This window comes from Oryctolagus cuniculus, chromosome 18 (genome assembly GCF_051225735.1).
Source record: "Oryctolagus cuniculus isolate XC-2025 breed Fujian yellow rabbit chromosome 18, ASM5122573v1, whole genome shotgun sequence".
Lineage (NCBI taxonomy): Eukaryota > Metazoa > Chordata > Mammalia > Lagomorpha > Leporidae > Oryctolagus > Oryctolagus cuniculus.
The window spans coordinates 64,225,364-65,271,816 of record NC_142884.1 but is presented as its reverse complement, the minus strand read 5'-3'; the positions used below and the strand labels follow the sequence as shown (position 1 = coordinate 65,271,816).

The 1,046,453-nt window shown below is 43.8% G+C and overlaps 5 protein-coding genes, 3 long non-coding RNA genes, 1 other non-coding gene and 2 pseudogenes across 38 annotated transcripts; 4 read left to right on the top strand and 7 right to left on the bottom strand.

The window, feature by feature from the left end:
* Positions 1–6,287: 6,287 nt before the first annotated feature.
* TXNL4B (thioredoxin like 4B) lies at positions 6,288–37,256 on the bottom strand. 18 transcript variants are annotated; one of them, XM_089320409.1, is made up of 6 exons: positions 36,940–37,079; positions 34,705–34,883; positions 33,247–33,271; positions 33,120–33,159; positions 15,715–15,805; positions 11,333–13,597 (listed from the first exon to the last, which is right to left on the bottom strand). In XM_089320409.1, the coding sequence occupies exons 2-5, from the start codon at positions 34,834–34,836 to the stop codon at positions 15,757–15,759; spliced, it is 246 nt and encodes an 81-aa protein (XP_089176535.1). In that variant the 5' UTR covers positions 34,837–34,883; positions 36,940–37,079; the 3' UTR covers positions 11,333–13,597; positions 15,715–15,756. The 18 variants fall into 18 exon arrangements, 16 of the variants coding, with proteins under 16 accessions (XP_089176532.1, XP_089176535.1, XP_089176536.1 ...); XM_089320410.1 differs by having other exon boundaries at positions 34,705–34,872; XM_089320406.1 differs by lacking the exon at positions 11,333–13,597 and adding an exon at positions 6,288–7,771 and having other exon boundaries at positions 33,120–33,271.
* Positions 24,974–28,969, top strand: HP (haptoglobin). The gene is given in 5 exon segments (NM_001082110.1): positions 24,974–25,007; positions 26,088–26,170; positions 26,451–26,552; positions 27,080–27,154; positions 28,040–28,969. Coding segments are annotated over 5 exon segments (1,044 nt in total). The 5' UTR covers positions 24,974–25,002; the 3' UTR covers positions 28,819–28,969.
* DHX38 (DEAH-box helicase 38) lies at positions 37,245–56,117 on the top strand. 4 transcript variants are annotated; one of them, XM_070062686.2, is made up of 28 exons: positions 37,329–37,592; positions 37,960–38,002; positions 40,084–40,424; positions 40,828–41,015; positions 41,684–41,788; positions 43,373–43,520; positions 43,630–43,748; positions 43,894–43,970; positions 44,392–44,547; positions 45,054–45,215; positions 45,372–45,479; positions 45,799–45,911; positions 46,657–46,794; positions 47,127–47,313; positions 47,439–47,624; positions 47,975–48,115; positions 48,486–48,596; positions 48,678–48,794; positions 48,953–49,060; positions 49,488–49,600; positions 50,521–50,729; positions 50,832–50,986; positions 51,331–51,486; positions 51,581–51,715; positions 51,914–52,039; positions 52,524–52,619; positions 53,862–53,983; positions 55,620–56,117. In XM_070062686.2, the coding sequence occupies exons 3-28, from the start codon at positions 40,102–40,104 to the stop codon at positions 55,702–55,704; spliced, it is 3,684 nt and encodes a 1,227-aa protein (XP_069918787.1). In that variant the 5' UTR covers positions 37,329–37,592; positions 37,960–38,002; positions 40,084–40,101; the 3' UTR covers positions 55,705–56,117. The 4 variants fall into 4 exon arrangements, 3 of the variants coding, with proteins under 3 accessions (XP_051702925.1, XP_069918787.1, XP_017197819.2); XR_016225393.1 differs by lacking the exon at positions 37,960–38,002 and having other exon boundaries at positions 37,245–37,592; positions 49,488–49,587; XM_051846965.3 differs by lacking the exon at positions 37,960–38,002 and having other exon boundaries at positions 37,245–37,592.
* Positions 56,118–57,990: 1,873 nt separating this feature from the next.
* PMFBP1 (polyamine modulated factor 1 binding protein 1) lies at positions 57,991–106,429 on the bottom strand. Its single transcript, XM_089320395.1, has 20 exons — positions 106,379–106,429; positions 100,032–100,184; positions 91,215–91,463; positions 86,875–87,096; positions 78,661–78,831; positions 77,590–77,700; positions 75,017–75,143; positions 74,773–74,930; positions 72,951–73,191; positions 70,052–70,241; positions 69,736–69,889; positions 68,669–68,836; positions 68,279–68,416; positions 63,056–63,220; positions 62,420–62,587; positions 61,996–62,163; positions 61,111–61,214; positions 60,520–60,594; positions 58,766–59,004; positions 57,991–58,221 (listed from the first exon to the last, which is right to left on the bottom strand). Exons 1-20 carry the CDS (start codon positions 106,427–106,429, stop codon positions 58,205–58,207), a joined length of 3,069 nt encoding a protein of 1,022 aa, XP_089176521.1. The 3' UTR covers positions 57,991–58,204.
* On the bottom strand, positions 85,793–86,228 carry LOC149121005 (single-stranded DNA-binding protein, mitochondrial pseudogene; annotated as a pseudogene).
* Positions 106,430–237,743: 131,314 nt separating the features above from the next.
* Positions 237,744–255,876, bottom strand: LOC149121004 (uncharacterized). Its single transcript, XR_016225392.1, has 3 exons — positions 255,749–255,876; positions 255,387–255,484; positions 237,744–237,877 (listed from the first exon to the last, which is right to left on the bottom strand). It is a non-coding gene; the product is annotated as an uncharacterized LOC149121004 (long non-coding RNA).
* Positions 255,877–373,960: 118,084 nt separating this feature from the next.
* Positions 373,961–374,067, top strand: LOC127491415 (U6 spliceosomal RNA). Its single transcript, XR_007920076.1, has one exon. It is a non-coding gene; the product is annotated as a U6 spliceosomal RNA (small nuclear RNA).
* Positions 374,068–456,945: 82,878 nt separating this feature from the next.
* On the bottom strand, positions 456,946–457,378 carry LOC149121003 (ubiquitin-conjugating enzyme E2 variant 2-like; annotated as a pseudogene).
* Positions 457,379–465,987: 8,609 nt separating this feature from the next.
* On the bottom strand, positions 465,988–628,883 carry LOC127491334 (uncharacterized). Of its 4 annotated transcripts, none has more exons than XR_016225387.1 (3): positions 628,762–628,883; positions 599,292–599,339; positions 465,988–466,206 (listed from the first exon to the last, which is right to left on the bottom strand). It is a non-coding gene; the product is annotated as an uncharacterized LOC127491334 (long non-coding RNA). The 4 variants fall into 4 exon arrangements; XR_016225388.1 differs by lacking the exon at positions 628,762–628,883 and adding an exon at positions 628,178–628,253; XR_016225389.1 differs by lacking the exon at positions 465,988–466,206 and adding an exon at positions 592,798–593,262.
* Positions 628,884–628,926: 43 nt separating this feature from the next.
* LOC127491372 (uncharacterized) lies at positions 628,927–797,017 on the top strand. Of its 4 annotated transcripts, none has more exons than XR_007920037.3 (3): positions 628,927–629,183; positions 715,986–716,049; positions 787,754–787,887. It is a non-coding gene; the product is annotated as an uncharacterized LOC127491372 (long non-coding RNA). The 4 variants fall into 4 exon arrangements; XR_011384077.2 differs by having other exon boundaries at positions 629,041–629,183; positions 787,802–797,017; XR_016225391.1 differs by lacking the exon at positions 787,754–787,887 and adding an exon at positions 760,036–760,306 and having other exon boundaries at positions 629,041–629,183.
* On the bottom strand, positions 771,273–1,026,042 carry ZFHX3 (zinc finger homeobox 3). 4 transcript variants are annotated; one of them, XM_070062681.2, is made up of 10 exons: positions 1,025,624–1,026,042; positions 932,398–935,228; positions 928,034–928,530; positions 875,852–876,083; positions 818,496–818,603; positions 799,422–799,555; positions 799,104–799,304; positions 787,777–787,879; positions 780,956–786,397; positions 771,273–777,170 (listed from the first exon to the last, which is right to left on the bottom strand). In XM_070062681.2, the coding sequence occupies exons 2-10, from the start codon at positions 935,180–935,182 to the stop codon at positions 775,555–775,557; spliced, it is 11,118 nt and encodes a 3,705-aa protein (XP_069918782.1). In that variant the 5' UTR covers positions 935,183–935,228; positions 1,025,624–1,026,042; the 3' UTR covers positions 771,273–775,554. The 4 variants fall into 4 exon arrangements, with proteins under 4 accessions (XP_069918782.1, XP_069918781.1, XP_069918784.1 ...); XM_070062680.2 differs by lacking the exon at positions 1,025,624–1,026,042 and adding an exon at positions 1,015,212–1,015,633; XM_070062683.2 differs by lacking the exon at positions 932,398–935,228 and having other exon boundaries at positions 1,025,624–1,026,027.
* Between the last annotated feature and the right edge of the window lie 20,411 nt (positions 1,026,043–1,046,453).

Sequence of the window (1,046,453 nt, the reverse complement as noted above, 5' to 3'; positions counted from 1 at the left end):
ATACTCGGTTGGGTGACTTGTATTCATTGGCTCGCTTGAAAGTGTCTGCCAGACTCTCCACTCTAAAGGTTTTCCTTTTTCTGTGTAATTACAAGTGTGTTTGTAGCAAGGACTCTGGTCATGTGTTGGAAACTTAGTTCTCAGGACAGCAGTGCTGGGAGGTGTTCAGGTCATGAGGTTGCACCCTGAGGAACAGCTGAATGCTGTTACAAACGGGCTGGACGGGGGCGGGCATTTGGCACAGCAGTAGGATGCTTCCCGCATCCCATATCTGAGTGTCTGGGTTCAAGACCCAGCTTCACTTCTGATTCCAGCTTCTAATGCACAGCCACAGGCATTATCATAGGGCTCAAGTAGTTGGGTCTCTGCCACCCACATGGAAGGCCACGCTCCGGGCTTGGGCCCAGCCCAGCCTTGGTTGTTCTGGGCATCTGGGGAATGAACCAGTAGATGAGAGCTGTGTCTCTGTCTCTCTGCCTCTTATATGACAAGATTTTAAAAAAATAAATAGTTTTGGGACTGGCATTATGGTACAGCAGGTTAAGCCACTGCCTATGACACATGTATCCCAAATCATGGCACCGGTTCAAGTCCCGGCTGCGCTGCTTCTGCTCTAGGTCCCTGCTAATGCACCAAGGAAAGCAGCAGATGATGGCCTAAGTGTCTGGGCACCTGCCACCCGTGTGGGAGACCAGGATGGAGTTCCAGGCTCCTGTGGGCCTGGCCCAGCCTGTGCTGTTGCAGCCATTTGGGGAGTGAACCAGTGGACGGAAGATATTTGTCTGTCTCTCATTCTGTATGTCACTCTGCCTTTCAAATAAGTGAAATCTTAAAAAGTCTCTAAAAAGGACTTGGGTGGAGGAGTGTTGCTGCTGTACCCTTCTGCCTTCTGCCATGTGAAGACACGGCCTTCTTCCCGTCCAGAGGAATGGCACCAATGTTGAGGGCAGCGCCGTGGGAACAGTCTGGATCCTCAGCAGACACCAAGTGATATTGCCTGCAGCTTGCGCCTGTAGCCTTCAGGACTCTGAGAAATACATTTCTGTGCTTTATAAGTGATCAGTCAGGGATCTGTGACAGTGGCACAGAGCAGAGTTAGACAGGTACTGTGAATTCCCTGTTCCTCTTCAAACCTTCAGGTCATTGACTTGTTTATATCCATGTGTCCCATGGCTCAGAAAATCCATTACTATCACGATTCTGATGCCAAAATTGTCCAGTGTTGGCCACTGGAAGCCTCTTCAGGTGGTTTGCTGCGTCCTTGTGATGAGTCCTCACCACTCTGTGGTGGCCTTTGCTTTATGGACAAGATTGTGTACACACAGACACGTGTGTATGTGTACACTTAAATATTGAGTTTTCATGTCTCCACATGTTGAAAGGCATGAATTCAGGCTGATCCCTTTAATTCCAATCCAAAGCCTTAAGACATTCTAGTGTCTTCCCTTTTCATATTTGCAACTCCACCCACTGCCTCCATTTCTACTTCCTATTTTCTTTCTTTCCCAATCTGGTGGGTACCCAACCTGTCGTTTCCACCCCCTGCCATGTTTGGGCAAGGGACACCTTTCATGCCCTCCCTCCCTGCACTGGCCACGGGTACCTCCTCACCTGCAACTCGGACACTTGCTCAGGCTGCCCCTGGGAACACATCCTCCTCACCCGTTCAGCCTCTGACCCTCGTGGTGGGCAGTCACCCACGTGGTCACTTCGCTCATCGGCGTGGCCTCTGACGCTGCACATCCGGCACATCCCCTCGCCAGGGGCACCTCACTCTGGGCTCTGATGCTCTTTGTGAGCCACCGGCCCCCACCTCACTGTCTCACCTAATGGCTTTAGTTCTGTCCTGCTCAGGGAAGGGGGGAAGACAAGTGGGGAGAGCTCCCGTCTGGGAGGTTCTGCCCGTTCCTTCTCTCGGGTACCAGGATAAGTCAGTGCCTTGCATTTAGGATCCATTTGTCTTCACGCTCAGAACCACACTCAGAGCAGCTGGAGACTTGGGAGGGGCACCGGGTGAGCACAACCGAGTCTCCCTTTGGGGCCTAGGACAGGGAGTGGGAGGGCACAGGACCCTCAACACTGCTGCCGTTACTCACTCTTGGAGTGCCGGTGAAGCGTGTAATTGGCACTGCTTGCCGATTTCACCTTCAACATAAGCAGCTAGGAAGTGAAGCCAGATGCTGTGGCTGGCTCTGCTCCACGTCGCTGCACAGTCTCAGTGGCTGTCCCTTAGATGCACTGGTCTTCCTAACAGCCCTTCAGCCTTCCACACCATAAGCACATCAGTGTTTGCTTCTGGGTCAGCATGTTGGCCATTTGCAGGGCCACAGTGACTCCAGACAAATGTGTCTTTGTGCTCTTCGTCGAATTCCCGGAGAATGGCTTCCCAGGAGTGTTTGGGCAGAGGCTGTGTGCACTTCCCTTGCTCATCGCTGTTGCCACACTGCCCCTGGAGGGGCTGTCCCGGGTCACGCTTTCCCGCCAGCCCGTGGGAGACACCTTGTTCCATGCTGGACTTTCCAAGTCCTGGGCAGGAAGAAGCTGTTCTCTAGTTTCCTGCTGGGAATAGCTTGCGTTGGGACTCTGCCATGGAACTGAGGGTTTAGCAAGCTGTTCTGAGCTACAGCCAGAGTGACTGCCACGTCCACAGGCATTTCTCTGGGGGAGGGGTGCACACTCGCGAAAGCTTCTGCTCACTTGGACCACAGAGCAGGACAGGAGGGTGCGGGTTTCCCTGTGTCTGTCATTCTCACTGTCTCGGGCAACCTTGCCTCCTCCTCCAGGGGCCTACAACAGGCTCTGCTCTATCAGCAAGGGCTGGGGTTCGTGCAGGTACGAGTTCCTTCAAGTCACACACACACACACACACGGCATTTGCAAAGAAATCCACCTTCCTGACAGCCTTCTGGTAAGCCCCTTTTGTAGCCAATACCCTTTTGTCTGGTTACCCACGGAGCCCCATCAGGAGGACATCTTTCAGACTGGTGGCTCCAGGACGAGCAGGAGACAGAGATGATTTGCTCACCTCCAGCTTGGAGGCCAAGGATGTAACTTGGATCATTCAGGAGATTCTTGGTGGCGTTCACTCAATGGCTCCGTGCAAGAAAACCAAGTTTGCAGACCCTGAGGTCAGTGGGCTCTGCTGTGGGGCAGACAGGAAGGCAAGGCCCCCCCAGAGGAGGGCCCTGCTCTTCAGCTCCAGTTGGCTCCCGTGCAGCAAGGCCAGCCGGCTTCTAACTGATGAGAGGAGGCAGGAACCTGCAAGTTCTATGTGACTTAGCCAGTTTTTAAGAGATGAGCAGATACTGAGCCAGTCCATTCAAGGTTATCTGTGGGCCAGATGTGGAGTAGGCCCATGCCAGCCTGAGGCAGCCATTGGTGACTCTGAGGTTGAAGGGTGTATCAGAACGGTCCATCCCAGCTGGGGTGGCACAGGTGGGCACCAGGGATGTGCTGTCTCTCCACGACCGGTGGTGGCTGCAGGAGGAGTGCAGCCTTTGGAAGATCTGCCCATGCCTGCGGACACCCTCTTTTCTCATGGATTTACTGACTGGGCATTCATGTACATTTTACGTGCCTCAGTTTCCTTGTGTGTAAAATGGAGATAAGGACAGAATCCACCTCAAAAGCTTGTTGTGAGGATTAAACATGAAGAGCTTAGAACAGTGCCTGGATCACCCTAAATGCTAGTAAACGGCAGCTTTAGTTTTTGCATTTTTAAAAAGATTTTTATTTTATTTATGTTGAAAGAGTGATAGGGATACGGATAGGGACAGGGAGGGAGGGAGAGAGGGAGGGAGAGGGAGACAGAATGAGAATGAGAATCTTCCATCTGCTGGTGGTTCACTCCCTGGAAGGCCACAACGTCCAAGACTGGGCCAGGCCGAAGCCAGGAACCAGGAGCTTCTTCTGGGTCTCCCTAGGATGCGGGGGCCCAAGCACTTGAGCCATCTTCTGCTTTTCCCACGGCATTAGCAGGGAGCTGGGTCAGAAGTGGAGCAGCCGGGACACGAGCCAGTGCCCATTTGGGATGCCAGCATTGCAGGTGGTGGTTTTACCTGCGACACCACAATCTGGCCCCTGTTTCTTGTATTTCTTTTTTTTATTTATTTTTTTTAACTTTTATTTAATGAATATAAATTTCCAAAGTACGACTTATGGATTACAATGGCTTCCCCCCCATACCGCCCCTCCCACCCACAACCCTCCCCTTTCCCACTCCCTCTCCCCTTCCATTCACATCAAGATTCATTTTCGATTATCTTAATATACAGAAGATCAGCTTAGTATACATTAAGTAAGGATTTCAACAGTTTGCTCCCACACAGAAACATAAAGTGAAAAATAATAGATGATTTTTTTTAAATGATGATGAAATCAGATCAGACCTATTGTCATGTTTAATCCCAGTGAGAGTCAAGTTGGGAATTGATAATTTCTTTTTTTTTTTTTTTACAGAAGATCAGTTTAGTATGCATTAAGTAAAGATTTCAACAGTTTGCACCCCCATAGAAACACAAAGTGAAATATATTGAGTACTCGTTATAGCATTAAATCTCAATGCACAGCACATTAAGGACAGAGATCCTACATGAGGAGTAAGTGCACAGTGACTCCTGTTGTTGACTTTACCAATTGACACTCCTGTCTATGGCATCAGTAATCTCCCTATGCTCCAGTCATGAGTTTCCAAGGCTATGGAAGCCCTCTGAGTTCTCCGACTCTTATCTTGTTTAGACAAGGTCATAGTCAAAGTGGAGGTTCTCTCCTCCCTTCAGAGAAAGGTACCTCCTGTGACAACTGACTGAACACCAAAAAGGAAACCTGTTGAAGTGAAATGGACACTATGGGAAACGGTGACTTGATCAGCATAGCCCTGACTGTTAATGAACAACTTAATACATTATCCCTCTTAGTAGTTTTTTTGTCTGTTCTACTTAATATGACTGGTTTAATTCTGTAATTAATACACAGTTATTCTTAAGTGTTGAAAATTAACTGAAATGTGATCCCTGTTATACATAAGAGTGGGAATAAGAGAGGGAAGAGATGTATAACTTGGGACATGCTCAAGCTGACTTGCCCCAAATGGTAGAGTTAGAAACATACCAGGGGATTCCAATTCAATCCCATCAAGGTGGCATGTACCAATGCCATCTCACTATTCCAAGTGATCAATTTCAGTTCACAATTGATCATAATGAAAGGACTAAGAGTCAAAGGGAGCACATAAACAAGTCTAGTACCTGCTAACACTAACCGATAGAATAAATAAAGGGGAGAGTGATCCAACATGGGAAGTGAGATACTCAGCAGACTCATAGAATGGCAGATGTCCTAAATAGCACTCTGGCCTCAGAATCAGCCCTAAAGGCATTCGGATCTGGCTGAAAAGCCCATGAGAGTATTTCAGGCATGGAAAGCCAAGACACTCTGGCAAAAGATCTCTGTAAGTGAGATCCCAGTGTTTCTTGTATTTCTAATCACCACAGAAATCCTGCAAATAGGTAGAAGTATGCCTGTGTCTACAGATACATCTAGGACTTTGAGAGATTAAGCTACCTCCTGAGACCATGACGCTAGGAATCAGTAGAAATGGATTTCCAGTGTGTGAGACGTTCCTTCCGCTGCAGGTGAAAGGTGTCACAGGACTTCTGAAATGTGTCATTCCTGCTGCTTCCCTTCAAAAGTCCATTTTCTTCGACAGAACTCCTAGAATCTGCTATTGCATTTTTAAAAATCTTTCATAGAAACCAGGTGGACACTTGATTTGTCTGAAATAAGATGGTCGAGTGGGGTCTAGAGACGGAGCCCGGAGCTTCCTGGGGGACATTCTGTAGGAAGCACAGTGCCAGCCATGGCTGAGCTTGGGGCTCCAGAATCTGGCAACTTGGAGCAGCCGTCTTCTGTTACCCCATGCAGTGTCTCTGGGTCAGGGACTCAGAAAGGCTTAGTTGGGTGGTTCTGGCTCAGGGTCTCTCAGGGGACAACCAAGACACCACAGGGGCTGAGCATCTGCTTTCGAGATGGCTCACACACGGTGCTGTTGGCAGCAAGAGTGGGTGGACCTTCCCATGGGGCTGCCGGAGTGTCCTCAGGGTACGGCACCCAGTTTCTCCCAGAGTGAGTGATCTGGGAGGGAGCAAGAAAATTGAATTGAGCATTGCATATTCCATCTGGCAATTCTATGATCGAAACAAGTCACTTGGTCCAGGCCACACTCAAGGTCAAGGGGAGGGGAATTAGCTTCCACTTTTTGAAAATAAACATTTTTTTAAAGTATATGCTTTTTTTAAGATTTATTTTGTTTATTTGAAAGAGTTACAGAGAGAGGTAGAGACAGAGAGAGAGGTCTTCCATCCACTCATTCACTCCCCAGAAGGCCGCAACAACTGGAGCTGCGCCGATCTAAAGCCAGGAGCCCGGATCTTTTTCCATGTCTCTCTCATGGGTGCAAGGGCCCAAGGACTTGGGCCATCTTCTACTGCTATCTCAGGCCATAGCAGAGAGCTGGATCAGAAGAGGAGCAGCCGGGACTAGAACCGGTGCACATATGGGATGCTGGCACTTTGGGCCAGAGCTTTCACCTGCTGCACCACAGTGTGGCCCCAACATTTATTTTTATTTACTTGAAATGCAGAGGTGGAGAGAGAGAGAGAGCGAGCGAGCGAGCGAGAGCGCGCGCGCTAGCTTCCCTCCACTGGTTCACCCTTCAAATGCCTGCAGCAGCCTTCCTGGGTTTGCTAGGCTGAAGCCAGAAGCCCGTCTGGGTTTCCCACGTGGGTGGCTGGGTGCAAGCACTTGAGCCACATCTCTGCCACCCAGGGTGCATTAGCAAGAAGCTGGATCAGAAGCGGAGGAGCCTGCATTCGAAAGGGCCCTCCAATGTGGGACGTGCGTCTCCCCAGTGGCTGCTTAGCCTGCTGTGCTGCAACACTTGCCTCTCCGTTAAAAAAAAAAAAAAAATTTGAAAGACAGAGTGATAGAGACAGAAAGCAGGAGAGCTTTCTCTCTCATCCACTGGTTCATTCCCCCAAAAGCCCACAATAGCCAGGGCTAGGAAAGGCCAAAGCTAGGAGCCCAGAAATCCATCCTGGTCTCCCACATGGGTGGCAGGATCCCACGTACTTGGGCCATGCACCTCACAGGTGCATTAGCGGGAAGTAGGGTGGGAAGCTTGGAGTAGCCAGGATTCGAACCAGGCATTTTTTTTACAGGCAGAGTGAACAGAGAGAGAGAGAGAGAGAGAGAGAGAGAGAGAGACAGAGAGAAAGGTCTTTCTTTGCCATTGGTTCTCCCTCCAATGGCCGCTGCAGCCGGTGCACCGTGCTGATCTGAAGCCAGGAGCCAGGTGCTTCTCCTGGTCTCCCATGGGGTGCAGGGCCCAAGCACTTGGGCCATCCTCCACTGCACTCCCGGGCCACAGCAGAGAGCTGGCCTGGAAGAGGGGCAACCGGGACAGAATCCGGCACCCCGACCGGGACTAGAACCTGGTGTGCCGGCGCCGCAAGGCAGAGGATTAGCCTATTGAGCCGCGGCACCGGCACAGGCATTTTTTAAAAAACATTTATTTATTTGAAAGGCTAAGTTTCAGAGAGAGAGAGGAGAAATAGAGATCTTCCATGGTTCACTCTCCAAATGGCTGCAATGGCCAGGGCTGTGACAGGCTGAAGCCAGGAGCCTGGAGCTTCATCCAGGTCTCCCACATGGGTACAGGGGTCCAAGCACTTGGGGCATCCTCTGCTGCTTTCCCAGGTACATTAGCAGGGAGCTGGATCAGAAGCAGAAAGACAGGACTCGAACCGGCATTGCACGCTGCAGATGGCAGCTTCATCTCCTAAGCCACATCCCTGGCCTCCAAAAAAGATTTATTTATTTTTTTTAAAAATGAGGTAGGGGCTAGCATTGTGATACAGGGTAAGCCACTGCCTGCAATGCTGGCATTCCATATCAGAGGTTGGTTTGAATCCTGGCTGCTTTACTTTCGATCCAGCCCTGCTAATGTGTCTAGGAAAGCTGCAGAAGAAGGCTCGAGCACTTGGGCCCCTATACCCACGTGAAGACCTGGATGGAGTTCCTGGTTCCCAACTTCAGCCAGGAGCTTCACCCAGGTCTCCCACATGGGTGCAGGGACCAAGGACTTGAGCCATATTCCACTGCTTTCCCAGGCACATTAGCAAGGAACTGGATCAAAAGTGGAGCATCTGGGACTCAAACCGGCACCCATATGGGATACGGGCACTGCAGACAGTGGCTTAACCTGCTGTGCCACAGCATCAGCCCCAAACCAGACACTCTTATAAGTGATACAGGAGTCCCAAGCAGTGGGTTATCATGCTGTACCACAATGCCCACCCTAGCATCCACTTCTGAAGTGAAGAACGTCAAAGAACTTACAGACATATTTTTAAACCATGACAAGTGGGATTTTGACAAAGTTCATTTGATCCTGGATAACTGCATGGGGCCTAACTAGATAAAGCAGTAGTTCTGGGACCAGCAAGATCACCTTCCTTCTAAGTTTCTGCACTGACGGCAAATCATACATAACGTATCATTTGAGGGGCCAGTGTTGTGGCAGAGCTGGTAAAGCCACCGCCTGTGATGCCTCAGTCCCGTGACCATTCTGGGAATGAACCAGAGATGGAAGACCTCGCTCTCTCTCTTGCTCTCTCTGTAAATCTGCCTTTCAAATAAATAACTGAACCTTAAAGAAGCAACACTGATCCTCAGACAGCTCTGTAAGGTGGAGGACATGCAGTTAGCACCCCCACTGTAGAGTTGAGGAAACTGAGGTTCAGTGCTTATTCCAGGCAATATGGGCAGATGGCAGAGGGAGGACACATGCTCCTACTTGTACGTCCAGCATCTGTCCCACTCTGCCTGGTGCCCTGATCTACTACTGACGCCTCCACGGAGTAAGATGTCTTAGATTCATCTTCTATCTTGCGCCACGTTGTTATCTCAAACAGGTGATGGGGTTTGTGAATTCTTGCTTCTGGGCCGCATCTGGTGATACAGGAAGACTCCTGGAGAAGCTGAGGGCCGAGAAGCAGTCTTCTTTCTAAAATTCTTTATTTATTTTCCCTGTATGTGAAAGGCAGAGATAGAGGTTTTCCATCTACTGGTTCACTCCCTGAATGCAAACAATAGCCAGGCCAGGCCAGACCAAAGCCAGGGGCCGGGAGCCAGGGAATTGGGTCTCCCACCTGGGTGGCAGGTCCCCACACCTGCTGCCTCCCTGCATGGGCGTCAGGAGGAAGCTGGACAGCAAGTGGAGCTGCGTCTTGAAGCAGGCGTGCGACACGGGAGGCAGCCTTCCCGGCCGCAGCCTAACTAAGCTGCACTGACTCGGCCCCCACACGCTGCTGTCTTCTCTCCTGCACCCTCAGGCTCCGAGACGCATCCTGGCTACGACCACGGTGACTCCACTCTGTCCTTACAGGCCCTCCACACTGACTGGCTCCGGACTGCCAACGGGAATGTTGCGTCTTTCCACCAGGAGGCAGCTGGCCAAACCAAATACAGAACTACTCTCCTCTGACTTCTATTACAAGAAACGTTAGCCAAAACAGAAAATCTGAAAGAACAGTATAATAAATATCCATATTCCCTCCTCTACACGCAGTCATTATTTCTATCTGATCCATGTGTGCATTATCAGTTCAGTCTCTTTAAAACCTATTTATGTTCATTTTTTTTTTTATTTGACAGGGAGAGCTATAGACGGTGAGAGAGAGACAGAGAGAAAGGTCTTCCTCCCACTGGTTCACCCCCCCAAATGGCCACTACGGCCGGCGCTGAGCCTATCCGAAGCCAGGAGCCAAGTGCTTCCTCTTGGGGCCCAAGCACCTGGGCCATCCTCCACTGCCTTTCTGGGCAACAGCAGAGAGCTGGACTGGAAGAGGAGCAACCGGCACTAGAACCCGGTGCCCATATAGGATGCCGGTGCCGCAGGTGGAGGATTAACCAATTGAGCCACAGCGCCGGCCCCCGTTCAGTGTTTTGAATCACTTCTAAGTACTTGACAGCCTATATTACCTAAAAATAAGGACAGTCTCCTATGGAACCATAATTCCATAATCCTGCCTAAGAAAATTAGCCATGATTCTCTAACATCATCTAACACTGAATTCCTATTCAAATCCCTCCTATTGTCCCCCAGATAGCTTCTCTCTCCGGTCAGGGCTTACCCTTGTTAGTTTCATTTAATCTAGAGAGTGACCTCTGAAGAGGTCAGGTCCACTGTCTGTCTTTGCATATGGTTCTATGTTCTGGGTTCCCAGAATAAAGACTACATTTCTTAACATCTGTTATAGCGGGGTGTGGTCATATGAAAAATTGAATTAAAAAAGATTTATGTGAAAGTGTTGTATGAAATTTCTGATAAGTGTTCTGTTGCCAGGAACATGGGTGTGATAGCTGGAGTCTGGCAGCCATCCTAGACCAAAGGATCAAAGTTAGCCCCTAGGGATAAGGGGCAAAAGCAGAAAAAGCTGCATGGAACACCCAGCTGGCACTGCCTGCCTGTTTCCCCACATCTTTTACTTGAGAAAATAAAACTGGGTGCTTCAGTCCCTGTTAATTTGGATTTTCCCTTATACTTAGCCAAATTTAACACCAGCTCATAAAGGGCGAGGTCAAGACCTACTATAAACTTGTAGGTGCCTGGGCAGTAACCTAATGTCCACTTTCCACTGGGTGACACATCTTGGAGTTTCTCCCAGTGCCCCGTGAGAATGTGTGTGGATTCCCATGTTCCCTCCCCTCTCATCTTGTATGCACTGAGGCTTGGCAGTCAGGGAGCCTTGTGGTTGTACATGTGGAACATCAAGTTCATGCGGTTTACCAGAGGGACAGGCCGAGAGCGAGAATGTAGGAGCGGAGTGGGGATGACCTGGGATCGCACACAGTGAGTTGCACAATGCCTGGGCAGCAACAGGACGGCGGGACTCCAAAGGCCAAGGCCTTCAGGAGAGGAAACCTGATAAACAGTCACACTCCCAGTGTTCCTGCCAGCCCAGAAGAGGTTTCCTGGTTGCTGAAAACTCCATTCTGTGGAGGTAATCCGCTGCACCACCTGTCTCATTAAGCACTTGACCTGGTGGGTTCAGGCGGAAGGAACGTTCCCTTCCTGCCGCAGGCGCTTGGACGCCGTCCCCCAGGTGGTAACCTTGGTGCCGCCATTTCGTCCTTGATTACTTGGGAAGCCTTTGACGGTTCTCCAGGATGCTGAGTGCACAGTGCTTAACGGATCTCATGACATCTTTCTAGCTCAACAGAGCACAGAGTTGGATCTCGGGGCCTGGGGACCTCGAAGACATCACGCTGGTTAGCCCAGAAATTTAACTATATTTGGGAGTCTGAAATAACCACTAGAAAGTAAACATACACTTATACAAATGGACATTTATATACAGAAGTACCTTATATACATGTGCGTGTGTATGTGTGTGTGTGTGTGTGAGAGAGAGAGAGAAAGAGAAAGGCCGACCCATTTCATCTGTTCTTTCACACTTTCAAGCAAACATTGTGATCCCGGTGCTAGTGGCTGACTGGGAAGAGCATTACTGGTTTCCAGCGTTTCTCAGTCTCTCAGAAGTGACAGATACAAACACAGCTGGCCAGATCTCAGGGGTTCCCAGCCTACAACGCAGGAAGGAGCCCAATATTTTCAGACTGGAGAGGGGGCTTGACTTTGGGACTTAGTAATCTACCCAAGTCTCTGGATTCTTGCACTGTCAAGTCAGAGGTCCATTTTAATAGCCATCTTTCTGGAGAGATGGTCACGGGCCCAGGGTTGAAGTTCAGCTGTTCTTGGTGTCTGGCTGCTGCCAGGGGACTCTGCTGCCCAAATGCATTGCCAGGCAGTTTCCTGTGCTTCCTTCGTGTCTCCCAGCCCCGGCCACGTGGGTCTCCCCTGTTCCTGTAGCCCCCTGCTGCTGTGTTCTGGGGTCTGGACAGAGTGGCTCATTTCTAAAGAGCCTCGACTTCTTCATAGAACCAGGGCCTCAGGACGTCCTCCTCCCCGTGCTAGGCGTCACTGCCTTGGCTGTGGTTTCCGTCTGGTTCACAAGGTTCTTACTGGCTTCCACGGCCACTCAGAAGTGACCCCCAGCCTGGCTAGGGGAGTGAGGTAGCAAGCTTGCTATCCTCCCGGATAGTGATGCCTTGACTAGTAAAGGATCTCTCGCTAGCTGATTCTTAAAAAGTGACTCTGGAGGAACCGACTTGAGACTGATGATGTGACGGGATCCTGAAAACCTGTGACGCCCACCGGGTAGGACAGGTGGCATCCCCATCCCCGGGTGAGCAAGGGCCTCTTCCACCTACTGACTGTGTTACCTTGAGCAGGTCCCTGCACCTCTCTGTGCTCCTTTGTAAAAATAAGGTCGTTGGATAATAGAAGGCGTGACTGCTTCGGGCTGCTGGAAAGTTAGGGAAGGAGTGACATGGAGGTGTCTGGCCTGCAGTAAGCTTTCTCACGAGGTTCCCTGTTGCTGTGACAGATGCGTGGCCATGGTGGCCGGGCTGGCCGAGGGCCGGGTCTGCTGACAGCTTTTATACCTCAGAGGTCTGACCTTCTTGACTGCAGACACAAAGCACTGAACCACACTACAGTACTCATTTCTCCCTGGGCTGGACTCTGATGACAGAGGTTATGTTTGTCATCCACTCAGTTAAGCAAATTGAACTGTCGGATGCCAGGTACCACTGGGTAGAGCGATAAGGGAGAGTAATCACAGAACAACATGGCCCCGCGTTGATTCCTGGCACCTTGGGGAGTGTCTGGCCCACACATGGAGTGTGAGGAAAGCTGATGTGAATTCTCTGACTACAGACTGAACCAGCTTTTAAACTCACGCTACTACCCACTTGCCTTCGACCTCGGACCAGTTTCATACTGGGAGAGGCAGGTTTCATTGGCAGTTTGGCAGTCCTGCATATGTAGGCTCTTCTCTCTGGCTATTTCGCTAACAAGAAGCTGGCTTGAGAATATCTGACTTTGCAGCCTGGATCTTGGAGGTTCTTCATTTATAAAGTGTCAGAACCGCTGCTGCTTCTGAGAGGTTTTTTAAAAAGTTTAGGCCCAAACATCAGGATATGTGTCTGTCAGTGGTCTGGTTTTCAAGGAGAGAACTGCTGGCCCCGAGCTGGGAACCAACGCGTGTGTTCTAGGTACAGCAGAATCTGGTAGCTCCTGGTCCCCGGTGACAGGAAAAGGGAGCTATTCCAGAAACAGCATATCACTAGGGACGAGTTTGTTTCATTTCTTCATGAGACAAACTGCCCTTCTGAACACGTGTCTACGCAAATTCACTGTCCACTCTCCATTCTTCTGAGAGCACACACAGTCCAGGGAACACCGGGGGACCTCAAGTGCTTGTGACCACAGAGATGTGGTTCTTCCTCTATTCTTAGTATCTCTCCACCAATTCAGAGATGTGAGTCTTCCTCCATTCTTAGTATCTCTGAAATTGAGACATCTTGCATTGATGGTATCCTGAGCCCGCTGCTAGAGTTTAACTGCAGAGTTTTCTCTTTCTTGTAACTTGTAGCATGGAGGTTTGATGAGATGAAGCAGTGATCCTAATCCCTGCAGAAATGGGAATTACCAACTCTGTTTAAGAACTGCTGATGCCTGGTGCCCACCCCATGCATTGTGACCAAACAGAGATAGAATATGTCATGGCATCAGGACTTTTTAAAACTCTCCAGGTGATTTTAAAGTAAAGTGAAGTGGGGCTGGCACTGTGACACAGCAGGTTAACACCCTGGCCTGAAACGCTGGCATCCCATATGGGCGCTGGTTCAAGACCCGGCTGCTCCACTTCCCATCCAGTTCTCTGCTATGGCCTGGGAAAGCAGTAGAAGATGGCCCAAGCCCTTGGGCCCCTGCACCAAGTGGGAGACCTGGAAGAAGCTTCTGGCTTCAGATTGGCGCAGTTCTGGCTGTTGCGGCCAATTTGGGAATGACCCACTGGATGGAAGACCTCTCTCTCTCTCTGCCTCTCCTTCTCTCTCTGTGTAACTCTGACTTTCAAATAAATAAATAAATCTTAAAAAAAAAAAGTAAAGTGAAGTTTGGGAACTGTTGAAATATAACATATCTCATTGAAAAAATAAAAACATAAAATATTAATAATTGGAAGCCACAAGTGAAACATCTGCATCAGATTTACTTTTTGTCAATTAAGCTTCTAAGCCAAAAGTAAAAAAAAAAAAAAATACAACATAGCTGCATTACCCGTGCTTTTTTCAAGTCCTAGGTTTCATAGGCAGAGTCCTTACAGATCCTGCTTATTATACACTGCACACCTCTCTGTTTGAATTAGTGATATCTTCTCAAATCCATCTGTCATTCACTGTCTATAGTCATTAGAATGTCAGCTCCTACAGGGCAAGGATTAGTAGAATTTATTCTCTGCTTCTATTCTCATCACCTAAAACACCCGGCATACTGTGAATATTTAATAAATGTTTGGTGAATGAATGACTATTTCCTATTTTGTATTCAGCCCTGGGACTGGCGCTGTGGCGCAGCAGGTTAAGCTGCCACCTGCAGAGCCAGCATCCCGTATGGGCCCTTGGTCCAGTCCTGGCTGCTTCACTTCCCATCCAGCTCCCTGCTGATGCACTTGGAAAAGCAGCGGAAGATGGCCCTAGTGCTTCGGCTTCTGCACCACGTGGGAGACCAGGATAAAGCTCCTGGCTCCTGACTTTGGCATGGCTGAACCCTGGCCATTTTGGCCATTTGGGGAGTGAACCAGTGGATGGCAGATCTCTCTGTCTCTGCCTCCCCTTCTATAACTCTATCTTTCAAATAAATAAATAAATCTTTAAAAAAAGCAGAGAAGAAACAAAAGAAAAAAATCTAGTGATTAAGTATAAAACAACTAGCACAATGGTAGACAAAAACCAATTGTATTAGTAATTAAGTGTAAGTAAACTAAATATTCCAATTAAAAAGCAAATGTTAACAGAATGGATAAAAATTAAGTACCAATTATGCAAAGGTACTTCAAAAAGTTCATGGAAAATGAGTATTACTGAAAACTGTATGGATTTTAAATCTTTTTTGCATATAAATAATTTTTAAAAAAGATTTATTTATTTATTTGAGAGGCAGAGTTACAGACAGAAAGAGGAGAGACAGAGAGAAGGGTTTTCCATCCACTGGTTCACTCTCCAACAGTTAGAACTGAGCCGATCTGAAGCCAGCAGCCGGGAGCTTCTTCTGGGTCTCCCATGTGGGTGCAGGGGCCCAAGTACTTGGGGCCATCTTCTACTGCTTTCCCAGACAGGCAGGACATGAAGCGATGCCCATATGGGGTGCCGGCACCACAGGAGGCAGCTTTTGCCCACTATGCCACAGCGCTGCCCCCAAAATAGATTTTAATTCCATTTTCAATGAACTTTTTTAGGTATATCCACATAGCCAAACAGATAGGAAAAAATATATTGCAAAAAAAATATTGCAAAAACACTAACCCAAAGAAAATTGGTGCATCTTGAGACTTTACAGCAAGAATTACTAGAGATGCATAAGGATACTTCATAATGATATAGCAACTTAACAGGAATAATCAATGAATTTAAATTTGGATGCACCTAAGATTAGGATGGAACGATGAATAATTCTGACCTATTTGGCATACGCATAACGTCACAGTCATGAGCAGCTGTCTTCTGAAGAGCCCCTGGAATACTCACCCACGGAGGCCGTGTGCTGGGCCAGGGAAGACTTCACACACATCAGAGGACTGATGCTATGTGCAATATGTGCTCTACCACTTGGATGAACCTGGAAATCAATAATGAAAAAATGATTTTAAAAATTTCTGAATGCTTAGAAGCTTAGCAACATATTTAAAAATAAATTTTGGAGGCCGGTGCTGCGGTGTAGTGGGTAAAGCCTCTGCCTGCAGTGCCGGCATCCCTTATGGGTGCTGGGTCAAGACCTGGCTGCTCCACTTCCGACCCAGCTCTCTGCTATGGCCTGGGAAAGCAGTAGAAGATGGCCCAAGTACTTGGGCCCCTGCACCCACGAGGGAGACCTGGAAGAAGCTCCTGGCTCCTGGCTTTGGAGAGGCCCAGCTCTGGCTGTTGTGGCCATCTAAGGAGTGAACCAGTGGATAGAAGACCTCTCTGCCTCTCTGTAAAGCTGCTTTTCAAATAAATAAATAAACAAATTATGAACAAACAAGACACAAGTGAACATTAACAAATTTTGAAACGGTTGGTAAAAATACAATATACTAAAACTTACGGGACATAGGTGAAACAGGATGTAGAGAGAAATATATAACTATAAATGCACTTGTTAGGATGAAACATTAAAACTGACACAAGTTTCTACTCTACAAAACAGGAGAGATATCAATAGGGACAAGTTTGTTTCTTCTGAACATGTGTCATCGCAAATTCACTCTCCACTCTCCATTCTTCTGAGAGCACACACAATCCAGGGGACACCTGGGGGGACCCCAGGTGTGAAGTTTTCTTAAAGGAAGTTTAAAAATGAGGAAATAATAAAATAAGAGTGGGAATCGCTGAGACAGAAAAGGAAAGAGACAGCAGAGAACACAGGTGAGAGTGAGAGTCTGAATTCTGAAAAGGTTAATAAAATCAACAAACTCTTGGCAAGACTGGTCAAGGTAAAAAAGAAAGAAAACACAAATGATCAAAATAGGAACAAGATAGTATTACTAATCCTACTGATAGGAAAAAACAATAACGTGATGTTGGGAATAGCTTTTTGCCAGTAAGATTTTGACAGCTTTATTGAAATAGGAAAATTTCCAGAAGAACACAAACTAGAAAAAAATAGGAAATCTGAATAATCCTTTCTTAAAGAAATTGAATCTGAAATTTACAATGTTCCCACAAGCAAACTGCAGGCCTGGGTGCTGCGGGGCGCCAGGCTAGGCCGCCGCGAGGTGGCTGGGTCCCATAGCAGAGTGCTCGGGCTGCGTCCTGGCTGCTCTGCATTTCTCGTCCAGCTCCCTGCTCATGCGCCTAGCGAGGCAGCAGACGATGGCCCAGGGGCCTGCGTTCCCGCCACCCGTGTGGGAGACGCAGGTTGAGTCACCTCTGGTGATTGCAGGCCTCTGGAGAGTGACCCAGAGGATGAAAGATCTCTGCTGTCTGTCTCTGTCTTTCTGTCTTCCAAAGAAGTGAAAAACAACTAAACAAACAAATAAATCCTCAGGGAGAAAAAAAAAAACACCAGTTGTACAGGCCTATATAAGTTTCATTGGCAAATTATTCCAAGCACAATTAAGGAAGAAATAATGTCAATCTTTAAAAAAAACTGTTTGTTATTTATAAGAAAGAGAGACAGAGATCTTCTACCGGCTGGTTCATTCTTCAGATGCCTGCAATAGCCAGGGCTGGGTGGGCTGAGTGTGTGTGTGTGGGGGGGGTGGCAGCAGTATGAGATTTGAATGTCCCAAGCACCATCTAAACTGCACCACAACACAAAACAAAAACAAAACAACAACAACCAAAAGAAGTACAGTGTCAAACACTCACCCCAATAATATCAGTCTCACGCAAACTCTTTCATGGAAGTAAAGAGGGAAACTCCCGAACTGTATTAACAGATCAGAGTGAGCATGAAATGAGATCTTGATAAGGATATTACAAGAAAGGGAAATTACAGCCAATGCAGTATTTCTCAGGAGCATGGATGGAAAAAGAAATAATAGTAACAATAATAACCAGCAGACAAGATCCAGTAATATATATAAAAGCTATACCACATCACGAGAAATTGAGATTCACTCCACAAATGCAAGCTTGGTTTAAAGTTCACGAGGCGGTGCATAATTCACTAATGTAGCCATTTGGTGCTGTGCTTAGATGCTGCTTGGGAATACTATATCCCATGTGGGAGGGTCTGGCTCAAATCCCAGCTACCACTTTCTTTCTTAAAAAAAAAAAAAAAAAAGATTTATTTTATTTGAAAGGCAGAGTTACAGAGAGGCATAGGGGGAGAGAGAGAGAGAAAGAGAGCGAGAGAGAGAGAGAGCTCTTCCATCCGCTGGTTCACTCCCAAAATGGCCATAACATCGGGAGCTGAGTTGATCTGAAGTCAGGAGCCAGGAGCTTCCTCTGGGTCTCCCATGTGGGTGCAGGGACCCAAAGACTTGGGCCATCTTCTACTGCTTTCCTAGGCCATAGCAGAGAGCTGGATCGGAAGTGGAGCAGCCGGGACTTGAACTGGCGCCCATATGGGATGCTGGCACTGTAGGCGGCAGCCTTACCCACTACACCTCACTCTGGTGCCCAGCTACCACATTTCTGATCCAGCTTCTTGCTAATGCATACCCTGGGGGGCAGCAGATGATGGACCATACACTAGGGTCCCTGCCACCCATGAGGGAAACATGTATTGAGCTCCTGGCTCCTGGCTCCTGGCTCCTGACTTCAACCGGGCCTAGCCCTCAGGGTTTCTGGCCTTTGGGGAATGAACCAGCAGATGAAATCTCTCTTCTTCTTAAATAAATAAATTTTAATATCTTGTATCCTCAAAGTGTCACCTTAACCTGCAGCACCATAATGTCTGGCCTCCAAGCAACACTTTAACCACTTGTCCAGGTGTCCCCTTGCCCCCTTCTTTTTAACATTGTAATGAAAATTCTGGGGCCGGTGCAGTGGGGCAGTAGGTTAATCCTCCGCCTGTGGTACTGGCATCCCATATGGGTGCCGGTTCTAGTCCCGGCTGCTCCTCTTCCAATCCAGCTCTCTGCTGTGGCCTGAGAAAGCAGTAGAAGATGGCCCAAGTGCTTGGGCCCCTGCACCCACATGGGAGACCCAGAAGAAGCTCCTGGCTCCTGGCTTTGGATGGGTGCAGCTCTGGCTGTTGCGGCCATTTGGGGAGTGAACCAACAGAAGGAAGACCTCTCTCTGTCTCTCCCTCTCACTGTAACTCTACCTCTAAAATAAATAAATAAAAAATCTTAAAAAAAAAAGAAAACAGTACAACAAACTAAGTAAAAGAAGTGAAAAGTCATAAATATTAGAAAAGAAGAGTGAAAAGAGTTATTTGCCGATGACATGATTCTGGATAAGAAACTTAGAGTATTAATCAAACCATTAAAATTTTTTTGTTTTTATGTTTTTTTGTTTGTTTGTTTGTTTTTTTTTTTTTTGACAGGCAGAGTTAGACAGTGTGAGAGAGAGAGACAGAGAGAAAGGTCTTCTTTTTCCATTGGTTCACCCCCTAAATGGCTGCTACGGCCGGCGCACTGCGCTGATCCGAAGCTAGGAGCCAGGTGCTTCCTCCTGGTCTCCCATGCAGGTGCAGGGCCCAAGAATCGGGGCTATCCTCCACTCCACTCCCAGGCCACAGCAGAGAGATGGACTGGAAGAGGAGCAACCAGGACAGAACGGTGCCCCGACCAGGACTTGAACCCCGGGGTGCCAGCGCCATAGGCAGAGGATTAGCCAAGTGAGCCGCTGTGCCGGCCAAAACCATTAGATTTTTTTTTTTTGACAGGCAGAGTGGACAGTGAGAGAGAGAGAGACAGAGAGAAAGGTCTTCCTTTGCCGTTGGTTCACCCTCCAATGGCCGCCGCGGCCGGCGCGCTGCGGCCGGCGCACCGCGCTGATCCGATGGCAGGAGCCAGGAGCCAGGTGCTTTTCCTGGTCTCCCATGGGGTGCAGGGCCCAAGCGCCTGGGCCATCCTCCACTGCACTTCCTGGTCACAGCAGAGAGCTGGCCTGGAAGAGGGGCAACCGGGACAGAATCCGGCGCCCCAACCGGACTAGAACCTGGTGTGCCGGCGCCGCTAGGCGGAGGATTAGCCTAGTGAGCCGTGGCGCTGGCCTAGATTTTTTTTTTTAACTTTTATTTAATGAATATAGATTTCCAAAGTACAGCTTATGGACTACATTGGCATCCCCCTCCCCCCGATGACTTACCTGCCACCTGCAACCCTCCCCTTTCCCGCTCTCTCTCCCCTTCCATTCATATCAAGATTCATTTTCAATTTTCTATATATACAGAAGATCAGTTTAGTATACATTAAGTAAAGATTTCAACCGTTTGCACCCACATAGAAACACAAAGTGAAATATACTGTTTGAGTACACGTTATAGCATTAAATCTCAATGTACAGCACATTAAGGACAGAGATCCTACATGAGGAGTAAGTGTACAGTGACTTTTGTTGTTGTCTTTACAAATTGACACTCCTGTTTATGGCATCAGTAATCTCCCTATGCTCCAGTCATGAGTTTCCAAGGCTATGGAAGCCCTCTGAGTTCTCCGACTCTTATCTTGTTTAGACAAGGTCATAGTCAAAGTAGAGGTTCTCTCCTCCCTTCAGAGAAAGGTACCTCCTTCTTTGAAGACCTGTTCTTTCCACTGGGATCTCACTCACAGAGATCTTTCATTTAGGTTTTTTTTTTTTTTTTTTTTGCCAGAGAGTCTTGGCTTTCCATGCCTGAAATACTCTCATGGGCTTTTCAGCTGGATCCGAATGGCTTTAGGGCTGATTCTGAGGCCAGAGTGCTAAAACCATTAGATTTAATTAGTGAATTTATCAAGGTTGCTAGATGTAAGGTCAATAAACAAAAAAATCAATTGTAACAGAAGGACAAGTACCCCCTGATCTTACTCTTATATATGGAAGCTAAAAATGTTATCCTCACGGAAGCAGAGGACAGAACAGTGGTTCCCAGGAACTGGGGAAGGCAGAGGAGGGGAGAGATAATAGGCCTGACTCGTGGTGTCCTTCTGCACATAGGGTGGCTGGAATTAACAATAATGTACTGTGCACTTAAAAAGAGCTACAAGAGTAGATTTTGAATGTGCTCATCACAGAGAAAAGATAAATATTTGAGGGGATAGTTATGCTAATTACCCTGTTTTGATTTCACAAAATGTTTATATGTATTGAAACATCAAATTGTATCCCATAAATATGTGCAATTATTATGGGTAAATGATTATGGTTAAATTAAAAATAAAAAAATCAATTGTACTCTTTTGTACAAATAAACAATTACAGAATTAAATTTCACTTACTTCATAAAAACTAAACACTTGGGAATAAATCTAGTGAAAGAAATGAAGATATCTATATTAAAATGTAAAAGGCATCAAAATTAAAGACAATCTGAATAAATGAAGAGATATACTATGTTCACAGATTGGCAGAGTCTGTATTTTTTTAAAAAGTTATTTATTTATTTGAAAGTCATAGTTAGAGAAAGGCAGAGAGAGAGAGAGAGAGAGAGAGAGGTCTTCCATATGCTAGTTCATTCCCCAGATGGCTGCAACGGCCGGAGCTGTGCAGATCCGAAGCCAGGAGCCAGGAGCTTCTTCCGGGTCTCCCACATGGGTGCAGGGCCCCAAGGACTTTGGCCATCTTCCACTGCTTTCCCAGGCCACAGCAAAGAACTGATTCAGAAGTGGAGCAGCTGAGTCTCAAACTGGCGCCCATGCGGGATGCCGGCACTGCAGGCGGCGGCTTTACCCCCTACACCACAGCACCAGCCTTGAGTCTGTACTGTTAAGATACTAATTATCCTGGGGCTGGCATTAAGCCTCTGCTTGTGGTGCCGGCTTCCCATATGGGCTCTGATTCATGTCCCAGCTGCTCCTCTTCCGATGCAGTCCTCTGCTATGGCCTGGGAAAGCAATGGAAGGTGGCAAGCGCTTGGGCCCCTGCACCTGCTTTGGAGACCTGGAAGAAGCTCCTGGATCCTGGCTTCAGATCAGCCCAGCTCTGGCCATTGTGGCCATTTGGGAAGTGAACCAGCGATGAACAGACCTTTCTCTGTCTCCCCCCACCTCTCTCTATATATAACTCTCTCAAATAAATAAATAAAATATTAAAAAACATACAAATTCTGATCTATATAGGCAATATAATTCCAATCAAAATCCCAGAAGAACATTTTGTGAGAAATTGATAGCCAATTCTAAAATGAATATGAAATGCAAAAGACTTAAAATAGTCAAGAAAATATTGAGAAAAAGAATAAAGATAGAACACTTATACGCCAGCTTTTAAGGCAATGTGGCATTGGTTCATACTAGACAAAAAGACTAACGTCTCAGAATAGAGAATCCAGGGGCCAGTGTTGTGGAGTACTGTGTTAAGCCACCATCTGCGACGCCAGCGTCCTGTATGACTGCTGGTTTCTGTCTGCCTGCTCCACTTCTGATCCAATTCCCTGCTATGGCCTGGGAAAAGCAGCAGAAGATGGCCAAGGGCTTGGGACCCTGCTACCCACTTGGGAGACCTGGAAGAAACTCCTGGCTCCTGGCTTCAGCTTGGCCTAGCCCTGGTCATTCTGGGGATTTGGGGAGTGAACCAGTGGATGGAAGATACCTCTCTCCTTCTCTCTGTCTCTCCCTCTCTCTCTCTTTCAAATAAATAAATAAATCTCTTCTTTTTACAGATTTATTTATTTATTTGAAAAGTGGAGCTACAGAGAGGGAGAGGCAGAGGCAAAGAGAGAAATCTTCCATATACTGGTTCACTCCCCAAAATGCCACAATGGCCAGGGCTGGGCCAGTCTGAAGCCAGGAGCCAGAAGCTTCATCTGGGTCTCCCATGTGGGTGGGAGGGGCCTAAATACTTTGGCTATCTTCTGCTTCCTTTCCAGGTGCATTAGCAGGGAGCTGAATTGCAAGTGGAGCAGCCAGGACTCGAACTGCTGCCCAGATGGGAATGCAGTGCTGCAGGCAGCAGCTTTACCTGCTACTCCACAGTGCCAACCCAATAAATAAATTAAAAAAAAAAGATAACCTATAAGAATATAAAACTTAAAAACACATTTTATGGAATCGAAACAAGAACAAAGAAAGTGTTCTATATAATTTGATATTGGGGAAATGCAAATTAAAGCTATTATTATATTTTACTATAAATAAAATAGAATGGCTAACTTTTAAAAAGTATGGGAAATAATGGGAAGCAACCAGAACTTTGATAAACAGTCATGTGTCACTGAGAAAAATATCATTTTTGTTGTTTATCCTTCCATAAACTTAGATGGTACAGGTTAAACACTCAACTTGGCCTCTTGGGACAATCAAGAGACTCGGTAAATACGAGGTGTATGATACTGTTGCTGCCAGAACACAACTTACGGTTTTATAGTAAAAAAAAAAAAATTGGTATAAATAGGAGTATCCTCTAAAATAACATTTTATTTCTTGAAATTTTTATTGCAATAAAATATAACAATTTCTGATTTTAACCACTCAAGTGTTCAACTCAGCAGGATCAATTACATTAACAGAGTTGTGCAACCATTACCACTATGTTTCCAAAACGTTTTCATCACCCCAAACAGAAACTCTGTACCTATTATGCAAGATGCCCCACTCCTCCCTCCCCCCTGCTCCTGGAAGCTTCTGATCTGCTTTCTCCCTCTATAAGTTTGCCTACTATATATTTCAAATAAATGGAATTACGTAATATTTTGTCTCTGTGTCTGGCTTCTTTCACAGGTTTATTCATGTTGTATCACATACCAATGACATCCTTTTTCACAGGTGAATAATACTCCAGTGTACACACATATTATACTTCATTGTACACATATATTATGCTTTGTTTATTCACTCGTCTGTTGGTGGACACCCAGATGACTGTGCAATGCTGCAATAAACATTGGTGTGGAAGCCTCTGAGTCCCTGATTTCAATTGTTTTGGAGAAATGTCTGTTGGAATCCTTTGCCTATGTTTTTAAATTGGGTTATCTGTCTTTGTGTTGTTATAGGAGTCCTTTGTATGTTCTTGGGATTAAATAAAAAGTAGATATATGATTTACAAATATTTACTCCCATTCTGTGGATTGTCTTTTCACTTTCTTGATATTGTCCTTTGATGCACACAATTTTGAAAACGCCCAATTTATTTTGTACACTCTAAGAACAATAATCTTTTAATAAATGAATAAAGAAATATTTTACTGAACTGCTGTTAGCTTTCAGTTGAATAGTACTTGTGATACACTGGTATCTCTTTAAAATATATTGATTTTGGGGCCACCACTGTGGCATAGTGGGTAAGGCCTGCGTGGGCCAACCGTATGGGTGCCAGTTTGAGTCCCGGCTGCTCCATTTCTAATCCATCTCCCTGCTGATGTGCCTGGTAAAGCAGCGGAAGATGGCCCAAGTTCCTGGGCCCTGGTACCCACGTGACACACCTGGCTCCTGGCTTCGGATCGGCGCGTTGTGGAGCAGCCACTGGGGGGTGAACCAACGGAAAAGGAAGACCTTTCTCTCTCTCTCTCTCTCTCACTCATTGTCCACTCTGCCTGTCCAAAAAAAAAAAAAAAAAAAAAAACCTTAAATATACTGATTTTTCTCATGTGCATATTTGTACTAATAACTGGACCATAAAACTGTGAGAACCACTGTGATGGACTAAGATCTGTGTGAGTCTACAATATGGCTGTGACCGCTTTGTATGATTTCTGGCAGAGTGCAATCAGAGAAGACACATAGATGCATTTTCAGACTCCAGGCTGGAGAGCTTTTCAGCAGCAGGGAGATGTTCCCACGGGAAGGGGAATGACCCTGGAAAGGAAATGCTTCCTTCACTGCCCTGACCGAGTTTGTAAGGGATCTGAAAGAACCCAAAGAAAGGTCTTCACAGTGCGGAAAACGCTCCACAGTGGAGACACAGCATGGCAGCACCCACTCCCACCCACTCCCTCCCACTCCGGCCCTGCCCAGTTGCTGATTTTGGGAAGCACTTTGGCAGGTACACAGGATGGTGAAGTTGCCAGGTTTCTTTGGGGTTTGCTAAAGAATACCACAGGGAAATCAGGCGTGAAGCAAGAGCTTAGCTCTTAGCAGGGGTGTTGTTTGTGGTTTTGTTACTGGAACTTGCTGGTGACCTTAACAAAGCCAAAGTTGCATCGACACAGGAATTGCAAATCCAAAAGGGGTGGGGTGAGATTTAGAGGCATAAAAGGCTCAGCAGCTGCCCCCACAGCACCGCCGTTCCAGAGGCAAACGGGCCAAGATGAGGTGAGTCCACAGCTGTAACCCTTTTCTCTTGTTCGTTATTTCATCCTTCTTTGTATTCGCTGCTATAGAAGCAGACTGAGGGAGAGCCAAAAAAATATAACAAATCAGGGCAAATGGGCTACATTAGATGAATTAAAAGGTTTTTCTTTGTGTTAAGTTCTCTCCTTTTCTGCATCCATAAAAGACAGTGCTTTCAGACCTGCTGTCTTTCCTGGGAGATCACAAAGTTTTCACCTTCCCAGGGGATGCCGGCTGCCCCTGTGGTAGGCTTCCTGGCATCTTGCCTTTATTTATTAGCATTTTTTTCTTCTTAAAGAAACATGCAATAAGAAAAATCAGTAGTGATACATTCGAGTGATATAATTAGGGCACTAGGAATTTTATTAAAATGAGCAGACTCTTTGAAATGTTGAAACAGCAAGACTAGGAACGTAACATAACGAAGCACTCCTTGAAGAGCCAACCCGTCAGTGAAATGGGTCACTGGTCAGGATGGCCTGGGCACTGAAGGCCAGGGTCACAGCCATGCTTGCAGGAAGCAGTTCTCTTCTGGGGGTGGTGGTGGTGGTGGTGGTGGTTATATAATGTTTCCTAAATGCAAATGATCATAAAATAATAGAAATGACCATACACATATTTTAAATTATATATACTTAAAAGCCTGTTTTTATGGAAAATTTCAAAAAGTACAGCGTGTAGCCTGACAGCCCCGCTGCCTTCCCACCTTCAAGTTACCCGCATTGTATTAACCGTGTCTGTAGCCTGGTGCGTTCGAGGTGGCCGAGGGAAGATGCTGTCTGCTGGAGAGCTCCTGCACTGTTGTTTATTAGTGTTCCCTAAATGTAGCCAGAGGCTGCGCCCCACTTATCTTGGTGGCCCCCTCTGAAGCTTACGCAGCATTCCTAGCACACGGAGCCTGCACTCAAAAGCTGCTGAGGTCTGTAAGTGGGTGGGTGGAGAGATCTTGGTCCTAGCACATCCACGAGTTCTGTTTTTTTCCGGCTGCTTAATGGGAGGGGGGTGTGTGTGTGGTGGAGCAGGGAGAGCAGCTCTGCACTCCCTCCTGTCTTCTCTCTGCAGAGCCTTGGGAGCCGTCATCACCCTGCTGCTCTGGGGACAGCTCTTCGCCGCGGACTTTGGCAACGAGGTCACGGATATTGCAGGTGGGCCTTCGGGTCTGGGCAGATCTGTGCATTCCCAGCACCGCTGTGCCCTGCTTTCAACTTCCTGTGGGAATTCCAACCCAGTTTCCCCATCATCCCCATCTCCGGGCTTTCAGTAGCATCAGGAACATGGATGCTGCCAGAAACGAGGGGAGACTGCCCTTCCCTCGGCTTCCATGTGGGGTGCAGAGAGGTGACCGGGCAGGGCGGCTTCCTCCCTCCTGAGTTTTCATGTCTCTGCAGGCAGTCTGAGTAGCTTCTTCCTGTTTCTCCCTTGCAGATGACAGCTGCCCAAAGCCCCCGGAGATTGCAAACGGCTACGTGGAGCACTTGGTCCGTTACCAGTGTAAGAACTACTACAGGCTGCGCACTGAAGGAGATGGTAAGTCCCCAACAGGTGCCTCCGTGCCCCACACACATTCCCGCCTGACATCTCCATAATGATGCAGCTGGGGTGACTGGCCAGCAAGTTAACATGCTCTCCTTGGAGCCGGGAGAGTTGGATCCTAGGTTTTCTCTTTTGTTGCGGGGATCTACCTCTACAGAAGGTGCAGGAACAGAACAGGTGGTGAGGATAGATAACCATCACCGGGCAGCATTCCGTTCCCGCCTCTGCTCACGTGCTTTAGTTACCTGAGGCTCGCTGTTCCCACTTTGCCGCGGAGGAGGCTGAGGCACAGAGGGGCTGGGTATCTGCCCAAGTTTAGGAAGTCAGGATTTGAACCCTAACCCCTACCTGTCCAGCCTCTCCAGGACCGCATAACCGGTCTGTGTCGCTGAGCTTAACGGGAGCCCCCAGCACTTCTCTTCCTTCTCCCTGTCTCCTCCTCTTGACTTGAATTCTTCTCTTCTCAGTGCACACTAGGTCCAGATTTGATTTCCCTTTTGATTTTCTTCTTTGTGTTCCAGGAGTATATGCCTTGAACAGTGAGAAGCAGTGGGTGAACAAGGCTGTTGGAGAGCAACTTCCTGAATGTGAAGCAGGTGGGTGCTGAAGGGCTGAAATGTCCCCGAGGCAGATCCTCCCCGTGTGGCTTCCCCCGAGCACACAGGCGCCAAGATGAGGGAGAGGACAGCCACAGGTGGGCAGGCCAAGACCGCAGCAGAGAGGTCACTGCTTCCAGGTAGAGAGCTTTCAAGTCTGTCTTGTTCATTTGGGCCTGAGGCACGATGGCTGAAGGCACTGTCTGTATTGGCCCCAAATTCAGGAGCTCATGTTTGAACAGGCTGCCTGCCCAGAGTAAAGAGCAGCATCCCTGAACCCCTGGCAGGGCAGAGCAGGCTGCAGATGGGCGCTCCTTCTGCTCCCCATTACTCACAAGACCCACTGCTCTCTCCTCCTCCCCCTTCAAAGAGGATTCTGAGTATCTTCTCCTCTTACTGGTGTGGAACCGCCAACTGACTTGTACTAACTGTGATATCTCTAGAAATCTGAGTTCCAGCCGATGCTGCTACAGTCCCTCTTTTTTTCTGAGAGAAAGGACTATCACAGAACCTAGACCTTTCAACGAGTTTCCAGGAATTGTGGAAAGTCCTTTGGTGTGACAAATCATTTAAATATACAAGCATGAACAGTTCATCAGCCAGGGATTAGAAATCCTAGTGCCACTTACTTCTTTTGTGAGTTAGAGAAGCAGATGAAAGAATTCTGCTTTGCAATGAAAAAAAAAAAAAAAGGAATTATTTTAAGTGGCAGACATCGGACTTGAGCTGAGCGAGTGGTAGGGAGAAGCATCTGAACACATTCAGCTCCGGGAAAATGGGCAACAGCGGCTCGGGCAGCAGCTGCACCAGTGCCTGTGCCCATCTTCCCCACAACGGGGAACTCTGCCCAACTTCTGCTCACAAGTTTCTTGCTCCCCTTGACAGTATGTGGAAAGCCGAAGCATCCAGTGGATCAGGTGCAGCGGATCATCGGTGGATCTCTGGACGCCAAAGGCAGTTTTCCTTGGCAGGCTAAGATGGTCTCCCGCCACAATCTTGTCACAGGGGCCACACTGATCAGTGAGCAATGGCTGTTGACCACGGCCAAAAATCTCTTCCTGAATCACACAGAGAATGCAACTGCACAAGATATTGCCCCTACTTTAACTCTTTATTTGGGCAGAAGGCAGCTTGTGGAAATCGAGAAGGTGGTTCTCCACCCTAACTACTCTGAGGTAGACATCGGGCTCATAAAACTCAAAGATAAGGTACCTGTTAATGAGAGAGTGATGCCCATTTGCCTACCTTCAAAGGATTATACGGAAGTGGGGCGTGTGGGTTATGTGTCCGGCTGGGGGCGAAACTCCAACTTCAGATACACTGACCATCTGAAGTATGTCATGCTGCCTGTGGCTGACCAAGATAAGTGTATCCAGCATTATGAAAACAGTACAGTGCCTGAAAATAAGATTCCTAAGAGCCCTGTAGGGGTGCAGCCCATCCTGAATGAACACACCTTCTGCGCTGGCATGTCCAAGTATCAGGAAGACACCTGCTATGGTGACGCTGGCAGCACCTTTGCCATTCACGACCTGCAGCAAGACACTTGGTACGCAGCCGGGATCCTGAGCTTTGATAAGAGCTGCACTGTCGCTGAGTATGGTGTGTATGTGAAGACATTCAACATCCTGGACTGGATTCAGAAAACCATAGCCAGCAACTAGTACAAGACAGGATGGAAGCCCGTATCTGAGAGCAAAATTCACCCTGGGAGAGGGAAAGGTGGATAGGAATAGATGGGGTAAGACAGTCTGAGGCTGTTGGGTGCCAGAGCTGTACTGCTGCGTCAATCAATAAAGAGCTTTTATATATGTACTTTTGGACTCCTTTCTGTGTTTTTAGTCCTGGACATTTTTTGCCTCATGTATGGTACATGGGCAGCGAAGTGGTATAGATGCCACTGGGCATATGGCAGGAAACAGTCAACCAGAAAAAACAAACGTGATGCACCGTTCTCACTGGGGATCCTACTCGTTGACGGAGTGCCTACTTTATGCTAGGTCTCAGAAAGGTAACTGTTAATCTTTAGACAAGGAAGCGAAGCCCTGGGAAGTTATGTGATTAGCTCAAGATTACACTATTGAATAGTGACGCTGTCTGAATACAAACTCGAGCCACTTTCACTGCATCTTGCTGACTTTAAAAAAAAAAAAAACCTTTCGCTTTCTAAGATTTATTTATTTATTTGAAAGTCAGAGAGAAAGCTACACAGAGAGAGGAGAGGTCTTCCATCTGCTGGTTCACTCCCCAACTGGCCGCAATGGCTGGCGCTGAGCCGATCCGAAGCCAGGAGCCAGTGCTTCCTCCTGGTCTCCCATGCGGGTGCAGGGCCCAAGCACTTGGGCCATCCTCCACTGCCCTCCCAGGCCAGAGCAGAGAGCTGGACTGGAAGTGGAGCAGTCGGGACTCAAACTGGCACCCATATGGGAAGCCAGCACTGCAGGCGGTGGCTTCACCTACTATGCCACGTCGGCCCCAAAGTCCTGATGCTTTCTAAACACCGCCTGCTGTCTCCAACCCTGGGCCTCTCCTCAGGGCCCCCTGCCGAGCTGCCCTCCCGCCTCTGGTGTGAGCACCTCCTTCTCTCCCTTAGGACTTGAGCAGGGCCCCTCTCAGCAGCCTTTCTTCCTTGCACAGGAGCCATTTAGATTTATGTAGCACCCAGCACAGGACACGGTACACAGTATGTACTAAATAAGCAACTAAGAGGATCTCCAACATAAATTGGGCCTTCAGAGAAGGATTCCCTAAAGTCCTTGTGAAGAGAGATAGGAATTTTATGCATGCAAGTTCTGGGCTCTTACTGGTATCAGAGTACTTCCCACACACCAAATTCTGTGCAGTGCAGCCTACGAACAGAAAATGCAGTCAGCAGTGACCGAGACAATGAAGGCATTTTATCTTCTCATAGAGGTCTTGGGGAGGCAGGTCTAGTCTACCCAGTAGCCAAACATCACTACCACCGGTGAACAGGCTCTTCTCATTTTTGTTCTCAATGTAACAATTTTTCAACCTGATGCATGGCTGGAGTGGGGGAAAGGAGAAAAGAGGCGTGCAGTGAAAGAGTTGTGTTTCCTGGAATCGCTCTCTCCTTTTATCCGTGAAGAATGTGCCAAGTGCCAGCAGTCTTCCTTCCACACCATGTTAGCCACAGCCGAGTCCTGCTCACGTCCCTCTGTGCTGGACAGCCTTGGCAAGGGTCATATGGGCCTGTCAGCAAGGTCACAGCCGCCTGGCCCCCTCCAGCCGTGCATCCATCCTCTCATTCTAAACAGCCATGAGGTTTCAGGAAGAGCAGTGACTTGCCCGGGCTGTGTCAGGGGACCCAGGGAGAGCAAGACGCTGTCACAAAGTGCTCAAAGCAGGCGAATCCCATAGAGGTGCTGTTTCTTTCAAAGAGTTCTCACACCTCTGCAGCCCTGAGCACGTGAGACGCCACCACCTGCCTCCGAGACCGCCGGGAGCCTGCCTTCCAGGAGAGCTGCGCTCCTACAGACACAGGCAGTCAGCTCTGCTTAGCTCAGACGGAGCGCTACACAGTGAGGGTTCAACTTCTCATTCTTAGACTAATTATCATAAAAGTTGTAAAAAGAGCCAACCAGGACAGGACTTTGGTTTGTGCCAGAAGTGTCCAAAATAAAACAAACTTGCTGGCTATCAGTACAGGATTATTTATTCCAAGAACAACTGGGGTTGAAAGGACTGGAGAAGGAGAGCTTAAGGGGTGTGCGAGAGGGGGAATGGGTGTGTGTGTGTTCATACGTGTGTGAATGTGCGTGTGCGCCCGTGTGTATGCATGTGTGCACACGTGCACAAAAGGGCATGCATCTAAGGTGGAAAGTAAGAATTTTTGCTCTCACATGAACTGATCTTGTATTTTAGTTGTGGGCCAATAAACATGGCTATTGCACTAGCCAAGGTTTACAAGTGTTCAGTACTATCCCAAGGCGTAAAGAAAAGCACACTGTCAAGAGACGTCTAAGACATCACCCTGGAGAAAGTGGACATCGTCACTTGACTTCTCAGAGGCTCGCTGAGGGCAGACGTTAGATGGTCCAGGCCAACCCGGCACCAGTGTGGTCTCCACGCAGGGGCCCGGCACCTCACGGACAAGCCGAACCTCTTCACCAGGACGCTGACTGTGGTTCCAAAGCATTGTTTCAAGATGTGCCTTTCTCTTCATCGCTGACAGCGTGTGCTAAATGTCTTGATAGAGAAGGTCATACTTGGGAATATTCTTGGGGTCAATAGGGCTTTGGACGATCAGCTTTCCCCTCATGGCTCCTCGGTAGATTACCTCAATCAGATCTATGAAGTCCTGTTTTGTTTTGAAACTTCCCACAAACTTAGTGTGATCCGGAGATCTAGACAGCACAGGAGAGAAACAACTGCTCTCAGAACTCGTAGTCATTGCTTCTCAAGATTTTCAGGACAAACAAAATGAACAGTAGCTTTGCTGCCTTCTTCTTGGTGAGCATGTTCTTTTCATAAAGATTTACTTATTTATTTATTTGAAAGGCAGAATGAGAGAGATAAGTCAGAGAAAGAGATCTCCCATCTGCTTGTTCACTCTTCAAATGGCTGCCACAGCAGGTCTAGGCCAGGCCGAGATAGGAGTGCAGACTTCATCTAGGTCTCCCACATGGGGGTGCGGCTCAGGCACCTGGGCCACCTTCTGCTGCTTTGTCAGGTACATTAGTGGGAGCTGGATTGGAAGTGGAGCAGCTGGGACTCAAACCAATTTGAGACACTGGTATTGCAGGTAGTGGCTTAACCCTGCAGGCCACAGTCCTAGTGCCCTGAGCAGACTCCGGACATAAAGCCTGACACTACTTTTCTCCCACTCGGTGTGTGACAAAATCCAGTGCTGTGGACCATTAGCACAGAAAGTCTGTCCAGTGAAAACATTCTGCGTAGGCAGAATTCACCCCGTGCTGGGCCGGGCAGTTGGTCCACTTGCTGTTCTGGCGAGCACTGGGTAAAGCCCACTGACTAGCTGAGTCTCTGAATTGCTCAGACTTTCGCGTGGCGGGGATCTAAATAGTTTTTCAGAGAAGTATTTCAAACATATGTATGTTCATTGTGAAACATTTTCAGAAAAAGAAGAGTTAACTCGAGGTCACCTTTTGGTGTACATCCTCCCAATCCCGCATGCGTGTGTGTTATCTGTTTTCGTAACAATGAGCATTACATTGCACAAAGTAGTCTCCTGCTGTTTTTTCAACCAACATGGACTTCTTTAAAACTCATTAATCTGCATCTACAACATCACATGAAATATCCTGGCAATACGATTATTGGGTTAAAAAGTTTAAACACTTTAAGGTATTTGATACCTGGTATCATAAATTGTCCTTTAAAAAGAATGTGCCAACTTAATACTTATATCGGCTGTGTTCTAGAAGAATCCACAGATTTAAAACAGAGAACGTTTAACACTCTGTCAAACAGAGGACACAGCAGGTGCCCAGGCAGACACGGGGACAGCTGCACCAGAGTCAGCAGCGAGGAGAACTGCGGACACAATCGGTGTGAGATGCAGTTCCGGGTGCTAACAGGAAGGCACAGACGGCCCTGCAGGAGCCGTCAGGTTACCTGTTCACGGCAGGCTTTGCTACAGACTGACTTTCAAATCCTTAGAGCTGCGCAAGGCGGGAAGCTTGGCAGGTGAGGCGCATATCTCAGTTTGCTGGGAGGAATGCTTCTTTTATCAATGCTACCCTCCAGTCCCAAAAGTTTAAGAGCAACTACAAAGTGTCCTTTCCTTTCATTCTTCAGCTGGAAATTTACGGTTGTTGGTCACACCTGACACTCTCTTATTTTGCACCAAATATTCACATGAAAAATTAGAGCATGTACCAGTTGAGGAAGGAGCTAACAGAAGCCTCACAGAGCCAGGGTCACATGCAGGCAGGTGAGCGCCTGAAGCTGCGTCCCTAAAGCAAACGTTCTCAGTCTAACTTACCCATAATCCACTTTCATGTGCTGTCCGTTGAAGAAAAACACTGTGGATGGAATATAACTGATGTCAAAATACTGTGTATACACTGGGGTTCTGTCCACGTCTACCAGGTATATAGCAGCCATCTTACTTAGGTCGGAAGACGTCTTGGAAAGCTGCAAGTGACAAGAGAGATCCAGGTTAGGAGAGGCAGCTGCTGCCTCTGAGGGACACTTCTCCCTACCAGAATATTCTGTTTGAAACAATTCACGGGTCAAGAACCTAGCCATCAGACACAGTGCAACCATGTCGCTGGAGCCTAAATCATGGTGGCACTTAGCAGAGGCCTTGGGTAAACGGCTATGAAAACATTTCCTCCCATCTTTGGTAGAAGTAATCCATGCTCATTTAAAACAATGCTGAAATATGCAATGCAGACTGCAATCCCCAAACTCTTTTATCCCAATCTTCCCTGAAATGGTAACTACAGTAAAAGCCAACCCTTACAGGACTTACTATATGCAACTATCCTAAGCGGTTAACATTTGTTAACTCATTTAATCCTTACAGCACCCGAGGACGAGCTCCCACATCATGTGTGTGTCCCGAGGCTACTGGGCGGCAGGGCAGGGATGTGAGCACGGGCAGCCTTCAGTCTGCGCTCCTCACTGCTCTGGGATTTCCGCCTTCCTACAGTTGAGAATACAATCCTCTGGGCCTTTTGTCTCCAGGTTTTAACCAGTATGGTAGCAACAGAAATGGTGACAGTCCTAGGTTAAGTCTAGAACTCACACCTACTCTGTTCCCCACTCCCTCACCTTACCAGACAGAATGGGGAGACGTGCTACGCGCTACAGAATCCAAGATTATCAGGTACAGACTGAAGGCAGCAACTAGCAAAGAGAATTTAGTTTCAGCAAACTGAGTTCAAATCCCAGCAATTAGCAGCTCTGTGCCTGTTGGAAGTTACTCCACTTCCTGGGCATTCATTTCCCCTACTGGGAAATGGGGCTACTGTCATGAGCATCAAAAAAGATAATGTTTGGGGCCAGCGCCGTGGTGTAGCAAGTAAAGCCACTGCCTGCAGTGCTGGCATCCCATATAGGCGCCGGTTCAAGTCTTGGCTGCTCCACTTCCAACCCAGCTCTCTGCTATGGCCTGGGAAAGCAGTAGAAGATGGCCCAAGTCCTTGGGCCCCTGCACCCATGTGGGAGACCCGGAAGAAGCTCCTGGCTCCTGGCTTCGGATTGGCATTGCAGCCAACTGGGGAGTGAAGCAGCGAATGGAAGACCTCTCTCTCTTTGCCTCTGCCTCTCCTTCTCTGTTTAACTCTTTCAAATAAGTAAAAAAATCATAAAAAAAGATACTGTTCATAGATGCTTGTTAATAAGCTCTGCTCTCCCTCTGTCTCGTCAGCAAAGCTGGGCTTTGAGGGCAGCTATGGGGAAGTGCACCATCCAGACCCAGCGCAGGCACAGATCTGGGGGTCCCGCAGGGCAGCCCGGCAGTCAGCTGCTAGTGAAAGTGGACCGCTAGCCACATCCCCACCCCACCTGCTCCCTTTCATGCACTTTGCAGATGTTGGATTTTTTAGTAAAAACTCACTTACAATATCATCCAGCTGCAGGCAGACCGGATCTTCATCTCTCCCAAACCTGAGAACCAACACCTTCTCCGCGGTGCTTTTTATTGCCTGGTCTACTTCTCTTTTGCTAGTCAGCTTGGGCAACAGGAAGCTCATCTCGAAGTCACTGAAAGTCAGTCCTCACTGCCAATCCTGAAACACAGCTGTCATGTTTAGACGCAGTTCAGATTCTGTGCACAAGCCCTTGCTGCAAGTCCGTGCTTTTCCAGGGCATGTAATAAAACGCTCCCATGGTTTAAAAAGAAGCCAGCCAGGAAGGTGTGCTGTGCAAGCCTCCCTCCTCGGGCCCGGTTCCCACTGCCTTACTCCCCCCACTCCTCACATCACGCTGCTGCTCTCCTTAGTTTCTCACGCATCTTTTAGAGTTCTGTCATGCGCTCACCAAATAATACAAACGTGTTCCTGTATTTCGTCTCCTTTTCTACCCAAAAGCCAGCTGACAGGTTAGTGTTCCATCAGGAAAGAGAGAACACCCTCAAATCCGGTAATCTGAGCACAGTCTGATTAAGGCAAGGTAAGGAACACGACGAGATCAAGCTGGTAACTGATGCTGTTCCTACCGCCAAATGCTGTGGCCAGGAGTGGCTGCCAGGGCTGTGTGCTGGAGAGGTGAGTGACGCTGCCGCCACTCCCCTCCCTCGCTCCGACCTCTGCTGGTACTCCCACTGGCTGCCTCCAAACTGGAATCAGTGGGTGGGGCCGCTGCCCAGGCAGGGGAGGTTCCCAGTCCCAGAGAAGTCTAGAGGAGGGAGAATGGCTCCGGGGAAACCAAGGCAGAGGCTCAGCATACACACTTTACCCACTCTTCCACACCTTGCAAGAGCAAGGACCAGAATCCAGGCCACCAAATTCCCAGTCCAGTGTTCCCTCTGAAATGACAAGTTCCTAATTTTGTGACTGGAAGAAATTTCATTTTGAGAACAATGAGACTCTGTGGAGACACCTGGTACTTTGAATTCAGTTCTAAAGTTGGCTAATGCTATGAAAAGGAAAATCCTTTCTCTATCTTTTGGTCACGAGTCACATTTCAAACATGATCTGTTTGGTCATTTGAAAGGCAGAGTGCCAGACAGCAAGGGAGAAAGGGGAGAGGCAGGGAGAGACCTTCCACCTGCTGGTCTGCAGGCCCTAAGTGGCTGCAACAGCCTGGGCTGCGCCAGACTGAAGCCGGGAGTCTGCAGTTCTATCCAGGTCCCTCACACGGGCAGCAAGGGCCCAAGTGCTCGGGTCATCTGCTGCTGCTTTATCAGGTACCTCAGCAGGGAGCTGGACGGGAAGTGGAGCAGCTGGGGCTCGAACCCAGCACTCTCTATGGAATGGCAGTGCTGCAGGCGGGGCTCAACCTACGGAACCACAGCGCCAGCCCCACGAGTCACCTGTTAAGATAATGCAATTTCGGGCACGCGCGGCGGCTCACTAGGCTAATCCTCCGCCTTGCGGCTCCAGCACACCGGGTTCTAGTCCCGGTCGGGGCGCCGGAATCTGTGCGGGTTGCCCCTCTTCCAGGCCAGCTCTCTGCTATGGCCAGGGAGTGCAGTGGAGGATGGCCCAAGTGCTTGGGCCCTGCACCCCATGGGAGACCAGGAGAAGCACCTGGCTCCTGCCATTGGATCAGCGCGGTGCGCCGGCGGCAGCGGCCATTGGAGGATGAACCAACGAAAAAGGAAGACCTTTCTCTCTGTCTCTCTCACTGTCTAACTCTGCCTGTCAAAAAAAAAAGATAATACAATTTCATATGAGAAATAAAAGTGTTCTAGCAATAGGTCGTAGAGAAGCTAACCACCAGAAGTGACTGCCAAACGCGCATGACAGAACCCAGTACTGATGGGAGTAAACAGGAATTCGCATGCGCCGCACTCCCAGAATTCCAGCAGACGGCAGGGGGAGGCGAGGGGAGGGCGGTGTTGTCAACAGGGAGACCGAGTATTAGAGACAGCGCGCGCTCGCCCCGGCCTCCGGGGGCTGGCTCGCTCTCCGAACGGCCACGACGGCCAGGGCTGGGCCTCTCGGAGCTCCATCCCCAGCTTCCCCGGGGCTGGCGGGGCCCAAGCACCAGCGCCACCACCGCTGCGTCCGGAGCCAGAACCGGGTACGGAACCCAGTCCTCCGGGGTGGAGGCCCGCTCCGGAATGCTGGTTTTCAAGAGGCCGGTGGCTGGGCTGCTCCCGGCCCAGCAGGGGCAGGGACGACGCAACTTACGCGTCCAGGTCACCGCCACTTCAGGGATGTCAGCATAAGCGACCCGCGCTCGGAACAGCCCACGCCTCAGCAGCAACTTCCTCCCGCGACCCTAACCGCAAAGCGACCCTGTTGCCTAGCAACTGTCGTCCCGCTCGGCGGGAAGGAAACGGAAATGGAAAACGCACGGACGCGCGGTCGCCAATCGTCCCGGTCAGCAGTCCAATGAGCAAAGGAAATTACTTTAAGTGCCGCCTACATTGTCCAGGTTCGACCGGAAGGTCTACGTCACTTCCGCCAGCTTTACCTATGGCTTACTTGCCCTTCTCTCCCCGCCCCCAGACCGGAGGGCTGGGCTTCGCCTCTTAGACTAAGCGTGATTGGCCGCAAGGAGACGCGGAAGTGTCTCTGACCAGCGCTCTAGAGGAAGCCACTCTAGCCCTGAGAACCTGGTCTCAATTCGTTTCACACCTGGATGAAGGAACAGGACTTTTCCGGGCTGCTCTCTATGGTATTCTTGGATGGCTAGAGGGGGCCGCGCAAGGAATTATGGGACAATGATGGCCGCTTTTACAGGGAGGATTTTGCCTCTTTGAGGCTATCCGAGCGAGCGGGGGCGCCGCTGGCGCGCTAGAAGCCCGCACTGAAGGGCTCCAGGAGTCGCGCTTGGGGAGGTGAGTGCCTCTTTTTCCTTTCTGATCTACCCTTCGCCTGCCGTGGCGGCTCCCTGCGGTCGGGTCCGGGCCCCGGCTTGGGAAGTTCCTGTCGTCCCTGTCACCCAACTTGTCTTTCTCACTCTGGGGATGCTGCTTCGTTCATTCTCCCCCGGCCTTTCTCCTTGCACTGGCCGGATTCGGCTGGCTGCCGCGGCCGCACGCTCGTCCAGGGATGCTGCCCGGGGTCGCCCCGCGCCTGGACCAGCGCGCAGACGGTGCGAGCCGAGCCGTGTGCCTCCTCCTCCCTCCCGGCGGTGTCTCCGCCAGCGGAGCCCTTTGTGTCGGCTCCCGGAGCGCGGAGTTTTCTCTGTTTTGTTCTCTCTAGAATAGCGGTGGGCGCAGGGAGGCACTCCGTGAATGATCGTTGAGTGAGTAAATCCAGGTTTTCTTGTACCCTTTGGCGCTTTTGCCATAAATTCATCCCTGGTCTAACTCCCTACTTGCTCTTCTCGTTCAGACCTTTTGTCCAGTGTTGCTGATACCTTTTACTGTTTCTAGAAGTGCTTGGGGTACTGTTCCTTTTAATAAGATTCATCTATTCATCATCTATCATCAGACGTTTATTTTGCCGCACAAGGGCTGTAGCATCAAGTAGACGGAAGAGGCTCCCTCAGCTCCGTAGACGGGCATTGTGGGGCGTATTTCCTTGTTCGCACCGCCGAGGACAGCCTGGGTCTCCCTGCCTTTCTGCTCGGATCTCCTTACGCGACTGCAGATGTCATCACTGTGCAGCTTTGCCTTCTCTGTGCTGCCTCACGGCGTTTTGCAAATGCATGCTTCTTGCCGTGTCTGTATGACGCTCGACGATACTCCTGTGAGGAGCTACGTGTTAATTCGAGCGTGGCAAAAAGTCCCCGGGTAGCCTTACCCGTTGACAGTTCCTCGGATTCCCTGCTTGTTGGGATTAGGGTTATCCAGACGCCCACTGTAGATGTTTATATCTGGGAGTGAGTAGTGGGAGGTCCTGAGGGGTTTGTAACAAGCTGAGCTCCAGGAGGCCTTGCGACCACTTCCATATTTTCAGAAACACATTTGCTAACCTAGTGTTTCTCAAAATATCTTTGGTGACAGGGATTGTTATTTTAGCAATTTTGACTGCTTACAGGGAATGTTGTCCTATGACACACAGTTGTTCCCCCAGAAGTCCCTGAAGTGTGGAGAATATGGTTAGTAATCTTGTACCCCAGCATCTGCTGTGCTGGCTCTGTGGTTTAAAAGGAAGGAAAGATGGAAAACGCATATAAAAAAACTGGCAAGGGACTCGATCAGTACCTAGTATCAGAGCAGTAACAATGTAGTGGTGACACCTGTGTGACTGTGGTTCCATAGCTCCTTGTTTGTTTCATTCTTGTAACAACTCCATTAGATAAAGTAAAAATTGTTTCCATTTTACAGATACAGAACTTATGTTTCTGGCAGGCATTTGGCCTAGTGGTCGAGATGCTGACTGGGACCTGCCTTGGCACGCGGGTGCCTGGGTTCAGGCCCTGGCTCCAGCTCCTGATAATGTGGACCCTGAGAGGCAGCAGTGATGGCTCAAGTGTCTACACCGATGTGGGGGCCTGGATTGAGTCCTGGCGCACAGCTTTGAGGCTTTTGGAAAATGAGCCAATAGATGTGAGCCACTGGATGGGAACATTCACTCTGTGTCTCAAATAAATTTTTAAAAAATTATTTTAGAAGTGATAGTTACAGAGAGTGAGGGGTGCATGTGTGTGCGCACACACACACACACACACACACGCATCTTCCACGTGCTGGTTTGTTCTCCAGATGGCTGCATCAGCCATCACTGGGCTAGGCTGAAGCCAGGAGCTTCATCCAGGTCTCCCATGTGGTTGGTATGGGCCTAAACACTTGGGCCATCTGCTGCTGCTTTCCCAGGCCATCAGCAGGGAACTGGATCAGAAGTGGAGCAGCTGGGACAGGAACCGATGCCCATATGGGATGCCAGCATCACAGGTGGTGGCTTTACCCACTACAGCACAATGCTGGCCCCTCAATTTTTAAAAAAAGCATATACGAGAAAAATTATAGCTCCCCAGAAAGTGAGTTACTTGTTTACCATCACAGAGGTAGAAAACGACCGGAGCCTGGATTCTACCTGAGGCCTCTGACAGAAGCCACTGGCATTTCCCCTCTGTGTGCATTACAGGAGTCGTCCTGCTCTAGTGCCCCAGGTCTGCTCCTGCCTGGATGCAGGTCTTCTTGGATCTTGGTGTTTAGTGGGTGTGTGTGAGCATCTCTGGTGTGTGTGTTGTTGGTCTAGGATGATCTTGTCTTTGATTTGATGGAAAGATCTTGACGAGATGTGGCAAAGGAAGTTTTGTTCTTGGGAGGGACGTGGGTAGTGGTAACCACCTCAACATGCCTGTAATTGTGCATATTGTTTGTAGCCAAATCTTTTCCCATCTTATATCCTGTACCAGATAGTTTGTTTTCCTTCCAGGGAAACCTCGGGGCTGTGATGGAGGACAGTAGTGAGGATGCTTCAATCCATCGACTGGAGGGCACTGATCTGGACTCTCAGGTTGGCGGTCTCATCTGCAAGAACAAAAATGCGGCCAGCGAACAGCATGTCTTCAAGACCCCCGCCCCTCGCCCTTCCTTGCTGGGACTGGACTTGCTGGCGTCCCTGAAACGGAGGGAACGGGAGGAGAGGGACGATGGGGAGGACAAGAAGAAGTCCCGAATCTCTTCCTACAAGGACTGGGAAGAGAGCAAGGAAGACCAGAAGGACGCCGAGGAGGAGGGCGGCGAGCAGGCCGGCCGGAATGGCCGGAAGGACAGGTGAAGGCCCGCGGGCCAGCCGGCCAGAGAAGGGGAGCCCGTGTCTTAGCCGTCAGCGTTCCTGCTGGACATTTAACTCCAAGGCCAGACGCCTGTCCCTGGTCGGGCATTTAGAGCTTCATGATTTTATAAATTTGTATGTTGACAGTAGGTAGGGATTGATATTTTCTTCAGATTTAAGGCAGAATTCAAAGGCAGCTAAAGTGTGGATGGTGGAGGCCAGAGTGCGTAGTGTGTGATAAGTAAGCCTGCAGGTCTGGGAGGTAAAGTGGGAAAGGACAGATCACTGTCTGGTGTGGCCCTGCTGTGGGGTGGGGCTTTCTCCAGGGAGGGCCCTGTACCAGTTGCTAAGGCTGCAGAGAAGGAAGGCGCGCAAAAATCAACCCAGCTTCTCCTGTTTCAGACACTACCGATCTGCTCGGGTAGAGACGCCATCCCACCCAGGTGGTGTGAGTGAAGAATTTTGGGAACGCAGTCGGCAGAGAGAGCGGGAGCGGCGGGAACATGGTGTCTATGCCTCGTCCAAAGAAGAGAAGGATCGGAAGAAGGAGAAATCACGGGATCGAGACTATGACCGCAAGAGAGACAGAGGTAAACCGTCCCGCATGCTTCCTGTGGTCCATTTGCACTTCCATTAACGGCTCAGCCTTTTTCCTGTTGCCTGAGTTTTTATAATACCCACCACTGGGCATTATAAGACGTAAATGCATCGTGTCAGCCTGATTGGTTTTGGCCTGTCAGGATTGGGGGTCGCAGGCAGTCTAAGAAAAGTGCTGCTCCTTGCATAGCCACTTTGCTTGCGTTGTGGTCCTTGTTTTATTATGGACACTGTGGTAACAGGAGAACAGGTGGTATGTGTACCAAACCAGAGTTACAGTAGTGTTAGTGATAGAGAAAGAACAATGTCGTGGAACAAAGCCAGACATAAAATTCAGCACTGGCTTTGCTCAGTATTGTCTGAGTCTTACAGCTTAGACTTGTAACTACCAAAAAACTACTTGCTATAGACTTTTAAGTATTGCTTTTTGAATTCTTGCAGGAAAATAACTGTTACTGTGAGTTTGAAACTTTGTAGCCAATAACTATTTTTGCCCCTTGAGAGAATGGGAGTATGGGATTGTCAGGAGGCCCTTGGTGGCATTAGAGCAGTGCAGGTTGCACGTGTGAGTGAGTGGGGAGGCCTGTCCTTTCTCCAGGGTACAGATGGGTGTGTGTTAGCGTAGACATTTGGTTTTAATCTCTGAGTGTGACTCTTACAGACGAGCGGGATAGAAGCAGGCACAGCAGCAGATCAGAGCGAGATGGAGGTTCAGAGCGCAGCAGGAGAAGAAATGAACCAGAGAGTCCACGACATCGACCCAAAGGTAGTCTGAGCCGTGTTCTGTGGTGGCTGCGAGGGACCAGGTGTATCCAAGGCAGAGTGAGTGGCTCCTCTGCCACGTGGTTTCTAAGCAGTGCCATAATTCCTGACTCCCCCAGATACTCTTGGGGTACCTGGTTCAGAGTCAGGTGCGCACCTCTCTATTGAGAGGGATGGGCCCCCTTTGAGGTGAGAGGCTGGTTTGCTGAATGACCAGTTTTTTTAAATGGCAGGGAAGAGTGACTAGCTGGGAGCAGGAGAAAGGTTTGTTAAAAAGAAGTCCTTGGGCCGGCGCCGTGGCTCACTAGGCTAATCCTCCGCCTAGCGGCGCCGGCACACCGGGTTCTAGTCCCGGTCGGGGCGCCGGATTCTGTCCCGGTTGCCCCTCTTCCAGGCCAGCTCTCTGCTGTGGCCAGGGAGTGCAGTGGAGGATGGCCCAGGTGCTTGGGCCCTGCACCCCATGGGAGACCAGGATAAGCACCTGGCTCCTGGCTCCTGCCATCGGATCAGCGCGGTGCTCCGGCCGCAGCGCGCCGGCCGCAGCGGCCATTGGAGGGTGAACCAATGGCAAAAGGAAGACCTTTCTCTCTGTCTCTCTCTCTCACTGTCCACTCTGCCTGTCAAAAAAAAAAAAAAAAAAAAGAAGTCCTTATATCCAAGAAGGGTATGTTTGCAGAGGTAAATGGAAAAGTATTATTATTATTATTATTATTATTTTGACAGGCAGAATTCAGAATTAGACAGTGAGAAAGAGAGACAGAAAGGTCTTCCTTCCGTTGGTTTACCCCCCAAATGGACACTACGGCCAGCGTGCTGTGCTGACCCAAAGCCAGGAGCCAGGTACTTCTCCTGGTTTCCCATGCGGGTGCAGGGCCCAAGCACTTGGGCCATCCTCCACTGCCTTCCCGGGCCACAGCAGAGAGCTGGCCTGGAAGAGGAGCAACCGGGACAGAATCTGGTGCCCCGACCGGGACTAGAACCCAGGGTGCCGGTGCCGCAGGTGGAGGATTAGCCAAGTGAGCCGCGGTGCCGGCCGGAAAGTATTACTGTAGGGGCCGGCACTGTGGCGCTGCTGGTTAAGCTGCTGCTTGCAGTGACTGCATCCCATATGAGTGCTGTGTCCTGGCTACGCTGCTCCTGACTGCTAACGTGCTTGGGCAGCGGTGGATGACGGCTCAGGTACTTGAGTCTGTGCCACCATGTGGGAGACCTGGATGGAGTGCCTGGCTCCTGGCTTCAGCTTGGCGCAGCCCTGGCTGTTAAAGGCATTTGGGAAATGGATCAGTGAATGGAAGATCTCTCTCCCACCCTCCAGACCTTCTCCCTCTCTCTCACTCTGCCTTGCAAATAATTAAGTGATCTTAAAAAAAAACAAAAAACAGTTAATATAAACATTTTACAGCATGCTTAATAAAAATGAGAATGAAAGCAGGACTGTTAAAATTCAGACCACCTTATCCATGGTAGACAGGCGCCAGGTCTGTAAGTAGCAGAAGCAGTACGTTGGGGGTTGACTTTTGCTGAATGGCTCTGGAGCCCTGTCCCAGTTAAATTGGGTCTTTCCTGTGGCTGTGTCTCGGGGCTGCAGATGCAGCCACCCCTTCACGGTCTACCTGGGAGGAAGAGGACAGCGGCTACGGCTCCTCCAGGCGCTCGCAATGGGAATCGCCCTCACCCACGCCCTCCTACCGGGATTCGGAGCGGAGCCATCGACTGTCCTCCCAGGATCGAGACAGGTGATGTTCTGGGTGCAGCCTCTTCTTGTCTCTGGGCGGTGAAAGGATGTGGACTAGAGCAGTGTGGCTCAGCCCAGGCTGCCCCGTGATGCCTGCTCTGGTCCTGCAGGTCTGTGAGGAGCAAGTACTCCGACGACACACCTTTGCCAACCCCCTCCTACAAGTACAACGAGTGGGCCGATGACAGGAGACACCTGGGGTCCACCCCGCGTCTCTCCAGGGGCAGAGGTAAGGGCTGGGGGGACGCAGAAAAGCAGGATTGCTTGTCCTGGTGAGGCCACACTTCTGGGGCTTGCAGCTACTCAGGCCTGCCAGTGGCCACGGGCACCGAGCCATCGCTCTGTGGGCTGACCCGTCATCTGCTCTCTTTCAGGCAGACGCGAGGACGGGGAGGAAGGGATCTCCTTTGACACAGAAGAGGAGCGGCAGCAGTGGGAGGATGACCAGCGGGTAAAGCAGCACCGCTGGGGTCAGGGAGGGGAAAGGAGTTGGACACAGGGGCCTCGAGTGGCCACCTGGTGTGACTGTGGCTCATTCTGGACAGATCAGGCTCAAGGCTGCTGAGCTCTGCTCACCCCCAGGCCTTGGATTCTGTGCAGGGGAACTCCTCCCACTGTCTGGCAGCCTCACTTTGCTTGTGTGCTGGTGCCACCCTGTGGTAGATCTAAGAAGTGCTGTTGTGATGGGCTGCCAACATGGCAGGTCTCCACTGGCTCCCCAGGTGGCTCGTGGGAGCGTGGGAGCATGGTAGCCCGTCCTGTGCGGCTCACGAGGGTTGCTCCGCAGCACCAGTGACTTCTAACTATCACCCCCTCTCCTTGGGCCTAATCCTCTGCATAACCTGAGCTTGTCTTGTTCTCATGCCCTACAGCAAGCCGACCGGGACTGGTACATGATGGATGAGGGGTATGATGAGTTCCACAACCCCCTGGCCTACTCCTCTGAGGACTATGTGCGGAGGCGGGAGCAGCATCTGCACAAGCAGAAGCAGAAGCGCATTTCGGCTCAGCGGAGGCAGATCAATGAGGTGACGCGGCCGTGGCTGCAGCGAGTCAGAGCTGGAGCCCGGGCATGTGGGAGAAGCAGCAGGTCCCGTTCAAGTGGTGACAGAGCCGCTTGTCCCCCTGGCCAGCAGGACCAGATCAGGCTACTCCTGGAGGGGAAGGGGTGCGTGCAGCCTCTCAGTGACTCGGGAAGCCCCCGGCTCCCTTCTTCCTGCAGCACTTCCCTGGGCGGTGCTGCTGGTGGAATGGATGTGGTGGGACTTGCCTCTTTCCTGCGCTGTGTGTCTGAGCAGGGCTAGAGACAGTGGCCGTACGTGTGTCTGTCTAGAGGTGCTGACTGAGGTGCGAGGTGCTGCAGGTGATTCGGGAATCAGTGGTCCTTTGTCTAAGGAGCTGTAGGATCCCGAGGCCTGTGACATCTCTGCAGCCACCCAGGGCCCTTCTGCGTGGACTTGAAGTGTAAACTTGCCTCGGGGCCTTCCAGCCTTCTGGTTGCCGTCTGAGACTGGCTCCTCTTGTGTCCCCACAGGATAACGAGCGCTGGGAGACGAACCGCATGCTCACCAGCGGGGTGGTGCACCGGCTGGAGGTGGACGAGGACTTTGAAGAGGATAACGCAGCCAAGGTGCATCTGATGGTGCACAATCTGGTGCCTCCCTTTCTGGACGGGCGCATCGTCTTCACCAAGCAGGTGAGTTGCCCTGGCCCCAGAGAAGGAAGCTCAGAAGGCTTGAAGTGGAGACAGAGAGAAGGGAAGCGGGGGAGTGCGGCCCCTTTCTTTCTGAGTCGGCTGTTCCTGTGGGTGTTCCTGATCAGCAGGGAACTTCCTTTCCTGCCACCCCTGCAGCCAGAGCCTGTGATTCCAGTCAAGGACGCCACTTCGGACCTGGCCATCATTGCTCGGAAAGGCAGCCAGACGGTGCGGAAGCACAGGGAGCAGAAGGAGCGCAAGAAGGTCTGTTTCTCCTCCCCGGGCTGGCACAACTCTCAGTGGACTGCATGTCCTAACCGTGGACGCTAGGACACCCGTGGAGCAAGAGTCTGCTCTAGCTGGGGGCGCTGCGTTCCTCCATTAGGTCCTGCTTATGACAGCTCCAGGCCTGCAGACTGGGTGCTGCAGGCCCGAGGCCTGGGATGTGGGGCTCAGGGCCACTAAGGGCCACCCTTATGGGGATTTACCAGCTGCTGGGTGAAGCTGGTGTCAACTGGCACTGTTTCCGTTGCCTGGTGTCCGGCACAGGATGGTGGCAACATGGTTTTCTTGTCTTTTTCAGGCTCAGCACAAACACTGGGAGCTGGCTGGGACCAAACTGGGAGATATAATGGGCGTCAAGAAAGAGGAGGAGCCAGATAAAGCTCTGACAGAAGATGGGAAGGTGGACTACAGGTGGGCAGTCTGCCTGCAGCAGGCTTGCTCCGGAGGTTGGGCGCTTGGGCAGTCACTGGGAGCTGAAAATCACATGGCTCATGAGTAGGAACACGCTACACTGTCACTCTGAATCTTCCTCCTGCTTGTCTCCTGCCGTCCTTAACTCTTCCTGGATGTTACTCCTGCCACAGCACTGTCAGCTGTAGGAGCTCCCTCCGCCTGGGCCCAGGGAGGTTATGCCAGTGGTTTGAGGTTGCCCCCTGGTGGACGGCAGAGTTAGGGTGACACCCAGTCTCTCACTTTGGAGCGTGTGCTCTTGGCCAGCTTGCCAAGTGCCTTTCCGGTGTGCAGTGTGCGAAGGTGAGTTTTGGGCCCGTAGTCAGATTTCAGCTCAGTGTTAGGAGGAACTGTTCCCTTCAGGTGTGGTGCTGAACTTGCCTGAGGGTGTCCTCTAGAGCCAGTGACCTGGAGATTGACTTGCGCTTCCCTTCGGTTCACGCTCCATTTAGAGAAGAGGATTTGCCCGCTTGACCTCCTTGGAGCTGCATTTAGCTCTGTTTGCCCCTGGGGTGTTGACCTGTGGGTGATGGATGCTCGCACAGCAGTTCCAGTCTCAGGTTACCTGGCTGCTTTGACGTCTCAAAGACTTCCTGCTGCCTGTGGAAGTGGGCCTCGTTCCTGGGTGTGGGGGAAAGGGCGGTCACCCAGTCAGGAAGCGCGGGGTGGGCAGTGTGCAGGTGCTTAGGCTGCCCTGTGTTCTCAGGACAGAGCAGAAGTTTGCGAATCACATGAAGAAAAAGAGCGAAGCCAGCAGCGACTTTGCCAAGAAGAAGTCGATCCTGGAGCAGAGGCAGTACCTGCCCATCTTCGCCGTGCAGCAGGAGCTCCTCACTATCATCCGGTGATTCCGCCAGGGCCCTGGGCTGCCAGTGTTCCGCCGGAGTCCCCTTTGCTCCTGCGTTCACTCAGGAGCCCCCACCCTGAGAGGCTTGGGCTACCTTGGACAAAGTAACAAATGTCTCAGCTCAGCTGGGTAAATCTCACTGGAGTCCACACGTGTCAGGTGGTGTCTCTATAAGAGGCCCTTGTCCCGGTGAAGCCTTTGTCTGGAAGCCAGGCCTGCTCCTGGCTAACTATGGGGAGCCCTGGGGAGGGGAGGAGGCAGAGGTTTCTTGGAGCCCAGACTTTTCCTTCTACTCAGGCTGATGGCCCTGTGCCCGCTCTTCCCCATAGAGACAACAGCATTGTGATTGTGGTTGGGGAGACGGGGAGTGGCAAGACCACCCAGCTGACCCAGTACCTGCATGAAGATGGTTACACAGACTATGGCATGATTGGGTGCACCCAGCCCCGGCGTGTGGCTGCCATGTCTGTGGCCAAGAGAGTCAGCGAAGAGATGGGGGGAAGCCTGGGCGAGGAGGTGAGTGCGAGCGCTGAGCGGCGTAGCTTCTCCCCATTTGTGCTGGAGGGTGTGCTCTGCTAAGGCCTGGACCCAAACACAGGTGAGCTGGAGGCCGGGGCTTCTGAGCCGTCTCTCGCCTCCAGGTAGGCTATGCTATCCGCTTTGAGGACTGCACTTCTGAAAACACCTTGATCAAGTACATGACTGACGGGATCCTGCTGCGAGAGTCCCTGCGCGAAGCTGACCTGGACCACTACAGTGCCATCATCATGGATGAGGCCCACGAGCGCTCCCTCAACACCGACGTGCTCTTTGGGCTGCTCCGGGAGGTGAGGCCCGTGGCTCCGTCCCCCTGCACCCGTGGGACTCTGGCTAGTGCACGGCAGTGGTTGGTGACCCTGGTGCACTTGGTGTCTTGGGGCTAGCCTGCGCATGCCAAGGGGGTGTCTGAGCGGCCTGGGTTTTCCAAGGCCTCTGGGTTTCTGGGTTCAGTCCTAGCTCCTGGGTTACAGTGTCCTTGCTAAGCAGAGCGACCTGTGGTTTTCGTGGCTGTGGCTCCAGCACTTCAGTCTTCAGGAACGTTAAGAACGCAACATGCCAGGCTGTCAGCCTTGGCTTCTGAGTTACTTGGAAGACAGTGTTGGTGAGGCGGGAGCCCTTGAGCCACCTCTTGTCTTAGGTTGTAGCTCGGCGCTCAGACCTGAAGCTCATCGTCACTTCAGCCACTATGGATGCGGAGAAATTTGCTGCTTTTTTTGGGAACGTTCCCATCTTCCACATCCCTGGTCGCACCTTCCCTGTTGACATCCTCTTCAGCAAGGTACTGAGGCCTCCATTGTTTGAGCTGACCCTTCTGTGCTGGGCTCCTCTCTGAAGAGAAGCCAGCTAGAGGCTGGGGTGGGTAGGGTCCTGAGTTGGGGAAGATACAGGGACAGCCTGTAGCTCCAGGTCACTAGACAGTGCTCCGAGAGAGGTTGGTTTCATTGTGTCTTTGGAGAAGTACAGGCCTAGGGAAACACTGGACTCCTTGCTTTAGGCTGTTCCCTCACAGCCAGGCCTTTGCATTGGTGTGGCAACCCCTAGAGTCTGCCACAGAACCCAGACAGGAGACTGGGCGTGGGCTTCCCAGAGGGATGCCCGGCCTGGGTTTCTGCCAAGTCCTGCTGACTGTTCCTTGCCCGCTGTTTCAGACCCCACAGGAGGATTACGTGGAGGCTGCGGTAAAGCAGTCCTTGCAGGTGCACCTGTCAGGGGCCCCAGGGGACATCCTTATCTTCATGCCTGGCCAGGAGGACATCGAGGTACGTGCCTTGGTCATGACTGCGCAGGTGTCAGCCGCGTGAGTTTGGGGCTTGGCAGTCTCACGGCTCCTGCGTCCGCAGGTCACCTCAGACCAGATTGTGGAGCATCTGGAGGAACTGGAGAACGCACCCGCCTTGGCTGTGCTGCCCATTTACTCCCAGCTGCCCTCTGACCTCCAGGCCAAGATCTTCCAGAAGGTGCGACAGCAGGAACACACACTCTGGGCTCTCACCTTGGGTGTCTCCGAGAGGGTGTTCCTTTCCTGGGAGGGCGGTGGGCTTGACATCCTGCCTCGTGGCTCTTCGTATCCTGAGAGATTCGGCTTGCTCTCCCTGCATGTTCTGCTGGGCTCTAGGCTCCGGATGGCGTTCGCAAGTGTATCGTTGCCACCAACATCGCTGAGACTTCTCTGACTGTTGACGGAATCATGTTTGTTATCGATTCTGGTTATTGCAAATTAAAGGTAAGGGAGGGGCTCTGGGTCTCCACTCAAAGCCAACTCAGCATGGAGGTTGGGAAGTCAGGCCCTAGTCCTTGGCCACGGTTGGGGACACATATGGAAGTGGTGGTGGGGCTGTGAGAAGGCTGACAGTGGACACAGATTTTGCCATATACTTGGTTCACTTAATCCTCGTGAGAGCTCAGTGTAGACCTTGTAAATAACTCAGTAGAGACATAACTCAGAGGTCACAGAGCTGCAGTTTAGGGAGGAAACTTGTGTAGATTTTTATAGGAATATTGCTTGAGGCTCCTGGTTCCAGGATGGCTGCCTGGCCTTGCTGAGATGCTTCTTCTGCGAGGTGTGGCAGCCAGGGGTTGTCTTTGTCTCAGGGCTGCCTCCCTTTCTGCCCACGCCCTGTCCTTAATCAGCTCTTCACTGCCCCTCTTAGGTCTTCAACCCCAGGATTGGCATGGATGCTCTGCAGATTTACCCCATCAGCCAGGCCAATGCCAACCAGAGGTCGGGGCGAGCTGGCAGGACGGGCCCAGGTCAGTGTTTCAGGTAGGAGTCCTGAGTCAGCCTGCTTTCTGGGCAGCACTGGGGTTGCTGAGTGGAGCCCAGGCTGGAGCGGGTGGGATGCTGGCCCTGGAGGTGATCCCCAGGCTGGGGCTGCTTATCATAAGCTGCTGTGGGAAGGGGAAGTCTGGGGAGCTCTGAGCAGTGAGGCTGACCTAGGTGGGCGTTCCTGTAGTGGAAGACCAGTAAGTGCAGTGGCGCCTCCCAGAGGGTGGAGCTCAGCCAGTGACATCATTGGTTCTCTGACTTCTCCAATTCTTTTTGCTTTTTCTTTATTTGTATTTTCAATTTCCACTTGAAAGGCAGAGACAGAAGTAGACAGAAGGTGTTTTAACGTCCCAAATGCCCACAATAGCCAGGACTGAGCTGGGAGACCAGAACGACATCCAAGTCTCCTGTGTGGGTAGCAGCCTACTAGGGTTTGCATTAGCAGAAAGCTCAACTCAGAAGTGGAGCTTGGATTTGAATCCAGGCACTCTGATAGGGCATATGGGCGTCCTAAGCATGTCGTGCCTCTGTGTCATTTGCCTGTCCTTTTTGTTTTGACTTTTAAAAATAACATTACAGGAATTCCATACAGATAATAAGAAAATAAAATCTTGCCATAATTCTAGTTCCAGACTTACTGATTCCAGAAATGAAATGAGCACGTTGGTGGTATTGGCAAAATAGTTGGATTGCAAGAAGGAGTTTTGTCTAGGTGGAAAGGAATGACTGAAGGAAGTGGGGGTGGGGAGAAGAAGTGAGTGTTGTCCCTGCCTGTAGGATTTCATCTGTGCTGGCTGGTGGGGAGCACAGTGCTGGTGAGAAGTGAGAATGGTGTTGATCCTCCACTGTGTGGTTCCGAGGCTGAGCAGGCCGGCGTTGTGGCAGGTGTAGCGGAACCTGGGTCTTCTCCCTCGCAGGCTCTACACCCAGAGTGCCTACAAGAATGAGCTCCTGACCACCACTGTGCCTGAGATCCAGAGGACCAACCTGGCCAACGTGGTGCTGCTGCTCAAGTCCCTGGGGGTGCAGGACCTGCTGCAGTTCCACTTCATGGACCCGCCACCAGAGGACAACATGCTCAACTCCATGTATCAGCTCTGGATCCTCGGGGCCCTGGACAACACAGGTGTTGCAGCCCCAGGAGCTGGTGGGGCCTGGTGGGCACTGGTGCTGGCCTGAGGTGCTCCTCGTCTGCTGTCTCATTGAATCTGGGTGTGCTCCTCTCCAGGTGGTCTGACCTCCACCGGGCGACTGATGGTGGAGTTCCCGCTGGACCCAGCCCTGTCCAAGATGCTCATTGTGTCCTGTGACATGGGCTGCAGCTCCGAGATCCTGCTCATCGTCTCCATGCTCTCGGTTCCCGCCATCTTCTACAGGCCCAAGGTGGGGCATCCATGTTGTCTCCGCGGCCGGCCCTGTGAGGGTTAAGAGGGGAAGAGCTGCTCTCTGCATCATGAAATGGAGTGGAGAGGCAGGAATCAGCTTCCAGAGACTGAGTTTGCTGTCGGCCGTTAGCAAGGTGGGGGAAGGGAAAGATGGACTGGATCAGGGAGCCATGGGGAACTTCGCAAGAGCATCTTTTATCTTTCGTTTGCTTGTGCCTGAGCCCTCACGTCAGAGAGTAAATCTTTCATTGTAAATGATCTCCTCTCCCCTGTGTGGTTAGGGGTGTGCTGAGCAGGCTGGACGCCACCGTGCTCAGGGTAAAGTTCCTTTTCCCTTGCTAGGGCCGCGAGGAGGAGAGCGATCAGATCCGGGAGAAGTTCGCTGTCCCCGAGAGTGATCACTTGACCTACCTGAACGTTTACCTGCAGTGGAAGAACAACAATTACTCCACCATCTGGTGTAACGACCATTTCATCCACGCCAAGGCCATGCGGAAGGTGGGCGACTGCAACCCAGATGGCAGCATGTCAGGATAAGGGGTGGCGGGTGGGGCACGGAGGGTTCCATCTTGGCCTCCTCGTCATGCTGCAGGTCCGCGAGGTGAGGGCCCAACTCAAGGACATCATGGTGCAGCAGCGGATGAGCCTGGCTTCGTGTGGCACGGACTGGGACATTGTCAGGAAGTGCATCTGTGCGGCCTATTTTCATCAGGCAGCCAAGCTCAAGGTGAGCTCTGGCCGTCTGGTGGGACTGTGGCACCTTCTTGGCTGATACCTGGATGAGGACAAAGTTCTTCCTATCTCATGGTGCATTTCTGCAGGGCTGGGCTTCCTCCAAAGTCTGTGTGAGGATGGTGTTAAATGATGGGGCAGCTGCCCAATCAGGCCACTTGTTCCTGACATGGCCACCTGTTGTCTTTCCTAGGGAATCGGGGAGTATGTGAATATCCGCACGGGGATGCCCTGCCACCTGCATCCCACCAGCTCCCTCTTTGGAATGGGCTACACCCCAGACTACATAGTGTACCATGAGCTGGTCATGACCACCAAGGTGAGGCTTTTCCAAGGTGTTCCCATACACAGGCCTACCTACTGGGCCACGAACTTTGGGCTTAGGAGACTTGAGGCCTTGTGCATTGCTTTGCATCTGGGGTTGGTTTTCAGCTGGGATTTTGGGGAACTGTTTTTGGCTCATCTACAGATGAGCCTGTAGAATGCAGAGGCCTCAGTGGAGCCTGCAGGGTTGTTTCCTGTTTGCTGCTTGGGCTGGGCCACCCCTGTTGGTGTCATCAGAAGGGTTTGGCCCTTTCTCAGACACTACTGGGGGCGGGGAGTGGGGTGTGTGTTTTCTCAAGTGTGGAGGAATTTGGATGGGAAATGGGATTACAGTTCCACTGCTTGGGCCTTTCTCCTGCCTTTCTCAGCCCTGCAGGGCCAAGGCTGGGGCCTTTTTCGTATGGTTCCTCATTGTGGAACCTTCTAGGAGGGACACTGGCCCTCCCGTGACCTCCACTTTACTGCCCTTGTTTCTGCAGGAGTACATGCAGTGTGTGACGGCCGTGGATGGAGAGTGGCTGGCAGAGCTGGGCCCGATGTTCTACAGTGTAAAACAGGCAGGCAAGTCGAGACAGGTAAGACCCTGTGCTTGCCATGGAGGCACCGTTTGCCCATGGGGCTGACTGTCCCTCAGCTCGTCACCATCTGACCCCTTATTTCTCTCTCAAACCTGAAAACTGGGATCTGGCCAGCCTGGTCTGATTCCTTTAACCACCCAACTCCAGTGGCTCTGTTGGCTGAAAACAGTTTAAGAAGTTCATGTATTGAAATTACTGAAAAGTCCAAATAGTCATGCAAGTAGAAAAAAGCAGTGTAATGAGCCACCCTGGATTTGTCACCTTGCCCCCCTAATTGTCAGTCAGTCTTCACATGTTCTCACTCCCAGCCATATCTGCTTTAGTTTCCTGGAGTATCTTAAGGCTTCTCTCAGATGCCATGTTGTTTCTTACATAAATACTTGCGTGAGTCTCTGGCTGAAAGGACGTTATGACCCCCAACAAGATGCACCTTCAGTGTCACCTCTCTCTAGACCTTATTCAGATTACCCTTTTTTTCTGACTCACTTGGCTTGAATTAGGAACTGAACGTTGCCATTGGTTATGCATGTTCTCTCATTCTAGGACAGGCTCCACCCTGTCCTTTTTTTAAAAATGACATTGATTTATTGGAGTAATCAGGTCATTTATAGAATACTGATGTAATTGGTTGAGGGCTTCTTCATGGTGGTGTTTAACCTGTGCCTCTGTTGCATGTACTTTCTGTGACCTACTGTAACCTAAAGGCTTGGTAAGGTATGGTTCAGTGATGTCGGGCAAAGATGCATGCCCGTGGTGTTGTGAACTTCCTTTCAGAGGACATCCAGGGATGTCAGCCTAGTCCCTCCATTCTCAATTCTCTGCCACTCCATCTTGAGGTTGTCACGTCCACTGACGACTGCTGCTAGGATCCATCCTTAGGGTTGCCAAGTGCTGCGGGAATTTGTTTGTCCCTTCTAGCATGGGCTTCCCCACACTGGGCCTGCACGTTTCTTCAGTTCGTCCTTTCCTGCCAGGTGGTAATGTCTTCCTGACATTGTGAACTTGGTGAAAAACTAAGTTCTTAAGTGAATTGAGGCATGACTGGTTAGACAGAATCATCCAGCACCTGGAATGGATCTGTGAAAACAGCAGATCTCAGCTGCGGGCAGGAGCCGAGTGGCCACTTCCTCTAGAGCTGGCGTGGTCATCGTAGCACCTGTTCACGGCAGAAACATGAGTGCAGACAAGGTCTCCTGGTGGTCCCTGGTGGACTCAGCCACTCCCATCCCCCTTGTCTAGGAGAATCGCCGTCGGGCCAAAGAAGAAGTCTCTGCCATGGAGGAGGAGATGGCCCTGGCTGAGGAGCAGCTGCGAGCCCGGCGGCAGGAGCAGGAGAAGCGCAGCCCCTTGGGCAGTATGAGGTGAGCTCTTGCCCCTGGGAGGCCGCCGGCCACCAGGCCCTGATGTAAGAGAAGGTGACTGGGTAAAGGTGACCTGTCAAAGTGACTTCTGCGTGGGGTAGTCACACGTGGAAGCACGGGAGGCGTTCCAGACAGTTTGAAAGGCTTGGTTTGACTTCTGCAGCTGCAGCTGTCCTGTGCTGAGGCCCTGTGGGCGGGGTGGCAGGGCGGGTCCTGCCGTCTTCCTGACAAAGCCGTGGGGTTGGAAAGCTTCCCTCATTCTTGCCTGGCCTTTCACACCTCTCAAGTGAACAGGGGGGTAGAGAGCTGGCTTTCTGCCTCTGTGCTGACCCCAGAGTTAGGCCAGACTTGGCAGGGTCAGGGTACAGTCCTCCGCAAGACAGCTCTCACTTCCAATACCAGTTGCCAGTTGGGAGGCAGCTCTTACTTTGGACCAACTTGCTACAAATTTGTGAATCCCGATGGATTCCCTTAGATTTAATAATTTGCTAGAAGGATTCAGAGACCTGAGGAAAGCACTCTACGGACCATTAGTTTTAGTGTAGCAAAAGGGTACAAGTCAGAATGAGCTCAGGGAGAGCTGCGTGGAGCAGGTGAGAGAGGGCTCCCGCGGAGTCGCTTTCTGTGTCAGCAGGGCTCGGGTGCCTTCTCACACATCGGCCTTTAACAGTACCCACTGGGCGAGGCCAGTCGGGGAAGGTCACTTGGGTGTCAGCATCCAGAGTATTTACTGGGGTTTTGTTACATAAGCATGAATGACTGGATCATTGTCAAGTGGTTGAACGTGGTCTCCAGCTCCTAAGAGGTCAGGCTGTTACCACATGGCTCAGAGCCCCAACTCTGACACTTGGTTGGTCTTTCTGGCCAGGCTGGCCTGTCTTGACTCATCTTGTTAGCATAGACTGTTAGGGATCCCCCCGCGAGTCATCTCATCAGCATTCACTATTAGATGTGGTCTGAGGGTCTCCCAAGAATGACGACATACCTCCCTGGAACTCTGGACAGAAGCAGGTGCAGTTCTAATTACATGGCTACAATGGTGGTCTGGTGAGTTGGAAAGAAGCTACTTCTAAACCCACCTAAAGAATATGAAAGGAATTGTTAGAAAAAATCTGTCTTGGGGCAGATAGGTGCAGCAGGTTAAGCTGCTGCTCGGGATGGCTGCATCTTATAGTAGAATATTTGGATTAAGTCCCACCTCTGCTCCTGATCCAATCTCCTGCTAATACACTTGGGAGACAGAAAATGATGGCTCAAGTACTTGAGTCCCTGCCGCCCATGCGAGACTCAGATGGAGCTTCTGGCTTCAGCCTGGCCCAGTCCTGGCTGTTGTGGCCATTTGGGGAGTGAATCCATGGATCTCTCTCTTGCCATGCCTTTCAAATAAATAAAAAGTTTAAAAAAGCTATTTTAAATATTCCTTAATAGGTATCAGAGTGAAGTGAGCTTCATTTATTACATACCCAGTCAAAAAGTAGAAGGAAGAAGGGTGGGAGTGTGTTGGGTAAGAACCTTTGGCCCCAAGACCATCTCTCACTTGGGCTAGATACAACAAGGCCTCAGGCTGCTTGTCCTGCTTAGCTCCCTGTTGGACTGAGGAGCAGTGTGTTCCTAATCCCTCTTTCTGTGCCTCTAGGTCTACGAAGATCTATACTCCAGGTCGGAAAGAGCAGGGGGAGCCCATGACCCCTCGCCGCACACCAGCCCGCTTTGGGCTCTAAGCTGAGGCTTCCGGGAGATGATGGCTGACGGGTGCTGGGTCCTGAGTGCTCTGGCGGGAGCGCCTGGATGCTGCAGACAAAGACTTTCATCTCTGGATGTTCATCTGTGTACATCACGCCCCCAGAGGGGCTGTTCCTGGCAGGCCCGGCTCTGCCACAGAGGAAACCGCAGCTCCTCAGTGTGGGAGCTTGGAAGGAGCCAGCGTCTCAGAGTGGCTGAGCTGCTACTGGAATGGTGGGAGGTGGCTGGAGCCATTGGGTGCACACAGTCCATCCCCAGCACGCTTAATGTATGAGGGAGTGCGCTGTGCCCACGTCTTTTTTAATCCTTGTGTAAAGCAGCAAATAGACCTAGAAGCAACTGTAACTTGGTTATAATTCAGGATTTGGGAATAAATTTATTATTTGTAAAATGTGATTGCATTTCTGACTTCCTTTTTCCTTTGCCCTAAGTTGTAATGATAGAGAGGAGGGGCTCACTTTGGATGTCTTTTCCTAGAACCTTAGCTCTAAGAGGGCTGGTGGCAGGGAGGGACACAGCTGCCATTATGCTATTATAAATGGATTTTTTTGTGTGATTTCCTTCTCAGATTGTTCGTTGTTGATAAGAGTATACAGTAATGCAACTGAATTATGTGTTGTTGACTTTGTATCCTGCTACTTTGCTGAGATCATTTATTATTTGTATAGAATCTTAGGGTTTTCTATATGTAAGTCAAGTCATCTGTGAAAAGAGATAATTTAATTTTTCCTTCCTAATTTGGATGCCTTTGATATTTATTGATTTTCTTTCCTGTCCAATTGATTTGGCTGGAGCTTCCAGTGCTCTGCAAGTAGGAGTGGTGACAGTGGCCCTTCTTGCTTTGTTCTTGATCTTAGAGGATAAGTTCTAGTCTTTCACCAGTGCAGTGAATTTTCATATAGATAGCTTTTATCATGTTGAGGAGTTTCCTTTCTATGCCATTTGTTTTTATCATAAAAGGGTGTTGTAATAATCTCTTTTTAATATCAGCTGTTCACATTATTTTGGAGGAATGCACTTCTTTGGCTATTTCTTAAAGAATTATAGGCAGGCAGCACTCTGCTTCCCTAACCCTCCTCTGGTCTTTGGAGAACACACCCCTTCAGTGTGCCTTTTCTCCTCAGTTAGGTATTCTGCCTGCTGCTCTCACAGCCAGCCTGCCTGGTGACATCAGGGACGCTTTTCTACCTCTTCACTCCCCTCAACTCACTGCCTGCTTTGCTCTGATGTAATCATCCCAGGAAGACCATGAAAGACCACTTTTAAAAAGTGTACAGCATTCACAGGGTCTGTAGATTATCCTTTGACCAGTGTATCTGAAGTCATTCTGTTTATATTATATCTATTATATTAGATACATTTTTAATTTCAGTAGACTGGACTGGGGATTTCAATGACATTGAACTTTGGTTTGTATAAACAGGCCATAAGCCAGTAGTAGGAAGCAATTTCATTAGTACCACATATTTCAGCTTGATTTTCTCTAGAAAATAAACCCTTCTAAGTCAGTTTGGGGGACGTGGTCAAAAGGGCACCATCAGACAACAAGTGTCATAACAGAAACCACCAGAGAGCCACTCCCGCCTTCCCTGCACTTCCGGGACTGGCCTGTGCCAGGTCGTAGCAGGAGCGTCCCGTGGAGCGTGTTGCCACGCGCAGGGAAGGCGCGGGGAGGGGGAGGGGCCAGAATACTGAAGGCTCATTGCCCACCAGTGGACGTCTTCCTTTGCTTTTTCTGCCCCCTCAGAAATGCAAGCTCTTTCGTTTTCTTTCTCTTACTTTAGTAGCTATTTCTCCTCATTTCCTACAGAGTAAAAATATAAATTCTAGACATGAACTCAGTTTAACAAAATTCTACCACAAAAAATAGTTTAGCTGTCCTTGGAGTTTTTTATAATGGAATTTTACTTGTATTGAGGTGGCTGGGGAGAAAAACAGTTTTTAAAAGGAGGAGTGTGATATGGTGGGGGGGAGGAAGCTGATGGCGCGCTCTCCCTCTCCCATTTGGAAAATGCATCTTTTTATTTCTCTTCCTTTCTTTTGGATCTCAGGATTAGTTGAGTTTTTCAGATTATTTTCTTTTGAAATTCCAGACAGAAATGGAAAAGAGAAAAAAAAGCGAATTACCTCTCATTGTTTCAGAAACTGACCTAGAAGCTTGCTTTGGGAATGACAGCTCTTGAGTCACTATGTCTCAGAATCCAGAGAAAATGGGGGGCGTGTGGGGCGACACCAGAGCTCACCGAGACAGTTGTGTTCGTGTCTTTATTTTGGCGTTTGGGCCTGGAGATGGTAGTATGGTTCCAAGGCTCACTCCATTGCAGGAAGTGGACAAAACTCAACGTTAGCATCTTGCAAGGCAGGCTGGGGCCTCGAAACGTTCCTGGAAGAGCTGATTCAGGTCAGGAGAGAGGGGCAGGAACTCACCGTCCTCTGAAAACCATGTGTGGAAATGATGCTCAGGGCAGGATGCTGAGTCTAGCAGTACGAGGAACCTGAGGGAACAGGGAGGAAACGGGTTTTGATTGGAGGCGAAGTTAATGAGCTGCTTCCTCAAGGACAGCAGGTGACAGTGCAAGTACTTGGGTCCCTGCTACCTGCGTGCCAGGCAGCTCTGTTCCCCTCGAGGGAAACAAGTTTACAGCTGGCAACAAAGGTAATCGTGAACCCAGGTGGAGATGGGTCCCGGGAGGCTCTTGTGGGGTTTCTGGACACCCAGCGGGAGCAAGATGCATGTTGTACTTGTTCCTCGCTTTTCCCTCCACTCTCTGCATGGGACTGAGTCCAGAGGGGGACAGGCCTGGAAGACGGGTACGTGGGTGTCATGAATGGTTCTTAGGCCTTACTTTGCCTGATGTGGAAGCCATTATCTTTGGTTCAGAGTAGCTGAGCAAGTGAATGACTCAAGGGCATGAAAGACTGTCTTCTCCCTACTTGAAATCCTAATTTAGTGATTTTTACAAAAACATTACCATAATATTTTTTGGCTTATGGGACTAAGAAGACATTCCAATAGCAAAAGATGGATAGCAGGTGTACCTGAGCAGTGGGGCACCCCGATGTACTTGGTGATGTCCATTCTGTGGGTCATATCCTGGGGCGTCCCTCTCCAGCCCAGCACGCCACACACTCTGCCCTTCTGTGTGGGCTCCACTTTGCTCGGGCAGATGGCTTTCGTGCAAAGCTTCGGGGGCCCGGCCTTCATCTTCTTCTCTTCCATCTCAGTCTTCAGCTTCTTGTTTTCCTGTTGCAGATGGAGCATCACATTGTGGAGGTGGCTGTGGGAAGCACAGGAAAGACGGGAGGTGTGTTGCCTGCTTGCGCTGCTCGGTTCACAGGAAAGAGGGCATGGGTGCTCGGTTCCTTGCAGAGCTGGGCTTTCATGCACGCTTGGTGGACAGCGAGGCCTGGGGCAGGCGTTTGACACAGCAGTTAAGTCACTGCTTGGAATGCGTGCGTCCCGGACTGGAGTCCCGGGTTAACGTTCCAGGTCCTGGTCCTGATTCCTGCTAATGCACACCCTGGGAGGCAGCAGGTGACAGTGCAAGTACGTGGGTCCCTGCTACCTGCGTGGAAGACTGATTTGAGTCTAGCTCCTGGCTTAGGCTCAGTCCAGCCCTGCTACTGTGGACATCTTAAGGGTGAACCAGAAGATGGGAAATTTCTGCCTTTCAAGTAAAATAAATAAATAAATATTAAAACAAAAGAAAGGGAGCCCTATGTATGTCCTATGGAAGCAGCCCAGGCCTGAGCCAGGGAGTCCCAGAACCAGTACCCCTAACTCACTTGGTCTTCCTATTGTTAAGTGGGGATAATGAAGCCTGAACTGCCTGTTGGGGTTCATGCATGGATTTGGTTTGACAAATGACAGAAATTTGTTTTGAAGAACTGGAAGGTCCCCTCCTGTCAGCATGCCCAGAGCCTTCAGGAGCTCACGTAGCCCAGCCACGTGTTGGCCTCTCAATCCCTGACTTCCCTTATTCCAAAGGTCTTGTCCTCTTCACATCAGGCACTCCGTGTAAGGTCAAAACCTAGAACAGAGCTTTCCAACTGGAGGGCCATGAATAGGCTCCAGGTGTGCCGAGACACCAGCACCCTCAGCCTTTGGGGCAGGGTTTGGGGCAGCTGTACTCGGTCAACTTTATCTCAAGCAAACCCATCCCAGACCCTCCCAGTGTGCCAAAAAATGTGGTCCTTTTCCAAGTGCTACCTGGCAAGAGGTGGGGAAACGCTATCTTAGGTCTCACCATCACCTGTTACTTTACCACTTCCAAATGCCAGTTGTAGACAGTCATTCACCTCTGTTCTTTAATGTCCCATGCTCCTGCAATGCCTCACTCTCAGCTAACCCAGCTTTGACTGTGTGCGCGAAAGAAGCCCAAAGGGAGGAAGCGACAGTCAGAGGAACCCAGGGCTCCGGATGAGCAGATGGAACAGAGGAACCTCACGCCCCCACCACCCTGGACTGCTCACTTCAGCCCAGGCCACAGAGGTCTTCCTTCTGTGCGCCTTCATTTGGGAGTCTCTGTGGCAGCAGCTTAGTCCCTGCCCAGTAACGCAGTCTGCCTGTCCGTGCCTGCTCCCGTCTCGGTGTCTGTGACCTCTGACGGCCACCGAAGGAGAAAGTAGGAAGGGGCGCAGGGACTGTTGCCCCTCTTTGTATCATGGGTGGAGAGGCACTGAGGTCCAAAGAGGTCAAGTGACATGCACAGGGCCTCATGGTGCAGGCTAGTGATAGAGCCGGCCCTGGTCCCAGGCTGGCCCTTGTCACTGGGTGGTGTGGGATGACTTACTCCTTTTCACCAGTCAGCTTGGCGATGTATTTGACCTGCTCCCGGAGCTTGTTTCCGAGTTTCTCATTGGCGACCCTGTGAGGAAATTGACAGGAGACTGACCAGTTCCCCAATATCCCGTGAGTGAGGACAAAGCTGGCTGGTTGGGACACTGGGTGTGTACAGCAAGGCTTCTGCTGGATCCTGGGTCACCCACACATCATCCTATCTCTGTACCCTTCCTGGCACCTGGCACTACAGGCACTCTCTGGACTCAACTCCTGTGCAAAATCCTGATTCCCAGATGAGTTCAAAGGAATGAGTTCAAGGGATCCAGGTGAAGCTGGGTACCCTGCTGGGAAGAAGGAATCTGAGTGCCAGCAAGGCAGCTGTCCAAACTCGGAGCCACTCTATTCTAAGTCAGCAGGGCTTTCAAAGCTGCCTGACTAGGTGTATCCCCTCTGTCTCATTCCCAGCCTTTGGGCCTGGGCTGAGCCGGGACCGGTTTTCTAGAGAGTGGGGTGTGTATGTGTCAATAATCCTTGGCCATGTGTCATTCCTTGGCTCAGCCAGGCCACAGGACCCTGCCTTACTTTCTTCTCCATTACTTACTTCTGCTCCTTGGCCCACTGCTCCATGTTACACATAATCTGATCGTTCTCTCGATGGAGCCTACAGGTGTCCTTGGCCATGGACCTCTGGGGCAAGCAACAGGTCTTTGGGATAAAGAAGAAAATGAAACAGTAAGGGTGGGGAGCAGAGGCCTGTCACCTCCCTCCCCAAAGATCAGACCTCTTCTCTCTTCCCGGAAGAAGAGAAATGGACTCTGCCATCCAACCAGAGTTGCCACAGCAGACCCTCCCTGTCCAGCTGTGCAGGTTGCATCCCACACAAAGGCCACGTGTCTGAGGGACATGATTTATTCAGAGACAGAGTAGCTTGGACACTTACAATAGTGATCTAAGTCTTAGGCCAAAGACACTGAAGTGACTTTTTGTAAAAAAGGAGTATGATAAGCCCATTTCCTAATGGATGAAAGAGAAGTATCTGGAGGATGGGGTGCCTTCCTTCTAATTCAAGCAAAGGCCCTGTGGCCACCCTCAAGACGTGCTGTAGCCTCTGGCCATGAACTTCACTGTGTGGGAGCCGGGCACGAGGTGTGCCCAGAAGGTTGCTCAGTCAGTTCTCCCACAGGGTCTGGGGCTACTGGGCGTGTCAGGATGCATCCCGGAGGGGTGCTGCTCCTCAGTGAATTGTCTGAGCCCGGGGTGGCTGATGCACCTGCCAGTCTGTTTTCTGGATGGGGACTTTTATGTTGCTCAGTATCTGTCAACAAACTGCAAGGATACAGTCGGGGTGAGTAGCTGCTTCACACTGAGTGGGGGAGTCCTTCGCTTGCTCCTAGAGACCCCATCCCTACCAAGGGCTGTCTGGCATCCGGCTGGTCATGGGGTGTGCTGGGAGGGCGGCAGTGACCGGGAGCTGAGGAGCGCCCACCTCCTTCTCGTCTGCGAGGAGGTTCTCCTTCAGGGTGGTCATCTCCTCCTGGAACTCCCTGAGCTGCTCCTCTTTGGCGGCCAGCATCTTGAGGTCGTTCTGGTGCTGCTTCTGCCACTGCAGCACCTGGCTGCTCATCTCCTCCAGCTTCTTGTCGAAGGCATGCACCTGCTCGGGAGAGCAACGTGAGGCAGGGACCCCCGCTGCCCTCCCTGAGAAAGTAGACGGGTTGGGGGTATTTTATTTCCAGCGGCCAGCAGAGGGCACCCCTGCCCTTATCTTTGTCTCCGAAGCTTGGGGAGCTAACAAAGTGGAGGTAACCGTTAGCCAAATGGAATGGCTTAGTGCTAAATAATTTTGGATGCAGGAGGCGACCTTTCAGAGCCCTAACAGGAAGACAGCCAGGGCCCCTGGCTGCTCTCACCTCTAGCTCACTCTGCTGGTGGAAGCCCTGCAGTTTTTTCAGTTCCATATTGAGCTTCTTCATCCTCTCCTCGTAGGCAATGATCTCATCTTCCAGGTGCGCTTTCTTCTCCTGGGTCTGCAGCAAGCTTCGCTGCAGGCTCTTTGTCTCCGACGTCGCATGATTGAGCTTCCAGGAAAAACAAAGGGGATGAGAATGACCACCCTCGGGCCCTCTCTGCGAGTCCCTCCCTGGTTCCAGAGGTGGACGGGGACTGACAGTGGTTGGCTTTCTGCCCTCACCCTGCCCGCTGCTGCCCCTCATCCCTACCTGCACTTCTTTTCTTTCCAGTCTGAGGAGTGGTTCAGCCAGGCTTGACTGACATGGGGGTGGGGCATGCATTTCCATGACAATCCAGGCTTTGGAAAAGCCTGCCCATCAATAATCACTCATGGGCAGAAAGACTTATTCCATCTGCCCTCCAGCGTTGACCTGCACCCAACAAAGCCTCCATGGGAGGAAGCAGGCCTTCTCTGGGTGGACACCCTCGGGCCCATGCAATGGTCTGAGATGGCCCTGCGGAGAGCCAGGCGTTCAGGGAACAGGCGCTTCTCATGCTACCCTGACATCCCCGGAGATGAGAGGGCGTGGCCTCACCTTCTCCAGGGCTTGCGTCAGGTCATCCTGGCAGGCGCCCGACTTCCGGGATAGCTCCTCATAGGTTTCTTTAGTCACCATGGTCTGGAGATAGTGTTTCTCCTTCTGCTCGGCCTTTTCCAGCTCGGCCTTCAGGCTCGCTACGTTCTCCTTCTGCCGGCTTATCTTTAGGGAGGGACAACATCGCTGTCAGGGTTCGGGCTCAGAGTCCGATCACGGGCGACGGGCAGGCGCTGGAAGAACCGCTCCCGCAGTCTGTCAGCACTCACACCTAACCCTCGCTGCTACACCCACCCCTCCTGTGTTCCCTTTCAGTTAGCATGTATACCCACGCAGTGCTGGGTCAGGACACGGCAGGTCCCGCCTACCAACTCTGCAGTCTTTGGCACACATTTAGAATCCTGGGGTGGGGTTGGTGTAGCAGTTGAGACACTGGCTGGGATGCCCACATCGCATGGCAGAGTGCCTGGATCCAGGTGCCTGGATTTAGCCCTGGATTGATTCCAGTTTCCTGCGATGTAAACCCTGGGAGGCAGTGGTGATAGCTCAAGTAACTGGGCTCCTACCACCTACATGGGAGACCTGTACTGAGTGAGTTCTTGGCTTAGCCCTCCTCAGTCCTGACTGCTGCAGACTTTTGGAGAGTGAACCGGCAGATAGGAGTTCTCTGTGTCTTTCTGCATCTCAAATAAATAAACTTTTTTTTTTTTTTTTTAAGATCCAGGAGCCATTGTTGTGGCACAGTGGGTCAAGATGACTAGCATTGCATATCTGAGTGCCGGTTCTAGACCTGGCTACTCTGCTTCTGATCCAGTTTCCTGCTAATGTACCTGAGAATGCAGAAGAAGATGCCAGAGTCTGCCGCCCATATGGGAGACCCACATGGAGTTTCTGGCTCCTGGTTTTGTACCGGCTCAGACCTGGCTGTTGCAGCCATTTGGGGAATGAACCAGCAGATAGAAGATCTATCCTCTCTCTCTCTCTCTCTCTCTCTCTGTTGCTCCGCGCCTTTCAGATAAACATATAAATCATAGAGAAAGAGCGAGAGAGATCCAGATTAAATTCTATGTCAGTAGACACTATACAAATTTTCATTTGTGCTTCGTATCTCACTTAGTACTTGGCATAGTTCACCAGACTTGATGTGCCATGAAAGTAGGACCATGTGTGTCTTGTGTTAATTGCTGTGTCCCCATTGCTGTAGCTCAGGGCATGACACATAATGAGGACTCAGTAAACGTGAAATGATTTGACTGAGTGAAATACTGCATTGCTTGGAGTTAGGGATCAAGTGAACACAAATGCAGACAAAAGTGTGCTTAAAAACAAGTCTGTGTCTTAAACTCAGTAATGAGCATTCATAACAGAGTCGCCAGATCTGGAGTCCGAGGATCAGGTTGAGGTCCAGGTCCTGCCATTTACCTCTTTCTCTGCCTTCAGTTTCTTCTTCCACAAATTTGAATAATTTCAACTGTTTCCTACTGCGTTGGGGATGATCAGGTTGGAGCATGTAGGTATGTACAAAGGGCTTTGTAAGGTATCAGTCACTGTGTGCCTGTGAGTTATCATGAACATGCTGAGTCATCTTGCTCTGTACTTCAGCTACAGGGCTCAGACTGCTTTTCAGGCTGGAAACAGGAAGGAGGCCTTAGAAACTCACACGCCTGACTTCTGTTCTTTGGTATTCTAGTCCACGGGCATCCCAATGTCGCTATTCACTTAGAAATATATTCTTTTGGGTTCTCTTGCTTTTCTAAAACTAGTAACTATTCAGTGCTTGAAGTTTATTACTTTTTCAGATGGACTTCTGAGTAGCTTTGAACCCTAAGAATAAATGAGATGAAAGTGTAGGATAGGACTTCTGACCTCACATTTTAATACTCTTCCTAAAGATGAAATAATTTGGTCTTCTGGAAATAGAAGTGCATTTTTTTCTGGGAACTTCTAAAAAACATGGAATCAGCTGAGTCTACCCACTCCACCAGGGGTTTCACTGGAGAAAGCAAAATTTGCTTTAAGTGCTTGAGGGATGGTGGCCGGATTGAGAGGTGTTACCACAGAGGTGAGACTTTTTAAAAAGGAGGGTGGTGGGGAAAGCCACAGTGATGATAGAAGCTAAAACGGAAGACTTATTTTAAATTTTGCTAATATGAGTGGTTTAGCTTGCAGAAAGATATTAAAGAGCCAGATAAATTACAGAATTAAGGCATGCTAATGAAAGCTCTAGTAAAAGACCGACTCTCTCCCCTGCCAAAGGTATTAGGTCTAGATGATTTTATAGTTGAATTCCCTCAAGTCATTCTTGATTTATCACTGTCTCTCTCACATTTGTTTCATCAGTTAGTATGGCGAATTCTACAACCAAAACACATTCCTAATTTGCTCACTTCTGTCTTTACTGATATCTGTCTAGGTTGGACAGTGCTAGCTTCCTAACCAGTCTCCCTACTTCCACTCCTCCATCGCAATTCATTCCCACACATTAGTCAGAATTATGTTTTGCAAACTTAAATCCAGTCTCCTATCTCCGTGAGGAAATTCCATCAATTGCTAGCTGTGCTCTAACAAGAAAGCATTCCACATCTTCACAGAGGCCATCATGGCTGCCTCATCCCATAGCAGTGTCTACTGACCAATATACTCCAGTCGTACTGGCTTTCTCTTACTTCTCAGAATGTGCCAAGGGGCCGGCGCTGTGGTGTAGTGGGAAAAGCTGCCGCCTGCAATGCCGGCATCCCATATGGGCGCCGGCTTGAGACCCAGCTGCTCTACTTCTGATCCAGCTCTCTGCTACGGCTTGGGAAAGCAGTAGAAGGTGGCCTAAGTGCTTGGACCCCTGTACCCATGTGGGAGACCTGGAAGAAGCTCCTGGTTCCCGGCTTCTGATTGGCACAGCTCTGGCCGTTGTGGCCATTTGGAGAGTGAACCAGCAGATGGAAGACTTCTCTGTCTCTCTGCCTCTGCCTCTCAAATAAATAAATAAATAAATATTTTTAAAAAAGAAAAAGAATGTGCCAAGTATTGCACTCAAAGAGCAAAACAGTATGCACAATAAGGACTCATATTAGGAATGCAATGGTTGGCTGAAATTAGTTAATTTTATTCTCCAATTACTGATTTAAGGAGAAAGATGATATTATCATCTCAGTGGTTTAAAATGCCTCTGATAGGGGCTGGCGTGGTGGTGCAGTGTGATGAGCTGCTGCCTGTGATCCTACATGAGCACTGGCTGCAGTCCTGGCTGCTCCACTTCTGATCCAGCTCTCTGATAATGTGCCTGGGAAAGCAGTTGGAAGATGGCTCGAGTGCTGGGCCCCCACACCCACATGGGAGACCCAGATGGAGTTCCAACTTCCTGATTTTGGCCTGACCCGTCCCTGGCCATTGTGGCCATTTGGGGGAATCCATCAGTGGATGGAATTTTCTCTCTCTCCCCACCCCCCATAACTCTGCCTTTCAAATAAATAAATCTTAAACAATGAATTTGATAAAATTTGTTAAAATACCTATACTGATAAAGCTCTTAGTAGCTGAGGGGCTAAAGAAACTTGATGAAAGACAGCATCCAGAGCCTTAGGACCATCACACTGAAGCAGATGCATTGCCTTCAAATGAAAGGCAAGCAAGAATATGATGCCTACTAATACTTCTATTGTTGACATCATATTCTAGATACTATTCTATGCAATAAGGCAAGAAAAATTAAACAACTATAAATGCTACAAAGAAATAAAATAGTTGTTGCATGCAAATTCTATAATATGTACTTGAAAAATTCTTGAGAAGCAACTGAAAATAAATAGGTGAGTTCATTAACATGTTCAAATATAGAAATATATGAAAATAAATGAGCATTACAATTATTAACAGTAAATGCTTACAAAACATAGTGGGAAAATATCCTAGGATCAAAGAGACAGAAAATATCTCGAGATATATTGTCTATAGAAAATTTTTAAATTAAAATATAAAATATTGATTAAAGGAAGTACATTTTAGGAAGTGAAACTAGCCTCCTCCTAATGGCTGTTCTGATCGATTTAATAAGCATGTGAGACATGCTCTTAAAAACGTTAAACATGCTTAGATACCATACACACAATACACACACACACACACATAGATCACTCTAAAGGAGAGATTCACGTCTCTAGAGTACAAAACTCCAGGAACATGAGTGCCTTAGATTTATGCTGTCTAATACGGTAGCCACTATCCACAAGAGGCAATTTGCATTTAAATAAGCTTAACATTACTTAATTAAAATAATGAATTTAGTTCCTCAGTTATACTGAGCCATCTTCCAAGCGCTCAATGGCCACATGTGTCATGTGGCTATGGTATTGTAAGCTCAGACATGCAAATTTTCCTTCACCACACAAAGGCAGGAAGTTCTGTTGGGCAGTGCTATTCTTACTCTTGGAATAGTCACAGGATTTTAAGATTTTTAAAAAACATATCATGAAGGATAAAGGGCTGCTTGGTCTTTGTAACCCAGGAAACCGTCTGCTGAGATACTATATACTTTTCTTGCTCAGAAGGATGGAATATACAGTTGGGAAAAGTATCACTGCTCATGATGGGAAAAGAAGATAAGTGTTAGAGCTTGGTGATCAACACCAAGCATTGGTTCATCCCATCGCTTACTAATCAGTGACCTTGGGTCTCAGGGTCCCGCTCATCTGCAAAGGAAGAATCCTGGTAATGTGTATCTCACTGAAAGCAAAGCAGATGCAAGACATGAAGCGCCTAAGTGGACATTACATAAGTGACAGATGAACCCAAGCACAGTGCTAGCACGCTGCAGAGGCTGTTTCCTCCTTTCTGTCACATTTACCTGTGGAAAGAGAGATCAGTGTCTCTGGTTGCATCCCCTTTTCTGCTTTGTGACTAGTTTTGGAAGTCTTCCCTAGCAAATTGCTGTCACAATCACTCAGCTCTGGTCTAAATGGCAACATTGGAAGACTTGATGCTAAAGCCTAGATGGTTAGGGGGTTTTATTTCATATATTTCTGCATATGGAAGCCACATTTTTTGGATCAGCAACCTGGTACTGAAGGTTAACCCAGACTTCAATGCAGAAGTGAGCTGCAGGCACCATGGGATGCACAGTAGGCTGAACAGTTGGTTGTGTTGCTGAGGTGGAAGACAGATAGATACAGATTTCATGTCAAGGGTCACAAGGCCCAAGTTCCTCACCCCTTGGGTTTCTGACCAACTCACCTCTATATTCAACTCCTGGATGACTTGCTGGCTGGCATTGTATTTGCTGATAGAGGCTTCCAATTGTGCAGAATAACGCATCAACTCTGTTCGGACATTCTCATTTTCCTCCTCCAGCTTCCTCAAATTCTCCTTCAACTGCTCTTCCCAGGAAAGAAGTGTTGGTGCCAGGCTACTTTAAAAATCTGAAGCCTCCTTCCCTCCCGCACAGCTCCCTCCCTCCCCCATGGTACGTCAGGCCTTCTTGCTCTCCTGTACACCGCCTTTCCTACCGTCTCTCCTTTCCCTCTGAGGCCTGGGTCCCCTCAGCTTCTGCACCCCTCCAAGCGCAGCAGGTTCATGCCCAGTGCTGGATTCTCAGCCCTGATGCTTCCCAGATTACCCTCTCACCATCTTTTCTTTCTTTTTTCCTTCCTGTCGCAAAGCCTCAAGTTCTTCCTCCAGCAGTTTCTCCCGTTCTTTGCTCTTTTTCAACTGTTCCCGTTTCTCTTCCAGTAGCTTTGTTATCTCCTGAAGGTCATCTTCTAGCTTGCTTTTGGCAGAGGCTAGCTCCCTGTTCTGAAAATAAGACTGGCCTGAAAGAGAGTCTTCGACTGTGTGAAATTTGGGGAGAAAACCCAGACAGTTAGACACAGGGAATGGCTGGGATGAATAGGAGGAAGGACAACTCCTTGGTTATATAGCCTATGTAAGAGCAGGGTTTCCAGGTCTGTGCTGAGACACAGAAGATTAAACTGCTGCTTCGACATGGGATCACATATCAGAGTGCTGGTTTGAGTCCTGGCTACTCTGCTTTGATCCAGCTCCCTGATAATGCACCTGGGAAAGCAGTGGGAGATGGCCCAAGTACTTAGGCCCCTGCCACCCATGTGACAGACATGGATGGCGTTCTAGGCTCCTGCCTTTGGCTTGAGCCAGCCCCAGGCATTGTGGCCATTTGGGGAGTGAACCAGTGAATAGAAGATCTCAGATTTCTTTATCTGTCTCTCCTCTCATGCAACCTTTCAAATAAGTAAGTAAATCTTATAAAAAAAGTTTCCTCTAAGGTTCTACATTTTTCTTCATTCAACTAGATATATCAATTGATGTTTTACAGATCCAGTTCCCACAGCCTTCTCTCTCAGTTACCAGATTTTTCCACATAAAATCTTTGAATAAACTTTTAGAAAATCTTAAAAAAACACAAAAGAATAATTTTGAGATCAAAAACTTTAAATTGACAAGGATATCTTTTAAAGAACAACGTTGTCCTTTGATTATTTTTAAGCCTAACCCTTGAAAATGGTTACTACCGGTCCTGGGAACTGGTGCTGGCTGGCTGGCTTAGCATGCCAACAGAAATTCTGCACAACTAGTCTGCATGGATGTTCGAGGTGACATCTACCCAAATGAAGATCAGCATATTTAACTGTAGGCAGAACAAGTGCTGGAGCTGACTGCCTGCTCGCCCTCCGTACCTGGTGCTGACTGAGCTGGATACGATCTAGCAGGTCATTTATTTTCAGGTCCTGTTCATCTATTGTCTTATGAAGCTGCCTGTTTTCCTTCTCGCAATTTTCATTCTTCCTCAGGGCCTCCGAGAGTTCTGATGTCAGCTCCTCTATCCGTTTCCTAAAGCGAAATGACCACAGGAAGATGTACTTCAGTGCCTGGGTTGGTGGGCTGTGGAGCTGGTCTTGGGGGCCCTTGCTCTCTGCACTCAGGGGCAGCCACCCACAGTGGTCCTGGCTGGCTTCCAGGGACACAGCCCCTTCTGGAGGTGGCCTGTGCTACCTGTTGGATGTTAGCTCCTCTTCAGCTGTTGCGAATTCCTTCTGCAGCTTCTGAAGGTCTCTCTGTAGCTCCTGGATGGTGTCTGCTTTCTGTTTGTCCTGGAAAATGCAGCTTTGCAGTTTCCTCTGTGCATCCTCCAGGCTAATCTGTGCCAGCCTGGCCTCTTCCTTGTATTGGGCTGCTTGCTGAGCTGCAGAAGCCAGAAGATAAGCCAGAGGCACATCCATATGAGAAGGGAGTGTGTGGCTGAAGATCAGGCTCTCAGATGAGACTAGCGACAGAGTTTAATTTTGGAGCCCACTGCAATCCCCGATCTATCCTCTTTTCTCTCCATTTTGTTACCCATCTTAAGGAGCCCATTAAATTATGTGTCTTCAACTACCCTCCAGCCACGGATCCCTCCCTGATTAAAGTTAAACAAATTGGTAGAAATTGCACAGTACCTCCAGTGGGACTCATCTATCATTAGGGACACCTCCTGACCCTCCTGGCCTTTAGAGTCTACAGAGGGAGCTATAACCAGCTCATCTGTCATGGAGGAAAGTGGAAGGTGAAACTGATGGTGAACTCAGGAGAGAGGTCAGTGTGGCTTAGGACAGGTGGAGATGGACTCGTGAGGACCAGAAGTCCAGGTGTTCCTGGAGGAGTGCAGGCTCTAGGAGGGTGGAGAGGGAGGACTGCGAGAGCAGATACATAGTGAGCGAATGGAGCAGGCACGTGGAGAAGAGGAGGAGACCAGGCTGAGTGGAAAGGAAAGTGGCGCTGGGGGATGGTGGTCAAGAGAGTTGGGTGAATGGGTGTAGTGGAGGGGACTTTGGGGGACTTTGAAAGCCTGACATGGTCAGATTTAATATAGTGGGTTCTTGAGCAGGGACTTGAATTACAGATAGATACTTTAGAAAACTTCTAAAGTGGAATGCATTGGACTAGAGGAAAACTTCCAGCAATATCCTTTTAGTCCACACGTTGCCTCCACTGGATTTGAGGGGAAAGCACTTAAGTGCGTTGTGTATTGTGGTTACTTTACATCATATATGTTCTCACATCCTATAGTTCTACTACTGCTTCTATTTAAACATCCCTTTCATTCCCACCTCCAGGTTTTTTGGCCTGGGATACTGGAAAAAGATATTCTCCTGGGGCTGGTGCTGTGGCATAGTACACTAAGCTGGTGGTGCCGACATCCCATATGGGTGCCAGTTCCTGTCCCAGCTCTCTGTGGCCTGGGAAGGCAGTAGAGGATGACCCAAGTCCAAGTGCTGGGTCCTTCTCCCACATGGGAGACCTAGAGCAACCTCCTTGCTCCTGGTTTGGATTGGCCCAGCTCCAGCTGTTGCGGCCATCTGGAGAGTGAATCAGTGGAAGACCTTTCTCTCTGTCTCTCTGTCTGTAACTTCACCTCTCAAATAAATAAAATCCTTTTTTTAAAAAGATATTTTCCTGTGGAAGTAATGCCATGCTTTGAAAGAAGGAGGGAAGATAATGTTTTTAAAAGGGCAGGAGAATAGGTTCGGTTTTGGAAATGTTGAGGTAGAGGGGGAGGTGGCTACTCCAGGGGAGCGTTACTGAAGAGAGACTGACCGCAGTGTAAAAAGCCAGGGCTGGGCTCTGAGCTCTCCACAAGGAAACGGAGGGGAACTTGGAGGGTAAGGAGATAAGTCTTAGCTCATGGAAAACCATAGAGCAGGAGGGAAAAGAGAAAACAATGGTGATATTTATAGAAGAAAGGGACACACCATGTCTCTAAAACTGGAAAATGAGACTTGGGGTGTGGGGAGGTAAATGGTGTTAGATTACAGAGTTAACAGAGGGTGAAGAAGGAAACGAAGTTTTGTATTTTGTATTTTTTTTTTTTTTTTTTGGACAGGCAGAGTTAGACAGTGAGAGAGACAGAGACAGAGAGAAAGGTCTTCCTTTTTCCATTGGTTCATCCCCCAAGGGGCCACTATGGCCGGTGCGTTGTGGCCGCCAGGTATTTATTTATTTATTTATTTATTATTTATTTGAAAGGCAGAGTTAGAGAGAGAGAGAGAGAGAGAGAGATCTTCCACTGCTGGTTCACCCCCCAAATGGCTGCAATGGCCAGGGTTGGGCCAGGCCGAAGCCAGGAGCTTCTTTTGGGTCTCCCATGGGGGTGGCAGGGGCTCAAGCAGCTTTGCCATCTTCTGCTGCTTTGCCCAGGCCATTAGCAGGGAGCTGGATCAGAAGTGGAGCAGGTGGGATATGAACATATGGGAGCCCATCTGGGATGCTGGCATCGCAGGTAGTGGCATTACATGTTATGCCACAATGCCGGCCCCAAGATTTGTATGTTTTAAAAATATTTGCTAGCTATTCACATAAAATAAAAGTCTATCCTTTTAAGGTAGAACATTCTATGGTTTTTATTATGCTCACAAAGTTGTGTAATTATCACTACTATCATCATCCCCAAAGAAATTCTGGACTCAAGGCAAGATTACTGATGACCTCTGAGAAAGCACTTCTGCAGAGCGTCAAGGGCACCACCCACGGCACAGGCTGCACAGAGAATGTATTTGGGGGCCAAAAGGAGAGAAGGAAGTAAAACCCAGGGAGTGGAGAGGTGAGCTGTGTGACAAAAGGCCTGGAGATGATGGAGAGGAACGTGGTGCACAGTGCAGGCCACAGAAGGGACAGGATCTTTATCCAAGGCTGCCGAGAGCTGGGTGGGCACGTGAGTTCACCTTCCCAGGCTGAGGCCCTGCTACGTGCAGAAGTGAGTGTGGGTGCGAATGAATGAGATGCAAGATGAGACTGTGAGAAGGCTTGGAGTGGGACGCTGTAGGTCAGCGAGGTGGATATTTAGGGGGTCCCACGGGGGCTGTTCTAGCCTCGTGGACCGGAAGCGTGGTGGGCACAGTGCCCTCGGGGGCCTTACCTGCCAGCCTCTGCTGCTGCCTGGCCTCTTCGAGGCTGTCCTTGAGCTGCTCCACCTCGGCCCGCAGGGCCCCACACTCCACCTTGGAACTGTTCTGCTTCGCCTCCTTCACAGTCGTTTCGAGTTCTGCGGTCAGAGCTAGCTGCTTCTCCAGTTCCATCTCTTTTTTCATGAGGTTGTTCTGAATCTGAGTCAGTTTCTTCTCTAGCTCATGCAGCATTTCATCTTTCTCTTGGAGTAACTGAGGAGAGCGAGTGTGAATGCTGAGAGAGGTGAAGTCGCCGAGAGATTGGCTTGAGCACTCCTGGGAACCACCGTCATTTCTTGGCTGGGTGTTACAGCAGCCTCCTACCCACACGTCCTGCCTCAATGCCTGTTCCCTTTGGCTGTTCTCAACGGAGTAGCTTAGGTGGCAGGCGGGGCTCTAAACTTCTGCTCAAAACCCTCCAATGGCAAACATATCACTTGGAAAAAAGACCTCCTTCGATGCTTCATGATCTTGTTCCATCTGACCTTACCTCCTGCCACTCTCCTAACCTCTCTCTGTTTCAGCTGAGCTCCTGGGACTCTCCAAACGGACTCCACCTTAGGTCTCTGCACTTGCTGTACCCTCTGCCTAGAATATTCTTCCTCAAGACCTTTCTTTGGGTGCCTCCCTCATTCGCTCAAATCTCTGCCCAAATATCATTGTATCAGACTTTCCTTGACCACCTGTGTAGAACAGCCATCAAGCTGATTCAGGAATTTATCTGACATGAATATATCACCATTATACCCAGTTTTGTCAGTTGTTTATTGTTTGTCACCCCACACTAGAATGACGCTGCATGAGAGAGGGGATGCTGCAACATTTGTTGTATTCTTGGTGCCTGCAATAGTGCTTGGTATTTGTAGGTTCTTACAAATATTTGTTGGCTAGTGAATGACTTGAAAACTGTTTATCCAGACTCTTTGCTTCTTGTCACCCTCTCTCCAAATGCCTCCCTTCTCACTGGTAGATTTCCTTTGTACCTTAAAGCAGGAAATCATAGTGATCAACCAGTCAGTCAATGGGATTAGTAGCCAGGATAAAAGTGTGGTGTTGGAATGGCACTGACTATAAAGCTTGCATTCATTTCATGACCCTTCTGTTCTTACTTCCATTTCTAGGCTTTCCCAAGAACTTGGTTTATGGGAGTAACTACAGATCTTTTAGGGCACAGCCCTTAGTGTTTTCAAACTTCCAGACTTACATATTCATAAGATATTTAAAAAGTGAAATTTATTTGAAACTTTTAATGACTACATATAGCATTTATTTATTTATTTATTTATTTATTTATTTATAGCATTTCCTTTGGCTATCAAACATTAAAAAAGCACAGGGGGACAATGTCAGTGTGTTCCAAACTCTTTTGCTACCTTTCAGGACTAGGGAAGAACCTCTTTGATCCTCTGAAAGTCAATGCTTCAATAATGGCCCCTGTATAATCATATTTATTTATTATGTGCTATAAGAAATATCAGGGAAGTGCTTCCAATTGTGTCTGGAGACCTCATTCTCTTTGTGCATGTGTGGAGCCTCCCAAACTCATCACAGAGAGGAGAAAAGGCAGAGAGGCTTGGCCTCACCGCTTCCCTGTTGTGTGGCCTCACATCTGTCCTGGCAGGTGGCCTACAGCTATCCCGTCGTGTGGCCTCATACCTGCTCTGTCATGTGGCCTCACACCTGCTCTGTCATGTGGCCTCACACCTACTATGTCATGTGGCCTCACACCTCCCCTGTTGAGTGGCCTCACCTATGCCCTGTTGACAGCTTCGAGCAGAGAGCACTTCCCTTTACCTTGTCTTTCTTCAGAGCAATCTTCTGGGTCTCGGTGAACTGCAGCTGCAGCTCCTGCAGCCGGTGTTGCAGGATGAGAGTCTCCTTGTCCTTCCTCTCGATGTGCGCGGATGTCTCTTCCCGCAGTCCGTGCAAATCCAGCTCCAGCTTCATCATGTCTGAACAGATGAGACACAGTGCTACGCTCAGATGGTGGCTCTGGCTGTCTCCGCGCCCCGGCCTCAGGCCACAGCCCCTGGTTTACCCTTCATGATGTTTTTCTTCTGTTCTGACACGGCTTCCAGTTCCATGCGCAGGTCCTTCACGAGGTTCTGGTACTCCTCCACGTGCAAGCACTGGCTGTCCTTCTGCTCCTGCAAGTGCTTTAGTATCTGGCAGATGAAAGAACAGGGCGGGATGAGCAAAGGGGGAAGAATGCTTTCTAAACTGTCCGTGTCCAGAATAGAACAATTCAGAGAGACAGAAAGGACAGTAGTAGTTGCCAGAGCCACGGGGCGGGGGACGAAAGTGATGCTACTGGGTATGGAGTTTCTTCAAGGGTCAGGAGTGTTTTGGAATTACTGATGTCAACTGCCCAACATCATGAAATGCTAAAACACAATGGTGGATTTTATGGTTAGTCAATTATATCTTTAAAAATTTAAGGAAATTAAACCAAAGAATATGGCAGACTTCTCATGCAAAAAGGAAATTATTCTATCTTTCTTGCAATAACAGATGGTTATTTATGGAGCATCTGCTATGTGCCAGGTACTGTCTGGGTGTTGGGCACGGCAGCACAAAGAACACAGACACAAATTCTCACCTCTTGGAGATGATCTTCTAGTGGGTGACACAAAGAGTATAACAAGTAGTGACTCTCAGAAAACATTAAACATTGATAAATGCTATGGGAGAAAAAGAGAAAGGGAGGTGCATAAGCTGGGATGTGTGTGGGGCAGTTTTAAGTGGGAAAACAGACTGGCCACGCTGGGAAGATGGCCTCTGAGCAGGGACTTGCTACAGGTTTTGGGGGAAAGTGTGTTGTAGGTGTCTAGACAGATGCGGAGAGACCAGCCAGGACCAAGGCCCGAGGAGTAGGAAGGACATAGAGGAGGACAGTGTGGTTAGAACGGACTGAGGGCTGGGGAGATTAGGAGGACACAAGTGAAGGGGTCATGAGTGCTCACACTGTGTAGGATTTGTAGACCTTCTGCATGAACTTGGCTTCTACCCTTAAGGAGAGGGGAATGCCTTCCTAGTTAAGAGAAGGCAGGAACACGTGGCTATGGAGGGAGAATTTACTGTCCAGACAGCAGGGGATGCTGGGAGTGTTTTTTATTTGATTTCAGAGTTGACAGGAAGGAGGGATACAGCATGAAGACAGGAAGTGATGTCTGGAGAAGCCCAGGACAATCACCACATGACTCAGATGTGGGTGCTGCATGGATTCAAGGGCCCACATGAGGCTGTGCCAACTGAGGGGAGCAGAGAACTCCAGGTAGAAACAGCCTAAGGCTATCTGACTTCTCAAAGAACATCCAGGGAGCATGAAGGCTTTGCACAGGAGGTACAAAATGGTGGGGCTGAGTGTGTTCTTTTTCTTGGGGAAGTCTGTGTCATTTAAAACAATGGAATGTCATAAGATCCTGCTGTGGGGCACAATGTGATTCACATGGAACTGACCTTTAAAATAAACATTGACAAATGGCCAAGGGACAACTACAAAGTTCACTGCTAATCCAACTTTCTGGGAATGGCAATTCCTGGAAAGAGAAGTGTCTGCCTCCCCAACTAAGGAGCCCCTTGGCGAGCTGAGATGTACTGTTCACCCTCTTGGGCACCTGCCTTTGGCCAGGCAGTGTCCCGTCTTGGGCATGCAGACATGCCATCACTTGCCCACCGTGTGGTCACCAATGGCTGGCTTTGCCCTGCGCAAGTTCAGTCATGACTGACTGACTTAAGACTGGACCTCACCTGGAGGGAGGCTGACTGATGTTGGCTATTGATTTGTCAAATCTTACTATATTTTTGACGTGTTTTTTTTTTTTTTTTTTTTTTTTTTTGACAGGCAGAGTGGACAGTGAGAGAGAGAGACAGAGAGAAAGGGCTTCCTTTTCTGTTGGTTCACCCTCCAATGGCCGCCGCGGCTGGTGTGCTGCGGCCGGTGCATCGCGCTGATCCGAAGCCAGGAGCCAGGTGCTTTTCCTGGTCTCCCATGTGAGTGCAGGGCCCAAGGACTTGGGCCATCCTCCACTGCACTCCCGGGCCATAGCAGAGAGCTGGCCTGGAAGAGGGGCAACCGGGACAGAATCCAGTGCCCCAACTGGGACTAGAACCCAGTGTGCCGGCGCCACAGGTGGAGGATTAGCCTAGTGAGCCACGGTGCCGGCTTTTGACGTGGTTTTGATGCTTACTCATTATTAGAATCAACTTTTGATACTACTTTGAATTTTGCCAAAAGTATTCTCAAAAAAAGGAGAGGGGGACAAATTTGCATTAGTGGGTTTCTCTACATTTGATAATTTTCAGTTCCAGCCAGACACAGGAAGGCTGGATGGTCCGTTTGAATCTAGCAAGCCAACAGGAGTTTTTAATCTATTTAGGTCAATGATAGAAGTAGGTTAAGTGATATGTGCAATTCCAAAATCTAATGCTGCCCAAGTCTTTGGAACTTAGCATATGCTATACGTAGTATGTCTATGGCAGGGCTGACCACAGTCACACAAATATAAAACAAAATGGAAAACTATGACATTAAGATAAAAAAAAAAATAAACAGGGAAACCCAGAATCAGCCTGCTTCCACCAGGCACAGATAAGCAAAGATTCTTCTACCTTTTTGATGTCTTCGCAATCTTCTGAGGAGCTTGGCGGATGTCTGTGGGTGGCTGTATAGGAAGCAAAGTCTGCTTGTAATTTTATCAAAGCCTCTTCTCGCTCCAGAACCTGCAAATGAGCACAAGTCGGTTGGGCTGAATGATAATGGAACGTGCTTATTACTACTACTGTTTCCCAAGGCTAGGTTTGTTGCAGTGCTGTGTGATTCATCACACGCTTCCTGTGGCGGGGGGAGGGGGGGGGGAAGGAACATGCTCTCAGGTTGATATCACTGTTCCCTGAGGCACGGGGACTTGTCTCAAGCCGCTCAGAGACCACATTTTGGTCTTTGCCCTAGCCTGCTCGTGCGGTCTAGTTTATGAGGCAGAAGAAGGTCCTTTGGAGGCTATGTCAGAGCCATGTGCTTAACCTAGTGGAGGACAGGATTAAAAGTCTGAGAATTAAGGAAGGCAGTTTCTTTGCTGGGGGAGAAAGACAATGGAGACAGTTGTTGAAAATGAAAAAAAGTGAACATTTTGTTGCGATTTCATATTGTTTTGAATTTGTTGAAAAATAATTCAAACCCAAGCACTGACAGTAACTAGAAATGTTCTTTCCTTCTTTCTTCTCTCACTTCCACTGTTTGGGGAGGACACTATTACAAATTTACAGGATGCACTTCTACATTGTAGGCAGAGATTTTAAAACACAAAAGTGGGACCAAACTGCACACATATAGGACTCTGCAGCCTATTCTCAGCAATACTGTAAACATCTTCGTCTTTTTTTCTGGCTTCATAGTTTTCCATTACGTGTGTTAGCTCCTTAACCTGTTTTCTTAATGGCTTCAGTCATTTGCCTACTGATGGCACCTAGGAGGTTTTGAGTCTCTTTACACTCTCAAACTTCACACACATGGGTAGGGGAGATGCATTCCATGGAGGGCATGGCCAAAATGTGGGGCAAATACTTAGAAAACACTTGAGGGATCTTGGTGAAGGACGTTGCTTCGGGTGACCCTCCCAGGTTTGTTTCCTCGTGGCTTCACTGTGACTCCTTCACAAAACTGATCTGGGAGGAAGTACCTACCAAAGCGTTGCTGCAGGCGAGCTTATTCCGGAGCTCCTGGATCAGGTCGTCTTGCTCAGAGACTTTCTGCCACACTTCAGACAGTCGTTTCAGGGTTTCCTGATGCTCCTGAATCATGCAGGAAGACGTGTATATCCGCACCTTTGAATGATCACCCTTGTTCTCGGGCTCCTGAGAGGTTTAAAAACAATGGGTTGGTTTTGTGTATAATTTGTGAGTTAATTTCAGATTTCATAAGCATGGAAAAATCTCTAGACCTATATTCCAAAAACATTTGCTTATATATGGGAATCATGGTTTCATTAATAAAAGACATATTAACTAGGCATGTCCATGGTAAAAGGTCCAAATGGCTCACGAGAGAATATGCTGCCGGCGCCGCGGCTCACTAGGCTGTGCGGCGCCGGCACCCCAGGTTCTAGTCCTGGTCAGGGCGCCAGATTCTGTCCTGGTTGCTCCTCTTCCAGTCCAGCTCTCTGCTGTGGCCCGGGAGTGCAGTGGAGGATGGCCCAAGTGCTTGGGCCCTGCACCTGCATGGGAGACCAGGAGAAGCACCTGGCTCCTGGCTTCGGATCAGCGCAGCGCGCTGGCCGCAATGCACCGGCTGTAGCGGCAACCTGGGGGGTGAACCAACGGAAAAAGGAAGACCTTTCTCTCTGTCTCTCTCTCTCTCACTGTCTAATTCTGCCTGTCAAAAAAAAAAAAATAATAAAATAAATAAATAAATAAAAATAAAAAAAAGAAACTTAAAAAAAAAAGAGAATATGCTAACTCTCTGTAAGTCAGGCCCTTTTCTTCCTGATGGGCTAGGCCACCAGTGTTCATGGTATTTTTCAGGGATATGTTATACATATTTGCTGAGTGCATAGATATATTTATATAATGCTCACTTGTTTCCTTTCTGAGATGAGTCTCTACACACTATTCTAAACATTTTCACTCTGCAGTTTATTTAGGATAGTTTTCAATTTATTATTTATAGATTTTTTTTAAATTAACTTCAAATTACACAAGTACTCCTGTCCAGATTGTCTTTATTAAATATTGTAACATTATAGGCAGGTCTAAATTTCCTTTTGTCTACTACCTCTATTCTCATACTCTTTCCACTCTGCAGAGATTATATCGTGCATCTCCTTCTAGAACTTTATCTATATATTTACATAATATAAATGAATCTACAGAATACAGATTATATTGGCTTTTTAAAACAAAGATTATTTTTTTGCTTAACAAAATATCTTAGAGATCTGTCCACGTGAACACATGTGCTTTTATCTTGTTCCTTTAAATTACTTTTAAATGTATTTATCCAGTTTCCCATTAATAGGAATACAGATTGTTTCAAGGCTTTTTTTTTTTTCCTAAAATGAAGCTTAAATAAATACTTTGGAGGTTGGTGCTGTGGCTCAGTGGGTTAAGCTGCTGTCTGTGGTTCCAGCATCCCATGTGTGCACAGGTTTGAGTCCTGGCTGCTCTGCTTCTGATCCAGCTCCCTGCTAATGCACCTGGGAGGGCAGCAGAAGATGGCCTAAATGCTTGGGCCCCTGTACCCATGTAGGGTATCTGGAGGAAGCTCCTGGTTCCTGGCTTTGGCTTGGCCAATCTCTGGCCATTGCGGCCATTTAGGGAGTGAATGAGTGGATGGGAGATTTCTCTCTCTCTCTCTTTGATCTCTCTTTTCTCTCTGTATCTGACTTTCAAATAAATAAATATAAAATACATACATCTTAAAAATGCCATTTCTCTCCAGTCTTGGATGTATGTGTGTCACATTTCAATAAAAATGAATACTTTGATACATATTTTTGCCTAGTCTGATTAAGTGTGTAGATTAAATTCATATTTAAAATTTGGATAGATATTCTACAATTGTCCTTCAAAGAAACTGTGATGCTCAACATTCTTGTCAACCTGAAAATGACTTTTTTTCCTTAGAACCATGCTTTTTTGTTTTTGTTTATAAAAGTGTTCCCTTAGATCATGTGAAATCATGCACGAAGGCTCCTGTCCTCTCATTGGTCTGTACTAATAATAGGGTGAACTGAAAAAGAGCAGAGTTCTAGTTTTGCCTGATAGATCCTTTCCCCATTAAATCTGTCTCCCCAGTTGGGCTTTTTGGACAAAGTTAGAAATAGTTCATGTTCACTGAGCATGAAGGCTACCCATGAGCAAGCTGCAGAAAGGTCAAACCGAATCCGAAACTGACCACAAATAATGTTCATATAAATAATTTAGCGTATAAGAGAGCAAAGAAATGAAAAACGTAATAGAAAAGTTAAGAAACAAGAGGATGATATTTACAGGTTCCACTATCTTCTCAATACTATGGGATGAAAAACGGAAATAGATATAAGAGTAATAGAAGAAAAATTCCCTAAATGGAAGAAAAATGTAGATGTTTAAAAGAGTCAGCTAAGTGTTGACAGGCTTAATGAAAAATAAACTAGAAACACCCTGAGCTAAATGCTCTAGACTTCAAAGAGATAAAATAGATGATCTATAAAAATGACAGAACAGGCTGATGGCCAGCACAGCTTCTCTTTAATCCAGAGTGGTACCAGACAATATAGCAGTGTCTTCAAGATTTAAGTGAAGGTGCTTTTAGAAGTTTGTATATATAATAGACAAAATGGCATTCAAGAATGATGGCAAAATAACTTTGTTCACGTGTGGAAATATTAAAAAATGTTGCCACCTATAGTTATTTTTTAAAAGATTATTTGTTTATTTGAAAGAATTACACAGAGAGGAAGAGAGAGAGAGAGAGAGAGAGGCAGAGGTCTTCCATCCGCTGGTTCACTCCCAAATTGGCCACAATGATTGGAGCTGTGCTGATCAAAGACAGGAGCCAAGAGCCTCCTCTGGGTCTCCCACGTGGGTGCAGGGGCCCAAGGACATGGGCCATCTTCTGCTTTCCAAGGCCATAGCAGAGAGCTGGATAGGAAGTGGAGCAGCCGGGACTTGAACCAGCACCCACATGGGATGATGGCGCTGCAAGTGGCAGCTCTACCTTTTACGCCACAGCACCAGCCCCAATTATTTTTGAAGGAATTATTACAACAAAAGGAAAAACCTAAGAATGCAGAAGCGATAAAAAGTATTATTGCTGAGTACATTAATGAAGAAAAGTTATAATCTTAGAAACAGATATTCCCTACGTTACATAAATATTTCAAGAGATTTAAAAAAAGGTGAAAAGCTTTCCAACTCATCATCTTAGGATAACATAACTCAAAGAACAATATGAGATGAGAACACGAACAATGTAAGCCATCAAACTAATCTCATTTCTGAAAATAGATGCAAAAAATAAAATTTTCACAAATGTAGTAAGCAGTTTATTAAATAATATATCAAGATCAAGTAGGGTTTATTGGAACACAAGGAATGTTTTCTATATGAGAATCTTAATGTAATTCACTTCATTAATGGAAAGAAGTTCTATGATTATCTTGATACTCAAAGACATTTGCTCAAATTCAACATTAATTCTTGCTTAAGAAAATTTCTCATGTGCTAGATATAGACAGTCATACCTTCAACTTCAAAAGGATATTAACAAGAAACCAAGTATAACAAGAAACCATTATACTTAATAGCAAAATACAAGGAGCATTTCCTTTAAAATGAGGAACAAGGTGAGACGCTATGATTCTACATTGTTCTGGAGATTCTGGTCAATGTGATAAGATGGAAAATAGTTGTACAAGTTTTGAAAGGGAAAGCAATTTAGAAAAATCGAGGATGTTCAACTGAAAATCTGATAAGACAGATTGGTAAGGTGGCAGGAAAAGAGATAAGTTTTCTAACAAATCAGTAAGACTTAATAAAGTTAAAAGTATAGAAGATCTTTCATAAACCAGATAACAACTAAAATATATCTAGGAATAAATTTAGCAAGGAATATGTGAGATTTACAAAGAAAGGTAGAAAATCATACTGAGGAAAATATAAGAAAACTTGAATAGAAGTTGAAGTATGTCCTGTTCCAAAGGGCATGCTAATTTCCTCCATATTAATATATAATTTGAAATTCAGCCAACATAAATCTAAATTTCATCCAGAAGAAGTATATAAAAAGGGTGAAAACAAGGCGAAAGTATAGAACACAAAGAAAGACTTGTTCTGAAAGGAGCTATCAAAACCTGATGCCAGTTAAACTCACTGAAAAACGGATTTGCAAGTGGGTCTGAAGACTCAGGAGTCTAGAAGGAGCCACAAGTACACAGGATCAGGGTGTGAATCAGTGTGGAAAGGTGGAAATGGTCAATAAACAGCTTGGGGACAACTGGAAATCCATCTTGACTGACATGAGATAGGAGTGTTATCTCGTTACATACATAAAACATAAATCTATATCCTAGATGGACTGAAGCTAAAAAACAAAAATGAAAAATTATAAAAGCACTTAAAAACATAAATTAAACTTTTATAATCTAGGGAGTACAGAAAGACTTCCAAAGCCAGAAGTAAAATCTAGAATCTATATAGACTGACATTTTAAATTCCATAACAATTAAAAACTTTTACATGTTGAAAAATACCATTAATAAAGTAAAATGAAAAAGTACAGACTGGGAGAAAATATTTGCCACCTACATAAAGAGGCATTATTACCTGTAATATGTTGAGAAGCTCCTATAAATCAATACCAAAAGATTAATAACCTGGCAAAAATGAGTTAAGGATTAAAATAAGCAATTCACAAAATGAAAGCCCACATGTCCGATATGAAGTCTCCTCGACACTGCACTAGTGTGGTGGAGACCGTGCTGTGCCTCCCAGATCCCCTTTGGCTGTGAAGGATTCACTGCCCAGCTGCTGGCAGTACAGCTCTCATCTGCCAGCCCTTTTTTGGGATTGCCTGGGCTGAAGAAAACTACCTTGCCTAAGGTGACACCTTTCCCTAGAGGCAGTCAGCATCCAATAACTGTCCAGCATGGAGGTATGAAGGCCAGCTCTCTTTTTCTCAGTTTAGGACTACTCTGAAGGTTCATCCAGCCTCATAGCTCCCCGTGGGGTTGGCTGAGGTCCTTATTAATACTGCATTAGAGGCCGGCGCCGTGGCTCAATAGGCTAATCTCTGCTTGCGGTGCCGGCACACCGGGTTCTAGTCCCAGTCCGGGCGCCGGATTCTGTCCCGGTTGTCCCTCTTCCAGGCCAGCTCTCTGCTATAGCCCGGGAGTGCAGTGGAGGATGGCCCAAGTGCTTGGGCCCTGCACCCGCATGGGAGACCAGGAGAAAGCACCTGGCTCCTGGCTTTGGATCAGCGCGGTGCGCTGGCCGCGGCGGTCATTGGGGGGTGAACCAACGGAAAAGGAAGACCTTTCTCTCTGTGTCTCTCTCACAGTCCACTCTGCCTGTCAATAAATAAATAAATAAATAAAATAAAATAAAAAAAGACTGCATTAGAGGGCAGGTGTTTGGCACAGCAATTAAAAAGCTGACTTGGGATGCCTGCATCCCACATTGGAGTGCTTGGGCTCCAGTTCTGGCTCAGTTTCTAATTCCAGCTTCCTGCTAATGCATTCCCTGGAATGCAGCAGGTGATGGTTCAAGTATTTGGGTCTCTGTCACCCATGTCAGGGACCTGGAGTGAGTTCTGGGTTTCTAGCTTTGGCCTGCCCCAGCTGTTGGGGCTGCTTTGGAGAGTGAAATAATTGATGGAAGATCTCTCACTGCCTCTCTCTTTCTCTCTCTTCCTTTCAAATAAAAATATATTTTATTTTTTAAAATATTTTATTTATTTTATTTGAGAGATAGAGTTACAGAGAGTGAGAGGGAGAGACAGAGAGAAAGGTCTTCATTCCGTTGGTTCACTCTCTTAATGGCTGCAACTGTGGGAACTGCACCGATCCGAAGCCAGGATCCAGGAGCTTCTTCCCTGTCTCCCATGGGGGTCTAGGGGCCTAAGATCTTGGGCCATCCTCTACTGCTCTTCCAGGCCATAGCAGAGAGCTGGATCGGAAGAGGAGCAGCTGGGACTAGAATCGGAGCCCATATGGGATGCCGGTGCCGCAGGCGGAGGATTAACACAAGTGAGCCACGGCACCGGCCCCAAATAAAAATGTATTTTAAAAAAGTTTAAAAATGGCCAGCGCCGCAGCTCAACAGGCTAATCCTCCGCCTAGCGGCGCCGGCACACCAGGTTCTAGTCCCAGTTGGGGCACCGGATTCTGTCCCAGTTGCCCCTCTTCCAGGCCAGCTCCCTGCTATGGGCCAGGAGTGCAGTGGAGGATGGCCCAAGTGCTTGGGCCCTGCACCCCATGGGAGACCAGGAGAAGCACCTGGCTCCTGCCATCGGATCAGCACAGTGCGCTGGCCGCAGTGCGCCGGCCATGGTGGCCATTGGAGGGTGAACCAATGGCAAAGGAAGACCTTTCTCTCTGTCTCTCTCTCTCACTGTCCACTCTGTCAAAAAAAAAAAAAAAAGTTTAAAAAGTCTACATCATAGCTCCACTTGTCCCTCTGCCCAATGCTGGCTCCCTCCTCTTTCTTTCACAGTTGTTAATATCAAGTTTCCCTAAAAGTGTCCTGCAGACTAGTCTGTTTTAGAGTCTGCTTCACAGGGAACCCACATCACAACTACTGGCACGAAGAAAATGAAAGCTGTAATGAGAAAATCTTGTTTTCACTGATTGCTTTAGCACAACTTAGACTAAAAACATACAGTGCAGGTGGGTGTGAGGGAAGAAACTCCATTCATTGTTGTGGGTGAAAGTGCAGAAACTACACTGGTAAAACCTTTTTGGAATACAATTTAGAAGTATCTTTAAACAGGACAAATGAGCATATCCTTTGACCTAGCAATTCCGCTTCAGGAATTACCCAGTAAAAATAAGAATGTCTATTGTGGCTTATTTGTAATAGAGAGAAAACAAAACAGGTCAATAGCTGGTACATGCATACTACAGAATACAAAGCAGTTATTAAAAGAAATAGTTAATATATGTATTTTAAAAGCAAGTTGTAAAGCCACATTTGTAACATTATCCACTTCTGTAGAAAGGAAGCCCTAACCATTATTTGTATAAAAGAGCACTGTAATTCTTGTCCTTGGAGCTATAAAGACTACACATGTTTTGGAAATGAGACTGTACCAAACAAGGAGCAAAGCAGAATGGCCTATCTACGCCTTCTCTTTCGCCTGGTCACTCAGGGATAGAATGCTCTCAGCGACGGCTGTTGTTTGCCCACAGTATTTTTGTCATGCACGCACCATAGTCTGCTTTTCCCTTCCACATAATTCGAGGTCTTTTTCACAGACTGACACACCACGTCTCTGACGCCTGGCCGGAATTCTGACGTTCTGTGCCACGTTGTCTTTTCACTGACATCGCCCAGCTAGTACACTTGCGTATCTCCCGAGTGCCACATATCCTTTGTTGATAGGGAAAGCCTTGTGATTGGATTTGCCCTTCCACCTGTCTTACGACAGGGTCCTGACCCACTCCTTCCAGTGATTGCATTCGATTCAGAAGGTCTTTCAAGAACCAAACTACTAGCTACTTTGGGATCATGTTTACAAACTGACAAAGCACCTGTAATACACGACTTCAAAACATGACTTTCTTTTCTTATGGTCGAATCTTTACGATTTCCTGATGTTCTCCCTCACCACTTATATGTGTAACTGCGCACTAAAAGCCCTGGGAGGATTCCAAAAATATTATTCAAGAGACCACCTAAGGAGGGGAGAGTGGAAGAGAGGAGGCTGAAGGTGGACTGCCACACTTAACTGTCATACTTTTGTCTAGAGAGCCTCTATCACTTGTATGATTAAAAAACAATAATTACAAGGGAAATTTAGGCATTTTTGTGCTTCTCGCCCGTATTTCATGGCTTTTTCTTCCAGTGTGATCCTGGGGTCATGGTGTTCATGAGTCCTGTGACCTGTAAGAACCCATTGCTGGACCTGGAGAATGTGGAAGACTGGAGCACTCATTTGGTAATTCTCGTTCTGCCCTCTTTGAAGTGTTAGCTCTTTAAAGTAAATAAGGAGCCTCAAAGCTGATGAGGAGCGATCTTAAAGCAGACAACAGAGCTGGGCATTCCAAAGCTCAGCGCTACAAAATTCCAGGGTAGGAACTGGTAACTGCTTGGAGGAGTTTGCATTTGCAGGGCAGGAGACCGGGACTATTGGAAGAGACCCCCTGGAAGCGTATCCACTTGCTGGGGCTCCTGGACGCAGCGGTCTGCTCCAAGTCCTACCTGATTGATGAGCCCGCTGAGCTCTCCTTCCAGCATCTTCACTTGGCACTCCAGTAACTCGATGTTGCTCAGGGAAGTCTGGTATTTGTCCCTGTAAAGGTTTAAGCTCCTTTCTAGGGAGACAATCTTGTCCCCAGCCAAGGCAAGCTGCTCCTGTGCCAAATGCAGCTTCTCTCCTGTGTTCTCATTATGACTTCCCATTTCCTCTTCATAGAGAATCACCTGTTAGTGTAGGGATGAAACCACACTGAACCCATCAAAGCAGTTAATGAGAAAAGTTATGGTTCTACGACCCCACGTGGAGCAGTCTTATATCTAAACTAGAAACCCCAAGGAACAGAACAGATGCAGCACAGATCTAAAGGCTGTAACATGTAACACCAGGATGTTAGTGATTAGAAAAAAAAAGATTGTCCTATTTGGAGATAAGCACCTTAAAGGTAGGGAGCATATATATTACCCACTCTGTTGGCATGTGGTAAGAACTTAACAGGAGTGCTCGTTAGCTGATTAATAGGAATGGATTTATATAGTTCCATTTTTTAAGGACGTGAAATGCCAGTGTTCTTTCTTTCCTAGGCATTCTCCAGAGGTCTAATTTAGCAAATGTAGAGCCCTCATATACGCAGGTCCACATCAGCAGAATTCCCAACAGTGAGTAGGAGAACATGACCCAAAGTTCCCCGGGGATTTGCATGATCCTCATTTAGATTCCTTTTCTTCCTAATCAATTGATTAGTCTTGCAACTCACAGATATTTACTGAATGCTCATGAGCATTGTGTTGGGTACAGAGAGGATAAATATATATAAGACATAGGCTCACTTCCCAAAGCTTAAAACTTTTTAGTCTCTTCCTTTTAATATATCCTAATACAGTTCTCCCAATCCTATATAATCTGATACAACTGCATATTAAAAGCTGTTAATTTTGTCTTTTACAAGTAAAAAGATGTGGACGTTCAAGTGCCATCTGTATTCTTCCTCTTAGCTCTGATTCCCTATTTTGAGGAGACATTAGAATTTGAAGGTCAAGGATTATGACCACACTTACTATGTGGTAATAAAAACAAATATTTCCCCAGTCAGCTCAAAATATCTTTTTTCTTGCTTTCCTACCAATTCCCAAAGAATCATAGCTGTGCTGAGTCTGAAACTCCTAAAATCTTGGGGAGACAAAACTTAACATTAGCAGACAACTGTATGTAACTGAGTGTGCTAAATTTTGGGGCTTGAATTATAGATGTTGAAGGAGTTAAGGAAGGCTTCCTATTTGTTCAAACAGTTCATTGTAGAGTGCCGACAGAACCTGTTCCATTAGTTTAAGCTAATTATACTCACTGCCTACCTTTTGAGATTCTTCTTAGGAAAGGATGATTTAGTTTAAGGTGTCTCAGTAAGGAAAGGGGGAGTATTTTATATTCAAACGTTTATAACAGAAGTCATTGATGGCCAGCTCATATCCCCTTAGCACTCACTATTTTTTTTGCACTCTAAACCCATGCCAACTGTAAGCATCTTCAACTCTTTGCCTGAGGGCTTCTCTAGCCCTGAGAGCCTACTCAACCAGAGGGGCGAGACAGGGTGGGTTAAAAGTGCAGGAGCGTCCCTCAAGCAAGAACTGGGGTATGCTGGTGGATTCGTTCTAAGATATGTTCCACATCACCTCCAGAGTTCCTCAGTGCTCTACAGGGATTTCTTCTACGAGCTTCTTGCCTTTGTTTGACTCACCTCCCCACGTACTTCCTGGAATTGCATTGTGTATTAATTACATGCTTGTGTTCAGATTCTTTTCTTAGGGTCTGCTATTTGCAGAATCCAATATTAAATAGAAGGTTGATGCTGCTATATAACAAAGCACTGAGGGAAATTGTCAGAATGCCAAAAAATAATTTTACCAATGCTTTTCCTGATCCTTTAGGATCAATGACAGTGATTGCTTCTTGCCAAATCCCATTCCTATTTCCCTTCCTTCTTAGTAATAAAACCTTGTCTTGGGAGCAGCAATGTGCCTCGTAAAGCACCCCATTTCCTAGGCCTAGGAAGCAGCAGCAGTCATCAATGATTCTGGCCAGTGCTATATAAGTAAAAATCTCGTGTGGGGTTTCTGGAAAGTGTCCCTAAAGGGAAAGTGTGTACCCTTCTTCATGTTCCACCCCCTACCCCCACCTCTTCATCTGGCTTCTTTGGAGCTCTAGCAGCGACCACAGGTGACCTAGAAAATGGAAGCCTTCGCTGGGTTCTAGTCCCGGTTGCCCCTCTTCCAGTCCAGCTCTCTGCTGTGGCCCGGGAAGGCAGTGGAGGATGGCCCAAGTGCTTGGGCCCCTACACCCTCATGGGAGACCTAAAAGAGGCTCCTGGCTCCTGGCTTCGGATCGGCGCAGCACCAGCCGTGGCGGCCATTTGGGGAGTGAGCCAACGGAAGGAAGACCTTTATCTCTCTCTCTCTCTCTCTTTCTCTCTCTGTAATTCTGTCAATAAATAAAAAAAAAAAAAAAGAAAAGAAAAGAAAATAAAATAGAAGCCTTCAGATGATGATGTTGGAGCCAAAGGATGGGAAGCTAGGTATCTGATGACACAGGCAGTTGCCACACCAGCAGAAGACTTCCTGCCTCCAGTTGTATTTTATGTGACATAGAAGTAAACTGCTGGGGGCCGGTGCTGTGGCAGAGTGGGTTAAAGCCCAGGCCTGCAGTGCCAGCATCCCATATGGGCGCCGGTTTTAGTCCTGGCTGCTCCTCTTCCGATCCGGCTCTCTGCTATAGCCTGGGAAAGCAGTGGAAGATGGCCCAAGTCTTGGGCCCCTGCATCCACGTGGGAGACCTGGAAGAAGCTCCTGGCTCCTGGCTTTGTATTGGCACAGCTCCAGCCATTGCGGCCAACTAGGGAGTGAATCAGCGGATGGAAGACCTCTCTCTCTGTCTCTACCTCTCTCTGTAACTCAGTCTTTCAAATAAATAAAAATAATAAATCTTAAAAAAATATAAAAAAGAAATAAACTGTCCTATTTATTTTCCATTATATGTAGCTGAATAGAATCCCAACTAATTTCAGCACACTTTATCGTGGATGGACTTTTTTGCCTAAGTTAAAGTGAATCAGCCAGATTTAACACAGTTTTATGTTAGCTTGATTGGACCATGGTTTCTGTTCACATGATTCATCCCAAATTGAATTTTGTAGGATAACCCTTCTGTGTTCCTTCTCCTCCCAATCCCTTTCAGTAAATTCTTACTAGGCCAAAACATTCCCTTTTTAAAAAATCCTGTGTCCTTTTAGTCCACTCATAAAGTCCCCGGAGTTAGTCCTTAAGCAATAGCACCATCCAAAACACCCCTTGAGATTTTAACTTTAAATGCAAAGGAAGAAAATGACAGTGGAAGCCCTAGAGTCTCCTGTTCCATTATGCAGAATCCATGGTTTACTACTGCTGGTGCTACTACTGCTCAACTAGGTTCAGATCTGTAGCTTTAGGTCTATGGAAGTTAACTGGGATTATAAAGGGAAACTATTCCTTGGTTTAAATATATTTCCCCAGAATAAGAAAAGAAATGAATGCCCTGAGTGTACTAAGTCTGTGCAATCTAAAACTCCAGTCTGAAAAAAATGATCTGGTACTGTCTGTGATTAGCTCAGACTTATGTCTGGTTATCTTACCAACTGTGCAGGTGCTAGAAATTTATACATTAGCAAAGACTAAGTTTTCTAAAAATAGTTGATTTAATGGACTTTATACTTCTTTTATAACCTTCAGAGACTTAGAGTCTTTTGCATTTAAATTGCAATGATAATAGCATGGAGAATATTGGACTTCCACACATGTGCACACACACACACACACCACATGAATTGAACTCTCATCCAATTAATGCCACTCTTTATAGTTTCCTTTTTCATTTCAAAAAAATCAAGAATTAAAGAAGAAACGTTTATAAAACCTGCTCATGGGGCTGGTGCTGTGGTGTAGCGGGTAAAGCCACCGCCTGCTGTGCCGGCATCCCATATGGGTGCCGGTTCAAGTTCCGGCTGCTCCTCTTCCCATCCAGCTCTCTGCTATGGCCTGGGAAAGCAGTAGAAGATGGCCCAAGTCCTTGGGGCCCTGCACCCACATGGGAGACCCGGAAGAAGCTCCTGGCTCCAGATCGGCGCAGCTCCGGCTGTTGCAGCTCTCTCTCTCTCTCTCTCTGCCTCTCCTTTCTCTCTGTGTAACTGACTTTCAAATAAATAGCTAAATCTTAAAAAAAAACCTGCTCAGATGTCGTGAAGCTTTCCTCTTTAAGTCGGCCTGATTTCTGCAGGACCTGGAGCACTCTGGACATGTCTGCAGTGAATTAGCCATACCTCATCCTCTTTGAGTTTGCAGTGGTGGTGGAGGAGAACCAGGTCGGAAGTCTGCTTCTCCAGGATGGACTGGTACTGCAGGAGAGAACAGTAAGATGTCTGCAACTCCTCTGTGCGGAACTCCAGTTCTTGCTGAAGGGCCAGCAATTTTTTCTTCAGTTGCTGGAGTTGTCTCAGATGACACTGTTTACTGGACCCAAACTCCATCTGCGTCTCCTCAAACACTAACGACTGCACTTGTTTCTTGTTCTGCAATATAGATTGAATGTCCAGAGGAGACTATCAGAAAGGATTCACTCAGTCTTTCTTCAACCATTCATACTCAGCTATCCATCCTTTTATCTTTTTGTTTACAGAGAACACATTAAATATTTCATACTATTCACAAGGAAATGTAACAATTTGCATTCCCACTCTGCAAGAAGCATTTGAAAGAAGAAAAAAAATTATTCTTACCCACCAGAAGCTTATTTAAGTAACAAGGAAATAAATATACATGGAAGACCTAGAGAAATATATGTAATAAGGTGCTTATGTTTGTTTTTTAAAGATTTATTTATTTGAAGGCAAAGTTACAGAGAGAAAGAGAAAGAGAGGAGGAGAAGTGAGGAGAGGAGAGGTATCTTACATCTGTGGGTTCACTCCTTTAATGGCTGTAATGGCCAGGGCCAGGCAAGACCAGGCCAAAGTCAGGAGCCAGGAGCTTCTTCCAGGTCTCCTACATGGGTACAAGGGCCCAAGCACTTGGACAATCTTCTGCTGCTTTTCTTAGGCCGTTAGCAGGGAGCTAGATTGGAAGTGGAATAGTGGGGACTCAAACTGGTGCCCATTTTGGATGCTGGCATCGCAGGTGGCAGCTTAACTTGCTACACCACTATGCCAGCCCCCATTGCGCTCACGTATAAAGACAACACAATTGACCCGGAAGAAAACAGATTTCTGGTCTTGTTCTTGGACTAAATTCCGTATTAAAGACATCTGTGAAAAGGGGTGTTGAAGGAAGCTGGGGGTAGATCTTGGCGATTCTGAAATGCTGGAAAACAGGCGGCATAGTTATTTTTCAGGCAGATCTGAGCCCTGACTCTGTCTCCTTTTCCTGAAGGAAGATGTGAGCTTGCAGATGGGGTGTGTGTGTGTGTGTGTGTGTGTGTGTGTATGCATGCATGTATATGTGTAGTGTAGTGTGTTCGCTCCCTCCCAATACAAAATCTGAAAGGTTGCTACTTTCATCACTCAATTTTCATCTATTCAATAAGCATATGCTCTGAATGCCTACTTTGTACCAAGTAGTCTGTCTGCTGGTGGAGCATATCCCTGGGCTGTTTCTCCTAGCATAACTGGGGTCTTCACACACTGATAATTCTACATCTTGTTGGTCATCATCCCTTACACTAATTCATGTGAAAGGCAGGTGGGGAAGAAGCATAGGCCAGGGGCAATTTTAGCTCCCTCTCTGCTTATTATCATCTTACTTGTTCTGTAAGACGCTGTTCAAAGCCTTCCTGCAAAGCTGTCTTTACACCAGTGTTGTAGATGTTACTGCCATGTCCTTAAATGTAGCATATCATGTCTGCCTGTAATTTCTGTGCATCTAACCTTCCTATTTGATTATAAACTCCAGGAGAACAAGAGCATGTCTGCTCCTATAGAGCCTAGAGTAGATTTACACACAGGTACATGTTGTATGAAAGAAATAGAAACAGAGCCCGAGCAATCTCTTTGGCTCCCAAGAACTTGAGTTTGTGGTCTTGGCTTCATTAACAGAGTACTTTAAAAATGAATAATTCATTTATCTGAATGGCAGAGAGGCAGAGAGAGAGAGCTCCCACCTGCTGGTTCACTTTCCCAATGACCACGATGGCCAAGGCCAGGCCAGACTGATTCCAGGGTACAGAAATTTAATTTAGGTCTCCCCATGTGGGTGGCAGGGACCCAACTACTTAAACCATCACCTGCTGCCTCTCAGAACTTGGAATAGCAGGAAGCTAAAATCAGAAGTGGAGCAGGCACTCAAACCCATGCGCTCTGACACAGAATGCTGGTGTCCCAAGCAGCATCTTAACCACTATGCCAAATACTTGCTCTGAGATGAAGTGTTAATGAGACTAATTCAGTACGAGTTAGGACTCGAAAGAACAAAATCCTTGGTGAGAGTCGGTGGTGGCTGCACAGATAAGGTAGAGGAGGATCAGCCCAGTTCAGAACCAGACAGACAACAGCTGGTTGTGTCCATCCAATCTGAATTACTCTTTCCCAGCTCTCCTGGAAATTCATCTCACCCTAAGTACATCGGAATAGAGAAGACAGAGAAAAGGAAACACTGCAGTCGCCAGGCCAAAGAAATTCTAGGCAGAAAAACCGAACTTTGGTTTCAATACCCAATATATGTGACCAGAAGGAAGATGATGTCTTTCCTAAGCCAAACAAAGTTTAATTTTGTACCTGTGTGGTTAAAATTGCCAACATTTATATTAAAAGTGATTATTAAGTATTCATTCTTTTCAAGGTCAGATTATTGCTGTTCTCACAACACATCAGAGAGTGAGTTTTGAAGAGGGGAGAGGGAATATATGTGTCTGTGTACATACATGCACATGCGTGCACACATGTATAGAGGGAGGGTCTCAGGAGCCTAAGGTCTCCTGTCTACACAGGTAGGACGGGGAGGGGGGTGTGGGAAGCTACTGAGAAAAAGAATTACAACTAAGTACTCAATGCAGATAGAATTAAAGTGAAAGAACGGACATTGTGGGGACAGGGTTAATTCAGGAAGGCATAATTTGTTGAAATGAATACCCAACAAACTTGTTATTGAATTTTGTCAAAATCCTTCTTTTGACTTCACTGAAGGTGACCTGATCTCTAAGAATTAAGAAACTGGACTCGGTGTTTCGAGTGCTAGTGCTTGTGCATTAACTGTTGATCTGGAACGGCCTCTCCACGGCTGGACACGTGTGACGCAGTGGAGACTCACTGTGGTCTCCTTGTTGTGCATTTTGTCTTCGCTTCTCCTTCTTTTGCATGTCCCCCATTTCGTTTTCTCTTCATTACTTATGAGAGAAATGCTCTTTTAAAAGAAGCCAAAGTCTTTATTTAGGGCTTCCCCTCCTAGTACCTTCTGCATGGTCTCTTTTTAGATGTGTTCAGAATGGCTCTTTGGTTTTAAAGTTTCCTGTGGGGTAGAATGTCTTCTCCAAAATGGTGTGTATAAAGGTTAGCAGCCTGGCAGGGATACGGCGAAATGTTAATAACTTCTCTTTGCCAGTGGTCATTCTGAACCTCTGGGTTTAAATTTGGTCTCAAGGAACATGACAGAACAGACAATGAGAGTTCTCTTGACTCTTTCAGTACAGGACAAATCTAGCGCTTGACCTAATTTGGTTTAAAGATGCAAGAACTTCTTATATCTTCAGAGAAACCAGAGTTTTCTTGGATAGATATTTTAAACATTTGCACACTTTGACTTCCTACAGGTTTAAAGGAATCAAATTTCAAAGACTTGAGAAATGCCTAGACTTATTGGAGATTTATTAAATATCTACTTATTTACCTTATGCATTTAAATGTTTGTTTATTTATTTATTTATTTATTTTGACAGGCAGAGTGGACAGTGAGAGAGAGACAGAGAGAAAGGTCTTTCTTTTCCGTTGGTTCAACCTCCAATGGCCACTGCGGCCGGCATGCTGCGGCCAACGCACTGCGCTGTTCCAAAGCCAGGAGCCAGGTGCTTCTTCTGGTCTCCTATGCAGGTGCAGGGCCCAAGGACCTGGGCCATCCTCCACTGCACTCCCGGGCCACAGCAGAGAGCTGGCCTGGAAGAAGAGCAACTGGGACAGAATCCGGCGCCCCGACCGGGACTAGAACCCGGTGTGCCGGCACTGCAGGTGGAAATCTTTATTTTTCTAAGTCTAAATGAATAGGAAATTAAATGCTAGGGTTTAAATATATATAATTTATATATATATAAATACTGCCAAAGAGCAGTATCATAAAGTTACCAATACCTTTTCTATTCCTTGTCTTTTTAAAGAAAGTCTCCCTTCTAGTGGATACTTTGACTTTTAAACTGAGAACTAAGGAAAACAAGCAAGTTGGAAATGATTTTAGGGAATGAAGACTGGTTCTTAAAATGACTTCCAGAGTTGGACTCGATTCTGGAGGCTGTCCTGCCTACCGGGTTTCTCAGTTAGATTTCCACCCAGGCCTCAGTGGGAAGCAGTTGCTGCCACAGGAACCTGTTCCTATATTTCGTCAACCTTCAGCTTGACTTGAGGTCAAAGAGATTACAGCTATTGCTCCTTCCTTGCTTATGTGGCCACTTGATCACAGAAGGAAATTAATTGGCCTGGCATGATTTGTCTTTTGAAAAGTCACATTGGTTTCCACCCAATACTTTGGGCTTTTCAAGTTGATGCTAATTGATTGATGTTAAGTTCTATATTTTCCCTCATATTGAAGTTAAGCTGACAGGTCTATAATTACCAGGATTGTCCTTTTTCCCTTTAAAAAAAGATGAGCACTTCATTTACCCTTTTTCAGTCTACAGGGACTTTCTTTATCCTCTTGAGTTCTCAAAAATAATCACTAGCAGCTATGTAATAACACCTGCCAATTCCTTAAGTACTCTTAGAAGTATGTCATCAGGCCCTGCTGATTTGCCTAAAGCCAGCTTTTCAAAATACGTTTTAACCATTTTATTTCCTATTCTAGTCTGTGCCGGCTCACTTCTGTCACAGATTAGCATTGTTCTGATAACTGAATCCTTGATGATTTTTTCATTCTTTTTGTTAAATTTAAGAGCCTAAAGTCTCACTATCATTTTTCAGTCATTTTCATGAACTTCTTCTCCTATCTCTGAAGTATTGAGTGAGATAGTTCCCTAAAACTCTGGTTTAGACTTACATAACCAGATACCTTCATCAGTTACTTTTTATTCTTCTACGAACTGCACTTCTTCTGCTGGTGGAGTGTAGACCTATGTGTTTGTTTGTTTTTTTAAATATTGTTTTTTTAAAGATTTATTTATTTACTTGAAAGTCAGAGTTACACACAGAGAGAAAGAGAAAGAGAAAGAGAAAGAGAAAGAGAGAGAGAGAGAGAGAGAGAGAGAGAGGACTTCCATCTGCTGATTCACTCCCCAGGTGGCCACAACGGCCAGAGCTGCGCTGATCTGAAGCCACGAGTTTCTTCTGGGTCTCCCATGTGGGTGCAGGGGCCCTAGACTTGGGCCATCTTCTACTGCTTTCCCAGGCCATAGCAGAGAGCTGGATCGGAAGAGGAGCAGCTGGGACTCGAACCAGCGCCCATATGGGATGCTGGCACTGCAGGTGGCGGCTTTACCCGCTGCGCCACAGTGCTGGCCCAGAACTATGTGTTTAGAAGTGACATGCATTTCTTTTGGACAGATCTTCATGGATCAGACATTGTTTTTGCCAGTGACCTATGTTTATCTGAGATTTAAAAGACTATTTTGGAATGTATTTTAATTTACAGAAGAATAATAAGAGCAGCACAAAGCGTCCTATATATTGTTCACTCAGCTTTCTCTACTGTTAAGTTCTTATATAACCTGGCATAATTGTCCAAACTAAGAAATTAATGTTGATGATTACCTTGAAATAAAATATCTATTTTATTTGGGCTTCCACTAGTTTTTCCAATTTTTTTTTTCTGTTACAGGATCCAATTCAAGACCCCACATGGTATTTAATAGATTCACTTACTCCCCCCCCCCCATTTTAAATGTTACTGTGTGTTAATGTCCACAAAAGTTTTACCAATCTTTACATATCCTTCTAATGACTTTTATCTGTAGGAATCAAATTTGCCTTTTATAGTTTTATGCTAAAATAATGCCCTGTATATACTGCAAAGATTGGCTTGACACTCAGCCACACTGAATATCAGGGTGTGCACCCCAGTGCTTCTGCCAGGGAAGGCCGCCTGTGAAAATCGCTCAGAAAGGCCATTCCTTTTCTGGTTTGACCATTTTCTTTTTTTTTTTTTTTTTGACAGGCAGAGTGGACAGTGTGAGAGAGAGACAGAGAGAAAGGTCTTCCTTTGCCATTGGTTCACCCTCCGATGGCTGCCGCGGCCGGCGCGCTGTGGCCGGCACACCGTGCTGATCCGATGGCAGGAGCCAGGTGCTTCTCCTGGTCTCCCATGGGGTGCAGGGCCCAAGTACTTGGGCCATCCTCCACTGCACTCCCTGGCCACAGCAGAGAGCTGGCCTGGAAGAGGGGCAACTGGGACAGAATCCGGCGCCCCGACCGGGACTAGAACCCAGTGTGCTGGTGCTGCAAGACGGAGGATTAGCCTAGTGAGCCGCGGCGCCGGCCTGACCATTTTCTTATGATGTCTCTGCTGTTCTTTACTCCTTTCACTTTAATGGAGACATCGCTTTGGTGCCTGAGCAGGGCCAGGCCAGTGTTGAGGGAAATGAGGGGCACATTTTAAGGAGGCCACCAGTCTCAGGTTCAAGCACATGCAGGCTGGCACATGAAGCATGAGTGCCCACAAATTCTGCACCGTGGGTACTTCACTTGCTTTGCCTTAGTCCCTGTTAGATGCCTGGGCTCTGGGACATAATATATTCTTATTTTACAAGCTCTTGTCCTTTTCTTCTCTATCACTCCCCCGCTCCCACCACTCCTTTTGTTATACATAGCATTCGATGAAATATTTTAATTTTCTCAGATAACTGTGGTCCTGGACCATGACCCTCTGCTCATTTCCCCAGTTCCTTGTTAGATATTAGTCAAAATTTCAGAAAAGTCTTGGGTTTCCCCTTTGTTCCTGTATTACATTTCCTTGTGGAAGGCAGGTTTTAAAGGGATTTTCTGAGTGAATGAGTATAAGTCTACATCTAATTGTGTATTTGTATGCATGGTCTGCAATTTAAATTCTTCACTAAGTGCTAGGGGAAAAAAGAGCTTGTTTCAAGCTGTTAGACCTTCTTCTGGGCAATTAGAATAATAAAATGCAATTTAATATCTTTCTCCATCCAAGTTGCCAGGTACATTTATAAGCCACATGGCTTTTCCTGATGGAGAACTCAGGTCAGCAGTGGTGAAAATATCCTGAAATGTTAATATTTAGAAAGAAGTAAATTATGATAATCTTCTTCCTGAGGTCCATTAAGGAAAACCAATAAATTTTTCTGTGTTTGTGACTTTCTGGGGAAAGGACAGCAAAATTAGTAAAGTTAGGTAGAATTTCTTTGTTGGTAGCATTTTTTGGGCATTGCAGAGAAACAATTTGTGTTTTCCACAGTGAGGTGGAAAGTCCTGGGAGAACTCTACAGATATAAAGAGACCAGATCCTTGACCACAAACAATGAAGAACACAATGATGTGTACACAGCAACTAAGAGGCTAACCAGGGGCTGTGCAAGCAACACCTGCTTTATGTTCGCATAGAACTAACTCTAGTTACTAAACAGAAATGAAGAATGCAAGTAAGGAATTCTTGTAAATCCCAAGTTTTTCAAGAGCTGTGGCACAATTTTTGCCAGCTGGCTCCTCAGCTTGTATAAATTTAGGGACTTTTAAAAACATTAAGCTTTTTTTTTTTCTTCCAAAAAGAGAGGGACAAATCCTCCAGCTGAAATGAAGTTGTCTCAGCTCTTGAATTTCCTGGACTACAGATAAGCATTAGTTCAAAATCAGCCTCGAGAAAGACGATCACGCCCGAGGTCTTACTGTTCACACATGCACTAGACAACTATCTAAGCGTCTGGCTTGGGCATCCTGGAAGGTATGCCTGTGACGAGGAACTGAATGCTGAGTAGTAGCTGTTGTGGGAAGTGAGGGGGTTGGGGAAACCAGGCAAGGGAGGGAAGGAAGCCTTAATAGGGTGTGGTAACAGGCTGGTGACCCTTATGGGGGACTACTGTCAACTGCCATTGGGGAACTCTGGGAGAGAGGAAAGAGCGTGCTTGTGTCTTCAGGCACTGAGGGAAAAGGAGGACAGGTGATTTAATTGACCATCTTCCTATCTATTGTTGTTCGAGGCTGCCTTTTTTTTTTTTTTGGACAGGCAGAGTGGACAGTGAGAGAGAGAGACAGAGAGAAAGGTCTTCCTTTGCCGTTGGTTCACCCTCCAATGGCCACGGCCAGCACACCGCACTGATCTGATGGCAGGAGCCAGGTGCTTCTCCTGGTCTCCCATGGGGTGCAGGGCCCAAGCACTTGGGCCATCCTCCACTGCACTCCCTGGCCACAGCAGAGAGCTGGCCTGGAAGAGGGGCAACCAGGACAGAATCTGGCGCCCTGACCGGGACTAGAACCCGGTGTGCCGGCGCCGCAAGGTGGAGGATTAGCCTAGTGAGCCGCGGCTGCTTCTAAGGGCATTAACTCTTCAGTGCTTCAGTCTGAGCCTTGGTTGGGTTCTGGCATTCAGAAGAAAGGCTCACAAGGTCACGAGATGCACCTGTGTTGCTGATGAACAGCCACAGAGCAGGTGTGATGGCTTTTATTTTTGTAGTTGATTTAGACGTTTGTCTAAGATGCATTAGGAGATGCGACTTCGGCTTTCCAGTATTTTCAGGGCGATGGACAATAAATCAAGGTGTGAAAGTTCATATAAGGGAGCTACAGCACCTCAGGTGGTAGATGATCTTGGAGATCACTAGGTTGAAAAATCCTGAGACCAGGGTATGGGTGTGTGTGTGTGTGTGTGTGTGTGAAATTCTCTCACTGCTTGCTCATTAAATACTCTGGAAGGACCAATGGAAAAACCTTCTGTTGTTCCTGCCCAAGGGGGCAGGGGTGGAAGTGAAGGGAGCAGAGGTAGACAGCAGCTGCTGGATGCCTTACGTGGCTGTTTATCACCGCCTCTTCCACACAGAGCTGATTCTCCTGCAGGGTCTTCCCCTGTCTCTTGCAGACATCATGCAGATTCTTGATGTCAAGTTGCAGGCTCAAGAGCTTGCTGTTCAGGGTGCTCACTTCTCTGTCTCTCTCTCCAGCCTAGGCAGCCAGAAAAACAAAAGCATCAATTATCAACTATCAAGAAAGTGCTTGCTTTCATTCATTTAACAGGTTGACAGAGACTTTAAATTTGCTGGAAATTTGTCCATCAAGCTGTAGCTGTTATTACTCATCCTGTGTAACATTTACACAGTATCCATTTGCGAGGTGTCTGAGTGCTCTGCATTATTCAATTACTTATTTGTATTAATTAATCTTCACCGCACTGCTGTGGGTGCATCACAGACAATTCCCATTTTTTTTTCTTTTAAGAAGAAGTCAATGCCTAGAATAATTCCAGGCACTAGTGGACTGTCTATAAATATTAATGGTTCTGTCACTGATGAAATGGACAGATGAGTATTGAGATGTCAAATGAGCTTGTCAAGACTATTATGAATCAGTGATGGAGTTGATGTGGGATTCTGAAGTCTCTTAACTTCTCCTCTACCCAAGAAACCAAAATCTCCGTCACCTCTAAACCCTGGTGCTTTTCTTTGGAGGTGTTCAATTGGAATAAAAGCAAAACCCTGGACTGACTGTGTAAGATCCTTGTCTTCGACTATAATCGAAAAGGATTAGTTAATCATTAGAGTGGAAAGCAGAGATAGAGATCAAAAGAGCATGTGAGGCCCAGCAGCTTGGGTGCGGGTGCGGGTGCGGGTGTGGGTGCAGACCTGTGGTAGGAGGGTGGGGACTCCATCGCACCAGGATGCCATCGTCCATGCCCTGTGTTGGGCAGCAACTGTGTGAAAAATAACTAGGAAGAAGCCCACTATGAACCTGTGTGATGTTTCAGTCCTATCACTGTGCTGGCTTCTCACAACACGAGGGAAGACAGGCATTTCATTTCTGAGTTTTAGGCCGTCTTTTATGGGAGGGATCTGTCTCTCAGATTAGATTACCCAGAAGCAGGTTCTTAAGTAAGGATCTGTGTTATATATTGAATAAGGCACCCAAAAGAAACCAGCAAGGAAGAGAGGGAAGCAGGGAAGGGGAAGAACCCACGCAAGGGCAGGATTTCAAAGTTTGTGCTTTTGCCTGATCTCACGAAGTATAAGTTACACCTTAGTGTCTGTCCTGATTGGCGGCAGTGGAAGTTGGGCTGTCAAACTCGGCATCAGCCAGTCAGTGGCCAAAGGCTGCCCCGTGGGATGTAAGCTCCCTAGGACTTCCAAGTCTCCACGCCTACAGGCAAAGTACTTCAGTGATCCAAGGGCAATCTTCTAACAGAGTTGCATCTGCAAAAGCAGAGAGCAGGGGATGGGTGCACAGAAATGGTGACAGTATCCAAGCCCCGGTGCCCAGGCTCCCACATCTGGTTAGCACTGGAGCCAGGAGGGCACATTCTTCCTGACCCTGCCCCCACACCCCAGTGACTGCACTGGCCTCTGAGATGTATGAGCTGCAGCGGATCTGGAGACCAGATCTGGACATTGTAAATCAAGCCTTAGTGGACGGGCCAGTTTAAGAGACCTTTGCACAAGGCTGAGAGGGGCCAGAGGACAACTCCAGATTCGGACACTGCAATGTCAGAGTATTCGGAATTCAGAAGGTTTCCCAGAAGTGCTGCTGTCTCAGCTGATTTATTTCTTCATTTCCATTTAGTACCTGGATTTTTTTTTTTTTTTTTACCACTTTACAGTTTAATTAGGTTAACGGCATGGCTCAGTCATTAAAAGGATTTCATTATCTCAAAACTCTCCCTCCTCCTCTCTTGCTCCTATCCCTTGTTCCTCACTTTCAGAAAAATAACAGTGGATGTCAACTGCCCCAAGCATGTAATTACCATTAAGACAATTACTAGGAACTCTCTTAAGACAATACCTGTAGAATGGCTAACAAAAGGGCTGTAAAGATACTGTTTTCAAAAAAGCTTGATAACAACATAGAAACTCTCTGGTTAAGCAGCAGCAGCTTGAATGCAGTGCTTTCTCCTGGCTTCCACGTTGGGACCTGGATGCGGCACCTCACTGAGGAGTGAGACCTTGAGGGTCCCTTCCACTCTGCCACATGACTACCTGTATTTGGCATCCAGGAGCAGATCAGATGCCTCATAATGCCTGCTCTACAGGAGAGTCAGATGCCCTATACTACTGGCTGGAGGCTGCATCCGTGTGCCTTGAGGAGGGACCGGGTCACTAGATTGTTCCACGTGGAGCCCAGCCTGCTGAGGGCTCACTAACGAAATACCAGTGATAAACAACGTGAGTTTCTCTCAATAAAAAGTTAAATGCTTGCCCTTAGGCCAATATAAACATCCTTTCTTTTTTTAATTCTTTTTTTAAAATTTTATTTATTTATTTTTATTTGACAGGTAGAGTTATAGACAGTGAGAGAGAGAGACAGAGAGAAAGGTCTTCCTTCTGTTGGTTCACTTCCCAAATGGCCACTACGGCCGGCGCTGCACCAATCCGAAGCCAGGAGCCAGGAGCTTCCTCCTGGTCTCCCATGCAGGTGCAGGGACCCAGGCACCTGGGCCATCCTCCACTGCCGTCCCGGGGCACAGCAGAGAGCTGGACTGGAAGAGGAGCAACTGGCGCCCATATGGGATGCCAGTGCATCAGGTGGAGGATTAACCAAATGAGCCACGGCGCTGGCCCCCAAACATCCTTTCTCACTCCTCTTTTGGATGACCTCCAACCAGAACCTTGCTAAGTCCAATTGTTTTTGCACCACCACATCTTAGAACCAGGTCTTTGATGTAGATAATCTCATCTAATTTGGACATTGAGCATTGGCTTTGAGTCTCTGAGGCAATTTCTTCATTCATAAAATAAAATATTTAGAATAAATCATCTTTCTTTGAGGATTTCCTAAACTAGTTGAATAATGAATGTGTTTTGCTTGATATCAAATGGTATTTGCTCCTCAAATCAAAACCCAACCATTCATTCCTAAGGACCAAATCATACAGTGGTTTTGATGTACGGGAGTGAAAACACTGGAAAAACATTAGGATGATTTCCATGGACCACGTTTCATTTAAAACTATAGGTCATTGAAAGACAAGGCTGTGCTCACCTCAGAACCCCAGATAGGCAAGTGTTACTGGCCTCCTAGTAAATCTAATTTCTTGCCAGTATCTTGTACAGATATTAGCTATAAACTATTTTAATCCTATCTACTTTATGAAGGCTAGATTCCAGGCAGATGTCTTCTGAGTATCAAGATTCAGCGGGGATATATCTAATCTGTCATTTCATCAATCATAGCTCTGTAACAAGTGCTGGGGCATGAGCTTCGCTGAGAGTCATAAATGCTGACCCTCAGGCACCATCAGATCCTGCCCTGGCTCTGAAGTCATTAACGATGGCAGAAATCACAAGCCTCCACTGCTAGGTGAGTTTTCATTTACATAAGCCATGCACCTAGATGCTCAGTTTTGCTTAAATGGGGTTGGGACCTGGTCACTCTGCTTTGAGCATATGACAACACAGAGTTCTCAACCTACAGGTAACATGATGAGTGCTGATCTTGCAGCTGCTACCATATCCATGACCATTCATGGAAAATGGCTTACTGACTGATGCAAACTTTCTGTATTGATTAAAAAGGGCTTTTGTCAAAGAGCATGTCTTCTCAAATGTGTGTTTCAAAAGAGGGGAGGAGATTTTACTCTGGGCCTCAGTGAATTGACAGTTCCATACTTCTTGGGGGAAGCTTATGATAAATTCCAGCTTAAAATGTAGCAACACTTTCAGGGTCCACAAGTATTACAAAGCCTTGAATGACATCATTCGCAGGGATTTGGCACTTGAGCAAGAAAACATGGTGAAATTTGTGTGGCAGTTGCCAGCGTTATTTTGAAGTCAACCAAGAATACCATAAAGGTCATAATCTTAGGGAAGTTATTTCTCTGAGGACAAATCTTCAATAATTGATGGAAACTACTTTTAATCATCACTAATACCAAAACCACACAACATTGGTCAATTTAATGTGTGAGTTATGCTTTTAAGAGTGTGAAACTTTAAAAAACTAACATTGTTTCAGAAATTTTTACACTTGTGCAATAAAGCTGTTATCTTCAGTAATTTCAAACATTAATATTGTTATTACTAATTGGATTCCTTGAATTTATTTTCCCACTTATGGAAATATTACAGTTTTTGAATTACTTATGATGGGAGTTGTTAGGTATTTATACAAAGTTTTGCCTATGAGCAAAAATTTTGGAAACAATTATGTTTACATATTAGAGAATGAGTCTATTTTGCTGTGTTCTAAATCCTTTAAACATGGGCATACTGCACAGGTAAGTACACAGTGCAGGAGATGCCTGGCGTATGGCAGATACCAGCCACCTCTGAAATGTGGGCTGAACTTTGTTGGCACTTGGGCAGTTCCCACATAGCATCATATCTTTGGATAGTAGAAGGTAAGCTTCGTGAGAGTAGGGATCTTTGTATATTTTGTTTAGTGCTTTATCCCTGACCCCTAGAACATTGCCTGGCCCATCAAAGGTGTTCCAAAGATAACAGTTTATTGAAGGAATTGCCTTCTGGGAAATACGAACCAGATCCTTGTTCCCTGCAAAAATGGCAGCAAGTCTCATGTGGCCTCAGTAATCCAGCAGAAAAGGGGCAGAAGTATGTTTTAGAAGTTGCTCAGGGCCGGTGCTGTGATGTAGTGGATAAAGCTACAGCCTGCAGTGCTGGCATCCCATATGGGCACTGGTTCGAGACCTGGCTGCTCCTTTTCCAATCCAGCTCTCTGCTATGGCCTGGGAAAGCAGTAGAAGATGGCCCAAGTGCTTGGGCCCCTGCACCCACACGGGAGACCCAGAAGCAGTTCCTGGCTCCTGGCTTCAGACTGGTGCAGCTCCAACCATTGCGGCTATTTAGGGAGTGAACCAAATCTCTCTCTGTCTTTCCCTCTGCCTCTCTGTAATTCTGCCTTCAATAAATAAATCAATTTTTTAAGATTTATTTTATTTATTTGAAAGAGAGTTACAGAGTTACAGAGAGAGGTAGAGACAGAGAGGTCTTCCATCTGCTGGTTTACTCCCCAAATGGCCACAATGGCCAGAGCTGTGCCGATCTGAAGCCAGGAGCCAGGAACCTCCCCCAGGTCTCCCACATGGGTGCAGGGATCCAAGACTTGGGCCATCCTCCACTGCTATCCTAGGCCACAGCAGAGAGCTGGATTGGAAGAGGAGCAGCCAGGACTAGAATTGGCGCCCATATGGGACGCCAGCCCTTCAGGCCAGGGCTTTAACCTGCTGTGCCACAATACCTGCCCAATAAATCAATCTCAAAAAAAAAAAAAAAAAAAAAAAAAAAAAAAAAAAAAAAGAAGAAGAAGCTCTTGGCCGGCGCCGCGGCTCAATAGGCTAATCCTCCGCCTGTGGTGCCAGCACCCCAGGTTCTAGTCCCAGTCGGGGCGCCGGATTCTGTCCTGGTTGCCCCTCTTCCAGTTCAGTTCTCTGCTGTGGCCCGGGAGTGCAGTGGAGGATGGCCCAAGTGCTTGGGCCCTGCACCTGCATGGGAGACCAGGAGAAGCACCTGGCTCCTGGCTTTGGATCAGTGTGGTGCGCTGGCCACAGTGGCCATTGGGGGGTGAACCAACAGAAAAGGAAGACCTTTCTCTCTGTCTCTCTCTCTCACTGTCCACTCTACCTGTCAAAAAAAAAAAAAAAAAAAAAAAGGCAGCAGCAGCAGCAGCTCAGCTCTCATCTCTACGGAGAGATCTGCTTAAAAGCATATGTCATGTGGGACAAGTGTGTACTAACTAAAACAGCTTTTTCAATCCTTTCTGGAACAGTTAGGACATATTCAAAAATGGTTGAACCAAAATTTTAGACTAATGAGAACACTCCATTTCTATATCAGTCCAGATGAAGACAGAATGTTGATAACAATTATTTATTAAGAACATTTTATAGACAGTATCTTATTTAATACTCAGAGCACACCCATGAAATATGTGTTCTTCATTCAATTTTTTTTTTTAGGTATGGCACGGGAAGCTCAGAGAAAGCAGGTGCCGTGCTCGGTGTTATACTGCTAGTAGATAATGAACACAGATTCACCCAAGTCAAGTTTGGGCTCTTAAAGGCTATGCTTTGTGCCCACTTTTGTCTCTGATATTTTGTAATGTTTATGACTATAATCTGGAATTGTGAACCTTTAAAAGAAGTTACTTATAACAAAGGCTCAATTTCATGTAAGTAGACAGGTTAGGAGTCTTACCTCATTTTTCAGTTCTTTGGCAGCTCTCAATTCTCCTTTAAGCTTTAGCATTTTCTGAGCTTTGTTATAAACCTGAAAAAGTCCATATAAACAAGGAGAAGTATAAATGACCCTGACCCTTTAATGATTTTTTCCAGCTGGATCCAGGCTGTCAGCAGAGGGGTTGGAAAATACATACTTGCCTATCCATCTGTTTGTTTTCAAAGGTGTGTTAAACCCTTCACCAAGGAGGTAGGACCATTGTCTTACATCTTTTCCAGAAAATTACTACTTGGTGGACCAAACAGTTTCTGAATTCACGCTTTTTGGGAAGCACAAGGTCTGAATGGTGCTCATTTCCCAGATTTCTAGTATTCTACGACTCAGATTTAGTTAAATTACACAGTGACTATGGGCTAGCCAAGATATACATGACCCAACTTCACTTTCACAGTAGCTCTGCAGGCCAGGTCCTGCTGCTGTCCTCATTTACAAAGGAAGACACTGAGACACGGAGAAGCTGTCGCTTACCCAAGGCCACACAGGCTCTCTTACTGCTCCATGGGGATCCTCCACTAAGTTTAGAACTATTTCTTTGAAATATCCAATGATCAGAAGTTTCTGAAGCAACAACTTGCCATAACGTTGATGCTTGTAAAGTTGGGAAATAAGTGCTGAGAATTATCTAGATAAGAAAGCTTCCAAGGAAACCTAAGATTTTTGTATACATATGTGTGTGTAAGTACAGGATGATGCCTTTGAGGTCATAATGCACTGAACTTATTAAAATAATGTAATTCATTATGTTTTCAACTCTAAGACTAGAGAAAATTTCCACCAGGCACTTACCTGCAGAACAGTTCCAAGAATGAGAAGCTATCAAAATACTCATTCTTTGTAATGAACCACATACCCAACCCCTAACATAAGACAAGAAGAAGAAAGAATGCTGGTGACACGTGGAATTTGGAATGTTTTATGGAGTTGTATTCTAATTTTCTGCATTGTATACGCTTTTAAATCTCATGCACAGAGATGCATCATGGGAATGATGGTGTGGCTAGTCTTACCCAGTAGGGATATAATGGGTGATGCTGCGGTAACAAACAACCCCCAAATCCCAGAGGTTATAAGCCAGGAAGGCTTATTTTTCACTCACACTACCCGTCCTTTATGAGTCACCTGGGGCTCCTCTCCACATTGTCCTCACTCTGCTCCTCATTGTCCTCAGTTGGTGGAACCTTCACTATCTAGTAGGTTGCCCGTTGCCATGGCAGCAGAAAGGGAACTTGGTGAATCCCTACTGGTTCTTAAAGTGGAAGTCACACACTTCACTTCTGTTCACATATCACTGACCAAAACAAATCACATGGCCATTCCTAACCTCCTCTGTCCCCCAAAAGAAATACTGTTGAACATCACAATGACTTCCAATCAAGAAGATAGAAAATAGTGTGGCATAAAATAACAGTAAAACAGGGCTGTCGGCCACCAAGCTTCTAAACCTGGTTTAGCACCGAATTTGAGGAGTGGCCTTTCAGAAGACCCTCATCTCTCTGAGCCTTCATTTCTGCCTCTGTAAACTGTGGAAGGGGGGGCCTGGGTTCTACTAAATAACTTATAAGGAATTTCTAGCTCTAAGGTTTACTGATTCAATGTTCTATCCTGATGGACATCTTTCTTTATTAGCAACTATGAACTCAGATCAAGTACCATATAAATGTTGTAATGGTACAAATATATCCTTAGAGATAACATTTCTGCATAGGCAGATCCATTGTATAGTCAGGAGATTGTTCTTAAATCAAATGAAGTTTTGTTCAAAAGGTGGAAAAAATGATTTTCTAGATTGTGATGGTTTCATCCACTATGGAGTTACATGACTATAGCTGAAGGGCCAAGGGTATTTGGAAGGGAAAGTGGAAATGATAGGGTCTAATATTTGAATGAAAATATATTGGACTTTACTACGTAAAGCGGGTCAGAGGAAAAACACAGAGCTGAGTTTTGTTCCATGAAGGAGACATAGGAATCCTGTGAGTCATGAGCAGGAGCAGCAGGCAATTTGGAAGTGTTTATGGTGGAAAAAATGGAAGGGTTAGATGACAAATTTTAGATGCATTTGACAGTAATGTTTGCCAGATGGATAAGGGAGAGTGCTTTGAGACAGCCCCAAATGCTTTATGGAATGAGCACATGAATCTACACGGTGCTCTCTTAGGAGTGTGACCTGACAAATATGTTGTAGGGAGGAGAGAACTCTTTTCTTTTCTCCATGTTTTTTCTGCTAGATATGCTCAGGGAACAGCTTTCCTGTTTCCAAAAGTGCTGCCTTCTGCCTTTTTAAGTAGGCCTTCTCTTGATGACAGCCGTGCCCAGATTAGCACGATGTAGTCAAAACAAAACCTTAGTAGTGCATCTGGTGCTGTTTTGTAATTCTTCTCAGTCATATTCTTGAAGCACCGACAGATTTCTGAGAGACATCTGATGCTACACCCCACATAGGTGATCAGTGTAACTAGTATGAACTCAAAAGTCCAAAGGAAAAGTAACTATTTTTCTATTATTCAACCTGTTTGTTGATCCCCACTTCCATAAAGTGGCAGGAAACATAATCTTAATTATTTCTGAGAAAGGACTGTTTTCATTTAAAAATTAATTAGTTTGTGATTCCTTCAATATTTTCAAGGACTTGCCAGAGTGTACCTGAATTCTGAGGTCCTGTTGTGGATCCTGGTATCATGAACAGCTTTTGATCCAAGGCCATGAGCGTCTCTCTCCAGCTTTTGATCCAAGGTCATGAGCGTCTCTCTCCAGTGTGCCGAGCTGTCTTTGCTCTGATGCGTATACTGCATCCTCTTCATCCTGTTGTCTTTGAGTTAGCTGGCCCTTTCTGGCCCTCGAAAGATGTTCCTCCATGTTCCTGGTGCAGACAAACACACACACACACACAAGCCTGGTCTCATAAACTCTCTACCAGCACTTTAGGCTTCCCCTTGAAAGCTGCTGGAAAAAGGGGATAGGACAGTAGGATCCTGCTCACTCTCCCGGCATTGGTCAAAGTCCCTCTGACAATGGATCACTAAACCTTTCTGGGGATCTATTAATATTTTCCCCACTTTTTGCTCCATCTTGTAGATCTCACTAGAGTGAAATTCTCTTGCTTATGTTCCAATGCCTCATCTCTTCTCCTTCCTAACTCAGAGTGTCTTTGTTTAATTTGGGGAGAAGAAGGAAAAAGGGCACAAGTGAACATGCTCGTTGAAACACAGGTCGACTGGGGCAAGATGGAAACTCTTCAGTCAGTATTTCATACATCATCTGTGCCATCAGGCTACACAAATGCCATGGCCAGATGGCTGATGCTAGCGCTTTCCCCAAAGAACTGGTCACTTCCTTGGAAAATAATTAACTACTGGCCTTAGAGTGACACTGCTGATTTCTTTTTGCTTTATAACTTGGATGGGAGACAATTAAGGATATAAATTTCCTCATCTAGAACATGTTTCTGGGTTTTCTGGGAAAGAGACACTATTCCATTTTAAGTTAAAGGTATTCTTGGGGGTTAATCAAACAACTCACTTAGATTTACCTATACTCAGCCACAGGTCTTTCCTTTACTTGTGCTGTGTTTTAGATTTTTCTCAAATGTTCTACTTCCTATGAATGAAAAAAGTGGGATGAAACTTGGAGCTCTTAGCTACTGAAATGATGGAGGGATATTCAACATTTTCTCTTTTAAAAAAATGTGAAAACTATGAATGGACCAGGATTCTCCTCGTCTAACAAATTATTTCTATACAGAATGCATGGATGGAGCCATAGTTTGTGGAGGTCTGGCATGAAGAGTCCACAGTTTTGGATCCAAATCCAGTTATAAAAGAGAAAAATTCCTGGACAGATGGGCACATCTAATGTGGGGAGATAACTGTTAAGAGGAGATGATGATGGAATTGGCTTTTGCTGTGGTTTGGAGTTCTGCATGATAACAGAGAAAATAGGAACCTGATATTAAGAACACTGGACTGTGGTCCAAATCCATGCATGAGGCTCCTTTGGAGAGAAAATAAGGCTATTTGGGTCTCCCCAGAAAGTGGCTTTTGGAGGACAGAAGATATGAAGGACCATGAAGAACAAGAGATGGGTTCTAGAGTTTATCAGACTCACTGATCCAGGTAAAAATCTCCCTATGGTTATCTACTTGGGTAACTTTCACAGAGGTTGTTAGTTGTGTATTGCAATATATATATACTCTTTTTCTTCCTTAGTGACAGAACCCCGATTTTAGTGGAGTGTCTTTATACTCGTCTCAAAGACTACATCTCCCAGTCTGTTTTGCTAATAAGCATGGCTGTATGCACTGACCAATGTAATGGAGAAGGAAGTATTGGGACAACTTCCAGGAAGTCTTTAGAGATAGTGTTTTGTTCTTTCCCTTCTCCCTAATTGGTTGCAATGTTGACTTGATGACTAGTGCTCCAGACGCCATTTGGAATATGAGGAGATGCTTAAACAAATGGAAGGAGTGTAGGTCCTTAATGATGTGGAACCACCACGCTGACCCTGGACAGAGAGAGCAATTTCTATCTCATTTAAGTCACTGTTAATGTGTGTCTTTCTGTTCCATGCAGATGAATCTAATACAAATAGCCAAGTACCCTTAATCGTCTAAGCTCCTCTCACAGAGACTTCTCTGTGACTCACTCTGCATTTCTAGCACCTCCACTAGCTGCTTCTGCTGCACATTTTGGAATCTCTGTTGCATCATGACCAATTCTTCAATCTCTGCAAATATTTTTCTCAAATGCTCCTTCTCTTCTTTGATTTTTTTTTAAAGATTTATTTATTTATTTGAAAGTCAGAGTTACACAGAGAGAGGAGAGGCAGAGAGAGAGAGAGAGAGAGAGAGAGAGGGGTCTTCCATCCGATGGTTCACTCCTGAGCTGGCTGTAACGGCCAGAGCTGCGCTGATCTGAAGCCAGGAGCCAGGAGCTTCCTCCAGGTCTCCCACGTGGACGCAGGGGCCCAAGGACTTGGGCCATCCTCCTCTGCTCTCCCAGGCTACAGCAGAGAGCTGGATCGGAAGTGGAGCAGCTGGCATCACAAGGTGCTCCAGAGTTGTCCTGCACTTTCCTTGCCAGCTAATTCTTCTAGGAATCAGGACTCACAATTTAACTAGAGTCATGTGACCAGGGGCCAGTTAACTTCTCACATCCAAACAACTGGAATAATAATGCCCACCTTAAAGAGTTGTAATGGAAATTAGATAAATAACACAGACATAACAGAGACCATATTTCCAACTCTGTAAAATTCTAAAATGTAGAAGCTGCTTCTTGAGTTGCCCTTGGCTGTTTTCTGCCTTGTACTATGCATCAAAACTCTTATCTTGAGAAAGAATTTTCCAGATTCTGTTATTTCCTCTCCCCATCTTAGTCTTCACCCAAGCTTTAAAGGGTTCAATGAAAAAGTCAAGGCCTTTTGGAGGCAATACGAGCAACTGGCCTTTGCCACGGTGCCTGCTTTCCAGCAGGATAAGGGTTAAATACTTTGTGATAACTTCAGCACTCAACTGCCAAGTCTCTTAGGTTCAGCTCAGCAATCAAACTGCATAACCTAATAGAGCCTCTGGTGCTACGGGAAACACAAGACACTGATTTATATTTTAATATCAGTAATTTCCACAGAGCAACATTTCTGAGTGTCATTTTACAATTTCTGTCAAATGCCAGCTCAGTTTTTCTTGATTCTGTTTATTGTGTCTGAATTTGCAACCTCATCCGCAATGCAGATTCTTGGCTCCCAGGAGTACAGAACATTTCCGTCTTTTTCTGGAATGGGAGGAATGGGGATGAGGGGCAGAAATGGGGCTATAAGATAATTGGAAATGTAAATGAAATACTGTTTATTAAGAAATGGTTATGAAATACTTTCAGTAAAAAAAAAAAAAGTCACTCCCATACAAACTTTGTAAAAAAAAAAAATGACAAACAAAAGGGGAGTTTGGGATCCAAACCGGAATCTTTCCTTGCAGAAAGAAAAACTGTGCGTGTACTGCAAAGCTGGGAAGAGGGAACTCGTATGGGGAAGATTTGGCCAGCTTTACTGTAAGACGCTTGCTATGGCCATTAGCACTGGAGCAGGTTGTAAAGTGCTTTGGCATCCTTAAGATCAAAGGTATATGGCTGCATAAATGCCAGATGTCGCCATTAGAAAGTGGGGGTGGGGAGCTGATTCTCTGCTGTATTCTTTGAACATCTAATAAAAGAACAAAGCTGGTGCTGCTGGCACCACGCCCCACCTCCCAGCCCATGTGCCTAAGGGATGGGAGAGCTTCCTGCGGCCCCTGGTTGCAGACGCACACCCCTGGGTGCCCAGTGTTGCCCTCAAGCTCCCTGTGGGCCTGGGGCTCCTGTTTCTGCGCTGACACTTTCCCTGACCTTTCTTGAGCTTTCTTGTGTGAAAGTTCAACACAGTGCTGTTTGCAAGGCCGGCAACTTCGCTTTGGCTGGAAAGGATCTTCCGCTCTTGGCTGTTGGGGCAGGCAACTGAGAGCCGAAAGCAAGGCACTGGCACCCGGGTGAAGCTGTTTGTGTGAATTCTCAGGCCCCCTTCTACACAGTGGAGTTCCGAGTCTCGGTGATCCCTCTCTTCTTCAAAGCCACGGCTCTGCGAGGTCGCAGGAGCCCAACGCCACCTGTTCTGCCTCTGCTTGGTGTTAAGACCTCATGCATTTCACCAGCATCCTTCAGTTTCACACTCTCTAAATCCAACATCATGTCTCATTGCCAAACCTCTGGCAGAAACCGTGTTGAGTTTCTCAGTGGAGCTATCGACCACATTGACTGAAGCCGCGGCAACGTGTTTCTCCCCATCCAAAAGGGTAAAAATAACAGGAACAAGTTGTCGGAAATGAAATTTCAATTCATCCACGCCCTTTCTACACTTCTGCTGCGACTCCCAAGCAGGGATCGATAGTGTTTAGACAGCCAAGGAGATTTTTTCCCCTCTTAAAGCACCAGATCAATAGTAAAAAAAAAAAAAAAGAAAAAGAAAAAAGAAAAAAAAAGAAAAAGAAAAAAATAGAAAGAAAAAAAAAAAGAAATCCTCTAGCCCTCTGTATGTGTTGTAGTAAATGTGAACAAATCAGAGGCCTTCGGCTAAATGGATTGACTGCAGGCAGCAGCAGTCCAGCGCTTTGTAACCAAGAGTGCATCAAGTGCTCCAGTGGCAACAGGGAGGAAAGCCCAGTGCTCCCGCAGCTGTGACAGCAAGGAGGCTGCAGAGGGAATTCTGCCCCCAAAATGAATGGAAGAAATGAACACATTCCTGTGCCTGGCAGCATGCGGGTGTGACCTAAAAACACAGAAACACTCAGTAAGGATTGCTGGCTATCACGGCAGTGCGTCAGATTGGAAACGGTACGCTTCATTTCCATTTTGTCTCTAGCTTTCTGTTTTTTTTTGTTTGAAAATTCTTGGCATTTTCTTTCTTCCCATAATGCTGTCCACCTCTGAAACACCTAGGAAGATGCTGAACTCTGCATTTCTGGATTACCTGTCACCTCAGTACAGCCATGTCTCTGACTCGCCCAGTTTCCTTATTTGCCCCCCACCAATGCTCTCTGAGGCCTGTTTTATCTACTGCACTTCATCCCATTATTCATGTGAGGGAGAAATTGGGTCGAAGCTCAATGCTGATTTTTCTCAAATGATTTATCCATGAGCAGCCTTGTCCTCCCTTTATGAAAATTTCTGTATTTTATTGCATCCCACTCTTTTATCCATCAAAGATAAATAATACAGTGTGAAGACAGTCACATGGGCTGGGCTGACTTCCAAATTTGATCTTTTTGTTTCCAGAGCAGGGGGACCAATATATGATAGCCCCAGTTATGGGATGACAAGCTGAAGACTTCTGAGGTGGACCATCACAAAACAACTCCTTAATGTCATCTGGGAAAGCCAATCTCAGGACTAAAAAGATTTTCCCATAGCCAGTCCTTCTTTGTGGGATTTAAAATGTATTCAGGTTGCAAAGCCCCAAGGTGAACTGCTGTAAACACGGGAATGCCAGCCTTAATCACAAAAGGCTTGCTACTGTTATCAAAGATATTGTGCTAACTTTTATAACACATTAGCTAAATTTGGTGTGGGAGCATATAAAAGAAGATAACATGTCAACATGTATTAATTTAGATATTTTAGTATTTTATAGTAGGTTTGGTTAAATACATGTTTATAGTTACAGTTAAAAGAAATGATTCTTACCAGTTGTGCTGTAAATAGAAGCTTGTCTTAGAGTCACCTCTTGCTTCTTATGAGCCCACATTTTAAACCAAATCTGTTTTCTTTATGGTCGCCAGTGTATCTCAAAGGCAGCTTAGAAGAAGAGAGATGCATTCCAGTTACTTCAAAAGTCAAGAGGTTAGGTGATACTGGGAAACATCTCTCTCAATGGATACTTCCAAAGATGAAAAATGAGAAACACAGACTATAAATATGAATCTATTTAATAATTTGAAAGTGCCAAGAACCCAGTATACAGTAGGTGAAGCAGAAATGTACAATCACAACCAACTACAAGAATACTTGTGCTGTGAAATGGCCCACTTCCCTCCTGCAGGTGGCATCACACAGAGCTACCTTGTAACTGTAGCTCTCTCTCTCTGCTGGGTCTTCTTACTCACATTTTTAAAATTTAAAGATTTGAATATATAATGTAGTCATGTGCTCCCAAAATGTGAAAAAGGTCTTGGGCTAGGTTCCTCTTTATCCCGCACATCACTGTGCCCATTAGGTGAGGTGGACTCTTGTACTGTATCAACCAGCTCTCCTGCTCTCTGGCTCTGGTGGGTTTGGCTGGTGCAGAGTGTTAGCAGGAGACCAGAGGGAAAGAAGAACATGCTGTATTTGCATGCACATCTCAGATCCTCCCTGGTAGGTCCCCAGGAGTGCCTGAGACTCTGGTCTCTCAAGGCCTCTCCAAGGGGCTACTCTGTTGCTTACTGCAGGTCTGCTCCCTCTCCTGGCCCCTGAGTCCTGGAGGTGACCAAGGTCTGCTCTTACTTCACAGAGGCACTGCATGATGTCTTGTAGCTTCCTTACACTATGCCAATACCTTTGTGCCTAGTCCCTTTATAAAATATTTCACATATTTTTGGCTTGAGCATGCTATCTACTTCTAGCTGGGACCCTGATTAATAAGGTCAATGGCGAATGTCTCTTTCACACCTGTGTCTGTTTTCTAGGGCTGCTATAACAAAGTGCCACGACTGGGTGACTTCAAATTACATCAATGTATTGTCCCACAGCTCTGGAGGCTGACCCCAGGGTCAGGGTGCTGGCATGGTTCTTTCTGAGGGCTGTGACAGAGGATATGTTCCATGCATCTCCTAAGTTTCTGGTGGTTGGCTGGCAATTTTTTTTTTTTTTTTGTGGCTTGTAAACCTATCATACCAATCTCTGCCTTCGTCTTTACATATTATTCCCCCTGTTTGTAAGTCTTTCTCCAAACTTCCCTTTTATAAGGACCCCAGCCATTTAAAATTAGGGATTCACTCTACTCCACTTTGACTTCATCTTCATCACTAATGCAATGACTTTATTTCCAAATAAAGTCACATTCTTGGGTATTAGGGGTTAGGACTTCAACATATGAATCTTGGGGAGGGGGGACACAAATAATCCATAACAGCAGTAAAACTTGCTCAAGTGTCTTCTATTCAACAACAACAAAAAACAAGACCCCCCTGTTGCCTCACCCTCCCCTCTCCCCTGCTGGCACCTTGCCATTCGTCTTCATGTATGAATTATTTATGATTGCTGGCTCCTTACATTTCCTGTGCCACCTTCTTCTGGCCCTACTCACTACTTCCACCCTGGGAGGCAGCAACTCTGATTGGCCAAGGTCAAATTTCTTTAGTTAGCTACAGTGGGTTCTTTTTGGTCTTCATTGTATTTGACAAACTTGACAGCACTGGTTGCTTCCAGAATCACTTTCTAGGAACATTCTCTGTCCCTGGTTTCTGAGACTCGCCAGGTTTTCCTCCTGCTTGTCTGACTGACTGTTCTCCGTTTTCTCAGCAAGTGTCTCCTGCGGCCATTCCTGAAACAGTCTCCTACTTTCTCTTTCTCTTGTCCTCCCCTGCACCATCCAGAGTCTTGACAGCAGAATGAGGATTTCACCCAAAACGACATCGCCAGCCTAACTCTCTCTCCATTTGGAGCTCTACATTTATGTACACGCTACCTTCTAGATAGCTATGTCCAACTGTTCTACAATTCAACCTCTCCAAAACCAAACACCTAATACACTATGCCAGACTGCTTCCTCTCCTGTATATCGATTTTACTTATTTAACAAATGCATATAACATTTATTGTATTCCAGACATTATTCTTAACACTTCATTATTAACACATGCAATCTGTATAACAACTCTGTGATAAAGGTGCTTTGGTTATTTTCATTACTGACGAGAGACAAGGGCACAGGAAGATTAAATAACTTGTCCAAGATTACATAGTAATATGTGATAAAGCAGTGATTCTAACTCAGATAACCCAACTCTGGAGTTGTGTTTTAACTATTCCTGTTTGCCACCTCAGAGAAAGGTGCCACCACCCATTCTGTTGGTTCAAGCCTAGAAATCCAAGCACCATTTTGGTTTTTCTCTCTCTCTTTCTCTCTTACTCACTTCAACTTCCAATCAACTCATCCCTCACCAAGCCTGCCTATTGTACTTTCTAAATAAATCTTCTACTGGCCCTCTTCTTTTCCAATGCCATATCCATTCTTTGAGAAATTGGAGGAATGAATGATCATGTTGTTAGCCTGCTCATAATCCTGTAATAATTCTTCATTGTTCTCATACAATAAAGTTTTAGAGAATTGGGTTATGGGACTTCCTTTATCCTTGTCCAGTACTTTTGACCCTCATCCCTACCATTCTTCACACTTTCCCACACAGCTCTACTGAACTACATTGTTTTCCAGGCATATCCCTAGCCTCTGGCCCATGCTATTTGTGCTATATGTGTCATTCCATTCCTCTCCTGTCACCATCTTTTAGCTAACTCCAGCTGACCCCTGAAAACTTATGGTAAATATAATTTCCTCTAAAGTATTCTCTGGCTCTCCAAGCCTGGGTTTTGTAAATCTGTGCTCCCATCCTGATCCCCTAAACATTCTACCATGGTAGTCATCCTACTATGTTAGAATTGTGGGCATACTTGACTGTAAACTCCTTATCAAGAGATTGTCTTTCTTGTTCACTATCTTACCTCAAGTATGTGGACAAGTATCTGGCGCAGAGTAGATACTCAATAACATTCGTTGAAAGAATGAGGGCCATATAATTAATTTAGTGTTAAAAAAATCACAGTTATTGGAACTGTAAAAATCTTGGTTCACAAGGCCAGCACATTCTCTCTCTGTAGACAAAAGTGAGAAACTAAAGAGGTTTCTAGGTGACAGAATCAGAAATAATGGACACTGAAATAATACAATGACGAATGTCAGCTTCCTAGGATGGGATCATGTAGCTGTCCAGAGAGCGAAGATCTGTTCAACGGAACTGATACTCATTCTGTTGGCCAAGGCTCCCTCATCATAGGAAGGGTCCAGGCATCATTCCCTTCCCTCGCTGATGAAAATTTCCCTTCTCCCCTACATCATGAGAATGATAAACTCTGTTCTTCCACAGTCAACTATGGTCCAGTTAGGTTTTACAGATCTGAGGGCTGTTTTGTCTGTCGAAGGTGACTTTGGGTATGGTTTATCTCTCCCGGAACAACCTTTCTGTCATTTTCAAGTTCTGAGGGAAGCCCCCTTGTAATCCACTTTGAAGTTGCAGAGTGTCCCAAAGGGCTAGTGCTGTTCAGAAGTGCAGTGGATTATTTTGGAATGATCAAGAAGGATTTGATCTTGCCTTTGATCCTGATAAATGAAGATGGGTTGTATCCTAAGATACTGAGGAGAAACAAAAATTCCCAGCTAGAGCTGGGAGAGTAGAAGGGTCAGGGTTGTGAAGAGCTTCAGATGCTAGCATTCAGAGCCTGGAATGGGAGCCATGGAAGATTTGGAGCAGAGGAATGACACATTAAAAGTTGCTTCACACAGACTGGCCTCACTTTTATGTGTATGAGACAAGGTAGACAGAAGCAGGAAGAGGAAATAGTGGCCTAAAGAGCTAGACAGGAATTAATTTATCTCTATAATAGTATATTATTTCCAAATATATAAACACACCCTATAGAGGTTTACTAAGTACTGAGTAAAAACAAACAAGATAACCTAGTTTCTAAAGAAATATTTACTAAATGAAGATCAGTGGTGGGTGAGGTTTATAACTATCGTTGGTACAATGCTGTGGTTCGTTCTGAATGGTGTATTTTCTTCAATCATTAGATATGCCTGCAGTTTAAAGTTGGTGGCAGTGGACTCTAAGAACTGCCTATGCTCAACTGGTTGGGTTAAAGTAGTTTGAGGTACTAGTTTAGTAGTTTGGGACTTGAAAACCTTTCTCTTTAGACCAATTTCTGTTGTACTGGGATCCATCCTGAACCCTGTAGGATGACTTGCTGAACATTTTGTTGGTAACCCTAGAGGGTCAAGGTGAGATGGAGGAGGGGTTGATATTGGAGAGAAGTGGTAGACTTACCTACATCAAACCTGTTTATACTTCAAAGTCTTTTTCCTATAGCTGTTCTTCAGTGATTATGTCGTGGAAGGGAAGAGAGAAGGGGGTGGTTACATATGGGTGCAGCTATTGTTATGCTGGAAAATACTTTTTGACGAACAGTCATTTCCTTCCACTGCCGGAGGGTGTTGATAATGAGCAAATTACCTTTTACTCCCTCTGGTGTGGATGTGAAATTGGCTGTTAATAGAGTTGCTAATGCTACCGGGTTAGCATGTGATTGTTCTATTTTAAGCCAATTTAAGTTATATTTGGGGAGTAGCCAATCAGATATCTCCTAAGAATATGTGCCCAACTGCAGCATTTAATATTGAAAAACCTGCCTCACCCACAGATGTGGCTGAGCAGGAAGTGCTGAACATGCTGTCATTAACAAGAAATGTTTTACTACAATGTCTTTTTTCCTTTGTAGGTACAAGAATGGTCTCATTAGGCAAATACCAAATGTTTTCATCCTAAGATAGGACCCATTTCAAACCTCAATAATATAGAATGCCATCAACCAATGAGATACTTTGTTTAATCTAACAATGGGTTAATATCGGTCATTTCATTATGCTTGTTCTACAGTGAGAGCTTACTAGAAAATGAAGTGTTCAGAGATTAGTTGAAAGGAGCAAAAGAGGTGAGAGATTTTACCGAGTTATATGCTCGATTGGGCTAATTAAAGGTACAGATGCATTAGTGGGTTACGGGAACATCTTTGGACTCTAAAAATGCCTGCTTAGGAGGGGGACCATGTGTTCTAATCAGAGATGGCATTGTGAGCCCACTTCCAAGGGTAGGGAGTAAGCTTTTCTCTCTCTCTCTCTCTCCCTCTCTCTCTTTTTTTTTTTTTTTTTTTGACAGGCAGAGTTAGATAGTGAGAGAGAGAGAGACAGAGAGAAAGGTAGCTTTTCTCTCTTATATACTCCCTAGCCATCCCCTAAAGCACATATAACCACCTGGCACCTGGTGGCTGCATTAAGTGAGTTACTTTGGAAGGTTTCTTGATTAAATAGGATATTCTTGAACAAAGCACTGTGGATTTGTGGTTTTCATGTTTTATAGGCTTTTCATGTTTTAAATATAAGGCTGATTAACTATACACAGAAAAAGAAGCAGGTATGAAGGATGGAAAATAAAACTTAACTGATGTGATACAGAAATGTATAGGGTATGCCACTCTGGTTTGGATTAATTGGGCTTGGCACTATTATGGTTCCTGTCATCTGATCAGTTCACTGGGCTGAAGCAGTTGGGGGAATGGAATGTGTTGGTGCCTAGCAATACCCAACCTCACCTCTGCCAAAAAGACCTCCCTAACTTGCCATGGAAAACCCATCCATATAAGAATGCCTTGTGCCAGGGTGGGATAGAGGCGACTGGGACAGGTGCTCATTTACCCAAAATGTATAATACATGGCAATAAATGGGCTGGTCAGAGGTGATTAAAAGCTTGGGCATTTGGAAAATATTTTTAATGCTGACACACCACAGACTTCACAAATATTACCTCATTAGTTTTCCTAACAATTTCTGGAGGCAGACACTTTTCTCACGCACATTCTGTAGTTGAGGACACTAATGCTCAGACAAGTTAAGTAATTTTCCCAAGATTTCACAGCTCCTCAATGCAGAGCCAGGATGTGAAACCACATTATCTGGCTCCAAAGTCCTTGCCCTCAGCCACTACAACTTGCTCTTTAAGCCAGTCCCTTGAAGATGAGTGGGATCTGAGCAGAGAGAAAAGAGGGATGGGTGAGATGAGGAAGGACATCATGGACAGCACTCCAAGGATGCTGCATGCCATGTGACCCATGGAGAGAACCCCAAGGCCAGCAAGCACTGGAGTAGAGGTCACGTGGGTTGGGGTTTGAGTGTCCATCCTGGAGAAATGGATAGAGAAAGGGGGCTGGCAGAGAGCTGAAAGAGAGGCCCCAGAAGGATAACAAGAAGAGGCGCCTCTGCAAAGGGGAGAAGGCAGAGAGGTGATGGCAGGGTCTGGGTGGCTACTGCTGCCAAGTTCAAGTAAGAGAAGGAAATTCAAGCCTTTTCTGGTACAGTAGGAGGCCACTCTTTTTTTAATTTTTATTTATTTATTTTTTTATTTTTTGACAGGCAGAGTGGACAGTGAGAGAGAGAGACAGAGAGAAAGGTCTTCCTTTGCCGTTGGTTCACCCTCCAATGGCCGCTGCAGCCGGCGCACTGTGGCTAGTGCACCGCGCTGATCCCATGGCAGGAGCCAGGTACTTCTCCTGGTCTCCCATGGGGTGCAGGGCCCAAGCACTTGGGCCATCCTCCACTGCACTCCCTGGCCACAGCAGAGGGCTGGCCTGGAAGAGGGGCAACCGGGACAGAATCCGGCGCCCCGACCGGGACTAGAACCCGGTGTGCCAGCGCCGCAAGGTGGAGGATTAGCCTAGTGAGTAGCGGCGCTGGCCTGAGGAGGCCACTCTTGACCTTAGTGCACACAGGGTGGGCAGAACAGAGAAGCGAGGTTACATTGTAGTTGATGAAGAGTTCCTGGGAGGTAAGAGTGGCATTAACATTTTCCTAGTTTTATAGTAAAAGGAGGAGACAGAGAGAGGAAAAGAAAAAAAGAAAAGGGAGGTAAAGAGAAGGAATGGAAGGGGAGGGAAGATGGTGAGCCTAGCTAAGTGTCAGATGCAGATGTGGGTGGGGGGATGGGGGACGCGGGAAGCAGCGGCTGAGTGAGTAGGATGGAGGGACAGAATTTGTTCCCCATGGATGCTGGACCTGGGTACCCTGTGCTGCACACAAAGTGACGATTATTTCCTCCAGGCAGTGAGCATCACATAGATAGTACAGATGCAGACTTAATACAGGGGACTTTATAAGATATCCTGACCATGTGGGCTTTGAGGGATGCCCTGTGTGTCCCCAAGAGAATACCAGGCACACAGCAGTCTCTCAGCATGTTTGTTGACTGAATAAATGGACCTTATTTACATTTTTATTGTGAATGTTTAAAAAAAAGGATATGGTACTGATTTTAAAAATATTTGGAAATGCAGTCATTAAAAAAATTAAAAATTTTTGGTGTGCAGATCATTTTAGGAAGTGTCGCAAATCCAGCCATCCATCCTGCCCCCAGGCTTTGAGGTAACAGGGCCATGATAGGATTTCTCACTGAGTCAGAGAAAGTTTCTGCTCTCGTATTTCTTCTAATTTACAGACACATTCTGTATTTTATTAAAGGTAGGAAAAATAGTTTCTGAGGCATAAGGTATAGTTAAAGGTGTTAAGAAAATGTAAAACAATTTTACTAGTGTCTTGACTACTAATTTGGATAAATGTTTATTCTCAAAATGTTCCAGGATTATCTTTCTTCTTCCAGAAAAGTCAGGCACATGCCACTAAAAATACATTTAGTACCTTAGAGAATATTTTTCACGTGATTTATTGGGGTGATATATGGGCTATTTATTTAAATATATCTCTTATTTCCAGTAATGCTACAACCTCATTAGAAACGACTTGGCTCATTGCTTAAGCAAAATGATATAGCTATTTAGGACCTTTCCTTTAAAAATAGGCTGTTTTCCTCTAATAGTTTACCAGAATTGGGGATCTATTTTTAGAAAAGTACACCAGCCTGGGTAAGGTCATGGCCTTGAGCCTTAGGGAATTCCTCCAGAAGCTGTATCTGTTGCTTATTCTGGTTCATTCTCCAGAGGGAGAAATTCTCTGCTCGAGGCAGTGAGGGCACAGCTGCTTCTCTAGGGAATTGTGGAATTCTCGGGAGAGTGTCTGCACAGTGTTCTCAGCGGCATGCACTCAGCCATTAAGATATCGGGAAGGCCCGGAACTAGCAGGGAAAAACTGCTTCCACTCTTGGTGACATTACAGCACTATTTGAAGTACTAGAAAATGAAATTTGCTAGGTACTAAGCATGCAGTGCTGGATCCCGTCTCTGTTGCTGATTGATTCACATGTCCACAGCACATATGTCGCTTATAGAACAGAACAATAGCACGGGTAAGATGTGGAAATGTTACGGCAGCATCCAGTGTTCTTGTCTCATTTCTGACTGCCGCCTTCCCTCTCAGAATTCACCACCATACTACAGTTTGTATCTGTTTTATCTGATGAGAAAATACTTTTATTACATACGTATATTTCACCCTAAGTAGAAAGAGAAAGAAAGATAGAGATGGAGGGAGAGAGGAAACGAGAAGGAGGGAGGGAGAGGGAGAGGCAGAGGGAGAGGCAGAGGGAGAGGGAGAGGATGAGGGAGAGAGAGTCCCCCAGCTTACAGCCAGTTTAGACAGTATGCAAATTTCCTCAGGTGTTTTGTCCTATTTGTTGATCCAGATTCAACTGTTATAGGATGTTAAAAATGTTAAAAAGCTTATTAAATCCAGTTGGTGTGCATATGAGGGAACTGGCAGTTTCACTTGTTGTTTGTGGTGTGTTAACTGTCTTTTTTCTTGAAAGTAATTTAGCAATATGGAACAAAAGTCCTAAAAAATACAGTTGACCTGGCAATTCCCCTTCTAGGATTCTATTCTGAGGAAAGAATGGAATAAGTGTATAAATATATTTGTTTAACACTGTTAACTGCCAAGTTACTGGTCAGAGCAAAAAGAAAAGAGTGGAGGATGGCCCAGGTGCTTGGGCCTTGCACCCACGTGGGAGACCAGGAGGAGGCACCCGGCTGCTGGCTTCGGATTGGCACAGCATGCTGGCTGTAGCGGCCATTTGGGGGGTGAACCAACAGAAGGAAAGCTTTCTCTCTGTTTCTCTCTCTCTTACTGTCTAACTCTGCCTGTCAAAAATTAAAAAAAAAAAGAGGAAAAATAAAAAATCTAAATAATCAAAAATTGTTGATTAAATAACTATGAAGCAAATTCATAACAGTGGAAGGGTATGTCTGTTACAGTCAGTAGGAAAAATCAGTTATATAATATGTATATGGACTTTCCTATGTGCAAGACCATATAAGTTTTATACGAATAACATATATTTAGTTTAATTGGGAAAATTGTGATTGTAAATATACCAAATGCTATACACAGTGGCAAGGCTTTAGGTGATTATTATTGCTTTCTGCATTTTTAATTTTTCTATAAGAATAAAAGAATAATTATTAGTGAGTGAGACAATCTGGAGATTTTTTATACTGCTAGACTCCATTATCCACCTGTGGATTACACTTGGAAAATTTACCATCATAGATTGATATCTACTAGGAAGACTTTTTTTTATTCCCCTTTTGTGCTGTTTGGAGATGTACACTGGTTTTTATATAAGCCTAAAAAAACCAGAAATATAATTAGCCCCCTAATATGTTCTGTTTCATTTAACAAGAAGTTAGATGTATATTACTCCTTATCATACAAGGGCACTCCAAAACGTTTGTGGAAGTTGAATTAAAAGATAAGTTCATTGTTGCAAAAATGTTTTAAATCCTTGCATATTTTTTCTTATACGTGTGGATTTCAACATTTTTTCCACCAAAATGAGCCTCTCTTTGAGTTCCATTGTTCATGAACATTTTGGAACCCCTTGCATACCAGTACATACCAGTACATACCAGCTCCTACCAGTATGGAGCAAGCATTCTGCCACCCCTGACTGCCCCGCCTCCATGTTTTCCTCCAGGTGGTTTGATATTTCTAATTCTATTTATCATTAGGTGGGCGAGAGTATATAGTGCCAGGTATAGTAATTATCAAGACCACATTTTTTTTAACCTGGTAAAAAATTGGTCAAATATTTTCATTTTATAGCCTCTGGTCTCTTGGAGCCTCTGGTCTCTGGTACAGCAGTTCAGCAAGTTCATTAACTAATTCCCCGAAGGTTGGGAAACGTGTGTTATCTGGACCTGATGATTTACATATTGTGCCATGTTTTCAAGTATTCCCTTACCTGGTTTATTTCAACATCTATATTTAAAGGTCTTCATTACTTCCTAATTATCTATGCTCCCTTTCTTTATTTTTCTTGTTAAAGACCAATTTAAAAGAACTGCTCAGTATCTCTGCCACTCAGAGTCATCATTAATTTCACTCCCATTCTCATTTATTAGTCCAGCCACTTTATTGCCCATGCTTCCCCCTCCCCGGCCCGTTTGCTTTGCCTCTAACTTCCACGGCAGTATTAACTCATTGTGCCATTCTGCCTTCTTTGCTGCTCTTCTCTTCTTTCCTGGATGAGCCTTAGAAAGAGTGCCCACCCCCTCTTCCTCATCCTTTCTTTATATCTGCCGTGGGCTTTCTTCCTCTCTTAGATCTTTCCAAGGTTCTTTGTCAAGCGGCTCCTTAGAATTTTCATGCAAGGCATCCTAGGTCCTTGTAGCTTAACTGTGATTTGAAATCTCTGTGCCTTGCATGTAGTGCTATCTGGATTTCTTTATTCATCCAAATTGGATTTTTGAAAATCTTTGAACTTGAGCAAGTTACTTAAAGTTTTTAATTATGGAGATGAAGTCATATCACCCGGGCAGTGGCACCTCGTGGTCAATGGTATCAGTCTGTTAATGGGGGTAGGGGGAGAATCAGTAGAGATGTGAGGTCACCATTTAGGCCTTGGTCAGGATATAGACTTTGCAAACCCAAATCCATCCTTGGCAAAGAAGCTTACGTGCTGTTGGTATTCTAAGTTGTTGACACCAAACTTGGTTTCCTGGGCAGAAAACACCTTGTGGAAGGCAGGCAGCTTGCTCTGTATAAAGGCAAGATTCATAAATGCTGCTCAGGAGTTCCCCTTTCTAGTTTACATTAGTTAATGGAATGAAAACCAGTGCTAGATTTTACACTCATACATTTAAATGCAACAATGTACGTTTCTCCTAGACAGGTAATGAATGTGTGATTCAGGACAGCTTCTCCAGTCTGCAGCACCATGAGGCACGCTGGGCAGTCTCCCTCAAGAGAGAACTTGCCACCGCTGAGTGCAGTTAGCTGACAGCCTCCAGCTGCACGTGTCTCCAGGGCAGCTTCTGGCCAATGACGGGCACAGCAGTGGCATCAGGCCCCCATTTTTATTTTCTGGCCAATGTGGAACTGCTCAATAGGTGATCTTTGTACTCGGTTGTCCTATTGGGCTGACCAAGCTGTTCTCCAAGCTGCATCACTGTCCAGGACTCTTCCTGCCTCATTTTTCTCTCTTTCTCCTCCTTTGACAAACGTCAGACATGCATGCAATCTGAAGGCTCTCCCTGCCTACCCTGTTCCCTCTTCCCTTTATGTCTCACTATACCCCTTGCACTTCTAACACCATCTCAGCATCTGCTTCTTGGAGGACCTGAACTGCACAAGAACCCAGCCTCCTTTCAACCATGCTAACCTCTCCTGCCTCCCCCATCCATCCTGCCTGGCATGAGCTCAGCCATAGGCTCTTTCATGTTACTTTGTGGAAAAACTCAAGTACTACCCAGTCACAGAATGAATTCTAGGCTAAATAAAAATGGGATTGGGGGGGTCATCTTCAGTTTGGGATTATATATACTAAAACTGTCATTTATTAAATGGATAAATGATCTTACTGCAGTCTGATAAAATTGGACAGTTCCCAGGAAAAGAGCTTGTACTTAAACTGCAGCATCACTAGGTGATGCTGCTGCCCCATACAAAGGCAGCAGCCTGAGCTATGCTTGGCCAGAGCCATCCTGGACTGGGGGGTTCTGCCTTTCCTTGGCTGGGTGGGGCCTAGAGGTCTGTAATCTACTCTACAATCTAAAAAAGTACCTTGCACATTCATGAATCCACACGTTAGCAGGGTTTTTAAAAATCAATCTCTTATTCTCTCTCCGAGCTTACAAAATCTCTCTGTGTAGGAGTTTTGGGGGAACTCTTTATTGATTCAGGAACTAATGGTGGTTGCTCTAATTTCTCTCACTTGCCCATGATTCCACCTTATATGACCACACACACTTTTAGATCAACAGAACAACTGAAAGTTCAGCACCCCCCACCTTTTGCCCCCCTACCTAGGAAAGATTAAGTTGTTATTGACACCAAAGGCTTTATCTAGAGTCTCCCAAAAGAGCTGCATGCCCAGAAACACTCACTCCTGTAAGGAGAACAGGGAGATACAAAGTACAAGGTACAGGGGCTTCTTCTATGCTTGGTATCCTCTCAGATGAACACAGAACAGGTACTTCCCTGGCCAGGTCTCTGGCTTTAGAGATGCCATCTTCGACACATTCTCTTACATGCACAGTCAGCAATCTCTAAACATAACACCTGTCTTGTAGCAAAGACAAAGTTGCTGAGTGAGACTAAAAATTGGACCCTACAATGCACTCCCAGCCCCAATCAGTGGTACTTGTGCTACATGCACAGTACTCCTTTCTTAGGGCAGCTGGACTAACATACTGGTTAATCTGAATTTTAAGAAGTTACTTTCTTACATATGGGATAACTAGTTGGTTGCATAGAAAACAGCACTGAGTTCATTTGTTCTTCCACTGGGGAATCTCCAGAACTACTGCCATTGATCCACTCTTCACATTTCTTTCATATTTCTCAATCTAATTTTGTCCCACTCTGTACCAATAATGGTGAGGAATAAGAGCAGGTCAATTGAATAGTTTTTGAAAGATAGCCCTAACATTCCTGAAAGGCTCCATTATACAAGTGCAAGACTGCATATTTGCACGATTCTGAGAATACAGATTCCCAGGCCTCTTCCCTGGGGATTCTGTTCAGGAATATGTATTTTATTTTACTTATTTTTAAAAAAGATTTTTATTTATGTATTTTAAAGTAAGAGTTACAGAGAGGCAGAGGCAGAGATAGAGAGAGGGAGGTTTTCCATCTGCTGGTCACTCCCCAAATGGCTGCAATGAGTGGAGCTGGGCTGATCAGGAGCCAGAAGCCTGTCTCCCACATGGGTACAGGGGCCCAAACACTTGGGCCATTTTCTACTGCCTTCCAGGCCATAGCAGAGAGCTGGATCGGAAGTAGGGCAGCCAGGACTTGAACCGATGCTCATATGGGATGCCGGCACTGCAGGTGGTGGCTTTACCTGCTACACTACATTGCCGGTCCCCAGGACTGAGGTTCTGAGGGGCTCTTGGGATCAGACAAGTTCAGGAAACACTGCCCTACTATACAACATGGGTTCTAGCTATGAACCAGCATATGATTCTGATCAGACTCAGCAGAAGCCACAATGCAAAATAAATAAAAATAAAATCTAAGAGATTATAATAGCTAGAGAGAGAACCATCTGTGAGTCATGGGATGCCCTTAGCAGACAATTGGGCACCTAGGGTCACTGCAGCCACTGGGAAGCTTCTGATGGTAAAAGCACTGGGAAGTCTTTCATTAACATAATTAATGTGCTTGACTAGGCAAAAAAGTACAGAAACCAGGAGGCCCTGTTAGTAACCTGTCCCTGTTCAGTGCATGGCACAGAAGTAATGCTTCACCCTTGTCTGACACTGTCTGGGGAGAAGCCTGTGGGTTTAATAAGCCTACAGTGACTTCCTAAAAGGGTTAGGGGTCTCTGGAGTTCCACGGGCAGTCCCTGGGAGGAGTTGCAGAAAGCCACAAGGAGCCCCATCACGGAACATGTTATGGCTTTCGTGAGAGAGCAGTCTGCCATGTTCTGTTCCAGGATATCCGCCCCCTCTGTGGGGATCAGCCTTGAGAAGCCCTGGGGACACCAGACTGCTGTCCCACCAAGAGAGATCCTCCCATCCCTTCCTCACGCCTGAGGGGTGAAGGCAGCTCTTTCCCAGCTGATTGCTGCCTGAGATAAAGTGGTGCAAACCATAGAGGGAGGCTGAGAGTGCAGACATGTACCTTAGAGAGAGAGTCAAATGCAAACTCCCATCTGCAGGTCTTTCAGGGCACTTCTGTCACTCTGCATTCAGTCTGACAGCACACCTGCACACCAACCACCATAGGTAAGATTCCCACTTGCCCCCTCCCTGCAAAGTTGGTCACCCCAGGGACATTTTTTGTTTGGTGGCAACATCTAAATGCAGCATTCTCTTCTTGTCTGCAGAGAAATTGTTCTGTATTGGCAGCATATTTTGGTTTTCTATCTGTGAAAGAGTCTGGGGGTGGCCTTGCTTTTCTTTCTTTCTTCCTTCCTTTCTTTTTTCTTTCTTTCCCTTTTTCATAAATAAATATTTTAACTGGAAATTTCCAAGCGTATGACAGGCCTAGAATGTGAACTTGAATGTACTGTAATAGAAATCATCAGTTGCCATGGCGATGTGTTCCAAGAGCAGATCGCACCAAGTCACGTGAGCAGAGAGTGCTCAGTAATACTAACACATCAGAGAGCAAGGCCACTTAACCTCAATCGCTTCCAGCTATTGTGCAGAATGCAATTGAATTTATTCCTAATTTCTGCCAGTGCTAAGGAACAAAATTTCCCTGCAGATTTTAATCTTACTCAGGCAGCCCCAGCCGGTGCTCAGATACTGTTCAGCACCAATATGCAGCCCCACTACTCGCCACTTTACAGCTCTATTTTCTTATTCTTATTTTTAATAATAGCTTCCCTCTCCCAGTTGGATCTTGCACATCCCCCTGCCCTGGGGAGAACTGCCCTTCTCCTTTCCAAATGGCTGCACGATTTCTCTGACTCTGCTGTTGCAAGGAACACAGCTTTCATAGTAACATGGACAAAAAAATTGACAGGCCTCCACTTTCAGCACGTTCAGTTTTTTTCCTCCACCCCAAACCTGTCCTGAAATGTAATTCCCAACAGCTTTGGGCTGTACCTTGGAACGTCACAATGAACAGCCACACCACAATAAAAGAAACCCACAGGTCAGTGAATAGCGGCATCCAAGTGTGTACTTTCAGTCCCTGTCACAGTCACCTCCCCCAGCCCTGACCAGGAGAGCCACACAGCGACCAGGAGGCACAGCCGCCCATCACAGAACACTCATTTCGAGAGCTTATCAGCTCCTATGAAGGCTGATAAATCAGAGTCTCTCATATGGACAGTCTCAAGTTAGCAGCGTCATCGATCTCCCCTGCCCCTTTTAAGTTATTTGTCTTATTCACTTTCCAAAGATGATATCAGAGATGCCAAATGGGCCTTTGTTTTCTGCACTCTCGCACTCTCGTGCTGCCCAGGGTGAGTGCTGTGTTGTGGCAGGGAACTAGGAAGCAGGCTTCCTTCCGGGGACTTAGCCCTTTGTTTGCAACCCAAGGTCACCTCTCTCCCATCAGTTCAGGTGTTGTCAGCAGTCTGCCTGTGTTTCAAGCAGGAGGCAGCGGCTCCCCTGTCTGACAGTCTTTACGTGGTCCTAGCCCTCTGATGACACCCCCACCCCCGCCGCCGCCCACTGCCTTTCAGTTTTAAAAAGATGTAAAACCTGCTTGAATAGCTAAATGGAGACAAGGCAGGAGTCAGGCCATGCTAAAGGTCAAGCAAAAGGAACCCTAAAAACATAGGGAGATTATTGGAAAGGTCTTTTGAGACAAAAGAGGTGCTTTCTGCAGTGCCTGCCTTTATTAAGGGAGAAAAACGTCGCTGCAAATGACTTACTCAGCTCGTACCAAGCCATTGTTCTTACCCTGTGCTGCAAGGGGGAATGTGTGGCCAAGTCAAGAAGAGAAGTGGCCGTGTGGAACCAGGACAGGCTGCTGGTGGGCAGCTCTGAGTCCACACAGAGAGCTTGGTAACTATGGAAATCTTCATGGAGCTGATGCGACAGAAGCAGCCAGAGAGGAAATGAAGAGGAGTGCTGCAATGAATTTTCTATCAGCAGTGTGACATTTGGATCTGGAAAGACAAACACCGCAGCCCAGGCTGTTGGTAGCACACAGCACGGTAAGCCACGATGGATCCTCTGGAAGGCCTTCGTCAGACAGCCCCTTCCTATACCTGCCCATCCGCAGAGCAGGGCAGCAGAGTGGCCCCAGAGAGTCAGCCTGCCTGTGCCTTCTGGGGACGTTACGGCAGTGCAAGCTCCCTCTGGCTAGGATGGAGAAGCACTGTCTTGTAATCGGCAAATTGCCCAACTATTCACAAAAATGAATATATTTTATAATCAAGATTGGTTTGATTTATACTAGAGCATCATTTCAGATTCATAGTCTAAAACACTTGCTGATCTCTTATTAGAGCTGGTCAGGCAATGAGTGCATTGGAAGATGTCTAATCTACATCTAAGCAACAACACCCTTTAGGTAGACTGTCTTTCTGGAACCTTTACCAGAGGAGCAGGTACCTGAGCCTCACTGCCTCCTACCGAAGAAAGATGACGAACAAATGTCAGGAAAGAGCTGGAGCATTTTATCCATGATGAATTTCATTAAAGGGAAGGACAATCTGTGCTATTATGCTAACACCAGTGCTGGCAATTTTATTACATTCGTTAATCTATAGCCAAGGAATAACATTATTACAATTCTTATAGCTTTTCAAAGTACTTTCATAACTATTACCTTTTTTGAACCACACAGCAACCCCATGATGTAGGTGGAATATATTTTATAGATGGGAAAATTGAGATCTAAGAAGGTTGGAACTAGAACAAAATCTCACAGAGTAAGGACAAGATCCAGATCTCAGGGCACCTGGTCCAGGGTTTTCTCCACTGCCTATGAGGTACTGGACAGGCTGAGGGCTAAAGTGCCTGCCTCTTACTTGGTTCCATCTCAGGAAAATGGTCCAAAGAGGCTTTTCCCTGAACCATTTTCTATATACTATATGGATGTAAACAAAGAGCCCACAGCTGAAAGGAAGCAGGGGGATGCCTGATCAGAAGCCACGGTCTCTGGGTTGAGCATGAAGGAGCCAGATGCCTGTGAACAAATCTGATGTAGATTCAACAGTTTTCCAGATCAAATGGAAACAACCTGACCCAATCCAATCTTTTCTCATGGAAAGTGTGAATCCAGGAGGCAAATAAGAAGGCAGGGCTGGTTCTCCTGCTGTCCAAACTTGCTTCAGAAACAGTGGAACTCAGAGAAGGTGGCGTTGGAAGTTGATACGTAGCCCTCCCTGTTGACTGCCCAAATACAAGCCTTTGCATGTTCAGCTGACATGTAATAGAAGAAGCTGACGTCTTTCCCTCATCCTGTACCTCTCTCCATTCCAGATCCACTTCCCTACCCTGTCCTACAGAGACAGGGATGGGTTCAGAGTTCAGACTCTAGCAGACACATTAACTAGCAATGAACAAGAGTTGTAACACTGGCGGTTAGGATAAGGACATATCAACAGGGTTTCTTGGAAGGCCCCATATAGTCATTCAGTTTGTTGGTTATTTGGCTGACCTGTACTGCTTCAAGTTTCTATGGATTCTTTTTTCTTTTAAGATTTGTATATTTATTTGAAAAGCAAAGTCGCAGAGAGAGAGAGAGAGAGAGAGAGAGGGAGGTCTTCCATCTGCTGGTTCACTCCCCAAATGGCTGCAATGAGCAGAGCGGAGTTGCTCAGAAGCCAGGAGCCTGGTGCTTCTGGTCTCCCGCATGGGTGCAGGGGTTCAAGCACTTGGGCCATCTTCCACTCCTTTCCCAGGCCGCAGCAGAGAGCTGCAGTGGAGCAGCAGGGACTCAAACCGGCATCCACGTGGGATGATGGCGCTGTGGTCAGCAGCTTTACCTGCTACACCACAGTGCCAGCCCCTCTATGGATTCTTAAGATGAATGTCTGTTACAAAAGTAACCCAAATGAAGCCATTTAGATATATCAATCTAATTTTTTTTCTTTCTCTATTTTAATAGTTTTCTTCTTTTCCTACAAGCAGGTAGTTTGGTTGGTAATGGTCAATGGATGGCATGGCAAAAGTCTTTCTGGTTTTTACGTTACTAAAACTTAAGCTCTTAGGACAATGGTTCAAATGTGGGTATCACCAGTCCCCAAAGGGTTTGGAAATGTATGCTATAGGTTTTCTAGGTAGTTTAAATGAATGGGAGGTACTGTTAGCATTTTGCTTTCTAGCAGCTGAGGGTGCTAAACACTCAATAGTGACTGGAGACGCCTGCACTGCAAACTATCTGGCCCCTGAATTTGGGAGCCATTATTAAGGAGCATCGGTTAATGTCCTTAAAGATGAAGGCAGAAGCACTCTCCAGGTACTAAGAAAGCATTCTAAGGGTTGGGAAGAGTGAATGGGGAAGAGGATGAGAGGAAAAAAGAGGAGCAGAGAAAAAAATCTAGAAGTTCTGACTACAGAGGCAACTTGCATCCTCATTCTAAGACCTGACAACATGTGTGGGTGAGCGGCAAGACTTCAGAGCAAAGTGCACACGTGGCGCGTCTAGGCCAGCCTTTCTCACGTCAGCACAGTTGACGTAATTCTATGCTGCAGGGCTGTCCTGTGCACTCTAAGGTGTGTAGCAGCATTCCTGACCTCTCTAGTACCCAGTAGCTGTCTGCACACCCCCACCAATCATGACAACTAAGAACGTCTCCAGACATTGGCAGGTATCTCCTGGGGAGCAAACTGTTCCCAGTTAAGAACTGCTATTCTAGGACAGGGGTTGTGAGCTCAACTGCCTACAGGAACCAGAGGGCAGTGACAACAACAGCAGTAGTAGCAGTAGTCATGCTATTTAACTCTTGGATGGCACTCATTGGGTGCCAGGCCCCATTCTAAGCACATTATGAGATTTAAGGAGTCATTTAGTGTTCACTATTACCCAATGAGGTAGGCATAACCTCATTTTAAAGAGGAGGAAACTGAGGCACCCAAAGTCACACATTAGTAAGTGGCAGTGCAGCATTTGAACTCAGGCCTTCCCAGAGTTTCCCAGCGTCACGCCTTGCTCTGCTGTCAGGCCTCGCGAAGGCCCCATTTCCCTTTATTTCAGCCAATCTGTTTGGCTCACCTGTCAGCTCAGGGAGAAAACCCTGACATAGCATATGCCTATGATGCAAATGCTTTGGTATTTGATAACCATTGGTCAAATGGGAAGACAGAAAGTAGGTGGGCATTTTATTTATTTATTTTTTAAATGTTTACTTTATTTTCATCTACTTGAAAGGCAGAGTGATCGAGAGAGGGAGAAGAAGAGAGAGAGGGGGAAATATTTTTCTATCTGCCAATTCATTCTCCTAAATGCTTGCAACAGCCAGAGCTGGGCCAAGCTGAAGCCAGGAGCCTGGATTTCCATCTGGGTCTCTCAAATGGGTGGCAGGGGCCCAAGCACTCGAGCCATCATCTCCTGCCTCCAGGATGCCTTAGCAGGAAGCTGGATCAGAAGTGGAGGAGCCAGGGCTCAGATCGACTCTCTGATATGGGATGCAGTTGTCTCAAGCCATAGCTTAATCGCTGCACTATAATTGGTGGTCATTTTGCAATGTTAAGTGTGTAGGACCTTCCTCTGAGCTATCTGGATGTATACTCTGGAAGTACAAGATTTTGACTTGAGTTGAATACTTGTAAACATTGGCTGCACATCCAGAACTACTGGAGTATTTGGTGCTTTCTTCCCTGCCACCTCCGTATTAGGGAGGCAAGGAGTAAGTCCACTTAGTGAAGGGCTGTATCTGAATGAAGCAATCATGTCTCCTTGGACACTATACACCAGGCCAGGGGACAGCAAACTGCCTTGGGAAAGGGGAGCTGCCTGTGGGCTCAGTTCTGCAAACTGCTAGTGACACACCTAAGACTGTTCTTAGTGGGGTCTGTGGATGCTTCAAATCAACCATGACGGCCGGCGCCGCGGCTCACTAGGCTAATCCTCCACCTGCGACGCTGGCACTCCCAGTTCTAGTCCCGCTTGGGGCGCTGGATTCTGTCCTGGTTGCTCCTCTTCCAGTCCAGCTCTCTGCTGTGGCCCAGGAGTGCAGTGGAGGATGGCCCAAGTGCTTGGGCCCTGCACCCCATGGGAGACCAGGAGGAAGCACCTGGCTCCTGGCTTTGGATCAGCACGGCACGCTGGCCGCAGTGCACTGGCCATAGCGGCCATTTGGAGGGTGAACCAATGGCAAAGGAAGACCTTTCTCTCTGTCTGTCTCTTTCACTGTCTAACTCTGCCTGTCAAAAAAAAAAAAAAAAGAAAGAAAGAAAAAGAAAAAAAATCAACCATGTTCCTATATCTGGACAGTTGTCTATTGTCCTTCACTTACTGCTTCACAGCCTAAATGTTCTCACCCCACCCCTTCATGGGACAGATCTTCAGAACTCTCAGACTGCCAGAGGTGTATAAGATTATGTCATCGTTTTTCCAGCCTTTTCCCCAGAAATGCTTTAATACTGACCAGGAGGTGTCTAATGAGAAAGCCAAGATTTGTTTCTATGTTGTGAGTTCTCAGGACTTCCCCTGAGAGAGTGACAGGATGCTAATTTGAGTTCATAATTTTATGCTGAACAATTATCCTTAAAATAATTCAATTTGGATTTAATTTTAAGTTGAAATTTGAGAGGTACAAAGACTGTAGGAACTACGTCTATATTTTCATTATAGGTTTTCTTCATTCCCAACAGTTGTTAGAGAGATCTTCAACAATTTCTATATTACATCTGGCTTTTAATTCAGATGAAGTGACGTATTTTTTTAATGTATGATTTTTTGATATTATAATTAGAAACAAATGGTGATTTTTCAAAAGTAATTTTTCCATACATGATAGTGAAAACTTCCTAGAATAATGAAGGTCCTGGCTCTCAAATAAATAATAAAAGAATTCAAACAAAGCTGCCAATTCCAATCCTTTAACATGGAGGTTGATCAACAGACTGCATTGTATTTCCAGATTATATTAAACCACAACACGTATCTTTCTCCCTGGGCCAATTTCATCCCAGGAAAAAGGCTAATTACTACTATCTGGCTTAACAAACTTTTTTTTTTAAGATTTATTTTATTTATTTGAAAGGCAGAGTTCAGAGAGAGAGAGAGACAGACAGACAGATTGACAGAGAGGGAGAAAGGGAGAGAGATAATCTTCCATCCATTCACTGGCCTAATCCCTAAGGGGCTGCAACGGCCAGGACTGGGCCAGGCTGAAGCCAGTAGCCAGGAGCTCCATCCAGGTCTCCCATGTAGGTGCAGGGGCCCAAGGACTTGGGCTATCTTCTGCTGCTTTCCCAGGCAATCAACAGAGAGCTGGTTTGGAAGTGAGGCAACCAGGACACAAACTGGCACCCATATGGGATGCCAGCATCACAGGTAGTGCCTTAACCCATTATGCCACAAATTCCAGCTCCTTAACCACCTTATTAATGTATATTATCTCAATTAATGAAAAACACTTTCAAAGCTTATTATTTAAGTTAGATATAAATGAGATTGGATATTCTGAAAGACAACCACACAAGGTTGCACATGGAGGTACTGGCCACATGTAGGCTACACTGGGGCCTGAACATCTGGTGCTCAGGAAGACTTTGCCTGAGATCATTCAGCCTCTAGGCAGAACTTCCAGATCCTCCTCCTTCGTCTCCATCAAACTGAAGGAATTTTCTCATCCTGGAATTTTCACACCACTTTATTTCACCTGCTATCTTGTACTGGGGTTATCTGTCTTATCTTCATATCAGAGAAAATTACTTTAGAGACGATTGCTCCTATCATTCATCTCCCTGTGGATACCACGGTTGACGTGGTTCATTGTTTGTCTTGTATATGGGAGGTGCTGCGTAGATACTCCCGAATGAATGAATGAATGAATGAGTTGACATAAGAATGGAGCTGTATCTTGAAGGAGAGGTAGGTTCAAACTCATCAATAATATATCAGTCACTGTAATTATAAACTGTCTGGCTGGCATCCTTCATGGCATCCTTGCTGATGTTTTCCCCCAACCATTCTAAGAATCGAACACTTTCTCCTTCGGTCCTTCCCCACCTCTGGTTAGACTCATTTCCTGGTGCAGTCTTTAGCAACATCAAGACTTCATTGGGAGGAGATGGGAGAGAGAATGAGAGGTGGGAAGGGAGTAGGGTGGGGGGCATGAAGGAAAGAACCACTGTATTCCTAAAGTTGTATCTATGTAAAAATGCATTCATTAAATAAAAAAAAAGACTTCATTGGGATAGAGTTGGCATTTTGTTGCAGACATCCCATTAGTACCCCGCAGGAGGCTGTCACTTTGCCAAAGTGCACCACCCCTGGTGCCAATCTCTCCCTCACGCTCACACATTCTCCTCTTGACTGCTGGGAGCACACAGACATGCTGCATGTCACCTGCTCCTCCCGCTTTTGACAATCTCCTTCCTTTGTTTCCAAATCCTAAGCAAATTGCTTGGTTGACAATCAAAGCCTGCTAACATCAAATAGCTGCTCTAAGACAGGTGTGTTCTACAGTTACCTGCTGTTTGCTTTCCTCAGCAGGGACTGATCTGACAAAACCAGAAGCTGGGTGCCAACTTTCAGAGTCATTCCTGAAAGCTCAAACTAGCATCTGTTTCTTTTGCTTTCCTGGCATTTTTCAGACGTGGAAATTCACTCTCAGAATAGCCTCCCTCAGTCTTCATCAGCATGTGGCTGGGTGGGATGGTCTATAGCCCACTGGTTCCTGCAGTCCTTTGCAAAAAGCTAGGAATCATGGTGGCTGCTTGACGCAAAGAGATTGCACAGTTCTGAGCCACTGATTTCTAAAGGACACTCAGTCTTCTTAAAGCATTTTCAAGATTTTTTTCCTTGTATATATGATTTTGAGTGTCGTCTCTTGTTTTCTGCTTTTAGCAGAAAATCTCTGGAGCTCAAACTTTTGCAAGTTGCTCTGTTCACCCTGGAATAAGACTGGGGGCCTCTTCTCCCGTTACGGGGGGTGGGGACAGGGACCTGAGGGTGTGGTAGGTTGGGAGAAAATACATTCTTTTCCTACTCTTCTCAACGTTCTTCCCCATTCTGCGGAGCCTGGAAAACCAGGAGCCGTTGCTTTGCATGCTGTCTTATTTCCCAGGGGCATTTGCACCCAGAGGTCTGTGATTTAAACCCTGCCACTAGAGGTACCAGGGGAAGTGCAGAAGGTGAGGGTGAGTTGGAGCCGTGTGCTGTGGGATTGCTGATTCTCCGGCAGCACCTGTGCCAACTGTGGATGGTGGCCGCTTCCTAATTGTACTGGTTCCTCATCAGAGTGGCTTCCTGATCTCAAATGAGGCAGGAGTTTCCTGGGAGCTTGGTGCTCAGAGTCACTCTAGAAAGCTCAATCCAGTTGTCTGTTTCTTTAGCTTTCCTGGCAATTCCGAAGTCATTTAATACCCTGCTTTAACTTGCTAGAATGGATTCTCTTTCCTAGGACTGACCCTTAATCAAAACAGAGGGCAATTGGGCTAGGACATTAATCCCCCACTGCTCAGCAGGGTGCACCGAGGTAATCAGTCAGTCGGCGGGGGGTCCCACTCGGAGCCTGGGGCTGGTTGTTCTGAGAGAGGAGGACACGGTTCTGCCAGACAGGACCCGTCTGCTTCTGTGCCTCTGCGCCCTTCTGCTCCTGTCTCCCGCCCCTCCTCACGCCTCCTTCCCTGAACTGGAAGCAGTTGTTCTTGCCCTGAACTCGAGAAGCCTCAGTATACCTCTCTTACAAAACAGTCTCCGTCCGCTCCTAATCCTGTCACTCGTGTGCATTTTACTATCTTCTGAATCTGCCTGCTCTTTAGGAGCAGGACTGAGTCTGAGTCTGGTTTGTTAGGTTCCCAGAGTCCCAACCTTAGGTGTGTCTTGTATATACAGTTGGCCCTCTGTGTTGCTAGCTTCTGAGTCTGCAGGTTCAACCAAGCTCAGAGAGAAAATATTTGGAAAAAAAAGTTGCATCTGTACTTAACATAAACAGACTTTTTTTTCCTCTTCTCATTACTCTCTAAACAATATAACAACTCTGGACACAGTATTTCCATTATGTTAGGTATTAATGATCTACAGATGATTTACAGCATACAGAAGGATGTACATACATATGCAAATACTATGCCATTTTATATAAGGGACTTGAGCATCAGAGGAGTTTAGTATCTACAGGGGGTCCTGGCACCAGTATCCTGTGGATAATGAAGCCAAACTGTAAAGGCAGACCCTGACCCTGGTGACACAGATACATTGCTGTGCTCCCTGGTTAGGCCCTGATGTACTCTTTCCGTCATTTGCCTGTGTATGTGTTGCAAAAGTCTTTCAAAGACCTCATGCCAGCCTAAATGATGGCATTACAGCAGCCTCACTGCCCAACAGAACTTTCTGCTCTGATGGAGATGTTCCAGCTACCCAGTGAGGCAGCTCCAGCCACAAGTGATATTTGAGCCTTTGAAATGTGGTTAGCGTGACTGAAGAACAGAATCTGAAATTTTGTTTAATTTAAATCTGACTATCCCCAGTGGCTAGTGGCTGCTGTATTGGGAAGCCGAACATCTGAGCACACATAGTCTGGCAGGCAAACAAGCTCCTGCACTAACCAGTCATCCTCTAGTGCCAGTCAGGATGCCATCCTCAGGGTCAATGGGCCGTGACTTTGCCATTCTGGCCTAGGACCAAGGCCTTCTAGCTTAGCAACAGAGAATTGGAGGCTTCATGGGGAGACTTTAAAAACAGGGGACTAGGTTTTAAATGATCTTTTCCCTGATTTCTAAAAGTAATCTGACTACTAGAAATGAATGACATTCCCCACTTCTTATACCCCTGAAGGGCTGACATGCTGGTGTGGGGCTGTTACAGCACAGAGGTACAACGTCACTGGAGGATTGTTGGTCACATGTTGAGCAAACCTCTTACCAATGGTCAGCAATAACTGGATGACTCCTTTTGGAACAATAGTTTCTCTTGAATACATCAGGCGTAGTATGATAAGAGCTAAAACATGTGCAACCTTTATATGAGCATTTACACTGTTCCAACCACTTTCCAGTCCTTTAGGTGTGACTATTGTTACTTCCATTTTGTAGATGGTGACCTTGTGATCCTAACAGTTAAGTGACTTTCTGAAGGCCAGACTGCCAGTAAAGTGAGTATCCAAATCTGGGGAATTTGAGAATTCACATTTTTTTTTTTTGACAGGCAGAGTGGACAGTGAGAGAGAGACAGAGAGAAAGGTCTTCCTTTACCATTGGTTCACCCTCCAATGGCCGCTGCGGCCTGCACGCTGTGGCCGGCGCACCGTGCTGATCCGAAGCCAGGAGCCAGGTGCTTCTCCTGGTCTCCCGTGTGGGTACAAGGACTTGGGCCATCCTCCATTGCACTCCCCGGCCACAAGAGAGAGCTGGACTGGAAGAGGGGCAACCGGACAGAATCCAGCGCCCCGACCGGGACTAGAACCTGGTGTGCCGGCACCACAGGCAGAGGATTAGCCTAGTGAGCCGAGGCACCAGCCGAGAATTCGCATCTTAACATGGCCTCTCAAAGCACTGCTTTCAGCCAAACTCAACCTGGTGATGGTGGCTGTAGCTAACATTAACATAGGTAAAGCAGACTAGTAAATTATTATCTTCCTGATAGCTCTATGGAACTTTATGTGAATCAGGTTTTCTGTCAGAAAGTATGTTATTATAAAAACTGAAGAAGCCGGCGCCGTGGCTCAATAGGCTAATCCTCCACCTTGCGGCGCCGGCACACCGGGTTCTAGTCCCGGTTGGGGCGCCGGATTCTGTCCCGGTTGCCCCTCTTCCAGGCCAGCTCTCTGCTATGGCCAGGGAGTGCAGTGGAGGATGGCCCAGGTGCTTGGGCCCTGCACCCCATGGGAGACCAGGAAAAAGCACCTGGCTCCTGGCTCCTGCCAGGATCAGCGCGGTGCGCCGGCTGCAGCGGCGGCCATTGGAGGGTGAACCAACGGCAAAGGAAGACCTTTCTCTCTCTGTCTCTCTCTCTCACTGTCCACTCTGCCTGTCAAAAAAAAAAAAAAAAAAAAAAAAAAAAAAAAAACTGAAGAAAAAAAAAACCCAAAAAATGGAAAGCAAGTGTTTAGCCTAGTGGTTAAGACACTCATGTCATGCATTGGAGTGCTTACATTCGAATCCTGGCTCTGGATCCTGATTCCAGCTTCTGGTAATGCAGACCCGGGGAGGCAGTGGTGATGGCTTCCTACCTATCACCCACACAAGAGACCTGGATTGTGTTCCTGGCTCCCGTCTCCAGCTCTGGTTCAGTCCTGGCCCAGCCTGGACCCTTGTGGGCATTTGGGGGGTGACCCAGTCTGTCTGGCAGCTCTCTGTCTCTCAAATAAATTTTAAAAAATATTTGAATCCATGTTGGTAGGCATTTTTGCATGGGAACATATGAGTACCTTACATTATGATCTTCCAGTGCCACCACCCCCACCTCCACAAGAAGTTTACTAAATTTAATACAATTTTCTACTCTGATTGTATTTGTCCAATCATAAGTTTAAGGTGAATTGGTAGAAACAGATGGCTCAGAAATGATCTGGGGCAAAGGAAAAATGCAGCTTATTTTCTGAAATGTGCTGGAATAAACACACACTGCTGACAGAATTAATCAAAGTTAATCATTCTGTGTTATTCATGGCTTTTTGTCACTGATACAAAATGGGTTTGTTTCTTGCCAGCATGTTAATCACCTTAGCATTTACTTAAACAAATACAGGGAAGTATACTTTTCAGGTATTGGTACCATATGGGTTAGAAGGAGCCAAGGGACCTGTCATTTTGTTAGCTGGGCCAGGTAGGTAACGTGTCCTACACTGGTCCCCATCTGTCAATCCTGCAGCCTGAGGAGAGGAGGAGATTATTCACAAGGGAGAAACTGAGACTGCGAATGAAGTCTTGGGAGAAAATAGTGATGAAACTGGTTTTGAGCTTGCAAATCTTTTGCTGGAATCCTAGTTTCAAGTTTCACTGCTATCTGCTTTTCAACACAGCTTTGCTCTAAAACAGATCCCACATAGCCTGCTGGGCCTGGGCACTCAGGCCTGGTGAGTCTTCTTCCTGGAAACCACGTTTCTTTCATCACTTAACCTCTTAAAGAAAGCCTTTCATACACCTCTCTCGGAGAGTGCTTTTGTCTAGAAATTAATATGCAAAGTACACCTATACCTGTACTCCAACCATCCAGGTATGTTGGCTTTGCATTTTATGTAAGTTTCTGCTAAATATGCCCATTAACTATCATTTCTCACTGGCTCACTCTGCCTTACTTTTATTTAAAAAGAGTCCTTTCTGTATTTCAGGTTGAGAAGCACTCATGGATTATAGTGATATCCTGCATATATTTTAGAGTTATCACTATATATTGTTATCATATCATAGATACAGTATAATATACAGTAATATCTCTTTTCCCAATTTAATAGCTAATTATGCTCAAATAATATAACAAGAGCATTATTGAGCACTGTGCCCTCAATACTAGGTTAAGCTCCAGGGGATACAGAGCAAATGTAAGACATAATATTGACCCTCAAGTTGGCTACACATGGCTAGAGAAACAAGACCCATAAACAAGATATGATAGCTAACTGTCTGGGCTGGGTGGGCCATGGGAGGCACATGTGGGAGACACTGAGGCAGCAGGACATTTCTTCCCTGTTCTTAGGCTGCTTCAGCCTCTCTGCACAGGTCATGTTTTTCCATGACTACAGCTTCTACCGGGCCACTCCCTGAGTTCTCACTGGCTCTGATAACGCCATGTCTTTCTGTTGTTCCTTCTAACCTAGGGTAGTAACAGCTTCCTGATGTCCCTAGTCTCTGGTGCCTTTCCTTGCTTGTTTTCTCACCTCTCTCAGTAGCCTCTTCCTTCAATCTGTTATCTGTACCCTGAGGAGCGAATTCTGTTTCCTGCTGGGACCCTTACTAATGCACAGAAAACTTATGATTGTTGGTAGAGATTCTAATGTAACAAGCAGCACAAATACTTATTTGATAGAGGAGAAAGGCACTGGCCTTCCCCAGCAGGAGGGGAGGAGCTTTGAAAGCAGGCTGCTTACGGAGAGGAAAAAGCAAGGGCTTGAAGTGAGCAAGTTGGCATTTTGGTTTAAACAAGTCTGATCTGCAAGCTAACTTTCAGATTTGAAAAGTTAAATGAATCCTTCCTGGAGGCTTGGGCTTCCTGTCCTGTCACTTGTTTGAAAAGAGGTCTACATCAAAGCCACAGGCACCAGAATTCCCCAGAATCCAAACTCCACAGCCTTGCTAGGGGATGCCACAGAACCTCAGTTGGGAGGGAGGGTGGAGGTGAGCAAGGAAAGCCCTCCTGCTTTCATTACTCCTGACATAACGTTCTTTTTCAGGCTTTGCTAATTGAAATTATACAGCTGCCACATTCGGATGGGGACAAAAAAGAATTCATTTTTCAGCCTTCTCTGATTTTAACAGAGATTGACAGACTGTGAGGAAACCTGGGGCAGTTTCACTCCTATGGATACTGGGTCACTAATGACTCAAAACAAAACAAAGAGTGTTGAGGAAATGAAGTCTTCCCTATGACGGCCAGAGCACTGCTAGTCAGGACTTCGCAGGACAAATGTTAAGTAGTTCCATGGCCACTAAATGTTCACTAAAATGATCCAGTAGCCAGCTCGTCAGTAGCCTAAGATTACCAAGACATTTACTATGTATGCTAGAAGGGGGGGCTATCTACAATCACAGAAGGAAGAAAATGCCCGCCAAGTGGATTCTTAGGGAGGCAAGTTACCTTCCAGGTACTGAATGGTGGTAAGGGTTGGTTTTTATCACCCCAGGCATCAGCTGCAAGCAAAAGGATGAAGAAGCAAAAAGGAACTCTACAGAGTACCTAAGGGCGTGTAGGCACTTTTCAGAGAAGTTGTCTTATTCAATCCCTACAGCAATATCGTGACTAAGGTTTTATGAAACCAACTAGACTTACAGTTACAAGGCTTAAATTTTTTGTGATTTTACCAGAGACTTTTGTGCTTTTAGGTCTCTGTGCCTCAGTTTCTTCATACAAAAATGAAAATAATGCCTACACCTCGTGATAAAGAGTAACCAATTTAACCATGTTGATTTCTTTGGATGTAAAGTTCAATCTATGTGAGGAAGTAACAATTATTGTATGATTTTAACGAACAAAATCATATGGGTTAAAAACAGAAAAGAATGACATGCATGAAGCTTATGGATGACATCAGCCATAAAAACAAAGACTCAGTGAAACTTAAAAGCTCTTACCAAGTATAGCTCTTTTCTATATCTGTGATGGGCAGGGCTGGTTAATTCACAACCACAAATTCTCTTTAGTATTGGCATAAGAAATGAAAATCATTCATGTTTCTTCTTAAGTCCCACATAATCAGAGATGATTTCCCTGGACACACTATAAAATAGCACCCTGTCACTCACCTTACTCTGCTTTATTTCTCTTCATGATCATTGAAATCACCTGACACACATGAGTATGCTTATTAAGTTATTACTTACCATCTCCAGTGAGACTATAAGCCCTGGAGGGATGAGGCTATGTCTCTTTTGTTCACTGCTGACTCACCAATGCCAACAACAGTGCCTGGTATGTAGTAGGTACTTAATGTTCATTAAGTGAATTTATTAATGATGTGATTTTGTGACTCTAACAAATGTTTTCATACTGAGGGTACCATGAGCTATCTAAATATTCCCTCTACTCAAGTAAATTTCACATTAAAATAAATTCAGCAGAGAAATATTTAAGTGTTCTAGTATTAACAAAAGTATCCAAAGGACATGTCAACATCGATTTATGTGACAGGAGTGGACAAAAGAAGGTTCAGGGATAAAGGAAAACAATTAATTCATGATTGGCTTTGCTCAGGACAGTTGGCTGGTAAGTGAAAAATGTTCAATACTGTGGCACGCTGTATGGTTGATGGTGTTGCATGGTAGTGAGGAAAGACATTTACTTGGTAGATAGACTCACTCAGGTCATTCACTCTAAAGAACTCAGGCTTCCAGATCTCAGTAAACATCATTCCATTTATCCAAGATGATCTTAAAATCCTAAAATAAAATATAAAGGCCTTTTGATGAAATATGGTCAACTGACTACATGTGTTTACCTCTGCTTGCATCTGAGACCTACTAAAGTGAATATACACTAATTTCTGAAAAGATAATCTCACTATAGAAAGAGAATGAAAGAAGTAATCCGTTGGATAAGAAAGTTCAACAGATTTTTGGAGGTTAGAAAGCAATGAGATGATTCAGCAAGGTAAAGGAAGCCACAGCCTAAAGTTCATTTAAAGGTAATGTAGATGAAGGGCTGGAAGTTTAGGCATAGATACTGGATAAAATCAATGACAAGTGGGGCCAGTGCTGTGGTTTAGAAGATTAAGCCTCTGCCTGCAGTGCTGACATCCCATATAGGTTCCAGTTCCAGGCCTGGCTGTTCTACTTCTGATGCAGCTCCCTGCTAATGCATCTAGGAAAGCAGTAGAAGAAGTCCCAAGTACTTGGCTCCTGCACTTCTCCAGATGTTGTGGCCATTTGAGGAGTGACCCAGAGGATAGAAGATCTCTCTCTCTCTCTCCTTCTCTCTCTATTATTTCTGCCTTTCAAATAAATAAATAAATCCTTAAAAATTGGTGATAAGAACAATTGGCCTTCTTGTACTTGCACAGAACACTAGCAGCAAGGCATCTATCCTCCAGGCAGGAGACAAGAAGTTTCTTCTCTGTATAAATTGGATGGCCTTATTTGTCTATACTTCCTTAATTGCACACATCTGGCAAGTGAACAAGTAGATGGAACATTCATTCTCTCTCTCTTTCTCTCTCTCTCTCCTTCTACCCTTTCTTTCCTTCCTTCCATCCTTTCATCCATCTATCCATCAATCCTTTTTCCCTCTGCCTTTCAGATAAATAAAAAAATACATAAATAAAGGAGACATGGAATCCAAGTAAGAGCCTCCAACTCAGGAATAGTGAAGGGAAGTCAGAACATCAGCTGAGAGCAGGATTAGTGATTAACTGGTTCAGATTAGAGCAAGAACTCTGGCCTCAGAATCAGCCCTTAAGGCATGCAGATCTGGCTGAAAAGCCCATGAGAGTATTTCAGGCATGGAAAGCCAAGACTCTCTGGCAAAAAAAAAAAAAAAAAAAAAAAAAAAACAAACAAACAAAAAACACAAAAACCTAAATGAAAGATCTCCGTGAGTGAGATCCCAGTGGAAAGAACAGGTCATCAAAGAAGGTACCTTTCTCTGAAGGGAGGAGAGAACTTCCACTTTGACTACGACCTTGTCTAAATATGATCAGAGTCGGTGAGCTCAAAAGGCTTCCATAGCCTTGGTAACTCATGACAAGAGCCTAGGGTGATTACTGATGCCATAAACAAGAGTGTCAATTGTTAAATCAACAACAGGAGTCACTGTGCACTTACTTACTCCTCATGTAGGATCTCTGTCCTTAATGTGCTGTACATTGTGATTTAATGCTATAACTAGGACTCAAACAGTATTTTTCAATTTGTGTTTCTATGTGGGTGCAAACTGTTGAAATCTTTACTTAATATATGCTAAACTGATCTTCTGTATATAAAGAGAATTGAAAATGAATCTTGATGTGAATGGAAGGGGAGAGGGAACGGGAAAGGGGAGGGATATGGGTGGGAGGGAAGTTATGGGGGGGGCCATTGTAATCCATAAGCTGTACTTTGGAAATTTATATTCATTAAATAAAAGTTAAAAAAAAAAAACAGATTAGAGCAAGAGACAGGAAGAGAGCTCTAATAAAAAATAAAAGGGTGTGGCAGGCATTTATTTAAAATGAATTCTAATGATCTCAGATTCTTGGTAATCATGCTCTTATATAATTGTATAATTCCTTCCTCTTGAGCTGGAATTAATGATTTGCTTCTAATATATAGAAGATAGTAAAAGTGATGGGATATCAATTCCATGAAAATAATTTCTGTTAGCTCTTTGGCTTATAAAAAAGGATGCTGAAACTAAAATACTGGAAATTTCTAACAGCGAAGACGGATGGAAGAAGTTAGGAAACAATTTCAGGCATTTTAAGATCACTGTTTTGGTCAGAAACTGGACAAAGATGTTAGTTAACTTAGCCTCATTGTGTGTGTACAGATGTAGTTGCTACCCAGTGTCTGTTTCCTCCTTTCTTCCTGGTACACTACTAAAGCTCATGAGCTCCTTTGCTTGGGAGACCACGATTGGTGGCCAATGGCAGGGGAAGTGGGTGTAAGTGATACACACCCTTCTATGTCTGTTTCCTAATATCACGTGGAATCCTCCACACTTTCTGCTTGCTGGTCAAGGGAATGCAGGAGATCCAATGCTGAGTACTCAGAGGAAACTCCAGGGGTCAAGGAGTCAGTGGGGAGAAGAATCTTCCATCCCAGAATCACTACCAGGAGGACAGCGGACCTATCACAAAAATCTGCCAGGATTTTCTGTTAGGCATAAACAGTTTTATTGTGTTGAAGCTACTTATTTTGTACTAAGCTGCTAAAATCTCCTTGTTTCCGCAGTTTAGCCTATCCCATTTGATTAATATAGAAATTAGAACATTAAAGTGAGATGATTCCCTAATAAAAATCTAAAATATGTGACAGTGGTTTTGTGATCAGGCAGTGAGTGTCAAGGACATTTTTAGCAGATGAAAGAGGAAACTATTGATATGCAACAGTAAAACCTACCTGTGGTAATCCAACAGTCATAATATCTTCCTTTCAAGCTTGCAGCTCTAGAGAAAGAATCTAGAAAACAGACTCTCAGAACTGTCTGTTGGCTTTTATTGACAGTCTTTGTGAGATATTAAGGAGGTGAACTCAGAAAAGAATTAGCAGGTGTGTAAGTAGAAATAAATGAAAATTAAGAGTCCAGATGTTTGCAGTGCCAAAGGACTGGAAAAGCTTCCTGCTTTCAGACCCTAAACAGTACAGGGCAGATGATACAGGTCTGGTGAGACAAGCAGAAAAATGAGGCAGGGTGGAAAACCACACTTGGGCTGTATCTGCAGTTGTATTTATGGATACATAGAATGGACAGGGAAGCAAACAGAGTCAAAGCCTATACTAGTTTTTGAGAGAACTCTACTGTAAAGAAACCATTAGCCTGGACTAAAGAAGCCTTTGTCTGCCTGAGACACAAAACACCTTTAGCCTCCCCAGCGTAAGCAGAAAGCATGCCAGAGAGGCTGTTAAATGTATACAGTTCCCCAATGGGGGCGAACTTTCCAACACTCATCTCAGTTGTAACCTACTCACAAAGGGATTTCTTCTCAAAGAGAAGAATCAGGTCCTTGTCAGGGTAGGAGACCTTCACTGTGCCTGCCCCATAGGATCCCAGCGTTTGTAAAGAACCAGGGACTCAAGTACACCCTCTTTTCATTCCTTTTTTTGACAAGGAATTTGTAATTGCAATTATTGTAGTTACCTCGCTTCACTGCACTGTACAGACTGAGGGGAGAGAAGATAACGTTTTTTAGTTCACTGGTTGCCATGCCAAGAAAAGTCACATCTGACATGACAGAAAGATCTTTGTATTACACAGAGATCTTGAATATAAACTGGAACACAGTTATTGGATGGGATTTAGGGTTGCTGCCCATGGGGAGAGTTGTGTATGTTTTACATGTGGGAAGAAGAAAGAAACAGATACTCAGTAACCAAAAAGGTGGACTATGGAAAGAACAGCTGGTGCTCACAAATATCCAGCCCTCTGTGGGACACACCCAGAACTAAACTAATTACTTTTCAATCCTTGCATCTAGGTGAAATCAAGTTCAGGACAGTGGAGTATAGTTAGAGGTTATGGTGTACTGATAAACTGTTGAATGATTGGCTCTCCAAAAATAACATGCACATGTTCTTTAGTTCATCATATATTTGCTGATATAAGTGATGTGTAGCATATTATTTACAATTAATATTACCATTATATTTAAAATAGCTTATAGTTGATTGATTCTTTAGAATTTTTAGTTGATTTTTATAAAATTTTTGTGTTATGGCCAACCTATGGATACAACTGATTAATAAGTATAGATAAACAAATATATCAATGTGAATATTGGTTGATTTTCTTTCACCTGTTTACCAGTAATGTGGGCAGCTTCTTTGTTGAATTAGTTAATAGTTTTCAAATATTGGAAGAATACTTCCTCAACATTTTGTGCTAATTACAATGTAGTGACTATAGATATAACATGCTTTAATTATCTGGATTATTAATAATATATGACTTTTAGAAGTCCTGTAGAAAATCAACAAGATGATAAATCAAGTCCTGATTTGTAGTATTTACCAATGTAAATACCTCCATCATAGTTGATTTCAAACTACCAACATTATGTCACCAATTACAGAGTCAGAAATAGATGCACAGTATCCAAAATTGTAGTCTTTCACTTACAGATACAAGAGACACAAATAACCTCAAGTACAGATATATAAAATGTGGGAAAATAGGAAGTGATGATATTTGAATAATTATCACTTTAGTTTTTATTCAATCATATGTTACATAATTTAACTTTCTAATGTAAATTGAGCATCCCTAATCTGAAAATCCAAAATGTTCTGAAACCTAAACATTTTGAGCAATACTCAATCTGGAAAGTTGATGCAAACATTCCAAAATCTAAAACACTCCAAAATCTGAAACATTTCTGGTCTGAAGCATTTTAGATAAGAGGAATTCAATCTATAATGTCTGTATTTAACAACCAGCTTGAAAAATGGCTGAAAATTAAAAAAAATAAAACTGCTCTTGGAGCTGTAATGATTCGGCTGTAGCACACCACTAAGATAAAGTATACCATGCCCATGCCTGGTCTGGGAGGTGTGTAGCATAACCCTTTAAGGACTCCCTTCACTCACTGGTGAGCCCAACACAGAGGATCCAGTGGAGGGCAGTAAGAATGCCCTACAGGACCAGAGCCTAGATTCCTGAGTCACCAGGAGAATGCTCTGATGGGCTGTATGACTAGAAATGGGATGATCAAGAAAGAAATGAGTCATTTCTCTGAAATTTGAGGTTATTTTTTTACAGCTAAACTTAATGTTACTAAGATAATGTTCTAGAAAAGCAAAAAAAAATTTAAATGAAAAGGGATATATTTAATGACAGTATAAAATAGGATGCTCCATTTCCAATCCAGCCCCCCTGTTAATGTGCCAGGGAAGGCAGTGGAGGATGGCTCAACCGCTGGGACCACTGACACTCATGAAGAAGACCCAGATAGAGTTTTAGGCTCCTGGCTTTGGCCTGGCCCTGCTGTTGCAGCCATTGGATAGAACCATTGGATAGAAGATCAGTCTCTCTCTGTAACTCTGTCTTGCAAATGAATATGTAAATCTTTTAAAAACTTCTAAAATATGGTGGCTAATACTAGAAATAGTAACATGATATGTCATATTCAAAGCCAATCATTTTCTTTTTTTAAAGATTTATTTATTTGAAAGTCAGAGTTACATACACACACACAGAGAGAGAGAGAGAGAGAGAGAGAGAGAGGGAGAGATCTTCCATCTGCTGGTTCACTCCCCAAATGGGCAATGGTTGGGGTTGGGCCAGGCCAAAGCCAAGAGTCAGGAGCTTCTTCCAGATCGCCCATGTGGGTACAGGGGCTCAAGCACTTAGGCCATGTTCTGCTGCTTTCTCAGGCACATTAGCCGGGAGCTGGATCAGAAGAAGAGCAGCTAGGACACAAACTGGAGTCTATATGGGATGCCAGCACTGCAGGTGGCTGTTTTACCTGCTACACAATGCAGGCCTCAAAGCCAATAATTTTCTTTTTAAAAAATTTCATTTAAGTTATGCAAGTTTCATGTATTTCATATTCACAGATTTAGGAACGTAGTTATACTTCCCACTCTACCCTCCCTCCCGCCCATGCTCCAACACGTCTTCCTCCTCCTTCTCTTATTTCCACCCTTAATTTTTACAAAGATCTATTTTCAGTTTAATTAATGATCATAAGGTTAATCCTACACTAAGTAAAGAGTTCAACAAACAGTATGAAGAAAAAAAAAAAAAAACACTGCCCCTCAACAGAAGAGACAAGGACTGTAAACAGTCAATGAATCTCAAAATTTCCATTGCACTCCAATACATTACATTTTAGGTACTCTGTTAGTTACCCCAGATCAGGGAAGACACATAATATTTTTTTGGGACTGAAAGCCAATCATTTCAACAGCATATCTAAAACTACTGATGTACTCTAGCTTTCTTCTGCCGGTGGTCTCTGTTCATTTCCTGTGTAAATCCTGGGCCTAAAACTATCCAAAAACAATGCCTTTGATGTCAGAGCTTCACTTCAATTTTATTAATTTATTTGACAAATTTTGGGGGCCAAACACTTGACTCACAAAATTGTAGTTGAATAGTTGTTATTAGTGAGAAGTTTTTTAAAAAAATTCCTTTAAGATCATGTTTGGAAGATCCTATTTTAACTGTAAGACTACTAGATATTTAGGTGCACAGGTGTGTACTGAATCATCTCAACCAATTACTCTGCAAGACTGGAATCTCTGGTCTTTTCTTGGGGAATATTCTGACAAAGATTATACCAAGCACAAGGAATTAGTGGGGAAAACCCTCAAAAATGTTTTTAATAGAAATTAAGAAATGTAGAGTAATAAATCAATGGAGTCTATGGGAAAACAGAAATGCCTTTAGAAAATATTTTTCCCCAGGTGGCATGGTTATTTAAACTTTTAGGTATAAACATATATCTTAATGTATGGAATATTCCAGAAAGTATAATGGCTAAGAGTTTCAAAGCAAACACATTTCTGTAGATGTCTCTGCCTTACCTTCACTTGTCAAATGTTCACTAAACATCTACTGTGTGCTAAGTACGCACCAGATGTGGTGAATAAGCCTTCATGGAGAATGGGGGAAAGGACATCCCAGGTTAAGGAAACACCTGAACAAAGTATGTAGTATATTTGAGAAACGGATAATGTACTGGGAGTTCAAATGGCATTAAAACCCCAATGATATACTGAAGATTATGCATTCTACCTGATGTACAAGAAGAAATAATGACTATAGGGCCCTTTTTAAAAGAGCCAAAGCCCCAGGGCATAAAGCATGGAGAGAAAGGTTGTAGGCAGAAGAACGCTGGAAGATCTTTGTATTGGTCTAGGTGAGACATGAGTCTGAAGAAAGACTGCAGGAATGGAAGGGAAGATGTGGGTAGGGGCTGGCACTGTGGCATAGCAAGTAAAGCCACTGCCGGTAGTGCCGGCATACCAGATGGGCGCTAGTTCAAGTCCCGGCTGCTCCACTTCCAATCCAACTCTCTACTGTAGCCTGGGAAAGCAGTAGAAGATGGCCCGAGTCCTTGGGCCCCTGCACCCATATGGAAGACCTGGAGGAAGCTCCTGGCTCCTGGCTATGGATCGGTGTAGTTCTGGCCATTGTGGCCAACTGGGGAGTGAACCAGCGGATGGAAGACCTCTCTCCTTCTCTGCCTCTCCCTCTCTATCTGTGTAACTCTGACTTTCAAATAAATAAATAAATCCTTTTTTTAAAAAAAGATGTGGGTAGACATGGTCACAGGACATGCTCACTGATTGAACAGACATGTACTGAGGGGCTATGAAGAGGTGGCTGCCTTGTAAAAGGCTCCCACATCTCAAGCCAATAGGAGATGTTCAAGAGGAGCATCTTTGCACCAGATGGGAAACGTGAGAGAGATATGCACTCAGTTTTGAAAACACAGAGCTGGAGGGGACACTGGTAGATCCAGATAGAGGAGGGACACTTTTTTTCCCCAGTTGGCATGGTTATTTAAACTTTTATATCTTATGTACAGAATATTCTAGAAAGCACCGTGGATAACAGGTGGTAGGAGATTTGAGGTCAGCAGTCTGTAGAAAGAACAGGGATAGAATACAGATTTGAAGTCATCAACAGAAAGGCTATGAGGAGTAGACAGCAGGGAGGACAGGAACTAGGGGTACCAAGGGAGAGATAGATCCTCAATATCCCCTTTCATGGCCAAGTCAATTTAACACACATTTGCTGAGTCTCTGCTACATAACAGGAGAAGCACCCATGTCTTGGCTATGCTGAGGTCATTCGTATGCTGAGTTTTATAGCAAAAGCAGCATTCAATATAACTGAAACTCTACTCAAGTAGGGGTCTAGTGGAGAAATTAAAGACATGCATTTACATCTGCCGATGTAGCAAATATTTTTTACCACTGTAATGCTCCATGCTCTTTCAAGACTGACGAAGCAGACACACTTGTGTATTCTGTTGGAAGTAAACTGGTATAATCTTTTGAAATGTAACTTGGAAATATACATGAAGAGCCTTAAAAAGAATTATACTGTTTAAGTCAGTAATTCCCTAGGCTATTCCAAAGGGAATAATTCCTAACTTTTTGAAAAAAGCCTTTCTATACAGAGATGTTCATCGGAAACTATTTGTGAGAGCATTTGAGAATTAGCATAGGTACCCAGCAACACTGGAGTGGTTTAGTAAATTACGACAAATCTGCTCAATGGAATATTAAACAGCCATTAAAATGATGTTTGAACAAATTTTGTTACTTATGTTATAATATTAAATGGAAAAGGTAATATTCAGTATCACAAATTCATAAATTAAATCCAAGTGCTCATGAATAGCAGAAGAAAATGTCTAGAAGGAACCAAACCATACTTTTAATAACTGTCTGTCTGTAGGCAGAATTTGGTTTTCCCTTATTTGATACATTCTTTTACATTTCCTAAATTTTGTGTCTACAGGATTTAATGGCTCTTTGATCAGAAAAATAAGCTCTTAACTAGCAAACACAGAATGAAGAGTGGAGAAGACTCAGTGGGGGCTGGAACTGTCTTTGGAATTGAAGATTATCAGAGAGGACTCAGGGACAGTACGCAGGTGCTTTTCTCTGGGCCTTGCAGGATGCAAGGTAGACAGGGCTCCTGCCCTATAAATCTGGTGCCCCAAGCTCTACAGATACGTTCAGGAGACCCAGGGCTCTGAATGAATGACTACATGCCAATGAGACATCCCTTATGTTGGTTCTTCTACCTGTACTGCTTTAAGATGAGTGACATCATCTAGGAAAAACACTCTCTGGTTCTCTTCACTCAGGGCTACCCTCTGTTCCCCAGAACTCTCCACTTCCTGAGGTTTGTGCCTCTCCCTTCCCTGCCGCAGCTTCTCAGACTCAGAGAGCAAGGGTGGGGGAAGGGAGCTGACAGCATGTGATTGCTCGGAGACACACATAAGCCCAGAAAGTCTGAAATGTTAAGCAAAGACTGAGGCATGAAGAGTGAAAATTCTCCATTCAACGACAATCTCACTGCCCCTCCTCTTTTTGAAATGGAAAGAAAGGGTGCAAGATGACATTAGGCACTTTAAAATATGCAAAATTAGGAGCTGGTGCAGACCTCATTAACACCCGCCTCCAACATCATTAAGATGTTTCCAAGAAAATTAATTGAGAGACTCATTAAAAATAAATTAAGAAAAATGTGTTGCAGAGCGCCTCCACTCAGCTCATAAATCACAGCTCAGAGCTCCGGCCCGCTGCTCCGGCAATTAACTCCAACCTATTTGTTTTATCCTGACTGTGAAAATTAGAAAGCAGACGTGGAGATTAGATTAGGGACGTCTGTCAAGCGGAACTTGGAGTGAATATTTTAGGATACAAAATGGAAACCAGGAAAACAAAGAAAGCGGAGGTTTCATTCTGAGGAGCTTGTCTTTGAAAAGTGACAGGCAGGTGGGGGGTGCTGGAGGGAGACCATGGGAGGAAATACTGACTCTCAGCATGCAGGAAGGGTGGAGGAGAAAAGAACAGGCATTTGAATCGCTCTGACCAGGAGCGGCACCATGCACTTTCATTATCAATATAAACGGATACACATTTCGGTAAAGCTGGCACTGAGGCATAAAATAGATGCTCCTGATACTTGCATATGTCATACTTTAATGTTTAGACATATAGCCAATTGGCCTAATCACTCAAAAGAGGTTTTGGTCTCTGCAATGGGTTATATATCAGTGATGCCTACACATCCCTCTATAAGATATGAAATATGCCAACCTTTCCTCTCTCTTTTTCAGCGACCCACAGTTAACGATTACTGAGTAGCAGGCACTCATTCACTACCTCAGCTCATATAACTTTCATAATTCCAAACAAGGAAAACCATTGTGTAAGATGTGGAAACTGAGGTTTGAATTCAAGTGAATTGTGGGAGTCACTTGACTGATAAATTGGCTGAACTGGGATCACAAGCCTGGTGTTTTAAACCTAAGATGTGTGCGGCTCTCAATGACTCTGCTTCTTTTCATTTGAAAGTACATTTTGGGGAGGAGAGCGTGGGTCACTGTATTTTTCAAACCTCAAACCAGAAAGCCTGTTTGTTCTTCCCTTCCTCCTTTTATTTTTCCCTTCCACAGATATTTATTCTGCACCTGCAATGTGCCAGGTGATAAGCCAGGAGGATACAATGGTGGGCTTGTTGAGTCTGGGAAGACAGGTGCTGGGTAAGTCACCCAAGTGTGAGGGTGATGGTAAAGGACTTGCCTGGAATGCAGAGCACAGGGAAACAAGGAGGCGTTTTATTGAGTGGGTACCATGTGACAGCTCTCAGGACCTAGGCATTGGGCGATCGGCTCTCTGAACTACCATCTATGAGATGTTGGGTAAATTATTTAACTTCTCAGTTTCAACATCTGTACAATGGGGACAACACTAGTACTTACCACAGAGATTTTTTTTTTTTGAGAAAGAAATGAGAAAATCCACAAGAAATCCTTAGCAAAGTGCATGACTTACAGTAATTGCTGAGTAAATGTTAGCAGGTATTATTCAGAGGTGACATTTAAGTTGGCTCTTAAAGGAGCAGTAGGAATTCAATTGGAATTACATTTCTGGGGACAGCTGTAGCCTTAGAGATGGTATTTAAAATTATTTATTTGGGTCTTTCAAATGAAAGGGGGAGTGGACAATGTTGAGCATTAATAAGAGGCAGGCCAGCCCGTCACGACAAACAACCTCGCCAGGCTGTGAATAGCAGTGGAGTGCAATTGGTCAAGCAGAGTGGTAGCTTGGCTTCCTTGCCTCCAGAGACACTCAAAGGCACTAAGGAAAACCTTCCTGTGCAAGGAAGAAAGGTTAAGGTGAGGAAGTGCATCACATCACAGAATTTCCACTCCTCCTCCCTACCTCACCTGCGAAGCACTTATGGATCAAGAGTTAGTGGACTGGCATCAGGAACCTTGGGAAATTCAGTGACAGGGCAGAATTACGCTTTTATTTTTCATTCTGTTTTGATCTATCTTTTAAAAAACTTGGTGGAATTCTTGACTGCAGATCTGCTTGTCCATCTTTTTTTTTTTTTTTGACAGGCAGAGTGGACAGTGAGAGAGAGAGACAGAGAGAAAGGTCTTCCTTTTGCTGTTGGTTCACCCTCCAATGGCCGCCGCGGCCAGCGCGCTGCGGCCGGCGCACCGCACCGATCCGATGGCAGGAGCCAGGAGCCAGGTGCTTTTCCTGGTCTCCCATGGGGTGCAGGGCCCAAGCACCTGGGCCATCCTCCACTGCACTCCCTGGCCACAGCAGAGGGCTGGCCTGGAAGAGGGGCAACCGGGACAGAATCCGGCGCCCCGACCGGGACTAGAACCCGGTGTGCCGGCGCCGCTAGGCGGAGGATTAGCCTAGTGAGCCGCGGCGCCGGCCTGCTTGTCCATCTTGAAAGATGTTAATAACCCAGATGATGTCACTATCCAAGCGCATCTGGATTTTCTGATACGGCCCTAACAGTTATTTACAGATGGTGTTTCTTATGACCAGTCAATGGCTATTCTGTAAAAAATTTTTCAGTATTTTGAACATCATCCCTGGTGATAAACAAGGCTGGGTCAAGGTACAGTTTGAAATATATAAAACATGAGAATGAAATGTTTCCTAGTTAGTAAGTCACCTGCTCAAATCATTAAGTGAAGGCCAACATACTGGGTCTGGCCAGTACCCTGGACAGAAGAAGGACTAAACGTAGAAGAACTACCAGAGATGTGCCATGGGAGGTCTGCTGAATGTTCAGAATTACGTCTGGAAACTTCGAAACTGGTAATTCATGAAGAGAAACACACCGGACAATTTATTAGTTAACACTAGAAACTTCCTTCTTATAGGGTCCTGTCTTTACCCCGAAGCTTATCTATACATATTTGTTGAAGGACAAACGTGGGAAAGGTGACACTGTAAACTCTTCCCAAGCAGGATGACTTTCACACCCTTTCAGATGACAGATTTTGAGAGCAGAAAGGAAGTGAACACACATGGCCCAGACTATTGAAGAGTGATATCACACTGATACCTCCAAAGTTGCATAAAGCAAACCCATTTAAAAATATGGGAGGCTGCTGACCGACGCTTGATAAGCCTCAGCTTTACCTCTCTCTTCTCCTTGTCCCTGTGTCCAAACAGGTATCATGTTCTGTGAATTCTATGTCCTCCACGTCTTCTGGATCCATCTATCATTTCTATCATTCTCTGCCCTCATTTGGCTTTCTCTTGTCTAGGCTCTTGCGAAAGCTTCCTAATGAGTTTCCCCTTCACCAATGTCTCCTTCTTTACTCTGGGACAGATGTAATGTCTTACAGACACTATCTTGTCCCTCCTCGGCCCTAAGCCTTTGATGCCTACAGAATAAAGTTCAGGCTTCTCAGTTTAGCCATCTGAAATTTGGCAACAAGTTGTCTTTTCTGGCACATGTCTCAGAAACTCTTCCTTTTCTTAATACACAGTTTTGACTCTTGCCCAATCAGACTACTGTTTCCCAAGTACCCTCTGTACCTTTCCCACGCCTTTGAATCCCCCATTACCTTTGTCACACCTTCGTCATTCATCTGTCTGACCTAACCTCTCCTTCACAACCCAGTTTAAGCACTCATATCTGTAAAACTTCCATGACTTAGCCCTCTACTCCTCCCCCAACTGCTTAAGAGGGAAACAATTCTGTTGGATTTTGCACAGTGCCTGCCAAAACTTGTTGAATGACTGACTTGCTCATAGCAATTATCACATTGTCTCCTACACCCCAGTTGGTTGCAATTCATGCAATAATCTATCACCCAATTAGAGTCCAAGCTCCTGAACCATCCCTTATTTGTGTCCCCCATAGAACTTGTACCTTGCCCATAGAAAGGGTTCTCTAAAATTTGTTACACTTTACAATGAAATGTAAGTGTTTTTGACACACTATTTTGTTTGTTCTGGTTACTTATATAAACATACATATAGTATTGCTTATAACAATGGAGAATGGCACCTGTAGATTTAATTTACTTCCAAGACACAGTGATGGATCAAAGAACACTGAACCAGAAGTTCAGTGGCCTCAGCTCCATCATCCTTTATCAACATTCTTCAAAGAATCAGAACATTTCAGAATAGCCACTCAACATTGAAAGAGGATAAATCATGAACTCTTACCCACACCCCCAAAATGCAAAGAAAGGAAATTAGTGCATAAGTGCATAATGTCATGCCTAAGGCTCCTTGTTTCACTTAGCCTCTGAGATCAAGGTTCCCAACTTGGGTCACTCACACATTACAGGATAGCAGGGAATCTAAGAAGTCAGTAGCCCCTCAGAAAACCCTAGAAGCTCTTATTAAACATAATCCTCTTTATATAGCCTATGGATTATAGGTGAATCGTAACATATCCCGAAATCAGCCTGGTTTGAAGATGCACAAATCATTGCATTTTATTTTCTCATCTGAAGGTCACAGATGCGCGTTGTGATGCTCTGGGATACTCTGCCCAATTTCTTTTCAGTGCTGTATGTTCTCAACATGGTCATCCCCAGCTGGAGACTACACCTTACAGGCTTTATGAGCAGTGTCTGAGTATTCCTCTGGGAATTCTTTGGATATTAGATTATTTTACACCACGGCTATCTTTGGGTACTTCAGGTCTTATTCAGTGCTTCCAATGATTAATAATTAGAGCATTAGAGCAATTAGTACAGCCAGTGACTTTGGACTGATTTATTCTCTTTCATGCATATGAAGGTAGGAAAGAGTTAACTACCCTGGTCCTGTCAGGGTCCAAATGGTGCGTAAGCTTCTACTGCTTAGTAAAGTATTTCTGGGGTTAATTTTCACGAAAGTGGCCTGGACACTAATGAAAAGTGACTGCTTCTGCCCCCATTTGCAATTTTATAATAATGTCTTGTTTGCTTCTCACTAACAGATACAGATATTGCCAAAAGCTCCCATTTGTCCCTTATACATCATTCTTCACTTTAACTTCAGAATTTTTTCTTTGTAAGTGACTTGTCTCTTCTAAGAATACAAAATACAGCGTGGCATAAACTGTGACATCTATTTTTTATAACAAATATAGTAGGTAGTTGAGATGTTTAAACAAACAAACAAAAATTCCGCATCTGAACTAATAATACTTTATTCTCAGAATTCACAAAGCACTTGGATTTGAACCTGGCCACAGTATGTCAGGAGAGACCCTTTGCAAGTTCCTAAACTACTTGATTTACATCAGCAAAAATGGAGATAATAATGCTTTGATTACCTCAAAGGGCTTTAGTGAAGATGAGATGAGAAACATGCTTGTGAAAGTACCCAGATGTGCTTGCAGGTGGGTGCATCTGAGTATACGATCGCATAATCAGATGGCCAAGACCTAATCACAGAACCCATGCTCCCAAAACGCCCATGAAAATGTAACTAACACAGGAAGAATGTATTTCCTCTATGCTTCTCTGCCTAATTTCATTTGTACTTAAAAAATCCTATAAAATGTAGTGGTTTTAGGAATTATAAAGACTATATAGCTTAACTTCCTCATTTAATAGGCAAAGAAACTGAGATCCCGAGAAGTTAATGTCAAGGTTATATGGCTAATAATTAGTACAGGCTGACTTCCCTCACATCTTACACAGATGAGAGTCTGAACTGTTATTCTGAAAGGTGTTGAAGAAGTGATCCTTCCTCCTGAGTCTAGGGTGAGGATGACTGATGGCAGCAATTCACCTTGAATGTTTTTGTGATAACTTTTTGTTATGCTTCCAATAACTAAAGGAACACATACTCATTCTAGAAAATTTGGGAGAAAAGTATGAGAAAGAAAATTATCTGTAGTCCATCATCCAGTGATAAGTATCTTTAACATTTTAGTGTGGTTAATAACATTGAGATGATTCCTTATATATTTTTGTATTTATATTTTAAAATGACAGTATTTTATAGATATTTCCCTCACATCACTTGTCTTTGAGAATGTAATTTCTAAGAGTTGTATGATAGCCTTCCATTTACATTTATCATAGCTCAGGAGGTAGAATGGCATGCCCTTAAGAGTGAGCTAGAGGGGCAGGTGTTTGGCCTAGTGATTGAGGCACCCATGTCCCATGTTAGATTGACTGAGTTTCATTCCTGGCTCCAGCTCCTGACTCCGGCTTGCTGCTAATGCACTTCCTGGTGATGGCTCAAGTGACTGGGTTCTTGACATCCACATGGGAGAACTGAATTGGGTTCCTGGCTCTCAGCTTTAATCCTGGATGGGGACCCATAGCAGGTATTTGAGGAGTGATTCAGTGGATGAGTGTGGTTTCTCTCTTCCCCTGTCTCGTTCTCAACCTGTCAGAACAAAAAAATGGACAGACTTGGAGACCCACTCCTTAACAACTGGGATAGAGTAGGGCTGGTGCCCTTACCAAGTGTTAGTCTTCCTCTGTGAAAAATATTGGTGATACTGCATGTAGTTTCTATCAAGATTAAATGATGTAGATTATACATGTACTTAGTATTACGCACACAGCACCAATATTAATGGCAATTATTTACTACTATCTTAACACATTATTATCAGACATTTAGGTTGTTTCCAGCTGTAAATAAACATCAGTGAAGTATCTTTCCAATAGCCACCAATCTAACTTATCTGAAATATATATCTACTCACATTTCTTCTGCACTTAACAGTCTTCTGCAATTCCCCATCAAAGGTTTTCAGACTTTGTTTTCAGTAGCGGAACTCTTCTGTTAAATATTCTAAGTAAAACTTCCCAAGGAACTTGGATGTGGTAGGCGTAAGGTTCAGAGCCTGGACCAATTCCCAGCCCTGTTTCCTGCCTCTGTTTACATAGGCTCCTAAAGCCTCTCAAAACCACACTAAGGCTGCTCTGAACACATCGGGAGCAACTCTGACCCAGGGCAGAAGGAAGGGACCAGGACGTGGTGTCTGACATCTGCAAACAGTTCCTTCCTGAAAGATCTTGCTGTAATTTCTTTTCTAACAACTCTGCTTACGTCCTTGCTTCTGTCAAAAATGTCCTTAATGCTCATCTTCCCAAGTCCAGCACATACAACTGGCTCAGCCTATATGTCACTTCCTCCAGAAAGCCTTCCCTGATCCAGGCTGATGAGATACTCCTCTTCCTTGTTCCAGGATTCTCAGTCACCTTCTCTATCATGGTGATGTCACCTCTCCTTTGATGTTCCTGATGGTGAACTCTTAAAAGATTGTATTTTATTGACAGTATTACTCCCCATCTCCAGCACAATGTCTGATAAGGAAGATGTCCACTAAAGCCATTTTCCTCACTTGTAAACTTGTGAATACATTTTTGAGGTGCTTCTTGATTATTTCCTTAGGATAGCTCTGATAAAGTAGGATTACTGGATCAAAAGGGCTTCTTAATATATCCTTGGAAGGATTTATTCCAAAAATAAATGTGTACTATCATTTGAGAGACGACTTTTTTCTGTGTCCGTTAGCATTTGTAAGTTGTGTTTGGAGATGAAACTAAAGCAGCCAAATTTTGAAACAAAAATTGGCTATTTTTGATTATGCCTGATTTAGTTGAGGCCGGCAGTGGTATTGTGGCAGGGACCCCTCCCCATAGGGAAGAAAACAAATCCTAGCTAAAGGCAAAAACTGTAGAGGCTTTCAAGCTGGGGCTTTCCTGGAACAGCGAGGTGGAGGGACTTTCTGAGAAATACTGCAATGCAACTAGGTCTACTAAAGCAGTGCAGCCAGGTCAACTGCAGCGAAGGTGTGACTTTGTGTGACAGTTGTAAGTAGTGCTGTAGCTCTAAGATATCCAATCAGAAGTTGTACAATTGAATATGTATTAGAAAACTTAAAGTGGTTTGTGTTAGGGTATATGAGGCAATGCCCTGCTTTGTTCAGGACCCAGAATTTGGAGACAAAACCTTCCCCTGTGTCTGCTGGCAAGATTAAAAGCTGTTTTGCTGTTAAGACCCTTGGTGTCCTGTGTCTCTATCTGAGATTCCCACTACAGTATCACCACTTGGGGTGACTAGTATAGAGTGGGGCCCTAAAAATATTATTATGTAATAGTACATTTTACCAAATGGTGACACAGGGCTAATAGATGGTGACTTCAGCTACTTCTATACATGTGATTTCTGAACCTATTTTCCCATCTGTAAATGGGTTTAATGATACTTCTTAGGGGGTCATGAGATGATTAAAATGAATCAAATGGGATGACACACATAAAATACTAAGACTTACAATGATTTGCTTTTACAAACTATTAATGAAGAGAGCTCGATGCAGAGAAGTTGGATAATCTGGACTACAGTAGAGAATAGAGTTCCAACTTCAGGAAATGTTTAAACTGATCTCTGATTGGCTTTACTTTTCACAAAATCATGTAATGCACATAAGCAAATTATTAAGACATAACCAAACTTTCTCTCTCTCTCTCTCTGCCTCTACCTTCAGTAACTCAGCCTTTCCAATAAATAAATCTTTAAAAAAAATTAAAATGGGGGGCCGGTGCTGCAGCGCGGCAAGTGAAAGCCCCAGTCTGCAGTGCTGGTGTCCCATATGGGCGCCCGTTTGAGTCCCAGCTGCTCCACTTTTGATCCAGCTCTCTGCTGTGGCCTGGGAAAGCAGCAGAAGATGGTTCAAGTCCTTGGCCCCTTCACCTGCATGAGAGACCTGGAAGAAGCTCCAGGCTCCTGGTTTCAGATTGGCATAGCTCCAGCCATTAGAGCCATCTGGGGAGTGAACCAGTGGATGGAAGACCTCTCTCTCTGCCTCTCTGTACTCTGCCTTTCAAATAAATAAATAAATAAATAAATCTTTAAAAATATTATTCCATTTAATCTCATGGTAGAGAAATCATAACTATAGAAATCTTATACTTTTAGGGAAAGTGAGAAAGAATTGAAATGGCTCTAAGACAACTTAATCTCTCCTGCTCATCCTTCTCCACGACTGTCACTACTGAATCACCGCCGTAACCTCTCAACTGAGCTCTCGGATTCTCATCCTGCTCCTTGCATTCCATCACTCACATCCCTGTCATATGCATATATCAATCTGAATGAAAAGGAACTGTAAATGGCAATAGATATCAATGTCTTCAAATCATGTTCTTTAAAAAATATGATGTCATAGGTTAAGACATAATCAGTTAAACATAGTTCTCCTGGAGACAGGTTGACTGCTTGGCACAAGAATCAAATGAAATGTAACAATGAACGATATATCAGTTCAGTTGAAATAATACTCGTGGAGAAGCGACATTTATTGGATTGTGCAGAGACGATGTGGAGATAATGCTGGAAGGGCATGGCAGATTAAGATGAACTTCCCCAGCGTCTTGAGGACCACGTGGTCTTTGTGAACGCGCCAGGGGGAGGATAATTTACTAAAGCCTATTTTAGCTCGATTATTCCAAGAGTTAAAGTCACAACCTTGTTGGAACAAACTCTTCTATCCCCCCAGATGAAAAATACATAGTTAAAATAATTAAAAGGAGGCTTCTTCAATTTCATGACCATGATGATGCACTCTCTCCCTAAGCCCCACAAGTAAGGGCTTTGCATGAGAAAAGTGCCAGTTCCTCAAGCTTGTAACACATATACTGCTTACAGGTTAAAAGGGGTGGGGGAAACAATCTCGTATTTAGCATATTCAGGGAAAATGGCAGTGAGTGGAACAGGAAATGAAGTCTGGAGCTTGGAATAAGGTAAATAAGATTAGCAAATAAGCAGAGGTGAGACATGATATTTTGAATTAGTGTTGCTCAAACTATAGTAACAGTCGGTTTTCAAATATATCGAATCATGAACTAATATTTTAAAATAAAATTATTAGAAAAATGAAATATAAAAGAAATACAAAATCCAAGACCTGATTTTAACAACTTGATTACACAGACATAACATTACTGTCAAGCTGCTGTAAAATTTTCTTGGTGCTCATTCTTAAGTTTTTAATTTATTTCACCACAAACCAGTAACAAACAATTCAGAGACTGGATCTGGTCCATGAACCACAATTTGAATACCACTGTTTTAAGAATTTATTCACAATTGAAAAGATTCTCCTAACAAAGATAGACTCTTGGGAATACACCAACCTGCTAATTGATGTTCCTATATCTTTCCCACAAAGACTGAAACATTCCCAAGGCTGATAGGACCTTGGAAAACTTCTGTCTCTAGTCAGGTCAAGTTGAAACCACATCCCTTAAAAAATACCTATTAAATTGGTGAGCCCAAGTCAACTTTTAGAAAAACAATGGTTGGGTGTGTTAAAATCCCTCATCAAGGAATAAATAAGCTGTGGTTATAATGTTCACTGCATTGTTTAGTGATGGATTTTCCAGTCAATCAACCATTAAGAATGTCCCTCCATCCCCATCAGATTTCAATCAATTATCATGATGTCTGCTTTGATAGGCTGACAGTCACTGTGATAGAAACACTAGTGATAGGGCAGGTTTCTTTAGCCTTTATTGAACAATAAATATCCATCAGGTGCAAGTTATATGCAAGCTTCTTGTTGTCCTTATTCTAAATACAAGGACAACTGTCTCTCACTGGAAAAGACATGCCTAGCTTGTGTTTAAACATCAGATGGTAGACCTCAGTTTCTCAGATTCACAACTGTTTTAGGTTAAATGAGCCAAGAAATATTGATGAAAGAAGTATGGTCAAAAGAAGAATGGACAGATATCTTTATTTCTTATCTTTAAAATCTTATTCACAGTATAATCTGGCCTTACAATGTGGCTTGAAATCCCATTACAAGACATATTTAACATGACTCTCATAGGCTGTTTATCATTACAGACAGTGGCAAAATGATGGTTAAAGCTAACTTTAGAAGTAAGGCAATTAATGTAACTCATAGAGGAGACAAGCATTAATTTATAGACCAAACCATAATTTGAGGGGACTGACATGCAGGGGTCAGAGGAGAGAAGACTTCGGGGAGATAGGCTTCAAGCAGGACAATACAAAAATCACGTGAAGTGGAAGTTCAGGTCAACAAACACACTTTGAACATATTCTTAGCACTGGAGATGAAAGTTAAAAAAATGTCTTTTCTGTTTACATGGTCTGGTGTCAGAGATAGACATATTTACAAATGATGGAAAAATGGTGGGAAATATGCAGACAAAGTAATTTGTACAAGGTACAGATGTTGTTCACATGATTATAAGAATTGTAAGAAAATTTAAAAACTTATAAAGCAATTTATAATATAAAGTGGCTCCCATTGTATTAACATAAATCATTTCTGTAAGTTGCTTAGGGGAAAATTAAAGTCCAATTTACTTTAAGTCAAGTATGCATATACACCTCCCACTGGTAAGGAAACAGGCTAAAAACTCTTCATCAGGATAATGTCTTCCAACAAAAATTATATGTACACATACCAATATCCCCACCCCTGACTGAAACTACTTAGTGATACTCTCATTCAAGCACAATCAAGTCTGTAGGAAAGAAATATTTTGGGTGAGCACTAGAGGGATCCCCAAAAAAGGCAAATATTAATCCACAAAAAGATGAGTTCTACTTGGCTTAAAGCTTCAGAAGAGATAGTCATCCTATATCCTTGTTGGACTATGATACATTTAGATTCCTGTCACAAATATACAACACATAAATGTTTTGAATGGACTGGATGGAATACAGCACCTTTATGATCAATTGGCATCTAAAAAGAATGATCACCAATACTATTGTCTTTCATCATTTTTTAATAACTTTATTGAGCATTAATTCACATAACATAAAATTTAACCATTTAAATTGTATAATTCAATTATTTTAGAATAGAGTTATATGACCATTATTACTAATTTTAGAATATTTTTATTTCCCCTGAAAGAAATCTTATACCTATTAGCAGCCACTCTTCATTCTTTCCTTCCTCCAGCCCCTGGCAACCACTCACTTTGCTTTCTATCTCAATAGATTAGTCTATTCTAAACATCTCATATAACAGGAGTCATAAAATCTGTGACCTTGAGTCTGGCTTCTTTCATTTAGCAAGATACTTTCAAGGTTCATCCACGTTGTAATATATATCAGTACTTGGGCGCCGGCGCCATGGCTCACTTGGTTAATCCTCCACCTGCAGTGCCAGCGTCCCATATGGGCACCGGGTTCTAGTCCCGGTTGCTCCTCTTCCAGTCTAGCTCTCTGCTGTGACCCGGGAAGGCAGTAGAGGATGGCCCAAGTGCTTAGGCCCTGTACCTGCATGGAAGACCAGGAGAAAGCACCTGGCTCCTGGCTCCGGATCTGCACAGCGCCGGCCGTGGCGGCCATTTGGGGAGTGAACCAACAGAAGGAAGACCTTTTCTCTCTGTCTCTCTCTCTCACTGTCTATAACTCTACCTGTCAAATAAATAATATATATATATATATCAGTACTTCGCTCATTTTTACAGTCAAATAATATTCCATTGTATGGGTATAGAGCATGTTGTTTATCCATCAGTTGATGGAAATTTTTTTAAAAAGATCTATTTATTTATTTATTTATTTGAAAGGCAGTGATGGAGATACATACACACACACATATATATACAAACAAATGTGTGTGTGTGTATATATATACATATATATACACATACACACCTAAATATATATACGAGAGAGAGAATCTTCTACCTCACTTGGGCAGCAGGGGCCCAAGCACTCATGCCATTTTCCACTGCTTTTCTAGGTGCATTAGCAGGGAGTTGGATCAGAAGTGGAGTAGCCAACAGAAGTGGCACTCATATGGGATGCAGGTGACGTAGGTGGTAGTTTAACCTGCTATGTCATAATGCTGGCTCCAGTTGATTGATACTTAAGTTGTTTTCACTTTTGGTTATTGTAATTTTGTTATGAAGTTTCATGTACAGTTCTCATGTATATGAACATCCTCAATTTTCTTGGTTATATACATAAGAGTACATTTTTTGGGGTCATTTGGTAACTATTTATTTACATATTGAGGAACTGGCATACTGTTTTCCAAAGTTGGTTGCGCCATTTTAACTCCCACCAGCAATGTGTGAATGTTCTAATTTCTCTACATCCTCAATCCTCACTAACACTTGGTATCATCTTTTAATCATCTTAGTATGAAGTGATATTTCACTGTGCTTTTTTTTCTTTAAGATTTTATTTATTTATTTGACAGGTAGAGTTACAGACAGTGAGAGAGAGGGACAGAGAGAAAGGTCTTCCTTCTGTTGGTTCACTCCCCAAATGGCCACAACGGCCAGAGCTGTACCGATCTGAAGCCAGAAGCTTCTTCCCGGTCTCCTGTGCAGGTGTAGGGGCCCAAGCAGTTGGGCCATCTTCTACTGCTATCCCAGGCCACAGCAGAGCGCTGGACTGGAAGAGGAGCAACTGGGACTAGAACTGGTGCCCATATGGGATGCCAGCGCTGCAGGTGGAGGATCAGCCTAATGCACCACAATGCCGGCCCCTTCACTGTGCTTTTGATTTATATTTCCTTAATGACAGTAAATGCTGAGTATATTTTTGTGTTCTTGTTGGCCATTTATTGAGTGTTTCATAGGCAGAGTTACAAAGAAGGAGAGGAAGAGGCAGAAGCAGAGGCAGAGAGAGAGAGAGAGAGAGAGAGAGAGAGAGAGAGAGATCTGGTTCACTCGCCAAATGGCTGTAATGGCTGGAGCTGGGCCAGTCTGAAGCCAGGAACCAGGAGCTTCTTCATGGTCTCCCACGGGGCTGCACAGACCCAAGGACTTGGGCCAACTTCCAATGCTTTCCCAGGTACATTAGCAGGGAGCTGGATCAGAAGTGGAGTAGCTGGAACTCAAACTGGCACCCATATGGGATGCTGGTGCTACCGGCACCTGCTTAACTCTCTATGCCACAGTGCAGGCCCACATTATTTTCACTCTTACATTTAGTTCTATGATCTATTTTGAGTTAATTTCTGTGTATGATTTATGTTTTACACGTGAATTTCCAGTTGTCCCAGCTCCATTTGTTGATCAGACATTCTTTCCTTATTGGATTGACATGTCACACTTTTGGAAATCAATCGATCATGCCATAAGGGTATATTACTAGACTCTCATGTCTATTCCATTTACCTATTCTTATTTATTTCTATGCCATCATCACATTGTCTTGACTTCTGCAATTTTGAAATAGAGAAATACAAATTCTTTAACCTTTTTTAAGTCTATTTTGGTTATTTTGGGTTCCTTGCATTTCCATATGCATACCAGGACCCGCCTATCAATTTCTGAAAACTGGCAGTTTAAATATTGAAAGGGATTTATTGACTTTGTAGATCAGTTTGGGAAGTATTGCCATCTTGATAGTATTATGTCTTCCACTTTTATCCATGACTATGCAGCGTTTTTCCATATATTTGAGTTTTTCTTTTAACTTATTTCAAAATATTTGGTTGGCATTAACATACCTCTCAGAAATGTAGTTACTGCTGTATCTACTTGATCCTGGCCAACTGTACACATCAGAAATCAATAGCTCTCTCCTTTTTGAACTATGCCTCCCTGTAGACTTGAATACAGGCTTTATTATATGGACAAAAACTATCTCCAAAACATGAGACAACTGAGTTTTTTTCTAATGAAGATCATTTTTTTTTTTTTATTTGACAGAGTTAGTGAGAGAGAGAGAGACAAAGAGAAAGGTCTTCCTTTTCCGTTGGTTCACCCCCCAAATGGCTGCAACGGTTGGAGCCGTGCCGATCTGAAGCCAGGAGCCAGGCACTTCCTCCCGGTCTCCTATGTGGGTACAGAGGCCCAAGCACTTGGGCCACCCTCCACTGCCTTCCCAGGCCACAGCAGAGTGCTGGACTGGAAGAGGAGCAACCCGGACTAGAACCCGGCACCCATATGGGATGCCGGCGCCACAGGCAGAGGATTAACCAAGTGAGCCACGGTGCCAGCCCCATGAAGACCACTCTAATTCAGTGATTTTTTTCAACTTACGGGGATTTTGCTTTCCAGAAGACATGTGGTAATGTCTGCAGACATTTTAATTGCCACAACTAGGGAAAGGGGTTATTGTCATCTAGTAAATAGAGGCCAGAGGTGGTACTAAATATCCTAAAATGCATGGGGCACTACCTTTCCCATATCTGTTTTCACCCTTGACAAAGAATTATCCAGCCTGAAATGCTATTAATGTTGAAGCTGAGAAACCTTTTCCTCGAAGTATCTTTGAAATGGAAGTCCCATTAACACTCTTGATCAATCTCCAGGACAAAAATAAAGATAGCCTGTTTCCATGTTTACCCCACCAGCTGCATATATATTCTTCATTTTTTTTCTTTCTTAAAAGTAAAAACAAGGATTGGAAAGACTATGAAAGGCTATTTGTTTTGATACTTGAAAGAATCACAATTTGTTTTTCTGTAATCCTTTCACTGTCTATTGCCTGCCACATTTCCATCGTACATCTTATTTGTTAAGATTTCTTACACAATAGACAGTTTTTTTATCCCTTCCTTTATCTACCTCAAATTCCTTATTATGCTAAAACACATTCTCAATTTAAAAGGATTTTAGTTTTACTTTTTAATTCTATAGATACGTCTTTCTTTAGATCATTTTAGGAGGAAAAGCAGAGCTACTGGAAGGTCCTGTTCTGGTTTATAATAATGTGTGGTTTATCATTATTATCATCTAGTGCCTCAAAAAATGTTCCTATTATCATTGGGTATTTGTGAAGAAAATCCAGGAGATTTAACACTAAAATAGGAGATATACTTGAGGGTACAGGGGTTTCTTGTCTAGGATATCAGGGTCCCCAAGCAGTAGGGAGGTATTTTAATAAAAATGTATAGAACATTTCAGCTAGAGATTAGTCACATGGGAGACAGAACACACCAGAAGGGAAATACAAATAGATGCAGCTATACCTACCAGGTCATATCAGCGAGCAAGGCAGGGTGTTTCCTCTAAGGAGCTAGTTCTAGATGAAAGGAAATGTTGGCTCCTTCCCACATTTAGCTGTATCACGAATTTACAGATCCTAGGTAAGAGCTCAGTGACCACATGCTTGAATATTACTGAATTATTCTAATATTTCTGATGAAAATATACAAAGAGAAATAAAGCATTGTGGGTTTTTGCAAGTAACATTTTCTTGCCTAGTTGGTGCCATATGTCTCTACTACTTTCTTAAAAGAAGGACTAATCTGCCTTTTAACAGGATTCCTAACTAGGCAGGTCATTTTTAAAAATAGATGTTCTATTAATATCTTGTTTTTCTTCATTTCCTACTACATTCTATTTTATTCCTTAGCATCTTGGTTGAAAATGCATATGATTTTTATGTATTTCTTGGGTTTTTCTCTTTTATCATAATGTCTGTGCTTGAATCACAGTCTAGCAGAGACCTGATTCCTTTAATGGGAAGAGAGGCTGCAGCAGCTGAGAGCTGGAGGCCTGGAGGTTAGGTGCCTAGACACTCACCCGGCATCTGCCGCTCTCCGAGTGTCCTCGGAGCAGTCACTTTTCTGTTTTGTTAGAACAATTAGGGCTTTACCAAAAGATCTCTAAGGGGTCAGTTTTATCTAAAATATTGTCTATATTCTGAATCTTCTTTTATATACACTAGAACAGTAACACAGTGACTGTGTAATTTTTTGATTATTTTACAACAGTCTGGTCTCTCTCTGTATGTGTGTGTATGTGTATGTGTGTGTGTGTGAGAGAGAGGGAGAGAGAGAGAAAGAGAGGGAGGGGAGGGAGGGAGGGAGGGAGAGGGGGACAGAGAGAGAGAGAGAGAGAGAGAGAGAGAGAGAGAGAGAAACAAAGGTGAAGGGAGACAGGGAGAAAATGGACTTCCTTGATAGAAAATACCAATAATGATCTGTAAATATAACTTGTGTTGAAGAAGATAGGTATTTAAATACCTCTGTTAGAGGAAATATGTAAGCATTCACCATGGTTACAAAATAGTCTTCTCGGAAATGCTATTCCCTCCCTCCCCCAGGATCGAGAACGCACCTGCAGACTATGACCGGCCACAGACGCAGCCCTGAAAACCCTTGTGCTTTTATAAAACAGGACAAAGCTTTGAAGCTTCAGCTTTAAATCGCCCCAGCATCTCTCAGCTGTAATGAGGACAGTATTTCCCTAGTCAAAACATCCTGCTTCTATTTATAGGTGTTCACTTCTCTGAATAATAAACAGAAGTAGCAGGCTATTCTCATATTGTATCATTTTCCTTCAGCTACCCTACTATTTAATACAATGCCAGTAATTTAAAAAAAATTCCCAGAGCCACAATATAAAACTGTGGGTTTAGTTAATTACCTTAGAGAAGGCACTGGCCACTATATATTTAAATAGTCAGAGTCTCATAAGAATACTTGATTGGCCTTTGTTTGTCCAGAGTTCTCAATATCTCCCTCATATTTCATGGGGGTGCGGTGGGGTGGGATAAAGGTTTCAGTCCATTAAATGACTGCAGAAATATTCAGTCTCCCTCGTCGAAAGCAGGCTGTGTTCATCTGCTAGGTAACGTCCCTTGGCTGATGTTGATTTAAATAAGGACAGCAGACAATACAGCTTCCACAGAGCCAGCTCCAATTCACGTCTATTCTTTTTCAAATGTAAGTTTGTATTGGGTTATTTAATAGACCACAATCTATTCAGTAGGTACAGAATTCATACCCCCCAAATGACTGGTGCTTAATTCCATCCCTCCAGTCTGTTTTAACTAAGACGTTTTTCTCCTGTGCATATAATCTTCATTATCATAGAAGTTATTTTTAATTTATAATTAACATAGTCTCCTCCTCATTATGTACGCCTTGATCGACTTGGACCCTCTGGACACATCATCCGACATGATGCTGGCTGTGGCCTGCAGTTCTCCAAACGTGCAGTAGGTGTCCATCTTAGCCTTTCCTTCATCTTTCCTCCTCTTCTCATCCCTGACACTGTGATATAGTATATAATTCCAAAATGGCAGCTTTTTGAAAATTCACCTTGATTATCAGACATTAAAAGTGACTCATCCCGCAGTGACTGTCTGGCAGAAGGGATGGGATCAGACAGCAAGACAATGAGGGGACTGGGCGCATTAACGCACTAGATTACAGAGCCCATCAAAAATACCTTTGTTCTGTCAAAGATCCAATCATTTACTAGTTGTGTTCTGCAGAGGAGAAAGACTGAAAGGGAAAAATTCACCAAACAAACAAACAAACAAACAAAAATATCCATCCATGAATTTAAAACCTCGTCAGGTCTCTTTATTCTAAGAGAGTAGGGAAAGGTCTGATCAACCATCCCAGGAGTAGGAAAATGGGGATTTGCTTCTGAAATGGGAATGTAAGAAACCCTTTTTTCTAGTGGCCATCAAATTTTCTACACTATCTTCTGTTCTTTGGGTCTCATAAGAGGGAAATTGGCAAGCTAAAAGGCTTTGCTTTTGCCTACATCTGCATTCAGCCTTTTTTACAGCAGAATATTTAGAAGATGAATTGGTTCACAATTAGAATGTTCATTTTTATTAAAAAAGGAAAGCTTCTGATTTCTATCATGTCATGTTATAATGCTAACTGAGAAATGTGTGACGGGTGAGAGCAGAAAACATGTGTAAGGGCTATTGTCGATTAATACTTTATAAGCATCTAAACTGGCTCATATAAAAAGGCAGTAGGGATCTTTGAAAAGATAGAGCACATGAATTCATGCATCAAGCATGTGTGTGTGTGTGTTTGCGTGCAAAGGGAAGGAGGGAACTAGAGAAGGGGGGAGGAGAGAGAGATGAGGGCATTCCTACAGAGCGGTGGGTGGGTGGATAACTGGGTGAGATAGATGCTGAATTGTCAGCATGACTGCAAGTCTGGCCAGCTTGTCTGATTCTCCAAGGAGACAAAATACCCAAATGGGAGGTTAGTGCTTGGCTTTTTTCTTATTCTTTTCTTTTTATCATTTTCATCATTTGCCTATGAACTCAGAGGAGCAGTTTATCAGTCATGGAAAATGCCCCAAAGGGACCCAGATCAAAGGCAAGCTTTGAATTGTGTACTTAGGTGAATCTCCCTGCCAAACACATTAATACGATTAAAACACAAATTCCATCAACAATTATTTTCCATCTGTTTAGTGATAATAACAGTGATGCCTGTGCCCTCAACAGCATCCTTCTTTTATAAAGATGTACCAAGTGAACTCCAACGCTCTGCTGCACGTGGTGCACCTGGAGAGGATTTGGGAGGGGACGTCTTATTTTCTGGCAGGACAGGAGAGTGGTCACTGTCACCAGGCAGGGATTTCTCCAAGAATGACTGTGTTTCAACTGTCATTTAGCCAATAGCTTCATTAAAGCAACCCACTGTATTCTGCCGATTGTGCAGTATATTGGAGCTTTGTCATTTTTCGCCCCTGTCTCCATGTTTACATCTCCTGTCAGGTATGAAAACATGTCCCTCTTTTGCCCTCTTAATTACTCCCAGAACCAGTGACTTCATTCCTTTATAGATAGAGAAAAACAGATCAAGCAGGACTGCCTGGTCAAAGTGGCTCAATAATAGTTACGCAGTCAGTCGTGTTTGTTTGGATTCACAACACATACTCTGAGTAGGGAAAAAGAGAAATCTATAAGCTTTAAAAATCTCTGCCTAAACCTGACCAAGAGATTAAAGGGGAGGGCAGAAGGGGAGGGCCTAAACCAATTTCTACACACCAGCACTCATACCACAGGGATAGATTTGTGAGAGACCAGTGCGAGAGTTTTCATCAGTGGAATTTTAATGAGCCCTAAAGGTTAGCCTTCGACTTCGTTAACAAACAGCTGTAGAGATAATTTCCTATTCTCAGTGTTTATGGAATAGTGGCTCCTTGGTCATAATCAAATCCTGAGACTGTCTAAAGCCTATTCTGCATCTCCAGCTGATGCCAAAACACAACCCATAAGAATCATTAAATGTGTGTTTAAAATCAAATGCAGAAGGAATAAAAGGAGGTAGAAATTTTGCAAATTAAAGTGATCACATTAACCTCCTCTGATGAAATCAGTTTAGTCAAATGAAAAATACTTACCAAAAGAAATGAAAACTCTGCACAGATATTTCAGCTATTAAGAGGGTAATGATTATTTTGATATCGAAATGGACAGAGACAAGAAAAAAGAGAGGTAAAAAACAAAGAGCAAAGCTTCATTCCTAGTAGCGAGAGACTAGCACTCCTGCTACATGCAAATGGGCTGTGAAATGTAGGAACGAATACAAAAGCAAAAATTGCCCCAAATTGCCACTAAAGGTTAGGTCAGTTTCTTGTGAACATGTCCCCTCTCCTCCATCTCCTTCCTCTCTTCCCCTCTTCTTCTCTGAGCCCTTGAAGAGCCTTCATAATTGCCCCAGAAGGAAAACAATATGGCTAAGATTCCAGCCACAAAACAAACAAACAAACAAACAAGCAAACAAACAAAACCAAAAACCAAACCAAACCAAACCAATAGCGCAAAGGGTAGTGAAGACAAAGGGCCACATCCAAGGGTTTGTCTTCCTCACACAGAGTGGAAAAATCCTTTCACTCTCCTAAAAGGATTATCAATTTCCTAATGGCCAGGGGGACCAATGCAGAGGCTTCAGCTGCAAATGCTAGAATGAATATCCGTTAGGTGTAAGTTTATGCTAGATTTTATTTCCTCCAGTGCAAGAAATCCCGTTTCACTCAGAGGCTTGTTACTTTGCTTCTTGATTTTCAGAAGAAAGGAAGGGGTTAAGAAACCAAAGAAAACAAATGGCCTGAGGTTCTGGGGCTCCAGGGGTGCAGGAGCAAGAGGCCCTGTGGATGGTGCCCTCCTCTGTTTTGGGCACATCAAAGGGCAAAACAAAACAGGCATGAGAACGTGTTCCGATTGGGTTCCAATTCCAATTTTAGATTTTACTCCTCACTCTCCATGTAACCCTAGTGAAAGCAGTCAAACCCTCAGAGTTACAATTCTCTCCTGGAATAGAGGGAATTTATGAATTCAGGTAATGTTAGAACTGGGAGGGACCTCAGGGATTATTTAGTCAATTTTCCTAATTTTATAGACAGAGAAATAAATAACAATAGTGAGTACAATAATTATAGCTAAAATTTTTGAGCATTTAATATGTGCTAGGAGCTGTTCTAAGCACTTTACAAGTATTCTATTATCATTAACAACTCCACTAGGTAGATAGTATTGTTATCCCCATTTTATAGGATGGGGAATTTGAGGTTCAGTGAGGTTCAATAACCAGGTGATATGGTGAAATTGGGTTTCAAACCCAGATGGCCTGGCTGTAGAACCTATGCTCTTATTTACTTTATTTATTTATTTATTTATTTATTTGACAGGCAGAGGACAGTGAGAGAGAGACAGAGAGAAAGGTCTTCCTTTTCCATTGGTTCACCCTCCAATGGCCGCTGCGGCCAGTGCGCTGCGGCTTGCGCACTGCGCTGATCCGAAGCCAAGAGCCAGGTACTTCTCCTGGTCTCCCATGTGGGTGCAGGGCCCAAGCACTTGGGCCATCCTCCACTGCCCTTCCAGGCCACAGCAGAGAGCTGGACTGGAAGAGGAGCAACCAGGACACAATCCGGCGCCCCGACCGGGACTAGAACCCGGTGTGCCAGCGTCGTAGGTGGAAGATTAGCCTAGTGAGCAACAGCGCCAGCCCAGAACCTATGCTTTTAAACATTACACTCTAGTGAGCCACAAATTCTCTATTTACCCTCTTTGGCACAGGAGGTACAATTATTTTAGGAAAAGGGTGTAGTACCTGAATTAGTGCTGCAGATGGTCTGAAAACATAGGCGCTATGGAGACGTGTTTCTGGTATCATGGCAATAGCTGACAATGGCTACTCTGCTCCCTCCAGGTCCCTGAGGCCACAGCTTCCCTGCAGCCAAGTCCGCTGCCTATCTGCTTCTAGAGGACAGTGTAGTCTTCCTAACAGGCTCTGCTCAGATGGCATCTTTCCCAAATCAGCCTGCTACCACTTTCTAACAGTCTGTGATGGATGTTCTCTCCCTCTCTGACCATTTCCTTGAAATTCAGTCGAGCTGCTATTACACCTGAACAAGAACACCCAGCATGGTACTCTTGTTTCTTTGCTCCAGTGCCCGCACCTGAACATCTTTTGTTAGCCATTGTGGATCAAACGAATGGCAGAGGGAGAGAGGGGGCTGGGGAGAGAGGGAGGGAAGGAGGGAGAGGGAGACAGAGAGGGAGACAGAGAGAGAGAGAGGGAGAGAAATGGAGAGAGATATCATGGCAGAATAGCAGAATAAGCGACACCATTGCAGCAGATGGACCATGCTGGATAGTGTGGTAAGCACTCACGGAGTACTTCTGTACCACAGAAGAGACTACAATTTGTCACGTTAACGCTCATAGGCTGTTAATGCCCAGTGCCTGGGGAAAGTATATTAACAGAACAGTAATGGATTATTGCTGAATGAACAATAACATTAATATCAAATTCCTGTTTCACAGAGAAGTATGAAATAGGTGAAGTTTGTCTAAGCTCAAAGAGGCTTGGTGACTTGTCTACAGTTGACAAGTGGTAGGTGGAGGAACCTTACAACGGCATAGGTTTTCTATTAATCAGGATACTAGTTTGCCACTGGAAAAACACCTGGCTCCTAAGGCTCCCATGAGAAAAAACTGAGATGAAATAATAAAGCACCCCATGACAAATGCCAGACACTCAGGCAAGTCTTCATTGCCATTTCATCCACATATTTCACATCTTCATGTACTCACATCTGATGTGCCTACTGCTGGGGATAACTACCTCTCCAGCCCCTCTCATCACTCCTCCATCTCCAGTTATAAACACCCATTCATCTTTCAAGGTCTGGCCCCAAAGTTACTCTGTGAAGTTTTCTGACTTCTCAACATTTCTGTAGTACACATGGTGAGTCATATAGGTTTTATTTATTTTCTTTTCATTTGGAAGGGGGAGAGAGAGAGAGAGAGAGAGAGAGAGAGAGAGAGAGATTGCTTTCGCTTTCACCTGCTGGTTCATTCCTCAAACACCCACAACAACCAGAGCTGGACCAAGCTAAAGCCAGGGACTACAAATGAAACTCCCATATGGGTGTCAGGGACCCAAGTGCTTGAGCCATCAATACTGCCTCCTAGGATGCACACTAGTAAGAATCTTGATTGGAAGCAGAAGTGGACTCCAATATGGAATGTGGATGTCCCAAGTGTCTGTTCATCTGCTGTGCCAAACGGTGCTCTAAACGGATTATCATTGATTCATTATTCCTCTTTCTCCTCTGCTTAATCAGGGCACTCCTTGAGGGCAAAGATTATATTTCATATATTGCTGTATCTTCAGTGCCCAGCACAGGGCCTAGATTATCTTATTTACTCAATAAATACAGAAGGAAGGAAAAAAGCGAACAAGGAAGGGAAGGCACATTCTCCTGAAACTATAAAGCACTACAAAAATACAAAGTATTGCCAACATGAGAAAGATATCCAGTTTGATGCCCTCATGCTGTGAGGGTATGAACTTACTGTTTTCATAGGCACATTGCTCAGGTACAAGACAGAAGCCAATAACAATGCTAGCAGGAAATAGACTTCTTACTCCTAGTTTACCTGTCTGATGAAGAGGCACACAATTTCCCCAAATAGAAAGACTGCCCTTAGCCAATATAATTAACTAGCACTAATTTGGTTAGCTGAATAATCACAAAATCTAAAGAGCACAGAGACCCGAGGAACTCTGTTTAATTCATAGTACTAAGATATTTTATCAGGTGGTGTGTAGTTAATTGCACTTAAACACAATCACACAGTATTTTGTTTGGTCATTTTCATTTGGGCTTTTTAGAAAAGCCAGGAAGGAAAAGAAGCCTCCTAAGGGATTTTTTCCTTACAGTTCAATTTTTACAAAAAGCTGAGTGTACAACTTGCAAAATAATAAGCTTCAGTGATAACACAGGCTTCAGCTACAATTATCACAAAGAGCAAGTCTGCTGCGCGAGCTTGGAATGTATCCTCGTGACTAAGAGCAGTCCAAAATGTCACATTCAAGTTGAAGTGACTGCAGCCAATTAGGTAATTTACACCAAATTGAGTCAATTAATACTTGGACATTATCTTGAAGCAGAAATAGGCCTCAGTGACAAGGTGCAATGTGGCTTGTGAAATATTAGTTTTGGACAATCACGAATCAAGATCCAAGGGTAGGTTGAATTACTCAGCATTCTTGACCTCATTACTACGTGACTTCTCATGGGCTGTTGCCCACATTCACATAATTCAGGACCCAACCAAGCTTTATTTTGCTTCCTTTTCTTAGCCATTTCCATTTTTATGTATCAGAGGTTTTATGTGTATCTCTATGTTTTAATCATGTTTAATTGTATAATTTAAAGGGTAACAGCTATGGTTTTAAGGAACACAGAATGAGAAAACTTGCTCACATGATGCCACATAATAGAAATGAGAGAATTAATTAAACATTTACTTCTCACGCCTTTCTTTGCTAGCATACAATCTCAGGTAATATAGGGGTATAACAGTCTTCCAACCAAACATCTGCTTTGTTCACCGTATACAGAACAGAAAGCTGTGATTTGCAGCATATGGCTTTATAAATGAGTCAGAACTTCAAGGCCAAATCTGCTTCTGGAAATGCTCTGAAATGATAGCAGCAATATTATTTTCCAAAATAATGGGAGAAAGTCACAAAACATTCCAGGAAGATCATGTACCAAAGACACTCTGAGTCTGTTTTGCTCCAAAGATGTTTGGAACAATGGTTAGTTGGTGCTGACAATATTTCTACAACCAAGAAATGGTTTGGATATTTAAAACTTTAGTTCGATGTTCAGTAAATCTTAAAAACTTTAATCAGGTGGCTGAAGAATATCACTAACAGACATCATTTAAATTTACAAGTTAAAATGTATATTGTGGCAAAGGTGATATGGACCTTGAATATGAATATCACCAGATAAGGTAATGGAGTTTTGACTCCATTTGACTCCACATGTGCCCCAACATTTCTTGACTAGATTAACAAAAGAAATTAGATAGCATTAGCCTGCTCATGGGGCTAATGGTTAGAGCACAGCTTTTTCTTTTAGATATGTGTCTTTTGTAATTTTGCATGATTCAGACCAAAACAGTTTGAAAGCAGATACATAGAACTCCATTTCAGCATATCCCAACCAGATGGGACCAGAGCAGGTGTAATCACTTTAAAGTGTTCTCCTCTATAAATCAATCCCTGATTCATTCCAGAGTGGAGCTGTCAGCCCTTAGGCACCCACTAAAGCTGAGAATTTTTAGCAAACTAAACACAGGCATTAAAATAATGTTTGAATTAGTTTTAATCACAGTGGCCTAGATTCTCATGCTCCCCAGGACCCTACTGTATCTCTTCCATGTGTAAGATCCACGGGAGGGCTGCACATGGAGAAGACTCATCGGAGTGCAGAGCAGGAAGAAGAATTTAGGTCAATTACCTTTTGAAGTGTGATCCCTTTAAACAGCTACTCAAGGTAGTATCTTGCTAATGGAGCTGTATATAATAAAAGTGACCTGTGCTGTTTCTTTAAATAATGCTTTTTTGTTGTAAGCGATCAAAGTATTAAATTTGTGTAAGAAAAAAAAAAAAGATCAAGAGAAGTTCCATCCATGTTTTTTTCTGGAACCTATTAGGAAGGATTAGATATGTGGTTTACCTCTCTTAAAGTCTGAGCTGGAAAGTAGGTGCCTCCATTTCAGTCTCTTCCTGCTAGGTCTTTGTTTTCTCTTTTTGGAAGTTGAGGAGACAGTAGGTTGGATGCCACCTCAGGACCTCTGGTAAACATTAAAAAGTAAAAAAAAAATCATGAAATAGATGAATAAATGGGGAGAAGCGGGGGGGTGGAGACAAGAAGTATTTGCTATGGATCCATTCCCCAAAGTTAAAAAAAAAAGTATTGCTACATGATGTATATTTTTATTAGCTCTTAGAGAAAAAAAAAAAGAGTATTTTTCAGAACATAAAGAAAGATTTAGTGAGTTGTTTTAACCTTCATTAGAAGTAGACACTAGGCAGGCACTTGGCCTAGAGGTTAAGATGCCCGCAGCCTGCACTGGAGTCTGTAGGTGTGATACCCAGTCTGGATCCTGCCTTCTGACTCCAGCTTCCTGCTGCTGCAGAACAATGGGAGGCAGTGCTGAGAGATCAAGGAGAAGAGTCCCTTCCGCTCACACAGGAGACCTGGGTTGAGCTCTCAGCTCCCAGCTTTGTGGTAGGTATTTGGGGAGTGAACCAATGGATGAGAGTAATCCATCCATTCATCCATCCATCCATTCCTCTCCATCTCTCAAAAAATTTAAAAAATGAGATACTATTCTGACGTATTTGTGATTATTCAGTAATTACTAATTGTAAAACTCATCACTACTGTGGGTCAGGCACTTTGCACACTTTTGGAAGACAATTGTGAGCTTAATCTGCCTGAATTCCAGGAATGGAAATAATGTGTCAGTAGTTTTTATAAACTTACAAAAGGAATGTTAGAACTATGGAGTAGATGGACATATTTAAAGTATGATTATAATGCTATTTATTTTTTAAAAGATTTATTCATTTATTGGAAAGAGTTACAGAGAGGGAGAGGCAGAGGCAGAGAGAGAGAGAAGTCTTCCATCCACTGGTTCACTCCCCAGTTGGCTGGAGCTGCACTGATCCGAAGCCAGGAGCCAGGAGCTTCCTCCAGGTCTCCCACGTGGGTGCAGGGGCCCAAGGACTTGGGCCATCTTCTGCTGCTTTCCCAGGCCATAGCAGAGAGCTAGATCGGAAGTGGAGCAGCCAGGTCTCGAACTGGCGCCCAAATGGGATGCCGGTGCTTCAGGCAAGGGTGTTAACCCGCTGCACCACAGTGCTGGCCCCTATAATGTTATTTAACTTTTAGCATTTACAAAACGCAGAATAATAATAATTTAGGAAAAAGATCAATCACCAGTCCTAACAATAATCATCATAAGCAATTCACTGCACATCCATTTGGATTTTTCCATGTATATATAAAAAACAGAATGAGCAGTTACATATATCCTTATTTTTAACTTTTTTTTTTTGCTTAATGGTATTTTATGAACACATTTTCATGTTAGTATATATATTGATCTACTGCATTCTATCTCCTGGCTATAGCATACTGCATTCTATGGGTTTAAAAAGTAATTATGGATGACAGTGTGGAATGGCATGAAGGTATTAACTAAATGTAGACATTAATCCTGCATCTAAATTGTTGGCTCATAAATATTGTCCTATTCTTTCACCAACCTTTCCCAATAGGTTAATGACTAAATGAGTGCATGATTTTAAAATAGATTACTTTTGGCCAGCGCCGCAGCTCAATAGGCTAATCCTCTGCCTTGTGGCGCCGGCACACCGGGTTCTAGTCCCGGTTGGGGCGCCGGATTCTGTCCCAGTTGCCCCTCTTCAGGCCAGCTCTTTGCTATGGTCTGGGAGTGCAGCAGAGGATGGCCCAAGTCCTTGGGCCCTGCACCCGCATGGGAGACCAGGAGAAGCACCTGGCTCCTGGCTTCGGATCAGCCTAATGCGCCGGCCGCAGCACGCCGGCCGCGGCAGCCATTGGAGGGTGAACCAATGGCAAAAGGAAGACCTTTCTCTCTGTCTCTCTCTCTCACTGTCCACTCTGCCTGTCAAAAAAAAAAAAAAAAAAGATTACTTTTATTCTGGAAAAAATTAAGAGTATTATTGATTTTTTAAAAATCAGAAGGTACTTTTAATAAGTAAAATATTTTCATTGTTTTAAGTTTTCTGATAGGACTTAAGACAAAGCAAACAGACTCAAAGAAACATAGTGAACACAGGGAAAACCTCCTATAGAACTTCAAAGCAAAAAGCTCTACAATTCTATCATTATTGATAACATTAATTGCTTTTATAATATGGCTGTAGAAAATCTGAACAATATTCAGACATACAAAGAAAATAAAAAGTGCCTTGAATCCTAAAACTAACAAATAACACCTTACTTTCTTGCTGGTATGTATGCATACACACATACAGATACACACTTCGAAAAAAGCCTGCAAGGAGATGGATATATAGCTTGCACATTTACATTTGTATGTATGTACATACTGAACTCTTTAGATGGGCTTTGTATCTAGCTATTTTTCTGACAAACAGGCCAACACATACATTTTTGAATAAAGTGAAAAAAGCAGGTTCATTTGAGGCCTACAAAGAGCTACACCAATGAAATGATAAGAAGCTGTTTTCTGTCATTGCCTTTCTTCCAACAAGCTTATGGGTTATTAGAAAGTTTAAGATGGCTTCAAAGATGAATTAGTTCCATGCTGAATTTCAACAAATACCCAAGGGTAAGAGCAAAGCACAAAATCCATTAAGCCTTGTGAGTCTTCATTATGAAATTCTGAATTTTAACCACCTAGAAATGTAATCCAAGCTCAGACTTCTTTTGCATCCCTCAAGACTGCAAATGTCAAGCAGAGCATGGACCTTGTCTTCAGGCCCGAGAGGCTACAAGGGGGCAGAGCTACAAGGCTGTAAGAGCTTCTTGTCTGCCCCCAGGCTCTAGTGTGCAATCTTACTTAGCACATGACTTTCAGCATGCTGCTTGTGGATTGACTAGAAAGAGTTGTCACTTCCCTTCCTAGGTAACTGGAAGGCTGGCTGCTCTAGCCTCTTACTCACACAGAACCCCGGGTTATCTTTCCATAGCCCCCTATACAACAGAAATGCCCAAACAATGTCTCACCATCCTCCCTAACACTCAAACACATAAAACATAAGCCAGGAAGCTGATGGGGAGGATTTGCTCTCTATCATTTGGTGAAATGGGAAGTTAGGCAGTGGCAGGAGAGATTCATATTAATATTTAAAAAGTAAATCTCTACTAGTTCATTAGGGGGGCTATTGAGGGAAGAGCACAGCTTTGGAGTCAGTTGGATTTTTGATTTATTCAGTCAACAAATAATGAGCACATTCTATGTGCTAGGCACAGTTCTAGGTGCAGAGGAAATAAAAAGAACAAAGGAGATAAAAGCATGTGAGTATATCTTAGTGGAACATTCCTTCTAGCAAATGAACAGACAATAGGAGGTGAAATATTTCAGGAAAAGAAGACAGAGCAGGGTATGAGGATTGGGAATGGAGTGGGTTGTGAATCATGGTTTTAAATGAGATTATCAGGCAGCCAGTGTTGTGACGCAGTAGGTTAAGCTTCTGCTGTGGTGCCAGTATCCCATCTGGGTACTGGTTTGAGTCCCGGCTGCTCTACTTCTGATCCAGCTCTCTGCTATGGCCTGGGAAATCAGTGGAAGGTGGCCCAAGTGCTTGGACCCCTGAACCCACGTGGGAGACCTGGAAGAAGCTCCTGGCTCCTGGCTTTGGATCTACCCAGCTCTGGCCATCTTGGCCATTTGGGAGTGAATAGTGGATGGAGGGCCTTTCTCTTTGTCTCTCCCTCTTGTCTATAATTCTACCTCTCAAATAAATAAAATAAAAATCTTTAAAAAATAAAAAACAAATAGGATGATCAGGAAAAAGCCTCACTAAGAAGGTGATATTCAAGTCAAATCATGGAAGATGAGGGAATGAACCATTTAGATATGGGAGAAAAAGGGTTTCATGTGGAAGGAACAGTACGAGCAAAGGCCTGGAGGTGGGAGCAGGGCTGCAGGGTTGGAGGAGAGTAAAGGAGAGAAGCTAATAGAAAATAAACTTCAAGATGTAAGGTAGGGTGTGTGTGAATACAAGATCTTTAACATTATAAAGACTTTGGCTTTCTCCTTGGGTTTGAATCCTTGTCAAGGTCAGAGGTTCAGGGACTCTCTGAACTTTAATTTCTTGTCTATAGTATGGGAATCACATTGATCATAGATATTTATTTTGAGGATTAAAATGAGAGCAAGTTTGTAATATACCAAACATCAGGTCTGGTATGTGGTATGTTTGCAACAAATGTTGGTTTCCTTATGCCTCTGGGTATAGTATATTTTATATATGTTTTGTAAATGTACACATAAACATAGAATGGTAATGTGATAGACTCATAGTTTCTCGGATATAGGAATCCAGGTAGATTTTAAGCCTATAAAGACAAAATTAAGAATTTTTTTTCTAAAACAATAAAAGCTGAACTATCACCAATACAACCTCATAATTTTGGAAGGCGAACTGATGATTGAAATGGACCAAAGACCTACATCTTGGCATATCAACTACCGGTGAGGACTGATATCCCAGTAGAAATGTACAGGCAAATCTCATTATTTCCAATTTCCATTGCATGTCTATTTCAAGGTTAGAAAAAAATGTTATCTGTACTTCTGGGGGACATCTGAACATTCAAACAATACCAGATAAAATAGTTGCCTTGCAAACTTTTGAAAACACCATTGCCTGCAGGGTTGAAAGGGCCTCTGTTAGATATCAATCTTCTTTATGTTAACTTTTTTTTTGTATGAGGGTAGTTTTTCTCTTATGTGGTGGTATCATTAGAGCTTCACTTGAGTTCACAAAAATCATTTTCTGGCTGTTTCCACTCGAACCCAGTTGCTACAGAAGTTGAACATCAGTGGGGGAGGCAATTACTTAGCTAGTTATTATGACTTTACTTACTTAGCGCGTTTTTAGCAGAGGGAAAAATGATAAAAACCTAGAATAATTCTATAGAAATATACAAGTGATCCCCCTTGCCTATGAATCATTAGCACAATGGACAAGATTTCAAAGAAGCTACCAATACCTATTCCATCCTCTTCTATTGTATTATTATATAGTTATCTTCAGATGAAAGAGTCAGCTGAAACCTTCTTCATAAAAATTATAAGGTTACAGATGGGGGGCCTGAACCTCTGGGAAGAAATAAAGATGGATTCCTCTCTGTACGCATAAAGCAACTATGCACAAGTTATTCCAAAGACAATTATACTACCTTTGGCTATTCTGCAGGCGAAAAGCCCTTTTAGAAGCTTTGAAAAGTATTGGCCAAAGAATTTATCCAGCAGAATACCCATCTCTGTTGACTATCCTACAAACTTTTGTTTGCTCCTAAGCACTGTTATTATTTGTCCTCTAGTTTCTTGTATAGATTCTAAAGTTTACCAAAAATATGTGCTATCTCTATTTAATATGATATATTTCTGTATTTGTGTGATTGGCCATTGGTAGATCTGAGAATGCATGTTTCATTCTCAGATTCTAGCTTCTTAGACTCTCAGATGGTTATTGACACAGTGGATACGCCAAACCAGAGGTTGGGGAAAGGGGAAAGTTTGTGTTCACAATATCTCCAACAGCTTTCCTATATTCTTTGCTATAAATGATGAATATTTTCTCAGTCATACATAAGCACTATGCAAACAGCTTCTCATTCTCACAAGATTGCTGCCTCTAAATCCTTCCTTCAGGGAAGTTCTATAGCCACTAGACAGTCACATGACTCCCTTTGTTCCAAGCTTGAATATATATAAGTAAGTGGATGTGTAGATATATGAAAAGATGAGTGGAATATAGGTAGGAGGGATAAACAATCAGGTAGACAAATGGGAGACAGTGCATCTTGACAAGAGAAAAATGAGCTGGTAACTGGGTAAAAGTACAGGTGAGTAGCTGAGGGCCTCTGCTCAGTGCAGTATCCCTGGATGCTCACAAATGGTAACCCAGCATAAATCTTCATAGTCCAAGAGATTAGTTAGGTGAACCACAAAACTAGATTATGATGGAGTCCTTTTAAAACATTCAATTTCATCCACTCTGGCACATCTGAAAGTAAAAAATCACCTCCTTGTGTTCAAGTGATCTGACTAATTTTTCCCATCCAGTTCTCTCTGAATCTTTGGTGTGGATCAACAGCTCGTGAGAAAAAATGAGCGAGGGGACTACAGACATTACTGACAATCAGTTACCCATAGGCTTTAAACTGGGGATACAAAATGGTAGTGGATTTTCCCAGGGCTACCCTAGGAAAGTGATGATCTGTAATAACAGGACAAAAATACAAACGGAAAGGAGAAGAGGTTTGTGAACTGGCTTAGGGATTTTCCCACCCTTCTCTAGGGTCTACTGTTAGAAAACAAAATCAAAATGATGCAATACAATTCCTTCCATGCCTTTCTCTTGCTTGGAATTAAAAACCATCTGCTGAAGACTTTCTCACTTCAAAACCCAGTCGGGTGCTTTCTACTATCAAGGAAGGTGCCTGAAGAATAAATTGCTCCTATCAGAAATAAAGCATTTTAGTTCTGCCACAAGCGGTGAGATCTGTGTTTATAAGTCTCTCCAAAGGCAACTCCATTTTTGCTGCTCTCCTCTCATTTTCTTTTGATGCATAAAACCTGTAGACTGGAGCGCTGTGATTGCATTCTGCTCCGGAGCAGTGTAATTGTAAATATTCATTGGAATTCAAGCCAGCATTCCCAGGTCTCTCCTAGGGCTGTGCAGCTATGCAAACAGCAGCAGTGCCACATTAGCTCACAGCCCCAGAGGCTGCCTATTTCCCCACAGCCCCTAGGACCCTTTCAGCAGAGGGAGTACATGCAGAGAAACTGGCCCTCAAACACCATTTCAGCCTACCATTTCACTTGTTTTTCCTTTTCTCCTCATGACTGCTGATCCTTAGTAATTCTGTCAGTCAGTCCCCAATATGCATTAAAAAGAGAAACATGTCCTTGACTAAAAGCCCATGGTCTGAATGATCTTGCTGTGTATGTGCTCAATCTGTTAAGGAGATTAATCAGATTCTAGCCTTTCCACGAATAAACACACATACACACACACACACATGCACAAACTCACACGTAAACATATGCAGACACTCTAGATGAAAAACTAGTCTGGCTACATATTTTAATGAAGGTCTAAGAGTTATTTCAGATTTTTTAAAGAGCTATAGAAATCAAAAACAAATTAATATGGGATTGGGAATACCATATTAGTTATAACAACTCTACATACAATAAAGAATCATTTACATGGTTAAAATATAAAATTAGGCCCCAAAGTACCTATGATTGACTATGCTGATTCAATTTCCAATATACTGCCTATAAAACAAGTTGAAGATCCAAGTCAGGTTTCCTTGACCACCCTCTGACACATTTTCCGGATGCCAGATGATTACATTCCAACAGAATTCAGGGTACCTTCAATATTAACTTAAAAATAATTTGAGGATAGAATGGCAGATGTCCTAAGCAGCACTCTGGCCTCAGAATCAGCCCTTAAGGCATTTGGATCTGGCTAAAAAGCCCAAGATAGTTTCTCAGGCATGGGAAGCCAAGACACTGTGGCAAAAAAAAAAAAAAAAAAAAAAAAAAGGCCTACATGAAAGATCTCTGTGAGTGAGATCTCAGTGGAAAGAACAGGCCATCAAAGAAGGAGGTAGGTACCTTTCTCTGAAGGGAGGAGAGAACCTCCACTTTGACTATGGCCTTGTCTAAATAAGATCGGAGTTTGTGAACTCAAGAGGCTTCCATAGCCTTGGCAGCTCATGACAAGAGCCTCGGGTGATCACTGACATCATAAATAAAAGTGTCCATTGTTATATAAACAACAGGAGTCACTGTGCAACCACTCCCCATGTAGGATCTCTGTCCTTGATGTGTTGTACTATGCGAATTAATGGTAAAACTACTACTCAAACAGTACTTTATACTTTGTGTATCTGTGTGGGTGCAAACTGTTGAAATCTTAGTATATACTAAGTTGATCTTCTGTATATAAAGATAATTGAAAATGAATCTTGATGAAGAATGGGATGGGAGAGGGAGTAGGAGATGGGATGGTTATGGGTAGGAGGGAGGTTATGGGGGGAAAAGCTGCTATAATCCAAAAGTTGTACTTTCAAAATTTATATTTATTAAATAGAAGTTGAAAAAAATAATTTGAGGAAGAAATTTATGCAAGAAAAATGAACTATGGAAACCAATTTGTAGAGTTGTTTTTTTAAAGATAAAAAGAGAGAGAGAGATGTCATCAGTATTGAAATGTTTAAATGAAAATTAAGTCTAGATTGAAATTCTTCAGGCCTGGCCAACATTTAAATTTAATGATGGAAGTGAAAAATTATTTGAAGTGACAAAAATATAAGAATGGTTGAAAATTCTTATCTACAAGGAAATTTATTTTAATTTGATTTTAACAAGGTGAGTTTATGAGCAAAAGGCACTTTGTTAAGCTTTTAGGGGGATGCAAAGATGAACACGTATGTCCTATGTCTTGAAGGGTTTAGAATTTAGCAGCAGAAAGAAGATGTATAGAAATACCTATGCTACAAAAGAGGCAAATACAATGTTCTCTTGGAAGGGTTCTAGAGAGATTATGAGAAAATTCATGGCAGAGGTGAAAATTAACCAGGAGATTTTGCTCAACTATGTTGGATGAAGAAGGAATTCCACTTCTGCAGACAAGCACTGAGTTGCTTTGTGTTTTCCAAAAAGATACGTTGAAGTTCTAAGCACTGGACTCTTTTATGTTGTCAGCTTGGGCTGCAGTAACAGAACACCAGAGACTGGATGGCTCACAAACAGGCATTTGTCTCTCTTAGTTCAGGAGACTGGAAGTCCAGGATCGGGTTATGACATGTTCAGATTCTTCTGAAGGCATTCTTCTGAGTGCAGGCCACTGTCTTTTCATTGAATGCTCATGTGACGGATAGAAAGCAGCGGTGTTTTTTTTTGACAGGCAGAGTTAGACAGTGAGAGAGAGAGAGACAGAGAGAAAGGTCTTCCTTTTCTGTTGGTTCACCCCCCAAATGGCAGCTGCAGCCAGCGCGCTGCGCCGATCCAAAGCCAGGAGCCTCCTGGTCTCCCATGTGGGTGCAGGGCCCAAGCACTTGGGCCATCCTCCACTCCCTCCCGGGCCACAGCAAAGAGCTGGACTGGAAGAGGGGCAACTGGGACAGAATCTGGTGCCCCAACCGGGACTAGAACCCGGGGTGCCGGCGCCGCAGGTAGAGGATTAGCCAAGTAAGCTGTGGCGCCGGCTAGCGGTGTTCTTTTATAAGACCACTAGTCACATCATGAAGGCTTCATTTTTGTGAACTCATTACTTCCTGAAGGTCCTACTTCCTAATATCAACTTGGGGGTCAGGATTTTAGCATATGAATTCTGGGGGGCCATAAACATTCAAACCATAACAGAGTGTAAGGACACTTTGAAATGGGATCTGTAGATATAATCAAGTTAAGATAAAATACTGAATTAGGGTGACCCTAATGCAATGACTGGTATCCATATAAGAAGGAAATTTGGACATAGTTACCAGGAGAGAAGGCCTTGTGAAGAGAGAGGCAGAGATTAGAATATTGTATCTATGAGCCAAGGATCATGAAGGATTGCCAGAAACTACCACATGTTAGAGGAGGCAAGGAAGTGTTCTTCCCTGAGAAGCTTCAGAGAGAACTAAGCTGTGCTTATACCTGGATTTTGGATTTCAAACCTCCAGAACTGGGAAAGAATACATTTATATTATTTTCAACTGCCCAGTAAGTGGCACTTTGTTACAGCAGCCTTACAAAAAGGAAAAAGATGTGGCTTAGTGGTGGTGGCGGGGAAATGTGGAATTTATTCTGAAAAAGATGAACTATGGAATAACTGGAGAGTGGTGTGTACAAAGACCATCAGTAGGAATTAATTCTAGGAAAATTAGAGGGCCCAGATTGTGGAGTTTTCAGCCTTCATATGTAGTACACGAAGCATTATCAGAAAATGGAGTGATGGAAGATTCAGAACAGAATAGAGAAGAATAGATCGAAAAACATATTAGCTGTTTCAGGCTGTTGTGATGTCTGAGACAAGAGGTCACATCGAGGAGAGTGGCTGTGGTCATAGAAAGAAAGGGATAGACTTGGAGGGGGATTAAGGAAGTGAGGAAGGAAGTATGGCCATTTTTTAAAAAAGAAAATGATGGGTTTGAGAGGGGTGAAAGTAAAGTTTCTGGAACCTGAAGACAAATTAACTGAAGAAGACAAAAATAATTTGCACTTTTGAGACTAGGAGATGGGATGGGAGGATGGAAATGCCATCACCTGTGACAAGGAACCCAAGATATAGAATTGGTTTTGGAGAATGTGTTGAGGAAAACAACCCAGCCTTTAGTAAACGTTGACATCCAAAAGGATGCTGGAAATGTGGACCTGCAGTATTGGCTTATGAATATAGATTTGGGAGCCATCTGCCCTGAGAAGGTAGTCAAGGGCCCAGAAATTGGTTGAGAAGCCTAAGGGAGTTGAGTGGTCAAAAATATGGAAGAGTTGGACACTGAGGGAGTACCTATATTTAGGGGGTAGAAGATGGAAGAGGCAAAAACAAATTAGAGGGCCAGTGTTACAGCATAATGGGTAAAACTGATATGACACCAGCATCCCATAGGGGCGTTGGTTCAAGTCCTCGCTGCTCCACTTCCAATCCAGCTCCCTGCTAATGGGAAAGCAGTGTAAGATGGCAAGTGTTTAGATCTCTATCACCCACAGGGGAGAATCCATTGAAGCTCCTGGCTCCTGGCTTTGGCTTGCAAAGTCCTGGCCGTTCCGGCCATCTGGGGAGTGAACCAGCAGACAGAAAGGTAGGTGTGTGTGTGTGTGTCCTTCTCTGTAACTTTGACTTTCAAATAAATAAATAAATAAATAAATCTTAAAAAATTAGAGAGGAAGAGGGTCCCCAAGATCAACCCAAGCCAAGGAATGTGTTCATCAAGGAGAGGGTAATCATGACATAAAATGCTACAGAGAGACTGAAGAGGAAAAGGACCCAGGTGTGATTGAATATAGGCATTAGAATGTGAATAGTAATTTATGAGAGCACAATTTCAAGTTAGTGGTACGTGAGGCCATTTTAGAAGGGTTTAGTGAGAGAGGCTAGCAACTCTTGATTATTCTTTTGACAAGTTTGGTAACTAATAGGAGACAAGAAGATTTTTGCTGCTCTTGTAAGGTAGAAAAGACATGAGCAAATTAACCTGTAAAAGTGAAGTAATCATGGATTTGGGAGTCTTATGGACAACAGCAGAGTGGGATAACAGGAGGAACAGGGCTTGGGAAGGAAGAGGGATAGATATAGATCAAAGCAAGAAGGGAGAAGTATTATCTTGCAAGAGGAGATGGGGTACTTTTCCCTCTGAGACAGGCAAGAAAGTAACAGGAAGAGTAATAAATCCCTTGGATGTGAAAAGAGGCAGTTGAAGTTCATGGTAGAGCATATCATCCTAGTGAAGCAGAAAACAGGTCAGCTCCTGAGACAGATGTGTGGGTGAGTGGGCCACACGCTTAAGAGATGGGAAAATGCTATCTATAGGGAATATGATAGAGTGGATTAAAGGATTGCTAATAGGACTTGTTGAGATGACAGCAATAGTACTAGTTGACAAAATTAATTTTAATTGACAAGATATAACTTTCTCCAGAAAGGTCTACCCGCTTGGGAGAGAAAGAAGGTAGCAAAATAGATGGTGAGGACAGGCCAGTGTTGCTTACAGACCAGGCAAGTATCGGAAAAGCTCAAAAACCAAGGGATTTTAGTGTATAGTAAGGGCTAGGTTGAAAGACTTTTTTCATGGAATCAGTGTTCTTGCACTTCAAAGTAACCTAGAAGGTGTGAAAGAATGATAGTTCAAGAAAAAGAGAAAAGTAAAGGATAGAAATCATGCTCTTGCCTGCCTGCCTTCCTTCCTTCCTTCCTACCTTCCTTCCTTCCTTCTTTCTTTTAATTTATTCACTCAACAAACACTTGCTGAATGTCCTTCCATGCCAAGGCATGGGGCAAGAAGGCTGAACATCAGGTCTGGAGGATTAGGTTTCTTACTCCTGAGTGTGAGATAACAAGAACAATAAACATTTTTTTTAGCTTGCACTATCTACCAGGAACTGTTCTAAGTGTGTTCCCACATAGTAACTCCTTTATACTCTAATCCTTGGAGATAGGAACAATTACTATGCCCCAATTCAGTGATAAGGAAACTGAACTGCAGAGAAGTTAAGTGACATATTAATGTCACACAGCTGTTGGCAGAGCTAGGATTTAGTAAGTCTGGCTCCAGGGTTTGTGCTCTTAACTACTCTACCATGTGAATTTAAAAGTTTTGAAATGGGTTACAAGGAGGATGGTTACATATCCACTCGTTCTGGGACAGTCCCAGCTTATGTCTGTTGTTGCGGCAAACATATGCATTGTATACTCTCTCAATAAAAGGTTTGGAATACAAATTACATGGTCACCTTAATTACAGAGAAATGAAACAATTCCTAGGCTCTTCTTCAAACAATTCATTGTTGGTTCATTTGATGAATACAGACTAAGTACTCTTGGGCGTTTAAGGAAAACAAATGAAATGTCTCCCCCTTGACTAGGACACACAGCCTCAAGACCTGCAAGATTCAACTTCTTTGATCTCCTTGGTGAGATCTGAGCTTCTTCCCCGTTTCTAGTGGCCTCTGTAACCAGCAGCATTTTAACCCTACTGGTTTCAATTACAGGAGAAGCACAGACGGGGATATTCTCTAGGCTGCTACCAAATGGATTTCTGCAATCCGTTTTTTAAGTAGAAATAGAAACTGAACACACAAAACGCTATAATAAATCTATCTGCCATTTCTCTTTCTTTCCTTATCCGTATCCCCAGGCCAGCACTCCACCGTTCACTACAAACTTCAGGAATGATAACCACACAGTCATACAGATGTACAGCTTTAGCCAGAGCTGGTATCAGGTTGATGGCAGACCATTCACAAAAGTTTTGGCTGTTCTGTGCCGTGTTGGTAATATCTTTATTTCCTGGACTCCTCCTTACTGTCTTCAGCTTCCAGTGGGGAACAAGGAAATTGTACCAGTGATATGGATCTGGTACCAAGAGAGGTAACACTGTGCTCTTGCAGTTGCCAAATTAGCCCCCTTGGAAGATTTAGAGATGTACATTTGACTCCCTGTGGATGATTTAAAAAAATGTATCACTTAGTTTTCTAATGCTCACCAATGACAGACACTGACCCAACATATAATTCAGCTGTTACTCCAGTAGTATTATTTAGAATGTTGCAGCCTGCAACAATGATGGTAATGCCTAGGCCAGAACAAGGAGAGAATCAGCTCAGCAAACTGAACAGAAGACATTCATCCAGAATTTTCAATATCCTGCCAGGAGACCATGTTTTGTAAGGCTTTATTATTCTCTGAGGTTTTAATATGCTGGTCCACAGAATTCTCTTATTATTTCCCTGGCTGCTTTTTCTATTACTTCCTCTGTCTGTCCTGAGCCCTCTGTTTTTCCTTCTTCTAAACTCAATCTTGCAGGGAGTTTATGCATTCATAGTGGTTTCAAGTACAATTTAGATTACAAACGGTTCCAAATACACATCTGAGCTGCCTGAAGGGCATTTTACTCTTTCTCTATTCCTTCCTTGGTAGGCTCATCCTCTAATATGATTTTAATAATAGCTAACATTTATCATGTGTCAGGCACAAAATTGATGCTTGGAACCCCACAAAGGGGGGCATACTATCATCAGCTTTGTCCTCCAGAGCAAGATTGGGTAAGCAGTAGAGCAGAGATTTGAACCAAGGCTGTTTTGCTTCAGAATCTTTGTTCTCAACCTCCACATTATGATGCCTCAAGTTCAACACCTGACTCTTTACCTCCTGACCAGATTATACCAATATGTCCCTAGCACCCTTGCTGGCATCAGCTGTAGTCAACAGCATCTTTTACGTGGAAGGTTTATGGTTCTCTGTTGATCAAATTCAGCGCCCCCTGTCAGACCTCCACAGTTTTTCACTGACTTCTCTGTCACTCAAGCCCATCCAGACACTGCGTTCCTGTTAAAGGTAACTATAAAATGCCATGCAAAATGTTCTTCCCCCATCTTTAGGCTATTCCCTCTTCCTAAACAATCCTCCTGGCTCCTCTGTGGGGAAGGCTTCTACCTCTTGTTTTAGTACTCACCTGTTTTTTTTTTTTGTTTGTTTGTTTGTTTTTTTTTTTTTTGTTGTTGTTGTTTTTTTTTTTTTTTTGACAGGCAGAGTGGACAGTGAGAGAGAGAGACAGAGGGAAGGGTCTTCCTTTGCCGTTGGTTCACCCTCCAATGACCGCCGCAGCCGGCGCACTGCGCTGATCCGATGGCAGGAGCCAGGAGCCAGGTGCTTTTCCTGGTCTCCCATGGGGTGCAGGGCCCAATAACCTGGGCCATCCTCCACTGCACTCCCTGGCCACAGCAGAGAGCTGGCCTGGAAGAGGGGCAACCGGGACAGAATCCGGCACCCCAACCGGGACTAGAACCTGGTGTGCCGGCGCCGCTAGGCGGAGGATTAGCCTAGTGAGCCGCAGCGCCGGCCAGTACTCACCTGTTTTATGAAGTCTTCTCTGACTATATGGTAAGGGTAAATTACATCTAGTCAGGAATTTTGTCTTCTATTTTGTTATTTTCCTAGAGTCTAGTAGTGTTTACCATCCACTGGATATGCAATACGTATGTTAATGCCCTGATATGACCATCCCAACCAAAACTGGAAAGATCTCAAGCCAGATACCTCAGAAGCACAACTTAATAATAACTGGACACCAAAGTATAGGTTTTCAACTATGAGAGGGAAAGCGGGGAGGGTTCAGAGCTTCTGTACTGTTTCTGGGTCTGTTTGTTTCCAAACCCATCCCTTATCGCTCTCTTGTTCTGCTCTGTACGATTGGGAGCTGAACCCTTACAAACTACATCTTCAGGCTTACAAGTCAACTGCCTTCCAGCTAGGTATAGGTGCTGAGAGGAGCTTGAAGGAAAATGGTACGTGGGAGGGAAAAACTGCTTCAGCATAGGTCTCCAGGTCTGGCTATGTTCCCTCTGTAGCTCCAGCTCTACCACACAGACATTCTATGATTCTAGTCTCCAGACTTTGGCCTCTGGGGTCTGGTAGTACCACTTCCTCCCTTGGTCTTTGGAGTGAGGTAGAGCAATGGCTTCCTGCTGTTTAACCTCACCACTCACCAACCCCTACTTCCACTGGCTTTTCCATTCCTTGCATTCAATGCTCTCGGTGATAAATCTGTGAAGTGCTCTGTTTTCCTTGTGAAAAGAAGAAGAAATTAGTTTGCTGTTTTATTATCCCAACAGAACCATGGAAAAACTCATCTGCTAAAATCATATCCCTGCCAAAATATGATTACTTTTGTTGTCTGGTTGTTTAACGAGGGTGTAAGATCCAGCCCTATGCAGTAAATTTACGGATGAAGGTGATATGGCTGGAACAACGACATTAAACTGTAAGATACTACTCATGTAACGTGTTTCAAACTAGTAAGACTCAAACTTGAACTTCTCTATTAGAAATAAAATTTGAATATATGCACAGATATAAAAGCTCTGAAAGCAGTAAGGCTAAAAATGTGACTAACTCTTCCTATAGATTATGAACCTATCTCATTACTTTGTCTATTTAAAGGGATTATTTTAATGATTATCCTAAAGTGGCTGTGTTCATGTTGTTATAGGAAATGGTGCAAACACCTAACCCTTAACACAGATTCCAAATGAAAGACTGTTTATAAGATAAGCCATAATTCTACCCTGTGCCAATCCAATTAGAACCATCTGGTGAGCTAACAGAACAGGTGTCATCTTGGGAACATTGTGGCGAAGTGGGTTAAGCTACCGCCTGTGATGCTGCATCCTATATGGGCACTGGTTCATGTCTTTTTTTTTTTTTTTTTTGACAGGCAGGGTGGACAGTGAGAGAGAGAGACAGAGAGAAAGGTCTTCCTTTGCCGTTGGTTCACCCTCCAGTGGCCGCTGCGGCTGGTGCGCTGCGGCCGGCGCACCGCGCTGATCCGATAGCAGGAGCCAGGTGCTTCTCCTGGTCTCCCATGGGGTGCAGGGCCCAAGCACTTGGGCCATCCTCCACTGCACTCCCTGGCCACAGCAGAGAGCTGGCCTGGAAGAGGGCAACCAGGACAGAATCCGGCGCCCCAACCGGGACTAGAACCTGGTGTGCCGGCGCCGCAAGGTGGAGGATTAGTAGAGTGAGCTGTGGCGCCGGCCTCATGTCTTGGCTTTTCCACTTCCAATCCAGCTCCCTGCTAATGGCCTGGGAAAGCAGCAGAAAATGGTCGAAGTACTTGGACGTCTGCCACCCCATGTGGGAGACCTGGGGAAAGCTGGGCTCCTGGCTTCAGACAGGCCCAGCCCTGGCCCTTTGCAGCCATTCTGGGAGTGAGTCAGCAGATGAAGATCTCCCTCTGTCTGTGTCTCTCCCTCTCTCTGTAATACTGCCTTTCAAATAAGTAAATAAATCTTTAAAAAAACAAAACAAAACAAAACAATACAAAGTGTCATCTATTTTTGAGGGCACCCTAGTTATTCCAGAATGTCTACATGCCCTGTCCCCAGCTCTTCTCAACTGGGTCCTCAAGAGATCTTTGGATAAGACTTTGCAGTTCCTATTTGGATATAACTTCTTTGATATGGAGGAAAGGAAATAATGAACTTAACCACCAATATATTTGGTCACTTAAAAATATTCAATGATCATTCTGCTGTGACCATACACCTAAAATGAGAAAAACTGTCTGTGGAAGACATTGTTGATTGGATACCCTGGAACAATTCCCAACTCCCTGTTTTTATAGCCCTTCCCCATAGAGGTAGAAGTGTTACATGCCTGCTTCCCTAGCCTGACAGGCAGTGAGGGGTTGCTGTGGCACTTATCTGGCTATGAGATATAAGCCTTTATTTACTGAAGAGGTATGAGGGGACTTTGGGGACAGCCATGGTACAGAAGGCATGATCCTTCTCCGTTTTGTGTTCTGTCTTCTTTGAGCATAGGCATAATGGTTGATGCAATAGCATCCATCTTGTATACTGTATGATGAAAAGCCAATACAATTAATCTCAGCATCTTTGGCTCTGACATCATAGAAGGAAAAGGCTGGTTCTTTGAAGATACTTTTGTAAGAATCAATGCCATCTAGTCTTCTTACCTGAGGGAAATAAAGCCTATTTCTTTAGTTTACTGTTGTTCTGTAGCTGAACAGAGTCCTAACTAAACCGACATTTTATATTATTACAAAGGTGTTACATACTATTTTTTCTGGACAGGCAGAGTTAGACAGAGAGAGAGAGAGAGAGAGAGAGAGAGAGAGAAAGGTCTTCCTTTTTCCATTGGTTCACCCCCCAAATGGCTGCTACCGCCAGCGCGCTGTGCCGATCCAATGCCAGGAGCCAGGAGCCCCCTCCTGGTCTGCCATGCGAGTGCAGGGCCCAAGCACTTGAACCGTCTCCCACTGCCCTCCCGGGCCACAGTAGAGAGCTGGACTAGAACCCGGGGTGCTGGCGCCACAGGCGGAGGATTAGCCAAGTGAGCCGCGGCGCCGGCCATTACATATTATGTTAATCACTGGCCCTATATAATCTGTAGTAAACTCTTTATCGAGATCTATACTTTCATTTAGATTTCTTATCTCTTTTATTAGCTTAGGGTTGATGACCTTAGCAAAGGTCAGCAGACTTTTTCTGTAAAGGGTTTGATTGTCTTATTTTTTTTTTTTTTAAGATTTTTCATTTATTTTCAAAGTCAGAGTTATTGGCGGGGGGGAGGGAGGCAGGGAGAGAGAGAGAGAGAGAGAGAGAGAGAGAGAGATTGATTCCATCCATCAATTCACTCCCCAGATGGCCGTCTTCCATTAATTTCCCAGGCCATTAGCAGAGAACTAGAATGGGAAGTGGATCAGCTAAAACACAAACTGGAGTGTAATCCACCATCCACAATACCCACCCAATCTGTCACAACTATTCAATTCTGTTATTGTGGTGTGAAAGCAGCCACAACAGTATGCAAATGAATGGGTAAGACTGGGTTGTAATCAAACTTTATCTACAAAAAAAAAAAAAGGTAGTTTGCCCGCTAACCTCTTTTCTTGGTAGAGCCCAACTGAGAGAGTGAAAGCTGTCCAAACTCCTACAAGTTCCCCCTCTGTCTACATCTAAGTGTTTGTCAATTTTCTTTTCCTTTTTGTCTCCTTCACTTGAGTGATCCACAGAAAAGACTTATTGCAGCCCGTCTATTAAAACCAAATCAGAAGAAATTTAGAGCTCCTTTGGGAGAAATATTTCCCCAGTACATACATTGTGGAGAGAGCGAACAATATGAGATTTCTCTCTCAACATGGATTCTCTTACGGGATAAAAGAAGCAGGGTAGGGGATTTCCACTTGTTTCTAGCATGGGTGATAGTAAGACCTGTGATAGTTACCAATCTGGTGCTAAACAAATTGCAGATTTTCTCTTATTTTCATTCCCACCTTCCTTCCTTTCTTTTGGCCCTTTCATGCTCAAGTGACAACAAGGAAATCCAAGGAGATGCAGCACAATTTGTCACCTCCATTTCTATTAAGGGGAGGGGTGGGCAAGGGTTGAATTTACTAGCTGAAATTTAATTTGGGGATTTTTTTTGGGAGGATGGATTTAGGTTGTTGTGTTATCGCTAGCTCCTCTTTCCATGGGATACTCCGTAAGTTCCTTGTTCTGGTAGAAATGTGAATCAACTGTGGTTTAATTTTCTTCCTCTGATATCAAACAGAGGAAGACAAAGCCAGTTTTAAAAATTTTAATGTATCATGAGTGTATTTCTAAAATTCCATTGAGAGCCATTTCTGATCTGAGAGGTTTTCATTTGGGCATGTAAAACATTAAATTCTTGTGAATTTAATTTTTATATTCAATTGGAAAAAACTGTAATTTTCCTTTGGGTAGGTTCAAAAGCAAACCACCTCCTATTATCAGTGTAACTCCTTGATGGGCAAAGCAAATAACTTCATTTTTTACATCTCTGTTTCTGCCATTTGAGGAATGATTTCTGGTCCTGCATCTACTTTTACTTTTGGAGATATAAAAAAATGCAAAATTGCCATGAAACTCTGATTAATTGTTATTAAAGAACAAAAAATAAAATTAATTAATTCCAATTTCAGTGGATTCACAGGGAGAAAAAACACTGGGTGGAGGGGAGGGTCTCTGAATCACTGCAAATGCTAACTAGTTAGTCATAAGTACAAAAAAAGATTTTTAAGTTATTTTCTAATCAGATCAGTCTCTAAACACAGGTTAATAAGATTTGAGAGGATTTAAATTTCAATCAAAGTCCAAGATCTTTATCTTTGCCAGATTATGTGAAATTCAGAATTGCCTGCCCACTTCAGTTTGATATTCAGTTCCTTGAACTTTTATGGGAGCCCTGCTATTTCTAGCTATCGTGCTAGGTGTGAGGAGGTGTCTTAGCACCTTCATTCACCTTAGTGAATACATTTTTATGGAATTCATATTTTAGAGATGACAGATCCATGAACAAATATAATATAAGGGAAGCTGCAGAGTATTTTCAAAATTATAGTTGCAGTATGAGTAAAGACATAAAGTGGACAGTGAGAGACAGAGAGAAAGGTCTTCCTTTACCATTGGTTCACCCTCCAGGGGCCACCGCGCTGCAGTCGGCGCACCGCACCGATGATCCGAAGCCAGGAGCCAGGTGCTTTTCCTGGTCTCCCATGGGGTGCAGGGCCCAAGCACTTGGGCCATCCTCCACTGTACTCCCGGCCCACAGCAGAGAGCTGGCCTGGAAGAGGGGCAACTGGGACTGAATCTGGCACCCCGACCAGGACTAGAACCTGGTGTGCTGGCACTGCAGGTGGAGGATTAGCCTATTGAACCACGGCGCCAGCCTTCAAGTCTGACTTCTTCGACCTAATGTGCTTTGTGGCCTATAGCAAATTGGTTAGCACTTCTGAATTTCAGATTCTCATGTCTGTTAAATGATCTGAGTGGATCCCCATTAGTGGTCCTCAAACCTTTACATCTCGTACCTCATTAGTGACTGAATTCTGTCAGTGTAAGTTGGTTTCCTTCCCACTCTGATCCCTCTCCCTTCCATAGAATGAATATGGCTAGCAAGAAAGCTTTTTTAAGCATGATGCTTACATGCCCATCGACCTTCTATTGGCCTTTTTATAGTTAATGTGCTTTCAAAATTCTTTTCTAGAATATAGGAACTTCGGAAGAGTAAATTTTATCGTGAATCCATAATCCTTTTAAACACCTTGCTGTCCATTTCACCTAGCCTGTTTCCTTGCTGGTTGAGAATCCTAGCATTTTGCTCCATCTTCCTCCTGAACGCTGCAAGTCATCAGCCTTAATTACGGTTGTCTATCCTTTGCCAGTTTATAAAGTTCAAGAAAGCAAATTATGAAAGGGAATAGCATGCACATTGGAGCTAATAAAAAGCAATTGTACAGCTTATTGTAAATATCAAGGACTGAAGATGTGAGTAATATTAAACAGCTTTCCTTTTGGGAAGCTGGGGAAGAAAGCAGTCAAGAGCCTTCAGGGCAAGAGGGAGCCTACATGCCAAGGTCATAAATGTCTCTTTGCACTGTTTTTTTCAGGGAAAGGTTTTCATTACCTGACATTGCATCTGGCTGTGATGGTTGCACAGCCACTGACTGAGAAATTCTGGGTTAGTTATTAACTTTTCCATCCATTCTCTCTTAACTTCTAAGCACAGCAGTGTCTTCAGATATAAAACTAGAAATAATGATTCCTGCTTCACAAGGTTGATAATGAGGATTTCATAAGGTTGTTTCCTGAAGCTGAATACTGAAAAAATATTCAAGAAGTAGTACAGAGTCCCAAGTCAGGAACCATAACTACCCTGGTAGTTGAGGGAAATATGTATCATTAAAAAACAATGCATGGGAGTTCCAAAATGGCAGCGTAGGGAGGGAGCTTACTGCTCTAGTCCAGAAGATAGTTCAAAAAAAAGTGGAGAGAGTGCATCTCAGGGAAGAGTTAGGGAGAAAATGGCAGAGGAAACTCTTCACAAATTAGAGGGACACAGTGGACCTACATGACGGCGTGGATGCCCACAACTCAGGACTCCAGCAGCCGAGAGCCTATGCATCAGTGTTGCAGAGTGAGGTGAGACCAGATTGCAGCAGCCCAAACCACTGGCAATAAAGCTGCAGGAAGAGCCTAGAGGGAACCCAGCTTGGAGCTCCATGGAGGATAGGGTACCTGACAAACCAGAAGAGAAAAAAAAGGAGGGACACGTTTCTCTCTCCCTGGTTATTTTACAACAGCATCCTGTAATAAGCCAATAGAGCAGGCACCATTTTGGACATACATAAAGCTGCGCCAACTGGTGTCCAGGCCCAGCAACCAGCCAAGTGAAGACTCCTGACTCTGGTGGGGAGAATTAACAGGGGGTTGGGAGCTCATGACTGTGGGAGGCTGTATGAGAGGACTCACAGTGTGGCTGGGACTTTGGGAAGTCATAGTGGGAGACTCCAAATGCTCAGGGCTTCCTGTTACCTGATGAGAGACATTGCTAGGGAATCTGAATTTACACTGAGGATTCCACAGATCCTTTGTGTGGTCCATCATTGGGGCAGAGCGGATGAATATTATAACCACTGGGGCTAGTGCTCAGGCACTGGTCTCCTTAAAGGAGAGGAGCTCCTTAAAGGTCTCCTTAGGAGAGGAGCTCAGCTGAACAGAATAAAATTTCCTTCTGATTTTAAAAAAAAGGAGATTTACCACACTAAACCTGGATGTGTCACCATAGACATGCCCTTCACCCTAGAGAACTGAACAGAGTTCCCTGGCCACACTAAGTACAGGCCTCTAGATATTCACTGAAAGTAGACTCCACTTATCTACAGTCATAGTACAAAGACAAAAGCTGCTACAGCAAAATAAAAAAAAAAGAAGAAACCAACAAGTGTCTCCAGAAATGCTGAAGTAATCAGGAGCAAATGCATGAACTACTGAAATTTGTACAGGACATGCAAGAAAATTTCTCCCATGAAATTGAGATCTTAAAAGGAAATCAAAATGAAATGGAGGCTGGCGCCATGGCTCACTAGGCTAATCCTCCGCCTTGCGGCGCTGGCACACCAGGTTCTAGTCCCGGTCAGGGCGCCGGATTCTGTCCCAGTTGCCCCTCTTCCAGGCCAGCTCTCTGCTGTGGCCAGGGAGTGCAGTGGAGGATGGCCCAAGTGCTTGGGCCCTGCACCCCATGGGAGACCAGGAGAAGCACCTGGCTCCTGCCATCGGATCAGCGTGGTGCGCCGGCCGCAGCACGCCGGCCGCGGTGGCCATTGGGGGGTGAACCACCAGCAAAGGAAGACCTTTCTCTCTGTCTCTCTCTCTCTCACTGTCCACTCTGCCTGTCAAAAAAATTAATTAATTAATTAAAAAATGAAATGTAGAATTCAATAGAACAAATAAAAAATTCAGTGAAAAGTCTTAGCAACGGAATTGGTGAAGCAGAAGAAAGAATATTGGACTTAGAAGATAAAGCACAGGAAATTACACAGTCAAACCAAAAACAAGAAGAAATTAGAAAACTAAAAGCATTGTTGGGAATCTATAAGATACTATCAAACAACCCAACATACGGGTTCTAGGAGTTCTTGAATTAGTGGGAAGAGAGAAAGGATTAAAAGGTCTTTTTAGTGAAATAGTAACAGAAAACTTCCCTAATTTGGAGAAAGAAAGGGATATCCAAGTACAGGAAGCACATAGAACTCCAAATAGACATGAACAGAAAACATCTTCACCACAACAACTTGTAGTCAAACTCTCCACAGTAAAACATAAAGAAAAGATTCCAAAACATGCACAAGAAAAACACCAGGTTACTTTAGGAGGATCTCTAATTAGACTCACAGCTGTCTTCTCATCAGAAACCCTTCAGGTTAGGAGAGAATGGCAAGATATATCCCAAGTCTTAAGAGAAAAAAAATGTCAACCCAGAATTCTATACTCTGCAAAGCTCTCATTTACGAACGAAGGTGAAATAAAGACCTTCCATAACAAATAGAAATTCACAGAATTTGTCACCACTAGCCCAGCCCTTCAAAAGATGCTTAATGATATCCTGCACACAGAAACACAGAGACATGGTCATTACTATGAAAGAAGGTAAAGGAAGAAAAATCTCTCAGTAAAAGTTTTTTTTTTTCTTTTTGACAGGCAGAGTGGACAGTGAGAGAGACAGAGAGAAAGGTCTTCCTTTATGCCGTTGGTTCACCCTCCAATGGCCACCATGGCCGGTGCACTGCAGCCAGTGCATCACGCTGATCCGAAGCCAGGAACCAGGTGCTTTTCCTGGTCTCCCATGGGGTGCAGGGCCCAAGCACTTGGGCCATCCTCCACTGCACTCTCGGGCCATAGTAGAGAGCTGGCCTGGAAGAGGGGCAACCGGGACAGAATCCGGTGCCCCAACCAGGACTAGAACCCGGTGTGCCAGCGCCGCAAGGTGGAGGATTAGCCTATTGAGCCACGGTGCTGGCTCAGTAAAAGTTTTAAAGAAATTCAAAATAAAAAATAGGAATATTATTGGAAAAAATGGCAGGGCAAAATTATTACTTATCAATAGTCACCTTGAATGTAAATGGCCTCAACTCTACAGTTAAAAGACAAAGACTGGCTGAATGGATTAAAAAACAAACCCCCGTCTATTTGCTGCCCACAAGAAACACATCTCACCAACAAAGATGCACAGAGACTGAAAGTGAAAGGATGCAAAAAAGATTTTCCATGTCAACAGAAACAAAAAATAGCTGGTGTAGCCATCCTAATATGAGAAAAAATAGACTTTAATGCAAAAACTGTTAAAAGAGAAAAAGAAGGGCAATATATATTGATTAAGGGATCAATTCAACAGGAAGATGTAACTATTATAAATGTTTATGCACCTAATTACAGGGCACCTAGCTATTTAAAAGAAATGTTAAGGGATCTAAATGGTGAAATAGATTCCAATACGATGGTAATGGGGGACTTTAATACCCTACTTTCAGAAAGGGACAGACCAACCAGACAGAAAATAAGCAAGGAAACAGATTTAATCAACACTATATAGACCAAATGAACCTAACATATCTACAAAACTTTTCATCCTACAGTTGCAGAATACACATTCTTCTCAGCAGTGCATGGAACTTTCTCTAGGATTGACCACATACTAAGCCACAAAGCAAGCCTCAGCAAATTAAAAAAAAATCAAAATCATACCATGCATCTTCTTGGACCACATTGGAGTAAAACTAGAGATCAGCAACTGAGGAGTCTCTAGAACATATTCCAACACATGGAGAGTGAACAAAATGCTCCTGAATGAACAGTGGGTCATAGCAGAAATCAAAAGAGAAATCAAAAAATTTCTGGACAAATGAAGATGACAACACAACATATCAAAACTAATGGGATACAGCAAAATCAGTGTTAAGAAGAAAGTTTATAGCAATAGGTGCCGACTTCAAGAAATTGGAAAGGCACAAAGTAAATAAGCTATCAATGTATCTCAAGGATCTAGAAAAACTGCAGCAAACCAAACCCAAAACTACTAGGAGAAAATAAATAATTAAAATTAGAGAAGAAATCAGCAAAATTGAATAAAATGATACAAAAGATCGGCAATTTGAAGAGCTGGTTTTTTTAAAAAATAAGCAAAATTGACACACCATTGGCCCAACTAACCAAAAAAAGGAAAGAGAAGACTCAAATCAATAAAATTAGAGATGGAAAAGGAAATGTAACAACAGACACCACCGAATAAAAAGAATCATCAGAAATTACTACAAAGAACTGTAAGCCAACAAACTGAGACACCTAGAAGAAATGGATAGTTTCATGGACACATACAACCTACCTAAATTGAGCCATGAAGACATGCTGAAATTCATTATGGAGGCACAGGAGACCTCAAATAGCTAAAGCAATACTGTACAACAAAAACAAAGCCGGAGGCATCACAATACCAAATTTCCAGACTTACTACAAGTCAGTTATAATCAAAACAGCCTAGTACTGGTACAGAAATAGATGAATAGACCAACGGAACAGAATAGAAACCCCAGAAATAAATCCAAACATCTACAACCAACTTATATTTGACCAAGGAGCTAAAATCAATCCCTGGAGCAAAGACAGTCTCTTCAACAAATAGTGTTGGGGAAACTGAATTTCCATATTCAGAAATACGAAGCAAGACCCCTACATTAGGGGCTGGTGCTGTGGCATAGTGGGTAAAGCTGCAGCTTGCAGTCCTGGCATCCCATGTGGGCACTAGTTTGAATCCCGGCTGCTCCACTTCTGATCCAGCTCTCTGCTATGGCCTGGGAAAGCAGTACAAGATGGCTCAGATCCTTGGGCCCCTGCACCCAAGTGGGAGACCTGGAAGAAGCTCCCGGCTCCTGGCTTTGGATTGACATAGCTCCAGCCATTGGGGCCATCTGGGGAGTGACCCAGGGGATGGAAGATATCTCTGTTTCTCAGCATTGCCTCTTTGTAACTCTGCCTTTCAAATAAATAAATTAATAAATAAATTTTAAAAAACCCTACCTTACACCTTACAGAAATATCCACTCAACATGGATTAAATAACTAAATCTATGACCTGGCACCATCAAATTATTAGAGAGCATTGGGGAAACTCTTCAAGACATTGACATAGGCAAATACTTCATTGAAAAGACTCCAGAGGCACAGGCAATCAAAGCCAAAATTGACTAATGGGATTGTATCAAATTGAGAAGCTTCCGCACTGCAAAAGAAACACTCAGCAAAGTGAAGAGCCAACTAACAGAATAGGAGAAATTATTTGCAAGGTATGCAACTGATAAAGGATTAACAACCAGAATATACAAAGAGATCATGAAACTCCACCACAACAGAACAAACAATCCAGTTGAGAGATGGGCAAAGGACTTAAACAGACATTTTTCAAAAGAGGAAATACAAATGGCCAACAGACACATGAAAAAATGTTCAGGATCACTAGCTGTCAGGGAAATGCAAATCGAAAGCAAAATGAGGTTTCACCCCACCCCAGTTAGAATCACTTTCATACAGAAATCAACAAAGAACAAATGCTAGTGATCATATCGAGAATAAGGTATCCTTATCCACTGTTGGTGGGAATATAAAGTGGTAAAGTCACTAGAAGATAGTATGTAGATACCTCAAAAATCCAAATATAGACATAGCATATAACCCAGCCATCCCACTCCTGGGAATTTACCCAAGGGAAATGAAATCAGTAAACAAACGAGTTATCTGCACTATTTCCCCCTCCCTGGTTTATTGCAGCTCAATTCACAATAGCTAAGACATGGAATCAAACCAAGTTCCCATCAACCGAGGGCTGGATTAAGAAATTATGTGATATGTACACTATTGAATACTTCACAGTGGTAAAAAAAAATGAAATCTGGTCATTCGCAACAAAATGGATAAATCTGGATAACATCATATTTAGTGAAAAAAGCCAGTCCCAAAGGGACAAATACCATATGTTCTCCCTGATCTGTTAGAACTAATAGAGCACCTAAAATGAAATCTGTAGAAGTGAAATTGACACTTCAAGAAGGGATGACTTGAGCTGCCCTTGTCTTGACTGTTGAGGAACAGTTTCTTTTTTTTTCCATTTTTTTTTCTTCATACTATTCTTAACATAGTTAATCATATGTGTATAAATTCAACTGAAAATAGATCTTGGTAAAAAATAGAGTTAATCATGTGTATAAATTCAATTGGAAATAGATCTTAGTGTGGTAATAAGAGAGGGAGGAGGAAGTTTGTAAAACTGTATAGTTCTGCATACATTCCTATGAACTTACTTCTAAGAGTACCATTTAAAAAATTGTCATGGGACTCCAAATCCCATTAAGCTTGGTGGTAAAAATGCCATCTTACTTGTTAAAGTGATCATACAATGCATTAAATTGAACATATAGATAGGATTAAGTGTTAAAGTGATCATATAAGTAGGATCAAGAGCCTGGTAATAATATTAGATAGGATAAATCAGGCCTTAAAGCTTTCTGGTTGGCTGAAAAGGCTGTGAGAGCATTTCAGGCATGAAAAGCCAAGACACTGTGGCAAAAAATGTTCTACGTGAAGGATCTCTGTGAGTGAGACCTCAGTGGAAAGAAGTGGCCATCAAAGAAGCATGTACTTTTCTCTAAAGGGAGGAGAGAACTTCCACTTTGCTTATGGCTTTGTCCAAATACTGATGGAGTTTGTCTACTCAAAAGGCTTCCCTACCCTAGGCAGCTCATGTCAAGAGCCTTGGTGGTCACTGATGTCATACATAAGAGTTTTAATTGTTAAATTAACAACAAGAGTCACTAGGCACTAACTCCCCATGCAGCACCTCTGACCTCAATGAGTTGTATTATGACAGTTAACTGTAAAACTAGTTCTTGAACACTTTTGTGTGTGTGTGTGTGTGTGTGTGTGTAAATTGTTGAAATCTTTACTTAGTATAGAGTTGGGGTCTTCTGTGTATAACATTAAGTGAAAATGAATCTTAATGGAGAATGGGACTGGCAAGGGGAGAGAAGGAAGAGGAGGGGTAGTAGTCTGGGTGGGAGGGCAGGTATGGTGGGAAGAATAACTGTATTCCTAAAGTTGTACATAAAATTTTTGTATTCCTTAAGAAATAAATTGAGTAAAAATGACAATTATGAGCATTACAACCACATAGCTAGTCAACATCCCTCATGCTTCAGGGATAAAAGCCCCAAACCTGGAAGAAAGAGGCTCATGTTCTTAACTGGCCCATTCCTCTCTTGGAATGTATTTTAATAAACTTTGCTTTACTACCCCTGCAAAAAAAAAATGCATGGACTTTAAATAAATTTTTGCACCAAATAAAATTAATTCTGTTTTCCATGAATTCTTGAAGCCTCTTTGTGTATGGTATATACACATTCACATTTATACGAGAGATCAAAGGCTTGGAAAAAAGGAACAGGTACATATGATACCTATTTGAACATGGTATTTGATATGATACATATTTAAATAAAATTATTCTAAATGCTTTTATAATAGCTGAATCAGGAAGCAAGAAGTAATATCTATTTCTTCTTTAAGTGAGAGAAAAATCCTTATTCAGTTTTCTGATATTTGAAGGCTCCTCCCATCAGATCCCCCACAGCCTCGGCTTTCATTCTGCAGAGCAGTACGAACAGAGTTCTCAGCCTCTGCATTGATGATTTATCCCGGTCACAGAGGGGACACCCGGCCAACTGAGGTTAACAGCTTTCTCGGTTTCATTTCAAAAAGACATTAGCATGGGGGCTCTATGAAACGCTGATATGCCAAATACTGATTCATTCACCTGCAGAGTTTGCCATAAGGCAGAGACCTATTTGACAGGCAGGGCTGAGCTCCCAGCCTTTTCCTAAAGGGCAATCCCATAATTCATCTCCCAGTGCTAAATTACACCTGACACTGCACTGAGGACTTCAGGTACACCCACTCAACTGCAATAAGCCCAATACAGGGGAAGAGGGTTGGAAATAACAAAATTATTCTTTTTGAAAATAATATACTAATTCAATTGTGGATGGAAATATCTTTGAAGTAAAATATTCTCAAGCAGAATGTCCACATTTGCCTTTGTTTGGTGGGAATGTGAACTGCTGAAGGCCATAGGAGGAGAGGGTGGCACAGGGCAGGTCCTACCTTGTCTACATTTTAGTGTGTGGGGCTTCTGTGTTGTATTCGACTACCTGAGCTACATGCCACTCACATGTCCTTAGACGGGGCATACTCACTAAAGGAGCTCCAAATTTTTCTATAATCTAAGCTTTCCCTACTCAAATCTCCTTCCAGGTTTGCAGGAAAAGATGCTCTCCAAAAGCTGCAAATCATGGGCTCCTGCTGCCCCTCTACAGAATTTTCTATGTACAAACACAGGAGAAGTTGAAGGTCTGTCCCTTCCCCTTAGACAAAGAGTGACCCAGCAGCAAAATACTGTAGTATGGTACTTGTTATGAATTATAGCAATAGAGATTAGGAGTGATTTGGTGAAATCAAAGAATAAACCAAAGATCTCGAGAAGCACACTCATCATCCAGCTTCCTTATGCCCCTGTGCAGGACATTCCCCCTACTCTTTCAGGCTACACAGAGGCACATTGTTCATTTCATTTGGTATTATGTGAAGGAAGGAAGGAAGTGGGCACATGAGGCTTTAACTTGGCCAAAGCTCAAGGGAAGAGTGGAGGCGTGAGGCCAGACATTTTCTCTCTAACTCACCAAGTTGTTATGTGAGTATGTGCCAGGTCCTGCAGACACTGTGGCCAACAAGGATCCTCTATCATGGAGCTTCTGGTCTAAGTTGGAAGCCCTGAACTGAAAAAGAACTAAAATGACTGACCTACACAGCTGGGCAGTGTCCAGCACCCACCAGGTGCTTGATAACTGCTGAAGGAAGAACTTATAAATAGGGTAAAAGCAAAGAAAAGCAGCTAAACAGTATTAAGTGCCTTCTGTGTCACAGATATAATGTTAGATCGTTTCCATTTCTATATCTAATTCAGTAAAGGACAAGCAAAGTCAAGTTTAGACCCTAGTATATGGCTTATATATCTGGTATATATCTTTCATGGCACATACGAGAAACAGTATTTAAAAAGACCTCAAGACTAGGTATCCACAAAACTGGGGCTTTAATAATGACTGTCATTTGTTAACAGCATTGTGTTGGGTGGGTCACTTGTTCTCCCGAGCCTGTTTTCTCAACTATAATTTCAGGGATGATACCTCCCTGACAGGGTGGTCAAGAAGATTGGATGACATGGTAAACGTGAAAAGGCTTTGATTATAAATACGATCCTGCTCTTTGTAAAAGGAAAATATAAATTTATCTAGTCTACTTTTTATGAGTTCATTTGGGTTCTAAAAAATAAAACTTCATATTATTTCAGAAATTTAATAACAAAATCAGAAATAATATTAATTGGCCTGGACTTTGGGAAAGATTGCTATAATAAACCAAGGTTCACTTAAGATGATTATCTGTCCTGTGTTCATCACATATTGGGAGAAATTGGGTAAATTATTGATACCTCAATAGTTATCCATTTAAGTAGATATAACTAAATTCTTTCTTTATAAATCAATTCCTTTAGACCCTTCAGCTTTTCTAAGAATTTATTTGGACAAATTTAAATTTAAATTTGGAGCACACAGGGGACAGCATGTTAGATTTCAACTAAATAAAAACATCAGCATTTGATAGCATGATTTTTAAATGCACTTCTCCCAGTCACAGTTTTGGCAACTAAAGTGAAAATTATACATAGCTATTTTTCTAGTATTCCATTGTTCTATTAGTCCTTTTTAATCATGTTTATTTAGTTTTGCTTTCTACTATTATTTTTAACTATTTTCTTGCGCTGTAATCACATTTGGTTTGTAATACCTCCCATGTCAAAGTACAAGAATTTTTCCCCCTTTCCTAGACCATTAGTGAAGTGGTTATATAATACCAAGGTGGACATTAGTCCTCACGAATGCAGTGAACATTGTCTTCCACCTAAATGTGAGGGAGCAACATTTGTCTCTGCTCTTTGTTTATGGTCCTTCAGCCAATTTTCAATCTATGTGACTGTGCACATATTCTACCCAATTTGAATTAATTTTGCAAGTGGAAATTCATGGATCAGTGTATCAAATGCTTTCGTAAAATCCATATATATTACCTCTAGTGCATTCCCTTCATCCATTAATCTCGTAATGTGATCACATTTGTCTGGAATGATTTGTCCTATATCCATCCCCAAAGCTGCCTCTGACTCTTGGCTTCATTATCTTCCACATCCTTTCAGCTCTCCTCTCTTCATATTTGATCCATCGTATTATTAGGCACAAAGGTTAAATTTCAGGAGATGATAATTACGGGGAAAATGTTTTTTTTTTCTGTTCAGAAAATATTTGCAACTTACAAATAATCTTTGAAGTTCAGATTATTAAAAATAATTTCTACTGATTTTTAAATTCAAAGCAAATCCCTTGAATGCAAATGTCATTTCAAGCTATGGGTTCTGAAAACATTCTATTTTCTCAGACCTCTACTGATTTCTTCTAAAATAAGTTTTTGTTATATAGAGTAATATGATAGTTAAGCTGTCTTTTCTGTTCTTCTTGTGGAATTGTGCTTCCAGAACCACAGTTCCCCTTCTGTCTGGGAAAGATGAGTACTGCATTGCATAAATTAAGGGTGATAAGAAATATCACACTCTGCCTGTAATACTAACATTATCATCTCCATTATGAATGCTTATATTTATTTTCAAAAAAGTCTTAGTCTTTCTCTATGTGTATCTAAATCAATTTCTCCTTTCTAAAAGTATTCCTCATATTTTAGATTAAGGTTGACTTTTCTCCCAAGGAAAGACCCATAAGTTTAGGTTAATAGTAATCTCAAAATATAAGATCTTTCCAAAAGAACAGGAATGAGGAAAATGATAAAATAAGAATGATAAAATCAGAAAGCAGCAGCATGTAACAGGTAAAAGAGCATGCAATCAATTATGAACCCTTAGAAACCCAATACAGGAGCTATCATTATGGTATAGTGGATTAAGCTACTACTTGCAATGCCAGCATCTCGTATTGGAGCTCTGGTTTGAGGACCAGATGCTCTGCTTCTGATCCAGCTCACTACTAACGCATCTGGGAAAGTAGTGCAAGATGGTCCAAGTACTTGAGCCTTTGCCACCCATATGGGATACCCACATAGAAGTCTGGGCTCCTGGTTTCAGCCTGGCCCAATACTGGCTGTTATGGCCTTTGGGGGGATGAGCCAACAGAGGGAAATTTTCTCTATCTCTCTCTTTCCCTGTTTCCCTCTCTCTCTGTCACTCTGCTTTCAAAGAAACAAGCAAGCAAATAAATAAGTAAGATCCTTAAAAAGATAGAAACCCAATCACAGGAATATAAATTATGGCCCTTTAGGGCTTCCTTCAAAAGGTAGAGGCTCAAATATGGATTGACCCTTTGAGATAAATTCTTTTACCCATAGTTCCATTGAGCTTCTTCTCCCTATTTATCATCATAGTCATTATCCAGTATTTCTTTATTTTACCAATACTCCATTCAGGAATGTGAGTGGGAAGGGCACTGCTTTCACCCTTCTGCTGCAGCAAATGAAGGGCTGTGAATATTGAAACAAGGGTAGGCCAGCAGGATGTTTTAGCATCAGTTTCTGGATACTTACCAATGACTGATCAAATACCACATTTAGGACATATATAGTATACTTAGCCAGTGTCTTATAAAATGATGAGATGAAACAAGTTATATCCAAGTTAAGATTTTAGAAATTTATATAAATCAGATTCAATTTGTTAACAAATTTTTCAGGTTGACTAATATATTTCAATAAGATATTCTATAGGGGTATATCCAATGTCATTGAACTGTTAATCAAAGACTTTGGTTTAACATTCACTGATGCACAGAAATATTGAATAGAAGATAGTAGATAATAAAAGATGGTCATAAATTTTTTTCCAATTTTATCTCCATTCTGATCTCTACCATTTAGTACTGCAATAAGTTCATTGTAGATCAAAATCAACTGGTAGCCGAAAAATATGCAGCCTCACATTGGTATGTGAATATTCATTCATTGGGTAGAATTGACAAGTATTTATTACTAGGAAGGAAGAGGTACATATAAAATTAAGTCAGCATGCATGAATAAATCCTGGTTTTTATGTGACATTAATATTAAGAAGTCGAGTACATGACTGGAAGTATACCTTTCTGTATATAAGCATCTTTGCTTATCCTACATAAAATATTTGTGCTGAGGGCTTAGGAGCCTTTTATTATTAGTGTTCTATTTCATAAAGAAGCATAATGAAAATTTTCAAGTACATAGAATTTAAGGGATAATTTTTATATATTGTATACGTGACCTAAAATTAATGGTCTTAGCTTTGTAAGTTTAACTGATAAAGTCCTAAAAATTTCAAGATATGAAGAAATCCCTTTTTTCCATGCCTATATGTCCCTTTCCTTTGTCAGCATTAATGAAAATCCAAAATAAAAACAGTTCTGAAACTGGTATGTTGTCATTATTGTATCATTAATATGGGATCATGATTTTAGGAGACTAGAGTTGCACTGAAAAAGAAGTAGAATAGATCTATATGGACATCAATATTACCTGCGGTATGAAAATAGCATTGATGGAAAATTTGACTCAAGAAAACATTCAAGCACCTGACTTTGATATTCTGTTTTAAAGATCATAGTCTGTGGTCTATGGTTTTCTTTGAATTTTCCTTCCTCCTCCCAGTGACAAGTGAGCCCCTGCTATATGCCAAATGTTGTGCAAAATCATTAAAAATGTATTGTTGTAAGAAGAACAGCCAATTAAGTTGAAGCAGGTTGTATGGAGAGGATATGGCATGCTCCTGGAGCACAGAAGAGTGGTGTTAACTCCATTTGGGGGGAAGAAGCTCTTGAGAAGATACAATGTTTCAGTTGAGTTTTGAAAAATGAACAGAAACTAGCTAGAGTAGGAGTTCTTCACTGAGTACCCCACCAAGTGGATGAATAGAGTTCAATGGGTCTATGAACTTGAATGGGAAAAAACATACACTGTGATTTTCACTAACATTGAAAAACACATTTAGCATTTCCTTTAATTATAAATGTAGGGAAAAACTACAGTCATATTCACAGAACCAGTGACACTATGACTAACAGAAATCACAGCTATTTTCATATCATATCCATATCAGAAATTGTGATAGGTTTTTCAAAATATCGCTTATGCTCATTACTGCCTTGAAATTATAGTGGTAGATGCCCCTATGAACCTTATTTATTAACCTCAATGTGTTAATAAAAAGTCCCCTTGTTATCATACCAGAAATTGGGCATTTAACTGGTTCTAATATCTTGATAACTGAACTTCTATATAAGTTTGTTTCCTTTGTAATTCCATATATCTTATATACTTAAAAGAACTATTCCGAGAGGGGTTCATGGTCTTCAGATCTAGGGTAGACTGGCAATGGTGTCCATGACACAGTGAAGGTGAAAAAAATTCTGAATAAGGGAGGAATTTGGGGGAGGGGCAAAAGTCACTCCAGGACAAAGAAAAGCTTATACTTGATTTTAAGCACTTTACCTTTATGTTTCAAATATTTCTTTAAAGGTAAATGTTGGTAGGTATGAAGACAAAACATGTACTTAACAGTATTGTGAAATGCAGTGAGTAATATATACTCACCATGTTTTAATAGGGACAAGTTCTTGGGGAATAAACTTATTAAGCACATTAATAGTTTACATTAATAATATTAATAATACATTAATATTAATGTATTAATTAATAGTTCACACAGAGTTTCTAGGGCTAACAAAACGGTCTGCTATGACATCAGACTGTGGCAGGTTGCAGAGTGATAAAGGCCAGAGGAGCCTGGAATACTTATTTGCTACCTTCTCTTGTACGGGTAGAGCGCCAAGTGTCATTTAGCTGAACCAACATTTGCTATGTATTCTATTCAACAGCTGTAATAGATGCTGGGAATGCAAAATATGCCAAAATGTTATAGAACACTGACGTGAGCAGCTGGTGCTGTGGAAAAGGCACTGGAGCAGGAATCAGGTCACATCTTTAAGTCTAACTCTAATATCTGTGTCACCTTGTGCATGTTTTATTATTGGTACAATGGAGATTATGACTCTTGCTCTAACTTATAAGTTTTCACTAAGGATAAGATGAGTATGTTAAGATGCTTAGTAAGATTTTAAATATAATACATATATTATTAATATGGAAATAGCGAGATACCACATTACATTTTGTGTTATGAATATAGAAATAACAATGTCTATCTTTGCATTGTAAAATATACTGAAGATAAAACTTGTTAGAAAAATGGAATTGAAAAATAATATCTATGTCTATATAATATAAAATGTAGCATACGAATATATCTGTAATGTAGGAGTTAAATTTCTACAAAACTGTAGACAATGCAACTTGTAATCTTAAGTGAATAGGTGATTCCATAATAAAACTATTTCCCTGCATCTGGCAACAAGCTTTCAAAAACGACCTGTAGCACAAGACAGCTATGAATTTATGTATTGCTATGTAGATTTAGGGTACGAAGATCACAGAATATATGCATTTAATTAGTAGAGGACATTTAATTCTAAAATTCAGATCACTTTCTTCAAATAAGCTTGTTCAGAGAAATAATGCAAGCCAATATCAACAAATATTGTAAACAATGGGAGAAAGAGAGATCTCAGGATTTTCTTTTCTGAAAAAAAAAAAAATCTGTTCTTACTAATTACACTTTTCATTATAAGCTAGCAGAGAAGGATTTAAGCACCAGTCAGGGTTGTCCATTCTCTAGGTCAATGCTGAAAGTTTATTTCTACAGTAAAATACACCTTTCACATCCTGAGTGTCACCATATAAATCAGACAAAGAGAGCTGCATTCCAATTCTCTCCATTACTGCAGAAGCATACAAGTTACTAACCAGAATATTCTTCCACTTCTAATTTGAAGTGTTTTTCAACCTCAAGTATGCTTGGAAGCAGTTTTAAGCCAAGGCTATTGTGATTATATCTGTTAGACTTTTATTCTATATCAATTATCTAAACCAAATGGAGTCCAAAATGCTGACCATTGACTGCCAATTGGAATAGTCTGTAACTCTCAATCATGTGCTAAAAGAGGCAAATGAGCTAGATTTGAATTCTGCAACCATCTCTGAATAAAAAGGGAAAAAAAGGAGCAACGTTTAACACGCATCTGGGAAAGACAACAGATGATGCGAATAGTACAGAAATGTGGAACACTACTCTAGCCTGCTTATATTCACTGCCCCCTAAGTACCGACACCTGCACAAATATACACAGTCTGACGTCTACTGAACACACAGATTGGAGTGACTGAATATTTTAAAATGAGGGGAAGCGAAACCCAGTGGATTTGCCCCACATCGTAGATAGTATATACATACTCACACACACCCCGAGAAGTGTAAGATTCAGAATTCCTGAAACAATTTTGTAGGCATAGATTACAAATTAATGAAACCTGCCAAGGGCATATATCCTAAGTCACACAGTTCAAGATATAAGTGCTGAAGCCAGGCAGACACCCGATACAAACAGTCACAATTTCCCACACCTAAAAGACTACCCTGGACACTAAGTCAGATGAGGGTTTAGGGAACACAGTGACTGATTTCATGGACCATTCTCTGTCCCACCCAATTTCAGCCCAAATTTTAAAAAATTGAAGCTGAATGGTTCCAGTCCTTTATAAGATTCTCTGTTTAGTTGAAAGCTTTGGTCCATGATCTTGGTCTTGCTAGCTGCCTTCAAGGGCTCTGCCTCCTCCCCCTTAACCCCACGAGTTTCTCAGAATCCTTTCTTTTTCCATTCTCTTAGGTAAGGAATCCTCTGTTCACTTCCTGTGAGTTTAGGTTTATGAGGTGCTGAGAAACAAGAATGTGGGGCCCTTCATGTTGTTCTCTTAGGTTTAATACCATAAACCAGACAAAGAAGGGTCTCAGCAGCAGTTAACATATTTATACCACAAAGCCTGTTTGTTACTGGATCCACACTGATGCCCCAATAAAAAGGAAAACAGAGCAACAACTAAAAAAAATCTCCTTATCCTTCTGAAAACACTTGTAACCCATTCCTTTCTGAGTCCAGGCTCCTGAATGCACACGAAACTGGTAGCATTGACTGGGGGAGGCAGCACTCCCTCCTCAGCTGGAGGCTGTGTTCAGAAAGAATGGATTTTTTTTTCTGGCTTCTGGTAGCCTGTGACATTGTGTCTGTCACTCAGATGGTGAGCAAAATAGGGTCCAAAAACAGAGAACAGAGATGCATAAACAGATGCAAAAGAGTGAAAAGAGTATACAAAGTCGAGAGGTGGGACAGATTGATATCAAGCCTTATACTAGGATGGGCCACTCTCCTTGTGCTTGTAAGAGGCTCCCAGGCTATTTTAACTATAAATATTTATACCCACGGAAGCAAATTCAGATGGATTTATATCCCAGGGGAGTGCAGATCAATAGATCTGAACAAACCTCATCTCCAGGCTGACCACTTAACACTGTTATCACCGATTAGGGCTCCTTGGCCCTCCGGGAGTGTGTCGGTCCCCCTCTTGTCCTCCATAGGTCTACCCCATTCTTGGCCCCAAGAGGAAATCAATAACCGGATGCAGGGATCGATGCCCAGGACATCTGCTTGGCTGCAGTGGCTCACCTTAGGATCAGAGTTTGGTTAGCCGTTGTATGTTCCACGAATCCCCATCTCACCCCCCTTTACCCCTCCAACCTCCCAGATGTTCTGGGCTTCTCTATTTTGATCTTTAGCTCATTAACTTAAATGAGCTGAAATGCTGCCGACCCTTTTAAGAAAAGAAAGACTTGGTTATTATTTGCCTCACTTTTCAAAAGTGAGGAAACTTACCGGACCTCAAGGGTTGGGTCAGAGTCGGTTTCCTGCCTCATGGCTTGTGCCACTTGTCCTGCTGCTGTCTCGCCACCAAGTTCCATCGGAGCAAATGAAGCTGGCTGGGTTACTGTTCCAGGTTTGTCTGCGTCTCCCTGGGCTTGGTCTGCAGTTGATAGATCCTCTGCTCCTGAAGCATCCAGCTATTGACCCGCCCAGGGAAAGAAAGAAAAAAAAAATGGAAAAAAAATCAATTAATACTAAACGGCTTTACAAAACCCTTTGAAGCACAGGCCTGAAGCTTACAGGATAGGAGTTGGGGTGGTCTCAGTGGCAACAGTGGTTGTGGGGACAGGCTCAGCCAGACAGGAAAGCTGATGTTCCAGGGACAGGAAGCCAATATGGTAGGCGTGATCACACACACACTCACAGCAGCTTGGTCTGACATGCCCTAGTCTGGGAGCAAAAAGGACAGTGCAGGTACATGTTCACTGTGAAGTGGTGGAGAACAACACATTCACCAAAGAGAAGGGCTACAACAAACCTCACAGAACAGGTGGATGTTTTCCTGTTGTCTGTTTTGTTTTGGGGGGGAAATGTATATAAAAGGAGGCGATACTGTTTTGTTATGAAAAGGTAATACCATTTACATGTTGCAGGAGAGTTATCCCAGGCATTTCTTCATGCGTCTCCCTATCAAGCAACCACATGCAGACACACATGAAGCTTTTTTTCAGGGGGAGCAGTAAATGGGGGGGGGGTACCATACCTCAGCTGCCAGGCCCTCTCTCTTCTGCAGGAGCTGGCTTTGAAGGCGCGGGATTTTTGCATCTCGCTGTTCCAGCTGTAAAGAGTTTACATAGGGAGGGAGCAAGGAAGGATCATGAATGTCAACCAATGAGCAATTAGCATGACAAGACTAAAGTATTGATCCACTAAAGCTCACTGCACTGCTGTAGCCCCAGAGGTAGAGCAGCTCCCCTGTCACTAACTCTGACAGTGCATTTCGGAAGCCTATGCTGTTGGGTCAGCTATTTTTGTAGCCCTGATCCCATTCTAGGGGGAAGGGAGGTGGCACTCTCAAGCTGCCCGTCCGGAGCTATCAGGGTGGCCTCCATCCCTGAGCAGAAAGCTGTAGAGAAGAGAAAAAGAATGTAAAGATTTTGGCTATCCTACTTCACTCATTTTTTTTTTAAATGCAGCTCCCTCCCAGTGGCACCAGGCATTTCTGTGTATTGATTGGAGAAGGGCTAGGGCGAAATCCTGGCCTGACAGCTTGGGCTGGAACTAGTTTGGTTTTCCATTCTGCACGGTCAGGGGCAAAATGCCTTCTGTAATAGCAACTTTTGGCCAATCCAAATACATACTTCCTATGCACATTTTACTAATTTTAAACACTAAAGATAAAGATGGGAGGAGGAATGGTGTTATTTCATTGAAGAGATCCCTTTTTCCTAGATGTAAGACTACAGTGTATCAAAAGAGAAAAATGATGGTGTTTGCAACTTAGCAGACATGCATTTAGATGACACTAAGTTAGTGAGGTGTCACCCTTGTAACAGTCTCCATTCTCACCATTGATTCCTCCTTTGTTATTCTCAACCATATGTATACTACCTGTATCATTCCTTCTACTTTGTCCCATATCTATCCCATGCTTTCATAAGTTCACGTCTTAAATTGCTTTTTCAATTGCTTTTCACACCCTTCTTTAAAAATTCACCATATTAAACTTCCTCCATGAAAACTCTCAGAGTGGTAATCATTTTTTTCTTGCATGAACTTGTACCAACAAAGTTCATTAGCAGTGAGAATATCATAATAAATATTGAAGACATGGTCTTTGCCTGAATCAAGGAACCACTAATCGAAAATAAAACCATCCACCTGCCCATCTCTTGGTTGATTCATTCATTTGTGTTTATCAAGAACCTCCTATGGTCAGGAATTAACCTTTACTGAAAATATAACGATGTAGAAACGGCTTGAGTGCTTGTTTTTAACCATTCTCTGTTCTTGGGCAAATGGGTAATTAATACTTCCCAGCTCTTTTGCAATGGGACATTGTAATTAAGCTCTGGCCTGATGCCTGGCCCGACTCTCAAAAACCTCCCACATGATCCTTCATCAAATCCCTTCCGAATGTAATGCTGATGGTGACGTGTTGAAGATGGGGGTACAATTTGAGTCTCTGGGGATCCAGGTGGAGCACTGTTGCCTAATGTGCTATGGACTATGGCAAGAGGAATAAGTTTTATGGTGTTTCATGATTGAGATTTTAGAATTCTTTGCGTCAATACCAAAGTATATAGAAGCTAGTGTTACTTTTTGCTAAAAAAAAAAAGAGTAAACAAATCCTACAAGGCTCTTGCCTTCATAAACCTTGTAGTCTAGTACATGAGCTTTCAATAAAATAATTTTGAATCTGGTGCTGTGGCATAGCAGGTAAATCCCATATGGTGCTGGTTCAAGCTTCGACTGTTCTACTTCTGATCAGGATCCTTGTTAATGTGCCTGGAAAAGCAGTGGAAGATGGCTAAAGTACTTGGGCTCCTATACCCACTTGGGAGACCTGGAAAAACCTCCTGGCTTTGGATCGGCCCAGCTCCAGCCATTGTGGACATTTGGGGAGTTAACCGGTGGATGGAAGATCTTTCCCTGTCTTTCTCTCTTTCTAACTCTGCCTTTCAAATTAATAAATAAATCTTAAAAATAAAATAATTATAGAAATAAATGTAGAAGTACAATTGTGATAAGTATAATAATGGAGAGGTGTCTGAGGCAATACACACATGTGCCAGAGGAAGCTGACCTACACAACGGCTTCCTGTACGACTATGTGGCGATTTGAAGAGTAAGTGCACTGAGGAATGTGAAAGTTCCAGGAAGAGGGGACATAATGAGGAAAGTTACCATGGTAAGGAGGAGTAAGATACGGTGCAGGAATCAGAAGAACCCAAGTGTAAGTAGAACATAGACGATCAGAAGAATATGATGTGACGTGAGGCCGGAGAAATGGTTAAGGGCCAATTCATTCAGGACCTTACAGATTTCATTCTTTGTTCTAAGATTCTTGGGAAGCTATTCAAGTATTTTATGTAAGTTTGGTGATGAGATCATAATTTAGATTTTGAAAAGGTCTCTCTGGCTGCAACATGAGGAATGAATTGACAGTTTCATTTCCAGCCACATGGTGGACAAGATAACTCAAAACACTACCACTAAAAATATTAAGGTACTCTGAATAACATACAACACACTTTATTTTAAATAAAGGGCTGTGTTTGCAGCTAGGAAACTCAAGCGCCAAGTTCAGAGAGAACTAAGAGCAGTAAGCCAATAGATACACGTCGGCCTTGAGGAGCACGGCTCAAGCTTTAGCGCCTGTTGAGGACAAGGGCCCATGGAAGTTATCAAGTTGGAGCTGTGATCCTCACACAAAATTGAGACCCTTAAAAGAATGTAAAAGAGGGGGGCGGCACTGTGATGTAAGAGGTTAAACATCTGTCTGAGACGCTGGCATCCCATATAGGTGCCATTTCAAGTCCTGGTTGCTCCTCTCCCAATCTGTCTCCTTGCTGGTGAACTGGAAAAACAGCAGAAGATGGCCTAAGTGCTTGGGCCCCTGCACTTGCACAGCAAACCCAGAAGAGGCTCATGGTCTCTGGCTTCAGATCAGCTCAGCTCCAGCCTTTGTGGCTATTTGGGGAGTGAACCAGCAGATGGAAGACCTCTCTCTGTAATTCTGCCTCTCAAGTAAATAAATAAATCTTAAAAAAAAAAAAAGAATGCAAAAGAATGACCTAGAGAGAAAATTATCTGTTGTCACAACAATACTTTTCTCTAATTGGCCCTTGAACAGGAAACAAGTCTCCCCTCAGAATGGTGACTAACCGTTACAGGGTTTGAAGATTTATCTTTACCTTTCAGCAAGTTCAGAAACCTCTAAGCTGAAAATTTAAAATAAAATTTCATCTCAGCCCAGAAATACGCCTGTGGCACTTGGAAGGAGCAAATGCAAAAACTATTCAGGGAAGCTCCACTGTCATCTAGGTCACCTAAGATTTTGCAGATAAAGCCCTGTTGATGGTATAACACACATTCACAAAACTAAAAACCACGAATGAGAATAATAAAGAAAACAGATTTATACCTGTGTAAGAATTTTGGGTAACAGAACAATCAAGTAGAAACTGCAAATTAATGTGCTTGAAGTAAAGATGTGAAAGAAGATATCAAAGCCATGAAAAAAAAAACAACAACAAGGCTTTATGAAAAAATAAACAAATTGGAGGAGGTTAAAAGTACAACTTTTTACCAAATGTGCAGGACACTGGGACATATGTTAAGACTTAGGAGGCAACCATTGTTTTTCTGTTTTCCATGTTAAATACGTTATTTATATGGAATAAGTCTCTCACTTGCTCTGATAATGGCATCAAATATATATGGGCATAACAACTGCCCCAGAGACAGGAAACATTTTCCATATTTAAAACTGATGGTCAGCTCATAAGACATTTCTTCTGTTTTGATTGTTAAAATACCTCAAAAAGGAAAATATCATCCCAGTGTGATTTCTTTGCTTCTTTGCAGTCTTCAGCTCAGTATTCTCTTTCCAGCTGGGCACAAATTGAGGACACTGGCCTTTTAAATGGTGGACAAAAAACCATGATGGGAGAGAGGTGGCAAGCTTCAAAGGGAAGCTCAAAATAAGAGAGGCTCATTATTTTATTAGAAACTTTTTTCTTGTTACTGTTTCAAAAATTATTCCTATGCCTCACAAAAGGACTAAGAATAAGTAATGGCCCCACAGCAATGGTTTACCAGAGGGCTTGAGCTGGGGTTCTGGATGAACTAAAGGATACTCCTTCACTGACCCAGGCGCAAGTTGATTGGCAAGGAGACACTTAGCTGGAATTAGATGAGATCAAGCTCAGAAGGAATGAGGTCAATTTCACCTACCTTTGCCTTGTAAAATGTTGACCATCATCACTATCTTTTATTCAAGTTTACCTGACAGACCATTATTTCATTTCATGTTAGTGTTAGAAAGCTGCTGCACAGTGGGCAATAATATCTCCATTTCTTAGATGAAAGATAGAGAAAAATTAAACTGCCCAAATGTTTCTACCCTATATTAGAACCTGGGGTAGGATAAATGTCCCTAAGTCCTCCTTCATAGGATTAAATAGAGGCAAAGTCATTCAGAGCCTTATGAAGCACAGAGGATGAAAGAGAACTTCTTTCTTCATGGGACTTCAAAACAAGTTGTATTAATTAAAAAAAATTTTTTTAATTGATTTATTTAAGAGGTAGAGAGAGCAACAGGGCTCCCATCCATTGGTTCACTCTCCAAATGCCTACAATGGCCAGGGCTGGGAAAAAAATCTCATGAGCAAAGTAAAAGGAGATGACAAACTGGGAAAAACTTATAACTCATGAAACAGACAAAAGGCTAATTTTGATAATATATAAGAAGATCCTATAAATCAACATCTAAAAGTCTAATAAGCTAATGGAAAATAGACAAACGGTTCACAAGAAAAGAAATAAAATGACTTTCAAACATATTAAAAGAAATAATATTACTCATAGTAAGAGAAATGAAAAAGAACTCTACAATGAGATATCACTTTATACTTAATAAATTGGTAAATCCTCATATTACTGATAATATACTTGTAAAGGTATAGTAAAGTAGGTTTTTATATATTCTGATGGTAGAATTGGAATTTGGCACAAATTCCATGAGATATAATTTTCCAAGACCCATTAAAATCATGTGCATATGCCCTTTGACCTAGAAAGTCTAGTTTAGTTCTATGACTTTATCCCACAGATGCACCTACATGCATGTGAAAAATACATGCTATGCTTTGTCATCATAAAAGATTAGAAACCACCTAAAAGTCCATCAGTAGGAGATAGTTAAATAAATAATGGTTTGTTCACAAAATAGGAAACCAGAAGACTGTAGAAATACAGAAGACAATTACATAGGAAATTCTTTCTTTGGGATCATTTCAGAAAAATGAACTAGATGACAGGAAGGGTCAAGAAAGATCCTGATGTGTAAGAACTTGATATATTATATAATAAATAACAAAAGCTGAAGAGACGCAGAATGGGATGTAGAGTTTGTCATTTGTCTAACAAATGGAGTATCATATGTGTTTGCTTGTATGTGCAAAAAATGTCTAAAAGGACACAAAAGGATACACAAAAACTGAAACTTGGATTACAATGTGGAAAGAAAACTGGGTGAGTGGGTGGGTGGGAAACACAGAGAAGGTTTTCACCGAGATTCTTTTGTCTTTGCCTCTTTAAGAATGTATTCTCTAATAAATAATTTTTAAAATAGCTCTCATAGAAGAAATAATCACTCATCCATACACATACACACATACTGATCAAATTTGTGATTAGACTTCAGACCTAGAAAAAGTAATAAACCTGTGTCACGTGGAGTTCTTGGCAACATTATCAGGCATTGGGAGTTAATGACACACATACTGTAATTAGGGAAACTGGAACTCAGCAAATACACTCATTTACTGAATGCCTGGCACATATCAGCTACAAATAAAAAATAAAGGATAAGTTTGTGGATAATTTTAAACTATTAATACAGAAAAAATAATCATGGTTGTTATACCTAATAATTAGCTTCCACTACTGGGCTATGAGCTCATCACCTCATTAGTAAAGAGGGAGCATGGACTATGTCATGTATCATATTTCTTCTAGTTACAGGGCTTCTTGGAGTATTCTGTATGAGAGTGAATGCTAAATCTTCTTCACCATAGGGTTTTGTCCGGGCCTCTTATTTCTCAGGCCTCGTATTTCTCAGTTCCCTGGCACCTCAGTCTGTTTCCTTCTTTGCATTCTCCTGAGCCAAGGGCCTATCTATCCTCCTATATCTCTCTTCCTTTTTCCTGTAAAACATCTCAAAAATAGGATTAATCTTCTTACACTTTAACGTGAATAGCATCTCTCTCTCATCAAAGTAAATTTGCATAATATAAAATCAACTATTTTAAAGTACAATTTAATGGCATCAAGTACATTCATAATACTGTCCAGCTATCACCTCTAGCTAGTTCCAAAACATTCTTATCACCTCCCAAAGGAAACCTTGCACATGTTAACAAGTCACTCTTCATTCCTTCCTCCCCAAAGCCCCAGGCAACCACTTTTTTGCTTTTGTCTCCATGAACTTGCCTTTTCTGTATATTTCATATAAACTGAATCACATATATGTGACCTGTGGTGTCAAGATTTCTTTCATTTAACGTGTTTTTTGAGGTTCATTCATGTTGAATCACATATCAACTTTATTTGTTTTACTGGCCGAGTTATAGTGCATTATATGGATATACCATATTTTGCTTATATATTTATCTACTGATGGACACTTGGGTTGTCTCCACCTCTTAGCCATTGTGACTAATGTTTATATACAAATATTTATTTGACTGTTTTCAATTATTTTGGAATGAGATGGCTGAGTAATTTTATATTTAACTTTAAAAAGAGATTTATTTTATCTATTTTGAAAGACAGAGTTACAGAGGAGGGGGGGTATTCCATCTGCTGGTTCATTTTCCAGTGGCTGCAATGGCTGGAGGTGAGCCTATCTGAAGCCAGGAGCGAGGAGCCTCTTCTGGGTCTCCCACATGGGTACAGGGGCCCAAAGACTTGGGCTATCCTCTGTTGCTTTCCCAGGTACATTAGCAGGGAGCTGGATCAAAAGTGGATCAGCCAGGACTCGAACTGGCGCCTGTATAGGATGCCGACAATGCAGGCCAGGGCTTTAACCTGATGTTCCACAGCGCTGGCCCCTCTATGTTTAACTTTTTGAGGAAATTTTGGTATCTCTTTTTGAAGCAGTTTGCTTAGGTTCAGGAGACAGACATTTATAATGGACTCATTCATTCAACAAACACTTATTAAGAGACAGACACTGCAGGTGGGGTTCAAAGGTAAGCAAGATGGTCTTTCCTTTGAAGAGCCTCAGAGTCTAGCAAGAAAATGTAGATGGGGAAATGGATAAAACATAAACTGAGTAGTGGGTCTCCAATAATAAGAACCCTCCAGGAACTCATCATCACAACCAAAGAAACCACAAGTTCCCTACTACCTCCCAGGGTCTGGCTATTCATGTGGTGCTGTGTCATTTCTCTGTGGAGGAACTCTGCCTGTTCACTACTGTCACTCAGTACCTGGAAGAGTAGAACCTTCACGAAGAGTTGTGAAATAAATGAATAAAGAAGCATGTGAATGTCCCTCTGTCCTCACCCTTGGCCTCTATGCTTCAGCCTGGGTGCTATGCCTTGAACGCCAATTCATTTCACTGCCAGTTCTTCACATGGCTGCCTCCCTCTCATCATTCAGGTCCTCTGACCACCCTTGCTGATACAGACCTATTCAACTCCATGCACTTTCACATTATGCTATCTCATTTTCTTCATGGAACTTATCCATGCCTGAGATTTCCTTGTTCATGTGTTTACTTTCATATATCCCCTGAAATTTAGCCACTGTTTGTATTGTTTGCTGTTAATAATACCTGTACCTGGCATATATTAGTTGACTGATAAATGTTTACTGAAAAATAATGACATTATAATTGTGTGAAATACTTACAGACAAAGCATGTGACATATACAAGGCAAAGTTGGCTCCAAGAAGGGAGTGAGTGATCCAGAGGAGCACTGGGGACCTGAGTGTCTGACTTCCAGGTTTCCAATTCTCTGTCTACCTTCACAGCTTCACAATCATCTCTATGCCCCGGATACTTATCTGTTCTATTCATACTCCTATAGTTCTGATTACCTACTAGACATTTCCAACTTATCATTCCTCAAATACAAATGAGCCCTTCCCTAATTTTTTCCCTTAAACTTAGTATCATTGGGACTTGCATTGACCCCTATGCCCTTCAGCTGTGACATTAACCCATCAAAACATCAGTTTGTTTGATGCCTCTAGTCTTCCACACCTTAAGAAAACCATCTGATTAAATCACACCCAAACATGTCAGGGTTGTCTATTATAATTCCCAAAAAGTATGGCATTTCTCTCACCAATGTCTATCCAATTTTCTCTAACATCTGCCAATATTCTTGAGGATAGCTGAACAGAAGGATGAATAGGGTTTGAGTTTGTGATAATATTGCTGAATCTCTAGAACTACTTTTCTCCTAACATCTTCTTACTATGTGAGACTAAATATCTTTATTACATACTAAACTAAGTTTGAGTTTTCGTTATTTTCTGCCCAAAGTATTCCCAACAGCCTCAATCTCCTTAGATGGCCATAACGAAATACCAGTGATTTAAACAAGAGAAATTTATTTTCTTATAGTTCTGGAGGCTTAAAGTCCAAGATCAAGGTGTGGTAGGCTTGGTTCCTGGTGAGGGTTCCTGGCTTGCAGATAGCTTCCCTCTCCACTGTTCTCCAATGGCCTTTCCTCCATGCGTGCATGTGTAACATGTAAGACATGACATGTATGTATGACATTAGCAAGACAGAACAAACTCTCTGGTGTCTCTTCTTGTAAGGGCACTAATCCCATAAAGAGGGTCCCACGGTCATGATCTTAGGTAATTCTAATTACTTTCTAAAGGTCCTGTCTTCAAATACTTTCACACTGGAGGGTAAGGTTTCAACATGTGAGTTTTGGAGAATACAAATATTCAATCCATGGGGCTGGCACTGTGGTACAGTGGGTTAGCACCCTGGCCTGAAGTGCCAGCATCACATATGGGCACCGGTTCGAGACCTGGCTGCTCCACTTCTGATCCAGCTCTCTGCTATGGCCTGGGAAGGCAGTAGAAGATGGCCCAAGTCATTGGGCCTCTGCACCCACATGGGAGACCCAGAGGAGGCTCCTGGCTCCTGACTTTGGATGGGTGCAGCTCCAGCCATTGCGGCCAATTGGAGAGTGAACCAGCAGATGGAGGACCTCTCTCTCTCTCTCTCTGCCTCTCCTCTCTGTGTAACTCTGACTTTCAAATAAATAAATAAATCTTTAAAAAATATTCAATCCATAAACCAAGAGATACAAAATCACTCTGTTTATGTACAGGAATATTTTTAGCCTCTGAATATATCCAAGTTAAAAGAAAAACCTCATCTATATTTCTAGTGGCATTCTTATGGACTGGTGAAGCTTGCTTCCAAAGGAGACTGCAGAACACATAAAAAAAGACAAAAATATTTTTAAAAAGTAAAAAGTAATGACAAAAGTAGGACTCATCTGTCTGTTCCTTCATTAAATGCTCATTTGATTGCCTGCTCTGTGTACTGCACCTGATGAGGATTCAAAGGTGAAAGATGCAGGGATTCTCGACATCTACAACCTGTTATGAAAAAATAAGATACATAAATTGATGATGAAGAAAGTGCACTCACCCATGACCTTTGCTGTTGACAAGGCTGCTTTTGCTTTGACTGGACTGCTTCCACTACTTAGCTTAGATTGTGTTTTGGCTATAGGATCACTCTTTATTTCCTGTCACAATTCTTGGAAGAAATACATCAGGATCTTGATTTCACTTGCTTACTATTTCCACTGAGAGCTCTGCTCTTGTCTGCAATTGGTCCGGGTACAACAGTTTGGCCCCTAAGGAACAGAAAGTTTGCTCCATCTTAATGTTTCAGTTAGAACTGGTATGTTTATGGTATTAGCTATTGCTTCTGCTGCTAATCAACAGTCCTCTTCAACTGGAGCATGAACAAGACTGCTGCAAATTGAGGTGGGTAATGTGCCATTACAGGCTTCATCTCCCATATTCTCTTGTTCCTGAGCAGGTGTGTGGCCTATTGGTTACAATGCCCATGCCCCATGAGAACCAGAGTTTGAGTCCTAGCTCCAGCTTCTGATTCCAGGTTCCTGCTAATGCAGACCCTGGGAGGCAGCAGGTGATGGTTCAAGCAGCTGGGTCTCTGTCACCTACTAGAAATCTGGATTTAGTTCCTGGCTTCCAGCTGTGGCCTGACTCAGCCACAGCTGTTATGAGCATTTGGGGAGTGAACCAATAGATGGGAGCTCTCTCTCCCTCTCTTTCTGTCTCTCCACCTCTTAAATAATAAACGAAACATCATACTTTCTCTCTTAAAATGAATTGTTCATTTGTAAATTGCTGCTATCTTTGGGTGCTTTGTGCCCATGAACTTTAAATAAAGCCCAACAATTTCACCATTTTTCCATCCAAAGAATATACAATTATTCTTGCTTCAGTTTGAGCAGAATTCATGCTGCCCAGATAAGGGCTCTTTTCAAACTACTATCTTACCCTTCTTAGTGCCTCAAACCAGATCCTGTTCAGACATGCTACAGCAAGTTTGGTCTGAATTTATTTTGCTGCCAATTTTGAAACCCATGCATATTGTTATAATATGAATTTCTGTGAACTTTCTGAAGACTCTCTTGTGTAAGGTTCAAAATGGCTGTATTTCAGGACTGCCTGCTCTGCTGTTCATCAGCAGTGAGAATTTGTATTAGTTCTTTGAACCACATGAGACTCAGTTTCCTGCTTTGTATACAAGGTATATACATACCATGTATACATTTGTATACATAAAAATGCAGCTATTACTACTAGATGTGGTCATTGAGAGGTCTAAACAGATTTAACTATGTTTGTGGGAGTGATTTCTAAAGGTGCTATATATAGCAATGTACTGTTATTACACTGGTTTTTTATTTTTCATTTTAGCATTTACAAAACCAAAAGGCAAAGCAGGTGCCTGCTGTGCATGCGCTCTCATGTTTCATTAACAAAAGAAAACAGAAAACAGAGAGCTGATGACAAAGAAGACAAAGGTTATAAAATCCCTTTTAGGTTTTATTTTTCTTAAACCTGCTCATTCTTCAAGGTCCAGATTGATTTCTCTAAGCCTCTGAGTTTATGGACACGTGCTAATTTGCATGGGTGATCCGGACCTCCAGATTAATGCTGTAGGAGAGATATTACTCTTCAGCTGTACGGCAGGGTAACTCCTGCATTAAGCAGGAAGCAGAGTGATATCTCCTCAGTGCAGCCAGCAGAAAATATTCAGTGTACCTTTGTGGCAAAGGCAGGCAACTGAATGAGAGGGGTGTGCCAGGGAATGAATTACACCGGGAGCTTCTGTATCCATAAAAATGAGGCTGCTCTCGGGTCAAGCGGGCGGGTGATGTGTCACAGAAGCAGGTTAAACTGATTTGACCCTCTGACTGGCTGATTTGAAACTGACAAAAGGGGCTGTGCTGTGGCTCTGAGCTCAGAAATATCTTATGTTGTCTCTGGCCATTTTGAACCAGAAAAGCCACTGGATTTCTTTCTTTCTTAGGATTGCATTTTATTTCTTTATTCTGCTTTCTTAAAAATACCCTTTCATTCCTATTTGCACAGAAATCCTAATCAGTTTTATTCATTGAGTTGGGATTTTGTATGTTTGGGGCAAAATCCCCATATCTTGATCCCCTTTTAGCATCTTGCTAAATAGAACAAATTGTGCTATTTCTGTTTTTTGCTTTTCAAAAGCAATTACTTCCCTGTCATTTCTAGACATTCAGGCAGAAAAGTCTGCCTTGATTACCCATCCTTCCACTTCCCTCCCCTTTTCAAGTCCTCCGGCTTCCTCACTGCTAGGGAAGGATTCAATTAAATGAGGTGTCAATGGAGCTACAATGGTTGCAGGTCAGAGACGTCAGTAAAAAGCTGTGGAGCTGTGCTGCCCCCATATATGTAAATGTATATATTTATACGCGGGATGTCAACTTGCAGGACTCTCCTCCTCTGCTCTTCTCTGATCAAAGATGACTGCTGAGGCAATTACTGCAAAGGAAAGGAAATCAGGGTCTCCTCTCCATCCTTGTGCTGTCGGAGTTTAATTGCTTGGAATAATGGAGCAGGAATCCTTTCCCTTTGCACACGGCCACATTGAGGCACATATAAACTTGTACAAATGGCTGTGCGAGGGCAGAAACACACATGATGGCCATGCAGGAAAGCATTCACGTGGCCCTTAATCCTGATAAATGTGCATGTACACAGAGCTGCCTGCAACAAAAGGAAAAAAAGTACCACACTCTCTAGCTAATGCAATAAAAGCAATGCATAGTATTTAGCCCATGTTAAAAGCTATGTTTATGTCTTTCTTTAAGGACTTAAAATTTGTATTCTCCTACCAAAAGATCAAACTAAAGTTAAAAAAAAAAAAGAAAGAAGCAGATACAGAGAGAAATTACAGCAACAAAATACACACAAATTCTTTAAATTGCTTTTGTCATTTGTTTAATTCTTCTGTACACACAGTCACTGCAGTCCTAGTCTCTGTACAAACACTTCACATGTTAAAAACCCTTGCACACCCTTTTTGCTTTGTGTAGGCGGTTACAAGGACATGTTGAGTATTCTACGCTATTTCGCTGTGTTCTAGGCTATTCTGTTTTTGTTCTCATATGACATGGACCGTGAAGAGGGATTCTAACTTGCATCAACAAATATAAGGAGTGACATTCAAATGCAGAAAATGTGAGCTCGCTCTATAATTAGTTCTGCTAGGTCCAGGCGCTGGTAATGCATACAGCTGCAGGCTGGGGAGGGTCCTTGCTCACACACAGAACACAGGCTCGCAAGCATCCGCATGGCAGATTTAGATTTTCATTTCAGCCTCCCGAGGGCTGGCAGATTTTAAATATTATTATTTGGTCTAATTGGTTCCCCTTTTGATGGCAAGAGAGTAAAGATAGTGGAAAAAAACCCTCACAAATCCTGTCAGCAACACAAAGACACACAGCAGACACTTGGCTTTGTGTTAAGACCGCTGCTCGTGTGTGTGTGTGTGTGTGTGTGTGTGTTTTAAATAGTTAAGGCTGTGGGAGTGAAGCTCATGTCCATTCTTTGGAGGAGAGTTCAGAACAAACACAGCTTTTCTGAAAAGGAATTTAGATATTATTTCTATTGCTGTGATTTTTGAAATTTTGAGTTTTTTTTTTTTTCTGAAAATTCTCAGAAAATGAAGGTGGGTAACCAAGTACAACAGAAAAAAGACCACATAGCATTCATTTTAGAGGTCTGGCAATTAACATGGCTGCATGGTGGGGGGGGGGTCTCACAAATATACCACAGTGCTGCATTTGAACCCTTGAAATGTCTCTGATGTTTGCGTCCTTGGTCTAGTTATTAATCTGATTTTGCATTTGGATTTTGTTATTTCTGACTCCTTTCTTTAATGGTTCTCAGGGTTTCTTTACAAGCATGTCTGACTCCTGCTGCACTGATGCTGATGGGTTTGGACTTTGCCTAGCTCAGAATGTTCAGACTAATAAGGGAGGCAGAAAAAAAAAGCCAGATAATTACACTACAGGATAACGGAATGATACAGATAAGGACAAAGTGATGGGAGAGTACCCAGGAGGGGCACCTAACCTACTTATAAAGAACATCGCGAGATCTCTTTCTGGTGGAGGTGATTCCTGGATCAGAATTAGCCAGTAGGGTACTAGGTGCAACCCTCAAAGCAGCCAAGGTCACTCTACATTTGAAATTTCCTTTTCAAGTCATTTGTTCTTCCCAATCCTTATTTCAATGGGAATTCCCCTTCTCCAGATTTTTGCGAATTCCTGGGTAGAACTGGCTGGAGGTATTATCCCTCATGTATTTTAGTGTCACTTGTATTAAACTTCCTTTGGCCTGTCCCTTCCCCCTGGACAGGACGAATCCAGGAATTGAAATTGGTGTTACACAAAGGGTTTATATGAACTACCCACATAGGATGTTAGTGTGAACACTCTGAATTTTGGTGGGGATAAGGATTTTATAACAGCCTTTCTTGATTTTCCAAAACTCCTTTTCTCCCTCTTTTCTTTCCCCTAGACTCCTCCTCCAGCAGTTTACCTGTTCTTACTTTATTATAGAAGGCAAAGGTTCTCTGGGGCTGGCACTGTGGCACAGCATGTGGATTAATTCACAGCCTGCAGCAATGGCATCCCATGTGGGCAACAGTTCAACTCCCAGCTGCTCCACTTCTAATCCAGCTCCCTGTTAATGGGTGTGGGAAAGCAGTAGAAAATGGACCAAGTCCTTGGGCCTCTGAAACTAGGCGCAAGATCTGGAAGAAGCTCCTGGCTCCTAGCTTTGGTCTGGCCCAGCCTGGGCTGTTGTGGCCATTTGGGGGAGTGAACCGGCAGAGGGAAGATCTTTCTGTCTCTCCTCTCTCTCTGTAACTCTGCTTTTCTTTTTTTTTCTTTTTTTCTTTTTTTTTTTTTGACAGGCAGGCAGAGTGGACAGTGAGAGAGAGAGAGAGACAGAGAGAAAGGTCTTCTTTTGCCGTTGGTTCACCCTCCAATGGCCGCTGCGGCCAGCGCGCTGCAACCGGCGCACCGTGCTGATCCGATGGCAGGAGCCAGGTACTTCTCCTGGTCTCCCATGGGGTGCAGGGCCCAAGCACTTGGGCCATCCTCCACTGCACTCCCGGGCCACAGCAGAGAGCTGGCCTGGAAGAGGGGCAACTGGGACAGAATCTGGCACCCTGACTGGGACTAGAACCCAGTGTGCCGGTGCCGCAAGGTGGAGGATTAGCCTAGTGAGCCGCGGCACCCGCCTCTGCTTTTCGAATAATAAGTCAATCTTTAAAAACAACAATAACAAAAATGGCAAGAGTTCTCTACCTCCTCCACTGCCCCAGCCTGCCTCCACATAACTCATGTGCATTGTCCTTCAGAAACACACCTATTAAAGTACACACACACACACACACACACACAGCAGAGGCTTTGAAATTTTAGTATTTTTTTCTTTCTCTTCTATTTATCTCTGCAGAGATGGAATCATCTAATCTCTTCTCAACACTCTCACAAGGTATGTTCATTCCATGGTTGCTAAGCACCAATTATTATGTGCCTGCCTCTCTTTTATAGACACTAGGGATATAGCAGGAAACAGAGAGTTGTTGGACCCACAAAGTTAGTTTCAGCTTCTAGTAACATTTTCTCGTATTTTTTCCTAACAAGTAGAATATATTCAATAAATGTTTGCTGAATTAGAGTTCTCACTCTAAAATCTTTCTGCTGCCAGCTCTATTATTCCTGTGTCCCACTGATTTCCAATGCTCCCAGTCCACGTCAGTTGCTACAACTTTTAAAGAGATATTTTTAAAGTGAACATTTACTGTGTTCTTTTCATGAACTATGCAAAATGATTTGTATTTATTCTTTCATTTAACCCTTAAAAAACCAATGAAGTGAATAACATTTTCAGGGAAAGAAATTTGGTGTGCTAGTTAAGACCCCACTTGAGAAGCCCACATGCCATATCAGAGTGCCCAAATCTAAATCACGGCTCTACTCCACTCTTGATTTCTTCCTGCTACTGAGCACCATGAGAGGGTAATGCTGAAACCCATAAGGGAGGCACAGAAGAGTTCTCAGTTCCTGGCTTCAGTTTGGTCCGGCCCTGGCTTTTGTGGGCATTCTGGGAGTGAATCAGTGGACAGGAGAACACTGTCTGCCTTTCAGATAAATAAAAATAAAGAGATGCAAATTTTAAATTATTATTTTTGTTATGTGGGTGAACAGATGGGAACCTACCTAGTTGCATTTTCTTTCCCAGTAAGTAGGTCTATTATATAGGTCACTATCTATTAAAATATAACTCACCCTTACAAATCAATCTTGAATTCCTTTGTCTCTCTCGCTTTTGAAATTCTGCTTTACCTCGTTTAAGCTATTATTTTTTATTTGTATTAAAGTTACTTTACTTTAGACTGTGAGCTCCTCAAGGGCATGAGTATAGCTCTTCATTTTAGGTAGACTGGCCAGGGAAGAAGTCATTGAGAAGATGACTGGATAGAAGGCAGTTAGGAAAAGAGCATTCTGGGACTGGGCAAGAGCAAATGCAAAGATTCTGTGACAGGACAGTCTGTTCAACAATCAGTAGGAGGTCAGATGTCTGGAATAAGAGGAAGACAAAGTGAGAGGAAGATAAAGAGTAGTGAAAGATCAGATCAGAGAGGTATTAAAATCCAGAGCACTGGGAGTAGTAGCTAGGTCTAGCAGTTAACTTGCTGGTTGGGATGCTTGCCATCCCATATCAGAATGCCTGTGTTATGTCTGTGGCCAAAACACCCTGAATGTGCCCAGTCTCATCAGAGTGCCTGGGTTACAGCTCCCGCTCTGACCCCAATTCCAGCTTCCTGCTAATGTATACCCTAGGAGGCAGCAGGTAATGGCTCAAGTAGTTGCCATCTGCATAGGAGACCTAGATCTGGCTTCTGGCTTCAACGTGGCCTACCACCAGTCATTGTGAAAATTTGGAGTTTATTAGTAGATGAAAGTGTTTCTTCCCTTGTTTCTCTCTCCCCCACTCTTCTCTCTCCCATCCCCCGCCTCAAATAAATGTGATTTTTAAAAAATTCTAAGTATTTTAGAATTGGAAGGAAATTTATTTGAAAGAATGATCAGGATGAAGAAAGCCAAGGTGACAATAATTAAAAAAAGAAATTCCCAAAAGATACTGCAAATAATCACTGAGACAGAGATCTCCTCCATTCTTCCTTAAAGCTTCATCTATTTCAAGTACCTATCCCTCCTTCAGTCTCCATGAAAGCATACCATGTTTTTTTTTCAGATTAACAGTTTCAAAAATGATAGAATTATTCAAATTAAAAACACCAACTCAGTAGAAAAACAAGCACATGACCAGAGAGTTCACAGAAAAATGAATTACATATTATTTTCTTAAACACATGAAAAGATGCTGAACATTACTAACAATAAGAGAAATGTTAATTAAAACCATATTGAGATATATTTTTTACCTTCAGATTGGCAAAAATCCAAAAATTTGACAATCAATTCTACTAGCAAGTATATGGGGAAATATGTCCTGTGATGGTTAATTTTATGTGTCAACTTGGCTAGGTTATTGGGTCCAGCTGTTTGCTCCAACACAGACTAGATGATTCTGTGCAAGTATTTTTAGATGTGATTTAAATCAGTAGCTATGAGAAAAGCAGACTACATTCCACAATACGCGTAGGCCTCTTCCAATCAGTGGAAGGCCTTGAGAGGAAGGACTGAGGTCCTCCAAATCTACCTCTAGGTTTCTTTGAGACTCCAGACTGTAATATCAACTTTGCTGGACTTTTCAGCCTTCCCTATGGATTTTGGACATGCCAGCCCCCATAATCACATGTGCCATTTCTTTAAAATATCAGCCTGCCCCTGAGAAATACACACATACACACACACACATACACACACACACCCTATTTGTACTCTTCCTCTGGGGAACTCTAACACATAAAACAGGTACTTTCACAGGTTGTTGGCAGAAATGCAAAATGGTTCAGCTCTTAAGGGGGGAAATCTAGCAATATCTATAAAATGACACATCCCTTTTCTTAAAAATGGAAATGAGTCATCTCAACACACGTTTTTTAATTGTTTTATTTATTGTTTTTGATAGTATATTAACATAATTAAAAATAAGTACACAACTTGAAGCTCTTAAGCGTAAGTTTTCAACTGTGGATTCACCACTGTCATTGGCAGGCTAGAAGCAAGGGCAGCCTGGGAAAAGCGAATGCACCAATAGAAATTAGGTGTTATCATCTAGTTATCACGGGATAGACGTCTCTGACTTAAGTGATGTCTGCTAATACCCTATGCTATCGTGTGTGGTTTCTTCTGTATCTTCATCTGTAAGCCTGACCAACATGTTCCATTTTAGCATTCAGGACTGGAAATAGGTCAATATCGATGTAACCCACCACAGAAATACCATCATAGTTTCTCATAGAGATAAATACTTTCTTTCCTGGCTTTCAGGCTTTCCCTCATTTCTCCTCATACATTTTCTTTCTAAGGTTCCTGAGATTCCTCCTCCATCTGGTTATTAAATGTCCCTCAAGGTTAAGTTTTAGGCTTTCTTCTTTTCTCAGGCCATGCTTTCTAAATGCTAGCTATGTCCATAGCTTCAGTTCCCACCTTTATCAGGTGAGTCTCAATTTTTTTCTCTCTAGCCCAAACCTCTCCTCTAAGCCCCTGTGCATTTACATTCAGATATCTAATGGGCATCTCCACTTGGCTGCCTCAAAGGTCCCTTAAACTCCCCTCGTATAAAACAAAACTCAGGGGGCCGGCACTGTGGCATAGCGGGTAAAGCCGCCACCTGCAGTGCCGGCATCCCATATGGGAGTCCTGGCTGCTCTGCTTCCAATCCAGCTCTCTGCTATGGCCTGGGAAAGCAGTGGAAGATGGCCCAAGTCCTTAGGCCCCTGCACCCACGTGGGAGACCCAGCAGCTCCTGGCTCCAGGCTTCAGGTTGGTGCAGCTCCAGCTGTTGTGACTAATTGGGGAGTGAACCATTGGATGGAAGACCTCTCTCTCTCTCTCTCCACTTCTTTCTCTGTGTAACTCGTTCAAGTAAAGTAAATAAATCTTAAAAACAAAACAAAACAAAACAAAACTCAGAGCCTTCGCCATATCCCATTCCCACCAGTCCTCTCTAGGTGTTTCCTTGCCTTGGTTAAAGGCACTACTGTCCACCCTATTCTATGATACAACCCAAGTCATCTTGACTTCTTTTCTCTTTTTACTTTCCTAAACACCCAATATATCACAAGATGTGCTTATTTTACTTCCTAAACACATGTAGCACTTGTCTTCCCTACATTCTAGTCCTAACTACCACAGTTTTTCTCTTGGATGTCAGCATTAACCCTAGGATCTGATTCTTGACCTCAAGCAATCTTTTTTTTTTTTTTTTTAAAGATATATTTGAAATTCAGAGTTACAGAGAGATGGGGAGAGACAGAGACAGAGAGATCTTCCATCCACTGGTTCACTCTCCAGATGGCCACAATGGCCAGGGTTAGGTGAGGCCAAATCCAGGAGCCAAGAGCCACATTCGGGTTTTACATGTGGGTGGCAGGGGCCCAAACACCTGGGCCATCTTCCAATGCTTTTCTCAGGCTACCAGCAAGGAGCTGGATCAGAAGTAGAGCAGCTTGCACCCAAATTGGTGTTCATGTGGGATGCCAGTGTCACATGGGGTGGCTTCATCTGCTATACAACACTGGCCCCAGCAATGTTTACTGATTTCAGTACAAATTGTGCTTTTGATACACAAATCCTACCATGTCACTCTCTGTTTAAAACACTTCAATTACTTCTTATGGTTTTTAACTCGCTACAATGACCTTTTTTCATTCCCTTTTAATTGCGAAGTTTGCACCTACTAGGAGTCCTCTATCCACAGACAGACTCTGTTTGGAAGACTGTCACTCCTATTCTCATTTCCTCTCTCCTACAGCATAATACCTCTCATTCCCTCCCCCATCTAGTTAACTTACAGTCTTCTTCAAAATGGTTTTCATTGTTGTTTCTACTTGAGTAGAGTAATTCCTCACAGCACTGGATGGTGATGGTGTCATTTTCTTGTTCTCCTCCTCTTTTTTCTTATCCACTCATTTATTCAAAATATTGGAAGACCTACAACATTCTAGGCACTGTTTTGGGTCCTGAAAAGAGACACAACCAAATAAACAAGGACATATACTATAATCCCAAGTAGCAATAAATGCAGGAGGAAAACAAAACAAGGTTAGAGGGAAAGAGTGATAGTGCTGCTACTTTACACAGGGCAGCCAGGGAAGCATTATTTGTAGAGGTAACATCTGAGCAGAAGTGGAATGAACTACTGGAATATCTGAGAGAGGAACATTGTTGGCTGAAGGAATAGCAAGTACAAATCTCAAGGATGAAGGCCATGCCTGACATATTTAAGGGGCAGAAAGAAGGCTAGTGTAGCTAGTACAGTGCATAAGGGGAAGAATAGCAGAATATGAGTTCAGGGAGGTGACCAGAGCCACATCATGCTGGGCTATGCAGATCAGATACATAAAATATAAGAAAATAAGACCTTATATTTTATACTGGGGGTGATGAAGAATCACTGAAGGATTTTGAGCAGAGAATGACATTATACAATGTACATTATAAAAGGCTAATTCTGGCTAATCTTCGGGGAAAAGAGCACAGGGAAGCAAAAGTTGAAACAGATACTGATTAGGAGGGTATTAGATTATCAGATTAGAACTGATTTCTTAAGGTAGGGTGGGACAGCAGAGGTGTTAGGAAGCACCAGAATAAGGATGCATTTTATGGTGAGTCAAGACTTGCTGGTAAATTAGACACGAGTGTGAAAGAAAGAGGAGTTAAAAATGACTCCAAGATTTTTGGTCCAAGAGATTGAGTAATGCTATTTACTAAGGTGGAAGTTCTTACTACACTTATAATTTGATACAAATTTATGTGATTCTATGATTCACTGGTTCACAACCAGGGGTGATTTTGACCCTTTAGGAAACATTTGGCAATGTCTGGAGACATTTTTGGTTGTCAAAATGGAGTGTCAAGGGGAATGTCTTAGTGACAGCTAATAAATTGAGGTTAGTGGCTGATAAATATTGTTCAGTACATAGTGCAACCTTCACAATAAACAATTATCTAGCATCAAATGTCAATAATGGCACTCTTGAGACATCTCTGATTAAAGATCGATCTTCAATGTTATATCAGCTCCTTTATGGCTGGAACCTTGGGCATGTGGAGTTGCCTAACATTACACTCCTAGTGCCTGACACATAGGGAAAATCCAATAAAATATTTGTTAAGTCATTAAAATATTTACACAAACACAAGAAACAAGGTCTTCAGAGAATTAAAAGTCTAAAGAAGATAAATTTTAAAAATAAGAAAAGAAAAGAAAGGACAAAAAGGATTTTAGATTATCTATCATCAGACTTTCAACAGTAGTGTTTCATGCCAGAATTAAGAGTATAATGTATTTAAGATACTCAAGGAAAGAAAAATGTGAGTCAAAGATTTTATATCCAGCAAAACTGACCTTTAAGTTATAAAGGGGCATAGACAAAATGTTATTGATATGTAAAATCTTGGAGAAATGGATTCCATGAGCTCTTTCTAAGGTATCTGCTAGAGAACAGCTTTAGATTATTAAAATGGCTAGAAAAACACAGAACTATGAATATTTAGTTGCCTGTAGAAGTAAGTGGAGGTTAAAAAGAGAGATGATAGCAAATAAAAACTATTTAATCTGAAAATGTTAATATAGTACAACTACCAAAAATTAGGGGAGGCAGAAAAAAATGGGATAACATGCAAAAGTATGTTTAAGTGTGTTTGATAATAAAAATGGTTTCTATAGTATTTGGATAATTGTGAAATGGGATAAATGAAATGAGTGATTCTGAGATATTCTAATTCTGTCATTCCTTGTGTCCTTGAGAACAGAATTTTTATTAGGGAATAAAGATGATGTGGGCTTAACACAGAACATTTAAATTAACTCTGTATCCTGAACATGAATTGCAAATACAAACAACTCATGAGGAATTTTATCTCTATATATCAGAGACAATTACATGGAAAATATATAGTAAATTAAATATGTAACCAAATAAATGTATATGTAGTTATAGGAAACACATGCATTTGTTCTCTCTCTCTCTCTCTCTCTCACACACACACACACACACACACACTTCATAGCTCAATTCACTGAAAACGGTTTGAAAGAATGATTAATTCAGTAGCATTAAGAATCTTTAGTGCTCATGGATTAGACATTTGGCATGGTGGTTAAGACACTACTTGGGCCAGCGCCGCAGCTCAATAGGCTAATCCTCTGCCTGCGGCGCCAGCACACCAGGTTCTAGTCCCTGTCTGGGCGCCGGATGCTGTCCTGGTTGCCCCTCTTCCAGGCCAGCTCTCTGCTGTGGCCCAGGAGTGCAGTGGAGGATGGCCCAGGTCCTTGGGCCCTGCACCTGCATGGGAGACCAGGAGAAAGCACCTGGCTCCTGGCTTCGGATCAGCGAGGTGTGCTGGTCGCAGTGCGCCGGTCGCAGTGCGCCAGCCATGGTGGCCACTGGAGGGTGAACCAACGGCAAAGGAAGACCTTTCTCTCTGTCTCTCTCTCTCACTGTCCATTCTGCCTGTCAAAAAATAAAAATTAAAAAAAAAAAAAAGACACTACTTGGGACACCTATATCCCAAATTGGAGTGTCTGGTTTGAGTTTTGACTACTCCATTTCCAATCCAGATTGCAACTAATTCACACTCTGGGAGGCAGCAGGCTATGGCTAAAATACCATGTTCCCTTTCACCCATTGAGTTCTGGATTCATGGTTTTGGCCTGGCCCAATTTCAGCTTTTGCAGGAATTTTGTAGAGTGAAGTAGTAGATGGCAGATCTATCTCCATCTGTATGTCTGTCTGTCTCTGTTTCTCTGCCTTTCAAATAAAATGAAAATAAATAAGTAAATTAGAAGTACTAAAAATTTTACCTTAAAAGAAAAAAGAATCTTTAGTGCCTAAAGTGAGGTCTTGAAATGCTATTTTCCACTAAAAGAAAACAGTTCGTTTGAAAAATGGTTGATTCCAGGTCTGTGGCAGGAAGCATACAGGAATCTCTAATATAATAATAGATAGCATGGCAGCTCATCAAAAACTATGAGGGTCTAAATAGTAAGAAATCAAGAGTTTTTTGTTTCATAGGCAAAGAGAGAATATTTAGAGCTTCAATAATTGTAAGAATTGCAATGAACTGGAATCTTTCAATTATATTTAAAACCATGAATTAATAATTATATAACGTAAAAACAACCAATTGATCACTTTCTGAGGGTAACAGGAAATTAATTAATTATCTTGACAACAGAATAAACAAATATAAAGTATCAAGCACTTACTTTGCCCTTTTTATAGAAATTGTTCCACTACATATCCAAATGATAGATGAGGGGAAACATCTCTTTATAAAATCGTTCCGGTTAGTATATGAAAACAAAACAGACTGATAATATCACCATTTTTCAATGCTCAATGGACTGTTGGATCTAAGCATTGAGCATTAATGGTAGTTAACATACATTAGAAAGAACGAAACCCAAACATTATATGACTATTAATGGAAGAACTTAATTTGCCTACAGTTTTATCAAAGGGTTTGAATTACCAAAGGTCAAGCCTTAAGATCCAGCTATTAGCTTGCAGAAAATAGAGGACAGAGGAACACACTGAATGGCACCATGAATATGCAGCCAGCAAAATTCAAACTATGAAGCTTTATGGACAAAGCAGCCTGGGTTCTTCAACAAATAAATTGTAAGGAAAAGAGAGGTATGGAGGGAGAAACTGTAGCTAGTTTAATGATATGTCAAATTATTTTTTTAATGGAGAATACTAAACTACAGTGTCCAGGTATGTGTATTTGGATAAAAAAAAATGAAGAAATGCAAATGTCTATTATCAGAAGCAGGAGAAACCAAGAGGGCTATGGTAGTGAAGGAGAACATGGAGGGACATGTAGGTTACAGATAGAGTACCATTTCTCAATCTAGGTGGTAGTTATAAAAGTGTTTACCTTACAATAATTCACTACGTTAAATATTTGTTCCATATAGTTTTTCATATCTGATTTTTTTTACCAAAAAAGGCACAAAAACGAATATGTGTATTGTGTGTGTATGTGTGTGTGTGTGTAGATAGGTAGGTAGACAGCTAGGTAGATTGGCAGGAAAGAAGGACTGATGGAAAGAAGGGGAAAAAAGAAAAGAAAAAAGAGAGGAGAGGAGAGGAAAGAAAGGAAAAAGATAGCTGATAAGCCTAGGCTAGCAAAAATAAGAGGAAACAACTCCACATCCCCAGAAATAGGTGGGGTTATTTTGAACAATTATAAATAGGAGGAGTTGGATATTTTACCAAAGAACAGCATCTGAAACTGGTGGGGCCTTTGTCTTTTCCCTGTGTGAACTAAGTATTTGTTAGTAGAAGCTTCTGCTCTCCGGTTAAAGCCCAACATCTACTCTCTGAAGAAGGTGATGGGTCTGCTTAGGGATGGCTCTTTGGAAGGCACTGGTGTCTAACAGAAAAGCAGAGCCAAGCCCGAGCACTTCTGTAACACAGAGAGGAGATAAAAAGGAAGGACAATTCCACCCAGGAATGGGGCATGAAACAGTGCCTCACCTAGAGAAAGGCCCCCTAGTTTTACGTTCACTGAAGTTTCCACATAACCTGCCTGCTCCATACCTGTCTATTAAAACACACTCAGTGATTTACATGGAACTGGAAATAAGTCCTTTTTTATTAGAAAGGACTTCTAGGAAAATAGCAATTCTGACTACAAAGGAAACCATGACCCTGAATCCATAATGATGCACGGACAATAAAGGAACATTAACTATCAGAAGGGAATCGACAAAATGAAAGAGAAATTCCCAAATACATAAAAGAGTAATTTATCCTGAATAAAAAGAAAACTTGAGAAAACAGGAAGGAATTTTTATGAACACTAACTTAGATCCTCAGGTAGATGTGAGAGCGTATTGTATTTTAAGTAAGACAAGATACTGTAAGGAAGGACCAAAAAATAACAAAAAGAAATTCTTGGAAATTAAAATATAATTTCAAAAATAAAAAACTCATTGGTTGCGTTGACTGATGAAACATATAGCTGGACACTGCGTTGGTGAACTGGAAAACTGAAGATAAGGAAATCTGGAATTTAGAATAAAAAGACAAAGAAAACATGAAGAAAAAGTCAAAAGTCAAAGAAGATAGAAACAGGAAGTCTACCATATGTGTAAAAGAAGCTCCAGAAGGAAAAAAATAAATATAATTGAGAGGAATAAACAATTATCAAAATAGTGGACTACAATGAACACGTTCCCTGAATAATAAAACCACATGTATCTCTGGATTAAAAGCAGCTACTGAATATCCAAGAGAATGATGGCTCAAACCTGGATATAGCCTCATAAAATTTTAGAACTTAAAAAGTTAAGAGAAGAAGAGCAGAGGATGGTGGAATAGGGAGAAGCTTACTGCTCTAGTCTAGGGGAAGATAGTTAAAAAAAAAAAAAAAAAAGGCCGCCGCCGCGGCTCACTAGGCTAATCCTCCGCCTAGCGGCGCCGGCACACCGGGTTCTTGTCCCGGTCGGGGCGCCGGATTCTGTCCCAGTTGCCCCTCTTCCAGGCCAGCTCTCTGCTGTGGCCAGGGAGTGCAGTGGAGGATGGCCCAAGTGGTTGGGCCCTGCACCCCATGGGAGACCAGGAAAAGTACCTGGCTCCTGCCATCGGATCAGCGCAGTGCGCCGGCCGCAGCGCACCGGCCGATGCAGCCATTGGCTGCACGAGAGGGCAAAGGTGTGGTGGGACTTTGGGCAGTCACTCTGGTTGGCTCCACATGCTTAGGGCTCCCTGACTCCTTGGTGAGTCATTGTTACAGGATCCACGTTCATGCCGAGTACTGCACGGATCCTTTGTGTGGTCCTTCTGGCAGTGCAGTTGAAAATTTTACCCACTGGGGCTAGCACCCAGGCGTTGGTTTCCTTTGAGGAGAGGAGGTGAATCTAAGGCTATGTCGACAGAGCTGAGCAAACCTCCCAAATGTTAAAAAAGATTTACCACATCCAACTTGGGTGTTGTCTTACATATTCCCTTCACCCTGGAGCACTGAACAGAGCTCCAGGGCCACACTCAGCACGTGCCTCTGGATTTGCACTCAAAGACCAGATACTCCACCAATCTACAGAGGAATAGTCCAAAGATAAAAGCCATCACAAGGAAAAAACAAACAAAAAACCCTCAACAAGTATCTCTGCAGATGCCTAAAAATAAACATGAAAATTCAAGAAACAAGAATAAGGGGGCCAAAAGAACACAACACTTTGATATGAGAATGTAAAGATGAAGAGAGTGACAAAATGCCAGAAACAGAATTTAAAAAAAAATTGATCGTAAAGTTACTTAGAAGTATTCAGAAGCAAATTTATGAACTAAAGAAATCCGTACATGACATGAATGAAAATGTTTCCCACAAATTTGAGATTTTAAACAAAAATCAAAACAAAACATTGGAAATGAAGACTTTAATAGATCAAATAAAAAATATGGTAGAAAGCCTTAAGAACTGACTTGGTGAGCCAGAAGAAAGAATATCTGTGTTAGAAATCTCTGGAAATTTTAAAGTCAGACCACGAAAAAGAATAAACTAGAAAACTTAAAAAACAGTGTTAGATATTTATAGGATACCATCAAACAACCCAACATAAAGGTCTTAGGAGTTCCTGAAGTTATGGAAAGAGAATGAATTAAAGTCCTTTTTAGTGAAATAATTACAGAAAACTTTCCTAATTTGGAGAAATAAAGTGACGTCCAAGTACTAGGAGCACATAGAACTCCTAATAGACATGAACAGAAAACATCTTCACCATGACACCTTGTAGTCAAACTGTCCACAGTAAAACATACTACTGCTATTCAACATAGTCCTGAAAGTTTTAGCCAGAGCCAATCGGCAAGAAAAAGAAATCAAAGGGATACAAATTGGGAAGGAGGAAGTCAAACTGACATGATTCTATATATAGGGGATCCAAAGATGGAAAGATCTCTATGATGGAAATTACAAAACACTAAAGAAAGAAATAGAAGAAGACACAAAAAGCTGGAAAAAATCTTACATGTTCATGGATTACAAGAAACAATATCATGAAAATGTCCATACTATCAAAAGCAATTTACAGATTCAATGCAATACCAATCAAAATACAAAGGACATTCTTTTCAGATACTAAAAAAATGATGCTGAAACTTATATGGAAACACAGGCGATCCCGAATAGCTAAAACAATCTTATACAACAAAAACAAAGCCGGAAGCATCACCATATCAGATTTCAAGACATAGTACAGGGTAGTTATAATCAAAACAGCCTGATACTAGTACAGAAACTTAAGGATAGACCAATGGAACCGAACAGAAATGCCAGAAATCAACCCATGCATCTACAGCCAACTTACCTTTGACAAAGGTGCTAAAATCAATGCCTGGATCAAGGACAGTCTCTTCAACAAATGGTGCTGAGAAAACTGGATCTCCACATGCAGAAGTATGAAGCAAGACCCCTATTTTATATCTTACACTTAAATTCACTCAAAATGGATCAAAGACCTAAATCTATGACTTGATATCATCAAATTATTAGACAACATTGGGAAAACTCTTGAAGACATTGGCATAGGAAAAATTTCTTGGAAAAGACCCCAGAGGCACAGGCAATCAAAGCCAAAATTGACAAATGGGATTGCATCAAATTGAAAAGCTTCTGTACTGCAAAAGAAATGCTCAGCAAAGTGCAGAGGCAACTGACAGAATGGCAGAAATTATTTGCAAGCCATGCAACTGATAAAAGATTAATAACCAGAATATATAAAGAGATCAAGAAACTCAACAACAACAAAACAAACAGCCTAGTCAAGAAATAGGCAAAGGACTTAAACAGGCATTTTTCAAAAGAGGAAATTCAAGTGGCCAATAGACACATGAAAAAATGCTTAGGGTCACTAGCTGTCAGGGAAATGCAAATCAAAACCACAATGAGGTTTCACCTCACCCCAGAAAGAATAATTTTCATACAGAAATCAACAGATCACAAATGCTGGCGAGGATGTGGAAGAAAAGGTACCCTAATCCACTGTTGGTGGGAACGTAAACTGGTAAATCCACTATGAAAGACAGTAGGGAGATACTTCAGAAATCTGAATATATTCCTACCATGTGACCCAACCAACCCACTCCTGGGAAATTGCCAAGGGAGAGGGAGACTGACCTTCCATCTACTGGTTCACTCCCCAGATGGCTACAAAAATAAAAGCTGAGTCAGACCAAAGCCATGAGCCAGGAGCTTCATCCAGGTTTCCCATGTGAGTGTAGGAGCCCAAACACTTGGGCCATTTTCTGCTGCTTTCGCAGGCAGGCACATTAGCAGAGAGCTGGATCAGAAGAGGAGCAGCTGGTACTCAAACCATTGCTAATATGGGATGCCGGCACTGCAGACAGTGGCTCACCCTGTTATGCCACAGAGCCGGCCCTGATAAATCTATTCTCAAGGGATAACAAATCAAGGAATAGACATATAAAAAAGACATTGTTTTAAATCATGAAGGCAACCAACAATAATTTAAATTAATTAACTAATAAAAATGTGGGTAGGAAAGGTGGTATATATAATATGAAAAGTAGTGTAAGGGTACAAAGAACCTCAGCCTTTAGTAATGTGCAATCTAGTAAGTGCAAGCCAGTGTTGAAATGTCAAGACAGAAGTAGAAGGGTATTGTTAATAGTTTCAAGAGCTAATTTGTCAAAAGTCTAGCTGCAAACAGATTTGGAAAATGAGTGTCTGGCATTTCCTACAATACATGAGGAAAAAAATGACCCAGTTATTAGATGGGAGTTCAGGTGTTGGATAGTTAAAAGATAATGTAAAATAAAATAGACCTTACTCCTAACACATTTTCAAGATCTTAATTCAAATATCTGCTCCTCACAAGCCAGCCCAATAGAATGACTCTATTCAGTTCTCCTGACAATTGTAGTAAGGGATGGAAATAATCAATTAAGCACTTACTTTATAACTTTATTAGGCAAATCATTTGCATGATCTCATTTAATCTCCAAAATAATTTTAAAATATTTATTTATTTGAAAGAGAGAGAGAGAGAGACAGAGAGAGAGAGAGAGAGAGACAGAGAGAGAAATCTACTATCCACTGGTTAACTACCCAAATGGTTGCAATGAACAGGGCTGGACCAAGATGAAACCAGCAGCCTCATCTGGGTCTCCCACATGGATGGTAGACCCTAAACACTTGGGCTATATCCTGCTGTTTTCCCAGGCACATTAGCAGGTAACTGGATCAGAAGTGGAGCAGCTGGGACACAAACCAGTGCTCATAGAGGATGCCAGCATTGCAGGCAGTGGCTTAACCTGCTGCACCACAATGCTGGGCACCACAATAATTTTTTAAGTAGCTACTGCTATACCCATTTTATAGGTTAGGAAATCAAAGCTCTAACAATTAAGAAATTTTCTGATGGTTATTTACCTGGTAGACATGGACAGAGTTTGTATTAAAAATGGAGGCTGGGATGAATGTTTGCCCTAATGATCAGGATACTACTTGGGATGCCCACATCTCATACCGGAGTACCTGGGCTTGAGTTCCAGCTTTGCTCTGGTTCCAGCATTCATGCTAAAACACTTCTGCACCATGTATAGTTTATGTCCTCAGCTAAACTGTCAGCACTTTAATGAGGGTTCCTTGTTTTGAACAGTTCTTTATCTCTTACAGCACCTAAAGTATTACTTTTCATTTAGAATGAACTTGATCAAGATTTACCTGCATGAAAGGGAAAGTCGTGATTTTCTTTATTAGGTGATTTTCTTAGGTATGATGAATGTCTACAATCTTGGAAGCACATTAGAATGCCCATAAGAAATGTATCTCTTAATTTTCATCTTTTTCCTTATTTTACTAATTTAGCCATTTTTAAAGGATTACATGCATAAAGGGATAAATTGGTATCCAATTATATTTTTCTACCTAAATTTCTAGTTTTCCTTCTGCATGACTTTCTATTCATTTTTTTGTATTTGTATTACCCTTATGGCATATTATTTGTTAAAAAGAACTGAGGGGTAACTTATGAGGCTTACCACCATGTATAACAATATTTGTTAGGAAAATTGACTCAAAAGGGAAACTGGCTCAAAACTCAAAACTGACTTAAAAAAGCAATTTGGGATATTACATCTCTGTAAACATCAAGCCTCCGGTATACAATCTGTCTGTCACAGTGCTTGGTTCAGTGCAAATGTAGATGCTAGTTGAATGAAACACAAAGTAGATCTTTATTGACACAGTCATTCTTGGTACAGATGCACGTGAAGGGTGTCATGGCCATGTAGGGAAGATGCAAATGCGGCAGTGCTCATCCTGCCTCTCGTTCATTCACATAGCCAGACCTGTTGGAGGGGCATCCATACAGTCATCACACTACTGTGCTGTGTGGATGGATTTCAGTCTGTGTTTTGTTTCACTACGGCAGCATCTTGTTTCAGTAAAAGCTGGCTCTCAGGCTTCTTAGGGTTTTTATTCTAAGTGAGGATGCTCACTTACAAGCTACCTGTCTCTTTGCATTTGGCTCCAAGTGCTCACAGCCCCTCCCCCAATCACCCTTTCCCAGTTTCTGGGACTACTTTTATTCAATTCAACACTTGAGGGAACTGCAGGTGAAATGCCTCTGAATCTAAATTGCCAGCAATGAAAATAACAACCTATTTTCTGACCTCCCCCTCCTCTAGCCATGCTTTTTGAATCTAAGTCCAGGAGCACAAAGCTGCCCTGTCTCTGTCTCTTGGGTTTAGTGGTATGTGGAAAAAAAGGTACAACCTCAAACAAAAATCCATTTGCAACCTCAAATAAAAATCCATTAGGAAAAATATTTAATAGGATAAAGAAGGGGGTATGCAAATGCTTATAAAGTATAGCCAAAGCTGGAGAATACTCCAGAATAAGAATAAGAAATCAGAATTCGCACATCACGTGGTGAAGTTGTCGCCTCACAAGATTACACACTAACTCCACCAGCCCTAATCGCTGCTAAAGCATCTTTTGGAATTTCTCTTATGGAATTGCTCTCAGTGTCAGTACATAAGACACATGAGAAAACAAGCCCCTTAGCATCTCATTTTTAAAAGTCATAGGCAGTATTACTTGATTTAATCATTCACCATCTTACAAGACTTGTCTATGAATGGATTTTATTAATTTTAAGATATAAAATCTACTCTCATAGAAGAAAAATTAACCATTGGTGAGGTTTTAAAATGTGATGCAGGCAGTAATGAAAAATCCACTATGTGCCAGTGAGCAGCGGCTATGGTAAGTAGTAGTGCTCATATTTTAGATTTAAGAAAACTGGTTCATGAGACATCCTGTAACTTGTCCAAGCCCACATAACCAATAAATGGGCATGGGGATTTGAACTTGGGGCTGACTTCAGAGCCTGAATTCTGTGGGTTTTTTTTTTTTTTTTTTTTTTTTTTTTTTTTGACAGGCAGAGTGGACAGTGAGAGAGAGAGAGACAGAGAGAAAGGTCTAAAGGTCTTCCTTTTACTGTTGGTTCACCCTCCAATGGCCGCCGCAGCCGGCATGCTGTGGACGGCAGACCGCGCTGATCCGAAGGCAGGAGCCAGGTGCTTCTCCTGGTCTCCCATGGGGTGCAGGGCCCAAGCACTTGGGCCATCCTCCACTGCACTCCCAGGCCACAGCAGAGAGCTGGCCTGGAGGAGCAGCAACCGGGAAAGAATCCGACGCCCCGACCGGGACTAGAACCCGGTGTGCCGGTGCCGCTAGGCGGAGGATTAGCCTATTGAGCTGCGGCACTGGCCTGAATTCTGTTTTAAGAGCACTTCTAAGGGATGGTTTTTTTTTTTTTTTTGCATATGTTATTTTATTTTATTATTTTTTTTTTGGTTTTCTTTTTTTTTTTTTTATCTTTTATTTAATGAATATAAATTTCCAAAGTACGACTCATGGGTTACAATGGCTTCCCCCGCATACCGTCCCTCCCACCCACAACCCTCCCCTTTCCCACTCCCTCTCCCCTTCCATTCACATCAAGATTCATTTTCGATTATCTTAATATACAGAAGATCAGCTTAGTATACCTTAAGTAAGGATTTCAACAGTTTGCTCCCACACAGAAACATAAAGTGAAAAATAATAGATGATTTTTTTTAAATGATGATGAAATCAGATCAGACCTATTGTCATGTTTAATCCCAGTGTGAGTCAAGTTGGGAATTGATAATTTCTTTTTTTTTTTTTTTACAGAAGATCAGTTTAGTGTACATTAAGTAAAGATTTCAATCGTTTGCACCCCCATAGAAACACAAAGTGAAATACACTGTTTGAGTACTCATTATAGCATTAAGCCTCAGTGTACAGCACATTAAGGACAGAGATCCTACATGAGGAGTAAGTGCACAGTGACTCCTGTTGTTGACTTTACAAATTGACACTCCTGTTTATGGCATCAGTAATCTCCCTATGCACCAGTCATGAGTTTCCAAGGCTATGGAAGCCCTCTGAGTTCTCCGACTCTTATCTTGTTTAGACACGGTCATAGTCAAAGTGGAGGTTCTCTCCTCCCTTCAGAGAAAGGCACCTCCCTCTTTGAAGACCTGTTCTTTTAAGGGATGGTTTTTGATAATCAGGCATGTTGAACCCAGAGGGATAGCACAGAGTACATGAAAAATGCTGGGCACAAAAATAGATAAAATGTAAATATAATTAAATGTTCATCCTTTAGTGCTTTTGTGTATGCCTTAGGAAGGTAAAATCTGAAAGAAGTTTGGTGGAAGAGGGACATCTACTGACATTCCACCCCCTTAACTGTCTGTTGAATATACTTTTTGGACACACAATGAACATTTCTATTTCAGGGCTAACAGTTGAGATACTGTGCTTGAGGCAAGATAGAAACACTGGAAAACTTTAGCTTTTGAAATAAAATTGTATATAACGTGTCATTGTCTGAACCTCATATTATCGTCTTGACATTCTGTAACAATAATTCTTTTCCTAAAATGTATTCTGGTAGGCCATCAGCAGATAAGGAAATGTTATCATTGTTATTTTCAACATCATTTACTATACTATACAGAGTTCTCTTTATGAAAACTTGAAGAAAATTATCTTGAGGTGCCAAAAACAATTATATTTATTTTGGAAAACTGGCTCCCCATCCTTATCTTTTAGAGATTTTAACTCATGTAACAAATATCATTTCACTTTTCATGTTGATGACAAGAAAATGTCTTTACTCAATATTATGCTTGTGAGATTTATCCAGGTTGTTGCATATAGCTGTACTGCACTTATTCTCATTATTGTTCAATATTCCATTCATTACATACATACATTTAAAAACATCTACTCCACTATTGTTGGACATTTATGCTATCTCCAGTTGGCAGTGATATTATGATTACTCTGTACAAGGTGTGGTACATACATGTGCTCATTTTTGTTAAGTGGATACTAAGGAGAGGAATTATTGGGTTATAAGATATGCACACACTCAGTTTGGGTAAATATTGCCAAATTGTTTTCCAAAATGGTTGAACTAGTTTAAATACCTATCAGCAGTACCTTGGCTTTTGCCAATATTTAGTGTTGTATTTTTTGCCATTTTGAAGTGTGTGCAGTGGCATTTTATTTTTTAAAATTATTTAGTTAAGAGGCAGAGAGGTGCAGATAGAGAAAGACAAATAGAGAGATCTGCCATTCACTGGTTCACTACCCAAAGGACTGTAACATCTAGGGCTGGGCCAGGCTGAAGCTAAGAGCCAGGAACTCAATGCAGGTCTCCTATCTAAGTGACAGGAACGTAACAACTTGAGCCATCACTGCTGCCTCTGAGGGTTGCATCAGCAGGAAACTGGTGTCTGAAGCTGGGGCCAGGTATTGAATCCAGACACTCCAACATACCAGGCAAGCATCCAAACTCCCATCTTAACCACTAGGCCAAATGTCCACACTTGTGGTGGTCTTTTAAAGTCTTTATTCAAGTAAGCTATTAAACCAGTGTCACTGAGAATTCATGTTCTGATAAATTTTTTGTTTTCTTTAGCATAGATTTATGTTTTGGGATTTTTGTATGGAATATCTTTTGAAGTGGCAGGGTTTTTTTCCCCAACTTTTTCTTTTCTTCTTTCTCAATTGCTTGTAATTGAACTCAGGCAATTCCTCAAGGCTCCAAGTTGAAAACCAAGACTTAAGTTTTGGGTTGGGAGTCCCTCTACCAAGCCATATCAAGGAAATCACCATATGAATCACTGAGTTAGTTGAAAGATTAGTCTATTTTCTAGTATTGAGACTGTCTACTCTGTCTTGAAGTGTCAGGTGGGGGCTAGCAGCAGCTTTTCCTTTAGCCACTGTTTGGGCTATGGGGAGTCCTCACCTCAGTCCTTGGTTTCAGAAAGAACTTAATTCCCGTTTGCATTCTTCCAAAGAACAATGACTTTAGTCCCTGTCATCCTTAAGAGCCAGGGGTCCCAGACTCCCCTGTTTGTGTATCCACAGCTCTACAGATCCATGGGTTTAACTCTTCATATCACCCAATAATTTTAATTTTTGTTTCATTTTTTTGGCCTCAGGGTACTTATCTCATTTAAGTAGCTCTTAAATTCTCCTTTCTAAATCTAATTTTTGCTTTTATTTGTGTATGTATATATGTGTCTACTGGGAGCATATATGTCAAAATATGAGCCTATTGAGCCATCCTGATCAGAATTCTCCCCATTGAACTTATCTTCAGAAATTTCCTTCGGGCATCTCCAATTGAACATGTCTGCGAGCAGATGCATTATCTTTTCTCACTAAAGTCTGCTCTTCTACATTTACTTTATCTTAATGAATGGTGAGGCAATCGACCTGGCCTCCAAAGTTAGCCTCATTCTCAACTTTTCCTTTTCTCTCTCATTTCAAATCTGTCATCAAATCCTATAGATTATAGTCCACCAGCAATTTCTGAATCTGCAGATGGAGGACCTCTCTCTCTGTCTCTACCTCTCTCTATAACTCTGTCTTTCAAATAAATAAAATAAATCTTTAAAAAAAATCTTAAAAAAAGTATCTTAATTGCTGAGCCAAACACACTCCCCTATTACATTCTTATAAAATATTAGAAATAACTTTTGGTATGAACTAAAGTGTGAGTTTGTGGATACTTGGGTGTAACTGACAAATGATGGTGTATTGGTTATCGTGTTTATTCGCAAATCCATTCTTTATTTTCTTGAAGGCTGACTTCTACTCACATTAATGACATCATCTGGACTTCCTTATACACTAGAGGCACCAACAAGAGATGGAAAGGTAGGAGGAGATCTGAGTATTTGTTCTTCCCACTTCATCCCCGTTTTATTATTGATCTAGTGTTGTAGCAGGCATTGTCTGTGGCTAACACTCTTATCTAACAGCTATTCTATGGCTCACCTCTCAAGGGACCCTGGTGAATACCATTCCTCCCTTTGTTCCTTCAGGTTCAGGGATGGCTGGTAATGAGTTCCACTCTATTCTCTGGGTACATCACTATTTTTCTTGCTTCCTTCAATCTTGTCCATACCTCTTCATCTAGTGCTTTCACTATATTATTTCTAAATAAACTCCTGTTTCCTTCTATATGCTAAGAAAGATGGTAAATATAAAATGTATTTGAAAAAGAAATGAGAAAATGTGAACTTAGGTTCTCTTACCAAAAAAAAAATACCCTCAAAAACACAACATTGTACTTAAGAATAAAGATTATTTTATATTTTAATAACATTTGGACATTACAGTTCAGAAGGCAGAATATGGATTTATTCCTTTAAATTCAACTTCAGAAAAAGAACAATGAATTTATTATTGAAATAACTGACATGTCTCATATTCTTGCTGCATTTCAAATTGGTAGCTATAAAATTTGGGGAGCTATCTGAAAATAGTCAATTCTAGAAGCATTATAATTTGGCCAGCTTAACTGATCACACTTCAGCATTTTAAATGGCCAAAATGCCCTTCTGTGAGCAATAATTAATAAATCTACCATGTTGTGAACATGACCCACCACACAAGCCTTCTGTGAAAGAAACCAGTTTGTGTTTATTTTTTCTTTCTAGATGTAGAAGTCCTTGTGGCACATGCTCTCTCTTCTCTGACCTCCTTTCCTAAGTCAGAAGTATATTTTGTTTCTCTCATAGTTGTTAAAAATGACACACTGGGACATATCTACAGGCTGAAGTATGAGCCAGTTTCTAAGAAGTGAAAACCATTGCCAAAAAATAAAAGAATAAAGATGCAGAGCAGTACCTCTACAAATTCAAATAGTCTCTGGGTACTGTCAATGAAAAATAATGACTTGTATTCTGTGCGGCAACTAGGAAGCAATGTTGTGTTACTGTTTGCTACTCTAAACCCCCTTCTGCCAACTACCCAAATTTCATTCACATTCAATGCTGGAAGAAGTATGTGGTTTACAGGGGGAGTAAGGTACGGAATCATGTTCTTTGTTGGGGAAAACTGCAAGCTCTGGCTGTTTCCATTTGAATGGCATTTCATTTTGTCCAGTTCAATGTTTGCTGATTGTTCAAGCTGTCTAGAAAGCTTTGATTAAACCTTCTAATTTCACCTTAGATTTTTCTTTTCTGCAAGAAAAGCCCTTGTCCTGAAAGTACAGAAATGTGGTCAAAAGGACAACAACAAAGTAGGAGAATTAAAGGGAAGGAACTAGAAAGCTTGAAGAAATTACAAGTTTGATGAATTTAACCAAGACAATGTTACACAAGGGTACTTCAAAAAGTTCATGGAAAATGAATTTTAAAAATGAGTTCATTTTGGTGCAAAAAAATTGCATCTCATGAACTTTTTAAAGTATCTTCCTATCTACTAGGGCTCAGAAAACTACCTCAAAATATATCACTTTGAACTTCAAATAGGGAGCACCTGAGAAATAGCAATGCAGAAAGGGGCTTTCTCTGAAGTTCCCTTATCTCCCTAAAGACCAGACCCACCAAAGAGGAACACAGTTACCTTCAAGTCTTGATACTGAAATTTCACTAACCAGGGAAGATAAAGCTAATATCACACACCAAGAGACTGAGAAACAGTATACCTAAAGCTCAGAGGGTCTTTGACTCAGGCCACTGTCTGCTCTCCAGGCTCATTCTCTTGCCTAAAAATAGCGTACTAGCTCTTCTAAAATTGCCTGTAGTCCCTTGCTTCCCTCTTCCCTGTGAATAGGCATTTAAGCCTCAACCATCTGGCCATTCTTTTAGTTTCATATTTTGTGTGACTACCTCATACATGTGCATGTTAATAAATTTGGATGCCTTTTATCCTGTTAATTAATCAATTTTTTAGTAGACTCAAGCAGCAAAACTTCAGAGTGAAAGCTAGAACTTCTCTACAATATGTATACACACATACATGAATTCATATATATATAATCTCCACAATTATTTATAACCTTCATACAGCATATATCTCTTTAAAGTACTTTTCACCATGAAAATATATAGAGAATATAGAGAATAATGTAACTAATATCTTTGTACTTACTGTTGAAGTTTGAGGGCCAATAAATTCACCCATTTTCTCTCTATCCAGTTGCGACTCAATTCTGAGAGACACAGAAGCCAGGCAGATAGAAATAAAATCTGTTGTATAACCAATAAAGTCTATGTTGAAGGATATTGCTTAAGTGTTTGCAGCAACATACAATACACATTCCCCTTCCAAGTTCTAAAAACCAAATAAGGGAAAGAAAGGCATGCAGATTTAAATGGCAGCTTATCTCTGGTAAATCTGAAAACTGTGGTTTGGGTGTGGAGCAACAATCAGCTTCCTAATACTTTACCACAGAACTACTGCATGCTTCCCAAGAATCTAGAGTTCTTCCAGGTTTCTGACATTACACTTACCTCGTAGTCAACAACAGAGCAGAGCACAAGCTTTCTGCAAATGAAAATTCTTTGGGCAGAGAAGGGTGTGGCTAAGAGGAGTGCTGAGTTCCTCTCAAACACATTAGTCAGATGACTTTGTCCACCTGTGAGGGAAGACGAAGACTGGCTAAGCGTGAAGCATGTTTGTGGAAAAATACCTCCTCAAGGAAGCCAGAGGAGTGGAGGGAAAATGTAGCCCACTTATCTTTACCAAAATCCCAACATTTTGCCTTATTTCATTCTCCTTTTTTTATATAAATAACACATTATAGGTACTGGTGAAGCCCTCTGCGTAACATTCCATGATTTCATTTCTCTATGCCTCTCCATTGGTGGCCACAATTCTGGTGCATACTATTTAAGTCATGATTGTATACCTTGACATGTACACATATCTCACATATGTGCACATACACATAACAATAGGGCAGTGATACATCTTTGACCATTTAAATAATTGGATTAACAGTGCCTATATAATTTTGCAACTTGCTTTCTCCTGCAAAGTATTTGAGATTTATCCATATAGATTGTTCTACCTGTAAAGTATGTAATTATAAAACACACTTTTATCTATTTTATTGTCATTTTGTTGTTAATTTGTTCCCTAGTTTTTATTCTTTACATCTTGTAAATGTTCTTATCTGTATGCAAGCCAAGAGAGAAGTTTCTAGAGAATCTGACCTAAGATTCCTGAATTTGTTATGGCCAGAGAGACTGGTGCCTGAGGGTTGCCCAGGTGGGGCTTGCTAGAATTGGCCCTGAGGCAATTTGAAGAAAAAGGGTTGCACCATCAAGACCCTCTTCCACTGTGTGTGAACCAAGGAGATTTCCCAGAAGCCAAGCAGACACAGAGGTCAAACAGATTAAAGCCACTTTGAAAGGCGGTTCCTAGGAGAACTTCCTGCCTGCCTGAGAGAAGCAACCTCAGTAGAAAATAGCTGTGTACTATCACAGCAGAAGCTGCTGTGAAGAACTGGCCATCAGAAGTCACAGGAGAGTCCATGACAGCTTCAGGGAACTGAGTGGTTTTTACAGTGACACCACAGGTTACTCAGGGCCCAGAGTCAGCAGGATGTGGTGATGGTAGGGGGCTGCCTGAGGAATCCACCAAAGTACTCCTTAAAAAGAATCATCCTTCAGACACCTCTCCCGGATGGCAGGCATTTCTTACAGCTATAACAGAGTTCCCTGTTACCTTCACCTGCGTAGTCCTGGAGGAGCCAAAGGCAGCCCAAATTCCAGGGAAGGAGAGAAAGAGCAAGAAGGTGTCACAAAAAGACAAACCATGAGACACGCTCCCACTGCAAATTCCCATGCCTTGGTCAGAACTGAGCTGCAAAATGGTAGAAGCTTTAAATTGGATGAGAGATGCAAGTTTGGATTTAGAAAGAATTAGATTTTTTTACTACCTGAAAATGAAGCTTGTTTGTCAGCACCTGAAAGTAGCAACAACAAAAACCCCTATGAGATCTGAGAAAGAGCAGATCAGACAGGAATGTGAAAGCCTTTATTGAGAGAAAAACAAGCCTGCTACTTCACTGTATCCTACAGAATCCAACATGTTCAATAAATTCGTTATATATTTATTGTGATTACTGTTCTATCTGGATTTATTTCTTCACTGTTATTTTATATTTTATTTCTTTTTTTTTCTTTTTAAAGATTCATCTGTTTATTTGAAAGACAGAGTTACAGAGTGAGATGGAGAGACAGACAAAGAGAAAGATCTACTATCTGTTGGTTCACTCCCTAAACGGACTGGCCTAGCCCAGGTCAAAGTCAGGAGCCTGGAACTTTATCAGGGTCTCCTATGTGGAAGGCAAGGGTCCACGTACTTGGGCCATCTTCAGGTGTATTAGCAGGGAGTTGGATCAGAAGTGGAGAAGCCGAAACTAACAGGTGCACATATGGGATACAATTCTGGCAGCAGCTCAACCTGCTTTATCACAACGCTGGTCCCTGTAACTTTATATTTTCTGTTCATTTTATTTTCTCTCCTTTTTTATCTGCATACTATATAGGTTTAAATTTTCCATATTATCTTCTTCTTCTGAGGGATGAAAATCATAAATTGTTAATTTATAAATATACTAAATATACTATACTAAAATAATACGTTATTAGATACATTTGCCTTCCTTTTACATGTGACAGAGGTCTGTGTGTGGTTAAATTACCCATTAAATTACACCACCCACCATCTTGTTATTTTTGTCTTGCTTTTAGACTATCATTTTTATAATTAACAATATTACTTATCAGTTTTTATGCTACCTATAGTTCTTATATCTCATGCCTCCCTCAGGATTAGCTTTGTTTGTTATCTCTGAATCCTTTTCTGTACATTTTTTCCTTCTTCTTGAATATTAGTCTTGCTGAGTATAAAATTTTAAATGGACAACTATTTCTCCCAGACACTATTATATTCTGGCATTTGTTTCCATTTCAAAAAGTTTTGGAAGTCTAAATCGCCTTTTGTTTTTAGGGAATCTATCTTTTCTCTATGGAGGTTTCAAGATTCTTCTTTGTCTCTTCTGTTCTGCAGATTCATGGTAACATGATGTTGTAGTTTTACATTTATTTATCCTGTTTACTATTCAAGGTGCAATTTAAACATGAAGACTGCTGACTTCTGACTTCTAGATTATTGCAAGAGATTATTACCTTTTCAGATAAAGTTTTCTTCTTTGTTTCTTTTATTTGTTTCCTATGGATCTACTTTTAGATGAGTCAGAGCCTCATAACAGATCCTCCATTTCTGGACTGCTTTTATGGACCTTTTATACTCTTTGTTTGCTTTTCCATGAATTTCTCACTACTGCCTTCCATGGCACTAATTATTTATTTGCCTGTATGTAACCTAGATTTTATCCCATCTACTGAATTTTAAAGTTTTCTGCCTATAGATATATATTTTTTTGACAGGCAGAGTTAGACAGTGAGAGAAAGAGAGAGAAAGGTCTTCCTTCCGTTGGTTCACCCCCAAAAATGGTCGCTACGGCCGGCGTACTGCGCAGATCCAAAGCCAGGAGCCAGGTGCTTCCTCCTGGTCTCCCATGTGGGTGCAGGGCCCAAGCACTTGGGCCATCCTCCACTGCCTTCCCGGGCCACAGCAGAGAGCTGGCCTGGAAGAGGAGTAACCGGGACAGGATCCGGTGCCCCGACTGGGACTAGAACCCGGGGTGCTGGCGCCTAGTGAGCCGTGGCACTGGCCTGCCTATCGATATTAAAATGTTATTCTAGTTGTAATTTAGGGTTACTATACCTCCTATTTGAGGAGAAACGTGGACTTCAGAATGCATGAAAAGAGAACGTATCTTATAATGTATCAATTACCTTGTGATACAACCAAATAGATAGGGAATATTTTACCTAATAAAATCCTCTATTGTTTATTCTTATGATGCATTATAAGAATAATATACTTACAATGCTAATAACTTTGCTCGGTCCTTCTCTTTAATGGTCTGAGTTCATAGCTCTCTAAGGAGATGAAGTCTTTCTTTTGTGTCCGTTTAAAAAGAGAACAGCAACAAAGCATTGTATTTTCAAAATAATATACGCAAAGATGTTTGGAGTCAGTTTTCATAATTTAATACACTAAAGAAGGCTGGATAATGAGTACATTCTAGATGTTTTAAACACAAATGAAAGACAGCTAAGTGGGGGCATTTTGCTGAATTTCTCCCCAACAAATGACTTCAGAACTCATCCAAAAAGGAAAAAGTACAGGACCTGCTATGAGATTAGAAAAAGAGATCTTAACAGAGAATATATGGCACTGTAATATAGTGGTTAAGATGAAAGTTACAATGGTGAACTTCAAGGAAGTTTCAGTTAATTTTTATTTCAAATTTGAGTGATTAAGTGAAGGTGTTTTGAAATGAGATAGCTTATGATTAACTTATTTCAATGTTTTAAGTAGTTTCATTTGAACTAATTAGCTGTAGAAGTGTTATCTTTCCCCTGAGGAGTATATATACATTAATTAAAGAAAACTGGGGCCAGTATGATGGTGCAGTGGGTTGACACCGTTGGTGGCAAGGGATCCCATATCAGAGAGTCCTGGCTGCTCCACTTCTGATTCAGCTTCTAGATAATATGCCTGGGAAGCAGCAGCAGATGGCCAAAATACTTGAGCTCCTGCCACCTATGTAGGAGCCCAGGAATGAGCTCCTGACCCATCCCTGGCTGTTGAGACTATGTGGGGAGTGAACCAGCACTTGGAAGATTTCTCTTTCTGTCTCTCCCTCCCTCACTCTCCCTAACTCTGCCTTCCAAATAAACAAATATTTCTTTAAAATTAAAAAGAAAAAAAACTTAATGCCTAACAGACCTTATAATTAATATAGCATCTATACTACTTCTTAAAATATACTATTTAAAAATAGTGGTTATATAGTGAGTAATCAAAAAATAAATTTCCTTTGGATTCTTGTAGACTATTAGAACACCCCCCAATATTTAACATTTGACATCATCAATCAGCCATTCATTTAAATAAAGATGTCACTTTATGAATCCTACTTCCATACCCTCTTCTTGCTCACTCTTGTTTTCTTTAACCCCACTTCTACTCAGTTTTCTGTTTTTTCACATTCTCATTCAAAATATAAACCTGATCTCAGTATTGAAAAATACTTTTTCTTTCTGATAATGAACATCTATAACATGATGGCGTTCTAAGATGTCCATTGCATGTTTAACTGCTTGCAGGCATATTTGCTATGCAATGAATACTTCTATGTTAACATGTTTAAAGTTTATTCTACAGGGATGTTTATGGAGGAGTCACTGTTATGGAGCACAATCTTGGGTGCTGGAATTTACAAACTGTCGCTCCCCCTCTTCGTGGAGGAACGACACAGGACCCTGCGCTGTTCTTTCGTCTGCTCGGCCCTCCCCGGGTTTGCTGCTGGTTCTTCCCGGGTTGGCTACCGACCCTTCCACCTCCGTGGAAGGGCGGTTCCCCCTGCCACTTTCCCCACTTCCACGGGGGAGCGGCACACCGCCGGCCGGCTCTCTCGGGGGCTGCTCAGATGTTCCCCTTAGATGTTCCTGGTGCATGTTGTCTCTCTCCTCCTTTATAGTCCTCCTCCGCCAATCCCAACTCGGCTGCCCACATGCCGAGTACGCTGCTCTCCTCCAATCAGGAGCAGGATCAGCTCCTGGAGGTCATCACTCAAGTTGGCAAGAGGCAGCTGCGTAGAAGCTGTTTTCTTCTCTCCCAGCGCCATATTGTGGGAGAGCAGATGCATAGAATAAGTCTTAATTCCAGTAACTTAGTCCAGTCCGGGTTGCTCCCCACACAAACCATGAGGTACAAGCTCAGAATTAATGGGAGAAAGAGATCCATAAACAAATAACTACACAAATAGTGTGATGTGGGTGGAGAACAGAGAGATATGCTGTGTGCTTTGGGTGCCCGGAGAAGATGGCTAATCCCTTAAAATTCCTCCCTCCCTGGTTTATCATCCTACTCATTGGCGCCCAAAATATTACAATCATCTTTGACTCATTCTCCTCTGTTCCGTATTAGCAAATTAGTTTCTAAATCCCATTTTTTATTTTGCCCTCTAAAACTTTCATGGATATTCTGCTCTCCACTATTCTCTACTACTGACTATCGCCATTGCCCATTGTTCTGGTGCAATCTCTGTCAGTATACTATGGATTATTTCAATACCCTATTAACTAGACTTTACATCTCCCATGACCCAATATTTCCACTATTGTGATGTACTTTCATGATTTACTACGTCTACAACCCAGTAGCTGCAAACCTTTCCTGATTTATTTCCCTGAGCCTCTTCTCTTCTTTGGTACATTGGATTGCATCTCAAAGCTGTTTCTTTTGAAAAAAAAAAAAAATACACGTAAGTATAGAAAACAGAGCACATTGTAAATAAATGTAGCTGGTACAATAATTATTATTACCTGTTCTTTCCAACACCAATGATGCATCACCTCTTTTTAAGTTTATGACCTTTTTGCCTTATATTATATTTTCTGTGTACTTTCTCTCTCCCCATTAAACCGCAGGCTCCTTGAGGGCAGGGATTAAAATTTACTTGTCTTCAGATATGACTTGTGAACCAATTTTTTTCTTGGCCTGTAATTTGCCACCCAATAGGATTTGATAGATTCCTATATGATTCACAGTTGATAGGGGACAAAAAGGACCAGAGCTCAATTAAAATAATACTTGAAAAATGCCTTATCTCTCAAATCTAACTGGTCCCCAAAGAATGAGCTCTTTCAAAAATTAAAAATTATTACAGAGTATAATACCTCATGTTGTATTATATATCATATTATAAAAATGTCAGAAGTAGCTTTATTTTGCATTACTGTATTTCTTGATGGTGATCCATCTGGACAAGTAAGTCTTGTTGAATTTGAACAAGGGTAATAAAGCTCATGCTCTAAGAAAATGTTTAAAATATGAAACAGAACTGGAGGTGGTGGTAGAGAACTCCTTGGGAGAATGCAATTAGAGGATGTTTGAGTCTCAACAGTTTGCAATTCCTTTCACAGCACATAAATGATTTAACAGTAACACAGAGTGGCCAGAGTAAATTATTTCCATTTCTACCACTGCACAACCTATAATAAGTAACCAGATAAGATACTGAATGATTTTATTGTCGTGATGTATGCTGATCTTATCTGAGTTGTTTTTTCTTTCTTGTTTTGTTTTGATTTCCAATCCTTTGGATCCTTGCCAAATCATTAAGCAAGTCAGATCCAGTTGAAGCTGGCTTGAACAATCTCAATGTAACTTGCAAAGGCCAGTTCATCAAAACCCTCAGGATCACACAAACAAGAAAAAAAAATACCAAGGGGCCTCTCCTATTTGTCTTCCTGGCAATCTGTGTTCCGTGGGAAAGAAGGAAAAATAACACGAACAGGATTTAAATGCTCTGTTTTGACAGGTTATTAAGATTCCAATCACAACCTGCCTACTCTTCCTGATCTAGCCATGTCAGAAAGGTGGCGGAAGGTCTCCAAAGCAGTTCACACACATAAAACAAACAAACAATGCCAGAGAAGAAGAAAGAGTAGGAAAATCAGGGCAACATGAATAATTTGGTAGAGTTGCAGGGGGTGGGAAACCAAGACACATGCTAACATGGCATGGTATATCAGTACAGCTGACTGGCACAAAATTCCCTGCATAGAATTTAGATGCTGGTGGCTCAGTGCTGTCAATTTCATCTTGTTCTACGATGTAATCAATAGTTCCAGCTGAGACCTCCATGGGAGGCTAGGTTCTTATCCTCTGAAATCAGAGCCCATCCTCTGTGTGAGATCTCCTGTGAGGGCATCTCTGACACAGGCAGTGGAGCACTGACTGACTCCCACTGCTCTAAGGCCCTTCATAAATATTCCCCTAACGACATAAATTTCACCATAATGGGCACAGGTATGGGTCCTTGCCTCATATCCTTCTCTCCAAGGCTGAGTTGTAATAAAACTTGGGGCTTTTAGGGTAAGCGACACTGGGGACTCATTGCTAGATGTAGAACTAGGGAGATTTGGGGCATTACAGAAGATAGAAAAGGCTGAAACCATATAGACAGAAATATGTTAAGAAAGGGGCCGGTGCCGCAGCTCACTAGGCTAATCCTCCACCTAGCGGCACCGGCACACCAGGTTCTAGTCCCGGTCGGGGCGCCGGATGCTGTCCTGGTTGCCCCTCTTCCAGGCCAGCTCTCTGCTGTGGCCAGGGAGTGCAGTGGAGGATGGCCCAAGTGCTTGGGCCCTGTACCCCATGGGAGAGCAGGAGAAGCACCTGGCTCCTGCCTTTGGAAAAAAAAAATGTTAAGAAAAATGACTTTCTTTGGTATAGCGCAAGGACTAGCCAAACTATAGCCTATGAAACAAATACGGCTATCGTCTCTTGTCACAAATAAACGTTTACTGGAGTATAACCATCTGCACATATTCATTTACATATTGTTTGCCGAGAGTTTTGCTCCTCAAATGCCCACAACAGTTGGGGCTGGACCAAGTCAATGCCAGGAGCCCAGAACTCAATCTGGGCTACCCATGTGGGTGGCAGGGACCCAGCTACTTGAGCCATCACCTGTGGCTTCCCAGAATGCCCATTACTAAGAAGCTAGATTGGAAACAGAGTTGCCAGGACTCAGACCAGGCACCATAATTTGGGATGTAGGCATTCCAAAGGGAGAGACTTCACTACACCAAATGGCCATCTGAGCAAATTTTCTTTCAATAGTCAGAATGCTTGGATTTGTTCACACACATTATAAACTATATAATAAGACTAAACTGAAACTAACATGTTAGGGGCCATTTTCAATAGAAGATTGATTAAATAAATTTTGTTAAATTATAATCTAAAGCAATATGAAGATGAAATTTAAACAATTTGAGTTAATTTAGAATCTTAAAAATTATGCTTATTGTATAGAGTACTTTCTGTTCAAAATTTGGTCATTTTTAGATTTATTGTACCCACATGAGCCTCAAGTTTTTCATTTGAAATGAGGAGAAATTTTCAGTTAAAGCAGCCTTTCTTTTTTTTTTTTTTTTAAGATTCATTTATTTATTTGAAAGGCAGAGTCATAGAGAGGCAGAGGCAGAGAGAAACGTCTTCCAACTGCTGGTTCACTTCCCAAAGGGCCTCAAGGGCCGGAGCTTCACCAATTGGAAGCCAGAAGCCAGGAGCTTCTTCTAGGTCTCCCACGCAGGTGCAGGGGCCCAAAACTTGGGCCACCTTCTACTGATTTCTCAGATTATAGCAGAAAGCTGGATTGGAAGTGGAGCAACTGGGACTAGAATGCATGCCCACACTGGATGCTGATGCTGGAAGTGGCGGTTTTGTCTGCTATACCACAGTGCCGGCCCCTAAAGTAGTCCTTCTAATTCATCCAAATGGCACTTTGTAAAACTGATTGCAAAAATGTGAAATGTAGAAGATACCAATCCAAGTAAACAATCTTGGAGTATACATGTATGAGGGAGCTTCAAGAAGTTCAGGGAAAATTTGCAGGATCTTTGAATCTCATTTTCCACGAACTTTTCAAAGTATCCTTACACAAGTTTCTGAGTTTTCGTTCAAAATCAGTCTTTCCAAGGATTGGAAATAGCAGCTAGGAAAAGTAAAAGGGGTTAACACTAATTAATACTTAATACATACCTCCTCCTGTGTTGATACTTCATGTGTATGATGTCATTGGACCTCAAATCCTTGCAAGGACTTAGAGTAGATATTGACCCATCTCCCAAGACAAGAAAACAGAGAAATTTTTATGTATCTTGCTGTAGATTTGGATATCTGGATTCAAAGTTCTCATTACAAATTTCTCTTGAAACAGATACTCTAATATGTCTCATTTTCTTGAAGATGCTTTAACTCTGCTCACTCTCACCATGAAGAAATATTTCTATCAGACAGCAAGACAGCCGTTTTATGGTCACACTTTGCTCTACCATCCTTTGCTCAAAGTAGACCCCAGGAAAACCATAATCCAAAGGTTATAACTAAATTATAACACATGTATAATTTAGTAATAAACTAGAATCCACAATTTTGAATACCAGCCAGTGGATTATGCTTCTACCACTTTGGCATAGGTCCACATTTGTCTCCCCTCTCTTCTCTGTGCTTTTGTTACCTTTTGTATAACCCTTAGTACCTCAAATACAATATTATAAAGTCTTCAGGAAGTTTCTCAAATCAGTCCCATACCACTTTATGCACCCCTCTAATCAACCTTCTCAAAATACTGTTTTAGTCTGTCATCCATGTTTAAATCTTCTGAAGATTTACACTTGGCTTCAAATTAAATACAAGAGTTCCAGGCCTTCTACTCATTGGTCTGAACCTTTATTGCTCTGAAGAACTCTACCTCAAAATTACCAAATCCCCTATTTCCCAGATACCCGAATTTCTACAAATATCTTTGCTCATCCCATTTCTTCTCCATTATTTCTACTTTTAGAGATCCTCAAATTCCCAGGACAGACATTGTGGCAAAGCACATTAACTAACAATTTGGGGTGCATCTTATATTGGTGGTCCAGTTTAAGTCCTATACCTCTACTTCTGATCCACCTTCCTGCCAATGCATTCTGTGAGGCAGTAGATGACGGCTCAAGTACTTGGGCCATGTCACCCACGTGGAGTCTTAGATTGAGTTCTAGGCTCCTGGCTTCTGCCTTGCTCATCCCCAGCTGGTGCAGGCATTTGAGGAGTTAATCAGCAAAAGAAAGAACTCTTTCTGTCTCTTTCCTTGTCACTCTGTCTTTCAAGTGGATAAAAATGAATAAGTAGACATTTAAAAAAATTCTCAAATTCCCAATTTAAATTCCACTTTCCTTTGTTGCCTCAGAAAATTTGTATTTATTTTAAGGCACTTCCTTAGCTTCTGGTTCTTTTAGGCACTAGTATATAAATACTGGCAGCCAGAATATAATGTTTCATTTCCCCAGTGGTAGTTAAGTTTTACAGACTTAGGAACTTTGACTTATTCATTTAGTATCTCATCTGGTGCTTAGAAAAGTACCTTGATTAATAAATGTTTACTGAATGAAAGAACAAATTTGGGCTTGGGCTAGATATCAAAAGGTTTGGCACAAAAACAAAACAAAACAATAACAAAAAGTATGGTTTAAAAGGACTGTGCAGAGATCTCAAGATACCTTTTCCCTAATCCTTTGAAATGACTTTTTATGTCATACAGATCCTGTTGAGATCAAACCGCTCCTTCAGAAATTTTCTAGAAAGCCAATTAAGATAAGCAAAAAAGGTAGATAGAAAGTAGGGTAGATTCAAGAATAGTGTAAGAAATCGTGAGTGAAATAAAATATGATGGTGCCCCAATTCTAAAACAAAAGGAGTACACTGATCATACAGGAAAGTTTCTATCATAGAACAAGGTGGCCACTTGGTCTTCTACCACATTTGTTTTAAAGAAGATCTCGGGAAAACTTACAGAAAAGCAGATAATGCCTCCCATGCTGAGACAGAGAACTCCTCTAGAACCAGGAGAAAGGTGAGAACGTTACTTTCTCTCAAATATCACTAATTTAATTACTTGTGATTAAGAGAAGAAAAAGTTGGGGCCAATGCTATGGCACAGTGAGTAAAGCCACCGCCTGACGTGCTATCATCCCATATGGGCACTGGTGTGAGTCCTGGCTGCTCTGTTTCCAATCCTGCTCCCTGCTAATGCACCTGGGAAAAGGAGCAGAGGACGGCCCTGGTTCACGGGCCCCTGCACCCACATGGGGGACCCAGAAGAAGCTTCAGGCTCATGGCATTGGCCTGACCCACCCACTGGCTATTGTGGCCATTTGGGGCGTGAACCAGTGGATGGAAGGTTTCTCTTTGTCTCGTCCTCTCTCTGTAATTCTGCTTTTCAAATAAATACATCTTTAAAAATATATATAGCTGGGGCTGGCACTGTGGCATAGTGGGTTAAGCCACAGCCTGCAGTGCCGGCATCCCATATGGGCGCTGGATCTAGTCTTGGCTGCTCTGCTTCCAATCTAGCTCCCTGCTGTGGCCTGGGAAAGCAGTGGAAGATGGCCCAATCCTTGGGCCCCTGCACCCACATGGGAGACCTAGAAGAAGCTCCTGGCTCCTGGCTTTGGATCAGTGCAGCTCCAACTGTTGCGGCCATCTGGGGTGTGAACCAACAGATGAAAGACCTCTCTCTCTCTCTCTCCATCTCTCTCTCTCTCTCCATCTCTCTCTCTCTCTCCCTCTCCCTCTGCCTCTCTGTAATTATGCCTTTCAAATAAATAAATAAATCTTTAATATATATATATATATATAGCTAATCACATAATGAATAAAAATATATACATATAATAGACCAATGGATAAATTATAGCCCAGGCACAGATCCAAGCATAAATGGAAATTTAGTGTTCGAAGGAAATTACTTCACAAATCTTTGAATTGAAGGACCAACTTACTCAGTGAGTATCATCGGATAATTGTCTGTCCTATGGAGGAAAAAGTTGAAAAGATTCCTTACCTCAGTTCCCGTGTAATATTTTTCTAGATGGATTAAAGACCTACAAAAGAAAAACAAACTCAGTCTATTAGAGTTGCTTCAAGTGAGAAAGCCTTTCTAAAATAAGATTAAATCACTAAATTTAAAAATTACAACTTCTCTAACAATATAAAAGTTGGCAAAGAGAAGGGAGCACCAGCTCACAGAAGAATAAATTTGCTTGATCAATAAACACATTCCAAAAAATGTTTTCACTAGAAAAACAATGATAGGGTAGCTTTTTTTTTCATCCAGACTATCAGAAGTTCAAATATCAGACAATATCAAATGTTGCTAAGAATAGGGAGACTTCAAGTACCTCTGGTGGTAAACTGCTACAACCACTTTGGGATATATATGTCAGTATCTAATAAAATTCGGAAGCAAACATCCCTACAATAAGTCATCCCACCTTGGAAAATATGTCCTAAAGAAACTTTCATGCATATATAGAAAGAGTTGTGTACATGTGTCTTCACTATAGCACTGATTATATTATCAGACATTTAAAAATAATCCAAAATCCATAAAAAAGAGGGTAATTAAATGATGAAATGTTATACTACAATGAAAAAAATTGAATTGTCAAATGGATAGGTTAAAAAAAGGTATTGAGTAGTAAGAGTATGAAGCAAAAAAAAAAAGGATTTTAAAATATATGATATTTTAAAAAATACTAAATAATCTATGTATAATATACATGTATTTTAAAAACATGATAATGAATTTGAAGCCAAAAAATTCCAGTAGTTGTCTCTGCAGAGTAAAAATAAGAGAACTGGGTAGAGAGATAGTGGCTATGTGGGCTTTAGTTCTATGTGTAATTTTTCATTTCATTTTTAAAGTATATAATATAAGTGTTTATTATATTATTCTTTGTATTTTTTATGTTTTGACATTTCTTTCCCCAAAATCTAATTCTACATTGAGAGAAGCCCCCTTTTGACTTCCCAATGTGTTGTTGTAGACCTTTACAGGAAGAAGGAATATGCAGTAGAAAGTAATCTGAAATACTTTATTAAAACTACTTTATGACAAAATTTTTAAAGTCCATTTTTGAGAACCATTTTGCTCTTGCCATTCTGCTATGTAAATAGGATAATAAAATTAGACACTTCATTGTAAAGAGGATATGAGAAATCATTATAGAATAACCCTTTGATGTTATGAATGTGAAAATGAAATCTCAGAGATCTGCTGAAGGTCACTAGCTCCTCAGTATCCAGTCAGAATGAGAACTCCTAGACCACACTGGAATGATAGATAAACTATCATTTTCCCATCCTGTTTATTTATCTTAACTCACACCCTCCTTCCCAACATACAGTCTGATAGAATTCTCCTCTTCTGTTATTCTTGTTACTGTGGACTTGGTATTATTTATATATGACTATTTGTCTCTCAAACATGAACTTTTAGTCCTGGAAGTTCCTGTCTGTGTCTGATTCATCTTGGTAGCTTCCCATGTAGTAGGTGATCAATAAATATAAACCAAATATTCTACCTGTGTGATAATCTTTATTTTGTTGCCAACTTGGTAGAAAGGACAATGTATTCAAATGGACACTGAGATTTGTTAACAATAGAGTAATAAAACTATTTAACATCTAATCTTCATTTCACTTTACTCAGTTCAAGGAGCTGAGCCATAACGTCTCTGCTGAGCTTTTTGATATACACGTTATGGGAAAGATGTGTCTTTAGCAGCAGAGCTCGCCTTCTCACTCTAATGGTGTATGGCTCAACAGAGCATAGGTAGGTTTTTCTTTGAGGGGTACGTCTGAGAGCCCCTTAGTTCTCCCCTGCATCATCATGGTCTCCCGCACTTCTCATCGTTCAGCCCCTGCAGCTGATGCATGTTTAAAAGATTTTTCACTCGCACTGTTTTGCCAACGTGATAGATTTTATTCACCAGCTGGGATTTTCATGTGTTCTTTAGCTTCCTACGGCTTTTCATTGGGTTTTTGTCTCTCTCTGCTTCCTTCATATTAGTAATGATTCTGGAATAATGGGAGAGGGCTCAATTCAAGCTTCATAGCAATTTAAATATCACTTTTTATAGTTCTCTCCCTCACATTTCTACAGCATCCTGTCTACTAATATTAACACCACAGCTTGAGGCAGGCGCAGACCAATTTGCCTTTATGGATTCTTTGACCCCTGAAAGTCCTTGCTCTGTTTCTGAGCCTTTCCAACATGAGCCTGATGTTAGCCCCACAAGCTTATATCTATTTGTCTCCTACAAAGGCAAGTAGGAAAGATATAAGGCTACCCTTCTCTTTCTCTCACAGCAAATAGACTGTACAAATTGCACAAGTACACAGATCCCTTCTAGCTTTCAGTAATTCCAATTCCTATCTGCATATTTAGAGGAATGTGGGGTAGCAGATTTTATTTTTTTTATTTAATGACAACATCAGGATAATGGAATGAACTTAATAAAAACTTACTGAAATCACTACATTTGACCTGTAAGAAAAACTTGAATTCCTGGTCTTTATGTTATGTTTTTAACGTTGTATAGATAATTATGCTGAGGGGATGGCCTTCAAAAATGGCACTTATTTCCTACTGGATGCAGAAAAAGCATTTTTAGGAGAACATTTTATATTGAATACCTTCCTCTGTGTTCTCAGCACAAAATAAATGACTAATTAAATCTGTTATATGAAAACATCATAGCAGATGGTCCTTCCCATTAACGAGTGTGTAATGAAATAATAAACATGCTGGAGAGAAAGCCATGAGAGATTGCAGATCAGTTGCACAGTGAGTAATTTATCTCAGGACCTAGAGGTCAACCAATGGGAAAGCTGTTGTGAGTGAACATTGAATCCCTTCTCATTCCCTATCCTGCTGGTCACCTATTATTGCCTCAAATGATATACTCACATTATTGAGTCTTCAGAATGAAGTGTCCCAGAAAAACGTTCTACAATCAACACAGAGAAAGCTAAAAGGGACAATCCCATTTATGAATAAATAAGTTAAATGTAATAACAGCAATGTATCTCGAAAATAATGCATTATGATCAAGAAAGGTTTATTCCAGGAATGAAAGATTATTTCAATATAAGGAAATCTATCAACATAATCCATCACTTCACCAAATCCAAAAGGAGAAAGAAATCCTTATATCAGTAGTTGCTGACAAAGTATTTAATATAATTCAAAAGTCATTCCTAATAAGTAATAAGGAGAAGGAATCTGCTTAAATACAATGTAAGTAATTTTCCAGAAGCTAACAGAAAGTATTATTCTCAATAACAAAGTCTAAAATCATTCAATTTAAAGCAAGTGTTTAGGAAGGGCCATTGATGTTAATTATTATTTTAACATTTTCTTGGAGAATCTAGTGACTGTAGGTAGGCAACAAATTAACTAATACAAGAAGATTTCAAAAATTCATGGAAAATGGAATTAAAATACAAGTTAAGAGGCCAACATTTGTCCTAGTGGTTAAGCTGCGGGTTAGGATACCCATATCCCACCTTAGAGTGCCTGGGTTCAGTATCCCACTACAGCTTCTGATTCCAGGTTCCTGCCAATGTATACCCTGGGAGGCAACAGGTAACAGCTCAAGTAATTGAGTTCCTGCTACCCATGTGGGACACCTGGATTGAATTCTCAGCTCCCAGATTCCTCTGGCCCAGTTTTGGCTCTTGTGGGCATTTGGAGAATGAACCAGTGGATGGGGGTGCTTGCTCACTCTCTCTTTTCCCAACTTAAATTAATACATTTTTTTAATGTAAAGATAATTTTATTTTGGTGCAAAAACTTTCAAATCTCCGAGCAGTTTTTTCTTTTTTTAAAAAAATATTTTATTTTTTTTTATTTGAGAGTTAGAGTTACAGACAGAGGGAGAGACAGACAGAAAGGTCTTCCCTCCGCTGGTTCACTTCCCAAATGGCCACAAGGGCCAGAGCCACGCAGATCAGAAGCCAGGAGCCGGGAGCCTCTTCCTGGTCTCCCACACGGGTGCAGGGGCCCAAGGACTTGGGCCATCCTCTACTACTTTCCCAGGCCACAGCAGAGAGCTGGACTGGAAGTGGAGCAGCTGGGACTAGAACCGGTGCCCATATGGGACGTTGGCACCACAGGCAGAAGATTAACCCACTGTGCCATTGGGCCAGCCCAGGTTTTTTCTTTCTTTCCTTCTTTCTTTCCTTCTTTCTTTCCTTCCTTCCTTCCTTCCTTCCTTCCTTCCTTCCTTCCTTCCTTCCTTCCTCCCTTCTTCCTTCCTTCCTTCCTTCCTTCCTTCCTTCCTTCCTTCCTTCCTTCCTTCCTTTCTTCCTTCTTCCTTCCTTCCTCCCTCCTTCCTTCCTTCCTTCCTTCCTTCCTTCCTTCCTTCCTTCCTTCCTTCCTTCCTTCCTTCCTTTCTTCCTTCTTTCTCTCTCTCTCTCTTTTTCTTTCTTTCTCTCTCTCTCTCTTTCTTTCTCTCTCTCTCTCTCTTTCTTTCTTTCTCTTTCTTTCTTTCTCTCTCTCTCTCTCTCTCTTTCTTTCTTTCTTTCTTTCTTTCTTTCTTTCTTTCTTTCTTTCTTTCTTTCTTTCTTTCTTTCTCGACAGAGTTAGACAGTGAGAGAGAGACAGAGACAGAGAGAAAGGTCTTCCTTTTCCATTGGTTTACCCCCAAATGGCCACCATGGTCATTGTGTTGTGGCTGGCGCACTGTGCCAATCCAAAGCCAGGAGCCAGGTGTTTCCTCTTGGTCTCCCATAGGGGTGCAGGGCCCAAGCACCTGGGCCATCCTCCACTGCCTTCCCGGACCACAACAGAGAGTTGGACTGCAAGAGGGGCAACTGGGACAGAATCCGGCGCCCCAGCCGGGACTAGACAGGTTTTTTCTTAATATGCATTTTCTATGGATGTTTTGCAGACTTCTTTTATCTTTTTTGTAAAGATTTATTCATTTATTTTGAAAGAGTTACAGAAAGGAGATCTTCCATCTGCTGGCCACTCCCCAGATGGCCACCACAGCCGGGGCTTGGCTAGACTGAAGCCAGGAGCTTCATCCACATCATCCCACGTGAGTGGCAGGGGCCCAAACACTTGGGCCATCTTCTGCTGCTTTCCCCAGGCCATTAGCAGGGAGCCAGATCGGAAGTTTAGAAGCTAAGACACAAACCATTGAGCATTTGGCATGCTGGTGTTGCATGTGGTGGCTTTACTATCTAGGCCACAAGATTGCCCCTTGGAGACTTCTTGTATGGGCAGATATTGGAAAAGAAGCTACTGACTCAAGAGTGCAGGATTGCTTCAATGTTAACAAGGTTACACTGGGAACTATGTTTTCTAGAAGTCCTTCCCTTTATAGTTTTGTCCAAGAGAAGACCAAAATCAGAAATCACATCAGACTTGGAAGGCAGACGCAGTCTGTTATCTCTGAAGATCTGGGGCATATGTGATGAAAGACAGATGCAGAGGTGCCCAGTGAATTCCAGTTTGTCATTGTTCTCTACTAGTCCATATCCAACTCCATTTCTTGCCTCCTAGACCTGCTGAGCAAAAGTAACCTCAGGTCCTCCAGCAGACGATCGACTGCCAACTTCACAAAAGGGAGCTGTGCAGCGGTGCTAGCTTTTCAGAAAATTTTCTGCCGTTTCCTCGTCACATTGCCTCTGATACATGGATATACGTAGCTTCCCAAATTTCCATGAATCCAGCTTAAAGAGGACTATTAGTGATTTTTCTCTGTTCCTCCAACTCCACTTTGAATCCATTCTTCCAAATATCCCCTAACTATGTGAGGTCTTTTCCTGTAGTTAAATGCTATTCCATGACACCAGTTGTTCTGCTTCTCAAAAGAAATCCTGACTGGGGCTGGCACCGTGGCGTACTCGGTTAATTCTCTGCCTGCGGCACCAGCATCCCCTATGGGTGCCAGTTCTAGTCCCAGTTGCTCCTCTTCCAGTCCAGCTCTCTGCTGTGGCTGGGAAGGCAGTGGAGGATGGCCCAAGTGCTTGGGCCCTGCACCCACATGGAAGACCAGGAGGAAGCACCTGGCTCCTGGCTTCGGATCAGCGCAGCTCCGGCCATTGTGGCCATTTGGGGAGTGAACTAATGGAAGGAAGACCTTTCTCTGTCGCTCTTTCTCACTGTCTGTAACTCTACCTGTCAAATAAATAAATAAAAATCTTAAAAAAAAAAAAAAGAAATCCTGACTGATAGAACTAATAAAATAATTATTTTTAAGGGGCTAGATATAAACAGTAAAAAATACAGATTTCTATATTTTAGCAATATGGGCCTAAAAATAAAAAAGTAGTAATTGTATTTTATTCACAATAGAGACAAAAGATGATAAAACAGTAATTCTCCCAAATTAATACAAAAGTAGACACACTGGCCGGCACTGCGACTCACTAGACTAATCCTCTGTCTGCGGCACCGGCACAGACACAAAAGTGTCTACTTTTGTTTTTGTTTTTTTAATTTTTTTTTTTTTTGACAGGCAGAGTTAGACAGTGAGAGAGAGAGAGACAGAGAGAAAGGTTTTCCTTTTTCCATTGGTTCACTCCCCAGTTGGCTGCCATGGCCGGCGTGTTGCATCCGGCGCGCTGTGCCGATCCAAAGCCAGGAGCCAGGTGCTTCTCCTGGTCTCCCAAGCACTTGGGCCATCCTCCACTGCACTCCCTGGCCACAGCAGAGAGCTGGCCTGGAAGAGGGGCAACCGGGACAGAATCCGGCACCCCGACCGGGACTAGAACCTGGTGTGCCGGCGCCGCTAGGTGGAGAATTAGCCTAGTGAGCCGCGGCGCGGGCCTGTCTTTTCACTTTTTGCAAACCTCCAACTTCCATGATGTGGAAGCTGATTTCCTTGGTCATGGAGCAGACCATGAGTAGAAGAAACTGAATGAAGAAAAACTCTGTGAGTTGGAGAATCTATTGGTGTATCTGTTACATCATGCCAATATGGTGAGCTAGTAGTTCCACAAAAATGTGTATAGGCTGCTATGACATCTAACTCTACACCAGTCTTCTTGATCTAATCATGTCTGGTACTTCAATTTTGCCTTCCAAATCTCAGATAACTTTCTCTTGTGATCAACTCTAGCCAAGAATACAAGGAAATGAAATCTGGGAAACACCCTACCCCACCAGATCCCCTTGTTAGTGTATGCATACCTTTATGTCGATATGAATACAGAAAAGCCTGGAAGGAGAAACCCGAGGCTGTCAAGTCACTTTCATGAAGAATGATAGTGGAGGTATGTGATGAGACGGATGATCAGTTTTACATGGGTACAACTTTTTATTTTATTATTTTCACTTTTTATAAGGAGGCACAATTTTATTAACTTAAAAATATCAAATAAATTAATATCAAAGAAGAGTTCACACAGACCTTTAGCTCTTTCAGAGTTTTTTTTTTTTTTTTTTGAAGCTTTATTTGTATTTACTTGAAAGGCCAAGTTACAGAGAGAGAGGAGCGGGGAGAGACAGAGAGACAGCTTTCATCCACTGGTTCACTCCTCAAATGACAGCAATGGATGCAGCTGTGCTGATCCGAATCCAGGAGCTAGGAGCCTCAAGCCTCTTCTGGGTCTCCCACAAGGTGCAGGGGTCCAAGTACTTGAGCCATCTTCTACTGCTTTCCCAGGCACGTTAGCAGGAAGCTGGACTGGAAGTAGAGCAGCTGGGACACACACTGGTGCCCATATGGGATGCCGGTGCTGCAGATGGTGGGTTAACCTTCCACGTATGCCACAGTGCCGGCCCTTTTTCAGAGTTTTTATCATTACTACATTACTACCTGTGCTCAGATCCCACCTAATACCACTTGACTATCTGTGTAACTTTAAGCAAATTATTTAATATCTTAACACCTATTTTCCTCATTTGTAAAATGGACATAGTAATAATAATGATAGCATCTGGCTTGTGAATTTGTCCTGAAGATTAAATGAGGCCCATAAAATGTCTACAATAGGACTTGGCAAATGGCAAGTGCTCAATCACATCAGTCCTCATTGTTGTTATTTTAGTTATTTCTATCATTATTAATATATGTGAATGGAAATCATTCTCCTCCTTCTCATACCCTATCAACTAGATTCTAACCTGTCAATTCAAGAAGAAAAGGAGGAAGAGGAGGAGATCTGATTTAAACAGAGCTGCTCCAAAAGGTTGTCACTACCCCATGGGTCAGTGAGCTGTAACCCTGGAAGTCATTAAAAGGATGCTGATGGCATACAGATGCAAGGTCAAGCATTGCTTATCCAGAGGAAGCCGGGCATTGAGACAGGCAGTTCTGGCTCTGTGTGTGTCTCTGTGTGTGTATGTGTTCTCATTTGTTAGCATAAATGCGTTCATGTATAAGTGGAAAGAAACAGTGCAACAACTGAGAATAAATATACATAAGGAAAGGTTTATAAAGGCCTGCAAAGGTGAGGTCAATGTGCCATATATTATCTTATATTTTCTGATCCACAGTGAGAGTTAAAAGAAGGGACTGCCACATATTCATTTACACACACTGAGACCGGCAATTTATTTCACTGTATTTGCTGTTAGCAGGGAAACATTTATTTACTTAAAATTACTCAGAATACAGCAGAAAGAGCGATTTTGTAAGTAAGAAATGTGTCTATACTGAAAAAAGCAAACAAAAACAAAAGCCCTCTCCTGCACTTTCGGTGCATTGTGACCACAGTAAAGGGAACATGAGGCTTCTTTTGTTTCTAGATGCTGTGGGAGGAAATGAAACAATGGGCATGAACATGGTTTTCCACGGGGGCACACGTGGCTGACTAATGTTCCCCAGCACAAGGATCCTTCGAAAGGCAATCCCCAGCACAGCGGCCATTACTTCATCGCATTCACTGCCACCCAAGAGAGCATTTCAGGATACAAATGAGTGAGACTGACAATGGAAACAGATAACCTTGGAGACATCCTATTTTTAATTAAAAATATAATACATGAATATATCCTTATTATAAAAAAAAATGGAAATGTATACAATATACTCCTGCACGATATCCTCTTACCCAAACTCTTGCTCTCTACAGAGAAAAGTTAATACATTATTAACAATTTTGTGTATACCTTCTGTACCTCATATTTGCATTAACACATATTTATTTGTATGTGTTTAAATATATAATACATGTGTATATTTGTAACTATACCCACATATTATGTTCTTTCTATAAATAAGATTGTAATTTAGATATTTTTCAGATTTGAAAATTAAAAATTAAATTTTTTTTCTACCTCACATTAGAACCTCAGGATATCTTTCTATACAGTAGATATGATCCATTCTGTTCTTTATAAAAGCTGCATAGTATTGTGCTACATAAATACATCACATGTTATTTACTTGTCCCCTATTTGGTGATATTTATGTTGTTTCTTTTTAATTATTTTTAAAATTATGTATTTATTTTCATTTTATTTGGAAGCCAAAGAGACAGAGAAACAGATGGAAGAGATCTTACATCCACTGGTTCACTCCTCAGGCTGGTGCCCGAAATTTAATCTAATCTTCCACATGGGTGGCAGATTCCCAAGTAGTTGATCCATAATCTTCTGCCTTCCAGGGTGCATGGCAGCAGGAAGGTAGAATTGGAAAGAGGAGCTAATACTTGAACCGGGCACTTCAATAAGGGATTTGAGAGTCCCAAGAAGTGGCTTAGCTACTGTGTCACAAGCCCATCCTCTTTTTATTATTAAAAATAATGTTGCATGGAATAAACTTTCTTAAGCTTGTACCTATTTCTTTGTATACAAATGTATTTATTAAGAATATATACCTAAAAATTGAATTGCTGGGCCAGAGAATAATCACATTTTATCTGTTTTAGTGTTTAATTAAATGCAAAATATCCTGAAAATCTGTAACAATTTCTGCTGTTATCAGTGGCATGTTTTTTCACTCATTCCAGTAAAAGTTCATTCAGTTGCAACCTAACCTATGTGCCTCCCACTTATCTAACCACAGTGGAGGAAAATAAAACAGATTAAGAGGCACCAGGAGTGATAAGGTGGTTTGGAGCAAACCACCCAGTAATCTGAGGCAGAGGGAACAGCAAGTGAAAACAGCCAACGTGGACAGAGAAGCGTAGTTGGAAAAGCAAGGAAGCCAGTAGAGCAAAACTGGAGTGAACAAGGGGAAAGCAGAAGGAACAGGTAATGGGTGTACAAGACTATCTATTTCCTCAGGTTCTTGCTAGTATCAAGAATTATTAATCTTTAAAGTAGTGGCCAATCTACTGGAAAATCACACTCTCTTTTTTCAATCTACATTCTGCCTGATTACTAATGTGATGAAAAACCTTTTCATCAGTGCATTGGCCATTTTAGTTTTCATTTTATATGATTCTATATTTATCTTTAATTATTTACTTACTTTTATTGGATTTTTCTTATCGATTTAAGGATATCTTTACATATTCCGATTTTAACCCCTTTTTAATTATACATGTTGCACAAATTATCTCCCAGTTTGTCTCAACCTGCACATTTATTCATTCATGACTTCTACGTTTTGTTTTTAGCTTAACAAGGCTCTGTGCACCATAGAGAAATCTTTTCTTATAATCTCTTCTGATTGATAATTTTTTATCATTGTGTTTAGCTCTTTGTGAATGTCAGAGTTAGACTATAGTCATTAGCAGCCGTTCTTTGATGTCTTGGTTCTAGGATCCCCATGGATATCAAAATCTGTGGATGTATGGGCCAGTGCTGTGGTGCAGCAGATTAAGCTGCCACCTGCAGTGCCGACATCCCATATGGGCACTGGTTCCAGTTCTGGCTGCTCTCCTTCTAATCCAACTCCCTGCTAATGTGCTTTGGAAAACAATGAAGGATGGCCCAAGTGCTTGGACCCCTGCACCTGCATAGGAGACCAGAAGAAGCTCCTGGCTTCAGCCTGACCCAGTCTCAGACATTACAGCCATTTGGGGAGTAAACCAGCAGGTGAAGATCTCTCTCTCTCTCTCTCTCTCTCTCTCTCTCTCCTTAACTCTGCCTTTCAAATAAATTTAAAAAAAAATTGTTAAAGTTTTAAAAAAAATCAATGGATGCTCAAGTCCCTCATATAAAGTGGTGTAGTATTTTCATATAACCCATGACCATTCTCCCATATACCTTTTTAAAGATTTATTTTATTTACTTGAAAGGCATGTGACAAAGGGAGAGAAAAAGACAAAGAGGGAGAAAGAGGAAGAGAGAGAGGAAGAGAGAGAGAGACAGAGAGACAGAGAGAGAGAGAGGGAGAGAAACAATCTTTCATATGCTGGCCCCAATAGCCAGGGCTTGGCTATGCTGAAGCCAGAAGACTGTAATTCCATCTGGGTTTCTCACACGGGTGGCAGGGACCCAAGACTGGGCACATGAGCAGAGAGCTTCCATCTGGGTTTCTCACTCGGGTGGCAGGGACCCAAGACTGGGCACATGAGCAGAGAGCTTGACTGGAAGCAGAGCAGCCAGGACCAGAACATCCACCCCGAATGGGATGCCGGGGTCACACAAGGCAGCATGACTTGTGCCACGATGCCAACCTCAACTCTCCCAAATACTTTAGACCATCTCTACATTACTTAGATAAATGGCATGTAAATAGTTGTTATGCTACATTGTTTACTGAGTACTGACAAGAAAAAAAGTCTATACATGTTCAGTACAGATACAATTGTTTTTCAAATATTTTTTCTCAGGGATTGACTGAATCTGTAGGTGTGTAATACATGGATACACAGGGCTGACGGTACATATTATGTGCTTATATATTATTTTTACTGATTTATAATATAATATTTACTATATTAAAATTTTATATATTTATTTCTGGACCCTTTATTATATTGTTTTTTTTCTGTCAACACTACATTGTTTCAATTATAAAATATTTATAATTTAGATATCTGACATGTATTACCTCTCCTCATTGTCTTTTTAAAATCTTCCCAGAGACTGCTTTTCAGATGAATCTGAGATTTAACTTACTGGTAACATTTTGTTGGAATTTCATTTAATTGTGTAGATTAAGTTGGAGAGAATATCTATAAAACCTTGAATGTTTCCATCTAGGGAGCAGATAGACTACCTTTCCATTTACTTAGGTTTCCTTTTATAATTTCCTTATTCCATGTAGGATTTGTATATTTCTTATTAGGTTTATTCTTAGGAGTTTTATGCTTTTGTTGCTCTTTACAAATGGGCTGTATTACATCTAACTTTTCTATTCTTTTGATTTACCTTTATTTGACAAATTCAACAACAACAAAATCCCTGTGGTAAATAAAGGTATAAGGGTGGCTTTACTTTGATTGCAGTCATTTAATAATCCATGGCTAGTAATAGAGCATCTGAGTTGATTCCTTCATGAGAACGATTTCTGGGATATGACAAATCAAAGTCACTACCTTTAGCCTTTGCTTTGGGACATTTATTTACTTGGGGAGGAAGCAATTAGGCCAAGCCCTGCGGCTCAGACACGTTCCATCACCCTGGAACCGAGAAGAACAAAGCAAAGTGGCTGGGAATTCTCTTCCCTCTTTCTGCATTCACCTCTGCTGTTTTATTTTGACTTACTTTTGCATACAAAGCCTTTTTAGACAACTAAGAATTTAAAATTATGCAATATTTTATACACATAGAAAACCACACACAATAATTTGTCCTAAATATGTCCTAAATCTTAACAGCTATTGATTGCCACATTTGTTTCCTTTTCAAAAAGATTAATTTAATTACTTGAAAGGGAGAGAGTTACAGAGAGAGAGAGAGAGAGAGAGGGAGAGATCTTCTAAACACTGGTTCAGTCCCCAGATGGCTTCAAGTGCCAAAGCTGGGTCAGGCCAAGCCAGCAGCCTGGACTCCGAGTGCCAGCGCCATTTTCCAGTGCTTTTCCAGGCATATTGTTTGTCAGTTGGATAGGAAGTGGAGCAGCTGGAACTCAAACCAGTGCTCACATGCGATGCTGGTACTGTAGATGTCCGCTTATCTCACAATGCTGGCCCATTTGCCACATTTGAATCAGAACTCTTTAGCTACTGTTTTTGTTAGTTTTAAGTAAATAAAATGTTACAAATACAGCTACAGCACTAGCCCCTTCCATTCCTATCCCTTCTGATATCGTGTGGTTTATTCTCAGGCAGGTTTCTCACATTTTTATGATTTCTATGTGCACCTCTAAGGGATGTTTATATTTATTAACTTGTATGATTTTAATATTTATATTCTTGGATTCAAGATGCATATAGCCTTTTCGAACTTGATGCACTGGGATTTTGAAATTCATCCTTGTTGACAAAGATTGTTCCCTGAAGTTGCTCTTAAAACCATTGTTTATGTATCATTGGTCAGATATAGCCACCCTAGCCACAAGGCTACATACAGTGACCAAGGAAACTAAGAATGTAGTTTTTTATTCTCAGCAGCCATGAACCTGGATTTAAAAAGCAGAACTTACATTACTAAGAGAGAAGAGAATGAGTGGTGGGGTACAATCAGCCATCTCTGCCAAATACCTTTAATTATAATGTTTATTGTAGATTTCTGATAATTACCTTTATTGGATTAAGATGTTTGTTTTATTTTTTCTTAATTTACTAGATTTTTAAAATTTCATTTAGTTAGAAATATGTGTTATCAGTTATTTGTCATCTCTTAAGATTACTATATAGGTTTTTACTTTAATGTGATCATGAAATGTGTTAAATCAATAAATTTCCTAATACTAAACTTCCATTCCAGAAATATATTTTAATCAATAATTATTTTAAATCTTATATCAGCTAGAAACACATTCTTTTATTTTAATACAGTGTAGAATTTGATTTGCTAATACTTTATTTAGGACTTAAACATATTCTCATAAATTCAGTTGGCTCACTCTTGCTGTTAATTATTATTTGTATAGATTAATAGATAAGATTATGCTATCCATAGTTAATAGAGAAGCTTTCTTTTTATTCTAGAAAATTTATATAACTCAGAAATTATCTCTTTAAGTTTTAATATAATTTACTTGTAAAACCATCTGGTCTGGGGTTTTTTAAAGGATAAATCTTTGATCATTCTTTTTTTTTCCTTTCTTTCTTTCTTTTTTTTTTTTTTTTGACAGGCAGAGTTAGACAGTGAGAGAGAGAGAGACAGAAAGGTCTTCCTTCTGTTGGTTCACCCCCCAAAATGGCCACTGCGGCCAGCGCACTGTGTTGATCTGAAGCCAGGAGCCAGGCACCTCCTCCTGGTTTCCCATGTGGGTGCAGGGCCCAAGCACATGGGCCATCCTCCACTGCCCTCCAGGGCCACAGCAGAGAGCTGGACTGGAAGAGGAGCAACGGGGACAGAATCCGGTGCCCCAACCAGGACTAGAACCCAGGTTGCTGGTGTCGCAGGCGGAGGATTAGCCAAGTAAGCCGTGGCGCTGGTCTGATCTCATTTTTTAAAATTATTTATTTATTTATTTGAAAGGCGGAGTTACAGAAAGGGAGAGACAGGGGCGTTTGGTGTGGGGAGAAGAGAGAGAGAGAGATTGATTTTCCATCTGCTGGTTCACTCCCCAGATAGACACAAGAGCCAGGGATGGGCCAGGCTGAAGCCAGGAGCCAGGAGCTTCATCTGCATCTCCCACATGGATAAGATATTAAATCATCTTCTGCTGCTTATCCCAGGCCATTAGCAGGGACCTGGATCAGAAGTGGAGCTGCTGGGACATGAACTCTTGCCCACACAGGATGCAGGCATCACAGGTGTTGATTTTACCTGCTATACCATACTGGCCCCCATTGATTACTCTTCTAATTCATTTTATGATACTATTATGCTTCTTCTTTTTTTTAATAACAAGTATGCTTATAGAAAAATTATCCTTTTGTTTACATTTCCAAATATATTGGCTTTAGTTCATACTTAGCTTTCTTTTACAATTGAAACAAAAGTGTATTTATATGCCCTATTGTTGATTGTGTCTCTTTTATTTTTCTTGATCAGAATTCACAGAGCTTTCACAATTAAATTGGATTTTAAGGAAATAGCTAATAGTTAATAAAAAGTCCTCAGGGTGAGTGTTGTTACATAGTGGGTTAAGCCGTAGCTTGGGCTAATCCCATAGTGGAGTGCTGATTTGAATCCCAAATACTTGGCTTCCAATCCATCTTCCTGCCCAGTGATCCTGGGCACCAGTAAAAGATGGTATAAGTACTTTATTATTTGTTTGAAATATGGAATTAGAGAGAGAGAAAGAGAGAGAGATCGATCTTCTATCTACTGGTTCACTCCCCAAATGGTACTTGAGTTCCTACCACCCACATGGGAGACCTGGATGAACTGAATTCTTGGCTCCTGGCTTTGGCCTGGCTCAGATCTGGCTGTTGTGAGCCTTTGGGGAGTGAATTAGTAGATGGAAGATCTCTCTCTTCTCTGTCTCTCCTTCCTCTGTCACTCTGCCTTTCAAATAATTAAATGTTAAAAATAACTAATCCTTTAATGCTTTCTGTTTATTTAATTATTTTCTACTTTTAGCTGCTTAATTCTATCCATCCAAACTGGGTTGATCTTAATATTTTTTCTAACTTTTTGCATTGTGTATTTAGGGCATTACTAAAGATGCTGTTTATTGACTACCCATTTTTGAGCTCTGTTTTTCTTGCCTTCTTCCAACTATAATTGTTAAAGTGGTTAAAGAGACAATTTCCTGGATACTCTTGGAGCTAGGTATGATCATATATCCTAGATGTAAGAGGAAGCCTTCTAGGAGCATATAAAAAAAGTTTTTGTTTTCTGCTAAGGCTATTTACATTTATGTAAGAGAAGATAATCGCATACACTGCATATAATTGAGTAGCTTCTAAATTCACTCTGCAATAAGATATAAGTCAAACCAAATTAATACAGTCACAGATGGCTTTAATTGGCAGTGTTATAAAAGTACCTGACACTGGTTTGAACCAAATGAATCCACCAGAACTAGTAGAGTTAATGACAAGTAGGAATATCCTGCTATGCATTAAGAAATATTAACAGAGTAGAAAAAGGAATATTACTTTTCAATTCAAGATGTCAATATCATTACCTTCATTAAATATTTTCCAAATACATAATGTGCTTTAAAATATACTATAAACTACGAAGGCATGGTCTTTATTCTCAAGGGGCTTTCAGATAAAGACACTGAATAAACAAGGGCATATTTATAGTAAATAAAATATGGACTATGGTAACCAGTAAGGGCTTAAATTTTCTCTCTGTCTTATTTCTGTTGACTTTTGAGTGTGTAAGTAGAAGGAGTAGCTGGATTCAGCAGAGTAAAATAAATATCAGATACAGAGGCAGCATGAAGAGGACAGAACAGAAATTTGGGAAGCGCTGGCATTCTAAGAAAGATGACTGTCATGGTAAATGTTAGCTGAAAGATGCCTAGTGTAGTGAAACCTTTTAATCTGTAAATGAGAAATGGGCCTAGAGAGGTACAGTGACCCACTTCAGTTTGACCAGAGAGACTGTAGCAGAGCCAGGCCTAGAATTAGCTCTCTTAATTCTGTTCTGATGTTTCTTTTACTGTCCTAAAATCGCTTATCCTAGTTGCTTCCAGAAAGCAACCGGTAATTTCTCCACTTACTCACATTTGTTTAACAAGACCCTGATACCTAATGTAGCTTTATAAAAGTAACACATTAGCCATCATCTGGGGACAATATCCAAAGCATTCGGGGTCCTCCCTTCACAGTTTTTCTCAAAGAATCTCTGCTTTTCATTTCTAAAAACCTTGGCAAAATCTAACCCCTCTTATTTAACTAGACCCTTTGATAATAACTCACAGTAGGGCTAGAATAAAACCCTGACTCTCTTGCACTATTTCCATGGAGGCAAAAACATCACATCCCTGGTTTTAAATAATCAATGCAAACTTTCAACAAAAGCCAAACACTGGCACTGGGGGGACTTATTTTTTCTGTGCTGAAGAGATATTGTATATGCTACTTAAATCTGAAGCTATGACCTAATATATACAGAATCATTTATAATATATACAATTTGCCATTGGTTTTGGTGAAAACCGAACTGTTCCATTGCTGTAGCAGATCTCACTCAGAATTCCATTTCGAATTAAAGTATTAAGAAAATTTTCTTCCCAACTGGAAAATGTCCAGGGTATCTGACTAAAGAAAATTTGTTGTGGAAGAGACACCAATGATGTTGTCCTGATGCCACAGTTCTTTGCTGAAATGTAATTTTTTCAGGTGGTTCTTCTAAAAGAAAATAGAGTATATGGGTAACAAATACAAGTCCATAAAGGAAAAATGTAGTACCTTAAACATCATCTCTGAATATTTTTACCAGAATATTTCATGTTAAAAACATTATAGAAATGTCTACATATATGCAACATTGTGCTATGGGGAGTGACAATAGCATATATAGTATACCACAGTAGTATAACAATAACATATGATAGAGGGACAATTGGGAGGCACAGGCTGCAACTATTGTACAAATTCAGAATCATGAAAAAGACTCTATAGAGCAAGAAAGTCTTCATGAAAGAATAAAACCTTAAGCCAAGACTTCAAGGATAAGTAAGATTTGTACATAAGTATATGAATAAGGAACGGGGCTGGTATTCAGTTGGACATTATGATATAGTGGCACTGACTGCATATGTTTTGTGACACTAGTGAGTCCATTCTGAATGGTTGCTGTATCTACCAAATGTGTTGCTAGATATTCTAAAAATCACTGGGCGGGGAGGGGGGGCATTCCCAGACACAAATGTGGAAATGGCTATTGGGAGGTTAGGGAGCAGTTCAACCTGCCCAGAACATTAAAGTAAAAATATCAGAAAAAGAGATTTGTGCGTGTGTTTTAAAGATTCATTTATTTATTTGAAAGGCAAAGAGACAGACAGGGAGAGAGGGATGGAGGGAGGGAGGAGCGAAGGAGGGAGAGAGAGGGAGAGAGAGGAAGGGAGAAAGAGAGTTTTGGGGAGGAGAGATCTCCCATCCCTTGGTTCACTCCCCAAATGGGCACAACAGCAGGGTCTAGGTTAAGCTGAAGCTAGGAGCCAGAGATTTCATTTGGGTCTTCCACTTGTGTGACAGAAACCCAGAGATCATTTTATAACTGTTACTGTGTCTCAGAGAAATCTTACATATTTCATGCACATACTTCTTTTAAGATTAAGTAACTATTCTCAGTCATATTGATATCAGTTTTAAACTTCATTATCATTTAGGCACACGTATCAAACAACAAAACCCGCTGAATAAATATAGATGATTCTTACTGTCCTTTATCAGTATGAGAACTGTACTGTCACTTCTAACACTCGGATCCAATTTCAATCACTTCTTAATACAAACTTTAAAGCAATCTTATCAAAGAATAGCAGAGCTGATCAGTCTTCTCTAGCAGGTACTTCTGCCATTTCACCTTTTGAGGTAAGTAGCCTTGGGGACATAGAACCAATTTTCAGCACTGATTTGTTACAATATTGAATACACATCTCAATACCCTCATAGATAGAAAAGGAGGGTTTGATTCATCAACACTTTCCTTTAGGTCAGCAAACACTCAGAGAACAATTAGACTGTTTTATAAAGGCTTGGTACCTGAAATAGTGCAAAGTCAATTTAAAAAAATATATAGAATATGTGAGCTTTTCCAAATTGTCATCAACTGTTATGACAAGCTATTAAATAAGCTATTGTAGAGAACTGGAGGAGCAGCTGATTTCAAAACAGTAAATCAAGTCTCGGTCAAGAGCACTGATGAAAAGAGAACAGGATTCTTGCTGTGTTTATGAGTGGCTCAAGACAGCTTTAATACACATCAATCACAGGTAGGCAGCGTGCTCTGGTCCGTGCCCCCGACTCTCAGCGTGACCTTTTGTGAGTCACCAGACGGCTTTCAGGCTCGGTTACTCAGCCGAAAACAAAGCCAAGGAGCAGAAACCTCAATGAAAAACAGGCACTGCATTGCTAATGAGATTTCCCGGGGAAATAAATTCCTCACCTCTACAACCCCTCTCCGTGACGGCCCCCACTCTAGACTGCCACATCCCACACATTCAAGAGGAAGAATAAAGCGAAGCATGTGGCTCTGCTCTGTTCCCAGCCTCAGCAGCGTTTATTGGGAGGAATTAAAATAGGAAAGCCATGGATAAAGAAATGGTCACACCATCTTGCTTTAGAAATTGAGTCCTAGCTTTGGGTACAAAATCTCTCGATTGGCCATGGTTTGTTGAAAGACTTGGGTAGGGCTGGCCAAGGAATCTTTCAGTTGGTTCTCAACAGTTTAGAGATGTATACTTTGAGATATTTCTGCCCCTCCAGGAAACAGTGCTCATTGTTGTGAAACTTTCTGCTAAAATCTTAAGATCAGAGTTGTATGAAAATGGTAGAGATGTGACTGTGGATGAGACCAAGTTTGGAGCAGAATATCCAGGGCAGTAGGGTAGAAAAACAGGCTCAGGATGGGCTGAGGGTTTGGAAAAGTCACCAATTTTGTCAACTTCCACAGTTTCATGGCACTGCAGGCCACCTGTGGAAAAAGGACGCTCAGGAGGAGGACATGGCTGACAGAACGGATGGCCCTGGAGAGTGAAGCTGTACTTTTGCTTTCAACACTGTTGGTCCCTTGAGGGTTGCAGTAACCCCCAGGCCTCTGTCTGGCACACAAGGGTCTCCTTTCTGAGACCAGGCCCTTTGGAAAGGTTCCACATGACTGAACCCCACCGAATCAGTCAGTCTATTTAGTGGCTTGTAAGAAAAGCTGACGGTATCACAGCTCCAAGGCAGGCTGCCACCCCAGAGTCTCAATCGTAACTAATGGGGGTTTAAAAGGGAGATCAGAAAATATCATGCAGATAAAATACAGAGATAGGAGGAAAGACCATAACCTCAATCTGCAAAATGTAATAGCTTTGTCAAAATAAAAGCTGAAGCTAAACTCTCCTGCTGCTGCACACCTCCTAGCTCGAGGGAACTGTTGAAGCAGAGAGGCTTTTTCTATTAGTGCAAACTCCAGCTGCAGCAGGGAGAAACTCAGCCATAATATCTGCACAACGGCCCCTCCATGCAAACACCATTCCAGTAATGGGAAATTTTAATGATGTAAAGCAGCAAGGTCACACGCTATGTCCAGGCAGCCCTTGGAAAGACACTGCCTCGGCAAATATTACAGAGGAGAGCTCAGAATTGCTCTTGGTTCATTAGGCTTTGCCTGAGGGTTTTTTTCTTCCACTATTAACTACAAACAAGGTTGAGGTTTTTGTTACTCAGTTCCTTGTATGCAATGCAAAGAGGTGAAGGGCAGGATTTGTAAATATGCAAAGGTAGATGGCTTAGACATGTTTTTACAATACTTGAAATATTCTCTCTGAGTCACCTTAAATATGAAAATTGCAAAAGCCTTATCAATGTTGCAGTATTTTCTTTTTCTAGCAGAAGAACTTTTATCTACTGGCTTATAGATAAAGGTACTATATGCACATAAATATACACACATGGGGTGGATGGAGTCCCTCCCCTCCATATACACCACCGCATCTTCTCAGTTTGCCTCCATCTCCCAGCTTTATGACCCCATTGAGATCGCTCTCACTGTTTTCTTCCTCGTTACATTTTGATATTTCAAAGCATGGCCTGGATCTCACTCCCATCTCCCCACTCCACATTATTAATGAATTGGAAAGCAGACATCATTAGTTTTCGGAGACCATTTCTTTTAAAATTTACAGACCCCTTCATCTGAATCCCGAGAGACAGTCTGCTGTTCTCATCTTAGAATCTTATTAGCATCATATCTTCTGTATCCTGCCATGCAAACTGCATGGCTATGCACTTTCTAGCACTTGACCCTTTTGCGGACGGAATTAATTTACTCTTTGAAGATGCAGCCGCATGCTGTTGTGCTTGTTAAAGAAAGAAAAGCAGAGCAAGGAGATGGCAAAGCAAGCAAAGAAAATCCTCAGTTTAAAAGCAAGCCGTTGTAAGGCAAGTTAGATGGAGACAGGGCAGCAGAAACTAACAGCCAGTAACTATCCACAGAAACAGGCAAACGAGCTGACTAGCAGGGAGCACTGAGAATTTTTGCACCCAATCTCTAACAAGTACTGGAATAAGCTCTCCGATACGGACTAGAATGCAGGAATCACTTTGAATGAGAGCATTCCATTCTCAGAAGGCTCTTTTGTTTAGTATGGCCCCGGTCAGCACAGGAAGACAATGGAACCAACTAATTATGATTTGATTAGCCACCTGACTTATGTCCTGACACCTTTCAGCCTAATTTACCCAGTACTCACTGTGTTCCAGGTACTGGTCTAGATGTGGGAGACACAGCAGTGGGTAGGAAAGTGTCCTTTCACTGGCAGAGCTTACTTTCTGGTGAAGGTGAAAACAAAACAAAACAAAACAAAACAAAACAAAAAAACGAACGAAAGAAAGAAAACAGAAAAATTAGGCAGATAGTTAAATTAAAAATATAATTTCAGGTATCCATAAGCTTTGTGAAGGAAAACTAGAAGAGTTTGTTAAGAGGAAGTATTTGCAACACTGTGATCTGTCGCTTAGGAGGTGACTTGCAAGCTGGTACATTAATGATGTTAAAGAGCAAGTCCTGTGAACTCAGGGATTGAGTGTTTCAGAATGAATGTAAAAGCCTCAAAACAAAAACAATGTTGGCACACTTGAAAAAAATCAAGCACAGCTAATGTGGTGGAAGTAGAGTAACAGGGAAGGGAGTCCTAGTAGAAAAGGGCAGTATCCAGAATTAGACACATTAAGGAATCTGAATTTCATCCTAGTATGATGGAAGCAATTCAAAGGCACTTTAAAATCACTCCCAGTGTTGTGTAAACACAGATTCAAAGATAGGTTTGGGAGAGCAGAATGAAAGCAAGGAAATCAGATAGGAGGTTATCACAGAGGACTATGCAAGATTATTATGGTGCCTTGGGGTAAACTGGTAGCACTGGAGGTGGCAAGTGAAGGGATTCAGGACGGTAGCTAAAGTCCTAAGATTTACTGAGCAATTGGATGAGTGAATGGTGAGGTCTTTAACTGAAGACTGAAGGGAGAACAGATTAAACACGAAAGAGAACTCTCCCTTCTGACCAGGTTTAAATTTGAGATGACAATCAGACGTGCAAGAGTTGATAGGGTGGGTGATACTCATAAGCCTGAAAAGAAGAATATAAGCACACAGATAGCATTCCAAGCCACGTAACTGGATGAGAAAAAGCATGGATTGTTCTAAGTCTCTTCAAAAAGTAGATATCAGGAAGAGGAAAAGAAGGAACACTGAAAAGGAAAGGCCGGTGTTACAGCAGAATAAACAGAAACCACCATCACCAAAAACAAGAATACACTGTAAAAAGGAGAAAGTAATTAACTGTATAAAATGCCACCAAGAGTTTGGATAAAATAAGTGAGAAGTGGTTATGTGATTTGCAAAATTGAAGTCACTGGTTACTATGACAAGAGACTTCCAGTGGAATAATGCACTTGAATGGAGTGCATAATAGACAAAATGGGGGGATGACAGTGAAATCAATGGAGTCAGAAAATATAGACAACACTATTGATGAGTTTTCTTAGAAAAGAGAGCAGAGAAATGGGATATTAACTGGAGGGTATATTGGGATGAAGGAAGGTTTTGTTTAAGTTGGCAGTAACCATAGCATATTTGTATACAATTAAGAATGATTCTAGGAGCCAGTGCTGTGGTGCAGCAGGTAAAGCCACTGCCAGCAGTACTGGCATCCCCTATGGGCGCTGATTCTAGCCCTGGATGCTCCACTTCCAATAAAGCTCCCTGATAATGGCCTGGGAAAGCAACTGAAAATGGCCATAGTCTTTGGGCCCCTGCACTCTTATGGGAGACCAGAAGAAGCTTCTGGGTCCTGGCTTCAGATCAGCTCAGCTCCAGCCATTGCAGCCATTTGAGGATTGAACCAGCAGATGGAAGACCTCTCTCTCTCTCTCTGTAACTCTGCTTTTCAAACAAACAAATAAAACTTTTAAAAAATGATTCTAATAGGAAAGAGAAAAGATGATGTATGAGAGGGTATATAATTGCAAGGACTAAGGCTTTCAGTAAAGGGATGGGATTCAATTCATAAATCAAGGCATTGACCTTAGTTGAGAATGGAGATGTGCCAATCATAATATGAAAGAAGATGGAGTCTAGATGATAGATTTAGTTGTGAGAGAAAACAGTTCTTTTCTGATAGTTTCTAATTTCTAAGAAATGAAGTAACTGGCTAAGAGGAATACTGAAAACAATTTTCTACAAATTTAAGATCTGTAGAAAAATTTTCAATGAGCCCAGTCAGCATGATTGTATTTGTATATTTTCCCCTAACCACGCCTAGCTATTCAGGTAAGGGTGACAGCAGGTGAAGTGTTGGAGTAGCCAACTTTGAGGTTACCAACAAGCATAATATTTTCTAATTCAGGATAGTTCAGTATTCATACTCTTGTTGGATAAACTCTTTGTATAAGAAAAGTATAAATGTATCTAGAAAAATATTCTCATGATTATAGCTGAAAATTCTTTGAACTATGGTAGTAACTTTTACCTTTTATAATTGTATATTTAATTGCACTATTCTTTTACATTATTGAAACCATAATTCTGTTCCCAACTTAAGTATTTTAATAGGTAATACTTTTCAGACTTTATGAGGTTTTATTTATTAGCTTGGATTCTAATTGTAACCAGATGCAATCAAGCTTTTAATCATTTTAATTGGTTTATTTTCCTTTTATTCTCCTATTTCACATTAAATAATCATTTAGTAATATAGTGCCAAATGCTAGAAGTGTATAGCAACTTCATCTATGATGAAACTTGACACTGATTTAAATTAATCCTTTGACTGGTAATGACGTGCATCTTTATAACATGGAAGGGAATAAACTTATTAAGATTATTATTGCTTAGCATTGGTATTTTTCCATCTCAATTCCTGATATGCCACTCTAGTTTAGGACTTTATATATATAATATATATAAATATATATTATATATGTGTGTGTATTATGCAAACAAACTTCATAATTGGCTTTCCCTTTCTTAAATTTATTTTTCTCTTTAATTTCCGTACTACTGCATCCATACTGCCATATGTACAGGTCTTGATTTCTAACATTGCTCTCTCTTCTATATTTCTCTACATTAGATTTCAATTAGGTTATTGTCTTTAGTCCAGATTATAAAAATCATCTTATAATGAACTTCACTCTCTACTCACCACTTTAAACCTGGAAATATACAGCTGTTAGGGAATTTTCCTATACAGTAAATCTAGTTATGTCATTCTTCCTAACATTCTCTAATAATAACTAAATTCTCTGTGATTATGTTTCCTGACCTTTTGTTGTAGATACCCTTGAGGTTAGGAGGACTGCCCTAAAATGCATGTAAGAATGAACACACAGTTTTGCATCTAGCTAGCATGTAAAAGTGCATGGGTGGGCTTTGCCCTTGGTAACAAGAAAAAAAAAGAAAATTCATATTAAAGTTGGGGGGGAACTATATTATACTAATTAAAGAGTGGTGAATGCAAGATAGTGTTGTTGAACTCATGTCCAGAAAAGGGAATCTTTAAAAGCAACAACAAAAAGAAAAAAAGAGAAAGAAAAGTCTATGAAGCAAAGGGAACTCAGTCAAGGAACTAGCAATAGTAAGTATTAGTATTAGTAAGTAATAGTATTGGGGGAAGATTAGAATCTGAAGGACCCTATATACACTAAGAATTTACTTGACATAATAATTCTTTTTTTTCCCCAGATTTTGTTAAGGGAGCTGCAGTGAAGGCAGGCTCAGCTCAAAAGAAAAAAGAAATTGAATAATCTTCTACACTGTTGTAGTGCTTAGAACCTAGAGCCCCAGTACAGCTAAACATAAAGAATGGAAAACAGACAAAATTACAGCCCCATTCCTTTAAGATCAAATATTGATAAAAAAGAAAAGAGATTAGATTTTTAATGGAGGCAACCTGAGAATTTGTGGATTGGGCTGTGGAGGTAACATTAATTGTTTTTTAAGTCAATTTTTTTTAAGATTTATTATTTTATTTGAAAGACAGAGTTACAGAGAGAGGTAGAGACACAGAGAGTTCTTCCATCTGCTGGTTCACTCCCCAAATGGCTATAACGGCTACAGCTGAGCTGATCTGAAGCAAAAAGCCAGGCACTCCTTCTGGGTCTCCCACATGGGTGCAGAGGCCCCAGCACTTGGCCCATCCTCTGCTGCTTTCCCAGGTGCATTGGCAGGGAGTTGGATCAGAAGTGGAGCAGTTAGCACTCGAACCAGTGCCCATATGGGATGCCAGTGTTGCAGGCTGGGGCTTTAACCCTAATGCCACAGCACTGGCCCTGTAATATTAATCTTTATCACAGCTAATGGCCAGCCACAGATTTACTTGAACTGTCATGAAGTTTGAATTATCACCTCTTCATCTTTACAGCGAAATGTTTACCTTCTTGGGCAAAAACTTAAATAAAACAATGTATACTTAAGTCTCCATCCTTCAACAATGTCTGGCATATAATATCAGATATTTAAAGACACAAAAAAAATGATACATAAATAAGAGGAAAACATTAACAAGCAAATTGACAGATGTCTCAGATAGTAAGTACAGGCCAGGACTTTAAAACTCATATGTTCAAACATTTAGAGAAAAAAATGGGAAGAATTGATGAACAGAAAGATGATTTCAACAGAAAAGTGTAAACATTAAAAAAGGACCAGATAGGGCCGGCACTGTGGCTCACTTGGTTAATCTTCCGTCTGTGGCGCCGGCATCACATATGGGCACCAGTTCTAGTCCCGGATGCTCCTCTTCTGGTCTGGCTCTCTGCTGTGGCCCGGGATGGCAGCAGAGAATGGCCCAGGTGCTTGGGCCCCTGCACCCGCATGGGAGACCGGGAAGAAGCACCTGGCTCCTGGCATTGGATCGGCACAGCTCCAGCCATTGAGGCCATTTGGGGAGTGAACCAGCGGAGGGAGGACCTTTCTCTCTGTCTCTCTCTCTCATTGTCTGTAACTCTACCTGTCAAATAAATAAATAAAAAAATATTTAAAAAAGTAAATAAATTATGATATTAAAAATAAATTATCTGATACTGGATGGACACTACATCAGAATGGACACTACAGGAGAAAGAGTGAAGGAATTTGAAGACAAGTTTAGAGAAATGATCCAGAGATTAAAAAAAATTTTAAACACTTGAACAAATCGTCAGTGACTCATGTAACAAATATAAGCAAATTAACACATAGATAATTGAAGTTCCAGATGGAAGACGATGTTAAGAATTATGACTGAATTTTCACAAGAAACAATAAAAGTAGAAGGAAAAGGAATTATATTTTTAAAGTTACTAAAGGAAAAAATTGTCACTCTAGAAATCCAGTCAGTGAGAAGATTCTTCATAGGGAAAATTTTTTTTCAGATAAATAAAAGCTGAGATAATTAATTAACAGAAAATCACGTTATAAGAAATTCTAAAGGAAGTTTTTTTTTAAAGATTTTATTTATTTACTAGAGAAAAAGAGTTATAGACAGAGAGAGAAACAGAGAAAGGTTTTCCACTCGTTGGTTCACTCCCCAAATGGCCAAAATGGTTGATGCTGAGCTGATAAGAAGACAAGAATCAGGAGATCCTCCAGGTCTCCCATGAGGGTGCAGGGGACCAAGCTCTTGGGATATCTTCTTCTTTCCCAGGCCAAAAGCAGAGAGTTGGATCAGTAGAGGAGCAGCCAGGACACAAACTGGCATCCATATCGGGTGCCAGTGCCACAGGCCAAGGCTATTATGCCACAGTGCCGGCCCCAAGGAAGTTCTTTAGATTGAAAGAAAATCATATTAAATAGGAGCTGTAATCTATAGAAAGCAAAGAACATTGGAAAAAGAGAGGAAAAGAAAAAAAAGACTTTTTCTAAGTCTTTTAACAGACAATTGATTTTTTAAAAAGATTTTATCTATTTACTTTAGAGGTAGATTTACACAGAGGGAGAGACAGAGAGAAAGGTCTTCCATCCACTGGTTCACTTCCCAAATGGCTACAGTGGCTGGAGCTGAGCCGATCTGAAGCCAGGAGCCAGGAGCTTCTTCTGGGTCTCCCATGTGGATCCAAGGGCCCAAGCACTTGGGCCATCTTCCTCTACTTTCCCAGGCCATTAGCAGAGAGCTGGTTTGGAAGTGGAGCAGCCAGGACATGTGTCAGCACCCATATGGGATGCCTGTAGGTGCAGGTGGAGGTTTAGCTTACTATGTCACAGCACAAGCCCCAAGACAATTCCACTCCTGGGAATTTACCCAAAAAAAATCAAATCAGCATATGAAAGAGTTATCTGTATCCCCATGTTTATTGCAGCTCAATTCACAATAGCTAAGATATGGAGTCAATCCTGATGTCCGTCAACTGAAGACTGGATACAGAAATCATGATATATATATATATGGATATATATATATATACACACACACACCATGGAATACTACACAGCATTTAAAAAAAATCCTGTCGTTTGCAACAAAATGGATGCAACTGGAAACCATTATACTTAGCAAAATAAGCCAGTCCCAAAAAGACAAATACCATATGTTCTCTCTGATCCATGGTAAGTAATAGAGCACCTAAAAGGTCATCTATAGAAGTGAATTTGACACTTTGAAATGCGATGATTTTGAACAGCCTTTGTCTCCATTGTTGAGAGACAGTTTTTCTTTTCTTTTTTTTCACACTATTTATTTAATTCTTTACTTAGTGTAGGGTTAATCTTACGTGTATAAAGTTAATTGAGAGGCCAGCACCATGGCTCATTTGGTTAATCCTCTGCCTGTGGTGCCAGCACCCCATATGGGTGCCGGGTTCCAGTCCCAGCTGCCCCTCTTCCAGTCCAGCTCTCTGCTGTGGCCCGGGAAGGCAGTGGAGGATGGCCCAAGTGCTTGGGCCCCTGCACCCACATGGGAGACCAGGAAGAAGCACCTGACTCCTGGCTTCGGATCAGTGCAGTGCTGGCCATAGCGGCCATTTGGAGAATGAACCAACAGAAGGAAGACCTTTCTCTCTGTTTCTCTCTCTCTCACTGTCTATAACTCTACCTGTCAAATAAAAAAATAAGTTAATTGAAAATAAATCTTTGTAAAAAATAAGAATGGAAATAGGAGAGGGAGGAGGGAGAAGGGTGGAAGGGTGGACAGGAGACAGAGTGGGGTGGAAAGAATAACTATGCTCCTAAATTTGTATATGTGAAATGCATGAAGTTTTTATGCCTTAAGTAAAAAGTTTCTAGGTAAAAAATAAATAAATAAAAATACTTTAGTATTTAATAGTAAAATATATCTCAAACTATGGAAGGGTAAATGGAATAATATGGAAGCTCTTTTAGTTTATCCAGTGAGAAAATATTTGAATTATTTGGGAACATGGGAGCTTGATAGTGCTAAGGGGTAGAAAGCATATTCAAAGAGAAAAATCAGAAAATTTCCAAAACTTAGAGAAAGATACAAATATTCAACTACAGGAAGGTCAAAGGTCACCACTCAGATTCTACCCAGTCTACTCCAGGATGTGTTACAATCAAGTTTTCTGAGGTGAAAACAGAGAGGATTCTCAAAGCTGCCAGAGAAAAGAAACAATGTATAAAGATGTCCTAATTTGTCTGACTGCAGATTTCTCAGCAGAAGCCTTATGAGAGAAGGCAGCTGAATGAGACTTTCTCAACACTGAAGGAAAATTTGCCAGCTAAGGATACTGTACTCAGCAAAGTTGTATTTCAGATATCAGGGAGAATTAAAGATACTCCAAACAAGCAACAGCTGAGATAATTTATCATAATCAAGACTGTATTTCAAGAAACACTAAAAGAAATTTTTCAAACTAAAATAAAAAGATGCTAGTGAATAAGAAAATATTAGAATCTATGGGGCCAGTGCTGTGGTATAGTGGGTTAGGCTACCACCTACAATGCCAGCATCCCATAGTGTGCTGAGTTGGGTCCTGGATGCTCCACTTCCCATCCAGTTCCCTGTTGATGTGCCTGGGAAAGTGGTGGAGGATGGTCCAAGTCCTTGAGGAAGCTCTTAGGTTCAGATTGGCCATTTGGGGAGTGAACCAGTGATTAAAAGATCTCTCTCTCTCTCTCTCTCTCTCTCTCTCTAACTCTGCCTTTCAAATAAATAAATAAATAAATCTTTTAAAAAAGAAAATACTAGAACCGTTGGTAAGAGTAACTATACATACCATTTCAAAACGCTCTAATGTGGTGTGCAAATCATTCATACCTTTAGTGTGAAGAATAAAAACAAAGCAATAATTACTACACTGAAATGTTCAGAGGCAATACAGAAGGAAGTAATGGAACACCAGTTAGTCCAAATGTGGGCAGGAATGGAGTGTCACTGTCGAGTGCTTTATTAGTGCTTCTTTTCTCTTTCTATTTTCCCCTTTCTTTAGGTATCTTTATGAATAGTGCTACATTTGGACCATGTCAAAATAGCTCATTATAACCAAAAGAAGTTATCTGTAAACCTCATTGTGACCACAAAGCAAAAATCTGTGACAGACTTAACAAAAACAATAATCAAAAAACCAAAACATACTACTAGAGAAAAGTCACCTAACTATAAAGAAAGATTCTAAGAGAGGAAGAAAGAAATGAGAGGAACTATAGCAAAATCAGAAAACAAGAATCAAAGTGGCATAGTAAAACTTTACCTATCAATAAGTACTTTAAATGTTAGTGGATTAAATTCTCCAATTAAAAGACACAGAGTGGTTGAATGGATTAAAAAAAAAGAGCCAACTATATTCTGATGAGAAGCAACTCACTTCACCTCTGAACACAGAGATTGAAATCTAGCAGGTAGAATAAGATAGTTCATGCAACTGGAATCTAAGAGAAAGCAAAACTAGCCAAACATCAATCAGATAAATCAAATTTGGAATAAAAAAGTAAAAACAAAGAAGGTCATTATAAAATGATAAAGGGTTCAATCCAGCAAGAGGAAATAACAGTTGTAAATATATATGCATCTAATACCAGAGCACCCAAATACATGAAACAAATGTTAACAGATCTAAAGGGAGACTCCAGTCCATTAATAATAGGGAACTTTAACATCCCACTTTCAGAAGCTGACAGGTCAATCCGACAGAAAATCAACAAAGAAACAGCAGAATTTAATTGCATCCTACATCAACTGGACCTGACAGACATTCACAGGGCATTCCATCGAACAGCTATAGAGCACACATTGTTCTCAACAGCACATGGCACATTCTCCAGATTTTAAAAATAAAAATCAGGCTAGCACTGTGGTGGAGCAGGTAAAGCCTCTGCCTGTAGTGCCGGCATCCCATATGGACGCTGGTTCAAGTCCCAGCTGCTCCATTTCTGATCCAGCTCTCTGCTATGGCCTGGGAAAGCAGTAGAAGATGGCCCAAGTCCTTGGGTCCCTGCACCCACGTGGGAGACCTGGAAAGAAGTTCCTGGTTCCTGGCTTTGGATTGGTGCAGCTCTGGCCATTATGGCCAATTGGGGAGTGAACCAGCAGATGGAAGACCTCTCTCTCTCTCTCTCTCTCTCTGCATCCTTCCTCTCTGTAACTCTGTCTTTCAAGTGAATAAATAAATCTTTAAAAAAAATCACATTATTTTTTCTGACCATAATGCAATAAAAGTAGAAATCAACAAGTAAAACTGGAAGCTACATTTATACCTAGAAATTAGACAACTTATTGTCTAATTTCTTACTATTTAATTTGAAGAACAAATGGATCAGGGAAAAATTTAACAAGAAATTTAAAAAATCCATTAACATGAAATCCTACCTAGAGCAATTATGCAAGAGAAGGAAATAAAGGGCATTCAAATTAGAAAGGAGGAAGCCAAAATGTCAATATTTGCAGATGATATGACTAAAAACAAATTCAGCAAAGTTGTAGGATACAAAGTCAAATGTGCAAAAATCAGTAGCATTATTACACACCAATAGTGAACTATCTGAAAAATAAACCAATTCCACCTCCAATATCTACACCCAAAAAATATCTAGCAATAAATTTAATCAGAGAGGTTAAAGATCTTGTCAATGAAAACTATAAACCATTGATGAAAGAAACTAAAGAAGACACAATGAAATGGAAAAACACCATAAAACACCCTATGTTTATGGATTGGAAGAGTCAACATCATTAAAATGTCCATACTACTCAAAGTGATTTATAGATTTAATACAATTACTATCAAAATACCAATGAGTTGGGAATGGTGTTGTGGTGCAGCGGGTTGTGATGCCAGCATCTCACATGGGTGCTGGCTGAAGTTTTGGGCTGAAGTTTTGGTGCTCCACTTCTTCTTCTTCTCCTTTTTTTTTTTTTTTTTTTTGACAGGCAGAGTGGATGGTGAGAGAGAGAGAGACAGAGAGAAAGGTCTTCCTTTTGCCATTGGTTCACCCTCCAATGGCCGCTGCGGCCAGCGCGCTGCGGCCAGCGCACTGCGCTGATCTGAAGGCAGGAGCCAGGTGTTTCTCCTGGTTTCCCATGCGGGTGCAGGGCCCAAGCACTTGGGCCATCCTCCACTGCCTTCCCTGGCACAGCAGAGAGCTGGCCTGGAAGAGGGGCAACCGGGACAGAATCCGGCGCCCTGACCGGGACTAGAACCCGGTGTGCCAGCGCTGCTAGGTGGAGGATTAGCCTAGTGAGCCGCGGCGCCGGCCGGTGCTCCACTTCTGAACCAGCTCTCTGCTAATGTGCCTGGAAAAGCAGCAAAAGATGGTCCAAGTGTTTGGGCCCCCAACACCCAGTTGGGAGTGATGTTCTAGGCTCCTGGCTTCAGCCTGGCATAGCCTCAGCTGTTACGGCTGTTTCAGGAATGAACTAGTGGATGGATGATATCTCTGTTTCTTTCTCTCCCTCTCTCTCTGTAACTCTGTCTTTCAAATAAAAATGGCTCTTTATTTTAAAAAAAAACCTGCATTTTTATTACAGAAATAGAAAAAACATGACTAAAATTTATGTGGACGCAAAAATTGCCAAAAAAAAAGTCAGGAGGCATTACATTACCCAACTTAAATCTATTACAAAGCTGGGCCGGCACTGTGGCATAGCAGGTTAAAGTCCTGGCCTGCAGCACTGGCATCCCATGTGGGCGCTGGTTCTAGTCCTGGCTGCTCCACTTCTGATCCAGCTCTCTGCTACAGCCTGGGAAAGCAGTGGAGGATGGCTCAAGTCCTTGGGTCCCTGCACTTGCCTGGGAGACCCAGAAGAAGCTCCTGGCTCTCAGCTTTGGATCAGCACAGCTCTGGCCATTGTGGCCATTTGGGGAGTGACCCAACAGATGGAAGATCTCTCTCTCTCTCTCTACCTCTGCCTCTCTGTAACTCTGCCTTTCAAATAAACAAATCTTTACAAAGCTAGAATAATGAAAACATCATTGTACTGGTGTGAAACAGACACATAGACCAATAGAACACAATGGAGCCTCTAGAAATAACCCATTCATCTACAGCCAACTGATCTTTGACAAAGGTATTAGGAACAATGGAAAAGACAGTTTGCTCTCTGAAAATAATGGACTTAAGTCATGAAATTCTTCATAGAAAGATACTATAAAAATCTATAGACATTAGGAAAATAAATAATACATGTTTAAAAAAATGCTGTAGGTCAAAGATTAAATCCAAAGGGAAATTAGAAATTATTTGGAACTGAATGAAAATAAAAATACAAAAACTGTCAAAATTTATAGGCTATATCTGAAGTACAATTTGGGATATTTACAGCAAGAAATGCCTGTATTGAATAAAATTCTCAAATTAAGGATCTCAGCCTCCACCTTAAGAAAAAGAACAAGGGCTGACCCTGTGGTGCAGTGGGTTAGAGCTGGTGCCTGCGGTGCTAGCATCCCATTTGGGTGCTGGTTTGAGTCCTGGCTGCTCCACTTGCAATCCAACTCTCTGCTATGGCCTGGGAAAGCAGCAGAGGATGGCCCAAGTCCTTGGGTCCCTGCACCCACATGGGAGACCCAGAGGAAGCTCCTGGCTCCTGGGATGGGCTCAGCTTTGGCTGTTGCAGCCATTTGGGGAGTGAACCAGTGAATGGAAGACTCACTCTCTCTCTCTCTCTCTCTCCCCCCCCCTCTCTTTCTCCCTCCCTATCTACCCCTCTCCGTCTTTCAAAATAAAATAAAATAATAAATTTAAATTAAAAAAAGAGAAAAGTGTAACTTAATATAGGGAGGAGAAAAGAGCTAATAAAGATGAAAGCTGAAATAAATAAAATAGAGAAAAAGAAACAAAAGATGATAAGACTAAGCGTTTTAGAGAGATCAATAAAATTGATGTCTGTAGTCATATTAATCAGGAAGGAAAGATAGAATATACAAACTACAAAAATCAGGGATAAGAAGTGACATTAATAGTCTTCCACTTAAACTAATAGAATAACAAGGGAATACTATTTTTGAAAGCTTTATAGGAATACATGTAACAATTTAAGAATAATGGAAAAAACTTTGGAAAACACAAATTAACATAGCTTATTCAGTAAGCTTACTCAGTAAGCAATAAGTAATTCAAAAAGTTCTACTAAAGAAATTATATTTGCTTTAAAAGTATTTCCACAAAGAAAACTTGAAGCTCAAATTTTATCTTGCTGGAGAATCTTAGCAACCATCTAAAGAAATAAAAATTTCCCAGAAAATTGAAGAGAAACTACGTTCCAACTTACTTTATGAGGCTAGGATTAACTTGCTCTACAAACTGAAGAAAGACATTGCAAGAAAAGAAAACTACTAATGAATATTGCTCACAAACATAGATGCGAACATTAAAACAGAACTATATCAAACTGAATATAACAATATGTACATAGACAACTCACAGTAACCCAGTGGGATAGTCTATGATGAATTCAAGGCTAGGTTTAACTTTCAAACATTAGCCAAAATAACACTCCATATTAAGAAATCAAAGAAAGAGAGAAAGGAAGGAAGGAAGGGGTGGGGGCGGAGATTATATGATTATCTCAAACAACAAAAATGAAGGTGACAAAACTCAACAGCCATTTATAATTTCCTAAAAAAAAAAAAAAAACTCAGAAAACTAGGAATAAAAGAAATTTACTTAAACTTAAAAAAGGCATCTACAAAAAATGCAAAGATTTATACCTACATCATACCATATGTTATTAGAGAAAGCAAATCCCTTGATGCTCGAACAGAAACAAGACAATGCTGTTTGCTTTCACCACTTTTCTTCAGAGGTTGTAGGCCACAGAACAGGACAGGAAAAGGAAATAAAAGGTATTTAGGTTATAAAGAAATAAAATTCTTTATTCACAAACTATCATTTTCTCTGAAGGAAATCTTATGTATTCTACAAAGAAGATACTGAAACTAACAAATGAGTTTAGTAATTTTGCAAGATATAAGATTAATACACAAATAGGGGCTGGCATTGTGGCACCAGCATCCTACATGGGCGCTGGTTTGAGTCCCGTCTGCTCCACTTCCAATCCAGCTCCTTGGAAAGCAGCAAAGGATGGCCCTAGTGTTTGGGTCCCTGCTAACCATGTGGGAGATCTGGATGAAGCTCCTGGCTCCTGGTTTTGGCCTGGCCAGCCTCTGCTCACTGCAGTCTTTTGGGCGTGACTAGCAGATGGAAGACCTCTCCATCTCTGTCCCTCTCTATCTCTCTCGAGTCTGTTTCTCTCTTTGAAACTCTGCCTTTCAAAGAAATAAAATTAAATATTTAAAAATAGAGTAATACACACACAAAAATATATATCTGTGATAGCTGATAGCAGCAGACAGAATTTGAAATAAAATCAAACTATATACAATAGTGTTAAAATATGAAATAACTAAGAGATAAATCTGAGAAAAAATGGACCAGAACTATACACTGAAAATCATAAAACATTGGTAAAAGAAATCAAAGAAGATCTAAATAAATAGAAAAAATATAGTTCGTTCATGGGTTAGAAGACTCAGTATTAAAGAGAGGTCAGAGATTGGCATTGTGGTTCAGTGCATTAAGCTGCTGCTTGCAATGCCAGCATCCCATATGGGTGCCAGTTCAAGTCCTGGTTGCTCCACTTCTGATCCAGCTTCCTGCTAATTGAGCCTCTGGGAAATGAGTGGAAGATGGCCAAGTACTTGGGTCCCAACCACCCATGTGGGAGAGCTGGATGAAGCTCCTGGTTCCTGGTTCTGGCCTGGCCCAGCTCTGGCCATTGCAGCAATTTGGGGAGAGAGAAAGATATTAATTTGTCAGTTTCCCCTAAATTTATCAGTAAAATAAAATGCAATTCCATGATAATTCCATGACGCTTTTTTGGTAAAAATTGAGAATACCATTTTTAAATTCATGTGGAAATGCAAAGGACACAGAATAGCAAAACAACATTTTTTAAAAGATTCATTTATTTGAAAGCAAAGTTACACAGAGAGAGACAGGAAGAGAGGGAGAGAGAGACATAAATCTTCCATCTACTGGTTCACTTCCCAAATGGCCACAACTGCTGGGGGGCAGGGCCAGGCTGAAGCCAGGAGTCCGAAGCTTCATCTGCATTTCCCATGTGGGTGCAGAGGCCCAGGTTCATAGGCTCTCTTTTGCAGGCCCTTAGTAGGGAGCTGGGTTGGAAGTGGAGCAGCCAAGACATGAACTGGTGCCCAAATGTCATGCTGGCTTTGCAGGCAGCAGCTTAATCTGCTGGACCACGACACTGGCCCCCAAAATAACTTTGAAAGAACAAATTCCGAAGATTAAAACTACTTAGTCTTACAATTAAGTCTAAAACCCATCCTGTAAAAGTGAAATGATTTTGAATGTATTCAAAAAATGATGTTTATGTAGATAGATATGCTTGCCTGATTTGAACATTACAGTGTGTATCCATGTACATCCATTACAGTGTGTGTCCATGTACATCCATTACAGTGTGTGTCCATGTACATCCATTAAAGTGTGTCCATGTACATCCATTACAGTGTGTCCATGTACATCCATTACAGTGTGTATCCATGTACATCCATTACAGTGTGTGTCCATGTACATCCATTACAGTGTGTCCATGTACATCCATTACAGTGTGTATCCATGTACATCCATTACAGTGTGTGTCCATGTACATCCATTACAGTGTGTGTCCATGTACATCCATTACAGTGTGTATCCATGTACATCCATTACAGTGTGTCCATGTACATCCATTACAGTGTCCATGTACATCCATTACAGTGTGTGTCCATGTATATCCATTACAGTGTGTACCCATGTACATCCATTACAGTGTGTCCATGTACATCCATTACAGTGTGTGTCCATATACATCCATTACAGTGTGTGTCCATGTACACCCATTACAGTGTGTGTCCATGTACATCCATTACAGTGTGTCCATGTACATCCATTACAGTGTGTGTCCATGTACATCCATTACAGTGTCCATGTACATCCATTACAGTGTGTGTCCATGTACACCCATTACAGTGTGTGTCCATGTACATCCATTACAGTGTGTCCATGTACACCCATTACAGTGTGTCCATGTACACCCATTACAGTGTGTGTCCATGTACATCCATTACAGTGTGTGTCCATGTACATCCATTACAGTGTGTCCATGTAAATACACATCACATGTGTGATGTGTCAATCAAAAAGCAAAAACAATTTTAAAACTTTCTGATTTCAAGACTTAAATACAATTACAGTAATCAAGATAATGCATTGTTTTCAATATAGTATATAGTATTATTGTCAATATAGACAAACAGATTAATGGAAAAGAATGAAGAGTCCCTAAGTAGACACACACACACAAGAAATTTAGAATATAATTTTTTGATAAACTATCCTAGAACAACAGGATATGTACATGCAAACTTCAATCTGTCTCTTATAGAATCAACAAAAAGTAACTCCAAATGTATTACAGATCCAAGTATAAATTATAAACCTTTAAAATTTCTAGTAGAAAATGCAATAGAAAAAAAAAATCTTTGTATCCCCAGGCTAAGTTTAGATTTCTTAATGACTCCAAAAGCATGACCTATAAAAGAAAAAAGTGTATAGGAAATGACAACAAGATGGCCGAATAGCAGTTCCCCTGCTGGTATCCCTTTATAACAACAATAATTTAGCAACCATCTATCAACAATGGGGTTGGAGCATTGAGAAGCTTTTGAGCTCTGAAGTTGCAAAATCCTAGTAGAGACCAAGATTGAGGGGAGCCAATTTGAAAAGGTAGGCCCAGGTCCACATGCCCGCAGTCCTGGCTACAGACCGTGAACTAACCCTTTACCACTGTGGACTTGGCCTTGGCCCCACTAATCTTTGGTCCTGCTGCCTGCATCGCCCGTCAAGGAATAAGAAAGGAACTACAAGCCTATGCCTGAGTGAAAGGCCTGCTGATCTCGGTCCCAGATTTGGATCTTCTGGTGGCTTGAGACCCAGCTCTGGTTTCTCTTGGCCACAGTCTGTAGTGGTTCCGAATGCTCAGGAGCCCAGTGGGAGCCCAGTGGGAGACACATTCATGCACGCTGCCAGAGGCAGGCCTGCTGACCTTGGTTCAACTGTGGATTCTGAAATATCCTTGTAACTCAGTTTCAGTCCCTCTCATGCATGGTCTAGGAGTGGTCTTAACCATAAAGGAACCTGGTAGAAAATATGGTTTTTTGTGCTCCTAGGGGCAGGCCTGCAGACCTCAACTCTAGCAATGGATCCTGAAAGTCTTATGTCTCAGTCGTAACCCCTCTCAGCTGAGGACTAGGGAGAGTTTTACCTATCAAATTAAATGCTGTGACCAGAAGGGACCCCTGTTAGGGATCTAGTGGGAGCTGTGTCCCTCCATGTACCTGGTAATAGACCTGTCATGAAGACCCTGGAGTGTCCCCTTCTACAAGAACTAGCCCTAGCAACTAAGGTCCTGGGTAAATTCTATCCACCCAGGGAGCAGAAAGGACCCACATACACTCAAGGTCATTGTCACAGGCCCACCAACTATAACCCAGGGACTGAAGATCCAGCTCCAATTCTATCCAACTACAAGTCTGGAGGCAAACTTACTGGCATATGAACCAATAGGAGAGGAGCTCAACCTGCTGCAACCAGTCTGTAAAGACTGGAAGAGGTGCCTGTTCCCTGAAAGGTATAGATGCCAAGGCAAGGCTACATGGATTACAAAGAATCAGGAAAACATGACTCCATCAAAGGAAACTAAGAAAGCTTCAGTAACTCATTAAAAAAGAAACAGAAATAAATGAATTGACTAACAAGAGCTTTAGAATAATCAAGTTAAAAGATACTCAATAAGATATGAGAAAATACAGACAGATGAAATTAAATGAAATCTGGAAATCAAAGTTAAACAAAATGACAAGTTTAACAAAGAAATTAAAAGAATAAAAACATTAAAAAACACTTCAGTAAACCCATAACTAAATAATACAATGACAGGAAAGAAAAATTCAATAGAAAACTTCAACAACTGACTCAATAATAAAGAAGAAAAAAATCAACTAACTTGAAGACAGGTAATTTGAAACTAAAAATTTTAAAAAACAAAAAGAAAATAATTAAAATGAGTGAAGAAGATTTATGGAAATCACCAAACAAGTTAATATACTCATTAGGGAAATATCAAAAGGAGAAGTGAAAGAGAAAGGGGGAAGAAATCTTATGTAAAGAAACAGTGCCAGAAAATCTCACAAAATTTGGGAAGGATATAGACATCTGGACTGATGAAACTTGAAAGTTATTAAGCGGGGTCTGCACTGTGGTGTAGCAGGTAAAGCTGCCACCTGCAGTGCAGACATCCCATATGGACGCCAGTTCCAGTCCCAGCTGCTCCTCTTCTGATCCAGCTCTGTGCTATGGCCTGGGAAAGCAGTAAAAGATGGCCCAAGTCCTTGTGCCCCTGCACCCACGTGGGAGACCCAGAAGAAGATCCTGGCTCTGGGCTTCGGATTGGTTCAGCTCCAGCTGTTGCAGCCAATTGGGGAGTGAAGCAGCAGATAGAAGACGTCTCTCTCTCTTTCTGCCTTTCCTTCTCACTCTCTGTGCAACTTTGACTTTCAAAGAAATAAATATAAATAAATAAATCTTAAAAAAAGAAAGTCATTGACTGGCACCGCGACTCATTAGGCTAATCCTCTGCCTGTGGTACTGGCACACCGGGTTCTAGTCCCGGTTGGGGCGCCGGATTCTGTCCCGGTTGCTCCTCTTCCAGGCCAGCTCTCTGCTGTAGCTGGGAGGGTAATGGAGGATGGCCCAAGTGCTTGGGCCCTGCACCCACATGGGAGACCAAGAGGAAGCACCTGGCTCCTGGCAGCGCACCGGCCGTAGCGGCCACTTGGGGGGTGAACCAACGGAAAAGGAAGACCTTTCTCTCTGTCTCTCTCACTGTCTAACTCTGCCTGTCGAAAAAAAAAAAGTTATTAAGCAAGATCACTCTAAATAAGAATAATCTAGCACACAATACAATCATATTGTCAAAACTCAAAGAGAAGCAGCTGGAGAAAAATAATTTGTGACATACAAGATGATCTTCATAAGGATATTGGTGTATTTCTCAGCAGAACCTTGTTGTTCAGGAAGTAATGGAATGATACAGTGAAAGTATTAAAAAATTAATCACCACTTGATAGAATATCTTTTTCCACACCTTCACTTTTAAATGGTATCTATCCTTAAAGAGAAGGAAGAGTGAAAGATAATCTTGCAAATAATAAACAAAAGGAGAGCAAGGATTCTAAAAAACTAAAAATACATAGGATAAATTTAACCAAGATGGTGAAACATCTGCACATCGACAGCTATAAAACACTGATGAAAGAAAGTGAAGATGAAACAAATAAGTGCAAAGAGACCCTGTGTTCATGGGTTGGGACACCTAACATTGTTAAAATGTCTATACTACCCAAATCAATCTACAAATTCAGCATAATCCCTATCAAGATTTCAATGGTATTTTTCACAGAAATAGAAAAAAATGTGAACACTCAAATGAAAGAACAAAAGGCCCTAAACCCAAAGCAATCTTGAACATGAACAAAACTGGAGTCATTTCCAGATTTCAAATTATTTTACACAGCTATAGGAATCAAAGTACTATATTACTATCATAAAAAAGACATATAGACCAATGGAACCAAATCAAATGCCCAGAAATAAACCCACCATGAATACAGAATGGAAAAATGCTGGTATCTCTGATAAATGATACTTGAAACACTGGATATACATATGAAAAAGAATTAAACTGAGACCTTATCTAACATCATACACAAAAATAAACTTAAAAATCAATTAAAAATGTATTAAATACCTAAATGTAAGCATGTGAAATCATACTCCTTAAACACAATGTCTCACTGAAATGGGTCTTGGCAATTACTTTCTGGATATGACACTGAAAGTACAGATAACAAAAGCAAAAATAAACAAGTGGGACTACATCAAAATAGAAAGCTTCCGCACCAGGAAAGGAAACTATCAACAAATGAAAATGATTCCTTTGGAAAGGGAGAAAATATTTGCATATCATACATCTGATAAGGGGTCAACATCCAAAAAATATAAGGAACTCATATAAATCAATAACCAAACAATAAATCAGAATTCTGATTTTAAAATGATCTAAAGGCCTGAATAGATATTTTTCCAAAGCAGACAAATAGCTAAAGCGGATATAAAAAGGTGTTCAATATTATTAAGCATCAGGGAAAATACAAATCAAAAGCACAATGAAATATCACCTCACACCAGTTAGCATGGCTATTACCAATACAACAAGAGATAACAGTGTTGGTGAGGGTGTGGAGACAAGGACCCATGTATACTGTTGGTGGGAATGTAAACTGTGTATATCTGTTATGGAAAATAGTATGGAGTTCCTAATGAAATTATAAACAGAACTACTATATGACCTAGAATTCTGACTTCGTGGCACGTATTTGAAGGAAATGAAATCAGTTGTCTCAGAGAGATTAGAACATTTCCACGTTCATCAACTTTTTCACAATAGTCAAGATATGGAAAGGGCCTAAATGTCCATCAATAATAGATGAATAAAGAAATTGTGGCACACACATACAACAGGTTTTTAAGCTTTAAAAAAGGGAGAAAATCCTGCCATGTATGACAGTATGGATAGAGTGAATTACGCTAAGTGAAATAAGCCAGATATAAAAAGACAAATACTGTATGATCTCACTTATATGTAGAATCTATTGTTATTTGCCAAGGCACGGGGGTAGAGAAAATGGGTGATGTTCATCAACGGGTACAAGGTTTTCACTTATAGGATGAATGGGGTCTGGGGAATTTAATGTAAAACTCTTTGACTGTAGTTAGTTACACCGTACCGTTGATGTGAAACTGGCTAAAAGGGTATATCTTCACCACACACACACACACACAATATTAAATATGAACAATGAAGGATGAGGAGATTAATTTGATGGTGGTTATCATTTCTTGTTTTTTTTAAAGTTTTTTTATTTTTTATTTAGTAAATATAAATTTTCAAAGTACAGTTAATGGATTACAATGGCTCCCCCCCATAATTTCCCTCCCACTCACATCCCTCCCATCTCCCGCTCCCTCTCCCACTCCATTCACATCAAGATTCATTTTCAATTATCTTTATATACAGAAGATCAATTCAGTATATATTAAGTAAAGATTTCATCAGTTTGCACCCACATAGAACATAAAGTGTAAAATACTGTTTCAGTACTAGTTATAGCATTTAATTCACATTGGACAACACATTAAGGACAGATCCCACATGAGAAGTAAGTACACAGTGACTCCTGTTGTTGACTTAACAATTTGACACTCTTGTTTATGGCGTCAGTAATCTCCCTAGGCTCTAGTCATGAGTTGCCAAGGCTATGGAAGCCTTTTGAGTTTGCCGACTTCGATCTTATTCCGAAAGGGTCATAGTCAAAGTGGAAGTTCTCTCCTCCCTTCAGAGAAAGGTACCTCCTTCTTTGATGGCCCCGTTCTTTCCACTGGGATCTCACTCGCAGAGATATTCCATTTATGTCTTTTTTTTTTTTTCCCCCAGGGTGTCTTGGCTTTCCATGCTTAAAATACTCTCATGGGCTCTTCAGCCAGATCTGAATGCCTTAAGGGCTGATTCTGAGGCCAGAGTGCTGTTTAGGACATCTGCCATTCTATGAGTCTACTGTGTATCCCGCTTCCCATGATGGATCGTTCTCTCCCTTTTTTATTCTATCAGCTAGTATTAGCAGACACTAGTCTTGTTTGTGTGATCCCTTTGACTCTTAGACCTATCAGTGTGATCAACTGTGAACTGAAATTGATCACTTGGACTAGTGAGATGGCATTGGTACATGCAGTCTTGATGGGATTGTGTTGGGATCCCCTGGCATGATTCTAACTCCACTATTTGGGGCAACTCCGATTGAGCATGTCCCAAATTGTACATCTCCTCCCTCTCTAATTCCCACTCTTATATTTAACAGGGATCACTTTTCAGTTAAAATTTAAACACCTAAGAATAATTGTGTGTTCATCACAGAGTTCAACCAATAGTACTAGAACAAAACAAAGAGAAAATGCTAAAATGGATAAAGTATTACATTGTACATCAACAGTCAGGACAAGAGCTGATCAAGTCACTGTTTCTCATAGTGTCCATTTCACTTCAACAGGTTTCCCCTTTGGTGCTCAGTTAGTTGTCGCTGATCAGGGAGAACATATGATATTTGTCCCTTTGGGACTGGCTTAGTTCACTCAGCATGATGTTTTCCAGATTCCTCCATTTTGTTGCAAATAACCGGATTTCATTGTTTTTGACTGCTGTATAGTATTCTATAGAGTACATGTCCCATAATTTCTTTATCCAGTCTACTGTTGACAGGCATTTGGTTTGGTTCCAGGTCTCAGCTATTGTGAATTGAGCTGCAATAAACATTAATGTGCAGACAGCTTGTTTGTTTGCCAATTTCATTTCCTTTGGGTAAATTCCAAGGAGTGGTATGGCTGGGTTGAATGGTAGGGTTATATTCAGGTTTCTGAGGAATCTCCAGACTCACTTCCATAGTGGCTTAACCAGTTTGCATTCCCACCAACAGTGGGTAAGTATCCCTTTTTCCCCACATCCTCTCCAGCATCTATTGTTGGTAGATTTCTGCATGTGAGCCATAATAACTGGGGTGAGGTGAAACCTCATTGTGGTTTTGATTTGCATTTCCCTGATGGCTAGTGATCTTGAACATTTTTTCATGTGTCTGTTGGCCATTTGGATTTCCTCTTTTGAAAAATGTCTATGGAGGTCCTTGGCCCATCTCTTAAGTGGGTTGTTTGTTTTGATGTTGTGGAGTTTCTTGATTTCTTTGTAGATTCTGGTTATCAACCCTTTATCTGTTGCATAGTTTGCGAATGTTTTTTCCCATTCTGTTGGTTGCCTCTTCACTTTCCTGACTGTGTCTTTTGAAGTACAGAAACTTCTCAATTTGATGCAATCCCAAATGTTAATTTTGGCTTTGACTGCCTGTGCTTCTGTGGTATTTTCCAAGAAGTCTTTGCCAGTACCTATATCTTGCAGGGTTTTTCCAATGCTCTCTAATAATTTCGTGGTGTGAGGTCGTAGATTTAAGTCTTTAATCCATGTTGAGTGAATTTTTGTGTAAGGTGAAAGGTAGGGGTCTTGCTTCATGGTTCTGCATGTGGAAATCCAATTTTCCCAGCACCATTTATTGAATAGACTGTCCTTACTCCAGAGATTGGTTTTGGATCCTTGATCAAATATAAGTTGGCTGTAGATGTTTGGATTGATTTCTGGTGTTTCTATTCTGTTCCATTGGTCTATCCATCTGTTTCTGTACCAGTACCATGCTGTTTTGATAACTGCCCTGTAGTATGTCCTGAAATGGTGGTTATCATTTCACAATATATATGTATTATAATCATCATGTTGCATACTTTGAATGCATCTAATATTATTTATCAGTTATACCTCAGTAAAGCTACAGAAAATACTTAAATATAGATGCCCATAGTATCTTAAATATAATAGAAAAAAATTAGAAACAACCTAATTGTCCACCATAAGGTGAATAGATAAACAAAGTATGGTATGTGGAATGGAATATCACTTGGTTGTCAAAAGTAATACAGTATTAAATGGTGGAGTTAGAAACATGCCAGGGGATTCCAATACAATCCCATCAAGACTGCATGTACCAATGCCATCTCACTAGTCCAAGTGATCAATGTCAGTTCACAACTGATCACACTGATAGGTCTAAGAGTCAAAGGGATCACACAAACAAGACTAGTGTGTCTGAATACTAACTGATAGAATAAAAAATGGAGAGAACGATCCAACATGAGAAGTGGGATACACAGCAGACTCATAGAATGGCAGATGTCCTAAACAGCACTCTGGCCTCAGAATCAGCCCTTAAGGCATTCAGATCTGGCTGAAGAGCCCATGAAAGTATTTCAGGCATGGAAAACCAAGATGCTCTGGCAAAAACAAAACAAAACAAAACAAACACCCTAAATGAAAGATCTCTGCGAGTGAGATCCCAGTGGAAAGAACGGGGCCATCAAAGAAGGAGGTACCTTTCTCTGAAGGGAGGAGAGAACTTCCACTTTGACTATGACCCTTTCGGAATAAGATCGAAGTTGGCAAACTCAAGAGGCTTCCATAACCTTGGCAACTCATGACTAGAGCCTGGGGAGATTACTGACGCCATAAACAAGAGTGTCAAATTGTTAAGTCAACAACAGGAGTCACTGTGTACTTACTTCTCATGTGGGATCTGTCCTTAATGTGTTGTCCAATGTGAATTAAATGCTATAACTAGTACTGAAACAGTATTTTACACTTTATGTTCTATGTGGGTGCAAACTGATGAAATCTTTACTTAATATATACTGAATTGATCTTCTGTATATAAAGATAATTGAAAATGAATCTTGATGTGAATGGAATGGGAGTGGGAGCAGGAGAAGGGAGGGGTGCGGGTGGGAGGGAAGTTATGGGGGGGAAATAGCCATTGTAACCCATAAACTGAACTTAGGAAAATTATACTTACTAAATAAAAGTTTTAAAAAAAGTAATACAGTATTGATATATGGAACAAATGATGGATTGCAAAATAATTATTCTAAGTGAAAGAAACCATACTGAAAGATACATATGGCAAATACATACTGTAGCACACATTTGTAGACAATTCTGGAAGATGAAAATCAATGTTAAAGACAAAGATAAATCAGTAGTTGCCTCAGGCTGAGAATGAGCAGAATGAGGGAAATTAGAAAAAGACACAATAGGCTTTTGTTATTATCAATATAGTAATGGTGCATATGTCACGTAACATACCACACAATTTATATTTTCTTTGGTGTTTTTTCCATAAATTGGTGGTAGATTTTATCAAAGCTTTTTAAGTCTCTCTAGGGTAACTGTATGATTTTTTCCTTACAATTATAAGTATTGTGTATAATATTAATGAACTTAATGTTTTACCAACCTTGCATTCCTGGAATAAATCCCACATGACCAGAGAGTATGATTTTCTTAATGTAGTTCATTTTATTAAAATTATTTATTTGAAAGGCAGAGTGTTAGAGGGGGAGAAACAGAGAAGCAAGAAAAGAGATGGGGGGGAGATAGAGAGAGAGAGAGAGAGAATCTTCCATCCACTGATTCATTCTCTAAGTGCCATAACAGAGCCAGAAGCTCCATTCTGGTTTCCCATGTGGGTGACAGGGTCCCAAGTACTTGGACCTTATTCTGCTGCCTCCCAGGGGCATTACTGGGAAGCTGAATTGGAAGCAGAGCAGCTGGAACTTGAATTAGCATTGCAATATGGGATCCCAGAGTCTCCATGGCTTAACTATTTGTGCCACAATGCCAACCCCTTTGTAGTTATTAGTGTGGTAATGTGTTATTGGATTTTGTTTGCTAATATTTAGTTAAGAATGTTTGCGTCAGTATTCATTGGATATGAATATTAGACCATCATAGTCTTTTTTTGTACCATCTTTGTCCGGCTTAGATATCAGCATTATACTTCCCTTGATAAAAGGAATTAGAAAATTTCCCCTCCTTTTCAATGCTTTTAACTACTTAGAACATTGTCATCATCTTGGTCATTAAAAGACTTGTTGAATTCCTTCATGAAAACATCTGGACTTTGTGCTTTATTGAGGAATAATTCATTAAAGACATACAACATAGATGTTATGGAAATTGGTCATTGTTATTATTATTCTCAATAAAAAATGTTTATTCTCAGTCCATATACAGAGTGACAAGCTTTGGTGTCATTTCCCTGTGCAAGAGGTGTACTCTTACCCCCTAGACTAGCCTTTTTTAGTGTTGTACCACTTGGGCTATAAAGGTCCTAGCATTAACAGGGGTAGGTGCAAAGCAAGTAGCATGTCAGGCCTTGGCTGATGTGGGTTCAAGGCCTGATCTTTGGTCCACTCAAAGTATTAATCGTAGCTTCTAGAGTTCCAAGGCCAACAATCAATCTCTCATCAGATCCAACTTCTCAGGGTAGCTACAGTTTCAGTACACGTTTACCACTCTTTCTTGAAGTTTCTAAATCTTTTCTGATTCCTGTATATTTTTATCATTTTTTCTGGAAGGCTGGCTATACATGCCAAAGGAAATTTATTACATTTTATCTAACAGATCTAGGTCATTATAGTAGGATGATTTTCAGGTGATCTAATTTGCCACATGGCCAGAATCAGAAGTTCTGTCAGCCAATACTTGATTTTCTACTGCTGCTTCTGAAATCCCATTTCCCTTGCTCTAGTCAGGCTGTTCTTTTTCTAGTCCATTAACTCATCATGATCTTTAATACTTCTATGCTTTTGCTCTTGCTATTTTCCGACCTGGCATACCCACCCTCCCTTCTGCTGACCTTAATTCTAGGCTTTAAAAGTTAGCTTAACTTGCATCTTCTCCATGATGTTTCTTAGTCCTCCAGTCATCACTGACTCCCTCTCTCCCACATTCTCCCAGAATTATGGTCTGCACTTAATCTTGAGTTACATGTGGTTTTCTATTGTTTGATTTTGTTTCTTGTGTCTTATTTCACTTTCTCAGTTTCAGGAAACTGAATTTGAAGAAATATGATACCTTTGTGCTGATTAAAGCAGCAAAGAGAGATATTTAATGTGTGTTATTAACATTCTAATAATAATTAATAACAATGTAGCAAATCTATAATTAGTGAGGATTTCTACTTTAACAATATATAAAGTAACAATGTTTTTCTGTCTTATTTATCAAAGAAAAGTTATCCTGTCCCCATTGCACCAGAACATTTCTACTTCTCTGTAATCCACACTGAGACCTGCAATGGGACTCATTCCCAGGGTATTAATCAGCTTTGGAACAGGCAGTGCTCATGCCAGATACAGACTGGCAGGAAGCTGATGAGGCAGCACAATGAATGATCTACCATAAAGGCCATGGGCAAGAGGTGGCCATTAGTCTAGAGCTCAGTAATGCACTCTTCAAGTACATTACTCACCAATCCATCAGGAAACCTGCTACAGGACCGAGAGATTCCAGCACTTTTAAATCTGTAATGTGATGGCTGCCAGCCTGCTCTACATGCCCTAGGTTACAAGGGCACAGGAGTGTGGGAGGAAAGCAATTCATTTGGTGTCATAGCCAGTATTTTTTCTATTCTTTCTTCTGTGTGTACTTAAGAAATGGGCCTTCCCTTATCCATAGATTAATAGTGGAAAGAATGTTCTGGTCTCTCTATAAGCATTAACTACTGACAAATATTTTCTCAGTGTTTAAACAGCGGAATTTTCATTAGCAAGAACATACTTTTGAATGAAAATGGGGAAATATGTTATTTTTGTTCTAAAATATAGATATTCTATTCTATAAAATTTTCTAAAATAAACAATCAAAAAGAATTCAGCTAAGTAAATAGAAGAAACAGAAGCATGATAAATTTACCAAAACTTCATTATAAATCAAAAGTGGTATATTTTTCCTATTAAGGCAGCTTTTACCAAATTTAGAGATTCTCTATACAGATGCAATAATTAGGAATGCAAGTGAGGGATCCGGCAAAGAAAGTGATGATGCTTATTAAGAAATTTTCCCCACCCATAATTAGCAAACACATGCAATTAAACTATAATTATAGACAAAGAGTGATGTAGTAGATTTAAGGTGATTTTTATTAGGCTTATTATTTATCCTGAGATTACAATCTTCTTACTCCTTTAACATTAACAATGTTTTCTTTTCATAGGTGTGATTATAATCTTTGAGTATTTTCTTTAAAGATTTTATTTATTTATTTGAGAGAAGAGTTACAGACAGAGAGAGGGAGAGACAGAGAGAAAGGTCTTCCGTCCACTGGTTCACTCCCCAAATGGCAGCAACAGCTGAAGCTGAGCCGATCTGTAGACAGGATCCAGGAGCTTCTTCCAGGTCTCCCACGCGGGTGCAGGGGTCCAACCACTTGGGCCATCTTTTACTGCTTTCTCAGCCATAGCAGAGAGCTGGATTGGAATAGGAACAGCTGGGACTTGAACTGGGACTCATATGGGATGCCAACCTCACAGGCTGAGGCTTAGCCCACCATGCCACAGAGATGGCCCTGAGTGTTCTTTCTTGATAATACAAAATGTAAGGCAAATATATGTTGTGGATCAATTTATTCAAGGTAGCTTGTAAGAGTCAGAAGTGTGAAGAACACTGATCCAGAGAATCTGGTGAGTGTAGTGAGGGGAAGGAGAGGCACTGTCTCAGCAGCACTTGTGTCCTGATGGCCACGTGAGAACTGAAGCTTCCAGGAATTCGCTGTGCTAAGCAGAAGGTGAGGGAGAGAACTAGGAATTCTTGCAATCAGTGCCTGCTGACAGAGGTGACTGACCATCATGGTTTGTTTTGTGTCAGTGCCTTCTCAGTCTGTGCATGACAACCAGCAGTAGAGACTGAAAGACACAAAGATCACCAGGCGTAGATAATATTCACTGGGCATGTAGTATGTGGTTCTTAGGTTTTTCACTTATAGTAACTTATTTAATCCTTACAATATCCCCTTCAGGACGTTATACCTTTCTAGAGATGAGAAAGTACAGAGAGTTTAAATATTTTACACAATTCTTTGAGCTGGTTTTCAAATCCAGGCATTCTAGCCCCAGAGCATGCACTCTTAACCACTTCTTTATATTGTCTCTCACATCCTTTCAAAGACCTCACAGCTAGACTGCTATACTAAGCAGGTCTGCTATGGAACTCAAACATTTGTGCTTTCTAAAAACATAGTTTTTGTCTACTACTCTAGCATTAGTAGTTCTGATGCATAGATAAGGTTAAGTACTGCAAGTGTAGTGCCTGTCCTTCCCATAGCATGGACCCCCAGAACTGGCTTATACCCTTACTGTATACCACAGAAAAGGCCTTAGTGTGTCCCCGTTGCCATGAGCAGCTTGCTATCAAACTATGACCTGAATGGGCTTGAAGGACAAAGACAGTCCTGGTCTCCTCTGCTCTGGTCATATTCTACCAGGAATACGAGGCTCAGCTCTGGACACTACAGGTGAGAATACCATATTGTGGGAGAATATCAACCATGTACAATCAGGATTGGTTAAAAAATCAAGGACATTTGGTTTTTAAAAGAAATGACATGAGGGCTGATCTGATAGCTATATTCAAATATCTGTGAATTATTAAGAGGCCTAAGAGACTTGTCCTGAAATCCTTCATCATATAATTTGGCTCTGTGGATGCAAGTTAGGAAAGACAGATGCAGTATCTGTTGGAAGAAAGATTTTTCTAGGAACGAGACATGCTCAAAGACAGAACTGGTTACTGCAGACAATTCTGATTTCTGGGGAGGATGTTACGGTATCCGAATGCCTGGAATTCAGTCTTGCTTCCAGTTTTGCTTCAGGTTCCTGTTACTGTGCCTGGATGCAGTGGATGACGGCTGAAATACTTAGGTTCCTGCCAACCACACGGGAGACCAAGGTACAGTTCCCAGCTCTTGCATTGGCATGGTCCAGCCCTAGCTGGTTCAGGTATTTTAGGAGTAAATCAATGGACTAATAGATCTCTCCTCCACACGCCCCCCTTTCAAATAAATACTTTTTTAAAAGAGAGAAAATGGGGACTATTCTTAGGGGAAAAAAAAAAGAAAATGATGGGTTTGATCACTAAAGGTTGAACTGTTATTTGGTGGCATTGTTATAAAGTACTTTTCAAGCACTGAATGTAGTTGATCAGAACTCCACCTGGGGGTTCACTAAAACCCCAGAAGTCTTATTCTGTATGTACCCTTGGCATACGCTGGGCTGTTATGCAACTTATAATATGTTTTAGCAGTTGTTTAACACAGTATCTGTTCTGATTGGTTGCTATCCATGCAGTAGATGTTAGTGTTAAATATTTTAAAATATTGTTTTCAGTGTTTGCTCATTCAGGTCAACAATCTTACTTTATGCATATTTCCAGACACTAAAGAAACAAAAGTAAATGACACTTGGCCCCTATTCGTATTTCTATTTTGTTTGTGTATATGTAATAAATTTAGGTTGAGCCATATGACATTGCTGACACTCAAACACTTTTCACCTATAAAAATGGTGATTTAATATAATTAATGGTGATTTAAAATAACTGAAAAGTGTTACAAAATATGCAAAAATGCTATGGTAACATATGATTGAGTCATTTATTTTGTCTAAGCAAATCTATGGGGAGGATACAATTCATGGAGAATACTTTAAGCTTAGAAATAACTTCAGCTTATTAAAGGATAAACAAGAAATTTTCAGGTAAACAAACAGGAAAGCCTTCCAGCAAGAAAGAACAGAAAGACATAAAGGATGGAAAAATGCAACATCTTAATGATTTATTATTAAAAAGACTCTATTTCCTAAGGTCTAATAATATATGACAAGACTGACATTTTTTCTCTATCCTTTTGTATTCTTTATTCTTTATGTGGTGACTTAGATATTTATCAACTCCCAAAATAGTAGGAAGGCTATGGCACATAACAATGAAGCAGTTCTTTTCCCATGGGCATATATTTTATGATACTGCAATGGAAGAATGCATAGACTTATGACACGGGGTTGTTGTTAAGGTTGTTGTTAAGGCTTCCGTATCAGAGACAGGCTTGCTGTGGGTCTGACTATCATCTCCATCACCTACTCATAGTGGGACATGGGTGTGTTATTTAACCTTTATGCACCTCAGTTTACTCATTGATAAAACGTCTATGCTAACAGCATCTTTTTAATCTTCCATGCTGGTACTTGTCTATTTATTTTATTAGAAAAGCAAAGTGATTATATTAAATGCTGTCAGTTCTTTTTTTTATTAAATTTTATTTGAGAGAGGGAAACAGAATGAAAGAGACAGGACACTTGCGGCTACTGGTTTACTCTCCAGATGCCCCTAGTGGCTGCGGTGAGCTAGGCAGAAGCTGGAAGCCAGGAACCTGATCTAGCTCTCCCATGTAGGTGGCAAGGAACCTACTATGAGAGCCATCATCTGATGCTTCCCAGGGTGCACCTCACCACGATGCTGGTATTGGAAGCAGAGACAAGACTTGAAGCCAGGTATTGCAATATGCGGTGCAAATATTCCAACTGTAGTTTAACTGCTAGGCCAAACACACATCCCTCTCAGTTCTTATCTAGAGAATATAAAACACGAAAAGATAATTTTAAAATAGTTTTTTCATTCAAGTAAAATTTCAACAAAGTGGGATACGTGAGAGCTCTCAAGCAGGAAACCTGCTCTTTGAAATATCTGGGCTACCTCTACACTAGAAAAAACTGGCTCTTCTAATATCACACGCTTTAAAATCAGTATTTATTAGGAGTCCATAGATTAGGTTCTGGGGGGGTAACTTTCTGCAAAGAAACAACTAAACATACTGGATAAAAGATTTACAACATCTTTTAAATATATTCCTGAGTTCACAGTAAAGTAAGAAGAATCCTTAGAGGAAGAGAACTAAGCAGAAGCTCAGATCCAGAGAGGTAAACACACTAAAGCAAGAAGCTGCCCTGAGAGCAACTGCCGACCCCCAGAAACCTAAAGTGATCTTGTTTGTGGAACTGGAGTGGACACCTCAACTGAAATCAGGGTTGTGGAAGAGACACACTTTCAGTGAAACAGTGACCTTGAAATTCTGCTTTGTGAATGGAAAAATAATACATCTGTTCAGCCTTAGGTATGGCAAGAATAGACAATAAGTCCATCATCTTAGTATACTTAGCAGGGTGACATATAGTTTATAACCGAAACAGGCTGAGAGTGAAAGAGGGCATTATTAATAATTATCCCCAAGAAAAAGGGCATTAACTGAGACTGTTAGGGGCAAACCAGGTCATATGAGCACCTAAATCACAATCATCCGTTGGCTGTCATGGGGATATGAGGATTGAAACCACACTAAATTGGAATAAAAAAAAAAAAAGCCAAGCTGAGAAATTAATCTTTGGTTGATGGTGCATTCCAGGTATCCATAAGGAGAAAATCTAAGTCCATCCCAGGAAAATGCATTCTCAATCTGACTTCATAGAATTTGCTGAGTTTTCCAGTTTACCTGACCTCATGATGGAAAGTAAAAAGAGAATGCACAAAACCCACAAGGAAACAAAATATTACAAAAAGAGCCAACAGAAATAACAAGAAGAAAATCTGGTTTAAAGCATAGAATTTAAAGTACTGGAATTAAATAATTTGAAATGTAAAACAAGTATATTTAACATCTTTAAAGAAATCAGTGAGGAACTAGAAATACATGTAAGAGCCAAAAAACAAGATTTCAAACATAACCAGGTAGACCTGTATTGAAGAGATTCAGCCATAAAATTAATTAAAATTTAAAATTAAATAGATAGGTAATGTATTGGATTTGACATAGATAAAGAGAGAATTAGTGAATTAGAAAATTAAACTAAAGAAATTAGCCAGAATGATGCATACAGACATAAAGATGAAAGAAAAGAAAAATAAATTATGGTACATGGAGGAGACAAAGAGAAGTTCTAATATCTACCTGTTTATAGCTTTAGAAGTGATAATAAAATAATAAAACTCAAGAAGATAATTACTGTTAGTTATTTTTAGAAATGTTAGAATACACAAATTATTAAAATAAGGAAGTATAATGATTTGAAGCAGGATAAACAATATATATATGATGTACATATATTACTTCATACCTCACCAGACCGAATCTGCAAAACACCATATATGAAAAGTATATCTTTATAGAAACCAGACAGAATGACAACTTGCTATGAAAGAAACAACACGGATATCTAAATTCTCAATAGCAATGTCAGTAACAATGACAAGTAGAAACCAGGAATAAAATTTATTTAGAGGGGGGCTGGCGCCATGGTTCACTTAGTTAATCCTCCACCTGCAGCACCGGCATCCCTTGGGCACTGGGTTCTCGTCCTGGTTGCTCCTCTTCCAGTCTAGCTCTCTGCTGTGGCCCGGGAAGGCAGTGGAGGATGGCCCAAGTGCTTAGGCCCTGTACCCGCATGGAAGACCAGGAGGAAGCACCTGGTTCCTGGCTTTGGATCAGCGCAGTGCCACCCATAGCAGCCATTTGGGGAGTGAACCAACAGAAGAAAGACCTTTCTCTCTGTCTCTCTCTCTCTCACTGTCTATAACTCTACATGTCAAATAAATTAAAAAAAAATATATATAAATTTATTTAGATTGCTGAGTGAAAATAATTTGCAACCTAAAATGATATTTCCAGGAAATTATCCTTAGAGTCTGATGCTAAAATGAATATACTTCAGATGAAAACTCAAGAGTTTACAAGCAACAGACCCTCACTGAAATATTCTTAAGGGTCAAACCTCAGACAAAAAGGTCAATGACTCCAGATAAAAGATATGTGGTACAGGCCGGTGCCGCGGCTCAATAGGCTAATCCTCGGCCTTGTGGCGCTGGCACACCAGGTTCTAGTCCCGGTCGGGGCACCGGATTCTGTCCCAGTTGCCCCTCTTCCAGGCCAGCTCTCTGCTGTGGCCAGGGATTGCAGTGGAGGATGGCCCAAGTGCTTGGGCCCTGCACCCCATGGGAGACCAGGAGAAGCACCTGGCTCCTGGCTTCGGATCAGCGCGGTGTGCCGGCCGCAGTGCGCCAGCCGCGGTGGCCACTGGAGGGTGAACCAACGGCAAAGGAAGACCTTTCTCTCTCTCTCTCTCACTGTCCACTCTGCCTGTCCAAAAAAAAAAAAAAAAAAAAAAAAAAAGAAAGAAAGAAAGAAAAGGTATGTGGTACAATAAGAAACAACAAAAACAAACAAAAAGGGAATATGGTAGATAAATCAATAAAGCTCTACCAAAACTAAAAATTAGGGTTTCACTTCAGGTAACAATGTAGTAGATATTAGGCAAACCATTCTGCAGAGAAGGTATTATAATTTCTGGACAAAAAACATTATAAAAAAAACCCCAGCTACTCGATGGGACTGATTAGAGGCTTAAATCTAAAAGCTAAAATCATCAAATGTCTAAGAAACAATTACTGGAGAATCTTTTTAGTGGTGTGTATGTGAAGGGAGTAAGCAAGAAGGATTATGTAAATATTTCTTAGAACACAGAGACAATACTTATAAAAGAAGACTTTGTTAAAATTATCAAAGACACACTAAAAAAAGATGAGACACAGACTACGAAGCAAATATCTTAAAAACATAAACTGGGGCAGATGCTGTGGAACCCACCACCCACAGTGCCAGCATCCCTTATGGGTGTCAGTTCCTGTCCAGGTTGCTCCACTTCCGATACAGCTCCCTGTAAATACACCTGGGAAAGCAGAAGAGGATGGCTAAAGTGCTTGGGCCTCTGCACCCATGCGGGATACCCAGACACAGTTTCTGGCTCCTGGCTTTGGCCTGGGCCACCCTTGGCCATTGTAGCCACTTGAGGAGTAATGCAGCAGATGGAAGATCTCTCTGTCTCTCCCTCTCTGTAATTCTGCCTCTCAAAGAAACAAATAAATCTCAAAAACAAAACATCTGATTAGGGACTTGTGTTTAGATTACATAAAGAACAACCGAAAATCGATTATTTAGATGATAGCATTGTGACTTAGCAGTAAAGCCACTGCCTGTGACACCTGCATCCCATAGGGGGAGTTGTTCATGTCCTGACTGCCCCACTTCCAATCCAGTTCTATGCTAGAGTGCCTGGGAAAGCAGTGGAAGATGGCCCAAGTGCTTGGGCCCCTGCACTCACATGGAATACCCTGATGAAGCTCCTGGCTTCCACCTGACCCAGCCCTGACCACTGCATCATTTGAGGAGTGAACCAGTGAACCAGTAGAAGGAAGATATCTCTCTCTCTGTAACTCTTTTTTTTTTCTTTTCTTTTTTGACAGGCAGAGTGGACAGTGAGAGAGAGAGAGAGAGAGAGAGAGAGAGAGAAAGGTCTTCCTTTGCCGTTGGTTCACCCTCCAATGGCCGCCACGGCTGGCGCACTGCGGCCGGTGCATCGCGCTGATCCGAAGCCAGGAGTCAGGTGCTTCTCCTGGTCTCCCATGGGGTGCAGGGCCCAAGCACTTGGGCCATCCTCCACTGCACTCCCTGGCCACAGCAGAGAGCTGGCCTGGAAGAGGGGCAACCGGGACAGAATCCGGTGCCCCGACCGGGACTAGAACCTGGTGTGCTGGTGCCTCAAGGCGGAGGATTAGCCTATTGAGCCACGGCGCTGGCCTCTGTAACTCTTTCAAATCAACCAATCCATCTTCCCAAAAAATTCAGTTTTAAAATAATTATTCAATAATTACAAAAGGCTAAAGAATTGAACTGACATTTTACAAAGAAAGATACATAATTGCCACTAAAAGCACAGAAAAGTTGTCTTAAAATTTTTAGGTAATGCAAGATAAAGAAGGTCTGATGAGGGGTCAGGGCTGTGGTGCAGTGGGTTAACACCATGGCCTGAAGCACAGGCATCCCATATGGGTGCTGGTTTGAGACCCAGCTGCTCCACTTCTGATCTAGCTCTCTGATCTAGCCTGAGAAAGCAGTGGAAGATGGCCCAAGTCCTTGGGCTCCTGCACCCACGTGGGAGACCCGGGTCTTGGCTCCTGGCTTCCGACTGGTGCAGCTCAGGCCATTCCGGCCAACTGGGGAGTGAACCAGCTGATGGAAGACACCTCTCTCTTTCTCTCTCTGCCTCTCCTCTCTCTGTGTAACTCTGACTTTCAAATAAATAAGTAACATTTTTTTTAAAAAAAAGGAGGTCTGATGAGCTGTTCTATGTCTAATATTCCTATAAAGATATGACATTGCTATTTCAAATTATATAAAGTTTGAAATTACATAAAAATAAAACACTCCAAAAATAATTTCTGATATTAAAAATAAGATAGAATTAAGACACTGGACAACAGTAAATAAGCACAGAACAAGATTGAGTTAAAACTCAAGAGGCTTCCATAGCCTTGGCAGCTCATTACAAGAGACTTGGGTGATTACGGACGCCATAAACAAGAGTGTCAACTGTTAAATCAACGATGGGAGTCACTGTGTACTTACTCCCCATGTAGGATCCTTGTCCTTAATGTGTTGTACTATGTGAATTAATGGTAAAAATATAGTCTTCAAATAGTACTTTATAGTTTGTGTGTCTGTGTGGGTGCAAATGTTCAAATCTTTACTTAGTATATACTAAGTTGATTTTCTGTATATAACGATAATTAAAAATGAATCTTAATGAAGAATAGGACAGGAGCAGGTGAAGGAGATAGGATGGTTGCAGGTGGGAGTGTGGTTATTGGGGGAAAAACCACTATAATCCAAAAGTTGTACTTCCGAAATTTATATTTATTAAATAAAAGTTTTCTACAAGAAGATTGAGTTAAATATTCTGAAAATCTTTACACAGTCTTGAAAGAGGGTAAATATTTTGATTATTTTGATGTTTTACATATGCATGTATATTACAATTTTTTTAACCTGGAAACCTTTTATTTAATGTCAGAACTTAGAATATAACCATTTAATAGTATTATAGTAAATAACTGTTATATCACTAGGAGTACCAAAGGAAACACGAATATTTTAACTCAAAAGAAGCTAAGAAATTAAAAAAAAAAAACTAAACAAAAAGGTAAAACAAATAGCATAAAACAATGTGGCAGACAGAAATACTGACACATTAGTAATTACAATAGATGGACAGAACTCATTAGCTAAAAGATGAAGATTTCAGACTGGAGTTTTACAAATTGTTATAAGTAAAATATCTAAATATAAATGTATGGAAAAATGGATGCACTATTTCAGATATGTAATAAGTTCTTAAAACTAAATAAGAAGAATAAAACAGAAGAAAACAAACAAAAGAAATAGAGTTGCTTCACAGAATTTGTAATCCAGATGGGCTATAAAATAAGAATTATGCTCAACCTCTCCAGTAATTAAGGAGTATAAATTAAACAATGAAATACCAGCTTATACCTATGAAATAGATAAAAAATGAACAAACAAAAATTTAAGAATGATAATACCAACTGTTGGCAATTTGTGGAAAGTGGAAGAAATCACTTATTGTCCCATAATACACCTTATCTTCCTCTTCTGCTAACAGAAAAAACAGTGATATTTGGATAGGCACATAATCACTTTGGAATAAAAATTCATTTTACAGTCACTCTTATTGATAGGTATGATCATGTGATTAAGGTACAGCTAATGAGTTAATGCAAATGTAGACTGCTCACATTCCAAAATGTGTTTTTAAATTCAGGTAGAAGAAACATGACTTTCTTCCTCTATCCCTCCTTCTGAGGTTGAATGCAGATGTGACGGCAAGAGATCAAGCAGCCTCATTGTATCATGAGGAGAAAAAACACAACTTGAGAATTGTGGAGCAAAAAGACTTGAACCCTAATGATCCTCTATGCACTACAACACATTGAATTGCTTACCTCTGAACCTTATTTACATGATGAGAAACAAACATTTCTTTTGTTTAAGCCACTGTTACTCATTTGTTTCCTTGATTTTGTGAACTATAGCCAAATCTAATTCAAAATAATGCCTGAAGAAGTCAGACCTATTATATAGTGCTGATGAGAGGGTGGATTAGTTTACCCACTTCTAAGTGCAATTTGGCATCATTCAGGAAAGTTAGAGATGGAAGTATCCCGTGACACAGAAATTCTCCTGGGCATATATCTCAGAGGAATCTGCACATGGCCCACGAGACACTAAGAAGAATTTCATAGCAGCATTGGTTTTAATAATGAAAAACTGAAAGAAAAAAAATTGTCCTGTGTGTGTGAAAATCAATAAAGTATATTCATACAATGGACTATAATACAAAAGCAAAAGTGAACAAACGCTGCACAAATCATTGAGAGAATTTAAATTAAAACTGAGTAAAAAAAGGTAAATCACTAAAAATTAATTCAAAATACTAGTGTAAATGTTGAGAAAGATGACAAACAACATCTAGACCAACACTGTCCAATGGGAATTTCTCCAGTGATGGAGAGCTATTCTGTCCAGCATAGTATACGTATTGAGCCCTCGACATACAATGGGGCTTTCTACAGCGGTGAAAACTCTCTGTATTCATGCTGTCCAGCACGATGGCTACTAAGCACCTGAAATAGTACTACAATGAGGAACTGAACTTAACATTTTAATTGATTTAAATTTAAATAGCCACATGTTGCTAATGGCTACCAGTCAATGAAGAGACAACACAATAAATCCTCTACAAAGATGGTGGCCTTCCAACTCTTTGCTAATATATTTGGTATTTGAGTTCAACGAATGGCGACACTGCTATAATAAATCTCTTCCTGATTCCATGTTGATTTACATTAACAGGTTTTCTCAAGGTTTACATAAGCAAAGCAAAATTCTAAGTAAAATTAATTTAGTCAATGAATTGCATCCGAATGATAGATGTGTTTTCATTAAAATTTTTATATTTTTAGTAAGTACTCATTAACATTTGAATAATATACTTAAAATGCTTTGCTCAACTGTGTAAAGAGTTAAATGTTAACTTGATATGAAATATATTTTAATGGTCATGACAGAGATTCCCAATTTTCCAATCTGGAATCTTTTGTGTGGCCTAGTTTTTTCAAGGTGCCTCTAGGCTTAAGAAGTCTCAACTTAATAGTAATTCAGGTCATGCCCAACAGATGTCGCTGTTTCTTTCGAAACTTTAAAAATATAATTTAGTCCCTCTGTGAATTGGCTGCAGTGCCCAGGAGTACCTGGGTTACTCGTTTGGGATTCAATGATCAGAGCCATTGGGGCACAGAAAACGAATCAACTGGCAAATATGAATAAAGGATATATGGGAGTGTTTTCAAGAATCATTTCAGTAATGGAAAACATAGTACTTACAAAAAGGAAGATTTTAAGAATTTCCAGAGGTTATAAGTAATTTTTGGACAGGCTGGTAGTAAATGATATGATTGTCTAGCAGTCCACAAATAAATTATGAAGGCTAGACAAAATGTCCCAAAAAAGAAATGGTCAGATATGTATATTTATAAAAATACCAAGGAAACATAAGTAGCACATATGTAAACAGAACAGGGAAAGCATTTTTTTTAATTGTCAAGTGTGAAAAAAAGCTGTATGCGCTTAGAAAATAAGCCTCTCCAGCCCACATGTCCCTACTCAGAGGCTGCTTGTGATCACGCAGTGGGGGAGGCTGTCTGATGTACTATTCCTTGTTGACTGAGTGGACCATGCCAAGATCAGAGATTCATCATAAGAAGATTTACATGAATGGAGAGAAGAGAAAGTATGAGAATACAAAGTGCCATGAAGTAGAAAAAAAGCACAATGCATTAAAAATAAAGGAAGTTGGGGCCTGCAGTGCTGGCATCCCATATGGGTGCCGGTTCAAGTCTCGGCTGTTCCACTTCCAGTCCTTGGGTCTGTGCACCAGCATGGGAGACCTGGAGAAAGTTCCTGGCTCCTGGCATCAGATCAGTGAGGTTCCGGCCAGTGCAGCTCCAGCTAGTGCAGCCATTTTGGGGAGTGAACCAGTGGATGGAAGATCTCTCTCTCTTTTCTCTCTGCCTCTGCCTGTCTGTAACTGCCTTTCAAATAAATAAAATCTTTAAAAATAAATAAATAAATAAAAAGGAAGTTAAGAAGGAGAAAGATGAAGGGTTACAGGTTATAGCGAGCTTATTTTAAAATCCAATAAAATTTCCTGATCATGCCTATAATTTATTTTCTGTCATGTTCTATAATCACTTGAAATTAGTCGTTTGTGGAAAAACAGAGAAATTCCTCAAGAAAGGCAGATGGAGAAGGTTAAAAGTCACATTAAAAACAAACATCCCTAGCTATATACATACACATATTTGAACATGCACTGCTGAACCCATGGGTTTTTGTAATAAACGTGGTAGCATCTGAACACAGTAAATGCGTTAGTTTGCTTATTACTGCTCCGCACTATGAAAGCCTGCTCCATGACAAACTAAACAGCTTTCCATCGTCAGCAAGGATTTTTGAGCAAACAGGAGTTCCCATCTGCAAAATTTGGCCTCTATGGACACAATTTTTCTCCAAATACAATGTAATATTTGAGAGACTCGATGTTCCCTCAGGCAATTGGTTCTTATATTTCCTCATAAGTACAAAGAGGACAGTAACAACCTTTTTTTTTTTTTTAATTTACTTATTTGAAAGGCAGGGTTACAGAGAGAAAGGGAGAGATGAGAGAGAGAGAGAGAGAGAGAGAGAGAGAGAGAGAGAGATCTTCCATCCACTGGTTCACTGCTCAAATGGTCGCAACAGCTGGAGCTGGGCCACACCAAAGCCAGGAGACAGGAACTTCTGGGTCTCCCATGTGGGTGAGGGGGGACCAAGCAATTGGGCCATCTTCTGCTGCCTTCCCAGGCACATTAGCAGGGAGCTGGATTTGGCAGCCCCTGAACAATCACTGCTGTTATCACTGCTAAAATACTCTGGTGTCATATTCCTTGTTTTCTGATGGATGATTCAAAGTAAACTGGGCATGGCCCTTTTCTGAAAACCTGGTCACACTGCCCAGTGCAAGCCTACTCAGTATGGAAGTACCTTCCACTGCATGAAGGAGCTCAGCTGTACTTGCCTATAAATGCTTCATTTTAAAAATATTTATTTATTTGAAAGGTAGAGTGATGAAGCGGGCAAGGGAGAAAGACAGAAAGAGAGATCTTTTACCTGCTAGTTCACTCCCCAGTTCACTGCCAGGACTAGGACAGGCTGAAGCCAAGAATAAGGAACCAGGGACTCCATCCTAGTCTCCCACATGGGTGGCAAGGGCCCAAGTACTTGGGCTATCTTCAGCTGCTTTCCTAGGCATGTTAGCAGGAAGCTGCAGCAGACATGGAGTAGCCAGGTCTTGAACTAGGACACCAATATGGGATGCCACTCTTGCAACCAGCAGCTTAACTTGCTGTGCCACCGCACCAGGCTCTCCCACCTGGGTCTTCATGTAACGAAAAACAAGACTCAGATCTTTGAGTGCAGAAACATACACACACAAATATTTTTTTCTCAGCCTGACTGTAGTACCAGAGTGGATAAGTTTGAAGGGGTTTCTAGAGTTAACTATGGCTGTGACTAAAACCATTCTCCCTTCTCTTGTTTTTGTTTGTTTTTTTTAGTATCCTCTTCAAGAACAAAAGGAATTTTTCCTCTTGTCTCTTTCTCTTTCTTCTTATTTATTTATTTGAAGGGCAGAGTTATGGGGTGGGGGTGGGGGGAGACAGAGATGGAAAGAAGAGGGAAAGAGAGAAAATATATATATAGACAGATCTCCCATCTGCTGGTTCACACTCCAACGGCATCAACAACTGGGGCTGGGCCAGGGTAAAGCCAGGAGCCTGGAACTCCATACAGGTATCCCATGTGGGTAGCGGGGGCCCAAGTACTTGGGCCATCTTCTGCTACTTTCCAAGGCACAGGGAGCTGGATAGACAGTGGAGCAGCCAGGACTCGAACCAGGGCTCATACAAGCTGTTGCTCTTATGGGATGCTGGTATGGCAGGCGGTGGTTTAATCTGCTGGGACACAACACTGGCCCCTTTTTTAACAATGCTTTCAAGGGAAAAACTTGTCTTGTTATGTATACACTCAGCTAGTGATAGGAACCAAGCAATCTATTTCTTCTCTCTTTTTTCCAGAGTCTCCAAGTACTTGTAGCGAAGCTGTTATTTGATTGACCAAATCTCTAATCTCAATATTCTTTGCCCAACTCCACTAAAAACATGGAAAAACCAAATATATGCTTTTCCATTCTTTAGAAGAATAGAACTTTTTAAGTTCTAACTAACTGTACCTTTATGGGAATATGGTGGAGGAAAAGTGGGAGTCCATAAAAAAGAACACTCCAAAAGCAAAAATGATTTTTTGTGACTTTTAAACCATAACACTAACCTTTAAGTTATTTAAGTTACTCACTTGCTGGAAGAGTTGTATCAAATAACTTGATAAATTTAACTTATTTTGCAGTGTAGTGGTAATTTTTAAAATTAAAATTTCAAACAACATTAACACATTTATTACAGTAAAGTTTGACATTAAAAGTATTAACAATCTTGCCCTCTCACACTTTGCCATATTACCCCCAAGATACTGTATATCCTACTGAACAAGGGTTACTTGCCACTACTTCAATATATCTTATACTTTCTAAGTCTAAGTATGTTTCATTTTATACCACTCTTATCTGGAATTCTCTACCTCATTCCAGATAACAAAGTATTTTATACTTACAGACTATAAAGAATTCTAGCCACCTAGAATTTACATAGAGCATTCCACATGCTCCTTTCTGATATGAATTAAATTTTCTTTAAGTCTGGGTGTTTGTCTAATGAGAGCTTGAAGTAGAACCATGTAAAGGAGGGAAAGACAAATGTCAAAATGAATTGGAGTGGAAGAATAACAATAGGTAGATTAGATAAGAAGTTATCATAATAGTCCCAAGTAACAGATGATAAAGGTAAGTTTATAGTTAAAAATGGTGGCTTAAATACACAAACATGCCAGTTTTTCACTCTGAAAATATTAAAATGACAAAAGAAAGATGAAAAAGGAATAAACCCAGAAGACCAAAGAAAACAGGAGAAAATATTAAAATTTTAGAAGCTAGGAAGAAGACGGGTTACTGGGAATTGACACAACAAAGCTTTGAGAATGGAAACTTACCTCAGTAGGAGAGAAAGTTCAGTAACAAGTCAGTTTGTACCACAGAATTTCATAGACACACAGGAATTACAGGGCCTAGGTGCTATTGAATGTCAGACTATGGCTAAGGCAGAAAACAGTGAGGAACATTAAAATCTTTTTAAGAAGGAATTAGAACTACTCAAATCTTTCACTGACCATACAGCTGAGAAAACTGCCCTTCTTCACCTATACAGAAGACTACAGAATTACTCTTTGTAAAGGTAGAACACGTGGGACTTTGAACTGGGACATGATTGGGCTAATGACCATGTCTTCAATCTGAAAGCATGTAGATTGTTAAAAACATATACTAAATGGTGACCACACCATCTTCTTTCCCCAGTATGGCTCCAAGAATCCTGGAGCTTCAAGGAAGGAGCTTAGAAAAATTCTCCTTGAAAAAAATGACCATCATAAAAAAATTAGAAACAGTGACATTTGCAAGCCCACAATAAATGACTAGTTATTTTGTCTAATATTGTTACCAAACTACAACACTGAAAGACAAGAAATTTTCCATTATCTTTTTAGGATCTAACATTCAAATGTGAAAAGAGAGTCAAAGACCAGATATTTACAAATAGGAAAATAGTCATACAAATTACTGCTGAATTTTAATCAGAAACTATATCTGGCAGAAAATAATGGAACATCTTTGAAATGCTAGATGTAGAATCTGTTACATTTGAATTTCATATCTGGGGAAAAACAATTAAAAATGAAAACAAAATGAACACAATTTCAGGAAAAAAATGAGAGAGCCTGTTATCTGCAAAGCTGTACTACAGAAAATATAAATACTTCAGGTTGAGGAAAATCAGATAGAAATTTATATAGGAAGAATGAAGAGAATCTGAAATTATTTGGGGGAAAACACAGAGAAAAAAAATTTGCATTTTTCTTTCCTTGATACCTTTAAAGGAATGTGACTATTTAATGGAAATATAACATTGAACTTTTGGGTTAATACTTTTGAAATTTTTTAAAGGCTTATTATTTAATTATTTGAGAGCCCGAGTTACAGGGAGAAAAGTAGAGGGAGGGAGGCAGAAAGAGAGAGAGAAAGAGGGAAGGAGGGAGGGAGGGAGGGAGGGAGGGAGGGGGAGGTGGGGATGGAGGGAGGGAGAGAGAGAGAGAGAGAGAGAGAGAATCTTCCATCCACTCATTCACTCCCCAAATGGCTACAATGGCCAGAACTGGGTTAGGCCAAAGCCAGGACCAGAAGCTTCATCCAGATCTCTCACATGGGTGAACGGATCCAAGTACTAGGGCCATCTTCTGCTGATTTCCCATGTGCAATAGCTGATTTCCCATGTGCAATAGCAGGGATTTTGATCCGAAGTGGAACAGCTGGGACTTGAACCAGTGCCTTTACGGGATGCCAGCATTGCAGGTGGTGATTTTACCTGATATACCACAATGCTGGCACCTGGGTTAATGCTTATCATGCACAGTATAAGAAAATAATCTCACAAAAGATAAGATTGTAAATGGAAATAGGCTGTTGGAAGGATCCAATGTTAAAAATAGCTTCTTTAAAATATAATTCACCACCCAGACAAAGTTGGATTTATCTCTGTTATGCAGGGATGGTTCTACATATGCAAATCAGTAAATGTGATACATCACATAAACAAATTGAGGAGTAAAAACCATATGATTGGGGCCGGCACTGTGGCGTAGCAGGTAAGGCTACTGCCTGCAGTGCCAGCCTCCCATATGGGTGCTGGCTCAAGTCCCAGCTACTCCACTTCCAATCCAGTTCTCTGCTATGGCCTAGGAAAGCAGAAGATGGCCAAGGCTTTGGACCCCTGTACTTGTGTGGGAGACCTGGAAGAAGCTCCTGGCTCCTGGCTTCAGATAAGCTCCGGTCTGGTTATTGCAGCCATCTGGGGAGTGAACAAGTAGATGGAAGATTTCTTTCTCTCACTTTCTCTCTCTCTCTGTCTCTCTCTACATTGCGGTAACTCTGCCTTTCAAATAAATAAATAAATCTTTTTAAAAAACCCATATGATTATCTTAATATATTCAGAGAAAGTATTTGATAAAATACAGCATTCTTTCACAATAAAAACCTTAATCAAATTGGATATAGAAGAAACAGTCCTTAAAATAATCAAGTGAATATATGATAAACCCACAGCCAGCATCATATTGAATGGGGAAACATTGGAAGCATTTTTACTAAGATCCAGAATCAGACAAGGATGTCAACTTTCAGCACTGCTATTCAATATAGTTATCAAAATCTTTAGCAGCTAGAGCCATTAGGCAAAAAAAAAAAAAAAAAAAAAAAAAAGAAAAGAAAGAAATCAAAGGGTTACAAATTGGAAAGCAGGAAGTCAAATTATCCCTGTTTGCAGATGACATAATCCTATGTATAGGGAAACCAAAAGACTCCACTAAGAGACTATTGGAATTCATAAGAGAATTTAGTAAAGTTGCAGGTTATAAAATCAATGTAAAAAATCATTAGCCTTTGTATACATAAACAATGCCATGGCTGAGAAAGAACTTGAAATATCAGCACCATTCACAATAGCTACAGAAATCTTAAATACCTGGTACAAATTTAACCATGGAGGTGAAAGAGCTCTATAATGAAAATTACAAAACGTTAAAGAAAGAAAAAATGAGACACAAAAAATGGAGGAATATTCCAAGCTCAAGGATTGGAAGAATTAATTTAAAATGCCCATACTACCAAAAGCAATTTATAGACTCAGTGGGGATCTCAGTTAAAACAACAATGACATTCTTCTCAGAACTAGAGAAAAAAAAAACAATGCTAAAATTCATATGGAGATACAAGAGATCTCAAAAAATAAAGCAATCTTAACAAAAGAAAGGCTGGAGGCATCACAATATCAGATTTCAAGACATACCTCAGGGCATTTGTAATCAAAACAGCCTAGTACTGGCACAAAAGTAGGCATACAGAATAATGGCATAGAACAGAAACCCCAGAAATCAACTGACACATCCTCAACTAACTAATTTTTGACAAAGGAGCTAAAATCAGTCCTTGGAGAAAGGACAGTCTCTTCAACAAATGGTGCTGAGGAAATTGGATCTCTGAGAGCAGAAGTATGTAACAAGACCCCTACGTTAACATCTTATACAGAAATAAATTCAAAATGGATCAAGGATCTAAATTTACAACTTGATGCCATGAAATTACTAGAGGAAAGCATGGAGAAAACTGCAATACATTGGCATAGGCAAAGACTTCTTAGAAAAGATCCCAGAAGCTCAGGCAATAAAAAGCAAAAACAGACAAATAGGATTACATCAAGTTAAGAAGCTTCTGTACTGCAAAGGAAACACTCAGCAAAGTGAAGAGGCAACCAACAGAATGGGAGAAAACATTTGCAAACTATGCACCTGATAAAGGATTAATATCCAGAATCTATAAAATATCAAGAAACTCAGCAACAGCAAAACAAGCAACCCAGTGAAGAAACTGGCAAAAGACACAAACAGGCATTTTTCTTTTTTATTTATTTATTTATTTATTTATTTTAAAAAAATTTTTTTTTTCAGGCAGAGTGGACAGTGAGAGAGAGAGAGAGACAGAAAGGTCTTACTTTGCCGTTGGTTCACCCTCCAATGGCCGCCACGGCCCGCGCACCGCGCTGATCCAAAGGCAGGAGCCAGGTGCTTCTCTTGGTCTCCCATGGGGTGCAGGGCCCAAGGACTTGGGCCATCCTCCACTGCACTCCCTGGCCACAGCAGAGAGCTGGCCTGGAAGAGGGGCAACCGGGACAGAATCTGGTGCCCCGACTGGGACTAGAACCTGGTGTACTGGCGCCACTAGGCGGAGGATTAGCCTATTGAGCCGCGGCGCCAGCCCCAAACAGGCATTTTTCAAAGGGTAAAATTCAAATGGCCAACAGACACATGAAAAAGAAATGCTCAGGATTACTAGCCATCAGGGAAATGGAAATCAAAACCACAGTGAGGTTTCACCTCACCCCAGTTAGAATAGCTCTAATGCAGAAAGAAAAAAAACAATAAAAGTTGGCAAGGATGTGAAGGAAAAGGTACACTAATTCACTGCTGGTGGGAATGTAAACCAGTACGACCATATTGACAAAGTATAGAGATTCCTCAGAAATCTGAAGGTGGATCTACCATATGACCCAACCATCCAACTCCTGGAAATTTACTCAAAGGATATGAAATTACCATATCAAAGAGTTATCTGTACCCCCATGTTTACTGCAGCTCAATTCATAGTATTTAAGATATGGAATCAACCCAGATATCCATCAACTGATGGCTGGATAAAGAAAATTTAGTATTTACACACTATGGAATACTATTCAGCCATAACAAGAATGAAATTCCATCTTTTGCAAAACAATGGATGCAACTAGAAACCAGTATGCTTAGTGAAATAAACCAGTCTCAAAAAGACAAATACCATAGGTTTTCCCTGATCTGGGGTAATTAATAGAGTACAACAAATGTAATGTATATGAGAAAAATTGACATTTTGAGATTTGTTTATTGTTTACAGCTCTTGTCTACATTGTTGAGAACAGTGTTTTTTTTTTCCTTCTTACAATTTTTGAATTCTTTACTTAGTGTGGGGGTTAAGTTATATTAGAAAATGAACTGAAAGTATGTCACTGTAAAAATAAAAGAAAAGGGGCCAGTGCTATGGTGTAGTAGGTTATGCTTCCACCTGCAGCACTGGCATCCCATATTGGCTTGGTTCGTGTTCCCCTGCTCTTCTTCCAATCCAGCTCTCTGCTAATGGCCTGGGAAAGCAGTACAATATGGCCCAAGTGCTTGGGCCCCTGTGCCCATGTGGGAGACCCAGAAGATGCTCCTGGCTCCTGGCTTTGGATCAGCCCAGCTCTGGCCACTACAGTCACTTGGGAAGTGAACCAGTGGATGCAAGACCTCTCTGTCTCTCCTCTGTCTGTAACTCAGCTTCCCAAATAAATATTTTAAAAAAGATAAAGTAAAGTTAAAAGCCAAAATAAGAAAGGAATAAGCAGGGAGGGTTAGAGGGTGGATAGGGCAGGAAATATCACTATGCTCCTAAATCTGTATATATGAAATTCATTCACCTTATGTAAACAAAAATTTTTTTTAAAAAGATATAATTCACATACTATGTAAGTTACTCATTTAAAGCATATAATTAAATGGCTTTAATTATAGTTATAGAGTGAGATCACAGTGGAAAGAACGGGCCATCAAAGAAGGAGGTACCTTTCTCTGAAGTGAGGAAAAAGCTTCCACTTTGATTACGGCCTTGTCTAAACAAGGTAGGAGTTTGTGAACACAAGAGGCTTCCATAGCCTTGGCAGCTCGTGACAAGAGCCTCGGGTAATTATTGACGTCATAAATAAAAGTGTCAATTGTTAAATCAACAACAGGAGTCACTGTGTACTTATTCCCCATGTAGGATCTCTGTCCTTAATGTGTTGTACATTGAGAACTAACGGTAAAACTAGTATTCAAACAGTACTTTATACTTTGTGTGTTTGTGTGCGTGTAAAATGTTGAAATCCTTACTTAGTATATAATAAGTTGATCTTCTGTATATGAAGATAATTAAAAATGAATCTCAATGAAAAATGGGATGGGAGAGGGAGTAGGAGATGGGATGGTTTGTGGGTGGGAGGGAAGTTATGGGGGGGGGAAGTCGCTATAATCCAAAAGTTGTACTTTTGAAATTCATATTTATTAAATAAAAGCTTTATAGTTACAGCAGGGTGATATAACTTTAAGAATGAGGAAGTCTAATATTGAATTTGAAATTTTTTTTCAGTGCCATGATGTAAACATGTGCTCAGACTGATATCCCCAAATTAGCCGTGGCAAAACACATTGTCACTAAATTTAAGTTATAGTTATGAAGTTAAGTCAGCTTCAATCAAGTCTCTTAATATTCTATTTTAAAAATTAATTCATTTGAAAGGCACAGACACAGAAAGACACCAAGAGAGACAGAGACAGAGATATCCCATCTGTTGGATCACTCCTCAAATGCCTGCAATAGCCATAGCTGGGCCAGACCAAAGCCAGGATCCCAGAACTCAATCTGAGTCTTCCACAGAGGTAGCAAAGACCCAACTACTCAAGCCATCACTTGCTAACTCACAGGGTGAAAATTAGCAGGAAGCTGGAACAGAAAGCAGAGCTGAGACTTGAATCCAAGCACTCTGATGTGCAATATTGGCATCGCAAGTGAAGTCTTATCCTCTGTGCCAAACGTCTGCCCCTCTTAAAAATCTACATTCAAACATTCGTGAACTTCTAGTAGTAAAAGTGTTAACATGAAAATAAAGCAAAGGACAGAACAACTGCTATTCTGGACTAAATGCTAGTAGAGGAAAAACATGTATAAAAATATCCCAGCCATTACAGAGCTTTTGAAATAGCAATACAGTTTGAAGTGGGTCACCAGCTTTAATAACTACTACTTGTTTGCAGCATTACAAATGGAGACTAGATAGTTGCAGATTATATTTTTTATAAAAGACAACACTCTACCAGTTGGTAACTTGGTAATCAAACAATAAATTTACAGCTGGCATAGTAAAGGTATTCAAATAATCTCATTTTTAGCAAATAATTTATATTTAGAGGGAGACAATGCTGCATAGTGAAGTGTTTCTCAAAGGTAAGAAATATAAATATACTTTAAAGTAAAATTCAAGGGGTGGGTATTTACCCTAGTGGTTAAGACACTACTCTGGAGACCAATGCCATGGTTCACTTGGTTAATCCTCCACCTGCAGCACCGACATCCCATATGGGTGCCAGGTTCTAGCTCTGGTTGCCCCTCTTCCAGTCCAGCTCTCTGCTGTGGCCCGGGAAGGCAGTGGAGGATGGCCCAAGTGCTTTGGGCCCCTGCACCCACATGGGAGACCAGGAAGAAGCACCTGGCTCCTGGCTTCGGATCAGTGCAGCGCCAACCGTGGCGGCCATTTGGGGAGTGAACTAACGGAAGGAAGACCTCTCTCTCTCTCACTGTCTGTGACTCTACCTGTAAAATAAATAAATAAAATCTTTTAAAAAAGACACTAATCTGTCAACTTCTTTGCATATATATCTAGTACTAGGACTATTGGTCTGAATAGTGGTTCTATGTCCAGTTTTTCAAGGAATTTCATGCTGTTTCAATTAATGGTTGTACTAATTTACACCTGACAATTCCCCACATACAGCTTGGTTTTTGTTGTCTTTTTTATTATAGTCATTCTAATTTGGGTGAGATGATTTCATTGTGGTTTTGATTTGCATTTCCCTGACAATTAGTGATGTTGAGCATTTTTTCATATACTTGCTAACCATTTGGATAGTCCCATTACAGAAAAGTCTATTCAGATATTTTGTCCATTTTTAACTGGGATTATTTAGGGTTTTTTTGTTGTTGTTTGTTTTTGCTGTTCAGTTACTCAAGTTCCTTATATATTCTGGAAATGAATAGTTTATAAATACGAGCATTTTCTCCCAAACTGTAGCTTGTCTTCCCTCTGCTGTTTCCTTTGCTGTGTAGAGGCTGTTTTCGTTTGATGTAATGTCATTTGCCAATTTGTGCTTTTGTTTCTTGTGCCTTTCAGGTCATATACAAGAAATCTTTGTCTAGACCAGTGTCTTGAAGTGTTTCCCCTATACATTCTTCTAGTATTTTCATATTACAGGTCTTAATACTTAAGTCTTTGATCAACTCTGAGTTGCTTTTTGTATATGGTGAGAGAAAGGGATTTTTTTTCTTTTGTATATGGATACCCAGTTTTTTTCAGTATCATTTACTGAAGACACTTTCCTTTCTCTAATGTACAAATATTTTCGTTGCCTTTGTCAAAAATCAGTTGATTGTAAAGAATGGAATTTATTTCTGGGTTCTCTATTCTGTTCCACTGGCCTAGCACCTGTGTTAAGTTTAGCATCATGTTGTTTTGGTGATTACCCCTTTGAACAGTTTTTAGCCAAGTTGTAATGCTTCCAGCTTTGTTCTTTTTGCTCATTATTGCTTGGCTACAGGACTCTTTTGTGTTTCTGTACAAATTTTGGAAGTACCTTTTCTACTTCTGTAAAGAATATCATTGATATTTTGATAGAAATTACATTGAATCTGTATATTACTTTGGGTAGTATGGATATTTTAAAAATATTAATTTTTCAATCTATGAATATAGGATGGCTTTCCATTTTTTATGCCTTCTATAATTCCCTTCATCAGTGTTTTGTAATTTTCATTGTAGACTCACTCATATTCTTCGTTAAATTTATTCTTCGGTGTATTTTTTAAAAATATTGTGAATGGGATCCCTTTCTTGATTTCTTTCTCATCAATTTCAGATTACTAGTGTATAAACATGCTAGTGAGTTTTAAATTTTGATTTTGTTTTCTGCAACTTTACTGAATTAATCAATCCCAACGTTTTTGTGGCATCCTTAGGTTTATCTCTATATATTTTAATTTATTTCATTTTCTTTGAAAGGTAGAGAAACAGAGAGACAGATTGCTCATTTGTAGTTCATTCCCCAACTGCTTGCAATAACCACGGCAGGCCGGGTCAAAATTTGGAGTCTGGAACTCAGTCTAAGTCTCCTAGGGTACACATTAGAAAGGTGGTTGGGAAATGGTGGAGCCAAGACTCACATCAGGCACAGGGATATGGGATGCAGATGTTCCAAGTGGCACCTTAATTTTTCATCAAACATCCAACCAAGATTTTTCTATGTATAAAATCATCCCATCTACATACAGGGATAATTTGATCTCTTTGTTTCCTATGTGGATGCCTTTTATTTTTTTTCTCTTATCTTACTACTCTGGCTAATACTTCAATACTTTATTGGATAATGAATGAATGTGGACATCATTATCTTAGTGAAAATGATTTAAGCATTTTCTCATTAAGTATGATGTAGATTTTGGGTTTGTGTTGAGTTACATCCATTAACATTTAATTTTAGGTGTTTTACCCAGAAACAATATTGAATTTCATTAGCTGTTTTTCTGTGCTAATTCATCCTTCATTCTGTGATGTACTACATTTATCAATTTGTATATATTGAACTATCCTTGCAGCACTGGAGTAAATCCAACTTGATCTCAGTACATTTTTGATGTGTTGTTGGATTTGGCTTGCTAATATTATGTTTTCTTAACTTTTATTTAATAAATATAATTTGCTAATATTATGTTGAGAATTTTTGCACCTATCTTAAGGGATATTGGTCCATACATTTCTTTTTCTATTGTGCCTTTTTCTGGTTTTGATCAGGGTAATGCTGTTCTTGGAGAATGATTTTGGAAGGGTTCCCTCCATTTCAATACTGTGGAACACACTAAGAACTGGCATGTGTTATTCTCTTAAGGTTTTATAAAATTCAATGGTCAAGTCATTCAGTTCTGGGCTTTGCTTTGTTGTGTGTGTGTGTGTGTGTTTTACTGATTGAATCTCATTATTTTGTTGGTCTGTTCAAGTTTTCTGTATCCTCATGGTTAAATTTTGGCAGGTTATATGTGTCCAGAGTTTTTTAAAAAGATTTATTTATTTGAAAGACAGAGTTACAGATAGAGGTAGAGACAGAAAAAGAGAAGGGTCTTCCATCTGATGGTTCACTCCCCAAATGGCTGCAATGGCCAGAGTGAAGCCAATCTAAAACCAAGAGCCAGTAACTTCTTCCAGGTCTCCCACATGGATGCAGGGGCCCAAGGATTTGGTCCATCCTCCACTGCTTTCCCAGCTGCATTAGCAGAAGAGCTGGATTGGAAGTGGAACAGCTGAGACTTAAACTGGTGCCCATATGGGCTGTAGGCCAGGGTTTTAACCTGATGCACCACAGTGCCAACCCTGTGTCCAGAAATTTCATTGTTAGGTTTTCCAAATTGTTGCCATTAGTTGTTCATATAGTCCTTAACAATTCTTTACAAATCTTTGTGACATCAGTTGCAATTTTTTTAAAATCTCTTATTTTATTTGAGTCTTCTCTCCTTTTTTCCGGGTTAGTCTAGCTAAATGTGTAACAATTTTGTTTATTTTTTAAAAATAACAACTCTTCATTAAATTGCTCTTTTGTATTTTTCAAAGTCTCTTTCATTTGCTTCTGTTCTAATCTTCATCTCTTTCCCTCTACTCATTTTGTGCTTGGTTTGTTCTTTTCTAGTTGCTTGAGTTGGCTAATTTTGTTATTTTTTCAGGTAGGCACTTATTGCTATAAATGTCTCACCTAGTAATGCTTTTATTGGATCTCATTACATTGGGTATATTATGTTTACATTTTCATTTGTTTCAAGAAATGTTTAAAATTTTCTTTTGATTTTGTTGACTTACTGGTTGTTTAGGAGACTATTGTTTATTCCTACCACATTTATACCATTTCTAAAGTTCTTCTAGTTGATTTCTAGTTTTATCTGATTGTGGTCAGAGAAGCTTTGGAATCTGCCAGCTAGGATATAGCTCCCTTAGGTGAGGCAGGTTTGTTGGCAGCTTTGTGTGTTTAAGGCACCTATCATTTTCTGTGGATGTGAGGGTGGGGCTACCATGATGGGTCCAGGTGGCTGTTGCACACTCCTCCTGCTAGTAGGGTTGGCTGCCTGTCAGTGTTTTATGGATGCATTGGAGTCAGGCTGCACCAGTGGGCACAGAACACCTGTTAGATTCCTAGGGCTGCAGAGTTAATTTTGTGGGGCCTCTATGAATCAGTCTGTTCAGTGAGGTCTGACCAGAGGTGTTTTCTAGGGCCCAGGGTGGGTGGGGAAGGGTACGTGTCTGTTTCTCACAGACTTAGTGGGCTCAGTTTTTGAGAGTGGGCTGCTCAACTGCTTCTTGGGGGCCACAGGAGGGGAGGGATACCCAGGTAATTTTCAGGAGCCTCAGGCAAGGCTCCTTGGTTGTTTCTGGGATCATGGGTGGTTGGGTGGAGATGCTTGTCTGCTTTTCTGGACTTAGGCTGAGATGTTTAAAGAAGGCTTCCCAGCTACATTCCAATGCTGAGGTTGGGTGGGGCCAAGTGGATGCTCTGTGGCAGTGGAGGGTGGTCAGTGCAACCTGTATGCTTGTTGGAGCAACAGATTTGCCTAGTTGCACACGGAGCAATAGAGAGGTGGGTGAGGACCATTTTTTTTTGCAGGGGGCCTCTGCAGGCTGAGCAACTCACAGTGGAGTGCCCAAGTGGGTCCATGAGGGCGAACAGGGCTTTGTGGTTGGTTCACAGGGTTAAAATGGCAAATCTACCAGAAGCAGCTGTCTGACTGCTACACAGAATTCTGGGAAGGTGGGTGTCTCAAGATGGTTGCAGGCAGCAAGTGCTTGGTTGAGGGACATGAGATTGACTTGATTCTTTCTCTGGGAGAAATCCATCAGTGTGGTAACCTTAAAGCTCTCCAAGGTGGGATCATGGACTGTGGGGGCAGTAGGGCTCTCCAGAGGTAAGTGCCTCAGGAGTCTGTGGTATGAGTGGAGGACTTCCAGAGCCTTCTATTTGCTCTTTGCTTATCACCCTAAGTTCCTCTTGGTTCAAATTTGATCTTGAGAGACAGAACAGTAGATGTTGTGTGCTTAGTTCCCTTCTTTTTAAGACCATCATGCATCTTTGTGCTCAACAAACTTTCTGCCACATCTCAACTGAACTCTGATGCTCTGTCTTACTTTACTCAAACAGCTGCTGCTTTTTCCTTGTTTTGGCCCTTTCTTGTGGATGGCAATTCTAATCAGCCATTGTGGCAATGTTTCCAGTCTTAACTCATAGAATAATAACAGTTTCTCTCTCTCTCTCTTTTTTATTTTTCACCCAAAATGTGTCTCAGGTGTTTAATGAGCATTCAATAAACATTTGTTGAAAGACTGAAAAAGTTGTCATCAGATGACATTTAGGGATATTCCAACTATTCAGGAGTCCCAGATTGAGAAATATGGGCACTAAGGAAAAAACACTGGCTAAGGGCTGGAGAGATATGAGTTTGAATCTGCTTCTTAGTTATTAACACTTACTCTGCTATTTACTAGCTGTATGACATTGGGCAAGTTACTTAAATTCAGGGAGTCTGTTCTTTCATACACTGCTCCTCCCCAGTAAAACGTAAAGCCAGTTAATAAATGGGGATAATGGCTAATATATAAAGGACATAAAATACTAGCAGGTATGGAAATGATAACTATTGCTATAAGATATGCCATAGGAAATATTTATTGTGAAAATGGACTTTTCCACATCATTATTTTTCCCTCCTTTATTTCATCTTATTCATTAAAAAATAGGAAGCTAGTTTGGAGTAAATTAAAAAGCAAAAAGAAATAGAATGTAAAATGTCTACCAAAACAACTGGATGAAAATAATAGAAGGTGTTTTAATTAGTAATAATTTGTCAGATATTCAAAGAGTGTGGTTATAATAGAGCTTTAAAATATGAAAAAAAATAAAGCAATAACAACAAAGCAGAAATGGATTTAGTGTGAAGGGGCTTCAAAGAGTTCATGAAAAAATGTATATTATATTTTAATTCCATTTTTTCATGAGCTCTTTGAAACTTTCTCATATATGAGATAGAATGATCATCCAGTAATCTCAAGCTTGCAAGTATACTTGATCTACTTACTTCTTCCAACTTGCAAGCTCTGTTTGGCTCATTAGGAACTTTAACCTCCAGGCCAACCCTGAAGGAAGAATTAACATACTTATTAAACCCTTAGGCCTTGTGCATGGCCAGGAAGATCGTTATTTGAGGAATATAGAGAAATGATCTTAGAATTTTACTGTAATATCCCATAACCACTGAAAGAAGAGGTTAAAAATGATTTCCTACATTAAGAAAAAGCAGTGTAAATTTATTTTTCTTGGATTGGATTAAGTTTTACTGCCACAACGGATTTACAAAACATTTTGGAAAGACAAATAGACTTAAGATTTGTTTTAGGTAAACGTTATTTATTTTAAAAGGTTTACTCCACTTTGACTATGACCTTGTCTAAACAAGATAAGAGTCGGAGAACTCAGAGGGCTTCCATAGCCTTGGAAATTCATGACTGGTGCATAGGGAGATTATTGATGCCATAAACAGGAGTGTCAGTTTGTAAAGTCAACAACAGGAGTCACTGTGCACTTACTCCTCATGTAGGATCTCTGTCCTTAGTGTGCTGTGCACTGGGGCTTAATGCTATAACGAGTACTCAAACAGTTTATTTCACTTTGTGTTTCTATGGGGGTGCAAACGATTGAAATCTTTACTTAATGTACACTAAACTGATCTTCTGTAAAAAAAAAAAAAAAATTATCAATTCCCAACTTGACTCTCACTGGGATTAAACATGACAATAGGTCTGATCTGATTTCATCATGATTTAAAAAAAAATCATCTATTATTTTTCACTTTATGTTTCTGTGTGGGAACAAACTGTTGAAATCCTTACTTAAGGTATACTAAGCTGATCTTCTGTATATTAAGATAATCAAAAATGAATCTTGATGTGAATGGAAGGGGAGAGGGAGTGGGAAAGGGGAGGGTTGTGGGTGGGAGGGACGGTATGGGGGGGAAAGCCATTGTAACCCATGAGTCGTACTTTGGAAATTTATATTCATTAAATAAAAGATAAAAAAAAAAAAAAGGTTTAGGCAACGAATGTATCATTAATACTCACAGTTATGCACACAAGAGAGCAAATCTGGATGGCTAAATTCAGTCTTTTTTTTTTTTTTTTTTTTTTTTTTTTTTTTTTACAGGCAGAGTGGACAGTGAGAGAGAGACAGAGAGAAAGGTCTTCCTTTTGCCATTGGTTCACCCTCCAATGGCCACCGCGGTCGGCGCGCTGCGGCCGGCGCACCACACTTATCCGATGGCAGGAGCCAGGTGCTTATCCTGGTCTCCCATGGGGTGCAGGGCCCAAGCACTTGGGCCATCCTCCATTGCACTCCCTGGCCACAGCAGAGAGCTGGCCTGGAAGAGGGGCAACCGGGACAGAATCCGGTGCCCCGACCGGGACTAGAACCTGGTGTGCCAGCGCTGCAAGGCCGAGGATTAGCCTATTGAGCCGCGGCACCGGCCTGTACCACATATCTTTTCTCTGGGGTCATTGACCTTTTTGTCTGAGGTTTGACCCTTAAGAATATTTCAGTGAGGGTCTGTTGCTTGTAAACTCTTGAGTTTTCATCTGAAGTATATGTGCATTAGGAATCATCTTAACTCCCCTCCACTTAGGCGACTCACTCCACCGCCCTGGACTCTTCACTCCTTCTATAAAAGGATGACTGCTGCCTACCCTGCTGAAGGTTTGTAACAGTAAGTGATCCCTCTGCACTGCCAGATACTTCTTCTTGTAGCTAAGCCAAACTATCTGTTTCTTATACTGCTTATGCCTACTGCATTTATTACTTTCATCACATAATATAATTAGCTATATAAAGACTGAAAGTATGAGTACAAATGGAGAAAAGTAGCCTATAAAAACAGCAACAAATTGAATGCTCTAAAACAACTTGATAGTCACTGAAAATTATCTAGAATTAGGTATGGATAAATCATTGGAAAACATGAGAAGAGTTGTAGATACCTTAAAGGATCCTATATTCAAATTGTTAGTAAATGTCTTTATTTCTCCAGAGACATTAAAATGGGAAATCATACATCATGAAATAAGGTGTGATTTTTGTGACAGCAATGAGAATACCACTGAAAAGATCTTGGCAGCTTTAAATCTAAAGTTTGCTCAATGATTCTCCACTGTGGCCTGGGAACTCAGTAGAAGATATTCCAAGTCCTTGGGCCCCTGCACCCCTGTGGGAGACCTGGAGAAGCTCCTGGCTCCTGACTTTGGATTGGCTCAGCTCCAGCTGTTGTGGCCATATGGGTGCGAATCAGTGGATGGAAGACCTCTCTCTCTGTCTCTACTTCTCTCTGTAACTCTTTCAAATAAATAAAAATAAATCTTAAAAAAAATAACTTGGAGTAACATGAAAGAATGAATGATTGATGTAAATAAAACCTGAAAGTACAATCATAACTACTGTTACAGTAAAACAGGTTCATCAACTGGAAATGGTTAAAGTATGTTGCATTAACTGTGTAGAACCCTACATACTTGTTAAAAATGAGTTAGGTACGTAGATACAGACATGCAAAGATTCCAAAGCTTCATTATTGAATAAAAACAAATAAATGTTTTGAAAAATAATTACAATCCCAGTTTTGTTCAACATTTTACATATGTAGGTGTACATTTATAGAAAACGCTTTTAAAAATACACAGAAATCTGTCAGGTATGGTTATCCCTGGAGACCTAGACTAAGGATGGTAGGGATAGGGCATACTTTCAATAGCGCTAATTTTTATACAACAATTTATTGCTCTTAAAGTAAAGTGACAAGCATTCTGCTATGGGAAAGGCAATGGTAAAACAACTACAGAAAATTGATGAGTACAGAAGAGCTACTTCCTATTTTAAATACCTTGGATATTGTTAATGTTTAAGTTTATTTCTTCCATGGAATAACCAAAAAACAAATGCAAGATTCCTTTTCCAAATGGAAAAGGCTAAGAAAATCTAAAGGAATGTGTTAAAATAAAGAAAACTGACAATGAGACAAATGTTGATAATCACATCTCTTTTCCACTTATTTATATCTCTATGTCGTTTTGCTCTGTTATGGAGAATTTCCTTTCCCATGATTAATTCAGTCAGTGACTTGTCATTTTATCAATTCTATTGAATTTTCTGTTTTAACTGTGTTGCCTTTTAACCTTTAAGAATCCTTTTTGCCCTGATTTCTCTTTTGCATGGAAGCCTGTAACATCTCTCTTGGGTAGAAACATATCCTCCTGACTCTCTCTAAGGTTCTAAAGCTTTCTTTTGCTTCTTACATCATCCATATTTCTTCTAGAATCAATAATTCATTTTCATCTTTCATATTCATTTTGCTCATCTTCCTCATGTATCTGGTGATATTTAGCTGTGTGTTTATGTTTAAAAATAAAGGATGATTTTTTTTTGATAGGTGGTCATCATGGATTACATGTACCTCTCTTGTAGTACGGTGTCGTCTGCTTCTCCAACCAGCCCTTCAATGGGCTGTTGACCACTAACTCTGATAAAGTGGAAAAGGCATGAAAACAGACTTATAGTCCATGAACAGGGAGAAATAACAGACTCTGCTACAGTGTTGAAGGCTGATGGAATATGTGAAAATATTTATAACAATAACCTATTAGTTTTATTTATTTATTTATTTATTTATTTTTTTTGACAGGCAGAGTGGACAGAGAAAGAGACAGAGAGAAAGGTCTTCCTTTGCTGTTGGTTCACCCTCCAATGGCCGCCGCGGCCGGCGCGCTGCGGCCAGCGCACCGCGCTGATCCGATGGCAGGAGCCAGGAGCCAGGTGCTTTTCCTGGTCTCCCATGGGGTGCAGGGCCCAAGCACCTGGGCCATCCTCCACTGCACTCCCTGGCCACAGCAGAGAGTTGGCCTGGAAGAGGGGCAACCGGGACAGAATCCGGCGCCCCAACCGGGACTAGAACCCGGTGTGCCGGTGCCGCTAGGCGGAGGATTAGCCTAGTGAGCCGCGGCGCCGGCCTAATAACCTATTAGATTTTAAAAAGCAGTTAATCTGGCTTTAATGCAGGGCTTAATCCTTTATCTAGCTCTGTAGGAGGAAGGGGTTGCATTTAGTTATGATTTCTCCTTGGTCTCAGCAGCTGATGATAGTTCCTCAGCCTTCCCCCCACCATGACTTTGATCCTTAAAGAATATTGATCAGTTATTTTGTAGAAATCTCTCCAATTGACTGAAATTTTCTGATGATTTTAATGAGATTATGCATTTTTGCCATGACAATGTTAAGTCTAAGATGATAAGCAAGGATACAAAATATCAAGAATTATCTTATGTCAAGATGTCCCAATAATGGTTGACACTAACTCAACATGTAGTATATCTTCCAGACTTTTTCACAGTAATTATTTTCCCTTTTTAATTAACACACAATTTGCAGGGAGATGATTTAAGATAAAAGAAGTAAAATATAATCTCTGTATTATCATACTTTAACAATATTGGCATGATTATTCCTTGCAATATTTATTTCTGCAGTATTTTCCAAATAATGCTTTTGTATTTCCATTAGTTTCTAAATTTAATCATTAAAATTTTACTATAAGGAAAAAATGTCCTTTTGCCCCACTTTATTTATTCAAGATTTTTATATCAGTATCAATTCATGGATATTTAATGCTAGGGGTCTAAACCCATTAGTTAATTATGTATTCTATGAGAGCATTCCAAAAAGTCCAGAGAAGTGAAATTAAAATATAAGACTGGGGCCAGCGCTGTGGTATAGTTGGCTAACGTTTCACCTGCCTCACAGGCATCCCCTATGGGTGCAGGTGCGCGTCTCTGCTGTTCCTCTTCTGATCTAGATTATGACCTGGGAAAGCAGTGAAAGATGATCTAAGCACTTCGGCCTCTGCACCCACATGGGAGACCCAGAAGTAGCTCCTGGCTCTGGATCAGCCCAGCTCTGGTTGTTGTGGCCATTTTGGGAGTGAACCAGCAGATAGAAGACCTTTCTGTCTCTTTCTCTATCTGTAACTCTGCCTCATAAATAAACAAAATCTTTAAAAATATATAAAACTTATATTTTTTGACAGGCAGAGTTAGGCAGTGAGAGTGAGTGAGAGAGAGAGAGAGAGAGAGAGAGAAAGAAAGGTCTTCCTTTTTCCATTGGTTCACCCCCCAAATGGCTGCTACTGTTGGCGCACTGCGCCAATCTGAAGCCAGGAGCCAGGTGCTTTCTCCTGGTCTCCCATGCGAGTGCAGGGCCCAAGCACTTGGGCCATCCTCCACTGCCTTCCCGGGCCACAGTAGAGAGCTGGACTGGAAGAGGAGCAACTGGGACAGAATCCGGCACCCCAACCGGGACTAGAACCCAGGGTGCTGGTGCTGCAGGCGGAGGATTAGCCAAAGTGAGCTGCGGCTCCGGCTATAAAGCTTATTTTTGAAATCTATGCATAGGTTTTTCAAAACATGCATTGTCCACGATCGTTTTGAAGACCCCTTGAAATCACATGGATTTAAAAAATTTTTAGGGGGCTGGTGTCATGGCTCACTGTCGCTCCCCCTCTTCACAGGGGAACGACACTAAACCCTGCCTAGGCTTCATATCCGACTCACGGCACCATTATCCCTCCTAAGCTTCATATCCGAGTCACGGCACCATTATGTCGCTCCCCCTCTTCGCGGAGGAACGACACAGGACCCTGCGCTGTTCTTTTGTCTGCTCGGCCCTCCCCGGGTTTGCTGCTGGTTCTTCCCGGGTTGGCTACCGACCCTTCCACCTCCGTGGAAGGGCGGCTCCCCCTGCCACTTTCCCCACTTCCGCGGGGGAGCGGCACACCGCTGGCCGGCTCTCTCGGGGGCTGCTCAGATGTTCCTCAGGTGTTCCTGGTGCATGTTGTCTCTCTCCTCCTTTATAGTCCTCTTCCACCAATCCCAACTCTGCTACCCACACGCCGAGTACGCTGCTCTCCTCCAATCAGGAGCAGGTCCTGCTGCTTATTGGTTGAACTGGAGGCAGCTGCGTAGAAGCTGTTTTCTCCTCTCCCAGCGCCATATTGTGGGAGAGCAGATGCATAGAATAAGTCTTAATTTCAGTAACTTAGTCTAGTCCGAGTTGCTCCCCACAGCTCACTTGGTTAATCCTCTGCCTGCAGCGCCGGCATTCCATGTGGGTGCCGGGTTCTACTCCTGGTTGCTCCTCTTCCAGTCCAGCTCTCTGCTGTGGCCTGGTAAGGCAGTGGAGGATGGCCCAAGTGCTTAGGTCTCTGCATCCACATGGGAGACCAGGAGGAAGCACCTGGCTCCTGGCTTTAGATCCGCATAGCTCCAGCTGTTGTGGCCATTTTGGGGGTGAACCAATGGAAGGAAGACCTTTCTGTCTCTCACACTAACTCTATAAAAATATTTTTAATCATTGATTTTGAATATGATTGGGTGTTTTTAACTTTTATTTAATAAATATAAATTTCGAAAGTACAACTTTTGGATTATAGTGGCTTTTCCCCTCATAACCTTCCACCTACCCACAACCATCCCATCTCCCACTCCCTCTCCCATCCCATTCTTCATCAAGATTCATTTTCAATTATTGTTATATACCGAAGATCAACTACGCAGGACATGAAGGAAAAATGATACAAGTAAATATAATTTTAAATATAATTTTAAAAGTACTTACTCATGAGATTCTGATTCCAAGATGGCAGAACAGGGAGGCAGCTTACTACTCTAGTCTAGGGGAAGATAGTTTAAAAAAGGTGGAGAGAGCACATTCTCAGGGAAGAGTTACAAGAAAACTGTGGTGGAAACTCCATGCAAGTTAGAGGGATGTTGTAGATCTTTGTCACAGAACAAGCACAGACACAACACAGGACCTCAGCAGTTGAGAGCCTCTGCACCAGCTTTGGAGATTGAAGTGAGACCAGACTGTAGCAGTCCAAGCCAATGGTGATAAAGCTGTGCGGGAGAGCCTGATGTGAGTTTGGCCTATAGCCCTGTGGGTGACAGAGTACCTGCCAACCTACAGGAAAAACTGGGGTATGTTTCTCTTTCCCTGACCTCCTGACAACTGCACCCTGTGACTAGTTGAGCGAGGATGGATGCCATTTTGGACTTTTGTAACAGCTGCACCAACTTAAGTCCATGTGCCCAGCAACCAGCCAAAAGGAGACACCTGAATGTGGCTGAGGGTGCTGAGCATCAGCGTAGGACTGGGAAGTGCCCCCAGCCTCCAGAATGTCACAGGTTCTGGGACTTAGGCTGCCTGGGCAGAGTACTGACAGGCTGCTGGCTCTGGGAATATCTCTACCACTCTATGAATGGGATGGTCTGGCAGGGAAAAGTAGAACCTCAGCACCCCATGACTATGGGAGCCTTGCATGCTGGGAATCTGGAAACACTGTGACTGCATGGGAGGGTGCAGGGTGTGCTGGGGCGCTGATTAATCCCTGTGTGAGGCTCCACTTGGGGCTCCCTGATTGCTCAGGGTGGGTCATTGTTGTGGGATCCATACTCACAATGAGGACTGTATGGATCCTTTGTGTGGTTCTTACGGCAGTGAGGATGCATATTGCACCCACTTGAGCTAGCACCTGGGCATTGGTTGCCTTGGAAGAGAGGAGATGAGGGTGAGACAATGCCAACAGAGCTGGTCAAACACTCCCCTATGATAAAAAAAAGGGATATCTATCATGCCCAACTTGGGTGTTACCTTGGATATTCCGGCACCTTGGACCACTGAACAGAGCTAACCGGCCATACCAAGCACATTCGTCTGGGTATTCACTGAAAGAGAAAACACTCCACTAAGCCACAGAGGCACAGTCTAAAGATAAAAGCCATCAGAGGGGGAAAAAACCCAACAACTATCTGTACAAATGCCTAAAAATAAGTGTAGAAATTCAAGACACAATAATGAGGAAAACAACATGATGCCTCAAAAGGAACACAATACTTCAATATTAGAGTGTGAAGATGAAGAGACTGATGAAATGCTGGAAACAGAATTCAAAAAACTAATCATAGGATTACTCAAGGTAATCAGAAGCAAATACACAAATTATGGAACTCCATGTATGACACAAATGAAAATTTTCCCCGTGAAACTTGAGATTTTAAAGAGACATCAAGGCTGGTGCCGCGGCTCACTTAGCTAATCCTCTGCCTGTGGTGCCGGCACCCCGGGTTCTAGTCCTGGTTGGGGTGCCAGATTCTGTCCTGGTTGCTCCTCTTCCAGTCCAGCTCTCTGCTGTGGCCTGGGAGGGCAGTGGAGGATGGCCCAAGCGCTTGGGCCCTGCACTCGCGTGGGAGACCAGGAGGAAGCACCTGGCTCCTGGCTTCGGATCGGCACAGTGCGTGGGCTGTGGTGGCCATTTGGGGGTGAACCAACAGAAAAGGAAGACCTTTCTCTCTGTCTTTCTCTATCTCACTAACTTTGCCTGTCAAAAAAAAGAGACATCAAAATTAAATATTTAAAATGACTACTTCAATAGATCAAATAAAAATGCAGCAGAAACGCTTAAAACAGACTGCATGAGGCAGAAGAAAGAATACCTGAGTTAGAAAACAAATCTCTGGATCATAAAAATCAGAAAAATTAAAAATAGTACTGGAGACTTATGGGATACTATCAAATGACCAAACATGGATTCATGAAGGCTTGGAAAGAGAGAATGGATTAGAAGGCCTTTTTAGTGAAACAAACAGAAAATTTACCCAATTTGGAAAAATAAAGGAATAGCCAAGTACTGGAAGCACATAGAACTCCTAATAGACATGAACAGAAAACATCTTCACCATGACATTGTAGTCAAACTCTCCACAGTAAAACATAAAGAAAAGATTCTAAAATGTGCACAAGAGAAATGACAGATTACTTTCAGAGGGTCTCCAATTAGACTCACAACTGACTTCTTGACTCATAACTGACTTCTCATCAGAAACCCTACAGGCTAGGAGAAAATGGCGATATATAGTCCAAGTCTTAAGAGAAAAAATCTGTCAGCCCAGAATACTGTACCCTGCAATGTTCTCATCTATGAATGAAGGTGAAATAAAGACCTTCCTTCCATAACAAACAGAAATTCAAAGAATTTGTCACCACTCTTCAAGCTTTACAAAAGATGCTTAAGGATATGCTACACACAGAAACATGGTCATCCCTATGAAAGAAGGTGAAGGCAGAAAATCTCACAGTAAAAGTACAAAGGAAATCCAAAGTAAACAACAGAAATATTTATGGGAGAATGGCAGGGCCAAATCATTGCTTATCAATAGTCACCTTAAATGTAAATCACCTCAACTCTCTAGTTAAGAGATACAGACTGGCTGAATGGATTACAAACAAAACCCATCTAATTGCTGACTCCAATAAATACACCACACCAACAAAGATACCCACAGACTGAAAGTGAAGTAATGGAGAAGATATTCCATGCTAATAAAAACCATAATAGAGCAGGTGTATCCATCCTAATATCAGACAAAATAGCCTTTAACACAACAACTGTTAAAAGAGACAAAGAAGGGCACTATGGAATAATTAAAGGATCAATTCAACAGGAAGATGTGACTATAACAAATATATATGCACCCAATTACAGGGCACCTGGCTATTTAAAAGTAACATTAATAGATCTAAAGGGAGACATAGACTTCCATACAATAGTAATGTGGGACATCAATATCACACTTTCAGCAATGGACAGATCAATCAGAGAGAAAATCAGCAAGGAAACAACAGAGCTAACTGACACTATATACCAAATGGACATAACAGATATCTACAGAACTTTTAATCCTACAGATGCAGATACACATTCTTCTAACCACTGTAAGGAACTTTCCCTAGGATAGACCACATGATAGGCCATAAACCAAGTCTCAGAAAATTAAAAAAAAATGAAATCATACCATGCATATTCTCAGTCCACAATGGAATGAAGCAGTAAAGCAACAACTTAAGAATCACTAGAACATATGCAAACACTTGGAGACTGAACAACATGTTCCTGAATGAACAGTGGCTCTTAGAAGAAATCAAAAGAGAAAATGAACAATTTCTGGAAACTAATGAAGATGACAATACAACATATCAAAACTTAAGGGATACAGCAAAAGGAGTGCTAAAATGGAAATTTATAGTAATCTGTGCCTACATCAAGAAATTGGAAAGGCACCAAATTCATGGCTATCAATGTATCTCAAGGACCTAGAAAAACAACAACAAACCAAATCCAAAATTAGTAGGAAGAAAGAAACAATTAAAATTAGAGAAGAAATAAACAAAATTGAAATAAAAAATATAAAAGATCAGTGAAAGGAAGAACTGGTTTTCAGAAAAAATGAACAAAATTGATACACCATTGTTTCGACTAGCCCAAAAAAGGAGGGAGAAAAACCCAATAAATAAATTCAGATGTTAAAAAAGTAACAACAGATACCAAAGGAAAAAAAAAGAATCTTCAAGAATTACTATAAGGAGTTGTATGCCAAAAAATCAGGAAATCTAGAAGAAATGGATAGATTCCTGGATTATACAACCTACTTAAATCTAGCAATGAAGACAGAGAAAGCCTAAACAGACCAATAACCAAGACAGAGATTAAATCAGTAGCGAAGGCCACTCCCCTCCCCCATAAAGAAAAGCACAGGACTGGACAGTTTCACTGCTGAATTTTACCAGACATTTAAAATACTAACTCCAATTCTTCTCAAGCTATTCAAAACAATTAAAAGGGAGGGATTCCTCCCAAACTCCTTCTATTACTTTAATTCCTGATCAGAAAAAAACATAAAACAGAGGAAAGAGAACTATAGACTAATTTCCTTGATGAACATAGACGCAAAAGTCCTCAAAAAATACTACCAGTCAAATCTAACAACACATCAGAAAGATCATTCACCCAGACCAAGTGGGATTTATTCCTGATATACAGGGAAGGTTCAACATTCACAAATCAATGTGATACATCACATTAACAAATTGAAGAACAAAAACCGTATGATTATCTTAATAGATGCAGAGAAACATTTGACAAAACACAACACACTTTCATGATGAAAACATTAAGCAAATTGGGTACAGAAGGAACATTCCTCAGTACAACCAAGGCAATTTATGACAATCCCATGGCCAGCATCCTATTGAATGGGGAAAAGTTAGAAGCATTTCCACTGAGATCTAGAATCAGATAAGGATGCCCATTCTCACCACTGCTATTCAATATAGTCCTGGAAGTTTTAACGAGGGCCATTAGGCAACATAAAGAAATCAAAGGGACATAAGTTAGGAAGGAGGAAGTCAAACCTTTCCAATTGCAAATGTCATGATTCTATATATAGGGGACTAAGAGAGTATTGGAATTCATAAAAGAGTTTGGCAAAGTGGCAGGATATAAAATCAACACACCAAAATCAATAGCCTTTGTATACACAGACAATGCCATGGCTGGAGAAGAACTTGAAAGATCAGTACCATTCATAATAGCTACAAAAATCTTAAATGCCTTGGAATAAATTTAACCAAGGATGTGAAAGATCTCTACACTGAAAGTTACAAAACGTTAAGGAAAGAAATAGAACAAGACACAAAAAATGGAAAAATCTTCCATGTTTATTATGGATTGGAGAAATCAATATCATCAAAATGTTCATACTACTGAGAGCAATTTACAGATTCAATGCGATACCAATCAAAACACCAAGGAAATTCTTCTCAAATATAGAAAAACTGATGCTGATATTCATAGGGAAACAGAGGAGACCCTGAATAGCTGAAGCAATTTTATACAACAACAAAAAAGCTAGAGGTATCACGATACCAGATTTCAAGACATCCTATAGGGCTATTATAACTGAAATAACCTAATACTGACACAAAAACAGAAGAATTGAACAATGGAACAGAATAGAAACTCCAGAAATTAATCCACATATCTACGATCAACTTATCTTTAACAGAGGAGCTAAAATCAACTTCTGGAGCAAGGACAGTCTCTTTAACAAATGATGCTGGGAAAACTAGATCTCCATATGCAGAAGTTTGAAGCAAGACCCCTACCTTACACCCTACACAAAAATCCACTCAAAATGTTTCAAAGACCTAATTCTATGACCCGATATGATTCAATTATTAGAGAACATTGGGAACACCATGTAAGACACTGGCATAAGAAAGACTTATTGGAAAAGACCTCAGAAGTACAGATAATCAAAGATAAAATTGACAAATGGGATTACATCAAATTGAGAAGCTTCTGCACTGAAAAAGAAATACTCAGCAAAGTAAAGAGGCAACTGACAGAATGGGAGAAAATATTTGCAAATTATGCAACTGATAAAGAATTACTATCCAGAATCTCTAAAGAGCTCAAGAAACTCAACAACAAAACAAACAATCCAGTTAAGAAATGGGCAAAGGATATAAACAGGCATTTTTCAAAAACAGGGAGTCCAAATAGCCAACAGTCACATGAAAAAAATGTTCAGGATCAATAGCCATCAGAAGAAGCCAAGTCAGGGATGTGACTTGCTGAAGCGTCCTTGTTTGCTGAGAGGGATGATCAACAGCTTTACTCTGTGGTGAAGTTTTTTCCTGGAGTTCTTTAAATTTTAGGCTCACTTTGTCAAAACACTCTCTTAATAAGCAGATATTATGGTTCTTTGGCCCTCCAGAAAGGCAACCAAATGCCTTGTGCATCCCCCAAACCATTGCCATGATGTCTTCTCTTAAATGCTCCACTCTTTCTTTGACTGGAACATTTCCATCTCTTAGCAGCAATTGCTTTTTTTGTGCTTTGTCTTCAAGATCACTTTGGTAAAGTCATTTTTTACTTTCTGTCACAATTCTTAGAAAAACATACCATAGGATTTTGATTCCATTATCTAAAAATTTCCATTGAAAGCTCTGTACTTGTCTGGGCATAACAGCTTTGGCATCCATAGAGCAAGAAGTTGTTCTACTTGGAAATTTTTCAGAGTTGTGTAAGCTGAACCAGTTGAAGCATCTGTTGTGTTGACTATTTTTTCTACTGTTAACCATCATTCTGCTTCTATTAATGCATGAGCAGATGATTTTTTTTCCTTGGTAATTGATGTGGATAGTCTTCTACTGTAAGCTTCATTTTCAACACTGTCTCATCCCTTCTTAAAATAAGTGATCTTTTTATAAACTGCTGATTTCTTTTGGACATTGTCCACATCAATCTTTCATAAATCATCAATTATTTCACCATTATTCTAAACAAACATAAAAATATGATGTCTGTTCTTCAAATTTAGCAGGACTCACATTACTCTGATTGGGGGTGTTTTCAAATTATTTCTTATTCTTTCTAGTGCTTCAAATTAGAGCCTATTCAGATATGTTATAACAAATCAGTATGAATATATTTTGAGGCAAAAAATTGTAATACATACATAGATTTTTTTTGGTAACATGCATTTTCCATGAACCTTTTGAAGACCATTCGTGTGTGTGTGTGTGTGTGTGTGAAATCTAATATATTCAAAAGATAGCAAGATTAGAAGAACAGGAATGTGCAGTCACTTCAGTGGAAAGCCAATTCCTTGCTCAGTTTCCAGACCTAAGCCAGTTCTCAAATTCAGAATCCACAATTAATAGGGAATTTGGGGTGTACTTGTTCTAAGAGAGCAAGTAAATATAGTAGTGGATGACTTCATCGTTTTAGGATTTATCTCAATGAGCCCTGAATTACACTATTTTATGTTATTATATCCACTCCAGCTTTCATTTGATTAGTGTAATAAGGTATACCCATTCTTGCCTTCTAACTTTTAAACCATTAACATTTTAACACTTATATTTAAGACAGTCCTATTGCAGGCAGCATGTATTTGGGTCTTGCTGTTGTTCTCTGCAGTCTGACAATCTCTGCCATTTAATCAGGTCATTTAGGCCATTGGGCTTAACATGATTATTAAAAAATAAGTTTAATCCTGTTATCTTGCTATCTGTTTAAGATTAACTGAGCATTTTTTTGGTAAATATTTTCTCTCCTTTGTTAACTTACTAACTGTATGTCTATATCATTTTAGATTTTTTTTTAGGGAATAGCATACAACTTCAACTTATTATAGTCTATTTTCAAGTGATATTCCTGGTATTATACCACTTCATGTATGATATGAAAACTTTATAATTCTTCCTTTTGTATCTTTTCAATAACGTAGGTGCTTGATTTCTTTTGTGCTTTTTTTGCTATGGATTTTATTTTTTCACATTGTAAAAATACATTGTTATCTTTGCTATAAACTGTCATTTATCTTTAAATATATTTAAGCAATAAGAAGTTATAAAAATTCCAAGGCTTTTTACTCACGTGGTATAGTTTTCCACTTTTGCCTCAAAAGTTTGCTTAAATACTTCTTATAGTGCAACTCTACTCATGAGGACTTCTTTGCAATTTTATACATGTCAAAAAGTCTGAATTTCAACTTTGCTTTTGAAAGACATTTTTTCCTATATATGGAATTTTAGTTTAACTTTTTATTTCTTTGATATTTTGAAGGTGTTTCTCTATTGTCTTTTGGCTTGCATTAATTCCAGTGCAATCTACTGTCATTCCTTTTTTTATTAAGATTTTATTTACTTATCTGAGAGATAGAGTTACAGATAGAGAGCCGGAGAGACAGAGAGAAAGGTCTTCCATCTGCTGGTTCACTCTCCAAATTGCTGCAATGGCCAGAGCTGGGCTGATTCGAAGCCAGGAGTCAGGAGCTTCTTCTGGGTCTCCCATGCGGGTGCAGAGGCCCAAGCACTTGGGTCATCCTCTACTGCTTTCCCAGGCCTTAGCAGAGGGCTGATTAGAAGAGCAGCTGGGACATGAACCAGTGCCCATATGGAATGCCAGTGCCACAGGCGGATACTTAGCCTACTGTGTCGCAGCGCCAGTCTCTGTCATTCTTATTTTTATTCCTCTGTATGTAATGCACCTTCTTTTCTCAGGCTGCATTTAAAATGTTCTTTTTTTAAAAAATTTAATTCAATTTGAGTATAACATGATTTAGTGTAGTTTTGTTTCTTGTGCTTTGGGTTCACTGAGATAGCTGGACCTGTTGGCCTATAATTTTCACTGTTTGGAATTTTTTTGAAGTTGTGTGTTAACTCACTGATGTTCTTTTCATTATTTTTCTATTATTCTTCTTACTGTGACTAATACTGAAAACTTTATATTGATGTGTCTTCAAGTTCATGAGTTTTCTTCTGAAGTATCCAATCTCCTATGAATTATTTTCAGTGTATTCTTAATTTGAGGCATGGTAATTTTAGCTTCTACAGATTCAGTATTTATAATTGTCCCCATCACTACCTCATATGTTTTTGAATTTTAACTTCTTGAACATACGGATTTCATTTCCAATAGCTATCTTAATATCTTCATCCACTAAATCTATCTTTTAGAATTTTAGTAATTTTTGGCCTGGTTTAGATTGATTTATGTTATCTCAACTTATAGCTTAAAATTTCTTCATTTAACTTACAACAGCCTAAGTTTTCAACTTTGAAGTTGAGCTTACCTAGATTCTTCATCTGTTATTCATATTTATTTTCTTCCAGTCATACATTTTTTTTCCTAGTCCAAAGTCACAAAGATTTTATCTTATATTTTTCCCAAGTACTTTTTTACTTAGGTTTTCGTTTTGTTCTGGGACTCACCTAAACTTAATATTTTCAAATAGTAAGGTAGGGGTAAAGGTTATTATTTCCTTATTTATTCATGTGGTACTAGAACTATGTTGAAAACACTGTTTTGTTTTCATTTACTGATCCTTGATAATTTGCCAAAAAAGTGTCTATTTCAGGATTCTCGGGTTTTTGTTTGCATGGTTTTTTTTTTTTGTTTTACTAACTTTAAAGTCTATTCTTATGTTATGATTGTACTGTTTGGATTACTGTGGCTTTTATATATCATTACAAAATCAGAAAATGTAGGCCATCTAATTTAGTTGTTCTTTCCAAAATTGTTTTGGTTGTTGTATTCCTTTTCCTATACATTTAGAATCAGCTTGTCAATTTCTAAAAAAAAAAGTCTAGTGGGTTTCTAATGGGTATTGAATTATAATTAACTACTCATCAATTTGGAATAAACAATGCATTCATGATACTGAGTCTACCAATCCATGAGTATGGTATACCTGTTTTGTCTTCATTGTTTATAATTTTCATTACATAAACATTGAACAGATTTTCTTAGGCTTACCTCTTAATAGTTCATTTTTTAATGTTATTCTGACTGTACTTCTTTAAAACATTTTTATTTCTAACTACTCTTTGGATTTTGAACCTACATCTTATGACACTGTAAAACTCATCTATTAGTTTTACTATCTTTTGCATAAATTCTTTGGTCTTTCTATGCAGATAATTAAATCTATTTGCAAATAAAGGAACTTTTATTTCCTTTATTTTCTAATTCATTCTCTTTTGTAGATAGCTTTAATTGGCAGAGGAAATTTCCTTTTATTCCTTGTTAAAAAGATATTTTATCGTGAAAGGCTGTTCAGTTCTCTTACCCCACTCTCCTTGCATACTTTTAAATGGTCATTTGAAAAACAATCTGGAGGGGCAGGTGTTGTGTCTGGGATCAAATCATGCCTCTGCTTTTGATCCAGTTTCCTGTTAATGTGCACTCTGGGAGGCAGCAGATGATGGCTCAAGCACGTGGGTCCATGATACGTGTATGGGAGGCCTGAACAGAGTTGCTGGCTTTGGCCTGCCTGAACCAGCCCAGGATGTTGTGGGCATTTGAGGACTGAACAAGCAAATGTATGATCTTTCTCTCTTGCTTGCTCTGTTGCTCTGCCTTTCAAATAAACAAAATTAAACTTTATAAATCTAGTGAGATAGTAAATCAAATCCATTGTAAAATGCTGAACTAACCTTGCATTATTCGAACAAATTTGACTTGCTCAGGACTTAGCATTTTTTTTTTTTTTTTTTTTTTTTTTTTGGACAGGCAGAGTAGACAGTGCGAGAGAGAGACAGAAAGAAAGGTCTTCCCCTGCCGTTGGTTCACCCTCCAATGGCCACGGCTGGCACATGGAGCTGATCCGAAGCCAGGAGCTAAGTGCTTCTCCTGGTCTCCCATGAGGGTGCAGGGCCAAGGACTTGGGCCATCCTCTACTGCACTCCCGGGCCACAGCAGAGAGCTGACCTGGAAGAGGGGCAACCTGGACAGAATCCGGCGCCCCCCAACGGGGACTGGCGTGCTGGTACCGCAGGCAGAGGATTAGCCTATTGAGCCAGGCCCGGGCCAGGACTTAGCATTCTTTTGATATGTTATTTGATGTAATTTGCTAGGATTTTACTAAGAATGTTTTGTCTTTGAGAATTATTGCCCTGGAATTCTATGTTCTTACATTTTGCCTAGTTTTGTCATCGGAGCAAAGCTAAATTTCATCAAATGAGTTAGGGAGTGTTCTCCCCCTTCCTATTTCCTGAGATTATTAAGAATTGGCATGATTTATTAAAGTTCCTAGAATTTGCCACTGAAGGCATCTGGTCTTGGTGATTTCTTTATTGAAACATTTTTAAACTACAAATTCCATTTATTTAATGGACATAAATTGTGGTCATTTCTTCTTGAATGAGTTTTGGCAGTTTGAGTCTGTCAAGGAATTTCTCCATTTCATCCAGATTATCAAATCTATTGAGAAAGTTGTTATTTACTTATGCTTACTTATCCACTCAATGCCTGATAGATATTTAGTGATGTTCTCTTTCATTCTTGGTCTTTCTAATTTGTATCTTCTCATTTATTTTTGCATTTAATCTAGTTAGGTATTTATTGATTTTTTAAATCTTTGCAAAGAAACAGCTTTTGACTATATTGATTTTCTGTACTGTTTTCTCAATTTCAATTGTTTATGCTCTTATTTTTTTTTATTTCTTTCCTGCTTCATGTTTTGGGTTTACATTGCTTGCTTAAGACACAGATTATTGATACAAAACTTGCTTGGTTTCTAAAATCAGTCATTCAAGATTATTACTCTCTAAGAACATTTTTTTTGGTGCACCTTAGGAAAATTTTAACATGTTTTCATAGTTCATTTGATAAATATTTCATAGGCCAATTCTTTGACCTAGGCAGTCAGAGGGAAATGTAATTTAATTCCAGTTAATTTAGTTAATTTAATTCCAATTTAACTTAGTTGACTTTCCAAAATTTTTTAATTTTCTAGATACAATTCTGTTACGGATTTTTAGGTCAGTTTGTTTATGGGCAGAGAATATATTTTGTGTAACTGGAACTCTAAAATTTGTTAATAAATGTTCCATGTGTACTGGAGAAGAATTTGTATCTTGCTTTTGATGACTGGGGTATGTTTTCTATTTTTATTTTTTAAATAGTTATTGATTGATAATAAAATGTCACTAAAAGATGGCATATGTTACATAAAGTTGGATTCAGAAATCTGATGATTCAACCCAAGTGCCTTAAAACAATATAAGTTTTTTTTTCTTACTAAGAAAGTATTTTAATAGTGAGTGGTTCTCAATATGAACCTCGAAGTATATGTGCATACAATAATGGTATGAGACCAGGTGGGAGCAAATGAACACAGATAGTGAATAAGTTACTTTTTGATAGGCTAACTTCTCAATACTAATGATATAGTAATCCATGCTCTATAGTCTCATCACACTGGTCTTATGTTTAGTTTTTTTAATAATAATTTTTAAGGATTTTTTAAAATTTATTTATTTGAGAGGCAGACTTACAGATTGAAAAAGGCTGGCCCCTAATTTTAATTCTTTTAAGCAGTAATCTTCTTTTCCTGCATCAAACTTTTTGAGCATACTTTCTTCTGTTTAATTTTTCTTCAACCTTCAGAGTTGATACTGAATTCACTTTCTTTAAGAAGATTTTTTTGACATGCCCTCCAAGGATTATGTCTTCTTGGTATATCTTTTTATGACATTTCTTTCACAGAACTTTTGATTAAAATGAAAAAAGGCCAGGTTAGGTCAGATTACCAAAGATGTTATAATTTCTCAAAAGGTTCAGAATCAGTGGCTCCAATAAGTCATCAAATGAGATGATGGAGTGGTCAACTACACTGACAACTAGACTTGTTTTGTGCTGAATAGTATTTGAATACTACTTTGAACATAGAATTATACTTTGAGAAAAATATTGACTGTACAGGTCTTCTATATCAATAAACATTTAAGAGACTATAAAATATCAGACAGAGCAGGACACACACGAAATCAACCCAAAAGAGAAATACCATTCTTCTGCATTCACAGATTCACACACATAGATAACTGTCTGCTTCTCTAAGACATTCTTGGCTTCAGAAAAGAAAATCTACATACAAACAAGTTTGGTTCAAATAACTTTCCCAATTTTAATACAAAAATTAAGGCTTTATGGTCTAAGTTTGTACAAACTTTGAAGCAAAAAACCAATTAATGAAAGGTGTGAGGAAAGTCTTTGGAACCTTAATTTCTCTTAAATAGCACTTGAAAATATTACGAAGGAGCACTTGTAGGAAAACATACAGTTTTCCTGTCAATGGAATTGGAAGAGCTGCCTTTGCCATGTCTCTCAGGCTCACTTTGCAAATTGTGTGAAACACTTTTAGACAGACACTGGCACTCATAAATTATACAGCTCATTTGCATATTCCAGTCATGAGACATTATGCAAAGTGACATGATTTGCATAATGGATTCCTCTTGTCGCTTCACTTGCTGCAAGCTTTTAAAAAACAAAATGAAATAAAATGAAAGCATGAAAAGGTGAAAGCATCAAGTTCCCAGCCTTGCCTGTCTCCTTTCCTACTACAACGTCAATTGCTTTCATTTTCTGCAGGGAATTTGGGTGAAGGAGACACAAAGCAGAAACACACACACATACAAACAAAAAAACAAAGAGCTTTCATATGAATTTTGTCCTTAATTACGGTGTATCTACTTTATCATTGAAATCCTTCACCATAAATAACCCATTTGAACCAAGAAGAAAAGAAACAAAACAAAACACTGAGATAGAGAGAAAAACTTTACAGAACTTTTTCTTAAAAAAAAAAAAAATTCTCCTATGCCTGCCTGTGATATTTAAGGAAGCGATAGTCTTCCTCTTTATAACCAAAATCAAAAAGAAAACACCAAAACCAAAATCCAAACAAATAAGAATAAAAATGAAACCTGAAAAGGTTCAGTTTTTCAGAATTATTACTGGTAAAAGTATATAATGGATGAGATAAAGGGTCTGGCAGAGGGATGTGTTTTCCCTCTAGCTGAACTTCTGAAGGGCTTTCCTATTTTGAAAGAAGAAGAAAGACAGGTCTGTGCTTTGATTATTTAACAAAATATGGAATGGTTACAGATACTGTATAGGCTGAGGCAGTGCCACGCCGACTTCTCTCGGCTCTACTCCAATAAGCAGGCAACCTGCCCCCAGCAGTTGCTGGTTTTGCTGCGGGCTTTCCCTGCCCCCCTGCACCAGTGCGGAAGGCAGAGTGTGCCAAGCGGCTGGCGTCTGTACCCTGTGGGAAAAGTTAACTGTAATTCTTCGGCTTTTAAAATCAATTAACCCGTGTGTTAATTAACGTCAAGTCGACGGGAGGAGGAGAAGAAGGGGAGGGAGGGAGGAAAGAAAAAAGCTGCAAGGGCGGATGGCAGAAGAGTTGGCACGGTGCCATCCATTCAGGGGCAACGCCACAGTTTCGTGCGATAGCAGCAGCGGGTATATGTTACGGGGCCCTGTTTGCGGGCCAGACAGTGCGGTAAAGCCAGGGGAGATTATCCAGACCCCCAGGAGCGAACAGCAAGCAGCAACCGAAGGCGCAAGTGCCAGGATTACAGCCTAGGCTGCTCCAACTATGCCCTTCCTCGGACCCTGGGACTCGGCTACTTGGGGTTTGGGGGTCTTCCACACCAAAGAGGCACAAAGCTGACTTTAATCACTTTTTTTCCTTTAAACTTGATTCTGCCGCAGTGGAGCCAGCACAGCGGATGTTTTCACACCCAGCAAGACAAAGGCCGTCGTCTCCGCCATGACACTGTTCCGTTCCAAGCAGAGGCCGGGATCCTGGACTCCATGAAAAATCGAAAAGAAACAAGGCAAACAAACAACAAATACAGCAAGAAACAGAAAAAATTAACAACCACCAGAGTCGTTTGCCCGTTTGCCCATGCCAGGGGTGATCTGGGCATCTGTTGCAGCAGAAGGCGCTTGTGCGGGGCTATTTTTTTTTTTTTTTTTTGGTCAAGCTGTTGGCTTGTTCGCTATTCAACTTCATTTATAATTAACTTAAGAAAACACCATTCAGCCTAGTCAACAACAAACAAAGAGAAAAAGCAGACATCGGAAGAGAAATGCCATAGGAAGCGGCATGAATGCATGCCACAGCCGGTGCCACTTGCCATTCGGAAAACCTCAGGGAAAGATGCCAATTCTACAGCTCCGAAGAAGGCAGGGGAGGAAGCATCAAGGTCTACAAACGGAAATCATAAGGAAAGAATATCGCTTGTACAGTCCTGGATTGCAATCGCAGACAGCCTCTGCTGGGAGAAGAGAGGGAATATTTAAATGGAGATATAGATGGGTATAAATGAAAAGATAGGCATCTATCGATGGCATAGAGACACACATGTAAGACTGTGTATATAAATACACATATTTTCAGACAAATTAGATGCTTAGATATGTGTATATGTTTGTGTTACAGGTGTGGGTATGTATATAGGTGTATATGTTTATGCATATACACACCTATGTGGGAGGTATGCATGTGTAAGAAAAAGGAGAAGAGGGCAGAGAGAGGAGGAATGTGTGTATGTGCATGTATGTGTGTGCATACATTCCACTTTTTGACTCAGGTATATACAGAAGACAAAATAAAAATCATACTCCAGCAGCAAGCAGGCAGCCAGAGATTTATCTACATTCACTGCTATCACCAGGGAGATGAATGGGGCCGATCTGAAGCCCTTTTACAAGATCCACTATGGGAGTGAAGGAGGAGGAGGGATGCCACACAGACATGCACAAACTTGAAGGCAGAGGGATTTGGAAGGGGCTACTTGAGGAAACCCTGGTGGCATAATGCAGGGGAGAAGGGGAAAGAGGCTTGTTTCTATGTTTTAGGTGGTGGTTGTGGTTTTTTTTTTTTTTTTTATTTTTTTTTAATCTACAAAAGGGTTTCAGGAGACGGCTGGTACTTACGTTGTCTGCGTTGCTGTGGATCCTGAAAGGTGTTCTGTTGGCACCAGGCGCGGAGCCAGGGGCAGGCACTGGAAACAAAAGGGAGAGACAAAAAAAAAATAAAGTCATTCAATGGGAATATTAATTGCTGCTCTTGTGGATTTTACAAAACACACAAACTGTTTTCTTTTTTAAATGTGGATTGGCGCGTGTCCCTTTCGCATGGAATATACAAGTAGTGTGGGATTTACAGCCCAGTTACAGGACTCAGGATTAACCGCGCTGGCATCTTTTGGGCATATTCTTCCTTTTAATGAATGAGCTTTCGCTGTTAATGAGGAATAATCGTTTGGCTAATGAGCTTTGAAACATTAAGAGAAAAGAGGTTTTTTTCCGTTAATCGCTGTGGTGCGACTGCATGGATGGATTACAAAAGACAGCAATAGGAATGCAGTGCAAATGGGGGGGAACCTCTCCTGGAGTGGGAGAAGCACCGAGATGGGTGATGTGTCCCTGCGTCTTTCCTTCCTTCTCTCTTTCCACTCTCTGCCAACTGCTATGGGTTTCCATAACTCCGCAATCAAAGTGGATGGTCGGGAAGGATTATTACAAAGAGTGAAGCCTCCGCTGTTAATGTCTCCAGTGTTTAATCATCATACAGTAGAATGGTTTTATGCATATTTCATTTGCATATCATTAAACTGTGTTAGCAAGGGGCATTCAGAGCCAAGAGAAGTACAAAGTTGGGGAGAAAGGGAAGAAAAAAAGGTCCCTATGATGCTTATCTTCAAACAGGGACGTGTTCCATGATGTGTCTTCTACTTTTGCTAAAATCATTATGACTTGGAAACCTTTGAAGTTGGATACAACCTTGGATTCTTCTAATTCCTGCAGAGCGGTATATTTTAAAAAACAGCAGAAATGTTCCTGCACTAGACAATTAAAGGAATATAAACTCCAGTGGGTTGAAACTAGTAGCTCTTTGGGGAATGCAGTGGCAGAGGCTTCTACAAATATCAACACTTTAAAAAATAATAAAGAGCATCATATTACAAACAAGGAAAACGAAGATAAGAAATATTAACATGTGGATTATATTTGTTTCTTTGGGGGGGTAATGAACTAAAGCGAATGAAGAAACCATCGGTAATTTAGCCCTTCATTAATGAACAGTCACCTTTTTGTATGTGTTTGTTTTGTCCTTTCTTTTTGAAGAGCGATGTTGTCACTTTTGAGGCAATCAGTCAATTATTTTGTAGCTCTGATCTTTTTTCTCCTGCACCCGACAGGAACGAAAGGTGGTGGTTAGGGAACGTGTGAGTATTGGGGGAATCTGGGTGGGGGGAGAAGGAATACAGTGAGTTCTTTGTGGATCTTATACATGCACAACATATTAATTGGGGGCTTTTAAAGCTTCCTCAATAGGCTATTTCATTCTTGGTAAAACAGCAGCTGGTTAGCCACTGTTGGTGACTCTTCAAATATCACTTTTAACTATTTTTATTCTGTCACTGTTGTTGTTTTGTTTTTCCCTAGTCAAGAATGAGAATATAATGTCACTCCTTTCTTCATTGAGGCCACTGTCCTCCATCTTCTTCACTTCCAATTTCCAAACTGTAAAACAATGTTGGTTTAATATTGAATCTTGGTGTATAGTTTAACTGGCACAACTTGATTTGGAAATGAGATGCTGCTTTATATTTAAATTATCCCCACTCCTCCCTTATCCTCCAAAGCTTTGTCTCTGCTATGAATATTCAGATTAGGCATGATGTGATTACACTGTACAATTACTCCTATCCATAGTGGTGGCAGGGGCTGCTGGGGAGACAGAGAGCCAGACAGCTTCCAAGCCAATACGGAGTTTTGTTTTCGGTATTTTCCTATCTCCTTGGCGCTGCGGCACATGCAGATGTCGCTGTTGTTCTTTATAAAGCCCTAATGATATGCAAAAGCATAATGACTTGGCTTGGACGCACAGCATCAACGAAATATTATGGATGTCTTTAAGAAAGGGGGAGAGAAAATCCTGACTGAAGGAATGTCCATATAAATTATTTTTATTTAAATGAATTCAAAGGATGGGGTGAGAGCAAGTCAGAAAGAGTCACATGGAAAACATGCATAATATTAATATGCATAAAGAATTCTCACTGAGGAGATGCTCCACACTACAGCTCATGGGACAAACACGTTCATTAGGAAATAGCTCAAAGCAACTACTGCATTTTGCTATTTCAATTTTTTCCTTATTTTAAATGAAGAGCCAGAGAGATGTATTTTCTTTGCATGGCAGCATTGAGATGGATACAATCTGTGAAATTTGCTGCCCAAATAGAATTTCTAATGGAAACTGGAACTAAACAAGGGCACGGATATGGAAGGGAGGGGAGAAGAGAAAACATGAAGAGGAGTACATTCTGAGCCACTGCATGGCATTTTGTAGCACAGGAGGTTTACAGAAACCATCTTGGTTTCATTAGTCTCAGATGTGGGCTCCTGAAGCAGGGAGCTCTCAAGGGTTTGCCAAGATGAGCATTGAGGCCCTTCTAGGTCTGAGGCTGAGGAAAGCAGCGGCTACTTGGTGCCTGTTCCCCCAGCTATCTACAGCTCAGAAGCCAAAGCACAACTACTCCTAATTTGGGGATGCAGTAGAATGCTTCCTGGTCCAGGTATTTGTGAAAGAGGGAATTCTTGGTGCTGTCATACGTTGCTAAAGAGCATATGGAATCATTTGGGTGTTGATAAAGGAGGCCTGATAATATTTATGGCATTTAATTTTCAGGTTATTGATTACTGTAGTTGTTTGAAATTTTCAGAATGTTGAATTGCAAGTGTGAATTAGTGTATATTTACAGTGAATAGAAATTGACAAATAGTGAATGAACCTATTGGTTAGATTCCAAAGTGATAAAATATTTGGACTAGTAGTATTATGGTCTCAAAGGATCAGAAAAAACTGATTTTGTTATTTCCTCTTGGTCAGGTGGACGTAGTTCAAATTACTGTCACAGCTGAGGTTAAAATAATTTAATATTTCTGTTAGATTATCTAAGGACAGTTTTGATCTGATGTATGTATCTGTATAGATTTGGACTTGATGACATAACGTTGACCTGGAACTGATCTTTCATACTGTAATTCTATGTATGTTCTAAATTCTGAAGTTCATCATCCATCTCTAAAATTTCCACTTATGAGTCTTTTAAAACACACATACACACATATTTTTTCAAATGTTATATAATTTTCAACTACTGTTACGGTGTATCAAACTACAGAATACAGCGAATTGATGATTATGTGGAGAATGTCTATTTAATCTGAGTTATTCAGGCCTTTAACCTCATCCTTTCCATCTTTGTTGCTAGAATCATGCTTATTAAATTTTTAAATAATACATGTAAAGAATCTAGCATAGCATATGTATAATAAGTATTAAGTAAATATTATATTTTAGTAATGCTATTTTTATTATTTCATTGTGTTGGTTAATATTTCAGAGAAATAAGGAAAAGGAAATATTCAATATTTTAGTGTTACTTTTAATTGCTATGCAGGTAAAATGTTTAGTGAGGAAGCAATAAATAGCTATGGTGAAGAGACTGATCTGTAATCAGAAGTCAAATTATAGCTTAAATCAATGCATAATATAATGCATAGACCCATGGAAGATTTCTTTTAAAAATGAATATATAATTCTGAAATCATTGTGCTGCTTGACTTCTATAGTCTGATAACAGTAATATTATGGTTGGTGTGGAGGGTTTTGGAAACTGAAAAATGCTCAGTATTTAATCATATTGATGAGGAAGTGACTATTCAGTCTTTTTTAAAAATTAAAATGTATTTTTAAATAGATAATACACTGTGTTTAAATAACAGTAATTTAAGTAATGGAAAAAGGAAAGTCTCCATCCTTCTCTTCTTCTAAGTCATGAGTTCCTAACCCTATCCTCAAATAAGTAAACACTATTCCTTATTACTTGTTCTTTCTTCCAGTATTACTATGCCTGATTTTAATACATTAAGATGTTAACATCTTTTCTCTATATTTCTACACAAACAGTAGTTTTAAAAATTCATCAGAATTTTCTACAAACACAATAAATTTATCTCTGGATAGAAAGTTTAAATCTCCTCATTACCAGTAGTCATACTATTTATTTTTCTTTAACTTGCTTTATTTCATTGGTGAAGAAATCAAGTATAATCTTAAATAGAAATGTTGACTGGTGTGAGTGAATATCCTTGCCTTGTTCGTGACCTCAGAGGAAAAAGAATTCTACTACTAAAAATATGTCCTTTGTTATCTGGAACAGGTTACCGTCTATACCTACTTGCTAACAGTTTTCTAAAAAGTCAAAAATATTTACAAAGTTTTTCTCAAAAGTCTTTTCTGCCTCTGCTGAAACAAATAGCAGCTTAAAATTGTTAGCATAGTAAATTACAATGATTTTCATAAATTAAATCAGCCTTGTAATTTTGGGATAAGCCTCACTTAATCATGATGTATTTTAATCTTTTTAAAAAAATTTACAATATTTGACTTGCTATTATTTTAGGATTTTTGAATTGAAGATGAGAACTGGTTTATAACACTCTTTTCTTAGAAGGACTTTGGTATGGTTAACAAGGTCTCGTAGGCTTCACAGAATAAGTTGCAGAGTAACCCACACTCCTCTATACTCTGAAAAAGTTAGTGTAAGACTGTTTACTTTGTCATTAAATGTCGGATAGAATTCACCAGTGAAGTTATGAGGTCTGGGGATTTCTTTATAGGCAGACCAACCCTTAAAACAATCTTAGGACTACTTTTAACTTTTTGTGGCAAATTTAGTAAGTTGTGTTTTTCAAAAAAAAAGTCAATTTCATTTTAGTCACCAAATCATTTGGAATTAAGTTGTTATAACATCATTTTACCCTTTTTATTGTCTGTCATATTCAGTGATATTCTCTTTCATTTACGTTAATGATGATCTGTGTTTTCTTTATCTATCTCCTTCTCTCTCAGATTTATTTTTTTATTTGAAAGGACTAATTACATAGAGAAGGAGAGATAGGGAGAGAGTTCTTCCATCCACTGGTACACTCCATAGATGGCTGCAATGGCTGGAGACAGGTTGATTCAAAACCAGATGTCCAGAGCCCCCTCTAAGTCTCCCACGTGGATGCAAGGGTCCAAGGACGTGGGCCATCCGCTGATACCTTCCCAGGGGCATTAGCAGGGATCTGGAGTGGATGTAGAGCAAATGGGACTCAAACCAGCATCCACATGGGATGCTGGCACTGCTATATGCCACAGCGCCATGTTTTCTGTTTTTCTTGAGCAGTCTTTTAAAAATCACCTTCTGGCTATTGATTTTCTTTGATTTTTATTCTTCATTTTATAATTTCCTTTCTCCTATTTATTTGGGTTTAATCTGCTTCTTTCTCTAGATTCATTTAAGATAATTTTACATCTTTCTTTCAAATATTGGTGTATAAAGCTATGTTTCCTTTCTAAGTATTGTGTTAGTTTCATTGCATTTTCATAGGATGTGTATTCATTATAATTGATATTTAAAGAAAAATTTCTCGTCATTTTTTTCTTTGGCATATGTTATTTAGAAGTGTGTGAAATTAACACACTTCCAAATATTTGATGTTTTCTAGGTATCTTATTAGTATGCATTTCCAACTTAATACCACTGCATTTAGAAAATATATTCTACATAATTTCAATTCAAGACTTGAATGCACTACTATTCTGCTGCTGATTTTCTTGTTTACATATTTTTCTATCTAGTTAGTTTCTTTTCTGATTATTTCCTTCTGTTTACTTTCTTAGGTTTCATTTTCTCTTGTATTCTAATTTCTTTTTTTTTTTAAGATCTACTTATTTATTTGAGAGACAGAGTTACAGACAAAGAGAGGGAGAGTCAGAGAGAGGTCTTCCATCTGCAGGTTCACTCCCCAAATGGCCACAATAGCTGGAGCTGCGCAGATCTGAAGACAGGAGCCAGGATCCTCTTCTGGGTCTCCACGTGGAAGAAGGGGCCCAGGGACTTGGGCCTATTTTCCACTGTTTTCCCAGGCCAATATCAGGGAGGTGGATCTAAAGTGGATTAGCTGGGATTTGGACAGGCATCCATACAGGATGTTGGTGCCAAAGGGAGAGGCTTATCTTACACGACAGCACCAGCCTCTATATTCTAATTTCTTGAGAAAGTATTTGTATCACTGATTCTTAGTCATTTTTATTTTCTAAAAACACATTTAAAGGTTATACATTTTCCTCTAAGTACAGATTTAGGCTAAATCCCCAAATTTTCATGTCGTATTTTTATTATTTGATTGAAAATATTTTCTAATCTACATCACTTCATCTTTTGCCTTATTTAGAACTGTAGGGCTTAAACCTGAAATCTTTAAATATTCACACAATTTTAGTTGTCTATTACTACTGATTTCTAAGTTTAGTTATTGCTTCCTAGATTTTAGTTGTCACAACCACTTTGAATGAATTCAGTCTTTCTATGTTTATGATACTTGTTTTATGGTCAATTTGATTAATGTCCTCTTCAAACGAATGTATCCTGTTAGTATTAGACATAGTGTTACACATATAACTAAGTTGTCTGAGAACTATGCTGTTCAGTTCACATATCTTCTTAGTGATTTTCTTTTCTTTACTGTGTACTTGTTTCATTGATTTCCAGAAGAGGTGTGTTAAAGTCTTACAACACAATGTAGATTTGTGCATTTTTTCAGTTTTTGTCAATTTCTGCTTTTAATATTTGTAGGCATATTAGGGAGGGCATATAAAATTAAGAATGAACATGTCATTCTGCTGAGTTAGCATTTAAGTAATTATGCCATATATAGCTTTATCTCTTACCTTAAAGTCTACTTTGTCTAATGTTGATATAGTTATCTTAATTATAGATAGTGTAGCTAGGTTATTTTTTATCTGTTACTTTCAACTTTTCTGTATTATATTTCTTACCTGGATTTTATATTTTATTCATGTTGACACTCTTTTGAATGGAGAACTGAATAAATTTATATTTAATGTAATTGTAAATATATTTTAAATTATATACATCATTATCTGTTTCCTATTTGTTCTTTCAATCCTTTTTTGCATTTTCTAAGATTAAACAGTTTTTCATTTTATTTATCTATTATCTTGAAAGTCATACATTATTTTATTATTGTTACACAAAATATTATATCATGCATCTCTGACTTACTACAGATTATAAATTACTACTCAGACCACTTTCCAGACAGTAGTAGAACCTAAGACTCATGTCATTTTGTTTACTTCCTACTTTTTCTGTTACTATTGATATGCATTTTATTGTCTACATATTTTAAACTTCAAAAGATGTCTTCATTTTTCATTGTGAAGTTAAAATTGTTTCAAAAGCACCTACATATATACACCACATGCATTTGTTCCTTCCTCCATTTTTATGTTTCCTTCTGGGATCACTTTCCTTCCATCTGAAGAATTCCCTTTAGCATTTCAGTTATGTCAGGGATGCTGATAAGTTCACCAAGTTTTTGTTTATTTTCAAAGTTAATTTATCTTTTGTTTTGAAAGATATTCTGAGTTCAGAACCGTAGATTAGTAGTTACTTCATTTTAAAGTGTCATTCCATTGTCTTTTGGGCTCCAGCATTTCTGTTGAGAAGTCTGCTGTCAGTCCTATCATTACTTCTTTGAAGCTGTCTAGCTAATACACTGTCTTCACTGAAGACTGTCTTCCTTCATCTTCAGCAGTTTTAATAATGTCTCTATGTGTGTTTTTCATTATATTTATCCTTATCAACTTCCAGCTGTTGTAGGCATTTGAGAAATAAACCAGTGGATAGGTGGTTTCTCTACCACCCCTCTACCCCTGGCTTCTGTCTTTGAAAAAAAATATAAGATACACAAATAAAAAATTGAGAGATTATGTCCATGAAGTTATATTTACCCTCTATCTGAATGTTTTAAAAATCTGCCTTTGTTAAATCTATAGTAACAGTGTCCAAAACAATTTCCTTCAGTGACTGAAACATGATGTCCAATTGGGTAGCCAGTAGCTAACACAACAGAAAAAATGAATCTTGAATTTTATTTAAATTTAAATAGCCATGTTTGGCTAGGGGCCAAGTTATTATATAGGTAGCTATAGGATATATGTCTTATTATGTCCAATATTCACCAGTCTAGCAATTTAGCTTTAAAATTAAGTGACTAGTGCTCACTTTGGCAGCACATATACTAAAATTGGAATGATACAGAAAAGATTAGCATGGCCCTTGCACAAGGATGACACACAAATTTGTGAAGCGTTCCATATTTAAAAAAATTAAGTGACTATTGTAATGTTTTCTGCCTGTGTGAGAAACTCTGATATGTTGATCAGTATTAGGTCAGATAATTAGTTTTCCTTTCATTTCTTCCATCTACTGAGAATGCAGATTATTAGCAAGGGAAATTAAAAGTATGCAGTAAATTTTTATTAAAATAAGACTTTGAACATGTATTTCTTTTCTTCCTTTCCCTCCCTTCCTTCCTCCCTTCCTTCCTTCCTTCCTTCCTTCCTTCCTTCCTTCCTTCCTTCCTTCCTTCCTTCCTTCCTTTTTCTCCCTCCCTCTCTCCCTCCCTTTCTTCCTTCTCATTATACACACTTCCCATGAATTTTATGAAATACCCTCACATACAGTTATCCCTTGGTATCCATAGGGAATTGGTTAGAGAACACTCGTGAACAGCATATCTGCAATGTTCAAGTCCCTCATACTTCAAATTATCTCCAGATTACATATAATACTGAAGACAACAAAAATGCTATGCAAATAACACTTACACTGTATTGTTTAGGGAATACTCACAAGAAAAAAATCAATACAAACTCACTATAGTTGCAATTACTTTTCTGAAATATTTTTGATCTGTGACTGGTTGAATCTATGAATGAAGTACCCATGGACACAGAGGATTAACTGTGTTACTTACTTGGCCACACAAGTTGTAGAATATCCACCCTAAGCAATTCCTACTCTACCCTATTTTTATGCCAACCCAGATGCTTTCTACCATGTTTCCACTCACATTCAGGTCCCTATTGACATTACACTGTCATTAATTAGTGCTGTATCTATAGTTAGGAAACTCATAGAAGACACTAAAAGCAAATGTCCAGTGTGAGGGATTAACAGCTTTTAGCTAGTTATCAGCTAATTATTACAATGCTTATGTGTGTATTTATATGTGTTTATATTAATATATACATGACATAAGTATTTCATAAATTCTCAAGAAACAGAAATATTGTTTTCTAGAAGGTTAAATAAATGGTTAATATGCTTAAAGAACATAGTATAAGGAGTTCAATTCTATGAAGTGAAGGATATCCTACATTAAGCATTAGTTACTAAAGAAGATTTAAAATTTTCCATTTATCTTTGTATAAAATATCTAAAATTACTATTTTAATGGACAAATTTGTTGTTATTTTATCTGAAAATGAATGAGAAGTAAAGAACCATCATGTATGTACTTTCCTGATATCTTTCAAATTTGAGTATTGTGTAATATTTATGTTCCACGCAAAGGAAACATATGAAATGTTTTCTAGATGAACAACTGCATTTCTGTTCTAATGAAATATGTCTGATTGCCCGTATTTTAGTGGGCAGCAATGTAAAGGGAAAAAGTTCAGGCTTTGGATGAACAAAGACCTAGAGATTCTGTAGAGTTTAACTCTAATTATGATGGTTTCTGGCTTCCAAAGCAAGTTAGTAGCTTTCCCTTGATATCTTTTGAATAATATTTCAGGAGATTATAGATGTCAAACAATATTATTTAAGTATGTCCTCCTTTAAAACTTAAATACTAAAAAACTTTAAGATTCAAAACGGATAATCAGGGAGTTAGTCACATTACAAACTAATTCTTAAGTATGTTATAGTCTTCACCCAGAATTAATAAGCTCATTTATGCATTGAAAAGAGTATTATTTTAAGAATTTTTAAAAATTAGTTATAATGTTTTAGAAGGCCTTTAGTAATACAGAGCAAGATATACCTTGTACTTGTGATTTAAAAATATGCCATAACTACTAACAGGGTTATAATAAAAGTGTTTTAAACTAATTATCGTTATTACAAGTATAGGTTACATTTGTCTAGGACTTAACAATGTACAAAGCATTTTTCATATACATTGTTTTTTTTAACTTTTATTTAATGAATATAAATTTCCAAAGTACGATTTATGGATTACAATGGCTTCCCCCCCATACCGTCCCTCCCACCCACAACCCTCCCCTTTCCCACTCCCTCTCCCCTTCCATTCACATCAAGATTCATTTTCGATTATCTTAATATACAGAAGATCAGCTTAGTATACATTAAGTAAGGATTTCAACAGTTTGCTCCCACACAGAAACATAAAGTGAAAAATAATAGATGATTTTTTTTAAATGATGATGAAATCAGAGCAGACCTATTGTCATGTTTAATCCCAGTGAGAGTCAAGTTGGGAGTTGATAATTTCTTTTTTTTTTTTACAGAGGATCAGTTTAGTATGCATTAAGTAAAGATTTCAACAGTTTGCACCCCCATAGAAACACAAAGTGAAATATATTGTTTGAGTACTCGTTATAGCATTAAATCTCAATGCACAGCACATTAAGAACAGAGATCCTACATGAGGAGTAAGTGCACAGTGACTCCTGTTGTTGACTTTACCAAATGACACTCCTGTCTATGGCATCAGTAATCTCCCTATGCTCCAGTCATGAGTTTCCAAGGCTATGGAAGTCCTCTGAGTTCTCCGACTCTTATCTTGTTTAGACAAGGTCATAGTCAAAGTGGAGGTTCTCTCCTCCCTTCAGAGAAAGGTACCTCCTTCTTTGAAGACCTGTTCTTTCCACTGGGATCTCACTCACAGAGATCTTTTGCCAGAGTGTCTTGGCTTTCCATGCCTGAAATACTCTCATGGGCTTTTCAGCCAGATCCGAATGCCTTTAGGGCTGATTCTGAGGCCAGAGTGCTATTTAGGACATCTGCCATTCTATGAGTCTGCTGAGTATCTCACTTCCTATGTTGGATCACTCTCCCCTTTTTTTATTCTATCGGTTAGTGTTAGCAGGTACTAGACTTGTTTATCTGCTCCCTTTGACTCTTGGTCCTTTCATTATGATCAATTGTGAACTGAAATTGATCACTTGGAATAGTGAGATGGCATTGGTACATGCCACCTTGATGGGATTGAATTGGAATCCCCTGGTATGTTTCTAACTCTACCATTTGGGGCAAGTCAGCTTGAGCATGTCCCAAATTATACATCTCTTCCCTCTCTTATTCCCACTCTTATGTTTAACAGGGATCACATTTCAGTTAATTTTCAACACTTAAGAATAACTGTGTATTAATTACAGAATTAAACCAGTCATATTAAGTAGAACAGACAAAAAAACTACCTGTCAAATAAGGAAAAGTTTCATTTAAATAGGGCAAGCACAGGGATCAAGAGTCTGGAATAATTTGACCCAAATAAGCAAATTAGCTCACTCAGATTGATCATATAGATTTTAAGGACAAGGATAAAAGACTGGCCTGTACATTTCTGTACCAAAAATCCACCTGGTTTAGAGGAGATCCTCATGAGTTTCCTCACAAATGTGTGCTGAAGTTACACAAGGTTCCTCAACTTAAAGTGCTTATTGTTTAAAATAACTCATCACTATTATATAAACATTAAATTATATGTCATATTTACGTAAAAGTCATCTTTCACTTAAGAACATGCACTCATTTTGATTTTGTCTTGATGTTCTTTTTCAAACAGAGTGGAATATTTAGATAGGGAAATAGTATATCTGAGGGCCTATTAATTGCCAGGTGTTTACATAAACTGTATATTTTTATGTTCATATTATAGATAAGAAAGGCTAGGTGATTTGCAGCTTGGAAAGGGTGAGGGTGAAGAAGTTATACTGAACTCCTAGGGGCAAGGTTCTGTTTTCATGCCTGTCATTCTACCAGCCTCCCAGAATAAATTGCTGCTCAGGAAGAGGAAAGTGAAACATTTATGAAACATATTGCTGTTTAGAAAAAAAATAAGGATTGTTTTGCAAATAGTAGCACTATTAAAAGAGGGGTGAGAGAATAACATCAGTCATTTTATATTACATATAAGCGGTTTATTAAAGAATTAAATATTTATAGATTATAAAGCAATGCAGGCGATGAGTCCCAAACAGCTTGCAGAGAAGTACATTATAAAACAATGAGTTTGTCAGTGATTGATAAAGAATGGAGAGTGCAAATGCTTTATAAATCTGTAAGTCAGCTGTGAATTTCCAGACTAGCAAAACAGGACACAGTATCCTGCAATGTTACAGCAATTCAAAATTCCTGTATTTGCCAAAAATCCTCAGTGAACAATAAGTATATTCTCTGACTCTTCCATCTCTATCTAATATAGAGGAATGGATTACAGAGCAGAGAACTGCAAGAGTTTATTTGCTGCTCACTTCCAAGTTATCAGATGTTAGATCTGGATATCCACAAAATTAATTTTTGTTTTTTCCTAAGAGATAAATAAGTCCACATAATTTCAAAGAAGAACTTCCTGTTTTCCTTAAAGAGTCATACACACTAGAGATCAGATCACCTAATTTAAGACCCTCAAATCTGAAGAGGAAGCAACTGAGATTTAAAGGTGTGAAATGATTTATTGAGGTTCACATAGATAGTTAATAACAGAATCAAGATTAAAATTTGGGTCTCCTATCTCCTGGATCAATATTCTTACTGTTGTATCACCTGTTTGCCCAACTGCTTTTTTTTTTTTTTTTGACAGGCAGAGTGGACAGTGAGAGAGAGAGACAGAGAGAAAGGTCTTCCTATTTGCCGTTGGTTCACCCTCCAATGGCCGCCACAGCCGGCGCACCACGCTGATCCAAAGGCAGGAGCCAGGTGCTTCTCCTGGTTTCCCATGGGGTGCAGGGCCCAAGCACCTGGGCCATCCTCCACTGCACTCCCTGGTCACAACAGAGAGCTGGCCTGGAAGAGGGGCAACCGGGACAGAATCCGGTGCCCCGACTGGGACTAGAACCCGGTGTGCTGGCGCCGCTAGGTGGAGGATTAGCCTATTGAGCCACGGCGCCGGCCCCTTTTTAAAACTAGAATTTTGAATGATTTCTATCCATAAAAATACTGAGAAATTGTGAGTGCTTTCTGGAGTACAAAAGTGTTTCAATTCAGTAGGGATGATTGTTTTAATAGAAACAAAGCTTTAAGTGGAAAACAGTCGACAAATTCTTTAAGAGAAACACCAAATACAATTTGCTTACCCAAAGTCATTGTAGAGATTCAGATAACAGGCTGCTATGAATGTGATGTTAGCTCTTTCTTGAGGAAATTGATGACATGGCTTCCTTTCATATATGGTTTGCAAATATTTTCTCTCATTCCATAGATAGCCTTTTCATTTTATTATTTCCTTTGCCATGCAGAAACTTTTAAAATACTTAAAATATTAAATTTAAAAACCTTTCTTTAATTGAAAGACAGGAAAGAGAGAAAGAGTAAGAGAGAGAGAATGAATGAATGAATGAATCTTGTATCTACTAGTTCACTGTCCAATGCCCATATGAGCTGGGGCTGGGCCAGGCTGAAGTCAGAACTCAATATGGGTCTCCTACGTGGATGGCAGGAACCTAGACATCTGGGCAGTCACCCACTGCTATCCAAGGTATGCATTAGCAAGAAGCTGGAAGTGGAAGTGGAGCCAGGGCATGATCCAGACGCTCCAGTGTGGGATATGGTGTCCCAAGCAGCCTCTCAACCACTGTGCTAAATTACTGCCCCTACAGAAACTTTTTAGCTTGATAATGTCCCACTTGTTTATTTTTGCTTTTGTTGCCTATGCCTTTGGTATCAAATGCAAAAATGTCATTGTACAATCAGTTTCAAGGAAACTTTCCTCTATGTTTTTCATTAGTTTTATCGTTAAGGTACTATATTTAATTCTCTAACCCATTTGAGTTGATTCTTGTGTCGATTGTGAGATAATGTTCAGTTTCATTCTCTTACATATTGATGGCTAGTGTTTCCAGCATTATGCACTGAAGAAATTATCCTTTGCCATTGTATACACTTGGTGCCTTGTAAAAGATTAGTTTGTTACATGAGCATATGCCTGGGTTTATTTTGGGGCTCTCAATTCTGTTTCATATGTCTACACATGTTTTATGCCAGTACTATACTGTTTTGATGGTTATACTCACAGTTAAATCAACAATTGTGATACATTTGGTGTTAGCTTTGATCTTCTCACTCAAAATTACATTGGCTTTTTGGAGCTTTGTGTGCTTCCATATAAATTTGGGAATTTTTTTAAATTCTGTGAAAAATGTTGTTAGAATTTAGATAGGGTTTATGCTAGTTTTTAGATTGCTTTGGATAGTTTAGACATTTTAATAATATTAATTCTTCCAAATTATGATCATTGGATCTTTCCATTTATTTTACTGTATTTTAATTTCTTTCATCAGTGTTTTATAGTTTCAGTGTATAGATCTTTCACTTCCTTGGTTAAACTTATACTGAAAATTTTCAGGAGCCAGTGCTGTGGCATAGTGGTTAAGTCTATAGCCTACAGCGCTGGATTCCCATACAGGCGCTGGCTTGAGTCCTGACTAATCCACTCCCAATCCAGCTCTCTGCCATGGCTTGGGAAAGCAGTAGAAGATGGCCCAAGTGCTTGGGCCCCTGCACCCATATGGGAGACCCGGAAGAAGTTCCTGGCTTCGTATGGGCCAAGTTTTGGCCACTGTGGCCAACTGGGGAGTAAACCAGCAGATGGAAGACCTCTCTCTCTCTCTCTCTCTCTCTCTGCCTCTGCCTCTCTGTAACTCTGCTTCTCCAGTAAATAAAAATATAATCTTTAAAAAAAACCAGAAATTTTTCATTTTTTACAATGCTATCATAAATGGGATTGCTCTCTTAATTTTTCAGATAGCTTATTGTTAGTTATGGAAAACAACTGATTTTGTATCCTACAACTTAACTGAATTATTTAGATTTTTCTTAAGATTTACTTATTTATTTATTTATTTTTAAAGTCAGAGTTAGAGAGAGGGGGAGACAGAGAGAAAAAGATTTTCCATTTGCTGGTTTACTCTCCAAGTGCCCGCAACAGCCAGGGCTGAGCCAGGCCAAAGCCAGGAGCTTCTGTGGGGGCTCCACATGGGTGGTAGGGGGCTGCAACACTTGAACCACCTTCCTCTCCTTTTCCCAGGCCATTACTGGATTGGAAATGGAACAGCTGGGACACAAACTGGTGCCTATATGGGATGCTAGTATCATAGGCAGTGACTACCTGCTATGCCACAATTCCATCCCCTGCATTTATTAGTTTTAACAACTTGCCAATACAGTCGTTAGCGTTTTCTTTATGTACAATAACAAATTTGTTAGGACTTGTTAAGTTACTAACCATATGACTTACCCTTGAGTATATTCCATGTGTGCTTTGGATGAATGTGTATTCTGCTGTTGGACGGATTGTTCTGTCAAGTCCATTTGTTCCATAGTATTAATCAAGTTTTTCATTTAGTTATAGATTTTCTGCCTCAATGAACTATCCATTATAAAAAATGAAGTAATGAAATCCCCTACTGTATTTTTAGAAATTTTTTTCATTAATTTTTATTGTGTGTGTGTTGAGCAAGATATACAGAGAGATCTCATGCACTGGTTCACAACTCAAATGCCTACAATGGCTAGGTGGGCCAGGACTGGAAATTCAATCCAGGACTTTCATGTGGGTGGCAGGAACCCAATTACTTGAGCCATCACTTCTGCATCCCAGGGCCTGCACTGGTTAGTAGAAACCTAGTCATGAGCCAGAGTTGGGTACTGAACCTGGGCACCACAATGTGGGATGTGAGTGTCTTAACCACTAGGCTAAAAGTCCATTCCAACATTCCTTACTTGGGATGTGAGTGTCTTAACCACTAGGCTAAAAGTCCACTCCAACATTCCTTACTATCATTTCATTAATGCCTGCTTCTCTCAATTCTGTTAATATTTGCTTGATATATTTATATACTCCAACATTGAGTGCATATAAATTTAAAAAAAGTGACAAAAAGGATGAAAAAATAAAATATACAATGCTTACAAAAATTCACTTTAGGCTTTTTTCCTTTTTTTTAAAAGATCTATTTATTTATTTGAAAATCAGTTACAGAAAGAGAAGGAGAGACAGAGGGAAAGAAAGATCTTCCATCTGCTGGTTCACTCCCCAGATGACCACAATGGCCAGGGATGGGCCAGACCAAAGCCAGCAGTCAGGAGCTTCATTTGGGTCTCCCACATAGGTGACAGGGACCTAAGTACTTGGACAATCTTCTGGTGCTTTTCCCAGGTCATTAGCAGGGAGCTGGATTGGAAGTGGAGCACCCAGGACATGAACTAACTCTCTTATGTGATGTAAACATTGCAGGTCATGGCTTTATCTGCTATGCCATAATGCTGGCCCCCCTACTCTATTTTTTAATTGGAAAATTTAATCCATTTATATTTAATGCAATTATTCACATATGTGGACTTATTGCCATTTTGTTAATTATTTTCCTGGCTATTTTGTCCCTTTTTATTCCTTTCTTTCTCTCTTTCTGTTCTCTTTCATAGTTTGGTGAGTTTTTATGGTAGTATACTTTGATTTCTTTCTCTCTTGTGAATTGCTTTGGGAATAATATGAGGCTTACATAAACTATCTAATAGATGTAAGAGTCCATTTTAAGCTGGTAATTTTGTTTCTATTAAAAAAAACCTCTGCACTTTTTCTTTCTCCTTCCCATATTTTGTGCTATTGATGTCACCATTAAATCTTTTTGTTTTATATATCTGTTCATAAATTACTGTAGAAAAGTACTTCTAATAACTTCAGACTAGAATAAAAGTGTTTCACACAACATAGTATTAAGTCTCCTAATTTAATTATTTCTTTACCTTTATTAATAAGTTTTATACCAGAATTTCAGCATGCTTTCACGTTGCTAACGCTTCCTTTCACTTCACCTAGAAAAACTCCATTTAGCATTTCTTATACTCTAGTGATATACTTCCTCAAATTTTGTTTGTGAAAGTCTTTATCTTTCTGTTATTTCTGAAGGACAGTGTATGAGCTATAATATTCTAAGGTGGCAGTTTTTGGTTCCAGCACTTTGAATATATCTCCCACTCTTTCCTGACTTGCAAGGGTTCTGCTGAGAAAGCCACTGATAGTCTTGTAGTGGTCCCTTGTATATGAGTCAAAAATTTTTTTTGACAGGCAGAGTTAGACAGTGAGAGAGAGAGAGAAAGGTCTTCCTTCTGTTGGTTCACTCCCCAAATGGCTGCCATGGCCGGCGTGCTGCGCCAATCCAAAGCCAGGAGCCAAGTGCTTCCTCCTGGTCTCCCGTGCGGGTGCAGGGCCCAAGCACTTGGGCCATCCTCCACTGCCTTCCTGGGCCACAGCAGAGAGCTGGACTGGAAGAGGAGCAACCGGGACAGAATCCAGCACCTCAACTGGGACTAGAACCCTGGGGTGCCAGCGCCACAGGCAGAGGATTAGCCAAGTGAAGCGTGGCACCAGCCTATGAGTCACATTTCTCATGCTGCTTTCAAAATTCTTTTTCTTTGACTTCTCATAATTTAAAACATCAGTAATTTGAAATGCAGAGAGAAAGAGAGACAGAGAGATCGATCTTCAATCTTCTAGTTCACTACTCAAATGCCTGTAACAGCCACTGCTTGAGCAAAGTCAAAGCCAGAAACCAGAATTCAATCTACCCCGATATGAGTGTAAGAGATGCAAATATTGAACCATTACCTACTGCTTCCCAGAGTTACACATTAGCAGGAAGGTAGAATTGGAAGCAAAACCAGGGCTTTAGCCCAGGCATACTAATATGGGATGAGGCATCCCAAGATGCGTCTTTTTTTTTTTTTTTTTTTTACAGGCAGAGTGGACAGTGAGAGAGAGAGAGACAGAGAGAAAGGTCTTCCTTTGCCGTTGGTTCACCCTCCAATGGCCGCAGCCAGCGTGCTGCGGCCGGCGCACTGCACTGATCCGATGGCAGGAGCCAGGTGCTTCCCTGATCTCCCATGGGGTGTAGGGCCCAAGCACTTGGGCCATCCTCCACTGCACTCCCTGGCCACAGCAGAGAGCTGGCCTGGAAGAGGGGCAACTGGGACAGAATCTGGCGCCCTGACCGGGACTAGAACCCGGTGTGCCGGCGCCGCAAGGCGGAGGATTAGCCTAGTGAGCCACAGCGCTGGCCCAAGATGCGTCTTAACCACTGTGCCTAATGCTCACCCTAAGACTTTTGATAATATGATTTTAATGTATCTTGTGAAGATATCTTTATGATTAACCTATTTGGAGTATTTAAGCTTCATGAATCTGAATTTTCACCTGCCTCTACAGATTTTGGAAGTTTTCTGTTATACATTTAAGGAAGTTATTTGCTCCTTTCTCTTTCTCTGTCACTCCTGGTAATCTCACAATGTATTTATTGGTTTTCTTGATAATGTCTCATAAATCCTTTAGGCATTTTTTCACCTTCTTTATTCTTTTTTTCATTTTGTGCCTCTGTCTTTATAAATCCAAATTATTTGTCTTTTAGTTCACTGACTATTTATTCTGCTTGATTCAGTCTACTGCTTAAGTTATCTATTGAGTTTTTCAGTTCATATTCATATACCGGTACTTCAGAAAGTTCATGGGGGGTCATTGTTGTGGCAGAGTGGGTAAAGCTGCCACCTGCAACACAGACATCCTGATATGTGTGCTGGTTTGTGTCCTAGTTGCTCTCCTTCCAATCCAGCTCCCTAATAATGGCCTGGAAAAGCAGTGGAACATGGCCCAAATGCTTGGGCCCCTGTCATCCATGTGGGAAATCTGCATGAAGCTCCTGGCTCCTGGCTTAGGCCTGGCTTAGCCCTGACCATTGTGGCCTTCTGGGTAATGAATTAGTAGATGGAAGATCTCTCTCTTTCTCTCTCTCTCTCTTTTTCTTCCCTCCCTCTCTCTTTCTCTCCCTCTCTTTCCTTCTAACTTGACCTTTCAAATCAATCAAAGGAATATTAAAAAAAAATAAAAAACTTAATGGAAAATGGAATTAAAGATAAATTTAAGGGCAGGCATTTGGCCTAGTAGTTAAGATACTGGTTAAGATTCTTGCATCTTATAAGGAAGTGCTTGGATTTGATGCCTGATTCCAGCTTCCTGCTAATGCAGACCCTAGAGTCAGCAATGATGGCTCAAGTAATAGGGTTCCTGTCATTCACATGGAAGACCTGGATCCCGGCTTTGGTCTGGTCCAGTCCTGCCTACTATGGACATTAGGGGAATGAATAACCAGATTAAAACTCTTTTTCTGACAATCTATCTCTCTACCTGGCTCTCAAATATATATATATTTAAAGTAATTTTCTTTAGTTCTTTCAGATAATTATTCTGAGTCATCAGATAACCAACATAAGTCCATTTCTTTTGGGTCAGCCACTGGAGCTTTATTTTGGTCCTTGTTTCAGATCATATTTCCTCAGTCTTCCTCTGAAGTCTTACTTTTGTCTTCCTATCTAAAGTAGGTATCACTTCTGTCAGTCTTGTTGAGAGAAAGACCCTTACCAGTGAGTCTGGTTGCAGATTCTGGGTATTTCTCAGACATTTACTATATGCATGTACCTGCTCCCTTCCTTTCTTCCCTCTGAGGGAAGAAGTCAGCACTGTGTGCCTTGTCTCAGTGCAAATCCAGGCCCACTGTTGTGAGTGTCCCATTTATTTTTCCCAGGGCAGTGTGTTAAAGTGTCCAAGGTTGTGTACCTGCTTGACCAGAAGAGTCAAGCTGGCTGTGAACACATGTGCCTACTATTGAGGTCTGTGTGAGTTGCACCAGTTGTGAAATGGGGATACACAAGGTGCTACCTGTAGAGGAGTATACAGGGTCTGGGGCACAGAATCACTGGTTAGAAGGGTACATAGGAGAGTCATCTTAATGTTAGAATTTTGTGGACAGGTCTCTTGGTAGAGTTCACAAACTGGTTAACTGTATTTGAGGTTTGCTGTTGAGAATTGTGTGCCAGCTGCTATGAGCTCCTATTCCATTTTCCCTGCTCCTAGTTGTTACCAGATACTACAACTACTCAGATCCCCAGTGAATTCTTGGCAGGGGCAGACAGAAGTCAGATTCTTGGTCAGCATCTTGCAAGGATGGATAAAACCCGGACTATGACTTTGTCTTCCTTTCCTCTACAGGAAAAATCAGAGGCCAAGCAGTTCTCTTTTGGAAGCTCTTCTACACTGAGGCGAGGTGATGTGAAGGAAGGTGCTCTTGTTACCCTTTTATGCATCTACTCTCAGATTTTTGTTCCATCACTGTGGTGAAACCTCTTAGCTAGACTCTATGGCTCCCACAAATGCATTCTCTTTCTTATTCATAAACACTAGTGTTCTGGCGGGGGGTGAGAACTGTAACATCCTGTGCTGCCATTTTCCTGATGTCACATTCCTTTGATGCTTTGTGGAGCAAGATTTGAAGGCTTCTATTCACGAGAAAGAATAATCCAACTATTCTTGATGTGTAAGTTTCCTCACTCCCCAAATCTCATCAATATAGCAAAAGAGCTACTTGATCTTGGGGCCGGCGTTGTGGTGCAGTGGGTTAAAGCCTTGGCCTGAAGTGCCAGCATCCCATATGGGTGCCGGGTCTAGTCCCGGCTGCTCTTCTTCCAATCCAGCTCTCTGCTGTGGACTGGGATAGCAGTGGAAGATGGCCCAAGTCCTTGGGACCCTGCACCCGCGTGGGAGATCCGGAAGAAGCTCCTGGCTCCTGGCTTTGGATCGGCGCAGCTCCGGCCATTGTGGCCATCTGGGGAGTGAACCAACCTCTCTCTCTGCCTCTCCTCTCTCTGTGTAACTCTGACTTTCAAATATTTAAAATAAATCTTTAAAAAATAGCAAAAGAGCTACTTGATCTTAAAACTGAAAACGGCTAGTATAATAAAACTGAATGATAAACAGGATAAAGTGAAAATTTCATTGGTATTTTACTTGAACATACCTAAAAATAAGGTTGGGTTAATGGCTGGGGATAAGTTTCTTTCAAATATAAAGTTTCCTATATATTAAGGTAAATCACTTTTTTAAAACATGAAAGGCCATAGTTCACTAAAAATTTGTTTCAAAACTTTCCTAAGATGAGAGGTATTGAGGAAATTGACTTTGTATATATTACGTATAAATAAATGCATATATAGTTCCAATGCTATTTTAAATGTCTTATCTACCAAATTAGCTGAAACAGTTAACATAGTTAACATTAAAATGTAAACATACAAAGATAACTTTTGTCAGAATTAAATTCATAGGCTAAAGAGATAAAGAATGAGTGTCAGAAATGAAACTGAAGAAAACATGAACTAATTAAGGTGTTTCAACCTTCAGAGGCTCAAAAGGAATCCATTATGTTAATGAGCGCTTTTTTTTCTTACAGGCTTACTAAAATGTTCCCTGAAGAGTCTCAGTGTATAACAGCATTCAAAATTACAACAACAAAAAATTCTACCACCATTGAAAGGCACACTACCTTAGAATAAACTCACAAAATAACTTCTTACGGGAAACCATGATACACTCATGTTTGGAATGTGTGCAGACCTAGAACCATACACATGTAATATAAAATGTCACTAAAGAGGAAGGCACTGGGGTGCAAAGGGTTAAATCACTGCCTGCAGTGTAGGCATCCCATTCGGGCACCATTCATGACCTAGCCAATCTACTTCCAATCTGCCTCCCTGCTAATGTGCCTGGGAAAGCAGCAGAAGATGGCCCAAATGCTTGGGACCCTGCACTCATGTGGGAGACCTGGATGAAGCTTCTGGCTCCTAACTTTGGCATGGCCCACCCTCAGCTGATGTAGCCACTTAGGGAGTGAATCAGCAGATGGAAGATCTCCCTCTGTCTCTGTCTCTCTCTCTCTTTATTCCCTTTCTCCCTCTTCCTCTGTAACTTTGCGTTTAAAATAAACAAATGGATCTTTTAAAAAGTCACTAAAATAAATGTGTCAGGTAATGGTTAGAAAAAATTGAATCAATCAGGATGCCTCTGACTGGAAAACTGAGAATAACGAAGGTTCTAGATAGGATGAAAAGCGATTTACCAAATCCCCAAATTAGGGACATCTCTTGAAGCTTTAGTGATAAACACATAGATGTTGAAATGAAATGAAACAGAAGACTAGCTGAAGTAAAAGGTAAAGTTACAGAAACTGTTACTTCAATAGTGAAAATGAATAGGCTTTAAAACTAAAATAAATAGCTGTTAAATTTTTTTGTATGGCATTAAAGGGAAACTAGGATGCCTTCTTCATTCATAACAGAGCATATCACATGTACTCTTCAACATCCTTGTTATTAGAAGCCAGAGTACTAGGATACATTCAGAATGGCAACTGTGTATTGTTATAAATGTTATTTGTAATCTTTATCAATTACAATGGAGAAATCTATGATTAAGCCCACTTAAGAAGGCCAAATCAAGCAGCTATTTTAAAAATCCAGGCCAAATTTTTGGAGTGTAGTTTTGGGATTCAAACAGTAAGAAACAAAATATTAAAAACACTGGTAATAGTCTTATGAGTTAAAATCTATTGCCAAGGGCAAGTGCTCTGGTATAGCAGGGTAAGCCTCCTCCTTCAGTGCTGGCATCACACATATGGGTGCTGGTTCCAGTCCTGTCTGCCTCACTTCTGATCCAGCTCCATGCTGGATCCCAAGTGCTTCTGCAAAAGTGCTTGGGAAAGCAGCAGGAGATGGCTCAATTGGTTGGGCCCCTACACCCATGTTGGAGACCCAGAAGAAGCTCCAGCTCCTGGCTTCAGGCTGGCCCAGCTCTGCAGTATTGTGGCTATTAGGAGAATAAGCCAGAGGATGGAAATTCTCTCTTCTCTCTCTTTCAAATAAATAAATAATTTTTTAAAAAATTCAATAAGATAAATAAACCAATTTTTTAAAAAAATCTATTGCCTAAAACAACATTAAAAGTTGTTGCTATTTGATGCTATTCTGAAAGAATTTACAGAAATCAGTTCCTGTATGTCTATACTTCCAAACTATAAGCACAATTAATATTTGTGTTAAGTTTGAAAAAATAATCCCAAGATGAGTAACAGAATTCAAATGCCAGTTTTTTGGCCATCTCTTTTCAAGGTGCAAAGCACTATTGTGGAGGAGATGTGTTAATGAAGACAGTAAATTAGTAGTTTTGAGTACCAACTTCTTGTGTTTTCAATTTTCAACTCAATATGACAAAGACAATTTCACTTCTGTGAAAATAAAACGGACTAAAACTATAATTCTAGGACTATTATTATGAGCTCTCCAAAGTCAACTGTTAACAACTGGATAAGCCAAAATTCCACAGATAACTGGAGATGATAGATTTTTTTTTCTTTGCTTTCTGTTTGTTTTCACCATTTGCCCTTTAAGACAAGGCTGTACTTTTTCTTGTTTGTCTCAAGGAAAAATTAGATATCAGGGTAAAGCTATTGTTTCTGAAGAATGACCAAGGATGTCAGGCTTTTTTCTATAAACTGAAATAGAGGGAGCTGTCTATTTCCAACAGGGTCTCACGAAATCTTTTGCTTTAAGGCAGATAATTCCCATGTACACATGGTAAGAAGGGACAAGCTGTGCTTTATAGAGTTAATCCTCAGAAAAAGATAGGATCCTCAGGCAAGGTTTGCAAACAATGAACAATGGGTTCCATGGGGTGTGTGTATCAGCCAAAATGGCATATGTGTGAAGTAAGCCCCAGCATGTGATTAACTGTTTGTAGATAATGGTGCAATGAAACTTTTTTTGTTGGTGTGATTATTTATTTTAAAATTCACCAAATCTGTAAAGTATTAACAAAGAAAAGAAATGATAATTGACACAGGGAAGCTCAAAGAATAACTTAATTACTGACAGATGATATATGATGAGGAAACTCTAATGTAAGGAATTGAATACAAATGAGAACAAAAATAGTAAACAAACTGTTTTACAATAACCAATATTGTTTCTGTTATTCTGTTAAAGAAAACAAGCCTCTTTCCATCCACATTGCTATCATGCTTTGCCTGGATTATTATCCTAACTAGTCTCTCTGTTCCCCCCATTCATCCTTCACTCAAGAACAGTGTATTTTTACACAACATAATGGCTATAGAAATGTGTTCCTGTCACTCTTCTGCTAGAAAACCCAGTAAAGTCTCATCTCACTCAGAGTAAATACCAAAGATTCTAGAGGGCTCTACACAATCAGGCCTCCATTACCTCATTCATCTCACCAGCTTCTTCTCTCTTGCACACTCTACTGCCAAATGCTGACCCCTAAAGCCTGCCAGGCACATCCTTACCTCAGTCTCTGCATCTACCATATCCAAACAGCCTCACAGTTAATTGCCAACTGCCTTCAAATATCATATTCTAAATGAAGGTTTTCCTAAATACCCTAATTAAAGCCATCAAGATACAGCGATATTCTATATTTTTCCTCTATTGCTTTCTTTTTCTCTACAATATTTCCCTTGCAGAAATATGATTCACCTATCTAATTGATTCTTTGTGAATCCTGACTAGGATGTTAGCTATGTAAAGACAGGGATTTTGTCTGCCTTGTTCACTGCTGTATCCCCTGGTATTCAGAACCATGTTTGATAATATAATATGAACTGGATACATATTAAACAATGGAAGATACTGTGATGGAGAGTTTGGGTCTCTGAGGTTAGACTACCTGAGATCATATTCTGTCTTAACCACAAACTGCCTTTATAAAATATCAGTTCCATTACTAGGGAAATGGGAAAAACGATAGGTCCCTTCATAGAATTCTTGTGAGAATTAAATGACAGGGTTCGTAAGTAAACATGCTGAATGACTAAAGGAGTCAATGCAGTTTTAGATTTGACTTAGGTTATGTTTTGCTTGGTTTTCCATTTCGAGGCTGTGGTCTGGAAAGCGCCTCAACACAGAAAGATAAGGTAAATGTGGAAAATTTGGGCAAAATATATGAAAAAACTAGTGCAGACAGCGGACAAAAGGCAGCATAGAATGATTATGATCCCTGAAAGAAAGAAAAAAGCAAGGCAGTTCCCAGAGCTCCCTCAGTATCTGTCTGGAGGCACTTTCCAGATCACAGTGCAGGTCTGGTAAACCAAGCACAGCAGTACAGTTGCACGTAGTTGAGGAGACAGAGACAAAAGTTTAGGGAGAGCCTGGGTTACAGAGCACCCATGAGGAGCACCCATGAGGAGGAGAAAGAAATTTAAAAAGCTGTCTAGGGCTTACCTAAGGTAGCATTTCTCAAACTTCTTGGTCTCAAAACCTCTTTAAATTCTTAAAAATTAAGAATTCCAAAATAGTTATTATATGTGTGTACTAAATAATTTTTTAGAATATTATAAATTAAAATGGATAACCTCCTAAACATTTATCAACTCATTTAAACATTTAAACATACAGGCATACACATATATTTTATGAAAAATAAGTATATTTCATGGGAAAATATTACTGATTATATTAGTATATTTTACTTTTTGGCACAACTCTTATTTTTCATATTCAGTAAAAATAGCACTTAAAGATGAAACTGAAATAAACACATTTGCAAATAAACAAAAGCTAAGGAATTCCACTGCAACAAGAATTAAACTAAAAATAATTACTAAAACAAGTTCTTCATGAGAAGAAAAAAATTGATGGCTGGCAAAAACTTGATGTATACAGGGAAAATGTAAAAGCACAAAAATAAATGTGAATGAATATAAATTTTTAAAAAATGTGCAACCTCTTTAAAAGACAATTGTCTGCTGAGAGTAAGAATCATCAAACTTTGGCCTAATAGTCAAATCTGTTGTAACTTTCGTAAATAAAATTTCCCTAGACCACAGCCAAGCTTTTATATATTATGCATAGTTAATGGATGAGTTGATTAATTGCAACCATATGCCTCAACAAGCCAAAAATATTTACTATCAGGCCATTTACATAAAGTGTGAACTAGTTTAAAGTAAAAATAATAGCATTGTATTACATAGTTTATAACTGTGTAGCAATAAAGTAAAATGTTTGATAACAGTAGCACAAAGGCTTGAGGGAGAAGTCAAGTATATTGCTATAAAATTGTTGTCTTTTACAAGAAGTAGCAAACTATTATATTGAAATAAATTAAAATGTTATTGTAAACTCTAGAGGAACCACTACAATAATAAGCAAATATGTCTGGTGAATAGGCAATAGAAGTAATAAAACAGGAATACTGAAGGAATCTAAAACCTGGCAAAAAAGATGTGATAAAGAGAAAACAAATTAAAATTTGATTTTAACCACCTATATTGATAATATAAATGCTTGCAATGTAAAGTAAAATGGCAATGGCCAGTTAAAAGTCAGAGATTGTTGGAATAAATAAAAAAGCCAAACTGTATGTTGTCTATAATAAATCTGATTTCATATAAAAACACAGGTTAAAAGAAAACAAATGGAAAATATGTAATATTCACATAGTAATCATGATAAAATTGGAATGGTCATATTAATAAATATAACACAAAAGATGCCCAGGATATTATGAGAGATAAAGAGAGACATTTTCATAATGATAAAAATTTCAAAATGTTAACACTTATCAAGAAGACATAGAAATTCCAAATAAATATGGCTTAAACTGTAGGATAGAAAAACTGACAGACTTAAAAGAAGAAACAGAGAAATCTACAAGTATAAATTGATTCTATACTTTTCTGTAATAGAATAGGTTGAAAGTAATGATTTAGAAGACCAACAAATACTTAAAGCCCAGAGGTGCTCCATGAATGTTAGTCATTAATATTATACTAGAGATATAATTAATTGTATTTAAAAATGTAAAATGATAAAAACCTAAGTTATCTAAGTAGATGTCAGAGGAGCCATTTGTAATAGTAGTTCACAGATACAAACTTGTGAAGACATAAATATCTATCAAAAAATAAACAGATATTACTGACACAAATATCATCAATCATAATGGATTCTGTAAATCTACAAGACCTATATGTAATACTTCTGATAGTACTTTAGATGACAGCATTAAATCTTACAAAATATAATTGAAAAACAATACACAGGTTTATGGATAGGATAGCATAGTTCCGTATATTGGTGTAAACATTCAAAATAGTCAATTCTTTATATCAAAGTTTAGGTCAAATGCCACATCGTCTTATATGGTTTGTGTTGTTTTGAAAAAACATTTAACGAGACATAGTTTATATACTGTAACTTCACCTACAGTTCCATGAATTTTGACAAATGTATTGAGTCATGAAACCACCACCAGGGCCTATGTACAGAATAGCTCTGTCACCTCTGAAGGTTCCTCATGCCCATTTGCAATCAGCTTCTTCCTCTCACTTTCAGCTGCTGGCAGCCATTCATTTGATTTCCGCCTCTACAGCTTTGTTTTTCCCAGGTTTTCATGTCTTTGTGTAAATACAGAAAACCTTCTGTGGGATTTCTAGGTCATCTGCTAAAACGCATGGTTAGCCTCCTCACTGCCAAGGTGCCTACCATGGTACATCTGCTGTTTGGATACAGCTCTGCAGCTGAGGTGTAGGTGTTCTGTATCCATCTATCAGTTAGGGTTTCTCAGTTTCAAGAAAATCTTCAGACATTTTATCAGACATGAAATAGCAGTGTCTTTCACTACAGCTGATTTCTATTGTTGTGTCCCATTACTTTGACGGCATTGTTATTCTTTAGAATTCATTTTACTTGGTTGCCTTGTAAATTCAACTCTCTGATGAGTTCAAGAAACATAGATTTAGATGTCAAAGAGAGAGACAGAGAGAAAGGTCTTCCTTTCCGTTGGTTCACCACCCCAGATGGCCGCTGTGGCCGGGGTGCTGCCACAGGAGAGAGCTGGACTGGAAGAGAGCAACTAGGACAGAATCTGGCGCCCCAGCTGGGACTAGAACCTGGGGTGCCAGCGCCGCAGGGGGAGGATTAGCCAAGTGAACCGTGGAGCCGGCTTGGATTTTCTCTTTGTTAGGATATGGCTTTGTACATTTCTCTGTATGTTATCTAAGCACTTTCTAACACTTCCTCCTTGCAGACATTCTGCCTTCTGATTTTTCTTTCTGTTTTATGGTATAGAATAATCTCTCTAAAACTTGATAGTACATTTTATTTTTGTCATCTTTCATTCAATACCTTAACCTATAAATCTATGGTAAATGAGGAAAGGGAAGAAGAAAGAAAAGAGAAGAAAAACATATTTATATAAGTATCTAAACTTATTCTGTGGGTACATGAAGGAATAGGGTAGTTGAAGAACAGTAAATATATTTATAGCTCTGAAGTTACACGAGTCTTCAATGTAACTGAATCTTAATAATAAACTGTAATTGCAATGACTCCTTATGGTTCAGTAAACAGAAATTATGGAAATACAACTGATTGTCAGTAACACTGTGGTTGCTTATTTAAAAACTGGCCCAGCCTTTCATTCTATTATTATTACACAGTTGAAGCTTTTTCCAAGATAAAATTTTTGTCAAGGGTAGGTACATCTGGGGACATTGCTTCATAATTCATGAAAAGTTTATATGATTAAATGATTTCTGAGCCGGCGCCGGCACACCGGGTTCTAGTCCCAGTCGGGGCACCGGATTCTGTCCCGGTTGCCCCCCTTCCAGGCCAGCTCTCTGCTGTGGCCAGGGAGTGCAGTGGAGGATGGCCCAAGTGCTTGGGCCCTGCACCCCATGGGAGATCAGGAGAAGCACCTGGCTCCTGCCTTCGGATCAGCGCGGTACACCAGCCGCAGCACGCTGGCCGCGGTGGCCATTGGAGGGTGAACCAACGGTAAAGGAAGACCTTTCTCTCTCTCTCTCTCTCTCACTGTCCACTCTGCCTGTAAAAAAAAAAAAAAAAAAAAAAGATTTCTACTTGTAAGGTTTCCAGGACATCTAAAGATCTATAATATTTCAATTCTTTTGTCAGGCTGGATTACTTCCTCCTTCATTTGATAATAGTTACTGCTTTCTAACCAACTTTAAGTATGGGTTATTTAATAGAGGGAAAAACAAACATAATTGCCACTATTACAGTTTATAATCATTAATCAATTAAATAAGTGAATTATCAAGCTTGTAAAAGTGGTATAAAAATGTTAAAGAAAGCTACAGAAAAATACAGCAGACTGATTCAGTTTGTTGGGGATGGAATGAGAGTATGAGAACATTTCCTTGAAACTCAATTTTGAACTATGATTTGAGGGATGATGAGAAGTTACATATGAAAAGTAGGAAAGAGATGAAAAATATTATTTTAGACAGAAGGAAAGGCTTGTCCAAGATCCCGTGTAGAAGATATATGGTGGAGGGTCTGGCACTGTGGCATAGCAGGTAAAGCTGCCTGCAGTGCTGGCATCCTGTATGGGTGCTGGTTTGAGACCCAGCTGGTCCATTTACAATCCAGCTCTCTGCTATGGCCTGGGAAAGCAGTACAAGATGGCGTAAGTCCTTGGACCTCTGCATCCGCGTGGCAGACCTGGAGGAAACTCCTGGCTCCTGGCTATGGATCGGCGCAGCTCCAGCTGTTGAGGCCAATCAGGGAGTGAACCAGCGGATGGAAGACCTCTCTCTCTCTCTGCCTCTCCTTCTCTCTGCCTCTCCTTCTTTCTGTGCATAACTCTGACTTCCAAATAAATAAAATTAAAAAAATAACAATAGGGGCCAGCGCTGTGGCACAGTGGGTTAAAGCCCTTGGCCTTAAGTGCCTGCATCCCATATGGGTGCTGGCTCTAGTCCCGGCTGCTCCTCTTCGGATCCAGCTCTCTGCTATGGCCTGGGATAGCAGTGGAGGGTGGCCTAGGTCCTTGGATCCCTGCACCTGCGTGGGAGGCCTGGAGGAAGCTCCTGGCTCCTGGCTTCAGATCGGCTCAGCTCCGGAGTGAACCAGCAGATGGAGGACCTCTCTCTCTCTCTCTCTCTCCTCTCTCTGTAACTCTTTCAAATAAATAAAATAAATCTTAAAAAAAATAATGATTTATGGTGGAAATAGTAAAGAAAACCATGTGACATCCTGGACTTGGAATGCCTAACTAAAGATGGAAGTCTTCATCCCAGGAGAAATAGGAAGGCTTGCAAGAATTTCATGAACAGGAGACAAATGATTAAATTTCAAAAACATAGCTTTGGTTGTTATATCGACAAATGACTGTCAGCAGTAAGAATGAATGTAAGAAAAACAGGAGACACTTATAGTATACCAGGAAAAAGATGATAGTTATCTGGCCTAGGGCAGTAGCAGTAGATATAGACGGAAGTGGTTGAAACCAAAAGATATTTATAAAGTAAAACTAAACAGAAATTGATAATGAAGGAAATATGTGGAGGAAATTAACAATAATAATTCTTGATGATGTTATTGTCCTTTCATTTTCAGACATAGAACCTCTTTAAGCATTTCTTCTAAAGATGGTTTAATGATGATGATTCTGACAGTTTTTGCTTGTCTGTGGAAGACTTTATTTCTCTTTCATTTTTGATGGATGGCTTGACTGGGTATGGTATTCTTGTTTGGCAGGTTTTTTATCTTTCAGTACTTTGTATATATCATCCGATTCTCTACTGGATTGTAAAGTTTCTGCTGAAAATTATGCTGTCAGTCTAATGAGGATTCCCTTCATACAAATTGATGCTTTTCTCTGCTGTTTTTAGAAATCTTTGTCTTTGGGGCTGGCGCTGTGGCATAGTGGGTAAAGCTGCCACCTGCAGTGCCATTATCTCATATGGGCACCGGTTCAAGCCCCGGCTGCTCCACTTCTGATCAAGCTCTCTGTTATGGCCTGGGAAAGCAGCAGAAGGTGGCCCAAGTTCTTGGGCCCGTGTACCCATGTGGGAAGATCTGGAGGAAGCTCCTGGGTCCCAGCTTTGGATTGGTGCAGCTCTGGCCATTGCGGCCATCTGGAGAGTGAATCAGCGGATGAAAGACCCCCCCCCCCCGCCCCGCCGCCTCTCTGTAACTCTTTCAAAGAAAGAAATAAATTGTTTAAAAAAGAAATCTTTGTCTTTGTTTTTTTTTTAAAGATTTATTTAAATATTTAATTAAATATGAAAGGCAGAGTTAGGCAGAGAGAGAGACAGAGACGGGGAGAGAAGAGAGAGAGAGAGAGAAGAATGAATATGAATCGTCCATCAGAGAATGAATGAATGACTATGAATCTTCCATCCACTGGTTCATTCCCCAAATGGCAGCAACAACTAGGGCTAAGCTAGGCCAAAGCTAGGAGCCAGGAGCTTCATCTGGTCCCCTATGTGAGTGCAAGGGCACACATACTTGGGCCATCTTCTGCTGCCTTCCCAGACGCATTAGCAGGGATCTGGATCAGAGAGGAGCAACTAGGACTCAAACCAGCCCCTATAAGGGATGCTGGCGTAGGCAGTGACTTTACCCACTACACAACGCTGGTCCCTGTCTTTACGTTTAATAGTTGGACTGTAATATGCCTCAGAAAAGAAGCTGTTGGGTTGATTCTATTTGGGGATCTTTGAATTTCCTGAACATAGATGTCTGCATTTCTTCCAGGGCTTGGAAAGTTTGTAGTTATTGTTTTATTAAAGTCTGCCTTTCTTTAAAAGCAGAAATTGAGAAAGAGAGAGAGCGAGCATGTGAGCACATCTATTCACACTGCAAATGCCTGAAATGAATGGATCCAAAGTTGAAAGCAAGGAACACAGTACAAGTCTCATGAAGGTGACAGGAATCCTGTAATTGAGCCATTAGTACTTCATCTCAAGATCCACAAGAACAGAAAACAAGAGTCAGGAGCCAGCACTGGGTATCAAATGTGGGCATCCCAACACGAAACTCAGGCATCGTAACTGGTGCTCTAATTGCTAGGTTAAATGCTTGTCCCTAAATAGCTTGTCTATGCCTTTTCCCATCTCTTCTGTTTCTGAAGTTTCTAATATTTGTTCACTTAGTGGTGTCCCATAAGTCTTGCAGGCTTTCTTCATTCCTTTTTTTTTTAATCTTACTGGGTTATTTCAAAAACCTGTTTTCAAGTTCGGAAATTCTTTCCCATGCTTGACCTAGTCTGTGGAAGTTCTTAATTATCCTTTTTAAATTTCATTCACTGAATTCTCCTGTAAAATTTCTGCTTGCTTCTTTTTGTGAAATCTCTTTGTTGGATGCCTCTTTCAGACCATGAGTTGTTTACCTGATCCCGATGAATTGTTTGTTTATATTCCCTTCATTCTCATTTACCTTCCATACAATTATGATTTTAGATTGCTTTTCTAAGATTTTGTAAATTTCCTTTTCTTTTAGGTCTGTTAACTGAAGAACAGTCTGCTTTCCCAACTGTGTAGGGAGAGATCTTACCTTGTAGTTGGGTGCTAAGGTGTTGCTTGGGTACAGTGTGTTATCCTCGATCCTTATTAGATGCAGGAGTGCCTTTCCTTTGCAATTTCTTCCATGTAATCCCCTTCAGAGATGTCTGCAGTTGTGTCAGTGGCCTAGGCTGCAGGATATGTGACAGCAGTGGTAGTTTTGCTGGGTGTGGCATAGCTGGGATGGCTGTTGGGCTGAGCATTGTCAGTGTGTAGAGAACAGCCAATTGTGTGGACTCTCCGCAGGTGGAGATAATCATAAGGTCAGGCAGGGGTGTGCACAGATGTAACAGATTGACCAGCTGCGTGATGTCCCCTTTCTGAGGGGCAGAGTCCCCACTGGCCAGGCTGTCAGGCTAAGTGTGGTATGTCCAGGCACGATGGATTAGCTGTTTGTGTGGCAGCCTCTCTGGTTGATGGGGCTGCTGCTGAGGTGGCCAGTAGGGTGTCATGGAGTTACTGGCCAGCCAACTTCCATTAGCGAATATCTCTCTCGCTGTTCCTTGGGTGGTGCAGCATATGCAGGTTTGGACACTGAAGTTTCAGTGGCTCCGCTATGCCCAGACTCCCAGCACCTGAGCTCACAGCGCTGCAGGTGCTCATGTGAGTGCGCTGGAATGATGGCAGAGCCTCAGGAAGATGACTCCCCAGGAGACTTCTTCAGTCACTCCAGTTGGAACGGAGTTGTATATTCATTGTTGTTGTCTTTTTCGTTAGGGAGGTGAGTGACAAGTCACTCTACCTGGCCATCCTGCTGACATCACTATCAACAATAATTCTTATGTTTCTGTAAAGGGATAGTGAAGTCATTTACAAATGATAAAGAACACAGGACAAAAGAACCACTTTCTGTTTGTTTGCTTGTTTGTTTAAGGAGGAATTTAAAGTTCGTAAGTTCAGTTTTGGAAGTTTTGATTTTGAGTTATGTTTAGACTTCAACAAGGACAAAAATTTGGAGATAGAAATTTAAGAATCAAAGGCCCATACTGATTCCTGAATATCGATCAGATCTCCTAGGAGAAAAAATATCTGCAATAGTTAAAAATAAATATTTTTTGGAAAACATGTAATTTTAAGGCCAAATGGAGGAAAGAACACATTTACTGTACTAAATTCTCATGAACATTCTGTTGTCAAATAATAATCAGAATCTTAATATGGTATCTTATTTTGCTTTCATCATAATTTTATAGAGTAAGTACCATCATTGCTTTCATATTTCACAGGAAGAGGGTAAGTTTTTGAGGAGTAACTTAAGGACCCAGAGTTCCAATCTTAAGTTGAGTTCCTAACTTTTCCGTTTGACTCTCTCAACTTAACTTAGGTTAAGCAAGAAACAGCAGCACCTACAGTAGTCAATATCTTTTAAAGACATTCTGAGCAGATTACAACACTGTGTATATACAGTGATGTAGGAACAGAGTATGGCAGATTTAATCTGGTATAAACAATGAAAACAAAGATTTTAGGAAATTAATGTGCTGCTCAGTTACCTTAAACTGATTCATGTTATATAACTGAAAAATATCAATAACAATATGGTCTATAACAGCTGCTCTGTTTAGGAACTGGTTTCAGTTTTGACTCACAGGAAGGAGCATGTCTTGGAAAGCAATCAATATCACTACACATAGTTTTCCTTGGGCTACATGAAAATCCAAGTTAGTTTATTACATCCAACAAAGATCACAAACAGACAAAAAGGAAAGCTTACTAAGTGGTAAGAATTTGTAAATCAAAAGGATCTAGGAAAGCCTTCTAAGTAGATAGCCTTGGGTGCTATCACCTAGCCAAGAAATCTTGTTTTATGCTTATACTTTTTTCCTTATGTTAGTACTCCATGTTTATAATTGCTGATACATTTGGTAAAAATTCCATAAAAGGGATCAAATTAGGCAAATGTATAAGCTTTAATTGAGTTTAAATTTTAAAATGAAAACAATGAAGAGAACAAGTGTTTCTACTACTTGCATAAAGAGTGCTTTGGAATTCAGTTGCATATGGACATAATATCCCAGAAAGGCAGGAATTCTCATTCTCTGATTAGATGTAAAATTTTAGTCTGGCATGGGAACACAAAAAGGTGGTCTTTCTTTTCTTAAATATGTGTATCTCCTAACAATGCCCAAAATAGCTAAATTTCAGTGTAGCTATCTGAAGTCTAAATTTGCATGTAATCTTAGATTCTGTGTCTAAATTCATATTTTAGGTTAGTTATTTGAAATTTGATGACTTGTGTTCAATATGGATGATACTATTCCAAAGATAAACTGCTTGCAAAAAAGGTTTTAATAGCTAAAGTTAGATTGTTTTAGGTCAAAATCTGTTTTTTAAAAATAAAAAGGATATTATATCAAATGGACATTTAAGAAATATAAGAAATTTTATTATGAATCCCATCTGAACAGTGAAAACAATTTGAATGTTTATACATTGGAAAGCCTTGGAAAAAGTTCTGTAAACTTTCCTAGGCCCAGACACTGCATGGTCATTGAGCCATACATAAACAGTCTTTTAATAACTTAAGGTAAAAATCAGACAAAATTGAGGTTTTATCAGGACCAGGACTAGGGTGAGGCAAGATAAATGCCTAGGGTAGAAAATTTAAGGAATTACTTAATCTCAGGATTATTCAAGCTCAGGATTGGCACCTATAATTTAGTGCCTCTTTAACTTCTATTACCTAACCAGCCTCACCTTGGTGTTGACCCTCATTTTTATTTCTTCCTTCCTTTATTTATTTATTTATTTTTTTTGGACAGGCAGAGTGGAAAATGAGAGAGAGAGAGAGAGAGACAGAGAGAAAGGTCTTCCTTTGCCATTGGTTCACCCTCCAATGGCCGCCGCGGCCAGCATGCTTCAGCCGGTGCACTGCGCTGATCCGAAGGCAGGAGCCAGGTGCTTCTCCTGGTCTCCCATGGGGTGCAGGGCCCAAGCACCTGGGCCATCCTCCACTGCACTCCCTGGCCACAGCAGAGAGCTGGCCTGGAAGAGGGGCAACTGGGACAGAATCCGGTGCCCCGACCGGGACTAGAACCTGGTGTGCCGGCGCCGCAAGGCAGAGGATTAGCCTATTGAGCCGCGGCACCGGCCTCAAGTACATAATTTTAAGACTTTATAATAATAAGGCATTGCATAAAAATCAAATAAGTATGGCAATATTAATATTTAGTAAATCTCAGCTAAACCCAAAGAATAACAAAGAGCAAACATGCTTAGTGTTCTTGGTGTGCATTATTATGTGTATTCAGATTTCTAGTAGTCTTCAATTCAGGTTAAAGTATGGTTACCATTCATCCCATTTTTATAGACAGGGAAAATAAAACTTGCAGATATTAATAATTATACACTGTCTCATAGCCAGTAAATATTCTAACTGATTTAGCTTGATAGCGCAATCTCTTAACTTTTATACTTTGCTGTCTTCCAACTATATTCATTCAACATTACTGGTGTGTTGATTATATCTTGACTACAGGTAGACATTTACATGCCAACTATTTACATATAATCAGTATGCCTGAAAAACTGAGGTAATAAGCTTCAGAGTTCTCTCATTCCTGTAGTCTTATAGTGTAAGAAATCAAAGCAAAAATGAAATGTAAGAAAAAGGAAAGACAGAAAGAAAAAAAATGAAGAACTATAAGAGAAAAGATATGATTTTGAAATGATATCCCTTTTGTGGACTAGAATGAAATAAAGCACTGGGATTAGAATACAAAGAGGCTGCATAGGCAAACTCAAATGAAAAAGAAAAAGATTTCATCTATTAGTGGAGCAAAAGACAGGTTTACTAGAGAAGTCAAAAAATGTTACTTTAGGTTTAATTTCAGATTTTTCACATTAAAAAAAGAGGAGAGAAAATATACTTCTCTTTTTCAGAAATGAAGTAGCAAAAGTTACTGTCTTTCCATCTACTGTAGAAAACAATATCGAAATAAGCAGAAACATGGGAAAGGGAAAAATTATAGCATTTAATTTTAACAATAAAATATTTCACCCTTGATGCATGTAGAAAGGAGAGCCACATGGAGGTAACTAATATTATTAATCTTTAATTTTAAGAATGTATTTTAAGAGTCAAAGTATTGTAAGAATACTGAGAATTTTTTCCAGTGTTTCAGGAATAGAAATCTTATAAAAGCTTAAATGACATTTTCCTTCCTTCTTCCAACTCCTCAAATCTTTACCTCCATTACCAGCTCAGGCTCTGAGACTAGTAATTAATGACCCTACCTTGCAACCTGCTGAAGAGCGCCCTCTAGTGCTGGCCTGCATATGAAATGTTCTCATATCAAAAATTTTTTTTCATGATGGTTCTGCTTATACTGAACCTTGGTTGTCTTTGGCAACATAGCCAAGAGACAAAGATAAATAATGCTTTAGAATAATTTCATTGATTGTAGTGTCACCTAAGTAAAATTGTAACATTATACTGAAGAGTAAGGTTTTTTAAAAAAGAAACTTTTGAAATGGAGTTCATCTATTTTCTAAAAATAATGTGCTTTTGTTCATAAGATACTTTTTAAAGAAAATAATTTGCATGAAATGTTAGTATATCTCACAGTATTTAAAAGACATGAGTTTTTTTCTTTTTCTAGCAGAAAAATAGCAGTGATGACCATTTCTTCCAACCTCTCAATCTTTGGAAATTTATCTACTTAAGCTGGTGGTATTTTAAGAAAAATTTTCAAAAACTTACTTGTATTGAAACCTTTATTTCTGGTGACAGTAAAAATTCTGTTAATTCTCAAATCATAACCCAGAGGGGAGAACATAAGAAGAATAAATTATTTCTCTAAAAGGTGAAAGTATTTTTAAATTCCAGGAAAAAGAAAACCTGAGATATTTCAAAATGCAGCACTAAATAACAGCAGTATATTCTTTTAAACACTTTTTATATTAGCACAAATAAATTTAAAGGAATGGAGTTAATCACTGTTTTCATTATCTAATATATATCAAGGAATTTGAAGTATGAGACTGGTAACTATATTTTATCTTGGGCTTAATTTTTTCTCTTTTAAAAGAGCCCACATACCATGAATTACAGAGTGTGAGAAAGAGTAGGAAAAACTAAACATTCAGAAATTATTAAGAAGCATGTTAATGTACAGATGTGTGTGGTATGTCTAGGTATGTATGTATGTTTATATATTCCTACCATTCTATTTAATAATTAAAGATCAAGCAAATACTTGGCCCAGAACACTGGTAAATACAGTATCTCTGAAAATGTCTTTTCATGAATAAGGAAGCTAAGAACACTGAAGAAAGTATTAGAGTCCATAATTTATTAGATTTAAGTTTTTGTTTATTTTTTTTGAGGGGTTTGTTAGTCTGAATTACAAACATTAAATATGGTTAAAGTTATACAAGATATAGTGATTAAATAAAATATGTTTAAAAATACTGATCCATAATGTGGGGTACTAAGAAAAGGTAGCATATATCCTAATGTTGCTAGAGTAGAACAATATTTAGATACAAAATATCTTTGAAACATGGCTCCTTGGGTGCTTGTGTTACCTACATCGCCTGAAAAGTATCTAAACAGAACAGGGGCTCTAGCAAATCCAAAGCAACAGACAGAGAAATGGGTCTAAGAAGACCTAAATACTTGAAGTAAAAAACAAAACCCTCTATGTTCTATTTCTGTCCCTGACTCACCACTGACCTTGACAAAGTCAGTGATTTCCACTGTGATTCAGCTTCTTCATCAAACAGGGGTAATAACTCTTGCCAGAAACCGCACAGAAGTGATGCCAATGGGAGGATTAGTGTGATAATGTACAGAGCTTATAGAAATTTTATTGTGCTGTGAACACTTTTGGAAAAGATCATGCTCTTCTGCTACCCCACAAAAGCTTAAAGAAGTAAGTGGACATATAAAACATTAGGTTAAATTCTGCCTAACATTCATTTCTATTTATCTTGATAGTTTCTTCAATGCACTATTTTTATTACCTCTTATTTGTTAATATTTTTATGTCTAGGAATTTATAATCTTTCTTCTATTTTATTCTTTTGTTTACTTGCTTCTATTTTCAGTTTAACATTTACACAAAACAAGGATTTATTTTAATCTCTAGTTTCTTCATTCTCTCATTCTATTCATATGTGTAAATACTGGGCTGTTTTTCTTCTACTACTTATCTTTATGACAGTCAATGACATAGAAGCTAACGCAATAATGATATTTATACTTACTATATGTGAAAGTGCTTTGTAAATTAACTCTAATTTAATTTTATGTACTTGAGTTAATCTCAGTTAGAAAAAATGTTCATAGTATATACATACATATATCTTACTTATGAAGCCCCAGTTAAATTTTTCAGTAGTAGGAGAATGATCATCCTATTCCTTTGAAAGAAGAAACGACCACTGGACATAATAAACCAACAATAAATTTTATTATGGTTATTCATGATTTCCTAGTAAAGAAAAGTACAGATTGTTTGGAAATTTTCTAGGTTATGAGGTATATATCCCATATTTTATATAACTATGAAGAAAGAAAAATAAAATTCACACTTTTATTTTCAACTCTTACTTGTGTCTGGTAACGGTAGTAATAATTTACTACATATAATATATAGAAACGACCACCTCATTGTGTTCTTGAAGTGATTAATTATGTTTTACATGAGAACAAAGGCTATGTGAACATATGGTATTATTACTTTAATACAGGTAATTCATTGTAATATGAAACCACCATATTTAGACCAAACAATAATCACTTACTACATGGGATAAAATAAAACTGCCTCTGAAAAACAGAGAAATGACTCTTTATGCCTTTAATTAGTTTTTAATAAATGATACATAATAAATGGCAACAATCTAATTTATCACAATTTAGGCATAGTGTTTGGGGGATGGAAATACATGAACTCTGGCAGCTGTTTGTACAGCCTGTGAAAGCTTCTCTGTAAAAGGGCATTGTTCTCAAATTCTGAAAAGTTGCATGCTCTCATAATGTCCATTCAGGTGTGCACAACTAACAAAGTACTCCATCTATAGCACAAGGATCTAATACTGTTAAACATTATCTGTTGATGGTGCATATCTCTATAAACATCCATTTCATTTACTATTTAGTTTTAAATTACATACACACTTCCAGTGAGATTAATATGTAGAATATGACATTTATTTTATAAATGTGTGAGGCATAGTTAGGCTAACAGTTTTTTTTTTTGAAGCTGTTTTTTGGCTTCCTGATGTTGAATTCTATAAATCAGGCCTATAGTTTTCATTTTTTCATAATATATTTCAATGTGCTAGAAGACCTAGTTGTGTTATAAGTTTGTTTTTAAGGATTCAGAGGAGGTTTATTTTTCATTCTTGGGTTCTACTTAAGTGCAACAGTATATTTTGGTGTTTTTTATTATTTCCCAAGTAGTAAGGGTGAATCATCATCACAAGCATTTAACAAGGATCTTGTGGTATTCTCTCCACTGTGGGAGGAATATTTTTGTTACTCTGTCTCATCTACAGTTGTCTGAGAGGTAAAGTAGGTGACAAGGTGGGCTAATGACTTAGCATAACTAAAAAATGGTGTCATGTGTTTGCTGAATGTACTCTTCTCCCCATGCTTGCATTAGCAAAATCCATTGCTGCAGCCTCATCCTGCCTATATGCATGCACTTCTGCATGCAAAGATGAGGACCCTAATGCGTAGCATTATCTCAGAATAAAAGAAATTTGAAAGAAAATAATTTTTTCTTTTAAAAATGGTCAGGAATAAACTGAGGTTACACACAATCATTTTCACATAACAACAGTTAACTCATTCTGAAGAAACTTTCATGTAGGTTCTCAATAGAGAAGTAATTTTTTTCCACTGGCTTACCCCATGAGTTCTTTTGTTCTCAAATAGTATGTTTTCCCTAGGCTGAAAATTTTGATTTCATCTCCACAATGACCAGTTAGATTCAGAAGATTTAATTTACTTGATCATCAGCAAAAGTATATTACATTCTGTGTGTCTTTTCTGAAATTATACATACACAGAAACAAAAACAATATGTATTTTCTTCATACAGTGGACACATTCATACAAAACATACTATCACACTCTGTCAGAGACAATTATCACTTATCTATGAACACACAGGAGTATTTTTATATGGTAAGTGTCCTTATAGCATCAGCTTGTACACTCTTTCACGCTACTCTTCATGTGTTCACACATATATATGCACAACTCCATTTCTATAAAGTCAAATTCATCTAATGTTGTATAGTCTGGTTGCTATTTCTATTTTTTCCTCCCTTAAATGTGACTAGCTATTTACACCCTAACAATTCTGGTACAGAGCTGATTTAGCATTTTTATTGGAATGTGAAAGCTCTTAAAAGAAGAAAAAATCTAATCAGGCAGAAGAGATAGAAAACTTGCTGAATTTCCTACCCCCCTTTAAAGACCCCCCTGAATCCTATCAAAAGCACATCTTCCATTCATTGCTTCCCAGTGTCATTATGACAAGCGGCTACAAATCAATAGCAGAGGGAAAGGCAGGACCAACCCGCACTCACCGAGTGATAAAGATTCACTCTCAGCCCCGATTTGCTAATAGCCCATAATAGCAGCCATTGGCGCCCTGCATTAAATCATACATTTCACTCTGCGTTTATTATGGGATTTTTAAAACTCCTCACCAAATTGGATTTTCTCGATGGTCTCTAATTTCCACATTTATCATTTAAAATTAAACTTCTCCATGGAGAGGGGGGGTGGGATAGAGAAAGAGAAGGTAGTGAGAGGCCAGACTGTGTAATATTTTTCCTTTTCACCCCTCCCATTTATGAAAACCTATAAATAATACCAGGTATCATAGCCATAAGCAGCAGGGTGGCGGTGGTGGTTGTTTTCAATACAAAAAAAATCTGGAAATCAGGCCAATCTAGAATGGTCTCTACATGCTGGCTTCTGAGTGAAGATGACAATTCAAGAGGACAAAATACATACAAAAAAAGCAGGCTTTAAACAGAAGAAATCTGGCTAAAAAATTCTCATTTATGCTATAATGAAGGTAAACTGTAAAAGCAAGGGAAAATAACTTGATGTTACATTATGCAAGTACTCTAAGGAGCTGTAAGAGAGTGATCAGCAAGTAGGTTCCTCCAGCTTTTTAAAAACAGTATTTATGTTATTCTGAAGCTCACTGGCGACAAAGGAAATGTAAAAACTCCCTTACTGGTTTCTAATTATGTAATAGCTTGCTTTACCCACCATCTTTGCTTAGTTTAAAAAATTGTTGAAAATTTCATAGTGTTGTTGCTAAAGCTGCCTCTGGCTATTGTGGGAATCCTTCAAACAAGTTAAATCTCTCAGATAGTACTGATACAATGGAATCAATGGGAGGGAGCTTAAGTCAAATTTAAGTACATATCATATATTTTTTGCTAAACAATATTTTTATTCCTTGGATATAAAAATTCAATTTCAGGTCTTTAGCATAAAATGAAGAGACTGTATTTTCTCAAGGCTGCACAGTTGAGACTCAGTATGGCCAAGTTAAAATGATAGTATTAATAGGATTGAAGGACATTGAAGGGAATTTAATAATCAATACATATGTAGAGATGAGGCTAAAGTTTAGTGACTGATCCATTCTTTAATTTCTTCTTTCTGGGGACTTCCTCAACAGTAAGAACAAATAAATGACCATTTTTAAAAATTTTTATTTATGTATTTGAGAGGTAGAGTTATAGACAGTGAGAGGGAGAGACAGAGAAAATGGTCTTCCATTCGCTGATTCACTCCCCAAATGGCTGCGATAGCTGGAGCTGAACCCAGGAGCCTGGAGCCAGGAGTTTCTTCTAGGTCTCCCACACAGGTACTTGGGCCATCTTCTACTGCTTTCCCAGGCCATAGCAGAGAGATGGATCGGAAGTGGAGCAGCCGAGACTCAAACTGCTGCCATATGGGATGCCAGCACTGTAGGCGGAGGATCACCTACTGTGCCACAGCGCTGGCCCCGACCATTTTTACAATTCTCATACATCATTTTATCTTCTAAGGGTCTCTTTTTTCTTTTTTTAATAAAGATTTATTTATTCATTTTGAAAGTCAGAGTTACACAAAGAGAGCAGAGACAGGGAAAGAGAGAGGTCTTCCATCCAATGGTTCACTCCCCAATAGGCTGCAACAGCTGGAGCTGCGCCGATCCAAAGCCAGGAGCCAGGAACTTCTTCAGGGTCTCCAATGTGGGTGCAGGGGCCCAAGGACTTGGGCCATCTTCTACTGCTTTCCCAGGCCATAGGAGAGAGCTGGATCAGAAGTGGAGCAGCCGGGTCTTAAACCAGCGCCCATATGGGATGCCAGTGCTTCAGGCCAGGGTGTTAAACTGCTGCACCACAGCGCCAGCCCCTCTTTTGTCTTAAAATTTTGTCATTGACATAATTATTTAATAAATTCTCAGGGAACCATTGGAAAAAGTCTACCACAAGTAGCTGGGCCTTTTCTGTCATTTTTTTTTTCTGGTAGAAAACTATTGTTGTATATACTCATCTTCCTCCTTTTTTCCCTCTCCCACTCCACATAACTAGCAGTTTCCCAATTTTTTTTCTTTTCTTTTCTTTTCTTTTTTTTGACAGGTAGAGTTAGACAGTGAGAGAGCGAGACAGAGAGAAAGGTCTTTCTTTCCATTGGTTCACCCCCAAAATGGCTGCTGTGGTCCGTGTGCTGTGCTGATCCGAAGCCAGGAGCCAGGCCTTTCCTCCTGGTCTCCCATGAAGGTGCAGGGCCCAAGCACTTGGGCCATCCTCCACTGCCTTCGCGGGCCACAGCAGAGAGCTGGACTGGAGAGGAGCAACTGGGACTAGTACCTGGCGCCCCAACCGGGACAAGAACCCAGGGTGCCCGTGCCACAGGCGGTTGATTAGCCAAGTGAGCCACGTTGCCAGCCACCATTTTAATGACAAATTTACTCAAGTGATATACATACTGAATAGTACACATCAAATTCGGTGCAACCTTCACCAACTGCACACACTGTTGTAATCAATGTCCAGAACAAGCAGCAAGTTTGTCTAGTGTCCCAGAAGCCCCTTCATTCTTTTCAGTTATTACCATCTCTCAAGGAGAACCCTTCATCTTGCTACCAACCTCATAGATTAATTATGCCCACTTTGGAACTTTAAATAACTGGGATTATTATCCTGTAAGGCACTACTTAGTGTCTAGCTCTTTTCACTTAAAAGTATGTGAGAGGCTGGCACTGTGGCATAGCAGGCTAAGCTTCTGCCTGCAGCGCCGGTATCCCATATGAGCGCTGGTTCATGTCCTGGCTGCTCCTCTACTGATCCAGCTCTCTGCTATGTCTTGGGAAAGCAGTGGAAGGATGGCCCAAGTTCTTGAACCCTTGCATCCCTGTGGGAGACCCAGAAGAAACTCCTGGCTTCTAATCAGCTCAGCTCTGGCTACTGCAGCCATTTGGGGAGTGAATCAGTAGATGGAAGACCTTTCTCTCTGTCTCTCCCTCTCTCTGTCTATAATTCTACCTCTCAAATACATGAAATCTTTTTTTAAAAAGTGTGTGAAATTCAATCATGTTGATGCAGGTAGATACAGTTCACTCATTCTCACTACTATAGAAGCATGGCAAATGATGGTAGAAGAGACAAATTTAGCCTATTTTCTATTTCTGTAAGGCCTGTGAATCATGGAGGATTTTTATATTACTAAATAGCTTCTCAAAATTAAAAGAAGGAAAATATTTCATTATATATGAAAATGATGTGAATTTCAAATTTCAGTGTCAGGGACAGCGTTGGTGGCATAGCAGCTAAAGCCACAGCCTGCAATGCCGGCATCCCATATGGGTGGCAGTTTGTGTCCTGACTTTCCCACTTCTGATCCAGCTCCCTGCTAATGACTTGGGAAAAGCAGTAGAGGATGGCCCAGGTACTTGGGCCCCTGCCATCTGTGCAGAAGACCCAGAGGAAGCTCCTGTCTCCTTGCTTCAGCTTAGCTGAGGCCTGGCCATTGTAGCCATCTGGGAGAAAACCAGTAGATGGAAGAACTCTCTCTGTCTCTCTTTCTGTGATTCTGACCTCTGACTTTCAAATAAATGAATTTTAAAAAATCTTTAAAAAATTTCAGTGTCTATAGATAAATTTTTTTTGAAAAAATACTTAAGCACTTTTATTAAGTACTGCTTATGGCTGCTTTCATGTACATTAGAGGTGAGTAGTCTTGAAATAAACCCATACAGCAGACAAATCTAACATATTTCCTTTGTGGTCCATTATAGAAAATGTTTATAGACCTCTGCTCTAATATATTCTATTGTATAGTTAAACACAATTTAGTCATTCATTCTAAAGTTGAAAGATATTTGGGCTGGCGCCGTGGCTCACTAGGCTAATCCTCCGCCTTGCGGCACTGGCACATCGGGTTCTAGTCCTGGTCAGGGCGGATTCTGTCCCGGATGCCCCTCTTCCAGGCCAGCTCTCTGCTGTGGCCAGGGAGTGCAGTGGAGCATGGCCCAAGTACTTGGGCCCTGCACCCATGGGAGACCAGGAGAAGCACCTGGCTCCTGGCTTTGGATCAGCGCGGTGCGCCGGCCGCAGCTCGCGGGCAGCGGCAGCCATTGGAGGGTGAACCAATGGCAAAGGAAGACCTTTCTCTCTGTCTCTCTCTCTCACTGTCCACTCTGCCTGTCAAAAAAAAAAAAAAAAAAAAAAAAAAAAAAAAAAAAAGAAAGCTATTTGGGTCATTTCTGATAACCAGTTGATATTCTAACATTCTAAAGCATGTCTTTAGAAAACACATACATATCAAGGAGAGGATCTGCTGGGTACAGAGCACACATTTTCTGCTTTGTAGCTATTGTCAAATCATTTCTTATACTTATGTTTAATCACTCATACCAGCAGTGTATGAGAATTTCAAATGCCTCAGTTTCTTGCCAACTCTTGGAATTTTAGTTATTTTGGTTAATTTGCCTTTCCCTTATATCTAGTAAGATTGAACACCTTTTTCTGTTTCTTCTTCTATGTTGATTGCCATAGGGCATCCTCTTTTTGAAGCACCTATTTAGATCTTTTGTATATTTCTTTCTTTGGCCATCTGGCTTTTTCTTATTGATTGGTAGAAGTCACTTGTGTATAATGGATATAAATGTTTCATCAGATCATTTATTGTAAATATTTTCTAGCTTGTGGTATACCTTTTTTTTACTCTTTTTAAAAACAGATGTATTTATTTATTTGAAAGGCAGAGTTACAGAGAGGCAGAGGCAGAGAGAGAGAGAGAGAGAGAGCTCTTTCTTCTACTGGTTCACTTCCCAAATGGCTGCAATGGCCAGAGCTGGGCCAATCCAAAGCCAGGAGCCTGGAGCTTCTTTTAGGTCTCTCAAATGGATGCAGGGGCCCAAGGACTTGGGCCATCTTCCCCTGATTTCCCAGGCACATTAGCAGGGAGATGGATCAGAAGTGGAGCAGCCAGGACTCGAACCGGTGCCCATACAGGATGCTGGCACTGTAGGTGGCAGTATTACCCGCTATGCCACAGTGCCTGCTCCCTTCTTTTATTCTTTTTATTTTTCACTCTTTTTAAGCTTCTTTAATGAACAGATGTTCTTAACTCTAATGTAGTTCAACGAATTCATTATTTCCTTTATAGTTAGAGCACTTTTTGTGATTTTTTTAAAAAGGAATTTGGATAATTCCAAAGACATAAAGGTTATAAATTCACTTAGATTTTTCATATGTACTAATAGGTCATTAACAAATAATGACAATTTTCTTTAATTCTTTTCAATGCTTAAATTTCTAATTTCTTTTTCTTGCCTTATCTATGCCAAGGCCCTCTAGTGCAATGTAGAGGAGAAATAAAAACAATGGTTATCTTTGTTTTGAACTCTGCTGTGGGTTTTGTAGCTCTTTTTAATCAAGTTAAGGACGTTCTTTTCCATTCAAGTTTTTATTATAAATGAGTATAGAACTTTATTATAGATTTAAATATAAAATCAAGAGGATTATCTGATTTCTCTTTTTCCTTGTGTGTTTATGAGGGCTAAATTGATTAGGAAATGTTAAACCACACATACATTTCTGGAATAAATTACACTTTATCATATTTATAATAATTTCTATATATTGCTTGATTAATTTTGCTGGTATTCTGTTTAGTATTTTGGAGGGGCGGCACTTGTAACACAGTGCGTTAAGCCATTGCTTGGGATACTCGCAAGCAATGGACTGCTGGTTCAAATCTTCTGCTTTTTAAATTTATTTCTAAAAGCTTACCTCTATTATATAGTACCCATCTAAACTAAGTCCATGAGATATAAGCAGATAAAAGTTGGAAATAGAGAAAATGGACATGTTGAATCTGGTAATATTGTCAGGATCTTGTTGGCAAATTGAGAATTCACAAAGTACAGCCTGTATTTATCCAATTAAAAGGTCAATTAAAGAGCTGTGGGCAATAAATGTTTTTCATTGAGTTATACAATTAAATATTGAAGATATTAATTAAAATGAACTTAAAAGGTCAGGCCAGAGAGTGTGAAAATGGGACAGGTGTTTAGACTAGTGGCTGAAACATTGGTTAGGGTCTCAGAGTCTCACATTGGATCCCTGGGCTCAATACCTAGCTCTGCTCTTGCCTCCAGCTTCCTTTTAATGCAAACCCTTGGTGGCAGTGATAATGGCTTAATTAAGTGTGTTCATGCTACCCACCTTGGTGACCTGGTTTCTACCAGGTCCAGTCCTGGCTGTCCTGAGTATGTGGGTCATGAATCTATAGGTAACTATACTCTCTCACTCTATTTCCCTCTTAAATTAAATAAATAAGTAATTCATGTCAGGGACAAGAAACATTTTAATAAAAATTTAGAATACAAATCCTCAATCATTCTTTGTGAAGTTGTGATACTTTATGTCATCAGAAGAGATGACAAGAGATGGCAAGATTAGAATGAACTGGATTAGACCTACAGTTTAAGCCTGTAGGCTTTTTAAAATCAGTATGCAACAATGATTAACATTATTGAAATTGAAATTTAACTTCTGGACAGTATTTATTTCCTTACAAAACTGCACTTACTTTGCAAGATGTTGATTTTGTAAAACATTCAGTTAAAAGTTATAGGATGTCTATGTAAAAGAAGGAGTTAGAATGGGAGAAGGAAGCTTTAATTATGGCCTATGTCCTTACACTCTGAAGGCCAGCTTCAGATCACTTTTTTTTTTTTTTTTTTTTTTTTTGACAGGCAGAGTGGACAGTGAGAGAGAGAGACAGAGAGAAAGGTCTTCCTTTGCCATTGGTTCACCCTCCAATGGCCGCCGCAGCCGGCGCGCTGCAGCTGGCGCACCGCGCTGATCCGATGGCAGGAGCCAGGTGCTTCTCCTGGTCTCCCATGGGTGCAGGGCCCAAGCACTTGGGCCATCCTCCACTGCACTCCCTGGCCACAGCAGAGAGCTGGCCGGGAAGAGGGGCAACCGGGACAGAATCCATGCCCCGACCGGGAGTAGAACCCGATGTGCCAGCGCCACAAGGCGGAGGATTAGCCTAGTGAGCCGTGGCGCCGGCCCAGATCACTCTATATGGAGTGCATGTAGGGGCCTTACCTTTTTCCAACTGTGTAAGAATATGAAGCAATCTGTGTTTTACTGATTCTTGTAAGCACACACTCTGCTACTAAAGTTCATCACTTGTGTTTCTCCTGACTACTGCCTCTTGAGGAGAATGAAGGGTGGAAAATGTGACACAATGGTCTCAAACTGAGTGACTTAGTTTAAATATCAAACAGGAAAAAAAGTATCTTAAACCACCACTAGAAACATTTTCCTTTCAAATGTAATCACTCTTTGAAATCCAGTATAACCTAGCAAACAAGCTAAGAAATACTAAGGCAGACACTTTGAGTATATACTGTGATGTGTTAGAGGAACAGTCTTCCAAGAGGGTACTTTGTGATACTTGCTGATATTATTAAAATTTAATTTTATTTAGCAGCAATCAATTCTCACCTACCCAAATACAGCCACTTAGATTTTAACCCATTCTTACCATTTAAAATTGCCTTTTAATGAAGCATTTTTGAAATGTTTTCCTCCAATATAAAATTCTCTTCATATACATCTTTTATAAGCCATTTCTCCCCCTCGAGTCAATAATCTTGCATGAGTTCTATTCTCTATCCTAAAACTCTTCATGGAATTTATTTCCATAACAATCCTACTCTTTCCATTACTTCATTGGTTTTATATCCTTGATGGCTTTTGATATTTTAAAGACATACACACTCCACCCACACCCATATATTCTTAATAATGCCACCCTGATGTCCAAGAGGCAGTATTTTCCTTGAGAGTAGAAGTAGTGAAGCCATGGCCGGCGCCGCGACTCACTAGGCTAATCTTCCGCCTGCAGCGTCAGCACACCCGGTTCTAGCCCTGGTTGGGGCGCTGGATTCTGTCCCAGTTGCTCCTCTTCCAGTCCAGCTCTCAGCTGTGGCTTGGGAGTTCAGTGGAGGATGGCCCAAGTGCTTGGGCCCTGCACCTGCATGGGAGACCAGGAGGAAGCACCTAGCTCCTGGCTTTGGATTGGTGCAGTGCGCGGGCTGTGGTGGCCATTTTGGGGGTGAACCAACAGAAAGGAAGACCTTTCTCCCTGTCTCTCTCTCTCTCACTGTCTAACTGCCTGTAAAAAAAAAAAAAAAGAAAGAAAAGAAGTAGCAAAATCAGACTTGTTAGGTAGGAAGTCAGAAATCAGCTTGTGTGTGTGTGACAAGGGCCTAAGGAATGGACATCTACAGCGTCAGCATCTCATGCCTGAATTCTTTCTTGTGCGAAGACAAGGACCCTTTGCTTCTGCGGTAACAAGACTGACTGGGTTTAAACTCAAGTTCTGTCACTTAGTGGATTATGATCCTATTTCATGTTTTGTAGTAAGGAATATATACATTAATATTTGAAAAACATAGCATAGACAATGTTTACTAACACATAAATATTAACTATTATTATGTTTTATTATATTCTCCAAATCATAAATAATAATGACCAACAGGAATCTTCTTGAGTCAACGTGATCCTTTTAAAACATAGCCAAATAAGGTCTCTCTGACCAAAATCCTTCAGCAGCTTAGCCTCATCCAAAACCAAAGCCAAATACTAGGGCCTACTTGATCTTCCCTTTGTCTATCCGCACATTTCTACTCTTATTTCCTTTTTTTTTTTCTTGACAGTCAGAGTGGACAGTGAGAGAGAGAGAGAGACAGAGAGAAAGGTCTTCCTTTTTCCATTGGTTCACCCTCCAATGGCCGCTGCGGCCGGCACGCTGCAGCCGGCACATTGCGCTGATCCGAAGCCAGGAGCCAGGTGCTTCTCCTAGTCTCCTATGCAGGTGCAGGGCCCAAGAACTTCATATTTGCCCACATAATATATTACATTGTATGTGTCTGACTCTTTCTTATTGGAATTATATGTGTCTGCTCCTTTTCTTATTGGAATTTCTTACAATTTTTTCTGATTTATTTGGAAGGTAGAGAAACAAAGACAGCCACCCCTGAGCTAGTCAAACTCATTCCAGGTTTCATATTCCCAAGGCAAGGATTAAGTACTTGAGCCATCATTGTTACTTCCCAGGGGGTCCATTAAAATGCTAGAATGTTGACATCAGGTGCAGAACTGGGACTTGAACCCAGGCACTCCAATATGGGATGTGTGCATCCCAAGCAGTGTCTTAACCACAAGTTCAGATGCATGCCCTGGATTATTTAATAAAAGTGCTTTAGGCTTTTACATATTATCACATTAGTAGCTCTTTCAGTAGATAAAAAACGCTTGACACACATATTATTTTGCTAGTGAAATCAACAAAGAGAGCTTCCTATGAGAAGAAAGATAGGGATAAAAGGGAAAATCTAGGTAATCTCTGTGTCAGCTAAGTTTTCAATTTTTTTTGGCACAAACTAATTCACGCCCAACAGGGGATGTTTTGTGAGCTAAACTATCAATTAGACTAATTTCATTATTATAGGCCACACATAGCATAAATAGTTTTATTTTGCAGAATACAGGTCAGGATACATAGCATATTGGCAGGGCAATCAATGTCAGACATTATAGAAGCAGTCATCAGAACAGGCGACACAGCCACCAAGAAGTTGATCTCGGATGTAAGGGAACAAGATCATGCTGAGAGGACACAGAAGTCACTGATATACGCTGTAATCATTCTACAGGCAGAGCCTCCAGGTATGGCACTCTGAAAACTTTAAAACTATGATTTCCTATTAGGTATTAATAACTTATTGACCGCCCTCCCAGCCCATCAAAATTTATGTATTAAGTGTCATATTTTTTAAAAAGATTTATTTTATTTATTTGAAAGAGTTACAGAGAGAGGTGGAGAGAGAGTTAGAGAGAGAGAGAGAGGTAGAGAGAGGTCTCTCTGATGGTTCACTCCCTAGATGGCCACAATGCCAGAACTGCACAGATCTGAAGCCAGGAGCCAGGAACTTCCTCTGGGTCTTCCCATGTGGGTGCAGGGGTCCAAGCACTTGGGCCATCCTCTACTGCTACCCCAGCCCATAGCAGAGAGCTGGATTGAAAGAGGAGCAGCCAGGACTAGAACTGGTGCCCAGCTGGGATACTGGCACTTCAGGCCAGGGCTTTAACCCACTGCGCCATAGCGCCAGCCCTCAAGTGTCTTATTTATTTATTTATTTAGATTTATTTTATTTATTTGAAAGACAGAGTTACAGAGAGAGGTAGAGACAGAGAGAGAGAGGTCCTCCTTCCACTGGTTCACTCCCCAGATGGCCGCAACGGCCAGAGCTGTGCCAATCTGAAGCCAGGAGCCAGGAGTTCCCTTCGGGTCTCCCACATGAGTACAGGGGCCCAAGGACTTGGGCCATCATGTACTGCTTTCTCAGGCCACAGCAGAGAGCTGTTTTGGAAGAGGAGCAGCCAGAACTAGAACCAGTGCCCATATGGGTTGCCAGCGCTTTAGGTCAGGGCTTTAACCCACTGTGTCACAGTGCCGGCCCCTCAAGTGTCATTTTTAACATAAACAATAATGCCTTGCAAACACAGCTCACATTCTAAAAATCAGCTGCCATTATTTTTAACTCTTGGACAACAGAGGCAATAGGTTTGTAGGATAACAATGCTTGGTAAATTGTATTTCCTTCTGTTAATGTACTTATATCTCTCTTATTTTTCCTAATTCTATTTGTGGATTTCTTCTTTCCTTGACCAATTTTGCTGTGTGTTTATCTACTATATTAGCATCTTCAAAGAACAATGTTTTCTGGTTTTTTGGATTCATTAATTTCTGCTCTTTATTTACTTCCTTTAGCTTTTTCTTTTAAAGAAAATATTATTTATTTGTTTGAAAGTCAGAGTTCCAGAGAGAGAGGCAGAGACACAAAAACAGAGATCTTCCATCTGCTTTTCCCAGGCCATTAGCTGGGAGCTGGATTGGAAGTAGAGCAGCCAGGACAAGAACTAGTGTACACATGGGTTGCTGGCATCGCAGGTGGAGCAATCTGCTATGCCAAAATACTGGCCTCTTTCTTAAACATTTTTAGGTTTACTTTTTCTTCAGTTGAATATTTAGCCATAAATTCTTCTCTAAATATCTACTTGGCTTCTCTTCACAAACTTTGAAATAGTATGTTTTGTTACTATTTCATTCTAAATATTTATACACTTCTATTATAATTTTTTATTTCTGACTCATGAGTTTAGAAATGTGTTTTAAAATTTTAGAGGCCAAAAGATGTACTTGGATCATCCTTTATTTTTTTATTTCTAATTTCTAATTTTGGTTAGAAAAACAGTATTAAATCTCTCTCTTTATGTATATATACATATATAATTAGATATAGATATATAGATACAGATATATTTACTTTTGTTGAGACTTGCATGTGCTTTAGTATATGGTAAGTTCTTACAAATACCACACATTTACTTGAAAAGCATATTCATTAACTATTGGATTAACTGTGCTATATCTTTGAAAGGTGGCTGAGAGAGGGACAGACACACACTCACACACACACACACACACACACAGAATCTGAGAGAATCTTCTATCTACTGGTTCACTCCCTAGATGGCTGCAATGACCTGGGCTGGGCCAGGCCAAAGCCAAGAGCCTGGAATTCCTTGAACCAACACTCCAATATGCAATGCTGGAGTAGCCAGCAGTGGCTTAAACTGCTGTGCTGCAGGGCTGGTGTTATGGTGCAGTGGGTTAAGCCTCCACTGTGAGGTCAGCTTCCCATATGAGTGTCGGTTTGAGTCTCAGCTGCTCCACTTCCGATTCAGCTCCCTGCTAGTATGCTAGGAAAGCAGCAGAAGATGGTCCAAGTCCTTGGGCCCTACACCTATATGGGAGACCTGCATGAAGCTCCTGGCTTCTGGCTTTGGCCTGGCCCAGCTCTGGCCATTGGAGCCATTTGGGGAGTCATTGGAAGATGGAAGATATCTCTCTTCCTCTCTCTAACTCTGCTTTTCAAATGAAATAAATAAATCTTTATAAAAAAGGAATATTGACCATATAAAAATATTATAGCTTTTTTTTACTAGTGCCTGCCTCATGTTTTTTCTCCTATTCTCTCTCTGCGTTAAGATTTCAAGCATGCCTCATAAATGCAGAATCTAGGTAAATTTCAAAACAATATTACTATATTATGTTAAATCTGAAGATTAGCATATTTTACATTTTTGGAAACTAACATTTGAGTCTATTTTTTGCTTGTTACTTTTATTTTGTTCTTTGTTAGAACTTCCTTGTCTTTTCCTACTTTCTGTTAACTGGACAAAGTTTTTTCTTTTTAGTTAAAAAAAATCTCATATTAAGATTGAGGAGGAAAAAAATTTATAAAATATGTGTAAGGGGTTCTTTCTCTTTAATAGCACAGTTATTTATACTATTAATTTATATGAATCATACAAATTGAGATATGTTATACAACAGGTAAAATGGTTGGTTAATATATTTTCCTTAAATTTCTGTCAGTTTTTGCTTTTTTATTTTTAAAGCATCCTATTATGTACAATTGGAAATGTTTTATTTTTCTAGTGGATTGAAACATATACTACACACTAATTGTCTTTACCTCTAATAACACTTTCTCTTTAAAGTCTATATGAAATTACTATGTTCCTTAAAGTTAAAAAGTAGCCTGTCATTATATTTCTATTTGTGATTCCATAGAAATTTCTGCACATATATCATTTTTTTCACAGCCCCAAATCAATAAATAAATGCTTTCTGTATATTAAAGGTAATTTTTTTAATGATTTATTTATTTATTTGAGAAGCAGAGTTACAGACAGAAAGAGGGAGAGACAGAGACATCTTTTATCTACTGGTTTATTCCCAAGATGGCTGCAACAGCCAGAGCTGAGCCGATCCAAAGCCAAGAGCCAGGAGCTTAATTTAGGTGTCCCATGTGGGTGCAGGGGCCCAAGCACTTGGACCATCTTCCTCTGCTTTCCCAGGCCATAAGCAGAGAGGTAGATTGGAAGAGGAGCAGCCAGTACAAAAATCTGCACCCATAATGCCAGTGCTTCAGGCAGAGGCTTAGCCTACTACACCACAGCAGCAGCCTTGGAACTTCTTAAAAAAGACTTTATTTACTTATTTGAAAGGCAGAGCAACAGAGAGAGGGGAAGAGACAGAGAGATCTTCCATTCTCTGGTTCACCCTCCAAATGGCCACAACAGCCAGGTCTGGACCAGGCCAAAGCCAGAAGCCAGGAACTCTATCCTGGTCTCCCACATGTGTGGCAAGGACTCAAACACTTGAGCCACTTGAGCTGTCTCCCCAACAAGTTATCAGGAAGCTGGATGAGAAACTGAGGAGCCAGGACCTGAATCTTTACAGTGATATGAGATGCCAGAGTTGCAAGTGGCAGCTTAATCTGCTTGCCATATGGCAGCCATGGGACTTTTAATTTTTATCACTTTGTACCTTCTTTATATGCTTTGCTCTCATGCGTTTTAGCTCTATCTTGTTTGCAACTATACAACGTTTACTAGTGTCAGTTCATACAATTTCCCTTTAGATTCATAAACAATTTTATCATTTTTGTGTGTTTCATTCATTCTTGAATTAAAGATCTCCTACTTATAGTTAATCTATAGTCTTTTTTTTTTTTTTTTTTTTTTTTTTGACAGGCAGAGTTAGACAGTGAGAGAGAGAGACAGAGAGAAAGGTCCTCCTTTATTCTGTTGGTTCACCCCCCAAAGTGGCTGCTACAGCCTGCGTGCTGCACCAATCTGAAGCCAGGAGCCAGGTGCCTCCTCCTGGTCTCCCATGTGGGTGCAGGGCCCAAGGACCTGGACCATCCTCCACTGCACTCCCAGGCCACAGCAGAGAGCTGGACTGGAAGAGGAGCAACTGGGACAGAATCTGGTGCCCCGATCGGGACTAGAACGCGGGGTGCCAGCGCGACAGGCAAAGGATTAGCCCAGTGAGCCTCAGCGCCGGGCATAATTACTCTATAGTCTTAAAAGTTTGTTTTTAATATCCTTTAGTGACAGTTAACCAGTGTCATATTCCATCAATTTCCAGTATTCTTTTTCTTTTTGACAGGCAGAGTGGACAGTGAGAGAGAGAGAGAGAGAGAGAAAGGTCTTCCTTTTACCATTGGTTCACCCTCCAATGGCCACTGCGGCTGGCGTGCTGCGACCTTTGCACCACGCTGATCAGAAGCCAGGAGCCAGGTGCTTCTCCTGGTCTCCCATGGGGTGCAGGGCCCAAACACTTGGGCCATCCTCCACTGCACTCCCTGGCCACAACAGAGAGCTGGCCTGGAAGAGGGGCAACCTGGACAGAATTCGGCGCCCCGACCGGGACTAGAACCCGGTGTGCCAGCGCCGCAGGCGGAGGATTACCCTTTTGAGCCACGGCGCCGGCCTAGTATTCATTTTTTTAAATTTATTTTTTAAGGAATATAAATTTCATAAGGACAGGTTTAGGAATATAATTATTCTTCCCATTATCCTTGCCCTCCCACCCACACTCCCACCCCTAATTCCTAGTATTTAAAAATGTCTTCTTTTCCTCCTTCTTTCATAGAACACATTGATGGTCATAGAACTCTGGCTGACAGTTGTTTTCTCTGAATGTATTGAAGATACTCTACAGTCTCCTGGCTTTCACTGCTGGTACATGAAAATTGGCTGTCAGCCTAACAGTTGCTTCATTGACATTAATCTTTTTCTCCGTGGCTGTTTCTAAAATCTTCTCCTTGACTTTATTGTTCCACAGATTCACTATGAAGTTTCTAGCAGGGAATTTCTTTACTTCCCTTTATTTCCCCTTGCTCATTGGGATTCCTGAATCAGTAAATTGATTTTTTTGTCAGCCATTATTTTTGCTCCATTCCTTGTATTCTCCCTTCTAAATATTTGATTAGATGTAAGTTAGATTTTTTTTCATTCCATTTGTCATGTCCCTTAAACTCTTTGCTATTTTCCAAATATCTATGACTTCTTTTCAATTATGAGTAATTTCTTCACATATTTTTAATGCGCATTGTCTCCCATCATCTGTTTTTCTCAGTTAAATCTATTTAAAGATTTTTATCTTTCAGTTATTATATTAGTAACTATTAAAAACTGTTGCTTTCTTCAAATCTATTTGCTGGTTATTTTCAAGGCTTTTTTAATTCTTGAAGCATTTTAAGTAAATATACTTCAAAATAAATTTTGGCTTGAGGATTTTCCGACCACAAAAGTGTGGTTGTATTGCAAAAGTCATGGAAAAATGGAATTAAAAGGTAAGTTTATTTTGATGCAAAATTTTTTGAAAATCACTGATTTTTTTTCATAACATGTACTTTCTGTGAATATTTTGAAGATTCCTCATATGCATAGATTTCAAATTTTTTTTCACATCAAAGTAAACTAATCCTTCTACTTCATTTTCAGCCAAATTTTTGAAGTATTTTTCTAAGTTTTAGGGATACAGACTCATGGCATGCCTCGCTTGTGGTTGTGAATTTTCAGGGGATATATGCATTCCCCTGCCTCTCACAAAGCACCAAGGTTACAGACAGCGTTTTCTATCCAGGCTCCTTGAGGATGTGGACATGGGATAGGCTTATTTTTAGTTCATCTTAGATTGCCGTTCTCTTTTGGGTTTCCAGCTTTAAGAAGATATTTATTTGGGCAGTTGGATTTGGCTCCTGTTTCTCACACCTTGAGAGTCATAAAAACCCAAGCTCATGGTTCAACTCAACAAACGTCTTCAAGGTGAAAGCTTGTTTTGCTTGCTTGATTCAGGTTCTGCATTTTATTTAGTTTTAGATTTGAATATCCCTTATTTTCTTACCAACTTATGAAGACAATTAAGTTTTTGAAAAATTTTATTCTTCATTTAAACTTTTTATAGTACAAAGTTGGTACTATTACTTAACTACATTGCCAGAAATAAAATTCATCTCAATTTTCTTCAGTCTGTTTTTCTATTTATACTGGTTTAGAAATTATACATTAACATTATATTGTAATACATATATTTAAGCTTTTATCATTAAAAGTGACTCCTAAATCAAAATCTTTTCCCTTTCCTACATGATATTATTGTTCAGTATTTTTATTTTTCCTTTAAAAATATTTTGGGATAATTATATATTCATAGGAATGGAAAGGTAGCAAAAGAAAGTCCCAGACGCCCTTCACTTTCTCCCAATGGTTACATCTTACATAGTCACATAAAATAACAAAACCATAAAGCTTACACTGTGTGATACGTATGCATAGTTCTACATCACTTTACCACAAGTGTAAATTTATACAACCATCACTTTAAATAAGTTAAGGAATGCTCAAAATCCCAAAGTTATCTCTCATGCTATTTCTAAAGTCATTCTAATCCTCTCTTCCCATCCCTGCCTCATCCTTAACTCATGGCAACCATGAATGTGTCCTTTACTATAATTTTGCCATTTTGAGGATGCTACGTGTATGGAATCATACTTCATGTCAACTTTTGGCTTTTTTCACTCAGCGTGATGTCCTTCTTTTTGTAGTACATTCTATTGCTTGAAGTTTGAGGGTACTTCAAAAAGTTTGTGTAAAATTCAAATTATAAAAATAGTATATATAGATTGAAATTTTTGCACTAAAATAAACATTTCTTTTATTTATTTATTTATTTATTTTTTTTGACAGGCAGAGTGGACAGTGAGAGAGAGAGACAGAGAGAAAGTTCTTCCTTTGCCGTTGGTTCACCCTCCAATGGCCGCCGCGGCCGGTGCACTGCGGCCGGCGCACCGCGCTGATCCGATGGCAGGAGCCAGGAGCCAGGTGCTTTTCCTGGTCTCCCATGGGGTGCAGGGCCCAAGCACCTGGGCTATCCTCCACTGCACTCCCTGGCCACAGCAGAGAGCTGGCTTGGAAGAGGGGCAACCGGGACAGAATCTGGTGCCCCAACTGGGACTAGAACCCGGTGTGCCGGCGCCGCTAGGCGGAGGATTAGCCTAGTGAGCCGCGGCGCCGGCCCAACATTTCTTAATTTCATATTTTCACAAACATTTTGAAGTATTCTTGAACATATTTGGTAATATTTTCAAAGAGAGTCTATAAGTAAGTGGACCCTTTTACTTTTAGGTTGTTTTGAAAATATTTTTAAACAGCAATCATGATTTAATAATAGCTAGGTGGGATCACGTTTAAATCAAGGGTCACTCAATAAAATAGATACCACACTAAATATCCAAATTTAAAGGGAATGCACTATAGAAATTTAGGTACTTCAATACTGGTGGGAAAACCTCTACTTTTCAATAAAGTATTATCTGTCCTTCATTCTCCATGGTCTCCTTCTGGAACTCCTGTGAGGTATCTGCTGGGCTCCACTTCCTATTTTCTGTCTCTATAGCTACGTTGTCTTCAGTGTACTTTCCTTAGTTTCTCTCACTGATCATAGTTTCTCTTTTTTAGAAATTCTTCTATGTTTTGATTATTCTTTTTTTAAAAATCCTATACTTTTCTATTTATATTCTCTGTTCAATTATCTTACTAGAAGTTAATTATAGAGTATTTGGTCTACTGGCTCTTGTTTATGTTGGCTGTTGCCTTGCATATTTTATAACTTTTAGAAAAGGAGTGCAGGCTAAGCAGTTCATTTTCTGAGAAAGTAACAGTGTAGCCTTGGTTTGAGGGTGCATCCTTCAAAAAATAACTTTCATCTTAGTTTCTATAAGGGACCTCAGGAGAATTAATACTCAGTAACTATAGTTATGTCAATTCTTCAGCATATTAAAACCTAAAATGGGTACATCTATGATTAAAAATCTTTGATGATGATGGGGGTTTTTTCCCACCCATTTGACACAGAGCCCAGGCTGACCAAAAAAGAAAATGTTCCCTGAGATCTGCCTATGCTGGAGAATGATTTTTTAAAAATACCCTGTTATTTGATAATCCTCCTAGCGTTCCTTCCTAACAGAGCTTTTCAGTTATAACTTTGTTCATCATGTAGGAACCACATCTTGTCTCCCATTTGGGGGGGGGGGGGACAGGCAGATTTAGACAGTGAGAGATAGACAGAGAGACAGAGAGAAAGGTCTTCCTTTCCATTGGTTCACTCTCCCAAATGGCCGCTACAGCTGGTAGCCTGCGCCGATCCAAAGCCAGAAGCCAAGTGCTTCCTCCTGGTCTCCCGTGCGGGTGCAGAGCCCAAGCACTTGGGCCATCCTCCACTGCCTTCGCGGGCCACAGCAGAGAGCTGGACTGGAAGAGGAGCTACTGGGACAGATTCTGGCGCCCCAACTGGGGCTAGAACCCGCGGTGCCAGCGCCACAGGCGGAGGATTAGCCAAGTGAGCCACGGCGCCAGCCATGTCTCTCAATCTTGACTGGATATTTATTTATTTATGTATTTATTTTTTTTGACAGGCAGAGTGGATAATGAGAGAGAGAGAGAGAGACAGAGAGAAAGGTCTTCCTTTGCCGTTGGTTCACCCTCCAATGGCCGCCGTGGCTGGCGCGCTGCGGCCGACGCACTGTGCTGATCTGATGGCAGCAGCCAGGTGCTTCTCCTGGTCTCCCTTGGGGTGTAGGGCCCAAGGACTTGGGCCATCCTTCAATGCACTCCCTGGCCACAGCAGAGAGCTGGCCTGGAAGAGGGTAACCAGGACAGAATCCGGCGCCCCAACTGGGACTAGAACCCGGTGTGCCAGCGCCGCAAGGCAGAGGATTAGCCTAGTGAGCCCCGGCGCTGGCCCTTGACTGGCTATTAAATCTATATCTTATCCTCTTCCTGCGGCGCTGGCACACTGGGTTCTAGTCCCGGTCGGGGCGCTGGATTCTGTTCCGGTTGCCCCTCCTCCAGGCCAGCTCTCTGTGTGGGCCGGGAGTGCAGTGGAGGATGGCCCAAGTGCTTGGGCCCTGCACCCGCATGGGAGACCAGGAATAGCAACTGGATCCTGACTTTGGACTTTGGATCAGCGTGATGTGCCAGCTGTAGTGCGCTGGCTGCAGTGGTCATTGGAGGGTGAACCAACGGTAAAAGGAAGACCTTTCTCTTTGTCTCTCTCTCTCACTATCCACTCTGCCTGTCAAAAAAAAAAAAATCTATATCTTTAAGCCCAGATATACTCCCAACCCCATTCCCATGGTAGCCTATATCATTATTCATACTTACCACGCCATGTAGAAAACCCTCTCAATTTTCACATCATGAGCATATTCCTCTCTTTCTTGCAAGAACAGCTTTCAAAAAAGTATTTTTTACATATTATCAAGCACTTCTAGATGTTTAGACCTGGGGAAGCTTTCAAATTTAGATTAACTTGCTCATCCAGGAATTTTCTTAGAACTCTTTGTATTTTTCACACAGTTCATAGTATTGGTAGAAAAAAGTACATAATAAATGTGAAGTGCATTAACTGAATAAATTATTTCCTGTTTTTCATTTCTTTCCTTCATTAGTTCTTTTTCTCAAATTTTATTTCCCACTAAAAATCCATGAATTTAATTATTTAAGGATTTCATTTAGACAATCACAATATTCTCATATTGACTACTACACTACATTTACCTTCTTTCCCCATCTATTTGCCCTACAAGGACCTGCCAGTCATCTTTTTTTTTTTTTAATTTATTTATTTATTTATTTTTTGACAGGCAGAGTGGACAGTGAGAGAGAGAGAGACAGAGAGAAAGGTCTTCCTTTGCCGTTGGTTCACCCTCCAATGGCCGCCGCGGCCAGCGCGATGTGGCCGGCGCACCGCGCTGATCCGATGGCAGCAGCCAGGAGCCAGGTGCTTTTCCTGGTCTCCCATGGGGTGCAGGGCCCAAGCACCTGGGTCATCCTCCACTGCACTCCCTGGCCACAGCAGAGAGCTGGCCTGGAAGAGGGGCAACCGGGACAGAATCCGGCGCCCCAACCGGGACTAGAACCCGGTGTGCCGGCGCCGCTAGGCGGAGGATTAGCCTAGTGAGCCGCGGCGCCGGCCCTGCCAGTCATCTTTTATACAGTGAAACCCTTGCTATGTCATTTTACTGCCAATGAGCTTCTAAAAACATAATTTTGATAGTTTACATCATCTTAAGCTCTTTTCTTCCTTCAGTAGTTATACTCAACTATACTGTTGAGTATGTGTCAAATATGAGTAACTAATGATTCTAAAGTCATTTGCTGTGATTATATTCTGCTTTGTTCTCGCTAACTCATTAATTTAAGAAAGATTTACATAAGGATTTGTTTTAGTTTCTAGAAGCAAATATAGAAAATGTTCCATATATACTTCTTTATCATATTTTTGCCATGATTATAACCATTAGGAAGATATCACACATTCACTCAAGAATATACATATAATCTAATCATATGATTTTCTTCATATGAATAAAATTATATTCACACATATACATATTAATAAAATTATATTCACACAAATCTTCTTCTTATTTCTCAATACTACTGTTTTTAGTGTTATCTCAGAGACACCCAACATAATGTCAAGAACTCAGTAGACATTTAATAATATTTGTTTGTGACAATGATAATGAATTCAAAAGGCCTGGTGGAAGTGATTTTCAGAAATTATAAGCTATTCTTGGACACAGATTAAGAAACCTCTGGGGCCAGCACTGTGGCACAGCAGTTTAAAGTGCAGGCATGCAGTACGGGCATCCAATATGGGTGTGAGTTTGAGTCCCAGCTTCTTTATTCTGATCCAGTTCTCTGGGAAAGTAGTAGAAGACTGACCAAGTGTTTGGGCCCCTGCACCCATGTGGGAGACCCAGAAGAAGCTCCTGGCTCCTGACTTCGTATCAGCTTAGCTCTGGCTGTTGCAGCCATCTGGGGAGTGAACCAGCAGATGGAAGACCTCTCTCTGTCTCTACCTCTTTTTGTAACTCTGTCTTTCAAATAATAAAATACATCTTTAAAAAAAAAAAAGAAATCTTCCCCCAAAAGGGAGGGTTACCTTTCAGTCACAGAAGAAACAAAAATACATTAAATATAAGTGAAAGGGATTTTTTTTTTAAGCTAAAGATCCAGTGTACCATAACATTAAGCACTGTGAACATTTTGGATAAACAGACTGTATAAAAACTCAAATTAGTGATAAAAATTGAATACAGTTTAAACATTTTCCATATACTGCAGTATACACTAAGAAATTCAGACCTGTGGTTTTAAATATGGTAACTTCTAGGTCCTGGTACAGAACTGCAATTATGTCAATGGACATTCTATGAACATCAGTACTGAAGATACAAATCCACTGCAGAGAGCTGATTAGCAATGCTAATGTGCACACTACACAGTCATTTAATTAGAGAGTTTTACTCATAGTGATGTTGAGGTTATGGGGTTAGGACAGTTTCCATCTCAAAAGATGGAAGAATCTGGGTTACCATGACAGGAAAAAGTAAATCATTTAATTTAAGCTGTTGAAAATATCATAGTTTATTCAAAGAAAAACAACTTCTACCTTTCCTTGTAAAAATTAAGGTAGATTATGAGTTAATTCCTTCTCAGCCAAAGGAGAATTAAAAAAAAAAAAAAAAAGAGGAGCATACCCTCAATAGGCATAACAGCTAAGAATCTCCACCACGTACAAGTAGGTTGTCACCTCATTGTTCATATAGGAGAGAATGGAGCTTGATTAGAAAAAAAATCATAAAAACATTCACTCCTTCTCCTGAAATGGGAAGATGCAGTGGAGGTGAAGAAGAGGAGGTAAGGCAGTCAGTAATAAACACTGGTTATAATGATGATAAGCATCCATTTCCTTTGTATAATTTCATTAGTGTTCCTTCTTTGCATTCCTTCTCAGATATAATGATCTATAAAACATTCTTAAGTTTAGTGGTTTGTAATTAGCTAAGATATATAGCTATCTTTGCTTCAACAAAGAAAATATTATCTGATCACTTATAATACTTTCAGCTGATTCTACTATACAAAAATTTGGTATAAACATATTTAATGTTTAGAGACAGCCTATTTTATTTCTGATAAGAATCATCACAATTGGAATAAATCACCCTCATCATGATACTTTGTGGTAGGATACAGATGTATTGTCACTCTGCTTTAGAGTAAGAAACTAGATCATTTCTTTTAAGTCTTGTGATTATCTTTGAATCTTATATATATATGCCCTGAAATGAAAATGAATTTTTGTAAATCCTTGTATTATGAGGGAAAAGATCAACTGCAGTTTTAAATAGCATTCTTTGAGACAAAATGAAGTCCAAAATATATGCTCTTTATAAATACTAAACTCACAAATGTCCATGTGTGTGTGCATGGGTGCCTAAACACACACACACACACACACACACACACACACATTTTCAACAGCCATTTCCATTCTCATAATATGGTAAAGTTGATTATCCAAGGAAAAAATTGGAAAGGATTTATCATTTAACACTTCAATGGAGTTACTAATAGGAATTATATTGAAGTAGGTCATGCCAAATCCATCCTTAAATTACAAGAGATCTCATACAAGTCAGCAAACATTTCAAACACAATAGCCACAAAGACCCTGCAATCACTAATGGCATACATAATCTAATACTTTTGAATTGCAACCTAGACTTTCAGCTATAATGTTACTAATATCTCAGTTAATCACCTTTAAAATATTAAAATGATCATATTAACAAAAATCTGCCTTTCTCACAGCCCATGATACATCATTCTATTACTTTAGTGAAAACAGAAGGGCTACGAAAGCATGAATTCAAGCTGAAGATATCAGGGAATTTCTCTTACCTAAAAGGATATAAAAATAAAAATAACTATTCAAGTTGTAAATTTCTAGGGTTCATGGGGGATATTTCTCCCACCCTTTGGAAAACAATTTCTAAATCATTCATATAGAAGACATTATAAAGTAATAATTAATACTAATGATGGAACTGAAGATTATTTATCAGTCTTTCTTCATTGGCTGTACATACATTTCCTAAGCTAATTTATGGAGGAGTGTGGAAGTCCTATAAGCCTTTACCATTCCTCAATAAGGGAAGAAGCATTATGAGGGTATGCTGCAAAAGAATGCAAATATGTGATTTTTTGTGAAATCTTCTGCTTAACTGAACATAAGATGTAATAAGGCCCTTGCCTTGTTTGGCCTGGTGTTTTCACTTCATGATAACAGTTCTTAGTTTAAGATCCTTAAAATAAGGGAAGTGGACAAGTACTTGCTGATGACTCAGGGAGTCACTAATTTGTATCTTTTAGCTGACATTTCTGGCATACTTTCTATTTGCAAGGTTTAAAATATTTTGGCTATTTGTACTTTATGTTGGACTGAAACTATAGCCAAGATGATAATTTTCCTATCAGTTCAGTTTACTAACTAATTATTCAGTAAGTTCAACTACTTGTGATTCAGAGGGGGTGGGGGTGGGGGGGGTGTTGCGCATTGTGGCACAGCGGGTTAAGCTGCCACTTGCAACACCAGCATCCCATATGGGGGCTGGTTCTAGTTCCAGTTGCTCCATTTCTGATCCAGTTCCCTGCTAATGAACGTGGGAAGGCAGTGGAAGATGGCCTGAGTCCCTGGGCCTCTGCACCCACATGAGAGACCCAGATGGAGCTCCAGACTCCTGGTTTTGGATCAGCTCAGCTCTGGCCCTTGTGGCCATTTGGGGAGTGAACCAGCGGATGGATGCTCTCTCTGTCTCTCTGTCTCTCTTTGTAACTCTGCCTTTCAAATAAAACAAATAAATCTTAAAAAAAAAAAAAAAAAGGGAGGAAGGGACAGAGAGATAGGGTGAATGGCACTCAGGGCGGCTCAGTAGGCTAATCCTCCACCTAGCGGCACCGGCACACCGGGTTCTAGTCCCAGTCGGGGCGCCGGATTCTTTCCCGGTTGCCCCTCTTCCAGGCCAGCTCTCTGCTGTGGCCCGGGAGTGCAGTGGAAGATGGCCCAAGTGCTTGGGCCCTGCACCCCATGGGAGACCAGGAGAAGCACCTGGCTCCTGCCTTCGGATCAGCGCAGTGCACCGGCCGCAGCGCACCAGCCGTGGAGGCCATTGGAGGGTGAACCAACGGCAAAGGAAGACCTTTCTCTCCGTCTCTCTCTCTCTCTCATTATCCACTCTGCCTGTGAAAAAAAAAAAATATTACATTATTTCTAAAATCTGTTTCTTTTTTTTATATTTATTTATTTGAAAGGCACAGTTAGAGAGAGAGGGAGGGAGGGAGGGAAGGAAAGACAGAGAAAGAAAGAGATTTCCCCATCTGCTGTTTCACTCCCTAAATGGCCACAACAGCCTGGACTGAGCCAGGCTAAAGCCAGGAACCAGGAGCTTCTTCTGGTGGGTGCAGGGGCCCAAGTACTTGGGCCATCTTTTGTTGATCTCCCAGGTACATTAGTGTGAGCTAGATGGAAAGCAGAGCAGCTGGAACATGAACTGGTGCTCTAATTTGGGATGACAGCATCACAAAGAGTGGCTTAACCAGCTGTGCCAAAATGCCAGGCCCCAGTGTTCGTATATTTTTGTCTGTGATGAAATACATTCTCCTCACGCTTAAAGACATTACAACCTCCCTATTTTAATATTCTTTTTTTTTTTAATATTTATTTCCTTGAAAGAGTTACATAGAGAGAGCAGAGGCACAGAGAGAGGTCTTCCATCTGCTGGTTCAATCCTGAATTGGCTGCAATGACTGGAGCTGGGCCAATCCAAAGCCAGGAGCCAGGAGCTTACTCCAGGTCTTCCCATGTGGGTGCAGGGACCCAAAGACTTGGGCCATCTTCTACTGCTTTCCTAGGCCATAGCAGAGAGGTGGGTCAGAAGTGGAGCAGCCAGAACTTGAGCCGGCATCCATATGGGATGCCAGCACTGCAGGTGGTGGCTTTACCTGCCACACCACAGCACCAGCTCCTTAATAGTCTTTCTTGGAGGCATATGGGTTCCTTAATAAATGAGCAACATCAATATTATTTTTTCTTTTTTTAAAGGTTCATTTTTTTCTACAACTGTGATTATAATGTCTATCATCCCAAAGTCAAATGCAAGCTACAGTATCTACGTAGAATACTCAGAAAAGCTCTTTGTAGCTCTATGAGAAATCTTCTAAATAATATTATTCCTTCCTTTGTCCCTGTTCTAGCAATGTTGACCCCGTTCTCTTTTATGAATGAAAATCCCTAAAATTCTGGTTTCTCCTCAAATCCATGGCTTGCCCTTTACTATAGGATCTGACAAATCCTTCTGCTGACTAAAAATATGCTTTTTATCTTCATGTAACAAAGACTTCTCAGTAATGGAAGGGAGAAAGCACAACTGGATACTTCTGTGCATTTAAGATCATCATGAAAAAGAATATATATTTTAATTTAATGAAATTGATATATGTAAATATTTTATTGAAGATATTATTTATATATCTTCTTATTAGAGTAAGAAAGTACATATAGAGCTCTGTAGATATATTAACCCTTACCTTTATTTTTATAATACTTCTATTATTTAAGCAGAAGAAGTACAATTTCCATCTTATTGGTGAGATAAGGAAGAAACTCAGAAAGGTTAAGTGACTACTGCAAAGTCTCATAGCTAGTAAGTGGCAGAGCCAAGACTTGAACTAGTCAGACATTCTTTTTAGTATGCTCCACTGTGATACAATTAAAATAGCATTTAGAAATGTTTGAACAGACTTAGGCAATTTCCTTGATTACATGTTTCAAATACAATTTTTAGTAATATCTGTAGCAACTAATTTTGATAGTAAGTAAAATTCTGTATTTGTATGAAACAAATGAACTTTGGAGGAAAATACATACCATTTATATAGACTGTAATATAAGTCACCTCACAAATTATAAAAAAAGTCTCATTCATCTAATAAGAATTATTAAACATTATAAGAGGAATGAGATAATATACTTTTCCCTGTTGCCTTATAGGTACCCCTACAGGGTATGTGTGTATGACTTTACACAATATGTTGATTGTTCTGTATGAATTAAGATAGTATATTTTTAGAGGGCATTATAAAACCATTTCAAAGTCTTGATAAAGGGATGGTGCTGTAGCGCAGCAGGTTAAGTAGTTGTTTCAATGCTGGCATCCCATATGGCACTGGTTCAAGCCCTGGCTGGCTCCACTTCCAATCCAGTTCCCTTCTAATGTGCCTGGGAAATCTGCAGAAGATGGTCTAAGTGGAAGACCTGGATGAAGTTCCTGTCTCCTGGCTTCAGCCTGGTCCAGCCCTGGCCATTGCAGCCATTTGGGAAGTGAACCAGCAGATGGAAGGTCTCTCTTTCTCTAACTATCTCTTTATCTCTGTAACTCTGCCTTTCAAATAAAAATACATAAATCTTAAAAGGGGGGGGGGCTCGATGAGCCCTAATTTATGAAGGTAGACATTCAAGTTAACTCTCCTTTTGTACATCAGCCACACTGGCCAGGTGTTTTCCAACTATCTAATCTCCAAAGAGTTCCATGTTTGTATTTTACTACTGTTTTTCCTTACATCTCTTAATTGTTTTCTCACACTTTGCATATTCTTCTGTTATTATCTCTCTTACATTCTAAGGAGCCACAAAATTACAGAGAAATTAAATAAAAAGTATATCAATAGTTCAAGCAACCCAGCAAAACTCAGAGATCAAGTGTCCTGAGGAAAGCAACTTGGAAGCAATAATGACAACAAATGTTTTGATAATGTTTTAGAGATTGTTTATATATTTAAAATTTATCAAAAATTATTTAGAGTATTAACCCATGGAAACATTGCAGTAATATATACTATCTATTTTAATTATGTAATTTTAAAAGCTGCATTAACTCAATTATATCCTTCAAAAAATACTATCAGGAGGGCAGGCGCTATGGTGTGGCAGGTAAAGCCACCACCTACAGTTCCAGCATCCCATATAGGACATGGGTTCAAGTCTTAGCTGCTCCACTTCCAATCCAGCTCTCTGCTATGGCCTGGGAAAGCAGTAGAAGATGGCTCAAGTCCTTGGGCCCCTAAACCCACGTAGGAGACCTGGAAGAAGCTCCTGGATCCTGGCTTCGGATCAGCTCAGCTCTGGCCATTGTGGCCAACTGAGGAGTGAACCAGCAGATGGAAGATCTCTCTCTTTGTCTCCCTCTCTCTCTGCCTCTGCCTCTCTGTAACTCTGCCTTTCAAATAAATAAATAAATATTTTTAAAAAATACTATCAGGAACGTTCAGATACCTAGTAAAAATGTGATCAAGTTTTTAGGTTTATCAAGGCTTCTTGATTTTGATTCCATTACTTGAGCTCTGGGCAAAAACAGAAAGTAGGGAAATATTACATCAAGTAAAGCTGTAGAAGGGCTTCTGAAGAAGAGAAAAGGGTATATGGATAAAATAATCTAATGAAAATCTTCCTGACAACTATGATTTTTGTCTGACTTTAGTACCTTCTCACTAAAGTATGGACAGGGCCAAGAATAAAGCATTGACTTACTGGCCCCGGAGCCAGAGATAATAATCTGAGGATCAACAGAAATTGGCAATGTTTTTTTTTTCCCAACACCAAACTTTTCTATTCTTTCAAGATCACCATTTTCCAACATACACACACACACACACACACACACACACTCATTAAGTTGAATAAGCAAAACTTTGGGGATAATAAAGAAACTTTACTGTTGACTTTCAGAATGTCTTTTAATTCATTCTATGGGGCTTCCCATGTCTGATCATGAAATTTAAGATAGAGATGATGTTTTTCTTCATTAACAGGTAATCAAAATACACCATTGGCACATCTAATCTTAGCAAAATAATAAAAACTTTAAAATATCAAAATTATAGCTACCTTCTTTTTCCAATTCAGTCCTAATACAGGCTGACCATCTACACTAGGAGAAGTGGGATGTGACAGGTACCTGCAGATAATCTGATTTAGTTAAGCTCTCTCTTCATTTACTATTCTAGAAAAGATGGTAATTCACTTGACTTTTGGGATCACTGGCACTTTCTAGTCAGGTCTATGGGTCTAAGACAATCTATATCATCTCTCTTGTGCACATGGACCACCTCTGTTCCATGACATAAACTTAAGCAACAATTGTTCTTACAAACTCTAAGAATACAGGTCACTTAAAAAAGCCATCTCTTTGTCATTCCACTTTCAAAACACGTGGCCAATCAGTCTCGGACATGAGTCAGATTCAAGTCCGACATGGCAGGAGTCACTATTTATGCTCTCCAGATAATCTCCTGAAAGCCCCTCTCTCCTAATTCATATGAAGAGAGATGCATCTCCATTCCTTCCCCTTGGAAGCATGATAGGACACTTAGCACAGTAGCTAGTCTCTCTAAAAACAATCTGTTCCTTCATTCATACACTCTCAATCCTTTTTAAACTTGACATAGTTAAATATCTTGAAAATCATATAACTCATTTCCCTCTCCTCCTCCTGTAAGAACTAGATGGTGTTTTCATCTCTCACCTTCAAATCCTTTCTCTAGGGCCTCAGCTAACATAAATAGGGAGTCTCATTTTAAGATTCTGTCTCATGTGGTTCCAAAACTGCCTCAATTCAAGAAGGAAAAATAATTATTTTTTTATTAAATGAGGAAGACCAAACAGTGACAGGTGATTTTTTTTTTTTGAGAGGCAGAGAGACATAAAGACAGGGAGCTGCCTTTGGCTGGTTCACTCCTGAGTTGTCCCAACAGCCAGGGCTTGGCCGATACCAAAACTAGGAGCCACAAACCCAATCTAAAAACCTTATGTGGGTGGCAGGAGCCCAAATACTTGAGCTGTCACTGTTGGCTCCCTGGGTCTGCATTAGCAGAAAGCTGGAGTCAGCAGCCACAGCTGGGCACTGAACTCAGGCATGTATGGGACATGGGCATTATAAACAGCTTCTTTCCCTGGGCTAAATGCTCGCCCTATCAGCAGATGATCTGAAGATATTTACAGCCGAAGTGAGATCACCATTTGACCTGTATTCCCCTATCTCCAAGCTTTTATTGGCAGCCACATGCTCATCTTTATAACAATTAAAAATGTGGTGGAGTTGATGATTTTCATGTAACAGGGATAAAGGCTCAAATCCTAACAAAACAGATATGCTACTCTTTTCACAAAACCAATAATCTTACTTCCACAGAGGACTCTCCTTAGAGAATCTACAGGTCAAGAAGAACTCAAGGAGGGGGATATCTGCCTTTCTGGTAATACTATCTTAGGGAACTTATAGGCTCTTAAGAAATAATTAACATCAGATAGGTCCAATAATAGATTTTCCATCAAAGAAGATAGTGGCTCCCGGAAAGCCCAAAATAAAATGACTCTATGTAAAATGAAAATCAGGAGCTGATTTTAAATCAATAGTTTTGTAATATGGAGAAACAATCTAAAATAGAATCTGCCAGGTTTAAAAATCTCTAGAACTCTGAATTGTGCTTAATGAGAATCAGGCTTTGACTTCCACAGCATTTGGGTTTGGAATTCCTCTGGAATAGCAGAAATCTTAGTATTTCAACATGACCCTTTCCCACTTCCATGAACATCAGAGACACGCTAGCTACAACACTGTGGACTGTTTTCCATGTAATTTGCTATTTTAACATGTTTTTGCTTGGCATTTTCAAATTTTACTTTTTCTTTTGCCATTAACTATTTCTAGGGTAGCTTTTATAAATTTAAGTTTTGTATTTGTGCAAGATTTACCTGGTAAGAAAGAATAATTTCTAAAAACTACACTTTAATAAATCTTATCAAAGTTCAGAATATGTTAGGATGAAACCATGCACAGTTTACTTTGTGGATGATACTTGTCCTTCATACCCACAGAAAGAACTATATAAACTACACAGATTTGCATTCAGAGGGCATGTTAAAACTAAGAGGAGCATTAACTTAAAATTCTTGGTGGAAGTCAAACCTTTATCATGTAAACATATGTTCTTGTGTAATTTCATGAAAGTTCGTTTATTTATCTTGCTAATACTACAGTCCAATAATAGTTTATTTCTAAATTCACTTGTACAAGCTATAGCTTTTTGCAAAGATAATAGTAGGAAAACATTTATAAGCCATAGATTTTCATAAATTGCCCCCATAAGATGTTTAGTAGGCATATTATTATTGCCAGTTTTTATTCTCTTTATAAAAAGCACTGGAAACTTTCATTTTGTTAATATTTAAAAAAGGCCAATTTCTTAGATTCTGTGTCCTATAGACAGCTGAAAGAACCTAACTCTGCTTCCTTTCGGTTATAACTTCTCCCTTGTGTATGTATACTTGAGTGTGTGTTCACGAGTATATTGAAATGATTATTTTTGCAGCTTCTGGCCTAAATGCATTTTAGTCCACTCACTATAATTCAATTTACTTCCTTCTAAAAATAGTGCCTCAGTTTCAATCATCTCCTCTTTAAAATCTCCATGCAAGCAAGCTTAGTTAATAAATATAGATTAACATAGCTGAATACCAATTCCCACCTTAAGCCCTCTTTCTTGGAATATTATCATCAGATTGGTTTACAGAGAGAAGAAAACAACAATAATGTTGGAAGGGTTGGAGACAGCGGTAAAATAGCAATAAAAATAATTATATAAAAATGCTAAAGATATAACATCTGTTTTTTGCTTAGCCCACTGAGCTTGACAGTTCCTGATTTATGCTATTGTCCATTTTTGAACAGATATGAAAAAGGGAAAGGAAAAAGAATGTCTATGTGAGATTATTAAATAGTGCAGGAAAAATAAGAGCCGTTATTACCCTGGCAAGGAAAAGAGAAACTCAGTGAAATTTCTTTCCACAGATTTGCCTTTGTGATCTGCAAGGTGCTGTTCCCCTGCTTACATTCCGTTACCCTGGCAACGCACTCCTGTAAAATAAAGATTATTAAAGCGCATATGATTATTTTGCTGCTGAGTGAATAAGACAAGCTGCTTCTGAAATGCCTTATCAGAGAAATTCAATTTTAGGCCAAATTGTGTTTTTGCCTCCTTCTAGCTTTCTCCTCCCTCCCCCCACTTCAAATAAAACCATCATCTCCACGGTTACTACATGATATTTTGTTACTCATTGACACCCTGAGTATTTTAAGCTTTCTTTTAATTTCATGAACACATTTTTCCCATTTTATTATAGCTTTAGTCTATTTTTCAGCTATCTACCATCTGTTTGGAGATCAGTTTGCAATGTGTCTTTGACTTGATTTTTATTATATAGTAGTAATAAAAGTAATGGGTTTTGAACTAAATATAAATACATATATTACTCACTGGATATGCAATATTTGAGCAAAGGATGAGACAAAGAGCTAAGATATGGCATAAGGTATATAATGTAAACATATTTTTCTGTGTAATTTTATGAGAGCTTAGCTTGCTAATAATACAACCTAATATTACTTTATTTCTAAATTCATTTTTATATGCTATACCTTTTTTGCAAAGATAATGGTAGGACCACATTTATAAACCATAGATTTTCATAAATTGGCTCCAATCATATGTTCAGTAGGTATGTTCTTATTGCCAGTTTTCACTCACTTTTAACCAATCTTTAGTCTCTTGGATACTCCCCATCTCATACCACTCTAAGGTGACATTATAGAGATGGGAAGTTCTATAGTTACATTGACAGTCACACTTTTGTTGCCTGATAGTTCTACATTTCTATTCAGTTATGTAAGATAGCAGAGGAAACATTCTCGCAAGTCTTAAAATTATTTAATACCTAACTTCATGAGTTTCTCTATTATTAGCTAATTTCCTGAAGAGAGAGTGATAACAGTTTTGCTAGAATTACCTATTGATTTTATGGGAACCTATAGTTTTAACATGTACACAGTCCAAGCAAAGGCCAAGCAAACACAAATTGGCAATGGTTAGTGTGCACTATTTTCATGCTATCTATATGAAAAAGTTATTTAAAATCTTTTAAAATAAGAGTTAAATCAACTGAACAAGAGGTGGAAGAAACAGGAGTCTGTTCAGAAAAAGGCTAATTTCCAACAGAAGCTACATAGAAGACTCCTTATGCATCTGTACCAGCCTGGAGAAACTTCAACCTACACTGCTTGACAAAGAATGGTGGAGACAGATGACAAGATAACACTGTATCTACCAAGACTGACTATAAAACATTTTACCACTACCATAAAGCACTGGCGTGTTAAGCAGATACTTTTGTATAAAACACACACACACACACACACACACAGAATATAGTACAGTGGTGATATTCTCAAAACACAGAGTTGTGAATCTTCACCTGTTAACATTAATTTTCAGGCCTTACCATACCCTTACAATAATAAAGCAGGCAAGCCCCTGGTTTATTATTTAACTAACTAAAAATTCTGATCATTACTAAGAAATAGCATTGATATTTAACAATTTTTAGAAACTCTAAGCACAAGCAGAATGCTGTATCACTACTTCTGATGAAGCAAATCAAATTTACTATTATACATCAGCTCTTTGGTACACCACCATCATGGAACTCATGGTTGTAATTCACTCCCAGCACTGCCCAGAAGGTGTCACCACAGCCTCACTGGCTTGAACGACTTGGGGACATGTCGGGAGTAGAAAGCAAAGGGAGAAAAAGACACAAAGAAAAAAAAATCTTCATGCAGACAAAGGAAAACAAAACAACTACCAGGCAGTAACATTTCCAAATAAAGAAACCCAAACACTTACCACTTGCTAAAACTATAAATTTACTATAAGAGAAAATAGGCCTTCACCTGTGGGTGAAAATAGAAAGTGTGAGATTCAAGGAAGGTGCTACTTGAGATAGTCATTTTATGGAAAGTAAACAGCAGGTGATGAATAGGAAATATTCATGTACTGCTCCTGATCCAAGTTTCTCACCTAAACTAGTTTACATCATTATCACATCTAGTTGTCTAAGCTGCATTGCACTACATGAAAGGGAAGATAAAAGAGCAGCTGGGAAGAGATAGAAGGAAGAATCAAAGAATATAAAACACAAAGTCTTGTATTGAGAAGCTGCACCAATTAACTCCAAATTACTGCCAAAGTCAGAAAAGAGGAGCCTTCAAGGAAAAAAATTTGTTGCTGCACTCCATCTTGCTTTAGTGGGTGTCGTCACTCATGTAACTCGCAGCTAAAAGCCATCCCCTTTTAAGGACTACATCTTTTAATCTCTGCTCTTCCCCCCTATAGTTTAATTAAAAGACAATGAACCTTTTAAAGTAGTCAAATGGAAAATATAAAATTGCACCATTTCATCAAGTCTTAAGATATTCCTATTCTCAAAGCATAAGAAGAATCCAAAAAACCATACGTGGCACTTTATTATATTCTAGTCCTTCTGTGCCATCTCTTCATCAGGGTTCTTGGCTGGAATAGCTATTTGAAATCATAAAGGCAATTCAATCTCAGACTGAGTCAAAAATTTTAAAAACAGTGGTTAAACTATACCAATCTGATGTATTATCTTGACCACAACACATGATTTTTATTTGTAAAATGGTATTTTTGTAAATCTGTATTCTTCCTATGTTTAAGTGACACAGTTCTAAAAATTAATGGACTTTCTTATCCAGGTATTATTTACTCAAATATGTGATAGTTTTAGAGCAAGTGAGCCAAAATAAACTTAGTAAAATGTTAATGGTTGATAAGCAGGCCTAAATGCTTAGCTTTCCTCCGATTCCATAGCCCAAATCTATTAATTTTGGCAAAGGCACCAAGACAAATCCATGCCACTTGAAATGTTCCATGGGAGTCTTTAAAAATGAAGGTCTTGTCTACTCTTTATGGACATTAAAATGCTTCATCCCAAGGACCCCTTTATAGCAAATTGCAAGCTGTTCTGTTTTATCTGCTTTGACAGGATGAAGGGCTGAGCTGGCCCTAGAGAAATGGGATACAGAGTCTGAGTAGCTCAAACTTGAGATTTCCAATAAGCCATCTCCACAATTAGAGGAAAGGCATAGAGGAAATTCATTTCATCAAAGAGTTGCAACCCATGAAGAATTATTCTATACTTCTTTACTTATTTCATCACTAAAAATCTAACTAAAATCATATTCCTTCAATGTTTCACTCATTTTTAGTCAGCCTAGTAAAGCACTGGCATACACATATGTCCTTTTTATCACCTGACTGTAATACTTGCTATCTTAATTCTTGATTTCTTACAAACTTAAATAAGCACTACTCTTATACAGTCATTATTATTCTTTAAAATTTATTATTTTATTTGAAAGGCAGAATTATAGAGAGAGAGGAGGAGAGACAGAGAGAGGGAGAGGGAGAGAGGTCTTCCATCCTCTGGTTCACTCCCCAAATAGTTGCAAGAGCCAGGACTGAGCCAGGCCGAAGCCAGGAACCAGAAGCTTCTTCTGGGTCTCCCATGAGGGTATAGGCGCTCATGTACTTGGGCCATCTTCTGCCGCTTTCCCAGGCCCGTTAGCAGGGAGCTGGATTGGAAGTACAGCAGCTGGGACTAACCGGCATCCATTTCAGATGCTGGTGCTGCAGGCCAGATATTTAACACATTGAGCCAAGCACTTGCCTCAGTCATTATTATTCTTCAGCTGTAAGTCCAATTGCCTAGTATAGATTGAAAGTTTGTGTAGCTTCCTTTTTTCTTACTGGCCTAACAATTGCTACTAAGTAAATAATGGGCATATTTTAGTTAGTTAATAATTCAGGCAAGGCATGAGATTTAGGTTTAATTCTTCATCCACAAATTCCTATATTTGGAATGTTGCTAAAAACTTCTCAGTACACTACTCAGTTTAGTAATGACAACTCTCACCATCTTTGACCCTTCTGTAAAGTACGTCTGTCTCGTTTCTTGGAGTGATTTCATACACAACAGATACCAAGAGTCTGAAATATTAACTTGGAAAAAAATGATGCTTTCCTTTAGACTGTAAAAAATTATTGTGATTAATCCAACATTTAAAAAAATATACCAAAGCCACAAAATCACAAGTATGCCTCTTTGTAAGTCACCTACTAATATCATATAATAAAAATGGAATAATGGGGAAAAACAAAGTCTCTCATCACCACCTCCTAAACACTAACAATAGCAAAAATGATAATTTATTAGGAAAAATCCCAGCAGTTCATGGAATGTTCCTCAAACACATTCTGAAATCCTATATTACAGTAAACACAAGCTGAAGTTCTGACCTAATGAGGAAATCATGCAGTCTGTTCCCTTCTAATTTCTTATTTTTTTGTATGAAAATATCATTAAAATTGTACTAATCTGTCAGAAAGGAGAAGAGAATATAATGCAAACTTCTCTCAATTAGAATAGAAAAGCATAAAAAAGTTATTTAAAGCACAGACTCAAATGAGATAGACCTACATTTGAATACTGGTTCTACTGACTACTGACAAGTTCTTAAACAGTCTAAGATTCAGATTATTCTTTTATAAAATGACAATCATATAAACTTTGTAGGGTTGCTGTAATTGAATAAAATAGGTAAAATGTTCAGCATAGCAAATATCATATAGCAAATAAATATTCAACTGTTAACTGAAACCGAAAGGATTTTCCTGAGAGTTGGGGGAAAATCCACTGGAGAATGTAAATAAAATATTCATTTTTATAAAAAGATTTATTTCAAGGGCAGAGTTACAGACAGAGGGAGGGAGGGGGGAAGGGGAGAGGGAGGAAGGGAGAGAGAGAGAAATGGAGGGAGGGAGGGAGGGAGGAAGAGAGAGAGAGAGAGAGAGAGAGAGAGAGAGAGAGAGAGAAAGAATGTCTTCCATCCTCTGGTTGCAAGAGACAGGACTGAGCTAGATTGAAGCCAGGAGCCAGGAGCTTCTTCCAGGTCTCCCATGTGGGTACAGGGGCCCAAGCACTTGGGCCATCCTCTGATGCTTTACCAGGCACATTAGCAGAGAGCTGGATCAGAAGTGGAACAGCTGCTCAAAACAGAAAAGATTGCATATGAAGTATAAAATAGAAAACAAAAAGCATAAACAGGCTTGGAAATAAGATATAAACCTTCATGGCCCAACATAGAAAAAGAAATTCAAAGCAGGGTGCAGGGCTGAGGCTACTGGCATGCTGGATCCAAAGAGAAACGATGGTAGCCAGAGGTGGGGCTCCAGTGAGGTAAGAACATACGTTGCACAGAAATGGGAAGGAAAGAGTACACGGGACACTGAGGGCTGGTCCAGGGCTCCTGCTCACCTGAAACAGAGTGCAGTGGGGCTGTGGTGTGGAGCGGAGGATTAAGGCACCCCTTGCAATACTAGCATCTCATATAGGACTGCTTGGTCAAGTTCCAAACACTCTGCTCCCAAGTTAGCTTCCTACCAACAGACTAGGGTAGCAATGTAAGATGTTTAAAGCACTTGGGTCCCAGCCACCCATGAGGGAGATCTGGATGGAGTTCCTGGATCCTGGCATTGGCATAGCCCAAACCTGGCTACTGCGGCCTTTTGGGGAATGAACCAAGAGGTGGAAGATCTCTCTCTTCCTCTGTTACCCTGCATTTCAAACAAAGTAAATCTTTAAAAAAGAAAGAAAATACAGTAGCTGAATATGTAAATCAATACCCAGTAATACTCTGGGTTGAACATCAAACTGTCTTTGTAAAACCTATGGATGGGAGTGTTAGGGAACCAGATGCAGGTAGCTGAAAAATCACCATAGAGAGTGATGAGCAAAGTCAAATAAAAAGAACACTATGCTCATAAAACCTCCCACTCAAAATAGGCCTGCAAACCAAAATTCACAAAAATCTATTATAAACAAAGGTATCAGGGGCCGGTGCTGTGGCATAGTGGGCAAAGTCGCTGTTTGTAGTGCTGGCATCTCATATTGGCACCAGTTCGAGTTCCAGCTGTTCTACTTCCGATCCAGGTCTTTGCTGTGGCCTGGGAAAGCAGTGGAAGATGGCCCAAGTTCTTGGGCCCCTGCACCCACATGGGAGACCTGGAAGAAGCTCCTGGCTTCAGATTGGCACAGCTCCAGCCATTGCAGCCAATTAGGGAGTGAACCAGTGAATGGAAGACCTCTCTCTCTCTCTCTCTCTGCCTCTCCTTCTCTCTCTGTGTAACCTCGACTTTCAAATAAATAAATAAATCTTTAAACAAAAAAAGGTATTGAACAGAATGAACAATTGACAGTCAGAAAATTATTTCATTCCATGTAAAATTAGTTTAATTGAAACAGTCTGACAGGGGCCAGCACTGTGGTGCAGCGGGTTAAAGCCCTGGCCTGAAGTGCAGGCATCCCATATGGGTGCTGGTTCCAGTCCCACTGCTCCACTTCTGATCCAGCTCTCTGCTATGACCTGGGAAAGCAGTAGAAGATGGCCCAAGTCCTTGGGCCCCTGCACCCACATGGGAGACCTGGAAGAAGCTCCTGGCTCGTGGCTTTGGATTGGCGCAGCTCTGGCCATTGTGGCCATCTGGGGAGTGAACCATCGGATGGAAAAACTCTGTCTCCACCTCTCTCTTTAACTCTGTCTTTCAAATAAATAAAATAAATCTTAAAAAAAAGAAACCATCTGACAAAGAGTTAAGAGAAGTACATTTGCAATATTTGAAAATATAAATGAAGGAAGAATTTCTGGCCAAAGGCAGAAATTGTAACATCAAAAAGGAAAATAAAATAAGAACAGGAAAACATGAATCTAAAGATGTGAAAATGTAGTCAATGAAATTAACTCAATTACATGGATAAACTTTGGACTTGAATTTATAAATACAAAATCTTGAGGAATCAGCCAAAATTGCTATTAGGTCTATTAAATGAGGTCAACAAATTGTAGAATATGAGACCAATATACTGTACAAAGATTAACTGCATATCAATATACTACCAATATATGGGTTATAATATTTGAAAATTAAGTGAATAGTTCTTTTTAAAATGGCATCATCAAGAATAAATATATAGAAATAAATGTTAAAAGAAAAAGGCATATTTCTACACCTTAAAGGAAAAATGTTAAAAGATCTTAAGAGATCAAAATAAGTGGAAAGATATCTAATGGTTTTCCAGTAAATAGAAAGACCTGTTGACATCAATGCTCCTAAAATTAATGTATTCAAAAGTTCAAAAGGATCCCTATCAAAATCCCAGATATTTTCTTGAAAAAGCTGACAAATTAATCCTAAAATTTAAGTGGAAATGCAAGGGACCCAGAATACTCTGAGAAATCTTCAGAAAGATGAATAAAGTTGTAGGATTTATACTTCCTTATTCTAAAACTTACTAAAATGTTACAGTAATCAAGAATCTGTGGCACTTGCCTAAGGATAAACACATAGTTCAGTAAAGAGAATTAAGATCCTAAAAGCACACCCATATATTTCTGGTCAATTGAGTGTCAACAAGGGTGCCAAGATAATTTGATGAAGAAAGAAAAATCTTTTCAACAATTGTGCTGTGTTATCCACATACAAATAAATGATGCAATCCCTTACCTCACAGCATATACAAAATTAAGTCAAAACAGATCAAAGACCTATAAAAATGCTAAAAGAAAACAGAAGGAGGCCAGTGCTGTAGCTTAGTGGGTAAAGCTGCCACCTACAGTGGCATTCTGTAAGGGCACCCAATCCAGCTCTCTGCTATGGCCTGGAAAAGCAGTAGAAGATGGCCCAAGTCCTTGGGCCCCTGCACCTACGTGGGAGACCTGGAAGAAGCTCCTGGCTCCTGGCTTCGGATTGGCACAGTTCCAGCTGTTTTGGCCATCTGGGGAGTGAACCAGCAGATGGAAGATCTCTCTTTCTCTCTCTCTCTGCATCTGCCACTCTTAACTCTGCCTTTCAAATAACAAATCTAAGGAAGGAAGGAAGGAAGGAAGGAAGGAAGGAAGGAAGGAAGGAAGGAAGGAAGGAAGGAAGGAAGGAAGGAAGGAAGGGGAAAAGAAAAGAAAGAAAAGTCAAGAAAAGAAAGGAAAGAAAACATAGGTATAATATTCTTCACACTGTCTTAGGATATGATACCAAAAGCATAAGCAATAAAAGGAAGACTTAATGAATAGGTCTTTAACAAGTTAAAAACTTTTGTTCTTCAAAGGACGCCATCAAGCAAGTGAAAAGGTAACTGATAGAAACTGCTTGAAAATGATATAGCTGAAAAAGAACATATATTCAAAATGTGTAAAGCACACATAAAAATTAACAATAAAGACTAAAATTCCAGTTTTAAAAATGAGTAAAAGATGTGAGCAGAAATTTCTCCAAAAAAGATACAGAAATTCCACAAATATATGGAGAGATGTTCATTAGTCATTAGTTATTAAGGAGATGCAAACCAAAACTCCAAGATACCACTTCATGCATACAAGGATATATAATAAAAGGATACAATAACAGGTATTAGAAGGCATATAGAAACCGAAAATTTCAGATATTGCTGGGGTGATTATAAGATAGTGTAGGTATTTTTTGTCACTTCCTCAAAATGTTAAACATAGCTATCATATCATCCAGATTAATTCTGCTCCCAGACATACACTCAAGAGAAATGAAAATATATCCATAAAAAATCTTATCCATCTATATTCATAGTATCATTATTCACTCTCCCCAGGAAGCAGAAATAACCCAAATATCCATCAAATGATAATGAATAAATGAAATGTGATAGTACTATTCTACAAAAGAAAATAATGAAACACAGGCACATGCTACAATGTGAATGAACATCAGAAATACTGTGGTAAATGAAAGCAGCCAGTTACAAGAGACAAAGTACAGCATGTTATCAAATATACAAATGTTAGGAGAAGGAAATCTACAGAGATAAATGTACACTGGTGGTTACATGGGGCTGGGAGCAGAAGCAAACTGAATGAGGTGGGGCTGTAACAGAAAATGACCCACCAATGGAAACAAAGTTTATTTTGGGGTGATGGAATGAAAATGTTCTAAAATTAGATTTTGGTAATAGTTGTAAAATTCTACAAATATACTACAATCTACTGAATTATATATATATACATATATATATATATACAAGTGATATTTAATTATGGTATATAAGTTAGATCTAATAAAATTTTAAAAACTTAGGATGGGGATGTAAATAGCTTCAAATGCTTTGAAGAACAACTTGGAATATCTAATATATTTAAATATATACATAGACCCAAGAATTCCATTTTTACCTACATAGAAAGGTAGGAGTCTTACATATGAGCACAATGAAAGAGGCAAAAGTGTTCATTATATATTCTAATAATTGAAAAAATAGAAATGATAGGCATACTGTGATAGTATTTACAATTCAAAAATCTGATACATAACATATACCACTTTCAGATAAATAACCATATACTAAATTCTTAGGAATAAAAACCACTAACTTCAGAGGCTGGTACTATGGTGTAGTAGGTTAAGCCTCTGCCTGCTGTGCCATCATACCACATGGGTGCCAGTTTGAGTTTGGCTGATTCACTTTTTTTTTTTTTTTTTTTGACAGGCAGAGTGGACAGTGAGAAAGAGGGACAGAGAAAGGTCTTTCTTTTCCGTTGGTTCATCCCCCAGTGGCCGCTGCAGCCAGGGCCGCGCTGATCCGAAGCCAGGAGCCAGGTGCCCCCTCCTGGTCTCCCATGCAGGTGCAGGGCCCAAGGACTTGGGCCATCCTTCACTGCACTCCTGGGCCACAGCAGAGAGCTGGACTGGAGGGGAGCAACTGGGACAGAATCCGGTGCCCCAACCAGGACTAGAACCCCGGGTGCCAGTGCCGCAGGCGGAGGACTAACCTAGTGAGCCGTGGCACTGGCCTTTTTTTTTTTTTTAAAGATTTTATTTGTTTACTTGAAAGTCAGAGATACTTAGAGGCAGAGAGAGAGAGAGAGAGAGAGAGAGAGATCGATCTTCCATCTGCTGGTTCACTCCCCACATGGCTGCAACGGCTGGAGCTGTGCTGATCTGAAGCCAGGAGCCAGGAGCCAGGAGCCAGGAGCCAGGAGCTTCTTCTGGGTCTCCCATGTGGGTGCAGGTGCCCAAGGACTTGGGCCATCTTCTACTGCTTTCCCAGGCCATAGTAGAGAGCTGGATTGTAAGTGAAGCAGCCGGGACTCGAACCGGAGCCCATCTGGGATACCAGCACTGCAGGTGGTAGCTTTACCTGCTATGCCACAGTGCTGACCCCCCGCTGCTCCACTTCTGATCCAGCTCTCTGCTAATGCCTGGGAAGGCAGTGGAGGACGGCCCAAATGTTTGGGACCCTGTGCACACGTGAGAGACACCGGCTTTGTTATGCCCCAGCTCTGGCTGTTGCATTTGGGGAGTGTACCAGTGGAAGGAAGATCTCTAAGTCTCTGTCTCTCCCTCTGTAACTGCCTTTCAAATAAAGCAAAAAAATCTTAAAAAAAAAACACTAAGTTCATGGTGTAACTGCTAAGAAAGGTGATGGGTCTGGTAAGTAATGAATTTTATCTACAGTGTAAGATTATTATTATCAAAAATTCTGTAGCAATCAGAACAAAATATTAATTTATTAACTTGTATAATAGTCAAATAGCACCGCTTTGATTAGTCTCCATCTTTCTTTTTAGAGATATATTTTAACACACAAAAAATGCCATGAACCAATAAATGTAAAGTTTTACCAAACATCAAAGCTCAAAATGATTTTTCTGTTTTTCAATCAATATATCAAGGGCAATACTCACTTGAGCCAACATTAGAGTACCACTAAAAGTCAAAGGATTCATTTAGTCGAAATGCTACATTTTTTAAAAAGGTGAAATTACTATGCATGAATTCAAACACTTTGAAAATCATATGCTCTCTGGCCTTCCCAGTAAAGTGTCACCTGACAAGGTCATTGTTTCAAGAATGTAGTAATTATTCAGGAATGAGGGAGAACATTCAGTGAGGTATTCTCCCTACTGCTTTCTCTGTTGAAATCACAGGAATGACAACCGTAATTAAATCTTTTTAAAAAATTACCTATGAGTTTTAAGTTGGGATGGAAATTATTTCTAACCTTATGAACTTTCACATTACACTGTACTAAAAGAAATCCTTCCAGTTTTCCTTTCAGTATGACAGTTAAATAAATAGGAAGTCTTCACTTCTGACCTTTCATTGCTATTCAAAAGAAGCAATTCTGTTTGCCACTATTCCATTTACCAAAGATAAAAATGAAGCAAGTTTAAACACTAATTCATCTCTTTTCCAAGAGTTGAATGATTTAAGAAAAATATTATTACAAAAAAACAAGAGAGAGGGAGACAGAGTGTAACATTTAGCTGCTAAGCCCCAAACGTTAACAGTTTCTTTCCACCTGGTAATGATGATTCCAATTTCAAAAAGCAAAGAAAAAGGAGGATTTTTCAGGTTGAAGGTAAACATTATATAAATCTAACCATCCACAACTATTATTATTATACTAAAGTTTAACTTCTCAGGAAGTTTAAGATTTAATTTTTAATAATATAACAGAATAAATTACCTTTTATGGACATGCTCTCCAAGAGATATAATGAAACAAATGTCATATTCTATACCATCACCAACATTTTCTAGACTTCAGTTACATTCATCTCATAGATGACAAACAGGTCTCATGCTGGAAGCCAACTCCGAATGACTAAAAAGGACCGCTGGGGATACTACATCAGGAAATGTCCCTAGGCCATATGAGTTGATCAGTAAAGTGGTGGACTTATTAGGGAAAAAAAGTAGTGATATGTAGCCAAATATTTCCCAAATTGGCTTTGTATCTATAGCTAGGGACAAGAAAAACTAGTCATGTTTATTCACCCATAAATATATTTAAGGATATGTACTAAAATTGGTTCCTGCCAAAATAATTTAAATAAAATTCAAATAATTGCTGGCACATATCATAAGAAACAAATAACATACTGAGGGAAAAGGAAGGCTTTTTCAACCAGGAGGAATATATAGGAATTGGTAGCAGGGCTGGAGGGAACAACATGAGCCATAAAAAGAAGAAATCCAATGATTCAAAATATTATTGCTTAGCTGATTCTAAACATTTTATATAAGTGGAATCATACAACATGGTTTTTTTGTGAACAGCTTCTTTCATTTAGCACAATGCTTTCAAAATGCATCCATGGGGGCCAGTGCTATGGCACAGTGGGTTAAACCTCTGCCTGCAGTGCCAGTATTCCATATGGGGACAGGTTTGTGTCCTAGCTGCTTCTCTTCTGATCCAGCTCTTTGCTAATGGCCTGAGAAAACAGTAGAATAAGGCCCAAGTGCTTGGGCCTTTGCACCTGCGTGGGAGACCCAGAAGAAGCTCCTGGCTTCATACTGGCCCAGCTCTGGCCATAGTGGTCATTTGGGGAGAAAACTAGTGGATGGAAGACCTTTCCCTCTATCTTTCCCTCTCTCTGTAACTTTGCCTCTCAAGTAAATAAACAAAATCATTTTAAAAAAATTCATGTTGTAGCATGTATAACTTCTTCATTCCTTTTTATGCCCAAATGTTTCATTGAACAGATATATTTTTGATTTTTCCAGTCATCAGTTGATGGATTTTTATGTTACTTTTAATTTTTAACGTGTTTTGTTGGATATGCTAAGTAATATTCTCATTTTGTGTTAGAATTTCAAAGCACATAACAATTGATACCCCATAACATCTATGAAATTACATAACAACCATATTTTTTATTTATTTATTTAAAAGATTTATTTTATTTTTTCAAAGAGTTTCAGAGAGTGGTAGAGCCAGAGAGAGGTCTTCCATTTGCTGGCTCACTCCCCAAATGACTGCAATGGCCAGAGTGGAGCTGATCTGAAGCCAGGAGTCAGGAGCTTCTTCCACGTCTCCCATGCGGATGCAGGGGCCCAAGGACTTGGCCAGCCTCTTCTGCTTTCCCAGGCCATAGCACGGAGCTGGATTGGAAGTGGAGCAGCCAAGAATCAAACCAGGACCCATATGGGATGCTAGTGCTGCAGGCCAGGGCTTTAACCTGTTGTGCCACAGTACCGGCCCCACTACCATATTTTTAAATTGTTGAAGATGGAGAAAAGCCTATTTTGATATTCAGCAAAAAAATCCTTAAAAATCAACAATTAATGAGACTAAATTTACTGGCTTAAGTTGCCTCTAAAAAACAGAAAAAGTATCATTTCTCAGGTATTTCATCTGTTGTTACTGAAGAGATTTCATGTTTAGAATCTGTTCCAGTGTAGAAAAAGAATCAAATAACTTATGCAAAAGAATCATTAAAAGTATCAAGAAGAGATGTATTATCCATATTATAAAAGGAAACCCCACCCAACTCAGATCCAGGAACATGGATATGGCCACCAGAAGAAGTTGTATTCCTCTAAGACCCCATTTCCTTTAAACATATTGCCCAGCTACCCAGAACCTACCCAGAAACCAATGACTGGTTCTGTCAGTTCCTAGAAAATGTCTTGACATACCCCTAACACTCTGGTTTGTTCCCCATTTCTACCTCCTAGTATATTTTTGTTCACTGACTACAATGAAAAAATGTGAGAAGGAATATTTGTGTAGAAGTTTTTCTGTGGACATGTTTTCATTTATCTTGGTTAGCATTGCTTAAGAATGGAATTTATTGGGTCATATGATAACTCATTTTGGAAAACTGCTTTCCAACTTGGCTGTGCCATTTTACATTCCCACTAGCAATATATGAGGGCTCCAACTACTGCACACCATTGTCAATGCTTGCTTTGTATTTCTTTTATTAATTGTTCAAAGTTTATTGATCATTTGTATATATGCTTTTGAAAACTTCAAAACCTTTTCAGATTTAAATTCAGTGATTTGGTGCTTTTTATTGCTGTGATTTTTTTTAAAGAATATACTCCCTTTATAGGCCACTTATGAGGTGCATAATGTACAATTAATCTCTTCAGTTCTGTGGGTTGTCTTTTCATTTTCTTGATGGAGTTCTTTGAAACACAGGTTTTAATTGTGATGAAGTCCATTTTGCTTCTTTTTTTTTTTTTTTGTCATTTGTGCTTTGGTGTCAAAGCTAAACACAAACACACACAGATTTATTCCTATGTTTTCTGCTAAAAAAGTTTTCTAGTTCTAACCTTTAAATTTAGGAACCGGATCCACTTTGAGATATTGTTTGAGGTAGGAGCCAAATTTCATCTTTTTGCATGTGGATTAGTAGTTACTCTATACAATTTATTGAAAACAATATTATCTATATAAACAATATTATTATGTTATTATTATTATTATAAACAATATTTATATCAACAATATTATTTATATAAAATTCCCTGGCTAGACGTTCTAGTACAATGTAAAATACTAGTATTTGAGAGTAGATATCCTCATATTTTTCCTGATCTTTCTGAAAAGCAATCTTTCTCCACAAAAGATGATATTAGCTGTGTGGTTTTCATAAAGGCTTTTAATCAGGTTGAGCACTTTTCTGGCTGCTTCTAGCTAGCTGAGTGATTTTATCATGAAAGGATGCCGAATTTTATCAAACACTTATTCTATATCTATAATAATCAGGTATCTTTGTCCTTGATTCAACTAATTTGATATATTACATTAACGGACTTTCAGATGTCAAACCAAACTTATTCCTGACGTAAATCCTATTTTGTCATAATATATTTAAATTATTATTTTAATATTGCTGATTCAGTTTGATAGTATTTTATTGAAGACTTTCTCATCTATATTTCATAAAGACTACTGGTTAGGAATATATTTTCTTATGTTTTTGTCTAGCTTTGGTAAAAGGGCAATACCGGCCTTACAGAGTAAGTGGGGAGTGTTCCCTCCTCAGGTATTTTTGAAAGCATTTGTGAAGTTTTGATGTTACTGTTCTTTAAGCATTTGCTACAATTTCTCAGTGAAGCTATCTTGGCCTGGTAGGAAGTTTTTTTTGTTTAGTTTTGTTTTTGACAGGCGGAATTAGAGAGAGAGAGAGAGAGAGAGAGAGAGAAAGGTCTTCCTTTTCCATTGGTTCACCCCCCAAATGGCCACCACGGCCGGTGCGCTGTGCTGATCTGAAGCCAGGAGCCAGGTGCTTCTCCTGGTCTCCCACGGGGTGCAGGGCCCAAGCACTTGGGCCATCCTCCACTGCACTCCCGGGCCACAGCAGAGAGCTGGACTGGAAGAGGAGCAGCTGGGACCAGAACCATGGTAAGAAGCTTTTAAAATAAGCAAATGAGCGATGACTTGAACCAGGCACTCTGAATATCAGATGAGAACATTCAAAGTGGCCAAACAACTGCACCTGCAACTACTATATTTGAATAACCTGTTCTCTGTCTATGTTGCTTTGTATATTGTGGGATGTATTATTAGTGCTTAAATGTTTATAATTTCTATACCTTCTTGATACATTACCTCTTTGTTTCTGTAGTATGAGAATACTTCAAAAAGTTCAAGAAAAAAAAGGAAAAGATGAGTTTATTTTAGTAAAAAAAAAAGTTGAAGCCCATGCATAAATTTTTCATAGTACATATTTTCCAACAACTTTTTTAAAAAAGAATATTGAATTGTTTGAGAGGCTGAGTTACAGATAAGAGGGAGAGACAGAGAAGTCTCCCATTTGCTGGTTCACTACCCAAATGGCCTCAGTGGCTGGAGCCGGGCTGATCAGAAGCCAGGAGCCAGGAGCTTCTTCCAGATCTCCCACGTGTGTGCAGGGGTCCAAGCACTTGGACCATCTTTTACTGCTTTCCCAGGCCATTAGCAGAAGCTGGATCAGAAGAGGAGCAGCCAGGACATGAACCCACGCCCATATGGGATGCCAGCATCACAGGTAAAGGCTTAACCTACTATGCCACAGCGCCAGACCCCAACAACTTTTTGAAGATCCCTCATATACATTTTTTTTTATTGACAGGCAGAGTGGACAGTGAGAGAGAAAGAGAGAGACAGAGAGAAAGGTCTTCCTTTTGCCGTTGGTTTACCCTCCAATGGCCGCCATGGCCGGCGCACCGTGCTGATCCGAAGGCAGGAGCCAGGTGCTTCCTCCCAGTCTCCCATGCAGGTGCAGGGCCCAAGGACCTGGGCCATCCTCCACTGCACTCCTGGGCCACAGCAGAGAGCTGGCCTGGAAGAGGGGCAACCAGGACAGAATCCGGTACCCTGACCGGGACTAGAACCCAGTGTGCCGGCGCCGCTAGGCGGAGGATTAGCCTAGTGAGCCGCGGCGCCAGCCTCATATACATTTTTCCATCCTTTACTTTAAACCTATTTGTGTCTTTGGATTTAAACAATATCCTCTATGTAAAGCATATGGAGGTATTATATTTTCTTTACCCATCCTGTAAAGTTTTTTGTTGACTGGAATGTTTAATCTACGTATGTTTGATAAAAAAATTACTGACAACATAAGATTTACATTTGTCACTTTACTGTTTTCTAAAATCTTGTAATGTTTTTATTCTTCTACTCCTTTATTACCATGTTTTTTCATGTTACACAGTTTTAGTGTATCATTTAATTTTTTTGTTTTTTTCCTTTATCATATATATTTTTAAAGATTTATTTATTCATTTGAGAGGTAGAGTTAAAGACAGAGGGAGGGAGAGACAGAGAGAAAGGCCATCCATCCACTGGTTCACTCCCCAAATGGCCACAACTGCCGGAGCTGGACCAATCCAAAGCCAGGAGCCAGGAGCTTCTTCTAGGTCTCCCAGGCAGGTACTGGGGCCCAAGCATTTGTGTCATCTTCTACTGCTTTCCCAGGCCATAACAGAGAGCTGGATAGGAAGAGGAACAGCCAGGAATTGAACTGATGCCTATATGGGATGCCAGTGCCATAGATGGAGGCTTACTATATTTTTTTATTATTGTGTTCTTTCATGTTAAATAGTTTTTAGTCCATCATGTAAAATTTTTGCTGTTGCTTCCTTCACCATAGTTTTTTCTTTTTTTTTAAGATTTATTTATTTATTTGAAAGTCAGAGACAGAAGGAGAGGCAGAGAGAGCGAGCGAGCAAGAGAGAGGTCTTCCATCTGCTGGTTCACTCCCCAGTCAGCTGGAGCTGCGCCAGTCTTCAGGAGCCAGGAGCTTCTTCTGGGTCTCCCATGTGGGTGTAGGGACCCAAGCACTTGGACCATCTTCTACTGCTACCCAGGCCATAACAGAGAGCTGGATAGGAAGAGGAGCAGCCAGGAATTGAACTGATGCCCATATGGGACACCAGTGCCATAGATGGAGGCTTAGGTCCACTATGCCACAGCACCAGCCCCTATTATATTTTTTTATTACTGTGTTCTTTCAGGTTGAATAGGTTTTTTTTTTAGTCCATCATTTAAAATTTTTGTTGTTGCTTCCTTCACCATAGTTTTTTCTTTTTTTTTTTTTTTTAAGATTTATTTATTTATTTGAAAGTCAGAGAGAGAAGGAGAGGCAGAGAGAGCGAGCGAGCGAGCAAGCAAGAGAGAGGTCTTCCATCTGCTAGTTCATTCCCCAGTCGGCCGGAGCTGTGCTGATCTGAAGCCATGAGCCAGGAGCTTCTTCTGGGTCTCCCATGCGGATGCAGGGGCCCAAGGACTTGGGCCATCTCCTACTGCTTTCCCAGGCCATAGCAGAGATCTGGATTGAAGTGGAGCAGCCGGGACCACAGGCGGTGGCTTTATCCTCTATGCCATGGCACTGGCCCCATTCACCATAGTTTTTTCAAGGTTGTTTTCTTAGTGCTTGCTCTGGGGATTCCAATTAATATCTTTATTCAAAACAATCTAACCTGCATAAAAACTGAATTTCAACTGTACACACAAATTTTCCTCCAATAATTCCTCTGTAGTATTACTGTCATACAAATTACATCTCCTTACATTAAAAGCTCATTAACAAATTTTTATAATTATATAATTAAGTATAATTTACTATACTTTTATTTTAAGAATTATTTTTCATTTTTACTTGAAAGACAAAGAGATAACAGAGAGAAATAGAGATTTCTATCAATTAGTCTCACTTCCTGAATGTCCTTAGTAATCATAGTTGGGCCAGGAATCTGGAATTGAATTCCTATCTCCCATGTTGGTGATAAGGACCTAAGGACTTGAGGCATCATCTGCTGCCTCCCAAGGTGTGCATTAGCAGGAAGCTGGATGGATATAAAGCAGAGGAGCCAGGGCTCAAATCAGGCGCTCCAATTTGGGATACAGATATCCCAAGTGGTGCCTTAACTGTTCTTTCTGATGAAAACTTAGCTGCTAATTTGACTCTGGGGCCCTTGCACAAGATGGCTATTTTTATATTTTGCTTTTGAGATTATATCTTTTTATAGTCTGACTAGGACATCTAAGTGGGAATGTCTTTGTTTTCATCCTTTTTGGGGTTTACTGAACTTATTGGATGTATAAGATGTATAAAGATTATTTTTAATCAAATCTGAAATTTTTTCTATTACTATTATTTAAATATCCTATTAGCCCCATCAGTCCTCTCCTTCTAGACCTCTTCTCATACATATGTTGGTATGCTTGATAGCATCACATAGATCTCTAAGGTTCTGTTCATTTTTCTTCAATCTTAGTCTTTCTTACCCCCAGACTGGAGAACCTTAGTTTATCTATTCTTACATTCAATAATTCACTTTTCTTCCAGCTCAGATATGAGATTGAGATCCTCCAAATAAATGAATACTTTTTTCTTGTGGACACTTTCCACATTTTATTTACATTTTAGGACTAACTTTAATCTCAAAATCACGTATCTATATACCTTTTACCCTTTTTGTTGACTTCACTTAAACTTAAATGCACGGTTTGTTAAACAAAGAATGTGAACAAATATTTACCATGTCTGTTACATGCAACACATGGGAACCGCTTTTAACAGAAATTCATCGATCCCCCCCAAACTTTTTTTATTATAAATAAAGGTATCAAAATAATCCTGAAAATATTTTTATACTACTAGTCAGCACCCACACCACTTTAAAATTTAACACAATTTGTGACAATATTCATTGTACCTGCTATTTTAAATAATGTCAACTGCAGCTCTTTCACTAAGCAAGATGGCTAAAGCATGCCAATTCTGTTTGTCCTTCTTGGGATTTTTACTTTTCAGAAAAGTACGTTTCCACTGCCATCTCACATGTCTCGCCATGCTTGCATCTTGAAAACCTGAATCCTAGTTGGAGCACTCCAGGTTAATGTTTAAATGACAGTGTCTCAACAAGAGAAAGAAAAATTGTGCTACATTCTTCCTCCCGTTACCTGAAAACATACATACATTACATATATTAAATATATTACAAATGTCCAGGTCACGTATCCCAGCTGGAATTCTTTACTGAATGTGTGGATATTTTGCATTGTGATGTTTAGTCAAGACACTGATATGAGTAGAAGGTTGTTGATTTAAAGGAAGTCTGAGCTCCCTTAACTGTTCTATGTTTGTTCTTCTGGTGGCTGTAGAAGCTTCATGTTTGCTTTGGACGCCACTGGACGTCTTAGCTCTTGAAGTATAACTTGAATGCTACATGAATTTTGCCATTTTGCTACTACTAGTATGCTCTGTGCAGCCATCATTCCACTGGTATTATTTATCCCATTCTTATTAATTTTTGTTACAAATCTGATGGAGGAGCTTCTGGGTATTTAGGGCCACATTCTACTTTCAGGCTATATGTTCTATTCTATAATTTGTCCTTGGGAGCCCAATAATCATGCCTGTCCACTTTGTAAGTGTCATATCTTCATCATCTTCAAGGCCCTAGCTAACTGTACCATCACCTACTCCTTTTTGTCCTTCTTTGAGTTCTTCCAACAAGCAAAAACTACGAGGAATTTTAACTCCTGTGGAAACCACCATCTTCACCTGCAGCCCAAGGCAGCTGCTACATGTATGGGACAACCGCCAAAATGAAATTTTAATTTCAATTATTATACTTTTAAACACAATTTCTCTTTCATTCCTTTTTATAGTAGCTATTCTTAAAATTGATATTCTATATTGGGTAACACATTGTTCTCATACTTTTCTGTAAGTTTTGGACATGGATTTTTTAGTTCTCTGAAGATATTTAAGACAGTTAATTTAAGCCTTTGTCTAGTAAATATAACACCTGGGCTTCCTAACAAGAGTTTCTGAGGACTGCTTTTTTTATCTCTATATTTATGTGCTATTTCTTCTTATATTTACTGTTTTCCTTTTATATTTTTTGTTGAAAAACCCACATTATGAATATTATAATGTAGCAACTCTAAGAATTACATTCTATATCCACTCAACAGGGCTTGTTGTTGCTGCTGTTTATTTTAGCCAACCTTCTTGGAATATTCTTTGTATGTTAACCACTTAAATCTCTGCTAATTTTGTTAGTATATAGCTAATTATTAGACAAAAATTTTCTTAAATTTCTTAAACTACTTATTACCCTATTAAACTCTGTGTATGTGCTGGCACATGCTTTCATCACTACAGAGTAAACAGCTCTGCCTTAGCAACCACTTCCTGTTTGCACACTCCATCAAGTCCAAACAGAGGTGAGAGTTCTATGGCTGCTCATTTTCTCCATCTGCAAAACGCCTGCATAAGTGCTGGTCTTCTAGATCTCTGGGAACATTTAGAAGATTTTCAAAGCCCACTACAGTTATCTCATTTCCCATATTTTCACTTTACATTTTTTGGTCAGCCTTTTTTGGCCTCAACTAAAATCACTGTCTTGGGCAGTTATAATGTTAAACAATTGCATCTAATTGTTTTCAAAAATAGGACCAGCAGTGAGGTTTTTCTCACAGAGTGTGCACTGAGTCAGGTCAAAGACATGCCTTGTAAACACTGCTTTTCCAGGGAGTTGTCAGTCAATTTAAAAAGCAACAGCTCTCTGGGGATGGGGCTTCTTGGAAGCTCTATCCTCATTTTGCCTTTTCCACTAGCTGCTGGGCTGCTGGTTTTCACAGCTATTATAAGGCAATTAAAGGCTATTATTTCAAGGTTACTATGGAGCTTAGGAAATGAATAGGAAAGTAAGGCAAGTTAAAACACCACAAACCTTGTTGTTCCTATTGAGATTCAGCATTTTTCTTGAATAACTAACCCGCAGATTGTTGTTGTCCTTTGGTTGAATTCCAAAGCTGATTTGGATAATATTGCCATGGTTCCTGACGGTTTAACAAATGAACAGGTTATTAGAGGCTCTTATTCCTATATTTCAAAAGTGCTTCACATTATTCATATTTAATGTATTATTTCATGTTTATTTACATTTTATTGCTCCTCTTTGCAATAATAGGATAAAGGGTTCACATCAGATACTGTGTATTCATAATTTTATACTACGTTCAAATATTTCCATTAATGGGTTAAAAGTTAATTTTTTTTTAAATTTACCCATTTGAGAGGCAGAAAGAAAGAATGAGAGAAAAAGAAAGAGCATGCTCCCATCCCCTTGTTCACTCCTCAAATGTCTGCAGTGGCTGGGAGGCCAGGAACTCAATCCAGATCTCTCAGTGAGTGGCAGGAATGCATCCTCCAGAATCTGCATTAGCAGCAGGCTGGAATGAAGAGCTAGAGCCGAGAATTAAAGTGAGTGACTCCTATATGGGATACAGGTAAGTTTTTTTTTTTTTTTAAAGATTTATTTATTTATTTGAAAGGCAGATCTATAGAAGGAGATAGAGAGAGAATGGCCAGAGCTGGGCTGATCTGAATCCAGAAGCCAGGAACTTTTTCTGGGTCTCCCACATGGGTGTGGGGCCCATGGACTTGGGCTATCCTCCACTGCTTTCCTGGGCACATTATCATGAAGTTGGATGGAAGTAGAACAACTAGGACTCAAAATAATGCCCATATAGGAGGCTGTTGCTGCAGATGGTGGCTTTACCTACTACACCACAGCACTGATCCTGGATACAGGAATTTTAACCAGCATCTTAACCGCTAAGCCAAATGCTCACTCTAGAAGTTAGTTTTTGAAGGCTTTATGTATTACAAATAACCTAAGCAAATTATATAGGTTGCACTTTCTTCCATCTAAGATAAAGCAATACAGGCTATTATAAAAATATTATTATTCAGTTTACTTGAAGGAATGGATTAGATTCAGGAAATAAGGAAGTTCAAGGTGCTATGATAAGTGGTAGCTTTGGAATCCACAAGGAGGGAAGGCCTACACTTCCGGGAATGAAGAGTTCCTACCTGTACTTCCAGGGAAGAAAAGTCCTTGTCAAGGTCCTTGCAGGTGCCTAAAGGTCAACCAATGAGGATCTGACTCCTCTCAACCTTTAACCCCCATGCCCTGAATCTATAAAAGGAGCACTCCCAATCTCTGAGGCACGACTTCCCCAGCCCAGGGAAGTCGAGCGGAACCCCAATAAAAGCCTGTGAATTAATTGATTTGCCTGCCTGGGAAGATTTGTTATGCACCGGACACCTTGCAAAAAGTGCGCAAATTTGGGGCATTTCCATAGTCACAGTAGGTATGGGAGAAAGTGTATGGATGGTGGCAGGCTGTCAGTAAAAACTTTCTAGTAGAGGTAATATGAATGTTATTTTGCAGTAAGAGTAAAAGTCAATTAATTAAGACCTGGGGTGTAAAAGTGGGGATCAGAAGAATCAGGTTTTCCTAGAAGAGCAAATGGCATGAAAAAATAAAACAGCATGGACTGCTTTGAGCACTAAGTGTTGCATTGTATTCATGCAATAGAAAATAGTGGAATTGTGATGTGCTTTAAGCTGCCTCTTACATATCACTATTAAAACTACTAGCAGGGTTGGTGTTATGGCATAGTAGTGTAAGCCTTTGCCTGCAGTGCCGGCATCCCATATGAGTGCTGGTTCCTGTCCTGGCTGTTCCTCTTCACATCCGGTTCTCTGCCTTGGCCTGGGAAAGCAGCAGAAGGTGGCCCAAGTGCTTGGGCCCCTGCACCCATGTGGGAGACCTGGAAGAAGCTCCTGGCTCCTAGCTTTGGACTGCCTCAGCTCTAGCCATTGCAGTCATTTAGGGGATGAACCAGCAAATGGAAGATCTCTCTCTCTCTCTCTGTAACTCTACTTCTCAAATAAACAAATAAATTTCTGAAAATAAATAAAATCATTAAAAAAAAAAAAAACTACCACCATGGCTGATATCGTGTATAAGGTAGTGAGTAGCAAAAGATAAAAGTCTACATATTGTTTTACATTTCAAGGAATAATTTCAGTTACTCTTAGATTCTGAAAAGCAATGAAAATTGAAAACTTGAACATTCTATTAACAAGCATTTTACTACTGAGAATTAATGCAATTTAATTTGGGTTTTATATGTCTAAGTTGAAATGTTCATTAGCAACCACTGAAAAGTTTAGAGCAGCAACAAACCTGTAACATTCTGCACTGTTTTCTGAGAATGATTTCACACGCTTCCACAAGTTTGTGTCATACAATAATGATTTTTTAATGCTACTTAATGAAAAGTAAATATAAGAAAAACCTTAGCTTACTTCTAATTTCACTTTTTAAAAAACTACCAGAATATACATAAAATTCCCATTACATGTTTATAAATAATATTTACAGATAGTTACCTCAATTCCTTATTTTTCCTTCTATAGTTTTACCTACTTCTCTGTGGAAGATAGACTTTCAATTATCCACCACAATGTTTTTATTTATGTTTTCTGTATTCCTACAGTATTTCAAAAATTCTCTTTCTCCCCCACCTTAAGAATAAGATGGTTCGGCCAGCGCCGCGGCTCACTAGGCTAATCCTCTGCCTGTGGCGCCGGCACACTGGGTTCTAGTCCCAGTCGGGGCAACGGATTCTGTCCCGGTTGCCCCCCTTCCAGGCCAGCTCTCTGCTGTGGCCCGGGAAGGCAGTGGAGAATGGCCCAAGTGCTTGGGCCCTGCACCCGCATGGGAGACCAGGAGAAGCTGCGGCGGCCATTGGAGGGTGAACCAACGGAAAAGGAAGACCTTTCTCTCTGTCTCTCTCTCTCACTGTCCACTCTGCCTGTCAAAAAAATAAAAACAAAAAAATAAAAAAAAGAATAAGATGGCTCATGTGAAGAGAAGTAGCTCATGTTGGCAGTCCCTTCATGTAGATTTGATTCTTTTTGCTGATTCAAATAATCTCGGGCAAAGGTTTATGAACAAGAGTCACCCTGAGGAAAGGTCCTCTCCAGGCCTGTGAATATCCACCGTCACGGCCGCACTGGCTCTCCCCATTTGTTGGTTTCAATCTAATACATTCATATGTCACTGATTCAGGAGAATATGAGTGAATACTATTTATAATGATGGTAGCTCCATCATTGGCCACTTTCATAATTTGAATACAGTATTTCATGACTACTGGGGACTAAGAAAATACAACCAAATAAGAATACATAAATAAAATCAGTTTTATTGAAGTGTTAAATCCATTATTTCGCTACTTTCCCTGCTTTTCACTTTAATTTTCCATTTCTAAAGTGCCAAAGTATAAAACACTATATTTGTTAATTTCTAGAATTATGTAGAACAAATGGTTATAATAAATTATTTCCATATATAGCTAAGAAGTCCGATCTACGAATTGTTAACTCAACTTTCTATCAACTCAACATCCTGGAGCTGAAGCACAACTTCAATTTGTTTTTGGCCCCATTTCTATGACTTTTTTGACTAATTTTTTTCATGCTTTTAGGGAATAGTAAAAAATCTTTCACTACAAATATATCTCACAGTTATAGAGTTAAGAGACTTATAATTCAAGTCAATAAGTACTTCCTAAATATAAGGTTCAGTAATACATTAAGTATAAACATAGTTATTCATAAAGCAGTAACTACATGTAACTGTATATCATGTGTAACTAATTTTTAATCTCATTAAATATTCACAATAGGGGCTGGCATTGTGGCATAGAACGTAAGGCTGATGCCTATTATGTCAGCATCCCACATGGGTGCTGGTTCGACTCCTGGCTGCTCCACTTCTGATCCAGCTGCCTGAATTGCCTGGGAAGGTAGCAGAGGATGGTCCAAGTGATTGGTCCCCTGCACTCATGTGGGAGAATCAGAAACTTCTGGTTCCTGGCTTCAGTCCAGCCCAGTCCTGGCTGTTGCAGCCATCTGGGAGAGTGAATCAGAGGATGGAAGACTTTCTCTCTCTCTCTCTAACTCTGACTTTCAAATAAATAAATAAATTTTAAAAAATCTTCACAACAATCCAATGAGGTATAAATATTTGTCACCAATCAACAGGTTAATAAGATGAATTACAAAACTTCTAAGTGATAGTGGTAAACTTGAGCCTAGAGCCATTCAACTCCAAAGAGTGCCTCTTCAGACACTATACTACATTTTCATATTCGTTTGACTTTATAATCGATATGTGATTTCAGGTATATATATTTTTAAAGATTTATTTATTTGAAAAGCAGAGATATAGAGCGGAGAGAAAAAGACAGAGATCTTCCACCCATTGGTTCACTCCCCAAATGGCCGCAACGGCTGGGGTGTGCCAGGCCGAAGCCAGGAACCTAAGGGTTCTTCTGGTTCTCCCATGCGGGTGCAGGGGCCCAAGGACTTGGACCATCTTCCACTGCTTTCCCAGGCACATTAGCAGGGAGCTGGATGGAAAGTGGAGCAGCCTAGACTCAAAACAGATTCAATATGGGATGCCAATACTGCAGGCAGAGTTTGCCACAGCGCTAGCCCCCCAGGTATAAATTTTTTAAATTAAGATTTTTACAACAGCACTACATTTACATGATTAAAAAGTCAATAGTGGGACAAGAAGAATCCTAAACTGAGAACAATAAGCATACCCAATATTTAGATCATGATTTCAAGCATTAAACAAAACTAAGATTCCTTAGAGAAAATGCGTATTTGAAGGACTAAGGCAAGAAATGTTTAAGATGAGCCTGAAGGCCAGCGCCGCGGCTCACTAGGCTAATCCTCTGCCTTGCAGCGCCGGCACACCGGGTTCTAGTCCCAGTCGGGGTGCCGGATTCTGTCCCGGTTGTCCCTCTTCCAGGCCAGCTCTCTGCTGTGGCCAGGGAGTGCAGTGGAGGATGGCCCAAGCGCTTGGGCCCTGCACCCCATGGGAGACCAGGATAAGTACCTGGCTCCTGCCATCGGATCAGCGCAGTGCGCTGGCCGCAGCGTGCCGGCCACGGTGGCCATTGGAGGGTGAACCAACGGCAAAAGGAAGACCTTTTTCTCTGTCTCTCTCTCTCACTGTCCACTCTGCCTGTCAAAAAAAAAAAAAAAAAAAAAAAAAGCCCAAAACATCTCATTACAGCAGAAAGAAAGAAAATAATCAAATGACAATGGGGAGATTCAGAGGAACAAAGAGGCCAGCTTGAGGAGGTTTCTACTGGCTAACCTTGGGAACAATAGGGCATTAAAATAGTGTGAAATCACTAGGTTCATACTGATTCAGTTTTTTTAAAAGGAGAGAAGGAAAAATTTTTCCCATAGCATAACACCAACTAATTAACAAAGAAACATTATTAAAACTAGAAAAAAACATTTGGCATGTATCATTTGATAGATTTAGTCAAAAAGCATCAGTATATAATGGTACTTCAAAAGTTTGTGAAAAACAGAGATAAAAGACAAGTTTATTTTCTGTGCAAAAATTTTGAAGCTTATGAGGTTATTCATGGTGGTCATTTTCCACAAATATTTTGCAGAATATTCATATATATTTACAGAGAGAGGGGGGGAGGGATTAGAGACAGTGGGAGGATGCTAAAAAACAAATATGGCAAAATGTTAACTTGGGCCATCTTCTACTGCTTTCCCAGGCCATAGCAGAGAGCTGGATTGGAAGTGGAGCAGCCAGGACTCGAACCTGCACCCATATGGGATGCCTGCACTGCAGGTGGCAGTTTTACCCCCTATGTCACATGAAACATATGGAACTGGAAATGATTATGTTAAGTGAAATAAGTCAGACACAGAAAGACAAATACAACATGAGATCAACTTTAATATAATCTAGAGAAGCGGTATGGTATGGAGTTATAGATGAAATAGATGGACCATGTGTTGATAATTATGGAAACTGTTACATAATGAAAAGATTTTAAACAGTCAATTATATATTTTTAAAATAAAAAATCTTACTCCCACTTTTACCATTTTCATATTTCCTGCAAACTCTTCCCAACAGGTAACTGTTTTATTAGTTGCTTTCTAGTTTCGTTACAAAACATATTGAAATACAAATATACATATATTCTTATTTTTCCACTCTTCTTCCAAAAGGTAACAAAACAAACACATTGATGTCATTTTGTTTCCTTCTTCCCACCACTTTCATGTATTCTGGACATCTTTCCATACCATTCATAGAGCTCTATTGTGTGTGTGTGTGTGTGCGTGCGCGCTAGTGTGTATGAGAGAGAGAGAGAGAGAGAGAGAGAGAGAAAGTTCATATAATTTATTCAACCAGTCCCTTACCACCGGAATCTTTTTTTTTTTTTTTTTTTAATTTTTTGACAGGCAGAGTGGACAGTGAGAGAGAGAGACAGAGAGAAAGGTCTTCCTTTGCCGTTGGTTCACCCTCCAATGGCCGCCGCGGCCAGCGCGCTGCAGCTGGCGCACCGCGCTGATCCGAAGGCAGGAGCCAGGTGCTTCTCCTGGTCTCCCATGGGGTGCAGGGCCCAAGCACCTGGGCCATCCTCCACTGCACTCCCGGGCCACAGCAGAGAGCTGGCCTGGAAGAGGGGCAACCGGGACAGAATCTGGCGCCCCGACCGGGACTAGAACCCGGTGTGCCGGCGCCGCAAGACGGAGGATTAGCCTAGTGAGCTGCGGCGCCGGCCACTACTGGAATCTTATTTTGAATCTTGTAATCCTCCAACAATACTACAATAAACACCTTGTATGATTCTATCATTTTTGACCTGTGCAGATTTTCCTCTAGGGCAGATTACCAGAGGGGATTTGATGAGTCAAAGATCTGCTTGGCAGATTTCACTAGATTTTTTTCCCCTCTCTTCCACTGATATATGAGAGTGCTTATTTCCTCACAGCCTCGACAACACAATATATTATTGAACTTGTGTGGGTTTTAATCCATCTGATAGATGAAAAATTTTGTCTCAGTATTTTTTCATTTGCATTTTTTTTTACTCCTGGGCAATATAATTGCTATTTCCACTACCTTTCATACTAGAGGATCAATATTATCTCCTAACTTATAAGTGACCACCTATGTCTCTGACTTGCTTTCCGCCTTACCTCTTCCAGAATTCTCTATTCCTTTCATACCTTTAATATCTCCCCTGCTCCATTTCCATTCAAGTATTTACTTTCATTTTTTGGCAAGATGTTACAATCCAACAATATGGTATAAAAGGCAAACCATGAAAAGCATGTCTTCATAATTTGAATCTGAACACTGCCCACCCTTACAATAAACCACCATCTTCACCTTCTTACCTATTTCTTCAGCCACATTCAAGGCATACAGAAGCATATATGGATTCATTCCTTTCTGTAGATAGATTTAAGTGGCAACATACTGTTCAGTTAAGGTAATACCAGCTGCTGTAGTAACTTAACCCAAAATCTCAGTGGTTTCACACAATGAAAGTTTATTTATGCACTCACATGGCCGTCTGATGGTCAGTGGGCAGATTCCCTGTGGACTTCAGGGCCCGAGTTCTGCCATAGTCTAGTATCTCAGTGTTTACTTCAGCATCCATTCACCAGGGTGGCTGTAGGAGGAATGAAAGGAAAAGATGAACTGTTTCTTAATGGCCTGGCCCAAAGTCACCAGATCACTCAGCAAATATGTCCCTGGATGTAACAGTCTTTTCAGATATAAGAATGCCTGGGAAATTTAGTAACTGGCTTGGCACTTAAAAATATGGAAGCATAATATAAATCTTTGGCACTATATGTCTCTTAAATGTATATTCTTTACATTGCTTTACTCCGTGTTGTGTTTTTTTTTCATTTTATCTTTGAGATATTTCCAATAATTCATATAGGGCTGATACATTTTAAAACCTTTTTCAATGAGGCTGGTGTTGTGGCATAGCGGATTTAAGCTGCCGCTTGCAACACCAGCATACCACATGACTCTCTGAGTCCTGGCTGCTCTGCTTCCAATCCAGTTCGCTGCTAAAGTGTCTGGGAAAACAGCAGAGGATGGTCCAAGTGCTTGGGCCCCTGCACCCACGTGAGAGACTTGTATGAAACTCCTGGGTTCTGGCTTCGGTCTGGCCCAGCCCTGGCCATTGTAGCTATTTGGAGAGTGAACCAACAGATAGAAGATTTCTCTCTCTCTCTCCCCTTAACTCTACCTTTCAAATAAATAAAATAAATCTGTAAAAAATGCTTTTTAACAGCTTCATAATACAGGCATTTCTAGCTGAACTAGACTTTCACCTAATCTACAAGATTGCAGTAAATACAGATAATTTTGCTAGAGACAGCTCTGAAGTACTTCATTTTCTGCAAAAATCAGGCTATGATGAAGAATCCTACTGGAGAGTTAGCTTGAAGAAAGAAGACTGCAGACCAGGAAATGATCCAGAGACTCTTCTACTAACCCTCTCAGCCTTGGGGACAGTCCTGCAGCTGATATTAGCTTTGTCCTCCTCTTTTTGCTTGAAGTCAATGAATTAGTAGAGTTGGAATGCTTTCCCCTAAGCCAATCTGTTCATGTACGCAGTAGACTAGAAGGGCTAGGGAACTTAAAAAATATTAAAACTCTCAAACTCTTAACCAATGACTGATGGAAGTCTTGTGAAACCATTCCAGTTTCTGAGTAACTACTTTAAAAAAAGATTTAATTTATTTGAGAGGCAGAGTTATGGAGAGAGGAAGATATATATATATATATATATATATAGAGAGAGAGAGAGAGAGAGAGAGAGAGAGAGAGAGAGGTTTTCCATCCACTGGTTCACTCCCAGATGGCTCCAATGGCTGGAGCAGGGCTGTCTGAAGCCAGGAGCCAGGAGCTTCTTCCAGGTCTCCCATGTGGGAGCAGGGGCCCAAGCACTTGGGCCATCCTCCGCTGCCCTCCCAGGCCATTAGCAGAGAGCTGGATCAGAAGAGGAGCAGCCAGGACATCAACCAGCACAAATGTGGGATGCCAGCGCCACAGGTAGAGGCTTAACCTACTAATGCCACAGTGCCAACCCCTCCTAAGTAACATTTAAACACATTTTCCTCTGTTTTGCAGAACTCATGAACAAGCGTCCTTAATTTGATACTATATCTTTTTATTTGAACAAGTGTCCTTAATTTGATACTATATCTTTTTATTGACTGCTATTTACCTGTTCTTTTCTGACATGCACAATCCTCTCAGTTTCTAGAGATCAACTTCCAAATAAATGTCTTATACTCAAATACCCATGCATGTCCCAAGGTCTGTACTAGGAGACCTAGACAGATATTAGATCACTACTCTTTCAGCTTCACCCTGTAGGTTCCTCACCAATAAGAGCTGGTTGTAGGCTGCTAGACACCATTCAGTCTGTAGTAATGGGCAAAGTAGTACAGTTAAAAAAAATACTTAAGCAACTGTTACTTGATATAAAGATATTAGCATGTTGAGTAACACAACAGGCCAGAATCTCCATGACATCTGTGTTATAATGACAACACTTCTCTACTTAGGAATTATATACAGAATTATATGAGAATCTCTTGGTACAGTGCTCTCCTAGTGGACACTGACCTTGTTTCCACTTTTGGGATTTATAGACAATGCTGCCAAGACTCTCTTGTGTATAGAATGTTTACAAGCAATTTCAAGAACTGCTAATTGCTTTCTTAAGGTTTTACCAACTTAGACCTTTAGCAATGTATAAGAATGCCTTTTTATCCTCACCCCTGACCTTGTGGCCAAAATTGTCACCACTGCCCATATGAAAAGTGAAAAACAGTATTTCAGAAGAGACTTTTGGAAGAAAAATTGAGTATCATTATATATTTATTTCCTTTTTCATCAACTGTATGTTTATATTTTTATCATATTGTTGGTATTCCTCTTTTACTGTCTTATAGACAATCCTTATATACTAAAGGATCTTTTATCTGAGAAACAGAACTATAAATACATATCCACAGTTTTTAGTTGGCCTTTTCACTATGCTTATAGTATTCTTTTAACCATGGAATTTTTTTCTTTTATTTTTATTTAATGAAATTCACCTTTTTCATTGTGATTTTTAAAGAAATATCTATTTGAAAGAATGACAAAGAGAAACAGACACACACACCCACACATACATACACATAGTGTGAGAAATTTTTCTTCCACCTTCTGGTTCACTTCAGTGCTGGGCCATACCAACACCAGGAATTCAGAACTCCATCTGGGTCTCCCACATGGAAAGAGCCCAAGTACTTGTGACATCATCTGCCACTTTCCCGGGCCCAATCAGCTAGGTTAGAAGCAGAACAGCTGGCATTCGAATGCAATCCCAAATGCTGGCTTAAGCTGCTGGGCCACTACGCTGATTCCCTCCATTATGACTTTTGAGGTCTATGTCTTACTTTGAAAGAACTTCTCACGTGTGGAATAGAAAAACAATTCTCCCAGCATTTAACCCTAGCACTTTTCTGCTTTAGTTTACAGTCTTAAGTGTTTTATCTATCTGAAACTCTTGGTAATGTCTAAGAATCTAACATTTTGGGGTATACTGATAATTAGCCAGTTGTCAAACCATCACTTATTATGGAATGATTCACTTTTCTCTCCTTGATTCAAAAGATCACCTTTACTATATGCTAAATTTCCATATGTATTTGAGACTGCTTTTGTACTTTCTGTTCAATCAACTGATCTGTCTATTCATATATTCCTAATATACTATTTAAATCAACAGAGCTTAATATTATCTTAATATCTGAATGGGACAATCTTTCTTCATTATGCTACTTTTTTATAATTTTCCCAGTTATTTTGACTTGTTCATTTTTTCATATAGAGTCACCTTGACTAATTTGTTGGGAAAAAAGAAATCCAACATTAACACCCCCCAAAATCTATATATGTTTCTTCTATCTTCTTTAGCTTAATCTTTTTCTGTTTTTATTGAGTTATACTTCCTTCCTTTTCACACTAAAACTTAAATCTCTTGAAAGTTTGATTCTGCTCGCATTAAACAAAAATTAATCAAGAATATATGAACTGGCCGGCACCCCGCAGCTCACTTGGCTAATCCTCTGCCTGCAGTGCCAGCACCCCGGGTACTAGTCCCAGTTGGGGCGCCAGATTCTGACCCGGTTGCTCCTCTTCCAGTCCAGCTCTCTGCTGTGGCCCAGGAGTGCAGTGGAGGATGGCCCAAGTGCTTGGGTCCTGCACCCACATGGGAGACCAGGAGGAAGCACCTGCCTCCTGGCTTCGGATCGACGCAGCCTGCTGGCCGCAGTATGCCAGCTGCAGCGTGCCAGCCGTAGTGGCCGTTTGGGGGGGTGAACCAACGGAAAAAGGAAGACCTTTCTCTCTCTCTCTCTCTCACTATCTAACTTTGCCTGTCAAAAAAAAAAAAAAAAAAAAGAATATACGAACTGCTAAATCCAGTATGCTTTTTCACATATCTCATGCCTCTTTAATGTTCCAGACGCTGTTAACTATTTCTTCCTATTTAAATTCTCTCTCTTCTTTATTTCTATTCTGCTGATTTAGATACTGAGCATCCCTCTCTCATTACTTTTCCACAATCTCTCCACAGAGAAAGTCATTCGGTCGGAAACATCCTGAATCCAAGTATCTGTTTTTGGTATGCTACCTTCTCCTAAGGTCAATTACCACTAAATATATAATTTTGAGTTCTTATTAATTAACTGACAAATGGTAGGTATGAAATAGATACTTTTGAATAAATGAATGAGCACCAATTCCAGATTTCCAAATTCCTGCTAAAAATTTCTCCAGGGATGCCATTTAATCTTCACATCAGCATATCAAGTAACTGCGTAGATAGGAAATAAGTTCACTGAGTCCCATACTGTTGAAACAGTATTTGGAACATCTATATGGTTTTTTCTGGACATCATGCATAAAGGCCATGACAAATTTGAGTGAATCCAAAGAAGGAACACAGGACAGTGAATGACACCAAAGTTAGATGATGACATGCTAAATCAAATTATGATGTTTAGTCTTCAGAACATATGATTAAGAGGGGCTTTGGTGCAATGGGTTGAGCCACCACTTGGGATGCTCACATCTCTTATCATCGTGCTGGTTCAAGTCCTGGCTTCCAATCCAGCATTCTCGATGCATCCTGGGAGAAGGCAGAAGCTGGATCATGTCCTTGGGCCCTTGCCATTCAGGTGAAGTTCTTGGCTCCCAGCATAAGCCTGGCCTCACCCAAACTGCTAAGAAGATTTGGGAAATGAACCAGCAGATGGAAGATCTTTCTTTGTTAATTTTTCTCTTTTCTTTTAAAAAATTTTATTTATTTACTTGAAAGAGTTACACAGAGAGAGGAAAGGTAGAGAGAGAGAGAGGGAGAGGTCTTCCATCCAATAGTTCACTCCCCAATTGGCCGCAACGGCCAGAGTTGCACCAATCCGAAGCCAGGAGCCAGGAGTTTCTTTCGGGTCTCCCACGCGGGTGCAGGAGCCCAAGGACTTGGGCCATATTCCACTTCTTTCCCAGGCCATAGCAGAGAGCTGGATTGGAAGTGAAGCAGCCGCGTCTCAAACCGACACCCATTTGGGATGCTGGCGCTTCAGGCCAGGGTATTAACCTGCTGTACCATAGCGCCATCCCCAACTCTGACTTTCAAGTAGATGAAAATAAATAAACATTTTAAAAAAGAAGATATGGTTAATAAAAGACATAATATCAAGTATCTGAAGAAAGATGGGAGTGCTGGTAGGAGGAAAGACTTTATAGCATTTTCAGTAACTTCACAGAACAGAAGCAGGACAGTGAAGTTACAGAGTAACAAATATGAGGATGAATTACCAATAATGAATAATCAGATTCTTAAAGTGGTGAGTTTCCTCTCACTAACCTCTAGGAATTTTGATTTTCTTTTCTGTAAAACAAGGACAGTTACTATGCACAGTTATTCATAGGCATTAGAAAGGATAACTACACAAGTTATTCCACATAGTGCCTGGCATATAATAGATATTTAAGGAATATTAAGTCTCTGAAAACAAGTTGACTATCTTTGAGAATGATGTGAATTCATCTTTGAGACCGATGCAAATTATTCTCTGCTTAAGGTTTTTCTTTTTTCTTTTCTAAAACCAAACTCATCACATTTTACTCTAAACTGGCCCTATCAGTGCTATTTTCTTATAAGCTCCACATCTTACTCCTTTTACTTCCTCTCTTTTCCTCATTCTCCAACTCCAGTCAGTCACCACATGTCACCCAATCCAGTGGGCTGGTTCTTTCATATTCTTTCAAACTTATCCTATTCTTATGCTGTAATTAATGTTGTTCATGGCTTAGCTCTAACCTGTAACAGCACCCCCTGATTAAGTCTCCTACTATCTGACCCCAGCCTATTCATCTTTTCAGGTCAAACTTACTAATATCTCATTTCCATTCTTTTTTTTTTTTTTTTTTTGACAGGCAGAGTGGACAGTGAGAGAGAGACAGAGAGAAAGGTCTTCCTTTGCCATTGGTTCACCCTCCAATGGCAGCCGCGGCTGGTGCACTGTGGCCGGCGCACCGCGCTGATCCGAACACAGGAGCCAGGTACTTATCCTGGTCTCCCATGGGGTGCAGGGCCCAAGTACCTGGGCCATCTTCCACTGCACTCCCTGGCCATAGCAGAGAGCTGGCCTGGAAGGGGGGCAACCGGGACAGAATCCGGCGCCCCGACCAGGACTAGAACCCGGTGTGCTGGCGCCGCAAGGTGGAGGATTAGCCTAGTGAGCCACAGCGCCGGCTCATTTGCATTCTTAAAAGTTGATGGCTTGCAGAGCCAAGATGGCGGAATAGTGAGGGCATGCACCGATAGTCCGGGAAAAGATAGTTTAATAAAAGTGAAGTTACTGTAGTCTCAGTAAAAGGCTCAGGAAAAAACTACAGAGGAAACACTTCCGGATCTAGTGGATGTGACACGGAGGACCTACAGGGAGAGCAAGGTCGCCCACTGCATGGAAGTCGAGCCACAGTAGCCAAGCCACTACAGAAGCTGAGCCGCAGAGTCCGCGCGCCAGCGCTGGAAGGGGAGGTGAGACAAAAATCCTGGTAACCTGAGACATTGGCGGGGAAAGGCAGAAAGAGCCTACAGGGAACGAGGCCTGAAGCCCCACTGGGGAAAGTTCACCAGGCTGACTGGAGGAGAGAAAAAAACGAATAAATAATGAGAACTGGCACGGACATTAGCCTCTCTCTCCACTCACCTTACAAAGCCAAGCAAGACAAAGAGCAGGCACCATTTTACATATGTAAAGCGATGCCTGCCATTAGCCAAGCAGAAAAACCTGATTCTGGTGGGGAGAAATAACAGGAGGTTAAGACTTAGTGAAAGTGTGGAGCTAACGAACTGAGACTGAAAATCTGAGGGGGGGGGGCGAGAGAACTCACCGAGTACACAAACACGGTAACCTGGGCAACCTGGTAGAGACTGCGGAGAAATTTGAGACCACACTGAGGGCTGCATAAACTCTTTGTGTGGTCCCAGTGGTAAGCAGACAAATACCCACAGGGGCCAGATTTCATACATCAACTACCCTCAGTTCTACTCAGCTGTCTGGAATTACTTGCCAACTGAGTCAAAAAAAAAAAAAAAAAAAAAAAAAAAAAAAAAAGAGAGAGAGAGAGAGGAGAGAGCAAGTGAGTGAGAGAACAATCTGGGTGAGTCACCTTTGGCACACTCTTAACCCTGAAGAACCAAACAGAGCTCTGTGGCCACACCCATCACAGCCTCTAAGGATCCATCAAAAGTAGACAGTCCACTTAATCTAGAGTCACAGTATAATGAGAAAAAACACCACACCGAAGAAACCAAAGAATATCTCCAATATACCAAACAACAAACACAGAAACCGAGGTAACAAGAACAAGGAAGACACCATGACACCCCCAAATGAAATAGACGCCCCAATTCAAGATTATGAAGATGATGAGATAGAAGAAATGCAAGAAGCAGTTCTCAAAAAATTGATAAGAACATTAAGAAGTTCTCAAAAACAAATTCTTGAACTACAGAAATCCTTAATGGACAAGATAGAAAATATCTCTCACAAAAATGAAATATTAAGGAGGAATCAAAATGAAATGAAACAACTAGTAGAACATGAAACTGTGATAGTGATGAGAAATCATAATGAAATGAAGAATTCAATAGATCAAATGACAAACACATTAGAGAGCCTTAAAAACAGAATGGGTGAAGCAGAAGAGAGAATATCGGACATAGAAGACAGAGAACAGGAAAATATACAGTCAAACCAAAAAAAGAAGATGAAATTAGAAATCTAAAAAATATTATCGGGAATCTTCAGGATACTATTAAAAAACCCAACATTCGGGTTCTAGGAGTTCCTGAAGGCATGGAGAGGGAGAAAGGATTAGAATGCCTTTTTAGTGATATACTAGCAGAAAATTTCCCAGGTTTGGAGAAGGACAGAGACATCCTAGTACAGGAAGCTCATAGAACCCCTAATAAACATGACCAAAAGAGATCCTTACCACTAATGTTGTAATTAAACTCACTGCAGTGAAACATAAAGAAAAGATCCTAAAATGTGCAAGAGAGAAACGTCAGATTACTCTCAGAGGATCTCCAATCAGACTCACAGCTGACTTCTCATCAGAAACCCTACAAGCTAGGAGGGAATGGCGAGATATAGCCCAGGTACTAAGAGAAAAAATGCCAGCCCAGAATATTATATCCTGCAAAGCTCTCATTTGTGAATGAAGGTGAAATAAAGACCTTTCATAGCAAACAGAAATTGAAAGAATTTGTCGCCACTCGTCCAGCCCTGCAACAGATGCTTAAAGATGTGTTACATACAGAAACACAGAAACACGGTCATCAATATGAAAGCAGGTAAACGAAGGAAACCTCACAGCAAAAGATCACAGGAAGTTCAAAACATATATTAGAAAATGTCTTCGGCAAATGGCAGGGCAAAGTTACTACTTAGCAATAGTCACATTGAACGTTAATGGCCTGAACTGTCCAGTTAAAAGACACAGATTGGCTGACTGGATAAAGGAACAAAACCCATCTATTTGCTGCTTACAAGAAACACATCTTTCCAACAAAGATCCATACAGACTGAAAGTGAAAGGCTGGAAAAAGATATACCATGCCAACAGAAATGAAAAAAGAGCGGGTGTAGCCATCTTAATATCGGACAACATAAACTTTACCACAAAAACTGTTAGGAGAGACAAAGAGGGGCACTATATAATGATTAAGGGATCAATTCAACAGGAAGATATAACGATTATCAATGTATATGCACCTAAATACAGGACACTGGTTTATTTAAAAGATTTGTTAAGGAACTTAAAAGGAGACTTAGACCCCAATACAATAGTACTGGGGGACTTCAATACTCCACTCTCAGAAACAGACAGATCAACAGGACAGAAGATCAACAAGGAGACAGTAGATATAAACGACGCTGTAGCCCAAATGGATCTAACAGATATCTACAGAACTTTTCATCCTACACGTAAAGCATTTACATTCTTCTCAGCAGTACATGGAACCTTCTCTAGGATTGACCACATACTAGGCCATAAAGCAAGTCTCAGCAAATTCAAAAGAATTAGAATCATACGATGCAGCTTCTCAGACCATAAAGGAATGAAGTTGGAAATTAGCAACTCAGGAATCCCTAGAGCATATGCAAACACATGGAGATTGAACAACATGCTCCTGAATGAACAATGGGTCATAGAAGAAATTAAAAGAGAAATCAAAAACTTTCTGGAAGTAAATGAGGATAACAGCACAAAATACCAAAAATTATGTTAAGAGGAAAGTTTATAGCAATAGGTGCCTACATCAAGAAATTGGAAAGGCACCAAATAGATGAGCTTTCAATGCATCTCAAGGATCTAGAAAATCTGCAGCAAACCAGACCCAAATCTAGTAGGAGAAGAGAAATACTTAAAATCAGAGAAGAAATCAACAGGATTGAATCCAAAAAACGTTACAAAAAATCTGCCAAACGAGGAGCTGTGTTTTTGAAAAAATAAAAAAATTGACACCCCATTGGCCCAACTAACTAAAAAAAGAAGAGAAAAGACCCAAATCAATAAAATCAGAGATAAAAAAGGAAATGTAACAACAGACACCACAGAAATAAAAAGAATCATCAGAAATTACTACAAGGACTTGTATGGCAGCAAACAGGGAAACCTATCAGAAATGGATAGATTCCTGGACACATGCAACCTACCTAAATTGAACCAGGAAGACACAGAAAACCTAAACAGACCCATAACTGAGACAGAAATTGAAACAGAAATAAAGGCCCTCCCAACAAAGAAAAGCCCAGGACCAGATGGATTCACTGCTGAATTCTACCAGACATTTAAAGAAGAAACTAACTCCAATTCTCCTCAAATTATTCAGAGCAATTGAAAAAGAGGGAATCCTCCCAAATTCTTTCTATGAAGCCAGCATCACCTTAATTCCTAAGCCGGAAAAAGATGCAGCACTGAAAGAGAATTACAGACCAATATCCCTGATGAACATAGATGCAAAAATCTTCAATAAAATTCTGGCTAATAGAATGCAACAACACATCAGAAAGATCATCCACCCAGACCAAGTGGGATTTATCCCTGGTATGCAGGGATGGTTCAATGTGCGCAAAACAATCAATGTGATACACCACATTAACAAACTGCAGAAGAAAAACCATATGATTATCTCAATAGATGCAGAGAAAGCACTTGATAAAATACAATACCCTTTCATGATGAAAACTCTAAGCAAACCGGGTATGGAAGGAACATTCCTCAATACAATCAAAGCAATTTATGAAAAACCCACGGCCAGCATCCTATTGAATGGGGAAAAGCTGGAAGCATTTCCACTGAGATCTGGTACCAGACAGGGATGCCTACTCTCACCACTGCTATTCAATATAGTTCTGGAAGTTCTAGCCAGAGCTACTAGGCAAGAAAAAGAAATTAAAGGGATACAAATTGGGAAGGAAGAACTCAAACTATCCCTCTTTGCAGATGATATGATTCTTTATTTAGGGAACCCAAAGAACTCTACTAAGAGACTATTGGAACTCATAGAAGAGTTTGGCAAAGTAGCAGGATATAAAATCAACGCACAAAAATCAACAGCCTTTGTATACACAGGCAATGCCATGGCTGAGGAAGAACTTCTAAGATCAATCCCATTCACAATAGCTAGAAAAACAATCAAATACCTTGGAATAAACTTAACCAAGGACGTTAAGGATCTCTACGATGAAAATTACAAAACCTTAAAGAAAGAAATAGAAGAGGATACCAAAAAATGGAAAAATCTTCCATGCTCATGGATTGGAAGAATTAATATAATCAAAATGTCCATTCTCCCAAAAGCAATTTATACATTCAATGCAATACCAATCAAGATAGCAAAGACCTTCTTCTCAGATCTGGAAAAAATGATGCTGAAATTCATATGGACTCTCTGCTGTGTCCTGGGAGTGCAGTGGAGGATGGTCCAAGTGCTTGGGCCCTGCACCCCAAGGGAGACCAAGAGACGCACCTGGCTCCTGCCTTCAGATCAGCGCAGTGCGCTGGCTGCAGCGCCCCGGCTGTGGCGGCCATTGGAGGGTGAACCAATGGCAAAGGAAGAGCTTTCTCTCTGTTTGTCTCTCTCTCTCTCGCTGTCCACTCTGCCTGTCAAAAAAATAAAAAAGAAATTCATATGGAGACACAGGAGACCTCGAATAGCTAAAGCAATCTTGTACAACAAAAACAAAACCGGAGGCATCACAATACCAATTTTCAGGACATACTACAGGGCAGTTGTTATCAAAACAGCATGGTACTGGTACAGAAACAGATGGATAGAACAATGGAACAGAATAGAAACACCAGAAATCAATCCAAACATCTGCAGCCAACTTATCTTTGATCAAGGATCCAAAACCAATCCCTGGAGTAAGGACAGTCTATTCAATAAATGGTGCTGGGAAAACTGGATTTCCATGTGCAGAATCATGAAGCAAGACCCCTACCTTTCACCTTACACAAAAATTCACTCAACATGGATTAAAGACTTAAATCTATGACCCGACACCATCAAATTATTAGAGAGCACTGGAAAAACCCTGCAAGATATAGGTACTGGCAAAGACTTCTTGGAAAATACCCCAGAAGCACAGGCAGTCAAAGCCAAAATCAACTATTGGGATTGCATCAAATTGAGAAGTTTCTGTACTGCAAAAGAAACAGTCAGGAGAGTGAAGAGGCAACCGACAGAATGGGAAAAAATATTTGCAAACTATGCAATAGATAAAGGGTTGATAACCAGAATCTACAAAAAATCAAGAAACTCCACAACATCAAAACAAACAACCCACTTAAGAGATGGGCCAAGGACCTCAATAGACATTTTTCAAAAGAGGAAATCCAAATGGCCAACAGATACATGAAAAAATGTTCAAGATCACTAGCAATCAGGGAAATGCAAATCAAAACCATAATGAGGTTTCACCTCACCTCGGATAAAATGGCTCACATTCAGAAATCTACCAACAATAGATGCTGGAGAGGATGTGGGGAAAAAGGGACACTAACCCACTGTTGGTGGGAATGCAAACTGGTTAAGCCACTATGGAAGTCAGTCTGGAGATTCCTCAGAAACCTGAATATAACCCTACCATAAAACCCAGTCATTCCACTCCTTGGAATTTACCCAAAGGAAATTAAATTGGCAAACAAAAAAGCTGTCTTCACCTTAATGTTTATTGCAGCTCAATTCACAATACTAAGACCTGGAACCAACCCAAAAGACCATCAACAGTAGACTGGATAAAGAAATTATGGGACATGTACTCTATAGAATACTACCTAGCAGTAAAAAAAATGAAATCCAGTCATTTGCAACAAGATGGAGGAATCTGGAAAACATCATGCTGAGTGAACTAAGCCAGTCCCAAAGGGACAAATATCATATGTTCTCCCTGATCAGCGACAACTAACTGAGCAGTAAAGGGGAAACCTGTTGAAGTGAAATGGACACCATGAGAAACAGTGACTTGATCAGCTCTTATCCTGACTGTTGATGTACAAGGTAATACTTTATCCATTTTAGTATTTTTTTTTTGTTCTAGTACTATTGGTTGAACTCTGTAATTAACACACAATTATTCTTAGGTGTTTAAATTTTAACTGAAAAGTGATCCCTGTTAGGAATTTGGAAAACATTATGCTGAGTGAAATAAGCCAGTCCCAAAGGGACACATATCATATGTTCTTCCTGATTGGTGACAACTACTGAGCACCAAAAAGGAAACCTGTTAAAGTGAAATGAACACTATGAGAAACGTGACTTGATCAGCCCTTGCAGTGACTGTTGATGAACAACTTAATATGTTATCCCTCTTAGTATTTTTTTTGTTTGTTCTACTTAATACTTTTGGTTGAATACTGTAATCAATACACAGTTATTCTTAAGTGTTGAAACTTAACTGAAAAGTGATCACTGTTAAATATAAGAGTGGGAATAAGAGAGGGAAGAGATGTACAATTAAGGACATGCTCAAGCTGACTTGCCCCAAACGGTAGAGTTAGAAACATACCAGGGGATTCCAATTCAATCTCATCAAGGTGGCATGTACCAATGCCATCTCACTAGTCCAAGTGAACAAATTTCTGTTCACAATTGATCGTAATGATAGGACTAAGAGCCAATTGGATCACATAAACAAGACTAGTGTCTACAAATACTAACTGATAGAATCAAAAAGGGAGAGAATGATCCAACATAGTACATTCCATTGTTCATCGTAGTAAGTGAATCAACTGAAAATTTTACAAAGCATATTGGGAGACTTCAACACTTGCATGTAGTGTGTTTTTAAATATTTGAATATAAGTTAAATGCATAAAAATGCAATCATAACAAGAAACTATACTGTATCCACACATTATAGGATACTATTTAGCAATAAAAAGGAATGAAGTACTTATTCATGCTAAAACATCCTCACAAACATCTGTGCTAAAGTAAATGAACGCTGCAACAGAAGACCATGTAATCTATAATTTCATACATGAAATGTCCAGAATAAACAAATCCACACAGTCAGAAAGTAAATTTGAGGTCAATGAAGGTTTGGAGGTTGAGGGGAAATGGAAAATGATTGATTCTGAGTAAGTAGTGAAAATGTTCTAAAACTGATGGTGATGATTAAAAACTATGACACAATAAATTTAAATGGCTCAATTCTATGTGATTTATATCTCAATGATGCTGTTTTTAAACAATGGAATTATAATTTACTGTTTGTAAGATTTCTAATTTTAAGTTACATGAAGATTATAAAATATCTAGAATATACTTTATTTTAATCTTTGACAGAAATATTTCTTTTAAAATTATCTATTTTTATTTATTTGAAAGGTAGAAAGACAGTGTTTCATTCTCCAAATGACTGCAATAGCCAATTTGGGTATCCCATGTGCATGCCACAGATTCAAGTACTTGAGCCATCACCTGTTGGCTCCTAGGGTATATAGAGCAGGAAGCTCGAATCAGAAGCTGAGCCAAGACTCAAACTCAGGCACTCCAATAGGGGATGTGGGCATTCCAAGCAGTGGCTTAACTGATACTGCAAATGCCCAACCTAACAATAATATTTCTAATATACTTAAGGATAAAATAAAATAAAATTGTGGTTTTCAAAAGTGCTTTTTATGAATAGACAAAAGAAATCTTTCTTGGAAACCAACAAAGCAAAATAATCTGGAGCTATTTTGGTGGATGAAGAGTAGAAGAATTCACACTCTTTCCACTCAGACTATCACCCTTCCTCTAAAATTTGGCATCTAAAGAATCACAATAAAGTTGGGAAAAAACAGGTTGGAAGTTATAGCAAAAAGCAACATAGTGAATAAACTTTAAAAAAAAAAAAGAAAAATTACGCAAGTTGAATTGTTTGGTATCTGGCAGGCTATCTAGTAATAACAGCTTAGAGTTGACTTACATTAGTGAAGATAAAAATGGTTGAATTCTACTTAATAAGTTTGAATTTTGCTTCTGTAATTAGATTTAAGGTATGTTGTTTACAAGCACAAATTGTTGTAAAGTCAAGATCTACCTATAATTTATGTGGATTTCCCCCCTTATTGCAAGTATTAGGCATTTTTATATTCTGTTTATAGCAACAAAAATCATATAAATCATATAAAAATTCCCAAATTTAAAAGCTCTAGTTCCATAATATTGGAAGAGCTGCTTTCTTAGTTCAATGCTGCTTACTCAGTAAGAAAAAGTGGGCAGTTTTCAACTCATTTCTACTTACATAACCACATACTCTTCTACCTGGATGGCTTATTAGCACCTAAAATTTTTATGTCATTATTATGTAGATGTGATATATTATACTATACCACATCAGATTTATACCAAAAAAGAGTTGATCATTTGTATCAAAATATTTTAATACATTTAATGGTAAAGTGGAATAAAACTGTGGTTTTCAAAACTGGTTTTTCAAGGGTGGACAAAACAAATCATTTTGAAGCACAGTAAAGCAAAATAATCTTCCCAACTTCCCCATTTCAACTTAAAACTCTAGAACCCCACTGATAGACAGCTCTTTAAATGCAACTTGCTTCTCTTTACACTCCTAGCTCCTGATCTAGGCATAATCTTTCCCCCTTTAGAGATGAATTTTCAGATGTTCTCCTTCCTGGTAGCTCTTTTCCACAGCTACCCAACTTCTCTGGAGTCAGATCTGTTTCACCCTTCTTTTTTATTTACTGCATTAGAATAGTTCTCAGGTGCTACTTCTATTACATTATTTCTCTCTTAAAATACTTAAATTATTCTTTATGATTTGAATTCTTCTCAGTCTCTGTGTGTTGGTTAATCTTATCTGTCAACTTGAGTGTGTCATATGGCACACAGATATTTGGTAAAATACTATTATTTTTGGGAAGGTATTTTTGCATGAGATTGACATTTAAAATCACAGGCTGAATAGAGTAAGTACTGTGGTTGGGTCCCATCCAACCAGCTGAAGTCTTCTGCAGAACAAAAGGCTGACTTTCTCCAGAGTTAGAGAATTATCCTTCCTAAAGGCCTTTAAGTGTTGACATCAGCTCTTGCTGGTTTTACAGCAACTTCTAATCTTTGGATTTGAACTGCGACATTGGTTCTACAGATTTTCAATTTATTAGGCTTCAAAACCACAAGATAAATATATTTATCTCTTATTCATTCTGTTTCTCTGGAGAGCTTTAACTAACACGCTCTCTACCCCAAATCTGTATTCTCATTTCACCAGTTCATTTTTATTGTATCTCAACAGATTCTGTCTCCACTGAGACAAATATATTTGTTACCTTCTACCCAATTTCCACCTTAATGCTTTAAATTACTGATATGCTATTGTACCACCTATATTTGCTTATCACACATTTCTTTCACCAGACTGTTAAGCACTTTGAAGACAAGAAACTCTATTTTCTTTCTACAGAGATAATAATAGGGACTAATAATGTAAAATACAGTTTAATGACTAAACCTTAAAATATATACATTTAGATATATGCTATCTATACAATTTATCTATATCTATATATTTATAGAGATATCTTTATCTCTTACTTAAAGTCTGGTAAATGTTGTAATGTTTATTGTTTATTTTTACTTAGAAGAATCACATTTGGGTTAAAACTGATTCTCATTTAAAAGTATTCCACTTCCACATTCATTTTGCTCAGAACAGAGTTACAGACAAACTTTAGTGTAGATAATTTAAAAATACAATTGACATAATGTTTTAATGTTAGAATGAAATGCATACTTCATATTTTTCAAACTCAGTTATACTGCTTTGCTAAAAGTAAATAGTACCTCCAGGACACCATCTGGTAAAAATCTCTCATGGATTAACCCAGAAAAGGAAGTGAATAAGTTTTTATATATTGCATAGTTGTGGTTGCAAAACTGCAGTAAAAATATGTTTCCAATGCACTGGTATAAGTGAGACTTCAGAGTTCAGCTACCTCATCTGATTTGATCCAAGAAGCTTGGAATATTTAAGACCATATCTCATCAACAGGGAGAAGGAGGGCTGTTTTCTTTTCTAGCATTCCAATGACTTAGAAGAAAAAAATAATAATCCAGGAAATTGAAGTCCATGAGCTGGAAAATATGAATCTTGTCTTTTAGAAAGCATTCATTAAAAAAATAATAGGCGTTCCTTAATGATAGGACATAATACATCAGAGAAGTCTGAGACCATATACAACAGTTGGATAAGACCCCAAAATGTCATTGTATGCATCCCTGCTGATACAAAATGGTCAAATTAGTTTTTACTTTGTTGTTGTCGTTATTGTTAATAACGTGTTATCCAAGCCTTGATCCAGTCCAGTAACTAGACCAATGGAACTCCCCCTGCCGCCCCCACCTCTCTAGGGATTCCATTCTAGAGACTAATAGATTTCACTGTCAGAAAACATTTCCGGGATTCAGTCTTAAATTTCCGTTACTTAGTTTTCATCCGATTACTTAACTATAAATCCTTATTCTACCTTTAAAAATGATTTGACTTTCATGAAGTTTACATCTGTCAAATACTTTTAAAATATTTCATAACTATATTCCATCAGCGATAGACAAACAATACATATTTTATTTTTTTTCCTATGGGTTAACCATTACACATTATTTTCAGTTTGAATAATAGTGAATTTGCTTATCTGAGGTCTGTACATGCTCCAAACTGGTATTCCTGTTGTGATCTCAGCAATGTCATTTAAATAACTTTTATGTTCCAGCCACATTATATAAAGCTTTTGCATATACAGACTAAAATATCACTGACTGATTTCACTGCTATATTGCATTACAAGATCATATATAATTTGCTACCACTATCATCTCAAAGTCTCTTGGTATTACTACTTTCCAAGTACTGTATATCCTGCCAATTGAATGGCTGTGTTTCTGATTATTTTTCCCCAGATGTATTAGCTACATTTTTCCAGGTTGAATCACATTTCATTTCCTGCCCATATTTCTAACCACTTTAAGTCTCTTTTATCTGCCCTCACTGTTTTTGTCAACACCATCCAATTTAGCATCATCTGTAAATTTAATTAACATGATGTGTATCCTCTCTTATAAATCATTAAAGAAGTTTCTCTGCAATGATTTGTTTATTTTTTAAAAATCTAATGCTGTTAAATGTTTAGTCTTCCTATATTTTTTAAAATGTATCTTTCTGTCATTTAATATTTGTTTCATTATTTTAGGAGTGGCTGATGACAGACTAACAACAGAATCATGTTCAGGATCACTATTTTCCTTTTTTTGAATATTAGTGCTAAATTACCTTTTTGATTGCTACTGTGCATAATAGCAAAGCTTTTACTGACAATTTTCTGACCTTCTACAATTGCTACTTTTTTTTTTTTCACAAATGTGTACAAACATCATGGAAGCCTCCCTATAAAATCCTCATATTCCTGATGTAAAATAATCAGAAATTCTTCATTTTGAATTATGTTGTACAGTGACTTGATTCTAATTTACAATGAAAATGTTCTTTTATATTAAATGAGTAAAGATTAATTTAGAATTTTTCTATTTTAAGTATTTTGAGATTGGTAAGTTGAACCGAGATCAATATATTCAAATGAAATGAACAGAACTATTTTAAATTTTATTGGATATTTAAATTCTTCTACTCTACTAATGAATACTTTTAAATATGTCAGGACTCTAAAAGGGTGTTTTGAAATATAATTTCAGAAACAACATCATGCATGGACCTATTATCCCGGTATTAAAAAAAAAAAAACCATTATGGTACTCTAGCAGCTCCTATATACAATTTTCTAAGTGTATGGGTAATGTTTTGAGAATTTTATGAAAATAATTTATTTTGGCTGTCTATCCATTTGCTAAAATATATTTCTTTTAAAAATTTATTAACTCAGACATTTTAGTTATTCATTTCCATTTTATACTACCCCATTCTTTTTACTAAGTTGTTTTATTTTTCGACATAAATATCTGTCACATGTCTTCAATAATTTTGGTGGCTTTCTTTTCTTGAAATTTTCCTTTAACCTAAGTCCCTAGTGTTATGTTTATATACCACTATCTATTTTTACTTTTGCAAAATTATTTTTTATTTATCAAGAGGCACAGAGACAGAGAGAGATATGGATACAGAGAAAGATATGGAGAGATTGAAAGAGAAAGAACTCTAGGACACTGGTTCACTCTTCAAACACAACCCAGGTCTCCCACTGGGGGAAGAGTCAGGAACTGGAGTCAGGAATTGAATCCCAGCATTCTGACACAGGACATGGACATCTTAATGTGGATTAAATGCCCACTCCTTTACTTATTTTTAGATTTTATTTATTTATTTGAGAGGTAGAGTCACAGAAAGAAGATGAGACACAGAGAAAGGTCTTTGATTCGCTGATTCACTCCCCAAATGGCCACAACAGCCAGAGCTGAGCCAATCTGAAGCTAGAATCTTCTTGCATGTCTCTCACAAAGGTGCAGGGGTCCAAGCACTTGGGCAATCTTCCACTGCTCTCCCTGGCCATCTGCAGAAAGCTGGATCGGAAGAGGAGCAGCTGGAACTGGAACAGGTAACTCTATAGGATGCCAGCGCTGCGGGTGGAGGCTTAGCTTATTATGCCACAGTACCAGCCCCACTCATTCCCTTTTTTCTTTTAAAAAGCTCATCCCCTTACATATTGTCTTATTCTGCCTTTTGATCATTTATGAGTATTTACATACTTTGAAATTACTTATTATGGTCTAATTATGGCATATGGATCTGACTTCACAAACAAGTCAATAAGAGAATCTCTCAACCTGTTTTTTTAATAAATACTTACATTTCATTATATTTGTTAGGGGATCAGAAAACTCACATGCATACCTAAGACATTTATTTATTTCCTAATAAATTTAAACTTTACTTGTTTTTGGTAAGCACATTTTTCACTGCATAGCTTTTGTTCCATTTCTCACTTCTATACTCATGCAACAACTTTAACAGATTGCCATTTTCTAAACCAACCCTTTACTTAAATTTCATCCTTAAATAGTATGAACATTACATAGTAAAAAAAAAAACTTGACAAATCCAGGGCTTTTTCATGTTTTACTAATTATTTTGTTATTGCTTAAAAAATACATATTCTGTTAGAGAATGATGTTCAACTTCATGCGGTTCAAAAACTAAAAATAATCAAAATATATAATTATTAAGGTTCTAACTAAATACAGTATAATACAATAGAATGCTAGAGGCTGGATTTTAAACTGATGATTATCAACTTCACCCTGTCGTTGAGTCTTTTTGCCTGGGATATCAAAGTCAGCTGCCTCAGGGTAGCCCACATGGTTGGCAGACAAACACGAGGCCATAAAAGCCAAGTCATCCTGTCTCACAGGAATGATTCTGTTCTACCATTTACTCTCCAGAGCACTGCCTGAGACAAAGCTGAGGCTACACTTTGGAAATGACATCTTTGCCTGCTCTTTGTCTTTGCCCTTTCCTACTTCCCTCATTTTCTTTTCCTTTTGCTGTTGTTGATTTTAAAGATTTATTTATTTTGAAAGTCAGAATTAGAGGGAGAGAGAAAGAGATTTTCCATCTGCTGGTTCACTCCCTAGATGGCTGCTGGGCCAGGCTGCAGCCAAGAGCCAGGTGCCCCATCCAGGTCTCCCACACGGGTGGCAAGGGCCTAAACACTTAGGCCATACCCTGCTGCTTTCCCCAGGCCAGTAGTAGGGACGTGGATGCAAAGTGGAGCAGCTGGGAATCAAACAGGAGCCCATTTGGGACGCCACTCACAGTGGCAGCTTTACCCACTATACCACAAGGGCAGGCCCCTAATTTTGTTTTGAAAGTACTCCCTCAATAAATCCCTGCAAAAGAAATTCCTTTCTTGCTGTGTCAGATATGGTATCTTTACTACAGTACAATAACACTGCCTCTGGTACATGAAATATGTCTACAAATCTGGAAATTGTATTCACTTAACAAAACAGATGTAATGTCCCAAAGCTTTTATTGATAATATTAGAAACATATTAATAACAACTTAGCATAATTTTGTGGAAATACAAGTCTACTAATTATAAAAATGGGGGCAGCTATTCAGCCTAGCAGTTGAGTAGCCCATTTCTACACTTAGGTACCTGGATTCAACTTCCAGCTCAGTATCCTGAATTCAGTTTCCTATAAAGGAAGAACTTGGAAGGCTGTGGATGATGGCTCAAATAACTGGGTAATTGCCACTACATGGGAGAGCTCACTCTCAGCTTCAGCCCTAGTCCAGACCCAGTCATTGTGGCTATTCGGGAGTAAAACAGTGGATGAATATTCTCTCAGTCTTTCTAGCATTCTGTTCTCTATGTCAAATATGTACATTTTAAAATTTAAAAAACAATAAAAATAGAATTATTTTATATACATATAAAATTCTGCTTAAATACAGGTACCACATTAGTATTTCCAATTATTAAAGTAATAATCACCTATTAAACGTGATTTGTGTTCAGATTTTTACGTATTTAATCTCTGAAAATGATTTCCACATGGACAGGTACTACCCAATACTGATGTCAGTCATGGGCATATGATGCTAACTGGACATATTCATTAATTGAAAGGCATTTATAGAATTAGATTCTTTCCTTGATCCTCACAGTTTAGCATTTCATTACATTGTACATTTATCAGTTCCAGTTGAAGGTTAGGTGGAAACTCCTCAATTACACAGTTAAAAGGATTTTAAAATATGGAAATATTCTTTGCTCTTGAATTAAAGTCCAAAATCTTTTGCTGGAAATGTAGTTTGAACCTGGAAAATATATTCATTCCAAATCTGTATGAGAATGAATATCTCACTTCTTACTTTGGCTTTTGACATTATAGGTTATGTACAAAATAAATTGATATTAATGTGATTCAAACAAAGGCAGTTATAAAACTCTGCTGCAGTGAATATAAGTGAGATTCTCTACTGAATTCTTTAAAAAGTATCAAATATGAAGGAAAAATTAATTTCCAAAGTAATTACCTATTTGACATAGCAGTTAAGAAAGATTCTTCTAATTTAGAAAAGTTTTAATCTTGGCCCTGAGATCAAAAATTCACAATACAGACTTTACAATGGCAAAGCCACTGAATTGTTGTATGATAAAGAATTTCAGGATATTCAGCTTCTATTTCTGACAAAAATTCACAGAAGCAGTGATAGCAATGAAGTTCACTGTTAACACTACTGGTTCAACAACACATGATAATTTCAAGTATTTCCCATAAAGTACATGCTAATAAAAAACGCAATGAATAACTACGGTTATATCTTATGACTTTTGTAAATCTGTCTAAGTCTTTTACAGTTCTACACATATCTTTGGCATGATTAGTTCTGGTTTTTTTTATTATTATTTTTTTGACAGGCAGAGTTTGATAGTGAAAGAGAGAGAGAGACAGAGAGAAAGGTCTTCCTTTTTCTGTTGGTTCACCCCCCAAACGGCCACTATGGTTGGTGCGTTGCGGCCAGCGTGCTGCGCCAGTCCAAAGCCAAGAGCCAGGTGCCTCCTCCTGGTCTCCCATGCGGGTGCAGGGCCCAAGGACCTGGGCCATCCTCCACTGCACTCCTGGGCCACAGCAGAGAGCTGGACTGGAAGAGGAGCAACCAGGACAGAATCCGGCGCCCCGACCAGGACTAGTACCCGGGGTGCTAGCACTGCAGGCGGAGGATTAGCCTAGTGAGCTGCGGTGCCGGCAATATGAGCCTTTTTGTTTTTGTTAACCTTGTTTTAAAACTGACTATTGTTCTTGATGTTCTCATCTTTTCTTATGAAAAGGCTCATAATCTCTACAATGTTAATTTTATTATATACTTTATCTTCAGCTACTGCAACCAAACACAACTTCAGTAAATAATTTTCCTTGCTTAATAGAAGGGTCACTTAGAAACTTCAATATAGCCTCACTTTCATTTTTTCTTTTGGAAAGAAAAATCTGGTTAATGATGTATTCCATTTAATGTTTTTTATCTTACTGACCACCGCTTTCCCTATGAGTTGGGAACACTGGATTAGTGTTTGGTATGGTAACCTTGACCTATACTGTATTATTTTAGCATAATTATACTGTCATTGCATAGTAAACAGCACATTTTCATCTAATTCAATAACTAAATCATCTATAATATATTGTCTTAAAAGCCTGACATTAAAATTCCATTGTAGTTTTTGATTTGACACAAAGCATACACATGGTGGTTTTTTAAAATGTCATATAATAATGATATGTGTGATATACTGCTTTGTTAATGGGTTATGACTATACCAACGTGATTTTTAGTATGCTGCAGAGAAGTGCAAAATGAGGAGAATATCATATATGGTCTCTGTCAAGGCTACTTTACTCCATTCATTGTAGCAAAAAGCTACCTTAGAAAACAATTTTCAAATATTTAAAATGCTAAAAAAATTCAGTTCATATCTCATAGGCAGTACAAAAATAGGCAACAGATTTATCCTGTGTTCCATATTTTGCTTGCTTGTTGTAGTCAGTCTTTCACCCAAGACTATGTTAATTCTGTTTTCTGTCACAATACAGTCAAAAGGTACCTGAATTATCTGGACATTTCATGTAACATCATATTTATCACTACATGGATGCATTATATAAATCAAAAGCGATTGATCAGAAGTACCAAATCCACTGAATGCCTTAGGAAGAAAAATGTGATCCAAGGGGCAGGAGATAAAACTTAAAATATAGTCATCACAATTATGAAAATTTCAGGGATCCAGTATTGTAGAGTATGCTAGGATACCTTCTTCAAATTAAAAGACAATGTGTTATACCTTGTTGCTCCAACATTAATGAAAAAACGTAACACTTGGTAAATCTGTTCATATTGGATGTATACAGAGAAATTCCACTCTGACCCAGTTAACAGATAATGTGGAAGTTTATCTCTTTTGAATGGGCTGCAGAGCATAAAGAACACCACATTAGGCCCAGGTTCCTAGACATCAATTGTGTAACTAAAACAATATGATTTAGCAGACCCTCCGCACTGGAAGTACCAAAACCAGTCAAACACATTATAAGAAAACCACAGACTAGTATCTTTCATAGACAGGAATCTTTCATAAACACACACCAAAAGTACTCAACAAAATATTAGCAAGCTCTATCTAGCAATATATAAAAAGAATAAGGCAACATTATAAAGTGGTGCTTATCATGGGAATGCAAGGCTGGCTTGATATTTGCAAACTAATCAATGCAATCCATCATACTAATAATCCAAAAAGAATCATACCAACTGATGGAGAAAAGCATTTGACAAAATACAACATATTTTCATGATAGAAATTCAGTAAAGTAGGAATACAAGGAAACATACTAATCTCAATAAAGGAAATATGGAGAAAAATCTACAGCTAAGAAGACTTTAATGCTGAAAGAGTGATTGCTTCCCCCTAAATTAGAAACTCAATAATTATGTACAAAATGACAGTGATTCTTGTTTCTCTTCCTTTCTATATAAGTTTTAGAATCACTTTGTCTATATCTTCAAAAAGATCTAGCTGTGATTTCTTTTCCAGTCAATATGCTTCTTATTTCATTATTCTATAAACTTGCTGACCACTTGTGAGGAAATCTTAGCAAAGTCAATAAAGCAAGAAAAATAAGACATAGGAATGGAGTGGAAGAAATAAAACTATCTCTAGTCACAGAGTACATGGCTGTCTATGTAGAAAATGTCAAGGAATTAGAAAGACAAAGGACAAAATACAATCACAATAAAATCCTGCAACTAAAAAATGAACAAGGTGATAGGACACAAAGTAAATACAAAGTAGTTTTTTTTTATTTCTATACTCAAAAAATATAAAATGGAAACTGAAATTAAAAACACAATGCCATTTTAATTGTTTCTGAACACTACAGAGATAGAAATCTAACAAAACAGGTACTGGATAAGTATTCTGAAAGCTACAAACTACTGAAGAAAGAAATCAAAGACAACCTCAACAACTGAAGTGAGATACATGTTCATGAATAGAAAACTAAATGAAATAAATATGACAATTCTACTCAACTTTGTCTACAGATTTAAACAAATGATCACATATTGTATGATTCCATTTACATGAAAATTTCAGAATAGATAAATCTAGAGATAAAGACTAACATAGTCATTGCCAATGGATGAGGGTCATGGTGGGTTGGGAGGTATGTGGCATGATTATTAATGGGAAGGTAATTTCAATTTTAGGGTACAAGAAATGTTCTAAAATTGATGGTAGTGATGATTATACAACTCAGTGAATATACTAAATATCATTAAAGTTTACTGTTTAAATGGTTGAATTGTATGATATGTAAATTATTTCTCAATAAATCTGCTACAAAAAAACTCCTATCCATTCTCTACTTGAAAAAAAGACATATTTAAAACTACATAATCCCAGTTTGGTAAAGAGGATGTGGAGAAAATGGTACCCTAATCCACTGTTGGTGGGATGTAAACTGGTAAAGCTACTATGGAAGACAGTATGGAAATACATCAAAAATCGGAATACAGACCTATCATATCACCCAGTCAACCCACTCCTGGGAATTTATCCAAGGGAAATCAAATCAGTGAACCAAAGAGCTATCTGCACCTCCATGTTTATTGCAGCTCAATTCACAATAGCTAAAACATGGAATAAACCTAAATGCCCATCAACAGAAGACTGGATAAAGAAATTATGGAATACTACATAGCAATAAAAAAAAAGATGAAGTCCAGTCATTTGCAACAAAATGGATCAATCTGGAAAATTTCATATTCAGTGAAATAAGCCAGTCCCAAAGGGACAAATACTATAGGTTCTCCCTGATCTGTGAGAACTAATATCACACCTAAAAGGAAAGATACAGAATTGAAATTGACACTTTGAGAAACAATGACTTGAACAGCCCTCCTCTTGACAGTTGAGGAACAGTTTTTCTTTATTTTTTTCTTTTCTCTTCTTCATACTGTATGGTGAATTCTTTACTTAACATAGAGCTAATCATATGTATATAAAGTCAATTGAAAATAGATCTCAGTAAAAAGTAAAAGGGGAAATTAAGAGTGGGTGGAGGAAGTTTGTAAATGTAAAGTTGTATAGTTCTGTATACAGTCCTAAGAACTTACTTCTAAGGGTACATTTTAAAAACTTGTCATGGGACTCCATTAAAATTGGTGGTAAAAATGCCATCTTAATTGTTAAAGTGATCATATTAAGTGTTAAAGTGAACAGATAGAGAGGATTAAGTTTAGAGATCACATAAATACCATCAAGTGCCTGGTAATGATAATAGAATTAAAAAGGAAGAAATTTCCAACATGGGAAGCAGGCCACACAGCCGACTTATAGAATGACAAATGCCCTAAACAACACTCTGGCCTCAGAATCAACCCTTAAAGCATTCAGATGTGTCTGAAAAGCCCATGAGAACATCTCGGGCATGGAAAGCCAAGACACTGTGGTAAAAAATATCCTACGCCAAGGTTCTCTCTGAGTGAGACCCCAGTGGAAAGAAGGGGCCATCAAAGGATATACTTTTCTCTGAAGGGAGGAGAGAACTTCCAATTTGCTTATGGTCTTTTCTAAATACTGATGGAATTTGTGGTCATAAAAGGCTTCTATAGCCTTAGCAGCTCAAGGTAAGAGCCTCGGGTGATCACTGAAGTCATAAATAAGAATGTTAGTTGTTAAATTACCAACAGAAGTCACTGTGTACTTACTCCCCATGTAGGACCTCTGTCCTTAATGAATTGTACTATGAGAATTAATTGCAAAACTTGTTCTCAAAAAGTATTTTATATGTTTTGCGTGTGAGTGTGGGTACAAACTGTTGAAATTTTTACTTAGTATAGAGTTGGTCTTCTTTATATAAAATTAATTAAAAATGAATCTTAGAGAAGAATGGGATGGGAGAGGGAGTAGGAGGTGGGATGAGAGTGGGGTGGGAGGGTAAGTGCGGGGGGGAAGAACCATTATATTCCTAAATTTGTACCTATGAAATTTGTATTCATTAAATGAAAGCTTTAAAAAAACTATATAATCCCATTTGACTCAGAAATACCACTTTTAGAAATCTATCTCATAAAATAAGATTTGCACTAATGTTTATCTGTAGGAAAGCTTTTTTGCTGAATTCTGTTAGGAAAAATAAGAAACAATATTATTTCCAGTTATGTGACTGGCTCAATGAATTATAATAATTTATATGAGTGTTTTGATTTTGCATAATTCAGATGAATGATGACATCTGAAAACACAAAAAAGCCAGTTATGAAAGCATGAAATGTATTTTTTTTAAAGAAAGCATGCTTCTATGTAAAATACATTGGAAAAACCACTGGATATATTAAGCAGAAGGTTCATAAAAGCTTTTATCTCTAACTGGTGTCATTATGAATATATTTTCTTTTATATTTTTATTTTATATATATATTTTTTTTTATTTTTTGCCAGGCAGAGTTAAACAGTGAGAGAGAGAGGCAGAGAGAGATATAGACAGTGAGAGAGAGACAGAGACAAAGGTCTTCCTTCTGTTGGTTCACTCCCCTAATGGACACTACTGCCCGCGCTGCGCTGATCTGAAGCCAGGAGCTGGGTACTTCCTCCCGGTCTCCCATGCGGGTGCAGAGACCCAAGCACTTGGGCCATCCTCTGCTGCCCTCCTGGGCCACAGCAGAGAACTGGACTGGAAGAGGAGCAACTGGGACTAGTATCCGGTGCCCCAACCAGAACTAGAACCTGGGGTGCCGGTGCCACAGGCGGAGGTTTAGCCAAGTGAGCCACAGTGCCAGCCTTCTTTTATATTTTAAAAACTATTTGTATTAGGAACAATTAATACTATGTAATGACATGCTATTTTTGTTGCTTTTAAATGTGACATGAAAATTAAGAAGGTACATTAAAAGGAAGAAATAAGAATAAAATAAAGTTGGCAATTTTAAGGCTAGTGGAAGTGAGATGCAAGAGATAAAACTTGAAAAAGATCTATCAGATTTAAACAAGTAGGTAATTGGTAACTTTTCAGGGGGTTGGAGAGTGTGATGAGCCAAGCCATATGAGAGAAGACTACTATGAAAGGTGATAAAGTAGAGATAATGAATAAATAAACTGTACTTTGGGGAGGAAACAACAGCTTTCACTAATAATGCACAAAACCAGAGAAAGCATCACTTCTAAACTAACATACACACACACACCAAAAAAAAAAAAAAACTCAACAATCTACAAATTATAATTTCCCTTGCATTAATCAGAGCTAAAGTCATATGTTGCAATACCCAGGTAATCATCCATGCAGATCAAAAAAAGCCATAAACCAAGAACAGAAGGATAGCAAAGTATCTTGGATGTTTAACACTGGAGTTCTCTCAGGGACAGGATCACTGAGAAATTCCTATATCTAAGTTTAAAGTACACAGGCCCAACATAAGACTGAGGTGGAACCAGGGTAATAGAGTATCTACCTTGCTACTCACTACAAGGCTAACAAACATATAGTGAGGAAAAAAACAGTCTATACTGATAGAAGCACAGAGGAAAAACCTATTTCTGTGGTACAGGAATGTAAGGAAGTACAAAAGTCCAGATTGGAGTAGTAACATTGACAAAAAAACACACAAGAAAATTAGTCCTAATCCTAAACACATGATAATGCCACAAAAATTTAAAGCAAAGTAAAAACAAAATGCAAACCTTGCTCATTTTCTGAACAAACTGACTCCACTCTGCACACCTAAGTCTCTACAGTTCTATAAACAACATCCAGCTTTCAACCAAAAATTACCGCGCACACACACACACACACACACACACACTCATGCAAGAAAAGCCAAAGAGAGCATCTGGCAGTTCATGAAGTTGAGAAAACTCATACCTGATGTATCTAGTTTTCTCTATGAAGTAATGATCACTTATCAACTAACAGTAAAGACATAGTAGGATAGAAATGTTGAGCAAGAAACATAAGTTTAATTTAAATGTTTGGGAGCAGTGGTTCTCCAACTTTCATGTACATCAAAACAGCACAGAGGATTTATTAAAACACAAATTGCTAGGACCCATACTCAGAGTTTATGATTAGTAAGTACAGGATAGGCTTTACATAGATGCATTCCCAACAAGTTCTCAGGTGATACTTTTTTCACTTTTAAAAACCTTTGCTCTAGGAAAAATAGTGGAAGGGATGAGTAGGAACACAAGAACTGCTGCAAATATAGTACAGCAAACAAATTCACCACTGGGGTTTAGCTAAGTGCTTGTGCTAAAAGAGTAAAAATCAAGATACTGGGAGAAATGAACAGAAATTTGCTCAAGTTTCCATATGTAAGAACTATACTGGGGTAGCGCTGTGGTGTAGTAGTGTAAACCTCTGTCTCTGGCGCCAGTATCCCATATGGGTACCTGTTCGTGTCCTGGCTTCTCTTCTGATCCAGCTCTCTGCTATGGCCTGGGAAAACAGTGGAAGACGGTCCAAGTATTTGGGCCCCTGCACCCACGTGGGAGACCTGGAAGAAGCTCCTGGTTCCTGGCTTCGGATCAGCTCAGCTCTGGCCATTGTGGCCATTTGGGGGCTGAACCAGCAGATGAAAGACCTTTCTGTCTCTTACTCTCTCTGCAAATCGTCCTCTCAAGCAAATAAACAAAACCTTAGAAAAAGAGCTGTATTGATAAGAAACACTGTAGGATTTTTTAGATTGTGAGAACTTCACTGGCAAAAGTACTGCTAATCTCAGTTCTATCAAGTAAGTGCAATGGGAACAGTGACTGAGTGAACTAGAACAACAGGAGATTATGGCTATAGATGTGCAACTCGAGCAACATGATAAAAGATTTCAGGGGCAGATCAACCTGGGTGGCATGACAAAGAAGGATAAATAAAATTAAGAACATCAAGGACCTTCATGTCTCCAGTGAAACTGATGACATCTAGAACAGCAGAACATGAGATTAGGGGAAAAGACTATCATGTAGAGCATTTATTTTAACATAAAAGCATAACGAGATTGGTAGAAAATGATGACAAGAACAGAAACAATACTGTTGAATGACTGTTGCATCAAAGGGAATTATTTTTAACAGAATAGGAATGAGAAATTATTAGCAGCAAAAGGGAAACTGAAAAATACTGAGCAACCAATGTGCCAGACATAAAGAATGTACAATGGAAAACACAAATCAGTTTCCAACTCAAGAAGGGTCTGAGAGTGGTGATGTTGCTGGGGTAGCTCCAAATGTAGATCATTATAGGGCTAATTCTGTGAAAAGGCTGAGGATTTAATTTGTTTTTTCTTCTTCTTCTTCTTTTTATTTATTTATTTTTTTTTTTTTTGACAGGCAGAGTGGACAGTGAAAGAGAGTCAGAGAGAAAGGTCTTCCTTTTCCGTTGGTTCACCCCCGCAATGGCCGCTGCGGCTGGCATGCTGCGGCCGGCGCACTGCACTGATCCAAAGCCAGGAGCCAGGTGCTTCTGGTCTCCCATGCGGGTGCAGGGCCCAAGCACTTGGGCCATCCTCCACTGCATTCCTGGGCCACAGCAGAGAGCTGGACTGGAAGAGGGGCAACCGGGACAGAATCCGGCGCCCCGACCGGGACTAGAACCCAGGGTGCCAGCGCCGCAGGTGGAGGATTAGCCTAGTGAGCCGCGGCGCCAACCCTAATTTGTTTCTTATATGATAAAATACACAGGACATAACAGAAAGGCTGAAGAGAAGCAAAAACACTGAAAGATCACAAAACCAAGCACACAGCATTATTATTTTTAAAAATTTATTTATTTGAAAGGATGAGTGATGGGGCAGGGGGAGTGGATATTTTATCTGTTGGTCTACTCTGCAACAGCCAGAGCTGGGCCAAATCAAAGCCAGGAGCCTGGGACTCCATTATGGTCTCCTTTGTGGGTTGCAGGGGTTCAAGTACTTGGACCATCATCTGCTGCCTTCCTGGGAACATGAGTAGGAAGCTAGAGAGTAAGCAAAGGAGCTTGGATTCAAACTGACACTCCATTGTGGGATGCCAGTATCATGAGTGGTGGCTTAACCTGCCAAGCTACAACACTGGTCCCAGAGTGTTATTTATATGAAAGTTTAAGATAAAAGAAGGGATTATAAAATATAGAAATACGAGTGTCTGCAAATACTAGCTGATAGAATAAAAAAGGGAGAGAACGATCCAACATGGGAAGTGGGATACACAGCAGACCCATAGAATGGCAGATGTCCTAAACAGCACTCTGGCCTCAGAATCAGCCCTTAAGGCATGTGGATCCGGCTGAAAAGCCCATGAGAGTATTTCAGGCATGGAAAGCTAAGACACTCTGGGGAAAAAAAAAAAACCTAAATGAAAGATCTCCGCAAGTGAGATCCCAGTGGAAAGAACGGGTCATCAAAGAAGGAGGTACCTTTCTCTGAAGGGAGGAGAGAACTTCCACTTTGACCATGGCCTTGTCTAAATATGATCAGAGTCGGTGAACTCAGAGGGCTTCCATAGCCTTGGCAGCTCATGACAAGAGCCTAGGGTGATTACTGATGCCATAAACAGGAGTGTCAATTTGTTAAGTCAACAACAGGAGTCACTGTGCACTTACTCCTCATGTAGGATCTCTGTCCTTAGTGTGCTGTACATTGAGATTTAATGCTATAACTAGTACTCAAACAGTATTTTTCACTTTATATTTCTGTGTGGGAGCAAACTGTTGAAATCTTTACTTAATGTATGCTAAACTGATCTTCTCTATATAAAGAGAATCAAAAATGAATCTTGATGTGAATGGAAGGGGAGAGGGAGTGGGAAAGGGGAGGGTTGCGGGTGGGAGGGACATTATGGAGGGAAGCCATTGTAATCCATAAGCTGTACTTTGGAAATTTATATTCATTAAATAAAAGTTAAAAATAAAAATAAAAAAAAAAACAAAATGACTTATCTATAAAAAAAGATAGCAATACGAGATATCATAGAGTTAGGAATACTAAGGAATCAAAAAATGCCTGGTACTATAGAATACTCTTTAAATGTCTTACAACATTTTGTGTTAGATGAGAAAAATAAGATGGAGAAATTAAATAATTTTTTTCAAGGTCACAAAACCATTGAAGAAAGGAGTAAAGATTTTTACTCAGTTTTGCCCAAATCCAAACTGTATACCTTTATAATTTTGCACACCAGACTCTCAAGATTCCAGATGCAAATCTAGTAAGAATTGTTCAAGTTGAAGACTCAGTTAAGTGTGGTAAGTTTGACCAGCAAATAGGGATCTTTGGATAGGACCTATTAGTGCCACTAAATGGAATCATAGTATAGTCTGGAAAAATATTGGTTCATTTCCTGGACTCTTAGATTATTAGAGATAAAAGAGTACCCAAAGAGCAGAGTAAGTTTCTCGAGCTGTGGTGAAGATGGCTGGCTTGGAACATTACTCCTAGAGAGAAATCAAAGTCATTATTACTCAAGACTCTCATTCACCTTAGTGCAGTCAACAGTTCTGAAGATAGAGGAAATATGTGATTTGACTTATAAATGAGAAACCAAAATTTCACTTTATAAGTTATTAAAACCAATTTATATTATCTGTTTTGCTGTTTTATTTGCACTACCATTAGAAGGTGGCAAGAGAGGGACCAACATTGTGGCATAGAAGGTAAAGCCTCAACCTGTGATATTGGCATCTCATATGGGCACTGATTTGAGACTTGGCTGTTCCACTGATGCATTTCCCTGCTAATTAGCTGGGAAAAGCAACAGAAAATGGCCCAGTACTCAAGGCCTTACCACCAACATGGAGGACCCAGAAAAAGCTCCTGGCATTGGCCTGGCCAAGCCCCAGCTATTGCAGCTATCTGAGGAGTGAACCAGGGGATGGAAGATCTGCCTCTCCCTCACTCTCTGTAAATCTGACTTCCAAATTAATCAATAAATAAATCTTTAAAAAAAAATGAGGGGCCAGCATTGTGGACTGCAGTGCTGGCATCCCATAGGGGCACCAGTGTGAGTCCCAGATGCTCCACTTCTGATCCAGCTCTCTGCTATGGCCTGGGAAAGCGGCAGAAGATGGCCCACCTGAGTGGGACCTGAAAGAGATTCCTGGCTCCTGGCTTCAGATCAGCTCGGCTCCAGTGAATGGAAGACTTTTCTGTCTCTCTCCCTCTGCCTTTCTGTAACTATTTATTTCAAATAAATAAAATATATCTTTAAAAAATGAGAAGATGGAAAGGGCTTAGAAAAGCAGATAAGAACCAAAATATTCAGCTTTCCTGAACCTAGCATCTTTTTTTGAGGAAACTGAGATTGGTAGAAATGAAGTTACAAGATTACCCATTACATTCATTTGAATAATCTCTACTTCATATAAAAAGCCATTATGTATTATTGTACATACATTATGTATACAAACTAAAAGAAAACCTCTCAAATGCAAATAGTCATGGCACCATTTAGAGCACATAATTTATTATTTTCTGAAAATTTATTTATTTGGAAGGCAGAATTATAGAGGGGGAGGGAGGGAGACAGAGAGAGAGAAAGAGAGAGAGAGAGAGAATGAGAATCTTCCTTCTGCTGGTTCACTCCCCAAATGGCCACAATAGGCAAGGCTAAGCCAGGCCAAAGCCAGGAGGTGGGAGTTTCTTCTTGGTCTCCTGCGTGGGTGAAGGGGCCCAGGGACTTGGGCCATCTTGCACTGCTTTCTCAGGTACATTAGTAGGGAGATGGATCAGAAGTGGAGAAGCCAGGATGTCTATATGGGATGCTGGTGCTGCAGGCAGCAGCTTAATGCACTATGCAACACAACATTGGCCCCAATAATTTATTCTTATTTTTTAAAAAAAGATTTATTTATTTACTCGAGAGACATAGTTAAAGACAGAGAGAGGAAAAGACAGAGAAAGTTCTTCCATCTGCTGGTTCACTCCCCAAATGCTGCAACAGTCAGAGCTGTGCAAATCCAAAGTCAGGAGCCAGGAGTTTGCTTGAGGTCTCTCATGTGGGTACAGAGGCCCAAGCACTTGGGACATCTTTCACTGCTTTTCCAAGCCATCAGCAGGAAGCAGGATTGGAAAAGGAGCAGCCGGAACTTGAACCAGCACCCATATGGGATGCTGTTACTGCAGGCAGATGCCCAACCCACTGTGCCTCAGCGGCAGTCCCAGTAATTTATTCTTAACACCACTATCTTGTCAAAGAACAAGATTACAGTTGAGAAAAGTATTCTGGACTCTTTCCATCAAGTTTATGGCAAAAGGGTCAATGGTGAAAGGGTAAAAATCAGAACACTGTTTCACTGTATTAATTTTCAAAGTCCAATTAAAGGTAACATCTACAACCTTTCTTCTATTTTGTTTGCCAAGGAAGAGGAAAGCTCTTGAAGCTATAATCTCTACCAGTAATAAAAGCTTTGTCTCTGGGGACAGGGCTAACATTCAGCCACATGATACAATGTATACTGCACAAAACTGTTGTATTCCAAGGGCTTTCTTTAATCTAAATGAAAAAACATTTCCTGAATTTATATTCTCTGGTTTCATTACCTCCAATTAAAGTCTAGGCATTGAATTATGAAATATCTACAAAAAATCTGATATATTCTAAGCTTGGTGAAAACTGTTTTAATAAAAATTACTACGATTTCTTAACACTTACCAACCTGCAGGTTTTCACAACTTAATTTAAGGAATAACCATTTTCGATATACGGCTAAACTCTAAGGTTCAGGCAGTTTAGGATGAGGGTATGGTTCCATATCCAAATGTACTTCATACTACTCACCTTGATTACAAATAACTTTATTAGTTAGGGCTCTTCTGGTTAGAAGCAACCAAAATTATCTTAAACTCGCTTATTAAAAAGAGGATTTTACTAAATAATATTAGGGTACCTAATGGATGTAAGAAAGAGTTACATCAAGAAAAGAAGATGAGCAAAGACACAGCTAGGAGGACAGACTTTTTACAAAATCTTTAATGTTTCCATGGGCCAGTTTGTTCTTCTCACTGCAGACAGGCATTTTCCTACATAAATAAAACCATGGCTGCCCAGGAGGAGTGAAATGTACATCTTATAGCTTCAACTGTAGTCTTTCAGATCCAAAGCCAAAATTATTGGGGAAGGTTCTCACTGGCCCACTAAATCATTCGTTTACCTTGGGTCAAATTAACTCAGCCTTAGCGCTGGTGCCGTGGCACACTAGGTTAATCCTCTGCCTGCAGTGCTGGCATCCCATATGGGCATGGGGTTCTAGTCTTGGTTGCTCCTCTTCCAGTCCAGCTCTCTGCTGTGGCCCGGGAGTTCAGTGGAGGATAGCCCAAATGCTTGGGCCCTGCACCCTCATGTGAGTCCAGGAAGAGGCACCTGGCTCCTGGATTTGGATTGGTGTAGCGTGCCGGTCGTAGTGGCCATTTTGGGGGGGGGGGTGAACCAGCAGTGGGAAGACCTTTCTCTCTGTCTCTGTCTCTCTCACTGTCTAACTCTTCCTGTCAAATAAAAAATAATTAACTCAGCCTAGATCAGTGATGAACCATATCTAGGTAGTAGACAGCTAGATAACCCTGAAGACAAATCTGAGACCAACAGATATGTTACAAGTACTCATGGGGAAATAAAATTCCAGAAAAGTTGTACTGGAATACTATACCATAGATATTCACTACCTTAAAGAGTCACATTCTTTTCCCTTAGTTCACATAACATTATTGAAATCTCTACATATTCTTTTCCTATATAATTAAAAACAGTGACTACATGGAAGATAGAACTGATCTTGTCTTAGCAGTTTTTTGTAGGCAATGCTCTAATATTGGGGTTTACATCTTTATTTTATTGACTGTTACAGAAATAATTTAAGACAATATGAAAAATATATAACACCGAACATAAGCTAAACAAGAAAATACAAGAGGGGAAAATAAGGGTGGAAACAGACCACAACAATAAATTCTAGAATGCAAGTATGCATGTAACTACAGGTAGGTTGCAAATCTAAAGTTTTCCAGTAACTTTGGCAGTTACACAATTCATGACTTACTTCAGATGGAGTATTAGTGTTTCATCACCATAAGGAAATATCCGAGGCAATTATTTTATAAAGAGAAAAGCTTTATTTAGTTCACAGCTTTGGAGATTCGATTCAAGATCAGGCATCCCGTTGGTTTGTCCCTTATGAGGGTAGAGAATGGCAATGGTGAAGCACGTGACAGGAAGGCTCACAGTGAGCTAGGAAGCAGACAGAAGGGCTGCACTCAGGCTCAGCCTTTTATAAGAACTCACAAGAACTAAATTCTGATGGAAAATCCCAAAGTCCAAAGGACCTCCCATTTCCACCACGTCTCAAATCACCATAATTGCTTTGTTTCCATCTTTATATCATTAATGTATGACTTAGGAGTTTAACATTCTATATGAGCTTGGGAGCCAGATTACATTGAAACTATATGAGATAGTAAACTAATTGCTTAAGAAGTGTAAAATCCACTTACAAAAATGTAATCAGAAAGGGAAGTCTACAGGAAATTCTACAAATATTCTTGACGCCTCTTCATTTATTAGGGATAAAAATACAGAGCAACTATACTAGCGAAGGACAAAGGGAAAAAGCTATTAGGTTAGCAGTGCTCTCTGATATGGTTTTGGGCAGAGACTTAAATAAATAGACAACGCAACTTTGAGAATATTTGGGTGAATATTCCAGGCAGAGGAATCAATAATACAGCCCAGAAAACAAAGTGTACTTGGCTTTTTTGAGGAAAAGTAAGGGGGCCAGTGAGTCTGGAGTAGAATGAGTGAGGGGTGAAACACAAGGGTAGTAAGAGGCATCATTAGATCATACTGGGGACTGTATGCCACGAGAAACCTGGTTTATTCTAAATATGAAGGAAACCCACTGGAGGGTTTTCAGCAGAGAGTACACATGAAATGACATGGATTACAAAAGGATGATTCTAGCTGATGTGTGAGAAACAGACTTACAGGAAGTAAGAATGAAGGCTGGGAGACGTATTAAGAGGCATCTATAGAAGTTCAGATAAAAGATCAAAGTACCATGGACTAAGGGGCAATCCTGAAGATGAGGGGAAGTAGTCACATTTGGTATTAATTTTAGAGGTAAAATTGACAGTGTTTCCTGATTAAATGAATGTGGAATAAGAGACCACTGAAGCAGTAAGCAATCCCCTAAGGAAGGTAGAGAAAAGTATGGTCAGTATATATACTCTTGCTGAAGTTATTTATCTTGACAGCAAGAAATAAAACACCTGAAACCACAAAATAGAGAAATGAATATTGTGCAAATTGAAAACCCTTCCCTTTTTGTCTCTTCCCTGCCCTGCTGTTCCCTCCCTTTCCCTGTCCTGTCCTGTCCTGTCCTGTTCTTTCCTCGATGGTCCCAATTGCTCATGCGTTAGATCAGAGCTTTTGGTTACCGCACAGCGTTCAAGGAGTTAAAAATATATCCTCCCAATAGTCTTGCAGAGTGTCTTGTCACACTCCTGTGCTGCTTTTTCAGAAGATGCTTACAGTGTCACGAGACAGCTGAGATTACCATACCAAGTCTTCATACTTCATGAGACTAGAAACTTTCTAAATGGGAATCACACTGAATTTGACATGAGTTAGTATTCCTTAGTAACTAGAACAATGCAAAGGGAAGACAGTATGAGGGGGTGCCAAGATGGCAGGATAGCAACAGGACAATCTGAGTCATGTAGGGCTAAATAGATAGTTAAAAAGGAGAGAAGATACACATGGGAGAGAGAGCCATGGGAAATTCACCACAGGAAGCCCAGGAGACCACCAAAGACTGGGTAGGTTCATGCTGAAAGAGCAAATAAAAAAGGGAAGCAGCAGAGGCATAGAGGAGGTGTCGACCAGGGTGGCAAACGACAGCCCCCAACACACCAGGTTAGAGGGGAAATCGGGGTTTCACATAGCTGAGAACAACAGTGGGAGGGGGAACTTGGAGAACTGCTTTAAAGTTCTACGTGTTGGGGGGGGGGGCGATGTGGCACAGCAGGTAAAGCTTCTGCCTGCAATGCCTGCATCCCATATGGGTGCCAGTTCAAATCCCAGCTGCTCCACTTCAGATCCAGCTCTCTGGTGTGGCCTAGGAAAGAAGTAGAAGATGGCCCAAGTCTTTGGGCCCCTGTACCTGCATGGAAAGACCTGGAGAAAACTCCTGGCTTCTGGCTTCAGATTGGTGCAGCTCCAGCTGTTGTGGCCAACTGGGGAGTGAACCATTGAATGGAAGACATCTCTCTCTCTCTCTCTTTCTCTCTCTCTGCCTCTTCTTCTTAGTATAACTATGACTTTCAAATAATAAATAAATCTTAAAAAAATAAATTTCTATGCGAGAAAAAAAAGAGAAGGTATAGTAGAGCAGAGAGGTTGGACACCCTGCTGCCCATCTCTGTCTCATCCCTTTCCCAACCCAGACCTACAGCCTGCTGAGAGAAGCCATCTTGTTTGCTTACATTTTCAAATTTAACCAGGAGACTGTAGCTTGGGCCTCCTGTGCACACGCCCATCAATTTGGGGGCCCAACTCACCACAACACCACCCAGGAACAAGTACAACATTTCAGAAGAATTTCTTCCCCGTCACACAAGCCTTGCAACAAGAAGTCCTGAATATCAAAAACTTGAGCTTGTTCCATCAGTAGGTGGGACCCTGTGCAACAAATTTCATGCCTGCCTCCACCACGATTGAGAAATTAGCAAGGTTCCAGTAGTTGGTCATCTGTGCTTCCACTTCCAATGCACAGACACATAGCAGATTATAACAGAGGGAAACCTCACCACAAATCTCCACTGGCAAAATACTACTACTACTACTACTACTACTACTACTACTAATATGCAAATGCTGAAAAACAAAGGAAAAACCCTAAATGTGAATAAGGAAGACACTATGAACCCCCCAAAGGAACACGGCAACTCTTCAATAACAGAAGGTGTAGATGAAGAGATTGAAAATATGCCAGAAACAGAATTCAGAAAATTAATCATCAGATTACTTAGAAGCAACCAAAAGCAAGTTCACAATCTAAATGAAGTGCTCTTAAGAAATTGAGATATTAAAGAGAAGTCAGACTGAAATACTAGAAGTGAAGAATTCAAAAGATCAAATAAAAAATGCAGTGGAAAGCCTTAACAACATAATAGATGAGACAGAAGAAAGAATATTAGAACTCAGAAGACAAAATTCTAGAAATACTATGGTCTGACCAAAAAAAATTAAAAAAACTAAAAAAACACAGTAGATCTACAAGACATTATCAAGCGACCCAAGATATAGATCCTAGGAATGCCATAGGTGTGGAAAGAGAGAAAGGATTAGAAGGCCTTCTTAAAGAAATGATAACAGAAAACTTGCCTAATCTGGAGAAGACATCCAAGTACATGAAGTACACAGAACTCCCAACAGACACAACGGAAAAGATCTTCACCACAACACAATGTAGTAAAATTCTGACAGTAAAACATAAAGAAAAGATCTTAAAATTTGCACCAAATCACATTCAGAGGAAACCCAATAAGACTCACTCTGGACATCTTATCAGAAATCCTACAGGCAAGTAGAGAATGGCAAGATATATTACAAGTCTTAAGAGAAAAAAAAGTGTCAACCCAGAAAACTGTACCCTGCAAAGCTCTCATTTATGAATGAAGGAGAAATAAAGATCTTCTGAAAACAAATTGAAAGAATTTGTAACTACTTGCCCTACAAAAGATGCTGAAGGATGTGCTACCTACAGAAACATGAACATCACTATGAAAGAAGATGAATGCAGAAAATGGCCCAATAAAAGCTCAAAGGATACCCTAAATACTAAATTGGGAATATTTATGGAAACATAGCAGTGCAAATCGGTGCTTAATAATAGTCACCCTGAATCTAAATGGTCTCAACTCCCCAGTTAAAAGACACAGACTGGCTGAATGAATTAAAAAACAAAATCCATCTACCTGCTGCCTACAAGAAACACATCTCACCAACAAAGATGCACAAAGACTGAAAGTGAAAGAATGGAAAAAGACAATCCATGCTAACAGAAACCAAAAGAGAGCTGGTGTAGACATCCTAGTATCAGACAAAATAGGCTCTAACACAAAAACTATTAAAAGAGATAAAAAAAAAAGGACACCCTATAATGACTAACAGATCAATTCAACAGGAAGATGTGACTATTATAAATGTATATACACCTGGCCGGCACTGCGGCTCACTAGGCTAATCCTCCACCTTGCAGCGCCGGCACACCGGGTTCTAGTCCTGGTCGGGGCGCTGGATTCTGTCCTGGTTGCCCCTCTTCCAGGCCAACTCTCTGCTGTGGCCAGGGAGTGCAGTGGAGGATGGCCCAAGTGCTTGGGCCCTGCACCACATGGGAGACCAGGATAAGTACCTGGCTGCTGCCATCGGATCAGCGCGGTGCGCCAGCCGCAGCGCACTGGCCGTGGCAGCCATTGGAGGGTGAACCAATGGCAAAGGGAAGACCTTTCTCTCTGTCTCTCTCTCTCACTGTCCACTCTGCCTTTCAAAAAATAAATAAATAAATGTATATACACCTAATTACAGACCACCTGGCTATCGAAAAGAAATGTTAATAGATTTAAAGGAAGAGATAGACTCAAATAAAATAGTAATGGGGGTCTTCAATACCCCACTGTCAGCAATGAGGAGATCAACCAGACAGAAAATCAACAAAGAAACAGCAGAGTTAATTGACACTACAGAACAATAGACCTAGCAGGTATCTACAGAGCCTTCCACCCTACAGCCACAGAAAACACATTCTTCTTACCAGTCCATGGAACTTTCTCTAGGATTGACCACATACTAGACCATAAAGCAAGTCTAAGAAAATTCAAAAAAATCAAAATAGTACCATGCATTTTCTAGGAGCACAATGCAATGCAACAAAATCAGCAACTCAGGAAACTCTAGAACATATGCAAACACATCCTCCTGAATGAACAGGTCATAGAAAAAATCAAAAAGAAATCAAAAAAGTTTCTGGAATCAAAAGAGGATGACAATACAACATATCAAAACTTATGGGAGGGGCCAGAGCAGTGGCTCACTTGGTTAATCCACCACCTGTGGTGCCAGCATTCCATATGGGCGCCGGGTTCTAGTCCCAGTTGCTCCTCTTCCACTCCAGCTCTCTGCTGGAGGGCAGTGGAGGATGGCCCAAGTGCTTGGGCCCCTGCACCCACATGGGAGACCAGGAAGAAGCACCTGGCTCCTGGCTTCAGATTGGTGCAGCACCGACCGTAGCGGCCACTTGAGGAGTGAACCAATCCAACGGAAGGAAGACCTTTCTCTCTGTCTCTCTCTCTCACGGTCTACAACTCTACTTGTCAAATAAAAAAAAAAAACTTATGGGATACATGGGGCCAGTGTTGTGGCACAGCTGGATAATGCCCTGGCCTGAAGCACCGGCATCCCATATGGGCGCTGGTTCTAGTCCTGGCTGCTCCTCTTCCAATCCAGCTCTCTGCCATGGCCTGAGAAAGCAGTAGAAGATGGCTCAAGTCCTTGGGCCCCTGCAACTGTGTGGGAGATCTGGAAGAAGCTCCTGGCTCCTGGCTTCAGATCAGCGTAGCTCCGGCTGTTGCGGCCATCTAGGGAGTGAACCATCGGATGAAAGACCCCCCCCCCCCGCTCTGTCTGCCTCTCCTCTCTTTGTGCAACTCTGACTTTCAAATAAATAATTAACTCTTTTTTTAAAAAAAAAAAACTTATGAGATACAAAAAAGCAGTGTTAAGAGGAAAGTTTATAGCAATAGGGGCTTACATCAAGGAATTGAACAGGTACCAAATAAATCAACTATCAATGCACCTCAAGGATCTAGAAAAACAATAGCAAACCAAACCAAAACTAGTAGGAGAAAAGAAATAATTAAAATTAGAGGAGAAAGCAACAAAATTGAAACAAAAAATACAAAAGATCAGCATAATGTAGAGGTGGTGTTTTGAAAAAATAAGCAAAATGGACAAACCACTGGCCTAATTAACCAAAAAAAAAAAAAAAGGAGAGAGAAGACACAAATCAATAAAATTAGAGATGAAAAAGGAAATGTAACATCAGACACCACAGATTAGAAATACTACAAGAAGCTAGAAGAAACGGATAGATTCCTGGACACATACAACCTACCTAAATTGAGCCATCATTACCAATATACAAACTGAATCAGTAATAAAGACACACCCAATAAAAAATGTCCAGAATCAGATGGCTTCACTGTTGAATTCTACCAGACATTTAAAGAACTAAATCCAATTCTTATCAAGTTATTCAAAACAATTGAAAGGGATAGAATCCTCCCATATTCTTTCTATGAAGCCAGCACCACCTTAATTCCTAAACCCAGAAAAGATTTCCCTGATGAACATACACACAAAAATCCTCAACAAAATTCTTCTCAATCGACCTAAACTACACAAAAGAAGGATCATTCACCTGTACCAAGTGGGATTTCACCCTAGTACAGAAGGATGGTTCAATATTCGCAAATCAATCAATATGATACATATCATTAAAAAACTGCAGAAGAAAAACCATATGATTATCTCAATAGATGCAGAGAAAGCATTTGATAAAATATAACACCCTTTCATGAAGAAAACTCTAAGAAAATTGCATTTAGAAGGTGCATTTCTCAACACAATCAAGGCAATTTATGGCAAACCCATGGCTAACATCCTAGTGAATGGGGAAATGTTGGAAGCATTCCCACTGAGATCTGGAACCGGACAAGGATGCCCACTCTCACTATTGCTATTCAATATACTCCTGGAAGTTTTATCCAGAGCCATTAAGCAAGAAAAAGAAATCAAAGGCATACAAATTGAAAAGCAGGAAGTTAAACGATCTCTATTTGCAGATGACATGATTCTGTATACAGGGGATTCAAAAGACTCCATCAAGAGACTATTGGAACCTATAGAAGAATTTGGTAAAGTAGCAGGATACAAAATCAATATACAGAAAACAACAGCCTTCAGGTAAACAGATGATGCTTGGCTGAGAAAGAATTTCTAAGATCAATCCCATTCACAATAGCTACCAGAAAAATCAAATATTTTGGAATAAATTTAACCAAGGAGGTCAAAGATCTGTATGATGAAAATTAAAAACATTAAAGAAAGAAACAGAAGGAGATATATAAAAATCGAAAAAACTTCCATGTTCATGGATTGGAAGAATCAATATCATCAAAATGTCCATTCTCTGAAAGCAGTTTACAGATTCAATGTGATACCAATCAAAATACCAAAGACATTCTTCTCAGATCTAGAAAAAATTATGCTGAAATTCTTATGGAGGCACAGGAGACCTCAAATAGGCAAAGCAATACTATACAACAAAAACAAAGAGGGCGGGATCACAATACCAGATTTCAAGACATACTACAAGGAAGTTATAATCAAAACAGGCTGGTACTGGCACAAAAACAAATGGATAGACCAATGGAACTGAACAGAAATGCTAGAAGTCAACTGAAGCATCTACAACCAACTTATATTTGACCAAGGAGCTAAAACCAATTCCTGGAGCAAGGACACTCTGTTCAACGAATGATATTAGGAAAATTGGATTTCCACATGCAGAAGTATGAAGCAGGACCCCTACCTTACACCTTACACAAAAATCCACTCCAAATGGATTAAAGACTAAACCTATGACATGATACCATCCAATTATTAGAGAGCATAGGAAAAACCCTGCAAGACATTGGCACAGGTAAAGAGTTCCTGGAAAAGACCCCAGGCATATACAGTAAAAGCCAAAATTAACAAATGTAATTACATCAAATTTAGAAGTTTGTACTGCAAAAGAAACAGTCAGGAAAGTGAAGAGGCAACCAAAAGAATGGGAGAAAATATTTGCAAAGTATACATTTGATAAAGTATTAATAACCAGAATCTACAAAGAGATCAAGTAACTCCACAACAACAAAACATACAACCCAGTTAAGAAATGGGCCAATGACTTAAAGAGACATTTTTCAAAAGAGGAAATCCAAATGGCCAACAGACACATGAAAAAATGCTGGGGATCACTAGCCATCAGGGAAATGCAAATCAAAACCACAATGATAATGATGTTTTACCTCACCCTAGTTGGAATGGCTTTCATACAGAAATCAACAAACCACAAAGCTAGCGAGGATTTCGGGAAAAAGATACCTAGTCCATTGTTGGTGGTATGTAAACTGATAAATCCGCTATGGAAGACAGTATGGGGATACCTCAGAAATCTGAATATAGTCCTACCATACGACCCAGCCATCCCAATCCTGGGAATTTACCCAAGGGTAATGAAATCAGCATATGTAAGAGATATCTGGGCCCCCATGTTTACTGCAGCTCAATTCAGAAGACCTAAGACATGGAATCAACCTAAATGCCTGTCAACCAGAGATTGGATAAAGAAATTATGAGATATGCACACTATGGAATACTACAGAGCAGCAAAAGAAAAAATCAGGTCATTTGCAGCAAAATAGAAGAATCTGGAAAACATCATACTTTAGTGAAACAAGCCAGTAACAAAGGGACAAATATCACATGTTCTCCCTAATCTGTGATAACAGAGCACCTAAAAGGAAACTTGTTTAAGTGAAATTGACACTTTGAGAAGCAATGACTTGAACAGCCCTTGCTTGACTGTTAAAGAACAGTGTTTGTTTTTCACACTATTTGTTGAACTCTTTACTTAACATAGAGTTAATAACATGTGTATAAAATGTATTGAAAATAGATCTCAGTGGGGCCGGTGCCATGGCTCACTTGGTTAATCTTCCGCCTGTGGTGCCAGCATCCCATATGGGTGCCAAGTTCTAGTCCCAGTTGCTCCTCTTCCAGTCCAGCTCTCTGCTGTGGCCTGGGAAGGCAGTGGATGATGGCCCAAGTGCTTGGGCCCCTGCACCCGCATGGGAGACCAGGAAGAAGCACCTGGCTCCTGGCTTCAGATCAGTGCAGTGCCGGCCGTGGCAGCCATTTGGGGAGTGAACCAATAGAAGGAAGACCTTTCTCTCTGTCTCTCTCTCTCACTGTCTGTAACTCTACCTGTCAAATAAATTAAAAACAATATAAAAAAAAGAAAATAGATCTCAGTAAAAAATAAAAGTGGGGAAAAAAGAAGACAGCATTTAAGTGGACTGGGGAGGGTTAATAAACTCTTATTTTCCCAATTGGCTATTGGCTTCAGTCATCTCGTACTTCAGAAATGAAGCATTTGACTTCAAGGGAAGTTAGGAGTGAAGAATAGGGAAAGCAACGAATTGGTATTTTATCTACCAAGCATCAACAGTATTATCTAAAATCTGTATCTTGATTAACATATTTTTTGAAATATTTCATATTCTAAATATTCAAAAGCTCAGAGAATTCTCAGAAGACATATACTATAAGAAATGTTAAAGAAAGCTCTTCATGGTTAAAGGAAAATAACAAATGTAAACTTGAGTCTACAAAAATAAGAGCACAGAACAGGAACAACATATGGGGAAATATATTTTTTATTCAAAGAATTTGGGGGCTGTAAAGTTATATGTGATATAGTATAACAGTATCTTAAGAGATACCCAAAGTAAGTAAAAATTGCCACTTTGTAAGGATGTAAGGATGTATATGTATATTCTCATGTTCACTGTACTATTATTCACAATAGGAAAGGTATGGAAACAACCAAGGTATCTGGAAATAGATGAATGGATCAAGAAATTGTGATATATACACACACACAACTATTGAGACTTAAAAACAAAAAAAGAAGATCCTGGGACAGGTGCTTGGCACAGAAGTTAAGATGCCACTAGAGACTCCTAGTCTCACATCAGATTGTCTAAGTTAGAATCCATGCTCTGCTTCAAATTCCAGCTTCCTGCTAATGAGCACCCTAAGAGGCAGCAGATCATGACCCAAGTAGCTGAGTCCCTGCTATAGGAGACCTGGAATGAGATCCATGCTCCTGGTTTCAGCCTGCATTGGCCCTACCTATTGTGAGCTTTTGGGAAGTGCACCAGTAGATGAAAGATCTAAGCCTGTCTCTGTTTCTCTCTTTTAAGTAAAATGAAAATAAACATTTTTTAAAAGGAAGATCCTACCATTTGTGACATGTGGAAGAATTTGGAGGACATCATGCTAACTGAATTAAGCTAGACTACTAAGAGAAAAACTACATAACTGCATGATCTCAATTATATGTATAATTTAGATAAAATAATTATGTATTAAAACATTTATACACTGGAACATGATGCTTCATTTAAAAAATGGGATAGGCATTTGGTGTAATGAATAAAGTTGCTTGGGACACCCACGTTTTGTATTGAAATACCTAGGTTCTAATCCTGGCTTCAATTCAGATTCCAGCTTCCTGCTACTGCACACTGTGGGAGACAGGAAGTGGTGATAGCTCAAGTACCTGGGTTGCTGTCATCCATGTGGGAGAGAGTTCCCAACTCCTAGCTTTTGCCTGGCTCAGCCCCGACTGTTGTGGGCATCTGGGGACTAAACTAACAGATGGCAAATGTCTGTCTTGCTGACTCAAGTAAATATTTCAAATCATAAAAAATTTTAAAGCTGTGGCAGCTTTGTAGATACTAATGTGACATTTTGTAAGATATCAAGGTATAAAAAGCTAGGAATAATAAATAATGAATATTAAAATATGTTTAAATATGTACCTTTAAAAGAATATGTATGTATGCGGGGGAGGAGGCAAGATGGCGGAATAGGAAGGGAGCACACTGATAGTCCGGGGAGAGATAGTTTAATAAAAGTGGAGATACTGCAGGTTCAAGGAAGAGTAGGGGAGGAAACAGCAGAAGAAACTCTTCCAGAACACGTGATTCACAGCGGACCTGCGTGGAGAGCGTGGGAGCCCACAGTTCGGGACACCAGCGGCAGACTCAACACACCAGCGCTGGAACGCGAGGTGAGCCGAACCTCAATAGCCCGAGACACGGGCAGGCAAGCGGAGAGAGGAGACTAGAGGGAACGACCCCCGGGGGGGGGGGGTGAAAGTTCACCAGGCTAACTGGAAGAGAGAGAGAGAGAGAAAAAAAAAAAGGTGACTGGTACAGACACGGGTTTCTCTCTCTCCGCTCACCTCTCAAGGGCGAGCAAGACAAAGAGCAGGCGCCATCTTGGACATATGTCATAAGCAGAGCGACCTCAGGTCTGCACTGGCCCTGAGCCTAGCAGAAAAACCTGACTCTGGGTGGGGCAAATTAACAGGAGATTAGGACCTAGTAAATTTGTGGTGCTACTGAACTGAGACTGTGAAAAAAGAGACGGTGGGGGAGAGAACTCACGGAATTCACGTGAGCACTCTCCAGAGACGCTACAATTCCATAACTTTGGCAACCCAGTGGGAGACTGAAGGAGAATTTGAGCCCACTCTGAGGGCCGAACAGATTCCCTGTGTGGTCCTTGGGAAAGAGCTTCTGATCTCTGGCTCCTGTGGGTATATCATTTGCCTGCTAACTACCTCCAACTTCGTTCAGCTGTGCGGAATTACTTCCCTTTTGAATCAAAAAAAAAGAGAGAGAGAGAGAGAGATTTACCACGCCTAACCTGGGAATGTCACCTTTGGCACACCAAACAGAGCTCTCAGGCCACACCCATCTCAAGCCCTAAGGCTCCATCAAAAACAGATAGTCCACTTAATCTAGAGTCATAGTATAACAAGAAAAAGCACCACAGTGAAGAAACCAAATATCTCCAATATGCCAAATAACAAACGCAAAAACCAAGGTAATAAAAACAAGGAAGTCACCATGACGCCCTCAAATGAAAAAGACACCCCAATTCAAGATTATGAAGATGATGACATAGAAGAAATGCAAGAAGCAGATCTCAAAAAATTGATAAGAACATTAAGAAGTTCTCAAAAACAAATTCTTGAACTACAGAAATCCTTAATGGACAAGATAGAAAATCTCTCTCGTGAAAATGAAATATTAAGGAGGAATCAAAATGAAACGAAACAACTAGTACAACAGGAAACTGGGATAGTGACTGAAGTGAAGAATTCAATAGATCAAATGAAAAACACAATAGAGAGCCTTACAAACAGAATGGGAGAAGCAGAAGAGAGAATATCGGACTTAGAAGACAGAGAACAGGAAAGGATACAGTCAGACCAAAGAAAAGAAGAGGAAATTAGAAATCTAAAACATATTGTCGGGAATCTTCAGGATACTATTAAAAAACCCAACATTCGGGTTCTAGGAGTTCCTGAAGGCATGGAGAGGGAGAAAGGATTAGAAGGCCTTTTTAGTGAGATATTAGCAGAAAATTTCCCAGGTTTGGAGAAGGACAGAGAAATCCTAGTACAGGAAGCTCACAGAACCCCTAATAAACACGACCAAAAGAGATCCTCACAACGACACGTTGTAATTAAACTCTCCACAGTGAAACATAAAGAAAAGATCCTAAAATGTGCAAGAGAGAAACGTCAGATTACTCTCAGAGGATCTCCAATCAGACTCACAGCTGACTTCTCATCAGAAACTCTACAAACTAGGAGGGAATGGCGAGATATAGCCCAGGTACTAAGAGAGAAAAACTGCCAGCCCAGAATATTATATCCTGCAAAGCTATAATTTGTGAATGAAGGTGAAATAAAGACTTTTCATAGCAAACAGAAATTGAAAGAATTTGTTGCCACTCGTCCAGCCCTGCAAAAGATGCTTAAAGATGTGTTACACACAGAAACAAAGAAACATGGTCATCAATATGAAAGAAAGTAAAGGAAGGAAACCAAGGAAGGAAAGCTCACAGCAAAAGATCACAGGGAATTCAAAGCATATATTAGAACTTATCTTTGGCAAATGGCAGGGCAAAGTTACCACTTATCATTAGTCACATTGAACGTGAATGGCCTGAACTGTCCAGTTAAAGACACCGATTGGCTGATTGGGTTAAGGAACAAAACCCATCTATTTGCTGCTTACAAGAAACTCATCTTTCCAACAAAGATCCATACAGACTGAAAGTGAAAGGCTGGAAAAAGATATACCATGCCAACAGAAATGAAAAAAGAGCGGGCGTAGCCATCTTAATTTCAGACAACATAAACTTTACCACAAAAAACGTTAAGAGAGACAAAGAGGGACACTACATAATGATTAAGGGATCAATTCAACAGGAAGATATAACAATTATCAATGTATATGCACCTAACTACAGGGCACCGGTTTATCTAAAAGATTTGTTAACGGACTTAAAGGGAGACATAGACCCCAATACAATAGTACTGGGGGACTTCAATACTCCACTCTCAGAAATAGACAGATCAATAGGACAGAAGATCAACAAGGATACAGTAGATTTAAACGACACTATAGCCCAAATGGATCTAACAGATATATACAGAACTTTCAATCCTACAGCTAAAGACTTTACATTCTTCTCAGCAGTACATGGAACCTTCTCTAGGACTGACCACATACTAGGCCATAAAGCAAGTCTCAGCAAATTCAAAAGAATTAGAATCATACGATGCAGCTTCTCAGACCATAAAGGAATGAAGTTGGAAATTAGCAACTCAGGAATCCCTAGAGCATATGCAAACACATGGAGATTGAACAACATGCTCCTGAATGAACAATGGGTCATAGAAGAAATCAAAAGAGAAATCAAAAACTTTCTGGAAGTAAATGAGGATAACAGCACAACATACCAAAACTTACGGGACGCAGCAAAAGCAGTGTTAAGAGGAAAGTTTATATCAATAGGTGCCTACATCAAGAAATTGGAAAGGCACCAAATAGATGAGCTTTCAATTCACCTCAAGGATCTAGAAAATCTTAAGCAAACCAGACCCAAATCTAGTAGGAGAAGAGAAATACTTAAAATCAGAGAAGAAATCAACAGGATTGAATCAAGAAAAACATTACAAAAAATCAGCCAAACGAGGAACTGGTTTTTTGAAAAAATAAACAAAATTGACACCCCATTGGCCCAACTAACTAAAAAAAGAAGAGAAAAGACCCAAATCAATAAAATCAGAGATGAAAAAGGAAACGTAACAACAGACACCACAGAAATAAAAAGAATCATCAGAAATTACTACAAGGACTTGTATGGCAGCAAACAGGGAAACCTATCAGAAATGGATAGATTCCTGGACACATGCAACCTACCTAAATTGAACCAGGAAGACACAGAAAACCTAAACAGACCCATAACTGAGACAGAAATTGAAACAGAAATAAAGGCCCTCCCAACAAAGAAAAGCCCAGGACCAGATGGATTCACTGCTGAATTCTACCAGACATTTAAAGAAGAACTAACTCCAATTCTTCTCAAACTATTCAGAACAATCGAAGAAGAGGGAATCTTCCCAAATTCTTTCTATGAAGCCAGCATCACCTTAATTCCTAAGCCGGAAAAAGATGCAGCACTGAAAGAGAATTACAGACCAATATCCCTGATGAACATAGATGCAAAAATCCTCAATAAAATTCTCGCCAATAGAATGCAACAACACATCAGAAAGATCATCCACTAGACCAAGTGGGATTTATCCCTGGTATGCAGGGATGGTTTAATGTGTGCAAGACAATCAATGTGATACACCACATTAACAGACTGCAGAAGAAAAACCATATGATTATCTCAATAGATGCAGAGAAAGCATTTGATAAAATACAACACCCTTTCATGATGAAAACTCTAAGCAAACTGGGTTTGGAAGGAACATTCCTCAATACAATCAAAGCAATCTATGAAAAACCCACAGCCAACATCCTATTGAATGGGGAAAAGTTGGAAGCATTTCCACTGAGATCTGGGACCAGACAGGGATGTCCACTCTCACCACTGCTATTCAATATAGTTCTGGAAGTTCTAGCCAGAGCTATTAGGCAAGAAAAAGAAATTAAAGGGATACAAATTGGGAAGGAAGAACTCAAACTATCCCTCTTTGCAGATGACATGATTCTTTATTTAGGGGACCCAAAGAACTCTACTAAGAGACTACTGGAACTCATAGAAGAGTTTGGCAAAGTAGCAGGGTATAAAATCAACGCACAAAAATCAACAGCCTTTGTATACACAGACAATGCCATGGCTGAGGAAGAACTTCTAAGATCAATCCCATTCACAATAGCTACAAAAACAATCAAATACCTTGGAATAAACTTAACCAAGGACGTTAAAGATCTCTACGATGAAAATTACAAAACCTTAAAGAAAGAAATAGAAGGGGATACCAAGAAATGGAAAAATCTTCCATGCTCATGGATTGGAAGAATTAATATAATCAAAATGTCCATTCTCCCAAAAGCAATTTATAGATTCAATGCAATACCAATCAAGATACCGAAGACCTTCTTCTCAGATCTGGAAAAAATGGTGCTGAAATTCATATGGAGGCACAAGAGACCTCGAATAGCTAAAGGAATCTTGTACAACAAAAACAAAGCCGGAGGCATCACAATACCAGATTTCAGGACATACTACAGGGCAGTTGTAATCAAAACAGCATGGTACTGGTACAGAAACAGATGGATAGACCAATGGAACAGAATTGAAACACCAGAAATCAACCCAAACATCTACAGCCAACTTATATTTGATCAAGGATCTAAAACTAATTCCTGGAGCAAGGACAGTCTATTCAATAAATGGTGCTGGGAAAATTGGATTTCCACGTGCAGAATCATGAAGCAAGACCCCTACCTTACACCTTACACAAAAATCCACTCAACATGGATTAAAGACCTAAATCTACGACCTGACACCATCAAGTTACTAGAGAACATTGGAGAAACCCTTCAAGATATTGGCACAGGCAAAGAATTTCTGGAAAAGACCCGGGAGGCACAGGCAGTCAAAGCCAAAATCAACTATTGGGATTGCATCAAATTGAGAAGTTTCTGTACTGCAAAAGAAACAGTCAGGAGAGTGAAGAGACAACCGACAGAATGGGAAAAAATATTTGCAAACTATGCAACAGATAAAGGGTTAATAACCAGAATCTACAAAGAGATCAAGAAACTCCACAAAAACAAAACCAACAACCCACTTAAGAGATGGGCCAAGGACCTCAATAGACATTTTTCAAAAGAGGAAATCCAAATGGCCAACAGGCACATGAAAAAATGTTTAAGGTAACTAGCAATCAGGGAAATGCAAATCAAAACCACAATGAGATTTCACCTCACCCTGGTTAGAATGGCTCACATACAGAAATCTACGAACAACAGATGCTGGCGAGGATGTGGGGAAAAAGGGACACTAACCCACTGTTGGTGGGAATGCAAACTGGTCAAGCCACTATGGAAGTCAGTCTGGAAATTCCTCAGAAACCTGAAGATAACCCTACCATTCGACCCAGCCATCCCACTCCTTGGAATTTACCCAAAGGAATTTAAATTGGCAAACAAAAAAGAGGTCTGCACCCTAATGTTTATTGCAGCTCAATTCACAATAGCCAAGACCTGGAACCAACCTAAATGCCCATCAACGGTAGACTGGATAAAGAAATTATGGGATATGTACTCTTTAGAATACTATACCGCAGTAAGAAACAACGAAATCCAGTCATTTGCAACAAAATGGAGGAATCTGGAACACATCATGCTGAGTGAAATAAGCCAGTCCCAAAGGGACAAATACCATATGTTCTCCCTGATCGGTGACAACTGACTGAACACCAAAAAGGAAACCTGTTGAAGCGAAATGGACACTATGGGAAACGGTGACTTGATCAGCATAGCCCTGACTGTTAACAAACAACTTAATATATTATCCCTCTTAGTAGTTTTTTTATCTGTTCTACTTAATATGACTGGTTTAGATCTGTAATTGATGCACAGTTATTCTTAAGTGTTGAAAATTAACTGAAATGTGATCCCTGTTAAACATAAGAGTGGGAATAAGAGAGGGAAGAGATGTATAATTTGGGAAATGCTCAAGCTGACTTGCCCCAAATGGTAGAGTTAGAAACATACCAGGGGATTCCAATTCAATCCCATCAAGGTGGCATGTACCAATGCCATCTCACTATTCCAAGTGATCAATTCCAGTTCACAATTGATCATAATGAAAGGACTAAGAGTCAAAGGGAGCACATAAACAAGTCTAGTACCTGCTAACACTAACCGATAGAATAAATAAAGGGGAGAGTGATCCAACATGGGAAGTGAGATACTCAGCAGACTCATAGAATGGCAGATGTCCTAAATAGCACTCTGGCCTCAGAATAAGCCCTAAAGGCATTCGGATCTGGCTGAAAAGCCCATGAGAGTATTTCAGGCATGGAAAGCCAAGACACTCTGGCAAAAGATCTCTGTGAGTGAAATCCCAGTGGAAAGAACAGGTCATCAAAGAAGGAGGTACCTTTCTCTGAAGGGAGGAGAGAACCTCCACTTTGACTATGACCTTGTCTAAACAAGATAAGAGTCGGAGAACTCAGAGCACTTCCATAGCCTTGGAAACTCATGACTGGAGCATAGGGAGATTACTGATGCCATAGACAGGAGTGTCAATTGGTAAAGTCAACAACAGGAGTCACTGTGCACTTACTCCTCATGTAGGATCTCTGTCCTTAATGTGCTGTGCATTGAGATTTAATGCTATAACAAGTACTCAAACAATATATTTCACTTTGTGTTTCTATGGGGGTGCAAACTGTTGAAATCTTTACTTAATGCATACTAAACTGATCCTCTGTAAAAAAAAAAAAAAGAAATTATCAATTCCCAACTTGACTCTCACTGGGATTAAACATGACAATAGGTCTGCTCTGATTTCATCATAATTTAAAAAAAATCATCTATTATTTTTCACTTTATGTTTCTGTGTGGGAGCAAACTGTTGAAATCCTTACTTAATGTATACTAAGCTGATCTTCTGTATATTAAGATAATCGAAAATGAATCTTGATGTGAATGGAAGGGGAGAGGGAGTGGGAAAGGGGAGGGTTGTGGGTGGGAGGGACGGTATGGGGGGGAAGCCATTGTAATCCATAATTCGTACTTTGGAAATTTATATTCATTAAATAAAAGTTAAAAAAAAGAAATAACAAAAAAAAGAATATGTATGTATGCAAAATGCCTCAAAAATCTGTTTATTTTGGTAGAAAAAATTTTTGAAGCCTATATTATAGTTTTTCTTTTTTTAAAGATTTATTTATTTATTTGAGAGGCAGAGGCAGAGGGGGGGGGGCTTTCATCTGCTGGTTCACTCCCCAAGTGGCTGCAACAGCTGGAACTGGGCCAATCTGAAGCTAGGAGCCAGGAGCTTCTGGGTCTCCCACGTGGGTGCAGGGGCCCAAGGACATGGGCCATCTGCTGCTGCTTTCCCAGGCCATATCAGAGAGCAGACTGGAAGTGGAGCAGCCAAGACTCACCCTGGTGTCCATATATGATGCTGGCACTGCAGGTGGCGGCTTTACCTGCAACGCCACAGCACCAGCTATAGTTTTTTCATAATGTACATTTTCCATGAACTTTTTGGAGATTCCTTCTATCTACTATTATATTTTCAGATTTGCATAAAGTACCTCTGGAATAACACAGATAAAACTAGTAATAATGATTGCCTCTGAAAAGGATGTTTACTTAGTTTTATATTTCAAGAAATACTGCTTTGGCCTTTGCAATTTAATATCATGGGGTCAGAGCTGTGATGGAATAAGTCAGGCCTTCCCCTATAGCACTGACACCCACAGAGGAACTGAGTCATGTCCTGGCTACTCCACTTCCAATTCAGCTCTCTGGTGACAGCCTGGGAAAGCAGAGGAACATGGCCCAAGTTCTTAGGCCTCTGCACCCACAAGGAGACCTGGAAGAACTTTCTGGCTCCTCGCTTTGGATTGGCCCAGCTCCGGCTGTTGTAGCCATTTGGGGAGTGAACCAGAGTATGGAAGAACTCTCTCTTTCCCTCTTTCTGTTTATAATTCTTCCTTTCAAACATATACATCTTGAAAAAAATTCATATCATGCAAATATTCTCTATTCAAAAACCTACTTTTAAGCTTTATTATTTTTTTTTTTTTTGAAAGGCAGAGTGGACAGTGAGAGAGAGAGAGAGAGAAAGGTCTTCCTTTGCTGTTGGTTCACCCTCCAATGGCCGCTGTGGCCGGCGCACTGTGCTGATCCGATGGCAGGAGCCAGGTACTTTTGCTGGTCTCCCATGGGATGCAGGGCCCAAGCACTTGGGCCATCCTCCACTGCCCTCCCGGGCCACAGCAGAGAGCTGGTCTGGAAGAGGGGCTACCGGGACAGAATCCGGCACCCCGACTGGAACTAGAACCTGGTGTGCCGGCGCCACAAGGCAGATGATTAGCCTAGTGAGCCACGGCGCCGGCCAAGCTTTATTTTTAATTGATGCATAGTAACTATGTATTTTTGAAGAATAATTTGATGTTTTAACGTATGTATACATTAAAATAAAATCAGGGAAATTAGCATATACATTACCACATTTATCATTTCTTTGTTTGAAAACACTCAAAGTCTCCTTTCTCACAATTTTGAAATATACATTCTTGTTAAGTATAGTTACCAAACTGTGCAACAGAACATAGACCTTATTCCTCCTAACTGTAACTTTGTACCCATTAATCAGTCTTTTCATTCTTCCTCCCACTTCCTCTCCCCAGTACATGGTAATGCTAGTCTCTACTTCAATGAGATTTTTTTTTTAATATTCCATATGAGTGAGATAATGTGATATTTATCTTTCTGTCCCTGGTTTACTTCATTAAACATAATGTTCTCCAACTTCATCCATGTTGCTGCAAATGACAGAATTCTATCCTTCTTTATGGCTAAGCAATACTGCATTGTGTGTATATGTACTACATTTTCTTTATCCATTGATCCATTGATAGATGTTTCCATTGATTTCACATCGTGGCAACTGTAAATAGTACTGCAACAAGTATGTGGGGGCAGATATCATTTTGACATACTGATTTCAATTCCTTTGGGTATTTGCCTACTAGTGGGATCTTGGGGTTAGCATAGTGGTAATATTTTCAGTCTTTCAAGGAGTCTCCATACTGCTTTCCATAACGGCTATATTGAATTACATTCCCAGCAATAGTGTGTAAGAGTTCCTTTTTTCCCACATCCTCATCCACATGTGCTATCTTTTTTTTTTTTTTTGTCTTTTAGATAATACCCATTCTAACAGCAGTAAGGTGATACCAAACATTGGTTATGATCTTCATTTCCCTAATAATTATTAATGTTGAGCATTTTTTCATATACTTGTTATGTACTTGTTAGCCACTTGTACAAATTCTTCAGAAATGTCTATTCAGGTCTTCAAAAACATTTAAGTTATAAAAAGGCAATAAATATCATAAAGTAAGAAAAGAAACAAGGAAAACAAAAGCAAACAAAAAGACTGAAGTCAAGGGGTCGCACTGTAGCATGGTGGGTGAAATCACCACCAAAACATCAGCATCCCATATGGACTCAGGTTCAAGTCCTACCTGCTCCACTTCTGATCCAACTTTGCTAATGCACCTGAGAAAGCAGCGGAAGAAGGCCCAAGTTCTTGGGCTCCTGCACCCAACTGGGAGACCTGGAAGAAGCTCCTGGCTTCTGGTGCCAGACAGGCCCAATCCCAGCTGTTGTGGCCATTTGGGGAGTGAAACAGCTGATGAGACATCTCACTGTCTCTACCCCTCTCTGTAACTGCCTTTCAAATAAATACAAAAAAACTTCAAAACAAAACAAAAAACACATTGAGACAGAAAAATAAAAAAAATACTAAAAATAAAAAATTGGAGTCAGAAGCCCTAGATAGGTTACTTAGACAATCTATTTTCAGTATTAGTCTCCTCCTTGGAGGTGGCAGGTCACTGTGCATCTAGATAAGACAATCATGAAGCAAAGAGCTTCTGTGGTCTTTTCTCTTTACCCTCACGGTGCATCTAAAGCAACTGTGGCAAGAGTCCTCTTCTTTACATATAACTACTGTGGGGAGCAACTCGGACTATACTGTTACTGGAATTAAGACTTATTCTATGCATCTGCTCTCCCACAATATGGCGCTGGGAGAGAAGAAAACAGCTTCTACACAGCTGCCTCCAGTTCAGCCAATAAACTGTAGGACTTGCTCCTGATTGGAGGAGAGCAGCGTGCTCGGCGTGTGGGCAGCCGAGTTAGGATTGGCAGAGGAGGACTATATAGGAGGAGAGAGATGGCATGGTGGTGTGGGTTGGTTGGAGAGTGCGTTGGAGAGTTCGCGGGGAAGTTCGTTACTTCGTTCTTTCTCATTTCTCTCTACTCATTCTTGCTTTGGGAGTTTGCTGTTTACTTATTCTTACTTTACTATAGAAAGGACTTGTAAAAAAAGGGAACAACAAGCGCCCGGTCCGGTGCAGCTCCTCTGCGTGCGGAGGAGCAGCAAACTACAGGGATTAAAAAGGTCCAAGCTCATAGGATTTCCCATTTACTGCTGCAGTAACCCAAACTCAGGAATCTTTCTTTGAGCCTGCAGATTTCACCCAAACAACCATGTATTCTTTTTTCTCTATTCGTGAAGAAAAATGTTGAAATGGTGCACTAATTGCTTCATGACCACATATACAAATGGCGTAGTCACAAAAGCTAGCAGTCAGAATGTGATACCATGGTGTTTTCACTGTGTCAAGAACAAATGTAAAAGCAATATTCTTTCCAGGAAGTAAAATTAAATATTTATCTTTTCTTCAGATAAAATATTTGAGTTCACTATATTTAAAATTAAAGTTATCCTCTATGTTCAGAACCACAAGAATAGTGTGATCTTACTTAATCTCCAAATAGCCAGGTTCTATTTTATCTTCTAGAATAATTTCTCCTGATTTTTTTACCTTCTTCCAATACAATGATAACTTTTGTTTCCTGTTATTTAAATATCTTTTCTATTTTAATAAATAGAAATTTAAATCTATCAATCTTGGGATAGCATGCATATTTCAAAAAGGAAATGATGTCACTTACCATTTATCTTTGTATAAAGCACTTAAATTTGCCTTATTAAAATCACCTATAAAATAAACAGTCTTCTCTGATTCATTATTCTGATAATACCACTGATGCAGAAAAAATGATGATAGAAGTCTTAGTATGAGAAACTTATCTTATGAAATCTTAAGTTTTCATAAAATGCTCTATTTAAATTTTTATCCCTTTCTTTCCTTAACCCATGGGTAAACTATCACACTCTTTAGAGGCAAGGCAATAATTGGCTTCTTTAGCCATAAGTAAGCATTACAACAGTAGGTAACAAAAGCGAACAGGCACCCATTTGTCACTTTTTTAAATAGACATGGATTGACATTAAGTGCAAAGTGAGCAAAATCTCATTTGAATTTCTTTAAAAATTTTGGAAAGGATGAATCCACAGAGGAAAGCCAAAGCAGGCTTATAAATCAATTAAAAAATGTTTTCAATTTACTTCCAGCCACCACAAACTAACAAAGAAGCAACTACTTTTGCTTCTCATTATTCTTTAAACAGTGCCAAAGCTAATGAGAAATTTTACATATAAAACTAAAATGATGTTGGTGGGATTTAAAATACACTGTTTATATTTTAGATTATCTTTTATTTATCATTCATTGGTTTTGTCCATGCACATACACACATATATATATATATATGCTTCCAATTAAAATAACTCTTGCCAATAGAACTCTAAAAACAATTCTTTCGGATATCTCGTCATCAGGTTTCAGAGGGGAGAAACAGTAAAATCTTTTGGCAGTACTGAACTCTTTTTTTTTCTTTTTTTAAAAAAATTTTTTTTGACAGAGTGGACAGTGAGAGACAGAGAGAGAGACAGAGAGACAGAGAGAAAGGTCTTCCTTTGCCATTGGTTCACCCTCCAATGGCTGCCACGGCCGGCACACCGTGCTGATCTGAAGGCAGGAGCCAGGTGCTTCTGCTGGTCTCCCATAGGGTGCAGGGCCCAAGCACTTGGGCCATCCTCCACTGCACTCCCTGGCCATAGCAGAGAGCTGGCCTGGAAGAGGGGCAACCGGGACAGAATCTGGCGCCCCAACCGGGACTAGAACCCGGTGTGCCGGCTCTGCTAGGCGGAGGATTAGCCTGTTGAGCCGCGGCGCCGGCTTTTTTTCTTTTTAACTAAAGATGTCTATCAAGTGACTTGGAACAAAAACCAGTAATCTATTATGATTTTCTACTGGAAGAAAGAAGTGTCCCAAAAATAGGATGCAGTCTTTTCAAGATCCAATCATTTTTAAACATATAAATGGAAAGAGTTCAACTCTCCCTAGTCTTCGGTGAGGGCAATACTAAAGGTGTACTAAAATCAGAAGAAAATAAAATATGAGAAGGAATGAACAAAGCAAAAATGATCAAGGGCATTAACATGGCAGGATAGTAAATATGGATAATTACTGCTTGAAAAAGTATCAAGTCTAATAATGGTGTTTAAAAAACTGTGTGGTAAGAAGTACACTGTGCTAGCTAAGAGGACAGACTCTAAAATGAAATGAGTTTGACTATGAACCAATGTTGCCCCTACAACTGAAACTAAAATAGCTTGAAAAAGAGCAATTACATCATCTAAGAAGTTGTACATTTTGTCTTAGTTGACCAAATGTCATGTTCAATTGATTAACAGAAGAAAATTAATACAGGGCATGAGAAGACAACTGTAATTTTCAGACCAGTTGAACTTTCATCATAAATCTTGAACAAAAGTTATTCAGAATGAAAATTTTCATATTATTTAAAAAGCTTTTCATGGCTGCCTAGTTTGGATATTCCACCAGAAAGTAGACATGTAATGTCTCTGAAAGACTGATTCTATCCCTTAATAGTTTCCTGTAGAAATGCTATCAAACAGATAGAGGCGAGTGTTTGGCCTAAGAGTTGAAAGGCTGGCTAAGATGCCTGCATCCCATATCAGAGTACCAGGCTGTATTCCCCACTACAGCTTCCTGCTAATGACCCTAAAGTCCCTGGAAGGCAGCAGGCGATGGCTTATGCAGTCTTGTCCCTGTCATTTTCATGAGAGACCTGGATTAAGCTCCTGGCTTCTAGCTTTGGCCTAGCTCAGCCCTGGATACTGCAAGTATCTGGGGAGTGAACCAGCAGATGGGTATTTTTTTCTCTCTCTTTCTCCATCCCCTTTTCCCCTCTACTTCTCAAATAATTTTCCTAATTTTTTTTTTTCAAATAGAAGACAGGTAAAGGAAAGAAAATTGCTTTAGAGATGTCTGGTTAAGTCCAGCTAAGCCAGGAAGAGATACAGAATGCTGGGTTGGTAAGGTGCTCAGCAAATTTCTTTTAATCTCACGTGATAACAATAGCTACAGAGCTGGAATAACTCTTGTTTGATGTCTGTTGGTCATACCTGAAAATAATCACAATCCAATTAAATTTTTAGTTCTATGGGTACTGAAGTTCTTAAAATATGCACAGGCCTTTACACTTCTATTTCCAATAATGTAACATGCCTTTGGCAAGTTGCAATAAATTGCTTTTATCTAAAATCACTTCCTTGCCATGATTTCATAAGCCTTCCAAACTCTTCAGATACCCAAAGGATAGTTACCATCAGTCTTTCACTTTCTACATAACTAGTTTAATTTCAAACATGGTGGGCCTTTCTTTGTTCTAAAAAGATTCCACCAAATGGTTTTCTCTCTGGCAAACAATACCTTACATTTTCTCTTCAGGATTTCTCCTTTTTGTGACTCGTTTCTATTTTACTGTTAACAACTATCATTTCTAACACTTTGGTTATTTTATTCGCACTCTAAGTATCTGTCATTGTTTTGGAAAGGTTTACTAAAGTCAGAATAATTACTTTCAGCATGTAATAATTCAACAAACAACTGGGCAATTACTACATGTCAAGCTCAATTTTGGTCACATCATGCCATCTTTCTGCTCAAAATCCTACTGATTGCCTGGCTTGTTCTGAGAAAATCTTTACAATGTTCTACATATCCATCCTCCACAATCTGATCTCCACAATCTCCTCTCCACACACTGCTGTTCTGTTTACACTGATCTCCTTCTTGCTGTTCCTCTAATGGGCCAAGCAGGATTATTTCCACCACAGGACCCTGGCACTTGTTTCCTTTGCCCGGAATACCCTTCCCTGGATATTCACACGGTTTACTCCTTCACCTCCTACTTTACCCAAATGACCTTAAATTACATAATCAGTCTCAAATTTCCACTTCTCTCTAGCAGGATTACATATCCATGCTTGTGGCCTTATGGTGACCAAAATGCACCTCTCAGCCTCTGGATTTCAGTCCACTAGGCAACTTGTTTTGGTCACTAGGGAGTTAGAAGATGTGAGTCAAGCAAAGACTTCAAATGGCTTGCACTGCTAGTCTTGGTCTCTTGCACTCGTGCTTTATGCCATCAAAAATAACATGATTCTGTATTCTACCAATGTCAGAAGAATGGAAGACACAAGGAACACACCTGAACCCAAGCCATAGCCTGGAATCAAGTCTAGCATGGATTATAAGAACGCTAGGAGGGGCTGGCGCCGTGGCTCACTTGGTTAATCCTCTGCCTGCAGTGCCGGCATCCCATATGGGCGCAAGGTTCTAGTCCCAGTTGCTCCTCTTCCAGTCCAGCTCTCTGCCATGGCCTTGGAAGGCAGTGAAGGATGGCTCAAGTACTTGGGCACCTGCACCCGCGTGGAAGACCAGAAGGAAGCACCTGGCTCCTGGCTTTGGATAGGCGTAGCTCCGGCCATGGCGGCCATTTGGGGGATGAACCAATGGAAGGAAGACCTTTCTCTCTGTCTCTCTCTCACTCTCTAACTCTGTCAAATAAAAAAAAAAAGAACACTAGGAGACTTACAGACAAATATTTCTGGTTTTATAAGCCACTAATTTTTTGGGTGTAATATTATGCAACATTATTCTGAAAACAGCAAATAGAAAGTGAAAACTGCTAACATTCAAACAATCATCAATCCCTTCCCTGTTTCAGCACTTAAGTTTAAGAGACTATGTTTTATATACTTGTTATTTTCTATCCTCCTACATCCACAGATGCACATGTGTACATAGACTCACAAGTAAAAGCTCCATGAAGTAATTTTTTCTTTTTGTTCCCCCTAGAAACCTTTTATTTGATATATATAACCTTCATGTGTTTCTTATTTTTTTATTTAATGAATGCATTTTTCCTTAGATACAACTTTAGGAATACAGTGGTTCTTTCCCCCTTACCCCTCTACCAGCTCCCATCCCACCTTCCTCTTCCATCTCCTTCTTCATTATGGTTCATTTTTAGTATGACTTTATATACAGAGGACCAACTCCATGCTAAGCATAGACTTCAACAATTTGCACACACATACAACATATAGAGTACAGTTTGGGGAGAAAATTTGCAGTCAATTCTCATATTACAATTCATTAGGGACAGAGGTCCTACATGGGAAGCAAGTGCACAGAGACTACTGTTGTTCCTTTAACAATTAACACTCTTTATATGATGTCAGTGATCATCCGAGGCTCTTGCCATGGGCTGCAAAGGCTATCAGAGCCTTTTGTGACCATAGACTCTCTCAGTATTTGGACACCGCCATTAGCAAAGTGGAAGTTCTCTCCTCCCTTCAGAGAAGAGTGTATCCTTCTTTGATGACCCTTTCTTTTCTCTGAGGTCTCACAGAGATCCTCCGTGTAGGATATTGTTTGTTACAGAGTCTTGGCTTTCCATGCCTGAAATGCTCTCGCAGGTCTTTCAGCTCGACCAGGTAGCCTTAAGGGTTGATTCTGAGGTCCGAGTGTTATTTACAACGACTGTCATTCTAGGAGTCTTCTGTGTGTACTGCTTCCCATGTTGGTCTTTCCTTCCTTTATAATTCTATTATTTTTACCAGGTAATTGATGTTATTTATATCATCCCTTTTACACTTAGACCTATCTATATGTTGCCTTTAACATTTAATACTTCATGCATTTCTTAAATACAACTTTAGGAACATAGTGATTTTTCCCAACCAGCCCACCCTCCCACTAGCTTTCCCATCCCCCTTCCTCCTCCCTCTCCCATTCTTATTTATTTATTTATTTATTTGACAGGCAGAGTGGACAGTGAGAGAGAGAGACAGAGAGAAAGGTCTTCTTTTGCCGTTGGTTCACCCTCCAATGGCCGCCGCGGCCAGCGTGCCCACGCACCGCACTGATCCGATGGCAGGAGCCAGGTACTTATCCTGGTCTCCCATGGGGTGCAGGGCCCAAGCACTTGGGCCATCCTCCACTGCACTCCTGGCCACAGCAGAGAGCTGGCCTGGAAGAGGGGCAACGAGGAAAGAATCCGGCACCCTGACCGGGACTAGAAGCCGGTGTGCCGGCGCCGCAAGGTGGAGGATTAGCCTAGTGAGCCGCAGCGCCGGCCCATTCTTATTTTTTACTAAAATCTATTTTCAGTTAACTTTATACACAGATGATTAAATATATTAAGTAAAGAATTCAACAAATAGTATGAAAAGAAAAGAAAAACAAAACAAAACAAAAAAAAACTGTTCCTCAACAGTTTTTTGATTTCTCTTTTGATTTCTTCTGGGACCCAGTGTTCATTCAGAAGCATGTTGTTGTCTCCATGTGTTTGCATATGTGCTATAGATTCTTGAGTTGCTGATTTCCAGCTTCATTCCATGTGGTCCAAGAACATGCATGGTATAATTTTGAGTTATTTTGAATTTGCTGAGACTTGCTTTATGCCCTAGCATGTGGTCAATCCTAGAGAAAGTTCCATGTACTGGTAAGAAGCATGTGTATTCTACAGCTTAAGATGGAAAGTTCTGTAGATATCTGTTAGGTCCATTTGATCCACAGCGTCAATTAACTCTCGTTTCCTTGTTGATTTTCTGTCTAGTTGATCTGTCTACTGGTGAAAGTGGGGTAGTGAAGTTCCACATTACTATTGTATTTGAGTCTATGTCTCCGTTTAGATCCATTACCATTTCTTTTCAATAGCCAGGTGTCCTGTAACTAGGTGCATATACATTTATAACAGATCCATCTTCTTACTGAATTGATCCCTTAATCATTACATAGTGCCTTTCTTTGTCTCTTTTAATAGTTTTCAGGTTAGAGTCTATTTTGTCTGATATTAGGATGGATACATCAGCTCTTTTTTGGTTTATGTTAGCATGGAATATCTTTTTTCATCCTTTCACTTTCAGTCTGTGTGCATCTTTGTTGGTGAGATGTGTTTGTTGCAGGCAGCAAATAAATGGGTTTTGTTTTTTAATCCATTCAGTCTGTCTTTTAACTGGAGAGTTGAGGCCCTTTACATTCAAAGTGACTATTGATAGGTAATGACTTGGCCCTTCCATTTTTTCCATAAATATTCCTATTTTTTACTTTGGATTTCCTTTGTATTTTTAATGGGAGATTTTCTGCCTTCACCTTCTTTCATAGTGATGACCATGTTTCTGTGTTTCTGTGTGTAGCACATCCTTCGCAAGGCTGGATGAGTGATGATAAATTCTTTCTATTTCTGTTTGTTATGGAAGGTCTTTATTTCACTTTGATCCATAAATAAGAACTTTGCAGGGTACAGTATTCTGGGTTGACTTTTTTCTCTTAAGAGTTAGATATATCTCACCGTTCTCTCCTAGCCTGTAGAGTTTCTGATGAGAAGCTAGCTATGAATCTAATTGGAGATCCCCTGAAAGTACTCTGGCATTTCTCTTGTGCACATTTTAGAATCTTTCTTTGTTTCACTGTGGAGAGTTTGGCTACAATTTATCATGGTGAGGATCCCTTGTGGTCACTTCTACTAGGAATTCTATGTGCTTCCTGTACTTGGATATCCCTTTCTTTCTCCAAATTAGGGTAGTTTTCTGTAATTATTTCACTAAAAATTCCTTCTAATTTATTCTGTTTTTTTACACCTTCATCGGTCCTATGACCTGTATGTTGAGTCATTTGATAGTATCCCATAAATCTCCAACATTGTTTTTTAGCTTTCTAATTTCTTCCCTTTTTTGTCTGACTGTAAAATTTTCAGAGATTTGTCTTCTAACTTGGATATTCTTTCTACTGTCTCATCAAGTCTGTTCTCATTTGATCTATGAATTGTTTGTTTCCAATATTTCATTTTGATTTCTCTTTAAAATCTCAATTTCATGGGAGAAACTTTCATTTATGTGATGTGTGGATTTCTTTAATTCGTGGATTTGCTTCTGATTACTTCTAAGTAAACCTACAAACAGATTTTTGAATTCCATTTCCAGCATTTCATCTATCTCTTCATTTTCACATTCTAGTATGGAAGTGTTGTTGTGTTCCTTTGGAAGCATCATGTTGTCTTCCTTATTCTTGCTTCTTGAATTGCTGTGTTTATTTTTAGGCATCTGTGGAGATATTGGTTGGCACTCCCTCGCCCCCGTGATGGCTTTTATTTTTGGACTATTCCTCCGTGGATTAGTGGAATGTCTGATCTTTCAGTGAATACCCTTAGGTGTGTGCTGGGTATGGTCAGGGAGCTCTGTTCAGTGCTCCAAAGTGAAGGGAGTGTCCAAGGTGACACCCAAATTGGGCGTGGTAAATCTCTCTCTCTCTCTTTTTTTTTTTTTTATCAGAGGGGAGGTTTAATCTGCTCTGTTGGCATAGTGTCATGCTAACCTTCTCTCCTCCAAGGTGACAAATGCCTGGGTGCTAGCCCCAGTGGGTACAATATTCATTCACGCTGCCAAAAGAACCACACAAAGGATCCTTGCAGTTCTTGGTGTGAACAAAGATCCCACAGGAATGACCCTCAACAGGGAATCATGGAGCCCTCAGCATGTGGAGCCACCAACAGTGAGTGCCCAAAGTCCCAGCCACAACCTGCACCCTCACATGTAGCCACAGTGTTCTCAGTCCCATAAAACAGGGCTCCCAGAGTCATAAGCATCCAGCCTCTTGTCAGTTCTCCCACCCAGACTCAGGCATCTTTTCTTCACTGGTTGCTGGACACACAGACACAAGCTGGCACAATTGTTACATATGTCCAAATTGGCACCTGCCCCCTCTCTGATATTTACAGGATGCAGGTGCTGAGTGGTCGGGAACAGAGAAATGCACTCCCCCTATTTTCCCCTCTAGCTGGCAGGTATACTGTCCCCCATAGGACTCCAAGCCTGACTCATGCCAGGCTCTTCCTGCAGCGTTATTGCCAGTGGCTTGGGCTGCTGTAATCTGGTCTCACCTCACCTTTTAAAGCTGGTGCTAAGGCTTTCAGCTGCTTGGGTCCTGAGTTGTGTACCTCCATACTCTCCACATAAGTCCACAGTGTCCCCCTAATTTGTATGGAGTTTCCTCTGCGGTTTTCCCCCTAACTCTTCCCTGAGATTGCACTCTCTCCAAATTTTTTTAAACTAACTTCCCCCTAGTCTAGAGCAGTAAACCCTCTCCCTATTCTACTATCCAAGGAAGTGATTTTTGTATGCTTTAATGTTATCACTCCTAAACAAAGAAAAGTGGTAAGAAGTGAATTTAAAAAAAAAAAAAAGAGCAAGGTAGCCAATATACCTTCATGCATGGAACTTTCTGGGGGAAATTCAAAAATTAATGAGTATATAAGTAATTATTTTAGATAGTTATATGTGTTATAAGGAAAATAAAGGAGTGATGAAATAGCAAATGAAGTATAAGTAGTAAGGATTGTATAGATAACAAAGTTGCCAGGAGGGAGTCTCATATGAGCTGAGTCCTGGGCAGGCATCCCTGTATACATCTGGGAGAAGACTATTCCAGGCAGAGAACTGAAAATGTGATAACACTGAGGCAAGAAAAAGCTCTTTGTTCAAGAAACAGAGAGAGAGCCTAGACTGATAAGCAATGAAGAGGTAAGACAAACATCTCATCATCAAGGCCTTGTGAGCCTCAGAATGGTCCTTGGATTTTACTCTTTTTTTTTAATTTTATAGCCTTTTATTTTAAATTTTGTATTATGGAGCTTTTCATATGTATACAAAATTAAGGAGAATAAGCTAATGAACCTTTAGGTAATATTACCTGTTATATTATTAATATCCTGTCAATCATGTTACCCAAAGTCACCCCCTTTTCTTTTTTCTTTTGTAAAATTTTTATTTAATAAATATAAGTTTGGAAAGTACAACTTTTGGACTATAGTGGCTTTTCCCCCCATAACCACCTTCCCAACCACAAACCATCCTATCTCCTACTCCCTCTCCCATCCCATTTCTTCATTAAGATTTTCAGTTATCTTTGTATACAGAAGATCAACTTAGTATATACTAAGTAAAGATTTCAATAGTTTGCACCCACACACACACACAAAGTATAAAGTACTGTTTGAAGACTATTTTTACCATTAATTCTCATAGTATAACACATTATGGACAGAGATCCTACATGGGGAGTAAGTGCACAGTGACTCCTGTTGTTGATTTAACAATTGGCACTCTTATTTTTCACATCAGTGATCACCTGAGGCTCTTGTCATGAGCTGCCACGGCTATGGAAGCCTCTTTAGTTCCCAAACTCCGACCTTATTTAGACAAGGCCATAATCAAAGTGGAAGTTCTCTCCTCCCTTCAGAGATTGGATTTTATTCTAATTACAGTTGGAAGCAACTAAAGAATTTTATGTAGATAAATAATTTGTTTTAAAGGTCATTTTAGATGGATTTTAAGGAGAAAGAAGGGAAGTAAGGAAATGAGTAAAGAAACTACCAAAGGAATATGGGCAAGAGAGTATAGTATGGCAGCCAGGCCCAGGACAGGAATAAAGACGGGGAAGGTGAGGTCTTTCAAATATAGTTTGAAAGTAGAGTCATCAGGATTTCTGACTGAATAATGTGTTGAACCAGAGAAGGGGAAGCATCTGGAGGCTGAAGAGATTGGAAAAAAGCATGGATCCTTGGTTTCTATATTTTCCTTAGTTGTTGAAGATAAGAAGTTATGGGGGAAAAACATCATTCACTCCATTTTGTACACTTATTGATCAGCTTTTCTACACAAGACACTGTGCTATACAGAAGTCACAAGTATCTTTCCTGAAGAACACTTAGCCTTTGTCAGTTGCTAAGTAGAATCAATAGTTTCACTGCTATCTAGATACTACTAGACTCAACGCAGATCAAAAACAAAAACAAAGCAAAGCAAGACAGTCTGTGGCAAATGCTATCATTGTCACAATATTCACTGTCCCTTCTTCCCTACCAAAAGAATCTTGGTTGGTTGATTCGGGCAGTTATGTGATCAGTTAAAGATATTATCTATATCATTTATGCTTAAAAACAAAGAAAAGCACACACATTTTAATCAGTGAATACATTTAAAAATCTCTAGAAGGACAAAATAGAGACTAATATCAGTGGCTATTTATTGTGGGGAGGGAGGCGAGGGCATGAAAGAGGAAGAATGAGAGAAATGTGATACAAAAGTGAGATATTTACCATATAATCTCACACTTTGATAATTTAAGTATGACAATATATTAGGGCTGGGCGTTTGGTCCATTGTTAATACAATGGACCAGATGCCCATGTTCTATATCAGAATGTCTGGATAGGACTCCTGTTTCCACTCCTAACTCCAGCTTCCTGCTAACGTGGACCTTGGGAGGTGACAAGTAATTGGGTTCCTGCCACCCACATGGAAGAGATGGAGTGTATCCTGGCTTCTGGCTCTAGCCCCAGCCCTGGCCCACCCCAACAATCATAAATATTTGGTGGAGTGAATGAGTGGATGGGAGCTCTCTTTCTCTCTGCCTTTTTTTTTTTTTTTTTTTTTTTTTTTGACAGGCAGAGTGGACAGTGAGAGAGAGAGACAGAGAGAAAGGTCTTCCTTTGCCGTTGGTTCACCCTCCAATGGCCGCCGCGGCCGGCGCGCTGCGGCCGGCGCACCGCGCTGATCCGATGGCAGGAGCCAGGAGCCAGGTGCTTTTCCTGGTCTCCCAAGGGGTGCAGGGCCCAAGCACCTGGGCCATCCTCCACTGCACTCCCTGGCCACAGCAGAGGGCTGGCCTGGAAGAGGGGCAACCGGGACAGAATCCGGCGCCCCGACCGGGACTAGAACCCGGTGTGCCGGCGCCGCAAGGCGGAGGATTAGCCTAGTGAGCCGCGGCGCCAGCCCTCTCTGCCTTTTAAAATAAACAAGAATATAAGAGGAGAGAGAATATATGAGCCATTAAAAAGAGCCATAAAGTTTTCTTTATAATTCGCCTTCCTAGGTTCCTTCACAGCTACTAACCAGTTAGATATACAAGTCTCTGAGGAGGGCTTCCCTTTCCTGATAAAAAGTCTAACAACAGAACTTCACCTTTTGCATTTGTTATTTTCCCCTTCTTTTTACCTAGGATGTATTGCCATTGGAATACCCATTTTATGAGTAGGAAAACAAAAGCTGCAAATTAAAGATAAAAGAAGAAGTTACCAGAAAGAACCTGGGTCCTTGATGTTAACCAGCTCTGAATTATCAACTTTTAGACTACTTATTTTATAGGAAAAATATTAAATTAATCTACTGCCGTTAAAACAAAGTTTTAATAGATAGTCTTAGAACGCACATTTAAGCTTGTACCATAATGCAAAGGGTTTAATAGGCAATGACAACAACAGAAAAAGGTGGGCTAAAGAATATAATGCACCCAGGGAATTTCTAAGAATAAACAGTATTAATAAGCAATCATAATTTCTAAATAATGTAATTTACTCATTCTGGTATATCTAGATGGCTAGGTGAAAGTTTCTATTGATTCCTTTCTCTTGTAAGTCAAAGGAAGATAACTGTGTAAAATATACAGCAGAAGATCCAAAGAGAAGAATATTGGTTCTTAGTTATTTCTAAATATTATCTTTGGTGTATAATCATTCCTAACATTGTAATTTCTATATATAAGTTAGGGAATAGTTTTTTTAAAAGATAGTGAATAAGTTTTGTTTTTAAGATTTATTTATTTATTTGAAAGGCAGAGTTAGATAGAGAGAAGGAGGGACAGAAAGATCTTCCATCCACTGGTTCACTCCCCACATGGCCACGATAGCTGGAGCTGGCCAGGAGCAGAGAGCTTCTTCTGGTTCTGCTACATAGGTACTGTGGCCAAACACTTGGGCTACACTCCGCTGCTCTCCCAGTCACATTAACAGGGAGCAAGATTGAAAGTGAGCAGCTGGGGGCCGGCGCCGTGGCTTACTCGGCTAATCCTCTGCCTGCGGCGCCGGCACCCCGGGTTCTAGTCCCGGTTGGGGCGCCGTTTTCTGTCCCGGTTGCTCTTCTTCCAGTCCAGCTCTCTGCTGTGGCCCAGGAATGCAGTGGAGGATGGCCCAGGTCCTTGGGCCCTGCACCCACATGGGAGACCAGGAGAAGCACCTGGCTCCTGGCTTTGGATCGCTCCTGGCTTCGGATCGCTTTGGGGGTGAACCAACGGAAAAAGGAAGACCTTTCTCTGTGTGTCTCTTTCTCTCACTAACTCTACCTGTCAAAAGAAAAAAAAAAGTGGAGCAGCTGGGACTCAAACTGGCACCTATATGGGATGCCAGCACCTCAAGCAGCTAATTTACTAAGAATGCCACAGAGCCAGCTCCTATGGAACAGACTTTGAAAACTACAAGCTTTAAATCCTACAATTTTACAGAATTTAAAGAATATTTTAAGCTGGCAGTCAAGAATTAAGCTTGTAACAAAAATTATTTTATTCATGTTTAATTTATTGAGTTTAATTTCTTTTATAGGATGCTATCTTCCTAAAGCACTCATCAGAAGTAGACAATGTTTGTGTTAGAGATACCCTTTCAACTAAACTCTATCCTGGAATGAGGTAAGTCTTTCAATGTAACACACAGTTTGGTATTTACATTAAAAATATTAAAAAAAAGTTTTGAGAAACAGAATGTGGGTAAAATAAAATATTATAGTGATAATAGCAGTATATCTCCTTCTAACAAAATTTTCTCTTAACATTTCTTTTTAAATAAAATGACAACTTCTGAGAAAGATTTATTTATTTATTTATTTATTTATTTAAGGTACAATTAGAGAGAGAGAGAAAGAAAGGGAGAAAGAGAATCTTCTATCTGCTGGTTCACTCTCCAAATGGCCACAAGTATAGGACAGGGCAAGACTGAAACCAGGAGCTAAGATCTTCTTCCTGGTCTCCCATGTGGATGTAGGGGCCCAAGGACTTGGGCCATCTTCTGATGTTTTCCCAGGTACACCAGCAGGGAGCTGGATCAGAAGTGGAGCAGCTGAGACTTGAACCAGCACACCACATATTATTTTTAAAAATAAACTAATATAGCAAACTTTGTCAAAAATTTGAACAACAAAAAAGGTATAAACATATCTGCTCTGTTCCACCCATCAGTAACACTTATAACAGGGTGATCATTCCTATTAAAATTTGTAGGTGTAGTTAATTTCTATGAAATTGATCAAACAGGAGCATACATTATCTCAGTGCTAACTCATATCAAATATTTGCCAACTAACTTAGGCAATTCTGCAGAAGATTTGATAATAGACTTTTTGAAATTATGTGTCCCTGAAGTCAATAAAAATAAGTAGACAAATCCAGGCAGGACTGCAATCTGGGGAATATATTTATGTACACATTTTCAAACGTTGTCTTCATAAAGAATATGCAATGTTGTTAAAGCAAAAAAATACCAAATAATCCTAACAAACCTTCCCATTTACCCTTCCACAAAATTACCCACAACTTCTGAAGCAATCTGGGGAATATTTAATAATATTTGCTAATGTGAAAAATATAATCAACCCAATTTTATCTGACAGGTAAAAAAAAATGGATGAAATTCACCATAAGAAGCAATTTATAATCGCGATCAAAATTCCAGAAAGTACTAAAAGTTTATTAACAAAGACATAGTGTTCTCTGCATAGTTTGGGGGGAAAGATTTTTGGTTTTCATTTTCTGTAAGTTTTATGATTAGGCAGCTTTCCCTAGACTATTCATTTTGGGAAAAGTAGTACAAAATGCTTGATCAATTGCCATTTTGATGAAGCCATTTATAAGAAAATCAAAATATAAGCTTTAAGTGAATAGCTATCAGAAACAAAAGTGCAAGTGTATAATTATCACATCAGTGTTGACAAATCTTAAAAATAATTTTATAAATGGTAATGCAAGGCATGCATACAGAATATTTGAGGAATTCTCCATGATACACATCAGACACACTTATCAACCTAAATGTATACATTTTCAAACGTTGTCTTCATAAAGAATATGCAATGTTGTTAAAGCAAAAAAATACCAAATAATCCTAACAAACCTTCCCATTTACCTTTCCATAAAATTACCCACAACTTCTGAAGCAAAATCCATATTTGCTATCAGATTCAAGGTAGAAGTTTCAGTTTTTCATAGTTCAAGCTTAAGCAGTTGACAATATCCTTAAGATTTGTAGGAAAAGAAATAATCAGATAACATTTTTAATTCCAACTTCAGGCACCTCCATGAAAACATATACAAAGATGTCTTACAGTTCTCATCATTATTGTTTCATTTTCTCTAGTGCTTAAGACATTCTTGGGCAGTAAATGAAAGGACACAGGAAGGTGCATTAACTCTCTCAAGCCACTTGGGAACTATTTGGTGTATGGTACTGAAATGCACTGAAGTGTGCCCTTAAGTGCATGGCTTACTACCTCAGAGTCATTCCAGCACTCAGGAGAAAGCACTCCATTGTCGCTTAACATTATCTGCTTGATTTTGCTGCTTTCTAAACTAGGGTTATCCAAAGTTTTAGGGGATGATACTCAGATGGGAATATACTTCAGAATAGTTACTAAGTCTCTGAAAATAATGAAGACATCTCAACAGTAACCAAGAAGTTCAAAATTTTATCACCCTGATAATATAATCTTCTTAAATGTTTGTATGTAAAATGAGAACATTTTTGAAACTGATTGTGACACCGCTTTAAAAACAAGAATACATCACACACATACACACCAATGAGGTGCACAATATAACAGAAAAAAACGGAATAAATAAATATTTCCATAAGCCCTGAATGCATTTACAAATGTGATTAGAAGACACAGGCTATGAGATCAAATATCAATCTTAAAATTTCAGTGCTTTGGTGGTTAAAACAGTAACAGAAAAACAACATTGTTTTGCACTTAGAAACCTGTTTCTAATCAACTGAGCTACTCCTATGGGGTCAAATAAAAATGATTAGCTTATTAAAAGCATAGCTTTGCTATTTAATAAGCAAAAATGATTGAAAATTCTGCTCCAGATCCTGATAATTTTAGTGTTTCTAGTTAAGCCTGCAAAATTGCATTCATTATTAGTGTCTAGATTCATTAACAATTCAATTTATAGATATTAATGCTTATAATGCATGCTTCGCTTGCCAAAACTTGAAGAGAAATTGTTTCAATTAGCTTTCATGGATCATGAATCCTACCGACTGGGTATTTTTAGACAAAAGATACAAACACATCCCCAAGCAATGCTAATGTACAGCTGGGACTCGTGCGTAAGGTCACTTGAGCTAACAGTTTAAAAGGAAAAACAGTAAATGAGTTTTACCCAGATGAGCAAGACAGGAACAGTCTTCTGTTTTCAACCAAATATTTGAAAGGCATATATGCACTTAAGAAATATGGAAACAGAATTATTTGCTTTTGTGATTTCTAGAAGAAAACCACGAGACAATTATTGGCAGTCTAAACTCAAAGAGCAGTATTCAGAATATAAGATAAAGTAGTAAGCTTCCATGACAGACCTTAAATTATCCCTATCCCCTTGTAGAAAAGAAGAGAGATTTCTTAGAAGTCTCAAACTAAACAGAAATGCAAATTCTTTAACTTGCACAAGGGGCATGCCCCAGTAGTAGGTGAATAAAAAATAGATTGGTAATTCAAATTATCCAGATGACAACCCAGATTTACAGATAACTAGTAATTCTCCATTTTGTGTTGATCTGAACACAAGTAGTAGCTCAAAATTGCTGTTTATTGTCAATAGCAAAGGGTACTCTGGACAGAAGAGACATTCTTTGGAGGATGTACATTTTCTCTAGAAACATTTCTCTCACATAAGTCTTCACATAAATTGAGGAGAACAGCTCATCTATGCACTTTTTCCACATGATATTGTTATCTCTATCTCCATGTGGGCTCTGGTTGTGGCTTGGTATTTACTGTAATATCAAGAGAATGGTGTGCCTTTTACCTTAAAACTAAGAAATATTTATTTTCAGTGAAATGCTGACCCATGTGACATTCTTAAGAACAGACTGAATAACGATTCTTGATTGTCCCAAGAACTACGATTCTAAGTCCCTGAAGGATTCCACAAAAGAATATTAGAAAACTGTAAAGCTAGTTTTTTGAAGATAAGGTTTAAGAAGATCATGAGATTCCAGAAAACCAGTGAAACACTACTAATACTCCAAGGACTTTGATGTCATAGAAATAAGAGATAGAAAACATGAAAAGCATGAACATTCTTAAAGAATATTTTAGATGAGGAAGTATGAGAACACATAAATATTTTTTCCTAAGCTAAAATGAACTTTGAATTAAAACAGATATCAATCAGCAGAAGTAACAATTGCATGCCTATAAAAACAGTGATTATTATATTATTTAGTCTTAATAGTAGAAGAGTAGTCCCATTATCAACTGGGATTCTATTCAAAATTACAGTTGCTAGCAAAAGCACTTAACAAAACTAAAAAATAATACACATTGAAATGTCAATTTCTGAAAAATATGTAAATATTTAAAAAAAGAAACCTGATCAATTTTATATGGTGATAAAAACTAATGTATGGGGAGTGAATTAAATAAAGCTAGAAGAAAAATGAAAAAAGTCAAAAGAGAAAAGTGAAAAATTCTGATTTTTGATGTAATAATTTGAAGAAAGGTCTGAAAGATTTCCAGAAAAAGTATCAGACTAACAAAATAGGTAAATGGGAATTAACTAAAAAAATTAATAATGTTTCCTACTTGTTTATTCAGACAGTATATTTGTGGAAATATATCTATATGGTACATTTCTCACTCTACTAGATTCATGATGAATAAATCATTTTATAAGCTATAATTTACATTTTAAACAAATATTTAATAGTGTCTGCAAACACATACATGCACACACACACACACACATACCCTTAAAGAAGAATGACAAAGACTATAGTCACTGATGAAATCATTAGCACTACCACATTACTATTCAGGTCCATAATTCATTCTTTAGTATTAGAGTCCATAGGGGCCTGGTTTGCTTTGCCACACTGCAAATAGGGAACAGCAGGGATCCCTGTTACAAGAAGCTCAGTTTGCCTATTTTTTCACAAGCTTCCTCCAGCTTCTAAGTGCTCTGATCATTCTTTTGTCTCTCTGTGGCTAACCTATTACTTCAGGTACTTCTTCCCTTCCCTCCCATCCTCTGTACTGGATGTGAAGGTCAGTGACCCCCTTAGGAACAGGAGCATCTTCAGCAGGGGTGTGGTCATGGAGGTGCAGGCTATATTCCTCACTGAAATTTAACCCGGAGTTTTTCTGATGCTGAAAACTGTATTTTCATATAACCTATACCATCACAGCCGCTATATTAAAGCAGTTATAAAGCAATAAAGGATGACAAGAAATAGCAATAAATATAACAGGGTATACAGGAGATCAGTAATGTAAACTCATACATTAACATTATACCACTGTTTGTCTCAAAGTTTAAGTTAAAAGGTTTGGAGTTAACTAGATCTCACAATTTTGAGGAAGCATATCTGGGAATGGGAATAGGGATATTCAATATTACTTCCTATATGGTTAGACATGTCAACACTTTTTCCACAATGACTTCCTTCAAGAACAAAATGCTATCAATTTGATATCATATTATCCAGAATGAATTATATAAATGTTACAACTCCTTTAAGGCAGGCATACCATCTTAGTTACAAATGTATCCCTATGGATACCCTAAAATAATGCATGCCATATAGTATGCAAATAGTGTTGTCTTATAAAAAAAACAATAGTTTCCTCTTTTAAGGGTGTTTGCAAGGACTGAAATAAACAGGCAATGTGATCACAATATAAGGGAAAAGTGAAACCACGTAAGAGGTACATGTGGACTCTCTATACTACCTTCGCAACTTTCCTTTCTATCTAACTTATTTGAACATAAAAAGTTATTTTTAAAAAAAGAAATTAAGGAAAGCACTTAAACCAGCATCTGTTACATGGCTGGCATGATCAACAAATAGCTTTTGACTCTCCTCTCAACATCACTCACAAACTCAGAGGAGTCCATAGCATGCTAGTGAGAGGATTAACCAGGTTAACTAATAAATCACAATAGAGATCTGCCAGCCACATTTACTTGTTTGTTGTCTCCTGAAATCTATCATAGCCTTAAAATTATTTTGAATATACTCACTGGCTACTACAAAATAACTACCTCCGATACCACACTTTTCCTTTTTTATCTTGCTTTTCCTCTGTTCTCCTCCTAAGTAGTATCCACTGGCAATGGTTTTTTTCTAGCGATGATTTCCATCTAAACATATGGGAAAATGTTAAGGCATTGCTTTATGCAGAGAACAGTAACTGTATTTACTTAACATAGTAACTTTATTTAAAAGCTAACTCTGGTTCTCAGATGTTCTGATGCCTTAAGTATATTTATGAACATGAAGGTAGCTTAGTTAAACTGTAAAAAGTTGATCCCCTGGAAAAGTAAAAAAAAATGCTTCAACTGAACAATTTTCCAATTAATGGGAAATTAAAATTATCCACAAGAGAGGCAGGCATTGTGGCACAGTGGATTAAAGCGCCTCTTGGAATGCCAGCATCCCACACTGGAGCACTTGGGATCCCGTCCTACCTCTGTTTCTGATCCAGCTGTCTGCTAATGTGCCTGAGAAACAGCAGGTGATGGCTCAAGCGCTTGGATTCCTACCACCCATGTAGGAGACCCAAATGGAGTGCCTATTTCCTACCTTTGTTTGGACAAGCTCCAACTGCTGTGCCCATCTGGGAAGTGAACCAGTGAATAGAAGATCTACCCCACTTCTCTTTCTGCTACTCTGCCTTTCAAGGAAATAAATGAATAATAAATTTAAAAAAATTTTTTATAAAGTCCCCACACTATCTATGAATATTTTAGTAAGATATTAATTCTTGCAAATGGCAATGACATTTTTTTAAACTTTTATTTAATGAATATAAATTTCCAAAGTACAGAATATGGATTACAATGGCCCCCCATAACGTCCCTCCCACCTGCAACCCTCCCCTTTCCCACCCCCTCTCCCCTTCCATTCATATCAAGATTCATTTTCGATTCTCTTTATATACAGAAGATCAGTTTAGCATACATTAAGTAAAGATTTCAACAGTTTGCTCCCACACAGAAACATAAAGTGAAAAATACTGTTTGAGTACTAGTTATAGTAATAAATCTCAATGTACAGCACACTAAGGACAAAGATCCTATATGAGGAGTAAGTGCACAGTGACTCCTGTTGTTGACTTAACAAATTGACACTCTTGTTTATGGCAAATTGAGCCTCTTGTCATGAGCTGCCAAGGCTATGGAAGCCCCCTGAGTTCACTGACTCTGATCATATTTAGACAAGGCCATGGTCAAAGTGGAAGTTCTCTCCTCCCTTCAGAGAAAGGTACCTCCTTCTTTGATGACCCATTCTTTCCACTGGGATCTCACTCGTGGAGATCTTTCATTTAGGTTTTTTTTTTTTTCCCCAGAGTGTCTTGGCTTTCCTTGCCTGAAATAGTTTCACGGGCTTTTCAGCTGGATCCGCATGCCTTAAGGGCTGATTCTGAGGCCAGAGTGCTGTTTAGGACATCTGCCATTCTATGGGTCTGCTGTGTATCTCACTTCCCATGTTGGATCATTCTCTCCCTTTTTTATTCTATCAGCTAGTATTTGCAGACACTATTCTTGTTTATGTGATCCCTTTAGTTCTTAGTCCTATCATTATAATCAATTGTGAACAGAAATTGATCACTGGGACTAGTGAGATGGCATTGGTACATTTTTTAAAGAGATTCATTTGTTTATTTATTTGAAAGACAGAGTTACAGACAGGAAGAGGCAGAGGCAGAGAAAGAGAGGCGTCTTCCATCCACTAGATCACTCCCATCTGAAACCAGGAACCAGGAGCTGTTTCTGGGTCTCCCACGTGGGTGCAGGGGTCCAAGGGTTTGAGCCATCTTCCACTGCATTCCCAGGCCATAGCAGAGAGCTGGATCACAAGTGGAGCAGCTGGGACCCGAACCGGTGCCCATATGGGACGCAGGCATTGCAGGTGGCGGCTTTACTAGCTGCGCTGCAGCACCGTCCCTGGTAATGACATTTTTAAACAGTTCCCTATTGAATTACTTGGGTTCAATTCCAGGCTCTGGCTCCCACCACACAAATGGGAGACCTGGACTGAGTTCTCACTCCTGGTTTCATACCCCCAGCCATTGTGGGCATTTATGGATGAACCAGTAGATGAGAGCGCTTTCTCACTTGCTCTCTTGAAAATAAATTTTAAATATATTTACTACTTATGTAGATTTAAAATATATCAAGTCAGAATTGTAGAAACAAAAGATATATTCTGAGATTTCCTAACAATTTCAGGAAACAGAAAATTTCAGGCAGCTTCATGCCTCCTTACTTTATTTCCTGTCCCCAGTAGAGGTCTTTGTGTTATCTGAAGTATTGGCACTGGAAGAAAATAAGTAGTGAAAATCAAACTGAAACAAGAGACCTTCCATGGACAAGGTTGTGAGGATATATTCCAGTGCTAGTTAAAGTGGTGGGGATACTCTTTTTCAGTGATCTCAGGACTTCTTTTGTGTTTCAAAAAAGTATTTAAAAATTTCATTGAACTTGTTGATGTGGTTAGTAACAGTGAATGGTTGAAATAATGGAGATTAAAATAAAATTTTGAAATTTTTACTAAACTGTTTAAAATAATAATAAATCACTATTTTTTTTTGATAGGTAGAAATAGACAGTGAGGGAGAGAGACAGAGAGAAAGGACTTCCTTCTGTTGTTTCACCCCTTAAATGGCCGCTATGGATGGCGCTGCGCCGATCCAAACCCAGGAGCCAGGTGCTTCTTCCTGGTCTCCCATGCTGGTGCAGGCACTATATGTTATCATACTTTATTGAAGGACTATATTCCCTTCTGCAAAATTCATCCATTTTTGTTTCTATTTGAAGATAAAATTTTATATTATGAGCATTAAGGGGAAGAAATGCTTAAGGAAGAAATACCAGGTTTACTATCAAGTAAAAGGAATAGTGTGATAATGATGAGTAGACAACATATTGGGGACCACAACGCGTAGAAAAACAAGTTTTTTCACAGTTGAATACTATGTTAAATGAGGGTATTTTTGGTGCAAATTTATACACTGGGACAAATTGAATGATTGTGATCAGGATAAGCAGAGCAAAGGAAATAGTCTCTCTTGGCTTCCTTTCATGGCTTCTACCAAGATGCACCCATTCTCAATTAGAAGAACTCTAAGTCATCAGAAGTTTCATAATTTAAACACGACTTGCTTTATGCTCAATAGTTCTTTAATCAACTAGACTGACCCTTTGATATATTTGGTATGATATCTGTTAATAAAAAACTAGACTAGGGTTCCCTTCAAATTAGCCACCACTTATGCAGATCCATAGTATTTTTCGAGACTTTTCAGACCAAGATTCAATCTATTTGCATCTGGGGTTTTATTTAATATTGAATATTACTGGAATTTTCACCTTCTAGGACATAGCTAGCAACCATACATTCATTTATATATTAACCTTGTGGAATACAACTAACATATGTCACTAATATAAAAAGGCAAACTTTCATGAATGAAAGGCTGATATCTCTTTATTTCTAGCTAAATAAAAGCTTTATATTTACAAAGTAAAGGGCCATATGTCAATTTTACATGCCTAGCTAATCCACTAACTAATTTTCCAGAACTGTTACTCCTGGGTACATTACCTGAAAATAAAAGTATGATATTGCTTTACAAACAGTGTTACTTTACATGAAATCATAGTGTAACCCTAATGATTATAAAACTTAACTGATTAGATTCTCTATGAATGGGGTCATAAATTTGTATTTATAGAAAACTTTCTTGGTGATTATAATGCAATCAATCAGAAACAGTCTGGAGTGTAAACTGTGGTGTTCACCATTGAGTTAAACCAAAGATGAATTATAACATAGGTTTTCAAATTAAAATAGAAACTATTAAATTATCTAAACAAACATATGTAACAACCACTGTGCTTCTTTTGGCTCCTTTACTAGTTAAATCAAGTTGATTCTTACAACCTATACAATTGCTATCATCTCAGGCTGCAGAATTCTTTCTCATCACTCCCTTTCCCCCTTCAATCTCTCTTCTCATATCACCTTTCCTCCCAACCTACTGGTCTCAGCACAATCAGTGTGCTGTGTCGACCTTACTTAAGGCTCCCTTGCCCCACATAAAGCATCACCCTCCCCCGTTTATCCCATTACACGGTTTGTTTACTTCATGCCACTCATCACAACTGCAACTGTATCACTGATTTGACTTTCTGTTCAGCATCAGTCTCCCCACAAGAGTACCGGGTATGCTATGTTAGAAATTTTGGAGAGCAAGCAACAGATATCAATCCCAGGTAATGTAGCAGATAGGCTATCCAGTCACAAATACAGACAAAGAAGCATACCACAGAATCAGCCTGGGGAGGACACTACTGTCTTTGGCTCTGGGTATTTACACTGCTGACCCCACCTAAGTGTGAAATCTTGTAATAGAAACACTGCTGCCTCTGTAAAGGGGGTATTGGCCCTTGGTGTTTCTGCTGTCATAATCTATCTCTTAAAAAATATGAGTCCTTCACATCTCCAGGACTTATTCAGAACTTCCTATGTTTGTTCATAGTCCTGCATATCTCCCCAGAAGGTTAAGAAAGCAAGAGTCTTGCATTTTCAGCTTCTATAATGACAGATGAACTTGGTCCCATACAGAGGAGTTCCCACACAGAAAGGGCTTTGGCTATCAGGTGAATAAAATAAAGGGCAAATGATTCCATTACATAGTATCTCAAAATCTCTTGAATTAATAAAATCTAAAACACCTTGCAAAAAACTTGATCAGGGCAAGCTTAAAATAAGTAGATAACTTTTAAATTTTCTTGTATTCATTGTAAATTACTATTTATTCTAGTTCTTTTTTCCTCCCTCCAGACTTGAATAAAAACACCAGTGATCCTAAGCAACCTTTCTCTAACCATGATGTGGAAGACATGTGATGAACTTTCCAGATTCCCCTAAGATGAAGGATTTGTTGCACAGCTACTGAGAAAGTGGTCAGTGTATAGCCATCATCTGGCAGGCCCTTCCACAAAGGACTCAGGTTCCTTCCCTGGGCACTCTGGAACCAATGACTTATCAACATGGGAATATAAAGGCATGACCTCCTTGCCTAATTCCAAACAACTTCGTAAACACAATCAAACTCCTGAATTCACCAGGGGTTAGTGCAGGCTGGCATTTGGCCTTCATCCACTTTAACTTCTCCCTCTGTCAACTCTTGCATTCCTCCCTTGCTTCCATAGGTGTCAACTCCATGGGCAGTCCTTCATAAACACTCTGTAAGTTATTCTTTCCCATTTCAGAATCTATGTCCTAGGGAAACCTGGGATAGATGATACCAACAGTGGATCCAGTGAGAGTCAAGTTGTGAATTGATAGTTTCTTTTTCTTTTTTTTTTTTTTAACAGAAGATCAGTTTAGTGTACATTAAGTAAAGATTTCAATCGTTTGCACCCCCATAGAAACACAAAGTGAAATATACTGTTTGAGTACTCGTTATAGCATTAAGCCTCAGTGTACAGCACATTAAGGACAGAGATCCTACATGAGGAGTAAGTGCACAGTGACTCCTGTTGTTGACTTTACAAATTGACACTCCTGTTTATGGCATCAGTAATCTCCCTATGCACCAGTCATGAGTTTCCAAGGCTATGGAAGCCCCTTGAGTTCTCCGACTCTTATCTTGTTTAGACAAGGTCATAGTCAAAGTGGAGGTTCTCTCCTCCCTTCAGAGAAAGGCACCTCCCTCTTTGAAGACCTGTTCTTTCCACTGGGATCTCACTCACAGAGATCTTTTTGCCAGAGTGTCTGGGCTTTCCATGCCTGAAATACTCTCATGGGCTTTTCAGCCACATCCGAGTGCCTTTAGGGCTGATTCTGAGGCCAGAGTGCTATTTAGGACATCCGCCATTCTATGAGTCTGCTGAGTATCTCACTTCCCATGTTGGATCACTCTCCCCTTTATTTATTAGTGTTAGCAGATACTAGACTTGACTCTCACTGGGATTAAACATGACAATAGGTCTGATCTGATTTCATATTCATTTAAAAAAAATCATCTATTATTTTTCACTTTATGTTTCTGTGTGGGAACAAACTGTTGAAATCCTTACTTAAGGTATACTAAGCTGATCTTCTGTATACTAAGATAATCGAAAATGAATCTTGATGTGAATGGAAGGGGAGAGGGAGTGGGAGAGGGGAGGGTGGTGGGTGGGAGGGACGGTATGGGGGGGAAGCCATTGTAACCCATGAGACGTACTTTGGAAATTTATATTCATTAAATAAAAGATAAAAAAAAAAAAAGATGAACTGACCATAAAAAAAAAAAAAAATTTCTGCTTATTTTGAATAGTTAAGGAAGAATCCAAAATGAAAGACTGTTATCATAAGATCTTGGTATAATCACTTTCTTGAACATTTGTTGGTCATAATTTATTATATAAGTTCAAACATAGTATGGAGATTTCTATAGTTTGCTTTACCTATTTTAAGTGAACCCACTCTTAAAAGTATTTTAGTTCTTCCTGTTTTTGTTGTCTTCAATAACTTCTATTTAATATTTTAGAGTTTCTTGTTTAGTAGTGATTAGGTATTTTATTCTCAATTTTGGTATTAGCTGTTCTAAAAACTGTGTGATCTTTAGGTAGATTTTTATGACTTTTCTGTGTCTATCTCCTAAAATATAGGGCTAACAATTATCATGTCTCTCAGTTTTTATTGGGATAATATGTGATATTTCATGTGAAGTAGTGGGTTCACAATAATGCTTAATAGTTAGGCTTTTACTATTGTAACTTAACCTGAAAAATATACCTGATATAGGAGCTTTTCTAAAACAAATGTTATTTTTACTTTTTCAATTTTTAGAAGCAATATTTATTTTCTTACATCTGTTTAACTACAGCATAGACATTCATCTAAATTTCCAAATGTTATTTTTTCTGATCATGATAATGATATAAATCCTTTGTAAGAAATTTAGAAATTATGAAAGCATTAAGAAGAAATAAACTACTCTTTTTTTAAATAAAAAAAAAAAAAAAAAAAAACAGTGGATCCAAAAAAGCAGACATTCTTCATATGAGGTTTAGAACTAAAGCACTTACCTGTTGACCATTCTACAGTCATGAATGTACTTAAATTAGGGTAATACTTACACTTGAGTATACATTTGTCAAAACTCATTGTACTGTACTCTAAAAATTTGTGCATTTTACTATTTGTAAGTTATTATCTCAACAATGAATATAAAAATAAATTAGAAAGCTAAGTGAGAGTACTAGTTGACTAATAGGTAGTAAGTTGTTAGGTAGTTCTTGTCACAGAAGTCTTTGGCACATAATGTAAAAAATATTGCAAAAGGGGAAAATATCAGCTAATGAGTAGTCAGTGATGCCTTATGTTCTTGAGTGGAATGTACTCATAGTTTCGAATTAAGATCCTATATGAGGCATTTTTATTCATAATTAACAAAACCATTAATGGTAAAAAATGATTAGGTTAAACCAACAGACTGTTAAAATGAAACCATGTTCTAGCTGAAAAACATAAATTATCACCAACACAAGAAATAACAAAGTGTTTATTAGATTTTTGTTAATTATTTAATTAATTTTTAAGGAATACAAATTTCATAAGTGTAACTTTAGGAATATAGTTAGTCTCCCAACCATACCTGCCCTCCCACCACACTCCCATCCTTCCTCCTCCTCCCTCTGCCCTTGCCAGTCCCATTCTTCATTAAGATTCATTTTCAATTAACTTCATACACAGAAGACCAACTCTGTTCTAAGTAAAGATTTCAACAATTTGCACACACACGCACACACACACACAAACTGTTTGAGAACTAATTTTACAGTTAGCTCTCACAATACAACTCACTGAGGACAGAGGTCCTGCATGGGGAATTAGTGCACAGTGACTCCTGTTGTTAATTTAACAATTAACACTCTTATGTATGACATTAGTGACCACCAGAGCTGCCTAGGGTATGGAAGTCTTTTGAGTCAACGAACTGTGCTGGTATTTAGACAAGGCCATAAGCAAAGTGGAAGTTCTCTCCTCCCTTTAGAGAAAAGTACATCCTTCTTTGATGGCCACTTACTTATGCTGGGGTCTCACTCAGAGATCTTTCATGTGGAACATTTTTTGCCACAGTGTCTTGGTTTTCCATGCCTGAAATGCTCGGACTGGCTTTTCAGCCAGACCTTAAGGAACCCTTGAGGGTTGATTCTGAGATCAGAATGTTACTTAAAGTGATTGCCACTCTATGAGTCTGCTGTGTGTACTGCTTCCCATGTTGGAACATTCTCCCTTTATAATTCCATCTTTTATTAATATCAGACACTTGATCTTATTTATATGAATAATTTAACACTTAATATGATCACTATATCTATATGTTCAGTTTAACACTTAATATGATCACTTTAACATTAAAGATGGCATTTTTAGAACCCAGCTTAATGGGATTTGGGGTCCCATGACAAATTTTTAAACTATACCCTTATAAGTCCATAGGAATGTATGCAGAACTATACAGCTTTATAGTTACAAATTTCCTCCTCCCTCTTATTCCCATTCTTATTTTTTACTTAGATCCATCCCCAATTGACTTCACATGCATATAATTAACTCTATGTTAAGTAAAGAGTTCAATAAATAGCATGAAAAAAATCCTGAAAAAAACAAAAACAAAAAAATGAAAATGTTTCTCAACGGTCATGACAAGGGCAGCTCAAGTCATCCCTTCTCAAAGTGTTAATTTCACTTCTACGGATTTCATTTTAAGTGCTCTATTAGAGCTCACAGATAAGGGAGACGATATGGTATTTGTCCTTTTGGGACTGGCTTATTTCACCAAGGATGATGTTTTCCAGATTCATCTATTTTGTTGCAAATGAACGGATTTTATTTTGTTTTACCGCTATGCAGTACTCCATATTGTACATATCCCATAATTTATTTAAACAGTCCTTGGTTGACAAGCATTTAGGTTGATTCCATGTCTTAGCTATTTTGAAATAAGCTGCAATAAACATGGGGGTACAGATATCTCTTACATATGCTGATTTCATTTCCCTTGGGTAAATTCCCAGGATTGGGTTGGCTGGGTCGTATGGTAGGAATATATTCAGATTCATGAGCTATCTACCTTTTGTCTTCCTTAGTGGATTTACCAGTTTGCATTCCCACCAACAGTGGATTAGGGTACCTATTCTCCCACATACTTGCCAGCATTTGTGGTCTATTGATTTCTGTATGAAAGCCATTCTTACTAGGGTGAGGTGACCTTCACTGTGATTTTGATTTGCATTTTCCTGATGGCTAGTGATCCTAAACATTTTTTCATGTGCCTGTTGGCCATTTGGATTTCCTCTTTTGAAAAATGTCTGTTTTAGGTCCTTGGCCCGTCTCTTAAGTGGGTTGCTTGTTTTGTTGTTGTGGAGTTACTTGAACTCTGTATAGATTCTGGTTATTAATACATTTTCAGTTGCATAGTTTGCAAATATTTTCTCCCATTCTTTCGATTGCCTCTTCACTTTCCTGTTTCTTTTGCAGTACAGAAAATTCTCAATTTGATGTAATCCCAATTGTTCATTCTGGTTTTGACTGCCTATGCCTCTGGGGTCTTTTCCAGGAAATCTTTGCCTGTGCCTATATCTTGCATGGTTTCTCTGATGCTCTTTAATAATAATAATAAATTTAATAATTTAATAATAATGGTGTCGGGTTGCAGGCTTAGATCCTTAATCCATGTTGAGTGCATTTTTGTGTAAGGTGTAAGGTAGGGGTCTTGCTTCATGCTTCTGCATGTGGAAATCCAGTTTTCCTAGCACCATTTGTTGAATAGACTGTCCTTGCTCCAGAAATTGGTTTTAGATCCTTGATCAAATATAAGTTGGCTGTAGATGTTTGGATTGATTTCTGGTGTTTCAATTCTGTTCCATTGGTCTATCCATCTGTTTCTGTACCAGTACCATGCTGTTTTGATTATAACTGCCTTGTAGTATGTCTTAAAATTGGTATGTCTCTGGATTCTTTTTTTGTATAAGATTGCTTTAGCTATTTGTCATCTGTGTTTCCATCTAAATTTCAGCATCAGTTTTTCTAGATCTGAGAACAAGATCTTTGGTATTTGATTGGTATTGCATTGAATCTGTAAATTGCTTTTGGGAGAATGGACATTTTGATGGTACTGATTCTTCCAATCCATGAGCATGGAAGATTTTTCCATTTTTTGTATCTTCTCTATTTCTTTAATGTTTTGTAATTCTCATTGTAGAGATCTTTGACATCCTTGGTTAAGTTTATTCCAAGGTATTTGATTTTTGTTTTTGTAGCTATTGTGAATGGGACTGATCTTAAAAGCTCAATCTCAGCCTTGACTTTATCTGTGTATGTGGGGAGCAACTGGGAGCAACTCGGACTAGACTGTTACTGGAATTAAGACTTATTCTATGCATCTGCTCTCCCACAATATGGGGCTGGGAGAGGAGGAAACAGCTTCTACACAGCTGCCTCCAGTTCAACCAATAAACAGCAGGACCTGCTCCTGATTGCAGGAGAGCAGCGTACTCGGCGTGTGGGTAGCAGAGTTGGGATTGGTGGAAGAGGACTATAAAGGAGGAGAGAGACAACATGCACTAGGAACATCTATCTGAAGGAACACCTGTGCAGCCCCCGAGAGAGCCGGCCGGCGGTGTGCTGCTCCCCCGCGGAAGTGGGGAAAGTGGCAGGGGGAACCGCCCTTCCACGGAGGTGGAAGGGACAGTAGCCAACCCGGGAAGAACCAGCAGCAAACCTGGGGAGGGCCGAGCAGACAAAAGAACAGCGCAGGGTCCTGTGTCGTTCCTCCACGAAGACGGGGAGCGACATGTGTATACAAAGGCCGTTAATTTTTGGGCATTGGTTTTATACCCTGCTACTTTACCAAACTCTTCTTTGAGTTCCAACAGTCTCTTGGTGGAGTCTTTTGGATCTCCTATATACAGAATCTTGTCATCTGCAAATATGGATAGTTTGACTTCCTCTTTCCCAACTTGTATCCCTTTGATTTCTTTTTCTTGCCTAATGGCTCTGGCTAAAACTTCCAGTACTATACTGAATAGCAACGGAGAGAGTGAGCATCTTTGCCTGGTACTGGATCTCAGTGGGAATGCTGCCAACTTTTTCCATTCAATAGGACACTGGCCATGGGTTTGTTATAAATTGCCGTGATTGTGTTGAGAAATGTTCCTTCTGTGCCCAATTTGCTTAGAGTTTCATCATGAAAGCATGTTGTATTTTATTAAATGCTTTCTTTTTGCCTACTGACATAATCATGTGTTTTTTGTTCTCCACTTAGTTAATGTGCTATATCAAATTGCTTTATTTGCAAATGCTGAACCATCCCTGCATACCAGGGATAAATCCCACTTGGTCTGGGTGGATGATTTTTCTTAGGTGTTGTTGGATTCTATTAGCTAGAATTTTGTTGAGGATTTTTGCATCTATGCTCATCACAGAAATTGATCTGTGTTTCTCTTTGTCTGTTGCATATGTTTCAGTTTTAGGAATTAAGGTATTGCCAGATTCATAGGATAGTTTGGTAGGATTCCTTCCCTTTCAATTGTTTTGAAAAGCTTGAGAAGAATTGGAGTTAGTTCTTCTTTAAACGCTTGGTAGAATTCAGCAGTGAAGCTATCCGGTCCTAGGCTTTGCTTTGTTGGGAGGGTCTTTATTACTGATTCAATCTCTGTCTTGGTTTTTGGTCTGTTTTGGCTTTCTGTGTCTTCAGGGCTCAATTTAGGTAGGTAGTATTTGTCCAGGAATATATCCATTTCTTTTGTTTCCCAGTTTGTTGGTATACAGCTCTTTGTAGTAATTTCTGATGATTCTTTTTACTTTTGTGGTGTCTGTTGTTACATTTCCTTCTTCATCTCTAATTTTATGATTTGGTTCTTCTCTCTCCTTTTTTTTGGTTGGTTGGGCCAACAGTGTGCAATTTTGCTTTTTTTTTTTCCAAAAAAGCAGCTCTTTGTTTTGCTGATCTTTTGTATTGTTATTTTGGTTTAAATTTTGTTGATTTCTGTTCTAATTTTAATTATTTATTTTCTCCTTGTAGTTCTGGGTTTCATTTGATTTTTTTTTTCTAGATCCTTGAGATGCACTGATAGCTCATTTATTTGGTGCCTTTCCAATTTCTTAATGTAGGCACCAACTGCTATAATCTTTACTCTTAACACTGGTTTTGTTGTCTCTCATAAATTTTGATATGCTGTATTGTCATCTTGGTTTGTTTATGGAATTTTTTTTATCTCAATGTTTCGTGGTTAAGATCTTTTCTGGACACGTATATTATGCTATATGCTATATGTGCTATATGATATGTATATATATATATATATACATATCTATATGTTTCCTGTACTTGGATATCCCTTTCTTTCTCCAAATTAGGTTAGTTTCCTGTTATTATTTCAATAAAAAGGCCTTCTACTCCCTTCTCTCTTTCCACACCTTCAGGAACTCCTAGAACCCATATGTTGTGTCATTTAATAGTATCCTATAGATTCCCAACAGTGTTTTTTAGATTCTAATTTCCTCTTCTTGTTTCTTGTTTGTATAGTTTCCTGTGTTTTGTCTTCTAATTCCAATATTCTTTCTTCTCCTTCCCAATTCTATTATTAAGGCTTTCCATTGCATTTTTTATTTGTTCTATTGAATTCTTCATTTTATTTTGATTTCTCTTTAAGATCTCAATTTCGTGGGAGAAACTTCCTTTCATGTCATGTACGGATTTCATTAGTTCATGCATTTACTTCTGATTACTTCTATGTAATCTAATGATCAGTTTTTTGAATTCCATTTTTTACATTTCTTCAATCTCATCATCTTCACAATCTAGTATTGAAGTATTGTGTTCTTTTCAGGGCATCATGTTGTCTTCCTTATTCTTGAATTGGTACATTTGCTATTTGGCATTTGTGGAGATACTCATTTGTTTCATTTTTGTTTTTTCACTGTGGGGGCTTTTATCTTTGTACCATGCCTCTGTAGTAAGTGGAGAGTCTGCTTTCAGTGAATATCTAGAGGCATGTGGTGGGTTTTGCCCCAGGGAGCTCTGTTCAGTTCTCCAGGTGAAGGGTGTGTCTAAGGTATACACCCAGGTTTGGCATGGTAAATCTCTCTCTCTCTCTCTTTTTTTTTTTTTTATCAGAATGGAGGTTTAATCTTCTGAGCTAAGCTCCTATTTTCAAAGGAGTACAGTACCTGAGCACTAGTCCCAGTAGGTATAATATTTGTTTGCTCTGTCCCAAAGATCACACAAAGGATCTGTGCAGTCCTCAGTGTAAGCTCAGATCCCCCAGCAATGTCCCTCACCAGGTAACCAGGAAGCCCTGAGCATGTGGAGTCTCCCACAGTGACTCCCCATGTCCCAGCCACACTGTGAATCCTCCCTACACAACCTGTTTTTTTTTTTTTTTTAACAGTCTGTGCACACAAGCCTCCTGAAGTCAGGAGCACCTAGCCCCCTGTTAGTTCTCCCCACCAGAGTCAGGGGTCTCCACTTGGCTGATTGCTGGGCACGGACATGAGCTGGCACAGCCGTTACATATGCCCAAAATGGTGCCTGCTTTACTGGCTTGTTACCAGCTGCCACTGAGAGGTGATCCAGGAGAAAGAAACGTGCCTCTCTTTCTTTTTTCTCCTCTAGTTTGGCAGGTACACTATACCCCATGGGGCTCCAAGCCGGGTTCCTTCTAGGCTCTTCCTGTAGCTTGGGCTGCTGCAGTCTGGACTCATCTCAATCTCCAACACTACCGTGTAGCTCTCAGCTGCTGGGGTCCTGAGTGGCGGGCATCCACACCCTCCTCATAGGTCCATTGTGTCCCTCTAATTGCAGGGTTTCCTCTGCTGTTTCCTCCCTAACTCTTCCCTGAAACTGCACTCTCTCCACTTTTTAAAAACTATTTTCTTGACTAGAGCAGTAAGCCTCCTCCCTACTCCGCCATCTTGGAAGCTCCCCAGGAGTGTCAAGGAGATTTTATATTCTCCCTCAAGCTTAATAGCTTCTGAACAAAAATAAAAATGGCAGGGCCTGCCTGCAAAAATACTTAGTGTTCAGTGCTCTTTTAATTTTGCTTTACAATTCTAGTGAACATAGACCAAACAATTAAATTTGACAGCAATACATAACTGAGCCCCAAACACTCTCAAGGACCATAATTTGAACACTTTGTCCTGATTACTTAAGAAATGCAAAGCAACTGATGGAACATTGAATATTCTCAACCAAGAATTAAATGGAAACAGTACCTCAAACCCTTTTTCTAGCTTTGCTGTTAAATGTCACCACATAGAAGTCTAGGTTTTAAAACTCTTCTAATTACATTTTATTCTTCTTTTCTAGTATCCTATCTCCACAAAAATCCCCAATTTTAAAGAAGTGGGCAATAACACTGAAGTTACCTCATATCTATGGGGTCTATAATTATCATTTTCAGAGTATAGGGAAGAAAATGGAATTGAAAAATAGCTTACCCCCAAGGAACAGTTTAGATTGAAAGGCACTAGATCAACAAAAGCAGGGATTCTATACTTTACCTTCCTACTAACAAATTGTAGATTGTACCCTGCAGAAAAATAAGTACCTAAACATCCTGTGCTAAAAAATTATTTAGAAAATGAGTTAAATTCCTTCCACACAGAAGCAAGTTCCATGGTGGAACTTGAAGTTAGTGAGAGGAAGCCACTCTCTTATTAACTTGTGTATTATATCCAAGTATGGAAAAAACATGAAATTCCAAAAATAGGACTTGTTCTATTATTACTATAGTATGGAAATAAATTATGTTATTTTGCTCTCTCAATATGGTTAATTATCCATACAAAGTAAAGCTATTCCTGGCAATCCCCAAACCAAAACTTTAATATTCTTGGGGTTAGAAGAGAGATATTTCTACCAAAGGGGAAAAAAATCCTGCTTAATTCTAACACATACACAATTTACTGACTCGAAGGAATATGATCTAACAAGTAGCAACACCAAACTCTCTGGTTTTAAAGTTAATTGGAGAATTTATTTCTGTTAGATACCTACCTTACATAAAACACTTCGGTTTTGGTGTAACAGTGGTAGCATTCAAAATGCTAGCACAGGTACAAATAAGAAGAAATTCAGAAAGTACTCCATATGAAGCTTCCATCAACATCACTGTATTTTGTGGGGTTTACTTAGACAAAAATAACAATCAAATATTTACAACACAAATTTACCATTATAATTCATGACAATACAGAGATTGGCAAACCAGATTTTTTTTTATAAAAGATCCAATTGTATGTTTTCTACAGAAGGACACATTAAATTGAAAGTAAAAGAATGAAAAAGTGTCTTTGCCACAACAACCATAAGAAAGCTGAAGTACTTACATTAATACTACAAAATAGATGTTAAGACAGGAAAAAGAACACTTAATAATGAAAAACAGTAAACTCATCAGAAAGATTTTAATAATCATAAACGGAGGGCTGGCACTGTGGTTTAGTACACTAAGCCTCTACCTGCTGCGCTGGCATCCCATATGGGCCCTGGTTCATGCCCCAGCTGCTCCTCTTCTGATCCAGCTCTCTGCTACGGCCTGGGAAAGCAGTAGCAGATGGTCTAAGTTCTTGGGCCCCTGATCTGTGTGGGAGACCCGGAAGAAACTTGTGGCTCCTGCCTTCTGATCAGACCAGCTATGGATGTTGTGACCATTTGGGAGTGAACCAGCAGATGGAAGACCTTTCTGTGTCTCTCCCTCTCTCTGTCTGTAACTCTACCTCTCAAATAAATAAATAAAATCTTTAAAAAAAATTACAAACATATATGCTCCTAAGTAATAGAGCCAAAAGAAAGGAAAAAAATTACAGGAAGAAAAAACTGACAAAATAGAAAGGCTAAACAGATAATTAAAAAACAATAGTTCAAGATATAAATACCCATCTATAATAATCGTCAGGACAACCAGAAAGAAAATCAACAAAGAAACTGAAGACCTGAACAACACTGTCAACTAACATGACTTAAGAGATGTCTACACAACACTCAACAGCAAGCATACACATTCTGTTCTCATGGATATGGGATATTATCCAGAATAGGTCCTATAAAAGGCCATAAATCTCAATAATTTTAAATGATGGAATCATACAGAATGGACTGAAACTAAAAACTAGTAACAGAAAAAATAGGAAATCCACAAACATATGAAAAATAATAACATGATCTTAAATAGCTAACGAATCAAAGAAAATCTGAAAATATTTTGGATGAATGAAAACAAAAAATAGAAGCAGCCAAAGCAGAGCTTATTATTATACAGCAGTACAGCTATAATACCTATGTTAAGAAAAAATAGAGGGGGCCAGTGCTGTGGTGTAGCAGGTAAAGCTGCTGCCTGTAGTGCCAGCACCCCATACGGGTGCCGATTCAAGTCCTGGCTACTCCACTTCCAATCCAGCTCTCTGCTATGATCTGGGAAAGCAGTAGAAGATGGCCCAAGTCCTTGGGCCCCTGAACCCACCTGAGAGATCTGGAAGAAGCTCCTGGCTCTGGATCATCACAGCTCTGGCCGTTGCAGTCATCTGGGGAGTGAACCAGTGGATGGAAGACCTCTCTCTCTCTCTCTCTCTCTCTCTCTCTCTCTCTCTCTCTGCTTCTCCTTCTCTCTCTGTAACTCTGACTTTGAAGTAAATAAACAAATGAGGAAGAGGAAGAGGAAGAAAAGCAGGAGAAGGGGGGAGGATAGAGGGAAGGGGAGGAGAAGGAGAAAGAGGAGGAGGAGGCGGAGGAGAAAGGAGAAGAAGAAATAGACCATGGGGTCAGCACTATAGTGTAGTGGGTAAAGCTGTCACCTGCAGTGTCGGCATCCCATATGGTGCCAGTTTGGATCCTGGCTGCTCCACTTCTGACCCAGCTCTCTTCTATGGCCTGGGAATGCAGTGGAAAATGGCCCAAATCCTTGGGCCCCTGCACCCACATGGGAGACCTGAAAGAAGCTCCTGGCTCCTGGCTTTGAATAGGCTCAGCTCTGGGTGTTGTGGCCATTTGGGGAGTGAACCAGCAGATGGAAGACTTCTGTCTCTCTCTCCTCTGCCTCTCTGTAACTCTACCTTTCAAATAAATAAATATTTTTTTTAAAAAAAGAAGAAGAAATAGATTAGTAAACCAGCCTTCCACAGTAAGACACTAAAAAAATAGGAGTCATATATATGAATATGAGTGAAAAGAACCAAACTGAAAATTCTTATAAGAAAATATAGGGGGTAAATTTATGGCCTTTATTGGACAATGGTTTCTAGATGTGACACCAAAAGTATATAGGACAAAGAAATCATATTTTAATATTCATTAATATTTTAAAAACTTCTGCTTCTAAGGACACTATCAATGAAGAGAACAGACAACCTTACAGAAGGTGAAAATATTTATATATCACATATCTGATAAGAAACTTGTACCTAAAATATATAAAGAAATCTTATAACTCAATAATAAGAAGGTAAATAACTAAAACTTTAAAATGTGATCTGAACAGACATTTCTTCAAAAGAGATATACAAATGCTTGGCAAGTGCATAATAAATTGCTCAACATCCTTGGCTAAAAGGAAAGGGCAATTCAGAACCACCACACTTTACACCCACTAGTATGACCACTACTAAAACAACAACAACAAAACAGAAAATAACTGTTGTCATGGATCAGGGGTAACTAGAACCCTAACACATTGTTGGAGTGGATTTAAAGTGGCAGAGCAGCTTTGGAGAAAATTCTGGCAGCTCCTCAAAAAGTTAAAATCCATATAGAGTTATCACATAACCCAGCAATTCCACTCCTATTTATCCACCCAAGAGAAATGAAAACAAATGTCTACAGAAAAACTTTCACATCAATTTTTATAGCAACATTGTTAATAATAACTCAAAATAGAAACCAACAAAATGTCCATCAACTGATGAATGGATAAAAATATGTGATTTATCTATGTAAGGAAATATGCAGCTATATAAAGGGTGTGCTAATACATGCTAAAACATGGATGGATGTGAAAATGATTTGGTAAGTGAAAAACAGTTGCAAAAGACCATATATACCCAGAATAGGCAAATCTATAGAAAAAGAAAGTAGAAGAGCAGTTGCTTAGAGGTGAGGTAGAGTTAGATGATGAGTGACTGCTAATGGATACAGGGCTTCTTTCTGAGATGATGAAAGTATCCTAAATTTGATTCTGGTAATGGTTAGACACTTCTATGAATATATTAAAATCATAAATCATATACTTTAAATGGATGAATTGTATGGCATATGAATATATGTCAATAAAGCTATTAACAACAACAATGTGGAGGTCTGTGTTGTGCTGTATCAAATAAAACTGCCGCCTGTGACACCAGCATTCCATATGAGTGCCTGCTTATTTCTCAGTTGCTTTGCTTCTGATCCAGCTCCCTGCTAATGGCTTGGGAAAGCAGTGGAAATGGTCCAAGTGTTTGGACCTTTGACACCCACGTAGGAGACTTGGTTGAAGCTCCTGTCTCCTGACTTCAGCCTGGCTCAGCCCTGGCTGTTGTGGCCATTTGTGGGAGTGAACTCCTATTTGTCTATGTGATTAAGGGTAGGGGCCTTATCTTAAAATATCTTTGTAGCTCTATACCCCTAGAACTTGGTGCCTGGCAAAGAAGCTGCCACCAACTAGGACAGAGATTACAAGAAGGGAAGCAGGTTTACTTTAGGCTAGGGACATGTCTAGGGAAGAGCATGATATCAATTTTTCATATATGCCTTTGACACATACAAATACAGCTGTCAGGTGGATTATTGATTCCATGAAGCTGAAGATTAAGAGATAAGTTCAAAATAAAGAAGTAAGTATCAAGATTTTAGAGGAACGGGCAGTAACAAATGTGAATGCAAACTAGATCTCTTACAAGACACATATAATAGAAATTTAAACAGATAGATACAGAATCCTGAGAAATGCCTACATATAAGGGATACACAGAGAAACCAGAGTTCATAAAAGGCATCTGAGGGGCTACAGAGGAAGAGGAAAATCAGAGAAAATTACATCAAGGAAGAAGTTTTAAGAATAGCAAAAAGGTGTTTACTAGATTTAGAAAAAAATCACAATGACTTTAATAAACATAATTTTAGTGTGGGATCTAGCCTACAAATTAGAAACAATAAATTAGAGATGGGGAAGTGGAAACAGTGATGAGAAGCCTGATTGGGAGGCAAAGCAGAAAAAGGGTAGCAACTAGAGAATGGCACAGGATGAAGGGTGGATTTTTATTACCTTGTTCTTATTTTTTTATTGGTTTCAGTCATGTATATATAATTGAGAATAAGTCAATATAAAAGAGTAACAGGGAAAAGGGATACATTGATAATATCAGTGAGCAGACAGAAGGGGACGAGAGCACAGCTTTAGACAGGCAAGAATAAAGGATGGGTAGGTCTGGGTACTGTTGCTAAATACTGGAGAGCAATGAGGGAGGAAGAAAAGGGAATTCCCTCCTGATCCTTCTATGTTCTCATGAAATTCACTTTCTAATAAGGAAACAGTAAGAAAGAAGTCTTGAAGATAGTAACGAAGGTTTGAAATATCTGTTGTGGGAAGTGACTAATTGGGGCGGTGTCAAAGGTGGTGAATGAATTCAGGTAATGAATTCAGGTGAATGAATTCAGGTAAAATGAGTAAAGATAATTTTATCAAATAAATTGCAAGGGAGCAGTGGGCAGGACAGTGAGAATCTGTTGCCCAGGGGCTGCAATTTTAGGAGTTCATATCAGGCAAGCAGCTTCCTCTCATAACTCAGTTGAGTTTTGTTTTCTTGTGGTCCAACCCATTTCCCACACATCAGGTGGGTTGCCTTTCTGTGAGAAGCTGGGAAGTTTCCACTGCCCCACTAGGGACTTTCCCATCAACCAAGTGCCCCAACAAAGCCCATTATTCCTCCCTGACAGATCAACAATGACAGACCTTTGGCATGTGGACAAACTCTACCTTCGTAACTGCTTCCTGCTTGACAGGGGTGTCACATTGAACCTGCCTAAGATTGCTGGTCTCTGGTGTTCTGAAGTTCTGGCTACAAAGATTCAGCAGGTGGTAGAGGTTCAGGGAAGAAGGGGTGATCCATTCTGGAAATCTGTACCTGTGTTATCCAGGGAGAAAATAGGTGACAGCATCTGGAGGAATCTGACATTGAAGGGGTTGGTATCCTTATTACATTACCATTTGGAAATAGATTTGCTGTATGCTGGAGAATATAAGCTGAATTAGTTTGTTCAGAAGAGAAGTATCAAGATTTAGGATAAGGAGGAGAGATAGTAAAAGAATAACCAGGGGATGGCATTGCGGCATAGCAGGTAAAGCCACCAACCTATGATGCTGGTATCCCATATAGGTACTGGTTCAAGTCCACTTCCAATCTAGCTCTCTGCTAATGGCCTGGGAAAAGCAGTGGAGGATTACCCAAGTGCTTAGGCCTCTGCCACCCAGGTGGGAGACCTAGGAGCTCCTGGCTTCAGCCTGGCCCAACCCCAGCTGTTGTGGCCATCTGCGGAGTGAACTAGTGGATGGGACATTTTTCTCTCTGGCTCTCCCTTTTTGTCTTTCCCTCTCTCTCTGTAATTTTGACTTTCAAATAAATAAACAAATCTTTAAAAAAAAAGGAGAAGGAGGAGGAGGAAGAGAGGGAGAGGGAGACAAAGGAGAAGGAGAAGAACAACAACTAGGAGCATGAAAGAAGGATAGAAGCTATGTTTTCCACCCAGGGAGTTGAGAATCCAAACCCAGGGTCTGTTAAATCTGCTCCGGCAAGGATGATTTTTATGTGCTGTGGTACCTGTCTTGATTTGTTTACATAAAACAGCATTCCTTCTTTAAATAAAAAAGAATACCCTGAAAACTGGCAGTTAACAAATCTAAGGCTTGTTGATCTTGAAGGACTACTGCAGCCAGTGAATCCAATTGTTCCTCTATCTGGGTCAGACCCTAAGCAGTTTCTCCGAGGGTTGGGGCCACTTCCTGTTTGAGTTGTTTTGTATACTCAGTGAGCTACTTCCAGTTGCCAGGCATCTTGCTCTCAAAAGGACACTCAGACCAACTGAGGTGGGGAGAAACAGGGAGTTGCTTATTTACACAAGGCAGGAATTGCTGTAGACAAGATTAGAGAGTGTAGCATTTTCTGAAGCTATGGTGCTATCAGGAATGACATACCCCAGGGAGCATCATCCAGTCCACAAGTGCAGAAGTGCTAATTAAGCATTTTGGCCATGTATCTGGTAAAGACCTTGGGTATGGGGAGCAACTCGGACTAGACTAAGTTACTCGAATTAAGACTTATTCTATGCATCTGCTCTCCCACAATATGGCGCTGGGAGAGGAGGAAACAGCTTCTACGCAGCTGCCTCTCGCCAATTTGATTGACTGAACTGCAGGAGCTGATCTTGCTCCTGATTGGAGGAGAGCAGCGTACTCGGTGTGTGGGTAGCAGAGTTGGGATTGGTGGAAGAGGACTATAAAGGAGGAGAGAGACAACATGCACCAGGAACATCTAAGGGGAACACCTGAGCAGCCCCCGAGAGAGCCAGCCGGCGGTGTGCCGCTCCCCTGCGGAAGTGGGGAAAGTGGCAGGGGGAACCGCCCTTCCACAGAGTTGGAAGGGTCGGTAGCCAACCCGGGAAGAACCAGCAGCAAACCCGGGGAGGGCCGAGCAGACAAAAAAACAGCGCAGGGTCCTGTGTCGTTCCTCCGCGAAGAGGGGGAGCGACACTTGGGTATCTGGGAGTTTGGCTCACAGTGAGGTCATGTAGCTAGGCTGGATGTAGGGATCTATTAGTGGGAATGAGGCTTGGTATGTGTCTCTCTAGGCCTCAGATAGGACAGTGAGAGAAATCAATCCAGGTTTGGCCCTGGAGAGTTCGTTCTTGGACTGCCAAATTAGCACCTACCAAGGGAAAAATGGTAGGATGGTCCCTTATGAGTGATGCATTGAATTGTTATATGTATAGAATACTCGGGAGTATGGAGGAAGCTTACTGATAGTCTGGGAGAAGACAGATTAATAAAAGTGAAGATAGTGTAGTCTCAGGGAAGAATCAGGGGGGAAAAATGGCAGAGGAAACTCTTCCATAATTAGAGGGACATGGTGGACCTATGTGGAGGTCACAGGCACCCACAGCTCGGGACTCTAGCTCCAAGAGGCTCCACACCAACACTGGAAAGAGAGGTAAGACGAAACCGTAGTAGCCCAAGACACTGGCGGAAAAGTGGCAGGAAGAGCCTAGAGGGAACGAGGCTTGAAGCCCCGTGGGAGAAAATACACTAGTCTAACTAGAGGAGAGAAAAAATAAAAGGAATGGTATGGACACAATTCTGTCTCTCCAATCACCTGACAAAAGTGTAGGAGCTAATAGAGCAGGTACCATTTTGGATATGTGTAACAGCTGCGCCAGCTCAGGGCTACACCCAGCAATCAGCCTAACAGAAAAACCTGACATTGGTGAGGAGTAATATTAGGAGACTAAGTCCTAGTGAAAGTGTGGAGCTTATGAACTGGGACTGTGAAAAAAAAAAAAAAACTGAGGATGTGTGAGAGAACTCATGGTGTGGCTGAGACGTGAATAGTCTTGGTGGGAGACGTCACAAGCTTGGGCAGCCCTGGCTACCTGGTAAGAGACACTGCAGGGGAATCTGAGCTTACACTGATCCTTTGTGTGGTCCTGGGGACAGAGCAGACAAATTATACTCACTGGGGCTAGCACTCAGGCACTGATCACCATCGAGGAGAAGAATTCAGCTGAGCGGAATCACTTCCCTTCTGATTAAAGAAAAAGAGAGCAAGAGAGAGATTTACCATGCCAAACCTGGGTGTGTCACCTTAGGCACTCCCGTAACCCTGAAGAACTGAACAGAGCTCTCTGGCCACACCCACCACAAGTCTCTAAGAGTCACTGAAAGCAGACAGTTCAATTAAAAATGCCAAACAACAAATGCAACAACTGATGAAACAAGAACAAAGACAACAACATGACACTCCCAAAAGAACATGACACATCAATACAAGATTATGAAGATGATGAGATAGAAAAAACGCAAGAAGTGGAACTCAAAAAATTTATGATAAGAATATTTAGAGCCGGTGCCACGGCTCAACAGGCTAATTCTCTGCCTGTGGTGCCAGCACCCCAGGGTTCTAGTCCCAGTCGGGGCGCTGGATTCTGTCCCGGCTGCTCCTATTCCAGTCCATCTCTCTGCTGTGGCCTGGGAGTGCAGTGGAGGATGGCCCAAGTGCTTGGGCCCTGCACCCCTGTGGGAGACCAGGAGAGGCACCTGGGTCCTGGCTTCGGATCAGCATGGTGCGCTAGCCGCAGCGCACCGGCCACAGTGGCCATTGGGGGGTGTGTGTGAACCAATGGAAAAGGAAGACCTTTCTCTGTCTCTCTCTCTCACTAACTCTGCCTGTCAAAAAAAAAATATTTAGAAGTAACCCAAAACAAATGCATGAACTACTGCCATGCAGGACATGAAAGAAAATCTCTCTCATGAAAATGAAACCTTAAGGAGGAATCAAAATGAAATGAGGAATTTAATAGAACATGAAATTGAGATATTGAAGAGTAGTCAAAATTAAATGAAGAATTCAATAGAACAAATAAAAAACACAGTTGAGAGCCTTAAAAACAGAATCAGGCCAGCGCCGTGGCTCAATAGGCTAATCCTCCGCCTTGCAGCGCTGGCACACCGGGTTCTAGTCCCAGTCGGGGCGCCAGATTGTGTCCCGGTTGCCCCTCTTCCAGGCCAGCTCTCTGCTATGGCCAGGGAGTGCAGTGGAGGATGGCCCAAGTACTTGGGCCCTGTACCCCATGGGAGACCAGGAGAAGCACCTGGATCCTGGCTTCGGATCAGTGCGGTGCGCCAGCCACAGTGTGCCGGCTGCGGCAGCCATTGGAGGGTGAACCAATGGCAAAGGAAGACCTTCCTCTCTGTCTCTCACTGTCTCACTGTCTCACTGTCCACTCTGCCTGTCAAAAAATAAAAATAAAAAAATAAAATAAAATAACAGAATCAGTGAGAGAGAAGAGAAAATACTAGACTTAGAAGACAGAGCACAGGAAAGTATACAGTCAAACCAAAGACAAGAAAAGGAAATTAGAAATCTAAAAAATATTGTTGGGAATCTACAGGATACTATTTAAAAAAACCAACATTCTGGGACTAGAAGTTCCTGAAGGCATGGAGACAGAGAAAGGATTACAAGACCTTTTTAGTGAGAAACTAGCAGAAAATCCCGAGTTTGGAGAAAGACACCCAAGTACAGGAAGCACATCAAACTCCCAATAAACATGAACAGAAGAGATAGTCACAACAATACATTGTAATCAAATTCACCACAGTGAAACATTAAGAAAAGATACTGAGGGCGGAGCCAAGATGGCGGAATAGTGAGGGCACGCACCGATAGTCCGGGAAAATTGAGTTTAATAAAAGGGGAGTTACGGTAGCCTCAGAAAAAAGAACCAGGAAAATATTGCAGAGGAAACTCTTCTGGATCCAGTGGTCGTGAATCGGAGGACCTACTGGGAGAACAAGGTCGCCCACCTCGCGAAAGCCGAGCCGCGGGACCAAGCCGCGGGACTGAGCCGCGGAAGCTGAGCTGCGGGACCGAGCTGCGCAAGCTGCAGGGTCTGCGCGCAAGTGCTCGAAGGGGAGTGCGTGCCACACAGACAACAGTGGAGAGACTTGGGACGTCCAGGGCTCCGAGTCCACACATCGGCGCTGGAAGGGGAGCGGACCTGCATGGAGAGCGTGGGAGCCCACAGTTCGGGACACCAGCGGCAGACTCAACACACCAGCGCTGGAACGCGAGGTGAGCTGAACCTCAATAACCCGAGACACCGGCAGGCAAGCGGAGAGAGGAGACTAGAGGGAATGACCCCCGGGGTGGGGGGGACTTCACCAAGCTAACTGGAAGAGAGAGAGAGGGAAAAAAAAGGTGACTGGTACGGACACGGGTTTCTCACTCTCCGCTCACCTCTCAAGGGCGAGCAAGACAAAGAGCAGGCACCATCTTGGACATACGTCATAAGCAGAGCGACCTCAGGTCTGCACCGGCCCTGAGCCTAGCAGAAAAACCTGACTCTGGGTGGGGCAAATTAACAGGAGATTAGGACCCAGTAAATTTGTGGTGCTACTGAACTGAGACTGTGAAAAAAGAGACGGTGGGGGAGAGAACTCACGGAATTCACGTGAGCACTCTCCAGAGACGCTACAATTCCGTAACTTTGGCAACCCAGTGAGAGACTGAAGGAGAATTTGAGCCCACTCCGAGGGCCGAACAGATTCCCTGTGTGGTCCTTGGGAAAGAGCTTCTGATCTCTGGCTCCTGTGGGTATATCATTTGCCTGCTAACTACCTCCAACTTCGTTCAGCTGTGCGGAATTACTTCCCTTTTGAATCAAAAAAAAAGAGAGAGAGAGAGAGAGAGGTTTACCACGCCCAACCTGGGAGTGTTACCTTTGGCACACCAAACAGAGCTCTCAGGCCACACCCATCTCAAGCCCTAAGTCTCCATCAAAAACAGATAGTCCACTTAATCTAGAGTCATAGTATAACAAGAAAAAGCACCACAGTGAAGAAACCAAATATCTCCAATATGCCAAATAACAAACGCAAAAACCAAGGTAATAAAAACAAGGAAGTCACCATGACGCCCTCAAATGAAAAAGACACCCCAATTCAAGATTATGAAGATGATGACATAGAAGAAATGCAAGAAGCAGATCTCAAAAAATTGATAAGAACATTAAGAAGTTCTCAAAAACAAATTCTTGAACTACACAAATCCTTAATGGACAAGATAGAAAATCTCTCTCGTGAAAATGAAATATTAAGGAGGAATCAAAATGAAACGAAACAACTAGTACAACAGGAAACTGGGATAGTGACTGAAGTGAAGAATTCAATAGATCAAATGAAAAACACAATAGAGAGCCTTACAAACAGAATGGGAGAAGCAGAAGAGAGAATATCGGACTTAGAAGACAGAGAACAGGAAAGGATACAGTCAGACCAAAGAAAAGAAGAGGAAATTAGAAATCTAAAACATATTGTCGGGAATCTTCAGGATACTATTAAAAAACCCAACATTCGGGTTCTAGGAGTTCCTGAAGGCATGGAGAGGGAGAAAGGATTAGAAGGCCTTTTTAGTGAGATATTAGCAGAAAATTTCCCAGGTTTGGAGAAGGACAGAGAAATCCTAGTACAGGAAGCTCACAGAACCCCTAATAAACACGACCAAAAGAGATCCTCACCACGACACGTTGTAATTAAACTCTCCACAGTGAAACATAAAGAAAAGATCCTAAAATGTGCAAGAGAGAAACATCAGATTACTCTCAGAGGATCTCCAATCAGACTCACAGCTGACTTCTCATCAGAAACCCTACAAGCTAGGAGGGAATGGCGAGATATAGCCCAGGTACTAAGAGAGAACAACTGCCAGCCCAGAATATTATATCCTGCAAAGCTATCATTTGTGAATGAAGGTGAAATAAAGACTTTTCATAACAAACAGAAATTGAAAGAATTTGTTGCCACTCGTCCAGGCTTGCAAAAGATGCTTAAAGATGTGTTACACACAGAAACACAGAAACACGGTCATCAATATGAAAGAAGGTAAAGGAAGGAAACCAAGGAAGGAAACCTCACAGCAAAAGATCACAGGGAATTCAAAGCATATATTAGAACTTATCATGGCAAATGGCAGGGCAAAGTTACCACTTATCATTAGTCACATTGAACGTGAATGGCCTGAACTGTCCAGTTAAAAGACACCGATTGGCTGATTGGGTTAAGGAACAAAACCCATCTATTTGCTGCTTACAAGAAACACATCTTTCCAACAAAGATCCATACAGACTGAAAGTGAAAGGCTGGAAAAAGATATACCATGCCAACAGAAATGAAAAAAGAGCGGGCGTAGCCATCTTAATATCCGACACCATAAACTTTACCACAAAAACCGTTAAGAGAGACAAAGAGGGACACTACATAATGATTAAGGGATCAATTCAACAGGAAGATATAACAATTATCAATGTATATGCACCTAACTACAGGGCACCGGTTTATCTAAAAGATTTGTTAACGGACTTAAAGGGAGACTTAGACCCCAATACAATAGTACTGGGGGACTTCAATACTCCACTCTCAGAAATAGACAGATCAATAGGACAGAAGATCAACAAGGATACAGTAGATTTAAACGACACTATAGCCCAAATGGATCTAACAGATATATACAGAACTTTCAATCCTACAGCTAAAGACTTTACATTCTTCTCAGCAGTACATGGAACCTTCTCTAGGATTGACCACATACTAGACCATAAAGCAAGTCTCAGCAAATTCAAAAGAATTAGAATCATACCATGCAGCTTCTCAGACCATAAAGGAATGAAGTTGGAAATGAACAACTCAGGAATCGCTAGAGCATATGCAAACACGTGGAGATTGAACAACATGCTCCTGAATGAACAATGGGTCATAGAAGAAATCAAAAGAGAAATCAAAAACTTTCTGGAAGTAAATGAGGATAACAGCACAACATACCAAAACTTATGGGGCGCAGCAAAAGCAGTGTTAAGAGGAAAGTTTATATCAATAGGTGCCTACATCAAGAAATTGGAAAGGCACCAAATAGATGAGCTTTCTATTCACCTCAAGGATCTAGAAAACCTACAGCAAACCAGACCCAAATCTAGTAGGAGAAGAGAAATACTTAAAATCAGAGAAGAAATCAACAGGATTGAATCAAGAAAAACATTACAAAAAATCAGCCAAACGAGGAACTGGTTTTTTGAAAAAATAAACAAAATTGACACCCCATTGGCCCAACTAACTAAAAAAAGAAGAGAAAAGACCCAAATCAATAAAATCAGAGATGAAAAAGGAAATGTAACAACAGACACCACAGAAATAAAAAGAATCATCAGAAATTACTACAAGGACTTGTATGGCAGCAAACAGGGAAACCTATCAGAAATGGATAGATTCCTGGACACATGCAACCTACCTAAATTGAACCAGGAAGACACAGAAAACCTAAACAGACCCATAACTGAGACAGAAATTGAAACAGTAGTAAAGGCCCTCCCAACAAAGAAAAGCCCAGGACCAGATGGATTCACTGCTGAATTCTACCAGACATTTAAAGAAGAACTAACTCCAATTCTTCTCAAACTATAACAATCGAAGAAGAGGGAATCCTCCCAAATTCTTTCTATGAAGCCAGCATCACCTTAATTCCTAAGCCGGGAAAAGATGCAGCACTGAAAGAGAATTACAGACCAATATCCCTGATGAACATAGATGCAAAAATCCTCAATAAAATTCTCGCCAATAGAATGCAACAACACATCAGAAAGATCATCCACCCAGACCAAGTGGGATTTATCCCTGGTATGCAGGGATGGTTTAATGTGTGCAAGACAATCAATGTGATACACCACATTAACAGACTGCAGAAGAAAAACCATATGATTATCTCAATAGATGCTGAGAAAGCATTTGATAAAATACAACACCCGTTCATGATGAAAACTCTAAGCAAACTGGGTTTGGAAGGAACATTCCTCAATACAATCAAAGCAATCTATGAAAAACCCACAGCCAACATCCTATTGAATGGGGAAAAGTTGGAAGCATTTCCACTGAGATCTGGGACCAGACAGGGATTTCCACTCTCACCACTGCTATTCAATATAGTTCTGGAGGTTCTAGCCAGAGCTATTAGGCAAGAAAAAGAAATTAAAGGGATACAAATTGGGAAGGAAGAACTCAAACTATCCCTCTTTGCAGATGACATGATTCTTTATTTAGGGGACCCAAAGAACTCTACTAAGAGACTATTGGAACTCATAGAAGATTTTGGCAAAGTAGCAGGGTATAAAATCAATGCACAAAAATCAACAGCCTTTGTATACACAGACAATGCCATGGCTGAGGAAGAACTTCTAAGATCAATCCCATTCACAATAGCTACAAAAACAATCAAATACCTTGGAATAAACTTAACCAAGGACGTTAAAGATTTCTATGATGAGAATTACAAAACCTTAAAGAAAGAAATAGAAGAGGATACCAAAAAATGGAAAAATCTTCCATGCTCATGGATTGGAAGAATCAATATAATCAAAATGTCCATTCTCCCAAAAGCAATTTATAAATTCAATGCAATACCAATCAAGATACCGAAGACCTTCTTCTCAGATCTGGAAAAAATGGTGCTGAAATTCATATGGAGGCACAAGAGACCTCGAATAGCTAAAGGAATCTTGTACAACAAAAACAAAGCCGGAGGCATCACAATACCAGATTTCAGGACATACTACAGGGCAGTTGTAATCAAAACAGCATGGTACTGGTACAGAAACAGATGGATAGACCAATGGAACAGAATTGAAACACCAGAAATCAACCCAAACATCTACAGCCAACTTATATTTGATCAAGGATCTAAAACTAATTCCTGGAGCAAGGACAGTCTATTCAATAAATGGTGCTGGGAAAATTGGATTTCCACGTGCAGAATCATGAAGCAAGACCCCTACCTTACACCTTACACAAAAATCCACTCAACATGGATTAAAGACCTAAATCTACGACCTGACACCATCAAGTTACTAGAGAACATTGGAGAAACCCTTCAAGATATTGGCACAGGCAAAGAGTTTCTGGAAAAGACCCAGGAGGCACAGGCAGTCAAAGCCAAAATTAACATTTGGGATTGCATCAAATTGAGAAGTTTCTGTACTGCAAAAGAAACAGTCAGGAGAGTGAAGAGACAACCGACAGAATGGGAAAAAATATTTGCAAACTATGCAACAGATAAAGGGTTAATAACCAGAATCTACAAAGAATCAAGAAACTCCACAAAAACAAAACCAACAACCCAATTAAGAGATGGGCCAAGGACCTCAATAGACATTTTTCAAAATAGGAAATCCAAATGGCCAACAGGCACATGAAAAAATGTTCAAGGTCATTAGCAATCAGGGAAATGCAAATCAAAACCACAATGAGGTTCCACCTCACCCCAGTTAGAATGGCTCACATTCAGAAATCTATGAACAACAGATGCTGGCGAGGATGTGGGGAAAAAGGGACACTAACCCACTGTTGGTGGGAATGCAAACTGGTCAAGCCACTATGGAAGTCAGTCTGGAGATCCCTCAGAAACCTGAAGATAACCCTACCGTTCGACCCAGCCATCCCACTCCTTGGAATTTACCCAAAGGAATTTAAATTGGCAAACAAAAAAGAGGTCTGCACCCTAATGTTTATTGCAGCTCAATTCACAATAGCCAAGACCTGGAACCAACCTAAATGCCCATCAACGGTAGACTGGATAAAGAAATTATGGGATATGTACTCTTTAGAATACTATACCGCAGTAAGAAACAACGAAATCCAGTCATTTGCAACAAAATGGAGGAATCTGGAACACATCATGCTGAGTGAAATAAGCCAGTCCCAAAGGGACAAATACCATATGTTCTCCCTGATCGGTGACAACTGACTGAACACCAAAAAGGAAACCTGTTGAAGTGGAATGGACACTATGGGAAACGGTGACTTGATCAGCATAGCCCTGACTGTTAATGAACAACTTAATACATTATCCCTCTTAGTAGTTTTTTTGTCTGTTCTACTTAATATGACTGGTTTAATTCTGTAATTAATACACAGTTATTCTTAAGTGTTGAAATTTAACTGAAATGTGATCCCTGTTAAACATAAGAGTAGGAATAAGAGAAGGAAGAGATATATAATTTGGGACATGCTCAAGCTGACTTGCCCCACATGGTAGAGTTAGAAACATACCAGGGGACTCCAATTTAATCCCATCAAGGTGGCATGTACCAATGCCATCTCACTAGTCCAAGTGATCAATTTCAGTTCACAATTGATCATAATGAAAGGACTAAGAGTCAAAGGGAGCACATAAGCAAGTCTAGTACCTGCTAACACTAACCGATAGAATAAATAAAGGGGAGAGTGATCCAACATGGGAAGTGAGATACTCAGCAGACTCATAGAATGGCAGATGTCCTAAATAGCACTCTGGCCTCAGAATAAGCCCTAAAGGCATTCGGATCTGGCTGAAAAGCCCATGAGAGTATTTCAGGCATGGAAAGCCAAGACACTCTGGCAAAAGATCTCTGTGAGTGAGATCTCAGTGGAAAGAACAGGTCTTCAAAGAAGGAGGTACCTTTCTCTGAAGGGAGGAGAGAACCTCCACTTTGACTATGACCTTGTCTAAACAAGATAAGAGTCGGAGAACTCAGAGGGCTTCCATAGCCTTGGAAACTCATGACTGGAGCATAGGGAGATTACTGATGCCATAGACAGGAGTGTCAATTGGTAAAGTCAACAACAGGAGTCACTGTGCACTTACTCCTCATGTAGGATCTCTGTCCTTAATGTGCTGTGCATTGAGATTTAATGCTATAACGAGTACTCAAACAATATATTTCACTTTGTGTTTCTATGGGGGTGCAAACTGTTGAAATCTTTACTTAATGCATACTAAACTGATCCTCTGTAAAAAAAAAAAAACAAAACAAAAAAAAACTATCAACTCCCAACTTGACTCTCACTGGGATTAAACATGACAATAGGTCTGATCTGACTTCATCATCATTAAAAAAAAATCATCTATTATTTTTCACTTTATGTTTCTGTGTGGGAGCAAACTGTTGAAATCCTTACTTAATGTATACTAAGCTGATCTTCTGTATATTAAGATAATCGAAAATGAATCTTGATGTGAATGGAAGGGGAGAGGGAGTGGGAAAGGGGAGGGTTGTGGGTGGGAGGGACGGTATGGGGGGGAAGCCATTGTAATCCATAATTCGTACTTTGGAAATTTATATTCATTAAATAAAAGTTAAAAAAAAAAAAAGAAAAGATTCTAAAATGTGCAAGAGAGAAACTCTAACATTAATTCAATCAGTAATAAAGGCCCTCCCAACAAAGAAAAGCCCAGGACTAGATGGATTCACTACTGAATTTTATCAGACATTTAAAGAAGAACTAACTCCAATTCTTCCTCAAACCATTTGAAACAACTGAAAGAGAAGGAATCCTCCAAAATTCTTTCTATGATGCCAGCATCACCTAATTCCTAAACCTGAAAAAGATGCAGCAGAGAAAGAGATTACAGACCAAATTCCTTGATGAACATAAGATGAAAATTCCTCAATAAAATTCTGGCCAACAGAATTCAACAATGCATCAGAACGATCAACCACCCAGACTAAGTGGGATTTATGCCTGGTATGCAGGGACGGTTCAACGTTCACAAATCAAGAAATGTGAGATACAATGTTAACAAATTGCAGAGGAAAAACCATATGATTATCTCAATAGATGCAGAGAAAGCATTTGATAAAATACAACACCCTTTCATGATGAAAATTCTAAGCAAATTGGGTATAGAAGGAACATCACTCAAGACAATCAAGGCAATTTATGAAAAACCCATGGCCAACAATATATTGAATGGAGAAAAGTTGGAAGCATTTCCACTGAGATCTGGTACCAGACAGGGATGCCAACTCTCACCATTGCTATTCAGTATAGTTCTGGAAGTTTTAGCCAGAGCCATTAGGCAAGAAAAAGAAATTAAAGGGATACAAATTGGGAAGGAAGAACTCAAACTATCCCTCTTTGCAGATGACATGATTCTTTATTTATGGGATTCAAAGAACGCTACTAACAGTCTATTGGAACACATAGAAGAGCTTGGCATAATAGCAGGATATAAAATCAATGCACAAAAATCAACAGCCTTTGTATACACAGACAATGCCACAACTGAGAAAGAACTTTTTTTTTTTTTTTGACAGGCAGAGTGGACAGTGTGAGAGAGAGAGAGAGAGACAGAGAGAAAGGTCTTCCTTTTGCTGTTGGTTCACCATTCAATGGCCGCCACAGCCGCCATGGCCATTGCGCTGCATTCGGCGCATCACGCTGATCCAAAGCCAGGAGCCAGGTGCTTCTCCTGGTCTCCCATGCAGGTGCAGGGCCCAAGCACTTGGGCCATCCTCCACTGCACTCCCAGGCCATAGCAGAGAGCTGGCCTGGAAGAGGGGCAACCGGGACACAATCCGGCGCCCCGACTGGGACTAGAACCCGGTGTGCCGGCGCTGCAAGGCGGAGGATTAGCCTATTGAGCCATGGCGCCGGCCGAGAAAGAACTTCTAAGATCAATCCCATTCACAATAGCTACAAAGACAATCAAATACCTTGGAATAAACTTAACCAAGGAGGTTAAAGATCTCTACGATGAGAATTACAAAACCTTAAAGAAAGAAATAGAAGAGGATACCAAAAAATGGAAAAATCTTCCATGCTCATGGATTGGAAGAATCAATATCATCAAAATGTCCATTCTCCCAAAAGCAATTTATAGATTCAATGCGATACCAATCAAAATACCAAAGACATTCTTCTCAGATCTGGAAAAAATGATGCTGAAATTCATATGGAGGCACAGGAGACCTCAAATAGCTAAAGCGATACAGTACAACAAAAACAAAGCTGGAGGCATCACAACACCAGATTTCAAGATTTACCACAGGGCAGTTATAATCAAAACAGCATGGTACTGGTACAGAAACAGATGGATAGAACAATGGAACAGAATAGAAACACCAGAAATCAACCCAAACATCTACAGCCAACTTATATTTGATCAAGGATCTAAAACCAATTTCTGGAGCAAGGACAGTCTATTCAACAAATGGTGCTAGGAAAACTGGATTTCCACATGCAGAAGCATGAAGCAAGACCCCTACCTTACATCTTACACAAAAATCCACTCAACATGGATTAAGGATCTAAGCCTACAACCTGACACCACCAAATTATTATATTTTTTTTTGACAGGCAGAGTGGACAGTGAGAGAGAGAGACAGAGAGAGAAAGGTCTTCCTTTGCCGTTGGTTCACCCTCCAATGGCCGCCGCTGCAGCCGGCGCACCGCGCTGATCCAATGGCAGGAGCCAGGATCCAGGTGCTTTTCCTGGTCTCCCATGGGGTGCAGGGCCCAAGCACCTGGGCCATCCTCCACTGCACTCCCTGGCCATAGCAGAGAGCTGGCCTGGAAGAGGGGCAACCGGGACAGAATCCGGCGCCCCGACCGGGACTAGAACCCGGTGTGCCGGCGCCGCAAGGTGGAGGATTAGCCTATTGAGCCACGGCGCCGGCTACCACCAAATTACTAAAGAGCATCAGAGAAACCCTGCAAGATATAGGCACAGGCAAAGATTTCTTGGAAAAGATGTGGAGGCACAGACAGTCAATGCCCAAATTAACAAATGGAATTACATCAAATTGAGAAGTTTCTTGTATGGCAAAAGAAGGTAGAGAGGTAAAGAGGCACTCGAAAGAATGGGAGAAAATATTTGCAAATTATGCAACTGATAAAGGATTAATAACCAGAATCTACAAAGAGATCAAGTAACTCCACAACAACAAAACAAGCAACCCACTTAAGAGACGGGCCAAGGACCTAAACAGACATTTTTCAAAAGAGGAAATCCAAATGGCCAACAGACACATAAAAAAATGTTCAAGATCACTAGCCATCAGGGAAATGCAAATCAAAATCACAATGAGGTTTCATCTCACCCTAATAAGAATGGCTTTACATACAGAAATCAACAACAGATGCTGGTGAGGATGTGGGGAAAAAAGGCACACTAATCCACTGTTGGTGGGAATTCAAAGAATGTAAACTGGTAAAGCCACTATTGAAGACAGTTTGGAGATTCCTCAGAAACCTGAATATAGCCCTGCCACATGACCCAGCCATCCCACTACTTGGAATTTACCCAAAGGAAATTAAATTGGCAAATAAAAGAGCTGTCTGCACTAGTCAGTGTTTATTGCAGCTCAATTCACAATAACTAAGACATGGAATCAACTTAAATGTCCATCAACAGAAGACTGGATAAAGAAATTATGAGATATGTACTCTATAGAATACTACCTAGCAGTAAAAAAAAAATGAAATCCAGTCATTTGCAACAAAATGGAGGAATCTGGAAAACATCATGCTGAGTGAACTAAGCCAGTCCCAAAGTGACAAATATGATATGTTCTCCCTTATCAGTGACAACTAACCGAGCACCTAAAAGGAAACCTGTAGAAGTGAAATGGACACTATGAGAAACAATCACTTGATCAGCCCTTGTCCTGACTGTTGAGGAACAACTTACTATTTTATTCCTTTTAGTATTTTTTTGTTCTACTTAATACCACTGATTGAACTCTTTAATTAACACACAATTATTCTTAGGTGTTTAAATTTAACTGAAAAGTGATCCCTGTTAAATAGAAGAGTGGGAATAAGAGAGGGAGGAGATGTACAGTTCGGCACATGCTCACTCAGACTTACCCCTAATGGTAGAGCTAGAAATGTGCCAGGGGATTCCAAATCAATCCCAGCAAGGTGGCATTTACCAATGCCATTTTACTAGTCAAAGTGATCAGTTTCAGTTCATAATTGATCATAATTATAGGATTAAGTGTCAAAGGGATCACATAAACAAGACTAGTGTCTGCTAATACTGACTGATAGAATTAAAAAGGAGAGAATGATCCAACATGGGAAGCGGGATACACAGCAGACTCAAAGAATGGCAGATGTTCTAAACAGCACTCTGGCCTCAGAATCAGCCCTTAAGGCATGCAGATCCGGCTAAAAAGCCCATGAGAGTATTTCAGGCATGGAAAGCCAAGACACTGTGGCAAAAAAAAAACAAAAACAAAAAAAAAAAAAAAAAAAAAAAAAAAAAAACAAAAAAAAACCAAACCAAACAACAAACAAACACCTAAATGAAAGATCTCTGTTAATGAGATCCCAGCTGAAAGAACAGGCTATCAAAGAAGGAGGTACCTTTCTCTGAAGGAAGGAGAGAACTTCCACTTTGATTATGGCCTTGTCTAAATAAGGTTGGAATTTGTGAACTTAAGAGGCTTCCATAGCCTTGGCAGCTCATGACAAGAGCCTAAGGTGATTACTGACGTCAAAAATAAGAGTGTCAATTGTTAAATCAACAACAGGAGTTATTATACACTTGCTCTCCATGTAGGATCTCTGTCCCTAATGTGTTGTAGTATGTGAATCAACGGTAAAACTACTACTCAAAAGTACTTTATACCTTGTATATCTGTGTGGGTGCAAACTGTTGAAATCTTAGTATATACCAAGTTGATTTTCTGTATATAAAGATAATTGAAAATGAATCTTATGAAGAATGGGATGGGAGAGGGAGTGATAGATGGGATGGTTGTGAGTGGGAGGGAGATTATGGGGGGAAAATCGCTATAATCCAAAAGCTGTACTTTGGATATTTATATTTACTAAATAAAAGTTTAAAAAAAAGAAAAAAAATATGTATAGAACACTCCTGGTTGGGTCCTAGGTAACTGGGAAGCACTGAGCTTTTGATAAGGTGACAGTTGTTTGAACCTGCAACAATGGAGATATTAATGGATCCCTGTATTGGGCATCCTTAGCAGAAATTGGTTAGGGTGGAAGAATTGTAGGTGAATTATATCTTAACAGGTATAGGTCCACAGATATAATAAAATTCTTGACCTGCTTGTGAGGAAGATCTTTAGGATTCACCTAAACAAAAGTGTTTTTGGGTATAGGAGTACCTGCCTTGAAGGTGTTCTGGCATTGGTCTTTATTTTTTTAAAAGATCTATTTTATTAATTTAAAGACAGAGTTATAGAGAGGCAGAGGCAGAGAGAGATCTTCCATCTGCTGGTTTACTCCCCAGATGGCCACAATACCTGGGGGTAAGCCAGGCCAAAGCCAGGAGCCAGGACCTTCTTCTGGATCATTCTCGTGTGTACAGTGGATCAAGTGCTTGGACCATCTTCTGCAGTTTTTCCAGGTGCATTAACATCAAGCTGGATCAGAAGTGGAGCAGCCAGGACTCAAATCAGTGCTTACATGGGACGGTGGTGCTGCAGGTGGCGACTTAACCCACTATACCACAATGTCCATCCATTGGTCTTTATTTAAGGAACCAACTAAGGATCCCCTTCCTGAGGAGGCAGCATTAGAAGTGTAAATGGGAAAAGATTTCTCTTTGCTACAAGTCAGGTGTGTAAACAGGGGTACCTTTGGAACAAAGAGATTGCCACTTCAGGTAATGAACTGTTTAATGAACTATTTGAGGGCTGTATCCTGGAACAATAACTATGGACTCATGCTTCCATGTAGGCAGAAATGGGGGAAAGTATAGATGTCTAGGTACATGGTGACTAAGGCCCAATCATGGACTAGGACAAATTGGACATACCCCCAAGCTCAATATGTGTAGATAGCAGGTGTGCCAAAGGTTTAAAATGGTAGCAGGTTTGTGGCATTAGGGGCCAATGGTGACAGTAAAGGACACATGAGTTGAAGGGAAGGTTAGTGTGAAATGTGTCAAAATGCCCCTTCTGAGTAAAGGGGTGGGACAATTTGGCAGGACAAGGAAGGTATGAGTAAAGATAATCTCCTATGGTGCACACAAAAGGGAAAGTGAAGTGCCCGGGTTTGGTTTGGCCATCTATGCCAGTAAGGGGCTTTAAGACTGAAATATGGGTCCAGAGAAAGTAGTAAAGGAGAGTAGGTGACCATCATGATACAAAGAATTCTATTTTTTTTTTTTTTACCTGCCACATCCAGGGTGGCTTGTGGCTCAACCATTGAGATACAGAGTTAGCACAGCCTCTGGGACCCATCAGTTAAGAAGGAGGCAGTTGCCCCTTCTTTTTTATTGGGTTCTTTAAAATCAAGGAAAAAGTCAGGGGCATTTGCCATTCTCTTGGATTACCTTGCATAGGCACTTGGGCAGATACTGGTTCTATAGCCATTGGTCACCCCGTGGACACGTGGATGTGCAGGGAACTAGCAGTGGTAGATGCCATATATTGAGTCTATCGTTTGCCCTCTGTTTCTTCTTCTACTTCCTTTCAGTCTCTGAGGTCTCCTACCAAAGTAGAGAAAGGAGTTTGTGATCCTTGGTCCAATTTTTGTCTAATGTCTAATGTCTGGTTAGGTCTTACTGATGAAATTGATAGCCAGGATGGCAAGGCCTTCCTGACTTTCAGGATCTAAGTGCATTTTTGCATGACCTTGGCCAGTCTAGAGTGACAAAGGATGGGGTTTTCATTAGGCCCCCTGTAGAACTTCCCACTTTGATATAATTGACGGGTTTTATGATGGCCTTTTTCGTGTCCTCAATTAAATATATGAACATGTGATTTCAGTGTTCCCTGCCCAGATCCTTATCCTAATAAGTCAATGGGGGGGTGGGGGTCCATCAACTGGCACTAAATCTCTGCCCAACCATGTATCTTCAGAGTTTAGGGAATGAGCTTCATCAGCCATTGCTGGGTCAGATGCAGATCTTTTCCTCATTTGTGCAATATGTGGTGAAAATAATACAGATATCCTACCATGTCATATCAAAGGCTACTGTTAGTCTCTGAAATTATTTTATAAAGTGAGAAGAGTCTTGGCTAATAAAGCCAAGTTTAGCCTCTCTGTGGGATAGATCTGACAAGGAGAAAGCAACGTGAACACTGATGGTCCCCCTTTCTGCATTTGCCACTTTGCAAAGGGGTAAGACATTATATTGGTAAAAGGGAGAAGGCAGGTCTTGATGATCATAAGCAGTGACTGACCTGGTTTTTGAAGGAGAGAATGGGTCCTGATAAGGCAGAGGAGCAACTGGCTCATCATGAGGAGTATGTCTTCGGGTGAGGGTAAATGAGGAACCATCCATTATCTCAGAGGGGTCTTTTGGTCCATGAAATTTAGCAAACTATATTTGGCAGTTTATGCAAATGCCGAGGTTTAAGAATATGGCCATGAAAACTTGAACATAAGAAAATCTTGAACCCATTGGAAAGATTGCAACAGAGGAGATCATGCTGAGGGACATTTTGTAGCTAAGAGTTCCATTCAAGGGGCAGACATCCCACTCTGGAAGCTTGTATTGTGGCCAGACAACATTACAAAGGAAAACCAGATGCCTCTCTGTAAGGTCTGCGGGTCAAATTTTTTCCAGTTTTTAGAATCATCCCAGGAGTGAGTCTGAAGAAAGAGAGGAAGAATGTCTCACACTTAGAATAGAACAGCCCAGCCGAGGAGCAACCAGTGCAAACCCTTGGAAAGGAAGACTCACTTTAATTTGGTGTCCAGTTCCAGTGAGGGCATTCGGCCCATGGGAAGGGGAACCAATGGCACTTCTTTGGTAAGAAAAAAGCCAATGATGTTAGGTGGCCAGGCCAGGTCAACAACTGGGTTAGTCACAGGAGACTCACCAATTTATAGCTATGGGAAATCATCTGGTTTGGTGACATAAAGAACAGGAAGAGTCAAGAGAGAAGGTCAGAATAGGGGACTATGGCCACAAGAAAGCACAGCCAGAATGGCAACATGAGGTCTAGATTTTGACTCACTGAGGAGTTACCAGGGTTAAAGAGTCACAATCCTTGAGTTTCAGGACCATGGACCACCCTCATAGTCCTGAGGGTAAGGGTTTTTTTTTTCCCTCTATTGGGTATGGCAGCTTGATCTGGTTATCTGGTTCCCTCTAGCCTTCAGACTGCTTTGGGGAGTAATCTTGTCAGGAGTCATCAATTACCAGAGGTGCAACAATGGCCATACACTGAAAGACTGAAAGGAACCTGAGGTCCCTGGCCCCAAGGGACTCTGGTATGGGGTGCCCAGGCATGGAGATGTTCTAGCCCCACAAGGGAGTAGCCCTGGCCAAGAGCCATCAATTCCTTCTGAACTGGCATGCCATTTGCCAAGAGTCCTCAGTTAAGAAAGCAAAAGGAGAGAATAAAAAGTAAAGTCTTTAAAAGGAGCCAATAAAATGTCTTGGGAAGTAAAAGACAGGGGCCAGTGTAACGAGTAATGACAGAATTTATCAGAGCCATCAGGAATAGTGAGTAAAGACCAATTTATTAAATACACTAGAAAGAGCAGTGCACAGGGCAGTGGGAGTCTGCTGCTCAGGGGATAAGATTTGAGGAGCTTATGTGTAGAGGGTAGCTTCCTCATAACTCAGTACAGTTTCATTTTCTTGTGGTCCCACAGTCACCCTGAAAGTCAGGCAGGCTGCCTTTCTGGGCGGTGCTGGAAAATTTCCACCATTAGGGTCTTAGCCACTTGCCAAGGGCACAGGATAAGCCCCACAATAACTACTGAGAGTGGGAAAGGAAGCTGAAGGATGAATGGAGAAAAATTGCGACATAACACTAGGGTCCAACTGAGGTTGAAATCCAAAATCTAAACTAAGTGGGAGTCTTCAAAACTATATGGTTTTACTATTCAGCCATAAGAGAAAAAGTGTAAAAGTTAAATAAAATCTAAGTGAACATGAAAGGACTGAGTTACATTTATGCAAAATTCATTAAACTATAATTCAGAATTCTTTACCTGTTTGTAAATTATACAAATGTTAATTTTTTAAAAGAACTCTATTACATGTCTCAAGCACTAGTTCCCACCCCCAAATTAAAAACAAAGTCACTGAAAGATTGAAAATGAGAGCAAACAAAAACCCAGAAAAAGACCCTCTCTACCCTCAAAAGCATGTTTTTAATCTAGAGTAAATTACAGACCACCAAGTATGGTCTGACTTAGATATTGAGCACCAGTTCCCACATGAAAATTGTTATTGTTGGCTTTAGCACTTTAATCTAAAGAGGACACAAATTCTACTCATGTTTGAATAACCCTTGCCAACAAATTGATCCCACAGCAGAAAAGCTGTAGGGAGTAGTTGCAAAGATTGAAGAGAAACATAAAGTGAAAACTCTGTAATTGTATTTCTTTCTACTTAGAACCTATGATAGATCCCTTTAAAAAGAAAAAGAGCTTTTTCTCTTTCCTCTTTTCCCAAAAGCAGTCCAAAAGGGCATTAAAGCACATCTGTAATTTACATAGAAGGGAGAAATGCCAAAGAAATGCAGATTCCACAGCTGTTAGCCCAAGGGACAGCTCAAACCAGGCAAATCTCTAAATAAGGTCTTAAAGGCAGATGGTCTGCTAGAGGGCAGCTAAATTCCAAAACTAGGAGTATGGAGTGGGCACTTGGAATGCTAATGTCTGCCTTTCTAGAAAGCTACCTTTTGCCTTTATATGGACAAAGCAAAACAATCAATATTTCTTTGCTAATTAAGGTACGCTGAAGACTGGGCACTTTGGCACCTCCTACCATATAAATGTAAAAAAGAATTCTTGTTTTTTCATATTTATTTTCATCTAGTCAATATTACATGTTGGTTAACAACATCACTAAAATGTGTATTTCCCAAATACACAATATCAAAAGTTAATAAACTTTCAGAAATTCTAATAGAATAAATTATCGAACTAGACCCCTTAGATTCCTATCCTGCCTCTCTACATTCTGTGACACCTTGTGCACATTACTTGACATTTACTGCCTCAATTTTTTTATTTGTAAAATGGATAATTTAATGTACTCAGGGTTGTGAGGCTTAAATAATCAATACATATAGACATAAGTATTTCAGATACATTGTAAAAGTCACATAAGTCTTAGTTCCTATTATTAAGGCCATACCTTATCAATTTAGAGCAAGCCCCATCTCTTTACTATGATTTTTACTCATGAAACTTGCATGGCATCCATTGTAAATTGACATGGCTTAGATCTTACCTATGTCAGATATGTAGAAAAGGGTCTCAACTATGACATCTTGAATTTGTTGGCCTATTAACTAATAGTAGCTATCAAATGTTAAAAACTTGATTGCAAAAATAGATGCATTCAGATGTCTAACTTGAAGGTTCACTAACTAGGAGGCTGGTGTTGTGGTGCAGCAGGTTAAAGCACCATTTAAAACACCAGCATCCCTTCTGTGCTAGACTGAGTCCTGGATTCTTTCTGATCCAGCTCCCTGCAAATGTACCTGAGAAGGCACTGGAAGATGACACCAATACTTAGGTCTCATCACTTATATAGGAGATGTGGATGGAGTTCCTGACTCTTGGCTTTGGCCTGGTTCAGCCTGGGATGTGATGCCCATTTAGGGAGTAAACCAGTGGATGGACAATCTCTCTCTGCTTCTCTGTCTCTGTCACTCTGCCTTTCAAATAAATCTTTAAAAAATTAAAGGTTAAATATATCACTGGATTTGTCTTTGACTAGTAGTCTTCTTCTACATAATATATGTGTTTAGTATAATGACTAAGTACCTTTTGCAAAAAAACTGTCAATATTCTGTGTAGATAGCATCTGGGAGGGTTAAATAGAACATTAGGGAGTTAAAAGATGCTCTGAAGTGAAAAATAAGATGAAAATAGAGAGAAAGATGTGTTCTAAATGTCTAGAAAACAGTTTCACCAATATTTCATACTTTTCATCCTCTATTTTTGGTTAGACTAATATTAGAGTTCTGTTCCTTTAACTGTCAAATTGGCTTTCCATCTTACAAGTAATCTTTCTCCACAGAAGAGTCTTTTAAAAGTTATAAATAAAATACCCCAAATATTTTTTCCCATGGTTGAGAACATTAGAGCACTGACATTTTAATCTGTTCTGTACAAGAGTGAGTTGTGTCAACATACCGCTCCCAGCTACAGCACCGGGAAAAAAAAAAAGTTTAATTAAAGACAGAAGAAACCACATTTGTAGCCTAAGCCACTGAGATACAATGAAGAGTTGACATCATCAGAGTCAGTTCTTTGTCACAGTCAAAGGGGAAAAATAATGACAAAGAAAAGTGTGATGCCATAAAAGAAAAACATGATGGTGTCATGTCAATGTTCACACTAAGAACTAAAATATAGTATTTACATAGTACTCACTTCCTGAGTACAAACACTTCTCTTAACATCATAAAGCACCTCTGGATGTAAATAAATGCTATTAACCATGTATATGTTATACAAGATACAGCTGAACCACAAAAGAAAATAAACCCAGAAAGTAAAGGTTTATCAACAACAAATATTACTTTTACTGGGTTTATTCCAGAATATTGGCTATATTCCACCTTCAAATTTGAAGGGCAAATTAGCACTATCACAATACAATTTTTCAAAATTAAGCACAAAGTTAACTGCATTCTAACAATAGCCTGCTTTAACAATAGCCTGCTTGCCTGTGTCCTGCTCTTTGGCCAGGGCAATTTTTTTTTTTTTTTTTTTTTTTTTTTTTTTTTTTTTTTTTTTTTTTTTTTTTTGACAGGCAGAATTAGACAGTGAGAGAGAGAGACAGAAAGGTCTTCCTTCCATTGGTTCACCCCTCAATGGCCGCTTCGGCTGGCGTACTGCGCCGATCCAAAGCCAGGAGCCAGGTGCTTCCGTCTGGTCTCCCGTGGGGGTGCAGGGCCCAAGCACTTAGGCCATCCTCCACTGCCTTCCCGGGCCACAGCAGAGAGCTGGACTGGAAGAGGAGAAACCGGGACAGAATTTGGCGCCACAACCGGAACTAGAACCCCGGGGTGCCAGTGCTGCAGGAGGAGGATTAGCCTAGTGAACCGCGGCGCCGGCCTAGGGCACCTTCTTATTAGAGAGGCAGTACAGCACAATGAAAATAGAGGGCAGTTGCAACCAGGTTCCAATCTTAGGTCTGCTGGTTCCCAGCTTAGTAACTCTATGGCAAATTATTTAACATACTTAAGACATTTTTCTTCATCTATAAAATTAGGATAATAGTCACTACTCATGAGTATTATGGTAAGGTTTCTGTGAGATAATTTATGTAAAGTACTCAGTTCATACAGATGTTCTATCTATTCTTGGCAAATAGTAAAAGCTCTACAAATAATGGTATTCAGTTTTGATTTTTTTGTAATACTCACCATTTGCTGACAGTACATCATTAAATCCTCCAGGTTTTGTATTCCTTATAACAACTTATTTCATCCTTATATTAACATAGTCTATCTTACCTTAGTGTAAATGTTGAAAATTAATATTAATACTAGTATGCAGTGGCCTATTCATCCACATAAATATGTGTTTACAGCATAATAGAACAGAATGGTTCTCAGCCTGAGTTCTCAAGTGAAAAATGCCTGCACTAGTTGATTTCATTTTAATCAAGGCAATAATACTTAACACTTGTAGCATTTTTGGCAAGTAACTTATGCCTCAGTTTCCTCATCTATAAAATGAGAATAAAAAATATTTTATACCTATAAGGCTGTTGAAAAGATGAAATATATTAAATATATGTAAAGCTATTAGAATAATATCTGACCCTAGTAAGAGCCAAAAATATGTCTGCATAATGAATATATTATTGTATCATATTAAATATTGCACATATGTTATATAACATAAAGTTGTGTGGAGAGGGAACTGGGTAAATATTTTAGAAAACAGGAACAGAGGAACATGTTTAAAAGGGAAAAAATTAACAAATATAATACAGAAAATAACAGAACAAGAATTAATATAAAGAATGAATCTGGCCGGCGCCGCAACTCAATAGGCTAATCTTCCACCTTGCGGCACTGGCACATCGGGTTCTAGTCCCGGTCGGGGCGCCGGATTCTGTCCTGGTTGCCCCTCTTCCAGGCCAGCTCTCTGCTGTGGCCAGGGAGTGCAGTGGAGGATGGCCCAAGTGCTTGGGCCCTGCACCCGCATGGGAGACCAGGAGAAGCACCTGGCTCCTGCCTTCTGATCAGCACGGTGCGCCAGCCACAGCGTGCCGGCCACGGTGGCCATTGGAGGGTGAACCAACGGTAAAGGAAGACCTTTCTCTCTGTCTCTCTCTCACTGTCCACTCTGCCTGTCAAAAAAAAAAAAAAAAAAAGAATGAATCTAGACTTTACAGAGGGCAAAAAACTGGGTGAATCAGTGGTAAAGGAAACAGAGAACACAACACATGGAAGTGCCATATTTTAACCATATTAGGGATAGCATCACAGAGAAGACAGGATGAAGATTTAAACAGATGGTGATGAAAGAAGCACAGATTATTCAAGACAGTAAAAGAAACAAGCAACGATGAGAGGAATACAGAAGCCCCATTTGGTGGCCAGCATACAGATCTGTCTGCCTGGAACTGAAGGTTCTAATAGGAACATAGTGGACTCAGTGCTCTCATGTCCCCCCAGAGTAGAAAGCACAGAGTAGGTGCTCATTAAACATGTATGTAAAACACAGAATGAAATCCAGTGGTAACCATTTGCAAATGCTAGATCAAGCAGTCTCTCAACGTGATAAGGTACATTGTTATGTCTAAAGCAGACTACAGGTGTACCGAGACAAAATTCTCTTTAGCCACTGGGGCCTAAAGCCTCAGCTATAAGATGGTGGGACTGCTACCCACTATGATACACAAACATCATTTTTTAAGTATACCATGCCATGTTGGGAGGTAACAGGTAAATAGTATGGCTACCACACCATAAGCAATGGTACAAAGACAAAGAAGACTAAGTCAGTCAGAGAGGACACGATGTACAGTAGTCTTTGCCTAATTTGCTGGTACTTTGATAGACCAATTAAAGTGAGAAAAGACAACTGGCAAAAAAGAGCAGCAGTTCAGAAACTGCTGTAATAGACTAAGCATGAAAACTAAGGGCCTAAATTAGGGCAACAGAAAGGATGAATTCAGAACAAATTGTGAAAGAATAACTGCTTAGAACTCAATTTAGTTCAGTTCAATAAACATTTATTGCTGCCTATTACAACTCAGCCATTTGCCAGGCTTTAGGGATTTTTAAAAACTCTAGACACAATTCCTATCTTAAGGAATTATTTTTTAATTATAGAAACAGAATACCAGGTTGCCTTAATTCATTCTATTTCACATAATCTCCTAGAAGAAAGGGAATATAAAGAGGTATTATATTTTGCACCATAAACCAAAGGCAGTTTCTACCTACTCATTACAGCTTCAAAAAATAATCCTTTTGGTGAGAAGCATCAATATCATTGGCCAGATGGCTACAGAGACAATTCTATGGAATAGTCTCCTAAACACAATAGTTGTACCAATAGTTCTTAATATATTTATATTTGAGTAAGGGTTACAATCTACAGCATTGGCAAATCCCACTTTTAGCCCTTAAAAAATAACAACAGCTATCATGTTTTAGATGCATATTATGTATCAAATATTGTGCCACTTTACATACACTATTTCATTTTATCCTTAAAACAACCCTAAGCTTTTTCAGGCCCCCATGTGCTTTGGGAATGATGGGTTATGGTGCAGACATGACTAAGTCCAGGCTCCACACCACATACGGCCAGTCCTGAAAATAGCACAGAAATGGCATCAAGAAACCCCAATCGCAAAAGTACAATCTCTTAAGGAGGTAGGTGGATCCCAAGCTCCTGAGGAACATAATTTGCCAAGAGACACAAGAAGGGACTGAAGAAGATGCAGACCAACACACCAAGGATATGAGTGCACATCCTAAGGCAGTCAGGCCCTTGTCAAGCCTAAGGAAGTTAAGCCTGTGATTTCAAAGAGTGTCAGCCAAAAGCTCAATTAACTTGCCTGCATTTCTCATCCCAAACTTGGGAAGCATACTTGTGCCCACATTGTTAAGGGTCTTAGGCTGTCCTAGTCAAAGGCAAAGGCGAAGGCCAAGCCTCAAATCAAGGGCAAGGCCAAAGTTCAAACCAAGCCTAGGACCCAGGCCCAAAACAAGCTGAAGGCCCAGGCACAGGCCCAGGTTGCACCTGTACCTTCAGCTCCATTTTCAGCTCAGGCTCAGACTCAGGCTCCTGCTCATAAAGGTGCTGGGCACCACAAAAGCTCCAAAGTACAGCCTCTCTGCCAATATGAGGGTGTGTGACTCCTGAGCTGCTGTTTTCATGGGGTTAGTATTCACCTATGTTGTTTGTACAAATGAGCCTGAGAAAGGAAACAGACAAAAACCCTGAAAGACAGGTATTATTTACCTTATTTTGTCCATGAAAACTCAAATCTTAGAATATTATGTCACACATCAAAGGATACATAGACAGGAAAATGGCAAAATCAGAATTCAAACAGATTCAGTTAACTCTCAAGTCCATGTTCTTATTAAATGTGTTTTAATAGATAAGTCCAGAAAGGACTTTGAAAAAGGCACCTGAGACACAGAGAAAGAAGAGTCACTGAGGCAAGGCTGACACTTAACATGTTTTTAGGACACAGTACAGTGGATTTGCCTGAGACTTCCTACTGGATTCATACAGGAAAAAATCTAAAGGTCTGTGTCTTAATTTACTACTGTTGTTATAACACATTGCCACAAACTGAGTGACTTAAAACAATGCAAATTTATTATCCTACAGTTTTATAGGTCATAAATCTGAAATGAATCTCACTGGGCTAGACAAAGGTGTCAGCAAAGCTGTATTCCTTTCTGAAGGCTGTAGAGCAGAAACTACTCCATTCCCTTCCAGCTTCTGGAGGACCAACGGCATTGCTTGGCTCCTGGTTCTTTCAGCCATTTTCAAAATCAACAATGGTCTGTTGAGTCCTTACATGTTGTTTCTGTCTAGTTCTCCTATAGCCCCATCTCTCTTTCACTACAAAAAGGTTAATTGTCTGGACCCCTGTGATCAAACTGGGCCCAGCCAGACAATTTGTCATATCACAACATGTCTAACTTAATCACATATACAAAGTTCCTTCTGCTATGTTAAGTAATAGATTCTGGGTATTAGGACATGGACATCATTAGTGTGTGTAGGGGTCATTATTCTGCCTATCAGTCTGACTATAAGGGAGTGGAGCCACCCTATGTTTGAACTATATAACTAGCCTCTTACTCTGGTTCTACACATTCAAGGCAATTTATTGATAATATTTTGGCTTGCCATATAGTTTATTTATAGGAAAATAATCTATTGTTTAAAGGATATACAGTCTAATCTGTTTGGCAAATATGCTTTACATTATACTGAATAATTTGTTTTCTAAGTTATACATTAGTGTCTTATGAGTGCTGTCAGAATGAATCAGATCCTCTTAGTCCAAAAACTCCAAGACGCAGAAAAGATCGATATTCTGAATCTTTAAGGATCAGAGACAGAGTTGAGGGAGAAGGTATATTTAATAGCACTTTATCTATGATAAAAACAAATTCTTGAAAATCATGTTTACGAAGTTATGTATAATTAGATATATCTAAAAAGCACCTAAATGTCACCCTCTTTGATTTATAAGATTTGTGTCAACAAAGAGAAGAGTCACAGATTTTTTTATTGCAACTGTATAATCAATCAAATGGTATAAAGCAGAGTATCCTTGGAAGGCTCAGGCAATTTCAAATCAACAACTTTTAATACTCAGATCACATAAATCAGTGGCTACCTAGAGATGAAGTATTTGGGGGAAAATACAGAAAGACTACTAATTAATATGGGGCTTCTTTTTGGGATAACAGAAAAGTTCTAAAATTGATTGTGGTGATGGCTGCTCAACTCTACAGAGGCAAAAAATCATTGCATTGTGCATTTTAAATGAATGAGTTGTATGGTGCATCTCAACAAAGCTGTAAAATACATTGAATACACAAAGAGAAGACAATGAGGGATGCAACAGCTTAAAAATTGGGATTAAGTGAAAGAAAAATAAGGGGTCTAATACAATTTATGAACTTAATAACAATCCCTTTCTTAATAAGTTCTAGTTTCTTCTGTCTTCTTTAGCTTTTTACAGGCTCTATTCTTGGGAAAGTGACAATTTTCTAACTCTATTTTAAAATCAACTAATACAAATATACAAGAAATGCATTCTACAAATTATAATGTGACTCTGGTGTTAACTTCCAATGTTCCTTACTATAGAATGACTCTGGATAACGGAGACATTGCCATACAAATCCTATCTTAAAGGCTCATGTTCTGTCACTCTTTTTCTGGAAGCCCCTTGCTGATTCTCTTTATGCACTAAACCATTCTGTGCATCACAGCAACTGTGTTGATTCATGCCTTCTGGTATCAAGATTCTCATATTCAAAGAAGTGGTACCTACTTCAAGATGTAGAAAGTTCACACTTCAGTAGACAATCTCTAGTCACTATACTGCAGAAGTGCAACTGCTACAATCCTCAGTAGAGACTCCACTGATCCATTATTTAATGACATTTCTCTGTATGCGCTTCCTTTTACCTGTATCCTCTTTCTCAAGAGCAATGACAACCCCCCTTTCCGATGTACCACAGCAGAGTAAAAACTGGCTGGTAGAAGTCACTGGCAGTTCTACTTGCAAATTAGGTCATGCAATGTTTGGCTTTAGGTTTTCTTATATTTGATATGAAAATAATCATCAATAGCCCCTAAAACTGCCCCTCTGAATAATGATCAAACAATTTCCAGAGAACTCTTTCCTAAAATTAATACACTAAAATAGTTTAGTTAATTCATAAAAGATCATTATCTGGGCTGGCACCATGGCTCAATAGGCTAATCCTCTGCCTGTGGAGCCTGCACCCTGGGTTATAGTCCTGGTAGGGGCACCGGATTGTCCCGGTTGCTCCTCTTCCAGGCCAGCTCTCTGCTGTAGCCCGGGAATGCAGTGGAGGATGGCCCAAGTCTTTGGGCCCTGCACCTGCATGGGAGACCAGGAGAAGCACCTGGCTCCTGGCTTTGGATCAGCGTGGTGCACCGGCCGTAGCAGCCACTGGGCGGTGAACCAAGGGAAAAAGGAAGACCTCTCTCTCTCTCTCTCACTGTCTACTCTGCCTGTCCAAAAAAAAAAAAAAAAAAAAAACCAAAAAAAAACAAAAAAAAAAACACACACACAAAACAAAACACCCCAAGACAAACAAACAAACAAACAAAAAAAAAAAACAGGGGTTCTTTCAACCTTGGAGGGTTATGAGAGAACAATCTCTTATAACAGCTTAGACAAAATGGTCTAGTTATTTTCTTACATGAAAAACTACACTCCATTCTAAGAACATCAGAAATAATCAAGGTTGCAACCTTAATCCTTCAGTATGACTGTGCTTATATATTGGATTCTCTACTGAAAGACATGTCTATCTTACTCTGTTATAAGCTTTAATGAAATACAATTTAATCCTATATCATAGTATTCTTAGTTGTACAAGATACTTCCAGAAGTTTGAGGAAAATGGAATTAAAAGAAGATTATTTTGGGGCTGGCGCTGTGGTAGAGTGGGTAAAGCCATCGCCAGCCATGCCAGTACCCCATATGGGTGCTGATCCAAGTCCTGGCTGCTCCACTTCTGATCTGGCACTCTGCTATAGCCTAGGAAAGCAGAAGATGGCTCAAATTTTTGGAGCCTCACACCCATATGGGAGACCCACAAGAAGTTCCTGGCTCCTGGATTTGGACAGGCCCTGCTCTGGCCATTGCAGCCATTTGAGGGAGTGAACCAGCCTCTGCCTCTGCCTCTCTGTAACTCTGCCTTTCAAATAAATAAATCTTTTAAAAAATTACATACTTTTAAAAAAAGTTTATTTTGGTGTGAAAGTTTTGAAATTCAAGTGTAGCTTTTTCATAACATTTTCCACAAACTTTTTGAAGACTCATGGACTATGCAGAATGAATGTGATAGTCCAAGATCAAGGTACAATAATCCATGCCATATAGTTTTATATAATTTCCTTGCTCTTAAATATGAATGCACAACTGATCTTGTAGAATTAACATACCATAAATTGAGTTCCTGATGCATAAGTACCTTGTCAAACAGCTTACATCATTCATTTTTTAAGGTTTCTACAAAAAGTAGCTATTACAGATGAAACTGGAAAACTTTGTGGGCTGCAATAGAGTCTACAAAGCAGTTTACACCACATTTATAAGTTGGATTATGTTGTTGTTGTTTCGATGCACAAAGAAACTCAAGTCTATTTTCTAGAGATTCCTTCAGACAATTGAAAGCTGAATTTCCAAGCAGACAGCTGTAGCTCATTAGATCTGCTGTGGACCGTGAAAGCCACTTGCCACTAGTGTCAAAAGACTATTACTCATTTCAATTTCACCAAAGAGGACAGACTTTTTCTGACAAAACATTACTGAAAAGCACTGAGTTTAGGGCTGTGACTGGAACAGTTCAGCATACAGGGCTGGAAACTCGACAGAGAAATGAAAGCCAAGTGGAGGCAACAGATAGATGTTGCAGCTTTTCACCTTGAGAGTCCACAGCTTCCACCTAGATTTGGAAGGAAATAAAACAGCAATAACAAGGCACTTACTGCATATATGGTAATTGTACCATCTAACCTATCGGAACTGTCAGTTTGAACGGCAAATTCTGAGCATATGATTGAGTTTTTAAATCTCAGCAATTCAAAACAGAGAAACTTAAGGGACCAATCAAATCAACTTTGACTGTCAGTCACTGTCCAAGCAATATAATTAATCAAAATATCAGGATCATACTCAGAAAGAGTCCAAGTCCTTATTCAGCAACCACAAAGGCAACTCAAGAAACTCTAGACGTTAAAAATTCTCTAGGGGAGCCAACATAGAGGCACAGAGGGTTAAGCTGCCACTTGGTATGCTGGTATTTCATATTGGAGTGCTGGTTCGAGTCCCAGCTACTCTGTTTCCAATTCAGCATCCTGCTAATGTGACTGAGAAAGCAGCAGAAGATGGCCCAAGTACCTGAGCCCCAGGCTTATGACTCTGGTGTGGCCCAGATCTTGCTACTGTGTTTATTTGGGGAGTGAACCAGTGCATACAAGATTTTTCTCTCTGTCTTTCTATTACTCTTTCAGATACATGAATAAACTTTAAAAAAAAAAAAGATGCTTACATTAAAAAAAAAAAAAATAGAAATCCTGAGGGTCGGCATCATGGTATACCAAGTAAAGGTGCTTCCTGCAATGCCAGCATCCCATATGGGTTTAGGTTTGAGACCCAACTGCTCCATTTCTGATCCAGCTCCCTGCTAAAGGCCTGAGAAGAGCAGTGGAAGATCGTCAAAGTGTTTGGGACCTTGTCACCCATGTGGGAGACTCAGAAGAAGCTCCTGGCTCCAAGCCTTAACCTGGCCCAGCCCATCTGTTGAGGCCATTTGGAGAGTGAACCAGAGGATGGAAAATCTGTTTCTCCATCTTCCCCTTTCTCTAACTCTGACTTTCAAATAAATAAATAACTCTTGTAAAAAAATAAAAACTCTCTAAAATTACATATAATATTATTATGCCACAGCTAGTATGCCAAAGGTGAAAATAAGGTAATTATTTAGATAATTTGCACAAATATTAAGTAGTCTTGCTCTTCAGACAGCAATTACATCTAGGTATTGGAATAATATGCAACTAAATTTTAAATGAGTAGATACAGCCTGATGTTTAGTTTATAGATCAACATTAAGAGGGATTCAAGAATGCTCAGCTATATCCTATTTCTTTCTTTCAATTTTCTTTTATGTATTTGTAAGCCAGAGAGACATAAGCTAAAGTGTGTTAGCACAGACTCAAGTTAGACATATTAGAGCAATGAACCATGTTTCATTATATTTGGGTCCATTACCTCATAATATAATTCATAACAATGACAATTATTTATGTTCTAGTGACTCAGAAAACTATTTTTAATGGTACTAATAATCATAATGTTTTGTTCCTGAAAAAAGTCTATGAAATCACAATTAGTATGTATGATAATATTATTCTTAATAGTCACGGAGTAGCTTATGAAAAATACCTAAGACTAAGTAAAATACCTCATAATAGAGGGTACTCAAAATATTGTATACTGATAACAAAGGAAGATCAAGAGCTACACCAAGATACTTGCAAGAAGTATATAAAAGAGATCATGATGGAAAAAAATTGTAACACAGACAGGAATTCCAGTTTTGAAACACACTGTTGAAAGATATATCTAGCTCTAAATCTGTTGTTTAAGAGATACGAAAAGTTTTAAATCTACAGTTAATTACTCAAAATTCTACAGTAGGTTATTATTTCTATTAAGTGGGGAAATTGCTTTAACTCAAAATTCTAAGTATAGCTTAGTCTACTGTACCCCTAAGAACCACAAGGAGATTCCTTTTTTTCATTGGGCCAAGCATTAGATAAGAGGTGAGATTAATGAGGCAGGAGAGCAGAAAAAAAAAAGCTTTTAAGACCAAATATTCACATGTGCAATTTTATACATAAAAGAATCTCAAAAGCACGATAGTTAGCATATGAGACAAACAGTAACTGGCTGCATGTCTTTTTAAAAAAAAAATTCAGTTACTCCTTATGTTTGTTTAAGGTGCTTAAACTATCTGGAACAGCAAATCTCAATTTTAACTGATTGTCCAAAGGGCAGAAAGAGACATCCTGTATTTGTTTCTTCTAAAGTATAACAACAATTTCATGTTTGAGTCCATGAAAGAAGTTTTTATATAACTCACTATAGCTTAAAGTGAATATCATGAGTCAAAATTCTAAGAGGGGGCCAGTTTTGTGGTAAAGCAGGTAAGGCCACTTCCTGAAGTGCCAGCATCCCATATGGGTGCCAGTTTGAGACCCAGCTGCTCTACTTCTGATCCAGTTCTCAGCTATGGCCTGGAAAAGCAGTGGAAAATGGCCCAAGTGTTTGGGTACCTGCACCCACGTGGGAGACCCAGAAGAAGCTCCTGGCTCTTGGCTTTGGATTGACCCAGCTCTGCCAGCTGCAGTTATTTGTGGAGTAAACTAGCAGATGGAAGATCTCTCTCTCTCTCTCTCTTTCTCAATCTCTCTGCCTCTGTCTCTCTGTAACTCCGCCTTTCAAATAAATAAATAAATCTTTTAAAAAATTGAGAAAAAAGGTAAATTTATTCTTAATTTGATTAATATGAACTTTTAAAGCCCGTCTAATATTAATGGCTATGTAATGTTCAGTTTGTCCATATGAATCACACCTTTTGAAATTATTTTTATCAAATGGACAGCATAGAGTAACCTAAAATTTTTCTCAGTTCTTTAATATTAACCAGAATTTCAATGAACTATATCCCACAAAGATTTGTTAGTAGCCTAGAATTTCCACATAGCCAAAAGGTAAGTTTATTAGGCGAATTATATGAAATTGGCATTTCTATAAGTAAAAAACAGGTAAATTATGGCAATTTCTTGTGTCTTTACCAAAAATCATTTTTTGATATTTCCAACTGTACACTAGAGAAAAGAAAATATGAAGAAAAAAGTTTACATGATGTGAGAATACAAGTAAAATATGCTTCCAAAGGAATCAACTAAAGGCTAAGATATAAACAGAAACAGAAATAGTAGCTTCTAGAAGAAGGGGGAAAAATTAGGTAGTTCAACAGGTTCCTGAAATCCTGGTAGTGATCGATAAATTGACTTCTGCTTCACCTTTTATGAAGAAGCTGTACTTAGCAAATCACTGTGTAAGCTGCCTCAATAACAGCATTCTTGCTATCAAGTTTACTTGCAATGATTCCAACAAAGAAATTAATTTCTTAGATGACAAGAAAAGGTTATCTGAAATGGGGAAAACACAAGAGACTAAGCTTTCTGTTAATAAAAATAGACAAATATCAGTCTGAGTTCAGGACTGTTTAACTCTCTGAAAGATCTGGTTTCCCTGTAGCTCACTCATGACCATTATATGTTCACAAAAACCTACACAAATCTACATATAAATGTGAGGGTACTTCAAAAAGTTCATGGGAAATGAAATTAAAAGATGTTTATTTCGGTGCAAAATATTTTGAAATCAATTCATATCCCTGTATTTACATACAAGGGTACTTCAAAAGACCATGGACACATAGAATTGAAAGATGAGCTTATTTTTGGTGCAATTTTTGGGATAGATACATGAGTAATTTTTTAATAATGCACATTTCCCATGAACTTTTTGAAGTTTATATTTGGATTAGTTTACCCAAGACTTTCTTAGTTTTAGTCCTAAAAGTTTCATGACCCAGAAAACCCAGTCTAAGCAAACTAAAATAGTCATCCCAGTCTACACAATGAATACATGTGATTCTGTTTGTTAAAACAGACATACTCTCACCCATTTATACCCCAAACTCCAAACACTATTTTTCTGAAATACATAATGAAGTCATTAAATCTTCAGAAAATAAGTGGTATTTTACACTTGTCCAGTAGCATTATATGTTTCATGGCTATATCAGTAATATATGTAAATGGCAGGAAAGAAATCTCAGAACTTGGAAACTGCCATTTTTCACAAGTTATCACACTTACTCCCTTCTAAAAGTTCTCATGTTTAAATCAGAATCATATCACTAAGCATTTATCACAGGTAACCTCTTAAAACGATTACATTTTCTAAATACTAGGAAAATGACTAAAGCAGTCTATTGGTTTTAATATCAGTTTCACTTGCTTATCAACAAAGTAACCTTGGGGAAAATTGCTTAACTTTATTAAATCTGTGTTTCTTGGTATGTAAAATGGAGATAGTAAGAGCATCTACTGAGGGGGGCTGGCATTGTGGTAATAGTGGATAAAGCAGATGTCTTTGATGTAGGCATCCCAAACAGGTGTCAGCTCATTTCCCAGCTGCCCCACTTCCAATCTAGCTCCCTGCTAATGACCTGGGAAAAGCAGCAGCAGGTGGCTCACATCCTTGGGCACCTGGCACCCACGTGGGAGACTCAGGTGAAGCTCCTGGCTCCTGGCTTCTGCCTGACCCAGCCCTGGCCATTGAAGCTATTTGGGGAGTGAAGCAGCAGATGGAAGATCTTCCTTTGTCTCTTGCTCTCTCTAACTCTTTTTTTTTTTTTACTTTGAGTTTTTTTTTTTTTTTTTAAGATTTATTTATTTATTTGAAAGACAGAGTACACAGAGAGAGGAGAGGCAGAGAGAGAGGTGTCTTCCATCCGCTAGTTCACTCTCCAAATGGCTGCAACGGCTGGAGATGTGCTGGAAGTGGAGCAGCCAGGATTCAAACCGGCACTCATATGAGATGCTGGCTCTTCAGGCCAGGGCATGAACCCGCTGCACCACAGCGCTGGCTCCAACTCTTTCAATTAAATAAATAAATCTTCAAAAAGAAAAAAAAAACAGCACCTATTGCACAATATTTTCATGAGTACTAAATAATAAATGTATGCAAAATTCTTAGTATAACAACATATAATTATCAATATCTATTACTATTATTATTTCTAAAAGCATTGCTATACAGTTAAGAACTGACAAGAACTTTGAAGCTGGCAGTTGCCTATTTCTATCTTCTTTGGTAGAAACATTGTTTTATAAAGCAGGGTTTTGTTCATCTCTTATATCTAAATCTCCACAATCATTATCTGACTGTAAAAACTATGAGTCTCTTAAGTAGTTTAAAAGAAAGAGTGTCTTTGAAATAAAATTGATTACTTCTTTATGTGGAATTCCTTCTCATAGAATTTCAACATTAGATGTAATCACATAAGTGAAGAATGAAAATCAGAGCTTCCTGCCCGAAAACATTCATAAAATTTAGTATCTAATGGGTGACAGAGATAAAATTGTACCCAAAATAAAAAGAACAGGTGTAAACATTAAATCAAAATAGAGTCAAGTTATATCGAAAGTTTGAGGAAATCTTTAAAATCATGTAGTACAACTCATATGGCCAGAATCAGAGATAGGTCAAGAATCCACAACTGAGAGTCTAATTATCTGTCTTTTCAATATGCTTTTCTCCAAATCATAAAAAAAATTGTGAGTCAGGGGCCCATGTCATAATTATAGCAGGTCATATTATAATATAACCCTAATATAACCATAATTACAGCCACCACTCGCAACGCCAGCATCCCACATGGGAATCCACTCATGCCCTGGATGCTTCGCTTCTACCTGGCACCCTGCTGAGGTCATGGGAAAGCAGCACAAGATGGCCCGAATGATTGGGTCCCTAATACCCATGTGGGAGACTGAGAAGTTCCTGGTTCCTAGCTCGAGCCTGGTTCTGGCCATTGTGGCCATCTAGGAAATGAAACAGCAGATGGAAAATTCTCTCTCTCTCCGTTTATAACTCTGCTTTTTAATTAAATAACTTAAAAAAATCATGAGACAAATTCCTCTTCTAAGATTGCTAATAATTACTCTGTTTGAATACACAAATGTAATTAAGAGGAAGGGGTATAATGAAAAGACTGAAGGAAAAGTAGCTAGTATGCCATAATAGCAAATATAGCTTGAAATCTAATAGAGTTAATTTCAAATGTCAACTCCGCCACTCCATCACTATATCATCCTGCAAAGTACTTACTCTGTCTGAGGTTTGGGTTCTTCATTTCTAAAACTGGGATAATACCACCTAAAACAAACAGACGAAATATAAAACAGATTAGAATAGCACAATAGCTAATAGTCAGACTACATATGTTTGAATTCAAACTCCACAAATTACTCATCATTTGATTGAGTTCTCTAACTTTTGTGAGGCATGGGGACTACTTCAGCACACAACCTGGCACCTGAAAACTGTAACAAGCTTTAGGATTGTAAATATGGCTGGCGCCGTGGTTCAATAGGCTAATCCTCTGCCTTGCGGCGCCGGCACACCAGGTTCTAGTCCCGGTCGGGGTGCCGGATTCTGTCCCGGTTGTCCCTCTTCCAGTCTAGCTCTCTGCTGTGGCCCGGGAGGGCAGTGTAGGACGGCCCAAGTGTTTGGGCCCTGCACCCGCATGGGAGGCCAGGAAAAGCACCTGGCTCCTGGCTTTGGATCAGCGCGGTGGCAGCCATTGAGGGGTGAACCAATGAAAAAGGAAGACCTTTCTCTCTGTCTGTCTCTCTCACTGTCCAATCTGCCTGTCAAAAAAATAAAAAATAAAAAAAAGGATTGTAAATATGTATAAATTACCTGGCGTTTAGTGTAGTAATAAACACAGTCATCCCTTACTGACAAAGTTAACTTGCTATATAAAAATCAATGTCATCTATCTTAAAATACATCCACACCCTGAAATCACTGAAAAGTTCATTAAATCAGGATTAAACATCAGATCTGAAAAGTATAAAATTTCAGACATATCCAGTAAATAAACATCCATGTATCAAACTATTTAAGAAAATAATGGTTTTCAGAGTATCAGATTTTAAATGAATTCATAAGTTTAAAAAAAGTAATAAAGTCACATATTAGGTAATAGGAAACAGCTTAAAAAGTATAAAATAAAGCTAAAACTATGGCAATGATACTTCTTTAAAAAGATTTATTTATTTATTCGGAAGGCAAAGTTAAAAAGTATAAAATAAAGCTAAAATTATAGCAATGATACTTTTTTTAAAGATTTATTTATTTGGAAGTCAAAGATACATTTTTTAAAAGATTTCTTTATTTATTTGGAAGGCAAAGTTACAGAGAGGCAGAAGCAAAAAGACAGATGGCTGCAACAGCTGGAACTTTGCCAATCTGAAGCCAGCAGCCAGGAGCTTCTTCCAGGTCTCCCATGTGAGTGCAGGGGCCCAAGGATTTAGGCCATCTTCTACTGCTTTACCAGGCCATAGCAGAGAGCTGGATCAGAAGTGGAGCAGCCAGGTCTCGAACTGGTGCCCATTTGGAATGCTGGCACTGCAGGTGGCAGCTTTACCTGCTACACCACAGAACCAGCCCATGCAATGATACCTTTTTAAAAATCTGTAAAAGATCAGCTGTGTACAGAAAAAAAAAAAAAAAACTTTAGCTTTGGAAGATAGTGTCTATTATGACATGGTTTTCAAAACTTCCTAATCAAAAATATAATAAAAGAAAAAGAAACAGCAGAAAACCACATCTAACATATCACCATTTAAGAGAACCAATTCCCAGGTGATTAGAAAAGATCTATTTCTGAACTGGGTGGAAAGGCATAATTCCTAAATCCAAAGGGAAATTAAACCACAAAGTTTAAACAAAACAGCATGAAAAAATCAATACCTCACAAAATAAAAAGGAATAATTTAGTTTTCAGCTTTCTCTTTACAAAAATCCTATTTTTAGATAGATACAGTGGTTTAAGATGCTACCAAGTCTTTAAGCTCCATTTGGTAGGGAAATACCTGTTTGACTTTGCCTCTTCTAATGGTAAATAGGAGGTTTTACATTTAAGTTATAATGTGGAATACTTCAGAGTAACCTCATGCCAAAATGGCACATTTCTGAGGGATGCAAAGGTATTCAATAAAAAGCTTTTAAAGGCATATTTTTAAACTTGCAGCAGGAAAGCTTTTCTGTGTCAAGACAGTAATTCTTTTAACAGCATTGATCAAAATGTCATTCTTTTATGAGTGTACAATACCTTTTAATGGCATACAACAAGCCATTAGGGTTATACACCTCTGTATAGCAGACAGCTTACTGGAAAAAAGGGAACACTGGCCAAGATGCAGTCAGTAGGTTTTATGCTTCTAATAAGGATCCTTTTTTTCTGCTACTTGCTTCATTCTAAAGTCTACAACTGAAATTATCCAAAGATCAAGCATAAACTCTTTGCTTCCATAATTTAGAAGTGCTTTCACAAGAGGCCTAGGCTGTAAGATGTAAACTGTACCTTTGCAGATATCACGTGATGGCCTTGAAAATAGCCTCTCACCCAAGGCCAGTAAGAAATTATTCATGAAGATTAGAAAAGAGTGATGGTTTCACTTACTATGCTTTCTGGGGAAAGAAGACAGCAAATTTTTAAAAATATCATGAGATGATTACTTTTTTTTGACAGGCAGAGTGGACAGAGAGAGAAAGGTCTTCCTTTACCTTTGGTTCACCCTCCAATGGCCACTGCAGCCGGCGTGCTGTGGCCGGCGCACCGCACTGATCCGAAGCTGAGAGCCAGGTGCTTCTCCTGGTCTCCCATGCAGGTGCAGGGCCCAAGCACTTGGGCCATCCTCCACTGCACTCCCTGGCCACAGCAGAGAGCTAGACTGGAAGAGGGGCAACCGGGACAGAATCCGGTGCCCCGACTGGGACTAGAACCCGGTGTGCCGGTGCCGCAAGGTGGAGGATTAGCCTATTGAGCTGCGGCGCCGGCTGAGATGATTACTTTTAATATTTATTTACAAAGTCAAATATTATTGAAACATTAAAATTATGTATTACTCTAACATAAAATATCTATCTTAGTCATCCTTTATTGATACTATTTCATAATAGGAATCTATTTTAAAATCACCTTAAAACAGGCTCTTATCTTTGGGGCTTCAGGCTTTAAAAAAGATCAATTTTGAAATTATTTAGAGGGGCTGGCATTGTAGAGTGACAGGTTAAGCCTCTGCCTGAGATGCAGCATGCCCTATGGGTGCCAGTTCGAGACTTGGATGCTCCACTTTTAACCCAACTCCCTGCTAATGAGCCTAAGAAAGCAGCAGAAGATGGCCCAAGAGTTTGGGCCTCTGCACCCACGTGGGAGACTCAGAATACCCAGGCTCCTGGCTTTGGCATGGCCCAGCTCCAGCCATTGAAGACATTAGAGGAGTGAACCAGCAGATGGAAGATCTCTGTCTCTCTCTCTCTCTCCTCCTAACTCTGCCTTTCAAATAAAATAAAAATAAATCTTATAAAAAAGAAGAAATTACTTAGAATACTTAATAGCATGAGTACACAAATTCTTAAAAAAAACTTATCAATTTAACAAATGTCTAACCACTCAGGCAATGGAGAACTAAGGAGTAAACAAGTTAGAAGGGGAACTAGGGGCCGGGACTGTGGCACAGCTGGTTAAAGCCCTGGCCTAAAGCGCCGGCATCCCACATGGGCACCGGTTTGAGTCTCGGCTGCTCCTCTTCCAATCCAGCTCTCTGCTGTGGCCTGGGAAAGCAGTAGAAGATGGCCCAAGTCCTTGGGCCCCTGCACTCACATGGGATACCTGGAAGAAGCTCCTGGCTTTGGATTGGTGCAACTCTGGCCATTGCAGCTATCTGGGGAGTGAACCAGTGGATGGAAGACCTCTCTCTCTCTGTCTCTACCTCTCTCTGTAACTGTCTTTCAAATAAATAAAATAAATCTTTTTTTTTAAAAAAGGCGGGGGGACTGTTCCTGCTCTTCATGTTATATCTTTATTTACTTTCCACTATTAAAGAAAATTTGACTTACATATGAATACATTCTTAGAATTACAGAAATATCTCAGATAAATTGATTATTACCTAAATCTCGACCTTATGAAAACTATTTAAGGGCTTCACGAATGTTAGAAATAATAAGTACAATCCCACACCAAAAGTAAAAATGAACTTTATGTTGTGCATGTATATGAAGAAAATGTTAAGTGAAAAAGACTTGATACATAGCTCTATGAGTTTTATAATCAAATAAAAAGTTCTGTTTTAGCCAACAAGGAGGACTAGAGTACAAATTCCATCAAATAAAACAACTAAAAATGCAAAAATATCTTCAGAGCATTTGGAAGTCTACAAGAGTAAGATTGCAAGGGTCGGCATGGTGGCGTAGCGGGTACAGCCGCAGCCTGCAGTGCCAGCATCCCAGATGGGCACTGGTTTGAGACCTGGCTGCTTTACTTCTGATCCAGCTTTCTGCTATGGCCTGGGAAAGCAGTAGAAGATGGCCCAGGTCCTTGGGCCCCTGCACCCACTGGGAAGACCCAGAGGAAGCTCCTGGCTCCTGATTACGGATCGGCACAGCTCTGGCCATTGCAGCCAGTTGGGGAGTGAACCAGCAGATAGAAGACCATTCTCTCTCTCTGCCTCTCCTTCTCTCTCTCTGTAAGTCTTTCAAATAAATAAATAAATCTTTAAAAGAAAAAAAAAGAGTAAGACTGCCTATCTAAAATCCAAGTGAAAGTAGGAACTTAGAGACGGCACACGGAGTGCTGAATCTACTTGAAGCTATATGATGGTCAGCCATTTTGACCACAATCTTAGATCTACAGATTTTGGAATGAAGGATAGAGAAAACAAAAATAAACACTACCTTAAAACCTAAGAGGAGCCGGCACCGCGGCTCACTAGGCTAATCCTCTGCCTTGCGGCGCCGGCACACCGGGTTGTAGTCCCAGTCTGGGCGCCGGATTCTGTCCCGGTTGTCCCTCTTCCAGGCCAGCTCTCTGCTGTGGCCCGGGAGTGCAGTGGAGGATGGCCCAAGCGCTTGGGCCCTGCACCCCATGGGAGACCAGGATAAGTACCTGGCTCCTGCCATCGGATCAGCGCGGTGCACCGGCCGCAGCGCGCCAGCCGCGGCGGCCATTGGAGGGTGAACCAATGGCAAAGGAAGACCTTTCTCTCTGTCTCTCTCTCTCACTGTCCACTCTGCCTGTCAAAAAAAAAAAAAAAAAAAAAAAAAAAAAAAAAAAAAAAACCTAAGAGGAACCTTTTCTCTTATAAAGGTGTATACTCAAAGGGTTACCTCCACTTAACATTAAAGTGTCCCAGCAATCTTGGCCTAGCAGTCTGCAAACACAGTCTGCCTTGAAGTTGCCTTGGCATTAAGCAAAGCAGGGAAAACATAGAACCCTAAGCAGTTGCAACCATAATGTCTCTCAAGTAGATAAATAGCCCAAATTCGCATCATCTGAATAGGTCCAAAAACAAAACCAAATCAAACCAAAACAAAACAAAAAAATTAAGCATAAAATAGTGCCCAATTCGCAGTTTCCCTTGGTGGTACACTAAATAAAGCAAACACAAATGTTATCCAGTAGAATAATTAGTCCATGAAGAAACAAAGCATTGTGGCAAAGAATTAACAAAAACAAACCTGTAGTGATTTCATTTATTGTGATTATTAAACATAGATTATAAAATAACCAAATCTATTTAAAATATTTTTTGCAGTGTGGAAATATCTCCACAGAAGAAGAAATTAAGAATAAATGACCGGCCGGCGCCACAGCTCACTAGGCTAATCCTCCGCCTGCGGCGCCGGTACCCCGGGTTCTAGTCCCGGTCGGGGTGCCGGATTCTGTCCCGGTTGCTCTTCTTCCAGTCCAGCTCTCTGCTGTGGCCCGGGAGGGCAGTGGAGGATGGCCCAAGTGCTTGGGCCCTGCACCCACAAGGGAGACCAAGAGGAAGCACCCGGCTCCTGGCTTTGGATCGGTGCAGTGTGCAGGCCAAAGCGGCCATTGAGGAGTGAACCAATGGAAGGAAGACATTTCTGTCTCTCTCTCTCACTAACTGCCTGTCAAAAAAAAAAAAAAAAAAAAGAATAAATGACCTAGAAGGTTTAGAAGGTTTGAAAGATACACAAATTAAGTAAAAAAAAAAAAAAAAAAAAAAAAAAAAACTTCAGTGGAAAGGCTATGGCAAATTAATCAAGAACAGACTAACCCCCTAAAGAAGAATAATTAGTAAAACATCATGATTTACCTACCTGCCAGGAGCAAAACAAACTCTCTTAACAAAAAGATAATATCATCCAGTTTCTCAAAATATTGCATTCAATATCTGACATTCAGTTGACAATTATAAGGCTTACTAGTAGAAAAAAAACTATGAGAGAAAAAAAATAAAGGAAAGAAACTTTAGGAGAAATAGGCATTCAAACCATCAGACATCTGGACTTCAAGAATTCTTTGACTAGTATTTTCAAGAAAATGGAAAAGGTCTCCAGTTTCCCATAAAATAATTGGAAAATATCTAATTCCAAATGTCTCCACATAATCACCACAAAACTCTAAAAAGAAAAGAGTGAAAAAAAATACTTACATCTATAGGGTAATCAAAGAACAAGCTGAACTTTAAAAACATACAAATAGAGAAATGAATACAAAAATGCAAAAACCATTTCTGGAGCCCATGCTAGAGAAGAGATAAAGAGATCGTGTAGAAAAGAGGAGAGGAGAAGCAAGGCTTGGAAGTGACAAAATGAGTACCAGAAAATGAAAAATCCTAAAATCAGGTCTGAGGCCTGTTAGATCAGAATGCTTGCTATTGTTAGAATCAAAAGGATAGGACTTGCAATTGCAAGAAACAGAATAGACAATCTTGGGAAAATATCACTTCTAGGGAAGAGGAGATTTGATTTAGAAGTGCTACCCTTTTGATATTTGGTAGTAAAGAGAAGTAACAAGAAGAAAATAAGAAATAAAGCAATGGTCTTACAGAAATAAAAGACAATCACAATATGAGGGACACTAAATCCTGTCACCTTCCCCCCCCACCAAACACACAAAAGCACTATAAATTAAAGAAATTCTCTTCATTATAACAAAATAGAGAAGAATAAACTTTATAAACCCCCTCATTCCATATAAACTGGGATTCCTTGTTAACGAAAATAAGACATAAACATTTAACAATTCATACAGAATGGCAAAATTGAGGAATATGTAAAATGAAAGGTAACTGGTCTCATACAAGAAATTAAGAAGAAAAAGACAGTATTATTTGAGAAATGAAGAATGAATTATAAAATTCCCAAGGGAGAAAAAGGTTCACTAAAAATATGTGTCATTGAACAAAGGCATGAAAACAGCTAGGAAACAAAAGAGGGTAAAATGAAAGAAAAGACGTTATGAGACAATTGTTATGAGAGAGAAAGGGAGAGGCAGGGAGAGGGAGAGGGAGAGATGGAAAGAAGATTCAACATAAATGAATTGATTTTGTAATCCCGATAGTAGACATTAATTGGGATCAAAAATCATTATGTACAAAAAGAATAGTTTGTGATCTAAAGCCCCCAATTCACAATCAATACGTAATAGCTATGAATATCTATCCACTGAATAACATAGGAACTACTCTCATAAAACAGAATTGCAGAGAAATAAAGATTCAAGAAGGAAATCAAATAGAAGACATCAACATACCATAGTTTAGTACAAAATGGATTTACAAAAAAAAAAAAATAGAAAAGGACATGGAAGATCTAAGCAAAACAATCCATGTAAATATCTATATCTTTAAACCACTAAAACAGAAAAATTAACCTCCTTCAAGTATGTATGAATACCCATAGCTACTATAATCCGGATAGCCAGAAACTAGGCATAATCTCAATATCTAAGAAGAGAATAAACTGTGGTATATGCATATAATAGTACTGTACATCAATGAAGATGAGTAAAAGATCGCTACAAAAAATAACATCATTGATTTTAAATTAAAAAATGGACACAAAGTAGCATATACTTTTAAATAAACTAAAGTTGGCAACAACAAAACTGTGGTTATCTCTGGGAAGAAAAAGGACAGTGATGGGGCTGCTGGGGTGGAGGAGTAGGTTAAGCATCCACCTGCAGTGAATGGGCCCAGCTCTGGCTGTTGCAGCCATCTGGGGACTGAACCAGCAGATGAGGACCTCTCTGTCTCTCCTTCTCTCTGCCTGTAACTGTACTTCTCAAGTAAATAAATAAATCTTTAAAGGAAAAATAAAAAAGCGGGGGCCAGTTATGTCTGGAAATGAACACAGGAAATCTTATTAGATGCTAGAAGTGTTTTATATCTTGAGCTGAATGTATTTACATATGTAAAATAAATGATAATTTTTTAAGGATTTAATTATTTGAAAGCCAGAGTTACACACAGAGAGAAGGAGAGGCTGAGAGAGAGAGAGAGACAAAGAGAGAGAGAAAGAGTGAGGTCTTTCATCTGCTGGTTCACTCCCCAGTTGGCCACAATGGCCGGAACTGTGCTGATCCGAAGCCAGGAGCCAGGAGCTTCTTCTGGGTTGCCCACGTGGGTGCAGGGGCCCAAGCACTTGGGCCATCTTCCACTGCTTTCCCAGGCCATAGCAGAGAGCTGGATCAGAAGTGGAGCAGCTGGGACTCGAACTGGTGCCCATATGGGATGCCAGCACCACAGGTGGCGAAATTTACCCACTACGCCACAGAGCCAGCCCCAAAATGGTAATTCTTTGAAGTGTAAACTTAAGTACAACTACTGTACTTAAATGTCAAACAACCAAAACAACAAAAATAGTGAAGAATAGACATTTTAGCCAAAAAACGAATGCAAATATTCAGAAAATGTAAGTAAGCTCAATCTCATGAGGCATCAAAGAAATGCTAATCACTACTAATAAAACCCCAAAATAAACCAAAAATAAAAAGACTGATGATAAACTATATGTGGGAATGTAAATTGGTGCAACCATTTTGGAAAAATATTGTGTATCTACTAAGTCAAAACATGCAATGTTAGTCTGTTTTATTTCACTGAAATCTCTAGTTTAACAGCCGTACCCATGGGTCTTTCCTTGACATTCTTAAATTTGTTACCTTATCCTTTTCCTTCTATCTTTCTACTTGACTGTAGGTATCTTGGACCTATTAAGAACTGCAGGAAGGAACTTTTTTTCATATGATATTAAGTTTAACTGAAAGAGATTTCATAGATACTTGATCCATTGTTGAAATTCCCTCTGAATTCACATTTTGATCAATTTTTAGGTTTTATCAATGGATGTGAAGGTCATGCCTTTGATGTCATCCTTGTTAAAAGACTGAGTTTCTTTTTCTTTTTCTTCTTCTTCTTCTTTTTTTTTTTTTTTGACAGGCAGAGTAGACAGTGAGAAAGACAGAGAGAAAGGTCTTCCTTTACCGTTGGTTCACCCTCCAATGGCTGCTGCGGCCGGTGTGCTGCGGCTAGTGCGCTGCAGCCGGCGCACAGCGCTGACCCGAAGCCAGGAGCCAGGTGCCTCTCCTGGTTTCCCATGTGGGTGCAGGGCCCAAGCACTTGAGCCATCCTCCACTGCACTCTCGGGCCACAGCAGAGAGCTGGACTGGAAGAGGAGCAACCGGGACAGAATCCGGTGCCCCTACGGGACTAGAACCTGGGGTGCTGGCGCCGCAGGCGGAGGATTAGCCTATTGAGCCGCAGCACCAGCCAAGACTGAGTTTCTTTTAATAGTTACAGTTTAGGTGTTGGCATTGTGGCACAGCAAGTAAAGCTGCTGCCTGTGATGCCAGCATCCCATATGGGTGCCAGTTTGAGTTTCAGCTTCTCTGCTTCTGATCCAGCGCCCTGCTAATGCGCCTGGAAAAGCAGCAAAAGGATGGCACATGGGCCCGTCACCCAAATGGAAGACCCAGATGGCATCTTGGCTCCTAGCTTTGACCCAGACCAGCCCTGGCCATCTGGGGAGTGAACCAGTGGATAGAAGATTCTCTCTCTCTGTCACTTTGCCTTTCAAATAAATAAATCTTTTTTTGAAAAGGCAAGCGTATGCCATTTAAAAACAAAAAAGAACATGATATGTATAAAATATAGATGGTTTTACAAAAACTAGATCTTCATGTAACATTTTATCTTTTGGAAAAGTGGTCAGTCTACATTTTTTTAAGTCTCATGTTTTAATGTAGTTATTGTATAATAAAAGTTATACCAGATGGAAAAAAAACTATTCCAATATTCACTTATCATTCTTCCAAACAAATCATAGGTTGGAAAAATAATTACATAAACCTAGGAGATTTAACTACAATTGTGCAACATATTTTGGACTTTACAATACATCCTCAGGAAAAAGTAAAATGGAATTCTAATTTTTAGAACTCAAATATAACTCAATCAAACCCAAAAAGGCAATATGGGTAAAAATTTTAAATGATTAACATTATTGTCCTTTGCATAAATTTACAGATGGCAAATTCAGGCAGACTGAAAACTTTTCTCCCCGATATTTTTAGGGTAGACATTTAAGACAAAATGTCCATCACACTAAATGGAACACCACAAAACCATCTACATTTACACCTCCCATTTGTTGTACATGTATAATTAAACATAATAAATTGAAAATATAATGAAATCTTCCCACAGTGGTAGCAGGTCACCTTCAAACAGTTTGACCTACACATGGCTTGTCTAGCCAAGTCAACTCACCACGCATAAATCAATCATCTACTCTTCTCTCCCCACAATACTCCATATAAAGTAACAACTGGAAAGAAAAAATAAAATCTAGCAATACAGAGTCAAAAATCCCTGCTATACTTTCAGAAAATTAAAATGAAAAGCTAGCACTAGTCTTTAATATATTATACTACCTATAAAACATACAGGGAGAAAAAACAAAGAAACAAATATATCCATTTTGTCAAGACATTCCAGGTAGCAAAAAATCCTCAGTGGAAGAATAAATTATTGAATTAACTGTTATTTAAACAAAAATTCATCATTTAAGTATAAAGATATAAATCATTAAAGGTTATATGCTAATGATATCTAACCACTCATTATTTACAGAGCAAAGTTTGGCTAATCTAGACCCAGAATCAATAAAAAGATAAACTGACGTGATAGACTTATAGCTTATTACATTTCCTGATCAATTAATTAAGATCTTGCTATCCTGTTCCATAGGAAAGGAGTTTATTCCAGACCTTAAACCACTAAATTATAAATTTCAAGGCATTGTTCACAAAAGACAGTAGATAACTAACAATTTCAGAGTAAATATCTCTAAAAATCTTCTCCCTAAATGCAACAAGAACACTAAAAAAACTATAAGAATCAACCTTTTCAGAATACTAGAAATTAACCAGAGGTTTGCAACAACCCAAAAAATTGTTATTCAAGAAAACAACAGGTTCTCACCGTAAGAACAGTGAGTATTTGCATTGCCTGTACTGCCCATCCCCACCACCACAGAAGTCTTGAAAGTCAAGAGCCACAATCAAGTAAAACAGTCTAAGAAGTTAAAATCTGTCAAAGTCCCATTTCCACAGAAATTCATTACTGAATGTGGAAGAGACACTACAAGTAACACTGTCTTTATTTAATTTGAGTAGAACTCATCAACCCAAAAAGACATCTTTTAGCTGAAAGCATTTGTCAAAACCAGAGACAATCCTTGAACATAATTCTTGAACATAACTTTCAGAAGTCAACAATATGGGCAAACCATCTGAACACATTATTCATCAAAGAAGAAAAACAGATGGCAAGTAAGGGTATAAGAAGATGCTCAACATCATGTCATTAGAGCATGGAAAATTAAAACAATGAGACACTACCATGTATACTCAACATTAAAAACCAGCAATTTCACTTGTATTTACCCCAAAAATTAAAAATTTAAAGCCAAAAAATTTATGACACACACATGTGAATGTTTGCAGCGGCTTTATTCACAACTGCCAAAACTCAGAGGAAACAAAGATGTCCTTCAGTAGGTGAATGGATAAACTGTGTTACATCAATATATTAGAATATCTTTCAGTACTAAAAACAAATGATCTATCAAGCCACAAAAAGACATGCACTAACTTCACATGAGTCTTACTAAGTGAAAGAAGCCAATTTGAAAAGGCTACATACTGTATAATTCCAAACATTAGACACTGTAGAATGGGCGAATAATGGATACAGAGAAAAGGTCAGAGATTTCCACAAATTTTTAGGGGAATGAAACTATTGTATATAACACTAAAAACATGGATACATGGCATTTTACATTTATCATTATAAATATAAGACACCATGAGTAAAAACTAATGTGAACTATAGACTTTGGGTATAATGATGCATCAACACAGGTTCATCAAATGTGACACTCTGGTGTACAATGTTGGTGGTAGGAGAGATTGTGCATGTATAGGAGCAGGCAGTGTATGAGAACTCTGTACTTTATGCTTAACTTTGCAGTGAACCTAAAGCTAAAATAAAGTCCAATAGTAGCATTGTGGTGAAGCAGTTAAACCACCACTTGGGACATCTACATTCCATACTGGGAGCAGGTTTGAGTCACAGTAACTCCGCTTCCAAACCAGCTTCCTTTTTTTTTCTTTTTACTTAAAGGAGATTATCTTTTTTAAAAAGATTTATTTATTTATTTTAAAGATTTATTTTATTTATTTGAAAAACAGAGTTACAGAGAGAACTTCTATCTGCTGGTTCAATCCTCAGATAGCTGCAACGGCCGCAGCTGCGCTGATCTGAAGCCAGGAGCCAGGAGCTTCTTCTGGGTCTCCCACATGGTTGCAGGGGCCCAAGGACTTGGGTCATCTTCTACTGCTATCCCAGGCCATAGCAGAGAGCTGGATTGGAAGAGGAGCAGCCGGGACTAGAACCGGCACCCATATGGGATGCCGGGGCTTCAGGCCAGGGCTTTAACCAGCTGTGCCATAGCACCAGCCCCCAAACCAGCTTCCTTTTAATGCATCCTACGTTGCAGCATATGATGAACCAAATGCTTGGGCTCCTGCCACCCATGTGGGAAAACCAGACTGAGTTCAAGACTCCTGGCTTTGGCTTGGCTCAGGACCTGCCATTGTGGGGAATGAATCTGCAGATGGCAGATATCTTTCTCTTTCTCTTGCTCTTTTCAAGTAGAAGAAAATAAAATAAATCTTAAAAAATAAAATCCATTAAAAATTAATGAGAAAAAATATTTGAGTATATTACAAGAAAAGATAAACTACAAATGTTGCCATATCTCCTATATCCACTGTTCATATTTAAGCATGTTTCCTTCAAGTAGTGGTTGTTATTTCATTTTTATCCTTGAGGTGTTATCACATAGAATTATGTATTATGCTCATCATCTGACAAAATAGTTGTTCATGTCCTTAGTCTTTGCATCCATTGCTTAAGATAAGCTATTCAATTATATAATTCACTTTATAATTTATTTAAAATGCACTATTTAACATACCAGGCAGTTTGAAGAACTTCATGAACACTTTTTACACTCAGTGAAGCCCTCTGAAGTGGAAACTGACGCATAAAGCAAGTAAGTACCAAGGGAAATCAACTACTAGTGGTTGAACTAGGATCTGACCCTCAGTTTGAGTATTACGTCCACACTGTCTTCTTAACTACTCTCAGTGCTGGCACTAAGGAAGCCACCCAGTACTGAATATTTTATGTTGCTTCTATTTTATCTAACACTACAACAAATGCCACTAGGAACATTTTCATTGATAAAATGCCCAAGTTTTAACAATACAAGAAGCATACATAATACAAATAAAAGATAAAGTATGATCATTTCAGTCATTTTCTTCACATTACCTTCTGTCCTTCTATTGTCTAAGACATCTTTGTTTCCTTTCTCTTCTTTCTGAATCTCTGCCAAACACATGACTTCAAGTATCTCTGCTGTGGTCCAGTGTTGTGGTGCAGCAGGTTAAGCCATAGCTTGCAACACCAGCAACACATAATGGAGTGCTTGTCCTGGCTGCTCCACTTAACAACTCAGCTTCAGGCTAACGCACCTGGGAAGGTAGCAGATGTTTCAAGTCTTGGTTTCTGACCACCCATATGGGAGACTGGATGGTATTTCTGGCTCCTGGCTTTCCTCTAGCCCAGACCTGGCTGTTTTAGCCATTAGGGGAGTGAATCAGCAGATGGAATCTATATATTCTCTCTCTCATTCCACACCCTCCCTCTCCCTTTTCTCTCCCTCACTCCTCCCTGTCTCTCTGTAGCACTGCCTTTCAAATAAATAAATAAATACACTTTCAAATATCTCTTTTGTGTGGTCAATGAATTAGTATATTTCTCAGGACAAAAACTTTCCTTCAGTTCTAGTACATTAATTCCTGACACCTAGACAACTTCATTTTGGCTTTTTTGTGGTTCTCTCAAATTGCTATGGCCTAAACTATCTCCATTAACTTATCCCTCAAACATATGTTTGCTCTTGCATTTATATTTCTATTAACAGTGCTATTCTCCCAATCACCAACTTTAGAAACCCTAATATTTTCTTTTACTTTCTCACCTGCCTCCTCTGACCTTCAAAAAGTTGACTGGTCCATTTTTGTGTCTGAATAAAAAACAATAATTCTCTACTACATTAAAAATGCACTTCAAACTTGAGGACGTAGAATTAATGATTTGAAAAGTTCAACACTGTTCCCCTGGCTTCTCCTTCACTGCTGGTTTTCACGTAAGTTTTATGCTTTGGTCACTTCTTTCCTGCCCATCTTCCTTACGTACAGGAAGGTGATATAACAATCAAAATGTGTATCTGCCTTCAAAATAGCATAATCAAAAGTATGTCCCCAGAAAGAAATTATGCCAAAGGGACACAGAAGACAAATGAAACAGCTGTTAATGTCCAAATCTGAAAAAAATCTGTACAAGAAAATAAAGTAGTATTGGATAATAACCCAAAGTATTAAGTAACTATCCATAAATGTACACTGATAAAAAAAAAAGTGATTGAATAAGCAAATGGGAGAGAATGCACAAATCCTCCACGCAGAAAAAACTATAAATAATTTACAAAGATACTCCATATTTACAGAGGTAGAGCGTAACTCCTCACTCCTTAATTGTGTACTGTGTATAGTATCTTCCTCCCAAAGATTACAAAATAGAAAGAGGGGGAAAAAGAATAACTACCAATGGAGAAACTTGAAAAACACCTACCTCAACCAATAGCAGTGAATAATATTGTAGACTTCAATTATTAATGAACCAATAAAACTTTATTAACTGTAACAAATGTACCATACTAATACAAGCATAATATATTAATAGTAGGAGAAACTCTTCTGGGCATACAAGAACTCTCTATACTATCTTTGCAATATTTCTCTATACTTGCAACTGTTTTAAAATAAAAAGTTTACTGAAAATACATATGGCACCAAAACAAATCCTCCTAATGAGAGATGAGGTCTAAGACTCATTGTAGCTATGAGTATTTCTCAATTTTTTAACATTGAAACATTTGTGTATATATTTAACATTTCCTCTCTTGTCTCAAGCCATCTAAAATAAAACCAAACAGTTTACCCCAACATCAATTATATGGCAAAGATGTGGCCTCATTTATATTTTATATTAAATATCTCACCTTACAGTGTAATAAGATAAAAATAAAGGCAAATGTCGCTCCCCCTCTTCATGGAGGAACGACACTAAGCCCTGCCTAGGTTTCCTATCCGAGTCATGGCACCATTATGTCACTCCCCCTCTTCGTGGAGGAACGACACAGGACCCTGCGCTGTTCTTTTGTCTGCTCGGCCCTCCCCGGGTTTGCTGCTGGTTCTTCCCGGGTTGGCTATCGTCCCTTCCACCTCCATGGAAGGGCAGTTCCCCCTGCCACTTTCCCCACTTCCGCGGGGGGAGCGGCACACTGCCGGCCGGCTCTCTCGGGGGCTGCTCAGGTGTTCCTTCAGATAGATGTTCCTGGTGCATGTTGTCTCTCTCCTCCTTTATAGTCCTCTTCCACCAATCCCAACTCTGCTACCCACACGCCGAGTACGCTGCTCTCCTCCAATCAGGAGCAGGTCCTACAGTTTATTGGTTGAACTGGAGGCAGCTGTGTAGAAGTTGTTACTCCCTTCTCAGCACCATATTGTGGGAAAGCAAATTTTGTTCCCAAACTGTGCTCTATATGTTGTGCGTGTGTGTGGGAGCAAAATGTTGAAATCTATGCTTAATATGGAGTTGGTCCTCTGTATATAAAATCAAACTAAAAATGAACCATAATGAAGAAGGAGATGGGAGAAGGAAAGGGAGATGGGATGGGAGTTGGGGGTGGGGTGGGTATAGGGGAAAGAACCACTATATTCCTACAGTTGTATCAATGAAAAATGCATTCATTAAATAAAAAAAAAGAAAGAAAGCAAGCAGCCCAGGCATCACTGAGAAGCAATACACGCATCACAACAACTTCCACAACAACAAGTAGGTATTGGAGAGATATCCATCATCCCCAAGAAGATCCAAAACCAGATAGCAGGTTATGTCTTCACCTGATGAAGCACATTCAGAAAGGCCCAGTGAGAGGCATCTCTATCAAGCTGCAGGAGGAGAAAGGGGAGATAACTGTTCCTGAGGTCGCCATCCTAGACCAGGAAATCATGAAAGTAGATCCTGACACTAAGGAAATGCTTCTGGACCATGGCAGACCGTCCAACCTACAGGTCACTCAGCCTACAGTTGGCATTAATTTCAAAACACCACATTGAGGCACTTGAGCCTTTCTTTTATGCTGTCATATTTTCAATAAACTTGGGACAACAGCAAAAAAAAAGTATAAAAAGCTAGAGCAGTGACACTACTAGATACTTACTAGATATTGGCTTAAAAACGTACAGATTATACTTAATTTCACAACAGTAACGGTATAAGCATAAAAAACAGACATATAAATCAGAATAACTAGTGAATCCAGACTTAAAATGATTTATTATCAACCAAAGTATAAAGGCTATTCAGAACTGAAGACATACAGCCAAGAAAATTTCCTAATTCATACCTAAAATCTTGTTTATTGGACCTTCATCCTTAAGATATTTTTGTTGAATAGATTTCAGGCTTACTTGGGGCTTTTTTCTTTAATCCCCAATAATTTAATATCATTCCCCTGGTTTCAGATATGTATCTTATGATAATAAATAAGTGGTAATTCATATTTTTTTCAGTAAGTATTTTGTAATTTTTAATCTAAATGCTTTTAGCATTTTCTCTTAATTTTGATTTTCAAATACTCCGAGTAGAATGTACTCTGTTGTCATTTTCTTTGTATTTGCCCTGCTTTTCACTGTGCTTTTTAACCTGTAAATTTGTCTTTCAACTAATATGGTAAATTTTTATTCAAATGTCTTCCAAGAATTTTTTTTTACTCTTCTTTCTCTAGCTCTAAGATGTAGATGAAACATTGTGATACAGTCCTACATGACAGTGGGTGTTAATTTTTTATTAATTTTTTTTCCTCTCTTGTCCTCAGACTGAATAATTTCTGTCTCTAGCTTTGCTAAATCATTTGCAAAACCTACCCAGTGAATTGTGTATACTGGGGACCTATTTTTTAATTCCAGAATTCTGTTCTTTTTTTTTAAGTTTCTACTTTGCCGGCCAGTGCTGCAGCTCAATAGTCTAATCCTCCGCCTTGCGGCGCTGGCACACCGGGTTCTAGTCCCGGTCGGGGCACCGGATTCTGTCCTGGTTGCTCCTCTTCCAGTCCAGCTCTCTGCTGTGGCCCGAAGTGCAGTGGAGGATGGCCCAAGTCCTTGGGCCCTGCACCCGCATGGGAGACCAGGAGAAGCACCTGGCTCCTCTCTTCAGATTAGCGTGGTGTGCCAACCGCAGCGGCCATTGGAGGGTGAACCAACGGAAAAGAAAAAGACCTTTCTCTCTGTCTCTCTCTCTGTCCACTCTGTCAAAAAAAAAGTTTCTACTTTTTTTTTTTTTTTTTTTTGACAGGCAGAGTGGACAGTGAGAGAGAGAGACAGAGAGAAAGGTCTTCCTTTGCCGTTGGTTCACCCTCCAATGGCCGCCGCGGCCAGTGCACTGCGGCTGGCGCACCGCGCTGATCCGATGGCAGGAGCCAGGAGCCAGGTGCTTTTCCTGGTCTCCCATGGGGTGCAGGGCCCAAGCACCTGAGCCATCCTCCACTGCACTCCCTGGCCACAGCAGAGGGCTGGCCTGGAAGAGGGGCAACCGGGACAGAATCCGGCGCCCCGACCGGGACTAGAACCCGGTGTGCCGGCGCCGCTAGGCGGAGGATTAGCCTAGTGAGCCGCGGCACCGGCATAGTTTCTACTTTCCTAATGAGATTTCTTACTTCCTACTTTACTACAATAATACTTCTCATTACACTGTTGACCAACTCAACATCTCAATCATCTTAAGAGTCCATTGATTTTTTCACATTTACTGTATAGAACATACATTAGCATTTATTTGGGTGTCATAATTTTATCATATTATGAACAGTTTGATGTTATAGGGAATCTGAATTATGTTTCTGAAGAAAATGGGTATTTTTGTTTTATGGGCAGCTAACTTGATTGAAGTTAAACACAACGTTGTCTTCCCTATGATAGTCAGCAGCTGGAATCTCTCATCAGATCTTTGAGATTTAGTTGGATTGCTTGAAAACTGTATAAACCAAGCTCAATTTAGGGACCAGGTTAATATGAGAAGAGCTTATACAAAAATACTTAGAGTTGTCCAAAATCCTAATGTCTAGTTATTCAGACTAGTCATGTGAAATTCTATTCAAATTTTAGCTGCCCTATGTGTTCTCCTCTGAGGCCTGTATGTTAGGGAAAGAGAGTCATAAAAATGGAAAATCTGGGGCTGGCCTTGTGTTGCAGCAGGTTCACCCACCGCCTACAACAGTGGCATCCCACACTGGAGCACCAGCTTGAGTCCTGGATGTTCTGCTTCCAATCCAGTTCCCTACTAATGTGCTTGGCAACGCAGTGGAACATGGACCAAGTTCTAAGGCTTCCACCACGCATGCAGAAGACCCAGATGAACTTCTAGGCTCCTGGCTTCAGCCTGGCCAAGTTTTAGCTATTGTAGTCACCCGGGAAATAAACCAGAAGATGTTAGATCTCTTTCTCTGTGTCTCCCCCTCTCTCTGTTACTCTGCCTTTCAAATAAATAAAATAAATTAAAAAAAAAAAAAACGGAAAATTCAACCAGTGCAAATCTTTTTCCAAGTTTTTGTTTGCTTTTGGTTTTTTTCCATTGTATTCAAGCAGATAAGTTTACATTTTGTTGAGAAATGGTAGTTGTTATCACAGGTTTTTCAAATAGGTGGTACTCCTTCATTACAGATGCAACGTCCCAGGGCTAGACCAGGAACTTCATCCAGGTGGCAGGGGCCTGGATAGCACTTGGGCTATCTTCCACTGATTATCCCATTATATTATTGATACTAATATTTTGTTGTGCTTTTATCTATGTATTAAAATTTATTTCTGCATTCATTTATTGGCATTTGGGTTGTTTGCAGTTTGGAGTTGTTATGAATAAAGCTGTTAATAACATTTATTTATAATCTTGTGGTAGCCTAAGAAGTAGTATTATTGGATAATAACTTCACGTTAACTTAGAACCTGTCAAACGGTTTTCCAAAGTAGTTATATGATTTTGCCTTTTCTTCAGGAATGTATGAAGTTGCAGTTACTCCAAATCTTAACCAACATTCGGAAGTGGAGCAGCCAGGACTTGCACCAGTGCCCATATGAGATGACAGCACTGCAGGTGGCAGCTTTACCTGCCATGTCATGGTGCCGCCCCCGAGAGATGGCTTTTTTTTAAGATTATCTTCTTTGTCATGTTGGTGGAATAAGAATCTTACCATTTTCTTAAAATATAAAACTACTGGGATTTAAGATATTTGGATATACACTTTATTTCCTCTGATAGTGCTTCAATTTAATTATAACCTTAAATTTTCTAGATTCCCTTTTTGCTTTAGGAAATAGTTATTTTCTATATTATGGGAGGAGTCTTTTTAATAATTTAATGTTAAGTTCTTAGGCAATTTTTATACTTTTCTAGAAAAAATATAGAGGAAATTTTTATATATTGTTGGTATTTTCAAATTCTGGATATCTATTTCCTTGAATGAAAATAATATCTATTTTTGTTTGTTTTTAAGATTTATTTATTTATTTATTTGAAATGCAGAGTTACAGAGAGAGGAGAAACAGACATTTTCCACCTGCTGGTTTACTCCCCAAGTAGTTGCAATGGCCTGCTGTGGGCCAGGCTGAAGCCAGGAGCCTGATCTGGATCTCCCATGTAGGTGGCAGGGAAACAAGTACTTGGGCCATCTTGTTTTCCCAGGAGCAATAGCAGGGAGATGGATTAGATGTGGAGCAGCCAGGGCTTGAACTGGCACCCAAATAAGATGCCAGCATCAGAGGTGGTAGCCTAACCCATTGTGCCACAATAGTGGCCCCAATATCTATTTTTTTTTTAAGATTTTATTTCATTTATTTGAAATAGTTACAGAGAGAGGTAGAGATAGAGGTCTTCCCTCTGCTAGTTCACTCCCCAGATGGCCGTGATGGCCGGAGCTGCGCCAATCCGAAGCCAAGAGCTTCTTCCGGGTCTCCCATGAGGGTGCAGGGGCTCAAGGACCTGGGCCATTTTCTACTGCCTTCCCAGGCCACAGCAGAGAGCTGGATGGGAAGAGGAGCATCCAGGACTAGAACCGGTGCCCATATGGGATGCCGGTGCTTCAGGCCAGGGCGTTAACCCACTGCGCCACAGCGCCAGCCCCCCAATATCTATTTTTATATTACAAATTAGTTCTAGGTGTGCTCTAACAAGTTAGTTTCATGACAATGTAAATTTTCAATCCCTCTCTAACCTAAAGAAACTTTTAGAGAATTCTAGATACTCTCTCAGAGCTAGAGAAAAAGGTAAGAGGAAAAAAATTAAATCATTACAATTAAAAAGGTAAGAAAAAAATCATTAAAAAGTAGCAGATGAGTATCATTACCTCTAGAATGATATTTGAGAAATCACATCTTTATTTCTATAACAACTACAAGGTACTTGTGTAAGTTCATCTTCAGAACAGTTAAAATGCCTACATTTACTCAATCTTACATTATCCTGCAGTTCTTAAGTCCAAAATCTCATACAGTAGCTAATCAGAATTAATTAAAGCCTAAACTCCTGCTTTCCTAACTTTCTTAGGACAGCATAACGTATCTTGGAATATTTCCATGGTATTGTCTTTTTTTCTTATGCAGTACCAAGCAAGCTTAGCAGCCATTATCATTTAAACTATTTTATTGATGATTGCTATTGGGAACTAACCACTGCCTAGAGGAGAATGCATTAGTCTTCTAGTGCAGCAGCACCAAATTACTATGAAGTAGTGATTGAAAACAAGAGAAAGTTATTCTCTTACAATTCTGGAGACTAAAGTCTCAAATTAAGTTGGCAGCAGAACTCTGATATGTCTAAGAAAGAATCCTTCCCTTTTTTCTTCCTAGCTTTTGGGTGCAGAAAATAACTGATGTTCCTTGGTTTGTAGCTCCAGAACTACAATTTCTGTCTGTCATCACAAGGCCTCTGTTTCTCAGCATATGTCAGTTCTCTGAGTCTCTGTATCCAAACTTCCCTCTCCTTTTTCTTATAAAGACTCCAGTCACTGGATTAGGCCCACCCTAATCTAGTACGCCCTCATTTCAATTTGGATCACATCTGCAAAGATCTTATTTCAAAGAAAGTTCACATTCACAAATAATGGGGGTTAAGAAACATACTGCTCAAGGAACACGATTCAACATACAATAGATAATGTCTTCAAATTTATAAAGCTGCACAGGGGCCAGCATTGTGGCACAGCCGGTTAAGCTGCCACCTGTGATACTGGCATCCAATATGAGCAGCCAATTCGAGTCCTAGCTGCTCCACTCCTGATCCAACTCCCCTGCCAATGTGCCAGGGAAAGCAGCTGAAAACAGCGCAAGTACTTGGGGCCCCTACAACCCATATGGAAGATCCAAATGGAGTTCCAGGGTCTTGGCTTTGGGTTGGCCCAGTCTCAGCCATTGTGGTCATTTGGAAAGTGAACCAGCGGTTGGAAGATCTGTTTGCCTCTTCTCTTTCCCTCTCTCTCCCTGCAACGTATCTACATTTCAAATAAGTAAAATAAATATATTTTTAAATTGTGGTATACAGTTCTTATAGTCACTGTCCATTTACTGTAGGTCTGGGTTTCTAGAAATCCTTTGGGTTTGGGCCTCCTTTGTTCCTCACATCAGAGAGAGGCAGAGAGAGAGAGAGAGAGAGAGAGAGGTCTTCCATCTGCTGGTTCACTCTCCAATTGGCAGCAATGGCCGGAGCTGTGCCGATCTGAAACCAGGAGCCAGGAGCCTCTTCCAGGTCTCCCACATGGGTGCAGGGGCTCAAGGACTTGGGCCATCTTCTACTGCTTTCCCAGGCCATAGCAGAGAGCTGGATCGGAAGTGGAGCAGCCAGGTCTCGAACTGGTGCCCATATGGGATGCTGCTGCTTCAGGCCAGGGCGTTAACCTGCTGTGCTACAGCGCCGGCCACTGGATACCACTTTTTAAATGACCCCAGATCCTGGATTCACAGCTCCTATTTAGCCCTCTCTTTATGAAAATTTCTCTTCCCAGAAAACAGGCTTGATGGTATAGTTAGAACAAATTTTTGTCTTCTTTGAGGACAAGGATCAAATCTTTACAATTCCTTGAAACTAGAATGGGATCTGATATCAATAATTGTTTTATAAAAAAGTACCCTCATTTGGGCTGTGTAATCTATTGCTCAGGGCATCAGCTGACTAGGCGCTATGCCATGTCAGAAAGAGTTCCTTACAGCTTTTCCTTAACACTCCATATCCTTATGGTTTCCTCCCTCTGAGACTACTTGATATTGCTCAAAAATCTCCTAGAAAACATTGATTTGACTTCAGAGAGAAGAACCAGTTTGCAAAATATGCATTAATGAAATTGCTTACAGGTCATTGTACTTTACATTTTTCCTTGGTGTAGTATTCCCAAAGGAAACCCACAACTTCTTTAAAAGAAGTTATATGATTATGACTTCATGTACGCAAATCAGTCTTCCTAACATTCTTTTCTCAACTGGCTCTTGTCTGTTCTCATTTTTAATACTGCTAATCTTTTGCAGGTGAAAAAAAAATACACCTTGATTACTTACCCCTTCCATGGTCTATCATTTTGTTCTATCCAAAATATATTTTCATAGAAACTCTCTGAAATAGTTAACTTTAAGTCCATATTTTATCTGTTCACTTTCTCTGAAACCTTTTTTTTGGTGCTCAAATTATGATTGCAAAATTTATAACACTGAATCACTATTTTTTTAAAATTACAGAGACAGAGACAGAGAGGGAGAGAAAAAGATCTCTCATGTGCTTGTCCATTCCCCAAATGCTCCTAAAGTCTGGATGGAGTCAGGTTGAAGCCAGGAGCAATAAACTCAATCCCAGGTCACTCAACTGTTTGGCAGGGGTCCAACAACTTGAACTATCATCTGCTGACTCTGAGGGGCATATTAGCAGGAAGCTGTGCGTAGCGAGGCACCATAATATGGAATGTAGGCATCCCAGCAGTCAATGTCAAACACCCACTCCTGCTTCATCATTTTAATAGCTTCATTTTTCTCATTTTGAGAATATATACAGATAATCATTTTCTACTGATGGACACTCAGTTTACATGTTTGTCCAATTACAAACAATGCTCTTTGAACAATTCATTAATGGATCAGAACTAGTGATATTTTTCCTTTCCAAAAAAAGTTTTGTTGAGGTCTCACACCATAAAATCCACCCTTTTAAAGTATGCAATTCAGTAGTTTGGAATATGATTAAAATCATGCAACCATCACAATATCTAATTGCAGAACATTTTCTATATCCCACAAAATAAATTCCATATCAGTAACTCACCATTTTCCCTGTCTCTGTTTGTAGCAACCACTTACCTACTTTATGTGTATATTGATTTGCCTATTCTGGACTTTTATATAACAGATTTATACAATACATGGCCTTTTGTGATTGGCTTTTTTCAGTCAGCATGTTTTCGAAGTTCATCCACGTCACGTCATGTCTGGGATAATGGTGTCATGAAGATACACTTTTGTCAAAACTTTTTCAAGTATACACTTTACAATTTGTTGTGTGTCAGTTGTATCTCAATGAAGCTATAAAAAATTAGGAAAAATATTTTAATATTTGTATAGCAAATAAATGCATGAAAGATTCTCTGTATCATTATCTCAGAGAAATTTAAATTAAAACTACAAGGAAATATCAGTACACTCCCCTAGATCAAGAGTGGGACAGCTTTTGTCTGCCAAGGGTCATTTGGATATTTATAATGTTATTTGTGAACCATACAAAGATATCAACTTAAAGTTAGTCTACTATAGATTTATTGAACTTCAGGTCCTGCCTGTGGTTCTGTTGGCAGGGCCAGACCAAATGATTTTGTTGGCCTTACACAGCCTGAAGATGGGATATTCCCCATTCCTGCACTTGAGTTAAAACTACTAGCAGCACCAAGAGTTGATATGAATGTAGAATAACTGAGTCTATCTCATATTGCTGATAGGAATATAAGTAGAACAGACACTTTGGGAAAAGTTTTGGCACCATTTTGTAAAGTAAATATATTTTTGCCATATGCCCTAGTAGTTTCACTCCTAGGTAGTTACTCAACAAAAATAAAAATCTACAGAGACACCAATACCTGTAGCCCAATGTTTATAGCAGTTTATATATACCAGCCTAAACCTAGAAAATAATCCACTGTCTCCTAACTGGTAAATAAACTGTGATACAGAATTATAAATAGTACTCAAACACAAAAAAGGGATAAAGCATTGATAGATCCAACAACACTGATGAATCATAAAATTCTCACCAACTGAAATACCAAGTAGAAGCCAAACACAAACAACTTTATACTGTATGATTCCATTAACATGATTTTGATTTTCTCCAAATGCAAAATTTTTAACAACACACATCAGTGGTTGCTAGGGGCCAGTAATAGGGACAGAGAATTGATGACAGAGGGGAGAGTAGTTTATAGAGTTAGAGAAATACTCTGTGTTTTAATTCTGGTAGTAGTAGTTCACAAAAGCTTTTCACGTTTGTCAAAATTCATAAACTATATTCCTAAAATGGGTAAGTTTTACCATAGGTAAATTATATCTCAGTAAGTCCTAAAAAAATAAAAAAAAAAAAGTGGCAACCAAGGGGAAAAGACATATTAGATACTGAAGAACAAAATGACAATGATTCCAAATATCTAACTAAAAACAAAAACAAATAACTAAAAACCACAAGCTGAGGCCAGCACTGTGGTATAGCAGGTGAAGCTAAAGCCTGAGGCTCTAGCATCACATATGGATGCTGGTTTGAGTCCTGATTGCTCCACTTCTGATCTAATGTGCCTGGGAGATCAGCAGAGGATGGTCCAGGTTCTTGGGAACCTGTCCCTATGTGGGAGACCCTGAGGAAGATCCTGGCTTTGGATTGTCTTGGCCATTAAGGCCATTTGGGGAGTGAGCCAGAGGACAGAAGATATCTCTATCTAATTCTACCTTTAAAAAAAAGATTTATTTATTTATAAGTCAGAGTTACACAAAGAGAGAAGAGACAGAGAGAGAGAAAGGTCTTCTATCCAATGGTTCACTCCCCAATTGGACACAACAGTCAGAGCTGCGTCAATCCAAAGGCAGGATCTTCTTTCAGGTCTTCCACATGGGTGCAGGGGCCCAAGGACTTGGGCCATCTTCCACTGCCTTCCCAGGCCACAGCAGAGAGTGGGATCGGAAGTGGAGCAGCTGAGTCTCGAACAAGCACCCATATGGGATGCCGGCGCTGCAGGCCAGGGTGTTAACCCACTGTGCCACTGTGCTGGCCCCTCTAACTCTACCTTTCAAAAAAAAAAAAAAAAAAAAAAAAAGAGGCAAAGAAGCAAACCATACCTTCCTGTACCAGCCCTCAGATTAAAAAAAAAAAAATAGAAAAAGCTACAAGACAACAGAATAATAAAAACGTTAAAAAAAAATACTTAAACTTGGTCACAGTGATTAAGTAACCACTTGGGATGCTCACATCCCATGTTGGAGTTCAAGTCCTGGCTACTTCACTTCCAATCCAGCTTCCTGCTAATACATGTGGGAAAGCAGTAGTACCTGGGTCCCCACCACCTATGTGGGAAATCAGGATGGAATTCTAGTCCACACGCTGTTGTGGATATTTGAGGAATGAAATGGATAGTGGAAGATCTATTTCTCTCTCCCTCCCTCTCCCTCTCCCTCTGTTTCTCCCACTTTCTCTGTCACTATGTTTTTCAAATAAATAAAGCTTGTTAAAAGAGTCAACCTAGAATTTTATTTCCAGTATGAAAATAAATCTTTCTAGAATTAAAGTTAAGGAAAAACATTTTAGTCTTTTTTGTTTAAGCAAACATTGACCAAAACCTTCACCAATAAGCCTGTACTTCAAACAATGATAAATGTTGCTCTTGAAATTGAAGAAAAACATAAGAAACAAAGAAGAAACAGAGTGCTAGAAATGCTAAAGCTGTATGCAAATAGGATTTACTCATTTTCTTATTTATCAAGAAATTAATTTCACAAAGAAAATGTCAAGTCTAGATGGATGTATTCTATCAAACATTTAACAGATCTAATACCAATCCTACACAAACTATTACAAGAAAGAGAATATAACACACAATATAACACACTTCAGATCATTTAAAGATGTGAGCCTTCATTATCCTAACTCTAAAACTAGACAATGACAGCAAACCAAAACCAAAGATTTCCCTTATGAATACTAATGGTTATAGCTACAAAATTATATTAAAAAACTAAAGAGGCCAGCGCTGCGGCTCACTAGGCTAATCCTCCACCTAGCAGAGCCGGCACACCGGGTTCTAGTCCCGGTCGGGGCGCCGGATTCTGTCCCGGTTGCCCCTCTTCCAGGCCAGCTCTCTGCTGTGGCCCAGGAGTGCAGTGGAGGATGGCCAAGTATTTGGGCCCTGCACCCCATGGGAGACCAGGATAAGGACCTGGCTCCTGCTATTGGATCAGCGTGGTGCGCCAGCCGCAGCACACCAGCCGCGGCAGCCATTGGAGGGTGAACCAACGGCAAAGGAAGACCCTTCTCTCTGTCTCTCTCTCTCACTGTCCACTCTGCCTGTCAAAAACAAACAAAACAAACAAACAAAAAAAACTAAAGAACATCAGGATATACTATGTCCATGAATGGAAAGAATGAAAATTGTACAGATAACAATTTTTTTCTAAATTAATTGGTATATTCAATGCAATTTTTATCAAACTCCAAAAAGATTTCTCATGGTATTTAATAAGCTCATGATAAAATTTATATGAATGCTAAAAGGGCCATGAATAATTAAGGCAAAATAATTTGGTAAAGTAGTAGGAGGAACAGTTTACTGGATATTCAGTCTTTATTTTAGAAGTGTTCTAAAGAAGATACTGTATTATATATCCACTAACAACTGAGACAAATTAAAAAGTTAGAAAAGAAAATTCTAAGAAGAGGTATCAAATTAAAATTATATGTATAGTTATAATATGAATTATCAGGGAAAGGATGTCCTAATGCTGGGCTGGCAAACTTCTCGATAAAAAAAGGGTAGACAGTAAATATTTAAAGCTCAGAAGGGCATATTTTTTCTGTCACAGCTACTCACTCAACCGTGACAATGTTACACAAAACCTGCCAAAGACAATAAATTAAAAACTGATGACTGTATTCCATTAATTTTATTTACAAAAACATGTGGCAGGCCAGACTTGGCTCAGAGGTTATAATTTTCCAAGTGGCAATAGAACAATGAAAATAAAAGTAATTTAAGCTATTCCTCACAACATAGACAGGAACAAATTTCAAGTTAACAAAAGCTCTCATATGAAAAAAATGTTTCAGAAGAATATAGGGGAGATAATATTCAGTACAAGCTGGTAGAAATTAACAAAATTTTAATATCTGAAAAATTAAGTTATAAAAATTATTTTTACTCTTCATATTGATCAAGAATATTCCTACTTTTTGTGGTAATTCAAAAAGATCATGGATACAACACATTGTCAAATTCTTTTGTGCATGCCCCTACACCCTTTACTACTCTTACTTTTATTTTTAAATGACCTTTCTGTAGCTAGCAAGTACTTCACGACTTCTCTAATTTTCTTAAACCAGTGCTTATCTGAATGTTTCAGCTTACTCATTCTTCAGCTCCCTAAAACTAAGTCTCGACAAACAAATCAGAAGTTAAACGACAGACATATGGAAAAGTAAAACCCTTCGTTGGATTTTCTGCTTACTCATTGCTGCTCTTTAAAAAGCAGAAATAGGGGTCAGTGTTGTGGCAAAGTGGGTTAAGTGGCTACTTGCCTCGTCAGCCTCCCCTATCAGAGTGAAAGCTGGAGTCCAGCCTGTTGCAATCATTTGGGGACTGAACCTGTTTCTGAGACTTTCAAATAAATAATTGTTAAAAACAGAAATAAGCTTCTAGAACTTAACTGGGGTTATAGGAATATCTATACTTACATGTGGAGTGCGTAAACTCCCAGAAACTGATTTTTTTTTAAATCGCGTGTTTTATATTCTGGAAAAGAGCACCAATGTTCTTTTCTGGTTCTGAAGAGGAACCCTGACTTCAAACACGGGAAAAGTTAACTTCGACTCTAGAGGCCGTAAAAACAAAAGCTCATTTTGAATCATTAAAGTAGAAGAGAAGAGGATGTTCAAAGTCCCAGATAGGGGACGTAGGAAAAGCTGTCTGCAAAGCTCCTGGAATGGTCGAATATCCTTGGACACTGCACGTACTAGAGAGGGGAAGGGCAACGCCAATCAGTAGCTGCTTTCACAGCTTTGCGTCGGTCTCCAACAGACCTATTGGCTTTCTTTTCACTCTGAACAAATTCCTAACCCCGATATGAAATGCATGCATCGACAGGGCCCCAGCAAAGAAATATCTTTGTTTTCGACAGGAACTCATCAATAACTTACATTTTTTTGTAGCGCCTTACAAAGTGCTTTCCCTCGCTGCTGTCCACGCGACCCTCTCTCCCCCTCCCCCACGCCGTCCCCAGTAGGGCGGCAGCGCCCTTCCGAGCTGAGGACCGTTCTGGACTCATTTCTGAGGAGCTGGAAGTTCTCCAGGTTGTGTGGTAGACGCTTTGCCTGTCACGCACACATTCTGATAAAAACGGCGACGAATACGAGGGGCGTAACTATCGAAGAGACCACGGGGGAGTAAAATGCACTTGGGGGACGTGCACGCACGTCGGGGCCCTAGCGTTGCTTCTGGAAGGGAGAAACGGGAGCTGAACACTTTCTGAAGAGAGAAGGTAGCGTTAGGGAGAGCCTTTCTTCTGGGGCGACAGAAACGAGCTAGCCGTGACGTATCTGAGACGCGAAGACAACGTCCTGAGGGGGAAAACGGGAGGCTGCGAGAAGGCAACCGGAGGGCGTCCTCCGCCTCAGCGAAGACGCGCAGCGCACTGAGGGCCGCCAACTGGAGGCGCCTGTTTGACTCAGCGCCCCTCCAGCGCCGGCCGCCCTTCAGTCGCGCTGCCCTCACGGTCGCTCACCCTCAGGACCGCTGGCTCCAGCAGGACGCCGGCTGCACGCTACACCTTGCACACTGTGCGCGCCACAGATTCGAATACGGTCTCCAGAGCCTAGCGTTCTCAACATCTCCCAGAGTGAAGGGGAGATAGACCAATCGAAGCCCGGCCGTCCCTAGACAACCAAGAAAGTGGGCGTGGCTAAGGCCAAGAGGGTGGGCGGATACCGTGTTGCCAAGACGACGGCTTCCGGGGGCGCTGGTTGAGGTGACTTCCGGTCTGTAGCCAACACTCGGCGGGAAAGCCGCCCTGCTAGGACTAGGTGGACTGGGAGGACTTGGGCTGGTGCTGTGCTAGGATAAGGGCACCAGCTCCGTTTCCTTTATCCTTCTGTCTCACCAAACGATTTACCTGTGCAGTTATAAAGTGCAAGCTGGTTGCCTAAGGTAAGCGTGTGGTACTACCGCCTGCTTTTTCTACGAGAGTAAGTTAACGTCACCGAATTCAGTTTGTCACACACATGCTGATAGCTTTAAAAAAAAAGTCGAAATTTTGGATCTTTAATCAGTAACTTCTCACTGTTTTTTAAAAATTGCACTAAACCCATTTTGCAGCCTGTAGTCTGTGCTACATTTTGAGTTACAATTAAATTCACAATTCTGGTTCTTTGTGACCCCAAAATTTCACCTGAATTGGATAACGGACCAGTGCCTGACATCTTTTTATTTTTTGTAACTCTGATTGATTCTCTAACTTAATGCCTTAGTTGCCCAAAAAATCGGAAGGCAAATGGTAAGATGCACTTGTGGTTTGAACCAAACCATTAGAAGAATCAAACTAATTCAGCTGAGTCTCCAGCTTTCTTCAGGAGAATCGTTTTCATCTAAAATAATTTAAGCCAAATGTTAAAGCTCCTTTTGCCTCTCACTTGACAGTGATGGTCTCTTAAGGTTATTTCATTTATGAAAGAAAACAATGTTGAAATAAGAGGAGAAAATGCTTTCTACAGACATAATTCTCCTGTTTAAAGATTTGAGAGAGATGAACAAAGAAAAAAGATCTTCCATCAACTGGTTCATACCCTGAATGCCCTCAACAGCCAGGCAAAAGCCTGGAGCCTGCAACTCCCTTCAGGTCTCCCACCTGGGTGTTAGGGGCCCAAACCCTTGAGCTGTCATCTGCTGCCTCCATTAGCAGGAAGCTGGATGGAAACCTGACCAGGCATTCTGGTATAGGCATTCCAAAGACCAAGTTAACCCACAGAGCCACAACATCAACCCTAGATAAAATTCCTTAAAAAAAAAATCACAGCTTTAAGATCACAACTTTTAACAAAGTCATTGTTAAATTCTTGAAATTCTTGTTACCAAAATAAAGCAGAAAACCTTAGCAAAACTTAGACTTAGCTACTTATGACAAATTTCAGTCTCTACAGTTAAGGCAGGGAACGACCTATGAAAGTTTAGGTCTCTCTGTGTTTAGGCTCCTGCCAACTCCTTTCTTAAAATTCCATCTTGAAAACTCCCTGCTTTGCAGAGCACTTTCCCAGCAGCTTAGATGAAATAGTCTGAGTAACTTCCTCAGCCTAAAGGTTTGAAACTTCATTAAATAAAAAATTAAATACCTTAGAATACTTAGGTATGAAACATTGATGAACTGAGTAATATATTCTTAAGAAGAGGCACTTAAGAAAGCACAAGCCACCTGTGTTGTGGAGCCCTATAGTGTGATGAGATTTGATAAATAGGCAAGAGATCAAAAACTACCCAGGCTTTCAAAAGAAAATGTTCCATGAGCTGATTCATGGAACATTTTCATGCCTACATAAACCATGTGAAAATAAAACCAACCTAGCAAGAGCCAGAGGTCTTAGCAATGAACCAAAGTATCCTCTGGATGTCAGTATTTTACTGAACAAAGTAAGTTGAACTGTTATTTATCTGGCAGGGAAAAAAGTACCCAAATTTAGTACTTAGGCTATTTAAAAATACATAATTTTAGAGTGTAGATAGCAGAAACAGGAGACTGAACTTCAGTGAAGTATATTTAGAAGGAAAAAAATTTTCATTGTAGTAATAGGTATTCCCCTTTACCCTAGTAATTTTCTTCTCCTATTTGGTTGAATCCTGTTTATTCTTAAGATTCAGCTCAAATTATGAATCTTTTATAATCTAACCCAAAGTCAAAACTTCCTCTCTCGGTTGCCTATAGAATTATAAATATATTCTTTATTTGGTGTTTTTGCTGTATGCTTTATAATGTTTCTTATTTATGTTAATAACTTGCCTCCTCTAGAGTCTGAGCTACTTAGAATTGTTTTTACTTCTGTATCTGGTAGTGTCTTGAGCAAGGTAAACAAGTTTTGATGTAGTTAGAAGTACCTAAGTGAGTGTAATTTGTAGCTTTATTAGTTTGCTAGCACCACCAAACAAAGGACCAGATGGGGAGGATTAAACAATAAAAATTGTTTTCATTCTTCTATAGAGTGGAAGCCCAATATCAAGGTGTAGGCAGAATTGATTTCTTTCTGAAGCCTCTCTCCTTAACTTGTAGATGACTGTCTCTTCCCTGTCTCTTCACATGGTCATTGCTACGTATGTGTGCACATCTGTCTGCAAATGCTCTCTTCTTGCAAGGACTTAGTCATACTGGATTAGAACCCACCTTAAGTATCTTATTTTAATTTAATTTCCACCTTAAAGACCTTCTTTCTCAAATATGACTACTTTCTGAGGTACTAGGGGCTAGAACTTCCACATAAATTTTAAGGAGACACAGTTAAACCCATAGCAGTATAAGCACTCGAAAAACGAATTGATTGGGAGCAATTAACTGTCACCATTAAGAATTCTCTTGTTTAAACCTATGGATGACATGAATGTATAAATTAGATAAGTGTAAAAGAATAGGGAATGGTAGAACCTGAAGTAAATCAGTATATTGGCCCAGGCATAAGGCATTCAGATTAAGATTTGTCAGCAACTGTTGACTGCCCTTCTCCCCTCAACCACCACCAAAACAAACAAACAAACAAACAAACAAAAAAAACCACCAGTTTGAGCTGTTTTGATTAATGGACCATCAATTTGCTAAAATTACTATATTATTATTTTGGGACTCCAAATCTCTTATAGTGGATATTGAACATATTAAGTATGTTTTTTACATATGCAGAGACGCTTTCCCAGACCTTGTTGGTTAATAGTTAATTTTCTTTTCGGATACCTGCAGTATTGAAGGAACCGCAGTAAGTGCCATACTGAAATTAAGATCTACAAATTTGTCAACATATATTCAGAATTTACAAGGACATCTGTTTTGAGATAGTATAACTACAGTAGTACCCACTTACTTAGAATTTTACTTCTATAGTTTCATTTATCTTTGGTCAACCGCACACAAAAACATTAAGTAGAAAATTCCATTCTGAGTAGCCTGTTGAAATCTTGGTTCCCTCCCACAATGTCAGTTATCTTTTTACCAGTTAGTCACTTGGTAACAATGTGAATTAACAGATTGTTATATTATCTCAGTGCTTGTGTTCAAATAACCCTTATTTAATAGTGGTCCCAAAGTATAAACTTTTTTTTTTTTTTTGACAGGCAGAGTTAGAGAGAGAGAGGGAAAGGTCTTCCTTTTTCCATTGGTTCACCCCCCAAATGGCCGCTGTGGCCGGCGCTCTGCGCTGATCCGAAGCCAGGAGCCAGGTGCTTCCTCCTGGTCTCCCATGCAGGTGCAGGGCCCAAGCACTTGGGCCACCCTCCCCTGCCTTCTCGGGCCACAGCAGAGAGCTGGACTGGAAGAGGAGCAACCCAAACAGAATCCGGCGCCCTAGCCAGGACTAGAACCTGGGGTGCCGGCGCTGCCGGCAGAGGATTAGCCTAGTGAGCCGTGGCACCGGCCCCAAAGTATAAACTTTTATTGCCTTATATTGTCATAATTGTTCTATGTTATTCTTAGTTATGGTTGTTAATCACTTACATGCCTATATTGTAAATTAAACTTTATGGTAGGTACATACACATAAGAAAAAACATAATATAGGCTTTAGTACTGCCCATGACTTCAGTTATCCACTGGGATCTTGAAACATATTCCTCCAGATAAAAGAGAACTACTATACACATTTTTTTTTTTGAGATTTATTTATTTATTTGAAAGTCAGAGTTACACAGAGAGAGGAGAGGTGGAGAGGTGGGGAGGTCTTCCATCCACTGGTTCTCTCTACACCAGAGCTGTGCCGATCTGAAGCCAGGAGCTTCTTCCAGGTCTCCCATATGGGTGCAGGGGTCCAAGAGCTTAGACCATCTTCTACTGCTTTCCCAGGCATAGAAGAGAGCTGGATTGGAAGTGGATCAGACAGACTTGAGCTGGTGCCCATATGGGGGTGCCAGCACCACAGGTGGCAGCTGTACCCACTATGCCATAACGCTGGCCCCACAAGTAATTTTTTAATTCATGTTATCTTGTAAATAACTCAAAAAATTTCCTTTTTTTAGGTTTATTTATTTGAGAGTTAGAGTTACAGAGAGAGGGAAAAACAGAGAGGTCTTCCATCTTCTGGTCCACTCTCCTAAATGGCCTTAGCATGCAGAGCTGGGCCAATCCAAAGCCAGGAGCCAGGAGCTTCTCCTGGGTCTCCCACGTAGGCACAGGGGCCCAAGGTCTTAGGCCATCTTCCACTGCTTTCCCAGGCCACAAGCAGAGTGCTGGATTAGAAGGGGAGCAGCCAGGACATGAAGTGGCATCTATATGGGATGGTGGCACTGCAGGCAGAAATTTAATCACAACACTTGTCCCCAAAATTTCCTTTTGATGCTAAATGTACTGATAAAACCAAGGTGCTATCTTCAAATGCAAGTGTAAAGAAAGTGAGATAATGAGATAATTAAAAATAATTATAGTGCATGATAAAAATAAGACTTTAAGAAAGTTGTAGAAAAGGTTCTATGAGAAATTAGAAGAGGAGAAGTTTTCATTCAACTGGGTTGTTACTGAAGATATTTATTTATTTATTTATTTATTTTTTTAATTTTTGACAGGCAGAGTGGACAGTGAGAGAGAGAGACAGAGAGAGAAAGGTCTTCCTTTGCCGTTGGTTCACCCTCCAATGGCCGCCGCTGCAGCCGGCGCACCGCGCTGATCCGATGGCAGGAGCCAGGATCCAGGTGCTTTTCCTGGTCTCCCATGGGGTGCAGGGCCCAAGCACCTGGGCCATCCTCCACTGCACTCCCTGGCCATAGCAGAGAGCTGGCCTGGAAGAGGGGCAACCGGGACAGAATCCGGCGCCCCGACCGGGACTAGAACCCGGTGTGCCGGCGCCGCAAGGTGGAGGATTAGCCTATTGAGCCACGGCGCCGGCTTCTGAAGATATTTAATGCAGTGAGAATCTCTTTGTGGCAGCTGGTCTTTAAAAACAGCAGTTAACTGGTGTACTATATGGTGGTTATTTGCATATGTGTGTATTTTCTCCCAATTTGTTATAAATATGCAAGAATATCTCGTGCTGATGACTCTAATTTAGAAGGCCTGGAGAAGTGGCAGAGTTTGCTTTGAAAAGATTTCCCCTACTTAGTAATTCTGATGATCAGCCTTACTCAGAGCTCAGTGCCCTAGAGCACCTGGTATATAGTATACCCTCAATAAATTCTTGTCACATTAAATGAACAGAGCTCTGACTTAGTAAGATTAATAAGACCTCAGTGTGTAGGACAAATTAGAGTGGGAAATATCCTAGAGGCAGGGAAATCCTATTACAGACATCCAGCTAAGAGATGAAGCAGCCCTAAACTAGGATAGAGGCAGTAGGAAGGAAAAAGAAATGGATGAGAGACCCTGAAAGGTAGAATGAGCAGAATTAGATGAAACTTGATGTAATGCAGTTTTCAAAATGCAGTGTGCCTGAGTCTTCTGTGGGATGTTTAAAAAGCGAATTTCTGGGCTCCATCCTTAAAAACCTTTTCAGTTAGTCTAGGGTGAAGCATTTGAATCTGCATTTTTAACAACCCTTTCTCTTGATTTTGATTTAGGTTTTTTAATCCATTTCAGTTTAAGACCTCAATCTAAGAACCCACTGATCTGTTGACCATGGTGAGTGGGCAAGAGGGAGATTGAAAAATAATTCTAAAGATTAAATCTTGAGTGACAGGTAGCATGATAAGCCATTAATAGATACTGAGAATTTGGTTTAGAAGGAAATAAAGTTCATCCATGAAACTATTCAGCAAGTTAAAAATGCCATTTCAGATCCTGGGAAAGAAGTAAGGGTAAAGAAAAAATTGGAAAACCTTTATATAGTAATGATTTCTAAGATAGCAAAGAGAAAGATGAGGACAATAAAGAAAAGTTAGAGAGTATTGTCCTTTTAAGAATGTTGAAGAAGGTAGTACACGAAAGACAAGATGGGAAGAAAATCTGCAGAAAGCAAAAAAAAAAAAAAATAAAGGTGTCAAGAATATTGACACCATCTAATGTAAATGAGAACTGCAGGAGTTGCGGGGTGAGCATAGGGAGGCTTCTGAAACTGAGTCTTAACTAGAGGAACGTCTCTAGAATTATGGGGTTCCTCTCAGTTGAACACAAGTTGGTGATAAGAAACAGCTGATTGATTATGATGCAGCATAACTTAAGATGTGCCCCCCCACCAAAAAATAGTGAGAGATTGTAATTGTATTAAAGAAGTAACCCTTCAGATTTCTTCTAATCCATTGGGGGCTTCCATTTTGAATACCATTATAAAGTAAGCTTTTTAATCAGGAGCCGGCATTGTGGCATAGTGGCTTAAGCCTCCATCCACAATGCTGGCATCCCATATGGTTGCTAGTTTGAGTCTCAGCTGCTCCACTTCTGATCAAGTACCCTGGATCCAGCACCTGGGAAATAGCAGAAGCTAGCCCAGTGCCTTGGGCCCCTATATCCATGTGGGATACCCTGGTGAAGCTCCTAGTTTCAACCTGGCCCGGTCTCAGCTGTTGTGGCCAATTGGAGAGTGAACCAATGGATGGAGAAACTCTGTCTCTCCTTCTCTCTGTAACTCTGCCTTTCAAATAAATATTTTTTAAAAAAAGAAAGGAAATAAAAAGTGATAGGTGAAAGTGTCATGATCATATTAATGGTACCCATCATTAGCCAAACCTGCATTTCTTGGAGGTCTTTTGTGGATAACAGAGGGAGGGGTAAAGGATTTGGCAATGATTTCCTAAAAGTGACACCAAAAGCACAGACATCAAAAGAAAAAGACAATCTGACTTCTACAAAATTAAACATTTTGCGTGTCAAAGAACACTATCAATAGAGTGAAGGTTCTCTACAGATGTGAGAAAATATTTAGCAAATCATAGATCTGGTTAGGATATAATATCTAGGAATATATAAAGAACTGTTGCAACTCAACAATAAAAAGACTACCCAGCTTTTAAAATAGACAAAGGATTTGAATAAGGTATTTCCCCAAAGAAGATATAAATGTATCTGGTAAACACATGAAAAGATGGCCAGTTTCATTAGTCATGAGGGAAATGCAAATCAAAAGCTTTAAGATACAACTTTATACCCATTTAGGATTGCTATTTAAAAAAAAATGTTAGCAAAACTGTAGGAAAGTTTGACCTCTCTTGCTTTGCTAGTGGAGTGGAAAATGGTTTGGCAATTCCTGAAAATGTAAAACACAACAGTTACACTCATAGGGTATTTTCCCACAGACTCAAATGGATACATGTACAACAATGTTCATTACAGCATTATTTACAGTAACCAAAAGTGGAAACAACCCTAATGTCCACTAACTGATCAACTCATAGAAAGGAATATTTTTCAGGTGTACAAAGGAGTGAAGTTCTAGTAGTCCCCTATGAGGTGAAGGATATATGTTCAAGACCCTTCATGGATGCCTGAAACCTCAGCTATACTGAACCCGATACATACCATGTTTTTTTCTGTACACACATACATTCCTATGATAAAATTTATGTTAGGCAGGGGTCGGCTCTGTGGCACAGTGGCTTAAAGCCCCAACCTGCAGTGCCGGCATCCCATATGAGCACCAGTTCAAGTCCCGGCTGCTCCTGGCTGCTCCACTTCCAGTCTAGCTCACTGTTGTGGCCTGGGAGAGCAGTAGAGGATAGCCCAAGTCCTTGGGCCCCTGCACCTGCGTGGGAGACCTGGAAGAAGCTCCTGGTTCCTGGCTTTGGATCAGCTCAGCTCTGGCTGCTGCGGTCATTTGGGGAGTGAACCACCGGAATGAAAGAACTCTCTCTCTCTGGCTCTACCTCTCTCTTTGTCTTTCAAATAAATAAAATAATTCTTAAAAAAAAAAATTTGTTAGGCTGGCGCCGCGGCTCACTAGGCTAATCCTCCACCTGCAGCACCGGCACCCCGAGTTGTAGTCCTGGTTGGGGCGCCAGATTCTGTCTCGGTTGCTCCTCTTCCAGTCCAGCTCTCTGCTGTAGCCCCAGAAGGCAGTGGAAGGTGGCCCAAGTCCTTGGGCCCTGCACCTGCATGGGAGACCAGGAGGAAGCACCTGGCTCCTGGCTTCAGATCAGAGCAGCGTGCCTGCTGCAACGTGCTGTCCGTAGCAGCCACTTGGCGGGGTGAACCAATGGAAAAAGGAAGACCTTTCTCTTTGTCTCTCTCTGTCTGTCTAACTCTGCCTGTCAAAAAAAAAAAAAAATTATGTTAGGCACAGTAAGAGATAGCAGCAATAGTAAGATAGACTAATTATAACAATACACTGTAATAAGTTATATGTAAAAGTTATATGAATGTGAGCGTCTCAGGATACCTTTTTAAATTTTTTGGTTTTGTTTTTTAATCTGAGAGCTCCCATACTCTGGTTCTTTTACCAGATGTTTGCAAATATCCTTAGATAGGCTGAACCTGGGAGCCTAGAACTCAGTGTAGACCTCCCAAATGGATGACAGGAAGCCCTCCTGGGATTCACATAACCAGAAGCCAGAGTCAGGAGCCAAAGCTGGGTATCTAACTCAGGTACTCTGACATGGAATGCAGACAAACGCTGGGCCAAATGCACACACTTCAAAATATCTTATTGTACTATATTCACCCTTCTTCTTGTGATAATGTGAGATGATATAATGCCTGGATAGTAAGATAAAGTGCAGTGGATAATGTGACTTAGCCTTAGGCTATTTCATAAGGGTTATATGAAAATAAGTACCATAGGGGCTGGTGTTGTGGTGTGATGTGTGAGACTGCCAACTGTGACACCAGCATCACATGTGGGCGCTGGTTCATGTCCTGGCTGCTCTCCACTAATGTCATGGGAAAGCAGAGGAAGATGTTCCAAAACATTGGGCCTCTGCTACCCGTGTGAAAGACCTGGATTAAGCTCCTGGCTTCCGCCTGGCCCTTTCAGAGCCATTGTGGTGATTAGGGGAGTGAAACAGCAGATAGAAGGTGTGTGTCTCTCTCTTTCTGCAACTCTCATTTTCAAATAATCTTAAAAAAGAACAGAAAGAAAATAAGCACTATGTTAATTACCAGTCTACTTGGTAACTGATAAGAAATACCAAGTGACTAACAGGAGGGTAGCATATAGAGTATGAATATGCTGGACAAAGAGGATTTCAGGTCCCAAGGGGATGAAATGGTGATGGCATGGGAAGACACAGGGTTTTATTGTATTTGCCCAGAATGGCTTGCAGTGTAAAACACATGAAGTGTTTATTTCTGGACCAATATTGACCATGATAACTGAAACTGCAGAAGGTGAAACTTTGGTAAGGAAGGAATACAGCACATGCTACAACATGAATGGACTTTGAAAATACCATGTTATCCAAAATATAAACAGAAGTACATATATTGTATGATTCAAACTGGTAGGAGTCATAAATACAGGAAATAGATTAGAGGTAAGCCTGGGATGCGAGATAAGGGAGTATAGGAAGATACTGCTTTGTAAGAAGGGTTTGTATTTGGCATGATGGAAAAGTTCTGGAAATACATACTGGTGATTGCAAAATACTGTGAATGTTCTGAATGTTACCAGTTTGCACACTTAAAAAGATTATAGTAAATTTATGTTCTGTGCATTTTACCACAAATAATAGGTCTATATATCTATGAATAGGAAATCAATTTAGTTTTTGTTTTTTTGAGGATTGTTGCATTAACCTATCAATTAGTGAGTTGTTTTATTAAATTATTTTTAACATTAAATTATTTGGGTTTTCCAGATACATTTTTCCTTTGAGAGTAAATATTCTGGCCATTCAGCATGAATATTTTATTCTTCTGTTTTATAAATTGATGAGATAGATACTGAAGAAACACAACTAATTCCCATAAGAATTTAATAAAATTGTCCTAGTTTTAGAGAAGTTTGATTAGATTTGGCAGTACAAGGTTCTATAGCTAAGAGTCCAGAGCATAGAATATCTAAGTAATGCTAAACCTGGAGGCTTGATGTTAACATAGTACCTGACTTCTGTGTTGTATAAGCAGGGTAATTAAAAGTACCTTTTAAACAGTATATAAGTAACTCTAAAGGCATAATTAATATTACTTTATTTGTTGGGATACATTAAGCTTTTCCTCAGTAACAAATAAACCCTCACATGTGTGCAGTGTAGCCTTCTCATTGAAAACTGTCAACAAAAAAGTCTAGAACATTCTCCTTGTATTTAGTATCCAATTTGAAGACTGGGAAATAGTTTTGGTGTGATGAGGATTTAGCCTTGATTCTTTGATGCTAATGTACATTTTACAAAATTTCTTCAGAGTGAGCTATATATTTCCAGGTAGACTTCCTAGAGTTCTGCTTCAGCCTATTTCAGACAAAGTAAAGAAAAACTTTCTTTATAAGTTTGGCATATTAATAGGTTTTAGAAATGTTATTGGCAAAATTCAGTAGAACTCTCAATTTTGATACTGTTTCAGTACTGTATTATGTACCAACTGTAAATTATTGCATATTATCAAACAGTTCATTGAAGTCAGTTTTAGTATCTGGAAATGGAGGCAATAGTGTCTACCACACAACTTTCTAGTGAGGACAAAATGAGGAGAGAATGTAAAGTGATTTAAAGTTTCTCATATATTGTTATCAGTAGTAGTTGTTAATATTAATTAAATGTTACTTTTCATCATTTTTGCAGATTGGTAAACATCAGATGGGGTAATGTAAACGCTTTTTAAAGATTTATTTATTTTGAAATCAGAGTTAGGTAGAGAGGAGGGGGGGAGAGGAAGAAAGGGAAGGAGAGGGAGAAAAAGAAGTCTTCCATCTGCTGGTTCACTCCCCACTCTTTAATGTTTGAACTACTAGCAGAAAAGTTATTGAGGTGTCACAACCCAAAATAGAAAATATCTAGAAGTATCATGTTTACTTGAAACAGGTAAAAAATATAATTGGCGTGCTATCTGTAGCTACTTTCTTAAGGTGATTTTAATCTTGGGACAGTAGCAAGTTTGTAGCATTATTATATCTGACTTATAAAATTTTGTTGTCTGAACAACATCAAAAAAATCAGTTGAAAAGTTACTTGTCTATCTTAAATTAATTTTGTTGTTTTAGCAGCACCAAGATGAGAGCCATATATGATAATTAAAAAAGTAGTTGTGAAGGAATGCAGAAAGGGTTCTCAAACATTATATTAATGATATGTAGTAGCTTACAAAAGAGACAGGAGTGATATATAGTGATATACGTATGGGAAATGCTTTAATTTCCCTGTTTCATTCTGCCTTACCACTATTAAAAAATGTTTGCTTATATGAACTTGACTCTGCAAACTGAGTGGATATATAAACAATTTTCATAACAAATTGAGATCATCTGTCTTGTTACATTCTATTTTATAAGCTCTATAAAAATTGAAAACATACAGACCATAGAAGCAATTGGAAAGAAAAGAGTGAGACAGAATTTAGAAGAAAAGGTTACAATTCACTGAAAAAGAAAACTTCTCCTTAAAACAATCCACCTGTTAGATATTTTCTTAGCTTTGTATCATCATTTTTATATTCTGGAAATTGCCACTAACAGTTTGTTGTATTAGAAGCATTTTTAAAACATCTATAATGTTTATAATAGTAGATGGACATTTATACAGATTTCTATGTAACCATGATACATGGGAAAAATCAGAATTGACTTAATGGAGGCATCATTTCTGTAATGCAAATATTTATAATCATGTTTTTAGAAGAAGTATTCAAATGGGCTGTTAAAATTTGTTAGTATATTTTTGAACAGCAGCAATTTTAATTGTTAATTCATTTACATTATAATTATTGATTTGTTTGAATTTATGTTCATTGACGTAATAGTTGTTTTCTGCTGTCCCCTCTGTTTTGTTTATTTGTCCTTTTTTTCTCACCTTTAGGTTAATGAGTGTTTTTTATTTCTGTTGTATATTCTTTTAAATACTTGGGGGGTTTTAAGTAATTGCTTTGTAGAGTACAGTGTATGTACTTAGATTATTGCATTCTACCTTGAATTGACATTACAAAATCTCATACTAAAATAACCTTAAAATTGTGTAATTTGTACATTTCAGTCTTGTTATTCACATTGTTCTACCAATCTCTAGGACTCTTTTCATATTATAAAACTGAAACCCTAGCCTTTAAACAACAGCTTTCTATTTGTTCTCCCCCATCACCACTCTACTTTCTATTAATTTTACTATTCTAGGTACTAGCATAGTGACATCAGACAATATTTGCCTTTTTCTGACTGCATTATTTCATGCTCATTGTAGTGTGTATCAGAATTTTCTTTATTTTTAAGGCCCTTATTTTTTAGTTTTTAAGGTCATAGTAGCCATTTTAATAGGTTTGAGGTAACATTGTTGTTTCTATTAGAATTTTCCTAATTAGTGATCTTAAGCATCTTTCCATGTGTTTGTTGCCACTTGTATATCTCCTTTGGAGATATGTATAGTCAAATAATTTTTAAATTTATTTTTTGTTGTTGTGATGCAGAGATTCTTTAGTTTTTATTTGTTTTACTTTTTGTATTTGAGAGGCAGACACAGAAATAGGCAGAGATCTCTCATCTGTTAGTTTACTCCCCAAAGGCCCACAGTTTACTGCTGAGAGCAAAGCTGGAAGAACCCAAACCAGGTCTCCTCTGTGGGCGGCAGTGACACAACTGCTTGAACCAATGCCTGGTGCCTCCCAGAGTGAGCATATTAGCCCAGAGCTAGAATCAGAAGCAGATCTGAGGCTCAAAGCTAGACACTCCAATGTGGGATGTGCTGTTCTAAATGGCATCTCATCTGCTAGGTCAAATGCCCACCACAGAGTCCTTTCTGTATTCTGAATATCAACAGTATGTGAGATCTACTCGCATGTTTTTCAGGTATTTTCTCTGATGCTATAAATTACTTCTTCAGTCATTGTATCCTTTTCTGCATAGTACATTAAAAAAATCATTTACTTATTTATTTGAAGGTCAGAGTTACAGAGAGAGGGGGAGAGACAGAAAGAAAGATATTTTCCATCTGCTGAGACTGGCTGAAACCAGGAGCCAGGAGCTGCTTCTGGGTCTCCCACATGGTGACAGGGAGGGGCCCAAACACTTGGGCCATCTTCCACTGCTTTTTCCAGGCCATTACCAGGGAGCTGGATTGGAAGTAGAGCAGCCAGGACAGGAATTGGCACAAGATGGGATGTTGGCATTGCAGGCAGTGGCTTTACGCACTGTGCCGCTACTCTAGTCCACATAGCAGTTCTTAATTTTGATGTAGTACAATGTGTCTTTTGTTGCCTTTGCTTTTGGTAACATATCCAAGAAGTCATTGCCAAATACAGTGTCATAAAAATTTTCCCTGTGTTTTCTTCTAAATTTTTTATAGTTTTAGTGCTTATATTTAGGGCTTTACTCCATCTTTGTGTTTGTGTATGGTGTAAGGTAAAGGTTCACCTTTATTCATTTTCATATGGGTCTCCCGTTTTCTGAGCATTGTTTATGGAAAAGTCATTTGACTTTTAAAGAATTTTAGAGAATTTATGTCTTATATTTACAATTCTAGTGCTTTTTATTCCTTCTCATATATTTTAAGTTTTATTTTTTATTTATTTGCAAGGCAGAATTAGAGTGAGGGAGAGACAGATTTTGCATCTGCTGGTTCATTCCTCAAATGCCTGTGATGGTCGTGGCTGAGCCATGCTGAAGCCAGGAATAGGAACTCCCTCCATTGGAGTCTCCCATGTGAGTGGCAAGGCTCCACGTGCTTGGGCCATCTTTCTCTGCTTTTCCTGGTACAGTATCAGGGACCTGGATCTGAAACACCAGCCAGGACACACACAGGCACTCCTGTATGGGATCTGGAGTCATAGGCCGCAACTTCTGCTGCACTACAGCACCGACCCCTCATGTATCTTATTTTTATGTGAAATTTCTTCAACATAAAGAGATTCCTTTAGCTTTTTTTCCCCATGTAAACTAACACATTCTCTAAGCTTTCATTTATCTGACACAGTCTATTTCACCTTAATTTTTGAAGGATATTTTTACTGGCTATAGAATATTAGGGTGACTTTCCCCTTTATTACATAGAGATAAAAGTTGTTTGTGATCTCTGTTCTGTTGTTCCTAATGGGAAGTCAGTCATCATTCTTCTTGTTCCCCTGTGTATCTTTTGGTCCTCTGGCTGCTTTTAAGTTTTTGTTGTTGTTTTAATGGTGAAAAGCACATATTTAGAGTTAGCCAGTTGGATTCGGTTTAGAGGATCCCAATTTTGTTGGCAGTTTCCAAAGCATGATAGTTAAGAGCCAAACATACTCCTACTTCTGTCAGCCTGATCAGGGTTTTGATATTGACCACATTAACATCATAGTTTGCTGACAGCCTGTTTGATGTATGCTGATTGTGCTTGACATCCACAATGAATATCTTGTGGATTCTCCACATCAGACTCGTAGTTGGGGGAACTTGATTATGACATAGTGCTCAGGTTTGCTTTTCTGATGAGTGCTCACTCACTCATGGATATTTGGGCTGCCTCCAGAGCCATAGTCTCTTGGGCTACTGTAAAGTAGATTATGTAGAGATCTTCTGTTTTGTTGATGTGAACACTTTTCAGCATTGCCTTCTTGACCTTCAAGGCCTTGGCTTTGGCTATAGGAAAGATAGGAGCTCCCCTCTTTGACTTCACTGCCATTTTAGTGAAAATGATTTGGGGTCTCCAGCAGTTTGACTTTCTATCTGTGGTTTTATTTGTATTTATCTTTCTTGGGATTTTCTATGAGTCTTGGACATACAGGTCTATGTTTTTAAATTAGCTTTAGAAATTTTGGCCAAATAGTCACTAAATATTTTTCTACTCCATTTTCTTTTTCTTTTCCCGCTGGAACTCCAATTATAAATGTTAGATTTTTTAATCTTGATCACGCATGTCACTGAAGTTCTGTTAATTTTATATTTTTTTCTCTGTGCTTCAGTTCAGATAATTTCTAGAGATATGTCTTCAAGTTTACTAAATCTTTGTTCTAAACTATCCAATCTGCTATTAACTTCATCTAATGATTTTATTCAGTCACTTCAGATATTTTATTATTCAGTTGTAGGATATTTATTTAATTTTATTTTCAGTTTTCATATCTTTACTGGAATTCCTGACATTTTCACCCATTATATCCTACTTTCTTTGTACATTATTTAGCATATATACAGCTGTTTAAACTGCTTGTCTGTTAATCCCAACATCTAGAATATCTGTAGATCTTTTTTTTTTCCTTTGACTGTGGTTCATATTTTCCTGTATCTTTTTAAAAAAATATTTATTTATTTATTTGAAAGGCATAGTGATTGAGAGACACACAGAGAAAGAGATCTTTTTTTTTTTTAAAGATTTATTTACTTGAAAGTCAACGTTACACAGAGAGAGAAGGAGAGGTAGAGAGGGAGAGAGAGAGAGAGAGAGGTCTTCCATCCGTTGGTTCACTCCCCAATTGAACACAACGGCCGGAGCTGCACCAATCCACAGACAGGAGCCAGGAGCTTCTTCAGGGTCTCCACATGGGTACAGGGGCCCAAGGACTTGGGCCATCTTTTGCTGCTTTCCCAGGCCATAGTAGAGGACTGGGTTGGAAATGGAGCAGCTGGGACTCAAACCAGTGCCCGTATGGGATGCTGGCACTGCAGGCAGCAGCTTTACCTTCTGTGCCACTATGCTGGCCCCAAGAAAGAGATCTTTCATCCGCTGGTTCACTCCTCAAATGGCTGCAATGGCTGGTATTAGACCAAGCTGTAACCAGGAGACTAGAATTACATTTGGGTCTCTCATGTATGTGACAGGGGCTGAAGCGCTTGGACCATCTAATGCTGCCTTCCTAGGCACATTAACTGGGAGCTGGATCAGAAACAGAACAGCCTGGACTGGAACTGGTACCCTGATATGGGATGCCGGCATAACGGCTGGCAGTTTAACCTGCTGATTTGCAGCACTAGCCCCACATTTTCTTTTATCTGTATTTTTTTTTTTACTATGTATTTCCATTCTAAATGATGTTTGGGAGCATCTTGATTCTTTATCTTCCCCTGAAGAGTTTCAAACTTGTGATACCAAGTAGTTAGTATACTGGTGATTTCCTTCATTATAAGGATGCTTGATTTTAGGATTTATTCAAATTTGTCTAAGTATTTTCCTTAGTCTTAGGCCTGGACCTTATTCTTCAGCTAAGTCCCTTCTGGGCTTTACAGAAATTTTGAACTGTTTACCAGGTCTCTTTATTTTAAGGAACTCATCCTCTAAACTGACCCAACTTCACTGGGAAGCTGCTAAAATTTTACTTAGCTGTTTCAGCCTTTTAGGTGTTGCCTAGCTCTAGGTTTCTTGATTTTATTCTGCATAATCGTAGTTCAGGAATCCCAAAGGTTTGAGAGGAGGAATTATGCAGATTTTGAAGCAACTTCCCCTCTTGCTCCTGCCAGTCTTTGCCTTTTTGGAGATTTCTTCCTTTGATTGCTAGTTGCTTTTTTTTTTAATTTATTTTTAATTTATTTTTTTTTTCAAAATTGTATTTGTTATATAAACTCCATGTATTTCCTATATATAGACTTAGGAAAATAGTGATACTTTCCACCCTACCCTCCTTCCTGCCCACACTCCAACCCTTCCTTCTCCTCCCTCTCCCATTCTCACTCTTAATTTTTACAGTGATCTACTTTTAGTTTACTTAATGATCATAAAGTTAACCCTACACTAAGTAAAAGAGCTAAATAAATAGTATGAAGACGAAAACACTGTTCCTCAATGGAAAAGACAAAGGCTGTAAATAGTCATTGAATCTCAAAATGCCAGTTGCTGTATTAACCTCAAACTAAAACCTGTGACTCCTCAACCCAAAAAACTGCTGCTTTCCACTTAAGTTCTGTTCCAGTGCACTATATGGATCAGAGAGTAACCATACTGGAAAAGCCAGATAAATATAGATAGGATCTGTTGGCTTCCCTTCTTTCTTTATTTTTCTATTTTTATTTCTTTATTTTATTTGAAACAGAGAGAGAAAATAAATCTTCCATCTGTTGGTGCACTCCACAAATGCCAGCAGCAGCCATGACTGGGCCAATCCAAAGCGAGGTCCTTGGAACTCAGTCTAGTTTCCTAGGTGGGTGACAGGGATCCAGGCACTTGCACGATCACCTCTGCCCCTCAGATGTGCATTAGCAGGAAGCTGAATCTGCAGTGGAGGCAGGACCCAAACCCAGGCACTCTGAAGTGGGGTGCTGGTGCACCAGGGTGTCTTGACTGCTGTGCCAAAGGCCCATCCTCTAGTTTCCCTTCTTTTTTTTTTTTTTTTTTTGACAGGCAGAGTGGACAGTGAGAGAGAGAGACAGAGAGAGAAAGGTCTTCCTTTTGCCGCTGGTTCACCCTCCAATGGCCGCCGCTGCAGCCGGCGCACCGCGCTGATCCAATAGCAGGAGCCAGGATCCAGGTGCTTTTCCTGGTCTCCCATGGGGTGCAGGGCCCAAGCACCTGGGCCATCCTCCACTGCACTCCCTGGCCATAGCAGAGAGCTGGCCTGGAAGAGGGGCAACCGGGACAGAATCCGGCGCCCCGACCGGGACTAGAACCCGGTGTGCCGGCGCTGCAAGGTGGAGGATTAGCCTATTGAGCCACGGCGCCAGCCCTCTAGTTTCCCTTCTTTAAAGGGTTGTGTCTCCTTAGTTTCTGCCTACTTTTCATTGTTCCACAGTGCCATCAAGTAGCTGTGTGTGGGGAGCAACTCGGACTAGACTAAGTTACTGGAATTAAGACTTATTCTATGCATCTGCTCTCCCACAATATGGCGCTGGGAGAGGAGTAAACAACTTTTACACAGCTGCCTCCAGTTCGACCAATAACCTGCAGGAGCTGATCCTGCTCCTGATTGGAGGAGAGCAGCGTACTCGGCGTGTGGGTAGCAGAGTTGGGATTGGTGGAAGAGGACTATAAAGGAGGAGAGAGACACCATGCACCAGGAACATCTAAGGGGAACATCCAGATAACATCTGAGCAGCCCCCGAGAGAGCTGGCCGGCGGTGTGCCACTCCCCCGCGGAAGTGGGGAAAGTGGCAGGGGGAATCGCCCTTCCACGGAGGTGGATAGGCTTACCAAAATAATTTCAAGTATTTCTGTATGACTATAAAATTAGGTCAGCAGTGAACTTGAAAATATACTGCTTAGATCTGCTGACTGATCACCCCAGGTGCTGCTCTTTAGAACCCACCTCCTCATTCCTGCCAAGACCATGGTTCCTCAGTGATCCTTCCCAGCAGTGTCTGCCTTTGGTAAAGGTTCTAACGCAGATCCTTTCCTGGGAAATGCAGGCCAGCTTTGTATACTTTGGTTCAAGCACTCCCTATCAGCCTAGGTGAAGCTTCCTTAGAATGGTTTGCAGTCTGAACCTTTTGCCACACAGTCCTGCCTCATTCCTTTTCTCCATTGTAGTACTAGACCTACCTCACAGCCCAAAGATTCTCCTGTTTTCCTTTGATCTCTCCCTTTTACCTTTTATGGGTAAATCTAAGGAATTTTTTGCATGTCTGATCTCAAGGTGGGATTTGCTTCTTGAAAGATCCAAACTCACACAAAAGCATATATCCAAACTATTGATAGTGAAAGAGATCAAAATGGTGACTTTTAAAAAAGGTATTCTTACAGAAGAAACCAATTATATGTGAATATTTCCTCCTGGGAGAGCTGAAGTCCCTTCTCATTGAATATGGTCTGGATTTAGTGATCGGCTTGCTTACTTTTGTCCTAGAGCAGTATTTGTGTGTCTTTGTTTCATTTTTGTTAGCACTGCCCTTCCACTATTTCCCTCACCTGAATGCAGGAGCCTATATTTTCCTAATATCCTCCCTGCTCTAGTGAAATCTAGCACAAATACAACATGTACCTATATATATACTGTTTGTATTGTCTGTGTTTTATGCATAAAAAATCTTTTTGGTTTTTTTGTTTGTTTTTGCCCTAATCTAAGACTTAGTTTTTACCACCTCAATGGCATTATAATAATCCCAACAAGGAATACATAGATGGAAAAAATTCTAACTTGCCATGCTGAAACCTAGGAGACACCAAGTAATCCAAGTTAACATCACTGGTGATACGTGCTATTTATGCAATTTACCCTGAGGAAGGGTATTTTACACCACCTTTTTGGTGGTCTTCTAATAACCCTAGACTTATAATGAGAAAACATCAGACAAACCCCAGTTTAGGGACATTCTTCAAAATACCTTTCCAGTATCCTTCAAGAGTATCAACATAATTGTCTTTGGTTATGACATAATCCTATAGATTAGGTGGTGTATTAACACCAAACATAGACTCCTCACAATTCTGGAGGCTGGGAAATCCAAGATGGAGGCATGTCCTGGATAGATGCAGTGTCTGATTAGGGCCTGCTTCTTGACTCAGAGACCTCTGTCCTGCTGTGAGCCATTTGGCTGAGGGGACAAGGAAGCTCCCTAGGGTCTCCGTTATAAGGGCACTAATCCTATTAACAAGAACTCCTCCCTCATGACATAATCCCTTCCCTAAAGCCCCACCTCCAAATACCCTTGAAGATTGAGTTTTAACGTGAATTTTGGAGAGAACACAAATATTCCATCTATAGCAGTAATGACAAATCAAGACTGAGAAACTGTCAAGCATCTTTGGAGACTAAGGAGACAGGACCACTGAATGCAATGTGATACGCAATCATGCTGGCATAGAAAAGGACCGTATTGGAAAACCAGGTAGAATCAGAATGAATTCTGTGATTCTGTTAATCATATTGTTATATCAGTGTTAATTTCATAGTTTTGACAAATTTGTCTTGTTTTAGAAGATTTGAACAGAAGTTGAGTGAAGAGTATAAGGGAACTCCGCTATCTTCGTACCTTTTCTGTGTATCTAAAAGGATTCTGAAGTTAAAAGTTAGAGTGGTCAAAAAATAAGATTATTGTGTATTCACATGAAAAGAATCATACACATATTAAAAAGGAAGTAAATATAATCCACTAAAATTATAAAGATGGAGCTGGACTGAAAAAATACAGTAGTTGTAGTATTTCATTAATGAAGCATTTCATGCAGCATCTCATGAAAACTGTGCACAGTTCATTCAAATTGGCCTGATTATAAGTAGAATTACATGGATTCAAAACTGGCTAGAGAGCCATCAAAAATATTGGTAAGCCACAAAAGGCAGTGTATCAAGTTGAAGAATGTGTCTAGGTACTGCAAAGGTCAGTGTTATGTTACTCCATTCTTGGTGTAGAAAATGGAGAAGAAATCATGTTAATGAAATTTACAGATGCTATTAAATTAGGAGGTGATACAGATAGCAGTGAGAGCAGCAAAGCATTGTAAAGGTACCCAGAGAACTTCAAAATGTGGAGTGGAAATAACAAATGAGAGTCTATGCCTCCAAAGTAGAAACTATTGCTGCATTAGGAGAAAAACAATAAAACAAAATAGGTGTTCAGAGGAGTGAGGTCTGAAAGTCATCAAATGATCCAAAAGACCTGAGGGTGAAAATGAATAACAAAGTAGATATGAATTTATGATATGGTGATTTTGAAGATTATGGCCACATATACTGCATGTCAGAGAAAGAATGATCTGTTCTTCATATCTCTAGTGAAAGGACATCTGGAAGACAGAACTTATTTTGTGTCAAGTTGGTACCTAACTAGTGTCGACAAAATAGAAGTAGTAATAAAAATGATTACTAGCCCTAGAACACTGCGGACAAGTATATTCATCTCCAGCAAGTTATATTGAGCTATTTCACAAGTCTTTCCATTTGTAACTGCTGATTCGACTCGATATTCTCATGTAGGTGACCCTTCCTTTGTGAGACATGTAACTTAACACTGAGCCTCAGAAGACCTTACCTAACTCACCTTAGCCTTCTCCCTTTTCTCTCAAATTAAACTTAAAAATTGATTCTTTCTAATATGTTATTTCCATTTATGTTAAATTATGTGTAGGCTCCCTTGATTACTTGCTAAAACTATGATGGATATACTAAGTATTTGCAAAGACAGGCATATGCCCCTACCAGCACCTATTGAACAAAGAGCAAAAACAAGAGTAATACCTGAGAAGTGTATTGTAGTTGAGATGTAAATGCATAACTGAAAGAAATAAACCGTACATCTGAATTGATACAGCGGTGAGTTATTCCAATAATGACAACATAAATCAGGTGATCCCAGATGGTACCACTCATTGGCAAGGAGGCATTCAGATTAATGAATGAAGAAATATTTTTTCTGGATGATTATTTGTTATTATTAAATGTGAAATAAAATAGTTTTTTTAAAAAAGTTCAATACAAAAAGTCTTTGAATCTGAGTTTTTGTGGTTTAAGAATACCTATATCTTTAAATTTGCAATGAAAATATTAATCATGAAGCTATGCGTGGTGTTTAGGCTCAGTAAGTTCCTACTAACAAAAAATTTGAAAGAATCAGTGAGTTAGAAGGAACATTTGAGGATTTTGCTCAGCTGCCTCCTTATGTACATAATAAAGTCATGAAGAGCTTAGGGATGCAGGAATACTCCCATAAAACTGAGAAAACAGTGTGAATAAAATTATATTTTATTATAAGAAACTGAAAAGAATCCTACATTGGATGGAGGATGAGACCAAATCATTTCTAAGATCCCTTCCTGTGCTTTGAGAATATTTTGTGTTAATCATTTGGCTACTTCAATGCTTATAGAATACAATGGCAGTTTGTTTTGAAATATATAAAAGTAAATAGAACATCACATATCTGCTTTCAGTAAACATTCCTTAATGTGGAGATACCCCCTCTTCGATATAAAATTTAAATTTTGTTTAATACACAACTCCAACAGGAACTGCCCCATCACTTCATGCTCTAGGTGCATAGATGGTGTACTTGATCATTATTCTTGCTTAAATAACTTGGTCTTCTATAAAGTGCAGAACTCTGAACTCAAGAGTAGAAAGGTTAAAAAGCTGGGAATATGCATATTTATCATTAAGTTCTTAGAAAAACTTTTTGATTGGGAATAAAAAACATGATGTTCCTATACCTGAAGTAGCTCATGGCATTCAGTATTTTCTAAAGAGCAGACCCCAAGAGGTTGTCTTTTTTATATTTCTTAAGGTAACCCTGTCATAGCTTAATCCTTATTCATCTTTCAAAGGCATTTCAATAGTAACTTCAATAGTAAACCGATCATATCCACTTAATTAAAGCATGGAATAGTTTACCAGTGAATTTTGCTCACCTAGAAATTAATTTATTTAGAGAGTCACATATTCCTCAATACCCTTATTAGCATTTTTTAATTTTTATTATTTGTTAGCATTTTTTGATTTTTATTTAGGTCTTAACATCTATATCTCTTTCTGAGAAACCAGCACTATTCCCTTGAAATTCATCTTTTTGTTAAATCTTTCACATTGTTAAAGCAAAGATATTAGGAATCATTTTGAATATTTATGGTTAAGAATGATTTCTAGGCCAGTGCCGTGGCTCATTAGGCTAATCCTCTACCTGCGGCGCTGGCACCCTGGGTTCCAGTCCCGGTTGGGGCGCCAGTTCTGTCCCGGTTGCTCCTCTTCCAGTCTAGCTCTCTGCTGTGGCCTGGGAAGGCAGTAGAGGGTGGCCCAGGTCTTTGGATCCTACACCCACATGGGAGACCAGGAGGAAGCACCTGGCTCCTGGCTTTGGATTGGTGCAGCGCACAGGCCATAGCGGCCATTTGTGGGGTGAACCAATGGAAGGAAGACCTTTCTCTCTGTCTCTCTCTCTCTCACTGTCTAACTGCCTGTCAAAAAAAAAAAAAAATGATTTCTGACCTTATGTAGGGTCAGTTGTCTTCCATTTTAATAACTTCCCAAATATTCTGCAAAAAAAAAAAAAAATTACACCCATGAATCCTGGGCCTTACCAATTTGGTGGGGTTCCTCAAATGGTTTTTGTAACATCTCAAAATGGAAAAATAATCTTAGCCACAAGATATTTTTACAGTAAGATACAAGCTTGGTAAAATGATAATGAAATTGTTTTTATTTTGTTTTTGTAGTATAATGGTTTTAAAAGTCTGTTCATTTTTCTGCAAAGTTGTAGACTTCTCTGAATTTTGCTTCAGTGTTTTTATTATTGTAAGTGGTAGATTTCTCATATTGACTCCACCACTTTTTCAGGTTTCCTGACACTTTAAATTTCATCTTAAGGTCCAATGCCTTAGCCTAGGATTCTTGGCCCTCTCTGCTATGAACTGGTAAAAATTAAACACACTAAGAAATTCCTAAATTTACTTATATGTTTCGTTATCCTTGTTCCCTCCAACTGCCATTACTGTAATACATTGATCTTTACATAGAAATTAATGGGAATAATGTCATATAATTCTGGCACCTTTAAGTAAACTCTATATTGCTAAAATTTTTTATATCTGCAAACTTCAAGTTAGATTTTACTTAATTTTGTTTTACTTCTCACATGCTTACTGTTGCCAAGGTATAATAGCAACAGCTCTGGATTCTTGATAATGTACATAAGAAGAAATAATTTCCTTTTGCTGATATAGTCAGCAAAGTTATAAAATTTTGTCCTGAACAGTTATGACACACACACACATACTTATATTCTTATATATACATGTATGGTTTAGAAGGAAAGGCCTGGGAAAAAGTTGGAGTGATTTATCTGAGGGAATATGCTGATATGTCTGGATTTTTTTGATTCTGATGTTGGTTTTCAATGTCAATTTTAGTAAATATGTTGTACTGTTCGATTGTGAGTATAGTCAGTAGATTCACAATAAGAATATGCTGCTTTGTAATATAAACACAAGAAAAATAAGACCTGTGCTTTGTAATTCTTATAGCTCAACTAGCATGCTATTTAGCTCCAAAAGTAATATGAAAGTCTGTTTTGTGGGAGAGTGATTATCAGTTGTACTCCAAATCTCAAAAAATGACAGATTTCTAAGATCCCTTGTAACTTACCATGGCTCTGACGTTCACAACATGTGTAATGTTTTAGCAACTTCTCAGTTGTACTGCATCTGAATGTAGTGAGTTCCCTGAGTTTGTTAGGAACCATGGTTATCACCTAAACTTACATAATCACATTCTACAGGTTTTCCCTGGGTTCTAACAAATATTATTAGGTATTACTTGGAAAATGATGGGAAATATTATATTGGTATTCCTGTGGAAGTTAAGGTCGGAATTATTGATGTACTCCTTTTGTCTAGGAGTTTGTCATTTGACAGATAGAATTACTGTTTCATTTTAATAAATGGATAATTCTGATTCTGGCTTTTCTAGTATGTCTTACTCTTTTAAATCCCTCAATTGTGCTGTCTCTTCAGAGAATTTCCCAAAGAGGTTTTTCCTTATTTCAAATTTTTTGTTTCTGTTTTTCACAGATTCAAGTCCTTATTGTTTTAAAGTTTTATGGAAATTCTACAATATAATATTTTGTAATTTAAACGGCTTCTAAGGACAGGCATTTTTCTCACTGTTAAGACACTTGCATATCAGGGTGGCTGACTTCGTTAGCGATCTCTAGCTCCTAATTCCAGCTTCTCCCTTTCATTTCCTCCCTTTTTCTTCCTATCCTTGCTGCCCTGTCAAATAAAAAAAAATTAAGATTTCTTTGTTTATTTTGAAAGAGTTACTTAAAGAGAGGGAGAGACAGAGAAAGAGAGATCTTCTGTGTGCTGTTTCACTCCCCAGATGGCCGCAATGGCCAGCAGTGTGCTGAAGCCAGTTGCCAGGAGCTTCATCCAGGTTTCCCACCTTAGTGGCAGGGCCCAAACAGTTGGAACATCTGCTGCTGCTTTTCCCAAGCGATTAGCAGGGGGCTGGGTCAGAAGTGGAGTAGCAGGGACACGAACCAGTACACTTATGGGATGCTGGCGTCACAGGAGGTGGTGTTACCTGGTATGCCACAATGCTGGCCCTTAAATAAAAAAATTAAAAAGCAAATACTATGTGAATAATAAAAACAAAAAAGATTAAAAAGTGACTTCTGAGTGATTAATGTATAATGAATGGTTTTTTTCTGAAATTTAATCATGAATGACAATTTTATCATGTAATTATTCTAAATAGAGTCACAAAGATGTGGAGATTTGAGTGCTGCATTTGAAATGGTCAGTGATACAGACTTCTCTCTTTATAACCCAGAAGACTAATCTGTTGAAAGTGCTTTTAAAGATTGCTTCCTGAACACAGATGATTGCCCCATATTTTTTATATTTTGATTTAAACTATCAAGTATTAAAATAATTATAGAATTCTCTTAACCATGGCATTAGATTCCCATGTTTTCCTGTTTTATTGTTGCCATCCACATATCCTAATCATAAAATTAGATCTCTATGTTCCTTTTTTATTATTTTATTCTCTTTCCTACACAGTGCAGAAAAAGCACATATGCTAAACTGTGGGTACAAAATATAAGAGCACTTGGATCATTTGGAAAACGTCATCTGGTATTTATCCTCTAATCCTTAGGTCATAATATGAATTCACTGAGTTTTTGTTTCTTTTATAGTAATGTTGACATTTATAAAGGTATTCATAATAGAATTTGTTGTATGTTTTAAATCAGTGTTCCCATATAGATTGCTGAAGTACCCTAGAGTACTTCAAATATCTCCAAGTACCAGCCTAAAATGTTTTTGTTTTTCTTTCCAATTCACTTTATCCCAAGACTACTCTATATTTTCACAGAATTTGGATAAAATGTTTCAAAAGAGTCACACTTTTTCCTTGTGCATAAACCCTGGGGATATGCTCTGTGGGGGGGGGGGGTTCTTAAAATAGCCTGTGCTTATTTTAGAAACTGATAAGAAAAAAAGTATTGTGCCATTTAACTCCTTTCTTATGGTTTTTCTATTATCATTCCTTTTGTCATAGATCACTATTCTTTATTCCTGACTTATTAATCAAATTCTAACATGTGGTATGATGAGCTTTAAGTTCACTTTCTTTTTTACTCATTTCACTGGAACAGCGTGTTATCAGGCAATATGTGACAAAAGTGAAATGGTGGGACTTCCATGTCATCTTTGTAGTCTCTGTCATATAAGCCATAATAATTTTATTATTTTTGTAATCTATTCAGTGTCACAGGGAGCATAATAAATAATAATTAGGCCTTAAAAATGTATGACAATATTGAAATATTCTTCTCTCCCTTTTAAATTTTTATTAAGTAAATCATGAACACTTTGAAAAGTTTATGAAGTTTACTTGGTGTGGGTTTATTTACTAAAAATTAGAGTAGATTATAATCAGTTAATCACTTTTTTCTTAGCTCTTTACATATGCAGTAGCACTGAGTGTATACATTTTCTTTTTAAGTGTAAAAACTAGATTATTTCATATAAAATCAGCAATATAGTCTGAAATCTAAATTACTTTTCCTGTAATTTATTGTAAGTTGTTAACACCAAACTCCTGACTGCCTTTAGTGTTGATTTATGATGGTGTAAAAAATTTTTTTTCCAGAAACCTTTTATTAAAGGGATACAAATTTCATGCTTTTCATAAATACAACTTTAGGAATATAGTGATTCTTCCCACCATACCCGCCCTCCCACCCACACACTACTCCTCTTCCTCCTTCCTGTCATATTCCCATTCTTGTTTTTACTAAGATGTATTTTCAAATGACTTTGAACACATATGATTAACTCCATACTAAGTAAACAGCTCAACAAATTGAAAAAAAAAAAAAAACTGTTCCTCAACAGTTGAGACAAAGGCTGTTCAAAGTCATTGCATCTTGAAGTGTTAATTTAACTTCTGTAATTACATTTAGGTGCTGTATTAGTTATCACAGATCAGGTAGAACATAAGGTATTTGTCCTTTTGGGACTGGCTTATTTCACTAAGTACAATGTTTTTCAGTTTCATCCATTTTGTTGCAAACAACAGAATTTCATTTTTAAACCACTGTGTAGTATTCCGTGCTGTATATATCCTATAATTTCTTTATCCAGTCTTCAGATGATGGGCATTTGGGTTGATTCTGTGTCTTAGCTATTGTGAATTGAGCTGCAGTAAACATGGGGGTACAGATATTTTACAAATGCTGATTTCATTTCCCAGGAGTGGGATGGCTGGGTCATATGGTAGGTTTATATATAGATATTTGAGGTATCTCCATACTGTCTGTCACAGTGGCTGTACCAGTTAACATTCCCACCAATGGTAGGTTAGGATACCTTTTTCCCCACATCGTCTCCAGCATTTGCTGTTTATTGATTTCTATATGAAAGCCACTCTGACTGGGGTGAGGTGAAACCTCATTGTGGCTTTGATTTGCATTTCCCTGATGGCTAGTGATCCTGAACATTTTTTCATGTGTCTGTTGGCCATTTGGATTTCCTCTTTTGAAAAATGTCTGTTTAAGTCCTTTGCCCATTTCTTGACGGGGCTGTTTGCTTTGTTGTTGTTGAGTTTCTTGATCTCTTTATATATTCTGGTTATTAATCCTTTATCAGTTGTATAGTTTTCAAATAATTACTCCCATTCTGTTGGTTGCCTCTTCATTTTCCTGAGTGTTTCTTTTGCAATGCAGAAGCTTCTCAATTCAATTTGATGGAATCCCCTATATATACAATCATGTCTGTTGCTAGTGTGATGTATCACATTGATTGATTTGTGAATGTTGACCCATCCCTGCATATCAGGAATAAATCCCACTTGGTCCAGATGAACTTTTTGATGTGCTATTGGGAATCAATTGGCTAGTATTTTGTTGAGGATTTTTGCCATCTATTTTCATCAGGAAAAATGGTCTATAGTTCTCATTCTCTTTGTTGCATCTTTTCTGGGTTTAGGAATTCAGATGATACTGGCTTCATAGAAGGAGTTTGGGAGAATTCCCTCTCTTTCAATTGTTTTGAATAGCTTGAGAAAAATTGGAGCTAGTTCTTTAAATGTCTAGTAGGATTCAGTCGTGAAACCATCTGATCCTGGGCTTTTCATTGTTGGGAGGGTCTTTATTACTGTCAATCTTTGTCTTGGTTATTGGTCTGTTTAAGCTTTCTGTGTCTTCATGGCTCAACTTCATGGCTCTTGTGTGTCCAGGAATCTATCCACTTCTAGGTATCTGGGTTTATTGGCATACAGCTCTCTGTAATAATTTCTGATGATTCTTTTTATTTCTATGGCATCTGTTATATTTCTTTTCTCCTCTCTAATTTATTGATTTGGGTTTTGTCCTTTTTATTTTTTGGTTAGTTGGACCCATGGTGTGTCAATTTTGTTTTTTAAAAAACCAGCTTATCGTTTTGCTGATCTTTTGAATTATTTTTGTTTCTATTTTGTTGATTTCTTTGCTAATTTTAATTATTTGTTTTCTCCTACTAGTTTGGGGTTTGGTTTGCTGTTGTTTTTCTAGGTCCTTGAGATGCATTGATAACTCATTTATTTTATGCCTTTCCAATTTCTTGATATAGACACCAATTGCTATAAACTTTCCTCTTAACACTGCTTTTGCTGTACCTCATAAGTTTTGATATGTTGTACTCTCATCTTCATTCATTTCCATAATTTTTTCGATTTCTTTTTTGATTTCTTCAATGACCCACTGTTCATTCAGGAGCATTTTGTTCATTCTCCATGTGTTTACATATGTTTTAGAGATTATTGAGTTTGTTGATTTCCAGATTCATTCCATTATGGTCAGAGAAGATGCATGGTATGATTTTGATTTTTTTGAATTTTCTGAGACTTGCTTTATGGCCTAGCATGTGTTCTATCCTAGAGAAATTTCCATGCACTGGTGGGAAGAATGTGTATTCTGCATCTGTACGATGAAAAGTTGTGTAGATGTCTGTTAGGTCCAATTGGTCTATAATATCAACTAACTCTGTTGCTTCCTTGCTGATTTTCTGTCTGGTTGATCTGACCATTGCTGAAAGTGGATTATTGAAGTCCCCCATTACTATTGTATTGGATTCTATGTCTCCCTGTAGATCAGTAGCATTTCTTTTAAATAGCCAGGTGCCCTTTAGTTAGGTGCATATTCCTTTACAATAGTCACATCTTCCTATTAAATTGATCTCTTAATCATTACATAGTGCCCTTTTTTGTCTTTTTAACAGATTTTGTGTTAAAACCTATTTTGTCTGATATTAGGATGGCTACACCAACTCTTTTTTGATTTCTGTTAACAGGGAATATCTTTTTCCATCCTTGCACATTCAATATGCGTGTATCTTTGTTGGTGAGATGTGTTGCTTGTAGACTGCAAATAGAAGGGTTTTGTTTTTCAATCCATTAAGCCAGTCTGTATATTTTAACTGGAGAGTTGAAGCCATTTACATTCAACGTGACTATTGATAGGTAACAACTTGGCCCTTCCATTCTTTCCATAAATATTCCTATTGTTTACTTTGGATTTTCTTTGTACTTTTACTGGGAGATTTTCTGGCTTCACCTTCTTCCATAATGATGACTGTTTTTCTGTGTGTTGCACATCCTTAAGCATCTTTTGTAAGACTAGATGAGTGGTGACAAATTCTTTCAATCTCTGTTTATTATGGAAAGCTTTATTTAACCTTGATCCATAAATGAGAGCTTTGCAGGGTACAGTATTCTGGGTTAACAGGTTTTTTTCTTAAGACTTGTAATACATCTCACCATTCTCTGCTAGCCTATGGGGTTTCTCATGAGAAGTCTGCTGTGAGTCTAATTGGAGATCTCTGAAAGTAATCTGGTGTGTCTCTCATGCATATTTTAGAATCTTTTTATGTTTTATCTGGAGAGTTTGACTACAATGCATCATGGTAAGGGTCCCTTGTGGTCATGTCTATTAGGAGTTGCGTGTGCTTCCTGTCCTTGGACATAATTAGGGGAGTTTTCTGTTATTATTTCACCAGAATGGCCTTCTAATCCATTCTGTCTTTCCACACTTTCAGGAACTCCTAAGACCTTTATGTTGGGTCATTTGATAGTATCCCATAAATCTCCAACACTGGTTTTTGGTTTTCTGATTTCTTCTTCTCCTTCTTCTTCTTCTTTTTTTTTTGTCTGACTGTAAAATTTCCAGAGATTTGTTTTCTAACTTGGATATTCTTTCTTCTGCCTCACTGAGTCTGTTCTTAAGGCTTTCCACCATATTTTTTATTTGTTCTATTGAATTCTTCATTTCCGATATTTCATTTTGATTTCTCTAAATTTTCAATTTCAAGGGGAAAATGTTCATTCATGTCATGTATGGATTTCCTTAGTTCATGAATTTGCTTCTGATTACTTCTAAGTAATCCTACGATCAGTTTTTTGAATTCATTTTCTGGTATTTCATCAGTCTCTTCATCTTCACATTCTAGTGTTGAAGTGTTGTGTTCTTTTGTGGGTGTCATGTTGTTTTCCTCATTCTTGTTTCTTGAATTGCTGCTTTTATTATTAGTCATTTATGATGCTTCATGTTGGTTTTTTGTTTTTTTGTTTTATTTCTCTCTGATGGCTTTTTTCTTTGAACTATTTCTCTGTGGCTTACTGGAGTGTCTGCTCTTTCAGTGAATTCTCAGAGGCATGTGCTGCGTATGATCAGGGAGCTCTGTTTAGTGCTTCAGAGTGAGGGGAGTGTCTAAGGTGACACCCAATTTGGGCGTGGTAATCTTTTTTTTCTTTAAATCAGAGGGGAGGTTTGTTCAACTCTGTTGGAGTAGTCTCATGTTCACCTCCTGTCCAAGAAGGAGATCAATACCCTGGTGCTAGCTCATTTGGTACAGTTTTCATCTGCACTCCCACAAAAACCACACAAATTGAGGCCAGCACTGCGGCGTCACAGTTAAGGCTGCTGCCTACAGTGCTGGCATCCCATGTGGGCGTCAGTTCATGACTTTTCGGCTGCTCTACTTGTGATCCCACTCTGCTATGGCCTGGGAAAGCAATAGAAGATGGCTCAAATCCTTGGATCTTGCAACCACGTGGGAAACCTGGAGGAAGCTCCTGGCTTTGGATCAGCCCAGCTCCGGCCGTTATGGCCAATTGGGGAGTGAACCAGTAGATGGAAGATTTCTCTCTCTCTCTCTGTCTCTCCTTCTCTCTCTATGTAACTCTGACTTTCAAATAAATGAATAAATCTTAAAAAAAAAAAAAACTGCACAGCCGGCGCCACAGCTCACTTGGCTAATCCTCCGTCTGTGGTGCCGGCACCCCGCGTTCTAGTCGTGGTTGGGGTGCCGGTTCTGTCCTGGTTGCTCCTCTTCCAGTCCAGCTCTCTACTGTGGCCCAGGAAGGCAGTGGAGGATGGCCCAAGTACTTGGGCCCTGCACCTGCCTGGGAGACCAGGAGGAAGCACCTGGCTCCTGGCTTCGGATTGGTGCAGTGCGCTAGCCGCACAAAGGATCTATGCAGTCCTCAATGTGAGCACAGATCCTGCAGCAATGACCTTCACCATGGAATCAGGAAGCCCTGAGCAAGGGAGCCTCCCACAGTGACTGCCTAAAGTCCCAGCCACACCACAGTGTTTTCACAGTCCTGGCACACAAGCCTCCCACAGTCACAATCTCCCAGCTCTCTGTCAGTTCTCTCAACCAGACTTTGGCATCTCCTCTTGGCCGGTTGCTGAGTGCATGGATATGAGCTGGTGCAACTCTTGCGTATGTCCAAAATGGTGCCCGCCCTTTCTGAGCTAGTTACAGGATACTGGTGCCGGGTATTCAGGGAGAGAGAAACTATTCACCTTTTTTCCCCTCTAGGTTAGCAGGTACACTATCCCCCCAGGACTCCAAGCCAGACTCCCACCAGGCTCTTCCCGCAGCTTTATTGCCAGTGGCTTGGGCTGTTGCAGTCTGGTCTCACCTCATTCCAAAGCTGCTGGTGAGGCTCTCAGCTGCTGGTTTCCTGAGTTGAGTGCATCCACACCCTCCACATAGGTCCACAGTGTCCCTCTAATTTGCGTGAACTTTCCTCTGTCATTTTCTCTCTTAACTCTGCCTTGAGACTGTAGACTCACCACTTTTTTTTCTTTTTAACTATCTTCCCCTAGACTAGAACAATAAACTCCCTCTCTGCTTGCCATCTTGACTCTCTGAGTTTATAGTTTTTATGAAGCCAGTGCCAGGCTATATACAAAATTTCATTTTCTGTTATCTTGAGAATGTGGAAAGTGAATGATTTTTGTTTTTGTTGTTAGAGAACAATAACAAAACTTAAACTGTAAGTTTAATTATGAGTATTATAAAGGTTTTTAAACATTTTGAACCTACTATATACAAATCTGTAAACATAACTGTTTTTCCAATCTCTAATAACCATTTTTGTAGTTTTTTTCTTCAACAATTGACTTCAGTGACTGGCTTTTGTATAATATTTTTGATATTCTTGTTATTATTCTGTTCACAGTAGTTAAGCAAAAGAGCTATTTTCGCATTCTACTGAAATCTTCTTTGTTGTGCTATGATGTGGTCCTGTCTCACTCCTTCCTTGGCAATTAGTATACTGTATCCTTTTATTCTCTCCTCTTCTGAATTTACTCTACAGGTGTTGGTGTTATTCATTTCTTTCAACAACTGTCTTTACCTAATCATTTAATTTTGCCTTCCTTTATGCTTTTTAAAAAAAATTATTTTATTTATTTAAGAGGCTGAGTTAAGGAGGGAGAGACAGAGAGAAAAGTCTTCCATTTACTGATTCACTCCCCAAAAGGCCTGAGCTGAGCTTATGAGAAGCCAGGAGCCTGGAGTTTCTTGCAGGTCTTCCACGTAGTTGCAGGGGCCTAAGCACTGGGGCAATCATCCACTGCTTTTTTGGGCACATTAGCAGGGAGCTGGACCAGAAGTGGAATAGCCAGGACTCAAACTGGCACCCATATGGGATACTGTGCCACAGGTGGAAGCTTAGCTTAGTATGCCACAGCACCTGCCCCTCTTGTACACTTAATATGATATGGAAGTGTTTTTTTTTAAAGTCTCTTTTTTAAGCTTTTCAAAATTCTACCATCCTTCTATTCTTTTTCCAACTATAAATTATTTTACGGTAGCTATTATATTCTTCATTTTAACTGTCCTTTTTTTAAGATTTATTTATTTGAAAGTCAGAGTTACCCAGAGAGAGGAGAGGCAGAGATAGAGAGAGAGCTCTTCTATCTGATGGTTCACTCCCCAGTTGGCCACAACAGCCAGAGCTGTGCTGATCCGAAGCCAGGAGCCAGGAGCGTCTTCTGGGTCTCCCACATGGGCACAGGGGCCCAAGGACTTTGGTCATCTTCCACTGCTTTCCCAGGCCATAGCAGAGAGCTGGATGGGAAGTGGAGCAGCCCAGTCTCAAACCGACTCCTATATGGGATGCTGGTGCTTCAGGCCAGGGTGTTAACCCACTGAGCCACAGCGCCGGCCCCTCACTGTTTGTTTTTCAATAATATCCCATTGTATCTAGTTATAACTGCCATATTCCTTTACATTATAAATGTGATTCATTTGGACCTACAAAATACCAAATTCCTTCCTACCTTGAAATATATGTTCGTTTCTCTTAATTGGTAACAGCTCAATATGAAGGACATGGCATGGGTAACTATAAAAGGAAACTGATGCTAATTTGCAAGTGGCAAAAATTGGGGTATGGTTCTGGTTTCATCCTGTAGCTGTTTAGAGGACTTGGTTAAACTAAAAAGTTATTCCATGCCTCACTTAGGCTGGCACTAGTATCTACTAGTGCTTTTGATCACAACTCTTACTCTTAAAACTCTTGCTTTGACTTGGTGGCCCAATGTATATTTCTGCATGAGCACATCTCAACTCTTAAATATCACTTAGAAGAAAGAAGGAATGGAAGAATGCTAGCTATGGCAATCACTTCTGATCTGAAAGATTGCCATAATTCAAAGTGCTTCACTACCCTTCTGAAACATTTTCATGATCTCATTAGATGTGATTTTACAGAAGCAAAAATGCTTAGTCTTGCATCTCTCTATTGTTTAAGGCTAACTCTGTAGACTTCATATCACATTATCAGTATTCTGTCCTTGCACGATAGCAGATTCTGCTCCAGCGTCACATAGCAGTGTGCCCAGTGTTTTAGCTATTTGAGCATCTTCTTATCTTACATTTTACATTGGATGTGTCATGTCATTTAACAAGCCTTATTTATTCTTAGTCTTTACATTCACTTTCAAGTCTATCATTTAAAAAAAAGTTTCCATTTATAAAAAAAAGTACTCAAATATTTAAAGCCTTAATGATCACTGAAGTTTTATTTTTCTAAGGAGTAAGAATTGGAATGAAATATTAAGATAGAATAAAAATTAAGATTCAACAATTCTGTTTTATATGGCTGGCGCTGCGGCTCACTAGGCTAATCCTCCGCCTTGTGGTGCCGGCACACCAGGTTCTAGTCCCGGTCGGGGCACCGGATTCTGTCCCAGTTGCCCCTCTTCCAGGCCAGCTCTCTGCTGTGGCCAGGGAGTGCAGTGGAGGATGGCCCAAGTGTTTGGGCCCTGCACCCCATGGGAGACCAGGAGAAGCACCTGGCTCCTGCCATCGGATCAGCGCGGTGCGCCGGCCGCAGTGTGCTGGCCGCGGTGGCCATTGGAGGGTGAACCAATGGCAAAGGAAGACCTTTCTCTCTGTCTCTCTCTCTCACTGTCCACTCTGCCTGTCAAAAAATAAAAATAAAATTAAAATTAATAAAAAACAATTCTGTTTTATATAATAACTCTCTCACAGACAAACAGAAAGACAGGGAGAGCGAGAGTAAAGAACACAGCACCTTTTAAAAGAATAAATGGTACAAAGTAAAGTCTGAAGAGAAGACCAAGAAGACTAACATGCATCAGAGTTAATCTGAAGCCTTGTACATAACACTGGGGACAGTTGATGGATTAGAAGAATAAATACCAGAAATATTTTATGGCAGAATTAGTTTGCTTGGGGGGTGGGGGGTTACCTAGTGCATGTGTAATGTATAAAGAGGACAGAGAAAGAAAGCTTAGAGAGAACACTAAATTGTCTTTCAGCCTTTTAAATTATTTCTGCAGATCCTATTACAGTAGAGGAGGAAAAGGGCTAGAGAACAAATCATAAGAATTCTGTATCCAGCTGTCCACCAGTCACTGAGAAAAAGTGGGAGAGGCAATAAAAGATGAATTTCTGTCCCATTCATCACTATGTCATCCTCAGATGCAGATATTGTTCAGCACTGCTGAAGAGCTAAAATTTGGTGCAAATTAACATCAACTACCTGGTTTCATATATTTTCCCTTCTAGCAATTCAAAATAAGTCAACCTTTTTCCTTTTATTTTCCTAAGGAAAATATCATCTTCATTTTTTGGTAGACAGATTTTCAAAATGTAGGGATGATTTTTTGTTCTTGTGCAGTTCACACTGAATTTATAGAATAAATTTTTAAACTGCTTCACTGTTTCATTTCTTCCTCTATCTTCAGAAGGAAGGAAAATGTCGCAATACAATAGACATGTTCTTTAAACTACATTTCTTTCATTTTTAATTTTTTTGGAAGTGAATATGAAACAATAAATTCATAAATTGGCAGAACTGAGTGAAAGCTCCAGAGTGAAGGATGTGTATGTATTTGTTTCGAATCAGAGATTGTGAACAATAGGCAGATCTCATCAGATGATGAACCACAGTGTCAAAGCTGAATAAAAATCCCATATTAAAATGACTAGTTGAGTTACCAAGAGTGAAAGTTCTTTGGAATAACTAAATATGCAAGAATACAACTATCTGTGTTCTAGTTTTCCCATTTAGTAATCTTGCTCCCATACTTACAAAACTACAATTTAAATTTTGAAATAACATCTTTTCTAAGTGAATCTGTGCCTGACTATCCTTGGAATACTCAAAGCAAATTTTTAAAGTTCAAAATAGATATAAGAATGTCAATAATACAGTCTCTATTTACTGTGTGGACAAGGGAATAATAACTTCATTGCTTGTACTTTATAATTGTTCTTGTGGACCTCATAAATTCTATTCCCAAGTGACTTCTCATCTTTGTAATAAATAGTATTCAAAAATCACAAAGTAAGAAAAATAATTTAAAAATTTATTCTAGATAATACTCAATAAGATTAAGATATTTTCTGAAACATATCCATGATCTCTTGAACAAAAATCCAAACTATTATTTTATTCTTCAATGCTAGCTTCTTATCCCTATTTTAATCTTTCCTGTATCTGGAAGAAGTGTTCTGTTTCCCAAGCAGAAACTTAATTACTGTGCCAAACACCCACCTCTAGGCAGTAACCATTTGTCAGATGTGTAGCTTGAAAATATGCTGTTGGGGACTGATCCAAAATATCCTTGTTCATTCCTGTGTCCTGAAGTATCTCTTGTATGTGTGTGTTTGTATAATGATTTATCTGTTTACTTTGAAAGAGTTACAGAGAGGGAGGGCATCACACACACACACACACACACACACACACACAGACCTTGCATTTGCTGGTTGACTCCCCAGATGGCTGCAGTGGCCAGCACTAGGCTAGGCTGAAGCCAGGAGCTTCATTCAGATCTCCCATGTAGGTGGTAGGTTCCCAAATAGTTGGTCCATCTTCTGCTTTTCCCAGGTCATTAGCGGGGAGCTAGATTGGAAATGAGTAGCTGGGATACTTAATGGTGCCAATATGGGATATTGCCATCACAGGTGGTAGCTTTGCCTACCACAGCACATCACTGGCCCTATTTTTATTCTTCTAGTGTTTTCAGAATTTTGAGTGTTACATTTAGGTGTTTAATCCATTTTGGGTTGACTTTTATATGAGGTGAAAGATGGGGAGAGATTTGGTTCCATGTTCTGCATTTGGATATCTAGTTTTCACAGCACCACTCATTAAAAATACTGTACTTTTTCCATTGCGTGTTTTAGCACATTTATCAAAGATTAGTTGGCTATAGATGCCTGGATTTATTTCTTGGGTGTGTATTCTGTTCAACTGGTCTGTGTATTTTTTTTTTACTTTTATTTAATGAATATACATTTCCAAAGTACAGCTTATGAATTACAACGGCTTCCCCCCCATAACTTCCTTCCCACCTGCAACCCCCCTCCGCTCCGTCTCCCCTTACATTGACATCAAGATTCATTTTCAATTATCTTTATATACAGAAGATCAATTTTGCATATATTAAGTAAAGCTTTCAACAGTTTGCACCCACATAGAAACACAAAGTGAAAAATACTGTTTGAGTACTAGTTATAGCATTAAATCACAATGTACAGCACACTAAGGACAGAGATCCTACATGAGGAGTAAATGCACAGTGATTCCTGATGTTGACTTAACAAATTGACACCCTTGTTTATGGTGTCAGTAATCACCCTAGGCTCTTGTCATGAGTTGCCAAGGCTATAGAAGCCTTTTGAGTTTGCCGACTCTGATCATATTTAGACTAGGTCATAGTCAAAGTGGAAGTTCTCTCCTCCCTTCAGAGAAAGGTACCTCCTCCTTCGATGACCTGTTCTTTCCACTGGGCTCTCACTCACAGAGGTCTTTCATTTAGGGTTGTTGTTTGTTTGTTTTTTGTTTTTTTTTTTTTTTTTTTTTTTTTTTTTTTGCCAGAGAGTCTTGGCTTTCCATGCCTGAAATATTCTCATGGGCTTTTCAGCCAGATCCGAATGCCTTAAGGGCTGATTCTGAGGCCAGAGTGCTGTTTAGGACATCCGCCATTCTATGAGAATGCTGTGTATCCCGCTTCCCATGATGGATCGCTCTCTCCCTTTTTTATTCTATCAGCTAATATTTGCAGACACTAGTCTTGTTTATGTGATCCCTTTGACTCTTAGACCTATCATTATGATCAATTGTGAACAGAAATTGATCACTTGTACTAGTGAGATGGCATTGGTGCATGCCACCTTGATGGGATTGAACTGGAATCCCCTGGCATGTTTCTAGCTCTACCATTTGGGGCAAGTCAGCTTAGCATGTCCCAAATTGTGCATCTCTTCCCTCTCTTATTCCCACTCTTATATTTAACAGGGATCACTTTTCAGTTAAGTTTCAACACTTAAGAATAATTGTGTAGTAATTACAGAGTTCAACCAATTGTATTAAGTAGAACAAAAAAAAATACTAAAAGAGATAAAGTTTTAAGTTGTTCATCAACAGTCAGGGCAAGGGCTGATCAAGTCACCGTTTCTCATAGTGGCCATTTCACTTCAACAGGTTTCCTTTTTGGTGCTCGGTTAGTTGTCACCGATCAGAGAGAACATATGATATTTGTCCCTTTGGGTGTATTGGTTTTTAATGCCAATACCATGCTATTTTAATTATTACAGCTTTGAAATATATTTAAAAGTCAGGTAGCATGATGCTCCCTGCCTTGTTCTTTTTGCTTTTAATATCTTTAGCTGTTTGAGATCTTTTATTTCTTATGAAAACTAGTGTTTTTGTAGTTGTGAAGAATGTTATTGGCATTTTAATAGAAATTGTATTCAGTCTATAAATTGCTTTGGTTATTATGGACATGTTGATGATAATAAGTCTTCCAATCTATAAAAGCAATATGTCTTTCCATTTCTTTGTGTCTTCTTCAATTTTTTTCATCAGTACTTTATAATTTTCATTGTAGAGATATTTGGCCTCTCTGGTAAAATTCATTTCTAGGTGTTTTTTTTGTAACTATTGGAAATTGGATTGCTTTATTGAATTTTCTTTCAGATAATTCACTATTGGCTTTGTACCCTGCAACTTGGCTGAATTCATTTATTACCTCTCATAGTTTTTTGCTGGAGGTTTTAGGATTTTCTTTATATAAGATAATTTCATTCACGAACAGTGACAATTTGGCTTCCCCTTTTCCGGTTTGGATGCCCTTTATTTCTTTCTCTTGCATAATTGCTCTGGCTAGGAATTCCATTAATATGTTGAATAAAAATGGTAAAAATACACATTGTTATCTTGTTTCAGATCTTAGAAACGGTCTGCTTCATTCCATTCAGTATGATGTTAACTGTTGGTTTGTTATATATGACCTTTATTATGTTGAGATGTGTTTCTTCCATACATAATTTATTCAGAATTTTTATCTTGAAAGGATGTGGGATTTTATCAAATGCATTTTCTACATTTACTGAGATACGGTTTTTAGCCTTCATTCTATTGATGCAATATATTAGGTTTATTGATTTATGTGTTAAACCATTCTTGAATCCCTGGGTGACTCCTATTTGAATATGTTGAATAATTTTTTAATATGCTGTTGTATTTGGTTTGCTGGTATTTTCCTGATGTGTTTCGTGTCTGTGTTCATCAAGGATATTGGCCTGTTACTTTGCTTTTGTTGTGTTTTTGTCTGGTTTTGGTATCATGGTACTGTTGATGTTGTAAAATGAGTTTGGAAGAATTCCTTCTTATATTTTTTGTAATAATTTAAGAGTGGATGTCAGCTCTTATTTAAATGAGTGGTTGATTTCAGTAACAAAGGCATCAAATCCTAGCATTTTCTTTGATGGTACACTTAGTTTAGTACTCACTATTCGTATGTTTAGGTATTCTATTTCTTTGTGATTTGATTTTTTTTTAAAGATGTATTTATTTGAAAGTCAGTTATGCAGAGAGAGAAGGAGAGGCAGAGGCAGAGGCAAAGAGAGAGAGAGAGGTCTTCCATCTGCTGGTTCACTCCCCACTTGGCCACAATGGCTGGAGCTGAGCTGATCCAAGGCCAGAAGCCAGGAGCTTCTTCTGGGTCTCCAACATGGGTACAGGGGCCCAAGGGCTTGGGCCATCTTCCACTGCTTTCCCAGGCCACAGCAGAGAGCTGGATTGGAAGTGGAGCATCCAGGACTCAAACCAGCACCCATATGAGATGCTGGCACTGCAGACAGCAGCTTTTGCCTGCAATGCCACAGCACCGGCCCCTGTGAGTTGATCTTGGAACGGAATATGTGTCCAAGAATTTTTCCATTTTGTTCTAGGTTATCAGATTTATTGCCATATAATTATTTATAATAGTGTCTAATTATTCTTTGATATTTCTGTAGTATCAGTGGTAATGTATCCCTTTCATCTTTGATTTTAATTTTTATTTATTTTCTTTATCTGAACAGCAAGAGAGAAATAACTCCCATCTGTTAGTCTACTTGCCAAATGCCTGCAGTAAGCAAGGATAAGCCAAGCCAAAGCTGGGAGTGAAGAACTTAGTCTGGTTCTCCTACACGGGTGGCAGGTACCCAGCTACTTGTGTTATCACCTCCTGCCTCCAGGGTGTTCAATACCAGGAAGCTGGAATCAGAAGCAGAGCTGGGCCTTGAACCCCAGGCACTCTGATAAGGGTACAGGCTTCCTGAGCAGAATCTATGTCTATGGTTGCCCCATCTCTGATTTTACATATTTGAATATTCTCTTGTTTTATCTTAGTCTAGCTAAGGATTTGTCAATTTTCTTTATCTTTTCAAAGAATTAGTTCTTTGTTTCATTAATCTGGATTTTTTGGAGCGGTAACTCTTCATTTCTGTTCCGAATTTTATTTTCTTCTACTAAATTTGGTTTTGATTTGTTGTTTTTCTAATTTCTTAAGTTTCAATGATAAATTGTTTATTTGAAATCTTTTGCTTCTTTGATGTAAGCATTCATTGCTATAAACTTCTCTGTTAGTACTACTGTTGCTGTATCCCATAGGTTTGGTATGTTTTGTTTCCATTTTCATTTATTTAAAGAAGTTTTAAGATTTCTTCCTTGATCCTTTGGTTGTTCAGAAGTAAGATGTTCAGTTGTCATGTATTAAATTAAATTATTTATTAAAATAAATTAAAATCAATTTTTAGTTTTGTTACATTGTGGTCAGAAGAAATACTCAACATGATCTCTGTTTTTCTTAATTTGTTGACTTGTTTTGTGGCTGACTCTGTGATCTATCCTAGGGAATGTTTCATGCTGCTGAAGGGCATGTTATGTAGATGCCTGCTGGGTCCTATTGATCTAGGATACAGCTTTTTTAATTGTTGTTAATAAACATCTTTGAATCCTATTTTTCATGAGCTTTTAAAAATATTTTCTATCTATTTGCAAGGCAGAGTGATGGAGAGAGAAATACCAACATCTTCCATCCTTTGGTACATTCCCCTAATCCCTGCAATAGCAAGGGATGGGCCAAGCTGAAGCCTGGAAACAGAACTCCAACTGAGTCTACCACCTGAATGGCAGGGATCTAAGCTCTTGAGCCATCATCTGCCACCTCCCAGGGAACGCATTAGCAAAAAGGTGCATTGGAAGCAGAGTAGCTGGTACTTGAACCAGATAGTGTGATATGAGATGCTGGTGTCTCCAACTATAGCTTAATCTGCACCGCAGTGCCCACCCCTGAGGTACAATTTGACTCTTGTTATTTCTTTGCTGATTTTCTCTAGGAATGATCAATTATATCCTCGCTGAAAGTTGGGTGTTAAGGTCTTCTAATATTATTGTTTTGGAGCCTTCACTTTTTTAGGTCTGTTAATACTTGTTTTGTTTGTGTAGGTGCTCCAATAGTGGGTACAGATATATTTACAAGTGTTATTTCCTCTTTGTATAATGACCATCCTTGTCTCTTTGTATACCTTTTGATTGCAAATCTGTTTTATCGGGGCCGGCACTGTAGCACAGCAGGTTAAAGCTCTGGCCTGAAGCACCAGCATCCCATACAGGTGCCCGTTCTAGTCCCGGCTGCTCCACTTCCGATCCAGCTCTCTGCTGTGGCCTGGGATAGCAGTAGAAGATGGCCCAAGTCCTTGGGACCCTGCACCAGCGTGGGAGACGTGGAAGAAGATCCTGGATCCTGGCTTCAGATCGGCGCAGCTTCGGCCATTGCAGCCATCTGGGGAGTGAACCAGCAGATGGAAGATCTCTCTCTCTGTCTCCACCTCTCTTTGTAACTCTGTGTTTCAAATAAATTAAAAAATCTTTTTTTAAAAAATCTATTTTATCTTTTTTTTTTTAATGTATTAAGTTTTTCATCAACAGTCAGGGCTATGCTGATCAAGTCACCGTTTCTCATAGTGTCCATTTCACTTCAACAGGTTTCCTTTTTGGTGTTCAGTTCAGTCTATTTTATCTGATAGAAATAGAACTACTTCTGTGTTCTTTTGGTTTCTATTTGCAAGGAATGACTTAGTCCATCATTTAGCTATTAGGACATGCATGTCCTTAGAAGTGAAGTGATTGGCCAGTGTAGTGGCACAGCAAGTGAAGCTGCCATCTGCAATGCCAGCATCCCATATGACTGGCAGTTAACGTCTCAGCTGCTCCACTTCTCATCTAGCTCCCTGCTATTGCTCCTGGGAAAAGTGGCAGAAGACAACCCAAGAGCCTGGGCCCCTACTATCCTCAGATGGAGTTCTAGGCTCGTGGCTTTGACCTGATCCAGCTACGGTCACTGTGGTCATTTGGGGAGTGAACCAGCAGATGGAAGAGACTCTCTCTTTCTTTTTCTCTCTCTGTTTCTCTCTCTCCCTTACTTTCTCTCTGGCTTTCAAATAAACAGAATAATCTTATTAATTAATACTAACAAGAATTAAAGTGGGCTTCTTCTAAGCAGTATAACGTTGGGTCTTTTTATTATATCCATTTAGTCACTTTATATCTGTTAATTGGAAAATTTAATCCATTTACATTTAACTTAATTATTGACAGTAAGCTCTAATTACTGCTCTTTGATACTTGTTTTCTAGTTTTATTATCATTACTTACTTTCTTTATCCCTCTCTTAAAAGTTCCTTTGTGATTTATTTTCTCTAGTAATATGTTTTGCTTCCTTGCTTATTATTTTTGTTAAACTATTAAAAGTTTTTTTTTTTGTTTTCTGGTTACAATAAGGCTTACAAAAGCATATTTTGGTTATAACAAGCTATTTTGAAATGAGACCAACTGCTAATTAATTATAAAAATAGGGAAACACAAAAAAGCTAAGAACTAAATAGCACTATACTTAGACTTTGTTCCACATTTAAAATTTTTGATGTCCCATTTTACTTCTCTGTATTGCCTATCTCTTAACATATTAATGATTTAATATTGTTTTGCTTTTTAATACACTAAAAATGTAAATACTTCCCAAACCATATATACTGTATCAGAGCATTTTGTATTTCTATAACTATCCTTACCAGTGAGTTTTTTTATCTTCTGATATTTTCTCCTTACTCTATAGTGTCTCTTTGTTTCTATTATTGAAAAAACTCCCTTTAACATTTCTTCTAAGACAGGTCTGGTAGTGATACATTCTCTCAGCTTTTGTTTGGGAATAATGCCTTTATCATCATATTTAAAGGGTAATTTTGCTGGGTGCATTACTCTTGGGTAGCAGTTGTTTTCCTTCAGTGAAAGTCTCATCCCGCTTCCTCCCATTTATAAGGTTTCTGCTGAGAAGTATGAAGTCACGCAAATGGGGACCACCCACCCCTTTTTGTTTTTGCTTCTTTTATAGCTTGGGCATCTTCCCTATCTTTAACCTTGGAGAACTTGATTATAATATGTCTTGGGAAAGACTTAGTTTGAATCTACTTTGCGACCTCTGATCTGCCTGTACCTGGGTAGTTTTATCTTTCTGTAGGTTTCTGAAGTTTTCAGTAATTATCTCCTTGAATTTACTTGCTACCTCTTTGATATTCTCAGTTCTCTCTTGAACACGTTATTCAGATATTTGCTCTTTTTGTGTATTCCCAAAATTCCTGTAAGCTTTCATCATTCCTCGATTCTTTTTTCTCTTCTGTGTATTTTCAAATAGCTTGTCTTCTAGCTTATTGATATTTTCTTTTGTTTGATCTAACCTGTTGTAGATGTTTTCCATCATGCTTTTAATTTCATTTAGTATAGTTCCCATTTGAAGGATTTCTGTTTGATTTTTCAAATTATTTCTATCTCATTGTTAAGGTATTAAATTATTTCTCTATTATTTTGACGTTCATTTAATTTCCTTAAAACTGCTATTTTAAATTCTTTCTCTGAGTATTTGGCAGTATCAGATATGAGGTGGTTGGTTTCTGCTACCTTATTTTGTTTGTTAGGTGAAGTTATTGTTCTCTGAAAGTTCTTGGCATTTGTTGACATATAACGTTGTCTGTGCATTGAAGATTTGCTTTTTCCAGGCTTTGTAATCTTGTTTTGTTTGTGACCAGAAATCTAAGCAGTCTGCTTCTCTCTAAACCTGTAGACACTGCTGCCACTTCAGCACTAGGTGGCACCCAGAGTTGAGGCTTGTTGCAAGACTGCTGCCAGGGGCTGTCCCTGCCTCAGTGACACCCTGAGTTTGGATTTTCTGATAATCCTAAATTGCTGCTCAGAATGATACCAGAGAGCCTTTTAAAAAGGGATACTTCATCTCCACAAGTTTCCCACTGGGGCTGTGGCAGGCCTGTACACCCAGAAGGAAGACATTTCTAAAAGTTCTGACTTCTCTTCCTGACAGTATTGTAGATTTGTTACCCTAAAATGTTTCCGGGTAAACTATTTTTAAAAAATCCCTTTGAATGCATGACTGAGCTAACAAGAAAGTAAGTAAAAGTATTTCCCAGAAGCCTATTATGAAGATGATAAAGAAACAGCTAACTCTAGGGCTGTCTGACTAGTTCTGGCTCAAGATTAAGGGGAGAGGGTGGAAAAAGAAAATTATGAAGTACCTGATTTCCTCTAAATATCCACAGCCGCAGGCTTGTACTTACTTTGTTTAGGGAGTCAGATTTAACTTGCTTGCTTGGTTCAGAAACTCCAAAACTGAGAAATTGACATAAAAAGTCAAGCTAGGCTTGAGAGATCCTTGCAGCACTGATAAAACAGAACAGCAAAGATTTTGGAAAACTTAACCTTTGACTAAGAGTTTCCACAAATAGAACTTTTCTAAAAATGAGCTGATAATCCTATAGCTGAATTAGATGCCCAACAATTTTTAATAATAGAGACTATAAAATAACTGTTCTAAATAATTGAAGATGTAAAAAAATGGAAAAATGAGTAAAGATCAGGTTGTATGAAATTTCTGGATAGATTTATAGTCAAAAATATGAACTTAGAGAAATTAAAAATAAGATTGGAATTAAAAGATTCATTTCAAATACTAAGTTTCTCCAGAGGCAAGAAACATTTCTTTCTGAGTTGAATGGTGAAATTCTTTACATTTTCTTTATTCATACCCCAAGTCATTTTTCCAGGGATTTTTGGATCTTAACACGTGACTCTTGTAACCTCTGAGAACTTACTGTGTTCTTGCAAATCCTAATCCAGCATGCTGTGTATTAGTTACACTGAATAGCCTCTTCAAAATAAACCACACAGCACTGATGTTGATATTGTTAAATTAAGACAAATTAAAAATCTAATACATAGTTTTGCTGTCAGGTCCTTAAGGCCAAAGGTCAATATAGTATATTGCAATAAGGCTATAGGTTACTCATGCCCCAATATTTTATCATAATAAAACAAATGGGGATGAAACACCCAGCAGTAACCCATAAATCTATTAGCAGTGAACTGTCAATGTCCCATATACCAGGGTAATTTGTTAATTCGGAGCTGAGTCTCTATTTTCACTAGACCTTGTAAACTCCTTTCTGAAACATCAATAAACCATCTGCTTTGACTTGTTAATCAAATGACTTTATTCAGTCCAAAGCAATTTTTTCCTAATAAAAACAGAGTATTTATCTCCATGGCTATAAAAGAGGAGTGTTTTCAACTGTTCACTTATAGTTAAGAAGCACATTTAGTTTGGATTGATTTCCAATGCTTCGGTCATATCTTGTCACTTTCCATTTCTTACACACAGCATCTCAGTTTAGCCATTTAGGAAGGGAAAAAGAGTCAAATTCTAGATATAGTATGGGACCATTGCACAAAATTTTAAGAAGTTTGAGAGACAAAAGAGCTCACCCCAAATAACTGTAGATCAACCTTTTAATACCATTTGCCTCTACTTAGGAGTTTTCCTGTCACTCCAGGTAGAGTGCTTATAGCAGTCAGTATTTGTCCCTCTACTGAGGTTACAAATGTTTGCCTTAAGTCAGTATTGCTCCATTCTGAGTCACAGAGTGTATCATGTTTATAATAAATTTTTTTTCCTCTCCTAAGCTTTATTGTGTTACTGTAAAATTACGTCAGGCTCAGTGATATGGCAGCATAGCATTTGAAGTTTTGCAAGGCTATCCCAGAAAATTGATCCTCTTTTCCCCAACACTCCAAACTGAGATAAAATGAGTATTTCTGAGGTATCCGTGGGGATATTCTCAATGCTGTGTGAATGAGCATCCTGAGGAATCGTCACGCTTGTTGCACCCTCTGTCCTTGGAGCTTACTGCCAGCTGGCAAATGGAGCACAGCCTATGACCTCTGACCTTGAATCAGCTCCTTTTGGACTGTTAGAAAAATGATGTCTGGGGAGAGGTCTGGGCATTTGAGTTATTGCTGGATTCTGCCTTCCTAAAAAAACAAAGAAAAAGTCATAGGTATCATTAATGAGCCTCAGAGACTTCAAACGAAGCACAAATCATGATGGGTTCTGGGTTGGTTTCTCAGGGGCGGTGCTTCCTTTCCCACTGCAAATCCTTGAACAATGGAAAAAATATGCAGCAGACAAAAGTGTGATTTAAATGTTTAAAACATCTTGTAGATTTGTTTTGATTGTTTTTATTCAACATCATTTGGTGAGCATCATGGAAGGCAGGGAGACCAAATAATCCTGCTCTTCTTATCTTTTTTTATCATCTCACTTTTATGAGAAAGAGAAAACTTCTCAATCCTTAATTCATATCTTAAGCTCTTTCATGAGCCCAAGACAATGTAAGAAACCTCTGAGATTTTATGGTTATAACAATGGTTTTCTAATGTGGACACTTTTCTCCAAAATTTCATTGATTTTAACACTTTTCTTGCAAGATTTTTCTTTCAGTATTGCCATAAAAAGTGTGAATCAAGTACATAAAAGTTAACTGCCCCAAAGACATGAAATTTTACCAAATCAAATATTAATTTTTGCTTAATGAATGATAATGATTCCATTTGTTAAACCTTAGCCTTCACTCTAGCATTATGTCTTTTCACCTAATATACCACTCATATAACTAGGAGAGATTGCCAATCATCAACTGCTAATGAGGAAAGTCACAAAGACATGTAGAGCCTATTACTGGAAATCTTAGTATAAACTGTTACTCAGATAGAAATTGGGTAATAATAGACTTTGAATGAGAAGAATGGATGGACAGGTTTCCCTGATTTTAATACTAGGAAGGAAAAGTTGGAGTGATAATTAACAAAAAGCACAGGCTAAATATGAACATAATTTAAACATAGGTGTTAAGCACATTTTTGAAAATCTGTATTTTTATTATCAAACTCAGTACTATAGATATCGAGTATGAACAGTAAATTTTTAGATTCAGGAATATTTTACAAGTAGAGAGTAGAGCATGAAACAATTATGTTTGGAATTCAGAATCAAGTAGACAGCGAATTCATGCAGTTCATGCCAAATAAAAATACTTTTAGGGCCTGATTAGTATGGTTCTCAATTTCCTGGTTACTTGAGTTATTCCCTTTTAACTTTGTTGGCTATTTTTCCCTGGTAACATGCAGTTTAGACTTGTATTTGTTTAAATTTTGGTATTTCATAGTTTCACAAAGAGTCATTTATAGGGCAGGGACAGAAAATACATTGGTTTTAGGGAGCAGACCAAGTCATTGGCTCAAAATCCCTTGAGAATAGGTCAATACAATTGAAGGTCATCTTCTGCCAAAGATGAAGACTCAGAGAAGATGAATACAGTGCTAAGATGCATTGCAATGAGGTTAGGTTAAAAGATCAGGATCTGTGAAGAACATTTATGAAGATGGCTAAGCAATAGATAGAGACTAATAGTAGGTAAATAAAAAACTGATCAAAATTATGCTACCTGGAAAATACAGCTGAAAGAATACAATTATATACTTCTATTTCTTCTAGCAAGTCTATGTGAGAAAATGGTGTTGCATTTCAAGATCATATTAAAATGAAATTAATAAGACAATATTTACAAACATGAAGTGGTTAAAAGGAACTAACTTTTCAGTTAAGTTTAATAGAAGTTAATATTTACAGCTTAGATAACCAAAAAGTAAATGAGGACTGGCTATATACATTTAAAATTTCAAGGAGAAATTGAAACTGTCTTAACATGCCACTGGGAATTATGTATTTTTTTCTAATTATCTATAAAGAGTGTTTTTTTTTTAAAAAAAACTTCTAAAATTTTGAATTATTATGAAGTACCTGCTTACTTTTATGGGATACAATGCAGTATTTCAACAGATGTTTATACTTTAAACAAATAACATAAGACAATCAGTCCTTCCTTTTCCTTTATAATGAACTATAATTACCCTACTTTTCTGGTGAACACCAGAATGCATTACCTCTACCCAATTGTGTTTTTGTACCTATTATTCAATATTCCCTATACTCCACCCTTCCCAGCATCTAGTGATCACTATTTTAGATTTATATCGACCATATGTTTTTCTGTTGTTAATGTCCACAAATGTGATAGAACATGTGATACTTCTTTTTCTGTGTGTGGCTTGTTTCACATAATGTAAAGATCTCCAGTTCCATCCATTTTGCTGTAGATGTCAGAATTTCATTCTTTTTGTTGCTGATTAATACGCTATTTTCTCTACATACCACATTTTCTTGATCCAATCATCCATCAGTGTACATCTAAGTGGTTTCCATATTGTGGCTATTGTGAATAGTGCTGCAGTGAGCATGAGGGTGAAGATTTGTTTTGATAGGCTGATTTGTTTTTCTTTCCGTAAATACTCCTAAGTGGGATAGCTGAACAATAAGGTAAATCTATTATTTTTTAAAGATTTATTTATTTATGTATTTAAAGGTCAGAGTTACAGAGGGAGGGAGCGAGAGAGGAAGGGAGAGAGAGGGAGAGAGGGAGGGAGAGGGATATCTTCCATTTCTCCATTGGTTCTCTTCCCAAGTAGCCGCAACAGCCAAGAGGGAGCCAGGCCAATGCCAGTAGCCAAGAGCTTCTTCAAGGTCTCCCACTTGGGGGTCAGGGGCCCATATGGGTCAGCCATCTTCTGCTTTTTCCTGGTTATTAGCAGGGAGCTGGATAGGAGTGGAGCAGCTGGACATGAATTGGTGCCTGTATGGAATGCTAGATTTGTAGGTAACACTTTACACACTATGGCACAAGGATAGCCTCTATTTTCACTATTTTTTTAAAGATTTAGATTTATTTATTTGAAAGGCAGAGTTACAGAAAGGCAGAGGCAGAGAGAGAAAGAGAGGTCTTCCATCTGCTGGTTCACTCCCCAAATGGCCACAACTTCTGGAGCTGGGCCAATCAGAAGCCAGAAGCTTCTTCTGGGTATCCCATGTGGATGCGGAGGCCCAAGGACTTGGGCCAACTTCCACTGCTTTCCCAGGCCATTAGCTGAGAGCTGGTTTGGAAGAGGAGCAGCCTGAACATGAACCAGCACCCATATGGGATGATGGTGCTGCAGATGGAGGTCCAGCCTACCATGCCATAGCACTGGCCTTTCTACTATTTTTTGATGTGCTTCCATAGCATTCTCTGTAATGGCAGGACTAGTTTACATTCCCACAAACAGTATGTTAGGATTTCCTATTCTCTGTATCTTCACCAGTGTTTGTTTTTTGTCTTTTTGATAATAACCATTTTAAGTGCAGTAAGATGATACCTCGTTGAAGATTTTATTTGCCTTTCTCTGATAGCTAGTGATACTGGTTGTTTTGCATTTATTTATTAAAAATTTGAATTTCTTCTTTTGAAAATTGTCTGTTTAGATCCTTTGCCCACTTCTTAACTGAAATTTTTTGTTGAAATTTTTGAGTTCCTTATGTATTCTGAATATTAATCCTTTGACAGATAAATAGTTGGCAAACATTTTCTCCCATTCTCTTGGTCGTTTCTTCACTCTTTTCATGGTTTTCTTTGCTGTGCAAACATTTCTTAGTTTGATATGGTGCCATTTGTCTGCTTTTGCTTTTATTGCCTGTGCTTTTGGTGTCTTACCCAAAATCCATTGTCTATACTAATGTCTTAAAGTGTTTCTCCTTTGTTTTCTTCCAGTAGTTTCATAATTTTAAGCCATATATTTAGATCTTTAATCCAGTTTTAGTAAATTTTGCTATGGAAAGAGTAAGGGGTCTTGTTTCAGACGTATGCATGTGGAAAATCAATTTTCTGAGCACAGTTTTTTGAAGAGACTGTCCTTTCCCCGTGGAGTGTTTTTGGCACCTTTGTTAGAGATTAATATAGGTGGTTGGGTTTATTTCTGGGATTTCTATTCTGTTGCATTGGTCTGTTGGTTTATGTGTTTATTTTATATGTTGATATTATGCTGTTTTTTTTTTTTAACAGTACCTCTCTGTTTTGAAATCTGATATTGTGAAACCTCTAGTTCAATTCTTTTTGTTTAAGATTGCTTTTGTTCTCCCATATAAATTTTAGGATTGTTTTTGCTAATTCTGTGAAGACTGTTATTAATATTTTGATGATGATTATCTTGAACCTTAAAATTGCTTTGAGTGGTATGGACATTTTAATAATACTTTATTTCTCAGACAGGCAGCAGGTTAAACCTTTATTTGCAATGCTACATCACATATTGGACCACTGGTTCAAATTCTGGCAGCTCTGCTTCTGATCTAGCTCCCTGCTAATGAACCTGAAAAAGCAGCAGACAGTGGCCTAAGTGTTTGACCCCTGACAACCATGTGGGACTCAAAATTGGAGTTCTGGGTGCCTGGCTTTGGCCTGCATCCCTGTCCATTGTAGCCATATGGGGAGTGAACCAGCGGATGGAAAATCAATCTCTCTCTCTCTCTCTCCCTCTCCCTCCCCCCTCTCCCTCTGCCGCTCTCTCTCCCTCTCCTCCTCTCTTCCTCTACCTCTCTCTCTTCCCCTCACCCATTTCCCCCTCTCCCTCACCCTCTCCATTTGCAAAGGAAACACTCAACAAAGTGAAGAAGCAACTGACAGAATGGGAGACAATATTTACAAACTATGCAACTGATAAAGGATTACTATGCAGAATTTATAATGAGCTCAAGAAACTCAGCAACAACAAAACAAACAATCCCATTTAGAAATGGGTAAAGGACTTTAACAGGCATTTTTCAGAAGAGGAAATTCAAATATCCAACAGACACATGAAAAAATGCGCAGGATCACTAGCCACCAGAGATCCTATGTGGGCGCCAGTTCTAGTCCTGACTGTTCCACTTCCAGTCTCTGCTATGGCCTGGGAAATCAGTGGAAGATGGCCTAAGTACTTGGGCCCCTGTACCCATATGGAGACCAGGAAGAAGCACCTGGCTCCTGGCTTCATATCGGTGCAGCTCTGGCTGTTGTGGCCATTTGGAAAGTGAACCAATGGAAGGAAGACCTTTCTCTCTGTCTCTCCCTCTCACTGTAACTCTGACTCTCAAATAATATAAATAAAATCTTGAAAAAAATATAAAAACCCATAGTGAGGTTTCACTTCATCCATTAATGGCTCTTATACAGAAATCAACAAACAAAAAATGCTGGTGTGGATGTGAGGGAAAAGGTACCCTAATCTACTGTTGGTGGGAATGTCAACTAGTACATCCACTGTGGAAGACAGTATAGAGGTACCACAGAAATCTGAAGATAGATCTACCATATGACCCAGCCATTCCACTCCTGGAAATTTACTCAAAGAATATGAAAGCAGCGTATGAAAGAGTGATCTGTGCCCTCATGTTTACTGCAGCTCAATTCACAACAGCTAAGGTTTGAAATTAACCCAGATGTCCATCAACCAATGATTGGATAAATAAAATGTGGTATATATACACTATGGAGTACTGCTCAGCCATAAAAAAAGGATAAAATCCTATCTTTACCAAAAAATGGATGCAATTGGAAACCATTATATTTGGTGAAACAAGCCAATTCCAAAAAGACAAATATAATTTGTTTTCCTGATCTGTTTTAAGTAATAGGCTACAAAAATGTGAAGTACATGCATGAAATTGACATTTGAGATTTGTTTGTTTACAGCCCTTGTCTCTACTGTTATGGAACAGTGCTTTTTTATTATTATTTGTTGAATTCTTTATGTAGTGAAGTTTAAGCTTATGATTATAAAATAAACTGAAAATATGTTATTATAAAAATTATAATAAAGAATAAGGGCCAGCGCCGCGGCTCACTAGGCTAATCCTCCGCCTTGCGGCGCCGGCACACCGGGTTCTAGTCCCGGTCAGGGTGCCGGATTCTGTCCCGGTTGCCCCTCTTCCAGGCCAGCTCTCTGCTGTGGCCAGGGAGTGCAGTGGAGGATGGCCCAAGTACTTGGGCCCTGCACCCCATGGGAGACCAGGAGAAGCACCTGGCTCCTGCCATCGGATTGGCGCGGTGCGCCGGCCGCGGTGGCCATTGGAGGGTGAACCAACAGCAAAGGAAGACCTTTCTCTCTGTCTCTCTCTCTCACTGTCCACTCTGCCTGTCAAAAAAAAAAAAGAATAAGAAAGGATGGGGGGGAGTATGGGCGGGAGGAGGGTATGGTTGGAAGTATCACTATGCTCCTAAATCTGAATATATGAAATACATGAAATTTTTTCACCTTGTTAAAATTAAAAATAAAAACAGAAAGATAGCTCCACTGGGTAAAGTATCCTGAATTTGCAACTTTCTTTCTTTCTAAACTTGGAATCCATCTTTCCATTTCCTTTTGTCCTATGAGGTTTCTATTGAAAAAAATCATTTCCTTAAAAGAGACCTGGTAATTTTTTCTTAGAAATTTCAGAATTCTCTCTTTGTGTTGTGCTTTTGAGAGTCTGACTGTGATTTATTGTAAGGTTCTTTTCTGGCCCTGCCTGTCTTGTATCTTTGGGGCTTGCTGTACTTGGCTGTCCATATATCTTTCTCCAGACTGGGAGAATTTATCAGCTATTATTTCACTAAATGGGCTTTCTGAGACTATTCTGTTCCTTTGATGACGCCCAAAACTCAAATATTTGCTCAATTAATGATGTAACAAAGCTCACAGAGGCTGTTCCTGTTGTTTTTATTGTTGTTATTTGTTTTATCATCTGAGCTATTTCAAAAGATCTGTCTTCAAGTTTAAATAGTCTTCTGCTTACTGTAGCCTGTTGCTGAGGCTTTCAACTATATTTTTTTATTTGACTTAAGTTCTTTTCTAATTCTGTTTGGTTCTTTTTCAAAATCTTTGTCTCTTGGCTGACTTTCTCATTCCTATCATGCATAAAGTTCCTAATTTCATTTAGCTGTTTGAATTATATCTTTTTGAGTATCTTTATACTTTTAAATTCTTTAGCATGCATTTCATCAATCTGCCTTTCTTTGTGGTCTGATCTTTAGGTGTTTTTGTGTTGCTTTAGGTATATCATAGTGCCTTTTTCATACTTTTTGGGTTGTTCTGTTGATTTTTACACATATGAGGGATCAGTTGTTTCTTTGGCTTTTAAAGGGTTGCTTTCGTGAATTGAAGGCTTCTTCATGAATTTGGGTCTTTGCTGGTTTAGTAGGCTACTGTGGCTTTAGTTCTAGTTACATATATGGTCTACCTATGCCTACTTTTTCTATAGTTAATGGCAGCAGTAATGAGGGTTTAGTGCACTCATGGGGCTCAGTGGAGTTGCTTGGATCCCTGCCACACAGTCCTCCAGTCACCTCTAAAGTGAGGTGCTGTGCTGGTGTTCTAATCAGGTCCTGTCAGTGCTATGAGTGAACCAGGCATGCAGAATCCCAGTCATTACTCATATCAGGGGTTGGAGCTTTGAGAGCAGCACCGGTGCTGGGGTCAGACTGGGCTGGTACAGGGAACATGCAGGGCTCATGGACTTAACAGCCGCTGCCTGACCCTGGAGCCCCCAGAGCACTGGTAGTGGGCTAAGCAAGCAGTCCTTGTCCGCCATTTCTTGCTTGAGGGAGGCAATGGAGCTATGGAAGTGGCCCTGGGTCAGAATTGGGTAGAGCACACATGCCCCAGCCACTGTTCACAGGAGTGAGCACAGAACTGGTGCTGGGTAGGTCAGGGCACAGAAACCGTAACTGTTGTCCATTGTAGGGTCAGGAACCCCAAGCAGTATGCTACACTGGGCATAGAAATCCTAGCCACTGTCCCTGTGAGGACACCTTGAGTAGTGCTTGAGCCTGGTGCACTCAGGTCCTTACTGTATGAATGAAGCTGATAGCTAGAGCAGGCTGGGTTTGTGCACAGTTCAAAGTGTGTGCATAGGTCCAAACATAGACATTGTCCCTAATGTGCCTATAGTCCTTATCCATGAAGCTATCTTGTCCTAGGCTTTTCTTTGATGAGAAATTGGTGTTATTGATTCAGTTTGCTTACTTGTTATTGATCTGTTCAGGTTTTCAGTGCCTTTTTGAATCAGTCTTAGCGAGTTGTATGTTTTTAGTAAATTATCCATTTCTTATAGGTGATCCAATTTCTTGTCATGTAATTGCTCATAGTAGCTGCATATGACACTTTGTATTTCTGTGGTATCATTTGTATTATCTCCTCTTTCGTTTCTCATTTTTTTTAGTTTTTTTTTTTTTAAGAATTATTCATTTATTCGAAGAGTTACAGAGAAGCAGAGGCACAGAGAAAGAGAGAGGTCTTCCATCCACTGGTTCCCTCCCAAAGTGGCCACAATAGCCGAAGCTGGGTGATCTGAATCACTTTTGGGTCTCTCACGTGGTGTAGGGGCCCAAGTACCTGGGCCATCTTTTACCGTTTTCCATAGCGGAGACCTTGATCAGAAATGGAGCAGCTGGGACTCCAACCAGCGTCCGTATGGGATGCTGGCACTGCGGACAGCGGTTTCACCTGCCACACTGCAGCGCCAGCAGCTTTAGTTCTTTTTTTTCCTTAGTTGGGTTAAAAGTTTTTAATTTTGTCTATTTTGTCAAGAACCAACACTGTTTCATTGATCTTTTTATATTGTTCTAGTCTCATTTATTTCTGCTTTTATAGTTTTTTTCCTTCTATTTACAGTAGACTTAATTCTTCTTTTCTTAGTGTTTTTTGAGATGCAATGTTATTTATTTAAAATCTTCTTTTTTAATATAGACATTCATTGATTTTAACACTGTTTTTGCTGTATTCCATGAGTTTTGATATGTTGTGTTTCCATTTTCGTTTGTCTGAAGTTATTTTTTTTAATTTCCCTTTTATTTTGTCTTTGATCCATTGATAGTTTGGGAGCCTATTTTTTTTAATTCCTATGTATTTGTGATTTTTCTAAAATTCTTGTAATTGATTTCTGATTTCATTCCATTATAGATAGAAATGTACTTGATATGTTTTCGATCTTTTTAAATCTATTTAGACTTTTTTTGTGGACTAACATATGATCTATCATGGATAATGTTCTCTACGTACTTGAGAAGAATTTGTATTTTGCTGCTGTTGAATGGAGTCTTCTATACATGTCTGTTAGTTTCTTTTATTCTAAAGTATTGTTCAAGTCCATTGTTCCCTATTGATTTTCTGTCTATATCATCTGTCCTTAGGAAAGTAGAATATTGACATCTCCATTATTAATATATTGCAGACTGTCTCATCGTTTACATCTATTAATACTTGCTTTATATATTTAAATGCTTCAATGTTACACACATATATATTCAAAATTATTATAACCTCTTGATATATTGACTGTTTTATCATAATCTTTTTTGTTTTTTTAAGTTTTTGAGTTAAAGTCTATTTTTTCTATAAATATAGCCACTCTTGCTCTTCTTTGGTTATCATTTATCTGGAATATTTTTTTTTTGATATTTTAATTTGAGAGAGACAAAGACTGAGAAGTGGATGGAAAGAAGTTCATTCCCCAAATGACCTCAAAAGTAGGGACGCTAAAGATGGGAGCCAGAAACTCAGTCCAGGTCTCCCATGTTGATGACAGGAACCCAATTATTTGACTATCGCTACCACCTCTTGGGATCTGCATTATCAGGAAGCTGGAATCAGGGTCCGGAGATTAGGTAATCAACCCAGGTATGCTGATGTGGGACATGGATATTCTAAACTTTATCTTTTCAAAACAAATAAGTAAAATATTCTTATGTGATGATTATGCTTCTTTATTTTTAAAAATCTTGAGTTTTTGAAAAATTTATTTATTTATTTAAAAGGCAGAGTGCAAGAGAGAGCAAGACAAAGATTTCCCATCTACTAGTTCACTCCCCAAATTTCCACAACATCTTGGGTTAGGCCAGACCAAAACCATGAGTCCAGTCCTCATTCATGGCCTCTCATGTGGGTGACAGGGACTCAAGTGCTTTGGCCATCACCTACTGCCTCCCAGTAGGAAGTCTTCAGCAGGAAGCTTGAATCAAAAACGGAGTTGGGACTCAAACCCAGTTCCTCTGATATGTTATGTAGACCTTACTACTGCACCAAACACTAGTCCCCTAAATAGTATCTTAACTACTAGGGCAGAAGTCTACCCCTGTAGTATCTTTTTCCATCTCTTTTTAAAGTTTGTTTTCTTATCGAGTATCATAAGATTCTGTATGAATTTGAGGAAGGATATTTCTATTTTTTTTTAACAGAATGGACAGTGAGAGAGACAGAGAGAGAAAGGTCTTCCTTTACCGTTGGTTCACCCTCCAATGGCTGCTGCGGCCAGCGTGCTGCGGCCGGTGCACCGCACTGATCTGAAGGCAGGAGCCAGGTGCTTCCTCCTGATCTCCCATGCGGGTGCCGGGCCCAAGCACTTGGGCCATCCTCCACTGCACTCCTGGGCCACAGCAGAGAACTGGACTGGAAGAGGGGCAACCGGGACAGAATCCGGCGCCCCGACCGGGACTAGAACCCGTGTGCCGGCGCTGCAGGTGGAGGATTAGCCTATTGAGCCATGGTGCCGGCCAGGATATTTCTATTTCTGCAAAGTAAAAAAAAAGTCATTGGAATCTTGATAAGGATTGCATTGAATTTGTTTACAACTTTGTACAGTATTACCAATTCTTTTATATTTTATTTAAGGTAAACAAATTTCATATATACAGATTTAGGAACATAGTGATACTTCCCACCATACCCTCCCTCTGGCCCATGCTCCCACCCTTTCTCCTCCTTCCTCTCTTGTTCTGTCTCTTAATTTTTAAAATGATCTACTTTCAGTTTACTTTATGTTCACATGATCCAGCACTAATTAAAGAGTTCAACAAATAATAAGAAAAAAATACTGTTGGACAACAGTAGAGACAAGGGCTGTAAAAAAATCACTGATTCTCAGAATGTCAATTTCACTCCTATACATTTCATTTTTGTTACTCTATTAGTTACTGTAGATCAAGGAAAAATATATGTTGTTCATCTCTTTAGGACTGGCTTATGTCACTAAGTATAATGGTTTATATTTGTACCTATTTTGTTGCAAAAGACATGATTTCATTCTTTGTTATGGCTGAGTAGTATTTCATTATATATATTTATGTGTATGTGTATATGATAGTTTCTTTAGTCATCAAATGATGCATATTTGGGGTGATTCCATATCTTTAGCTATTGTGAATTGAGCTGCAGTAAACATGAGGGTACATATCACTCTTACATATGCTGATTTCTTTTCCCTTGGGTAAATTCCTAGGAGTGGAATGGCTGGGTCATATGGTAGATCTATCTTCAGATTTCTGAGGTATCTCTATAATGTCTTCCACAATAGTTGTATTAGTTGACATTCCCACAAACAGTGGATTAGGGTACATTTTCCATCACATCCTGGTTCACCAACATTTTTTTTCTTTTTTTTTTAACTTTTATTTAATGAATAGATTTCCAAAGTACAACTTATGGATTACATTGGCTCCCCCCCGCAATGACTTCCCTCCCACCCGCAACCCTCCCCTTTTCTGCTCTCTCTCCCCTTCCATTCTTATCAAGATTCATTTTCAATTTTCTTTATATACAGAAGATCAGTTTAGTATACATTAAGTAAAGATTTCAACAGTTTGCACCCACACAGAAACACAAAGTGAAAAATACTGTTTGAGTACTCATTATAGCATTAAATCTCAATGTACAGCACATTAAGGGCAGAGATCCTACATGAGGAGTAAGTGCACAGTGATTCCTGTTGTTGACTTTATAAATTGACACTCCTGTTTATGGCATCAGTAATCTCCCTATGCTCCAGTCATGAGTTTCCAAGGCTATGGAAGCCTTTTGAGTTCACCGACTCTTATCTTATTTAGACAAGGTCATAGTCAAAGTGGAAGTTCTCTCCTCCCTTCAGAGAAAGGTACCTCCTCCTTTGAAGACCTGTTCTTTCCACTGGGATCTCATTCACAGAGATCTTTCATTTAGGTTTGGTTTGGTTTTTTTGTTTGTTTGTTTTGTTTTTTTTTTTTTTTTTGCTAGAGAGTCTTGGCTTTCCATGCCTGAAATACTCTCATGGGCTTTTCAGCCAGATCCGAATGCCTTTAGGGCTGATTCTGAGGCCAGAGTGCCACCAGCATTTTATGTCGATTTCTGTATGAGAGGTGTTAATGGATGAGGTGAAACCTCATTCTGGTTTTTATTAGAATTTCTCTGATGGCTATTGAATATTTGAATTTCTTCTTTTGAAAAATGCTTCTTAAAATCCTTTGCCTATTTCTAAATGGAATTGTTTGGTTGTTGCTGAGTTTCTTGAGCTCATTATGAATTCTGGATTTTAATTCTCTGTAAGTTGCATCGTTTGCAAATATTTTTTCCTATTCTGTCAGTTGCTTCTTCACTTTGCTGAGTGTTTCTTTTGTAGAGCAAAAGCTTCTCAGCTTGATATAATCCCATTTGACTATTCTGGCTTTGATTGCCTATGCTTCTGGAGTCTGTTCCAAAAAGTCTTTGCCTATGCCAATATCTTGCGGAGTTTCCCTGTTTTCCTGTAGTAATTTGATGGTATCATGTCATAGATTTAGATCCATGATCCATTTTGAGTTGATTTTTGTATAAGGTGTAAGGTAGGGGTCATGTTTCACACTTCGGTATGCAGAGATCCAAATTTCCCAGGACCATTTGTTGAAGAGATTGTCATTTCTCCAGAGATGATTTTTGTTCCTTTTTCAAAAATTTGTTGGTTGTATGACTTTTATTCTTTAGTTTGTTAATATGATGTACTGCCTTTATTGATTTGTGAATGTTGAACCATCCTTGCATACCAGGAATAAATCCCACTTACCCTGGGTAAATGATCTTTCTAATGTGTTGTTGAATTCAATTAGCTAGTATTTTGTTGAGGATTTTGTATCTGTGTTCTTCATTGATATTGGTCTTAATTCTCTTTCTCATATCTTTGTCTGGTTTAGGAATTAAGGTGATGCTGAACTCAAGGAAGGAGTTTGGGAAGATTCCCCCCTTTTAATTACTTTGAATAGTTTGAAAAGAATTGGAATTAGTTTCCTTCAAAGCCTGGTAGAATTTAGTCATGAAGCCATCCAATCCTGGGCTTTTCTTTGTTGGGAGGGTCTTTATTCCTGATTCAATATCTGTGGGTTTTTTTTGTGTTTAGGTTTTCTGTGTATTCATGCCTCAATTTTGGTAGATTGTATGTATCTAGGAATCCAGCCATTTCTTCTTGATTTTCCATTTTGTTGACATCTAGCTGTTTGTAGAAATTCCAGTTGATTCTTTTTATTTTTGTTGTATCTGTTGTTACATCTCCTTTGTCATCTGTGATTTTATTGATGTGGGTCTTGTCTCTTTTTTGGGGATTTTCTTGGGCTAATGGTGTATCAATTTTGTGCTCTTTTTTATTTTTTTAAACCAGCTCCTCATTTCACTGATTTTTTTTGTATTTTGTTTCAATTTTGTTTATTTTCTAATTTTAATTATTTCTTTCCTCTTAGTAATTTTGGATTTGGTTTATTGTTTTTCTAAGTCCTTGAGATGCGTTGATAGCTCATTTTTAAATGCCTTTCCAATTTCATGATATAGGCACCAATTGCTCTAACCTGTCTTAACACTGCTTTTGCTCTGTCCCTTAAGTTTTTTTTTTTATTTTAAGATTTATTTTATTTATTTGAAAGACAGAGTTCAGAGAGGTAGGGACAGAGAGAGAGGTCTTTTATCTGCTGGTTCACTCCCCAATTGGCCACAACGGCTGGCTGTGCTGCTCCAAAGCCAGGAGCCAGGAGCTTCCTCCAGGTCTTCCCAAGTGGGTGCAGGGGCCAAAGGACTTGGGCCATCTTCTTTTGCTTTCCCAGGCCATAGCAGAGAGCTGGATTGGAAGAGGAGCAGCTGGGACTAGAACCGGCGCCCATATGGGATGCTGGCGCTTCAGGCCAGGGCTTTAATGCACTGTTCCACAGCACCAGCCTTCCCTTAAGTTTTGATAGGTTATATTGTCATATTCATTTGTTTCTGGACATTTTTTATTGCCTTTTGAATTTCTTCCATGACCCACTGTTTATTTAGAAGCATGTTGTTCATTCTCCCCGTGTTTGCATATTTTCTGGAGAATTATAGGTTATGAATTTCCAGCTTCATTCCACTGTGGTCTGAGAAGATGCCTGGTATGATTTTGATTTTTTTTTTTTAATTTGCTGAGACTTGCTTTATGGTGTAGCTTATCATCTACCACAGAGAAAGTTCTATGCATTGATGAAAAAAATGTGTATTCTGCAACTGTGGGATGAAAAGTTCTGCATGGGCTAGTGCTGTGGTACAGCAGGTTAAAGCCTTGGCCTGAAGCGCCGGCATCCCATATGGGCACTGGTTCTAGTTCCAGCTGCTCCTCTTCCAATCCAGCTCTCTGTTTGGCCTGGGAAAGCAAAAGAAGGTGGCCCAAGTCCTCAGGCCCCTGCACCCATGTGGGAGACATGGAAGAAGTTCCTGGCTCCTAGCTTCAGATAGGCACAGCTCCGGCTGTTGTGGCCATCTGTTGAGTGAACCCACGGGTGGAAGACCTCTCTCTGTGTCTCCACCTCTCTCTGTAACTCTGTCTTTCAAATAAATAAAATAAATCTTTTAAAAAAAGAAGAAGAAGAAGAAGAAAGGGTCTGCAGATATCAGTTAAGTCCATTTGGTCCATAATATAGATTAGCTTTGTTGTTTCTTTGTTGATTTTCTGTCTAGTTGATCTGTCCATTGATGTAAGTGTGGTGTTGAAGTCCCCAATTACTATTATATTGGAATCTATGTCTCCTATAGATCCATTAACATTTCTTTTAAATAGCCAGGCCCCCTCGCATAGTGTGTATATACATTTGTTTTAATCACATCTTCCTGCTGAATTGATCCCTTAATCATCACATTATGCCGTTCTTTATCTTTTTTATCAATTTATATGTTAAAGTCTATTTTGTCTGATATCAGAATGGCTACACCTGTTCATTTTTACTTTCTGTTAACGTGGAATATATCTTTCTATCCTTTCACTTTCAGTTGACATGTATCTTTGCTGGTAGGGTTTTTTCTTGTAGGCAGCAAATAGATGGGTCTTATTTTTTAATCCATTCAGCCAGTCTGTTTCTTTTAATTGGAGAAATTAGGCCATTAACATTCAAAGTTATTATTGATATTTAATGACTTGGCCATTCCATTTTTCCATAAATATATTATTGTATGGTTTGGATTTCCTTTATACATTTACTGGGAGATTTTTCTGTATTCTTTCATAATTATGAGTACCTTTCTGTGTTTTGTGTTTCTGTATGTAGCACATGCTGAAGCATCATTTGTAAGACTGGATGAGTAGTGATAAGTTCTTTCAGTTTCTATTTGCTATAGAAGATCTTTATTTCACCTTCATTCAAAAAATGAAAGCTTTGCAAGGACAATGTTCTGGGTTGACAGTTATTTTTCTTTTAAGACTTGGACTGTATAACTCCATTCTCTCATAGCTTGTAGGGTTTCTTATGAGAAATCAGCTATGAGTAATCTGCTGTTTCTCTCATGCAAATTTTAGAATCTTTATGTTTTACTGTGGACAGTTTGACCACAATGTGTCCTGGTATAGATCTTTTCTGGTCATTCTATTGAGTTCTGTGTGCCTCATTTATTTGGATGTCCCTTTCTTTCTTCAAATTAAGGAAGTTTTCTGTACTTATTTCACTGAATAAGCCTTCTAGTCTATTCTGTCTTTCCACAACCTCAGGAACTCTTATGAGCCATACGTTGGGTCATTTGTTATCATCCAATAAATCTCCAACACTGTTTTTAATTTTTCATATTTCTTCTTAATATTTTTGATCTGAGTTTTTTCCAAAGATTTGTCTTCTAGCTCAGATATTCTTTCTTTTTTGGGGGAAAGATTCTATCTATCTATCTATCTATCTATCTATCTATCTATCTGAAAGGCAGAGTCACAGAGAGGCAGAGGCAGAGAGAGAAAGGTCTTCCATCTGCTGGTAAACTCACAGATGGCTGCAATGGCTGGAGCTGAGCTAATCGGAAGCTAGGAGCCAGGAGCTTCATCCAGGTCTCCCATGTGGGAACAAGGGCCCAAGGACTTGGACCAACCTCCACTGCTTTCCCAGGTCATAGCAGAAAGCTGGATATGGAAGTGGAGCAGCTGGGACTAGATCTGGCACCCATATGGGATGCTGGTACTGCAGGCCGTGGCTTTACCCACTATGCCACAGCACTGGCCCCCATTCTCTTTTTAATACATGTCTCTCAAGTTGTGTATCAAACACAACTAAAGTCACTGACTTTTTAAAATACCCATATATTTACTTTTGCATAGTTCTTTATTTCTGTTTACACCTTTTTGTTATTCTCTATTGTCCTTCTATTTCAACCTGAAGTACTTCTTTTGCCAATTCATGAGAGGCAGATCTAGTGACTTTTTTGTTGTTGATAATTGTACAGAAACTGAATTTTTAACTCTGGAAATCATTCTCAGTGGTTTACCGCTGTTTAAAAATTATTTATTAGAGATACAGAGGGAAAGAGAGAACGAACTTCCTTCTGCTGGTTTCACTCTCCAAATGCCTGCATTGGCCCTTGATGTGGGCTGAAGCCGGGAGCTGGAAATTCAATCCAGGTCTCCCACATGGGTAGAAGGGACCCAATTATTTGAGCTTCATTGCTGCCTTCAATGACCTGCAATTATCAGGAAGCTGAAGTCAGAAGCCAGAGGCAGGTATTGAACCTGAGGATAACTAACCAGCACTTTAATCAGGAGGCCAAATGCCCCCAAATACGTACTGTGTCTGGGTATCAGCTTCAGGGTTTTTTTTTTTTAAGATTTATTTATTTACTTGAAAGTCAGAGTTACACAGAGAGAGAGAAGGAGAGGCAGAGAGAGAGAGAGAGAGAGAGAGAGAGAGAGAAAGAAGGAGAGGTAGAGAGAGAGAGAGAGAGAGAGAGAGAGGTCTTCCATTCGCTGGGTCATTCCCTAGATGGCCGCAATGGCTGGAACTGTGCTGATGTGGAGCCAGGAGCTTCTTCCAGGTCTCCCACACTGGGGCAGAGGCCCTGGGACTTTGGCCATTTTCTGCTTTCCTAGGCCATAGCAGAGAGCTGGATCAGAAGTGGAGCAGGCAGGACGTGAACCAGCACCCATATGGGATGCCAGCACTGTAGGCGGCAGCTTTACCCGCTATGCCACAGCGCTGGCCACAGCTTGAGGTTTAAACTTGAGATCTTCTAGGGTCTTTTCTGAGCCTGTAATTTTCTTGGAAAGTTTGCAAGGCTTTCTAAGTCACTCATACGTTGCATTGCTTTTTAATGCCTCAGTTTAAAAATACTTGACTCCTGAAAGGGTAAAAGAAAAAATGTTAGGCAGACAAAATGTGTCAGGCCTTTGAATCCCCCCAGAAGTTCGTTCAGCTGGAGTGGGAAGGGTTTGCAGCAATGGCTGCTTGTCTGTTTGTCCCTCCACTATCAGCAGCAATCAACAGTCAGAAAAAAGATTCCTCTTTCTTGGTATTAAGGATCCTTCTTGGCCACATTGGCTATCACAGTTGTATGCACGCTGCTTGACATGAGCCTGGGAGCTGGTGGCCTTGAGGATGGCTACCTGCCACTTCACTAAGATCACTGTTAGCTATCTGTCTTCCCATGGAAGTTAAAACCCTTCAAATAGCTTCAGAGTTTCAAAATAGGTACCTTGCAGAGAGCCTACCAGTACATCTATTGTCTAGATGATGGCATGGGTTCCTGATGTTTGTTCTCCCAGCACATTCCCAGAATTCTGTGCCCCAGAAGTACTTTATACTTCAAGTTATCACTGTTTCTTTTAGTCCAGGCTTGCATTGCTTTTCCTAATTCATCTCACAAAAACTTTCTGGGTTTTCATATGCTTGCTTTCAAGCCACTGTATGTACCAGGAGCCACACCCACAGTTGTTGTTAAGTCATACAAATCTGTCTAGACTTAAATCATAAGCACTTGGAGGTACATGATAATTCTGTTAGACGATGCCTTTGGTATTTCTAGAAGTCATCCTTTTTACCCAAGTGGAGATGATTTGTGAGACACCACTTTACTCACAAATCTTCACAAGCAATCTTATAGTCAACTGCTTGATTTAGTGGTCTGGGTTTGGTCTTCTTGGAGCTCTTTTTTTCTTTAATTTTTTTTTTTTTAATTTGTTCATTTTATTTGAAAGGCAAGGAGATAGATCATCAGTCAGAGAGAAATCTTCTATCTGCTGCTTCACTCCCCAAAAGCCCACACAGCCATGGCTGGGCCAGGCTGAAACCAGGAATTGGGAATTCCATCTGAGTCTCCCTCGTGAGTGGCAGAGACCCACAGTACCTAGGGCCATCATCTGTTGTCTCACTGGCTATGCATTGGCAGGAAGCTGGAATCGGAAGTGGAACTGGGACTTGATGCAGATGTCCAAATGGTGCCTTAACCACTGTGCCGTACACTCATCCCTTGAAGCTGTCTATTAATGGCTGTAGTATTTATTTTGTGGGAAACAGTTTTGCTTTCCAATCCTGAAATACCTGTGCATTTCCTAGTTCCTTTAATTCTACTCGGAAGCAGACCACATGTTCTCTGATGTTGTCTCTTTCCTCCAGTAGTTTACCAAGGGCATTTAGAAGCAGCCTGTATGCTCAATATTTTCCCTCAGATCCTACCACCTGAACTCTATGAGCTTATTATGTAATTTTCTCTCAGATTATTCCATACATTTCTACTGGTTATTTTGCCAGCACATGCGTTACTGTTTTTCCAATCTCCTGTGACTATTTTCTTATCATTTTTTCAGCTTCCTATTTCAATTTTGTACAAACTGCTTTCTGAGTCCATGTATGCTATCACATCACCTGTTTTAGATTTTGTTACCAGAATACCTTACTTCAAACTGCTATCATCTTTTAGCCTTTATATATATATAAATATATATAAATATATATATATATATATAAAATATGCTCTTTATTCAGTGGCTTAAAACAAAAATAGCTTATTCTTTCTCATGCATCTTGATCCTTGAACTACAGTTTAATCAGGGAATGTTCTTCTCATGGGATGGTAGAAACATTTGCAAATTCAGTTGAACAAGCACATGCAAGGCTCTTTTAACAGTGCAGCTACTAACATTTCAAGGCAAAATGAGTTACAGGACTGTATCCAAAGACAGTGGGCGGGGAGGTGCTCTATGCCTATAGAAGAAGGAACATCATCACATGGCAAAGGACACACATAATGGATGAGGTGAAGTACTGGGGCCAATGATATAATGAACAAATATGACACAAATGTTAACCAAAACAAACATGGCAAAGCTGTGTTAATATCATATAAAGTCACCATTAAAAACATAATCATTGGGGCTGGCACTGTGATATAGCGGGTAAAGCTGCCACCTCTGATGCTGGTATCCCATATGGGTGCCAGTTTGTGTCCCGGCTGCTCCACTTCCAATTCTGTTTCCTGCTACTGTACCTGGGAAAGCAGTAGAAGATGGCCCAGGTGCTTGGGCTCCTGAAACCATGTTGGAGACCCACAGGAAGCTCCTGGCTTGAGATCTGCCCAGCTCTTGCCTTTGTAGCCATATGGGAAGTGAGCCAGTGGATAGAAGATCTCTGTCTCTCAGTAGTTCTGCCTTTCATATAAAACAAATAAGTCATTTTAAAAAAAATAATGATTAAAGTGTGATGATTACAAATATTTAGTTCTCTTGGAAGCTAAAATAATTTTGAATGGGTAAATCTCTAATAACATAGCTTCAAAATAATAAAAATTGACAAGACAAAAAAGGAGAAATATGGCACTTCATAATCACAGTTTTGTTTTTTTTTGTTTTTTGTTTTGTTTTTTTTTTTGGTTAGGATATATTTATTTATTTTGAAAGTGTTAGAGAGAGGGAGAGACAGAGAGATGGTCCATCAGCTGGAAGATCTGGGTCACACTCCTATGATTTCTAATGTGAGACACAGTTGAGACCCACTAATACAGAAAATAACATTTTTCCTTTTTAAAATTTTATTCATTTGGAAAGTAAAATTCCAGACAGTGAGACACACAGAGGTCCTCCATCTGCTGGTTCACTCCCCAAATGGCCGCAACAGCCAGAGTTGAGCCGATCCGAAGCCAGGAGCAAGGAGCTTCCTCTGGGTCTCCCGCATGGGTACAGGGGCCCAAGTGCTTGGGCCATCGCCATCTTCCACTGGTCTCCTAGGCTATAGCAGAGAGCTGGATTGGAAGAGGAGCAGCCAGGACTAGAACCATCGCCGATATGGGATGCCGATGCCATAGGCACAGGCTTAACTTGCACCACAGGTCAGCCCCAGAAAACAACATTTTTCATGTCCTTTCACTCTTTTTGCTTATGCAGCTATACACTATGTAATTTTTTTACATAGTACTTTTTAAAGCCTTTTAAATGTACCAATCTGTCGTGATTACAAAGATGCTTCAAAAAGTTAATGGAAAATGGAATACAAAACTTTTTGTACTAAAATAAACTTTTGAAATCCATTTGTACTTCTTTCATAATGTGCGTTTTTCATGAACTTTTTGAAGATGCCTCGTGCATGGATTTCAAAAAAATTTTCATGTGAAAATATACTTTGTTTTACTTTCTGTAGTTATTTTAATGTATCCTTTATCTTTCTGTACCAGTAAATATACTTCTGTCTCTGCAGTTTTAATAGTTACATAGTATTCCATTATAAGGCTATATTGTCTTTTATGTAACTAATCCATTTTGTTTTATATATTTATGTTTTAATTTCATTTTCCATGAACTAAAATTTGTTTTTTAATTTTGAAGGCAGAGACACAGAATGTGTGTGTGTGTGTGTGTGTGTGTCTGAGAACGAGTAAGACAACTGTGAAAGAAGAAGTGGAAGGGTGGAGATATCTCTTATCTAGCAGTTTATTTATTTTAATTTTGACAGAGTTAGAGAGAGAGAGACAGAGAGAAAGGTCTTCCCTCCGTTGGTTCACCCCTGAAATGATTTCTACGGCCGGAGCTATGCTGATCCAAAGCCAGGAGGCAGGTGCCTCCTCCTGGTCTCCCATGTGGGTACAGGGGCTCAAGCACTTGGGCCATCTTCCATTACCCTCGTGGGCCACAGCAGAGAGCTGGACCAGAAGAGGAGCAGCCGGGACTAGAACCAGTGCCCATATGGGATGCTGGTGCCGCAGGCAGAGGATTAACCAAGTGAGCCATGGCGCTGGCCTCTCATCTGGCAGTTTACTCCCTAATGCTCACAACATCTGGGAGTGGGCCAGAAATCCAAAACTCATTACTCTCATGTGGGGGGTCAGGACCCAACTATAGGAACCATCACCTGTGACCTCCCAGGGTACACACTAGTAGGAAGCTAGAATCAGAAGTAGAGCTAGAACTTAAACACAGGCATTCCACCAAAATGGGATGTGGACCTCTCAAGCAGTATCTTAACTACTGTGCTAAATACCCACCCCTATACAACAAATCTATGTAATAATTAAATTTTGTTTTCTCAACATGCTGAGAATACCCTTATAAAAATACTTTTTGTCCATCCATTAAGTAAAAGTCATTTGTTAAAATTTTTTCTTGCTGGCATAATGAAAATAATGTATGTGACAGGTGGTAACTTAGATGAGCATTCAGGAATTATCTAGATTATTAAGGCTAAAAGAGATATTAATATCTGTTCTGCTAAACACATTATCCTTATGCCTGATAGAAGATCCACAAAATATGTTGAATATGTAAATAAATTTAATTTTTTAGAGATAATATTGATCACTAGAGTATGAGGACAAGTTACTTTCAAGATAGTGTTCTTCAGAGCAAACCCAATATTAGAAGCCATCCTTTGAATTTTTAAACTAAAATCCTTTACTTTCAAATTAAAAAATAAGAATTAGAATAATTATTTATTAAGATCTCAGGTAGCTCTGATGCTTTAAATGTGGCCATTTTGGCATATGCATCTTAAACCCTCATTTATTAAATATTTTCATTCATTATCTCATTTTATCTTCCCAACCACCCTACATAGTATATACAAATATTATACTCATTTGGCAGCTGGGGTTCAGAGAGGTAAGGTGACATGCTCAGGATCACAGAATGGGCAAAAGTTGGAACCAAGAATTTAGTCTGCCTGGAAGGGAAAAAAAGCACTCTTGTTCTTGAACAGTCTCCCTCCTGGGTGTTCGCTGCACTGGAGCAGAACAATTTTTGATGTTGCAGTGAAATGCAATATTCTTATAACAATGTATGATTACAGTAGAATATTAGAAAATTCAGATCAACAGTAATATGGATATCTTTCATGATTATCTTCTTCAAATACCTGTTTTTCTTTGGGAGAGCAGTACTTTTTTGTTTTTTAGTATCCTGAAAGATGTACATCACACCTCCCAAATTATTGCAGCCTCCATCATTGTTTTGTGTTTACTGTGTATAATCTTTCTTTGAAATTTGGGTACTTGCCATGCATGGAAGAAAACGCACAGAATATACTCTTTTAAGCAAGATTGGCTGTTTTTTCCTTAGCATGCATTCATTCAAACTCAATGAGCTAATGTTTGAAGGCCTTGTGGAAGAGGAAGGGAGGAGCTTCCAGGGAAAGGTGATAACCTGAGGCGAGAGAGACCTAGGGCATGATGGCGTGAAAAAGAGGGTTGGCGTGGCTAAGAAAGAGACAAGTTATTGGGGACTGTGATGCAAAATGGGCATGGAGAGGAATGCAGGGACCAAACTATGCAAAGGCCTGAGGCAGGAGTGTTCCAGGAATATGCACAGGAGCATCTAGGATTCCAGAATGGTGGAGTGACAGAAGCCTTCGGGAGGGAACAATGTGGCAGCCAATCTTGCAGTGCTGCCCATAGCTCTTTCTGCAGTGGTGGAAATATGCTGTCTGTGCAGTTCACTGTGAAAGCTGCTACTTGCTTGAAGTTGAGCTCTTGCAGTATGGCCAGTTTAGTTGAGGAGCTGCCTGTTTATTTTAATTTTAATTTAATAGTCTCTAGGTACAGTATCCTATACAGTGACTATTGCACACTTGAAGTGTGTCTAGTGAGGCTGAGGAAGTGAATTTTGAACCTTATTTAATATAAATTTAAATGTAATGGACCACATGTGGCTAGTGACAGCACAGTTATCACCTTGTAGCTTTTGACTTTTACCCTAAAGAAATTGAATTTGAATTACTAAAGGCTGATTGCCAAACTGATACTTTGTTTTACTTTAAGCAAAATAGCAAAGTTTGCTTTTTCAATAGGATAAAAGAGAGGTGAAAGTTTGAAAGAACCTAAAGAAAAGCAGCATTTCCTTGATTTTCATTTATAATTGATATTTGAGATATACTCTGAAGTGAAATGGTGGTCGTTAGAGCATATCTCTTTTGCTTTCCTGCCTCAGCTTAAATGTCTTCCCTTAAAGACTAAGGCAGGTCCTCTCAGTTCACATTCTGATAGAGCACTGCACATTCTCTTCATGTCTTGTCATATGTTAACCAATGTAGGGATTTGTATAGCTGTTTAAAATCTTCTCTGCAACCCTCAGACACACGTAAGATAAATTATTCTCTTTAGGGCAGAGACCATGACTGTCTTATTCTCACAGAATCCATAGCACATGGAATCAGAGTTAGCCCTTATTAGTAACTAAGTAAATGCCCAAAGAAATGCATGCCTATACAGGAATCTCTTTCTATACGCATCCATCGCTGTATTAATCCATACTGACTGTGAGCCTCCCATCTCTGGCTATGCAGGGTTACAAATTGTGCTTTACTATCTGTTCATCCTAGTTACTTAAAACTATTGATGAGCGTAAGTCTTGCTACTTTCCTTAATCCACTAAACATAAGTTTTTTTGAGACCTTTCCTACCCATTAAGAGAGAGAGAGAGAGAGAGAGAGAAAGAGAAAAATTGAACCTTTAAAAAGTGAAAACCAAAAGAACTGGTTAAAAAAAGGTAACTCAGTGAACTCTAGCTCAGAACTGAGTTACTCTACAGTGACAACCCACTGTCACTCATAACTTCTTAGCTTTCATATAAGTCATATGACTTAACTGTATTTTAAATGAATTGCCCATTTTTATACAGTAATTATGGTATGTGATAAACAGCAGTTGTCTCATAGCATGTCCTTTAGCTAGCTTTATACATTTCAGTTGTTATGAGGTGATTTCAGAATTTGTGTACCCTCATGTTGATCTGTCATTAGGATTCCCTCTCTGCAAGACCCCTCGGTTCTGGTTCTACAACACATAACTGAAGGGCTTACAGTTATTTTGGGTCAGATGTTCTCAACTGTGTTAGAGAGCCGGAGGATGGAGGGAATATCCTTGCAGTTTGTGTGGTGGAAACTTAACATTGATAGATTTCCTCCCGTGAAATGTGCAATAGTAGTTGGGGTAGAAGTGGATATCCAGTGACCTGGATTTCAACCTAACCTACTCCCAATTCACCATGTCACCTTCAATAATGTACTTAACCATCCTGTGCTGCAACTCGGAAACTGCAGAGGTTCCTTCTTATTCCCTACCTCTTTCCATGGAATTAGAAGTAGTGAAATGATTGATCTTTGTGAAATTTATTAAAATCCTTCTACAAACCAGAATTCTATGCAGTCGTTGTTCACCACATGTGCAGGATTGGTGGTGTTTAAAGCCAGGTGAATTGATAATACCTATTCAAGTCATCACCACAGGGAACCTCATAAAAGTAGTTTGACTCTGCTGTGTGATAGCTTGGAATTTTTATTGATATATCTTCTGTTTTCCTACCTTGATCCTGGAAGGGGGATTCAGAGTTTGTTTTCCTAGGAAACTAGTGTCATTGTGAATTGTATGTTGAATTATTCTTTAGGCACGTGTGGAAATTACCTCATAATACTAAAGCTTTTATTTTTGTAGGGATTTTTCCTTCTGCTTCATTCTTGATAAAAGAAAGAAATCAGTATAAGGAAAAGCTACAGGTTACTCTGAAAGCATACTAAGTTCCTCAGGGGAGTCATTATCTTAGGTGGCGCTGTGACCACAGCACTGAAAGCCACACTGGTCCAGTGCATAAAGCATGGCCCTTTTGAATCATAATGCACTGTTCATTTCTATTCCCATTGCTGCTCCCAGGATTTCTTATCTCTTGTCCTAGCAAATCATAATACACATGCACACACACACACCCATCCCTGTCCAGTGCACCCAGTAGGGGGGAGGGGGCAGAGAAGACAAAGTCATTTATATAATGTGTCTCCCTGCTGAGCCCCTAATGGCCGAAGCTTTTGTTCTGCATTCAGTGGCTGCATGTGATGGGCAGGAAGCTGCAGTCTCCCTTTGTTCCATGGCCTTATTCAGCAATTTAGATCCATCATAAAAATCAAATATGCATGTTGCAATTGCCTTGCGTACAACAGCTTCAATTTTCACCTTTCTTTAATTTGAACTCCACAGGGGAAGAAAGAGAACGAAGGGAGAAAGGGAAAATGGGGGTAAGAAAAAGAATTACTTTATATTTTTGCTTAGTGGACTGTGAAAATAGGCAGTAATGAAAAAATATATCTTTTTTAATCTCATAGATATATCCCCTTTCAAACAGGACATACCACCAAACCAGGCCAATAGAATGCCTCCTGAAAATGCCCTCAAACCATCCTAGTTAGCTCCGGCTCCAAAACTTAGATGTGAATTGATGAAAAAGGAGAAAAATACGAAAGCCTTACAAAGAGTGGAAAGAGACAGAGTCTTCGGGACTTGAGGAGTCATCCTATTCAGAGAGATACCTCTGTACCACTTCTAATTATGGCCAAGAAAGGTGTTTCATGTTCAATTGATGGTTCCTTTCATAAGAGAAATTATTTGAGGCTAGAAGGAGTGAAAGATTTCATTTAAGGATATATGTCCTCTCAAAATAAAAATGATCACAATGACAGAGATGTTTTTGTCCAGTTATTGATTTGCCCACTGTATTTAAAAATTTCCCAGAACTTCAAAGGATATGCTCCCTGGAGTTCAAATAAATTTGCATCATCAGCTTTGGTATTGATTATTCAGAAAAATACAGAAACCCTTTACCTACTCCATTATTAGACTTGAGCAGTGACTTCACAGAGAGGTTCATGCCCTAATATAAACAATATGGCCAATATTTATTCGATTTATTAAAAAATAAAAGATCTGAAGAACTTTGCCTCTTTATGCCTGGTTTCACTTACTAATATAGATTTTGAAGGCTCAAGCTGGACTTCAATCCAGCCAGTTTGAAGATCTTTTGCCTGTTCTTTTAAGTGGAGCTTTATAGGGTAACTCCAGGGAGATTTGCTGTAGTCAACATGAGACAGACATGGAATGTAAGGGAGGATGGGTGCAAACTGAAAAAGTGATCTTCAGGATCACTCAAGGTTGAAAAGTCTTTGATTGTCAGGAGGGAAACCTCTTCTGGAAGATGTATCAGTGAGTCAGGGATCAAAACCAATTTCACAAGTCTGATCCAGTTGTAATATGGAAATCCACCAGATTCTGCTGTGACTAATTAGAGAAGTGTGAAGTGGGTTTCCCTTGCCCAGCATTATTGATTTTTCTTTCAAACTCCCCAGTTTCACAGAGAAAATCTCTGGCATTTAAAAGTGTTCAATTTAGTACAGTTCACTGATGCATGTAATCTTTGCTAACTGCATCCCATTTTCGCTGAACTTGGTTTTTCAGGTCCTCTTATGTCCTGAGTATGTTTTAGATTTACTTTAGATTTTAGATGAGATCAAAGATGCACCTGGAACACACGAGTACCGAAAAGATAAATTTAATATTTTGGATGTTTTTGTTGCAATTTTTCTCTTCCCACCATTGGAAATACAGAAGATTATCTGTGCCTACAAAGAAAGAAGTACAATTTTGAAAAGTGGATTGTACACAGTTTAAGCCTACATATCAGTCAAGAGATTTGTGTATGTCTTCAACCTATCTGTCTGCCTTGAAAAAAGTAATAAAATTTAAAAAGATAAAAGTACATGGAAATTTAGAAGACTGGGTAGAATCCGTGATTCTGTACCATTAAGTCAGGCCAAAGCTATGGCTGTGTGCCTCCTCAGCCCTCTTTCCCCATCCCATCTATTAACACCGTTCCATATCTCTTAGGATATTGTAGATAGATAGCATACTCTGTAACTTCTCGTTAAAGGCAGGGTATTTGCTGGCATTTTATGTTTTTGACTTCCCCCATATAAGGAAAGATGTTAGGCAGATGTATTAAATGATAAACATATCGTATTGGAAAATGAAAGCTTATCTCTTGGAATTTAAAATAATTTCATATGTAAGGGTATGTATTTAATTGACTATTATCTTCTCCTTTATCAAATAGGAATTATATCATTTATTCCCTCTGCCTAAGAAATAAGTTGTAGAAGGCCTAGAGGAAAAAGTGTCAGGCTACCCTGTATACTTTTCAAGCCGTTCCAACTGCTTTTCTTACCTATGCCTTAAAAATAAATATTAGATTTTCCTTTTCTTCAGGATCCATGTTTCTCGAAGAATGCCTTTGTTGTTTCTCATGTGAAATTCTTGTTGAGCAGATGATTGTCTGAATACCTGCCATCTTTCCCTTTGCATCTGATCATGTCGGTGCTGAGAGTACAGCCTCCAGGATCAGACAACCTCGGTTCAAGTTCCACCTTCATTCTTGACCAGCTCTATGAAGGAGGGCAAGTTAGGTCTTTGTGTCTACATTTCTAAAATGGGTATATGAGGATAACAGTACTTAATTCATAGGCTCCTACGAGTTAAATGAGATTATGTAAAGTGTTGACATGAGTGAGTTTCCTAGGGACGCACACTGTGAGGTAGGGATTAACATTCAGAGTGTTTATAGGAGGGAGTGCAGTTGGAATCAACACCTGTGGAAGAGGAGCTCTGGTGCGTTTCCCAACAAAGACCTCAGACAACCTTGCAGGCAGATTTTCCTCAACTGAAAGCTGATGACTGAAGACTGTCTTCTTTTAGCACTTGGTCTAGTTGGGGGAAATAATTGCTTTCTTCCTGATGTATATGGCACTTCACAGTGCCCACCAGATGTGTTCAGCAAGGGTTCCATGCACAGAAGTGGTCTTCAGAAAGTTCCAGAAAGATACACTGTATGAAAAACTACATGGCTTTCAAAATCTGTTTCACCAAAGCACACTTATTTTTTAATGTAATTTTCACAAATTTCCTGAAGTACCCTGATATATTTCCCTGTGAGACCATTCTTAATCTTTAAAATCCCAAAACATTTCTTCCCATTGGTATTTTAATTATAGAATCAGTATGGTGTTGGGATGAGAGCATGGCTCTGGACTTCCTAGATTTGAAGAGGACTTTTCCAATTCACAACTGAAGGACCCTGGGTATATTAGTCTCATTGTACCTCACTGTCCTCATCTGTACCCATTTTCAGGGTTGTTAAGAGGATTAAATACATTAGTACATATACTTCAAAGAGTACCTGAAATGGAATAAACACTCTAAGTGCTGCTGCTTGTCATTAATTATTTTCTTCTCTCAATCAAGTTAAATACATAATCAAAAAGTACTTGGCAATCAGATCATTCTGGGTTTAAATCCTAGGTCCCTCCCTGCCTAGCTATTGTGATTATGGGCGTGTCATTTAATCAGTGATCCTCAGTGTTCTCATCTGTCAGATGGAAATAATATCTGCCTTATAGAAAGTACCAGCTCGATGAAGGTATTATGAACAAATGTTTCAGTCGTCTTTTCTGAATGGAATACTCTTGCCCCCAGGATGTTCTGAAGATTATGTGAGTTCATAAATGAAAAGCACTTAGAAAGATCCCGACACAAAGTATACATTCAGTGAGTTTTTAAGAGGAGGAGGGAGGGGACTATGCAAAGCACTCTGAGTCGTGTCTTGGATGTGAGAAGCACTCACCCAGTCTTATTTTTGATCATCTTGAATCTCTATTCTACCTTTTGCCTTTTTAGCCATTATTTCTCCATTCCATTTTGCTTGCTGTACCTTTCTTTCCTCTTCCCCCACTTGATTATAAGGATTTTGAATGCCATGTGTGGGTCAACATTAAACCACATCATTAAGAAACACCCTCTACTGTGTTTTTATTCTGGAGATAATAAGGCTGATGAGTGATTAAACATGATCCCTCAAGTACAGAAAGGCTGTCGCTGCAGAGAGAGTGGCTGCTATTTCTTCTTCATCTTCAGTACAGAAGAAGAGAAGTAGACTTAAACAGCATAATCACAGCGTGGATGACAAGAGGATGATAGAATCTGTGAGAGGCTAACAACAAAAAAATTTAGTTTTTTCAAGAATGGGTGTGTGGACATGTGTTTCCAGAGAAAGAAAAGACAAAATTCTAATATGGTCCCCTCTTGCCACACAATTCTCTGATTCTATTTTCCCCCAAAGTTTTAGCTACAATTATTACCTACTAGTGTGTGTCTTGCTTCTGTTGTCATATTATCTTTTCTGGTTTCATAATAGCTGGTGACCTTTATAAACTCATCAGAAAATGGTCTTGTTTTGGCCATCAACTGTGTATAAAAGGGGCTGGCGCTATAGCTCAGTGGGTTAAAGCCCCAGCCTGCAGTGCTAGCATCCCATATGGGCGCCAGTTTCAATCCTGCATGCTCCTCTTCTGATCCAGCTTTCTGCTATGGCCTGGGAAAGCAGTAAAAGATGGCTCAAGTTGTTGGGCCCCATCTGTGTGGGAGACTGGGAAGAAGCTCCTGGGTCCTGGCTTCGGATCAGCTCAGCTGTGGCTGTTGTGGTCATTTGGGGAGCAAACCAGCAGGTGGCTTACCTCTCTCTCTGGGCCTACCTCTCTCTGTAACTCTTTTAAATAAATAAATATTAAAAAAAGAGGGAGTACTACCTTTAAAAAACTGTATAAAGACTTACAAAGTATTTCCCTTTACCATAATATATAATAATAAATAATAAAGGTGACCAGAACTTCCTTTTGCAATTGAGAGAAAATGCATTCACCTTATTCTGTTTCTGAAATATTTTATTATTTATTTGAAAGAGAGAGTTACAAACAGAGAGAGGGAGAGACAGAGAAAGGTCTTCCACCTACTGGTTAACTCCCCAAATGGCTGCAATGGCTGGAGTTATGCTGAACTGAAGCCTGGAGCCAGGAGCTTCTTCCAGGTGGTCGCTTATGCAGTTGCCAGTGCCAACACACTTAGGCCATCCTCTACTGCTTTTCAAGGCCATAGCAGACAGCTGGATTGGAAGAGGAGCAGCTGGACATGAACTGGTGCCCCTATGGGATGCCAGTGCCACAGGCGAGGGCTTAGCCCAATATACCACAGCTCCAGCCTCATTCACCTTATTAAATGCAGAGTTTTTATATTGTTTTAGACTTAAACACTGCTAAATTGTTAATGTTTTACATTAAATTGTTTCTTTGACAGATTTGATACTGTAATCACAGCCTTTATAATCAATCATGAAGAAAATCATCTTGATTAAGCAAACAAAAACTAAAGGAAAAGACATTTTGATTTGGCTTATTCCATAGGAAGAAGAGAAAAAGTGCAAGTATCTGTTGAAATAAAGAAGAAAAATCTGCACACCTTAAAAACCTGGACGTTGTTTTAAGGATATTTTCATATGGAGATCTAGGGAATACCACAGCTTCAAACATACCCCTTAAGCAATGTATTAAAGCTTCGTTGTTTTTTATGGCAGACAAAGCTGTCATCGTTGTTCATAGTTTAAACTAGTATAGCACCTTTCACTGAGGAATCTTAACTTCCCATAAATTCCATACATAGTAGTGATTACATTATAAATATAGAAAACACAAGAGTCTCTTCTTCTTGTAAATCCCTGGGAGTGTATCCATTATACTTCATTGCTTTTAGGACTTTATCTTTGGGTCCTTCCTGTTTATCCCCACTGAAGGGAGACCTGTGTCCAGTTGGTATATATTTTAAAGGCTTTTAACCAATCATACTTTCCCATTTATAAGAATCCCTAGTGATATCTTATATTTTATATGAAATCCCAGTCTTACTTTCCCATTTAGATTTCTTTCCTGAAAAAATGAGGAGGCTTGGGGCCGGTGCTGTGGTGCAGCGGGTTAAAGCCCTGGCCTGAAGCACCAGCATCCCATATGGGCACCGGTTCTAGTCCCAGCTGCTCCTCTTCCAATCCAGCTCTCTGCTATGGCCTGGGATAGCAGTAGAAGATGGTCCAAGTCCTTGGGGCCTGGCACCCCCGTGGGAGGCCCGGAAGAAGCTCCTGGCTTCAGATCTGTGCAGCTCTGGCCGTTGTGGCCATCTGGGGAGTGAACCAGCAGATGGAAGACCTCTTTCTCTGTCTCTGCCTCTCTCTGTAACTCTTTCAAATAAATAAAATAAATCTTTTTAAAAAATGAGGAGGCTAGACTGATATATAATATGTGTATGAACACATGTGTGTATGTGTGTAGTTCTTTTTATTTAACTCTGTTTAAAAAGATTATTTGTTTATTTGAAAGGCAGAGCAATAGAGACAGAGAGACAGAGAGATCTTCCATTTACTGGTTCATTACCTAAATGGCTGCAATAGTCAGTGCTGTGCCAGACTGAAGTCAGGAGCCAGGATCACCATCCAGGTCTCCCACATGGGCGTCAGGGGTTCAAGCACCTGGGCCATCTACTGCTGCCTGCTCAGGCACATTAGTAGAAAGCTGGATCAGAAGTAGAGTCCCTAGGATCAGATTGGCACTCCAGTACGGGGTGCCAGCATCACAAGCATCAGCCCCACCTGCTGCACCACAGTGCCAGCCCCACCTCGAACTTGCATTGCTTGGCGTGTAGCAGGTGCTCAGGGAGAGCTGCATCCATAAAAATGTGTTCTCGTTTTCAACGTTATTTTATAATGCTATTTATTTATTATATCAGTGTCAAACAGTTCTGAAATTGCCCTTAGAGTCTCTAGTCTAGCCTTTTGAATATACTTGTCTTTTCAAACCAGTTGACATGTGTTGAGTGCCTGTGTTTTTTATTTATTTTTTTTTTGGCGATACCGTGATTGCATCCAGTAGTTCATTAATTTTTAGTTACAGCAATTGCCTGCCAATCTCCTTTGTGCCGGTAACAATGAGTACTGAAAGGGGACAGTGTTATAAATTAATATAGGATAAAATATGATTTTATAATAGTTTAAGTGAAGTGTGCTGTGAAATGGGCAAAGTGTCCATTTCAGATGGGTCTTGATGGACGGAGACAGGAAAATAAGAGAAGAAAGCACATGGGTAAAGAGAGAATTAAAAGCAAAGATCAAAGGTAGAAAAGTACCTGGTATCAGAGAATGGTGACGAGTGGATGAGATAGGAAAAGAAGCAGAAATAGGAGGCTGGAGCCAGAGTCTCTGTACTGATTTCAGCGCTGAAGCATGCTGACTGTCCTTTGACAAGTGACTTGACTCTGTGTTTTGATTTTCTCTTATGTCAAATGAGGATAATATTTGTGCCTCCCTCACAGGACTGAGCTGAGGAACTCTATATATAAAGCATCTAGAACGATGCCTGCCACAGAGCAAGCACTATAGAAGTGTTAGAAGATGAGAGTGGAAAATCTTCCCTCTTGTATTGGAAGCCACTGAGGACTTTTTAGCAGGAGGGAATGAGAGGAGCTATACTTTGAGAGGGTGCTGCTGAGAGTACTGTGGACAATCGACTGCCAGAGAGGCACAGTTGAAAGAGAGGTCCTGGTGGCTAGGACTGAAGCGTTGGCTAAGGGAATAAAAAAATGAAAAATTGAAGGCAAGGTCCTCTGAAAGTGTACTTAATAATTTTTTAATGTTTTTGGATTGATGTTATTTTTATTTTTGATACTATCACAGTAATTAGAACCTAAGTCTAGTGACCAAAGTGGTGACATTTTTTATTTAAAATTAAGAATAGTTTGAAAAGAGAATTTGTAAGTTGAAATTGTTTTTTTCCAGTGGCTTCTTAAGCTGATGCTAAAGGCAATGCAAAATCTGAAAAATAGAAAATGTGTACTGTGTTTACCAGTGAAATAAGTATATAATTTCCCCAGGTTTTTTCCTATAAAGGAAAATATTTGGTTGAATAAATGTTAGTATACTTATTTCATCATCAGTAACACCACCTATCCACAGCTCTTTTTTTTTTTTTTTTTTTTTTGGTGCCGAAACCCAGGATCCACAGTTCTTTTTTATAGAAAAAAAATGTGATACAGATGAAAAGTCATGTAATTATATACTTTTGATTGTTGAGGACCAGAAGTCAGCCCTTTTTTCATTAGTCTCACTATTTCCTGATGATATATGTACCTCTTGGATGCCATCACATCTTTGTAATTTTTTTTCTGTTACTCTTTAATTCATATGTTTTAAAAATAAGATTTCTAAAGTATAAAAAAAGGATAAAAACCAGGATTTGTTAACTTTAGGTGCTACTAAAGCTAGAGGGCACTTCTTTACATTGGGGTAATCTCAAAGACTTTGCATAGCTTTCCAAAGATGTGTTCTTGTATTACTATTTTCTATGTTCTATTGTAATTTCCTGATGCCATTATTGAGTTTATTAAGGTTCTCCTTACCATATTGTTTACCCATGCATAGTTCACTAAGCACTGCCCTGTGTTAATCCGATCAGCTTTTTCTTATCACCTTGCACCTGCTCTGGTGTGGTGATAAAAAGACAAAAGCTTTCCTTAAAAGAATTTCATACAATGCATTAAACATTGTGTTTTGCTTAAAACACCCTTTGCCCAGGCAAATGAACCACACTACAAGTTTGTAAGATGAAATTGCTAGAGATGTTTCCAAGATATACATGCTGTGTTGGGGAATGCCTTCCTTCACAATAATAGCATTCCAAAAAGAGAATGATTAGTAATTTACAGTCTGTTGGAAAGGACTCCTGTGACCAGAAACAACACCATGACTGGGACTCTCCTTTCCAACAGATACATCCAAGGCATCAAATACCTGTTTTAATTTCTTACAGTGAAAAGAGGGTTGAAATAATGTGTAATATCCTAATAATGAAACAGAACTCCTTGAGGAATTAAGAACAAAAATCTGCACAAGAAAACAATGACAGCTATGGCCTCTGTTTAAAAAGAAAGACTCCATAGGAAAACCTTAAGCCATCAGCCCAGCAAATAAGTAAATAAATAAATAAAAGTTAATACTTCCAGGGTTGGCGTTGTGGCATAGTGGATAAACCTGCTGCCTGTGAGCTGACATCCCATATGGGTGCCAGTTTGAGACCCAGCTGTTCTACTTTGAATCCAGCTCCCTGCTGATGCTCCTGGGAGAGCAGCAGAGGATGTCCCAAATGCTTGGTTCCTGTACCCACATGGGAAACCTGGAAGAAGCTCCGCCTCCTGGCTTCTGCATTTTTTTGAAACTGTGCTTTTCTGAAACTGTTTCAAATAAACAAACAAATCTTAAAGTTAAGACTCCCATTGGAAGGAACTGAGATCACCTTGTGAAATCCAACATGAGATTTTCTTGTATTTATTACCTAAGCCTCATTCTGAAAGTAAGAACAAAGCAAAACAAAAATTTGGCAGTAGGGATACAAATAATTCAGTGTTTTCCAGTGTAATTGCTTCTCGGCCTAGAGTTAGGAGTTTGCTACCTTTATCTTCTACCAAATGCAAATATTCCTGTGTTGATTCTTGCCAAGCCTTGTAGTGGGAGGGTGGGGGGAGGGGATGTGCATTCAGACTGCCAATCCTTCAGCATAACATGAGACCAGCAAAACGGGAATGCGATAAAACCCATGAAGGGCGTGTTCGTAATTCCAGGAAAAACGAGCAGAAAAAACCTGTGCACATGCAAGAGCGTGAGAATGAATTCTCAACTGTGGATGTCATTCTCTCTTCAAATACCCAGAAAATCCCAAAGGAACTCTGGATTGTAAACAAAGAAGTTACCTGCTTTGACCAGCTGTTTTTCATTTGTTAACCATGGTGTTCTTTTCTTGCTGTTCAGAGCAGTATAACTTGTACTAGTCAGAAAAGCAGAAATAAAAACTTCAGTGTTTACACGGACATTTCTGGCAAATGAAAACAGAAGTTTTATTGTCTGTTGGAAATGGCAATAAAAACTTCAAAACTCATTGAAATAACTTACATTTTGTTGCTCTTCTTTATTTTTCCAAAAGTCCTTCATACCAGTGCTTTGAAGGGAATTTGGACAGTAACTGGGCACACAGCTATGCCAAGAATTTAAATAAATTTAAATAGAGTTGAAGGATTTCCTGCAAAAATAAGTCAGTAAAAATTTGATAGTAAATCAAATTCTCTGATTTTTAGATATTTTGATATAGCCAGTTTATATGCAGATTAACCCCTAGTGGTGACATTGACTATAGAATATATGTATGTGCTTTCTAGATTTTGGAGCATTAGCAGTTGTGCCCTATTCCCATTAACTGGTATGTGGTCATTCATTCAGTAAATATTTACTGAGTGCTTACATGTGCCAACGACCCCTCTAAAAAATGGAGCTATAGTAATGAATACAACTTTATAGTCATATGAATAAAATTTTATACATAAATACATATTTTTTAAAAAGACAATTTCAGATAGTATTATGTGCTATGAAGAGAGATAAGTATGAGGAATTTACATCTAAGAAGTTAGTCATCTATTTCAAGTGGAGACAAATAGTGCGAAGACCTGAGATAAGAATAAACTTGTCATATTCAAGGAGTGACAAGAAACCCAGATCATGGAATTTGTAATCTTGTTTTTTTTTTTTTTTTAATTTATTTATTTGAAAGTCAAGATTACACAGAGAGGCCAGCGCCGCGGCTCACTAGGCTAATCCTCCGCCTTGGGGCGCCGGCACACCGGGTTCTAGTCCCGGTCGGGGCGCTGGATTCTGTCCCGGTTGCCCCTCTTCCAGGCCAGCTCTCTGCTGTGGCCAGGGAGTGCAGTGGAGGATGGCCCAAGTCTTTGGGCCCTGCACCCCATGGGAGACCAGGAGAAGTACCTGGCTCCTGCCATCGGATCAGCGCGGTGCACCGGCCGCAGCGCGCTGGCCATGGTGGCCATTGGAGGGTGAACCAACAGCAAAAAGGAAGACCTTTCTCTCTCTCACTGTCCACTCTGCCTGTCAAAAAAAAAAAAAAAAAGAAAAGAAAAAAAGAAAAATTACACAGAGAGAGGAGAGGCAGAGAGAGAGAGAGAGAAGTCTTCCATCCGATGGTTCACTCCCCAATTGGCCGCAACGGCCAGAGCTATGCCGATCAGAAGCCAGGAGCCAGGAACTTCTTCCGGATCTCCCATGTGGTGCAGGGGCCCAAGGACTTGGGCCACCTTCTACTGCTTTCCCAGGCCATAGCAGAGAGCTGGATTGGAAGTAGAGCAGCCAGGACTAGAACGGGCGCCCATATGGGTTGCTGGCGCTCCAGGCTAGGGTGTTAACCTGCAGGGCCACGGTGCCAGGCCCAGAATTTGTAATTTTGTAACCATAAAATGGCAAATAAATGAAGATGAGAATTACTAAAATTTTTTTTACTTCTCTCTCTCTCTCTCTCTCTCTCTCTCCATCTCTACCACAAAGGTTCTTCCCAGCTAAAGGGACAAAATTCACTTGACTGACTGTTTTGTTCTGACATCCTAAGAAGAGCCTGTGAGCACTGTTTCTGTTCCTCCTGTATTCCGAAATGTCCTCTCTGGTTTTTATCTCCTGGCTTGTATTTACAAAGAAAATATGAGTTATTTTATTAATGCCTTCTCATTGTAACCTTATCAAAAGTGGTTAAAAGAGAGGAAAATCCTGAATAAATAGATGCTACAATAATTATATATTTATTTTAAGCATATCCTGCCTTTGTTATAATAGGTGCAGGTCTCTGTGTTCCATCTTGTACGTACCACTTTGTGAATTTGGGCAGCTGACTTCACCTGTCTTGGACTTCATTTTCTTCTGTCCTGTATGGAGTTGACTGTCTGGTAGGATTGTGTGAGGTCAGACTTGGTGCTCGGCACATAGTCAAAATAGGTCATATTTGTGGAGCACGTCTTGTTAATATTACCACAAAGGTCTTCATTCTTTCCAAACACCTCTCAGTAAATGTTTTTGCAAATGTTTTCAAGTAGCCCAATAAACTTTTATGCTGACTTTCAAGTATCTTTTTATCCAGTGTCCAGCTCAGAGACATTGTATATTTATGGATCCATCCTTCGGTAATACAAATGCCAGGTTCACCTTATCTGTTAAAACCCTCCTGTTGATTCCAGCTCCTGTCAAGCTCCTGACAAAGCCTATACATACTGTGCTGCTATGCTAAGGATTCCAGAGCATAGGTGAAAACATATGAGTGTGTAGCCCTTGATCTCCTGAGCGGCATTTGGCAAGTCTCCAGTCCTTCATTTCTATCTAATTAATGACATTCCTGGCATATGGGGATCATATAGCATAGAATGTGTCCACACTCTGCCTGTGAAAACCTTCTTTGTTCTCCACCTGCAAAAAAAAAAAAAAAAAAAAAAAAAAAAGCAACCTCTGCTTTTCATTTCTTTTTTGTGTCATTTTGAATGTAATTGTTCTCCCTCCTTTGCCTTCCCTCCTGTCTCGTCCCTTCCTCTCCTTCCCTTCTCTACCCCCTTCTTCTTCCTCTTTATTCTTTCCTACCTTCTTCCTACACTCCTCCTCTATCTCTGAACCCCACAAAGTGAGTAGGGAAGCACCTTGGGGGTTGATCTGAGAGGAAGAAGCTGATATCACCACCTGAACTGATTCTAGACATCATCTTGAAACTCAAAAATAGTTTGCTTCAGTAATGCTGTCATTATCACAGTTCTCTTGGGAAGACCAAGACCATTCCCACTACTGCATTTTAGCTTCTGCTGTTTCCTTGCCTAGAATATATTTTCCTCTTCCTTCCATTCTTCAAGATTAATGTCAAATCTCACCTCTTCCACTAAATCTTCCTGTCTTAGTGCATTTTGAGCTGCTATAAGAGAATACCACAGCCTGAGTCATTTATAAACAATGGGAATTGATTTGGCTCATGGTTCTGGAGGCTGGTCTAAGATTGATGGACTACATCTGGTGAGGGCCTTCATGCTCTGTCTACCCGTGGTGGAAGACACAAAGACAATGAATTCAGAGACATACTGAACTCATCCTTTTATCAGGAAGCCTCTTCCAGCAAAGCTAACCCGCTCCTGGGACAGCGACACTTCTCTGCTCATGAGGGTAAAGCCTTCACGGCCTAATCAACTATTAAATCCCACCTCTCATCATTGTTGCATTGAGTGTTGAGTTTTCAGCATGTGAACTTTGGAGGACACATTCAAAAGATAGCAATAACTCTAGATTTGGATTGATCCTGCCCAAAACACTTATGTTGTTGTATATCTTTGCTATTTCATTCCTATTACTGAGCCTGGTGCATAAGTGTAAGGCTGTTTTCTCACGTGGATTTTAAATTTACTCACAGCATTGGCCATGTCATGTATATTTTTAGTATCTCACTGTTTCCATCTCTCCCCATCACGCTTTTTAAGTACCTATTTCTTCTGTCTCAGAGATAAGAGCATGTTAGTGAATTTGTAGAACTTCTGAACAAAATCAAATACAGCTATATATGTTATAACCTTATAGACAGAACACAAAGTAAAATTTAGAGAGCTGTTACTAAAGAAGTCTGTCTACACTAGTAGATTCAGGCTAATTTGAATGCCTCAGTCCATACTCTATTTCACTTCAAATTCCCAAGTGACTTGAGAATGTCTGAGTCTGAGCATCCAAGACAAATCTGAGGAATATCCCCCCCAAACACAATAAAAATCCTTTTAAAGAACTCAGCCTATTTCTCTTCCCATTATATGCATTTGATTGATTTAGCATCTCATTTATATCACTACCAGAAGACAGAGAATGAATGCTGGTCATTTAGATTTTTTCCTCTTTATTAATGACTTTAGTGATTTGGTTACAGAAATTAGGGAAAACTCAGGACTAAGAGTAAATTTAGAGACTGATTTTCATTTTATCCCCTCTGTCACTTTGCCAGTTAATGACAAATCATAAAAAAAGACTCATACACAAAAAGATCACTGTATGTCTGCAAAAGAAAATACTTATTAACAATTTGAAAAATTGAGAGGTTTAAAAATAATGAGGACAGTGGCTAGTGAGCTCTGTTATATAAACCGGAGAATATCATTGAAATTAGGAATAAACAGGCCATCCAGCAGAGGAAAATGTCTATAGTCAGTAACTGCATCCTGCTATGTATAAGTTTAAAAGGGAAGACAAGACAGTGCTGAGCAAGGAGCCATGTATACCTGGATGTGCTCTATTAAAGGAGGCGCTTGATTGCTCAGTAATTGCAGAGCTAGGCTCTTGGGGAGGCCTTTGTCATCCCTCCTTGGCTGACACCAGACGATAGTGTGGCTCTGTGATAAGAAACAGAGAACCAGTGTCTCCATGGTAACTAACTGAGCTCTATATATTACACCTCATTACAAATGAGAATAGATAGTACAAAATATATGTATGTGTATATATATTTAAAAAACAGAGAATGAGTGTGTGTGTGTTTGTGTGTTTCCTGTCTTCTATCTTGAAAGTGAATAAAATAAGAATGTGATTACACTGAAAGGATAAGGTTGATGAGTCTTTCCCCCCTGTTGGTGCAGGTAAATATTTCATTTTTTAGTTCCTCTGATGGTTTTGTTCTGAACCCACCCAGCTGTAGCTTGAAAGATTAATGATGGGCAACCAAAGAACCTGAGAAGAGGCAGTGAATGAATAGAAACCAGCACCAGAGAAGAAAGAGTTCTGCCAGGCCTTTGGGACAAATAAATAAGGATTTACTAAGTCTGCTAGTTTCATCCCCATAGCAGGAAAACCTGGAACCCATTAGAGTGGAAACCTGGAGACTTTTATAATATAATGATTCCTAAAAGTTCCAAACTGGCTCAGTCTTGTGACATGGAAGAAGAGGAAAGGAAAATCAGTGGTTTCCTTTCTAATTTTCTCTTCTGTAGGTATTGATTTTACTTTAACATAACTAACTTTACTGTGTCGTTCTTCACATAAGACTATTAGTCCTATGTGTAGAACTTTGTAAGGTTAAATACATTCCCTGAACAGCCTGCCAATGTCATGAATTTTAAGAAATGACTAAATTAAAGAAGTCAGCAGTAAGTAAACCATTAACACTGGAAATTAGAACTTTTTATTCAAGATGCAGAATGAAAGTCTTTGGTCAGAGAACAAAGTTTTTTGCAACGTTTACACTAATTTTAATATATTGGTCCATCTGCTCTTTGATAAATGACTTGAGACCCTAAAGACTCCCTGGTAGCCCAGCAGGGATTTTTGTTGATCCTTTAGGTTTGCTTTCTCCCCACCTATGTCATTTCCTCAACCACTCTTATTTCTGAACAACTATTGGAATCATTTCTAGAAGGGGTGTAAGTGTATTTTTAGGGCAAAACCGCTATATCATATAATCTAAGTGAGATCATGTTCTACCTCTCAGGTCTTCACGCTGATTTCCTGTTCTCCTACACGCCTGTGAAAACTCTTACTAAGAACCCTCCAAGGTCAGTGCATTGCATCGGGGTGACAAACGTTGGGGGGACATAGATGGATATCCAAGAGGAATGTCTGCACAGAAACTTCTCAATGAACGTTCACAGCAGCACCATTCATACATGATAGCCAAAACGTGGAAGCAACCTGGAGTCTGTCAGCTGATGGATGAATAAATATAGTGTGATACAGCCTTGTAACTGAGCACTCAGCAATTGTAAAGAATGAAACACTGATACATGTTACAACACGGATGAACTGTGAAAACATTTTTGCTAAATGAAAGAAGCTGGCCTTAAAATATTACTTATTGTATTATTTGCTTTATAGGAAATTCCAAGCATAGGAAAATCCATAGATTTTAAAAAACTAGATGATTGTTTACCTAGGGCTTAAGAGAAGCAAGGGAGATGTGGGTGACTGCTGAAGGGTATGGGGGATGATGAAAATGTTCTAAAATTGATTGAGTAGTGGTTGCAAAATTAAAAATCACCAACTAGAACCTTACAGAGAGAGAGTGAGATAGATTTTCTGTCCACTGGTTCACACCCCAAATGGTCACAACAGCTGGGGCTGGGCTGGACCAGACCAAAGCCTGAAACCTAAAATTCCATCCACATCTCCCACATGGGTAGCAAAGGCCCAACCAACCCGGTCATCTTCCACTTTCCCAGGCACATTAGCAGGGAGCTGCATTAGAAACGGAGCAGCTAGGACTCGAATTGGTGTACAGATGGGATGCTGACATCGTAGGTGGTGGCTCAACCCACAGTGCCAAAATGCTAGTCCTGAGTTGGACATTTTAGTCATTTATTTTTTGCCAGGCAGAGTTAGACAGTGAGAGAGACAGAAAGAGAGTTATAGACAGTGAGAGAGAGAGAGAGAGAGAGAAAGGTCTTCCTTCTGTTGGTTCACTCCCCTAATGCCCGCCACGGCCGGCGCTGCGCCAATCCAAAGCCAGGAGCCAGGTGCTTCCTCCCAGTCTCCCATGCGGGTGCAGGGACCCAAACACCTGGGCCATCCTCCACTGCTCTCCCGGGCCACAGCAGAGAGCTGGACTGGAAGAGGAGCAACTGGGATTAGCACCTGGCGCCCCAACTGGGACTAGAACCCAGTGTGCCAGCGCCGCGGCGGAGGATTAGCCAAGTGAGCCACGGTGCCAGCCCGAGTTGGACATTTTAAATGAATATACTGATGGTATGAAAATTTTATCTCAACGCTGTTAAAAAATAGGTAAAGGGCCGAGGTGGAGGAAGATGGTGATTTATAATTAGGATGACCTTGTATCCTGATTGCCCGGAAATGTTTGTTTTTGCAAGATGAGCCAATGAAGTGTTAGTAGCCCTTCTTTGATTTTCAAAAATGTTCTGTTTGGATGTTATAGACACACTATATATATATATATATATATATACACACACACACACACACATATATATGTATATATGTGTATATATATACACACACACACATATACATACACACACACACACCAGAAGTACTATGACCTTGTGTATCAAGTTACAGCATCAAAATATCACTTGGAGATATTTTAAAAATAAAGAATCACCTGTCCCTTCCATGGATTCTAGTTTTGTATATCAGAGGTAGAAACTGGTGTTTTTTATTTTTAACAATTACCCTGGCGATTCATATGAATTTTAATCATATACTGTTTTACTTGTTCATAAAAAGAGTGCCCAAATTGTGTTTTGGGTAAAGAGAATTCCAGAGAGGTGTGCAAAGGCTGTTGTAAGAAATTTATCAGTTGTGGAAGGCTAAACATAAATTCTGTGTTGAGGATGAAGAGAATAATGGGAATAACATAAGCACAGTGACAGTTTTAAGAAACATCCTCATCATCTTCTATCCTGTCTGAAATCAACACACAGAACTAATGTCTGTTATTCAGTAAGATTAAGTGAAGACTAATACCAGCAATAGTCCAGCTGGAAGTTCGTATTCCACAATGGCCAAGGTAGAGGTGGGTGGATTCTGTGTTATCCCTGACAACTGCCGTCGTACTCAAGTCTTGATGTCCACTGCCTCCACTCGGGCTTTCCTGGCCAGTTCTGTCCTATATTCCCTGGCTCAGAATGTTTTGTTGTGAACTCTTCCGCCCAGGCTTGGAGACAGAAAGCAGGACCTTAAGTGAGGAAGAACAGTCTCAGAAACATAGGAAAATCCAAGAAACTGAAACTTTGGGAGTATTTTTTTAATAAGAAGAGTAACAAAGGAAACCAGGTCATAGTTAATAAATATGAGTGGTAGGGTATGTAACATAATATGAACCAAATTCTGATAAAAAGCAATGTCATAATGTATGTAATATGTATACAGTATACATAGAGTTGAATACTTAAAATTATTTGTAACTTATCTGAATACATTAATTGCTACTTAAGGATGCTTTGTCTTCATTGCTCGTATGGAAGAATGTTTCACAGTTTCAACGTCTGAGATGAAATTGTGCTGCAGAAGCCTGCATATTTCCACATGTGCAAAATCACCCTAAAATTTCTTAAGGAGAAGAAAAAAGTCGTTACTAACCCTTTCTCTCATTTGGCCACATTGCTTTCATTCATACCCTTTTTTGCTTCTTTAATCAGTCAGGAAAAAGCTCTCCTGCAGGTTCAGAGCCAGGAAGTACTCTCCTACTTGCCCCTGTCCGTGCCCAAGCCTCTTGATCCCTGGGGAAAAGGTTGCCATCTGGGGAGATTTCTTTGTTTCACTTTGTTCCAGCAAACTGTTTGAAATGTTCAAGCTTTTTACTGGAATTTCAGTCGTCTTCTCTTTTAGGCACTAAAATTTTTTCAGTGTTTGAAAAAGGATCCCTAATTACTTGAAGGACCTCTAAGATGAATATTATTATTATTATTATTAAATAATACATATTAAATATCTCTGATTTCTAAGTTGCTGCTTTTTAATAGAACACTCCATGCTTGCCTTTTAAGCCCTAATACAGTATTAGCAAGACCTATTAACAGATTGGTATGGCAGTATTAATTATCATAGGAGTAAATATTTAGATCGTTGGCTTTGGTGCTTCTGTATGATGGGATAGTCAGTGGTTGTCAGTGTAAGCAGCAGTTTAGCATTTCCCAGAAGATGAGAGTTCACAGGGTAGGGATTTTTGTGCTGCAGGTTAAGCTGCCACCTGGGAGGCCTACTTCTCAAATCAAAGTGCCTAGTGTGAGGTCCAGCCTCAGCTTTCCATCTTCCAGCTAATGCACCTAAGGGCAGCAGGTGATGGTCCGAATAATTTGGGTCCCTACAATGCTTGTGAGAGAGATCCTAATGGATTTCCTGGCTCTTGGCTTTGGTATGTCCCAGCCTTGCTGTTGCCGTCATCTGGGGAGTGAACCAGCAGATGGAAGATCTCTCTGTGTCTATTCCTCTGTCACTCTGCCTTTCAAATAAATAAACAAATCTTCACCAGAAACACAATGTAGGTTTAGAAAAGCTTTAAACTGAAGTACTCAGTGAACACAAGGATTATAAACTTTAGTAACTTCAGATCCTGGTAAGCAACAGGAATTAAAAGCATTTTCTAGAATAAAAAAAAACTATGTTAAATTTAAGATTACTGGTTTCAGATGAGATTCTTTTAAAAAAATATTTATTTATTTGTTTGAAAGACAGAATGACAAACACACAAAGGGAGAGGGAGAGGCAGAGGCAGAGGCAGAGGATGGCGAGTGAGCTTCCATCTGCTGGTTCACTCCCCAAATACTCACAGCAGCCAGGGCTAGAAAAGGCTGAGACCAGGAACCAAGACTTCATCCAGGTCTCCCATGCGTTGTGCAGGGACCCAGGTACTTTACTAGGCACATGAGCAGGGTGCTGGATAGGAAGCTGAGCTATGGGACTCGAACCTGGTGCTGTGATGAGGATGCCAGCATCACAAGCCGCAGCTGACACTGCTGCACCACAGCACCCGCCTCTCAGATGCTATCCTTCAGTAATAAATTATCAGCAGGGTTAGTGGATCCACTGACATGAGGTTTGTCAGGGCTCTAAGATGATAGATGACATTATAAACAAAATAAATACTGGGTAAAACTGTGGCCTTGAATTCTGATTACAGTCAGGAATACTGAAGATTTCAACCAAGAAATAGGAGCAAGACAGATCGGTTAAAAGATAATTCCAGTGTATTGGAAAGGATTATTTCGAATTTGAAATCATAAAATAACCACCAATACTTTAATGCATCTCCTGAATCTTTTTAAAAAATGCTTATTTGTATAACCACTATAGTTTTAAGTCTGATTATTTAAAATTTACTTTATGTGAGTGAAGGTGAACATCTTTTCATTGGATTATTGTTTGTAGCCCTTGACTATATTCCTGCTGAACTATATCTTATAACTTTATTTGTTGACCTTTTTATTTAGTGTAATATTAATCCTTTAACATAAATTAAAAATATATTGTCTTAAAAATTAATAGAAAAATTTGAGAGTAAACAAGACAGTAAGAGAAAGAGAAGAGACAGATGCACAGATCTTTCATTTGCTAGTTCATATCCTGAAATGCCCCCACAACAGCAGATGCAGAGCCAGAGCCAGGAGCCAGGAACTCAATCCAGGTTCCCCCATGTGGATGCAGGGACCCAAAATCTTGAACCATCACCTGCTGCCTCCCAGGGTCTGCATTGGTGGCTAGCTGGAATTTGGAGCTGGGGCCAGGACTCAAACCCAAGCACTCCAATGTGGAACACAGGCAACTTGACCTGCATGACAGTCGCTGAGTCAAATGCCTGTCTCAGCTTCTGATTCTGATTCAATATTTCAGTTGTAGTCTTTTACTAAGGTTAAAGTATACCTCAACAATCAACTTAGGACTAATGCTATGATTAAGTCTTTCATTTTAAATACATATAAATAACATTGAACCAGAGAAAGTGTTAAGGTCCATTTAAGGCCTAGGTGTGTTTGTTGAAGACCTGGGGGACGGTGGAAAAGCCAGGGAACAGCAAGGAACAAAGCCTTTCACCACAGATGCCCTTCCTTCCTCCCTCCCTCCTTCCTCTCCTCCTTCCTTCCCTCCCCTCCTTCCTTCCCTCCCTCTCTTTCTTTTTTTCTTCCCTTTCTTGCCTTTTTTTCTTTGTGACTTTATGTAAGCTTATGACCTGATTTGTATAATTTTGATAGACCTGAAGTTAGCTTTATCAGATATTGCCAGTTTTCTGGAGTGCTTTTTCCACTTTATGCTGCACCAGCAATTTTGTTAGAGTGCCATTGTCTCCACATCCTAACTAATACTCTCGTGAGTGTGGTTTCTTATTGTAATTTTAGTTGTATCCTGATGAAAAATTATATGCAGTATGTTTTCACATGCTTACTCTATTCTGTTATACCATATTGTATGAAATACTTATTTCAGTTTCTTATGTTTTAAAAAGGAGGTTTTTTAGTTTTTTTTTTAACATAAAAATGTATATTCTAGGATATGGTCCTCTATTATATATATAAACTGCAATATCTTCTTCCACTATGGCTTGCTGTTCAACTCTCTTTTGTTAAAAGATTTATTTATTTATTTGAAAGTCAGCGTTACACAGAGAGAGGAGAGGCAGAGAGAGAGAGAGAGGTCTTCCATCTGATGGTTCACTCCTCAGATGGCCACAATGGTCGGAGCTGCACTGATCCAAAGCCAGGAGCCAGGAGCTTCTTCCTGGTCTCCCACGTGGGTCCCAAGGACCTGGGCCATCTTCCACTGCTATCCCGGGCCACAGCAGAGAGCTGGATAGGAAGTGGAGCAGCCGGGTCTCAAACTGGCGCCCACATGGAATGCCAGCGCCCCAGGCCAGGGCGTTAACCCACTGCACCACAGCACCGGCCCCAGCTGTTCAACTCTCTTAATGGTGTCTTTTGCTAATACAAATTCTTAATTTTTAACAGTATCAAAGTTATCCTTTCTTTTCCTAAGATTTTTTTTGAAAAGCAGTAACAGAGAGAGAGATTGAGATTTTCTGTTGGTTTGCTCCCCAAGTGTCCCCAGTAGATAAGGACTGAGCAAGGACAAAGCTAGGAGCCAGGAAATCCATCCGTGTCTCCCCGCTGGGTCGCCAGAACCTAGGTACTTGGATCACGATCTGATTCCTCCCAGGTGAATTAGTCAAAAGCTGAATTGGAAGCAGAGGTGGGACTTCATATAGGGTGTTGGCATCCAGGTGGTGGTTTAACTTGCTGCTTCATAACCCCTGCCCCACAGGTCTTAATTTTAATGTAATCAAGCTTATTTTTTCCTTTATGTTTAGCACTTCGTGTGTTCTGTCAAAAAATTTTCATGTACCCTACAGTCTTCCTCATATTTCAGTGGTTTTATTTTAAATTTTAAATCTCTAATCTATTGGGAATTTATTTTAGTGACACATGTGAAGTAGGGATCCAATTTATTTTCTAAATGTCCTTTAACCTGCCCAAAAACATTCCTTAAATAATTAATATTTTAAATGCTCATGTTAGGAAGTTTTTAATCACAATAACTATAAATTTATGATATAAAACATTCAGCACTCTTAACATGGAGTTAATCATATGTATATAAAGTCAATTGAAAATAGATCCCAGTAAAAAAACAAGAGGGGGAATAAGGGAGGAGGAAGTTTGTAACTATAAAGATGCATAATTCTGCATACAGTCCTATGGACCGAACTTCTAAGGGTACAGTTAAAAAACTTGTGATGGGACTCCAGATCCCATTAAAATTGGGGGTAAAAATGCCATCTTAATTGTTAAAGTGATCACATTAAGTGTGAAAATGAACATATAGATAAGATTAAGTGTTAAAAAGATCATATAAATACCATCAAGTACCTGGTAGTAATAATAGAATTAAAAAGGAGGTAATGTCCAACATGGGTAGCAGTCCACACAGCAGACTCATAGAATGACAATCACTTTAAGTAACACTGTGACCTCAGAATCAGCCCTTAAGGCATTTGGATGTGGCTGAAAAATCCATTAGAGCATTTCAGGCATGGAAAGCCAAAACACTGTGGCAAAAAATATCCTACATGAAAGATCTCTGTGAGTGAGACCCCAGTGGAAAGAAAGGGCCATCAGAGAAGGATGTACTTTTCTCTGAAGGGAGGAGAGAACTTCCACTTTGCTTATGGCCCTGTCTAAATACTGACAGAGTTGGTGGTCACAAAAGGCTCCCAAAGCTTTGGCAGCTTATGGCAAGAGCCTCAGGTGATCACTGATGTCATAAATAAGAGTGTTAATTGTTAAATCAACAATGGGAGTCACTGTGCACTTACTCCCCATGTAGGACCTCTGTCCTTAAAGAGTTGTACTATGAGAATTAACTGCAAAACTTGTTTTCAAGCAGTACTTTATATGTTGTGTATGATTATGGGTGCAAAATATTGAAATCTTTACTTAGTATAGAGTTGGTCTTCTGTATATAAAGTTAAATTAAAAATGAATCTTAATGAAGAACAGGATGGAAGAGGGAGTAGGAGGTGGGATGGGAGTGGGGGTGGGAGGGTGGGTGTAAGGGGAAGAACCACTATATTCCTAAAGTTGTACCTATGAAATTTGCATTCAGTAAATAAAAGCTTTTAAAAAACACTCAGCAATATTTAGCAAAATATTAAAATATCAAAATATAGTCTAAGAAAGGTAAATATCTCTGTGGACCAAGTATACATGCAAAAGCAAAACAATGGGTAGAATTGAAGTCAGTGGGCTTCTGTGCTGTGTACTTAAAAATGGGCAGTGTTTGCTAGGAGTTTGCCTCCTTTCCAGCAAGGAGTACTTCAGGTGCTCCATATGAACAACGAGTGTGGTCCCATGTGAAATCTTCTCATGAAAAAGGGTTTCTGATTACTGCTTTGGACTGTGACATTGAGAAACTTCAGGATACATCTTCATAACCATAATAGAACTGAACTGCCCTTTGGATTTGTGGCAGCACCAAAGTTATCCCTAGTATCAGAGACAACAGTAGCTGTATTGGTCTTGGATAATGAGAGTCCCTGCCTCCGAGCCTGTGTTTATCTTCCATCTCTGCCACTCTGGTCACTTCATTCAGGAACTATCAGGCTGGGTATGCAGTGACAAAACCTGGCTAATACTAACTCACCAAGTCATTTTGTTTGCTTGATTGGTTATTGCTCCTTCCATGATGGATGCTTCCTGGTGAGCATTACTGTGTGATACAAAGATATTTCCACCTTGTGCTGGCTTTTCTCAGCCTGTTCATATGTCTCAACTGCAGATCTCCTTGACTCCCCATCTGAGTCCCATAGACCAGGTCATTTCTTATTGCCTATGAATCCACATGTGAGAGTACTCTAAAATGTTTTATCTATTTATTATTTTTATTGTATTTGAAAGGTAGAACAAGAGAGAGACAGAAGGAGGGAAAGAGGGAGACCGTCCATCTGCTGGTTCATTCCCTAGATGGGGCCAGGTTGAAGTCAGGAGCCAGGAACTCTTGGGTTTCCCATGTGGATGTCAGGGACCCAAGTATTTGGGCCGTCATCTGCTGCCTTCTCAAATGTATTAGGAAGATGCTGGATTGGAAGCAGAGCAAACAAAACTGATACAGCACTCCAGTATACAGTGTGGGTGTTCCTTCAGACTGCACCATAACACCCACCCTTCCATGAACTTTTGAAGTAGCCTCCAGTATTCTTGCCACAAGCAACTCTACTTCCACACAGAGTGGATGACCATTGCCTGAAGCAGTGATCTGGAAGATATTCTCTCTTCACAGTCCTTCAAGGTTGCCCCAAATGAGACTGTAACATAGCCACCACCACCACCTACTTTTGGCTTGAGTCTAACCCATTCATTATTTCAAACGTGTGCTTTATCTACCTCTCTCATATGATTGGACGTAGGTGCATTGTATATTGGTGTGTTGTACATAGGTGTACATCGGCCATAGTTGGGCTCTGGTGAAGTGTGATGGATGATGTGTGTCCTGGGATTATGCTCATAATTATCCTGTATGTGGTATTTCCCTCTTAAAATGGATTGCTTGTGAGCTGACTTAAGTTTATGACACTGAGTTCAGCAGTTTTGGACACAGGGTAACTAGGTGTCCCATGGTCAAATGTTCCATCTCTGTTAGGTTCCGTTATTACCATGTCAGAAGCTGTTGTGTGTTTTTTTTGTCACATAATTTTATGTTACAGATGTTGTGGCTTTGCTTCAGGACTCCGGGCTCTACGTACATTGTCTTAAAGCTTCCTACAAACACGCTGTACCTTTTAGCACAGCTGATACTTACACATAGGATCTGCGATTGTATGACTCAAGTTACTGGGCCACTTGAACCATGGTCTGTGGCTTCTACAGAGCTCTTTCCTATTCCTGAACCCACTCAAAGCTGGCAGCCTTTTATATTACCTGATGTGTGGATGGGATTAGTCTTGCTAGTGATGGAATGTGTGGCTTTCAGAACCTGAAGAAACCTAACAGGTGTGTACCTTCTACAAATAATGAAAGTTTTCCCTCTTTTACAATATAATACCTCCTTTTTCTTTCTTTTCCCTAATTACACCTAATTATATCAGCTCCTCCCTCTATAACACTGCCAATTAGTAGTAGTAAAAAGTGAACTACAGAAGTCTTCCTTCTTTGTGCCTTGTGTGGGAAAGGATAGCTCTTTGATCATTAAACTTTTTTCCTATGGTAATTCATATATGTAATTTACTCTATCTTCTAGGGGTATTTTTTTCCTTTTTTATTTTATTTGACAGATAGAGAGTGAGAGAGAGAGAAATGTTTTCCCTCTGTTGGTTCACCCCCCAAATGGCCACTACGGCCGGAGCTACACCGACCTGAAGCCAGGAGCCAGGTGCTGCCTCCTGGTCTCCCATGTGAGTGCAGAGGCCCAAGCACTTGGGTCTTCCTCTACCACCTTCCCAGGCCACAGTAGAGAGCTGGACTGGAAGAGGAGCAACGGGACAGAATCCAGCGCCCATATGGGATGCTGGCGCCGCAGGTGGAGGATTAACCAAGTGAGCCGCGGCGCTGGCCCCCCTAGGGGTATATTTTTACAATTTATGTTTTGCTAAAAATACATCCATGTCAAGAATATGTTCAAATATATGAAGTTGGGCCAAGTAATTATCATTTGTTTTACATTTTCTTTGAATCTATTCTTTCCCCATTCTAATTTTTTGTTTTCTTGTGTTTTATCCTTTTCCTTGTTTAGACTTTTGTTAGCTACATTTTTTGTTGGTACCCTCTAGTTTCCTTGAATTGGAAACTTAAGCTTTTATTCCCATGCAAATAACTTAATTAACATCAATATTTGTTATAAATATTGTAACAAATATGCCCGGGTGGAGAGCAGGGGCTTTGAAGCCTGGCTGCATTCATCTGAGCATCAGAGTCCCTTCTTGAGCAGCTTGTTGGGGGAAGTGCAAGAGTACCACAGGGAACCTGATGAGGCAGTTGGCAGATGTGCAGGAAAGCTTCTTGGTTAGGTTTGCAGTGCATTGTCCTAGCAGGTTGGGATGTCCCCAGGTGTCAGGCTTTACTGAGCAATAAACATTCCACTAGCCTTTAGATTATCTGCGTCCAGTTTCATCAGGCCTGGGAGTTCAGGCCCAGTAGCCTAATGGGTTCTATCAGGCCTTGGTGACCTAGCAGGTTGTAACAACTTTCAAATGTAACAACATTTATTGTTTCACAGCTTTTTTGAATCAGGAATCCAGCCTCAGTTTAGCTGTATCATTCAGGACAGAGTCCCTCACAAGGTTTGATTAAGGTGTCAGCCAGGATTGATAAAGTTCTTGTGCTTCCGAAAGACCCTACTATTTGAGAGGAACTGTGAAGCAAACCTTGAATCTTTTTAAAAGATCCTTTGTAAGATAATGAAAGCCAAAAAAAAAAAAAAAAGATATTTGAGAGCTTGACTACTAGGGTCATGTTGTAAAATTTTATTGGTATGGTATCAGTCAATTTAAGTATCTAATTTGTAAGTTGTCAACTGTGATTCCCCCATTGATATATAACTCTGAAATTGATAAAAATAAATGAGAAAATAAGCATTTTCCTAAAATTTTTTTTAACAAAAACAAAAAGATTCTTTGTGTGACTGAATAGTGTTCTGAGGGTGCCACTTTCATCTTTCTGTATCTGCGTTTTTGGTGACATTCTTGGCTCCACCTTTACGTAAAGATTCTCCTGGCAGTTCTTAGGGTATACACCTTTCTTGGAATCCATTTCTTAATGTTGGTAGCACCTTTTAAATTGGGAGAGAGTGAGAGTTTCAAAACCATCAAGTCCTGATTCTTTTAAAAGTTTTTTCTTCAAAATGTGGTAAAAAACACATAAAAATTACCATCCTAACCATTTTTAAGTGAATGCCATCAGTGATATTGTGTGCTTTCAAGTGGTTGTGGAGTCATCACCACCACTCATATCTGTAATACTTTTCGTCTTAGGAAACTGGAACTCTGTACCCTTTAAACAATACTTTCCCTTTCCCCCCTGCCCCAGTGCTCAACATCTCCCATTCTGCTTCCTGTCCTTACGAAGTTAACTATTCTAGGAACATCATTAAGTGAACTCATATAGTATTTGTCTACTAGTGACTGGTTTACATCACTTAGTGTGATGTCCTCACAGTTCACCCACGCTGTAGCTTATGTCGGAATTACTGCATGTGTATATATTTTGCCTGTCTGTTCATCTGTAGATGGGCAGTCGAGCTGCTTCCGCCTTTTGCCTGTTGTGGACAGACAGACCCCTCTTGACTTTCATTTCTCTTGGGTACATTCCCAGAAGTGGAATTGCAGGATTATCTGACAGTTGTTTTGAAGGTTTTGAGGAACCACCATCCTGTTTTCCATAGCAGCTTCGCCACTTTAGTTTTCCCCCAAGTGTATACAAACTTCCATTTTCTCTACGTCCTTGCCAACATTTTTTTAAAACAGTGTCCATTCTGCTCAGTGTGAGAGGATATCTCATTTGGTTTTCATTTGCATTTCTGTAACAACTAATTGAGTTGAGCATCTTTTCATTTGTTTATTGACCATTTGTATGCGTTTTTTGGAGAAATGTTGATTCAAGTCTTTGGCACATTTTTGAATTGGGTCATCTGTTTATTTGTTGTTGATGGTTGAGTTTTAGAGGTTCTTCATGTATTTTGAATATACCAGGTATGTGATTTACAAATATTTCTCTTTTGTTGCCAATGCCTTTACTATCATAGCCAAGAAATCATTGCCAAGTCCAATGTCATGACACTTTTATCCTATATTTGATATAATAGTGCTATAATTTTAGCTATTATGTTTAAGCCTTCAATCCATTTTGTGTTAATTTTTGTACATAGTGTTAGATAATAATCCAACTTCATTCTTTTGCATGTGAGTGCATACTTTTATTGAAGACTGTCCTTTCCTTACTGAATGATGTTGATACCCTTGTGGTAAATCATATCACCATATATTAGTTTGGCATGCAATGACAGAATACCATAGGCTGAGTAACTGAAGCAACGGAAAATTTATTTGGAAGTCTGAGGTCAGGGTGTGAATATGGTGGACCGTGGTGAGAGCTGTCTTCCTGGCTTCCAGATGGCTTATTTGCTGGAGTCTTCACATGGCAGAGAGAGAGAGTGAGCAAGTGCCTGAGCTCTGGTGTCCTTTCTTCTTATACACACCAATGCTGCTGGGTTAGGATACCAGCCTTATGACTTCAAGTAACCTTAATCAGTTCCTTAAAGGTCCTGTCTCCAGTACACTCAAATAAGGAGTTAAGGCTTCAAAATACGAATTTTGTGGAGGACACTATTTGGTCCATAACAACCATATATGCAAGGGTTTAGCTTTGGGATCTCTGTTCCATTTGGTCTGTATATCTGTCTGTATGCCTGTACCACAGTGTTCTGATTACTGTAGCTTGTAGTAAGATTGTATTTCTTTTTCAGGGTCCCTTTAGATTCCACATAAATTTGAGGAAGGATTAGTCTATCTCTTTAAAAATGTTACTGGAATTTTTATGGTTTTATTTATTTGTTTGAAAGACAGATTGATGGAGTGAGATGGAGGGATGGAGAGAGAGGGAGAGGGGGAGGAGGGGGAGGGGGAGGGAAAGACTGACTTCCATCTGCTGGTTCACTTCTCAAATGCCTGCTACAGCCAGGGCTGAACCAGGTCAAAGCCAGGATCCAGACACTCCATCTGGGTTTCCCACATGTGTGGCAGGGGTCCAAGTACTTGAGCCATCATCTGCTGCCTCCCAGGCACCTTATCAGGAAGCTAGAGCAGAAACTGGGTAACCAGGACTCAGACAGGTACTCCTATGTAGGCTGTGGTATCCCAAGGGGCAGCTTAACCTGCTGCATGACAGTGCCCACCCCTGTTGCTAGGATTTTGATAGGGATTTCGTTGAAGTTGTACATCCCTTTAGGTAGTATTGACATTTTAAGCAACGTTAGGTTCTCCAACCCGTGAATATGAGATGGCTTTCCATTTATTTGTGTTTTCTTCAATTTTTCTAATCTATGTTTTATTGTTTTCATTCTATAAATCATGCACTTCCTTAGATAATCTAATTCTTAAATATTCTTTTGGATGCCATTGTAAATGGAATTGTTTTCTCAGGTTGTGTACTGTTGGCGTATAGAGACAACTGACTTTTGAGTATTGATTTTTGTGGGAGCAGGGCCCGGCTCCCACAACATGGCGCTGAGAGGGAGTAAACAAGTCCTACACAGCGGCTTCAGCTGCTTCATTAATTTGACTAATGAGCTGCAGGGGCTGACCCAACCTCTGATTGGAAGAAAGCGGCGTGCTCAGCACGCGGGCAGAGGAGCACGGATTGGTGGAAGAGGACTATAAAAGGGGACTCAACTGCACTTTCTGGGACAACTACTGTCTTCGGGCTGGTGGAGAGTTCGGGGGTGGAGAGTTGGTGGAGAGTTCGCTGGGGAGCTCATTATTTCGTTCTTCTCTTTACTTGTGCTTGCTTTACTGTAGAAAAAACCAACAGCGAGGGAATAACAGCGTCCGGCCTGGTGCCGCTCCTCCGCGAGTGGAGGAGCGACAGATTTTGTATTCTGGTAGTCTGGTGAATTGATTTATTAGTTCTAAAAGGTATTTTTGTATAATCTTTAACGTTTTTATATATATAGTCGTCTGTTCACAAATGATCTTATTTCTGTACAACATGAGGACCTTTTATTTCATTTTTTTGACTAATTGCTCTGGCTAGAACTTATGAAGCTATGTTGAATAGAAGCATTAAAAGCAGGCATCCTTGACTTGTTCTTGATCATAGAGAAAAAGGTTTCAGTCTTTCACCATTGAGTATGATTTTAATGTGTTCTTTTCTTCTATGCTTAGTCTGTTTAATGTTTTTATAATGAAAAGACACTGAATTTTGTCAAATGATTTTTTTCTACATCAGTTGAAATAATCGTGTTTTTTCTCTTTATTTGGTTAATGTGGTATATTTCAGTAACTGATATTCACAGAACACATTCTAGGAATAAATCCTTCTTAGTCATGATATATGAGAGTACACTAGGTATGTCACTGAATTTGGTAGTAATTTGATGATTTTTTGCATCAATGTTCAAAGGAATATTGATCTATAGTCTTCTATCTTTGTCTGCCTTTGTGTTAGATAATGAGGGTCTCATTGAATTAGTCAGAAAGTATACTCTCCACTATTTTGGAAAAGTTTGAGAAGGATTTGTGTTAATTCATCTTTAAATGTTCAGCAAAATTCACCAGGGAAGCCATCAAATCTAGGGCTATTAGGGGGAGATTTTTGATAGTCAATTTAATCTCTGCTGTTCTATACAGATGTTCTATTTCTTTTGACTCAGTCCTGGTAGGTTTTGTGCATCTAAGAATTTGTCCAATTCCTCTAGTTAAATAGTTTTTCGGCCTACAGTTGTTCATAGTACTCTCTTTACTCCTTTTCTTAGTGTCCTCACTCTATCTCTGATTTTAGTAATTTGAGTCTTCTTTTTTGCTTAGTCAATATCACTAATGGTTTGGCAGTTTGCCTAATCTTTTTGAGAAACTGTTCATTTTGTTAATTTTCTCTATTATTTTTCTAGCCTCTGTTTATATCTGCTGTAATCTTTAATGTATCCTGCTTTTGCTAGCTTTGGGTTTAATTTGTTCTTTTTTAGTCTTTTAAATTGTAAACTTAGGTTCTTGAGATTTTTTACATTTAAACGCTTATAGCTATAAATTTCCATCTTAGCACTGCTTTTTGCTGTGTGCCATAAGTTTTAGTATGTTTTGTTACTGTTTTCATTCATTTTAAAGTGTTTTCTAGCTTTCCTTGTAATTTCTTTTATCCATTTGTTGTTTAAGAACGTGGTGTTCAATTTCCACAAGTTTATGGTTTTTTTTTCAATTTTCTATCTATTTTCTTTTTTTTAAAGATTTATTTATTTATTTGAAAGTCAGCATTACATACAGAAAATGAGAGGCAGAGAGAGAGGTCTTCCATCCACTGGTTCACTCCCCAGTTGGCCGCAACAGCCAGAGCTGGGCAGATCCGAAGCCAGGAGCCAGGAGATTCTTCCAGGTCTCCCATTTGGGTTCAGGGCCCAAGAACTTGGGCCATCTTCTACTCTTTTCCCAGGCCATAGCAGAGAGCTGGATCGGAAGAGGAGCAACCGGGACTAGAACCACGCCCATATGGGATGCCGGCATTGCAAGAGGCGGCTTTACCGGCTATGCCACAGTGCTGGCCCCTGTTATTAATTTCTAACTTCATCCTGTTACAGTCAGAGATGACATTTGGCATGAAATCTTTGTATATCTATTAGGATTTAATTTATGCCCCAATATATAAACTATCCTAAAGAATGTCCATATACCCATGAGAAAAATGTATAAGCTATTTTTGAGTAAGTATATATAGTAGATCTTATGGCTTACAGTGTGATACAAGTCCTCTGTTTCCTTACTTTGTGTTGTTTAAATCTTTACTGATAGTGGAGTATTGAGGTCTTCAACTGTTGTAGAACTGTCTGATTATCCCTTCAGTTTTGTTAATTTTTTCTTCGTATATTTGGATGGTCTGTTATTCAGTGTGTACAAATTGATTATTAATGTGTCTTCTTTCTGAATTGAACCTTTTTTTTAACATATAATGTCCTTCTTTGTCCTTTATAATCTTTAAAAATTTTAAAGTCTGTTTTGTCTAATTTTAATATAGCCCCATGCTCTGTTTTTGTTACTGTTTACATAGACTATATTTTTATCCTTTTACCTTCAGCCTGTTTGTGTCTTTGGATCTAACGTGAATCTATTACAGATAATCTATAGTTTTATCATTTAAAAAAATTCTGCCAAGCTCTGCCTTTCTATTGGAAAGCTTAATCCATTTATGATTAATTATCTACACAGGATAGACTTACATTATTTTTTTAAAGATTTTATTTATTTATTCGAAAGTCAGAGTTACACAGAGAGAGAAGGAGAGTCAGAGAGAGAGAGAGAGAAAGGTAGGTCTTCCATCCACTGGTTCACTCCCCAGATGACTGCAACGGCCAGAGCTGTGCCGATCTGAAGCCAGGAGCCAGGGGCTTCTTCCAGGTCTCCCACATGGGTGCAGGGGCCCAAGGACTTGGGCCATCTTCTACTGCTTTCCCAGGCCATAGCAGAGAGCTGGATTGGAAGTGGAGCAGCCGGGAATCGAACCGGCACCCATAAGGGATGCTGGCACTTCAGGCGGCAGCTTTACCCACTATGCCACAGCGCCGGCCCCGACTTACGTTATTTTAATGTTTGTTTTCTTTATATCTTATGATAGTCTTATCACTCGTTTCTTGCATTGTCTTCTTTTCTGTTTAATTCATCTTTTTGCAGTGAAATTTTTTAGTTCCTTTCTCATTTCCTTTGATCTGTATTCTGTAACTATATTCTTTTTGATTAACATGGATAATTATAGTTAACATCCTTAAAGTTAAGACTCTCTAATTTGAATTTCTATCAAGGTAACTTCAGTAACTTACAAAAACTCTGCTCTTGTACAATTTTGTCCCTACCCACTTTCAGTTATTGATATTATAGTGTCACATTTTTACACATTGTATGTCCAAAAACAAAAGAATAATACTTGTTTTTTTTAATCAGTCTTTTAAATCATGAGGAAAACAAAAGGTGGAATGTCAGATCAAAGCTATAATAACACTAGTTTTTATAACTGCCTATATTTAGCTTTACTGATATATTTATTTCTTCATATAGCTTCATGTTTTTTCTAGTTTCTTTTTTTACTTTTTTATTTTAGTTTTTAATTAGCTTTTAACAGATTCAATGTGATTTGTAAATATAATTCTAAGAACATAATGATATTCTCTTCTTCCCTTCCCCCATTCCTTCTCCATTACTTTCTCTTTTGTTTTTAGTTCCTGAGATAACATATTTTAAATTTACACCATGGTAAAAAAGCTTAATACTTCACTGAATAATAAGTTTAACAAGTAAAGAGCAAAAATATCCCAGGTTAGTGAGAATATATATAATGACTGTAAATAATAATGGAATGGAAAAATGACCATTTCACCCATATACAGTAAATTTTTAAAGTAATCACAGATCATTAAAACTATAGTAGCATGACTTTCTTTTCTTTTAAAAGATTTATTTTTTATTTACTTGAAACACAGAGCTACAGAGAGAGAGAAGAGACAGAACTTCCATTTCTGGTTCACTCCCCCAGATGGCCACATGGCCCTGGGGCTGGGCCAGGCTGAAGCTGGGAGCACGAAGTTTCTTCTGGGTCTCCCATGTGGGTGCAGGGGCCAAAGCACTTGAGCCATCTTCTGCTGTGTTCTCAGTTACTTTAACAGGGAGCTTGACTGGAAGTGGAGCAGCTGGGATTTGAACTCATATGGGATGCCAACGTTGGAGGTGGTGGTGGCTTTGCCCAATGTAACATTCTTTTTTTACTTAATTAGTGTATTTATCTGAGAGTAGATTTGCAAACAGAGGGAGGGACAGAGAGAAAGGTTTTTCATCCACTGATCCTCTCCCCAAATGGCTGCAATGGCAGGGGCTGGGGCGATTCGAAGCTAAGAACCAGGAGCTTCCTCAGGGTCTCTCATGTAGGTACAAGGGCCCAAGCACTTGGGCCGTCTTCCACTGCTTTCCAAGCCATAAGCAAAGAGCTTGATTAGAGGAGGAGCAGCCGGATCACAAACTGGTGCCCATATGTTATGCCAGTGCTGCAGGCAAGGCTTAGCCTACTATGCCACAGCACTGGCCCCTCAGTGTATCATTCTTTACCTTTTTTTTTTTTTTTTTTTTTTTTTGACAGGCAGAGTTAGTGAGAGAGACAGAGAAAGGTCTTCCTTCTACTGGTTCACCCCGCAAATGGCTGCCACGGCTGGCGCACTGCGCCGATCCGAAGACAGGAGCCAGGTGCTTCCTCCTGGTCTCCCATGCAGGTGCAGGGCCCAAGGACCTGGGCCATCCTGCACTGCACTCGCGGGTCACAGCAGAGAGCTGGACTGGAAAAGAAGCAACCAGGACAGAACTGGCGCCACAACTGGGACTAGAACCATTGGTTTGGCATAGGTATAAAATAAAGTTTTACAAAACTAAATTTGCAGCAGTACTGGTACACACAGACATTTCTTCGTGTTTTTTTTTTCTTTCAAATTTTAGCTCCCATATATAAGGGAGAACATTTAGTATTTGTCTTTCTGCACCCTGCTTTTTTCACTCAACATGATAATCCTTTAGTTACATCAATTTTGCTGCAAATGGCAGAATTTTATTCTTTTTATAGCTAAATGATATTCCATTGTGTATATATATCACACTTTCTTTTTTTTGATATGTATTTCATTTTTAACTTTTATTTAATGAATATAAATTTCCAAAGTATAGCTTATGGATTACAATGGCTCCCCCCCCCCATAACTTCCCTCCCACCCACAACCCTCCCCTCTCCAGCTCCCTCTCGCCTTCCAAGATTCATTTTCAATTCTCTTTATATACAGAAGATCAGTTTAGTATATATTGAATAAAGATTTCAACAGTTTGCACCCACACAGAAACACAAAGTGAAAAATACTGTTTGGGTACTAGTTATAGCATTAAATCACAATGTACAGCACATTAAGGGCAGAGATCCTACATGAGGAGTAAGTGCACACTGATTCCTGCTGTTGACTTAACAAATTGACACTCTTGTTTATGGCATCAGTAATCACCCTAGGCTCTTGCATGAGTTGCCAAGGCTGTGGAAGCCTTTTGAGTTCGCTGACTCTGATCATATGTAGACAAGCTCATAGTCAAAGTGAAGTTCTCTCCTCCCTTCAGAAAAGGTACCTCCTTCTTTGATGACCTGTTATTTCCATTGGGATCTCACTCACAGAGATCTTTCATTTAGGTCATTTAGGGTTTTGGGTTTTGTTTTGTTGTTTTGTTGTTTTTTTTTTTTTTTTTTTTTTTTTTTTTTTGCCAGAGTGTCTTGGCTTTCCATGCCTGAAATACTCTCATGGGCTTTTCAGCCAGATCTGCATGCCTTAAGGGCTGATTCTGAGGCCAGAGTGCTGTTTAGGACATCTGCCATTCTATGAGTCTGCTGTGTATCCTGCTTCCCATGTTGGATCATTCTCTCCCTTTTTTTTATTCTACTGGTTAGTATTTTCAGACACTAGTCTTGTTTATGTGATCTCTTTGACTCTTAGTCCTATCATTATGATCAATTGTGAACAGAAATTGATCACTTGGACTAGTGAGATGGCATTGGTACATGCCACCTTGCTGGGATTGAATTGGAATCCCCTGGCACGTTTCTAGCTCTACCATTTGGGGCAAGTCCGATTGAGCATGTCCCAAATTGTACATCTCTTCTCTCTCTTATTCCCACTCTTATATTTAACAGTGACCACTTTTCAGTTGTTTCAACACTTAAGAATAACTGTGTATTAATTACAGAATTCAACCAATAGTATTAAGTAGAACAACCAAAAAAAATACTGAAAGGGATAAAGTATTAAGTTGTTCATCAACAGTCAGGGCTATGCTGATCAAGTCACCATTTCTCATAGTGTCCATTTCACTTTAACAGGTTTCCTTTTTCGTGCTAGGTTAGTTGTCACTGATCAGAGAGAACATATGATATCTGTCCCTTTGGGACTGGCTTATTTCACTCAGCATGATGTGTTCCAGGTTCCTCCATTTTGTTGCAAATGACCAGATTTCATTGTTTTTTTACTGCTGTATAGTATTCTATAGAGTACATGTCCCATAATTTCTTTATCCAGTCTACTGTTGATGGGCATTTAGGTTGATTCCAGGTCTTAGCTATTGTGAATTGAGCTGCAATAAACATTACGGTGCAGACCGCTTTTTTGTTTGCCTATTGAATTTCCTTTGGGTAAATTCCAAGGAGTGGGATGGCTGGGTTGTATGGTAGGGTTATATTCAGTTTTCTGAGGAATCTCCAGACTGACTTCAATAGTGGTTTTACCAGTTTGCATTCCCATCAACAGTGGGTTAGTGTCCCTTTTTCCCCACATCCTCGCCAGCATCTGTTGTTCATAGATTTCTGCATGTGAGCCATTCTAACCGGGGTGAGGTGAAATCTCATTGTGGTTTTGATTTGCATTTCCCTGATTGCTAGTGATCTGGAACATTTTTTCATGTGTCTGTTGGCCATTTGGATTTCCTCTTTTGAAAAATGTCTGTTGAGGTCCTTGGCCCATCTCTTAAGTGGGTTGTTGGTTTTGTTTTTGTGGAGTTTCTTGATCTCTTTGTAGATTCTGGTTAATAATCCTTTATCTGTAGCATAGTTTGCAAATGTTTTTTCCCATTCCGTCGGTTGCCTCTTCACTTTCCTGACTGTTTCTTTTGAAGTACAGAAACTTCTCAATTTGATGCAATCCCAAATGTTAATTTTGGCTTTGATGGCCTGTGCCTCCAGGGTCTTTTCCAAGAAGTCTTTGCCGGTGCCAATATCTTGCAGGGTTTCTCCAATGTTCTCTAATAATTTGATGGTGTCAGGTCATAGATTTAAGTCTTTAATCCATGTTGAGTGGATTTTTGTGTAAGGTGTAAGGTAGGGGTCTTGCTTCATGCTTCTGCATGTGGAAATCCAGTTTTCCCAGCACCATTTATTGAATAGACTGTCCTTGCTCCAGGAATTGGTTTTAGATCCTTGATCAAATATAAGGTGGCTGTAGATGTTTGGGTTGATTTCTGGTGTTTCTATTCTGTTCCACTGGTCTATCCATATGTTTCCATTGTGTATATATACCACATTTCTTGATCCATTCTTCTGATGATGGACACCTTGGTTGATTTTCAAATTCTAGCTATTATGAACAATGCTGCTACAACATGGTGGTGCAAGTATGTCATTGATAGGTTGTGTTCAAGTCTTTTGGGTATATACCCAGTAGTAGGATGGCTGGATCATATGGCAAGTCTATTTCTAGTTTTTAAAGAAATCTCTACACTGTTTTCCACAGCGGCTGCACTATTTACACTCCAACAAACAATGCATAAGTGTTCTCCTTTCTCCACATCCTCATCAGCATTTGTTACTATCTGTGTTTTGCATTTTACCCAATCTAACAGGGGTGGGGTGATACCTCACTTTGGTTTTGATTTACATTTCTCTGATGACTAATGATGTTCAGCATTTTTTCATAGATTTTTTGACCATTTGCATTTCTTCTTTTGACAATTCTGTGTTGAAATCCTTTGCCCTTTTCTCAACTGGATTGATTGGTTTTTATTGTTGTTGAATTTTTTAACTTGCTGATATATTTGAGATATTAATGCTTTGTCAGATAGGAGGTTTGCAAGTATTTTTCCTACTCCATTGGATGTATCTTCACTCTGTTGATCATCTCCTTGCAAAAGCTTCTGAGTTTGATATAGTCTCATTTATTTAGCCTTGCTTTTGTTTCCTGTGCTCTGAGGGCCTTGTCCAAGAAGTTGTCCCCTATAACAGCATCTTGGAGTGTTTCCATTTTCTTCCAGCAGCTTCAGAATCTTGGGTCTTAAATTTCTGTCTTTAATTTATTTTGAGTTGATTTTTCAGTATGGTGAGAGGTATGGATCTAATTTGATTCTTCTACATATATACCTCCAGTTTTGCCAGCACAATTTGTTGAAGAGATTGTCCTTACTCTACTCTGTGGTCTAAGCACTTTTGTCAAAAATCAGTTGGCTATATGTATGTGGATTAATTTCTGTGCTCTCTTTTCTGTTCTATTGATCTGTGTATGGATTTTTATGCTGGTACCATGCTGTTTTAGTTACTAGAATTTTGTAGTATTCTTTGACTTCAGTTATTCTGAGGCTTCCAGCTTGATTTTTATTGTTCAGGATCACTTTGGCTATTCTGTGTCTTTTGTGAGTCCATATGAATTTTTGCCATTGCCTTTTCTAATTCTTAACGATTATCATTGGTATTTTGATAGGAATTGCATTGAATCTGTAGATTACTTGAGATAGTATAGATATTTTAATGATGTTCTTCTGATCCATAAGAAAGGAATATCTTTGCATTTTTTTGTGTCCTTTATGATTTCTTTCATCAGTGTTTGAAAATTTTCATTGTAGAAATCCTTGACTTCTTTGTTTAAATTTATTCCTGGAGCCAGCATTGTGGTTGTAAAGGGTTGAGATGCCACCTGTAACACTGGAATCCCATATGGGCAGTGGTTCAAGCCCTGGCTGCTCCACTTCTGATCCAGCTTTGTGCATGGATTCATATTTCTCTCTCTCCCTCTCCCTCTCTCTCTCTTTCTCTCTCTCTCTGCCTTTCAAATAAAAATAAATGAATAAATTTATTCCTAAATATTTGGTTTTTGTAGCTATTTTGAATCGAATTTCTTTCTTGATTTCTCTGTGAGTTTATCATTACCATACAAAAAAGCCCCTATTTTTGGTACATTTATTTTGTAACCTGCAACTTTGCTGAATGGGTTTATCAATTCTAACAGTTTTTTGGTAGAGTATTTATCATTTTCCATGTATAACATCATGTTATCTGCAGATAATTTGGCTTCCTTTTTTCCAATTTTGATGCCCTTCTTTCTCCTTCCTAATTGCTCTTGCTAAAACTTCCAGTGCTATATTGAATAAGAGTGGCAAAAGTGGACATCTTTCCTTGTTCTAGATCTTAGGGGAAATGCTTCAGTTTTTCCCCCATTCAGTAGATATTTGCTGTTGGTTTGTGATTTATAGCCTTTTAATTTTGAAGAATGTTTCTACTATACCTAATTTGTGAAAGGATTTTTTATCATGAAGAGGTGTTGAATCTTATTGAATGCTTTCTCTGCATCTTTTGAGATGACCATATGGTTTTTGTTCTTCATTCTATTGATATGATTTATGACATTCATTGATTTGCAAATGTTGAACCACCCTTGCATTTCCAGGATAAATCCCAGTTGATTGTGATATATGATATTTTAAATGTGGTTTTGGATTCAGTTTGCTAGTATTTTTTTGAGAATTTTTGCATCTATGTTCATTAAAGACATAGGTCTGTAGTTTTCTTTTTGTCTCTTGTCTTTGGTTTTGGTATCAAGTAATGGTGTTCTCATAAAAGGAGTTTGGCAGAGTTCTATACAGTTCAATATTTTGGAATAGTTTGAAAAATATTGGAGTTCTTTCCTCTTTGAATGTTTTGTAGAATTCAGTAGTAAAGTCAGGTCCCACACTTTTCCTTGATGGAAGACTTTTGATTACTGCTTCAATCACACTGCTTGTTATGGGTCTGTTTAGGGTCTGTTATGGGTCTGATTAATCTTGGTAGGTTATATGAATCCAGGAATTTATATGTTTTTTCAAGGTTTCCAGTTTATTAACATGTAGTTCTTCATAGTAGTTTATGATCCTTTGTATTTCAGTGGTGTCGGTTATAATGTCCCCTTTTACATCTCTAATTTTATTTATTTGAGTTTTTCCTGTTTTTTTTTTTCTTTGATAGTCTGGCAAGAGATTTATCTATTTTGTTTATCTTCTCATAAAACCAACTCTCTATTTTGTTGATCTTCGGTTATTTTTTTAGTTTCAATTTTGCTTGTTTCTGCCCCGATCCTTAGTGTTTCTCACCTCCTGTTGATTTTGGACTTGGTTTGTTCTTGTTTTTCTGAGAACAATGTGTATTCTGTAACTGTTGGATGAAATGTCCTATAATTGTCTATTAGGTCCATCTGTCCAATACTATATTTCAATTCCGATGTATCTTTTTTTTTGACAGACAGAGTGGACAGCGAGAGAGAGAGACAGAGAAAGGTCTTCCTTTTGCCAGTGGTTCACCCTCCAATGGCACCGCGCTGATCCAATGGCAGGAGCCAGGTACTTCTCCTGGTCTCCCATTGGGTGCAGGGCCCAAGTACTTGGGCCATCCTCCACTGCACTCCCTGACCACAGCAGAGAGCTGGCCTGGAAGAGGGGCAACTGGGACAGAATCCGGCGCCCTGACCGGGACTAGAACCTGGTGTGCCGGCACCGCTAGGCGGAGGATTAGCCTAGTGAGCCGCGGCGCCGGCTCTCCGATGTAACTTTATTTTTTTTTTTAATTTTTTTTTCTGGATGATCTTTCCATTGACAAGAGTGGGGTGTCAAAGCCACCCACTATTACCGTATTAGAATCTCTCTTTCTCTAAGTCTAATAGTATTTGCTGTTATGTACCTGGGTGGTCTTGTGTTGGGTGCGTATATATTTATGATTGATTGTTACATCTTTTTGCTGAATTGAATCTTTTTTCAAAATATAGTGTCATTCTTTATCTCTTTTTATAGTTTTTGATTTGTGTTTATTTTATCTGATATCAGGGTAGCTATACCTGCTTGCTTTTGGTTTCCGTTCGTCTGGTATATCTCTTTCTAACTCTTCACTTTTGATCTGTGTGTATCTTTGTGAAGTGAGTTTCTTGTAGGCCATATGTTGGAGTCATGGTCTTTTATGCATTCAGCCAACCTAAGTCTTTTGGTTGGTGAATTTTATCCATTTACATTCAAAGTTAGTATTGATAGATAATAATTAAGACCTGTCATTTTGTTGATTGGATAATGATTCTACCTGCTCTGTTAATGAATTTGGTATTATCATGTGTTTTCATCTTCTTTTTAAAAAATATTTATTTATTTATTTGAAAGGCAGAGGTACAGAGAGAAGGAGAGATAGAACAAGATCTTCCATTCACTGGTTCACTCCCCAAATGGCTGCAACAGCCAGGGCTGGGCCAGACCAAAGCCAGGAGCTAGGAGCTTCATCCAAGTCTCCCATGTGGGTGGCAGGGCCCAAGAACTGGGCTATCTTCCGTTGCTTTTTCCCAGACCATTAATAGGGAGCTGGATCAGAATTGCAGCAGCCGGGACGCAAACTGGCACCCATGTGGGATGCTGGCATTGCAACTGGCGGTTTTGCCTGCTATGCCACAATACAAGCCATGATGTTTACTTCTGATACAGAATACCTTTCGTGATTTCTTGTAAGGCTGGTCAGGTGGTGGGGAATTCTCGTTTTTGCTTATCTGGAAAATACTTTATTTCTCTTTCACTATTTTTTTAAAATTTTATTTATTTATTTGAGAGGTAGAGTTACAGACAGTGAGAGGGAGAGACGGAGAGAAAGGTCTTCTTTCCATTGGTTCACTCCCTAGATGGGCGCAATGGCAGGAGCTAGGCAGATCTGAAGCCAGGAGCCAAGAGCTTCTTCCAGGGGTCTCCCATGTGGGTGTAGGAACCCAAGGATTTGGGCCCTCTTTTACTGCTTTCCCAGACCATAGCAGAGAGCTAGATTGGAAGAGGAGCAGCTGGGACTAGAACCAGCACCCATATGGCATGCTGGCGCCGCAAGTGGAGGATTAACCTACTGTGCCACGGTGCCGGCCCTCCCCCCTTTCACTTTGGAAATATAGCTTCACTGGATATAATATTCTTGGTTTGAAGTAATTTTCTTTTAAGACCTTGAATGTATCATCTGACTCTATTCTGGACTGTAGGGTTTCCATTGAGAGGTCTGATGTTGATTTTATTGGTTTTCCTTTATATGTAACTTGGCGCTTTTCTCTGTCTTTAGGATTCTGTCGTTTAACTTTTGACAATTTGATGAGAATATGCCTCGGATAAAACCTTTTTATGATGAGTGTACTTGAGGTTCTTTGAGCTTCTTGTATCTCGATGTCCATGTCTCTTTCAAGAACTGAGAAATTTTCAACTATTATTACATTTAGCAGGTTCTCAGTGCCTTTTTCCTTTTCTTCTCTTCCAGGAATCCCTATAATATGGATATTTGGTCATTTAATAGTATCCCATATTCCCCATAGACTTTCTTTCTTCATTCTTTTAAAGTATTTTTATTTCTGTCTAATGGATTATTCAAAATTCTTGTCCTCAAGGTTAGAAATTCTTTCTTCACTTGGTCTATTTTGATGTACAGTTCTCAAGTGTATTTATTTCTTTTTTAAATGTTTTTATTTTTATTTTTTGACAGAGTTAGAGAGAGACAGAGAAAGGTCTTCCTTTCCATTGGTTCACCCCCCAAATGGCCGCTACGGCCAGCACACTGCGGCCAGCGCACTGTGGCAATCCGAAGCCAGGAGCCAGGTGCTTCCTCCTGGTCTCCCATGTGGGTGCAGGACCCAAGTACTTGAGCCATCCTCCACTGCTTTCCTGAGCCACTGCAGAGAGCTGGACTGGAAGAGGAGCAACCAGGACAGAATCCAGTGCCCCAACTGGGACTAGAACCCTGGGGTGCCAGTGCCGCAGGCAGAGGATTAGCCTAGTGAGCCACGGCACCAGCTTAAGTGTATTTATTTCACTGATTGAAGATTTCATCTCCAAAATTTCTATTTAGTTCTTCTTAATGACTACTACCTCCTTAGTAATATTTTCACTCATGAGTTCCTCATTTCTTTAATCTGTCTGTATTCTTTTGAGTTTCCTCAAAATCATTATTTTGAATTCTCTGTCATTTTGAAGATTTCCTTCAGTTCAGGATCTAAATCTGCAGGACTATTGTGTTCTTTTCAGAGGTATCATACTACATTGCTTCTTCATGTCTCCTGTGTCTGTATGTTGATGTCTGCCCATTTGGTATACTCATGCCTTCTTCTTTATGGAGTAGGTTTTATTGTAAAAGACTTGATGATTTAGTTGGAATGCAGGGTATTACTTGGTTTGTCGTTTGGGCTTTGGTTCTAGGTGAGCCTAGATGTGTAGTCTGTGAGTGATTTCTTTTGTCTTAATCAGTGCCTGTGGTGTCTATAAGTGACATAGTGGTCTAGTTTGCTGCATTTCATAGAGATAGAAGTGTGACTTTGAGATAAATAACGGTTTCCTTGGGTCTGTAAATTTGGTCCACAGAGAGTTCGGTGTCAGTGTCTTCATGAATGTGGTAGCCAGGGCCTTGTTCTTGGTGCTGGGAGAAAAAAGGGTGACTGTCCCCTTGTCCTACTGCCAAGCCTGACTTGTGGCATCAATTGCTGTGGCTCTAGAACTGTGTGATATGGATGGGCCCTTCCTCAGGTCCCTGTCAAGAGCATCCAGCTGGTGCTGTGGCTTATAATGCCAACAGCCCTAGTCCTAGGGCTAGGGGATGTGAACTGAAGCCTGTTCCAGCGCTGCATTGTGACTATAAAGTATATAGGAAATTTTACTCTGAAGGGTATGAGTCCAGACAGGTGGACACCTGAGACAGTGGCACTGAGAAATTTGGGACAGATTGTTACAGTCCTCATGTTGCAGGGTACAGGGGAGTCATTACTCAGATTTTCCAGGGTGGCAGCAGATTTCTTTGTGGGCTGATTCTGGTATGTGCTCCCAGAAGCAAAGGTGAATGCCCTTGGCTCACACAGAGAGGTGAGCATAGCTCTGGGGCTGATGCCCCAAAACTCGCACAGCTGCAGGCTGCAGGGGATCCATCCTTTGCCCCACATGTTGCCCTGACTGTGACTGTGATGCTGATAGGAGCAGAACAGAGGCACACTGCCTGTCTTTTTGCTACCAAGTATAGCACCTGTGGGAGTGATGTATAGTACCCTGCTCCAAGACCAGCAGTTGCTCAGTTCCCAGTCAGTTCTGCAGGCTGAAGTAAAGGTGGGTGACTGCAGAATTCCCTCTCAGCTAAAACAGTGAGCAGTGGTGGGGCATGCAGCAATTTCTTCCTACCTTGACGTGGTAAGACGGCAGCTCGCCGCTGGCAGCAAACTGCAGTGGTATCTCTGTCTTCTCACCTCTTGCCCCACAGAGTCTTCATTGCTGAAAATTTCCATCAGTCAGACCCCTACCTACAAAAGTGGTCCTTCCTTTGTTCTTTTCATATCCAGAGCAGCTTAAGTTAGTGTGGCTATATCCTATTCAGACATCTTGGATCTCCTAGCCCCGCCCCTCCCCTCCTCTTCGCTCCGCTCCCCTCCCCATGTTTTAACTACTTATTTCAAAGAGTGAAGAGAGACAGAGATATCTTCCATCTGCTGGTTCACTCCCCAAATGACTTCAGTGGCCAGGACTAAAAGCCAAGCTGAAGGCAGGAGCCAGGAGCTTTTTCTGGGTCTCCCACATGGCTGCAGAGTCCCAAGCACTTAGGCCATCTTCTGCTGCTTTCCCAGGAGCATTAGCAGGGAGCTTGATTGGAGGTGGAATAGGCGGGATACAGACTGGTGCCCATGTGGGATTCAGGCATTGCAGGTGGCAGCTTAACCTGCTGAGCCACAACATCAGCTCCTACTTTCTAGTTTCTTTTAATTTCAACCTGAAGGACTCCCTTTACCATTTCTTGAAGGGCAGGTCTAGTGATAATGAACTTTCTCAGCTTTTGTTTATCTGCATGTGTGTTCCTATTTCCTTTACATTTAATGGACAGTTATGCTGAAGATAGAATTCTCTTTTTTTAAGACTTATTTTATTTATTTGAAAGGCAGAGTTACAGGGTGGGGGGCAGAGAGACACAGACAAAGGTCTTCTACCTGCAGGTTCACCCCCCAAATGGCTACAACAGCTGGGGCTGGGTCAGGCCAAAGCCAGGAGCCAAGAATTTCTTCCAGGTCTCCCACATGGGTGCAGGGGCCCAAACACTTGGGCCATCTTCTGCTGCTTTCCCAGGTGCATTAGCAGGGAGCTGGATCAAAAATGGAGCATCTGGGACTTATAGCGGCACCCATGTGGGATCCCAGCACTGCAGACAGCAGCTTAACCTGCTACGCTACAACGCCAGTGCTGGAGATAGAATCCTTGATTTGATAGATTTTCTTTCAGCATGTTGAATGTGACCAGCTCACTGCCTTCTGGCCGCCAAGGTTTCTGATGAAAAATCTTCCTGTAGTCATATTGAGGATTACTTGCCTGTGATGAGTTGCTTCTCTTGTATTGCACTGCCGGTTTTGTCTTTGGCTTTGATAGTTTGATTATAATGGATTTCTGCATGAGCCTCTTCAGGTTCATTCTGTTGGTGATAACTGAGTTTCTTGAATGTCTATATCTGTAATTTTAGTCAAATTTTTAGCTCTAAATTCTTCAGATAATCTCTGTTCCTTTCTCGCCCCAAATTGTGAGGTTCCATGTGTTGAGCTGCAACCCAAGCTGTGTCCTTTTCTTCTATATTTTCTGTCCTGAGTCTCAACAATTTAATGTCTCTTCACGTTTGCCAATTCTTTGTTTTGCCTTCTGAAATCTTTTTACTCCCTTTAGTGAATTTTTCATTTCAGTTATTGTGCTTTTCAGGCCAATTTAAAACAGTATTTTATATTTCTTTATTGAAATTTCTACTTTATTAATAACTTAAAATTTTTTTCACATGTCTTCCTCTAGTTTTTTGAGCACCTTTTGTTTTGAAGTTGTTTTGAAGTCTTTGGTAATTCCAACATCTGTTCCTTTTCAAGAATGATTTGTTTCTGTAGATTTATTTTTTCCTTTGAATGAGCTGTGATTTCCTCTTTCTTTTTAAGCTTTTTAATTATTAAAATTGAAATTTCTGGAAGTCAGGTTCCCCCTTTCTTAGGATTTGCTTAGGAGGGTGGGTAAGGAGAACGGGTGCAGGCAGGCACTGTAGTCTGTCTCTGTGCCAGGATCAGCCTGAGGTGTAAATTTAATCCCTTCTCAAATGTTCTTTTTCTGAGCCTGTACCCTTTCCTTGGATATGTGTAGCTACTTTCTAAATTCTCTTGTATTTACAGTTGCTTTTGAAAATTCTAGTCCTTAAATATTTGGCTCCTAAAATGGTGAAGATAAAAGTGGAGGGAGGAAATGTTCCAGCCTTTTAAATCTCCTAGAAGTTGCTTCTTCCAGAGGGCTGTTAGCAGTGGTGGTAAGGACTGAAACAATGGCTTCTCCTGTCTGTATCTGCTCCTCTGTGATCAGAAGATGCAATCACCCATCAGAGTGCAGATCCTTGTATACAAGGAGAAGTTCTTTTTGCCCCCACCCCCCAGCTGCTGCTGGAAGGCAGACAGTGGCCTGTGATGGGACTACAAAGGTGGGCAATGGGCTGTTAGCAAACTGGGAACTGAAACTGACCGAAATTTAAGGTCCTAACCTTCTGTTGGAAGTTGCAAACCTTCTGGTGGACTACAGTTTCAAAATAGTTACTTCAGAGAGACTGCCGGGCCAAATGTTTTCTAGGTAGGGAGACCAGTTCCTGAGGCTCCTTACTGTGCCATATTCCCAGTTTTCCAGTTCTGATTGCTTTTTGTTTAACCATTATTCCTTCCAGTTTTCTTCCTGCTCTCAGATTTTGCTGATTTTACTCATAAACAGCAAGAAAAAAAGTAGGCAGTAACTTAACTTTGGGTATTTCAGCTAGGTTACAGAGATCTTTCAACCCATATCCTGCTTGCCTTATTACTGAAGGCCGTTGTTACTGCTAAGCTTTCTTTTTTTTTTTTTTTTTTTTTCAGCACTGGCCCCTTTCATATCACTTTATTTTTTTTCACTTTTATTTAATAAATATAAATTTCCAAATTACAGCTTATGGATTACAATGGTTTTTCCCCCCCCATAACTTCCCTCCGCCGCAGCCCTCCCATCTCCTGCTCCCTCTCCCATTCCATTCACATCAAGATTCATTTTCAATTCTCTTTACATACGGGAGATCAATTTAGTATATATTAAGTAGAGATTTCAACAGTTTGCACCCACACAGAACATAAAGTGTAAAATACTGTTTGAGTGCTCGTTATACTGCTAAGCTTCCCACCAATGCTTACAAAGGATCCCACTTCCACTACTTTCCCATAAAATGTTCCTCGTTTTCTTGTGTGCCTTTACCAGCAACTTTCTCAAAGGTGAAATTTCTCTTATGTGTCTTCACATCACTTTAAGCTTTCTTTAAAAAAAAAGATTAATATATTTGAAAGGTAGAATTAGAGAGATAGAGAGAGATCGAGAGAGAGAGGTCTTCCATTCACTGATTCACTCCCCAAATGGCTGCAGCAGCTGGGGCTGGGCAGGCTGAAGCCAGGAGCCAGGAGCTTCTTCCAGGTCTCCCACTTGGGTGCATTTCTATTGCTTTCCCAGGCACAGTAGTAGGGAGCTGTATCAGAAGTAGAGCAGCTAGGACTAGAACCAGTGTCCATATGGCATGCCAGCACTGAAGGCCAGGGCTTTTACCCGCTGTGCCACAGCGCTAACCCTGTGAACTTTCCTTTAAGCTCCTCAGAATCTTCCCAGCCACTGCCCACCGCCTGGTTCCACAGCCAAAGCAGCAACCCATTTCCTGGTACTAAAATCCATGTTAGTTATCTATTGCTGTGTGACGGACTGTTGCAAAGCGTAGTGGCCTCCACAGAACACATTTATATTTCTGTTTCTCTGGGCAGGGATCAAGGGTGTGTAAGCCAGATCCTCAGGCTCTTTAAAGCTATAATCAAAATGTCATCTGGGGCTACAGTCTCCCTCAGACTCACCTGGCTGTTGGGAGGCCTCCAGTCTTCATTGACTCTTGCCTAGAGACATCAGTTCTTTCTGTGTGGACTTTTCCACAAAAGCACTCAACAACGGGCATTCCTCAGAGTGAGGAAGAGGGCAAGAGTCAGGTCAGAATGAGCAAATTGGAAGCCACTGTCCTTTTGTAACTTAACTTCAGAATAACCTCTTTGTCTTTTGTTAGATTCTTTGGACTAGAAGAGAATCGTTGTGGGATGAGTGGTCACTTTCAATGCCTGCATCCCGAGTCAGAGTGCTGGTTAGAATCCTGACTCTGCTGCTTCTGGTCCAAGTTCCCTAATAATATGCCTTGGAAGGCAGCAGATCATGGGTCAGGCGCTTGAGTCACCGACACCCATGTGATCCTGGCTCCTGGCCTCAGGGTGTCCCAGTCCTGGCTGTTGAGAACGTTTGGGGAGTGAAACAGTAGATGGAAGATTTCTCTCTCTCTCTCTCACTCTCACTTCTCCTTCTTCCCCTGTCTCTGTCATTCTGCCTTTCCAGTAACAGTTCTTAAAAAAAGCAGAACATCATCATCACTGTGTCCAGCCCACTGTGAAGGGGTGGGCTTTACACAAAGACGTCAATGTCAGGAAGCAGGAATTAATGAGGGCGCTTTTTAGAGGCTTTTTCCACAGTGGGGATTAACTTTGTTTTAATTTAAAATCTTTCATTTTGAACTAACACTTTTTGTGTTGAGTGCCTGTTTGCAGAAACCCTCACCAGTAAGGTGTATTAGCAAACTTTGTATGTAATATATCAAGTGTTTGTTTTGCTTAAAATGAAATTGAGCTTGTTTCCTATATTTGAAAGTCATTAGTAATTTTTTTCAAATCTTTTGCATACTTTTCTCTTGGACTCCTGGTCATTAGTTTTTTGTTTGTTTGTTTGTTTTGATTTATTATGTGAGGAAATTAGCCCCTTGTCTGTTACAAGTGTGGATAGTACTTTTCTCATTTTGTCATTTGTGTTTTGATTTTGTTCATGTTTGTGTCAGCATATTTTTCATGTAGTCAAACAGATCAAGCATCGCTTTTATAGAGAAATCATACCTTTAAAAACAAAATCCATTCATGTATTTCCTGCTAATTTATCTTTAGTCTCTCACTATTGCTTTCCTAGGGTAAATTTGAATGCCCCTATACTGACATGTAAGGCTTTTTATTTTCTCATTTCTATTTGGCTTTCTTCCCCTTCATCAGCTGTGGAAGCCTTTGACCAGCGTCTTATGAAAGTCTCCCCATTCTTCAACACACCATGTCCATGCAAATCTGTGTTCCTGCCTGGTGCCTCCACATGTCTGCAGGAAAAAACATTAAGGCAAGGTCTACATTGGGAGCACTTTTGTAAGCTCAGAGCCTTGTACAGTCATGGCATGCTTGGTTTCTTGAATGAATAAGTGAGTGAGATGATCAGAGAACAGTAGTTAAAAAAGAAAACATGACCATCACACTGTTATTACCTGTTCTTTTCTGTTGTCCTCACTTTTTCCTAGAAGACTGCATATCTATACTGGTTGAGTTTTATAACTATTTCTCAATTTCATAACCCCCATTGTTGTCTGAGACAGAATGCTAATAAGTAGATTTCTGCGGCAAAGAAAACAGAGAAATCATATTCCAGTTCTTCTTGGCAAGTAAATGTGCCTAAATGCTTAGATTCAGGGCATCAGAATATGAGAAATAATGATTATAACCTAGCACTGTTAAAATGAACTCTTCCTCTCACTTTCTGTGCACATGGGCACAGGGGCTGAAGAAGCATTCCAAGGCTAGAAAATGCAGACTTTGTGTTGAAACTGAGAAAGCAAAAGGATGGCACTCGGGGTCCGTACCATGCAGGATTTACCTTTGCAGCCCCGTGTGGCTAATGCTTGGAGGGTCACATGAGACACAACTCAGCTGCTCTCTTGTTTAAGCGATTGTTATTTTGGCCTTTGTTACAGAAATCAGATTTGTGTCTGAACTTGTGCAGTGCCCTCAGGTAACACATCGCACCTTTGGGACCATTCCCTGCTAATCAGTGTGACAAGTTGTTATCAGGCAGTTAGAGAACTGGAAGCATGGAAAGTATGGATCAGGCAAATGCTAATATTCTAAGAGTTAAGAAGGAAGAGGAGAAGGGAGAGAGAATAAGAGGTGAAGGTCGGTGAAGGCTGTTGATGCAAAGACACTTGTGAAAAGAAGTCAAGTCTGCTTATGACCATGATGTAGACTAGCAGCCTTTTCAGGATGTGGCAGGGTTGCATCCGGACAGGAAAGTGAACATCCTTGATGAAGAAAACGAAAGGAATAATATAGGGACACACACACTAAAGGAGCAAGGTAGGCTGTAGATTGCAGGGGAAATGTAATGGGGCCCAAAGCCATGACTGTTAAAAATAAAACAGTCAAAAAATACCAATACGGGGGAAAGGGCAAAAGAGACAGTTCTGGCAAAATGGACCCTGGGCTATTATTTCAGGCACCTGGTTCCCATTAATCTCTCATCCCTACAGACTCTTACCTCTCCTGCCTCTCTCCAACCTTGTCCTGAGCTGGTATGTAAATTAAAACAGCAGCTTTAATCTTGAAAACATTAGGAATCAGGATAGTAAAAGTTGAGGATGGAGCCAGAGTCCATAGGCTCCAAATTGGTAGTAGCAGAATGCCCCAAATAGGTAACAGGGACAAGACGAGGAACTACCATAAAATCTGGTTTTATTTCCTTCTTTGAGCCCTTGCCTTCCCTTTTCCCCTTTCCAAAATATGCATATGCAGGTCATGTTGAGAAACCCCTTTCCAGTTGGCCTGTTTCCAAGTCGAGGGTACAGCTGGGCCGAAGGGCCACATGTTGAAGTTATTAATGTGCCTGTGCCCTTCTCCCCCACTGAGTTCACTGATCAAAGGCCCTGCCAGCGCGGCAATGGATAGCCTCGCATAATGGGAACTGAAATTCTACTTAAGAAACCAGCTTTGCCAAAACACACTACCTTTTTAAGTGAAACATTCCATGCACATATTAACCTGATTACAGAAAGGAAGGGGGATCTTTTTTCCTTCTGTACCCTGCTAATAATTTTCTGTCAAGTCTGATTTGGCTTTCGCTGCACTCCAAGTTCTTATGATGTGCCCCGTTCACCAGTAAACTGAAAACAGAAGGCACTGCACAAACTCTGAGACGGGATACTCCATCCATGAATAGACGCAGCAGAATTCAGTTCTCTGCCAACAAGGAAAGCCAGTGACTTTTCCAGTCTCTGACAGCCAGCAGCCTGCCTCTGATTCACACAGTCAGCGAAGGAAACACATGGAGAAAATGGTGGAAATAATTAAGAGTTCTTGGAGTTAACAGAAGCACTGACTCATTACATGGAGCCCCGCCTCGAAAGGGAGTAAACCATTGTGCTTATTAGAGAAAAGAACAAACAGTAACAGAGTGTTGTAAAGGCCGAATCAGTTCCAGCCCAGGTTGAAGAGCTGGTTAGGTAAGAAAAAAGCAAGGAAAAAAAGCAGATTTAAAGGAAACGGTTACTTTGCTCTGCCTGATAAATAGTAATGCTTTATGGGTTATTTCACTATGTTTCATGGTAACCTGGTTCCTGCACAGCTGACAAAATTTTGTTCCCAGGCAAGATATCAAAAGAGCTAGACACTATGCATATGCCCACATCGAGGACCAGTCCATGCAGAGATTAAGACCTTCACCTTTCTTTCAGACACCTTGAAGAGCTGTTCTTGTCCTAAGACAGACAGATACACTAAATGGCCTCTCTGGGGACCTCATACACAGATACCGCACTCTTTTTCAAGTTTTACAGTCTCTCAAATTGTTTGCTTTTGTAAACAGAGGAACTCTGAGAAGATGAAAGTCATACAAGGATCCCCTCCACTTCTTTAGTCCTCATTTCTGCACAGAATGGAAGGTGCTGAGCGGTTGATGTATTCTAGAAAAGGTCCAAAGAAGCCACCAACAGAAGTGAATAAAGGGCAGCGACAGTGTGTTAGTCACTTCCTATTTGTGTGTGACGACTATTGGGACAATTTGTTAATAAGACCAAGGAAGAGCTTTCTCATTGGTATCTTGCAATACTTCAGCAGGTATCCTGTCAAAACACATTAATGACTTGAAGGGGTTTTTATCTGAAGAAAGGGAACCTTTAAGTAGGTAATGCTAGCAAAACTCTCACATAATTAGACGTGATAATCCATTCTTCTTAGTATAGCTGCCGGCCTTTTTTTTTTTTTTTTAATGCTTTGCCCTATTAGGAGAGCTATCAAATTTAACCCAAAGTGGATATCCTTAATGTCCCAGACTATTCTATGAGGGGACTTCAGAAAATTTGTGGGAATGGGAATGAAAAGATAAGGTTATTTTGATCAAAAAAAAAATTAAAATCATTGCATGTGGAAGAGTCTTCAAATTGAAGTTCATGGAAAATATGTTTCATGAAAAATCTGCATGGATTGCAAACTTTTATGCTCCCAAATAAACTTATCTTTTAATTTCCTTTTCTGTGAATTTTCTGAGGCACTCTTGTATTATCTTTCCTGTGTTTGGTATTGCTGTTGACACCCCTTTGGCTGCCATTCCTAGGGTCCTGAAGAACTCGTTGCTTTTCAGGTGAGGATATCTCATATTGTTGCCAGAGTTGTTCATGGGCAATCAGAGCGGGCCCTATTGTACAGTGACATCATTCATAATTTCTCAGTTACAGCAGGGAGAAGACAAAATCGAGGTGGTTATTTAAAAATATATATACTCAGCCTTTGGATGTTACTTGTCTCCAAAGGGGCAGTGACCATTGACAAAATTCTCTACCATATCAGCCAAGAATCTGCAGTAATGCACTCAGTAGAGAAGAGCACAGCTTAAGTTCTGAGTCCAAACCTAAAATTCAATAAAATAATATGCTTTGATATTGAGTACTCACCTTCATAAATTTTAGCTGTGAGAGTTGTATTTAAGTATAGAAGTATAGGAAGGAATTTGTAAATTCTTGCTAAGAATTTAGAATTTCTTAGTGCTAACACAATCAGTCTTTATACTGAATAAACCTTTAAATTCAAAAATAAAGAAAAAGCTATGATGAATGTCATTCTTTTTAAAAAATATTTATTTATTTGAAAGACAGAGTTAAAGAGAGAAAGAGAAGTCTATCCACAGGTTTACTCCCAACAAATGGCAGCAATGGCCAGGGCAGGGCCAGGCCAAAGCCAGGATCCTGGAAGTCCATTTGGGATTCCCATGTGGGTGGTAGGGGCCCAAGTACCTAGGCCATATGTGCTGCCTCCCAAGTGCATTAGAAGAAGCTGGATTTGAAGAAGAGCAAGTAGATCTTGAATTAGCACTCTAATATGGGATGTTGATATCACAAGCAGTGGCTTACCCCACCATGCCTCAGTGCTGGCCTCTAAGATGTGTTTTAAAATATTTAACGGAGCTGGTGTTGTAGTGCAACATTCAAAGCTGCTGCACCCATATGGGTGCCGGTTCTAGTCCTGGATAGTCCACTTCCAATCTAGCTCCCTGCTGATACACCTGGAAAAGCAGTGGAAGATGGCCCAAGTGCTTGGGCCCCTGCACCCACATGGGAGACCCAGAGAAGCTCCTGCCTCCTAGCTTTGGCCTACCCCAACCCTGGCTGTTGCTGCCATTTGGAGAATGAACCTGCGATGGAAGCTCTCTCTGTTTCTCTCTCTTTCTCTCTAACTCTGACTTTCAGATAAATAAAATAAACCTTTTAAAAAAAGATTATTTAAACCATTACAAAACAAAAATTATATGTCATACCAGATGATCCTAATATCACAGTGGGTCAAGAAAACCTATACATATCAAGCTTATTTCAATAAAGAAGCGGTTTGAATATACACCTTGCTTCCTATAGCTCCAACTTACTTCTTTGGACCAAATTTTATCAGGTCACATTCCTGGTTTTAACCATTTTTGGTACAGTGATGCCATAGTAAACTTACACACTAGGGATGAATAGTTACTTTGGTTTGGGAATCTAACAGGTAATTTGACAATATGTAAAAGAATGTTACTGAGCTACTTTTGGTTTGAAACTGATGTTTATTGGCGATAAAGGCATTTCTTGCCCATAAACCTGAAGATTTACTACCACCCATTTCACTTAAATACAAGAATCATGAAGTGGGTGACACACTGTAGAGCTTAAGGTCTTTCTGAAAAACTTCTGTTCCTTTAGATTACTGTAAGTGAATTACTATGGGGTTCTTTTGTACCCAGCTTTTCTGGATGACAGTACTCACAGGAGGAAAAATAGAGACAATCAGAAAGAGGTTCTTATTTAGTAATATGTTTAGTCACTGAGTAAAATTTTAATAATGTTTTAATGCTAGAAAAATGGAAGAAAGAACAACCTATGCAGCAGTTAGAAATGATTCAGCTGAAAACACTTCACTTCATCCTCTTTCTTCCAGGCTCACCATACACGCTCTTGTTTTCATCCCCAGGTTGCTCATTCTGTTCTCTGGCTTCATCTTCACCCTGCTGTCTCAAACCCTATTCTGAATCTGAGTGCCATACTCACACTCTTTAGCTTGCTTGCTTTTCTTTCTCCTTTTCTCCCCCTCTCCATGTGTTTCTGTGTGGGTTTGTGCACATGAATATGTGTGTACATGTTCCCACAGGTATGCTGTGAGATCCCACTTCCAATTAATAATTATAAATGTCCTTCCTCACAATACAGTGTTGAAATCACAGGATATCTTTTCCTGTTTTATGAATTTTCAAAGTAAAAAGCTCCAGTAGGGAAGTCTTGCAATTTGTGTGGATTTTGTTTTAACCTTGCTGAAATTTTCTTGGCGAAACACATGCTGTAATGAAGTATGAAAAGATGCATGAAAGTGGGGTGGGTGTTTGGGTGCAGTGGGCTTAGCTGACACTAAGGATCCCTGCACCCCTTGTCAGAGTGCCATTTCTTTCTTTCTTTTTTTTTTTTTTTAAGATTTGTTTATATGAAAGTCAGAGTTCCACAGAGAGGAGAGGCAGAGAGAGAGAGAGAGAGAGGTCTTCCATCCAATGGTTCACTCCCCAATTGGCCGCAACGGCCAGAGCTGTGCCAATCCGAAGCCAGGAGCCAGGAGCTTCTTCCAGGTCTCCCACTCAGCTGCAAGGGACCCAAGGACTTGGGCCATCTTCTACTGCTTTCCCAGGCCATAGCAGAGAGCTGGATCAGAAGTGGAGCAGCCAGGTCTCAAACCAGCACCCATATGGGATGCCAGTGCTTCAGGCCAGGGCATTAACCCACTGTGCCACAGTACCAGCCCCCAGAGTGCCATTTCAAGTCCAGGCTGGAGTGCCTGGCGCTAGGCTTTGGCCTGATCCAGTCCCAGCTGTTGCAGGCATTTGGGGTATGAGCCAGTGAATGGACAGCCTCTCTCTCTCTCTGTCTCTGTCATATGGACTTTCTAGTAAATAAATCTTAAAAAAAAAAGGGGGGGGTATAACTTTATAAAATTAATGTTTTCAACCTTGGTCCTTTACAAAAAGTGCTGCTAGGAAGAATGTTTTATATTGTGTGTAGAATATGTTAGTGAATTTCTCTGGGGTAAACAAATAGGATTGGAATTGCTAGATTATATGGTATCCATATCTCCATCTTTAGTGATGCTATAGTATCTAATTTACAGTGCTACCATTAGTTTATGAGAGTGCTTGCTGCTCCAAATCTACACCATTACTTGGTATTATCAGATTTTTATCTAAGCTGGTGGATGTATAGTAGTTATTACATGGTGTTTTTAATCTGTATTTTCCTGATTACTGAGGAGATTCAGCATCTTTTCATATGTTAATTGAACTTTTTGAATTTTTTCTTTTGTGAAATGCCTGTTCAGGGTTTTTGCTCATTTATGTACTAGTCTCTTGTTTTCTTAATGACTTGTAGGAGTTCTTTGTACATCCTGAATAATAAGCCTTGCTAGTTGCACATGTTGTAATTGCTTTCTCCTACTCTATGGCTTGCATTTCCTATTCTTTTTTTTTTTTTTTTTTTGACAGGCAGAGTGGACAGTGAGACAGAGAGACAGAGAGAAAGGTCTTCCTTTGCCGTTGGTTCACCCTCCAATGGCCGCTGCAGCCAGCGCGCTGCGGCTGGCGCACCGCGCTGATCCAATGGCAGGAACCAGGTACTTCTCCTGGTCTCCCATGGGGTGCAGGGCCCAAGTACTTGGGTCATCCTCCACTGCACTCCCTGGCCACAGCAGAGAGCTGGCCTGGAAGAGGGGCAACCGGGACAGAATCCGGTGCCCCGACCGGGACTAGAACCAGTGTGCCGGCACCACTAGGTGGAGGATTAGCCTAGTGAGCTGAGGCGCCGGCCACATTTCCTATTCTTTAAGCTGTCTTTTGGTATGCTGAAAAGGTTCTTAATATAGTCACATTTCTCAGCATTTCTTTGTCATAAATGATTTTTAACAGACATTTACTTCTACTCCAAGGTCTTGAAATTGTTCTTCTATATGTTGTCTTTTGAAAGCTTAGTTATTTTACCCAAACAGATTTTAGTTATATTGTCTACCTGAAACTGATACTACATTAGTTTGGTATTACACGTTTTCACACAAGGATACTCAGTTTTCCAGTACATCCTGTGAAAGATTCATTCTTTTCACACCACTTAAAATTGCTACTTTTGTCATAGATTAATTATCCACATATATGTGGGTCTGATTTGGGGTTCCATCCTTTTTGTTCTGTTTGCTCATGTATGCGTTGTTTATACTCTTTCAATTACCTCTGTAACATGTCTTAGTAACTGGTTGTAGAAAATATCACACCTTGTTTCTTTTTTGTGATTAGTAGAGTGTTTCTTGGTCTGTTTTATTTCATATGCATTTTAGAATTAGGTCATTGAAGTTTGTATTGATATGACATTCAGTCTTGGAGGGAAGTGATGATTTTGAAAAAGAACAAAATTAGAAAACTTACAGTATCTCAGGACTTCTGACATAGCTATGGTAATCAAGACAATATGGTGTTGGCTTGGATAGAGAGAGACATAAGTAAGAGTCCAGGATGGTTCCAGATATATGTGACCAACTTATTTTTAACAAAGATGCCAAGATAATTCAGTGGAGGATTTATAATATTTTCTACAACTAGTACTGGGAAAATTGGATATCAACTCATAAATGAAAAAAATGATGATGAACCCCAATCTTTTTTTTTAACGATTTATTTATTTGAAAGGCAGAGTTAGAGAGAGATGAAGAGAAAGAGCGAGTGATTGATCTTCTACCTGCTGTTTCATTTCCCAAATGGCCACAATGGCCAGGGCTGGACCAGGCTGCAGACAGCAGCCAGGAGTCTCATCAACCAGGTTGCCCACATAGATGGTTGGGGCCCAAGTACTTAGGCCATCTGCTGCGGCTTTCCCAGGCACATTAGCAGGGAGCTGCATTGGAAGTGGAATAGCTGGGACTCAAATTGGCCCCCATATGAGACACTGGTAACTACAGGTGGCAGCTTAACCCCATGTACCACAGTGTGCCCTCCCATCTGTTCTTCACATGATGAACAAAACCTCAAAATGACTCTTAGACCTAAATGTAAAACCTCAAACTAAGATTTCTAGAAGACAAGGTAGGAGAAAATATTTGGTTAATGAAGACGTCTTAGTTAAGACACCAAAAATAAATACCACAGAAGAAAAGCTGACAAATTGGACTTGAAATTTAAAGCTTTTGTTCTTTAAAATACATTGGTAATAAGGTAGTTGAAAAATAAACACATGAATAAATTATCTAAATTTTTAGTCATAAAGGAAATGAGTTAAAATGGGATACCAATGTTATAATTGACAAAACCTTTCAATATCAAACTCTTCCAGTGTGCAAAGCAACTGGAACTCTCATTTTTTGCTAGTGGAAGTACAAAATGGCATGATCCTTTTAGGAAACAGTTAGGGTGTGTACTAATTATCAGTTGCTGCATAAGAAATGTTACATGTTTAACAGTCCAGAACAACACACATTTATTATCATACTGGGTCTTCTGCTTCAGGGTCTCTGACAAGAGTGCTGTCAAGCTGTCAGTCTCATTTGGAGGTCTCCGTTGAGGCTCAGATAGGGAAGGATCCTCTTTCAAGCTCCTGTGGGTGTTGATAGGATTCACTTCTTGGCAGCTGTCAGATTGAAAGCCTCAGTTCACAGCAGCCTGTTGGTTGCCCTCAGTTTCTTGTCAATGGACCACGCAATATATCAGCTAACTTCATCAAAGCCAAGAAGAGAGATAATAGAGTCTGCTAGTAACAAAGAAGTCACCATCCTATGTAATCTAGTCATGGAAGGGATAGCTCATTACCTTTGCTATATTTCATTGGTTAGAAGCAAATTATAGGTCCCAGCCACACTCGTGGGGAGGGATTACATAAAACCATAAATTCTCAGAGACTAGGATAATTTGGAGTTATCTTAGAGTCCATGTACCACAGGAAGGCGCTTATAAAATCATATGTTAAGCTTACTACATGATCCAGAGACCCCATGCCTGGATATTTATTTTAGAGAAATGAAAAGATGTTCACCCAAAGATCTATACATGAAAAGCAGCTTTATTAAAAATTGTCAAACACTGGAAAAAACCAAAATATCTAGCATCTGATGAATGGATAGCTAAATCATGGTATAGCCACACAATGAAACACTATTCTGCAATAAAAAGTAGCTACTGATACATGTAACAACGTGGATGAATCTCCAAAGTCTTAAACTTAGTGAAAGAAACCAGACACAAAAGGCTTCACACTGTATAATTCTGTTTATATTGTATTCTATAAAAGACAAACCTATGGAAAAGAAAACAGATCAGTGGTTACTCAGACCGGGGATTGGAAGAGGATTAACAACAAAGCTTGGAGATTTTTAGTGACAATAGAAATATTCTGTATTTTGATTTTGATTTTAGTGTGATTACACAGTGTATACACTTATCAGAACTTAAAGAATTGCACACCTAAAAAGGATGATGTTTATTATATGTAGATTATACTTCAATAAATCTGTCCTAAGAAAAGCAAGTAAAAACATGTGTACTCAAGGATTTGTTCCTTCTGTTAAAAGCGTAAGGGTTTCAGTTTTACTAGTGGATATACAGTGGTTCTCCAAGAAGTTTGTAGTAATGGAATTAAAAATTTATCTTGGTACAAAAAATTGTGAAACCTGCCCATATTCAAAAAGTTTAAGGAAAATGCATATTGGAAAAGAGAAAATGCACAGATTTCAAAATTTTTTGTACCAAAATAATTTGTATTTCTTACGTGATTTTTTTTTGAGGAACGCTTTATTCTAATAGAATGCTGCCTTAATTTTTAGAACATGTATTGAACTGATTAAATATTCAGCTCTCCCTTTGTAATTTTTAGTATTTGAATATAAATGTATAGATGCATAAAACTTAAAGGAAGTGAAACCATCATTATTAACATATGAAGGCTGGCACCGAGGCTCACTTGGCTAATCCTTGGCCTGTGGCCCAGCACCCCGGGTTCTAGTCCTGGTTGGGGCGCGGATTCTGTCCTGGTTGCTCCTCTTCCAGTCCAGCTCTCTGCTGTGGCCCAGGAAGGCAGTGGAGGATGGCCCAGGTCCTTGGGCCCTGCACCCGCATGGGAAACCAGGAGGAAGCACCTGGCTCCTGGCTTCAGATCGGCGCAGTGTGCTGGCCGTAGTGGCCATTTGGGGGGTGAACCAACGGAAGGAAGACCTTTCTCTGTCTCTCTCTCTCACTGTCTAAATCTACCTATCAAACAAAAAATAAAGAAAAAAAAATGTGAAAGCCTGTTGGCTCCCAGTACTTATATTTACTTCCTGAACAATATAAGAATTTCAGGAGATTTTAAATCCTCTCCTAATTTAAAATGCTAACAATGTATATTTAAATTCTAGATAGCCTTTAAAACTATACAACAATGTTGCATACCATCTTTATTTAGATAACTGTGCAGTTTTAATATTTTTAAAATTTTTATGTCTTTTTGTACCAGATCTTCTCTCTTGGATCATTTTTCGTCAAACTGAAGTACATCTTCAACTCTTTGTATTCATTTGAAAATGTGTATTTTGCCTTCATTCTACATCTGTGTTTTTCTGAGTAAAGGATTGCATATTGAAAAGTCTCTTTCTTTCTGCAGGAAGAAGATTCCATTCTGTTGTCTTCTGTTGTGATTGCATAATCAGCTGACTATCTAAAGGTTCTTTGAAGAACAGGCTTGCTCTGGCCTTAGTTTCTGCTTTTCAGTATGAGGTGTATGCATAGTTCTTTTGTTCTTTTCACCTTCTACTGGACTTTGAAACTGTGGATTTCTGTCTTTCATTTTCTTAGAAAATTCTCAGCCATTTTCCCTTCAAACACTTCTTCACTATCCTTTTTCTCCTCTGCTTCTGAGACACTGAATAAATATATATCTCAGAGCTTTTTACCAAAGTCTAATCTCTTACTCTTTCAGCTGTATTTTCTATTTTTTCTTTTCTCTGCCTGCATTTTTGGGTAAACTGAAATGTTTTGCAATTCACTAAGTATTACTCTAGGTCCAACTCTTTGGTTGAATCTTTAATTTCAGTTATTGTGTTTTTAATTATTTTTGTGTTATATTTTTATCCAGTGAAGATAAATCAAGCTTTTCCTTAATTTTTTAAAGATCATTTCATTCATTTGAAACAGAGAGAGGCAGAAGCAAGGAGAGAGAGGTCTTCCATCTCCTGGTTCACTCCCCAAATGGCCGCAGTGGCAGAGCTGAACCAATCCGTAGCCAGGAGCTTCCTCCTGGCCTCCCACGTGGGTGCAGGGACCAAAGGACTTGGCCATCCTCCTCTGCTTTCCCAGGTGCATTAGCAGGGAGCTGGATTGGAAGTAGAGCAGCCGGGACTCATGCCCATATAGAGTGCCAGTACTACAGGCCAGGGCTTTAATGTGCCACAGTGTTGGCCCCTCCTTTATTAAAATATGTTTGGCATACTTATTTAATGATCTGCATTTGATCATTTCAAAATTTAAGTCTCACCAGTTGTTTCTCACTCACTTGTAGAGTCTAATTTCCTTTGTCCTTGTTTATGTTTGTGAGCTGGATACTCTGAAGTTTATCTGAAGAGATCATTTTAGGTATATGATGAATGTACCTTCTTCTAGATAAGCTTTACATTTGCTGTGTCAGATACAGGGGCTACCATCAGTCAAAAACTCAAATTTAAAGTTTGAATTTGACCCCAAACTGAAGTCTGGGAGAAGCCTGTTCTGCCTGTGGAATTACCTCAACGACAAGGTTATATTTAACCTCTTGGGGTCCTGACTTGTGTGAAGCATCTCCTGGTAGAATCCTCTAATTGTTGGAGCCCTCAGAATTCAATTTCCATACCACTTCTCCCTCAATTATGATTTCTTAATATTATGAAGTTCCTAGTCATCAGATTTCTTGTTGTCTTAAATATCATAATTTTGAAAAAAAATTATAGTTTGAATCAAAATCCAAGTGCACTGCCATTTGTATTACAATTTTTAGGTAGCGTTTAAAGTATAGGTTGTTTCCTTCTAACTCCTCATAGTTTATTTGATAAAGAAATCCACTCATTTAATCTATAGAGTTTTCCACAGACTCTACATTTTGGTTATTGCATTCCTCTGCTATAGTTGCAGTTAAATATTCTTAAATACCTCCTGTACTAGTTGGCTGGGCTGCTGAAATGAATGCCACAGTTGGAAGTGTGGGGCTTAAACAATGAAAATTTGTTTCTTCACAGCCTAGAGACTACAAGTCCAAGGACAGTATATTGGCAAGGTTGTTTTTTTTTTCCCTTGAGGGAGTCTCTCTCTCTCTTTCTCTCCCTCCTTTCTCCCTCCCCTACCTTTCCCTCCCTCCCTCTGTCTCTTTAGATTGATTTATTTATTTGAAAGGCATAGAGAGGGAGACACAGAGAGAGGGATCTCCTGTCCTCTGTTTCACTTCCCAGATGGCTGCAGCAGCCAGGACTGGGCCAGCCCAAAGCCAGGAGCCTGGAACTCCATCCATGTTTCCCACATGGGTGAAGGAACCCAAGCATTTGGGACATCTTCCACTGCTTCCCCAGGCATATTAACAGGGAGCTGGATCAAAAGTGGAGCAGAATTGAACTGGTCCTCTTATGGGGCGCCAGTGTCACAGGTTCTAGTTTAACCCACTGGGCCTCTCTCCTTAGCCAAAGGCTCTTCCCTCTGTGCATTTCTGTCTCTTAATCTCATTTTTGAGATTATATTATAGTGTATTTTGAGTATATTGGGTTAAGTCACACCCCAATGACATCACTTTATCACTCGAAAGAGCCTAGCTCCACATATAGTCACATTCTGAGGTACTGGGGATTAGGACTTCAACATGGGAGTTTACAGGGCAATGATGGATGCAATTCATCCCATGACACCTTGGGAGTTGATAATTGCATCTAGAGCCTTAATTAGTTAAGTTATTTTTAAAGTAACTTCATAGATGATGTCATATTCTTACATATGTAATAATGCTGTTTGGTTATTTATTTTTTCATGAGGTTGTGTGTAGAACAGTAGGGAGTAAAGTAAAAAGCCCTTATCCCAGAAACAGATATGCCTTTTCTGTTTTAAGTGTTGGAATCAGTAGAGTTGACTTCAGTAGTATAAGGCCGACTTCAAAGTCCTCTACTTGTCAGGTGCTGTTGCTCTGTTGTGGATTGATTCTTGAGTTTCAGAAGGTTTTTCTCCATCAGTGCTAGGCTCATAGTGGGAGGAGAGGGGGATGTTTTTCTTGTCTACGTACAGCCTCAGTCTTAGGAAGACTCTGGGCACATTGATCCTGGGAAGAAGCCTTTCTCAGTGTTCCTTTTCCTTCTCTGTGGAAGAAAACTCTTCCTTGGCTGAGTAGTTGCACTAGTAGTAGACACCTGCTGCGTATTGGTGTGGGTTTCTGGGCCCAAAGCCTTCTCCTGCCCCTGTTCGTGTCCCAGAAGTATAGAGTTGTTTGTTTGTTTGTTTTTCCCTTCTCTTCTCTCCCCCAGCCAGAAGGTGTGTTCTGCTTGTGACCTGGAAGCCCTATGTTGGCTGTCCTTCCCTCTGACAGTTCTGTTTGGTAGGACAGAAAGGTCCAGGGAGCCAGGAGCTGCTAGTGCCCATCTCCCTGCAGACTGATCACTTCCAGAAGGCCTGTCCCATACTTCTAGAGCACCTGCTCGAGGCCCTTAGAAAAGAGCTGCAAGTGACTGTAACACTCACTTGAAGACTCACCTGCTCCCCACCTCAATTATTCCAAACTGGTGCATCAGCCCTCGGGCATTGTATTAAATTTGTAGTTGAGTTCTTACAGGCTTTTACAGTAGCTGCTGCTTGCGCTCTGCTAGAAGCGAGACAGTCATGAGTCCCCCTTTTCCTTGGAAGGAAATTCAGGTGTCCTTGTTGTTATCTAATCTCAGCCCTTTAATGGATTAAAAAAAATGGTAATTGTGTAGATTTTTCTAGTTTTGTTGCTGTTTGTGTCTTTTTAAAATTTGTTTTTGTCTTAGCTCATTTTTAAATATTAGACTATAAGACTTCTGTCTATTTTGTGGGCATGTCTTTCCTTCATTATCTAGTGGAATGTTATTCTGCTCCTTGCTATTTTTTGTTATAAAAACTTTGAGTGAAATTCAACTACATTCTTTTTCTGTGAATTAGCTCAAGCTAATTGAGGAATAGATCATTTGGGATAACTTTTTAAACTTCAGAACCCCGGTGATACTGCTAGCTTCTTTTGTTTTTCATGGAGTGATCAGAAATATGGTCTCACAATCTACAAATTCCTGATCTTTTCCTCCTCTCTGTTGTATGTGGGCTCACAACACACTTTCTTTTTCTCTTTCTTTGGTTCCTATTGTCCTTATTTTGCTTAGTCTGAATTCTCTTGCCTGAAAATTCTTGTTGTACGGTTTTATCCTAAAAGAGAACTTCAGTTCTAGCCATTTTGCATCTTAGCAGAGATCTTTTGTCTGCTCCCCAGCCTCCAAGCCCCACAATTAGAGTGTGTAAAACCTCGGCCAGTGTCAGCTGTTTCACGAGGTCTGGTTCAGTTTCATGAATACCTATTGGCTATTTAAGGTTTTCCTTGCAGACTTATCTGATTGCACTTCTTTTTCAATTAAGTAAGAATTACGTGTTACCAAAATAAACATACAAACAGAAGATATAAGTTAGTTTAGCAAAATGACTAGCCTGCTGGGACCTGGTTTTTATCAGTCTCCTATATAGTATACCCAGTGCAATGAATTCATCTTAGAATGAGAGCTACACTTTTAAAGAAGTGGATTCCCACAAACCATATTTAAATTAGACTAAAAAGTTTATCTCTGCAAAGGAATACATTGAAGTGGTTTCTATTTATGTTTAAAGATTTATTTATTTGAAAGGAAAACTAATTGAGAAGGAAAGACACATAGAGATTTTTCATCTGCTGGGTTACTCCCCTAATGTATGCAACAGTCATGGTTGGGCCAGGCCAAAGCCAGGAGCCAGAAACTCCTTCTGGGTCTCCCATGTGGGTAGTAGGGACCCAATTACTTCTTCCATCCTCTGCTGCCTCCCCAAGCACATTAGCAGGGAGCTGCATCAGAAGTACAGTAGCCAGGACTCCATCTAGCATGTTTCTTATGGGATGTGGGTGGTGAAAGCAGCAGTTTAACTTACTATGCCACAAGATACACCCCTGAACTATTTTTTGTGTTTTAAAACAAGCTTAAATAATTCCTAAATAGTGCTATGGCCCTACCCAGCAAAATTAAAAACAATACCTGAAGGGTTCAAACTATTTCCAGCTACATTGAGTGAATCCCAGAGCAGTGCTTACAGGAATTTATAGGAATACAAAAATATCTGCACCCAAGAAGATAACATTTATAGTGTCTGATATCCAATCAAAGATTGCTAGGCACACAAAGAAGCAAGAAAATACAACCCATAATGAGAATGATCAGTCAACTGAAACCTACTGAAGACTTACATCAGATGTCAGAATTAGCAGCAAATGACAGTAAAATAATTATTATGATTGTTTTCTATATTTTCAAAAGTTAATTGAGAAAGACACGGAAGATATTTTTAAAAGAGCCAAATTTGACTTCTAGAAATGAAATAATTAATGTCTGAGAAGAAAAAAAATACACTGGATGGGATTAATGAAAGGTACATAGGAAAGATAAGTAGACTTCAAGTCACAGGATTTTAAAGTATTCCCAATAAACCACGGAGGGGTTAGGCATTTGGCAAAACAGTTAAGGTGTAACTTGAGATGCCCGCATCCCACACCAGAGAGCCTGGGTTTGAATCCTCACTCCACTCCTGATTTCAGCTTCCTGCTGATTACACACCCTGGAAGGCAGCAGGTGATGGCTCAAGTGCTTAAGTCCTGGCAGGGAGTTGAGTTTCTGGCTCTTGGCTTGAGCAGGCTCAGCCCCAACTGTTGTGAGCGTTAGAGGAGTGAATCAATGGATAGACCTCTGTCTCTCAGACAAATAAGCAAATAAATAACTTTTTAAAAAAGGACTTATTTATTTGAACAAGTTAGGGAAAAAGAGTGTGAGAGAGAGATAAAATCTTCCATCCACTGATTCACTCAGATGGCCACAGTGGTCAGTACTGGGCCAGGCAAAAACCAGGAGCCAGGAGTTTCATCCAGGTCTCCCATTTGGATAGCAGTGGCCCAAACACTTGAGCCATCTTCTGCTGCTTTTCCCATACCATTAGCAGGGACCTGGATCAGAATAGGAGCAGTGGGGACATGAACCTGTGTCATATGGGATACTGGCATCCAAGAGCTGCTACTCCACAACACTGGCCCTGATAAATAACTTATTTTAAGATTTTATTTATTTATTTGAGAAGTAGAATTACAGACAGAGAGAAAGACAGAGAGGAAGGTCTTCCATCTCTTGGTTCACTCTCACAATGGCCATAACAGCCAGAGCTGGACCATTCCGAAGCCAGGAGCTTATTCCAAGTCTTCCATGTGGGTGCAGGGGCTCAAGTACTTGGGCCATTCTCCACTGCCCTCCCAGGTGATAGCAGAGAGCTGGATTAGAAGAGGAGCAGCTGGGACACGAACCGGCACCCATATGGGATGCCAGCACCACAAGTGGAGGCTTTGCCTAACAGGCCACAGCGCCAGCCCCATAAATAACTTCTTAAAGCTCAAAACAATACATAGAGAAAAGAGTAAAAAATAAGCAAATCAGCCAACAGTAAGCTTTGAGTTAACATCAAATAGCCTAACACCTGTATGATTGGAGTTACTGGTGGAAAAAGGTGGGGGAAATGAAGAGCATAAAAAATGTTTGATAAAATGGTGGCCAAAATATTGCGAATTGGGTGCAGAAGGAATTGTGGTGCTGTGGATTAAGCCATTGCTTGTGACATGTGCATCTCCTATTGGAGTGTTGATTGGAGTTCCAACTACTTGGCTTCCAATCAGCTTTCTGCTAATGTGCCTGGAAAGGCAGTGGATGATAGCCCAAGTATTTGGGTCCCCACCAGCCATAACCGAGACTAGATGGGGTTCCCATCTCCTGGCTTTGACCTTGCTCAGCCTCAGCTATCGCAGGCATTTGTGGAGTGAATGAGAGGATTGGAGGTCTCTCTCTCTCTCTTCCTTTCCTCCCCCACCACACCACTCTTTCAAATAAATAAATAATTTTTAAAATTGCCAGTTTGGATAAAAAGTAATATCCCACAGATCCAAGAACTCAACAACTACAAGTGCAAAACACATAAATAAAACTACAACAAGGCACGTCATTATAAAATTGTGATATGATAAAACTAGCAGTTTAGGAGAAAATCTTAAAAACTACAGAAAAAAATACATTTTAAAACGATGAATAGATTTGTCGCTGGATTCAGTGCAGATGAGGCAACAGCAGAACACCATCTTTAAAGTACTAAAATTTTTATTTTATTTAAAAGCAAGAGAGAGACAGAGATCTTAATGCTCCAAATGCCTGCAATAGCTAGGGCTGGGGCAGGCCGAAGTCAGGAACCAGGAACTCATTCTGGATCTCCCACATGGGTGGCAGGGACCCAAACATTTGAGCCATTGCTGGCTGCTTCCCAGGGTGCTTATTAGCAGGAATGTAGAATCTGAAGTGAGCCAGGCCTCAAACCCAGTACTCCAATATGGGAGATGGGCATCCCAAGTGGCCTCATAACTGTTGTGCCAAATGCCTGCCCCAGCAGCTTTTGTTTCCAAAGGTCATCATAGTTCCTGGTTAAGAATAGACAGGGTTCACAAAGAGGACCATAGTCTTCGCCTAACGCCTATATATTGAAGAGTTCTTATATACAAACTATTAATGGAAACATGCTTCTAAAACCTTGTCTCTGTGCTGGCATTCTTTCCCCTGCCTCTTCCAAATGTTTGATTTTCAGTTTACTAGAATAAGAGTATTTTAAAAAGCCTCTTCCTATGTTTGGGGGTTGAGAGATCCTCTTGCTTCATTCCTGTCTGTGTGTTCCTCTTAGTTTCATTTTGCTACAGTTCATTTAGTTTCACAATTGCATTTTGGTTTTTTTTGACAGGCAGAGTGGACAATGAGAGAGAGAGAGACAGAGAGAAAGGTCTTCCTTTGCTGTTAGCTCACCCTCCAATGGCCACCACGGCCGGCGCGCTGTGGCTGGCGCACCGCGCTGTTCCGAAGGCAGGAGCCAGGTGCTTATCCTGGTCTCCCATGGGGTGCAGGGCCCAAGCACTTGGGCCATCCTCCACTGCACTCCTGGGCCACAGCAGAGAGCTGGCCTGGAAGAGGGGCAACCGGGGCAGAATCCGGCGCCCCGACCGGGACTAGAACCTGGTGTGCTGGCACCGCAGGTGGAGGATTAGCCTAGTGAGCCACGGCGCCGGCCCACAATTGCATTTCAGATACTATAGCTCTATATTTGTTTATCTACCTGCCTGGAATCAGGCATTGGGCAAATTGTCACCACTTACTCCATTCACTCTGTTCTGTGGCTCCATACATTTGAGCTAATCACTCTTCACAGAAGTCATGAGCAGAAATGCCAACTTTTGCAAATAAAAGCAAACTACAGTCCATTCTTCCTCATGACCAAATTAATCACTTCCAGGTTGATTGATGCAGTCCTGAAATCCAAACTGCCTTACTGTACTCCTGTACAACTCAAGAATCCAAACCTCCTCAAGGATCTCTACATCCTCTGAAGTACATGCAGCAGGTCAGCATCAGAAATGAACACAGCAGAAGCTTGATGGGACTTAGAAACTGCAGTTCTCAGACCCTCTGAGAACTAAAGTGAGAGTTAGAAAACAGTAGTTATGAGGGGCCTGCAGAAAAGTTAATACTGACAGTAATAGTAAGATCCAGCATTTAGCACTCACTATGTACCAGACAATGTGTCACATCCCTATGAAGCACTTTATAATGGTAATAAGTAACTCAATCAAGATCACAATAGTGGAGCCAGAAATTGAAGCCCATCAGTCTGACTCTGGAGCCCACACTCTGAACTTCTCTTCTCTGGCATCTCTCATGAAATAATACAGTGATGGTAAGGAGCATTGAACAAAGGCTAATAAACACATGGTTGGTTCCTCTCCCCCTCTCTTCACTGTCTTGAATTCTGGGGATGGATATCACCAACTTTGCCTACCATAGGCATTACAGAGGGTTCAAAAGACAGTAGCAATGTATAATAGGACTTAGGGAAGAGTAGTGTACTGAGGGTAGGAAGACAAGGAAGAGGGAGTATTTAACAGCTTTGAACTTTACAGGGAATAGCTACTGATGCCCTTCTCATTTGTTATCCAGCATAGTTGCTTCCTAGCACTCAATTCAAGGTCAAGTGATCTTGGCCCATGACTAAAAAAGTTGATCTCCCAAGTTTTCTTTCCCATGTTAATAAGGGACTCAAAAACGTAGATTAAATAGCCTGTTTGTCCATCTCTTCCATATATGGTAAGAAGTTAAGCAGTAGTAAATTAATAAAGGATCAAAACCAAATTTAATTTGGTTGCCTTTAACTTAAAAACTCAAGGAGACAGATTCAGAGGAACCAAGCATAACTATTGAAGACATCTTAGGAACATATGCCTCTAGTTTAAAAAATGCAGGAGCAAGGAAAGAGGGATGGAGGGGAGGAAAACACCCACCTTCATCATGGAGAATAATGGCCAACTGTCTCTATGTTAATGATCCTGAGAGCACTGACTTCTTAGAAAGTTTTACCAGAACCTTGGCTGGTCTACCTCCAGTAATAATGCACAGAGGTGAGCAAGCACAGCTGTCCTGCTGTAACTAAGACTGCAGGGCAGAGCATCAGGTGCAAACTTCTCATCCTTCAAGCTGACTCTTAAACTGCTTGCGCTCTTGTAACTCCAAGTCTCAACTTGTTAAAAGTGAGATTTGGGAGGTCATTAGTCTATAATGGGGGCCAGGGACTAGAGACATTTCTTTAAAGCAAAATTAGAAACAGGTACCCAACACATATCAACCATTTTAAGATGTTGCCATTTCACATTTTTCCAGAGAGAGGTGAGAACCTATTAATTCCAAAGAGCTTAATACCCACATGAGCATGATACTGAAGCCAGATTGCAAGAGTAAAATGCCTGTCCAGTAACAGAAAGATCTCAGGGCTCTTACCCAACCCCTCCTGATGTAAGTTAGGTGCAGTTCTCTGATACAAGCAGCTCAGCTATCACTGAGAATTTTGTCTTATTTTCTTGTTAAAAATTTAACTGTGGAAGAGTTTGAATGGTAGTCACCTTCTTCCAAAAAGCTGAAGCAGCAAAACCTCTCCACAAAACTAGTTCCATTTAAAAAGTCTCAATGCAATCTTGCCAGATCCTAAAATAATTGTAGCTCAGAAAGGCAGATGTGGCTTTGGGAGTGAACAATTTGTACCATACTGTACCTTTTCATGAGGTGGCATGAGGTCAGTGACACAGCTGTGGACCAATGAAGCATGATAAGATAGAAGCCATCAGCTTCTGCAGGAATACCAGAAGCAAGCCACAGTGCCTTCGGCAAGACCTGGGTGCCAAGAGGGACCGTGGCACTACTTGTTCGGCACAGAGGTTCAAGCATTGGCCAGGGAACCAGCTTTCGTCTCTGAGCACTTGTAATGCCTGTGCCATTTCTAGAATTCTTTGAAATTTTGAGTTAATAGGGTCAGAGATTCTTCTTTGATGCCTGCTGCAGGAACTAAAAAGGCTGGGTTAACAATGGCTGTCTCAGCCCATAGCAAAGGATTTTGTCGTTTAACTCTTGGGAAAAAATATCCCTGTTGACCAAGGGCAGATGATGCAGACCTTGCAAGGACACCGCCAGCCTGCAGTCCCATCCAAGTCCAGCTGCTGGAGTTTTATAAATTATTTATTAGCTGTGGCTATAAATTAGAGATGAACGGAAGGCCTTTGGGCCTGATCTTGGATGTATTCCTTATTAATGAATTTCAGGCATTTTCTGTGTTAAGGGACAATTTTTGATAAGAGGACTGAGTACTTCCTTGTATGCAGGAATTTACGAATGCTACTGCTGTTGTGCAGACTATTCCTGTGTCAAATTCTGCTCTAACAGGGGTTCTGAAAAGTCCTGTGCTGGGACAGGTCAGTGCGTTCAATCATCCATTTAATTCAGCATACCATTCATATCTTCCTGTCATATAGATCCAATTCCCTTTTCAGAGTGTTGAACTTACCTCTCTAGTGACTTTCAGCAAAACCTTGCATTGGTTTTGCCAGGTATCTAAAATTTTCCCATAAACATCTGAATTGAAAATCTGCACGGTGGGCATTGTGGTGCAGGGGATTATGCCCCGACCTGGGATGCCTGAGGTCCATGTTGGATGCATGGTGTGAGTCCTGGCTTTTCTGCTCTTCTGATCCAGCTCCCGGCTTATGTGCTAGGGAGGCAGCAGATGATGGCTCATGTGGTTGTGTTTCTGCCCTCCCCACTCCACCCTGCCATGGGAGACTTAGATGGAGTTTCTGATTTCTTGCTTTGACCTTGCCCAGTCCTGGCTGTTGAGGGGTATTTGGGGAATGGAGTAGCAAATAGAAAATCTGTTGTGCTACCTTTGAAATAAATAAATCTTTAAAAAAACAGAAACAAAAACCTAGGGGCTATTAGGGCATCGTGGGGTCAGATATTCTGTGAGATGTCAGACTTACTGCTCCCAATGAAAGAAATAAGTGCTGTCCAGGCTCAAACTTCAAAGGACCAGGGTATTTAGAAACACTACAGACCCTGTGTACATCCTTGTGTATCTTAGAACAAGTACTGCCTATACTACCGTAAGATACTGTTTAAATTTACACATTTCCAACCACTAACCTCCTCTGTCATTCACTGCACATGCATACACACAAAATCTGGTAACAGAGACAAGAACTTTTGCTCATATTTTTTTAATGTATCACAATGAGCAAGAAACATACTTGATGAAATATTTTCAAAGGAGTATATTCAATTACCATCTACAATCAACTTAACTATGACAACAAAGTTTTTGTGACAAATTTTTTTTTTCAGTTTGAAAGTTCCATGTGGTTCTGTTAGTCTCCATGTATTTTGGTACAGTTCAAGATCAGCATTGTTACAGTAACAAAAAAGCTAACAAGACTACATTATAGAAAAACACCAAGAACATCATTTTTGGTTTCACTTGCTCTATTTTTTTTGTTTTTCTTTTTTGTTTTGTTTTTTTGTTTTTTGTTTTTTTGTTTTTTTTTTTTTTTTGTACATTGCAAAGGCTGTTCATATACCTCTTCACCTCAGGGTCACGTTCATTTATGCTTTCTTTCCTACCCAAACTTGCCCCCCTCCCCCCTGAAGAAAGTAAACAAACAAACAAAAAAAACTAGTCAAAGCTTTGTTTCACAGTGGGCAGTATCTCAGCGCCAACAAACAGCCAACTCAATTTATGCTTCTATTTTAAATGTTTTAATTTAATTTATTTAAAAAAAATATATGTCCATGAACATCAAGTGCACTGGCTTGGGTCACTGCCTCTCTCTCCTGAAACTTTCCTGCCATGCCTGATAAACTCAGGTTTAAACACATGCCGTCTGTTTTACTTTATCTTCAATTGTGTAAAACTTTGGCCACATTCATCTATTTAAATAGCTTTTAATTAAAAAAAAAAAAAAAACCCTTCCTTGATGTACTAAACTCTTCCGTGTGTGTGCGTGTTTTACTTTTCTTAAGTTTCTTTTTGGAAGGATGGGTGAAATAACTCCGATTTGGTGGATCAGTTTGGTGCTGTGACAGAACCGTGTCCAGCACCAACCCACACTGTGGAATACTGGGGGGAAAAAAGCAACAATCAAAAAAATGAAGTAAAGTGGAGGTGAAGAACTAAGTTAAAAAGTGAGTTGAGAGATCCTGTTCAACTACCTACTGTATAGCAGACAGGAGTCAATTCCCCGAGTGAGATCAGTCTAAACCGTTGAGCCTTGTAGTAAACTCATGCTTTGTGAATGATACCAGTCAAAGCCAAGGTGGATGTCAGCCCACAATCTGACTAGCTCATATTTGACCTCTTATTTTTCAACATCTCTGGCTGCTTTGCTACTTCTGGGTTAGTGCTGAGAATTACATTTTTTTTTTTTTTTGAATGAACCTACAGGTAGACAGGACAATTGGAAAGTGTGCAACCCACTCCACGTTGAAACAGTCACCCTCTGGGGAACGCTAGTGGGTGGACACAAGCTTAGCCTATGTACCCAGCCACCTCATTGTTGCCAAACACACCCACGGTCAAGGCATGGCATAACAAAACACTGACAGTCACTCTGCCTCACAGAGGGAGGATGGCATAGTAGCTCAAAAACAAACAAAAACAACACAACACTGAAACCACTGGGAGGGGACGGCACAGTGACAAAGAAGAAACTTAACGCTGGGGTGAGGGGAAAGGAGAGGGATAGAAATTGCACTATTACCAAGCAATATCATTGTTTTTAAAAACAAAGTTTTCAGAGAAGACCTAGCAGAATGACAGGTAAAGCTAGTGTTAAACTGTTAACTGGTATCACAAAGAGAACCAAAAACAAAACAACTTTTTTTCTATATGATACAGACACAGAGTAACATACAACAGTTAAATGGCAAAAAATATATATATATTTCATAGAGTTACAAACAAGATAAAATAATGGAAAACAAAAAACTGTACAACTTTAAAATTTAAAAATGTTCATCTCAAACACAGGGAGAAAATACAAGAATTCTGGTTAAAAGCAAATAGCTTGTTAAAACCGTAAATGTTTTGCGTACTTGTTTTTGACACCTTATGCTACAACTCGATACTGGTATGAATAGTTAGATGGTATTCTTTAGTATTTCTACTTAAAAAAAATTAAAAAATTTGCACTGTGCATCAGCCTAGTTAGAAATATGTACAACAGTTCAGGATCTATTTCATTAAACTAAAAACAAATTCATAAAAATAAAATAGTCCCGGCTAAAAAAAGAAAAAAGAAAAAAAGAAATCCATTTTCAGATCTTGGAATGCTCCAGTCTTTTTGCAAAGTCGATGAGTGGCTTCAGCACTGGGGAAAGAAGCCGGAAAGGTGACCAATGGAACCTGTATTCACAGTCTTCAAAGTTCCCTTTGAAACCTAAGGAAGGAAGAGAATGGAGGGGAGAAGGGTTTCACACTTCCGGGGCAAGGGGGAATTGTTTCAGTTGACATTTGGCTATGAAAGTGAAACAGCAAAGCATCTATTTGTTTCCAAAATCTACGTTTTAGCAGCACGAAGTTTTCAAAGTTCAGACTGTTTTTTGTTTGTTTGTTTTTAAAGATGAGAAAGGGTGTCTGTGGTGTGGTGGTGTGTGTTCCAGGATATCAACATAAACACGAGTGCCTCGCATGTGCGGCTCCTTTTCGCTTTCTGCCCATTGCTATCTGCTTCGTTGTTGGCTGTGCTCTGGATCACTCGCCGCTCCGACTGCCTAACACAAGGACAAAACTTGGAAGTAAAAAATGTGTCTTTTGGTATGTGGAATTGTCATTAATAGCTGCCTCTCTGCTTGCAGAGGAGGCACACAACAACCTGGGAATCTTCTGTTTTACTCTTTGTTTTATCAAACTAAGTCTTGTTTAAATCAGAAACAAATTCTCAAGTAACAAGAACCCTTTCCCTTTTTCCTGCATCAGCAGCGAAAGGGTGTGTCTTTGGATTTTATTTAAAGCATGAAATTTCTTTTTCTGAGAGAGCAAAGAAAAACACAAAACAAAAACCAAACCCCTAACCAAAAACTTTTTTAGAAAAGTACATGGCCCAATTACACAAAATGAAACAAATGCTCTAGCTTGCCGTTCTTAGGAAAAGAATACTTGAAGTGTCTACCAAACAGAGGAAAAGAAGGGACACAGAGAAAGGCCAAAGGAAGGATAAATAAAAGTAAACACACAAGGCCAACAGACATAGGTAACTAGAAGTATGCCTTTAAAAAGTTTCAACTCCCCAACCAAAAATAATCTTGTGAGGATCCTATTGACCCCTAGAATCCTTTGAAATTCTTTTTTTAGTTTTATAAAATAATTTTGCAGCTACCCTCTAAGAAATGAAGGCAGCTACCAAAAGGGGAGATTATAGGATGGGAGGTGGGAAAAGGAAAGAGAGGGGAATTAAGGGAGAAAAGCTTAGGCGAATCAATGGATTGCAATCTATCTGCTAGGAATGAACAAGACAACATCAAATGAGGAGCTGTCAGCTGGACCATACAAAAAGCTAAATGTACACAAAAGGTTTTTTTTTTTTCCTTTTAAATCTACCATACTGCTTCAGTTCATTTCCAATGCAACAATCTACTCAACATCAAAAATGGTCATATCTATCATAAATACAGAAAGTCAGTTTTTAAAACTTACTTTTTTTAAGCTACAAGTCCTCAACACTCTTTGTGTGTGTGGGTTATTTCTTCTGAAAGTGGGAGTGCTTAACTTTTCCCCTTGAAACTGGCTTCAGCAGAAAAGCTATCCTTTAAAATCCCCAGAAAGCTAAAGCAGTTCACATTGTTTTTCTCAAATACTTTCTGCCCATTTTTAAATTAACAAGAAAAATTTTTCTGGAACCAAAAAAAAAAAAAAAAGGAACTGAAAAAAAAATACAAAACAATGATTCTGGAAACAGAACAAAGTGTGAGCGATTGACCTGAGAATAAAAAGACATTACATTTCTTTTTTTCTTTTAGCAAGCCATTGGTATCTGAATGCTAAGATAGCAAGAAGTTTAAAACTGTAACCAGGTGGACTGCTTTCCCATACAGTGCGTGCCGGACTCCTCTGTGCTATCGACGTGGGCATTTATTGAAAGGGGGCGAATATACAAGGGGTTTAAGCTCCAAAGACATTAGGGAGGCCCTGCGGACTTCCTTTCCCAGACCAATAGTACCTTCAAAAGGACACAATGTAACAGGGTTAGGGTTTTTTTTTTTTTAAATATTAAAAGAAAAGAATGTAAAATCACCGGCATAGATAGGTATATGGGAAAACAACCCACGCTTTTTCTTTTTTTTTCCTTTTTTTATTTTTATTTTTGTTTTTTTTGTGTTTTTTGTGTTTTTTTTTTGGTTAGAAGCTTTGGAATTGCAGTTAGTCTATTTTTGAAATTGGTTTGTTATTAATTTTTTTATTTAAATTCATTTGTATTGTTCATCTTCAAAGCTTACAATCTGAAGGTGTCCGTTCCTACACTGGTCAGACCACTGTCCTTGGGGCAGCTGGGGTCTTTGGGACCCTCCACCGGGCTCGCCGGTCCGTCGGACTTTTGGCTGAGATCCGTGTCAGACTCCTCCGAATAGTCGTCTGTTGGCATCGAGGGCTGAACCCCTGAGGTGCTGCATGAACTTGAGGTAACCGTTGAAGATGAGGAGAGAGGAGGAAAAGAAGGGGGCTTCGCGGCCGAAGCCCGGGAGACCACTTGCGGCCAAGACTTCCTGGAGGCGTGGGGGGAAGCGGACGAGGAGGACGAGGAGGGGGCGGCGGCCGACGGGGGAGGGGGGCTGTCGTTTGAGTGAGCGGCAGACTGCGAGGTAGATGCGGTGCTAGGATCGGGGAAGCAGGCAGAGTGAGGTAATAAACTAGGGTGCTCTTTGGCGTTTCTTGCTGCTCTCGTGATTGTTCTGTGTTTGTGCAAGGCCGACTCGAGATGTTGACTCAGAGCTTCCTCCCCACAGAGCGCGCTCTCGCACGCCAGGCAGTGGTACGAGCCGCCCCCGCCGCCGCCGCCGCCGCCGCCGCCGCCTGTGGGCACGTGGAGCACCATCTCTTGCAGGTTCGCCACAGACTGGCCGAAGAAGCAGAGGGACTGCAGGTGGCTCCTCGCCGCCTCCTCGTCGCCGAAGCCCGCCTGGCACTTGCGGCAGACCAACTTGTACTGCACCTTTGGAACAATGAAGGGGTCAGAGAGGGAGTCCGCACTTTTGCTTTCTGCTTCTGGCTCTTCGGGGGGTTTCGGCAGGAGGGGGGACACCTCACGGGGGGCGTTTTTCTGCTCTTCTGGTTTGGGGGATTCTTTGGCAGGGTCTTTGTCTGGGGAAGCAGCCCCCTGGGGGACTGGGGTTTGGCTTGCTTTGGGCTGCTGCTGCTGCTGCTGCTGCACTTTCTGCTGCTGCTGGATGGCCTCCTGCAGACTCTGCTGGTATTGCTGGTACTGCTGCAGTAGGGAGCCGGGGGACAGCCCCATCAGGGCCTGCGACAGCGCAGGGCTGTAGGGGAACAGGCCTTCCATGCCGTACATAGGCTGCAGGTACCCGCTCTGCAGGGCGCCAGGGATCTGGGGGGCATAGTAAGGAGAAAAGCCTGGTACAAAGTAAGGAAGGAACTGGCTTGTGAGCAACGCTGTGGGGTCTGAAGTCAAGGCTGCCTGCAGGGCCTGCAGCTGAGCAGGGTCCACTGCGTACTCCATGGTGGGCAGCGGGGCTGAAACTGTGGCCGCTGCGGCGGGGGCCTCTCCTTTCTCCTTCTTGGGGACAGGCGGAGGCTCCCCTTTCCCTTTGTGTGCCTTCTCCTTTGCTTTCTCACTGTCTTTGTCCTTGCGCGGCTGCGGCTGGAGCGTGGGTGGTGGCTGCACTGCTGGAGGCGGGGGAGGCTGCTGGACTTGGGGCTGCTGCTGCTGCTGGGGGTGTTGCTGAGGGGCCATCGCCATGGTGGCTTGTGCTGGGGTTGGGGAGCTCAGCGATGCTGAGGACGGTTTATTTGGTAATCCAGATGTGGGGAGTCCAGGGGAAGGAACTGTTGTGCTGGGCAGAACCATCAGGTTCGGTTTAGGAGACGTTAAAGCTGAAAGGAACGAGACAGAGAAATCACGTCAGTCCGGGAGGTAAGACTGAAGCCCACGGTGCTTCACCTGTGTCACTGACACCGAGCCTAAATGTGAAGATTTCAGCCTGAAGGACCCTCTCATACAGTTTGCACAAAACTAGACCAGCAGGCTCAATGTTGGCTAGCCTTGGGTCAGCTCCTCCACTTCCCCTTTCAGCTAAACAACTTCGTGCCTAACCTGCCACATCCACTAGTTCAGGTCTTCTCTGCCACACACTGCCAGCTACCATTCACTCTGCCCAACTCAATTCATCTGTAAAACTAGCTGTTTACAGCTGGGACTCATTTGAAACCAAGGCCTTCATCAAAGCGCCATAGAAAAAGTAGAGCCACGAGGCCCCACCAGAAGTCGTCTGGAGAGCAGAGGCAACCGGAGACAGGGCTAAAGCAAGGAACCTGGCAAGGCCCCAAGGCCCCACAGACAACTGAAACAGCCCCTACACATTGTCCTCCTCTGTGCTGCTGTCGCTGAATGGGAGAGTGTGGAGGAAGGGCCTGGGGAGCCGTAAAAGCAGCCCATTCAGGGGAAGCTGCTCCAGTGCCTTGGCCCAGCACATCCGCTTCAGCGAGTCTGGTGAAGGATGCAACCGTAGAGGAACAGACTCCTGAAGTCGGCTGGAGAAATGAGCAGCCTCCTCCTGCCCCTGACGGCTGCAGAGGCTCCAGAGATTATCTGGCAGGGGAGAGAAAAGCAGCGTACAAAGTGGAACAGCTCAAGGTGCTGACATATCAGTCCTTAAGGCAGCATAACCTCCTCTGGGCACTGCTGCTTATGGGTGTGCAGATCCGTGACTGCGTCACCAGACCCATATGCTATCATAGTCGGCCCAATCCAGCACTACCGGCAGAGCCTTCACCCACCCCACAGCCTCACTTGTCCCCTGGTGGGTGCCTTCTGACGTTACGCCAAACTTCGTGGCAGGGAAGGACAGCAGACAAAGTGTGCTGAATGACTACATGCCACCAAAGAGAGAGGAGCTGGGAAGACCTCCCGAGCAACATCCCTCAGCACACTTCTGTGTTCACCACATTCGAGGAATCAGCACTCATCCCTTCCTTTCAGAGGACACTGAAATGTCAACTCAGAAAGATCTTCCAGCCCCCTGCAGCGTTTCACGTGAACCATGCTACCATGAAACGGGGTAGGGGTTTCACAGCACGACACTGTCCTTGAGAGGCAGGCCCAGACCTAGTGCGACTGCAGTGGTGCAGTGTTCACTGGTCCATCAAACCCTCTTACACTGCAGACAGGAGGAACAAGGTTGCTTCAAGCTGCCACTGCCAGCCAAGCACCCGTTAACACTGGGTGGTCAAGAAGGGTAGTGTCCCCCGGCATCAGTGATTGCTCTCCCGCAGCAGCTGAGAGACCACTGGGATTAGGTTATCAGAGGAGACGTGAGGGACTCGACTCTAAAACTGAAGAAAAGCTAGTCTGTTAAACAGGCAAGGCAGGGTGTGCAGCACGAATTAGAAACTTGGGACCTGGCTCTCTCTCGCTTTCTCTACCTGTAGGTAATGGGCCTGCTCCAAGTGATCAGTGGAGCAAGGAAGGAATGGCTAGAGGGTTCTTTTCCCCATAGCTTCAGGCTGGCTTTTAGGAGAAAGATGAGGACCAAAATGCTTTAGATGGCTGTGTGTACCTCCATCCGAGATTTTATTTACCAGGCTCTGCACCAAGCATAGTAGGTACAGTAGCTAAATAACCACATAGTAGACCCCACAGACCCTGTGTGGATTATGGCTGACAGACATGAGATGGGTGACCTTGTCTAGGCAACCTCTTAGAACCTCGGTTTGGACAACAGATGGCTGTTCAAATCACAGAGACAGACCTTAGCATTAGGCCTGACCAGTGCTTAATGAACACTACTTACTTCCCTCCCATCCCAGATGCAGTGCTCTGGAGAGGTGCAGTACAGCCAGGTCAGATGGTAACTGGGGCACCTCTGTCTGCCTCGAGTAAGTAGAAGCATATCTTTCTTTCTTCAGTCCACTCTATGTGGTCAGAACCTGAGCAGCACTAAACATATACCTGTTGACTGACTGGCTCATATTGGGTGTTGTGGAAGGAGCACATAGCACTGGGAGCCCGGAGGCCTGGGCGGGAGCTCTGGCTCCTACCCTAGCTTGCTGAATGGTCTTGACCTCTCTGGGCCTCAGTTTTCTCATCTGTAAAACAAGGGGAATAGATCAGACATCCTGATTCTCTTTGGTCTACAGTATTATGACTGATGGTGGGCATTCCCAAGCCCCTCTGCCAAGGTCCTGAGCTCCAAGGATACCTCGGTGCCCTGGCCACTTCCCATAGCCTCTCTCTGGGCTTACGTCCAGCTGGCTTTCACATCACTCTGTGCCTTTACTTGCCAAGACATTTAAGCAACAACTTCTAGGTTTTCATGCTTTCTCTTCCTGTTCTCTTTGGGTAATACACAGGACCAGGATGCAGTAGCCTCATGTTCTCTTAAACATTGCCAAAATCATAAAACTTGACATTAAGTCATCAAGAAACTAGGGCTGCTCTGACAAACAGCAGAGGTGCTTCCACTGCTGAGCACATGGACGTCTTTGAAGGCAAGGAGACACCAAAGGTGCTTTTGGTGCACATGTGCTGGTCAGTGCTGGCTGTTGTAAGCCTCACAGGACCCTGGATGTGAAAGCTCAATCTAGGAAAGACAGTTCAATCCCAATTAGATGGGTGAGGACAGGGTAAGAGAAACAAGAACAGCAAACTCCCTATTAAGTGAGAATATAAGAGTATTAAATACTCATGATTCTAAATGGGTGTGAGGAGGAAAGCAAGATGAGCAAAAGGACATGGGGACGGAGGACCCCTAAAAGGAGCCTTAGTATTTCTGTCTGGGGGACCTACAGAGACATGCAGAACTAGGAAGCACACTACCCAGTACACAATTTCTGGCAAGTGCACCTGAGTTGAAAGGCAGTCCCCTTAGAGACTGATCTGGCCACTGTTTTAAGAGACCCCCAGGAGTAACTCCTGCCACAGCAGTTCTCTGAAGAAAGCTGAGGCCTTGGACCAGTTTGCACAGTGTATGATCTAGAATTAGAACAATCTGGTGTCTTTTTTAAAGGTTGACTTACTTGGCAAAGTGAAAGATGAGGAGACAGAGAGAGAGAGAGAGATCTGTCTGCTGGTTTACTCCCCAAATGGTCACTGTGGCTGGGCCTGGGCCTGGCCAAAGCCAACAGCCCAGAACTCTGTCCACGTCTTCCATGTGGGTGACAGGACCCCAACTTGGGCCATCTTCCGCTGCTTTCCCAGGCACATTAGCAAGGAACTGGATAGGAAGTGGAACAGCTGGGACTTGAACAAGCATCCATTTGGTATCTTCTATTTGCAACAGCTACCTAATTGGGATTGGCATTTCCACAAGGACTGAATGAAGGTCTATGATAGAAATCTCTTTCTTGAAAATTTTCCAGCAATTAATATGCCAAGACCTTCAGGTTCCTGCTTATAGCATACACCCTGGTTTTGCTACTCAATATTAAGGCATGAGTCATTTTGGAGGTGACCGTTAGAACCATGAGGTCCCATCCTGAACTAACTAAGAGCCACGTATGCTGGCACTGGGGAGATGCAACAGAAGGAAACTTAAGTCTTGGTGCTCATCAAGAACTAGAAAGGGAAGCTTCCCACCTGCACAGCAGCTCAGTTGGGGTGCCAGGCCCCTACCTCGACGCTGAGTCTCATACTGAGGAGGATCACCTTGAGCAGAACTCACCTGTGTTGGATGGAGTAAAGCCTGGCAAGGAGGGGCTGTTGAGGCCCGGGAGCAGCACAGGAGGAATGCCCTGGAGCGCCGGGTATGCCGTGGGAAGGTTAAGAGCTTGAAGGGGAGCATTGTCAAACATCCCTTGCTGCTGAGCTGCCAGTCCAAGGACCTCATTGGCCTTCTTAATCCGGTCCAACTCTTGTTGAGCCATCAACTGCCGTACAGTGGCTGGGTCAAAGTATTCTTTCTCCTTGTCCAACTGACTTCCGATGGTGTCTTTAACTTTGGAGATATGCTGTTGGGAAAAGATATGGTCACGTACAGACAGCCGAGCGCTGTACTTGATGCCACACAAAGTGCACTCTGTTTTGGGTCCCTCGTAACTTGTTTGGTTTATACCAAAATGCTTGGCCATGCTTAACTTGGACTTCTTTTCTTTCGCCCGGGCATTCTGGAACCAGACCTGAACAACTCTCTTTGGCAGTCCAATGTCATTGCCCAGGACCTCACACTCGAGCATAGTGGGTGTCCTGTAGTCATTAAAGCATGACTTGAGGACCTTAAGCTGTAGGTTGGTCATCTGAGTGCGAAAACGTTTCTGCCCAGGCCGATCCCCGCTGTCACCAGATTTGCCCGCAGACCCGCTCGCTCCAGGACTTGGGGAGCAGGGGTCTGCAAGGCTTGAGGTTTCACTGTAGTCCACTGTACCTTCATTGTCATATTCCTTGCTATAAAAGCTTGGGGCTGGGCTGACCAGACCAGACGACAACCGATCTTCGTATTCAGACATTGCCATCATGGCTGCTTTGGTCAATCCTTCATTGGGCGCAGAGGAGGATTTGGCTTCAGTTGCTATTCCCGTTGCGCTGTCGTTGTCGGCATTGCCCTCGTCTCCTGTCGTGGTGTCTGTGATTGCCGTGTTGACAGAGGAACAGTCGTCGTTGTCCAGCTTGGTTTGGTCAAAGTTCAGATTCACTGAGGACATGGAGGGGCTTTCAAAGTCTTCGATCCCCTCCACCTTGATGGAGGAAGGGCTAAGGAGAGTTCTGGGAGACAACTCCATGGTTTTACTCACAGGTGAGAGGGGGACACCCTGACCGTCACTACTGTTTGGGGGTAGGTGGGGAAAGCTAGTTCCATCAAAAATATCTCCTTTCATCTGGAGTCCCCCATCACAGTCTAAGAGCATCGCAGACAGAGTTAGGTTGTAGCCAGCTCTCTTAGCCTCGTGCCAGTGACGGGACCGGATATGAGCCTCGAGGGCAGTCTTGGCCTTGAACAGTGCTCTGCAAAAAGGGCATCTCCTGTGGGCCTGTGCTGGGCCCACAGCCCGGAACTGTCCTTTCCTTTCTCGAGCCCGGGTATTCTGAAACCAGACTTGGACCACACGTTTCTTCAAGCCCACTTCATGCGCGATGTGATCCAACATCTTTCGAGTTGGATTGGAGTCCAGCAGGTACTTCTGGTAGAGAATTTCCAGCTGTTCGGGTGTGATCGTTGTCCTGAGGCGCTTGTCTCTCTGAGGCTCCTCTCCTCCTGTCCCACTGTCATTTTCACCGGGGCTCGCACTGGCCTTTTCCTCCAGCTTCCTCTTCAGTGTGTTCATCGTGGAGGTGGGAGTTGAAGGAGAAGTGGCGGAGCTCGCTGGAATCTGAGGTATGGCCCCAGAGAGCAGCTGGCTGGCCAGGAGGGGGTTACTGGGATCAAACAGCATGAACGGCATGTCCAGCGACCTGTCCAGAAACTGGGGGTGAATGAACTGGTTCTGTGCACTCAGGAAGTGAAGCTGCTGATGCTCCTGCCAGTGCTCAAAGGATGGAAAGGCCAGTTTGCACTGGTCACACTGGTAGGGGATTAGCTGAGGAGGTAGGTTTGCCAGCTGTTGAGGAGTTGACGTGTGGAGGGGTTTGAGGGGCAGGTGGGAGAGCTGGGACGGGCTGGGACTCGACTGGGGTAAGGGACACTGGGGAGGGGGTGCTTGTGGAGGAGGCTGGGGTAAGGCAGGGGGGGAGGCCAACTGCGGGAGCTTTTGCTGGGGCAGGTTGGTCTTCGGCTCAGGCTGCTCTTGCGGCGGCAGCTCTGCCTTTGGTTGTCCTTGCTTTTCTTGGGTTTGGTTTGGCTGCGCACTGGGTGGTTCAGCCTGCTTTGGTTTCTCATCGCTCGCCTCTGCTTTTGAATTGATGGAGGCCAGTTCGTCAGCCTCGGCTGAGAGCTGCAGGAAAGCAGAGGGTGCCGTATTGGTGGAGGGTGCCGGGGCGCTGTAAGCCTGCGAGGGCATGGGGGTGCTGCAGGAGGAGCTGGTGGGCGTCAGGATTTCCATGGCATCCATGGAATCTTCATTTTGGCTATCATCCTGCCCCTCCTCATCCTCGTCCTTGTAGCACAGCTTCTTCTGGTGCTTGATGAGATCAAAGATACGCTGAAACACCAGGCTACATTTTTTGCACTGGTAGTTCAAGTTGCTCGTTCGAATGTATCTATCGTTCGTAAGCTCACGGCGCTCTCCGTCTTTGCCCTCTCCTTGGTTCTCGTAATTTTTGCGGGCCTTCTGTCGGGCATTCTGAAACCACACCACTATGACTCGAGTTGGAAGGTTCAGTAAATTCGAGAGTTGCTCAAATTCATCGTCCTTTGGGTAAGCATTGGCATCAAAGAAATCCTGGAGGACTCTCAGCTGGTAGTCAGTAAACCTTGTTCTTGAGGACCTCTTGCTTCCCCAGTACTCCTGCTTCTGAGGCTCCGGCGAAGGGGGCCGGGAGTCTATCTTGAGCTCCTCCAGGCTGGTGATGGGAGGGTTGCTGAAGTTGTACGGGGAGTCCTTGTTACGCTGCCGCTCCTTGAAGAGAGTGTTCCTGAACCAGTGCTTGATCACTTTCTGGGGCAAGCCGGACTTATCCGCCATCTCTTTGATCTGCTCCTCGCTGGGAGAGTTGTTAATGTCAAAATATTGCCGCAGAACCCGGAGCTGGTCATCTGTGATCCTGGTGCGGGGCCTCTTGTTCTGCTGTTGGAGCAGGGTGGGATTGAGCTGATGCTGGTACAGCTGTGCCAGGTCTGCAGGCAGAGGCTCCACAGGCCCGAGCTGAGGGGGCAGCTGCGCCGGCAGAGTCTGCAGGGGCATCGTCTGCATCATCAGTGGCGAGAAGATGGGCAGCTCCATTGGCATGGAGAGCTGGGTGAGTGGCACAGAAGGCTGGGCTGGGGCAATGGTAGGCGAAGTGATGGGCGGGGCCGACACGGGGATGGCTGGCGTGGTGGCTGGCTGAGGAGGCGCCGCGGGGAGAGGGGGCGGAGGGGGCGGCGGTGGAGGGGGTGGCGGCTCTGGGGTCTGGGGCCTCAGGGGATACAGTTTATCATAGTGCTCTCTGTACTGTTTAGCAAACCTCTCAAGCTGTTTGAAGGGAAAGTAATTTTGATGAACATGCTCTTGATGACTCTTTAGAATCAAGATGTTGGAAAACAGCTTGCCACAAGAGTCGCACTCGAGCTTCTCCAAGTTCTCTCCCTGCTCTGTCTTCCCATTCTTCTTCTGCGCCTTCTGCTTGTTCTCATTGTACTGAATGACCAGCTCAAAGCCGAAGTTCTCCAGCAAGGCCTTGGTGGCGTTCCCTCTGGCATCGGAGGCGATGCGTGGAGGCAGCATGGAAGGCTCAGAACTGGCCCCCGGTGCCAACTCTTTCTTCTCTTTGGGCTTCAAGGCATCTGGCAGCGACTCCCTTGCTCCCCCATTGCCCTCTGCTCCCTCAGCACCGTCCCTCTCTTTCTGGCATTCTTTCTCCTTTTCTTTGATGACCAATTTATTTTTCTTTTCGGGATGCTGGCTTGGCTGGAGGAGGGCAGAGTGACTCTGGGACAGAGAGAGTTGGCTTTGCTGCTGCTGCTGCTGCTGCTGCTGCTGCAGGATCGGCTGGTGGCTCTGCTGTGGGACCTGAACCTGAGCCTTCAGATCTTCCAGCAGGCCAGGACTGGTGCCTGTCAACGTCAGCGCCCCGCTGGTCACTGGCAGGCTCACCTCGGGGTTGAGCTGGAACTCAGCACTGGGGATGTAGAAAGGGAAGAGCAGGTGCTGCTGCTGCTGCAGCTGCAGCAAAGTCTCGGTAGTCATGGGGAAATGAGGAAGGAGGGTGGGGTTGAACAGCTGAGACTGGATGAGCGCAGCCTGCTGCTGCAGCTCCTGCTGCAGGTGAGCTTGAACTTGGGCCTGGGCCTGGGCCAGGGTCTGTGCTTGCTGCTGCTGCTGCTGCTGCTGCTGCCTGGATGCGATCATATCTGCCAGCTTCTTCCGATTGGCCTCCTTGGGCTCTGAAGGCGCAGTGAGGCTGGCCCCGCTGGGATTCCCCAGGGGCGGCATCCCTACACTTTCAGGGGGCACTTGGCTCAGTAAATTGGAACTCGGAGTGATGCCAGTGCTGATTGGATTGGTGGTGGTAAAGGTGTTACTGCTGCTGGTGCTCACGGGACTGGGTGTGGAGGAGCTCAGGGAGACACCACTGCTGTTCCCAGTCCCGTTGCTGCCGCCACTTGCAGCCTCCAGCTTGGCTGCCCGGGCCTTGGTTTGATGCAGCACAGACCTCATGTGGATCTCCAGAGTGGAACTCTGGCTATAGGCCACATTACAAGTGTTACACTTAAAAGGTTTGTTGTCTGGGCTGCTAGTGGGTTCTGGCTGACCTGTTGCTGATTCTTGAAGAGCTCTCTTTAACTTATGTAGATGGGAGACAGAATTGTAGTGCACTAGCAGGATATTCTTTTGAGTGAAAGATTCCTTGCAGACAGTACACTTGTAAGGGCGAGAAGGGTCTAGAAACTTCTCCATGGTGAAATTGGGGCCTTTTCTGAAAGGTAGTGCTCTCTTTGGCTCTGAGCCTGAGTCTTCTTGGACCGACCCAGAGTCACTGCCTGTCGGACTCTGTTTCTCTTCCAAGTCACTCTCTTCTTCTTTATCTTCCTCGACAATGATGGTGTGGTCCTCCGCCAGGCTGGGGTCTCCCATTGCTAGGAGGTCCCCATTAGCCAGAAGGCCACCATAAAGCTGCTGTATGTCAGCCTCGCTCAACTCCAGATGGCTCGTCTCAAGGTGCTTTTTCAGAGCCTGGAAAGTTCGGAAACTGCGCTGGCAAAGGCAACACATGGTGGCGGCTCTGATCACGTGGTACTGAGAATGGAGTTGCAACTTTTCGATGGTCTTGAAAGCCAGGCTGCACTGATTACAGCGATACTTGTACACATGACGATCTGACACAGGCAGCTGAGGCCTCTTGGCGTGCACCTCATTGAAATGCGTCTGAAGGGCGGCGGAAGTTTTGAAAACCTGGTTGCATCCCTTCTTCCAGCACAGGAAGCCTGAGTCTTCTCTCACAGAGCTGGGGTCAGCAGGAGAGGGTTTCAGATCTCCACTGTGCTCTGAGCTCGCAGATGGCACGTTGTTCTTTCCCAGATCCTCTGAGGTTTCTGTAAAAACAACATCAAGCCCACAGGTAAAGGCCGTTTTGTTTCAGGGATGGCACCCAGGCCCAGTGAATGCAGAATCTGATGATGGGCAACGTACCCCAACCTGAATGACGGAATCTCTGTCTGGAGCCTCCTCCCTTCATTTTTGTCCCTAAAGTGTATGGAAAATAGACTTAAATGATGAGTTTACTTTGGTGCAGAAATAGTTTGAAATCCGTATGTAGTTTTTTAATAATATGTATTATTCATAGTCTTTTAAGCCCTCTCATATACATGGATTTCAAAAATTGCTTTGCACCAAAATCAACATATCTTTTAACTCTTATTTTCCACAAACTTGTTGAAGTATCTCTGTACACAGTATCAACAGGGTGTACAGGAAGAGATGGGAAAAAATACCAAGTTCCAATTCGTAATAGGCCTGTGTTGCATCACAGATCTATTTTTATTGCTTGATTCAGAATCCTCAGTTTCTCAAGTTGAAGGTTTCTGATTTTACACGAGATCCCCCCTTTTTTTTTTGTTTGAACTTTTATGTAGTAACAATTTATAACAGTGAATTAGTGAGTCACAGAATATGTGAATTAATGCTGTCTTCAGTTGTGGGGAAGTTACAAGAACTGTCCACTGTAACGTAAGAAATTCTGGAATGTTGATTTGTTGTTATAATGGGAATTTCAATTCTCATCTATATTCAATAAGCAAAGATCATTCAATTATCAGGGTTTTTTCTACAATGAACTCATCACACCTATAAATACCCTGACTTACAGCCAGGATATCTGTCCACTGCCCAATATGGAGCAATCGTAAGAGGAGCGGCTGGGCAGTAGTGAGGCTGAACTCTTCCTAACTTAAATCTTAGGTGCTTTTAATGGGTGGAAGACGTAGCCTCACAGAGATCTAGTGACCTATCTGGCAACTGCTCTGTGGCCCCAGCAATTTGTACTTTGTGTCTTTAACACTGGGTTTTCCAAGCACCTCTACACCTCACCCTCTGGCAATCCCAGAAGACCCTGTGCAGAGGCAGCTCCTGGAAGGACAATCCAGCGCCCTCCAAAATCAAGTCCCTAACGGTGAGATCCTCAGAGATGCAGTGTTTGACGGCTTAGGATACTGGGTCTGCAGACCAGCAACCAAGTCTCTGGTTATTCACTCCTAACTGTACACTTTTGGGGACCATGTGTCCGCACCAACATTTTCTCTCGCTTTTTATACTTCATGAAAGCATGCCATGATGACAGTGCCCCTCATCTCCTGAATAGTTACACGGAGCTTGGGAGTACTGTCAAGAACTGCCACAACCCTCACCCATGAACGTCTTCACCCACAGTTTTATTCTGTTTCCATTCCCAGGGGTCAAGAATGCTGACACTGACCAGGCTGCTTTCCTGCCTCTTCCAGGTTGGAACTCCCGTCTCGATCTGGAACGGCTGCCGGGAGGAACATGCTGCTGGGCATCACCATCTCGGGGGTGGTCACCTGAGGACACAGGGAGGGTCACAGGGAGAGGAAGGGCGCAAACAGGAACGGTCTAACGGTTACTTAAACAGCGAAATTAGCCTTCACCAGTATAAAGCTGAAGGTGTCACTTTTCATAGCTCACTGAAGATTCATGTTTATTAGACAAAGCTCACATCAGTCAAAAGTGTTTCTACGGTTACATTCTGGACATAATTAGCAGTGCACACTTGAAGAATAATCTTATTATTAATATTTTTCCTTTATGCAGAATTTTGACTTTGATCACTGACAATGTTTTGTCATGGGCTGTGAAACTTCTTGTGCAACCAATTAGGTGGATAAGTTGAAAGGCCCACCTTAAGCTGCTGAAAACATAATAAGGGCCCTAATTAAATCATACCTAGTAAAGTACACTGTAATCTTGAAGCAGGGAGCATTGTAGTACTGTTTTCAAAATGTATTCAGGCAAGAAGAGGAGGGAGTAAGAGTGAAGAAAAGGGTGAGAAGGAGCGAAGAGAACAAAGGGAAGGCTAAGGACACCCAGACACACTGGCGGATTTTCCAGGAAACAACATCTTGTAACCCTTTACAAACTGACATCAAATGCACACAAGCGTTTTTCCTGACTCACTCACTCAAGCCTGAATTTCTTTTGGAGGCAGACGACATCAGAGGGGACATCTGGCCAGTGTTCCAGCCTCTGCAGGTAGCCTGCACAGCATTCTACAACACGGCTGCCCCACCTTGACCATGAGCATTGCTCTCTAATATAGCACATTTGAAACTGGCCTGGACCCAGATACCTACAATTTTTAAGCCAGATCCTCAGACCTAGATCTCTAGGCCTCCCTGCCACCTGGTCAGAAGCCTGTCCAAACAAGATGTCATTTGCCCTGTGTTAATGTGATAAGCAGCCCTCAGTATCCAATGTAAGAATAAAAGGTTCTTTGTTTAAACATACAGCAGTAGCCCCCGGACCTGCTATGGGGTAGGCAGGTTAGTGATGATGATATTTCCAAATGAATTAGAAACTGTCTCCCATTTGATGACTGCCTGAGAAGGGAACTGACCTACAGGTTACAGGCACAGAAAAGTACAGTCACCTCTATTCTCTCTACATGGCACCCAGCCCCAGCTGGAGGCATTATTTTCTCAGCACACACGGGTTTGAAATAGCAGAGATTACAACACTTAGATACTTGTTCAAAATTAGTATTTTTAATAAATGACTGAAGTTTTGAATGGTTTGAAGAGCCTGTCCTTGTCCTTAGTCACTGCAGACATGTTCACCGGTGTCATCAGCAATAGGCTCAATGCCTAGAGGAGACCAGAAAACTGCCCCCCTCAACACCAAAAAGGTAACTCCTCTATCACGTGTAGGGATGTTAGAATTATCTCAGCAACCCCAACCAACGCCAACAGGTACACAAAGTAAGCAACAGGCACTATAGAGACAGGTTCTCAGAGCCCCCGTGTTTGCAAAGAGCAGGTGCACGGCCGGTGAACACGTGTGACACAGCATTCCTGCTCCCAGGGACATCTGCACCCTCACACGCGGCACGTCAGCAGCTGGTTAAGGCTAGCTGTTGATGAATCGTTAGGAATGGAATGGAGATTGCCAAACTCATTCCATCTATTTTCTTTTTAATAGAAAGCATTTCTGACCAGTGTGGTTGGGGGGTCCAGTGGGAATCCAAGAAGTGAAAGGTCACCGATTAATTTATAGTCCTCAGCCGAGGGGGAGCACAAGGTTGGGGGTGCGAGGGGGAGAAAGGGAAAGGAAAAAAGACTCCCCCCCACCTCCTCTCGGTTGTAGCTGCAGGAGCAGTCCTTTCCTGGGATCTTTAGGAATTATGGAAAATGAATCATGAGAAATAAAAAAAAAAGCCCTACAGAGTAAAAAAGAATAAAATTATCTAACACCTCAGCTGCACATCATTATAGAAAACTGTGGGCTTTTTATAGGCATTACAGTAAGGCAGACATCCCCTCTAACAGACTCAGTACGACGGATCAGTAATTGTTTTCATACACTTTAATTAGAAAAACTCAGATGGCTATGAATAATAATGGAAAAGAGAGACTTTTGCACTTGAAAGGTTGAAGTCAATCAAGTGTGAATGACGGCAAAAAAGAAAAAAAAAAAAGACACCAATTCATCAGCCCTCTGTTGTCTCGCTGCGACTTTAATCATAATTCCTGATTGGGATTCAAGAAGGCAGTAAGCAGCGGTTCTTTGTCTGCCTTCACCTTCCATCAATTAACTCTCCCCGAAATATAATCATCAACCTCACATGCTCCTCTGCATCTTAATCTGGGCCTCCAACCCTGTAAGTCTTGCCCCATATGTGTTTAAGTAAGTACTTTTATCTACCTGCCTCTTCTCATCTACAGTATACTCAACCTCTCCTTGAAAAAAAAAAAATTGGTTTGGTGTATGAAATTTAAACAGGCAAGAATTTCACAGGAGGCAAAGGAGAGGACCCCTAAAGGGAGTCTCAGACACAGAAATCCTGATGAAGCCTACCTGGGTGATGCGTGTGCACCGGAGTTGACAATGGAAGCTGCCTTGCTGTGTGGGCTGCCTGATGGTCCCAGAGTCAGTTCTTAGAAACTCATGTTCCAAGCCTGGGCCTGCTCCTTCCGCTCCTACCAGCTTCCAAAGCTTTTCACTCAAATTGTGCCTGCTTTTCCACCCCCACAGAGCCAAAACGTAATCCTGCTAACAGAGCTCACTGAGGAAAGGGATCGGGGATCGGGATCGGGATCGGGACCTTGAGGCACCTGCCTTGGCACTGCCTTTGTTTTCCAATCAGATCTGCCTACCAAACTCACTGGAAAATTCACATCATTCCAACCACAGTCTCGTATGGACAGCTAAAAGTGGGACAGGCGGTCACTACTCTGCTGAACACAGTTCTGTAAGGGTCCCACTGCCACCTCCACCCCCGCCAGGAGCACTGCAGTGTGCAGGTTTTAAGAGGTTAAAGCATAACCAGGGCCTTCCCAAGCGTGCTCCACCTTCAGAGGCAGAGGCCCATTCCTAGCTCCCTTACCTGGGGAAGAGAAATACACGTGTGCACCTTCTTAGCTTTCCTTTTCTCTCTCCCGCCCCTACTCCCCTTCCTCTTCTCTCCAGCTGCCCACTCTCCTACTCCATTTATACCCCAAGCCATGGACTCACAAGCTAAACAAAAAAGTTTGAGGTTTGAGCACATGACTTGCTGTAGGAATCTCAGCTTTGAGCACATTTTCTAAGGGGCTTAATGATCTCTAAAAAGGTGAATTATTTTTGGACTGTGAGCTTCTTGGGGACAGAGACCTTGTTTTGCTCTGTTTATCCCACAAGCATGCAGCACGGGGACCCTGTATAATGTTTAGTAAATAAATAGTGGTCAAATGGATGTATAAACAAAGTCACTCAAGGCTCTTCCTTCTCAGTAACTGAGTTGTTTTGGAAATGCTGAGTTGTTTTGGATGGTTGTACCATCCATGTAGACTGGGTCTTCTAATGACGTGTATATCCCTAAACACTGAATACAGTGATTTATGCCCCCCCCCCATACTCACTGAGTGACCTGAAAATGTCAATGCAGGGTCTTACCAAAAAGTAAAACAAGTTTTTCTGCTTAGGAAAATTCAAATGATTAGAGCCACTGCTTCCCTGGCATCTGAGTCTCTCAAGACTGGCCAGGCTCAGGCAAAGGGCAGTTCCACGCTAATCTTGACACCACCTGTTTCCTCCCTACCCCTTCTGAGCCAAGTGAGCTCCATTCCTCCCGGAGAATGCAGAGTTGATGGGTACATAGGAAGAAACCAGCAGCTGAGCGGGGGTGCTGAAAGCATGGAGACAAACTGGGTCTAACCTGCTCCTGATAAACAGGTCTCATGTGGAACAAGAAAAATGTGGAGCTGTACTCCAATGATGAAAGTCTTCCTCTTTAACCAGTTCTCTTAGACAAAGGTACATACTTCAGAAGTTAATGGGAAATGAAATTAAAAGGTACTTGTGTTGGTGCAGAAATGCATAGGTTCTTTTTGTAATGTGCATTTTCCCTGAACTTACTAAAGTACCCTCATATAACAATAGAAATAGAAGTTTCATGGTGCTGATTAAGGTGGAAGACTTTCATTCCAGGAGTTAAGTGGCCCTGTGGCCTCAAACACAGAGCTTATAGAGCACAGAGTCAAGATGTGGGCCTGGTCCCCACTGTGACACCTGGGAGAGGCTGCCAGTCTTCACTCTCTCTTGGTAGAAGCTGGAGTTCTAAGTACAGCATTTCTTCCCACTGCTGACCCAGGTCACAGATCTGGAATGGCCAAATACAACACCCTGGACAGCCACAGTTATACTTTGCTTGGCTCTTAGGGCATGGCTCATACAAACTCACCTTCTGGTCTCAAGGCTACTCTCAGGCTTATTCAAGCTTGATCTGTGTAACCAACACATTTGTGCTGGAAAGTAGAAATCACTGCTGAACCTGGTTTCTTTGAGACCCTTACCCTTACAGTCTTGACATTGCTCACTTGAATAGGGGTTTCTTTCTCAAAGTCCCACTGTTCATGTCAAAGCATTCATCTACCAAGTCAGACTCCCAAGGAAGCCTCACCTTGGACAACAGAAGAAAGAGGGGAAGGCTCAGGCACAGACCTCCCTTGCACAGACCTAGCCAGTCTGTCTCTGCTCCGTGAACAAGATATTGGTTCTGTCCAAGAAACATGAAGTTAAAATCTAACTGCTTTCAGGGATGCGTAGTCCAGCTGGTGGGACATCCCAAAGTGACTATTCCCAGGGGAGTCCTGGTATTTTTCTTCTTCCTGGGGTCCACTAGCTGCTTTCTGTACAACTGTAGCTGACAAACCAGGCACTTCTTGGCAGGTCAGCAGATCTTCAGAATCTCCCTACCTAGCTCTCACCCCACCCCCCACCCCTTACTGCCTTTTTAAAATTTTTTAACAATTTATTGAAGAGATGGAAGAGAATGAGCAGGCTCCTATCCACTGATCTACTCTTCAGATGCCCACAATGGCTGGAGCTCAACCAGAACAAAGCCAGGAACCCAGAACTCAATCTAGGTCTCCCAAGTAAGTGGTAAGAATACAACGTGAGCCATCACCACTGCTTCCCTGGGTCCATGCCAGCAGGAAGCTGCAATCAGGAGTAAGAAGCAGGCAACAGATCCAGGAGCTCTGATACGGGAAGCAGGTATCTTCAGCATTGTCTTAACCGCTATCCCAAATGCTCACCCCACACTGCCTTCTAAATGCGCCAACCTGAATGCTAGACCATAGGGTCTAGAGGACCTGTTTCTTTGACTCGATTTCTTTAACTTCTTTGTTGATACATAGTAATTTCACAGATTTATGGCCTAAGAGTACAAAGTTTTGATACATATACACTTGATGGATAGAACTTATTTCATCATAATCACCTCCAGTATTTATGGTTTGTGGTGAAACACTGAACATCCTCTCTTCTGTTTTGAAGTATACAATATATTAGTGTTGACTGTAGCCACCACCCACTGTCAACACGAGCAGAACTCCCTCCTCCTAGCTGTTGACTTTGTACCCACTGAACAACCTCTTCCCTTCCTTTTTAAAGTGGCTTCTGTGTGGTTGTTTATCCAGTTGTTTATTTTTGTGTGCCTGGTTTTTTGAATACATAAAACTCTGAAAAAATTCTGAACAGCCACGTTAACACTCACATGAGCCAGAAACAAACGTTGCCTAGAACCAGATTTTAAAAGGTGAGAATGAGAACAATTGAAAAAGAAGTAAGGGGGTGGGGGGGAGTAGAGAGGAAACACATGAACGGTCATCCTCAGAGAGGAGCTGAGGAGGAGATGAATTGGAGAGAAAAGCTTCATTAGACTCTGAGAGGCAAGCAGTGGCAGCATACCAAGGTCACTTCTAATTTAGACCATCTAATTGGCAAACAGGCTCCAAATGGCTATCATCTCACAGGGCTTGGAATTAATGAAGCCCGATTATTTTCATTACCTTCCTCTGAGATGGAGACAAAGTGAGAGAGCTGGTACCCAGGTGGGTGTGACGGCCCCAGGGCCAGTAGCCACCTGGGAGCCCTAGCAAGGGGAGGGAGGGTGCAGACAGGCTGTCCCAGAGACCCATAAGCAAACACGGAGCACCAGCAAGTCAGAGACACCGACCTAAAAACCGCAGAGGACAAGTGATGGCTGCCCAAAAAGAGACTTGAGAGAACTGCAGGCAGTGCAGGGCCAGGGACATGGAAGGGAAATCTCTGCATGTACAGAAAACAAAATACTAAAGAACTGCCAGAGGGCTAAAGGATCCGTGGTCAGAGCTGCTCAAGAGAGTCAGTCCTTATCTCTGTGGGGTCATGTTTTGTTAAGTCATTAGGGAACAAAGCAAACTCCCCTATTCTATTGCGCCAGGATCCCAGTGGTGTGTCCTGTCACTGAGAAAGACAGAGATCAGTTAGAATAATTTAAGAGTAGTGAAATGCATTGTAGATGGACTTTCCTCTTCTCATTCAGGGGCCAGAAACTTGTGTCCCATGCCCTTACCCCACCTTCCCTGAGAGACTTGGAAAGCAGGGGCATGGAGCAGCAGCTCCCACGTCTCCACCAGCTGGAAACCTGAAGCTTCTCTGAATAGGTCAGACTAGGTGGGACTTAGTGATGCGAAACTGGCCCAAGGGGCAGGCTGCCCACTAGGGGTGGCGAGGCACTTAGCTCCCTTAAGCTTCAGAGATTTGCTTCTTTCATGTGATGTGTGCAAAGGACCAGTTGGAGCTCTATTAGCAATACGCCAAGCAGAATGAAGTGCTGTGGGTGTGGCTTCCACAGTGGAAGGCCAGCACTGCAATTGTTCCCAGTGGAGAATATTTTTCAAGCCCCCTCCTCATTAAAAAGAAGGGGGCCCATGGAAGACATAGATATGAGATGCAGAGCATAAGCAAGCAGCTGTTACCATAGCAACAGACATATTAGACACTGCAGGTTCCTGAAAGCTGTCTGATAAGGTATTATTAAATGAAGCCTCCTCAAAACGCTCTCCATTTACAACTGTACAGAAAGACATTGTGTAGAAAATAATCTATTTCCATTTATCAGGGTGGAATTTACTTTTAGAAGGACTGAAACCCAATTCAAGCTAGATCCTGAGACTTTGGATCCAGAGAGCAAAAAAAAAAAATATCTACCAGAAGTTACAGCTTAGATACCCTGGACACACCCCATGTCTGCCAGGAATCAACTACGGGAGATTTTGCCAGCTCTTCCTATTTTGCAGCTAACGACACCTAACTCAGTCAGCCTGCTGGGGAGGGAAGAAGATTCACTGCTCTCGCTGCTGCTGATGCTCACCACTTAGGGACAAAGCAGGCATAACCTGCTTCTCTTGGAGGTTTCAATGACTATGGATGGCCCTGGCCTTAATGATACCGTATGGAAAATGGAGATGCGATTTGAGACCTTCCTCGTCATGCTGTTTTCGGAGTTCCCTGCACTAGTTGGCCAGAAGCAGAGATACTGTCGGAAAGCCGAACCAAATACTTTCCCAGGGTCAATTTTCTCATAAAATTACAGTCAAACACCCTCCAGAGGCATTGTTTAACCACAGGTTCATTCTAATCACTTAGTTGTAAAACAGTTGCAAATTCTATTTTAATACCAAACTTCTCAGAGGAAGGATACTGGCATGGGCTTTGATTCATTGGAGCAGAAGCCAAAATCAGTCCTCCAGTCCTCCAGTGGGATTCTGGGTTCACTCTGTGGGATGACAGAATTGTCCTCTAACCCTGGTTGCGCATCTTTTCCTGCTGAACTGAACAGCTGAGGTGGAAAAGCCTTATATGGCTCAATGCAAACCATGTTCATGGCTGGAAGCTCCAATGCAGTGTTGCCAATGATGTCATGCCTCCACTTTCCCATACAAAGAGAAAGTAGAAAATCATCCTCACATACGCCTTTAGGCAAAAAGTGAAACACATGATTACATTTCCCGTAACTTCCAACTTGATTTCCGAGTCCATTAGCTCTGTCTTGCTACTAGCAAACCAACCTCTCCTAACCAGCACACTTCCCACAATCTGCACACTTTCCAACAATGTCTAGAAAACGCTTCTATTGTCTCTGTGCAAAGATGAGGTCCAGGACTTTCTATAAAAGTGCCACGCCCTTTAGAAAGTACTTTCTCTTCTGCAATAATTAGATTGTCAGGAGTTCCAGAACAGTCTTTACTAACTGCTTTCAGGGATCTACTTTGCATGTCATGGAGGATCTTTAAGAGTAGATGTGAAATTTCAGTGTGCACAGAATAACCCAGTATGGCTATAGTTGAGAATCACTACAGACAAAGGCACAAGTGAGTAAGTCCCCGAAATATCTTAGCAGTCGGTACCTAAGAAAACATAGCAGCAATAATCATCCCCTAAAGACTGTTGCTAAATGAGGAAGATTCAGAGTGACCTGCAGCCTACTTGAAATGTACCTTGCTATTGCTGTTATTAAAGTTTAACAGGGGCTGGCATGGTGGCATAGTGGGCTACAGCTCTGCCTGCAGCAACAGCATCTCATATGGGCACTGGTTCCAGTCCCGGCTGCTCTTCATCTGATCCAGCTCTCTGCTTATAGCCTGGGAAAGCAGTGGAAGATGGCCCAAGTCCTTGGGCCCCTGCACCATTTGGGAGACTCAGAAGGAGTTCCTGGCTCCTGGCTTTGGATCGGTGAAGCTCCTACCATTGTGGCCATTTGGGGAATGAACCAGCGTATGGAAGACCTTTCTCTATGTCTCTTCCTCTGTCTATAATTCTGCCTCTCAAATAAATCTTTAAAAAATACATTACAATTGGGGCTGGCACCGTGGCGCAGAGAGTTAAAGCCCTGGCCTGCAGCACCAGCATCCCATATGGGCGCCGGTTCTAGTCCCGGCTGCTCCTCTTCTGATCCGGCTCTCTGCCATGGCCTGGGATAGCAGTAGAAGACGGTTGCCCAAGTCCATGGGCCCTTGCACCCGCATGGGAGACCCGGAAGAAGTTCCTGGCTCCTGGCTCCCAGCTTCGGATCAGCGCAGCTCCAGCCATTGTGGCTATTTGGGGAGTGAACCAGCGGATGGAAGACCTCTCTATCTGTCTCTACCTCTCTCTGTAACTCTTTCAAATAAAATAAATCTTTTATTTATTTTTATATATATGTGTGTGTGTGTATATATATATAAATAAAACAATAGAGATCTGAAACATAATTGATACTGTAGGCCCCAGGGATGTAAAAAATTTTGGGGGCTGGCATTGTGACGTAGCAAGGAAAGCCATTGCCTGCAATGCTGTTATACAGTACGGGTGCAAGTTGTGTTCCAGCTGCTGCACTTCCAGTCCAGCCTGCTAATGGCCTGGCAAAAGCCATGGACGTATCTGGGGCCCTGACAGCCACATGGGAGACCTGGCTGTGGCCTGGCCCGGCCCCAGCTCCAGCTATTGGGGCTTTATGGGGAGTGAACCAGCAGATGGAAGATTCATTCTCATTCTCTCTCTTTCAAATAAGTAAGTAAATCTTTTTTAAAAAAATGAAAGTTCTAGTGCTCGAACAGTGATGCAGATCACTATAGGCCCACATTCCAACACTAAGTCTACACAAAACAGCAAAAATTACCACCTGAACAAAATAAAAAGGTAGTTACATAAAACACTGTCCCCCCTCTGTCTTCTTTTTACTTCTTCTGATGTCCGTGGTTCTAAGGTGAACAGCTGGGAAATGAGATGAGGCCTGGGGAAACCCCTTACACAGAAACCCACCCATCCAGAGGGGGAGGTTTCCACTAACTCTCTCCACAGCGATCTCTAACCTCGGAAACTGTGCATGGAAAACATTTATACTTGAAAGAGCTCTGAAAGGAAACTCATGCTAGGTCACTTCTGAGTTTTCCATTGGCTGGTAAAGTTCTCGGATGCATCATCAATTGTATGTTCCTCATGACCACACATCACTCACAAGATTAATTCTGCGTAACCCAATGGAAGAGGTGGTGTGTCTGTGACCTGCACATTATGACATGGAATTCTGAATAGACTACCTCTCTGGAACTCTGCACATGAAAAAGCAATCAAATTAACTCAGTACTCTTACACCACTGTTGAAATTATGTGAAGTTGGAGATGAGACTAATTCTTTGGGGGTTTTTCCTCTAGTGATTGGAAAAGGATTTTCAAAGCAGTCCCAATGTAATTGAAGGGAGGACATTATCAGCACCTACAGCATTTTCAAAGACCACGTTATGATTGGATTTAAATCTTTGCACTAACCCTTTGAGATTTGTTAGCAGTGACCAGTTAGAACCTTTCTTTCAAAACATGCAGGTGTAGCAAAATATTCAGATGCGAAGCTCACATGCATGAGTCAACACAGTACATCCAGTTGTCTACACTCCTGCGCTGAGAACCAAGCATCCACTTGGGAAACTGTTACAGGGCTTACATCTCAAGTGGAAAAACGTAGGCTCACAGCTCAACAGTACCACTTACAAATGGCATCAAGTCAGTCACCTTCTTTGAGCCTGTTTGCTCACATACCAATGGGAACACAAGATTTCTTTACTTGGGAAGCACAGACTCGGAGGGAGAGAGACAGAGAGGGTCACCATCTGCTGGTTGACCGTCTAAATGCCCAGAATGGTTGACACCAAAGCCAGGAGCTGCGAACTCACTCCAGAGCTCTGACGTGGGTGTCAGGAACTTACCCATTTGAGCCATCACTGCCACCTCCCAGCACTGAGAGGAAGCTAGAATCAGGAACCAGACTGGGAATGGAACTCAGGTGGACCAGAGGGAGGGTGGACGTTCCAATCAGCATCTTAACCACTACCGAGGCCAAATGCCTTCCCCAGTGGGAAACCAGTTTTAAAACGACTTGTTTACAAGGGTGAGTGAAATGATACAAAATTACCCTAGATCATGGCTGCTCAGTAAAGGTGTGGAGACTCGGAATTGCGATTTCTTCATAGAAACGCTTAGTTAACCCACACCGCAGGGCGACGAGGAGACAGGATGTTGAGAAGGTCACGCTTGGCACTTAGGGCCACAGTCATGCCAAGCCGAAGGCAGGTACAGTACAGCAGAGGCCACAGAGCCAGGATCATTTTCTGCTGTTTCCAGCTCTGTGCTGGCTTTGCCATTCAACAGCAATGATCCTGCCTTGTTGCTGTGTCACCTTTGACCCCTACAGAAATAAAAATGACAGGACCCCACTCCTGGCTGTCTTACCGTCATGATCAGCTTCTCCACGCAGTCCGGCGCCACGCTGTGGAGGTGGGTGAGATGCAGCTGCAGGTGGATCTTGTTGTTGAGCGTGTCCTGGCACAGGGGGCAGCGGAGCATGGGCTGCACCGAGTGCTGGGTCATGGCATGGACTCGGAGCCGGTTGACGTCAGCATTGCTGTACTTGCAGTAGGGGCACTGGTACATCTGTGGGAACACAGCCCGCGCACTGGCTCAGTCTGCTTCCTGTCGGCAACTGTGTCTGCCCCAAGCCCACCCACCCCGAAGTTCATTCCCCACCCGCAGATCCCACTGAGCTCTCACCTGTTCCGGTTTGATCTCCTCAGATGTTTTGGGTCGCTTTGAAGAGAGGGGAGACTCCGAACTGCCAGGGAAGGGGATGCGTTTGGAGGTTGCAGGAGAATCTGTCAGCTCCTTCTCTGCTTGGCTGGATGATGCTAGAAAGATAAAGTAGATGATGCAACACGGCGGCCAGAGCAGGCAGCTCGCAGAGTGTTTGCGCGGAGTGAAAAGCAACATTCACTTGTACAACAGGAGTTCTGCAAAACACCAAGACTCAAGAAGGATGAACATCCGGACCGACTGACCTCGCCTGCTGGAAAAGAAACAAGTGTGCCTCACACCTTGAATTTAACAACCGAACCTTAGGAAAAGAAGGGAAAGAACGGGAATGAAAGAATCTGGCGTTGAATGACACTGAATTCCATCTGTTCCGACCTCCCCCTACCCCCGACACAGTCTGCTGGCTTGCAGGGGAAGGAGGGCCGAGGGAAGCCAGCAAAGTCAACCTGAGGACCAGCTGCCTGCGCCTCAGAGGTCTGCCATTCTGTGTGCTCCCAGCCCTGTTTTCCCACCTTGTGGAATCACAGCCCTCACGCACAGGCCAGCTGGTAAATGTGATCTGAGGGAGGCTCACGTGTCTATCTGCATATCAATACGTGGAAAACAATCTCAACCTTCTGGCTGACACCACGGAAGGAACAAAACAGTAATTAAGGAGGAAACACATTAGGCCTGAGTAGCAAACAGGCATGGCAATGGTGGAAGGAGTCCTGGGAGGACAAGGACCTGGCAGATCTCAGGAGCAATCCGCCGGGCGAAGGCTTGCACCAGGACAAGCAGGGCTCCTCCGGGGCAAATGCTAATCCCAGGATGGCTGGATCCGGTTGTACTGAAACCTGGTCAGTATCCAAGGGCTGGCCCTTTCATTTGTTTTGGATATAGCACTCCATTTTCCACAGTTTTGTTTAAAGCGGTAAGAATTCTTTAAAACCCCCAAAATGAGAAGGGCACATGTTCTGGTGTGGTGGGTTAAGCCGCTGCCAGGGACAGCTGCATTCTATACTTGATTGCAGGTTCAAGTCCAAGCTACTCCACTTCCCATCCAACTCCTTACAAATGCACCTGGAATGCAGATGATGGCTCAAGTACTTGAGTTCCTGCCCCTCATGTAGGAGATAGGAATGAAGTTCTGGTCTCCTGGCTTTGGATTGGCCCAGCTGTTGTGGCCATTTGGGCAGTGAACTAGCAAATGAAAGATCTCTGTTATTCTGCCTTCCACATGAATAAATAAATCTTTAAAAAGAAACAGTGTTAAGAATGCTGCTGTGGCATAGTGGGTAAAGCCACAGCCTGAGTACAGGCATCCTATATGGGCGCCAGTTCAAGTCCCGGCTGCCCCGCTTCGGATCCAGCTCCCTACTAATGTACCTGGGAAAGCAGTAGAAGATGGCCCACGTCCTTGGGCCCCTGCATCCACGTGGGAGACCCAGAAGAAGCTCCTGGCTCCTGGTTTTGGATCAGCCTTGCTCCAGCTATTGCGGCCATTGAGAGAGTCAACTGGCAGATGGGAGACCTCTCCTTTTCTCTCTGTCTCTGACTCTCTGTAACTCTGGCTTTCAAATAAAGAATAAATCTTTAAAAAAAAATAGTGTTAAAAAATATGTACCTATTGTCGTCATCAAAATAATGTGAGTCAGCACTCAGGTTTTTAGTTTATGAAGCTTGATTTTTATTCCTTGCCAAAACTGCTGTCTCACCTTCTCTAGTTATTTAGTAAGTACTTCCACTTTATGCTCCACATTGACATTTGTTTGATGTGGACACCAAGATGCTGTCATTACAGATGTGTACTTTATTACTTTTAGAAAATTTTTATTTGAAAGGCAGAGGCACAGACAGACAGATGTCTTGCATTCATTGGTTCACTCTCCAAATTCCTGCACCAGCCAGGGTTGAGCAGCCAGGCCAAAGCTCAGAGCCTGGAACTGAACCCAGGTCTCCCACATGGGTGTCAGGGACTCAAGTACTTCATTCAGCCCCTGCTGTCTCCCAAGGTATGCAGTAGCAGGAAGCTGGCTCAAAAGCAGAGGCAGGAACTGAACCCAAGCACTCCAATACGGGGTGCAGGTGTCCCAAGCAGTGTCTTAATCACTGTACCAATCATCTACCCTGACAATTTTAGAAAATGAACTTCATTCATTGAAATCCTAAGACCACAGAATAATTCTGAAAAATAAATGCCAAATGCAGGTAATGTTCCAGGAAGTTGCTGTTCTTCCCAGAATGCATATCTTATGACCTTTAACCCCAATATCTTGGTAACCTGGTCTACGTAAGTTTGTAAGACATCTATTATTTAAAAAGTACAAGGACAAGCATATTACACACAGCCCCCACCCCCTTCCCAACACACACATTCATAACAGTACTTTAATCTGTCTCGAATCGACTTCAAACCCATTTTGCTCTTAATGGGAGTTATTCATTTTCACTTGAAAGGTAATACGTGACGGCTGGATATTTAATGTGATGGACTGGCTGCCGATTAACTAGGTGCTGCAACATTCTAAACCAGGTCCCCCATGGCCCACTTCCCAGCTCCTGGCCTCCCACAGACCCATGGAACCTTCCATCACACGGCTCAGACCCTGCTGTGCGGTGGGCCCTTCCCAACACTGCCATTGCCACAGTCGTTAACGTTTCAGGGATGCAAGTCCCGCCTGCCCCCAGACACTTTCTTATTTTCCATCACTTTCATTTTTGTTCAATGGTTTTGTCTATGTATCAACTCTTCAAATGCACTCTAAAGGTGGCGTGGGTAGAGACATCAAACGATACTTTATGTGCTTGCTTGTCACAGCCATCTCTTCACCTTCCTTCCGCACCCAACCGAAGGCACTGGGTTAAGCTTGGGGCTTAGTTAGGAAAGAACTGGTATCTGCCCCTCCTTGCAGCAGAAGCAAACCAAGATACATATTATATGTCAAATACTCCTCCCCGCCTTCTCTTAGTCTGTGAGCTGCACCAGCACCTGCTTTGACAGAACCACAACGCTGCCTTGTAACCATTCTCGATGTGCCTGTCACTCCCCCTGTGGGCTAAGTCATTTGTGCAGCTGCTCAGTAGTGCGAATCAGCGTGCACTGAGGATGAGACCACCCAACTCATCTCACTCCCCTGGAGCCGGAAAGCACGCACAGTGACAGCACAGCCTAAGTCTCCTCACAGGACCAAAAGATCCATCCTCTCCTTCAGTGCCGAACGCACGATGAATGGCGGCGCGGTTGCAGAGGTGAGAATGCTGGTTTCAGAAGCCACTATTCTTTCCCCTTGCAGGGAGAGGAGAAACTTACATCACCTTTTTTTTTTTTTTCCCCCAACACAAACTGCTCTGGAATTCTAAAGCTTCTTTTGTGAGCTCGAGCTAAGGAGCCATTATAACGTGTTTTAGAAAATAGAATCAGCACTCACTCATTCTCTCCCCTTTCTGCCCAGTAACACACATCCTTGCTATGAAATAGGAAATCCTGCGTGCCCTGGGGCACAAACTTTGGGGTTCATGTCCCTTCTATCCAAGACAGCCTTCATCTTTATTAGATCAGATCTGCCTAGGAGTGAACACTGGCCACTGCTAGCAAGGTCATTCTTACGAGAGACTCCATCAGCACCCAGTCGCCATTTCACTGCGCTTCCCTGGGTGATGTGGGGTGGCTCCTAAGAATTAGGTCCACTGCAGCTGACACAGGGCCATCCCAAGCTTGCCTTCACATGTTAAAAACGGTAACCCCTATGGAGACACAGTCCCAGGGTCTGCACAGTTTCTCCAGGCAGGCTGAGAGCTGTGCAAGTTCCGCATCAACATGCTCGCTGAGGGTCTGATACAGGCCACAAAGTTTTCTGAAGCTGCTGCTCCCTGAACAACATCAAAGGGGCCAGAGTCTCCAAATCATTATCTATCCAGTTCTGTCACTAGCATACACTGTCCTTGTAAGTAAATGAATACCAAGAGACAAAGTACTGTAGTTTTTGGCTTTGAAGCCTTTTCTAAACTTTAACTTAAATTCTAGCAGAGATGTCACAATATAGAAAAAAAAACATTTAAAAAATTAATTACTGGTCATTCTAAGCCTGCTATGATGTCACGTTAGTGAAATGGAAATAGATGTGCTCAAGAGATAAGACACAGTTTAAACAATCAGTGCCTGGAAACTCTGATTTACACTGACAACAAAAAAACCAAACATCTCACAGCAAGCAGTCAGCCTTGCACTCAAGATGCCTGCACCCAAACTGGGGGTCCCTGGGTTCAGTCCCCAGCTCCAGCTCCTGACTCCAGCTTCCTGCCGCTACACCTCCTAGGAGGCAATAATGGCTCAAGGAACGGGAAAGGTAATACGTGATGGCAGGAGACTTAGAGTGAGTTCCCGTTTCCTGGTCTTCAGCCCTGGCCCACCTCCAGCCTTGGCCCTTCCTCTTTCTCTTTCTCTCAAAATTTTAAAGAACAATATCTTGAAGGTTATGATCTACGGTGTTATTTACAATAACACAATTAATTTAGACAATTTAGACATCTTACAACAGGGCAAGATATAAATAATGGTGCAACCATTCTATAGGGTATTAGAACAACAGCTTTGAAGCAATATGGAAAAAATCATTAAGAATATAAATCAGAAAAGAAGATAAAAGCTGAATTACACATACCATGTTACAGCCATGGAAAAAACAGACATTAGAAGAAAATATTAGAGGGTAGGCATTGTGATACAGTGCATTAAATCGCTGGTTGGGATGCCCACATCCCCAATCAGCATCAGTGTGAGTCCTAGCTACCCACTTCCAATCCAGCCTCTTGTCAATGTGCCTGGGAAGGCAGCAGATAATGGCCCAAGTACGTGGGTTCCTACCACCCACGCGGGAGGCCCAGATGGAGTTCCGGGCTCCGGTTGCCAACATTTCAGGAGTAGACCAGCAGATGGAAGAGAACTCCTTTTCTTTCCCTCTGTCCCTCCCTGTCTCTGGCATCTTCAAATAAATAAATAAATAATCAATCCATCCATCCATCTTTGGGGGGAAGACTAGAACAAAATGAGTATCATATTTAGATGACAGAAGGCATCATGGGCCTTTTGTTCAGTTCACTGTGCCACTGTACTGCTGTTAATATATAATGAAATAGTTTTGCACTGAAATTCAACTGTCCCTCCAAGAGTTGATATTTGGAACCATACTGTGCAAAACATCAGGTAATATCTTTTACTTTGTTGGTAAAAGCAATTTTTCTCATTTTGGCAGTTTTATGAAAATATCTGTTAACTCTCAATGAATCTTCCACAGGCAATACACTGGGCTCCTAGCTTTTCAAAAGGGATCTAAACATGGCATATTCACTAAATGCGAGTGAATGCGCTACAAAGGACATACTCTGTGAAGCTGGGAGAATGGAGTACAGTGACAACGGAATGCTACGTCAGACTCACTGAAACCTAGCAGACGCTGTGGACTCCTTGCCACACCAACTTCCCCTGGAGTGAAACAGCGCTGGTCGGCTTGCGGGGAGTTACGGCTGCCCTGGCCAGCTTGCTGGTGAGCCACAGAGGACTGGGGAGTCCTTGCTACAGAGTTCAGGAAATTCAAACCCAGTTTTCTGGGCCAAGAGCCACCATTTTCTCTTAAGCTGTGATGCGTAGGCCACTAAAACTGGCAAAGACAAATACTGACAGTGGTAGGCCTGACTCCGCAGTCTCCATTTTCTTCTCTAAGTTCCTCAACATGACAGGCAAAGGAATTTGCTATCAAATGGATACATGGCTGTCAATGCATGGCTTCCATGAGGGGGAAATCCTTTACACCTGGTGATGTCAACTTCCAGATACCCTTCGATTCTTATCTCGTTTGTTTGATAAGTATTTAACCTCCAACAATAATCAGTGACCTGCCTACTCATACTAATTAGAGAGAGTAGGGAAAAGAAGAGAGCCCACCTGATTTCAGGCAAGTTTTGTTTGTAATTTTCAGAAAGTGGTTTTATTATGTTCTAAGCACATAGAATAATTTAAACCAGGCTAACCAAACTTCATGTGTACCTTACTTTAAAGAACAAGTAAGAAAAGTATCACTTAGCTGGATTATAAATGGCCAAGTGTGGCAGAAACAGTCTTTCAACCTTCTTGGTACCCTGTAGCTTCATGTGGTAAAACCCCTCTTCTGGAACAAATTCTCACCCAATCCAGTCTTCACTAACAAACTCCAGACCCAAGTCACTGAAATTCTGGCCACGGAAAACATGAACGAGTTGTGCTTGCGACTCCAGGGGTTAACGCCTGCACACACCTCATCTAGTGGCATGGACCACACAGCTCTGAGGCTAGGTGAGCATGGAGTTCTGCCTCATGAGAAATCTGAAGAAAAATTAGAAATGGATTAACACTGGAATGTTACCTAATTTTCAGCCTCCTCTTATCACCAGCGAAGACATCGACTTGCCTTCCACAAAAACCAAAGTACTAGCAGAATTACTTTCTATATCCCCTGAGCAAAATTCACCGACTTGTCCCCGGACACGCCAGTGGGGCTGCCGGCACCGTGGACATCCTGTGCCGCAGACCAGTCTCCCTCTGGCCAGGGATCCCACTTAGGAGATCCTGGGTAGGGGCCGCCTGCTGTCCACATGGCTCCGAAGTTTCTTCTGCATTTCCTCTCTTCAGGGTGGAGAGGCACTTGGAGGTGGTGTTCACCAAAGTGCTGATCCTCTTCCTTTCGTGGGTCCCAAGGTGAGCCGACGGAGGACCTGAGATGCTGCCTGACATCTGATCCTCGCAGAGACCAACAGCAGCCACCACCCCCACTTCTCAACCGTCAGACTCTTAGCTAAGTATCACTGACAGCCCCTCCATCGAAACTCACATCTCCCAAACCAGCAACATAATGGAGGAGCCAATTAAATGATTATTAATTCATGCTACTTTCCGTAAGCCAGAGGTTCTCATCGCCTTGCATTCCGTAAACCAGCCTGCCACCTGCCCCAGGAATTTACAGCAGTCTCTTCGCTATCTTCATTGACTATGGGGGAGAAAAAACTCACACACTGCGTCCTCAGTGTCTGAGCTGGGATAACCACCCCAGCACATCCCACACAGATGTTTCACAAGACCAGAAGACAGCCACTCAGCTCAGACTTGTAATTAGATTAAATGGAAGGTGCAGTGGGCCCTTCCCATCCATGGCCCTTCTCCCTTGGCGTCTCATGCACTCACACTCAAACAGAAAGGGGGCATTTCCACAAGGTCATCTGGGCTTCTGGACCTTGTGACCTTCACAGCGTCGCTGACAGTGAGGCTACTCCGGGTGTTTCCTTGCAATTCCTTCTGCAGAGGTCAGGCTGGGCTTTCGTACTCAACTTCTGTGGAGCTAGCACACTTGACAAGAGGCCAGAGTCTGGCTGCATTCCCTTCCTCCCCTAATACAGAGGACAACAGTTCCTTTAAGGAGTTTGCTTTGCTGCCAACTTGGTCTTTAAACATGCAGAGTCTCATTCCGCCTCAATCCAAGCACTTAAAGATGCTTCACGAAGGAACAGGGGGCACGTGCCTGAAGCAGAGGCCCGCGTGTGCACACCAGGCTGGCGGTGGTCTTCGTGCATGGCTAAAAAACCTGGGGCTTCTCTCCTCTCTGCCTGAAGCATGTGACCTGCCTCGACGCGCTGCCTCGTGAGGGTAAGAAGAGCAGATCCCAAGCAGCCTGTCTCCGGAGCCACAGGGTACGTTGCTCCTGTGCTGAGAAAGCCACCTATCCAGAAAGTCCAAGAACCTGCCTGCAGAGGCATGGCACGACACACAGCTCTCGTCAGCTCAGCACACTCTTCTTTCTGAAAAGGATTTAAAGGAAAGCAAGGACCAGGTATTCTTCTCCTGAAACGCAAATAGGAACCAGACAGGTGAGCAGTCTGAAAGTCCAGCCAACAGCTCTCAGGTACTGTTGTTATTTTCCTTTCTATTTGTAAACAACAGCTTTTCAAGAAGTTGCAAGAGTGGTCCAGGGAGGGCCAAGTATCCCTCACCCTTGTGTTACTTATTAACCAGTTCCGATGAAGACACGCAGGTCTGCCACTGCTCTTCCCCGTGACCCTGCTGCTGACCATTGCTCTCCCACTACCAGTCCTCCCAGCAATGACCCCGTGTGCTGCAAGCCAGGGCCTGCCTGTGCCTCTTCCAGGCAAGCTGGGCACCTCTCCCCCTCGGCAGGGCCTCAGCACTCAGCTGCCCAGAAGCACAAGACCCCAGACCTCATGCTTGTCACCGAGACGGAGGCCCTGAGGTTCTCAAACTCCAGAGTGTGTGGCAGTCCCCTGGAGGGCTCATTAAAACCAAGATGGAAGGCCCCACCTCTACAGTTTCCCGTTCGGCAGTTCTCAGTCACAGAATGTGCATTTTCAGTAAGTTCCAGGTCAGAGTCAAGGTCTAGCGACCACACTTTGAGAACTGTGAGAGCCAAAGCTTTCTGTAGTTGATAGCAGCCATTTGGCTTTGAAGTCTAACTACAATCAAGGGCCAGGTAAGCATGGGCCGATCTGCTAGTCCACTTTCCTGTGTTTCACAGGACATGATACTCTCATCGAAACCAGGGGATAAAAACCAGGCCTCCTCTCAAAGCGTAGATCTAGCTGTGCCCTCAGGCCCCAGGAGAAGGATTAAATATGGCTCCCTCTAGAACACACAGTTTCCAAGCCAGAAGGCTGGAAGGGACAACTCCCATGGTTAACCCACAGTAATAAGAGTCGGCCTTGTTCGTGGAAACCTCGCTGTTGCTGCGTGTCCTAAAGAACCTCTGTGGGAAGAGGCTGCACACCTGTGCGCTGTCCCCACCTTGCAGGAAGAGGCGGCACTTTGGGAGCTGGCTTCCCTGGCCTGAGCTCCCACGGCTCACATCTGCTCCAGGCTGTTAGCCACACCCTGCCAGGATGCACAGCTCCACACCAGCCCATGTGTATAGGAGCCGGCACTCTGAAAGTGGGGTGCCAGGTGCCATGCTATGAGGGTGCTGCTTTCTCAGTGGGCAGCCAGTGTGGCAAGCTCTGGAAGCCAGGAGGTAGGGGTGGGGAGCCCAGGCTGACCTGTGGTTGCTGATGCTTGCTCTACATCTTTGGGGAGAAAATGGTGCTAAGTACCAATCTGTTGCACTAATTCCTTGCTGAAATATGCATAAGGCTGCTTAACTACACTGATTTGAGCTCCCAAAAGGGTATCCTGCATTTGAGGCTCAAAACGCCTTGCTCCTACTGTGTCAGACTTGTGAATGACCAGTAAAAACAGAGCTACCACCTCATTTAGGTCACCATGAGCTATGATTCTACTTAATAACCTGCAGACATTGAACTGTCGGCAGAGGCCAGCTCAGGCCAGACAAGAGGGCCCGGAGACGCATTCTTGATTCCTGACTTTCAAATATGCAGCCAGCCCACTTGCCTCTGGCCTCTCCTACGTTCCCCTAGAGTCCCTATCTCCTCCTGCCGGCACAGCACCACAGCTGTAGACAGACGCCACGCGCAGCTGTGACCACAGTTAGGGGCTGCTGCAGGGTCTGTACCTGGCGTGCAGCCTTCTGGCTTCAGGACAGGCCTGTGGTGAGCATGGACACGGAGGCAGCCCCAGTCAGAAGGAAAACTCTAAGACCCCTGGAATGGCACAGGAAAAAGCTCAGGGGTGTGAGACACAGATCAAAACCATGAGCCATTCTGGGACCAGGCCAAAGTTAATTAACAGAAGCTCATTCAGACTCCATCGAATCAAACATTAATTAGGTCAGGCTCTCTGAGCCCCAACACAGCACAGACTCCCAGAGACCAGAAGATAACACTCTTGCTGCTTCTCCCTCCACTCCCAACCTACCTTCACCTAAAGGTGAGACTGCACTCGAGACAATAAGCACAAAATGCGGGTGTGTGTCCAACAAGGTGACGAAGAACTGCTGCACAGAAAATCCTTGCTCCCAGGACCCACCAAGCGTGGGACTCAGGGAAGGAAGCGACCACTCAGAGCCCCGGAGCAAGGCTGCACCTTTCCCTAAAGTTTCAGCACCAGGCAGACTGAAGGTACCTTCTCCGTGTCTCTTACAGGACCCAGCCAAGTCCCACACTGAGAAATGCCGACTGAGGGCTCCTCAGTCCACACGGAGTCCCTGCACTCAGACCTTCCCTCGCCCCGCAGAAGCCTAGGATGAGCGACCTCTGGCAGGCTCTTCAGGTTCCTTAGAAAATGATGTTTTCCACCCGTTGTCCTCCCGTGGCCACATTCTCTTTACCCAAAGGCAGGCGCTCCTCTTGTTAGGTAACAGAGGAGGTGGGGGTGGGGTGGGGTGGGAGCAGGCATTTGGCGTAGCGGGCGAGACCCTGCTGGGAATGCCCGCCTCCCATCCTGGAGTGCCTGCCTCCGAGTCCCTAGCTCTGGCTTTCAATCCCAGCTTCCTGTGCAGGCAGCACTGGACAGCAGCAGGTGACGGCTCAAGTACGTAGGGCCCTGGCACCCACATGGGAGACCCACACTGAGCTCGGGGATCCTGGTTTCAGCCTGGCTCAGCACTGGCTAATGTGAGCATTTGGGAAATACAGCAGCTGACGGAAGATTTCACTGTCTCTCTCGGCCTTTCAAATAAAATGAAAGCAAAGACAAGGAAAGCTTGCGAAGAAAGAGGAAGCACAGTGGTTTGCGATGTGGGTCACACCTTGGTTTGGATTCCGGCTGTGTGATCTGGGGCTTCCGGTTTCCTTGCCTGTCAATGGTAACAGCATCTGCTCTCAGGGTTTCTGCAGGGCTAGCAAGAGATCAGGCCTACGAAGCCTGCCGCATAGCATGCGGCGGAAACTCAAGTACCATCACCTGGTTTCACTCTTAGGCTTATCGGGAAAATAACGTGGGTCTCTGTGGGGCCACATGCCCAGAGTGAGTGAGGCCTGGTTCTCGGGACAAGCACAGGCACTCTGAATCTGCCTTTTCTGTGTATCAGCGTGGAATGACCCCAGTAACTCACGGCCGCGCTGGCCACAACACGCCAGGGAGAAGGACCTGGACTCTAAAGTACTAAGGACACACTGTTTACGCAGTAATCATCGGTGAACCAACCAAACAGTACTGAGCACTTGCTGGGTGCTGGGGGTTATAAACACCAACAAACGCCACAAAGCCCTCACCATGAATAGCTGACAATTCTGCTAGACAGCAGGAGAAGCGCGAGATTTTCAAGTTCTTCCGCAATCTTCACAGAAAAGAAAGCGACTAAGTTACACGTTCTTCACTTTCACAGTGTGGGGAGCATATCGCCAGCTAAGAAGGCGAGCTGGGGTTTCATCACAACCCCGATATCTGTGAGTTCCCCATCTGTGGGTCTTCGTCTCTAAGCTGCAGAATCAAGAAACCGTCAGACCCAAGAGGACTGCAGCCGTCTAATGAAAGTGCTCTGGGGGCCAGCACTGTGGTGCAGTGGGCTTAACCTCTGCCTGCGGTGCCGGCATCCCATATGGGCGCCATTTGGAGTCCCGGCTGCTCCACTTCTGATCCAGCTCTCTATTATGGCCTGGGAAAACAGAAGATGGCCTAAGTGCTTGGCCCCTGTACCCACGTGGGAGACCCAGAGGAAGCTCGTGGCTCCAAATCGAATCAGCTTCGGATCAGCTCCGGGTGTTGCGGCCACTTGGGGAGTGAACACGTGGATGGAGGGTATCTCTCTGCTTCTGCCTCTGCCTCTCTGGGACTCTGCCTTTCAAAAAATAAACAATTTTTTAAAAAAAGTGCTCTGACAGCCCCATGAAAAAGAGACCATGGTTTTGTGTTTTTAAAAAAATCATGATTATGATTCTAATAACAAAGGTGCTTCCCCATCAATACAAAAGCTAAAACTGGAACAAAGACTTGAAGATTAACACAGCCACTTTCTAAGAATATACAAATCTATAAGGTATTTTCTACAGCGATAAACAATGATTTGCTGCTTAATTTACATTTTCTCCTGCACTTCATCTATACCTTGATGGCACTCCTCATCACACTGTGCCCTAATTACGTGATTACATATCATACTTCTAGAAAGTGAGTTCTGGGCTGGCACTGTGGCACAGCAAATAAAGCTGCTGCCTGCAACACTCTCACCTCATATGGGTACTAGTTCAAGTCCTGGCTATTCCACTTCCCATCCAGCTCCCTACTAGTGTGCTAGTGGAAGATGGCTCAAGTACTTGGGACCCTGCCACCCACATGGGAGACCTGGAGGCAGCTCCTGGCTCCTGGTTCTGCCTGGCCTAGCTCTGGCCTAGCTCTGGCCTTTGCAGCCATTTGGGGAGTGAACCAGCAGATGGAAGATCTCTTGCATGTGCTCTCTTGCACACTAACTCTGCCTTTCAAATAAACAAATCTTTTTTTTTTTAAAAAAAGAGTTCCTTACATTTTTGCTTGTGCTTAGATATCTAAGCCTTACAATATAAATCCTCAAAGCCAGGACCTCTGAATTACTGGAATTCAGGCAAGTCCAGATACACACCACACCCTATTATCTATTTTTGCTTCCCAACGTAAAAATAGTTCATGGTTTGTTTTCAATTGTGAGACAGAAATTCTGCCTGCATTGACTTCAAGCAGCCAAGTTAAACGGAAAGTGGTCTGGAAAAAACCACGGGTGGGGAGTGGGGGAAGGGGAACGAGTGAAGTCTGGAAAAGCTGACAGAGCCACACAATTCCCATCTGAGTGCGAAAACGCAAAGCCAGTTTCCACTGCAGGAATGTGAACCACAAAGGAGCCATGCGAGCTGGGCACCCAGAGCCCCTCACACACAGCCACTGCAGAGACAGACTTACGGCTGAGCTGGAGAAACAAAGCCAAGTGCAGGAAGGACACGGAGCTCTCCACGAAGGTTTCTGCAGAGGTGAGGTGGTGGTGAGGGGCCTGGCTTCCAGCCAGCAGGGCTGGGAAATGGGCGGCCACTCCACGGCTCCAGGGCAGCACCAGGGCCCCCGCCACAGATGTCCTCATCCCCCTGGATGCGACACCATGGTGCAATCAGCCCGAGTAGCCAGGAACTAGGTCAGAGCACGTGGCAGCTGGGCAGCCCACCAAGGAGCATGGGCTTGGTGGCCTCTACTCCTTGACTGTCACAGAGAAACCCATTTGAACACGTTATCCAGACTCCTGAGCCACACTGCACTGACTAGCCACTCGGGAGCCCCTAAGGGAATCCTCACAAGTTCCCAGCGGCCCGGCTTCACTCAGCAATCATTCGGCTCCAGGCTCTACATGTCCCAGCCTACAAGTACCCTCCTCACACTGTGATTCTTCAGAGTTTCAGAACCAACTAACTTTAATTAATTTAATTAAGACAATTCAATCCAATCTGCTGTTTTACAGATTTGGAAACTGAGGCCCAGGGACCTAGGGTCATGCAGGAGAATCTCAGTGGGAGAAGCTGGCCTTGAACCAGGGCTTCAGACTCCTGGCAGCCCAGTGCTGCTCCTAGCACAGGATGCTTCCTTTCAACACATACCTTTTATCTTTATGGACCCCATTAAAAAAAGAAGAAGAAGTGGCAGCAAGATCTGTTCTCAGCCCCTTTCCATTCTCTGTCACAGATCACATTGCAGGCACTAAGTTCCCCATACAACGGCATCTCTATTTATACAAAGCTGTAAACAACAGAGAGAACAGGGGGAGGGCTGGTAATAGATTTCCACCAGGATGTGCCTGACCTGCTTTTTTTCAAACTCAGTAATTAGAAAGGCAGTGAGTCTGCAGGAATTATTCATATGCAGCAAGAGCCATACACTATACATTTATGTTAAACATGTCAACTCCGATTGAAATCAAGCCTGCCAGCGCCGTATCCCGTAAGCACACTGTTCTCTGGCAGTGGCCGAGACCGCGCCAGCCCATTACTACCTCCATGAATAGCCATCTTCCATAGATTCCAATCGGGGACGCTCCACTGCACTGACTGCTCTGTGCTAGGTGAGCATCATGGATTTAAAAAAAAAAAAAAAAAACTAATAAAGTCAAGTCCCTTCAGGCCATTCCTCTGGACAAAAAGAAAACAAAGTACATTCCTACCAATTCTAGCATTTTTTTTTTCTTACAAAAATACAAATATGAACACAAGTTAAGGATTTCTGGAGCACGATCATGGTGCCACTTTAAGTTGGGCTATTCCTGGCTCCTTTTTCTTAAGGCAGCAATAGCTGCCGGGCATCCTGTCTCCAATTCCCTTCAGCACACCCAGCTTGGGGCTCTGTGGTTGGAAAGCCTGCGGGCAACAAGACGTAAACGACCATCTTGCTAGGATTCTCTGCCAAGAGTTCAACTCCCCTCCCCCCCAATCATTGGTGATAAAGCATCACACTAATTGTATATCACTTAATTTATAGCAATTAATGATTGACTAGATAATCACTGCATTAATCATTGCTCATCGCTGACACTAGGGGCTCTTCATGGAACACACATGCTCAGATTCAGTCTGGTAAGGAGAACAGGGGTCATTTTGCATATTTCAAAAGAAAAAAACCACAAAGTTGCAGGGTGGAAACGGCTGCACACTAGGGGAGGGGCTGGAGAAGCTGCCCGCCCCGCCCCCTCCAGTGGCCCACGAGAGTGCTTCAGACCCGCCCTGACATGACCCTGCTTGCGCGTGTGCCAGCACGGAACCTCAGGGGGTCACCTAGCCACGCTTCCTCAGCAAGGGACTCAGGCTTCCAGGTGGACGTCCTGACTCCGAATTGAGACTGCTCTTGCCACGTCACCAATCTGCTTCCAGACTGAGCCTGATACTGGCTCATTACAAGGTGTATCCATGCCAACAAGACACCTGGCTGCCATGGTACAACCAGGAGCGTGCGTGGGCCAGGGATGAAAAGCAGATCCAATGATTAGGTGGGAAGAGCTCATGGGCAGAGAGGCGGTATGGCACACCATGAAGAGGCTTCGCTCCGGCCTCAGTTTTGGTAAGCCAGAACGCACTGCCAAACCTGACTTTGCCTTCTGGCAACTTGCTAGAGCACTCGGGCGCTCAGCTTCCTGACGTGCAAAACGCTGTTGGGGGGAGGGTGGTTATTTACAGCAGGTGATTCAGAGAGTGGGCAAGGGTCAGATGAGGTCAGACACAAATCTGTGCTTCCTGCCCCCACCCCCGATCACGGCACACACAAGTGTCCTTGGCATCGGCCGCCCCCTGCCCACCTGGCCTCCCCAGGGGCTGTGGAGAGGAGCCCCTGCGAGCCATGCCTGCTGGCAAGGACAGGTGGGAAGCACAGGGTTAACCTCGAAGTTAGGATACCAAGGGTGCCTTTTGTTCAGCGATAGTTTTGTTCTTTTTGATTATCTGCAGCTGCACATGTGGCTATTTAAATTTATATTTACTTGAATTCTACGGAACTTAAACATCGAGTCCTCGGTGGTGATACCAGCCGCATTTTAAATGCTCAAGAGCCACATGTGGCTAGCGGCTCCTGTACTGCACAGGATAGGTGTGGGACATTTCTGTGGGCCCAGAGACGTCCACGGGACAGCACTGACCTACAGGAACATCATTCTTATGACTACGGGCATTCCTGGAGTCCCCAGTAGAGGGCTGGATCCCCAGGAGACGAGGCCTGTCATCTCACTGAGCTTGTGAGCAGTGGAACTCTGCCCAGGACCCTGCACAGGGCAGGGATGCAGGCAGTGACCACAGTATTGACCTGCCGGGATTCATATCACTATCTTGCCTGTCTTGCTGGCACCCAAGGTAAAAGGCCTCTTGTCCAAATAAGATTCCTGAGGAGGAACACCAGGAGAGGAAATCGAAAGTCCCAGTTCAATGTAAAAGCACACTGAAACTAAAACATTTTAGTAAAGATTAGCCATTCCTGCACAAACCCGAAAAACTACATAATCAATAGCTGAGAAAATGCCAATTATGCAGGCCTATTTGAAATATTACTAATCTGCATCATGAACAGCCACTAATCAACAGAACAAATTGTGAAATCACTATTTATTTATCTGCCAGGAGGAAGCACTCCCTGTCACATTTAATCAGATAGGAACAGCTCAATTTAGGGAATAAATGGAAGAAACGCAGCTTGTTTTTGGAAAATATGAAGCAGCTCAAAGAAAGCTCAGAAGAGGCTGCTGGCACCTGTACTGATTCCAAGATGAAACTGGCCCGAGTAGTTGAATAAAGCCTATGATTACACACACACACTACAGGCAAAATCATGCTTCGGGGCACAAGAGCGCCACCCGTAGGGTCAAGAAAGAACCTGCCCTTATCTCTGGGCTGCTGCCTGCCAAGGTGACCTCTGAGTTATTCCTTTACTTGCAGTCCATCTTTCTTAGTCTTTTGGAGGTGAAGATGAAGTAGGCCCGTTGGTTGAATGCATGAGAAACCCAGGCCTGATTAAGGATATTCACTTTGGCTAGCACCACAGCTCAATAGGCTAATCCTCCACCTGCGGCGCCGGCACCCTGGGTTCTAGTCCCAGTCGGGGCGCCGGATTCTGTCCCGGTTGCCCCTCTTCCAGGCCAGCTCTCTGCTGTGGCCCAGGAGTGCAGTGGAGGATGGCCCAAGTGCTTGGGCCCCGCACCCCATGGGAGACCAGGAGAAGCACCTGGCTCCTGGCTTCGGATCAGCGCGGTGCGCCGGCTGCAGCGTGCCGGCCACGGCGGCCATTGGAGGGTGAACCAACGGCAAAGGAAGACCTTTCTCTCTGTCTCTCTCTCTCTCACTGTCCACTCTGCCTGTCAAAAAAATAAATAAAATAAATAAATAAAAAAGGATATTCACTTTAAGGGTGCTCATTTCACATCTTTGAGTAGCCACCCTGTGGCCCAGCACACCCACGAGCACTAGGAAGACACAGTCCCTCTGGACACTAGATGCTCACTCAGAGACTAGACTGACCTGCGGCCCCAACAAAGCCTGCCTTCAACTGCACACAGCGGTTAGGGAAACACCTGTCAACTGCCTGGCCCCGGGCAGCACACACAGTAGGAGCTTTGCCAGCAGTGGCTACTTGTTACTGCTTTCATACTGCCCTTGGCACACAGAATGTAGCAAAGACAGGAACCACTTCTCACTGGAACGGTTTCACTGAGGCCTTCTACTCTGTGATCCCCAGTTTCTCAAAACCCCCAGAAGCCACATGCTGCCTGGAAACAGTGTCACATCCAAATGGAGGACCCAGTAGGAACCCACTACTACTTCTCCTCTCACTTAACTCAACTCTGAGACACGGAAACTCACTCCTACAGGGCTCACCGTATCCCAGGCACTGTCCTGGGCATGGCACAGTCCAACAGTCCTCACAGCCGTCCTGTGGAAGGAGGCACTGCTCCCAATCCCCCATCTCACGGCAGGTAACTGAGGCACAAAAAGGTTCAGGTGCCTCAAGCAAGGTCACATGGCTCAGGCCGGCAGAGCCAGGACCAGAAACGAGCACGCAAATCAGGTCAACACCCAGTGGCCCACAAGGTCAGCCTGTCCTCCCAGGGTGTCTGTGAAGCCCCTTCCCCGGCTCACCTCCTCTAGGCAGCTGCGGTTCACCGCCACCTGCACTGTCTGTGTAGCTTGCCCCGAGTGTCACAGTGAAAACCAGGAGCTTAGTCCAGACACCACAGGCCAGTGACCCTCCCCCCTCCACACCCAGGGTCTCTGAACACAGGCACCCACTGCTCCCTGATCCTGCCTCCCAGGGTCTCTGAACACAGGCACCCACTGCTCCCTGATCCTGCCTCGTAGATCCTGCTTGGCAACCTGGCCCGGGCCCTCAGCGTTATTCTCGAGTACAGGCCACTGGACACCACAGAACCCGATTCCAAGCAGAGTCCTGGGCAGTGTGGACAGTGCAATCTGCCTGGCATGCCCGTCCACTCATTCAGCTGCAAGGAGGTGCCGTCCGCCTCTCCCGGGAGACGCCAAGGAGCGCCACACTGCCAGCTCCACCCGGTCCCCCCGATATTTGGAAGCTGTTTCGCTGCCTCCCACATTTCTGTTTTCTGGGCTGACAGCCCCAATTTCTACAGCCTCGTCTCTGAGGCCGTAATTCTCAACCTTCAGTCATTTTCACTGCTCTCCTCTGGCCTCTCTCCAAGATTCTGTATCTTGTTTAAATACCGAAGGCCAACACTGAACATGATTTAAGAACAGTCGTGCCTGGAAAAGTAACAAAGGCCCAACCAATACAGGCTCCAGAAGGTAAATATTTTCTCAAAAGAAAAAAAAAATCCAAGTGCTATAATATTAATAATAGTAGCAAGAATCAGGTTCGCCAAATGCAAGCATTTCTGTCGCTTGCCCTATCACTTCCACTCATCAGTGTGGTGGCTTCTGGGAGACTTATTGGGGCTGATGAATCTTCTCAGAAATGATTTTCCTCCTCCTCCAAAAAATCCGAGCTTTTCTCCTGAGTCTCAGCTCTTCCTTCCCTCAATACGGAAATGTTATCATCTTGAGAAATAGCTGTTCCCCTTCTCTCAACAGCAGCTTTTCCAGAAATAGCACTTCCCGTCTGGGCTTCTTTAATTTCTTTGACCATGGGGAAGACGGCTCCCTGCGCGGCTGCACTGCCTGCCTGCCTCCCCTCTGGGTGGACTCCAACGTGTGGCTGCCTGCCCCAGGCGAGGAGCAGGCCTTGAGAACAGCTGCAAGACGGGGTCCACCCCTCACTGCTGATCCCCTCAGACCATTCTGAGACTGAGACGGGGGGGGGGGGGGCAGAGAACCAACCCTGGGGTGCCCGTGGCAGCAGGTAGGACAGGGGCCTGGGCCTACAACACCACCAAGAAGACGAGAGGTGACCTTGAAGTCCCAGCAGGTGCCAGGCACAGGGCCCGACACCTGGATACTCGGGAAACAAGTGGGCTTCAGAGCCACTGAAAAACCTTAAAAATTCCTTACTATACTTTGATAAAGGACAATCAAGAATCAAGATGGCCACTGAAGAAGAACAAAACAAAACCCTTCTCCCACTCGCTCGGAGTCCAGACTTGTTCTGGGAAGATGAAGCAAGGATGTGCTCCAGACTCGCTGGCCTCGTTCTGGAGGGCAGGGACATGGGCGGTCCGAGGCAGCCACGTGCACTACCTGTCCACTTGCTCTGGTCTTTCTCGCCTCCACTCTCCTGGTCTTTAGCAAGTGCCTCCGGATCAGCAGCCGTCTCACTGGGCCCTTCAACATCTTCAATGGCTTCCTCTGAAACAGAAGAAAAGCACAAATGTCACGGATTAGAACCAGAAGACGAAGCACTCCTGGCCTCTATTCCAAAGGACCGCCAACTACAAAACACAGTCTCCAGTGCCTCTGTCCTGCCTGTCTTCCCAGGGCCCCTGCGAGCCTGACTGTGCCTGTAAGCGGACAGCACGGTGTGCGGAAGCAGGTGGTATGAGGCTGAGGATCACTCCAGACGTGTGGTCATACGGCATTTCCAGATGGATTCTGAGTGCCTCACTTGAGCTTTTCTAACTGGAAAATCTACCCTATTGAGGCAGCAACACTATCCGAATCTCTGATGGTGCAGCAGGCAGGTCTCTCAGACTTGAGAATGCAGGGAAGTGGCTACTTATTCACCTTCCTGCCTAGCTCCCTCCCTCGGGTGGCCAGCCAACGGGCCAGACCAGACCCCACTGCTGACCCCTCGTCAGCTCCACAGGGCCAGTGCATGTGTCCAACCAGCATGAAGTTTTTTTTTTTTTTTTTGCAGACAATCATGTCTTGAAGAGGCACAGGCTATCCCTGCTAGGAGTTTATCAATGTAAAGAGTTCTTCAAACCAAATGGCATCTCACAGGCATGCCTCCTGGAGCCAGGCATGAGAAGGGAGACAGGGAGACAGAGCCATACACTTTCTTTTTGAAGTCATTCCATTCTTTACCCAATAATTGTTCAAAACTAACTCAGCTCAGTCCCTGGTGTTGTCATGAAGGTGGCAAAATGGCCATTCCCCAAAGTAGGATTTTATGAAGTACAATGCCGCCTGCCCAGGTGGAGAAGGGGTTAAGACACACCAGATGCGTGGGGAAAGAAACTGAGGCTCTCCTGGTCCTTCAGAACATCATCCAAACCTGCATTCAGTAAAACTGGGCTAAAGGAATGAAGACAGCAGACAGACCAAGGTGAGAACCGTTTTCATACCAACGCGATGACTAGGAGACTCTGAGAGCATGCCCACGTCTGACACCCAAGGCCAGCACCACGCCAGCCCCAGCAGGGGCCAGGAAATCGAGTTCAACCCAAAACCCTGCACTGGGGGGGGGGGGACTCTAACTCCACCAAAGAGCTCTCCAACCCCACCTGTACTCGTCAGTGTTCCCACAGGCGCTGGGCCTCTGAACCCCCAAATGATAATCTCTCAATTTTACCCCAAAAGGATATAAACAGAGTGAAAAGTACACTGATCTCAGAAGATTCCTAAAACTGAAGACAGTTTTCCTAACTCTGGAGGAAGATTCTGGAGTTCCAAGAATTGGACAACTGAACGAGAGGTCAGGGGCCGTTTCTTCTCCATTACCACCAACAAGGGGGCTTCTGAGGCAGCACTGGGACCACAGATGACATTGGGACAGCTTATTTTCACCTCCAAACAAGTATTCCTCATATCATTTCTATGTCTCCTTTTTGTCTGACTGCCAAGTAAAGTCACCAGCAAGCCTCTGACCCTACCCTAATAGTGAGAAGTCAGGCAATCATAGCTCCCAGTCAGATATACAGCCCCATACTAACATCATTCACATCTGGTAGAGACAATGCACGTGAACTGGCTGAGTGATAACAAGCAAGCTACACAGTATGATACACAGACTCTCTTAATTATATCCAGGCAGATACTCCATACACATGCTTAAGGTTTTGACAAAACTGTTCAACGCTATATTTATAAAATTCATCTTTGGTAATATCAGCATCCAGTCAATCAACTGGTACTAAACTGGGTCTATCCAAATCAGCTAGGTCACTAAAACAGCCTCATTTGTTCCAAGACATGCTATAATACAAAATATCTGTAGTGCTGATCATGACTCAAATTTGATTTGGCAAAGAGATGTCTTAATGTCCCCAATCTCTCACAAGCTCACATGTGCGCACACACACACACACACACACCCCACCTTGGATGGAGACAGCCTGACACCTACAAACCAGAGACACCCCGAGGTGGTGACGAACAGTGTCTGCCAACAGAGAAGGGAGGAAACTACCAGGGCACGGCCAGCCCGGGGCCAGCGCCTTTCTCCTGCATTTTGTGGCCTGTGGTTACCAAAACAGAAGGTGAAAAACTTGTGGTCGCCCAGCACTAATCCAGTGTTTGGGCCTTTTCAAGCAGATCTGTGTGGGAGACAGAGACCGTACAGAATGAACAGATCACGGACCAGGAGCAAGGAGACCTCACGATGCTTGGTGAATACTCTCGGGGCCCTCATTCAGCAAGCTCACCTGGGCCTTGGCTCTCCTCCCTCCCTGGCCCACTGCAAGCAGAAAATGAAGCAGCTAAGTTCCAACGAGAGGATAAATGAAAGAGGTTATTTCAGGAGCTTACTTTGCTTTTTTTTTTTTTCTTTCAAGATCTACAAAACAAGGCCTCTTCCTGAATTCCTAGGTTTAATGTTATCATCTGTGACTCATTCACTAAATGGCTATTATAAACATGGTGGAAGAAGAAATGATTAAGAAACCGGGGACCGGCCATCTCCCTTTACAAAGTGATCAGTGACCTCACCCGCAGCCATAAAGCAGGTCCCATTCCTCTAAGCAGGAGCCTCTCTGCAGTTCCACCTTTGACCTACAGGTGTCGCCCTCCGCAAGGCCAGGCCGGGAAGGGCAGCTGGCAGCAGGAGGTAGGCAAGTCTGGGCCGCCTAACCTGAGCATGTGGAAATAATACACGTCTTCAAGTGAACTGTCTGCTCCTGGAGAAATAGGACATTCATAAGCAGTTACACCATCTGTCTTTATACCATCCTCATCAAGAGCAAGAGGAAAAATAGCCCTTTAAAATGGATGAAAGCCCAAGCTGACAGTAACCGGAAAACTGTGAGCTCTGAATACCAAAAAAGGCAGAGAAATGATTAAAACACAGGGAAATAAACTGTGGATTTGTCTGGACAGCTCAGGCCCATGAGGCCTGGAAAGCAGGGAATGTTTTATTGGTCCTGAAAGCAAAAAGCAAGTCCCCTCATCGAGGGCCCGGCCCTGGGCACCCATGGGGAACGCCTTGGTCTCTCTGCATGGGAGACACGTGGGAAGCAGGGGCTCAGATCCACGTCTCCACGACAAGCTCCCGGGGCTGCTGTCCAGCGCCAGTTCCCTCCAGGAACGTGCATTTGAGACATGCCTGCTCAGGGAGCTGTATCTCCCGCAGACCATGGAAGTCTGTGGCAATTGGCTGGGGTCATTACAGAAGCCAGGCTTTTTCTTTTTTTTGGCCTGTAATATTGGCTACCCGTAGTTGGCAGGAACAGGGGAAGACTTGATGGACAAGTATGGTTGTATCTGGAAGATTCTGTCACTCAGAGCAAGACACCAAGACACACTGCAGCCACCATCCCACGTTCAAGGCTGACACAGACACATCAAACCCATCCTCTCCTAAAGCATTACGGATTTCAGGCCTGAGCAGAGCACACCAGGAACGTGTGCGGTCAGAAACTGGGCAGAGAGGTCACCTCAGCCGCCTGCCCCACCCTGGTTCTTGGCAGGAGGCAGCAGGCCCAGCGCAAGCCAGGCCTGGGGAAGGCGCTTCTGTCACCTGCAGAGTCCCATTTCGACAGCCAGGGCGTCCCCTCTGCTTCCCACACATTTGCATGCTGCAGCACTAGGGAAACTGAAACAAATCTTGAAAAACCATGAGGTCTTGCTGGAGCCCCTTGCGCCTTTCACTTCCATGTGGAATGGGACGGAGGGGCTGTAACACCATCTGTTTCCATTACCACCTCCTTTTTACAACCGCCATCTCCCAGACAGCACTCGCCAGCTCGGGGCCAGACCCAGCCTGCTCCGGCACTCCTGTCTCTGGCGAAGGGCAGAGCCTTGGGTGTAAGAATTCCAGCAGATGAACACATCCTACGAGGGTGCGCCTGCGTTCTGCGGGGCATCCCCCAGCCTCAGAAAACTTCCCTTCCATCAAGGTGGTTTTGCTTACCACAAATGCAAATTGTTCCCTGAATACACTGTCTGCTGCTCACCTGGGTCAAGGTGCCTGCAGGTCTCCTCCATCTGCGGTCAAGTCTGCCCCCAGAGGAGGCACACGTGCCAACTGGCAAGCCCATGCGGATTTGTAAGCATTTTACAAACATCCTGGAAATTGGTTTGTGGAAGGGGCACCAGGCAGACGCCAGAAATTGAGAGGTGGCATCAGCACGAGGTCGGCATTCAGCCCGTGGCACACAGTCCCCGAAGGTGTCGCCCAAGAACACATTCCAGTTCAAAAACGGTGCTGTTCCCGCAACAGTGGGGGTCGGGGGGTGTGTCCGCTGGGGGTGTTTTACAAATCACTTACAGGCAGGGAGGGAAGGGAGTCAATCAATGATTAAGACTAGTCCCTCTGTTCCCAACTCTTAACAGGATAATGTCGATTAATTCAAACCTTCCCCAAACCTGACAAAGCGCCCATAGTGCCTCGATGTGACAGAAATGTGGAAATTCTCCTAAGAATCAGGGTGTCTGTACCCAGGGCTCTCACATGATCATGTTACTTAAATAGTACACCAATCTGTGATCCCCGAAGAATGAAATTATTCTTTCCTTTTCCTTTTTTTTTTGGGGGGGGGAGGCAGTGTTTCAGGGTTGGGGTGAAATAGAAGTGCGTTTGCCTGTCGGCACGCTCAAGAGCTGAGAAACATTAGCTGTCATGAACCACAATCAAATCAGGTTTGAAATATTTAGCAGTGGCTTGGAAAATGCGGTGGTGCAGCTCTGACAGGCGAGATGTGCAGAGACACCCACTTTCCATTATAATGGAAATATCAGGCCTGTTCTGAATATGTATAACCCAGAAAAATGTATTGATTTTTCATTCGGCATTAAAAAAATGAAATAGCCTGCAGCTGTCAAAAGCCTTTTGTTAAAAGCTCATCTTTCCTGGAATGAGGTTTACCAGAAGCAAGTTTTAATTGTGTATATAGGACCTCTTCTTTGGGAAAAATAATAATAATAATAATAATAACAAGCTATGTGCTTACTTTGAAGATAGGGTTAGAGACATTCCTTTCCCCATTTCCAACCTAGTTAACCCCAGGGAGACCACTGAAGCAGGCAGGAAAGGCCAGGCACACCCTGGCCACCAGGAGTGACAGACAGGGTGGCAGAATCAAGTGGCCTGTGCTGGGGCGCCTGCACTGGGCAGAGGGGAGGACTCACGGAGGTGCTCCCTCCCTGCGTTTCCCCTCCACCCCCACCTGTGTGGGCACCCGACTCTGAGACGCACTAGGCTCCAGCCAATCAGCTGTCCTCCCTCAGCCTTGGCTGGTGCAACGCAAAAACCAGGGCAGGAGTCTCTAGTGTGTCCAGTCTCCTCGGCATGTTGTCCTCCACGGGACACCTCCACTGGCTGCAGGTACCCCAGAGAACGCACGCGCTTTATTTTGCAAAGACAGGTTGCATCAAACCCCACCATGTAAAAGATGACTCCCAGGGCCGATGGGACCTATTTCAAATGAAACACAGTGCCTTGCCATTCTGCTCCGACGGCAACGAGTAACCGGATGGGCACCTTGTTTTTCCCAACTCATCAACTGCGGTCCTGAGTTCGATCTCCAAGCCAGGTTTGTGGCAGCAAACGCAGGCTAGGACGCTAAGCATGCCATCCTCCCCCTGTGACATTCTGCCACATGAAATCTCACTGCATGGTGACAAAGGCCCTACCAGCAGGTGCCTCTCCAGGCACCCTGGGCTATATCCTTGTTGCACAGTGGCACCCAGCTCCTCAGTGTCAAAAGCTGCCAGCAACACTCCCAAGCACACCTTCCCAAATGCCCACTCCCTGGTTTTATGCCGCGCTGCTTCTCCAGCCCTAACAACCTGACTGGAACCTGGGTGAGCATTCACGTCCAGCTGATGGTTGGGTTTTCAGGGTGACAATGCCCCCAGCTCCAGCGTTCTCTTAATAAACCTTATACAGGGCATCTTAGTCAGGGGCCTATCCATTCTCATAGATGCCAGAAGTCCTTTGGGGATAACCACTGAATTTTTGGTTGTTTGTTTAAACTGCTCATCAACTTTGTGTCGTCTTAGCAGGGCACGGATTCTTGGAGGGACTGGCAAAGCCGAAGCGGGAGGGCCTGGGCGCCAAGATAAAGCCATCAGAGTGCAGGCAGGAAGCCGATGGGGTGGGGGAAGAGACACGTGGGGTGGGGGAGGGACAGCAGGCATTTGCTCCTGAGGGGTCTGTATCCCCGCTTTGCAGGGCAATGACAGACTCCAGACGTTCGGTCAAGAGCACACTGTCCACATGGACACGGCCACCTGGCCTCCTGCGCCCCTGCTTGTGTGGGTCCCTCCAAACTCCACTCCTCAGTCTGAGTCTGAGACACGGAGCCTGGGGAAGGCAGGGGCTGTCTCCTGCTCCAGGCCTCTGTCGCCTGCTTTGGCTCTCTGCTAGGCCTGCCGGGGGCATCTCTCTCCCAGTCCAGGCAGTGGTCAGCCCAGCGCACAGCAGGTAATTTTCCCACCATGGTTTAACAAACAGTGGCCGAAGCGCACAGCAGTTGTTTTATTAGATAACCTGCGCCCAGACTCACTGCAGCCCCGCCAACCTCAGGAGGGGCCGTGGGCAAGACTAGGGCCACGCAGCCTCCCCAGGACAAACTCCTTCTCCCATGGATCCTTTCGGGGAGCACTGGGCCCCGGGACTTGGTTTGACCACTGGGGATCCACACTGAGCGCACACACCTAGGGCTGAACGCCAACAGCTTCCAGCCAGCATGAGGAAGGCCCAGGGTAGAGGGACTGGGCCTCCCCACCACCCCCCACCCGCCGACCCAGGCTGTAAGGATCAACACTCTGAAGGCAACTCTGGGTATTATTAAAAATGACAAATTGGGGAATAGAGGCCATTTATGCTTTTGTATATTTGAAGATCTCGCCACTGTTTACAGAAACAAGAAAAATGGGAAGCCTGGGCCCCGGGCTGCGGCCCGTGCGAGTTCAGCCCCCACTGGGTAAAGCGAGGTCTGGCGTGGCCGCAGCGCCAGCCAGGGCAGGGGGAGCGTTTCCACGTGCACCCCTGTGCTGAACTTCACCTCTGACTGCAGCACTGGCAGGCAAGCGTGCCTGGAGAGTCCAGGGTGCCCACAGCCCGCTGGGGCCTCCCAGAGACAAGCTCCCCTCTCGGAGCGCACCCTCCTGCGGGAAGAGCACAGAGCGGCACGCGGTGTGGGGGGACAAACGCCGCCGTGGGGTAGTGAGGGCCGGGTCCTGCCATTTTTCTTCTCCCAGGCAAGGCCATTTGGTCACCGGAACAGTTTGTCAAAACCACGGCAGAATTAAGGGGGTGGGTGGGGGTCAAGAGAGGAGAAGAAGGGCGGAAACGCCCAGAGCCAGCATTGCAACAAGTTCCATTTATCTGTGTTCTTAGCCGAAGCACCTGGGCTGCCCCCTGCAGACATCCAGAAAGGATGAAAGCCCAAGTACGGGGACAAAGCTCAGTGGAGCTAAATATGTCGCTGACTCGCCTGGTGGCTATTCACAGAAGATTCCGGAAACACACACACACACACACGCACACACGCACACACGCACACACGCACACAGCAGGAAGGTGTGAGTTCCAGAGTGTGAAACACAAACCCAGCCCCGCGACGGGGTGGGAGTCGGTGCGGCCGAAGCAGCCCCGCTCCGTCCACCCCCGAACTCCGAGGTGTGCAGGACCCAGCAGGGAACAGCAGCCCTAGATGTGCACACAGAGCCCTGGCCGGGGCTGCTCCTTTCACACATGAAATGTAACAAAAAGGCAAATTCCCCGAGCATGTTTGTAGCAGAGCGTGATGTGATTGTGTTGTCATTTATGGGAAATAATCGCAGGCCCATCTCTCCCTCCACACCCCCCCCCCATTTTCCAGTCCAAATAACCATGAAAAATTACACTTCAATGTCAGCTCCACGACAAAGGAGGCGCGCTCACTGGGAGCTCAGCGGATTTGCAGGGGTTTTTCCTTTCTTTGGACAAAAACTACCTTCAATTGTACTTCATTTAAAACGTGATCTAACAAATGCATCCTGACAAGTTCCTTTCTCTTTTCCTCCTTTCTTTCAAACAGTACTTTGTGCAGTTTAACCTCACACCAGACTGGAACGTTCTGGAAAAGAAGAGGCATGCCAAACAGAAGGTCCCTGAGACCGAGGGGGCGTCCTCGCACCTCTGTTAGAGACAGAGTAGCAGGGAAGAACGATTCTCACCCAGCACGTGACCGGGGAAGAGGAGAAGGCAAGATCTGAAAGTCGGGAACTCAGCGGTCAAGGACAAGAAAGCTGCCTTAGGAGACGGTCTCCTGGGGGAGAAGGAAGGAGAGGGAGGACTCACTGGGTGAAAAAGAGGTTTCTGGGCTTGGCTCTCAGCAAAACGCTGTTTGCAGGAGGCCGTATCAAGTAAGGTGTCTTCCAGCTACGCGGTCAGATGTCATGGGAGCCCACCGTTGTGGGAGGGAGGGAGGACGGAAACTCCCCGAGGGGGTGCCGGTTCCCTCCGGGCCCCCTCCTCTATAGAAGGACATTTCTCAACAGGACAGATGTGCCTGAAAGCTTTTTAACATTCCAGGTGTGAGGCCGAAGCAGTCCCCGCACGCATCCCTCTTTCCATAACAGCCAGCTGCAAATAAACATTGCCAGGCGTCCACCGTCGGAGGGGAGCAGACAAGACAGATAAACACACATGAGTGATAGGAAGAGAGTCAATTAACAGAAAATTTAACAGTTTCCATTAAAGAAGACTGGGATCTCTCTCCTGAGTCAAAGCTGACGTGGCTTGTCAGAGACTTCACATTTAATGCCAAAAAAAAAAAAATCATATATTTCTTTATTAGTTATCTTAATTGGAAATACATGAATGAGAAAAAAAAAGCCGAGGAACGCTTATACATGTACTTAAGCATCTATACACAAATGAAGGTGTATGGGAAATGAGCAGGATGTAGCAGAAGCGATATTAAATGATGGTGATTAGAACCTAATGGGTGTAAGTGAAACCCCGTGGGACAGCTCTCCTAACGGGCACATCAGCAGTGATGGACGCGGGCCAGACACACGGCACTGCGAGGGAGACACTCTGACAGCTACAGGTAAGCATGGAATCCGGGAGGTAAAGACGTGCCAAGCAAACACACCGAAAAAGGAGGTATAAACATTTTGCTTCTGACCACTGAAACAAACAGCACACCATGGCAAAAAAAAAAAAAAAAACAGGATTGCCAGGTCTGAGTCACGTGACGATACCAATGTGGGCCTCGAATTCCCAGCCTGTCTGCTGCCGTACTCTAAAGTCCACGGTGTCTGAAGAGGCTCTCACCTGTTCAGAAAAGAGCTGCACCCCTGTGCAGCACGCAGTTCAGGGTCCTCCCACCGGCGGGCTGCAGGGCCAGAGCATGCCTGCCAATGTACTTCACTTTGCATGATCATAAGCCACTTACATGCACAGCTGGTAAAAACAAGCTGATTCATAAAAACAAAGCACACACAAAGGCTGACACTTTCCAAATCTGGGGAACAGAAATCGAGCCAGCTTCAGGCAATGTGGCGCCCAGAAAAATGTCAGCTACACCTGTTCTCCCTCAACCAGACCCAAGCATGCACAAAGGTCACCTGTGTACGCACAGCACTGCACGGCCAAGAGTGCAACGCTAGCAATGTGTACAAATCCCGCAGGCCGCGGCAAACACTCTTCCATCTCCGATCATCCCGGGGAGCCTTCAGGGGCCCACCCCGCATTGCCTGGTGCGAGGGGAGAAGAGGCTGGCTCCTCCAGGAGCATTTATGGTCAGACCCGAGACAGTTGAGGCTGCATCTCCACGTGTAAAGTCAAAAACTGGGCCATCCTCCAAAACCATCAAGTCCCTAAACGCGCTTCAGTCTGAAACAAACAGGCAGTCAGCGCAGCGGGTTTCGGCTGATGGTTCCCGGGCAAGTGCAAAGAAAGTGAGGCTGAGCGACGGAGAAAATCCACAGGTTCATGTTCCAAAGTGTTCCTGTACCAGTGGGGGCGGGGGAAGCCGACAGAACTGCTCGCTCGTTGTCGCTTTTAACAGGACCTTGCACAGTTCTTCTGCCTGGAGACAGAGGAAATTCTTGGATCCTCCCCCTTTTTAGAAACTTCGAAAAGTGACAGCAGCCGTTCAGTCCCAAAGCCTCTCTATGTTTTACGGTTTGGTTTGACGCAATGAAACGGCCTTTCTCTAAGGTTTAACAGCAGTGCCACCCCAACACCCCTTTCACCCCCTCCTCCCAGCGTGCAGAGCTCCTAATGCTGTCTTTGACTCGGTCTCAGGACACCACGTGTGTCTGTTCAGCTTCTCCTCCTCTAAGGTGTTTTGTAGACCTAACAAGGCCAGCAACCGCTGAAAAGCAACACCACCCATCAGACTCTCCCCGCCAGATATGTGCAGCTGTGCATTCCCACATCTGTACCTCAGCTGTACACAGGGAAGATGATCTTCAAGGTAAACAACACAGGAAGAAGAATTTAGATTCCAGACTCACACCGGAACTCCTTCATGGACTGAACGCTGGAATACAACACACGCGTGAGGCCAACGAGAGGGAAAGCACAGCCTGGGACGCGAAAGCCATCAAGACCTGCGCAGAAATCACAGCTCAGCGATCAGGAGCAGGCACCTGGCAGCAACCCTGGATTTATAGAAACCTGGAGCAACCAATTACACTGTAGCAAATACTCCCCTGGTTGATACAGGTTGCAACATTTTCCAAGGGGAAGATGGACCCTGAGGTGAGACTGAAGTAGGAAAGGAGACCCAGAACAAGTACAGAACTGGCTTCACTCTGTAAGGTCAAGATTTATAGAAAGGAAGAGGATCTAAGCAGCCTGCAGTGGGAAGGGAGCCAGGCAAGGAGCAACACAGTGTTACAGGATGAGACGACCAGTGGCCAGGAAGGAGAAAGTGAAGTAAGTGACTCCCTGCTTAACAAGCACCACCTTGAAATGGAATCAGAGGGCTGAGGAGGGTGAGGAGAAGGATTCAGACAGCAACAAATTAGCAACTTAAAAATCTAGGCAAAATTGTTTCTTAAAATGAATTATATATTACGGCAGGGGGAAAAAAAAGATCAATTTCTGTCTGCCAGGAGTTTGTGAATTGACTCAAGTACAAGAGAAATTTGGTGAAGGGCTGGAAAGATCAAGAAACGTTCCAGGAGAATGGAAACGGAGACAGAGGAGCGAGCTTTCCAGACAAAGCATTTGAAGAATGAAGACAGAAGCCAGGCAAGATGAAAAGGGTCAAGGGCTGACGGTGCAGCGGATCGAGTGCGGGCAGACCCCGGCTCGGCGGCGGAATCAGGATTTCATTTGGTGTTCGAGGAAGTCTCCAAAGCAGGAGGGGGCACAAAGGATGGAGATGAGCACCACAGACCCAGCAGAGGGAACGCTGGCTGCCTGCAGAAACCTGGGCACCGGGCAGCTCTGCCTTTGTGTGGGGGGCCGCGGGAGGCTGCCCACCGCTAAGAGACTGGGGACCGGAGACGGGGAGGCTGGCTCCAGGGTCCTGTGCTAAGGCAGGCAGCCTACAGCGGGGGCTCTTCAGCTGCAGCAGGGACGCAGCCCTGGTGGGAGCCAGAGGTCAAGGTGACAGTGACACAGTCACATGAGCAAGGACAGACACACGGGCTTCCGGGCGGAGCGCTGCTCCCTGCCTGCTGGCTCTTCAGCACTCGTCCTCGGGCCACACTGTGGTGCCGAGGCAAACGGATTCCAACAGTGGTGTCACCGTGGGTCAAAGCAATGTCTGCTTTGTCTTTACATGTGGAGACAAACAGCGTAGGGAGAATTAAAAATAATTAAAAAAAAAAATTGATCTCACCAGAAACAAAAACAAAGCTGCCCTCCCCAACAAAAATAAGACCAGCCTCTGAGAAGCCCGGAGTCCGGCTTTGCAGGCCGGTGGGCTCCTGTGAACGTCCTCCGCGGGGACCATGCAGTACCCCCCAAACAGCAGCGCCCCTTTCCGCGGCAGTGCGAGTCCCAGCTCTGTCCTCCGCTCCTGCACACTCACTGGCACCCGCCTCTCCTTCCTGCTCCTTCCCCGAGGGGGAGGGTCCCACACACGGCGTGGGGCAGTGCCCAGCAAGGATATTCAGGATCCAGGGCGAGGCCCAAGGCGCTGGTGACCAGGTTGCTGTCACAGCCCGGATCCCAGCCGCAGAGAACTAGCAAAAGCCAAGTAATTGCTTTTTCCCCTTCCACTAATAAGCTTTTCAGCAGAGGAAGAATTCAGCTTCCTGGAGTCAACAGACCCTTTTTTCCCTGCCTCTCTTCGCTCCAAATAATCTAAAGTGACTGCAATTTCAGTACTGGCTCTCCAGCATTCAGCCGCACCGGCTGAGGTCAGAGGGTGTCAAGTGAGGGCTCTCCATCTCTTTTCTACTCTGCCTCCACGCCACCCATGCTTCTCGGTAGCTGAGGCAACGCCCCCCCCCCACCCAGCCCCGCCATTGTGTGCCTTGCCAGCCCATGGCACACACGACTCGGCATTCCAGGAAATGGTTTTTAAGGCCCAGAAAATACTGGCAGGGTTTCGGGAGGCGGGGGTGGGGGTGTGTGGGTTCCCCTCTGCTCTAAACAATGATGAGGAACAAGCAACTTCAGAGGCTCGGGTGACCCACGCTGCTAATTTTCAGGTTTTTAGAAAATGCATCACATAGACGTGTGCGCCCGCACGCTGGCTACACCACGTGGCCGGCTGTGTGATTTCTGGTTTAGCTGTATGCGAATGGCTTCGATTTCAAGCTCCTTCAGGCCGAGCGAGCTGCGTCAGGGTGGTGTTGGGATCCCAGGCCTGACTTGTTGTCGAGTCAGACCCAAGTGCGTAGCCCCAGAAACCTCCGCGCTGCCCTCCCTGCCTCGTTTCCCGGCTGAATGAAAGGTGACGGCAGCACGAGTGCTTCCCTCCTCTGTCCTCACAGAGCTACGAGGATGGCAGGCAGAGCCGGGGCAGACAGACAGGGGCACAGGCCCCGTGAGAGCGCAGGTGTGCCTGGGGAACAAGACAGGGCAAAACAGGCAGGACTGGAGAGATGTGCTCACTCCTCCCCACCCCTGCCCTCCCTGCCTGCGAGGGGTCCAGGAAGGAAAGAAAGAGGGGGAGACGCACAGGGGGCAGCAGCAGGATCTGGGAACACCTCCCGCCCCCGCCGGTGCCCAGGAGCAGGGAGTGCTTCCTCCAGGCTGCAGCCAGGCCTGTGATGGGAATTTATTTCCCTCAATTACGTGCTCTTGTCCCCAGTCTCAGTTCATCAGCACAGCGCAGCCAAGTCAATGAAAGGCTCCATAATGAAGGAATCACATGCACGGGACCATTCGATGGACTGGCAGGGCTGCGGCCACGCCTGGCCCTGGATCAAGCCACTCGGGCTGTCCGACCCCACCCCCAAGGCCCCCATGCTCCATGCCAGGCAGCCCCTACCCTGCCCTAGGAGCCTGCGCTCTGGCTGCCATTTTTAACCCAATCTCAACTCCCGAACGGCAAACAGAGAAAGGAAAGGACTAAGCAAGCAGGACCCAGCTGAGCCAAACACCAGCTGCCTCCCTTTCCTCCTGCCTGTGCAGTCTCCCCGCGCAGAGCCTACCCAGGAAAACCAGGACCACAGGTCAACGCAGCCTTAACAACACAATCACCATTCAACTGAAAATACCAGCACTCCCACTGCACAGATGAGCAAGCAAAGGCTTGGCTCAGAGGAGAAGGAAACCACTGGCAAAGGTCACGGAGCTTGGAAGTGACAGCGATGACGCCAAGGTGCTTGCTCAACGGCTATGCCGGGGAGGGCACACACCACTGCTTGTGCCAGAGTCACACTCACCCACCTGTCCACAGAGCCCCTCTTCAGAGCCTTGCTGACGGCACAGCCGTGAACACAGCAGGAGCTGCCGCTGTGCCGGGGGCCAGTATGTCAGACAGATCAAGGGAACCGGGTGTAAGTTGGGCGCAGCGGGGAAAGGGACAGAAGCAAGGCCGACAGCACTGGTGTGGGACGCTCAGGGATGGGGTAGTGAACGCAGACCCGAAGGGTGCAGGGTATGGGGGCCGCCGGAGTAGGAGGCCTCCCAGGCAGACAGGAACAGTGGCCAAAGGCCTGGGGCGGGAGGAGCCGTGGGTGTAGGGAGAGGGAGCAGGTGCGAGACCAACCATGGCAGCTCTTAGGGACAGGTTCTTGGAGGCCTGGGGTCACCGCAGGGCCAAGGCTCGGCTCACACCTGCAGCACTTCGTGAGCATCAGAATGAGGCACTCACCCTCACTACCTCTCGCCCGGGGCAGGTTGGACCCCAGACCCACCCCCTCTTTGCTCCGGAAGCCGCATGTGGGATGCGTCTAGTCTGTGTGCACACACTTGTGCACGTAAAACACAGACATAGACGGCGACAAGACATAACCTCTGCTCCCTGGGCTGGGGGCTGGGAGGGCTGAGTTGAGGTGCAGAAATGCACAGTGAAAGGGGGTCGCCGCCCGCTCCCCGCCACTGGCCAGCGTGAGGACAGTCCTGACTCCCAGAAACCCAGGGGTTGGCGTACTGCAAAGAACCTCCCACCTGGATACCAGGCGCCACCCTCCCTCCTCTGCAGCTGCACCGCCCCTTCACTCCTCCGACACGGGGTGCAGGGGGAGTGGGGGAGGGGGCTGCACAGTCCTCAGGCTGCTCTCCTGGAGGGAAGTCAGGCTGACTCACCCCCACCCAAGAGCTGTCTCCCCACACTGAGACACACACATCTCTCTGCCATGAGAGCCACCACCCTCGAGGGCTCAAAATCTCAGGACATCCTGGGCTGTGCTGCTGGACAGGACTGGGCAAGTTCCGGGTACTCATGGGGCGGCTGGGCCACACACTGTTTCCATGGCCAGCAGGAAGGAGGAGCTGGATCTGGGCCAGGTTGGAGGCAGAGAGGAAAACACAGGTGGGGCCCAGAGAGTCGGGAAGGGGAACACAGGGAGGAGCCCCAAGGCAGCTTGCTGGGGACACTGGGAAAGGTGAGGTCGCAAGCCAGACAGAAACGAGAAGGTGCAAAGCAGGGAGGAGGTGGTGACGAGCGAGGAGGGAAAAGCCAGCCACAGAGGCCATGTGAACAGGAAGCAAAACGGGCCACACTCAGCGCAGGTGAGGGTCGAAGTCAGGTGGATTTCCACATTGCTCAGAAGCCTGGGGAGAGGCCGGGCACGGCGGGCTCCTCCCCTCCACGTCATGCCACGCAAAGCATCTGCAGAACGGTGTTTTGCGGACTTGGCTGTGCTGCCTTTTACAGTGCGCTTCCCAGAATAAACTGCCCCAAGACTTCATCCAGCACCAAAAAAGGCAACTGTAAAACACGCACGGCCGGCCCCTCCCTCACTCCAGCACAGTCATCCTCCCTCTGCTCACGTGGGGGAGGGCACAGTGGCAATGGCAGGCAGGCAGCACAGGCCTGGCGCGGTGCGGCGTGGGGCGGGGCGGGGCGGGGCCTGGGCTGAGCAGTTAGGAACTTCCCAAATCATTAACCTTTCTTCGGAGTGCACTGTACTGGGAGGTGCTCGCTCTGCAGCCTGTTCAGGAGCCCTATTGATCTGCCGCACACTCGGTGCCTTCAAAGTTGTTTATGATCAATATGCAAATTGCCCGTGGCATTGATCTAGTATTAATTTTCAATTAGGGAATCCACAAGGGGTCTCTGAGGGTCAATACCTAACAATGGAAAGGAAACTCCGCTGTGGAGTATCCACTGGGCCTGGTGCAGATAAAAGCTTCCCTAAGCCTCCTTCTCAATGGTGCCAGGCCCTCTGGGCTGTCACCTTCCCTTGGGCTCATTTGGTTCCCTCCCAAGTTGGACCCCTTGAGCGCCTCCCAGGCTCTGTTTCTGGCTGTTGCCCTGGAGCTCCCTACAACACACACACACACACACACACACACACGCACTCACTCACGCCCCAGTGTCACAGGAGCCCTCCCCGGCCCGCCAGGGTGCACTCCGGGCAGCCGCCTGCCTGCACAGAGGCCCCCTGCCATGCCTCCTGGTCTCCCCTGCCACCCCCAACCCCGGGACCACTGTTTCTCCCAGCTCCCCCACCACACATACCTTTTTCCTCCCTCTCTCCCTCGCCCTCGTTTCTGCTTAGTCACGGAACGTCACCTTGGCACGCTGCCACGGCTGGAGCTGGCGAGCCGCACGGTCCCCAGAAATCTCAGGCAGTCAGGCAGAGCCACCAGGCTGCCAGGTTATGCTTGGCAAACAACCCACTGATGTCATTTCACAAAACCAGGGGGGAAGGAAAAGGGCACAGCTTTCCATCGTCTGCTTCTCCTTCTTTCTTTCTTCCAGCAAAATCTTTCTTCCTACTGAAACCCAGGGGTGGGGTTGGGGGGGTGGGGGTGGGGTGGGGATGTTAATTACTTTACCACTGGCTCATGGTTCCCAGAAGAGGCCCTGGCCCTCCCTCCAGAACACAGGGCAGTGCATGTGAGCCACGGATGGGAGTGTCCCTGGGGACAGCATGCCCAGCGGGGACCAGAGTAACTGGGGCCTCAGCCATTCCATTACGCCCCTAAAAGCCCCGCAGAGACTCGCGTGGGAAAGCTGTGCTGTTAGCGGAGCTGGGAGAGACAGGCACGCCCTGCGGTCCTCCCAGCAGGTATGGGGACCAGAGGGGGCTCAGCACACTTGCGTATGGGGCCCGGCAGGCTCAGTCTCCTTGCAGCCCTGCCCAGGGCTCTGAACTTGACTTTCTCCACTTGAAATGCACCCTCCAGAGTGGAAGGCCTTGTTCTCTCCTCCTGACCCTGCCAGAAGACCCCAATCCAGGCCAGACGGGGTGGCTGCCTGCCCACCCTCGGGCGCTGCCACTCACTGTACTCCCTGGTGCGACAGCTCCCCAGACTAACTGGTTTACGGATAACATTAATTACCATGTTGCTCATTAATGGATGAAATCTTCATTGGCGCCATTGATCAGCGGACTTGTCAGCTGGCCTCCTAGCCAATGGCGGACGTAACAAGCTCTCTTATTGGCAAATCAATTAATGCAATCAATTCCTGGCCAGCGGCTGCCATTCGGTTCCTTGGTTGTTCAGGGGTAGAAGACAGAACCACACCAAGCACGCCTGTACTTACCATCCCCAGCTCTCTGCTGACCTCCAGATGGTCTCTCTGCCACTTGGGGCTCATCAATCGAAAAAAAAAAAAAATCACACACACACGCCCATGTGACAATCACCTCTCCATGCTGCAGAGAAACAAACGCACCATGCCCTGCAAGGGCACGGGCTACAAGGACAGTGGGGAGGGGTGTGGAGACTGTCAGGGCAACCAGGAGGAGCCCCCAGGTCAGCTGGTTCTGCAGTGGGCACCGATGGAAAGAGCTTGGTCCCCAGATCGGGCTCTGGACAACTCCCCAGGCCACAGCAGGCCCAGCCAGAAAACACAAACCACCCTCAACAGGCCTGTGCCCATCCCGGGAGGCCATCCCAGATCGCTGCTTCCCAGGGACATGGTCATATCTGTTCACCACGCTTTTAAATATTTATTTATTTGAAAGGCAAAGTTACAAAGAGAATGGGAAAGAAAGAGAGGGTGAGAGAGAGCTTCCATCTGCGGGCTCACTCTCCAAATGGCTGCAACAGCCAGGAGCCAGGAGCTTCTTCTGGGTCTCCCACATGGGTACAGGGGCCCAAGGACTTGGGCCATCTTCCATTGCTTTCTCAATCCATAGCAGAGAACTGGATCAGAAGTGGAGCAGCCAGGACATGAACCGGTGCCCGTATGGGATGCTGGCGACATACATGGTGGCTTCACTCACTACGCCACAACGCCAGTCCCTACTGACCACACTTGAAGGCATCCACCTCACTCAGAGCCTCCACCACAGGCTCTGAATGGAAACACCACTGCCCATCTTAAATCCCAAGTTCCAGGATGGAAAAGGGCACTCCCCCATCACCATACAAGGTGAGTCCCTGCACAGAGTGACAGTCCAGAGTCTGCTGAAATGCAGGCAATAAATCACTTCAGCCATGTCTGTATCAATGTAAAATCGTAGCTGGGGAACAAAATGTCTTTGGGCAGCAATGAGTCTTCAGGTTGTTTTAGGAAAGGCTCAGGGGACAGGCTGCATCCGCAGAACCAGGCCTCTAGAGCAGCACGGTGCCCGTGGCCAGGGGACGGCAGGGCACTGACACCGCAGATAGGTGTGCCCACAGTTCTGGCCTAACCCCCAAGACACTCTTTAAAAAGATTCACTGCAGGGCCGGCATTGTGGTACACACAGCAGGTTAAGCCAATGCGTCCTACGCTGGCATCGTTATCAGAGGTGCCAGTTCAAGTCCCGGGGGCTCTACTTCCAATCCAAGCTCCCTGCTAAGGTGCCTGGGAAAGCAGCGGAAGATGGCCCAAATGCTTAGGCCCCTGGCACTCACATAGCAGACCCAGATGGAGTTCTAGACTGCTGGCTTTGGCTTGGCCCAGCCTTTCAAATAAATACATCTTAAAGGCAGGGGGTGGGAGGGAGGACAGAATTTGCCCCAAAAGGCAGTAGCTAAAATATTAAATGCTTCTAAAAGGAAAAAAATTAATTTGAAATTTAAAAAGGAGCAAAACCCACTATTCAGCTCAGCAGTGCATATGCTACTAACAAGCCCTGTAAGCAGGAACACTGAATTTGCGGAGACAGAGTACAAGTACCGCAAAGGAAGCTGGCCTCGGTGGCCACGCAGTGACAGCACAGGCCCTGACGGGACCCGGCTCGGGGACGTAACTCTCAGCATCTGAACGCACAGCCCGGAGCTCCCAGGATGAGCAGCAGAAGTGTCAGTCCTCATTTATAAAAGGAACGGGCCATTTTTCCATGTGGAACATCAGCACTTGCGTAGTCCCAGGACAGGAGAGAAGGGTCCTGAACAGGACAGGATGGCTTGGGCAGGGGCCACCCACTCAGGGCGGAGGCGGACGGGCAGCAGAGAGAAGACGGGCAAGAGGCCCAGGAGGACGGCGAAGGCCTCTTCACCCCACACGGTCACTCCTCCTGGGCCAAGGAAGGCTGCACACGCTCTGCAGGGGGACAGGGCGACACCAGACGCGGCCCTCATCAGGCTCTCGGCACAAGGCGGTTTCCCGGCAGCCGCTCGGGGATTCCGCCGGGAGCAGGTGTGGCGTCCCCCAGAGCAGAGTTCCCAGAGCACAGTGTAGTCTGCAGTACTCTCTGGGGAACCCCGAACTACGGCAGGGGTCCTGCAAAGTTTGACTCCAACTTCATTTTAAATCCTGAAATACGAAAGTATGACCAAGTACGGAATATGCCACGACATAACGCAATGGGGGCCAGACCAGCTGCACGGCCACGCTGACGGGTCTCTGCGTAGACCTTAGCACAAAACCTGTGCGGTCTCTGCTTGATCGACAACTCCTCCGGGACCGCAGGGCGCGCTACTCAAAGCCGCCGACTAGAACTACTTCCGTGGGAGTGAGGATTTTCTATAAACACGAACCAAAACAAAATGTATACACAAAACAGAAACAGTATTACCTAATGGCTTCCACAACTCTAGTTTTTGTCAAAATGTTGATCGATTCTGTTCTCGCTTTTTGACTTAATAAATAAACGCTACCCACACCAACTCCTAAAGTAACTATAGTAAATAATAAAAAAGCCTGTATACGCTGTGTTCCAACTTTTCATTTTTTGGGAAAGAGAGTCCCACGGGGGAAGCGGAGCGGCCGCGGTTCCCTCTGATGCTCTGGAGTGGAAGTGGAGCGCGCTCTTCGGAGAGCCTCCCTCGAGAGACGACGGAGAGAACCACGGCTTCTCCTAAGAATGCGAAAGCCTCGCAGCTCGAAGACGACAGCACACTCTCCCGTGCAGTTAACCAGCTCTTAATGCTCCCCGGCGTGGAAAGATGATGTTCCAACATGCAAATAGCCGCACAACGGCACTCAGGTTACCGACGACTTCAAAGTCCTGCCTTGTGTCCTGCACTGTCCTCTCAACACAAAATGAGGAAAGACACGGATCTCTTGATGGCAACCCCACGGAAGCAAGGCCAAGGCCTCTCAAGAGGGCTCCTGCTTTCTCTGCAACAGTGAAGACTCCAAGTGGCGGCTGTCCCCGGCCAGGCATGACGCCTTCATGGTAGTTTGCTTCCCGCACTAAGACAAGAGCGTAGAAGCAACCTCTCCAAAGCTACACACATCTCTTGGTGTGTGCCTGCTAGGTTCCAGCCACATCTTCCCGGAACGTACCCCTCTGGGACAGCAGTCTCGGCCAATGCGAAACGGCTGTGTGACATCCCAACTCTGTCACCGAACCATCTCGTCAACATGTGCCTGGACAAAAACGTCACCTCTTTAACTCGGTTCGCTCAGCTGAGGGACGGCAAGGTTGGCCCTGAGTGGTCTAACAGGAACGGCACACTGGGGTGCTCACTGGGCCCTGGCTCCACAACTCTAGGGGTCACCAACAGGAATCATGACAGAACCAAACTCCACCCACGCCAAGACCAGGCTTCCTTCCTGAGACTCTGAGCCACGCCTCCCTGGACCCTCTCACCTGCATGAGCAGCCATCAGGGTTCTTCCACACCAATCACAGTAATAAATCAAATCTTATCAGAATTGACCTACAAATCTGCGAAGACGCCAATAATTTCCGGCCAAGGGAATAACACCACAAAAGTACTTTTTAAACTAATTACTCGGATTCCGAAGTGCTGCCCTAATGAGCCTTCCTTCTGCCCAGAACTTACTAAGAGGAAAAAGTACCTACCTTCTGGTGCAGTAATTACCGCTCTCCCCTTCAAACTGCTAACTGGGGATCGATGCTGCATTTTAAGACCCATTGATTTACAATTAGCCTGGCTTTCCTGCTAAAGTGTTTTTTAAGCAGAGTTTACTTTTATTTTATTTTGAAATCTCTGAGATCTGGTTCTTGGATTTTACGCCCTCGTGAGAGGGGACTGAAAATCTCCAGGAGGAAGACACACATAAGAAGGGTGAGGCGCGGAGGGAAGCTGCCACGCTGCAGCGGGTGGGCAAGTGGGAACCGGAAGTTGGTTTGTTCCCGAGATGCATGGGGCGGGGGGGTGGGGGTGCTCATGCTGAAGGCAGGGAATGAAGAAACCCAAAGAGTGTGAGGCAGGGCAGCAGGGGAGAGCCAGGCACCCGGCGAGTGAAGTGAACTGCTCTCCCCTGCCTCTGCTGTTCACTGGCATCCTTGGGAAGACGGCAAGGAGGGAAGAAAAAGCTTTGTGCATCTTCGCGAAACAAAGCACCAGTTAAAAATAGTTGTGTGCAGCAGGGACAGTGTGCTAACACGCGGGGCCCTGGCAGCTCCAGCTTTCGCACGATCTGTCCCACGAGGAGAGAAGAAGCAAGCAGAGCAATTAAGAGTTTCACGCTGATTGCTTCAAGCATGTTTTCCTACTGCATAACCATAACAGCATCAAGAACACGGCCTTGCTCCTCTCCCCGGCCCTGCCTGCCGCCTCCTGCCTCAGTCTCTGGGATTCTTCTGTTCCTCACCCGTCCCCACCCCAGACTGAGGACTCCAGGTGCTCGGGGGGAACGCAGCACTTCCACACCTGAAGAAAGGGCAGCTGTGCACCTGTCTCTCCCTGCTCTCCATCCGGAGCAAAGCCAGAAGGGGAGGCAAAAGCCACGTGCTCAGAGCGGCCCTGCAGATGCAAGGCCTGAGACGGGTGGGCACTGCCTCTGAGGCCTCCAGATCAGCCAAGTCCACACAGCCACACCTGCCCCTCCGGCGCCGCGCCGCTCACGAGACGGCTGGGGCGACGAACAGTGCAATCCTCGAACAACAGTAAAAGGGAGGAAACAAAAATGACTCACTCTTTGCTTTTTAAAAAAAAAAAAATAAAGAAAACACCTTATTTTATAGCAAGATTGTATAGGCCAATTTCAAAGACTAATACTAAAAAAAGCGCAATTAAATCCTCGAAAAACTGACACATCAGCAAAACAAAACCACCCGGAGGAGAGCCCGATTGAGCCTCATTAAGAAAGAGTTCAGCCTGTTTTTAAAGCCCTTCTGAACACTTAGCCGGGTCCCTCCCAGCAGTGAGCGCTCCCAATGCGGCTGGCATAATTAGTGTCAGAATGAAAAGGGGGGAAAAAAGTCAACCTAGGAAATAGAAAATTAAAACACAAATTTGGAGGGGCGGAGGGAGGGGGACAAGTTCAAATGGAAAAACCATTGCCAATGCCAACAACAACCTCCCATCATGGGTCCACCCAAGGCTGACGGAGCCAGCAAAACCTTCCGACGACAGACAGAAATGCTCCAATTCAAGAGCAAGGGCTGGGGCCCAGGGGTAAGATTTATGCTGTAATTTGCCATGTTCAACCTCCCCCCGCCCCAGAACACATTCCACACTGCGGTCACATCAACCCCGGGAGGCGGGGTTCACTGCAGACGGACAGCAAACGGCTCCACCTCCGCATCAGTCACAACCGTCATGGCAGACAATGGGGAAAACGAGACCTGGTGATAAATCTCCACATTTTCCACCGTCAGGATCGCCCGCTGCTGGGGCGCGCGGACGCGTGTGCAAACTGTGTGCCTGAGCGCAGAGGGGAGGCACTCCAGGTGACAGCAGCCGCTCCTAAAAAGGAGCCACGGAGTCGAGACCCTGCACAGAGAGACCGGCCACTAAGGCAGAAACACTTGGGACAGGGACAGACGGCGGGTGAAGCAGTCATTTTTACTACAGCAAATCCTAACTCGTCTTTCAGAGATAGAGGAAAGAGAATGAGTTCAGGATCAGTCTAGCCTCTGAGCCAGCTCCTCTTATCTCAGCAGAGGGCAGGAGGAAAAAGGCGTTCCAAGATTCACCTGCCGATAAAGGATCAGACCCCACCCTTTAAAAAGCAAGCATTCAAACATACCCATTCCAGCTCCCACATCAGGACCCTGGAAAACAATGCTCACACGAAAGAAACTTAGGGTATGGGCATTTCTCTGGCTTTCTGGTCATTTTAGGAGAGGAAGGGTTTACAAACCTCATTCGTTGCAATTTTTAACAAAGATTTATTTATTTGAAATGCAGAGTGACAGAGAGCGTGAGAGACATATCTTCCATCCACTGGTGCACTCCCCAAATGGCCACACTGGGTGAGACTGGTCAGGCCAAAGCCAGGAGCTCCATCCATGTATCCCACATGGGTGTGAGGGTCCAAGTACCTGGGCCATCCTCTGCTGCCCTCCCAGGCACATTCATAGGGAGCTGGACTGGAAGCAGAGCAGCCGGGACATGAACCAGTGCTCCAATATGGGATGCCAGGCTCCCAGGTGGTGGCTTAACCTGCTGTGCCACAGTGCCAGCCCCTGATTCATTGCAATTTGAAATAAGAAAAGCAACTGTGGCCTAGATAAGTCTCCAACAAGGATGGACAAAAGGAACTGTGTAACTTCTCTCCCAATAGCAAAAATACCACCTGCCACCTTCCTTAGGGTGGCAACTTAAATGCTGATTTTCAAGTTAGAAAAAAAGAAAAAATGGAAACGAAATGCTGTGCATTAGAACTCCAAGCACACAGGTTGCCTTTCATTAGCAAGAGGCCCGTGTGTTTAGACCACAATTAGAAAACCAAGGTTTTAATGAAACAATTATGTAAAGTTAGTTTGACTCCCCATATGGTCCAGCATTTCACCTGCATCTTGGGTTTAGCTTAGCAATGAGCATTTAGAACTCTGGCTGTTAGGGAGAGAAAGAAAACTGATGGCAAGTGTGCATGTACCTATAAACCTAGATGCTGTACCTGTCTGTCTGTGGTTCCCCTACCGCACTGCGGAACAAAGGAGAAGCCAATGAGGGGCCGGCGCTGTGGCATAGTGGGTAAGCCTGTAGTTTGAGTCCCGGCTGCTCCTCTTCCAATCCAGCTCTCTGCTATGGCCTGGGAAAGCAGTGGAAGATGGCCCAAGTCCTTGGGCCACTGCAACTACATGGGAGACCTGGAGGAAGCACCTGGCTCCTGGCTTCGGATCAGCGCAGCTCTGGCCGTTGTAGCCATCTGGGGAGTGAACCAGCGGAATGAAGACCTCTCTCTCTCTCTCTCTCTGCCTCTGCCTCTTTGTAATTCTGCCTTTCAAATGAATAAATAAATCTTTAAAAAAAAAAAAAAAAAGCCAATGAGACTGAAGCAACTACCTGTCCTAAACCATCACGGACCCTGCGCTCCCTGGGTCTGCACAGGAGACTACTCGGGGTGTCACGCTAAGCCCAGGCAGCTGCGGGGGGCTTCCCCGGCTTCCAAGTGAAGAGCTACATCCCTAGCAAAGCACAGGCCAGGTGCAGCCGGCTCACTCAGCAACTGGGAGAGATTCTGAAGAGCTTAGAGATCTTCAACCAACCAAGCCACATCCAGGAGAGGTGGAAAACCATCTATTTTTTCCCATCACTTGACTGGCGGCTGCCCACGTCCAAGGGCCCAGACTCCCAGTGAAATCTGACTCCAACACTACCCGAGCACAGGGCACACGCCTCTGGGGCTCCGGCCACCCACAGTGACCACTGATGTTAGAGTGGCAAAGTGATGAGCAGTCATTCCTTCCCTACCCACATCGGCCTCAGAAGGAACACAGAAGGAGGCACCTTCACCCTTTGGAAGGTAGGCATTGCCATGAAAGTGGGCCTGGCTTAAAAAAAAAAAAAAAAAGACAGGGGGCCTGTGTTGTGGTACAGCAAGATGAGCCACCTCTTGTGACACTACAGCCCATATCAGAGGACTGGTTCAAGTCCTGGCTGCTCCACTTCCCGTCCAACTCCCTGCTGATGCACCTGGGAAAACAGCAGATGATGGCCCAATGCTTGGGCCTCTTGCCACCCACGTGGGAGACACGGATGGAGCTCTGGGCTCCTGCATGCAGTATAGCACTGGATGTTGCAGCCATCGGAGGAGTGAACTAGCACATGGAAGCTACCTCTCAGATGGATGATCTCTCTCTCTCTCTCTCTCCCTCCCTCCTTCCCTCCCTGGCTGCCATCACAAGCACACAGATGGGCCGGAGCCGCAGCTCACTAGGTTAGTCCTCCGCCTGCGGCGCCGGCACCCCGGGTTCTAGTCCTGATTGGGGCGCCGGATTCTGTCCTGGTTGCTCCTCTTCCAGGCCAGCTCTCTGCTGTGGCCAGGGAGTGCAGTGGAGGATGGCCCAAGTGCTTGGGCCCTGCACCCCATGGGAGACCAGGAGAAGTACCTGGCTCCTGGCTTCAGATTGGCACAGCGCGCCAGCCATAGCGGCCATTTGGGGGGTGAACCAGTGGAAGGAAGACCTTTGTCTCTGTGTCTCTGTCACTGTCTAACTCTGCCTGTAAAAAAAAAAAAAAAAAAAAGATGGCATACAGATGCCCAAAAGAGAAGGTCATTCTGCCACTAGGGCACTTAGCAAGACCTCCACACTGACGCCTGGGAGCAAGGCTTCGGACTGCACTTCCCCAAGGGTTAAAGGCAGCCTGCAGATCCTCAAGTCCACATCCCCCTGCTTGCCAGCCTCCTTAAAATCCTCCCGACCCTGCCGACAGCAACAAGAAATCATGAAGAACCCACGCCAGCCAGCCGGCGAGCACCGACCGACGGCTTCATGCACATCTAGCACCGGCCTCTCCCCCCGGCCATTTCTCATCAAGTCCCTGAAAGAAAAACCTCAGCGACAGAGCTCGTCAGCTGGCGGATGCACGATTCCGAGCGGCCTGCCAAGTTCCAGGGGCTGCACGGCTGGCAGACGCTGGGTCCCTGCGGCCTGCCAAGTTCCAGGGGGCGCAGCACGCTTCAGGTCTCAGACACCACCGCCCCACGTGGGTTTTTCAAGAACAGGAAATTCCTCCGACGGCCTGGATAATGGGGTGGCTTTGTTTTGTTTTGTTTTGAGCAACAGTAAGTTGGAGTGAACAGAAGCAAAGGAGTTCTGTTTCCCTCTCAACCTCAGACCGCCATCCCGCCACGCTGACAAAGCACAAGGCAACTTCGGGAGGGTGCAGGAGGCTGGCTGCTTGGTTCCCCGGGCTCTGAGAAGCCAAGGTGCCTTCCACACCCAAACCCTTCCTCCTGCTGACAAAGGAAGGGATTCCTTGCGGCCTCCCCGAGCTGATCCTGCAAACTGCCACAGCGTAGGGAAGGGGACGCCAAGACGGGCAGCCAATCAGAACTATCTCTGCCTGGGACGCACACTCTGCCTCCTGTTCTGGGAGCTGGCGGCCAGGGCACCCACCCCACCCCCATCCCATGCCCCTGCAACAGAGGCCCTTCTGCTCAAAGCCCTTCGCGCAACCGGCCACGGTGGAGGGGATTTCAGATCAAGTCCAAGACTAAATCCAAAGTTACGAGGCTGACTTTATGACTTATTTATTTCTTTCTTCCTTCGCACACAGAAGGTTAATATAAGAGCAACTCCTTGGCAAACCTTTAAGGGTAATTCAAGCGACACTGATGTGAATCAATGTTCCCTTTGTGAACACATTACTTGGCAGAAAACGGCTTTTTGTAACCCCCTTAAACCTAGCCAGCAAAACAAAAAAGAGGGGGGAAGCGTCCTTCAAACAAAAGGATGAGGTGAAAATAAAGAGAGAGTCGACTGCACTTTATTCTCCCTCATAGAAGCAAATGGATCTGGTGCTTTTATACATTAATCAATCAATATCACTGACTGTCCATCAGCAGGGTAGCCAAGTTATGAATGACCTCTCTGGCAAAGAGGACACTTTTAATGCTCGTAAGACTGCTCATAGCTTAGCAACTTTCCGAATTTATGCCTGCGTGATTACCCCTTGGAGGCGAGCAGCCGTTAGCGCTGCACTAAATATGGCAAGGTTAGTCATTTCCAATTTGCACAGAGCGCAGGAGAGATGTGGCCCCAGCGGCCCCAGATGTGCCGGGGCTGCCACGACCCGGGCAACAGAGGCGGCTCAGCCCTGGGCCCCGCGGAGTCCGCCTCCCTTCCAGGTCTGCTTCAGGCCGCTCCAAACACCGCAGCTGCGGGGAGCTCCTCTAGATAGCCATGTCCGGGCCACTTCCGCGCCCATCTGCTTCTCATGCTCAGCTCCCGAGCCCACCGAGCAGGCGCACACTCCGGGCTGGCCAGCAGCAGGCTTTCCCAGGCCACCTCGCTCCCCCTCTCGCATCTCTGGCTCCCTGTCTGGGCTTCTGATAGCCCTCGCCATGTCAACTGGACCCAGGCAGCCATGCAACGTGACTGCAGCTTCTGAGAACACAGACTTGTCTACTTTAAGTTGCTTTTTTTTTTTTTTTTTTAAGCAACCCCCAGATGGGCACTGCCATCAACAGGATGACACTGACGACTGCCTGAAACACACAGTGGGGCCACAGCTCACCATCTTCGCTCTCACCAGCCCCGCCCCTCCCCACGTGTCCAGGAGGCAGGAAAGTTCTCTGGATTCCACTCTTTGTGGGCAGAAATGGGGCAAAGGGCAGTCCGTGGGTGTGGATCTCCATGACAACCATCATCATCCCAGGGAGGCCACTTTGGGGCAAGAGCCGAAACTCCACAGCCCAAGGCTGCCCCAGTGTTCCTCCCCCAACCTCCTTCACAGCTATGCACGGCTGGTGGCCCGTGCCCAGGGCCCCACTTTTTTCTGCCTCCCATGGAGGGAAATAAAGACATTCGAGAATTCAAACTGCAGCTTGAATTTCACAGACACCACCACGGAAGAAGCCGCAGGCCTGAGCTCCTTGTCCTCAAGGACTGGGGCAGGCTCTCCATCAGAGGGAATGCAGCCGTCTGCACAGCCGAGTTAGCTCCAAGGGCGCTGGGGCCGGGAGCCTGGCCACCTGGCACAGGGGCACACGCGCGTCCGCTGACAACAGTGAGGAACAGCAGAGGCTGCAGCAGCAAGAGGAAGGGAAGCCCACTTTCTAACAAGAGATTTTATTTATTTGAAAATCAGAGTGACACAGAAAGAGAGGGAGAGACAGAGAGAGATCGGCCATCTGCCGGTTCACTCCTGAAATGGCCACAACTGCTAGGGCTGGGCCAGTCCCCTCCCACGTGGGCCCAAGCACCGGGGCTACCATTTGCTGCTTCCCCAGGCACGTTATCAGCAGGAAGTTGGATCAGAAGCAGAGCACCAGGGATGTGAACTGGTCCTCCAAAAAGCAAGCCGTCACCCCAGGTGGTGACTTAGCTTGCTGTCCATCACTGGCCCGGGGAGGCTCATTTTAAAGGAAGAGATCGTGCGTCGCCAGGGGTGGCGAGTCCCGAGAACACTCTCCACAGCCCAGTCGTTTCACGCCCCTCGTTCCAGCCCAGGTCATCCACGCTGAAATTGTGACACGACGCCTGTCACCCACTCTTTAAACCCGATTCCAGCTCCCACTGAGAAAACCTACCCTCTGTTCTGAGCAGGGAGGCACACGGAGCCCATGGATAGCGTCTTGTCTCGTGCCGATATGACCAAGGGCCTTCCGAACATCCCGGTTCACACAGCAAGATGAACATGCTCACACATAACTGCGCAGCAAACCTGCCTCCTTCAGAACTCAAAGACTTGTAAATGCCGCCTTGGGGTTGCCACACTGCAGGCCTCCGCACAAGGACACACCCCCTCGCCTCCCGCCTCTGAGTGAGCCTGGCTGCCGCGCTGACAACGCTCGGGGATGGTCCCCTTGTCTAACACCACCAAAGGGTGAGTTCTTGTGCGTGCACGCGCACACACGTATGCATCTGTGTGAGCGACCGCAAGGCTGACTTTACAGCCTGGGCTTTCTCACGTCCCAACGCCCAGCAGCTGCTGCCTCCCTCCGTCTGTCCACTCACTGGCTGACAGCCACTACCTGGCTTCTGCAGGTTGCCCGCACCAGCCCGTGCCTGTGCAGAGTGTGCTGACCAGTGGGCAGGCACCTGGTCCTTCGTGCTGAGATATGTCTACACGGCTCTTCTGGAACTCTTGGGACAAACTGCCTGCACACCCACAGGGCTGTCTTGTTCCAGACTGACACATGACACGCCCACTTTCTGCATGTTTCCATCTCTGTAAAAACTGTCAGCGAGCACAAAGGGGCATTAGATCTCTCCGGTGAGCATGTCATAGAAAAGCTCACAACAGGGCCCAGCGATATGCGAAGTGGGTGAAACCACTGCCAGTAGCACTGGCATCCTATATGGGCACTGGTTCGAGTCCCAGCTGCTCCTCTTCCAATCCAGCTCCCTGCTAACGCGCCTGGGAAAACAGCAGAGGACGGCCCAAGTGCTTGAGGCCCTGCACTCATGTGGGAGACTCAGAAGAAGCTGCTGGCTTCGGCCTGATCCAGCCCCAGCTGCTGCAGCCATTTGGGGAGTGAACCAGTGGATGCAAGATTTCTCTGTCTCTCCTTCTCTTTCTCTAACTCTTTCAAATGAATAAATAAATCTTTAAAAAAAAAATAAAAGAAGAAAGAAAAGAAAATCTCACAACAGTAACCACTGGAGGTGAACCCAACCTCCAGGATGGAGCAGACAGCAACTAAGCGGCACACGGGGTGAAGGTGCCGTGTGGGCCTCCACACAGAGCAGACCAAGGCAAGCCCTGCCCTGCAGCCCGCTGCTCCCCACAGCCCGTAGGGAGAGAGGATTTCCCTCCCCTCACACACATTTCACTACACCGACGAACCCCTACACCTCAGCGTGTCAGTCTTATGAGCGCAAGAGAACAACGTCACCCCCTAAAGGAAACCCTGAAAGCTGAAATCCAGAGCAAAGTTCTACCTACGAAAGTGAAATCCCTGAGGCTGGTGTTGTGGCACAGTGGGTAAAGCCGCCACTTTAGACGGCAGCATCCTGTAAGGGCACACATTCCACTGCCAGCAGCTCCACTTCCAATTCTGCTCCCTGCTAATGCACCTGGGACAGCAGTGGCAAATGGGCCATGTGCTTGGGCCCCTGCCACCCACGTGGGAGACCTGGATGGAGTTCCTGGCTCCTGGCTTCATGCGGGCCCAGCCCTGGCTATTGCAGCCATTTGGGGAGTGAACCAGCAGATGGAAAAATCTCTCTCTCGTTCCCTGTCACCAACCATGCCTTTTAAATAAATAAAATATTTAAAAAGGAAAAAAAATGAAATCCCTAAGATATAAAAGATTCCATAACCAGAAAATCTAACAGCAAAGACCATGCATTTTTAAACAAATTATTTATTTGAAAGGCAGACTTAGGGAGAAAGGGAGAGAGGGAGAGAGGGAGAGAGGGAGAGAGGGAGAGAGGGAGAGAGGGAGAGAGGGAGAGAGGGAGAGAGGGAGAGAGGGAGAGAGGGAGAGAGGGAGAGAGGGAGAGAGGGAGAGAGGGAGAGACGGAGGGAGGGCGAGCCGGAGGGAGGGCGAGCCGGAGAGAGTGAGAGAGCGAGCAAGTGTGCACTACCTTCCATCTGCTGGTTTATTCCCCAAATGGCTGCAACGGCCAGGGCTTGGCAAGGCTGAAGCCAGGAGCCTGGAACTCCCTTTGGGTTTCCCACATGGGTGGCAGGGGCCCAAGCACACGGGCCATCTGCTGCTTTCCCAGGCACGTTAGCAAGGAGCTGGACCAGAAGTGGAACATCGGGGACTCAAACTGGTGGTCATATGGCATGTCAGCATCAGAGGCAGGGGCTTCATCCACGACCATGTGTTTTTCAACTGCCACACAAGAACAGATACGACAATTTCCTGTGGAATTTTATGATGTCCATTCCCTGAGATCTCCCACGTGTGAACAACTGTGTACTGTGCACCCAAAAGGTAAGCTCAGACACATGAGGTCACTGAGGGTCCTCAAGGCACACCCAGCAGTTGGTGCCACCTGCCTCACCCCTCCCCAGGACACGCCCACTCTGCTGGTCTTCCTCTGCCTCAGGGCCTTTGCACCACCTCGGGCCTCAGCCTCCAGTGTTCCTCACAGAGTCTAATCAGGTCTCAATCTAAAAGTTACAACCTTAAACACAGGCGAGGGACCCGGCTCTTCACCTGCCTCTGCAGGATTCAAGGTTACCGAACAGTTGGTGACCAACATTCTCCGCTAATAAATAAAGGAGCGACAGAAGGAGCACATTACCACCGGGCTAACTCCAAATCAAACAGGAGATTTGGGCGATGACCACTGGCAGCTGCTAACATCACCAACACTCCCGAGAAGACACACGGCCACCCGGAAAGCCACCTTGGGGACCCAAGTACCAGCGGCCCAGGTTCAAATCCAGTCGCCAGTTGCGATGGTCTCGTCCCAGGAAATGCAGGGACAGAAGAACATGTTAAACAACATCAAGGAACTGCATTCATCAAAATCCAGGCTGCAAGAATTTCCACCAGACACAGGGGTCGGTTACTTCAACAAAAGCTGCAGGGAGAAAAGAGAAAGTCTGAAAAGAAACCTCGACATCAAAGAGATCTGAGAGGCAACCCCATCGCTGATAACGCACAACTGTGCTTGCACCTGGGTCTAGATAAACCCACTGCTGCGGGAAGACGTATTCCTGACCGAGTCTTTGAGGACTTTATGTACTGATATTTGTTACAAGTCTGATAATGTTATTATAGCTGTGTTTTAAAACAGTGACAAAAATGAAATACGACTGAAATGACATAGCAGAGAAACGATCTGGAGAAGAGAGTGGGCATGACAGGTAAAACAGGGCTGGCCCTTAGTTGGTATCCACTAGGGATGGGCCCACAGGGTGGTTCTCTCTACCTGCGTGTGTGTTTGGAACTGTCGAATAACAAGGTTTTTTGAACTCCATTTCTTGCCACCACTCTGTAATCTGCACCCAGTCAGCCGCTGGTCATCCCACCTGATACTCAATTTTAATGCTTTGCCTAACATTGATTTCCTATTGCCTGCCTGTAAGCCCCCTGGGAGCTGCAGCCTGGCCACCCACATTTACCACCACGTCCCTGGAGGCTCTGAAGGTGCCAGCATGCAGGAAGCTTCCTTGTATACACTTAGAAGACATACAGACACACAGGCAAACACGGCCACACCAGGCACAGAGCAGAGGCTCAAAGTGCTGTGGTCCTTGTACCGGCGTGGCCTCTGGAGGGAGTGTCCGTCCCACCCCAGGAATCAAAGCCTTCATTCCCGTGCCACTCCAGACCATCAGGCACCACAAGGCATGCACCTGAGGCTTTGCCATCTTTCTAGCAACTTGTGAATACAGCCCCAAGTGATGCTGGCAGGAGGGCAGGTGAGGTGACCTCTAAGATGGCCCATGCCCCAGGGCCTCACTGCATGGTCACCCATGCTACCAGGACACATGGGGGACACACATCAGGGTCCCCCATCCCTGCTCCAAGAGCTATGGCCCAACTCAGAGTCTGAGTCAGGAATGAAAGCCATCTATCATTCCCATGGGAGGCTATTTGGAGACATCCAGATGTTACCGTTTTGAAGATGGAGCCTAGGGCAATTGAGGGGAAGTGGTGTTCAATTTACGAGTCGTGATGATGCCAACTGAAAAGTGACAGACCCTCCCAGAATTCTAGAAGACACAAATAAAGATGTGTGCCGATGCACTTGCAGCCGGGACAGCCTGAGCAGACATTAAACAGTGGTCTCCCCATAAGACTATTTCAACAAGTGATTGTGTATTCCTTCCTACTTTCAGGCTAGTGACAGACAGCTGAACCATCTTAATTATTTTAAATAGAAGACATTAGCACAAGAATCTAAAAGAGGTGCATTTATATTCTTGCAGCGAACCTGGGACCAGAATGAGTCCCAGAGTCCCAGCAACAAGTATCTTCAGTTACAGAACTGTCCTGTGCAGGCAGAGCTGGAATCACAAGAATGAGAACCTGGCTGAGGCCAGGCAGATCAGAAGGGGCAGAGGCCATGGGATAAGGTAATTGTAGCTGGGATCCCTCTGAGACCCAAGTGACCCTCACCCAACAGACAAGCCCACTCGGTCCCCTGGTAGACTACAAGTGCTGCTGCCTTCGCCTGCATGGTGGCTCTGTGTTGGGCCAGAAGGGGCACATGGGCTGTGTAAACCCCAGCATTCACCTCACCCTCCCGGGAGCTCCAAGGATGAGCCAGGACCTGGCCCTCGCCCAGTGTTCCCATCCCAGGGCAGCAGCCTCGGTCTGCAGTCTAGTGGGCAGCTCCAGCAAAAGCGATGCTGCTACTTGGATGAAGTAGCAGAGGGGTCAACCTTGATCCCAGAGGGGTCAAGGTCACCTCCACAGGCAACAGCCACGAGGGTCGAGCAACAGGGCTGGCTCCTCTCAGTCCCAGCGCTGGCCAAGGTCCCGTCCTGCTCAGGAAGCCCTTCATGGGGCTGCGCTCCCCATGGGCTGAGGGCACTCTTATGCCACCCACTCACGTGACGCTCACGTCTGGAGAGGGCTCCTCTTGTGCTCGAGGGTGGGGTAAACGGCAAGCTGACCGGGCTGCCCAACACCAGCATGGCCGCCAGCTGCTCCGGGCTCAAGCCCCCAGACCCCGCCCCCAGGCAGGACCGGGGGGCACAGGGGTTGCAGAACAGAAAGACAACGTGATACAGCTGAGGGCCGCCCCAGCGCAGGCAGGGGGGAAAGCAACAAAGCCATCACTGTGGACAGACTGAAAACCTGCCAGGGCTCTGTCCTATCAAAGGATCCAAAATGAAATGGGACTCACTTTTCTGCCCTGGCAGAGGAACAGAGGGAGGGGGGGTCGGGCCGCAGAGTGCACGGCAGAGAAGAGCGTGTGCTGACCTGGGCCACACTCTCCAGGCCAGGCGCCGTCTCCCTTTGTCACTGCGGGAGGGGGAACGGGCAGATCCCCGCAGTGGGCCTTCGCATCCCCTCCCACAAGTAATAGGACCGCAGCTCTGTGCACTTGGCAGCCCATGAGATAAGCGGCCTGAGTTTTGGGGGAGCACACCCTTTTCTGGGGTCAGGGATCCTTTCTTTGATCAGATTGTTCGAGAAGGTCAGGGACGCCCAGGTTACAGAACCTGAGGGAGGTCCCTGAGCTCAGAGAGGCTGGGGTCTGAGTTCCCAGGTGACCGTGAGAAGCTCTCCCAGCCAGGGAGGACAGGCAGGGCCCCCCACGCTCATGGCGTGTGGCAAGAGGACAGCCACAGGGACTTAAGTTGAGATGGGTTCTGGGTCCGAGCAGGACAGAGGTCACTTCCAAGGCACTTTCTTGCCACCCTAAAGGGTCTTCAGAGCGAGTGCACTTTGAGCTCAGTACACACAGTGCCAGCTTTTCACGGAACCTACCCCCCAGCACCCACCCTCCCCCGGCCCATCACCCACACAGGCACAACCCAGGCACAACCCTGGCTTTGTCTCAAGTCACATAAAAACCGGGGAGGCAGAGGACAGGCAGCGAACACCCTGATCTACGGCCTGTCTGAAAGGAAGCTCTATGGACAGGAACCACTGGCACCGCTGGTGGTGGGAGGAGCGGGTCTCAGCCCCATGGCCAACCCACCACACCCACAGTGAAGTTTTGAAAACAGGCACCAGAGGGCTGCTATTCTTATTCTGGAGGAGGGACGGCCTATCTAGCACTTAAGAAAGCATCTCACAGCCACGAATGCTCCCCGCTGGCGGCCAGTTGGGTCCACAGTGAAGCCTCGGGGGCCTCAAGGGAGATCTGGCGCGCCCTCAGCAGCACCCAGGACACTGCCCCTAGCATGCTATGCGACGGCTCTGGGGAGCCACGTGAAGTTCAGACAAACCAGCACCTTGTAACGGGGGCAGGGCAGAGTCTAGAACGGCATCGCCCAGACGACAGAGTGCTGGACCCATGCATCCTGCCTGTTCCTGAGGAGGAAAACCAGGGCCTTGTCTTTAGCGTGGCGCCCCTGAACCCCGAGAATGCAGAGAACCGAACAAAGCCAGGTCCAAAGTCCGGGAGGAGGAGCGGGGGCCCGGGGGAGTCTCGAGTGGCTACACTCGGCTTCCACTCACGTGCGACATGGTTTACACGCGTGACCCACATTTATTGGGGGTGGCCCATCTGCTTTTGCTCATGCAGTCATTGCCTGCCAAGCTGATCAGTCTGCTTCCAGAAAGAAAAGGAAGTGACTGCTGTGTGGGACCAGACAGCTAACACTCCTGGCTCCCTGCACGCACCTGCAGAGCCAGCTGCTCCGGGCACTTCTCACTCACCGGCGAGAAGGGAGCTTGCGGACTGAAGCAGCAGTAATGGAAACACACCACGGGAAACGCGTGGCTCAGGTGCGCAGGGGCCACGAGGGAAGCCACGGGAGTCCGGCAAGATGGCGTCCAGGAAGCCGAGACTGGCTGAGCTGCTGTCAGTGGGGCACACAGCGAGCCCTGCCCCATAGAGGGCTGTTATTTCAGGGAGGAACAGTGAGTGTCTATTAAATAATCAGCTCAACAGGACAGTCGGATCTTCTTGGAACAATGTGAGATACACAAACAGTGCCTAATTATTGCTATGTACCTGACTCCGTGGTCCAGATTAAGTGTTCTATTCATTTAGAAAAGTGGGCAGGGAGGGGTTTCAAAGTACACCTCCTCCTCCTCCTCCTCCTCCTTTCTCGCCGGTGTCACTCCTGTTGTGTTCCCTCCCACCCAGGACCCCAGCCCAATCCCTTGCATCACCCTCGACTGCTCGCTCCCCACGTCTCCCAGAAGAAACCCCGTACATGGTACCAAGTGTCTCATCCTTAACACCTTCCGTTCCACCACCCCAGACACTCCGGTTTCTTTACGTGACATTCACCTTCAAATTTTTCCATGTTCCGCTGGGCAGGCTGCATTTAAACAAGCAGTGATCACATGACTTGGCCAGGTACCAGTATCCAGCAGCCCCCAGCCCCTGGACAGGCGGATGTATGCTCTCCTTCTCAGACAACACGGTCCCTCCCCTCCTAACATCACCAGGATCTTTCTTCTGCCCCTCTACTGATCTACCGTGGCCACAGAGAGAGTCCATTGGTCCCCACACTTGGGTCGATGCGAGGTTTTCCAAGTCTGTGCCGACGGCATCTTTAGCAATGTCTTCCTATTGAATGCCTGAACTCCTCGGGCACAAGGCAGGTTGCCTTCCCCTTCGAATCCTCTACCTCGATGGTTTCACCAGGCTCAAGGACTCAGTTCCCCCTGGGGATCAGAGATGGGCCCTTCTATGGGTACAGCTTCCAGAGCCAAGGAGAGACACGTTCCTCCAGGGAGGAAAAGAGGGAAGAATGGGGGATTCCAAGCACGGAGAACCAACACAGCTGGCAACGATTCTGTGCAACAAGGGAAATCAGAAAGCTGTGTTTCTAAGAGACAAAGGGACAGAAAAGCTGGCAGCCGAGAGAGACTGAGCCCGGATTTCCCGAGTCGTCCCAGCCCAGAGATCTGCATTCTCACTGCTCCCTCCGGAGAAAGAGGAGGGAGACGGATGGTTGGGGAATAAGGACTTCAAATTCTTCCCAGATTTGGCAGAGAACGTGGAAAGGTAATCAAATACTATTACCAGGTTTTACATCTAAAAACAGTGGGCGAGATTGTGGCGTGGCTGTAAAGCTGCCTGCAACACCAACACCCCATTTGGGCCCTGGTTCATGAACCAGTTGATCTGCTTCCAGTCCAGCTCTCCAATAATGCACCTGGGAAAGCAGCAGAGGATGGCCTAAGTGCCTGGGCCCCCGCCATCCATGTGGGAGACCTGGAGAAGCTCCTGGCTCCTGGCTTTGGCCTGGCCCAGCCTTAGCCATTGTGGCATTGGGGGAGGGAACCAGCAGATGGAAGGCCTCCCTCTTTCTGTCCAACTCACCCTTTCCCCGACTTACAAATACATAAGCAATTCTTGGGGGAAAAAACAACAATATAAGTTCCACATTAAAGAAGAAACCTACTGAGGAACCAGTGACCCTGAGCAGGGAGCCTGGTCCCAGGGCCCTCACTTCCCTCTGTGCCGCTAGACAGCTGGCAACGTCTCCGCGTGCGCCACGGCCCAGCCCACCAGAGCCGTCTCTAGCCGACGGTAAAGGTGGCTGGTTTTCCTTAAACAACAGAATTAGGAAGAGACGCAGATTTATCACAGTACCAACTTGCACATGCCCCAGACCCTGCTCTGGCCCAGAGAAGGCATGTTCTTGCTCCTCACAGCGCCACAGCCTCCCAAATCCACCGCGCCGCCTCCGCGCCGTCAGAGAGCAGCGGCGCTCTAAAAAGTTCTTGCCGCTCTCCTGACGTTCTGGTCTGCTGAACTTCCCAATCAATGAAAAGGCAGCAAAAAGCACACGAGAGAACAAACCTAAGGCCACCACTTTCATTTGCCAACTATGTCTCCCTATTGATTTTTATTAAGTTCTATGTTTCCAAAATAATCTCATTTAAAAATTCAATTCCTCATTAAGTAGTCTCAAAGAATCTCTTTCCTAAAGTCTCATTAATGACAAAGGGGAGAAGCGTAACTTTATAACAGATAACCCTAGAAGGAATCGTCACACGGAAGCTGACCCCACCCATGAAGAGACAGACAAGCCGGTACCAGGGACCTCTCTGTATCACAGACTGGGAGAACAAACCACCGACTCATTAGAATTCCTGCCAAAGCACGTAGCTGGTTCTAATAACCAGGAAATGGCGGAGAAACCCACACCGATGGCTACTTTACAAAATAAGTGATCCGGCCTCTTCAGATATGTCAAGGTCACAAAAAGACAAAGCAAAGACAGAGGAGCTATCCTCGATCACAGCCACTAATGAGCCAGGACGGCTGGATCGAACTTGTGATCTAGAATATTCTTTTCAAATAAAGGCCGCTACTGGGGAAACGTGAAGAAGGTCTGTAGCTTACCCAACAGTTTCGTGTTGATGCTAATGCCCTGCAGTTAGGTAAAAGTGTCCTTACTTTTAGAAAACACACACTAAAGTATTTAGAGATCAAGGTGCACTCTGTTTGAAGTTTACACAGAAACAGTTCAAAAAAACCACTGAATATATCTATATCTGGGTTCTCGTCCTCATCTGCACATAGAGAATGAGAATGTGAAACGCGAATGCAATCAATCAAGTGCCAAATGCTAACACTTGGGAAATCTGGGTAAAAATTTTTTACCATGTTCATTACTTTTCTATAAGTCTGAAATTATATAAAAAATTTAAAAGAAGAACAAATTGAAAGTAAGATTTCTGACATCTCTAGTCTAATTATGTAATTTTTCTATTAAGTATTTGCAATTATACATATCATGCATAAATATTTTAGATTACATGCAAATTTCATTTACTATTTATTGTGTTATTAATGAAAATGTTAATAAAAACAGAGCTCTTACCAGCACCTGCACTTTCCCTAAACACAAATAGTGAAAAAAAAAATCAATACATTATTCCTATTTCTTTCTTTTATTCAGGGTTTACACGTGAACATTTCTCTCTAGATTCTGAATCTGTTTAGAAGATTATGGGAAAGGAGGTTTTATGTATTTGTTTTTAATAAATCTATGATGCTCATACTTTCAATCCTGTTTTTCTTTTATTAGGGGAGTGGGGGGAAAAACTGGATTTGAGAGAGGGAAGAAAACGGGACTGTGATGTCTGGTCCCTGCTCAAGGTCCTCTCTCCAGCCACAGGGGCCTGCTCACTGGCCCCTGACCAAACCAGGCGGGTCCTTCCCACCCCTGGGCTGGCTTCCTTCACTCATCTCCACTCGCCCATCCCACCAGGTGTGGGTACATTCCTCACATCTGCAGAGGCCAAGACACCGACTGTCTTGCTCCACCATCTGGTACTTCCTACCTACCACCTCAAAACCTGCTGTGTGCGTGCACGTGTGTGTGTGTGTGTGTGTGTGTGTCTTTCACAAGGACAGGTCACCTCTTCCACGGTACCACATTCCCCCACAACAAGCAGTGTTTACAACAAACAAGGTCTAATGAACAGCTACAAAGATCCATGCAAGTCCCCCAGGTTTCCAATGCCAAAGTGAGGGGGCAACTGCCACTCAACAGCCTGCACAAGAAGGCAAAGGAAGCCCCCAAGGAGCCCCCCGGGCAGAAGTTCGCACCTGGATACCCTCCCTCTTCGGTGAGAACCGGCAGACGTCATTTCAGCCTCTCATTAGCACGATGCGATCTGTTCTCGGACAATCCACGGCGCCGCGGCCACTCATCAGCACCCATTACTGCCTCGCGTTTATAGACTTTCCCTTTACTGCTCATCCTATTTCGCCCATCGAGTGTATTTCATATATGAAGTCATAATTACCAGGTTCTCTGCTCCTTACACTTCAAGTTTGCGAAATTTTTTTTTTCTGATCATAAAACCATTAAGTGCCTTCTTGTTGAAAATCTTGAAAACAGAGAAAAGTACAAAGGAGATAAAGCCATCCACCGTCAGGGACAACATCTCCGTGCACCGAGACATGCCTTTTTCAGGCCACGACGACAATCCTATAATATACGGTTTTGTATCTTGCTCTCTCCACCCCATTTGATGGAGCTTTCTTCCACACGCTAAAATATTAATCAAGACTATTCTTAATGGCTACTCCCTCTTCCACTCCATAATCGCAGCACAGTTCTCTGAACCTCTCCTTACCTTGGAAGTCACCTGTGGCTGAGACTTGTCACTGCCCTCCTAGTAACTGCTCTTCCTTGGTAACAGACAAGAGTGTTCATTGAGGGTGCAACAGCCTCAGCTAAAAACTCCACCTGGTACGCCCAAGGAATGGTCACATGACCAAGTCCCAGCCAATGAGCTGGACAGGAGGTAAGTGGGTGGGGCTTTGAGGGGAGGCTCTTTAAAGAGGCAGAGTCAGGTGGCGCCCTGGCCTCTGCCCCATGTCTTCCCAACAGGCGCTCGTTGGAACAGCCATCCTGAGACCAGGAGGAGGTGAGAGGCCCTTAGTGACAAGGTCACCCGGAAAGACGGACGGAGACCGGGCGCCTGCTCACCCAGCAGGGGCTTCCTCTCTGGACCTAACAGCCCTCTGTCAAGTCCCCAGGAATGCAGAGAAATGAAATTCCTCACGCGTGTCTTTCATCCACAGCTGAAGCTACCACACGCAAGACTCCTCTTGCATTCTTGCGCCCGCTTCTGCCTTCGCCGTCTCTGAAGCCTCACGAGCACGAGCCCACGCCCTTTTACCAGACAGCACACTGTCTGCACACAGAAGCCCTGGACAGCAGCGGGGCTGGGTCTCTCTTCCTCACCCTGAGAGCTGCCTCGTCCGCTGGTGATGGGCTCCCACTGGGAAGCCCGCAGAGAACCAGATGGACTCGTGTTTGCTCACGTTCAGTGTTCACAGAGCACCAGCTGCGAGGAGCCAAGCAAACAGCCCCTTGTTGGCTCAGGTGACTCCCTACAAGAATGCCCAAATTACAGGCCACTGGGGCCCTTGGCACACCCCTCAGCCTGGACCGCAGCCAGCAGGGCGTGCAGATGCCTGTAAGCTGGGCCCTCTTCTCAGAGGGGAGACCTGGCATGGTTCTGGGTCCAGCCCTCAGGGAGGCCTCAGATCCAACATAGCTCCTCCTGGAAGCCCTCACTTCCGGCAGCCACAGCCCAGGCATCCCAAGGGTCCTCCGGTCCCAAGGGGGCCTTGATGGAACATGTGACTGTGTAGACAATCTGCCTACCAGGGCCATGACTGTCGCTTATACAGGTGCCACGCAGTGGCATTATACAGCTTATTATTTTATACAGCTTATTACATCATTATGTACATACATATATATTACATATATGTACATATATATATTATAGAGCTTATTACATTATACAGCTGCCCAGTGCAGTCCCTCCTTGATTTGAGGAACTGGAGTCGAAGCTGCTTCTCCTCTGATACACAAACCACGCTGCCCCCAGAAACAGCAGACAATGCGCTGGAAAGCCCTAGCCCAACCAAAAACTTAAAGACCGGCATGGATCAGGGTTAGGCGAACTGCCAGTTTAAGTCGGGCTTAACCAGACGACAGTGCTTTCATGCCACTGCTTGAGACAATCTCTCAACCGTCTAAGTCCAATCTGCAGCCTCTGGGCAAACAGAATGGGGAAGCCAACATCAGCGCTCTCTAGCGATGCAGCACCCCGTCTGCTCCCAGGGCCTCACGGCCGCAGAGGCGAGAGGACGTGGCACCATCCAGTCTCCACTCCTGTGATTTTTGACAAATGAATCAACTTTGGGAATAAGCCCCTTTTTTTCCTTTTCTAAAGAGAAAACAAGTCCGAAGTCCTGCCCACCTCCCACCCCAGTTACGCACGCTTCACCCCGATTAACAGGATGGCGTTTCCATCTCCTTGCTTCCCACGGTGTTATTTCATATAAACACCATCACACGTCTGCCTGCAGCTCCTGGGCTGTGGCTACAGCACTGTTTCCAACGCTTCCGGCGAGGAGGGGCGGGAGCACCGACACAAGTGCCTTCTGCCGTGCTCTGCATCCAGACTTCGTCAGCTACCAGCGGCTCAGGCACCATCTCTGAGAACCCGCGGCAGGTCCTCTCCTTCCATTCACTGAAAGCTCCGAGCTCGCACAAGGAGCATCTGCAGAAGGGGAATGGAGCCTCCTGAGATGTGGCCACGATCCAGCGCTGTCACAGCCCACGCCGGTCGGCCTACCCTTCCCGGCCACCCGCCCGACAGGGCCTCCCACCGGGGAGTTCCATTAACCAACTGCTTGGGGGTTTCTGTATATTTATATTACCTCCTCGTCTCTCCCTCAGTTCTACCAGGGCACATTGGGGGAAAAAACGTTACGATAAACTTTAATAAAAACAAAATTAAAATGATTAAGCCTTTCATATCCTTTAGAGATGATCTCCATTCCGCTGGCTGGTCCAACCTGCAAGAAAGCGAATGCAAACTACCGCTTGCTGCTGCTTTTCAATCTTCTCCTCTCCTCCCTGAAGAAACAAACAGAAAAGGCTGCCCAGGGCCACATATTTAAAACAAATTAAATTTGTCCTCACAACACACGGCATCCAGGTGTAGTTAAAACATTCTTTCCAAACATCCACAAAAGCTGCCAACATTCTCCCTCCTCCAGGGTCTTCCAACAGCAGCCTGACAATCCCACAGGGACAGGAGCCCTGGAGGTGGGGGTGCTTCCTTGAAAACAGCTGGTGAAAAAGATCACAAGGCAATGACCCCCGTGCCTGTGTGTCAAGGAAGGTGCTGGTACCTCCGCACATCATCTACCCCCCCCCCCAAAGTCCAAAACAAAGAACCAGTCTAGATTCCTGATTAAAGCCCAGGGGCCAGCGCTGTGGTGCAGCGGGTTAAAGCCTCTGCTTGTAGTGCTGGTATCTCGTATGGGTGCAGGTTCAAGTCCCGGCTGCTCCATTTCCCATCCAGCTCCCTGCTAATGGCCTGGAAAGGCAGGAGAATGACTCAAGTCCTTGGGCCCCTGCACCCACGTGGGAGACCCGGAAGAAGCTCCTGGCTCCTGGCTTCAGATCAGCTGAGCTCTGGCCATTGCAGGCATTTGGGGAGTGAACTAGCAGATGGAAACCCTCTCTGTGTGTGTCTTTACCACTCTGTAACCGTCTTTCAAATAAATAAATCTTTAAAAAATAGCACAGAACGCACAAAGCCTCCAGGTCGTAAGTGTTCTAAGGAAATCTACAGACCCACCTGGGGTGTGCAGAGAGGAGAATGGCGGCAAAACCAGCTCAGGTCTGTCTGTCAGAGGCAGGTCATGAGCCCTCCCCAAGACTCGCAGCCCTTGGGTCGCCCAAGAACAGAGATGCGCTTTTGTGGGGCTACAGCAGCAAATGCTGACATGAAACACTGTCCTGGCTATGAATGCTGTCCATCTGCTACGCCAAGATGTTGTGCAGGACGTGACCCCTGCAGGGCGTGGGGGGTAGGCGGTGATGCTCCACCTGGCTTCAGTCATCGCCTAGCACACCTGCCCACGCCTGGTTTCTCACCATCTGTGTCGGGTGTTTCTACTGTGGTGGGGACAGCTCCTCCTCATGGCACAAGGACAGACATCTCCTGGTTTTGACACTTGAGCAATGAGTCACTGGACCGATTTCCTTTGGCACAAAAATTTGCCGACCCCTGGGCTAAAGGACAAGCCCACGGAGCTCCGCCGATCCCAGGTAAACCTGCACCTGACTTCCTTGGGGCCCAGGGTTGACCCGAGTCCCCTCTCACATGCAGGTGCCCCTGTCATCACTCTGGAGACGTGGTGACTCAGTCCTCCTCCAGGCCCACACCCGCTCCCTGGCCTGCGAGTGACCACAAGAGGAGTGGAAAGACAATTCACTGAGCCACAGGGATGTCCAAGCGTCCAGAGCCATCTGAACACGTCAATCACGCTGCGCTCTGCCTGGCTTAGACCTTCTCGGTGACGTTCCATCTTGATGGTAGCACAGTGCAAGTCTCCGCCCACCTTTGCCAGGACCACAGGACCAGGCTGCTGGGACAACAGCTTCCCCTCCACCCTCTGCCCCCCTTCCTGGCCCTGCAACCAGCCCAGGCTGTCTGCACTTTCTGCATCCTTCACCTCCTCCCTGGCCAGCTCCAATGTCACCTCTGCAGGGGAGAACTCTGCAGGGCCCTGCCCCCACCCCCAGTCTGCTCCCTGCTCTATTTTTACAGCAGGATGCACACCTGACATGCTCTATCTGTTCACTGGAGTCTGCCTCCCCTCAGCTAGGAGGGAGAAGTCCAGACTCTGCACTTTCTTCCTGCAGGCAGATCCCCCTGATCCTAGAGCTACGCCTGGCCACGCTAGGGCCACGGCCCGTGGGCTGAGGATTAAAGAACTCCTCTACGCTCCCATCAGTCACATCCTGCTCAGCCTGACTCTTTTCCAAAAGCAGCGAGGAAAATCAAATACTGTCCTCTTCCCCGCTGGGCGCCTCATCTTGGTCCCGTCACCCCCCAACTCTGCAGCACTCCCTGCGCTCCTCATACCTTCCTTCTCCCTCTTTTCCAAAAGTCTTGGCCCCTGATTTTGATTTTCTCCCTTCTTGTACTGCCCATGAAGCCGCTGTTGCTGCTTTCTGAATCATTCAACCTGAAGTCCAGCTAACACCCACCACCGAATCCCAGTAACACCCTAGGAACACGCCAGGTCGGACCAGGTGGCCCGACGCCACATCCTCATTACAGGGTTCTGGTGCTGGTGCCCGACCGGAGACCACGCGAGAGAGGAGCTCTGCCCGCAGCGGCCAGACCGAGGCTCCCCTCTCCCCCTGCTGGGTTCCCCATTCTTCTGGAATCGATTCTCTCAAGAAAACCACAGAAGGGCCTGGGGTGTCAGGGAAACCACGCAAGCCATCCCCGCTTCTCAGAGACGGGGGCTGCCGTCTGGATGTGTGCGGAATCACGGACAACAGCTCCCCCTGTCCACGCTGCTGCCTTAGGAGTTCTTCCTTTCTGTCCTCAGAGAACTGAGCAAGGGGCCACACACACTGCTTTGCAGACCCGAGTGTGGCCTGTGCACCAGGACAAGGAACTGGGATGCGGCGGGAAAGGCACGCGGCCCCTGAGCCTGGGCCTCTGCTCCGAGACCCAGCCTGGGAACTTGGGGCAGCGAAGAAATGACCCCACGTGGCGCAGAGACACACAGCACCAGTGGGAGACTGGACGCCCGAGGCACCTGCCGCTGCTGGGCACCCGGCGACGGCACTGCGGCTTCCTGCTCGCTGTGATGCCCACACCCAAGGCTTGCCCTGAGGAAAGATGAGCACTGGGGATGAAGACAGACACAAAATCCCCAGGGACAAAGCAGGGGCTGGGCCCCCCTCCACTCAGCGTTACTCGGGTGAAAACTGACGCCCTGGGGCCTCGATATAACCTTCACCACGGAGCTTCTGACACGGAGCAGGGTAAATCCAAGGAGAGCTAAGTCTTCCGATACCTCCAGCAACAGGAAGTGTTCGCACGGCAGCCCAGACAACCGACACCATACAGAATTGTGCACCTTGACAGGTCACAGAGCACGCAAGGCTCCGGGGGGGGGGGGGGGCATTTACCCCAGCCGGAGCCGAAGCCAAGGCCATCGGAGCCCACGCACACGTCCACTGCACGCTGCTTCACCCTGAGAAGTGCCTGCGGGCAGCAGAGAGGGGTCCTATTTCTGTAGATGCCATCCACATGAACCTAACACCAGCCTGCTTTCACAAGGGTATTCCAAAAAGTATATGGAAACACTAAATTGAAAAATTATTCTGGGGGGCTGGCACCGTGGCACAGAGGGTAAAGCTGCCGCCTGCGAGACCGGCATCTCATAGGGTCAGTTCGAGTCCTAGCTGCTCTACTTCTGATCCAGCTCCCTGTTACCCACACCTGGCCAAAGCAGCAGAGGATGGCTCAAGTGCTTGGGTGCCTGCACTCACATGGGAGACCGGGATGAAGCTCCTGGCTTCAGCCTGACCGAGCCCCGGCCACTGCAGCCATTTGGGGGAGTAACCAGCAGATGAAAGAGCTCTCTCCCGTTAACTCTGCCTTTAAAACAAACAAACAAACAAACAAACAAACAAGAAGGAAGGAAGGAAGGAAGGAAGGAAGGAAGGAAGGAAGGAAGGAAGGAAGGAAGGAAGGAAGATCCACCCACCCAGTCCTTTAAAACGTGGCTTTATTTTGGAGACATGGCTTTCAAAGAATCAATTAAGCTAAAATAGGATGGGCCCTACTCCACGGGGTGGCTGGCCCCTCCCAGAAGCACCACACTGCTCACACACAGACAAGGGGCCACGGGACGGGACACTCGGCAGGCCAACGAGGGAAGCCTCAGGAGCCACCAAATCTGCCAACACCTTGATCTCAAAGTTCTCGCCTCTAAGACTGCAGGACAATAATTTCTGCTATTGATACCACCAGGTGTGCGCAGTAGTGTTATGGCAGTCCCAGCACCCAACACAACCCACCAGGAAGCACCCTATTCTGAGCACACGGCTGAAAACCAGGGACAGGGGTGACAGGAAAAAGGGACCCGTTCTTCTGTGGCTTCATAACAAAAATGGTTATTCTGGATAAAATCTTGGGTTAAAACAAAAAACTCACATACTGTCCAGTTTTTAGTATTCTAAGTAGAGCAGAGGTCAGGATCTTTTCAGAACAATAAATAGCTCCTTTGATTAACATATACACAGAAGGCTTCAAGACCATTCTAAGGTATAGAACTGTACAAAGCCCTTAGCATGCATTCTGAAAACCACATCTTTACAAAGTTCATTCAAAGTCCCTCAAAACTGCTAATGGAATAATATGTGAGTGGCAAAGCCGAAATTAAATGCCTATTTAAAGACACATTTTTCTCAAACTGAAAAACAGAAGCAGAAAGAGAAAGCAAGAAATGTTATACCCCCGTCCCCAATTCAGGTCAGCAAAAAGCAGGTGGCCCCATGGGTCCCGTATTTCAAGCCAGGGGTAGTGGGCATGTGGGCAGCTAAGATACTCCATCCCATATCGGAGTGCCTGGACTTGAGTTTCCCGACTCTAGCTTCCTGCTAATGCACACCCTGGAAGGCAGCTGCTGACGCCTTGAGTACCTGGGTCCCTGCCACCCTCACAGGAGACACTTTTAAAGTTCCTGAATCCTGGACTCGGATGTTGCAGGCATGTGGGGAGTGAACTAGTGAAAGGGAGATCTCTGTACTTCAAATAGATAAATTACATAAATAAATAACTCTCAGGTCAGAACACAGCCAAAGCATATTATGGGGATGCAGCACAAAACTCGTCCGACCATCCAAGAAGGATGTACTTTTCTCTAAAGGGAGCAGAAAACTTTATCACTTTGCTTATGGCCTTGTCCAAACACTGATGGAGATTGTGGACTCCAAAGGCCTCATGAGCCTGGGAAGCTCATGTCAATAGCCTCGGGTGGTCTGTGATGTCATACTTAAGAGTGTTCATTGTTAAATTAACAACAGGAGTCACTGTGCACATGCTCCCCATGCAGGATATCTGTCCTCAATGAGCTATATTCAGAGTTAATTGTAAAACCAGTTCTCAAACTCTGTGTGTGTGTGTGTGTGTGTGTGTGTGTGTGAGTGTGTACGCACAAAAATTGTTGAAATCTTTACTTGGTCAAGAGTTGGTCTTCTGTGTACAAAGTTAATTGAAAATGAATCTTAATGGAGAATGGGACTGGCACGGGGAGAGGGAGGAGGAGGAGGGGTAGGAGTGTGGGCGGGAGGGCGGGTATGGCGGGAAGAATACCTGTATTCCTAAAGTTGTACATAAAATTCATACTCCTTAAAAAGTAAATTTAAAAAAAAATTGCCCAAGCCAGTGAAAACCTAAGGGCAACCAGCGAGGAATCCAGTGCTGGCCAACAGCACATCCTAAATGATCCTACAAACCTTTACTGGCCACAGAGGTAGCCAGGAACCCAATGGCACCAGTAAGTGCTTCAAATCGCTCTAGTACAGGAATGACAGAGAAACTGAACTCAGAATGTTATTCATGGAGCCAGCTCTGTGGTGCAGCGGGAAATCCACCGCCTGTGAAACTAGCATCCCAGATGGGCGCTGGTTTGAGTCCTGGATGCTCCTCTTCTAGTCCAGCATCCTGTTAATGTGCACCCTAGGAGACAGCAGGGGATACTTCAAGTCCTTGGGCCCCTGTACCCATGTGGGAGACCCATATGAAGCTCCTGCTCCTGGCTTCAGCCTGGCCCTGCTCTGTAGTGCTGTGGTCATTAGGAAAGTAAGCCACAAGATGAAAGATCTTGCTGCTCACTCGCTCACTCTCTCTTAACTCTGCATTTCAAATAAATAAATAACTCCTTAGAAACTGTTTTTAACATATTCACATATGGGAAAGCTGGAAAAACTTCCCGTAGCTTTCAAAGGAGCTGGAAGCCCAGGAGTCATGGAGTGGGGCAGGGCCGACGGTGACAAGCAAGGCCATGCAACTTTCCACCACCAGCGTTTCAAGGGTGTCACCTGGGACTGTAATGCTTACAACAGGGTCACAGTGTGAAGGGGGTCCCTGAACATGTGCAAGTCTTTGAGCTATTTCTTTACAATCCCTTACAGACCCTTCCAAGGACAGGAGCGACTTGCAGGTAGGCTGGAAATAGCCCAGAAGTGGATTCCCGGGACATTCCTGAAGGTCACAGGAGCACCTGTCATTGCAGCTCTTCAAAATGACATCTGGGGGGCCGGCACTGTGGCTCACTTGGTTAATCCTCCACCTGCGGCACCAGCATCCCACATGGGCACTGGATTCTAGTCCCGGTTGCTCCTCTACCAGTCCAGCTCTCTGCTGTGGCCCAGAAGGGCAGTGGAGGATGGTCCAAGTCCTTGGGCCCTGCACTCACATGGGAGACCAGGAAGAAGCACCTGGCTCCTGGCTGCAGATCGGCAGTCCCAGTGTCTCTAGGCTCTGGTTAGTGGACCCCTCCCCATTGCTCACTCCTCAACACACACACGCCCTACAGGATCTCACCTAATCCCAGTAACCATCAGCAGGAATCTTTCTTCCTTTTTATCTCTTTGCTGTGCCACCTGGCATGATCCCCTGCCCCCTGACCACTAGGGATTGGCCACAGTGCTGCGCCTCTCCGAGGGGGCCACATCTGCCCACGAGGACACACACCAGTATGACTCAGGGGACAGCACGGAAGACACGCTGGTGTCCCCATCAAGGCTAATCAGAGGGCAGCCGAGAGCCAGTGCTTAGTATTAGACACTGAGCAACACAAACACCCCAGTGCCTTTGACCAGCCCAGAAAACCGCGACAAGCATGCATGGTGGATCTTGAACATGAATGGAACCCCAGCAACCCAGGGTCACCGGTGACTGCTAAGGAAGTGCAGGTGCTGGTCTCTCCCACAGCAGACAGACAGGTAAGACGCTCAGGGGAGGCAGGAGGCTGCAGACTCCGGACCCAGTGCCAAGACCGGCACCTGGCTATGTCACGTCCCCTCCAGATGGACCCTTGAAAGCCTGCAGCAGCCAACTGCAGCGAACAGGCACTCTGCATGTGTCCACCTTCCTGCAGGCCCACGCATCCGCATATCTTGCAGAGAGGCAGCAGAAAAGCTGAATTGCCCTTAATTACCCAGGTCAAGAAGGCTCCTAGACAATGGCTCTCGGGTTTCTTGCTGGTAGTGATGGATTCTTGCTGGTAGATGTGGCTTCATCATATTCCCAACTTAGAAGCAAGAGCTTCTCCAAGACGGCCTTCTGGAACCACGCAGCTCAGGTCTGCAGCTTTCATGACTGTGTGTGTGTGTGTGTGTGTGTGTGTGTGTGGAGGAGGAGGGAGGACATACTAGCATGTACTTAGAGGGATGGGATGAGGAACAGGTAATCAGAAGCCATCACAATTACAAATGTAAATGAACAGGCAATTGGCACTGACCTTTGCAGATTGTTAGAGGACTAATTAAGGCAAATCAGGGACTCTGCTCCCACAGAAAAACAAGACAGGGTACACCCCAAGAACCACTCCTGGCCTCTCCACATGAATGCAGAATGCAGGAGACTCGGCAACTAAACCACGCACGCTTCACACTCACAAACAGAAAACCAGACAACGGAGGTTTACTTCCTGGGTATGTTGTCGGCAAGGCTGCTGGGATCTCTATCAAGTAGCACACCACCACTACGCCAACGCCGGCGGTGTGCTTGGGACTCCTGGTCTTACCGGCGCCGCGGCTCACTAGGCTAATCCTCCGCCTGCAGCGCCGGCACCCTAGGTTCTAGTCCCAGTTGGGGTGCTGGATTCTGTCCTGGTTGCTCCTCGTCTAGTCCAGCTCTCTGCTGTGGCCCGGGAAGGCAGTGGAGGATGGCCAAGTGCTTGGGCCCTGCACCCCATGGGAGACCAGGAGGAAGCACCTGGCTCCTGGCTTCGGATCAGCACAGTGCGCCGGCCACAGCAACCATTTGGGGGGTGAACCAACGGAAGGAAGACCTCTCTCTCTGTGTCTCTCTCTCTCACTGTCTAACTCTGTCAAAAAAAAAAAATATATATATATATATATCAGAAAGAAACTCCTGGTTTCTACGGATTCCACCCGGGACACCTCACGCTTCGCTCAGAGCGGCCGTTCTTAGTTGTTAGGAAAACACCAGTGGGGCTGGCCGTGAAGCCACTCCTGCCACACTGCCATCCTATCTGCAGTGCTAGTGCAGGCTGCTCCCCTTTGGAGCCAGCTCCCTGCTAACGTACACGGGAGAGCAGCACAATATGGCCAAGTACCTGGGCCCCTACACCCAAGTGGGAGACCTGGACAGAGCTGCTGGTTCCTGGCTTTGGCCTGGCCCAGTCCCAACTGTTGTGGCCATTTGCAGGGTGAACCAGTGGATTTAAGATCTCTGTCTCCCCACCCCCACATTCTGCCTTTAAAATAAACAAATAATTTTTTTTCAAAAGAAGAAAGATAAACATCTTTTTTTTTTAAAAAAGGAGCTCCCTGTATTCTGCAAACTCTATTCTTCTTTTGCAAACATTGTATTCTTTCTCTTCATAGACACAGGATGATTTCTCTGTATCTCTGCAAGGTACAGCTTTGTTTCTAAAAAGCCCTGTGAAACTTACAATCCTTGTCCAAGTAGTCTTTTATTACAACGAAGTCTTATTTTCTCCATTCCTCCACTGATGCTCAAAATGTCCATTATCCCAATTTGTTCTGATGCACTTTGACCTTCAACCTCACTAGTGAGCGACACTGCACCCCCATGCCTTCCCCGAGCCCTGTCAGCAAGACGCGGAGCAAAAAGGGGGTGGGGCATGGCTGGTTTTACAGAAACAACACTGAGAATCACAGAACTGACCACAGCATATTTTAGGCTTATGAGGAAAATTATGCTGAAATTGTATGTAATTTAGCTGTTCGTAAAAAAAGATGAACTTCATTTAGAGGATAGCTTATGCCAATTCTGAAAAATAAAAACAAAGGCAGATAAGAAAGCAGAAAATGATGTATTTTCTGTTCAGCTTAAGCTGTGTGAGTTCAGGAGAACTCCCCAAACTTCATTTCTGAGAAGTGATCTATTCAGGGAAGCCGGGGGGCATTTCAGGAAAGGCAGGCCCCCACACCACATCTCTCTGCCAGCGGCATCCACTTCCTTGACCCCAAGCAGCCAGCACCCTAAATGGCAAGATGGGTCAGTCACAGCGGACACCATCTTTCCCTCCACCCTGAAGGATGGCGCCCCCTCAAAGGGACTGACCGACCACTGCCGGGTACCTTGAATGGGTGGCCAGTGCACTCACCAGGGGCTCTGTGCTGAAAGCCAAGGCAACACGAGCTGTCCCCCAACCCACACCGAGTCTGGAATGCAATAGATCCTCCACAGGGAACATGACACTTAACTGCACGCATGTGAAGCGTGTGTAGGTCACCAGCCACATGGAACAGCCGTGTGGAGGATGAGGCATGGACAAAACGAAGAGGGCGAGAAAGGCCAGCGAAGGCGACGGAAGGTCTGTGTTCTTAGAGCCCAGGGCACTGAGAGTGAAATTAATGACAGTTTCACCTGGGAGCTGGGAACGACTTTTCACTAAGGTAACTGGGAAGTTGATGCCACACACCAGCTGCCCATGTACACCTTCCATCTTCCCAGAGGTTCTGCTCAACTCAGGGGAACCAAACAGCTGGTGCTGGCCACTAAGGGACATATGCCAGGACATGAGGCCACGAAGCCTGTTGTGCAGGTAGGAATGAAAGGAAAGGCCGGCCAGCGCCGCGGCTCACTAGGCTAATCCTCCGCCTTGCGGCGCCGGCACACCGGGTTCTAGTCCCAGTCGGGGCGCCGGATTCTGTCCCGGTTGCCCCTCTTCCTGGCCAGCTCTCTGCTGTGGCCCAGGAAGGCAGTGGAGGATGGCCCGGGTGCTTGGGCCCTGCACCCCATGGGAGACCAGGAGGAGTGCCTGGCTCCTGCCATCGAATCGGCGCGGTGCGCTGGCTGCAGCACGCCGGCCACGGCGGCCATTGGAGGATGAACCAACGGCAAAAAGAAAGACCTTTCTGTCTCTCTCTCTCACTGTCCACTCTGCCTGTCAAAAAAAAAAATAAAAGGAAAGGCCGAATTCTAACCAAGCCAGGGCAACAACCCAACATCAAGGTCAAGAGGCAGGCGCTGGGTGCAGCAGCTAAACTGTACCCCACCCTGGAGCGCCTGGGTTCCCGTTTCGGTTCCACTCCCAATTCTGCCTCTTGCTAATGTGCACCCTGGCAGGCAACAGGTGCTGGCTCAAGTAGTTGGACTCTACATGGGAGATCTGAACTGAATTCCAGGTCCCTGGCTTCCACCTGGCCCAAGCCTTGCTCTTGCAGGCATTCAGAAAGCGGACCAAAAGATAGAAGATCTCTCTCTCTCTTTGCCTTCTAAATAAGTTAATTAAAAACTTAAAAAACCAATACAAGTCAAAAGAGAACAATGTTGGGGGTGGGGGAGGGCTTCACCGGAGACATCACTTTCTTTCCTCTGAGCTGTGTGTTAGAATGTCATTTGTCCATTAGGAATGGCCACCACCGTGCACGTGTACCACAGGGTGAGGGTAGAACACGTCCCCATGAAAACAGAGGACGACACTCAGGCAGCCCAGGGACCTCGAGGCAATGCTCCACCACCACAGGGCACCCAGGGACAGGGCCTCACCATCAGCACATGGCGGCCAGGGCCCAGATGTCACACATCAGGCCACGAGACCTGTTAAGGGGTTACGCAGCCAGTGGAGGCAGACAGAAACCTCAGCCAGCGTCACAGTGTTCTGAAGGCCAGAGGCAGCCTTTGCAACTTCCTGTCTCTGGACACCCTCCCCCAGACTGACACGTCCTCGTGAACTTGACCGACCAGCAGACACGTGACTTAAGCTGCAGACAGAGTCAGAAGAGATCCTATCTTTGCCATTCCCAGGGAAGAAAACAGCTCACTCCAGCAGCCCCAGCGAGGAAAAAATCTTGATACCATGGAAGGCCCTAAGAGGGTCAGAGCGAGGCAAGGAGAGGAAGTGACGTCTGGTGGCGTTAGCTGACAACCTGGTGGTGCACAGAGCTCAGAGGAGAAAAGGAAATTTAGGAGGGGAAAATACACCGGCATCTAAGCAGGTAACAACCAAACTCCAGAACGGCAAGCTCCAGATGGCCCAACCCCAGACGTGCAGTGTGGGGTCCAAGTGCAGGGGCCCGGGAAAGCACACGGAGGCATCCTAACTCCCCACACTGCAAGCATAAAGCCTAACGTCTCGATCATGACATCAGAGAGGAGGGAATTGGGGCCCTGGTGAGCAGCTGTGGCACCGACCACCTTAACCGGCTCAAGCCCGCCAGGCCCAGGGTGCCCGTTTTCCCAAGGATTCGCCCACGTCTTCGAGAGCCCATTCCTGGGCACAGGAGGCTGAATTTCAACCTGAGTTTTCTTTCAGGGGTTTCCTGTGCCCGTCACCCTATCACCTTTGTCATCTGCACAGCACGCACTTCCCTGGCGTGCCTGTGGGGGAGGGGAGCAGGGGTTGGGCAGGGAGGAACAAGTCACATACAGGACTCCAGGCCAAAGACAACGCCAGAGAGGAAGTCGGCCATCGCCACTGGGGCTGCTCCCACACACAAGGGGGAAGCACCCCAACAGGCGTCAAATGAGGGAAAGCCACAGGCAGGGGCGTGGGCCGTGGTTCCCGGGCAGCATCAGCGCACACGACCGGGACCCACAGCCGCGGCAGCCGTGCCCCTTCTGGTTGGGAGAGCCTCGCTCACAGAAAGGGAGCTCTCGGGAGAGCCAATCAGACTCGAGAGTGGAAGACACACACTTTACGCGGACCATCAGAACAAGGATGCGTACAGAGCTGGCCAAAGAAACACCCTGCAGACCCTGAAGAAATCGGTCTACAGCTGCCAGAAGGCAGGAGGACCCCAGGAACCACTCGGGAGGCGGCAGCATCAGGGGTGGTGCGGACACTGGGTGCACAGCAGGGTCCCCGGCTGCAGGCGGCGCTGCGCTCAGTCCCCGGGCGTGGCCATGAGTCTGTGGCGCCCCTGACCACCACCCAGGGACGGGCTCCAGGACGATGTGGAGGCCCCACCGAGGAAGGCACAGAACTGTGACCAGAAAAGGCACTGAGAAAGGCTGGGACGGAAGGGACAGCATCACAGCGACCTAGGGGTGACAGAAACTAAAATGGGCCCAACAGCACGTTCCAGAAGAGACAGGTTGACCTGGAGAACCGGCCTGGGTGCTGTGGGAAGACCTCAGCTCCTCCCACGGGAGCTACTGGGAAACCATGGTGCGGCCTCACCTCTGTGTGTGGCCGACTCACTGCACAGGGCAGCGGGTGACCTGGACAGAGGGAGCAGGTCGACCGGCACGGGGGTCTTGAAAAGACGCAGACAGGGACACTGAGTGACCTGGACAGGGATGGTGGGATGACCCAGACAAGGGCACAGAGACAGCCCACAGAGGGCAAGGGAAGAGATGCAGAGGGGGGTGGCAAGAAGAGCAGGGCAGGGGTGGGACAGCCTGCAGAGGCGGGGTGGGCGGGCCAGGGAGGGGCGCCTCCCAGAGGCAGCAAAAGCTGACAAGACAAGAGCTGTCGCAGCAAGGTTAGCATGAATTAATCATGGCACCAGGAAAACCAGGGAAAACAAAAAGTTGTACAAGAAGGTAAACGAAATTATAAAACTCTACATGGCTCAGCTGTGATTAATATTTATAGAGTTATAATAATGAAAACACTGAATATTAATATAACCCCAAATTATTATTTCATCCTAATGGAAGACAGAGGGAAGGGAAGGCGGAGGGCAGAGGGAGGGCTGGAGGGTGTGGGAGGGGGCACGGGAGCGTGTGGACGCGGCTGTGTGTGTGTGAGTGAGTGTATGTGGGGCAGAGTGTGTGCCGTACCTGTGTTTGCAGTGGGGCTGTGAGCCCGTGCAGGGTATGGGTACGTGGGGATGGCGTCCTGCGCATTTGTGGGGTGTGCAGCGTCCATGCTTGTGGTCATGTGGCGTGCTGGTGTGCGTGGTGCCTGGGTTCTGTGGACGGCACATGTGTGCAAGTGGCCACGAGGGGGTGGGTCTGAAGAGGAGGAGCAGGCAGTAACATCCTCTCCTTCCAGAGCTAAAAGTTGACCGACAATGACTGAAACACGAGGACAGCAACAAACAGTCCCGGAAGGGGCTGTGAGAGATGGAGGCAACTGAAGCAGCGTGGGAGAGGCTCAGGCCCAGACCCAGGCAGACCCAGGCAGACCCAGGCAGACCCAGGCAGACCCAGGCCAGACCCAGGCAGACCCAGGCAGACCCAGGCAGACCCAGGCCAGACCCAGGCAGACCCAGGCCAGACCCAGGCCAGACCCAGGCAGACCCAGGCCAGACCCAGGCCAGACCCAGGCCAGACCCAGGCAGACCCAGGCAGACCCAGGCCAGACCCAGGCAGACCCAGGCAGACCCAGGCAGACCCAGGCAGACCCAGGCCAGACCCAGGCAGACCCAGGCCAGACCCAGGCCAGACCCAGGCAGACCCAGGCAGACCCAGGCCAGACCCAGGCCAGACTCAGGCAGACCCAGGCCAGACCCAGGCCCAGACCCAGGCCAGACCCAGGCAGACCCAGGCCAGACCCAGGCCAGACCCAGGCAGAGGGGCCTGTGGGAGGATGCGCCGGTTCTTAGAAGGCATGCACAGGGGCCAGCGCTGTGGTGCAGCAGGTAAAGCTGCTACCTGCAGTACCGACATCCCATATGCGTGCAGGTTCTAGTCCTGGCTGCTCCACTTCCCATCCAGCTCTCTGCTATGGATCGAGAAAAGCAGTAGAAGATGGCCCAAGTCCTACGGCCCCTGCACCCATGGGGGAGACCTGGAAGAAGCTCCTGGCTCTGCCTCTGCCTCTATGTAACTCTGCCTTTCAAAAAAAATAAAATAGGGGCTGGCACTGTGGCATAGTGGGTTAATGCCCTGGCCTGCAGTGCCGGCATCCCATATGGGCGCCCGTTTGAGATACGACTGCTCCACTTCCGATCCAGCTCTCTGCTGTGGCCTCAGAAAGTAGTAGAAGATGGCCCAATTCCTTGGGCTCCTGCACCCGCATGGGAGACCCAGAAGAAGCTCCTGGCTCCTGGCTTCGGATCGGAGCAGTTCTGGCCATTGCGGCCAATTGAGGAGTGAACCATCAGATGGAGGACCTCCCTCCCTCCCTCCCTTCTTCTCTCTCTCTCTCTCTCTCTCTGCCTCTCCTCTCTGTGTAACTCTGTCTTTCAAATAAATAAATCTTTTAAAATAAATAAATAAATAACATAAATCTTAGGAAAAAGAAAAACAAAGAAGGCATGTGCAGCTCTTCATCTCCCTTGACATGAAAATTGAAAACTGGCACAGCCACGGTAGCCCAAGGGCTGAGCAGGTGCTGGGGAGATGGAGCCCCAAGATGTAGCCAGAGGAGCACAGCCTGTGTGGGGAGCCAGGGGCTTGTCAGCCACACGGCAGGACCAGGCACAGGAGCGAGCATGCCTGCGAGGGCAGCCGGCAACCACAGGAAACCAAAGCTTCCCCTGGCTCGGGACCAATGACCGGGGCCCGATGCACGGTGACAGCATAGGTCTTGCAGGCAGAGGACGGGGGCCAAACACAGGGGCCAGTCAGAGCAGCAAAGGGAAGAGAGGGAAACATGTCGTGCCAGCCAAGGGAAGGGTCCAGGCAAGCACCTCAAACGGGTCAACAAGCAAAGAACCAGCAGCGGTGGGGGGTTCTGGGCTGGGGACATCGACGGCCGGCGGTGCCCTGTCCAGGTGGGGTGTGCTGGCCAGAGACAGGCCCTGGTGGGCTCAGGGGTGGATAAGAAGGCAACACAGAGCAGTCTTTCAGTAGAATCCCGAAGACACTGCTGGGGAGAGAACAGGGTCGTAGGATACGGGAGAGATCCTGTTTACAAAGAGGCAAGCAACTGTCTTGTGCTTCCAAGGTCAGAGAAAGCAACGGGAAGGCTGAAGAAGCAGAAGAGAAGAAGGGGTTCTACCAAATGAGGTCCCACTGGGATCCAGGGTAGCAAGGCCGAGCCAGGGAGGCAGAGACGAGGGGGACCGCAGAGGAGGTGGCAGGAGGGGCGAGTTCCCCCAGAGAGCCTGGACGCTGAGGAGCCGGCCCAGGCCTCCCAGCAACCAACATAATTTTCAGAGTAATTACGGCGTTGATCTCCGAAGTTCATTTGTACAGACCAGACCTGACGGCGGCCAACTCTTTCCCTACTGGGATGCACAAGCCAGCATCCGCTCTGGGGGGCCTGAGCCAGTAAATCCGGCCTCCGGGACGTGCTGGAGGAATTCTGGGACAAGACAGAGCACCTGCTGTCAGCCTGCTCCCTGGGAAGCAGGAGCCAAAGAAAAGAGGTGCCAACAACAAGCACGGATCCATGAGAATCCCTCCTGAACACCCCCAAGGCCCGTCACCGCCAGACGTACCCGCAACGTCTCCCTCAAAGAGGAGCCCTGGGCCTCCCACTCACCTGGGTCGGTCGAGGGGCACCTGCGGATGGTGAAGATCTGCCCCAGGTCCTCGTCCTCCTCCGGGAGCCCCTTCTGCAGCCGCTGCAGCTTGCGCAGGCTCTCGCTGCGCTGGTGCTTCATGGAGCGCACGTGCTGGATGAGGTTGAGCTTGGCCTTGGTGGAATAGTTGCACAGGACGCAGTGGTAGTAGCAGCTCTCGCCCTCCACGCCGCTCTCGTGCTGCTGCAGGTGCTGCGAGGGACAAAGAAGAGGGGACACGCCTTGGGTCAGCCGCTTGGAGCCTGCCCTGTCCTGGTGGCAGTCAGAGGCATGCGGCCGAGAGACACAGCTCCACGGCCAAGGGGACGGCTGCCGATCGTCAGGCACTGCGTGTGTGTGTGTGTGTGTGTGTGTGTGGCTGCCATGCTCCCCAAGGCTCCCTCCTCTAGCAGCTTAGAGGGTAAGCACTGAGTCCTCATTCCTCCGTCCCCCAAACGTCCCTCCGTGGGGGCTCTGCAGGGCTGGTAGTCTGCCAACCAAAGGGCCCCTCCTGGCGGTCCCCAGCTCCCGAGCACCTGAAGCGCTGATGTTCCAGTGTTGCCAGATGCCTCACAGTCAGGCCTGGGCACTTCTCTGGTCCCGACCCATGGACTCTGAGTTAAAAAACACACTGAATTTTCTGCCACAATTATGAAAGGCTCGCCAAAGTGTCCTGCTTTATTTAGATCAGCGGTTGGCAAGCTACAGCCCACAAGCCGAATCTGACCCTCTGTTTCTATAAACAAAGTTTTATTGGAACACAGCTACGCTCACTGATTTATGGCCCGTCTAGGCTGCCATCAGGACATGGGAGTAGAACCGCTGTGAAAGAGACAGGAGGGCGGTAGGGACTAGCGGGTGAGCACCCGGCCGACCCTCCTTCGGGAAAAGCTTTCAGTCACCGCACCTGCACAGCGGCCCAGCTCAGTCCCACACAGCCAAAGCTACTGTCTGGCTTTTCACGAGAAAGAAACTCAAGTTTTCCTATTTAAAACTACAATCTACTGAGAGAACCCCAAATGTTTCCCCTCCGCATTAAAAAAAAAAAAAGATAGAGAATTGCATTTCTCCAAATCAGTTCTGTGTCAGTATCTCTAGGACACCTGACTTATCACAGGTCATCTGGGCTGGCGGGAAGCAGACACACGTGGGATTCAAGTTCAGAATGGACAAATGGCAGGAGTCCTCGAGGCGGGCAGCAGGCCCGGGACTCCTGTGTGCAGGAGACTCGGAGGTGACGGTAGATCGGCACTCACCCACCCTCGGGGAGAATGCGATGGACACAGTGACCCTTTTCCGTCACGGGGAACTGCACACTCTGGGTGTACAGAGGCTTAACCCTTCGTTCTAAACGACCCTCGTAGGGCGAGAAGCAATTCTTTTGGGTGCCCAGGAAGTAGGGGGAACAATCCCCAGAAAGCTTAAGTAACCTGCCCCAGAGCACCCGGCAAGTCAGTGGGAGAGCGAGCGCTGGGACCGGGGCTCATCTCTCGCACATCTTTCGGGCCTGCAGGGGTTCTAGGAAGCCTGGGCATTGCTCCTTCTGCCTTGTTCCCCACCAACTCCCACCCGGCCCGTCACCGGCGCCTCTGCCGAGGCCCCAGACTCAATACACGGTGAGCATCCTGGGACCGCGGTGGGTGGCTCGCCTGCTTTTTGGGCCACACTGGTTCTGTTCCACGTCCGCCATTTCTTAGCCTGCTTGCACATTCCCGTCCAGCTTCCCACGGAGGACATTGAAGCTGGCACACTGGGAGCGCTGCCTTTGGGGTGCTTCCTGTCTGATGACACGTGCACGTGCGTAAGCGCACATCCTACGTTCGCTGAAAAGGCGTGAAGAATCCACGCTTGCACCCTACTGGAAGAACAACTGGGACTGCACCAACTGCCAGGGTCATGTCGCTAGAGACGGGCGCAGGCCCTCAGCCGTGTGAAGCAGCCCAAGTGCTTCCGCAGGAGGCCGTGCCCGCCAGCAGGTGCGACGCCAAGGGCTTCGAAGGCGACGAGAGAGCGGTCGCCTCTGTCCTCTGCCACAGGTGACTCAACAGTCAGGTGCAGAGCCCTGGGGCAAAGTCACCTCCCTGCAAGGAATGGCTGCCCCAGAACAGCTTCCCGACCTCAGGGAGCTGGAAGACCAGAGAGCTCAACGCTCCTGCTGAACAGACGACACCGACAGCAACAGGCTGTTTTCTTGAATCAACTTGAACTCTCTTGCCTTTAAAGATTTATCTGCAGTTTGTCTGCCCAGCAATATTGCTGCTTGCAGGGAACTTCAGGGGGATGGAACGCACCAACACAGGGCTTCCTGGAGGCTTCAACACAGGGTCAATGGCGGGTCTGATGGGGCAGACGTCAAGGTAAAGGATGAGCTGCCCATGTGCACCCCACCATCATCTCCACAAAGCCCCTCAAAAGCCAAAAACCAGAGCAAGAGTTCTGCCTGGCAGTGAAGAGCAAGGAACACACAAGAGCCGGGGGCTGCGGCTGAGGGTCACTGAGACCAGAGTGAGACTCGGAACAGAACCGTGGAATTCAAAGCGGTGAGACCCACCAAGGGAGCATGGAGGCACCCTGAACCATGAAATCAGAGCAAACCAGGCAGGCCATACTGCCAAACCCCCTTGACCTGCTCATGGAAAACCATTTCCTTGCATTAATGCCCTGATTTCTAAACAGCCATCCCCGATGCCGGGGTCTCTCCCATCCGAGTGAAGAGGATGATGTCACCACAAAGAGTCAGATGGGTACTGAGACGCCGGAAGCCTCCTGTCCTCGAATCCAGGGGCTCCTGGGTGACAGGGCTGTGTGAGTCCTGAACGGACACAGGCACCCCCGTGGGAACCCCTGCTTAAAATAAAACACAACAGCTAAGACAAAGCTTTGTCCAGCAGCAACGGTACACGGGGACGTGAAGGGTCTGTTCTTAGACATGTATGAAAGCTTAACTCAATCTTCAAGGCTTGCTTTCCACTCTGAGTTCATTCTGCAAGACACTCAAAAATCAAACCAGCACACATTCTGTCTGGACTGCTCTAGGAGACACCTGCTTCTACTGTCCACATCACAACTCCAAACTTCTACTCACCGCCTGGGCCTCCCAACTGCTACCCGCATGCAACAAAAGCTGTTCTAAGTTTCTTGTTGCTCTGCAGGCTGCCCCATCTACAGTTCAAGAAGGACCCCCAGCTGTCGGCAGCGTCCTAACCTCTGACCCTTGCCATACCCTCTGCTCATGTTCCAGGCACTGAGCGGGTGCCACAGTATGGATGTGGTTTGAGTGTGTCCCACGAGGCTCACCTGCTGGAAGCTTGGTCCCCAGGGTGGGGACGTGAGAGGTGGTGCAGCTCTAAGAGACAGAGCCTAGTGTTGTGGTTACTGCGGGTGCTAGCCTTGGACTAACACTGGTCTCACAGAGTGCGTGAATTCTCAGAACAGCAGGATGGTGCAGAAGACCAAGCCTGGCCCCAAACCCCTCCTCTGTCTGGCTCCTGGTCTCTCCCGGTCAAACGCTCTCTCGCGGTGAAGCCATCCATCACGTTGCCACTCAGAGGCTGACAGATGGGGCCACTTGATCTTGGACATCCAGTAACCACAACCGTGAGCTAACTACATGCTAACTACATGGGTACCTGGTTACAGCAACAGGCAACAGACCGACAGGGTGGGTCCATTCATGACCCTGCTGGCCAGAACGCCCACCCTCTCTTCCTTCCCAGCAACACCCTGGCCACATCCACTGAATTGCAGCCTGAGAACCCACGCAATGGGAAGCAGCGGCGGGGGCGGGGCACCTAAGGGCAGGCTGCAGAAGAGAGATGTTTTCATTTGGAGAAGGAAGGAGAATAATTTGTTCCTGACCCAGCTAATTAGAATACCCTCAATTGGGCTCACAATGTATTTAATTAAATTCACTGGAATATATGAAGAATCCACCAAGGCGCAGGTCCCAGGGGTACACTCAGGAAAGGCACTGCCTCCGTCCGGAGCTCCCGCTCTCCTCGCCAGGCAGGAAATCTTCTCCCATGCAAACGCCGAATTCCCCAAGCCTTCTGCCTCTGCCCCCCGACAGGGGCGGAGGGGGCCGCATTGTGTTTTGCGTATTTTTCTTGTCTTGACTGTGTTCATGACTCCTAACCACGGTCCTCCACTAGGTCATCACGGTACTTTTGAAAGAACACAGAACAACAACTTCAACTGTGGTTAGTACACTGTGACGCGTGCTCCCCAGGGATCCAAAGAAAACTGGCTGCTGAGCCCGGCTGGCGGGGCTTGGTTTCAGTTTGATTCTAAGTATCTGCAACACTAGAGATGCTATGTAAATGCCTGCCTCAGACAGACACACACACACACAACACACACACAGGAGAGACCATGAAATACACACACACACACACAGGTACCATGCCAACCCCACACACAGGAGAGACCATGCAAATCCATACATATACCACACACTCTCTCACACACACACACACACACAGTGCAAGTACACACACACACCATGCAAATCCATACATACACCCCACACACACACGGGAGAGACAGTGCAAATCCACACACACACACACACCCCATGCAAACCCACATACACATACACACAGACATAGCAGAGACCGTGTAAATCCATACATACACCACACACACACACACACACACACAGAGACCATACACATACATACACATAGGAGACACCATGCAAATACACACACACACACACTTAGGAGAGACCATGCAAACCCATACACACAGGACATACCACGCAAACACGCACGCACATACACACACAAGGGAGACACCATGCAAACACACACACAGATGTAAACACAGAGAATATGCCCATCCCTAGGGGCTTGGCCTGCAGGTGACTCAGACACAGACGGAGGCAATGCAGAGGACACACCATGGGCGTGTGAGGACGGCAGGTGCCCTTCCACTTTGACACCACCATGGGAGCAGACCACCTGGACACTGAACATCACAGGGCCCCTGGCTGACTCAGCAAAACTTAGCAGCTGCCTACAAACTGCTCATGAGGAAACACCACCAGCCCGTCAATCAGGATGGGCAGACCAACCATGCTGAACAACGAGAGTGGCCACGGAGGTCCCCGAAAGCACCCGTCAGGCAGCTCTGTGGATGACCTTGAACTGGACTTCAGTTTTCCCTGATCGCCTCCCACCCCCACCCCACCATGGCCATGACTGGTTTTTAATGCACCTGCACAGGAACAGAAAAGATGAGCTAAAAGGTATAGTGGTCTCCAGGGAAAGAAACTTCTGGGCTTGGCTACAGGACCTGCTTTCCGAATGTTCACAGAGGCACCTCTGAGAAGGGAGGGAGTGCCCAATTTGACTCTTAAATGGAAGCAAAACAAGAGTGCAACAATGTCACGCCCTCCACATGGCCACTGGGCAGCAGATTCCAGACCGTGTGCACCTCAAGTAACGAGGAAGACGATGGACACACGTCAGGTGGTCAGTGCCAGCTGCTGGAACCGCAGCCGGGGTGGGCTCACTGGGGCAGGCCAGAGTCCCTGGTGTGTGCCTCCTGCCAATCCCAGGATGACTATTTGCATGCTAAAATGCCCCTCGCATCCTGGGGCAGCTCAACATGGCACCCAGAGGCCCCCGATGTGGGAGCATCCAGGTCTCGCGTCCATCTCCGCCACTTCTCCAGATCTGGTTCAGGGAGATGAACTCAGCAAAGGAAAGCGCTCACTGCGCTGAGGCACCTCCCACGATGAGCCTGGCACATAAAGCCAAGTGCAAAAAGCAAATTAATAATTAAAACAGAGAAGAAGGCAGAGCGGCCGGGCTGCGCTGCTTTGTGGGACTCTATCCCATTAATATGTGGCGCTCGTTCACCCCGGCCAAACACCGAGAGTCAAAGAGGGCTCTTGTTAGAAAATAATTCATCGTGAAAATCAAAAAAATGTGTTCCTGTTACTTGTTTCCCAGGAAAGCTAACCAACTTCTGTCAGAGAACATCGATTTCTATAAATCTGGAGGGGCCCCGGCTCCCCCCTCCTCCCTGGCCAGAGGAAACTTCTAACGTCTGTTCTTCATGCATGGAATGCAAAGTATTGATCAGCTTTTGTCAGAGCCTCCCCTTTAAAGTGGAAATGGACAAAGTACATTCTGATACGCACACGTGGGTGCGCGCACACGAGCCACCGAGGCAGCCTCCTCGGGGAGCAACACCTGTTACCATCGACACTCAGCCCACCCTCTCCCAGCGCGAGGCAGCCCTAACCCAGCCCTCATCGGCGGAGAGCACAGGAAGACGGCAAAGCTCTCTGGCAGAGAGGGGCTGTCCCCGAAACGCTTCCCAATGAGGGGAAAAACTCTCCCCGCTCCTCCCATGGAACATTCTGGAAGGCCCCCCTCAGGGCATTGACAGGCTTCCGGGCAAAAGCAGGTGGAAGAGCCTGTCTCCAACCCTTGCCAGGCCACGACACCGGAGGTCTCCCACAGCAGAGGGCACGTGGAGGGTAAAACCGCTCCCCACAGCAGGTGCCGGCTGAGGCAGGGGAGAGGATGCTAAAAACCATGGGAGCAGACCACATGGCTACAGAACAGCAGATCTGGCGGGAAGGAACGGGAAGAGGAGGATCCAGGTGAGCCTGCCGGTTCCCCAGCATCAGCCCACGGAACACAAGGAACACCTAAGCGAGTGTTCACTCTCCACCCTCCGTGACACAGCACTGACTGCTGGTGCAGCGAAGACACACGTGTTCAGAGTTTTCTCCTAACAGCTCCATGAGGCAGACAGCGTGGGGTCAGGTCCTTGGAGGAAGGCGATGCTCCAAGAGGTCACGTGGACCCCCAGGGTCTCACAGAGCATGGGAGAAACAGGACTGGGACCTGGAGCTGCGTTCGAAGTGACAGCCATCAACCTGCGCTACCCGGGCTTCAGGGACGTTTTGCAACACCAGACTTCCCAGGCTCAGGAACGTCCCTCGAACACCTACACACGTTCCTTTTGGGTACCATGCGACCAGGCGTGAGTGAGGGTGGCGAACTTTCTCATCAGTGCTACAGTTTCAAATTTAACGGCACATTTTCAGGAAGACACATGAAAGATCAACCTAAATATATCTACGTATTTTCTGTTAAATGTTGGCTTTTCATATACTCATGCCCTCGTCCTTGGCACATGCTAATTTAGTCCTGCTGCACCGTAGGAGCCCTGCCGACACTCTAAGATACGAGCCCCAACCACGGTTTATAAGAAAAAAGTCAAAGGAAGCAAAAACGTTCCTTTAGATCCATCCGTTTGGGTTGCTCCGACCTATTTTCTGGTTTCTAGGCCAGGCTCCTCAAGGCCCCGGAACAAGCCACAGCTGCTGGCTCTGAGGCCACCGCTGAGATGGCCCATTCCTGCGTCTTCTCCCGTAAGTGTATGACACTGCCTGATTCTCAAGTCTCAGCGCTCCTGGCCCTGGAAGGAAAAACAGCACTCTCAATCTGCAAGAACGGATGGGCGATGCCCGCTTGGCTACGAGTCTTCATGCGAGAACACGAACCCGGAACCCTGGGGCACGCCGCACCCGCACGCCACAGCCTTCACTGACCCCTGCTCAGAGAACCCCAGGAAGCAGTCCCTGCTGACACACGGGGAGCGGGGCTCGGTCCTCCCTAAGGAAGGCGCCCATCAGAGCACCCCGAAGCCAGCTGAGTGAGGGCTGGTTTCCAGGAGGGTCAAGCGAGCACGTGAGGAGCTCAGAAGCTGACCTGTGTATGTGGGAGGAAAATACCCAACTCTCCCGCCAAAAACTTCCTGCAACTCCCAGCGCCCCACACGAGCCCCTCCCACCTTCCCTGAGGTGTGCTTTGTGCCTGGCGCTACTTGCGAGCCCCTGTGAGCCGGTGTGAAGGCCGCCCGGTGCGTGCTTAGGCTAGTTCCCGGCAGCGCTGGGGCAGGGTGTGCCCTGGAGGAGCCCGGTGGACAACCTTCCCTCACGATCCACTAGCTGTGCGCCCTCACGCAGGTCAGCCACAGTGGTGTGCCTCGGTTTCCTGCGGTGCAGCGTTGGGACGGTAACTGAACCCCCACATAGCACCACTGGTGGGACCCCACCTAAAACACCCAACACCTGACGGACCGACCGCCTTTCCAATAAATAGGGCTGGTGTGATTTATTACTTTTGTAATTTTTCCAATTAGTTTGCGTTTGGCATTAAGCAGAGAAGGGAAGACCTCATTCACATATCTCCTTGACGTGCTGTCCCCTCTCATCACGCCTTCAACCCCGTGTTTGGTAGCAAAGAAATTGTGATCCACAGAAATTATAACACAGAGCGGGGGCAGCACACACAGGGTTGCCTTCTTCCTCCTATTTCAGTAGCTCAGCCAAAGTCAGCGGCTGGTAGAGCGGGATCCAAGCCTCAAGTCCATGGCCTTGCCACCAAACCGTATCTGTTTACTGGATCAGAGCTCCACCATGATGAAAATGCGGCCCCTGCACTTCATCCTGTTGGCCAACATCCCAGATGAGGACTAAGGGGGGGGAGGGGAACTCAGCTCAAACGGCTGACACACACTCCCCTGACTCCCCAAATCCACTCCCAAGGATCTGCTGATTTTTATCTCCAAGCACATGAGGGTCCACAGAGCAGGAACAAAAAACAAACAAAACAACAACAACAACAACACACACACACACACACACACACACACAAACCACAACTCGCCTGGTGGTCAAAACAGGTGCATTACCTCATGTGCAAACCAGAGACACTGACGCTTGCCCTGCCTTCCTCACAGACAGGTTTTGAAACCACATGGGCACATTTACGTAAAAATCCTTGGCAAGACGTGACCGACTACCCAAACATTGTGCACCGTCACAGTCTTTGTGCCGCGAGACCGCATCTGGCTTCGTCATCGCGGACAGGCAGGTACGACGCCGCGGGCCTGGTGGTTCATGACGCAACCGCGTTCTAGCTCAGCGGTTCTCTAACTCGGGCACGCATCAGAAGCACCTGTGCGCCTTGTGACGCCACAGATCACGGCCCACCCCAGGAGCTCCGATTCAGCGGGTCTGGGCTGGGCCCAGGAATTGGCATTTCTAACCATTCCCAGGTCACACTGCCACCGCAGGCCTGGGACCACACTTTGAGAACCACTGCTATGGACCAGCCAGAAGCTGCCATGGAAGAGAGACCCGAGTCTGAAGACTTGGCTTCCTGGACCTAAAAATCTGTGTGTGCCTTTTCCCAAAGACACTGTCAGAGTCCAGCACACTACACCAGATAAATCACGCAACACCTGCACAGGAGAATTCACCTCCTTAATGAAAAAGTCGCACGGAAGCAGCTGCCCGCCACCAGCCTGCTCCACATACTCCATAAAAGTCAGAGCTGGCTCTATTCATCTCGCTCCCCCTCTCTCACACCTGCAGTCTGCAGCAGCCCGGGGCTGCGGCTGGAAGCATGACTCTTGATGGCGAAGCATGAGGCATCATTTTTCCGTTCCTTGCTCTGCCTCCTGCTGAGTGCACCTGTCCAGACGCCTTGCTGGAACCGAGCCCACGGAAGACTTTCAACCCAACACAAGGAAAATAAAACAGTCTTTAAAATTCCTCCCAATCTCTTGAACTTTCTGGTCGCTGCTGTGGAGAGCACGGCTTTAGTGCCCGAAGCCAGAGGCTCCTCTGGGCACCCAGAGCTCCCTGACCAAAGAGAAGACGGGGGCAGGGGGCGTGCCAGGGACTGGGGAGACTGAGCACCCCCAGGGCTGGCTGCTCTCTCTCAAGAGGGGCTGAATATATTTTTAAATCTTATTTCATTTTTCCCTTGAAAGAGAAAATGGAAAAGCGATGGGGCAGGGGAGGGAATTTCTCTAAACAAACGCCTTTGGCGTGGACCACTCCGGCCACTGCCGACACCTCGGCCTTTCTCCTCCAGTTCCCTGGGTGTTGATGAAGGTGGAAGGAGACAGTTACACAGGTAGGAGGGCGACAAGGGACCCACAGAGCAAACAGAGAAGCATGCTTCCCTGAGCAGACGCCAGCAGACAGCCAATGGCAGGAGGGACCCGCACGTGCGAGAGGGACAACTTCGCCGGTGTGGACGCGGCTGGTTTCTTCACTCTGCTTTTGGGCTCCCCCCATAAATAACCCAGACAAACACCCTGCGCCCTGGGTCTTGCTCTCCTTCCCCCCCTACCCTTTTGAAGTCTCATTAAAAGCCGATATTGTTCGGCCTCAAGATGGAGAGCTCAGCATGGATTTTACCGAACGTTAAATCAACCAGCAAGCGCAGCCAGCAAACTCTGGCACTTTAACTTTAAATAATGCAATAATTATTGAATTTCCTTTTTATAACTGAAGTGCTGGAATGTAAACAATGGGGCTGTAATTGCAGGAAGGGGGGATCAATAGAGGCAATCGTTTTCAGCCATGTTAATTGTAAATACAATTGCTCCAAGATGTCAGCCTTGCTCTTCTGGCTCCCAGAATCATCCTAACGGATGACAGACTCCAACTTTCCCATTACAGCTGTTCGTTCCTTTAAGAGGTTCTCAATCAGGTCTGATCAATCTGTCAAGATAATGCATGGAGTGAGGGAGACTCTTCCAAACACAGGCTCCCAATCAATAGCCCGGACCAGCTTAATGAGGTGGGGCAGAGGCCCAGAGGGAGGGAACAGCCCCCAGCTTGCGCCTAGGTTTGGCAGGCTGGCTTCCTAGCATGGCCGTGATAAACAGATCAGGCCTTAATGAGGACATTAGTTATGCATGCTTCAGCAAGCAGCAAGGCACTTGTCCCACGGGACGGACGGACAGAAAACAAAATAGATTAACAGAAAACAATATGGTGCCAAATTAGGTCTAACTGAAGACTTTTCCCTCCTTCTCCTGCTTTCCTTAATTGTCCAGCAGAATGGAGGACATCAATTAATCATTCCAGTGGGCGTGAACGCCAAGACTGAGCGCAGACTCGGGCAGGGAGACCTCTGGGTGTCTGCTCAGCTTCCTCCGGCCCTCGCTCAACATCAGCACCCTTGTCTCCACATTCCAGGGCACTGGGCAGGAGGTGGAGCGGTGCACAAGGATAAACCCTGAAAGGCCGGCAGCCGGGTGGGCACTGAGCATGGATGAGAACGTGCTGCTCCGTCTTGAGGCCGAGACCAAGTTGTCGTCTGGATGACAGCTGCTCCCTCATAGCTGGGGAGGTGGGACGTCAGGGGTCCCGCCTGTCACTGCTCACAGCCCAGCACCCTGCAGCACCACAAGAATGGCTAGAGTCCGAATTCTCCCCAGGCTGAAAGGGAGGGCTCCCTGGGGAGTCTGGAGAGCCTCCTCCCTCTCCCCCTCTCCCGAGGCCGCCGTGGGTCTCTGCACTTGCTCCTGACAGCCTGGGAAGGCCGCCCGCTGGGGAAGCCCTTGGGAAGAGGCCTCGCCACAGCAAGGTCCTCGTGAGAATCCAGCAGCTCCTGCTCCCAGAGGCGGCCATCACAGGGCGGGGAGCAGCAGCACCCCCAGGAATGGCAGGCTTGCCGGCTCTTGGGCCCTGCGTCTGCACAAACCCTGCAAGCGAGGCCCAGAAGCCTGGGTGAGACCAAGCTGCCCAAGTGACCCCGACGCAGGCTTTGCCGCCCCCAGACTCGGGGTGCGGGATGGGTTCCCCATGGCAGGCTTCCAGGAGGGGCACGCTGGCCGCTTACTACGGAGTTGATGAGGAATAGTTCAGTGTACAAAGATAGATCCAGAAAACTATTTCCACGAACTTCTGCCTCGGAGGAAGGACTACAGATTCTGGCCCATCTACCTCCCCACAAAGGCCTTCGGGAATGAGTCTCAGGAAACCAAAGAACCTACAGCCCCCGTGATAGGCCCCTGAGGTCGCTGAGCAGACCATGACGGGGGGGTCTCACCTCTGAAATTCCAAAGTCAGCAATCTCGTATCGTGACTACATTACACTGAGAATGCAGGTCTCAGCACAGGTCTGGTGGGTCAGCACACTAGAAGCAAACAGACCACTACAGAGACCGGCCCCTCCCTCATGCAAAGGCCCCATCTCCTCCAGGGGCTCCCCACCTCCCAGGTTCAGCCTCTCACTCCCTGCCACCCATGAGCAGCATCTCAAGGTGGGCCCACGTCAGATCCCTGCATCCCCAGGATTCGGCATGGTTCTCACGGAGCCAAAGGCTGCCCATTGAGGCAAGTCCTCTAGCATGCTGGGGCCCTTCCTGGGCTTCAGCTTGATGTTCAAGACCCATCCCATCTCAGGCCCAACCCCTCCCCCGTGCCCAGCTTCCATCCTCCACTCCACCCCCCACCCCATGAGGAAGTGAGCCCCGTGGCAGCTCCCACATCAGGCACCCACCCTGCTCTCCCTGGTCTTGAGGCCTTTTCCCACTCAGAAACCTTCCCTAACACCTCCTGCACAGGCAGAAACGACACATAACTCCCAGGGAGGGCTGACAACACCTCCATCTGGAAGACGTTCCCCTCCACACCGGAGCTACAACTCTGCCGTCTCCCGGCTGGGCCTCCACAGCACCACGAACCGGCTGGCAGGGCTCAGCAAGGGCAGTGCCCCCACGCCCGTGCCTGCCATGACACCCACCCACAGGCCTCTCCATTCCTGAAAGACCAGCGTGACTGGCTGGGGACTCTCTCTACAAGAGAACCTGCTTCTAAAAATACCAGCAACTGGGAAAATCTTTGCACAAAGCAGCAGAGTTTGGGATGGAGTAGGGGAGGTTGGGGGTAGAGAGGACCCGGGACGTTTGGACAGGGACCTGGCTGTGCCTGCTCTCGGATATGCAGCCACACCCGTGGGCGGGGGGCATCTCCCTGGAAACACAAGCCAGTAGCCTGCTCTGCAGAAGCGACACAGCTGGGGAGCTTTTCTTCTCTTAAACCAGAAATCCCCCAGTGACCCTTCCAGATGACCCTAGGGAAGCCCAGGGCCAAGAGCGGCCAGGGCGGCGTTGGGCAGCACCTGTGCTTCCCCGCTGGGCTCTCCTGCGGCTTTCATTTGCCCGCGTCCTCACACTTCGCCCCCAGGACACAGCAGAGCCAGAGTACCTCTTCCATGCTGTCCTCACTCCCTGTCCGTGGGAAGGCCCTCCACTCTAGAGGCAGATCCCCCACTTCCCCCGCACCAGCCTGTCTCCTGCGGAGTGACCGACTCCACCTCCCTCAACTGTCTCCTCTGTGCACGAATGAGTGCACGTATGCTCATGTGTGTGTGAATATGCCCACGCGTCTGTATGGGGACACGTGTGGTCAAGCGCCTGTGACTGTGTCTACTGCCGAAGCGCAAGTGCATGCCTGTATACATGAGTATGTGTATACACACGCATGTCATGTGTATGCATGTCATGGATATGGCACACATGTGCATGTGAATTGTGTACGTGTGTGCATGTGAACACTGGCATGTTGGCATGTGTGTGGATGTGCATATACATGCGTCACGGGGTGCACAGGTGTGTGTGGACACACATGCACATGGGGGGATGTGTGGACATGTGTGTGGATGTGGTAGGATGGTGTATGTAAACATGTGTATGGGTGTACACGCATGTGTGTGTGTGGGCATGTGTGTGGATGTGGTGGGATGGTGTATGTGAACACGTGTGTGGGTGTACACGCATGTGTGTGTGGGCATGTGTGTGGATGTGGTGGGATGGTGTATGTGAACATGTGTATGGGTGTGCAGGCATGTGGGGGGGATGGGTGTGGACACATGTGCATGTGGGGAAGATGCATGTGTGTGTGTCAGGCGTGTCAGGACATGCACTGGCTGGTGGTATCCCTCCAGTATGCTTCTCCACGCCAGCCCAGCCAGACGCGATCCTCCCATTCAGCACCGCACGCCAGCGCCCATTTCCTTCTGCACTGAGTGGTCCTCCTCTGGGCTCCGAGTCTTGCTCACTCATCTCCTCCTTCTGCCCTGAGCACCAGTTACCAGCTTTATGAAAGTGGCACCTTCCTCAACTCAAAGGGAAAGTTCCTAAAAGCAGGGACCGTGTGCCCTCTGCTTGGCGCTGGACACTTGAGAGCCAGGCCCCCGGGGGATGGGGACAAGGAGCCACGTGGAGCAGAGTGGATTTGGCCACTATGCCGTCCTCCAAGGTTGCAGGACAGGAAGTAACACAGCCCTCGTGCAGGGGCCCTGAGCCTCCTGGAGCTAATCAGGGTGTCTGTGCTTCCTGGAAGGCACAGGCAGCTTAGAAGTGAACAGCTGCTGGGCGATGAGCTTCGGGGGAAAGGGATCCCCAAGGCTCCGAGCGCCGTCCCACCATCAGCTCTCACTGGGGTCCTGCGTCCACACAGAGGCAAATTAATTACTTGATGGCCCGTCCACTTACCTCACTAATGAAATCATCAGAGTTTGTGTGGAGAGAGCTGTTAGGAGGCCGGGCTTGCCTCTGGGTGTGCATCCCGCTGGTGCCAGCTGAGCGCCCCAGCGCCAACATGACTCACACAATGACACACGTTGCCAGAGGGCTCTGCTATGACGTGACCTTCAGCGATTCACCCTTCCGTCCCCGACAAGGACTGAGATGTGGACGGCAAAGCGAAGAACCGGCTTCCCGGAAGGCTGGGGGCGCCCAGCGGACAGCGCCTGGGAAGCACTTGTCTACGAGGAGAGGGGACTGCCTTGATTGTGGAGCCACAGCCCCGCCTCGGGGCGAAAGCACCTGCACCTCAGCCACCAGCGGCAGTGTCCTTGCCGCGGACACAGGGAGACGGCCCGGGAGCGTGAGGCCGATGCAGGTTTAGTTACCGTGAAACTGGGGGCACTGCATTCCAGAACTAATAAGCAAATCCTCAGGCTCACAGAAATACACCAGCACCAACCAAGCTGCCAATAATGGCGTGTGTAAGGCAGATGCGTGGGTCAGTCCGGTCTCCCTGGGATTCACGGCAACACAAGCCCTGGGAAGGGGCACGTCTGTTACTGAGACCAGGGGCTGGCACACTCTTCTATGAATGTCCCAACAGCACACACCTCAGGCTTTGGGGCCCACACCACCCCATGACATCAATTACACTGTGCCATCAACAGAACAGTAGTAACAGGTATGTGTAAGAGTAGGCGTAACTGTGTTTTAATAAAACTTTATTTATAAAAACAAGCAGTCAGCCAGATTCTCTTCCTCTGGCAATGATATGCTGCGCCTGATCTAAAGCTGCAAAAAACTTTATCCAGAAATGCAATGAAGAGTAGAGAAATACTCCCCCCTCCTCTGTCACTTTCACCCTCTTTCTTTCTCTTCTAAGCAAACTAAGTCACTCACAACTTTCAAAAATAAAAGCCAGGCTTGCGAACTTTGGATGTAATAATTAGCTGTTTCAAACAGAAGGTCAGTGGTTACTCAAAAACCATTTGGGGCCGGTGCTGTGGCACAACAGGTAAAGCCTTGTGTGACACCGGCATGCCACATGTGTGCTGGTTCAAATCCCAGCTGCTCCACTTCTGATCCAGGTCCTTGCTACTGCACCTGGGAAAGCAGCAGAAGCTGGCTCAAGTGCTTGGGCACCTGTCACCTCGTGGGAGATCCAGAAGAAGTTCCTGGCTGTTGGTTTTGGCCTAACCCAGCCCTGTCTGTTGCAGGCACTTGGGGAGTGAACCAGTGTATTGAAGATCCTGTCGCTGTTTCTCCCCCTCTCTGTAACTCCGCCTTTTAAATAAATAAATAAATCCTTTCTTTAAAAAAAAAAAAAAAAAAGAACCTGCTTACTGTAAATTACCCAATGATTCCATGATAATTAAGCTTAACTTCTCCCTTGTTTTCCTGCTTCCAAACCTAAGAACTGTGTCCCAAGCAGTCTGGATCACGTGGCATGCTGTGTCTCAAGTTCTGCATCTCACCCTGCAACCGTGGTGACTAAGGCCGGTGAACCAGGGTTAAACATTCACCCAGGGCGTAACAATACCTGTAAGGGACCCCACGTTTACCTAACCAAATGATGGAATTACTAACAACAACAAAATCTCGGCTTCTTCTATGCCCTCCGGTAGCTGAAAACAATCCAGGTTTCAACAGCCAGGGAACAAAACCAAACAGGTGAAGAGTTAGGGTCACTGTCACCCCGGGTGTCTCCCGAAGCCCCATGCTCCACCTCCGAAGCTGCTCTTAAAAGCAGGAGGCCATAAATGATGTTCCCGTTGAAGAATGAGCGATCAGGCAGCCTGGACTTGGAAATAAACACAATCTTACACACACCAAGTCCTGAAGATTTCAAAGGGTTGGGCCACTCAGGGGTTCAACCGATTCTCACAACCACCTGTGACCGCTGGGGTGGGAGGACGGGGAGTGGCCAGATGCCATTCTCGGCAGTTCAGTGGACAGAGGAGGGCGGGAAGTCAGAGACGCACATCGGTAGCAAGCAGCAGGGCTGTGCGTATTAGCTGTGCCACCCTCGGAGGGTAGATGTCTTAATTAACGTCACACATTCTAAAATCTGTCCCTTCCCCACACAGCTGAGATTTTCGAGGCCCAGGGAGCTGGGGGAAGAGCTGGCTCTTCTCACTCCACACTCCCTCACGCATGCACAGGGCGGCCCCAGCAAGCCAGGGTCCCAGCCGTCAACTGCAGGTCTCCCAGCCCTGGGGCAGCCTGCCCGCGGCACAAGCAAAGGCGAGAAGCTGAGCTCGGCCGGCCTGAGGCGGGAGAGGAGTCAGGAACACACACAGCTTGCCAGGGGAGGCCAACCTGGTGCTGCCACAGGAGTTCGTGTTTGCTAATTGGTAGAAACAGGTAGAATGAACGAGGACATTAACACAGCTATTGAAGAGCAGTCCCATGTTCCTCCCTTTGCAGCACATGGAACTATCAGGAAGTAATTGAGGGAAAAGGACACTGTCAATTCTCAATTATCTGCTTGAATGAAGCGCTCAGTGACACGGATAATCCAAGTCATTTACATTTGGATTTGGAGAGTAACATCTTCTTCCTTCAGAAAACTTACCTTCCTAATTACAGCTCACTGAGTATGGCAAGGCCATCCGTTTACCTGCTCGCCGGGAGAACGAAGCTGCCGGGCACAGAGTGGCAGCTGCCAGGGCTCACGTCCTGCCACGGACCACCCCACTAAGGCAGATCAAAGGCCACGAACATCACAGGGGCCAACGGAGCCACCATAGCCCCTGTGACGTCTGACCTTGAAGACAACACAAAGTTCAGGTCCTGGACCCTACAAACCACAACCCAGGGGCTCAACAGCCACCTATGGGGCGTGGTCACCACGGTGAGCCCGACACGGAACTCCTCCGTCACTGCAGAAAATCCCAGTGCATGGTGCTGAATTCAAGACCAGTGACCTCTGGTTACCCGAAGCAGGCGCACAGCCGGGGGGGGGGGGGGGGGAACCTGAGGGAGACCTACGCTGGCACTGCCACGGAAACAAAAGGGACTTGTAACACCAGACGGACGTTCTCAGCTAGGTTAATTTCAAGCCTGGTAATGTAGACTCTGTCTAGGGAATAACAAAAAAATCAGCATTCCACTCTAAGTAAAATGAGGCTTTTTAATTAACAAAGCAGAAAACGAGTGGATAAAAGGCGAGTCATGGAAGCCGGATTTGAAGCAAAGGTTTGCCCTCCATCCCTGCACCCAAGGGGCTGAAGCGGGTGTGGGGGTGGGCTGGTTTCAACCTGCCAGGCCCCACTTGGGTCGGTGCCTGCTCAGGTGCCACAGGGAGTGGTGTCAGGCCCAGTGTCACTTAACATCCTCATTAATTATCTTGAAAGGAGAGGGTTAGTAAACAGCAAGTTAATTAAATTCTCAGATGATGCTAATTTGGGAGGCTTTGGAAAGACTGGCAAGGGCGGAGGCGATATTAAACGGGACCCGGATGGGTTAGAAATGTAAGTGGAAAATAAAATTAAGCACTGGCTAAACAAACACCACCTTAAATGAGTCCTATTGAAGCACCAACCCATGTCCGATTAGCGACTGCTGGCTAACTGTCGTACAAAGATGAAAAAGTATGCAGCATCTAAGGCGTATCCTTAGAGCGAGAGCAAAACAGGAATTTTAAGATCTTTAATGAAAATGTTTACAAGGTGCTCAGAGGTCTGGTTTGCCTTATTTGAGGAGCAGAGAGACAGAGATCTCCCAAGCACTGGCTCACTTCCCGTGTGCTCATGCTGGCTGAAGCTGGGCCAGGCACTGGACACTCAATCCAGGTCTCCCCCGCAGGTGGCAGGAACCCATCCACTTGAGGCATCACCTGCTGATGCCCAGGGTCTGCGTTAGCGGGAAGCTGCAGTCAGAAGCCAGACTGTGGTACCAGACCCAGGTATTCTTAGCTGGGATGTGGGTGTCTAAACACCTGCCCCTGGATCACCAGCTACTGTGAGTCGCTCTCCTGGGCAGGTGAGAGGAAAGAACGGGAGGCAGGCACGGGGGCTCCCACTTGTTTCATGCGACTCTTCTAAACTCATTAAATGTCTCTATAAAGGAAACTAAAATCATGGGGAGGTCTTAGTGTGACTTTGTGCTCTGGAAAATATTCAGGTGCACACAAGAAGGGGGAAGACAGGACAGCGTCTGCACTTGCCCTCAGTCTGCTTCCTGGAACCTCAGCTTCTCCAGCTGAACACCGGGACCTTCTGTCAAAATGGAGACCTCACGATGACCATGACGTCAGCACTAAACTACTGGCCTCCTGCAGCTGACCCCAGTCCTCCCACTCAGTCCTCCTGCTGAGGACCCCACAGGCACATTCACTCTCTTCCTCCACCCTTCCTTGCCTGTCTTGACCTGTGGGCTTTGAGTTTAGCTGGTCAGGTACCCATAGACATGGGTCTGTCTGATGCTTTCTCACCATTAGACCCAAGTTGTGGATTTCTGGAAAATTCCCACTGTGGGGGAAGCACCTTTCCCGTCCATCCCATCAGGGGCACGTGACAGCCCCTTGATTTGTCACTGGTGAGGTCAGCCTTAGCGAAGGCAGGGTGGCCTCGCTGCCCCACTGGGGAGTGATGGTTTTTCCCTTTCTGCACTTCATTCATTAACAAGTGAGTCACTCAGTCCCAGCCCCACTCACAGGGAGGGGAGTGAGCTCAGCTCCACTTCTGCTTATTATGTGTTCCACAAAATAAAAATATCCAGGGCTGGTGTTGTGAGGCAGCAGCTTAGGCCACTGCTTGCAACTCCGGCATCCCATGTGGGTGCTAACTCTAGTCCCAGCTGCTCCAGTCTGATCCAGCTCCCGCTAGTGTACCTGGTCCAGAACTTGGGTCCCTGCCACCATGTGGTAGACCCAGATGGAGTTCCGGGTTCCTGGCTACGGCCCTGCCCAGCTTTGGCCGTTGCAGCCATCTGGGGAATGAACCAGTGGACTGAAGATCTGTGTCTTTCCCTCTATCTCTGTAACTCTGCCTTTCAAATTAATAAATAAATTTTTTAAAACCTTGTAAAAAGGCTAAGTTGCTCTTCATGCCCAGGGGCTGATGGAATGGAGCTATCTATCCTGAAAGCCAGAGTGTGTTGTGTTTGTTTTAAACACTTAGGTTCTCAACAAAGAATGAAGAAATGCCAACAGCTGCAGTGCCCTCAGCTCACACCCGGAAGGGCGCTGTGGACGTGTAAGCACTGCCGATTCCAGACGGGAAAAGTGCCACAAACAGGTGACATCACTAGCTCAGGTTAACACAGCGTGGGGGAGGGGGGTTGGGCAGAGGCAGGACTCAAACTCAGGCCAACCAGCTCTAGAGAGCCCATGCTGACTAGGGGCCTCTCGGTTTCCCCGACTCTTGATACAGAATTCCAAAATCCTGGAACGTCAAAGTGGACAGCACCGCAGCACTCCCCCCAAAGTGGCATTCAGAGTGTCAGCCCCACAAGGCTAAGGAGACGGGGGGGGGGCGGGGGGGCAGGGGCTCGACACTAACTGGCTGTGCTTCCTCTCCATAGAGCGGTGCACAAAACAGTGCACCTGAGCTCCACACAGGCCTTCCCACCACCGACAGGTAAGGAAGATGCCGAAAATGCAGGGGCCACACTGCTTCCTGGTAAGTTACTCAGACAACACAAACCCCTCCACCAAGAGCACTGACTTTTTCTACTGTTCTGAGGGTTCCCTGCGGCACGCAGTCATACACACAGAGGTCAGACCGAAGTGACCGAAAGCCAGACGGAGGAGAAACTCCCCCCGCGGCCCTCCCGATCCACAGTTTCCAAGGATACAGGCATGGACGTGCCTTCTTCCCACTGCTGGACGTCTGACACGCTAACATCAGAAAGAAGCAAAGAAACCAGCTGCTTCTAGAAACGCAAGGCAGGACCAGGAGAGCTTAGGCAGGGCCTGCCGCCTCCTCGAAATTCCTAACACTGACTCAGTATCAGCCTTTGCCCCAGGAAAAGGCAGATGAAGCCGTGAGCAGCAGGGCAGGCGCTCTGGTGCAGTGGGTCAAGGCCCCACTTGGGACACCCACATTGCGTATTGGTTCAAGTCTCAGCCCCTCTACTTCCAATCCAGCTTCCTGCTAGCGGGCCTGGGAAGCAGCAGGTGGAGGCTCAAGTACTTGAGTTCCCACCACTCACACAGGACGTCCTGATGGAGCTCCTGGCTCCTGACTTCGGCCAGGCCCAACCCTGGCTGCTGCAGTCCTTTAGGGAGTAAACCAGCGGATGGGAAATCAATCCCTCCCTCCCTCCCTTCTTTCTTTCTTTCTTCCTTCCCTCCCTCCCTACCCCCCTCCCTTTCTCTCCCTCCCTCCCCCCTCCCCCATCCCTCCCTCCCTCCCTTCTTTCTTCCTTCCTTCCTTCCCTCCCTACCCCCCTCCCTTCTTTCTTCCTTCCTTCCTTTCCTTCCTCCCTCCCTTCCTTCCCTCCCTCCCTTTCTCTCTCTCCCTCCCTCCCCCCTCCCTCCCTTTCTCTCTCTCCCTCCCTCCCCCCCATCGTCATCTTAGAGGTGCACAGCGATGTCTAACAGTGGTTAACATCTGAGGGTCGTTACACACCAGGCACACTTTTAGGGCCTAGTCTAAGAATCAACCACCTTCAAGGTAATTGCTTAACATTTCAATGTGTTCTTCTCTGTGCACTTTAATGTTTTGACTCATCCAGATAAAAATAAAGCAGTGTTGAAGAGAGGTACACATTCTCATTTTTAAAGGCATCAGGACCTGGAAATTATGGGCTGGAACGTCATATGTGGCCAAAACCTATAATGATTAAGCAGATGTCTGTAAGTACTTAAAAAAGAGAACTATGGCCTTACAAAAAACAGAGAACCATGAATCACTAGAATAGAAGTTCACCAAGTATAGAACAAGAGACTATTTTCTCTGTTCCCCTAATTCTCCACCTTCACTTTGTATCCCAAATAAGGTGGCAATTGCTATGGATACTACTGCACTGGCAGATCAGGGGACTATCAAAGATGAGCGACATCGGAGTCTGGCTCTCAGGAGATGCTTGTCAACAATCAGCACACGGAGGACCTGATTCACTGGCCCAGAGAACTCCAATCACGAACCAAAGCCAACCTGGAGGGAAGCAGCGACAGGAAAACACAAGGATCCCACTGACCCCTGTTGGCCAACACTTCTGACTAGACGGAGGCAGAGGGCATGCCGTCAGCCCAGCTCAGTTAAGTCTCAACGTCACATAAAGGAATAAACAGGTGAAAGGAACACAGTTTCTGAAGGACAACTGGTGAGAACTGCTCGATACCAGGCAGTGCAAACCGAAATAACGAAGGCAGTCCCACACGGGTCCACGTCAACGCAAACGAACGGAACAGGAGAGGGTGCAGGAACAGACCCAGAGCAATCCAGGGTGTCATTCAGCGGCACTTCTGGGCGCGGCAAGAAAGGACGAGTGAGCGGCTTAGTCCAACAGGGCGGGGCCGGATCCCTAATTGAGGAAAAATAAACACAGAGGGGTCCTTGCCTCACAACATAGACCAAAATAAACTCCAGATGGATTAGGGAGCTAAGTGTCAAAAGACAAAACCTGGAGAAAACTGAGAGTGGGTGTAAGGGAACGTGATCCTGGCCCGGGAACACGTTTCCAAGCTTCGCTGAGGGGAGAGAGAGAGAAACTGCAGAGACGCCACCATACACAAGTGTTCAACCTGGGAATCTCAAAGTACGTGATCCACGGTGCTGCCCACGACGACCTGTGCTGGAACGCGGTGCAATCACTTGTGGGACACTTCCCGTTCCACGCGCACTCAAGTGTCTGCAGCAGTGAAGAACTGCGCACAATCAGACGCCGCCCCGTGCCCCTCTGTGCTGCTGCCCACAGGCAGGGTGTAGGAAAGCAACGACTGCCACCCAAGAGGCATCACATGTTTCAGTTTTCAAAGCCCAGTTACGAAATACACACAGTATCCCTAACATCACACCTGGGTGGGAAAATAAGCTAAAATCACATATAGTGTTCAAAATTAAAGCCACCTCCAGGGGGTCAAACAAGAATGGTTCTGGTGGCTCTTGTTTCTCTGCATTTCCCAGTCTTTTTTAACAATAAATATGGAGCACCGCTGAACATACACAAAAATAAAATCAATGAAAATCACACACTTCACTGCTGCACTTCCAGGCATCACATACGTGGGAGGATGGCTAACCCACTGATACAATGGAATAAACAGTGACAAGGGTCACGTCCAATCTTCAGGTGTAGGGGACAGGGAGGCCTGGTCTGTCAGTCCCACAAAAACAGAGGCAGTAACGAAACCCCGACACCGTCACAGGACCATGTATTCCTCAGGAGCCAAGGGTCTGATGCCACTGCTGAGCCAAAGATTAGGAAGTGGGTGTCCTCATCAAAGAATGGGGACAGACGCCCTATGATCCATGCCAGCAAGGCCTCAGCAGGAAGACTACGACTTGCAAGGTCAGCGCTTGGACACATGTGTCCATGGGCACACCCAGGCCTGCAGGTGACACTGGTGAGAGGCACGAAAACCCCTTCCACTAAGACCAGTCACAAGCCCCAGCGAGCTGTGCACCACAGGGTGCAGAGGGCGACGGAAAGAAGAGGGGCAGCTAGCTGAACAGCTGACGGCCCCATTAACAAACCAGTCAGGCCGGAAAAATATTCAGTGACACCCCAAAAATCACACCTTGCAAAATCTTGAAAACTCAATCAACCGGGGCTGGCGCTGTGGCACAGCATGTTAAAGCCTTGGCCTGAAGCGCCAGCATCCCATATGGGTGCCAGTTCTAGTCCGGCTGCTCCACTTCTGATCCAGCTCTCTGCTAGGGCCTGGGAAAGCAGTAGAAGATGGCCTAAGTCCTTGGGCCCCTGCAACCGCATGGGAGACCCGGAAGAAGCTCCTGGCTCCTGGCTTCGGATCAGCTCAGTTCCGGCCGTTGCAGCCATTTGGGGAGTGAATCAGTGGTGGAAGACATCTGTGTCTCTACCTCTCTCTGTAACTCTTTCAAATAAATCTTTAAAAAAAAAAAGAAAAGAAAAGGGGTCAATCAATGACAAAGCATGCACAGCGTCCCTGAAATTCTACCACATGATGCACCGTAAGGGAGAGCTGTCTCACAGATGCCGCCCCTCAGCAGTGGTAGAGCAGACGGATTCAGATTTCCAACACAAAGGCAGGGCTTCCCAACAGGTAAACACGCCCTCGGACTCACTTGTGCAGGGAGCCGGAAGCATCCAGAGAAACCCAGGGGCCACTTTTCGGAGGCATTTCTGTAGGATACTCCTTCACTGGGTTCAGCGCTTCCCAGGCGCTGTCAAAGACGCAAGCATGAGGAGAAGCCACAGCCCTGCCCTCTGCACACTCAGGGGCCTCATCTCTCCAGAGGGGACTCCGGGACCTGCGCCTTAGGGCTCCCCAGCTCATCCTGATGTGCACACAGGTCTGGAAACTCCTGCACCGAGGTGTCGTCATAGCTTTTGTAAACGTATTTCTATCGTATTTTATTGACAGCCAGATGGAGACTTCCCATCAGCTGTTTTGCCCCCGAAGTGCCCACAATGCCCTCTGGCAGGGGCTGAAGCTGTAAGCTAAGCACTCAGTCCAGGTCTCTCACATGGATGGTGGGGACCCGATACCTGAGCCACCATCTGCAGCCTCCCTGGGTGCCCAGTAGCAGGAAGCTGGAGTACAGAACAGAGCCGGACTCAGAGCCAGGACCTCTAATGTGGAGTCCAGGTGTCCCAAGCAGCACCTCTGCCACTATGCCAAAAATCATGCCCCCCTTAATGGCTTTTAAGAAAAAAAAAATATATATATACACACATATGTATGTGTGTGTGTGTGTATATATCTCAGACCAAAACGGTCAAAATGAAAAAAATTCATCACCAAGATGAGGATTTTCTTTTTAGCAATATCCACCTTGGCATCTCTAATCTACACATATAGTAAACTGCAATTCTACAAAAAAATAAAAATAAAAGAACAATCTCTATATATAACATACCATGCTGAGGGAATCTTTTCAACTAGAAAAATATACACACACCATCACTTGTAACAGCGGCACAGCAAACTGCTACAAAGACAGGCTGCAATCATATTCATCAGTCCCACTGAACAGCTTACCAACCTAAAGTGCAACTGAATGAAGAGTATGTCTCACATACTGAGGCGCAATAAGGCCACCTCACATCTCGATAAACAACAGCAAAAAGCAGACTAACCCACAGTCATCAACATGGCCTCCCTTAGGCCTGGGACACAATCCACTTCAGCAGTTAGCAGGAAGCTGCCTGTCCCACGCAGCCTGCAGGGCGGCTTCCCAGAGTGGAAGACAACTTTCTAAACCCACCCAGAGGGAAGTCCCAGCAGAACTTCTGCCTCTCACCCAGAGCCCACCTCTGAACCACAAGCCTGGCTCACTCCTTCCCCCACCGCAACGTCCACGATGCTCAGAGCACTGGAAGCTTACACGTAACATCATCAATGAGGCTTCCAGGAGACACAGCGTCCAGGAACCCGGATAGGCTGCCCACAGCGAGGCGCTCCCGGCTGCCTCCTTCCCAGACCCCACAGTCAAAGACACCCAGCTTTCCCTTTCCTCCAAAAGCTAAGGCACTGCTGAGGAAGCAGCAGCCACACACAGGGGCTGCCTGGAGAGACCGGTGGGCTGGAGGGCAGACAGGGGATGTGGTCTGCTCAGGGGGGACCCGAGAAAGACCCTGGGTGAAGATGACCAGGAATCTCATTTTCATTTGGGGCGCCTTGCATTTGCTCATGAAGGCAGCTTAATGCTAACACAAGCAGGACATCAGAGACAGTGGCTGTGGCGTGGTCTCCCTTGCCAAACGCCTCTGCACGGTGCCCGGGCCCTTCACGGAACGGATCCAGCGGAGAGCAGAGGGTGGATGGTGTGCCGGCCCCAGCACTCAGCACGCTGGCTCGGGCCTCGTCCTGAGCCAAGAGGAGACAGGCCTCTGCCCGTCTCCTAGCAACCCTCACAGGCAGCAGACGGTATCCCAGGCAAGGCCATCCCGACAAACAGGAAAATGGCCACACGCACAGCGGCAGAACGAAAGCAGGCCTGCCTCCCAAGGTCCTCTAAAAAGCACTGCGGGGAGAGGGAGCAGCTCCTCACCTCTCATTTGCTTCTCACCACATGGCTGAACCCACACCCTGCCACGGAGGCGTGGGCAGCAGGCCACAGATCCACACAGGCAGCAAGTGTGCTCCCCTGGCCACTGCCATTTGTCTGTTCCCTGGGAGCGTAAGATCATCCCGTTACGCCAGTGGATGCCCAGGGGGAGGCGTGGCACCTGCAACACAGATGATCCCTTCCCTACAGCACTGGGAGGAAAGGCTGGCCTTGGAGTCCCTGGAAAAGGTCCAGCTCCTTGTCCTCTTTAAGGGAGACTAGAGGGGCCAGTGCTGTGGCACAGCGGGCTAAAGACCCAGCCTGCAGTCTGCAGCACCAGCATCCCATTTGGGTGCCAGTTCGAGTCCTGGCTGCTCCACTTCCAATCCAGCTCCCCACTAATAGGCCTGGGAAAGCAGAAAAGGATGACCCAAGCCCTTGGGCCCTGGCACCCACGTGGGAGACCCGGAAGAAGCTCCTGGCTTCGGATCAGCACAGCTCCAGCTGTTGTGGCCATTTGGGGAGTGAACCAGAGGATGGAAGCTCTCTCTCTCTCTCCCTATGTCTCTACCTCTCTCTGTAACTCTTTCAAATAAATAAAATAAATCTTTTAAAAAACAGAGAGAGAGAGAGGTTGGAGTGAGAGTAAGCACCACACAGGCCTGGGTACGACCCACACACCCAAGGCTGTGGCGGGGGAGAGGGGCTGTCATTTGAAGTGCTCTCCCAAGTGCCTGGTTCTACTCCCACGACATGGTCTCGTGTGATCACACATTAATCGTAACATATCTGCATTGGATTGCCACACACTGGGTAGTTTTTAGAATGCCTTCCCATCGACCACATCTAATCCCTCTGTGAGGCGAACACCTCCATTTTACGGATGACATGAAGGCAACCACCTGTCACACCTGGGGACGGAGGAGAATCCCCCCACCTACCTCCTGCTCTGTGCATACCAGGCGTCTTAAATAGAGCGCTACGTCCACGCACGGCAAAGCGTCTGTGAGGACTGATGAAATGAGGAATACCTAAGCCGCTGGCCCATACGTGCAAGCCAATGCAGACACATTTACGCACATACCTAAGTGGGGGTGTGTGTACCCGTGTGTGTCCACGCTGGACACGTCCACACAAGCCAGCCTCTGACTAGGAGAAGGATCAAATACACGAAAGCCCACAGCTTCCATCCTTGCTGCACTCACACTCGGCACTTCGTGTGCGATGGACGTTTAGGTTAGCGATCTTCCAGGATCTGGGTTCAGGCTGCGGGATAGGAGTCCCACACTGGCTCCTGCCTCTGAAGAAAGCCCCGGGCACCCCCAGGGACTGAAACCATCTCACAGCCAGCACCGTGGCTCCCCGGATCTCTGCCGTGACCTCATCAATCTCAAGTCTCTCTTCTTGGTGGCAGATGAAGTGGGAGCTAATGAAAAAGCCGAGGGAATCAGCACCACTAAGAAAATGCCAATACTCATTCGCGATCAACGGGAACCGTTCACTGTTTCTATCCCACTTCGAACGGCCTCGTCCCGCGGCTCCCACGATGCCCCTCTCGGGTAGGCCTGCGTCTTCATGTCCAGCAGCACTCCCAGCTCGCGGTGCTACTGCTCAGTAAGCATCGACACGATCATTATCACGGATGGTGAATGCGCAAGTGGGCCGGGCACATCCCCGCAGCGGGCCAGCCCGCGCCTGCCCCAGGGAACAAAGCTCAGCAGTGAGAATGCAATAAACACCCTGCTCTTCCTTCTCTATGCAGTCATTCATCAGCATGAGCAGAGGCTCCCAGCTTCTCCTTCAGAGTGGGTTTCTGCAGGTTCAAGCTCCTTGAAGCCGCATAAAACAATGTAGTTTGTGGATGGAAACTCAAACTACAACGACTTTGGACAGGACTGTGCTGTATTACCACCACTCCTTGTTCCCGCCAACAACAACATCCCTGATACAGCATCTCCCACACGTCACCTCCGGAGCCCTGTGGTCACTTCCCAGGAATGACACAAGCAAAGAGCCCCCTGCTTTCCTACCAGCCAAGGGGCGGCCAGCCAGGGCAGCGGCAAAAAAGCACTAGGGCCAGCCCAAGGGCTCCCAACCAAGGCCTGTGTTATTCCTGACCCTGCTTCCAGAGGAGTTGGAAAACTGGGTATGGGTCTCACCTAAGCCGCTTGCATCCAGTGGATTCGATGGGATGTCGCGTTAGTTATAAAGTTGCCCAGACACTCCAAGGTGGAGCAAGGCTGGGGTGGGACCAGGCCCGTACAGGGGCTGGGGCTCGGTGGGTGTCACTGTGACGCCAGTCTTATGGAGCCAACGGGCTGTGGAATGCCAAGCCTGCACTATTGATTTGCATATGACATTAATTTTGCTGTCACTGTGTTAATGTGTGATTAATTCTGTCATGGGTTAGAGCAAGGAGAATTAGTTAATTGTCAGAAACCCTTCTTGTTCAATCTCCCATTCCTCCCCCGCCCTCCCCCCAACTTCCCTCTTCTCTTCTCATTAAGCTAACCTGGGTTGCCCTCCTCCAGGCACCTCTTCCCTATGGGATTTCAATCCCATCTCCTGCTACCCTTCGTCCAAAAGCATTTTTAGACCCGAGGAATGAGCACGTCCAGGGGTCGTCTTCGGGCACCCCCAACAGCAAGTCTGAGCTCTGTGGGCAGTCACAGTTTGGGGCAGTTTGGGGCAGAACATCCTCCACCAGGGACACACAGGTTCTTTCACAGACGTGCTCAACCGCCAGTGCCGGCGATACCTGTATTGTACAATCTGTGCTTTGTGTGCTATGCAAATAACTTGTGGGGCTGGAACAAGCTGGAATGTGCAGTTCACACAAAGCCATCGCTGTGAGTTACTCAGCTGCCCGTTTCCCCGCGCTGCCCAGGGGCCGGCCGGCTTCCTCCTTGTGCACCATCCTCACCCACCATTAATGCAGCCCCACGCTCAGCTCGGCTACAGCGAGTCAAGGGCGTTTGTACCCTGTCAATTATGCCATCACACAGCGAGCTAGCTATACCTTATTATTTTTTTTATAAAGTTCAATAATAAAAACCCATCTTGATGTCTGTAACTCAATAAAGGACAAGACAATTCTGAAGGTCAGAATGTTTCAGGGGGTACAGGCGTGAATGGGTCAAGATAAACAGCCCCCAACCATAGCAGTGATGCCAGGAACACAGGCCACAGATTAGGGATAGGCGATCTTGCTGACGCCACTTCCCAGCTTTGCTAAAGCGCAGCCCACAACCTGTATGCATTTAGCCTGGTGCCTTTCCATTATCTTCCATTACCTTGAGGTGCCTTCAGTTTTCAAAGAATGGGTGATAAAGAAGAAGGTGTGGAGGCAAATGAACTGAACTCCCCACCACCACCACCACACACACACACACACACACCCCACTTCTACAACTGTCCATAATCTGTCTCACACATAGAGCTGGGAAACTCTGCCCCCGCCCCCAGCCTCGGGCTCCCCTGAGCAACTGCCCAATAGGCTGAGTGGGTATGAGCCCAGGACACGCAGAGCCCACAGGACTGACAGCGTCTGGAAGACATGAGTGAAACCAGGAGAGGCATAGCCGGCTACTCCCCGGTCCTCCCAAGTCACATAACATCTGTCAGTTTCACACAAAGGTCCACATCTGATTCTGAAAGGATGTTTCTAAGGGTTAATTTTATACACCCTACAATATAGAGAGTGACTGTTCTATTTACTTGTTGCAAACAATATTTTACACTCCTTTATTTTTATTTTTTTTTAAGCACAGGGCTTGGAGCAGGCATTTGGCACAGCAATTAAGACGCTGCTTGGGGGGCTGGCACTGTGGCTCAATGGGTTCTGTCAATGCTTTCAACACTGGCCTCCTGTATCAGAGCACAATTTGAGTCCTTGCTGCTTCACTTCCAGTCTAGCATCCTGCTCATGTGCCTGGGAAACCAGTGGAAGATGGCCCAAGTACTTGGACTCCTGCCACGCATGTGGGAGACCCTGATGGGAGTTTCTGGCTCCTGGCTTCAGCCTGGCCCAGGCTGGCCATTGTGGCCCATTTAGGGAGTGAATGAGAGGAAGGAAGATCGTTCTGTCACTTTGCCTTTCAAGTAAATAGGAAAAAAAAAAAGATACTGCTTGGGACACCAGCATTCCATTACTGGAGGGCCTGGGTTTGAGTCCTGGTTCTGCTTCTGATGCCAGCTTCCAGCTATGAAAGAAGGCTACAGATGTTGGCCCATGTTGGTGCATCCACAACACCCATGTGGGAGACCCAGAACAAGTTCTGGACTCCTGGCTTCAGCCCAGCCCAGCCCCACACAGTCACTGTGGGCGTTAGGGAATGAGTAGATGGAAGATCCTTCTCTGTCTGCTTTTCTCTCTCTGCCTTTCAAAAAGAAATTAAAAATGAATTAAAAAAAAAGCACAGGGCTTACTTTTTCCTTAGAAGTCACTGTTTATCTTAATTTGGACACACATCCATCAGTTGCACTTTTTTTTTTCTCATTAGCAAGGAGTAATGTTCTTATAGGCCATGATTATCCTAACGTCATTATTTGACTTCACAGAAGTCCTTATGGCTAAACATAAAGCTAGACGTAACAGAGCAACTCAATGTAACTGCCCATGGTAACCACCTACACAGAACTAACAAGTGTGTATTGTTCCCTGTCTCTGTGTCACACACACTCACTCACTACCCCCCGTCTCCCAATTACCTCCTTCCCCAAGTAACAAAAGCCAACAAAAATCCATGGAAAAGCCAAGGGAGGGATCCGTAGCAACTTCACGTTTCTGGTTTTTTTATAACTCCTTAAAAGAGCACTCCAGTACAGGATCCACTGAGAAAGTTTTCTGAACCCTCGAGGACGTTGGCAGACCTTTCTCGAATGGGCTGGAAGCATCTCTGGGCAACAGGAATGTGGGTCCCTTCTTCCCTCCCAGATTATGTATAGCTCTAATTGCTTTAATATGGGCATTATTCACACATGAAACTGGAATTACCCAGCACGTGGGAACTAGGTCCCGACCACCCATGACCGTGAAAGATCCCATGACATTTCTGTACAGCAGCCAATTCCAGCACAGATGGCAGGCCCAGCAGCGGCTGTACTCAGACAAGGGAAGGACACAGCTCTCACTGCCCTTTGGGCCCAAGCAGAGAGCACTGCCCGCCTGTGGCCAGGGAGCCTCGTCCCACCTAAGTCAAACCTCACGGCGGCCAGTCCCCAGTTTTGTCCCCTCAAGGGACCACCAAGAAGCCAGCTTCTTCAGGGCTTGGACAAGTAAAGAAGGCTCTCAAATAAGGAGACCAGCAGGCAGCCAAATGGGTGGTGAGCATGGGGGCTGGAGAATCATCTAGCACAGGGCTTCTCAGCGGCTCTTGGTGGGAAATCCACGTCCGCCTTTCTCCCCTAGAACTGCACTGTCCGAATCCAGACCCGCGGCAGCTCCAGTTCCTCCTCCATGCCTCGCCCCGTCCCTGACGCTGCACCTTTCTTCTCTACTTCCCACCCCTCTGGGTCCCCTCTTCCAGGTTTCTTCCCCATCCTTCTCCCACGAGGACAGCCGAGCCCTTCCGCAAAAACACCTGCTACAGCGAAGGCTCCTCCAGTCCCTGGAGCTGCCTGGGAATCAGAATAACTCGGTGCTGGGCAGACATCACACCTCTCAACAGGAAAGACACAACCTCAAGGTGAGCTGGGGGAAAGTTCAGCCATCCAAGCACCTCACAAACATACCCCAGGACGGGGCTGGCATTGTGGTGCGTGGGTTAAGCTACCACGTGTGAAGCCGGCGTGCTCTATGGGAGCGTCGGTTCGAGTCTTGACTGTTCTGCTTCCAATCCAGCTCCCTGCTAGTGTGCCTGAGAAGGCAACAGATGAGGGCTCAAATCCTTGGGCCCCTGCCACTAACGCGTGAGACCAGGACAGAGTTCCTGGCTCCTGCCTTTGGCCTGGCCTACTACCGGCTTTTGCAGCCATTTGGTGAGTGACCCAGCGGATGGGAGATGTCCCCTCTCCCCATCTCCCCCCTCTCTCTTTCTGCTTTCAAATAAATAAATACAATCTTTAAAAATATACCCCATGACCTAGACGGGAAGGCAGTGGCCTGGCCAGGGTACTGGGAGCAGCCGAGAGGCACAGAGCATGGCGCAGGGCTGGCAGCAGGCCCTGGGCACGGTGCGCCCCCAGAGCTGCCCCAGGAAGCTGTAACAGGCTTTGCAGGCCAGGCACACTCCCAGCAGTGTGCTCTCTCCAGCGCGCTCTCCCCCACCAAACACCCCGAGGCCTCCGGAGTGTACACTAACCACAAGCCTTTGAGTGGCTCATGTATTTACAAACTGAGGCATGTCGAAATCAAAGGGGATACCACATGACATAATTCGCATTAAAATGTCAACAGGCTGACAATTTATAGAGTCAATCCACGGAAGGTGGGGAGGACTAAGACTTAGTAATTGTTTAATTCCTGCTGAAACCCACGGCCGCTGTGCCTTCGGGAGGCTGGGATGCGCGGGGGGCCTCCAGCCTGCGCAGCGCCCTATGGGGCTGGCACGGCGCCAGGGCCAGGCAACAGGTTTAACCATTTAGGGCTCTCCACATAGAGAGAGAGAGAGAGAGAGAGAGAGAGAGAGAGAGAGAGAGAGAGAGAGAGGGAGGGAGGGAGGGAGGGAGGGAAGGAAAGGAAGGGGCTGAATTGAAAGATGGAGGGAGAGGCAGTGGGAAAGACGACAGCACATTTCGCCACACGTGGGTGCAGGTGACAAAATGGCTTAGGCTGGTACAGAGAGGGAAGGGTACCCTGCACTGATCCGCTGGTGCTCCCCGGACTTCCCGGACACCCAGAAGCTGGTGATGCAAACACACACCAAAGGCCTCTGGGTCTGGGGTCCTGGCCACTCGCAGGCCTGCACACAGAGGGACTGCAAGGGTGGCGGCACCACTGGCTCCATTATTCACACAGGCTCCCAACTTCCCGGGGTTAAGAGTCACACAGCAGAGAGAACAACGTCTTGACCCAACCGAGACCCCAGCCCCAGAGACCACCGGTGAATGCCTCTTCTACAGCCCTCAGCGCAGCACGGCGCCGATGTCTCTCACTCAGCGGCCACGCCGGGAGTGGCTCCTCTGGGACCCCTCGCGTGGGAAGGGTTCGTCTCGGAGTGACGGCAAGCAGCACAAACCCTGAGCTTGCACCCCAAGCTCTGAACCTTTCCGTCTTCACACACTCATCTAGGCAAGGGAGCGGGATCGGTGAGACAACCTGGCAGAGCTTGATTCATTATCATTGTCATGTGCCTGGGCCACGAGAAAGCCGCGTCCTTGCGCTGTGGGCCGCATCATGCGCCACGGGGATGCCCTGGGCCACACGGGCTGCGCCAGGGCCCCGCACAGCTGTCTGTGTGTAAACAGTGACACCTCATTCTCTCTTCTACCTCATTAACCGAAACACATTAAAACAAGTGTGCGCTGGGAGCAGAAAATGAGACTGTTAAACCAAGCTGATATAATCCTCGTCAGCTGTGGGAAATGAGACCGCAGCAATTATGCGGAGCCCACGGCAGGGGCAGAGGGGCGCCAGGCTCCAGACCCCCACACGAACACAGGGAGCCTCGTGAGGATCCTTCTGCACATGAAATCTTTGCCAAACTACTTAGCATTGGGGGGTGGGGAGGGAGGAAAAGCGGAAGTGAACATTAAACTTTAAGAAAAGGAAAAGAGGAAGGGAGGGGGGAGACAGCGGCGTTGGCATGATTCACTCTTGCCGACACGATTCCGAAGGGGCTCGAGGCCAAATGTCCCCAACACCCGACACGACCAGGACGAGGGCTGCGCACAAAATAGCAGGAATGCCTCGAAGACATCACCGCCAAGGATGTCAAACTACAAGGCTTCAAAACAAAACCAGCCATTGCCAACAGTGACTGCCAGGTCAGAGGTGACATTGGGGGGAAGATCTGTAAGATCTACTAAAAAAGAAAACAGAAACCATGCCTGTGCTATTTCCAAAATCAGGAGGACTATGGTCATGAATGAATTACACAACGATTACCTATGGGTCAGTAAGAAATCCAATTTGCACAGGAGAGGTGTCAAACGTGAAATTTGGTACCCAGACTAATGGCTTAGCCGCTCACACATGGGCCACTGCAATATCATGTTTGACAGCAATAATTACCACATGTGAAATGCGTGTTGCTGGATGCAAAACTTTCTTTTGCATTTTTTCACTTATGCTCCAATTTGCAAACTTAATGTGCCATTGCCGTGGGTTTCCGTTTCTTCTCATAGGTGTTTCCAAGCGCAAGCCATGAACATGTTCCCTACACACCTCTGGATGCTGGCATGAAACCTATGTTGCCCAAACTCACGCTAGGGCCAGTTCAGGTCCCCATTCCCCAGACAGACCTGCTCCGCGTCTCAAGTCCACCTCAGATGTATTCACACTGATCTAGTCGCAGGGCGGCAGTGAATCTGCTGAGACTTTTCTGTCCTGCATACTGTGTTTCAGGTATTAAAGATGATTGCTTCCCATTAAGTTTAGCTTCTTTCAAATCAAGAAGGGAAGCAGCTCCGCCCACTTGTTGACTCAGAGCTGTAATCAGAGATCCCAGGGTTGGCCATTTATTTCATTAGGGGAAAAAAAACAATCGCCTTGCAAAAGAGGAGGGGGCAAGCCAGACAATGTTCGAAACTTGAGTGGCTGAGGAGATTAACTTCCCACGTATGAATAGGACAGAAGAGGGGTGGGTAATTAAAAAAGAAAGTTCCAGCTTGAAGAAAAAAAAATTGGAATATTTAAAATTAATGGCACACCGAGGGTTGCCATGGAGAGAGTTTTGCATACTTGACTGCAGGTGCTTGGTGCCGTGAATGGAAACTCGGCACACCCATGTCAACATTCAGGCAAGCTCCTAAGGCAACGTGAAGTCATCTCGGCCACGGATGGACACGCAGCTCTCAGCATAAATGAACTCACTCAGGCCAGGTGGGGACAGCAGCTTCAGAGCCTGCTCACCTTCACTCTGCCCAGCAGCCAGCCCCCTTGCAGATTCTCTGGCACACCAAGGTTACCGATGTATGTAGCCACAGATACGACATCTACAAGGGCACCTGTGAGGCCGGCGCTGTGGTGGAGCGGGTTAAGCTGCAACCTGCAACACCAGTTTGTGTCCTGGCTGCTCCGTTTCCAATCCAGCTCTCTGCTAACGGCCTGGGAAAGCAGTGGAAGATGACCCAAGTGCTTGGGCCCCAGACACCCATGTAGGAGACCTGGAAGAGGCTTCTAGTACCTAGAAGTACTGGCCTGGCCCCATCCCCAGCTATTGAAGCCATCTGGGGAGTGAGCCAGTAGATGGAAAGATCCCTCTCTCTCTCTGCCTTTGAAAGAAAGAAATCTTTAAAAAAAAAAAAAAAAAGTATCTAGGGGCTGGCACTGTGGTGTAGCAGGTGGAGTTGCTGCCTGCAGTGCCAGCATCCCATATGGGCACCAGTTCAAGTCCCGGCTGTTGCACTTCCAATCCAGCTCTTTGCTGTGGCCTGGGAAAGCGGCAGAGGATGGCCCAGTTCCTTAGGCCGCTGCACCAGCATGGGAGACCCAGAAGAAGCTCCTGGCTTCGGATCGGCCCAGCTCTCATCATTGTGGCCATTTAGGGAGTGAGCCAGCAGATGGAAGATCTCTCTCTCTCTCTCTGTAATCCTCTTTCAAATAAATAAATAAAAAGTGTCTAGCATCTTCTGGTTTAACTAGAATTTAACCTTCATTTTTCTATCTTTACCCTCCAAGCTGTGCATTTCTGGACTATACCGGTGTTTTTATATGAGGTGCCACCTTTTATATAAGTAATAGAATGAAAAAATAAGTAGCAAGAGGTCTGAGGGTGCTGTATACTGTGTGTTCATTTCCAGGCCTAAAATCTTCCTTGCATCTTACTTTGATTGCATAAGGGAACCAGGTATGTACTGAAACCTCTGGGAAGTTATCAAAAAAAAAAAAAAAATCCAGTGCTGCAGTCTCCCAGGTGTGCGGGACGACAGTATAAAAGTGTCAGTGCAAGCAGCTTTACCGCCCTGTCCCCGGGCTGAGGACGCCTCAGTATTCCTCAGGGATAAGATGAGATAAAGGCGGGCTTGGCCACTCCCTCATTCCCAGGACTCACTTGTTGCTGCATCACTCAGGAGAGGCAGAGGCATCCCTTTGAAACACTGTCTCTCTCTCTCTCTCTCCCTCTCCCTCTCCCTCTCTCTCCCGCCCCCCCCCCACACATACACACATACACACACACACGCATGCACGCACGCACGTGCTCTCAGTGCCTGAGAGACCTTGGTGAGTGTCTGAGCACCCTGTCCTTCCAGGGGGACCACTGAAGACAGGCCCAGGCTGAAGTCCTGCCTGAGAGCCATTTCACTCAACACTCGGAAGGGAAACTCCTTCTGCCTGCTCCACCCAAGTAAACCACAAACCCACTGGCCGGATTTCTATCCTCCACATTCAAGCTAAGGACACGCCAACTGTCAAGTAAGTCCAGTTGTGTGGCCCTTGTAATGCAGAGGCAGATGCACAGAAAAGCGGCCTTCGGGAAGTCAGAACACCACGGGTGTGGTCGTGCAGGTCAAGCCACCATCTGACTCCCACGTCCCCCACTGCGGTCCTGCCTTGGCTTCCCACTCAGCTCTTGCTCACGCACACACTGGGAGGCAGCGGGTGACGGCTCAAGTATGTCGGTCCCTGATGGAGTGCTTGTACCCTGGCTTTGGCTTGGCCCAGCCCCTGCTGGTGTGTGCATTTGGGGAGTGAACCAAGGGATCAAAGACCTCTGTCACTCGCTAGCTCTTGCTTGGCCTTGCAAATAGATAAAAGTAAATTCAAAAAAAAAAAAAAAAAAAAAAAAAAAAAAAAAAAAAAGAAGAAGAAGAAGAAGAAGAATGCAAAAAAGGCATGGTTTCAGAGAGTACTGGAGTACTGCAATGGAAAGATAATAACTCCATCAAGACAAGAGTGGCATTCAGAAATATTTCCTTAGAGAAATCAAAACAAGGAATATAGGACACACTGAACACAGACGTACACATACGGGGCCTACATGCCAACTACACTGCAGGGCCAGTCCATGTATTATCTCATTCAACTCGCTCCGCAGCCCTATCCTGTAGGTAGCTCTATTAGCCCATTTTATTGATGATGAACAGAGAGGAATGCAGTTGCCAAAGTCCCAGACGCCAGGATTCAAACCCAGCAGCCTGACGCCAGGGGCTTCTCCCCTTCTAAAAACCCAAGCACTCCAGAGTGCCCTTTCTCCAGGTGCTCTACCTGTATGCCCCCTCTGTGGGCATCCCTAAGGTGCCTTAAGGACAGAGAGCCTGAGACTCCACTGCCATCTATGTAACACGTAGCGACAAAAACAGAACTTCCCCGCAGGTACCGACACGCCCCTACTTCCTTTATGTGACCGAAGTTAGATGCAAGAGGGAACTCAGGCTTGGCAACTGCCATCGCATGGGCATCCAAGTAACTTTGCAGTGGCCAAGAGCCAGTGGGACATCCACTGTCTCTGCTACACTAGTCTACACTAGTGCCCATACCTAGGAGCGTTTGTCTCCAGTAAAACCTATGCCCCCACTTACACAGACAGAAACCACTCGTGGGAGCCCTGTCTTCATCCTCCCTTCATGGCGAGTGCAGGTGCAAGGGAGGTGGGCAGAGGTGTAGGACACACCTTGTCCCAGCGCACGGCATCTACGTGATGGAGTTCAGAGGGAAAGAACACCCAGGCATTAGGTTCTGGGATTCAGCCAGGCAGTGCACACTGTGTGAGGATGCCCGCAGCGAAAATGCTCATTAAGATGCCTGCATCCCAGACCAGAGGGCCTGGGTTCAAGCCACGGCTCTGATCTCCATTCTAGGCTCCTGGTGATGCGTACTCTGGAAGGCGGCAGGAGATGGCTTAGGAGCTGGGTTTCTGGCCCCCATATGGGAGACCAGGAATGGGCTCCTGGCTCGCAGTTTCTACCTGGTCCAGCCCCAAATGCTGTGTGCATTTTGGGTGTGTGTGTGTGTGAACCAACAGATAAGAGCTCTGTTTCTAGTTCCTTCCCCTCTCCCTAAGAACATTTCAATTCTAAAGACCAGGAGATATAGTAGACGCATATTACCACCCAGGTCACAAAGAGATTCTGGGCAGTTCATCTGTCCAGGGCATTCTCCAGCCACCAGTGCATATTTCTGATGCATTCCAGAGTAAAATGTAGACAAGAGTATATTTTATTCCCTCGTCCAAAGAATTCAGCATAGTACGTAGTCACTGTAGTTTAACATTTGCTTATGGGGTGTGGAGAACTTTTTCAAATTATTTTAACAGCTTTCCTTACCAGGAAAAAAAAGGCAGAAAGGCACAAACCCCAGTGTGACTACTATGAAATGTGTAACTCGTGACTGGTTTTCCTTCAGACGTCACAGCAGCCACAAGGGCAGGAAAGGAAACTCCGGCTGCTCTGTGCAGCTTAGTGCAGGGGCCTGAGCTCTGGCACAGGGAAGAAGGAATCGCATCTGCCTCTGGCCCCACCCGGCTTGCCCTCTTCTGATCTTGCTGAAATTGCAGCTCCCCCTTCTCCTAGCTGGATTTTCTGACCTAGCCCACTGGCTGTGATTTCTCCCTTCCTCTACCTCCCTACAGACCTGAGTGGCCCTTGCATCCATATATGATGGTCTTACTGGAGGATCACTTCCTCCGTTGGAGGCTGGAAAGCAATGGTTTCTAAGCTGTGGGTTGTGATCCACTAATTCAGTGGCTCACATGCAGCTGCACCCAGGCATCTCACAGAAAAAGAGACTAGAACCTCGAGGGGCGGGCCAGGCATGCACCTTGGTTTGCAGCTCCCTTGGGTTGCGAGTCCCTGCCTTAGGGGATCAGGAAATCAATGTCAGGAGTATAAGCAGCATGTGTTAAACACCCCAGAACCAGAGAGAATAAAAAGTAGCAGAATGTGGCACAGGAGTGAGAACAAAATTACCTCATACAACTTTGTTTCAGTCACACATACAAATGTCTACCCACACCCACATGCTGGGTCACAGTATACAATGTACATCTTTTTAGATCACAATCACAAAGTTGAAAAGCCACTGCCTAAAGATAGAACATGAAACTGCTCTCAGAAGGCACTCAAGGCTGTGTGGCTTGAACATGGGGCGGGAGGAGAGAGGCAGGCTGGAGTTTCTTCCGGTGACGATGGGCGGCCACCAAGAACATGTTCTCAGAGGGCTCCGAGGCAACCAAATACTGGACTAGGTAAGCATCGTTTATTTAGACACCAGCCTCTTGTCCAGGAAGGGCAGAGGAGATTCTAAGGAGAGAGATGGAGACGTTGTTTTAGGGCTGAACCCAATCTTCTAAACTCCAGGTTTAAAGATCCCACCTTTCACTATCCAACCCTCAGGTGACACCTGCTGACACCCTTCCAAACATCCACAAGACCCCCGGAAGAGCAACACCACAGTGAACTCAGGAGTACAGAACTCAGAGTCTGTGACGGGGCTGCAGAGAGGTGTGGAGTGCCCCGGTCCCCACGTGGCATCCCCTGTACTCCAAGGTATGCCTGCCTACCCTGGATTTGTGCAGATGGAGCGGCTGTACCAGATTCTAGGGCATGGGGGAAATCAGGAGCACATTCTGCCGGGCTGGTGTCGGTCTGAGCATCCAATTGTCAACGTCCAGGATGGAGATGGATACAGATAAAAGTCAAGGATAGAGACAGAGATGCAGGCGTCATTAGCAAGCAGGCAGATGGTATTTAAACCCACTGGACTGGGGCCGGCACTATAGTTCAGTGGGTTAAAGCCACAGCCTGCAGCACCAGCATCCCACATGGGCATAGGTTCAAGTCCTGGCTGCTCCACCTCCAATCCAACTCTGCTGATAGCCTAGAAAGGCAGTGGAAGATGACCAAGTCCTTGGGCCCCTGCAGCCACATGGGAGACCCGGAAGAAGCTCCTGGCTCTTAGCTTCAGCCTGGCCCAGCCCTGGTCATTGTGGCCATTAGGGAAGTGAACCAATAGATGGAAAATCTTTCTGTCTCTCCTTCTCTTTCTCAAACTCTGCCTCTCAAATAAGCTTTAAAAAAAAAAAAAAACTGGATTGAATGAGACACTTGGCAAGAGTCACTGAAAAACAAAGGCGGCCTGGGCCAATGCTAGAAGGAGTTGGAACATTTGCTGTCAAGGAACAGAGGGGAGAAGTCAGGGGACAGCATTGTAGTACAGTGGCTGAAGCTGCTGCTTGGAGGGCCTGGGACAGGAGGCCACCTCTACTTCCAATCCAGCCTCCTGCTAACGCACCTAGGAGGCAGCAGAGGATGGCCCAAGCACTGGGCTTCTTCCACCTGGAGGAGAGACCTCCCTCTCTGTTACTCTGCCTTTCAGATAAGTAAGGAAGTAAAGAATCTGCTTCACAAAGCAGAACGTAGAAGAGGAGGAGGAGGAGAAGCGAGGTGGAGAAGGGGCCTGACACAGACCGCTGTGAGTCACGTGGGGCTGGAACACCGTGGACAGATGTGGCAACACAGAAGACACAGGTAACACGTTGCGTCAGTACAGACGTGGCACTTCCGGATTCAGCAGCTGGGAGAGGATATGCTGCATGCACTTCCTGGGTGAGCATCGTTGAGTGTGGCCCTGGGCAGGAGCAGCCGGCCCCAGCGAGTGACCTGTCTGCCTGTGCACAGGCTGCCAGCTGCAGGTCCACGGCCTCCTGGTCACTCCAGCCACTTCTGGACCACGTGCAGAAGAGAGCGCCTTCCACCCGTCCATTCCAATTCCACCACTGAACAGGGAGCAAAGGATAACACCACCTCCTTCCTCACTCACTCCCCCACCATCAAGGACACTTGTTGCCCTATGCATGAACTAAGGAGATCCTTAACAAATCCCTGGGTCCCAGACGTCCTAGCCATGGGCTGCCCAGAGGGCACCTTCCAAACCCACCCTGGCCGCACTCCTCTCAAACAGCCCCGCTTTCAGTAAAGACACGAAAGCAAAGGGAGAAAAGGGTGCCCATCATCTGGTGTCCACCTGCGCCACCTTCCCGAGATGCCCAGGACAGGGAGGGCCATCGCCCTGAGGCCACTCCTAAATGTGTGTGGGAAAATGGAATTAAAAGACGGGGGGGGGGGGGGGGGTAAACACTGAAATCCCTGCGCAGCTTTTTCCTCATGGGCATTTTCTATGAACTTGACCCTTAGTGTGCATACATTTCAAAATCGCTGATGCCCCAATAAATATATCCTTGAATTCCATTTTCTAGAATTTTGCTGAAATGCTGGGTTCTCAGCTGGTGAAACAGCTAGCACCTGAGGCAGAGATCAGCTCAGGCCAAACGTGCCACAGGTGGAGGAGACCCCGGCTGTGGGTCCTGGAGCCGAGTCTTCTGGAATCCCAGGGATGCGCCGCTGAGGCAGGGACAGGCTTTGCCTTCCATGCTGATGTTTTCCAACAGGAACCAAAGCCTAACTCAGCGACCTCAGCCACGTGCAACCCAGTCACAGAGAAACGAGCACTTAAAATGACATCTGTTGCATTAATTAGCTGTGTCATTAGTCTCCCCTCAGCGGAGCTGGGCTCTGCCGCTGCTGCTGCCTGAAACCTCCCCAGGTGAGATTTTCTTACAAATGCCACACTGCAGGCGGAGTGACGAGCAGGCCAGGCAGAGAGGGGGCGTGAGAGGATGTCTCAGGGAGCCAGGCAGAAGCAAGACTCTGGGGGCCCCTGGGAGCGGAGCATCATGGAGAAACCACCCATAGTTGAAGAGCCGCCCCTCCAGGCAAACCTGCAGATGCCCGAGTCTGACCCTGGCAGAAATTCCGAGCCCCCAGAGGCTCACGGCCACCGATAACGGAGCCAGAGCAAACAGGGTCTGGATTCAAGGTCGGAACACAGTGACACAGGCCAAGGCCAACTCTTGTTCCTGGACAAACTGTTTGCTGAAGCCATCACCAACAGGAAATGCAATCTGGGCAAGATGATGATGATGATGGTGGTGGTGGTGGTGGTCAGAGCCTAATCTGAGAACCAGAAACAGAACACACAGCCACATACAGGTCCAGCCAGATCCACTCCCACAGCTGGCTCTGTAGCCACACTCACTGACTAGCATCGAGAAGACCAGTCCTGGGGCCAGTGCCACGGGGAATGAAGAGCCAGGAACATTCCCCAGGTGTCTCGTGCCTTGAAAGACTTCAAAAAACAGGGAGATGGTGGCAGAGGGGAAATGCAAGCCAGGACGGCTCCATGCACAGCAAGATTACGCTGGAAACCACCCTGGAGCAGGGACGCCTCCCCTAATGTGAGCCTCTGGAGTGACCCTTTACTCCCCCCTGCAACCTCACACACACGAGGCCCCAAGTGGCCCCAGCAGAGGGAGAACACCCGCTCTGATCAGAGAGCCTTCCCGGGCCCAGAACAAGAGTTCCAAAAGGGCCTGGAAAAGCAAACAGTCGGCTCAAAGGAGCCCTGTCAGAAATCAGCAGGTGGGGCTCTAACGCAGGATGGGGTTGCTCTACCAGGACAGTCCCCAGCACAGACCAATCTGCGTGGCATCCATCTGCGAGACCACCACAGGGACAACAGCTCCCACCCAAGCCCCTCAAAAGGACTCGAGGGCTCAGGATGCAAACATCGAACCCCAGCAAGAAAGACTGTCGCACTGTCCCAAGGGTGTGAGGATGCGTCCACGTCCATGGAGACTACAGGAAAACCCAGGTGTGTCAAGGTCACGCAATCAACCACAGGCTGGTGACAACAGGGCTCCTCTGACAACAAAGGGGGACCCTCACTGTCAGACACACCCAGGCATCGCCAATCCACAGGCGGTCGCTTGGCTGGGAGGAGGTGTAAGGGGATAAGAGCATCCCAGAAACACAGTTCCAGCTCCACACTGCTGCTAACTGGTTCGCCCTCAGCGTAATCACCCCTTCATCAGCTCCCACCCTGACAGGTGCTCAGCCACAAAGCGCTCCTGAGACACAGCACAGGTTCTGAAGAAAGAAGGAATGTGAACAGGAAAGCCTGCCGTGTGGGGGACCCACCCCACCGACATGGACGCTGCAGCAGAACACACTCCCCTGAGAATGCCCTGAGCCAAACCAAACCGAATCAAACACAGGTTACAGACTCACCAGCTGCAGCCAGCACAGATCCCCAGCCCGGGCCCAGCAGGGTTGGTAAGCAGAGTTAACCATGGGAAGGTGCTCTTCTGCACTTACTTGTCTCCCAAGGACAAGAACCTGGCCTCTGCCTGGCTGGGTGACAGACAGCATCTCAACAAAAGGAGACAGCAAAATATATATATGTGTTTATATATATATTTCATTATAGGGAATGCATTTAACTCGGAAAATGTGAAAACGTGACGGGACAGTTTCCTACTAATAACAAAAACCTCAGTCAGCATTCGAGGCGCGTGTAACTTCTCCTTTTGCTACGAAGCACTGGGAAGGGGCTTTCCTAGCAGGGCACCTGCTCTCACTTTCTCTCTCCCCCCGCCCCACCCCTGCATTTCTTCACCTGCAAGGCAGGGCTCCCCAGTGCAACACAGGCTGCATAGCAGATGCGGGCTTCAGGCATGGAGGCACGAAGTCTATTTAAGGAGAGACATCATTTGCCATGGATTGGAGATTTATCACCTAACTGGGCGTCCCGCGACGTGGCTGGCAGCCCGACCCCGGGCCTCCGCGGGAGCCTTCACCGCGGGGTCTCCTCCCTAACGCCACTGGCTTCAGTCATCCCCGTCATTTCGGCAAGCCACAGATTTTCTGTCATGAAAAACGTTCAACTTCCATCCTACATCCTGGTTACTTATTAAAAAAAAAAAAAAAAACAGCACTGGAAATTTCATTTTATTAAAGTATAAAATTACTCAGTCCTACCAAAACGGCTCTCATAGTAACAGCCTTTCCCACCCTACACTTAAATGGTATTTATAGTTTCCAGTTATGTTTAAAACAGAATAAAGAATATGGCTCAGGTGTATTATGTAATTATTTCAAAACCCTCGCCTTTTCCTGACAATCTTCCTGACAATGCCTAATTGTTCCCTTACAATTTCCCTTTCAAAACAAAACACCAGAAACACCTGTTGGGACGGCAAGTATTCAAATTTGCCCTTTGAGTCCAAGTCCTCAGCAAGCTGAAAGGATTCAGAACTGAGTTCACGTCTCGGGCCTGTCACGCGGCAGCTCCCACCCAGCTGCCCTGCACACTGTCTACCTAGGACAAGCGAAGCACAGCAGCCACTTGGGATGCCGGGGACGTCCCCAGCAAGCGCCTCCCATGGCGGAAGGAGCAGCCCTAGGAAGGCAGCAGTCTCTCTGCAAGCAACTCCACAAGCGCTACCCCTCCCTGTCGATGAGGGTGGGGTCCAGGGGAGTTTGAGATCTCCCCCAAGAAGGTGTGGGGCACACAAGCCTGGCATTTGGGCTGCGCTCCAGCATCCTGACAACGGGCTACTGAAACCAAGGCTCACACAAGATGTCCGCATCACCGGCAGCGGCTTCACCGGCTGCGCCCCAGCGCCGGCCCCAGGGCAGCTCCTTGTCCAAACCCCTGCTTCCTCACCATCCACAGGCCCTGGGCACTGTGAAGCCTCTTCCTCCTCCCCGGAGCCCTGGGACACAACATTCACCCTCCAGGCCACCTCACCTGCACCCCAAGGCACCCTGCAAGAGTGAGAGCACCAGCAACAAGGAGGCGGCTGCTGTGGGCGGCGGGGAAAGGATGCGTGTTTAAGGAAATGCTGCGCGGGAGCCCTGCAGTGTGGAAGGAAGAGTCCTAACCTGCCCTGCACGTACCAGGAGGCCTACACACACACACGCACACACACACGTGTGCATACACACACATGCACACACACGACACGCAGCACGCCCCTTGCACACTCAAGGTGTAAACAGGAGTAATGGTGCCGAAGCAGCGCCAAGCTGCCCGCACCTTGATACGGAGCCAGCGGCTCTCACTGGCTCGCGACCAGCAACCTCTCTGTGCCCTCAGTTTCCGCATTTGAAAAAAACCAACGAAACTGATGTCACTGGAAATCCAGCAGGTCCAACAGCGTGCACCCGGACTTGAGACCAGCTCTCCACAGGTGCGAGTTATTCTCGACCATCTTAGCAGGGAGACAGCACCTCGTGGAAAAGCGCAGGGTCAGAAGCACAGAGAGACCAGCAGCGCGGATGTGAAACAAAGGGCGAGTTTCTCTACGTCGGATGCAATAGCAGCCAAGTGGAAGACAACACAAACCTGGGCGAAATGACTGCGACACCCACAGCACACAGCACTGGCGGCCCAGAGAAACCAAGAGCTCTTGTAAACCAATCAGCAAAAGGAAAAAAACGAAGAAAACTAATGAGCGAAGGGCACAGACAGGAAAACCACCAAGGAAAAAAATGGTGAACGAATACATCAAGCATTCAGCCACCTCATAATTAGAGCCACGTCAGAAGGCTGCCAAGCTGACAATGCACTGGTCAGCGGGCAGGGATCCGGGCCTCCCTTACTGGGGTGGGGCCACAGTGGTCAACCTCCCGCTGAGGGACCACGCACGCTGGCTGCACACCCCCGGGCCCCGCGCAGCGACGAGAGACTGGAAAGCCGACGGAAATCCGGGCAGCCATTAAAAAGAGTGAAAGATGTGTAGGGAAGGACCTAGAGTGATGTCCATGACAGAAGCTGTATGACAAAGCTGAAAGTGTACCAATCGTCTGTACTTAGACATGTCTTCCGGGGCCACTTGTATGCATATACACACATGTATACAAATGCACACTTCTGTCTGCATGAGCACAAACCAGCCCAAAGGATCTAACTAAATGTATCTGTGGTGCGCTTCTGGAGAGACAAGTCAGAGTAGGGAAAGGGACTTTCATTTGTAAATGACTGAAAACACAATATAAAAAAAGGACTGAGGCTTAGTAGACAGGATGTAATTCCAATTTTGTATCAATCTTATACTTTTGTGAAATGCCTATGTTATGTGCAAAAAAAAATTTTTTTTTCACACCTTTCCCAGTGAACATGCACTATCCATGTTACTTCACCATCAAAACTCGGGGATCCACCTGGGATCACCAGCTTACCCTTGGCCGAGCACAGAACACCAACCTTGTTAGAAATGATCACGACATGGTAAAAGAATCCTCTTGATTTTTAACTCTCCACAAAAAGATTGGAGACAGAGAAACAAAAATACTAGCATTTAGAAAGAATATAAAAGTGCTATGGTTAACGGCTGTAAAACTGGTTTTGCAACAAGTGGCCTGTTAAGTTCTAGCCTTTTCAAGGAAGGCACACCTACTGCGATTTCAGTTCCATGAGTAGGTACCCAGAGCGGGGGCCCAAAGCATCCCTGGCCCTAGCTCCTTGATGAGAGTGCACAGAGCTGCAAGCAGAGAAATGCAGGCAAGGCTTACACCTGCCGGCATTGGCCAGGTGTACAAGACAGCACCTCAGGAGGGGACACCTAGAAGTAGGTGGGACACTTCTGGAGGAGGACGGGGCAAGAAACTGCCCCAGCGAGGTACCAGCCTACCACACTGTGCACGGTTGGCGGCACGCATGGCTCTATGCTCTGATGGAAGAACTCAGCCCTGGCACGAGCCTACCCTGAAAGATTTGCTCTTTCCTTCTTCCTAGAGTCCCCTTGCAGTTAACAGGTGGCCAGAAGAACTTCCAAGGCCTGCCCAGTCTCCAGGCATGGACCCATCAGGCCATGGGCACCCTCCCAGCCCAGCCCAGCCCAGCAACCCCACAACCTGCCCACCCCAGCCACCAAGTGAGCACAGCCCCAGCCACTCCAGGACGAGGAGGACACGGGAGGCTAAATGTGCTCAACCTCAAACACCTGGCCTTCACACCTTCTCTGTCACCGCCAGGAAAACACCCCCTCCTTTTGTTCTTTGGTGCACGGCACCAAGGTAGGAGGAAAGAGGGGCAGAAGGCAGCACTTAAAACAAGTCTCCCTAACGAGAGAAAGAGCAGGGAGGAAGATGGCTTCGGAACCACACCGTGAACCAGACGACACCGGCCGCAGCACTCCCAAGAAGGAGCCACAGGACGGCAGAGGCCAGCTGGGGGAGGGACGCCTCCCTGGAGGATATAGGCCTTTGGCTCTCAGAGCAGACAGGGGCCGCTGGTGAACACCCAGGGGCATGCAGGGTACAGTCGTCTTCCCAAGACCCCCATGCCGCCCCCAACCCCCAGAAAACCCATCAAGGAGCACAAACAAGGCCCATTTCAGAGCACGCTGCAATCTGTCCTTTTCTACATCTTGTGATCAGCCTATCCACCACGTGATGATTGTAAGACCCCGCTAGCAGGCAGCCCCAACGGCTGTCTGAAGCTGGTGCTAAGAAACTGAGATGGTTCTGGAGTGGTGTAGAGCCCAAGGGAGGGCTTTTCACATCCCACACACGGCACCATCCTCAGAGGAGGGCAAGAGAACAGGCCACTGTGTGGGAGATGGGCCAAGTGCGTGTGCACACGTGTGTGTTAGCAAACGGTGCCAGACTCTCCCTCTTCCTGTAAGCCAAGTCGAGTTGGCTTGGACATTGGCTTCCTATCTCTTGGTTGCCTCCCTGGGTTGAGGCAGCTCACAAGCAGCCGGGACCCAACAGTGGGGCAGACAACCCTCCTGTGTATAATGTAAGATGAATGGGAGGGGCCGGTGCTGTGGCGTAGAAGGTAAAGCCGCCACCTGCAGTGCCAGCATCCCATATGGGCATCGGTTCAAGTCCTGGCTGCTCTACTATGATCCAGCTCTCCACTCTGGCCTGGGAAAGCAGTAGAAGATGGCCCAAGTCCTTGGGTCCCTGCACCCACATGGGAGACTCGGAAGAGCTCCTGATCAGAACAGCTCCAGCCATTGCAGCCATCTGGGGAGTGAACCAGTGGATAGAAGACGGACGGACCTCCCTCCCTCCCTCCCCCCCACCCCGTCTCTGTCTCTCCTTCTTTCTCTGTGTAACTCTGACTTGCAAGTAAATATATAAATCTTAAAAAAAAAAAAAAAAGATGACTGGGAAAGCCAACGAAAGGCAACACATCCAGGGAATTCTTTCTGGTGGGGTCTTCATCTACCTGTAAAGCTGATGGATTTCCAAGCCAACGACACTCAGGTGAAGAAAGACATCAAAGGACAAACCTGATTCTGACAGCTGACAGCTGTGCACTGACTGCCACCTGCCTTTCCACTCCATCCCCACCCCCAATCCCAAACAGACACCACCATGAGGAGGCTGGGAGGGCCAGGTGAATCCAGGAGAGCTGGCACCCACACTCCAGGGACCGGGGACGGAAGCTGGCAGCCCTAGGAAGCTGAGGTCAGGCACTGGGCAGTACTGGCCACCCCACATCTCGGCGAGTGCAGGGCTACGGGAGTGGGATAGACGTATGCATGAGAAACCAGAAGAATGTGGACGGAAGCTCCTGGAGTTCCAGCCCTGGGGAGATACAGGTGCCTCTCCATTCTGTCTCAGGCAGTCACTGAGGACAGCAAGCACCGGCCCAGCTGTGAGGTTCCATGGGAGCCTCTGATCTTCCTGCTGAACCCACCGATCACAGGGACCCCCCGGTGGCAGGATAGCAACGAAAACCACAAGAGACTGGACCAGAGACAGCCCGAGGAACCCAACCAGGAGTGCACTGCCGTCACCAGGGCTCCAGAGAAACGGAAAGGGCTTCTCCATCAGACACTGTGGGCTCCCGATTTCTCCCCTCCCCCACACCCCTCCCCTGCTCTTCTCCCAGGAGGCAGGGGGGAAGAACACTGGAATATTATCCTCCATGCAACGCTGCTCTCACACAGTCACCCGGGCCAGACAGCTCCAAGCAGTGGAGATACGATCACCTGGTGTCTGCCCTTCCCTCTGTGGTTTCGATACTAAAAGCCATCTCATGCCTTCAGCAAGTTCAGTCCCAGGACGAAGCTAAGTGGCAGGTTAGACTCCCCTTAGTGGAAACGCTTGGGACCAGAAGTGTTTTGGATTTCAGGTTATTCCGGACTTTTAAATGTTTGCATATACATGAGTGATCTTGGGCACGACCCAATCTAAACACACAATTCTTTTGTGTTCTATATATGCCGTATACACACAATACATTCAGTATCCTTCCGGTTTTTTATTATTTATTTATATTTCGTTTACTTGAAAGGCAGAGTGACAGAAACAAAGAGAGGAACAGCGACAGATATTCCGTGTACTGGCTCACTCCCCAGATGCCTGCAGCTGCCAGGGTTGGGCCAGGCTGAAGCCAGGAGGCTGGAACTCCATCCAGGACCCCCAGGTGGGTGGCAGGGACCCAAGCACCATCTGCTGCCTCCCAGGATGCATCAGCAGGAAGCTAGATCAGGAGTGGAAGAGCCAGGACTTGAACCACACTCTGACGTGGGATGAGGAGGGAGTCCCAAGCAGCCGCACCTACTGGGCCATGCCGCCTGCCTGCGCTCTGCCTGCGGTCCATCCCAGGAGGCGAGCTGTGTAATTTTCCTCTTGCGCCATCACACTGGCACTCAGGGAGTTGCAGGTTTTGGAGCATCTGGATTTCAGATAGAGGGATGCCTGGCACCAGCACTGATGGCATCCACAGCTCTGACTCTGATCGCTGTGAGGGCAAAGGACAAAGGAAGCTGGGCCACCCGCCGTGCATGTCCTGAGCTGGGGGCTCCATCCCCACCAATGCAAATAAGGAAGAGGATGGGAGAGAAAGCCCCCAGCTACCAGGGAGACCCAGCAGAGAAGCCAGATTCACGGCGCCCTGTGCAGTAGGTGCAGCGGAAAGCAGCCCCGGGGCAGGATCCGCAGCCTCCCGGGCCAGGGACATGGACAGGGCTGGGTGGGGCGGGGCGGCCCGGGGACGGGGCTGTGGGTGAGCGGCCGGGCGCCCACCGGGGGTCAGCTACATCTGCAGTGCTCGCTGCAGCAGACGGTGAAGAACTCGATTACATCCAGTTAACTGTGCTCTAAACCTGATTATGCATGCGGGGCTAATGGATTACATTAGCAGGAGGAAAAATAGCATGCAGTCGATGTCCATCTACTACCGGCCACGCCGGGGCCCAGGGACAAAGTGGCGCAGACCACCTCCAACCCCCACCCCAAATCCACACACTGGGACTCTCGAGGCCGAGGAGCCCCTCTCGGTGGCCACAGCAGCTTATCAAGGTCACAGGGACAGACACACAGAAGGGCTCAGGACAAACGCTAGAAGGAAAGTCCTGTGTCATCCAGGAGGGGCTGACAGGGCCCCCACCCCCATGACAGGGCCTCAGCAACAGAGGGGCGTTCACTACCCAAGGAGTAATGGGACCAGACGAACCGCCTGAGCTCCCAATGCAGAGAGCACTGCCTGAGCCTCCCAGGTGGTCACCTGGAGGGAGGTGCCAGTCAAACGCATCACCCCAGTACCTCCCCGTCAGGGGCCGGTGCGACCTCCCACCCTGCACCCCGACACCTGGGAGCCTTCTATCTGCCCTGCAAATTTGGAGCAGGAGTTTCCTCCACCTGAAATGGAAACACAAATTAAGGCCCAGGAGGTTAAGTGACTGGGACCGGTATAGTACAAAAACAAAATGTATAGTACAAATAAAATGCTTCCCTCACACCCGTCACTAGAAAGCACCTCACCCAGAGTCCCCAGGTGGGAGTTGTGGACATGGTTTGGGGACCAAAAATGGGATATTCTCAGCCAGTGTCCCAGGTTCCAGGTTCCAATCTTCGGGGGAGCGAAGTTTGATGCCTGCTACGCCCTTATCCAGGACTCGGTCCGCAGAGAGGCGGCAGAGAGCTGACTGCCACTGGGTGCCTACTGTAACCGCAAGGGCAGCTCTCGCCTTGGGAGCAAGACGCCCGCTCCATGCCACCTCTGACCGACCTTCACCAAAGTGGCAGGCAACCTTCGGTGGGCACACTGAGGCCTCTGCAAAAATGCTACTCTGTCGGGTCCTTTGGAAATTCTCCTTTCCACGGGCAGGTTTTCTCGGCCACATCAGCTCCATCCTGTGGCCGTTTCAGACCCCTGCACGCAGCCTTTTCTTGCAATGGTGGCATCAAACGAAGCCAGGGCCACTTAAGGGAGCTGGCGGTGTGGCGCCCACATCTTCCTCCGCTGCATCCTTAGCAGGCAGTTCCAGAGCATTCTGTCCCCACAGCCTCCTTCCTGCTTTCTCCTCTTTCCCCCACAATGATTCCTCACCTGTGTTACCACACAGGCCTCGAACCACCCTGGGAACAAGCAAGTGTGTGATGAATGGCAGGGCTGGACCTTGCAGAGACCAGCCTGGGGAGGCGCCCACAGGTCCTCCTGATGTGCCATGGTCAGGGGGAAGCTACGATGAGCAGAGAGGGGGTGAGACCAGCTCTAGAGCTGTGGCACCACACACGCAGGGACCCAGAGCCGCCAGAAACGACAACAGAGGGGAGAGGAGGGACTGAGAACCCAAGTGAGGACTGGGAAAAGGGGCACGCGGGCGCGGAACGAGGCCGGGAAGATTTATGGCGATTCATACCTGATGGTTCATACTAAAGCCATTATGGGATGATTAGAGAAAAAGGTGAGGCTTTAAGTCCAGCGAAAATCAATAGAAGCGTCTGGAGCAATTCTGCCGTGCGAGTGAAAGGACTATTTAGAGGATGCGCAGCACCTCCCGCTCTGCTGCTGTCTACAGAGTTCAGAGGAGGACTGGGGGGTGGGGGAGAGGAAAGGAAGAAGCAAAGGGAGCCGGCGTCTGGCCCAGCGGCTGAGACACCCACATCCAGATTCCAGCTTCCTGCTCATGTGGACCTCGGGAGGCAGCAGCGGTGGCTCAAGGAGCTGGGCTCCTGCCATCCACAGGAGGGTTCAGGATTGAGCTCCCTGCTTCCAGCTGCAGGCCCCAGCCCAGGACCACCACAGGCATCAGGGAGCCAAACAGCAGTGGGTTTTTTTTTTTCTCTATCTCTGCCTCCTGAATTACTTTAAAAAAAAAAAAAATGAAAAGGAAGACGAGGAGAGGATGAGGAGAGACTACAGGGAGAGGAGAACGGGTGAAGTCCAGAAAAAGGAAGACAACTAAGAAGACTCCCCTCCATCGCCCTGACCACCTCCCAGCCCACAGTGTCAACTGTCCAGCATGCTTATCGTCCACCACCCTTGAGAGAATGGAAGCTCTCGGAGGACAAGGCTGCCTTGTCTATTTCACGCACTGATGCAGTGCCTAATACACAGAAGTTGCTCAGTATACACCTGCTGGCTGCATGAATGAGTGACCGCAGGGGCACAAAGGAGAGAAGAAATAAGAAAATGAGGAGATGGAAGCAGAGAGCAGCAGGCATGATGGCCAGAGGGAGCTCCTGGGAGCGCAACGGTGTGCGCAAGCCTACTCGAAGGCAGGACAAAGCCAGCCGGCAAGACCCTCGAGGGACAGGAGGCCCACAGGCAGCATCAGCTGCTGGAAACGACACTGGCCCCCTGAGTTACCGGAAGAAGACAATCACCACACGTCTGCCTCACAAGGCAGAGGCCCCCTGCCCTCCCGATGCCATGTTACCTTCAGCAGCCAACCCGGCTGTGACAGGGACTGCCCCATCCCTCCCCGACATACCTCCCCTGTCTCCCAGGTGCCCCTGGTCGCCGAGCCTTACCTTGTACAACTTAAGGCTGGCCTCGTGCCTGGCGTTGACCGTGTGCAGCCGCAGTTTCTCCAAGCTGTTGGTGTAGTAGTCACAGGCGTTGCACTTGAGGTGCACCGGGTTGCCGATGGCCACGCACTTGAGCCTCCACTCGTTGGCTTTGCCGCCCTCCTTGATGTGGGCCACCAGCTGGTACTTCTGCACATGCTTGTCCGTCTTGCAGTGCAGCTGGAAGTTGGCCTTGAGCTGGGTGTTGTAGCGGCACAGCTTGCACTGGTAGGAGTCCCCCATCACAGCCTTCCACTCGTCCTCCGAGAGGCTGCGCTCCACGTTCATGTGCAGCCCCAGCATGTCCAGATTGTCCGTCGTGAACTTGTTGCAGACGGCACACTGGAAGAGCTTCAGCGACGGGTCGTTGGTCTGGATGAAGCTCTCGCCCAGGTTCATCAGCTCCTCCGACACCAGCTGCCCGCCCCCGAGCCGCATGTCTAGGGGGATCTCACCGCCCACTGCAGGGAAGCAGAGAGGAAGAGTCAGAGGCCAGGCTCCACCCAGCCCTCCGCCACCCTCAACCAGGGCCAAGGAGGAAAGGAGAACACCCTGCGAGTGGTCAGACGCTGCCAGTCGGGGGGGAAACAAGACAAGCCCACTTGATGAGTCTGCATTTTCCCTGCACATGTTCTGAGATGCACACAACGCTCTCTCTTCCATCTTTAGGAGAAGAACACCCGGAAAAAGCCAGAACTACAACCCTTTGACTATCTCGGCCCATCCCCCCTCCCATACCCATCATGTGCTGGATACAGGAGAACCTGACACACCAGACTCCCCCAGGCTGGCAATGACTTATGACTGTGATGTAAGATACCAAGCCTGTATGGGGAAGCCCCACTGGGCTCCAGATGTAGCGAAAGCACGTCACACATCAGCACTTTCTGCACTGGCTGCTCTGACAAGGCTGCCACTGGCCACGTGGCTCAACACACGTCAGCACCCGAGATGTGGCTAGTGCAACCAAGGAACTGAGTTTTTCATTTCAGTTACATTAAACTCAGTGGGCGGGCATTTGGCACTGTGGTTAAGACACTGCTTAGAACTCCTGGGTTTGAGTCTTGTCTTCGTTTCCAATCCAGCTTTCTGCTCATGTGAACCACAGCAGGCAGCAGGTGATAGCTCAAGTAGCTGGGTCCCTGCCACCTATGCAGAGGAAGCAGATTAAGTTCCAGGCTCCTAGCTTCAGCCCGGCCCAGCACTAGCTGCTTTAGATATTTGTGAAGTGAATCAGCATATGGAAGACTTCTCCCCCCCAACTCTCTCACACATAAATAAAATGAAAATAAACAAAAAACTATTTAAGCAACTTGAACGTGGACAGCCGTGAATGGCCAGGGACTGCGGCGCTGTCTGGCACAGCTCTGAACCCAAGACTTCCGGGATGACCTCTCTACTCCTTAACACGCCCCTTGGGTCCAGACGCTGTCTGTCACTGCCCCGTCCTCTTCCAAGCCTCCCTTTTCTGAGTCTTTGCAGTTGTAAATGCAGGTCATCCATAGGATGGATGCTGTCTGCCAGTCCCCGGCCAACACAGAGCTGCACCTTGGCTGTCAACCAAGGACTCTCCTCGCCCGTCCACCACATGCTGAGCCCACTGTCACAGACGCTCCAATGTTTTCTCCGCCGAAGGACAGAAAAGCAGTCACCAGGTTATACATTCAGTAAATGGAATGGGGGGGTCAGCTCACAGTCCTGGAAAAAGTGTCCCAGAAAGACCACCTGCCCCCTCTACCCCTGTGCTGTTCCAGTCCATAACTCCCCGGCGCGGACCAAGGAAAGGATCCGCTTTGCAGGCAATAAATTAATAGAGCAAGATCTTATTTCTATCACAAGCAAGGCTTGGAAAGAGCAGCCTTCGAAGCAAACAGCCACACAAAAAGCTGAGCACTGGCTTCTATTTTCTGCCTCTCCCCTCAGCTTACACAGGAGCTATTAGGTCTGCCTCCACCCCACCCCAGCCCCACATGATATTTAAACTTGACCTTTTACATGTGGTTGGGCTGAGGTTATTTTTTACGACTGATTAGAATCCAAATGAGCGGCTCATCAAAGAAAAGTTGTGATTTTTTTTTTTTAAGGGTTTTCTTACTTAGGCTCCCTGAGGCTCTGCAAGTGAGAGATGGGGCTGAGCTGGTGGCCTGTGCTGGGAGACTCTGGGCCCTGCTGGAAGGAGCCAGAACTATGATGGGGGAGGGAGGAGGGCCGCAGGGGGAGCCAGGGAACACCCGCAGAAAACACCCACAGAACACTCGGCGCTCACTCAAAGCAGGAGCCACCCGAGGGAAGACGAAGAGCAAACACATATTTGTTTCTGATGCCAACTACCTGCAGCATCAGAGATCTTCCCCACTTTTTAATAAAACCTAACCTTCAGTACATCACGGCTGCTCTAAAAAGAAACTCAGCTGCCACCTGCTTCCAGCAAGCCTGACTGAAAATGAGACGTCCACACACCGAAGAGAGGAAGAAGTCCCCGTTTCTGATGAGATACAAGTGGGAGAGAGGCAGGCGAGTGCTGACCTGAGTCGCCGGGACCCCCTCTGAGAACTGTTCCTCCCAGGACCACACGCGGGGCTTGGAAATCTCAGAAGCCCACTCACAGACACGCGGTGTAGAGTCAAGCATTCCCCCGCTTCTCGGCTCCAGTCTCAGTGACATCATTTCAAGGTCAATGAGAAGGTCGCCCTTTGACACAGTGGGAACCCATCCATTTTCCGAGCCTTCGTTCCACCCACGTTTTGCTTGATTTACCCCCGTATCTGTCTCCAGACTAGAAAACTCCTGTTTCTACTGTCTTTAGAAAGAACAAGCCCCACAGTGCAGAGGCCCAACCCTTGGCACGCACGGTTCAGCCTGGAGACACACAAGATGACTTTCCCCTACGCATCCATGGTTAACCAGTCGGTGAAACACCTGCTCATGCAGGGCCAACAGGTGAACGCTTCAAAGTGGAGAACAAGACCCAAGTACCAAGGATCCAAATTTAAATGCACAGCAGAAAAAAAAAAATTGAAAGCTCTGAAATGCAATTTATCAGCAATAGGGCAGCACCGAAACACCACACACCTAAAGGCCAGGGCAGGTGGCGTGTGTCCCCCACCCCCACCTAAGCCCTCCCAGGACACAGGTACTTCCTCACACCCTGCAACGGGCAGTCGCCGCTGCTCCCAGGAGGGCTAGTCAGCAGGGTCAGGGAACGGAGACCCCAGAACGGGGGAAGCGGGACAGGAGCAGCACGGGTGCTCACGAGACCCACGGCTGGATTTTCTTACCAGGTGTCCACGACGCCTCCTACCTAAGGACTTGTCATTCTCAGTACGAGGGGACTTCCAAAAGCTCATGCAAACGGAGTACAAAAATATTTGAAATTCAGGCAGCACTTTTGCAATCACGAATGCTTTCCACAAACCTTCTGAAATTTCCTCATCTATGCTTGCTCCTCTTCTCCAAATATTAAGCCAACTGGAGAGGACAGGGGGTGGACACAGCCAAGTTGGCTTCACTAACGAGGGTGATTTTAACAGCAACCAGTGGAGGCTCCATGAGCCAGGATCCAGCTTCTAAGAAAACCTCGCTTTCTTTGATGGACAATTTTTCAGTTTATTCATTTTTCATCTATCATACCACTCAATATAATGTCCCCAGAGCAATTTAATTCCCAATTAAGTCCCAAGTATGCTAATCACCAACAACTCATCCACAACACAAGGAAGGAAAGAAAATGAACACGTCTCTTGCATCGAGAGCCTCGGAAACCCACGGGGAGCCTTGGGGAACCCGGTCTGGGCGGCCTCGGACTAGGCGCAGAACCAGTCGTGGTCGCAGATCTGTCCTATGGGGACGACCGTCCCTAGTTAAATTACTGAAAGAGCTGTCCTCTTCCCTTGTAGGGAGATGAGTATCCCACCTACAGTTTCCTGTTCCAATCAGGATTCAATGGGACCCAGAAGTCTGGAGTGATGATGGCGACTTTTCAAGAGACAGAGGAGGAGGAAAATGAGAACAGTAAGGAAGGTTGACCACAAGCCAACAACTGGATGACACACTCGAATCTCAACCCCAGCCCTCCACAGCCTCAGTTCCATCACATCTCTGTTGTGAAGGCATGAAATTGTCCACTGGTCCGCAGAGTTCCAGGGGTTCTCAGGGCGGGGTGACTTGATTTTAAGATACCCCAGTTTACACAGCAACTGAGGAAGACAAAAATCTACGCATCAAGAGAACCAGCTCAGCCCATTTGCCACACTCCCAGTCCAAACTCCTGCCATGCACACGCGCACACACACACACACGCACGTGCACACACGTGGAGACAGCCTCACCTAGAGCAGGCGTCATGGCGGCCATGGGCCCTGCGGGGTCCAGCTGGAATCCGCTCATCATGAACTGGGTGTCGGAGGCGGCGCTGTCCATCTTCAGGTTGGGCAGGTTCATGTTCTGGGCCAGGTAGTACTGGTAGAGCTCGGCCTCGGCGGGCGCGGGCAGGCTGCCGAGGCCCAGGTGCCGGTTGTGCTGGATCTGGGTCATGTTCTGCTGCAGCAACATCATGTTGTGCATGTGCTTCTCGCTGGTCATGTGGATGCGCAGGTTCCTGGCCACGTTGGTCTCGTAGTCGCACACCTCGCAGCGCCAGGTGGGCTTGGTTTTTGGTTTGGTGGGCGAGGGGGCCCCACAGGCGCCGCCGATGTTGGCCGCCGCGGCCGCTGCGGCCGCCGCAGCCGCCGCCGCCCCGGCCGAGTGGCTGAACACCTGCTCCCCACCTCCGTTCTGCAGGTTCTGCATGTTGTTGAGATGCTTGTCGGACTGCATATGAATACTGAGGTTGCCTTTGGTCGTTGTGGAGTAGTTACACACCTCGCAGCGGAAAGGCTTGTAACCACACGTGTAGCTCTCGCCTCGCGCCAGCCGGGGGTGGGGCTGCCCGCTCTTGCAGTAGACACAGGAGCCCCCCGGCTCCGGGTGCTTCTCCTTCATGTGTGCCTCCAGCGTCTGCTGGTACTTATAGTGCCAGTTGCACTTGGGGCACTTGAGTGTCTTACACGAGTTACGAGAATGCATCATGGTCATGTGGCCGCCCAGGGAGCGGGAGGAGCCCAGGACCGTGTCGCACTTGGGGCACTCCACACCGCTCCCCGAGGGGCACTCCCCGACCCCAAGCTCACAGAGGGAGCCAGCGTGCTGGTGCTGGGGGGCGAAGCCCCCGTCCTCGCCCTCCGTGCTTTCATTTGGTTCTGGTGCTGTGGCATTGTCTTTATTGGCACTTTCGTCGGCGAAGTCCAGCCTCCTGCCGCCCTCTGCCACGGTGGCCCTGACGCCCTCACTGTTAAAGCTTAAACGATTCCTCCTGTTCGCACCATCAAAGACAACAAAGGAAGAAGCGGAATTAGAACTAGTAGAAGCCGTGCTCCTCGACAGGGTCTGGAGCACGTTAGGCATTAGGGGGGAGTTAGAAATGCTTTGGTTTGAGAGAGCAAGGTCCTTTTGGCCGCTACCGCCCGCTGCGGCTCCAGACTCCTCGTGGGGCCTGTCCTCCAGGTCGTCGTCCAACTCACTCGGAAAGAGTCCTTTGCACCCCTCGTCGTCTTCCTCCTCCTCTTCCTCCTCCTCCTCCTCCTCCTCTTCCTCCTCCTCCTCCTCCGCCTCTTCCTCCTCCTCTTCCTCCTCTGCCTCCTCCTCAGCCGGCTCTGCCTTCTCGGAGAAGCAGTCGGCGTCGCCCGCGTCTTGCTTCTCCCCTTCGGCCGCCCCGCAGTCCTTGCCCTCTGAGGACCTGGCAGGGCTGGAAGCCAGAGGCCCCAGGGGGACTGAGGTAATGGGCGTCTTCAGGACTGAGCTGGTGAGCCCGCCAAGGTTCAAGAGGGTGCCGGGGGTCAAGAGCCCGGCCTGGGGCTGCTCGGGGCCCGAGGAGGCGGGGCCGGGGGGGCCGGCCTCCTCCCCTTCCATGCAGATGCCACTGAACTTGCCGTAGAAGCTGTGTCCGGGGCCCATGAGGTTGGCTGTGGAAACCAGGGGGTGCTGGAAGTTCTTGTTTTTTGGTTCCAGAAAGCTCACGAGAGGCTCCTTGTCCTTGCCGATGCCCTGGATGATGGCGGAGATGTTCTTATTGCTAAGAATTTTCCGCTCGTCATCGCTCAGGGTCATGCGGTGGTCGTGCACCGCGTGGGTCACGAAGGAGCGGACGTACCCGAAGGAGAGCTTGCACAGGAAGCACATCAGGATGGGCTTCCTCTTGCCGTAGAGCACGAAGCCGTCGAACTTGGACAGGTCCACATTGTTGGGGACATCTTTGGATACGCAGGAGCTCTTGGCAGAGCCGTCGCTGTTCAGGTAATCCTTGTTGCTTTTGTGTCGCACGTCGAAAACGCGGAAGCTGTGCAGGACGGGGCTGAGCCCCGCCAGGGCTGAGGTATTCGGGAAAGCCTGGTCTGGGCCGTCGAACCACTTCCCGAAGGATGAGGCTATGTGGAAGGTGTTGATGATCTGCGGGTAGCCGGGGGCGGCGCACGCCGACGACGACTCCCCCGGCGGGCCCGACGCCGCCGCCCCGGGCAGCGAGCCCAGGAAGAGCGAGGCGAGGGGCCCGCTGCTGCTGCCGCTGCTGCCGCTGCTGCCGCTGCCGCCCGCGCCGCCCCCCGCGCCGGCGCCCCCGCCCGGGGCCAGCTGGCTCAGGCTCTCCACTATGTAGGCGGAGCCGTCGGGCTGGTACACGATCTCCCCCGCCAGGTTCTCCACGTCGCTCTCCTCGTCGCCCTCCTCGCCGCCGGTGTCGCTGGCGCTCTCCTCCCGCAGGGGCGGCGCGGGGCGCGCGCCGGGGCAGTGGTGCTCCATGTAGGTCTGCAGGCTGGCGAAGGAGGCCGAGCACTCGCTGCAGCTCACCTCCTTGCTGGCGGGCTCGGCGGGCGGCGCGGCCGGGCCCGCGCCCTCCGCCAGGCGCTCAGGGAAGGGGGCCCTCAGGCCGTCCAGGGGCCCGTGGCTCTCGCCTGCGGGCTGCTCCATGCTACTGGGTTTGTCGGGGAGGTGGGCGCTGTTGAGTTCAGTCCATTGCTGGTGCGGAGGGATCCCGCACCCATTGTCCTTCCCCGAGACGACGGGCGAGTCACAGCCTTCCATGGTAAGGCCTGCGTGGAGCTTTCATTGCACCCAGTACGGATCGGACCTGAAGAGCGAAGGCGAGGGGGAGGAGGGAGAGAGGGGAAAGAGAGAGAGAGAGAAAGGAAAGAGGTTAGGAGGGCCGAGGCTTAGGTCCCGCACGCACGGAGCCCACTAGGAGGCTTCTGTCCACACCCACAACACGAAGACAGCGCACGCGGCACCGGGGCGGGCCCTGGACGCAGCCCGCAGAGGGCCAGAGAGCGGGCGAGGCGGCAGCCGGGTCCGGGTGCGGGTCAGGGCCTGGGCGAGCGGGAGTGGGAGCAGGCTTGTCGGGCTTCAGGCCAGCTTCGACGTCCGTCCTCGGCCAGCCCAGCTTCGAGCGGGTGATGGGCACAGAGTCCCAGCGGTCGAGGGTTGGGCTGCTTCCTGCGCGCGGCGAGGTCACAGCAATGGAGGCCCCAGCTGCACCTGGGGCCAGCTAAGGCGAATGTCCCGGAGGCTGACGGCACCCTCTGTGGTGGTCACCAGGGAGGCCCAGTACCCCCAGGAAAAGGGGCTGCAGAGTTGGGGACGCTGTCCGGACAGCCCTGGCTGAGTCCCTGTGCGGGCACAGGTCCCACCTTCCAAGCAGTAAAGCAGAGGGGCTGACTCTCAACGTGGGCCCGACGGCCACCCTGACCACTACCAAGTTCAAGACAAGACAGGTCTCCTGGCCCCCATGCCTTCTACCCCAGCCGGGAGGACCCTCTTGCCCCTGACCAAGCAGGCTACAGGCCAAACACAGAGGCGCAGGCGAGGAGATGGGTCTTTGCAGGGAGCGCCAACAGGACCCTCGCCCCCTGCCCATGCGCCTGGTGACAGTCCGCGATGGCAGCTCAGTTGGGGAACCCCGGTCCCACACCTGCCTCTGAGCCATCAATCGCTGCCCAAGCAACTGCCCTTCAGCCTGGCGCTTTTCCATGCTACTGAACGGAACACACCCTGGGAGGAACTGAACGTGGCCCCGGGGAGGGCAGCAGGTGACCACCGCAGCTCAGCGCCTGGCCAAGCCCCCGGCCCCTGCCGCCCCTCCTCTGCTCCTCCTCCCTCGGACTCCCCATCCCTTTCACACCTCGCTGACCAAGGCCTCCCCGGGCTGGCTCTCTCCCCTCCCCCCACAACACAACCTCTGTCTTGTCTTTTTTCCCCCATATGTTGATTTTTGACTGCACAGTGAGCCAACAGCTCCCCCTCGGGAAAAGACTGGGAAGGCAGGATAACCCGGACTCTCAGGAGAAATAACTTCTTGGAAGGATGTGCCACAATTTTGTTAAACTCCATGTGCACAGACACCCACATCCCCACAGCTCAGGCTGCAAGCTCAGCGCACGTGACCACCAGGTTCCCCTTGCAGAGATGAGGACACTAAAGAGGGCCTTCCTGCAAGGCTGAGAGAGGGGGATACAGGTGAGAATGCAGGGAGACGCTTCCTAAGGATGCTGCTGATTGGCTGGCTGACAAGTGATTGACAGCTCAGGCCTAAAAGGTTAGCAGGCCTGAAGGGGTGGGAGGGTTAACAGCCCGATTGTAAAATCAATGTCATAAATGCTTGGTAAGTTACAGGAACATGCGGGAAGGGGAGGCCACGATTGATAAAGGAGAACGGCTTTGATGCTGCACCAGGGACTTGTTTATCGACAGCGAAGCCAATCTCTTCTCCAGCCTGGGCTGGGCCAGAGAAACCTGCAAGCGTTTACCAATTAATTGGTGGGCTTTTCCTCCTCCTCCTCCTCCACAAACTGTCCGGCTAAGGAGCTGAACTCCTTAAAACTCACTCCCATGGATTTCAAATCCAAGGCAGGCCAGGGCACTGGGCCCACCTCTGAAAGACACAGGACCCCAAGTTGGGGGCTACTAGGGCTCACCCGTCCACGGGCGATGGCCTGTGAAGGTACAGGTGACAGGGACAGGCTTGTGGCACAGCAGGCCACAGCCATTGCTTGGGACACCTACCTCCCACATTAGAGTGTCTGGTTCCAGTTCCAGCTACTCTGCTTGCGAACCAGCTTCCTGCTAGTGTGCCTGGGAAGCCACAGATGACGGCTCAAGTGTCTGGGTCCCTGCCACCCACATGGGAGACCTGGATGGCATTCCTGGCTCCTGGCCTCAGCCTAGCCCAGCCTGGCTGGTAGGCATCACTCTTTTTCTCCCTCAGAAGGTATCTCATTTTTTCTGTCTCTGTCTCTCCCTTTTCCTCTGTCACTCTTTCAATTAAAAAATAAACAGATACGGGTGGGGGGAACACAGGTGGGTGCCTGCACCAGGCTTCTTCTCGTCCATGTTGACCTGCTTTCAGGCTACTATGCCAAGTGTGGTTCACAGCCTACTAGCTGGTGCTCACTGAGAGCCTGCGGAAAACGCACACACTCAGCAGTCCCCACCCCATCGGAACCTGAATTTTCACACTATCCCTGGGGAGTGCTTTAAAGTGTGAGGCCTTCCCTGCCACCACATCTCCAACTCACCTGTGCATGCTACCTGGATTGCCAGACAACCAGGGGAGGCTGGACCTAAGGTTCCCGCTCACCTGTGCCCCTGGGGGTGCACAGATGGGGATAGAGGGGCGAGTGGCACAGAGGCAAATCTCTTCCACCTGTCCCATCCTGCAGCTCAAGGACTGGGGCATCCACCACTCTCCCACCCACCCAGCGGCGGCCATCACTCTCGTCACTCTCGCTCTGTTTATCAGCCAGTCAATAAGAAAAAGGTAGTTCTTACTTAAGGAGGCAGAAGTCAACTCGGCAGGTCGATCAGCACTCTGTCTGTAAACACGGTTTCCCGTAAAATCAATGATCTGCAGTTACAGAGGGCAGCCTGGGAACCGAACAGGTCCCTGCATTTCCACCAGCAGACCCGCCACCCAGTGTGCACGCCTGGCCTCGGGGCCCCCGGGCTCTGCGCCCCAGCCCAGTCCTTCACCCAATCCGGGGCCAGCCCTCATGCAAACTCGCACTTCCTCACCCCTTGCCACAGGCCACTTCTCTCCCACTGGTTACCCCTAAATCCTCTTCATGCACATCCAGGAGTACTGCACAAGATCCCACTACTGTGTGTGTGTTTCAAGGACTCCCTTAAGATTCTGTTCATTGAAAAGGCAGGGAGACAGAGACCTCCAAAGACAGAGAGGCAGACACAGAGCATGCTCCCGTCTGCTGATCCATTCCCTAAATGCCTGCCACCACCAGGGCTGGGCCAGGCCAAAGCTAAACGCTGGACAATGAATCCAGGTCTCCCATGTGGGTGGCAGGGACCCGAGAACTCGTGTCTTCACTGCTGCTCACCAAGGGAGTGCGTTAACAGGAAGTCAGAACTGAGGGTGAAGCTGGGACTCGAACCCAGACATTCTGATATGGGATGTGGGTAACTGAACAGGTAGGGAAAACACCTGCCCCTCAAGACTTATTCTTTCAAAATCATTTATTTATTTACTTGAAAGAGTTAGAGAGAGGGAGAGAGGTAGAGATTATCCATCCACTGGTTTATTCCGCAGGTGGCCACAAGCCAAGCAGGAGCCAGGAGCTTCATCTGGGTCTCCCACATGGATTGCAGGGGCCCAAGCACTTGGGCCATCTTCCGCTGCTTTTTCCAAGCCATTAGCAGGAAGCTGGATTCAAAGTGGAGCAGCCGGGACAAGAACCAGTGCCAGTATGGGATGCCGGCATCCCAGGCAGTGGCTGTACCAGCTACACCACAGTGCCGGCTCCCTCCTCAAGCAGATTTTCACATGCATCTTTCCAACAAGGCAGTTACAAAGAGGACGTAAGAGTGGCCTGGCTAGAATTTGTACACCTTCCCCGTCCCTACTCTGCTTAGCTGTTAAACTTGGAGAAAAGCAAAGTTCGAACACCTTCGTCAAGAACCCCTCAACCTCTGCACCTCCCAGCTTATTTATTTATTTATTTATTTATTTGACAGGCAGAGTGGACAGTGAGAGAGAGACAGAGAGAGAAAGGTCTTCCTTTGCCGTTGGTTCACCCTCCAATGGCCGCCGCTGCAGCCGGCGCACCGCGCTGATCCAATGGCAGGAGCCAGGATCCAGGTGCTTTTCCTGGTCTCCCATGGGGTGCAGGGCCCAAGCACCTGGGCCTTCCTCCACTGCACTCCCTGGCCATAGCAGAGAGCTGGCCTGGAAGAGGAGCAACCGGGACAGAATCCGGCACCCCAACCGGGACTAGAACCCGGTGTGCCGGCGCCGCAAGGTGGAGGATTAGCCTATTGAGCCACGGCGCCGGCTCACCTCCCAGCTTATAACTCCCCTCTGCAAAGTCCTACCTTTGCATGTATCAATTTTATATTTATTTGAAAGTTAGAATTACAGACAGTGAGAAGGAGAGACAGAGAGAAAGGTCTTCCATCTGCTGGTTCACTCCCCAAATGGCCACAACGGCCGGAGCTGCACTGATCCTAAGCCAAGAGGAACCAGGAACTTCCTCTGGGTCTCCCACACAGGTGTGGGGGCCCAAGGACCTGGGTTATCCCCCACTGCTTTCCCAGGCCATTGCAGAGAGCTAGATTGGAAGAGGAGCAGCCGGGACTAGAACCAGTGCCCATATGGGATGCCAGCACCGCAGGCAGAGGATTAACCTACTGCGCCACAGCGCCGGCCCCTGCATGTATCAATTTTACTCTGCAAACATTACAGTGCTCCAACCCCACCCCGTTGCCCTGTAGCTACCCATTCATCAGGCACTGTTCCCCCTCTTCAACTCCAAAGGCTCAGCCCCTTGCTATAAGGAGACAGGGCTGGGAGAGATGCAACAGTTACTGGGAAGCTGTGGGGAGCGGGTGCCGGGGGAGGAAGGGGAGGGGGCTCCTGCTGTTGCTGCAGCTCCCAGAGAATTAAACATGAACAGTTGCACTGTGTAATTTTAAATTGTTAATTAGCACAGGGTTAATTAGGCGGTCCTTTCACAAGAGGCTGTTTGGCAGAAAACCAAGAAGGGAAACAAAGGGGAAGGAAAGAAAAACAAAGAGAGAATAGAGACAGTGAAACTGTTGCCTCTGTGAATAACCCATGTGTGGCATCACGTCAGCGTGGGTGAGGATGCCCCATCTCCAGGGCCTCCAGGGACTCGCTACCTGCAGGGAGAAGCAGCGAGCCCCCGGCACACACGCTGGGGTGGGCGTTTGGCCCATGGATAGGATGCTGCTTGGGATGCCTGCCTGGGGTCCAGTCATGGCTCCATTCCCAATTCCAGCTTCCTCCTAACGTGCAACTGGGGAGGTAGCAGGTGATGGCCTGCCATCCACAGAGGAGATGAGCAGGGAGTTCCAGGCTCCGGGCTTTGACCTGGCCCAGCCCTGGCTATTGTGGTCACTTGCGAGAGTGAACCAGCAGATGAAGATCTCTATTTCTACCCCATCAGGAAATTTTAATTTTTAAAATATTTTAATGCACATGCCCTTTGTGCATTTCCCGCAGCTGGGAACTTGCTCTGAGGAAACAACACTGGGACGCATGGAGATGTAAGATACTCACCACTGCATCCGCGGCAGGGCAAAGGAAGTTGGAAATAACCAGGCTAACGCAGACTCTAAACAAACCACAGGGCAAAGAGCGCCCCGGGATGCTAGGAAAATGATTCCTTTAAAGAACTACTTGCAGCGTGGGAAAATGATCACATGGATGCTAATTGAACAACGCACACATAGACATGCACGTGGAAATGCTAGAGATTTATATTAAGGTGATTTCAAGGGGACAGGGTGACAGGTGGCATCATTTCCTGCTTTGTGCCCTTATTCCTAAAGCTTTCTAAATTAAAGCCTTCAGATGGAAGCCGTCCCTTAGTGAGTGAGGCACTGCTAAGGCCATTGAGTACGACAGGACTCCGACCCTCGTGCCTGCTCTAGGAGATGGATGCCATTTCCATCCCCATTTCAAATATGGGAAAACTGAGGCTGCCCGAGGTAGCAAACCAGATAGGCCAGCTGTGGGGTTTGTGCTCCAGGTCACTGGACCTTGTTTTTTCCTTAACACCCATTTCTTTTCTTTTTCTTTTATTTATTTTTTTTTTTATTTTTGACAGGCAGAGTGGACAGTGAGAGAGAGAGACAGAGAGAAAGGTCTTCCTTTTGTCGTTGGTTCACCCTCCAATGGCCGCCGCGGCCAGCGCACCATGCTGATAGGATGGCAGGAGCCAGGTGCTTCTCCTGGTCTCCCATGGGGTGCAGGGCCCAAGCACTTGGGCCATCCTCCACTGCACTCCCTGGCCACAGCAGAGAGCTGGCCTGGAAGGGGGGCAACCGGGACAGAATCCGGTGCCCCGACCGGGACTAGAACCCGGTGTGCCAGCGCCGCAAGGCAGAGGATTAGCCTAGTGAGCCGCGGCGGCGGCCTTCTTTTCTTTTGTTTAAGATTTATTTGAAAGGCAGAGTTATAGAAAGAAAAGGAGAGACAGAGATCTTCCATCTGCTGGTTTAGTCCCTAAATGGCTGCAATGGCCGGGGGCAGGGCCAGGCCAAAGCCAGGAGCCAGGAGTGTCTTCTGGGTCTCCCATGTGGTTGCAGGGGCTCAAGGACTTGGGCCATCTTCTATGACTTCCACAGGCACACTGGCAGGGAGCTGGATGGGAAGTGGAATAGCCAGGAAGCAAACCAGTGCCCCTATGGGATGCCAGCACTGCAGATGGTGGCTTAATTAATCCATTATAGCACAGCACCAACACCAACACCTATTTCTTAAACAGAATACTGGAGCATCAAAATCACTCAGAAGTCACATGAAGTGAGGGAGGAGGCCAGTGTGTGGTGTGCACACATCACTGTGGACACAGTACAGGCACTGAAGCTGGGAGGCCAAGCTGGCATATCACAAGTTCTGTATAGGCTTAGAAGGCATTCAGCAGTCTCTGGGAGAATCCTTGGGAAGTAGCTGTTAACTGTAGGTGCTAAGAAAACACATAAAATAAACCAGACCATAGCCTATGCAGACGCCCGGATCTGAGACATGCAACAAAGGCTGGTTTTGATTTCAGCAAGGTATCCCAAAAGGTGTCTTTCTTTAGATCCAGGAAAGCAAAATGTCTTTCCGATAACAAAGTCCGGCTGACAGCTAGAAGCTGGCCAACGCCATGACCTGAAGTGGCAATTGAAGGTCGGAGTATCTGATAACATGCCTCAAGACTGTGATGTCTGTCTTCTGTTCCTGTAAGTCAGCAATTTCAGGGACAAGGCCAAGCCTACACCCAAATCTGCAGACACACAAAGCCAAGAGGAAGAACTAACACTCAACAGTGCCGTCTTTTTTTTTTTAAATTAGCTAATTTATTCTTTTATTTGAGAGGTAGAGTTAGCAATGAGAGAGAGAGAGAGAGAGAGAAAGGTCTTCTTTCTGTTGGTTCACCCCCCAAATGCCTGTGCTGATCTGAAGCCAGGAGCCAGGCACCTCCTCCTGGTCTCCCACACAGGTGCAGGGCCCAAGCACTTGGGCCATCCTCCACTGCACTCCCTGGCCACAGCAGAGAGCTGGACTGGAAGAGGGGCAGCCGGGACTAGAACTGGTGCCCATATGGGATGTGGGCGCCGCAGGCAGAGGATTAACCAAGTGAGCCACGGCGCTGGCCCTGACAGTGGCATCTTGACAAAGTAGATGGACAAGTTGGAACAAAAGGCCCAAACAACGTGAAACTTCAGAATGATAAAAATGAAGCTGATTAATGATAAAAATGGAAGACCTCTCTCTCTCTCACTCTGCCTCTCTGTAACTTTGTCTTTCAGATAAATAAAATAAATCTTTAAAAAAAAAAAAAAAAAGTAAAGCGTCTGGCCATTTCCTGAGCACTGAACTGCGTCTACTCAAGCAGATGTCACCTTCTCCCGTGTTTCACACGCGGCGGCACACTGCACATCTGGGTGACCACACAGCTGTGCAGATCCACTGCCTGGCCTGTCTCTGCCACTAGGCCAGGACCAGCACCAGTTCATGCTCCAAGGGTCATTTTGTGTCCGCTACCCCCAAGCATAATTGTAGCATAACTGCTTAATAATTGCTGAATAAAACAATGGGGGAAATTAAGGTCATGGGAGAAGTAACACATGGAAAGGAAAAAGACGACCCCTAAACCACATTCCTCTCCTTTTTTCTTAGTTTAAGAAATGTCCAGTGCAATCGTCCAACAAATGAAACCAGGGCTCCTTGGACAAATGGCCAGTTCTTTTTTTCTTAATGGCCAATTCCAGAACCAGTGCAGGGACAGCGCAAAGTGAGCTGGGAGCATCTTTGTGCTCAAAGAGCGAGGAAGATGCGCAAAAATAGCACAGCACCAGGCTGCAGAGGCACACGAGGGGCAATTCGAGCAGGAAAATAAGTGGGCCTAAAGGTTTGCAGGACAGCACATAAAACAATAACTCGCTAATCTGACGCTTCTTTAAAAATGTTTATTTTCATCTACTTGAAAGGCAGAGCAACAGAGAGAAACAGAACTAGAGACACAAAGAGAAAATCTCCAAACACTGATTTGCTCTTCCAAATGCCCACAACGGCTTAGGCTACGTCAGGCTGACGCCAGGAGCCGGAACTCCATCCAGGTCTCCCACATAGGTGGCGAGGGCCCAGTGGTTAAGCCATGATCAGCTGCCTTCCCGATGCATCAGCAGGGAGCTGGATCAGAAGCAGAGTAGCCGGGACTTGAACTGGCACTCTGATCTGGGATGCTGGGGCCCCACATGGCTGCTTAAGCCCCTGCACCACAACGCATACATAATTTCATTTAAAAAAAAAAAAAAAGAGGGTGAAAGCAAAGTTCTTCCTTGGAATAGAAACCCAATTAACGGACGTAACAAGAATTATGGGGTTAGAAAATCACCCTTTAGTAACTACCATCATTATTCATTCAGGAAATAATCAGTGGACACTAAAACCAACGGAGGGAAGTTTCAACAGCGACAGGAGTTTTACAGTCTCAAAGCATCTCCCCACAGATGCTTATTAATTACAAATGGAAAACGCGAACTTCACAGTGGAGAAACCTGGCAGACGCCACCTGAGTCAGAACTCAAAGTTCACGCCACCAGCAAGGAGACAAAGAGACACCGCGTGCCTGCTGATAGGATGCACCCGGAACACAACATCCCTCCCCGGCACTCCTGCCAAAGACACAGAGCCTGAATCTAATCACGAAGGAACATCAGACAAATTCAAACCAAGGACAGTCTACAGAATGTCCTACGCTGCTCAGAGATAGCAGTGCCAGCCACGGGGGAGACCAGGATTGAGGTCCCAGCTCCTGGCTTCAGCCTGGGAGCCCCGCTGCTGGGAACCAGTGGGTAGGGGAGTTCTCTCTCTCCTTCTCGGTCTCTGCTTTTCAAACAAATAGGCACCGACGTTTGTGGCACAGCTAGCTGGGCAGCAGCCTAAAAGGCCAGCATCCCACAGGGGCACTGGTTGGAGACCTGGCTGCTCCACTTCTGAACCAGCTCCCTGCTAATGTGCCTGGGACAGCAGCAGGAAACATCCCCAGACCTTGGGCCCCTGCCCACATGTGGAAGAATCAGATAGAATTCCTGGCTTCCATCTTGCCCAGCCCTAGCTGTTGCAGCTATTTGGGAAGTAAAACAGCAGAGAAAGGTTACATCTTTCTCTCTCTCTGGTTCTGGCCACTACAAGCATGTAGGAAGTGTATCAGGAGATGAAATACCCGTCAATCAACCTCTTCCCAACCCCTCTGTCTCTAACTCTGCTTTTCAGATAAATAATTTTTTAAAAACAAGTAAACACAAATTAAAAAAAATTATAAAAGCAAGCCATGTCAATGATATGAAAAAGACTGAAGAAATGTTTCAGATTCAAGAATATGAAAAATACAATGCAACAGAGACCATTACCTGGGATGTTCTTTTTCTATAAAGGACAAAACTGGGGCAACTGGCAAAATCTGAATACGGTCTGTAAACAGGCTAACGGTAGACGAATGAGTATTCATGTCCTAATTTGGATGCAAATGATGTGGTTATCTAGGAGAATGAGTTGTTCTGAAGAAATATGTACCTGTGAGCATGATGTCTCAAACTTCAAATGTTTTGGGGAAAGCATGAGTGGGTATATGTGTGTATACACACGTATTTACACACACACACACACACACACACAGAGGCATGGCATGATGTTAGCATGGGAGGAGTCAGGATGGAAGGGTCCAGAATCATTTAATCCTAACAACTTTCCCGTACACCTGAAATTATGAAAAAATAAACTGCCCAAAGTGAAAACCATGTAGGGGACTTCCAAAAGCAGGCATGAACAGCCGAGCCCTGATGTGCTCTTTACGGGAAACTGATTCCTGGCACAGCTTGGTGGGAGGGAGGAGGCCGGGGGCTGGACAAGGCAGTGAACAGAGTCAGGAACAGGAAGCTGCTCTTCCCGTGCTCTCGCCCAGAGGTGTCCAGTGGAGCCCTCAAGCTGGAGCAGACGAGGGCCAGTGCACCTCGGGCGGAATTTCAAGTAACGCAACCCGGAGCCATCTACCGGAGACACTCAAGACCCCGCCTCTGGACAGACTTCCCTACCTGGCAAAAGGCAGTTCCAAATAAAAAGACAAGAGCAGCCACCACAGACAACAAACTCCAGCAGTGGACAGAGCTCACTGGAGAGAAAAACACACATCAACAAATACACCATCCCCTCCCCCCAGTAACTTCACCTCCTTACGAAAAACACCCCCAAAGGCAACCCAGATGCCGAGGTGGGCAAAGACAATGACGGGGGCATCTGTGGAACTGGGAATGCAGTGCAGAACCGAATCCAATCCCACTGTGTGCTTTAACACAGTGACACAGTTTGTCAATGGCTGCTGCAAAGCCAGGAAGTGTTAAAACACAGAAAGGTGAGAGTCCACCTGCTTGTCCGCTACTCCCAGAATCCTAAAGAATGACTGTAGCTGTGGCCAGGCCAGAGAGCACGGTGCTTCCACAGGTCCCTTGTGCTGCTGGACAGCCACTGCCCAGAAGGCACAGCAAAGAAGTGTCCAGGCACTGGGCTTTGTGTTTGCTAATAAGTGCATGGGTGCTATTTCCAGTGTGAATATCAATCAGCCTCAAGTGCAAACTGCCCGCTCAGTCCATTCCACAGGGAAGCCGCAGTCACCGCACACTCTGGTCAGAGCAGGAGTGGGGGTAGCACGAGAGGCACAAGCCAGGAGCCCAAGCTGCAGGTGCTGCACAGAAGAGCTGGTCCTACGAGCAAGTCAACACTGTTTTGGGGGTGGGCACTGGGGTCTGCAACTAGGAACACAGGACACGGGCATCCTGCATCAGAGTGCCTGGGTGTGAATCCCAGCTCTCCTCCTGATTCCTGCTCATGTGCACCCTCAGAGGCAGCAGGTGGTGGCTCAAGGTCTGGGGTTCCTGCCATCCACATGGGAGACTGGGAATGAGTAACTGATTCCTGGCTTCACCCTAGCCCAGGCCCACCCGGGACAAGCACTGGGAAGTAAACCAATGGATGGAAGATCTCAAACTCTCAATATCTCTCCCTCTCTCTGCCCTTCAAATAAATAGAACAAATGTAAATGTATACACACACATACATCCACAGTCCAGCAACAACCAAATCCATACATTCAGTAACAAAACCAAGAGCTACCAGCCATTACCTGCATGCCATTGTTTTCTACAAACTTCGGACAATTTAACCAGCTACTCAGTATTGGCATCCCAACACTTGGGTACTTCTTAAGCATCCCCCCTGGGTCACGTGGAGGCCTTTCCACCACATCCCCAAGATCAAAGACCAGCATCCTTTGCTGGTTCCTGGTCTGAAAGAGGCTCCTGATGGGGACTGAATCACCATGAAGCCCCAATCCCCTCACACACTGGAAACAGCTCCTACCCCCACCCCAGTCAAACTCAGCAGTTTTACCTACTACCTCCCACCTGGCAGGTGCCTGGCTCTCACTGCAATCCCCACCCATCCCCTGGTGCTTCTGCAGTTAAACTGGACACCTCTCCACACACATCACCGCCAACACTTCAATGATCCCTGTACCGGCACCAGAACTTCATCTCCTCCCGACTGCCCACAAACTCCCTCTCCAAAGAGACCATTTTCGATCTCTCCATTCCTGCTCCTGGGCTGCACAGTGAAAGCTGAAACGATTACAGATTCCATCTGGCATCTCTTGATATCAGTGTATTTTTGATGACTTCTCCTGATTAAAGTAGTGTAACAGTTCATCATTTAAAAAAAAAATGGTTGGGGAGCTAGCACAGTGGCATAAATGGTTAAGCCTCCTCCTGCAGTGCGGGCATCCCATGTGGGTGTCAGAGTCCTGGATGCTCCACTTCCGATCCAGCTCCCTGCTGATGTGCCTTGGGAGAGCAGTGGAAGCTGGTCCAAGTGCTTGGGCCCCACATGGGAGACCCAGAGGAAGCTCCTGGCTCCTGGCTTTGGACAGATCCAGCTCCAGAACCAGCATATCAGAGAGCTCTATTTCTCTCTCAAATTAAAAAACAAGAATTAATCACAATTCTACCAGACAACTAGAAAATCATGGGTGGCAGAGAGCTTCTCAGGATGTTTGCCTCTGCTTGCTGGTGGCCAGAGATTTTCTTTGCCAGCTTCAGGCTGCACCGCTCCTCGTGGGGCTGCTCTTCTCATGTAACTCAGTATGAGATCTTCCTGCGACCCTGAACACTCCTCCTAAGTTAAAGCAACTGCACAGATACTGCACTGCATGGATGTGGTGTGATTTCACAAAAATGCTATTACCACATCTAAACGATTGGCAATACTTTGCTGTAAATTCTGCAATCAATACCCATAAATCTTTGAACAGATGTTAACAACCAAATAATAAAAATGAACAGCAGAGCCCCCTAGTAGAACGAGGTACGGTGCTAAAGCACTGTTTTTTTAAAGAATCTGTTTCTTCTGATCCTTGAGGTAGCCCACTTCACAGACAAGGAAACTCAGGGGCATGGGGGTGAGCATCTCCCACGAGTTGCACACTAGGTTAGCCATCTCTGAAACCAGCTAAGCCTCCCTTAGTGCTCTATATCCAGGCCCTAACACATCACATTCCCTAACACACACCTCAAAGGAGAGTTTCTGGCTCAGACACTGGGAACACGTCACGCTCTCTGGCACACGTGAGCACCCTCTAGGAAGGTCCTTCCAACTCCCACTCACACTGGCACGTGAACATGAATTCTTGGCACCCTCAACAGTGGATATCACTTCGTTTTTTTTCCAAAAGTTTCTAACTGGACAGGTGAGAGAGGGCATTCCTCTCAACCTCAATTCTCTGCAAGTAAAACGGAGCCCGCCTGCAGACACTCACCAGCAAGTGCCCTTTCTCTGTGAACCGCCTCTCATTTCCATGGCAGAGCTGCACAGTCCCCTCCACAGTGACTAGTGAGAGGGTGCTGCAAGGTTTCACTGGCCACCCCTTCCGCTGGACTCCCTGGAACCGTCCACTGTGCCGTGAGCTCCTGGATGGAGCCCCAGCTGCTCACATTGCAGTTCGGACCTCACCCCCCACCCTTCACCCTTTTCTCCGATGCCGACTCCCTCAAACGAGCACGCCTCACTCACGGCTCCAGCCTCTCAGCACCCACCTTTCTCGGCTCGGGCCAGTCCCCCTGCCCTGCACGACTACAGAGGGCGGAAGTGCACCGCGCATGTGCACGTTCTCCTGTGCCGCAGGACCCACTGTGGGATGTAATAAACACACTCAGAGGTCAGGGCCAGGTGCTCGGGAGTGACAGCCTGACACCTGTCAGAAGACCCAACACCTCCAAGACCTAACCCTTCTCCAACATCAGCATCGCTCTCTGGGTCTTGGTCGGTGACTTCTCTTCCGCTTTCACGTCCTCCAAGCTCCTTGGCATTCAAAACCGCTGACAGAGACTTCCTAAAATTCACAGACAACCTTTCCTGCTCTTTTCCCCCTCCTCTGTGATGTCTACCCTGCCTTCCTCTCCCCGTTGCTACAGCTCTCCATGGATACACTCTTCCACTTACTCAATAAAGTTCTCTATCATTTCAACCCACAGAAAACCCCTCCTCTGCTCTCCTATAGCATTTAAACATCATCACACTTTCTCCCCTTGGCTCTCTGCTCTTATCTCTGTACATCAACTACCTTAACTACTTCTGTGGTTTCAATTACTGAAATTATGAGTTGACTCCCAAAACAAAAATCTCCATTGCGGACTTAGCGTTTGAACACGCGTCTCATACTTTCAGCAGACCACAGCCTGCTCTAAGTGGCCAGCTTCATCTCTCAAAACTCGGCGGGACTCCACCTGTCCACAGGGAACTACCCTGATCTCTTTGGAAGGATCATTTGGTACCATCCTTGACTGCAGAAAACAGCAAGGTGAGTCTAGCCTTCCCAGTGTCAAGTTCATCTGGTGCCTCTCGCATCCAAGAACCAACTCCCCAAACACTCAGTCTTCTCTAAGATCTTACCCCCACTCTAGAGTAGCCTGCTTTACCTGCAGGAAATGTGTTCCAACGCCCCCAGCGCAAGCTGGAAACCTCACCCAGAACCAGGTCCTGTAACTCAGTGCTATTTCCATCTTGAGGAAGCACTTTGGCTGTAATGTACGCAATTTGAGGTTCAACTACAAAACTAGTAACATTTTTTTTTTCTTCTTCATATTTTCATGGCTGGAAAATTTGTTCTTTTTGTAGATCTTAATTTTAGCAGGCTCAGCACATGACTTTTTGTTTTCTTTCTCGGCCTTTCCACTGAAAGGAAGCTGTCTTGGGCATACCTGAACTGCCTGCACCACGGCTCCTGTGCTTCAGAGCTGTGATGGTGTAAGAGAGTAAAATACAGGTGCTCTGGACACAAGCACTGAGATGCTGAGAGTCCGCTGACAACCCAGGCAGCCGCTAGGTGACCACCGGGCAGGCAGCGCACACAAGCACAGCTAGGCTAGACAAAGGGATGAGTCACATTCCAAGGGAGCGCAATGGCATGGCACGAGGCTTCCCCATGCTACTCAGAACAGCATACAACTTAAAGCCGAGGAACTGCTGATTTTCCACTTAGTATCTTCAGACTAAGGACTGAGCAGGACAAACTCCAGCCATAGAAACAGGGCGGTCTACTGCACTACCCGATCATCTCTGTCACTTCCCTCCGAGCTCCCCACCACGTCCCCAGCTCTTGTGCATCCCTGTCTCTGCTTCTGCAGCACCAGGTCCTTTGAATATCCTTTCCCTTCCCCAACTTGTACCCAAACCTCAGACCGGTCTTCAGAAACACAAACTCAAGTTTCACGCATGCAGTGACATCCTGTCCCGTGAGTCAAGCATGAAGAATTCTGCTCCCTGCACTCCTGCAGTGAGGATCACCAAGCTGCTTGTCATTGAAAGGATCGCTCCTTCTTTCATCTCAGTTACTTTTATCTCTACCACTTGACCAAGAGATGCCTGAGAGCAAACATCAGCTTGTCCTTCTGTTCATCTCCTCACACAGGGCTGGGCACAATGTGCAAGATAAAAAGCAAAACAGAGCACTTTCAAGGAAGCATCTTAAACAGCTTTAGTGGAGAACGTGTGACGTCACATCACACCGAAAAAAAAAAAAAATCAAAGTCCCAATCATTCAGATGCTTAGGCACTCTTTCTACTCCAGTATTTCTGTGGCAGACAGAATTAGGTGTATCGTTTCCTATTCCAAAAATCACTGACGCTTACAGAGACAGCCCTCATTCTGGCCATCTCAAATAGCTGGTCAAAACAACAGAAATCCAGGAAGCTAAGCAAGTCCCTAAACGTAGTAACTCTGTTCGTTGGGGTGGCGGGACGTTCGTGAAAATCAGGCAGGACGCACAGTTTGCAGTGACTCTCCCGGGGCCCAGGCTCCTGCAAAGGGGCCATCGAAGCCGCGCTCGCTGGTGGGGTGGGAAGACGAGCTCTCAGGGCCCTGAGTTCTTATCAGGTGGCCCGGAAGCAGAACATGCGTCTCAATGGAGGTGCCCGCTGTGACACAAGGCAGGACAATTATTTTTATTTATTTATTATTATTTTTTTTTGACAGGCAGAGTTAGAGAGAGAGAGAAAGAGAGAGAGAGAGAAAGGTCTTCCTTTTTCCATTGGTTTACCCCCCAATGGCCGCCACGGCCGGCACACTGCACCAATCCGAAGGCAGGAGCCAGGTGCTTCCTCCTGATCTCCCATGCGGGTGCCAGGCCCAAGCACTTGGGCCATCCTCCACTGCCTTCCCAGACCACAGCAGAGAGCTGGACTGGAAGAGGAACAACCAGGACAGAACCCAGTGCCCCAACCGAGACTAGAACCCAGGGTGCTGGCACTGCAGGCGGAGGATTAGCCTCGTGAGCCGCAGCGCCAGCAAGGCAGCACAATTCTTTCTGCCAAGTTAAACCTGGGCAGAATCTCTGCTTGCAGGTGCAGTTTTGGGAATGCAGGGAGAGGCAGCCCCTGGCCTTAGGACTTCTTTTACAGACATCTGATGTACGTGAGGACAAATGCGCAAGAGGACAGCAGCTGCTTCTCTGCGGCTCAGTGGCAGCTACTTCCAGCACCTGGGAAACCCCACGTGACTCCCAGGGAGAGGAAAGGTGCCCTCTCCAGCCACTGCACTAACTCGTATCCCAGGGACAGTGGGGAAGCTGCGGTGGCCTTGGGGGAAGCGAAGTCTCCCTCAGCAGGCAGCTCCGCAAGGACCCCTTGGAGAGGGAGGGTTGTTTTCCCCTCAGCGGGAAGCCAGCCCCCTGGTGGGAGGGGGGCTCACCCTCAGCAGCTTGCTCTGGCACGAGGCTCCGGAACTGGCAGCGTGACAAAGCAAACAAGGCTTGGGCTGCGAAGGCTTGTGAACAGGGAGGCAAGCACACGCAAGCGGCCCCTGACATCAACCTGGCTCGTGAACTCACGTGGCTTTTCAAGGAATAGGGAGCAAAAGAGAGCACTAAATAAGGTGGGAAAGGAAGCGGGTGTGTGTGTGTGTGTGTGTGTGTGTGTGTGTGTGTGAAGAGGGCACCGTCCCTGTGAAGGCAGACCACACACGCACAGTCTCCCAGGACCACAGAGCTGCACACTTTGGCCAGGCACCTGCAGAGAACTCCTCAGGTTGTGGGCACTGAGCTTCCTCGACACTCGGCGCGAGCCACGCGGGCACAGCGAGTCCCCCGGCACTCCCTCACCCTGCCCCCAGATCGGCACACACAATTCCCTCCGAAGTCACGCACCGGGCCACCTGGAGCCCCGAGGTGCGAACCGCATGGCAGGTAGTCCGCAAACCCTCGGGGCCTAGGGAGTTATTTCCAAGTTTGATTCCCCTGCTGCAAAGGAGGGCTGTGGCGAGAATCAGCACCAGGACCTGAGCACTTCAGGGTGGGCTGAGGCGGACCCAGACTCTGCTACCAGTGTGAGATCAAGACTCCCGATGCCAAGGCTGAAAACTCAACAAAAGAAGGCAAAGGGCAGGGGGAGGGGCGGTAGTCACACCTTCTCCTCTTCACAGCACCCCCTCCAACCCACACGATAATTATGCAGTCCACTATAAGCACTGCTACTTTTAATCAAGAAAAACCTACTGAGACCCATTTACCCCTGGCCACTTCCAAGAGTGGCCTTGGTAGTTGGGTGAAACTACAAAAGGAAATGTTTTGCTAAGGCATCAAGTCCCAAGAGTTCACACTTCCTCCACCTCCCAGAAGCCACCCAAGGAACCAGGCTTCTGTGGGTCATCATCACGCTCTCCCAAACTCAGCAAAAATGGCACTTAGGGGGGCCTTCTCCTGCCTGCTGCCCCAGTGCTGCTACTTTTGGGTCAACAGCTGCTAAGAAGAATGACCAAGGCCATGTTAAATAGTACTTGGATTAATTATGCTTGAAAGTCACTCATCTGAGCATTGCTAAGATGGAACAATTGAGTTTGGGAATAAGTGTGGTTACATATTTTTCCTTAATGGCTTCCTGAACACCCTGGTTAGGTCTGGTCCTGGGGGAGAAATTGCCAGTTCAAGTCATAAAACGTGATCAATGTAGATCAAGACCTTGTGCTAAGTGTCTAGCATGAGAGAGGAGAAACATCTGTGCAAACACGCACATGTATGAAAAATGCATGTTAATACAAAGATCGCTGGCTTCCTTTCTCAAACTGCACCCTCTTCTCCATTCTCCCCCAGGCTCTGCTCACCCCACCACACCTTCCACCCAAGCTTAAACTGCACCCTCTTCTCCATTCTCCCCCAGGCTCTGCTTACCCCACCACACCGTCCACCCAAGCTTCTAATCTTAGCGCCAGAACAAGAGAAAACTTTGGACGTTCCTCTTGCAGATCCCAGAGATTGAGGGAAAGCAATCAAACATGGCTGCTTCATAGGGCCAAGTTCTCTGGCTTCAGTCACACAGAGACTGCGGGGGTTTGGGCTCTACCAGCCTTAGCTGTAACAAAGATCCTACGCGTGATGCTGATCTCCGCCCTCCACGGCCGCTGGTGATTGGGGACACACAGCAAGTATCTATGCAGGACCTACAACGTACACAGCGTCCCTGCTATCAACACAGACCCCACCTTCTGGTTCCCATGACAGCAGGTGTGCTCCCCTGAGATCCCTGCAGGCACCCATCAGGGGTGTGGTGGCAGCACACAGCACCCTATGTGGCTGCTGGGATTCACCCTATCTACGCCACCATCCAGGGGTCTTCCCACTCTGAGGATGCCAGAGCCTGTCCTTCCACGTCCCAGGGTGGTCCCTGTGGCCTGACATCCACCACATTCAAAGAACCAGGCTCCACGGTCACAGCACACAGCTTCCTGGCAAGACAAGCAACGGCCCCGAGGCCCCACAGTTCAGGGCAGGGCAGATCGAGGCCCTGAGACTTTGGTTCATCTGCACCAGTGCCCCAGATGCTCAAAAGCCTTCCCAGGGGCCTGCCACAATCCAAGCGGCGGTCCACTGTGGGGGACTGAGGGCAGCCATTTCTTGACAGCCCTTGATATGCTCTGCTCTCGGGATGATGGGCACACTGTCCCACAACCGCCCAGGAGAACCAGAACCGCCCAACCGGCCTGCGTGTGGCTTGCTCCTCCTGTGAGACCACGGGGGTACAGCCTGGTTTTCGCTGGCCTTCTCTTGGGAGAACCCACAGGCTCCCACATCCACGCAGGCCCTTTCTTTTCCCAGCCTGGCTTCTTTGGCCTTGGTTCCTCTGTGGGCTGGGCCTTATGACTTAGCAAGCTCCACACACACAGGCAGCAGGAAGTTCCAGAGACAGCGTCCGCCCTCCCCCAGGTCTTACCGAAAGATGCCGGGCTGGTGCGGGCAGACGCTCGCCGCACTCCCAGGCATTCACAGAAGCCAACAACGCCTGACACAGAGCCACGTGCTCACGACACACTCTGGGGGCTGCACAGAGTCACGCAGCGGGGGCAGCCGAGGTTTTCGCGGCCCACGAACGGGAGCGCTGGAGTCTCGGAACGGAAATGAACCACCTCTGGAAAGTCTACTCCACCAGCTGAGCTCGGCCTCCGGCTGCCCCCAGACCAAGCAGACGCCCCGGCCCTGATCAGAGGAAAACTCGCTCTCCGTACACGTCACTAAGAGACGCCAGAATTTTCTGCAGCTTGTTTACTGCCTACACGTGGGGGACCCGAGAAAGAGACGGGCCAACGCCACCCCGGCACGTGCTCACCACGGGGCCGTCGGCTGTCCCCGGAAGCCGGGCAGCATCCAACCACCCGTGCGCAATTTCAAGCCATCCTCACCTGGTAAGGGGACAATGAAATTCAGGGGATGAGAAAGAGAGAAGAAGGGAGAAGAAGGGGCCTAGGGGACACTGCCTTTTCCTGGAGGGACGCTTTCCCGAGCTCTCTCGACCCAGCCCTTTCTGCCTCTGGGATGGAAAGTGTTACTCAGCTGCAAGGCCTCTTGCTAATTGTGGGTTTTTATTTTTATTTCCTATTACCCTCTCACACGCCTGATGAGATTATTTTACCGGAACTGACACAGCTAGAAGCAGCAGGCATACGTGGAGCCTCTGAGGAGGTGATGCAATTTCATTTTCATTGATCAGAAATCAGCAGGGCAGTAAGTGATGGGAAATTCCATTAGAAGAAGACTCACAAGCCCTGAGCCTCAACTTCCCAGCCACACCCAGAGCCCACTCCCCACCCCACCCCCCACCGGAGGTCATGTCTTCCTCTGGACCGAGCCCACGCCCAGCCAAGGGCCGGAAGTGTCCACCGCAAAATGGCCACGAGAGGACAAGTGCCAAGCTGCTGGCTCGGGACAGTGTCAGCCTGGGACAGGAATGTCAGCAGGACTCCTGGAGCCGACGCGGGCACCTCAGCTCTCCTCTGTCGGCTCCAGAACAGGATCCCTCACACTCAGTCGCTGCAGCCCCTCAAAACCAAAGCCAGGGTCAGCCCACAAGAGGAGGCCACCAAGCAACAGTAGCGAGTATGTCCTAGAAGCACCCAGCGCTTCCTGAGTGCCTACTGTGTGCTGGGTGCAAGGCACAACCCTCTAACAGGAACGCCTTTCTCCCTCCGCCCTGAGACGGGCAAGGAGGTGGAGGTGCAGGCATGTACAGGAGACAGCTGGAGTACCGACGTCTCATGGAGGGGTCAACCCAGACTCCCAGAAACCGCGGAGGCTGACTGGGAATCGGCAACAGAGGTGAGCCTTGAGTGTGGGGGAAGGGCTGGCACAGCTGTCCAATCGCAGCAGATGATAACAACCCCTCCACCTTCATCATCCTGACACCCCAAGCAGAGTGGTCCCGTGGAACCACAGGTGAGCCTCGGTCCGGAACGCACAGAATGGCTACTGTTTTAGCCGTTAAGATCCCCTCCAACTGTTTGCCCAGCAAACATTGCTTCACTCACCAAAGGCCCATGGAAAAAAACAGCCAAGCACTACTCAAGAAGACAAGCTGTACAAAAGCCACCAACAGCCAGGTGCTCACCAGACCCGCAACGGGCCGTCCTGCCGCAGGGAAAAACTGGCTGCAGGAAGAACCAAGCCACAACCATGAAATGAATGCTGCTCCTAACACCTCCTCACCACCAACGTGGACAACTTTAAAAGCCCAAGTGATGACAATGTGTCAAAACAAAATCTCGCAAGCAGGCTTTTCCTGAACACCTCATCTGGACACAAGACAGGGGCCCGGCCTCTGCGTGTTCACCGACTACTTGAGAGTCTCGGAGAAGCGCTCGGCACACACCCATTCACGGATGTTGTTCACGGGAACACGCAAGGCAACATTAGAGCCTGAATCCAGGCCAGGGCAAAAGACAGACAGAAGAAAAACAGAGAAAAACTTAAGCCAAAAGTGAAGCTTCAAACACATTCAGCGAAAACCCGCATGGTGAGTCACGAATCTGGCTCAGGCTTTCCAAAAGTCCGGAAGGAAAGCACGCAAACCTGGCTTCGGGTGCCGGCGCACAGTGCCCAAGAGAAAACGAGCCACTCTCGTCTAGCTCCAATAATTTCTCAAGTGCCCCAAGTGAGGTGAGACTGGCGGCGAGCAGTGCCTGCAGCCTTGACTATGTGACACCTGTGGGGACATCACAGTGAGAGGGCTCAAGTTCAAGGCTGTCCAGTCTTGCTTCCTCTTTTGGCAGGGAAGAAAGATGACCAGGGAGGGTGCTGGTGGCTTGGTCGTGGTCAAAAGCTGGTCAGCGGCAGGGCTCGGAGGAGGACCTGGCATGGTCACACCCCACACCCACAGGGTTCTTTCTCTTTCACACAGCTAGCTACTCTCCATGATCCATCAAAATCCACAGGCCTGCTGCATGGGTGGGGGCACGCATGGAGGCTGGGGGGAGAAGGGTCTGCTCTAGATTAAAAGACACCTAAGAACCAAACAACTCAGGGCGCTACACAGACTGCACTTGGAAACCCATTCTTAAGACCAACCGGCTGAGCACAGGCAGCTAAGTCCACGGTGCAATCCGGGATTACGTGATGCTAAGAATGTGTCCATTTTGTTATGGAACAATTTAGAAAGTGAGGAAGTGTCACTCAACTTCTGCTTAAACTGTTTCAGTTGTGAACAAAACAGATTGAAAGAGAGTTGGCGCTGAGATTAAACTGCCACTGGTGACCCGACATAGACACCCATGTCCCACGTGAGCGCCAGTTCCAGTCCCCACTGCTCCACTTCTGATCCAGCTCCCTGCTAATGTGTCTGGGAAGGCAGCAAATGATGGCCCAAGTGCTTGGACCCCTGCACATACATGGGAAATCTAGACAGAGTTTGAAGCTCTTGGCTTCAGCTTGTCCAAGACCCTGGCTACTGTGGCCATTTGGACTAAACAAATGAATGAAGATCTTTGTCCCTCTCTCTCTGTAACTCTTTCAAATAAACAAACCTTAAAAAAAATCTAATGAAAAGCTCATTATTAAATCTAGGTGATGGAGTTGTGTGAGAGCATTAGCTTGAAGGTAAATTTGGACATGAAGCCAGACTTGAGTCCAGGCACTGCAGTGTGGGACGTGGGCATACCAAGCAGCGTGTTAACTGCTACACCAAACAACTGCCTGTTTTTTCCTTTGACAAAGTTGCCACTGGCACACATGCGCACCTCACCCTCTCTTTGCAACTGTTTAAAATCAATACATTTTTTAAAACCTCAAAATAAAAATCAGCACCTGCTATGCCCTCTGCCCTACCTCCTCCTATCCCTGGAAGGCCGGCAGCAGTAGCACACTGCTCAGTGAGCACCGTGAGAGAGAACACGCACCTGCCATGGCACGGCGCCCATCACCGTCAGCACCAAGCACAGGTGAGTCTGCCCGTGAGTGCTAATGGAGCTTTGAGCCAAAGTCTGAGGACAGAAAAAATGCATCCGTTGATAAAAACCTCTACTTGTTGATTTCATGGGTTAAAAAAATATTTTCTAACATCTCTGGCAAGTTTACACAAGATGTTTATTTATCAAGCAGGGCTGGGGAGGATCTCCCACCTCAGCACCAATGCACTTCACAGCAGCCTCATGTTTGGATCATGCCCAGCCCCCCCCCAGGACCACGCCCAGCCCCCCGCCCAGGAGCACAGCACAGGGTCCCTTGGCTTTCTTCGAGACTTTAGTCTCAATCTCATATTAAGAGGCTCAGGGCCTCCAAGCCATTTTTTTTTCCCCAAACAGACAGAATGGGAATCAAGTTTCTGATTTTAGAGGTTAGGAAAAAATTCAAACATTGCGTTCCCTTCTCCAGGCCACACAGCAGTGTAGTTGCAAGGCTAGGACCAGGCCCCGTGCCCACGTTGCGACTCCAACACTCTTTTCTGTATGAAGACATCCCTCAATTCAGAGACACAGGCGCGGTAAGCACAAAGCTCTAACTGCAGCATAGAGAAAACCCCCAGCTTCCAAATCCCTCAAAACACACGTTTCATCTAAATAGCAAAGACCCAAAGCCAGGATTTCACTGATCAGACCTCCAAAGCAGAGCAGAGCTACCAACACCACCAGACACTGAGTGGCTCCACCCAGACGAGCTTCTTGACGGGGGGGGGGGGGGGGGGGGGGGGACACTAAGTCAGTCACACACGCCCACTGGGCAGAGGGCTGGGGGCCTACAGTACAGACCCGGAAGGCACTACCTGTTGGAGGCAGGATATGTGGCCATGCAAACAACGCAAGACAGAGGCAGATGAGCACAGCTCCTTCCAGAGTGCCCTCTGCCTCGCAGGCAAGCCTGCCAGTGGAGACAGGCTGAGCACTCAGCTCAAACAGCGGTTTGCAGAAGCAGCCCATACGGACCCGGACACCCAGGGTGCTTCATGAATGAATGAGGCAAAACCCATCAGGGTGCTGTCAGCGCAGAGTTCAAGGTGAGGGCATCAAGTAACATGACCTTCAGAGTGACTTCAGTGCAGAGTTCAAGGTGAGGGCATCGAGTAACGTGACCTTCAGAGTGACTGCACCACGACCCACGTGACACCAAAGAGAGGAAAAGCAGCTTCCTTCCTGTCGCGAATGTCCCGCGCTCCGCAAGTCTGGCGGCTACCCTCCGCCATTGTGGCAGAGTCCCGTGGAGCCCCAGTCCCTGTCCTGCTAGAACCAAGGTATCGGAGTCAGGGGAATGACCCCTGGGCTTTGCAGGTGGATCTGAGGACCATTTTCAGAAATTTATGCAACCAAGGTAGGCTGGATAAAGCAGGGCTGAGGGGCGTCAGTGACTGGGATCTCTGACATGCCAGGGAGGAGGGTGACCTCATATGCTGGGGTCAAGAGGAAGGGCTCTGGGGCCAGCGCTGTGGCGTAGCAGGTAAAGCCACTGCGTGCAGTGTCGTCATCCCATATGGGCGCCAGTTCAAGCCCTGGATGCTCCACTTCTGATCCAGCTCTCTGCTATGGCCTGGGAAAGCAGTAGCAGATGGCCCAAGTACTGGATGGATCCAAGCTCCTGGCTTCAGGTCAGCACAGCTCTGGCCATTGTGGCCACTGGGGGAGTGAACCAGCAGATGGGCGAGATCTCTCTCTCTCTCTCTCTCTCTGCCTCTCAAATAAATCTTTAAAAAGAAAAGAGGGAGGGCTCTGCTAAGCCGCGGTCCTATGCGAACTCTCCAAGCACGCACAGATGACCGTTTGCACCTGCCTGGCCTGAGCAGGGACCAGACCCATCACTAAACCCAGGGCCCCTTATTGGTCTTGGCTACAGCAGAGAGATGATGAAGGGAAGGCCACTGTTTCTTGGACAGCATCCCAACGAGACGCACACATCCCACCGCCGCTGCAGCTCCAAGGCCAACCTCCTTCAGAAGTTACGTGTGGCAAATGTGGCCACCCCGCCAAGTGCAAGAGGACATGTGACTGAAGTGTCCAGGCAAAGAGACCAAACCCCAGAGGGACTGGCCGGATGACACACCTCAACACTGCATATCGCAGATTCAAACACAGATTCTGTTGAGCAACAGCACCTAACCCCAAGAACTGCAACAATTAAGCAAGAAATGCTCTGGTTTTAAAATATGAAAAAAAAATTTTTTTTTAAATCCTGGGGCCCTTCCCTCCTGCACAGGTCGGCCTCCTTACTTGCACGTGTAGGACTGCCCCCTTCCTGGGCAGACAGAACGGCCCTGCTCAGCCAGGGACTCGATACCGAGGTCCGATCCCATCACGGCATCACCAGGCAGAGCCAACAAACAGCTTGCTGCCTGGACCCCACAGACCTTTCGCAAGTTGGGGCTTTACCCTCAGGTACAGGAATCCAGTACACCTGCAACCCCCTGGGCCTTTCCCTGCCTGCACTTCCCAGAGCTCTGCCTCCAGCCCTCATCCTGATCAGGCATCTGCTGGATTCCTCCCCATCTGATCAAGTTTCGCTCCTGACTCCCCTGGGCAGTCACACAGGGATAAGGAAGCCACAGGCTGCAGCCTGGTAGGACAGGCGGGAAAGTGGCAGCTGTCATCCAATTCACAATCTTTCGCGTCCAACTACTGCCTCCTCCCTCCCCATTCCCCAGTGACTCTGTGACACTTGGATTCACAAACTAAAACTGCACTCATGACCTATGGTAGATGAGTTCCTGGTAGAAGCCAGGGTCGCTCAGGTGAACATCACCTGAGTGGCTGCACCTGCAATGCTGGTCCCTAATGATAGTCTCCAGTGAAGCCCGGGCCTTGCTACGGTGGTGCAAGCTCACCCCTAGGCTGCAGCAGAATGTATGTATATGGGGGTATATAAACTTCACCTGTGTGTCCAGATGCACCTACAGCGTACATTCATGTATGTATTTACATATGTTCGTGCATATAGGATAACTGTACATACCCATAAATACAGGGACATGTCCATGTCCATGTCCATATCCATACACACACACACACCTCTCATTAAAACAAAAGAGCGATTAAAAGAGACAAAACCTCACTAAAGCAAGCACACATCACCATGGTCCTACTGCAGGGCTCTGTCCCAACAGTTTCTGCATGACAGTCACCTAATACTACCTGACCCCTAATGACAAGGTCTGCCTACTGGCTTTGTCGGGGGACTGGATTTCAGTCACTCTCCCGAGAGCCAACTGTCCTTGTCGCCTTCATTTCATCACGAGGAAAGGGGAATGTAAACATTAACCAGAGACAGGACGTGCAGTGACGGCGATACCATCTCGGACGGCACCAAAACCCATCTCCAGCGCTCTGTCGTCTGATGATGATCTGTCCAGGGGAACCTGAATCCTAGAACTCCGTGTCCTCAAATAAGTAGTTTCTCTCTCAAAGTAAAGCATGGGTCACGCAACAAACGCCCGAAGAGTCCCAGGAACGCCTGTTGCACAAGGGCCGCAGTCCTCAATTAAACTCTGCACTCGACAGTGCCTGCCCCAGGGGGGTGCAGCCAGCTGCAGAACAGGGACAGACCCAGAGTGGGAAGGCTGGCAATCTGTGCTCTTAGCCTTCAAATTCCTGAGTCACCGTAGAAACCTCACTGCTCTAATTCTTTTATACACTGCCTACACACACACACACCGAGAGAGAGAAAGAGAGAGAGATGTCTTTGAAAAGTTGCATTTGCTTCCAGGTTCCCTGTTTAAAACCCTTCCTTCTCTTGGGCACTTTCAGATAAAAGCTGCGCTTGACTCCCTGGCCAGCTGTCAAATTCCGGCACTCGCTTGGCCTTCGACCAGCGCAGTCTCCCGTCTGAAGCGCCCAAGGCACAGCCCCGCCGGCAGAGCAGGGGTTAATGGAAGCGGACCGCAGCACAGTTGTTAAGGTAATCAATACCACTGAGATACTAAAGCAGCATAAGCCGCAATATTGATTGCCAAGCAGATGATAAAACTGTTTATTATGATAATTGCAGGGTCCCTGCAAGATGCTCCTAGCGCTTCCTAAAGCTGTTTACAGAACTAATAAAGATTTGCCATTGCAAGACCCTCCATCCTAACCATCACCCTCCCCCACACTGCTGCCCCTGTGCCCACCACCAAAGGGCAGGCCTTGCCCAGGGCCGCCAGAGGCAGAGCCTGCAAGACCCGGACCTCCACCGCTGCCCCCACCCCGCCAGCGACTTCAGGAAAACGGAGACGGAAGCCCGGCCGCCCAGACAGCCCAGGCCTTCAGATTTCCTCCTTAGAGTCCGCCACGTGATAATTACGGGGTTTTATCGATGGAGGGGGCTCGCGCAGGGCTCCTTGGGCTGACATCCATTTGCTACAACACATTGAAGAAACCACAGCACCACGGGTTGTAATTAAAACTTCTCTGGAGGACCTGGTGGCCGTGGACCTAACTGAGCACCATCAAGCACCCACTGACTCGAGACGCGTTCCCGCCAACACAGGTCAGGGTGACTTCGGTGCTCGGTGAGGCACGGGTCGTGACCCCCATCATGCCAAGGACGCCAACCGTGGCCATGAACTCTTTCTTGGTCCGGGTCCTGGCTGAGGACCCTGAGACCCAGGTCTTCGTATTTCCGAGATGAGCTGCAACGTGGCGGCTTCCCCCTGCAGAAGTGGGCATCTCACAGATTAGAGACACATGGGTCCAGCTGCTCAAGGACGAGTACAGCCAGCGAGTCCATTCTCAGATGAAGCAGGGAGCCCTCAGTACGGCAGAGCTCTGCAGATACGCGGAAGGTGAGCTTGCAGAATGCGAGAGAGCAGGAAAGGGGGTCAAATTGTAGAAGGAACCCAGCAGCGCCCCCGTGAGCAAGCTCCCATCCTCACTCAAGCCTCAACAGCCTCAGTCCACAGCAGCCAAGAGAATTTTGCCTGTAACAGAATTCAGCTGGACCTGAACTTCAAAACCGCAAGAGCAGTGTAAGGGGGGGAGCTGATGGGCCAAGGCACGACGACCGGGAAGCAGTCCCCCTGCGTTGTTCTTCCCCCAAAGCTGGGAGAAAGCATCCACTAGTGCTGCTGTCTGCCTCTGGCCACCGTCGCCTCCATTCAAGCAAGGAAGCTTCTTCCTCCCCAATCTTCTGCCTTTTTCGGCTACACCCAGCAGCCCCGGAAGGTCAATGGCCACAGAGCGTGCCTGTGCACACGCACACACAGTTTAATCTCGGGGACTTGAAGAGACACGCAGCTCCTTGGGAGACACCTGACTCTGCCCCACCTACTCCCAATCACACCGAAATCAGAGAGCTGGAGCCAGTTTTATGGAGAGTCTAATCCCTTCGCCAAAGACCTTGCCATGAACTCACAGAAAGCACGGCACGGCTGGAAGCGATGCGCCGGGGATTGCTTTAACCTGGTTACCTGTTCTCACAGGATCTGTTTGGCAACAAGGAATGGCCGGAGGAACTATGAGGCTCCCCTTTCACTGCACTTAGTCCATAGCACACTCGTAGGCAGGGTGGAGGAGGACAAGCCACCACCATCGACGCAACTCCAAGCTGGTGTCCACCTGAGGCACACGGCCCCACAGGGCCCGCAGTCACAAACACCTCCCTGGATCTGACACCAAGGGAAAACTGAACGCTAAGTGTGATCAATTCTGCTGTTACCCTTTAGCCTTGCCTGCACACAGGAGCTGGGCTCTCAACGATGACTTTCACAAAAAAATATACCCTAAGAATGGTATGGTCCACACTTGGAAACCCGCCCACAATGGCCAGCCAAGCCTGCCTAAGTGCTAAGAACCATTTAGGAGCATTGTAAACCATTAGGGCCATTAGCTCTAATTTGACCTCAACAAAATAAATCAACCCACTAGGAACAAATTTAGAAGCTTTCCAAAGTCAAGTTCTCAAACCCTGAAAGGCTCACAAGCACCAATGCAGGACAGGGCACAAACGGCCAGGCCAGAGCCGCTCCTGCAGCTCCCACCTTCCCCGCAGCCTGGAGGGAGCATGGACCCCTCACATCCCGCTGTGACGGCCGAGCCAAGGTGAGAGTTGGCACCCATCTCCCGCTGCTGTTTAAGGAACTTGCTCTCCTCCTTCCTCCGAGTTCACGCCACATGCAACTCTCCACCTGTGCCGCTCTGAGTGTCTCCTCTCATTTCCAAGACGTCCTGGTCGGCTCTCAAAGCTGCTGACTCTTAGCAAGGGGACAGGGGACTTGCGGCCACTCTACCTTTAAATGGGCAGGTATCACACATACATTAGGAACCAGGATTCCCTCACAGTAAGCCCAGTGCCAACACAGTAAATAATTTCTCCTACAAAACTTATAAGCATCAGCATACACTATAAATTTAAATTGTAAAATCGTCGTCATTTTTCATCTTTATTCTCCACTGATAATTACTTACTGCATGTTTGAATACTGATGCCACTGTCTTGATAAAGAAGCAGGAAATGAAATCAACTATGGTGGCTTCAAATGCCCCCAGTCCACAGGAGAAGCAAGCTAAGAACAAGCCCAGTGGACGAGTGGGCAGTCAGAGCTACAAACCCACTGAATTGTCAGTCGGCCACGGTCTCTTCAGGACGTCAGGGTGCTGGCCAAACCAGCTCGCAGTAACGGCAGATGGGGAGGCGGCGCGCACAGTTCCAGAACCCTGGAGTCTGGATTGCTGACCGCTGAGTCATCCTTGCCAACTCCACCCAGCACGAATTTCCAGGTATCAAATTATACGTTAATTATGCGAACATGGCGTTACAGGAGGGGAAGTGGTGTTAGTCAGCGCCAGCGGGTGGAAGTTCGGGAACAATTGAGTTTTGCGTAGCTGGTTTCATGCACTGGCCTGGGGCTGCTCTGGCTCAGGCAAAGAGCAGGAATTTGGAGTGGAAAGTCTGCTCTCCAAACCTGTCCCTGACCGGGCTGCCGCAGCAGCGGCCATCTCTCCCGACTCAGGGCCCAACTCAGGGCAGGAGTTTCCTCTTCCCTCTGTGCGTGTGTGAGACAAACCCAGCAGGGCCCAGACAGGCACTCCTCCCTGGGAATGCTACACCTCCCAGCACTGTCCCTCAGCAATCCCCAAGGTGTGGGTGACACCGCGTCCCCCAGGGCCTGGCTCTGAAGCCGGGGAAACGCACTGTCCCCGAGTAGAGATAGAACAGGATGTTCTTCAGGGGCTCCGGGGCCCATGTCTCTGACAGCAGGAACGTTATCAACCTAACACATCGTGCCCTTGTCCCCAGGCCCCTGCCAACCATGAACTGACCTTGCCCTGGTGAGAACCAGGGAGCCACGGCCAAGGCCAGGCCTGCCCAGCCAGGCAAGGGCCCAGCTCACGACCCAGGTGAGCACCTGGGACCTTGCCGCAGCTGCCGGGTGCGGGGGCGGAACACCCACCTCCTGCCAGCCCTGCTAGGTGGCGTTTTCTCCCAACAGCACATCCCGCATGCACACACCAGGGGGGCACGGAGTTAACACAACAAGGAAGTCCCGCACTCCACTCGGCAAAGCCTTACAGCTTTAGGAGACTACAGTACAGAGCACAGCACCAGTGTAATACCCAGTAAGATACAGCAGAGCCCTAGCACGCTATGTAATAGAGTATCAGCCTTCTCCAGAACCAGGTCAGTATACGATATGATACAGTGTATGCCATATACATATCATACAGATTTAGTATAGCATATGGCAAATGGTATAGTATTAGTATAGCAAGGTATACGGTCGGTATCCACTTTGAGTTTGGTTCACTATTAGTACAGTATAAAGTATGACACAGTACAGTGTGAGTACAGCATACTGAACAATCCAGTGGTAGTGTATAGTGTAGCAGCAGTATGGTCTAACGCAATATAGCATTACTACAGTTTTATGTAGTACAGCAATGGCTAAGAGCTTATGCTCTGGGCTGGCATCACGGCACTGAGGTCATTTAAAAGCTGCAAGTTATTAACCTACTTTGGGCTTAGATTCGTTACACATTTAAAGGGCACCAGGATCGTATGTGCCCCGTATGGTTGTAAGGATTACGGAGACAGTAAAGCATTCAGGATGGGAGCTGCTCAGTAAGTGTTACTATTAATGCTCAGAGAGACAAAGAGAGGAGAGAGTGCCTAGCAGTGACACTCAGACCCTACACACATGCCCAAGGCTCTGAGAAGAGCGAGTCGCCAGCAGTCACGCGTCTAAGGAAGAGCCAGGCCAGGCTCGCAAACAAGCAGGGCCCCCCTTAAGCTCAGGGCATGCGTTCCAAGATGGGTCTCAGATGCCTGAAGCCCCGTGTAGTACTGAACCCTACACACACTGCCTTTTTTCCTTATAAATTAGGCACAGTAGGAGATTAACAGTAATAATAAAATAGAACTACAACAATACATTATAATAAAAGTTATTTTAAGTCTGGAGTTGTGGCAGCACAGCCGGTTAAGCCCACATGGGCTCTGGTTTGTGCCCTGGCTACTCCACTTCCGATCCAGTTCCTTGCTAATGCACCTGGGAAAGCAGAAGACGGCCAAAGTGCTGGGGCCCTGCACCCCCTGGGAGACCTGGATAAAACTTCTGGCTCGCGGCTTCAGTCTGGCCTGGCCCTGACTGCTGCAGCCATTTGGGGTGTGAACCAGCAGATGGAAGATCTCTCTCTGTGTAACTCTGCCTTCCAAATAAATAAATAGATCTTTTTTAAGAATAAAAGTTATTTCAGAGTTAGGCAGTCTTGATTTCTGGACTTCTCCGTGTAATATTTTCGGGCCACAGTTGAGCACGGTAACTGGAATGCAGAAGAGGAACCAGTGGATAGTGGGGCTCCTGTACTGAGGCCTGCAGCCGTTCCTCTCCAGGTGTCCCTGCCGGCGCCACTGGCCACAGGCAGGACGACCCTGGGCAGTTACAGGTACGCATCTCGTACTCCCATCATAGCTCTGTCCCATTTACCTGCGATTCCTCGGCCATCCCCTCTTGGAATCCTCAAGAGCAGGCGCTTACGGCTTTCAGCGGGGCCCAACAGAAGACCAGCATAAAGCCAACCACGCGGCGCAGGCGGCATCAAGAGGCAGCAGGCAGGATGCCCTGAGCTGGGGGAGCTCGCTACCCGCCAGGGGCCGCGGCTGCACCCATCTTTCCCACTGCAACGACAGTGACAAGCCAGGCTGGGGTTTCCTCCCCAACTCCTTGCCCCTCGCTAAAGCCCCGCCTCCCCATGAAAGGCACCTGGGAATTCCCTCCAGGCTCCCTGAGAAAGGTCGAGATGGGTTATCAGGCTCCAGACCTCTGGTCATCAATAGCACTCCTGCCTCTCCCCTCCCCCCAGCAAGGTCCCTCCCGAAGGCGGCTCCCCAGCCTGCCCCCATGAGTGCCTTTCTCCTGGTACAGCTATCACAAGAGGGCTGTTCAGTGAGAGGACCTCCGGCTGGCCTCTCCCGACAGGCTCCAGGCTGCCTCTGTAAAGCCATCTAATGCCAGGCGGGGTAATTAGCGAGCCCCGACTAATTGCAGCTTCTAACTATGCTGGACCAGGATTGCAAAAATTCCCCGGGAGGCCCTGTCCGCGGGACCCCAACCCACACAGAGGCAAGTGCTCCAGGGCAAAAAGAGGGACTCAGCAACATTTGAGGGAGGCCAGCACTTCCCGGGTTTTAATTAAAGTGGGACCCGGGTAAGAAGGACAGCTTCGACAGGAAATTGGTACAGAAAAGAGAGGGGCGGTGGGGGGAGAACGGCAGAGCCCGGCCAGGCAGGGACAAGCTCTCGAGGTGCATGGCCACGCACAGAAGAACTTTCACACAGAGATGGAGCACCGTCGAGGAGCCTGAGAGCTGAGAGGCCACAGAGACAAGAAGGCGGGCCTCACCCCGACGGCTCCAGGGCTGGGCCTGCTTGCACAACGCACAGCCCACACCCCTCACCGGTCTACTCACAATCACTCCTCGCCCCCAGTGGCCTGCACACCCTCGTCCACCTCACAGAAGACCACAGATACCGGGATCTGTGGAGTCACCTGCTGCGGGCGGGCGGGCGGGCTGCTCCACTGGCTGCCCACACCACCGTCCCACGTGTGGAGAACAACGTGCAAAGTCCCCCCTGGGAAACCAAACAGTGGGCATCTCCTCACACAGCAGGCTGCCTGCGCCAAGATCCCAGAAACCAACACCGTCACACAGGCGGCACATGTGTCCCTCCCGGCTCTCAAATGGCAGGGACATGCTGCAGCACCTGCATCGACTGCCCGAAACCAAGCCCTCGTCCTTCAAGCCCAGCCACCCCCACTCCCACATCCACGATCCGCTTTGTGCTGAAGAAGCCACTGCTCTCCAGTGCAGTCGCCCCAAGCACTCCTGTGGCCCGCAGGCTGTTGGGGACAGGTGGCCTCGGGCCCGCGCTGCGCCCTTTCTGCCGCTGCCGGTCTGAATGACATCGAAGACTTCCCCCAACTTCATTTCCTCTGCGCCGCCTGGGCCCCTAATGCAGCCACGGCTGCAGAGACTCCGGCGGGAACTCAGTTATAAAAACCGGGGTGGCAGCAGCCAATGGCACAGACTCACCCCGCATTTTCCTTCTCCAAGCAATTAACATACTTAATAAGCACAACCCCGAACACGGACTCCAAGACGCCCGTGGGTTAACCTCGCCCCGCCTCGCGCACGGGGTCCACACCAGTGTTCTGCAGCTCCCGTCACTTAATCGTGTTTTAATCCACAACAAGGACTCCGCGTCTCACTGTGGTTTTGTTCTCTCCATCTTTTATGAGAGACCTTATCAAAAGCTCTTAGAAAATACAAGGGAATTTTGCCTACCAGGTCATCGTCATTATTTTAGAACTCTTTATGAAGAAATTACAGACTTTAACCTTGCAAGCAAATATTTAAGACCTGCAGTCACCCAGCCAGGCAAGCCTGACTCGGGCTGTATGTAAGGAAGTCGCTGTATCATGTCCATCGTTAGACAGAGTGCCGTCTGCCTGCTAGAAAAGACCAGGTCCCCTGACCCCTCCCCAGGTATGGTCATTCCCGGGACTCCTCCAAGATTTTCTGGATCTGCCGGAACTGAACAGGCACTGACTACCAATGGGATACACGGCACAGTAACAGGGCCTCAGGGCACAGAGTATAGGCCATTGAGGCAAGGAAGGCAGCCTGGCCGCCTCCCACCTTCTCTACCTGTCCCCAGGTACAGAGAGCCGCGTGGGCTTCCCCGCCTTACAGCTGAGCCAACATCTGCAGGGAGCCGGCGACAGCTTGCTGATGTGGACGCCGTCTCTTTCGCCTCCTAACCCCTCTCTAACTGGGGATCTGCGGAAGAGCGCGCTGGGCAGGTTTCTCTGAAGGAACAATTAAGGATGTACAAGGAGCCAGGGTGCTTCCTGGTCAGGTGATATCATTTTCTTGGTAGGCTGAAAGGTAAATCATGTAGCCAGACACCCATCTCTCGAAAGCTGAAGTACAATTTTTGAATCCCTGTTTGAAAGTCCTTCTTCACAGGTCACAAAACAGAGGGTCCAGGTAAGCCACAGTGCCACCCGTGCCGTGGGAATCCCTGGCCTTCACCGCACAGGTGTCTGCTCCTACTCCTCCACTTAGGCCAAGGCTACACTCCAAGCACCAAAAACACAGACAGGGTCCCCAACCCTGGGGGGGCGGGGGGCTGAGCTATGCCTGCCACTTTACATAACAGAACAGTGAAACTGGCAATTCTCAGAGAACAGTCTAGAGTCCAGAGTGCCAGGAAATTCTTGATCCTTGAGGAAGACCGTCAATGTCAAGTGTAAGGGACTCCAAGGGTCACGGTGAAGGAGTCTCCCACACATTACGGTTCTGTTCTCTGATCCAGGCGCCCTGGAGGACACAATGGGAACTGCAGGCCCAGGAGCTCCATTACAGCAAGGCAGCCGTACAGCCTGGACTTAATGAGCTCTTGGGAGGAAACAGGAAGTCTATAAAGTAATTTAAATAACTTCCACTCCTGAAATAAAGGAAATTAAACCGCTGGCACAGACCCCTCTGATGGACACCTCCTTTGTCCCCCGATCACACCCACAATCCCAGCTGTCATATTGCTGTCCCCAGGGCCAGGCCCCACATTCCTCTAACAGGAAGCACACAAAGGCTGTCAGTCAGTCGGTCCACAAACCAGGGAGCTGGCACCCTGTGCGGCTCTGCACCTCATCGTGAACTCCGGGAAAGTCCCAGGCTGGCCAACTGACCTCAGAGATTACCAAGTGGGTCACAGAAGCACACACTCAGAATGGCAGAAACTGAACTCACAAGTGCCATGGAGGTGACCCCCGGCTCCCCGGGTCCTTCGACTCCAGGGTCTCTCCTTTCTCTGCTTACAGGCCCTGGCCCATCCCGGCTTTCCTCTTCACTGTGAGGACCCACTCCGAGGGCCCTACTAGATACGGTTTCCTGCAGGGTGCTTTCCACCTCGTGTGACTGGGTGCACCTCCATCCACAGCACCAAGCAGGCCCACCCCACGTGGTTCCCCAGACACCTGCAGGTACCAGTAAGCTAACGACTGCCCATCAGCTCTCCAGGCAACCAAGCGAGCTCGCGACAGGAACAGATTCACAGCCACTGTGAGTCCACAGGGCGGGGAGGTGGGGGCCGGGGCTTCTCTGTGCGGGAACGGCTGCGACGGCTCACACGCACGCCCGGTGAACGCACACCCGGCGCCGTGGCAGTTTCACCCGGTAAACCCAAGCTGGCTGTGCAGTGCAGTTTACTTTGTTGATAATCATCAGCCAGATACGGACTGGTTTGACCAGTCCTCTGCGAGCAGCAGCCCAGCTGAGAGAAAGCTCAGTGAGGCTTCAGGCCTGGCAGCCCTGCTGGCCCTCGGGACGTTACTACCAAGAAGTGACATGGTGAACTCATGGCCCCTCCGCTGCTGAGAGCCAAGGGCGAGGCCAGACACTGCAAGCCACAGGGACGAGATCTTGGTGCTCTTGAACCAATCGCTGGGCCCTGCTGAACAGAGACCCTCCTTCCCCGAGGGAGCCTGAGAAAGCTCATCACAAGAACTCAAATTCTGCCTTGGTCGAAAGGCTGCTCACACAGGCCCACGGACAGGCTCTGTGGGACACTGTCACCCCCATGGGTCTCCACTCCCCATCACAAAGATTTGAATCACAGTTACAGGGAAAGAAGGACAGACACTGAGACAGAGAGATCTTCCATCTACTGATTCGCTCCCCAAATGGCCACATTGGATGGGGCTGGGGCTGGGGCTGGGGCTGGGCCAGGCAGAAGCCAGGAGCCAGCAACTCCAACCTGATCTCCCATGTGGGTGGCAGGGGCCTAAGTACTCGGAACACCTTGTCTGCCTTCCCAGGTGCATTAGCAGGGAGCTGGATCACAAGTGGAGCAGCTGGGACTCGAACCAGCGCTAACATGGGATGCTGAGATCACAGGCGGCAGCTTTACCCGCTGTGCCACAACACCAACAGTCCAGAGGTCCATTTGAGCAGAGAACAATGGAGTCAGACGGTCCAGAGGTCCGTTTGAGCAATCCTTATCTTCCCTTGAAGGTCTCACAAGTTGAGTAAGAGAGGCCTTTGCCCTGGAGGGCTGCTGCAGCTGGGGATTCACCCCTCCCCATGAAGTAAGGTCCCATAATTGTCCCCTGCTCACCTGAAGGCACCCACGCCTCGGGGGGTCTACAGGGCAGGTCCTCCTCTGCATAGCTGGGAAGATGCACACTAAGGAACGCCCCGGTGTGTGAACCCAGATCGCCTCCCTCACAATCAGCCACAGAGCCCAGGGGCCCATGACCATCGCCAGAACAGGCTTGGGTTTCCCTTCCTCCGCCATGCCTCACCCACGAGGGGAGCGAGCCGCGTCCCTAACCGCAGACACTGGGGCAGGAGGCTTCAAATGGAGCGTGGAAAACACAGGTTCTTTTCATTCCACTTTTCCATAGCATTTTAATTTTTTTTTTTTTTTGACCGGCAGAGTGGACAGTGAGAGAGAGACAGAGAGAAAGGTCTTCCTTTACCGTTGGTTCACCCTCCAATGGCCACTGCGGCCGGTGTGCTGTGGCCAGCGCACCTCGCCAATCCGAAGGCAGGAGCCAGGTGCTTCTCCTGGTCTCCCATGGGGTGCAGGGCCCAAGCACTTGGGCCATCCTCCACTGCACTCCCTGGCCACAGCAGAGAGCTGGCCTGGAAGAGGGGCAACCGGGACAGAATCCGGCGCCCCAACTGGGACTAGAACCCGGTATGCCGGCGCCGCAAGGCCGAGGATTAGCCTATTGAGCCGTGGTGCCAGCCTTCCATAGCATTTGGAGGGCCCCTCCTACAACTGATTTAACCCCAGATGTCTACCTGTTACTTCAAATGGTATCCATCTAGATTTTCCGCAGATGCCTGACTGCTGCTTCCTTACTAAGCCTTGCGACTCTGGTGTGTGTCGCATGCTCCCGGCACAGACATGGGTGGCCCAGTCATGCTTCGGGGGCCGAGCAGCCATGGCAGCCGGCAGCTACCGCCTCGCACTGAGCAGAGCCGGGCTCCAGCTTCCTCTGCAGGTGAGGGCCTGGAGCTGCCTCTGCTGTGGTGATGACTCTGCCCGCTCGCCCCACTCCCAGCACTGACGGCGATACTGGGGTGACACATCAAGGAAAGAGGCTGGCCGCCGGGCCTGTGCTCAACAGACTTCCAAAACCTCCTGGACCACTTATCTGGATGCTTCCCATTATCTCCCGAGGGCTTGTCCACCACTGAAGTGGAGCCCCCAGGGTTTCTTAATTTAAAATCCTCCTAACCTTGTAACTGGAAAATCCTCCATCTGCATGAACACACACACAGTTAACCCTGTGGTGGCCACAAAAGCATCACAGTACATGGGTGTTCCTGACTGTGAGACACTCCCATTATTTTCAGTTTTATTTATTTATTTATTTGAGAGGCACACACAAAGACAGAGAGACAGCTCTCTCCCCAGACACATACAATGGCCTGGCCCAGGCCAGGCCACAGCTGGCACCTCAACCCAGGTCTTCCACGTGGGTGGGAGGGGCCCAGTCATTTGAGCCATCACCTGCTGCCTCTCAGCCACCGACAGGAAGCTGGATAGACGGAAGAGCCGGAGCCGGGAACAGAACCCAGGTTCTCCAATGCACAATGCAGTCATCTTAACCACTCAGCTAAGCACACCTCCTCCTGAGATGCCCCCACTGTGGCCAAACCGAAGATCACACTGAGCTGTTTCTGCCCCCATCACACACGATGTACACTATTTATAGGAAGAGACAGACTCATCAACAGAGGCCACGCCTGCAGAATCTTAAGGCACAGACAGACAGCAAACTGACTAGTTACCACAGGCGGAGACAAAGCTCTGGGGGAGATCAAATTTTCAGGCATTCTTGTGGCAACTATCAACTAGAAAACTCTGTGTCTCAGCCAGACCTGGGCAAGGCGGATCCAGAGGGCTTCCCATGCCAGGGCAGGGAGGCGCCGCACAGGAGCCCACAGACGACCACGGCAGCTCCAGCTCCCCTCCAGGCATCTGCGCCGCCCCCCACTCCACAGCAGTGCAGGACGTGATCTAGACAGCGACACTGGCGAACCCAGCACTGCCGGGGACTCCTCCATCCAGACTCAACTCTGAGAGCAGGGCAACCGCGGGAGACCGGTTCCCCTCCAGCTCGTGGTCTTGGCTACAGGCGGAGAAGGTGTGCGCGGGGCTCTGGAGGGTGGGACTGGAACAGGCTGAGGCCGGGCTGTGCTCCCAGAGCCCCACAGGGACAAACCAGGCTCCTGAACCTGGAAAAGCAGAGGGCTGCTCTCCAACAGGTGGAGGGCTCACCCTAGGAAGCATCTGGGGCGGGCGCCGAGGACAGCACCCGCTGCCCATCCACACCTGTCAGTAGTATCCTCCCAGCCCCGAGAGCTACCAGGCCTGGGCCCTGACCCCCGGCAGCGGAGCAAGGGATGGAGAGCACGTGGAGAAAGGAAGGAAGGAGCTGGCTCTTCTTGGCGAGCTGATGGGTGTGAGTAGGGAGCATGAATTAAAGAGCCATCTGGGAACAATGGTCTTTTCATATTTGGAGTCCGTTCTGCACAAAGCGCAGCTTGTTCTAAGGGGAGGACTCTGCTTTCCTCTTTTTTTTTCCTCCTTACTCATTTCCTAGGGTTGTGGCAATGTCTGGCACCCTGCTCGTCCCGCTGGAGTATCCCCTGACCAAAGGCCGTGCCAGGCCAGGCGGGCCTCCCCTTGGCTTGCTAAGTGGCGGCATTGAGACACAGAAAGGGGCTATGGCAGGAAGCCTTTCAGCTCAGCCCCCTCCAGCTCCGGGAGCTCCTGGGTGTTTCCCTGCACGGCTGCCTAACCCACAGTGACAACACACTGCACATTTTCATGGCCAAACACCCATCTCCCTCTCGAATTACACCCCGCTCGCCACACCCAGCAGACGCAGGGCCACGGCTGGGAGGGAGAAGGGGGGCCCAGCAGCCAACGCCAGGGCTAACAGCAGGAAGACGGCGGATAGGTGCCAGGCAGCGGGACGAGAGCCACTGGCAGGTCCCTGTGAAGCCCACCCACTCCTTAGGTGCAGCAGGTTTTACGATGGGACACGAGGGCGGGGAGTTGCAGCAAGGATGGAACAACTAAGGTGGTCCTGACAGCTGAACCCGGCAGCCCCTCACTCGGTCCCTACCGGGCCTGGGGCAGCCAGAGCCTGGAAGGCCCTGTGAAGTGCTCTGTCACTGGGAAGGAGCTGTCTGCACACAGGGTCTCGTTTCTGAACAGGAGACAAAGGGAAGGAGGGAAGCCTAACAGATGTCACTCCGGGCACGGGGTTAGAGACCCAGCCTCTGTATTCAGCACCCTCCCTGGTGCTCCCTAACGGACGCCAAGTGCTACCTGGGGGCTGCTCTGTAGGAGGCCCATGTGGCAAAGAACTGAAGGAGCCTCCAGCCCGCCACCCACTCATCCCTGAGGAAATACATCGGTCAGCAGCCACATGAGCCAGCTGAGAGCCGGGTCCTCACCCAGCCGGGTCTTGAGATGAGACCAGAGTCGGGGCAACACCTTGACCGCATCTTCATGAGATCCGGAGGCAGAGTCATGGCAAGCCTAAGACAGTGTTCCGAACTGGGGCTGTGGCGCAGCCCAAGAGGCCGACATCCCATAGGAGCAGCTGGCCAGAGTCCTGGTAGCTCCATTTCTGACCCAGCTCCCTGCTAATGCTCCTGGGAAGGCAGCAGAATACAACCTAAGTGCTTGGGGCCCTGCACCCACATGGGAGACCCAGAAGAAGCTCCTGGCTTAGGCCTGGCCTAGCTCTGGCTGTTGCAGCCACTTGGGGAGTGAACCAGCGAATGAAAGGTCTCTCTTTCTCTGCCTCTCACTCTCTCTGTCCTCTGCCTTACAAATAAACAAATAGAACTTAAAAAAAAAAAAAAAAAAAGTAAGCTCCTAAGTGTCTGTCCGAAGCCAGTAGGGTTGAGACTGGTTTGTGACTCCACGGTAGACAGCACAGTCTTGCATTCTGCAGACGGCGAGGCAAGCGCTGGCTGGCGGGTGGCAGGGCTGGGATTCCCTCTTGGTCCACACCACCCCTGGGTGGCTGCCAGGCTCGCCTTCTGGTCCATGAGCTACAAAGTAACAGAACCCACCTGCACCACCCCCAAACTCAGACTTGCAGACTCCTTCAGAATGCTCGGGCTCAAAGTACAGGGAAGAGAGGATCCACTCTAAGGGGCCCCTTCTACAGAACGAAACTCCGAGACCACAGCCAGTCACGGAGCACCAAAACAAAGCTCGACCCCCAGCCAGGATGCACACGACTCCTAAGGAACTTGGGAGGCTTCCGTCCCAAATATGCCGAACGGGCTTCTGATTCGCTGGCCAGGACAATCCCTTCAGCTGCACCAAGGTAAACGCTGCCAGCTCCACACACCGGACCCTGCACCTGCACCTCGGCAGTGTCTCCGACACCTGAGGCCCGAAGCTCAGTCATCACGCCTCGATGGACACACCGTCCGTGGTTAACAAGAGATGGGAAACAAATCCTCCTTTCCCTAAGAGCACTCGCCCCACCCGCCTGTGCTGCCATCCGTGTTTACCTGGCCAATCTGTGACCCAGCAGGAGCACAGCGCGGACACGCCCACCAGGAGCGAGGCAGCCACAAGCCTGCCCTTCCCTGCACCTGCCGTTCTTTTTACAAACGCGGACCACAGAGGCTTACGGTAAACACCTTACATGATTAAGGCCGAGGAGCTTGAGGACATCTTGTGAAGCATTCTTCCTAATTTTTATTTTAAAGTAGGTTCTTGCTAATTCACAAGGCTGAGTAATAGACAAAGGGCTTCCAAGGCCCATCCACAGCCCGGCCCTCTCCAAAGCAGTCCACGCTCACTCCGACGGCCAAGCGCCTACGTCCTCCGGTTACAGAAGTCCCAGACACCCACTACGCAGAGTTCAGAAAGCAGAGTACTGAAAGCAGCCTGGAGGCAGACATCAGGCTTGAGACGCCGCTGGGGACACCCACAGCCCATCTCTCAGTGCCTGGGTTCAAGTCCCAGTCTTGGTCTCCATTCTAGCTTCCTGACAACGTGAACCCTGCAAGGCAGCAAATGATGGAAGTACTTGTGGCCCTGCCTCCCAGGTGGGAAACCTGAGGTCAAGGCCCCTGACTTTGGCCTGGCTCTGGGCCAGCTGCCGCTGCCATTTAGGGAATGATGCAACAGATGGGAGGTCTGTCTCTGTCTCTCTCTCTCTCCCCCTTTCAAATAAAATGAACATAATTAAACTAAAATTTTTAAAAAGTAGTCTGTACTTCCGCTCCTTAGAAGGAGCCACTCTGTTAACCCTGTTGCTTGTATTGTATTCTTCATTAGCTTCTCCTTTATGCATATTTTTAAAATTAAGCCGAGACGCTGCAGTACACTCAGCCTCCTTCCGTTCAGTTCGCATGGCTGTTCTCCCGCAGTCACAACCACAAGGCAGGAGTGTTAAACAGACACGTAAGAATTTGCCATATGGAGGCCCCGCAGTCCACATCAACCCCCTGTGTGATGGTTGCACCGCTTCCATTTTTCACTAAGATAAATGTCTGTTATGAATGTCTTCATTTATTACACATTTCTTTTGCATGGTTCTGACGACTTCCTTATTAGAAGTGGCGCTAAGTCACCAGTGCTGTTCCAGACATGAGTGACAGATCAGTGAACGTCCCTGTCCTTGTGAAACAACACAGGTCACACACATCTAAGTTCCATGATATTTTAGCAGGCGACGTATGCTAGGGCTGGGGGGAGGAGAGGGGTGGGGAGGAAGAGGTGGGCACTGAGGCACTGTAGGATGAGCCAACGCTTGGCACGCCTGCACCCCTTCCTGGAGTGAAGGTTCCAGTCCCGGCTACTCTGCTTCCAATTCAATTTCCTTCTCATCAGCCTGGGAGGAAGCAGGTGATGGTTCAATTGTCTGGGCCCCTGCCACCCACATGGGAGACCCAAATGGTGGTCCTGGCTTCGAACACGCCCAGCCCTGGCATTGCGGGCAGTTGGACAGTGAACCAGGACACGGAAGATCAGACTGATCTCTCTCCAGCTGCATCCTTTCTTTCTGTTCCACCTTTCAGGTACATGAAAAAACAAACCAACATTCTTGCGTTTTAAAGAAAAGGTAGAGCCAAGTAAGACTTCACGGTAAGACAAAGGTAAAGAAGTCTTATTTTAAGGCTTCTGGATGCACGCTGCCTAACTATACTCCAGAAAGGCTGTACCTATTTTTCCTGCCCACTCACCAAAACAGCACCCCTGCTTTATGACAGAGCTTTGGTGGAAAACAGCCTCGCTAGTGGTCAATTAAGGCAACCCGATGCGGTACCGTGTGGCTCTTCACATGGACATCCTGCACTTACACCCACACATGTTACACACTTTCCGCTTTCTTCATCCATCGCTGGTTTTAGGAACTTCTTGTGTATGAAGGACACTTGAGAGAAGCCTGATGTGGCAAGCTGCTGCACACACCTTCTCTCAGTTTGTCACAGGTATTTAAGTTTGGCTGTTGGTGCCCGGCATGCAGAATTTTTTAAAAGTATATCTGGTTTCTTCCAGTGTGTAAGAAAGCTGGGTGGTTTTTTTTTTTTTTAATTTTACATTGTAACTCTTCACTTAATTCAGTTTCAATGTACTTTAAGTGATTTAAGAAGACAAGAACAGCTGCAAATAATTTTAAGATTATTTATTTATTTGAAAGAGAGAAAAAAGTGTTGTCTATCTGCTGGTTCACTCCCTTAGGGCTACAACAGCTGGAGTCGGGCAGATCTGAAACCAGGAGCTTCTTCTGGGTCTCCCACCTGGGTACAGGGGCCCAAGGATTTGGGACATCCTCCACTGCTTTCCCAGGCCATAGGAGAGAGCGGGATTGGAAGTGGAGCAGCCAGGACTCGAACTGGTGCCCATATGGGATGCCAGCACTGCAGGCAGCAGTTTACCTGTTACGCCGCAGCGCCCCCTACAAATATTTTTTACCCAATCTTTTAAACTATTATTTCACTTGGGTTGGTCCATGCTGGCCAATGTGATAAGGCAGGGGAAAGAAATGAGTACAACAGGCAGTCTATGGGTTGATCCCAGTTCCACAATGCAGCCTCTCACGGTTCACCATGAAGTCTGAGGTGTCAGCTGTGGGTTTCATTATCAAGCCAAGGCACCTCTGTCACTAGATTTTTAAAAATTCTAAACAAGGAATAAAAGTGGAAATTACTAAATTCTTTTACTAATACATACTACGTTTTTCTTCTTTACCCTACTTTCTTATTTCCAGAGAACATGCTCTGATAACTAAGCCCTTCTTAATTTTCTAAGATAAATCCTATTTTGTTACGATTCTTTGAAAACACCACTGAATCTGGGGTGAGCACTGGGTCTAGTGGTTCAGAAGCCCCCTGGGACCCCACAACCCATATCAAAGTGCACGGGTCACAGTTAAGTGATGGCTCAAGTACGTGGGTCCCCACCACCCATGTGGAAGACCGGGGTTGAGATTCTACAAGTATTAGTTTTAAAATTCATTTTCATCAATAGTTTCTGCTTTAAAGTTCCAAACTTCTGAATCATTTCCCTGAGACATCCATGTCGCTGAGAATTTCAACTTTGTACTTTCAACACTGTTGCATTTTACAATGCAAGGCAATTATTTCATTGTATCATAACGTCTTACTCTTTCTCTATCCCATCAGTTCATTTTTACTTTGTGCCCTGGGGTTTTCTATTCTTAATACACACAAAAGTTAGCTTCATCCATTCCTGGATCTTTTTCCCCAATAAATACCAGTTCAATTTTTTGTCTGTTTCTCTAACTCACTGATATCATTTGCATCTTGTAATTCTTTTTGCCAGCTGAATTTAGGCTTATAGCATTCTTTCTTTCAGTTGAAGACCTGACTCGTTTACTTTCATTCTCTTAACAATGAGAAGCTTGAAAGCTACGAATGTGCCCCTGAATATCCCTTTAGAAATAACCTGTACCTTCAAAATAGTTCTCAGTATTTCCTAATGATGCTACAAAAACAATTTCATTTTTTGATTCAAGTGTGATTCCAGAAGAGTTTTAATTTTTCAAGTCACTGGATCTCATTAATGTCTCAGAGTAAGAATTCCAAGGGAAAGAAACCCTCTGAAAGATGAGTGAATTCTGGCAAAGGAAAAAAACCTTATAAACAGGAAAGCTCCTGAATGTTAAAATAGTAAAAATAACCACTCGGGTAAAAGTACTTAGAAAAGTTCATTGAAAATGGAATTAAAAGGGAATTTTATTTTAGGGCAAAAATCTCTGAAATCTACGGAAATGAGAGTCTTCCCAAAGTTCACAGAAGGGGCAGACACCACGGCCCAGCAGGTGAGGCCACGCCTGGGAAGCCCACACGCTGTCACTGTGTCTCTGCCAGTCCAGGCTCCTTAGCTTCTGATCCAGCTTTCTGCTGATGGAACAGATAATGGCCCAAGTACTCTGGGCCCTGCCCCCACTGGGGAGACCTGGGTGCAGTTCCTGGTTCCTGGCTTTGGCCCGCCTCAGCCCTAACTTGCAGGTATTTGGAGAATGATCCAGGAGATGAAAGAGCTCTCTCTCTTACACATGTAAAAGCACTTAGTCTTTCAAGTAGATAATTAATCCTGCTCCCCAAAAAAGTCCACAGAAGGGGCCAACATGGTGGCATCAAGGGTTGAGCCACCGCTTGCAACAATGATATCCCGTATCAGTGCTGGCTCGTGTCCCAGTTGCTGCATTTCCAATCCAGCTCCCTGCTAATGACCTGGAAAAAGCAGCAGAAGATGGGCCAGTGTTTGGGTCCCTGCCACCCACGTGGGAAACCCAGATGAAGCTCCTGGCTTCAGCCTGCACCAGTGCTGGCCATTGTGGCCATCTGCAGTCTGAACCAGCAGATGGAAATCTTTCTCTTTCCCTCTCTTTCAAAATAAATCTTTTTAAAAATACGCAGAAAATACTTATTATGAAAAAAAACAACACATGCATTTCAATTCTTTTGCTCTAAAATGCTTTTAGTGTCATTTTCTCATGAACTTTCTGATGTGCTGGTGTGTGGCGGGATGCTGGCCACACCCACAGGTGTTCTGCGCAGGGGGATGCTACACAGCTTCTGGGGGAAGGCAGACTCAGAGGCAAGCAATATACGCAGAGGGGAAGAGTCTTCCCTGCCTTCTGAAAATTTCATCACAGGCATATATTGCCTGTTTAAAAATTAATTCAGAAAGCAAAGCTGTGTCTCAGTAAGTGGAATAAAACCTTTGCAGATACAGGATCCAAGTACATAACCAAAGCGAGGGCCATACTTCCTTTGCTGAAACGTGGAAGTCTGTTTCCGTGAGCAAGGCCCAGGCCCAACGCGATGGCATCCCTGGCTAGAGAGAGGCAGGGGGCAGGGCGGGGAGAGGGAGGATCTGAAATGCTGCACTTCAGAAGCTGTGAGAGCTTCAAGGAACAGAAAAGATACACAGACATAAAAGTAACTTATCCACTCATCTGAAATGCAAAACGATACACATTCAGAGAGAAAGGGAGCTCTTCCTGCCTCTGGTTCACCCCCAGACCTCCACAATGGAGAGGGCTGGACCAGACTCAAACCAGGAGCCAGGAGCTCCACCCTGGTCTCCCACACAGGTGGTAGGGACCCTATCACCTGCTCCATCCCCCATTGCCTTCCCAGGAGCTTAAGCATGAACTGGACAGGAGGTGGAGCAGCCAGGACTCTAACCAAACTCAGATCCAGGACACCCGCAGCAAGGTAGCCCACGAAACTGGCCCCAACAAGTGTTATTTTCTAAATGCGGAACAAGGCTGCAACCACACTGTCATTTTTTTTTAAAGATTTATTTTATTTATTTGAAAGAAAGGGTTACAGAGAGGTAGAGACAGAGAGAGAGGTCTTCCGTCTGCTGGTTCACTCCCCAGATGGCTGCAATGGCCGGAGCTGCGCTGATCGGAAGCTTAGAGCTTCTTCCGGGTCTCCCACGTGGGTGCAGGGGCCCAAGAACTTGGGCCATCTTCTACTGTCTTCCCAGGCCATAGCAGAGAGCAGGATCTGAAGAGTGTCGGCATCCCATATGGGCGCCAGTTTGAGTCCCGGCCACTCCACTTCCTTCCGATCTAGCTGTCTGCTATGTTCTGGGAAAGCAGCAGAAGAATGGTGCAAGTCCCTGGGCCCCTACACCCAACTGAGAGACCCAGAGGCGGCTCCAGGCTCCTGGCTTCAGACCGGCCCAGCTCCAGCTGTTGCAGTCATTTGCTGCAGGAAAGTAAACCAGCAGCTCTCTTGCACACTCTCTCTCTCTCTCTCTCTCTCACACACACACACACACACTCCCTCTCTCTATCTCTGCATCTTTGTAACTCTGCCTTTCTAATAAATACGTAAATCTTAAAAAAAAAAAAAAAAAAAAAAAAAAAAAAAAAAAAAACAACCTGAAACCCGGGACCCTGCAGCTGAGATGCTGGAGTGAATCCCAGGGCCCTCCACCTCCTCGCCCAGCTTCTTGCATCTTCCTGGGGCTAAGCATCGTGCACCTCAGTTGCTGTCGGCTTCTTCATTATGACTTCTGGCAAATTCAGTTCCAAATTCACCGAGTGAACTTGTGAAGATAAGTGTTCTACCTTGCCAACTCCCTCCCTCCCCACAAACTTTGTCAAGGAAAAAGAAAAAACAAAAACCATAAATCAGTTTTCCAATTTATGTGGAAGAAATCTGTTTCCCACTCTCTCATTTCTGCAACTGGGAAATTCTGTATATTATGTTACCCAATAATGAAGGATGCCAGTAAACAGAAATCCACACGCCTGCACACACAACAGATTACATTGTGTGTAATTGCAAACACTACCAAGTTATGTGCTCTTGGGAGTATTATTAGTGAGATGTGGTTATTTAATGCCTCGTCTATTTAAAAAAATTCATTCCATCTGGATGAAAAATGAGCACACCAGCCTGGATATGGGAAAAAATAGAAAATGTAATCATATATTTACTTAAAATCCGTAATATTTTATGCAAAGATAAGGTGGTAGCACCAAAGCTCAGGAATCCAGGTCTTAAAAGCGAGGCCATGAGCATCGCAGGAAACTGGAGGTCGAGGTCAGGACGCGCTCTGCGCTGGACCCGCCCATTTAGGAAACTCAGAAAGGAACACAACACACGGGGGCTTCTAGAACTCACCCCCAGAGGGCACAGGGCACGGGGAGGAAGGAAGCCCACAGCCACGGCATCTGCTAGGGACAAGCCACAGGACAGATGCCCCCAGTGCCTGGCAAGGGACGTGCCTGTCCATCCCGCCTGCCCACACGCCGGGGAGTTCCAGCACCCATCCCGTGCGCTCTTCGACATGCCCTCCACTTTCTGACTCGGAAACAGGAACATGACCGCCCTTGTGGTCACTCCCAAGCAAAGCAGAGGTGTCAAAGTACAGGGGCAGAGCAGAGCAGCTGTGCTAATCCCGCCGTAATTAACAGTGTCACCCACATTTCAGACGCATTAGAGCGAAAAAGCGGTGTTATCAGAGCGCTGGGCACACAGCAGCCCAGGGCACGACCTGCTCCGCTGACCTGCAGAACCAGGTCTCCTCATCTCAGCCTCTTCTTCTCGGGGGAGCTGACTCGAGACACCTCACGGACGGACAGACAGAGCTGGCAGCCAGCAGTCTCAGCTCTGCTCCAGCCACCGTCTGTCCCGGCAGCCACATAGGCTCTACCCAAAGCAAGGACTTAACCCAAATCAAAGCCCACTCTGGCTAACACCGAACACGTTTCAATCATGGGACCTCCTGTAGACACGTGAGACTGAAGCTAACTCTCCCAAGTGACGCTGGGATAATAAACACAGAGGAGTACGATGTCCGCTGGTGAGATGCCCGGCTTTGGTGTCATCTGGGTGCTTCACACACACGCTGGGGCACCAGGAATGGGAGCTGGCGGCAGACCCCAGGCCCGAGCAGGAAGACACTCCCGCCACTCCTGGAACACCGTCTTGGGAGAACAGCATGCTGGCAGCTCATCAAGCACAAAGCACTCCAGGCTGAATGCTGGAACCAACTGTGGGAACCACTCAACAACAGGCACGGGAAGAAGTCGACTTCCCAGCGCGGCTCTGAAGCCACCGCCGACCAAGAACCTGACCTCCCGTTTGGCGACACCAGAGCACCTGCTGGAGTCAGTGCATCTACCCAGAGCGACGCTGCGGTCCGTCTGTGCGGCCCTGTCAGCTCACCCCCTGCACTGTGACGGGGCCCTGAGGCCCACGTCCCACGGCAGCCACGTGCTAGGGCTGCAGGTGGCCTTCAACCTGCGGGTCCTCCTTGGAACTTGGTGGAAAGCACCTACATCTTAAATCTTGGCAACTGAGAAAAGGAATTTCCAACTCCGGTTTTGAGACCTGGGCATGAAATACAATCTAGGCACGTGTTCCAAAACGCACTTAAGATCCTTACCCAGGACCACATCCATCCACGAAGGTATTTAGTAAGGCCACTCACAACACGGCAAACCCACACGGCTGAAGCTGGCACCACCAGGGACCGACCCAGGAATGGACCGGTGTCAGCAACAGCACCTCTGACAGACGATGCGCCCATGGAGGATTCCAAACCTGTGAACACCCTTCCCTCAGGACTCCCCGTCCCCTAAAGGCTGCCCGAAGCCAGGGTCCCACAGCACACACAGCCCCCAGGCACTGAGGACCCATTTCTGAGCAGCAGCCACATGCAGAGGGAGGCGCCCGGGCCAGGAGGGCAAGCGAGCAGCAGGGAGGCTGGCTCTAGGGCCCCCAGGAGCTGAGTGACTCCCCGCTGCACGGTGCCTCTGACCCCTACAAGCCTGATTCTTCATTGACGCAGACCCACATGGGAACTGGTTGTAAACACTCTCTTTTCCTCCCCCAAACAATGTCACATTACTTTTGGGATGGGAGCGGCTACCAAATTCCACCTCACAGCCTCCTGCCCCGTTTCTAGGATCAACTCCTTTTCCGGGCCGGGGAGAGCTGCACGAGTCCGCACTGTGCTGTACAGCTGAACTCAGCCCTGCAAACTGCCCAGCTCCAGGGCCATGTGGGGGTTTCTCTATCAACAGCACCCATCCCCTCTGGGGGCTCTGGGGAGGCTGAGAATGGCCCCCCGATGGGCGCATGCTAATCAGAGCAGGGGAGACTCTGCAGATGGGATCCACCGAAGGATCGGAGACAAGGGAGAGGACCTGGGATTACCCAAGAGGACCTGCCACGACCACAGTGGTCCATACAGGGAGAACAAAGGACACAGCGGGGTCAAGGGAGGAGCTGTGAGGATGGAAATGGGATGCAAAGCAGCAAGGGAAGCCTTGTGAGCCAAGGGCTGTGTGTGGCTCCAGAACCCAGAAAATGCAGGCAATGGATCCTCCCATGGACCTGCTGAGGCTGAGCCCAGACCTCTGGCCCCCAGAGGCAGGACCATCAATCCCTGCTGTGTGAGGCGTGGCCAACTGATGAGCATCAACAGAAACTCAACAATGCTCAAAAAAGGGGCACTGGGGCCAACGCTGTGGCACAGCGGGTTAAAGCCCCAGTCTGCAGTGCTGGCATCCCACATGGATGCCTGTTCGAGTCCCAGCTGCTCCACTTCTGATCCAGCTCTCTGCTATGGCCTGGGAAAGCAGTAGAAGATGGCCCAAGTCCTTGGGCCCCTGCACCCACATGCTCCTGGCTCCTGGCTTTGGACCAGCTCAGCTGTGGCTGATGTGGTCATCTGGGGAATGAAGCAGCAGAATGGAAGACCCCTCTCTCTCTCCCTCTGTCTTTCAAATGAATAAAATAAAAATCTAAAAAAGAAAGAAAGAAAGAGAGAGAGAGAGAGAGAGAGAGGGAGGGAGGGAAGGAAAGAAAGGAAGGAGAGAGAGAGGAAGAGAGAGAAAGAGAAAGAGAGAGAGAGAGAAACAGAGAGAGACAGAGAGAGAGAGAGAAAGAAAGGAAGGAAGGAAGGAAGGCAGACAGACAGACAGGCGCACTGTGACGGTGACCCAGAGCAGCCGGGAAGCCCCGAGCCTGCCAGGGGCTCACAGCACCTCCCGAGACCCTGAGGGTAGCAGAGCCCCCTCCCCTCATCACCACCAATCAGAACCCGATGTCCTTGATGCCAGAAGCGAGGGCTACACGTGACATTCAGGGAGGGATCTCAGCATTAGGAAAAAACAAACTCCCACGCCAGCCTACTCTACCCGCAATTCATAATTATCCCAGAGAAACAGGTAAGTGAGGAACGTTCACGTGCTACATTTTGATCGTCTCTAACAGGAGTCGCCGGGCTGGAAAATCCACACGGAAGAACCCCGAATCCGCAGTTCCTTTCATGGATCGAGCGCAGCGCCGGCCCAAGACAACCGCGGCCAGCCCATCGCACGCACAGTGGGCTGACCTGCAGCCCCGCCATGACGCCAGGCAGCCAGCCTGCAGAACTGGAAAGCTGGGCCGTGCCTGCTGGGCTCCTGAGGACAAAGAGAGGAGGCGGCTTGGGAGGCAGTGGCATCCTGCCCACCTCGGTGGTAGCCTGGGGCCACTGGATCTCGCCATCTCTGCAGCACCTGAGAGGTGCGAGCCAGGCAGCCAACCACATCAGAAGCTGGCTGCCGGCCGGCCCCAATTGCCCAACACCTCCACAGGAGCCAGCTTTCCAGGACTGGATTTCACACACCACACAGGTACGGGCCACTGCTGACCAAATCGAGGCACAGCGCCTTGACCGGCCCACACAGAGCTGGGCCAGACACATGGACGGACGGACGGACGTGCTGCTGCAGAGCCACTTCCTGTCTCTGTGCAGACGCTTTCTGACTGCCTATGCAAAGGAGGGTCCCACGGAGATCTGCTTCCTACTCCAGGCTACCCCTGCTGTCGGTCACCCACAAGTCACGTGACCCGTTCCCAACCCCCACCCACCCACCCAGGCACCACACTGGTCCTCTCTCCTGGTCTGCCAGTCAGTGGACACCTTCCCAGCTGAGCCCATTCTCTTCATGTTAGAGATTAACAAAGTATTATGGGATGGTTTCTAGGGTTGCGGTAACTACAATTCCTCAGTGAGGCTTCAACCTTCAACTTTAGTGCACAGGCACCAGGCGCTGCTTTGGGGAAGACGAAGCAGCTTCAATACCATTAACCAGCATCCATAGTGGGAGGTTATGGAACCATTAACCAGTGTCCATAGTGGGTGGTTATGGAACCATTAACCACCGTCCATAACGGGTCTCTTTCAGAGGACAATGAACATCGGAAGTCCCAGAAGAAGGTTCATTCTGGCAACAGTGGCTTCTGGTTGGGCCAGCTCCAACGTCTTTATGCGCCCTGACCAGGTAACCGCTCATTACCTCTTGCTTCTCCCACCATCCCCCAAAATAACCCAGCCCCAGGACAGAACCGCAGCCTCCTCAGACCTCGCCGTGTGACTCACACATGGCGTTCCTATAAAGGCCCCGTGACACAGCGGACTCCGGGACGCCTCCCGCTCTGTCCGATGTCCATTCACAGTCACTCCGTGACCTCTGCGTGAACTCGGAAAGCTCTCCCACAGACGTGGAGGCCCGCCCCGCTCACCTCCACGGGGTCATCTCACTGAGGACCCCACCCACGTTCAGGTGTGCAGCCCTAGCGAGTCAGCTGACTGTCCCTGGTGTGTCTTTCAACAGACAAAGGGACCCCGAAGGCCGGTGCACTGCCAGCACCCGCGCCAACGCGACTCGGGTTTGCTTTCCCACACGGATGGCGAGCGGGAGGCAGGGAGTGTTACATGCGTTTTCATTCCGGGATACAGGTACAGGCTACGTCCTGGGAGACACCCTCCACGGCCCACAGAGCAGGGAACACTCTCAAGCAAAATCTCAAGGGGCTCTAGGTCCTCTCCTGCCCACCCCCACCCCAACAGTCCTGCCCCCAGGCCAAGCCATCCAAGCCCTGCCAACACCATTCTCACCAGCACTTCCCGGTGCTCCCCACCAATGCCGTGGCAAAGTAACACCTCCTTCTTCTTCTGATCTTTAGCACAACCTCTTCGCTGACCCCTCTACCCTCAGGACGCTGGACAACACCGTCCCCCACATGGACCTCTGCTAGCCCAACACCGCCACAGTCAAGGCCTGTCCACCTGTGCATTCAAATGTCGCAGCGCCTCCACGTGCCAGGCCCCTTCCGTGGGGCCGGGGCGAGCGATGAGCAGAACCACGGCAGGCTAAGGGTCCCTGCTGCCTGCCCAGGACTGCGCCCGCGAGCTCTCCCACTGCACTGTCTGCTCCCATCCCTGGTTTCTCACCTTCTCCCCTAGTCCCCACCTCCACGCTCTTCTTTTCCAAGATTCAGCTGAAATCTGTGTTTTCATGGCTTTGATCCTCACAAGTAATTCTAGACAATAAACGACTAGAACGTTAAGTGACACTTTTACTTGTGTGCTCATTCTCTTCACCTTGAACTCTTGCCCTACAGACTGAGCCAGCCTCTATAAACCACCATCACTGAAATCATTCCTCAATCTTCCCAGGGCTTTGCCCACCGTGATTTTATCCTGAAAGTCTCGATTCTTGCCATTCACGGGTTACCCACCCTCCTCATTACCAAGAACGTGCTGCCTAGTTCTGTTTGCACCCTAGAGTGTGGCCAATGCAGACTCCAGGGCCACAAGACCCGGCTTTCCCAGACCGCCCGTCCCTCCCCAAAGCCGGGGGCTGCACTCCATCACACTCTTGTCCTTGCCTTTCCTTGGATGCAAGTTCCGAGAGCCCCTAAGAATTAAGCAGCAAAAGCCACCAGGACTTTACCAAGCCCTCCCTGCCCAGTTCACAGGAGAAGTGGCCTGGTGCTGCTGAGGCTGCCAACAGCCACCAAGCTCCCACTTCACACCCTCAGGCAAACGGCCTTGGCCAACTCAGCCCCCAGCCAGCCAGCAGGGGGTGGGGTAGAGGGAGAGGGAGTGGGAGGGTGGGAGGGGCCTCCAGCTTCAGTGCGTGTGTGCACCTGCTACCAGCTTCAACGCACGTGTGCACACGTGTGTGCACAGGCATGTGGGGGTGCTGTGTGCGGCAGGGCTCCCAGGCCATGACAAGCGTCCCCCGCCCCAGCCCCACTGACCTAAAGGAACTCACACCCTTCTGTAATTCCCACTGCCTGCACTGGAGGCCCTGGCCTGGAGCCCCCACACCCCTCCTCACCACTCTGCAGCCTGGAAGGCACAGCACGTGGCCTGTCCTAACCTGCCCCAACGCGCAATGACCCGCTCCGTGCTGGCTGCGTCTGCCCTCCTGCTCCACAGGGCATGAACCTGGAGAGTGACTCATCCTGACACATAGGAAGCAACTTTGCAATCTAAACCTCGAGCCAATTCCTAGAGAGATGGCCCTGGTCTCCCACCGTCCAGGGCACACAGGGCCTCCCCACCCTCTCCCCATCTCCACAGCCTTCTCAAGATCTCTTCCATTGATCCGCAACCAGGACTGTTTGTTTATTGAGCTCATGGGCAAGAGAAGAGAGAGAACCATCCAACATCCTTGGCAAGCAGAGACACTTCTTAAATATATATGGAAGTGGCCGGCGCCACAGCTCACTAGGCTAATCCTCCACCTTGCGGCGCCAGCATACCGGGTTCTAGTCCCGGTCGGGGCGCCGGATTCTGTCCCCGTTGCCCCTCTTCCAGGACAGCTCTCTGCTGTGGCCAGGGAGTGCAGTGGAGGATGGCTCAAGTGCTTGGACCCTGCACCCCATGGGAGACCAGGAGAAGTACCTGGCTCCTGCCATCGGATCAGCGCAGTGCACCGGCCGCAGCGCGCTGGCCGTGGTGGCCATTGGAGAGTGAAGAAACGGCAAAGGAAGACCTTTCTCTCTGTCTCTCTCTCTCACTGTCCAATCTGCCTGTCAAAAAAAAATTTTTTTTAATAAATAAATATATATATATGGAAGTTCCAGCTCCTCATAGGTCCCATACTCTTTATTCAACCTTTCCACAGGGCCACCCGGACATCCCATGCTACACAGATCCTTCACACCCTTGGTGTGAGCGCTGAGCTCGTGCAGGGAGAAAGAAGGGGGACACCAGGAGTGTGGGCCCCCCGCCCAAGCAGCACCCAGGTCCAGCAAGTTCTCTACGCAGGCACCAGGGGCTTCCCTGACATTATCTAGGGCACACTTAACCAACCACACACAGCAGCTTCCCACTGGCTGGACACACACCGTGATCCTGACGGAGTTTCCGATTGGATCAAACCAAGCACCGCCCTGGAACACGATGGGGGGCTGACGTGCCGATCATTTCATCCAAGAATGAAGACACGGTTTTGCTGTGTTATGAGGTCTCCCACACACAGCGTAAGGGCCAAGAGGGGCCCCCAAAATGGGTCATCCCCTGCAATACTCAAGACACGGCCATGCAGAACACGTGGCACCAGCCATTGTGTGTCCAGCTGCCCCGCTCCCTCTGCCTTCAGTAGAGGGTTCTGACCCTGAGATCACCTGCAGCTGATGGGTCCAGGCCTCCAATGATGAGACCATCTCAACAACTCTGCAGGGTCCCATGTCTTCCCCGCATCTCCACGCAAATGTTTTACTGCGGGAAGGGTAAAGTCCGGTAGGGACAGGCCCAGCTGGTCCTTGTCCACCTAGTCCTACTCCAGTCCAGTTAAATGAAGAAGTCCCATACCCTTCCCTCCAGGGACCCCGCCTGCCTGTGAGGGTTCACACTGTTAGGTGACCCCCTAAGACACTCAGCCTGGGTGTTTCCCACCTGGGAAACAAGTCGTGTCCCCACCCTGCACACCCTACCCAGCAGGCCCAGGGGCTCTGAAAAATGAAGCCTCTTAAATTACTTTCCCCGTTTTCCTCAATCGGACTTGGCACCACGCCCACCCTCTCACAATTAAACAGTGAAACATTTGAGCGGCTAACTCAGAGGCCAAAGGAGTGATAGAGCAGAAATACAGTAACTCAATAAAAGGCAAGATCGATGGGGCTTGGAGCAGGGAGGCAAGACACAGTCAAAGGCGGGAGGCCTGAGGTTCTGGGCTGAGGGCCTGGCAAGGCCACAGCAGTCCTGTGCCCCGGCCCTCAGCCACTCAAGTCAAGAATCTTACAGTCACCCCGAATTTTCTTCCCCTCCTGTCTTGCATTCTCCTTCCAAATACAAAGGGACATGAAAAGTTCAAGGAAGATAGAATTCAAAGGTATGTCATTTTGATGAAAAAAAGTTTTAAAAAATCTATGCATAGTAATTTGGAATTATATTTTGTCCTAAAATATATTTTTCAAACTTCCTTATTCTATACATGTAAAATAAATGCAGTGATAAAAAAAATCTATGCATAGGGGCTGGTGCTGTGGCATAACGGGTAGAGCCACCGCCTGCAGTGCTGGCATCCCATATGGGTCCCGATTCGAGTCCCAGCTCTTCCACTTCTGATCCAGCTCTCTGCTGTGGCCTGGGAAAACAGTAGGATGGACCCCTGCACCCGTGTGGGAGACCTGGAGGAGGCTCCTGGGTGCTGGCTTCAGATCACTGCAGCTCCAGCCATTGTGGCCATGTGGGGAGTGAACCAGAGGATAGAAGACCTTTCTCTCTCTCTCTGCCTCTAACTCTACCTTTCAAATAAATAATTTTTAAAAAAAAATCTATGCATAGCTGTTTCATAAAATGCATTTTCCATGATTTTGTAGAATTTCAAAAATTTTTGCACCAAAATAACTTCACCTTTTAATTGCCCATTCCCAGGAACCTCTTGATGGACGCCTGCACTGGGCTGCAGGTGCCTGCCTTGACATTCACGTCCACCCAGACCTTGGAAGGGCCTGCAGGTGCAAGCTCACCAAGTCCAGCTCACACTGGGGTGCAGCTGGCATTCAATCAGTGACGGCAGGAGGACAACCGGAGACCCCCACAGGGACAGAGACCACATGCACGTGGGGCAGACGCTGGAGTGAGCAAGCTCCAAGGTGAGGAACGTGGGAGACTGCAGCAGCCCTCAGAGGCCAGCTGGGACCTACAGGGGCAGCGGGCCCTGCCAACAGCTCGTTCTCAGCCTCCCAGCCTCCAGCCACCTCTTACCTGGCTGGCTCCCACCAGCATCCCTTGCTCCCACCCCAGCGCAGCTGCCGCAGGGAGACTGAGCAAACCCGAGTCAGGCTGCGCTCCTCCTACAGTGAAGTCCCGGACAGCATCTGCCCCACTTAGGGCGGCGGCGGGAGCCTCACAGTGACCTCCCAGGTCCTCCCCGGCCGTCCCTTCCCCACTCTCGCTCCTGCCGCACACACTAGCGCCTGCTGCCTGCAATGCCAACAGCCCCCATGAGCGTCAGCTCCAGCTCTGGCTGCTCCACTTCCCATCCAGCCCCCAGATAATGCACTGGGAACGTAGGGGAAGACGGTTCAAGTATTTGGGTCCCTGCCACCCACATGGGAGACCTGCATGGAGTTCCAGGCTCCTGGCTTCAGCCTGGCCCAGCCCCGGTCACTGAGGTCATTTGGGGAGTGAACCAGCAGATGGAAGATCTGTGTCCTCTCTGTCTATAACTCCACCTTCCAAAAAAAATGAACCTTTTTCTTAAAAGTTCACTTAGTTTTATCATCGTGAGAGAGAGAGAGACAGGCATCTTTCATTTGCTGGTTCACTCTCCAAATGCCCAAAAGAACCGGAAGTCTGGAACTGCACCCAGGTCTCCCATGTGCGTGTGGCAGAGGCCCAACACTTGAGCCATCTTCCCCTGCCTTCCCAGGTGCATTAATAGGGAGCCGGATCAGAAACAGAGCAGCCAGGACTCACCAGGCACTCCCATACGGAATGCAGGCAGCCCAAGTGGGGATTTTACCCGCTGCACCCCGATGGCCACCCCACCAGGGGCTGAAGGCATCACCTCTCTCTGCCCAGAGCTCCATCTGCATCGCTCCTTCCAGGCCTTGCTCCAACGACCCCTCTCTCAAGGTCGCTCCTCGCCCTCCTCACTCCACCTGCAGGGTGCTGCTGTCCCCCCCATCTTGTTCCTTCTCAGCATCTCACACTGTATTTTATTTACCAATTACATATATAGAGGGAGGCAGATTTTTTTTTTCATCCCCGCTGCAATACTGCCAGTACGCAGAACAGTGCCAGACCCAGAAGAGGCTGCCAAGCGAAAGGTCAAGGGCAGGAAGGTGTGGCCGAGAGGGCAGCCTGAGAACAGCACTGACACCAGAGCTCCAGGCTGGCCTCCCAGAGGCCACACACAAGACGAGAGGTGGACGGCAGCCACTGCAGGTCCCGGAGCACAAGCACAAGTTAGGGAAAGCAACCAGGTGTTGCAAGCCTGGTACTTCTGCCACCCAGACCAGGACATTTTCCGTAGCAGGTGAAGGGAGCAGTCCTGTACACACAGGTGTCTGGCAGCACCTGTGGCCTCCACCTAATGCAGCAACACCTCACTCCCCAAGTCCTGTCAGCCACAGAGGTCGCCAGGCTGTCAACCTTCCCTGGGGGAAGACAAAATCGCCCAGGTTCTGTCCAGTGACGGCGTACCCTCGGCAACCACAGACAGCACATGGCTAAAGGGCTAAGCAGGTAACACCCATGATGAGCAAAGCTGGCCCGGTAACAGGAAGTGACACAGTAAAATGTGGTGGGGTAGGGGCTGGTGTTGTGGTGCAGCAGGTTAAGCCGCCACCTGCCAAACAGGTGCCATTTCAAGTCCTGGCTGCTCTACTTCTGATCCAGCTCCCTGCTAACACACCTGGGAAAGCGGAAGACAGCCTAAGTGCTTGGGCCCCTGCTCCCCATGGTGGGGACCCAGGAGGAGTTCCAGGCTCCTGGCTTACAGACAGCCCAGCCCAGCTACTGCAGCTATTTGAATAGTGAACCAAGGGACAGAAGATTTCTCTATCTCTGCCTTTCAAATAAATAAATAAATCTTAAAAAAAAAAAAGGGGGGGGTGGAAGGTTGTAAAGTAAGAAGGAATGAAATGGCTTCTGGTGACCAAAAAAGACCTGTGTCCCATCCAAGAGAGGCAGCCATGGTCCTGTTTGGGCCAACATTTTGCCCCAAAGACCCAAAATCCACCGATTTTCTTTTTTTAAAAGAGAAGGTCTTAACCCAGATTTCTATGTGAAATATTCCAATTTTTAAAACAGTACGTGCCGAGCAAAACACCAAGTCTCGCCCACAGGCCGTGAGTCTGCACTCTGGGACAGAAGCTGCCTGAAGGGGCAGGGCACGGGTGGAGGGGCTCCGCTGGGCCCTGCCGCAGTGATTCAGCCAGCAGGGGCTCTGGGCCTGCAGGTGGCCTGTGAGAGTGAGGACACAAATGAAGACTGAGCCTCAGGCGAATTAAGGTAAGCCCAAGTCAGCTCCCCACAGTTGCTACCTCCTAGCCACAGGCTCTGAAGGGTTCTCGAAGACCAAAGGACCATCTGCATCCATTCCAGAAGGCATGCGAGCCAGGGCCTTCCCACCTGAACACTGGCCACACCCAGCCTGGACAACACCCAGCCTGGACAGCACGCAGCCCACCCAGACCCCCTGCCTAGGAACAGCCAGGACCAGCATGGACCTTCCCCCAGGGCTCAGTGCAGCACCAGGGTCTGAATGAGCGAGTACCTCCCACCATCCCCAGTGGTCTATCAGTGCCTCCGAGACTCGCTCCCGCGCTGCCCTGGAGGGCACTGCCTTCTCACGCAGTCTACACACCCGCAGTGGGGAACTCAAGGAAGCCTTCCTCCATGTGGTCCCTTTGTTATTCTGGAATCCATGGCCGGAAGAGCGCCGTGGGGGCAGCTCCACAGCCTCCAGCCCACCAGGCACGCTTCGGGCCACCTGGCCACTCCTGACACTGACCCGAGAGCCTACAGTGACCAAGAGGAAGGACACTACAGCAACACATACCACGGTATTGGTCCCAGAGCAACATGGCCCTGTCTACGGTGGACCGTACAGGGAGCATGGGGCTCAAGGCTCCATGGAAGACAGACTAGCTGGGGGCACCAGCCTCTGCCACCCACCTGTAACCCACTAGGGTGGCCTCCACAGAGTGCTCTTCTCTTCCTAGAGGAAGACATCAGTACACAGAGCGTGCACACTATCGTATCTCAACAGTGCACCTGTCCTGGGCCACAACGGCCCCGGCAGGGTGCTAAGCAAACAGCAGAGGCAGGGCTGCCTCGCAGGTCCACTCTGTATCCTGGGTCCAACTGGAGAACAGGTATCGCTCGCAGGGCCTCAGGCCTGGCACTCCGGCGCAGTGGGTGAGGAGCCGTCTGTGACACCGGCATCCCATACACGCTCCAGTTTGGGTCACGGCCGCTCAGCTTCCAGTTCAACTCCCTGCTAAGGTGCTGGGGAAAGCAGCAGAGGATGGCCCAGGTTCTGGACCCCTGCTACCCACATGGGAGGCATGGAAGTTTCTGGAACTGGGGAGCAACTTCAAGATTGCAGGTGGTAGACTCCACTGGACCACTGGCTGGTCTCCACGGAGCCTCACCACCCCACACAGGCCATTCCTGTTCCCCACTCCCCCAGAGCCCCAGGCGACAGGCACCACCCATGGCGGCTGGGTCTGAGGTAAGCCCAATTCCTGAACACGGTGGCTGCAGACATGTCCGGGTAAGACGCATACAAATGACGTGGGCACCAAGCCCCCACAGCTTAGGAATGCAGGCAGCAGCCAATCTTGACAGCCTGGAGTCCAGAGGAGCCACGGGAGGGAGCCTGGGGCCGGTCACCTCCGTAGGGTTTTGTGTTGGACACAGACTTTCAGGGCATGGTCCGGGACGTGAGGCCCGGGAACCACCGAGCCATGTGGCCACAGCATAATCCCTGCAGCTGGACGGCGTGCACAGATTCCCCACAAGCAGCTCAGGAGGACATGCCATGCCAGCCACCTTGGAGTCACACGTGCCCCAGGAGCTGGCCACAGGGAGGCTCCCTGCTCCCTCTCACGACACCACCCACCCTGACTGCCTCTCCCACATATAATCCCCTCGTGGATCCGTCTTAAGCAACTCACTTTTATGTGGCAAGAGGAGGACAAAATTCCCACGTGCAGAAAACTCACACACCCCAGGGAGGAACGGAGACAATCATTTAGCACTTGTTGAAAGGAGACAAGTACGAGAGCGAGCAGGAAGAGAAACGTCTTGTCAGCTATGAAGCTAAACAGGACCAGCCCCCACAACCACCCTGCCTGCCAGGCGGCCCCTGCACACGCACACACAGGCAGACCCCCAGGGTCGGAGAGGAGCAGGGGCCGACCACCGAGACCATGGTGGTGTGCAGGAGCTCCCCCTCTGGGGATGGATTGGACGTCAAGTGTCAGCAAGTAAATTGCTATTGGCTTCTCAATAAGTAGCACAAGTGAGTTAAGTGTTTCCCTGCATTGTGCATGCTCTCACGGACTCAATACGGCCGTATTGACAGCACAATCACACGCTCCTGATACCTGCACTTCCTCAATGAAATACTCCTTCCCATTAGCGCTGGGCTGCACTCTCAGGCCCCATCCCTCGCCCAACCGCCCCCCAGCCGTGGAACTGGCATCTCCGAAATGCCCCTGCCAAGGGCAGCACCCCGGCCGGTGGATTCTTGAGGCCCGGCCGAAAAGATAAACAGTCAGAGACCTACAGGAAGAGGCCCGCTTCTCCATGTCCATAAGCCACCGGTGGGAAGGAAAGAGATCCAGCTCTTCAAGGATAAAACTCTGGGCAGCTGCTGGGGAGAAGTGATCCCCTTTGCAAAGGGAAAAGCAGGTGCTTGGTTAAGACACAAGCCCACGGGTTCTCAAACTTCACCGGAAACAACACAGGAGTGAGATCAGTCACCAGGCAACCTCGGCAGAGCTCCGGCCAAGGTGCCAGAGGCCACCTTCCCAAGCCCACACTGCAGCAGCCCCAGGAGGGTTTAAATGAGCCAATTCTCCAGCTAGTAAAAGTAAACACCTTGGAGCTTAGTGGGTAAAGCCACATGAGTGCCAGTTCAGGTCCCGGCTGCTCCACTTCCGGTCCAGCTCCCTGCTAATGCACCTGGGAAAGCAGCGGAAGAAGGCCCAAGTGCTTGGGCCCCTGCATCCACATGGGAGACCTGGAAGAAGCTCCTGACGTTGGCCTGGCCCAGTGCTGGTCACTGTGTCCATGTGGGGTGTGAACCAGTGGATGGAAGATCTCTTTCTTTCTCTCTCTCTGCAACTCTTTCAAATAAATAAATTAAAAAAAAAAAAAAAAGGGAAACACCTTGCAAATCGAAGCTTATTGTCCAAACCACCTCTGATTCCTCTGTCCCTCTGACTTTGGGAACACCTAGGAACAGGCAGGGGACCGTATTTTATCCCTAAGACCAGGGGTAAAGTGACACACCCAAGGCCACCGTGCAGGGAACAGTATGTGTGAGATCAGGACCTAGAAGAGGGGAGAGCAAACTTCTTTCAAGAGCCTGGTCAATGTTTCTGGGTCACGTCCTCTCGCAGCGACCGCTCGGCCACACGGCCACACACACTGCCAAGCACCGAACACAAACCCACGTGGCTGCTTGCCATTCAACACTTACGAACTCAAATACGGTCTCTAGTATTTTCGTGTGTCACGAAATATTATTGTACTTCTAATCTCCCCCCACGATTTAAAAACATAAACACCATGCTGGGCTCACAGGCCACAGGAAAACCGGCGCTGGGACACACGTGGCCTGCAGACTGCGCTTTCCAATCCCAAGTGCCTCGGCCAATCCGACATACCCAGGGCACCACCAAGCCAAAAAGCACCACTGTGGATCAAGCGCAGGCTGATGACAATCTTAACTTTCCCACCCAGGCAAAACTACATGACTGTCAAACAGCAGACGTGACACCCAGGGCCCAGGTGACACCAATGAAGCTACACGCCACAGCACACAGACATCGTCCTCAGACGTCAGCCTTGGGGCCAGTGCCGTGGTGTAGCACATTAGGCCATGACGGGCATCCGTAAGAAGGCTGGTTCAAGTCCTGGCTGCTCCCCGACTCAGCTCGCTGCTAATGAACCTGGAAAAGTAGCAGAAGATGACCCAAGTACATGGGTCCCTGCACCCACATGGGAGACCCGGATGGAGTTCCAGGCTCCTGGCTTCAGTCTGGCCCAGTCCCAACCATTGCGGTCATTTGGGGACTAAACCAATGGATGGAAGATTTCTTTCTCCGTTTCTCCCTCCCTCTCTGCCGCTTGCATTTCAAATAAATAAAATACATCATACAAAAGGAAAAAGTATGACTTCAGCAGAAGCACTGCTTTGTGTGGGAATTCTTGCAAAAGTTTCGAGGTAAAGAAGCCTTCCACGCACACGAGATCCATGCCCCAGCCACTGCCGGCTCGCAGGCCCGAGGCAGAAGGCACGTCCACCAACAGCACAGGGCTGGGCGAGGGACACCCTGCCCCTCCCTGCACCCCCACCTGCACGAAGCAACGCAGGTCTGTGTCCAGCAACACCACCACTGGCCAGAAACGGGTTAACGCCCTTCCAGGCTGGAATCTGATAAATGGCTGTGCAGAAAGCAGGTCCCCTCACTTTGAGATATGATGTCACTAACCTTTATTGATCCACTATCAGAGAACTTTGCTTATCTCTCTCCTGTGATATACTGCCCCTCCTGCGCTCAACTTGTGTTTAATACACTGCCCGGCACCGGCACTCCTCATCGCTCACACGGGGCGAGAGGCTGCCACACGGGCAGTATTTCACAGCAGGCTCTAGGGGACGGGGGTGGGGGCACCCCCTCCCACCCGCTCCAGGCTGCTGATGGGCCCAGGGGACAGGAAGGGGCTGAGCCCCTCAGGGACCTTCTAGCTCCTCTTTACAGTAGTGCTCTGGTCCCAAGTTTCCTCCTCCTTTTTTGTCAACCCTGTAAAGACAGCCAAGAGCGAGCCCTGGCCACGTGGGAAAACCTAAGTCCCTCCAAAGAGGCCCCCATCAGAGAGCACCGGCCTTCCTGCCGCAGTCCATTCAGGGGCCGGACAGTCATTTGGGAAGAATTGGGTCCGGAAGAAACCCAGGAAACAAACCCAGGTGAGGCCAGGCAGGCTCCCATCCCCCAAAGAGAACAAGGTGCTACCACGGTCCTGGGGCAACACAGTGCGGAGTGGGGGAGCTGCCACACTCCGTGTTGGGGCCTCCCTCCTACCAGGCCACAGGCAGGTGCACATCACGCACACTCAGCCCCGGCCTCACCCAGGGGTGTGGAGCACCAGCCGTGCCAGCAAACGGGGGCGACCACCTCAACTCAAGCAGAGGAACCACAGCCTTCCTCCCCACCCAGCTCAGGTGAGCTTCAAGCTTAGCCAAGACCTCAGCTCCCAGTGCCCACCCCCGCAACCAGGAGCCAGGGGCCAGGGCTTCTCTCCCCTCCCCACCTTCCACTGCCCCAGGCGCCCAGAATTTGCCTAATTGAACATTAACAAGTTGCTACAGTCAAGTTCCTCTGTTGTGAGCCGAGGAACCTTTGGGGCAACAACAGAAGTCTTGTTCCAAACTGCTCTCAAAGCCAGCCTCGACAGGTGTGAACAAGATCCACACCTCCTCCAATACAATGCCGTCCAAACATAGGGCAGGGTCAACCTCCCGGGCTTGCTCCTTGTCTCACAGCTTCTTCACGCCCTCAGCCAAGTGACCGTGGGATGAGGCCATCATCAGGCCTGGGGGGTGCAGCTGTCCCGGGCCTCAGCCTGGAAGGGGGGGGGGCTTTGAACCCCTGGCACCAGCTCCTTAACTCAGCCAGCTGATGAGCCCCATTGGCAGGCTTCCCACAGTCCCCGCCCCAGCCCACCAGCAACTCCTCCTACTGGCAGGTTAAGCAGAGGAGGGAAGCAGAGCGAGACAAGCACAGCCAGGTCACAGGGTCCACGCCTGCTGCTCGTCCTCCGGGCAGGCGCCCTCCTCAGACGGCTGCACAGGAGCGGGGACTCCGGGCCTGGAACTTGTCACCGTTGCAAGTGACGCCAGAGGTGGAAGCGCCTGCGGAGCGCGCGCTGGGCCGGGGGAGGAATCATCCCTGCCATTGATTTCTCGCTCTGGAGTATTAGAGAGAACACAGCATTTATCTGGAGATTTCTTCCCGAAGCCAACGGCATAAACAGGACTTGAAAGGAGCTTATCGGACGAACGATTTGCTCACACAGCCACGGCCGAATGTGGAGATCCCAGCAGTCAAGACTGCTCCGCGGCCTCAACCGAGTGACAGCGGGGCGTGGCAGAGGGCAGACCAGGGGCGGGAGTCACAGCGCAGACACAGGTTCTGCACCTTGTTCCATGCAAAGTGACCCTGAAAGCAAGCCAAGCCCAGCAGTATGTGCCCACCTCCGGCCAGCCCCTGTCCTCTGCACCCCGCTGCTGGCCTCCCCTTCTCCCCAGTCTCTTTGCACACTTTGGTTTCTGGGGTGATAAATGCTAACAGCACGCTTCTAAGGCAGCTCTGGCTCACCGCCACCGCAGCAGAGAGGCCAGCCACGCGGTGAAGTGACAGTCAGAAGGAGCTGACACCATGGCGCAGCAGGTTAAGCTGCTGCTTCCAATGCCGGCTTCCGCAATCAGACTGCCAGTTCGAGTCCTGGCGGCTCTACTTCTGGGCCAGCTCCCTGCTAATGTGCCTGGGCAGGTAGAGGAAGATGGCCCAAGGACTTGGGTCCTTGCCACCCACTGGCTAGAGTTCCTGCCCTCTGGTTTCAGCCTGGCCCAGACCTGGTTGTTATGGAGATTTGGGAAGTGAAATAACAGATGGACAATCTCTGTGTATGTGTGTGTGTGTACCTCTGTCACTCTTTCAAGTAAATAAATAAATATTTACATAAAAGTAAAGTATCCACTCTCTTAGCATCAGAACACGCAGCCCGCCCAGGGAGAGCGCACCCCAGGACATGACGTCGCTGGTGACCACTTCTGTCTTGCAGAAATCTTGACTCAAGAACCTTGGAGCACAGACAGATTCCATGCAGGGCCCGATGCTGGCTCCCGTTCCTCCACACACCGCCTTCTCCTAGCAGGAAGACAAGGCCAGGCCCCCCGATACCACAGAAGGGGAGCAGCCCCCTCCCAGCCACAACAAAAAGGTTCAAAGGCTCAAGCCCTCCTTCCAGGTAGCCAGGAGGACGTAATTGGTGAGGCAGGAGATTAGAAATATCGGCAGCCTCTAAGTAAGACTTTAATTTACTGGCGGATCAATAGAGCCGGGCTTATATTGGCAAAGTGTCTACAGCTCTGTTGACTCACGCGAGGCCTCTTATCAATTTATCAGAAATCTGGAAGTCAGAAGATATTGTTTGAAGGGAAAAGAGAAAAAAGAAGAAGAGACAGGCAGTGTGAGATGACAGCCACAGCAGGGAGGAAGCAGGGGTCCCAACCGATGAACTTGGTGGGCAGAGTTCCATGCCCGTCTGTCTCCTGCAAAGGAGGCCGACGGGACGCAGTCAGAGTTCACCTGTCCCCTACAGGTCCCTGGGCCTTCTCCATGACTCACTTCCTCTAACAGGATCTTGGGGTGGGAGGGGAGCACCCCACCAAAGCAGAAGCTGCTGTTGGGTTGGGGGGAAGGGCACACACATCCACTGCTCCCGCCAGCCCCTCTTCTTCCTTTCTGCCACCTCTCCCTTCAACCTCGGCATGAACTCTTCATTTTCGCCTTTTTACCAATCCATAAAAAAGATCTCTTTTTCAGTAAAAGGGACATTTATGCCGGCAACCCGACGTTCCCAGGAGCCCACAGTCAGTCATCGGAATCACAACAGCACTTGGTTACACGGAGCAAAGAGAAAATATTCTCAAGTTCCAGGAATCATCATGTGAGGACAGGTGCACAATTTCACCATAATCAATCTTCCTAAGTAACGGTTCTGAAACGCCCCAGGCAGCCAGGTAGCCAACAGAGAAGTCGTCGGGGCAGGATGGGGGAGGAAGCACTAACACTTTACCAAAGAAAGGGGACACAGGACAGCAAGTCCATGGGTACTTCTACTTGGAGACAGGCGGGGCAGGAAAAGAGGGCCTGTGGCCCACAGACGGGTTCCAGTTAGGAGGAGGCCGAAGAGGAAGGCAATCCTCCTCTGTTTGGAGGATCCATTTTGGTCCCCGTCTCATACAACAAATTTCTGTTTAATTGCTGTTTTGCATTCTGTGGAGACATCGAGTAAACAGTACTTAAGTGTTTCCAGACAAAAACAATAACTCACTAATGACTAAGGCACTGCTAATTAAAATGCCCCTGTGATGGCGTGACTGGACTCAGAGCCACCGCAGAGAGCAGGACTCCCCGGGCCTTGAACGCAGGAACCAGAATGCGGCCATCCTGGGCGGGGAGCCCAGGTCACGTCCGCTGGCCCTCTGGCTGGGAAGAAGGGAGCCCCTGGCGGGAACTGCAGGGCGGGGTGTGCAGCAGAGTGGGGGGGTGGGGCAGGGGAGTGAGGGCGCGGGGACTTGCAGAAGGAATGGCCACGCCCTGACAGAATGGACATTCTAGAACCTTGTGGCTAAGTGACCTGGCACGGCCTTCTACACTTTATGAGTTCCTAAGATTCCCCTAAGGGGGGTTGGGGTGGGGGTGGGGGCGCGGGGAGTGTCCTTCTCCAGTGAGGCAAAAGCTAGAGAAAGTGTTACACCAGCCCAGCAGGCTCATTCCTGCTGGTCACTCTGCTTCCAGGGCCCCCAAAGCTAAATCCCCACAGAACCTTTCAGTGCTGGGGTGGGGGGTGGGAGGGGTGGAGTTGCTTTCATGCTGTGAGCAAATTCACAAGCGCATTTACAAAATTAGGGAAACCTACAAAACAGAAGCTCAGACCCAGCAGACATCCCAGAGTCCTGCTTCTGCTCTCTCCAGCACAAAGTTCCAGGAACGGGGCCTCCCAAGACCACTGTCTCAAGACTGGGCATTGAAAATGAAGACAGGGCAGGGGTGGGGGGTGGGGGGACAAAGGCGCCGGGCGGGGTCCTCCTGCTCACCTAAGACTTGCTCCTCAGGGCAGGTTAAAGACCTGATGGTTAGCAACAGGAGGGGCGGAGGAGGGCCATTGAAACAGCAGGGGCCTGATACCCATTTGTATTCACACTCGCAGCCTTCAGGGATATAAAATCGGAGAGGCTGAACTGTTTACATTCACCTAATGCTCAAGTCAACAAATCTGGGCCTGAGTGGAGGGGTTTCCGGGCAGGGCTGTGGTGCAGCCTCCCTCTGTGCAGGGGAGCTGGGGTCAGAGGCGGGGGACGGAGAGAGAAGGTGGACCCTGTCCCTCCACAGCATGGAACATGCGATCTGGGCTCTCTTCCCTCCTCCCTTCCCCACACCTGGACCCCCTGGGACCCCACCAGGCTCATCCTGGTTCTGTCCATGGAAGCTTCGGGAAAATATCAGAATGTCCCTTACTCAGGCCAGCGGGTGGGGGTGGGGCGTAGGGGTTGGCAGACCTGATCCACAGCAGGGCCCAGCAGAGCACCGTAGACCCCAAGAACCAGGCAGGGCAGCAGCCCATCCCGGGCGCAGGCGCCACCACCTCCACCAAAAGGCCACCAGGCACCACCCCACAGCCCACGCCGGCCTGGGGAGGCCTTGCTGAGTGGGAATGCACAAGCACACGGCTTCCTTCCAGCCCAGAGTTGGACCTGGTGGGAAACGCACGCCTCCTCCCAGGGCTAGTCCTCCGCCACTCCTGCTCCTCCACAGTCCCCTCCTGGCTCCCCACAGCCCCCCGGCCAGGTCTGGGCGGAAGTGAACTGGGAGCTGCCGGCTGTCCTGGGGATTCCTGACCACAGCCCTCAGTGGCGAGGTTTCCACTGGACTGGAGGGCAGGGGCGGGTTAACCCTGGCACTCCTTTTAAATGCAGATTTGAACTTTTCACCCAGGGTCCTCAGACAGCTGCAAGGCAGTGTGTGTCCCCAGCAGAGGCCCCTTCCACCTCACACTTTCACAGTTTTCTTCCCTGCCTGCCCAGGGACCGGCCTGTTAAAGGAATTAGATACCTCCCCTCCCCCAAAGCCCCCAATCCACACCCACTTCTCAGTTTACCAAGGACACAAATCCCCCTGGTCTCTTGCAGGAGGCCCTGGGATCTGCAGAGGCTGGCCGGGTGTCCTGGGAACCCTGACAGCTAAGGCGAGCTGGATAGGGAGAGGACCCCTGCACTATCCTGCCGCTCAGAGGGGCATTCTCCATAGGGTACGTTCTGCCAGCAGCCAGCAGCCAGTCCGCCCTGCCATTCTGCTGGGGAGAGCTGTAAAGCCAGCCGCACCTCTGCTACCTGGCTTTGGGAAGTCACTCCTGCTCTGGGACTTCTCCCCTCTGTGACATCCCATGTCCTCACGGGCAAAGCTGTTTCTGATTTTTCCTTAGCACACCCTCTGGCCAACCAGAGATGCCCACAAGCCCTACACGAGGGAGAGAGGTGTCCAGTCCAAGGCACGAAGGTAATGGGAGAAATGGGAAATCCTGATGCATCCCAAGGGAGGAGAGGAGAAGCAAGGGCTTTTTGTTGTGACGGGTGACTCTGCCCAAAGCCTGCGAATGAAAGCTTCCTCCCAGCAACAGCGTGCCACGTGGGCCCCCGGAAGCCAGTGTGACGCCAGGATGGGGTGGAGCGAGGGAAAACACACTGACCTCCTAGGAACCAAGGCCTCCAGGTCGCACACCCATGCTGCAGCAGAGGATGGCGCATCTGTTTGTCTGCAAGCTCAGGACAGGCACGTGAAGCCTAAGTCTCTGCCACTCGTGAGGGCCAGGCTGCCCCAGAGCAGGACAACGCCTTACTGCCAGGGCTGGTCCTGAGTCACGGGAAAGGGGGGTCCCAGGAAATGGTTTCCGGAACGTCTGCCCACCAGCGTCACATTCCTGCCTGTGAACAATCCCACGAGGCTGTCAGGGGAGCTGTGTGCAGACAGCCTGCACCCCTGAGCCCTGGTCAATGGAAGCAGTGGATCACAGGGAACCACTAGCAACTCGGCTCCATCCAGGAACGTCTCCCACAAGCTCAGGGCAGGACCTAGGCCCACACTGCCCACCACGAAATGTGACTTGCATGAGTGCAGCAAGTATATACCCCAAGCCAGAGTCTCCAGGCCAAAATGACCTCCTTAACAGTTTCCTTCAGATTGGTTACACGTCCAAGTGGTAACATTTCGGATACACCAGCTAAATGGAATCCATCATTGCAACTCATTCCACCTGTTTGTTTCATTTCCGAAAGGGCATCCCATGCAGTTCCCACTGGTCTACAAGAGCCTCGCCCTCCTTTAAACTTCAGATTCAGGCTCTTGGACATCACTGAGGCAGACTGTTAGGGTCTGCGGTAAACGTCCCCCTAAAGCTGCAACGTCCCAACCCCCGAGCGACGCTTCTCATCAGGCTGCGTAATCTCAGCGCCCACGTGACCTGTCCACGGATGGTAAGGACGCACAGGTGAGATGACACGAGCACCTGCCCAGGGGCGATCCCCTTCCGAAGTGTCACCCATGGCTTCAGGAACCACGATGAGCTTTCAAAGTCACACACACACACAAAAGTTGTTTATTATTAGTTCAATTCAAGGCTTAACCTACACAGGGCTTGTCTCCTGCTTCAGGTAAATTCCTTACTGTCAAGAGCAGAGTTCTCCCTTTTTAACTTCCCATAAAATTCCAACAGCAGGAGCTGGGGCCCATATACACACACACACCAGGCTACACACACATACACCACACCACACCACACGTATGTACCAGGTACCACAGATATGCCACACAAGCGTGCGTGCGCGCGCGCACACACACACACACACACAGTGAGTGGGGAGGGGGGGCGGGCACATGTGGCCCCTTCCCGATTAGTAAGCGCTATTCTACCACTGGGGATCACAGGCCCGGCGGCTCGTTTCTCCATGTAAATGAACTCTGTAGCCACCTCCTCAAAGCAGCAAAGCTGCACAGATGCGGAAGGCCCGTCCAGGGGCACACAATTACAGCCATTTGCATTCCTCCGGCAGCAGGATTAGCACTGGAATGTGCGCCACGGCTTTGTGAGGGGAAAAGGAGTTTAGGAAGAAAGGAGATGGGGAGGGGGCTGCATTTCTCTGGCCCTGGCCATCCGATGCTCTAGGACACACTTCCACTGGGAGTGGAGTCAGAAAGTGGAAATAACTCCTGCCCGGGCTTTCAGAAGAGGGGGAGGTTGAAAAGGCACCCAGAGGAGGGGGCGGGGGGCAGGCACAGGGAGGAGGGGGAGGAGGAGGAGGAGGGGACGGCGGTATCGGGGGCACTGCCCCTCCTGGCGCTTTGATCCCCTCGGGTCGGTCGCTAGGAGAAACCAACTTCTCTCCTTGGGTTAATCAAAACCAAATTACTCAGGAATGTGGCAGGACAGGTCTGAGCTTCCAGGTCCCCTTTGTCTTTGAGGATTTCAAACGAAAAAAATAAATTTTTAAAAGCAGATGGCAGTGGCTTACAGAACACGTAAAGTGAAGGGTGTGAAGGAATTGAGGGCCACGTCTTCCACCCTCAAAGAAAAGACACCCACAGGCGTCCTACTCCAACCTACCGACAAGCAAGGCCCCAATCAGAACTCTGCATTTTAGCCTACTGCCCTCCAAGTAAAAAATAAATAAATAAAAAACAAAAGCCTCCAACTAGACTGTGCAAGGACAAATCAGAAACAATGCAAGGTTTAAGCAACACCCAGATGCCAGCCCGATGAGTAAAGGCTCCAGAACACAGCTCATTTTCCAAGAACAAAGCCCAGGGGTCCAGCTAGTGAGGAGAGCACCCAGGCACAGCTCAAAAGCACCCCAGGAAAACTTCTATCTCTATGTTGTGAGAGAGGCAGTTCTGGGGGGACCTGGGCTCAGGGCAGGGATGAAAGACCACACTGGGGACCAGAAGATACCACTGCTCATCGGTTGCACGGAAAAAGCTTGAAGTGGTCGTCCTCAGGGCACTGGGTGTGCTGGCCAGCCTGCAGGCACACATTCAGTAACTCCAGAGGCCACAGTGAACAGCTCACCTCTGACACGCCAGAGACCTGGGGCTCCACACCTCCTGCCTGCCCCTCATCTTTGGCAGGCCTGGGGGCTCCCGGGAACTCTGCACAGCCTCTGTGTGTGAGACCATCACAATGGACAGGAGCAACGCGGCCCCGGGGGGAACACAGCAGCAGACACGTTGAACAGGCCTTTGTCTATTCCAAAATGCTGCTCATCAACTAGGGGGTCAGCTCCGATATCAAACCCCAGCCTCCCCCACCAACAAACAGATACACAAACAGCACTACCAGTCAAACTACAGAGCCTGGGCTCCAGATAAAGTGAGGCCAGCACACAGCCCTAACTACCAGCTGGCCATAAATCCTGACTGGCCCCAGGCACACGCTTATCAGGGAGGTTGCACTAAAGTAACTTTTAAAATACTCTTCCCCTTATCTGCAGGCCCAAACACACACATACATCACCTGTCTCAGACCTCGGCCATTAGTATTCCATGGAGTCCCTTCCAAAACAAGGTCATCCCAGTAGGCCCTTCCCGTGTTTCCGGTCACAGCTGTGGACTTTCACCCCCTTGTCCAACAAAAGGGACCTTGTACACAAAATTAACCCCAACCATTAGTCCGTGCGGTGTGAGACAACCTGGAGCCCTTGGAATAGTTACCCTCCTTGCAGGCCGGGTCCAGGGTGCCGCCCACATGGCCTCCTCCTCGGACGGAGGCCAGGGGAGCTCCCCCAGAGATTACAGGTCCAGCTCCCTCAGCCTCTGCTCTACCTCCTCAGCTGCGCAAGGCCCAACCTTGCAGAGAAGAAACACAGTGTCCCCCCTCCCCACATCTTGGTTTTTTGGTTTTTTTTTTTTTTTTTTTTTTTAAGCCAGGAAGAAAAAACTCTCTCCCTGACTCAGTAACTAGCAAACGGCCTGGCTTTCCACAGAAAAGAACTGGGGTCATCCCAGAGCCCAACTGTCCAGTGAGATGGGCGCCACCCACAAGTGGCTCCTAAGCACTGCAAACATGGCCAGGCCCAGGCGCTGACATGAGACGTCATGGCCATATCATGCACGGTATTAAACATACACGTCAGCCCTAATGCTGCATGAGGCTCCGACTCTGAACTGGACAGGATGCCACAGGAGCACCTGTGACCACCTCCAACTCTCTCCTACTCCACTGCTCCTGATATGGGGGGGAAGGGGGGATGTCCATCACCACTGCCTCCCAGTGTCTGCAGGAAGCCAGAGGCAGGGGCAGGGGGGACAGGGACTGAAGTAAGCAGGATCTGCGCATCTAAACCAGGAGGGCCACGGCTGCTGCAGAGCCCTCATTTTCAAGTACTAACAAGAAAGACCTTAAAATTAAGCAAATGGCCCCTTGTGAGACCAGACAGGCCCAACACGCAGAGCGAGGCAGCAAGTACATCTACCTGGGAGGAGGGGCCCAGAGAGACACAGGCAATCTGCAAGCCCGCAGGTCTAACGTCAAAGACCCAGGAGACAGGAGGACTCCTGCAGGCAGCTCTGACTGCCACAGGGGCAGGCGCGAGGGGGCAGCGGCCAGGGACGTGACCCATCTCCTGCAGTGCCCAAGAGCGCCCCCGCCCACGAGCAATGACCCTGGATGTCCACTGCCCCACGCCCAGCCAGGAAACGACCAGGCCTGAGTCACTTGAAGACTTAGGCCTCCAGGGACGGGGGCTAGAAGGGATGCCATTTTTGTGGTGGGAACAGAGTAATAAAAGTGAAACTGCAACCACTTGATCCTGTGGAGTCCAGGGCTGGGGTGTCTGGACAGCTCTGGGTCAGAACGGGGTGCCACGGGAGCCAGGCCTCCCTGCACCCAGCAGGGATGCCGCGGATGAGGCCCAGGTTCCTGGGGGCAGCGGAGCAGTGCAGGAACTGTGACCGGGCCTGCTGGTACAGGAAGGGGACAGGGCAACAGATGGAGGCGGCCAAGGCAAGAAGAGCAGCAGGCCGGCAGGGCTGAACGCAAACAGCCCAGCCAGGCGGCGAGGCCACGTGGGAAGGGGTGGGGGGAGGCACGTGATAATTAACTCAGCAAGTTGATAGTATTTGCATATAAATGCCTCCACAAATCACTACAAACAAGCCAGGACAAGTCAGGCCTATTAGCATATACAAGCCAGACAGGAAGGCCTCTCTAGGTGGGTCATTGAGTGGGCTGCTCACTTAGAAGGCCGCCTGCCAGCTTTTGGGGGTGGGGGGTAGGGGACGCATAGGGCAGGGCTGGGGAGGACAGGGCCACCGGCTTCTACAGGAGCCCCGTCACTCCCGGACACAACTGCGGGCTGTCGACAGCACGTAGCTTTGTTCCGGGCCCAGGGGGAAAAGACGTAAGAGACACTGCACCTTTCTGTTCACTTCTGCCAGGCTGCTGGGGAAGGAAAGGTGGCAGAGGCCAGGGGCAGTAAGCATCAATATAAAAAAGGACAAGATAAGAGGACAGGGACAAACCCGTGTGAAAAGGCAGAATTCCCACCACAAATAGAAGGTGTGTGTCATGCCCATTCCACAGATTCACACAGCGAGGCTCAGAGAGGCCAGGTGACCGGTCCAGACGGTCTCAGCGGCCACAGAGAGAAGAACTGGCCAGCTTCCTGAGCCGGCCTTCGTGCCTCACCTCTGCTTCTACCTGGGAAAGTGTCAACCACAGAGCCTGCATCTCAAGGGCCAGCGCAGAACCCAAGCTCTGATCTTGAGTGTGGCCCCAACCAGGTTTCTTGTGGCGGGGGGGGGGGGGGGGACCATACCTCCCTCCCCTGCACTGGTACCACCTCTGTCACGCCTCCCTCCCCTGCGCTGGTACCACCTCTGTCACGCAAAGCCTCCACTGTCCGGGCAGCTCGGGGTTCCTCCAGCAAGGGCAGCAAAGCAAGTGGATGAGCTTTTCCTCAAAAGGTACAGAAGCCCCCTGCGTGCCCCACCCAGGCACCTCGGGGTTAACATCTACTGGGGGAAAAACCAACTTCAACTTCCTCTTTGAGAAAAAGGACAAGGTGGGGGGAGCCTTTACTATTTTCACTTCTTCCATTCTTTAACCAGAATGACATTCCAAAAGCAGGCAAGATACCATCTTATGAAAAAAGCAAGCAACACAGAACCACACAGGCAGGTACAGGCTTTCGGAGTCTCATAATCGCCTATCAGCATCCGATAACCAGGCAGAGCACCGGGAAGCACTTGCTTTAGTCGTGATCAACCCCCTAGCACGGACACTGAACCGCACGGGCCTCTTCCTCAAGTGCCCAAGAGTTGACTTGACGCTTTAACACGGATGCAAACATCCCACAGAGAAATCACGCAGCTGCCGCGAGGGAAGCAAACTTGGCTCCCCAACCAGCCAAACGCACAGGAAGAACCGAGGCCTTGAGCCAAAGAGCGTTTCAGGCAGGCAGCAGGGCCTGCAAAGGTGCAAGAGGGCTAGCAGCTTCTTGAGCAGTTAAGGAAAATTGTTAAAACAGGGGGTGAGGCTGGGGCACAGACGTGTCCCTTAGCACACACAGGCCAGGAAGAGAGAAAGTGTCCAAGACAGGTCACTCAGGGACCATCAGAGTGGGAAGCAGGTGAGTTCACGTCCACACAGACGTACTTTGTATAGACTTGCAGGAGTTCAGACTGTCGTTTTCAGAAGCTGCTGGGACACTAAGGGGAGACCTCTCCGTGTGAACAGGCACTGACAGCACAGGGGTGGGGGCGGGGGGCGGAGGGCGGGGGCTGAAACCAGGTCTCCTGCAGGCAGCTAAGCTGTCTCCAGCGCCTCACCCAGGAGACAGAGCCTCCGATCTGGAACCTTAACACAGAAGGGCAGAGCACGGACAGGGTCAGGGACCAGCAGAAATGGTCTGAACTGCTCCTTCACCCCCAGCACCAGGAATCCCGAGCAGCTCAGTCCTTCCGTGCCCAGGGGCCCCCACCAGGCTCAGCCACCTCAAACCATCCCAAGAACTCACCCTACTCCCGAACTACCCCCCCCCCAACCACCAATACAGACAAAGTAAAAGGTCAGAGCAGCCGCCACCTCCTGCCTCCAGAGGCCTGGAGGGGGGCAGGGGTCCCACCCCCAGATCAAAGGTTTGTGGCCGAAATCGCTTTCAGGACAGCGCGTGAAATCAGCAGCAGATGAAAATTCCACCGTCTTTTCACGGAGCCCAGCGGAGCCGGCTTTCCCAACCCCAGACAGAAGCTCCCTACAGATGGCCCAAGGGACTCCGCGAACTCCTGACCACTGCCCCCGGACACCCACTGAGGACACCCACTGAAAAGTACATTCGGGAGGATCACTGATTAAAGCCGCTGAGGTCAGGCTGTGGCTGGAACCAGCCCTGCCCCACTCACCCAGGGAGGTGCCCTGCGAGGCGTCCCAGGGGCTCCACTCCCAGACCACCAGCAGCCCAGGGAGGCAGAGGCAGGGGCATGAGGCGGCACTTGCTGGGCCCACCACCTTCCTCCCCTCCCTGGAGGCCTGGAGACCTGACTCGGGGAGGCAGAGGATGGAAAAACCCCACATTAATCAAGGAGTGAGCATGTGAACCCCTTGGACACTCTGGCCCCAGGATATGGGTGGCCAGCAAAAGCCCCTCTGCAGAGGCACACTCATGCCCACGCCAAGGAGCAGGCCGCGTGGTGACACTCTGGTGGACAGGCAGAGAAAGCCCAGGCATTCTGCGGAGAGGCCCTGTCCAGGGTTAAAATCAACAAACAAGGAATCTCGCTCTGAAATGGAGCCCAACTAATCACCTCGCAACTTCCGATGTCTCCTTCCCGATCTTTATTTGCACCCTTGTCCTTTTAAAGGAAAAAAGAGGAAAGAATAGAAAGAAAACTCCAGTACTTCAGGTTAAGAAAAAAAAAATAAGGCAGAAACATCAAAGAAAAATATAATCACCTTTAAAATGTTACAACAAGAAGCCTGGGCACCATCCTTGTGCAAAGAATGTTCTAGAAACACACCTGTCACTGCTAGGCCACTGCCTGGTCCACACTGTCCTGTCCCCTGACCCAGAGAAAGAAAACCAGAACAAGAAAACCTCCCAGTGGCTTGGCCGCTTCTGAAGAGTGAGCACAATGCTGCTGTCAATCGCCGCTAAGCCTTGCTTTTGGCCTCCTTCCCTAGCGCCTGTCCATACAGGAGTCATTTACCATAGCAGCCCCCCAAGCCCTCTCACATCTGAGTGTCACTTTGCACATGTTCAAAGAGAACAATCTGGCAGCCAACTTTAAATTATAGAGAAAAGCAATCTGACAGTTGTTGATTTGGTAGTTTTTCTCCTTAATCTGGATTTTGAAAGTAGCTTGCCAGACAGCCAAGATTTTTGCCCGGGTCTCTCCCTCGGGGCAGTTTGACGCAACCCTAGCTTCTGTGTGTTTCTCCGCCTGAGTGGCCTAAGGACGTGGTACACTGTGCTTTGCACACAACAAGCACCTTTGAAATTTCACCGGGACCACCTCCTGCCAGGAGTTCCCGTTGCCTGGCCACTGTGCAGACTGGCTGCCGGCTTCCCTGGGCTCCAGCAGAGGATGGGGAATCCAGAGCTGGACCACCAGAAGCAAACTCTCCTAGGGGAGCATCTGGATGCCCCCTTGAGGCTCCCCATGGTGGAATCTGCCTTCCTGTGGTGTTCTTTGGGTAACGCCCCCAACCTGGCTAATTACACCAGCCCTGGGAACCAGGAGGGGCCAACAGGCCCAAACAGTACAGAAATGGGCCAGATCAACAGCAAGCAACCGTCTGAACAACCGATGGAAGTACAAACCACAGCACATACTGTACTTTTCGAGGTTCCTGACGTCCAGGGTCAGGTACATTGTCCTGCTGTGCTCACAAGTGTGAGGTGAAGCCTGCTTCTTCAGGCCAGAATCACCAGTGCCTCCCCACCAGCCAAGGCCAAGTCCTGTGGGTCCAGCAGTAAGCTACTCTTAAGCGGGGAGCATAAAGAGCACAGCCCCTGCACTGTTACAAAATGTTGCTTTGCCGTTGAAATATTCACCTTTAAGATGAAACTGTTGCAACTCTTCAAAAAATTAATTTTCTGGGTACCCTCTGGGCTACACTGATAGTTGGAAGAAAAGAGAGAGGAGAGGGAGAGAGACACAGAGCCCAAGCCACCCCTCCAGCGTATTCTGTAAGCAACAGCACACAGCGACAACAGGAACATGTTCCCGGGACTCCACTTCTGACCAGAACTAAAGAACAGCCAAACCACCACCAGTCCAGATACTACTCTTCTAGCAGCCTGTAATCACAGACTTTTTCTGACGAACTCACCAGCTCTGGGTCACCCAAGGTGAGCCAGGCCAGCCCTGGGAGTGTCTGGTACTGATCACTTAAAGTCACAATGATGAAAACTGAAATCTCGCGTATTTCGGCTCCTTGCCACTGGGCAGTCCAGCTGGCCGGGGTTTCCACAGCAGTTAAACCCAACCTCAGAACAGCAGGAAGGCAGGCACCGCGCTGTCACGGAGAGCCGAGCCGGAGAGAGGCTTGCTGGCAGCACCATCTCATTTGGGGCCCTTCTACCCTCCCTGGGCATTCGCTTATGCAAACAAAAGACAGAAGGGAAGAAAACAAAATTAAAGTTTCAGGTAGTTGGGGAAGCAGCTGTTTTTTTTTTTGTTTTTTTTTTTTTTTTATTCTGGATGCGTTACCAAGTGTTTCTCAATAGTTGCCTGTCAATCAAAACTGTTTTCAGGAGAAATGGAAAACAGTAGCTCTATCCCATAGAAAGTGCAGCCATCTAAGAAAAAAAAAAGTGGGGTAGGCACTGTGGCATAGCAGGTTAAGCTGCTGCCTGCAGCACTAGCATCCCTTATGGACTTTGGTTCGAGTCCCGGCTGCTCCACTTCCAATCCAGCTCCCTGCTAATGCACCTGGAAAAGCAGCAGAAGATGGCCCAAGTGCTTGGGGCCCTGTACTCATGTAGGAGACTCAGAAGAAGCTCCTGGCTTCAGCCTGGCCCAGCTCCAGCCATTATGGCCATTTGGGGAGTGAACCAGCAGATAGAAGATCTCTCTGTCTCCCCCTCTCTCCCTCCCTCCGCCTCTCCTTCTCTCTATAACTCTGCTTTTCAAATAAATAAAATAAATCAAAAAAAAAAAAAAAGATTTGGGAAAGGGAATGACCCATGACCTACAGTCAGAAGGTGTCCAGGCGACTTAATTACTGGTGATTCCAAAAGGACTGTTCTTTAAAGTGTGAAAGTGCTTACTTCTGCATTCTGCATCTGTCCCATGTTGTGTAATTAAATCAAAAGAGCCAAGTGTGGCCCCAGCCCGTCAAGAGAGGCACTTCACATGCCTTCAGAAAACTGTGCTGGAAACCAAACCTGAGACAACCTCCTCGGTCCTGTCACGCAGGGAAACAAGCTGCTCTTGGTCCTCACCGCCACACACCCTCTAAAAGGGGGCTTGCAGGGGCACCTCTCTGCAAAGACCCCATCCTGGAAACGCCTGCGTTACTGATTGGAGCAGGCCCTGACTTCCCTCACACCCCATGCCTGCTCCTGAGAAGCCCTGCACCTCGGGGTGACAAGATGGATGCAGAAGCGCAGGCTCCTAACAAGGAACAGGCCTGGTTCCCTGTGCAGCCCTCCCGACCCGCTTCCCTTGGAAGCTGTGGGCTTTCCTGCCCAGTGCAACCTCTGCCTCAGCACTCGAGCTTCCCTCTCCAGCCCAGCCTACTGAAACTCGTGATTTTTAGGGTTTCCCTTGAAACCTATCCAGAAACCACAGTCATTAAAAGAACATGAAGGTTTGACACCTCCCGCCTGGAGGAATGAGGGGACTCCAGGGACCAACTCCGCAAACTCACACCTGCTGCTCGGTGGCAAGGCGGAGAAGGTGCCCGGGCTAGGTGAGTGCTGGGTTATGCTCTATTTATGCTGGGACTTGTCTCCCAGGATCTCCAAGCACGGGACGGAATAAGATGACGCCGTGTGACTTTCTCAGTATCCACCTGCAAGGCTCATGTTTGTTGTCACTGCACGATGCCTTTTCAGCAGGCCTCAGCCTGAAGCAGGGTCGCCCGACCTCTCCCGGCCTGTTAACCGGCACAGGTAGGGGGTGGGGGAGGACTGCCCCCCCCCCATTCACCTGCTCCCAGGTTCGGTGCTGCTGTGGTGGGCTGAGGCACTTCCCCCTGGCAACACAGGACCACTTTCCAGAGAGCACCCTGGTGCCTGCAAGCACAGGATGACCGGTTGGTTTTCCTGCTGTGGGCCTAACTCGGGGCATCCCTCACCCTAGAGCAGGAAAAAAAAAGAAAAGAGAAAAGAAAACTCAGCTCCCCCTTCCAGAACCCCCACCCCCACCACACCCGGCCCGGGGCAAAGAAAGAAAGGCGGCTCCGGTTTTTCCAGAGCTAGAACAAACCCAAATTAGAGGGTGGACAGGAGAGCTCCAAAGGTGCCCTCGGGCTCCCATACCCCTCTAATTACTCCCCAACCAGCACGTCGCTTACAGCGCTTCCAACTGACCAGCCGCTGCTGTCGGGCCGACAGGGGTGCGTCTTGGGGGAGGGGGGCTTGGCAGGGACCCCAAACTTAGGAACGGCACCGAGAGCAGGAGAACGGAGAAGGCAGGAACTAATCTGAAAGCAGACTATGGGGGAGACGGGGGTGCCCAGAGCAAGGAAGCGACAGGAGGAAAGGGTTGTTCACCCCACGCCCAGCAGAACTCAGGCGCTCTCACCCCAGGCAGGCTCCCACTGCAGCCGGGTAGTTCAAGTGCATCCAGCCTGCCCTTCCCCCACACGCCCCGAGCGAATGGGAAGTTCAGCCAAGACTCGCGGCACCTGCCTGCAGCTCCAGGCCGGCGGCGCGCGGCGGGGGAGGGCGGCTGCACTCACCTGGCACCGAAAGCCTCCGCACACCTCCGCGGGGACCGGGCACTCGCAGGTCCAGGGGCCGCGGCGCCGTCGCCGCGCGCGACCACGGCAAATTCCAGCCGCACCAGAGCCCCGAACTTACCCACCCGCGGCGGCTGTCTCCCCACCTCCCGCTGCCCCCGGAGCTCCGGGGTGGCTGCGGCCCGGCGCAAGGGGGCCCGAGGCCGCGGACCGGGGCGCATGGCGGCGGCCGGGCCGGCGGGCGCCCGTCCCCGGCAGGGAGGTCCCCGGGGCGCGGCGGGGATTCACCCACGGGGCGCGGCGCGGCGCGGCGCACGCTCGCTCGCTCGCTCGCGGCCCGGCCCCGGCCTGCCCGCCGCCGCCGCCGCCGCCGCCTCCTCCTCGGCCGGCCGCCCGCCCGGAATCGCTTTATGTAAATGAAGCTCAACTCGCAGTTTGCGGCGCGCACGGCCCGGGGAAGGGCGGCGGGCGGGGCGGGGGGCCTTGGGGGATCCACATTACACAGCAACAAAGCGGAAGGTTAATTTGAAACTCACAGCCCCGCCGCCGCCGCCGCCGCTCGGCTCCCCGGGCAGAGCCCGACATCTACAGTCGCGGCGGGAGCAGGCCGGGGACCCAGGACGCCGGCGGCCGCGCTCGCTCCGGGCACGGGCCTGGGCCAGGCCGGGCCGCGCCCGCCCGGGGACTGGGGCCCGCGTGCCGCCCCAGGGCCCCGGCCTGGCGGGAACAAAGCCCTGGCCTCCCCGAGGCGCTGACCCCTGGCTCATCAAAAGTCAGGGGCCGGCCTAGCATGGGGCGAGAAGAAAGGGGCGCGCCCTCGGCCGCAGCAAGCCGCTCGGGGCCTCCGAAGCGGAGCCTCCGCGGGTCCCCGGGCCGCGCCCGCGTCACGGCCAGGCCCCTCTCACACGCGGACAGCGGCCCATATGGACAGCCGCGCGCTGCAAACGCACACGCGCCCTCCGAACACAGTCCACGGAGCACTTGTGCTGTGCGGCGACAAAAACTTAGGAAAACATCCCCAGCCCTGTACTGACTTGAGGGATAGTTTTTGTTTTTTGTTTTTTGTTTTTTTTTTTAAGGAAAAAAAAGAAAGGGAAAGAATGCGAGGACAGGAAGAAAAGACGCGCAAAGAAACTCAGCTCGCGGTTAGAGGCTCGCCTTCTACAGCCACGCCGTTTCACACAGGACGTCCACTGTGCCCCCCTCCAAGGGAGGAATTCCACCACCAGGGCTGCATTTAACGTGCTGGGCACTTTGTGCACCTCCCCAAGTTCACTGTCCCGGTTCTGATCGGGCGAAGGCGGCACCAGCGAAAAATCCCTGTCAAAATCCCACCCTCACTCACGATGCTCTCGGCACAGAAATGCACCTGCTTCTTCCCTTTCTACAACCCACCCACCCGGCTGCCCTCGGCAGCCTGGAGAGTCTTTTCCTACTGCACAATAATGAACCATGCAAGTGTTAGAAATATAATAAGCTCAGGAGGCGAGCAGCAGTATGTATGGAATCGTATTAGCATTAAGCACACGCTAACTCAGCAGGCAGGGGGATGCAGGGCTGGTGACAAGCATCGTGTCCCCGTGCGGAAGGCACTCTGCACAATATGATATGGGTTCAAATGAAAGGAAATCGCTAACCTGTTGGGGACAGGCAGCCCCTGTCTACATTTTAGTCCAGAAAAGAGACTCCAGGAGGGGAAGTGCACGCGTGCACACACGTGTGCGCGCGCACACACACACACACACTTTCATCGAGGGCCCAGGGAGCAAAGCCTGCCTCTGGGGAATCATGTCCGGTGAGGGACAAAGGAGGGCACAAGCCAAATTCAGGCCCACGTGAGAGTGCGGGGGCGGGGCCGAGGGAGAAGTGGAGGCTGCTTCCAGACAGCCTCACTTCAGGCCCCAGAACAGGTGGTGTTTTCAAAACACACTATTATTTCTATTAGCCACATGAGCTGAGAACACCTTAAAGACGGCCGATTAATAATGTAATTGAAAAACTGACCATGAATAATACATGAAGATGGTGATGCCCGCCATGCCGAGACGCCCCTGCAAATCGCCCAGGAAAAGGAAGATGGCAGCCCCCCCTCCCCGGGCCTCACCTGGAGGCAGCCAACCTGCAGCCAACCTGACATCATCCAGATGCCAGGAAAACATGGATCCTCCCAGAAAACCCAACACGGCTGCTTTGCTTTAATTCCTGTTCACAGAGGACCACCTCCCAATCTTGTGACATCATGAACCTGCGGTAGCCACATTAAAAAGCGAAAGCTAGAAGCCCCAACGAACCAGCTATAAAAGTGACCTCGGAGGAGGCAGAGGCTGCTGGGCAGGGCCCCGGACACTGCCAGGGTCCCAAGAGGCTGACCCAGAGGCCCGCCTCCTGCACCCCGGAGGCCTGACCAGTAGAACTGAGAGTGACCCTGGGTCTCTGTTCTTTCTCTTAGCCCAGCGCCAGCCACACACGCGGTGAGGCCTACTCCAGCCTGCCTCTGTTGCCAGCACAAATTTAACAGGTAACGAACGCACAGGCAGGTGAGCGGAGGGCCTGGGTGCCACCCTGAAGATCAGGCACTGTGCCCAAGCCGGGGTGTTCCCTTGGCTAAGAGTTACTGTCATTGCTAACACCAACAGGCCCTCTCCAGAGAGCCTCTGCAACTTTGGCACTTGCAGGCCGGATCAACAGTGTCTCTGAAATGCACGCCGCAGACTCTGGCCTGCGGCTCGGCGAAGGCCGGGCGCCTGTGATGGGAGAGCCTCAGCGGCCTGGCCTAGCCGGCAGCAGCAGGCTGGCGTGCTCACCGCTCCATCCCTGAGCTGTTGACAAATAAACCCACTCACGAAGCAGGCAGTTCGTCCCTCGCACGTCCCCATACCCAGTCTCGGTGCCTCTGGAGGGCGTAATTGGCAACAGCCAAAAGGATAAATATTCCTTAAAAAAATGAATCCGAGAACGCGAGCCCTTTCCCCTCTCCAAGCCAGAGGCCTGCCCCCTAACGCTTAGCCGGCTGGTGAATCACAGCGCTCCAGCGGAGCCAGACCTGCTCCTGCCTCTGCACAGACACACTCGCTCTCGCCACCGCTCTACCGTTTCACTTCAGCAAAGGTAAATAGATCTCGGCGCTAAGACACAGTGCGTGTCAGCATTCTGCCTTCTGGTTCAACCTGGGCTCTCTTTCCACAGCACCCCTGGGTTAGAGGGATCTGTTTCCTCTTCCAGATCCTTCTGTTCCTAGGCAATGGTACATGCACGCGACGCGGACTTTTTAAAAAAAAACCAGTGGTGCTTCCATAACCTGGAGGCTCCAGCAAAGAGAAACCCAGAAGAAGGCAAGAAAACAAAAACAAATGTCCCCGAGATAAACAAGGAGACACTGGGAGCCGGATTTGGTTCCGTGGCCTGAGTTCACCCCATCATTTCCAGGACGCTGTGCTCAGGGGTCTGAGTGCCACTGGGTGGCCAGGCTCTCCGGTCAGGCTTTCCCCAGGGCAGCCCACACTGGCCGTCCTAACCGCGGCAGGCTGGTGCGCCAAGGCCTACACACAGCTGTTTTGATTCACAGCTCTCTGACACAAACCTCAAGGCTTCCATCTATCGAGGCAGTGCTAATTCCATAGATTAGTTTTTACCCCCAAATCATAGGTGATGCGCTATCTGCTTTCTTCACCCACCCTCCTCCTCCCTAGCTCGGCCCCTAAATCTGTCAATGATACACACACCAAAGACACACATGAGTAACTTTTTTTTTTTTTTGAAGCCATGATCTGGAAGAGTTTTTCCAAATCAAGTGAATTTCAAGTTACCAAGCCTAAGTTTTCAGAAAGCGAAAATACAAAAATCAAAGAGCTCTAAATGCTACATAAAGAGCTGGTTCTCTCCCCCACCCCCTTCTTTCTCTCTCTTTTTAAACAAAAATATTATTTCTGAAAGGGCAAAGGGAATTTGCCATGCAAGACTTGGATACCCAAGGGGATTCTTACATTTGTGTTTCTAAACCTTGAAATTGAGAATTTTAATGAAAAGGCAGACAGATGCTTAAGGACAGCGTCGCAATCAGAATCCATACATTACAGGAGAGAGGGGCGCTTTGTCTGGAGGTGTTCCTGGGCCGTCCCCAGCTGTGTGACACATCCCTTTACTGTGGGCCTGGCACACACCACTGAATCCTTGGAGGAGAAGCAGGTTGGAGGGAGAAGACAGCGAAGAGGAAACAGGAGAGGAAAAAAAGGGGGAGGGGACATTGCCTGCCTACATAAGTCCTAGTTTTTAAAATCAGTCTCAACACAGTATCAGTTCCACAGTCTATACCCACAGTTCTTGCACACGTGACCCCTGCATCTGACACAAAACCCAAAACCGCCAGGACCAGGGTTTTGTCTTAAACCAAGAATTGCATGTGGGTTTGCATTCTTTGCTATCAAGCAGCTCCTTCTAAGTAGGGGGCAGGACACTAGAAGATAAACAAAAGATGACCCTTGGCAGGCTTTCCGCCAAATCATTCCAGAATCCCGTTTTCTTATCTTCTCATTGTAGCGCATTTTTGTTCCAAATCTGGGCTAATCTGACTTCAGAGCCCCGAGCTGAAATTTCGCATATCCTGCAAGTCCGCCAGTGTTTCAGAATTTGGATTTCTATTGAGGCGGCTCCAGTCGGCAGTGAGGCCTACGGTAAAATGTGCTTCACGCTGTTCCGTTTGTGTCTCTGCAGACAAATAGGAACTGTGAGAATTAAAGGATGGATAAAAAAGAAAGAAAAAACCTAAAACAAAGAGGTTAAAAAAATAGGACAAATGTTTTTGCTTTGGTGTCTCGCTGGAGCGATTGTTTGGGGAATCTGCATTGACAATAACCATGAGAAGCCATCCAAAGGCAAGGCACACAGGGGGACTCCTCGCCTGCTGCCTGTGGTCTGGGAGAAAAAGCACCTTAGCTCCGTTCTCCAGGAACAAAAGGCCAGGGCCACGCCAGGGGGAGAGGTTACAGGAGCTCTCGCACGGAGCCAAGTGTCAATGCTGCTTCATTTTTCACCCGCCTCAGTTGGAAGGCAGCTCGGGGAACTTCCTAATGACTGCTTTTCCCTCTCTCCCTGTTATTTCTAAACCTAAAAGAACAAAACAGTCATATTTTTTTTTTCACCTAAAACCCATCATCCTATTATGGGAAAAGCCTTTGGGGCCTGCAGTCAGTTTTTCCTCTTCCCTTCCCCTAGCCTCCGGTTTTGTCTTGGAGGGGGAGCACATGGCAGCGAGAGGCACCGCACAGCGCAGGCATTCCTAGTCACACCCAATGGCCTTCACCTCCCCAGGGAAGCAGGGCGCAGAGGGGGAAGCAGACCGCACTAGGGTGGAAGGTGGCGGGCAGGCCTCAGGGTTAAGGCCTTGCAACATTTTCTTTTTTTCACAGCATGAAGTCCGCTAATGCCAGGTTCAGATTTGCAACTGAATCAAAGTCTCAAAGTCGTCCCTACAAGGGTTTCTGTGGGGGGAGGGGTCCAGGGAAGTGGACAATCAGGATGCATTAAAGACACAGACAAGGTGTGGCAGGGGCGTTTGGGGGGGGGGGTGCTACAAAGAAAGGAAGCCGAGATGAATCACCGAGTGCCAGGGAAATACCAGGGCGAGTGCATGTCGAGTGTTTAACCAGATTTGACGATCTGATGCTGGGAGCGTCTTCCCCAGCGGGCAAACCCTGCAATGAGGCGAAGACACGCGACCCTCAGCCTTTGAACCCAGACCTGGCGGCTCGGCAGCGCGTCCCCCCCTCTCCGAGCAGCCGCAGGCTCCCGCTGCAGAGCAAGGTGGGGGGAGGGAGGCGAGGGCCCTGCAAAGCAGCACAATAAACAACTCAAATATGAACGGAAATGACATCAGCAAAGTGAAGGACCTGTTTACTGCAGATCAAAACAAAACAAACTTCCAAACCTTTTGTGTACACAAGATAACTCTATAAAAAGCCTTCCTAAAATGTCACCAGGGTCCACACACCAGCATCCCAACAAGAAAGCACATGACAGTTACCAAGGGGGGGAGGGGGAGGGTGGGAAGAACATGGAGGGGGTGGGAGGAGAGCAGCAGGAAAGGCCCAAACCCCAGTTGCTGTCCCCCTCTCTGCTGACCCTTAATATTTATTGGTGTTTATAATCTAAAAGCCATGCTCCGGGTTTCACTTAATACAAGGCCAGACAGCGCTGTCTAATGAGGCAGCATTACAATCAGCTTGTAATACTGAATTTTTAATGCTGCCAAGGATTCTGTTACATAATAATATGAAAAACAGAAGCCGAAAGTGGCCTCGCAGGGACACAGGCCTGGCCTCCCCTCCCTCCGTGCCACCCCACCTTCTGATCCGCAAGGGGCCATCCATCCCCATGCAAGAGGTCGGCATGGGAACCAAGAGGACTTCGTAGGAAACCCGCACTTGTCATTATTTTATTAACACCATTATGATTATCACTATTTTATACTTTCTGATCCAAAGTTTTATTTCACCAGTTTGAGCTCTAGCTTACCTGGGGTTTGAGGTCTGAAATAGAAATTAATTTTGGGGGAAGGAGGAGGCCAAAGAGACAAAGCCTGTGGGGGAGGGGAGAGGGCAGCTTATTTTAAGCAAAACAACCAATTTGGGGGAAAAAAAATCACAGAGGGAGGAAGAAGTAAGGGGGGTGGGAGACTGCAGCCGGCCGCCCACAGTCACAGCTGCGGCATGCAGTTTACATTGGTGTAATTTAAAAGCATATATATAGCCACCGTTGCTCCTCTCTGTAATACCCCAAGACTGTAAATCTATAACCACTGCAATGATTTAGTGATTAAAAACATGATAACATATTGTGTAACTGCAAACCACAGAACCCCTGCCAACTCCCCTCCAAGATAAAGGGGAAAAAAATACAGAAAATGTGTTGCTCGCAGCGATCTTCCTAAATCCAAAAGATTTTAATAAAAGAACCTCTACAGTAGGCGCTTCGGAAAAGGGTGAGTGAGTTCTGTGTGAAGCCAGCAAAGGGAGGGAGGAAAAAAGGCAGCTTTATGTGGGATTCTTTTCCTTGTACTAACAAATTACGTCCTAAACATGCCTTTTCTTTTCTCTCTCTCTCTCTCTTTTTTAATAGTTTGTTGTAACTGGAATAACTGGTCTTGTGCACTGTCTTGCATATTCAAAGCTGCTTTGTAATTGGATCTGGAGACCCAACCTTATTTGACTGGACTCAATAGGGTGGTTTTTTTTTTTTTCTTTCTCCCACTCTCCCCCTCCTCTCTTGTTTTGTTTCCAAGTCAGTACCATCGGTTTTCTGTTGTTGCTGGGAGCAGAGGCTTAGGTGCCTTTAAGCCTGAGACCCAGCACCTGAGACTGCGAAGGCACAGTCTGTGACACGTCAGGAGGAGTCTAAAATATACCCACAAAAATAAAATCAAAGCAGCTGTAGGGGTTCTGGCCTCTGGACAGCTGACCTGACCCTGCGCAGTATATTCTTTTATTTCCCCAATGCAGGATTCCTGCAGCATGGGTCAGATTCGAACTCAACGTGACCCCGAGGAGAAGGCAGTCACCCAACCTTGGAAAACTGCTCCATATTTAATGTGGGGGGGGGAGCATGTGCATATGCATTCCTACTCCCCCAGTGTAGTACCTACACAGTGTGCACGGACACACACACACACACACACACACATCAGTCAAGACTGCCAGGCCACAGGGCCAACTCCAGCCCAGTTCTCAGCCCACACCACCAAGAGCCTGAATTCTCCCTGTAGCCCCCCAAAACCTTCCTCCAGCTCCCTCGTGCACGCGTGCACATGTACACACACACACACACACACACACACGGACCAATTCTCCTCCAGAGGCTTTCTATGTTTAAAAAGTCCACAGATCTGATCATCTCCTCTCTGGACCAGAGCAGGGCAGTTTATCCAGAGAAATCAATAGGAAAGAGCATTTGCAAATATTTATATAAGCCCTGTGCGTTTCAGCATTAAGTAATTAAAAACTAAAGCCCAGGGAGGGAAGGGGAGGAGACAGGCAGACAGAGGAGGCCGCTGGCCTCCAGTGGGCTCTCCTGCCCACACCTCATCTCCCCAGACCGCAACCCTTTCAAAACTGACGCCGTGCACACTTTTACGAAATCCTGTGCGTGCACCATTTGCTAGACTATTCCAAAATTATCTCCAAATATGGATTCACCTACCACCACGCTTTCCACACTGTGTCTCTCTCTGAGCAGCTGACACTGCTCCCATCTCCAGTATGTTACTCCTGCACTCCTGTCTCTAATGTACCCGCATCAAGCTAAGAAATCTAACACCACAGATGAGAAGAGGACTTCAGAAGTGGTCACGCCATAAGCGAACTCCCACCCCGTTGGACTGCCCTCAGTCCATAAGATATCTGCTCCGTGGGGGCTCAGCACCTGACCTCCACACATGTAAACAAATGCACCCCCCCAAAAAAAACCACACACACACACACAACTCCAGTGGAATGAAGGAGTTTGAAAAGGAGCCACTATGGAATGGACTTCCCCTAGATCGTTCCGGGGAGCTGGGCCGTCAGTTCTGGCGCCTTGTGTCCGCTGCAAGGTGGGGAGCGAGGCGGCGGAGCCCCCCGCTGTAGATACCACAGAAATGTTCAGTAATGTAGGTACACGGCTGCAACTCAATGCCCTATTGATTATGCAGATGGGGATCAATCCCTGCCTTCCCCAATCTCCCAAGCACCTCCAAAGCAGCCCGTGTGCAACTAGCTATTCTCCCAAAGTAGCGAGCAAAAAGCAGAAAAAAAACATAATATATCCCCGACCGTCCCCCACAGAAAGGGCCGAGCCTCTTTTTTTTTTAATTCCGAAGTGAATTTATGTCCTGCAATTTGCATTACAGCCGAGCCATCAGCATCTGTCATATTCTTCAAAGGTACTTAACAAACCCTCTTTTAAAACTCACTACAACCGGAGGCCACAAAAAGGCAGTCAGTCTCCTTCTTCCATGGAGCCCTTAGATCAAGTTTCAATAATTGAGACCAATAAAAATTATCATATTTACCCTACTTCAAAGCAACAAGGGGCGAAGTTAAGAGTGGGTGATTTTTGAAAGCATTTGCAATCAAAGAATTTGCTCCAGTCGAAGATATTGCACAACATCTTACAAAAGTCAGATCCCAGCAACAGATTAATTCGCAGGCAAAGTAAAATATTTTTATATTTTAATTTAATAGATCCACAAGAAGCCTCTGAACATCGAGTCCAAACACAATTTAAACACACTGCATGAAAGGCGCTAGGATCCACTCTCCAACAGATATGCAAAAGGACGGACATTAAAATGCATGATGTAAAATTCAGGAACATGGTTTTCGCATCTCGTGGAGCCGGGTGAGGGCTCAGAGTGCAGAACCGAACGTAAACAATCCCAGATTCTCGTGAGCCAAAAAAGAAAAAAAAAGAAAAAAAAAAAAAAAAAGGAATCCTCCGGTGTCTCTCAACTCGGCCGGTCGAGCGAGGCCGGCCAAGCTGGGTCTGGCCCTGGCCGGCGGCGCAGCCCCGAGCCCCCGGGAGCCCCTAGCGTCCAGGGCAGAGCCCCTGCGGGCGCTCGCGGCGGCGCCGCCGGCGGGGCAGGGCGGACAGCGCTCAGGTGGACGACCGCGCGGCCGCCTCGCCCCCTCCCGGGGCCCGGGGCTCGGGTCCGGCTCCGGCCGCCGCGGCAAGTGGAGCCCCGGCGCGGACGGCGCCCGCCCGCCGGCGGCAGCCGCGGCCACTGCTCCGGGCCGGGTGCGCGCCCCGCGCGGCGGCTCAGCCCGGAGCCCCGGCGCCTCTCGGGGTGGGGCAAAGTTGGGGGCCGGGGGCGGCGGGGGCGGGGGCGCTCGGCACCGCGGACCCCCCCTCCACACACTCACACACACACTCACACTCACACACACGCCGGCCGCCGCCTTTGTCTCGGCGCTGGGACCCCGGCCGCCCTCCCGCCCTCGGCCCGCGCCCCGGCCGGCCCTGCCCGGCGGCGCCTCCAAACTCGCCGCGCGGGCCTCGCCCCGGGCGCCTCCACCCTCCCGGGGGTCGCGGCGGCGGCGGCGGCTGCGCGGGGGCCGGGGAGGAGGGGGCGGCCCGGGCTCGGCGGCGGCGGCGGCGGCGGCGCGGGAGGAGGAGGAGGAAGAAGAAGAGAAAGAGAAAGTTTGGCGCAGGGGGAAGGCGAGCGGGACGCAGCGAGCGAGCAGGGCGCGGGCGGCGGCGGCCGGGCGCGGGAGCCGGGAGGGGGCAGGACGAGCCCCATGCAAAGCAGCCCGGGCGCCCCGAGGAGCCCCGCGTCCGGGCGGTGGCGGCGGCGGCGGCGGCGGGAGGAGGAGGAGGAGCAGGCGGCGGCGGCGGCGGCGGGAAAAAAAAAAAAAAAAAAAAAAGAGGGAAAAGTTGCCACTTACGCGGTTGCTTCTCCGGCGGCGGCGGCTGCAGCGGCGCTGCTGGCGGCGGCGGCGGCGGCGGGAGCTGGCGGCGCTTTTAATCCCGAAAAGAGGCGCTCGGGCCGCGGAGCCCATCAAGGCAGCAGCGGCGGCTGGCGGGGGTCGGCGGCGGCGGAGGACGCGCTGCTGGCGGCGGCGGCGGCGGCGGCGGAGCTGGAGCGCGCTCGGCGGAGCCCGGGGCGGGAGGCGGCCGCAGCCGGGGAGCCGGAGCCGCCGCCGCCGCTGCCGCCGAGCAGCATGGTTGGCGGGGAGTTTACAGCCCCCGGAGCGGGCAGGGGCCACGGAGGAGAAGCGGCGGCGGCGGCGGCAGCGGCTCTAGGCTGTAATTGGGATGCAAAGCAGGCGGCGGCGGCGGCGGCGGCGGCTGCGGCCGGGAGGAGGAGGAGGAGGAGGCGGCGGCGGCGGCGGCGGTGGCTGCAGCGGTCGGAGGGGACGCGCTGGAAGTGGGAGCTGATGAGTGAAAAGAAAAAAAAGTCTTTGGATCTTTATTCTGCTAATTAGTTTCCTGCAAAAAATGGCTGTGATTAATTCAGTGCGCATGTGCTTCATTACCCAGGCACGACGGGAAGGGCTAATTAGCCACCTTCTGGATCAATAAGATTCAGCAAAAAAGAAAAGGGGGAGGTGGAGGGAGGCAGAGGGGAGGAAGGGAGGGAAAAAAAAAAAAAACCAGGGGAAAGTGATGAGCAGAGCAAAGAGAGCAGGAAGAGAGGATGGGAGAAGAGGCTGGGAAGAGGGAGAGAGGCACCCAAAGTTTATGCATGTATTAAAAACACACACACACCACGCCACACCACACGCACACACACACACACACCCCAGGAGTGAGCGCACGCAGCCAACAATGGGAACCTGGCTAAGATTTTTTTTTAAGATTTTTTTTTCTTTCCTTTCTCTCCCCCCCCCCCTCTTTCTTGTTCTCTTTCTCTCTCCTTTTTTTTTTTTTTTTTTTCCAGCAAATGCGGTTGTGTCTAAATTAAATAGGAAAAGAGCATCTTCAAAGAAGAGGGTGCTGATCATGGGAGTGGGACAGCTTCCAGCGAAGGAGCAGGGGAGGGAGCGGAGACTCCGAACGGGGGCCACTTTAAATAGCAAATCTGAGGATGCGTGAAGAAAATAGGGGGAAAACTTTAACACGTAGCATAGCCTAGGCAATTTATATCTAATATGTTAATTTTGTCTTCTGACATAAGACGCAATCAATCTTCTCCGGTTCTTTAGAAGGGGAGGGAGGGGGGGTGATGAGTAGAAGGAATAAAAGGAGGAAAGGGAATCAGAACTGAAAGGCGTAACTTTAGGAAAGACAAGAAAAGGGAAAGTTGCACTTGGAGACAAGTCTAACTTTCTACCTTTCTGGACTTAAGAGAAAAGTAAAATCAATTTTCTCGTGTAAAACCTGGAAAGCAGATGTTTTCAAAACACAGGAAGCTATTTTGCCATCAAAAGCGGGGATGTAATAAAGGCAGTGAAAAATAATTTCAGACTACGTTCGTAAGAAAGAAAGCCAATATATTTAAATAGCGAGGAAAGGTCTGGAGTGTAGGAAGAGGGGAAAGTACATACCCCTGCCCTAAAAAAAAAAAAAAAAAAAAAAAAAGTCCACCAGCTACCTCCAAGAGTTTGGAGCACAGTCTTGAAGTCAAAGGGCTTGAAGGGAGAGGATGGATTTCAGATAAAGGCTAGGAGCGGTACATCCCACCAGAGCCCACAGGAGATCCCTGGACTCAAAGACAGCAGCCAGGGACCCTGCTCCTGCACCAATTCTCAGTACATCAAAGCCATCACTTAGGCTGGTGCAGGAGACCTCCAAAAAGCAAGCAAACAAACGCAGGAAGAACAAGAGTCTCTCTCTCTCTCTCCTCTCTCCCTCCTCTCTCTCTCTCTTTCTCTCTCTCTCTCTCTCCCCCCCACCCTTCTCTCTCTCCCCCTCTTCAAATCCTAGCCTCAGCGTCACTGCTACTGCCACAGATTTTTTTTTAATGACAAGTATGTATTTATGTAAGTTCTAAATATGAACTAGTACCATTGAAATTACAATGTCTGGAGTAAAATAAAATACAATCTGCACGTTAAGTGATCTGCAAACAAATGTAAAAGCAACATTTATGTTTTTGAAGGCATTATTAGCAAACCCTGTAACACTAGGTAGAGAGGGAGCACACGCTAAAACATTGTTCTTGGGGAAAAAAAAAATGTGGCCCCAGCCTACCAAGATTATTTATTTGGGAAGGAATTTGGAGATTAATCAGGAAATCTGTTTGATCAGAAAGTAATTCTTCATTTTGAGAGATTTTCCAATGCTCTTAAGAGCATGCAGCTTCTTAGTCAAGACTAGGGGGAGAAAACCGGTTTAGGATTTTGCAGGTCTACTTCATCTAATCCTTCTGAATTCACTCTGGGAATAATGCTGTTTTATTTAGGGGGGGAAAAAAGAAAGAAAAGAAAATACATTTAGAAAACTCGGGGGTTTCCTCTCTATGAGCCAAATCTGGGTTGCCATTCAAAGTTTTCCTGGCTGCTTTTCCATGCGGGACAGCTGATCAATAACGCCAAGTCCAGCCTGGCTTGCTACAGGTTTCACCAGTCAGTGCTTGCAAAACCTTTGTCATTTTCTAAAAATAAAAAAGCTAAAAGTTATTGTAGAAGAAGGGGCTTTTTTTTGTCCCTTGCACAATGTGTCTTTTGTGAGGTTAATGCCATTCTGGGTTCTCCATGGCCCCGGACAATGGGGACTCTCCGCAGCCTGCAGAGACTCTGGCTTTTTTCTTTCTTGCCTTTTTTTTTTTTTTTTTTTTAAGGGAAGGATGAAACATTCCTACAGTCCAACACAACCTCTACTTTGATTAAATAAATATTTATCTTTATTGTAGCCATTGTATATTTTTACCTTCCGTTTGTCCGGTTTGTGATTATTATTTTAGATTTTTCATTTGGCAACAGTTAATCTTTTTTCTTTCCCTTTCAGTCCAAAGTACAGGGCAGTGTAAGATGTAGCTGACTGAAAGAACACTGGTAAATTCTGAATTTGTCCGTAATACATCAGGTAAGGAAAATCGCTCAGACCCTCAGGAGTGTGTTTGCTTCCTATTTATCTGTCTTCACGAATCTTCATAAATCTGTTAGTTTATTTCTTAAAGATGCGGCAGAATTAAATTTCTCCTTGTAGATCTTGAAAAATCACTTAAATACTATGTATTTATTTTCTTTGAAAATGTAAATAGTACTAGGAGTGAACTTGTAGCTTGTTTGTTATATAAAGCAGTGCGGAGGAAGTCAGTATCTCCGCTGGTAGAAGCTGTTCAGGGGGAATTCTGGACATAAATGTATTTCATGTTGCAATATAGGAAAATGTCAGCTTAATCTGGTAAATACTTATGCTAATTTTACCGAGTGAATTCGTTACAAGGAGGAGAGGTACCAAGCTTGTATGATTGAATAATGCTTAGATGATAATCCAGCATCTATATGGATTATTTTATGTACAAAATGAAGAAGGGGGACCAAGAAATTCAGAACCTTTTAGCTGGCAAGAGAGCAGAACATTTCAAGCCAATCTGTTTTTAAGGCATTTACAGTAGGGAGGGAAAGTGGGGTGTGAACTAAATATGGCATTGGTGTGTACATTTCTGTCTCTTGCTCAAATGAATGGATATATATGTATCTATATAAACACAAAGGTCCGTGCATGAAAGGGCTCCTAAATATACATGTGGATGACTTCAGATGTTTCTGCATCTGTGTGTTGGTGAATACAGAGGTGCACACCCAGATACAAGGTGTCCATAAAGGCAGGTCTGCCTGGAGCTCTGCCAGGGCTGTCTCGTTGGGGGTTCGTGTTTCCAGAGCTGTGTGAAGCCACTTCTTTGCAAACACAACGTAGCTGTGTGGGTTTAAAGATGAAGATGTGGACGGTGAATTTGAGGAAGTCTGCTCCCCTGCAATGCTGAGAATCCAGGGCTGCAGTGGGAGCAGCTGTTATTTGGTTCGAGGGCTGAAGATGTCTTGGGCCAGTCTTCAGGGGGAAGGGAGTGAGCAGGGATCTCACTTCCAAAGACCCTAGCTCTGGGCCCTGGGTTTTCTACAGAAGGGGGACTGGGGGCACAGAAACAAACAAAAAAAAGGGGGGAGAGGTGGAAGAAAAGAGCAAACCCCGCGTGGAGGCAGGCGAGGTTGAAAGGACGCCTGTCTGTACAACTAACTCTTCGCGCCGGATCTAAGAGCAGGGTTGGAGGGCGAGGAATGTGCGGGTCCCTCTTTGAATGCGCATTGTTATTCTAAGTCTATTGTATGTACGTGTTGCTGTCCTTTCATTTGCCACGACAACATATGGATTCCATAAATGCAGACATGCCGAAGTGCATCTGTCTGGGTAGTTAACACGATCCAAACATCCCTCCTCATTGCGCTAACTCCAGCGCGTTCTCGGGCTCCCTGGCTGCGCTCCGGGCCAGCCAGCCGACCCGTGCCCCAGGCTCAATGCGCCCCGCAGTCTCGACCTTTTGTGGTCTCAGCCCAGGATCCAAGGTGCCGCGCCGAATAGGCAGGCGGTGCACGGTGCCGGGGTCAGAGGCGCCGTGTGTGTGTGTGTGTGTGTGTGTGTGTGTGTGTGTGTGTACTTGCGCGCGCACGCGTGCGGGGAGAAAAGGGTTAAGCTGGCCGAGCCAGGGGAAGGGGCTGCGCTCATCCCGGCGCGAGGTGCAGCCACCGGCAGCTGTGATTTAGGGGTCAAGTCCGAGATCACCTTTTCCTGCCTCTGGAAATGGCAGAAGATGAGGCAGAGAGGGAGAAGCAAGAGAGAGTGGCAGGCAGGCAGGCGAGGCACGTGGCGCTCCATCTTTCTGCCTCCCCCACCGCAGCCCACCCACTGACCCCCAGACACACCCCACAGTGGGCTCCCTTTTGTCCTAGGGGTGATGGGTGCAGTTTTTCTGAGGGCCCCGACTTGCTGCATCCACAGCTGGTTCCTATGGTTAAACAGCTCTGCCCTGAGCAGCAACCAGCAAATCAGAAAGTTCACCCTCCATGTGCCAGGGCATGAGCAGTGGGGATCTGGGTAAACAATGCACCCCCATTTGTGAAAAACAAGGATGGCCCAGGCAGGGAGAGGGGGTTTGGATGTTGGGGCCAGCCCTTCAGAGTCCGGTCATGTCTGCCCCAGTCGTGGGCAGATGTACACAGTGGTGTCCACTACATGCAGCTTCTTGCTTTATGCTTGTGGTCTGGGTGCAGAGCTTTCTTTACTCACAGAGCTCAGAGGATACTTTTGTCAAAATATTGTTCATGCTTGAAAGATAACCAAAAACCAAATTCTGATTTATCTCTGAGCCGTTTCACCGGGAAAGGGCAAAGCGTCTAAAGTCCTCTTTTTGGTCTTGGCTCAGCGTGAAGCTGGCCAGGATGTGGGTCTCTGCCCCCAGGTGATGTCCTGGGGGCTCCAGGGGTGGGCTGGGTGCCCAGGAAGAGACTCTCACTGACAAAGAGCTTCCTGGATCCATCCCTGGCCGTGAGGTAGGGCGCACAGACCATGACAGCTCTTTTGGAAAGTTACTCCAAGAAAAAGGAGTCTGGGGTGGGACAAGAATTGGCTGGAAATGACCAAAAGAAAGAACTAGGTCCCTGGAGGACCCGAGGCAGGTGGAGGGGTGTGGTGAGCGAGGCTTCCTCGGACAGGACAGGGGTGTGTTCGGGCATGGCCGGAGCAGGCTCCGCCATGCGCTCCCTCCAGTTACCGGGGTGAGGACGAATCACCCTGATTGCAACTTCTGGTTCCAGGGCCAAGAGCAGAGCAGCCAGTTCGCACGACAGCTGAGGTCTGTCTGTGGAGTCTGGCCGCCCCCAACCCTGACAGAGACCCCAAACCGCGGAAATCAAACCAAATCGGCAGCTCGCACCTTGAGAGATTTCAGCCCCGGGGCAAGGGGGAGGGAACAAAACCCCCACCTTTTTTCTTTTGAACTCCGGATTCCTACTCTTGAGCGTTATCCCCAGTATACGGATTTCTGGATATGTTTCATCCCCTCTCCTCTCCGTTTCTCAGAAGTAAAACCTTTAAAGAATTAGCCCCAACTTGGAGCGCCAGGGTCCTTGAAAGAGTTCCAAATGATAACGCCCGCCCTTCACTTGGAATACGCGGCCGGCGCACTGTGAAAGGCAGGACAGCTAGTCAGGTCCAGCGCTGGGGGCAGATCCCCAGCTTCCTCGATTCCTTTGCAATGGAAATCTGGAATCCCGCCGTGGGGCAGCAGGCGCGGCGCCCGTGGCTCTCCCGGGTCCTGCGCCGAGGGCACCACGGGCGCGGGCTCCCCTCGCTGACCTGGTACTCTAAGTTTGCGCCACATCTAAAGCCCGGGGCGGGTGGAGGAGAGAGAGAAGTCAGCTCCTCACCCCGCAACAAAGTGAACGACTGGAGGGCAGGAGGCCCTCGGCCCGGCTGCGCTCGCGGTAGGGATTTCCAAGGGCACAACTTGGGGGAGTGATCGAGGTTTCGTCGTGGCCAGCCCCAGGCAGAAAAAGGGGAAGCCCGCGAGGCGCAGGCGGGGGCCGGGAGCGGACAACTGAGACCTGGCTCCCGTCCACCCGGCCCGGGGAGTCGGTGCCCACGGCGGCACGTGCGCTGCTGACACGCACACACGCAGGCGGGCGCTAATGGAAGAACGCGCGGCTGAGCAATCCCCCATGCCCGCGTCTCAAGCAGGCTCGGCTTGTTTAATGGCCAGGGAAGGGAGTGCCTCAGCCACCCCCTCCCCCCCCTCTTTTTTTTTTTTTTGGCTGAGAAATATTTTTAAAAATAGAAAAAGAGAAAAGAACCTATACCGCGTACATATTCTGGAGAAACGTGTGAATTTTTTTTTTTTTTTACCGAGAAATACCTAGCGCCATAATATTTCTGATTTAAGGGGCAAAGGAAATCTTTGAAGTGCAGGAAATCAGTAGGGGACGAACCAGCTTCTCCTAGTTTTGCGAGCCTCTCCTCGGAGTCAGTAATGGGATTTAAGAGAGATATTCCCAGTCCTCCCCCTCCCTCCCCCTGTATTTCGCTCTCTTCGCCCTAGAAAACACATGCAGTAACCGCCCGCACGTCTAAAGGGACAGTTTAGAGAGAAACGCGCTATGGTACCCGCATCAACTTTCTTCCTCTCTTCAAATGAAGTTGGGGGAAAAAATTACAAGGACAATTTAAGCAACAAACGACATCGAACATATTTTTCCAAAGCAAAAATTTTCCGATTCGTTTGTTTCCCATTCTTAGAAATGCAGAAAAAGGCGAACCCGATCTTCCCGCGCGCGGGCGGCACGAAATTCGGGGCCCGCGCTCGGTGAGGGCAGGGCGCAGCCCGGCGGGCCCCGAGGAGTCCCCGAGCGCGCCAGGCCTGTGCGCACGGCTGCGGCGTGGACTCGCTGGGCCCCCCGCCGGGCTGCCTGCCCTCCCAGCCGAGGTCCCCGGCGCGCCCTCGCCACCGCCTCCCTGTTTCATTCCAGAGCTCTGCGGGGCGGCAGGGACGTTCGACGCCGGGGTCCTCCGGCCCGGGTGTAGGACGCAGGCTTTTTGCGTCTGCTCGCCGGCTCCCCGGGCTGGGCGTTGTAGAGGCCAGGCGCCGGCCCCGCACCCCACCTCGTCTCGACGAACCACAGCCTCTAGACAGTTTCCCGAGGTGCTGACCGCCCCCAGCCTCCCCGAGCGCATCTCTAATGTCTGACACACCCAGCCCCATTTCGGGACCCTTGCTTCCTGCTGGCTCCTGGCTCCCGGAAAGAAGCCCGTGCGCTCCGGCCCCTGGAGACGCTGGCTGGGGCGCTCCGGCCGGCGCAGAGCCGCTGCCCTGGGACCGTGGCGCCCCTCGCAGATGCGCGCGGGGCCTGGCCCCGCGGCTCTTCGTTGGGGCGGGGAAACGGCCCCGGGGCGGAGCAATTCGATCACCCTCTTTGAGCCCCTGCGGGTGCCCAGAAAACCCACCAGGCGAGGGGCCCGACCCCTGCCGCGGCCTGGGAAGGAGTGGGCGCACAAGGGCGCAGCTGGTGGCCCGAGTCCGCACCGCCCAGGCCCCAGCACCTGACTTCCCCGCACCCGACTCCCCACCTGGGGCCGCTCGTCCTGCGCCTCCCTTCCTGCCGCCCTTACCGCGCCCCACCAGCCTGTGCTGGACCGCAGGGGCCCCACCCCCTCCCCCGCAAGACGCCGACTCGAGGGTCCTATCCCCGACTTGGGGAGGACCCTGGGCTGGAGTCTCACGCAGCCCTTCCCAGCCGAGGCCTGCGGAAGGAGGACGGTTCCAAGAGCAGAACTGGGAATGGAGACCCCCTCGGGGCTGCTCGGCTCGCCACTGAGGCGCGGCTGGCCAGGCAGCGGGCGGCCTCCAGGAGAGCCTGTGTCTGCGGGTTTGGGGCCGCACACCTCCTTTCCTGTCAGGTTGCCCCGGAAGAAAGAGGAGAGCGGGCGGGTGGGTGCCGACCCCTCTTTCCGCTGCTGGGAACGCTGCGGCAGGGAGACTCGCTCAGTGCCACACTTAAGCCCCGACGCTCGAATGCTAAAGGTTAAACTCACAGTCTTCGGGAAGGGCTTCCTGCCAAGTGGGGCAGCGGTGCGCGCTGCCTCGGGCCCTCCTCCGCCCCACCCTGGGCCCTCCAGGTACGGCCAGCATGGCCGGCTCCTGGTGCGCCTGCACTTTGGGCTGGAGAACCCCTCGGGGCTGGCTCTTGCCTGCCCCCATCTCCAAGGAACCTCTCTTCCCGGGTCTCCTCCTGTGGTTGCGCGGGTAGCTGATTGTACCTCAGTCTGCCCTTGGGCCGCCCGCGGGGGAGTTAGAGCGATCGCTTCTTAGCTGCAGAGATCAAGGTCACACAGCGAGCCACCTTTGAGAGCCCACACGTTCGCTCCTTGTCCCTTTGCTACATACACTGGGTGCCCCCCACCCCTCCCAGGCAGGTCGGCGCAGGTGAAAAACCCAAGCTGATACAACGGTCTTGGTGCCCAGCCCTGGAGGGGTCTGCCGGCAGCCCGGGGCTGGAAGGGAGCAGGTAAGGACCTGACTTTCAGGTGGAAGCTTCCAGGAAGGAATAGCCTTGGGCATGTCTGGGAGCCTGGGACCAAAGGCACCGCCCCCAGTGATGGTGAGATTCAACTCAGCACTTTCAAAGAACTAGGACACAGGAATGGGGAAGGCGCTGAGCACAGGGGCCAGGCGAGGTGGCCCCTTTCTCCTCTCATCCTCCTGTTGTGCACACACTATGTGCTTGCTGCCTGCCAGGCACTTTACATGCAGTCGCTTTCAGTTCTTCCCAGGGGCCCTGGGAAACTGATATTTGTCTCGTCTCATAGATGAGGAATGCCAGACTCAGAGAGGTTAAGTCACTTATTTAAGGTCACACAGCTAATTACGTGGTTCAGCTTGAATTAGGACCCAGGTCTGCCGGGCTTTAAAGCTATTTCTGTTCCGCCAGCTGCCTCTTGTCAGAGTGCAGAGAACCAGGAGACCCAAGGGAGGACCAGAGATACAAGTGCAGTGCCAGCAGGCTGAAGCAGGGCACGACACGTGTTCCGGGGCCGCCCTTGGGCTTTGCCTGGGTTCAGGGCTGGACGCACGGCTGGGAGACAAGTCACTGGTGGGCCCTGAGGAGCTGCTCCCAAGGGAAGAAGGGACAATGTGTGGAGCTGTTGTGGAGCCCAGGATTTGAAGTTCAGAACTGCTCATGACAGCAGAGGCTCCTACCAGCCCTTTTTATGTTTCTGTGTAAGTGTTCTTAAACTACGTCTGATGCTGAGACAAGCTCCTTGCTCCTGTGAGGCAGCAGGGCCGGCAGGAAGGGATGATCAGGTGACCAGCCACGGGTGAAAAATATTAGGAAATCCAGTAAACGGGGAATAAGGGCAGTGGCATCCCAAAGGTGGGCCTCCTGGGGGTGTCCTGGTCACATCAGTGCAGAGCAAAGATAGATAGACAGACAGACAGATAGATAGATAGATAGATAGATAGATAGATAGATAGAAAGAGCACTAGTTAGCTCTTGTACCCACTGGTTCACTCCCCAAATGGCCACCACAGCCAGGCCAGGCCAGGCTGAAGCCGGGATCCTGGAGCTCCATCCAAGTCTCCCATGTGGGTTGCAGGGGCCCAAGCACTCTGGCCATCATCCACTGCCTCCCAGGGGCATTAGCAGGGAGCTAGATCAGAAGTGGAGCAGCCGGGACTGGAACCAGTCTGCTTAACGCACTGTGCCACAACCAGCCCCAGTGGTCAGTTCGGCAAAGCCTAGGGTAGGGAAGTGTGTGTGTGGACGCAGCCCTGCGGCCCCCTCTGAACAAAAATGCCTCCCTTGCCCATCCTGAGGCTCAGCCACGGGAGAATCTCCGGCCAACGCTGGCTTGCACAGGTCTTACCAGGCGCCGGACCACTCCCTGGCGTGGCTCTGCACAGCCTGTAGGCGTGGGCCGATTTCTCCTCGCCGTGCTGAGTTGGGTTGAAGCTGTGCAAGCCCGTGTGTGTGACCGGGCAGGACCAGCCAGGCCCACGCGGAGGGGTGGCTGAAAGGCTTGTTAAGGAAGTACTTCTGACTAGGCAATCCAATTACATAATGCTGCAAGAATAACTCTGGGCTGAGAGTCATGTCCGAGTGACGTATTTCGTTAATGGAGAAGGGTATCAAATATCTATCTTTTAACCCAAGGACTGGAAGTACACTTGTGTGCACTGATTGGACCCCTACCTTTCTGCCTGCACCCCACCGCATAAGGGAGGTGGGGGTGGGAAGCACAGCAACAGTGCCTAGTTTTTCCCCCTCCTTTGTTCCCCAGGTGCATCTAAGGCCAACTTTTAATTTAGCTCCTGTCTGCCAGCTCCTAAGTCCATCCCCAGAGGCACGTCTGCCCAAATTTGTCTCACCATGTTCCCTGCTAGAAACCGATCAGGGAAGGGTGAGGGCAGAGAGGCTAGGAGGGGAAGAGAGTGAGAGGGGCTTTGGTTGTGTTTTCTGGAGGGGAGATGCCTTGTTATGTCTGCTTAGACAAGATGCGGGCTGCGGGTCTCCTGGGAGGAACCCCAGCTCGTCCAGTCGGCCTGGGACTGTCCTGGATGCAGGATTTACCCCAGGACGCCTCTCAGTGCTGAGGCAGGGAGACGGTGTGAGCGATGCTTCTCAGGGACTCTGGCCACATGTCCACGAGGACAGACAACTGTGACCGAAATCAGGTCTGTGCCTTCCACACAAAATTATTCAAACAGTGACCTAATGAGATATTTCTGTGCAGCTTCCATGGCTCCATGTCCAGGAATTTGAAGAAAAAGGCATTCACCCCACTCCCACCCCCACCCCACCCCCGACCAAAGCCTTCCAGGTGGAAAATGAGCTGAGCCATCTACCTTGCTTTTCAGCTCAAGTCTCTAGGGAGTCCCTTTCTGCTGTGCTTTGTGTGGGGGACCTCCCATAGAATTTTTTTTTAAAAAAGAACTCTGGGGGCAAGTCACTGGGACTTGTCACCTCATCTCTTCTGGCCTGGGCAGGGGTGGGTCTCGGTTCCCCTTTGTGGCACCGTGGTCAGATACTGCACCCTTCACCACACGCTGGCTGGCTCAGTCTCCTAGCATTTGCCGTTCCCTGATGCTGATAATGACAGCATCGGATCCTTTCCTTCTAACCCGCGGCCTGCCAGTCCAGCCTTCATCTAGATCCATCTGACCCAGGCCAAAAGGAGACACCGGAGGGTGTGCAGACCCGGCCCGAGACACAGGCAGCATCCAAGCCCCGATTCCCAGGCAGCCCCACCTCCCTCCCACTGAAAATCCAACTCTCTCTAACCTCCTCAGGCTGATTACAAAAGCAAACAGCTCCCCCTCTCCGGGCCCCAGTCCTTGGCTCATAAAATCGGCTTCTGAGACCTGGAACCCTGCGTGTGGAGGATGCGCAGGGAGGAGGGGGCGGGGCGAGATGGGCTCCCGCCTCCCCCAGCGGGCGCTGCCTTGATGGAGTCTATTTCCAGTCTGTTTACCTGGAAGGGCCCACGTGACCACCCCAGAAGGAAATGCTGACATCATTGTCTCTCTCCCACATGTGCGGCCTGCCTCCCAGCCAGCTCTGCCTGCCTGCCCGCCTGCCGGCCGGTAGCCACCCTCCCTCCCACATCACGCCTGCTGCCCTGAGCGCGCGTCTTTCTCACGCCACACTTGCCTTTGTTTTCTCGTTTCTTGCACACGCATGCGTTTCCCCCTGCATTTCCCCCTGCCTTCTCCAGCAAGTCTCCCTTCCTCTTTCAGTCCCTTTCAGATCTGTCCCCCACTCGAGTCTCCATGCTGTTTGAAAAAACACGCTTCTCCTTTATGGTTGAGGTTTCTAAATGGGAAAAAAATCAAAATCTAAAAAGGCTTCGGAAACCGGCCAGGCCACGGGTGGGGGGAGGGCAGAGCGCGCTGCTCCCGTTTGGCCATTCAATTTCCTGCTCCAGTGGCCTTCGAGATTTAGGGGCTGAGGGTTTGGTCAAACATGCCTTATTTATCTACAGCCTTTCTTCTCCCGGTCTGCGTCCCAGGCTTTCGTCACTGCTGCCTTCCCCGTAGCCGGACCCGAGGTCCTGGCCTGCCCTGGTGTGCAGGGAGTACGCCCAGCTTGCCTTTGCCGTCGCTCTGCTGCTGCAGGGGCAGCTGCCCGGCCCTGTTCTGTGAGGGACAGAGCTGGCTTCTCAGCAGGCGCCCAGCCAGGGACGCAGGGAGCCGGGAAAACCCTGGAGGTATCCAGGAGGGCAGCAGAGGGCAGCGCAGGTGCCTCCTGCGTGTTCATAGGCTACTTCCATGAGGAGCCATGTGGCAGGGCTCTGGGGTTCACCTGCTCCCTGGAGCTCTCCTGGTGCACATGGGCACGGAGCCAAAGCATGCAGTTTAGGAAACATGCTTAATAAAGACATGCGAGCCTTACGCTGTTGACTGACCCTCGCAGAAAGGGGGGGGGGGGATGTGGTGCCCCTGGAAAATGCTTTCAAGGCGGGCAGCAAGGTCACGAGGCCAGAGGGTGACACAACACGGGATCGAAGGGAACCCGGAGCTGCCCTTCCGCCACCCCCCCCACCCCACCCCCCCACCCCCCCCCCCCCGCCCCAAGGTTGTCTTCTCCTGGGCTTAGCTGCCTTTTAGTTTGGAGGTGGGGGAGGGGGCAGAGTGAGGTGATGAGGTCATCATTGCTCAAGTGTGAACTCAGAATCCTCACCAGTTGCAGAGGTGGGTCCCGCCCCTGTGGGAGAAAGTGGAGAGCTCGCCGGGCGTGTCGCCACTGCGTTGCCCAGAGTGTTAGAGACATGGCATGGCGAGGAAGACCTACCGAGACCTGGAGCTGGGGCTTGCCGCGTTCACAGAGGCCAGCTGAAAGGCCCCAGCACCAGCCAGGAGAGAACTCGGAGTGCGTGAGGTTGCATTCTTCCCTCCACTCAGTGAGCTCCAGTGCTGGCAGAGGGGTCTGGCCGCGGGACCTGGCCACACAGGATCTCTTTGGCACTCTCAGCCTCTAAATCCTCCTGAGACATGCCGGGAGTCTGGAACTTTCTAAATATTTTGTATACATTTTAATTTTTAACTTTCAAATGTTACAGGTCAAGGACTGGCTGTTGTGCATTTTCTATTAGGCAGATACCTGAGGACCAGTTCAATGATGTTTGTGGGTTTCAAACTCAAATCAGAGTCGTGTTGGAGGGTCCTGGTCTCATTCTTGTCACCTCGATCTCTGTAGAACCCTGAGGAATTGGGCATAGAAGACGGTGGAGGGGGAGTGCAAGTGCCACACATCCAGCTGCAGGTGTAAGATGGCTCTGTCACTGGAGTCTATGCTAGTCAGTTATCATCAATTTTTAAAAATGATTTATTTATTTATTTATCTATTTGAAAGAGAGAGAGGGAGAACGTTCTTCTAATCACTTGTTCACTGCCCAAACAGCCCTCAACAGTTGGGCTGAGCCAGGCTAAAACCAGAAGCCTGGAACTCCATCTGGGTCTCCCATGTGTGTGGCTGGGACTCAGGTACTTGGGCCAGGTACTTGCTGTCCCAGGTCCCAGGTACTCAGGTACTTGCTACCTCAGGCCCATTAGCAGGAAGCTGGATCAGAAGCAGAGTAGCCGAGACTTCAACCAGGCACTCTGATGTGGGATGTGTGTGTCCAAAGCTCTGGCTTAGCCCACTGCACACAACACCCACACCTCTGGATCACTTTATAACCATGCAGGCACCAAAATCCCATCAGCAAGACCCACTTGTTTCCGTCTCGGTACCTGTGATGAGATGGAAAGACGCGGGCAGATTTGTATTCATGGTGTGAACTGCCCCGCCTGCTTCCCTGAGCAGAGCGCCAGATGGAGTCTACCCTGAACGCATCTCCATGAATGCTCACGGTGCTAATTGGTGCTCAGTGATGTGCCCATGGCGAGGGGGGATAATGATCGTGATAATGACAATGATGACGACGATGATGGCAGTGATGACGACACTGAATTGCAAATAGTGACTCCAGGGTGAAGACAGTCCTGAGCCCAGAGACATAAGCAAGAAAGAATGAAGGAATAACCCTCAGGACTTTTACGGAGTGTTTCTCTGGGGTCGGATTAATGTTTTAAAAAGCCTAATCACTCTATTACTACTTATTAAAAGAACCAATCTCAGCTGCTGACCCTATGGGCTGGGCTAAAATGACATAACAATAACAGAAAGTGGATTGATGATTGTTTTTTTAACTATCTGTGTGTTTTTGAAAGATAGGATTTAGTTATCTACTATTTCTCTCAAAGTAAATAAGCTATCAGAGATGAGCTATTAGCAGCTGAGGACAGACTAGAAGCCAGAGATGGTGTATGCCCAGTAATATCCGAGGGAACCTCAATGTGTTTGTGCAAAGAGGGGGGGTGCATACGTTTTCCTAAAGCCATGCACAGTTTGTTTAAATTCTGCATTTTCATGACTTTTTAAATTTGAGAAGCAGACACACACACACACACACACACACGACAGTTTCCTTCTCAAGTACCTTCAATGACTAGGGCTAGGCCAGGAGCTCAATCCAGGACTCTCTTGTGGCTGGCAGGAGCCCAAGTACTTGAGCCATCATGGCTGCCTCCCAGAGTCTGCATTGGCAGGAAGCTGGCGTCAGAGGCCTGACCCAGAGCTCAAACCTGAGAACTCCAGTGTGGGAGATGAGCATCCTAACTCGTGCCTTAACCATAGGCAACCATGCCTGCCCCTTCGTGACCTTTTCTTTTTTCCTTTATTTATTTATTTATTTTTTTTTGACAGGCAGAGTTAGATAGTGAGAGAGAGAGAGAGACATAGAGAAAGGTCTTCCTTCCGTTGGTTTATCCCCATAATGGCCGCTACGGCTGGCGCGTTGCGGCCGGCGCACTGTGCCGATCCAAAGCCAGGAGCCAGGTGCTTCCTCCTGGTCTCCCATGCAGGTGCAGGGAGCAAGGAATTGGGCCACAGCAGAGAGCTGGACTGGAAGAGGGGCAACCGGGACAGAATCCGGCGCCCCAACCAGGACTAGAACCCAGGGTGCCGGCGCCACAGGCGGAGGATTAGCCTAGTGAGCCGTAGCACCGGCCGACCTTTTCTTTTTAATTTTTACTTGTGTATTTGATTTGAGAGGCAGCAAGAAAGAGAGGGAGAGTGGGGGTGGGGATGGTCTTCTATCCTCCCATCCACTGGTTCACTCCCCAAATGTATACAACCACCAGGGCTGGGCCAACCCAACGTCAAGAGCCTGGAACTCATTTTGGGTCTCCCACGTAGGTGGCAGAGAACCACGCACTCGAGCTGTCAGCTGCTGCCTTCTGGGATCGCATTAGCAGGAAGCTGGAGAGGAGTGGAGGAAGGCCTCGGACACAGGCATTTCAAGTTGTGGATGGGTACGGGGATCCAGGCATCCCAAGTGGCCATTTAACCCCTATGCCAAATACTCATCTCTTTCATGAATTTTTTTTTAATTTATTATTATTTTTTTATTTTTGACAGGTCTTTCATGAATGGTTCTTATTTTATTTTATTTTTTATTTATTTTTTTATTTTTGACAGGCAGAATGGACAGTGCGAGAGAGAGAGAGAGACAGAGAGAAAGGTCTTCCTTTGCCATTGGTTCACCCTCCAATGGCCTCCGCGGCCGGTGTGCTGTGGCCAGCGCACCGCGCTGATCCGATGGCAGGAGCCAGGTGCTTCTCCTGGTCTCCCATGGAGTGCAGGGCCCAAGCACTTGGGCCATCCTCCACTGCACTCCCTGGCCACAGCAGAGAGCTGGCCTGGAAGAGGGGCAACCGGGACAGAATCCGGCGCCCCGACTGGGACTAGAACCCGGTGTGCCAGCACCGCAAGGCGGAGGATTGGCCTGTTGAGCCACGGTGCCGGCCTCATGAATGTTTTTAAAGACCCTTAGGAGTATAGCTTCCACACTTTTTTTTGCACCAAAATGAACTTGCCTTTTAACTCCATTTTCCATGATCCTTGTGTAAAATAGAAGCAAATAAACAAAGTTGAACACATCGAAAAGTCAATAAACATAAGGAAAAACTACTTGATCTTTTGTTAAAATTAAAAATGAAACAGACCTTAAGAGAATGGAAAGATCACCAAAGTCTCGTGTTCCAGTCCTACCTCTGCCACTCCAGCCAGTCATACAATCCTCAGAGTGTCTTCTTGTCAGCTAGAAATAGCAGCACCCACCCAAGGGGTTGTTGGAGGATTGAGAGGGCAGAAACAAAGTGTCACGCACAACGCTTGGTATAGGACATGCTTCAGCAATGGTTAATAATATCCTGATGCTACTTGGTTGGCAAGGCAGAGCTGGAGTAAGAGGATCCGACCATGAACTTGCTATATGAACGAGAGGGGCTTTCGCAGAACTGAGAAGTTCTTTTTGAGTATGAAGCGTTTTTAAAAAGTTCAAGGAAAATGTGACTGGGGAAAAATGCATCATCTTCAAAATTTCTCTGCACCCCAATAAACTTATCTTTAAATCCTATTTTTCCATAAACTTTTTAAATACCTACATGTTCCAGGGCTCTAAGTTGAAATATGTTAGTTCCGGGAAACAGGATATTGAGATGAAGAAAGAAGATCAAGGATAAACTTTTTTCATGTCTGGGTCCCCCATACACACCATTCTAGCCTTAAAGTTACCAAAATACAAGGATTGCAAGGAAATGCCTTCAGGAGGGGTGCTGTGAAGATGAATAGTGCAAGATGCCACAAGTGCTGTTCAGGTGCTTGGACGTCCTCAAGAAGAAGGATCTGCAAACCCAGCAAGTCAGCAACAAAGTAGCACTCTGGCCCTTCCTAGGAAGGACAGACTCTTTCCCAGGCTACCTAGAATTTCCAGAGTGCCTTGCCCCTTTGGACTTGACAACATGACAGATTTATTTCCCCACCCATTTCCCTTGCTTTCAAAGTTACCATTTCCTCCTGTGTACCCTCTGCCCCCCATTGGTGATGGAGAAACCTGGGAACCACAGCGCTCAAGAACTTCTGCGGGGGGATTTTCAGAGGGATGTGGGTGCAGGGTTCTTAAAGGACGGTGACCAGCCAGCACAGACTTCATTTTCTAGAAATGACAGACTCCCAGCTGATCTTCTGAGCATATCTGAGCAATCAACACCCTGAATGCCAAGCACATCAGATCCATTCGTCCACACTCCAAGACCCTCTGGGGGAGGCACCGTCATTTCTTCCCCCTAAAGGAGCTCAGGTAAGCGTCCCTGCTGTTGGGCTAAAGGGATGTGTGGTTAAATCTGGACCCCAGGACGGCAGCTCAACTAATCCCCAACTTTTCTGCATGTGTTGACCAAGAGGTGGGATGGAGCAGGTTCAAGCATTTTGCTAAATAAAACACAGATTATCTTTATCATTTCCCCTCAATCTGCTGAAATCTTGTTACTCTTTCATGGAAGGAAATGAATCAGTTTGACAGGACTTGTTCTGTCAAGTGACGTGAGTTCCCAACACTGTATTCACTACAGAGTATTCTAGAAATGATTCGGCAAGCATTTTTTTTTCCAGATAAAGTTCCAGATTAGGATATTACAAACTTCCCCTTTTCTTTTTAAAAACAAAAGGATGGTTTCTGCTTTCCTTTGGTCTCCCCAACTTCTTTTTCCTTTACTTTTTATTTATTTGAAGAGCAGAGAGGCAGAGATCTTTCATCTACTGGTTCACTCCTCAAATGCCCACAACAGGCAGGGGTGGGCCAGGCCAAAGCTGGGAGCCCACAGCTCCATCCGGGTCTCCCATGTGGGCTGCAGGGATCCAAGTACTTGAACCATCACCTGCCGCCTCCCAGGGTGCCATTAGTAGGAAGTTAGAAGTGGAAGTAGAGCTGGGACTTGAACCCGGGCTCTCCCATATGAGTGTGCGTGTTTCCAGCAGAATCTTAACAGCTGTGCCAAATGGCCACCCTTTGGCCACATTCCTGAAAACAAAATGTCCTATTTTAGCCACTAATTACAAATACCCTTGTAATCAATTATATCCTTCAAAAAATTTAGTTGTAGTAGAAGTAGAAGGTGTTTCTGCTAGTGTTTAAGGTATGTTTGGGGACCATTTGGGCAAAAACAATTAGGAAGTAGTAAATAGTTGAGGCATACAACCTCTACTGTCACAAGCCTGGTCCCAGAGGCATGCCATGGATTTGGGTATTATCTGAAGAGATTTCTGAATTACATGGCTTCAAGAATAGGTAGGGCAAATTCTCACATTGTGTCAATGTGGTAAATCTCATGCAGATCAACACCACTGCTTCCCATAAACATTGGAAATGTCAGAGCCGGCCTTGTGGTGTAGGGTTGAAACTGCTGCCTGCAGTGCCATCATCCCATATGGGTGCCAGTTCGAGTCCCGGCTGCTCCACTTCCAAACCAGCTTCCTGCTCGTGTGCCCTGGAAAGCAGTGGAAGGTGGTCCACATGTTTGGGTCCCTGCACCCATGTGAGAGACCTGGATGAAACCCCTGGATCCTGGCTTCAGTGTGGCCCAATCCTTGGAGGTCCCTCCACCCCTGGATCCTCCACTTACTCACGTCTCCCCGGCGCATTGCCCATGGCCTACCTCCACCACTGCCGTCTGCCTTTATCCCACTTCCCTGCGGAAACCTACCCCTGCTCTCTTTGTTTTTATTAGACACCACCACTTCCGGTGACTCTCCCACCTGTTTGATGGACTGCCCCTTCCCACTCACGACCAGACTCACTGAAGAACCCTGCGAGTGCGTTCCCCAGCTGCGTCTGGACAACTCCAGCGCCGGAGATGGCTCCGGCGCTTCGGGAAGAATGGTCATTATGTGGAGCCTGAATCGCCCTTTTTGTGGCAGCCCGTGACTCCTAGCATCAGGCCGCACAGAGCAAGCTTGGTTCCCTGGTGCAGACACCCTTTTTCCTGTGCCGTCCACCTCTCTCTGATCTTTCTGAGCTAGGAACTGCCACTTCCTGCAACTGCGCTTCGCATGACCTGGTTCTGAGTCCCTGTGCCTTCCTGTTGCGAGTCTGACGCTGTTCTTAAAGGGCCGTGGCCCAAGAGGAAATGTCAGTGGCCCACGTCTGCTCGCTCCACCACAGCGGCCTGGCTTCTCACTTCTTCCACATTCCTCCATACACTCGAGGACCTCCAAGACGCAGCGTGCAGAGTGGCTGGCACAGCTTCTGCTTTGGGGTGACCCGCCAAGCTTGAGGTCAGAGACTGAATGTTTGTGCTTCACCCCAGGAGAGCCCTCACCACGAGCCACTGATATTTTGTGCAGCAGCCCAAGCTATCTCAGCTACTTTATTTATTTAAGATTTATTTAGTAATTTGAAAGGCAGAATTACAGAGAGAGAGAGAGACAGAGATCTTCCATCTGAAGCCAGGAGCCAGGAGCTTCGTCTGGGTCTCCCACATGGGTGGCAGGAGCCCAAGCACTTGGGTCATCTTCTGCAGTCTTTCCCAGGTGCATTAGCAGGGCATTGCATCGGAAGTGGAGCAGCTGGGACTAGAACTGGTGCCCATATGGAATGGCCAGTTGTTGCAGGTGGATGCTTAACCTGCTGCACCTCTGTATGTAATTCTGATTTTCAAATAAGTAAATAAATAAATAAATAATTTTTTTAAAAAATAAGAGGCCAAAACCTTAATGTCCCAGCACAGAATGACTGTCCTCCACATTGGCACCAATTAGTCAGCCAATACTAACAAACTCATTCTTCTTCATTCCCATGAGATAAATGGTCAAACCATCAATTTACTATAGGGGTACTTCAAAAAGTTCGTGGAAAAATGGAATTAAAAGTGGGAGCTGATTTTGGTGCAAAAAATCTGGGGGTGCAATTTTTCTCATAACACCTGGAAAATGCATATTATGAAAAAAACTGCATGGATTTTAAAATCAAGTTTTCCACCAGAATAAGTTCAGGCTTTCAGTTCCATGTTCCATGAACTTTTGGAAGTACTCTCATATATATTACCAAACATCTTGCTAAACTCGACCCATTCTTTGTCTTCTACATTTCCCTGACTGACTGGTACATGTCAACCCTGTTCATGAAGGTAGCAAAGTGTTCTCATGGGTCATGCCATTGACACACGTGTCCACCATCTGTGGTCAAGCAATGGGCTTCAGTGTGCAGAGGCCACTGTTTTCTGTGGCCCTGTTTTCCACGTCTTTGCCGTGGCATAATGACCTGTAATTATATGTGTTGTCATCCACCTGTTGGCCCTAGCACCAGATAAAGAGCTGTTGGACTTCCCGGTTATATGTCAGATGCCTCTGAATATCTCAGAGTTAGTGCAGTATTCTACTCAGCAGCTTCTCTTTTGAATGA

Coding starts and splice junctions, on each gene's coding strand:
- ZFHX3 (XM_070062681.2), bottom strand. CDS start 935,182: ATGGAAGGCTGTGACTCGCCCGTCGTCTCGGGGAAGGACAATGGGTGC. Junction 876,084..928,033: donor CCAGCCTTAAGTTGTACAAG/GTAAGGCTCGGC, acceptor TGTCCCTCGCAG/CACCTGCAGCAGCACGAGAG. Junction 786,398..787,776: donor AGAGGCAGGAAAGCAGCCTG/GTCAGTGTCAGC, acceptor TTGTTTTTACAG/AAACCTCAGAGGATCTGGGA.
- TXNL4B (XM_089320401.1), bottom strand. CDS start 34,836: ATGAGCTTCCTGTTGCCCAAGCTGACTAGCAAAAGAGAAGTAGACCAG. Junction 33,272..34,704: donor GCCTGCAGCTGGATGATATT/GTAAGTGAGTTT, acceptor TGTCACTTGCAG/CTTTCCAAGACGTCTTCCGA. Junction 31,519..33,119: donor CACATGAAAGTGGATTATGG/GTAAGTTAGACT, acceptor TGTGCTGTCTAG/ATCTCCGGATCACACTAAGT.
- DHX38 (XM_051846965.3), top strand. CDS start 40,102: ATGGAGGACAGTAGTGAGGATGCTTCAATCCATCGACTGGAGGGCACT. Junction 48,795..48,952: donor AGGCCAAGATCTTCCAGAAG/GTGCGACAGCAG, acceptor GCTGGGCTCTAG/GCTCCGGATGGCGTTCGCAA. Junction 49,061..49,487: donor CTGGTTATTGCAAATTAAAG/GTAAGGGAGGGG, acceptor TGCCCCTCTTAG/GTCTTCAACCCCAGGATTGG.
- PMFBP1 (XM_089320395.1), bottom strand. CDS start 106,429: ATGCTAAAGCTTAAAGGAGAATTGAGAGCTGCCAAAGAACTGAAAAAT. Junction 62,588..63,055: donor TGACGCAAGCCCTGGAGAAG/GTGAGGCCACGC, acceptor TTTTCCTGGAAG/CTCAATCATGCGACGTCGGA. Junction 59,005..60,519: donor AAGCTGACTGGTGAAAAGGA/GTAAGTCATCCC, acceptor TGCTTCCCACAG/CCACCTCCACAATGTGATGC.